This window comes from Bacillus rossius, chromosome 1, assembly GCF_032445375.1.
Source record: "Bacillus rossius redtenbacheri isolate Brsri chromosome 1, Brsri_v3, whole genome shotgun sequence".
Lineage (NCBI taxonomy): Eukaryota > Metazoa > Arthropoda > Insecta > Phasmatodea > Bacillidae > Bacillus > Bacillus rossius.
In genome coordinates, this window is record NC_086330.1 from 127,493,432 (window position 1) to 128,606,980 (window position 1,113,549).

At 38.3% G+C, this 1,113,549-nt stretch overlaps 9 protein-coding genes across 31 annotated transcripts; 4 read left to right on the forward strand and 5 right to left on the reverse strand.

Annotated features, from left to right (window-relative positions):
- Positions 1–324: 324 nt before the first annotated feature.
- Positions 325–346,611, forward strand: LOC134545533 (protein N-terminal asparagine amidohydrolase). 12 transcript variants are annotated; one of them, XM_063388613.1, is made up of 11 exons: positions 332–583; positions 7,549–7,603; positions 255,103–255,133; positions 278,370–278,444; positions 320,414–320,601; positions 322,776–322,841; positions 333,098–333,280; positions 335,843–335,950; positions 338,377–338,477; positions 341,014–341,175; positions 343,037–346,611. In XM_063388613.1, the coding sequence occupies exons 5-11, from the start codon at positions 320,415–320,417 to the stop codon at positions 343,160–343,162; spliced, it is 933 nt and encodes a 310-aa protein (XP_063244683.1). In that variant the 5' UTR covers positions 332–583; positions 7,549–7,603; positions 255,103–255,133; positions 278,370–278,444; position 320,414; the 3' UTR covers positions 343,163–346,611. The 12 variants fall into 12 exon arrangements, with proteins under 12 accessions (XP_063244677.1, XP_063244682.1, XP_063244683.1 ...); XM_063388612.1 differs by lacking the exon at positions 255,103–255,133 and having other exon boundaries at positions 326–583; XM_063388609.1 differs by lacking the exons at positions 332–583; positions 7,549–7,603 and adding an exon at positions 134,890–135,235.
- On the reverse strand, positions 191,933–194,230 carry LOC134545518 (uncharacterized). Its single transcript, XM_063388606.1, has 2 exons — positions 194,201–194,230; positions 191,933–193,817 (listed from the first exon to the last, which is right to left on the reverse strand). Exon 2 carries the CDS (start codon positions 193,815–193,817, stop codon positions 192,093–192,095), a length of 1,725 nt encoding a protein of 574 aa, XP_063244676.1. The 5' UTR covers positions 194,201–194,230; the 3' UTR covers positions 191,933–192,092.
- A 2,794-nt stretch (positions 346,612–349,405) lies between the features above and the next one.
- Positions 349,406–406,818, reverse strand: LOC134545659 (uncharacterized). Of its 2 annotated transcripts, none has more exons than XM_063388619.1 (2): positions 404,510–406,818; positions 349,406–350,569 (listed from the first exon to the last, which is right to left on the reverse strand). In XM_063388619.1, exons 1-2 carry the CDS (start codon positions 405,506–405,508, stop codon positions 350,489–350,491), a joined length of 1,080 nt encoding a protein of 359 aa, XP_063244689.1. In that variant the 5' UTR covers positions 405,509–406,818; the 3' UTR covers positions 349,406–350,488. The 2 variants fall into 2 exon arrangements, with proteins under 2 accessions (XP_063244689.1, XP_063244690.1); XM_063388620.1 differs by having other exon boundaries at positions 350,474–350,574.
- On the reverse strand, positions 406,103–407,194 carry LOC134535075 (uncharacterized). The gene is made up of 3 exons (XM_063373966.1): positions 407,137–407,194; positions 406,245–406,918; positions 406,103–406,129 (listed from the first exon to the last, which is right to left on the reverse strand). The coding sequence occupies exons 1-3, from the start codon at positions 407,192–407,194 to the stop codon at positions 406,103–406,105; spliced, it is 759 nt and encodes a 252-aa protein (XP_063230036.1).
- A 22,553-nt stretch (positions 407,195–429,747) lies between these two features.
- LOC134545685 (ecto-NOX disulfide-thiol exchanger 2-like) lies at positions 429,748–544,374 on the forward strand. 9 transcript variants are annotated; one of them, XM_063388628.1, is made up of 12 exons: positions 429,748–429,878; positions 440,049–440,363; positions 454,777–455,234; positions 465,262–465,487; positions 467,323–467,448; positions 471,884–472,117; positions 481,165–481,380; positions 513,491–513,597; positions 521,182–521,328; positions 522,929–523,069; positions 527,161–527,428; positions 543,896–544,374. In XM_063388628.1, the coding sequence occupies exons 1-12, from the start codon at positions 429,830–429,832 to the stop codon at positions 544,147–544,149; spliced, it is 2,541 nt and encodes an 846-aa protein (XP_063244698.1). In that variant the 5' UTR covers positions 429,748–429,829; the 3' UTR covers positions 544,150–544,374. The 9 variants fall into 9 exon arrangements, with proteins under 9 accessions (XP_063244698.1, XP_063244695.1, XP_063244696.1 ...); XM_063388625.1 differs by having other exon boundaries at positions 429,753–429,878; positions 440,049–440,378; XM_063388626.1 differs by having other exon boundaries at positions 429,766–429,878; positions 440,049–440,378; positions 481,168–481,380.
- Positions 544,375–549,471: 5,097 nt separating this feature from the next.
- LOC134535123 (GRIP and coiled-coil domain-containing protein 2-like) lies at positions 549,472–747,295 on the reverse strand. The gene is made up of 16 exons (XM_063374105.1): positions 747,289–747,295; positions 744,135–744,265; positions 727,277–727,480; positions 717,028–717,183; positions 701,868–702,069; positions 687,491–687,661; positions 682,854–683,122; positions 673,235–673,443; positions 654,144–654,251; positions 651,491–651,594; positions 640,886–641,004; positions 585,084–585,187; positions 577,493–577,586; positions 573,259–573,498; positions 558,419–558,562; positions 549,472–549,808 (listed from the first exon to the last, which is right to left on the reverse strand). Exons 1-16 carry the CDS (start codon positions 747,293–747,295, stop codon positions 549,740–549,742), a joined length of 2,331 nt encoding a protein of 776 aa, XP_063230175.1. The 3' UTR covers positions 549,472–549,739.
- A 160,609-nt stretch (positions 747,296–907,904) lies between these two features.
- LOC134545781 (zinc finger protein 543-like) lies at positions 907,905–1,007,692 on the forward strand. Of its 2 annotated transcripts, none has more exons than XM_063388635.1 (12): positions 907,905–908,147; positions 914,012–914,162; positions 915,252–915,394; positions 918,921–919,085; positions 921,617–921,689; positions 926,504–926,580; positions 931,714–931,856; positions 935,988–936,110; positions 964,802–965,059; positions 979,361–979,469; positions 985,224–985,593; positions 1,006,503–1,007,692. In XM_063388635.1, exons 2-12 carry the CDS (start codon positions 914,015–914,017, stop codon positions 1,006,802–1,006,804), a joined length of 1,911 nt encoding a protein of 636 aa, XP_063244705.1. In that variant the 5' UTR covers positions 907,905–908,147; positions 914,012–914,014; the 3' UTR covers positions 1,006,805–1,007,692. The 2 variants fall into 2 exon arrangements, with proteins under 2 accessions (XP_063244705.1, XP_063244703.1); XM_063388633.1 differs by having other exon boundaries at positions 907,957–908,046.
- On the forward strand, positions 985,614–995,212 carry LOC134545805 (uncharacterized). The gene is made up of 2 exons (XM_063388636.1): positions 985,614–992,220; positions 992,359–995,212. Exons 1-2 carry the CDS (start codon positions 992,123–992,125, stop codon positions 994,094–994,096), a joined length of 1,836 nt encoding a protein of 611 aa, XP_063244706.1. The 5' UTR covers positions 985,614–992,122; the 3' UTR covers positions 994,097–995,212.
- Positions 1,007,693–1,007,895: 203 nt separating the features above from the next.
- On the reverse strand, positions 1,007,896–1,086,536 carry LOC134545821 (regulation of nuclear pre-mRNA domain-containing protein 1B). Of its 2 annotated transcripts, XM_063388637.1 has the most exons (7): positions 1,086,151–1,086,521; positions 1,076,482–1,076,721; positions 1,074,014–1,074,288; positions 1,068,750–1,068,849; positions 1,056,885–1,057,060; positions 1,053,481–1,053,631; positions 1,007,896–1,008,183 (listed from the first exon to the last, which is right to left on the reverse strand). In XM_063388637.1, the coding sequence occupies exons 1-6, from the start codon at positions 1,086,302–1,086,304 to the stop codon at positions 1,053,482–1,053,484; spliced, it is 1,095 nt and encodes a 364-aa protein (XP_063244707.1). In that variant the 5' UTR covers positions 1,086,305–1,086,521; the 3' UTR covers positions 1,007,896–1,008,183; position 1,053,481. The 2 variants fall into 2 exon arrangements, with proteins under 2 accessions (XP_063244707.1, XP_063244708.1); XM_063388638.1 differs by lacking the exon at positions 1,007,896–1,008,183 and having other exon boundaries at positions 1,052,741–1,053,631; positions 1,086,151–1,086,536.
- Between the last annotated feature and the right edge of the window lie 27,013 nt (positions 1,086,537–1,113,549).

Consider the following 1,113,549-nt stretch of genomic DNA (forward strand, 5'->3'; position numbering starts at 1 on the left):
GCCAGGCATAACATTCACGTATCCTAATCTGGAGACAGCCCAGACTGCTACAACATATACATTTAATTAAGCTCTCATGATTTGTGGCGCGAAATTAGTTATTCCCTAAGCAATTTCATCTTCAGCCGAATCTTAATTGGCAATTGGATGTTATCAAACGTATGGTTTTGAGTTTAAAAATGTTTTTAAAATATATACAACTTAAGACATTCTCTTCACATGTATAGTGATCAACCTTTTTTGGCCTAAGCAAGATGCCTGCAGCCAATGAATGAGTAGAACGGAAATGTCTACCTCATATATATATATATTTAACCAAATATCGTACTCTATGGTACCTTTGGTCATAGACACAAAGAGATATTTTGTTCAAGTTTATTTAATGCCCTTTCGCGCGTATTAGGAAAGAAACTTTGTTATTGTCAGGGTTTAGGGTTTGTAAAATTGATTTTTTTTTTGGTAAACTGTAGTTGGTCAACGTAAGTAAATTAGAGAATATGACAAGTGTTTTTTAGGTTTGTTTTGTGCCTTAGAAGAGTGTTCTATTTGATGGATTCCATACATTTATCAAGCCTGGTTGTTTGTAAGTTTAACAGCATTTGTTTGTTAAAGCTGTTATTTTGTTATGTATTAGTTATTATTTATGATTTCTTAAGAATTAAGATTTAAATGCTTTTTTTTTTTTTTTACACAAGTCTATAACCGCCCCTTCAATTGGACGTTCAATAGCTTTGGAAAAAAAAATTGGTTGTCTGTAAAGTCGGTTTACAAACGATAGTTTAACGTGACATCATAACAACAAAACATTGATGAAATGATTGCATACTTTTATGAATAAAATTTAATAATTTTTATTGAATTATCACTATTTTGTATGGATACAAAGAAGGAGTGAAATGAAATCTACAATTTAATTGTTAAATTTACTTTATTTGCACTCATTAATTCAAATATGTATATTACTTTAACGATGAGATTATTTTAACTGTAACTTTTATACATGTTTGCTATTTAACTTCTTCCAATCTGTGTTATTCTGTTAAGGATAGGACGATGATAGGAAAAGTAGGAAACTAATGGGAGTGTTTCAAGTTTAATGTGCCTCGAAAAAGTCAAATCGATGGTTGTTCCAATTGAGTGGAAGAGAGAGATGTGGCACAAGCATACAATGAGCATAACGGGACACAGCAAAACGGGACAATGTGCGTAATGGGACACTTTTTCGTGCTTGCAGACATGATAAGTAATAGCCCACTGATTAAAAAAAAATCATATTTTTTTTAGTGTATTGTTGTACGTGTGGGGTAGTAATCTTGATCCTCATACCTTAACAAAGTTGATGACATCATTGCCACCTATACATTCTTGCGGGACAAGCGTGGGAGAATGGGGTTTTTGGAAGCGGAGCATTCTCATGTATTTTTTTTTCTTGCACAAAATACATTTTATTATTAAACTATCTTGTATCATATTCTATACTACGGCCCTACCTGTTCAAGTATACATCATACCAAAGATATAGTTCCTATGGTATCGTATTGTATACTATAATCCCACCCAGTTCAGTTAAGTACATTTTGCAATACCACATTTTATAATTTAATTATTCATTTTCAAATTAATTTGAATGTCCTGGCTTTGGTAAATTATATTATAGCCCTACCTATTCTAGTATATAACACAATACTCTTCATATAATATTTAATGTATAATACTGTATACTATAGTTTCAGCCACTTTATTATATTTTGCTATTCTTAATTTGTGTACTATGTTTATTGTTGTTTTACTATGATTTAAACTTCTCAGGTATCATAAAGTTTATTCAGCCCTACCTATTCTAGTATAGAACACGATACTGAAAATATCTTTTGTAGGTACTCTTATTTCTCAAAAACAGTATCTTGTCTAAAACAAGCATGTGAATCTTCCCTGTCGAAAATGCCTTATTCCCACACTTGTAATGTAGGATCTTACAGGTCGTAATTACTTCAGCACTGCCTTTTTGACGACTTCATCAATATCCCTACCATATTGCATCGAAAACGTGTTTATCATATCAACATTTGCAGAACTAACCTGCGTACTTAGGAATTAACATTATTAAATGTTATGATTCATCTGACCTGAAAAAAAAAATATTTTACCTAACATCGCAAATTAAACACATACAACACACATCTCACCTAATACAACAAACAAAATGCAAATAAAACACTATTAAAAATCACAAACAAAAAAAGAAACCACTTTCACTTACCATATTTGGGCTTATGGCAGTATAGTCTACTGTTAATATTACTCTTGTGTATATAAAATTTACACCAAAAATTTGCTATTCCATCATTTTATTCATTCTTCATTGTGGAACATGAACAGTTGCTTTCCTGGTGAACACTACAATCACAACCACACATTATTTCTCTAGACTGTACTGTTATATTAAATCAATATAAATAAACACGACCTTGCATTTCTCTCATCATTACTACACACATTATCACACATTTCCTTTAAAAAATTTTTATTACCTACTAAATATTAAATGCATACTTATTTATTCATTTTATAAAATATATATTCTATCCCACTTATTACTTCACTCCTACTCATACCACAAGTGCTTCTATCATCCCAAAACAAACTGTTACACTATCATCCTTATTTATTTACATGACGCTACAATGTCTTTCACTGTTACTAAGTTATTCATATAATAAGTCATTTGCAATTTGTGAACAAAAATCAGATATGCATTATGTTTACCAGTAGAATTAAAGTGAAGAATAAAGTATTACGTGCCTTATCACTAAGTTTGTTGCACGCATAACAATTTTACTCCAACACCTGTAACATTATTTCACACCCGTAGTGCAATTTTGGCAACACTAATTCTGCAAAACCATAATTTTAAACAAATTAGCAAAATGATACATATAAGACCTCTGTTTCACAAGGGTATTCTCTCCTTAAAGGGACCACCTACATGGGCACAGTACGGTGCGCAGAGCTTCAGTATAAACCACACAATTTGAAAACTACTTAGGATATCCGAGTGGTGTCTGTTTACGATAAGCGTTTAAGAATGTGTTAAGAGGGGACGGGTAGTTCTATTTCCGTATTTCGTTTAATATTTGTAGGAGAGTCAAATGGATTAAAATGTGTGTTTTAAGAATAAATTTTAGAATGAAATGCCTAGTAAAACCTTTTTTGAAAGCACCCAAGGGCCTTTCATTATCAGACCTTTATCCTCATTGCTCCGCCATACAATGTTATATTTACAGCTCAGACTTTATAGTTGTCATATGCACTACGAGAAGACGTGTGTGTTAGTTCAGAGCCTTGCGCTTAAAGGCAATACCGCACTCGAAGCACCAGCGACCATTGCACTCATATCATCCTGACTCACTAACACAGATACACCCTTGACTAGGTTGTCTCAAGGAAAAAGATTATGTAAAAGATAAGTAATTTTTATGTGATTTTTGAAAATTTTTTTTAAAAATTAATTATTAGAAAACTACAGCTCTATTGAATTATATAAGTAAGTATATATTTTATATTTTTTCTGTAGTGAAATAAAAACTTTATTTAATAATGCTGTATTAAATAGTTACCAGCCATCAAACAATTTCGCATATTCAATAGTCAACATTAACCACAAAGTTTGAGTGCTTAGAAATAAAGTACCAGTAGTAGTATTTTTTAAAAATATATTTTGATTGTAATTATTTAATACTAACCATAGTATAAATATATCCAAATGCTCATTCATGTAACTGGGCCCAAAATTAATTTTTATGTGACAAAAGTATGTAAAGACTACAAATATGTACCTGCATTTCCATTACTTTCAAGATATAACATCAACATTTTAAAACATTTATGACTACAAACATATTTGGGAAATGTTATTTTTCAAAATTATAAAAAAAAATCTCTATTAAATAATGTAATAAGGGGATTTTCTAACAGTACATGTTTCCAAATTATTATAGTTTGGTAAGTTAGGTCTTCTGATTTTGATGGATTATCCTGCCTAAGTATGTTTTTCTTTGTTTTCAAATTTTTAATATTTTTGTACTTTCTTGTTGCTAGTGTGCACTCTGCTTCCTGGAGTTGGAGCAGAGTTCCTATTGGCTAATATTCCTTACTTCGCTAAAGAAGTACAGTCATAGCTCTTTAATTCTGCATTATTTGTTAGTACTGCTGATTCCTGTTGATTCGAACACCACTAATCCGAAGTCCAAAAATTTGGTTAATCTGAACGATTTTAGGGTAAAAAATAATATTTAAAACAATTTTTTTTAAAAAAATTGATAGAGTGATTTTGTGCTGGTAAAAGTGTAATTAGCTGTGTTAAATGAAAACTTAATGTTTATAACACTGTTTGTACTACATACTGTTGCATTACACAATTCTTGGGAAAATCCGAAAATATGGTAAAACGAACAGGTCACTGCCCCAATTAGTTCGGATTAGCGGGACTTCATTGTAGTTTTAAATATTGTGTACTGAATATTATTATTATCATTATTACTATTATCATCATAATAATAATTATTATTATTAATATTCATTCCCTTAAAACTGTATTGATGGTCAGTAATCCAACAAAAATACTAATCCGGCACAGCTGTGGTCCCGAATGTGAAGACCAATATATTACTGTATTTAAATAATTGTCAAAATCATGTAAGAGACTGTCATTATAATAGTATTACGGTGTGTCACAAATAAGTGCAAGTGAGGCCATGTAATTATTTTATCAAATATAAAAAATGGTGGTAGCCAGCTTTTCTCATTGACCATCCAGTTGATTTTAAGATATACAAAATTCTAGTACACATTTGCATTAAGTTGATAAAGTACAACCAAAAGCTAGTTGAAACTAGTAAGTAATATAATGAAAAGCCAGTTGGACTGAACTAAAATCATTTAGCAAGATAATTTTTAAAAATGTAATTTTTTTTTTAATTTTTAGCATTTACAATGATCATTATTATTTGATTATGACTCGTATATATACATAACAATTTTTATTTATTTTTTAGGAACTGGCATGGATCAGCAACCTTTTTTGTGATACATTTTTTTTTATATAATGCTGCAGTGAAAAGTCTTCATACCGCCATGTTTGGGACCATTACCATGCCGGATTAGCGATTTTTCCAAATTATTGGACGTCAATATAGTTTTTAGATGGACAGTAACAATTAACTCTGAGCATACTAAAAATGCTGCAGTCTAGCCAAGGTTAACTACCAGAATCTGCTTGAAAATAACTGGATGTGAGCGACTGCATTAATGGACTTCTTAGAGTGTTGCAAACCATATAGTGCCAAATTGAAGACTTTCCACTGCATTTTTCATTTTATTCGATGTGGTCAATGTTGCTCTGAATTACCCACATATAATTGGCCAACATAGAGAGGAATGTAAGAAGAAGAAGAATAAGCATATTTATCCTCTTTATGCAGTTACTGCAAACAAATTTTTCTTTAACTTGGGCTAACTTCTTGCAAACAGTGAGGTCTTTACAGACAGTAAAAATACGACATCATGGGTATTATTGCAAAAGGAATCATTCATAGCTTATGCTAAGTAAACATTATGCATTGAGCTAGGAGTAATTTCAGAAATGTGTGGAAAACTGAAATCATGATGGTACAGCCAGGATTTGAACCTGGTTCCTCTATAATGCTAGATCAGTGTTTTACGCTATGCCACCTTGCTCCACGTGAGCAAACTTGCCTTGTGGATAGTTGTAGCAGGTGTTTTGAGAAATAACGAATTATTGATTATTGTACTTTCTTACTGGCCAGTGCACATACACACAAGTGTTTTTGACCATGAAAGTAATGTAAAGTAATGTTTGAAACCAATGTACCTGTGCTATCAGTGGGCGGCATATTGGTTTTTTCAATATTCAGTTATTTAAACGATATTTAATACTATAATATATTTTGGAAATGAATACAATGTTGGGTTATTCTTGAAAAGAGCAGGTTTCCCAAAGAAGAAAAAAATTCTGAAAATTGTTGGAGTGCTACTCTTATTTTGTTTGATTATTTCACAAATATTTATATTTTAAAATTCTCTGTGAATTCTAAAAATAAACTTGACAGTGATCTTACCCAGTTAAATTACGGTGTTAAAATCATTGAAAACAAAAATAATTAATGGAATTATTCCTAAAATTACTGTAACAGTTTGTTTTGGTAACCATAATTATTATAATAATAATATATCAATATTTACATATTTTTAATACATGAAACTTCACAGTTTTAATCAATTTGAAAGACCTTCATAGTTACAATTACAAAGTATTTCAGGATCCATTGGAAATGACAAAATGCACTTAGACAAGAGTTATATCATTTAACAATAACCTTGCTCTTTATTTTTAAATACTTAGAACTGTATCTGGAGAAATCTACCCTTACGAAAAATACACACAAATGATGGCTATGTAAACTATCATAAAAATTATACAAAATCTTACTTTACCAGAGTCGCCATAAATGAACACACCATGAATATAGTGAAATATTTTAGTTGTATGCAATATCTAGAGCCAAGATTTTATGGTTTTATATTTTGAAAAGTTAGGGTATTTTGATTTTCAAAGGTTCTTGTATTTAGGTATATACAAAGTATTTTCATATTTAAATTTTACTTTTTGTCTTTGTCTTATTATTTCAGTACTTTTATTTGATTTTTTTTTTTACTTAGTTCATAATATTTTTTATTTTTTAAATGAAAGTTTAAATTAAAGATTTATGAAATAAATTAAATGCTATAATAAACAAAATAAGGCAATTCATGTGAATTTTGCTCCATGTTGTGTTTTCCCTTGCATATTGGTGTCACGTGGTGTATTGACTTCCATTTCAGTGTTTGGCTGTTCATTGACTTAAATTTCATTGTTATTTCGGTTTTATCACTATTCATTATGTAATCTTGCCTTTAGCAATATCACACAAATTCACATAGTCATAAAAATATTAAATAATTTTAAAACATTCCATTACATATTCTACATTCAGAAACGTAATTTATTTTCTGTTCAATCTCGTAACAGCAACATTTGTCTTTGACCAAATGCATAAAAGTAAAAGTCTCACCTGGCATTATTTAGCAAACCCATTATTTAAATAAAATAATAATATACTATTAAATAAATTGCAGATAATAATAATTATATGAATTATAAAATATCTCAAATTTTACTGGTGTACACAAAAATGCTTCTGGATTTACTCTTGACATGTCCACAGAAGTTGTGACTAGTAATCAATGCATTTACTTTTACAAAGTCCATCATGGTGGGAATAGTACAGTAACATAAGCAATCCACCAGAAAATGAAATTCACACTTTAAAAATAAAAAGTGATGACAATAAATACTGAAAAATATTACTTTTGGTTTGTTCACTGTCTTTTGAAAAAGCTGCTTTCTTCAAGAATTACCCAATGTGAATTTATTTTTTTGTGTAGAAATTTTGTCAGATTGATATAATTGTTCCATATTTTTGATTCTAGATCAGAAATTCCTACTTCAGAACATCAATAAAATAAATGCTGCTACACTTCCAATGTAAGTAAGGATATATCAAACTTTCAATATTAGATGTATAATCACAAAAATTCTTCCAAGTTTGTAGCTTTTATCTAGGGTCGTTTCTGAATGGTTACTTAATATTTTTCTAAATATTTGAATTGCAACTATAGGCTGCAATTCAGCATTCGCATGGGAATGCTCTAGTGTTTAGAGCACTGCCCCAGTGACTTATGATGATACATTCAATAATACATATTAGGAAGGGATGAGATTATGTGGTGAATTGCGATAAAACTGAAATAACACCAATAAGTACTTATGTCAGTACACCATATAACACCAAAATGCAAGTTAACAAACTATAAAGCTTTTAAATGCAACTAAAATCATGAATTTATTCAACATTTTAAATCAAAATTTAACTTGATTCACAAAAACATAATTTTTTAATATTATTTTAAATTCAATAGTAATTTACTCAGAACAAAGTTTTGTACCAAAATGTATGCACTAAAGAGATTGTGGGAGGGGGGGGGGGGGGAAATACTTCTTTTTTAAATCTTGCAACTCTTCTTAGTAACTCATTACAATATTTATACATTTCTAAAACACACAAATACTTGACAACTTTTTTTGTTCTGAATTATACTGTGAAAGTGCATAATTTATTACACAAAATTATATTGTTTTTGTGCAATAAGTATCACGAAACATGTGTCATATTTGTTAAATAATACAGTACCATTATAATATACAGAATTCATAAAAAATAAAAACTATAACACCACTATCTTTTGTTTATAAAAGAAAATTGGCTTAAAATTAAAACCATAAAATCTTAACTATATTATTAGGTTACTGAATAATGTGGTTTGACAGCTACTTTGGAAATCCTAGGACTAAGGCTGTGTTTGTGTTGGTCAAATCGTAACTTTGTAATTTGTGATTTAGTAGGTTTAATTTGGGCTGCATTCAGCATTTGTTTCACACTAAAAACAACACTATGTAGAGAGTTGCTTGGCTTCTGGGTTGTAGCGAAGATACCTTACCTTCGCCTTCGACGTGGCTACAACCCAGAAGCCAAGCAATTCCAGACAATGGGTGCAAAAACCTGCAAACTTAACATCTTGTAGAGTTTTATAGGAATCATATTTTGTATTTTTTATTAAATACTTTTCACGAAGACTGTACCTAAATGTAAATTCAACTACATTAATGCAGTATTTTACCAGAAATGGTATTACAATGTTTATTTACTTCACTATCCAGCATCCATAATAGTTCAAAATCACAAACTTGCTTGTTTTTAAAGGTTTGAAACAACATGATTAATACATAGTTTTTTATTTTGTAAATTTAATGTTATTATTTACTAAATTGGAAAATTAATTTTTTTAGTGTTTCATCATTTTGGTATGCAATATTGGGTCACCTGATTACCAAGTCAACAAAATCTGCTTATTTGAACATGCCTGAATGGTTCATTAGCTTAATGCTTTATGCTTACAGTGAAAAGTAACATCCTGTGTGTAAAACTAAATATAAATAAAATTTTGTTACTTGTTCAAAGAAAGATGAACTAGGTGGTTTTAGTGCATAATTTTGTGTGCCAGCTTTGAATGGCCAGATAGAACCATCCATAAATGAGTCTCAGTGGGAGAAGATGGTATATTGTTATAAAATCTATAGTTGGTGCATGAGGCTGAATTCAGTCAATTTTGCCTTGCAGTGTCATCAGACCACAAAAGTCAATAAAAGTAAGGAAACTTTGATCACGAAAGTAATGAAAAAAATATCTATGTAAACAGTAATGGTGCTGAAAGCCATGAAAAGTAAATTTCCAGCAGCCATTTACTAACTTACATTACAGGGTTCATACGCCTCCTTAAAAGTCCTTAAATTGATTTTTATTCTTTAAGGGCCATTAAATTTCCTTAATTTTCACCATGGATCCTATAAAACTCCGTAAAAACATGTTATTCCAGTCTCATTATTTAATATTCTTTAATATAATGCCAGTTGTGGTAAATATACGGAAACTGTGTTTCTCAAGTACATTTCTTGATGCAAATCAGACACAGTTTCCACATCTGCTACTAGAATTTGTAACGGTTCGCTACATACAAAAATTAAAAGATGTTCAACGCAGATTGTAATTTTTTTGTTTCATTTTTTCATACTAGAATGCACAGACGAATCCAATCACTTTCAATTTTCACTCACTCGTTCAACACGTACATCTGCCCGTCAAAAAATGCTCGCAGCTCTCGTGATGAGAATTAACGAAAAAATAACGTCCTTCAGTAATGTTTTACTGTAAGTACACGAAGTCAGTGCGGCCTCAAATGTGGCCGCACTCAGTGAAACCGAATTTCGCCCCGAGCCAACCGCCGACGAAGGTGATCACAATTTATAATTAATGTCCGAATGAAATATAAAAAAAAATTAGGTTAACTTAATACTCGGCATGGCTCTGACCACCAACGTTAAATTATCTATCCAGCAAACTACTTCATTTTTGGCGAGAAGCCACCGAACGCGACCTACTGGTGCAGCGGTCGACAGACAACTGATGAACTCATGTACTCGTTTCCTCCACGCAGGGAGGAGAAGTCACATGACCTCACAGACCAATCACACGCACGCTTCATTCACTCTCCAAATCACAAACCAATAGGAAAACAGAACACACATTGAAAACCGTTTTCTCTCCATAGAGCCCGGGACTTTACATTTTCCTTCTCTCTCCCACATTGTGAGAGAGCTGTTATCACACATTTCCCACGACCAGTGGGGAATCCCAGCTTTTATCTCGGTTAGCGGGGAATCACAGTTTCTTTCTCACTCCCACTTACAGGCCTCTCATGCCTCTCTCTTAACCATCACATCAGACACAGTCCCGTGTTCTAGAATCATTCAACACGTTAATGAATATTACAAACAGCAATTATAATACAAATTACTTTACAAAATTAAACTCATTTAGAAAAAACCTGAAAAAGTAGGCCAAAACCGGCAAAAATCTAGTACAGCGACTTCTTTGTGAATAACTACATAAAAAATAGTAATGATTGAAAACGTCTCTTAAAATACAAGGTACATTCTTAAAACACCCAGCAAGTGAAAATAACATATCTTAATATCCATAACATCTGATTATACTGTTCCATAACATATACACCACTCAAAAAACATTGACTTATTAATACTTACATATACAAAAAGAAGTTTAAAAGAAAAACATTGAGCTAGGAGGGCAGGGGTCTGCAATGTTACAAATTCACTCCGGATCAACTATGTCGATTATTTAATCAATGGATTTGCAGAGCGAAAGTTTAAACCAGGGGGTGGTCATGTCGGCATGATTACTATTTAATAGGAATTTTGTTTAGACAGTGTTTCGCTTATGAACTTGTGAGTGTTTCACAATGGTATTTATTTCCTTAAATACTCTTTGTGCCTGTGTTTCTTTTGTTAGTAATTAAACAGAGAATTTTCTTCCAGATAGTAATAATTGTTTTACTTGTGGGTGGTAAACTAGTGAGCAAAAAAGAAATCTATTGATATTCATGCATAGCTGAATATACTTAAATGATTAAAGAGCTCCTTAAAAACTCCTTAATGTTTGTTTATGTTAAAAGATAGGAACCATGAATTATGTTTTTAAAAATTGGCACGTACCTGTAAATTGTAGGTCTATTTCGTGTTATGTTTAGTCTTGATGATTATACATGCAAAATAACTCTTGTGTTATGCATTAGTTGCACGAAAATTTTATCAAATTATCCTGAAAAAGTTCTGAAATTGGTTCTCCAGGTATTTATACACATCCTGGTGATGTGAGAAACATTACAGTTCATAGTTTCCAGGATTTTTGTTACTGTGTAAACAGTTCTGTCACAACATTGGAGAATCCTTGGTACCTCTGCAGATTAATGGCTTCTTGGAAAAAAGTGAATAATAATTGAAGTAAATTTGACACCATTCAACCGATCGCCATGAAAATTGGTATATAGAGATATTGAGAATATTTTTGCGATGTCTATTTGTTATAACTTTTCACTATGCTGTCGCAAAGGGGGTTCAGATTCTACGTACTTGGCTTTATGCCTAGGGCGCCACCACATGTGTTACGGGCATGCGGACCCGGTGACTCTATTCTCAGGGCCTTGACGTCGCCCGTGTGCAGCGAGGCCCGTTTCCCCCAGTATCAATTAAAATACGTAATTACGGCCCCTCTCAGCGGGGGTCACGCTATTTATTAACACACACAATAAGGTAGGCTATCGAAGGCGGCCCACACGCCTGTCTTCTCCCCGCGTGGCCACGCGCACAAAAGACACTGATATGTTAATCAAATAAAATGTTAATAAAACAATCTGCTGCTCGAGGTAAGTCCTGGAGTTAAAGAAAAATGATTTATACAAATGAAATATCCAGATGGACGCGGATCGGTAATAGTGGAGAGTTGCAGACGACTTGCGCGTGAAGCTCCTTCCTTCAGGCAGCGACGGCGACCAACTCCCTTGCGGAGCGCCCTCAAGGCGGGTCCACCACTCACATCCGGCCAATGGCTGTTAACATGTCTTTAAATAAAGCGTGCCACCAGAAAAGAAATGAACGTACATAAACCCTTAATTAACTTAGCTTACTGGCTGAAAACAATAAAATTACATAATTAATTTAATATTAAAATAAAGTCTGCCTCGGGAATGTTTGTCCTCGCTCAGCATCGTTCGGGAGCGAAGCACTGACGTCACACCGGTGGGCGCGGGCCGACATGCACACACACACACACATACACTACGGCGGGTGGTTTCAAACACCCGGGTCATAGAAGGTGGTGGTGGGAGGACAGGGCCTACAAGGGCCAGACGTGAGGCACATCGGGCTTAGGGAGGGCGTAGGCCCGGTCAACAACTAGATGGCACTTCAGTGCATTACATTTTATTCTGTTCAACCGATCACCATGAGAATTGGTTTACATAGATGTTTTAACACAGAGAATATGTTTGTGAATCAATCTTGTTATAACTCGTCACTAGATGGCGCTGCATTGCATCAACTTCTATTTCGTTCAACCAATCACCATGGGTCAAAAGAAAATCATAGGTCATAGATATACAAACAGTAATGTGTGTTATTTCTCTATGCCCACCACACTGCCATTTTGCACTAACTCACAGACAATATATGTTCTTGTGTTCAGCCTGGGCAATGCCGGGTGTTGCAGCTAGAAATATATTAATTGTGTAATTTATAATTTGTGATATGTATTTGCATTTGCATATTTAATACTTTTTATTAATGCCTCCTTATTTCTTAGAAGCCACTTATCTGCAGAGTTACTGCATCCGTAAGTAGGTTTTAACTATGGCAGTGTTAGGAAATAGTGCAAAAAAATATGTTGGTTGTTATCTGAGGAAATATTACATCAAGAAAAAATTATTAAATACCTGAAAAAGTCGAGCAAAAGGCCAGGGAATCCTGTTTTGGGTTTTGCAGGACTCCCTGTTTAGTTTGTTTTGTCACAATTCACTTTTTATTTATCTGAACATATTCTGGTCACCATTTAAGTTCTCATTACTGCAAGTGAACTGTAAATACTTGTTATGAGTTATCTTTATGTCAATTAAATATATACACATACTTGTTTAGATGTTTTATGTGTATCATAGTTTTTATGTCTCACTATTCCCTTAGTTTCAAACTGAAGTAACCATACATTCAAAAAAATTGTATTATGATGGAACTGTTCCGGATGGGTTCTGCCTTATTGGAGAACCAGTATTGTGATGAAATAGTGTTTTTCATATTGTTAAGGAAATGGATGCAAATGCTTCCATTTTCTATTGTATCGCTTTCAAACATTAACTTCACTGTGCATGGCAATGTTAGAAATATTACAAAAACGTTTTTGTATGCTGTGCTGAATCATTGATGTTATTAATGTGTGTAGGAGAAAAGGGTTTTGAAACACCTTTCTAGTATATTAGTATATCCTAAAGCTAAAGAGTTTTAGTAAAGAGTTTAATGAATTTCTTTGCTGATTCTGTAAGGCCTCCACTGGCTTTGTGTTCCTTATATAGTTAAGTATGTTCTGAGAGGCTTGAAACTAAGAGATTCCAAATTTAGTGGTTACTGAACAATATGTTGGGTACTTTCTGTGCATTTGTAAATAATACAATGCCTCACTTTGAATCATGGGAAAAAATCCAAGGACAAAATCTGTGTCGGAATAAAATCCCACAAAACAATTCAAGCTACATCTTATTTCCAAGTGATGCTAGGAAAATTATATGAACTGTACTTTAGCTGTAAATGTAGACATGCTAACAGTTTGGAAATGATTTTGTCAAAATTACTTCAGTATTCCTCAAGTTGCAAACAAGTATGTCAGGTTTTTATAATTCTTTTTCTAAGAAAACTATATCTCTACTTGGTTTAGGTTATTTTAAACACTATCTGTAAAGAAAATTATTGAAAATAGTGAAATCAGAGGAAATTCCATTTATGACTATTTGTTGCTTACTACTCCTAAAGTAGTGCAGTTTGGGACTAAGCTACAACTACTACTGCCCTGCTTGTCAAGTCTGAAAGTCATTTGGTCTCCGTTGAGAATGGATGTTTGTGCTAAGGTAGCCCCTAGTCTAGTACATGCATAATCTAAATGCTTAAAAAAATGGTCTTTGGAGCACTTTACCACCCAGTAACCATACTCGTCCAGTCAAGTTGCCTTGACCTATCATTTAGGTGATGCGGCAAAATATATTATATTCACATTTGCTAGGACTTGGGTTCAAATCCCAGACTGTCTATTCTGAATTTCCTGGCTTCTGTTGTATGTCTGCAAAATCTAAAATCTAGAAATAAAAGTTTTAAGAAAGTATGGCTTCAATTAAGGAAATATCATTGCAACTAGGCCCTTGTTCTTTAGTGCTGCTTTTGCCACTAAATAAGTATTGAATGATTAAGCACCCCATTCTTAACTCTCAAAGTCAATGATCAGACAAAAGTGGCTCAAGTAGGAAAATAACTGTGGAGTGTATCTAACAGGCCATGGAACTTGTGAATTATTATAGTTCCTGCCTATTCAATTAATTTACATTAATATCAGGTTTTTTTTACAACAACATTTTAGTAAGAGTTGTAGTAATAGTAATTCATAGTTTCATGGGATCCTTGCATGAACAGAAGATGATCCATGACATTGTTAGGAGTCAGAAAGATACAAAGTGTTTCTCAAGAAGAAACAAATCAGGATTTTTTAAGTGTTCTCTCAGCCACAGACTAATAGTACATATTTAGTCAATGTTGAACTTGCAGCAACCCACTGAAATTTTAAACTTTTTTTTTTTTTGCTTTTTTAATTCAAATAAAACTCTTTAGCAATACAACATTAGTATATTAAAATTCATTTTAAAATAGTCATTTCATAATTGAAATGTATATAAAATCACATGTTATATATTATTATAAGCTATCAAGATCACAATTTGCTCTGAACTAACAGCAGTGTAATTTTGATGATTGCAGGGAACCAGTCTTGCCTATTTGCAGGAAGAAATCATGGAGTGCAAGAAAAAATTTGATATATTAATAGAATCATTCAAGTAAAATGTACAAATACCCAAAACAAGAGGTAATTTTGAATGAAAATTACAAAAGAAACAATAATGCAGTTGAATCTTCAGTGAATTCTAGGTTGGGCTATTTTTTTCAGTCAAGTGAAAACCATAGTAAATAGTGTGCAGCATCAAGAGTTAAAATAAGTCACAAGAAAGAAAGACCTATCATGAGTGATCTTTCGAATGGACAAACTATAGTCAGTCATTTGAATCCCATCGTGAAAACGGAAGAAATTGGAACACTAGACTCTTTTGTGAAGAGAGAGCCATGTTTGATTCATAATTTAATAGACTTAAATGAGACACTAATCAATAGTAATGAACATGACTCCGATGTGGAAATAATAGATGATTCATTCAGTAATGATTCTTATGAAGCATTGCCTATTAATAGGGTTAATGTCAGAAAAACAGAACAACATGAATATGATACCGATGTGAAAATAATAGATGAACTGTGTTTTGATGATTCTGCTGATGAGTTGTATTTTCGTCCTGTTAATAAAAGGAAAAAAATTAAAACTAGAAAATCAGCAGAACCAGAAACATTCAGAAGTTATCCAGTGATAGATCTTACAAGTGACTATGACATTCATTTTAGCCAAATAATCACATATGATTGCAGTGATGAAAATAATGAGGAGGCTATGGAGTGGGAAATCGAGTTCAAGCCAGATGTTACTCATGAAAATGATAAGTTGAAGAAATTGGCTAACTTTGATAGTTCTAGAATAACCCTTAGTGAAGTTGATTTGTCTGTTGCAATGGCAGGTATTGCTCCAGTAAATAAAACTGTGAACTGCAATGTTAATTACAATCATTTGACCACTTCAAAGTTAACAAATAATTCTGCCAAGAAAGTATGCAAACAGCATGATGGAAAAACCAAAGAAAATTGGAAACCTGTTGTGAATGGCTTAACCAAATTACCTTCTAAAAGGTCTAATGGTAATATTTCACTGTTAAATGTTAGTAGAAATATTTCTACAGATAATAAGAATATAAACTCAGCATCTGTTAGGGGAGGAAAAGGCAAAGTTGTTGTAAGTCCTTCAGATAGATGTTTTACCAATAAATGTTCTGAGGAAAGTGCTAGGAAAGAAAATATATTGACTGAGAGTAATCATGGTAATGATAACAAGAGAATCTGTGATTATAATGATACCACAGAAAATGAAAATAGTTTTGGTCAACGGCTTAGTACTGTAAGCTGTCATGATTTGAGCTGTTCTGTAATGCATGTAATGGAGAACCATCACGATCATGCATACCGACGCCTGAACCAGATGTTCCCGTCGTCATGTGCTCTTCAGCCTTACATGTGTTACAAGTGTCACCAGCAACCTAAAAAGTCATCTTTGGCTGAAAATATGTGTGAATATCATTTTCTTGAAGGTGATTGGGATGAGGCTATAGAGATTTTGGAACCTCTTGTATCAAAGGCAACTTGTCCCGACTGGAAGATAATAGTGTACTTACTAGGATACATGTGTGAAACCAATGATGTAGAAAACCTGAACACCTGTTGTGAAATATTTAGTTCCCTGGTGTCCTGTCATCCACCTTGCTACAGACCAAATTACTATTTGAAGGTTCTCACTCAAGCAGTTGAAATGCAGTCATTAAGTAAAGGAGGTATATCAAATGATGGCATATTCAGGGATGTCCTGTTTAGTCTTCAGCAGCACGTAAAAACAATAAAGTTTTCTGAAGATAACGTTGAGGTTTCAGAAGATATTTCATCCAGCATCAACATTGTGTCTCTTTGCTTGGTGATGGAACTTATGGTGGATGTTTTGGAAGCAAATTTATCTGTGTGGCTTCCTAGAAGAGGTTTCAATCCAAGAACTGCCCTTTCAAAAGATGCAGAGTGCCCTCTTGTGGTTAAACTTTTGTGGTGGGATAGTGAACAAGGTGGACTGGAAAGATTCACGGACACCAAAGCTTTCAAGCCTATTATAAATTTGTATGTGTTGAGCTTCTGCAAAGGTGTTCCAGCCAAAATCAAGCACATCTCTGCAAGGTTGCTGGCACTTGTAGCAGAAGTAATGCATGCTTGTGACTTTCAACTACACGCATCATATCCACACTTTGGGCAACATAGCAGGAACTTAGCGCAAACAATTTACATCCATATAGCTGATCAGCAGTCCTCTATGATCCAGAAGATAATTCGAGGCCTCAGTCCCTCATGGCTTGAAATGCTTGTGTGTTGTAGTCGTCTGTCGTACTTCACTTCAAACAATGTGTACCAGCAGAGACTAGAGTTTGTCACAAATTGCAAGAAAGCTGCAGAGCGGCAAACAAAGCAGAGAAGCTTACCTCGCATCAACAAGAAAGGTGAAACGAGGCTACACATAGTGTGCCGCAACGAGAGATTGAAAGAGTTGGAGGCTTTCCTGTCTGACCCGACAATAGACGTAAACGTGCCCGATAATGCAGGGTGGACTCCGCTCCATGAGGCTGCTACATCGGGTAAAGTGGAGAATGTGGACAAACTGATAATGTACCGGCCTCCGGGTACAATGGGAGGAGTTGACCTCAAGGCACCAGGTTTGGCTGGTTTAACACCACTAATGGAAGCAGCTTTGGGTGGCCACACCTCGGTGTGCAAGCTTCTTTTGAAATACGGTGGTGCCTCGTTGCTGGAAGACAAAGACGACACCGGCAAAACGGCTCGGGATCTAGCGAAATCTGTGGACATCAGGGCGTTGCTGGACCAGTACACGTATGAAGGCTGCAAGGCCAAGCCCTCGAGTGTCGTCATGTTCAAGTGCGTGCCATCGGAAGAGTTCTGGACGTTCCTGTCATTGTTTGGTTGTTCGTACTTGGACACATTCGCCCTGAAGGACCTCCTGTGCCATGCGGCAGCAGGCTGCAGGGCGTCGCCCGAGAGCAGAGACGGCAAGGCGCGGCTCGTGTTGGACACAGACCGCCTGGATGCTGATGAGATGGTGTTGGAACAAGTGCTACAGTATTTGTGTTGCAATGCTGCTTGAAAGTTACGTCGTGAGTGAACAGCATTACCAATTTTCCTGAGCTGAACTTAAGTAGACAGTGTCTTACATCTACTACATATTTACAATTTTACAGGTCGAATGTAAGCCTGTGCATACAAAATTGGAAATTACTTGCACAAAATGTGTGGCTGTGACCAGTAGGTTTTCAATAAGTACTTAGAATATTTTATCTTAAGTCAAGTAAGTAAAGGTAAGTTATGTGTGATGTTTAAGCAAAATATCTATATTTTGTGAAAATTGTGTAGAATATTGATGCTAATAACTTTCTGGCACTCCTTTTTCTTTCCATATCTCTATTTAATAATGTACGTATTGCCCTCCTATGTATAGTGATGAAGGGCCACAGTCATGTAAACTTCAAACTAGTCACTGATTTTTACTCCAAATATTTTTTTTAGTTGTTAATTAATTCTTATATTTTATTGTGGAAAGTTAGGATTTTAGGACTAAAATTTTTAATAGCAGTTTAGCAAGAGAGGAAAACTAATTTATGTCCAAATGTGGGAAAATATTTTTTTGTGTGTGAAAAATAAATGTATGGATTACTTCAATTCAATTTGAGTACTTAGCTTTATCTGTTAATATTTACAGTTTCCCTTCCCCCTTTTGAAAGTGTGCACAGACGATGCTTCTATATTTTGTGGACATCGGAGTCATAACACAATTTTTTTTGTTGACTTATGTAGTTATATTTAATTTCAGATTATAATATGATAAATATACATATTTTCAATTTGCTGTCATTTTACCATAGCTTTTTTTCTTGTGAAGCTACATGCTTTATGAAGTCAGTCAATTATCAATTTATTGTTATTGTATATTTAATGTTTCAGTACTTCTAACGTCTATTTTATCATCATTACTATTAATATTGTGCAACATAATGCCATCAAGTTACAAACTCGTTTCAATAATCTAATCACTCTAGAATATATTTCTTGCATGGCAGCTCTGTTTTCAGGCAGACAAAAGAGCGGCTATAATAGCTACCTTTATATCTGAATTCATTAACGACATGCTTCACTATACAAGATGTTACATATCAAAAAATTTGCTTGAGAACAGTTTTATTATATATGTAGTAACATCATTCAAGACTATGTGTTTTGGGATGTCAGTGTTTAATTTGTTACATTTGGTAATCGTTACTTTAAATCAGTTGCTCTTAAAAAAACATTCTTCACAGCCAGATGTAAAAAAAAAATGTAGTTAGCTAACATAAAAGTTACTACATAATGTGGGGTCAGACATGAGACATGTGTTTAAGTGAACAGTTTTAACGTGATAGTCTTGCTTGTTTCCATTTTACTTTCAAACCATAGTTGCAAAACAGTTATCAAAAAAAGACTAAGTGTTGCCCATAGTTATGAGACTAAATATTTAGGCAAATATTCTTGCTTAGCTACTCAACTTTTTTTAATGTAAATTATAAAACTTGCCAGTTTCAAATAGTTTCTAAATGCTGCTTATATTTTAATCTTTAAAAAAATCATAGCAAATTTGTTCCTTGTTACTTGTTCTTTAAAAATATATAGATTGTTTTAAATCCCTACAGTTCAAAGATTTTGTTGATAAGTTAGGTTAGCATAACTTTGCTGTGCCCCTGGCTATAATTATAGCTATTCATCTAATTTTTTTCCCCCCATGAATTGCTGCTCGTATTTTCTGCTACAAAGCTGACATTCACAGTACTGACATTGTAGTCTACATTTATATCTAATCTTGTTACTTACAGTATTCATGTGATTTTAAGTACAGTAGCTTAAAGATGTATGACTTAATTATTATTTTTTAAATTGATTTCAACCTTATTCTTTTACAAATAAATTAGTAACATAGCACCTGCATCTCTAGTTAATTGTTGTCTTTGAAGGTCTTACCCTCTTTACGCCTTAGTAATTTTTGAATCTCCTCTCTTTTTCAGCTTTCAAATTTAGTTTTTTTTTTTTTACAAATTTTATGTTTGTTGCATTTATGTTGAGTAATGTGACTCATTCTATAACAAATTTGCAACAATCAATGATGCTATTTTGGCTCTTAACAATTTGCTAGTAAAAGAGTTTTTAATTTGGGTTGTCTGCCATTTAACTATATAGTAATTTAACTATATAGTAATTTAACTATATAGTAATTTAACTATATAGTAATTTAACTATATAGTATTTTAACTATATAGTACAGGTATTGAATACTCAAGTCAGTGCATTATAAAATCAAGGATTAGTCAAATTACACAAAATAAAATGCAAAAAAAGCTAAAATAGTTTGCTTAAATTTATGAGTTTTCATCAGAGACAGAAAATATTACTCCATTAGTAATAGTTTTTATTTGGAACTTTTTTTTCTGTTGAAAAGTTCTTGGGTGTTGTATGAGCCTTGCTGCAAAGGCATTATGCTGATGCCGAAGATTTTACAGTTCAACAAATTTATGAGAATTTTTGGAAACTTATATTTTTTATTTAGGTAATGGTCTATGGCTTTCGCCAACAACCGTGATTCAGTTTGCTTATTAGATTCATTATCATGTTCATCTCAAGAATTTTTTCAAGCAGTAATAAATTTTACAGCCATGCCTTACCGAACCCAAAACCCCTTGCACTGTAAGCCAGTGTGCATCCAACTTCGCTATGGAGTTATGAAAACTAAGTGCCTTGGAGTTCACTTTAGTATTGTTGGACTCATTGCTTTTATGTAAAATTGTGCCTTTAAATTACTTAATTAGCTTAGTTATAAATTGATCACCTGTTGTATACAATTTCTTGTATAACTGTACATATGGGAACAACATATTTGATGTTATTTTTAAGTAATATATTCTTGTCAGGGATTCATAGTTGAAACTACTTGCAGGTTCTCCAATGCATATATCTGATTGATTTATCATATTTATTTTGTCATTTATTTATAATTTTTATTGTACTTTCGCAGTGGGCCAGCATCATTTATTTAATTTCTCAGGAGGGCTAGAATAAATGAAAAAAATATGTTGACTTGGTGGCAGATTGGTAAAAAATATAATTGATGTCCCAACAACTTTGTGAAAGATTTGAGAGTAAAATCTTGTTAAAATGGGGAAAGCCTAATCCACAATGCCTGGAAGAAAAAAAAGTATGTGTAACTTTGGATTTGGACTTGTGGGTAACATAAAAATTATTTTATGGTATTAATTGGGCTGATAGAATCAAGCCAAACCTTCACTTTAGTTACAATCATCTGAACCATTGAATTGGAACAAAAAAATCTCAGTTTCAGAAATGTGAAATTCAGATGAGGGAATCTTAAACTAATGGAGTAAATGTAAATGCCACATATTGTACTTTATAAGCATTTATTTAATTTATTTTTTTTTCATTATTTTTTTATTAAAGCATGACTTTCTTCAAGTAAAATTAGCACCAAATATGAATAAATATATACAGTACTAGCTAAACCCGGCCACGCTTTGCTGTGGCACAGTTTAATATTAATTCATTGTTTAATTTAATATTTTACTGTGCATGGCTGTGGAATGTAATAGAAGAAATAAAAATGTGTTTAGCTTAAATATTTTTATTGTAAAGCTAATGGAAGGACTACATTCCTTGTTTTCCCATTTTTTGCATAAACATATAGATCAGATGGTTTACCGACTCTGGAGCACCCGACATATAACTGTCCATGAGAGAAGCATTCATTTTCTAAATTCAAACCGCACACTTGCAAAGATTGTCCTTGTGCTTTATTGATGGTCATAGCGAACGCAAGGCGTATTGGAAATTGAAGTAGTTTGAACTCGAACGCCATATCTGTCGGAATAAGTGGCATTCGTGGAAGTAATACGTCTTCACCTTTATGAAGTCCAATCAAAATTGTTGCTTCAATAAGATTATCCATTAATTTTTTAACTACTAATCGTGTACCATTACATAATTTAGGCTGACAGATATTTCGAAGCAATATAATTGGCACACCAATTTTCAAATTCAAAATATGTGGTGGTAATCCTGGAACATCGAGTGAATTGAGAAATTCCGTTGGAAAGTTCACTGCTTCATTTTGGTGCACTACTGAATCAATAGATTTGTATGTCATTGTTTCACCTTCGATTCTGTTTATAATACTATTGTTCATATCGTGTACGTCAACATTTTTAGCCGCTAGAATGGCTCTTTCGCTCAACCATGCATGATTTTTGAATTTTGTTTCGATGTTTTGGAATACCTTGTCTACTAATTCCTCTTTTGAATCTACGATGTTGCATAAATCAGATGATAAGCTAATTTTTCCTGTTTCTGGATTTGTAGGTACAGTGCCGTTACCAACTTCAATTAATTGTCTTGAAAATATGACTGCTGTTGGATCGTTCTGAAGTTTAACTCGCATATTCGTGGTTAAATGCATTTTTTTTACTGTGCTCCAAAAATTTGAATATTTTTTCATTTAAACGTATTTTTATCAATAGAGTCGAAAGAATATACTTTCAAATTAAATAAAGTTTTTTATTCTTTCTTGAAATATATATATATATATATATACATATTTGTGTAAATTATAGTCGTCAAGGCACAATGGTCGAGTAGCCTGATGTGCTTGAACTTCGACAATATGGTACAGCATCGTTGAGCGTGGTCACAACTAAGTTGGGTGACCATGATATTTAGTTATAGAAACTTTTTTTTCCGACTTTTCCGGTGGATTTTCCCAAACTTTTATTTCATATAAACACTCTTCTGTTAAGATGCAATGTTCTGTAGGCTAAAAATTTCAATCCAAACCATCGTATACTTTCCGAGTTTTGTGGCCAAATACATACGGAAGCTAAATTTTTATATATATAGATAAGCATGCATATAGTTCCTTGAGTTCAATTGTTATAATACATATGTTTTTTTGGCACTTTTGGGTATGTAACTTCATAGCATTACAAACTAGTAATTTTTTAATTCGTATTTAATGCATTTGTCAAAATATTTGAACACAGTTGATAAATTTTCGATGTAGAAAAATAGTAAAATTTAATTTAAAATAGAAAAATAGTAAAATTTAATTTAAAATAGTAAAATATTGAAAAATATAACTTGAGAGGAAAGTGCTTTAATATATTTTGCCACTAAGATTTATATTGTATAAATATTCTTATAGTATGTCATGAATGTATGTTAAAGTAATATAGTCTTAATTTTAAGTACATATATGTATATATTTGTTAATTTTTGGTAAATAGCCTAAAACATTAATGTACACAGCCATCTAATGTTATGTATATATATTAAATCACTTATTCAGTGATATATATTGTTTTTATACACATAAGGGAAAAAGTTAGTCATTTAACATCTTTGGTAGAACATTTTTGTTCACTTGTATTATTTTGTTCATTGCATCACTAAGAAATGTTACTAAAGTAAACAATGACTTTTTATTGTGGAATTTAGTGGAGAAATGTATGTTCTTATAAACCAGATATTTTAAGCTCCTAATATAAATGGAGCTCAACATTATCATCATCTTGAAAAGAGCATTGATGAAATGTGTAAAATAGTCTCTGCATGACTGTATATTTAATTCTTTAGGTTTGGTCATATATTAATATTTTACAGCCTATTTATCATATGAATTATAATTAGGTATTTTAAAGATTGCACCATTTAATTTATGTGTTTTCATTCTAAAAGTGTAAGTTGGCGCTGTATAATAATGTATGCCAGGCAATTGTGTTGGTTTGCATCAGTTACTTTTCAAGAGAACAACACCCTCATCTAGTTTCTTGTTATTTCAAATGTATTTGATCACTTTTGATGTAATATATGTTGATGAAGGGTAGTTCAGTGCAGAGACTGGTTTGGACCCACAGTTATCACTGTGAGGTGACGACCACCGTGTGACCATGACAGACTAGCAGGGCTGTCGAGAGAGTGTGGCAGGGAGGTGGTAGGCAAAACCCCATGGCTTGGGCCTCAGTTCAGGTTCAGTTCCAGTGTTTTTTATACATTGTTATGCTTGGGTTTACCTAGGTAGAACAACCTTACAAGTACATAATGCAATACTGTCATATTTAGAGTTGTGGCTGCAGTAACATTTACTGTATTTAAATTTTTTTCATTAAATAATAGGGAGGAAGTCCAACAAAATGTTTTACCTCCAGATCCTTGGTTTCTCTCAATGGCCCTGCAAACTAATGGTTCCTTGTATTAAGCAATCAAAATTGTAATTTCTTGTTATGACTCCTGATCTTTTGGCAGTATATGTCATAAATAGCATTTTAAGCTTGAATAATTTGTTTCAAGTTTCACTCTTTCTGAGATTTTTTTTTAATATATAAAGTGATACACCTGGGTATGTAAAGTTTATTTGTTTGTAAACATATCTAGAGCGTCAGATGTTTAAACAGCAGCTACCTTAATACGTGTACCATGCTTTTGGAGCTATAAAAAGTAATTCAAAAGTGTGATTCTGCAATCAATTTAGAAAAAAAAATTCAAAATAGTGGAAACAATGTAATTTATTTAACTTGAATCATTTGTTTGCCTTTGGAGCAAAATAACTCTTTGGAAATCATTTACTTGTGATGTTGTTTATGACTTATTTAAGGCGTGAATTAGGAATAACTTAGCTGTGTTTTAGTGTTACTGTACGGCACATTGTTAAACATACATTAATTTGTGTGGTGTTATTTGTAGTGTGCAATTATGAAATAAGATTCACAGACCTGTTGTATTATTTCACACTTTTACATTAGTTTTTGTAGTGTTGTTATGTGTGAAAATACATTTTTTTTTTCCTTTTAAGTGTAGTTTCATTTGACTAATTTTAGTAGCAAGCAGAGTAATATTTATTTTCATTTATTTGTGTTTGGGTTGCAAAAATTTGTGTTGTATTAGTAATTTAAAAAATAATCAAAGAATGCACTCTCTTCAAAATAATGCTTTTTATTTTTTAACACTTAATATGTATACATAGATGAATTCATGTCACTGTAAATTAGCTCATGCAAATTGGCACTGCAATTTTAAGTAATATTGTTGAATTATGAGATTCATTCAGAAAGTCCTGTCTGTACACCAGTAAATATGTTGCATTATTGGTGCATTGTGGGGCAAAATTTAAGACTGATCTCATAAAATGATAAAGCATATTCTTTTTAAAATTGAAAACTTAGTTTGATGGTCCTTATGCAAAACTCCCTGTACATAAGATGTTCCTAGTGTTCACAACTACAGTCATTTAACCTTAAAAGAGTAGTATCGTAAATTATTTAGATTCTAATATTTTGTGTTTTTTACGATTAATAAAAAATTCATAAACAGAAACCTTAATTTGTCAAGGTTTTGGGAAAAGTAATTTTCATTGATTTATGAATGATGTGCTAAAAATAAAGTGTTTGAAGATAAAGGCTACATTCGAATGGTTAAGGGTCCCACCTACCTGGTCACATAGACGGTGCGCAGAGCTTCAGGAAAAAGACTCGATTTCAAAACTACTCAAGATATCCGAGTGGGGTATGTTTACGAAAAGCATTTAAGAGTTCGCTGAGGCCCGAAAAGTACTTTTAATTTTGGATCATGTTTTTAAACTGTATTTCTAGAAGAGTTAAAAGGGCTAAAAAACATGTTTTCAGAGTAATTTTTAGGCGTAAAAAACCAGTACAGATTATTAAAAGCACTTAAGGGACTTGCATTACACCTTTATCTTCATATATCGGCCATATAATGTTACGGTCACCGCTAAAATTTCGCAGTTATCCTGTGACGACGAGAAGACTACGAGTCAATTCAGAGCCTTGCGCTTAGAGGCGATACCATGCTAGAAATACCATCGAGCGAAGCGCTTATCATCACGCCTCACTAACACACATACACCCCTGACGAGGCGGGCCCCTTAATCTAAAATTACATACTAAACGATTACATGCTAAAAGTACATAAAAATTACCTTTAAGTTAGTAAAAACCATTACATAATTACATTTTTTGTTGAAAAATCCTTTTATAAACAATTCAATATGATTACATTATGAATTTATTTAAAATCATGCAAAAATACAACATATTAGAAACCCATAATTTACGATACTCCAAATATTGTAGTAGAACAATAAGGAAAGTCTTAAAAAAAAGGGAGACGTGCAGCGCATTCTAGTGGCAGGGTTTAGTACTACAGTGTAAGTGCATTTGTGACAAGGTTAATTAACTATTTAAAATATAATTTTTTTCCCCAAGTTTTCTCTAGTTGTAGTTATTTATTATGGCTGCAAAGTTTGTTCAATGTTTGTATGATGTTGCCAATGGACATTTTTGAAGTTAAAATTCCTTAGGCCCATTGGTGCCAAAGTCGTCTGCATGTGGCGACATTAACCTATTTATATTCACTTACATGAGCACTGGGTAACATAGCAAGCTTATTGGTGTGCCAAATAAATGTCTCTGCTAGCAAAAATGTTCTGGAATACATTTTATAAACTTTTATAGTCACACATGGAAATAGTTACAACTTAAAAAGTATATTATAATTTTATTATTACACTTGTGATAACACATTATTTTAGTATCAGTCAATAGATGTGTTTAGCACTGCGGTAATATGCATGGTTTATGAGCTAAAGTTCTTGGGATTGAATCCCATCCGTTTCAATTTTTACAATTTGAATTGGTCATTGTAAAAACGCACTAAGTCCATATTTTACCAAAAATGTTTTTTAATGGTAATGAAGATTTTCGGGTACGCCGGATTGATTGAAGTTGAAAGGAACTTAGTCCCTACTTTCCATACATATAAAACGGGCATATGCGTTATTGCGGGCTCTGTTAAAAAGAACTAAGTCCATGGACTTAGTTCCTTTTAATGCTGATTATTGATTTGTGGAGTTTGTTCCTTTTATTGATGACAAGCTTGTATATTGCAGCACATTTCAATCTTGCAGTGCTATATGACGCATTAGTTACATTTTCTCTGTTAGATGGCTCTGCCTGTCTAGTTGATATTTCAAGTTTTATTGAACATCAAAAGATATTATATCTTCCACCTTCTTTGTCTATGGATGTATTGTTTATGTTTGGTATTGTTATGATGTTGAATGTTTGATGATGGAGAAAAAAGGAAAGAAGAGGAGTATTAATACTACAGATTATAAGAGAAATAAAGTTAAAAGTGCTCGTATAAGCGGAGAAGAATACGTCAGTCATGGAAAAAAGGTTGTTGAAGCAAAGAAAACTAGAAATGATTGCAGGTATGTTTATTGATGTGACATGCAAATTTATTCGAAAATGTTTTCATTAAAAATGTTTCTAAATAGTTTTTTTGGTTAAACACTTAACTAATAATGACTATTGATAAGCAAACAGATATTAGTAAAAACTAATTCTTAATAGATTATTTTATAGGTTATAAGCCATATAAAATCAAACTTAAGAGTTATATGATGATGCTTATGAATACGTAGAGTAGCTGAAAGCACACATAGTTGAAGGGATGTGTTTTGTGTTTTGTCAGCTGCAGGCTCCAATGCTTCCAGAAAATAAAAGAAGAAAATCGTATCACTATCCTTTCATCATTCTTGGATCTTGAAAACAAAAACCACCAAGACATGCATCTACAGCGACTTATAGAGTCAAAACCTATTCAGCGTCGGAGACCAAGGATTGTAAGTGATGAAGGAGGGACGAGGAAGCAAAGAAATGGGAGTTTTAAGTTTCATGTCATGAATGGAGATACAAGAGTAATGGTATGTAGAAAGGCTTTCTTAAGTTTGCATGCTGTGTCTCAGAAGAGAGTATTTAGGTTAGCAGCACTGCTGCTGAAAGGAGAGACTCCTAAAGATAAGCTTGGTTTGAATCCCAATCCCAAAAAAATGTCAGACACAGTAAGAAATAACATCCAGCAACATATTGAGTCATTTCCAGTAAAAACTACTCATTACTCAGGCAAAGAGGTGAAGTATCTTGATGGTAAGCTAGATGTAAAGCAAATGCACACCCTTTACGAAGATAAATACCAAAACACAAAGGTGTCTTACAAATATTACCTAAAATATTATAATGAGAATTTTCGGTATCGCTTTGGAAGACCACAAATCGATGTGTGCAGCACGTGCGAAGAACAGACAACAAAACTGAAAAGTCCTCATCTTGCGGAAATCGTAAAACGTGCCGCTGAATCGGAGTTAGTTGTTCATAAATGCAGAAGCCAAAAATTTTACAAGTCTTTAAAACAAACTGAACAGCTATGCAAGGAAAATCCCCATGTGGCAGGAATAGTTTTTGACTTCATGCAGAATCTACCCTTACCCCACATACCAGTCCAAGAAATATTTTACCTACGTCAGTTATGGGTAAACTGCTTTTGTTTACACGATTTAAAATCCCACCATTCGTGTATATCATGAGGGCGTTGCCAAGAAAGGTGCCAATGAAGTATGTTCATTTTTATTGGACTACATAACTCACTGTGTGTCTAAAGATGTTACAGACCTATACTTGTACTCTGATGGCTGTGTTGGCCAAAACAAAAATCATTCAGTGATCCGCATGTGCTTAGGACTGGTGCAAAATAAAATGTTACAAAATATTGTACATTGTTATCCTGTAAGGGGATATTCATTCCTTCCCTGCGATAGGGATTTTGGGTTATTCAAAAAGAACATTAAGAAATGTGATAGAATCTACACTCCAAAATAATATGTTAGTCTGTTAGTACACAGTAAGTCAAACGTCACAGTAAAGATGGTGGAGACTGGAGATATTTTGGACTTCAATACATGGTGGCCTCGTTTCTTCAAGAAAAACTGTGTGGCTATAGAATGTGTGGGAAGAGATACTCCTCGTGATTGTAAAGTGAATTTTACTCCTTCCTCTTTCAAGGAGTTCAGATATTCAGCAGCAAGGCCAGGAGTAGTTGAGGCATGTCCTTTTATTGGTGGACTTGTTACATACACCTTTCCTTTGGCTCAGCCCAGCATTAATAATCATTTCTCCATGACTATTCCAAAAGCATACCCTGCAGGAAAGGTACCAATTAATCGTCTAAAGCTGCAGGACATCCAGAAAGTTGTAAAATACGTCGTGGGTGACACGGAAACGCTATCATTTTATGAAGACATTTTATCATGGCCAACAACTGTAGAAGTGGAGGACGAATGACTGTAATACTTTCCAAAAATGGTTGTTTTATATTATTGAATTTAATAACAATCAATGACTGTCTTATTATATTTAAATATCCGAGTTTTTTTTGTAATATGCAATCATTTACATAATATTTTCAGCATTCACTGTTAAAAGGAACTAACTCCAAAGACTTTAGGCTTTATATATTATAAACTAAGTGTAATCTGAGACATGACATGAGTTTAATATGTTTGTTAATGATAGAAATTGATATATAAAAATTTTTAACAACATAACAGTAGAACATTATGTTTAAAACAGTTTTAATTAATATCCCACAATTGTGATTTGTGGACTTAGTGCGTTTTTACAATGACCGATTCATTTCTTGTATGACTCATTACATTTTAACACCATAGTTAAAGAAAATCATCATATTACTTGTTATTGTTTAAATAAGTGTTACAGTATTATAATAACAACTTTAAACTAAATTGACAGCCCAGTCCGTTGGTTGGTTATTTTACACTAGGTGGACATGTAACATTTATTTTTTACTTAAAATAAAAATAAATCTTTTAAACATATTCAAAAAAATTTATTGGGTATACATGAATATGTGTATACACATAAATACAAAGTACATGTTTTTCATACAAATTTCAAGTGTTATTCTGAGTTTGATGAAATTTTACATACTTGACCTTAAAAATAAGTATAATGTCACAGCCTATGTAATATTCCTAAAAAATACCCCCATTACCCTTTCCCTTTAAGTGAAATTTTGGTATTTCTTGGTGAAATTTTAAAATAAGATGAATATTACTGTCTTCATCTAATTGTGAAAAAAGTGTCTCTACAAACTTTATGGGAAAAAAATGGAAATCCATATGAAGTAAAGCAGTTACATGTCTGCTACATTTAATGCTGTTATATGGTGATTCTTTTTTATATATAATAATATTTTAAAAACATTTTTGTGAAAATTAAATGTTATTTTCTAGAGTAGCACTCTAATAAAAAAATTATGTAAAATTCTGAAAATTGTATTTTTGAGTTTCTCTCATTCTATTTGATGACTGCTAAACAGCATTGCAATATTTAAAGTAGTTTACCAGTGAACAGTTGATACAGTTAGGTTAGCTACATTTAAAATGCTGTAAATGGTTGGTTATTTTAAGTTAGCCACATTCGAAAATACTTAAACACTTTAGGACAAGTGTTAAAAGATACCATTTTCCGAGTTATCTTTTTTTTTTCCCAAATGAGCACCTATTCAATGAAATTCTCTATTTTATCATGTCTCACAGAATTATTTGCGAAGTAAAGGATTGACAAAAATTCAGGTTTAAAGTTAATTGTGTTTCATTGTTAAAAAGTTGTATGACTTTGTCCTTTTGTCATCATGTTTAAGTCAATATATTTTTGTAAATTACGAAAACTTGTTTCGATTATGAATACACTGTTTTCATACAAATATGTGGAGTATAGGTTCATTTCTACGATAACAGTGTTTCAAACGACGAGAGAAAATCTGTGCCAAGATTGCCCATTGTAGTACAAAGAAATTTGAATTTCGCAGGCGTTCTTTAGACTGAACTACTAGGATCCCTGCAGTCGGGTGTCACCAGTGTTAGCCATGTTAAAAGGCCTGAGTTTCCTATATTGTTCTACTACAATATTTGACTACCTTCATAAAGGCTCTACCTCAACAGCCAAGTTGAGTTATTTATTGCATTTGGTGTTCTGTAGCAGAAATTTTCGGTAGATATGTGCTGTATGTTACCTGCTAATTGTAAAAAGTCAAGCAAGTAACATTTTTTTCCAAATTGCATTGTGGTCACTCACTGGAAATTCAAATCCTGTGTTTCTGTTGCTGAGTGACATATACAAATTTACTTATAATATCTCATTTTCAAAATATTTCTTCATAAAAATACAAGCAATTGCTTATAAAAAAATATTCAACATGGTGCATGAATCTGAGCTTTAAGGCTTGTTCTCAATCCATCATGTTGTTATTTTTTTGTCATTACTTTTATTGAAGGACTATTTCTAAATTTTTAACTCTATACCTGCCTTGCACTTGTTCTGCCACAAATATTTTCAATAGATATTCACTTTGTGTAATAGCATGGGAGTTAAAGGCGTGCAAGTCTTCATAATTATCTTCACTTGCGCCCCTTGTAACACCCATTGTATAACACAGTGTTTTTCAATCTGTGGGTCGCGACCCCGAGGGGGGTCACGAAGCCTTACTCGGGGGGTCGCCGGCTGAAGCTAATAATGCTGACTCGTTAACACTGGATGCCTGAAAATAAACCAGACAATATAAAAGTGAATAGTCAATAAAAAAATAAGTACGCGGAACCTTTGCACACCAAAATGAAGTACAATAAAAAGTTGTATGCAAACAACAAAGAAATAAACATCATAAAACAGCAACAGAATAGACTCGACTTGAACTTATCGCTAGCGTTTTGACGGTTTTAACAACACTTTGTGTAGACTAGGGAAACACTATTTTATTACCTGAATCATAGTATTTTGCTGCTGACTAAGAGCTTTCAACTTTCGTTCAAAGAAATCCAACGGCTTATCAGCTTCTTTTTTATGCTTGGTTGTGAGATGCAGCATAAGCTTTGACGGTTTCATACTCTCACGTGATAAAACATCGCTGAAAATTACACATTGAGGTTTATTATTTATGACTGTGAACCCGTATTTCAAATAACTGTCATCGTAATGTCTATTTATTTTTTTTTGTTTGTTTCACCACCACCGCTATTCACACTCGTACCAGATGTTGAAGGCTGCGATCTTTTGAGAAACGTATCCATTTTACAAACGCGCCGAGCAAGTGAAAAGCAAAAGAATGACGTCCGTACTCATCGGTGACTACGCTTAACTGGGCGAGATGAGAGTTGAAACAAAAGAACATTGAGGGCGGCGGCGGGTGGCGCGCGCGGGTCGCTTCCTGTCGCCGCAACGACAATGCGGCGTGGCAACGTGGCTGTCGCAGACGCAGTTTGGCGCGCGAGTTGGCGTCCAAGTTAAGTCGCACGTAGCCTTACCAACTTACCTCGTACTTACTTTCAAAACTCTCGCGGCTTCCTGCAGAGTGTAGATCCGAATAATAGATAATTGTACCAAAATAGAAAATACCATTAACATAGTCTTTTAATTAAATAATATCTTTGTCTTTCTGTGACACAAGGGGGTCGCCGGAATTTTTCAACTTGTAAAGGGGTCGCGAAATCAAAAAGATTGAAAAACACTGACATAACACTTAGTGAATATCTGTTAAAAAAAAAATTTGTAGCTGAACACCAAATGCAAGGGCGATATTAAGTTAAAATTTTATAAATAGCTCTTAAAAAATTAATAATGACAATATGAAAAAAATCAACATTGCATGTGAGGAGGCTTAATTGAACATTTTTGGAAGTTTCAGTTGAGTTCTACATTCAATATCCTTCCACCAGAGGCAAATTCAAAATTTCCATGGGCCCAGTAATGCGGGTGTGTAACTAAGATTTTTACGAACAGGATATGTTAATGTCATGCCGAATTCAATTATAATTTTCATAAACAGCAAAAAGCAAACCATTTTTACATTACCAGTTTGATAAGATTTTTAAGTCTAACATTTTTTTTGGCACCAACTTACTTGAAGGGTTGTAAACTTTGCCATATTTGTGTTGAATTATTCGAAGTTTGGTTTACAAATGGTTCAGATACACAATGGTCATTTAAGGTTTTACGTGGAAAAAATTATCCCCTAATAGAGATTTTTCTCATGCCTAATCTTGGGGCTCGATAGTAACATAAAAAAATACCTATGCCTGTACTATGATCACCATATTGGAAAATGGTAATTTTCTTTTTAAATTTGAATGTTATTATACATTGATGATTTAAGATATTGGAAAATATATGTGTTTTTCACCATGCCTGTTCTGTGAGTGAACTCATTTATACCAGCAAACTATCTTGGACCATTTTCAGATTGGCAGATTTTGTTGACAAAATGGTTACTCTATTCAATTTTTATTTTTTCAAGAGAGATTACATTCCATAAATGTGTATTTTGTCTTTACAGAAACTCATAAAAAGACAAAATAAACAAAAATATAAAATGTGGGATTGATTTTAAACTTGGTAATAAACATGCTTGTGTTGTGTTGAATTATTTTGAACTTATCAGCTGTAAAAATAACACTAAATTATAACTTTATAAACTTAAAATGTATATGAAAATATTTTTTTATTAACCTCAATTAAAGTGTTGTTATGCATGTGAAACAAACTTACGAATTTCTAAATTTACGAAACGTTTTTGTGTTTTTGTGCAGTATACTGATAAGGAGAATTAAACTAATTACAAAATAAACTTTAGTAGGTCTAAAGGTAATGCTATAATGCTATAGACTACTTCATGATACAGTTTAAAGTTATTTCAAAAAATTTACTAAATTTTCCTAGTTAAAATTTTTTTTAAAAACAGTGAGAATTTTGATAGATGAATAAAATTATATATATATATATATATATATATATATTCTTCAACAAACAAACAACAAATTTGAACTATATCATAAATGTTGCCTTAGGAATTGCCTATAAACATAAAACATTTGAGTTCTGTTATTCATTTAATTCTCCTTATTAGTAAACTATGCAAGATGTTAAAAATGTAACATAATAGTTTATTACAAAAAAAAAGTATGCTGTTTGTGTGAGATTATATGTGTTTATGTAGTCATGGTTATTATTTGTGGACTTTTACTGTAAATTGTCTCAAATTTTGTGTTTAATCTCAAATTTTCTCAAAAAGATTTTTACATAATATTATTGAATATCAGATAAAAGTCATGCTAGTGTACATAATTATTATCACTTGTGTGACTTTAACAGCTTGAAAAAATAACGTTTCGTAAACATTTTGGTAGGAAAATTTGTAGCCCAACAGCAAACTATTGGAGTAAATTTACAATAAAATCACTTATAAATGACAAGAAAACGAAGGGGAAAAAACCTTATCGCATGTGGGTTTGAGCTTCAAGGGTTTTGCCCTGTTCCAAATCATTATTTTATGTTCATGTTAAACTTTGTTAAACTTGTGTGTAGACTCCTTGAGTGGCTTAACTTTCACAGACTGAATATATTGGGGCAACCCCTTAAGTCATGGTCTCGCATGCAATTTGTTTTGTTTTCTTGCAATTTCTCATATTTAAGAAATTTTCCTTTAAATATATTCCGATAACTCATGGATTTGATGTTGGGTAAAAAGTTTTCACCAGATGTTAACTAAAAATTATTTTCGAGCTGTTAGTCATACAAGTGCTCATAATTACATTCACTTACGTGACTTATTATCCACTATTAGATGATAGTAAACATTTTTGAGAAAATTTGAGACGATACAAAAAACTCAAGACCACTATTGTGATAAGTTTAAAGGAAAGGCCCTCAAATAATAGTCATGAGAAGAAAATTAAATATACAGAATAACTTGTCACCAAACGGCATGCACAGCTCCATGTATTAACGCACCAGTCCATTTACTAAAGGTGTCTAATTACAAATAACATTGAAAGGCCTTTGCATTTTTCTATACAAGTTTTATTCCATGGTTTCATCTATAATGTGTACTTTTAGGATAGTGTGTTTTCACAGACTTTTTTGGTATGAAAAATTCTACACACAGTACTGTAAATGGTATAGATAAGTACAAGTAGCCCTTATCTTAAATATTCCGTATTGAACCATAGGGTCGCAATCCCATAGAGACACATTATCAGTGTGAAGGCTACAGGCGAGTTCAGTGATTAACTAGCGTGTAGTGGCTATAAGGCTGGGTTTATAAACTATGCAAGGAACGCAACAGTGTAACATGAAACCAACTCAAGAAAGTCAGTAATTTATAAAGTATGCATGTAGCAAGACATCACCAACATTATAACTTAAAAAATGTAAAAAGTAGGAAAAATTTTATACCCTGCACTTTTTTTTTGGTATTATGTATTTATCACAAAAACAAAATAAATATAGTCAATATATTGATTTATAAGTTTCTTGAAGTTATTCTTCTTAAGGCACGTGATGGAAAAGTGATGAGAGTGAATTTTTATGATGCATGTGAACCATGCAACAAAATTTTCACAGGAAGATGGTTGACCCACGAGTATGTACATAAACCCATATGTAGTCACTTTCATAAAAATTAGGGAACATACCAATGTACCGTTTTGGCGTGCCAAATAAAACTACCCTGGGATACATTGGTAAACTAAAATAAGTCATAGTGAAGAGTCATGCCAAGTTTAAAAACCTAATGATACTGGTATTTCAACAATTTAAATATATAGGTATTCTTCTTTCAATCTTCTGTGAGGCTTCGTAGTACAGTAGCTACAGTGCGTGGTTAATAAGCTAAAGGAACGTGGTTTAAAAACTCGGAAGTGGAAATTTGTTTACTTTTTTCATAGAAAATCTGAGGGCGGATGAATAGTTGTGTTACCGGATTTCGTTTTTGAACTGTGTATTAATAAGATGAAAACGTATTTCTGCATAAAAAGAACTTGCATTGCACCTTTATCTTAATTTCCCCGTCATCTAATGTTATCGTTAGCTGCCCTCTATGCACGACGAGGAGAGTGCGCGTCAGTCAACAGCCTAGAAGCACCAGCACCCCTGACTAGGCGTGCTTCCCGTGACAAGAACACCCAGTTGTATAGTTTGGTTGCAATAGTTGCAATAGGGGGAGGGGGGTTGAGTTGGGGGCGTGCCTCGCCGCTGATCAGCTGATCGGGAGCGCCGGTCTCTCCCGCTCTCGGGGGACATTGTCTGGTGATGTAGGGGGGAAGGGGTGAGCGTCGCTCCAATACAGATCTCTCCCGCCGATAACATTGTTTTCTTCCTGCCACACCACGCGTCGGCCCTCCGAACCCCGATTGCTAGTTGCGCCTCGTAGTAATTTCTGCGGTCCGGCCGGGCTGGTAATCGTGAAATATTGCCCATTCAGAATAATAATCCTGAAGTTTCATCTCCTCCTCCCCGTACAAGATACATAATTTTAACCACGCCGTTGTTGCTTAAGATAGCAAGCTGATGGTTCTTGTGTCTAGATTCATGTGCTGATAGCCGATTAAGTACCTACATGTCTGTGGCATTACCACGAGAGTTCGCTATTAAGAATTAAACTAACTGAAAGCTTTTTTTTAAAATCGGTTTGGCTGTTAAATTTGGGGTTATTGAAAAAAAATGTTACGCTAGTTTCTTGAAATCTGGTGTCTATATAGTTTTATATAGGATGTGGAATATCATTTCTATATCGGTAAGAAAAAATCATAAAAGGCTGAGAATTTCGTATGAAATAATGTTTTAATTTCCTGACCTTTTCTCGACACAGAAACTGTGCTGCTCTTCGCCTTGGTTATTAAAAAAACACCTAGAGGCGGACGCAGAGGGAGAGGGTTATATACACCTTCTCTCCTCACCGAGAATGGGAAAAAAATTTGCAAAATATCAGTGAAAGCCGTGAGTTATTTTAGGCGATGCAGGGTGTGCTCAGAGACAGGGGCGCAACAACTAAATTTCCAAAGGGGGGGGGGGTAATATACCTATTTATAAAGAATCATCTATCCCCCGTATTGAAGTGGGGGGTCCGGGGGTCCTCCCCCGGGAAAATTTGTATTTCAAGGTGGATAATGGTGCTATTTAAGCAATTTTATTATCTAAAAATTGATTACACAGCACTTTCTTTGCCCCCACTTCAAGGTTTCAGAGGGGGGGCAAAATACCCTTCCCCCCCCCCCCCCTGTTGTTGCGCTCCTGCTCAGAGACAGGGGCAGATTCAGGATTTATTTCTGGGTGGGGAACGGTAATCTGGACCTAGTATAATACCTGTTTATTACTTTAGAAGTCGTATTATCTAGTGCATATTTACCCCTCTAAAACCGCCACTGCTCAGGGACGTAACTATACTAGTTTCCACCCGGGGCAAGAACTCATCTAGGCACCCCCTTTTTTCTAATCAACCTAACCCATACGTTTTCTGACTACACCTCATATCGCCACCACACACAAATTCTACGTTCTAAATATTTTGAATTCAATTTAGATGGTAAATAGATTTATTTGCAGTCATTTCATTTTTAATACATCGCAAGATAGCTAGTACGCAAAAAATGTCAGTTATTAAATATTTGACGATATGCATGTCCCTGTATGGATCTTTCAATACAAATAATTAAGTTCATCTGCCCTCCAACTTTTTTTTGTTCTAACACTACAATATTCAAGTAAATATCTATATTAAATATTACTATGCCAATTTAGTTCCCCCCCTCCCCCCCAATCCATTATAGCGCCCGGAGTACAAACTCCATCTGCCTCTCTCCTCTTCAAGTAAGCCCTTGGGTGAACTCTTACAACACGTGCAATTTTTAACTCTGTGAGAAGCCTACGGTTATTTCTGTAGGCCCGAATGTCAGTGTATTAGTCTATAGTAATTAAGATTTTTTTAATACACGTGTTATTGTGAACATGCTGGATTTACGCGAATCGCAAAGAAAAATAAACGATTACATATCAGATGTTTCTGACATTACATAAGCAACAAAAATACTACAGAATAAATTATTTTTCAAGGGTTTTAATTTTATTTTAATAATCGACTTGTTTGAGATAAATTCACAATCTTGTTCTCTCCGAATACGACGCGAATGTAATAATAATTTGGCTTACGTTAACTTTTGCAACATTCAGTATGTGGCCGATTGCACTTGCGAGGACCCGGGTTCGAAGATATTCGATTCCAGGTTGAGATATTGTATTCAGTTTTCCTGTAGTTTCACGAAATCACAACCGGTAAATACTCGAAGGGTTCCTTACATGCCCAAATTCCTGCCCCCGATTGCGTTCGTTCGTATGTCTCCCCATCTCCGATGACCACGCTGTTGAAAATACGTGAAATTAAAATCTTTAAGAGGAATTATGTGATTGGGAATTTTTAGCGAGCTATGGACGTCTACTTCACATTCGACGATCCAGTTCCTGGCGAATTAATGAGACTTATTTTAAAGTAGTTATCATTGCGAGCAATACGTTCGTCGCTTCTATGTGAAAAACCTTACACTTATGTAGGCCTAGTCATTAAGAATGCGCAACAATAGAATAATGGGCGTAAGATGAGGATGGTTTGAAGCAATTTTGGGAGAACATTGATTATACAAGTAAGGCGCTACTGTATGTAACAAAAATGAATACGATATTTTTCTTCTTCAAAACGCTAGTTTCCTATTAAGTTAACGTTAAGAATAAGTCATGTACTTAAAATATGACTACAAAAAGATATGGTTTATGATTGTCGGTAACAGTGGCGTTTCTAGCACGAATTGGAAGAAAGGGCATTTCGGAATGCAACCTCTTTCTGGTTAGAAGAGTTCGTGGTGTCATTCAAAAACAAAAGAGAGAACACAATTTTTTCATGGAAAATAACTGTCTTCACCAATAGCTTCTTGGCTATGTTTTAATACACAATGCAAGTGTGTGAAGGCGTTGATTGGGTGGTAGAATTAATTTGTACGAAACTTAAAACAGTGGTCTACAGTTATTCGTCAGCGAGCATTTTTTAACATTCGTTTTATTATTGTCGTTCCTGCTGACAATAATATTTTGATAACTTAGGACCTTAGTGTTAAGGGGGGTTGGAGGTCAGAGGAAAAAAGAAACCCCACTAATTTTGAGATATGGGTAATAACCATGCTTTTTGTGTATCCATGAGGTCAAGGCATGGTGGGAATTTGCTCCGGGGTTGACTGTGCCCATGGGAGGTGAGTAATGACCCAAAATTTCGAAAATGTAAACAATGGTTTTTCTTTCGTTTTCAAATGTGTGTTTCAAATCCAACAGATCGTGTTATGGTGGAAAATGTTACTGGAAAAGGGGGGGGGGGGGAGGCCTTTCAATTTTGACTATTTAAAAAATATAATCCTTTCGATTTGGAGTGTTTCCAAGGTCGGGTTATGGTGGAAAATGTGCTTAAATTAGTTTATTCAAAACCATAAACGTTTATTTTCATAATATTTTTTTTTTTAACTGGCAAGCTAAAACTTTTGTCTTAATTTATATTAATATATAATTTATCTTAAATCGTCTATTACTATATTTAGGATGTATTTATTACGAAAATGAATACATGAAACCAATACTATGATTTGTAATAGATTTTCTGTCACTAATTTTAGGATATAGTCAATACGAAATTTTAGGATATAGCCATTTCGAAAATTTCAAGATAAAGACATTACGAAAATTACTATATGAATTAATAACAATAATGAACTTATAATTAGCAATGAGGTGCCGGATATCATTTATCTTAAAAATTGTATAACTAATTTTAGGATATAGTCATGAAAATTTTAGGATATATTCATTACGAAAATGAAAGAAGAGATCACCCCACCCTTTTAGTTGTACAGAGTTATAGTGCATGATTTGGCTGTTGGGCAAACAACCTTAATTTAAATTTTTTTTTTATTTTTAGTCCATTCAACGATCAATTTTTTTTAAGTTTTTAGAACTGTAAGTTTATATAATTCTATTTGTACCTAGTAAATTTTACACCCAGGCCTTACCTGGGATACGAACCCATAATCCCTCGCACCGTAAGCCGGTGTGCATTCGACTACGCTACGGAAAATGAAAACATACCTAAGAGCATAGGCGTACCCAGGCATTTTTTTTTGGGGGGGGGGGGGGGGGGGTGGTTCTTCCAGATTTTTAAGAAAAATTGCATAAACACCAACAATTAATTATTTCTTGAGTAAATAAATAGAAGTCTCAAATTTCATTTTTTAACCTGGGCTATTGTTGATATGTAATTCGTACGTAATTTTTCTTTCAATTAACTTGAGTAAGTTCACATTACAATATTAAAATACCTACAAAAACCCCAAAAAGATTTATATATATATATATATAAAATTAGTTAACGAATTTACGTACGCACTTTACAAACTTATTCCTAATAAGTTGACGGCATGACAATAGAATAATTGCTGTATAATTTGATTGTAAGGGTTTTAGCAACTAAGGCCGGAATTACAATAGCCCGTCCATCCGTCATCCGTCTGTCAATTACGTGACCTGCACCCAATAAGATGGACTGAAAAATGTCATCCACTCGTCCGTCTAAAGCTTGGTAACTTTATACTTTTGACGGGTGAACGGATGAAACTATAATCTCCTAATGTCTTCTAGTTGTTTGCATATAAAATATTATATTAAAATGTATTAGATTTTGTTTAATTGTTTAGCTGATTCCAAAATCATTTCTTAGCTTACGTTTAGACACATTTCGAAAGCTCTTTTTTGAAACAAAAATGGTCTAAGTCACGGCTGTATTATAATTACGTATGGTAACTCTGGAAATGTGAAAATACATACCGAAAAAAAAAAACACTCTGAGTTTACTGAGTTTCAAGTATTTACTTTACATAATTGTTTAAGTAATATAATTACATATGATAATTCCCCCCCCCCCCCTCCAAATTGTTAAGTTTTCTCAACAGTTGTCAGCATTGACATGGAGAAATATGACGGACGAGCGGAGTGTAAATCGCCAGCCGACCTCCGTAGCGTAGTCGGATGCACACCGGCTTATGGTGAGAGAGGTTCTGGGTTCGAGTCCCGGGTAAGGCATGGGAGTAAAATTGAGACATTCCAAATATACACTTGCGATAAAAGATGATGAAAAAGAAAAACGAAATTAATATTTCTGGCTAAACGGATACCGCTCAAGGCCAAAATCCAAGCAGTGAAGTGAAGTGAAGTTGTATATCGCTTGGCGGCTGACGGACGAACGGATGACGGACGGATGCGACGGGCTGTTGTAATTCAGGCTTTACAATTCAAGTTTAGCAAAACATAATTAAATCTTTATATATAAAAATCTCGTGTCACGATGTTTGTCCGGGCTAATTTCCGAAACTACTGCAATGATTTTAATTAAATTTCGCACAAATATTTGTAACTTTGTCCAACTTTATATATAGGCTACATTTTATTTCGATTAATGGCAGCGTTTTCCGAAAAACAGCTCCCAAGGGTGGTTAAGCACTGGCAACAGTGGGTACTCCATCTCCATGACAACGGGATTTTGCATTGTTTATGCCTTCTGCGTCTTTATGGCAACGGGCATCGCTTAGATTGATTTTTTTTTTCAATTCGAGGCATATTTCTGTATAGATTTAGTTATTATTTTCTTTAAAATAATTTAAATTAAAAAATATATTTCTGCGAAATACCACTGACTGACTCATTACGATTGACTTGAAATCTTTCAACCGTTCGAAACTTAGCATAGTTACTCATTTTGTGATGTATGTAGACGCTCACTAAGATATGATTTTCCGAAAATCAGCTCTCAAAGGGAGTTCTGGGGGTGTAAAATATCAAAATTCCAGTTTTTGGTAGAAAATCACCATGGCAACGGCTGTTTCTTTGCTGATGCTTCATTCGTCTCTAGGGCAACAACTAATTCACTGTTAGTGCAGTCCTCATCACCGATGAAATTTTACGGGGACTTTAATTATCAAAAATTGCCCCCCCCCCCCTTTTTTTTTCTTCAATTTTATATCCTACAGACTTGAACTTGACAGTAATGTTCCTCATGTTATGCAGAATGACGTTTTCCGAAAATCAACTCCCATGGGTGGTTAAGAGGGACAGCGGGATTTTGCATTGTCGGGAAACCATCGGTGCTACTCGTTTTCTCTCCAGTACATTACAAAGCATTGTAATAAATTTTTGTCGAAATTAATTGCATTTTATTTGATTTATTATTACTGTAAATGGGATATTTAGTATCATTTTTTCCCCATTAATATAGCCGTGCGAAGCTGGGTCGGGCAGCTAGTATATTATATATATTAAATTATATTGTTCTATTACAATATTCGCTAAAAACACCTACACATTGAGTTGAGGCCATTAAGCTACTGACTCAAACACAACTTCACACCACGTTGCACTCAACGAGGTCCCTTTCATCTGAGGCGAGAAATTTACATTTCAGCTTTTCAATGTTTGTAACAGTCTTTTAAAATTACGCACCTTGCGATAATCAAATTTTTTTCTTCGTGTTATACGTACAGATGTACAGTATTTAAATGAAAGTACCTGACTTGACAAAACGACCAAAATACAAAAAAACGTCCTCCCTTACGTTTTAATAGTTTTATAGAGTTTTGTATGAAATTAGGTCGCAATCACTACTGTTACTCAATGCCCAATTCTTCCAAGAAAATCTAAAACATAATCAAAGTAGAGTTGAACTGATTATTCCATAGACCAATCACCGCGATTTGAGAATTTAGACTGACCTATCATGAACCAACCACTGCAATTCAAATTTGTTTACGTTTACTTACCAATTGGGCTGCTTGGTGACGTTATTTCTCTCGTTGCTCTGTGTTTAGAAATTGAGTTCGAATGACATGAGTGTTCATAATTATCTTGCCTTATTTCGGGCCCGGGGGGGGGGGAGGGTTGAACCCCCAAAACACCCCCCTGGGTACGCCTATGCCTAAGGGTATCACGGTAATGTTCTAAGAACCATTGTTACTGGCCATTTGTATGTCGGAAGCAGCCAGGTGTTGCGAATGCTAAACACATAATGGCTGGTTGTCCAGAACTGCACGGTACACAGGTCTTCAGTTCCTGGTTGCTCACCAAAGATTCCGCGATTATTCCAGAGAGGTGAGAGCCGACTAACTGTACCTATAGCGAATGCGATGGCTGATTGTGCTTCTTTTAAACCCCGCACGCTTGTAACGACGTAGCGCTCTCGGCGCAAACCTGGCCTGTTGCTCGAAACGAATCGCAGTCCCGTTCATCATAAATTAGGTGATTATTAAAGTGTCGATTAATTAAGATAGGGTCCGTCGTGCGCGGTGTGGTATTGTTCACCGGTTGGAGAGATCACGCTCAACCTAGATTACGGAAAACGTACTGTGCAGTATCTCATCGATATTGCGGTAGATTGTTCAGATGTTACAATCGATTGTTGGGACCGATTGTTCGTTTCAGGCGAAACGTTCGCGTTTTCTGCTTCTAAAACGGCGGGCAAAATATGTCTAAAGTAGTATGTAAATGGGGCCCCTGCGCCAGGGTTCAGGGTTGAGGAGCTGGAGCCGACCGCCATATTGGATTGTGACGTTACGGCGGCCATATTGGATGGCCTTGACCTTGACCTTTGACCTTCAAATTTGCCCAAAATTCCTCAAAATTCACGAAAATTTCCATTTTTTTGGAAAAAATTCGGCCGAAAAATCTCAAAAAATTCGATAACTCAATTATTAGGATTTCGAAAAACCTCAAAATACTTTTTGCCTTAGAAAGAACACAAATTCCTAAAAGCGGCTAAAAATGTCCATATTGAGGCTTAAGTATCCATGTATACAGCCTCCGATAAGCCTCTGACGTCATCAGGGATTATGTCATCTTGGATTATGACGTCACTGTTGAAATTCCCGTTACGGCCGCCATCTTGAAAATCTTTATTTACTATCAAATTTTAATGATTTTAAATTTATAAAAAAAATTAATTAATCGATATTAATAAAAAATATTAAAAAAACATACTTTTGGACATGGAGCTCGGAGTCCTTGGTTCGAACCCGACGAGTACAAAAAAATGGCGTCCAAGCCTTCCCTCATGGTAGCTGCAGGCAGACTGACCCCCACCACTTTTGTCAAAGTATATATTTTGTCACCTAGTATGATGTCATGTCTGCCATCTTGAAAATCCGTAATTTTTATGTTAGAAATTCGGGAAATTTTTTAAAAATTAATAAAAAATTATAAATTAAATTTTAATAAAAAATCTTTAAAACCTTCGTTGCACTTTTCGTTACACTTTTCGTTACACTTTTCGTTACGTCTGCCATCTTGGAAATTTTTATTTATTGACCTAGAAATTTGGGAAAAAATCCAAAATTCATCAAAAAAATCACTCATTAAATTAATGATTGATTCGATCGATTCCCGTACTTGGTTCGATCCCTGGGCGATGCAAATCATCTTAATTTTATTTAAAAATATCAGTTTCAATAAATAATTATCAAAGTCCTAAAAGAAGCCTAGTTTCCAAATCAACCATCATCCTATAAGCCATTATTGCCACCATTTGGATAGTTGTATTTATTGACCTAGAAATAGGGAAAGATTCCAAAATTCACCGAAAAAATCACACATTACTTTACATATTGAATCGTTACTTGGTTAGATCTATGGACGAAACTAAAAATTAATTTAATTTAAATACCAGAAAAGTGTAAGGTTCGAGAAATAAAACACAGCAAGTTCTTTTACAAACATAATATTTATTACATAATTTCTATTCTACTACAGGATCACTTTCGAAAGCCAGCAATCGTATAATCGTTTAGCCCTGCATAGGCGCGAAATTACTAATTCTTAGCTCCAATCGGTTTATACTAGACAGAGACCAACCAGAACCTTTACTAACATAGTCCTCCTATTCTTGACAGAGTTTCTGGATACCGTGTTTAACAGTTTGCTTCACATCGTTAGAACTGTAAATTACTGCAGCCGATGTCTTGAATGCACACTTCTTCACTTGGTCATCGTACGGATATGGCTTTCCATATATACAGTCCAACCACAAGTTATATTTCAAAGGTCCGTTTGTTGCTACCTCATCAGTAAGCTGATTATGTTCTGTCTGATATCGTCAAGAAAATTACAAATGTCTTTCGACTCACTAATCGTATTTAGATAATAATAGTCTTTCAATGTTCCACGAAATGCAGACTGCGCCAAGTAGAAGCCATTATCATTCACCTGTAGAGCACCGATCACAGTCTTAGGTTTAGTTCCATGTCCAGATGCCATAACAATCGGTTGCTGCGCATCTGTTTTTTTGCTTGTAAGCTTTCAAGTCTCCAACCTAAACCGAGGAGTTGAAATTTCTGCAGGTAGTTCAGAAGTAGGCGCACGGACTTCACCTTTACAGTTTTTCGCATGTCGATTCAAATTATCAATTCGAGTAAACCATTCATGACACTCATCACAGCGAAACTTCATGCGAGAAGGATTCTTCGTACATTTACTCCTCTCATGACTCCGTACATCATGAGCTAATGCAAACGTCATATCGCAGTAGCTGCAAGGATACCGCGGTGATGAAGACGAGCCTTTCAGACTCGATCCAGATACTGACGTTGCTGCAGTTGTACCATTTCCAGGCATACTCTTATGCACATCAATCATTCGTTGTTGTATAGAAACCTTTACTTTCTGCCGCGCAACAGGTCCTTTGCATGTCTCCAATTGTTGCTGCAAATTAGCATTTCTTGTAAATTGCTTGCGACATTTCTCACAGCCAAACATTTTTCGATAAAGGTTCTTAGCACATTCTCTCTTCTCGTGTCGACGTACATTGCTGTTGTTTGGGAAAATCTTGTCGCAGTAACAGCATCGATGTTCGTTAGTTGATGTCGAATCAACTGCCATTGAAGTCTCCATCGAGGGCGAAACGCCGTTCATCGTGGTTTCCTGCGCAGCCAGCTCTGTAGTCATTAAGCTCTCTTCTGTTGGTGGTACCACGACTGATGAAGTCTCCTCCAATGTTGATGTCATCGCTGATGTCAGGGTTCCCGTAGACGATGGTACAACGTCCATCAAGTACGTCGTTAAAGCCGGTAAAGATACCATCGAGTTCGCAAGAACAAGTAATTACGCGACTTATGCACCAGATGAAACAAACTATGTGATCCTTACACCGTCGACGTCAATAACAAACTGAACGGTCTGCTGTACAGGACACACTTATATACATGCTACCGATGGAATAATATGCTAGTCAAATCAAGAACCATTTACTATAATGCACGAGTCAAATCGACATTTAAAAAAGAGGATCATATGATCGAAAAAATTCGATGAGGTGTGATACGTCCTCGTCTCATGAATTCGATCTCACCAATATACGCTAGGCTCCAAGAGCTTCAATTCGTGCCATCATATCCATCTACATTTGGCTTCAAGAACTACAATTCGCGCCATCAGATCCATCTACATTTGGCTCCTATGCTCCAATTGACCATCAGCTTCAAGTGCTCCAACAGCTCCAAAGCTCCAAAGCTCCAACACGCAATGTACGCGCAATACACGCAATTTACGCGCAATAAATGTAATGAACACACAGTACACACAGGAAACGAAATGAAGAAATAGTACACACAGTAAACGTAACAAACAAGTAATGTTCTCGCAATTGACGCACAATACACGCAAAGTACACGCAATGTACACGCAATGTACACAATGTATGCAAAGTACACGCAATTTACGCAATATACGCAATGTACACAGAATGACTACGCATCGTTTGCGCAGGACAAGCATTTAATGAAAACGAAGAACGTTTGGACGGAAATTCTACAAAACGAAAGCTCATTTAACGAAAAGGAGGTACCTACACCTCGTTCATTCAACTCGGTAGGATGCGATCGTCAATGATAAGTTAGGATATAATGTTTCCAACAGTCTATGAATTCAACAGTTTTTAGTTCCATAAGTCACTGGCTCCAATAGTCATTGGCTCCATCAGTCATGGACTCCAACAGTCTTTTGGCTCCAAAAGTCATTGGCTCTAACAGTCATTGGCTCCAACAGTCATTGGCTCCAACTGCATTTTGTTCAACAGCTCCAATGATATTTGGCTAGAATGCTACGAGTCTAAGCGACTATGAGGCTACAATGCTACGAGTCTACAAGGATCTAGCTGTCTACGAGTTATACATGGCTGCGAGACTGCATGGCTTAAAGGCTGCATGGCTACGAAACTACATGTCTATGAAGCTACAAGGATACAAGTCTACTCGGCTCCAAATGACTGCAAGGCTACATGGCATCAAGACCACTTGGCTACAAAACTTGAATTCTACGAGTCTACAAGACTCCTCCAACTGCCTACGAGTCTACAAAGCTCCAACTACTCCAGCAGCATTATGTTATAATATTACAAGACTACTTGTTTACGTAGTTCTTTTATGTGGGATGCGGAATGCTCACTAACGATCGCAAAAGAAGGATGGCTTCGCTAATAGACACCAAGGAGAAGGAAGTTCGTCTTGCATGTTAGTGCTTCACAGATGTCTCATGGTATATTATTTGACTGAGTAATGGTTGTTTATTTTTTGAAATCCACCTGGAAAAAAAATTGCATGTGCTGATTTAGTAGCAGAAATTCTCGAATTAAATGTAACACCAAATAAAATGTCATGACTCAGGTAAAAAATCCTTCATGCAGAGAGCGGTTTCTCAGAATAGACAGAAGCACTTAAAGAAACCACAGGAATAATCAGGAGCACACGGAGAAAACCATCATCATATTGACAAGAATAATCAGGAACACACGGAGAAAAACATCTCACTCTTCTTTAATATAAAATAACAGAATAAATATTTAATAAAAAAAATAATAAAAAAAAATACATAAACATATTCTGCTAACTTGTGAACTTCTCATTGTTGAGCCAAGATAGAGTTATAATACAAGCTAGAATTTTATGTACTTTTTTTTGTAAGTTAGTGTTTTCGTGAGTAGTCTTTACAAGTTTCTGAAGCTTTGCTGATATACCCAGATTTTTATTTGTATTCATAAAGAAAGTTAAGTGAACTTTTCGGAGATCCGTGGATAGTTTTTAACCAGCGGTTATATATAACATGTTTCTGGCCATTACATTTGCACTAAAAATAGGTACAACAGCAATCAAGTTTTGAAAGTTTTTTTGTTTTTAGTTTATTTGTTTGACAGAAATGTGTGTAACGTTTATTAGTAAACTGTGCGTTTATTAAACAAAACCGTTTAAAATATATGAATAGTAGATAATGATATTACCAATGCTTCAATGTAACTGTTGTTCGAAAACAAATATTTTACGCGTATTTCAGTAACGCCGCGCCCACAACGCGATTAGACTAAGAAAAAAAAATTGTCATCAGCGATTGGTTCGCTTCGCGCCCCGTCGTACATGAGTGTTAAATTAAAACAAGCGTCATATCACGTTGCGTCCGTTAACCAGCCCTCATAATTTGAACCATGTATTTTCCGCGATAAGGTTTTCAGACCAGCGCCAGCGGTGTGTTTAAACTTTTATAATAGTACAGTTAAACATTGTTTGTCCGAACTAATTGGGACGAAAGGCAATTCGGATAATCCAGGTAACAAGGGGAGTAAGCAAAATACAATTTTTAAACAAGTAGACTTACCGATTACTACGATAAAGAACTATGTTTTCTAACAAAATTACATAGTATACATGCCCTATATTGTTTACAAGTCATGAAAATATATTTTGAAAAAACTTTTCACATTATTTCTCAACAACTTTCTTCTGATTCAAACAAATATGGCGTTTTAATGAAGTACCGCTAGGTACATTATCGTGTGCTGCTTTTGCTTGCATAGTTGTAGAATACAATTGTCATTTTCATGTGAACATGAGATAATTAATGTGTACAAATATGCTCCGGATTATTCGGAGATCCTGACCAACGAGGGCCAGATAAACAAGGTTTGGCCTGTGAGCGAAAGACCAACGTCTTGCCCGCGTCTTCATTGGCATGTAGATTTAACAACACGCTTCTTTCGCTTCCGTGAGATCGTTTATTCTGCGACTGCAATTCCGTGTTTGAATGAAAGGTTGTGTGTGTGTTTTGGGGTGAAGGATCCTTGAAGGGGTTGTAAGGGGGAGGGGGGTGTTTGCGCGCGCAAATCCGCGATGACGTGTCTTCGGCGCCGGCTGTGCATTGCCAATTACCGCGGTCGGCTGCGATCGATAAGGAAATTGGCGGCCGCAGACCTTGGTGCTCGAGCACAGCATGCAGCACCCCGACTGTCTCGTCCGTGGTTGGCTCGCACAACCCGTGACGTAAAACATCGTGACTTGAAGAGCAGTGCCCCTCCCCCCCCCTCCTTTTTTTCTTAACTTAAAATAAGACATAATCCCTAGAACTAAAATAAATCTGTAGAGATAACAAAAACTTATATACTCCAGGTCGCACCTGACCTTTATGTCGGTTCAAATTTTTTTTTGTCTTACATCTTATTTCTTGGTATACTGCATTTGGTGGGAGTAATTTCGTGAATGCGTCAGAAATCAATGAATGGGAACGTATAACAACCACAGTGCTGCCATCTGCGATGGATGTCGCAAACCAGAGTTCACAAACCAAAAGGGAAATTTAATACATTAACTGTTTAATGAATTTTAACAAGATATGCAATATTTTAATAAAAATTCCAGGTACAAAGCCGAGGTTTCGTCCCCCCCCCCCCTCTCCCCCAATTTGTTCTTTTTTTATCGGAGCCGTTTCATTATATAGTTTAAAATCTCGTTCGACAGTCAGGCAAACCCACTATTTCGGTAACACCGTGGACCCAAACGTGCCAAACCGTACTTAGGTTTTTATTAGCGGCCCAATTCGAATTCCTAAACCTCGGGAAGGTCTGCCTGTTTTGCTTTTACTTAGAGTCGGTATTTTAGTATAGACACGTTTTTTGCCTCAAGAAATAAGTTTTTACGTTTGATCAGAAGAAAAGATACCTCACCTAGGTGCATGCACATGAAAGAAAAAAATAACGTTCGATTGAACTCATCACCATAAAAGCCGTAATATAAAGTTCAGTGATCCCGCCAAATTTCCAAATCCGTTTGCTAAAAGAGTTAGAAAGAGCGACCATTTATACATAACTTGTACATATGGGTATGCCTGTAGTTTATATACGTGCATCTGCTACCAGTGGTATTTGTACGTGTTCACACTAGCATGGTTACAAATATGTAATGCAACAAAGTTAACTTTGAAATCGTAAATGCCCATAAAAGCTTGAAAGGGGTGACAGCCCCCTCACTCCTACTGACACACATAATACGTGGAAAGATATGCACGTGATCCTTGTTCAGACAAGGGTTTCCTGCCAAGGCTGCGTGTATCGTATTACCGCAGGAAGTAGGCCACCTGTACGAACACAACAGGTGGCTGTCGTGTTTCTCACGGGCAGTTCCGCCGCACCTTATTGGTCCCCCCTTCCTCGTTTATTTTATTTACTCATTCGTTATTCAGCCGTGCAGCTGTGGGTGGTACCAGTATCTTGATAAAGAGAAGGGGGGGGGGGGGGGGTAATTAACGGCCTGCCCATCCTCGCGTCAATCCAACCCGCCCCGCCCACCCCTCTTTTTTTTTAATCCTTCCGTGAAACTCCGCCATCAGTCTCCCAGGGAGTTGGAGACAACGTGACACATTTGCCAGACCAGCCACATCTCCGCACTTGCCTCGTCAGCTCCGCTCGTACCTGAAGCCCCAGACACAATCGCCACAAGCAAAACACAGTATGATACATAACAGTTAAACTTTACGTAATTCAATGTATTGTGTAGCTTCCTTCTGTCATACATTGCGATAATCTTTTAAGGTGGTCCCACACGATTCAACTTTTTTTTGTTCAATTTGAGGAATGCGTCAAGCGCGTGCAGTAGCGCAAGTGACGCATGCTACTAGCGCGTGCGTTATTTCCTGGAATTTGGTAGCGCACGGCTGTGCGCAAGGAGTCCCACCGTCAGTGGGAATCTCGTGCGTCTTCGTCAGTCGCTTTCTGGGGGTTTATTCTAAGTTTACAGCGTTTTCTATCGCAACATTTCGATATCGATTCCGACATATAGCTCTTTGGCCGATCGGCAACACACGGTTCCGAACGATCGTAATCGAAAGGTAATGAAATTGCTATTCTAAACGCGGTATCGTTACGAGGCCTAACTATCTCGGCAAAGTTCGGGTTACGATTTCCCCCTCTACAATTTTTCTGGCAGCGAAGATGAGATTTGAAAACTGCAACATAACAACAAAAAACACTTCATATTTCTAACAAATTTATAAATAAATACACAGAGTTTATAAGACAATATACTTTCCAGATGTTTCAATGTTGATAAAAGTATTTATAAAAATCTTAAGTAATTTTAAAAGTGCTCGAGCAAGCGAAAACATGTTTATTTCTTAAATTATTTTTACGGGATATTTGGAGTGAAATGTTCAGAGTTGTTTGCACGTGGTCGGTCATTGTATCATTAAAATAATGGCTGCTCGGCGATCTCGTGTGAGTGAGAGGCAAATTAAAATGTTGGTTTATTTTATGGAGGAGCACCCCGAATTCTTGTGGAGAAAATTTCCATCGAATTTCACGACTGCAACAAAATACACACGCTGAGTTATTGTTGAAACTTTTGATATCTGAAACAGGCGAATAAATTATGAATATGTATTTTGGAAGTTGGGTTATTTTTCAATTTACTTGCATAAAATCTTTGTTATAATATTGTTATTATAGAAAGAACGTCTTTACATTCCCACTTAGTTATCATGTATCTGGAGCACTACTTACATTACGTAATTATTGTAACTTAAAGCGGTAACCATGGTAAGGACTCATCCGAAAGAAGGCAAAACTAAAAAAAACGGAATGCATTTCTTTTACTTATATACGTCATATCAAATCATTCTATAAAACGGCATTGTGATATGTATATGGTTAGAAGTAGCTTCCATATGAAGAAATACTTTCGTGACTTTGGGGCGTATTCAAGTAGTTGGCCTAACAGTTACTAGATGGCAGGGATTGCGGAAGTGCGAGGCAGTAGCCGCAGCGGCCGGTAGGACTACTGCAACACTTAATCGGAATTAAGTTTCGCGTCCATTATCGTTTCCTGAGTGGTAACAGTAATTACTGAAGATATTTGTACATGTATTATGGATCAATATTTTGTACATAATAAATGTACAAATATCTTCAGTAATTACTGTTACCACTTGGGAAACGGTAATGGACGCGAAACTTAATTCCGATTAAGTGTTGTAGTAGTCCTATTCGCAGCAGCGCGCGCTACTGCCTCGCACTCCCGCAAGCCCTGCTGCCCTCTCGTGACTGTTAGGCCAACTACTTGAATAGGACCCCAAAAACATACATATTCAATGCTACTGGGAAAAAATTTCCTTTTACAAAATATTAAACACAATTGACTCCTACGTAAAATATCGTAAATATAGATCACGCCCAAAAATGTACTATTTTCGACCATGTATAACTATTTGTGTACACATAAATCGTGCATCCGCCATGATTTCAACTGGCTGCTAATTCCCGATCGGCAAAGGCTTTTCGACAGCAATCGTATACTCGAAACATACCCATCGTTGGCTTCCGAGAATCGAAAGGTTCCGAGTTGATGAAAGTAACTTAGAATACCATATTGTAGAAAGCTTCCGATAATCGTGGAATCACGATCGGGAACTCTTTTCCGAGAAACTTAGAATAAAACCCCTGGCGGGCTATCGGTTTCCTTCTATTGTAATTGTAGAATGTCGGAAAATAAAGAACAAACTTTGAAGTTCATTGTAGACTACAGACAGTAGTTTTTGAATAACTCATCGTCATCTTGTAGTTCACGAATTATTGCTTTGCTCCGTTGTTTGTAATAATTTCGCATCCTCATTTTCCTTTTCTTCCTGCGACTTCTGCCGAGCACTATGTAGGCCGCACACACTCCCGCACCCACAATTGCATTAACAGACATCGAATAAGCACTCAAAACATTCACGCCTTCACGTTCGATACAATATGTCTCTATGACGCATGCGTTGCTGAACACACGTGTGGAAACAACCTACGCGTGCCTTGAATTCACTGAGCGCTTTCAACTTGCGTCGTTCAACATTCTCCAAGTTGCATGCGCAAAGCGCATGTAACTGTTGAATCGTGTGGGACCAGCTTTACCCAAGCAATCGGTCTCACAGTACGTGTTTTTGAGGTGTAACATCTTAGCTCTCGGCATGCGACATTGGTGGGACTAAGTTCGTGAATGCAACAGAAGCCAGGGAACGTAAATGAGTAACAACCACGGTGCTGCCATCTGTGACGGATGGCGCGAACCAAAGCTCATAAATACAGAGGTAAACTTTACAGTGCTGACTGTTTAGTGAATTTTAACATTATGGGCAGTATTTTAATACATTTCCATGTAGAAAATCAGGTCCAAAGCCGGGGGTTAGTATTTTATCAAGTATTTTTTTCTTTTATTGGACTCGTTTTATTATATAGTTTAAAATTTCGCTCTGCAAATGGAATAATTCGATAGTCGAGGTAGGTGCTCGCGCTGCGAATTCTAGCGGCGGGTGCTGAAACTACGTGTGATTCGCGTCAAGTAAATGAAGTAGAAAACACGCTCGGAATTATTTTAAAATATTCGACGTTAAATTTCAGGTCCGAGTTTCGTATTATAAGTGTACTTGCAACATGAGAACACTTTCTTGTAAATGTATCACGATATAGTTTTCGTATTCTATGTTTCGTCACAAATTTTGTTGACAGATATTTACAAAGTTTTATCTTATAGCGGTAAAAAGTCTCACAAGTGCTTATAATATAATGGTCGAGTGCGTAACTTATTAAGCTGATAAATAATTATCAATAAATATCTGATGACATAATTTGCAACCAAACATTCTTTAAATTGACCTAATAATAATGACAAGAATTTTTGAAAAACCAACCTATCATGTGAGACTGAACCTAAGTTTGCAATTTTTAACTTGTTCTTAATATAATGTTTTATTAGTGATTCCGTGTTATGTTTTTAGCCAGTCGGAAGCTCTGAATATCGTTTTACGCTTTCACGTGAAAACTTTTATTTTATAAATATACAATGCGTTTGTTGACTAGACAATACCCAATATTGTGTTTTTTTGTTTGTTAATTACTCAATTTTTATAAAAAATATAGCTACGCCACAAACATTACGGCGTACTTACCGATGGGGAAAATAAATATTTAGTGTTTAATTTTGAAACTCATGGGCTATTATGAATTTTATTCTGTAAACTAAAACCTTTCCCTTATGATTACGCAGTACCATCTGTGGTATCATTCATTTATCTTAAGCTAAACAGGCACAAAATTAAAGAATATGGTTAAATTTAGGCGCAGTTATTACATTCGGCGCTGTTTCTGAACTTGGCGTGAATTGGCTCTAATCCTAAGAATCTTATTTGTTGTCCAACTACGTAATGTTTACTTTAAATTTTTCCCAAACAAAAAATAACCGATATAATCACTTTTGACAGTGCGTTATGACATTGAAATATGATTTCATAGTGTGTAGGTACAACTTATGTGGATGCACACCAGAAAATGTTTACAGTCAGTTTTCTCGTAGCAAAACATTTTTAAAATCGTCGTGGGAGGAGTGTTTTACTATGAATGGATGCATTTATTTTTACGCTGCCTGGGGTACACGTTGATTAGTGGGCAGCAAGCTTGGGAAAGAAGTTGTACGGCTTAAAAAAATTAATGTATGTTAAACTCGTGGCACCAGTAACATGTGGACCCGTGTTCAACAGCAGGTACACTACCGCAACTGTAAACGACTTAAACAAAAAAGAAAAGAACCATCAACTCTCATAGTAGGATACCGGCGGGCGACAAGTGAAAAATGAAGCTGTTGGAGATTAATGACGACGTGTGTATTAGCAGCAACCATATGCGGAGCAAATGCAGCGCGCATGTGACGTGTTACTGAACTAGGCGACAGCATGATTACAGCTTAATGAAACACGCGATCATAATAGCGTAACTATTTTGTCGGGAGAAAAACACGATGCATTTTGGTGTGGTTTTATCAAAGTCGGCGAGATGAAGTACCTGTCGTATTCAGTGTATTTGAAAGCAGTGCCGTCGTGAGAAACGAATGGCTCCTGCGGTGCTGGAGGGGGGGGGGGGGGATATTTTTTGTCATTAATTAATGTACAACTTTTCAAACCCCGCTATTTAAAAATGATTCTAAAGATTGTACGTATTACTGTCCATAGATGTAAATGTGATCTGGACGTATCGTCAAATAATGATTCCATTTAATTATACTAGCAACAGACTTAAATTTTCGTCAAGCTTAACTCGTTACAAATAATGTGAGCCAGTATTTTAGTACTTGCCAGAAATGTGTAACCTCAGTAACAAGCATATTCATGTAGGGGTAGGTTGCCTATCTTGGACCACTTTTTTGTTTTCTTTAACCATTTTTTATTAAGAAAGCAATTTGAACAAAACAGTACGCAAATTTTTCATCAATTAATGCCTTTTCACCAGATATGTCGAATTGCTCAAATATATGACCCCTTATTTGTATTAAATGGAGAAAACTAGAAGTATGTAAACCGTCCAAATTTGGAAACCTGGTGCCTAAGTTGGAGCGATGATTGATTTAATTGGACCTCAAAATTACAAATATAAATAGCATTAACAATAGTACAATAATGGCACAGTAAAGTAAACAAAATTTATCTTAAGTCTATTTACAGTTTGCACAGTAATACCTTTTGATGCTAGGCCGCACTTTGGCACATCGTGTGTGTACCCAAGACTTACAGCCCATGCACTGTATCATGTGTTCTTCCTTTACCTCCTCACACAATATACAGAATCAGTTTGTACAATCTTATGCGTTATTCTCATCGTGTTCCTTGAAAAGTAAACCTGTTTTCAACTTTTTCAACTGAGGCCTACCTTTCGCGTTCTCCAATTCTCGTTTGTAGGAGCTGCTTGTTATTACTACTGCACCTTGAGCCTTTCCCCCCTCTTTTCCCTTTCCACGAATAGACAGTAGACCAACTTTTGATACTTTGGCTAGCGATGATATTTCTTTTAGAGTCTTCTTAAATGTCTCGCGATTTCTGGTGTAATCGCCGCTAAAGCTGTCTTATGAAGAAGATTCATCTGTGTCATTTTCCTTGGCTGTTAAGGAATCTAGTGGCGCAAAATCATGATCAGAAAATGCGTGCCTATTTACTGGCCAAATACCAGCTCCACGGAAGGTGCTCTGCTCTTCCATATGCTTCGTTTAAAAGGCCTGCTATCTGCAGATGTGTAATGGTTTTTCCTACAATGTGACGTAGCCATTTATCTTGCGCCTGGTTGAAATACGTTTGAAGAGGCGCGAAAAACGCAACATCAAGTGGTTGCAGTGTATGGGCTGTGTGCCCAGGTAACTGCAACATCACAATACCATTATCACGAGCGTACTCAACTGTTCTAAGTTCTTTCTGTGTGTAGCGTGTCCATCAAGTAGTAGGAGTACAGGTGAATCCTCAGTACAGTTCACATGCTTTTTGAAATGCTTAAGCCATGATACAAATAAATCTGAATTTATGTATCCTGTATCGGAAATGGTGACTATGCTGCCTGCTGGTGCACTTATCTCAAGCTCTTATCGCATCCTCTTCTGTTTGAATATTATAATGGGTGGGATAAAGAAACCCGCTGCATTGACAGCACAAACCACAAGCAGTGTTTACCCCTCGTTCCCCACTTGTAATGGCCCCGACTTGATGCTTTCCGTTTTGGGAAATCACTTTTTGTTATTTTTTTTTTGCACCGTTGTGAACCCGGATTAATCAACATTGAACACAGAATTTGCTGTAATTGTGTACTTGTCAACAGTTTCTTCGATCAGGTCAAAAATATATTTTTGAAGTTATACTTCTAATGCGAATTCCAACAAGGTTGCGTTAAACGTTTAACGCTACCATGGAGGGGGTATGAAAACACTGTCTGTTTGTACGCGGTGTTCTACCAAACTACTATATAAATTTAATGGGGTTTTCAAGTTAACTTGAGCGTAGCAGAGAAAGAAATATAAGCTTTATTTCATCAAAATCGGCTCAAGGAAAGAAAATAAATCTTAATTTTATGACATACAATATAACCATTATAAGAAGCCATTAAGTTTTGCTATTGTAAGGAACTAAGTAGAGAGTAAGAAAAAAATTAAGATCCTGACAGTTTGTAGTGTCGCCATATTTGTTTCAATTTTCAATACCCTTTTTGTATATTACAATTGAATCGGTCATTTGAGAAACGTCATGAGTCCATTTTTATGGAAAATGAGTTATGGCAAACAAAGTAAACAGAATGCGAAGGCCGATCATTCCAGCAAGAAACGGCATGAGTCCAGGATATATCCTCGGTGCTAGGCGCAGTAGAATTTTTTAGTGAATTGAGAAACGTCACGAGGCCTGGACTTGTGACATTTCTCTTCTGAACGACAAGTCCTTGACTTGTGACGTATCTCCTCTGAAATCCAATAGATTGCCACTGGCCATCCACCCCAATCTTGCCTGAGCATTAACTCGGAAAATACAGCAATTATGAAAACATCCATTACACACTCTACACCACTCCCCCTAAAAATATACTAATTCATCCATTAGGCCCAGAATATACATATTTGGACCCATTCAAAAATCCAATCCACATCAAGAAGCTTGAAGATATCATAAAACTCATCAAATACATCCCTAATGAACATTCAGGTTTTCATCAAGAAATTTTGGAATGGCCAACAGCAACAGACGATGCGTGAAATGATAAACTTACAAGCTAAAAAAAAAGAGAACTAACAATGACTCCGTATGTATTTCAAAAGTAAAACATGGAAACGTATTTTTCATTTTAAAATAATGTCAGTATAATAATACAAGGTTTTTTACGTCTTAAAATGATGTCTGTATAATAATACAAGACCTTTTTTGGGTTTATGTTATTAAAGTTAGTATTTTCAGGGCGTAATGTCATCCAAAACAATATTTCAGCTTCATAATTAGATATTCATTTGAGAAACGTCATCATTCCATTAACTTTATTTATTCTTAAATAAATATATATATTACCTTTTTTAGGGAAGTTACGGTATTAAAACACAGATAATATGTTTATTCAACTTAAAAAGCAAGCTGTATATTTTTAATTTAAGTCTTTAAGAAACTATAAGGTTTTTCTTGATTATCTCAATACTAGTTTTTTGGACTCATGACGTTTCTCAAATGACCGATTCAATTTAAATTGCAGAAAAAAAATCATGTTTCATAGACACATAAATAGTGAGTGTGTGTCATTTCTCTATGTCCACGAGGTCTCGCCGCGTCAATTTTCTCTTTGGGGCGAACCCGTCCGTTTAATTAAATAAACAGCTTTTATCGTTGAATAATTTTCATGATTTATTTCATGAAAATCTGCTCTCATAAAAAAGTTAGTTTTATAGACATTCAATAGGTCTCTCTCTCTCTCTCTCTGAAAATCAATCTATGAATCGTTACAAATTTATTTCCTTTATTTTTTTAGTTTGATTTGATACAATATGATTTCACTAAAAATCAATTTCTACCCCTTCCTATTTTCATTTCCACATTACGAAGTTTCACTTCTTCCGCTCGGAGGGACTCCACGCACTATTTTTGCATGCAATTAAAAACTATTTTTTAATGATGCCAAAGAAGTATAACTTCTCACGCGCGTACCTAAGTACACGCACCCATTTTTTTTTTAACATTGTCCCTATTGAAGCTTTTAGCTCGGGCCATTGACGTACCTTCGGGCTGACGGAGGAAAAGATTGTGATTTATTTTCATAAATGAATATTACCTTTTCTTTCCGGCCATTTTTTTATCTTTGTTAAAGTTGTTGGGGTACTTCGTATTTCTCTGCGACATCGAAAGCTAGCTTTCGGACATCATTGATCGTGAACCCGAAAAACCTCTCCTCGAAAAAAATAATGTGTTCCGCGATAACTTTTTCCATCTCTGCAGAAAAGGTTTCCTGCCTACCGAAGGATTTCACTGTATTTGAAGACGTGTTTTTGTTATCAGCATGTCTCTTTATTGTTGCCTTTGGGACATTATATACATGGGCGCACTCGTTGAGTCCATAATCATCGTTCTTGTATGCAGCAACGGCCATCTGCAAATTGTTCTCACTCCATTGACCGTAAGGGCCCCTTTTCGACATCTTGGGAACCTAAACAGATACAACCTCAACAAAAAATGTTTTCACATACACGAATTTAGTCAAACTTGCCTAAAACGGATTCTCTGTGAAACATGAACCTGTACAAAACGAAAAAAATATTACAGCTGAATTATATTGACTGAAAATATTACCTTATCTAAAATGTTATCATTCATGTTGCCTAAATTGGACTTTAGGAGTCACTGATCGGTCCAACTTTGGCAACTGGTCGCCGTAAGTGAAACAATGGCGTTAAAAGAATAAAGGAATTTCATGAATAATTTTACACTATGCTATTTGTAGCTAATGAAATACACTTTAAAAATATATTAAAGCAACTTTACTTACATTCTCTTATTCGCTACAGTAGCTTATGTTCCATAGTGCAATAACAACACGAACTATGGAAACACTAATGCGACTTTCCTACTGTTCCCAATTTATGAACCTCACTGCTCGTTTTGTGGCTTGTCATGGGCGCTATAGACTATCAGTAGAACCAACTCGACAGTTTCAAATGTTCCTACGTGGTGAGAAATAAGGGTGGTCCAATTTGGCTAATGGTCCAATTTCGGCGACTTTACCCTATTCTCATGTTGCAAATACACTTATGATTCGATACTCGGACACTAAATTTAACCTAGAATTTTTTAAAATAATGCCGAGCGTGATAAATAAATACGCAAATTGTGTTTTCAACTACATTACTTGACACAAATCACACTCAGTTACCTCACCCACCGCTAGAATTCGCTGCCGTCGCAGCTAGGTCGATTATCGAATCATTCGATTTGCGGAGCGAAAGGTTGAACTATATAATGAAACAGCTTCGATGAAAGCGAAAGGGTCTTGAAAAAATCTAAACCCTGGGTTTGAACCTTATTTTCGACAAGGAATTTTATTAATTAAACAGTTAATAATGTTTCTTTTTGGCTTAGCGAACTTTGGTTTGTGCCATTTGCCACAGATGGCAGCACCGTGGTTACACATTTCCGTTCCATGCGACTTCCGCTCCATTCACAAAATTACTCCTACCAAATGCCGTATATCTACCGAGAGTTAAGATGTTTACACATCAAATATTCATAACTCAAAATACCGCGCCCCCTACATTTTGCTAACCTTCTCAACGGCCCTGCTTGGAAATTTTCCAGGAAGACAACATACAAAAGTCTGGCGTGATGTTTCAGTGGTTTGAGCTGCCTTGCTGGTTAATATAAACATTATGGGTTCGATTCCCGGCCGGGTTGGGTGGCTTTTTCGCTTTTGGAAAATTCTCTTCGTGGCTCCAGGAACCAAGGGTGGAGGTATTACAAGACTTCGGGCAAGGTAGCGAATAAGTACTGCCTTGTTGGGATACAACCGTAACCTAACTCGCGGGCCACGTTCCAGAACGTGTCCAAGCCGAATCCCGGCAAGGAACCAAATCGGAGACAGTTTTAATAAAACGTTGCCCTACGCAAGGCTAGAAACTGGTTTCAGCGCATTGTAGCGGACATTTCGCAACAGTCGATACAATTTTTACAGAAAAAAATTATTAGAGATAGCAGCACCATTGCACAAACATAGTACCGACTTTTTTAATTTTTTCAAGTACTTTCTAAGTTGCGATTATTTCTTGTTAAGACCAATAAAGTGTGCAAAATGTTTCCTTTGGCACACAAACACGGTTGGTACGTCCCCCCGGTGATAACAAAAATGACTAGGCCTATATACGAGTTAATAGCGTCAGGCAAGGGTCCTCCATCTGGATGAAATCAACGAAAAAGCTAGCTCTGCGTATGCGCGGAATTTGAGCAACAGATAGACAACGGTTAGAAAACCAAATTCCATTCCATAAAACTAAGGGACTGTCCGTGACATATAATGCACTAGGAATACGGTTAAGGTACAGGTGTAGCATATTAAACACATTAACCCTTATTCTTGTGTGTTGGGATACCGGTCCTAGTGTTACCTCCGCAGCATCACCCGGTTACAAGAACCCCACGACACCGCGGTCTGTTGGGGGTCGTTTTGCTTGGACGCGTAAATCGAGGAATTAATTTGGCTTTTATTGTTATCAGCAACCGACCAATTCAGGGTTCCCGCCGACAGGGAAGATCTGGAAAGTAGGGAAACTCAAGGATTTGATTTTTTTTGTTTTTGGACATACGCTATTGTTTGTTGCACTGAATGTCATTAGAAAGAAGAGACAACGATGATAGAAAAAATATGAATATGAAAACACACAGAAAACAAGCCAAAAATCAGCCTATATAAAAAAAATAATAAATATATATAGCACAGATAATTCTGTGTAAGAAATTAGAAAATATATTACATCATCTTAAATCAATCTCGCTCTCTTCCCCCCCCCCTCCCCTTAGTTTTGCATGAACCAAAAAAAAAAAAATCGGGTAATTGAAAAGTTGACTTCATAACCTGGAAAACTTAGGGAAATTAACAAAATTCTAGTTACTAAACTGGATTAGTAATTTCTTAATACTAGCTAGCGTGTTTCTTTAATGTATTGAAACCAGTCGGTACTTAATACACAATAATTTATAGTTCAATGATTCATCAAGTGCTATACACACACACACACACACACATATATATATATATATATATATATATATATATATATATATACATAACACACAAAATATTACAAACTTGCATCATTGTTGCATATACTTAATGGACAGGATAACAGGCGCTGTCTGCCGTATGGGGAGACGATTTTACTGTCAACTTGACATGTTAGTGTGGTTGAAATATGTTTCGATACGTATTTTTAATGTCATTATTTATTTATGTTATCTTGCAAAATTTATTATTAAGACAGGGGAAAGAAATGGTTGGATAGAGAAATCAGGAAACAAAAACTCAGGTAAATTGCCGAGAGTAAGAATATGGAAGCCCTGAAATTAGACGTTCCATTATTTTAATGAATAGACAACTGCTCTGTCGCGTTTATGTTAAGAAACATACACCCTAAAAATACGAGGACAGCTACAAACATATTGAATGGTTCTTGCAATGGAAAAGATTCATTTAAAACATTATTTTGGACATATGCAATTATGCAATTTATAGTTTTCACTCTGTCCTAGAGAAAACCTGAAGAAAATACAAAGAAATGTGTTTATGTATTCATCTTTTTGTCTGTTTTTTTTTTTTTCAAATTTTTACTATGACGTATAGTGTAAACTAGCAATGACATGTGTCTAAACTAATGTTTAAAATCAAAACACATTTGTGGGAAAACATCGTGGCATTTCTGTCACCCCAAGTCACTAGATTCGAAAAGTGAACATATCGTCTGCATTATTACATCGTGTGAAAAACTGAGGATCCCAAAACCCAATATTATAACTATGAACACTTAAATGAAATTAAATGGATTGACGTTGACAATGATATAGGAGATGATGAGAGATGAGGTAAATATAGAGCATTGAATGTGTTAGGAGGCAACCGGAGTCCGAGAAAACCTACGTCCCTGATCTGACCACGCAACTACCGTGGCCCCGTCGGGGTGTTTGTCCTTGACGGGAGGGGGAAATGGAAACTGTGAGGAGAAGGATTCATGAAGGCGATCAAATCGAAGAAGTGTCAGTTTTCCGAAGCAGTGCGAGCGCTCGACGGCGGTTGTTAGCTGCAGGGAGCCGGTGAAGGGATAGAGAATCGGATGGAGTATGGGGAATATGATGGGGGAAGGAATCAGAATAGACGAATTCGAAGAAGTGTCCGTTTTCCGAAGAGGACGCCGGCGCTTGCTGGGAACGTGTAAGGGGGGGGGGGGGGGAGATGGCGGGGGAAGGATTGGTGGTGGGACGATAACGGCCCTTGCTTCATTAGCCCGTCGTTTCCCTCCCGTGATCCCGTCGCGTGCAGAAACTTAATAACAGCGCTAGGGGAGGCCGCTGACCTTCCATCTTTTCGCTGCCGGTTCGACCATGCTGCGAAACGGCCCGCCGTTACTCGATTACACGCTCGTTCCCCACTTTGTTTCGCCAAATTAATAATTACAGTTATTTTGAAACAAGGTTTTTTTTTCGATTCCATATTTTTCGCTCTTAGGAGGGTCATGGGCGAAAATTACTTGGGGTCAAAAAGAGTTGTTAGTCCCTGTAATGCTAACAATCGGGTTAGAAACACACTCATATACTATAACAATTTATAAATTAAATTTATATTACTGACATAGACGATGTATTTGGAATCGTGAAGGCATTTGTCTATAGAGTTGTCAATTTTACCATTGAATAAAAGTGTTAAGAAAATATTATTTGAAGGTCCCGAAAAATACCTGAATTTGGTTTACCGGGTTTCTGTAGACATACTGGTAGTAAACCATTTTGCAATTTAATTATAATTTTTTTCTGGATATTCAAAGAGAAATGTAATTCTTTATATTCAAGTATTCTGCACTGAAGTTACTCTGGTTAGTAACTGGATAACAAAACAGTTCATCGCTGTATAAAGGCTAATAATAATTGTAGACGTTTGTTTAATGGTTTGAAAGGAAATTACACGGAAGAGTCGGTAGAATGCCATAATGAAGTAAGTATTGCTAAACAATACTAAATATCAGCAAGGAATTATATAAACTTCATTATAAAAAAATCTTTGGAAAAAAAAAAGGGGGGGGGGGGGGTAGTGGTTGTTCTCATGACTTCAATTGTTAAGTTCTTTAAATGATTCAAGCAAATGGGAATTTTGATTGAATGCAGTTTTTTGGACATAAGACATTGCAGTTTTGCACTGTTTGTCTGTCTCGTCGTTGATAGCCTACTGTGTTTGTCTGTGTTGTTATATTATTTTTCATTACTAAGTTCCTTCAATGGAATTCTTGTGCTTTCTGATATTTAGAGGTTGAACATTTTTGGCCGTGCTGCCGTCGTTGTGTTGTCGATAATACCTTTTTAGTTTTATCGTTGGTTCCGTTTTTCCGACATCAGCTGATTGATTTATTGTTTTATGTGAATTATTTATTTTCATATATATGTTATATCTATATATGTTTGTGTGTGTGTGTATCCATATATTTTATTCTGATTTTTTCTACGACAAACAGTGCAAAACTGCAATGACGTATGTCTAAAAAACTGCATTAAATTCACTTAACATGGAAATATTGCCATACCCTATCCTTAACTTCTTAAATGTATGTTATAAATTATATTATTATTTTAATATAGTTAATATTTGGTTATTCATGTATAAGTACGTATCTGAATATTAATTTTTATTTTTAACTTTTCTTTGTGCATGGAAATTTATATTTTCATTTACGAGCAACTGAAACTCTAGGTAAAGTTCTTTCGTTTCTGTTCAAATAAAGGTATATTGTGAACCAAGAGACCGTAAAACCAGTAGAACGGCCTATTTTCCACTAGAACTGTCAAACACGTGTGTCATGGCGAATAGAAATGGAGCGTTATCGCGTATTCCGTTCTACGTCTTTGTACCTAGGTTAGTTGTGTTTGGCTGAATTTCCTTTACGCAAACTTGCTATTTGCCTCATTTCCTTTGGCGGTAAATTTTCCCTGATATTGTTGCCTACCTGCTTTTTGCTAACGATGATGTGGTCGAAAAATGTAAGCGTTTGAAGTGAAACTTCTTTGCATCCGGCGGGGTGAGTCGAGATAACGTAACGAAAAACTAAAAGGATTTGGACGTTTATGGCTGGGTAGGATGAGGGGGAATAAAGTAAATAGTAAGACATCTATAAGACACTTTTCAGATTTTTCGTCGCTTTTTTTGTTGCAATTGTTAACCTCCATTGTTAACTTTATTGAAGGTGAATTTATGTACAATATTTTAACTGTAAAATTACTTGCCTAAAGCCCAGATGGCAGCAGCAACGCACGATGGCATGTTTGCGCACTTGTATACCTGCGCACTTGCATACAATAAAATAGTTCCCAGATGAAATGTTTATTGGGGGGAAAAATATACTAACACGCGATTTTAAAGTTAGTTGGTACTCATCGCGCTTCTCATTGGCGAATATTGTACGTGACGTCAGATACAGGTGGCGCTGACTGTCCAGCCTGACCTGAAAAGTTCATGTTCGCCAGATCTGGCCATGTCCGCTCCACGCGACCGCACCGAGCACGCCTGACGGCACAGGTCACGTAACCGACCAAATGAATGCCATATCCGCGCCTGCGCCGTCGGGCAGAAGCGACGGCGCGGCGCGACGCGAACATGCGGTTCTCGCCCACGCGACAGGCAAACATAAACTATTTAACATAAAATGTTTCTTGATATTTCATACGCAAAAAACATACGACAGCCATCAACAATTCCAGATTTTTTGAATATAGGCCTACATACATTTTTTTAGAAAAAAAAATGTTTAGTTAAAATTTAACATTCATTTGGCGAAGTCACCGAACGATAACACATTTAAGAGATTTCGCAAATAAATTGATAAACACAACCTTCAAAAATACTAGAATATAAATAGTGTTACCAACTGGCGTATTTAACCATCTTTTGAAAATAATATTTCTACGCAAATTTTTGTAACGTCGCGCCTGCGACGCGATTGAAATCGAACATTTATCTAATCGGGAAGTCTGTCATGTCTACCATTTATGTCGCGCTGACGTCGCGATATGTCCTACGCGTCGCTCCTTCGCGCAGTTGTATGCTGGAATCACATTAGCGCGACGGCAGCGACGCGATAGTTTCTAACCAGTCACGTTCGACTCGTCTATGACGTCAGCGTGAAAAAAATTGTGGATGTGACAGATCTCTGTATTAGAAATACGCGTTGCGGGTGCGACTTTACTGAAATGAACACCAGTGGTGTGGATTGGTAATATAATTATTATTCATTTATTGTCAAGGTTCTGTAAATGGTTTGTAATTGTGCGTTCACACCCGTAGCTGTGTTCACAATTAAAAAACTTAAGCGTGTTCTGTGCAAATGACTTGTCCGAAATCTGTTCACAATTGAAATCTTTATGCTAATTTCAGCCAATGAAATTTCGCGATGTATTCGACATCTGTTGGTAGTGTTTGTAAATAACTATATTAACTATCAAATGATATTCCACATCTGACCAGCAAAATTAAATGTTTTATTTCACCATTCGACTAACGAAACATTATTTATTTTAATTAATGCTAGTGACTAAATAAGCAATAGAGATAGTTAATTTTAAAGCTGGAATTACATACACCTGAGCATTCTATTGTCTCGAAAATTTCTTGGCACAATATTATAAATAATTATAAACAGTTCTCTAGTCCCGCCAAAATTGTATCCTACTTTGCTCTCATTGGCTGTTGCGCCATTCGTCCGTAACAGAAATAAAATATATTAATTTCCTTCCTATGCACACGACCGCACTCTGTGTCATGGGCGTATATTCGGGGGGGGGGGGGGGCTGCCCCCCCCCCACTCCTGGAACTTAGAAGCCTTTCAGTGATGGAGCCCCGCTTGCCCTTGCAAAAGTGGGACTGTGAAACAGGTTTGATGTCAAAACTTTGTCTTGAAAACTTTCTTTGTATTTTTAAGTTTTCTGCTTATTGCATGCATGTAGGCCAACATATGGGCAGCAGTATACAACATACATGCACCAGAGATGGTTTGGGTTAACCCGATGTGCAAAACTCTCGGGCCGCGCGGAACCCCTTCCCCACCTGGAAATTTCCGCGGGCCCCTCCTTGCGAATCCTACAGATGTGCGCCCCTGCTGTGTGTTGTTGCGAATCAGCAGGCTAGAAAAAAGGGCGGCCAAATCTTGTGCACACGATCTACTGTTAATGGTTTTTGTTTTATTATTTTCAAATTTGCACCCAGCGTGAGGCGACTTGGCTGGCAGGGAGACCGCGCGCGGCGGTCAGCGGGACACGCCCCCTCCTCTCGACTGCCCTCGATCCATCACGCGTGGGGGCGAGATGACCCGCGGGAGACTCCAGGGCCGTCGTACATCACCCGCGGGTCCTCGTAGATATTCACGTGCAACTAGACACCTCTCCCTTACCTCCCCTCCGTCGCGGTGCTCCGCGGGACGGTAATTGGCATCGTGGCGATTACTCCTCGGCTCCCGGCCCATCAATAACACCCTCCCCCCCTCTGCCAGCACTGCCGCCACCTTCCCCTCGCCGGCCATCGCTCAACTGACCGCCCCTCGGGGTCCGAGTGAGGTTATGTCCGGCTCAGTGAAGACAGTATGTCACTGTGTGAGGAACCACGTCGCCTACGGCTACTGTCGGAGGCCTCTTTGTCGGTGTGTTGTGTCAATAGTAATGCAAGTTTTAGATGTGTAACATCTTAACTCTCGATATATGGCATTTGGTGGGAGTAATTCGTGAATGGAACGGGAGTAGCATGTAACGAAAATGTGTAACCACGGTGCTGCCATCTGTGGCGGATGGCGCAAACCAAAGGGAACTTTATATTAGCTGTTAAATGTATTTTAACAAAACGGTCAGTATTTTTATCGGAGCTATTTCATTATATTGTTTAACCTTTCGCTCTGCGAATCGAATGATTCGATAGTCTACGTAGCTGCTCCGGAAACGAATTCTAAAGGCAGGTGCAGAAACTATGTGTGATTCGCATTCATAAATGTAGTTAAAGACACAATTATATTTATCATGCTCGGCATTATTTTAAAGAATTCTACTTTAAATTTTGGGTCCGAGGTTTCGTATCATAAGTATATTTGCAACATGAGAGCACGTGAATTTGCTCGTTACCTTGGTTAGATTTTATACATCATCACTGGCGAGTACGGAAAGACACGCTCACATTTATTTTTCGACTCCCCCCCCCCCCCCCCCCAAAAAAAAAGTCCTGTATCCACAACTGATCCGGCTCGTATCTGGGCCTAAAATCACACCAGCCCGACGGCGCGCAGCGTAGCACGCGATGCGTTAGCGTAATATCGCGTTGTTGCAAACATGCTGTTCTCACCCGCGCTACGAACAAAGAAAAACGATTAAATATAAATTGTTTATTGCCATTACGTAGCAACAAACATACGACAGCTATCAACGCTTGAAAGTATTTTATTTTAATCGATATGTTTGAGAGAAAAATTTAACACTCAATTAGAAAAACCACCGTGCATGAACACATTTAAAAAATTTCAAGAGGAAATTTATAAAGCGAAACCTTTGAAAGTATACGAATAATAATAATCATACCAAAGCACCAGATTAATCATTTTTCTAAAACAAAAATCTGACTTTAACTTCAGTAATGTCGCGCCCGTGACGCGATGGAATAGAAAATATTTATAATCGAAAAGTCTGTCGCGTCCGCCATTTATCACACTTAGTACATATATTTATAACTCAAGTATATTAACAAAAATATACAATTACCCAATTAATATTTGATTACACACTTAAGTTATTAAAAGAATCGTAAATAATTTCCACTATATATTACTAAAAAAATATTTATAAATTAACTTTTTTATGTGGCTCCAAACATTAAACACACGCATTCAGGCGCCGTAATTTTACTGTTTTTGTTTTTAAATTTTTGCTAGGATTAAATTTAAAAAAAATATTTACGTTGTTGGCTGGATGATAACATTTCTAGATGCCAAAAACTTTATCCGTCCGAACTGCTATAGTACACGGCAAGAGCAGTAAAGTATTCGGGGTCGCAAGTAGCCTACAAGGATGTGTACTCGGATTCGGATACATCCTTAGAGTTAAGTCGATGAACTACTTTCATTGACGTGATGCCAACCCAACTTCGTGAAAATACTAGAGTGTGCGAGACCGTTATTTCTTTTCCCTACGGAAATTTCGAAAATGTTCAGACGAGTCAGAACGGACTGTATTCATCATGAGCGTACGTTGATGGGGGAGGGGGGGGAAATTGAATGAATTTCTTTTCCCGCTGTATGCTTTAAATTCATTATCATTTGTTGGTGGAAATGAAAGATGTTTTTAAGATCTCAGGGAAGAGGGATATATATCCACAAAATTCCTCATTGCGTGCGTCCTGGTACTCAATTTAAGCAATATTAAAATCGTGCGTTGCGTGTAAATGTAAATAATTATTAAAGGTATGGCAGCAAGGTAAGAAAACTATCTGCGTGCGAAGTAATTTTCGAATCCTGATGAGTGTAACGACAAAATGAGTGGTGACGAAAAATAAATAAATAAATGATTGTACAGTTATACCTCGTCCAACGCATGGCTTTAGGTCACATTGGGCCCACGACAGTTAATGTTTACATCTGGCAGGAGTATGCTAAATAATTTGCTGGTAATCTTTAAGGTTATATTTCACAGATTTGTTTTATTGTTCTGTGTAAAAGGGTTGTGCATGGACACTTTAAAATTGTAGTTTTTTTGTTTTGTTTAAGAAGCATTATTTTCAAAATATTTCACTTCACAATAAATTTATCATTTAGGGCTTGTTTGTACCATTGTTTTTTTTAACTACCTATTTTTCCCTAATAAATTGTATTTGTTGCGATCAGTACCTACTATCTGCAACACAAAATAACTTATTATGAAAGCGATAAATCAATTGACGAATGTTTATTGTAGTCCTAAGTGTTACTTGAATTAGTCATTAATATTTCTGTAAAATTCACCAGTAATCTCTCGATAGAAAATTTTAAAATTTCGTTTCTTGTTAGTTTGAAACTTAAAGTGTAAAATGAAATCAGTTTGATTTTTTAGCATATTGCAACACCCAAAAATATCCAGTTTTGCAATATTTAATTTGCATTCCACACTCTTCTCTGGACTGTACAGTAGTTGAGTCTTTGGAAGAAGTAAAGTGAAGTAAAGTTTGTGGAAATAAATGCAATTTTTATTTTAAGTATAAAATTATTTATATTATATTTGTGTGCAAGCAATTTGACAATTTGTATTTTTTTTGGGTTGCAGTAATATAAAGAAACGTTACCCTATTAAAAAAATTGGAAGATATATATTTTTTTATAAATTTATCTATATGGAAATTTTCTGGAATAAAATGCATTAACTTAACTGTTACAAGCAAGCTTTTGTTTCTTTATCAATCTTTTATCGAGATTGCCGTTGCAGTTAATAAGTTTTCTGTGCCGTCACTAAATATACGGTATGTTAAATTTATACTTGGATTACGTTAAAAATTACACTCCAAAAGTCAATTAATTTATATTTATTCATCTTTGCTGTAACATAATATCCAGGGTGACATAATTTAATTGTGCGAACTTCCTTTGTCTTTTTTCTTCAGGTACATTATTGAGTTGCCCTGCACAATATTCATTTGATATCTGAACGATATTTTGTGAAAATTTGCCGCGAGTTCGTGAGTGAAAAGTAATAAAGTATACTTAATGTGGGACTGCCGAACTCAAAGTATCTCATTATTGCTGTATCTTTCTTTCTTATGATCACGTTGCTTTTCGGTATAAAGTAGTGCTATTTTATCTTTTTAATTAATGGTTGTTTAGGAGTAGAAAATACCTGTATTTTTAGTATCGTTCTTTTGAATCTCGTATAGTGGCGATGATGGCTGACACATAAGCTGGCTGCCCTGAGCAATGCTGTGATTCAGCTGACATTTGCAGTGGAATCGTCAATGCGAGGCTAAGGCCTCGTTGTCGACTGCTAGCACGCCGTCAGTTGCTGGAAACTGTAGGTTGTCCTCCTGGGGGCGTTAGGGACAGTACAATCGCCTAGAACATTGTAGCTGCGCATATAGCAGACTAACTGGCAGGTAATTTGGCCGTAAAGCACAGGGACTCGGACCAGCTATACGCGTTCTCCTCTCGCGAGAAATATTGGTTCCGCCCCACCGGGGAACGAACCGGTATCGCCACGGCAGGCAGGTGAACGGCCCGACCAGCGAGCCAACCAGGGGCACAGATCTGCAGGGTTCGCAAGGAGGGCCCGCGCGGCCCTAGAGTTGCGCGTGGGTTTTAACCGACGCAAGTCATCTCTGTACACTGTGCTTGTGTATATTGTATTGCCAAATTTGGGCCAATATGCATACAATAAGCAGAAATCTTTAAAATATACAGAACCTTTTTTTTTTTTTTCCATAAAACATAGTTTTGACGTGTACGTTAATCAACCTCGCTTCACAGTCACGACTTTGTAAGCGCAAGCGAGCCCTCTCAGTGAGGGTCTTCTTAATTCATGGTCCCCCTGGGATCTACGCCCATTGCGCCAACCATCCCCCCTTTAGTGACTAATTTGTGATATTGTCAATCTGTTGAGTTGCTTGATTTTTGGGGCTGTAGCCGCCTCGAAGGCTCTACCTCCTGTTGGAAACTGCTACCCTGACGATGGTCGACTGAAACGTCGATGATATCTTCGCCCTCGACGTGGCTACAACCAAGAAGTCAAGCAACTCCAGACAATGGTCGCGAAACATGCGGTCCTTATCGTTAATTTGTACTTGATGTGCATCGACCGCCTTCGGAGGTCGGGTCCACCGTGACCCCTGTTTATGTGTACTTGAGGGAAGCGTGAATGTTACTCCAAACGCGGTATAATAGGTCCAACGGGGTGCGAGAGTGCAATTCTCGTCCGTCCGTATATTTACACAGTTTAGCCCCGAGATTGGCTGTTAGTGTTGGCCGTGCCTGCGGTCTCGCAGCTGGGCGGGGTGGGGGGCTGGAACAGCTCGGAAAGATGTTAGCGGGGCTCATTAGAGTGTCCGGGGGAAACTCTACCATTAACTTTTGATGGCATCAGTCTTGACGGGCTTATTTCTCCTCCGCGCCCTCCCCTCCCACATTAGTATACCTTCTCCGTCTGGACCAGCTATCGCACAGCTCTTACACGGGTTTGCAACCAGACAGCTTTCCCACCCTTTCAACTTTCATCCACTCCCAATCTCCCCACCATTCATCTGCATTCCTTCCCAGAGCTTCGTGCTTTCGAACCCCCGTCCGCCACTTAACGTACAGTAACGTACATCTTTGGCCTGTTCTACAGTGGCACGGGAACTGAGACGGATCTTTCGGAACATTTCACTATTGCGTCTGCTGCTCCCACAAGGCGCGGAAACATAACAAATGGCAACCGATGAGATTGCATTTCAAGGTTACGAAATATTAATTTAACTATAAAGTATACTTCGAGATCATAGCTCGGGCAGAATTTACGTATATAATAAAAATAAACGACGAAGTTATAATGGCACACTAGATAATCTTGTACTTGAAAATTTTTTTAACGTATTTATAACATAAACAAACTTGGCCATCTCAGCAGCCAAGACCTCGGCTTCTATTGGTCGCACGGAGCAACGCAAAGGGAAGAGCTCAGCATCGCCGAGATACTCCGTACGGGCCCGTCTCCGTCTGCGTGCCATTGTGGAAACTCTGTTCCATGAGATCCATATCATTTTATGTGGACCGTATCCGTTTCCATGTCACTGTAGAACAGACCTTTTAGCTGAATACCTATACCTGTGACCGTAGGCGTGACTATACGGGGAAGGGGCCCACCCATCAGTTCTGACAGATGATGCTCCTCTCCCGTAGAGTGAATATAGAAGTAGACTGCAGGCGAGACTGCGCAGAACCGAATTATCGTGGGCTATATCTACTATGCCAAAAAAAAAGTGACAGCCTTGAATAATTCATATATTCGTGCCGCGAAAGAAAACGACGATAAATTATTTTTTTTTTTCATTTAATAATTCAAAGGGTTGATATCTCGGAGCTGGGAGGACAACCATTTACTAGGGGCAAGAATTTTTTGCAAAATTATTTCGAGAATAACTTAAAGTTAAAACACTGTAGCATCGTCTGTGTTTCGTAATTGGGTAAGTTTCTTTCAGTCACATGTCTACTGTTAGCACACGAATCACAATAAGTTAGTGCGAAAGCAAACGCTTCTATCGCAGACGGCCGCCAATTGTAAGGAAGAAACCGCTGGTGCAGGCATACATTATTCCCGTCTAATGGGCATTCGCATTTTTTTCTTCGAAAAATGCCTGCCCCTCCCCATTACCATAACTCTAACCGCGCCCATGCTTCGGACAGAAATTTCCGTCCACTAGAGACTGATACAAGGGGATGGGGGGACTTGCAACTTACACGTGATATAAAAATTATGGTTTCTTGGAGGGGGGGGGGGGGTGTACCATTAGTGTCTGAATATCAGTTCACCTTACTCCCTATTCCTTAATTTCGCGATTTTCTGGGTTTGTAACTGCCATCGACAACTACCACACAATTCAAACCAAACATAATATGTCTTAATAACTGTTCCAACTGACGACATATTAGGTCAATTAGTTTCATGTATCACGCTAAAATTTCCAAGCAATTTGTCTCTTAATTAGCTGGCAAGTGCGCTTTTTTTATTTTAAGGGGTGAACACCCTTGAGGTACACTACTTATACACCGAGTCTCATCCCGAAGTGAATCGACCAAGTCGTGCCCTCCCCTTGTGAGTTCTTTCACGGAATTCTCTGTGCTGTTTATAGGCACCTAACATTTGAAACAGCTGATATTGGCTGGTTCTCAATGTTGTTTGTGTATTCGTCTTTGTTGTTCCATGACATCCAGTGTAAACCAGCAATGGCGCATGAAGTTTTTTTAAAATCAGCACTGAACCCTTTGTAGCAGCCCCGGGCAGCGCCGCCACGTGGCCCCAGCTAGAGCAGTGCTCGCACTCCCGGGGTTGCGCCGTGCGCGGGCGTCTCGCGTGCGCCGCCCGGGGTTTTCCTGGTGCGCGCGTCCGCCTCGGGCCGTCCCTGCCAACACCACTTCCCTTCCCTGCCCTGCCCTTCCCCCAGCAGTGGTCGTCGGACCGGTGTGCGTGGCTGGTGCCGCGATGTGCGCAGGCCCTCGTTGCAGTAGGTATTCGCGGAGGAGTTACCGAGGAGGGAAGAAACTGTTTTAGTATGAATTGACTTCCTAGCTCAAGCCTTACCTAACAGTCTGCTATAGTCATATCTCTAGTGAGAAGACTTAGATCAATCACAGGCTAGAAATCCAAAACTTACAAAATTATATTATCTTTTTTTTTTCTAAGTTATGTGTTATACTGAGTTATGACAGCATTTCGAGAACACCATAATTTTGTGAATACTTATGTAGATATGAGTATTTTACACACGCGCACACACACACACACACACACACACACACATATATATATATATATATATATATATATATATATCGCACAGGTAATCTGGTGTTCTTTTAAATATCCATTTTTTTGCGATTGTGAAACTTGGCAACCGTTTTGTCCGGGTGCTGCCAACCCAGACAGAAATTCTAACCGCTGCGCTGAGCCAAAAGGTCGCGGGACTGCTGGGGACCGAACCAGGATCGCCTTGGTAGGAAGTGTCCTCTACGGCTCATAACGATTGATGGTGGGGTCATCATTATATTCATTGTCTCTTCGGTTCACCTCTGGTACGTCTCTGATTGTTTCGATATCCCCCCCCCCCTCCTATTAAAAAAAAACATTTGAGCGAGTCTTTCAGTACTCGCCAGAGATGTATAACATATAACCTCGGTAAAGAGCAAATTCAGTGTTCTCATGTTGCAAATAAACTTATAATACGAAACTCGGACACGAAATTTAACGCATAATTCTTTAAAATAATGCCGAGCGTGATAAATACATACGCAAATTGTAGCTCCGACTAGAATTCGTCGAGCAGCTACGTCGACTTTCGAATTATTCGATGTGTAGAGCGAAATTTAAAATTAGATACTGAAACGCTTCGATAAAAGCGAAAAATGCTTGAAAAAAATACTAAATCCCAGCATTGGGCCTGATTTTCTTTAAGGAATTTTATTAAAATGCTGCCCATCTTGTCTAATTCATTAAACTGTAAATACTATAAATTTTACGCTTAGCTTTGGGAAATTTGGTTCGCGCTGCCCGCAACAGTTGGCAGCACCGTGGTTACATATTTCCGTTTCATGTGACATGGACCTGCACAGTGAGGGATGTGTTTGTGTTAGTCGCCTCTAAGCGCAAGGATCTGTACTGGCGCGCAGCTTCTCGTCGTGCATAGGTTAACCATAAAATTTGAACGGTAACAATTAGTTTGAGGAGAAGTGAAGATAATTGTGTGATGCAAGTCCCTTGAGTGTCCAAGATCCTCTAGCGGATGTTCCATGCGTAAATATTATTCTGAAATCATGCGTTCCAGTTTTTCACTCACCTAAATATACAGTTAGTGAAAGATAAACAAAAATTTTAACAAAAAAAAACTATTCCCAATCAAATTAATATGCACTAAAAAGTAAATTTTTTTTTGTGTATTATTCTACAACTTAATAATCAACTTACTAATTCTACTCATCACTATGTAGGTACGATCTATGTGTTTACCATGCAAGAAGGTAGGTAGGTAGGTACCTACCCACTTCAAATCTAACTCAACACATACCCATGAATAACAAACAATGATCAAAATATTTTTTAGAGTTATCCTAAGTAAAATGAAATAAAAAATATACTACTTAAAAGTCAATCAAATTATTACGATAATATAATGTAGTTACAATTATTGTTATTTTTGGAGTCGGTGTGAGCCAAGGAAACACTACAATATACCTAGCAATAATAATACGAGAATACTTCAAGAAGTATTTTTTTTTTTTTTACAAATTAACTTTTTTACGAAAGACAACATACTGTGAGTACTGTGACAGAATATCAATACCTAATTAAACCCATTTACAAATAACTTTTATACGACAATATACTGTGACAATATCTGCGACCTTGAAAGGACATAAATACCAATACCTAATTAAACCAAACAAACGTACTTTATAAGGACACTATGCTGAGACATAATGTAGCAAACGGTGATATTAAACACAAGGAATTACCGCAAGAAGGACGGTGTAGATATAGAACGAGAAAAGAATCTGAAACGGCTCGTAATGAAGTGACTCGTGTCTGGCGCGGCGCGTGCCCGGCGTGTCCACTTGACAGCTCCCCCCCCCCCCCCCCCCCTTCCAGCGCGGCCCGCTCTCCCCCTCGCCTTTTCAAGTCGCGCGTGCCTCACCTATAACCATGTACCTACCTGGGCTGACACCGACTCCAAAAATAACAATAAGTGTAACTACATTATATTATCGTAATAATTCGATTTACTTTTAAGTAGTCTAATATTTTTCATTTCATTTTACTTAGGAGAACTCTAACAAATATTTTGATCATTGTTTGTTATTCATGGGTATGTTTTGAGTTAGATTTGAAGTGGGTAGGTACCTACCTACCTACATTCTTGCATGGTAAACACACAGATCGTACCTACATATTGATGAGTAGAAAAAGTAAGTTGGTTATTAAGTTGAAGAATACGCAATTATAATTTGTTTTACTTGTTAGTGCATAGTAATTTGTTTTGGAATAGTTTTTTTTAAGTCGGTGTTTTTTTTTGTTAAAATTGTGTTTATTTTTTTATTTTAAGTGAATCTGAAGTACACTAACTAATTTGTCTCAATATGGGTAGACCTACTAAACGTGCTGCTCATATGAGACAGCGCCGTTTAAATGAAACAAACGAAGTCAGGGAGAAACGCCTATCTCAACAGAGGAAATGTACCTCGAGGACAATTTCAAAAGAATAGCGCAATAATAGACTTTCGAAAATGCGGCTTTACATGAAGTACATCCTTTCCAATAATAATCGAAATAGGTTGGCGTGATATTGAGTTATTCGTCCATCTGTCGCGCACATACTTAATTCAAATTTAAGACATATGGTTTTCTAATGAATGCCATTGTCAGAACTGGACCAAATTGAAATGGGACCACACGGGAAGCACCAGTTTTCAAATAAAAAAAAAGAATCATCAAAATCGGTTCACCCAGTCAAAAGTTCTGAGGTAACAAACATAAAAAAGATACAGTCGAATTGAGAACCTCCTCATTTTTTGAAGTTGGTTAAGAATACGTAAACAGGATTATACTCATCCGTTCTGAGTATTCATAAATGCTTTTCGTAAACAGACACCTCTATGATATTGTAACGCGTTTTCAAATCAAATGGTTTCTTCTGAAGCCATACACACCGTTTCTGTGCCCAAGTAGGCGGGAACCTTAAATGCAGTATATGTTTCTATAATATTTTGCTACACTGTTAGAAATCACAATAAATGTGCTGATTTTACAACGAAAAATTTATCTCGAAATAAACGTAGTAGTTCCTGATAAACATGGATCTACATGAAACTACGACTTCCTAGTCTAGTGTTTCTTTGTATGGAGGGGAAAAAAGTATTTTAGATTAAGACTTAACAAGTTTTTTAAGGATTCATGAATACGTTTCCTTCTGTATTCATGTTCATAGCAAGCAGGTTCAGTGCCTGCTAATCTTCCGAAGATAACTGGATATTTGTAACCAGCCTTCTTACAATAATTATGGTGAAAAATTTTAACAGTGTGCGAATCAGTGCCAAATTAATTCATTTCTGGCATAATCCATGACAAGCATAATTTAAAAAAATTGTGTACTTTTTCTTTTTCTCCTAAGAGACAAAAAAACATACATAATGAGACAATCTTCTCAAAGTGGCTATGTTTAGGTCTCGTAATCTACTGCGTCATTAACCAAATTAAATAAAGTTATTGTGTTCCCAGAATCTTCACGCTGTATCATGGTTGGAAGGGGAAATTTTCGCAGCGTTTACTACGGCCGTGATTTTAATGCAGAAAATAAGCTTACCTTAATCTCCCAGAGGTGTCTACAGCGCGTTGGCGCCTTTTCTCCGGTGTTTATTGAAGTCGTTTCACGCTTTTATGCTTTGCCAAGTGTAAACATCTTATTTTCAGCGTATAAATAACCATATCGATTATTTCAAGCACCTATTATAACTGTGTATTCGAAATTGATTATATGTTCTGGTTTTGGTTCTTAATTAGGGTGGGCCAGTAAAATTATCAAATCCTCAAATACCACAAAATCTTTAATATTCTAAAGGTGGGCATCCTTGTGTTTCATGTCATCCTTTGTGGGGAATCGTTACGTATAACCCTGTGACTCGACACTTTGCAACGGTTTTGGAATTCCCACCGTGTCATTCTTCCATTACAGCGTATCCGTATCAAAAAATGTTATGTCTCGTAGATACACTAAAAGGGCAGTTTATCAGTAGTCATGAGAGCAGATTAACTTGCAGCGGCCGCCTACATTTTTATCTCCTCAGTCTTTAAAGCAGAGGATGTCAAAAGTACTCACTAGAAGGGAGCAGTACACTGGTTTGAATTCGTTGGCTGATTGAAAGTTTCAAGCAGTGAGTGGATTGTAGGTATAAGAACTTTACGAAAATGCAACCGACGGAATTAGATTTTTTTTTTTTCAAATGGGCTGAAAACTGAAGAATGACGCGCCACCCGTCCACGCTGATTCATTCGTCGAGTCGTCACTTCCTTTGGTGTGACGGCGAAAGTGCGACACATGTCGGATCGAGCCCGTTGCGTATCTTCGTGTCAAGTTTTGACACGCAACGCTGCAACGAGTCCCGTCCACGCCCACGCATTTTGGTTACGCAACAGGGATACGTTACGGTCGTTTGCAACATATGGATACTCACCTTAGAAATTGGATATTCAAAGCAAAAATATTTTTAAGAAAGTTTTTTAGTGAGGTAAATGTACAAATTCAAACACCGGCAACTATGTAGTTGAACAGTACATTTTAAAAGTCTGTTCGGCTACTAGCTACAATGGATGCATGAAAATTGCGTCCTCGAACGAAAGTTGGAAAGTTGCGCACTCTCCAGAAATACCCGTTAGGGGGAGGGGAGTACGCCCCGTGGTGAAGTTTGTGACGCTGGTTAGATGGATGGACGTAGGTATACTTTGTGTTGGATTAGTTGACTACAACCTAGACGGCTAGTAGTGTGCTTTGCTCAGTGTATATAAATATAGAACTAGGAAGAACACAAATGAGAAAAATTGGCTTTGTATTTACGTGAAGAGATAGGAGTGTAGAAGGTAGTTAGTGACAAAATGTCACAAAACTATGAGTGTAACCGATCACAAGTGCAGACACGTCTTCAAATAAAAGTCCGAATTCAACGAGTACAGCTAAAAATAGAGCAAGAGAAGGCGAGTAGCTTATCTCTGAGCTCTTCCAGGAAGAACGGGGTCCTACGTTTGATGAAGGATGACGTCCTGACAAGAAGTTCCTGTGTAAGCCAGCTTCAGACGCAGCATAAACTATGTGAAACTGCGAACACAAGGAGGTTCTTTGACTGATTTTTGCAACAGGGAAGATAGATTTTAGATTTTATTTTTGGACATGCGCCATTGCTGGTTACTCTGTATGTCATAAGAAACCTCAAATCGAAAGAAAAAAAAACAGGGAGTGTTCAGTATGCAAACACACTTAAAAACAAGCCAAAATACCAAAATTTAAGTAATAGAATGGAAAATTCCGTGGAACGAATTAGAAAAATATTACAGCACGGACAAACACATTGTGCTGACGATAAGACAGTTGCAACAAGAACAGTAAAAATTGAAAACAAAAAAACGACCTTTGAGAACACAGCGACAAACAGTTGAATCCTACGATACTATACTAAACAAATAATATGGACAAACCCGACAACGCAGAGATGCACAGGTGAACCCAGCGATGTGACAAAACAAATATTCTGTACACCACAACGACAACAGCACACACGAACACAGTAGGCGTCCTAAGCCAAAACAGTTAACCCGTAAAGAGGCGTAATTTTATCTTCTATCAATGTTTATGGCGCAATTTTCATGACCTGAGATCGGTGCAGAACTAAAATTTTTTTTTCCCGGGTGTTTCTGACGTAATATGTTATCATAACCGTTTAGGCAGCTTTTTGTGTAATATACGGCTATTTTCGTGTGATTTATTCCTTTTCAGAATTTTTGTTTTGTTTAGTATTTACTTTGTGATTATTTCGAGTCGCATATAAAAAAATCCCTTTCGACAAAGCCTACAGGCGTAGGTAGATTTCGAAGTACCTATTTATTTTGGAAATATTTCGCTTATTTTACATGCAGCGAAAATATTAAGACTATTTATCTGAAAGTATCCTACATTTAATAACTTAAAAGGAATTTTATATGATATGCCAAAAAAGGTAATTATATAATTTTTTAACCCTCAAACACAATTTTTAATAACTTGCACTAATAACGTGGTCGTATACAAATTTTCTTTGAATCAAGGTTTAAGATAAAATTAATATGGTTTTAAATAAATTCGAATAAATTTGTAACTAAGGAAATTTCAATATATATATATATTTAATTTCAACACGTTTTTACGGTAATAATTAGTTTCGTTAAAAACTGTTTCAGCCAATGTTTGAGATGAAGTTTAGGATACAATAAATTATAACGGATATGATAGTATATCTATTTTAAAAGAAGTATGTTTAATTTTTACTTTCAAACCTTGTTATTTCCACCGTTGCAGTAATGGTTGGATAAACAAAAATTCTTTTAAGAATAGTTTTAGTTAACATTTATACAGTTAAACAAAAATAAGAATGGATTCGATAATGTACTGGGTAGGGAAGTTTTATTTATTTTCTCATTCCTACCCCAGGTTTTTTCAACCCCTTGCAATAATGATTTGTGTTATCAAAAATTGTTTCAGAATCAGTTTTAGATAAAAATTGTAAGATTTACAAACAATCTGAACGAATTCGATTGTGTCCTTGCTAAGGGAGTTATAATTTTTTTTTACTTCCAACCGTTGTTTTTTCCACCCATTTCAGTTATGGTTGGTCGTATGAAAAATTATTTCAGGAGAAATTTATAGATAATATTTATATGCTAACTTTACAAACAATTTGAATGGATTTAATAGTGTGCTTATTAAGAGTGTTATGAATTGTTTTATCTTTAACCCCTATTATTTTCCACCCCTTGCAGTAATGGTTGGTCGTATAAAAAATTATTTCTGACGAAAGTTGTAGATAATATTTTTAGGTTTTACAATAAAACAGGTCGGATTTAACAGTGTACATGGCAAGTAAATTATGAATTTTTTTAATTCTACACCTTTATTTTTTCAACCCCCTGCAACGGTTCGTCTAATCAAAAATTGTTTCCAACAAAAGTTTTAGATAAAAATTATAAGATTTACAAACATTTGGAAGGTAATTGATAGTGTATTACTAAGGGAGTGATGAAATTAAAAAAAAATTCTACCCCTTATTTTTTTAACCCCTTGCCGGAATTGTTAGTTTGATAAAAAATTGTTTCAGACAAAAGTTTTAAAAATTTACGATTAGCTAATACAATATTTGCACTAATTCGATGTTGTTCCTATTAAGAAAGATTTTTTTTTGTCCTCCTACCGTTGTTTTTTCAACTCATTGCAGTTATGGTTGGTCGTATCAAAAACGTATTTAGACAAAAGATTTTGGTATTACTCCTACGAGTTATAATACGTTTAAACTGATGTGAAATTTTCCATATTATGTGAGTGACAGTGATTTTTCTGTTTTTCAAAAAAAAAAACTTTCTCCATTTCTAACCCTTTAGTCGGATATTGCTCATTAACGAACTCGACCGAGATTTTCCAGTACTAGATTTTATGTATCAGTTTGGAAGTTATTTGTGAAAAATTGCGACAGTTATCGTATCCACAAAAAGTTGTAAATATCTATATGTATATATCTATATATATATATAAATATATACATACATACATACACACTTTTGAGTTGACAATGGTTTTGGGGTCTATGGACCATGAAACGAAAAACAATATAAAAATTTTCCGAATCTCGCATCATAGGTAGTATTTATTTGAAATCTACCTAAATGTGTTCTGGGTTTCTACAAAATGTTAATTTTTTTCTCTAATAAAAAATAATACGCGAAATGCATATTCAGAATCACAAAGGAATGTTTCCGATTCAGTAAGTAAATATAATTAAGTGCCAGGCTGGGCTTCCTGAATTTTTATTATGTAGATTGCGAAGAAATACTGTCTGTTGTAGCCATTACTATGGTGCAACTTTCGGAAAATGTTTATATAGTTTTTCGTTTCATAGTCCATAGACCCCAAAACCATTAACTCAAAAGTTATATCATAATTCTGTGGCCACGATAACTCCAGCAATTTTTTTTACAAATCTCTTCCAAACGGATACATAAAATCTAATTGTGGAAAGTCTTGGTCGAGTTCGTTAATTGTCGATTTCCGACAACAGGGGTATCAAATTCGTTATAATTTATTATGTAAATACTACATTCGAGCGCAAACTTTGGCTGAAACAATTTTTGATTGAACTAATTATTACCGTAAAAAGGGTTTAATATTTAAAAATTCAAAATTTCTTAGTATATAATTCGTTCGAATTTATTTTAAACCATATAAATAGTATCTTAAATATTGGTGCAAAGCAAATTTTTATACGACCACGTTATTAGTGCAAGGGATTAAAATTTGTGTTTGAAGGTCAAAACAATTAAATAATTACCTTAGTTGGCATATAATATGAAATTCGTTCTAAGTTATTCAATGGTGGATACATTGAGTTAAAAATAGCCGTAATATTTTCGCTGCATGGAAAATGAGCAAATATTTAATCTAATATTTTGTAATATTGGAGGACATACATATGTTATGTACATTAAGTTCTGAAAATGTTCCAGAAGTTCATTGAAGTTTCCAAAATATTTCCAGAAAATATAGGTACCTTCTTAGAAATTTACATACGCCTTTAGGCTGTGCCGAAAGGAATTTTTATTGTTGGGGTTGTATTTTCTTCCAACTTTAGATTGCAGTCAAATATCAATCCAACGAAAGATAAAGATTTGGTTTATTTTTTTTTTATCTGCTCTTCCAAATTTGTTGAAATTTCATCAAAAAGTATGAATTGCTCTTATTTACAAAAATTAAAAAAAATTAAATTTTATAAATAAAGTTTTAGTTTGGTTCTATTAAACCAGTTATTCGTGATATTTAACTCCAAATGTAATTTGGACTTGACAGTCATTCACATTGGTACATCATAAACAACACTGACCGGCATTTGAAAATAGGAGGGATTGCCAATAAGGGACGTAATTAACTCATATGTTTATTATTTATAATTTGCTAAGCTTCAACGTAAATCTATACGAAATAGTATTTTTACTGTAATACCTGTTCTTGGCTGCTTTATTTTGTCGTAATTCTTGCACATTAATATTCCTTGAGGTTTTGTCTCACACGCCCTGTTGGTATTTCATTTATTTTGTTATTGCTCTCATTTTCCTGTCAATTAATTCCGATAGCTCTGCCGCTTTTTATGTTTTGTCTCAAATTTACTCAGCAGAGATGTACTAAATATTATTGGCGGCAAAAAGTAAAGCCAGTTAGCAGACAACGTTTACTAAGTATGTAGCAATGAAATATGCGACCAAGCAACAAATGGAAGAGAGATATTGGAATATATTTGTAGCAAAATCCCTTGATTAAAGATAATAAAAGAATATAAAATCAGCAGGGGCGTGCATTTTTCGTGAAAAAAACTCATTTGAATGCAATTAGGTATGCCCGCGCTAGCGATCGCTCCCTTGAGATTGGCGGCCGTCTGCAAGAGAAGCCATTATGCCCTACGTGACCGAGCGCGTTTGCTTCCGCTCTGGATGGCTGTCACTGGTGTGCTGACATTTCTTATGTACCTAAATAAACCCAGCCAACCACGAAACACAGACACTGCTATAAAGTTTTTAGAAACGGCTCTTGAGGCATTTTCGTGAAAAGTACCTGTCCCATAAATCAGTGACCGTTTAGAGTGGGCATCAGTAGTAACTGCTTGGTTTGCAGCCACAAGTGAGGCAGCTTTAACACATTCACAGCCAGACATCAGTGATTGACTGTGGTTCCGACAGTTTCACATTCAGACCGACGACAGGCTGTATGTTCACCGATAGCCATTTGGTCGACAGTATTTGGACCGAAACCCCGAAAATGTCTCGCCTAGTCCTGGGTGTATGTGTGTTGGTGAGGCGGTGTGAGTGCGACGCTCGCTCGTGCTTCTAACACGCTGTCTTCTCGTCGTGCACAGAGCAACTATGAGAGTTGAGCGGTAACCATAACATTGTGTGCCGAAAAAATGAATTTAAATGGGTATTGCAAGTCCCGTCAGTGCTTTCGTGAATCTGCACCGGTTGTTTTATGCCTTAAAAATCATATGGGAAACACTTTTTACCCACTTTTACGCCTCAGAAAAATAGTTTAAAAACTAAATACGGAAACAACTATTCATTCAACCACCCTCAACGTATGCTTAAATGATTTTCGTAAACAGATATCACTCTTGATATCTCGAGCAGTATATAAATCGCGTGTTTTTCTTATTCTGGAGCTCTGCACTCCATGTGTGTACCGTGGTTGGCGGAGAAACAGACAGTTGGCCGACAGGCACTACCAAAAGTAATTTTGTCATAGTCATTTCACCGAAAATTCATTTGACTGATAGTTATTGGCCTTGCAGTCGTTTTCTCCTACATTTCGGTCTCTTGACTACTACCCGCCCATCTCGCCTCCCTCCCCCCCCCCCCCCCCCCCTCTTCTGAGCCTCGCGCGGGCTGGGGTAATGGGAACTTGCGGCGGCTAGCAGGTCGCCGGAAGAGGCTCTGGGCACGGCACGCTGACCTGTCCTGACCTCCCCCCCCCCCCTCCCCCCTCCCCTCCCCCGCTCTCACGCTCACCCCGACTGCCAGCGTGCGCAAACGGCACACTTGGGCACGCGAGGGAAAGGTGAAGGGGAGGGGGATGATACGGCGTGTCCACAATTTCACCGTGTCCTCGAAAACTGCCGGAGATGGCTTCATTTCCTATGCCCCTCCTCCTGGCTGTGTGTTGCTACCAGCTCAGTGATTTCAAGAGGCTCGGGGGTTTCTCAGAGTCATTCGGCGGCAAGGTAGACCTGAAACACATACACAGATGCTTCATTTCGATGATTGTACCACAGTGCTCTACACAGTATTTTTTTTCTCGTGTAAATCATGTAAAATTACAAATTGTAAATTTGTGCATTTACAGTGAAACAACTATATCATTACAAAATAGTGATCGCAATAATACTGGGCTCATATTCTTACCCGGGAATTCATGCTTTGTGTTGTCCTAGTACCTCCAGTAAGTAAATTTATTTGTAAACCGTTCCCTGAATAGCTTTCCAGTATTAACTGTGTACATTAATAAGCACAATAAAACAAAATAAGGCCAAAATATTAAATAATCGATTACTTTTTCTATTGTTTAAAAAATTCAGCTTGAATAAAACATCCATTAAAAATAAAGTTATGTGGAAATTGTCTTAAGAAATACTCGTTATTATCTCCAATATAATGTATTTCATATATGCAAAAAATAACCATCGCTATGTGTTGTACAAATTCTCATCTTTTTTTTTTAGTATTACAAACTATCTATTCGTAACTTGTTTCCAAAGAAATCTTTTGTAAAAGTACAGACATTTTTTTGTCTGTGTTGTGTCACCTCCCGTCAAAAGGCCCTTGTAACACATGATCCTCTCTCCCTTCCCCCCTTTTCTTCCTCTTCCTCATAGCTTAAACAAGATTTAGCTTAAAAATATATTTTCAAAACGTTTCCAATAAACATATTTGTTTTGTTACTTTAACTTTAATAAAAATACATTATTGTTAAGTTTTTTTTTTAAGAATTCGTTGTCCAATAAAAACATAGCGTTAGCAAGCGAGTAGCGAAGAAATTAGACCGTGCGGTCTACAAACTTTACTTGCAGGAACTTGAGAGTTACTTGGTAGCCGTGACTAAACTAACTTTGACGGCAACAAGCGAATTCTCCGGCGAAGTAACTGTACGGCGCTCTTATATATATATATATATGCCTGAAAGCTATAATAGAATAGTTTTGCCGTCGCTGTCAGTGTTTTGTGTTATTCTTCTCGCGGTGTTTGACCGCTTGATCCACTCGGCGACACCTCTCTCGCCGCCAACTCGACTACGCGGAGTCCAGAAATCGACAGAAAAAAGCCAGTTTCTTGATACGCCCAGACGTATCCAAGCACTGGTGGGCCGCGTGACTTCATCGCCGAGGAAAAACAATCCTCTGCGGTTCGTTTCCTAAGGAGCTATCATCCTAAATTATTTTTCTTTCATCATTCCGTGTTTTTTCTCATAATTTAAAAAAAAATTCATTATACAACTATATTTATTAATTTATAAAAGTTTTTTCCTTTAAACAAATCCTTATTTAATGTTTTTTTAAGAACTTGAAAGAAAATATTTGTCAGTCCTAGCATGTACTGAAAGCATGAAATCATGTTTTATACAGTTTGGGTTAACCGTTCGTATGTAACCATCTTGAAACTGTTTTTAGTATATCAGTCTTACATAAATAAAAATTATATTTTCCCAAACCACAGAAACTTGAGTTTTTCAGGGTTCGGGGAAAACTAATTTTTATTTATTTATGAAAGCTATACTGATAATACAATTTTTCAAGACTTAAGGCTACATACTAACGGTTTGATCCACAATTGTATACCACTTGATCTCATACATTCAGTGCATGACAGGACTGTCATGAAAATTTACCACTAAGCTCAGTAAAAAAAAAAAAAAAAAACTTTAAATAAGGACATTTTTAGTTGAAACAACTTTTATTAAATATTTTAAAAAGTTGTATATTAAATTGACGTAAATATAAAAAAAGAGGCAGTATTAAATAATTCAGGGTAGGATATTGCGATCGCGGCAGCAGACAGCGCGTCGCGTGGTATCTGCACGATCTCGAGAGGATGGTGTGGGGGGTCTGCTGTGTTGTTGTTTATGAAGGAAACTTGTAGTAGTGGGCTAGGGGGGAGGGATGAAGGAGGGAAGGGGTTCGAGACGGAAGATCGCCCGGATAACGCTCGGGCCTCGCCAAACATGCCGGGGACAGGGTACAGTCGCTAGCAAGAAACGCCCGCCTGGTCAGGGCCGTACGTTTTGTGTTAGTGAGGCGGGATAGTGAGTGCGACGCTCGCTGGTGCTTCTAGCGCGCAAGGCGCTCAACTGGCACACTTAGCGGTAAAAATAAATAAAAGAAATGCAAGTCCCTTGAGTACTTTTAAGAATCTGTATCGGATTTTCCATGCTCTAAAATCATTCTACAAATACACATTTTAGTAATTTTCACTCTACTAAAAAAAATACCGTACAGAACAGCTCATCCGCTCTAAGCGTATACTTGTATGATTTTAGTAAATAGACTCCACATGTATATCAGTTTTACAAACCGAGTGAGTTCATGTGAAGCTCTGCACACCATAAGTGTGCCTGGGTAGGCTGGAACCTTTACAGTACCCCGCGCCTGGCGGAAAGGCAGACCGCGATGCGCAAAGCGACCGCCTGCTGTCTACCTGTCAGGGGGAGGCAGCAGTACAGCAGTACAGCAGTACAGCAGCTGGCCACCTGTAAGACCTCGTGCTGACGACAGACACTCAACTCTCTCGTGTTGGCCAATTCAACGTGGTTCCAGCAAAATATGAATAGAGCGTCTAAGACGGGCGTAGATCAATGAACAGTTTACCATTTAAGAGTGTCTTTGTGTGTGTGTGTGTGTGTGTGTGTGTGTGTGTGTGTGTGTGTGTAGGAGTGTCGCGTAAAGTACACCGCAGAATAATTATGCAGCGTGTCTACGAAGGTCGCGAAAGTCATGAAAAAGTAAGGAAACTGAATGAATGGTCACGAAAAATTTCCTAAATAAACAGCATTGATACTGGAAGTCACGAAACTTTATTTGCTAACATCTTTTGCTAACTCGCATTTAATTTCTAACACCCTTTTGCTAACTCTCATTTAATTTCTAACATCATTTTGGTAACTCACATTTAATTTCTAACATCCTTTGGCTAACTCTTATTTAATTTCTAAAATCTGTTTGCTAACACTTATTTAATTTATAACATCCGTTTGCTAACTTACATTTAATTGCTAACATTCTTTTGCTAACTCACATTTCGTGTTTTACCCTCACTTCAGTTTATACTCGCTTGTTAATTACAATTGGTTGGTGACTACTTAAATCATTTGGAGATTATCTCAGAAATTTTTTTTAGCTTTGCGTAATATTGCGTAGACAGCGGGTCATTAGAGACGGTAAACACACAATACAGACCAGGAATGCTGGGTCAGGAATCAGCCATGGCATTTAGTAAGGATTAGGCTTGTGCGAAAAATTTTTTTTTGGCGCGAAGCGAATATAAAATCGAATGTTTAAAATATTTTGGAATCGAATCGAATTGCGAATATTGCTCTCGGTGAAGCTGTATTACACTTATTTTATCAAACACAGTAATGAAGTAACTAAAGTAAGGTTTGAACTGATTAAGTGATTAACCAATTGGGTCCAATATACGAGGCGTGTTCGGAAAGTAAGTATCGTTTGGTCATTCAAAAAAATAAACTCATGAAAAAAAGTTTTTATTGAAAGTTTTAATTTACTACATATCAACATTACATTTTCACATAGTTGCTATTCAGTTCCAAGCACTTTTCGCAACGCTCTACCAGTTTATTTAGCTCTTCCGCATAAACGTTTGCCGCCTGGAAATTAAAGTTATCTTTAAAATTAAACCATTTGAGAATCGTAATTTTGTGCATTTTGCTGTAATTTTTGACTCAAAATGAAGCCCTGTTCGTCTCGAAAAAATGGTAGCCATCATTTTTCGACTCGAGGCCATAGATTGCATAAACCTTTTCCGAATGTGTTTACTAAGCGCCTGTACTTAGGCTACATGCATTGTGTATTCGAAGTCCATGATGTGCATGGCCGAGGCGTCCGTTTCATTCCCAGGCGGAGAACTTCTATGCAGAGGGGTTAAAATAAACTGGCAGAGCGTTGCAATAAGTGCTTGGAACGGAATAGCGACTATGTAAAAAGGTGATGTAGCTATGTAGTAAACTAAAACTCTTAATAATTTTTTTTCATGAGTTTTTTATAACCAAATGGTACTTAATTTTCGTACACCCCTCGTATAACATCATTCAATAAAATTATAAAATAGCCATGCATAATATTAATATTGAGCATTCATAAAAAAAAAGGAGCGCCTTCTTTTGAATTAAGTAACCAGATTTATTTAACCAAAACATATACAACAACAACAAAAAAAAACATTAATATTTTCATAAGCAAATAATAGGCTTCCAATATTTCGAAGCTTTACATCAGACGCTAAGCTTTGCATCACAACCGAAGTTTCAAATAAAAGGAATAGCAAATTTCCTGGCGATGTCAAATGGAGTATTAAAAAGAGCTTCGAAGCTTCGCACAGGCCACTGAGGATCCACCCCAGCATCTGCAAGGGTTCAGGGTGACCGGACCGGTGTTCAAACCCCGGGCCTCTGGGACGCCAGTCCAGGGTCCTGCCACGTGACTACTACGTCCTCTCGGTTCGTGCTAGGGTTTAAATATCAATGGGCACGGAACGAAAAAATTCTCTAATTCATTTCGTACGAGGCTAAAATGCAAACATTTTTCCATTTTAGCTACATCTGCTATTGGCTAATAATTTACCACGAGGACTTTCGTCCAATGAGAAACCCTCAACAGAAGAAATATCAAATCACAAGCTACTACGTTAGAACTCCTAAAAAGTCAGCAGCCAATCAGTAATGGAAATTTATTGCAGTGTACGGAGAACTATGGTGTCTATCCTAGAGGTCGTTGAACTCGCGAATTATTCCAGTCTGACAATATACATGTTCCTGAAATAAACCCAGCCATCTACGAAACACAGACAGTGCTACAAAGTTTTAACACACAGCTGGTTGGGAAAAATTTTTTGCGAGAAAAAAAAATGTTTGACTCTAACCATAAGCTAAAATGGAAGTTGCATCTCTGAGTCTGTGGGTAACCAACCTCCCCCCCCTTAAACCACCACCCCAAAAAAACAATCTAAGACAAAATAAGAGATTATAGTAACCTAGTTACATAAGGTTACAGATATATATTACCTAGTTACATAAGGTTACATATATATGTAACCTTATATGTATATATATGTTACATATATATGTAACCTTATGTAACTAGGTTATATATACAATTGTAAAATTATGGAAATACTTAATGGGCTACAGTAATGTATATCCTGCCTATTATAACCCGACATGCCGCATACATTAAGGGGCCCGCCTAGTCTGTGTGTAAGTGTTTAGTGACGCGGGATGATTAGTGTGACGCTCGCTGGTGCTTCTAGCGCGGTGTCGCATCTAAGCGCAAGGCTGTGAATTGGCGCGCAGACTTCTCGTCGTTACAGTATAACTGTGACGTTAGAGCGGTGGTAATAACATATTATGGCATAGAAATGAAGGTAAATGTGTAATGCAAGTACCTTAAGTGCTTTCAAAAATCTCTACCGGTTGTTTTACGCCTAAAAATTACTCTGAAAACACGCCTTTTAGCCATTTTAACAATTCTATAAATACAGTTTAAAAACTTAATCCGAAATCAAAAGGAATTTTTGGCCCTCAGCGAATTCTTAAATTATTTTCGTATACAGACCCCCTCTTGGATAACTTGAGTAGTTACAAAATCGCATTGTTTTTCCTGAAGCTGTGAGTAGTATAGTTTAGGGGCTCCGGGCACAGGGTCCAGGGTGTGGTGTCTGTGGTGTTGACCGCCATCTTGGATTGTGACGTCACGGCGGCCATCTTGGATGGTTGTGACCTTGACCTTGACCCTGGCGGCCATTTTGGATCCGCCATCTTGGATCCGCCATTATGGATGACGTAATTGTGTTTTCTCGAAAATTCCGGCGTTGTGTTTTCCGCCATGTTGGATGATGACGTCACCGTTGCAATTTCCGTTACGGTCGCCATCTTTAACTTTTTTATTTATTATCCGAATTCAACGGAAAAAAATTTAAAATTTATAAAAAAATTCACTTAATAAAATTTTAATAAAATATTTATAAAAAACAAACATTAACGACACGGAGTTCGGAGTCCTCGGTTCGAACCCGACGAGTGCAAAAAAAATAAAAATGGCGACCGATCCTTCCTCAATGGTGACTGCAGGCAGACTGACTCCCACCACTTTTTTTCAAAGCATATATATCGTCACCTAGTATGACGTCATGTCCGCCATCTTGTCTTCGTTGCTGGAGACCACCATCTTGTTTTCGTCGGCGAGAGTGCGCTGACACCATGTTAGTTTAGTTCTTATCCACGAGAGTGCAGTAATCATTTATTACTGTGACACCCGCCATCTTGAAATTTGGCTGCCATCTTGAAAATCCGTAATTATTTAGCTAGAAATTCGGCAAAAGTTCCAAAATTCATTATATAAATCACTCATTAATTTACATATTGATTCGATCCGCTCCTGTCCTCGGTTCGATACCCGATCGATGCAATAATGTTTAATTTTATGTAAAAAATAATAATTTCAATATACCATGTTCAACATTCGTAAAGAGTCTCTAAATCATCTACTACCAACATCCTATCAGACATCAAGACCAACATATTGGTAATTCGTAATTGTAATGCTAGAGATTCGGGAAAAATTCAAAATTCATTAAATAAATTGACAATAAATATACTGATTGAATAGATCGAATAAGGTCCTTGGTTCGATCCCTGACCGATACCAAACAACAACTTTAATTTTAAAAAATACCACTAAAGTGTAAGGTTTGAGAAAATAAAAACACCGCAAGTTCTTTTAAAAAAAACTTTTATTACATACATACTACACTACTACAAGTACAAAAAAAATACACAGACAAATTACTAAAGTTTTGGTTAAGAATTATTTCCGCATTTAATCTTGTGCTGTTCAAGACACTGTATAGCTGTGAGTCCTGATTTTCGAGGTCGATTAGCGAAATACTTAAAGCACATCTTACACATATAAATCTTATGTTGATGTTTTGTAACCTGGGGTCTCACAAGTCGGGAGAAGTTTTTGATGTAGCAGTAGTGTGCAGCACCGCTTTCATTTGTCGCAAGCAACAAATCGAAATGATTTTTTCTTTCTTGTTTGGTTACCCGAATCGGACACACCTTATTATCCTCATTTAGCGCATACACATTAACTGATACTTCAGGGTTATTTTTCTCAAAAACTTTTATCTGATTTAATGGTGGCGGATAGCACAGTCCAGCGAAGTTGTACTTATTCTCCAAAGCATAATACCTCTTATCAACACGGTTTTGATAACTTCCCTCGACAAATCTTGCCAAAATACTCCATTTAAAACAAAACTGGTCCTTCAAGTTTTGGCAATTCACAACTGCTCTTTTGTTGACTATTGCCTCAGGTAAGGCAATAAATGATGATGTCTGATGGTATGGAAGCATACTATCACTTGATTCGTTTCCTATGCACATGATCTTGTGACTGTCCAGACTGTTACAATGCGAAAAAACCTTATCGCATTTGTCGCACTTATATTTCTCTCGAGAGATTGTCAGAGACCTACTGCAGGTTATTGATGCACCACAATATTTGTATTGATGCGATGTATGCTCTTCATTAATTGATGTCTGGAATGCGGATGGTGAAACGTCAGCTGATGGTGGAACAGCACGTATCGTTGTCTCCTCCGCAGCAGGTATCGGGATCTTCACAGCTGTCGACAATGCAGCCATTGAGCTCTCCGCTGCCGTGGTCTCCTCTGCAGTCGGTATCGGAATCTCCATCTCCATCATCGTTGCTGCCATCGAGGTCCCCGCTGCTGTCGGTAAACAGTCTATCCCGGTCGACATAACTAAATCTCACGAAACTTAATGGAGAGAACACGTCCGTACTGCACCGCGGCCAGAGGCGAACTGCGGGTCCAGTCGTCTGAACCTCGCTTATATACCCGCGGTCTACTGGTATGCTACATGAGTCAAAATAATGTCTGTATTTAAAATTATTTTTTTATTAGGTACCTAAAAGTTATAGAAATAAAAACACACACAAGTTCAAGTTTTACACATTTATTTATAAAACATACACAAACACACATTAGATTAAGGAATCAAGCATTTTCACAAGCAAAGTCTTTAATGCCGCACGAACTGACTCGTCGACTCCGGTTCCAACTGGTTCGTTGACTACGGTTCCAACTGGTTCGCAGGCCACAGTATCAGGAACACAGGTTTCCAGCTGGTCATCTTCTGCGACGTCGACAACTCCGACAAGACATGGTCGATGACGTCTGTGACCACGTCTACGCCTGGGCTTTGGCTCAGTGCTAGTTGGGACAGATTCACTGCCTGAACTGCGACGACGAGACACACACCGTTTGGACGTCTGCGTAGAAGCATCACAGGTCGCAACAGGTTGCAACACGTCCATGTTTGGTGTTGCACGTGAAGACGAGGAGACTACCTCAGTGATGCTAGCAGGAAGGATTGTGTGTGGTCTCATGTGATAGACGGCACAGTTTGCAGGTTCGCAACAATCTACCAGCTGCTGGGTCGGTTCGTAGGACACAGGAAAGTGTGCAAACCGCCAATGCTGAGCGCCTCCATCACAGGTTTCTGTATATGTACGTAGATACCCGGAATCCCAGTAGCTGTACTCGACACTGCTGAAGCTAGGTCTTGCGCTCACGTACACGTTAGCAGGATGAAACGTAAACATCTTCTTGCGGGTAGAACGACAACTGAAGGCACTTACGTATGTACGCCATTTATATATATGCAGGCTCCTACTAACATTGAGTGTGCCATTTCTGCATTAACTGCGAGTTTGTACAGGCACGGACACGTTCAAACTTGTCACGTGGCTGCACGTTGTATATTGCACTAAGCTTGCGCAGGGAAGGACAGCCGTAGTCGGTCTGTAGGTCTACAATTACAGCTGCTCCGTCGTCACACAACTTGCTCAGCCATTTTTTCTGTTCAGGTCTGGCAACGTAGATTATTTCGTTTTGAACTAGTAAATCTTCAATAGTGTTTTTCACTTGGTGGTACGGAATCTTTCCTTCTAGTGTGGTGGCTTAGAGCCAATATTTGGCAGAATCGTGACCTGCTGGATTAAAGCATCAGATTTTGTACAGCTCATATATACACTTGGTACTACCAAACTATGGGGTGGTGCCCGATTTTTGGGTCCGCCATCTTTAAATACGACGCCATTTTGGTTTTCTCCCAAATTTTTCGTCACTCGTTAAAAAATTGCTGAATATCGCCCTAACTGTCGGGTTTTTGGCAAAATATGTAGGCATATGTTTTATTAAAAATTCAATTTTCTACAATTTGAGCCCAAGAAAGTCTTTGTAGGTTGAATATTTGGCGACAAATAAATTTTTTAACTTTAATTTAGTTTTAAAAGTTTTGTCATTCGTTAAAAAAATAGATGTATAGCACCCAAACTGTTGGGTTTAAGGCAAAACGTGTAAGCTTGTGTTTTATTAACAATTAAATTTGCTACAATATGAGCCCACTGCCATCTTTTTAGGTTGAATAGTTTGTGAGAAACAAATTTTCAAACTTTTATTTCATTGTCAATTTTTTTACTTGCACCGAAAAATAACACCAACAGTTCATGGTACTAACAACATTTAATTTTGATTAAATATTCAAAATTGATGTGTTTAATTGCTTATAATATTTAAAAATTTCAATCCTTTCTTAAAATTTTGCGCTAAACATTTTGTAAGATACAAGTTTCTAATAAAAATATCTAATATTTAATCTTTTTGGAAAGGTCTTTTAAGAAACTTTATTTGCTTGTTTCAGATTTCTGATGAAATGAGAAAATGAGAAACATGATATATTGGAACAAGTGTATTATTTGCCATAATGAAGGTGGAGACTTGTGGTCTCCATGTCATATTTCGCCCGAAGAAGCAAGGAAAAGGTATGACGACTTTTTACAACTTGTAGCGGATTTTGAAGAACTCGAGTGTTCGCCATATGAGTTTATAGAATGTGGCAATACCAATACTTTATTGGAAAACAGTGCCAAGTGACACAAACAGTGCAGACTAATGTTTTCTCAGTCAAAACTCGACCGAACAAAAGAGCGACTGAAAAAGAACGTAAACATGAGTCGAATGATCATAGCCGAAAGTTCACATGTCAGTCAATGATGCTGCCATCGTCACAAAGAAAAAATAACGAAACGTGCATATTCTGTATGAAAGAAGGTGTTCTTCATAATTGTTCAACGTTAACTCTTGACAGGAGTGTGAGAAACATGGCTTGCAAATCACAAGATACAGAACTATTATCACGAATCACTGGTGGAGATTTGATAGCCATAGAAGCAAAGTATCACAATAAATGTTTAACATCCTTCAAAAATCGCCACAGAAGTATAGAGAGAAGAAGAAACTCTGTGTCGTCTGATAACAGTTATATTGACACAATGGCAAATTCCCAGGTGTTTGTGGAGCTTGTCCTTCATTTAGAATCATCTGTGGAAGAAGGCAATTACATTTTCAAACTCTCTGGTTTACATATTTTATATGAAAATCGGCTAAGGGTTATGGGCTTTCCGAAGAAAGTCAACAAATCAAGACTCAAGAAAAAGCTACTTGAACACTTTCTTGGTGACTGTCAAGAGCAATCTGATGGTAAAAACATACTTCTGGTTTTCAATGAACGTCTTCAAAAACTACTGAAAGATGCTATGCTTTCACACGATTTTGACCAAGAAGCCCTATCAATGGCTTGGGTTTCCAAATTACTGCGAACAGAAATTTCTAATGCAGTCGTTCCTAAATTCGCAGGTTCTTTTGTGCCAAACTGTCAAGAGCACTCAATACCAGCAAACTTAAAATTTTTTATCGATGCTTCTATATGAGCCAAATATAAAAGAAGAGAATATTAAAGTTAGCAAAGCATGTCTTACCATATGTCAGTTGATAGTGTTCAATAGCAATGTTAGGACACCAGCATCTACACAACATATGCGACACACAAAGTCTAAAGAACCTCCTCTGCCATTATATTTAGGCCTTTATGTCCATGCTCACACAAGAAGCAAGGCACTGGTAACACAAATTTATGAATGTGGGATTAGTGTCAGCTACGACTGGGTGTTAGAAGTTCAGGACTTGCTCACAACAGCTGCCTGCCAACGTTACAAGGATGATGATTTAGTGTGTCCCACTCAACTCCGTAAGGAACTATTTACAGTAGGTGCTCTGGACAATATTGACCATAACCCTTCTTCAACAACTTCTATAGGGTCTTTTCATGGAACCAGCATAAGTACGTTTCAGTTTCCAAGTGTTATGAACTCTGGCATACCAAGACCTAAGATTATTGTTCCAGTTGCTGAATTCCACACGAAGCCAACACTACCCGATAGCTACCGTATTGTTCCAGCTGTGGTTTGCCATACAGGAAGCCTAAAAGTACCAGACATGCCCATGCGGAATATGGAAGTCCAGTGTGAAAAGGCTATGGAAAAGGAACTACAGTGGATCAAAAATAGTAATCTCATCCTCCAGAAAGTAAGGATAGAAACTGATGATGTAGTGGCCTGGGGTGCTTATCATGCATCTCGTCAAACTGAGGCTAATGTTATACCTGGTATAACATCCCTTTTACCTTTGTTCGAAGAAAAAGCTGCAAGCATAACCATGGTAAAACACGGCATGGATATTGTAAGAGCTATTACCGAAAGCTGCAATCCGAGCCAGGTTCCAGTCATTGCCGTCGATCAACCACTATTCGCCTTAGCTAAGTACGTTCAGTGGCGTTGGCCATAAATGTATGGAGAAGATAAGTATGTTGTAATGATGGGTGGGCTACATATTGAGATGGCTATATGGAGTATGGTTGGTGATCTGCTGCAGGATTCTGGATGGATAGAATTTCTTACTTAAGCCAAATTTGCATCATCCGGAATGGCCAATTCTTTCTTAACGACATCGCATCTTACTAGAACAAGACACGCACATCAAGTAACAGCTCTTTCCTTGGCAGTGCTTCAGGACAAAGCATTCAAATCTTTACCTGGACCACATGATGACGAGGCTTTTGTACAGTGGAAGAAAGACATGATTGGAAGAAACCCTACATTTGAGTTCTGGAATCTGATTTTAGAACTAGAACTCAAAGTTTTGATGTTTGTACGTTCACACCGTCAGAGAAACTTCTCTCTTTATGTTGAAGTTATGGAACAATTAGTCCCTTGGTTTTTCATTTTATATCACATAAATTATGCCCGTTGGCTTCCCATTCACATTAGAGATATGAAGTGTATTCCAGATGTCATCAAAGATCAGTTTCAGAGCTGTTGGTCTTTTCCGAAGACCAGCAGGGCATTTTCAAGCATGCCTTTGGACCAGGCACACGAACAAAATAACAAGATGGTAAAAGTTGCAGGTGGTGCAGTTGGTCTTATGGAGAATCGAGATTCTTTTAGAAGGTGGATGGTTTCGGGTCCTGAATTTTCACGTATTTTGAATGAATTTGAAGACATCACAGAAGAGTCCAACACCGATGATAAAAATCATGAACAGGGCTTTTCTACACAAAAGACAGTCAAAGATCAAGTCAACAATTTAGTTGAATGTATCTCATCAAAGTTCAACCCCTTCCTTGAATGTGACGAACTAATCAACATTTACAATCACGACTGTGTCGGAAAGGAAATGGTAAGAGAGCTACGCACAATGCTGGATACTGCAACAAAAAATATTCAGCATATGTAAAAGATGTTATCATCGATAGGACAGTTTCAATAAACAGACCACTTAAAATAATCATGTAACACTCTTTCAGCAACCTGGACGTAGTGTACAACGAAATAAATGTGATCTGAGCACTGACTTGAAAAGTGACTATGGACTTTTCGATCAACTGTTTGTAGCATGCCAAGTGCGTCAAAGTGATCTTTCCGAGTTCTTTTCTCACGAAAACCACCCATGGCCTCCATCCATAAGTAAACATGGAAATTTGAGACTTACAAGCGATGAGTCAGATTTGCTGTCTTGCCTTCCTCCTAGCAAAAATCTTGAACCACCTAAGTTTGATGTCAAAATATTTGATGGACCTTGCATTGTACATGCACTTCCTAGATATGTGGCAAATACTTTTGGAGACTATTGTGATATCGTATTCCTACCATGGTTCGATAATCAACTTAATGACTGTTCCAGAATAGATGTTGTATTGGACACTTACAAAAAAGACAGTATGAAAGGAGCTACCTGTGCTAAGAGAGGGAAGGGAAAAAGGATAAAAGTAACAAGAGAAACTAAACTTCCTAAAAACTTTGTTATGTTCCTTCAAAATTCAGAAAACAAAACTGAGCTCTTTGCCCTACTAAGTGATACAATCTCTATGCACAATGTACAAGAAGATAAGCATTTGTTCATCACACATGGTAAATGTGTCATTTCTAAAACCAGTGGTATGCCCATGCCCGAAACTGATCACGAAGTGGCTGATACCAGAATGTGGCTTCATATACTGGATGCATTACAAAAAGGTGCAATTAACATCCTTATAAGCACTGTGAATACAGATGTGGTTGTGATACTAGTAAGCATATTTTTCAAGCTACTGGCTTACAAACCTCATTTTCAACTGTGGGTTGCATTCGGTAATGGTAAAAATTTCCGATATTATCATTTCAATGACATTTGCCAAGAGCTTGGAGAAAACAGGTCACAAGCATTATCATTTTTACATGCATTTACGGGCTCAGATAACACATCTCAATTTGCTGGTAAAGGGAAAAAACCGCATGGAAAACATGGAAGGCATACCCTTCAGCTACTGAAGAATTTCTTTTTCCTGCAAAACATCCTTATAAGGCAGTTGATAATAAAACAAAGGAGTTTGAACTCATCGAGAGATTCACATGCATCATGTATGATGGCACCACAGAACTCGCCTGTATTAACGAGGTAAGACAGGATCTTTTTACACAAGGAAGACAAGTTAAGATGATGCATAATCTACCGCCCACACAGGATGCTCTCTTGCAACACACAAATCGATGCCTCTATTAATCTAGCATCTGGCTAAATAGTTTGAAATAGTTCCGGGATACACCTAATCCAGCTAATTTTGGATGGAAATATAACGAAGAAACTTGGCAACCGATCTGGATGTCCATACCCGAAGCGAGTAACAGTTGTAGAGAATTGATAAAGTGTGGTTGTAAGGTTAAACCCCTCTGTTCTAACAGTTGTTTTTGTAAAAAGGCCGCACTTGCCTGCACTGCTCTTTGTCACTGCAAAGGCCATTGTGGATAGTGGAATTGTGAATGAACTGTAAACATCTTTATGTTAAAATATAAACATTTCAAATATTATCAATGTAACATTACAGCTCAGATATTTGTCATATTGCAGGTGCCCAAATGCATGATCTAGCTTTTTTTTATGATTGTACACTTATTTATACTGCTTTCAACCACATTGAGGTCTATGTATATTTTCGAACATTGCAAGTTATTGGAGAAATGTTTAATTTGAACACTAACTGCATTTTATAATATCAGAAAAAATCTCAATTTTGTGGTTCACTGCAATGACCTATAAAGAATTAAAATCTAAATAACTTATAAGTATATAGAAAAACATTGAAGCTATTACATCTGTTTTGTGGATTTCTTCATTGTTAACCCTGCAGTTGGGGTTACAGTTGGTGTTATTTTTCGGTGCAAGTAAAAAAATTGACAATGAAATAAAAGTTTGAAAATTTGTTTCTCACAAACTATTCAACCTACAAAGATGGTAGTGGGCTCATATTGCAGAAAATATAATTGTTGATAAAACACATGCTTACACGTTTTGCCATAAACCCAACAGTTTGGGTGCTATACAGCTATTTTTGGACGAATGACAAAAATTTTAAAACTAAATTAAAGTTAAAAAATTTATTTGTCGCCAAATATTCAACCTACAAAGACGTTCTTGGGCTCAAATTGTAGAAAATTGAATTGTTAATAAAACATATGCCTACATATTTTGCCAAAAACCCGACAGTTAGGGCGATATTCAGCAGTTTTTTTAACGAGTGACGAAATTTTTTGGAGAAAACCAAAATGGCGTCGTATTTCAAGATGGCGGACCCAAAAATCGGGCACCACCCCATAGTTTGGTAGTACCAAGTGTATATATAAGCTGTACAAAATCTGACGCTTTAATCCAGCAGGTCACGATTATTCCGCTAATCCACCACACTATTCGTCCCACTCCAGGCCATGGTAGTATTTACATAGCCATTCATTCGACCGTTTACTTTTTTCGTCTAGTAGTTTCCAAGGATATGGAGGTCGGAAAGTGCGTGTTCGAGTCTTGTCTCCGGAGGTGACGCTAATTTCCTTGAGCACGAACCCATTTTGGCTCTGGAAACCTTGCAGGTTGCAGTACATCTTGTCGCTAGCAATGCTCGGTCGTAACTAAATTATCATAGAAAACGAAACCGTATTTATGTCAGAATTTTTACAAGTTTGTCTCGACAATTGTACGAAGCAAGCCGATCGTGAAGTATCAGACAAAAAGCATAGGTGTTTGGCGGAATATTTCCGCTAGTCGTTATCTCGATCCTACAGTCGATGATGTTTGAATTTATACGATCATCCTGTTTGGAAACGTCAAACACCATTAACTGAGCCTTGTTCTTGAAACTGTCGGGACTCAGTATCGGTGACTGTCTCCGCCCATAGTAAGCTTGCTGAAACTTGGCATACATTTGATATGCGAGAAGAAATCTTCCACTTTCAAAGTCCATGTTCATGTCAACGTATGGATAACTTTCGCTGTTTAAAAATATTTTTACATTACGTAATTGACAGTTATCGAATAAGGAGCGACTTACTCTTGCATTGAGCTGTCTTCCGGTCTGAAGCCCGACGATGATGTATCTTGGTTTTTCCGTAGCGAAGCTGGACTTAACTATCCAATTGATACGCTGACTATGAGGCAAGCCAGGATAAGTTTCCAGGCTCCAGGATCGGAATGGTACATCGAAGTTCTTGCCATTTTCTATGTTCTTCAACATCTTGACTCGTTCAACGGTGCTCACTTGGATGTGGGGCAGCATCTACTCGATAGACTGTAGTGTTAGCGAGACATCTTGAGGGTTTTCTGCAGCGGCGACAATTGCATTAATGTGCGTGTTGGCTAGAAGCAGTACGAGCTCTTGTTTCGAATTAATGATTATATGCTTGTAGTCCTCAGCGAATCCAAGAAGCATGGACAGAGGAACACAAACTTCGAACTTCCCTTCGGCATAAACCGGAAGCTTATATTCATCCTCGAGAGCCCAACCGGACATCTTTGCAGCAGTCAGTTCATTTGGCGTGAGCGAAAGGTAATTTTTCATAGCAGATGTTATGCCTAAATCTCTCGTCTGGTCTACCTCGACGCCATTGAGTACATAAGTAATGCGCTCGATTAGGTGAAGAATACCATTGCAGGATATTGATGTCGTTGTCAAGTGCGTACCATCAGCTTTTGTAAGCGTGCCGTTTATACGTAGAAATGACTGCGAAGGTAAAGTACAAATATCTTGGTGCTGTATGGCAATGCGTACTTCCGATGGTAGTGCGTACGGTCCGAGAAGGAAAGGCTGGTACTCGTGCAATTCCATTTTCGTAATGCTGTCATCAAAAATGACCGGATCTTCCACGTTGAGGATTTCGTCTTCCATATTTATTCGGCTCTTGTCCAATACTGAGAAGATACTTTATGCTTTCAGGTGTTAATGCACCGATGTCTGGTAGAGAACTGTGTTTATTCACGCCAATACGATTTCTTTTATAACTGTTCGGTGTTACGAACTTTATGCCCATCGCTTCAAGTGCAGACGTAATGTAATTTCTTTGTCTTGAAAATTCACCAATCGTTCTCGCTGGTTAACGATTCTGACGACGACTTCGTGTGCGCACTTCACGACGACTGGAACGTAAATGATACTTTGTGGTACTTCAACCAGTTTATATCCTGGCGAGACCATCGGCGAAAACTCGTGCAGCATGTTGCTTAGTCTTCCGTTGAGATACGTTCCACTGGCCAAATTACAGTTTATTCTTATGACATTCACAGGCAAAATGTTTACTGCGCGCGTAGATTCGTACATTCTTCCTGTATCATACACCTTTGATTCGAATCCGAGCATCGTACCTATGGTCCCAGGTTTCGTAAAGTCGACATTTTCACTACATGTTAGAATGCTTTTTTGAGTGTTTGGATTTCCACGCAGTTGAAAGTCTACATCCTGTGGTAACATATCCCTGATGTAATTTGCAATGTCGTCAATTTCGTAAGATCCAACAGGTAACTGTATTTCATGAGCGGTCCCATCGCTTTTCAGGAAGCAGATCTTGCAATTTTCTTCGTCAATGTTTGGTATGGCATTATACGTTTGAAAATCTACGAGTCCGATAAACCATTCTCCGACTAAATCCAGAGGCGGGAAATGAACCGCCCGCAGCTCAGATGCGTGATCTGTCAAGGTCAGTGTTATCGACATGACTAATAAATTATCATCACTGCACAACCTTTAAGTAGCAATTTTTATTTGTCAGCTAATTTTTGTTTGTTAAAAAGCGAAGACACAAGTGTCCACAGTTTGTTTGATTAGACTTCTGCTCCATTTCGTAATTGTAGAACAATGTATCGGTTCGGCCCAGGTACCGCCTAAGTTCAGGCGGATGTCTCAAATTACCGAAACTGTCGTAGTAAGTAGCTTTTTATCCAGACTTTATGTACGTCACCCAGTGCGTGCCGCGACCTGCCGACGTGTCTAAATTAATGATGGCGCACTCAGGTGTCTTTGGCTTGCTGGGCAAAGTGTCTCGCATAAACACGCCTCGGAAATTTGGTATTTTAAGTATGCGTGCGTACTTGATTAAATCTATATTGGTGAGCGGACGTTTCGGCAAAGAACTTAGGATTTTCTTTTCTTTTTCATGGCTCGGCCTGATTTGTGAGGTTGCAAGTACAGTCCTGCACCATTTTTTTTACCGATGGCAATGGCTTCCATGCTGGCATTGTGTCGCTGTGCTTCTTTTAAGTGCTTGCGCTCATTCTTCGAAGTGTTGACTGCTCGCACTATACCGCTCGTTGCACCGATGAGACCGCCGAGAGCACCCAATGCAGGCAAAAGCAAAGGAAGAAATCCTCCTATAATCTTCTTGTCGAGAGTCTGTAATTTTTGCTTGGCTTTTTGCACACCTGCACCAGTCTTGCGTTTGGTCTTGCGTGAGTTAGTCTTTGACTTGATGGAGCTGGCTCGACGAGCACCCAGTCCTAATTTGGTCTTTACCTTCATGATTTTAGATACGCCCCACGCTGCGATTTTTTCTCCAAGTCCCGCGTCCGGCGATTTGCTTATTTCTTCAGCTTCCTGTGTCAATATCTGATCTGCTCTGTGCCTAGATTCCAGATCCTTGCTTAACGAATATGCAATATCGTGCTGCTTGCACTTTTCGTCCAGAGAATTAATGCCTACGTCACCGCGAGCTAACCTTTTCGATAGTTTAGTGCCGGGGCCGCAGAATCTGTAGCCGGGAATGTGTATCTCGAATGGCAGATTGTTTATCAGCGAGTTTACAAGTCCTGCACCGATGTGTTTTTTGTTCTTACCTCTTCGAGTCATTACGCACAACTGACCAGAAAGTATAAATGTGTTTGATTTTATACAATTTCTTTAGTACAATGCAGGTCGTCAAGCAAGAGGTGTGTTTGCCTGTGCGCATTACGCAAGACGATGTATTTAGTGCGCGTGAATCACGACATGGCTTACTGTTGCCTTCTGCTGTACGTTGCATCATAGCAGGACCGTCAAACTGTGGCAAGACGTGCGTTCTACTGAGTTTACTGGAGGAACCAAACGGTCTTAGGTTCGAAAACGTTTACTTATATTCCAAGTCGTTGCAACAGCCAAAGTACCAGCGCTTGGCCACTGTTCTACGCTCGGTGGATGGTCTGGAGTATTTTCCATTTAATGATAATGCGGATGTGGTACCTCCAAGCGAAACAAAAGCCAATTCCGTGTTTGTTTTCGACGATGTAATGTGCGAGAAACAAGGCATAATACAAGAGTACTTTTCCATGGGCAGACACTCCAAGGTAGACTGCGTTTACCTGTGTCAGACGTACAGTCGTATTCCAAAACATCTCCTACGAGACAACGCGAATGTCATAGTTTTGTTTTGCATGGACGAACTTAATTTACGTCACGCTTATGACGATCACGTAAACACCGACATGACATTCCAGGAATTCAAAGACATGTGCTCCTTGTGTTGGAAAGAAGAACACGGATTCCTAGTCATAGTCAAAGACTGGCCTCTATATAAGGGCAGGTACAGACGAGGTTTCGATCAGTTTATTGCCAAACATGAGTCATAGCATTTCAAAATTCGGTCGTAGCAGTCGAGACTTACGTACTGCTCTCAAGTCTCATGACGGCGATATCCGCAAATACATTTCGCTACTGGCTCAAAAAGTAGACAGTGTGAAAAAGGAATTACTAGAGTATCTCGTTGCCATCGACCAGAGTGTGGAAGCCTCGGATTCTCGCATTCGCGACATGATCGAAGTATCGAATGCACAAAGACGGAACGATCTGAGGACTTTTCAAAGTAGTCTGAAAGCATCACTATCTCACTTGTCAACAAATTCAGATTCAGCCAAACACAAGAAAGAAGTTTCTGCGAACGAATAAAAAAGTATAAAAGGAGGTCTTGCAATAAGTTTTTAGCCAGTACAATGTCGGGCCTGGCCAGTGACCTTCATCGAGCTATACAGTCTGTTCGTGAAAAATATCTACTTGCTAGACGAACCCGACTTGCACGTGAGATGGCAAATGAGGAGATATTTAAACCAATCACTAGTCGTCTCGACGAACTTAAAAACAAGGAAGAACCGGCCATCATTGTGAAGACAGAAGTTGAAGATGAAATGCCAACTGTAAAGAAGAGAAAGTATGAACCAGATCGAGAAGAAGAGGACTTAACAAGTACAGAGTCCATGCACAAGAAAAAAATACCGAAAAAGGGACATCAAGTTAATGCAATGGTCCGACCATACCTGATATCGTTTACGAGCCGGAATAATGACACGACCTACGGCGTGTACAGAAAACATAATAAATGGTTCCTCGGTGCTAAAGAAATAGACTTTCTACCAGGAAATATTGTGCGCATAGCAGAGTTCAAAACGCGCGGGACTCCGGGTCTGTACGAATCGCTGTTTCGCAGGGAACCTAAAGGATATTCTCACAACGACTTACAAGAGTACAAAAAACTGCTAGAGCTAACCAATGCACATTTTCGCGATAACGATCCAGATAGTGGTGTATATAAAGACGAAGATCATGAAAAAATGGACATTCTCGCTAATCTCTTCAGTGAACTAACAATACATGGAGAAGGTTTAAAAAAGCTAGAAAGTGGTCAGATATTTGACTATGTATATTGGGACGACCCCAATGAATTAGTTGATCGCCTTAGAATTCTACATGCTTCGCTTAGTGTAGGAAACTATTCACACATCAACGAAATAGTCTCCATTCTTGAAGAACTGAGGGAAGCCTGCTACATACAATGAGTCGAACCGGAATCGCTCGCGAACTTCATGCTCCTGCTAGACGAAAATACCTTCGTCGCAAAGTCATAGTTCGTGGAATTGATGATATATTCCAGGCGGACCTTGTTGAGATTATACCGTATTCCCGATTGAATAAAGGTTTCAAGTACATGTTGACAGTCATCGATGTTTATAGCAAGTTCGCTTGGGCTAGACCTGTAAAATCAAAGACTGCAACTGACGTAGCCAAGGCCATGAACAATATTTTGCGTGATGGACGTGTACCGTCGCACCTGCAAACGGACCTCGGGAAAGAATTCTACAAAGCAACCTTCAGGGCTCTGATGAAGAAGTATGGCATCAAACACTACTCTACATTTAGTAACGTCAAAGCCTCCGTTGTCGAAAGGTTTAACAGAACTTTGCGTTCCAAGATGTGGCGACGGTTCACGGCTAACGGAAATTACAAGTGGCTTGACATCTTGCCGAAACTAATAAGCGAGTATAATTCCACGGTGCATTCTACCACGAAAATTAAGCCAAAGGACATAACGGACAATCGCCTGCTTCAAACAGTGTTTTCCATCACGAAGAAGAAAGATCCACGAAAGCGTAAAGCTAACGTCGGTGACATTGTGCGAATCTCCAAGCAGAAAGGTATCTTCGAGAAAGGTTTCACTGCGAACTGGAGTCCCGAACTTTTCCGTGTGACACATGTTCGTGAATCAGAGCCTAGGACCTACTACCTCGAAGATTTGGACCACAAACCTATCCATGGCGGCTTTTATGCCGAAGAGATTCAGCCTACGTTGTATCCCGATACGTACTTGGTGGAGAAGATTATAAAACGAAGAAATGGACTGTCCTACGTCAAGTGGTGGGGCTTTCCACCTCGCTTTAATTCGTGGGTGGCTGATGCAGAAATCGAGAAATCCACAAGACTTTAGTAATTTGTCTGTGTATTTTTTTTTGTACTTGTAGTAGTGTAGTATGTATGTAATAAAAGTTTTTTTAAAAGAACTTGCGGTGTTTTTATTTTCTCAAACCTTACACTTTAGTGGTATTTTTTAAAATTAAAGTTGTTGTTTGGTATCGGTCAGGGATCGAACCAAGGACCTTATTCGATCTATTCAATCAGTATATTTATTGTCAATTTATTTAATGAATTTTGAATTTTTCCCGAATCTCTAGCATTACAATTACGAATTACCAATATGTTGGTCTTGATGTCTGATAGGATGTTGGTAGTAGATGATTTAGAGACTCTTTACGAATGTTGAACATGGTATATTGAAATTATTATTTTTTACATAAAATTAAACATTATTGCATCGATCGGGTATCGAACCGAGGACAGGAGCGGATCGAATCAATATGTAAATTAATGAGTGATTTATTTAATGAATTTTGGAACTTTTGCCGAATTTCTAGCTAAATAATTACGGATTTTCAAGATGGCGGCCAAATTTCAAGATGGCGGGTGTCACAGTAATAAATGATTACTGCACTCTCGTGGATAAGAACTAAACTAACATGGTGTCAGCGCACTCTCGCCGACGAAAACAAGATGGTGGTCTCCAGCAACGAAGACAAGATGGCGGACATGACGTCATACTAGGTGACGATATATATGCTTTGAAAAAAAGTGGTGGGAGTCAGTCTGCCTGCAGTCACCATTGAGGAAGGATCGGTCGCCATTTTTATTTTTTTTGCACTTGTCGGGTTCGAACCGAGGACTCCGAACTCCGTGTCGTTAATGTTTGTTTTTTATAAATATTTTATTAAAATTTTATTAAGTGAATTTTTTATAAATTTTAAATTTTTTTCTGTTGAATTCGGATAATAAATAAAGATTTTAAAGATGGCGACCGTAACGGAAATTGCAACGGTGACGTCATCATCCAACATGGCGGAAAACACAACGCCGGAATTTTCGAGAAAACACAATTACGTCATCCAAGATGGCGGATCCAAGATGGCCGCCAGGGTCAAGGTCAAAGGTCAAAGGTCAAGGTCACAAACATCCAAGATGGCCGCCGTGACGTCACAATCCAAGATGGCGGTCAACACCACAGACACCACACCCTGGACCCTGTGCCCGGAGCCCCTAAACTATACTACTGCTGTGCGCACCGTAGGTATGCCTGGGCAGACGGCGCCCTTGAAGATCAGGGATTGTGTTTCCAAGTAATTTATATTTAATGCCGCTTTGCATACTTCTTTTTGGTAAGCATGATTGTCATTCTGACGCGAGATAGAAGACCGCGATGCGCGGCAGGTTCGGAGCGGGCTAGCGGTCACGCACGGCCACTGACGTCACGCGCCGTCCATTGACGTAAGGCATGCCAAGGATTACAAGGGTCCTCGCTACCCTCCTCCTCCCTCTGCCCCTCGCTCATCGTCCTGCTTCGGGCTATTGTCACCTTTAGCGATCAGGGAAATCCGGGCTTACAGAGGCCGTCGCGTGGAGTGGCGTGATTAAGGTTCGTAAATATCGATGTTTCGGGCGTCGGGTCGGCCTGGGATGACGTTACTGCCCACAGCCGCTCTCGTCAGTTCGAGAAGGGCGTCACAAGTATTTAACCAGCGACGCTGGCCGCCGCGTGAGTTACGAGTGAGATCCGAGAGTTCATAGAGTTCAGCGAGTGAAGGGAAGTGCGAAATCGACGAAGAGGTTGAGAGACCCCTTTGAGAATGGGGCGAATGGAGTGACGGGATCGAGAGAGTGCGGCTGAGTGGCGCGAATCTGTGTGTGTGGACAGGCGCGAGGTAAGGGGCGAACCACTGTTGAGCCTAGCTCCAGTGAGGAGTGCAAACTGTGTAACTTGACAGACATTGAGTGACTTGAGAATAAACATTTTCAAGTGCCAGTAATTGGTGGTCGGACAATTTTAAGTACAATTATTTATTAGTAATGTAAATATTAGTAATTAATAAAACTGTAATCAGTCTTAATTGGGCTGTCCATAGGTCGTAACAATACAAACGTGACATGTATGTCATGTATTTATGAAGAACAAAGCATTGCAATCAATTATATAAAATCAAAATGTTAAATGTTCAGTTTTCATTTCTGAAGCTTAATCGTTACTTGAGTTTGAACTTTGGCGTTCTAAAAGTCGGCCATTCCCTGTGATTTCAGTGTTGCAATAAATTATCTTTGAAATTCAGTTATAGAGAAAACTTACGTATAAAAAAGATTTAAGGGTTACATTGTATTTTTTATTTGTAAATTGGACAAAAATATTCATGTAAAATTACAGATGTTTGTAAATTTGTACATTTATAGGAAAACATCTGTATCACTGCAAAATATTGTTCGCAATTATACTGGGTTTGGATTCTTACCTGGGAATTAATGCTTTGTGTTATCCCAGTACCTCCAATAGATAAAAATATTTTTAAACCATTCGCTAAATACATCGTTAGTATTAACTGCGCACTTAAAAAAGATTACAAAAGAATAAATTATTATTGTCAAATATTTGATAATTTTTACATAGATTAAAAAATATATGCTTGAATGAAAAATCATTTAAAATATAATATTATGCTCAAATTTTCGTAAGAAATACTTAGTGTTATCTAGAAAAATGTATTTCATATATGAAAAAATAACCATAGCCATTTATCTATTACAAATATTTCTTGATAATTGATTTCAAAAGAAATATATTGTAAAAGAGCAGATTTTTTTCCTGTGATACTGGAACCATCTTTCACGAGATCTTGGTTACGGACCTGCGGGTGTCTTCCCCGCAGTGGCCGCCCGCGTCGACCAGTCACGGGGAGCGGCGCCTGCGCGCTGTTTCGCGGTCCCGTTAGCTCCGGCGGCTCGGTGTCGGCGAGATGTTGTTAGCGGCGAGTCCCGCGGCCCGCTGGAATGTGGTGGGTTCTCTCTTTCCCCCGGCCCGCCGCCACCACCTCCCCAATTCAACCAGCCTGTAACCACACACCCGCCCCTCCCTGCCGAAGCTGCGTCGCCGCGTCTGCAAATGCCCGACGCGGCGTCTCTCTCTCCCTCATCCCCTTTCCTTGTTCCCGTTTCCCCACGCGTCTCTCAGACCGGGAGCTCCCGTGACCAACCGATGAGAGAACCGAATATCACCCCTCGCGTCCCTTGAAATGGGAGGTCCCGCAACCAACCGATGAGAGAACCGAATATCGCCTCTCGCGTCCCTCAGACTGGGAGGTCACACAACCAACCGGTGAGAGAATCGAATATCACCCCTCGCGTCCCTTGAAATGGGAGGTCCCGCAACCAACCGATGAGAGAACCGAATATCGCCTCTCGCGTCCCTCAGACTGGGAGGTCACACAACCAACCGGTGAGAGAATCGAATATCACCCCTCGCGTCCCTTGAAATGGGAGGTCCCGCAACCAACCGATGAGAGAACCGAATATCGCCTCTCGCGTCCCTCAGACTGGGAGGTCACACAACCAACCGGTGAGAGAATCGAATATCACCCCTCGCGTCCCTTGAAATGGGAGGTCCCGCAACCAACCGATGAGAGAACCGAATATCGCCTCTCGCGTCCCTCAGACTGGGAGGTCACACAACCAACCGGTGAGAGAATCGAATATCACCCCTCGCGTCCCTTGAAATGGGAGGTCCCGCAACCAACCGATGAGAGAACCGAATATCACCCCTTCGAGTCCCTCAGACCGGGTGGACCCGCAACCAACCGGCGAGAGAGCCTATTTACGACCCTCGTGTCTCTCAGAATGGTAGGTCCTGGAACCAACTGATGAGAGAGTCGAATATCGCCCCTCGCGTGTCTCCGACCGGGAGGTCCCGCAACCAACCGATGAGAGAACCGAATATCGCCTCTCGCGTCCCACTAAGTTAGGTCGAGCAACGCAAACGTCATTATCGCAGCCATTTTTGTCTGTCGTGTTTGATGACTTGAGTTTCAGTCAGATCAGAATCGTGCCCAGCGAAAAAAAGGTAATGACGTTCGTTTTCTTTTCAGTGAATCTTTAACATGGATAAGAGCTGATGGTATAGTAAAGAGTTGGGTAAAAAAACTATAATTACTTTAATATTAATGGCGAATATAAAATAATTTAAATTTGCATAGCAAATGATGTGTCTATATGTTAGTAAAACACATAAAATTAATTGTTTTATGTAAAGGGTATTTTTATTTAACTTAACGTATGTGTTAAATTGTTTTAAAAAGGCACAAAACCGTAACAGGTTCCTTTATTTTCCATCCAAAAAACCCCCAAAATTTGTTGAAAATAATATTAAAATTGCAAATCTGAGCTAGCTCATAAAAAAAATAACTTTTATAATGTTGACAAGTCTTAAAACATTTTGGAATCTGTGTCCAACTTTGTTTGGTGGAGAAAATCGGAAGCTTATTTATTTCAATATTTCCCCCTCGACCACTGTTGTCAAATAGAGACAAAAATGAATGTTGTTAATCCAGGGGGAGCAAGGGGGGAATAATGGGAATTGCACTACATGAACACCAGTAACTCGTACATTCTCGCTCAGCTGCATGCAGCAGGTATAGTTTATAGTTAAGCCGCGAAGTGATCGTGCTAAGTAGGTGTTCCAAATCAGAAGATGTTTTTTTTTCCAGCCTTTGGTTGAAAGTAGCTAAGTTTTTAAATCGCCTGTTCTTATATAGGGTGAGTCCCGTCATATATAGGTACAACCCGCCAATTTTTATACGACACGGACAGTAGAGAAAAGTGATAACTTTTTTTATTTCATAGAAAAAAACTCTCACAAGTTCTTGGGAAACGTCCGCCACTTACTAAGAAACTTTTGTTACTACACCTGAATTTAAAAAAAATATATAGATAACTATTTTTGTGTGATTTCCTTGGAAGGCAAGTAGCTCACACGTGGCACGCTGCTGCCCATGATGGCGTGTGTATGTAAAACACTGAAGGGGGGGGAGGAGAAAGAGGGATATTTATGGAGGGGGGCCGCAACTTCTCGCGCGGCGTGGGCGGCGCCGTTACTCGTGACTCGGATTTTTTATTTCTATTTGCGCATTTGCGTTTGCCGGAGTCAGCCGAGGGCTCCACGAAGTTTCCTCTTCCTCTGATGATGATAAAAAATAAACCCAGTTGTTGTGTTCGCTAAATTCACGTTTATTTATGTATTTAATTTAGAGACAGCTTAAAATGTACAGCAGTATAAGTTTGAATGCCGTTCATTGGGACGTGGTTTAAGGCCATGCATCTTCCGCGTAAAGATTTTCAGAACCACCTGTGTGTTAAAACTTTGTAGCATTTTTTGTGTCACGTGGTTGGCTGTGTTTATTTCACGTGCATGTGTACTGTCAGCATAACAGTCATAGCCACCCAGTGCGCCCTGAATGGCTGGGCCAAATAGTGCAGTGGCTTCTCTTGAAAACGGCCGCCAATCACAAGGAATCAATCGCTAGTACATGCATATACCTTTTTCAGTCTAACGAGCGCGAGCGATCAGATTATTTCGTGGGAAAATAAATTACCTAAGTCTTGAGTAGTTTGGCAACAAAATAATAAGAAAATGTCGAAATTTGTATCATCCAACGAATTGCAGTCTGGACAGAAAGTAAAATGTAGCAGCCAATGAACGAAGTAAAAGGAGTGTGTGGAGTCAAGCCTAGCACCAGATCGCAGATCTCTACATGCTGAGAAAGACATGCACAATATTTTTGGTTGGACAAAAATATGGGCAGGGGGGGGGGGGTTGATTTCAGTTTATTCGCATCTGGCTGCCAGCCAGCCTGAGCTTAGGCTGGATTCACAATTGAAAAAAATAACGGTAACAGTAGGTCGTGCGCACAAGACTTGACCGCCATGTTTTCCAACCTACTGATTCACAATAGCGCATAGGACGGTCGTGTGCATGGGAGACAGGTTGTGCGCACAGAAGGGAAATGAATATACGGACGCATGGCGCAACAGCTAATGAGAGTAGTGTAGGAAGCTATTTTGGCGGGACTAGAGAACTGTTTATATTTATCAATCATATTGTGGCAAGAAATCGCCTATATATTACAATGTTGAGTTGTAATTCCTCCTTTAAAAATTAATTAATGCTATTACTTATAGGTGACTAGCAAAAATTATAAATAAAAAATGTGTCGTGGTTAGAATGGTAACTGAACATTGATCAAACCATTATTTGTTTATATGTTGAAAAACTGTGCTAACAAATTGCTGGTCAGATGTCACGGGAAAATAATTTGGTATTTAATATAATTACTTACTTACTTACTCTGCCAACAAATGTGAAAAACATCCCGAAATTTAATTGGCTGAAATTAAATAGTAAAATTTTAATTATTAATAGACTTCCCACAAGTCGTGTACACAGTCGTGCGCATGGCCTGCTGTACGCGCTCTTATGTTCTTTGATTGTGAACCCAGCCTTAATACTAAGAATGTGGAAAAATATGGCGCCTACAACTAAGTGAATTTAGCTTTAAATCGGCTAACTGGCGTGATGTAGTCTGTTGGCACCTGGAGGACGAGCCAGCAGGGAAACCGAGAGCACGGCGACTGCTGTGACCGGAGACAGGGCTGTGTCCGGGACCACCACTCACTGCTGTGTCCGGAGACAGGGCTGTGTCCGGGACCACCACTCACTGCTGTGACCGGAGACAGGGCTGTGTCCGGGACCACCACTCACTGCTGTGACCGGAGACAGGGCTGTGTCCGGGACCACCACTCACTGCTGTGTCCGGAGACAGGGCTGTGTCCGGGACCACCACTCACTGCTGTGACCGGAGACAGGGCTGTGTCCGGGACCACCACTCACTGCTGTGTCCGGAGACAGGGCTGTGTCCGGGACCACCACTCACTGCTGTGTCCGGAGACAGGGCTGTGTCCGGGACCACCACTCACTGCTGTGTCCGGAGACAGGGCTGTGTCCGGGACCACCACTCACTGCTGTGTCCGGAGACAGGGCTGTGTCCGGGACCACCACTCACTGCTGTGACCGGAGACAGGGCTGTGTCCGGGACCACCACTCACTGCTGTGTCCGGAGACAGGGCTGTGTCCGGGACCACCACTCACTGCTGTGACCGGACACAGGGCTGTGTCCGGGACCACCACTCACTGCTATGACCGGAGACAGGGCTGTGTCCGGGACCACCACTCACTGCTGTGTCCGGAGACAGGGCTGTGTCCGGGACCACCACTCACTGCTGTGACCGGAGACAGGGCTGTGTCCGGGACCACCACTCACTGCTGTGTCCGGAGACAGGGCTGTGTCCGGGACCACCACTCACTGCTGTGACCGGAGACAGGGCTGTGTCCGGGACCACCACTCACTGCTGTGTCCGGAGACAGGGCTGTGTCCGGGACCACCACTCACTGCTGTGTCCGGAGACAGGGCTGTGTCCGGGACCACCACTCACTGCTGTGACCGGAGACAGGGCTGTGTCCGGGACCACCACTCACTGCTGTGACCGGAGACAGGGCTGTGTCCGGGACCACCACTCACTGCTGTGTCCGGAGACAGGGCTGTGTCCGGGACCACCACTCACTGCTGTGACCGGAGACAGGGCTGTGTCCGGGACCACCACTCACTGCTGTGTCCGGAGACAGGGCTGTGTCCGGGACCACCACTCACTGCTGTGACCGGAGACAGGGCTGTGTCCGGGACCACCACTCACTGCTGTGACCGGAGACAGGGCTGTGTCCGGGACCACCACTCACTGCTGTGACCGGAGACAGGGCTGTGTCCGGGACCACCACTCACTGCTGTGTCCGGAGACAGGGCTGTGTCCGGGACCACCACTCACTGCTGTGACCGGAGACAGGGCTGTGTCCGGGACCACCACTCACTGCTGTGACCGGAGACAGGGCTGTGTCCGGGACCACCACTCACTGCTGTGTCCGGAGACAGGGCTGTGTCCGGAGACAGGGCTGTGTCCGGGACCACGACTCACTGCTGTGTCCGGAGACAGGGCTGTGTCCGGGACCACCACTCACTGCTGTGACCGGAGACAGGGCTGTGTCCGGTACCACCACTCACTGCTGTGACCGGAGACAGGGTTGTGTCCGGGACCACCACTCACTGCTGTGTCCGGAGACAGGGCTGTGTCCGGGACCACCACTCACTGCTGTGTCCGGAGACAGGGATGTGTCCGGGACCACCACTCACTGCTGTGTCCGGAGACAGGGCTGTGTCCGGGACCACCACTCACTGCTGTGACCGGAGACAGGGCTGTGTCCGGGACCACCACTCACTGCTGTGACCGGAGACAGGGCTGTGTCCGGTACCACCACTCACTGCTGTGACCGGAGACAGGGCTGTGTCCGGGACCACCACTCACTGCTGTGTCCGGAGACAGGGCTGTGTCCGGGACCACCACTCACTGCTGTGACCGGAGACAGGGCTGTGTCCGGGACCACCACTCACTGCTGTGTCCGGAGACAGGGCTGTGTCCGGAGACAGGGCTGTGTCCGGGACCACCACTCACTGCTGTGTCCGGAGACAGGGCTGTGTCCGGGACCACCACTCACTGCTGTGACTGGAGACAGGGCTGTGTCCGGGACCACCACTCACTGCTGTGACCGGAGACAGGGCTGTGTCCGGGACCACCACTCACTGCTGTGACCGGAGACAGGGCTGTGTCCGGTACCACCACTCACTGCTGTGACCGGAGACAGGGCTGTGTCCGGTACCACCACTCACTGCTGTGACCGGAGACAGGGCTGTGTCCGGGACCACCACTCACTGCTGTGACCGGAGACAGGGATGTGTCCGGGACCACCACTCACTGCTGTGACCGGAGACAGGGCTGTGTCCGGGACCACCACTCACTGCTGTGACCGGAGACAGGGCTGTGTCCGGGACCACCACTCACTGCTGTGTCCGGAGACAGGGCTGTGTCCGGAGACTGGGCTGTGTCCGGGACCACCACTCACTGCTGTGTCCGGAGACAGGGCTGTGTCCGGGACCACCACTCACTGCTGTGACCGGAGACAGGGCTGTGTCCGGGACCACCACTCACTGCTGTGACCGGAGACAGGGCTGTGTCCGGGACCACCACTCACTGCTGTGACCGGAGACAGGGCTGTGTCCGGTACCACCACTCACTGCTGTGACCGGAGACAGGGCTGTGTCCGGTACCACCACTCACTGCTGTGACCGGAGACAGGGCTGTGTCCGGGACCACCACTCACTGCTGTGACCGGAGACAGGGATGTGTCCGGGACCACCACTCACTGCTGTGACCGGAGACAGGGCTGTGTCCGGGACCACCACTCACTGCTGTGTCCGGAGACAGGGCTGTGTCCGGGACCACCACTCACTGCTGCGTCCCGCCATGTCCCGACACGCGGTGGCGCGCCACGCCAGGCCGAGGGGGAACTGTTTCCTGGCAGCCTCAGAAATATTTTGCCTGCATGCTCCCTACTGAGTATCATGTGGCGTCAACGAAACAACTTGTTAGCGTCTTGCAAAATTTTATTACTTCTGCAAAATAGAGTGTTTGCTAACAAACTTTTGGGGTTTATAGTTTGTTGATACACCAAGATCAGATTTGTTGCTCATGTCCAGAGTAAACTCGGTATCCGTAGATTCCTGTTACATATTGTTACGACCTACTGTATATGGGGAAAACTGGGTTCGTTAGGGATATCTCAATTATGTTTAATTACAGTTCTTATTAATTACCAATATTTACATAACTAATAAATAATTGTACTTAAAAAAGTCTGATTACCAATCATTGGCACTTAAAAATGTTTATTCGCAAGTCACTCAATGTCTCTCAAGTTACACAGTTTGCACTTCTCACTGGAGCTAGGGTGAACAGAGGTTCGCCCCTTACCTCGAGCTACCCAAGACGATTCACATTATCAGTGGTGCTGATCGGCTCTCTATGAGGACGACCGAACTTGACATCACAGGACAGCTTTAACTTCCGTGCAATCACAATACTCGCAGGGTTCTGCCCAGAGGAGTCATGGATGTCAGACCTATATGCCATTAGAACTACTGGATGTATTGATCCCAATCCTCTTGATGCTCGACCACAACCTTGGCTAGGTGTTCCTCGTGAGTTTTGTTGAACCTCTCCACCATACCATCAGACTGAGGATGTAGGGCTGTAGTCTTGGATTTACTTATTCCCAGCAACCGACACACCTCCTGAAATATTGTCGACGCGAAATTGCGGCTGTGATCTGAGTGGAGCTCCATTGGTACCACAATTCTGCAAATGAAGTTGTTGACTATTTCATCCACAATGGTAATGGCTTCTTGGTTAGGAAGTGCATAAGCCTCTGACCACTTACTGAAGTAATCCATTTCTACCAGAATATACCAGTTACCACATATAGTCTTGGGAAATGGTTCATCGATGTCGATAGCTATTCTCTCAAAGGGGGCCTCTACATTGTAGGCCCTCATTTTCCTACGACTCCGGTGTTGTGGCCTTTTTTATAGCCGAAAATGGTTCTCATTGACTACACAAAGCCTCCGCATCCTGGCGACACCCCAACCAATAGTAGCATTGACAGATCTTGTATAGAGTTTTGTTCATCCCTAGATGACCACCAGAGGTACCATCATGGATTTTTTCAACACCTCTTCTACTAGACTCTTTGGAAGGAGTAGGTGCATTATAACTACTTTTATATTTGGAATTTACCTCATTAGCAGCCCATTCACCACCCTCAAGGAATCTAACTGTTCCCAGTAAGTTTTCACAGCCCTTCAGTGAATGGAGATCTCATGCCATATTGGACGTCCAGTACCATTCTCTAGCCAGATTATAATGGGTTCCAGGTCAGGATCTTGCTGCTGCCCTGCATTCAAGTTGGCATTATCACATTTATCTTCTCTGTTAGTTATCGTTCGCCGAACATCTACGATTCAATCTTTTTTCTTTGCCCTATTGCAATTGTTGCAGTATACCTTGCAAGGTCTTCGGGAGAGGGCATCTGCATTGCTATGAATTGGGCCTTTCCTGTGTTCTATCCGACAATCATATTGCTGTATCAATCCAATCCATCTAGCATGTTGTCCCTCTGGATTCTTTAACTGTACTGACCACTTAAGTGCGGCATGGTCAGTACGTAAAAGGAATTTTCTCCCATATAAGTATTTGTGGAAATGTTGCAGAGACTTCACTATAGCTAAGAGTTCTCGTCTAGTGATGCAATAATTGCGTTCAGGTTTTGACAAAACTTCGCTGTAGTATGTTATTACTAGCTCATTTCTACTCTGAACCTGGGAAAGTACAGCACCTTAACCATCTCTGCTTGCATCTGTGTCGAGGATTTACTCTCCATGTTGATGGGGGTAGGCAAGTATGGTGGTAGTACAGAGGGATTCTTTGAGGTCTTGAAAGGTAGTATCTCATGCTGAAGTCCATTTAAATTGTCTCTTGTCTTCGGTCAGCTGATGCAATGGTTTTGCGATTGTCGAGAACCCAGGCACCAACCGCCTATAGTTGGTACAGTGTCCAAGAAACCCCTTACTTCATGCTTATCCTTAGGTTGAGAAAACTCCTTAACATAATGGATCTTCTCAGGACATGTTCGCACTCCATCCTGTGATGCAATATACCCCAGAAATGTTACCTAATCTTGGACTTCTTAGGATTTAACTTATGTTGGGCATGGCGAATCCTGTCGAATACATCATGGAGATTTCGCAAATGTTCCTTTACTGTTTCTCCCACCACAATAATGTCTTCCAGATATACTAGGCATGTTTTCCAAGTCAAGCCATGCAGGACAAGTTCCATCAATCTCTCAAAAGTTGCTGAAGCATTATATAACCTTAATGGTAACACAGTGAACTGGAACACCCCACTACCTTTCGTAAAATCAGTCTTCTCTTTATCCTCGGGGTGCAGCTCCACTTGCCAGTAACCACTCTTCAGATCCAGTCATTACTTTGATTTAAGGTATTATTTATAAAATTTGAACTCGATATCTCCCTTGCATTTGTTGTTCTGCCACAAATATTTTAAAAATATATTTACTTAGTGTAATATCATGAGTTTTAAAGGCGCGCGAGTCTTCGTAATTATGATCACTTGCGCGAATTTTTACACCTATGATAATAGTTTAAGTAAATATCGGTCAAAATTATTAGTGGCAGAAAAACAAATGCAAGTGTGTCGAGTTCAAAATTTATAAATAGTCCTTAAATGACAGTAATGAAAGAAAAAACTTTAAAAAAATCAACATGGCGTGTGAGATCGAGCCCTAAGTATGTTCGTAATTTCTTACTGAACGGAAGTCAACGTTTGCCAAGCTGGGATGAACCTTAGTATTTTGAAATCCTACTAATTATTTAAGTTACCGAGAATGTTCTACAACAGAAGTGTTCTTATGATCCAGCATGTTTCTGAATTGGTGGTAAAGATTTTCCCCTGATTTTTCTTTAAAACAATAATAGCAATTATCGTAATAACATAACGGTTTTTAAATGTGGCATAGTTAAGGCTGCTTGGCCTTGTATGCCACTTAACCACCTAGTTTTTACACTAGTATTAAAGTGTGCAGAGCAAGGTAAGTGAGAACTTTAAACTGTACAGGTGTTATAACGTATTGTCACCATATCATTAAGTTTGTTACACTCGTAACCTCCCTTGAGGCTAAACTACAAGAATGAATAGTAAAAATAAAAATAAGTTTTCAAACACGCAAATTATTAAATACTTCTAGATTGGTTACAGTTAAAGATCGCAAAGAGCATTGAAAAGGGAAATCAGGGAAAATAAATAAAGACTGGCTTCTGTCCTGCATCCTTTATGAGAAAAGACAATTTAATAATGATATAAATTCTATCAAGTATGCACGCAAGTTGATATACACCATCATCCAGAATGCAAACAGTGAACACTAAAACTAAATGTTTAGCATCTCTAAATATTGTCCAATGACTATAGCCGCGAGTTATATCATGCTATAAATTGAATTAACATAGTCAAACACTCAAACACTTTTCCAAATATTGAAATAGCCAAGACGAATTATATTAGAGGTGCGTCGTGCGAAGCAGTGTGGTCTGTGTTGTAAGGCGTCAACCGAGATAGTTCAAAGCATAACCATAGCTTGGGTTGAAAGACAAGTGTGAGCATAACTTTAGAAATTGCGGTGGTTGGCCATGTTCAGCCGCACAGCTATTGTATTGAATAAATATTCACAGGGGCATGTATTTTTCCCGGAAATATTAAGAGACTAGCTGAGAGTTAAAACACTGTAGCAGCGTCTGTGTTTCGTGATTGGGTGAGTTTTTTTCAGGTACAGTTTTACTGTTGGTACACGAATGACAGCCTTTCATAGTGGAAGCAACACGTCCTGAATGGCCTGGTGAAATAAGGCAGTTGTTTCGTTTGCATACGGTCACCAATTACAAGGAAGAAACCGCTGGCGTGGTTATACCTTATTGCAGTCTAATTAACGTTCAAGTTTTTTCGCGAAAAATACATGGCCCTAAGTATTCAATATATTTGGCAGGAGTGATTTGGCTCGCAACAAAAGACGAAGTAGCTAGTCCATTGTAGTAAGCCTGCAACTCAGTCCACACAGGACTTCATACACTGCCACCACCGACGCAGTTACACTGCGCGAAATCACAGTGCAGACAACTGAGATCGCGCTAGTTCCCTGCATTCCCTGCGGTAGAAGGATGGCTTACCCTGGCCGTTTGACTTGGCCGAAACTGTCTTGAAATGTTTTCCAAAGGAGAAGTCCACAATGTGCATTTACTAGCACGCCTAAACCAAATAAGTAATTTGAATGTATGGGTTTAAATGCGGGCCTACGGCAAACTTTAAAATAAATTCGTCAGCAACGTCGTCAAAGTTTGAGGCAGTAAACTTGCCTAAATTTGAAAGAATGAAATACTGGCGTGAATGTTCACAGTTCAAGTTTAAGTCTTGCGAACTATTGGCCCAACAACATGTTCGTGCCAACTTGATCTCAAATCATTGGTCGGATCTCACTTGAAAGTTCGAAGCTCTCGCAGGTGGAAGGGCGGTGTATTTCATGTAGAATGAAACGTGTGTTTCGCCCACAATTTGGTAGTTTTTTTTATGGCCATCGCTTGTATGACATGTTTCTTATATTATTATTACAGACTTGAAAAATTTGATTTATTATTTCTAGAACGTACGCCATTTACGTTTTAATGTCATTTTAATTTAGTTATGGATAGGTAGGTAGTGGAAAAATTCGCGTGTGCAATGACCGCCAGGATAGATTCCATAGTCATCTGCATACTCAGGCAATGCCACCTGTTAATTGGCTGCTTACTTTAATAACATCTTCACCAGTTAGTCTCTGGTTCGACATTATTATGGTCGAGGGTTTCTTGCTGGTCCACAATAGGTACTCCACATGAATTGTGAGCCAATATCAGACCAGCGCAATAGTATCAGTATTTAAATGTTAGCCTATAATGAAATAAATCCACGAATTTTCCCGGTCCGGACAAGAAAACAATAATAAAATAAAAATACATATTTTTGTTAGTGTACATGTGTTGGCGTATAGTGTGGTATAACGCGAATTTGGCATGTCCTTACTTATTATACTTGACAAAGTAGAAACATGTATAAAATACATACTTTCTAAAGTATATTTATTGGTTTGGTTTATTTTTGAAATGAATCTTTTAAAACTTAGCGAAAATAGAAATTTCTCGATTAATCGCTTTATGTAGTTCGTTTTCGTGGCGTTCTGTGGGGATTTAAACTACTTGGCCGAGGTGTGCATTGCCAAGTTACTTGACAAGCCGTTCTCTAGCACTCCTGTCAGTCTGACGTTTCAGCAATTACCAGACATTCACCGGGGAACTTTTCTGAACACGACAGTCGTGAAGTGTATAAAATTAGACGAACATTAACTAGACTCTGTTCCTTTTTGTAAGGCTCCTACAGAAGAGAGTTTGCGGCTAGAAACACGATCGCACGCAATCCTGGACTGAACTACACTGTCAAAAATTATCACATACAATTTACGAATAACGCTGGTTACAAATTATACAGGGATCTTCGTAGATTTAAGGGGGTTATAATTTCACTTATTTTGAAAATAAATCCACAAAAATAATCGTGATATAATTACTAAACATTTGAAAACTAGTTAAGACTACTGCAAAACCACACTTATTTCTTCTAAATGTATGTTTATCCAATTCATACCAAAAACTGAACTGGGAAGTCGAAATACGACGGAGTTTCTACGAGTATCCAGTTATCTGAACTACAAGGCATTCTTCATTTATTTGAGACGAATTCGTTATTGAAAAGTCCGTAAATATACTGTAATTTCTATCAGTTTAGAAGGTTATACCCAGTTAGATTTTTTCGTTTATCGTAACGATCTGTAGCGTTCGTCATATTAAAGAGATCCAACAATTTAGTAAATATCATGGAGACCAGTATGTTCTGACATAATTTATCTGGCTAATAAATTGTAAGTAAACCTGAAGAAAATCAAATTTCAGGAACTGTGTTCGCTGTTTTCACCATAAATAGGGCTTACCAGGCCTTCCAACTATTATCATTGAATATAAATAGTACTTAATAAGTATTATGTATATACAATGCTATTAGTTCAATATTTACATAACTTACATTGTTTTTCAATTTGTTTGGTACGCGAAACAGTTTTCATTCGTTTGAAAATAAACCACGTTCTACGTTTTATATATTGCATTTGAACACAATTGGACGAAAACGCGGAATCGCACTGATCTTCGTTCTGTTAGTATGGTGGCATGGTGCGCGAACATTTCGTTGCATACTAAATTTCACCCTCACTCAACGCGTCTATAGCGTCTATAATATAAAACAATTCTTCAGTAAAACAATTAATCCCCGCTGAATTTGGACACACACACACACACACACACACACACACACACACACACACACATACACATAAGAGTGTAGATATGTGTTTTTTTTTTATTTATACAAACCTACAGTTTAACTCCGAGCTTAATGAAATGAAATGTTGCACACTTGGCCTTCAAAACAAAAGGATTAAAAGGTTTACAGTTGGATCAAAATAAGTTGAAAACCATTTTCTAACAATATCTTTTTTTTTTTGCACATAACTACCCCTCTTCCACACACGCAACTACAGGCTCGTGCCTTGTTCGAGACATCAATAATAAATTCATATGGTGCTACTACCCAAGCCCAGTATTTTGTTTCTATGAAAACCACCAAATCTGGCAGTATATGTTGAACAGGGGCGCAACAACAGGGGGGGCAAGGGTATTTTTCCCCCCTCTGAAACCTTGAAGTGGGGGCAAATGGGGGCAAAGAAAGTGCTGTGTAATCAATTTTTAGATAATAAAACTGCTTAAATAGCACCATTTTCCACCTTGATATACAAATTTTCCCGGGGGAGGACCCCCGGACCCCCCACTTCAATACGGGGGATAGATGATTCTTTATAAATAGGTATATTGCCCCCTTTGGAAATTTAGTTGTTGCGCCCCAGATGTTGAACGCCGGTGCTCGGCGGCTTGATGCCTCGGCGCCCGCAGCGAGCCGTGATGGCGGCCTGGCAGCCCCATGCAGCTGCAGTGCGGCCCGCGCCTACGTGGGCGCACACGCCGTGTGCCGGGCTTCAGAAACAACCACTCTAGATATCAGATCCGTTTTTCCTTTTAAAACTGTATATTCTGGAGAGTGGAAAAGGCTGGGACGCGTTGTTGAAAAGTTTTTTTTTTTTAATGAAACTTCTTTTGCTGAGGGGGCTACAATTTTCGAGTGTTACGAAAATTCAGATCGCATGAGGGGAATAGTCAGGTACGTGGTGGGGGAACCGGGTGAGGAGGAGAGTGCTTCAGCGGCGACGCCACTCCAACGCATGCGCTAGCGGTCGAATGGAAAGACGGCAAGGGGAGAGGCGATAGGTACGTAGCATAGCATGCTATGTGCTAGTTGTAACGGCTGGAAAGGGAGACGGCAGGGGAGAAGTAGAAATGCTTGTCTACTCCTGAGTTTTTTTTTCCATTAGAGATCATACCCTGATACTTACTATTCTCAATTATTCTCTTGTTCAATAAAAAGTGTTAATGAATTATCTCCATCTATACCTTATAAGCAAGAAGTGTCACTTCTGTCGCGCGTGGACTCCACGCACACAATGAAAGTACCCTCGGGCCGTGTGATCAGGGCCGCAACTAAAGTCTCTTGTCACCCGGGGCATGAATGGATTCATGCGCCCCTCCCCCCCCCCCCTTCCTTTTTGCACATACCACACCAATAAAGTGGGGGGTCCGGGGGTCCTCCCACGGTAAAATGGTGATTTAAGCATTTTCCATACCTACATGTAACAGTTTCTGTGCTAGTGTAACTTCCATGCATGAACCCACTATGTCCATAAAGTAGTCCGTATAATCACTAGACTTGTTCATTAAATATGTTGAGACGTTATATTGTAAATCAGATTAGACATTCCTGGCATGCAAGTTAAACAACTTTTTACCAGTTACCAGTTGTAGTAGGAAATACAATGCAAGCGATTTTGGCGCCCCCACAGCTTTGCGCCCGGGGCGTATGCCCCGCTTGCCCCCCCCCCCCTCCTAGTTGCGGCCCTGCTTGTGATGCAGTGGTTGCCGCTGAGATGTCGACGAGGAGACTGCTTGCTCGAAGGCCCTCGAGGGCCTCGCCGTGCGCGGGAGGCGGCCGGAGGGCGTAGCGCGCCTCGCCCGGGGCGCGAAGGGAAAAGTGGCGCCGGCGGCGAGCTGGTCGCGCGGGCGGGCGCCGCGAAAGGTAGCCCCGTTCCCACGGTCGCCGCGCGCGAGGCGGGCCGCGGGCGTGGTCGCGCACCTCTGCGGCTCACACACTCCTCTCTGTCCGCGGCATCCAGGATCTACTCCACACCCTCTCTGCGCACTGAGGCTGCTGACTGGTGAGAACCAGTGGTTCGACACCTCGTCGGCTGAGCGTTTCCCATTGGTCCAGAGTTCTCCAGATAAACAGTGAGCCGGTGGCAGAAGAGGCACAAAGGTATAGGTATTTTGATTTTATCCTATCACGAAATGAATCCTCGTATTTTTTTCCTGTATCCAATTTTTATTAACAGTTTCAGTCTATTCGTACACTGAGGTGGACATTGTGTACATTATACTCGACATCACACTCTATGCCAATGAAATAAATACATTTTAGTTCAATTTTATTACAATATGAAATTATTATTCTAACAATAGCTGAAGATTATAAATAAAATATAAAAAAAGTAACATATCTTATTCATTTACAAAGTGTTATTGAAAGGGTTTACGTGGGTTTACTACTGATAAATCTAAGTTTTTTTTAACTTAACATGTATGCCAACTGCACACGGTTAAGTAATACCTCGATTATCCAGTGGTTTGTTGATTCCAGCCGATGAAGACGGGTGAGAATGTAGCCATGTTGTATAAGCTTAATTTTTGTATTTGTAGGTATCGTCTGCATTTTGAAGTGAATTTCGGTTAGAATTCATTGAGGAGTGATAATTTCTTCAACGTAACAATTTTATACATGATGAAGTTGGTTATGTACCTACTTGAAATATCAGAACATTTAGCTACGATTCAACCTAAACATTGCAAAATTTCAGCTGGTAACCTAGAATTCGTACACAAGTCAGAATTATAAATATTAAACTTTAATCTATAAATACTATTTTATATAATGCTAATACCATCTATTCCAAGCCACAATAAAATGGCTGTACAGTTAAAAAAATGTATTCTTGAATTGTAAAAACATTTTTATTGCCTCGTGTAATTGCAAAAAATAACCAGAAACACATCAGGATAATCAATTTCCGAAAACACAAAACAAAATAAAGAATTCAACAAGAGTTTTTTAAAATATTTAATGCAATTCAATTATCTTAATGAAAATCGTGTTTTAAACTACATTTCTTAACGTGAATCACATGTAGTTGTTGCACCCTCCACTAGAATTCGCTGCCTGTATGAACTCTGCTCTTGATTTACCCATCCTTGTAAATTAATAAAAATAAACAAAATCTTATCGATTCAAAAATGTAATATTGTTAAGGAAGTTATTTGTTTTATAATAAATTCTTTACTTTATTGTATACCAATTTTTAAAGGACTAATTAACATGGCTTTGAAAGGAATGAACCTCATATTTTAAAACTACATTATATTAATTCTCACATTGTACAAATAACTTCCAGGAATCAATTCATATCACAAACTATGTAGTTATAACGCATTTGGAAGGTTTACAAAATACACAAGGAATGAAACGACTTAATAATGCAACATGCCATCAACGCAAGAATATCACGGTTGTTCAAACGCACACAAAAATCGCAAGATGTCATCTACCCGCCAACTTGAAATTTAACAGTTGAAAAAAAAGTTCTTCGAGCTTCTTTTGTTCTTTCATGTTGATAAAGATAATATGACATTTACAATGATATTATTTGAAAGTGTTATAGTGAAAGTTCATCGAAAGGAAACATCATGTTTGTTAAGGTCTGAGTTTTTAAAAGTTTCCAGAACACTTAACTTCCAATGTGGTCCTCGAAAACGCAAACCAAAAAGCAGGGAAATTGGAAGTTGAACATATCTTGCGTTGCGTTATTGCGCCTTGTGTTGTATATAATCTGGTACTTTAAAATTTAGTTGCTGAATTTTTTGCGTTTTGCGTTTCTTGCGATATTGCGTTTCTTGCGTATTTTATAAACTCGGCCTTAAAAAAAATTTCATGACTGTTGTGTCGCGCTGTTCAATGGCGAACGTGATAAATGTTAGCAAAATATTTATTCAATAACCAACATTTCTGGACACTAATCGCACACGTACTTTCTGTTTCCACCACCAGAATTCGCTGCCTAAATCGTAAATGTGGCTTGCCACCATCACTGGCAGATAGCAGGACGAAATATCGAAAAATTAAATAAGCTGACATAAATTTTAAAATATTAAAAACGGCTCCAACAAAAGCGAAAAAGACTTGAAGAATACTAAACTTCGGCTTTGGACCTGATTTTCGATAAGGAATTTTATTATAATACTGCCCATATTAAAATTCCGCATACGTGAGAAGTTATACTTATATGGAATTACTAAAACACTAGCCTGCAACTTTTTAAAGCACCTATTATAACACTAAGTATATGTTTGTATATTTTGTTTTTTGCTTAAATGACGAAATCAGTCTGTAAATACTTCCTACAAAGAAACCTTAAACGTATTGAGCTGATTCAAAAATTTAAATGTAACAGTAAAAAATTAACCAAAATATAATCATATTTTTAATGGTGTCGAATATATGTAGGCTTACAGTTTATCTCTCTTCAGTATGACGAACGCTGCGCTATCTCTAAAGTTCAATGTTAACTAAGTTGTTACAGCGACGCAACCCAGAATAGTAACAAGACACTTTAATCACTAGAAAGTTTATAATGTTCTTACACGATGATTTTGAAGTTATGGTCTTAAGTTCGTCCTTTTACCGATATTGAAGATTAATTATTATTTACACATATTAGTTTTTTTTCTACTAAAAATTTTTAAATAAAAATAATTTCTTTGCACAGTGTTTTGTTTTATTATGATTTTTTTTTCCAAAACAACAACGTGGATCACAACTTGCACATGCCTAGGTTATTTTCTGCACATATTAACTGTAGCTCTTCGCTCGATAGAATGATTAAGTCCCTTTGTTAACTTGTTTAACGACGGTACAATGTCCCGCGGAGATGTCCCGGGAGGGAGACGCCGGGCACTCTGGGCCGATGCCGACGCCCGGGGCCGAACTCCTACTTCAAACGTCCAAAAACGAAGATTAAAACAAATTAAAATTAAGACTAGGCCTGGCCCCGACCAGCAGGCGTGAAATAGTCCCGTCGCTCCTCACATGATGATCCGAGCGACACTTGCTGAACAACGAAGCTGTCTTCAGGGTTCGCAGCTGAGTAGGCTGAATAGGGCCACTTAAATATTTGTGCGGTTGTGAAATGCCAACATCAAAGATGAAGTTTTAAATATAATGAAAACATAGAAATTATATAACATAATGACTTAAAAAAAAGGAAATTTACAGACATTATTAGTTAAGAATTTATGGAATGGTGTATTAACGAGTTGTCGTATTGAGTATAATTGCCAACTATTATACTTTGGAATTTTTTTTGACAGTTTTGAATTATACAGATTTTGGTAGTAATGAAATAAGCATGGTTGGCTTGTGCATATGTGCATGCGTGTGCTTGTATGTATTTTTGGCAATTGAAACTGACCTTATGATTTTCAACACTTATACTTTGCAGCTATGTAGTTATAAAGTTTTGAAACAAAAGATAAAGCAATTTAACATAGTGTTTTGGTTGTTCCGTTTTGGAAAATATATTATGTGAAACATTCATGGTGAATATTCCCAGCAATTAACGACCGAATAATAATAATAATAATAATAATAATAAAGGTAACTAACATTTTCTTTCGAAAAGATAGTTAACATCTTTTAGGTTGTTAGGTTGCTGATAAATACTCACAATTGGATTATTTACAAAAAAAATTAGAACGTAAGTTATAGCATTCGGTTGTGCATATTTATCTTCCTTTCTTTGTGGTTGCCTTCCCTTACAAAGGGAAAACAAAGGGAAGGCAACCCTGTGTGTCAACCGACCAATCACAAAACAGAACCACTTACATGACCAGATAAGGAAAATGCGTTTCAAACCTTTGTTCCCTTAAAATTTGGTAAGTATCATCACACAGAAGAATGGCTCGTCCTAATTGGCTGGCGAAACAGCGCCCTGCGAAAGTTCTACTCCACTGCCGCGCAGTTATGTGCCCACGCGCTGGGTTTTCCCAGCAACGCGCTGATTTCAAGCGTGAAAAGCAACTTATTGGCAACAGAGTGTCGCGTCCGTGTCTCCCCAGCGTCTTCCGTTCATTTTTAACCTCAAAGAATTTTACAAACTCACTAACCAGGAGATGCTTAAAAATTATAAAAACGTCATTAATACATATGTTAATTTTAACGGACCAAGCAAAATAGAGAAAATAATAATACATTCATATTTATGTAGAACCTAACCAACAATAATAATTAATATCTAAGCACAACAAAAGTCCTTAAATGCCTATGCATAAGAAAAGAAACATGGGAATAAATTAATTATGAAACATTAAGAGGACATCAGTAACATAACACATTCTTATTTCAAATTTTATAAATAGCAGGGTGCAGGAATTATGCTATTTTAAAAAGTTTGTTAAAATTGTTATGCCAGGATTCTAACATTTTTTAAAGTTATTATTTATTTTTATGACAATAAATTATAACATCAAGTATTAAAGGATAGTTATACTATTACAAATTTTTATTTTTTAATACCTATGAGTGGTGTAAATTCTGCGGTGTCTACGAAAGAAATATGTACAGATGAATAATGCGTGTCCGCCATCTTTTCGAGATTTCTGAGACTTCCACAGATGGCAGCACCGTGTTTACACATTTCCGTTCCATTCTGGAAATTACTCCTACCAAATGCCGTAGCTATACCGAGAGATAAGATGTTACCCATATAAAAGAAATAATTCCCCTGCGGCTCACGGCAACGTCAGCTACGTTTCCCTCTGGCGGATCTGAGTCCCTGGGTGCGATCCCGCGGGGGGAATGCCTCGTGCCGGGAGTTGACCCGCGGCAACGTGGATTCGCGGGCGAGACAGCACAGGGGGATGCACCTACCCTGCAGGTTTTTTATAAGTGGAACAAAACATTCATGTAAAATTACAGATATTTGTACATTTATACATTTACGTGTAAACAACAGTATCACTATCGCAGTTATACCGGGTTCGGATTCTTACCCGGGAATTTATGTTTTGTGTTGTCCCAGTACCTCCAGTAGTTAAAGTTATCTATAAGCAGTTCTCTGAATAGCTTTCCAGTATTAACTGCACACATTTATAAGCATAATAAAAAAAAGTAAAGTCGAATTGTTGAATATTCGATTTTAGTAGGGGAGGACGGGGCAAGTTGGCGATGTTAAGAGTTCACCATTTTTTATAATTTTAATTTTGGAAATACGATTTCCTTCTTTCCAGACACTATTAGAATAGTCTTTTGTCGTGGTGTAACTACATGAAAAAAATCTATATTTCTATATTATCTCAAAAATTCTGCCCTTTTAAAAATATAATGCAAATGTGCCATCTTGCCCCGTTACCGGGGCAAGATGACTTTGACTACGGGGTAAGATGACATTTTTGACACAAGTTTAAACATATTTATTCTTAGAATGCAAACTACTGTAAACTAACTAATTTAACATTGTTACATGCGTTTTTACATATAAGGCATGTTATTAAAGGCTTGGTTTGTTGAAAATTACAATTAATAGTTAACTTACATAACTAATTCAGAGTTGGTGTTTTATAAACAATAATCGCACACAAATTTTCCTCCTTCAAAGTTCGAGCAGTCCTCGTGCCACCATGTGTGGCATTTGCAACACTCGATCCAGTCTTCTGATGGAGGATTGACATAAATCTCATCACACACTGGACACTGCACTTCGGATATTTGAGCTGAAGTCATGCCTGTCGAAAGTTGGAGCTTCTTGGATTTTTCTCGAGAATCGAGCTTCAGTTTCTTAGTAACAGTTCCTTTTTTGGCTTCTCTAGACTCTTGTCTTTGTTGCTTCAAACGTTCTTGTTCTATCCTCTGAGCTCTCCTCTGAACCAGAATCGCTTTCATGGGTGAGCTTGTGATGACACTTGCATTTTGCTTATGAGATTATAAAGCTCAGAAAATCAAACAAAAGTTATAAAAGAGTTGTATGTGGATACCACAAAAACCGTATAAAGCACTTGGGGCAAGATGACGAGTCGTCATCTTGCCCCAGTCAACTTGCCCCGATCAGCAATGTTATTAGTATTGGATTTTTTCGCTAGGAAAAAAAATAAAAGGTTAACAATATATAGTGGTTAAGAAAAGTATATAGTCTAAGGTAATAATGTGTGGCATTGAATATCCAAATATCTTACCTGTTTGTCCATGAGATATTACTTCGAAGTTCTTGAAAATTACAATACGTCAGACCAAATGTACGAACATCATCTAACAAACAACTAAATGGTGGCAGCGGCTTCACTGTGTGATTCTTTAGTGCCCACCAGTGTGGAGCGCTAGTAGTGTCTGTTAGGTGGTGCTATCTAGTGCCATGACGTGGAAATAAGTCATTCGTCATCTTGCCCCGCTCGTCAACTTGCCCCGTCCTCCCCTACCCATATTTTATAAAAATTATGCTTGAACGAAAAAATTGCTTAACATGTAAAATTATGCGGCAATTTTCGTAAGAAATTCTCAGTTTTATCTCGCAGAACGTATTTAATATATGCAAAGATAACCATAGCCATCTGTTGTACACAGTTACAATATATTTCTTGTATTACTACAAACTATTTCTTGGCAACTGGTTTCGAATGGAATCTTTTGTAAAAGTCTAGAAAATCTTTTTCCGTGTACACGACACGGGGTCGTAGCGCACCCCGTGACCCCGAAGTCGCTCGTAAGCCCGCCTCTCTCTTCTGGCCGACATGAGCGATCGTCACTTTTCCCCCCTATCATCCTTTTTTTCACTCTTCCACGGTCATCGTCATCCCGCGGCAGATTAGTTCATTGTTCGAGCGGCGACGGACCCGTAATTCACCCGTTCCCCGCTCGCCGCCCGATACCGTGACAAACCCGGCTGTGGACTCGCCCTTCACCCGGCAGAGCGTTTAGCCGCTTTCGCTATTGGCGAACTGATTATCTGGAGGGCTCTGGGCCAATGACGTAGGGGCAGGCATTTTCGCGAAAATATCTGAACGCTTAATAGACTGCAACAAGGTATACCCGAACCTGTGGTTTATTTCTTGTGATTGGCGTCCGTATGCAAGAGAAGTCGTTGCCTTAATTAACCGAGCCATTCAGGACGATCGATATGTATCTGGAAGAAACTCACCCAATCACGAAACCCAGACGATGCTACAGTGTTTTAACTTTCAGCTAGTCTCGAAATATTTTCGCGAAATCTGCATGCCCCTACAATGAGGAACCCTCCGCCAAACAAGTATCCAATCACGGACAAGCCAGTTGAGCCGACTCACAGGGCAGCATCAAATAACTGGTGTTGTTCGCTGGAGTATACAGAGGACTGTAGTTTACCCTGAAGGTCAGTGAACTTGTAGACCCGGAAATGTCTTGGGTGAGTTTGGCGTCAGGCTAAAATTATGTTCACTGCTCTCGCCAATGTTTGCTTTTACCATTTGCTGATTTCTCAGCGAGAACCTTGTTAGTGGTGTTAACTGTCACTATACCTGATTCACCTATTTCTCTTCTAGCTGTGAATCATTGGCTAACGGTATCTAAATAACTGTGCGTATCCCTGTCTATTTGGAGATAGGATATAAGATGTAGGACAAAATCGTACGTTTCAATGGTTATTTTCATTGGGTACTTCTTTTTTTTTAGTTTGACACGCCTCAAAATATATTACTCGAACTATTAAATTCCAAAATTTCGTTAAGATCCAACCATATAGTAAAATATGGCAGCAGCAAAATAAAACATCGTTCTGATTGTGTACAAGTGCGAAGAGTCAGACTAGTCCGGTATCATAAAATAATATTTTTTTCTAACTTAACTAAAACTAAGTTTTTTTGGGTCCCAGTTAGAGAGGGACCTAGGCGCGTCTCTGGTCGAAGCCGATACGCCCAGTCATGCTGGGTACAGCCATGCAGGGGAAGGGTCGCATGCATCGTGTGCTTTGTGCGGGGATTGGTTAGCAATGAAATAGATTGATGCCATGGCTAACTCCCCTATCTTAGCTCTAGACTGAAACTAGCTAAGCTGGGCCCAGGTAAAACCTGAATAGACACCCTGAGCACAGCCATGGGAGTGCACTATGCATGCACTAAGAGGGTAGGGGAATACAGGATACAGAGGATGGTTCGGATGAAGATTCCGTCGGAGCGGAAAGTTGCTATCATGCTGGGGTTTGGGCGTCTATACTCGGCGGTACTCTAAATAATAATAATAAATAACACGATTTTCAAATATCTTTACTTATACTTAAATAGGCTTTCGTGATTTGACCAAAGATAATTGGACACGTCTTGGAGAACTCCCAAGTCAATAGCGGAAACACGGCAACAGAAGAGACGTGTCGTACAAAACCTAGTAAATATTAAAATGCGCGCTTCAAAACGGAAACGGTCTACCCCCAAACTGCATCGTTTGTAATATGTAAGAGGACTGTCAAACAATTGCATACCAATGTCACTGAAGGCATTTTTTGGTGCATGTACTTATGAGTACAGACCTGCAAAATTCGTGTTATTATTTAGAAACAGAGTTTTATATATATATATATAATGCGCATGCTGAAAATCAAAAAGCCAATAAGAAATTAACGATAATCCAAATGATCCAACCATATGCAATCCTGACTGAAGGTACAGCCAATGAACGGAAGACAATAGTTTGTGTACTTGTGCCGAGCCTAGCACCACGAAATACCGCGAATTGTGTTGGTCTCTCCACTTATTAAATAATAACGTCATGACCATATTAAGACAGGACTGATATTGGCTTATAATTCTTGTATGTATAGTCTGTACACTCTAACAGAAACCTTATGCTCCAAAGTTTTCTTGACTTCCTTCTCGCCCAGTGGAAGACACCGGGAAAATTCTCCGATTGGATCTCTCGATAGGATAGGATTCAAACAGGCTAGACCTTAGTCCTGCTGCTGCGGATGCGTCGCCCGTTTGCCTGAAGGATTTTGAGCCAACGAGAAACCCTCCCACGCCAGAAGCATCCCAGTCTGACAGGTCTCACGAGACAGTAGCCAGTAAGTAGGGGCATGTATGTTTCGCTAAAAGATTCCGAGACGAGCTGAGAGTTAAAGCAATGTAGCATCGTCTGTTTCGTGATTGTCTGAGATTATTTCAGCCTACATTTTTAGAACACAAATCTCAGTAATTCAGTGTGGAAGCAAACGCATCATGAACGGTCAGGTCAAATTAGGCAATGGCTTCTTTTGCAGGCGGCCGCCAATAACAAGGTTGGCGCGAGCATACCTTGTTGCAGCCTAACAAGGGTTTAGATTTTTTTTTTTGCAAAAAATACATCCCCCTACCAACAAGCAGGTGATAGTTGCCTAGGTACGTGTGTAATTGTGTAGTCTATCCTTGAGAAACGTGTAGAAGTATGCAGTCTATCCTTGAGGTCACTGAACCCCCGAATGTTTTACAGTACCTAGAAAGTAACAATTTGGAGATAAATATTGTATAGGATATGTTTTTTCCCTCGCAAAAAAATCTGGTCGTTCATTAGACTGCATTAAGGCAGGGCCATTCAGGACGTGTTTGCTACCGCACTAGATGGCTATGATTGGTGTGCTGACAGCAGACATGTGCCTGAAAAAAACCCAGCCAACCACGAAACACATATATTGCTACAATTTTTAACACACAGCTGGTCTGGAAATCTTTTCGCGAAAGTACAGGACCCTAATACTGTATCTAGAGCTCTAAATAATTTTTAACTCCTGCCTAAAATGCAATTTTGCAAATGAATATTCGATCAACTAAGTGTATTTTAGTTTAGATTGCAATAAGAATATTTAACAGCAAATGAGGTGTTCAGAATACTGGAGTGATAATTTGTAACCTTTATAGCAACGATTATTTCTCTCTAGGGTAGTCTCGACTGTTATTTACATATCAAGCCACTCACGTGTGCTCATTGACTGATACCAAGATCATAGACTTATCACCATTTGTACTGAGCGCAACGTGATTCGGTCTCACTGTTCCTCGCTGCTTATTACTGGCTCAGTGTTCCAAGCCGTGTCGAGAGAACTGTGTACCAATCACCAACGTCAAACAGCTGTATATGTGTTTCAAGTCTACTTTCCGCCGAATGAATCTGCGATATCACCGTGCCTCTTCGTAGTAAACACAAACCGGTATACGTTTTTGAAACGGTGTGTACTGGTTTTTCACATAATCTTTTTTTAGCATGTTTCTAACTCACATCTCCTTCCTTTTTTTTTCCTTTTTTATTTCCTGTTGCCGCGCGCACCTTGGAATTACCTGTGCCTTATTTACTATGGTAAACATATAGGGGAAGAGGGAAGGCGTGCTGCGGCCGGGCTGGCCCCAGTCCGCGCCGCGGTAATCACCCGGCCGCTCGGTCGAACCGCTCACGGAGATTGCCGAAGCGAGCCGAAGAGCGGGCCGCGGCGCTTTTTTTCCTTCTTTTGTTTTGTTCCGCTCGGCGAGCCAGTCTGTTGTCTGTTGTGGCGAAAGCGACCGGCGTTCACGGCGCCAGCGCGCTCTCAACTGTGGCTGTGAAAACGGACTTGTTTTTAATTAAATTTTTTGAAGTCATTTTTACCGAGTATTGTTACGGATTCTGTAGTGTTGGTCGTGTGAAACCGAACACGTTAACGCTATCTGAACACATGATTGTGGTGTGATTGAAAGTACTTTTTTGTTTTTGATTGTTTTAATTAATCTATGCCGGGTTCGCAAAGATCCTGCCCCTATGTCGACGACACCGGACGATAGCAAAGTATAGTTTTGAGGCAGCGAATTGGCATTAGTTTTGCGATATTCCACGAAGAACATAAAGGTAAGTTTGTAGTGTTACCTACCTTTTTTTTAAAAAAGAACCTGGTGTTTATTTTAGCCTTTTTTTAAAATTAATCGTGCGTTGTACTTAATTTGACTAACAAATTTACATAATGAAGGATAAAATTGTTGCTGTTGGGCGTTTACAGTAACGTGATAATTGATTGTGACATCGTAAAGCAGTTCCACTTAATTAAGCGGCAAACCCATACACTGAATAACCAACTTAAAAATGCACATATTGTTAATTATTATCAAGGTGTGAGATACAACATTGGCGTGTAACTTTCTTTTGGTTGCATTGCGTTAGCACATGTTTTTCTCCCAATCTTGTTTTGAAGCGCACATGTGTTCCGACAGGTGACGCAACATTCAACCAAATTATGATGGCTCTATGGCTCTTTTTATCCAATCTTCCTGAAATAGGTATTATAGTTGTTATTCTAAGTTGGTTGTGCCTTGTTTCAGATTTACTGACATATATATTTTTTTTCTTGCCTACTGTGCACTATATATATATATATATATATATATATATATATATATATATATATATGCCTATATAGTGCACAGTAGGCGCTGTGTAAAAGTGTTGACGTCTTTTAAGTTATAAATTACTTTGCGCCATTATATATTACTACAAAGAATGTCACAACATACTTTTATTACTATTACGAAAAAAATTATCTCTAACTGTGATCTTAACTGTGTCATTAACACAATCATGACGCCAATTTTCACTTTGAGGGTACTTATTTTTACCTTGGCATAAACTATACTGCGCGTTACGTATTTGTGAGCCTAAGAACTACAACGGAACATTTCTTCATTGGTGTTAGTGCTTCATTTTATTCTTGGTTGGACGCCTACCCATCCACATGTGTTTCATAAATCTATTTTCTTCACACACCCAGGCTCACTATACTATTCATCAGGGCTGTAGCCAGAATTTTGTGAAAGAGTGGATCTAGTATAGCCATTATATAAATATTTATGACATTTTTCTGTACAAAAGAGTTTGAAAAGAAAATTAATTAATACATTTAAATTTCAGGAAAAAGTAGGCATAGAACTCCGACGTTTACAGATTGAAATTTAAGTAATTATTTTGGTTGGGATCTATAAGTTATAATTTAATAGTTTTTAATACTTTGTTCATAAGTCATTGTTTGATTAATTTGTAAACACGTCATAAGTACACATTTAATAATATCATTAAATATATGAAACGTCGGTCTGTAAGAAGGAGGAAATGCCTTATTGTAGCCCACTAAGGATTAGAAGAATTCCTCTGTAAACTTATGTAGCTAAGTTGTTATTTTCTCTTTCTGTCTTAGCTTGTTTTTTTATTCTTTTAAATCCTGGGAGTGTCCTGACCCCATGAACCTTTCTCCTGGCTACGGTCCTGTAATTAGTATACTTATTTAGTTTCACCACTCCTGTTTAAAAACCATTTTTTATTCCCTCGCAAATAGTATAGCATTGTTTTCAATTTATAGATTAATTTTGTCGGGAATTTGACTGCCAACTGTTATACTTTCGCACGGGTTAGTTACAATAATTAACAGTTAACATCAAAGCTGTCGAGAGAAACTAAGGCCCGGGGGTTAATAATTTTGTCCCTCTTCATTACTTAATGTACACATTTGAATACCCCACAAAAAAAATACTGGAAAAGTTACAATGTCCATAACTGTAAATATGATCTGCTTGTTTTACATAACTTGTAAGGTTTTCAATAAATTCTTTTATCACTAGTCGGAAAATTGTTGTTTTATCAGGAAAAATTCAGAACTCAAGGACCCCGATTATTTTACCTCCCGGAGGCCCCCCCCCCCCCCCCCCCCTCCGGGTCACCCTTTACCATTTCTCTCGGCGGTTAACATTAAATTAAATAAATCGCAAACAAACCACTAAAACGTTTCTTACAAAAAAATCCGCCATTAATAAAACAAACAAGAAAATTTCACATGATTTAAAAAAAATTGTTTAAATAAATATTGAATCAGCATAATTTCTGAGTCATTTTTTATGAGTAGATAACTCTCTGACCTCACAGGAAACATTTTGTTGATATGAAGACCAAATCAATTAAGTTTTAATGTGTTTATTTAGCAAGCATTTGAGAAGTAATTATAACTACTTTCTATAAAATAAATTCTCATTTATTTTGTCTTGAAAAATTGAATCATAAATCAGATATTCATTTTTACAAGCTAAAAAAGCGTGAATTCCTTAAAAAAAAGTTTTAAAATTTATGCCAGAGTCCAAAATTCAATCTGCAATCTTGATTCAGTAGTTTATGTGTTTCAAAAGACAAATTAGTTTCACATAAAAACTTTTTTGCCTGAAATGCTCCACTTTTGAACGTGCCCTATGCAACTTCACTGTAATTTGCATGCCAGTATATTCAAGGCTGTTTGTTTCGCATACGTATTGTCTGCATTACGATAATTTCTTGCGCTTATGCCCGTATTGGTCTAACTATACTTGTCATGGTGTTTTTTATTTAAATTTATTAACCTTTAAAGGCTCCCTGATTTAATGCCATTTGGCTGATTTTGGAAGGGTTTTTGGCCCTAATACACTAAAAATACACCTCATCATGCTTTACGCGGTGTTAGAACCCAGAACCCCTTGATTCGAAGTTGGCAATAAACTACTACCCGCGACACGGAGATTGGTTTTTGATATGCCATGAGCTACGAATTAATGTTGAATGGCTGCGACTGCAAACTGCAGGCACGTGACTACTTTGGGTGTTTGTGCATTGTTGTTATTTAATCTATTAAGTATTAACGGATTTCTGAAGGTGTGAAAAGAAGGTGAGCAAGTCTTTCAGTAATTGCCAGTGATGTGTAACATCTAAACTCGATAACAAGAAAATTAATTTTGCTGGTGGCCACGCACGGCCACTGACGTCACGCACCGTCCATTGACGTAAGGCATGCCATGCGTGCCTCACCGAATTATAAGGGTCTTCGCTACCACCCTCCCCTCTCTGCTCCCCGCGCACAGTCCCGTCTCGGGCTATTTTCGCCCTTAGCGGCCGGGGAATTCCGGGCTCACAGTGGCCGCCGCGAGGAGTGGCGTGAACAAGCGTCACTGTTGTGGGTGTTTCGGGCGTCGGGTCGGCCCGGGATGACGCAGTACGCCACAATCGCTCTCGTCGCTTCGAGAAGGACGCCACGGGTATATAAGCGACGATGCCGGCCTCCGAGCGAAGAGCGGACCAGCGGAGAGAGTATCCCCCTCGGGGAGTGATACAGGCGATGCCCGTGCGATCAGCGAGAGGTGAAGAGGGCAAATTGCCCTTGGTGAGCGAACCGGACATATCGGGAGGCGATACCTGCGAGAAGGCCTGGCGAGCCAGTCGGGTGCGACGAGCGATATTTCACTATCACGTGGGTGAGTGTGGGAAAAAAGCGGACTGAAGAACGAGCCACTGTCGAGCCAAGCTCCAGTGGAAAGTGTTAATGTTTCAATGATCAGTGTAAGACTAATTGTTGTGGGCAATCTTAAGTGCATTAATTAAATTTTAGTGTGGACATTAGTAATGAATAAAACTGTATTAATTAATTAGGTTATCCCTTACGAACCCAGTAGTTCTCCCCACATAAATCGTAACTACACACAATCACACACACACACACACTAGATTATCAAAACAAAAATTTAAGAGTTATTTTGACCTTTGTATCTTTTTATTATCAAATCTAAAATTATTTTTTAAAACGTTTTATTCCCTACACACGTGATGGTTGAAGCGTTATAACACTCGCCTCCCACCAAGGTGGTTCGGGTTCGATTCCCGGTGGTCAAACTCAGGTTTTTCGCAAACAGGAAACGTGGCTGACGTTGGTTTTCTCGGGGTACTGCCGTTTACTCCACCCATTCATTCCGTCCTCTCTCGTATTCTCCAGGCTGGCCGGACCAACACTGTCCCTCGGGTAGGGCAGCCGTCTGCTATGAGTGTCAGCCCCATTCCATCCATGTCGACCCTGCCTCAGGCGAAAAACTGTCAGTCTATTTACATTTTTATTCCCTACAGCCCTACAGATAAGAGGTATGATAAAAAAAATACGGTGAATAATTTTATTATGAACAAAGTAGCAAGCTTGCATCAAATTTGATCTAATCTCCTTCCAAATACTCTACTTGGCTAGCGATGCGCTCTCATCCCAATGTTGAGTCCATGTAAGCATCTCTGGACGTGGACAGACGGGAACCTCTTGTTCGGGCAGAAACTCGGGGTCAGGAGCGAGGTGTGGCACGGCGCGCTGTCGTGACCAAGGAAGAAGCTCTCCGTTTCGCGTTGTTCGAATTCCATGATTAGAGATAACGGAAATTACGCGCTTTCATTAAGTTGCAAGTTAGAATGTAAACCTCCACACTCTCTCACTGTGTTCATGATAGGACTGCAGTTATTTGGACACCCCCTCTGCGACCGTGATGCCCAGTTAGGGGCGATGGAAGCGAATCAGGTAGTGCCAATTAACAAGGATGGAATTGTTCTCGCTAAGAAATCAACCAATGGGAAATCAAACATGGGTTGAGCACAACTATGACTTTGAATTCTACCTTGAGGCCAGACGAATCCGTTAAATTTCCGGATCTCTATCCATGATGCCCGGCAGACACGGTAAACACGACTACGCACTCTCCCGGCTCTGGAAGCCGACTGACAAGTCACAACTTGTTCAAACTTGACATCGACTATCTAAACGGATCAGGCTATCGGGTTTATTACGTCACAGGTGCTGCTATATAAATCTATTCTCCGTATTTTTTGATCACACCTCGTACGAATCGGTTTTGCTATGTGAAGATGCCCACAGTATATTGACCACAGGGTGATAGGGACCAGGTGAAACTGCAGTGGCTCGCCGTTGCCTTCCGCAGCGTGGTGGTGGAGGGACAGCGCGAACCCAGGCCTGTGCCCGGCGGGAAACTTTACGCGTGTCAGGAGCCACTTTCCGGGAGGGGCTATCGAACAAAGAAAATTATGTAGTTATAAAACACGTTAGTTAATTCTGTGATTGACCTTGTAATATTTACAAATCCATGGTCTCAAATAATGAACTTTAAATGTTTCGTATAAACGTTTGATTAAAAAAATTTTTTTTCTCACCGGGCAAGAGCTCTCGTCGCTTCATTTTTTTTTTTTTTTAAATTGTTTGGCTCGTTGATGAATTCTTAGTTATCACCTAAGAGTAAAGCTAATTATTGACACGTTTGACGAAGGTATAATTTTTATTTTATGTTCACGAAACTACGTGTGCGAGCTGTCACTAATTATTATTTCACACAAATGCCTTACCCGGGACTCGAAATAGGAAACTTTCCCGCCGAAAGCTAGCGTGCATCCGACTGCGCTACGGATTTCAGCACTTTTGATTCAAAAGGTTGGACTAATTATGTACATTGATAGATGTGATGTTTAGAAGCGCTTTTAAGAAGTTTTTTTCCTCTTCCACTTCCGTGCTCGTTAAGGCTCGGTCTCATTCTCGATGTTAATTTTTATTTTATTTTCATTACTACCAATAAAGGGACTTTCATTTCATTTATATTGTATCGAGTGATTTGGTTTGATGTATTAGTTTAACGACTCAATTCGTTATAATTGGATTTATTTCATTTCCATTGGTATCGTTTAAGATTATTTCTGTTATATCAGATTAATATGTTCAAGTATATAACATTTCAACACATTTGAGTCCTTTACAATGATCTATTTCGTTACAATTAATGCATTTAATCATTTGAATTTGTTTATATTAAAGTACACTTATTTCATTATGAATGGGTTCTTTTGATGCTATTTGATCTTTTCCTACATCATTTTACTTATTTAAGTACATTATGGTAAGAATCATTTCATTTATATTATATCGAGTGATTTTGGTTGATGTATTAGTTTTCAGACTATTTTCGTTATTGGTTAATTTATTTCATTTCCAATTGGTATCCTTTAAGATTAATTCGGTTATTTCACATCAATATGTTCAAGTAGATAACATTTTCACACATTTCAGTTTTTTCGAGCTGTAAACGATAACGCAAGTCATGATAAATGTGAAAACTTCCCCTACATTTTACACCTATTATATTGCAATTAGTGATTATCTGTTGAACATATCGTGACCGAACAATAAACACAAGGGAGGTATCGTGTAAAATTTAAATAAATAGCTTTAGAATAATAGTAATGACGATAAAAATGAAAAACCAACATGGCGGGTGTATTTGTGCTAGTGAGGCAGGATGATAAGTGCGAAGCTCGGTATCGGCTGTGGACTGGCGCGCAGTCTCCTCGTGTTTGGAGCAACTGTGAAATCTGAGTGGAGACAGTAACATTGTATGGCGGAGAAATGAAGATAAAAGGCGCGATGCAAGTCTTTTGAGTGCTTTCAAGAAGTTACATGCCTAAAAATTATTCTGAAAACGCGCGCTTTAACCATTGGCACTCTAATAAAAACAGAGTTTGAAATCGAAGTACATTCTTTTCGTGAACTGACTCCACTTGGATATATTGAGCAGTGCTGTGGGGAGGAGGGATGGGGGATGGGGGTGCGTGCAGCTGGCTAGGGTCGGCGCACCGTGATCAGGGGCGCCGCTAGCCCGCCCCGCCGACCCCACCCCGGGCTGGCCACCGTGTCGTCGGATTCACACTGGCTTACCCCGAGATCACCCGAGGGCCAAGGTTCCTTGAATTACTTCTCGGATTATGCCCGCTCCAACCGGCACTTCTTTTTTTTTTTTTAAATGGAACAGAAATATTCATGTAAAACTGCAGATATTTGTAAATTTTTACATTTACACGAAAACAACTGTATCACTGTCGCAGTTATACTGGGATCGGATTATTATTCTTACAACCTCCAGTAGTTAAAGTTTTCTATATACTGTTCTCTGAATAGCTTTCCATTATTAACCGCGCCCATCTATAATCATAATAAAAAATAAATTACAATTATTGAATATTAGATTATATTTTACTGTAAAAATATGCTTGAATGAACAATCATTAAAAATACTAAATTATGCGCCAATTTTTCTAATAAATACTCAGTATTATATCGGAAAAAAAGTATTTCATTTATGCAAAAATGATCTTGGCCATTTGTTGTAAACAGTTAAAATATATGTGGTGTTATTACAAACTATGTCTTGGCAACTGGTTTCCAAAGGAATCATTTGTAAAAGTACAGAATTTTTTTTTTTGTGTGTAGACTTCAGTGTTATTTATGTTTTTTAATTATTTGGATTTATGTGCCATCCAACAGCCAAATGCCATTAACAATATGAGAAATTTTAATCACAATGACAATACACGTGAAAACACAACACACGGACAGACATATAAATGTGAACAAAATTCATAAACATTTTGTTTAAATTTTGTACAGGTGTCCCAAAAATATGACTAGAATTAAAAAAAAACGCACATTTTTACGACAAAAATCTTAAATCATATAAAACTTTAAAATATCTTTATATTTTTTTTTTCAGCTTTCCCAAAATTATGACTTATATACGTACTCAGGCCAAAATCATGTGACTTATCATCCTTTTTACCGAGCGTCACGTGATTCGCTCACACTGTTCCTCCCAGTTTATTACTGGGCCAGTGTTCCAGGGCGGGTCGAGAGGACTTTGGGCTGGTCATCAACAAATAAGCAACTTAACTTGAATTTGAAGTCTGCTTTGCTGCCGTGTGAACCCGCGAAATACTCAATCTTCTATAGTCATAGTAGTTACAGCTGTCCATGAACTTAAAATTTTCTTGTCGACTTGCTTAAAAAAATCGCATATAGCTCTAGGTTTAACTCCTTGACGACTAACTACAGTTGTAGGTTTTATGCCCTTTATACTCACTTAAAGAAGTGTCTGCAGCTATAGGTTTTATGCCTCATAGACTGTCTTAAAAGTGATACCTAATTATAGCTATATGTTTTATGCCTTAACTACTGACTTAAAAGCGTATGCAGCTATAGGTTATATGCCTTGTAAACTGACACTTGAATAAAGTTTAGAGCTATTGGCTAGGTTCTGTGCCATGTGGTGCCATGAAATGTCATGTTTTAGCCACACAATTCTAATTGTGGCTTGATACAAGATGGCGGTACCAACTAAAGTGCCGGGCGCCAGTGTGCGTGGCCGCTCGTGTTTTATGTGCGCGAGTGTGCCTGCGGACGGGATGGAAAGTGTACATGGAATGTGCTAAGTGTGTTACTGTATTCATCCGTCCTGGCCTGTCCGGATTTATGACTCCTCGCCTGTATAACTGCAGTCGCTGAAGAGTTGCTGCTCTCTCTTCCACATTGTAACGGCCTACTATTTAGTTTCTTTTTCCCCTTCTACCATATTTTGGCTGACACTCGACTCAAATAAAAAAAAGCTTATTTCGTTTGTTGAGCAGTGGGGGCGCGGATACTAGAATTATGTATTTATTAATTTATGCTCATCCAATGCATTGGCCGGATATCCTTTTGGGTGAACTTAACTTCTACCTTTATGTTCAATTCTTCCGCTTCAAGGCTTGTAAAATACGTATTTCTTTCTAGAGATAAGCCTGATAAGATTGTCTATCGCATGCCACAGGCATTGTTTTGTTGTAAAGCACTGCCGTAAAGTGGTGAAACAAAGCTATGCGTGATAAACGGAGAGATTGATTGCAAAAATTATTAAGAGTTTTAAGACGTAGGCTACATACAACGGTTAATCCAAAATTGTATACCACATGATTTCATGCTTTCAGTACATGCTAAGACTGATATAAAATTTTCTTTTACAGTGTTTTTCACTTCTAAATAAGGAAGGGTAGTGGGAAAAAAAACTTTTTATAAACTAATATGGTTATATAATGAGTTTATTTAAAATTATTTACAAAATCACAAAACAATAGAAATTAAATAATTTAGGATACTACCTTCTTAAGCTGATTTGCGTTTTTTAAGTGCGATTGGTCTTCGCCATTTTATTATGTTTTGTTTTTGCTCTTACATCAATTTTGAGTTATTGATGGAGAAATTTTGGTATCATGTGACTTAAATAATATCGGAAGACTTACAAAATTCGCGTTTATTTCCTGGAACCGTGCTAGCACAAACAAGCCAATGTCTTTTGTTAATTTGATCCTGTCACATCTTAGTTTCTATTCGGATTGCATAAGGTTAAATAATGTGCATTTTGGTATTTTCTTATTGGTTTCTTTTCCTCCGAGGCATGTCAACCTACCCATAACTCGATGTAAATGTATGCAGTCTGGCCTGTCGCTAAATAATAAAGCGAATTTAGCATGTCTCTAATTATATTTTTTAAAGTTTTAAAATTATATTTGGTCTCATACTGGGAAGCGATGAACTGTTCATGTTAATAATGTTTCGCAATATCATGCCTCCGACAGCCAATCAGGGACTCTCAAAGAAACTTCTCATACTTAGCCGATAACAATTGCCAGCGTGTTCAACAGTTCGACAGTTCAACAGTTAGTGTTTTTAATGGCTCGAGTGTCTAACAGTTCGAGTGTTTAACGTCGGTTTGAGTCAACAGTTTGAGTGTATTAGTGTTCAACAGTTCGACAGTTCAACAGTTAGTGTTTTTAATGGCTCGAGTGTCTAACAGTTCGAGTGTTTAACGTCGCTTTGAGTCAACAGTTTGAGTGTATTAGTGTTTAACAGTTCGAATGTCCAACGGTTCGAGTGTCCAATGGTTCGAGTGTTCGAGCATTCAACAATTCGAGTGTTTAACTGTGCAAATGTCAGTCTGATCAAATATATATATTTACTGTAAGAACTTGAAATAAATTTATTATATGTAATTTATGCTGTAACTATTTTTTATTTTATTTTAAGTTGTCTTGACACCACGTGAGGGGTAATTAGATCTTGCGAGCGGAACGCCAGGACGTGATGTAATTTTTTTTAAATTTATGTATTATTAATATTTTATTATTATAATTTAGTTGTTTAGACAGAAATTTAAACACTACTAGAATATTATTTTTACTTTTGGATTGCAGCCATGGACGTAAATACGGTTTGCCCCTCCCTCCCCCCACTGGAATTAAAAAGACCTAGGCCCAATTTCGTTTGCAAAATCGTTAACTGTAAAATGGGAATGATAATCATAAATCGGCGGGCCCACCCTGGGAATCTTACAAGTTTTCGCCCGTGATTGCAGCTACATTATTAAACAAAATCTGACTGAGAGAATCTGTATAGTAATTGTTTTATTACTTTATTTTATTCAAATATAACGTCATTTGTTTTGTAAAAATTCGGTCGGTTACTAAAGTATGTAGCTTACTTAGTAGTGATAAATAATGCCCTTTTTGTATATCCAATAATTAAAGACCTATAGGAAAATTTAGTCTACTTACATCCTAATTACATACAATTTTATTTTTTTATTTTTACATCTACAAGACTATTAACTTCAATAAAATAAGTATTATAGGTTCTACACGCCGCAGGCCAGTCTCTATGTTCAGTTCTCCTTTGTTTTCAAAGATAACTTGAATTTAAACGTTGTGAGAGCTCGTGAGCAAACTGTTGTTTACCGCTTTACCAATGAAGGAACTGTTTCGCAGACACGAAAATAGGCCCAAGTACCACAAAGGCAGCATTTTTGAAACTATGATTTGACTATTCTTGACCGATATTCGTGTGTCTCGCGTGACTAAATGTGTATTGATCGATAACTGGCCAGTAATGACGCGGTGAAAAGTAGAGCAAATGGTTGTTTCTATTTTTGATGCCACACTGAGAAAAACAATCCCTTTTGGTAAGCCCACAGGCGTAGGTAGATTTATGAGTACCTATTTATTCTGCAAATAATAAATAATATTAAATTGATTTATTTCCTCTTTTTTACACTTTGACTACAATTCGCTAAATTAAAAAGGAAACTTTAGCATTCACAAAGCAAGCTTGTGCGTGAGTGCATTTAGTCACTTTAATTTACGTGCGGTATTTTGACTAATGTAAAAATATTAAAAATTGTGATAATTTAAAAATAAATAAATAAAATTAACCTTAGTAATCTTACATTAGTTTTTTAAATTTAAAGTTTAAAATGGCAAATAATTTAAATAAAAGATAAAAGTATAACATTGTTTTACAAAAATCTATATATAAAAATGTCACGAATTAATTTTTAATGAAAAAGAACAAGTACATAAGTACTAACGTACTAAAGAGATTTTTTCATCAGTTAAATTATTCAGCTAAAAAATGACAATTTTTATTTGAAAATAATTTCTCAGGAAGAATAACTACAATTTTTGGAAGCAAAAATCATCAAGTATCATCATAAAATATCATCAAACACCATCATCCATCAATAATCATCCAAAAATCATCCACCTTCATCATCATCCATAGAGAAATAGGTAAATTTATATTCTGTATCTACCGTGTAGGACAATTGTGAACTTCATAATTTAACTGATTTTCCCTTTGATACATACTTACTCGTTATTACAGCTTTAATATACAATATTTTAATATCTAATAATCTTAAAAGTTTAAAAAGTTCCTTGGATGGTTACTAATTTTTTTAAAAGGACTCTTAGAATAGGTTTTTGAATTGTAATAAGTGGTTTAATTGACGTTTTCCTAATTCCTCCTTAGACTAGATTGCTGTGCTGCAGAACAGACTGAAAAATAGCAAAGTACTTAAACGATTTTAATTACTTCAAGAGATAACATAGTCCTTAGTTCAATGAATTTACACATATTTTTTTTTTTAAATTTTGTTTGTAAGATAAGAAACAAGTTTGTCCTCTTATAAGAGTCGAGCATTAAACCAAAGTTATTTAACATCCTGTATACTCTTTCTTTGACATTTTTGCATTTAACGCTTATTTCATTACATACATGAAATTTAAATTCATGTTCGATAGGCTCACCAGAAATGTTGGCAGAGAAAGTAATATATTTGGTTTTATTTATATCTAGAGAACGAAATCTATCATATAGTACCTATATCATAATTTTTTTTAGTTCATTATTAACCGTTTCAAATACATGAGACCCATTTTCAGAAGAAGATAAAATTAAAGTATCATTTAAAAAAGAAACTAGCTGCCCTTCTATGTAGATGTTACATAAATCATTTTTATATATCAGGAACAAAATTGACCCAAGAATACTGCCCTGTGGGATCCCTGTATTTATATTTAGGGAGTCTCCGAATTTATTATTTACTTTTACTTTCTAAGACATACCCTACAAATAAATTTTAAATCAAACCTCTTATTCCTACTTTATCTAATTTATCTAAAAGTATTTTATGTGAGAGAGTATCAAAAGCCTTAGCAAGATCCAACAATACAACAACACATTTTTTATCTTGTTCTATGGCTTTTTGCACAATGTTTGTTACTTTGCTTAAAAAATCATTTGTACTTAACCTTTTATAAACCTATTTTGATCCACAGACATTATTTTTTGTATAATGTAAAAACGACATTAAATGTTTTAACCCATTTTTCTCAAAATTTAGAGATGTTATTACTATGTAAGATTACTTTGTTTAGGAAATTTCCCTAAACTTAAGCTTAAATTTGCTATATGAACTATAGGTTTGCACAATTTTTATTTGTGTTCTTTTAGTATGTTTACACGTATCTAATCTGGACCTAATGCACTGGAATCCTTCATTTCCGAAATAATAGATTGTATATTATATGCTGATATAGGAGGTAAAAATAGAGACCTTTGACAAATTTTTGAACGAACTGAATAGTTTATGGACTTATTGCTAGACTTATTTTTCCAAGATTTCTGAAGCCATAACATTTCCAACATTTGTAATATATTCATTTAGTGTGTTTGCAGCTTCTTCGGGATTTGACGTGGCATTTATTATAATTTTGCAACGGGCTGCATGGGCGCCCGTGCACACGGCCTTCCCTCCCTCTCACTCCCTCCATCCGCCTTTGCCCCAAACCCCTTCCCTCCCCTCGCTTTCCCCTCTTGTCGTTTCTTCGGTGGTAGCTGACAACACTAGCGCCATCTGAGCTTAGTTTATTTAAGGCCTTGCGCCCCCTGACTCTTCCTGTTTTCGACGCTGGGACACCGACCGATCTAAACGCCCCTCAAGGTACGGTTGACTTCAAATTGAGTGATTGCGGAAGGGACGCGGTGGCCGCTCCCGGAATGTAATGTAAATGTTATAATTCTCCTTTCTTGTTGTTTCGAAATTATTGTTTTGGCCGCCACCTTGTAAATTCCAATTAGTATTTTCTGTGGCTTTTCCTCCCGTTGTCAACCGTGCCTCGCAAGATGTTTTCGTCATTTTTTTTTGTTCATTTGGTGGTGTATCCCAGCGTTGGCAGCCAAGGTGATCAGGTTTAATTTGTTTATGTATTCACGTTCCCTGTTCGTCATAAGTATTTAAAGGGCAAAGTTAAATTTTATATATGATATACTGCATGTTAACCTTGATTTCAAGTTGACATCGTGTCGTGTAATAAGGGTCTTCTGCCCCGTGTGTCTAATGGGACCGACTATTTGAATAAATTGTTTTCATAACAGTCGTTCGGGAAACGTCTCGTTTGATGGTACTTTCACTGTTGATTATTTGTTTGTTGTTAGTGCAAGGCAATCAGTTTACCACTCTGAGAAAACCCCTCCCAGAAGGGGCCTAAAGTGTTATAGAAATTATTCACTACCACGCGGGTGCAATTTTATCGTTTGATACAGTTTTAGTATCAATCTTTTAATTTTTGAGCCAGTTATTCCATATTTTATTAGAATCATTTTGTTTTTCAGCAATTTTTTATTTTATAGTTGGCTAATTGTCTTAGTTATTCGTGTAAGCGATGTAAGCCTCTTTCTGTAGTTAAAATATACTTACTATGTCTTAGCTGCGTATTAAATGGTTGTTTATTTAATTGTTTCTTCATTTTGTCTCTTGTTATAATATATTTCACCACCCGATTGTAATCCATGGTTTTAACATTTTAAATGTCTTAAGTGTACTAACTCTAATCGAACTAATTTCGTATGTGTAATTTTCTAGTAAATTTACAAAATTAGCTGTTGCACTATCAACGTTTAGATCATCTAATACAGAATTCAAGATTCGGATTCAAGAAAATAGGACGTGTTTTTTTGCAACTAATTTAATGCAGCTAATTACAGTAACGAAATTATCCGTTATATTAGTGTGTAACACTGCAGAATAAACATTTTTTTTTAATTTTTTTTTTAAATTTTGGCAAACGCATGGTCTATACAGGTTTGTGAGAAAAGTGTTATGCGTATATATTTGTTTAAACAAGATTTAAAGCCGTTCGTTTAGCGAGAAAATTAAAATATTTTTCTGTATGTTTATCGTAAACAGTCGTACATTTATTTATTTTAATGTCTTCAACTAACATTGACCGTGTGGAAACTTATATAAATTTCTGGAACATTTTAAGAACTTCATGTAGGGGAAGTCCGGGAAAAGCAAATAACTTAATTTTAAACTAATATCTGCATGTCACTAAATAACTCAGGTGACTGAAATTTGTTGTGTTGATTCGTTGTTTTATGTACTATTAAGTTTTGCCAAAATTAAATTTTATTTTAAATTATACATTGTTTAAATTATTTTTTTTAAAGTATCATACACATTATTCGCTTTGCCCTTGTATAGGTCCAAAGCGAATAAGAGCAAAGGGCAAAGTGAATAACAATGATATCAAAAACAATATTAAGCAAGTACAATTTAGCTACGACTTGACAGTTAAAGTTTAAGTAGCAAGTTATTTCTCTTGTAAATAATAAGCTTTAATTTGTCATATTTCATTTTTTTTTCCATAAACAATTTAGGCTGCAAAGTAACTTTCTTAATGTTAATGTAGGCCCTATTATTTATATTGCAATATAAAAGCATAAAAGTCCCAACTAAAGCATATTCTGAAATTCTGTTACACTTTAAAACATCATGCTTGGGATGTTGCAGCGTTATATTAAATTCTGTCACTTCACTCACACTCACGACACAAATATTGTCCAGTTCCACAATATGAAGTGCAGGACTCATGACTCCAGAGTTTGCACAGAGCACACTGAATCCAGTCTTCTGTTGGGGGATCCTCATATGGTGCTTCACATATTTGACAACTGTATTCTGATTCTGTGCTTTCGACGTGTTTTTCACTCTTCTTCAGTATCAACAATTTTTTCTTTTCTGAAACGTGAAGAGTAGTGCATTTTTTAGCATTTTGTTTCAGTTTCAACTTTTAGTAGACCTTAACTGGAGTGCTAGTCAGTACTTCAGCTTGCTGGGATTTTCTTTTTCTTGTGTTTTGCTTGCGAGATGCAGTTGGCAGGGGTCTAATGTCTCTTGGACTAGTCCTGGAAGCACCTGATGGTCCTGCTTCACCTTCTAAAACATTTGAAGTGCCAGGGACAATGCTGGAACAATAATTGCTATGCACTACTGATTCTCCACTGCCATTTTCATTTGCATTTCTGTCTGGCACTAAAGCAGGAGCATAATCTTCATCACCAAAGATATTTGGGTTGTAGGGTCACAAGCCAGCAGACTTGAATCCGCTTACAGCATTCTGTGTTGAGGCAGCTTTCAAGTATGCTGGGGAAAGCAATTTAGAAATATCGTATTGGTTGATAACTCTACAAGCATGGTTCTTCTGAAACGAATTTACTTCTTGTTCAAAGTATTTCTTCAAAGGCCCGTAAACAGCTCGGTCAAGAGGCTGCATTTTGTGAGTGGTGTGTGGAGCAAAAGACACAAAAACCACATTATTTTCAGTGGAAAACTGAAGAGCAGGGTAAAATTTGTGTGATTCGTGGTTGTCAAGCAAAAGCAGAATTTTTTTTCTGGTTTAGGGCGGACATGTTCAACAAAGAATTGCAGCCACTGCAAGAATGCTTCACCATTACTCCATCCATTGTCTGTGCACGTTGCTTGTGTTCCTGGTGGCGCATCATCCAGCAGTCTCTCTTGCATGCGCTTTCTAGCAAAAATTAAGAAGGGTGGAATGAAACCTCCAGCAGCATTATAACAACAAATCACTGTAGTAAGTGTTCCTCTTTCTGCACTTGAGATTATTCCTACCTGTTTCTTTCCACAAACTGAGAGAATTTTAGGGGGTTTATTTGTTGTTGTCTGAATGCCTGTTTCATCCATGTTGAACAATGTGCTTGCACTCACATTATATTTCTCCATCTGGTCCCATAAAATCTTGTAAAACCTATCAACTTGCGGCCGATTAAAGCCCCTTGCTCTAGCGATTGTTGTCGGTTCCGGCTGTCTGAGCGAAATTTCAGGATGCCTTTGCTGAAATCCCATAAGCCACTCATTACCAGCACTACGATTCTTATCCCAGTTTGATGGATGAGCTATGTTGTTCTTCTGGGCGAAGTCATATGCTAGTCCCATGAATTCACGTCTTGTCAAACCGTAAAAGATGCTGTCCATTTTTTTTTATATAGTCTAAAAGTTCAATTTCTTGTTCATCTGTGAATACAGTTCTGAACCTACCATGCCGCTTTTTGCTTGAACCTGACATACAATGTCTATAAAGAGTTGCAAAGGGTATTCCATATTTTGTTGCAACAGAATTTATTGAATTAACTTCACATTCTTCCATCGCTCGTTTCATGGTTTCCTCCGACCAGTTTCCTTGGTTGGTTGTTCTCTTGTATTTATACACCATCTGTGGACAGAGTTCATTTTGATATAAAATGTCGTATACTGATTGTATGGTGTAATATTTATGAGCATTACGGAAACTATGAAAAATTATTAACTTATTATGAAAACACATAGGCCTAAACTTAGAATTTTTTTAATTTATTCATTAAGTGCGAGTTCCTACCACAACTATGCTTGCAGTTATAACATTATGCCAGTAAACTAAAAGTTTAAGAACAACAAATATGTGGTAGGATTAAAAGCACTGGAAGACGAGTGTTTAAAATCTTAGTATAAAATAAGTTTTGTATAGAGTAAAGAGTTCCTGCTTCGTAATTATAATACTTATATTTTATAACTAGGTTTTTATACAGTTCAATATTTACATGTTAAAGAAATTTAACCGTTTTTTTACATACAGAGGATAATATATAATTTACAAAAATAAAATTAATTCTAACATTGTCAACATTTCACGAACAGCAGTTTATTTTCCACTGTAATTTTCGGTGTTATTCTGCTGAATTATACGACATGCACACTCGGGACACATTAAATATCACTATGAATCATGTTTGTATAACAAAATTGTTGTCAGGGCAAAGTGAATAGCTAATAATATTAATCCGGGCAAAGTGAATAGCTATTCACTTTGCCCGCTTTGCTGCCATTACAGAACAATGAGAGTAAATAAAATTTACTGACACGTTACTATTTACGTTATATGCTATACATGTAGGCCATTGTATGGGTATCATATGATACAGTAATAATTATTCTGTCGTTAAAACTTCTTGAGTAGTTTTAAACAACTCACCTTTATAAAATCTTAACAAATCTGGCAAATTCTTTTGTAATTATCTGTATGCGCCGTTCCTGTCGATGTCCATCTCGTACCGAGTTCCTTCGAGGGCCGATAGGTAGCTCCACCTCCTGGGCGAGTAGGCTAGAGCCATCTGTTGTCATTCAGTTAATACTGCCTTTATTCGTTTTACCCGGCCTATTCTCTTTGCCCGGACTTCCCCTACACAACATCCACTATGTTCTTCAATATTACAAAATGAACGATTAAACAATTTCTTATACTTATTTCATGCAGCGAAAGTGTTTCGAATGTTTAAAACTCAATGCATCCAGCATTAAATAACCCAGAACGAATGTCATATTATGCTTACAAAGGTAGTTATGAATTTTTTGACCTTCGAACACTATTTTTCGTCCCTTGCACTAATACGTGGTGGTATAAAAATTTGCTTTGGACCAAGGTTTAAGATAATATTAATATGTTTTGAAATAATTTTCGAACGAATTTTATAGTAAATAAGTTTTGAATTTTATTTTTATTTCAACTTCTGTTTTTACTTTAATAGTTTGTCTCATAAAAAATTGTTTCAGCCAAAGGTTTTAGATAATGTTTAGGATTTATACTGTTAATTATAACGGATTTTATAGATTTTTAAATGATATTGGCTTCTTGGATTTTCCTATGATGAACAACGGCATTCGTGGCATCCGTTGGCATTGCTACAAGTTGTAATTGTGAGTCTGTCTTTAGCAAACTTTGTTCCTAACACAGGTTCATTTTTAGCAGCAAGAGTGGTTTTTGGAAGCATTTTGTAATTTAGGCCTGTTTCGTCTACATTGTAGACTTGTTCTGGTACAAGATTCTGTTCTGTAACCAACTGCTCAAATTTATACAAATTCTTCAGCAGCATAATCATCAGCTGAGAGTTTTCCCCCCGCAATTATAACATGTCATATTCCATGACGCAACTTCCATTTATGAAGCCACCCTTCGCTATCGCAAATCTTTTCTAGATCTCCTCCAAACATTTCATATAATTTTATGGCTTTTTCTTTTACGATGGGGCCTGACAAAGGCGTTCCCTTGCGCCTTTCCTGACAAAACCAAACCAATAACGCTTCATCCGTAAGTTCAAGTTTTGGTTTTTTCAACATATTTCTACTTTTTAACGCATGATCTGTCTCAACTGTCACTGAATACGCTTCCAAATTTTTACGGTTCTTTTAATAACAGACTCACCTTGGTCCAATCTTTGTAACATGTCAAATTTTTGTTGCAGAGAAACACAAACACGTTTACGTTTTTGAGTTTCCATTGTCACACACGTAACCCCTACAATAAAGCTATGCGTATTCGTGAATAAACACAAACAGTATTGACGTTAAAAACATAGAACAGTGCAAGATTATAGTACGAGCACATTCCACACCAACAATCATGGCTGAACTGAAAGTTTGCGACACGAAAACATGTAGATGCGTTACTTTTTCAATTCTGGACAGGCTCGCCAACTACGGAGACTACGTCGGATATCCGGAGGAGTCGGTTGTGCGAAGGTCGGATATGAAGGGTTCTACTGGTCAATCATAAAGTTACAAATTTTGTCAACTGTACGTAATTCATTACGTTGCTGGTACAACTGCTCTGTAACTTTATTTTTGAAAATGGAACATATATATTAATGTAAAATTGCAGATTTTTATAAAAACGTACATTTACTTCACAATAGTGTTCGCAGTAATACTGGGTTTGGATTCTTACCCGGGCATTTATGCTTTTTTGTTCTTGTCCCAGTACCTCCAATAGTTAAAATTATTTGTAAACCTTTCCCTGAATAGCTTTCCAGTATTAACTGCGCACATTAATAAGCATAATAAAACAAAATCAATTCCAATTATTGAATATTCGATCATTTTTCCACGGTTTTAAAAAAAAAAATCTTGAATGAAACATATTAAAATGTAACATTATGCCCTATTTTTTGTAATAAATACTCAGTATTATATCCAAAAAAACGTATTTATATATGCAAAAATAACCATAGCCATGTGTTGTACAAAGTTACAAATTATTTCTTGGCAACTGTTTCCAAAGGAATCTTTTGTAAAAGTAAAGAAAATGTTTTTTTTTTTTTTTTTTTTTCCTGTTTTGAGTTTGGTTATAGCTGCTTTGTAAACATGTTACATAACTGTTCAGTTGTCCTCAGTGCTGTCTTATCCATCTAAGTTGATTGCTTAAATTGGCTTGGCTTGGCTTGTAGGTTTTCACCGCGGCAAGTTTAATAGTCTCCGTCGTTGCCGTTGACAATGTAGTCGTCATATTGAAGCTAGCATTTGCGTACTTACTACTACTACTACTAGATAAAACTTTCAACTTGAAGTCGCGAAAAACCCACAAGCTCACGCCAGTTCAGGCAGTGACCATGAAAGCTTGTGAATCTTGTTACTTTAAGGGGCCCGCCTATAGTCAGGGTGTATTTGTGTGAGGTGGGATGATAAGCGCGACGCTCGCTGGTGCTTCTAGCGCGGTGTCGCCTCTAAGCGCAAGGCTCTGAACAAGCGCGCAGTCTCCTCGTCGTGCATAGTGCAACTATGAGATTTTGAGTGTTAACCATGTCATCATATGGCGGAGAAATGAAGATAATGGTGTAATGCAAGTCCCGTGCGTGCTTTCAAGAATCCCTACCGGGAGTTCCGTGTTTTAAACATTATTTTGATAACACTTGTCTTGGACACTCCTAATATTATATTTAAAAATGATGTCCGAAAACAAAACTACTCATCCAACTTCAGCGTATTCTGAAATGATTATTGTAAACAGACCTCACTCAGATATCTTAAGCAGTCTTTAAATCGCGTGGTTTTTTTTTCTGAAGCTCTGCTCAACGTATTTGCGGGGGCCTCGACTGTGGTTGGCGAAACAAAGGCGCTTTTCGTATTTAATTATTTTCATTAGTTGCACTGCTAGAAATCACAATAAAGTTACAGACTTTTCAAGGAATAATGCACCTGAAATAAACGAACGCATTTTTCCTAGCAATGCAGACAACTCATATTTTTGTGTAAAATACGTAGTATTCCAACTTCTGAGATCTGTGTTCCGTTGTAAAAAAGGTGAACATGGGAAACAAGGAAGAATAGAGTGTCTACTGGAGGCTTGACAAGTTCCTGAAGGTTTTTGTGAAGCCTTCCAAACCAAGAGGATTCTGGAGTTCATATCTAAAGCAAGCAGACGCGGTATCCGTTAATTTACAGTAATCCATGGATAACTTGTGACCGGTGTTCGTAAATTTTAAGAGTTGGTTAAAGTGTACAGTAAAATCGCAGTAAAATCGAGCATTTACAATTCGTTGTATTTACTTACAAGCGAGATGTGTTTTAGCGTATCTCATCCTAAGTTTGTAGTGTGCACTTTAATGGGCATTTTCTCTGTCTTTCCAATGCACGGTTTCTACCATTAGCGCTGTCGTGGTTAAGGCGTGCTCTGTTGCCAAATATATGCCACAGAGCACAACAGTTTCAGACCCTCTTTATAATGTAGTGACAATTTTTTTTTAAATGTATATGAAATATTTTATTTTTAAAAGGAACAATTGGAATGAGAATTTCTAAAATAAATTTTCTACTGGTTTTTAATCAAGAGCATCATCTGATAATATTCTATTCTTACTTGTAAGGAAACATAACTGAAAGATGCCAGCTTGGTTTCAACCATATTTTTAACATTTTCTATTTAAAATTTTGGCTTTATTTGATTACAGCATATCATCAATGTAATGCCTTGTTATTAATAATGATCGACTTCTACAAATAATCTCTCTTGTGATTTTTTTCTTTCATAAACGTACATAATATATAAGTGTAATAATAGTGTCAAAAGATACTTACAATTATAAGGCCTTAGTAAATTCAACTTGTAGTAAAATTAAAAAAAAATATATTAAAACTTATAATAACTATTGATGGTATACAAAATAATATGTTAATAATGTAAACAAGCCGGGCTAGGGTCGATCTGGCAACATCGGGCGCCAGTAGCTCTGTACTCTGGCCTGTAATCTTAGCGTGAGACGGACTATAGTCGAACGCTGTCGGCAGAGATGTGGGGAGGGGGGAGGGGGCAGGGCCAGCACCGTATCGCCTGGCTGTCGTTGGCCGGGCCCCGCTCCTTTCCTCATGGCTGCGCGGCCAATGGCGCGTGGGGATCATCTCCCCTGACCTCTGGGAAGGAGGGCCCTCCTTATCTCGTGTCTCAGATAAGGCAGCTCGTCCTCTCGTTCCGAATGTTGGTCGGCGTCAGTTGGTGCATCGCTGGCCGCCGCGGAAGACTCCCTTCCCTGGCCTCATTCCCCCGTCTGCGCCCGCGCTTCTTGGGATCAGGTGAATATTTGCTTCCTTCCCCGTGGCTCCGCGGGGAGGTGTGGGTGTCTGTTCTCAAGTTGTCAGAAATTGAATGGCAAAACAAATCGTAGCTGTACACACATATATATATATAGCCTATATTCTTACTGGTACAAAAAATTCCAACGGAAACCAGTTGCCCAGTAATCGTTTGTAATACTACAATAAGGATATTATAACTTTGTACAACACATGACTGGTTATTTTTGTGTGTAAGAAATACTGAGCATTTCTTACGAAAATTGGCGCATATTTTTTTATTGATGTTTCATTCAAGCATAATGTTTTAAAACATGGAAAATATAATCTAATATTCAACAATTTGACTTTGTTTTATTATGTTTATTAATGTTCGCATTTAATACTGGTAAGCTATTCAGGTAACGGTTTAAAAATTACTTTAACTATTGGAGGTACTGGGACTCCATAAAGCATAATTGCCTGGGTAAGAATCTGAACCAAATAGGCTATTATTGCGAACACTATGTCGTAGTGATAGAGTTATTTTCACGTAAATATAAAAATGTACGAATATCTGTAATGCTAGAAGTTTGTTTAATGACTTGAAAGGAACTAGCTAGAAATACTCGTAAGAAGCCATAATGTAGTGAGTTTCGCATTGCTAAACAAACATGATACCAACACATCTGCAAGGAATTTGCGTTTAACGTAATTATAAACATAACGCATTCTGCTATCCGGGTAGGAAAAAGGGGGTAGGGGTGGGACGTTCTTATTTTGACTTCAAGTGTTAACATGGTATAGAACAACTCCCTTATTTCTTACCTTCAGATGATGCAATCTTGGTCCCAGCAATTTTTTAAGCAATTCCAATTTGGTATGGTTATAATTTGCTAGTTTTCCTTCGTTGAGGCAGAAAACACTCACTCATTAAGAGATTTTCTGAAATTAAAAGAAGTTGGCCTATATTGACGGTATTATTACAGTTGAATAGTTGTTCTCACAAATTAGGTTAAAACTAAAACGCCAGTAAGACGTCACAGGGGAAACAATTATAAGCAGCTAGTCACTTTAAACTTCAAGCATCCCAAAATATTATATACTTTGCATTAATGAAGCAAAAATTTAAATATCTAAAGATAAAAGAAATAAGGCCTAAAAATGTTGGAGCCAAGAGGGCGTCTTTCTGTTTCTGTATCTCATCCGTTGTAGTTGGTCTCGTAGCCCGAAAACAGTACTGAGGCGGGCGTCTGCAGAAATTTTGATAAAAGTAAGAATTCATGAGCTATCTCGCTTTTTTTCGTGAAGAAAAATCTGTAGTCTTTCAAGCCGACCCTATAAGAAGTGAATGAGAAAGGGTAAAATATACCTATATATTTTTTTGGATTCTTATTATTTTTTTCTGACAAACCCACTTGGCCGAAAATTTAGGACATTGTTAGGTAATAGATAACTTTAATTTCATGATAATTTACAGTTCCTTAAAGATTATTTCAGATATAAAAGTAGTAAATGTTAAACACTAGAAGTTTCAGGTTGTTATATATTAAGCATCTAGATAAAATCATTTTCTCAAAACTAAATTAAATATTAGACAGTAAAGTTAGTATATTTCACTCTGTATAATGTAGTTACAGTTTTTAACTGGCGATCCAACAGGAAACTCCTATGATAATGATCAATAAACAATTCTGCGACAGGGCTAAAATCATCTCGTTATTGTGGCAACTTTAGCCACGCTTCTTGGCATTGCTCTCAAAGACCAACATAATATTTAACTATCAGTGAGTGAAATAAAGCATACCTAATCACCAGCGATTGAAAATAAATCTTACTCGCGAAGATTTTGTAAAGCGATAATTCGTTATGCATTAGGACATCAAAAGTGAGTAATTGCATCGTAGTCGGAGGTCTACAAAGGAAATGTCTGGCGTTCTGTTAAAATTGCTTATTTTCCTTCAAATAAAACACTTTATTTGCATCATTATTGAAGCAAAGTTTCACTGTCCAATTTTTATCATTAATACCGCACTGGTAAAAAATCTTCACCTTAAAATTCACAAAGGATGATGGTAAAAATACTATTCGGTGATCTATATGAATTTACGGATATTATCTTAAATTCCAAAGTGCTTACCACTCAATTTATATTGAAAGTTTCAGTTTGCGAACAGTATTTAAGAGTCGTTGCACATGTCTATACCAGTTTCGTTCCATGGTTCCCTCTATGTCGTGTACTACTTACCTTTTACGTGTGCAGAATTCTACGCAGAGGATTGTAAAAGGTATAGGAAAGAGAAAGTTCCTGTATCTTTAATATTTCTTCAAAAACTTTAGGGTCACCGCTGAAAGTTCCATATAGGCCCGTTACTGGCGCAAATACTGCACGCCCGTTCGTTTCCTTCGCGCGTAGAGGCTGTAAGGCGTGTGATGCGCGAGCCAGAGTCGCCCTTAGTGCCTTGCGCTTTTAGAGCTCGTGCGCCCAGCCAGGCGGCCACCTTACGAGCGTATGTCCCGTTCCAGATTAGTATTTTATATTTACGTTCCACACGGTTAAGCTTGTCGATATTTTTGAGTAGCTGAACTTTCACAAAATGTAAAAAAAAAAAAACAAAAAAAACATAGGCCTATATCACATACTTTTTGCAGAATTAGCTGGCAAAGTTGCATTTTTAACGTTTTTGTGCAGTATGGATAAGGAGAATGAAATATAATATAGAACTGGAAATTTTTAGGTTTAAAGTCAATTTTATTGGCTACTATGTGATACGGTTTAGTTTATTTCAGGGGGAAAAAATATAAAATTTTTGATAGCCTTATAAAAACATAAACATTTATATGATTCTAGAAGTTTAAATAAAATTAAATAAATTATTCTGAAAGAAAATTGATCCATACCATTCAGTAGCCACCGGCATTGCTTATTTTAAACACAACAATTTTCAGTTATGTATTACCATTTGGTTCTTCTTTTTCATACTGCACAAAAATATTAAAAAATTCAGATTTGCCAGCTAATGCAAAATGTATGCACTACTTTAGTACAGATTAAGTATCAGATTTTATTCCTAACCCCAAAAAGATTGTAATGATAGTGTTTTATAGTGAATTTTAATTACCCATAAAAATACTTGTAAGGTTTAAAACTAAAAATGAGGGGCGCTTGCAATATATATAGTATGGAGACAAGCCGTAACGGACGCACCAATTAACAGTGCGTGTCAAATTCATTGCAACGCCATCTATTGACGAAGTTGTAACTGTTATCAGTGCCGTTAGTTCGCTAGTCGCCGTGAGCTTTGCTAAGCGGACGGGTTCATCAAGGTAAAGGATGGGAAGTTGCCAGACCTTAATGTATGACCGTGTGGCGGACATTTCTCCTAGCCGTGCATGCGTGATATAGGCACCGCCTGCGAGTGCGTCATTATGCATCCCGCAACTCTGTATTGTTCTGCTCGTAGCCTAATGCCACGAATCCTGGAGCTTTGCTAAACAAAAAAAAATTGTAACGAAAAAACAAACTGAAACTGAAAAGAATGCGAATAATTAGTGCATTGTCATCCAGTTCTTATCTATGTTCAGAATTTTAAGTCTCTAGCTCATCGAGAAATTAGTTTAAAATCGATTGCAGAATTTTTACCGAACAGACAAACAGATAGACAAGAAAGTGAATTAATAAAAACGTTTCAAAAATAAGTGTCCATTATATATTGTTATATAAGTATTCGTAACTAAAACCTGAGAATAAATGACCAACTTGACTGGATTGTAGAATACAATTTTTGACGAAGTAGTAGATCTGTGTTCCACATGAAATGCCGTTTTGTATCCAAACTGTCCAATGACAGCAGGACGAGAGGACATCGCAAAGAACAGCGATATGTTTATTCTTTGAATATGCCAGCCATATAATGGAGTATGTATGGGATCAGACAATTGACTTGAACTTAGGTATCAGTTTTTTAAAGCCATTCTTAAAAGAAAACCTACTCGGTTAAAAATCTTTAGCTACACGTGCCAAGCCATGTACTACAGCTATTACTTCATAAAGCTCGTGCTATGAATACATACAATGCTGTGCCTTAGGTATCTTTCTTTCTACTTCTGCTTGCTTTTTCGTGCCTGCGTTTCGTAGGTTGCGTAGATAAGATCGTTTACTTTTTTTTTTACAGCTCTGAAAAGAATTCATCTTGAGCATCTTAGTTAAGGATGCATAGCTCGTAGAATTTTTCAGGAGCACCAGCGCAGCGGCACAGGCTTGGCGAAATCATTTTTCTCGATCTGCCACGCCGCTTGCGTATTGTGTTCGTGCAGCTCATGAAGACGACATGTGCTGTGGTTCGCTGATTTGAAATAAAACAGCTGAGGTATAATAGCTGAGGTTTGTTGCTCTGAAGTGAGGATATCATTCGAAGTTATTCTGGGCACTAATGAAGTTATTACCAGTGTTCGATCATTACTTTGGTGGTTAATTTTGTGACGTATATGAAGTTCAGAGCGTGTTATGTTCTCCTATCTCAAATATTTTCCAATCAAATTAACAGGCTGTTCAACATTCTGTAAAATCGGGGAAAATCAGGAAAATTCAGGGAAAGTTATGAAATTGACTTGAAATCCTAATAGTTATTCTAGTTCCCAGTGATAGTAATATGAGGGTAAAATTTCATGCTCCTGTCTGCCATCACTCAGACTGAGAAAGCATTTCTTTTCGGATGGTGTCTTAGTGCATAGCCGTACACACTATGAAATTGCGCATGCAAGGTTCTGTTTTAACAAGGTCAGCTATGGGGATGTGAAGGTTGGCATTACTTTTTTTTCCTTCAGAAAATTGCAAAATAAGTAAGCTATTTAAAACACATACAAGGAATTTTATAATATGGGTTATGGAAAGTCAGGGAAAATTTTATGAAAGATTTGTTAAGGTTCCATGTACTACAGAAACGGCAGACGATTGGCGGAACCGTAAACATCTCGCGCTTCCGTGAGCAACTTTTACGTTTCCGCTAGTGGCGTACGCAGAATTTAATTGGGAAAATGAAAGGGGGGGGTGGGGGTGAAACCTCTTTGTTGGTTGCGGCTTGCATTCGAATTGTTTCCTTGTTTTAATGGGAGTGATATACATATAGTTTTAAGGATATCTGGGGGAGAGGGGGTGTCCCCTCCTGGTGTTCCACGTCGTCGTGGAGCGAGCCTCAGTGGAAGGATCGTCGGGAGTGCAGGGTGGCTTCTCTGCGTGATTACATGCCAACCAGCTGAATAGTTATTTTCTCTTCAGGTAATGGTTTTCGCCATGTTTGTTACACGCCTTAAACATTGGCTGAAGTGTGGATGTTTGCATTGCGAGAACTGTTTTAAATTACTTTTTGATGTGTAACATATTCGCTCTCGGGATACGAAATTTGCTAGGCGTAATTTCGTGAATGCGACGGAAGTTTCATCGAACGGAAATGTGTAATCACGGTGCTGCCACCTGTGGATCATCTGGCGCGAAACAAATTCTCTGCTACAAAGGGCAACATTATGAGAATTAACTTTTTAATGAATTTTATTTTAACAAGATGGGCAGCATTTGAATAAAATTCACGGTTGAAAATCAGGTCCAATGCCGGGGTTGAGGATTTTTTCAAATCTTTTTCGTTTTTATTGGAGTTGTTTCATTATACAGTTCAAAATTCCGGTCTGGTAATCGATTGATTCGATAGTCAACGTAGCTGCTCCGGTAGCGAATTCTAGAGGCGAGTGCGGGACCTACGTGTAATTCGCGTCCAGAATTGTAGTTGAAAACACAATAAACGTATATTTATCACGCTCGGCATTATTTTAAAGAATTTTACATTAAATTTAGCATCTGAGTTTCATATTTTAAGTGTATTTGCAACATGATAACACGTGGAATTGCTCGTTACAGAGGTTAGATGTTACACATCACTGCCGAGTACTGAAAGACTAACTCACATTTTTTTTGCGCCTAGCTGAAGTTTACAGTTGCACATTAAATATAAATATTTGGTGACTGCCCACTTAAATCATATGATATTTATTTTTGAAAATGTTTTAGTTTTATGGCAAAAAATTCTGCACGTTCCTGCGTATATTTTCTGTATCGTATTACATTAAGTTTTTCTCGACTCTAAAAAACATACCGTGGAATGTAAAAACGTTGTAAGACAATTTCATTAAAATTTACTGAGAAAATCCTGAATTGGTTCACCAGGTTTTTGTAGAAGTTCTACAACTTTTATAAACATCAGACGTAGGTAAAGCTGTAAACTGATTATAAACATTCCGATTTTAGGCGGGCTGGATAATGCTTTGACGGTATTTTTTTCATACTGGCTGTAACTATTTTTTGTTTGCCTTGACCTATTATCGAGTCCAAGTTTTCAAATACCTATACCAACTGGAGACTGACTAGTAACGAAACATTTTCTCTACATGTACGCTATATAAATCAAATTACTGCTGAATAGGCAGAGATAGGGAAAATTCACGTTATAATTTCGCCATAGACTAAAATTCAAATACATATACCTTTGAGCCGCATTCGGTATTGGCTCTCTGTTTATCTAGAGGGTTCTGGGCCAATGAGAACACCTCAACCAAAGAAGTATTCAATCGCAGATCTATGAATAGAGGTTTTACTAACATGTTTTAAATGTCTGAAACAGCCGTATGAAATATGCTTTGCACTTCTCCAACTTCTTGTGGATACAAGAAACCGTTCTCTTCAGTTGCGTTACTACAACACACCAATATCAGAAACTGGACTCAAACAATGCTTCTTGGATTGTGGGATTACGAAGGTTTCACCGACGTTTCAGTCGACATTGTAGTCACCATCATCAGGCCACAATATACTTGCTTCAGACAATGTCTGACGAAAGCTTGTGATCTTATGAACTTAAGGGGAATTAGGCCTTGCCATCTTGTAATTTAAAATATCTTGATAACGCTTGCAATAAAGTTTCCTTGATGAAATTTTTGGTTTGACATGGCATATGTTTTAGCTTTGGCTACTTGTTGAAGGCAACCCTTGTGAACTGGTGTGGTTATCATGATATTAGTTGAAGTTGCCCGTAAGAAATAATAAGTTATTTCCTCGTGGCGCTTACAGACTAGAGCTTTTTAGTAATTATGTGGTTGCAATAGGTAAAGAAGATCCGGAATGTATTATTTATAGTACCTTAACATTCCAAAAATTGAGATAAATAGTTTATATTAGAATTTTAGCAAAAATATGAAAAAAATCTAAGCTGGTGGGGCCTAATCCCCCTTAACGAACATTTTTAAATACCCCGCCCTGAGCGATGGGCGGTATTTTTAAATGCCCAGCCTCCTCCATTTTATAATTTATTTTAATGAGCTTTCCCGTTGCCACACGCGGCACTCGTGATGTGTTATCGCTTGTTCGCGAGGAGGAAAATAGAACGGTGCCAGACCCACGTGTTTGTCATTCGTTTCGGCCGCCGATAAGGCATCTTCGTCTTCTCGCTTCGAGATACCCTTTCGTCACTTGTCATGGAAATGCTCCCTTCTCTCGAGAGCTCCGGAAGCACGGACCAGCCACCGCCCCCAAGAAAAGGTCGCACATTATTTGCATTGCAGAGTCTCGCTAATACGGAATAGATGGGATCAGAGCCTGTCCGAATCACTGAAAATCCTGATTAAATGAATTTCCTTTAAAAAAATCACGTTATATAAGTTTTAGATAGTTAGCAAAACTATTAATAACACAGGTCTGCGATGAAAAAGTTTTTAAATAAATTTATCACAAACATCTAGATGTTGGTCTGTATAATGACCGACCATCCTATAGTCTATTGTTACCCTACTAACCTGCCTTTCCCCTGTGAGAAAAAGTATCACAAAAAAAGTTTTATGTAGTCTATGACTAATCATAGTGGTTTAAACTAAAAAAAAAACCGTGTAATAAAAGATTGTTTTATTAAATCTGTAACTATGGCTCCTCGGAGTTGCAAAAACAATCCAAATGTATTTTTATATATTTGCGGACAATATACAATAGTTAAGCAAAGATTAAAAAAATGCTTATTATGCTTACTTCGGAATGAGGTTATGTTACCAAGAGAAATAGTGGGTTCCGCATACAGTATGCTGGCTATGTGTTGAAGTGTAAGACAGTGGACTTACGGTAAATCAAAATCATTGTCATTCGGCATTCCTATGTTGTGACGGGAACAAAACAATCATACAGAATTCTAAAAACCGCGCCAAAATTGGGTATCCTGATGTTTCGTCTGTAACAAAGCCAGTTCCACATGGACCCGAATTACCCATACCAGTTCCTACTAACACTAACAGCTTCGAAACGCCTTTATCACAAAACTCACAACAAAGTGATCACCTGCAAAGGGGTCGTCCATTAATCACGTGATGTTTTTTTAGCAAAATTTTAACCCCCCCTCCCCCCTAGTGATTTGTGGTGAGGTTTTAGTCTACCCCCCCCCCCCCCCTATATCACTTTTTTTTTGATACAAAATATTTTTAAAAATTTCAGAATATTAGCTTTAAATATAGGTATAATCTAATTTAATTCTGGAAAATTAAGCACAGTGATAAAAATGTCCAGACACACTTTAAGGTTGCAGGTTTATTCTCACTGGCATAAAAATAATAAAGGAAAGGCTTATATGTGAAAAAACATATAACTTAATAATTACGCATGTATTCGGCGCCAAAATCACATTCTTACTGGCGACTGGCAAGCCGAGCCGGGTGGTTCATGTTGCGGCGGGCGGGGATATTGTTGCCTGGCTATGGCGAGTCAAGGTCACGCGTCGCTTTTCGGTTTAGTAGAAATCGCGCGAAAAAATAAATACACGTGATATATCTCTACACCCCCCTCCCCCCTTGTGATATTTCGTGATTTTTCCCGACCCCCCCCCCCCCCCCCCCTTTTCGAGCCTCACGTGATTAATGGACGATCCCAAAGCAGTGGTGAAATTTTTCACCATACAAATGACCCTCGACCTTTAAAACAGCAAGAACTGAATGATTTGGTACGGGATCTTGGATTACCTAAGGACGCTGCAGAACTTCTCGGTTCTCGACTAAAAGAAAACTATTTATTAGATGCTGCAACTACATGTTACTGGTATCGAAGCAGAGAACAAGAATTTGTGGAGTATTTTAAGAAAGAGGATGATTTAGTATTTTGCTATGATAATGGCGGTATAATACAAAAATTCAATATCGAATACAATACACAAGAATGGGGACTCTTTATAAATACTTCAAAAAGTAGCTTAAAGGCCGTCCTTTTGCATATCGGCAATAAATTTGCATCGATACCTGTAGCTCATTCAGTTTATCTTAAAGAAACTTACGAAAACTTGAAAAATGTTTTGGAGAAAATAAAATACACCGAACACAAATGGTTAGTTTGCGGTGACTTAAAAATCAAATGCATGCTTCTTGCTCAATAGCAAGGCTACACAAAATCCCCCTGTTATATTTGTGAATGGGACAGTAGAGCAATAAATTTACATTGGAAAAAAAATGATTGGAAAATTAGAATGGAATTGAAAGTTGGAGTAAAAAAGTCAACAATCCGAGCTTGATGGATCCCGAAAAAATATTGCTTCCACCACTTCACATCAAACTTGGTTTGATCAAACAGTTCGTAAAGGCATTACTGCAAGATGGAAATACTTTCAAGTATCTTTGTTCATGTTTCCCTAGCTTATCTGATGCGAAGTTGAAAGAGGGAATATTTACGGGACCTGATACCAGGAACCTGATTAGGGATACAGAATTTGAAAAAGTGATGACAACCTTGGAACGAAATGCCTGGCATGGCTTTAAAAATGTCGTATCTAAGTTTCTAGGCAACACAAAAGGTCCTGCGTACAAAAATATTTTCCAGGAAATGTTAAACCCCTATAAAAATTTAGGCTGTAATATGAGTCTGAAAATCTATTTTTTAAAGTCTCACATTGATTGTTTCCCAAAAAATCTAGGCGACTACAGTGAAGAACAAGGTGAACGGTTTAATCAGGACATAAAAGAGATGGAAAGAAAATATTAAGGCCTTTGGGACGTTAATATGATGGTGGACTATTGCTGGATGATACACAGAGATGAAATAAAAAATCATAAACGAAAACCAACCAAATGCAGCTTTTTTTTTCAAAAAGAAAACGTTATTATTAATTGTTTTCTTCATGTATACCTTAATGCTGCATTTTAATAGCTATAGACTCAATAAAACTTTATAAAATATTCTTAAATGTTTCTAATTAATTTTATTAATTTTTTGTTTTGTTCTTTTTCGTATTAAAATACTATATCATCTAAATCTGATAAATGTGACGTAGTCTATAGGTATCATATGAATACCGTTTTCTATTACTTTTAAGACAATTAAAACAAATATTAACCATTTAACAAAAAAAAAGTGTATCCCAGATGAGATCAGCGAACCCGGAAGGCAGCAAGAAACCACTGCAAACTCACTATGCCGGAGGAACCTTCAAGAGCGTCGCGGCTACAACTCTCGGGTCATTACGCTCAGAATTCGACAACACGCATTATTCATCATCGTTGACATTGATACATATTATTTGTTATTTTATTTTTATTACCGACTTTGCCTTCTCTTTCACTTAACAATTTGGCTAATTACACAAAGCTTAAGAAAAAACTAAACTTTATTTATAGAACCTGATAACTTAAATACTAAAATCCAGATATTGCAAACTAAAATCAACATCAACATACGTAAATAATAAACATTTTAAAAAATCATTCAAAAGACCGATATAAATATTACAAGTATATCTCCACGAACGTCTGCGAATAAATTAACAAGGCTATGGTTCTGAAATGATTTTATTTATTTTTTTATTTAATGGACGGCTATTTGCTTGAATAAATTTTTAATAAAAATGGACGCGTGGCCGTTACGCGCGCTAGAATTGAAAATTCACACAATCCACTTGAATGACAAAAAAAAAAAAATGTGGTAAAAAAACTGAGGCTCTTACCGGAAGTTCGCAATCGTAACAAACATAGCGATGAAAAAACCTGCAAAGAGTCTTACATTTGTCTCTCTGCTTTGTACGAAACTCGGACACGAAATTTGACATAGAATTCCTTCAAATAATACCGAGTATGATAAATATTCGGAAATTGTGTTTTCAACTTCATTTCTTGTCGCAAATCACACTTAGTTTCCGCACCCGCCGCTAGAATTCGTTGTTGGAGCAGCTACGCCGACTATCGAATCATTCGATGTTTAGAGCTAAATTTTAAACTAAATCATGAAACGGCTCCGATAACAGAGAAAAACACTTGGAAAAAAAAAAAAACCAACCATGACTTTGTACCAGCTTTTTCGACAAGGAATTTTATTTAAATACTGCCCGTCTTGTTACAATTCACAAAACAGTTAGGTCTACTATTATAATTTTACCTTTGGCTTTGTGAACTTTAGTTCGCGCCATCCTCCACAGATGTCAGCACCGTGGTCACACATTTCCGTTTCATTCACGAAATGACTCCCATCAAATGCCGTACGCCGAGAGCTAAGATGTGTCACATCAAACGAGAGAGAGAGAGAGAGAGAGAGAAAGGTGGACGACTGCCGACGCGGGCCCCGGCAGTCAGCTAAATGACAGTGTTGCGTTGGCCCTCGAGGTCTCGTCTTCTGCTAACGGACGTGCACGCACCGGTCTCGGCGACTGCCATCTGCCGCTGATCGGGGCCTTCCTCGCCGGGACGAGCCTCTGCCGCCCCCACCAACAGCCTCGCTTCCTCCCCCCGCCCTATCTTCCAACAACTCCGGAGGAAGCGTTCGTAGTAAGAATTTAATGAAAGCTGTCGAAATATTTGAATTGTACCTATTTAGTTATTTTTATTCCCTTATAATGAAGGACCCCCCCCCCCTTTTTTTTTTTAAAAAAAAAAGCCAGCATTCCAAATAGTAAGTAGTTGTAAGTTTCTTAATTGCATTTAATTGCGTTTCATTTTCATTCCTGTTCCGTTTTCTTTATAAAAGTGACAGTTTGCTTAACCGGTGTCGGGGTAAACTTATTTCCCTACAGTTTCTCGGTGCTGTTTTTCTTGAAAAGTGTCCAACCACAGGGGCGTAACGCAGAATTTAATTTCGGGAGTATGGGGGATAGAACCACATTGCCCGCTGCTTGCTTTCAAACTATTTCATTTTCTTGCTAAGAAATATAGATATTAATAGATTTTTTGTTTTGTTTTTACTGCGCACGCCACTGCCCATCCACTATGCTGTGGCTGTTGTGGTGAGAGCTTTTTTGGTGTATGAGAGGGCTCCTTAATTTTCCAAGCGTTAAGCCAAGGTGACGCATGGCTACTGTCGCAGATGGCTCGTTTTCTCGCGCAGTTCTGTAATACCAAATGAATGGCAACGTAATTTATACTGATATTTTAAATATACAGTCTGCGTTTGTAAGAAGAAATCTTGAAAACGACTCGAATAGGTTTCAAAATGTATTTCAATATTTTAAAGCTAAGTTAATCCAAAGGGATATAGGATATGTTTTAATTGTTTTTGAATATTTTTTTATCTATAGCAAGTTTAGAAATCTAGTGGAGGAAAAAAAAAACACGTTCTTTCAAATTGAGCGTATCGCAGACAGCGAGATCTTTGACAGCGTGTACAGCTTTTGGAAATAAAACAGCGAAAACACGAAATTGACGAGGAATTTACAACTTGTAGGTTGGATTGGGGGATCAGGCAGTATCCAAGTAAATATACACCTTAGCCCAGAAATAAACTTCAAGCCGAGAACAGTTGATAGGTCGATTCGATGATTATTCGAAATTTAAAAAAAAAAAAGCCAGCTTTCAAGAAATAGACTTTAAAAAAATTAGTTTTAAAATCCCTACCTTGTTCCAAATTCCCATTTTGTACACAATCCTGAAAAATACTACTATTGTAAACAATTAAATTAAAATTTATATGCTTTACTTTGCGCGGGGGGGGGGGGGGGGGGGTTGTCTTTGCACGAATTTTGCGGCAAAAAATCAAATCGGATTCCTTGACTATTTATATTGTAAACAATTGGGAGGGGCTGTGTCGGGACACACGGCCGTTAGTTTAACGTGAAACGACTATGTCAGTGAGTCACTCTTAATGTAATGGATTGAAATGAAAACGAGACATTGTTGGCGATCTACAACTTTTAATACAAAACAGACACACTGAATGGAAAATAATCTGTTTTAGCGCGACAACGTTGGGGTTTTATGGCATCTATTCATTTGCTACAGGTACTACATAAACGAAAATCAGCTATATTTTCGCCGGAGAATTTAGTCTGAAGGAATGGAATGTTGCGAGCTTTCGCCTTCTTTAAACCTCTGTCAAACCCAAGTTGATCACAAGCGCTGCAAGATAGACCAAACGGATTGGTTTCGAATACCGTTTTGAAGCCGCTGCTCGCCAATGGCCCTGCATCACTTCACTTGGACTCGTGTTCGTACCCCTCAGTTCGGGGACTAGACAGATGTGTGGTGCTTTCTTCACTCGATATGTCCACTGGTGCAGACACAGCAGCGACGGAGAGGTTCTCTGAGCGCGCTGTGGCAGCTGTGCCCGCTCCAGAGACAGTCTCGCTGCTCGCCGGACACTGGGGCGTCTGTGCGTGGCGCGCCTCCTCTGGCCAGCGACTGGCTCTTGCAAGGGCTGAGGCTCACATGTGTTAATGCCTTTTCATAGCCTTACTTTACATTGTTACATATAATTATTGTCCAAAATACACTTTTTGACTTAAACTGATTGATCTATATAAGCTCTATTCACAAACCCACGAATCACCGCGCTATCACGCCTGAGTCGTGAGCTGCTCTGAGCAGAAAGGAGCGAGAGCGCCGGTTGTGACCAATCCGCGCGGCTCCCCTTCCCCGCCGACCCGCCCACCCCGCAGACTCTGGGTCGTATCAGCGAGCTGACTGTATGCTTAAATAATGACACTGCACTTACGTCTATAAGACTAATAGTTAGGGAATTATTAAGGCAAGACGATATAGACCTTTTCGTTACGGTACAAATTTCTGTTCTGGTACCCGTATGTTTGGGTGTGACTTTAAAGACTTTTTTCGTCAAAAAAGAAATTTTTCGATGTGCAGGATAGTTACAGTCTATAGCTTGGAATGAAAGTAATACGTTAAATAATTGTTATACTAGTTAGGGATTTTGGAGAAAAAAATAACTTTAGGTCTCCTGTGTAAACAGTGTATTATAACTCAACGTCAAGCCGAGAATAGTTTTTAAGCCAATCAAACACGGTTCTGAATTTTTTAAAAAATTACAAAACTGCCATAGTTTTAAAGTTATAGGCATTTTTCAAAAAAGGTTTATAAATCCCCACCCCGCACCAAATTATTACATACTTTAAAAAAAAATTACTACGCAGTCATAAATAACCATGCTATTGATAACAATTCAAAATAAAATCAAACTTCCTATACTTTAGTAAAAGAGGGAGAGGGTGAAAATCCTTTGCACGACTTATGAGGCAACTATTTTTAATTGGGTATTTACAATGTAAAAAAAAAATACTTTGCTAACTTAGCAAGTTATTTTCTTTAATTAGCCATATTTTCAAATAACTAAGATAGCAAAGTTTTTGTTACAGTATGGCTAGTCAAATCCATCCGGTTAAAATTGTTGCCGCATAAGTATACGTACCATATATTTTTTTTCTCCCCTAAAATTATATTAAGTTTTATTTTATTTTGAATTGTTTTCTATACATTTATGATTGCGTAGCAAAAATGTTTTGTTACAGCATCTAATAATTTGGTGCAGGATGGGGATCTAAATGCAATTGGAAAATCCCTATAAGTTGAAAACTACATTACTTCTTGATTTTTTATACTGAACTACAATTTACTGCCTCTCGGCTTGACGTTGAGTTATGGGACATTCTGTAGTTAGAGCCCTAGGCTACACTCAGCTGGTCTGTACACAATGAAGTCTCTTTAGTGTGCCATTGATCATTGGCCTACAAAAACATCAGATTTTTCATGCTTTGGACGTGGTTGAACGTCATGGGATCAATACTTATTCTTATGGCCATGTACTTTTAGCGAAAAGATTTCCAGACCAGAGCTGTGTGCTAAAACTTTGTACCATTGCCTGTGTATCGTGGTTGGCTGGGTTTATTTCAGGCACACGTATACTGTCAGCACGCCAATCACAGTCATCCAGTGCTGAGGAAACGTGTCCTGAATGGCCCGGCCAAATAGGGCAATGGCTTCTCTTGCGGACGGGGCCGTCAATTACAAGGAAACAATCGCTAGCACGGACATAAATTATTGCAGTCTAATGAGTGGTCATATTATTTCGCGAAAAATACACGCCACTAATTTTTATCCTAGTTTGTTCTAGTTTGGGGTCGAACAGTGCGTGTCTATAGAGAATCATGAAAGTAAAAATGATATTCATGTGCTTCAAGTTTTCTTTACCAAATGAGTCTGCAACAACTTGGTACCTCTGCCAATATCAAGAAACCTTACCATAATTTGGCAGGGGTGATTTTCAGACACCATGGAAGACGCAGTGTGCGCAGACGGCGAAAGTAAGGGCGCGGTTACACGGAACGCCCAACTACTTCATGTGAACAGGTTTAAGTAAACATGTTTACAACGTGAAAGAGTACGGTTGTACGGCAGTGTTCAACTACAAAACCGATCGTCTACTGTCATCGAATGAATTATTTGAGCAAGTGTACTTCTGTTAGAGAATTGCCGTCAGCATCAATTTTAAAACAATAAAATATTAACCTGCTGATTTTTTTTGGTGTAATAGATAAAATACTACCCGAACTTGTGCCAGGAACATTATCCATCTTGGGATTTCGCGAAGGACTGTTTATACTCACAACACTCAACAGCCAATCAGAGGCTTATGTAGAAGATATGTCGTTCTGAACTACTTTGCAACCTGTTTAGGTTGAATGAGAAATAGCATAGAATGAAACGTGGTCAGACTGTGTGTAACCGCACGCCAAAGTTAAACATGTTTACCCGAAGTAGTTCAGAATCCCGTGTGACCGCGCCCTTATCAATAATGTAATCTATTATACTCAAGCCATTGAAATTCGTGTATTGCTTACTGATCGTGACAACCGCATCAACAATGTTCGTAACGCTCGAAAATTTGTGCCCCCTCAGGAAAGAAGTTTCACTTCGAAAATAGCTCTTTATGTTCGATTACAAAGCAACAGGGCGCTTGGAGATGGTCATATTACGTCATAACCCTTTACGTTATTAGGTCTCCGCCCTTTCTTTTAGATCATCGGGTAATTGGTCAAGTTGATCGGAACCCATATAATCGGGAGATCTTGGCATTTATTTTTTGCGTGTTTCTGACAAAAAAACTCATGTGAGCAAGTTTTTCAGTACTAGCTTGAGATGTGGAACATATAACCTCAGTAACGAGCAAATTCACGTGTTCTCGTAATGCAAATAAATTTATGGTACGAAATTCTGACACAAAATTTAACGCAGAATTCTTAAAAATAGTATTGATCGTTATAAATTACATTTATTGACACGAATTACGCATAGTTTCCGCACCCGCCGCTAGAATTCGTTGCCGGAACAGCTACGTAGACTATCGAATTATTCTATTCGCAGATCAAAATTTTAAACTATATAATGAAACAGCTCCGATAGAAGTGAAACATATTTGAAAAACTACTAAATCTGTAGGCATTAGGCCTGATTTTCGATAAGGAATTTTATCAAAATACTGCCCATCCTGTTAAAATTCATTAAATAGTTAATACTATAAAGTTTCCGTTTGGCTTTTTGGAATTTGGATTTTGCCATCTGCCACAGAGGGCAGCACCCAGGTTACATATTTCCGTTCTATGATTCTTCCGTACCATTCACGAATGTCGTATATGAGAGCTAAGATGTTTACACAACAGAAAATACGTTTTATATCTAGATGGACGACTCCTTCCAGAGAAATTATTACGAAATGCGGCGACGGAAGACGTGACTAGCGCGGATAAGGGGGAGGGGGGGTAGAAGCGGCTGTCACGGGAATATGCCAGGTACGTAGGGGACAGCTTCCTCTTCCTGCACAAACACGTGGTCGCCACATGCAGCATGCTGCTGGCACAGGGCGAACTCACCCTCCATCTCCCCCCCCCCCCCTTGCACTTCTCTTATCTCCCCCCTTATAGTTTCTGCGGGGCTGCTTCCTGCACGACGGAAAGATTGCAGACTATCTTCTTGTGGAGGGGATCTAGGACATCTAGGTTGCCCGAGGTATCGAAGTACTTAAACATATTGTGAGATTTAGCCGCTCCGCGGGCGAAGGTTTCACCGACACGTTTCGGTCGATATTGCAGTCGCCATCATCAGGATAGCAATGTGTATTTTATTATCTGATATGAACTGATAATAAATTTGTATTATTCATATAATTAGTTACAGTATCTATGTGTCCTCGTGCGAACAATCGCACTGTGATTTTTTTCCCTTTAATTATGACATCATGTAATAAAAAGTTAGCATTATTCGTGAAATATTGATTGATTATGGTAAAATAAATAAATTAGATTATGTATGCGGTACATAGTAGGGCTGGTAGAAGTGGGTGTTGGTAGGAATGGAAGCTCAACTTTTATTGCTTGCAATTTATTGTGATAAAATGTGATTATATTGCTATATATCCGGCTCCCATCATCGTAGCGAGATAACATATACACCAGGTTTTAATTATAGGCATAAGCTTTTAAACACTAATAGTTCAATAAAACTCGGTCAAGTAGTTTTTGCGCGATACTCGAACAAACAGACAAATATTCAATAATAATATAAAAATTCAATAAAAAAAATTCAGTAATAAACTAATTACCAAAGTAAAACTATTTTCAACTCAATGATAATAAATATCTTTATAGTGATACCCAATTTATATGGATAATCTGTGTGGTTTTTGCTAAAAAAATGGATAAATACCTTTGAGTTCTTATTGTATTAATATATATGATTATGTTTTTGCACCTCAAACATAATTGCAGAACACTTAATTTTAACTCTCTTAGTATACATAACAATATAGCTGAGATTTAACTTATTATAAATTATTTTACTAATTCAAATAACATTATTAATATTAGAAACAGCAAGAGCAATCATTAAAGAATATATGTGTATTTTCGGCTAAATCCCACAAGCCAAGGAACTTCAAATAATGGCTGTGAACGTCTACGATTTTTACTATCGAAGAACTTAATTTCGTCTGCAGCTTTGAATTTTTCAATTAATTTTCTATTTTTTTTTTAAATTTTTTTTTTTTTAATTTTGAGTCTACCCTCAAAATTCCTGGAATGAAAGGGCGTAACAAGTACGTCACCAAGCTTCTATATATCAACTAGCTTTTCTCTCGGAGTTTTTCAAACTATATTCAAGACCCATTGAAAATTCCGTTCAAACGTCTAAGGGTATACATTTTCGCCTGTATACAATAAATGTGGATTTTACAGGTTACTCATTACATTCTGGTGTTTACTAATTAATACGTTATAATTTTAAATCACCGGTATAAAATAGCTTTATTATTTCATGGAAGCAACCACAGCTGTCAAAATCATTACTGTAGTCTTCGAATATTGATATCAGGAAGTTTTCAGAGCATACATCCCTTATAGTTCCTTAAAATATAATAAGCAAGAAGTACTGCAAGCCGTGGCTTACTATTTGAAAAACGAAGATGGCGGGACTTAATCCTCCTTCATTATTGGCGAACCGATCTCATTCAATAGCTGATGTTAATTTAACAAACCTTTCAACAGCGCTTTCATATACTCACCGAAGTTTTTGTCCTAGTAGCATTTTCATTAATCTTTGGAGATGAGACCATACGACATAAACCATACGAAACTACTGGTATTATTTTAATTTATTAGTGCATAGGCCTCTTTGTATGATAGTCATGAATATTTTGGTAACTGTTCTTATACATAGTAGTATGGTTGGTGTTATTGTAAGAATTTAATATATTTTATTTTAATTTTTCGCTAGCCACTGTGTTTGTTAACCATTAGCCTACATCATTATGGCTTAGTATTTTTGTGGAGAGTGTGTTACGGAAAAAGGGGGGGGGGGGGAAGAGAGTTATCACTGGCAGGACGAGGAGAAAATAAGGTCCTTTGAACGTATGTCTAGACCAGCACTGAAGCTTAAGTCTTCAATTTTATAGTGAACCCCGACTCAATTGACTGGGCATGCCGACTCGGTGCTCAATAATTTGTCCCATACGGGAGGAGTTTGGATCGAACACAGGACCCTTGCCAAATGGGACGGAGGTAAAAGTACCGTACTGGAAAACCACCATAATGACACTTTTCCTCCTGGCCTTCTCGAAACACGGGGAAAAGTACCACAAATGCAAACTACCATAAGGGAAAAGGACCAAGGGGAATCCTTGCATAATTTTTTAAAACTCATGGTTATTAAATAACAGTGCTGCTTCCTATAACACATAATTGAAACATTTGTTTCTTCTCGTGCGCGATTTGTTGAGTTTATTTGTGTTTGCATCTACAGTTAGTCTCCATCAGAAGTTATATCTGTAGATTTTTAAGTTAACTTAGGCAACTGCTGGGGTTGACAGCGCTACCTCCCGACGTATTTTATACTCTGCTCTGAGAGCGAAGCCGCTGTACTCATTCCATGGAGTGTATACGAAATTATGGCAGAATTACCCTGGATCCTTTTCCCTTATATTAGTTTTCCTTTAAAGTACTTTTCCTCCTGTTTCGAAGAGGCCATGGGGAAAAGAGCAATTATGGTAGTTTTCCAGTATAGTTCTTTTTTGCACCCTCGCCACATGAGGTTGAATGAGACCCGTCGATGGTCGACACCCTATAACGCACATAGAATGAGGCCTTGAAATGAAGCTGTGACGGATGGCTCACGTGGAGGGAAACAGGATTGTTCCAGAGACACTAACCGGCCAATGACAACGTCCGCCTTGTTTCCCGCCATGCGACAATCCGGGCTTGTCGTCGCCAGAAATCGAAACTAGTTTGCCTCAGTGGGAGTATTCGAGTAATACGACCGCTCAACCGTCGGCCATATTGCGGAATGAAACAAACTGAGTAGCCCTTTTGCGTCGAGAAACTTAAAGTCACTGAACTGAAGTCAGTCGCCCGAGTCATCCGAGTTCGTGGTTATTTTGTAAAAGTAAAATCGTTTGTTAGGTTAGGTGTGTTACATACATAAAACTATCGCAAAAAAGTTGTTTGATTTTTCGTGATAGGTTTTTGACTGTCTAGGTAATTATGACTAAAATAAAAAAAACGATTAGGTTAGTTAAGTAGCATAAATAATACTTAAATTCATTTCGTCTAAGTATCACAACTGTCGCAAATATACGTACTTTGTATTTTTTGGATTAGGTTTTTAACACGTTCAGGTTATCGTAACAAAAATGAAAGATGGGTTATAAAAGGTCAGTTACTTAATTAATACGTAATAAAAAAAAGGGGGCTGTCTGTAAAGTCGGTTTTTTGGACGATAATTTTACGTGATAACGTCTTAAGAAAACATTGATGAAAAATTGCATACTTTTTAATTTTCAAATATTATTTACAGTTTTTGCAAATTTAATTTAAATAATTTGTTTAAATATAATCACGAACAATTAGTTTAAAAGCCCGCATTAACCTGTTTGATATTATAGAAGATTTTCTCGCACGGTGGTTGGCCGGTTCTTGCACGCTTGGCTCAGGCGGAATGAGTCATGCTTTTTCGTGCGTGCTGCCGGCGTTCATCGATTTATAAGACGTTATCACGTCAACAACGGTGTCAAAGTATTAAAATTCTCGAAAAAAATTCGAGGTTTATTTATTCGGGAAAGATAGTGTTCGCTCGTCTAGGTGATTGAACTAAAATGAAAGTTTTTGTTTATGTGTATCATCTTAGCTCTCGGAATACGGAATTTGGTGAGAATAATTTGGTACATGGAACGGAAGTCGCATGGAACGGAAACATGGCACTGCCATATGTGGTGAATGGTGTGAACCAGAGTTCACAAAGTCAAAGGGAAACGTTACATTGGTATTAACTGTTTAATGAATTTTAACGAGATGGGTAGTGTATTAAAAAAAAAAAATTCCTCGTCGAAAATCAGGTCGAAACCCGGGGTTTAATATTTTTTTTCAAGTCTTTTTTTGCGTTCATCAGAGTCGTTTCATTACATAGTCTTAAAAATTCGCTTTGCAAATCGAATGATTCGACAGTTGACATAGCTGCTATGGCAACGAATTCTAGCAGCGGTTGCGGTGTGTCCTGAGTTTCGTGCTATAGGCTAAGTTTTATTTGCAACTTGAGAACACGATGGATTTGCCGGTTTGCGAGGTTATATGTTTACACATTACTGGCAAGCACTGAAAGACTCGCTCACTATTCCGACAGCGAACTCGCACCCGCGAGCGGCAACTCTTGACGTGTTGGGAACTGTCCGAGCGGTTGACTGCCTCCCTACTGCGGCGCGTGGCACGCCGCAGCACTCCGCGAAGCAGGCCCGAGGAACAGACCGCGCGCCACTGCAGGCCGCCGCCTGGCGAAGCGCGCCCTCATGGGGACTGTGTCGTGCGGGCGCGACTCTTCCTGACATCTATTGGCGAGTAATAATACCATTTTTTTTTAATTGGAGCAACTAACTGCTTTAACGACACAACACTAAAGCTACTCCAGTAGATGGCGTTGTTAAGCAACACTAAGCCAATGAGTGTTTGGTTTGAGGTTAGACCAAGAAAATCAATTATTTACTTATATTATTTGTGTCTTTTTAACTCATGTGTTCACTTAAAAATGTTTAAACGATCTTTGAAAAAAAAAAAACGCTTATAAACAATCTAACTTCACGAAGCCGCAACTCGTCTCAAGAACACCTTGAAGAACATCGTCATCAAACTGGTCAGGTTTCTCAAACTTCACACAGTGAAGACTCATTTCATGAAAACCTTCATGAAAATAATCAGGTGTCCGCTCGTCCCACACGTGCTGCTAAAGTAAGATGCTTGCAAAACTGACTAACATTATACGAGCAGAAAGGTCATATGATTTAGATGTTTCATGAGAGCGTGCGTCACAACGTGTGGCCGCTGAAAAAAATATTATTATTTTTATTTCATCATTTCATCAGTATGTAATTCGTATTTAAATATAATTTCCTAAAAAACACAATTTGCAAAAAAAAAAAAAAAAATACCGAGCAAAGCTCGGTCATCCAGGTACTAGATATAAAGGCGCTGTGGTTGAACTACTACTTCGTTGTAATACCTATCTTTTCCACAGCAACTGGTAACGTTTATTCCGAAAATGTTCCGATCTGAGTTATTTCTCACGCAAACTAAACAGGTTTCGCAAGTTCTTCAGTAGGACATAACTTTCTGTGCTTCTTGTGGTTGGTCGGTTTGATGACAGAAAACCACAGCTAATAATGTTGGCAGCAGATAAAGAATAATTGTATGGTGCGATAGTTTTAAGCATGTAATTAAAACACGATCAAATAAACACCATAACATTAACATTATAATCGATTCAAGTTTTAAACATTAGATTCCCGTGTAACCTGCCAAGCACTTTTCTTCTCAGCCAAGTGAATGTTTATATATATATATATATATATATATATATATATATATATATATATATATATATAATATGTTTATCTAAGCTAGTTTAGCTGTGCCGTGTACTTGTGTTCCACGCAGGCTTTCGAGTGCCGAGTACGGAGATTGGCGTACGGTACATGCGGCATATTTACGACACGTTTAAGAGGTCTCGCTGGCAGATGCTACCAGGTGCTAGCGACACCTGCCCGTTAAGAACAACAAAACCGAGCAAGTGTGAACCTGCACACACTTACAGCCTGGCAGGAGGAGCGAGCTAGAGAGATATACAGCGTGGGTTTGAATTGGGCCGACAAAAAGGTTGTAAACATTTAAACAACTTATGGTTTAAAGTGCTTTCAAAGCTGGTCTACGCATTTGTTTTATTGTAAATAACAGAGAAAATGTTTTAGATTCAACACTAAGCGTATCTATATTGTAAAACTGAACTTAGTTCAAAAATCGCCGTAAAACTTGTCGCAGTCGTAAAATGATTTCCTTGAAATATTTGGGTGGTAACACCTTTGTTTCCCGTAATTTTTTGTGGTGTGTTGAATTCCCATACTGTCACACTGAAAAGCCATATGTAAATACCGTGCCAGAACAGCAGGCATCCGGTTGTCAATTACCCTTGAAGATGTCTGCAACAAGGCATGCCGAAACGTTGGACGTACCATCATTTCCACAGACGTGGTCTCGAACCAGACACCAAGAAGCAGCCAACAGCATGGGCACGAAAGCCTTCTAGCTTAATTCCTACAACAGTTTGTCCAAAGACATTAAGGTGTGAAGCCGCAGACTGGAAAATAGAACCGTAAGACGATGTCTTGATTTCAAAGCTACAGGAACGTAACTAGACTAGTTTCCTCCCGGGGCAAGTAATCAAAGTTAGCGCCCCCTCTTTTTTTTCCCAAACCAACCAAACCAATACATTTTCTGACAACACCTCAAATCGCCACCACATATTAATTCCACTATTCCAAAAAAAATTTATTTAACTTAAAATGGTAATAACTAGATTTATTTGCAGAAATTTTATTTCAATAAATCGCAAGTTGGATACTACGTCAAAAATACAATTTTTAAAATATTTGACGATATGCATGTATGTATCTTTAAATGCAGATAATTCAGTTCATCTGTCCTCAAAAATGATATATTGTGTTTTACAGTACGATTTTCAAGTAAATAACGTGTTCGCGGGCAGGCGGCAGCAACTCGTAGGAATGTTCGGACTCGGCGTCACAAAGCACGCGGGATAAAAGAGCTGTAATGAAGAGAGGCGTGTCCAGCCCTACCCCCATATTTATTGTCCGTGCGTGTGCGAGACGCCCTTATATAAATTCCAGCGCCGTGCCGTGAAAATGAGAGGGAAGGGGGAAGGAGGGGTGGGTGCCAGGAACGAACACGACAGCCTCCCCGTGAACCGACCCGGTCAGGGCGAAGAAGGCGATGAGGTTGGCGCCACGTTCCCGGCCCACGTCGAGCGAGAGGCCAGTCGTGAGAAACCTACGTATGGTCCCGTGCCACGTAACTTGACACGTAACTTAAGAAATTTAAACAGATACTTCCTTTGCATTAGTTGTTCAGTCACTATTTTTTTTAACAAACGTTCACTAAGTGTTCCTAATGTAATTGTTGTGAAAATTCGCGCAAGTGATAATAATTACGAACACTTGCGCGTACACCCAGTAATATACACTTAGTGGAAATATTACACCCGTTGAAAATATTTGTACCAGAACCACAAATACAAGGGAGGTTCCGTGTTTAAATTCATAGAAATGACCCTTAATTATAGTAATGACGGGGAAAAGAAAATAAATCGCCATTGCGGGTGAGAACGAGGCATAAACCACACTGACACACGTTTATTTCAAAATTCTTCGCGCGAGAGCGGAAAGTATGCTTCTGTGAGGCGTAGAGGCGAAGCTGCGCTTAGTGAAAGCTCGCAGCTCGACCTTGTAGCTATCCTCCCCAGTACAATAGTCACCCGAAACTAGGTCATGACAATTTCATGTTCTTTTTTTTTTTCGGAAATTTGCTAAAAAAATTTCAATTTTTAAGCATTCTACTTTTTTTTGTTGCAAATTTAGTAGCAGAACATTTTGTTTTATTTAAGGCGTCAGCGTCATGAACATTTCGTATAAGTTAATTTTTTTGTGTCTCAACACCTCGGTGATGCATTTAACTTCACTTCTATAGACCATTCTCGAAATATTTCTTTAAAAATACCTGTAATATCTGAAATTAGCAACAAAAAATATTTTTTTGGGTAAACCTAAGCCTTAAAACCGGTTTATAAACCACGCAAATAACGCAAGCTGCACAGCGTTTTAGAATACACTTTTATAAACTACGTGCGGAGCAAAAACGCAACGCAAGTATCGGCCAACGTTCAACTTCTTGCTTTTCAGCTTGCGTTTCCGCCTTTCATATTTGAAGAGAATTGTTCCGAAAGAAGCAGACGTTATGTGTAGATAGCAACGATATGTTTTTATTATATTCACTACGTTTCCACTTGTTAATTTTTCTCACAGTGCAAGAAAATAAACGTTTTAAATCAAATTATTTAAAAACTCATATGTTTACATGATACATATACATTATCAAAAGAACGCGAGAGACCAGACCACGATGCCACGTTCGGAGCTGTCTGGTGGCCCTGCACGGCCACTGACGTCACGCGCCATCCACTGACGTAAGGCATGTCACGTATGCCTGGCTGGATTACAAGGGTCGTTGCTACCCCCCTCCCACCACCGCTGCCCGCGAGGCGCCTAGCCTTGCGACGCTATTCTCGACCCTTCGGGCGTCGGGTCGCCGCGGGATGACGTGACTCGCCCCAGCCGCACTTGTCAGTTCTAGAAGGGCGCCACAGACTACTTAAGCTGGGACGCCGGCGTCCGCAGGTGTTTTCTCCTGGCGACAGGGTTCGGCGACGGAGTGCGGCGAGAGTTCAGCGACGAGAGCCGCGGAGTGCGGCCCAGTGAGAAGTGCGGGCTGCGGAACTTGACAGACACTGAGTGGCTTGAAGAGTAATTGGTGATTAGGAATTTTAAGTAAGATTATTTGTTAGTGATGTAAATATTGGTAGTCAATAAAACTGCGAAAAAAAAAAACATGATTGGGCTATCCCTTACGAACCTAGCATTTCTTCCCTCACATTATTAAATTGTAACAGTAGGTATTTTAATACTTTTTAAACTGCTTACTTTACATTATTACATATAAATATCGTCCAAAATACACTTTTGACTTAAACTGATTGATCTATATAAGCTCTATTCACAAACCCACGAATCACCGCGCTATCACGCCTGAGTCGTGAGCTGCTCTGAGCAGAAAGGAGCGAGAGCGCCGGTTGTGACCAATCCGCGCGGCTCCCCTTCCCCGCCGACCCGCCCACCCCGCAGACTCTGGGTCGTATCAGCGAGCTGACTGTACGCTTAAATAATGACACTGCACTTACGACTATAAGACTAGTAGTCAGGGAATTATTAAGACGATATAGACCTTTTAGTTACGGTACAAATTTCTGTTACGGTACCCGTATGTTTCGGTGTGATTTAAAAATGTCCACGTCAAAATGCGTGGCAGGTTTTTTTTTACTGTTGTGCGATGTTGGTTTGTGGGAGGACGCTAGGAGATCCCGTGCCCGCCCCTGCGCCTCCCTTGGCCAGAAGCGGAACTGCCTGTTGCCCGCAGCGGCGAGACGCGCAGCGCGGTAATTAGCCACGCCGGCCGCCCCGGCGCGAGACTGTACCTCGCCTCGTGCCCGCTTGCCCGCTCCGCCTGTACTCCTCCTCCCCGTCATGGCTGAAGAATGCCGGGGCTGGCCGCGCTGGCGAACGTAAGCCACATTAATTAATTGTCAGGCTTTTGAGCTATTACCGAGCGAGGCGGTCCGCTGCTGCGTACACCCGCTTCGCCAACGTTTCTCCGGCGCCGGGAACATCGCTCGTGCTTGCTCCCGCTTGAAGCTGTCAAACAAATAATAATAAAAAATTTTGAGCTAGTCTTTCAGTACTTGCCAGTGATGTGTAGCATATAACTTCGGAAACGAGAAAATACATGTGTTCTCATGTTGCAAATACACTTATAATAAGATTCTCGGACACGAAATTTAACGTAGAATTCTTTAAAATAATGACGAGTGTGATAAATATACGCAAATTGTGTTTTCAACTAGGTACATATCTGGACGCGAATCATACTTAGTTTCCGCACCTACCGATAGAATTCGCTGTCGTATCAGCTACGTCGTTTATCGAATAATTCGACTTAAAGAGCGAAAGGTTAAACTGTATAATGAAACGGCTCCGGTAAAAGAAAAAATGACATGAATAAAATACCAAACCCCGGCTTTAGACATAATTTTAGACAAGGAATTGTATTAAATTATTGCCTATCTTGTTAAAATTCATTAAAAAGTGAATACTGTAAAGATTCACTTTGACTTTGTGAACTATGGCTCGTGCCATCCGCCACAGATGGCAGAACCGTAGTTTATACACATTTACGTTCCATGCGACTTCCGTCGCATTCGCGAAATTACTCCCACCAAATGCCGTATAACGAGAGCTAAGATGTTACACATCAAAAAATACGTCTCGATTGTAGGCTTTTGTGGCCAAAGTATCACTACTGCTTGTCTTCCACGGGCGCACATACGGTGTATACAGAGCTTCAGAAGAAACCACTCGATTTGAAAAATGATCGAGATATCCGAGTGAGGTCTGTTTACGAAAAACATTAAGAATACACCGAGGGTGAATGAATAGTTCTGTTTCCGGATTACGTTACCAGCGAGCGTACCCTTCGTAAATTCCATGAATGAGGCACTGGTAAACGATGTGCTTAAAAATTGCAAAACCCTTGGTTGCAACAAGAGTATTAAAGTGCACTAGTTACACAACCACCTGGACCGTTTTCCTGGAAATTTAGGAAACAGCATTGAGCAGCAAGGTCAAAGATTTCATCAAGATATTAAATTTATGAAGGACACTATCAGGAAGATGGGATACGCACATGATGGCAGATTATTGCTGGAGTTTAAAAAGGGACTCTTCCAAGATATAGGTATTCAAGAAGTTCATGAAAAGAAGCTTCCGAAGTGTTGAGCGACTAGCTGGTTCCATCGATGACTTGGTACCATCTTTGTCTGTATAATAATAGTATATACTAATAATATTTTCACAATATAATGATATTTGTATAAGATAATGAATGATATTTGTATATTTAAATAATATTTATGTAATTTAATAATAAGAATTTGATGTTAAATTTTTAGATTTGATTAATGTATTTAACCTAAAATAACGTAAAACTTACATTTCCCTAAAACGTTATATCTTATAAATTTTACCTCCTAGGCAAAAACTAATGCCATATTTGAAACCAGGGTACCAAATTCATATTAAATCAGCTCCAAATACCCCGCCACCAAAACTATTGTTGGCCTGGGTTATTATTTCACGCCTGATAATACTGGCTTTCTCATGAACGTTAGAACCGCAAACTGCAGGCGTGATGGTGTTTTTGTTGCCCTCTTAAATGAATCTGATAGGTTATATGTTGCAAAAGACTGATATAAAACAATTGTTATCCACGAAATTTACGAGAAAACCTATATTAGTTAGTCTTATTTACCTACCGTTATTTGTAATTATGTCTTGCAGTAAACTCCAAACATTAACACTGCCCTTAAGCCGAGGCCACACTGAAAACTACGCTATGTTCGCGATGTTCGCTATGTTCACGCTTTTCGTTATGTTCGCCGCGCCAGGTGGCCAGACAAATCAGTCTAGTTCGCTATGTTGGAAAGACGCATCCCGTGGGATTCAAGTGATCATCCTCAATGATAATATTTTGCTGACTCTCACAGTATGTAAAAAAGTAAAAAGATATGGGTTTATAAAGTTAATCTAAAAACAAAATAATTTGAACTATTTCATCATTTGATGAAGCAGATGCTTGTGAGGACGATACCAAATTTATGGATTATTTCAAAATAAATACTACTCAGTTTGATAGCGTTCCTTTGAAATGAAATCCTAGGCATTGTTTCACATATCCTGCTTTATAAATTATTCCATCGATTTATTCCATAAAAGAAATCGATATTTTCGTAATACTTAAATGAATTTTGTCGTTGACTTAACTATTTAGCACAATACTGAAAAAAAAATTAAACTCCATAAAAAGCGAACGCAGAAGTACAGTACAATTCCGCACCCAAAAAAAAAAGTATTTTTTTTTTCCTTCTTATCTGCGCATGCGCGAAGTCAGAGACGTTTATTAAAAAAGCCGAGAACCAAACACCCGGCGACGTCGCGTCGCCAGGATCGCCAACATATAGAACACAGCGAACATAGCGAACATAGCGAACACAGCTTTGTGTGTCCAGTGACACCTGAGATGCAGCTCGCGCAGCGAACATCGCGAACATAGCGAGCATAGAGGTCATAGCGCCCTGTGTGGCCGTAGTCCAGTTACACTTCAATTATTTTTCTGCAGTCAATGCGGTGCCGCGCCTCGCAGTTTAGGCAGGCGGGTCTTCATCGCCAAGCGCAACAGCTCTGTTTGCTCACTTGGTACTCCTTAAAAATAAGCTCACGTACTCCCGAGAGCAGAAAGACGTGACCACGAGAACAAGTGCGGGCAGAGCAAGTAAAGTAAGTAAAGAGAAAGATGTGTCGCTTACATGTTGGCGAAAGTTCCTAATTGGATAAGAAATCTTTTTTGGGGTGGTGGGTTGGTAGTAGTTCCTGTATACGTACCTACATCAGTAGTTAGAAGAGGGATTAAATAAAATATAAGAAAATAATCATTTTTGATATGTATTTGCGTCTATAAGCTGCATCTAATGTTAGTTACTTGGCGTCAATTCTTCAGTGTGATCCTTTTGTCAAAATAAATTATATTTATACATTTTCAAATGCTCAAAAAATATATATTTCTTACGGTGAATATAACGCATGGCTTTGAATCATAGTGGTTGGTGTAGTATTTCGAGGTTGGAGTTAGCAGAGGGAATAACTTCGAATACGAGCTTCGTATTCGCCACCTAGTGTTAGCCCCCTGGTCTCGGATGACGACATCGGCGGACTCGGGGGAGTGTCGGTGGCTCCATGCCAGCTCGAGTGTGGGAGACCGTTACTTACCGCGGGTCCCCCCCGTACCGTCCCACTTCTCTTCCAATTATTCGGCAAAACTCTGTGTGCGGAATATTCATAAGTCGATCTGCGACTCTAATTCGCGTGGCCTCACCAGTACTTACTATAAAACGAGGAAAGACGTGAAAGTTATTTCGTTGCCTTCTGGCTCCATGGTAATTTTTTCTTCCTATTGCCTAACTTTTTTTTCCGTGCGACTGTAACGGCTAGGACTTTAGGGCTGTTTCCGAATTCGCCTGAAGTAAATACTTGTACATACTTGTCCAAGGAAGTGACATCACTAGAGCTGTCCGAACTGGATGTGAAGTATTCAAGCATGCAGTTAAACGAATTTGTGTACTTCTCGTGTACTTCGGGCTAAAGAAACATCGCCAATTAAAAAAAAAATTTTTTTTTCTCAAGATTATATGGTATTTGTTATAACAGTAATTTAAATTCTCGTGAAATCATTTTTATTTTTTATTTTACTGTTATTAACACATTTAATAAAACTATTTATATATATACATGTTTATAAGGAAGTTTCAACAATAACGTGCACATACATACCGATACTACTAACATAATTATTATTTCTTCTAATAAATTTAAGATATTGAAAAAAATAATGTATACAACATGTTTGGCTGGCTAAGAGGCCAACACTAAACACGTCCGGATTCGTCAAGTACGACACAAGGGCAAGTGAAGTACTCGAGGTCGCAAGTGCACAACTGTGTACTTACATTCGGAGGCGACATAAGACTTGGTCTCACACGCCATGTTGCTTATTTACTTTTCTTATCATTACTGTTACTTAACGGCTATTAATGTCAATTCAACAAGATAGCTCATTTTTTATATTTTTGTTCTTAGGTCACCAGCTGTTTACGAAAATTTATTTTCGAACTTTACAATGTCACGCGAATGGTCACAGCTATAAATATTTGCGTGCGTTTTTTTATTTTACGATTATTAGAATAGTTGTGACGAAACAAATCTCAAGAAAGCAATCATAATAAAGTAACAAGAAAAATATTTCACGCAAGAACCTAACTACGTAACCTCGTAAGATATGCTGAAGAAATTACCTCAGTAAATAAAAGAATGTAAAAAAAGGGCTAATTATCTAATGAATTATTTTATATGGTAATCAAGTTGCCATGTAGTATTTTGAACACAAAATAATATAATTTAACATAATATAACAAATTCCAAATATTCGCTTGAAATGAATTTTTTTAAAATGTTATTGGGAAATAATATTTGAAAGTTGTAACTTTCACACATACAAGCTATTCGTTTAAAAACAACGATAGAAGACGGCTTAGAGCGGCAACAAATTACGAAATACTTTTTTAAAAATAACTGTAGTTTTTGTAACATAAATTTCATTTTACGCGCCTACTTTTAAAGTTTTGCTTAACGAAATGGCGAATTTTTCACAGATTATTTGAAAATGGACTGTTCGTTAACAAACTTGGTAGTGGAGCTACACGTGGGTTAGAATGGCAGCGTGAGTTACGAGTATTTTCGCTTTTGGACGTACGTACGCTGCGTGCAAGATGTTAATAGTGTTTTATAGGGATTTTACTTTAGATGGATTTATTTTCTCTGTTTTGAGTGGGAGACTTACAGGAGACTTAAGTAGGTTGCACGGTGCAAAATAATTGATATAGGTACTTAACTGTGTGTTATTTTAACTGCCAAAGTTTTTAACTTCTTAGATCTCGGTACACGGCATTTGGTAGGAGTAATTTCTTAAATGGAACGGAAGTCGTATGGAACGGAAACGTGTTACCACGAAGCTGCCACCATCTGTGGCGGATCGCTTGAATCAAAGTTCATAGAGACAAAGGGAAACTTTATAGTATTAACCGTTTATTGAATTTTAACAAGTATTTTAGTAAAATCAGGTCCAAAGCTGGGGTTTAGTATTTTTCATGTTATAATTTAACCTATCGCTCTGCAAACAGAATTATTCGATAGTCGACGCAGATCCTCCGGCAGCGAACTCAAGCGGCGGGTGCGGAAACACGTGCGATTCGCGTCCAGAAATGTAGTTGAAAACACAATTTTCGTATATATAAAACGCTTAGCATTTTTAGAGCCTTTTGAATTCATCTGCTCTTCTACAGAGTTAGCCATTTTTCAGACGCGTAGTATCGTCGTCATATTCTAATATTATCTTATAGTCACAACTAAAAAAATATATACATCTGTACCTCCAGAACTAAACATCCTTTAAAAAAGTCATGCAGAGTCTCAAATTAATGTGTCGCTTTAACTCACCAAGGAGAACTTTTTGTACAAATGACACGTAGCGTTTCCAAACACTAACGTATTATGTCCGAGTGTAATGCCTAATTATTAATGACCCGGAACACCGTACGATGGGGGGGGGGGGGGGGGGAAGTAAATCCACCTCGTGTGGTCATCATTAAAAGAACTGTAAATCTGCCTCTTGTGGTCATCGCCATTGTTGGAGTTTCTGGTCCTCTGGTTTATATGTGGCCGCGGGCCATTTCGTTGGGCAACTCATATGGTGCGAGCGAAGTTTATTTCTTTGGGGGAGGAGTTGGGGAAGAAGGAAGGGATAAGAAATTATGTACTGTAATTTCTGAAACGAAAAAAAAAGGTTTGTTAATTGATTACGTGTTGGTCAAACCCTCGGTGGAGACAAACAGTTGAACGACCTACGCGCATATAACCAATTACCTCTCTCCCTATCTCTCTCCCTCTATTTATCACTCTCACACACTTACTCGCCGAACACACCTGTTTAATCTATTTCGTGACGTCAGATGTGGACTGCTTGAATTATTCGCATCCCACCAAGAAGATCTTCATTCGATTCCCGACCCGGGTAAACGAGGCGAATAAGCACGCTGTGTATTCACGAGGTATTCAGTCGCTGCCTCTTCCTTCCCCCCTCTCTTACAATCTCCTACTTTAACAACCTCGATGTCGACCGGACTTAAAAAAACCTTTTTAATTAATTCATTCGTACATCTCACATCCAAATGGTCGTAGCGTAATATGAGCATTAAGTTTATAATTTATATCCATATGGATTGGAGTTGACTGTACACATTGCATCTAAAACACGCGACCCTTGAGTACGTGTGCAGGACATGAAATATGTCAATGAACGTAGGTCCGTAGTTCCTACTGTTGTTCGCCAAGGTCGTTGCTGCTTGCTAGGATATGCACTGGATCACTGATGTGTGGAATGCCATATCGACGATCATGTGCACGTTGCACAAACACACTACATGTGTGGTTATTCGTGTCTCACGCCAAAGTGGCATTCCGCGTAACAAGGACCCAATGTAGGCTATCTCATTGTGCACGGACACGACTTCAGTGATAAACAGAAGCATTTCCGGACCTATGTTCATTGTAATTCTGCCATTCCTACGAGCCATGTATACTGGTCTTTTTAGTTAAGTATTTATTAAATATTATTATACTAGCTGCAGTACCCGGTGTTGCCCGGGCTGAACACAGTGTGATACATTTACCGCGAGATTTAGCAAACGCTATATGGCAGTGTGGTGCACATAGAAAAAAGACACAAAATTGATGTTTGTATGTCTACAACCTATGATTTTCTGTTTACCCATGGCGATCGGTTGAACGGTTTAGAATTTGATGTGCTGCAGCGCCATCTAGCAGAGAGTTAGAAAAAATGGATAAGCTAAAAACCTTCTCTATGATAAAAACACTTCGATGTGATAACTTTCATGATTTTTGGTCAAACGGTGTCCGAATTTATTAATTCTGTATATACCAACATCCCTTTTTGTATATATACTAGAACAACGCATACCCGGAGTTTCTTCTTTCCACTTGAGTGCTTCACAGTGTATACATTTTTCATCCATTCCCCCTATGAGAACTAGGTAATCGATGGTTATTACAATCAATCAATAGGTCATAATCAAAAGCTGCATCGTGAAACGACTCCCATTTACTGATTGTAAACGCATGTCCCCTTCCTGTCTGCCATCCAGCATTTGAAACACATCTTTAGGATTCTTCAGGTGTCTCTGAAGCTATCGATGACGCATGTCGCTCAGCATCTAAAGCCTGACGGACTTAGATCTGCTCTAAGGTCTTGGCATCTAAAATCTACTGGGTCCGAGTCTGCTCCTCAGATTCTTGGGTTCTAGCTACTTTCGCAGCTCGAGCTTTGCTAGAGCTACGTGCTAGATTAGATTTACTCTTGCGAGGCACATCGGCAGCAGAAGGTACCTTAAAAAGAACAAAAATAAGCGTAAGAATATTTTTTTCCTACGATGAAGCTATCTAACGTTTTACAGAAATCTCTTATCTACTCACTAAGTAGCTACTTAGTAAGAATCAGACAGAAAAATAACTAAGTAATTACATATATGAAAACTACAACAAATGAACAAAACAATTTTTTATTATATTTTAACTTTATACTAAAGTCCTGACCACTATCACAATAAAATCAAAATTTCTAACTTTATAGGTTAAACATACAACATAGTACAGGAGCCAAATAAGGCCACGTTAAGGTTTGGCTGTGGTTATAAAATTTATGATAGTATATACAAGTTTGGAATTTTACTATGTAATAAGAACATAAGTGGAGATTTAAAAAAAAAATACAGAACACGATTATCATAATTATTATTTTTCCAGGGTAAAAAAATATAAGGGCATAGCAAATGGCCTTATTAAGACGTCCGGTGCCAAATAAGGCCACTAGGTGTTGCCTAATAAGGCCATCATGCATGAAACATAATAATACAATGAAAAAATACATTCATTATTAGAAAAGCAGTTTAAGAATGAAAATTAAGGAAAACTAAATGTTACACATAAGTTATAATGTTATCAATTTACCAAAAATAAGAAAAACAAATACATGGCACAATATTAAACTTGAATTTGCATCAGTCATACACAATAGCTACAAGAAAAGTTCCTTTACACTAACAATACCCAAAATAAATAGTCTTGTCACAAATATACCATTAAGAATGACTTTACACATGACAAAGTATCACATAATAGGAGTAAAAAAAGTGACCTGACCCTTATTGCATGAAAAATGTAGAAACATTTGTGTGTTTAAACAAAGGACGTAGGCATACTTGTTTCCTAACTGTCAACTGTGTTATTTCAATAATAATATTTTTATGAGGCATTATTAATGAAAGCCTAGAAATTTCAGTCAAGGACTTCATTAAAATCTACTCTAATCATCACAAGTAGGGCAAACAAATGGCCTGTCATCACATTTGCCAAGTCCAACACACTGTTCATGATAATAAACTCTGCATGCTGAACACAATCTCATGTCTATTATTTGATGTTCTTTGCAGATAGGACATGACCAATCCTCTTTTACATGATGATGTTTTGTTATCCCACTAGATCCAGCCTGAGGAGCCGTGCGATTCTTATATCTTGGTGTCCGAGAAGCTGCTCGTTTTATTTCCTTTCTTGGTTCAGTTATCTTCTTTGGACATTTTCCGGGAACTGTTTGTCGTTTGGTCTGAAACAATGATTTTACAATACGTTGAGCTCGTGAATTTATTGCTTGGCGTCTTGGTGTTGTAGATTTTTTCAATTTAGGTGTTGCCAGTATATCGTGGAATGTTAAACGTCCATCATTGTTTGGAAAAGTGTTCAATACTCCGCGATCAGATGGCTCGTTGCTAGAACTAACAATGCTTGCACTTACATTGTCAACTTTGTCTTCGCTAGCCACAGTTGCATCGGGTTCGGTGTATGTCAGTTCAGATGGGGCGAAAGCTGCTTCAGGAAGAATGTTGCAATCGTAAGGATAGATCCCAGTTCCTCTAAACCCAGCAATTAGATTGGCAGGGGTCATTGACTTTACCCATACCTTTGAAAAAATCAGTCCAAAGCTTACACGGTTTAAAGTTCTGTCGCCTTGCGTGGTCCAAAAATTAAGAAGCTCTTTATCCCAATAGTCTTCGAAAGGGCCGAATACAGATTTATCGAGTGGTTGTAGCTCGTGCGTGCAGTTGGATGGAAGGCAAAACAAGATGATGTCGTTCTGTTCGGCTACATCCACTATATTCGCATCTAAATGGGACTTCGCTCCATCAAATATTAAAAGTATTTTCCCAGGGGCCTTGAATTTTGAGAGATGGGTTACCCACTTAGCAAATACCTCGCATGTCATAGAGCCTTTGTCAGTCATTTCAATAACTGTTCCTGCAGGCATGTTTTCTTCCCACTCTGGCTTGCAGCGTTTTCCTTTAAAAAGAATCATAGGAGGGATAGCCTGGCCGATTGCATTACCACAAGCAACAATTGTAACATTTTGTGCATGCTCCGGTGCAACGAGATGAACTCTCTTATTCCCCTTTCTGCCATATACCTGTTGCTGCTTGTGTAATGTCAAACGACAGCCCTTTTCGTCAATGTTGTAGATTTTTTCCGGATGACCTACAAGATTATGTGCCTCTAATATTTCACGTAATTTAACAAAGTAATCACCAACAATGACTTTGTTAAGTTTGGCTGCTCTACCTGCATTCATTGCTTGGGCCTTCCTTTTTGAAATGTCTGGGTGTCGTTGAAGAAATAACTTTAACCACTTTTTACCAGCCATTTGGGAATTCTTATTGAATGGATGGTTGATAGAATTCAACTCGCAAAACGAATATACGCTCCTTCTTAAAAGTTGTGCATTTAACGGTACCCCTACCTCTCCTAACCTGAAAATACGATTGCATAATAGGCTTTCTTCTTGATCTGTAAGTAACGCACGTCTTCCAAGTTTTTTCTCGCTACTTCCGGACAAAATATGGTTTCGCAATGTCCGTCGTGGTATATTGTACTCACGCGCAACTGCTGCAACTGGCATGCCATTTCTGAATGCTGCTAAAGCTGCCACAAGCTGGTCAGCGGTCCACTTTGCTCGTTTACATTTAGTGTCCATTTTCATCTGAAACAAAACAAGATGTTTCAAGAAATTAATTCACATGAGAAGTACTGTAATTTATTTAGTAGACAATTAATCAAACGAATTAAAGCCACAACAAATGTTGATTACATAATATAAAACCATTGCACTGTGAATATAGCAACATATCACAAAATACAACATCGACACCTAATAAGGCCAGCACAGTATCTTAATAAGGCCACCTTGGCCTTATAAAGACACCTACACTTTGTGTCTTTCATTAATTTCCTTACAACAGCACAATTGGCTGACTGTTAAAAACATACTATATTCTGAAAGCTAACAAAATACCCTTTCGTTTAATGTATTGATGTTCTATGTATAAAATCTAGAATCATTACTATGACATAAACATTACTTACCAAATTTGTTTACCGCAAGTCAGACAAAACATTCTTCACAGCCTGTCTACGACGTACTTGGCGATACAGCTCGCGCTACCTGTTGTGTGAAGCTGATACCAATGGATGTACCGGATAGTGCCGCTACCTATCGCGTCGAGCTACAACTACGTGCTACAGAGCGTGGTGGCCTTGTTTGGAGACTGGCCTTGTTTGGCGTCTGTACCTTAGTAAAATAACAGTAAATATTGACTTTCTTCATCGAGATGGAATGGAAATTAACTGAGTACTTTCCTTTACCTAACTTCCTACTAAGTAATTAAGTAGCGGATATAGGGACTTATTTCTTAAGGGAATTGAAATAAATTTTTTCTATTCAAAAAACTTACGTCAGCAACAAGGGGTTTGGACACATGCATTATCATTCTCAGCACGCATCACTGCCTTTGTGGTTCGTGATTCCAGGTGTTGTACAGCTCACCTGGCATCACCCAAAATATACATTACATACTGCTTTCACCGAGATCTCGCATAATTTTTTTCGTTACTTGAGGGCAAGGTATGTCGTGGTCCCCCCCCCCCCCCCCCCCCCCCCATGTAATCTCCTCCTTGTCACCGCCACTGTTCATTATCAACGGATATGATTATAGAAAGAAAATTAGCATAATTAGTGTGATATAATAATAGACTGCTTGACAAGAACATCACGTGCATTTAACCCTTTATATAATTGTTTTAAGCTTAACAATTGTGAACGGAGAGTAATCGACATAAATTACTTTAGCAAACACGAGTCCCTTGATCGTTGTGTCTGTGTCGGCTAAACCTCGAGCTCCCACGCTCCGATACCTTCACCTGTTTGACACGTAGTGCAAAATTCTGTCACACTTTGACAACTGAAAATCCTCACTTGGTTAACCATACGGCCTAATTAATATTTCATAAAATACAGGAGGGTAAAAAAAATCTGCTTATTTTCAAGTACGTATAGCGTGTATTTAATGTAAAACTTTTTTTTTTCATTTTCAAATCATATTTAGAATATATATATATTTTTACTATAAAGCAATGGTAACCAACTACACTCCTATTACCTCAGCATGGAGCCGACTGCAGTTGCTAAGTATGCTTTGTGTATTTAGGTGGTTCCATTTTTGTCCGATGGTGCTGTTATCTCTAGAATATTTGCCGTAAAAATTGTATTGGTGGATGACAAACGTCCACTTGAATGTGTTAGAACCAAAAAGTCATTTTCGTACAAAAATTTTAGGCTGCATTCTTGCTAAGCTACGATATTCTTATTATATCAACAAAATTATTATTGATACATTTAGAGCTTGTCGGGTGCTACATGAATCTGTTTGTTTTTTGTTTCTTAAATGACTTTATTCAGCTGTCAAAGTCTGAATGTTGCTTACAACACCTGTAAAAAAAGTCTCACTCTGTCTTGAACAGATCGTAGGCCTATTTATTTTAAGGCCATTAACTACATCTTATCCCGTGATTGTACGAAATACTACTTACATGGCATAAACTACTAACGTTTTTGTAAAATTACATAGGTATACAAAGGTTTAGTAATTTTACATTTTTTCCGTGTGATTCTAAAAATAAAACTACTAGAGTTGGTGTAATTTTACACAATTGTTTCCAAAAAACCAAATAGTGGTACAGGCTTCAATTAAAAAATATACGAATGTACACCTGTTAACACAATAACTAACAGTTTTTAATAACACATTTGGTTTTGTAGATGAGATTACACTTACAATAGTAATTGTTAAAACAGTGTCCGGTAACTGTGTCAGTAGACTGTACTTGCAGGTCCTCGCGCGCGCGCACGCACACACACACACACACACACACACACATATATATATATATATATATATATATATATATATATATAGATAGATATATAGGCCTATATGAAATTTTAAAAGTGCAAAGTGTTTTTAATTGTAAATTTGCAATGACAAGGAACTGCATGAAAATGTATTTGGCAATAATAATTTATTTTGACAAAATCTATTCTATTTACACGAGGCTACGTAACTGGTATTCCCATTACATAAAGATTTATAGTAGGGGAGCCCAATAGGGGATTTTGGGATTTACTCGAGCGCTGCAGATGAACATAAGGAAGGATACCTTGCATTTTGTTGAGTACCTCCACCATATATAAGCCCTTTATATAGGAACGTTCGTCTAGGGACCCATCAGAATAGTAAAAAAAAAATTGATCGTAAGAAATACTCAAGCACGTCAGATTAAGGTAAGGTGGGTTGATTACTAGCTGAAAAGTATGAATTTCAATAATCTGACGATTTGAGCGTAACGTAAGGAAGTGGGGTCACAAACTTGCAAAAAAAAAAAAAAAAAGAAAAGTCGTCTTGACAGTTTGGAGCGTGGTTGATTTTTATTTTATTTTGAAGGAAATAATGCAAAAATAACGGGGAAAATATAATCTGCTGATTTCCACAAGCCGAAGTAACAAAAATATTCTAAACAATTTAGTGTGTGCAGCTGGGGTAGTGCATGTATTCCCCACTCCACTCCTCTCTTTCACTTTCACTTGTTCCCTATCTCTGACTCCCTCGCACCTGGTTCGTTGGTAATCACCTACCAGAAGCCTGTGAAGATGTCATAACACCAGCTAGTCTAGGAGATACTTCTGATTTAGGTATATTTCTTTTCAATACTTTAATAACACGCTTTTCATGGAATAAATAAAATATCGTTAAGTGTTATAACGATTTCTTGTTACAAATATATAAACCGCAGTTAATATCGACGATCCAATTGAATCAGTAGATTTGAAGTACAACGATAATTCCTGGGATGACGATGAAGATTGAAAAAAATTTGTTCACAATTATATTTTATTTAGATTTTTTTCTGAATAAATTATATTTCTAAATATCTACTTGATTTTTCGTGATTTTATTTGTCACATTTCATGGTTATTGAAAAGAAAAAAATATCATAAATTTTTTTTTCTAGCCGTCAGATTAAGAATTACCCTCCAAATAATCATCAGATTTTAGGTTAGTACGATTGGACATCAAGCTGAACCGTCTGTACAAAAATCTGACATGCTCGAGTATTTCAATATAGCGATTTTTTTTTGCATTTTCAAAAATTCGCTACGAGCTATGCGTCACTTCCGAATCGTCAGTCTTTTTAATGGGAGAATTTTTAGGATTCACTTAACATCCCCTCTGAATATCTGACGCGCTCGAATATATATATATATATTTTTTTCAATTTTCTACTCTTCTGTATGGCCACCCTCACCAGCACGCAAGACGGCATATTAGTATATTTTTGATATCAGATATAGCTACGTTGGGGCACCTAAACTATCAATATCTGACACGCTCAGGTATTTCTATGTGATGGTTTATTTTTACATTATTGAAAACCTGTAGACGCTTCCCCCACAGCAGAAAGAGAAAGATTATATAACCTTTTATTCTTCCTATCATCTACTCTTCAAAATCCAAGAGGTCCCCACGACGCTCGAGCAAATCCCCATTTAGTCTCATGGGCTTCCCTACTATTATTAGCGTGCTGAGGAACGAAAGGTTAAGACGCCGGACTAACAACCATAATGTCGTGGATTCGACACTCCTTTAGGTCACTCAGATTGTTAGAAGTGTTTACTTAAACATTTAAAGTAATTTACGTAGTTAAAAATAGCTCTATAGTACACATTGTTCGTTAACAGCTATAAGCCACAAAAACATTAAGTATTTTTAGAAAGAGTACAAATTAACAAGTTCATGCATTAAAATTAACTTTCAGTTGTGTAAATATACACATGTATGCACATTCAATTTATATATCACAAAGTAAAAATACACCAACAGCTATGACACATTTATCAAACCATAGCAATTGAGGTTTTACACTTTTGATAGAATTGAGCATAAGAATAAAAACACACCAACACGTGTAGGTGTACAAATTACACTAACATCGGTGGAGCTCTGCTAACACGTGTGTTTTGTGTAAAATTTCACATTTTTTACAGATATTGATGGGGCGAATTGGACGTTCTGCGTCACAGTACGTTTTCTCCAAAGAGTAAAGAAACAGCGTAGATATAGTGTATCTAAGTGTAATCAAACAGTCGAATTTATTCCCGTTATAAAGTACCTACCCTCTCTGTAGCAACGGCCGATATATTTTGCTTGTATCGCAGTGTGACACTGTCATAAGGTCAGGGCTCAAGGGCTGAGTGAGTTATTTCATTGTCATATTCTTGTCATCAATATTAATTAAGGGCGTTTCGTGTAATTTTATCCCGATAGCGTTCCTGCATTTGCTTTTGGGTCGCAAATTTTCTTACCGTATATTTACTAAACGTTATTTACACGCAAGTAATCGTAATCACGAACACTTGCGTGACATTTTACTGCAGTTAGATAATATTTGGCAAATATTTGCTGAGAAAGCTTTCGTGATATGTACAGTAACGTCGATAAAATGAAATGACGTGTGAGACGTAGCCTTAAAGGCCACACACACACGATCTGTCCGAGCTGACAGTCTGATGGACTAATGAACTGATGGACTGTGGGCTCGGAAGCCCTCAGTCCGAACTGCCGTCTCGCCAGTCCAAACTCTCAATCAGCCGAGTGTCGTGGCAGACATATTTGTTTATAATCTTCGGTTACTTTGATATTTTTTCCCCCTTTTTCTAACTAAAAGTGCAAGAGCAGCATCCAGAGTTTCTTCCACACTCTGCACGATGAAACGTTGCATCCAGCAGCACCATGGTCGTGTGCGGGGAGGCTTCAGCCGGAGGGGCGGAGGGGCGACGCGACGCACGGTTGTTGCCGCCGGTGTACCTCCGCAAGAGGAGCGACGCCGGGCGTAATAGGGTGTAAGAGGAGGCAAGTCTGGGCCGCGGGAGGAAGGAACGGACGGAGCGTCGTCCAATTGTGTCCAATCTAGGGTGCGCGTTAGCATGTTGCAGTTCTTGGGCTGGGGCGTCGGCTCCAATTCCTCTCCATTACCCGTGCGAGCTCACCTTCCCCCGTCCGCGCGCACACGAGCAGACAAGACGCGTCGCGACACGGCCCGTATTTCCGTCACGTCGTTTATTACCACGTTTATGGACTCAAATGGTTGTCGTGCTGGATTATATAAAACCGATCTTTCCTGTGCTGGACATACTAATCGATCTGCATCTAGCTCCATAATGAGAAAAATAAATTAACATTCTTTACTCAAGTTAAGCTATCGATAAAGAACGGTATTTAACTAGTCAGCCGTAAACACACTACGGCATGCCTTTGTTGACAAATTTTTTGTACTCGCGCATGCGCAGAACATTGCAGCCGTCAGGAGGTCTGTTCAGGCAGTCATTCGTTGTGTCGCCTCGTGTCTGATCGCGACAGTTCTGTGGCGTCGTGCCGCCTCTGATTCCGTGCGCACTGCTTGTATGTGAACACATGGAAGTGAACTACTATCGGACAAAATATCACGTCGTGCCTCATTCTGTGTGTGTGCCCGGCCCGGCATCGACAGTGGCGGACTCAAAGGTTGGTAGAGGGCAGGTAACACCCCCCCCCCCTCCCCCCCGGAAGTTATGAAAAAAAAAAAGAGATATCTCGATGTCTGGATGATGCAAGGTAACTGTTACAACACTTGGGACTATAGACTACCCAGTAAATGGTGCATGTTAGCTTGTTGACGAAATGTTTTCGAATACACAAATTATATATATATTTTTTAATCTTTTTCACTCCAGTATCCGCTTATGGTCATCGACACCTGGAGAACTGCTCCCTCTTCAACCTATTTTAGCTAACCTTTAATAGCTGACTATAGTATTTAAAAACATTAAAAAAAACTTAAAATTTGCAATTTTTAAAATACATAGGTATGTTTGAGTCCAATAATATGTATGTATGTTTGACGTTTCGGCATGCCTTGTTGTAGTTATCCTCTTGGGCAATTAAAACTGAAGCACTTTTAATTTGTTTCCCAACAACTAAAACCGAGAAAGGCCGTAGTCATAGAGGAGTAAGGTGGGTCCAAAATTTTTCTAGGGCCAGAAATATTTTTCAATAGTAATGCATTAACCAGCTTAAAATTATGTTATATATGGCTCAATTTATAGTCATTATTAGTGTGTAGGGGTCTCTTTTAACACGTATTAGGAGATACTCATAAGCAGTGGTAGTGTAAATATATTCTTTTTAAGTGTTAAAATTAATCTCAAAATGTCAGTTTTCGACGAACCACTGGAAGGTCATCAGATAACCTAAAAAATATTTTTCTCGTATCATCTATTTTTTTTTTTTTTTAGGTTGGCTTGGGAGGGGGGTGGTAAAGCCCATTAACCCTTTCACTCAGTACCTCCAGAAACAGATATATATGTGTGTATATACATATAACTTTCTTCGGACCCCCTCTCCCAAAAATCCTGGCTACGCCCATAAAACTGAGTATAATTTGTATAGGAGGGGTCCGGGTGTGGAGTGACCTAGGTGCGTCTCAGGCCGAAGTCTATACGCCTGGTTGGCTAGCCATGGCAGCGATTGAAGCTAACTCCCCTTTCTAGATTATTTTAATAATGATAATTCTATACCGTTTAGGTATAACAGTTAAGTAAAAAATTGGCAATATTTAATATATTTTATTTTGTACTAATTTTATATTAATACATAAATGGAAAGTTGAGCTGTGTCCAGAGACGCAACTATTCTATTTAACACCCGGGGCAAGAACTTATCTTGGTGCCCCCCCCCCCCCCTTTTTTTTTTCAAACCAACCATACCAACAATTTCCCAACACCTCATACCGCCAACACATATTAATTATACCATGCCAAATATGTTTAATTCAACTTAGATGGTAAATTAATATATTTATTTGCAGTTATTTCATTTTTAATACATCGTAATTTGAATATAATACGCTAAAAATACAATTTTTTAAATATTTGACATATACATGACTGTATATTTCAATAAAATTAATTCATTTCATCTGCTTTTTAATAAATGTTTTGTGTTCTAACACTACGATATTCAAGTAAATATCTTTAGTCAAAATTACTTTTTCCGTTTAGCGGCCCCCTTCCCCCAGAATGTAGCGCCCGGGGCACAAACTCCGTCTGCCATCCTATAGTTACGCCCCTGGTGTTTCATGATACACTGTACACGAAACGTTCCAAGCAGATTACAGTGTAGTGTTAGAAACGAAGTAAAAATTCTCTCCTGAAAAAAACACATACTTAACAGCCTAGAACTGAAATGGCATGAAAACTGTTGAAGCCAGTATGGCGACTTTTTATTGCCTTATCTCCCCCTAGAGCGCGCGCGATGTTTTGAGTTGATTGATAGGGACTGGATAAATTCTCGGTTTCGATGACCTTCACGATAAACTACACAGTCATTTATTTGTACATTCGTACGAATAACGCCAGTTCATTGGCTGCTGGCATGCGAGTCTTCTCAACTGGTTTGCCTGTGGTTCGATACTTCTATGGTCGAAGGTTTCTTAGTGGCCCAGAGTCTTCCAGGTGAACAGATATGCAATCGTGTTTGTTCAACGCGAAATTAATCCGCGAATTTTTCCGGTCCCTATTGGTTGAGGAAGTGCGGCAGTGCACGCTCCGGTCCGTCGGGCCCTTGATGCGCCCAGGGAGCGGCTGGATCCTCGCATGCAGCCCAAGGAGCATGGTGCAGCCTCGCATTGTCGAGACTCCCCTCCTTCCTTCAGTATCCGTATTCTCACGGGCAGGCAACACTAGTCGTAGCCTCCGAGCACTGCGGACTACTAGGTGGCACAACTCGTGTGGAATGCTAGGAAATTGCGTTATTCTTTCATGATGTACCCACGAGTCGCAGATGTCAATATGGCGGATTTGCGTGTGTGGCAGCATGCGCTTTTGTATGTTCGCGATTGTGGACGCCGGGAAACGTACCAAAAATATTGGCGTGTCAAATGAAAAATTTTCGTAGTGAAACTACCCTGGAATATCGTCAGTCTCCAAGCTCCTGTGCTCGAAGCCACTACAATGAATGGACTGGTGAAATGGTCACAGCCTCGCGCCTGGGCAGCTGGTAAAAGCCCGTGGCTTGTGGTTACTGGCTAGTGCTCGAGGATGCTGCGCGCAGGCACCCCCCTCGCCCGCCACCCCGAGAGCCGAGCGCCGCTGATTGCGTCGTGTCCGGGCGGAGGGCGTGTGTCGCATGTCGCCGGACGAACCAGCTCCGCTCCCCTTTCGGGCGTCACCAGGGGCTCCGCGTGCTCCGGCGCTGGGCGATCAGCAACAGCGAGCCAAGTGCCGCAGACGCCACAGCACATGGATACTCGTAACAGTCTGCGCTCCTCAATCCGGCATCCTTCCGGTTCGGCACCGACCGGGCCGCTCGCGCTGTTGGCCTCGGCGGCCAGGTCAGCCACTGCGCTACCCATGTTTTTTTAGTTCGCTCTGTGTTTGTATTTTTTTTTTTGAAGTAGCAAAGATCTGAAGTAAGGTCGCAACGCGATATGTGTCAGAGACATCTTTTTTTTTTCAAGCAGTAATGATCCTGTGTATTTTGTCTTTGCCATTACAATGTGTTTTGAATATCATTGCATTGTATATTTATTTTTCTTTGGTATTCCCTCTAAAATTATATTTACATTCGAAAATCGGGGGGGAAAAAATCACTAGTCCGGCACGGCCGTGTTACTTACGGGTGTGCGCTTTGTTTCCAGTCATATTTTTATATTTACGTTAAAATATGTTATATTCAAAAACAATTCTAGTGGCTTAGCTTTCACAAAGTAGAAAACTGTATATATTAGCTGGAAATTTTACAATTTTAATGATTTTGGGTATAAGATATATAGGGTATAGGATAAGGATAATCAAATATATTACAGAACTGAAACTTTATAGGTTTAAGTCATTGCTTAGCCTACTTCTAGATATGTTTTGAATTTCATTAAAAAAAAATGTAATTTTACTTAGCTTTTCAAAATTCTTTAAATTTATGAGGATTTTTTTCATGCAAGGAAAATAAAAGCTGTTTATGAATGAATTTTGATTTATCGTGCAGTTGTCATTATCATTGCCTTTGAACCTAAAATGGGTCAGTTCTGTTATCCGTTTGATTCCATTTATTTGCATGACCCAAACGTTATAAATGTAACCTTGGAAGCTAATTATGCAAAAATCATAGGATTTTTTTTTTGCGAATTGTACCCACTCAAAATTCTACACGTTTGACGGGTTTTGGCATAAATTTGAAATTATGACGTGAAACAGGATGCGCAAGTGATAAGTAATAATAACGAATATTTTCGCCAGTTTTTTCACCCATGCTCTTACACTAAAGAAATATCTGTTGAAAATATTTGTGGCGGAACAACAAATGCAAGGGATGAATCGAGTTAAAATTGTATAAATATCCTTTGATTAAAAAGAAGTAACGAGGAAGAAAATGAATAATTCTACTTGGTGGGTGACACCGAGCCGTGACGTATCAAGTTGAAGAGCTGTCACACAGCGACTGTGGCTCTTGTATCACTGTTGCTGATCTGCCGTGCAGTGGATGGTAGTGACTGCGGTTCTTGTATCACTGTTGCTGATCTGCCGTGCAGTGGATGGTGAATTAGCCGCGACGCCGGCCGTGTACCGGGCCAATAAGGGCGGGACTCCCTTCAATGCCTCGCGCTGCTTCTCTCTGCTCGCAGCTCCGGCACTAGCCTGGCGAGCTTGTGCACTCATGGGAAGGATTCCTTTGGAAACCAGTTGCCAACAAGTAGTTTATAACACCACAACAATGATATTGTAACTTTTGCATTTACGAAATACTTTTACTAGATAATAATCAGTATTTATTGCGAAAAAATTGCGCATAATTTTATATTTAAATCGAAGTTTCATTCAAGAATTTTTTTGTAAACAATTAAAAATTCAATTGAATATTCAATCATTGGGTTTTATTTTGTTACGTTATGCTTATTAAAGTGCACAGTTAATGCTGGAAAGCTATTCAAGGAACTGTTTACAAATAACTTTAACCATTGGAGGTACTGTGACAACACAAAGTATAAATGTCCGGGTAAGAATCCGAACCCAGTATTACTGCGAACACTGTTTTGTAGTGTAACAGCTGTTTCAATTGTTTATGTACAATTTACAAATATCTGTAATCTTACATGATTATTTCTGTTCGCTTCGCAAAAAAGAAAAATAATTACAGTGTAGTAACAGTTGGATGCATTTTGGCCAGATCACAGGCTCTCTGGGTTGTCTAAGGAGTCCAGATATGTCTTGGTTAAGTGCCTCGTGATATAGAGCATCCCACTCTTAGATTGCAGTGTGGAAGTAAATGGGCGCATTCTCTCTCTCTCTATCACACGCCGATTGCCGTTAGCACTGTCCTTGTTTCTTCGTGCGTTGTTGCCAAATATCAAACGAAATTTAAAATTTTAATTTTTGGACCAAGCTTTTTTTCATATTGTATAGAATCAAAATACGCATCAGGCAATGCTTATTTTGAATACTTAACAATATTTTAAGTGTCCGAAAAAAATAAAAAAACATAACTTATTCGCTGCGAACTGTTTTGAAGTATTCCGATATGTTTCACATCAAAAAAAGAAAACCTACATGTGTATTTCATTCAGATTTTTTTTATTAGTAAATTAATGCCTTAGGACGCCACCGAACAAATGTTAAGACAAAAACTGTACAGGTTTCACATAAATAATTTTTTTAATATATTGAAATGCATTTTCTCACAAACTGAAACATCAAAAAGTTGACCCGCGGAAAAATATTTTCCTATTAAAGATAGATGGGGGACGAAAGCGAGAAAAATGTTCACAATGAATTGAATTAGTTTTTAAAAGCAGCCCCATCTCAATTGCTTCTACAGTTTCCGTGGAAATAGCTGTTAAAGATGTGTCTTATCAGTACAAGAGCGCGCGCTGCCGTCGTAAGAGGAAACAGGGTCGTGTGTTTAGATAAGTGGGGTTCTGTCCTACAAGCAATTTCAAATACATGGCTTCCTTAGTCAACAAAAAATATTATAATCGATTCTTGAACATAATATGTAAAATGTATGAAATAAATACGAAGGAATTCAATAGCGATCATGGTACAAAATTTTGAATTACTTTTCTATCCTTCTCAACACCAAGCATTTTATCAAACATTGTTTTAGACAAAGTTTTGGAAAATAACTATGATATTATTACAAACAATTTAAACAGATGTTATAAGGTGTCTACTAAGGCAGTTACGTTTTTTTGTCCGGTGAAATTTTTTTTCGAACCCATGCAGTTATGGCTGGTCGTATCAAAAATGTATTTAGAAAACATTTTTCGGCATTAGGTAATCCGAATTATCATACGTTAAAACGGATTCAATATTATTCATATTATGGGAGTTGTTGCGATTTTTCTGTTTTTCAAAAAATCTTCCCCATTTCGAACCAATTGTTCGGATTTTTCCCATAACTTACTCGACCGAGAATTTCCATTACTGTATTTTATTTATCATTTTGGACATGACTTGTCCAAAAATACGGCATTTATCGGGCCCATGAAAATGTGATTTATATATATATATATATATATATATATATATATATATATATATATGGGATTTTTAGAACAGAAAAGAAAACTATAAGAAATTTTCGTCTACAATAGGTAGTTTTTATTTGAAATTTACATAAAAGTGGTATTATCCCTTATCCGGAGACGTGGGGTCTCCGTGACCCCAGCAAAACTTTAACTTGCTGCCATCTATGTACAGTTCAAGGCACTTGCTTGTGGTACCATCTACCTTTCGCTTGGATATCACATAGTCTCCTCCTGCAGTGTCAGATTTGTTTACGCTGTCTGGCGCTAGATATCAGGTCGCAAAGATAACTTGGGGTCGTAGTGGCACCACGTCACCAGTTATGTTTCTATCTCAGAAGTGATAAAATGGCTTCTAAACGAACATGTGTAAGTGTGGGCGATTTAGATTATGACGAAACTATTTCTAAGTGGTTGAAAGATATTTTTAGTGACTTAAGTGATCAAAGTGTGTGTGGAAAAGCAATGTGTGATGATTACAGAGCAAACAGTGACTTTTCGTACAAATTTAATTTTTTCAAACAATGTTTAACATATTTTATGTAAAAATGCCATTTTCAAAATATATAAGTATGCATGTGTTTTCTAGTTGGCTAGATTATATATTTTGTTGTGGTTTAAGCATTGGTTATGCAAGGAAAAAATTTTTGGGGGGAAAAAAGTAATTTCTTTTTTTGGGAAAATTTATCTGTTGTAGATTTTATGAAAAAGTCTTATTATTCATAGAAGTTTTCTATATTTTGTTTGGTCACTATATCTATATTGAATAGCAAATAAAACTTTTAGGCTACCATCTGTTTTTTTTTTAAAAAAGCAATTATTACAAATAGGCATTTTTTTAGATTTATTTGAGCAAGCACCAATGGAAAAAATTGTATTTTATAATTCGTAAATAATTATTTTCTAATTTATTTTTTAATTAAATTAATAAGTATAAAAATGCATTAAATAATTTTACATGGAACAAAAATAATTTCTAATCAGTTAATTTCTACAAAACATTTTGGGGTCTGAGGGGCACCACGTCACCAGATATGTCAAATATTTTCACGTCTCCGGCTAAGGGTTATTACAATTTTATATGTGTAATAGTATAAAATATTATAAATTACGATATGATTTCTTAAAATGCTTCTTGTTCGATCCAAATTACAAATACACGCATCTCCTGAAATTCGTAATGTGTTAGAGATTTGGCAACAGCGCGCGCCATAAGCCGTGTACTGCAATCTAAGAGTGGGACGGGCTATAGTCTTAGAAAGGGGTTTCCTCTGAGTCAACCGCAGGTTAGTCGATTTATGTTAAGGGGAAGGGGGCAATGATGCTGGTATGGGTTGCCTCAACCTCTCGTCGTAGCTCCTCTATCACCTCCAAGTCGCTATGAAATGCCGTATCCATGTCTCCATGGCTCTAGGGAGCTCGTGTCGGTGGTGTTCCAGCCCATAATGAAGAGTGAATACGGTCGAACCCGTCGCGTTAAACAACCTATGTCGCATAAGGTCTTATGATTGCTTCCTCCCTACGCGGCCGCTGACCGCGTCAGAGGCTGTTGGCTGCTAGTCAAAAAATGTAAATTATAACTGTTATATTTTGTTATTAATTATATTTTTAGTTAGACCTCGTTAGTGACGAGGGAATACATAGGGGCATGAGTAGTGTAGAATAGTATTTCCGAGCGACCGACCTCTCTGACGTCATTTTTGGACTGAAAAATCCTCAAAATAACTCTTAAATGACTCAAAATAACTCAAAATTACTAAAAAAAATTCCAATTTCGAGGGAAAAATTCCCGTGTTGAGAAAAAATTTTCCCGTTTTTGTCCTTAAAAATGCCAACAGCTTCGAAATTCCTAAAAACGGCTTAAATTCCTTAACGATTAGCCGCTCTAAGCCACACCTTGACAAATACGATGCCATATCCACCATATTGTATTAAGACTTAACTTTCGCAATTTTCGTTAATGCTGCCATCTTGAAAATTGGTAATTTTTATGCTAGAAAATCGGGAAAAATTTTAAAATTCATAAAAAAATTTATAAATTAAATTATAATAAAATATATTTAAAAACCTGTTGCACATTTCGTTACGCTCGCCATCTTGGACGTGTATGACATAATCGTTGCACGTTTCATTATGGATACCATTTAGCATTCTAGATCGTTGCACTTTCAGTTACAGCCGCCATCTTAAAATATTTACTATCCAATTTTAATGAAAAAAATTAAAAATTTATAAAAAATTAACTAACCAAATTTGAATTAAATATTATTTAAAACGTGCACTTACGTCCTCGGTTTGAACCCGGTGAACCCGGTTTATATTACGAAAGGTAATTGGAAACAAAATATAACATTTATTTTAATTTTAGTTATCTTAATCACTGGCCGAGAGTCAAATCAAGGACGGAAATCTATCGCGCCAATTATAATTTTAATAAGTGAATAAAGTAAAGGTTCGGAAGTAGCCCTAAATTAATGGCAATGACGACAAAAATGAGCATGGCGTGTGGGACCGAGTCTTAACAAGCAGTGTAACTTAGGCGCGATGAAAAACATCCACCATCTCTATTCATGGACTGCTGTTGGGCTCGGCCTGCCCAGCTGCCGGCGCCGCTGGAGGCCCGACGTGAAGTGCGAGTCTCGGGCGGGGAGGCCTCCGTCGCCGCGAGGCGAGGTGTGCGCGAAACCTTCAGCGTGCAAGCACACGTCTTCCTGCTGAGTAACTGCGGAAGAATTACCATCGTGATCCTTCACTCCTGGGCGTCTCATCACCTCTACTGTGCGAACAGTAGCCGATCCGCCACTGGAGTGGTGTGCCTGGATGCACCTGGGCATTGTGCGAACTCAAGTAAGGGGGCGTCCATTAATTACGTCAGGCGATTTTGGCAATTTTTCGACACCCTGTCCTCTTGGTGAGATGCGAGATTTAGTTAACCCCCTCCCCCCTAATCTTAGGTGAGATTTTTCAAAATGCGTTTTTTTTTTAGTGTAAATACGTTAATCTGTGCTTGATCGCGTTGGATTTACTAAAAAAAATATATATAAATTGCTTAATTATTTTTATTTAAGACTAGCTAAGACTACTTTTTAAGACAGAACGTAGTCTAGATTCACAGTGAGAAAATCGAACAATAAAATACTTAAATAGGAACTACTAAAATTCGTTAAAGAATATTCTGATTCAGTCCACGGGGACTCATGTGTGGTCTCAAGCGTGACTTTGTGGCGTTCGCATAACTGCGATTAATATTATTGTGTAGGATTTATCCATATTTTAGCGGAGAAATCTGTTTTACTTAATTTAGCCCAGTTTTCTCGAAATTGGACACTGTTTCTTGCGGGGGAAAACGTGATATTTCCCGAGACCCCTACCCCTTCTCCCCCACGTAAAATTGGGTAAGATTTGGCTCGATTCCCTCCCCCCTAAACGCCTCACGTAATTAATGGATACCCCCTAAGCTCATTCGCCAGATAACCATACTATTGTGTAAAGAGCTACTTCAACTATGCTAATTTCAGCTGGAATCACTCCTACACAAAAAAAAATTGCACTTTTACAAAATATTATCTTGGAAACCAGTTACCGAAAAATAGATTTTTAATACTATAAAAAATATATCGTAACTTTGTACAACACATGACTATTTTTTTACATGTATGAAATACGTTTTCTCGAGATAGTAATTAGAATTTATTTTGATTTATTATGCTTATATATGTGCGCAGTTAATCCTGGAAAGCTATTCAGGGCACGGTTTACAAATACCTTTATTATTAGTATACTAGGACGCAACAAAGCATAAATGCTCGGGGCAAGAATCATAACTCAGTATTAAAAGTTTAAAGTGTATGCTTTTGAACGTAGAATATTTTTGACTGAACTTCAAAGGTGATAAAGAGTTAGTGAAGGTTTGTAATGCTTCAATTGTGCCCCTTTATATAGGCCGCTTGTAGTAATAAGGAGGGGGGGGGGGGGGGTTGGCAATGCTAGTATTAACTCGGCACTGCAACGGGCTAATTCTTGGCTGACGTAACAGCCACTGTAACGTAGTTACTAGTTTGTGTTTGTTTCAAATGTGATAGTTGTCAAAAGTAACACCCGTTTAACTGTCACTCGCATCATACGATGTTTCTTCATGAACACTGGCAATCGCGTGAAGATGTTTACAAACGCTGTTTACGAAACAACAGTGGTGGAAGTATACGTACGTTTACCATTGGCGTGTCACGAGAACTTGTATGATCATTAAAGAAAAGCATACCTACGTGTGTGTGCTTCTAGTGTACTTAGCTGCCGTATGATTCCGGAAAAATCTGCGTCTGTTAGTCTCTCGTCCTTAGATTTGAGTGTGGACATTTACTGTCTCTTTCCAATAAACGTTATCTGCTCTTAGCGCTATCCTTGTTTCAGTGTGCTCTATTGCCAGATATATGCAAAGAACTTAAAAGTTTAAGACAAAACTTTATATTGTAATGATTTTTGAAAATATACTTTAAAAGTTTTGAATGAGAATATTAGAAATAAATTTAATCGATGTAATTTATCACGAGCTTCATCTTATAATATTAATTTCTTACTTATAAGGAAACGTAATATAAATATGCCATATTGGATACAATAATTTTTTCATTAAATATTTTTATATAGTTTAATATTGAAATTGGCCATAGGCCATAGGACATAATTAATTGAATGAATTGTTATGTATAGTGACCGATTGCTTCAAACGGTTTCACCTAATAATTGGTGTTTAGAATTGATATTTGTTTTCCTTCAGAATGTTTTCAACTGTAAGTATGCCATCAAAAGACATTTTTTTATAGTCTCAGAAAAATTAACAATAAGTAAAATTTAAAAAAGTACACTAAAATTTATTTAAACTATTGACAGTGTATACAATAATGGTTTTAATATTGACCAGTCGGGTAGTGTCAATCCGGCAAGAGTGGGCACCATTTGCCCTGTACCGCTATCTTAGGTTGAGACGGACGATAGCAAACCTGTCCAATGAAATAGAGGCTACAGGCGGGTGGGATGTTCTCCGTGTGATTCGTGAAGGAGGGGGGGGGGGGGGGGGAAGGCAGGCATCGTGCGGTAGGTCGCAGTGCGGGTCAGCGCGTCGCTGTTTTTACGGTTGATCAGAGCGACCTCCAGCTCTCACTTCTTCTCCCCCGACCTTTTTGTCCATTTATTCCCTAAACAAACACGTTTTTTTTTTGTATCGCGTGAAAATACACACCTCATTCAATAACTCCCCCACCCTCTCTCTTATTCATTCCTTTTTCGGTCAGGTTTTTCTTTTTCGTTTTACGTCGAAATAGGGGTTATTAGTCTTTACAATTCGATAGCTTGATCGTCTCCTAAAAGCCACGGATTAAAACACGCGCTATCCTCCTATCCTAACCGTAAAAGACGAATCCTGCACGTGGAGTTACTGTTTTTTTTTTTTTTAAATAATTCCCAATAGTGTTTTTTTTGTTAGGTCTATCTTTTTGATGTGTAACATTTTAGTTCTCGGTGTACGGTATTTGGTGGGAGTAATCTCTTAAATGTGACGGAAGTAACGGAAATGTGTAAAAACGGCGCTGCCATTTGTGGTGGAAGACGCGAACCAAAGTTTACAAAGCCAAATGGAGACTTTATGGTATTATTTGTTTAAATTATTTTTAACAAGATGGCAGTATTTGAATAAATTCCTTGTCGAACATCAAATAAAAAAACGGGGTTTAGTATTTTTTTTAAAAGTCTGTTTCACTTTTATCGGAACAGTTTATAATAGTTTCAAATTTCTGTCTTAGCGAACGTGCTGCTATCTGCGCGTGATGGAGGTAAGCCAACTTAACAATTCAGGCAGCGAATTCTAGCGGAGGGTGCGAAAAGTAAGTGTGTGATTCGCGTCCAGAAATGTATTTGAAAATATATTTTGCGTTTATTTATCACGGTCAGCATTGAACAACGTGACGCCTTGCCACGTGGCTTCTCTAATACGTATTAAATACGTTGTGACATAATAATTTATGATATATAATATAAATTCATAAATTGTATAAGTGTAGTATTAAAATATTCCCAGGAACTGGGTACCCATTGGTCGTCGAAACGCCCCCATCTATCTTAACAATAATCGAACCATCACTGCTAAAAGAAACAATTTTCCTCTTACGTATGCTTGTAACATAACCCTCCACAAGTCACAGGGTGGAACATTAGATTATATTGTTTACTCTTATGAAAAATTGCATACAAAACAACTTGTTTAGGCTGCTGTCTCGCGAATTAAAAGCCTTGAAGGCTCGTTACCTGTTAGATGTTACACATCACTGGCGAATTCTGGAAAAAAAACTTTTTAATTCTTTAAACATTGAAAGAGTTGCTTGATCTGTCCAGGGTCGTGGTTACGATTCGTCTATGTTGTTAATCAGGTGTTCACAGACAAACGTCATACATTATTCTATGAAGCTTCCCTATATTTTACAAAACCAGTAGTAACGTCTAGTTCACAATCTAGATAGGTTAGCACAGCATATCCTAGGAATCGTATGACCACTCCTAGGCTATTAAGAGGCCCGCCTATTCAGGGGTTTATCTGTGTGAGGCGGGAGGATAAGTGCGACGCTCGCTGGGGCTTCTAGTGCCTCGTGCGCAGGGCAACTCTGAGATTTCAGCCGTAAAAATAACATTAGATGACGGAGAAATGAAGATAAAGATGTAATGCAAGACCCTAGGATTTTCGGAATCTTTACCAGGCATTTCATGTCTAAACATTAATCTGAAAATAAGCTTTTAGCCATTTTCACTCTCCTAAATATACAGTTTAAAAACTAAATCCGGAAACAGAACTACTCAACCGCCCGCAGCGCATTCTTAAATGCTTTTCATAAACAGACACTACTTGGATGTCTCGAGCAATTTTCTAATCACGCGGTTTCTTCTGAAGCTCACACCGTATGTGCGCCCGGGTAGGCGGGGGTCTTAAATGTAGATATATTTTGACTGAATATCAAAGGAAATAAAGATTTAGTAAAGATTTCCAATGTTAAACGTTGTAATTTTTTTATCTTTGTAAAGCAGATGATTATGTCCCTGGTGGTATTCACCCCCAAATCTACAGGGCTGCTTCTTGGCTGACGTAACATCTTCTGGAATGTTTCCTTTGCGGTGCGCATGTGTCAGTTAAATTGACAAGTCAGTTTTTTACATCTTATTAAATTAATCGAAGTTATTTTTTCTGAGAATTAACATATCTGTTGAAGCTTAAATTATTTATTTGTCATATTACAGTATTTGAAGTATTAAAATGTGATTTCCTGGAAAATTGTACGAAAGCTACTCCAGGGCTCATAGATGTAGACTAAGTAGAATCACGATTATTTCGTAAATTCATTTCACTACATGGCATAATCAACTGCATATACATTATGAAACCTTTTTATAATGCTCATTGGTCGATAGGAAATACTCACCCTTTGGCGCGTGTAATGGCTCTTATACCCATTTCAGGCGGGGCGACTAGTTGATTCCACTGGCTGAACGGACAGGTGTCTAGGAGTGTGACAATGTAGCAAATTATTAGGTGCCGCCCGAACCCCTTCACACGCAGTCATGCTCAGACTGTTCGATTGATCTGACAACACTGCGACATAGTGTGCTTCAAACTGTATTGTCATCATAACGATTGCGTGATCCGCATACCAGAACAGAGCATCAAAACAAGGGCCCGCGAAGACTTCCAGGTCACGGAGTGCCCCCCCCCCCCCCAAATACCTCTCGTTGTAAAATAGAGCACGTGAAAAATATGATACTGAGTTACTTATAGAGTGTTATTAAATTATTGCAGTCTCAGTGCCAATCTCGTTCTCATCCCCACAAGTAGACACGACACAAGAGACACTACCAGGCATAGGCCTACGTCCTTACACCAGTCGCCTAGTTGAGTCCTCCGAGGTCGTTCCATCTGTCGGTTTCAGTGTGGACCAGTTTGTAGGTAGGAGTCCCCCCGATAATGCATGTATGAGGTGTGAGGAATAGAGCGGTAAAATCAAAAGGATTAAAGCTTGGAAGGAAGTGGCACGAAAATGCTATGGCGGTTTTTCTATGCAAATTATTTGTTACTTCTCTTCTCGCAGGAGAACAAGCAAGAGAAGTACTTCTGCTTCCTCGGGTTCTAACATCGCATTGACCTCTCGTTGGGAAGATAAGTTGTTTACACAAGTTGCCTGGTGTGAAACCAACCCAAAAAGAGTCTTCACACCGCAATCAAGTAGTTTGAGAGTCAGCCATGCAACTCAGTTGAATCAACCAATCCGCCTCGTATGAAAGAGATCCAAACAAGTGTTGAGTTATCTGTAAATGGCGCGAGAACACCTGGAGTTCTGCTCACCGTTTGGCGGCCCGGCCTTCGCGTGGACGTAAGTAAGGGCGCGCGCCATCCTTCGCAGCGAGTTACCACTACACAAGAGCTGGTCGCTCGGTCGGGGGTGGAAGTCGGCGAGGACAGACTTGTGCGACCAGGACTGTCCCGTGCTTTCACGTCACTCTCATTTGACTTGGAAATGACGAGCCTCATTTGCATTTACACCGCGCGCGGCACCGACACTGGTCTTCGTCAAAAACCTCTCGCTGATGTGGTGGATAAGAACTATACTTCTTGTTTTTTTTAGGTGGGTATCGACGGATGTGCGTGTTTGCTTTTACTTCCAGTCACAGTGTCTCGTTGGTTGGTCTATTTTTACCGGTTCACAGCGTTAGACTGTGATGGATTGTAGGATTTAGACAACCACGATGCCAGCGAAGTCTTCATCGACAAAAAACTAAAAACATTCCTGGGTGGTTGATTTTTTTATCTGCGGCAAACATTCTGATAATCCCTGCATAATACAGTTGATTAAAATGTTTGTTTTAATTCTCATTAGATGTAATTTCATAATAAACAAATTGGTGGGCAAACTGGAAAAACTGTTGATGATTTTCCACGAACCATAGCTTTATTTTTTTCAGCTTGAAGACTTAAATTTTTTATGAGACACTAATTTTGTCGGTTTAAATATTATTATCGGATGACATACAATTTATTCATGCTTTATTTTACACTAGCTGAAGTACCCGCGTTGCCCGGGCTAAACACATAATATAAGGAACATCACTACCAAGTTTCAAGTTTGTAGGATGTAGAGTTGAAAAACGGGGAATTTTGATTTAAAAATTCCATTGATTTCACAATCTCAATGCATCAAGGCTACGCATCGGGAAGCTCAAGATGTACATCAAGTTCTGTCCCTGCCCGATTACACCCGAACAATTCACCTTCGGCCAACCTGGGGTTTATTTATATATATTTATATTTCTATGTTTATTTTAATGTAGCTATACTAACCTAACTAACCGTCCACAGTGTTTTAAATGGTTTTAATGTAGCTAACCTAACCGACTACTTTTAATATTTGAATTCATTTTTCCTGCGAAAAAATAAAACAAATCCCGAAGTTGGCCGAATGTGAATTGTTCGGGTGTAATCGGGCAGTGACAGAACTTGATGTACATCTTAGGCTTCCCCTACGCATCAGCCATACCACGAGCCTATCATCAACTTCATTTTATGGGAAGGCAGGTAACCTTTAGGCAAGACGTGTAGGACGCACCAAACGATGGCGTGTTACAAATACAAAGCAACTCCATATATTGATGAAGTTATAAATTAATATGCTATTAGCGCCTTTAGTTCTCTAGCATCCGCGACCTTACTAAGCGGATGGATTTCGCCAAGGAGAAGGATAGTAAGTTGCCAAACCTTACTATATGACCGTGTGGCGGACATAGTGAAATGGCACAAACTCACTGTTTGTGTGTCAATGACCTACCACCTTTGATTTTATATTATAAAACTAAATTTACCCCTTTGTCACTCCCTTAGGGATGGAAGTTCATAATTACATTTAGTCTGTGTCACCGACCCATAAACTATCTATGATCTGACGCTCCGTTGCTGCGTTAGAGGACAAATAGACAAACACTTTTTCGCTTTTATAATATTAGTAGGGATTGTGATAATAATTATTGCTTATTAAAAACGTTAAAACTGAAGTAAAATCAAAATTGGAAAATTCTCATAGTAACAGCATATATTGATTAGACAATTAAATCAATTATAAAAGTAGCTGCAAGTAACTCGAGAACTAATAGACAGTGCGCAGGTTGAGAGATTTGAGCTCATTGTTTCTGCTGTATTGAAAAGCGTTTTGACAAAAATTTTAACAGTAACTTTTGAAGTCACGTTCTTGACGGCAGCTGTCTTTTCATAACATGCCCTTAAAACAGGTAAGGTGAAGGATTTGACTATTTGATAGAAAATAAAATAATAAAAGTCTCCCTATTTTCCTATTTATTGAATCGCTTTTTTTTGCGATACCCAATGGGTGAGACCGAACCTAACATTCGATGCTCATGAGTTAATCCTGAGACTTGTTGTTGATGCGCTTGTATTTAATGTTTCAACTGCGTGACTTAAGCTGAAAGCAATTAAATAGCTTTTGAGTCGCATTCGGTAGGACCAAGGCTCGAAGACTGTTCCAGCCTTCCTAAAATTGGTTTTCCACAGTTTACCGAAACTCTTTAGGCAAATTCTGGGACTATTCCTTGCTGTATAAATACCATGGCTGATGATTCCTATACATTGTGATCTCGTTGCAAGTACATACGTTGAAAAAAAAGTCTTTGTATGTAAAAACCAAAATAACTATTTTCCAAGATGCAACACTGCACTTTACCTAATGTTTTGGGTGTCTGCATACTTTGTGCAGACCATCAGATGACACAGTATCCATGTAGTAATGCTTGGATGGTCACCCCCTCTAGCTGGTAGGCACGAAGTGTGGTTGGTCCTGCTACCTTGCAAGGAACCTGCTACAAAACTAGGGCTTGGCCTGGTCCAAAAATAGATAAAATTAGAAGAGGGGTTTATTTTTCCATCGTGTCTTGGGATAATTTTGAATTTTTTTGTATTCTTTCTGTTTGTAATATCTATAAACTGTTTTTGCGATATACCGCTCTCTCTAGTCAGGGCATAAATCGAATGATTTTGACTAATTGTTTAGTTAATCGATTCCTCTAAGAGGATAGTAACGGATAGCTACAGATCACAGGGATGTAAGCCACAGCTAAAACCCAAACAGTTCCTAAGTATACCGAAGAAAAGGTTAGTTAGGTTCAGTTAGGTCAGTGTGATAAATAATTATTATTTTATTTTTCCCGAGACGGTAGGTTAGGTCATCGTAACGATAGGGTAGATTAGTGTTATCTTTAATACTTTATGGCCGTAAAATATGTAAATAATTTCATAATGGTGTTTTTTCACGAGTTCTGATAACTTCGGAATTGTTCGAGTGTGTCTGTCATTTCTTTGAATTGTAGGCTTCCCGTATTGTATTATCTTTCTCTGCTAGTTTTGCTAAGCGTGTGCGTCTGTAATGGCCTCTGGGCACGTGTGTTTTGTCGGGAGGGGACGGTGGGTTTAGCGCTGAAGCACTGTATCGGCGACGTACCTACCCGACCGACAGGGAGAAGGAACAATGGCGGCGACGCGATCACGTGCGCCTGTCCCGAGTGTGGGAACGAGAACTGTCGGCGCGCGGTGCGAATCGTGCCCGCCCGCGGCCCGATATTTGGTCTCTTCCACCCCTCCCCCTTCCATACCTCCCCTCCTTCTGTTCCTCGTGACCACTTTTCAATTCGTTCCCCTCCGCACAGCCCGCATTCTGCGTCCCTTGCGCGCACGAACTGCACAGTTAGGGTCGGCGCATCTCTCGGGTCACAGCAGTTTTGAAAAAAACTTCTCCCCCCTTCACCATTCATTTTCCGGTTTTTTAAATTATGCCTGTGGTGGAGTAGATTGGACATTGGGGTAGAGCCGCATGCGATCCAGTAGTAACGGATTTGTGACGATCCCTCAGAAAATTAATTTGCAAATTATGAAAACAGAATTTTCCACCTGCTAATTCCTTTGTGACGCTGGTTTTACGCAGTTGGTAAATATTTTGAGGTTATGTAACATCGTATACCTTCTAGTATGTCGATTGATTTTAGTATAAAAATAAATTATTTAAAAAATATAGAGAAATAATCACCATTAATATCACTATGGTTTTACGATCTGGTTGCCGGTTTAAAAGTATTGTTACGATTATACCAGGTTCGTAAAGGATAGCCCAATTAATAGATTTTACTACACACTACACAGTTTTATTGATAAACACTACTTATGTACTTACAATTAATCTTCTAAAATGGCAAATAATCAATTGCACTAAAAAAAATAATGATGCTTCCCCAGTCACTCGTTTTCACACACCTAACACCTCGCTGGGCCGCACCTCTGGCGCAACTCTCGCCCTGTACCCCTCGTGGATCTCCACCGCGGGACTCCGTAGCCGCCGACGCACTTGCCTTCGCCGAGGATCTGCTCGACGCCTCGCTCGGAACTTAGCTCGGGACTCCGCAAGGCCCGCGACACTATCGCCCGGAACTGAACTCTTCGCCCTGGAACCTTCGTCTAGGGACTTCGCCGCTCTATCGCCCGGAAAATCCGCCGCGGGAAAACTCCCGACTCCACTGAACTCCTGCCCTGGAACTTTCGTCCAAGGACTTCGCCACTCTGCCGCACCCGCGACACTATCGCCCCCGGAAACTCCACCGCGGGAGAACTCCGGACTGAACTCTCTGACTCTCTCCCCCACTGACTCTGAGGCTCTTATATATCAGCCGCCATTTCTAGAACTCACGAGCGCGGCTGGTAGCCTGTCGCGTCATTCCGCGCCGACCCGATGGCAGAAATCTCTCGAAACACGTGTCGGCGGCTCGCGTAACTCCGCAGCTGTGAGGTGTCAGGTGTCCTAGCTATCAGCACCGCGCGGGGAGCGCGGGAAGGAGGAGGGGGGGGGGATAGCGACAATCTTTGTAATCTTCCAGGCGCGCTTGGCGCGTGTAATGTTTAGGCGGCCGCCAGCCAGCTCTGCACCTGCACGTGTCGCGGCCTTGCTCACATTCGTAACATTGCCCCCTCCTTAAACCTGCAACACTGCGCTGTTGTTAGCCATACGGCGAAGCCATCCTACGCAACGGGCAGGTGTACTGAATATGGCCCACTTCCTGACAGATGTAACATCGCGACCATCCTCCGTCTTTTCGGGTCCATAGTCCAGCTATGGTCTATGGGTCTCGCTCTTCCGCACCTGCTGCTGTGGCGCTTTCCTTTCCATCAGTCAACCCTGCTGAACACGTTTCCACTCTGGGCACCTCCCTTGAGAATGCCCTTGTCGGCACGCAGAAACAGAACACCATAGGCAACTTCCCGTTCCTTTAACCAGTGAGTTATCACCCTTCTTAATCCCGCTGTCACATCGATGCCCTTCCTCCTTCAGTTTCTTCACACGATTCGGGCAGTCACGTTGGATGTGCCCTCTTTCTCGACACGCGTAACATCGTGGGCGACCTCTTCTCCGTCCGTCCGGTAGACTCTTCTCCTGTTCGATCGTTGTTTCACAGCATTGTACTTCTCCCTTGGGCTTCCTACCACGATTCGGACACTCGCGCCGGATGTGTCCTAGTTCTTTGCAGACGAAGCACCGCTGTCTTCCTCTTGTTTTCCGAAACTGCGATCCATTCAACAGCTTCCTCAGTGTTCCAAGTATAATCTCTTCGTTAATATCTGAGCGGCTATTCGCTTGGAGGTAAGGTTATATCACGGTCTGTCTCGCTCTGATACTCATGTTTCTTGAGGCAATGCAGGCACCTTAGATTTACAGGACGTGAACAAGAGCATCGCGAATGTTTTTGTGGCAGGCCAAACGAAGAGTTTGTTGAACCTCCGCATTTTTGAGTCCGTCTATAAAAGCACTAGTGGCTAGCTGCTGGCGGAACTCTGTTGGTGCTTCTTGGTAGGCGAGGTGCACGAGTCACTCGATGTGGGCTTCAAACTCTTGGAGGGTTTCCGAAGATCTCTGTTGATGTGTCTTCAGAGCTGTTCTATACACCTCGCCCACGTGTCGGTCGCCATACCTCAACTTAAGGGCCTCTACTAAAACTCCATATTCTTTCTGGTCTGTAACTGGTATGGTCTGCAGCAGCTCTAGTGGAGATCCTCGCAGGGCCAAGACGAGTGCCGTAGCCTTTTCTTCATCGTCCCAGCCATTCAGTTCAGCTGCTGCCTCAAACAGTCGCCTGTAGACAGCCCACGACGATTGCCCACCAATGGTGGGTGGCTTGAATTTTGGGAGACCAGTTGCACCTTCCATCTTCACGTCTCCAGAATAACTACTCCGTTTCATAGCAGATGTAGCTTCCTTGAGCATCCGACGCCACTTTTCGGTTACCGCTAAAACACGCTGTTCGGTGGTCGGCTTGAGCTGAGCTAGCTGTTGAGCCATTCGCTGTTCTGTGGTGTGCTCGAGTTGGGCCAGCTGTTGCGCTACTAGTTCTTCATGTTCTGCTACATGTTGCTCTTGTTCGGAAGATGCTGCTCCAAACATTGCACTTTGCCTTTCAACTGGTTGCTGGTTTCATCGATCTTATTTTTCATTTCTTCTTGTGCAGCAACTATTTCGTTTCGCATCTCTTCTTGGTTTTTCTTGATGTCCTCTATCTCTGTCTTCATAGCATTCTTCATCTCCTCTTGGCAGTTATCAATTTTATTCATCTCGTCCAGCCTATTCTCCATTTTTTCCTGGCAGTTATCAATTTTATTATTTATTTCTTCCTGGCCACTCTTCATCTCGTCCATTTTCTCTTTGTTACATTTCAATTCATTCTTCATTTCGACCAAGAATGCCATGACATTCTTAATTTCGTCGGCAGCCATCTTTCTTGTTCACATACACTACAAGCCTAACACTAATTTAAATAAAATACACAAAACTAACTACAATTCCCAACACTAATTTTAATACCAAAAATCTAAACTCTAATTATTTTTAAAGTCACTATTAACTATTTACAAATTATTTAATTAGGGTTATCCCACTTCTGACACCAAAAACGTTACGATTTTACCGGGTTCCGAAAGGATAGTCCAATTAATAGATTTTACTACACACTACACAGTTTTATTGATGGCCCCTACTTATGTTACTTACAATTAATCTTTTAAAATGGCAAATAATCAATTGCACTAAAAAAAAAATGTTGCTTCCCCAGTCACTCGTTTTCACACACCGAACACCTCGCAGGGCCGCACCTCTGGCACAACTCTCGCCGCAGCACCCCTCGTGGACCTCCGTCGCAGGACTCCGTCGCCGCACTCCGCCGCCGCCGACTCACTTGCCTTCGCCGAGGATCCGCTCGACGCCTCGCTCGGAACTTAGCTCGGGACTCCGCCGCGCCCGCGACACTATCGCCCGGAACTCTTCGCCCTGGAACCTTCGTCTAGGGACTACGCCGCTCTATATCCCGGAAAATCCGCCGCGGGAAAACTCCCGACTCCACTGAACTCCTGCCCTGAAACCTTCGTCCAAGGACTTCGCCACTCTGCCGCACTCGCGGCACTATCGCCCCGGAAACTCCGCCGCTGGAGAATTCCCGACTGAACACGCTGACTGATTCCCCCACTGACTCTGAGGCTCTTATATATCAGCCGCCATTTCTAGAACTCACGAGTGCGGCTGGGGCCAGTCGCGTCATTCCGCGCCGACACGACGGCAGAAATCTCTCGAAACACGTGTTGGCGGCTCGCATAACTCCGCAGCTGTGAGGTGTCAGGTGTCTTAGCTATCAGCACCGCGCGTGGAGCGTGGGAGGGTGGGAGGGGGGGAGGAAGCGACAATTCTTGTAATCTTCCAGGCGCGCGTGGCGCGTCTCATGTTTAGGCGGCCGCCAGCCAACTCTGCACCTGCACGTGTCGTGGCCTTGCTCACGTTCGTATCAGTATGTAGACTCTATAGATAGAGCCGCCATTATTTCATGGATAGACTTGTAGCTTATATACTTATACTTGTAGCTCATATGTAGAGACCTGCAAAATTCGCGGATTCAATGACCTCCAGGATAGACTCTACTACACTCTACACACTCGGGCAAATGCCACCTGTTCATTGGCTGCTGACTTGTGAGTCGTCTCGACCGAGTGTCTGTGATTCGACACTTTTTTTGAGCGAGGGTCTCTAATTGGCCCCCATTACTCCAGATCCAATTGCAGAAGCAGCGCTAAGGTATAATTATTTGAATTGTACCATATCACGAAATGAATCCGCGAATTTTGCAGGTCTCTACTCATATGCATCTTCACTTTGATTACTGCACTATACAGTAATATTGACACTTCCTTGACGAACCTGAGCCAGTTATTAAAAAGGGAAACAAGTAGTTGTCTAATCATGTGTTACCCGCCAACGGATGTGACCTTATTATTGAGCAATGAGCGTTCTCAAAGGGTTTTATTACTGTATGTATAATTACAGTCAAATTGATTCTAGCCTGGAGTGAAATGAATTCGCAAAATAAAAATAGCTCTACCTATAGATTATTCTTCTCATATGAGGAGTATTGTGATGGAAGGTTTTATGATTTCAGTAAGTCCTCGGGGCTAGCTGAGCAGCATACTTCGCTATCAATGGTTTGATTTTTAACATGGATGAAAGAGCTGACAGTCATTACTTGATCCTTAACCTACAGCTTGGCTTATGATGTACGCCCAGTAAACATTTGTTACTGATTTTTATGTTTTTAAAGTTATTAATTTATATCTAGTGGTCCTGCGAACATGACAAAGGCAATATAGCATTTTCGGGTCTCAGCAACGAAGAACCATTTTTGTTGCTTCCTCAGCGTTCTTCACTATGGGAGCTGCAAGTAATACGATGTATAAGTAAAACTTCGAGATCAGATCGGTTGTTCAGCACCACGGACCACATCCACGGTAATTTGCTGTGAAGTTTCGTAAAAACATTCCGTACAGTTTTGGACATGTTTAATAATCGTTTACTATACGCTAAGATAAAAACACTGCAGTCATCGACCATAAACAGCATATGAGTGTATTGTCATTGTCAAGATGGAAATAATTTTGAGTTAAATTTGATTAAACCACATGTACTTTGCCAATCTTTGCGTATTCATGTAGGTATTTATACTTAGCAACACTATTGTGTTCAAGGTTCAGTGGAAATACAAATAATTTTAAAAAAAAACTTTGTTTTAGTTGTTACAATGCTATGAATACAATATTTAAATTTTTGTTCACAAAGTACAGAATTTAAATGTAATTTTATTGTTGTTGTATTACCCAGATCCTTCAAAACATATGTCGATTCATTCTGTGCTCCCTCTCAACCTGGCGCGCAGTATTCACGTCGCGTGGTTACCATAACATTATATGGCGGAGAAATTAATATAAGTATTATTATTAAAAGACGCGTTTTAACCATCACTCCCTTAAATATCCAGTATCCGTAGTCAGAACTACCTACTCATCCGCCCTCAGCGCACTCTGGAATGCTCTCCGTAAAGAGACACCACTCGGATGTCTTGAGCAGTGTTCTGAAGCCGTGTGTGCCGTGTGTGCCGCGTGTGCCCGGGTGGGCGGGGCTCCCGTGGCCGTGGGCGGCTGATCAGGGCGAGGACATTCACGAGCGAGCGGCGAAGATAACCATCTCGTGCGCGATACATCATCTCCCGGGCACCGGCGGCTCACTGGAGATAATCCGGCCTCGCCTCCCACCACAGCCGGCTGTGAACCCTGCCGCGCCGCTAATGCCGTGAAGCGAGTTTGTACAGGTCTATTTGTGATCATGACTCACTTAGTGGGTTCATTCATATCGCCCCAAGTTAAGCTGTCGAGGGCCCGTACGCTGTGCAGAGCCTCAGAAAACACCACAGCGCTTTGAAAACTGCTCAAGGTATCACAGTAGTGTCTTTTAAGACAACCATTTAAGAATCTGCTAAAGGCAGATTAGTAGTTATGTTTCCGGATATCGTTTTTAAAATGTATTATTATAAGAGTAAAATGACTAAACTTTTTTTTTATCAGAATAATTTTTAGATATGAAACATTCGGCATAACGTGCTTTAAACTTTTATCTTCGTTTCTCTGCCATACAATGTTATGGTTATCACTGTACTGTCATAGTTGCCCTATGCACGTCGAGGAGACTGCGCGCCAGTTCACAGCCTTGCGCTTAGAGGCGATACCGCGCTAGAAGCACCAGCGAGCGTCGCACTTGTCGCGACTCACTAACACTAATACACCCTTGACAAGGCGGGCCTCTTAGTGGATGATAGCAGAAATCTAAAACCTCCATCTTGATTTTAACAGTTTTTAGCCCATAACCAGTTCCTGTTCTAAAATTATCAAAATTGGGCTTCTTTAAAGCATAATTTAAAATTTAGTAGAATGCCTTAAGATAATAGTGACTGGTTGCTTAAAAAAAACGTTTGCCGTGTTAGATCATTGGCATTTAGTACCTATTGAGTTATTTTTTTGTTTTGTTTTGAGAGTGACAACTGTGATAATACATTTGATAGAAACTATGTTTTAGTCTCTTAAAATCTCTAAATGCGTAATAGCTGCTTAAGCGAAGTAAAATGTTGAATTAACGTAGCGTATTATTGTTACTGCAATTTTTAATGAGCTCCCAGCGTTGGAATAAAAATCTTAACCATTGTAAATCAGCTACGCGATATTACATACACAGGTAAAATTATTTGGAAATTTCTCTACCTAAGAACAAACGACGAAAGGAAAGAAATAAAATCTTTTTTATTATGAACTTTTTCAAGAATTTTCTTAGTATGCGCCTACTACTAGCTGCACGGGAATTCCAACCAATAATGTCGTTACTGCATAGATGAACGTGAAAAATAATTACAGCGTTTCGTTTTTACTTAAGTATTGTTTCTGCCATACCTAGCGACAGTTCTATCGTTTCGACATACCCATCTACAATTCACACGGATGAAACCCACAACCACCACCCGAACAGTTCCAAAGATTGGGGTTAGGTTAGGTTAGATTAGGTCAGATTAGGTCAATGTAATAAAATAGTTTTTTTTTCTGGAAGGGTAAATAAGGTAGTTTAGTTTAGGTTATCGTAACTAAAATGAAATGTTGATTAGGTTAGCGTTGTTTAAAAACTATAACCATAAAAAAACGTAAATGCGACACAGGCAAAATAAATACTGCGCGACAAACACGTACAGACATGATATATCCGTTGTGTGCTCAGCTATTGTTGACGAATTCACATCATACACAAAACACACATACACGCCAGCTCATATCACACACAAAACACACAATGGTGTTTTTTCACGAGTGATCGGCAAGCATCGGATAACTTTGGAACTGTTCGTGTGTGGCTGTCATCCATGTGTGCTGTAGGCTTCCCTAAAATAGTTTAAACGGGAATGCTTAACAAAATAATTTACTGCGCAATGACATCTAAAACAAATTATAATATGCTGCTCCTTGAATTCTAGCTCTTTCTTTCTCTTTCTTTCTCTTTCTTTTCCTCTCTCAATGCACACACATGCACGTACACACGTTGCAATATTGTGCAAACGTAACCCGCTAAACAATCAGGAATCCATCGGGAAAAATCCAAACGCGAGCGGATTGTAAATTTTGCCGAACCGAAGAATGCCGGATTAAAAACTCCGACATTATAATTGGTTTTAATTTTTCTAGTTTATTTCCTTTGGCATTATGTATAACACTTTTTGCTACATGGATGCATGGCTGAAGTCTGTTTTCACACTGTTAAAAATTACCTTAAATTTACGGGCTTTTCAATCGAAGAATACACTTCAAATAAGCGAAAGTTTCTTCAGATATTGGGATCATCATAGAAAATAATAGGATGCCGAATTTTGAGTTCTTTGTTCTTTTGTAAACAAAGTAGCCTAAACAGATACTTGGAAGGAATAAGGGTAGGTATTTTGATATTGATTCAAAAATGTTTCTAAAGTTTTTTTTTTGTTTTTGCTAATACTTTTTAAGAGTTTTTTTAGTTATGCTGAAATACCCTTAAATAACCTAATGTATCTGAATATTTACGAACATCCCTGGATAATTGATGACCAGTGTTCTTCAAAAATATAAGGTGAACGTTATTACAGCCAGCATCGTACTCAGAATTTCAATTGTTTTAAATAAAAGGGGAGGGGAGAGATCAACCTTTCCTGCTATTTACTTTAAAATTCTTTCCTTTTGTTGTTGATTGTTAGCAAACATTAACTCTATTTTTGTAAAAGGCATGGGACATAAATAACGTCCTCAATATAGGCTTATTTAATTTTTCTCTCGGGAAAATAGGTGATCGAAACAAAAACGGTTGGATAGGTTAGGTAAGCAACATTTAAAATACTATAAAATCGTGAAAATGCGTGAATTCTCGCTAATATGTATACCTGTATGTTCCAATCCCGACCGAGAAGTTGCACGAGCGCGCGGCGAACTCCGGAAATGTTCGGAAGTGTCCGTAACTGATCGGGCGTGTGACGCCATTTCAGTGAAACTTAGGCACGCCAACTATATACGGACCGTGGGAGCCCGCGATTTCTCCCGCCGTCGACAAATGCCACTCGTATTTACGGCCGGCTTATAGCGAGAACTGCGCGGGGAAAGTGGGCGGCTACTTTTCCCCCTCCATGTCCCACCTTGTTCTCCGTCATTCTCCGTCATTCTCCGTCGCTGTGGCTCCTTCTGAACCGCGCGCCGCCCGCGGGCGCGAGAGAACATCGACAGGAGGCGGCGCTGATAGCTGGCTCGCTGTTGCAGAGCGGCGCGGCCGAGCCGAGCTTTCCTTTCCACCTCTTTGGGTCGGCGACCACTCTCGCGTCACGCGGGTACCGCACAGTTAACTGTGCACTTTTTAAATTAATTAACTCTCACGGAAAGGAAAACAATATATGCATTGCATACTTTTCGCATAATTAGCTATCAATAGTTACATTTCTAACGTTTTAAGGCCGTACGAATATGAAGAATTTTTTCGATTACAGAACTGAAACTTTTTAGGTTTAACTGCAATGATACTGACTATTCGTGATATGGTTTAAATTTTTACTGCAAAAAAGTGTTTTATTTGACGTGCCTCTCAAAATCCTAACTAATTTGTGAAAATTTGGAAAAACCGGGTAATATTAAATGATATTTTCTGAAAGAATTTCCAATAATTTCTTGAAGTATACATTGAATTGCAGTTAAACCTAAAAAGTTTTAGTCCCGTTTTCCAGTTGATTGTCCTTCTTTAACCGACTTCAAAAAAGGAGGAGGTTCTCAATTCGACTGTATTTTTTTTTATGTTTGTTACCTCAGAACTTTCGACTGGGTGAACCGATTTTGATGATTCTTTTTTATTTGAAAGCTGGTGCTTCCCGTGTGGTCCCATTTCAATTTGGTCCAGTTCTGACAATGGCATACATGAGAAAACCATATGATTTAAATTTGCATTAAGTATGTGCGCGACAAATGGACGAATAACTCAATATCACGCCAACCGATTTCGATGATTCTTTTTTTATTGTAAAGGATGTACCTACTTCAAGGGTAGTTTGATGAGAGTTTGGTTAGGTTCTGATTATGGGATCCATGATAAAGTAACGGAACTCTTCAATTCTTAGGAGCAAATAAACGATACTCGGCCGCATCTTTTATAGACTATCCGGATATTTGAGTCACCTACCGTAACGTCTTTATGGTCAAGTAATTGTCGTAGTCTATAATGATGATCAATGGAACTCATTAACGGCTTACAGTAAGGGTGCGATCTGTGGCAGAATTTCTAACTGTCTGTAATCAAACTGCAATGCGCTTACGTTCGTTGCTGCATTGCAACATGATGCAAGCGTTCTAATTGCATTACTTAAGGTTTATTATGTGTGACCTTCATTGTCGGAAGACATTTCGTAGTCTCGTTATTTCATGTAAAGCCGCATTTTCGAAAGTCTATTTTTGCGCTCTTCGCAAGTCTCTTTTCAAAATTGTCCTCGAGGTAGATTTACTCTGTTGAGATAGGCGTTATGAGCAGCACGTTAAGTAGGTCTACCCATATTCAGACAAATTAGTTAGTGTACTTCAAATTCACTAATAATCAAAAAATAAACAAAACTTTTAACAAAAAATAACCGACTTAAAAAAAACTATTCCAAAACAAATTAATAATCACAAAAAAGTAAAAAAAAAATAATTCCGTATTCTTCTACAACTTAATAATCAACCTACTTTTTCTACTCATCAATATGTAAGGTGTGATCTATGTGTTTACCACGCAAGAAGGTAGGTAGGTAGGTACCTACGCACTTCTAATATAACTCACCACGTACCTATAAATAACAAACAATGATCACAATATTTTTTAGAATTCTCCTAAGTAAAATGAAATTAAAAATATTAGACTACTTAAAAGTCAATCAAATTATTGCGATAATATAATGTAGTTACAATTATTGTTATTTTTGGAGTCGGTGTCAGCCAAGGAAAAACTACAATATACCCAGCAATAATAATACGAGAAAACTTTAAGAAACATTTTTTTTTTTACAAATTAACTTTTATACGAACGACAATATGCTGTGAGTACTGTGACAGAATACCAATACCTAATTAAACCCATTTACAAATTAACTTTTATACGACAATATACTGTGACAATATCTACGACCTTGAAAGGACATAAATACCAATACCTAATTAAACCAAACAAACGAACTTTAATACGACACTATGCTGAGACATAATGTAGCAAACGGTGATATTAAACACAAGGAATTACCGCAAGAAGGACGGTGTGGATATAAAACGAGAAAAGAATCTGAAACGGTTCGTAACCAAGTGACTGGTATCTGGCGCGGCGCGTGCCCGGCATGTCCACTTGACAGCTCCCCCCTCCCTACCACCGCTGCACGCTCTCACCCTTGCCTCGTCAAGTCGCGCGTGCCTCACCTATAACCACGTACCTACCTGGGCTGACACCGACTCCAAAAATAACAATATTTGTAACTACGTTATATTATCGTAATAATTTGATTGACTATTTAGTAGTTTGATATTTTTAATTTCATTTTACTTAGGATAACTCTAAAAAATATTTTGATCATTGTTTGTTATTCATAGGTATGTGTTGAGTTAGATTTGAAGTGAGTAGGTACCTACCTACCTTCTCGCGTGGTAAACACATAGATTGTACCTATTGATGAGTAGAAAAAGTAAGTTGTTTATTAATATGAAGAACACACAATTATTTTTTTACTTGTTAGTGCATATTAATTTGTTTTGGAATAGTTTTTTTAATTCGGTTTTTTTGTTAAACGTTTTGTTTATTATTTGCCCATACCTAGAACAGAGACTAGTCATCATTTGTACTAAGAGGCACATAATTCGCTCACACTGTTCCTCCCTTCTTATTACTGGCTCAGAGCGTTCCAGGCCGTGTCGGGAGAACTCTGGGCCAATAAACAACGCAAAGCTGCTGTAAGTATTTATGTGTGTTTGAAGTCTACTTTGACGCCGAATAAATCCACCAAAATACTCTTGCCTCTACGCGATACTTTATCCGTTGCAAAAAAAAAAAAATGATATACGTGTTTTACGTCGCGAAATAATGCGCAGCGTATTAAGGTTTTTAATTTTAATTTTCATTACAACTAGTCAATTCTGTAGTAATTCCCGTTGATTCTGCATGACAGCTGTTTCGTACAAATTGTGTCTCAAGAAGTTTACTGTTATCTCATTGCGGTAAAACAAAAGCTGCGTAAGTGTTCACTACCATGATCATTTGCGTGAAATTTCGCTGCTTGAAAATTAACTGTTTAGTATGTAGTATATCGAAGGAGACACAACTGAAAGACGCAATTTTGGTTTCAAAAGTTTTTGTTTTATATAATGTAATATTAAAAATTTGGGCTCTGTTTGAGCAAAGAACATAATTTACTTGAATGCCTTGTTATTAACGGAGACTTGACTCCTATAAATAGTTACTCCTGTGAAATAATAATTGGTGTTTTATCACTAATTTTTATTTTATTTCAGAATGGCTAAAACTGTAACCATACCGTCAATAGGACGTTTTTATGACCTTAGGAAAATCAACAAATAGTTAAATACTTACTATAGTAAACGATGGTAGATGGTAGACAATATAAGATTGTTAATGTAAACAAGCCGGGTAGTATCAATCTGGCAACACTGGGCGCCATTCACTCTGCACTGCAAACTAAGCGTGGGACACACAATAGCACCGTGTGTGTATAGCGAAGAAATACGGAGTCCACTGCTATCATGAAGATCTCATTTGCACACCGGAGTACGACACGAGGTTGAGCGAGGTAAAATATATTATGTTATGCATTTTTGTTACATTAATGTTACATTCATTATGAGTAGTATATAATAGGGCATCCGAGGACTGGCGCCGGCGCGTGGTGTGTGGCCGGTGGTGTCGACCGCCATCTTGGATTGTGACGTCACGGCGGCCATCTTGGATGGTTGTGACCTTGACCTTGACCTTTGACCTTGACCTTGAATTTGATCCTCAAAATGTGTCAAAATCCGCCAAAATTGGGCAAAATTTGCCCAAAATTCCTCAAAAATCGCCAAAATTTCCATTTATGTGGAAAAAAGTTCCGCCAAAAATTCGCAAAAAATTCCTCAATTCGAAAATCAGGATTTCGAAAATCCTCAAAAGTCGTTTTGCCCTAGAAAGAACCCTAATTCCTAAAACTGGCTTAAAACTCCTAAGAGATAGCCGCTTATAAGCCATTTCTAGGAATAAGGATACCATGACCGCCATCTTGGATTATGTCGTCACCGATGCATTTTTCGTTACGGCCGCCATCTTTAACTTTTTTATTTATTATCCGATTTTAATAAAATATTTTTTAAAAATTATAAAAAAATTAAATAATAAAATTTTAATAAAACATTTATAAAAAACAAACATTAACGACACGGAGTTCGGAGTCCTCGGTTCGAACCCGGTGAGGGCAAAAAAAAATTAAAAATGGCGACAGGCTCCTTCCTTAATGGTGGCTGCAGGCAGACTGACTCCCACCACTTTTCTTAAAGCAGATATATCGTCACCTAGTATGACGTCATGTCCGCCATCTTGTCTTCGTTGCTGGAGACCACCATCTTGTTTTCGTCGGCGAGAGTACGCTGACGCCATGTTAGTTTAGTTCTTATCCGCTAGAGTGCAGTAGTCATTTATTACTAAGGTGCCCGCCATCTTGAAATTTGGACGCCATATTGAAAATCCGTAATTATTTAGCTAGAAATTCGGGAAAAATTTCTAAATTTGTTAAATAAATCACTCATTAATTTACATATTGATTCGATCCGCTCCTGTCCTTGGTTCGATACCCGATCGATGCAATAATGTTTAATTTTATGTAAAAAATAATAATTTCAATAAACCATGTTCAACATTCGTAAAGAGACTCTAAATCCTCTACGACCACCATCCTATCAGACATCAAGACCACCATATTGGAAATGCGTAATTTTAATGCTAGAGATCCGGGAAAAAGTTCAGAAATCATTAAATAAATTTCCGATCAATAAACTGATTAATTAGATCGACTAAGGTCCTTGGTACGATCCCAGGCCGATACAAAACAACTTTAATATTTTAAAAAAGCACCACTAAAGTGTAAGGTTCGAGGAATTAAACACCGCAAGTTCTTTTACAAACATAATATTTATTACATAATTTCTATTCTACTACAGGATCACTTACGAAAGCCAGCAATCTTATAATCATTTAGTTCCGCAGCGGTGTGAAATGACTAATTCTTAGCTCCAATCGGTTTATACTAGACAGAGTCCAGCCAGAACCTTTACAGACATAGTCCACCTCTTCTTGACAGAGTTTCTGGATACCGTTTTTAACAGTTTGCTTCACATCGTTAGAACTGTAAATTACTGCAGCCGATGTCTTGAATGCACACTTCTTCACTTTGTCATCGAACGGATATGGCTTTCCATATATACAGTCCAACCACAAGTTATATTTCAAAGGTCCGTTTGTTGCTACATCATCAGTAAGCTGATTGATTATCTTCTGTCTGATATCGTCAAGAAAATTACAAATGTCCTTCGACTCACCGAACGTATTTAGATAATAGTAGTCTTTCAAAGTTCCACGAAATGCAGACTGCGCCAAGTAGAAGCCATTATCGTTCACTTGTAATGCTCCGAACACAGTCTTAGGTTTAGTTCCATGTTCAGACATCATAACAATCGGTTGCTGGGCATCTGTTTTTTTGGTTGTACGCTTTCGTGTCTCCAATCTAAAGCGAGGAGCCGAAATGTCGGCAGGTAGTTCAGCAGTAGGAGCACAGACTCCACCTTTACATTTTTTCGCATGATGTCGCAAACTGTCAATTCGAGTAAACCATTTAAGGCACTCATCACATCGAAACTTCATGCGAGAAGGATTCTTCGTGCATTTGCTCCGCTCATGTCTTCGTGCATCATGAGAAAATGCGAACGACGTATCACAGTAGCTGCAAGGATACCGTGGTGATGAAGACGATCCTTTCAGACCCGATCCAGATACAGACGTTGCAACAGTAGTACCATTTCCAGGCATTCTCTTATGCACATCGATGCATCGTTGTTGCGCCGAAACCTTTACTTTCTGCCGCACAGCAGGACCTTTGCATGCCTTCATGTGCGTTTTCATATTATCTTTTCTGGCAAACTGCTTATGACATTTCTCACAAACAAACATTTTACGATATAGGTTCTTGGCACATTCGCTCCTCTCGTGTCGCCGGGCATTGCTGTTGTTTGAGAAAATCTTGTCGCAGTAACAGCACCGATGTTCGCTAGTTGTCAAATCAGCATCCATTGAAGTCTCCATCGAGGTTGTATCGTCGATCGTCGTGGTTTCCTGCACATCCAGCTCAGTAGTCATTAAGCTATCTTCTGCTGGTGGTATCACATCTGTTGAAATCTCCTCCAATGTCGACGTCGTCGTCGTTGCCAACGGGATCTGCTCCACCATTGTCGTCGCTGACGTCAAGGTTCCCGTAGACGATGGTACAACGTCCATCGAGTTCGGCGTTAAAGTCGGTAAAGATGCCATCGAGTTCTCAAGAACAGGTAATTACACGACTTATGCACCAGATGAAATAATCTAGGTGATCCTTACACCGTCGACGACAGTAACAAACTGAGCGACCTGCTGTCTAGGACTCGCTTATATACATGCACCGGATGGAATAATACGCAAGTCAAATCAAGAACCATTTACTATAATACTAGAGTCAAAACAACATTAAAAATAGAAGGACCATCAACGAAAAGGCAGCACATTTGGAAGCACCGACAACGAAAAGGCAGCACATTTGGAAGCACCGACTACGAAAAGGCAGCACATTTGGAAGCACCGACAACGAAAAGGCAGCACATTTGGAAGCACCGACAACGAAAAGGCAGCACATTTGGAAGCACCGACAACGAAAAGGCAGCACATTTGGAAGCACCGACAACGAAAAGGCAGCACATTTGGAAGCACCGACAACGAAAAGGCAGCACATTTGGAAGCTCCATCAACAAAAAAAAAAGGCAAAAAGGAAGCACAATTTACGAGATCTATGTCTTAGTTAGAAATCAGAATACAAGAAATAAAAACATTAAATTCTTATAATTTAAATTATTTATTTTATTGCTTTACACTATACAAATGCAAGTAAAACAAGCCATTATTGTATGTAGCCAGCATTCCTCAGTTCCTTGAGTATGAAGGATATTTCTTTGATGCACGAATAGTTTCCTGCACAAAGCGAACCATGTAGAAGTCTTAGCCGGTCAACCAATATGTTTGGATCTTTCCATGATGTGTAATCATTCTCTTCTACCACCATCTTCCTTGCACCTTTATAATTATTATGATCTCTGGTGTCTTCCGTTTTACCACCAACCGCAGGGTAACTTTCATGTTTGAGACGGTGATCATCACAAGCTTGATCATATTTATTTAATATATCACGTCGTTTCCATCGTTTCGGTCTCAGGACACCGCCACATTCTTCAATCTTGGCAGCTTTAGGTGCTTCATCATAGTCTATGTCTTTGTAAACAGCCTCAGAGTCACTGTAACAATCACTGTAGAAGGAATCGTCTTCACCCAATTTACCGTAATAATTCGATGTTGATGATGTTGAAGTGTCTTCATCGTCTTCAAGCTTCCTTTTTTAGGAGTCCATCATTTTTACAAAGTAGGAAAGATCTACTTGAATTCGGCTGGAATATATTCTCACTTTTCACGTTAAGGATTCTTCCATTGTCTTCATTCTTCCGTAAATCATCAACCTCCTTCAATTTAAGTTCGTTGTCGAGATCGGAAGAGCCAAGAAAATTATTGGCGTAATGCAGATCACTCTTCCTTAGGCTAGTAGATTCATCGTTGTCCTCTAGCCTGTACGCAGGCTTGGCGCTACAAGTTCTGCCATGTCTTTTTAGGCTCTCTCTCCGCGTAAACGACTTGCTACATCTAACACAACTTATCATATTGCGCAGTGGATTTTTAACACAGTCATTCTTCTCGTGTTGTCTTTTATTCTTTCTCAAGATAAACTTTTTACTGCAAAACTTACACCTATGTTCTTTCGATACAGCGTCAGATCCCAAATCGGAATTCATATTAGTTACTGAGACTAACGTCAGATACCAATTGAGTGTTTTAAATTAGATCCAATACTTAAATAGAAATATTTTCATATTTAATCAGCGAGAATTAATATATCTCATGCAAAAGTACTTTATGCATGTAGTTCTGCTTTTCAACAACAGATGTCGCCACATGTTGCTTGCAGGTAAATAATATTTAGTTCTTTTATGCGGGATGCGGGATGCTCACTAACGATCGCAAAAGAAGGATGGCTTCGCTAGACTCCAAGGAAAAGGAAGTTCGTCTTGCATGTTGGTGCTCCACAGATGTCTCATGGCGTAATATTAATTTGACTGAGTAATGATATTTTTTTAATTCCACCTGATAAAAATATTGCAAGTTTTGATTTAGTAGCAGAAATTATCGAATTAAATGTAACTCCAAATAAAATGACATGTCTCATTAGTCAAAAAAAAAAAATCCATGCAGACAGAGGTTTCTCAGAATAGTCAGAAACACTTGAAGAAACCACAGGAATGATTGCAAGAACACGGGAAAAACCATCAAAATACTGACAAGAATAATCAGGAGCACACGGGAAAAACCATCAAAATACTGACAAGAATAATCAGGAGCACACGGAGAAAACCATCATAATATTAACAAGAATAATCAGGAGCACACGGAGAAAACCATCATAATATTGACCAGATTAATCAGAAGTACTCGGAGAAAACCACCACATGTTTTCTTTGATATCATAAAATTACAGGAAAAAATATTTAAAAATAAAAATAAATTAATAAAAAAAAATGCATAAACAGTTTCTGCTAGCTTGTAAACTTATCATTGTTGAGCAAAGATAGAGTTCTTGTACAAGCCAGAAATTTATGTATTTTTTTTATTAATTTATTTTTATTTTTAAATATTTTTTCCTGTAATTTTATGATATCAAAGAAAACATGTGGTGGTTTTCTCCGAGTACTTCTGATTAATCTGGTCAATATCATGATGGTTTTCTCCGTGTGCTCCTGATTATTCTTGTTAATATTATGATGGTTTTCTCCGTGTGCTCCTGATTATTCTTGTCAGTATTTTGATGGTTTTTCCCGTGTGCTCCTGATTATTCTTGTCAGTATTTTGATGGTTTTTCCCGTGTTCTTGCAATCATTCCTGTGGTTTCTTCAAGTGTTTCTGACTATTCTGAGAAACCGCTGTCTGCATGGATTTTTTTTTTTTGACTAATGAGACATGTCATTTTATTTGGAGTTACATTTAATTCGATAATTTCTGCTACTGAATCAAAACTTGCAATATTTTTATCAGGTGGAATTAAAAAATATCATTACTCAGTCAAATTAATATTACGCCATGAGACATCTGTGGAGCACCAACATGCAAGACGAACTTCCTTTTCCTTGGAGTCTAGCGAAGCCATCCTTCTTTTGCGATCGTTAGTGAGCATCCCGCATCCCGCATAAAAGAACTAAATATTATTTACCTGCAAGCAACATGTGGCGACATCTGTTGTTGAAAAGCAGAACTACATGCATAAAGTACTTTTGCATGAGATATATTAATTCTCGCTGATTAAATATGAAAATATTTCTATTTAAGTATTGGATCTAATTTAAAACACTCAATTGGTATCTGACGTTAGTCTCAGTAACTAATATGAATTCCGATTTGGGATCTGACGCTGTATCGAAAGAACATAGGTGTAAGTTTTGCAGTAAAAAGTTTATCTTGAGAAAGAATAAAAGACAACACGAGAAGAATGACTGTGTTAAAAATCCACTGCGCAATATGATAAGTTGTGTTAGATGTAGCAAGTCGTTTACGCGGAGAGAGAGCCTAAAAAGACATGGCAGAACTTGTAGCGCCAAGCCTGCGTACAGGCTAGAGGACAACGATGAATCTACTAGCCTAAGGAAGAGTGATCTGCATTACGCCAATAATTTTCTTGGCTCTTCCGATCTCGACAACGAACTTAAATTGAAGGAGGTTGATGATTTACGGAAGAATGAAGACAATGGAAGAATCCTTAACGTGAAAAGTGAGAATATATTCCAGCCGAATTCAAGTAGATCTTTCCTACTTTGTAAAAATGATGGACTCCTAAAAAAGGAAGCATGAAGACGATGAAGACACTTCAACATCATCAACATCGAATTATTACGGTAAATTGGGTGAAGACGATTCCTTCTACAGTGATTGTTACAGTGACTCTGAGGCTGTTTACAAAGACATAGACTATGATGAAGCACCTAAAGCTGCCAAGATTGAAGAATGTGGCGGTGTCCTGAGACCGAAACGATGGAAACGACGTGATATATTAAATAAATATGATCAAGCTTGTGATGATCACCGTCTCAAACATGAAAGTTACCCTGCGGTTGGTGGTAAAACGGAAGACACCAGAGATCATAATAATTATAAAGGTGCAAGGAAGATGGTGGTAGAAGAGAATGATTACACATCATGGAAAGATCCAAACATATTGGTTGACCGGCTAAGACTTCTACATGGTTCGCTTTGTGCAGGAAACTATTCGTGCATCAAAGAAATATCCTTCATACTCAAGGAACTGAGGAATGCTGGCTACATACAATAATGGCTTGTTTTACTTGCATTTGTATAGTGTAAAGCAATAAAATAAATAATTTAAATTATAAGAATTTAATGTTTTTATTTCTTGTATTCTGATTTCTAACTAAGACATAGATCTCGTAAATTGTGCTTCCTTTTTGCCTTTTTTTTTTGTTGATGGAGCTTCCAAATGTGCTGCCTTTTCGTTGTCGGTGCTTCCAAATGTGCTGCCTTTTCGTTGTCGGTGCTTCCAAATGTGCTGCCTTTTCGTTGTCGGTGCTTCCAAATGTGCTGCCTTTTCGTTGTCGGTGCTTCCAAATGTGCTGCCTTTTCGTTGTCGGTGCTTCCAAATGTGCTGCCTTTTCGTAGTCGGTGCTTCCAAATGTGCTGCCTTTTCGTTGTCGGTGCTTCCAAATGTGCTGCCTTTTCGTTGATGGTCCTTCTATTTTTAATGTTGTTTTGACTCTAGTATTATAGTAAATGGTTCTTGATTTGACTTGCGTATTATTCCATCCGGTGCATGTATATAAGCGAGTCCTAGACAGCAGGTCGCTCAGTTTGTTACTGTCGTCGACGGTGTAAGGATCACCTAGATTATTTCATCTGGTGCATAAGTCGTGTAATTACCTGTTCTTGAGAACTCGATGGCATCTTTACCGACTTTAACGCCGAACTCGATGGACGTTGTACCATCGTCTACGGGAACCTTGACGTCAGCGACGACAATGGTGGAGCAGATCCCGTTGGCAACGACGACGACGTCGACATTGGAGGAGATTTCAACAGATGTGATACCACCAGCAGAAGATAGCTTAATGACTACTGAGCTGGATGTGCAGGAAACCACGACGATCGACGATACGACCTCGATGGAGACTTCAATGGATGCTGATTTGACAACTAGCGAACATCGGTGCTGTTACTGCGACAAGATTTTCTCAAACAACAGCAATGCCCGGCGACACGAGAGGAGCGAATGTGCCAAGAACCTATATCGTAAAATGTTTGTTTGTGAGAAATGTCATAAGCAGTTTGCCAGAAAAGATAATATGAAAACGCACATGAAGGCATGCAAAGGTCCTGCTGTGCGGCAGAAAGTAAAGGTTTCGGCGCAACAACGATGCATCGATGTGCATAAGAGAATGCCTGGAAATGGTACTACTGTTGCAACGTCTGTATCTGGATCGGGTCTGAAAGGATCGTCTTCATCACCACGGTATCCTTGCAGCTACTGTGATACGTCGTTCGCATTTTCTCATGATGCACGAAGACATGAGCGGAGCAAATGCACGAAGAATCCTTCTCGCATGAAGTTTCGATGTGATGAGTGCCTTAAATGGTTTACTCGAATTGACAGTTTGCGACATCATGCGAAAAAATGTAAAGGTGGAGTCTGTGCTCCTACTGCTGAACTACCTGCCGACATTTCGGCTCCTCGCTTTAGATTGGAGACACGAAAGCGTACAACCAAAAAAACAGATGCCCAGCAACCGATTGTTATGATGTCTGAACATGGAACTAAACCTAAGACTGTGTTCGGAGCATTACAAGTGAACGATAATGGCTTCTACTTGGCGCAGTCTGCATTTCGTGGAACTTTGAAAGACTACTATTATCTAAATACGTTCGGTGAGTCGAAGGACATTTGTAATTTTCTTGACGATATCAGACAGAAGATAATCAATCAGCTTACTGATGATGTAGCAACAAACGGACCTTTGAAATATAACTTGTGGTTGGACTGTATATATGGAAAGCCATATCCGTTCGATGACAAAGTGAAGAAGTGTGCATTCAAGACATCGGCTGCAGTAATTTACAGTTCTAACGATGTGAAGCAAACTGTTAAAAACGGTATCCAGAAACTCTGTCAAGAAGAGGTGGACTATGTCTGTAAAGGTTCTGGCTGGACTCTGTCTAGTATAAACCGATTGGAGCTAAGAATTAGTCATTTCACACCGCTGCGGAACTAAATGATTATAAGATTGCTGGCTTTCGTAAGTGATCCTGTAGTAGAATAGAAATTATGTAATAAATATTATGTTTGTAAAAGAACTTGCGGTGTTTAATTCCTCGAACCTTACACTTTAGTGGTGCTTTTTTAAAATATTAAAGTTGTTTTGTATCGGCCTGGGATCGTACCAAGGACCTTAGTCGATCTAATTAATCAGTTTATTGATCGGAAATTTATTTAATGATTTCTGAACTTTTTCCCGGATCTCTAGCATTAAAATTACGCATTTCCAATATGGTGGTCTTGATGTCTGATAGGATGGTGGTCGTAGAGGATTTAGAGTCTCTTTACGAATGTTGAACATGGTTTATTGAAATTATTATTTTTTACATAAAATTAAACATTATTGCATCGATCGGGTATCGAACCAAGGACAGGAGCGGATCGAATCAATATGTAAATTAATGAGTGATTTATTTAACAAATTTAGAAATTTTTCCCGAATTTCTAGCTAAATAATTACGGATTTTCAATATGGCGTCCAAATTTCAAGATGGCGGGCACCTTAGTAATAAATGACTACTGCACTCTAGCGGATAAGAACTAAACTAACATGGCGTCAGCGTACTCTCGCCGACGAAAACAAGATGGTGGTCTCCAGCAACGAAGACAAGATGGCGGACATGACGTCATACTAGGTGACGATATATCTGCTTTAAGAAAAGTGGTGGGAGTCAGTCTGCCTGCAGCCACCATTAAGGAAGGAGCCTGTCGCCATTTTTAATTTTTTTTTGCCCTCACCGGGTTCGAACCGAGGACTCCGAACTCCGTGTCGTTAATGTTTGTTTTTTATAAATGTTTTATTAAAATTTTATTATTTAATTTTTTTATAATTTTTAAAAAATATTTTATTAAAATCGGATAATAAATAAAAAAGTTAAAGATGGCGGCCGTAACGAAAAATGCATCGGTGACGACATAATCCAAGATGGCGGTCATGGTATCCTTATTCCTAGAAATGGCTTATAAGCGGCTATCTCTTAGGAGTTTTAAGCCAGTTTTAGGAATTAGGGTTCTTTCTAGGGCAAAACGACTTTTGAGGATTTTCGAAATCCTGATTTTCGAATTGAGGAATTTTTTGCGAATTTTTGGCGGAACTTTTTTCACATAAATGGAAATTTTGGCGATTTTTGAGGAATTTTGGGCAAATTTTGCCCAATTTTGGCGGATTTTGACACATTTTGAGGATCAAATTCAAGGTCAAGGTCAAAGGTCAAGGTCAAGGTCACAACCATCCAAGATGGCCGCCGTGACGTCACAATCCAAGATGGCGGTCGACACCACCGGCCACACACCACGCGCCGGCGCCAGTCCTCGGATGCCCTATTATATACTACTATTATGAACTAATTGTTAGAGACCGGAAAAATTCGCGAATTCATTTCGCGATAGGCTAAAATACAAATAGTTATACCTCAGTGCTGCCTCTGCTATTGGCTCGCAACTCACCTGGATGACTCTGGGCCAATTAGAAACACCAAACCAAAGCTTTATCGAATCACAGGCTGCTACGTTGGGACGTCTCACAAGACAGCAGCCAATGAGTGGGTGACATTTGACCAAGTGTACGTATAACTATGGAGTTCATCCTACAGGGCATTGCACCCGCGAATTTTTCCGGTCCCTACTAATTGTATATAGAAAATAATCGTATACTGCACTGTAAAACGAAGTTCAATTTATTTAATTTGAGGAATTTTTGCAGACTAATAGATTAGAAGTTGAGGGGACACGTAGCCTAGGATTGAGGGGAGGCCGGTTAATGAAGGTTTATGATAAAAAGGGGGGGGGGGGGACATACCATTCAAGAGAACTGGGACGGAGTGGTGCGGAAAGTTCGTGGTAGCCTGCTTGAGTCTCACCTTAGAAACCTCAACATCAGCCAACGTGTATATATCGTTAACATGTACTCCCTTTCACAAGTATGGTACATGGCACATGTGTTACCCATGCCAGCTGCGATTGCAGCTCAAATCAGGCAATACATTGGATGGTTTATCTGGAAAGGATTCCTCTTCAAGGTCAGCCGTGATTAGCTGACGATGCCTGTCAGTAAAGGTGGTCTCGGACTCATTGAGCATGAGCAAAAAGCACGAGCCTTGTTCCAGAAATGCGTCATACAACGTGTCTTACAGGGTGGTCGCTCCTCGGCTTTGTACACAGCCGCATGGGGCGCCAGGGAGCGCCTACCCCGACACTACAAGTCCGCCGCCGATCACCTTCGAACGACGATTTCCGAACTTCCCGAAGGTACGCAAGTCTCCACAAGACAACTTCATGGTTTCCAGCGACGAGCAACACCCTCTGTGCCGAATATTCAGAATAAGTTCCTTTTTTTGCGTTGGCTGAACATATGGAAAAACGTTTCTGATCCTGAATTACCTACTCATCTCCGTGCCGTAGCTTTCACATTTGTCAACGACCTGACACCCACTCTTTATCGCAATAAACGCATTGCGCTATCCCAGGATGATGATGGCATGATAACCAGAGTTAATAGAAATAATAAATCAGTCATTTTATTTTTTTGGACTCATATCTTCGAACATTATGCAGGCTGGATTAAAAATGCTACACTTGCGGTAAAAAAAAGCGTTAATCCAGTTCGAACCTGCACTTAATTTGAATGTGAAATTTACGTACAACATTTTCAGGTTATGGCATTACAACAAATACACTTACCAGTATCTCCGCTTGGTGAAAAATGTTTTTATTATTAACTTGAGAAGGTAAGATAGGGCAGTTTAAAAGGAAAAAAAATCTAACGCAGCACAATAGTCTGTATTTGTGTTTATATCTCTCAGGAGCCTTCGAATGCATGATTTTATTATCGTCTTTCATTAAAATTCCACTGCCATATTACCAAGTTCATTAAAACGTAAATGCTATTATGTTTTTATGTTCTATTTAAAATTATTTAATGCTTTAAATTATCACTCTTGATTACATATAGTTACAATTAGAATTCAACTGACTTAACTTCGGTTGAAGTTCAACACTAAAAAAAAAAAATGGGTGCGTGTACTTATGTACGCGCGTGAGAAGTTATACTTCATTGGCATCATTAAAAATAGTTTTTAATTACATGCAAATAATTTAGTTACAATAAAATAACAAAAGGGCTGGTAAAATATAGTCAACACAGTCAATAAGTTTCAGTTTAAATTTGAAAAATTAAATAAATAAAATTTAGAGAATAATTAATACATATGACAGAATTTGTATCAAATATTATAATATTCTTAATTTTAAATATTTATTATTGATTATTTAATATTTTAAAAGAAAATAAATAAATGTAATAATAATTTCAAAAATTTAATTTAAGTTTATTCATTTTTTAAATATTATTAATTTCTTAATTTAATATTCACTTTTCATTTTTATCAAAAAGTTTTCATTAAATTTGTTCAATAATTTTTTAAATATTTATTATTTATTCAATTTAATAATAAATATTAAAAATTAATATTTTAATTTGATGTTCGATTATAATTTTTATCACAAATTTTTTATTAAATGTTTTTTTTAATTTATTTATTTATTTTGTAAATATTAAACTACCAATAATAAATATGTAACATTAATAATTTAATAATATTTAGTATTAATTATATTAAATAATAATATTTTAATTTATATAAATAAATAATACCTACGGATAGTTAACCTCAATTATATTGGAGCACTTGAAAAAGTATATAAGCACAATTTTTTTTACTAATATTTACGAATAATAAATAATATTAATCAAAATATTCAATTTGAATCACTACTGATTATAATTTATTAGCACATATATAATTCGCACTTGTATGAAACTAAAACACGTGTTGTGAATGTAGAAACTAGAAACATGTGGATAAATATTATAAATATGAAAACAGTGATCAGAGGCGACGAGCGTGCCAACATGCGCGACTAATAGAGGTTCTATTTCTATTTTGTTGGTAGCTTTTTTTCGAGACTTGATGAGCGGTATAGCGGGCAATTCAACCTGTTAGTTTTGTGTTACAGTGATGCGCGCGCATCTTAAAATTTCACTCATCATTTTTTCATAACGCGCCTAAAGAAGTATAACTTCAAAAATAAGTTGAAAATAAAATGTATTACCAGCGACATTGTATTTTTTTTTTTGTAAATGGAACAGAAATAATAATGTAAATATACAGATATTTGTAAATTTGTACATTTATGTAAAGCAACTCTATCACTACAAAATAGTGTTTGCAGTAATACTGGGTTCGGATTCTTCCCCAATACCTCCAACTGTTAAAGTTATTTGTAAACCGTGAATATCTTTGAGTATTAACTACGCACATTTATAAGCATGACAACAAAATAAAGTCCAATTATTGAATATTCGATTATCTTTTCCATGGTTAGTAAAATTATTCTTGAATGAAACATTGCTTAAAATATAAAATTATGTGCCAATTTTCGTAAGAAATACTCAGTATTATCTCGTAAAACGCATTTCATATAGGTATGCAAAAATAATTGTAGCCATATGTTGTACGACGTTACAATATCTTCCTTGTAGTATTACAAATTATATCTTGGCAACTGGTTTCCAAAGGAATCTTTTTTTAAAAGTCCTGAATTTTTTCTTTGCCAGAAATACTTTCTCCATAATATATTCAACTCCAACTTCAAAGGCGTACGTACACAAGCCTTGGAAAGCATGTATCTTTTCAGCATATTTTTTTTCGTTTTGAACCTGCAGCCGAATTCAGACTCATGCTGTATACACACACACGCACGAAATGACCACGTGTCCACAGAAGTTACGGTCTGGCGACCTTAGGCGAGTTATCGCCGGACTTGAAGGCGTATTCGGTAGCAGGCTTGTTTTTTTTTTATGCCGACGGCCGCACCAAACGGCCAACAGATGTCGGTAGCGGAGGGCTGTCGCTGTCACGTTCCGGAGTCCCGCTCGTACGTCCAGGGGTTTTACGACCCCCCCCCCTTCCCCGTTCCATACCAACCCACGGATGAGAGATGCGGTGTCTCGAGGACCGAAGATACATGCCCCCCTAGCCCTTCCCAAATTCCTTAGCCCTTCCTTCTGCAGCAAGTGTTTCCGAAGATCTGGCTCCTTTAATTTTATAGGTCATGGTCACGTGATTTATGTCTGCTGGTTGGAGATCTGTCCTGCGATGGATTCCAGGACAGCATTGCCAAGGGAAAGGAGGGGGGGGGGGTGCCCCCTCTCTCCGCGTGCAGCTGCTCCAGTGTGTTCCACCGGACCAGCATGGGGGGGGGGGGGGTCGCCTCATTTCTGTGCGAGCCGTCTTCCGGTAGCTGGAATGGCAGAGTCCCCACTTTATTTTAATTGCCCAACAAAAATACATCCCTCTTTCTATCTCTCTTTCTCTCTTTAAATCAGACTACGTGGAATGGAAAGAGGGGTAAAGTGCCCCAACAAAATTGCGTGACATAAAATAAACGTCAATGAGTGTAGTACATTAGGCGCAGGAGATCTCAAAACCTGTGACAGTTGAACGTACTCAAAACAAACACTAGTCCAGATTAGTAATTAGTTTCTGAATAACAGCTATAAAACTTCGAGCGTTTGAAAACTAATAATATTTATTTTATGAGGCATCACTTTACATTACTCAAAGGTGGTTCCATAGTTCGCCATGTTTTACGTGTATGAATTTTCACGCTGATCCACTATATTTTAATAAAATATCGTGTGTGCCCTTTGTGCTACTTCTCCAGCTAAGCCACGGTTTTTCTTAAGGGCTTTCGAGTCAATGACCAATTCTCGAATAAAAAAAATTTACAGGTCACAGGTATTCCATGTCGGTAGCCAACAAGCAGGGACAGTTGGCAGTTTCCCGAGTTCGTATAGGATTGTCAAATATATCCTAGAACGTCGCAAAACCCACATGTTTCCAGTACCTAGTTATATAGCTTGTGATGCAATGCAGAAGCAGCACAAAAAATACATGCATACCTACGTCAGATTTTTCTTTAAATACAAGCTTAGTTTATATTTTGTACCCGCGTAATATTAGGTACACGTCTTTAGGAGTGAACACCAATGCAAGATATGTCATTTAAAGAATATCTTGGTTCATGCGTTTACATGAAAGGCCTACTCCCTGTGATCTTCATTTAACTACATTAATGCGGTAGCTTAGCCAATAATATGGCTTGGGAGGGACTCCACTAAGTGAAGTTTTACAAAGGTCTTAAGTTCAGTTATATTCTCATTAGTTCAACTCAATCTGAATGTCCTCGGGCGAGGTCTTAGAACAAAATATATTTTTCTGTAAAAAATTTTCCTCATGCCTAGATCATGTTATCTACAAAGAATTTTTCTTTTTAAATCAAAATCTTGGGCTTAGAATACGTTGCGTGGCTTCTTGGTAGCAGTGGGTAGCTGCAAAACGTAGGTGAAATATTCGCCTTTGACGCGGCTAGGACCCATAGGCCAAGCAACTTCAAACAATGGCCGCAATAACCTGCATTATATATTTTAACATAATAAATTTGTGTGTGTTCCCATGCGAATAATCGCACGGTGATTATTTTGTCTTTATCACATCTTTTAATAAAACAGTTATCATTTATCGTGAAATATTTATTGATTGTGATAGAATAAATAAATATTATGTATGTGATACACATTAGTAGTATATTAGTAGAAGTGGGTGTTGATATAAATGGGAGCTCACCTCACATTATTGCACTTGGTTGTGAAAAATGGTGGTTTTATTGTTATATCCCCGGCTCCCGTCATTGTAGCGAGATAAATATATACCAAGTTTTAATTCTATTCATGAGCTTTTAAACACAAAAACTCCATCAAAATCGGTTCAGTAGTTTTTTAGTGATGCTCTAACAAACAAACAAAACAGACAGACAAGTTACAGTTTTATAATAGTACTAGTTTATAACCCGCTGTTTCGCTCGTGTAAATTCAGGATATTGCTTACATTGCACCACTCTCAATATTTTTGTGAATAATACCAACACTTTTAACTAAAAAAAATCGCATTGAATATCAGATATATGTAAGATTTCATTCATAACAGAGCTCTATAAGGTTGAAATTTATCATGTTGTAAGAAGTACCTCGAGAATCGACACAGTGTCCCGCCAGAGGCAGGGTCTACATGGATGGAATGGGGCTGACACAGGAACCGGCGGCCCTATCTGAGGGACAATGCATGAGGGGAGATGAGGTGTTTTATGAATGGCTGCGAAATTAACCAAAAAATCAGTTTCAATGTCCCGAAAATTTGGTGGGAAATTGACCCCCATCCAGCGAGGGGGTCCGATGGTACCCGAATAGATCGGAAGTACGTCGAAATCAACCTACTTCAATTTTCCCGACTTTAAAAAAAAATCGGGGGCAAATGACCTCCTCCCTGAAGACGAACGGGGTTAGGTCACCGAATGGCTTGGAAACACTACTAATCGAAAAGGAAATGATTTTTAAAATTTTCGATATTATGTGGCCTTAAACCCCCACCCCCACCCCAACATGAGGGGAGCAGTTGACTTGGGCAAATTTCTCACCATACCCCGACATCATGGATACACAGAAGCATAGGGTAAAGTTGCCTATTTCCGTGATATCCCTTATTCCGTGATATTTTTTTGTTTTGTCTCTCACGATCAAGCGAGTAGCAGTAGATAGTTGGGCCAGATCTCAAAATATAGCTCGCGATGTTCTCTTTCGTAGGGAAGAGGCGGCTCTTCGTTCGCGCGTTTTTTTTTTTCATATGGTGCACAGTTGTTTGAAGAGTGGGTACTATGAAGCAATTATACTCATCATTTATACAACAGTAGAGTGAATTTTGTAATGAAAACTTAAATATACATATAACTGCCTTACGCTTTTAAGGATTTAATTTTCAATGTTTAAGTGTAAACTGTATGTGTAGATTATTGTAGAGGGCTCGTTTTAAAAATATGTATTTGCTTTCCCGTTTCTCTTTTTTATTTCGTTTTTGGGCAAATAATTTGGAAGCACAAACTAAAGCATGGGAGTAACAAAATTATTTCATTGTTGAAGTATGTTTAATCAGTGCCTGTTTTTTCCTGAAACATGTAAATATATATATTTTTTAAATGTAGAACAGAATATTTCATTTATCATTCTCAAACTACAGACTGTTCATCAATTAAAGACACTTGATATCAGTTGTGTCCAAAATATATCCTTCAGTTTAGCTGTTTTTAGTTTTATTATAATAATAATTTTGTTTTAGTTGCTTTACAGTAAGTTTCTTATTTTACAGCCCGATAATGTGTTTATTTCAGTAGGTAGTCCTCGTTCAACAATGGGCAAAGAAAATGGTAAAACCTGTTGATCGTCTGGAAGTAGGAGGTCGAAGTGCTAAAACAAGCCCTGCAACTAGCTGTCAGAAAAGTTCTTCAGGAAGAGTGGACAGTCTAGAAGGCGTCCAAGCACTATAAAGTGCCGTGGTCGACATTTAAAGAAAACGTTATGAGGGCCAATGAACATCTTGATGGGAGGAGTGATTTTAATCTCGATGTGGTGTAAGTTGGTGTACCATTAGTGCTTGAATTATTTGATGTAGAATGTAAACTTGCTAAGTATGTTGAACGTATGGGGGTCATTGGTTTCGGATTGACTGTTTTTGAAATCAGGAAACTCGCGTATGAAATAGCCAAAAAAACACTGGTCAGCTGAAAGGTTTAATGCAGTTAAAGAATCTGCGGAAAATAAAGCGGTATAGGGGGTTGAAACGTTAAAAGGTTCAACTTCACTCTCAGGCGACCTGAAAACTTATCTAGTTATCGTGCATCATGTGTCAATCCTGTGTTAATACAGGAATATTACAATTCTCCAGAGAAAGTGCTGCTTGAACACGATCTTTTGGATTCGCCTCATAGAATTTGGAATTGCAATGAAACCGGACTTATGTTTGTAACATCTGGCAGAAATGTAGTGACTTGTGTTGTAGAAATACGATCACTGTGTTAGACTTGTAACACTTTATTTGGAGCATGTATTTTGTACTAAATATTAATTTTTGTGTGTAAATAGTACTTGGGACACAATTGTGACAGAATTGCATTTCTTGGATGTGTTTTATATATTTTTTCAATGTATCACGGAATTAGGATACCACTATCACGGAATAAAGGCACCTATCACGGAGTTAGGAATCCATGCTGTGTTAATTTTAGAAAATTATTATGTTGAACTGAGGTTATATAAATTATATACTACAGCATGTGTTAACTGGCTGTCAAATAAACTTTATATAAAAAAATTGTTACACCTATATAGTCTCCCAAGTAGTTCAGTAAATTCATTAGAAATAACTTATCACGGAATAAGGCAACCTTACCCTACATAGCGTGTGACACAAACACATGGTATAGCAACGGTCAACTCAACATGGGTCACCGAAAACCATTTTGAGTAGTCCGGTGGCGAACGAAAGCACATGTTAGATTCGAAGAGTGACCCAGTATACACTTTTTTGTTTGTTGAGAAAATGAACATTTCAGTGAAAATGGCCCGTACCCATTCTCCCGCGGATGGGGGAGGGGGAGGTTGTCCCACTAACGTTCGACTTCGTAAAACTCCTCTTAACTGCACTACAAAATCAATTTTCAGAGTCCCGAAAATTTCGGAGGCAATTGAACCCCCTCCCCCCCTTTTTTTTTCGAACACCTCCCCAACCGAGTCTTCACCCGAGGGGTGCGATTGTGCCCAAATATCTCGGGAGCACGTCAAAATCAACATACTTCAATTTTCCGGACTTGCGAAATATCTGGGGCAAATAAACTCCCTTCGTGTAAGGGGGAGGGGGTCGAATCCCGAGTACATTTTACACCGTGCCCCGGCCTCTTGGATCGGAAACACTCCAAATCGAAAGAGAAACTAATTTTGAAATTTTAGAAATATTGAGTGTAGACCTCTTGGTTGAAAAGGGGTGTTGGGGGGGGGGGAGGACTCTTCAACCGGTGAATTTCCCACCATGCCCTGGCCTCATGGATACACTAACAGCATAGTTACTGCACATAGCTCAAAGTAGTTTTTTTTTTGCCCATAGCTTGAAAGTAGCGGTTTTCTGCCCCTATGACCCTCCCACCCTCTCTCTTCAGGTTATAGTCATAAAATATTGTATTGTCATCCGAATTACATATACTAGCAAAGATTCAAATCGATACGGCAGAAGTAGGTTAAAATCGACTATCAAAATTTGATTACATGGTTAGTTACAAGTCAAGCTAATAAAAGTGTGTTAAAAAGATATCGCCTTGTTCATAATTCTTTATAGAACCTAAAATTTTAAATATCTTCGACGCCATGTTAGTTTCAACACAACCTAATCTTTCATTGCTGCGAAACTGCTCTCGTGTTCTAGAGAGATAAATATTTACAACTTTTTAAGTCTAATCATAAGCTTTTAAACACACAATGTTTCATACAGATCGGTCCAGAATTTTTGCGTGATACTCGAACAAAAAAAGACGTTACTGACGCCCGAAGCGATAACGCGTTTAAAATTTCAGGCAACGCCATCTTTTGAGAAAATTCAAAATTAAACTGTCATTAGTGTCGTTAGTTCGCTAGACGCCGCGAGCTTCACTAAACGGACAGGTCTCGCTAAGGAGAAGGATAGCAATTATCTATGCAAAAATGTGGTTTTCATGTCATATCTCCGGCTCCTGTCATCGTAGCCAGATAAAACATATACTAGTTTTTAAGTCAAAAAATAAGCTTTTAAACACAAAATGTTCATCAAAATCGGCACATTAATTTTAGCTTTATGCTCGAACAAACAAACAGACAAATACAGTTTTATAATATTAATATAGATAGGTAACAGAAATACGCATTTTTTCACTTCCTCTAAGAGTTTCGCGTGTTACGTGTTCAATTGTGTTTGGTATTTACTTGTTTATTTATTTATTTGTGATCGTCTTTATTGGTGGCGAAGTTAAGGCGATACGCCTTTTCTTACACTTAACCACGTTTTCTTCTATTGCATAGTACATTAACATAAACATAGTATATGATAAAATAGGTAAAAATATAGAAAGCATAATTAATCTTTAACTAAATGTTAAAAAATAAGAGGTAACCATTACAAAATTCAACATAAAAACTAATTGACATTTTATTAAAAATTAAGCATAGACGAACACGTGCTGGAAACTATTTAACACTTAGAAGACCCGGCGTTGCCGAAACAAGATAATAATAAGTAGTATTACAAATTAAAATCAGTCGCTCGGGCATTCACACACCGATTCAAACAGCAGGTAAGCCGCGAAGTGATCATGGTAAGTAGGTGTTCGCAAGGTTTTTTTCCTTCAGTCTGTGCTTGAAATTAGCTAGGTTTTTGTACAATCCAAGTGTTCTATTTATTTAGTTATAGTTTCAGGAGTGGTTTACGTTTCGCCACGCAGCTGCATTGAGGACGCCTTTGATATCTAGGTTATAAAGAACGTGAAGTTGTCTCAGGGTCAACAATGCGAAGCCTCTTTCTCAGCCACGTCCCTGAGTGAAAACAGAACCCCTCACATTCTTCACCCCCGCGAACCTCACAGCACGTTGTTTGTCCCCACATCCCCACATCATTATGCTCCCATTGAGACGGGCCAGACCAGGGCCTGCTTGCACAGTTGCTAGACCCTACAATTGGTCGTAAATTAGAGAAGACGCAGCTAACGCGCGCGCCCTCAGTAAACGAGGAAACCTCTTTTTTTTTAATGTGTGTCAGACTGCATAGCAGTCCCCCGCGATTTTCACTTCTTGCGGCTGCAGATTGCTAACAAGCTGCCAGAATTAAGAAAAAAAAATTTTCTTTTTTATGTAGATTAAAAAACAAAATAGCGCGAAGACTTTCCATTCTGCACTTTAAATTTTAAACTGTGAAAATTGCTGTGAATCAGTTTACTTTTTTAAAAATCATTAAAAGTATCAAATTGTGATTTTTAAAAATACCATGATAAGTTTCTTCTTTCAATCTCCAGTCATATCTTTCTTTTAAAACAGTATTGTACTGCCAATGCCCTTTAAAGGGCTCCGCCTACCTGGGCGCACATACGGTGTGCAGAGCTTCAGGAAAAACAACGCGATTTCAAACTGCTCAAGATATCCGAGTGGGATCTGCTTACGAAAATCAACTAAAAACGCGCTGAGGTTGGTTTAGTTGTTCTGTTTTCGTACTTCGTTTTTCGAACTGTATTTTTAGGAGGGTGGCATGAAAATCCTGGTACAGATGCTTGAAAGCACTCAAGGAACATGCATTTCACCTTTATCTTCGTGTATCCGCAAAAAAAAAAAAAGGTCGAGAAGACTCCGAGCCAGTTCAGAACCTTGCGCTTGCCGCGTTAAAAGCACCAGCGAGCGTAGCACCTACGATCCCGCCTGGTTTTCAAATTAAAATCCTGGACACAAGATGAATCCAGTTCACCAAAGTTAGCCTAGTTAACGCACCATACTCAAAACTGCACGGATCGAAATGAAATATTGGTTGGCTTTGCCGCGAGCACTTGGTGACTGGCCGTTGTACATGTTTAGTCTGAATTCGATCGAGAGACTTAGGCTGTAGCTTCATCACGACAAAATCAGTGGATACCACTTATGGTCTAAAGTGATTTCAAAGGCTAGTACTTTGAAGTAGGAACTGAAGAACTTTTTTCAAGTAAATGATAGAGAAAGCATTTAAGATGGCACACTGATCGTCTGAATTGTGTGCAACCATAGCAATTTTTTTTTGTGTGTTGTGTTAATACCCCTAATTATTTAAATGAAGTAATTTTGCGACAACTATATAATTCTCGTTGGTTGTAGAAGAACTTCATTCAAAGAAACATAATCCAGACGCTCCTTATTCTGTCTTAAATACTTTTTTATTCTGTTATTTACAATTTAAATGTTGTTTAGCCCCAACTTCAAGAACGCATACTAGTCTTGGGAATAGCTTTAGACCACAAGTCACATAGAGGTTTTCCATTTATTTTGTCGTGCACATGTCGGTCTAATCGCCCTGTATTTGTTCCTGAATCGCTATAAATGTAGGTGAAAAGATCCAGCTGATTAGTTTCGTAGCTCCGGAGGAAGCAGATCGTGGATGACGTGGCAACACGCCCGTGTCCCGCTCGTCGTGGGTTTGAATCCTCGTTTGTAGGGCGAGGAATGTTTCACTTGGTGCCTTGTAGGTTCTAGTCTGTTGGTATTGTCTGCGCCATGCAACTTGTCTCGAATTCGACAGTTCTCAGAAGTAGTAGCAGCGGTACCCTTTGCGCAACTGTCCCTTGCAAAGCAACACACGAAGTCAAAGTTGCTTGGCTTCTGGTTTCTAGCCGCGTCCGTCGAAAGCGACGATTTCATCGTTGTTTCGGTCGACCTTGTAGAGTCGGAATCCTCAGGGTAGCATTAATCTACTAGTAGGTATTTAAATTGCATGCTAATAACAATTCAATTCTTCCTTTTCCCATGAATGTTTATATTTTTCACAGACAACTAGAAAAAAACAAGAAGAGTGAAATTGAAAAGGGGCTCCGAAGCCGCACTTCAATACACTTTATCGATATTTGCAACGTCTTTTACTATTGACTTTTATTGGTGAAAGAAGCTCGTTCCAGACCTAGTGAGGAAACACGTGCTGCTGTACAGAATGTCCTTGATTCGTGCTAAAATTAACTATGTAATACAATTTTTTTCTTCCAATCATAAACGTAAATGGAGATAACAGTTCAATGCAGACAGCTTTGGCGCAAATATTTTTCGGGTTGAACCATTAGTTTCGAAACACGCTTGACACGAAGAACTTGGCGGGTCGTGAGTGGTCGTGAATTGTCCGTTGGGCTCTCAGAGCGTGCGTGTTGTATGTGCAGTTGCTATCCCGCCTGAAGCCTGTTGTTTGTGTCCGCGGCAAGTTTTTCCTTGATGCGGTACAGGTTTCCTCCCGGCATGCCGTGCGCGGGCGTTCCGCCGTGGCCCTCGGAGCCGCGGGCGTGTGCCGTGTAGTTCCGTCCCTGCGCTCTGTCTCACTGTCAGACTGTCGCTTCCAACACCGTCCAGTGTGTTGCGTCGAATAAAGGTGGACGGTTATGACGTCACCAGAAACCTCACTAGCGCAGCCATGTTTCTTTGACGAGTCGGATGCTCGAGTTTCCACCAAACATTTTGCATAAAGGAAGGGTTCTAAAATATGTTGGATGTTGGTTGCAATCGGCCAATCAAAATCGTGCCTATCGAAAAATGAAGTGATGTCCGATTCCGTCACCACAACGCAACTTTTAAATGGCGAAAAATAAATGGACGATTTAAGAGGTTATCAAAATGAAGTAACTGAAATAATGATGTTATTTATGTCGTATGCGAGATAATTGTATGTATAAAAAAGAAGGAATATTATATTTTGTACCGAATATTATTTACAGTTATTTTATATATATTTTAATAATTTATAAACTCACAAATAGCGTAGGTAACAAGTTCAAAAAATTCCACCCAGCACTGTGTTGCGTTATTTAGTTTCAAAATGCGATTAAAAATAAAAAAATTGTTAGTTGAGATAGTAACTTTGATAGTGTGATACGATTAAAAATATAGTTGTATAATGCCGATAAACTTCGACACCTTTTGACCGATCGCCGTGAAAGTTGGCACATCGAAGTGTTTTTTGATGGAAAAGATTTTTATGCTATCCATTTTTTTTTGTAACTCGCCGCTAGATGGCGCTGCAGCGCATCAACTACTTATAAACCGTTCAGCCGATAGCCATGGGTAAACAGAAAATCATAGGTCATGGATATAAGTACAAACAGTAATTTTTGTGTCATTTCTGTATGTCAACCACAATGTCATATAGCGTTATTCATTCTGCTTTCACTCGCGGACAATATATCACCCTGTGTTCAACCCGGGCAACGCCGGTTCCTGCAACCAGTAAATTATATAATAATACACATTTAAACAAACTTTAAAGTTTTTTTTTCCATTACAAAATATAGGTAGGCTCGCAACTGCAAGTTACGATTTTCATGTCATTTTCTCAACAAAAAAAGTTAAGCTGTGATAGTATTGATTTAGGTGTGCGATATACAAAATGAATCCGGATTCGACCGAAATAACTTTGGTTGTAGGTTCCTGGTGAACAAGTAAGTTGGAAAAACATGTACGGTTTAGGTTCTAAAGTGCGTTCCTAGTTTGGCATGCGGCTTTAAACTTAGATCTGAAAAACTGCTTTATTGTAAATAATAGAGACAAGTATTCAAGACAGAACACTGAGCGTCTGGATACAATTTTAATTCAACGCGTCTCTATAACTAAAGTAAAGCTTGTTGCTGTTTTGAAATTATTTCTTTTTCATAATTAGGGGGTGATATATTTTTTCCTCATCCATTTTTGTGACTTTTGTTTTACGATAGCGGCAATATTTTGCGGTGGATACAGAAATAATTTAAGCTAAACATTATCCCGACACTAAGTATTCCATCTTGAATACTTTGTGTATTGTTTATAAATATAAATAGTGGTTCAGCTTCAACTTCAAAAGCGTATAACAGCCTTGGAAGCATAAGTCGTGTCAATATTTTCATCGTAGTTGTTTGTGACGAACCTGCAGCTGAAGTCTGTCGGTCTAGTTCTGACTCGTGAGTGTTTAGTAAAGCATAGCGAATTGTTGAACTGATGTTATATGTCGTTGGATGCAGTAAATATTATTTCCCGATAAATAATTAATGTTAAATAATATTTTAATTTTTAAGAATTACTGCGGCAGTAATGATGTTGACAGAGAGTAAAAATTAGGGGGGGGGGGGGGCGCTTGCCCCGGGCGCCGGGTTTGAGGGAGCAGTAAAACTGTGAAATACAAAATACGAATACAAAAAATAATAATAAATCAATATAGGTATACTAAGTGACTAAAAACTGTATGTACGTCCTTATTACCAAAGTTTATACGTATATATTCTTATCATTACTTTTTTTTTACTTTACCTTGAATATGTGTAGCATTTAGATAGGATAACAGTAAAAGTAAGTTTAGATTGTCTACTTTGTAAAATAATTTTTAAATATTAGGGTTTCTGTTATTTATCATTGTTATTATTTGTGTGGCCAGTAAACCATTGTCACGATATTATTTCTTTGTTTACAGTGCGTGAAATAAAACTTATACTTGAACGTTGGTGAGTACATGATTATGAAAATATTTTGTTTCAAATTTGGCATGTAATGTACACGGATGCAAAACAACTGGTACGCTTACTGATGTTGCTAATCACAATATCTGCCCCGTCGAAGGAAAACCTAGATCCGTCCCTGGTTATCAACAGTCTCAGAAAATCCACTAACATTAATTATCTGCTTCTTAACGTACGCAAATGTTTTAATACCGGAAGTGAAAGAAGTAATTACGAAAACATTTTCTTTAAATCAAGGATGACCACTATCTGCAAAGGCCCGTGTGGCAGAATTTCGATTGTGCTAGGTAGTTGTGAGATCGACCTTTCCAATCATATCGTCTGCAACACGACCTCGATACCTAACAACATGGACGTCCAAATAATACGTAGCTGGTTGCTGCCCTATAAGGAAACTGACCCTGCTTGCACCGTAACGCCTATTTAGTATAAGAGGTGTGCAGGTATAAACATCGAATGGACCTTAAATAGCTATTAATAAGGAAAGAGGCCTTGGGAGGGAATAATGAATGGGCCTCGAAAAAAACCTACTTCATCCTTCAAGTGTATTTCCGTTTAACTGGGCGATTAGTATTTAAGGCAATAAAATACCGAAATACAGATTTTTAATTATGTTATTTAACGAGAGATTAAATTTTTAAGACCCCCTCTTACCTGAGCACACATTCGGCAGCGCTACAGAAGAAACTACATAATTCGAAACTGCTCAAGGTATCATAGTGGCGTCTGTTTGCGAAAAGCATTTAAGAATACGTTGAAGGCGGATGAGTAGTTCTATTTCCGTATTATGTTTTAAACTGTTTTTTAAGAGAGTGAAAATGTATAAAATGCATGATTTCAGAATAATTTTTAGGAATGAAACTCCCTGTACAGATTCTTGAAAGCGTTCAAGGGACTTGCATTACACCTCTATCTTAATTTCTCCACCATATAATATCATGGTTAGGCCTACTAGTCAAATCTCATAGTTACCCTACGCACGAAGAGAAGAGTCTTGTGCTTAGAGTCGATACCGCTCTAGAAGCACCAGGGAGCGCCGCACTTATCATCCTGCCTCACTAATTTATCACTACTCTCTGTTAATTTTACTTAAATAAATACACAAACGATGAAAATGCAAATTTTTACTACCAATTAAAATGTTTTGTTTTCCATCGTGCACATTAATAAATCTTTAAGTAATAGAAATACCACTTTCTTAAAATCTTGAACTAGTGCTATATGATTAATAATTTAATGTAAATATCATGGATTTATGTCAATATGCATATATATTTTTGCAGTTACTGGGTAGTTGTAAATTTATTATGCACTTTTACAGTGACATAAGTATGTGTATACAACTACAATGTATTGAAAAAAATATGGCATTGATTACTTTGACAATTGTACTATGTATGATTTCATATATACATACGAATATCTATCTTATCACGTTAGTATTTAAAATAAAATTTCTTTATTCGTTTATATTAATTAAAGCTTGAATAACAATATGGTTACATAGAAACATTTGTGTAAAACCACACATATTTTACTTGTTTTTAAGATTTACACGACAAAAATGTAAAACTAATAAACTTTCGAGTAGTAGGAATGGCCGATTTTGGGACTATGGGCTGATGGCTTCAGCTTGCTAATCATGAGGATTCGGCTGTGTTTGGACGTGTCCATCGCTCGATGCCTAGGATCGGGAGCTCGTCCAACATCTTCGGTAACATTCCTCTTTTAAATCCTCAATCCTGCCAGATGGTTCACTGCTTGTGAACTAAAGTATGAGTGTATCGCCTGCGAGTAACTCTACCGTCGTCAGGCAATGACTACTGCAATAGTAAAAATCGCTTTATGTTAGACCTTATGAAGGTTTATTCAAATATTGACTAAGTTAAAAATGCCATAGAAGTAGGTGGATTCGAGTCCTCGACCTTAAGGTATGCAGTACGGAGGTGCGCCCTTGACCGCATAGCCATCTTGCCAATTTATAGGTATGCAACCAGTTAAAATTCTTTCCGAACTCGTGAAATATTTCTTATGTTTAGATTACACAGCCAACATGTGTTCCCGTTATAGTAAACTGACTACAGCATTAAAGATTTATATACAGTTTATTTTTTTAATTTATTTAATAAAAGTTTTTATATAATTGAGACTTAACTAAAATCGCGAGTCGGATACAACCAATAGTTATTTTGGTGATCTTGACCTTCCAAATCTCCTCAAAAATTCCTCAAAAAGGCACAAATTTTCCTATTTCGAAGGAGAAAAACTCGTTTGAGAGAAAAATTTTACATTTTTGTTCACCAAAACTGTCGGAGGATTTAAATTTTCGCGAAGCAGCTTCAACTCCTGCCTCTGAAGCTCGGCCTTGACCTCAGCTGATATTTGACTATCAGAACACATTTGACACCTTGGCCAAATGTTACCTTATATGTAAAAAAAAAACTAACATTATTTAAAATTCATTACAAATAAATAATAAAAAACGCACTTACACCATATAGTTTGCAGTCCACAGTTTTGAACCTATCAATGTCGAAAATTTATTATTTTATATATAGTTTTAAAAAATTCACAACATTTTAGTTAATTTTTTTAAATTTATTAAAAAAAAATGTCACGGACTTGGTAGTTATCGGTTCAATTCCTGAATAAGAAGTTGAAGTCTTAAGGTAGAAATCTAGCCAACAACACAAATATTAAATTTTTAGCAAACATTTTCTATTTCCGTTTTAATGAGCATTTCAATCACCATCACTACGGACAAGAACTACATACAAGGCAGCTGTCCGGCTCAATAAATTTGTTACTCGATGTAATTACCCCTATCGTGGAGGCTATGTTACATAGTTTAAATTTAAGACTACTACAATACCGACATTGGGGGTATGGGGCCTTCTTTTTTTATACTAGGTATGCTTTTCAGCCAATTAATGTCCAATGTCAAGCATATGAACTAAACGTCTCCAAACCACCACAAAGACTTCTTTGTCAATACTTGGCATGCAATATGTCCAATTAAAATACAATGGCAGTATATAGCCCAAGCTTCTCCTAACGAAGTGGCCTGCTGTTCGGAATTACTCAACAGCCTTTACTCTTACTAAATTACCAATTACGAGAATATAAGTGTCTTCGAACTGCTAGGCTTACAGTAGCCAGATGGGGCAACATTCGATTATGATTGACCAGTATTCTTTAGTTATGAAATATGTAAACTTTCAGTCAGCATGTAGCTAAATTCGTTGAGAGAAACGGAACTACTTAGACAATATTATTGCGGATGGAATATTAGCTCTGTTTTATTGAAATTCTTATTTATGCTTTGTATTTCAATATAAACTCTCAGTATGCATCTGACTTTAGTCCAGAATCTAATATGAATTCCAGATCGTTGCCTGCAGCGGTATCGAAAAGTCACCGGAGTTGGCTACAACTGTAGTCAGGCTACAAACGGGACGAGGCAAGTAGGGCATGTTGCTATTAAGGGATGTGACCAAAGCCAAGCACTAGGCAAAACTAGTACTAGGCAAAACGTACATGAGGCAGCTGGGCAAGAAGTAATTTGGAAACGAGGCATGCAGGATATGACGTAACCAGTGCACGAAGCAAGCAAGGCACAAGGGAATCTAGGTTCTATGCAGGCCGGTCACTTCGTCCAAGTTAGGCACGAGGCAAGCAAGGCACTTGAGGAATGTACATCCAAATGTGCGTCCAATACGTTGAATGTGCGTCCAAATTTGTGTAATTTTTTTATAGATGTATATGCATTTTGTTAAATAAGTATCCTTTTTGATGAATTTAGGCCAAACATGCGTCCATTTTTGACGAATGTGTGTCATTTTATGAATGTGCATCCTTTTTGATTAATGTTGTCGAATTGTGCGTCCTTTTTGATTCATTTATGACCTTTTCGATGAATTTGCGTCCACATGTGTGTAATTTTGGATGAATTTGTGTCCTATTGAACTATTTATCCAAATTTTTGGCATATCAAGGTATAATAATCTCTCCCAGAATTTTTTACTTTGTTGCAACCGCATATTTACTAACAGGCTCTATTCTGTTAAGCACTGCGAGGAAATAACTTTTATTTTCACGCGGGCGACCACAACTGTCTTGATAATCACACCAGTTCACAAGTGTTGACTTTAACAAGTAGCCAAATCTAAGTCCTATGCCATTTCAAATCAAAAACTGTAGCAGGGAAGCTTAATTGCAAGCGGTATCAAAATATTTGAAATTTCAAGATGGCGAGGCCGAGTAGTTAACCTTCTGTCCAGATTCCACAGGTTTGGAACACATGAATCTCAGTATTTTATTACTTCTTATTGTCCTTCGGAGTACACATTCTAACCTGTCTCTGTTGGTTTCCTATCATAATAGTGAAGATACTTCCCATGAATCCATGACCAGCGCACGTTTATTAATCCTTAACCATACGCAGACACACTCATAGCCACATAGTCACAAATGTAATATATTTCCGCTAGCGAGTCTTTGTTACGTTGCGGACGAAACTTTTGTCCACGACTGTACTGCCGTGAACAAAAAGTAGTTGGTGGGTGAGGAGGGGAGAGGGTTTAACGTACCTACGTGTGTTCAGTTGGCCCACCCACTACCACTCACCTCTTCTGGTTATTTCCCATGCGAGGTTTACCATTCAAAGGCGTGAATGCTAATGCATATTTATTCGTAGGCCGTCTTGAAAGAAGAGACGGTTTGGCCGGCAGGAGGGAGGGGCGGGCTCCGCCGCGCCATACATCACAGCGGGCCGCGTTGTGCGAGAGGGAGGCCAAACAGCGGAACGCCATTAGGAGGCGCTGGCAGCGCCGTTGTCTCGCGGACACTCCGTGCAGGCGCGGCGCGACACAGCCAGGCCTTGCCCCCGCTCCCGGTCTTACCACACGCCCGGTGCACACACGGAACGGAATAATAATAAAAAATAAATGACACAGACCGTTCCAACCAAACCAAACTGACAATCACTGCGCAGAACAGGCCAACTGCGCAGTCAATATCCTAGTTAATGCCCCCAGCTCGCTGAAAAATTAAATAAACTGCCAGGAATTTATTTTTTAAATAACTTTAAGCTTCCAAGTTTTTCAAACATCATGTTTAGTATTTTAACCAAAGTTTTTAGCTGCCCAGTGTCCTTGAATAATAACCCCCTCCTCCTTCCTCATAACCTAACCTTATTTAGCCTCAACCCTGAAGATTATGGGCGACATTCCGTCGTGTGGGTAAATGGTGACCACTGTTGCCGGATTCGTACTACTCGGCTTGTTAACATTAAAAGTTTTGCTTGTATACAATCGCTAGTCGTAATAAGTTTTAATGTATTTTTTTATCATGCTGAAAATTGCCAGACTACCTATACTTAAATGATATAAACTAAATAATAACAAAAACCGGTTAAAAACAAGACGGAGTCTTTCAATTACATCTCCTTATAAATTAAAGCAAATGGAAATAATTAACAGATTATGCTCTTGATGAAATACACCAGAAAAATGTATTTCCACAATTTACATTCCAAAATTTACCTTACAAAATACCATTTTCTCCATTTCATTAAACAAGTGTTCATTTCACTACAAAGTTGCGTGTGGAACCCCTGCGGCGCACGGCGTGCATCTGGCAACAGGGCGCAGCGCTAATACACACCGCAGCAGGGTGAGACGGGCGCGGCCCGCCCCAGCCAGCACGGTCCGCTGCTCCCAGCGTTGTAGCGCCTCCCAGTCGCGTCGGGGGAGTAACGTCACGACGACGGCACGGGAAACCCCACTAGCGCGGCCATGTTTGACTTTCGTTCACACGAGAAAAAAAAATTGTAGATATGACTGCTTCCAAAATAATTTGGATGTTTGATTGCATCAACCAATCAGAATAGAGCGCAGCGAAAACGTAAATGGCATGCGTTTACGTCCCAAAGAATTTTTAAAATTTGGATGTAAACATAAAATAAATGAAATAATTTTAATAAGAATGACGCATGTAAAATAATGGTTTAAAAGAAAATAACCTGCACAACTTTTATTACGTAACGAGCATTAGTGTAAATTTAATTTACATGTGTTTTAAAAGTTAAGAAATTCACAAAAATCGTAAAATATTAAAAATCTTTATGCAGCATTGTTATTTTTATTTAAAATTTAAAACGAGGTTTTAAAATTGAAAAGTTTGCTCTAGCTCAGTTCTATAGTAAATTTGATAGTATGATAGGATTAAAAACATGTTTGATGTTCTATGTCCAACAATATTTGATGGATGAATTCCAAACCACATTCCAGCCAATATTATCCTCAAAACGTTGTTTTTAAATACAACTTGAAGCGTAAATTTGACATTGTGACCAAGGGCGGCTGCAGAAAAACTTTTCTGGAGGGGCTGTCGTACCAAGAAGGGGAAAAAAAACATTAAATAAGTTAGAGATTGGCCTAAATTTTTTAATAAAACTTTTCATGAAATAAAAGTTTAGCTCGTGATGTATCGTACGAGGTGTGATGAAAAAAAATATTGTGAATGAATTCGTATAGCAGCAACTGCTGATGTTACATCTATTTGAAGTAATAAGCCCAAAAGTCTGATAATTTGAGATAGTCATTGTCAAAATTGAACAAGTTGTGAATTATCAGTCGGCTTCCAGAGTCGAAAGAGTGAGTTATTGTTTACCGTGTCTGTATCGCATCATGGATAGCGACCCAAACATTCATCTGGCCTCAGGATAGGATTCAAAGACATAGGTGTGTTCAACCCATGGTTGTTTTCTTTCCCATTGGTTGATTTCTTAGCGAAAACTTTTTTTCCCCTTGCTAATTGGCACTACCTGATTCGCTTACTTCTATCCTAGCTGGGCATCATTAGCTCACGGTCGTAGAGGGTCGTTTCCAAATAACTGCTGTCCAATCATGAACACTGTATGAGAGTATGAAGGTTCGCATTCTAACTACCGACTAAATGAATGCGCAAAATTTTCGTATCTCTAATCATGAAATTTGAACAACGCGTTAACATTAAGTTTTGTTTGCGAAACGGAGACCAGAGAAAATGGGTCAATTGCTTCCTCGTTCATCACGACATCGCACCGTGCCACACCTCGCTCCTTTTTTGGCCGAACAATTCCACATCAAAAAATCCTTCCAATCATGTAATCAACACTGGGATAGGTGCGCAGCGCTAGCCAAGGAGAGGATTTTGAAGGAGATTAGTGCAACCTTATAACTTTGTTCGTAATAAAATTATATCGTATTTTTGATCTCATATCGTAGTTAGGCAATCATAAATATACCCTCTGAAATAAAATAACAAAAATGAGGGTTCGGGAGGGGCTATCGTCCTACTGCATTAGGCTTCAGTTTATCTGGAGGACTCAACTAAAGTATCGAATCTCAAGATTCCCATGTATTTATCCTATCCCATGAGCGAGTGTACACTTCTTTGACAGATGATTATTCCCGTAATTAAAATAAAGTAATCTTCTTTTCCAAAGAACTAGGCTAGCCAACCATTTACGTACCAGTATTTTTATCAGGCACGATGGAAGAAGAATAGTCAGCTATAAAAAAAGTTTCTTGTTAGAAAAGTGCACTCGTTCGTCTATTGTATACACTATTACCAGCTGAAATCGCTTTATTATTTTGTATCAGTCGATATTGCAAAGGTTTTTACACTTAAATGAACCCTATCAATGGATCATGAGTAGGGCAATGGTCCCCTTTCATTGGATCATGAGTAGGGCCATGTCCCCTTATCATTGGATCATGAGTAGGGCTACGTACCTTTATCATTGTATTTTGAGTAGGGCTATGTCCCTTTATCATTGTATTTTGAGTAGGGCCATGTCTCCGTGAGTAGGGCCATGACCCCTTATCAATGGATCATGAGTAGGGCCATTCCACCTTATCATTGAATCATTAGTAGGACCACATTACCTTATCATTGAATCGTGAGTAGGATCATGTCCCAGTATCATTGAATCATGAGTAGGGTCATGTCCCAGTATCATTGAATCATGAGTAGGGTCATGCATTTTCGCGAAATATTTCGGGACCAGTTGTGTGTTAAGCAGTGTAGCACCTTGTGTTTCGTAACTTGTTGAGTTTCTTTCATTTTCGTGTCTACTGTCGGCACTCGAAGCACAGCAACAATGTGAGGAAGCAAACATGCCATGACTGGTCTGGCCAAATAAGACAATGCTTCTATTGCAAACGGCCGCCATTTACAAGTAAACATTCACTAGCGCATTTAAGTCTAAAGAGCGTTTAGATGTTTCGTGAAAAATTCCTGCCCCTAATCATGAGTTATTTGGCTGGCCTTAAAGTGACAGAAGCCAATGAACACTAGGAAAGAACAGGAGAGAAAGTGAAATGTGGCAGTAACCAATTAACATATTACATGGGCATGTTATGCACACTTTATGTGGAGTCTAACCTGAGCCAATAAACAACGCGAATTTGGCAGGTCTCTAACTATTCTGTAACAGGTATCCGAAGTCTGTAGCCAATACGCCTGAGTACGTTTTTATATTCATCCAGATGTTTGTTAGGATCTTTTGCAGCCACGAGTTGCAGGTTCTAGAACGAACTAGACCAGGCGACATGGCAATCGAAAACCTAGCTAATTTCAAACACAGGCTGAAAAAAAACTGCTTTCGAAGCCCTACTTACCATGACCATTTCATTGCTTACCTACTGCTTGAATCTGTGAGTGAACGTGTGAGTGATTGGTTTTAATGTAATATTACTTATTATTATCTTGTTTTGACAATGCCGAATTTTCTAAGTGTTAATTAATTTCTAGGAAGTGTATGCCTATGCTTAAATTTATGTTTCAGTAAATAAACTTCTTGGTTAAGTTTTTTAATGGTTACCTTTTATCTTTGAACATTTAGTTAAAGCTTAATTTATTCTGCTTTATATATTAGTACCAATTTTATCATATATTATATATATATTTTGCGTGCATTCCAAAGTATTATGTAATAGAAGAAAATGTGGTCAAGTGTAAGAAAAGGCGCATTGCCTTAACTTCGCCACCAATAAAGACGATAGTAAGTAAATAAATAAATACGAGCACGTTTTCGGAGTCCATCATAGAAGCAATTGGTGTAGAATTAAAAAGCATATCACATAAAGTATTTGAAAAAGAGATATTTTTCTTTACAAAATAAGGGAAGTATGTAACATACAAGCACACTATACAGAGATGGCCACACGTGAAACTCTTGGGCCGCAGAACCGCCGGAGGTTATTGAACCCAAGGCGCTGGCCACGACGATGCCACCGGGACATGGCGGGTGGTGATCAGGCTCGCGTCGGGCGCCGACCCCGCGCGGCCGATGACGAACGAGGCGGCCTGGGGGCGTACATCGCCGCGCGATGTCGCGCGGTTGCAACCCCATCTCGGGCTCTGCGGGGACTACATGTGCGCAGCGAACAGAGCGTGCCTCGTCAACTCGCAACCAAATTAATCATCACATGAAAGTTTAGTACATTCTTAAAAAAAAGCACAAACAATACAAATAAAGAGTGTATATAACCATGGATAACAGTTTGCACACAAATGAAATTTTTACTCTGAATATTGTAACTTTCTCTGGACACCCTAAACAAACCAAGGGTACTCATAAATAGAGATAGATTGCAGGTGAAAGATCTCCTCTAAGATGAAATACTTGTTATGAACCTGTTTTATTGCTAATTATCTCCTTATTACAAATACCATTAAATTTTGGAGAGAAAATAACAGTTACAAATTTAATAGTCACTCTAAAAACATAGGAAGAATACGGCTGAGGGCTTGAAAACCTTTCAATTGCATTGCCACACACCATCTGAAAACCAAGGAAAAAATTTGAAAATTTACATAAATAGTGTAATTTGAGCATTCATGCCATATGCCATATCATATAGTCAACTCAACGGCATGATAATTTGTAAGGGGGCCTAGACCTGGGTAACGAGTATTTTTAATATTTTAGAAGACGAATTGCGACTTGTAAGTATATATGTAAAACATGATATATAAAAATTGTTTAAAGTTTAAACACATCTACGTAATACAAACTTTAAAATCATTTTCTTGAAAGAAAAACCTTACCACACTAATTGTATAGTTTGGTTACTTCTGGCGCTGGTGCCGGTGCGAGGATTGAGGATTGGGTCAATGACCGACCGCCCTGATGTCACGTCGGCCATATTGGATGACCTTGACCCCGACGGCCATTCATGATCCGCCATATTGGAGCCGCCATTTTGTTATACGCCATTTGGTTTTCCACTATTTTGTATTATAGAACTTTTTCCATCTAACACCCCACTCCCTAGTGTTGAAATTTTCGTTATGTCCGTCATCTTGAAATTCCATAATTTTCAACAAAAAATTAGCAATTTTTTTCAATTTAAAAAAATTAACTAATAAAATTATATTTAAAAAAACTTTGGCCAATTTGAAAACTGTCCGCCATATTGAATTTCCGTAATTTTAAACTTATAAATTAGGGGAAGATCTTAAAATTAAAAAAAATTCTAATACATTTTAATAAAAAAATGTATTTGCACCATGGAATCCTTGGTTCGAACCCGGCGAGGGCAAAATAAGAATGCCGATGGATCATCCCTCCATTGAAGCCACCAGCAGACTGACCTCCCACCACTAATGCCAAGGTAGATATTACATAAGTTAGTATGATGTCACGGTGGCCATCTTGTTTATGTCTGTTGGAGGCCTCTGCCGACATATTGTTTTCGTTTGCTGTATGGTCCTGCTGCCATATTGGATTAATTTTTTACCCACTAGAGTGCAGTATTCATTTAATGCAAAGGTACTCGCCATATTGGCCGCCATCTTGTATTTCTCTAATTATTTACCTAGAAATGCAGAAAAATCCCAAAATTCATAAAAAAATACTTGTTGATTTACTGATTGATTCCATCATCTCGGTTCGATTCTTGATCGATATAAAAAGGTAATTTAATTAAATTTACAAAAATTACATGTTCGAGAAAGGAAACCACAAAAGTATAAACAATAATTATTACATAATTTATACAAGGATATTACTAGCACTTCTCGATTCATACATCGGCTATTCACGAATTAAAGCGAGGTGGGAAGCCCCACCACTTGACATAGGATCTTACATTTCTTCGTTTGAGAATCTTCTCTTCCAAATACATGTTGGTATACATTGTAGGTTGAATCTCTTCGGCGTAGAAGCCACCAAATCTTCGAAGTAGTAGGTCCTATGCTCACATTCGCGAATGTGGGTCACGCGGCAAATTTTGGGACACCAATTCGCAGTGAAACCTTTCTCGAAGATGCCTTTCTGCTTGGAGATCCACACATTTTCACCGACGATGGCTTTATACTTTCGTGGATCTCCCTTCTTTGTGTTGGTAAACACAGTCCGAAGGAGGTGATTATCTTTTACGTCCTTAGGCTTCATTTTCGTAGTAGAATTCACCGTGGAATTGTATTTGCTTATTAGTTTTGGCAAGCTATCCAGCCACTTGCATTTTAATTAGCCATGAACTGTCGCCACATCTTGGTGTAAAAAGTTCTGTTTAACCTTTCAATAACAGAGACATTACTAAATGTAGAGTAGTTTTTGATGCCAAACTTCTTCATCAAAGACTCCAAGGTTGCAATGTAGAATTCTTTGCCGAGATCCGTTTGCAGGTGCGACGGTACACGACCATCACACAAAATATTGGATATGACCTTGGCTATGTCGGTCGTAGTCTGCGATTTCACAGGTCTGGCCCAAGCAAACTTGTTATACACATCGATGACTGCCAACAAGTACTTGAAACCTTTATTCATTCGGAAATATGGTATTATCTCAACAAGGTCCATGTGGAATAAATCATCAAGTCCGCACACCATGAATTTGTGTCGAAGGTATTTTCGTCTTGCAGGATCATGAAGTTCACGTGCAATTGCAGCTCGACTCATTGTATGTAGCCAGCTTCCCTCAGTTCTTCAAGTATAAATACTATTTCGTTGGTGTGCGAATAGTTTTTTACACTAAACGAAGCAAGTAAAAGTCTTAACCTGTCGACTAATTCGTTTGAGTCGTCCCAATACACATAGTCAAAGTTCTGACCCCTATATAGCTTTACCTTCACCATGTACTGCTAGTTCACTGAAGAGATTGGCATCATTTATGTCGCGGGACCTGAGCATGAGAAATGGCGTAGCAAATTTTGCGATGGAGTCACCGAAATTATAGACCTGCAGACTGACTATGGCTGTCCTTCCCTGCTCAAGCTTAATACAATGTATGATGGACAGCCACACGACAAGTTTGAACGAGTATTTGCCTGTACCAACCCTCAGCTAATGCGGAAATGGCACTCGCAGTGTGAGTAGAGCCTACATATATAAAAGGCGCGCAATGATTCGCAACTTCAGTTGTCATCCGACCTGCAAGATGTTTTCGTTTCATCCTTCCAACGTGTATGTGAGCGTAAGACTCAGCTTTAGCAGTATCGAGTACAACTACTGCGACACCGTATATCTGTGCACATATATGGAACCCTTTGATGGAGGCGATAGAACTGGTGGTTTTTGCACTTTCCTGTGTCCTACGAACCGACTCAGCATCTGCTATATTGCTGCGAACCTGGAAGCTGTGCCATATATCACATGAGACCGCACACGATCCTTTCAACCAGCATCGAGGAAGTAGTCGCTTCGTCTGCATGTGCAACACCAAACTTTTATGTGTTTCAACATGTTGTGACCTGCACTGCATCTACACAGCTGTCCTAAAGATGTGCATCTCGTCATAGTTCAGTCAGTGATCCTGTCTCAACATGCACTGAGGCATAGCCAAGTCGCAGCCGTGGTCGCAGACGTCATCGTCCATGTCTCATCGAAGCAGTCGTTGAAGAAGATTACCAGTCGGATACCTGTGTTCCTGAGCCCGAGACCATCAAAAGTTGCAACCAGAATCGCCTAGGCAGTCCGTGCAGCATTAAAAACTTTGTTTAAGAAAATGCTTAATGCCTTAACCTAAAATGTATTTTTATTAATAAATTTGTAAAACTTGAACTTTAGTGTGTTTTTATTTATTAAACCTGTCATTAATTGTAACTTTTATTAAATTATTTTTCTTGTAATCACCCAAAGATTCTACCGAGATTATGGAATCGATCAGTAAATAAAAAAGTAATTTTTGATACATTTTGGGATTTTTTCCGAATTTCTAGGTAAATAATTAGAGAAATTCAATATGGCGGCCAATATGGCGAGTACCTTGGCAATAAGTGAATACTGCCCTCTAGTGGGTAAAAAATTAAACTAAAATGGCAGCAGCACCATAGAGCAAACGAAAACATTATGTCGGTAGAGGCCTCGAACAGACATAAACAAGATGGCCACCGTGACATCATACTAACTTATGTAATATCTACCTTGGCATTAGTGGTGGGAGGTCAGTCTGCCGGTGGCTTCCATGGAGAGAGGATCCATCGCCATTCTTATTTTGCCCTTGCCGGGTTCGAACCAAGGACTCCATGGTGCAAGTACATTTTTTATTAAAATTTAATCGAATTATTTTTATTTTTAAAAATTTCCTCGATTTTCTAAGTTAAAATTTACGGAATTTCAATGTGGCGGACAGTTTTAAAATGGTGAAATACTTTTTATTAAAATTTTATTGGTTAATTTTTTTATTAATTTAAAAACATTTCCCAATTTTTTTTGTTTGAAAATTAAGGAATTTGAAGATGGCGGCCGAAACGAAAATTACAACACTAGGTGTTAGATGGCTAGAGTTCTAGAATTCTAAATGGTGGAAAACAAAATAGTGGATAGTGGATCCACGATGGCGGATTCAAAATGGCAGATCCGAAATGGCCACCGGGGTCAGGGTAATCCAAGATGGCCTTCGCGACGACAGTGCGGTCCGTCATTGACCCCTATCATCGATCTTCGCACCGGCACCAGCGCCTGAATGAACCAAACTGTACTAATACTATATTTTTTTCCTTTCCGTGTTAGTTTGTGGGGGGGGGGGGGGGGGGGAGGAATCTGTCCCCTTGAGTCAAACCTCTTATCCATTGGTAGATAATCTGCTTGACGACTTATCTGTGGCATATATAAAACAGTCTAAGCAGCTTATTATTGACGCAGTTGTAAATGAGGCGAGGCTCTAAGTTTCAGGAGGACGTGGGTTCGAGTCCCGGTGTTTCCCCCGTGGTTTTGCGAGATTACTGATTCCTTGCTACGTGACGTGGTCGATTCTTTCCCCGATATAGTTTATGTCACATAACTTGTATCGTTTTCGACAGTTCTCAAAAATAGTACCAATAGTCTAAACATCATTCTACGACTATTGTTCTCTCAACATCATTCTCCTTCTTCTTCTTCCTAAGAAGACTTCTCCTAGCGGAGGTTGGCGGTCCACGCAGCCAGTTCTGGTCGCGATGTTGCAGCATGGATAGTTTCTTCTGACGTGCAGTTGTACCATCTCTGAATGTCCTGCAGGCACGAATTCCTCCTAAGAACAGAACTTTTCCCTTGCATCTTGTCTTCGCTGTCAACATTGTTCCTAAACAAACATCGTTGTTGCTTTCCCAAGTGTCTGTTGGGAAGTGAATTAACCACGGACACTACTCTTGACAAGTTACACGACACAGACCTCATCCCTAAGTTGTGTCGCGTGTTTCCGTCTCTTATGACGACGCCGCTGGCGACCAGACGTTGAGCCCGGCAAAGCCATAGAGCGCAAAAGTTTAGACACAACTTTATAATGTCATAGTAATTTATTTTAAATACATCCTAAACATGTATTCTGTTAATAAATTTTGAAGATACATTCTCTTCTTGTATTTCATCAAGAGCTAATATCTGGTAATATTTTATTCTTCTAAGTACATGGAACTGAAAGACGCCATCTTGGTTTCAACGGTTTTGTCAACAAAAATTATATATTATTTTAAATTAGCAATGTTGTGCTCTGTTTGATCATAGCAACTAATTTAATGAAATGCATTGTAATTAAGAATGATTGATTGCCACAAATATTTTCCCCTCTGTATAGTATTGAATTATTATTATTATTTCTTCCAGAATGACTGCCACTGTAATAGTACTGTCAATACACACTATTTTATGGTCTAATAATTGCTAACGATGGTAAACAAAATAATATTATTAATGTAAGCAACCCTAGTAGTAGCCTACTAATCTAGCAACAGCGGGCGTCATGTACTCCGCACTGCACGGGACGCAGCGGCACGCCGCCGCAGTGTTTGGCGCGAGTCACGTGATGCATCGGTGTCCTCCCTGCAGGCGGCTGTGAGCCGTGTAGTGCTCCGTGCGCGCGCCTCGGGCTCTCAGCTCTCTCTCTCTCTCTCTCTCTCTCTCTCTCTCTCTCTCTCTCTCTCTCTCTTCGCTCTGATGCCGCCGCGGGCCTGTTAGCGTTTTAACAGAGTCCTTATAGCTGTTTTTATTATTATTTAAGGGGGAGAGGTAAAGCCGAAAGACGCCATCTTGTTTCCAAACGTTGTTTTACCACGGTTTTTTTAACGTTTAATATTGAAAATTGGTCTTTGTTGAGGCAGAAATAACACATTCAGAGATTTTCAAATATCACATAACCTTGTGTTTATTGACAGTGTCATTACAGTTGTCCTCCCAAAATAATTAATTTAATTATGAACGCCAATGTATCAGTCAGTTATAATTATTTGGATAAATTCTGTTAACTTATATTCTATGCTTCAACGAAGCCAAATTTCTAAAACTAAACGACAGAAAAGAGTTATGGCATAAAATTTGTTTAAATTAAAATGGCGTTTTTATATCTCTATCTCTCCCCATTAAATAAAAGTACCGGGTAAAAATTCTCTGAAAAAGTTTACTGGACCGCGACAGCATCAGGGCACGACTCACGATACAACCCGAGTGAAGGGTCGTTGAAAATCATCACGATAGTCCGAGGTTGGGAAATAACTTAATACCTCGATTATCATACCCGTAAACACTCTACCAAGTGAGTCATTTCATTACTGGACCTTCGGCTGCAGGTTAATCATGAAAAAAAAAAGTTGAAAACATAATTAGAGAAAGTATTTCAGGTGGAACACTTATCGTCTTGAAAAAGTTCAGTTAAATAAATTTCTACAACCACCGCAAATATTGTCGCTATCATAGTAATATTACTTAAAAATAATTTCAGGCAACAACAGAGAGAAAAACGTATGGGAAATAATGTTAGACTATTTCTCCCTCATTTCGAATAAATTATTTTACGATCATCAGTGTGTATCTTTAAATCATTGTATCTTCAAAATGTACTTGCAGAATACGTGTTTAGGATATGTTTAAAATAAATTACCATTACATTATAAAGTTGTGTCTAAACTTTTGCGCCTTATGGCTTTACCGGGCTCAACGTCTGGTCGCCAGCAGCTTCGTCATAAGAGACGGAAACACGCAACACAACTTAGGAATGAGGTCTGTGTCGTGTAACTTGTGGTTAGCGGTGGTAGGCCAATATAATTTTGTTTAATTAAACAGTAGCCAGACGCTTAGCGTTCTATCTTTTGTACTTTCTCTACTATTTTCAATAAAAAAAATTCAGCTAAGACTTGAAAGATGTAGATTATACTTGTCTTGGGAAGTACTTTAGACCACAGGTCTCATAAATAATTGTCGGTCGAATTTTAACTCACGCTGTGGTGGGTAAATCGAAGTTTCATGCGTTTGGAAGATTGTTTATTTTTAGTTTCCGTACTCAGTCGCATTGTATTATTTTGTGGGTTTGTCGGACCCATACGAAACATACAAATAAATTACTCGTTGATTCGTGAAATATATTTAATGTTGTAGGACAAGATCTACAGCCCGTGAAGAAGAGACGCAATTAGTGTACTGCAGTTGTTATTTAAATGATCACATTCAGGGTGATATATTCGACCTACGTGGCTTCTGGAATGGGCTACCTGAGTGGCTTTTAACTTCAAAAGCGTGATTTACAACTTTCGTGAATCATCTCCGCTACTAATCCCTCCTCCCTTTAGTGTAATGCATATTGACAGATACTTTATACCTGGATGTTAAATTAACTAATATTTATATCAATTAAATTTGAATACACTTCATTTCAAAATTCCAATTCTTTAATTCGATTCTTAAAAGAGTGCCTTGAATACGAGTACACAACTCGAGAGTCAAGAATGAAGTAAAGTAGTGTTTGAGGGGAAAAAAACATTTAATTTTAATTTTTGACGAGAAATTCAACCCATAAAATTAACAAAAAACCTATTTACATGTTTAGAATATGAACATTTGCTTTCAAAATATTTATTTAAAATAAGATTTTTTTGTATAGAAAATGTTCACTGAAAACGCTAAACAAACATTCTGAGAGAATAGGTGGTGGGAAATAAAAACACTTATTTCATAGATTCTGAAGGGATAGATAATGTAGTAGGCTGGTCAACTACAAATGTGCTAGTTTTTAATTTCTGAATGTTCATAACTCATAGATATAATTGACTTCGATTTATTTTACTCGAATATCAAATATGTCGAAAATTAAATATTTGATGGTATTTGAGGATTTTAGGATTTGGTTGGCCCACACAGAAAAGAAATTTCTTTTCTTATACAAAATATTTATTTGGAAACCAGTCGCCAAGATATAGTTTGTAATAATACAAGAAAGAAAATATATTGTAACTTTGTACAATACATGGCTTGGGTTATTTGTGCAGATATATGAATTATTTTTTCGAGACAATACTGAGTATTTAAGAAAATTGGCAAATAATTTTATATTTTAATTGATGTTTCATTCAAACATATTATTTTTTTAAACCATGGAAATGATAATAGAATATTCAATAATTGGACTTTATTTTGTGTTATCGTGCTTATTATGTGCGCAGTTAATACTGGAAAGCTATTCAGGGAACGGTTTACAAACAACTTTAACTATTGGAGGTATGGGACAACGCAAATCATAAATTCCCTGTTAAGAATCCGAACCCAGTATATCTGCGATCACTGTTTTTTTAGTGATGCAGTTTTTTTTTTCAGGTAAATGTACAAATTGACAAATATCTGTAATTTCACACAAATATTTCTGTTCCACTTACAAAAAAAAGAATGTACAGTGCAGGCTGAAGTCTGGTTTCGATGTCGCGGTCCGAAAGGCGCTCTCTGTGAATGGTCCCGTCTCCAAATCCGGGACCACCGGCGCGTGTATAATCAAGGAAGTGGCGTTTTACAGCTTGTCCTCTATGTGTTTTTTTTTTTTGGGCGGGTGGGGGAGGCCTCGTGACATTTCACCGAATGTTTAGTGCTTACGTGGGACACCTCGCATATTTCAGGCTTAGCGTTCAGCCGGCAGAAACTTCTAAACTTCTATCCCGCGTCAATGGCAGATAAATACTGCGGTAACCAGCGCGGTAATGGAATCTCATGATACCTCCACAGACGTCGAGCGCTTTGGGAAGGTGTTTCAGGCTCTCCAACTTGCCAGCGATGTCGAAACACGCACGAAAACCTGTCGATAAATTATTCCTTGTTGTTAAGAACATTTTTTCTTATTGGTCAAGCAAAAAGGTTTCCTCAGTGGCGGACGCAAAGGGGAGAGGGTATAGGATCATCACCACCCTCTTTTTTTTTTTGACCAACGTTAAGCAATCATTTGCAAAAATTTCGGCGAAGGCGGTCTGTTATTTTGTTTGGTACAAGGTGAGCGGTTTGTTATAACACCTGGAACTGCAAACCACACAAGAAGGGACACATGTTGAGAATGATAATGTGAGGGTAAACCCCCTTTTTTTTACGTGTTTTTTTTAAATAAATAAAATATATTTTTCTATTATTATTGTTTCTTCAACATTCTCTCCCTTTCTTCCTCTGAAAAATTCCTGTATCCCCCACTAGGTTTCCGTTAGTCCGAGTCAGCTACTGTCGGTGAATTACGTCGGCATGAAAAAAAAAAGTTTAAAAAAATGGGTGCGTGTACTTATGTACGCGCGTGAGAAGTTATACTTCTTTGGCATCATTAATTTTTATCACACATTTTTTATAAAATGTTTTATTAAATTTATTTCTTTATTTTGTAAATATTAAATAACCAATAATAATTATTTAACATTAATAATGTCATAATATTTAGTATTAATTATATTAAATAATAATATTTTAATTTATATCAATAAATAATACATACGGATAGTTAACCTCAATTATATTGGAGCACTTAAAAGTATAAAGGCACAATTTTTAAATTTTTTTACTTATATTTACGAATAGTAAATAATATTAATCAAAATATTCAATTTAAATCACTACTGAATATAATTCACTAACACATATATAATTCGCACTTGTATGAAACTAAAACACGTGTTGTGAAGGTAGAAACTAGAAACATGTGGATAAATATTATAAATATGAAAACAGTGATCAGAGGCGACGAGCGTGCCAACATGCGCGACTAATAGAGGTTCTATTTCTATTTTGTTGGTAGCTTTTTTTCGAGACTTTATGAGCGGTTTAGCGGGAAATTCAACCTGTTAATTTTGTGTTACAGTGATGCGCGCGCATCTTAAAATTTCACTCTCATCATTTTTTCATAACGCGCCTAAAGAAGAATAACTTCAAAATGTGAGCGAGTGTTTCAGTACTTCCGATAGATGGGTAACATCCAACCCCGGTAACGAACATGTTCATATGTTCTCATGTTGCAAATTCACTTATTATACGAAACTTGGAAACGAAATTTAACGGAGAATTATTTAAAATAATGCCAAGCGTGACATACATATCTACATATACATGCGCGCACACACACAGGTGCATTTTAAACTACATTTTTTTACGCAAAATAACACGTATATTTGCACTCGCCGGAAATTACGATTTTCAGACCGAAATTTTAAACTATATAATGAAACTACTCCGATAAAAGCGAAAAATATTGAAAAATTCATGTTTTATCGTGTTGTAAATACAATTATAATATGAAATTCAGATACCAAATTTAACGTAGAAATCTTAAAAATAAAATATTAACCTGAATCATTTTAAAACATATATTATAACTTTAATTTTATGTTCGTATATTTGTTTTTGCTTGAACAACTGAAATCAGTATGTAAATACTGCCTACAAACAAACCTAAGCCTTACTGAGCTGATTTTACATTAAAGTTATTGTTTACGCCGGAAGCAATAAAATTTGCATGCACAACTGATGTGTTCTCGGCGCACAGTGGAGAGGACAGTTAAGTTCGGTTCACAAGCGAAAAAATAACACTTACAGTAACGATGGGTCGTGCGCCATGTTTTCCAACCTACTGGTTCACAATAGCGCATAGGACGGCCGTGTGCATGGGAGACAGGTCGTGTGCATAGAAGGGAAATGAATATATTTTAATTCTGTTACGGACGCATGGCGCAACAACCAATGATAGTAGAGTAGGAAGCCATTTTGGCGGGACTAGAGAACTGTTTATATTTTTCAATCATATTGTGGCAAGAAATCGTCGAGATATTACAATTCTGAGGTGTAATTCCGGCTTTAAAAATTAAATATTGGTATTACTTATAGGTCACTAGAAATAATTGTAAATAAAAATGTGTCGTAGTTAGAATGGTTAGCTAAAAAATTGATATAACCATTATTTGTTTATATGTTGAAAAACTGTGTTCACAAATTGCTGATCAGATGTCACGGGATAATCATTTGATAGTTGTACTAACACTGCCAACAGATGTCGGATATATCGCGAAATTTCATTGGCTAAAATTAACAACAGTAAGATTTAAACTGTGAACCGATTTCGCACAGTTCGTATGCACAGTCGTGTGCTTGGCCTGCTGTTAATTGTGAATCCAGTTTAATGTGAACTCATGAAATGCAGGTTACTATCACACTCTTAGAAACTACACTAATGTTTTACGGACTTTCTGATGAAGAAAGTGTTTTAAGCGAAGAGTTAGTTTTTCGTAGTTCTAGTTACCTTAATCTTTGTAGAAACTGCGCTGGATTTCGAATCCCGAAGTTTTTTTTTTGTTGCAAAACAAGGTAAATATACACACGTAAGGAACAAGAGAGTGCTATTTCCTGTAGACGTAAAACTTTTTTGAAGGTTCTGTTAATTCTCGAAGATTGTTCCTGCGAAATGATGTTCAAATTGTGTAAACTCAGTATACCTACCCGCTAGTTATAGAAGATATCCGTAAATTTTACGAAGATCACCAAACAATTTATAACAAGTATTCTTCGTTTAGTTAGGCTCGGTCTCGCACGCCAAGTTATTTTTTTCCCTTTTTCGTCATTATTAAGTACTATTTTTAAAACTTTAACTCGATACCTCTCTTGGATTTCTTGTTCTACCACACATACTTGCAACATATATTCATTTAGTTTAGTATAATGGGTGTAAAATGGGATGCAGTTCTTCGTAATTATCATCACTCGCGCGCTACGTTTTACACAAGTGATAATACTCTAAGTGAGTATCTGTTATAAATTTTTGCAAGGGAGGTATCGAGTTACTATTTTATAAATAATACTTAAAGAGGTTATGATGAAAAAACAAACAAAAAATCTACATGGCGATAGAGAAATAACGACCCCCTAACAAGCTGTTGCCAATACTCCAGTATGATTTTGTGATTTTATGTTCAAAATAAGTTAACTTAAAATCCGAAACATTGATCAAGATGTCCATAAATTTATGAAGGCCCGTTAATTATTACTAAACTGTATAGTTAAATTTAAGGTGATTTTTTTAACAGTGTACATCAAAATACATATATTTTATAAGTATTAATTCTGCATTAAAACCTTGGTTATTATTTATCTCTTTTCAAAAAAAATTGTTTGACTACACCAAAGTAAAACACATTCATCCCGTGTACGAAGTTGTGTGCTTGCGACCTTGCGTACGTAACTTGCCCCTGTGGCGTACTTGACGAATCCGGACGGGTTAAAGGGTTTGTCCTTTCAAACTGTATTAGTTAGACGAACAGTTTACTTACTTGATTTTTTTCATCAAATAAATTTCATTTTAAATACAATGTTCATATGAAATGAGTAATTACTAAAACTTAATTAGTGTCACGTGATATCACGGATATTTACTTTATGATTCTACTTTTGTTTCGTAGCTATGATCGGTTTGCATAGGCTATGCATTTAGTTATTGATTCTTGATAATTCCTTGTAAATTTGTGCAAATATTAATTTTTAAAATTATTATCAGTAAAATATGAAGTAAATATATTTTTCGTATCCTTAATTATTTAAATGGTATATCAAATACAAATATAACGTACAAAACTATAAAATAAGTATGACCTTACAACGATTGAAAACAAATTTCCTCTTTATATGCTTAACTTTATATCCTTTAATAAATGAATTAAGGCGAGATTCACAGAAAAAAGTACAATGTAGCAACGGCTATCCGAAATAATTCGGGACTGGGAATATTCGGATAGCTGATTTTTCGGATTACCGATTATTTACGAAAAATTTGTACCAGTGTCGTAGGAACAATACGTATGAAACAAAGAAACACTGATACTAAACACAAAACTGTTTATATTCTGTATCACTGGTTTTAGATATATTACATAAAATAGTAATAGTAGATCAAATAAAGCCTACATTTTGGGAAAATTAGACCATTATTAATTGCCTTTTGCTCCAGAGCTGAGACTCAGTTGTTTGCCCCTAAATCTCGCAGTAGAGCCCGCTAGCGGAATTACGTGGCACGAAAATTTGAATTTGCTGACTGGAACGCTTTCGGTTAACCGATGTTTCGATTTATTGATCGGTATTCGTATAATCGATTGTCTACTGTAATTACTTTCTGCACCGTGTTTTCCTTACGTGGGCCGAACTACCTCGTGTCTCACTGCCTCACAGCTGACTCACCGGCCTGCCGCCTCTCATTAGGGTGGTTCGCAAGGATCAAGTGACGAGACTATCGCCGAATGACCCCGTGAGTCAGCGCCGCTGTGAGCGCCCCGCACAGATAAATTAATTGACCGAGCTGGCTTCCCTTCCACGACCCTACAAGTCAGCATCGCGAGACTTTCTTCGAGACATTTCACACCTGCTGCTGTTTATAGCAGTGTAGTTTAGTGCCTACATTTGGTATATCCTACATTTTAATTTGTTTATGATTTTTTTTAAAGCAGTTGTTGTAGAAGTAATATTTTGTTTTGTTTTGTTACAGGTAATCAGTTACTGGAAAACTTAATCCGCGGTACGCGTGCCTTTTGGAGAGCGTGCCTTATGTCTACTCTGTAAGGTAAACAAACTATAGAGCTTGGCATTATGCGTGCTTGTTCAGTTGGAAAACAGCTGAAGTCCCCATTTGCACGGTGTGCGGAGTTTCAGAAGAAGCCACGAGATTTGAAAACTGCTCAACATATCCGAGCAGTGTTTGTTTAAGAAAAGCATTTAAGAATTCGCTGAGGGCGGATAAGTAGTTTTGTTTCTGGAATAAGTTTTTGAAAGGTATTTTTAAAAGAGTTAAAAAAGGCTGAAACGCGTGTTCTCAGAATAATTTTTAGACAAGAAACGACCGGTACAGATTCTTGAAAGCACTTATGGGACCTGCATTACACCTTTATCTTCATTTCTTCGCTATATAATGTTATGTTTTACCGCTTAAATATCATAGTTGCCCCATGCAAGACGAGAAGACTGCACGTCAGTTCAGAGCCTTGCACTTAGAGGCGATACCGAGCTAGAAGCACCAGCGAGCGTCCCACTTGTCATTAACATAGACACACCCTTGACTAGGTGGGCCTATTAATGTGCTTCTAGCGCGGTGTCGCCTCTAAGCACGCTGGGTGCTTTCCAGAATCTTTACCGGGCGGTTCATGTCTAGAAATTAGTCTGAAAACACGCTCTTTAGTTTTTTCTACTGTCCAAAAAATGAAGTTTAATAACTAAATACGTCCTGTGCGCATTCTTAAATGCTTTTCGTAAACAGACACCACAGTTTTCAAATCGCGTGGTTTGTTCCGAAGCTGTGCACGCCGTGTGCGTGCCCGGGTAGGCGGGGGCCTGAGTGTCCGAACAAGAACCATACACGGTGACACGGAACACTGTACCGGGACGCACACCCGGTGGCCTGGTGCCTGGTGCTTGCTGCCCGCTGCCCTCACGTCACGCGAGGGTGGCCCAGCACTGTGACTTTATTCTACAATCATGTCAACTTACAGATATTTGTACATTTGTACGTTTGCACTGCATCGCTACAAAATAGTGTTCGCAGTAATACTGGGTTTGGAAATTCTTACCCGGGCATTTACGCTTTGTATTGTCCCAGTAACTCCAATGGTTAAAAGTTATTTGTAAACCAGGGTTAACTGCGCACATTAACAATCATAATAAAACAAAATAAATTTCAATTATTGAATATTCAATTATCTTTTTCCTTGATTTAAAAAAAATACGCTTGAATGAAACAATTAAAATATAGGTACTATTATGTGCCAACTTTTGTAAGAAATACTCAGTATTATCTCGAAAAACGCATTTCACTTATGCAAACATAACCATAGCCATGAGTTGTACAAATTTTCAATATATTACTTGTAGTATTACAATGTATTTCTTGGCAACTGGTTTCCAAAGGAAACAGAAATATCATTTTTTTTTCTGTGTACTGTGAATGCTGTCCGTGACGTCACACAAGTGTGGCTGAGCACTGAGCCAATGGCCAGTTTTCACAAAAGCTAGTTGAATAGATATACACGAAAGGAGTTATTAGAATAGGATCCATAATACGAAACATTTAAATTTTATAAGTTTACTATTCGCCTACAGTAACATCAACGTGGAAAAGGTTGTGATGAACTAAAGCTTACCTAACATTTAAAAATTGCCGCATCACTATATGAAAAAAAATGCTGGTCTTTTTAATTTATTACATTTAGTAGCAGTTTTTTTTGTGACAAATAAATAATATTTAGTTTTTTCTTGTAACTTATTAAGTGCTTAGTAGTGTTTACTAGTACTATAACACCTGTTACTTGGACTATTGTAAGCCTTTAGCAGAGATGTATTACATATTAAGTTTGCTGGCTCGACAAACCACAGGAGTTAGCGCTAGATATGTGTTTGAGTCAACAATATTCACCAAGTGTGACTGTTACGACATCTGCAGTAGCTCTTATGAAATAATTCCTTTGATGGTCGGTCACATACTGGCTGGAACCTGATTTATCTGCACCAGACGATAACGATGTAAAAACAAAACAAAACATGAGATTTATAATTTTTGCTTTGTAGTGCCAGTATTAGAAGAGGGACTTCAGGATAGGATTTACAGTAAAGAAATAAAATGTCAAGTTAAAGATGGCGAACGTGTGCAAGACCATATGGTGGCAATGCGTGCAATACTGCATGAATATGGGCACTGCGTGAGCCCCTCCCCCCAATTATTGATCTTCGTGTTAGCGCGATATCCGAGACAACGGTAGACAAGTGTAGTGTTTGAACTTTTTTTTTTTTTTAGTATATTGATTATCACCAGGCGTAGTGGAGCTCCATATCCGGAGTGTTTCGGACGTAGAACACGGCGACGGTGATGTTAAAAAGTGAGTTCAGCTACGTCCACAGCGCCGTTCCCGACGATTCCCAACTTCTGGTTCGAACCCCGGTCCGACGCGAAGCTCCGTTTGTCTTCGCCTCTTGAATTTTTCCTATCTAAAAACTAAGTGTGTTTGTAAGGGGTCCGGGTTAGGGAGGGATACTAAGTGCGTCTCAGGCCGAGGCCTATACGCCGTACTCATGCTGGGTTGAAGTCATGCAGGAGAGGTAGCATGTACCATGCGCTAGTAGGGGATTTGCAATCTTGGCTGCGATTGGCGCCATGACTAACTGACCTCACTTCTTATCTCTAGACTAAAAACCAGATAAGTTGGGCCCAGATAAAACCTGCATAGACAATTGGGGAAACCCTGTGCACTTACATGCGGGATTCAAAATGTCATGCATTAACTTAATGAAATGTTGCATCCTGCATGTAAGTGGCCAGGGTTTTCTCTGTGTGTATGCAGGTTTTGCGCGCGCCACCGCGGGCAGCAGGAGCGGGTGTGTCGTCACGCGCGTCTCGGCCACAGCCTGGTTCACTCTCGGACCACAGCGCCAGACTAGTACTACCCCGCTTCTTCTTAACATTAACATTATTTTGTACGCTATTGATGGTTATGTTAAGTTTTAGTATAGGGTAGACCGGGGGAAATTGGGTCAATTTTTTGAAATTCCTGAATAAGTATAAAACCAATATTAATTTACCATAAAATAATCTACAGTAATGTCAGTCATACATTTATGTACATATTTACATACAAACATTAGCCAATCTTCCTTACGAATTGACATTAAACTTGATAAAAGGAAAATGAAATGTTTTGACCCGATTTGCCCCACTTGTGATCCGATTTACCCCACTTCTGTACAGAAGTGGGGTAAATCGGATCACAAGTGGGGCAAATCGGGTCAACAGATTTTCTTTACTGTTTTGACAGACACATTCCACATACAAACTGTTTACACTGAAAAGCATTGACACAGCGCTCATGGTACCACATTTTGCAAGACTGGCACTGAATCCAATCTCCAGCAGTGCAGCTTCTGATGTCTTTGTATGCAATTTTGCACATGTTGCAGAGAACATCTTCCTCATCATCCTGGCCTTCTTCCGAAATTTCCAACTCGGATGTGTTTTTAGTTTTTGTTCGCTTCTTCGTCTTCAGAGGTTCAATTTTGCTTTGCTTTGAACTTAATTTAACACCTGCTTCTTTCTTTTCAATTTCCTGGATTCCAACAATGTGCGATTCTCTTTTGACAGTAGCCTTAGAGAAGCAACAGTTTTTCGTTCACCTATATTCTCTTTGGTGTTAATTTTTCCGGTGTTGCTAACAGGCCTCTCACTTCTTCTGTGGTGCTCCTTCCACTTACACATTTGGCAGTGAACTCGTGATTCTATATTTACATGGATAAAATTTTTTATTATTTTAACATGTCCTAAACTTCAATATTATTATAAGTACTTACTTACTAATTATAAGTACTTACTTACTAATTTTAACTAAAGTTGAAGTCATGTGCCTTAAATTCATTTTTTCCACTTATTTAGAATAGGCCTTAACTTAAAAATTGAGAACGAAGAATAAAGTGCTTCACAATATATAGCAAATATATGAAGCAACCCGATTTCCCCACTGTATGCAGTGACTCGTTTTACCCCAACGGCAGCGACCCGAGTTACCCCATTTCACACTTTAAAAAAAAAGAAAAATATTATAAATTCTGTCAAACATATAGAGCTTCAGTAATGCAGAAGAATGTTAATTGGGTACATATTTTCGTACTCCATTACTTAAACTACAAAACTATTTCTAAATGCGAACGTAAAGGCTTACGTAACACAAAATAAAACTTACATTGTTAAGAATTTTCCACTTCAGGACTGCACAGGTTCGGGTTCATGTCGCACAGACTACCAGAATGTTGTCACAGGCGATATTCGCCTTGTAGTGGACGGTTGTATAGAAAGATAGCAGCACTCTTCGGTAGGTTCCGTAGACTCCAGTTCATTCTTTCGCCGCAAGATAGCAGATCTTGTTATGATGACCCGGTTTACCTCGTGACCCGATTTCCCCCGGTCTACCCTATTTAAATTTTACCAATTTGTTAATTTTTTAAGACATAAGATAGTGCCTTTTGATAGTTTTTACAGTTGTGTAGGTACATTATGAATGAAAACATATATAATTTCTAAACACCAATAATTATTTTACAGAATAAACTATTTGTAGCAATCGTCACTATTAATAGCATTAATTAATTTCAATAATCTATCAGAACTTACATTTTTAATATTGAAAGATAAACAAAATTAACAACAAAAATGGTTGAAACCAAGGTGGCGTCTTTCTGATATTTTTTTTTTTAGAAGAGAGAATGGAATATTATCTGACGATGCTCTTGATTAAATACAACAAACAACTACTTACAAAACTCTCATTCCAAATTTTTCTCTTAGAAATAATTTTTTTCTTTAGTACATTAAAAAAAAATTAATGATAAAGTTTGTGTGTATAACTTTTATGCTGTTTGCATATATCTGGCAACAGGGCACATGCAACAAGGACAACGCTAGTGGCAATGGGACGAGAGAGTAAATGCCCACAAAAATGCACACTGCGCATTACGGATGAGAAGCTCTATACCCGCTGCCGCTTTCTCTCCTCTCCAGCCTCTCTACCTTCCTTGCCTGCAGTGTCGGCGGTGCACGTGCTCAGCCGTAGGTCACTCACACACTCGGAGGAGTCACACATACTCGGAGGAGTCAGTAACACACTCGGAGGAGTCAGTCACACACACGGAGGAGTAATTCACACACTTGGAGGAGTCAGTCACGCACTCGGAGGAGTCAGTAACACACTCGGAGGAGTCAGTAACACACTCGGAGGAGTCAGTCACACACTCGGAGGAGTCAGTCACGCACTCGGAGGAGTCAGTCACACACTCGGAGGAGTCAGTAACACACTCGGAGGAGTCAGTCACTCACTCGGAGGAGTCAGTCACACACTCGGAGGAGTCAGTCACACACTCGGAGGAGTCAGTCACGCACTCGGAGGAGTAATTCACACACTCGGAGGAGTCAGTCACGCACTCGGAGGAGTCAGTCACACACTCGGAGGAGTCAGTCACACACTCGGAGGAGTCAGTCACGCACTCGGAGGAGTCAGTCACACACTCGGAGGAGTCAGTCACACACTCGGAGGAGTCAGTCACGCACTCGGAGGAGTCAGTCACACTCTCGGAGGAGTCAGTCACACACTCGGAGGAGTCAGTCACACACTCGGAGGAGGTCCGCCCGCGTGTTATTAAACCCCAACCAAGTAAGGTACTCGGGACCGTAACCGATTTTAAAAACCAGGAATTTCGGTACTAGTCTTCGATGGGACCGAGAATTCCCGGTACTTTCGGTAGTAGGTAGTTTTTTTTTTTTCATTACGGTGCAGCAGTCGGTGATTGAAGCAGTAATATTTAGTTTTGAGCGATTAAGTAAGTTTGAGTGACAAAAAGTAAAAATATGAAATTTTGTTACAATTTTTTATTGCAAAAAATAAATCACTTTGTTCTCAGCCTTACCTACTTTCAATATTTAACTTTGAAAAATAAAACATTTCAAGAGATAATCGTTTTAACGCATGCAATTGCTAACTTAAAATAAGATTTCTTCTTTTCATAACAAACTGAAAAGTATAAATATAGTTATTTACAGAGTATGGGCGCAGCAGCCACGGGCACTAGTGCCCAGAAGCGCGCGGCAGACACGCCCCCTCCCCCCGCCCGGGCGATCGCCTCGCCAGGGGAGAGCAGTCAGTGAAAGTGACCTCAGCGCGCAATAAAAAAGAAATTTTATGCCGTCGATGTCGAGTCCCGAAAGTACCGAAAGAACCGGAATCGAATTTAAAATCGCGAATCTTTTACAATATGAGAAGTAGCGGGAATTGCTTCTGCTTGCGGGACGGGACTTCCCCGGCGTGAACCCTGGAAGCGAGGCGCCCGTGCAGTACGAGGAAGTCCCGCGCTGCTGTCGCTCGCCGCTTGGAGCGCCCGCGTCGACCGGCGGGACTCTCGCCCCTGCTCTGCCTGGTCGGCGGTGTTCGGCCGTCAAGGGATGGGAAGGGGGGAAGGTAAATAAACCCAGCCGGTTGCAAGGCAGGAGAGGGTGATATTATCTTTGAAAGATTTTTGCAATGGGAGTGCATGACTTGATGTAAGCTTTTGGACATACGCCATTGCTTAGCACATGTATGTCTGTAGAAGAAAACTACAAAAAAACACAAAATGACAAAAAACACAAATTAAGCAAAAAATTGCTGTTGTCAGGATTTAACGCCACACAATACTCCACAACAGGAATATGGTCAACAAACAAAGAAATACAAAGAAAAATGGACTTACAGAACGAAAAAAACCCCAGAAAAGATGACAGCACAAAAATACCGAACCCAAAAAATTCAGCACAACAGTTGAAACGAGACAAAAACACAGCAAAACGAAAAGGCGAAACAAACACAATAGTTTTCCAAAAACAAAAAATAAACGAAAAAAAAAAACCACAAATGATAAGAGGGTGAGTTGTAAAATCAGCGGACGTCTGAGAAAAAGAGGGGAAATTTCGTTGGTTTCGACTGTCTTACATTTCAGAAAAATTAGTTAATTTGAATATAATATTTTTTTTATTTAGTAAATATGCTGCTGCTAATCATGAATGTCGTATTGGGGCTATCGAAAGATGTAGTTCTAATATCTCCAATGGCGTTAAAAGTTAACTGTTCAACTTCATGATCACTTCATAATTTAGTATAAGTAGTTTCTATTCTAGTTTATATTTATCAATAGGTACTATGGTAAGTATTTTAAGTCTAGGAAATAAAAGTATTCACCTGTAAAAAATTTGCCCAAAGGTGAATGATACAGTCGTAGAGTCAACCAGACTTCGTAAAATTTTTACTGTCATAAAAATGTTCGTCACACACATAAACTTATACTTAATTCTTAATGATAGCTTCTTACACCGCCCCAAAAAATGCATTCTGTAAACGCAATTATTACAGTGAACTGTCAGATCTGATGAATCGCTAGAGCGATTCGAATGTCGCAGTGTCTACTGTATGACGGCCATGCTAAATTCGCTTGTGATGGAGATTTTTTATAGCAAGAAACTATGCAACTTAATAAGTAGTTTGATTCAGTATCTTTCCATTATTTTTTTCTTATTCGGATTGATATTAATTTAAGTAGGTAGTTTTCTAAGTTATGATTTTTAGTCTCCAGATTAACTATTATTTCTTGATAATTTACATACGGGAAACTTATTCTAGTATAATTTCATTAAAATCCTCATAGTGAAGTCATATGTTCCTTCTCTGGAGGATAAGTATGACTAATCTCATTTGTGATTTTTTTGAAAATTACAAACAGATACTAGACAAATTAAAAATAAATTCTTAAACCGTTGTTTAAAAACAATATATTTGGATTTTAGGGTAATCCTGTTGATATTTCTAAAATAATAAGTTAAGTTCCAATTTAATGGAACCATAGGTATCGAAAATACATAACAAAAGGAAAGTTATTAAAATATATCTTACTTGCGTTAATACAACTTAAATGTACTTAACGTATAAGCAAACACTGTAACTTCTATGAAGACTGCGTGTAACAAACTGCGGCCCGAGCCAACACAACACCCTCTGACTCCGTGCGTGCCTTCTACACGGAGGGAGGCGTGTGACGTCAGCAGAAGTGGTCCTAGCCTGCTCGGCCGGCAAGGAGCACGAGCACGTGTTTCTAGCCTTCTGCAGCTTCTCAGATGTCAGTTTCTGTCGTCATATCGTACTGAATGGCAAGTTAACATGTCGTAACGCTGTTTTGTCGCAGATTGTAACAGAAATTTATGATAATGGGCCTCGAGTTCGGGCAGTATTCTGTTTTACAAAAAAACTATGACCGCAAAATCCCTCGTGCCAATTTCGTACCATCAGATTCTTCCAGGATAGGGTAATATTTTATGGAAAATATTTATACTTCACATATTTAATGGACACGTATACATCGGTGTTACATCTGTTATTGTTTCATACAGGAAAAAAAATTACAACAGTTTATAACATTTTTAATTTCCCATTTATTTAAAAGATTGTTTGTTTTACACACCAAACCACACATTTTTCACCAATGCATTTGTTATTTCACTCATTGCTTCGTTTATTATGAGTCCCTAATAGTTTTCAACCTTATCATAAATACATGGAATCTATACTGCCATAAGTGCTAAACAAAAAATAAGTCGCCTATACTTTAGCTGTATATTTATGCCAGGGTTTTTAATGATATTTTACCGTACCATAGATATTCAATAGGCGTTAAGAACTAATGATTAAGTCAAAATGATTGCTTTTCTTCTTAAGGATAAAAAATACAAAAAAAATGTAAAAAAATTTTGCTTGAAAAAATCTGATTATAAACATTATTCGTGAAGGAATTGAGAGAAAATCCAACAATAATTAATTAAACACCCGATGCCAATAATTTATTTTTATCCTTACTAATATTATAAAAGCGAATGTGAGTTTTTTTTTGTTGTTTGTTTGTTTGTTTGTTTGTTTGTTTGTTTGTTACCCTCTCACGCGGAAACTACTCAACCGACAATCATGAAATTTTGTACGAATATTTTCAAGGGTATAGTAAAGGACATAGGACACTTTTTATATAAATTTTTTTTTTCGAAGGGCAAACAAATTGATATTGGTATGTATAATCGTCCGACTGAGATTTTGAGTAATTTGAATGAAATTTAACGCCATCTGGCGTTTCAATCAGTAAATTAAATAATTCGCCAAACTAATACGGTAATACCGGCGGTCAATTCACTATTCAATTTTATTTTTCTGTGACCAAGTAGCTATTATTATTATTATTATTATTATTATTATTATTATTATTATTCATTTTTGAGGTTAGGTGTCTGTTTATATTCTTCGGTGATGGTTGTTTGGACGTTGATGCTGAAGGTTATATTTTAATTTCAAGAGAATTTTGTAATTTAGTAGAAAACGATGTGGATCTTATTACTCAAGTTTTCCCGGACTTGCAACAAAATTTGAATAGTGATCAGTGGTTGTGCGCAAGAGCAATATTGGTGCAAAAATCATATATTTAATAAAATTAACACATATTTTAAAAGAGGTGCAAGGGGACATGAAGGAGTATTTGTCAATAGATACATCATGGATACAGAACAAAGCACTTCATATCCTGCGAAGTTTTTAAATTCACTTGAACTATCGGGTGTACCCTCACATAAACTTCAAATGAAACTAAATGTACAAGTTATGCTTATGCGAAATCTAGATGCTCCTCGACTATTTAATGGAACGAGGTTTCGGATCACACAATTGGGGTAGAATATACTTGGTGCCACTATTTTAACAGGCTTAGTTTTGCTATTACCATCAACAAAGCGCGAGGACAAAATTGCAGGTAGCAGTGGTGCATTTGGAAAAACCATGATTTTCCCATGGCCAACTATATGAAGCCTGTTCGCGTGTGTTCAATGCCCGAAATCTACACATATTTACACCGGACATAAAAACATATAACATAATATACAGGAGCATCTTAGAATGCCTCTGATTTAAGCTCTTTTAAAGAAAAAATTATTTATTATACTTTAATACTTTGAACTTTTTAAAATGTTAGTATTTAAAATTATTTATTTTTGTAATAGTGAAACATATTTCAATAAATCATATTTTCAGTTTTTTAAGCTAAATTGTAAGTTAGAATTTTTAAATACTGATGATCCCAGTCACACAATAAAAAACAATTACCATATTATTTAATTTTCTTTCCAATGATTTTTGATAATTATTTAAGGACATCAACACGAGCGAAGCCGCGGGTAAAAGCTAATACGTATACTTATATTTCAAAAACACGTACATATAATTCTCTATGGGCTTTTTTGTGAATATACGCGGAAATTCTGATGTATGGTGCAAGAGATCCAGTTTATTGGCCTGTTAACGCTAAAATGTTGTATGAATTTAGATAACTAGCATTTAAATCTTAGTTTTTACGTTCAATATTGCGGCAGGTGTCGTCATAAGTTTCTGGAAATGGAATATAATGGCCATTTCTTAAGTTAATGTGTTTTTTACTGGATGAAAAGCATGACTCTACGTTTTAAGCCAAGACTATTTTCAAAAATTCAATAAATTTATGAAAAACTGTTCCCTAGTAAAGACGTAATTAAGTATCAAACAAAAACCCAAATGTTTACATTAGCTGTAGGAGAATGTGCTACTAGCTTACTGCTCAATTATCTTTAAAATTATGACTGTATTTATAAGCTAAAACTTACTTCCAGTTCATCAACTAAGCGGCAGAATTTCGAGAGAAAAATGAAGAATATTCACCATGTAACACTCTGTGCATGCAATTCATGCTGAGTTTCTTACCTTTCTTGATATGAAAATTGTTGCATAAAACCAACTAACTATTTTCACTCTCTAAGGGCGTAATTTCAAATAACGGCGAAGAGAATTTTAAGGTCTGTGGTTTCATGTTTTCATTTTTCATTTAATATATTTTAAAATTAGTTTTAACTACAGAAAGTAGTAAGAAACGGTGCCCATAATTTCAACTCCCGAATTATTGGATATATAATTTACTGGTACAAATTTATTACCTACTTTGCAGTCAAATTTCGAAAAAATGGATAAGACATAGGAAGTAATTCTTTTTGAGCATCTTAACTTCCACTTAAGTAGATTCGGTGAAACGAAATTCTCTTTATAGAACCAAACATACCGAAGCGTACACAAGGAGGGCATATTAGTAGTATCTAAATGGGGCTACTGGCACAGGCGCCAGGCGGTGGTGCCGTAGTGCCGACCGCCATCTTGGAATGTTACGTCACGGCGCGGCGGCCATCTAGGATTATCTTAGTCTTGGCGGCCATCTTGGATCCACCATCTTGAATCCGCAATCTTGGATGACGTCATCGCCGCCAATTTTTCTCGAACATTTTGTTTTCCGTCATTTTGAATTATGACATCACCGTTGCAACTTCTGTTACGGTCGCCATCTTGAAAATCTCTATTTATTATCCGATTTTAATGAAACCAATTATAAATTTACAAAAAAAATTAATAATCAAATTTTGATTTAAAAAGTTTAAAAAATACCGTTGCAATTTCCGCATGGCCGCCATTTTGAAAAGTTAGGAAATCGGGAAAATGTTTTAATTCATAAAAAAAATAATCAATCGAATTTAATAATAAAATTATTTTTAAACAAAGTCACCACTTATGTCAAGGTATATATATCGTCAAATAGTATGACGTCATGTCCGCCATCTTGAAAATCAGTAATTAAAATCCGATTTTAATAAAAAAATTCTAAAATTGAGAAAAAAATAATTAACTGAAATTAAATAAAATATTTCTTAAAAACCACTGTTTCACATATCGTTACGGTCGCCATCTTGGATTATATAAATGTTGCATGTTTCGTTATGCCCATCATCTGGGTTAAGTATGTTGTCATAATGACACTTTTCGTTATGCCCACCATATTGGATTCTATAAATGTTGCATGTTTCGTTATGACTGCCATCTTGAAAATTCGTAATTTTAATGCTAGAAATTCCGAAAAAAATTCAAAAAATATTTTAAACATTGCTTACTTCAAATGTTTAGTTACTTAAACGATTTTGGACCTCGGTTAGGTTAACGACGAGAAAAAACCAGTAATTTATTAATACATTTAAAAAATTCTCAATAAAAAGTACCACACACTGTGTGGGGCATACGGAGAGATCTGATTCCTTTGAAATTTAGCTTGAAATACAATCATTGCATTCAAAATATGGGTCACTTCCATCATCTACACACTTGACATGGAACCAGGACTTGCACTGCAGGCACTGCACCCAATCCTCATCCTGTTGGTACACTTTTTTGCATGACTGACACTTATCTTGATGGTTCTGCTGTTTGGACTTCATGGTCTTCTTGCAGTCACTTCTCTTGGGGCGCTTAGAAGCTGCAGCCTTTTGATCCTTAAGCTTCTGAATGAAGTCTGGGTCAGTAAGTATTTGAGATTCGCCAGTTTTTCTTTTCCTTCTCTGTCCATTAGTGTAGGCCTAATTCAATTGTAACTGGGCTCAGCTCTTCGAAACTGTTTCTTCGCGAGGTGGATGTTGACACCACTCCTCCTTCAGGTGTGGGAGCTGATGATGCAGGTGAAATACATGCTGGTAGCTGATTTAGTGTAATTCTCTCTGCCTCATATTGTGCCTCCACTACGACTTCTTGTTGATGTCTGACCTGTGGGCAGTTCCTGGCAAGAAAACATGTTCAGGCAGACTACTTGGATTGAAAGGAAAAATTCCACAGGCCTTGAATCCATTAACAGCATTTCCGACTGTAGCAGCTTTGCTCCACGCTTCAGCAAATATGCCACCAAACACCACTTTGTTTAATACTTTACCAGGGTTTCTTCTTAAATGAATTCGGCATGCTTCATTGTAGTATTTCTTTAAGGGGCCAAAGAGATACACATCAAGTGGCTGAAGCTTGTGTGTAGTGTGTGGGGGTAAACATAATAAAGATATATCGTTCGCTATCGCTTTCTCGGTCGTTGGGGGATCCGAGCAGTGAGATCCGTGACCATCAAGGATCAAAATTACTGGTCCTGCTGGTTTGGCAACAATAAAGTGGTCTATGAACGAGAGAACTGCTCCTATTTCATGTAACCACTCTCTGACATAACAATCTTTGTACCTGGTGGCATTCCAATTTCATAGTTGTCATTGTGTCGTTGTCCTTTAATCACAACAAAAGGAGACACATAATGGCCAGCTGCAGAAACACAAGCCATGACACTCACAGTCTCACCTTTTTCACAATTAGTTTGACTGACATCCCTTTTTCCTAGCTGTGAGATCACTTTTTTTGGTTTGTAAATTAGCTGAAGGCCACTCTCATCAAAATTGAAAATGTGAGATGGTTTCTTCCACAGATCCAGAGAGTCCAGTTACTTTGAAAAGTTGACATAAAATTGAGAAATTCTCTCTTTGGACAGCCCTCTAGCTCTAGCGAATGATAACTCTTCGGATACATGGACACTGAGAGTTTTGTGACGTCCTAAAAAGCCCCTAATCCATGTATTTCGAGGCACATTAAAAGTTTTTGCAGCGTTAGAAAGGGGATGTTTTTCCTCTTTAAAAGCCATCACAGCCCTCGCCATATTTTCTTCGGTCTAACTACACCGGTCTGTGGTGCGGTCTATGTTTCGTACCATGGAAATAAACTCTTATCTGAAACAAAGTAATTAGGTTCTGGTTAGCTTATGTAATCCTCCGATTTATTTTGGAAGTACGCTTATGAAAGAATTGGAAATATTTTAGTGTAAATAGTTGTCTGGTTCCATCACATTTTATTTGCACTGGTGTAATCTTAATGAAAACAAGTAAAGTTAAACAGAATCCAAGAACCAATATAAATTTCTCTTCTGTAAATCAATTGATGTTAACTGGTCATTATGGCGGCTGAGTATAACTGATATAGAGGAAGCTTTCTCCGAAAAGAGTGAATAATACAAGTTAAATGATATATATATATCACTCTATCTCTGTCTCTCTTTTATATTTAAATAAAATCTGTCATGCGTGCGCACTTATACAACAAAAACAGACGAACTGCCGCTATATTAAATGAAATAAACAAATTTTTTTGACACGATTCGTGCTCCAACTATTGAAAAATACATAGTTATACCATCTCAGTAACCTTCATGGTTATATATATATATATAGTTACGAACGTGAGCAAGGCTGGGACACGTGCAGGTGCAGAGCTGGCTGGCGGCTGCCGCAACATGAGATGTACCGCGCGCGCCTGGAAGATAACATGGGTTGTCGCTTCCCCCCCCCCCCCTCCTTCCCAACACTCCACGCGCGGCGCCCTGCCTTTGACACGTAACTGACACCTGACAGCTGCGGAGTTACGCGAGCCGCCGACACGTGTTTCGAGAGATTTCTGCCGTCGGGACGGCTCGGAGTGACGCGACTGGCCCCAGCCGCGCTCGTGAGTTCCAGAAATGGCGGCTGATATATAAAAAGAGGACGTCGGCCTCGGGAGTGCAGTTGAGTCAGTCAGAGTTCAGGCAGGAGCTTTCCCGCGGTGGAGTTTCCGGGGCGATAATACCGTGGGTGCGGCAGAGTGGCGAAGTCCTTGGACGAAGGTTCCAGGGCAGGGAGTGAGTTCAGAGTGAAGTCGGGAGTTTTACCGCGGTCGGGTTTCCGGGCGATAGAGCGGCGAAGTCCCTGGACGAAGGTTCCAGGGCGAAGAGTTCAGTTCCGGGCGATAGTGTCGCGGGCGCGGTGGAGTCCCGAGCTAAGTTCCGAGCGTGGCGTCGAGCGGATCCTCGGCGAAGGCAAGTGCGTCGGCGGCGGCGGAGTGTGGCGTCGGTGTCCCGCGGCGGAGGCCCACGAGGGGTGCTGCGGCGAGAGTTGCGCCAGAGGTGCGGCCCAGCGAGGTGTGTGGAACGAGTGACTGGGGAAGCAACATTTTTAAGTACAATTGATTAATTGGCATTTTTAGATTATTTGTAAGTGACATAAGTAGTGGTCATTAATAAAACTGTGTGTGTAATAAAATCTTTAATTGGACTATCCTTTACAAACCCTGTAAATCGTAACAATATGTTCGTTTGCACTGGGTGCCTGCAAATTTTGCTGTCGACACGAAAAGCAATAAAACAGTGCGCAGCAGTGGTGTTCGTTGCAACATCGACGTAATATTTTTTTTCCGTGCTACTATAAAAGTTCATGATGTGTTCTGTTTTATCAGCTCACTGATGGCAAAAGAAAAATGTGCGTTATCTCAATCTTAGTGGAGTAAACAAGATGAGGTTTTTGATGGCTGGATTAATGTTTATTTTTTTATAGTGCCATACAGATACATAGCTAGATCGAACTTGGAACTGTCTGAAATTGTTTTCCCCCCATCTTTGAAACCACCAGGATACATGCACACAATATTTTTTTTACTGTACTTGTAGTTCACCATCCTCTTATCGTTCTCATGTAATATGCCAAAAACTGGTTATAGCCGCTGTTTTTGAGTATGCGATGCTTTTTTTGTCGTAACGTTAGCAAGAATAACTACTTACAGAAATTGACTGCAAGAAAAGCTGCGACATTAATACATATTTGCTTTCAAGCATTTGCACAGTAATTATATTTCGGTATTATGTAGCTGTCCGCGTGTGCTGAAATAACGTGAAGAAGTTTTCTTGTAGTCGTTACATATTCAGATTTATGAATGAAAGTTGTTAATAAAATAATGGAAAGGGGGAAAAACTGTTAACCTAGGATGAGAAACTCATATTGTATATTATCTAGCCGTAAAGGAAATTGCAACGGTATTTTTTAAATATTTTAATCAAAATTTGATTATTTAATTTTTTTTATAAATTTTAGAATTTACTTCATTAAAATCGGATAATAAATAAATATATTCAAGTTGGCAGCCGTAACGAAAATTGCAACGGTGAAGTCATATTTAAAAATGCCGGAAAACAAAATGGCGGAATGTTTGAGAAAACAAAATGGCGGCGATGACATCATCCAAATTGGTGGATCCAAGATGGCTGATCCAAGATGACCGTCAAGGTCAAAGGTAAATGTCATTCAATATGGCCGCCGTGACGTCACTATCCAATATGGCGATCAGCACCACGGCATACAGCCAGAAGCCGTGTCCCAGGACATACTTTCGTATACTACAACTTTGATAGAAACTAATTACGAAATATAGACACTGTGTTATATGAGAGACATTATATGAACTACAACCTATAGGATTTCTCATAAGATAACAAGTATTCGTAAAATTCCTTCCATACGCTTAGAGCTGGGTACGCCCTGATTCTACGTACATGTTTGCCATGTTTACAAGATATCACATAACTACTGAGTCGTAATACGGCGTAGTTTCTTCGAAAATTCAGAAATGTGGAGAGGGTGTCCACATTATGGAAAGTCAGGGAAGTTTAAATTGGACAGGGATAGTTTGGAAATCCTCTTTAAAACACGGAAAAGTAATGTACATTCCTCAGTGATAGTAATTTAAGGGGAAAATGTCATGCTCCGGTATGCAATCACAGTAGTGTGTACTAGCCGGTTCTGGGATAGGGTACTGAGCAGTGGTGCCGACCGCCATCTTGTATTGTAATGTCACGGCCGCCATATTGTATGAACTTGACTGTGACCTTTGATCTTGAACTTTGACCCCGGCTGCCATTTTAGATTCCACCATTTTGGTTTCTAGAACTGTCCACCATCTTTGATTTCGCTATTTTGTTGTCTAGAAATTTATACCTTTTTCAATTCTAGAACTTTTCGCTATTTTGGATTATGTCACATCTGCCATATTGAAAATTCGTAATTATTATCAAAAAATTAGAAAAAAATTTAAATACATAAAACTGTTATTTAAATACTATTTAAATAAACTTTTAATAAAAACTCATTAACCTAATATACTTTGAAATCCTTGATTCATACCTGGCGAGGTCATTCTATTATAAATGGTGACAGATTCTGCCTCCAAAGAGACTACCAGATTAAGACCCCGACCACTTTGACCAAGGAATGTATTATTTCCACTATTATGACGTCACTGCACTCATCTTGGATGCTGCCATGTTGAATTCGGTTATCGTCTGATAGTGTGTGCTGCTGCCATCTTGGTTTATTAACTTCCTGCTAGAGCACATTAACAACAATCACCATACTGTCAACTGCCATAGCATTCACCATCATGTAGAGAATCTTGGCCGCCATTTTGACAATTTATACTCAACCTAAGCAAATTTTAAAAATTCCAAAAATCATTTTTAAAAAATACGCATTAATATATTGATTCGATCGATTTTCATCCTTTTTTCGATCCCAAGCAGTGCATAGTCAAATAAATTGACTCATTAAAAATCATTCTACGTGACATTACATGAAATAACACTGCAAATCTTACAAATATAATTGTTTATGTAAATTCTACTCTACTACAAACACTGAGAATATGCTTCATTATTATCAACTCTCAGTTCCACGTTGTTTTTTTTTTAGTCCAGTCCTTTACACTTCTCTGCACGTCTTTACAGAACGTCTTTTCATGACATTTCATTACTATGTACTGCACACTTGTACCTCCCTGGGGCTGGGTTTTCGCGGCAGTAGTGATTGCCACAATTAAAGAAAGTCTTATAACAGTAGATACGACAGTAACCAAGCATGGTTGATGATAGCACAACAGCACTGGTAGATGATGTGGTCAACGCTGTTGCCGGAACTGTAGACATGAAGATCTCAAGGTCCCCTCGGCTGACGTAACTGCACTCGTTGAAGTCTCATGTATCGATGCGTCTGTAGGCAATGTTGATACATAGCCATAAAGACTGTTAATGGAATAAAAATGTAGAATAACTTCCAGAAGAGTCTAACCTCGCTCTTCCGTAATCAAAGGCGAAGTGAGAGTCACACTAAAGACAAGCCATTTATACATCCATGTACAAAAGACACGGACATTGCAGAGCCAATAACTTTTAAGTTTGTAGCTTTATTATTTTGTAATGCATTTTGAGTTTATCAGGTAGACAAATTATTACACCGCATTTTTGTTTACACAGATGAGAGTTTTCTATGGACAGAAAAATATTTCTTGGCGCTTAGCATTTTTTCGCTAGTTAAGCATATTGCCACAGAAGTTAAAATATCTTAATGTGCCTTTTGAAGTTTCCATTCAAGCTTTTGGAATTTCTACAGTAGGAACAGTTTGGTGATGGAAAATTGCTAGTTGTTGCCGCATCTTACATTGAAGTCACTGTAGCTGATGGTGTGGATTCCATCGAGTTCTGGAGAAAAATTGCTGAACGTATATACCAGGCTAGTCCAGCTATACGATCCGCACTCCACCAACGATAAAGGCGCACCCGTGATTGGTTGGGAAAATGTTCGCGCCCAATAAGGCAGAGCGACGGACGCGCTACTGTGGTTCCAGCATGATGCCTTGTCCCGACCGATGGTCGGTCGTGTCGCTGTGACTTCCTGTGGAGGGGTTAGGGCGGTCTCCCCTCCCTTCCCCATTCATATCCAAACCCTCCAACTAAAGGAAACTGTAGGTATATTTAAAAAATGATCTACTCCAGGCTGAACCTGTCCTTTGAAATCAGTTCTTTTTTACGTATTAATTAAAACTTTTTATTGACACTCTATGTGTGCGAATTTCTAAACATGAATTCAATAGTAAAATCTACAATCGAACAGGCCAGAAGACACTTTATTAGCATGAAATAAATCTTATTTAAGATCGGACGTGATTCTGCAACTGAGAGTGCGAATGATTCGTTGTTACGTGTTCTCCATATTTCTCTATGGATGCGAAAGCTGGATGGACCCTTGACATAAATATAGAGAAAGAATAATTTAACTATCTAAATAATTTTCATTAAATTGTAATTCTTATAATTTATATATAAATAGTAAAAATATTTATGAATATCTTTTTTTTAATTTAAGAATGAAAATATTTAATTTTTATTTAAATTAAATTGTTTAAATAAATTAAAATATAATCAGTACCCGCCGGTACAACTGTCGTGTCGGCCGGGTGCCAGAAGGAGTTTGCCCCGAGGGAGGGGGAAACTCCTTATCGCTCCCGCCGGAGACAGGCCCTCCACTTCCCCGGCCGCTCGTCGCCCGGGCCGGGTCAGGCGCGCTGCGACCTCTCCCGTCGCCACGACGAACCAGCGCTCTCATCGGCGGCCCACCACACCCCGTAACTAGGGACATGTGTCTCATCTAGCGGTTGCTGGCGGCCGTCTGCGTCTATTTGGCCGGGCCATTCAGGACGCGTTTGCTTCCGCACTGGGTGTGCTGACAGTAGACGTGCACCTGAAATAAATACAGCCAACAACGAAACACAGACAATGCTACAAAGTTTTAACACACGGCTAGTATAGCCTGGTGCTCTAACTACATAATGTCCCATAACTCAACGTCATGCCGAGAACAGTTGTTAGACATTAAATGCAGTTATTTCAAGTAAACTTTTTGTTAAATACTGAGTACTTAAAATTTACCCAAATAGCTAGGGTACAAGTAATGTGATACACACACCAGACATTTACAGTATCTCGACCAAAATAATCCACAAAATTTCTGGTTGTCTGCCGATAACATTCTACTGAAACGTATAACAGTGATAAAAAAATGTATTGCTACCTATTATTAAAACAAAATGTCGTACTGATAATGCCTGACTTCATAATATCTTATTGTAATGTACAATTAACACTTCTTGATTTCTGGGTGGACCTCGTCCATGGAACTGATGTATTTACCAACGTTTCGGTATGCCTTGCTGCAACCATCTCAAGGGCGCCTATGTTTTCATATTGTTATTTTACTTTATTTTTTATTTTATTTTCGTTCATTAGACCACACAAGTGTTTTTACACAATGGTTTTGGACACGTAAAAATAGCAGTGATTTGTTACACAAGTTCTACACATAACGTACAAATATAAACAGACATAAAACACATATTGAAAATTACCGTGGAAATTAGTAAGCATTACAAAAATTTTTAAAAAGGGAGATTTTAATGGACAAGGTTTTATGGTGATAAGTTTAATTCGTACTTAGATATTCTACTGAGGAATGGTAACGTTTTACAGCAAAAAGCTGGGAAACATATTTTAAATAGTTTAAGACAGTTCATTCCTTTTATTGAGATCCTGCTGTAATGTATTGCATAACTTACCTCGTCAAGCATGAACTGCATTAGAAGTGGTAAGCATGGCCCACCAAGTTTGATGTGTAGACTACACGTTGTTTATGCTGTGTGCCGTGCGTACGAATCTGTGAGACGCGTATACAGGTATCTGTGTAAAGCACAGCTGCGGAACGCCTGCGGTGTCAGGCCTGGCATCCGGCGACTAAGAGGAGGTGCCGAAGGAGGCGGAAATGGGACGGCGGTGGACATTCATAAGGGGTATCTGTGACAACTCACAACGCAGGACGACTTCAGTGGGACGGCGTCGACCGACCGGCGAGACCACTGCCATCTATATTAACGCCATTTGGAGGAGAAAACATGAAAGGAAGACCTGTACCTCAGAGAGGGAGAATAAACTATTAGTGCTGTGTACTGTGACATGCGTTCCTGTAGCAGTGCTTCTGAATTCACACTGGGAGTGGATCCTAGTTCCTGGGATAAATACTTCAAAAATAAAAGTTGTGGTCAATAAAACTGGTTTTTTAAGCTGAAGAGGAGGCTGTAGGAAGCTGTTGGAGTAATAAATAGAGGTTTTTTTTTCTTTCAAACTGTGAGATATTTCGTTTGACGATGTCGTGGAGTTAACGGTGTGGTATTATTGCTTTTCAGACCCATTATCTTCACTAATTGAGTGCCAAAGCATCTCAAATAGTTTATAGTAAGAATATTTTAAGATTCACAACAAACACTCCCGTGAAGGCTGGAATATATATGTCACCTAATGTTTACGTAAATAGTTATGGCTGTAAGCTCTTACACCACACAAAACTAGCACAGTAGTCTGGCTGCAATGGATCTAAACTTAATCCAGTCCCTGTGTGTATTTTGGTTGTTTTAGCTTGCGAGAAATTAATGCTTCTGTAGTAGGTAGTGTGTAGTCATAATGAAAAAAAGAAGTATTCCCAGGATAAAATCCGTTGTAGCAGACTAATTTCGAAATTAAATGCCGAAATCTTTTTTTTTTTACTTAGAATAGTCACCTTTGATAATAGATAAAGTTTTTAATATAAAACACTGTACATATAAACTAAATAAGTATATTAATTGAACAAAGTTCTACAACCACCGCCAATTTGTCGCTTTATCAAATGTATTTCATTGAAGCAATTTAGGGTAACACTTTTACGATCCACATTTTTGTGACGTGTTTCTACCGCCAATTACATGAATGAAATAATTTTGCTTCAGTGAAAAAAATCGCTGTGATTGTAGAAGTTCATTCAAAATTATACATAATCTAGAGTATAGACGCTCAGTGAGCTATCTTAAATAGATACTTTATCTATTCTTTACAGTAAAATTGTTGTTCAGCTCCAACATAAAGCACGTATACCAGCCTTGGGAAGCGCTTTAGACCGTAAGTCAGTCGTGTAGAAGTTTTCAATTTATTTGGTCGTATTGATGAACCTGCAGTCTAAGTTTGTCGATCGAATTCTGACTCATTCTGTGTACATTAAAATAATATTTGGCACAATCTAGTCAACAAACTCATATTTTTTATTTATGAATGAAGTTCTGAAATGAACATTTAAGAACGACGTAAAAAGCTTTCCGATTGGCCGAAAACGTAACACGGTTTTAGGAATAACACATTATGCATTAGTTAAACCTATAGTGAACTCTACTTAAAAGTAACACCACACTTATTCAAGTGCTTTTTGCAATGCATGATTGGATAGCTAGTTAGATTGAACAGCCTTGAAGTTTAACTGTCATGTGTGATACTGTGCTGTGTGGAATGCTTATGTATAAGTAAAAAAATAACAATAACTAATACGAAGCATCACATGTAAGTTGGCTTGGAACCTTTGCAGTATTAATTTAATACAATTTTAGGTCCGGAAAATAATTAAATATTACGCAGTGTCAATAGTTCTCTATTAATAGTAATTAATTATTACATAAATATTCTGCTAATTCCAACATCAGACTGTTATTCACATTAAAAACTGATGTAATCGTTAATTAATGTAACTTATAAGCAAATTGTAGCTAATGTTAGTTTTTAAATCTGATTAATTTGACTTTTAAAAACAAACGTCTGAATGTCAGGAAGGGAAAAATTTTACAAATGTTTTTTAAATAAAGGTGTGGATCAGCAAATGTGTACCGTCAGTTTTAGTGTCCTTGTTTATTTAAATAACGTGCGCCAAAGTAAGGTTGTTTGCGCTTTGCACGTATTTGAAAAAATTATTTAAACTATAAGTAGGCTACGTAACGATTTAACAACGTGCAGCGAAATGCAAAGTTTCAGGAGACCTCAGGCATATACAAGCATTTATGTTGATTTCTGAGAGCTCATGGTAGTTTGAACGTAACTGTTGATTCTTTAAAGACAGTAGTGAATCAAAAATTGTACATACAAATTTGTAGCATTTGAAGCCACTGCTTTAAAAGAAGCCAATTTGCGTTCATTGAATTATATGGGCATATATATATATATATACATATATAAATATATACATGTATATATATTGTTACGAACGTGAGCAAGGCCGCGACACGTGCAGGTGCAGATCTGGATGGCGGCCGCCGCAACATGAGATGCGCCGCGCACGCCTTGAAGATTACAAGGATTGTTGCTTTTCCCCTCCTTCCCTCCGCTCACCGCGCGACGCCCTGCCTTTGACACGTAACTGACACCGGTCAGCTGCGTAGTCCCGCGCGCCACCTGGCATCTGCCGACACGTGTTTCGAGAGATTTCTGCCGTCGCGTCGGGTCGGCGCGGAGTGCATTCTATAAATGGCGTCTCTGATATATAAGACGAGGATGCCGGCCTCAGAGTCAGTGAGAGCTCAGTCGAGAGTTCTCCCGCGGCGGAGTTTCCGGGGCGATAGTGCCGCGGGTGCGGCAGAGTGGCGAAGTCCTTGGACGAAGGTTCCAGGGCAGGGAGTGAGTGAGTGAGTGAAGTCGGGTGTTTTCCCGCGGCGGAGTTTCCGGGCGATAGTGTCGTGGGCGCGGCGGAGTTTCCGGGCGATAGTGTCGCGGCTGCGGCGGAGTCTCGAGCGAAGTTCCGAGCGAGGCGTCGAGCGGATACTCGGCGAAGGCAAGTGCGTCGGCGGCAGCGGAGTGCGGCGACGAAGTCCCGCGGCGGAGATCCACGAGGGGTGCTGCGGCGAGAGTTACGCCAGAGGTGCGGGCCAGCGAGGTGTGTGGATTGTAAGAAACGAGTGACTGGCGAAGCAACATTTTTAAGTGCAATTGATTATTTGCCATTTTAGAAGATTAATTGTAAGTTACATAAGTATTGGCCATCAAAAAAACTGTGTAGTGTAATAAAATCTTTAATTTGGCTATCCTTTTACGAACCCGGTAAGTGTAACTATATATATATATATATATATATATATATATATATATATATATATATATATATATATATATCGTGATTTAGGAGCCAAAGATGGTTACCGTGAAATCTGACTTTATTTGTTTAGTATTACTAACGAACGCAACCCCTTAGTACATAATAAAACCTTGTAAAAATTCGTATTATTTTCACGAAAATAAATAATACAATATTTATATAAAACTTAAGTGCAAGTTTATTCTGTGCATCTAGATCGCCCGTGGAATCCCGATATCGTGTGGGACGAAACTAAATTCCTTTGGTTTTAGGCTGAGTGGTTGGCAGTGTCAGAATCGTAAGCGACTGATTTCAGATTAGAAAAAAAGCATTTATGTTTGATGGTGGATTCACATTTGAAATAAAACATTAACATAGAACATGGATCGTGAGCATAATATTTAGCGCCATATTTTCAAACCTTATTATACCCAAATACGGATCGTATGCAACGGAGAGAGGTTGTGTACGTAGAAAAAAAATGCCTGTGCTGTTGAAAAAAAAAACTTTTAGAAACCAGTTGCTAAGAAATGTATTGTAACTTTGTATATCACATGGATATGGTTATTTTTGCATATAAAAATACGTTTTCGAGATAAAATCGAGTATTTCTTATGAATATTTACACTTAATATTATTATATTTTAATTTATAATTCATTCAAGCATAATTTTTTCAACAATGGCAAAGTTAATCTAATATTCAACAATTTGACTTTATTTCTTTGTATCATGCTTATGTGCACAGTTAATACCGGAGATCTATTCAGGTAACGGTTTACAAATAACTTTAACTATTGAAAGTACTGGGACAACACAAAGCATAAATGCCCGGGTAAAAATCCGAACACCCTAATACTGCGAACACTTATTTTTTAATGACACAGTTTTTTTTTCATGTAAATGTACATATTTAGAAATATTTGTAATTTTACATGATATATTTCTGTTCCATTCACAAAAAAAAAAAATACAGCGTAGACATTATTTTGATTTATATCAATGTAAACATAGTAGGGAAACATTTTGGTGGGAGTTAGGAGCTGTTTATATTTATATATTACTAGCTGCCCGACCCAACTTCGCACGGCTATACTAATGGAAAATAATTAAGCCACATCTCCCATTTACAGTAATGGTAAATTAAAAAAAAATTCAGTGAAAATTTATTACAATGCTGTATAATGTACCGGAGAGAAAATGAATAGCACCGATGGTTTCCCGACTCGTGCACGCAACGTACAACTGACGTACCCTTACTTTGCTACGGCAGTCTACAGGCAGATCACTCTTGAGCCGCTCATTATACAAGCCCCTCCTTGTGGGTACGCCACTGCCGCGCGATGCCCGTTGCCATGGAGACGCAGAAGGCATGAACAATGCAAAATCCTGTTCTCATGCAGACAAAGTACCCACTGTTGCCTGGTTTTAACCACCCATGGGGAAATGTCATCCTGCGTAACATAAGGAACATTACTGTGAAGTTTCAAGTCTGTAAAATATATATACTTGAAAAAAAGGGCAATAAAAACAAATTAAACACAGAGAGAGGAAAAAAAAACAATAGTTTAGGTTTGCGATTTAAAGTGATAGAAAGTATTTAAATACTAATTGAACTCTTATGAGGGTACTGATTGCTTCGTTGTTAATATCACACAGGTGTTTTTTTACTTGCATGGGAAAATTAAGAATGATAAGGCATCTAGTGCGTGACAACAATGTTAATAGGCAATAGGAAATAAACTTCTAGCGCCTGCGGCATTGTCAACACACACTTCGTACGTGTATTGCATGTTGTATCTAACCCCCTCCAATGCATTTGATTCTAAATTGGACTTTTAGTAAGGATCCCTATTATTGATAATATAATATAGCCTATAGCCTTCCTCGATAATTGTACTATCCAACACTGAAATAATTTTTCAAATCGGACCAGTGGTTTCTGAGATTAGCGCGTTCAAACAAACAAACAAACTCTTCAGCTTTATAATATTAGTATAGATTGCTCAGGTATTTCCGTTTCTCTTCTCTAAATTGTATGACACAAAGTCGCTAACCGCGTCTGTCTCTTTGTTCGCTTCTTCTCAGCTAAATAATGGATTTGGATGCGGTTTTCACCATCGTTTAGAGAATTTCATCCGGAAGGCATATAATACTGTTGCGAACGTGACATTGGCCGGGACACGTTCAGGTGCAGAGCTGGCTGGCGACTGCCGCAATATGATATGCGCTGCGCGCACCTGGAAGATAACAAGGATTGTCGCTTACCCCCTCTTTCCCACCACTCCCCGCGCGGCGCCCTGCCTTTGACACGTAACTGATACCGGACAGCTGGGAGTTGCGCGAACCGCCGACACGTGTTTCTGAGAGATTTCTGCCGTCGGGACGGCTCTGTGTGACGCGACTGGCCCCGGCCGCGCTCGTGAGTTCTGGAATTACGCCGGGGCCTATATATATGCCCGAGGAAGTCAGTGAGCGGAGAGAGTCAGTTCGGAGTGTTCAGTCGGGAGTTCTCCCGTGGCGGAGTTTCCGGGCGATAGTGCCGCGGGTGCGGCAGAGTGGCGAAGTCCTTGGACGTAGGTTCCAGGACAGGGAGTGAGTGAGTTCAGTGGAGTCGGGAGTTTTCCCGCGGTGGAGTTTCCGAACGATAGAGTCGCGGTCGCGGATCCTCGGCGAAGGGAAAGTGCGTCGGCGGCGGCGGAGTGTGGCGACGGAGTCCCGCGGGGGAGACCCACGAGGGGTGCTGCGGTGAGAGTTGCGTCAGAGGTGCGGCCCAGCGAGGTGTGTGGAACGAGTGAGTGGGGAATAGACCTTTCTTTAAGTGTAATTAATTATTTGCATTTTAGAAGATTTTTGTAAGTGACATAAGTAGTGGCAATAAATAACACTGTCAAGTGTAATAAAATCTTTAATTGGGCTATCCTTTACGAACCCGCGGTATTTCGTAACATTTTGGTGTCAGAAGTGGGATAGCCCTAATTTAAAGAATTTAAGATTAGTTTATAGTGAATTAAATTTTAATTAGATTTTCGAGATTGCAGCAAGTGTTAGGAACTGTAGTTAGTTTTAAGTGTAGTAGATGGGAAATTAGTGTTAGTGTTTAGTAGGGGTTTAGGTTAGCACATAGGGGAAATTGCTGTGTCGTCATAAGACATTAGTGTTGGACTTGTAGTGTATGTAAACAAGAAAGATGGCTGCCGACGAGCTTAAGAATGTCCTGGCATTCTTTGCCGAAATGAATAATAAAATTGATAAAGGTCAGGAAGAAATTAATAATGAAATGAAGAGTGGCCAGGAAGAAATGAAGAATAAAATTGATAACTGCCAGGAGAAAATGGAGAATAGGTTGGACGAGATGAAGAATAAAATTGATAACTGCCAAGAGGAGATGAAGAAAGCTATGAAGGCAGAGATAGAGGACATCAAGAAAAACCAAGAAGAGATGCGAAACGAAATAGTTGCTGCACAAGAAGAAATGAAAAAGAAGATCGATGAAACCAACATCCATTTGGAGGGCAAAGTGCAGTGTTTGGAGCAGCATCTTGCAGAACAAGAGCAACATGTAGCAGAACAAGAAGAACTAGTGGCGCAACAGCTGGCCCAACTCGAGCACACCACAGAACAGCTCAAGCAAACCACCGAGCAGCAAGTAGCAGCTGTAACTGAAGAGTGCCGTCGGATGATCAAGGAAGCTGCGTCGGCTACGAAAAGGAGCAGTTATTCTGGAGATGTGAGGGTGGAAGGCGCAACCTGTCACCCAAAATTCAAGCCACCCACCTTTGATGGCCAATCATCATGGGCTGTCTGCAATCGACAGTTTGAGGCAGCTGCTGAAGTAAATGGGTGGGACGATGAAGAAAAGGCTACGGCACTCGTCTTGGCCCTGCGGGGATCTCCACTAAAGCTGCTGCAGACCATACCAGTTACAGACCAGAAAGAATATGGGGTATTAGTAGAGGCCCTTGAGTTGAGGTATGGCGACCGACACATGGGCGATGTGTACAGAACAGCCCTGAAGACACATATACAGAGATCTTGGGAAACCCTCCAAGAGTTCGAAGCCGACATCGAGCGACTCGTGCACCTCGCCTACCCAGAAGCACCAACAGAGTTCCGCCAGCAGCTAGCCACTAGTGCTTTTATAGACGGGCTCCGAGATGCGGAGGTTCAGCAAACTCTTCGGTTGGCCCGCCACAAAAACATTCGCGATGCTCTTGTTCACGCCCTGGAAAGCGAATGTGCCTGCATTGCCTCAAGAAACATGAGTATTAGAGCGAGACAGGCCATGATAGAACCTTACCACCAAGCGAATTTCAGCTCAAATACTAGCGAAGAGATTATACTTGGAACACTGAAGAAGTTTTTAAATGGATCTCAGTTTCAGAAAAGAAGGGGAAGGCAGTGTTGCTTCGTCTCAAAGAACTAGGACACATCCGGCGTGAATCGTGGTAAGAAACGCAAAGGAAGAAGTACAACCCTGTAAAACAACGATCGAACAGGAGAAGAGTCTACCGGACCGACGGAGACGTGGTCGTCCACGATGTTACACGTGTCGAGAAAGAGGGCATGTCCAACGTGACTGTCCGAATCGTGTGAAGAAGCCGAAGGAGGAAGGACATCGATGTGACAGCGGGATTAAGGAGGGTGGTAACTCACTGGTTAAAGGAACGGGAAGTCGCCTACGGTGTTCTGCTTCTGCGTGCCGACAAGGGTATTCTCAAGGAAGGTGCCCGGAATAGGAATGTGTTCAGAGGGGTTGCCTGGTGGAAAGGGAAGCGCCAAAGCAGCAGGTGCGGAAGAGCGAGACCCATAGTCACCAGAAAGCTGGCATACAGACCCGAAAAGTCGGAGGATGGCCGCGATGTCACTTCTGTCAGGAAGTGGGCCATATTCAGTACACCTGCGTAGGATGGCTTCGCCGCAAGGCTCACAACAGCGCAGTGTTACCTGTTCGGGACGAACAGGTTTAAGGATGGGGCAATGTTGCGAACGTGACATTGGCCGGGACACGTGCAGGTGCAGAGCTGGCTGGCGACGGCCGCAATATGATATGTGCCGCGCGCGTCTGGAAGATAACAAGGATTGTCGCTTTCCCCCTCCTTCCCACCACTCCCGGCGCGACGCCATGCCTTTGACACGTAACTGACACCGGACAGCTGGGAGTTGCGCGAGCCGCCGACATGTGTTTTCGTGAGATTTCTGCCATCGGGATGGCTCTGTGAGACGCGGCTGGCCCCGGCCGCGCTCGTGAGTTCTGGAATTACGCCGGGGCCTATACATATGCCCGAGGAAGTCAGTGAGCGGAGAGAGTCAGTTCGGAGTGTTCAGTCGGGAGCTCTCCCGCGGCGGTGTTTCCGGGTGATAGTGCCACGGGTGCGGCAGAGTGGCGAAGTCCTTGGACGAAGGTTCCAGGGCAGGGAGTGAGTGAGTTCAGTGGAGTCGGGAGTTTTCCCGCGGTGGAGTTTCCGGGCGATAGTGCCGCGGGTGCGGCAGAGTGGCGAAGTCCTTGGACGAAGGTTCCAGGGCAGGGAGTGAGTGAGTTCAGTGGAGTCGGGAGTTTTCCCGCGGTGGAGTTTCCGGGCGATAGTGCCGCGGGTGCGGCAGAGTGGCGAAGTCCTTGGACGAAGGTTCCAGGGCAGGGAGTGAGTGAGTTCAGTGGAGTCGGGAGTTTTCCCGCGGTGGAGTTTCCGGGCGATAGTGCCGCGGGTGCGGCAGAGTGGCGAAGTCCTTGGACGAAGGTTCCAGGGCAGGGAGTGAGTGAGTTCAGTGGAGTCGGGAGTTTTCCCGCGGTGGAGTTTCCGGGCGATAGTGCCGCGGGTGCGGCAGAGTGGCGAAGTCCTTGGACGTAGGTTCCAGGACAGGGAGTGAGTGAGTTCAGTGGAGTCGGGAGTTTTCCCGTGGTGGAGTTTCCGGGCGATGGGGCGCGGGCGTGGCGGAGTCCCGAGCGAAGTTGCGAGCGAGGAGTCGAGCGGATCCTTGGCGAAGGGGAAGTGCGTCGGCGGCGGCGGAGTGTGGCGACGGAGTCCCGCGGCGGAGACCCACGAGGAGTGCTGCGGCGAGAGTTGCGCCAGAGGTGCGGCCCAGCGAGTTGTGTGGAACGAGTGACTGGGGAATATACCTTTCTTTAAGTGTAATTAATTATTTGCCATTTTAGAAGATTTTTGTAAGTGAGATAAGTAGTGGCAATAAATAAAACTGTCAAGTGTAATAAAATCATTAATTGGGCTATCCTTTACTAACCCGCGGTAAATCGTGACAATACATTCGTAATAAATTTAAAGATCGGCGAGAATTTAAAGATCGTAGAGAAATATCGATGTTTTGTAATCAAGTCGTAAAAAACGCTTTTAAGTGGCTTACGCTGAATTATTTACGACTAATATATCAAATTAATGCACAACAGAAAAGTAGGTCGTAAAAAAAGGAAAATATTGATGGATAGTTATATGTAGTTATTTCGCATGTGACTTCTAAACAAAATCTGTTTTTGTTATCTGATGAGAAAAGATATGTTAACGTTATTACAAAGAAATTATTTAGTTTGAGCAGCACGTGTCAGTAGGTACATAATTTTTGAAAACACTTAGCACTTCCGAAAACTTTATACATATGAGTACTTACTTAATAATATATATAAATGACGCAATGTTAGTGAATCGCATCCGTGCGAAGTAGGGGTGGGTCGCCAGTTAAAAATAAATTATGGCAATTACCTGCAAAAAGTGACGATTGATAATTGTAAATAACGAAAAAAAAAAAGTACGAAAATATGTTCCAGGGTTTGAATTGTTCAGTAAAAATTTTACACAACCTATCATAACCTAAATTAATTTCTATGTTGAGAAACTGTGGTTATTCCATTTACATAGGGCTGCGCCCATAGCGCACACGTTCCTACATCCCTTAGAAAGTGCTGCCACAATGGAAAGGACGCATTTCTAAGGGTTGAATGATATCCGAACACTTTTTCTCTAACACTACCTGTTGACAGTTGGTCATACTAACATGTACGCAGCCATTTTGAGTCGTGATATCTACGGATATTCAGCGAACCGTAAACAACGACCATTCGTAAATAGAATTACAACATTGTAAGGTATCTCGGATGTTATTAAATGGTTAGCGAATGAATTTAGAAATGAAGTCAGAAATATTACAATTATATATAATGACCATTAATTACACTTAGGCTTACTTTATGTTTAAGTTCATACGTCGGTAACACTTTTATTTATTTTTTTCTCTGTCCCTGTTCCGAGTTTTAACACACTTTTTCTTTTGTTATCAACAAAACTTTAAATAAAACACGATTCAGAAGCTAAGAGACGCAGGGGCGCATCAGTGGATGCGAAAGTCGCGTCTCTAGAAATCTCGAGTTTAGTGGACGCATGTAGGGATGATTAAGGAATCCCTTGTGAGAATAATGCTGCGTCCACAGCGTTACTATTCGGAAACAGCCAGTGTCCATAGGCTGTTTGCGAGTTGTCGCGGAATAATTAATAGATTAAGTAAAAAAATTTACTTACTAGCACTACCCATACATGTCAGGTACACTTTGGAATATCATTGGCTGAACGGATTGCGCACATGTCGTGCGCGCAGGATGCGAAGCCAGCTGAGCCTGGCGGTGACGGGCCAGCTGACGCGCAGGCTGCGCGGACTGAGTCCTCGCCACGGAGGCGTAGCGGCGCGCGGTGACTCACCGCCGGTCGGCACGCGCCCTGCGTCTCCCGCCCTGCCCTGTCTCCCCATCTACCACGCGCCCACACACGCCCGAGATGCCCAGTGTGGCGGGACACGATCTGTGACGTGAAAGGCAAGCATTTTAGGGATGTCAAGATGAGAACAACTCCCACAAGCTGGGTAGCAAAAAAAAAATTGTTTTGTTATAATGAAGTTGATCTCTTAATTCCTCGCAGTTGTGTTGTTGCCGTCTTTCAGGACGAACTCTAAAAGCGTGGGGGCCTTTAAGGACGACACGGTGTCGCGCTACACACTCCTCTTCGCCTCTACGTGCCATGAAGCGAACAGGCGTGTAGTCTTTATGTCGGCAACACGATATTAAGCGGTAACTGTATACCGGAATATTGAAGTTAGAGGCTACCTGCACTTCCCTATACCATTTAAAAAAATTTCATACTGAAGACGTCTGTTAAAACATCCGTTCAAGCCTTTTTCACTGTCCAAATCTTCCATCATCTGCCTCTCCCACGATTCTAAGTGGGTACTCACTGATCCGTAGACTAATATTCCCGTGCTTTGGCAAGCTAAAGGCCGGGTTTATAAGCTACGCAAGGAACACAATACGCAAACAATGCAAGAACATCACGGTCTTTTATAAAGCATGTAATCGTGCATCTTTATTTATTGAATTTTTTTCATAAAAACATGTAAAATTGCCAATAATAATATGATTTGAATGTGATTTATTTTTTTTTTCATTTTAACAAATGAAAATGTCATGTTTATAATAAAATCGACCTCTTGGATTTGTATGCACATAACGTCTGCGTCTATAAAAAGTTTCCGGAACACTCCTCTTCAAATACGGTAAGCGGAATCGCAAGCGGTAACGCAAGAAGTTGAGGGCTATGCCTGCGTTGCATTGTTGCATGTTACGTAGTTTATGAACAAGTGTTTGAAAACTTTACTGTCGAATTTTTTTTTCGTCTTGCGTTTCCATCGTTATCGCGTTCTTGCGTGCGTAGTTGATAAACCCGACGCAGCGGCTTGGTTCCGTGCGTCGCGTCGGTGCGGATGGCGGCACTGCGCCCGCGCCGCAGCTGCGATCTCGCCCACGGCGGCGCTGCTAATGGACGTGGCTCGCCGCGCGCGTCTGCGGGCGAGCAGCTGTTCCCAGCGTGCAGAGACCCGCGTCGCCGAGTTAGGCGCGGGAGCAAGTACGTGCCGCGTAGGCTGTACGTTGTACCCAACAGTAGCGCTTACAGATATTTGTTCTTGTGGACGAAAAGGAGGGGGGGGGGGGGGAGAGATATTTGAAAATAAAACATGTAAGCGAGTCTTTTAACACTGGCCAGTGATGAGTAACATAATATCTAACCTCGATAACGAGTAAATTCATGTGATCTCATGTTGCAAAAAATACACTTACAATATGAAACTCGGAGACAAAATTTAACTTATAATTATTCTTTAAAATAATGACGAGTGTGATGAATACATGCAAATTGTGTTTTCAAATAAATTTCTGGACGCAAATCACGCATAGTTTTCGCAGTTACATAGAGCATCATTCCATTTGCAGACCGAAAATTTTAAACTATATAATGAAACTGTTAGCTACGATAAATGCGAAAAAGTTTGGAAAAAAAAATACTAAACCCCTGCTTTGGACATGATTTTCGACAAGTAATTTATATTGAAATACTGCCCATGTTAAAATTCATTAAACCGTTTATACTATAAGGTTACACTTTAAATTTGTGTACTTTGGTTTGCCCCATCCGCTACGGATGGCAGCACCGTGGTTACACGTTTCGTTTCATGCGACTTCCATTCCATTCACGATATTACTCCTACCAAATGTCGTATACCGGGAGCGAAGATGTTGCACTTTAAAATGACAATTTTAACACGTGTATTCTAAAAATCTTACATTATTATCAAAACTAACACACTGCCATAGTGCTTACAGTAGTAGCCGTAGGCGACGTGGCCTCACACAGTAACATACTGTCTTCACTGATATTGTTCGAATTGTTTCGTAACTCCGGTGAGAGGTTATATATCCCCCTCCTCTATTCCCTCGCTCCTGCGTCCGCCGCTGGTACCGAACAGTAACTTCGTGTTCTTGCAGTACTCAATTTACTTCAAACAAATACTTTTTTTTTTAAATCTCGAAGGTGTAACTACTAATTCCACGGAGTTAAGGTAAGATGTCAGGGAATGGGTATGTGTAATCTTTGCAATGTTAACAATCGAAGTCAATATGAGAACAAACACTCTTCCCCTATTAGGATAGCACATGTTGGTTCTAATGAAGTTTATCGCTAATTCCTTGGTGATGTGTTGTTAAAATATTTGTTTGTTTAACAAAACTTACTTCCAGATGGTATTTAGAGCTGTTGATAGGGGACAAAAAGTAGGGGGGGGGGGGGGGTGGAAATTCCTTTGTAGCAGGGAGGCCCGGGTGAGTTTCAAGTTTTTTTCTGCTTGTGTTTACCTAATAGTAGGAAGAAAATTACAAATCCATTGCTAATATAATTCACTGTAAAAATTTACAGGTTATGCGATACGCGCAGATTACGTGTTTTTAATTATTATGTGTATCATCTTAGCTCTTGGTATACGGCATCTAGTAGGAGTAATTTCGTGAATGGAACGGAAGTCTCATGGAATGGAAATGTGTAACCACGGTGCTGCCATCTGTGGCGGATGCCGCGAACCAAAGTACACAAATCCAAATGTGTAACCTTATAGTATTAACGGTTTAATGAATTTTAACAACATGGGCAGTATTTTAATGATATTCCTTGTTGTAAATCATGTCCAAAGCCGGGGTATAATATTTTTCAAGTCTTTTTCGCTTTTATTAGAGCCGTTTTATTATATAGTTTATAATTTCGCTCTGCAAAACGAATTATTCGATCATTTACGTATCAGCAGCAGATTTTAGCAGTGGGTGTGGAATATATTTATCACGCTCGGCATTATTTTTAATAATTCTACGTTAAATTTCGTGCCAGAGTTTCATATTATAAGTGTAGGACTATTTGCTACATGAGTACACATGAATTTGCTCGTTACCGAGGTTACATGTTACACATCACTGGCGAGTACTGAAAAGCTCGCTCACATAATTTTGTTTTTTTAATTGTGGGGTTTACCTCGACGCCCTGATCATTTTTAACGATTCTTCCTAGCGAGTTACTTCCAAACTGTTAGCCTGTATACAGCTACGGTTGGTTTTGCTAAGCAATTAACAACCAGAGTGACTTCAAGTTTAGAACAGACACCCACCCCATGGACTAATATCTCCATGACAACCTCTGCACCTGGATGCTACGCTTTCTACGCCTGCTCGATCAGGTGGTGTAAAAGGTAGCTACAGAAGGTGTACATTGGCGAAAAGTATTATTATAGATACCAGGTTATGTAATGAAGTATTTTGACTAAAGGTGTATGCATAGTAAAATTTAAAGTTCGCAATAAATGTGTGATGATTATAATAGAGGGGGAAATAATTAATACTACTTATAAAACAATTTTTAATGGAAAAATAGATAATAAAAACAATGCTGCATATTCAAGAAAAATTTTACTTTACATACATACTTTTAAAGTAAACATTACATACATAAAATTTAACATAAAATTAAATCAAATGATATTAATTACAGCTACGGTGAAGGTTTATTAATAATTATTAATTTTATCGGCTGAAATTAATTCGTAGTCCTGACGAAACCTGTCTCTAGTGACGGCACTGTTCTGCTGTCACTGATAAACCACTTTGTGGACACTTACAAATTATTTTGGTAGCGTGTATATTGACAGAATATTTTTGTGGTGAACATAAGAACTGAAATTATCATTGCGGTGGGTGTATCAGTTTTCATTCGATAGTTGAAGCTACGCGTAGTTTCAAGTTGGATATGTTATTATCTACGTTTTGTAATTTATTTATCATGTAAAATATTTTACATCTAAATATTCATGTCATACAGACTGTGGTACTTGTTGGAATAGAGTGACGCAAATTTAGCCTTCTTTTAAGTGTGAAATAAAATAAAACGAGAAAATTATTAATTAGTTTCTATTGTTTATTCTACAGATTAGCTAGGGGATAATGTGGCGAATTTCAAAAGAGCAGTCGCACTGAGTCGACCAGCTACAAAGGAACGAATTTGCTAATGCAACGAATTTCTAAATGCAAGTTTGTTTGTTTTTTGGCGAGGGAGGTACACCGTGACGTCTAATGCCATTTCGATTCATAAGCGGTCCATCGTGCAAACAGAAGTTAGTTACTGTGGTTGGTTCGTGCGCGCCTAGTCAATTCCTCCCGCGACCAGATTTACAACCTGTAATTACTACCGGATTAAACTCAAGAGGTAACTGAGGCTGTACGCTGCTTGCTATTTATTACTCGCCTGTAGTTAATGAAACCCAAGGTCGTGATTTATCCAGTTGCGCGTTAGTTGATGTAGACGAATGGCCGTGGATGTAACTCTCCCCCCCCCCCCCCCCCCCCTCTGGGAAGTCTGCTACCGAGATATCTGTAGCTACCTCAACAGGCCTGGGCGTTACTTGTGAAAAGTATTTGTTACAATAATCTTACAGGTAATCCGTTACAGTTGAAAATCAGTAATTTTTAGTTGATTCGTTACATAATTTTCGATAAAGTAATTTTAAATATTACAGTAACGCGTTTAAATTAATATTAATTTTTTGATTGATAGTGTTAAAAAATGGTGTGTGAAACGATGATTTTTGTAGAAACTATACTCGTGTGTAACATAAAATCACGTACATAAACGTAAACTCTAGAAGCAGTGTTGCCAACTAAGCGCTTATTGTAGTGTCTACTAGTGTTTTTCGCCCAAAATTCAAACTCGGTACTTGGCTCTATCCTGCCACCACTGATTCTGAGTGGGATACCATTAACACATTCAAAGAGTAAATATCAAACGAATCGTAGAAGAGGAATATTGTGCTCCAAAAAATAAAGCTAGCTATTCCCAATAATTGTACTGATGATGGAACATTCATCTAGCAATAGTGACGATAAATTTTTTGTGAAAGAGAAAACCAGACATACTTTTTGCAGATTTTGAGTTATCCACTTTTAAAACAAAATTGTAGTATTCCTGTATTCTGTTCCCTACCTGAAGATAAAGTCATAATTATAAAATACAATACGCCTTTGTCAGTCAGCCAGCTGTTGAGAGATTGTTTAGTTCTGGCGGTTTGTGTCTCCGATCCAATCTAAACTGCGCAAGTGACAAAAATTTTGATTTGCAGCTTTTGCTATACTACAACAACTAAAAATAATTTTTGTATAACTTTATAATACATTTTAAAAAGTGTTATTTTCATAAATTATTTTGTAAAACATTTTAAATACGGAAAAGTATCGTAAAACTCAATCTTAAAAGTAATTGTAATTGCAACAAGTTACATCCAAACAAGTACCGGCCCAGCCCTGTACCGCAGGACCAAACGTTCTAAGTTGCTAAGTCACAACTGGGCAACTTTAAGGGGAAAGTGTTAAAACTGTTATTTCAATGATACCGTATTTTTTTAACCAACTCCATATTTGCGTGGTCTGCAATAAGGAAGTTGTGATTAATTTCTTCTACGTGGGACACTTTACCCGACATAATGCATATTTCAACTGGACTTAGGCCGGGTTTATGAACTACGCAAGGAATGCAACAACGCAATAATGCAACAACGCAATAATGCAACATGCTACATATGCAGGAAAGTCACTGTCGTTTGTAAAGCACGGAATTCGAAAGACGTTTTCAACCCTAAAACTTGAAATTGTAAATCAGCAGAAAACTAATTACTTCCATGTGCTTCTTTTGTTAGTTTATGTTTATCATGAAATGTAATCAGATTTTAAATAATTTGATTTATAATTGTTACTTTGTTTCATTGTGCGAAATTTTAACAATTGGAAACGTCGTGAATTTAATAAAAACAACATCGTGGCCTTCTATGGACATAACATCTGTACTCCGGAAGTTTGCGGAACACTCCACTTCGAATATGAAAATCGGAAACGCAAACCGAAACGCTAGAAGTTGAGGGCGATGCTTGCGTTGCGTGTTTGCGGGTTGCAAATTTTATGAACGTCATTATTTAACTTTTTGTTTCTTGCGTTATTGCGCTTTTAGTTTATAAACCCGACTTTAACGTTTGTCAGGCACAACTAATGCTTTGGACTTGTGGAATGAGTTTCGGTGTTACGGTTCGATAGAAAACTAACTATATAGTATAATCTGCATTAAAACAAAAATAGCTATTTTTTACGTGGGCTCATTTGGTCTTGAGGTACACATAGCACGCCGTATACTCCAGTCTGACGACCAATACTTATTGGGAGGAGTTTAAGAATAACCTGTTTTTTGTTCTTGTCCTATTTGACTTTTGTTTTTTTTTATATAGTCGTGCCGAACCCCTTGAGAGTGGAGGGTGTTGTGTTTCATTGTTGACGACAGTGATAGATGGATTCTTCCTCTGCATTCTCGCTGATCTTAACTTTTTTGAAGTCACGTTTTCAATAAATTTACAGAGCGTTGCTGGGAATGAATGGACTTAATGCATCGCATGATAGACACGTGCTCAAGTTGGCAGCGAGCTAGAGCCGCGTCCACGCTCGTTTCAGATAACCGTATCTGTATCATAATCGGCCTGAGGAAAAAAAATTCTGTATCAAGCGAGCGTGACAAAAAGGATACAATGATCGGATCGAGCACGATCCCGTCAGGAGTCAAAGATGTTTCACCGATCATTAGTTCGTATCATCATCACGCAAGTTGCGTAGCCGCAGAACCATCCCAGTAGTTTCCGTTTGCGCTTCCCACATTCACGCAGTTCATTCAAATACAGGAACAGTTCTGCATGTGAAGATAGCGATAGTTTTTTGGATCGTATAACAGCGTCCCAACTTTATTTCAAACTGAACCCCCCACCCCCCCCAAACCCAATTCACCCCATCACTTTCTCTGTTGAAAAAAAATTACCTTTTTATACACCATCTTCGAGATCTTCACGCCTTACATCTTAATGCGTGATGTATGAAAATATAGCTGGTGGCCAACTGCAGCCGGAGAGAGAAGGCCACCACCGGATGATGATACAAAACTAGTGACACGCTTAGATGATACAGATACGAGATGCAGCTCGAGCTGTCTTGTATCATGATCGTGTATTAAATGCTGCTACAAATACACTGATCTAATACAAGTGTGAACATGCCGTAACGATGAGTCCGCACGACTCGAGGTCTAGCACACACTGTCCAATCGCACAGACAAGAAACACACATGCATTTGTAGGGCAGCTGGGTGCTCAACTATACCGTGCTGCTGTTGTACGGATGGCATGAAGCGATGCGACAAGACTCTGGACTCGCATTTCAAAAGTCCCGGGTTCGTTTCCAGTTCCCGTCTTCTAGGTTATTGATAATTGTAGAGATAAATCTCGTTTACTACTAATCTTCTACCCACCTAAAAATGTTGATATGTTACATATATAAGTTCACTAATGATTCTCTTAGAATAGATTTTGTCTCCTCTTAGTTATAATAATCATAAACAACTTTATGCTGCAATTTAACAATAATAATTGTTACCGGTACATGAATTAAACGGGGCTATGTTGCCAAATCTGGTTAGTTGCAATTATACCAACTTCACATGTTACACACAACTGAAACTTTCACTTGTTAAACTGGACTCTCAGTGATGAGTCTGTTCGTCCGTCATCCTGCCGAGCGACTCACAACTCTCCACACGTCCGTGATAATACTTGTCTATTTAAATGCTGTCAACTGACAAAAATGTTTGCATTTTACAGAAACATTTTCTTGTAAGGGGAGATTAGTAGACTATCATGTAGGCTAAGCTAGGCACTCATAAATAATTAAACTTTATTTTTGTGTCAACATCTTAGCTTTCGGTGTACGGCATTTAGTAGGAGTGATTTCGGGAATGCGACGGAAGTCGCATGGAACGGAAATTTGTAACCTCGGTATTGCCATCTGTGGCAGATGGCGCGAATCAAAATTCACAAAGCCAAAAGTTAATGTTTAATCAATTTTAACAAGATGGTTAGTATTTTAATAAAACCATCTTGTAGAAAACCAGGTCCAATTCCATGATTTAGTATTTTTTTCACGTATTTTTTTCCTTTTATTGTAGTCGTTTTAATTTATAGTTTAAAATTTTGGTTTGCTAATCAAATGATTCAGTAGTCGACTTTGCTGCTACGGCAACGAATTCTAGAGGCGGATGCGGAAACTACGTGTGATTAACGTCAATAAATGTAGTTAAAACACAATTCGTGAATATTTATAACGCTCGGCGTTATTTTTTAGAATTCTAAATTAAATTTCGTGTCCGAGTTTCGTATTATAAGTGTATTTGCAACATGAAAACACATTAATTTTCTCGTTACTGAAATTAGAAGTTACACATCTCTGGCGAGTACTGAAAACTAGCCTATCTTTTTTTTTTTTTTTTTAGGTCTTACATACTTTTGTTTATATTTTACGAGTAACCATACGAAAACAATTCAACTTTTCTTGGTAATTTTTTGTTTCAAATATAAAACTTTAAAATGTGTTCGAACGTAAGTTTAAAAGATGTAATGGAAATAGCCAAACAAATAAATAAACTTCAAAATATTTCAAGCTAACAAAAGTTGATAGGCAAAACCTTGCTATCATATTGGAGGTTACAGTTTTTTTTCCGCCCGCCAGTCGAATGTTAAAATTTTTCCGAGGTTTTGACGGACGGATGGATGTAAAAATAAGAGCCGTGTGATTGGCTTAAAACTCAGCCATGTACATTTGTTTACTGTTATGTAAGGGCTATTTCTTATCTTTTAACACGAGACATCCCTTTCATTTGTCGTTGTGGTGAATATCGGTTGAAAATATTTGAACTCTATTGACAAACTTTCCCGGTCTATACTCCAACTTTCTAGACACCATGGACAGAAGTGTAATTGATGATACAAATCTTTCCGCACCCGAAATTGGGTGCTTTAAGGATGATAAAACAGTCGCCTCACGAGTCCTCAGAATGCTGCGCGGCTCCTCGGCGACTGCCAAGTCCTCGGAGGGAAGTCGTCATGGCGCCGCACCGAACAATCCGACCAGCTGATCGCCAGGGCTGGCCAGGATCTCCGTGTGTTGGCAGGCTCTCGGAGCTTGTTCACCTCATTCCCACTCGTACACACCTTCCAAACAAATCTACGGCGAGAAAATATATCACGAGAAAATGAAAATTACAACGTGGCGTGTGATATCGAGCCTTGAGGTCATGTGATTGACGGACAGACGGACGGACGCGTCGGATCATTTAGAGTCCAGCTTCAGTGGCCTTTTTCAGAAACGCTACGTATGTGATTACAAGAGCTTGTTATTTTTACGATTGTTGGTAACAAGACTTGCACGCTTGTGCAGGCTTCGTACGCCTAATTAATACCCTTATAAAGTCCGTCCTTAATATGAAATAAGGTTCTTAAAAGTCTTTATATTTCACTAAGAATCCTTGAAAACGTCTTAATAAAGACTAATAGAATGAAAGTAATAATTGTAATGTGCGAATTTCGGGCCACGTGATTAGATTTAGTAAATAAAATAATTTTGAGTTCATCTCATGTATTTTGTATCTCACCTTTAAACTGAAAACGTGTGTTTTACTGTCTTTCTTTTGAACTGTAAATGTAAATGTGATCAAATCAAATGTTATGGCTTCAAATTTCAGAATAGTATGATTTGTGTTAGGTATGTGTTTCGGAGATAATTATGGTACCAGTTATTTTCTTGAGGGATGTGATATTACAATACAGTGGATATTCATAAAGTAAGCTCCGTTTGGTCATTACAAAAAATAAACTCGTGAGAAAACGTTTTTATTGACAGTTTTAGTTTACTACATATCTACTTCACATTTTCACGTAATCTCAATTCAGTTCCAAACACTATTCGTAACGCTGCATCAGTTTCTTTAACACCTCTGCATAGAGTTCACCGCTTATGAATGGAACGGACGTTTTGGCCATAGGCATCAAGGACTTCTAATAGGCAATGCGTGTAACTTAAATACAGGCACTTAGTAAACATAACCGGAAAACGTTTAAGCAATCTCCGTACTCGAGTTGGAAGATGATGGCTACCGTTTATTTTTTTTTTTTAACGAAAAAGGCGTCATTTTGGTTGATTTTATTTAACGTGGGTCAACAATTACAGCAGATATTACAAAATTACGATTGTCTACTGGTTTAATTTCCAGGCGGCGAACCTTTATGCAGAGAGGTTAAAGAAACTGTTTCAGCGTTAAGAACAGTGTTTAGAACTGAATGGCGATTATGTGAAAATGTGAATTAGACATACAGTAAACTGAAACTGCGCCACTGAGAGAAAGGTTTGTTTGCCTTAACAAAATATTTGTTTATATATTGGCGAAATAAATATATTTTGTTGATTCAAACAAATATTTTGTAGAAGGAAAGATTCTGTTGACCCAACAAAATGATTCTGTCAACTAAAATGTAATTTTAGGTTAGGTGTAACAAATTATTTTTGTTACTTACAGAGTTTGGTTGAACTAACAAAATATTTTGTTCCACCAAGTAAATATTTGTTTCGCCATATAGGTATAAACAAATATTAGTTTGATTCAAACAAACCTTTTTCTCTGTGATGTCAAGAGCTTACTTTACGAACACCCCTCGTGATGGAGGTGGAGGGCAATGATTGCACGGCTGCGTGTTGCGCGGCAGGATGGTGCTGGTGCTGAGCGGCGTGCCCCAGGAGGAGCCGCCCCCGGACACGAGGACCTTGTTCCACAACCACCCGCTCTACAAGGACACCGCCTCGCAGCTGCTGTCCATACCCACCAAGATGGTGGGCCCCGTGGGCCTGCTGTACGTGCAGCAGCGCGAACTGGCCGCCACCGTCCCGCAAGACAGTGAGTAGTACCCCTCAGCCATCTGTGGCGGACGGCGCCAACCAAAGTTTACAAAGCCATAATATGACTATATGGGCAGTATTAATACAATTCCTTGCCTGAAACCAGGTCCAAAGCCGGGATTTGGTGTTTTTCCATGTCTGTTTTTTGCTTTTATTATTTCGCTCTGCTAATGGAATGATTCGATAGTCAACGTAAGCTGCTCCGGCAACGAATTCTAGAGGTGGGTATGAAAACTACACAATTTACGTATATATTAATCACGCTCGGCATTCTTTTTGATAATTCTACGTTAAATTTTGTGTCCAAGTTTTCGTATTATAAGTTTATTTTCAACGTGAGAACACATGATTTTTCTCGTTACCGAGGTTAGATGTTTACACATCACTGGTTTTTTTTTTAATTGTGGGATTTTTGAAGTTGTTAATTATGTAATAGGGGCCCGGGCTCTTAGTTCTCGACAGCTTTGCGCGTCTGTCCGTCATCCGTTCATCCATCAACTGCCCGGGGGCGCCCGTCATAATACCTTCTAATTTTGACGCAGCCAACTGAATAGAAGGTTTAAATTTCGGAGGAAATTTCTCCTGTAAAGGTAGAATAGTTTGCCGATCATGTAAGATAACCAATATAAATCATTAAGCTCAATTTAGTCTATTTCACTAACTTACTATTATGAAAATGTTTAATTAATATTTTATTCGTCATTAATGCGTACATTTCACTTACATTGTACAGGTTAGTACCATTAATCACAAGTTTTGAATCATTACCAAAAAAATATTTTGAATGTGTATTGAGCACAAACATTTTTGAGTCTAAAGCTGGAGTCGCAATGCCACGACGTCAAGACACAACAAATCTCTATTCGAGGTCTTACAGCGTGCCAGCACGACAGAGTTAATAGCATAGGGTCACAATACCGCGACAATATTAACACGACCCACCCTAATTATGGCTGTCGGCAAGTCCTCCCAAGCCAAATGCGTCCATAAAATGCTGTACAGAATGTGCTAAAAACAGTGTAGGCCTTTTATTTCCTGTTGACAGTTGAAGTGTATACCAATATAACATTTAGTCGTCTTTTGCACCAAGTGTGAATAAGTTTATTTTAGATACAAGGAACAAGCTATAGATATGTTGATAATAGACAGAAAATAATTCCGCAGTTAGCTATGCTAAAAATAAAAATAAAATGCAATAAACTGCTGAAGGCACACAACAAATTTGAAAGTGTAGCTCAAACGTGAAATGAAATTTCATATTTTCAGCATAAAGATTTGCCAAGTAGGTAAATATTTTTGAAGTTTAAATCTGTAAGGTTTTCGTTTTGCTTTCCGTCGTGCGGCAAACACGACCGTCAGGGCGCGTATTTTGTCGTGTCGTGTCCGTCGTGGCATTGTGGCTCTAGCCAATGATTTATTTTATGGTTTACATGGTGAGCCAATACTTCATCGATTTGGGTAAACCCTCTGTCCAACATAATAAAAAATTGCACGCCACTGTCTCGTGGCGCGCAGGCTCGCAGATGTACTGGGTGAATCTGAAGTCGACACACAGTCTTCGGTTGCAAGTTTATCACGACTAAACAAGTTGAAAACCCCTACACGAATTACGACATAAATTGCTTTCGAAGGCTGGTATACGTTTGCGGAGCTAAACAACATTTTTTATTGAAAATAATAGTGAGTATTTGCAATGAAACACTGAGCTTCATAATTATGTTCAATTGAATGTAGTTCTACAACCACCGCGAGTTTTATAGCTGTAGCAAAATTATTTCATTGAAGTAATTGGGAATACAAGTAACACGTCACAGAAGTATGAGGAAAAAGAAAGTGTTACCCCCGATTATTTCATTGAACTAATTTAACGACAGAGACAAAAATTCGCTGAGGTTGAAAAACTTAAAGGATAATTCAAACGCTATGTGTTCCATCTTAAATACTTTCTTGATTGTTTAAATAAAATTGTTTTTCAGCCCCAACTTGAAAGACGTATACCAGCCTCGGTGGAACTCAGACCCGCCCTGAATGACGTCTGAATGCCTCGGACGACAGTCACAGCGAGTGCCCGCTAGAGCACGATGCAGCAGCGCTGTTCCGCCCGGTGATGTGCTCCGTCACGCCGAGTCACGCGGCGAGCTGTGCGTGAGCTGTTCGCTGGTTCTGTTGCAGAGAACGTGGCGATAGTCGGGTCGGACGACGTGACCACGTGCATCATCGTCGTCGTGCGGCACACGGGTGAGCTGGAGCGAGGGTTTCCCCGAGACTCGCTACTAACCACAACCATCCCAGACTGTCCGAGTACACGCGGTCTCGTAGTTCAGGTGCACGCAACGAGACAGTCTCAAATCACCGTATCGTATATAAGCTCGGAACTTTACCGGTGAAGAGTTAGTGGCATGGTCGGAGAGAAAAAAATGGGGGGGACAAATGAAGCTATAACAAGAATAAATTTTTGATAGGCCTGTTTTGGGGGATTTGAGATGAGTGTTATAGAAGGCTTCCCCCCCCCCCCCCCCTTAACTCCCAAATTCACAGAAAAACTGCTTATATGGTATTCCTCACCCAGAAAAGTTTTCAGTTTTAATATGCATTTTTGGCTATCTGATGACTTTCAAGTGCATTTTAAAAAACGTGAATTTTTTTAATAAAACGTGACACATATGAACGGCAAAGCCTTACACTATCTACAACTGTTTCAGAGAGAAGTCTACTTATTCTATATATTTTTTTAATATTCTGTGGCCATAAATGAAGTCACATATTCGTTATTGTGAACTGGTTGATGGGTTTCTTTAGAGGGGACTGGCCCCACCCCGACACAACCTTGGCAAGAGGGCGACGCTGTGCTCTGAAGTTATGAGTAACAGGACAGAAAGACACGGAATGACAGGAGACATTCTGCTTGCAGTTTGCAAACGAAGCTTTTTCACACAGGTGTTGGTGTTCTCACATCTGGCACGCGTCTTGTTAGAAAAAGTCAGTTTCTCCATACAACCTTTGTGGTTTCCTATCATTTCCATCCGCCAAGTGCATCTCGGCCTTCTCTTGTTTCGCGTACGCGACTATATCGTTGGAGATTCACAGCACAAATTACGACGCTTGCTATGAATTGCGCGTTTATACCTGTATCGTTTGTTTTAAAGCGCCCTCTAGCGCTTCACTGGTTGATTCTAGAGCATGCATTGTATCATGACTCTTGTGCTTGTATAATTGCGTTCTATCGCTCCTTAACGTTTGTACAATGATTTGTGAAGCAACCTTTATAGGGACAACGATAATCTGGGTTGTTTGTACCAAGTAACTTTACCTGCAACACATGGAAGTGTTTGGATTTAGAATGTAATGTATACAGATCATTGTGTTGCCGGTACTACCTTGCAGACCTGTTGCATAACTGTTCTGGTTTGATTCCTTTGCTCATTTTTATCAGTGTACTCTATAAGTAGTTCGAGTAAGTGCCTTTCAAATGTTAACAACATACTACCAGTTAGAGCGTAAAAAACGACACTAGAGAGCACAAAGTTTCACCCTGTCAGACACATTTATCTTCCAATAACAATAATTCGCTCACACATCAACTTTGGTGTACATAGTTTAGATAGTAAGCTACAACTTACACATATATTACGGCTATTTAAAGTAAATTTTGTATCTGGAGTGAACTCTTGCTGGAGCAACACGAAGCAATTATGGCTTGAACACAATATGTTCTTACAGTGCCCAAAGAAAACTTTTGAGTCATTCAGCACCTTTAAAATGGTGGCTTTTGTTTCACTTTTTATCAGAGTCCAATTTTTGGCAGAATTTAGCGTAAATTTGCGCTCAGGAATCTACTTTAACCCCAATCTACTTTCTCAGCTGTATCTGGATTATTTCCTTCTACGCCTGGTTCACGACCGCCCGAATTTATTTAGAACAAAGTTTCAGTCGATTTTCTCACTTCAGTTCAAAATTGAAAGTCAATCGAATGTATCACGTGTTCCTGTGGTCTGTTGGATATATTTTGAATACATTACATAATACTGCAAGTTTGAATAAATATATAGTTTTGAGTGTTTCATAAAACCACTCTTAATAGGTAAATTTGTAATAAGTGAATTTTCACACGTTTACAAGTGATTTTCTAGTAGGCTACTAACAAAAACCTGCACTGTATATTTTTTTGCAAATGGAATAGAAATATTCATGAATACATACATTTGTAAGTTTGTACATATACATGAAAACAACTGTATCACTAAAAACAATGTTTGCAGTAATACTGGGTTTGGATTATTACCCGGGAATTCATGCTTAGTTGCGTCCCAGTACCTCCAATAGTTATTTGTAAACCATGCCCTCAATAACTTTCCAGTGTTAACTGCGCACTTAACAAGCATGATACAACGAAATAAAGTCAAATTGTTGAATATTCTTTTATCTTTTCCACGGTTTACAAAAATTACGCTTGAATACAACATAAATTAAAATATAAAATTATGCGGAAAATTTGTAAGAAATATTCAGTATTATCTTTAAACACGTATTTCATACCCGTATATGCGAATATAACCATAAAAAAATATTGTACAAAGTTACAATATCTTTCTTGTAGTATTACAAACTATTTCTTGGCAACTGGTTTACAAAGGAATCTTTTGTAAAAGTACAGAACATTTTTTTTGTGTGGGTACTGACCATTATAGTTCCCACACTTGTAGGTGACACGTGTTGTTTACCACTGATTTTCTTGTTACTTCACAAGGTGGGTAAGTAGGTTACATTCACAAGTTTTATAATAATTCTCTTAAAAATATATTTAGTTGTAGTTCTTTCCTTACCGAGTTAAAAATTAAAAAAATACAGACTAAGTAGTATTATAAACAAATTTATTCTGAAACTAACCAATAACAATATATGTTGATAAATCTTGTTAGTTATGTTTGATTATTTTGCTAAATATTGTTAGATTGTAAATTGTTACCATTTTTTTTTTACAAATGTACCATTTGCCTACACTTGTCACACAACACTGAAAGTTTTACTTGTTTGTAACAACTTTAGAAAAAAGTGTGGAACTGTAGTTAGTAAACAATTTTTAATTACAAGGGATTCTTTTTACAATTTTTGATAACAATATTTGTACCATTTTTGTTTGGGCCCCTGACCTCGGTTACTAATCATTCTGGTTCTATTCCCGGGCTAGTAGTGTTACGCACGTCGGTTAACGGGGTTCCATTAGGTAAACATTTTTTATTTTGAAATTTTGAAACTTTTTTAATTTTTGGTACCATCATGAACATAATAAATTCTGGGTATTTTTTTTTTACAATTTTTTAATGATGTTAATGATGTTTTATTCACTTATCGCTGATTCGTACTGCATTCCGAAAATATACATTTATTTAATTTTAAAAAAATGTGAGTGTGTTTATAAACCTACTATATCTCGTTCCCCGAAGCCTCAGACCCACACTCGGCGAACTCCCTCGCAGCATTCCCAGAGGAGTCACCACCGTCGGCGTCAGTTGTCAAAGCGAATGATTTGTCCGTCTCGGAAGCTGAGTCTAGTCAGTACGACAGTCATTTATTGTCATGTCATCCACGGTGATGTCACCTCGCCGTCACACTCCTCCGCCTCTTACTCGCCCTTGTCTTCAAACAACTCGCGGAGCGACTTCACCAAGTCTACTCGTCCATCTACTTCACTGCTCGCTGAGCGATTTCACGGAATATACTCGTTCAGCTGCTTCTACTCGCTTCCACTTGACACCTTACTCAAAGAGCCCGTAAACAAAGACGAATTGTCTACGTGTTATCATTAATGTCGGAAGACTGATGGGCTTACCAAAGTCACTAATGACAATTTGCATCATAAGTGTTCTTGCTTAGGGGTAAAAGGTCCAGGTGAGAAGAGTTGGGCGGGGCAGAAAATTCTACCATGCAGGGGTTTGGCGCTTGGGCCTTGCGGCCCGCAATAGTTGGTTGGGCACACCTGGGTTTTGTTTACCGGCGGCGCATGCGCCCCCAGGGGCGGGCTCCTTCCGAGTTCCGACGTTCAATTCAGTTGCGCGCGCAGCATTCCGCAGCTCCGCCAGTTACAGCCCGCAGTTCGCTACACTTCGCATCGTGTGCACCTCGAGATCCCTTGTGGTGCCCTCGCTGATCTTCTTTCGGGCTGCCTTTCACCGCCGATAGCCGTAAGAACGACTCCACCATCAGGCCGGCCAGTGAGATTGCAACCCTCGTGCTGGGATTCCCGTATCCGCCACGCAGATGGCACTGCCAAGTCGCCTCCAGGCGGCCCACAAATCACCCGCGCACTGCCAGCCTTCGGTAACCCGGCAGGTCTCAGGGCGCATCCCGGCCAACAGCCCGCGGGAGAGATGCGCGCGCCCCGAGAGACGACAGCTGACACTCTACTTGCTCGGTTAGCTGGAGAGTTTATGTACCTATTCCCCTCAACGGACTTCAATTTTTTTAGACAACAGCCCCTCCACGCTGAAGTCAGTCTCGCACAACCGAAGTGATTGCAAGCCCTCCTACAAAATGGGAGTGATTTTAAGGGAGGTTCTTAATACGTGCCAGGCGGAAGGCCTATACGCTTTTCGTAGTATCGTAAAAGTGGTCAGTGACCTCACACACTCGCGTGGGAGAGGCCACAGCGACCCGCGAGCATCTAGTGCGAGACCTATGAGACTGCAGGGGCGCGGCAATTAGCGCCCCGGCAGTCTAGGGGGTGTAGCAAAGTGGGTTGGCTACAGTAAACCAGCGACGCACTGGAGGAAACCTGTAGCCCGGATGCAGCTATGTTACCGCGCCCGATCAGTCCGTGGGTTGATAGGAGCGGGGAGTTAGATGGGTAGGGAATGGTGCCCCCGCGACACGGACTTATGTCGCGGAGGCATTAGTTGTGGTCAGTTGGCCAGTAGAGGCGGCAGGCGTGCCTGTTGTAGTGATGTGCGGGTTCAACGGACTTCTGTATCGATACTGTTATTTACCAAGCTGGCTTCCACGTGGCATGGACTTCGGAGACGTGGCGGTCAAATGCCCAAACCAATCGAGGATAGCCCTGGCTGTACTGCAGTGAAAACACAGCGACAGGCGTAGAAAGACTCGGAGTTTAGCTGGTGGTATTCACACGCTGGTCAGGGGTAAAACACAATATGTAAGTTATCGGAGCGAGAGAGTCGCTCCGATAACAATAGTATTTTTCCCCCCCTTCAGGAATTTCAATTTGCCTTCAGTATTCTTAGTGCTGAAGTGCAGGACAGTATGCCTCAGAGCCAGAAATTAAAACTTTGCGAACATTTTATGCCTGTTCTACAATGACACTATAACGAATATGGATCACGTAAACGGAGACGGCTGTCACGGAATGAATTATCTACAATGGCACGCATGCAGACCCGAACCAGTACAGATTAGCTCGGAATGCTCAGCTCTTTTGTTAACGTTACTCCATGTGACCAATAGAAGCCGAGTATTTGGCTGCGGTAGTAAGTAGCCTTGTTTTCTTTTCAAATACGTTAAAAATTCTTTGGATGGTTTCTGCAACGGGGAAAATTAATTCAGGATGTTATTTTGGACATAGGCCATTGCTGGTTACACCGTACGTCATCAGAAGCCTCAATAACGGACATAAAAGATGAATGTACAAAAAGAAATTTAAACATGCAAACACACATAAAACCAGCTAAAATAAGCCGATTACAAAAATTAAAAACATAAACAGCACAGAAAATTATATGGAAGGAATTAGGCAGAAAAATTATAACAGCACATGACACAGTGGGCTAACGACGAGACAGAAAGGAGACAAGGACAGAAAATGAAATCAAAAACGACTTCGGACAACACAGCGACAAACAGATGAACCCAAAGATGATACTAAACAAATAAGGACAACACAACAACAACACAGAGACGAACAGGCGAGACCCAGCGATATAACAAAATCAGAGTTCGTCTGTTTGTCCTTGTGTTGTCTAAAGTAGTATTTCTTTCTTTATTTAATGTCTCGCCGTTGTATTACACTGTGTTCGTCTGTCCAATTTATAATTTTTTGACTTATTCCTTCCATGGAATTTTCTGTGGTGTTTATGTTTTTAATTTTCTGACGTCTGCTTATTTGAGCTTGATTTCTGTGTGCTTGCATGCTGCTCTTTTTGACGTGAATACGTCTTTAAAATTGCTTCCATAGTGGGAGGCAATTCAAAAAACGAATGATAACAAAATCGGGAAATACAGTTTGGTGTTGTAGCTACATATCTATCATCTCCATCCAAAATTTAATTACACCACTGGATAGCTAAAAGGATCAAATAATTTGTTACGCTAAGTGAGGACTGTGACGCATCGCGCGCAGTGGAGGGGGAAGCGCCGCAATTTGAGGTCATTTTGCTACGTTTCGAGATTTCCATTTAGTCTAACTTTTGCCTCGGAGAAGCTACGACGTTCGTTTGAGTTTCATTCGTCAGCTCTCGTCAAAATATATCGATTGCATATATATAAACATTAGTGTAAAGAAGTTACAGTAAATATATATGGTGTTAAAATTAAAAAAAAAAACAACATGATTATAACATACATATAATTATATTTATATTTTGAATAGAAAATATTTGCTGTTACCTACACGTATTCACGTACAACACACGGTCGTGTCCATGACACAGCCACCCCCCCCCCTTTTTTTGTCCGTTATTGAGGTTTCTAATTACATTCCGTGTAAAAATCAATGGCTTATGTGCTAAATAACATCCTGAACCATGTTAACAATAGTTTCAAGTACAAGAATATCTAGTGTTGTACCATTACTCCGTGGTTTATTTTTTATATATGACCGTTTTTTGCTCTTGAATCCCAATTTTTTTTTTCTTCAGTGAAATGAATTGTTCGTAACCGTGAAGTTCAATCTTATTTGTTGCTGTACGTTACGTTTTCGTGCATTGTTGAAGCGACGGATGGAAAATGAAACGTAAACATCTTGCAGGTTTCCGTTTCTGCGTTTCCGCGTCGTCGTGGAACGGGCTGTATTCTCCAGCGGAACAGTCGGAGGTCGTTCCCCCTCCCCTGGCTGGAGGGCGGAAATCACAGGGGGAGTTGCAACCCGAGACGCGCATTGTGCAATCGGTGGGCGGTCCAGGTGTCGTTGAACTCTTGCTTGTTACCAGCGCTGTGTGCCGGAGGCTGTCCTTGACGCCCGACCGGCGGTGGCGCCTGCGTGTTTCTACTACTTCAGGCGCGTTCTTCGAACATGCGGAAACGCACCTATACTCCGTTAGAAATCGCAGTGAATTTACGGGTTTTTCAACGAAGATCAACCTCCAATAAACAAAGAGTTCTTCGTAATTTCAAATAACTGAATCTTTTTATAACAATAAAGTATTTTGATTTCCTAATTTTATGTTTCGTTCTAAACAAAGATAAACCAACACGTGGCCAAAAGAATTGTTATTAACAAGTTTTTGAATGGTTAGTTAATATACCAAAAATATTCTTTTTGGATTAATGTTCAAAGAAAATTTTATCAGTGTCCGTGAATTTACAAAGAAAAGATAGCCGTAAATTTTCGAAGATCTCTGGATAATAAGTTATCAGTGTTATTCGTAAATTGAAGGTGAAAATTTTTAACAGTGTATAAACGGAAACGGATCACGGTAACGGAAGCGCCAATATATTTACGTTTCACTATCCGTCTGCTGCTTCCACGGTTCTCGGAAACGTAACAAATGGCAACCAATGAGTTTGAATATCATGGTTACCAAATATTAATTTAATTTCAAAAAAAAATTAGATACGAGAACAACACGAAAATAAATCTACATAGTATGTAACAATTACAAAAATTAAAAAAAAAAGTAATGATTTAACTCTAGTTGGTCACAGATATTCTTATACTTCACACAACTTTAATCGTATTTCAATCTTAAACAAACATGGCTTCCACCGTGGCCAAATACTCGGCGTATATTGGTCGCACGGAGTCACGCAAAATGAAAGAGTAGGCCATTTTCCGGCTAAGGCCCTTTACACAATGACACGGAAACGTAAAACACGGAAACGGATCACGGACCCGCAAGATATTTACGTTACTTACTATCCGTCTGCGGCTTCTAAAATACACGGAAACGTACTAAATGACAACCAATGAGATTGCATTTTACTGTTATGAAAAAATTGATTGAAAATAATTTATTTACGAAAACATAATACTGTCAGGATTTACATATGTTTATAATAAAAATAACCGACAAAATAGTGATAGAACATATAACACTAGATATTCTTTTATTAGAAAACCATTTGACCGTATATAAAACGTAAACGGAAGAGCTGGGCATTGCCGAGTTGATCCGTACGGGTCCGTGTCCGCATGCGTGCCATTGCAGATACTGTTCCGTGGGTTACTTATTCGTTGACGTCAGGGGTGCCAAACCACGGCCCGCGGACCAACACCGGGCCGAGAGCACCATGACGGTTATCCGGCCCTCAAGGTCCTGGCCCTTGGGACTTAGTGGAGTAGTGTGACCCGTGGGCTAAAATGTTTGGAGACCCCCGGTTTACGTGATCCGTGTCCGTACGAGTGCCATAGTGGATACTCTGTACCGGGAATACCTATCCGTTTACGTGATCGGTGTACGCTTCAGCTTTCTGCATTGGTTAAAGTTAGGCTAAGTTACAAACTAGCCATATGTTGGTTTTGGGACCTGAAAATGAAACTTTGATTCCTGCGTATTTTCTAGTGTTATAACTTACACACACACACATATTTTTTTGCAGTGTTAGTGGAGCAATTACACAGTGTTTATTGATTCATTTTTTCCCTCCTTAGTCGAACTCAATGTTATCCGAAAATGACTGTGACAAAACTTAATTTATATGGTCAGAAATATAAATTGGATTTTGACGATGAAGTGTTTTTTATTCTCTTAGCCAAGCAGAAAAACAGAGATTTGATTGACAACAAAGAGTATTTTCCAAAACCTTTATGACACCATCGCCTTATTCTTTTTTAGATGTCATTGCATTGTTAGTCATTTAGGCTAGATTAATACATTACGCAACCAAAGCAAAAAAAAAATCACGTTTATATACATATAAATCATGATAGTCGCAAGCATGGGCATAGATCCCAGGGGAGCAGGGGGACAGCCTCCCCCTGCGAACTTCTGCTGGCCCACCTTGCGAATCCTACAGATATGTGCACCTGGTCATATAATGTCAATAATCCTGCAATATAAAATTGTAAAACAGAAAACAAGTTTCTTTCCTGGGGTTCTTTTGATAATTCATGATAATCGTAAAAACATATTAACTTGTCAATTATTTTATTTAAAAGTGTTATTTTCATTCACAGTGCAAAATTTTAAGAGGTGAAAACATGTTGTATATAATAATGCACATAAAATATGTTTCTTCATATGTAAGTTTTCGAAACTCTCCACTTATGAAATGCGGAAACACAAGAAGTTGGAAGTTGGCCGTTGAAAGTGTTGCGTTGTTACATTTTGAGTAGTTGATTAACAGGTACCTTGAAAAAATTGTTATTGAACTTTTTGCGTCTTGTGTAGTTTATAAACCCAGATAAAATTGGAGGTCACTGGGCCTTGTTCAATCCCAGTCATCATGAGTTGGAGAACTGAGAAATGTTTCCGATAGGGAGGGACAGACACTGAGGTAGTTAGGTTTTTTTTCTTGGGGTACTTTCTTGTCTCTCCTCCACGATTGTACAACCTGACCCCAGTTCCCCGCCAAATTTCATTCTTGTCTCATTTCATGTTTAACACTTTCAGTTGGTTGAAATAGCAATTTTTTTCCCCCTTTTTCTCTCACTCTCCACTGTTGTACTCCATTTTTCTTCCTCTAATTCCTAAACTCTCCATCCTACGTAATTCTTCATTTGCCCTGACTTTGACTTGACTTTTCAGAGGTATCAGAAAACATTCTTCACATAATGTAGGCAGCCACTAAGAAGGGATTTTTCAAAATTCAACCCAGAAATGGGGTAGAATTGGGAATTGAAGTTAGTATGGAGATAAAATATTAAATGAACCTATAAACTTGAAAATTTGTGAAAGTACTATAAAATTACATAATTAAAGAAAAAAATATTTATTAATTTTTAAGAAATAAATCTCTAAATGATTGGAAAGGAGTGCAATTTTGGTAATAGAGTAAAAAGTGTTAAACAGTTCTAGGTGCAGAAAATTTTTGAAAGTATTTTAAGAAGTAAATAATTAGTATTAGAAAGTTAAACCTAACAAGATCATGCTTATACGTAATTCAAACTATAACAAAAAGCTACATATAATAATAGTAGTAATCTATTAATACTGTTGGTAGATATCTTTGTGTACACAAATGCTGTTTAAAAAATAATGTAAATAAAATGCAAATATTATGCGGGCAAAGACGTCGAAGGAAGCTAGTGTAACAATTATTAAACGCGGTCGACGCGATGCAGAGAGCAGCGCAGTCGTAAGTGCTACAGGAGATGGACACTGCAGGGTCGGGAGCCGTGGCGCTGTCTCACCTGGACGGAGCCGGCACGGAGGAGGCCGTCATGAACATGATCCAGCGCGTACAGGAGCTGTCCATGGGCTATCCCGAGGGGAGGCTGGAGCTGCAGATGGTCGGTGGCTTCTCCGACACCAGGAACTACTCCGAACAGCTCATCTACAGCATCATGCGTGGGTATTCGCGTGTTATCCTTTCCAGGGCCAGATATCATGCTTGAAAATATTCCTATGGGCAGTTACATATATACTAATAATACATTTTTTAACAATTTTCAATTTCTTATGATGTATAATAACTAATAAATACAAATGTTGTATTTTACGAAGTAGTGAAAAATAAATCTCTTGAAAAATAGTATTGGAAAAAAAATAAAAATCTAGGCAACTTAGATGAACTATCCTCAAACAATATAAAACTTACGTAGTTCTAAATAATTTTGAATATATGGCGGCCCTAGACTTTGCGGGCCTCTGGACCATTTACTTTTGAAGGGTCCTCATATTTTGGAAAGGGCCTTACCGGAGGGCCTCAGGATGTCCGATAGCCCCAAGAAAAATGGCGGAGTTTGACAAAACAACACAGAAAATTTAAAAAGTAATTTCTTTGAAATAATGTTTTCAAGTCAACCTGGAAATTAAATTTTGATGATAGCTGTAATAATTTATCTTAAGAAATATTTATAATTTCCTGTAAAATTATAATCAGGTCAGTTTTATAGAAGTTAAAAATTTTAATACAAAATTGAAATGATCAATCAGCACATTAAAATACATGTTAATAAAAAATTTGATTCATCCTTTTCCATTTTTGTACATATTTTTCACAGAAAACAAGGAAAATGAAAAGGGCTGGCGCAGGCCTGCTAGTTGTGGGGCCCTTGGCAATTGCCCGGCTTGCCTTGCCTGGAGCCGCCTCTGTATGTGAGAATAATGTGGCTTCTGAACACTGTCCGCTGTTAAGTTATTCCACACGTATACAAACAATGACAAGCACAACCATATACCAAATAGTAATAATTCTGTATAGAAACAATTTTGGGTGGGCTGTATGAAACAAAATCGCTGGCTATATCCGGCCAGTCGGTCATCCCTGTTCCAGAGCTCTGTACACCTCTACAGGTGCTTCAGTTGATTTAGTCTTCATTGTTTGCCCTGTATTTTTCTCCGAGAAAGTCCTGGTTTGATAACGATGACAGACACATCACAGTCGCTGCTGTATCTAATGCTGAGGTCACTTTCTTTGTCAAGCAGCCTAGGCTGCCATAAACACATGCACTTGTCAAAAGAAGTGCTGTAATGAATATTGACAGTATATGCAAAATTATACCCCAACTTAGCGAATTCGACTTATATTGTTATCACTGGTCCCACCTATCACCTAAGTTCAGGGAATTACTGTTAAATCGTAGATACATTTCTCTTATGGTTATAGCAGAGTCAGAATCATACAGACAAAACAATGAATTATATGAAATCTTTTGCATCTCACTAAAGAGCATGAAAACATCATTATGTAATTATAATCACCATCATCACCTGCTTCCAGCCTGCAGCAGAATCAGCGAAGTAAAATCCCCCATCTTCCTCCGTCCTTCCACCATTCCTCATTCCTCCTTCTCTCAATTCTATTCACTATCTGCTCTTCCGACCTCCTCCTTGGTCTTCCTTGGAGCCTTCTTCCTGTGTACGTCAACTTCATTATTTTCCTAGGCAGCCTTTCTTTTCCATTCTTTGGTCATGGCCATACCATCTCATTCTTACTTTTTCCTTGATCTCATTCAAGTCCTGTACTCCTGCTTCTGCTAGCACCGTCTCATTTCTGATTCTGTCTCACCTCGTAACTGCCAACATACCTATTGCATCTCTCTTGCCTACAGTCCAAGTACATCATTATGTATTGAACAGTAAATGTTGTAAACATGTTCAAGTGAAGAGTTTATACTATTATACTACTAAGGCCGGTATTCCAAGACACAAAAATAAGGGTTCAGGTGTTGAATATGCTACACTGTACCCTAACTCTATTCCTAGTGCAAAATAGGACACAGCCAGTCCCATATTTTTAGGCAACCTATTTCGGTGTCCTATCTGATGCCAAAATTACGCTCATGTGCAGAGCTCACTTTTTCGTTGATTTCATCTAGATGGTTGAATCGCATCTGGCTCCATTTACTCGTATATAGTCATTTTCATGATCATTGGGAACATACCAAGCATGTTAGTGTGCCAAATGAAACTTCATGATAGAAAAACTATTCTGGAGTACATTTTGTGTACTTTAATGGTCATAACAAAAAATAATAGAACTTTAAAAGTACTACTTGAGAAAATTAATATAATACAATTTAATTTGAACAATAGTGCTGCTATCTGTAGGATGTTTGGCGTAGCAAATGTATAGATGGTAGCCAAATGTCTGCTAGAATGCATTGAAATCAGTTTCTAGTCTCGTGCCAGGCACAGTTTATTAAAACGGTTGCTTTTTCGTTACCTAACACGTAATGGGTTTGGACATGTTCTGGAATACGGCCCGCGAGTTAAGTTATGGTTGTATCCCAACAAGGTAGTGCTAATTCGCTACCTTACCCGAACGTCTTGGAATACTGCCTTAAATGTTGAGTTCACAGTGGTAGTCCAAAAACAGCATGAGTGCAGTATTTTTGTATGGATTGAATGGCTGTAGTTGCACCAGTTAGTTGTTAATCATTATTTTTCTTGTACTTTTGTTCACAGAAGCGTTCCAAAGGCAACTTGTGGAAATAGATTTAACACTTGCTTGTGTCGGAGACCTGAACACCACCATTAGGGGGAATGTTCGCTGTCCCATCCTTTTTGGCTGTGGTGAGGAAAATGACTTATTTAAGTTTGTATGTCTGTACCTACCTCAGAGATAAACAAACCACAGTACAAATCTGGTGATCTTTGTTTTACTTCAGATTATGTCAACCATTTGTTTTCTATTGAACCATAACATTTTAACTCACTTATAAAATATACTGAAAGCATTTTGCAAGAGTTATGAGCCATGGGCACCACAAACACCATTTGGGGGGGTGGGGGGGGGGGGGAATGTACACTTTTTATTCATTCAAGTAAGTAACTTTTAAGACGTTTACCTGGCACTAGTGCACACATTTCCTCACATTTAACTGCTTGAGATGCACTCATTTTAATTGTTTCAGTAGGTTGTATGCAACTTAACATTAATCCTTTTGTTTTACACCTAGAGTTGTAGGTTTTACTCTTTTATAGTATGGTATTATTCCTGAGACATCTATCTATACAGAAGAATTTCCATTGTATTAAGAATGGTTTTAACTTTCTCTTATGAAGACTCCAAATATAAATAACTTTGAGCACAGTTCTTTTAACATTATGCGTCACTCAGTGCTTTTGGTTTCATTTGGTGAAATAACCATCTGTTGTTTTTTTTCCCAGAAAACACATCAATAATGATTATTATTTTATATTTTGACAGTAAAACTTATTTTTTGCATAAAATCACTAACAGCTTTCTAAAGCACTGCCATTTATAATTTAGGTTTCTTTAAGCCACAGCAAGTAAAGTTTATTCACAAGTTTGGAAATATTTTAATCAGTAGATGTCTGCATCTTAAAATAAATACAAATCTCCATTAAAAGTATTATGTTGTTTCCACAAGAAGCTACTATAAACCCTATAAGTCATTTAGTGCTTTATGCTTTTTTGGCAATGAGACATTGAATTTTTTTTCTTTTGTTAGGTTGTAGGATATGCAAATAAGTTAATATTTAAGCAAGAAAATAATTTATTTTCTTGCAACAAACCATAGAAAATGGACTTTGTGCTAGCCGCTCACTTAAAGTACGGAACGACTGAAAGAGGTTGTATATTCTAAAGAGGAATTTGTTCAGTGAATTTAAAAAAATATTTAAATTTATTTATTTCTAAAAAAAAATTTTCAAATGTTTTCATGTGTAATTGCTGAACGACCATAACAAAAAGGGATAGTCTGCAATTTTAAATTACATGCTATTTCGGTTATTGGTGACATTCTCTCACAATTAAAGCTTGCTTTCTTTCAGTCTTAATATTGTACCTATAAAACTTTAAATTGAACTGAGTTTTAAAGTTGTGTTTTAACTTAAAAAACTATTCCTGCTTTGATTTGGAAGTTAATGTAATTGAATTCAAAAAACCTACTCTCAAAATTGTGAATTTGTGGTCAAGAAATTCACTTTGTGGTTTTGAATGTGTTATTTATTTTGAATTGGATATTACTGTATGTGTTTTATTTTGTTTGTGGGGTTAGCAGATTTTAAATTTCACTCAATATAAAATAAAACCTTTTTTTAAAGCCAACATTTACTATCCTAAAGACCTTACGAAATTTAAAATGGTGGTTTGCATGCTGTTTGTGCTACATATATGTATGTGTGTGTATTGTGTGTGTGTATATACAGAACAAATATATTATGCTTTCCCAGAATCACACACTCATTCACTGGAAGAATGCAAGCTTTATCCAAAAACACACAATTTATTCAAAGATGGCTTGTCGTCCTAAATTTAAAAAATAAAACTTTTTTTTTGTAGAAATTTCAATAGAGTACTTGCTTTCCAATTTAAGAAAAGCATTAACAAAATAAAATGTAAATCATTCTTTGCACGTTACTTTTAAGTTCAGTTTTCAGATTGGTGGAAAGAAAGCCTTTGCTCAGATATTAGGCATTAGGGTGTTTTAAGAATTATTTGAGGCTTAATGTCTCGCAGACATCTAGATCATTGAAAATGATGAGGAGTGAAGCAATGTGGATGAAGCAGGCATGACAACAGTGGTTGCATCTACCCTTTTATTGTTAAGTTTTAATTATAAATTGTTAATTAACTGCTTTAACAAATGAACAACATTATCATTGCTGTTAATGCAAAACCTCAGATGTAATGGAGATTTTTAAAAGAGTGAAAAAAACTGCATGTCTCTTAGAATTTTTTATTTTGCTGTGGTGGCAGTCTCACATCGGTTACAGGGAATTTTTGCTGATTTTCGCTCAAAAATATTGTAAAATGTCCAAAAATTCACACACGAGGTTTTGCATCTGTAGCGATGGTATACATCTTAATATTAATCTCTTCACCTCAAGTTGTTTATGCAGAATGCTTGTAAGGACATTTTGTACTAGCACCCATAGCAGTTTGTAGGTATTGCAGATAAATGCTTATTTTTTAGCATTATAAAAATGATTGTTTACATGCGAGGCCCCCTCCCCCCTGTGGTTGTCGGCAGGGGTGAATGTCAAGACGGGCGAGCTGTTCCCCGCCACCTTCCCGGACAAAGGACCGGACCAGGCGCTCCGCAGCGCCCGCCACTTCACCGGGGGCCAGCAGGTCCGTACTTCTTCAGTTCCATTCAGCATCCTTGCTGATAACACTTCACCATGTTGCTTCTTTACAACACCAATGATTTATTTAAAAAAAAAAATATTTAGTTATAATCATTTAGAAAAATCATAGTTATCTTGTTAATTTGAAAGTTCAATGCTTTATTTACAACATTGTAGACAGAATTTTATTTCCCTGCTGTAATATATGTGAACTCGGGCCCCAAGTTGTGATGCAAAAATCAGTAATTCTACAGGTTAACTCCATGTATGATCTCGCTTTTAGATCAACCAAATCTGTGGTTTATTCTTCTTTCATGACAATAATTTTGGCAGGGGTGCAGATAATAGGTGGACTTAATGTCTATCAATAGTGAGGTACTGCAGTAACTCACAAACTAGCTTTTAGGTTTCACACAAGTTTAATAATCGGGACTTCTGAGATTAGAATAGAAAATGAGGTTATTTTTAATTATGGTTATTTTAAAAAAAGGTATCTGAAAACCAATATTACTTGCAGCGCAAACTGTTCAGTGACTTTCACAAAAGAGAGATGCATTTCACTCACCAGTCTGATGGTAGTATGTGGTCGAAGACATACAAATAGAATGATACCAGGATGTAGATTGTTGGTTTCAAATATTAATCACAGACAACTTAAAATTATATTAACAACTTCAGTTTTTGGAGTCTTATTTATTGCCATAGAATATAATATACATTTACTGTCAGTAAATTTATGACTATCATAATCATTCTTCTGAAGATTCAGTTCGTACTTTCAGTACATAGAGTAAACTTAACTAGTATTGTACTACTATATAAACTAGGGGTTGGCCACATCTGTATGAGTGCATGGTAACTGGTTAAAGTTTTTTTTTCCCTCAGCTAATTGTTGTGCCATATTGGTTAGACGTGTACCTAACACATTGGCTGAAGTGTATTGTTGGCATTGTGGAAACAGTTTTAAATGACTTTTTTTGTGGAAGTGACTGATTTTAATGACGAATATTCTAATTCATACTTAACCAACCATTATCAGATGTTATCAAGCACCATTTCAGCCAGGGTTGGCTGATTTAAACCAAGTGGTTTTTATAAAAGAACCAATTTTTTTTAATAATGTTTTTTTTAAAATAGAGTATCTTTTTTTTTTAATGAATGATCTAATTCCACTTAATAATAGCAAAAGTTTGGTCATTAAAGTTTCTTGTGAATTACAGGATAAAAAATTATTTACTAATCAAGTTCTTATCATTTAAATAATCTTAATTAGTTGTAAATCATACCCAGATAAATACTCCTCTAAAATTAAAAAATATTAAATAGTTAATCCCCATTCTGTGGGAAACACCCATTCTATGGAGAATAATCTTCCTGTGGGGAAAATACTCTTTCTGTGGTTAAGTCCCGGTCATATGTGCAGATTGGCTGGACTTCAGGATACCTTTTCTGGTTCAACTTGAGTGCAGAAAGCTGGATGTTTATGAATTTCATTTAAACATTTTGAGAATCAAAATTACTAGTGTAATAAGAAAACCTTGTTTAAACAAAAAAAAACCTGGTTGTTATGTTTTTTCATAAAAATTCTGTGTAGGCTGTATTTTGGACTACAGCCACCAGGGGTTTGTTTCATGAATTTCCATCATGCTGATGTGTATGAAATAAATAAAATAATTTAACAAAATTATTGTTGCTTCAGTTTTTGACGTGAATTTGATGAACGTCTTAATGGCTCCAAAACTGATGTTAGTAAATTTATAGTTATTCCACTCAACTAGCACCGCTGAGTGCTCATTCACGAGCAACTTAAAGTTTAAATCACGCAAATTGTTCTATTACTTTCGGAGTTACAGCTCTCACTCCCCACCAATGCTCATTACATCATCACTGCAAATGTTAACAGGGTGAGTCATATGTAATAACCACAAGCACAAAGATATATTAGTAGACTATCTTAGTAAAGGTCCTGTTTGGTCTCTGTCTAGTATAAACCGATTGGTGCCTAGAACTAGTGATTTCACGTTGATGCAGGACTAACTGATTATAGATTGTTAACTTATGTTAGTGTTCCTGTGGTAGAATAGATATTATGCTTTAAGCAGTGTCGTATCCTTAGCCTAAGTGTCACCCAACCCAAGATTAAAGACATTCATATTCCTGTCGGAAATTCATGTCAAAAACCTGGGTTTTTTCCAACCCTGTTTTGATCAGGACAATACGAAATGGCGACATTAAAAAGTGACTTCAATAATTATTATGTCACAGCATGCCATCACCTGACAACTCCATGGAATAAACAAGTGTGTATATACATTTTGATTGTGATTCCGAATACAACATTCACAGATTATTTAGAAACACTTCAAAATCACCTGTGCATCAACATTACAAAATAATTTATGGTTAAAAGTGTGTGTGTGTGCGGTGGAGGGGGGGGGGGGGGGGGGTTTGTGGTGTGTGTTTGTTTGTGCGTGTGCACGTGCATGTGTGCAGTGATGAACCAAAGAGTGGCTGTAAGCCCAAGAGTTGTTTCGTGTCAGGTGCTTGACGTATACGACTGCTCCCTGGGCCTCCTGCGTATCGGCCCATTCAACTACGACCCGCTACGAGGGGTGGACCTGTGGCTGGAGCAGTCCGACGACTTCATCCTGCAGCAGCTGTCCACGTCACCCGAGGTTGAGCCCCCGCACTTCGTGATGCAGGTCAGTTCTCACGCACGATTGTGCTTGTCGACACTTAATAGTTGTCATGGCCCATATAGTTCATTCACAGTACTACAGATTTTCTCTGATAATTATTGATTTAGACGTCCAGTTATGGAACTACGAAACAATGTTCATTTATTACGGAACTAGAGAAACCTGATGATGTGTCTGAAATATTGTGTGTTTATCGGCGTTTTATACAATAGATCTCGCTCATGTAGCTCAGTAAAAAGAAATTAAATTTACTTACTATGTATCCTGAAATTTAAGTGGTTAAAAAACTTATGCAAAGTTTTCAATTATTTGATGAATGGATTAGCTCATGACCATAAAGTAGTGAGTGTTAAATTTTTTGTGTAGTATATTATTTGGCATGAACTTTATTGTAGTTGTTTTACGTGTTTTTCATTGTATGTATGAACGAATGAATGAATGAATGTGATTACTGATAGGTGTGCTTGGAAGTTGTTAGCACTGAATTCACTGCATCGTCAACTTTTCAAGCAGAACCAAACAAAAACCATGAATAACACATTTATTTGTTTTTAAAGTGGTGCCATCAAACAACGTGAAGCACTTCAGAACACCAGGCTCCATTATCTGAGTAGTCTTTTTACAAAAAGCATTTAACAATACATTTTCAGTTTGGATGCTAGTTTTTTCCTTCCTCTTCATCCATAAATAATATTCTCTGGAGATTGAATTATGTTAATTAAATGTAACAGAGCATTTTCACAATGGTTTTTAAATATGAAAATTCCTCTATGAAGCCTTGAAACCAGCAGAGAGACAAACCTTTATTGTTAATAATATTTCACAACATCACGACACTACTGAAAGTTTAGTAGATATGAGCCAACACTGAAAGATACCTAGAGGCAAGTGAAATTATGGAGCACGTGCCTTAGTGCTCCCAAGCTTGAGAACCGTGGACATGATTGATAACTCCAGCCAGACTGCAGACTTAAGGGGAATGTCTTTTGGATTGCAAATACCTGTGTGGAGCTTAAGGTTGTATGTTATTTCTCAAGAATAACATTTTATTAACATCCAAGATTTTTGGATTACTAATAATATTAACATTTCTGAGTTACAAAATAGTAATGTTATTGATATAGGAGATATATTTCTGTTCTAGTAAGAATTTAAAAAGCATAAACTTAACGTTTTATATTAGAAAGATTATTTAACCTGTTAACGTAATTCCTGAATGTTGTTTACTAAATGTGTGTCTGCCATGATTTGCCACTAGCGCATCCTAGTGGCGCAAGGCAAACTAGTCATGAAAGAATCTGGATTTTCTCTCCAGAGCGCTGCTGACATGCGGGATGGCGGAATATAAACGTTTGCTGTACACTTGGGCGTTGACGGAAATAATTATGAAATGAAGGAAGCGAATAGCTATTGAGGAAAAGCAAAATATTTTTTGTTGATATGTCACATTATTAATTCGTTGCTTACTAATTTGTTGTATTACTAATTCATTGCATTGTATTTAATGCCACACACGTGCCATTTCCATTGTGCACGCACAGAATTATATATATATATATATATTTTTTTTTTGGATTTATGAAAGTGAAATATGGCACAGTTAATCTGCAAACTGGATAATCCGCACCCGGATAATCGGGAGTCTACTTTGGCTTTTAATATACTTTTTTTGTACTAAATGTTGACCAACTTGACAGTCTTGTTCAGCTGATTTTGCACTTTGATGTAAATAAACGCAGCTACCAGCAGAGGCAGATCCTAGGGTAAGGTTTAGGATTTCAAGCCCACCCTACCCTCCCTGGAAAAAACTGAGGAAAGTATTTGTTTCTGATGCTGAATGGCGTATGGCCTGTTGTGTTGGCAGGTAAGGGCTACCTTGAAGTACATACAGGACCACCCGTTCCCGGCGGTCACGGTATTCCGCGACAACCGCCCTCACTACTACAGACGAGACGAGAACAGCGGCACGTGGACTCCCGTCAGGTACTAGTGCCGGCCGGCCACAGTGTTGCGTGGGATTTGCCCGCTGCTTCTGAACCCACAACCGCCAACTGTGCTGAACTGTGCAAGACACTGTACCAACGAACAACAGATCAATATTTTCCAATTGCTACTGAGGGGGGATTCTGTTACTGTAGTTGTGTTTATTCATATCATCATGTACTCAGTTTTCTTGTTAGTGTGTGGTTAAGAAAAGACAGTGTTAGAATTTTATACTTATTGGGTTTTACATAATTGTGTTCACATTTGTTTCAAGTTAATTGTGAATAATATTTAAATTTGTGGTGTATTTTCTTGGACATAAGTGTTTTGTGTGAATGGTGTTAACAGCAGAGCTGTGCTGTCAAATGTACAAAAATAAAAAATAACAATTTATGACTGATGCATACACTAACATTAATGGTGTTGCATAACCGTACAAATGTTGAATTTTACTATAAGTTTATGCTTATTGCAATTTTTTTTTCAATCCAGATACAAATTTTTCAAGATTATAATATTTTCTGTGAACTAGAAATGACGTATCATTTTTAAAAGCACATTATAATCATCATCATTATTACTGTATTGATAAAATTTACTTCAGCTATTTATATGTTTTGTATTATTCTGCATCACACAAAAAGTTATTTTTACCATTTTTGTGTTAATATGTATAAGACACCAGCAATTCTTAGGTGCATTCCTCATTTGATATAAGATGCAATTAAATGTAAATAACATATTTACTTGTTGAAGGTGAATGGTAATACTGATACATTGATAGTTTACTAACTCCACAAAGCTGTCTAGCAGACTTTGTGATCCGGCTGTGCTGGCCAATCTTTTTTTATTTGGCTGCTTCAACCTTGGTTAAGGAGAGGTTGTGCTTTGACGTGTAAAGTTTTTGGTGGCATTCTGAAATAAACAGGAGCCTTGCTTTCACAGTAGTGTGCCTGTGATTGTACACATGTTATCTTAATGTGATGGCTCAATAGCCTTTCCCTGTTTCTTGCACTACATCTTGAACTGAAGCCTTAACAAAAAAGTCACACCCCATTTGCATACCTGAAACTCAATAATCACATGCGTCTTAGAATCAAATTCTGCGAATGTAAGACACCTTCCATTGCAAGACACAAAGTCACAAAAAGCTGGGTCTTATACTTGAGTACATTGGATTAATATAAAAATTCTAGAATGACATCTGTTAGAAAAGCTGTATTTGTATCTATAAAATTTGAAAGAATTTAGATTATGTTTGGAGTCTGTGTACCTACAGTTGAAATAATAATCTGTATCCCAAACCTGTTCAAAAAGAAAATTACTTTATTGGATCAATTTTCATACCCACATATCTTCACAATTTAACTGAAGATTATTTCAGAAATTAAAATCTTTCAACTTGTTATCATTAAAAGACGTACCAACCAAAACTTTACTGAACTTAAAGACTATGGTTGAAGATTTACTTCAGATAAATATTTTTGCAAGTGGCCATACCTTGATTGTAGTTTAGTTTTATTGGTTTGATAGCTTGAAACCCCAATTGACATCATTTGATGTCATGAATGTTATAATTTTATATATTTTTTCTGGCATGTAAAATTAATATTTTACTTTGTGCCTTCTTCACTTCTTGTGAAGGCAGCCATGTGGTCAAAACTTTGAGTGATTTTTGATCTTTTTGTTGTGTTTTGTTTCTTCCAAAGTCTGTACTATTGTTGTCACATGTAATTTGTACTTCATTGACATTTCTTTCAATTCTGCAACAAAAGTTAATTTTGTAGCTAATAGGTATGTGTGAATATTCAAAATTAAAAATAACAAAAAAAAGAAATTAATATTCAGTTTTTTTTTAAATGTCTGTACTTCAAAATAAAGAATATTTCATTTTATTTAAAGTGTAGAGAAGCTGTTGCTATTGACACTAAGGTTAAGAGTCAGCAGAAGTAAAGTTAATATGTGTACATACACAGTTCCAATATTATTAATGAGCTTGATAAAATATGCTATACTTTATGTCAACATGTGCACAGTCAACAGCAGAATGGCCAGTGTCCAGATGAGAGACAATCTGCAAATAGGAAATTTTTTGATAAGGTTAAAACAAGCAAACAATCAACCATTTCCTACCACTGAAAAAAAAAAATTAAACTTCTTTCATAGTTCCGATTCAGTATTCATAACTAGGAACATGAACTATCATCATTCATCATTAATGTTAAATATCTATTACTACTGCAATATTTGTATTTGATAATATTTTAACATTTGTATTCAAAATCAATTCCAAATGAAAAACTGATATTCGCACAAGCCTAGTCGCCAGTATGCTTAGACACACTGCTTGAACATTTTTGTACATATAATTGGTAGAATTTAGGAATCGAAAATGAATTTTCATTGTATTTGTTACTATCTACATTCTGCATCAGTGTTACATTAATTTCAGTCGTTTCAAATGATGCAGTAAAGCCTTTGTTTCTTAAACAATATTTGATTTATTACTTTAAAAGAATGTTGATATTTTAGTTGCAATACGTAGTTCACACATTGTTTTATCTCTTTTTCATACATTGGCCCATATAATTCAAGAAACATTTTTTATAACTGCCAGTGTATAAATTTAATATAGGTAGTATGAAGTTTTGTTTATAATGAGAGTTAAATATAAATATCAACGGTGTTTGAGCAGATGAAAATTTTCAGATTGAATGGTATAAGCTCCTAGCTTAATGATTGCATAATATTTTGTGACGCTTATCTTTATTTGAATAACCATAGGTAATGTTTATCATCTGGCTGACTACCATGTTCAATTTGCTAAAACTCACCATCCTTGTCAACGTAAAAAACCATCTTGTCATGAAAAATAATTTGTGATCAAAGTACATAGGTAGTTAATTATGAGTTGCTTTTGCATTTGTACATTTATAATAATCATCTGTGACCAGTGTGCAAATACCTAATACATATTACATTAATTTTCTGTATTAAATGATGTTATGTAAGTACTAATTTTACAGTGTTGTACATCACTTTTTTTAATAATGTATGAGTTGTGCACAGGTGTACAGGTGTTTGAGCTTGTTAAATAATATACAGACTACATATAAAGCCACGACATAATTGCATCAGTTGGTTTCACGCTTTATCATTACTATTCATTTTTAAAAAAAATTCACAGAAACTGAGTGCTGTGAGCTGTTTTCTTGAGTGTAATGTAAATGCTGGAAAGGGTATTTTTCAAGACCACTTGTGATAAATTGTTGAGGTCATGTCTGTTTACTGCATGATCCTAAATCCAAATGCATTACTAACAATAAATTATTTATTACAAAAATCTGTTGAGAGAAAACTTTCATTGAATATGATAAGAAAAAATTTAGTGAGATATTTTAACGAGCCTACTGTTGTTACTAATCTTCATTGTCAATAAATAATGTTATGCAGTGATTTTTATTTTTTTTACTACCAAATACAATGAAATCGTGTTAAAGTATTTCTGAAGGGACCACGAATTAAGTATAAGTGAAAATTTAATACGTAATGGGTTGATATACAGGACAGACCTATCAAATTCTCAAATCTTTAAATACCAACAAATAAATTGCAGTCAATTAAAGGAAAAAAAATGTTTGTGGAAGTGAAGTTTAGAAAATCAAATTTGACTAGGACTACATTATTTAACTGGCTAGAAGCTATCAAAGAAACAATGGCCGTGAAAGCCTGCGAACATTATTATCAAAGAAACACTTGTGTTTTGCCACCAGCTAGTGCTCTCAGCATGTTTGGTTATTACTGTAAGAAACATTGGTGGCATAAAATGAACTGATGGTATCCTGAAAATATAACTATGGTTTTTTATTTTAAAAATAAAATTTAGTGGTTTAGTGTTTCTTCAAATTTTAAGTTTTTTTTTTTTAATACTCATATACTATTTACTTCCTGATCTTTCAGTTATAAATTGGAATTTGAGTCACTCCTTTAAGAATCAAACTCAAGATTTGGATTGAGAAAAAGTGGATTCAACCCAACCACAGGTTAAAATAAACCTAGTTGAAAATAAGGTTTTGTGGTGGCACTTTTTACCTTTCCAAAACAAAATTGGGTAAAACACTCTTTCCCCCACAATTATTATATTGAAAATGCTTCTTACTTTTTTATGAGCATTTCACAGCAAAATGGCCCTCAGCCCTACAGTTAAAACAGCAACAATTCTCCTTGTGCTTAACTTCCTGGATTTGCAAAACCTAACTTTTTCTTTACTTTGAGGGCTGATCGCGCATTGCCGGTGATTTCGAGATGTTAACTATGGGCGCCACCACGTGGAAGGGCACGTGGACCCGGCGGAGTCTCTCACTCAGGGCGTGACGTAGCCCAAGTGGGGACGAGTTACCAGCCCTTTCTATCCTAGCTACCCAGACCTGGCCCGCTCTAGGCGTCGGGCACGCCACACTCCTAGACTCACTCACCACGTGATTAAATAAGTACTCACTTTATATTTATTCTCCAGATTTAATTTCACTAACACGTCTCTCTACACGCCCGTTACACGTTACACATTACACGGTTAAAAAGCCTGAGGCACGAATCGGTTTAGGTGAGGGCATGGTCCACACACGTGGCCATGCTGCAAAGTATACTTATTACACGGTGATGAAAAAAACTCGACTGAGACAATTAATTAATTAAACAGCCCGCTGGCCGAGAGCTGCCCCGAGGATGACGAGCGAAAGAGATTCAGAAATACTTAACGAGACAGAATTACTTGGTCAGTGCAGAACAAAGGTTGAAGTCCCCGGGGTGCTGGCGCGTCTGCTCTCGGTCAGTGATGAAGATCGACTGGGCTGAGCTCATCGCTCGCAGGTGGCAACATGGCGCCCTTCGCGCCAACACAATTACCGTTACTGTATTCTACGACTCCGTGCCCCGGCGAAAGTTGAGTAAATTACAGATAAACATTAAAAATATATAAAAATTACTGACAATGGAAAGTTTGTTACTATTTACTTATTTAATGATAATTCATATAAAAGCATTCCTATCCTCGTCCAAGTCCGTGCCTGTTCGGGTCCGCCCGGGCAACGTCTATAGTTATTTAAGGTAACCTATTTAAATTACAGAAAACACAAGTAAATTGCACAACACTGGGGCAAAGACGAATGAAAACAAAAAGGGTTTACAAATAATATTAAAACGTAGCAAATTAGGGGTGCGGCGCACTGCAGCTAAGCGCCCTCTTGCCGGGCTAGACACACACGCACACACGCACGCACGAGCGGGAGGTTTGAACTGAAACGGTGGTTGGGCGGTGTCATATCGGGCTCAAAGGGGCCGCAGGCCCGGACGACGTCAACATTTAACCTGAAATTCTTGCAAAACAAACATTACCTACTTATTTGCAAAATATCTTCCAAACAAGAACAAAACTGTACTTAACCCTATCTTGCCTGAAGCAGAGTTGTGCAGCCTGTGGTGGCACGTTGTTACTTACCTCTACTGGATGCGCACTACAACACACACTCTCGCCATAGGGTAAGTATTTTATCAATTGCAAATTTATCGCAATGTTTCAAAGATGTTAAATAAACCTGGAAAGAGTGCACGGCAAAAATAAACAACTGTAGCATGAATTTTCAAAAGAAAGCAGAGGCTAAAAATTACACTAAAATTTCGGAGGTCAGGAAAGGGTAAATACTCCACAAACAAAATATCCTCAGAAAATTAACTTCTTTACTATACTTAACAACACAATCCACTTTTTGGCTGTACAAATATATTTTACACCAAAATAATTTATCTCTAACATCTGAAAAATTGCAACGCACTTCAAGAAAAGGCTCATGTTTATTAATGAAAAATTCAATAGAAGATTTACAATATAAAAGAAATTTACCAAAAATTTGGTGGCCTCCAAACACATACTAAAGATTATAATAAAGCCACATTATGAGATTAACAACATGACTGCTAACAAACAGTGGCATAAACATGTCATACAACATCTACAGTGCAAAATCTAACTTTTTATCTACAAAATTAATAGTAATACTGTTCATTAAGTTCGTAAAATGCAAATGTAAATAGTAAAATGCCTACAAAAAAGGTAATGTAAAACTACCGTGTTTCATCGCATAAACGTCTCACTTTTTTTTTTACTAAAATCAAGTTTAAAAAGTAGGGGTGCAATTTTTATGCGTAAAAAGTATTTTAGGTTAGGTAAAGTTATTCATAAAAACAAAATCTATTCATGGAAAGAACATTTATTGAAAAAGTAGAGTATACAAATGCACGCCAAACAATTGAAATTAATAAAAGATGCAACAACAACAGTTTGTCCACCTTTAAATAGAAAAACGAAAACTGTAACCCGAACGTGAGCCAAAACTAATGCATAATTATCATCATAGTACACACCACGAAAGCGTACGGGCTATCAAATGTAGTTAACTCTGCTTCATTGGTGAGAAAATGAAAAATAACAAGTTGCGCAACAAACGCTGGTACTTCTAGTTCACTCATAGCGATACTGAAATTATGAAATGTGATGGCAGTGTGCATGCCTATCCCCTCTCCATTCTCTCGTCGCTGTTTTCCCTGCATGTTGCATTGCACACGTTACTAGAGTCGAATCAACCAAATTCTGATTTATATTTTAATGACCCTTATACGTCTCTAAAAATATCCAGTTCAGACGTCATAGACCATTCTACAAGGTGCAGCGAAAAATTATGTCCATTGGCAGCCACCACCACTATTATGAAAAAAGATAGCTCTATCTTGACCAAGAGTGATAGTATAGGCCCAGCAATCATTTGTAAACATGAACAAATGACCGCACAACTTGCACATGAGTCCAATTTGACCACAACTACAGCGGATACACAGGTAACTATCAGCCCGCACACCTTCATGCTTAAGAAAGACTCAGGCAAAAAATAGCTAAAATCCTTTACGTAGCTGGCGAACCACATGGCTCGACTCCAGTTTAAGCACATGAAAACGTCTGTTTCAGAAAATACGCTGTCCAGCCACTTCTAGAATTTGTGCTTATTATTTTGTATTTCAAAACCAAAACAAAGTTAATGGCTGTGCACTCTGATAAACTTGACCAAATTTAAATTTTGGTTCTTCAAACCAAACAAAATGCTTAAAAGTTATGACGAACTACTCTCAAAAAAATGTTGACAAAGTTTATCACACACACGGGAGTGTTTGTAGAAACTTGAGGCAGCCAGAGGACTCCATTAAATACTGAACTGGAGCTGACAAAACTTACATCCTAGCAGCTCTCATGGCCATTACTGAGGTGAGAAAGTGGCTCGCCACATCATCCATCGCCGCGGTGTAACACCCACATGTGCGCAATCACACTTGCTAGCCGCTGCAGACTGCTGCTCATAGCACTCCACTGCGCTTCCCGCGGCAGCGTCATGAAACACAATTGATATACTTGATCAGTAACTACTTCATCCAAATCCTCAAAATGCTTTTACTACAAATAATATCTAAATAACATTACCAAAAATAAATTGTGTTTGAGCCACAATGTTATAAACAGCCATAAATTAAAATACAGAAAATATCTAAGAAAACTCCAAACATAATTATAAATGCTGTAACATATATATATTTAAGCAAATTTGCAAATATGTTAAGACTAAACCAACTTTGTTATAAAGTTCATATACATGTACAAAATTCTGGGACGTCGTAGACCAGTCTATAAGGAGCAGTAGTCCCAGCAATTAATTTATACACAGAAAACTCACAACTTCCACACGTGTCCAATTATGAAATATAAAAGTTACAGTCAAAGCAAAAAATAAAATTAGGCCTACATAAAAAACCTAAGTTAACAACTGAAATAGAGTAACAAATTAAAGAGGAGAGCTCTAAATTAAAAAGAATAAAAATTACGTGAGAAGGCATTCTTGTGGCAATGCAGAACTCTTGCCCTCCCAAACTTTGCAGAGTATTCTTATGACATAACATTTTTCATAAGGACAAATATCAGTAGATTATATAGGTTGTCTTTTTTTTTAATTATTAATATTTAGAAAAACTTTTTTGTGGTACACAGCTGTGTACCCTTGTCAAACATCCACAGCTGTGTACCCTTGTCAAACATCATTTAAGTACTGTGCCGAAAGGACGTGTGAGGTGTTGGTTCACAAAAATGATTTTTTGAGTGAATAGATGTGGAATATTTTACATCTGGGTGCCAGGGCCATGCTGCAGTAAGATTTAACCTTTTTTCCCTTTATGTTTTTCAGAAGTTTGAATTGGATATTAGACCCCAGGGGTGTGGCACAGGCGGTCCACTGGGACATAGTTCTTTTTTATCGTACCTAAACGACATTGTAGCTAAGGAAATTCTTTCATTAAGGCATAGGACTGTGAGGAGCAATTGACAAAAGTGAGTGTTTTCTTTTAGTCACATATTGTAAAGGAGATGTAAATTCAACAGGTGAAGACTAAATTTAAAAATTCATTTCACACACTTTTATTTTAAAATAACTATTGTCAGTTCACAGTAATTAACAGTCAGAGGCAGAACTTTACACCCATTCCCTGCAACCTCCGATGAAATATGTTTCAAGCGTTTTCTGTATTTGCAAGGAACGATCGTTGTCTTAACCGGGCATGATTGTGACTTGTGCCACTATCTATTTTATTACATAAATCATCACAAATGCCTCAAATGCAGCTAAACTAAAAATATATTCTTAAATTCGCCTTTGATGGTTTTCGTTATGTAATAATTATAAAGCTTATTTAAGGGGCCTCCCTAGTAAAAATGTTTAGCACATGGGGCCACTGGCCACGTGCTACAGCCAGTGGTTGGGCGGGGCGATATACCTGAGCCTGTCGCCTGCGCCCTGGTGGAGGGGGGAGAGGGCGTTTCAGCGAGGGGGGCGGAATAATGGGAGGGTTGTCATTGTGTGGAGTCCATTTACTACTTATACCTGCGTTATCTGCGAACAAGATCGTGGCAAGAAAGGTGACTGTTTTTCCCTTTCGCTACATTCAACCAAAAGATAATGTTCTCATATTGCCTTGCTTGCTTCCTGACAGTGTTTATTAACTTGAAACATTAAATAAGTGTTGCGATCCAGTCCATATCCATGAAATGCAAGCAATCATCAATTCTGTTTAAAACATTTATTTTTATTTTTTAATTACGTTCTACATAATTAAGAGATTTACATACATTACAAAAAATTCTGTCCAAAAATTGATGCGTTAGCTTGTTTTCAGAAAAAAAATTGTAAAAATTATTATAATTAAAAAAATTTCCAACATTATACTTTAGAACTGACATTTGTGTGATGAATGGTTTTGCACAAACATTATGCTTTCATTCATAAAAGTCTTCCGCACCGCGACGAGAAATCACGTCCTACTAATAGATTGAGTAATAAAACTGGGAATAAAATGATGAAAAATAATATTAAATATTTTTACTCTTAGACACAAATCAACTTTTGAAATCGCAATAACGACAAACCAATTTTTAACTTACTTCCTGAAGAAAAAGTGCATGTCAAACTCACTTTAAAATTCTGTAGAGAAAAAAATGTCAGGAACAAACAAGTGTTCCCACCAACGACACATCGTCAACTTTGTATTCTAGGGTTCACGTCGTATTTAGTTACACTGAATATTACAGCATATTATTATTTTCTGGCACTTATTACATTTTTAGCATTTTATTTTTTTAAATATTTTTTAATGACTTTAACGTTGCATAATATGATGAATAAATATACACGAATGAACTGGAATCCCGTTCCAAGTTACATACAGACTGTTTACGAGCAGTGTAAATTTCTTAGCTGTTGCAACAGCGGCCTACAGGTGGATTCAGACTGCAGGCTTAGTCAGTCATGCTGAATCCACCTGAGTTCAGATTTTATCGAAGACAAGTGCGGGTGGTATGTAAGAACTCAGTGTGCACTGACTGTTGTGCTCAAGGTGTCAGTGAAATGTATAGCTGGAATCACGGGCGAAAATCTGTAGGATTCCCATGAGGCCCGTGCGATAACGTGAAGATTTTGCAAATGCAAGCGGGCCCCCTCCGATGAGCGTTTTTATTTCAGGGAGGTTCGGGCCACCCTGAGATTCTCCCCTCCTCCCGGAATGTACACATGCAGCTGGAATTAATTTTTAGCCAAGTACGTCATTTGGTGCTGTATTTAGGCTGTCAAAGAAGATACAAAATATGGCTGCTTTGATAATTGACGATAACTCCTTTTTATTGTGAAATAGTACCCATCTACAACGAAATCCCTAAATATATCACCACTACTGTTGGGGATTTTCTATACAAACTATCAAAATAATTTTGGTTTCGTCACTGTCACTAGCTGTTATTGTATCATACGAAAACATGTATGTTTTATGTATTAATTTACGGTATTCATCTCTATCAAAAAAATCTTTTTCGATAATAAAGTGTAAGCAAGGTAGAATATAAGGCTAATTTTAAAATAAAAATTGAATAAAGTATTTTTTGCTTGCAGTAGTTCAAATTTTTGAATTAATTTAGTTGTTTGTTAAAAAAAACCTTCTAAAATCAAATAAACTACCTACTTCCTAAATAGATAAATAGCGCTTTAAGAGTTCACAAGCTTTTATTAATATTTAAACGCCAACATTTCAAATGTAGGTTTCACATAATGATAAAATCTTATCTATTTTCATGGTTACGCCTAATGGAAATAATACACAACAATACATCATATATGTTTTTTGTGCTTTTAATAACTACTCTACACATGAGCAAATTTCAATATACATAAAACTAAGGAACTCTGCATTACATTTTAAATCTGTGTACGACACTGACAGAAATTGAAGCATAAAATAACATTTTTATTTTTTAATTAATAAGTATTTCATCAACGTGAGCTATGCTTTCATCTCAATGAAGCCACGCTACATAGAGGAAGTGCACATGTATTCAGTCATAACAACAGACCCTCCGGATCACAGAGTAAACGAATGAATGGAATTCATAACATTACCAGGGTTTTAAGACATATTTTCGCTTCTACTCAATCGCAACATCTCACTTAGCATGTATAATGATATGGTTTCAGTAAACATAACATAAAACATATTCGCCCCATGTACAGTAGAGGAAACTAAAATGTTTGGAACACTGTAAACTAATTGTATTGTCATTTCTGTAGTCGCTCGAAGCGGCAAACTATGTATTATCGTTCAATAAAACAAAATATTAAAACAAACAAACAATAAAATTACGTTCAGACAATTCGTTACGTGAAGTGAATGTAATAAAATACACAAGACAGTTTCTTAAAAATACACACACCATTACCAAAACACAATCCCATAAAAATCATATAATATTCCATGTCGACTTAAAATTATTATCTATTATTCACCATGATAATTTCTTGCGGGTAGCCAGCAGCAAAGGGACACAATTTTTATTAATTTAATTAACTTTGACCAAACTTGTAAAACCTGGCATGAGCAAAGTAAGCTAATTCACAATTTTATTTTGCGTCACGATATTAAACATCAACTAGTAATGAATTAAGAGTTTGCTTCGCTTGGTATAACATCGAATATAGTCATCTCCAGGTATTAAACTGAATTTTGAAAGAGGGACTGAAGTTTCTGAACAAGTTGTTGACTTTCCTGATGATCCATCGACAGTTCGTAAACGGTCTCATCGTCGGGATGTCGAGCTTGGGACCTTTTTCCTCACCATAGACCCGTGGGTAAATATTTACTTGGGCGGTATTTCCGAAAAAAAATGTTAAAAATCCGAAAATACCTTTATTTTATGCTCTTCAACTTCCTCTTTTCATTAAAAGTGGCGGAGGTAAGAAATTCCAAATACTTTAGGAGATATCGAATTTTTAAATTTCATCATATGTAGTTGAGCGGTATTTGCAAAAAAAAATGTTAAAAATCCGAAAATACCTTTATCATATGCTCTTCAACTTCCTCTTTTCATTAAAAGCGGCGGAGATAAGAAATTCCAAATACTTTAGGAGATATCGAATTTTTTTATTTTTGCAATACAAGACCTGTGGAACCATTCGAGCGGCGCCATTTTTGTTATTTTTCCGTGTTCGTGAATACGTGAATCGTGAATGCGTAATTAATAAAATGGTTGATTAGGTCAGGTCAGTTACATTATTAATACTTTCAAACTAAGCCGACATTAAAAATTATTTTGTGAATTAATTTTAATGGCTGTTTAGTTTTAAAATATTTATAATGTAACTGACCTAACCAAACAAACCCGGACAGAGGGTGAACAGTAAACTAAAATGGTCGATTAGGTCAGGTCAGTTACATTATAAATACCTTCAAACTAAGGTGATATTAAAAATAATGTGAATTAATTTTAATTATTCTTTAGTTTTAAATTATTTATAATGTAACTGACCTTACCTAACAAACCCGTAACAAAGGATGTACAGTAACAACTCACGTAAATTTTTTTGTTACTTATTACTTGCGCAACAATATCAAAATAACAAATAAGACATTAAAATTAGAAACGTTAAAAACTCACCTAAGTTGGAGGCGGTAATTAAACACCGTTTTAAACAATAATTGAACTAAATAATCACGTATTAGTTCATTTGAATTCTGGCCTATCACGAACAATCACGTGACATCATTATCCAATAAAAAAAAATAGATACTCGTACGTAAACAAGAAACAATGGTGCACGCACGCCACAGGAATGCGCTGGTTTTGTGCTGAAATTTAAAAATTCGATATCTCCTAAAGTATTTGGAATTTCTAATCTCCGCCGCTTTTAATGAAAATAGGAAGTTGAAGAGCATATAATAAAGGTATTTTCGGATTTTTAACATTTTTTTTCGCAAATACCGCTCAACTACATATGAAGAAATTTAAAAATTCGATATCTCTAGGGATGCAAACGATACATCGATGTTTTCAAAACATCGATGTATCGTTCATGAAACATCGATGTTAGCATCGATGTTTTGAAGAGCGATACATCGCCGATGCATCGACGAAAAAGTCGAAAAACATCGACATCGTTCATCATTAAAATTACCCTAGTTTTTTATAATATTTAGCTATCATTTCATGAATATTTATTGAATATATAAAAAAACATTACTATACGACATTTAGTTTTCAAGATACAATTTTTTTAACTGTCTATACTTACTATAAAAACCTAAATTTTTAAGTAGGTATCAAAAATGTAAATACTGAACTATTTGGTTGATTTCAGTATTAATTTTTTACAGTACTTTAAGGTGTGTAAAATCATTTGGAAAAAATAAATACCGTTAAAAAAATTTGTTTACATAAGAATTTTATTTAAATTTTGAAAAATATAGGGAAAAAGCAGCGAGAGTTCATGGACAATTTCATAGCTTGTTGTACATACAAGCAGGGGCGCAACAAACAGGGGGGCAAGGGTATTTTGCCCCCCCCCCCCCCCCTCTGAAACCTTGAAGTGGCGGCAAACGGGGGCAAAGAAAGTGCTGTACAAGTCGGATATATGTTATTTCCACTAGCTGTGTAATCAATTTTTAGATAATAAAACTGCTTGTATAGCACCATTTTCCACCTTGAAATACAAATTTTCCCGGGGGAGGACCCCCCGCCTCAATAGGGGGGATCGATAATACTTTATAAAAAGGTATATTGCCCCCCCCCCCCCTTGAAAATTTAGTTGTTGCACCCCTGCATACAAGCTAGTGATTGGTACCGATACGGTCTCGCTAGCTCTATCGAGAAAATTAATGTTACATTTTTAACCTGCACATACACTTCATGCTTTTTCCCTATTTTTGACGTGACAACGTCTAATAAATCTATGAACGCCGGCTGCACGCACGAAAAAGTGTCCCGTAACGCAACGTTTGTTTCGTCTTTTCGTTTTGTCGTGTTTTTGTTTCGTTTCAACCGTTGTGCTGAATTTTTTGGGTTCAATATTTCCGTGTCATCATCATTTGTGGGTTTTTTTCAGTTCTCTTAGTACATTTTTTTCTTTGTTTTGTTAACCATATTCCTGTAACGGAATATTTTGTGATGTTTATATCCGTGTTGACAACAGCAATTTTTTGCTTAATTTTGTTTGTTTTTTTGTCCTTTTTGGGTTTTATTTATTTTTTATTTTTTTATTTTTTCAACAGAAAAAAGTTCTTAGCAATGGCGTATGTCCAAAAACTTACATCAAGTCCCACTACGATGTGTCCCGTTACGCTCATTGTATGCTTGCGCCGCATCTCTCTTCCACTCGATTGGAACAACATTCGATTTGACTTTTCAATCATGTTTTCGTCGTTTGAATTATTAATATTATGTAATTTAACGATCGTCCACCGATTTTCAGCACAATCGGTACAGTTATTTAAAAGTAATGTTGAATTTTCAAATCCGTTTGTTGACGTGACAATGTCTAATAAATCGATGAACGCCGGCTGCACGCACGAAAAAGTGTCCCGTAACGCACATTGACCCACTACGATGTGTCCCGTTACGCTCATTGTACGCTTGCGCCGCATCTCTCTTCCACTCGATTGGAACAACCATCGATTTGACTTTTCATTCATGTTTTCGTAGTTTGAATTATTAATATTATGTAATTTAACGATCGTCCACTGATTTTCAGCACAATCGGTATGCTTATTTAAAAGTAATGTTGAATTTTCAAATACGTTTTTGTACGCACAATGGTGTTTTACAGTTACACATAATAATTCAAATTACACCCGGGATCTTTTGCACAATGTTTTAATAAATATTGTAACACATTATAAATAAGTTTGGTGTATTTTGGATGCGTATTTGTTATAAAATTATATTATAAAAACGAAATCATATTATTCCCCTACGGTGCTGTCATCTACGGTGACGGACGCGAGCCGAACGAATCGGCTATCTATCCGCTTTCGCGGCAACCAGGCACTCGTTAATACATATTTTCCTTTGTTTATCGCGAGGGGCGTTATTATGAATGAATTATAAATACAATTTCGTGGCCGGGCCACAATTGCATATCATTTTGAGCACTGGAAGACATAAAAACGTAAAATAGTATGAACGAATTTTAATCTCAGCCCCAGCGCACCACGAGTGTCTGGGTTTGAGATTAAAGAGGAAATTATTTCTTAAACTTACTAATACTTATTTTATTAACTGTAAGGGCATTTTTATTAAATTCTACGTTTAATTTCACGACGAACAAACTTCGTCGTTAAATGTGTAATTGCGAAAAAACGTAAAACATTCTCGACTATCTTGAAGTTAAATAGCAAACATGTATAAAAGTTATAGTTAAATAATCTCTTCGTTAAAGTAATAAACATATTTGAATTAATGAGTGCAAATAAAAGTAATTTTATCAATTAAATTGTAGATTTCATTTCACTCCATCTTTGTATCCATACAAAATAGTGATAATTCAATAAAAATTATTCATTTTTATTCATAAAAGTATGCAATCATTTCATCAATGTTTTGTTATGACGTTTTCACGTTAAACTATCGTCCGTAAACTGACTTTACAGACAACCATTTTTTTTTCAATTGCTTTTAATACATTTTTTTGTTTTGCATGAGACACGACTGTAAATGGGTTGTGGATATTGTGGTCAGGAACATGTAGTAGGTATGGTTTTTGTATACATACTATAATTTTAATCATTTCGTCATGTTTTTCTTTAATATTTAAAAACATCGGTTAAAACATCGATGTATCGGTTGTCAGAACGATGTTTTTTTACATCGATACTTTTTCGTTTTAAACATCGATGTTCGTGATATCGATGTTTTTAAGAGCGATGTTGCATCCCTAGATATCTCCTAAAGTATTTGGAATTTCTAATCTCCGCCGCTTTTAATGAAAAGAGGAAGTTGAAGAGCATAAAATAAAGGTATTTTCGGATTTTTAACATTTTTTTTCGGAAATAGCGCCCAAGTAAATAAATACCGACCCGTGGTCTGTTCTACCATTTGCACAGCTATCCCAACCTATACAAATAGCCGAGTGCTACTACTCCCGTTGCTTCTATCACGGAGCTCGCCCGCAGTCGTACTTCCCTATAGAGATGCAAATATATATCGAATATATCGAACTATTCGATATTTTCTCTTGATATTATCGAAACGAGTAAATATTTTTGTAACTACGATATATTCAAACGATATTATAAAAGTATTCATATTCATGTAAATATTTTTTTTATTTTTTTTTTTATTTTAGATTTTTAAGGTTAGAAACACTAACTGGAAACCCTCTATATGTGTTTATGACTTCACTGGGAAGTGGGAACTGCCACTTTATGTGAAGCACAAGGGGAAAAACCTTTTCTTATGGTTTTTTTCTAAGTTTCTCGCCAAAAGCCTCGATGCATCACTCCTGGTTCCTGGGTCCTGGGCTGGCCTTTACTCTACTGTGTTAATCTCCTGCTAGTGCTGTGTTGTGGTGTGCTGTATAATCTAATGTGAATTGTGTGTGCATCATGAGCACCAGTAGAGTGTGGAAATATTTCAGAAAACTGGAAAAAGACAGTAAAAGTGTGAAGTGCAATTTATGTTTTAAAACATATCGCAGCTCAGGAACAACTACAAACTTATTTGCACATCTTAAAAGTAAGCATATTAATGCTTATAATGAATGTGTGCTGGAGAGTAAGAAGCTGAAGCAAACTGTTCTTTTAACAGAGGTAAGTTTTCAAATTATTGTTTGTTTAATATTGCGCCGAACAACTGATTTATACATCAACCTTGCATTGTTAAATTTTTTAAAATAATAATTTGTCATTGATTAGAATGAGTTTTGCATGCACATAATTTATTACAAATTTACAAATATGTACCTGGGATGTGTTACTTCAGTTATTTAGCGTACCTAGTACAGTTGCCTAAAATAAATGCTTTTTACTATGATTAAATTTTTCATTGTATTACAGTATATAGAAAAATCACCTCTTCATTCTTAGACATAATACACATTGTTCTTTACGCATTTTCTGTGACTTAGGCCTAACCCGGTACAACCATGAGGAAAAGTTTGATTTATGTTTATTTTACAGCGTATTTTCAGATCCTTAAAAAAATCATTACTATCGTCATATAGTTGAATCAAAATGCATAGATAGCATTTTATGGTGTTTTGTTTACTTCCTGCACCTGATATAAATAATGCATTTTAATTGAAAATATTTCATCAATCAGAAATGATGCTAAAATCATTTATTACAGCACCAACTGAACATGAGAAAGTTAGTTTCACTGTTCAAATATTTTTACTTTACCTTTAAGTAAAACATCGATACTTATTTTAGTCATCAAAGATGAAGAATTTATTATTTTTGGAAATTATTGAATAAAACTGAGTAATACAGCATATTTGTGCATTTATTTATGTAGTAGAAACATTTATCGTAAAATATTCATGTCGATATATCGAAATATCGATATTTTTTCCTAAATATTCGTGGTGAATATTTGAATAGTTTTAAAAGTAATCGATATATTCATATTCGATATTTTCCGCCGATATTTGCATCTCTACTTCCCTATCCAGCCTGCGTAATACACGCGTCCTACCTGCTAGCCGCCAAGAACGCGTCCATTTGTGAAAAAGCCTCACCCGCTAACAAATACTAACTCATTAATTATAATATGCAAAACATAAAAACATTACATATGCGATAAAACAAAATTTGCTGCTGTCATAAGCCGAAGAAAAAGAATCAAGTTGAAATACCTATAACATAGACAGATAAATCTAAAATAGAGTTATCGATAGTAATGTTTTAATAAACAGAATAATGTATGTCATATTACACTAAATACGTGTTCTTACTAACAACCGAATTTAAAAATAATATAAATTACTTTCTTTTTCTTTTTCAACCATAACCGCATAGACGAAACAATACTTTTGATAAAAGATTTTGTATAACTATACGACAGGACTAAAAGTACATTGTACGTAATAAGTATTTTCTTATAGGAATTAATGCTGCAGAATTTACGAATAGATTCAAATGCATAGAATTTAATATATTGTCGAATTTATTTGGCAATATGCATGTACAAAAGATTTAATTTGAAATGAATTATCTGTTTTTAACTACAAATATAATTTGATCATATCTCACTTTAATTCAAACTTCAGTGTGTCATTTTCAACAACAAAATAGCCACAACTTCACTTAAAAATATTTTAACTTGATACTTATATTGTATAACTTTTGATGAAATTAAATGTTAAGAGTTTCATTTTAGGCCGGGTTTATAGAAAACGCAAGAACGCAGAAACGCAAGAAACGCAACTACGGTAAAAGTCCAACCTTAACTCTCCTACCAGCACGTTTATAAAAAACGCAAGACACGCAAGAACGCAAGAACGCAACGCAGAAGTTGAACTTTCTATTTCTTGCGTTTTCTCCTTGCGTTTCGGCCTTCTATACTGGTTGCTTTAGTATGTGGAAACTGAAACTGTCATGTAATGCATATAGAAGGCTCTGCGATTGTAATCGTTACGCTTGTGTTTCTTTATTTATGTTTTGGTCTGGCATTCTTCTAGTGAATACAGCGCAATGGAGGAAGCTGATTAATTTCTTATTCAGCTTATCCAAAATTTTCCCTGCCTGTACGATAAGTACAACAAAGATTTTAAAAATAATCATGACTTATTCCTGAAATTTTATTTTTTGACGTTGGCGATGGCCGGCGTCCTTGCGTTTTTTATAAATGACTGTGAATTTCTTGCGGTTGTCGCGTCCTGCGTTCTTGCGTTTTCTATAAACCCGGCCTTAGTTCGAAAGGAAACATAAATATAACGTTCAAAATAAATAACAAACGTTTTGTCTAGTTAGAAGTTCCGCGTCATGCAAATAAAGGAAAGTTAAACTTTTCAGTATACAGCTGCAATAATTATAGAGGAAAATTGTTAATAGGTTATATTAAAACTCGGCATCTTTCTTAATATTGTGTAATTTCCTCTTTCTATTACACACATTTCTCACACACTAGCCATATTTCTTTTCTTACTTACTCTATTACAGTCGTACCAACATAACTTATTCAAACCAACACCAAAGTTACCTAATGATTTTATTGTTTCCAACAGCCCCCCTCAATAAACGTTATTAGGTAGACTTTGCGAAACAACTAAGTAAACAATACAAGTGAACAGCTAAAAAAAAACTTAACCAATAATTTGCATTATTCTAGCCCTATACTTCTTATACATTTCAAGAGTGTGATCTTATTCACTGCTTTAGTGAACATGTCAGCTATTTGATCCTGAGTACAAACATATTTTACACTGATAAGACCCTCACTGATTTTATCTCGGACAAAATGATGGCGAATGTCAATGTGTTTCAACCGTTTGTGATTCTCTGGGTTTTTTGACACTCTTATTGCACCTTGATTGTCTTCGTATAGGATCACAGGTTCATTTTTTAACACTCCCAGATCCTGCAGTACCCCTCTGATCCAACACGCTTCAGCCGCTGCACCACTCAGAGCCATGTATTCCGCCTCGGTAGATGACAGGGCAACAGTTGACTGTTTCTTGGAGGTCCAGGTGATGGTATTACCTTGGAGTTGGAATACAAAACCTGATGTAGATTTTCTTTCTTCCACATCTCCTCCCCAGTCTGCATCAGCGTATCCACTCAGCTGAGCTGCGGGTTCTTGTCGTCGGTAGACGAGTGTTAGTCCAAGGTCCCTTTTATATATCTCAAAACGCGTTTTAGGGCAACCCATAGTGCTTCACTTGCCCGGTTTTGATATCTACTCAGAATGCCAAGAGTAGCACTAAGATCTGGTCTTGTGCCTAGGGCGACATACAACAGGCTTCCAATAATCTGTCGACATTTTGTTTCCAGCTCTTTGTCTTCTTCAGTGTCCTGGAAGTTTATTTTACACAGTGGGTCCATTGGTGTGGACACGGGTCTACAGTCCGCCATTCCATATTTCACTAACAATGATTTCAAAAAATGAGTTTGATTCAATTTTAGAGTTCCAGACTTTAAATCTTGAGAGATACAAATTCCTAAGTAGTTTGACACCGGTCCTAGGTCTTTCATCTTGAAATTGTTCTTCAGACTTTCTTTCAATGCCTGAATTTGGTTCTCATCATTGCCTACTATTAGCAGGTCATCCACATACAGCAGGACATATAGCTTCGTTTTGTCTGTGTTCTTGACATACAAGCAGTAATCATGTTTTGATCTTTTCAATCCTTCCCTTTCTATAGCTTCATTGAACTTTTCGTTCCAGCATTTTGGTGATTTTTTAAGTCCATAGAGAGATTTTTTTAGTTTGTAAACTGTCTTTTCATCCCCCTCCATTCCATCTGGTTTTGCTATGAAAACTTCGTCATCTATATCACCATAAAGAAAAGCACTTTGAACATCCATTTGATATATTGGCATGCCCAGGTCATTTGCAGTCGCCAACAGAATTCTAAGCGTCGCCATCTTAGCCACTGGTGCATACACTTCACTTGCATCAAAAACGCTGAGCTGCTCAAAACCTCTTACAACTAGTCTCGCTTTGTACTGCACTGGTTCTCCTTTTTCATTTCGTTTAATCTTAAATACCCATTTGCTGCCTATGACGCAGGCATCTTTTGGAGGTATAACTTCTGACCAGGTGTCATTTTCCTTTATAGAGTTCAATTCAATATTGATAGCTTCTTTCCACTTTTGCCTTTCATTGCTCATCATTGCTTCTCCGTATGTTTGCGGCTCATCTGCACAAAGAAAACTTGTCTCATATTGGCTCAGATACCTTGGTTCCTTTAGTTTTGTTCTATCCCTCAAATTACATGTTCCCACCTTTTCACATATCTTTCCACAGTTATCTGTTTCAAAGCCTCTGAATTCCTCTTCATCTGCAGATTCATTATTTAAGGAACTATGTTCAATCGTACTGCTTCCCTCTACATTTTCCAGTTGTATGCCTTCCGCTTCATCCCTGTAGTGCTCTTCAGTTTGGATAGGTTTGGTAACTTCGATTCCCATTGTTGTTGTTACACCATCTGGCTTGAACACTACATTTCTTGATATTTCAATTTTTCCTCGGTTCGGTACATATACCCTGTAGGCCTTAGCATTTTCCTGATACCCTACGAATAGTCCTTTTGTGCTCTTAGGGTCCCATTTCTTTCTTTTCTCTTTAGGCACCTGCATGTAAGTCTCTGTTTCAAAGACTTCAAAATGTTTGATTTCAGGAACTGACTTGAACCATAGTTAATATGGGCTTTTTCCTTTAACAGAACTCGTGCCTGTCCGGTTGATGGTGTATACTGCAGTATTAACTGCTTCCGCCCATAAGGTTTTGTTCAGGTTTTTGGCTGCCAGCATAGTCCTGGCTGCCTCCACAACTGTTCTTATTTCTCTTTCAACTTTCCCATTTTGCTCTGGGCAGTAAGGTGCAGACTTCTGGTGCCGTATTCCCATTTCATCAGTGATATTCCGCATTTCTTGACTGCACAGTTCAGTGTCGTTTCCCGTTCTCAGAATTTTTACTGGATTTCCGGTGTCGTTCTTAGCTATACTTAGAAAGTTCTTAATCTTTTCTTTAGCTTCAGATTTGAACTTCAAGAAGTAAACAAATTTATACCTTGAAAAATCATCTTTTATCAATAGGAAATATCTTGAACCTCCAATTGATGCTGTTTCCATCGGGCCACAAATGTCTGCATGAACGATCTCACAAGTGTCCGTCGTTTTGTGTTCACTTGATGAAAAAGGCAGTCTCTGTTGTTTCCCCTTCATGCAAGCTTCACAAAAGAAGTCCTCAGTACCTTGCACTTCTATGTTGTGGCTCTTCAGAATATTTTTGACCTGCTCTGTATTTTGGTGCACCAACTTTTCATGCCATATTTTAATGGAAGGCTTCTTCACAACACTCACCACAGCTGGGATTGGTTCACACCTAAACATCATCTTGTACAGCTTCCCCTCCAGAGTTCCAACAGCATACACTTTTCCAGATTTACTAAGTTCACATTTAGACTCTCTCCATTCAATTTGATAACCTCTTCGCAACACTGCACCAACAGAGAATAAATTGAATTTGATATCAGGAACATATAACACATCTTTTATCTCCGATATTTGCCAAGAATTACCATCATACACCTCTACTCTCACAGTCCCTACCTCGTTTGCTACAAGAGTTGACCCATCACCAATTACAATATGTTTTTCACTATCCAGCTTGCACATGTCATAAAAAAAATGTCTTTGAGCACACATGTGTTCAGATGCTCCACTGTCCACATACCAGCTTTTGTCATCCAGGCTTTCACTTACCATTGCAGCACTGATAAAAGCATTCAGATTGCCCCCCTTTAGTGTACGATGAGCAGGTTCAGAGCTATTTTCAGCTTTTAACCTCCATCTACAATCTTTACTGATATGTCCCATCTTTTCGCAGTAATAGCACATACGTCTCCCACCTGGATTATTAGTTTTCGATTTATTAGAATAGCAGTTTTTCTGAATGTGTCCTGCCTTCCCACACTTAAAACACTTTAATGGATTCGGCCTACCTTGATTTTTAGACAACAGGGCGTTATCCTGACTGCCCTTTACAGAGATACTCTCCTCTTCAATCAACAGACGTGTACTTAACTCTGACAGTTTTTGGTCCTTTGTTGACACAGACTCCCAAGCCGACACAAAGTGTTTATATTCTTCCGGTAGTGATACTAAAATCTTCGTCATTAGCATTTGATCGGACAGCTTCTCCCCATGCTGCTTCAGCCGGACCACCAACTCTTGCAGTTTTGACAGGAAAGCCGCCACTCCTTCCCCTTCGTATTTTAAAGAAAAGAACTTGTGCTGAAGTTGATGCAAGCTTACTTCCGACTGCTGTTCGAAAATTGATAATAATTTATTCCACATCTCTTGTGCTGACTCGCAAGCCAAAATGTGCATCATTGGTCCTTCTTCTAATCTTGTGACAATTATTTCTTGAGCTTTGCTGTCTCGTGTCACCCATTCCTTTAATTTCTTCTTTTCCGTCTCGGTTTGTGAATCGTCATCCACCACAGTAGGTTTAAACTCCTCTCCAGACACCACACTATATAAACCTTTTGATTTTAACACGACCGTAATTTGAAATTTCCAAACACTCCAGTTTGATCCATTTGCCAATCTAATGTAGTTGTAGTTGGATTCCATAATGGATGCCCGCACTGCGTATTTTCTTCTTCTTTTCTCAACACATCACTATCGCAATAAAACTGTGATACTTATTCAATAACACCAGTGTACTTTCATACGGCCTGGGCCCATAACCTGTTAATAGGTTATATTAAAACTCGGCGTCTTTCTTAATATTGTGTAATTTCCTCTTTCTATTACACACATTTCTCACAAAAATGCTATTTATTCATTACTTTTAATTCCCGTTTGAAGAAGAATAAATTGAAAAGTGCTATACCGAAAGTATAAAGTTGAAGTTCAATATTGCTTGTCAAGTAAGTTCAAGATCAAAATAAAAAGAAGAAAATTTGTTTTCTTGAATCTACTTTTTTCAGAAAAGTATACATACATACAATATTTTTTAAAACTAAAATAAACATTTTTAGTCCTTGAGTATAAATTTACTGAAATATTTTTTTAGTTATATAATTTTTTCATGCGAAGAAATATTTAATTGTTAAAATCACGAGAACATAATTTATTACGTTTATGTATTCTAAAAGCTTATGTTAAAGATCGACTATATGCTATTCAATTTGCCCAAAAATTTTACTCCAATAGGAGAGCATTGCAAAAACACAATTTAACTAATAGGTATTATCACAATAAGTTATGTTCATAAACTATATTAAAGGGAAACAAATATTTATAATTTAATGATATGCAACTTTTTCCTTTGAGCTAAAAATTGAGGTATATTTAATATAATCAGTAAATCCACTCATAAAATTTACTGAAATTAATATTCTTCATTGTCCGTCATATTATGATTCCAAACAGTTTAAATCAACTGAAACATGAAATAAAATAGTAAGGTTAACCATGAGGTGTGGAAGAAATTAGAGATTGCTTTGTAAAAAGTGTTAAAAATTTCTCATGAAATATTGTGATTATTATGTTCGTACATAATGTAATAAAAAATTCAATACATGAAATTCAACACATAGGTACTTTGTATTTCAAGTTATTAAACATACCTATATTTTAAAAACACATGTGCGTATCTAAGTCGAATTGTTATGTAATACATGATGAACAATAACATTACCAACACAACTATCCCTTCCAAATAACTTTCACCCAAAGATAAGGCCGCGGACAAATTATAGGTACACACTGGTCGCACGAGGAGCTGAAATAAGTCTTATAAGAAAGCCGGCCGGAGTAATTCTTTTCAAGCCAAAGCTGAAAGTAATGGATGTTGTTTGTCTAAAGCAGGCAGTTCAATGACATACAAGTTTACAGAATAGCCATATAAGATCTTTGACGCTTCTTATCCCGTCAGTGGACTGTCCACGAAGAACCAACTGCATCATGGCCCACCACCAGTTTTATACTTACGTATGAATACACTTGTAAACGTTGGTTTGTATACTTGTTGCCGACATCGATAGGTATTCTTTGGCAGCTCGATGTGGATTCATTCGAACACGTTTGCGCTAAACACGACATATTTTTTACATAAGAGTGACATCGCGCACTGAAAAAAGTTGCAGGTCTGTAACGCAACAGTGATACAAATATTACATAGTTGGAAAATTTTCTGGAGCACGACATTCACTTTGGGTAATGCTAAGCTACTTGATAGGTACACTTTACCCGCTTTAAAAGTGATAACTTAAAAAAAAAGTGTACATGAGTAGTATAGGATAGGGGCTATTGGCACACGGGTTCTGGGTGTGGTGCCGGTGCCGGTGTCCGCCATATTGGATTTGTGACGTCACGGCGGCAAAAATTCCTCAAAATTCCTCAAAATTGACTCAAAATGACTCCAAAATTCCCATTTTAAGAAAAAATTTCCCGTTTTCGAGGGAAAAATTCCCGTTTCGAGGGAAAATTTCCCGTTTTATTCCTCAAAAATCCCAACGGCTAGAAATGTCCTGATAGAGGCTTAAGCATCCTTAACTCAAGCCTCAGTTAAGCCTCTATCAGGATGTGACCTTGACCTTTGACCTTGACCCCGACGGCCATCTTGGATCCACCATCTTGGATGACGTCATTTCGTTTTCTCGAACATTCCGGCATTGTGTTATCCGCCATTTTGAATTATGACGTCATCGTTGCAATTTCCGTTACGGCCGCCATCTTTAAATTTATTATCCGATTTTAATGAAAAAAATTTTAAAATTATAAAAAATTAAATAATAAAATTTTTAATAAAATATTTAAAAAACAAACATTTACGACACGGAGCTCGGAGTCCTCGGTTCAAACCCGACGAGTGCAAAAAAAATAAAAATGGCGACCGATCCTTCCCCCGCGGTGGCTGCAGGCATACTGACTCCCACCACTTTTTTTTTCAAAGCATATATATATCGTCAGGTAGTATGACGTCATGTTAGTTTAATTCTTATCCGCTAGAGTGCAGTAATCATTTATTATTGCTGTGACACCCGCCATCATGAAATTCGACCGCCATCTTGAAATCATGTAATAATGTAGCTAGAAAAGCGGGAAAAAATCCAAAATTCATTAAATAAATCACTCATTAACTTACATATCGATTCGATCCGCTCCAGTCCTTGGTTCGATCCTCGATCGATGCAAAACATTTAATTTTATGAAAAAAAAAAAATAATAATAATTCCAATAAACCATGTTCAACATTCTTAAAGAGACTTTAAATCATCTACTACCATCATCCTATCAGACATCAAGACCACCATATTGGAAATTCGTAATTGTAATGCTAGAGATTCGGGAAAAAGTTCAAAACTCATTAAATAAATATGTAATCTATATACTGATTGATTAGATCGACTAAGGTCCTTGACACGATCCTGGACGAAGCTAAAATAAATTTAATTAAAATACCAGAAAAGTGTAAGGTTCGAGGAAAAAAACACCTAAAAGTCTTTTACAAACATAATATTTATTACACAATTTCTATCCTACTACAGAATCACTTGCGAAAGACAGCAATCTTATAAACATTTAGCCCTGCATAGACGTGCAACGACTACTTCTTAGCTTCAAAAAAAAGGCTCCAAATGCTTGACAGCTCCAAAAGGCTCCAAATGCTTAACACAGCTCCAAATGGCTCCAAATGCTCCAAACGGCCTCCAAATGGCTCCAACAGCCTCCAAATGCTTATCACAGCTCCAAATGGCTCCAAATGCTCAAAACGGCATCCAAATGCTTGACAGCTCCAAAAGGCTCCAAATGTCTCCAAATGCTCCAAACGGCTCCAAATGCTCCAAATGTCTCCAAAAGCTTCAAATGGCTCCAAATGGCTCCAAATGCTACAAACGGCTCCAAATGCTCCAAAAGGCTCCAAAAGGCTCCAAATGCTTCAACAGCTCCAAAAAAGGCTCCAAATGCTCCAACAGCTCCAAAAAAAAGGCTCCAAATGCTTGACAGCTCCAAACGGCTCCAAATGTCTCCAAATGGCTCCAAATGCTCCAAACGGCTCCAAATGCTCCAAACGGCTCCAAATGCTCCAAATGCTTGACAGCTCCAAATGTTTTCAGCAGCTCCAAATGCTCCAAATGCTTGACAGCTTCAAATGCTTCAAAAGGCTCCAAATGCTCCAAATGCTCCAAACGGCCTCCAAATGGCTCCAACAGCTCCAACAGCCTCCAAATGCTTAACACAGCTCTAAATGGCTCCAACAGCTCCAAAAGACTCCAAATGCTTCAAAAGGCTCCAATTGCTCCAAGAGCTCCATCTTCAATTGGTTCCAACTGATTCCTATTACTTTTATCGAACTTGGCATGATTACTAACATGTCTTTATCAGTATACATTTTGACTGGCAGTGGTAACGTTTTTACACCTTTAAGTTATAAGTTTTATTTAGAAATCAGATTTCGATAAATGATAGCTTCCATCTGGAAAGAAAATATATTAATTTATCTTCAAGTTTATACACATACATTTAATTTAATCCATTATTGTATGTAGCCAGCTTCCCTCAGTTCTTTGAGTATGAAGGATATTTCTTTAATGTTCGAATAGTTTCCTGCACAAAGCGATCCATGTAGTAGTCGTAGCCTGTTAATCAATATGTTAGGATCTTCCCATGAGGTATAATCAATCTCTTCTGCTGCCTTCATCATCCTTGCATGTTTATAATAAATATTATCTCTGGTGTCTATCGTTTTAACACCAACCACAAGGTCACTTTCGTCATCTTGGCAGTGATTATCACAAGCTTGATCAGGATAATTTATTTTATTACGTCGTTTCCATCGTTTTGGTCTCAAACCACCATCACAGTCTTCGCTCTTGCATGCTTTTGGTGCTTCAGTACAGTACTCAATCTTGTCAGCCTCAGATGTGTCACCACAATCTTCAATCATGCCAGCTTCTGATGTGTCACCACAGTCTTCAATCATGTCAGCACCACAAACTTGATCAGGATAATTTATTTTATTACGTCGTTTCCATCGTTTTGGTCTCAGACTGCCATCACAGTCTTCGATCTTGCCTGCTTTAGGTGTTTCAGTACAGTACTCAATCATGTCAGCCTCAGATGTGTCACCACAATCTTCAATCATGCCAGCCTCAGATGATTCATCAAAGTCTTCGACCTTGTAAGCTTCAGGTGGTTCTCCATCTTTCACATTTTCATGGAGACGACTAGATATTGGAGTAAATATATTTTCATTTCTAATGTGGTTACAACTTCCTTCGTTTGTTTTAAATTTTAAATTATTATCTTGATCTAGATCAGTAATTTTAGCATTAGCTTTTTCGCCTTCGTTCCTCTTCCGCGATGTTGTAGCCCAGTCTTCGTTATCTTTATTCATCTTAATTGTACAGGTCTTGTAATGTCTATCCAAGTAATATCTTCTACCAAAGGATTTCTGACACTGACTGCAATGAAATGGTTTTTGACAAGGACCCAAATTACACTCGCTTCTCTCATGTCGTTTAGCATTCTTTCTCAAGGTAAACACCTTGCTATAGTATCTACAGTGATGACGTTTTGATACAGCAACAAATCCCAAATCAGAATTCATATTAGTTACTGAGACTAATGCCAGATACCAATTGAGTGTTTTAAATTAGATCCAATACTTAAATAGAAATTTTTTTATATTTCATCAGCGAGAATTAATATATCTCATGCAAAAGTACTTTATGCATGTAGTTCTGCTTTTCAACAACAGATGTCGCCACATGTTGCTTGCAGGTAAATAATATTTAGTTCTTTTATGCGGGATGCGGGATGCTCACTAAAGATCGCAAAAGAAGGATGGCTTCGCTAGACTCCAAGGAAAAGGAAGTTCGTCTTGCATGTTGGTGCTCCACAGATGTCTCATGGCATAATATTAATTTGACTGTGTAATTATATGTGTTCAGTGGCGTAGCCAGGATTTGTGTATGGGGGGTGTTAAGAAGCTTGCCCCCCCCCCCCCCCCCGTATTAAAGTGGGGGGTCGGGGGGGTCCTCCCCCGGGAAAATTTGGATTTTAAGGTGTAAAATAGTGCTATTTTAGCTTACTTAAATGTAAATATTGTAATGGTAAAAATTTTATTAATTTTAATATGAAATTTGTTTGAGTGATGAATAAGAAATTAACTATAGATTTGGTGCTAAGGGGGGGGGGGGGGGGGGGGGGGTTTGAACCCCTAAAACCCCCCCCCCCTGGCTACGCCCCTGTATGTGTTAATTCCACCTTATAAAAATATTGCAAGTTTTGATTTAGTAGCAGAAATTATCGAATTAAATGTAACTCCAAATAAAATGACATGTCTCATTAGACAAAAAAAATCCATGCAGAGAGCGGTTTCTCAGAATAGCCAGAAACACTTGAAGAAACCACAGGAATGATTGCAAGAACACGGGAAAACCCATCAAAATATTGACAAGAATAATCAGGAGCACACGGAGAAAACCATCAAAATATTGACAAGAATATTCAGGAACACTCGGAGAAATCCATCAGATGTCTAGTTAGGTATAATCAGAAGCACCCGGAGAAAACCACCATAATATTGTCAAGAATAATCAGGAGCACACGGAGAAAACCACCATAATATTAACAATAATAATCGGAAACGCACGGAGAAAACCACCATAATATCGACAAGAATAATCGGAAGCAGACAGAGAAAACCACCACAAGTTTCTTTGATATCATAAAAATACAGAAAAAAAATATTTAAAAATAAAAATAAATTAATCAAAAAAATTTTAAATTACAAAAAAAAATTAAAAAAATAAATAAAATTCTGGCTTGTACTAGAACTATATCTTTGCTCAACAATGAGAAGTTCACAAGCTAGCAGATTCTGTTTATTTATTTTTTTAATTTTTTTTGTAATTTAAAATTTTTGATTAATTTATTTTTATTTTTAAATATTTTTTTTTCTGTATTTTTATGATATCAAAGAAACTTGTGGTGGTTTTCTCTGTGTGCTTCCGATTATTCTTGTCGATATTATGGTGGTTTTCTCCGTGCGTTTCCGATTATTATTGTTAATATTATGGTGGTTTTCTCCGTGTGCTCCTGATTATTCTTGACAATATTATGGTGGTTTTCTCCGGGTGCTTCTGATTATACCTAACTAGACATCTGATGGATTTCTCCGAGTGTTCCTGAATATTCTTGTCAATATTTTGATGGTTTTCTCCGTGTGCTCCTGATTATTCTTGTCAATATTTTGATGGGTTTTCCCGTGTTCTTGCAATCATTCCTGTGGTTTCTTCAAGTGTTTCTGGCTATTCTGAGAAACCGCTCTCTGCATGGATTTTTTTTTGTCTAATGAGACATGTCATTTTATTTGGAGTTACATTTAATTCGATAATTTCTGCTACTAAATCAAAACTTGCAATATTTTTATAAGGTGGAATTAACACATATAATTACACAGTCAAATTAATATTATGCCATGAGACATCTGTGGAGCACCAACATGCAAGACGAACTTCCTTTTCCTTGGAGTCTAGCGAAGCCATCCTTCTTTTGCGATCTTTAGTGAGCATCCCGCATCCCGCATAAAAGAACTAAATATTATTTACCTGCAAGCAACATGTGGCGACATCTGTTGTTGAAAAGCAGAACTACATGAATAAAGTACTTTTGCATGAGATATATTAATTCTCGCTGATGAAATATGAAAAAATTTCTATTTAAGTATTGGATCTAATTTAAAACACTCAATTGGTATCTGGCATTAGTCTCAGTAACTAATATGAATTCTGATTTGGGATTTGTTGCTGTATCAAAACGTCATCACTGTAGATACTGTAGCAAGGTGTTTACCTTGAGAAAGAATGCTAAACGACATGAGAGAAGCGAGTGTAATTTGGGTCCTTGTCAAAATCCATTTCATTGCAGTCAGTGTCAGAAATCCTTTGGTAGAAGATATTACTTGGATAGACATTACAAGACCTGTACAATTAAGATGAATAAAGATAACGAAGACTGGGCTACAACATCGCGGAAGAGGAACGAAGGCGAAAAAGCTAATGCTAAAATTACTGATCTAGATCAAGATAATAATTTAAAATTTAAAACAAACGAAGGAAGTTGTAACCACATTAGAAATGAAAATATATTTACTCCAATATCTAGTCGTCTCCATGAAAATGTGAAAGATGGAGAACCACCTGAAGCTTACAAGGTCGAAGACTTTGATGAATCATCTGAGGCTGGCATGATTGAAGATTGTGGTGACACATCTGAGGCTGACATGATTGAGTACTGTACTGAAACACCTAAAGCAGGCAAGATCGAAGACTGTGATGGCAGTCTGAGACCAAAACGATGGAAACGACGTAATAAAATAAATTATCCTGATCAAGTTTGTGGTGCTGACATGATTGAAGACTGTGGTGACACATCAGAAGCTGGCATGATTGAAGATTGTGGTGACACATCTGAGGCTGACAAGATTGAGTACTGTACTGAAGCACCAAAAGCATGCAAGAGCGAAGACTGTGATGGTGGTTTGAGACCAAAACGATGGAAACGACGTAATAAAATAAATTATCCTGATCAAGCTTGTGATAATCACTGCCAAGATGACGAAAGTGACCTTGTGGTTGGTGTTAAAACGATAGACACCAGAGATAATATTTATTATAAACATGCAAGGATGATGAAGGCAGCAGAAGAGATTGATTATACCTCATGGGAAGATCCTAACATATTGATTAACAGGCTACGACTACTACATGGATCGCTTTGTGCAGGAAACTATTCGAACATTAAAGAAATATCCTTCATACTCAAAGAACTGAGGGAAGCTGGCTACATACAATAATGGATTAAATTAAATGTATGTGTATAAACTTGAAGATAAATTAATATATTTTCTTTCCAGATGGAAGCTATCATTTATCGAAATCTGATTTCTAAATAAAACTTATAACTTAAAGGTGTAAAAACGTTACCACTGCCAGTCAAAATGTATACTGATAAAGACATGTTAGTAATCATGCCAAGTTCGATAAAAGTAATAGGAATCAGTTGGAACCAATTGAAGATGGAGCTCTTGGAGCAATTGGAGCCTTTTGAAGCATTTGGAGTCTTTTGGAGTTGTTGGAGCCAATTAGATCTGTGTTAAGCATTTGGAGGCTGTTGGAGCCATTTGGAGCATTTGGAGCTGCTGGAAACATTTGGAGCTGTCAAGCATTTGGAGGCTGTTGGAGCTGTTGGAGCCATTTGGAGGCCGTTTGGAGCATTTGGAGCATTTGGAGCCTTTTGAAGCATTTGGAGCTGTCAAGCATTTGGAGCATTTGGAGCTGCTGAAAACATTTGGAGCTGTCAAGCATTTGGAGGCCGTTTGGAGCATTTGGAGACCGTTTGGAGCATTTGGAGCCTTTTGGAGCATTTGGAGCATTTGGAGCCGTTTGGAGCATTTGGAGCCGTTTGGAGCATTTGGAGCCATTTGGAGACATTTGGAGCCGTTTGGAGCTGTCAAGCATTTGGAGCCTTTTTTTTGGAGCTGTTGGAGCATTTGGAGCCTTTTTTGGAGCTGTTGAAGCATTTGGAGCCTTTTGGAGCCTTTTGGAGCATTTGGAGCCGTTTGTAGCATTTGGAGCCATTTGGAGCCATTTGAAGCATTTGGAGCCTTTTGGAGACATTTGGAGCATTTGGAGCCGTTTGGAGCATTTGGAGACATTTGGAGCCTTTTGGAGCTGTCAAGCATTTGGATGCCGTTTTGAGCATTTGGAGCCATTTGGAGCTGTGATAAGCATTTGGAGGCTGTTGGAGCCATTTGGAGGCCGTTTGGAGCATTTGGAGCCATTTGGAGCTGTGTTAAGCATTTGGAGCCTTTTGGAGCTGTCAAGCATTTGGAGCCTTTTTTTTGAAGCTAAGAAGTAGTCGTTGCACGTCTATGCAGGGCTAAATGTTTATAAGATTGCTGTCTTTCGCAAGTGATTCTGTAGTAGGATAGAAATTGTGTAATAAATATTATGTTTGTAAAAGACTTTTAGGTGTTTTATTCCTCGAACCTTACACTTTTCTGGTATTTTAATTAATTTTATTTTAGCTTCGTCCAGGATCGTGTCAAGGACCTTAGTCGATCTAATCAATCAGTATATAGATTACATATTTATTTAATGAGTTTTGAACTTTTTCCCGAATCTCTAGCATTACAATTACGAATTTCCAATATGGTGGTCTTGATGTCTGATAGGATGATGGTAGTAGATGATTTAAAGTCTCTTTAAGAATGTTGAACATGGTTTATTGGAATTATTATTTTTTTTTTTTTCATAAAATTAAATGTTTTGCATCGATCGAGGATCGAACCAAGGACTGGAGCGGATCGAATCGATATGTAAGTTAATGAGTGATTTATTTAATGAATTTTGGATTTTTTCCCGCTTTTCTAGCTACATTATTACATGATTTCAAGATGGCGGTCGAATTTCATGATGGCGGGTGTCACAGCAATAATAAATGATTACTGCACTCTAGCGGATAAGAATTAAACTAACATGACGTCATACTACCTGACGATATATATATGCTTTGAAAAAAAAAGTGGTGGGAGTCAGTATGCCTGCAGCCACCGCGGGGGAAGGATCGGTCGCCATTTTTATTTTTTTTGCACTCGTCGGGTTTGAACCGAGGACTCCGAGCTCCGTGTCGTAAATGTTTGTTTTTTAAATATTTTATTAAAAATTTTATTATTTAATTTTTTATAATTTTAAAATTTTTTTCATTAAAATCGGATAATAAATTTAAAGATGGCGGCCGTAACGGAAATTGCAACGATGACGTCATAATTCAAAATGGCGGATAACACAATGCCGGAATGTTCGAGAAAACGAAATGACGTCATCCAAGATGGTGGATCCAAGATGGCCGTCGGGGTCAAGGTCAAAGGTCAAGGTCACATCCTGATAGAGGCTTAACTGAGGCTTGAGTTAAGGATGCTTAAGCCTCTATCAGGACATTTCTAGCCGTTGGGATTTTTGAGGAATAAAACGGGAAATTTTCCCTCGAAACGGGAATTTTTCCCTCGAAAACGGGAAATTTTTTCTTAAAATGGGAATTTTGGAGTCATTTTGAGTCAATTTTGAGGAATTTTGAGGAATTTTTGCCGCCGTGACGTCACAAATCCAATATGGCGGACACCGGCACCGGCACCACACCCAGAACCCGTGTGCCAGTAGCCCCTATCCTATACTACTTACATGGAAGCAGACTGAGCCATACGTTTATTGCTGTTGTATTTGTCATAAACCTACTAAGTTCAATACGGCCTGTAAGTAGAACCCATGTTTTTTTACGACTTGTGTACAAGCTGTGGTTGTAAAGCGAATTTATATTCTTAGTTAACTAACGCCTATCATAACAAATTTGGAATAAGGCTACCTTAATTTTTTTTCTAGAACGAAAATATCTGGAAATAAAAATCAAGAAAAAAAGCATGAAAGATTACGGATTTTTTTTTCAACAACACATAATTTATGGTTTAACTGCTTTGTGTACTATATAAAAAAACAAGCTTTCAAATTTTTACAATTTTTTTTGATTATCTGTTATAGTTATGTTTTGTATTAACTCATAAATATTTAAGTTGATTGCCAACGTCACGAGTGTACAATAATTTATTTCACACCGCTCCGGGTTGCAGGTAAAGTAACAGGCGTGAAATTTGATCAGAAACACGTTATATTTATTCAGGCCCTTTAATTGGGCGTGACGGACCATGTGCCAAATATGTAATAATTATAAGTAGGTGAAGTATTAAACAAAAAGAACTTGAATGCAAAATAATGTATCTAACAAAAATAATTTGCAAGGTTCTTTCGTGGATGTTGTAATGTATGGAAAATATTTACTTAATTTTGGTTTTTGGATAAATTAATTGTGGTTAGTAAAATTTTAATAATTTTGTATAATTGCTATAAAAAATTTATTTCCTGCCCTTATTAATTAATTGAGCTGTAGAAATAAGTTTATCTGAAAATTTACGTAATCTTCCTTAAACATTGCCACTATTTATACTTTTTAACTTCAAAATGGTTTTTGAATTTTGTAATTAATAACGTACCATCCATAATTACATATGTGAGCGATCGGTCACTGACCTCATCTTCAATACTCCTCGTGACTCCTGCGCCAGGAGGAACATATATATACTTCTGACTAGCTTATTTAATATAGATCATCCCTCGTTTTTATTTCTTATTTATCATTCCATGAACATTTTTAAAACAGAGAAGACTATCAGATATATATCTAACCAAAAAGCATAGAAAAATGACATTTAGTTTTCAAAATATGATTTTTCTTTTAGTTTAAGATACATTTTATATAAACCTACATTTTTAAGTATGAAAACTTTTGTAAATAGTTAACCATTTGGTTAATACCAGTATAAATTTTTCTTCAGCGTTGTAAGATGTGTAAAATCATTTTGGAAAACTAAAATAATTAAAAAAAATATTGGGTAGTATAATAATTGTTTTTTGAATATTTATTAAAAATAGAAGGAAAACACTGAAGTGTATGTTCATGTTAAAAGTTAAATATAAATTTTGTCGAATTAGCTAGCGAGACTGTAAAGTCACCAATAAATAGTTTGTACGACAACTATCAATGTGTTGATTGATCAGTTTCAATACTTTATTTCGTAATACATGATCTAGTATTGTAAGCTTTAGGATATTAGTAATTTAAAAAAAAGCGATGTTTTAGAGATACACGAATATACACACAGAGTAAGTCGAGCACATGGTACTGTGGCGAGGCACACTAAAAGAAATTCTGAGAATTTCTTTCGGTCACGGGATTATCTTACCCTTGCGGTTGTGGGTTGTCTCCCTCTCACGCACGCACACACACACAGGTAGCCTGCCTCCCCTCCGGGCACTGGTTCCCTCATCCCGCTACCTGAGCTGTGAGCTGCGAGCTGGCTTCGCCGAGCGGCAGCACGAGACGGTGGAAAACTTTCAGGATTTACAGAAATTGCGGAAAAGAAATCTCGGAATTTAAAGCGATGACTATATGTTTTAAATACATGAATTTCTTCAGAAAAAAATTATCTTTTTGGCTAAACTTGTACTTTTTTTTCTGTCATTATCCTAAGCAGTATAAAATGGCCCCGAAGTTGGACAAGTTGGTGATTTTTTATTTCATATTTTGATAGAAAAAAACAAAAATGTAAACGTATAAAGACAATTCGTGTAGTATCTTCTCGTGGGTAAAAAATTTTCAGATTCGTAGTGTCGATCAATAAAGTCCCATCATTATTTAAAAAACATAGTGTTCCGCTAACTTCTGAAGCTACTAGGGAGGCCCCTTAAGGCACAAGATGTGAATAGTGGCCATATTTTATTATGTTTATTTCAATAGCCACCCCTAATTTATAAGTTTAAAAAAATTGTTAAAACCCCATCATTTTTTTTCAATCTAAAGGTTCCTAAATGATGAATTCATAATAATATATGTAAGTTTTAGTGAAGAAAAATAATCCATTAACTTATTCTTAAAAAAAGTGTAAGGAAAATATTAAATAGTAAATTTTTAAGCTTAAATTTGCAACAGTTATTTAGCTCCGGTCAATGTACCTCAAACTTCACTCTTTATGGTATGTAGATAGTCGGTAAATTAATTTAAGCATACAATTACCACACTTTCGGTTGCCCTGTATAACTATTTATCTGTTCAAGTACAAATACACAAAAAAAAAAATATTCTTAGAAAGCTGAAAAGCTAATACTTTAAAAATTTATTTTCAGTTCTTGCTTTCCATACTCCTGTAAAAAATGAGGTACTGTATTATTTCCATTTGTGTACCAAATATAAACCGCATCCCACAAACGAGAATGAAAAAAAAAAAAAAATCACTTCTCAAGTACCTACTTTTAAACAGTTTTGACGTCGTACCGACCATGGCCTCTAAGCCCGTGCTCCATACCGCTAGTACCCGATCCCATTTTCGGAGTGCACCCCCAGGCCAGCGGGAATGAGTCAGGCGTAAAGAAACTTAAGGGCTCGAACCCATAAAATAATTAAGGGAAAAGACATTGGGACAAAATTACTAATTCCCAGACATTAAACAAGTGCGTCATAGCTTTGAATATATATACTGTATAGAAGTCGCCAGCCCAGGTTAAAATTTCTAATACGGTTTTGAGGTAGTTGGTTAATTCACCGCCGCAATCGCCACCATCTCTAGGGCATCGACTTGTGGTGGTCCCTAGCGGACAAGTGTCGAACTCTTCAAACAACCCTTCCCCCTCCCGTTGAACGACGTTGAGCTGCAGTGAATGATGGATGAGGGGTGCGGGGAATGACAGCGGGCGACAGCGCTGCGCTCTAACGTGTAAATAACAACTAAGACGATACAGGGCGTTACGGCAACGCACTGCAGCGGTGAAGTTCCCAAGCTGCTCCTCATACGCTTCTGAAAAACGTAGAGTAAATCCTATCCACTCGCGACTTCTATACAGTATATATATTCAAAGGTCATAGTCACTCCGTGCGAGCACCGCACGGAGCAGACAACGAACCTCATTAACATTCACCGCGGCCACTGGCCTCAATTAAAGTGCCCGTGACAATGATCATGTCGGTTTAGGAGAAATAGGGAGACAATATGTTAATAAATTTACAGTCGCCAACTTGATGCCACAATTCAAATAATTAAATACTCTATAACAATTGTTAAGCCTTAAGCACCCAATTACCAGGTGCTACCTTTTAATTGGGCACCGGGAACGTGTTTTTAGCTTATAATAGAGCAAATTAAGTAAATGTAAGTTTTTGGCGCCGGCTCACAAAGGAGGTGAAAGTTTCCCTCCCTTGCGAGGCGGCCATGTTCGGCAGTCTCCAACCACTCCGCGCCGGGTCAAGACGTGTGTCCGTGAGCAGCCTTTCACTTTGTTTCACCGATCGTTCATTCTGCAGTCATTTTAATACCTAAACCTTTTCTTTTATTTCATAGCTGCTCACGTCGACTCGGCGTGTATTTTGCGAGCTCGGGCTTATCCATACCGCCTTCTTTAGTGGTCGCAGGCCACGCCACGTACGGCACTGGCCGACTCCAGCCAACACGCTTTCAATAAACCGCCGTGCATACGCCTGCCGGCTGCAACCACAAGTAAGTGTAAGGTGTAATTTAAGGCCACACTCACTGAGCCACCCTAAAACAGTTAACTTTCGGTACTGGCCGTCTACAGAACACTCGTAACATCGCCCCGCGAGACTGCCGCGGCGAGTTCATTCTGTGATATTAGTGTCGTGTTTTCTTCTGTAAGTAACGTATGTTCATGTAACTGTACAACGGCTCAGACGCCGCATAGCGCATTTGCGTAGTGTTTGTAGCGGTTCTGCCACCACGTAGAGTACGCATAGGGAGTACCGCGTACCCATGCGTACCACCGGAGAAGTCCATTAATTAAACGTAAATCAACATAACCGGTGTCGCTTACAATTATTTTCCACCACCCCGTCCTCCACACGGCCGAGCGGCCTCAAGGGATTTCAGGGTAGACTTCAAGCAGCGTACCTGGTGGGGCACGTGGGGGCAGAGTACCCACGACCCACCATCAACGGCCTAGTGTCTCACTAGCCTGGCGCCCCCTGGACAACAGCAGCACTGTGACGCCCGTAGCATCAGTCAGGTACTTCCCGGGCCCTCTACAGAGGCCGGGTGATGAAAGTTTGTACAAAGGAACTATAAAAGCTAAAATAAAATAATTATGCATTAAATTGCAAACAGGTCCTACTGCAAGACAACTGTGAAAATGATTTGTTATGACACAGAGAGTGCAACACCATGCAGTGTATTCGCAGCATGAGAATAAAGGGAGACATTTTAACAGGCCATCTTCGCCTGCATGAAGGATTCAGACTGGGTCCCAGCATGTACACTCTTAAGGGTAGAATCTGGGTAGGTAGCCTCCAGTGATTCTAACAGTCCAGATTGCTCCGCCTCGTCACTCTCACCTGATGACTGAGGGGAACAAGTGGATCTTTTAGTTCCAGAAGGTAAAACAATGATTTCGTCTAGGCGTTGGTTTCTGTGTTTTTAATTTTACTTTTGGTTATTTGTCATAATATAGAGTTACAACATGTGATTTAATTAACAGGAAGCATAATCGACATGGGGTTGAGATTACAGTATTACAAGAATGGACCGGCCCTTATTATAGAATTCACACCAATTAAAGAAAATTTGTGACAATTAAATATTTTAAATAATCGTAGTGAGTTTCTTGATTTCAAGTCGAAAAGACATTGTGGCTGGATGCTAGTCCGAAAAACGTTATAAAAAAAATCGCAATGCTGGCTTTCGGAGATTGTTAGTTGAAGTGAGGCAGCTGACGAGACGTCAGAGGCCCTGGGCCATTCGTCCCGTGTAGACGGATCTGGTCCTTGGCAAAGCACCCGGGTCCGGTGTTCGGTGACTGGCACTGGTACTCTGGCACGAGTACTATGGTACTTGAACCCTGTTACTTAGTCCTCCTAGTTACAATGACTGGTGGGGGGAAAGTGGTGCTAAAAACTCTCCAAACAGGGTGATGTCTTCCAGGGTATGCCCGATGATTGACCAGGCAAGCGTGACACGGATGATCCATGATTCTCAAAGAAAATATATTATCTACGATGACTTCTACATTACTACTTTAGCTATATTATGTGGACTGACTAACGCCCAAACACTTCCATTCTGGGAGGCATCCTTTGGCTAATCTGATCACATCTTCAGAGAAACGGCGAGGCGTCCCGATGACGTTCGTTCTATGCAGTCGGTCCTGAATCGCGGCGCGCAGTGCAGTAAGTTAGAGACGGCCGAGACCTGTAATTAAAAGCGATTTTAATGAAAGTAAGGGGGGTGTCTTCGGCTCTTGAACCGAAAGGTTCCAAAAATTACCGAGGTGCTTGTCGAGGAAATGCAGACTTCGATACCTCGAAGTTGTTGGTACTGCCCGATGTCAGCTGACCTACCGAGGTGTGGCTGAACTGAGTAGAGATCGACTCGCGCAGGTCAGCTGGTAGTAGCATTGAGGCTTATAGGATGGACTAAGCCAGTGCTTTGGTGGGCTGTGAAGTAACTACAGTACTGGTTACTGCGGGAGATGCCAGAGGGCAGGCACTCCGTGGGCATTCAATCTCTCAGGGGAAGAGATTCGCAAAATTACCGCTAGGTGGCATAAGTATGTACTTCATGTAATACGGTTGTGGCCTTGGGGAGAGGTGGCGCCTGGCCGGGGTTACCGGCCGGTCAAAGACCCGGGGCGGTGTTCCAGGAAACCTGGAGAGGGGGAGTGGTTAAAACTGCGATGCCTGTGGGAAAGCTGGTCTACAAGACCTGTAGACTTGACTATACTTTGGCGAAGATGATTCGCGATCATGCCAAGGAGTGCCGACATCAGGCGAGCTCTAGGAACTTCCCAGTGCTGGGAGTTCGCAGGCCTTAGCAGTTCTCGTCACGAATCGGGGACGAATTACAGGAGACGTCCGTGCGCCAAGGCGGGATTAATGGGATTGTCCTGCTGGGTCATTGAAATGGTAAAGGCTGGGAAAATTAGGGGAGACGAGTCTGACAAAGGTTGGATGGGAGTGTACAGAAGGAGGAACAAGTTTAAGTTCATGCAGCAGGGGAATAATTGGAAACATTATTTAAGTTGAAAAAAAATCAAATTTGAAATTGTGCCAAAACTAATAGTTGGCAGCACAAAATCTTAAAGAGGATAAGGACAGACTGGAGAGACATGGGAGGCATCCTCCCTAACATGAAACTACCCACACCGGGATGTTCCTATGTGAGAAGGAGTGAGTCTACCTCCTCAACCCAGGCGACCAGCTATACTAGCCCTTACACCCTACTCGGGCCAGCTGCCTCTGTTCAGAACCCCAGCTTGTCAAGCCAGAACTTAGATCGGATGCGGGTAATAAAACCAGCAGCCAGAAGGAGAAACACTCCATCCATTTGCAACCGGGAGAGTGGTTAGGACACCAGCTATGACGAGAGGCTGAGGACACTCATTTCAGCATCGTCACCACCTTGTCCCCTTTGCTCACTCAGCTAACCAGACAGTTGACTGTGCCCTATCACCTTAGTCTCATTGCTGCTGGCACCTTCCCCGAACCCCCATTCTTTCTGGGACTCCTCAATAACCCAGAAAACCTGTGGTCCGGTGGAGTCCTTTTCAACATCTCCTAGCTTTCCAGGATAGTGCCGTAGCTGTATCGTCACTCACCACGCAGCTTTTCACAGAACTAGGGAACCCTTCTTCAACCTTGCTCCATGCGATAGGAGCACCAGCACCAAGAGCAACACCTACCCAATCTGATCCTGGGCCAGCAGAGAAAACCTCAGCAGGGATCCATCGAATTCAAAGGATCTTCTGGAACTACTCCCAACTTTTAGTGTCACTAGTGGGTTGCAGACAGTTCGTGTCTAACCATTAGTACCAACTGCTGACAAATGCAGGAGCACCTCGGCAAGCCTCGGATATTCTCCACCACTCCTTGTTCCGGCTCAAGGGGTTTTACAGTTGAGACAGCCCCGGTGCACCCGAACTATCAACAGTATTCTCTGTCCTATTCATTACCATGGTAGCCTTTGTCTCTTCACTGTAAGACAGGCTTTTGGGACCCAATGGTTACCAGGGCTCAGCAGTCAACCGCCCCCCCCCCCCCAGAAAGATTTAAATTACTCTGCTGTTGCCCGCAGATTCAGCCCATTCACAATTTCTGGTACCCAATCAGACAATTGAGGATGCCTGAGTGAGGGCTGCACCTATCAGGGTCCTCTTTCGTAAACAGCACTGATGCCGTGAGGAGGCAGAGGATTGCCATGAGTGTCAAGAGGCTGTATATTCGCATCAGACACCCTTTTACATGAGCCTGTTGGGTGCTGTCTTAGATACTAGAGCTGGCAACCGCTCCGATATCTCAAACAACAATCACCTTCTCCGCAGGGTCAGGCCAACGCCTCCTATAGGACAGGCCTCAGAACAGGTTGGTGCGGGTGCTCTGACGTCACGCAACTTGGGCATTATCCCTCCGCGCTGGAAGACATTCCACTGCGGGCCAGGTAAACGCGTACCGGTCAGTGTGTTCCAAACCTAACTGTGAGAGGCACGAAGCCTTGCTGTGAGAGACAATGGTGTCAATTAAATCGCTGTTTAATATTTTAAATATGTGCGTGTAAGTAGAGTGTGCTGTAAAAATGGTGAATAAATGTTGCGTGCCCAACTGCAAGGGAAACTATCCGGGCTCTTCGGCAGTGTCGGTATTTAGCATACCGAAAGAAGAAAAACTACGAAAAAAATGGTTATCAGCAATACCACGGGATTTTGAACCTTCCGTACATTCGAAGGTGAGTATTACATACTTCAAATTACATAATATCAGTAACATTTGCGTAATAACACTTAGGGTAGCAGCCTGATAAATACTCTCAAAATAACAAGAATTTATTTTTTGAATCTAAAAATGTACACATAACGTCATCAAAATGGTTTGAAAATTTAAAGTAAAGTTATTTTTTTTTTTAAATCGTGTTTGCAATAATTACTTGACGATGGATACGCGTTGTTAGAATTGCTTATTTTACCCGCATTCCTTCCAAGCAGGCTACGGTTTACTTACATAATTCTTTTAAATATTATTCTACTTTTAGAAACTAGCATATTGCCGTCGGGAAACGCTACGCTAATTTCAGGAGTTATGACTACAGCGCTGAAATGATATAATACTTCTATTTGATAAATTTTAAGCGAAACATACTTTCGCCCGTTCTCTAGTGTACACACATGACATTATTTTTAATGCAAAAAAAATAGTTTTTCTAAATGACACTCATGACATAGGGGAAGTAATTAGCTACAATAATATAAATGTTACATTTGAAAAGCTCGACGTTTAAGTAAAAGCCTTATAGTAATGAGTAAAGTAATTTTAAAAGAGGAAATGGATAATTATAATCCAGTGTGTGTAAATAGGCTTGGTATAGAAAAGGTAAACTTATTTTTTTAATTCCAACAAATGAACATTGTTACTTTTATTACAGAATGACTTTCACGACATTTTCAATCTGATCTGTACACAATATTTACGTTCATACTTCATAGTGATTACATTTATTAGTAATTGAATTTTTGTCCATGTCACAATTTTGACTGTTGAAACATTTTATGAAAGTTTCGAAAGATTTAATTTAGAGCATGAGATTTAATTACTGAAACTCGCAGTGTTTGTTTCGCGCTGATCCTATATAGCTGAACAGCACAGGTAATGTAATCACAATATTTAATATATTTTTGAATAGACAGAGAACCATATTAAGGTAGGCCCAGTTAAGAAAAGAATGACGTAATTGACAACACGGCACACATTACAATTCTTTTCCTAGTATTCGACTGTAATAAAATATTAAAAATATTGAAAGTACTAACATTAAATGAACGCCATGTTTTAATTGTGTGGCGAAATTATTTCTAATTTGTGTTTTAACTTGAATATAAGGTTGTAGGTGTTTGAAATGAAATCAACATTTTTTAATTGATCTACATTTGCCGTAAATACACAGGAATTAACTACAATTTCGATTCTTGTATTACGAAATTTACGTCTGTAAGAGATTTATTGTTTGCTATGATAGCACTCCAATTCCATCATAGCTCACATTCAGATGATGCAATTATTATATATATTCTAATTTAAAGTGATCCTTGGATTGAAGATTTTCTTGCAAATCGACCTTATTTTGTGCAACTAATAAAAGTGAATGTTGATAACTTGCCAGTCCTGCTGTAAAATAATAAATTTTTGAGCCCTGCCGTTGCTTTTAAAAACTCGTTTTCAAATATGCCTACTTCAATATAATTTACGTGAAAAATGATTTGGCCTATACATTAGCATTTATATATTCTCGCCGGGGATTTCCTTTAGTGCATAAAGTGGCAACAGTATGCTTCAAATATTGGAAAATTTATTAAAACCGTCTTGGTTAATAATGAAAGTTGCAATTGTGGAATTACAGAAATAATGCAGTAATTAAAGTCTGTAGCATCACTATGTTAAAATCATATTTTAGACCAAATTTACAATGTGTTCTATATGTTAATGAAATTATATTCATAAGATAAAATTGCAACCAAAATTATTTATTCAGTATAAAACTTATCTTCAATATTGTCGTAATGTACCCATTAAGAGTATAATCTTTCATAATACAATAAAACTAATATAGAGAGGTGTTCTAAATAAACATCAATGTTTCACTATCGTAACTTAATTCATTATAAATTATTAAACTTGAAGTATGAGAATCCACACGAGAGTTATAGTTTATAACCGATTTTCAGAGTCACAAAAGTAATAAATAAATAAAAACATATAAATACAAATTTTTAGAATCAAAGTTACGTCAGGCTAAAAAAATGTTGGTTAATAGAAAAAGATGTTACCATTATGAAAAGCACTTGCATGTATTTTTTACTTTCACTGACGAAGCGGATAAAACATAAACTAAATATGTCACGTCTGAATCATACAAAATTTGTTTTTTGAAATATCTTGTATAGAAAGTTTTATGATAGTTCGCGGCGTGTCATGTTGCTAAGATGTGATTAAAGAAATAATAATATTCCGAGCAATAACTTCTTTTAAGTGCCCTAAAACGAATTACATGCTTTTATCGGTTTACAGTTTTTGAAATTTTCATTATTCCACGGAAGTTTCAGTTGCCAGTTTAACGTGTGCCTTTGTGTTGTCTTTTATACGTCGATATACAAACCTGCGACTATAATACTATGCAATTCATATACTGATATACTAGCGTGCAATTCGTGAGTTTTTTTTTTTTTTTTTTACAGATCTTAACGTATGGCAAAACGACTCAAGCTAGACAATTATTGCAAAGAAATGTCAAAATTTTCAGGGAAAGTATGTGCATTCAAAAAAAATACTTTTTCTTTTATGAAGTGTACGATGTGAAGAGTAAAAAAAATTCTGTCACTGATTATATTTACAATTTTATGTCATGGATTGCTAAGAAGCGACTGATTATAACCGATACGTGACAGTTAAACGAATTATGAACCAAAATTATCACCAAGCTATATTTACAGGCACTGGTTTATTCAGAACATGTAGACACTTAAAAACAACTGATTTTAAAAAGGGATTTTGTGTCTTTTTTTAAAGGTATGTGAACTACACTTTACGGATCAGCAAATCAGACGAACAGCTGAATGTTTTGATGAAAAGACTGGCAGGAAGCTCATTGTAGCTCTGAAACAGCCACGCCTACACGAAGGGGCTGTCCCATCAGTGTTTCCTAATTGTCCTGAATACTTGTCAACAAATGTGTCCATCCGAGAAAGCCCCAACAAGAAACGTCGTAGACTTGAGGAAAGTCACACTGCTGCTGCATTTGCTGAAAGCCTGAAATTCCAACAAGAATATGCAGAAAAATTTGAATTTTCGTCGACTGAGGGATTAATGAAATGTTTACAAACTGTGAAAGTTCCCGATAACTGGTCTATTGTGCAAAGGGAAGATAGTGTGTTTTTTCTTTTGTTTGACTGTTCAACTATTACTTCTGTTATCAGATGTGCACAGGTAAACACAAGTTTGGAACTTTCAGCTTTTTCAAAATATTCTGCAATCGAAAAAGTAGGGGCATTGGTATTTCCAATGTCAGTTAACTCTGTCTATACAGTTTGCGATGCACTTGTTGCATTAGAATCCGATATGCGAGAAGAAGAAACTTTATTTTTAAAAATTACTGAAGTAACGAATTTGTTAGATAATATTAAAAGTTTAGTAGATGAGGATAAACGTAAAATTATTACCTTCATTTCGGAACAGTTGACATTGCTAATTTGTAATAAGCATCACTACAAATACTCTCGTGAATTCATTGTGCTATGTTGTCTTTTCCACTCAATTTCTCCTCACGCATATAAGTTTTTTAGGCAGTCAAGTTCTTTGATTTTTCCACATCCTGGAACTTTAAACAGACTTTGTTCAGTTTACGATGTCAACCCTCTGTCAGAGCAGTCACAAAACAATTTTATGGCTTATATCAAACAAAAGTCTGGTTACCTTGATGTAAAAGATAGGAAAGTTTCTCTGTTGGTGGACGAGATACACATAAAACCGTTTCTTGATTACAAAGGTGGAAATATTCTTGGCTTTGACGTTAATTACCAAAACGCAGCTACAAGTGCTTTCGTCTTCATGATTCAAAGCATATCATCAAGTTTCAAGGATGTGGTCCATGTCTTGCCTGTGAAGACAATCACAGCGAATGTGTTGTTTGATTTTGTGAAAAAAGTCATCATTGAATTAGAAGCTAATCTGTTTCACGTATTCTGCGTCGTAACAGACAATAATGCAATCAATAGAAAAGCGATGTCTTTTTTTGCAAGTCCCCCAAAGCTGATCATTGTTTATCAGCACCCCTGCAATCATCAACGACCTCTGTTTTTTTTTATTGACACTGTGCATTTATTGAAGTGTGTGCGCAATAATTGGTTAAATGCAAAAAATAGCGAAAATTGTATGTTTTATCCAACATTTCCCGTGCCTGCTTATAAAACGGTTACACTTCATACAGCCTCTCTGAATGTTTTGCGAAAACTTCATGTTTTCGATTCCGAGAATCTCGTCAGGTTTGGTTACAGTCTTAGCATCAAAGCTTTAAATCCAAGTAACATAGAGCGTCAAAATGTGAAGTTTGTGCTTCAGATTTTCAACGTGTTTGTAGCAGAAGGACTCAAATTAGTTGGTGAGAAAAATGGTTGGGCAGACTGCTTGACGACAGCGACATTCATACACATTGTGTGTAAATGGTTTGATATAATGAATGTCCGCACGCCATTTAAAGGAAAACACAAACGAAATGTTTACTGTGAACCACTAACAATGGAAAATGATGATGTTCGAATGAAATTTCTTTGCGAGTTTTTGGAATGGCTAGAATTTTGGGAAACAATAAAATGTGATACAGGTACATTCAGCAAAGAAACACAGTTTGCACTGAAACATACCACGCACGGTATCATGGAAGTAACCAGATATTGTGTCGAGGAACTTAAAATGGACTACGTTCTAACTGGAAAACTTCAAACCGATGCCCTCGAAGATAGATTCGGAAAGTACAGACAACTGTCCGGTTCAAATTATCACATTACACTAACACAGCTCTTTGAAAACGAAGTGAAACTTCGAATCCAAAGCTTTTCAAACATTGTTCTCAAATCTCCGATGACCGTTACCGAAGCAAACCATTCACAAGTGAACAATCTGAATCAAACTGAGATAAATAAATTTATCTCATGTGTTTCTGTCACTGATGACGATATTCTCAGTTTAAAACCAATTCTTCCTGTTCTCACATACATTTCAGGCTACTGTGTTTATGCTGTTTTAAGAAAAATCAGATGCGATTGTTGTGTGCATGCCATTTCACTGGACAAATCTCTTCATACAGATGCCAGCCTCGAATTTATTAGTGCTCTTGACAGAGGAAATTTAAAATATCCAACGCCAGCCGTAGTGAACATCATTATTCATAACTACATTGTAGTTTCTAAATTATTTTCGCAGGGAATCAGTGATGATTTCTTTAAAGTTTTGAACCAGCGATCTTTGGCGTATGAACTTACTATTGCAATACTTGCTGCAAAGGAAATATACTTAGAAACTGAAACCTGTTCTGAAGTGCATTCGCCAGAAAAGATCATCAAACTACTGTTGTGGCCATCGACCAACATCATTATGAAGAACTACTGTACTAAAAGAAATAATGAACTCTTGAAGTCGAAGCAATACAACACATCACGCAAGCTTCAAACACTGACGAAAAAATGAAAAGATGCAATAGATTCTAGTTTTTTTAAATTTAATTTATTACTAAGTATAATATTTTGTAAGAAATTGTATTACACTGGTTTAAATGCGAATGTAGTGTATTGTTTGTGTATAATTTGGATAGTTCAAAATATTTTTTCTTTGCACTACGAATATTTGTAATTTTTTGAAATGATGTGTAAAATAAGTAATTTCCTGTATATTATTTTGTTTAGCCTGACATTTTACTTATATTTTCATAAACTACTGTGTTGAATATAATATTTATTTTACATTTTTATATAGACCTAAATTAATTGGTCATAATTATTGGTTGCATAATTTTCTATGACTTGAATGAATTTTCAGATCATTACTTTAAGTACATATTTTATCTTTAAAATTGTTGTCTTTCCTTACGCATTTTAAACATGCACATACACGGCTATGTTTTAAGTGTGAAGTCGTTTAATTTATTATGTAATACTGATAGTAAGAATTTGAATTTGTTTGTATCATCACTGTATATATTGACGAGTTTAAAAGTGAATTTACGTATATATCATTTTCATTTCAACTATATGAATTTTTCTGCGTATTTTTTAATATGCCATAGTAAACTTTTTAACCTCTGAGTAACTACAATAAACAAATTTAAGTAGTCTTAGTTCTCCCAAATATTCTTAATTATTTTCTAAACAAATCTTATTTCATAACCAAAGTATTTATAATGTTGAGGCATATTTAAAGAAAAGTTAAATATGTTAAGAACAAAATATTCTTGAGTTATTAATTTTTAGAGGTAAGTATTATACACAGCTATATAAATACTAGCATTTATAATAGCTAAACGTATACTGAAACTAATAATTTAAAATTTTAGGGGACAAATCTACTTATTTTCCCACTTACTTAAAACATGGAGTTTTATATTTTCACCTTTTATCAAGTTTTTGAAACTATATTGTACAAAAGTCTTGTTGGCAGGAGAAACAAAAAGTTCGTAAAACATTGAACTTAACCACTGCAAAAAATATATAGTTATTATTAAACTGGTAATATTGTTCACATTTATTGCAATAATTGTAAAACAGTTACATATAGAAGAACCACAGGTAATCAACGCCTTACTCAGCTATGTTTAATTAAAAACATGTACGAAAATAGTTACCAAATTTTCTTGAGATAATCGCCGTCTTAGATTGGATTATATGTACTGTACGTTCATTTTCTTTGTTGTTACACTTGTCAAACATGCGTATATGTAAAGAAGTTATAAAAATTTCATAAACATAATGTTAAGTGCAGTATTCGTTCCACACACGATCTATAAGGTGAATATAAGATAATTCGAAGGCAAGCTCTGGTGAGAGCGCGATGCCCAAGTTTCCTGACGTCACAAACCGGTTCCCGGGCCTGTCCTATAGGAGGCGTTGGTCAGGCCCACTCCCAACAGTCCAAGGAAAACATTGTTTTCCGACCAAAAGGCCAGCTCACCCTCTACCTCTCTTCCCAAATCTGCGCCCTTTTAGGGTAGTTTAGGAGTAAACTTAAAGATCTACTTAATCCAGAACCACTAATATAGACAGGACTGTATGATGGATTGCTCCCCCTTTTGATCGGGAAAGGTGTTAGAGCTTCAGCTATGACCAGAAGCTAGAGCTACCCATCCCAGCATAGTCATCACCTCGGCCCCCTCACTCAGCTAAACAGACGGTTGTGTCCTTAGCCCCTTGACCTTATCAGCACTACTGGTGTCTAACCCGATTTTCCACATAACACTGGAACCCCTCAAAACACCCAGTGAAACCGTGGTCTGGTGGAGGCCTATCGAACCTCTCCTAGCTGTCCAGGCTAGTAACCGGAGCTGTATCGTCGCTCACAATATAGACTCTTCAAAGTACTAGGGAACCCGTAGAGTCTGCTCCAAGTACGAGTCCTACCCAATCAGATCTGGGACCTTAGAGGAAACCTCAACGCGATTCTTTTCACTTTCACAGATCGTTCCCGTACTACTAACAACTTCAGTGTCTTTAATGGGCATAGACTCTTTGCCAACAGCTAGCCAACCAGCTGTGTATTGGAGCAACTCCACTGTATCCATCTCGTCTCCTTGGATGATCCTCCGACCCGCCGTACCTTGGCCCGTCGGGTTTACAGCCGATTAAGGCTCAGACATGCCCGGACTCCTCAGGCGGCGATCACGAAAGCCATGGATAGAACTCACCAACTAGGCTGTGTAAAGGAGGAGGGCCTCAGTGTTGCCTTGGTACCTCCCGCGACCACTGGGCAGAGCTCAGACGGTTTACAGCCCTTTAGGCCCGGGTGCCCCCATTCACACCAACGGTGTTCTCAGTCTTTACCATCACCATGGGCATTTCCTCATTCACTATGTGGGGCCTTTGGGACCCAGACACCAGGGCTCAGTAGTTGAACCCCCCAGAAAGGTTTCAATCGCATCTGCCGTTGTCCGCAGATTCAGCCCATTCACCATTTCTGGTCCCAGCTAGGCAATTGAGGATGCCGGGAGGCGGGGTTACGCCCGGCAGAGTCCTCTTTAGTTAAAGACGTAGCTATGACTATGTTGGGGACCCATCTCAGCAGAGCCACAACCACGCCCCCCAACAGAGGTGCCACGAGGAGGCAAAGGATTGCCATTGGTGCAGAGAGGCTACATATTCACGTCAATGCACCCATTCTGTGAACCATTTGGGTCATGTCTGGGATAACTAGAGCCGACAACAGCTCAAACACCTCAAGCGACAATCACCTTCCCCACAGGGTCAGGCCCACTCCCAACAGTCCCAGGAAGACAGTGCAAAAGGAACGCATATAAGTGCAACTTATCTGTACCCTCCATTGCTGTTGACAGGAGTTGGGAGAAGCAGGGTTCAGGCCTGCTGTGCACATACATGGCTGTTTGGGACTTTGGTTATGTTGGGAATTTTAGTTACAAATATTGTGTAGTCACATTGACCAGAAGTGACGAACTTTGGAAAACCTACAATTCACAAAGTAATTTAAACAAGACCACACATTTACCTTGGTGTAACTTAGAATTTAATGAACTTCACATGTAATTAAATGTTTTAACGTTCGCCTGTGCAGTTACATGGGTGCAACCGGCTTGCCTCAATAATAACAGACCTTGAAACAGAACCTGTTGCTAAGCGACAGGCATTAGGGAAGGTAACAGAGATACTTGCTGTGTTTCCCATTTTCTAATTTTTATTGGCTTAAGACCCGTATAAATTTTAAACTAAAAAAAAAATGTTACACGATGGTAAATATTAGGGGGTGTTTAAATAAAAGATACTGTGAATAGTAGGCTTCCTGATGAACTTTGGTGCGACTAGTTTCTCCAAGATGGCTGCCTAGTAGTGGTGTCCCATGTGTGGCCTTCTGAGAATTGGTTCATGAATTTGTGTAAATTTTTGGTTTTCTAGGCCGGATTCTTTGCATATCATGTGCAAATTGTACTGCCATATTGTTTGTCTCGTCGCCATGTTTTCGCAGGTGTATGCTTTGTCAGCATCTAAGTCACGTGTCTCACCACAATATAAGAGACCAATTCATGCTCCCAGTAGACGGCAGTCTCTGGAAATAAATTTCTCCCTGCAACAATATTGAATACAAATTCTTTGGTATTCCAACTTAAGAACTATATAAACTTAAATTAATTCAAAAAATTGGTATAATCATGGACAACAGTACTAATATTTAGATTGTACCAATTCTTGTTTTGTGCCGAATCAGTGCTACTTTAGGCACGATTTTTTTTTATTTTCTTAGTTTTACAAAATTTTAAATTTTTTTTATAACTTTAATTTTACTCTTTCGCCCGCTGCTTTCGCCCCATCCAAACTTGTTCGGTCGAGTGTACCGGCAGGTTAGCTTGTTGAGCAGTATAGTGCTCTCACCGCTGTTTCCCACCAAATTTGCTGGGTCTAGCCGACTACAGGGCTATCATCAGCAACGGTATCCACTGGCCGTCGCGTTTCGTCACGAGTTTAGCGCTACGCGTGACGAAAGTAGCCACCCTAAGCTTCCCATGGTCACCTCCACCCCTTCTCGGAGGTGTGCTGAAGTTTGCGGTCTCTAACACGTTTTGGTGTCCTTTTTTCAAGCTCCGCCGCACGTCCCGACGTCTGGCCGGCGAACTCTTCCAGGGCAGGTCATTCACCGGACATACCCCCCACCCCGTCCTGGTCCACAGCAGTCATCGGCCAGCCGCGGCAATGACCAACCTCAAGGCCAAAATCCCCCCCCCCTTGCAAAATGGCGGCCACCAAGTACCGCGATTGTCTCTGCGAGACTCCGATCTGCATGCCCACACCATCTATCGGCGAAAGGACGAACCAGCTGAGAGCGAGAGCGCACTACTGACCACCCTATCCCCACCAGGAGAAACAGTCGACCTCACACTCAGTCGATAGGTCGCAGGAGCCCTTTTTTTTTTTTTTCAAATCCCTTCGGAGCACTTCGGGTTTCCCGATCCCCTCCTCCAGAGGAACAGACGACCGGACTTAATTTTAAGTTAGCGTCCCGGCGCCATTTCAGGGATTTTGAGGGCAGCTCTCGTCCAGCGCGCATCTTCGCAACAGGTCGCAGTAACGACCAGCAGCTATCGTGATCTGCTTTCGGCAATAATGTAGTTGCTTTCTGAGCCAGGCCATGTCGCCTAGATTTTTTTAGTTTTTCTTCGTAGCTGCCCAAATAGTTAAGTTTAACTTTAGTTTTTTTTGGTTTTCGGCATAATTCTTTCTTCTATGGCTACCGCGAGCTCCCGCGACGCGCGTCCCCGGATCACCCCCAGGGACAGCCACTATCTACTTCACCCTGCCAGCTAAGGTAAGCTGCACTTCGTCCCACACAAACCTGTTAGGTTGCCTTTTTTGGGGCTTAACTTCGCCCGGCATAAACTGCCTGCTAACCAAGCTAATCCAGGTGGATTATTGGTTATAGGCAGGGTTCCAGAATCCCAGAGGGTTCCAGAATCCCAGAGTACTCAAGAATTCCAGAGTGCTTCAAGGACCACAGACCAGTTCAAGATGGCGGCCCAGTTCTGGCGCCACATTTTGCACCTCAAAATGTAACTCGTGAGCCTCTATAACGGAGTCTCCCTCCATCTTTCGGCACCCCTCAAAAAGAAGTGAAGAACAGCTTTATAACTCCGCCAGTTTTAGGACGTTTTCCTTATTTTTATAAAATATTGTATTTTAAACACATATATTTGTTTTTTGAGCCTGCGAGCTCAATGTTCCTAAACAGTTGAACTTAGTATAGCATGAAATGGTGTTTCCCCGCCCCCCTCCCCTTTTTTTATTTTATTCGTTAGAGTACTCAATGTAATGTATCAAAAATAAGAATCTGACATTGTTACCAGTTTTGTTTGTAATGGCTGTAATGCCGTAAGATATTTTCAAATGTAAGAAACCTGCAATGAAAAGATACTAAACTACTAATCAACAGTAAAAGCCTCTAATGAAACCAAACCATACGATTGTTTTCATTTGCTGCTACTTGAAACCACAATCCACTTAACCTTTCCTACTGTCACGGAGGTTAATTTTAAATTGTGTTTGTAAGTGGGCTGTGACCCTCTGGCAAGTCCTTTTAGATAATTAGCCTGACGCTTCCACCGGACATTTATTATTAATAATTATGGTTTTATCCTGAGCACAGCACCACGATTACAAATTGGTAGCAGAGCGTGGTTACGGTTACAATGTGGTAGCAGTTTGTGTGGTTATGGTTACTCTTAAATTGTTAACTGTATTTTGGTTTGATTTATGAGAATGCTTTAAGTTTATTTGGTATAAATATTTTTTTTTTTGTTTGTCACTAAGACTTTCGTTACACAGTATTATTGGAAGTCCTAAAACTGGCACCCAATCTGATTCACCCAAAGTTAGTTAAATTAAAATTCTCTCGTATTTTACGTCCCGCTGTGACTATGTTTGCATGCGGTGAGACACCGCGTGGCCCCGTCGCGTCGGCGCGACGTCTCTCGGGCAACGTTTCTTATCAGGCACGCGTGTCATTCTCCCTGTCATCCTCTTCACCCCTTCCCTTCCCGCCTCACCGGCTGGAGGAGTCAAGGTCATGTCGTTGCCCCCGTGTCCGGCAGCGTAAACAATGCGTTGCAATCTAGTTTGTTCCTCGCGGCCGACAGTGCCCTGAGTTTTTCTAAATTCCTCCCTGTTATCAGTGTTTTTTTTTATAACACATCCGCCTGCAAACCAGGCCATCTTTGTGAAAAACAGATCATAGAAATCCTTTCGGACATTGTTGTGTTTTGTCTCTCTGCGCCTTGCGCGCGCCGACATGTTATCTCTTCACCACATAACAGGGCCGCCAACCGCGCAGAACCTCCTCTCCTGTCTTGTGTGCTCCACCCACGTGCCACGTTGTTTGTAAACAAACTACCCATGCTTTGTATGTCCTAATAATATAATTTTTATGTCACAAAACAAGCACTATAAATAATCTATACTACCTTAATTCTAGCAGCAAAGTATTTTCTTAATCTAGGGAAACGTAAATTATAACATAATATATTTATATAACTTATAATAATATTAAAAATACAAATAATGTGATAAGATAAACTTTTGTTTTAGCTAATGTTAAGAAACTTCTATTGTTTATCATTTTCTTAGTATATTAAAATTAACTATAAAGTAATTTAATAATACATAAAATAAATCTAATAAAAGGGTCCATTCATTAAGCTATATAAAATATGAATATGCTCTTAAGTGACATTAACTAGTACTCTAATCCTATTGCATCGTTCACAAGCTACGTGAATATACTTCGACGTACCATTTCATTGTGTCACCATACACATCCATGTGCCTAGCTTTTGTTTAGATTTATTTCGTGATCACCCAACGAGAGGTGCAATCACTCATGCCTTTAAGGAAAGGGTACTGAATTAAAGTGTTTATATACATGGGTTGTATCCCCAATACTTTTTACGCTAGCCAGGAGGTGAGGAATTTATTGTAAGATAGAGTACTATACTTTTTTTAACGTCGAGTTTTCTATAAGCAATTTACCAATCAATCTAAGATGGCTAAGTAAAGGATAAATAATATTTTTGTGATCATGATTTTTGAGTAAACCATTTACTAACTTTTATATTTATTTTGGATCGGTATCAATTTCTTTTATAAGGTGGCGTACAACTACGTATTTAAAACTGAGCACAGTAGCTCGTGCATCACTGTACACTAAATTTGATTGTTTTCTTGCTCTCTACCTAAAATTATTAGTTTGATGTTCATTATTATTTTACATTGTTTAGCAACTGTGACTTCCAAGGTGGCATTAAGGTTTATTTTCGTGTATTTCTAAAGTCGAACAAGGTCAAGCTAGTCACAGTGCAGCACTAAATTCAGGCGTTAAATCGCGAGAGGTCCTCTGAGCCAATGAGCCAAGACCTGGCCCTCTAGGTGAAAAATCCTATGACCATAGAGTGTTCCCTGGGTTACATCCCCAGCACTCACCCTTTGGACGACCTATGTTCAAACCCCCTCTTAGGCAGTGTGAACTTTTGTGCCCGTCATGGAAGATCCGACAGCGAGATTATAATTAATTTAAAATTAGCTTAGGATCATAATATATCATGTTACGATGTTACTTATAGTTTTTTTATTAAATTTTAGTGCAAGAATTATGATTTATTAAAATTATATAATAACTACAATATTATATCAGTCAATTTCTTATAATCTAAATTTTCTTTACATAATCAATTTTTCACCCAAATTCGTTGATCTTTCGGGTTTCAAACCCGAACTAACTCATGGGTGAAATTCCCTCGTAGGTCTCTCTGCTTCAGCCTGATGGTCTGATCAACTGTCAGAGCTTGAACATATTGAGCCTATGTGAGTTAATAAATGTAGGTATCCGGGACCGAGGTGTACTTCGCTTTCTAAGCAAGTATTAAATTCTTATATTTCGTCTGATCCATCGTCAGATTGTGCAGAGCTATGACTCAATGCCTTCGACTTCTTATGGACAGCGAAACAATTATGTACAGGGGTTATATTCCCAATTTTAATTTGTAAGTTACGGGTTACCATACCCATTTACAGGGGTTACAGTCCCCATTAGTCACTAAGTGCTCAAGGACGCATTTCCCTTGTTTCGGCCTCAGTGCTTTTCGGCCTCCCTCACAGCGCCCATTTTGTGTTCCTACACGATATCCAAAATCTGAGATCAACGGGATGAATTTCATTTCATTAATATAACAACGGCATAAATAGTTTTAAGCTTACAGGTACTTTAAGGTTAAGCTTTAAATTTAATTTTTTATTTATTAAATGATTTTAAGTATTTATTTTAAATAATTTAAACCAAGTTTAAATGGACTCTATTTAATTATTAATCTTGTCTGGGACTTATAAAGTGTTACAGTCAAAGGTCATGGAATTAATTCTGCTTTATTACAAGTAGTAGGGCAACACACATATTTTTTTATCTTTTCTTTTAGCTCATTAATAATAATAAAATTAATCATATTAAAATATGTATTCCCCAGAAATTAAGCAGCTACGAGGTGACTAGTCTCATACTAATATTTAAGGTAATCACCGAGAGTGGTGAAATACTTTTAACCCCCAACGAGAGGTCCACTGAATTAATTTGGGTATGTTTACATATCCCGTTTCTAGGCTAGCACACTCTAGGTAGTTTAAGATATTTTAATTTGTTTTTACTTACGTAAGTTCAGTCTTTAACAAGCTACTTGACGCAAAGAGTTGTAATTTTTTTTACTCAGAAATACCTCTCTGATATTTTTTGAATCTTGATGAATCATGTTCCACGATTTCATATATTTAATTTCTGATTACGTTCCTTTTTTTTTAATAACCATAATTCGTAAAGTAAGCAAGAATAATGTTTGTAGTGTTTTTTGTACTGATTTTGCGTTAATACTTGTACATGTTTATTTCTTTATTTTCCTTGCACATAAATGTGATGTACAGTGACGTACATAGAGTCTGAGCACTGAAGCTGTCACATCTAGCCATTTTTCTTTTTTCTTTTGCATTCTACCCCAAAGTTGTATTTCTTTTACATCGTTATCGATGAGATGCTTTATTTAAGTAAGAGCTACGTGACTTCCAGACGGCAAACTGGTTTCTTTTATGTGTTTTTCGAAAATAGGAGCTAGGTCAAGCTAGCCAACGAGCGGCGCAAAAGTTAGGGTCCTCTGAGCCAACGAGCCATGACCAGGTCCTCTGAGTGAAAAATCTCATGATCATTTTCGAGTGTTCTTTGGGTTACATTCCCACCACTCATCTTTGGACGGCCTATGTTCAAACCCCCTCTCAGGCAGTGCGAAGCCTATCAGCAGTCATGGAAGATCTAACTGCTCCATTATAATTTATCCCTTTTTGATTTATAATTGTTGGTTTATTGCATTTTTCATTTCTTTAAATAATTTAAATTTGAGTGCGAAGAGTCGTTAATTTATCATTTTGTTTGCAGAAATCTTTTAAATAATAAATATTAGTTATTAATAATAAACATCAGAGTGGTATGCGCTGAAATTTCTTAATTTATCGAATATTTAATATTTTTTAAATTCATGCTTTCCTACGGATTGTTGATCTTTTGGGGTTTTCATCCCCAATCATTTAAAATTCCGCCAAGGGAATACCACCCTTAGGCCATGTGTCACTCTGGAACTGAGGCTCTGTTTCGCCTTCGAGCAAGCAGCAAATTCGACCGTCATCTCCATCGCCTGACTGTGCAGGGCTAAGTCCCAATGCCTTCGGCTTCTTATGGAAAGACTATTGTACAAGGGTTTACATTCCCACTTTCATTATTTTCAGGGGTACACAAATCCCCACCTTCATAACTGGCACCCGACGGACCAAGTTCCGGTTCCGGCCCAGTGTTTTAGGCCCGCCTCACAGCGCCCATGTTTAGAGTTTTTGTCACGTGACACCATTCCCAACATCTGAGATCAACTTTCCTCATGACATCATTCACCGTTAAGGGTAATTTAATTAATTATAATACACCTTCGAATTGACCGTAAAAATTTTTTTGTAAGTAGTAGGATACAGGCGAACCTGGTACTAGTTTTACTAATAAGTGTAAGTTTGTTTTTTATTTTCCCTATATGCTCCGCATTCAAGCGGGGGAGTATGAGCCGAATCAGTGCTACTTTAGGCACGATTTTTTTTTATTTTCTTAGTTTTACAAACTTTTAAATTTTTTTTATAACTTTAATTTTACTTTTTCGCCCGCTGCTTTCGCCCCATCCAAACTTTTTCGGTCGAGTGTACCGGCAGGTTAGCTTGTTGAGCAGTATAGTGCTCTCACCGCTGTTTCCCACCAAATTTGCTGGGTCTAGCCGACTACAGGGCTATCATCAGCAACGGTATCCACTGGCCGTCGCGTTTCGTCACGAGTTTAGCGCTACGCGTGACGAAAGTAGCCGCCCTAAGCTTCCCATGGTCACCTCCACCCCTTCTCGGAGGTGTGCTGAAGTTTGCGGTCTCTAACACGTTTTGGTGTCCTTTTTTCAAGCTTCGCCGCACGTCCCGACGTCTGGCCGGCGAACTCTTCCAGGGCAGGTCATTCACCGGACATACCCCCCACCCTGTCCTGGTCCACAGCAGTCATCGGCCAGCCGCGGCAATGACCAACCTCAAGGCCAAAATCCCCCCCCCTTGCAAAATGGCGGCCACCAAGTACCGCGATTGTCTCTGCGAGACTCCGATCTGCATGCCCACACCATCTATCGGCGAAAGGACGAACCAGCTGAGAGCGAGAGCGCACTACTGACCACCCTATCCCCACCAGGAGAAACAGTCGACCTCACACTCAGTCGATAGGTCGCAGGAGCCCTTTTTTTTTTTCAAATCCCTTCGGAGCACTACGGGTTTCCCGATCCCCTCCTCCAGAGGAACAGACGACCGGACTTACTTTTAAGTTAGCGTCCCGGCACCATTTCAGGGATTTTGAGGGCAGCTCTCGTCCAGCGCGCATCTTCGCAACAGGTCGCAGTAACGACCAGCAGCTATCGTGATCTGCTTTCGGCAATAATGTAGTTGCTTTCTGAGCCAGGCCATGTCGCCTAGATTTTTTTAGTTTTTCTTCGTAGCTGCCCAAATAGTTAAGTTTAACTTTAGTTTTTTTTGGTTTTCGGCATAATTCTTTCTTCTATGGCTACCGCGAGCTCCCGCGACGCGCGTCCCCGGATCACCCCCAGGGACAGCCACTATCTACTTCACCCTGCCAGCTAAGGTAAGCTGCACTTCGTCCCACACAAACCTGTTAGGTTGCCTTTTTTGGGGCTTAACTTCGCCCGGCATAAACTGCCTGCTAACCAAGCTAATCCAGGTGGATTATTGGTTATAGGCAGGGTTCCAGAATCCCAGAGGGTTCCAGAATCCCAGAGTACTCAAGAATTCCAGAGTGCTTCAAGGACCCCAGACCAGTTCAAGATGGCGGCCCAGTTCTGGCGCCACATTTTTCACCTCAAAATGTAACTCGTGAGCCTCTATAACGGAGTCTCCCTCCATCTTTCGGCACCCCTCAAAAAGAAGTGAAGAACAGCTTTATAACTCCGCCAGTTTTAGGACGTTTTCCTTATTATTATAAAATATTGTATTTTAAACACATATATTTGTTTTTTGAGCCTGCGAGCTCAATGTTCCTAAACAGTTGAACTTAGTATAGCATGAAATGGTGTTTCCCCGCCCCCCTCCCCTTTTTTTTATTTTATTCGTTAGAGTACTCAATGTAATGTATCAAAAATAAGAATCTGACATTGTTACCAGTTTTGTTTGTAATGGCTGTAATGCCGTAAGATATTTTCAAATGTAAGAAACCTGCAATGAAAAGATACTAAACTACTAATCAACAGTAAAAGCCTCTAATGAAACCAAACCATACGATTGTTTTCATTTGCTGCTACTTGAAACCACAATCCACGTAACCTTTCCTACTGTCAGGGAGGTTAATTTTAAATTGTGTTTGTAAGTGGGCTGTGACCCTCTGGCCAGTCCTTTTAGATAATTAGCCTGACGCTTCCACCGGACATTTATTATTAATAATTATGGTTTTATCCTGAGCACAGCACCACGATTACAGTTTTCTGCACACAGAGCAATCATTTATATATGATTTGCCAGCACAACTTAAAAAATTAGCTAATGTAAATAATTACATATGCAAATGTTAACAATTGATATGCCAACAGGTGTTTTCGATAATTTATAGAATGTAAAGGAATAATTTGATACAGAATATTTACTTAAATTTGCTGTAACCTACTGAAATATTAAGAATGACTACTTAGTGATTGATAAATTCAGTGAAATCATTTGGCTAAAATTTAATCAATTCTGAATCATCAATTCACAAGAGAAGATATTCGCTGCAGTGGATCATTCTCAATTTCAGGCAAGTTATTAACAGAGAGTTATGGAGAGATAGAATATTAATAATAAACATGGAAGCTACTGGTCCTTGGAATGAATGTGACACCACTCCCGCTGCCTGTTTTAGTTTTTAAATTAAATATTAACGTTGTAAAAGATCTCAGGGGTTTTAACGGGGGTTCGGCCTCGTGGCTGCAGGCAGGAGCGCGTCTCGGTTCGGAAATTACCTGGGCTGTTCAGGCCACCCAGGACGCCTTGTAAATGAATGGTAAACGAGTTATAGGACACAGCACTTTATTCAGTATTGATACACTTATTCGTCCCGATACTGGCCGCGTCCGTTGTCGGACCGCTGTGACACGCGTATCTCTGAACGTAACGGCGCGCGCGACCAAGATAGATTGCAAAGTAATATCGACAAGCTGAAACGGTGGATTCTCATCCCTATGAAAGGTTTGGCAGATAGTCGCGAAACTGGTGTTGCCACAACTTAGGCGGGCATGTAAATACATAAAAAAAGTTCGTATGTTCAGGATTGTTTGCAGTCTAGCCTGCGACGAAATATTAATGTCTCTAAAATTACGTGGATACGCCAGTGGGAGACGTACACGCAAAAGTCTCTTGGAAATGAAAGTTATTTAGTTAAAACACACGTTACAAATTACACGTTTAGAATGATGATAATTAAAAGGCGACAGTTAGTCAGTAGCATTCAACACTCATTACAAAAAGCCTACGGTAATAACGATTAACTGGCTATGAAGCCGGAAACTGCGTAACACTATACGCTGTCCTTAAACTGGACACGATATTACGTAGAACATGATAAAATTCCCTGTCGGAATAAAAATTAATAAGTTACGAGTCGCACGAAATATCGTGCGACTGAGGTGGGGTCGGCGCCGAGCAAGTTAAAGGATTTTAAAAGACTTACACTATTGCTAATATGGAGATGAAGCGCGAAAGTTGATGGCCCGACGTTCGCGGAGCGCCCGACCCCTTCGAGCCCCCGACGGTAACTGAGCGCGAGACCGCCCTGCGGCCTCGCGCCTAACCACGTGGAACGCGGGAAAACCGACCCGGCCAGTTTTGGACTTAAAGACAAGTTACACAATATATGCTTATAAAGCAATTAGAAATAATTTCCCTTACATGAATCCTCTTTTAAATGGTTATTAATTTAGTTGTTTTAATTTGACAAAATAATTATATAATAAATTAGGCGCATTGCCACACCCGGTCGGGTGCTGACGTTGCTTTGGTGTTCGTCGCGGCGCACATTCACACACTCGGCGGACATCACGCTCGGGCGTGTTCGGCGCACTTAAGAGTAAGTGTTGTTGTGACATAACGGCCTGTGCGAACCAGAGGGAGCACCGGCGGTCGGCGTCAAATGCCCCCCCTCCAACGAGGCCGTTATGCTCAACAACACTACTCCTCACTCGCATGGAAGTGGTACACTGGTTGGCGCACTAAGCACTAACCTGGTGTGTCCAGCGGCATGGTGTGCACGTGGGCCGCTCCTGTTGCCATGGGGGCGGCCGAGGTGGGCGGCGGCGTCGTGGTGCATTTGTGGGCCGCACCTGTCGCCATGGGGGCGGCAATGGTGGGCGGCGGAGGCAGCGTTGCGGCGCATTCAGCAGCAGGCGGCGCGCGCACAGTGACACGCGAGGCATGGGGCGGTGGTATGGCGCAATCTGCGGCGTGTGTGGCGGGCGGCAGTGGCGCACCCTCAGTGGCGGGCGGTGGTGTGTCCCCTTCAGCGGCGCGTGTGGCGGGCGGAAGTGGCGCACCCACAGTGGCGGGCGCGGCGACGGAAGTGGCACGCTTCCTGTGACGTGCGCGGCGGGCGGAAGTGACACGTCCTTTGTGACGTGCGCGGTGGGCGGAAGTGACACGCCCCCTGTGACGTGCGCGGCGGGCGGAAGTGACACGCCCCCTGTGACATGCGCGGCGGGCGGAAGTGGCACGCCCCCTGTGACATGCGCGGCGGGCGGAAGTGGCACGCCCCCTGTGACGTGCGCGGCGGTCGGAAGTGGCACGCCCCCTGTGACGTGCGCGGCGGGCGGAAGTGACACGCCCCCTGTGACGTGCGCGGCGGGCGGAAATGACACGCCCCCTATGATGTGCGCGGCGGACGGAAGTGACACGCCCCCTGTGATGTGCGCGGCAGGCGGAAGTGGCACGCCCCCTGTGTTGTGCGGTGGCGGCACGTCCTTGCTGACTTGCGTGGCTGGCGTGAATGGCACGCCCTTGGTGACGTGCGTGGCTGGCGTGAGTGGTACGCCCTTGGTGACGTGCGTGATGTGCGGTGGCGGCACTCTCTTGTTGGCGTGCGTGATGTGCGGTGGCGGCACGCTCTTGTTGACGTGCGTGAATTGCGTTGGTGGCACGCCCTTGTTGACGTGCGTGATGTGCGGTGGCGGCATTCCCTTGTTGACGTGCGTGACGTGCAGTGGCGGCACGCCCTTGTTGACGTGCATGACGTGCGGTGGCGGCACGCCCTTGTTGACATGCGTGACGTGCGGTGGCGGCAGGCTCTTGTTGACGTGCGTGGCTGGCGTGATTGGCACGCCCTTTGTGATGCGCGTGGCTTGTGTGAGTGGCACGCCCGTGGTGTCGTGCGTGAGGTGGCGTCGGGCCGACTGTGAATGACTTGGCAGGTGGCTGATCCCCCGGAGAGTGACGCAAAATCGTCGTTTTGCGCCACCACCCTGTGCCAGCCGCTTTCTCAGCGACCGTGGGCGGCGCCATCGGAGTGGTTCCTCCGGGTGATCCTTTGTCGTTGTCGCCTCAGTGGTCGTTGTCGCCTCAGTGGTCGTTTTGCCCTCTGGCGGATGTCATCACGGCCGGTTTGCACCACGTCAATTCCCCGGGAGCCTTCACGGCAGTTGGGGGCGGCGGTGTCGGGGGCGGCGTGTTGATCATAGCCTGGTGCGTATCTGCCTCGGCGGCCTATTGGCTGGCTGGGAAGTGCGGCAATGTTGCCAAGTTGAGACGCAGCGCCGCACCAGTAGCGTTCTCGGCAGGCGGTGGCGTCGGCGTCGGGGGCGGCGTGATGGTCATAGCATGGTGCCTTACTGCTTCGTCAGCCTGTTGGCCAGCTGGGAAGTGCGGCGATGTTGCCAAGTTGAGACGCAGCGCCGCACCAGTAGCGTTCTCGGGTTGCGGTGGCGGCGGCGTCGGGGGTGACGTGATGGTCATAGCATGGTGCCTTACTGCTTCGTCGGCCTGTTGGCCAGCTGGGAAGTGCGACGATGTTGCCAAGTTGAGACGCAGCGCCGCACCAGTAGCGTTCTCGGCAGGCGGCTGCATCGGGGGCGGCGTGATGTTCATAGCATGGTTTTTGACCGCTTCGGCGGCCTGTTGGCCGGCTGGCAAGTGCGGCGATGTTGCCAGGTTGAGACGCAGCGCCGCACCAGTAGTGTTCTCGGCAGACGGTGGCGGTGGCGTTGGGGGCGGCGTAATGGTCATGTTATGTTGTGCATCTGCTTCGGCGGCCCGTTGGCCGGCTGGGTAGTGCAGCGATGTTGCCAAGTTGGGACGCAGCGCTGCACCAGTACCGTTCTCGGCAGGTGGTGGCGGCGGCGTCGGGGGCGGCGTGATGGTCATAGCACTGTGTGTATCTGCTTCGGCGGCCTGTTGGCCAGCTGGGAAGTGCGGCGATGTTGCCAAGTTAAGACGCAGCGCCACACCAGTAGCGTTCTCGGCAGGCGGTGGCGGCGGCGGCGTTGTTTGCAGTGGCATCGGGAGTATTCTCGTCTCAGGCAAAGACATTGTGAGAAGCGTGTCGGCGTCCGCACAGTGTGACCACTCGTCTTTCGTGGTCGTCTGGCCCCCAGGAGTTCCATGGCCGGCGTCGTGGCGATTGCGGCCCCGCCTGTACACTGCTTCTTTCGGCAATGTTCACACCTCAATCCACACATCTCCACCTCTTCTCGAGCGATCGGATGTACACATTCATTGTGCCATAAACTCCCGCACATCCAGCAGAACCACCCGTCAGATGTCCCGCCGGGGCATGATGGGATACAGCACATCGTCATGCCATACGTCCGGTACTCGTAACAAAATCCGCATTCATAATTTGAGTAGTGATAGCAACTCTCGCCTGGCTCTGGGAAGTTCGCTTCGGCCCAGGACTCATATGCCTCCTGGAAGTCATTCATGTTGATAACGACGTGCAGCCTCTGTCACGCGGTCGCGGCAGACTGATACGAGCGACGGATCAGGACGTCGATGACAGGGCGCGAGCAGGTAGGGAGGATCTCCTCCCCTCACCACCGAGTCAGTGTCCCGTGCTCGCACGCCTCCTGTCCCGCGGAAGCCCAGTGATGCGTGCGCGGTCGTGCGCAGCTGTCTTGCGGTTGCGGCGCGCTGTTCCCGGGGTTCCGAGTCGTAACCGATCGCGGTTAGACGCCGTGTAACCGATCACGGCCGTATCTCGCGGTGCCGGCGTTATCGCGTCGCGGCGAAACCGATCTTCTTGTCTCCCGTTGCTATCTCGTCGCGCCGTCTCCCGTCGCTATCTCGCGGCGCCGTATCCCGTGTCCTGGCGCGCCGGCTTCCGCTGCTGCCTTGGTGTGAGACTGTCGCGTCGGAGTTATGAAAATAAAATTAAAATTTTTAAAATACAAATGTTCCTTAATGAATAGTCCCGAAATGATAAAAATGTCACAAAATTGAATGCCACTTGCCGGCCTTAACTCACTCATGCTGAATTAATTTTGATGTACTTCAAAGTTTGAAAAACGTTCAAAAGTTCGTTTTTCGAAAGCCACACTAGTTCAGCGCCAAATGACGCCACTCCCGCTGCCTGTTTTAGTTTTTAAATTAAATATTAACGTTGTAAAAGATCTCAGGGGTTTTAACGGGGGTTCGGCCTCGTGGCTGCAGGCAGGAGCGCGTCTCGGTTCGGAAATTACCTGGGCTGTTCAGGCCACCCAGGACGCCTTGTAAATGAATGGTAAACGAGTTACAGGACACTGCACTTTATTCAGTATTGATACACTTATTCGTCCCGATACTGGCCACGTCCGTTTTCGGACCGCTGTGACACACGTATCTCTGAACGTAATGGCGCGCGCGACCAAAGTAGATTGCAAAGTAATATTGCCTAGCTGTAACGGTGCATTCTCATCCCGATGAAAGGTTTGGCAGATAGTCGCGAAACTGGTGTTGCCACAACTTAGGCGGGCATGTAAATACATAAAAAAAGTTCGTATGTTCAGGATTGTTTGCAGTCTAGCCTGCGACGAAATATTAATGTCTCTAAAATTACGTGGATACGCCAGTGGGAGACGTACACGCAAAAGTCTCTTGGAAATGAAAGTTATTTAGTTAAAACACACGTTAAAAATTACACGTTTAGAATGATGATAATTAAAAGGTGACAGTTAGTCAGTAGCATTCAACACTCGTTACAAAAAGCCTACGGTAATAACGATTAACTGGCTATGAAGCCGGAAACTGCGTAACACTATACGCTGTCCTTAAACTGGACACGATATTACGTAGAACAAAATAAAATTCTCTGTCGGGATAAAAATTGATAAGTTACGAGTCGCACGAAATATCGTGCGACTGAGGTGGGGTCGGCGCCGAGCAAGTTAAAGGATTTTAAAAGACTTACACTATTGCTGATATGGAGATGAAGCGCGAAAGTTGATGGCCCGACGTTCGCGGAGCGCCCGACCCCTTCGAGCCCCCGACGGTAACTGAGCGCAAGACCGCCCTGCGGCTTCGCGCCTAACCACGTGGAACGCGGGAAAACCGACCCGGCCAGTTTTGGACTTAAAGACAAGTTACACAATATATGCTTATAAAGCAATTAGACATAATTTCCCTTACATGAATCCTCTTTTAAATGGTTATTAATTTAGTTGTTTTAATTTGACAAAATAATTATATAATAAATTAGGCGCATTGCCACACCCGGTCGGGTGCTGACGTTGCTTTGGTGTTCGTCGCGGCGCACATTCACACACTCGGCGGACATCACGCTCGGGCGTGTTCGGCGCACTTAAGAGTAAGTGTTGTTGTGACATAACGGCCTGTGCGAACCAGAGGGAGCACCGGCGGTCGGCGTAAAATGGTGTGTGAGCGAGGAGTGAAAAGGTAATTTTTGAGATAAACAATGCCAGAAAGCAAACGAATTATTGAACTGTCTGTACATCGACTCCATTAGAGCAACAAAGGATGTTAGGAAGGCCCTACAAATTGTCATACTTGGTTTCCAACACAAATACAATTATTACAGGGTGACTATTCAAATCCCAAAATGAAATGTTTTCCCAAAATTAATTTTCAATTTTCTAAAAATTTTAACTCCTTTTCTACCAATACTCTACACGTTCTTTGTGATACTACATTATACTTAAAAATATAAATATAAAACTTACTATACCTGCAGTATTGTGATACGCTGGAATTATTTATCATAACAAGGAAAATTTAAAAACTACATATAATTAGTTTCAATAATAAAATAATATAAATAATAAAATAATATAAAATCCAATGATTTCTGTTAAAATAAATACATAAAAACTGAGCTACATATTTTGTTAGCAAGCATAGGCACATTATTTCAGAGCTTCACAGTTTTTTTATATTAAAAAACCTACAAGTTCATCATCAATGTTTCTTGCATCAGTACGAGATTCTTCTAGAATTTTATACTTTTAGGCTTCCAGTTCCTTCACAGACAAATAGCGTAGCTTGCGATGATACAATACATCTGACTGGGCTGATACTGATGGGCTTCTGTAAAGAGCATGTGCTGCATGCTGCATGGAGGATAGGCTTTGTAAATGTCACACACTGAATACCACTGACGTCCCTAGGTCCCTGACGTAGAATGTCCTGAAACTCACCCCAATTGCCCCCGTAGCCCCAGTCGGAGAGATAGTGGAGTTCAGGCCAACGTGGCCGGGACCGGAAAACGTTGGATCGGGAGGGAATCTTGTAGAGGTTAGAGGTTCTGGCTAAGGTAGTAAGGAAAAGAAGTGGCTGTCCGTTTCCATGAGCTGGTTTATTCTGCTGAAGTTCTATCGCAGCCTGGCCGACACGTTGCAGGACAAACGTTCTCCCTCGCCACGACCCGGACTCCCGAAAATACACATAAAATAATTGTACGCGACCTGATATGACTGCGGAGGCAGTCCCGTGACGAAACTTGCTGGTTACGAGAATTCAGCCGTACTTAGCGCGCGCCTCGAGCGGAGCGAGCGAGAGCACGTCTGCTCTGCTCGGAGACTGGGAAGCGACGGCATCCCCACACGCCCGTGCGCTGCTACGCGCTGGTCGCGGAGGAGGGGAAGGGGAAATAGGCCGGCGTGGGAGAGACGCGACTCGCGGCGGGCCAGGTGCTGTTCTACATTTTACACAAGCACTGCAATTGAAATTATATACAAAATATTTAAACACAAATTATTAAAGAACTATGAAAACATTACAAATTACTATACAAGAAACGTAGCCGTTCGTGGGTATTTACAACATAAAACACAATTACAAGATAATTGTAAAACAATACAAATAATTAACAAAACATCTGGTCGTTTGTGGACGGTCCAGGGCACACGTGGGTGTGTCCACAATCGTACACACTAACACTGGACTTGAGTCGCACTACGGGGAAAATACCTCCCTTAGGCCCACATTGGTGGCCAGGTATGGCCTCTACGTCTAGGAGGGCACGACGACTGTCGTCATATGCCCCCCTCCCCGAGGCCGTCCTGGCCACCAATGTCGGCCTAGACCGGTAGCCGCAGCCGCGTCCGGTTACGCGTCTAGTCTCTGCTCTCGTTTACGTCAGTCATTCGAGGTCGGGCGAACCGAGGCAGGAGTTGCATGACGCTGCAGCACAGACCACCGGCGTCCGTCCATTGTACGTCCCGGTGCTTGTGCTGACCCTCCCACTCATAGTCCCTGAGGTAGCGAGGGGCAGTTGTGTCACGCATGGACTGGCGCACCTCCGGCCCGTCCTCCGCGTGGGATGTCGTAGTCGGCTACTCGGAGGGCAAGTCCAGGACCACCTGCTGTGCCCTGTCGATGTCACACTCCCCGCTGAGGAGCCGGACTGTCACCTCATCAGCTGTCTCTCCATCAACATCCGTGTTTCTCACCCGCCGTTCCCAGGGTTGGACGTGTCTCTGTTTACATTCCTGGTCAGGCTCCGGTAGAGTCACCACAGGGTCACTGAGGTCAAACAAATAACCCAAGATGGTGTCGTTTTCAGTCACGTCCTCCATGAGTGGCCCATCGTCAAAATCGTCGTCGTCGTCCAGAAGTACCCGGTTCACAAAGCGCTCCAGCTATACCATGCTTGCGCCTCGCGGGCCCCTTCCGTCCGTCCTGTCGGGTGTCCTTGCCAAGCCCACGGTCATTGGTTGGGAGCAGTCGCCCCCTCCTGACTTTCCCTCGAGGGAGACTGAGCCGGCCGCCTCGCAGTGTCATTTCCGTGAATCGCGTCCTGTGGGTCGTCGTCCCTGTCGTCGCTCGTCCCGTCCGCCAATCTGATATCGTCCCTGTGTACCTTTGTCGTGCGTCCGTCAGCGCGACGGACGAGGTACGTCGTGGTCCCCAGTCTGCCAACCATCTCCTGCGGGCCTGCCCACTTAGGGGCCAGGCTGGCGCAGAAACCACTGTCGCCAGATGACAGGTGGTAACACCTGACAAAAACCCGCTGGCCTGGTTCCAGCAGTCTCGGGGGCTGGTGTGTCTGAAGCGTATGTCGGTCAGGTATAGTTTCTGGCATCATCGAGCGTCTTCGCGTCGATTGTCGACAATCATTTCGTGTGAGTCGGCGGGTGCTCGCGCCTCCCCGGGCAGGGCGAGATTCCGGCCCTGCATCAGTTCGGCGGGGGAGTAGCCCGTGACAACATTTGTCCTACGACACAGGCAATACAGCAGCGTCGGCAGGTGCAGGTCCCACTTGGCATGGTCCTCGTCCAACTGGATGCACAGCTGAGTCTTAATGTCCAGATTCCGCCTTTCGGTCGGATTCGCGCGTGGATGGTAGGTGGGCGTGGTGTGGTGCTCCACCCCCAACACTCACAGGACTTTCGCCAGTGTCTCCCCGTGAACTGCACCCCGTTGTCCGTCAGGAGGACTGCGGGGTACCCGTATCGCGGGAAGAACTCACGCTCAAGCAAAGCAATCATGGTGCCGGCCTTCACGTTTGGTACTGCGAATGCCTCCACCCAGCGGGTGAAGACGTCCGTGACCACCATGATGAAGCGACGGCCGCGGGATGTGCGAGGATACGGCCCCATGATATCCACCGCCACAGTTTGGAAGGGATCCCGGGGCCGTTGTGGGACCTATTGCTCCTTACCGTCGGGTCGTCTGGACTTCCGCTCCTGGCAACGCTGGCAGGCCCACACGTAGCGTCGTACCTATGCCGCATCACCAGGCCAGTGGAATGTCGATCTGACCTCCCGCATCGTCTGCTCCGCGCCCGGATGCCCCGCCAGCGGGTGGTCATGCAGGTAGCCCAGTACCCAGCGCCTAGCCTCTGGCAGCATGTAAGTCTGCCACCTGCTCGTCCTGTGGGCCCCCCTGGTCTGGAGCACACCATCCAGACTCCGGCAGCCCGGTACCACCCCTGTCCTGCAAGCGTCAGTCGGGTCTGGGTGTCGGGGTTCCAGAGCTGCGCAGCGTGGACCCACGAAAGCAGTTCTGTCATAGTCTCTGGTCGAGCAACTGGCGCAGGGGCAGTGGAGCTGGACAACTCATACAACGCGCATGGCCACGGCACCGATTCCTCGACCCCGTGTTCGCACTCCGGGAGGAGCACCTCCTCCCAGCCCTGGTCATCGCGGAACTCGCTCCTAGTGTCCAGATTCCGGGACAAATCGTCGGCCAGCTGATTCTCTCATCCAGGGACGTGTTCAACCATGAACAAGAATTCCTGAATCAGCATGGCCCAGCGAGTGAACTTGGAATTCCGGCCCTGAGCTGAGTCCAGCCAGCGAAGGCACTGGCTGTCAGTTCTCAGTGTGAATGAGCGCCCCTCTACGTGGTGACGGTAGCACTGCAGGGCCCAGACCACCGCAAGACACTCCTGCTCATTCACGTGATACCTCCGTTCAGCCTGTCCAAACTTTGCGCTGGCGTACTCGATCACACGCCTCACTCCATCGTCATCCACTTGGTATAGCACTGCACCCATCCCCTCCTGACTCGCATCTGTCTGGATGAAGATGGGGCGGCCGGGAACAAGACGTGATAGCGTGTGACAGTTCCTGAAACGGTACTTAACCTGCCGCAAAGCCTCGTCCGCGGCGGGGGTCCACCGGAACTTGGTCTTTGGTGACAGTAGGTCTGTCATCGGGGCCGTGATTGTTGCGAAGTCGGGGATAAAGGACCGCAGCCAGTTGAGCAGCCCCAGCAGCTTTTGGAGCTGCTTCCTGGTCCTCGGTGCCACCTTCCCCTCGATAAGCTCCAACTGCTCGGGTCGGGGGTGGCACCCCTCCGCCGTCACTTTGTGCCCCAGGAATTCGATCTCAGTGGCCCCAATGTGACATTTCTTTGGGGCACAAGTCAGTCCGTGTCTGGCCATACGTTCCAGCACCAGTGCCAGGTGATGCGCGTGTTCCTCCCACGTCCTGCACCAGATTATGACGTCGTCCAGATAGGCACTGGCGAATTCGCCAATGTCCCCGTCCAGAACACGTACCATTATATTGATGCCGTCCCCTCTACCTCCTTTGATTTGTTCATGATATTTATACAGTTTGTGATCTCAGGGAAGGTTCGGCCTCGTGGCTAGAGGTAGGGGTTAACGCAGCAGGGTCCCCCGAGCTGTTATGGCCACTCGGGACGCCAGAAGAAGAACACAAAGTTACTGGTTGATGCCTGATGAATTTATTACGGCACAGCCCTATACATAGTGCTGCCCGTTCTGGCCGTAACGATTGTCCCGAATCGAATAGTCAAACGCGCAGCCCACTTCCTCAGTGGCGGCTCACAATTTTACTGCGCGTGAAGGACGTACTCTTGCACACGACGCGGCGGTTACAAAATAAACTCTAACATGACAAATTATACCTTGACGAATAAAACACTTCACTATTACACATTACGTATTACACTGGGCTAATGACACGTAGGCCCATATCTCCAGCGACTCTACCTGACTCTTAGATTCGTCCCAGATATTGACTCGTTAGTAAGTTTGGTGGCACGATACCGTGCGGCGGTTACAGAATAAACTCTAACATGACATAGTAAACCCTGATGACAAGAAACACTTCACTACTACATATTACGTATTACACTGGGCTAATGGCACGTAGGCCCATAACTCCGGTGACTCTACATGACTCTTAGACTTGTCCCAGATATTGACTCATTAATAAGTTTGGTGGCACGTGTCGCCTACTGGCTGCCCCGTGCGGGCTGAAACTATTTAGCCGGTAAGCTAGGTTGTTGCGTGAAGCACCGACGTAATGTCTCGTAGACTCCCCACAGTACTTACGTAATATGCTGAACACTCATCTTGGAGCATTGATTTATTTAAGTGAAACACCTCATGGTAAATTGAGGCCGACCACGGAACTGTAAGTAAAAGATTAAGAAAAGATTATAACTATTGAAACTACATATCGGTGAAAGCAAGAGTTGATGGTTCTGTGTTGCTCAAAGGCTGCCGGCCTATCCGAGCTCCTGAAGGACACTGCCGCTCTCACCGCGCGCGACCCCCCTCGCCCAACAGCCCTCCCACGGAAATGTGTGAATTTCGCGGGAAACTGAACCGGCCAGGTTCGGGACAAGGCGCACAGTGAAACATAATTTTGAAAGGACTGAAATATTAAATGATGAAAATAATGTCTAATAAAAACCTGTGGGAAAATATACATAATTGCATTTGTTGTAGTTCGGCGGAGGGATATGCCACACCCAGCCCGATCCTTCCACCGACGTAGCACTCGTTGCCTGGCGTTCGCCTCGTTGCACGAACTACATTTTGTTGCGCTCACGAGCACGTTCGGTGCACACGCCTTTGCGAGACGTTGATGAGGCATAGCGGTCTATGCAACATAGAGGAGCATTGGCGGTCGGCGTCAAATTCCCCCCTTCTCTGAGACCGCTATGTGCATCAACGCCTCGCTTCACACGCTGAGCACTTCACTGACGTCCGCCGCACTGCGAGCCCTACACTAAGCGGTGGAGTGGTGGTGTGTTGTGATGTAATGATTCTGCACGGATAGCCTCTCCCACTCGATGAATGACAAGGGGGTACGCCCTGACCCGTGTCCGTTTCCCCCCTGGGAATGGACAGCGACGTGCGCCTCTCCTAGCACAATATGGTGACATGTGGGTGGAGGGGTCAGTGGGGTCCGGGTGTGGTGTGGTGCAGGGGCGTATCCAGGGGGGGGGGTTTAGGGGTTAACCCCCCCCCCCCTTAGCACTAAATCTTTAATTAATTTCTTATTCATCACTCAAACAAATTAAATTTTAAAATTAATAAAAATTTTACCATTACAATATTTAAATTTAAGTACCGATAACTGCTAAAATAGCACTATTTTACACTTTAAAATCCAAATTCTCCTGGGGGAACACCCCCGGAGCCACCGCTTTAATACGGGAGGGGGGGGGTGGCACATGCTTTTTAACACCCCCCATACACAAATTCTGGCTACGCCACTGGCGTGTTGGTGGAATGGACGATGTGGATTGGGGGGGGGGGGATGATATGGGTCATTTCGGAGGTTCTGCTCCACCTCCCTTGTGATAGTGACGAACTAATCCAGTCCTCTCCTTACCCCCACCTCATAGGAATGGTGGCATCTTAGGCACTATCAGCTCTAAGATGACTGGTAGAATGTCGCACACTTCTCTGCCCATTGCCATGCGCCAATGTAGTCTGACCTTCCAGTAATTAATGCCTCAATGTTTTCCCCCATTGGCCAAACGCTTGACACAACAGTGTATGTTGTCCAGATGCATGTACTTGCTGCATGTCGAAATGTACTTTCAGCCGTGTCGCGAATTCGTACCAGCTGGCATAGTACTCACCCTTTTCTGCCCACCATGTCCCTGGAACATCTCGTAACTGTCCATTCACACTCTCGGTGAACTGATTTGCTGACACATAGTTCTGCGCTATGTGGCCACAGTACACTAAAAGGAATGTCTCCATCGTTTCGTGGGTCTGTCCTGCAAACTCTGGAAGCAAGACTGGCCCATTCACCGTGTGGAATACCGGTTTTTACAGCTCATGATCGGGTCGTGTCCGCTGTTGCTTGCAGCGATTACACATGAAAAGTCCATCGTAGAAATGTAGATTTCTATGCCTCTGTGCAAGCTCGGTGCTTGACCATTCCGCACTTGTGGCACAGGGCTATCTCCCCTGGCTTTCCATGGCAATTCTCCACCTTGTATATGACCACCTTCTCATGCCTAGCATTTTAGTTCTCCCGTAGGAATCCATTGTCCGCATGACAGCTTCAATGTGTTCCAGCACATTCCTCTAACCATCCCCCTTCTCTGCGTGGCTAGGAGTACTTCGCACATCTGTATTCCATCTTAATTTCCCTTAGTGCTGTGTTTGGCATGGTTGTCTCTCGCATCTGTCCGGCCCGAGAGGTGGCTGGGACTACAATGGCAAGTCCAATACAGATAGAGAGGACTTCTGGCTAAAGGGCCCATGCCAGCACGACTCTTGCCTCGCAGACATTATCGGGCTCGTACGATGTCGTGAAGTGGGCTCATTTTGTTGAGTTCTGCTTGACTCGGCTCAGCTCGGCTAGCTCTCCCCCAAAGCTGACCTCGTGTGAGCTTGGTTGCGCTCCTGTTGAAGTGGGGTGGCACGAACCTCTAAGATGATACATATGCAATGACTGATAACTCAACTCACGGCCGTAGCAATAGCTTTCCCCTGAGGGTGGGGGGGGGGGGGGGGGGGGTGTCCGCGGGTTAAAGCTAAAAATCTAAACGTTCAAATCATAGTCATTTAGCATTACTTAAACATGAAATGGGTATACACTAGTTCAGCTACATACAATTAAGCTACATACAAACAATAGTTACTTTAAGTACAGTAAAATAAAATTTGTAAGTAATGTCCGTAAAGAATTTATTTTACTATAATAAAAGTAACAAAGTAGAAGATAGATAACATAAACATAATATTGTATATCAATATTTTTTTTTAACTACATAGGTATTTTTATTCTATCTTTGTTTGTGATGCTTCGGCTTTTATTTATTTCCATATTGCACAATCAACATAAAACATTTTTACATAAAAAAGACTACAATCAATTAAAACATTTGGCATAAAAAAGCCTTCAAAATAAAATAATTAATTATAGGTAAAAAGTTAAAAATTGAAAACTTCAAAGGATTAAATTTAGCCTTTTACTTCTTATGGCCAACATATTTATGATTTCATCTGAATACAGTTCAGAAACTATGTCACGATGAACGCTCATCAACGCAAGCCCAGTTAGTCGTTCATCTCCCATGCTGTTTCTCAAGTAGTTTTTGAACCTTCTTAGGGTTGAAAAACATATTTCTGGGGTTGCTGTGGACACTGGGAGTGTGGCCAAAATAGTGAGCAGCTTTTTTAAAGTAGGAAAAAATTTATTCTCGCACTGATCTAGACTTTCTAGTGCGGTGGATGGTTTTTCGCTATATGTTCCCAATGATTTTGCCATATTTCATACTCACTTGAAAAATTATTTGCCTCAGTTTCTCCCAAAAATAATAGTTCTATTTTTTAAAGCCTTTCGCTTATCCTGGATCATTATTGATCTTTTCAGGCAGAAGCATTTGAATCCCTTCTATTGTTTCTTCATGTGGTTTAAAGCGTGCATCAAGTTTTGTAATCACATGGTCAATGAAAGGGTAAAATACATTTCGACAATAATATATCTCAGCAGTTTCTCCTGGAACATTACTGTGCTAAGTTTGCCTTGCAGTCGTTCTTGGAACATTTATGTCGTTTAAACTGCTCGTTTTCATTCCGAATATTTTGTAAAGTATTTTTTATTGTTTTTACATAGCTGGAAATATTGATCAAATCGACATTGATCTTTTGCATTGCCTTATTTAGATTTACTGTCTATAAAAATACTTTTCTCAGTACAACTAATGACACGATGAATTGGCTGTTTTCCATAGCTGCTTGCAGTTGTTATGCTTCAGTGCTGACATTTTTATTAGCAGAATCCTGAAGTGTTTCAAGGGCTGTGCGTACTACTGGAAGCATTTTTGCGAATCTCTCAACAGCCACATATTTTTCTGTCCATCGCGTCTCACTAAGAGAGATAAGCATTGAATGAGATGAGTTATTTTGATCCGCAATTTTCTTCACAAGACTGGCACTAGTGGAGATTGACGAAAAAAGTTTCCTATACTTTTTATGGTTCCGATACAGTTTCTTATCACCTCACTTGAATGCGCTAGAACCAAATTCAGATTGTGAGCCACACAGTGTACGAATTGCGCTTTTGGCTATTGTTCTGCGATAATTGTTCTCACGCCTCATAAGCGACCACTCATCACTGCAGCACCATCAAACCCTTGTCCAATAAATTTATCCATGTCCAAATTATATAGCTTCAGAGATGTGTTATAATAGTATTCGCTAACGCTTCAGCTGAAACATCTTCTACGTTGATAAATTCTAGAAAATCTTCTCGGATGACAGATTTTCCAGTCGAGCAGTCAGTCAACTTCTTCAAGGTGGGATTTCACTCTCTCCTTTTTTGCAAAAAAATCCAAATGTGATACTTGGTTTGATGACCGTTTCATAATAAATTTTTATTCAAGAGTAGACATTTAATAGCAACAAAATATGGCTTAAAAAAAACATGTTGGCTGGAGATGGCGCGTGTTTCTATCAAGGTCGCGAGACTCGACTGTTGTGCGCATGCGCAGTGAGCACGTCGCGCGGGAGGCGGGTGCCATGCACAGAATGAATGGTGCGCAGAAGTCGGGAGGGAGGATGTGCAAAGCGCAGTGTCTACGTAGCATATATAGGTAGTTCATTGTTGTGATGCGTGCTCATATTTTGTGGCACAGATTATATTATCCGTCATCAATTTTCTGCTAATTTTAATTATGTCGTTTGCAAAAGGGGGGGGGGGGGTGTCTGGACCCCCTGAACCCCCCCCCCCCTCCCTTATATTCGCCCATGACTCGACTTGCTCTTATCCCGTGACGATGTGATTCTAGCCATCCTGGTGCATTAGCTTCCGCTCCCATACTGCACATTTCTCTATGTAAGGTCTTGCTGTGTATTTAAAGTTTTTTAAATTTATAAAATTTTGAAAACAAAATTGAGAATCGAATTTGAACTAATTTGTGAAACCACACTAGTTGTGCATTATTTTGTCATCATATGGTCTGTCAGTTTATGCTCGGTGAGTTGTCAGGGGAGGTTCATGGCCTTGTGGCTGGAGACATCAGTGATTAAATATAAAAGGAATTTACAAAAGCCATATTGATTATTTTACATATAAAGTACCCTTTACATGGCTCTACCAAAACACTTAGCATGTTTCTTGTTGGTGTTGGAGCATGGCTTTGCATACTTATAAGATGCAAGTGGCATGTTCATGAAATAGGTGGGGTGCTACGATGATGGCAAGTTATGATGCGAAAGAGCAGTCATTTTTATACGTCTTGTCCGTTATGGAGAGCACAGTGAACACTTTCTGAATGATTGAACACGAAACATAGAACACTACATGGTTGCGTATAAATTACACAGATGGCTGTTAGAGAGTTCATTCATGACAACTGTGCGAATTTGTAAGCATGTGATACATTTTTCATGACTTTGAATTTAGGTCAGTTATGGTACATGCTGGAATGATGGCGACATTACACAGAAGATAATTAGTCTCTGTATTTAAGATTTCAGATACACATTTTTCGTATGGACGGACACAGTCTACAGCAGGTTTCCATGGAAGTGACTTGGTTTGAAATAAGTAGTAAGTTGATACATTTAGTTCGTAGATTGCCCAGTTAGAGTGATTTTAAAAAAGTCCACTTGCAAAGCTTCCTACCCGATGATGGGTGCATTCACGCGGCCCTTCGACTACAAAGTAAAAAGAAAAAAAATTGCGAACGCACATTTGGGTATGATATAATTAAGTTACATGGTGAGTTTTTGGAAAAACTGCATTGGATGTTGAACTAGCTACCGAGCCGTTCAAAAAGGACTGAGAAAAAGTTACAATATGGTGGTTACCGGCGACAAAGACAAAGCATTTAGGACTCTGTGGTGTGTGGACGCGTCCGACCCCTGAGCCAGGCTAGTGACGAATGGCGCGGCCTCGGCAGCTCCGCGTCACCGAGGGTCAGATTTCCCTGGCGAAGTACACAGAGTGCAGGAACATCTTGGGTTGAGATAGTTGCATAGTCGCTCAGAGAACAATATTATTTTAAATATGAAGGCAAATGATGAAAATATTTTGATTTACATTTAACGACTAAGAATTATACAACAAAGTTTTGGAACTGTTTGTGTTAAACGTACGAATATAACCATGCAAATATTTTTTTACGAGTTTGTGCTTTTTGTCATTTAGGCGACTTAGATGGTTTGGGAGCCAAGCTTAATCTGTCACAAGAGGTAAGTCATCATTTAACTATAATTTTTTGAAATATAATTATCAAGATATGTGTTTTGGAAACTGCTGTTGGTGTTTTTATGTACCCATTACATGCACTGTGTGTGAATTATGCAATACATTGGCTACACAGTTTATCTGACGAACTGTCCGCCATGATGCCAGCTGCTGACTAACGAACCATAGACAACACAACACTCTCAACCTTACCAACCGAGCTGACAGTACATAATAGTCATTTCCTCCAAGTGATGTTTACCCTAAGCACTTGTACATATTGGTTATACACAATGGAGAACATAGTCACTCAAGTTTATTGGTATTTTCTTGACTCGTGTGGAACACTCCCTCACCCTCGTTGGCAAGCTCCTGGGGCTGTCCCTGGGTCCCCTGCAGTGAGAACTCCAAGGATTCTGCAAGCTTCTCAGATGTCTGCTGCCCCGGATGAACATGATCGACTGCAGCTGCCGAACCGCAGTCAGTAGGAAACCCCAAAAATGGTATCTCGGAGTCCCCCAACACTCGGGAACCGGCCGCTCGCTGGAGGGGCATCTCGCTGATCCTGGTCGTGTCGCTGTACTGATTGGAGGCCTCGGTGGTTGCTGCTGAATCTCTGGTCTCCTCCGATGGACAGCTTGCTGGAGTGATTCTTCTTGCTCTCGAGGCCCTGTCCCAGATGCTCCTTCCACCGGTAAGCTCGATCTCCCTGGAGTCGTGTAGCGATATTGCATCGTACCATCTTATCGACATGTCTCCATGCCATGTGACCTCCAGCCTGTACTTGGTATGTAACTGGACCCTCCCTACGTGCCACAACTCCAGGGACCCACTTGGGTCCAGCTCCATAGTTGTGTATTAACACTGGGTCCTTTTCACTAAACTGTTTCATTTTACCATCGCACCCATCCTCCACTAACCATTTTCCCGCACCTGACAGCGACCTAGGATGCAGCTTTTCGAAAACCGTCTGCAGCTTGTCGAAAACCGTCTGCAGCTTCCAACCCATCAAGAGTTCGGCAGGCGTCTTCTGCGTGACTGTACTGGGAGTTGTGCGCAACGAAAGGAGCAGTCTGTGCAATATCGTATTCCAGTCACCTGCTTTTAACTTCTTCAACTTGTCCTTGACAGTTTGCACCGTTCTCTCGGTTTGCCCATTACTGGCCGGATGGTATGGGGGCATATACTTGTAGATGACTCCATTCTTCTCTAGAAAGGTCTTAATTTCACTTAAAGCAAAGGCAGTCCCATTATCAGACACCACAATGTCCGGAATACCATGGTTACTAAACATACTCCTCAGCTCCTGCACCACTACAGCTGATGACATTGACAGCACCATCCGTAACTCTGGCCATTTTGAAAAGGAATCGATAACAACCAGAAATGTCTTCGCTTGAAAGGGCCCCGCAAAATCAACATGCAGATGGGACCATGGTCTCTGGGGTGTGCTTCATGGCACCTGGGTCTTCGCTGGTGCCCTGCATTCGGCCAGACATATCTGAAAATGGCTGACAATCACCTCAATGTATTCGTCCGGTTTTGGTCACCAGATGTAGCTTCAAGCTATGGCCTTTGAGTGCACCACTCCATCATGTGATGTATGTAACATTCCTAGTTGGCTACTTCGCAGCTGCTGCGGAACTACCACCCGAGTTCCCCACAGCACACAATCATGGTAGACTGACAGTTATAACCAGCGGTTCCAGTAGGTTAGAACCTCCACACTTGGTAGTTCTTGTGGCCATTCATGCAACACAAAATGCTTCACCCTCTTCAACACTGGATCCTTGCTTACGCATCGTGCCACGGCCTGAGCATCCAAGGGGGCGTTCGGCATTGCTTCAAATATCAGGATATCTGCCACTGCCGGGACTTCACTTGGTGATGTCGGCTGTGGCAACCTGCTCAAAGAGTCTGCATGTTTAATCCTGACCCCTGGCTTATGCATGATGGCGTAGTCATACATGCCCAGCAACAGACTCCACCGTAACATACGAGGTGACAGTATGTCTGAGGTTGGGCACTTGGGATCCAAAATTCGTAATAATGGCTTGTGGTCCGTCACCACTGTAAATGATCTGCCTCCCAAATATTGACGAAATTTAGTCACCCCAAATATCACAGCGGGGCTTCCTTGTCGATTTGCGCATAGTTCCGCTTACACTTTTGCAGTGTGCGCGACCCAAACGCGACCGGTCTCTCCTCACCATCATCCATGATGTGTGCCAACACTGCACCCACGCCATACTCTGAGGTGTTGCATGTTAGCACCAGAGATCTTGTGGTGTCATAATGAACCAGCACACTGTTTGTAGCAATTCCTTGACCTTGGTAAATGCAGCTGCATGTTGTGTCTCCCATTTCCAGACAGTGTTTCCATCAAGCAGTCTGTGTAGTAGCTACATCACACTAGCTTTATATCTCAAGAACCGCTCATAGAAATCGAGCGAGCCCAAAAAAGACTGCAGGTCTTTCTTGTTTTGGGTCACTGGTACCCTACGGATTGCTTCCACTTTGTCGTTTGTGGAATGTATCCCTTCCGCATCTATCCTATAACCTAGAAAATTCACCATTGTGGATGCAAAAACACACTTAGACTTCTTCAACTGTAACCCAGCCTTGTCTATCCTCACCAGTACCTCCACTACATGTGTCCAGTGCTCTTCTTCATTTGGGCCCGCTATTAACATGTCGTCCAGTAGCACTTCCACCCCTTCTACTCCTGCTAAGAGTATTTCCATGAGCCTTTGAAACACGGCAGGGCCACTGCTCACTCCAAACTGTAATCTGCGGACCTTAAAAAATCCCTTGATGGTATTGACAGTCAACAAATCTGCCGTTCGCTCGCCGACTTCAACCTGCATGTAGGCATCCTCCAAGTCCAGCTTCGTGAAATATTTACCCCCTGCCAGCGATGCCAGAACTTCGTTGATGGTCGGCAACGGATAACACTCTGTCTTACATGCTGGATTGATTGTGCCCTTATAGTCAGCACATATGCGAATGGACCCATCCGATTTCATAATAGGCACGACAGGTGTCACCCACGATAAATACGGCACTGCCTCATAAGCTCCTCGCATCATCAGCTTGTCGATTGCATCCCCTACCTTGTCCTTTATTGCAAAAGGCACTGGTCTGCATTTCCTAAATACTGGTGTGGCTCCCTCTTTAAGTGTGAGGGATACTGATGGACCCTTATAATTTCCTAAACAACTGCTGTCAAATACCTTTGGATACTTGGCTACCTGTTCCTCCACCCATTGGCTCTTCTGCACAACACTCGGTTCCTTGCAACTCTCTACCATAAAAATGCCCTCCACAGAAATCCCAAAGGGCTCCAACCAGTTTCTCCCCATCAAACTCGGCCCTTTCCCAGCCGCCACTAAAACCGGAAGCAGTACTGCCTCACTTCCCCTTGTTTTTACCAAGACCGTTTTAACTCCCTTAACCCGCAACTGTTCCTGGGACCACGTACGCAATGCGATGTTCCACATGTCCAATGGTAGCTTTTCGGGCCACAGGGCCTTGTATGTTTCCCCACTAATAACAGAAAAATACTCTCGCCTGTATCTATTTCCATGCAGTGTTTGTTGCCATCCAAACAAACGTCCATGACAAAGGGTGCCTTACTTTTCAATGCTCGCAAGTTATTTAAACTGTACATTGCTTCATTCTGTTCTCCCTCTTGCTCCCTTACTGTATCTGACAACACGTGAGTAAGTCCAGAGTTAGACTTATTCCCCGCATTTTCCTATTGAGCCCCACCAGTAGGCCTACCATGTTTTTGTTTTGTAATACAGGCTTTCTCTATGTGGCCCTGTTTGGAACAAAACTGGCACACAGTTGTCACATGCCGACACTCTTCCACAACATGATTCTCTGTACATCACCAACACTGTTGTTTCTGTTTGTTCTCCTGTGGGTCCATAATTTGTTTATGTATTCCCGTGTCCATGTTTGCCTGAATACCGTCCAGACGTCTGCCAGTATGGCTTCTGCCCGCCACCGCATGCCCCGGATGTTTGTCAACACGCGTTGGACTTATCTCATCTCCTTTTCCACATAAGTCCAATATGTTCTTCCCTGTTGCCTCAGCCGCCATAGCAATATCCACTGCCTCTATGAAGCTCAGTGGATCCTTATACATCAACACGTGCGGAACCGATCTATCCTGCACACCACACACCAGTCTGTCTCTCAAGATCCTCTCCAAATTGGGGAATTTACAATGCGTGCTCAGTCACCGGAGTTCCGCCAGATAGACTGCTATTGTTTCATCCGCTAGCTGGTCATGTTTCAAAAATTGGTAAGTCTCCACAATTTCGCTGGGTTTCGGTTCGAAATGTGCGGAAAGCTTGCTGAATACCTCGGCGATGGGTGTCTCATCGGTAGCCTTGAGGCCTTACTTAAGGCGCTCGAGTTTAAAGTCGGAGATCGCAGAAGGGAGTACCAACTAAATGCAGTGAGAAGTACGGTCCCTAGGCAAAAAAGAATGACCTGGATAATAATTGAAAACATCACTGCCTGTTTACTATTTAATATTTCCGCTTGGCATCGGCTTGGTACATTGAAATACAGAACCATTTACACAAATCTGCAGAAGATCTAGATCTCGCATTAAAGAAAAGGACATCTAAAGTAATCACATATTATAAACACTATATTACGGGTAATTATACAAATATTTAGAAAGCATTAGTTTTTCCCTAACAGGTCCGTTGATTACAATCCTGGATGACGTAATTGTCTATAACTGTTGTTTAGGCACAATTTCCAATGTTTTAGTCAAACCGGACTCTCGCTTCGACGTAATTATGCGAGTTTCACATCCCGCACCACAGCAATGTGTTAAGTCTGGCTTGCAGTTTACGTAAATTCTCACGTAGCGTAAAAAGGAGAAGTAGAGTTTATTTCTACACATTACGATTCAAGAAACTAGCAAGATAATGAATTTGAGTTTAAGATCAGTCAAGTCTCTCTGCTCATAGTTTTTCCTTAAAAAACCAACCCGGTGTCCGGCTGTTAATAGCGGTTGCGTCGAGGCTTACTTGTAGTTGCGCAGCATGGTGGACGATAACCCGGGCTGGGCACTCGTCGATGCGTAGGTGAATGGAACAGCCTTTCCATTTTAGCAGCGGCGCAACACGCCTGCACCCGCTAGCCGAAGTCGACTCCACCAGCCGCCAGCACCGTCTCCCCGCTCGCCAGCCGCAGACCGTCGCAGGTTAACGCGTCACCATGACGTCATAAGGCTCAGCGCGCCGCGCGGTGTTGGCTCGCGGAAACACACACAAGCGCAGCGCCGCGAATGTCCGTAATGCTTTTGTTTTAATCGATCTTCAAGACGAAAATGAACCAAGTGCCAAACAATCTATCATAACATATTATATAATTAATTACCAAATTAAAAGGACGTTAAAACAAACAAATAATAAAAGTAAAGTTAATGGAGGCGTGGCAAACGCCTCAATATCCCCCCCTTAAAAAAAAACTAATTTAACACCAAAAACAAAAAAAAATTTAGGTAGCTACGAGCCACTATAAGGCGAGAAAACGGGTAAGCACTCAAAACACGCCATTCAAGCAACAGACCTCAAAGAAAAGCAAGAAGAAAAAAGCACACAGTGAGAAAAAACACGCGAAGAAAAACACTTGAGAGAGACAAAAAAAACAATAATTAAGACCAAACAATGCTTTGTGCCACTTTCCCGTTTACTCGTTAACAAACAAGCAACATAATTCCTTACTATGGGGTAGTAACCGTAATCCACCTCTGAGACACGTAAGGCGCAAAAAGAAACCTACTCAGCAGCATAAGCCCTATACTTAAGTCGAGCAGCCACCCAAAAAAAAACAAAAATTTAAAACCCCAAAAAAAAAAACTAACCAATACGACGATAAAAAAAACCTAAACCTCAAGTCAAACCCGACAGTCACGAGCGAAATGCCCTAAACGCCCACACCGAAAACAGGTACCTCCCTTCTTAACTTTATTTGGCCCTCGCGAACTTTCACTACTTTTGCCCACCGCGCCTTGCATTAATTGCTTTTTGAACTGGAAACTGGTAAAACAAACGTTTTCCACCGCCACTGCCCACTCTAATAAATCTGACAACTTATGTGGTTTGTTCACGTAACACGACTCATGACGCACCTGTGGACAAACATTTTCGAGAACAAGACTAACCCATTCCTCCTCAGTCTTACTCACTCCTAGTGCCTTCGCATAATCCAAAATCTCCTGCACAAAATGCAAGACGGTTTCATTTAGCTCCTGAAATCTATAAACTTTACTCATAATTAATTGCTCACGAACCCGCCGAGGACAAAGCTTATTCCACAACGCCTCCTTACAATCAACCCATGACATATGACTCTTATAACCCGCAATAACTATATCGTAAGCTAAGCCTGTGCAACGCGAAGCAACAGCCAAAATTAAATCACTCTCATTGGAAAAAATAATTTGCGTTAGCTAGCTTGTCTACGGCCATGCAAAACTCTAATATATCCTCTACATTTGCTGACTGCAGTTTTGGAACATTTTCTAATGATCGCAAAGCAAATTTATTTTTTAGAAAATTTGTACTAAGCGAGCCAGACCCACTCGCTTCTGCCTGTTCCGTTTGCCACGTAACTCTTTCTCCTTTCAAATGCGCCACAAACTTCTGTCTTAAAACATCTATGCTTTCGTCCGCACTGTGCTCGACTGACGCAGCTCTTAAATTAGTCATTATCTCCTCTTTATGTAATTTATATATCCAAGCCAATGCCATACTGGTGATATAAAAAATCAATAAGTATCTTAAACACCGAAAACTACCGCGTCTGCGACTCTGACAAGCAGAGTTGCGCAGTTTTGAGGCCTTACTTAAGGCGCTCGAGTTTAAAGTCGGAGATCGCAGAAGGGAGTACCAACTAAATGCAGTGAGAAGTACGGTCCCTAGGCAAAAAAGAATGACCTGGATAATAATTGAAAACATCACTGCCTGTTTACTATTTAATATTTCCGCTTGGCATCGGCTTGGTACATTGAAATACAGAACCATTTACACAAATCTGCAGAAGATCTAGATCTCGCATTAAAGAAAAGGACATCTAAAGTAATCACATATTATAAACACTACATTACGGGTAATTATACAAATATTTAGAAAGCATTAGTTTTTCCCTAACAGGTCCGTTGATTACAATCCTGGATGACGTAATTGTCTATAACTGTTGTTTAGGCACAATTTCCAATGTTTTAGTCAAACCAGACTCTCGCTTCGACGTAATTATGCGAGTTTCACATCCCGCACCACAGCAATGTGTTAAGTCTGGCTTGCAGTTTACGTAAATTCTCACGTAGCGTAAAAAGGAGAAGTAGAGTTTATTTTGCCACATTACGATTCAAGAAACTAGCAAGATAATGAATTTGAGTTTAAGATCAGTCAAGTCTCTCTGCTCATAGTTTTTCCTTAAAAAACCAACCCGGTGTCCGGCTGTTAATAGCGGTTGCGTCGAGGCTTACTTGTAGTTGCGCAGCATGGTGGACGATAACCCGGGCTGGGCACTCGTCGATGCGTAGGTGAATGGAACAGCCTTTCCATTTTAGCAGCGGCGCAACACGCCTGCACCCGCTAGCCAAAGTCGACTCCACCAGCCGCCAGCACCGTCTCCCCGCTCGCCAGCCGCAGACCGTCGCAGGTTAACGCGTCACCATGACGTCATAAGGCTCAGCGCGCCGCGCGGTGTTGGCTCGCGGAAACACACACAAGCGCAGCGCCGCGAATGTCCGTAATGCTTTTGTTTTAATCGATCTTCAAGACGAAAATGAACCAAGTGCCAAACAATCTATCATAACATATTATATAATTAATTACCAAATTAAAAGGACGTTAAAACAAACAAATAATAAAAGTAAAGTTAATGGAGGCGTGGCAAACGCCTCAGCCTGTGGAGCTAACAACGATGAAACTAAGTTGTCTAGTTTCACCACGCAGACAGTGAAAAACACAGTGCGTTTTGCTTCGTTGTTTCCAATTGTATTGGCTATAAAATAAAAGTGCATCCTTGCATGGTAACTTTTCTACGTGTCCCGACCCGGCACAAACTCTCCCTAACCCCAATTGCTGCCATCATCGCCTGCACACCACTCCATGCGCACGAACCGATTCGGAATTCCTCGTCGCCACTTTTGTGTACCCATTACACACACTGTGTGTGCATTAAGCGATACATTGGTTACACAGGTTATCTGACGAACTGTCCGCCATGAGGGAAGCCTACAACTCACGTAGTTTCGGTTCCCTGCAAGAATTTCCGAAGATTTCCGAAGTTTTGCGTTTTGGTATTAACTCCACTTCAGCTGCTAAATCCAATGAAAACAAGCATGTTGTGACTGACCTAACCTAACCTAACCCTTCGATTTTTTTAATTTCAATTTTTGAGAGAAATCCGAAGTTGCACGAACGTGGTAGGGAACCGAAACTATGTGAGTTGTAGGCTTCCCCCATGGTCGTCGCAACCGTGGGGGACAGGGGGGACACGTCCCCCCAATAATAAAAGTCTTCAATTTCGTCCCCTCCAATAATATATTTAGTTTCGTAGTTATATTAAAAATATGATTTCTGTGATACAACCCATATGTTGCGCATGTTGCATTTAGTCCAATCGTGGTAAAGTGAGAACTGTGTTTTTACAAATTTGTACTCTGAAAATATTTTTTATAAAAAATAAATTATAATTAGAATATTTAGGAAAGAAAAATGCCTAAAAACCACCTTTTTGCACCTTCTAACCCCAAATTTTCTCGGGGGAGGACCCCCGGACCCCCCACTTCTTTTCCAGGGGATGGATATTCCTCAACAACTAAATCAATTGCAGTCCCCCCCAAAAAAATATATCCTTGCGACGCCGATGCTTCCCCCGCCATGATGCCAGCTGCTGACTAACGAACCATAGACAACACAACACTCTCAGCCTTACCAACCGAGCGAACAGTACATAACAGGTGTGTTGTTGAGACTATAATTTTTACAAACTTTTTTAATTTGTATTATACTGTTCAGAAATCAAGATTTTGTCTACTACTTTATAACTCTTTGGCTGTTACTCAATGTTAGCCAATTTGCGTCGTATTGTCTATGGTTTTTTGTGACTTGTTTGTGTGTTTTTTTTTTCAGAATTTATTAATGTGTTATTTAAGGGTAGTGAGGTATGGCTTTTAGTTATCAAGGAAATCCTCCTATTCCATCAAGTTCTTTAAGTACGGAATATATTTATTTTACTTTTATATGTATATTAGTTCTAACTTTTGCATGTTTGTATATGGTATATTTCATTGTTAATTTAGTGTCTGCCCCATTGCTCCGTTCTGGACGCTGTATATGCGATGTTTATATTGAATAAAAATTTTTCATTATAAAATATTGTGTTAGCTTGGTATTAAATCTTTTTTATATATTCGTACTTAGTTTAATATTAGGCAAATAACAAATTTCTGTTTCCAAAACCAGAATTAGCAATAGCCCGTTGCGTACGTCCGTCACTCGCCGAGCAATGTACTACACTCCGCTCGTCAGTCATAATAGTTTTTCATTTCAACGTTGACAACTGTCGAGAAAACTTAAATTTAGGAGAACATTACTAATACGTAATAGATTAGTTAATAATGTAAGTTAAATTCTTATAACTTAACTGAATATTTTTCAGTCAGGTATTTATTTAAGCTTTTCCAGAGTTATCATGCGTTATTAATTGCACTTTTGTATCGCGGACAGTTTTTGTTTTAAAAAACAGCTTTTAAAAAATCTTTAAACTTAAGTTAAGACATAATTAAGTAAGCAGCTACACAATATTTGACACAAAAACCTAGCTGTAATTTGGAGGTTATATATTCTTCTGTCCGGCCATCAAAAGTAGGAAGTTACCAAACTTTTGACAGATGGACGGAAGAAATTTTTTTGGCCATCTTATTGGCTGCAGGTCATGTGATTGACAGACGGAGGTGATGGACTGTTGTAATTCCTGCTTAAGGTGAAGGATGACAGTACAGAATGGTTATAACTTAAGCTGTTTAAATGTCCTGATTGGTGGTAGTTTTGTATTATAGTATTTTACTTCATTATCTCTCAAAACAACTTTTTTTAATTTACACTGAATTATGAAAAAAAAATTAGTGGGGAGGTCTATGAATTTGAGGAAAATTGTGGGGAAAAAAAAAATAAAAATGAGATTCCAATTATATATGCAAAAACAAATATTGCAACTGATACAAGAATTCAGAAATAAAAGTTATATAATTTTTATGTTTTTTTTTTACATTTTTTTAGAAATTGAAATCTGCATAATTTTTCGTGCTTTTAAAGTCTCTTATAGGTAAGAGAATCATGGTAGAGGTGAAGAAAAAAAAATCAGTTTTCTGGGAAAAAAATTATAGATCCCAAAATGCTTTTTTTAAAATTCCTAACATGCATTTGAATGGTTGCCTAATAGAGCGGTGTGATACTTGGAGTATTTACCTTTTTAGTTTAGGTACCTTACATAACAAAAACTGATATTGTAACAATGGTTAATTATAATGGATTTATTGAGTTTTTTGTTTTATTTTTAATCGTTATAGGTAGCTGTTTTCTCATATTTCAAGAAATTCACATGTAAAGCATTAAAAATGAGTGATGTAAATTTGTGCTGTACTTTAACACCATAGCCAAGACTGTTTTTTTTTTTTTTTACAAAAGATTGCCCTTTCTGCAACCTTACTGTTATCTTGATACTAAGTGCAACTTGGTTTTCCAGAGTTCTTGGGAAATATAGAGTAGCCGAGACTGTTTTTAAAAAGACGGCGTTGAATGTCCGTACATTACAACTTTTTCTAAAAGATGCTCCAGCCATAACATAGTTCTATTAAAAATCCCAACGTTATTTTTCTAAACAGCCTTGTTTACACTATATTCCTAAGGATCTCTGAAGAACCACAAGATCAAGTACACAGTAGGGCGGTGACAACAGGATCAGGGAGCTCTCTTGGAAAACAGTCTCAGATATGCTATTAAAGCCCAACACAAATTTACATCATTTACATATTGATAATATGTTTACTAATTTTATACCATCCATAAACTGATAAACGCAATTGAACTGTAGTACCTAACTTAGCGATTACAACTGTTATTTCTGCTAAATTACTTGGAGTATTGCAGTGCTGTTTCATAGTGTTTAGGACTAAGACAAGGATATAAAAAAATTTATTTTAAAATATTTTTTTGCCTTTGTTTTGATGCGCCCCTGCCCTCAACATATATGTTGCTTACCAAACCAACATTTTTTTTAAAGTTATGATAAATTAGATGTGCAATCACCTAGCCTGCTGGAAAAACCAATACAAAGGCATTTTGTTTTGAATGAATTTAAATATTATTAATGTAACACTGCTAACCTATTCAACCATTTACTTGAGTTACCTAGATGTGTACACACCTAGCATCCGAAAAAACCATACACTTCCAAAAAATACCCTTCGTAGAAAATTTTAAATAAGGTAAAATACAAAAACACATTTTTTTTGAAGTAACTGAATCATTAGAAAGATGTGTGAACACATTAACATTGGTTCAAAAAAGTACAATGTACAGTAAAATTAATGAAGTATTTAAATAAACTGAAGTTTTGACTACATAATTTCTTATAGTAATTCAATAAAACACTTTAAAATGCACCATTGCATGTTCAGCAGTGAGAAACAAAATATTATTTTATACACACTGTGCAAGGCTGGTGACTATCTAATCACTGACTAAACAAAAAGAAGTGTATATTGGTTGAACTTTATGCATGAAATATTTTACTGAAACCAGCAAATTATTTACTGCACAATCAAGTAAAAAAATTTGAAGTAAATATTTGCCAATTTTGCACAAAATGTAAACAATAAAAACATGATTTCAGTAAAAAAAACAAAAATAAACAAAAAAGAAAACAAGTGAGCGAGTCAGTACTCGCCAGTGATGTGTAACCATCTAACCTCAGTAATGAGCAAACTCTGTGTGTTCTTATGTTGTTTGTGTTGCAAATAAACTTATAATACAAAACTCCAACACAAAATTTAATCTAGAATTCTTTAAAATAATGCTGAGCGTGATAAATAAACTGTCGGTAAAAGGTTTGTATCACTTATGCAAATTTATACAGCATATGCCTAAATCCTTGGCATGATTCTGTAAAAATTAATCGAAAGATACTAGACATACCTAACAAACACTTGTGATATAACAAACAAGATTTTAAAATGTATATGGAGGAAAAATGAAAAGTCATAATTTGTTTGTAGTGATATTCAAGTTATGTCCAGGATCTTTTGATGTACTAGATTAAAAGAAAACAGCAAGCATCATGTACTACAGATTCAATGTATAAAAGATCATGCCATCAGGATGAAGGGATAATTTTGATGATGATTATCAAACTGTTAAATAAAATAGTCTCTTTTCAAATTCCAATATTTCTGAATACTAATCACACATACTTTCTGTGTCTGCCGCTATAATTTGCTGCCTGAATCGTAAATATTTCTTGCCACCATCAAACGCAGATAGCAATTAGCAGCATGAAACAAGCAGAAATTTTAAACTGTTAGAAATGGCTCTGATAAAACATCGGCTTTAAAACTGATTTTCGACAAGTAATTTTTTTTTAAAATACTGCCCATCTTGTTAAAAAAAACTAAAAGGTTAATGTTATAAAGTTTCTACACACATTAATAGTTATACTTATATGGCAGTACTAAAATTTTAACCAGAAACAATTTAAAATGCATATTATAATATTAAGTATTTGTATATTTGTATTTGCTTAAACAACTGAAATCAGTCTATACATGCTTCTACAAACAAACCTTAACTATGCAAAAGAATGTCTGTCTTGTGTTATGTATGGTTTAATTATTTAATTGGTTTGTGGTACCTAATTAGTCTATGTGAAGTTGTTTCTGATGTTTCATGCTTCCTGCCGAAGTTTGTACAAAATCTATGCAGGCATGTAAAGCAATAAATATGTATATCAATAATTTGATTTAGTATAAATAAAATTCACTTAATATTTTCTTTATGCCTCAACACTGGGATGTTTATTATCCTTTATGACAGAAAGTGCTGTCTTGGTGCATCCGTGCCAGCTGTTATCAGAACTGTAACGTTGCGTCAGTTTTCGTGATAGTTGCGTAGCTGCAGGAAGAGGTTCCATATCATAGCGGAAGTGCTGGAGCCCCAGCTGTGTTCATCAGCTAGCACTGTCTTGAGTGTGATCATGGGTACACAGCGTTTCTTCATACTTTGTGGGCCACGGGTTAGTGGCCACTACATTGACGTTGCTGCCATTAAATATGGTAAAACAGATGTGAAGCAAGAAGCTCGTAAATGAGGGTGTGAAATGCCAAGGGGTACAAGTGACTTTTAAAAAAATTTGTTAAATGTGGTGTACAGTTATTGGTGTCAAAGGGTTACAAGTAAATCAGGGTAGCTACTGTTAATGAAAGTCCTAAAGATACAACAAACTTTTTAATTTCCAGCAACTGTTTGCTAACTAATTTTTTTTTTGATGCCGCCTCACTTTATAGTCGCACTAGAAATTTAAATCTGAAAATGTTTAAGGTTTTTTTTATGTAAAAATCTGTAGGTTACTGGGAACCAGAAAATTTTGTATTGCAATTGCTCTTATTTAATTTTGGTTATGTGTGTAGATTTAAAAATCACAGTTAGTTGATAAAATTAGTAAAAAATTTGTTTAAAGGTTTTGAAAATAGTCATGAAATTGGTTTAGGTACAAGGTATTTGTAGATATTAGTCCAGTCAAATGGTGGTTTTCCCTAACAAAATTGCTGAAGATATTTTCTCAGTGGTTTTGTGTTTTTTTTGAGGTGCTGAATCCAAATTCCAAGTTTTTTGTTTATATCTTAAAAAAAACTGCATACAAAATTAAAGTAGACCAAATTTTCTACAAAATACACTATTCAACCTTGATTTTTGGATAAGCGATTTCAGTGCTAGATCATGCTGAAAAACAGCAATTTTTTGGACCTTCTGTGAAAACTTAAAAAATGCCCACTTCCACCCCCTACAACTTGAAAAATAGACATGTTTTCAACCAAAACCCTTATACACGTGAAAGTACACGAAATTGCCTACAAGGACGTCTTTAACATTCAATTTTCTCATAAGGGGAGAGGGAGCGAAGTGAAAATTACGAAAAATGCCTTCTGCGCAATACAACCAAAAGGACCCCTTCCACCTGTCTATCGCTGATCGGCGCTATACTTTTGCTGTATTACACTTGAGAGAGGTAGTTTTGATTGAATTGATGGCAAGGCATATTTGATGGAAATATTATCAAATCATATTTATAACATATTAGGTACATCACACTAAATATAAAGCTGATTATGAAATCGGTATGTACAAATGCACATCTGCCATGAAATGAGTGAAAGACAATCCCAGAATTGGTTTCTTACTTTGAGTAGGTTCTCCATTTGGACGAGAAAGAAGGCATTTAGTGTTATAACATGGTTACAAAGGACAGATAAGTTGTATAGTGAAGGAAGTATCAATGTATGAAGAAATACCTGATGCCATGGGCACAGTTATATAAGTCAACCCTGTTTGGTTGTTTGTGGCCTAGGCAATGTTTCTTGGGCACTAGAAGGTCCAGGTAAAGGGTCTTGGGCAATAGAAGGCCTGGGTAAGGGTCAGGGGCTGTGGATGGTCCAGGCTGAACAGCGAGTTGTTGCTGCTCAACTGAAAAAATTGAAATAGAATGATTTGTGTTATGATAAAAAAATACTTAGTAAAAATTTATAATGCTACAAAATTTTACATGAATTGGTACCCTCTGTTGCCTCAGATGCTTCAAGGAGTGGTACTGCAAGGGGCTCGTCCAGGTCGTCTTCCTCTTCTATATCCACATTGTCGTCATTGTTGGAGCATGACCCTTCACGTTGCTGACACAGTTTTGTGAGGAACAGTCCTCCTCGCCTACTCCCTCAGTTACCGTAGCAATCTGTCTTGCACTTGCAAGATATGGGCTGAAGAAGCCTCTCAGAAGCGGGTAGTTTCAGTGTGCTTAGGTCATTGATGTGAACAGAAGCTACGCCGACATCATTCTTTTCAAAGTGTTTCAGTGGTACCTACGGTTCCTAAGCTTCCAAAAAATTGTGCTATGGTACATCCTTCAGCCATGCTACCTTTTGACCTGGGACAACAAAAGTTTTTGGGGTGACACATCAGATACCTCCCATTCTGTGGAATGTATTTCATCCATTCAGAGTTTTAATGTTGAAAACATCATTGTCATAGACCATCCGGCAAAGTGCATGTTGGTTAACAGCCAGGAGAGAGCGTATAATTCATGACAATTCGAATTGAGTTGCTTCTTCATTGTATGAGGAACAAAAACCCATGGAAGACAGAACATCTATCAATTTTCGAGGATTTTTTTTTGTAAAGAAATGTTGCTAAGCCGATTTGAAGAGGTGAGAGGAATGACGCCGGTGGAAATCACCTTCAATCTGCTCCATCAATTCTTCCTTGGTCAATTGACATTCCTCGTCACTGTTTTCTAGAAAACAGTAAAATACTTGCATACCATCTCCTGGTGGTCTGTCAACTTCATGGAGTGAGTTAGTGGGGGCTGATGCAGAGTCTTCATGCACAGAAAATAGTACTGCATCAGCTGCTAGCTGTACATGTTGTACTATACTTCGCTCAAATTCATTTTGGTTTCTTGCGAGCGTGAGCACATTTTCTCTAATGGCTAAGTTCCTCACAGGGTATACCAAATTATGTTTTGAAGGAGTCTTTTTGATTTGTTCTTGGCATAGTCCATAGGCACCTTTCCACACAAAAATCAGTGAAGTTTTAAAGGCAAAGTCAAGGATACTTGAATGCAGCGGTTTTGATTCAGGATTTTCTTGAGCCCTCTTCAAATAAGCAGCATTAGACTTTTCTGTCATGTAATTCTTGCTGCACTTATCGTGAACTTCAATTTCATTGTTTCTCTTAAATATTTAAAACTTACCATTCTTCTTTTCTTACCGGCTTGAATGAAAGATTTCAATCCTCTTCTCTCACAACGTTTGTCTGTGTCTCATCTATTAACAGTTTGTCACAAATTACAAATTCTGAACGAGACATTAATCACACACATAACAAAAACTAGAAAGGCCAATGTAAACTGAGCAAATATTGTAGCTTTAATGATTCTACCACTACACGTTGGTTATTCAGAGGTGACTAACCTACCACAAGAGAAGATGGATTGCAAGATGCTCGAAAGGGCTTGGAGGGTGGAATCTTGAAGGGATAATGTGAGCGACAAAGAAGTGAAAGGACCGCACAGTAAGGGGGAAGGGACTGGGTTATTGCGGAAAAGACAGACAGGCAAATGCACTTTACACCATCACGTTTTAGGAGGAGAGGTAGACTGTGTGAATGTGAAATTAAATAACCATTGCATTCTGTTCATATATTTAAGTTTGGAGTTTTTTTACATATAATATTATGCAAAATCATTTTCATTGAGTTAATTACTTTATTAACATTGAGACTTATCGCTCTGCTCACTGTTGCCAAGCAGATATTACGCAGATTGGCTGCCCCTAATATCTGGCCGCTGTAGGCCTGGGCCTAGTCAGCCTCAAGGCAAGTTAGCCACTGTTTAGGAGGGCGATTTTAATGTTCTTTCATGTGGTGTAAGAGTTTTTGTTGATAACGTGTATATTTTTTGTGTTTTTGGGGTGGGACTGGGCATTTTTGACGTTTTAACAGTAGGGCCAAAAAATTGCTGTTTTTCAGCACGCTCTAGAGCTGAAACCGCTCATCAGAAAATGAAAGTTGACTGTAGCATTATTAGGAAATTTTGTTTACTTTAGTTTTGAATAGAGTGGCCATCTTCGAAAAATGCGTAGTTTTCGAGATATAAGAAAAAAACTGTAAAAAAAGGAAAAAAATAGCATTTTCAGAAAATGATGAAATTGTCGCTTCTCACATCCTCTAAGTAATGTACTCTTCTGATGTGTTACATAGTTTTATTTCTATAACACATTATACATAGCGTATTTTAAATACACATCAAAACTACAGGTACCTATGCAAGACACGTGGAGGAGACGAAAATCTGTGTGGCAATAGGTCCAGAAATGCATTTGTTAATCAGTATAGCCATTGCAGTGGACAAGTAGGTAATGTGGAACGCTACATCGGCAGGTACACAACTAATCATGTGTATGATGTGTTGTGTTACAAACATATTGTCACAGATAATGGATCAAGGGTATTGAATTTAGTATGGTAATTGCTCTAATGATAAACAGAAGCATTTCTAGGTTCTTATATTTTTAACAAACCTGAAATAAAATGTAACCTTTTACTAACTACTAGCTCACTTGGTTCAAGAAATGACCTGACATTGTCAAATTATAAAATCAGAAATATTTAAGCTACATGAAGTTAAATTTATTGTATGCTGTGGCTAACTTCTTAATTGAAGTCAGGTTGAGTACCGGTAGGTACCTACATGTTTCAATATCATTACTTACACTCTTGAACATTGTTGTCCAACTCTATTCAGTAGAAGATACCAAATGATATACAGGAAATAAATTTAAGTTAGTTATAAAATTACTATTTGTGAGTAGAAACATACTTTAAATATGTATTCATAGGAAAAAAAAATGTTAGTGTACAATGGAAGTAGCAATTCAAATGCTGTGCTAATTTTCTTACAATTTACACATTCTAGAGAACATATTCAACTAGATTGCTTATGCTAACAATAGATACAATGGTACGTAATATTATGTTCTGCAAAGCCTAAAATATTTAATATGTTACAAACAGTAGGGAATGTATTGTATACATCAACTCCGTGCAGTTCATCAACTCCATGGCCAGGACATTCCATGGAGTTGATGAAATGGTGTTAGTAGTTAGATTTTTAGGTTAGGAAGACATTGTTTTATATTTTACAAGTATTCTTTCTTTGCTTTTAATTAACATTAATCTGGATGCTTTCAGCAATTAATTACCTACTATTCAGAGAGCATGGAGTTGATAGGTAATAAACCTTCTCACTTAAAATCTCATTTCAAATAACTTAATCCTACTAAATCACTCACTACCACCAGAGAATCGCTTTTCCACATGACACATAATGGCTTAATCTATGGAACTGTTGCAATTAAAACATTGTTGCCAATGCAATCTTGTGATTTTTTTTACAATTTCTTGTTTTCTATGGAGTTGATGGCTACTTTGGGAACAGAACTAGATACATTATAAAGAGTAGGCCTACCACAAAAATTTAGTCCATGGAGTTGATATTTCAATAACTTTAAGGGTTTCATTAATTCTAATACAGATCATATTCATATTTTGTAAAATGGCACATATTTAAAAGATTACATTGAAGTTAAGTTATATAAAAGCTGTAAATTTACTCAATATAATAAGACTAAAGTAGTTGGTTTCATCAATTGTCCCTTTTTCTGAGAATAACCCATATATGACAACTATGCAGAGAAACTGTGTTTTAAAACACACCATTGGGTGTCTAGGACTCTGCTGCATTTTTTTTTACCTTATAGTTTAAGTGTGGACACCCAGACTGCCAGCTAGTTGTGTGTCCACAAGTTTTCTATTCGCTGAATCCGCCGGAGGAGGGATGATGTACTGGGTAAAAATAGTTTTACTGAAAAATAAATAATTATCAATGTAGTATTTTTTAACTCACTAAAATGATTGGCTCTTGATTGGAATTCTTGATCACTTGAGTATAAAAATGTTCAAAAGTTGATGTGATAGAGGGGCCTACTTAATGAGGGGTATATTTGTGTTGGTGAGGCAGGATGACAAGTGTGACGTTTGCTGTTGCTTCTAGCGCAGGTTCGCCTTTAAGTGCAAGGCTGTTGACTGGCGAACAGTCTTATCACTGTGCATAGGACTACTATAAGACTTATGTGGTAACCATAACAGTATATGACCGGAGAAATGGAGATAAAGGTGTAATGAAAGGTACTTGAGTCAGCCTAGAATCTCTACCAGATGTTTCATGCCTAAACATTATTTTGAAAATTTGCATTTCAGCCATTTTCACTTTTCTAAAAGCACTGTTTTAAAACAAAATATGAAAATAGAAAAATTCATCTGCCCTTACCACATTCTTAAATGCTTTTTGTAAACAGACACCATTTTAATAACATATTTAGTTTTCAAATCTGTCAGTTTTTTCCAAAGATCTGCACACTGTGTATGCCCAGGAAGGCAGGGCCCTTAATCAGTGTGCAGTGGGGGTTATTAGAGATGTGTGCAACCCAGAGAGGACACTGTGCTTATTATGCTCTGTATGGTGGATGCTCTGATGTTCAGTATCGCAAATTAACTTGCAGATCCACCGCCGCCACCTCCGCCCATCAACCCCATGCAGATGGGCATGATGGCACCCCAGCAAGGGATCGGCATGACCGCGCCCATGATGACCCCACAAGGTTTCATGCAGCCGGCGCCGCCCGGCACGCAACAGCAACAGCAGCAGCAGCAGCAGCAACAACAGCAACAGCAGATGCAGCAGCTACAGCAGATGCAGCAGCTGCAACAAATGCAGCAGATGCAGCATATTCAGCAGAGCATGATGAACCCGGCAATGAATGATGCGCCACTCGAGTTCAACATGAACAAGAACAAGCCTCCCATGCCGATCCCAGGTGCGTATGCAGAATGTAAGTTTCTTTCAAGTATTTAAAGCTGAAGTTAAATTTTAATTGCTGTATGAAAATTCATTTTATATTTTGGCTTATTTTTATTTGTAATAAGTAATTTTGTTTTTGAAGTGCAAACTTCTATAGGAAGGTTTGGATAGGGAGTAAATTCATTAAGTCGTCATCGACATGGTCACGTGACGTGAATGTATAGATATATATGTATACTAGATAATGCCCGGCATGCGTTGCAATGCCTCAATCAATTTTTTTTGTAATTTTTTAAACGTATACTAAGCATCTCTCTTTATATATCTAATTCTCTATCTCTCTATGTATATCTCTATAACTCTCTCTATCTTTCTATTTATATCTCTATCTCTCTATACATCTTTCTAGCGGACCCGACAGACATTGTCCTGTCCAAATGTACTTTTTGTGAGATATGGATATGGCGGTAAGTATTTCTACGCTGGACATTTTGTATCTTCTCATTATACATACCCCTCCTCTTGGGCAGGCCACTGCCGTTACCAAAAACCTTTCCCATGGTTACGCAGAAGGCAACAACAATGCAAAAGCCCGTTGCCATGGAGGCTAATTATCAACAATGCTTAGTTTTTTTTTGCTTTTAAAGTGTGTTTTTTTAGTTTTTCTTAACTCAGAATCGAGATAAAATATCCAATTGTGAATCTAAACCATCCTCGAATCCCCGTGAACTCACACACAAAATTTCATCAAAATCGCGTACAAACAGACACACAGTAAAAGTACTGTTTTATTATAGTAAGATAGATAGATTATTCTTACATGTTCGCATCCATGCAGTATATGAAAAATCAGCATGCATAGCCCCACACCTATAACTATACGTATCTGCTGCCCACGACTTTTTCCGCATGAAATTTTGTATTATCTTGCACCGTTTAGAAATTTAAACATTATAACATAACAGTTGATACAGTTGTAGTAGTTTTCTTATGTTCAAAAATGATAATTTTTCTCACCTCTATTTCAGTCTTTGCAATAAAAATATGTTACTACCTAAATTTTGAGTAAATATGTTTCTACTTTCAAATGTAATGACGGAAAGACACTTCATAAAATGTCTTTGTAAACCACATTTACTGTTTTTTCCGTCTTGAGCTAGAATGTAAAGATTGTCTGCATTACTGACCCGCGAGCAAGCTACATACATTTCAGAGAGAGAGAGAGAGAGAGTGAGAGAAAGACACCTTTTGAATGTCTATCTAACTAATTTTTTTATGAGAGCATATTTTCATTAAATAAATCATGAAATCATTCAACGATAAAAGCTGTTTATTTAATTAAGCGGACGGGTTCGCTCCAAGGAGAAAATTGACGCGGCGAGACCTTGTGGACATAGAGAAATGACACACACTCACTATTTGTATGGCTATGAAACATGATTTTTTTCTGCAATTTAAAATGTAACATACAAAAAGGGTATTGAAAATTGAAACAAATATGGCGACACTATAAACTGTCAGGATCTTTATTTTTTTCTTACTCTCTACTTAGTTCCTTACAATAGCAAAACTTAATGGCTTCTAATAATGCGTTGAAATTTTTGCTTTTAAAGCGTGTTTTTTTAGTTTTTCTTAACTCAGAATCGAGATAAAATATCCAATTGTGAATCTAAACCATCCTCACTATTTGTGTGGCTATGAAACATGATTTTTTTCTGCAATTTAAATTTTAATATACAAAAAGGGTATTGAAAATTGAAACAAATATGGCGACACTATAAACTGTCAGGATCTTTATTTTTTTCTTACTCTCTACTTAGTTCCTTACAATAGCAAAACTTAATGGCTTCTAATAATGCGTTGCAATTTTTGCTTTCAAAGCGTGTTTTTTTTTAGTTTTTCTTAACTCAGAATCGAGATAAAATATCCAATTGTGAATCTAAACCATCCTCGAATCCCCGTGAACTCACACACAAAATTTCATCAAAATCGGTCCAGCCGTCTAGGAGGAGTTCAGTGACATACACACGCACACAAGAAATATATATATAAAGATACTCAGTGGTGTGCGCGCAGCCAGTACACGTCTTCAGTCCCTGTACATCACTGCTGTACATATGTGAATTGAATGTGTGTATACAGTGTTCAAATTGTGTATTTGTTTAATTTTTATTTTAAATCTTAAGTATATGATTACTGTGCAGTAAAAAGTGAGTATAAAATATATTAATATTCTCATATAGATATTTAGTTTGAATAAAGAAGAAAACAGTCTTTGTAGCAATATAACCTAAAAATTAAGATCATCATTATTTATGTTTTTAATAGCTACAATTACTATGCAATGCGTATTTTATAGTAATTTAGGAGTTATTTTACTAACGTGATAAAACAAATTTGTTGTGTGATAATATTTTTTCCTAAAAATTGCTAAAAAGTCTCTGATTTTTATCAAAAAATATTTTCTTATGTTACACAATTATATTTTACAAAGTTAGTATTTCTTATTTCAAATTATATTTGTATTTTCTTAATTCTATTATTAATAATAGTTACTTTTATTATTATTAATAATAATTCTAAAATTTGAAATTTAAGAAAAAATGTTGTGTACATTATATTGTTATTCTCTCTAAATATCTATTTTTAATATTTTTTTATATCCTCGCTTTTGTGTGGAAAACAGAGTCTTTGTAGCCATATAACCTAAAAATTAAGAACATCATTATTTATTATTTTTAATACCTACAATTACTTTGCAATGTATATTTTATAGTAATTTAGGAGTTATTTTACTAACGTGATAAAACAAATTTGTTGTGTGATAATATTTTTTCGTAAAAATTGCGAAAAATTTTTCACTCCTGTCGGCATTCCTCATGACTGCTTTGAAATATATATTTTTATTTATTTACTTACTGCCAGCCAACAGACTTAGTCCAAAACAGGCTGGTACTATAAAAATACAAAACATTCAAAACAAAAACATTTGACATAAAAAAGATGATAATACCACTAAATGAAAAGAGATATCGGTACTAAAAAAAAAGATTGTATTGAAATAAAAAAAATTACCTACAATACTATCTGTGATTATGGCAATATTAAATAATTATAATAGTAGTAGATGACATATTAGTAATACATATTAAACAACTCTGGCTGCTTTCTAGGCTGACAGAGCAAGGTTCAGTTGAGGCGTCGTAGCAGCCCCCTTTGTCGAGAAGCTGCCCACTCCTTCCCTTAAACCATGTTCCCTGTGACAGCTGCCCATCCTTTTTTCTTTGCAGCATTGCATTTATTTAATCCATAAGAAAAAAAAAAAATAGCTAGGTAGGACATAATGTATGAGGTTTCATGAAAGGATTAGACAAAACCACATTAATGATTTTAAATGATATGATAGTGATTATGTGAACATGGCATTTGTATGGCTGTTGAATAAAATTTTTCAAATATGATTTTAAAAATTTAATTAGTATTTTTTCTAAACATTTCCGTTATGAGTTCTAAACTAAAGATCCACATTCTAATTTATATCTTCTAAGGGCATATTAACTGTAGCATATTTAGTAATAAACCTAAATGTGACTGAGATGTTTTATGAATTTGACTGTCAGTGTGGCGATGAAAAAATAATTTTTAATCCAAGAGCTCTCCAAGATTATATATTTCGGTTACAAGCTTAATTTCAGTATCGTTTAGTAAATAAGTGTTTAAATTTAAATAATTGTTTGTTTTCTTATAAATTCAATAACAAATTTTTTTGTAGTTAATGACATGGCATTTACTTCACATCATTTAAAATTTATTTGATGTCTATTAGCAGTATGACATTAGCATAATTCTTGTAGGGACAACCTAACTGTTTCGAAATTTGAGTAAAATTTAGTATGATTTTTGTTGTAAATGTTATGAATACAGTAGAAGCTCTCATATCCAACCATGACGGTATTGGTTTTCGCTCTTCTCTCAGTGAAATTAAACAAGGTTATATTTATTTCTGCCACTTTATTCACCTCCTACCCTTTGCACTGTTCTTATTTACACAACACACCCATGTCCACTTCGCTTGTTCCTTTCCATCCCCCCCCCCTACCACCACAACATACCAAAAATTCCCATGGAGAAACAAAGCAGATGTTGAATTTAACTATTTAACATTCTCCCCATAAATTTAACTTGCAACAATGTAAGCAAACATTAGACATCAAATTTAACCATGAATTTTTCTACCAGACTTCTATAACAACCTACTGTCACAGCTTTGGTAAATACATCGGCCAATTGACGTTCAGTAGGACAGTACACCAAGTTAATGCCCTCAATTACACGTTCACAAATGAACTTAAATCTTACATCAATAGGTTTAGATCTTTTGAAAACACTGTCATTCTTAATCATCCTTATTGTACTTTGATTATCAACATTAAAATTCACTTGTGTTACCTCATCAATTAGCTCCTTATATAGAGATTTCACAAACAACATTTCCTTAACACAGTTACTTGCTGCAATAAACTCACCCTCTGCTGTACTCAGTGATATAACAGGTTGGCATTTTGTGGACCACGAAATTGGGCCTCCTGCATACATGATGATGTGTCCTGACTTGCTTCTTCTGGATATATGTATCACTGGCATAATCTGCGTCACTGTAAGCTTCCATACATGTGTTGTTGTCCCGTGAGGAATACTGCAGCCCTAGATCTTGAGTACCTTGTAAATATCTAAAAATTCTTTTGACACTTTGAACATCTTCCATTGTTGGGTTATTGCTTTTCCTTGAGGCCATATTTACAGCTTAGGTTATCTCTGGCCTTGTTCTGTTAGACAAGTAGAGCAGACTTCCAACTGCTTCCCTATATGGGAACTTCACACTCCCATTTAGATTATCTTCGAGGAATTCACTCATTGGAACCGCAGGTGTTTTCACAGGTTTTGAGCTTTCCATATTAAATTTTTTAGTACCTTGGCAATGTAAGATCTTTGATGAAGACTAATGGATTCACTTGTATTGACAATTTCTATGCCAATGAATGTTTCAGGGCTGTTAGTTATTTTAACCTCAAATTCAGTCTGGAGCTTTGTTAGAATTTCATTTATTTTATTTTTATTTTTTGAGATCACTAGTTCATCATCAACCCAAATTGCTACAAACAAATTGGCTTCACTATTTTTAAAGACAGATTTGTCAGTAGTAAGTTTTTGCATTCCTTGTTCGTTAAGGAAATCAACAAACCTTTTGTTCCAGGCACGAGGTGCTTGTTTGAGTCCATAAAGGGCTTTTTTCAGTTTAACGACACTTCCAGTTGTACTTCCAAATCCTTCAGGCAATGACATGAATATTTCCTCTTCCAGGTCACCATACAGGAAAGCAGTTTTTATATCAAACTGTTTGAAGGACATTTCTTTACTTTTCCCATAAGCAATGAGTAGCCTTAATGTATTTACTGATACCACGGAGCTGAAAGTTTCATCATAATCATATCCTGCCTTTTGTTCACATCCTCTTACAACAAGCCATGGCTTTGCATCTATTGTCATCCTTGACACAAAACACCCATCTACTAGAGAGCAAGTTTTGCCGTTTCCCAACACAGCCTTCTAGCACAAATTCAAATGCTTCGTTTTTCTCCAGTGAAGATTTTGCTTCCTGAATTGCAGCCATCCACTCTTCCTTATCCTCACCAGAAACCACTTCTTGATAAGTCAGCATGACATATTCTTGCAAATATTGTGGCCTTGTCTTCTTCCGCCTTCCAAGTCCATTTTCATCGTATCTGAGAGTTCCAGTAAGTTCCTGACTGGGACCACAAGATGCCTTGTCAATTTGATTTGGGGAAAATCCATGAAAAGGTTCTTCGTTTTCTTCACAATTAGGACTCTGGGTATCCACCACACTCTCACCAAGGGTAAGGGTTTCAAGTTCTCCTTCATAATCCTCAAAAAAATTCTCATTCAATTTGATTTTGTTGTAAGAATTTTCCACATCAGTTACTGTAAGGCATTCATCAAAAACTACATCTCTCAAAATTTCAATTTGTCTCTTCCCCTCGTTCCACAGTCTATATCCAGTTGTTGAATATCCAATCATAACTAATTTGTTGCATCTCTCATCCAATTTCTTTACCTGTTTCACCTTCTTTGCATAGGCCTGTGCACCAAACAATCTTAAATTTGAAAGGTCGGGTTTTTTTCCAAACCACAATTCTGCAGGTGTTGACACAACTGTGACTGATGGGCTTCTGTTTAATATGTAGGTTGCGGTACGCAGAGCTTCTCCCCATAATTCTATCTTCATCCCAGAGTCAAACAGAAAAGCTCTAGTTTTCTCCATTAGCGTTCTATTTAGTCTCTCAGCTTTTCCGTTAAGCTGTGGAGTTGCCACAGGAGCATAGTCCATCATAATCCCCTTCTCCTGACTCCAGTCGTTGAAATCTCCAGAATTATACTCACCAGCCCTATCACATCTGATTTTGTGAACCTTGAGGTTCCATTTAGACTCTGCTTGGTGAACATAGGCACGGTTGGCTTCAAAAACATCAGATTTATTTTTTATCAAAGTCACCATAGCAAAATGTGTATAGTCATCCAAATATGTAATAAAATATTTGAACCCATCCCATGTGGTGTCTAGAGGTCCACACACATCTGTATGTATTACCTCCAGTGGTCTTATTGCCCGGTCTCTTTCTTTTGCAAAGGGGTTTCTTGTTTGTTTTGACCTCAAACATGTCACACACAGAGTTTCCCTCGCAAAAAAGTTCAGATGTTCTAATCCAGTTGACATCTCAGTCAATTTCTTCATGCTTTCAAAATTCAGATGTCCAAGCTTTTTATGCCATTCATTTATGTCGTCAGTTTGTTTACATTCTGATAAAAGAGGGTTTTCACAGTCAGTCATTTTTACACTATACAGCCCAACACTATCCTTGTAACCTATGATCTTAGTTCCACTCTTGGCTATTTCTACTCTATCCTCAGTAAACTTTACACCTCCATTTTCAGTACTTTTGTTCACTGACATTAAGTTCTTTGTCAACCCAGGCACATACAACACATCCTTCAACAGACACTCCGGATACTCTATGTCACCTTTAATCTCAGCATTTAGATTTTCATTTATTTTGGATGTCACAATTTCAGAGTTAATATCACTGGTATTAAACAACGAACAGCTGGTATTAATCATGTGTGAAGTAGGTACACCCCGAGTCCAATATCCATGCTCCATCATGGTTTTTATTACTTGCTTCAGTTAAGAATGCAACTTTGTATCCATCTTGTTTCACCGGTTTATTTCTGTTCTTAAAGTAACAGTTCTGTTCAGTGTGATTTTCTTTTCTACAAATTTTACACCCTTTTGGTTTTTGAACACAGTTCCTAGCAAAATGACCTCTATTATTACACCTATAACACACAATGTCCGTATCTACAGTCTTGAATGCAACATTGTCACATGAATTGGGGGGGGGGGGGGGGGGGGGGTACCGCTCATCTTCTGCTAACAACCTCGCAGTCAGGTTTGTGAGAGTCTTAGCACTCTTTGGAGTAGATTCCCAAGCAGTTAAAAAGTAATTAAATCGACCAGGTAATGACAATAGAATTTTCCCTATCATTGTCTCGTCATCAACTGTATGTCCTACACTTTTCAGTTTAACTGATATATTTTGAAGTTCTGAGAGGCCTGCCGCAACATTTTCAATTTTGTAATTGAATAAACTTTGAAGCAACAAACTTTTGTTTTGGCTACTGTCTCTTTCATAGATCGAGCACAGTTTCTCAAACATCTCTGGCGGTATCACAAGCCATAATGAATTGGATATTCCCTTTGTCAACCGTTGTGATAATATATTTTTGAGCCTTAGCATCCTTCTTAACCCACTCTTTATTCTTTTCATCTGCATCCTGTCCGGTATTAGTTATCACTTCATACAATTGAGCCACTTTAAGCAGCACACTTATTTGGAATTTCCACATACTAAAGTTTGAAAGACCTGTAAGCTTCTCTACATCTCCAAAATCATCAGATGCTGTAGCCATTTTCCTTCACGTGTTGCAGTTTCACACTTGACCTAAATCACTGAGAGCAACGTCCTGGGCCCATAACCTATTGGTTTTCGCTCTTCTCTCAGTGAAATTAAACAAGGTTATATTTATTTATGCCACTTTATTCACCTCCTACCCTTTGCACTGTTCTTATTTACACAACACACCCATGTCCACTTCGCTTGTTCCTTTCTGTTGTTATCCATCCCCCCTACCACCAAAACATACCAAACTTTCCATGGAGAAACAAAACAGATGTTAAATTTAACTTTTTAACAGACGGGACCGGGCCATGGTCGGAACGGCCAAAAGATGGATATCCGTAGGAGCAAAAAAACACCTTTCCCAGATATAAAGTATGTACAGTAATACAACTTTATTTGTAAAAATGTTGCTGTATACATTTCAAACATTTACTGTAGTTAAATTATAAATGAGAAGTTGAATACAATGTTAGAATACCTTATTTAAAGAATTCAGTAATGGGTTTTTGTTTCAGTTTTGTCAATCTTGATTTTGCGGAAGTGTCCCTCCACTTTTTTGCCCACAATATATCCATTGGGGTTGCTTCTGGACGTTGCTCGATGTATTTCAGCGCAACTTCAAAGGCATCAGCAGCAGAATGACTCACTACGTTGTCACTGGCTGTTTCGTCTTCATCCGAGTCAATTTCTTCCTCGGCATTGTTGTTCACAACAGCAATGATTTGGTCGTCATTGAGATCTCAGCCTCAACAAGCCACTCTTGTACATCTGTCATCTGGAGATCATGCTGAAACATTTGTTGATTTTGTAATGTTTCTCTTGTGTCTGTCTCAACTTCTGTTTCTGTTGAGGTCGGCTCATGATCAATCTCAGGTTGTTCTTGTTTCAATGATGGCCAAATTTTTTTCCAAGCCTTCTGAAGGGTATTTTTAATAATTTCGTCCCAAGCTGCAGCAACGGTGTAGATAGCGTATTTATGTTTAAAATTTTCATTGCCTCAAAAAGGTTAAATCCTTCTTCTGTTTTGTCCAACAAAGAGGACATTTTTTCTTCTGTATCTTCTCTTTAACCACTCAGTGACTCCCTGATCCATGGGTTGTATTAAAGATGTCACACGGGACTGTAAAAATATAGCCTTGATGTTTCCTTTCTTTAGTTCACATTCAGAGGGGTGACTGGGAGCATTATCTAAGAGCAAAACAGCACGAGCAGGTAAATTTTTAGACTTTTAAATGTTTTTTTACTGCAGGGACAAATTTATTGAAAAACCACTCCTTAAACAATGCAGCTATACATACAAGCAGATGATTGATTCAGATAGTAAACTGGAAGTGTTGCCATGTTTAGATTTTTAAATGCTCTTGGCTTCTTGGATTTTCCTATGATGAACAACGGCATTCGTGGCATCCGTTGGCATTGCTACAAGTTGCAATTGTGAATATGTTTTAGCAAGCTTTGTTCTAACACAGGTTCATTTTTAGCAGCAAGAGTGGTTTTTGGAAGCATTTTGTAATTTAGGCCCATTTCGTCTACATTGTAGAATTGTTCAGGTATAAGATTCTGTTCTGTAACAAACTGCTCAAATTTATACAAATTCTCCAGCAGCATAATCATCAGCTGAGAGTTTTTCCCCTGCAATTATAACGTCATATTCCATGACACAACTTCCATTTATGAAGCCACCCTTCGCTAGCGCAAATATTTTCTAGATCACCTCCCAACTTTTCATATAATTTTATGGTTTTTACCTTTACGATGGGGCCTGAATAAGGTGTTCCCTTGCGCCTTTCCTGACAAAACCAAACCCATAACGCTTCATCCATAAGTTCAAGTTTTGGTGTTTCAACATTTTTCTACTTTTTAACTCATGATCTGTCTCAACTGTCATTGAGTACGCTTTCAAATCTTTACGGTTCTTTTTCCAATCTTTGACAGTAGTCACCCCTACACCCAACTCAGAAGCTAGCTTAATAAAAGATTCACCTTGGTCCAATCTTTTAACCCCACAATAAAGCTATGCGTAGTCGTAAATAAACACAAACCATATTGACGTTAAAAAACAGAACAGTGGAAGATCATAGTACGAGCACATTCTACACCAACAATCACGCTGAACTGACAGTTTGCGACACAAACATGTAGATGCATTACTTTTTCAAGTCTGAACAGGCTCGCCAACCACGGAGACCAGGTTGGATATCCGGAATAGTCAGTTGTGGGAAGGTCGGATATGAGGGGTTCTACTGTAATTTGGTTTTATATGCCACTTGTTTTTGTCAAAATGGAGGACACTTCAAATTACTTATTTGCAGTGGTGTAGCAAGATATTTAAAAATAGGCACTCACAACAGAGCAGGTTTATAAAGAATTAATAGACCAGAGGTATCTGGGTTTCTCCTATTATAAAAAAAAATTAAAAACATTAAGCTTAAATAATTCTACAAATTGACCATATTCCCACACGTTATTCCTGTGCTTAATATTTACATTATTTTTATATGATTTTTGCTGGGAGGATGAGTATAGGATGTTTTACAACTCTTACATTATTCATTTGGTAATAAAAATTGTGATTTTAGAGTTTTATGGAAGGATTTTACATCTGGTATTGTATCATTGCTATAAAACACATTGTTGAATAATCTCTTCCACTTTCGGCCCAGAGTTGATATAAAACCCTTTTAAAATAATTAATTTGGAATTTCACATATTGTTACCTGTCAATTTGGATCAGTAAGCATTTCCTTATTTATCTTTTGGTACAAGCTATGCAGTTGTTATTTTTTTAGGGTTTTAAATTAAGCAGTAGTAATAATAACACTACCACAAACTGTGATTCAACTATAACATTCAAGTGCCAGTACTGCCACAACCTTGCGTTAAATTTTAACTAAATAAATAAGTCCAAATACCCATTAGTGCTTTCAATTAGCGTATAAACATTTAATCCAATGCTTATTTTTTTCAGTGAAACAATATAATTATATACTACTCATACCAAGCATCGCAAATCTTAACGACTTTAAATTATCATCTGTATAACTACATGTAGTTCTTTAATTTTTCTCCCCTCTCCTCGCACATTCTTCACTGCACCCAGATTGAATGCTGGCAAAGGCTATGGTACTGAATACATTGCCATTGCAGAAGGCTGCACTTCCCACTTATTTTTGGAATGTTTTTTATTATAATTATTATATTTTAAGTATTAAAATATTAATATAATATAATAATTATATATATTTTTGACTGTTTTCAGGTTTCAGATATAATATAGCTGAATTTCTGTATGCAGATGTGTTTAAAGTCATTGTAGACAGTTAAACCAACCTTCAGTTATGTATATGGATATCTGAATGAATTAAAAATGATATGTGTACATATTTTAATAAAAGCCCGTAAAAGTTATTTTTACCCATTTCAGCATGTTGGCTGGGTTAAGAGGTAGCTGAATATAGGTTTTGTGTATTTTTTATTGTATTTTTATTGGATAGTTTGTGTTACTGTCATTATTGATTGTATTCACAAAAAAATAGTTTTTGCTAACAGAGCAAGAGAGACAGGTGATACCCGGAAGTGTGGGAACTAGAGCACAAATGTATAATCAGTTCAGAATTAGAAAGAGACTAAGAAGGGAAAATCCCTCGGGGTTTTGTGTGTGTGTGTGTTGGTGTGTGTGTGTTGGTGTGTGTGTGTGTGTGTGCGTGTGCATGCGTGCGTGTGCATGCGTGCGTGCATGTGTTTGTGGATATGTGCGTGCATGCACGTTTGAGTTTGAGTTCGCTAACACGTGCACAGTTTTTCTAGTTTGCATCTTGTGCCTTAATTAGGTGATCTTGTAAAGTATTTTTAAAGCTTGTTTGTCAGTGGTTGTGGGGCACATGTAAATACCTCTCTCCTTTGTGGATGGAGATAGTTCATTCAGTAGTATTTTGCTCATCATAGTACTGAAAGGTTGTGTCTAGCAATAGTTGTGGTCTGGGCTCTGCAAAGAATTCTTTTTGTACATTGAAAATATAATTTGTTGACTAAAATCATCAGTAAAAGCCCACAACAAGGCAAACATGAGTCATTTCGTTGTATTTCCGAGTTTGAAGTACTTTGGTTGTATTGTGTGTTGTTGACGCCCCCGCAAGCCCCTAGGGAGCGTCGTGAACCGCGTAAAATTGCCGGGAATTACCTGGTATAGTGTATCGCCATCCGACATATCAGCAAAATAAGTTACGGCACACAGTTCACCCAAACCTCTCGGCATTCAACGCGGGTATAGAAAATATCAGGGCTTAATTTAAACAACAAAAGAAAGGAATTTGCTTGAGAAAGCACAACTTTTGCAGCAAATACGACAAGACAATATTTATTTATCTGAAAGTCTGACATCAAACTATTACAAGCATAAAAAAAATATAAGCATTCGCCGGTACCTATTAATTAAATCGGGCCCGATGCTATAAACTATATATATATATATTCATACCCAACACATGATAAGGAAATATAAAAATACCCTAATCTTAACATCAGTTACCAAGACACTTTATATTTATTTAAAATCTCAAATAAACCAAGTTCCAGTTAGTAAAGGCCTTCCTGGTTACGCGACGTGCTCAAGTGTTCGGGGGACAGGTACCCTTAAAACGTTCAACGCGAGTCTCTACCATTTGAATTTTATCAATTATTTACTTCACGTGTCCATATCCGAAAATTGTTACATGTAACTGGCGGAACCAGACCTCCGATGTAAAATGACACTCTCAGGCTCGATGTAATTATTTCTGCCACCAATCTCTTGCAGTATAACTCCGTGGCACAAGGGGAATCACAAGGGAAGTCACTCACGTATCGGCTCGGCGTCTCCGTTGGATTAGCGAATCCTCGCTAAACCCCACTGGTCCTCAGGCCAGTCGGTGCTGACGGCTATACCAGCCGCAAGGAGCCTCGTTCCGCCGCGATAGAACAGCGGCTATCATCTTCACCAGCTATACAGCTACTCTTCCACACACATATCAACGAGTTATTTGCTGCCCAAGCCGGCCCCACACTCGCAAAAATCATTTTTAGCGAGGCCCCTGGCGCGAACCGAATCACACTCGCCGGCCCGTCGTACATTACAGCTGATCGCCTGCCATTCCCCTCTCCTCCTTCAACCAAGGGAGGGGAAAAAAGTCTGTCCCTCGCGCGCATGCGCGCCGTGCTCGTGAATTGTTTCATTTTACCCCGATCACAATTTGTCCAACTTTGCTCTGTCGCATTAATAATTAAAATACTTTTATACAAATGCAAATATATAACTACATTATAACTATAGCTAATAAACACAATTATTTAATGATATTCAAACTAACTGTTACCAGGTGCTCCCAGGCGACACTAGCGCTGAAAAACGTTACCAACATTTCAAAAATACCGCCGTACGGATAACACCTATACTCAATATAAACTATACTAAAGGAAAACTATAATATAAACTTCCTTTTAATTTTCTAGTAAAACAGTACCCCGAGAAAAGGGGTACATTGTAAGAGACCTCGGGATCTAATTTTTTTAATAAATAACTTTTGTTTCATGCACATATGAGTACCATTTAAAAGGAAATTGTTTTAAAAGCAGTGAACTTTGTTTAGTTTTTTTTCTTGTGAATAATCGGGAACATTATGGTGAGGAAATATAAAAAAGTTAAAATCATTAAATGTTTTGAAAGATGTAATATCTCATAGTGACTTATTTTTATCTTAAACATTTTTTTATGCACAGCATAAACTTTTTTCAAGTGGTTTTATGTATGTATGACTCGGACCAGTTAGAGTTAGCTGAAGCTCCGGACGGTTACAACACTCAGGTGAGAATTGCAAAGAGTATATTGAGTGAGAAACACTTGTCTGCCAGTTGATGTAGCATACTTAGTGAATGTGTGTTAAAAATTATTTTTATAACTGAATGTTTTATATGGGAATGCCAGGCATTTCAGCAGCTTGTGATGCTATGCCCTTGCTAATTCATTATACTTGCTATTATTGCCTTGTGATATCTCTTATCAACTTAAGGTGCCACATGACCTTGCACTTCTGTATCTACTAACTTCCAGTTTTCACTTGCTCAGTTCGCATTTTGAGTAATTGTCAACTTGCTAACCTAAAAACCAAACCTTGTACCTGCCATAATGTTTCCATCTTAGGATGACAGAGCAAGTATTGATTGTGGTTCAGACCATGTGTTGTTGTTAATGATGTATGAGGTTGGTCAGCAGTAGAATGATGTCTCACTTTTGTGCTTTTCCTTGAGTTAAGTAACTCTTACAGCTATCTTTGCACAGTGTGTACAAGAATGGTAACAAGACTCTGCCTACTTGGAAGAGTCTGTTAAAGAGAGGGATCGTGTGCTCTGGATCGACAGTGGAGGAGAGGCCGCAGAACCGTGCCGCAGAGGATGGCTCGGGCGGGGAGGACTCCCGGAGGGAGAGGGACCGGCGCAGCAACCGAGGGGACCGGCGGGAGCGCGACAGGGAGCGCGACAGGGATCGTGAGCGTGGGCGGGACCGGGACCGCAACAACCGTGATGACCGGGACCACCGCCAGCGGGACGACAAGGCGGGTGGCAGCATCAGCGATAGGAGCGCCAACACGAATGGCGGTGGTAGCGGCCCTGAAGGCGGGCTGCAGGAAATGCCCGCCACCTCAGCATTAGGCCTCTCGCCGGGCCAGCCTCAGTCCCAGCCCCAGCCGCCCCTCGGCCCAGCTGCCAACAATATGTGGGGGGGCATGATGGGCCCCATGGGCTACCCCATGATGGGCATGAATCCCATGATGGGAGGGATGATGGGTGACCCAAGCATGATGCCCGCCATGGGACAGGTGAGTCTTTTCTGACAGGAGTTTTGCTAATTTTGGTTTGGAGTGTTTGCAGACAGTTTGAGGTATTTTATGTGTTTCTTTAGCATAATTCCACTTTTTTTTGGGCCTTATTTGTGTTGATCAGGGCAAAGTAAAAGCAATTTGAAATGTGACCTTTATTCATACATTATCAATATTATTTGCAGGAAATAGTTGTATTAGTAATGTTAGAAATTAAAAATTAAATTTTTTTTTTGGTGTTCCATTTCCTATAATTTCTCTTACAGCTGATCATGTTTATTTTATTATAATACTACCCATCATTCTTTCAATTATTTTTTTTTACTGTTTGTACTGTTTTTGAAATTTTTTTTTTTTTTCACATTAAAAGTTGAAAAGATGAGAATTTAAAAGATAAAAGCTGCACTGAATATTTTTAGGGACTAGATATTATGGTGAGTTGTGATAAAACATAAATAACATCCCAAAGCATGTAAATTTAACATATCACACAGAAATTCAAGTTAATACACCATTTAGCACTGAAGTATAACTAAAAACATGTAACCAATATGCAGTTTGACAAAAACCACAAAATTTTTATCTTTTACTAGTGTCAAATCATTGACTAATTATTTAGCATGAATTTTGTTGTGCGTGCGTGTTTTTTTTTTGTTTGAACATATATCCCATTAACATGTTTAGAAATCTGTTTGCCCAACTTTGAGACTGTTAGCAAATGTATTACGTACTAAACACTTATTAATATCCTTGTTATAAATATTAGTCTGTCTATAAACATCCAAAGAATTATTAAAATTATAATAAAAAAAATTAAATCATTATTCTTTCAACCATTGTTCTATATTTTGAAATAGCTCATTAAACAAAATATTTGTAATTATCTTTATAGTGTACGACAACCCATTGAAACTGATTGACGATACTAATATGTTCAGTTTAGAGAATACGAAACATCCTCATGATTCTACACATGATAATTAGATAAAATATACTTAACTTAGTTCAGGGGAGGGCACATTGAAGATTCCGCTCTTCTAGGACTTCTGGTCTTGTCCCCAGCCGGTTCAGGATGTGCTGTGGAAGAAAGACTACAACCCAGCAGAACTATTGATGACGGTGACTCAGCTTGGCTCCTCGCAAGATGGGCTGAAAATTCCTTTAAATGGGTGTGTCTACCAATGTAGATAGGAATGGTAGTTGTATAGATGCCTGGAAGTCTTGCAGCGCAATGACGGATATTCATCCATCATGGTAGCGGAATTAGCTATGAAACACGACTCCCTAAAGTCTGTGTAGTGAAAACCCGTACTTCCTCAACTTATTACTGGTAAAACTACATAAATTCACAGCAGCCACTTATCTTCTCGTTCTCTGCCACCAAATAAGGTTCCTAAATCCTCTTTACAGCATTTAAAAATTCTGTAAAATTTATTGCCTTAATTGACATAATTTATTTTTCGCAGTAATTTTAAATGTACATTGCATTCCAAAACATAATTTAAAAAAAAAATCCAATGAATGTAAAAAAATTTTAAGATTTGCCACTTACATTACAAAACTAATAGTAGTTGTTATCACAAAATGAAAAGTAATTTAAAAAGTTTCTCTTCTGTATAGGCTTTGGTGCTTTTCTTATATACAAACTACAGATACATCCATACAACTGAAGTTATTTACAAGTTTAAAAAACAAATGTTTTTCACATCATTAACTAGTTACTTTTTCATGTTCTGTGCTCTTTTCCGCATCTCGTCAGTGGGCTTGAAACCCAGACCTGCAGATGTTCTCATTCTGCAATGCAACAGCACATTGAACATTGGTGATTCCATTGATCTGTGAGCAGTTTTAACCATCTTGAGATTGCTGAAAACCCTTTCCACAGCAGCATTGCTGTGGGGAAGAATTAACATAGTTTTTGTAAGTTTTGAGAGCACAGGGAAAACCACCACATCATTTTGCCTGTGCTGAGAGACACTGTGCCAGTAGGAATCCATTTCCTTTTTTGGTAAGGCTGGTACAGGTTCCCATAATGAATAAGAGATTAACTCATCATTCAGTCTGTCCATGTAATCTGGCCTGATGACATTCGGAAACCTGTTGACAAGCTTCTCTACTTTGTGTCAGTCTCCTGATGAGTTGTTGCAGGGATTAAAAATAATATTTTTTAACACATCATCCTCAAGAGGCAGGAGGCGATACAGCTTTTTAGTTCCTGCCTGATAACATTTTCTGCCATTCCCAAAAAATTTTTTTCTGTTCGATGGCTAAATTACAGTTTTCCAGGAAATCTCTAGTTTTGTGACCAATAAAAATTCCTTCATCTGGCTGTTGATTTTCACGCTTGTCATCTACTTCAGTGATACCACATTCCTGAATTATTGGAGATATCACGTAGCTTGCAACAAATTGCCTGAGCAGCACACACATTTCAGGATAGAGTTTATGGATGTGTGGTCTTTCTTGCTGAAACAAAGTGTTGAATTTGGAAAATATTTGGAGTACAGCTTGAAGGAAATAAAACAATAAAAGTAAAGTTTATCCAAATCTTAGTGTAAAGTACTGACAATGTGATAAACAAAATCTGATTTGCTTTCTTTCCCATCCAGATTATCAAAATACTTGATCAGTGCAGGCCACTGCTCTAACAAGCGCTCCACACACTGCAGGAGAGCCAGCCATCTTGTGAAACAAGGTCGAAGAATGTTGTGGGTCTCCATTTCCAACATTTCCTGAATATCCTTGAATTCATCTTTATGCTTTCCTGAGTTTTGAAGTGCACATAGACATCTTTAGATAACTATAACTGTTCACACATGTCTGGCAGCTCACTGCAGGCATGAGATGCTGCTAGGTAGGTGAGCCACGTGGCATGTGCAGTGTAAGAACCATACATTGCCTTGTTGTTTCATCCTAGATAGCATTGAATTGAATTCTCCAACTATCGTCTTTGCTCCATTAGCTGACATACTTAATAATTATTCCAGGCAATAACATCCTCTTCAAATGAGGAACTCACCAAAGCAAAGAAATTTACCCAAGTAGCAGCATCACTCAAAGCCATTACTTTGTACAGAAGAGTTTCAACAATCTCTGAATGGAAAGAACCTTGCTAACACTACAACCTGCCTAGTGACTGTAATATCAGTTGCTTCATCAACCATCAGTGTGAATAATTGTGTTTTCATAGCATACAAAACATAATCTGCAGCTAATGTACCCAAAGATTGAATAATTATCTGGCTAGTTTTAGTGCGAGAACAATGAAAGTTTCTCGCGATTTCGCTATCTAGAAACATTTGCGAGACAAGTTTCGTAAAATTATCTCTGAGGTTCACAGATAAATTGTTTTCACAAACGTTCACCCATAACAGTTCTGCATAAATTTTTGGTTTGGTTTGGATTAGTTACAAAACTCGTCAAAGAACAACTCTGATCAGCAGCTCGTTGGTTTTTCGCACGAACTTGTGTATTTTCGTGCCGCCGAAGAGCCTTCAAGCCGCCCTTTGTCACGTACTTTTCTGAGTTGCAAGTCGAACAAACGGCGGAAAATTCCGTTTTGCCACGCCTCAGCCATTTCAATTCTTGCTCCCATTCTTTACGATAACGCTGTTTATAAAGTGACCTGTCTGGCGAAGCCTTAGGTTTTTTTCTCCTTCACAATCAGCTAAGCCCAAAACTACTACTTAAATCACATAAGAAGTATGTAAACAAATGCAGCACCTAAAACATTGAAATGACAAAGAATTCAAATGTTTACTGATGCCATGACACTTCTTAGCATTTAACTCAACAAACAAAAAACATTTCCCCCGAAACCATAGATATTGTACTTCATGAAATGATATGTGGGAGTATATGTTTTTGGTTTGTGTTTAAACGCTTGGAAGTTCCACGGCGCTACACCTAATGTGAGTGTTGCTTTACTGTTGGATGCTTGTATGGTTTGACAACTTCAAATAGCTAGTTGAATGTAAATATTTACACGAACGAAATTCAAATATGAAAATATTGGCGAAGCATCGTAAATATCAGTGAATGTCGTCGTTTATCCGTTAGTCCGTTTTAAGTTTCAAATATCCGTGAAAACGGATAAAATTCGTAAAAACTGCAGGCCTGTGCTATGGAATAAGTCTGGGTCATCGCACTATGCACAACTCATACTTAAATACGTGAAAGAAAAATATAATTATTCTTATTTAAATGACAAAGTAACATATAACTATGAGAAAAAAATATTTATGAACATGTAAACATGTCTAAATGTTTATACACAATTTTTTTTCTCTTAATACTTATGTTCTTGAAATGTTTTTACTAATTATTTTACTGTATAATTGTGCTTACTTGCAAGCCAAAATGATACTATTTTGGTGAAATAAGTATTAAGAAATATTTTAGCTGCATATTTATTTAATAATACACCATTTTTGTGAATTAAAACAATGTGTAAAAATAAAAACAGTAACATTGACCTAAAAATAAACCCATGCATCACTCTTAGTTTTATTCTTGAATGATTCTCTGTTTTGCTCAAGCTAGGCAAGAATAGACAGGAACTGGTTGTGCTGCCAAAAATACTCTCGAGTAGATGAGTTTCTTGTGCAGCAAGAACACAACTGTTTGGATGCTGTATCTAATGTCTAATTCGAGATGGAACCTTATTATAGACATTATTACTTCATTTTGTATCCTTAAATAAATTATAGGAAAATGTGGTTATTGAATAGAGCTTTTAATATTTGCAGTTTTAACGAGTGACAAACACAATTAAGTTATATCTTTAGGCAAGCCTAAATTATATATTTTTTGTTATAAACATTATTATTATTATTATTATTATTATTATTGTAATTATTTAGAGAACTTGTTATTGTTGGATTATATTTAACATTTTTTAATTGTTCATGTATTGCATTTTACATCTCCTTTATGTGAACATTTCAGACTCAAGTCTGTGTATTACTACATAGTATAAGTCTGTGTATTACTATAACTACAGGAAGTCCTTAATTAACAAATATTGTTTAATGCACACTGTATTTTGTTGCCTTTAATTAGGTAAACTTCTTGAATTGCCTGTATATACTAACATATGCAAGTGCTCCACTGCTTACACACTGAATAATTCTTGCATGCATAATAGTTATCAAGAGATGACTCAAATTTTTTAGAAGCGTGTGTTATCTTTACCCCTGCATATGTAAAACCAAGGAGAGTGAGATGTGGCACCAATATTTATAGTGCAAGTGGCAAAGGAAATAACAGCCAACTCAACTCTTCCACCAGCCCATACATCCCATTATGACTAGGGAATATGCGCAGGTCGTTCACTGAATTGCTGTACAACAACACAAGCCATTCTATTCCAAACAGTTTTGTAGCCAGCTATTAGTTCTGTGTTTTGCAAGCTACAGTGGAATCCATTTATTATGACTCTGCCTATATTGACGAACCGCCTATTGTGATGTAATAACACAACTAAATTTGGTTTTCATATAAAATTCTTTGTAAATAAGTCGGATATAATGACTTTGCTTACAGTGTGACCCATTTTTAATAAATTATGTCCAGTTATAATGACCGACATTATTCTTTACACCTTCGGCAATGTTTGTTAATTCCCGAGGACGTGGCACGTGGCTTGTTTGGTTTTGAACCTCAGTGAGTAATTGACACTTGAAGGTCACGCATTGTTGTTTGTGATATCCTGTGGAAAAAAATGTCATCTCAACGCCGTAAAGCATTTATGATTGAGGAGAAAGGTGCAGTAATATGCAGATTAGAAAATGGAGAATCAAACTCAAAGGAATTTGGCATGGGTCATTTGACAATCTCAATGATTTTCAAAAACAAGAACCGGATTAAGCAATTGTTCAATTCAAAGGTTTGGAAACCGAAGAGGCTTCGAAAATTGCGACAAGAAAATGTTGATCAAGCATTAATTCAGTGGTTTAAAATCACGAGAAACAAGGGAATACCTGTCAGTGGCCCTATGCTACAGGAAAAGGCAAATATTTTTGCCACGTGTTTTGGTATTCTCGACTTCAATTGTTCTGCAAGCTGGATCAGTCGTTTTAAAGTTTGACATAACATTGTCGCGGGAAAAATTGTCTGTGAATCTTCGTCTGTTGATCAAAATTCAACAACAAACTGGTTGACGTCTGTGTGGCCGAATCTACGAAGACAATTTTCTGATGATGAGATTTTTAATGCTGATGAAACTGGACTGTTTTACAAATTAATGCCGGACAAAACTTTAAAATTTAAAGGTGAGAATTGTAGTGGATGCAAGTTGTCGAAAGACAGAATAACTGTCGTGGTAGCAGCAAATATGAGTGGCACAGAGAAAAAGAAATTGCTCGTTATTGGAAAGTCACAAAAACCAAGATATTTTAGCAGTGTCAAATCGTTACCTGTTGATTATGCTAACAATCGTAGAGCTTGGATGACGTCAGAGCTTTTTGAAAAATGGCTTCGAAATTGGGATTGTGATTTGGTGAAGAAGAAGAAAAAGATTTTATTACTGGTTGATATTTGTCCGGCGCATCCAAAAGTTACTGATTTAAAGTCTATAACACTTGCTTTCCTTCCGCCGAATACATCAGTACTACAGCCAATGGATCAGGGAATAATACGATCACTCAAAACTAATTTTAGAAAAAACCTTGTGCTCAAAATGATTGTCTTGATGCTAATGAAAACAACTCTTCTACGAAAATAACGGTGTTAGATGCAATTCTGATGGTTAATGATGCCTGGAATAAAATGTCACAAAGTACTATTCACAACTGTTTCAAACATGCTGGATTCATTGGAAACCAAGACGGTTTACCTGTTCAAACAGCAAAACATTAATTTGATGAAGAAGATGACATCCCTTTATCTTTGTGGTCACGAAACCTAAAATCAGATTCCTTAGCAGCACCGGAAATGTGTGAAGATTATGTTGACATCGATAGTGCTCTTCTCTCATCCGAAGAACCCACCGATGAAAATATCGTACAGAACATTAATGCTAGGGAACACTTCAAAAGTGATGAGGAAAGGGAAGAGGAAGTTGAAGAAACACCATTACCTACCACAGAAGAGGCATTAAAGGCTGCAGAATTATTATCTCGATTTGTTCATAGAAATATTGAAAATGATAGTAATTTGACCATGGCGATGTCTTCTATACACATTAGTATTAGAGACTGTTATTACACTAAAATAAAAAAAGCAAAAGCAGACAAAAATTACATATTTCTTAATTTAAAAATTAAAAATATGTACATATATGTATCATGTTTGTACACGTGTTTATATGCTAAGTTTCTCTATTAAAATACATAAGTATTCACCTAAAAAAGGTTTTTTTTTTAACGCTTTGTATGACGTCCGCTTATTATGACGTGTTTTTCAATTCCCTTCGATGTCATTATAAACGGATTCCACTGTATGTGCATTCGTAATGTTTATACCTTAATTAAAGAGATTAGGTTCTTATAGTTCATTGTTTTCAGCGAAATCTTATTATGTAGGCATATAATTATACGTAGCTTATTATTTGTCAGATTTAGGCTAAAATTATATGTTGTGCAGTAATGACTATGCAACAGGTTGTCCCTGCTGCCCCTCCATCAAGGGCTTGTTAGAGGAAACATTCACTTCTTATGTGCACTCACTCTGACTTCCTCATGTTTTTATTTCTCTCACCCTCGCTCTTAACAAAGTCATCGGACATCTGTTCACAACCTTCATGCCTGCTTTTTTAAGCTGACAAGGTTTCAATTGTTCGGCTGTGCCACCCGGCAAGTCATGAGCCAGCAGTGAAGTTTTTACATGGCATGTTAATACAATTTTAGCCATTCATTACATACTGGGTTGCATTTCTTAAACATCAAATATATTATCAGAATTTTGTTATGTATTGACAGGTAGTCAAATAATAAAAGCAGGCAATTTTGGAAGGTCTAGGAACTCAACCTGGGATGTTAATATTGTTCCTTATGGGATAACGTGATTTATAGGCCTCTGCTAATATTCTAATTTTCAGATACAAATATGAATACATAGTTTATTATTCGTATGTGATTCAACCTCAAATACTAACACTTCAAAATAACTAATATATGTTTGCCTTCAAATATTTTACATAGCATACCTCGTAAGCTGGTCATATATAGACATTCACTCTTGAGGTTAATTCATTTGTGTGATTTAAATACTCAATTGTGATGTTTTAACGAGACTTCATAATCAAAAACATGAACAATGATCAACATTTTAAACATGCAACAAATCTCAATTTTTTTTTTCCACTACTGTCTTGCTTTACAGTAGCCGAACAATCAAGTAAATGATTCAAAACAAGCATATTTGTGACATTTCAAAATGAAAACAAACAATTCAAAACATGGCATTTTTGTGACATTTCAATCTTGAAAACAAACTATTATTTCTATTTGTTTCATCACAAAGTACCAGTAGTGTGAAAAAGTATATAATTGTTGACAACCTTGGACTAAAACACCATAAAAAGCTGACACATTTTTGCAATGGCCATTTAAAGAAGTGAATGCAATAGTTTCAATGTACTTTAAAATTAATATTCACAATCGATTTAACACTATGGGACACAGTTGCAGCTTACTTGCTATACATATCTATTACAAAACAGACGTTTTGACTCGTAGACTGGTTTTGAATTTTAAATGAAATGAACAGAAATTATGTTTATAATATTGCTGAACTAAACTACAGTTTACCTGGCTGCCATTAACAACTAAAACTTGTGAGTAACTAGGGTTTATATGTGTAAATATGAGCTCATTTAATTAATTTTTTGGAAATACAGTATTAAAAAAAAATCAAATATTTTGTGAAATGGATTGGATTTCACTGTATTTTGTGGTCCAGAAAAATTTTCTGGATCGAAATGTAGAGTAGCAGGTTCTGGAAAATAAGGAGAATTGTGACTGAAATGAAAGGTTAGTTGGTTAGGTTATATTTGGTTAGGAAGGTTCTTAAAAACACAATTTTTTTTCTTTAAAAGCTTTAATTTTTTAACAAACATTTTTGTATTTTTTATTGTAGCCTAATTATCCTAACCAACCTTTCACTTGAGTATTATTTGTATTCCCAGAAGCCACTACACTTTGCATTTACTTCAAGGCATCAGGATTTCATTCCTGGTGTGGTCACACCCGTAATGTTTGCACTTGAGAAGGGTAACAGACGTTGCAGTGAGCTGGTAGTTTTTTTTTTATGCAGTTTCTGTGTCCCCCACCCATCAATACCATTATCAATCCATTCCCATCTCATCAACACTGTCTAGTGACATGAACTTCGACTATATGTTAGGCACTACAGTAGAACTTTGAAATAATGTTTCTGCCCATAATGTTTTGTGCTTATAAAAAATTTTTTTTAAAAATTCCCAATGAATTTTCCCCATAAAGACAATGTATTTATATTGTGTGTATAACATTCCACAAATTTTGCATTTCCTGCTTATAACATTTTCTTTCTAAAATTTGATAAATGCGAAAAATAATTTTACAAACTTGAGTATTCTAACACTTATATCATCTGTAAAGTTAAACAAGTAAAACTATTTTCTTTACACTTGATGTACTTTTTCTTTACAATTACGCCATAGACATAGATTGTTAAAATAGAATAGTATGCAGAAACAAAATAAAAGTTATTTCAGAACACTAAGCACTACACAAGACAATGTACTGAGGAAGAATGCTGAAAAAAAAATTTCTGTAAGTGTAGTAGTTTGAGTTCAAGACTACAAATGGTATTGAGTGTGTAAAATAAAAAAATATATAGGAATATTATTATATGAATTTATTAACATGGAATTTCATTCATAGCTTAATGAGTCTTTTGGTAAAATGTTCAAATAGATATAATATTTTCCTGCTATTTTTCTTTTTTTGCCCTTTGAAAAATGATGTAACAGGAACAGGGTTCTATGTAATTCATTCAGGCATTATGTAAACCTCGTAAGTAAGTGAGTCCGGTTGTGTTGCAGTACGGCATGATGGGGAGCATGATGCCCGACGGCACCATGCTGGGGCCCGACGGCACCATGATGCCCATGGACCCCTCCATGATGGGTCCGATGGTGAAGGAGATAATCCACTGCAAGTCGTGCACGCTCTTCCCTCCGAATCCCAACGCACCCCCGCCGACGACAAGGGAGCGGCCACCCGGCTGCAGGACTATTTTTGTTGGCGGCTTGCCGGAGAATGTCACAGGTGTGTAGCCGAGCGAGACGTTGGACTTTCGTTTAGAAGGACCCCGGTTGAGATCCTAGTTTTCCAAGGTTTTCCAAAATCACTCCAGACAAAAGCTTGGATGGTTCCTTATTACATGCCATGGCGAATCCCTTTTCCCAGTATAGAACCCTGTTATAATGTTCCTGCCTATAACATCATATTTTTTAAGTCCCATAATTTTCCCCATAAAGACAATGCATTTATTTCTTGCATATAACATTTTATGAATGGTGCAATACCTGCTTATAGCATTTGCTTTCAAAAATTCAATAAATTCAGGGAAAAAAAGTTTTAAAAATCGGAACTAGTCCCAATACTTATCCCATCTGTGAAGTTTCATTTATTAAAATGTTTACTTTACACTTTACATAGGTTTTGGTTTATAATCAGTGCTGTACCATAGATATAAGTAGATTGTTCAAATAAGATTGTATGTAAAAACAAAATGTAAGTGTGCCAGAACACTAGTTTTAATTTTAGTTTTGATTAACGCTGTGAATTCAGTATATAGAAGGTACATAACGTTCGCAGTTACAAGTCTGTTGGCACCCTAATCATGAAAAAAAAAAAAAAATCCTTCAATCCTTGCCATTCTAGTATGTTTTCAGATGTACGTACATATTTCTACAATATTTTAGTTAACCAACTATTCCTTGAGGGCAAAAATTAAAGGTTTTCAGTTGCTGATGAAGAATTTAATTTATTTTATTCGTAGGTATTAATCCCAAAATTACAAATTTTTAAGTGGCGAAAAATTATGAAATTGGCATTCCCACTAAACGTCGTCATCATGAATCGTGAGACAGTTTTACAGAAATGTGGGAGTGTGTCTTTAAAGACAAATAAAATATAATCTGGAAGTATGGCGAAGTTGAAAAATGTTGGCTTGGTTAAGTAAATTTGAGCATTGAATTTACCCATCAGTGTTTTAACATAAAATTTGTTTACATAGCTTGACGAGTCCATTAGCAAAAAGTTCAAACACTGTCAAGTGCAAAATTGATATTTCCTGCTTATAACTTTTTTCTTCTTATAATGTTTTTTCCTTATGCTCCATTGATAAACATTATACCAGGGTTCTACTCTATGCATCGTCATCATGTGTTCCTGTATCTAACAGGGTGTGTACATTTCATGAAAATGAACAAAATCATAAAACTAACTAAACTGGCAGAGTCCGCATGGAGCAAGATTTCATTTTTATCGTGCATTCTTGTCAAACGTAAGGTTCAGTCACAACAGATTTGTCATGAAAGGCCTGATAAAGTCCCAAAATAAACAGTAACATTATTGGAAGTCTTGAAACTTCAGTTACCAGCATCTTTTTTCCTAACTTGCATTTTGTATTTTGATGCCTCACTTGAGTTTACAGCCGCATATTAAACACAAATGTTGAGAAGTTGTAAACTAAAAGTTACTAAAAAGGCCTACAGAGTCCTGAGATTGGCTAGACCTGACCTCTCACAGGTCTGTTTTCTTGTCGCCGGAGCTGTGAGTCTGCATGGCTTAATGATTCAATAAGTCGAGTCTTTAGGGCTTTGCCTTGCCCATCATACACAGAAGAGTAAAATTAATGTAGCCGGTTCATTGGTTCATGCATTTTAATGTAAACTTTGTACATATATTAAATTGTGTATACTAAAAAAAAAAAAAATTTTTTTTGTGATTTGATTTTCAGTTCAGCTCAATTTTGGTTTTATGTAGAGTTTTAACTTTCGTTTTGGTGTTATATGGTATATTTACATGCATTTCGGTGATACCGAATCTTGTCATGAAATTTTGTCCATAGTAACAGGGAATTTTTACTGTTACAGAGGAAATTATCCGTGAGATATTTGATCGATGTGGAGAAATGCAAACCATAAGACTCAGTAAGAAGAATTTCTGCCACATACGCTTTGTATTTGAAGCTTCAGTGGACTCAGCTATCTATTTATCAGGTGACAAACATAAATGTTCTAGAATTTTGTAAGTTGTGGAAGGAATTTTTTTTTGTTAAATATACTTGTCATTCTTCAGATTACAATTAAGTTAAACCTAACCTTAAGATAAATTAAAAATTATGAAAATTTTTTATTGGTTTAAAATGAATATTTATATAAAAAAAACATTTTTCAGAAGTTGTCTACTTTGTGCCAACTCAAACCTCCTTGGCTAGCTTAAAATTGGTCTGAATCGCACGTACCTAAACTCTTGGTAACAAATGATTCAGAAGTTGCAAGTAGTGTGGTGTAAAGTTCTGTCTCTTACTGATACAGTAAATTCCCTTTATGAAGTACTTTAGGGGACCAAAAATATGATACTATTTTATAGAGGAGTACTTTATAGAGGAGTTACCCTAAACCAAAAAAATATCGCTTCCCGCACATGTTTACAATTTTTTTTTTTCATTTTCTAATTAAAACGTATGTATGTGGTCTTACACGCCTTGTTTTTATCAATGATGTGATTTACTTACTTAAAAAAGTAAAGTAATGCAAACTATTAGTAAAACATAGTTAATATAATTTAAATACATAGGTAACCTTAAATATACATACATAGTAGGCTTACCTCTTTTTGCAGTGGAAGTAATAGCCATTCATACAGTGCATCAGAGATGTTTTAAAATGTTCATTTCATAGGTCCTACAATACAGTATTATTTCCGTATCTTCCATATTTCCATATTTTCTCCACTTTGAAAACATTAATTACAAAAATTTGGGCACTGGCATAAGTTACCGGTAAATAAAACTAACAAAATAATTATAGAATCTCAAGTTTTGTTGCAATACTAATACCGACACGTTTTTAGTACCGGTACTCATAGTGTGACCTACAAATCTTTAGTTGCGGCGGAAAGTTTCACTTGCCATTTTATCTAGTATACATTTAACAAAACTAACAATCTATGTAATAGAAAGCACGAGTTCTTTCACTGTGTAAGTGGAATTGAATTACAATTTCAGGGTATATTCCGTTTATACGTTATTACCGTATAGGTTATGTTACGTCGCGAACAAATACTGTTTAGATTAGCTACAAGATGCAGCGTAGCCAACCTCGAGACGCTCGGTCACAGGCTGCAGTGTAGCCAGTAGGTACGAGTAATAAAACACGTCATCGCTGCCGTAAACATTTGCTTATTCAACAACGATAATATGCATAATATAGTACATTCAACAAAATTTAAAATTTGGCCCCGTGTCTTCGTTTGATGTTGATAAATTTGATTTGGCAGTCAGTTAACACGTAAATACGTAAGTTGAGTAATGTTTCGCGCTAAAATGAAATTTAGCCGCGCGCTGTTTCCTGCACTGACACTATCGTTTTGTTTAGCCATTTCATCAATAAACACGCTTGTAAAGCAACGTAAGCAACGTAATATGGCGTATAGCGAAGTAAAACGAGTGAATGCAATTATTCTACGTAGAAATACTACATAGAGAAATATTACATAAACTTTTTTTGTTCACACAAATAAAAATTGTACGTATTACCGAGTACGTAATAATGATTCGCGCCAAGGAAAATTGTACGTTATATGATAATAATCCCTATGAGTTATCATTGCCTTTCAAGGGACCGACGTGTTAATACTTTATACAGAATAGTACGTAAAGGAGGGGTACGTACTAAAGAGAATTTACTTTACATGACTGGAAACTGTTGTTGTTGATGCTCAAATAAAATAGGTGAAATGAAATTAGTTAATTTATTCTTCTCACTTCATCAAAACGTAGATGTTCTTTACACAGCAAGTCCAAAATAAACCTCTTGCTCACTCTCGTTGATCTCTACTCATAGTTCTGTACTTTTACGAAACACTGTCCCTAGCTACTCCGTTGTCTAGGTACGATAATACATGGGAAATAAATCCTGAAGGACCAGCAGACCACCCACCTGGGTCTATGAATTCTAGTGAATTAGTCTGTAAGATTCTCAAACAAAGGCTCATATATAATAGCGGCACAGCCCTGGCACCCATACGTGAAATTATACGCTTTGATTAAAGTTTACTGTTGTTTGTAGCTGTTGCCTCCCGCACTTCCTTTCGCACAGTACTTGAACAACGACTAACGAGACTATGTGCAACTGCATACTACCTGAAGAAAGTGGCAGGTGCATGACTTTTCCAGCCAATAACAGCACATCCCTCACAAAACCATAGCAGTACACAAATTTCCTGCCCCTCGCACCGAGGCTTTTTCGAAAAAGATCACAATTAGAAAAAAAATCACGAAAACATGATGACCTTTTTAACAAAAAAAAAAAATGACCTGGAAACAATACCAGCCAAAAACTCGCGCATGGCCACAGCACTCCCTAGTAGTACTTTCTCACACACTATGAACTCTGTCTCGCTCTCTCATTCTTACGTAACAGGCAACCTATTGCATCAACTTACCTTCAGACAAAGGATCATGGTGAGAACAAAAAAATTGGTTGTCTGTAAAGTCGGTTTACGGACGATAGTTTAACGTGACGTCATAACAAAACATTGATGAAATGATTCCATACTTTTATGAATAAAATTGAATCATTTTTATTGAATTATCACTATTTTGTATGGATACAAAGAAGGAGTGAAATGAAATCTACAATTTAATTGATATATTTACTTTTATTTGCACTCATTAATTCAAATATGTTTATTACTTTAATGAAGAGATTATTTTAACTATAACTTTTAATCATGTTTGCTATTTAACTTCTTCCAATCTGTGTTATTCTGTTAAGGATAGGACGGTAATAGGAAAAGTAGGAAACGAATGGGAGTGTTTCAAGGATGATGTGAAGGAAAATGGGATATCATAAAATCTAACTACAGTACTGAAGTTCGTGAAACTTAATGTTTGTAAAATGAGAGCTTATTTGTGTAGGAATTCATGTAAAAATTGAAAAAAAATTATAAAATACTATTTCAACTTTAATGCATCACAAATCACATTTTCTGAAATTATCACGATTGTGAATTCTTCAGGTCTCTAGTAATAACAGAAGCAGAGTGTATCATGTCCAAGAGCAAGGGCTATCGCAATGGTTCGTTGCCGGCCGGCAGGCTATTGTACCCTTATCTTTGGTAGGAGGGATGATCATCCAGGGGGAGGGTTTGTCTACTGCACACATGTGGTGCAGTGTTCTCCAAGAGAATCGTAGCGCAGTGTGCTTCAAATGAATTTTCAGGTGATGTTCTTCAAACTTTTTGACTTTTGAACATAAATTATTTTACGGTTCCTATAAAGGATTGTAATAGAGAGGTGGTGGTAATAAATGGGGTTGTAACAACTGGATTGTACTGTATCACTCCAATTTTTGACTTCATGGTGACCTATGGTAGGAGTAGAGAAGATTTATAATATGTGTTTAGTCTTCGATCTAACACGTTTGGGATTACGACCATTCCAAATTAGCAGTTTTGCAGGATTATGGTATGTCACTTTAGTTTCAATGAAAATACCAAAGAAAAATTGACATACAGAACAATGGTACTATTTAAAACAGGTGGTAATAAGCTGCTGTATTTAATAAAATACAGATGAGCGTCTGTCTTAAAAAAAATAACCACAGGTGTACCCGTGAAATTTGAATTGCAGCCCGCTGGAAAATTAGAACCACTGTACTCAAAAGAAAATTGATTGTTAAATAAACTCTGAGTGATCTTAAAGCCTTGGCAGCCAATAGGTTTGTTTTACTCAAAGATTTTTTTTTATATTTATTATTATTTTTTGTTTAGGTTTTAACTCTTGGGGCACCCTTACGTGTTTTACTTTCAGCAAACAGTGTTGCGGATGGCCTTTTTACTTGAGGGGGTAAGATGCTCTCAGATCAGACAGGTTATGCCCTCGATGTTCCTCCTCTCGAGGAAGAGTTGTGAGGGCAAGTCGTCTGCTAGTTGGTTCGGTGCTATCATCTACTTATTGTTGTTCGTAATGTTCAGTGTATTTTGATTATTAGGGCAATTCATAACTTTTGTATCATATACATTTATACAAATCAAAGAGATGGCGATTAAAACAAACCTAATGCCAGCATGTACCTGAAATGTGAATGAGAGCAGCTTGTTCGGTGCTTACTGTCATACATAATTTTACTACCTCATTGTTTGTATTGGTTATCGAACAAATTGCTTTGTTTCAAATTATTAATTTGGAAATACATCATTGCTAGTTTGCACTGTACGTAATAGAGAAAATTCGGAACAATATGACATTGTCTGATTATGGCTTGTTTCTGTTTGTTGGAGTATTCATTTTTAATTGTCTTGGGTTTTGTCCACTACATACAGTGAAAGCTAGCAGTGGCTTATTTCCAAACTAACGATTTAAATCAAGATTACCCATCTTGAAAGAATCGTTGAAAGAAAGAAATGGCTGTGCATGGATCACCGCAGGCTACCGCATCAGGCTGGGCTCGAACACGGACGCGCCCAACACGGGACGCCTGCACGTGGACTACGCGCAGGCCAGGGACGACCTGTACGAGTGGGAGTGCCGCCAGCGCGCCTTGCAGCGCGAGCAGAGGCACCGCGAGCGCATGGAGCAGGAGAGGATGAGGCCTCCGTCGCCGCCGCCCGTCGTCCACTACACCGACCACGAGGCTCTCGCCATCTCCGAGAAGATCAAGGGTTTGTGTAGTTCATCTGCGCTGCCACCAACACTCTTACAAATCAACCAGTCTGCATGTTGAGAATGAAACAACTTATTTGTTTTGCCACGGGTGTCACTAAAGGAACAGGAAACCCTAACAAGGCAGGAAAGAACGGATGCGAGTGTGTCAGAAAATTAGGTGCCCAGTAGAATTCGTAAATACAACAATTTATTAACAGGTATATTCTCACAAACGAATATCTCATCTCATTCTCGAACTGACATTGATGGTTATGAAGCTGTACCCCTGCGTGGTGGGGTTGAATACTCGTTACAGGTCGGCTATAACAAAAACACAAAAAATTAACAACCTGATAAAAAATATCAAAGCAGCACCCTTAATCAAGTTTGAGCCTGCCTCGGCTCAACCTACTGCGTATACACTGTCAATCACAACGGTGGTTTGCCATAGATTTACTGGGTGACATTACAAACATATTATAACAATTGAACAAATTCTCAATATAATATTTGGAGCCCAGTACATATAGAAATTACCAAAAAGGGATATAAAAATATATTTATACAATTAATAACAAGTACTGGAACAAGTACTGGCTGTGGTTGAAATTAATTACTACCATAATAAATACAAATTATAATTAACTGATTTGGTATCCGTAGAAGTTGGCTAAAGTTTTTATTATGTCCACAAAAAGTCTCGCTGTCACCCAAATCACTTGTATTCCACGTAGTTATTCTTATTCACCTCGTGCCGTGTGTTAGTACTGAAAAACAGCTGCAGCAACTTGTCTTGTGAGCGCGGTGTTACGTTTGCCTGTGTTCGTTATGTACGGAGTTGGCAGTCGACGTCAGTATTTGCCTTTACGTATAGTGTTCTGTTCATGTTTTCTGAAGCCCCCCTCGCTCGCCCTCATGGAAGTTGCCTTACACTCGCCTATTATGACTTCTTACTAGAGACTTGCATTCAGTTTCTAACTGCTCTCAGAGTTTTATGCCTGATCTTCTTTCACTTGTCTCTATCAATGTTTATGACATGAAATAGTCTCACCAAAATGAAGTCCGTCGGGGTCTCTAGGCGGCGGTGACTCCACAAAGTTTTACAGCATAGGGTGGCGAGCGGTGTCCGAGCAGTGCGGCAGCCTGCCTCGGTGAAGTCTCAGTTGATCTGCTTTCTGTTGACTCGAAGCATTGCCCTTTTATACTTGCAGAAGTCCTTACCAGGCTAGAACAGAATAGTCTCGTACGTTTGGGGGAACATTGGCCGACTTCCTTTTCCGGCGAATCGGCGCGCAACCGATGACGCCCGACCGCTTCCGAAGAAGCCTACCACCAGCCGCAGTGTTCAAAGCCCCCGCGCTCTGTGTTGCACGGGCGGCATCCACAGACATGTTAGGGGCAATGACGATTCTGGGTGTGTACGAAGGTACACACGTTACAGTTTAGTAGTTCCCCAACTTGATATTATATTTCAGATTGTTTTTTTTTTTTAATTGGTTTAATTTTGTGTACGTACTTGATGGGATTTAGAGCTGTATTCTCTGACACAAAAATAAGGGTTTTGTTGTTGAATATGCTACACCTGTACCCTAACCATATTCCTAGTGCACCTCACTGTTTCAAAACCCTTAGGTAGGTCGTGCTAGTTTCTTAATTTTAGGGAACTATTTTCATATCCTATCTGTGAACTATCTGTCGCCCAAACTACTGCACATGTTCAAAGCTCACTCTTAACCTCAAAAAAAAAAACCTAGTCTCTTAAGTTGGCATGATAATAAATACCTGATTAAATAAAAAATGGTTGCATGGTTGCTTTTCATTATATATGCTAGTTACAATAATTAAGTACTTCATTTGCAATTATTTATAAACATAACAACAATCTTTAAAGAGCTTAAAATAATGACATACACAAACTGAGAATAAATATCCTTAGAATAATAGGTACAGAGGAAGCACTCCTCACTTAAGCTGTTAATGGTTATAACGTTATAAGCAAAACTCTGCATAGAGAACTCAATATATCGACTTAACTATCGATTTTGTAACCTTCTGTGTCTGGCTGTTGTCATTTAATTATGAAAGCATACAATCTTGATGATTGTGCCGTGTTTTTAAACAACAGAAAGGGAAACCAAAACAATAGTTGTGAAAATCATTTATACTGACACTTTTCATTGTTTGTTTGCATTTTTTGGACCTAAATGTTAATGGATGGTGATGTAAGTTCATATTTAATTGTCAATCACTGTTTTGGAATTTTCAAAACTGGGAATAATTCACATTTTCGACCAAGTAACTGATTTTCACATAACAATTTGTTTTATCGCAAATGTAATAATATATTTTCCTAGTTATTACTAGTGGTGCACCAATATGACTTTACCGATTACCGATTCGATTACCGATTATGAGAGCAATAATCGGCAGATACTGATTCAGTTACCGATTATAATCAAGAAATTTTTTTAAGTGTAATAATGCACACAAAAAATTGTATTCCCATGTGAATTTAATAACAAGATTTGGTAAAATTGAGAGTATAGTTATACTAACAGAATAAAAATATATAAAATACACTTTTAAGTCATTGCAAAGTGTAAATTAAATTAACTTCTATTTATATTTGTTATTGTAAACAACTTGAACTACAGTCTAATAATTGTAATTTACAATGGGTAAGTTTTTGTTGCGGAAAACTAGCATTATTATCGACTATCACATAAGGTTGCATCAAGAAATTACCGTTTAACAATGTAAACATGCTGCTTTATTTTGTTCACTTGAGTTTATAGAAAAATGTTTCCACGCTTCACTTTTTTTCTCCCTACTCGCCATCTCACTATAATTATATAAAAATGACTAAAACCAATTCTAGCACATGTGATTTTATTTATGTTGACTGAATATATAAAATTATAAATACTTTTTCACTTTTCACGTCACATACAAATAACAAACGGATAATGTTACCAAAGACGCCCATAACGAGTTTGTAAAACGCAGTGATAAAAACTAGAAGGTATCGGGACCATGATTTTGAACCGCTAATACGACTCGAAAAGATCGATTGTCATAGAATCCACTGCAACTGTTTGTGGTATTTTGATTGCGTGCTATCTATTTTACGTCTCTGGCTATAGGTAATGTACAAGGCCACTAAACAAAAGACAGAACAAAAGACAAAACGTAAATAAACGTGTAGGAAAATTTATTTTTTATTGTTCGAGGAATGAGATTTATTAAACTTAACGAAATATCTGTAATTATGATATGACGGAGTTAGATGAATTTTGTAATATATATACAAATATAACCGTATTTCGTCCTAAAATGTGTAACAAAATATTACACGGTAAAAACCTACTTTACGCCGGGACGTAAATAATCGGCAAAGTAATCGTTAAGATAATCGCCGATTACGATTACTAATCGGTAAGTACCCATAATCGCCGATTACGATTAATCGGTAAGTACCCATAATCGCCGATTACGATTCATCGGTATCCGCATCTGTGCACCACTAGTTATTACTAGTGGTGCACCGATGCGGATACCGATGAATCGTAATCGGCGATTATGGGTACTTACCGATTAATCGTAATCGGCGATTATCTTAACGATTACTTTGCCGATTATTTACGTCCCGGCGTAATTAAGTTGATTTTTACCGTGTAATATTTTGTTACACATTTTAGGACGAAATACGGTAATATTTGTATATAATACAAAATTCATCTAACTGCGTCATATCATAATTACAGATATTTCGTTACGTTTAATAAATCTCATTGCCTCAAACAATAAAAAATGCATTTTTCCTACACGTTTATTTACGTTTCGTCTTTTGTTTAGTGGCCTTGTACATTACGTATAGCCAGAGAAGTAAAATAGATGGCACGCAATCAAAATACCACAAACAGTTGCAGTGGATTCTATGACAATCGATCTTTTCGAGTCGTAGTAGCGGTTAAAAATCGTGGTCCCGATACCTTCTAGTTTTTATCAGTTTTTTACAAACTCGTTATGGGCGTCTTTGGTAACATTATCCGTTTGTTATTTGTATGTGACGTGAAAAGTGAAAAAGTACTTATAATTTTATATATTCAGTTAACATAAATAAAATCACATCTGCTAGAGTTGGTTTTTAGTCATTTTTATATAACTATAGTGAGATGGCGAGTAGGGAGAAAAAAAGTGAAGTGTGGAAACATTTTTCTATAAACTCAAGTGAACAAAATAAAGCAGCATGTTTACATTGTTAAACGGTAATTTCTTGATGCAACCTTATGTGATAGTCGATAATAATGCTAGTTTTCCGCAACAAAAACTTACCTATTGTAAATTACAATTATTAGACTGTAGTTCAAGTTGTATACAATAACAAATATTTAAATAGAAGTTAATTTAATTTCTCCTTTCAATGACTTAATAGTGTATTTTATATATTTTTATACTGTTATTATAACTGTATTCTCAATTTTACCTAATCTTGTTATTAAATTCACATGGGAATAAAAAATTTTGTGTGCATTATTACACTTAAAAAAATTTCTTCATTATAATCGGTAACTGAATCGGTATCTGCCGATTATTGCTCTCATAATCGGTAATCAAATCGGTAATCGGTAAAGTCATATCGGTGCACCACTAGTTATTACTTAATATAAAAATGAAACATACAAACACAATGCATGTAATTGCATATGTGAATATAGGTATGTATGTATGTGTGTATATAAATAATTTATTTTATGTCTTGTATGCTGTGAAATATTTATTGTTTACAAAAATTGTGTTAACAAATGTTGATAATAATTAAAAAGACTATTTGTCAGGATTTTGGTTTTCTATTATTCATATGTAAATGTAAACAAACAAATGATGTGTAAGAGTATCCTTTGTATGTAAAAGCATATTTGATTGAAGCATTTGTTTGTTTACAAAATTATTGTTTCTCGAAAGTAGAATGATAAAATGTTTTATCACATGATCGTCGCACATTTTATGCTAAATTCAAGTTTAAAAAGCAGGCCTGTGATTTTTATGTCAGAAAGACTTTTTTTGGTGGTGTTAGGTTTTTCCTTTTAAAAAAAAAAAAGTTGCATAAAAAGTATTTCAAAATAAACAGTTTGTACAAAAGTATTCCAAACAATTTAAATTAATTAGTCATGCATCAAAAACTTATTTTGTTCAACTTATAATTGAAAAATGAAAACTGTGACCTAAACGTGAGCAGGAAATATAGTAGTACATTCTAACCACGAAAGAGTGCTGGCTATCAAAGGCAGTTTACTTGGTATTAGACAGAGCGCATGCATTGCATGCATTCGGCAAGCCATCGATATTGATATAAGACTACGTGCGCACACACTACAAAAGCTATCAACGTTACCAAACATGAATATTGCCAACTAGCACTGATTACATTTTTATACTTTTTAAACAGCAATGATGAACAGATAAAGGTTATAACTTTAGAAAACGTCTTTAAAAGAAAATTTACACTTTGGAAAACTTTGTATTTCTGTTAATTAAATAAGTAAGCGGTGAATATCCCAACGAATAATGGATGTAAACTTTAAAATACAGCTTTTTATAAGGGAAAAGAAGTTATGGGCAACATGTTACATGGAGGAAAAAATAACGTACATCTTATGGAGAAAATGGCGGGACTGAAATTAGTTTTAATGTAATTTTAAATGCTGTTTTTTCCCATTATAGCTTTAAAACAGATTGCTGTTGCATGGTGCTTTGGCAAGGTCATGTTTACTACCTACACAAAGTACTCTGAATCTAATAGCGGGACCAAAAACATGCGATTTTTATGCAAGATTTTTTTTTGCTAATTATGATGACCTAAATTAACAGTGTGAACATAATGCAATAATACACGGTATTTTTTTTTTGTGTATATCTAAAGGGTAAGTGTATTAAAACTAAAAGTACTATTATTTTAAGTGCATCCTATTGCATGTTTGTGTAAGCAATTTTTGAGCAGAGTTTCTTTTTGCAAATAAAATAAACTTAAAATTTCAAAAATAACTTAATGTGCTGCCAATTATGTGGTTAGATGTCCAGTCAATAAACCACGTGTACTTGGAGCTGTGCATTTGGTTTTTGGTTTTTATCTCATGAAATGTTAACATATAACAATTATATTAGTGGTGCACCGATGCGGATACCGATGAATCGTAATCGGCGATTATGGGTACTTACCGATTAATCGTAATCGGCGATTATCTTAACGATTACTTTGCCAAGTATCTATGTCCCGGCGTAATTAAGTAGGTTTTTACCGTGTAATATTTTGTTACACATTTTAGGACGAAATACGGTAATATTATATATATTACAAAATTAATCTAACTCCGTCATATCATGATTACAGATATTTCGTTAAGTTTAATAAATCTCATTGCCTCGAACAATAAAAAATACATTTTTCCTAAACGTTTATTTACGTTTAGTCTTTTGTTCTGTCTTTTGTTTAGTGGCCTTGTACATTACCTATAGCCAGAGACGTAAAATAGATGGCACGCAATCAAAATACCACAAGCAATTGCAGTGGATTCTATGACAATCGATCTTTTCGAGTCGTAGCTGTTCAAAATCGTGGTCCCGATACCTTCTAGAGTTTATCACTGCGTTTTACAAACTCGTAATAGGCTTCTTTGGTAACATTATTTTTTGTGTTATTTGTATGTGACGTGAAAAGTGTAAAAGTATTTATAATTTTATATATTCAGTCAGCATAAATAAAGTCACATGTGCTAGAATTGGTTTTGAGTTCTTTTAATATAATTATAGTGAGATGGCGAGTAGGGAGAAAAAAAGTGAAGTGTGGAAACATTTTTCTATGAACTCAAATGAACAAAATAATGCAACATGTTTACATTGTTAAACGGTAATTTCTCGGTGCAACCTTATGTGATAGTTGACAATAATGCTAGTTTTCTGCAACCAAAACTTATCCATTGTAAATTACAATTATTAGACTAGTTCAAGTTGTTTACAATAACAAATATAAATAGAAGTTAATTTAATTTACACTTTGCAATGACTTAATAGTGTATTTTATATATTTTTATACTGTTATTATAACTGTATTCTGAATTTTACCTAATCTTGTTATTAAATTCACATGGGAATAAAAACATTTGTGTGCATTATTACACTTAAAAAAAATTTGTTCATTATAATCGGTAACTGAATCGGTATCTGCCGATTATTGCTCTCATAATCTGTAATCGAATCGGTAATCGGTAAAGTCATATCGGTGCACCACTAAATTATATCTTGATTATTTATTGCAAGTATTTGGAGTGGTATTAAAATTTCATGCAATACTATATTTTATTATAACATTTTTTATTCATTCTTATATATGTACATAATATTTTTACTAGGAGATTTTAGTTTAGTTTTAGTAACAGCTGAACTTTTGGGCTGTGCAATTCTGCATGAATATTTCAGTGAATAAGGCTCATCTCACGCCATGTTAGTGATTTAATGTTTTCTCATTTCTATTAATTAAAGAATTTCCTGTAAATGTATTCCGATAACTCTCTTGCATATTTCGTTCTTGGGTCACAAATTTTCTCACCATGTATTTACCTACATTTTTTTGGGGCTGTAAACGGTGATGCGATTAGCCTTAATTATGAATACGTGTGTGACTGTTTACAACTGTTAGAAAAAAATTTAGGTAACATTTGTTGGGATAGTTAAGACAGAAAACATTCAATAGTGTTATTGTGATAAATTTACTGAAAAAGCCCTCAAACATTACTAGTTATCAACACCAGAAAACTGTAAAGAAATTACCAAAAGCAGTGAAAAAATATAGTTCAAAAACTTAAAAGTGGTGCAAAACATCAGTGTAGAAAAGTTAATTTGGTCATATAATTCTATACCAAATATTTATTGTCATCTTTTTCCCTTAAAATTAGTATTTTAAAGCTCATTTATTGAATATAAATATATATATATATATATATATATATTTATTGAATATATATATATATATATATATATATATATATATATATATATATATATATATATATATATATATATATATATATATTGTAATGACAGTTTTAGGTAGGTACCACAAAATCCCATATTGAAAAAAAAAAAAAATCAATATCAATGTGTAGTCATCTCTGTAATTTTTTTTACAATTGAATCTGAATACTCTGATAATTTACTGTTGAATCATACAGATACAAATTAAGTACTAAATAAACCAGCACATCAACTCCTATCATCTGACATAAACAGGGTAGAACATACACAATATTTACACTTTTAAAAGTTATAAAATTAACCAAATTATATTTAATGAATGGAGCAGGGTTAAACGAACATAAAATTCTCATACTAGTAACAATTATTTCTTGGCTTAAACTCTAAAAGTACTCAAACATAAAGTGTAAATGAAATGAGTGTGGCTTAAATTATAAAATAATGAAATTCAATTTAAATAAAAAGAGGAGATAAGTTAATGCCATATTGTAATTAATGTTTGTTTGGGCGTTAAAAATGTTTTTCTCAACTTGAAAAACTACAATATTTATATTGTTAACATCACATAATAAAAAAAAAATGCATAGTATCTTGTCTCGTAAACATCATCATTCAGCTTTTTCATAAAGTAACCAAAGATATGATACAGGATGTGTAACTTTTGTGCTGTACGCACAGTACAAAGAGCAATTGTTTGTACCATTAATATTTATTGGTGCTGTAGTAGAAAAAAATGCTACGTTTGAAATTTCAAAATACTTTTTAAAAATTTGTTACTTGGGTTATGCATTTATGAAGTTATTGCCTGATGTTTTCCGAATTGAAACTGATGAATTTGAGAAAATGGTCATTTGTGCACCAAACTTTGTTTTCACAAAAATACATAAACAAAAAGCAGGATTTTATTCTGTTTTTCTCACAGATTTCGGGCTTTGCCGTTTGGGGTCCCTACCAATAGTAAGGGCATGAAAATGAGTGCGTGAAGATGGAGTTAGATGTGTAGTTGATGACAGAGCGGTACTTCGGTTTCCAGCAGTGGACGACTCGTTCACCCTGGCGGTGCAAGTGGTGATCACGTGGCTGGAGCGTGGGGACTGCAACAAGCGCAACGCCAACACGTTCTACACCATGATCCAGTCAACCAACTCGCACGTGCGCCGCCTGCTCAGCGAGAAGGCTCAGTACGAGGAAGAGTTGCAGCGGGCTCGGGAGCTCATGAAGGGCCGCATGCAAGGCCTGCTCATACAGTGTGAGTAAACTACAGTTGGTCTCGCTCACGCAACCACTCGGGGCCCTGCGGTGTACCAGGGTAAGGACGTCTGCTGCAAGTAGTTTCCTCTGTCGTAAGTTAGTGTAGAGCATTCCGCTTAGTGATTAGTTTTTACGTGTTGATGTTAGATTTAAACTTTTAATGTATTTTTTTTAGACTTTCTTAAGGTACAAGAAGAATTTATGTACTTTGCCAATAAAAATTACAGAAACTCCTTGATTGTAAGACAGTGGGGTGTGTTTTGCAATCAATGTCGGCTCGCATGACGGATGATACAGGATAAACTTTGGATTGCTGTGAAAGGGAGGGGGAGAGATTTAAATTTCACTGGGTTCATTCTGTTCCGCCTCTTGCCATTATAATACATACATAACTTACAAGGTGGTTACTTCCATATTAGTTTTTATTGTATGTTTTTTTATAAAATACTTGATATGTTGTGAACAAATATTTACATATTTCCCAAGCAGCTAACTAACTCAGTAAAAAAAAGTGGTTAATAAGTATTATTAGATTAATAGATATTGCTGCACCATAAGATGTAAGTACAGAGCTGCTCTAGCCACCTAGCAAGACGTGAAGCAACTATGCTACCTTACGGCTATAGACCATCTCATTCTTAGATTGCAGTTCACAGCTTATGATGTGCAGTGTTGCCAATTCTCTAACACATTACGAATTTCAGGAGATGTGTTTTTTTGGAATATTGATTACATAAGAAGCATTTTGTGAACTCATATTCTAATTTATAATATTTTATACTATCATGCTTATAAATTTGTAATAAATTGTCACTTTTTTTTTACTCTTATGACAAGATACCATTCACACACATTCATTGGTATGGATTCATACAATAATTGTAATGTTGCAACCCAGACCTACAAAGCTAGCTCAAAATTGGTCTGAATTGCACATCGTCGGTCTAATTAGCAAACCTCGTAACTCCCTGAAGACAAATTTTACAAGAGAAGCAAAAAACTGAATAACTTTTTTGTTTGTACTTAATATGTGTTTAAATCATCACATAAAAGTTAAAACACCCCCTGACGTGTGTCAATAAACTTTGTGTCGGTTTTTAATTATTAGTACTTTTTTTAATGGAGTTACGAGGTTTTACAATCATAAATTCAAACTAGATATGGAGTTACGAGGTTTGATAAGAAATAAATCTTCTTATTGCCGTAAACTTAATATGAATATTAGAACAATTTTGAGATGAATAGTTATAGCATTAAATTTATTCGTGTATTATAAAAAGTATATCTAACAATACAAGGGTTATTTACGATATTGAACAGTAAGGACAGTATACAATACACAACAGCAATATTGTATAGTACATAAAATCAACATTGACTATGAATTCGTTTGAAATAACATCAAGATAAAACTAGCCTTTAATACTGATAAATCAGGCAAAATTACTCCAACAGATTCGAAAAAAAAAAAATTTTACCCTTCACAAAATCTACACTTCAGTTTTGAAAAGGAAGGCTATCATAAAATAAGTGATAGTCTGACTCCATTGTTGTTTTCAGGGACTGCAAATGCTCGTATTTAGTTTTCTTTATCTTCAGCCTCTCAGTGTACAGTGCTGGCAAACTATCATATGGCTTAGCAGTAATGTTCTTTTTGCGAATAGGCAAGTTCTTCCACTCTTCTGTGAAACCCAACTTGTAGGAAATAATCCCATCTGAAGTGTACTTCAAGGCTCTGATGTCGGTAACACATGGATCCCCAATTATTCTGCCTGGTCTGATAGAGCTATATACTTGAACATGATCAAATTTTTTAAAAAAACTGTGAGTCAAATAATGAACTTCATATGGACGTGGATTTCTGCGTTCTTCCCTGCAAGTTGCAATGTAGTCAGCTGGAACATTAATCTTCTTGTTTTTCAGCTTATTTTCTATCTTCGAGTGCATGGAGTCTGCCTCCATTTGTGTGTGTCTGACCTCCAGAAACTTTTGCTCTATCGTTACACACTTTGTCACTGATATCTGTAAGAGTGCATTGGCGAGAGTCACATTTCTGTTCTGATAGCAGCAACCATCACTATACAGAATCAATTTGTCGGCATCGTTCCTCAAAGGTAGTTGCGACAAGATGAAGTTGCAAATTATTGTAGCAAACTCATTTGAACCAAGGCCCCCCTCAGTCTCGTTCCACAGATAACAGAAGCCATCTTTGGTTTTCAAATCGAAAACAGTAAAATTGTGTACTGCTAACTTGGTTTTATAGTACAAACTAGACACATTTGATTTTGGGCACAAAAGTACTGATTGCAAGTCCATTGTATACACATGCTCTTCCTTGGCTTTATCAGATTCTTTCTCCAGTCTTGCTTCCATCTTCTTTTGTAGATGGTGTTTGTGGATTTTTTCATTAAGATTGCCTGTATTAAAGGCTGCACATATGCTGCACTGATCTTTCTTGGGCTTAAATAGACTTAAATTGTTGTCCTCAAAAACTTGCGTGAATATGCAAGAAGAGAGAGGTTGAACTCCTTTACTTGTGCACCACTCATCTTTGTATGTTCTGTACAACTGCATTTTGGATGTCCACTTTGGCTCTAAATATAATTTTTTTGACGAAGCTCTGCAATAATGTGACTCGACTTTTGCAAGACTTGATAGAAATTCTTCCAAAGATTTTCTTTCTTGAGCTTTCCTAAGTTTTGGTTCAGCATTGTTGCCCATATTTTCACTCGGAATCACTTTACAATCTGTTCTATTTGCAGCTTCTCCAACAGTTTGTGTTATCTCTTCATTAGGGTTATCTTCATCATCATTATTTGTTCCTTCATTCTGCCAGTTCAGTGCAGTCCATTCCCCAATGCACAAAGTATTTAAAAACATGGTTTTGCAAACTCGTTGTTTGCCATCCAACGTCTTCAAGTAATACTTACAGGAGAATTTCCTCCTGGATTTATTTTCGTCCTTTCTATCTCTAGCTCTCTGAACTGAACTATTCTCAGTAAGAAAGTTCACGAAGAGTTTCTTCTCTCCCCATTCCAATGACCAGAATTCTTTAAAAATTTGTTCTCTCACTGCATCTGTAATAGAACAGCACTTCAGAGCATTGTTTTCTTTTCTTACACACTTGCAACGGGGTTTCATTTTACGTTCTTTCTTCTGTACATCATACTTCCATTTTCCACCTTCTGTCAATTTCTTTCCTTTGTATTCTTTCCCCAACTTGCGTGCATTTTTCCATTTGTTGACATTCCATAAACTTCCATCAACTTGATGCCGCTTCCTTCTTTTACTCTTTGAAGACAGAGATTCATTATTTTCTGCTCGAGATGTTGTTGGCGAAATATTGTTCAGATTGTCTTGTGGGACTTGAGAGATCATAGCTGAAGCCAGGCAATAGCTATGATCATTGTACAAGTTTTGTGGGTTTTCTTTCACTACATTTGCAGTACTGTCATTAGATTCATCACCTGGAAACACTGGTATTACTTCATTCGGTAGCATGTCCTCATTTTCATTTGTTGTTAAGATTGGGGAATTATTTGGATCGTTTGTGGCCTCTGGTCCAACTTCTATAAACATTCCTACATCCTGAATGTTGCCAAACCCCGATGGTAGTTCAAAGTCCATTGCATTATGAGTCACCAAGTCCTCACATTCATTAGTTTCCATTTCATCATGTTAATTTCATACCTGCATTGTTTCGTCAGTTGATGAACATGGGTTGCAAATATTTGATAAACTTCTATCTGTATTGACAATGAAAGTGCCAATATCGTAAAGAATGTATGATGTTCTACAAGGGGTACTCATGAGATCCATGCCGAAATCATTCTTAACTCTTGACATTCTGAAATAAAGAATGGATAGCTAAAGTTTAGACATTACCTCCAAAAACATTTGATATTATGGCCTGTATTACAAAAGTTTGAAAAGTATTATTTATTGCAATAAGTGTTTTGTATGCATAAATAACCAATGGACAATACTTAAAGTGTGAGATAATAATAAAATTTACCTGTTCCATACGTACAAACAATTTCGAAACAACCAGAATAATATTTTTAAAACAATTAATAGACAGTCCAACAATAACACTGTGTTTGTTTACTAACAAAATGGAGTTACGAGGTATGCTAATATGCAGGAAATCCGACAGCTGGAGATACGAGGTTTTCTGAAAATAGAATTGTAGCCCATAGGGATTGTTTATTGTTATGATCTTTGGAATGGTCATACAACACATAACTGAGTATATAGTAGTACCAAAAACCAATTTTTGGCAAAAAGTGGAGTTACGAGGTTTGCTAATTAGACCGACGACATACATATATAAAAACACTCAAAGAATTGGTTGGTTTGAAAATACTGTTCAAATTTCATAAAAATGTTGCTCTAAATGATTCATGATGAAAATAAAGTCTCTCGAGAACAAAGACTAATTGTTACTGCTTTTTATTATCCTTTATCAAAAATTCACATAAGTACAAAGGCTGCCATCTTCTGATAACATCACTGTTGCAAATAATTCACAACACACAGCAAAAACAAAAACAAAGGTTTGTGTCTTCGAGGAAGAAAATTTACTTGAAAATGGTACTGAAATGTTTCATGAAAAGATTATTTATTACTGCTAATAAGTCCCGTGATTTCCCACGAACGCATGGTCCAAACCAAATACTTGCATACTTGGACGACGACAAAACAACTCACGTTTGCCTCGTTTAGGTGTATCACTGACAACTGCAGTCACCTAATTCTCAATTAAATGTCCAAAAATATTTATAAATGGGCGCTGCTCAGACTGCAGCCACGAAATTTACTTTTCCACTACATAATTAATTAATTATTTTACTTTCTGAGTCATAGCCCGACCGCAACCATTCGACACTACGATCACAACATGTCTAACAGCCAACCTGACTACCTCCACCCATGAAGGAGAGAGATGGTCATGTGTCACCCACAGCCAATCACATACAAGCTTAAAACCCAATTTCAAAATTCAGCCAGTCTAAGCACAAGTTACAAGAAATGAAACACACTGCATACATATAACTAGGGGCTTTCTCTTCTCTGTCTCTTTCCAATTTGGATGATACCTTATTTACTCGTACAATCGTCGCAGCAATTTTACCAAATTTTATGAAAAAAAGTTAGGTGTAACCATTGAGTAAAAATTAATTTTTTTTACGTAAAACTCGTTTATGACGTTCTCACACAATGATTTTCCATTAAATATGATAGAACATTTCAGTCCCGCCATTTTCTCCGTACTGTCTTTATTTTACGTTGGAATAAATTATTTGTTAAGAAATTACCATTTATTTATTTAATTAACATGAATACGAAGTTTTCTGATGTGTAAATTCTCTTTCAGTGAAATTTTCAATCATTTTTTCCATCGCCGCTCTGTTTGGTTATGTTGATGCCTGTAAAGAGTGCGCGCACGTAGTCAAGTACGGATATCGATAGGTCGCAGATTGCATTCACCGCGCGCACTCTGCATGGTTCCAAGTACGTAAACTATATTTGATAGCCTGCACTCACATTCCTTCCTCCCACACGGCCACGCCACATGAAATCAGGCTGTTCCATTGTGTTTACGGCTGTTCCGATCGCGCCTCAAGTCGCCGTCAATAAATTATTGTGCTACGATTATACGAGTAAATACGGTACATTTGTCCTTGAGTTCCCACTCTTGGTGGGGAACTACCATTGCTGTCTCTCTTGCCCTTCAGTGCACACCTGCCTCTCTCTCTTTGAGATTGATGTAATTTTACAGTCACATTGCATCATCATGCTTTCAAACAAAGGATAGTATCAAAAAAAGTAAAGAAAAATATATTACTATACTTGAAAACTTAAACAACAAGCCAGATAGGTAATAATGCATTTTAGTAGCTTTTTAAAATTTAAATTAAGTAAATTAGCAGACATACTTAAAAACATGAACTAATGAAAAATAAGGGCAAAACAACACATTGCTAACATATGACTACCTCTGAAACATTCACTCAGCCATTATTTACATTTAAATAGAAAACCTAACCAAGTACTGAAAATGATTAAAAAAAACATTGTAAAATTATTTATGCCAATGTTTTATATATGGAGAGTAAGGGCTTGCAATGCTAAGATGTAAACTTGATACAGAAATTATAGAAATTATACACATATCTTTTAATCACTATCGCTACCACTTTTAAAGTTGACCAAAGCTTCTTTAATTGCATTGTTCATACTCACATTTTTTGAATAATACTCAAATGCTTTCAACTCACTATTGTGTTGAAGTTGGTTCTTAAAATATATAAATCCATATTATTGAATAAGCATTTATTTAGTTAATTTTATATTAACTACAACATATTTTTTAAAGAAGAATCAAGACATTACTATTGTTTTAGTATAAACAAAAGCATAGAGATTACACTCAAAATAAAGGAGTTTCATAACAACATAATGTGTACTTTAACACCTTCCTTCATTATTTACACTAGAGTCCCGTTATAGCGAGGTTTCACGGTTCCGGGTTTGATCCTCGCTATAACCGTGTCCTCGCTATAACCGAATTGGACAAATTTTGGCCCCCAAAAAATAAAAATTAACCGAAAATAGCATAAAAATTGTGTTTAAACCTGTATAATTGGAAAATAACAGGTTATAATAACGAAATCTTAATTTATGTGAGCAGATGTGTGAATTCTCTTTAAAACGATACCCCATAAGTACGAATGTGATCACCCGATTGCGTCAAAATAACCAGAATACCCTACCACGCCACGTAAGTATAGCATCTCAGGCCGCGGCCGACGCAGCATTGTCCTGCTATCTATTGTCGACGCGGGCTGTCTGCTGGCGGCCATGTTGGTTCGGGATGTTGCTAACAGGTGGTGCTAGTGTAGCGCGACGATTTAATTCCTTTTAAAATAGCAGGAGTGCGGCTGCGGCAACGCACGTACGCCTCAAACGAAATAGTCGCTGGAAAACTATACTTTTTCATTTAAAGAAACCTGTCCACTTTTTTAGAAAATAAATTTGGGATTAAACTCAAACCATCACCACCCCTTTCCCGGACAAATACCCCAACAACTGACCGAAACAAAAGTTACAAGAAAACTGTCCTAGCGATTTGGAAATAAATACGGTAGTGCCTACTAGAGATGTAAAAGTAACGAAAAAATGCGTACCCGTATGTATTTGTTACTATAACAATTAGTACTCGTTACTATCGTTACGTTACTCGTTATTCTGATACCGCATAATTTGCTGTTATGTTGCAGCAACGAATCCAGTCGTATTGCGTACGCGTACAGTATGACGTCGCGTAAATAATAATAAATAGAATATAAACAATTAATAGTTTTTGTTAACCAAGAAACAATTAAATCTCATTAGAGCGGCTTTTTAATATTATCTCTTTTAAGATAACAACAAAAAAAACGTGAAAATATACACAATTATAAAAACAAAAACATACATATTTCTAATTTGTAAAAAATACTTTCTTACGTTGTTTCTGTTCCAATATCAAACTTTGTCTACACACGGTACAGATAACTAACGGAAGTTTGGGGACATTCCATGTCAGATCAACACACTTTGAATTAAAATTTTACCTCACCATTTTAGAACTTCTTCAAATTTTGTATAGTGGTAGTATGTACTAAGAATAAGAAAAATATTAAATTTTAATTTTTTATCTCTAACGGTTTCCAAAATACAGCTATGTAAAGTTTTCAAAAAAGCGCTCAAAAACGCTGGACGAGCGTTTTTGAAATTGCTCTAGAAGCTGTTCTAATTAAGCTAGAAAGGTGGGAGTGGTGTCATTTTACTCCATTTTTAATGGGCTTTCTTATGAAATGGGCATGCAATGGGTTCAATAGGTAAAAAATATTTGAAATGAGAGTTGATTTCTAAAATCAGTACGGTTTATGTAGTGTATGGTAGTATTAATTGTTTGTACATGAACAAATAGGCATTCCATTTACTTACTGAGTACAAATTCACTTGTTACTTGACATTGCCTGAGTTATTTTTAGTGTCTCTTCAGCTGTAAGTTTATAAATCCTTCCAGTAGGAGTTGTAGGATCAACTTTGCAGAGGACGTCCGTTACTGATATCCACAACACATCAGGCATCCTTGGATATGAAAATGAAGCTGCCGGTCCAGGAGGGTGTAAAAATGTTACTTTTAATTCATCATCTTCTTCCTTCTTCTCCAAAACATAAGCAACCCACCACTTTTCATCATACACTGCCGTTATGTAGCCATTTACATCACTTATTTGCAATTTATCGGGTGATTTTTGAACAGCTACAGTGTCTTCAGTTTGACTTTCCGAAAAAACTTTAACTCTTAGTTTTGAGAGACTCAATGGTTCAGGTATAAAGCAGTGGAATTTTTGAGTACCCTTAATAGTAATAGCCTGGTTGAAACGCTCCTCGAGAAACTTTTCAGATTCAATATGATCTTCTTGGGTTGAAAAGGTAAAATGTATTCCATTGATATTTTGTTTTGCCCATTCATAAAGTTGAATGGCTGTCAGAATTTGACTGTCATATGGCCGCTGTAGACTAGCTTTAGCGGCTAGTCTCTTGACCGTGCCACCAATCCCATCACAAGGGCCCTTTCCATGAGCCGTAGCTGAGAAATGCCATTCAGCTTCAACATCAAAATCCTCTTTATGGTAGCACAAGTTTATGAAGTTTTTTTTGTTTTTATATTGCCCAGCACACCCGTCAGAGTAATAGAAAATCTTCTTTGGTAATGCCTGGAAATGTTTTGTCAAGAATTCAATAAGTTTCTTTTGAAACGTATAAACAGACACGGTATTGTGCTCCAAGCAATCTGATACCACAACAAAACTGACATGTTTGAGTTTGTCTTCACTTTTGTAATAAATTACAAAAGGGTGAAGAGTTACATGTTCATTAGCCCAGTGGTAGCTCTGAGCCTCGTCTTGTACCACAATTGTGTAGTTTTCGGAAAAGTCTAGGTTTATCACAAACTCTGATTCATTTAAATTTTCTTTTTTATCATTGATGAAAGCAGACTGCATTTTAGCAATAAAATCATGTTTTATTAGAGGTGAAAGTTTTTCCAAAAAGAAAGTGATAAAGTCTTCTGAAGATTTGTTTAAAGTCTCAAGAGTGCAACGATCTACAGACACCCATTGACGAAATGTGACATTTTCTATCAAATTTTCTTCAAAGGCATCTTCAAGAATTGTTTGTATAGGTGTAACCCCAGGACAATCGGCACATTCACCCATGACACATGTTATTGCTGGTGGATTGCATTGCATTTTGACCATACACTGCTTGTACGACTTCAATTCACCATTAGTTAGAGTTCCTAATCGGGCATTTTCTATAATCAACTTCACATTTTGGTGGATAGTACATACGCACACTGCATGCGTGCCACTTTTGCCTGCTAAAATACATTGTTTTGGTCTTAGTTCAGCAAATTTAGAGAATCCTACTTTAATGTGGGGGGATTTCTCCTTGAACAGAGTATAAGCTTCCTTCAGATTACACAAGATAAGACGTTTTGATATTTTGGTTTTATTTCCATTTGCCTCAACAACTGATACACAATCTTTTATGCCGGGCAGTGCTCTGTTGATTTCATCATTTAGATAAAAGGAATGAATAGTATTTACAACATCTTCTGAGAGCGTCTTACCAGGCTTGGGATTGGGAGTCTCTAATATACCTTTCTCTTTTAAAATTTTTTTTGCTTGTCTTACCATATAGTTTGGCGCATTAAATTCCCTCATAATCTTCCTTATCCCCCAACCCTCTGGGAGGCAAGTAAGTATCATTAATTTCTTAACACGATTATTTGAAACGGAAAATTGATCTTTGAGGTTTTGTAAAACTGATTGGTCAAGATCGTCCTCTTGACTGGATGATGATGGATCTGCTGCTACAAAAAGTTTTCGTTTCATTGCAGAGTGAATTTTTCTTGCTTTGGTTGTTGCATACTGCTTGGATTGGATTTTCCTTTTTGTCAATAGGAGACTCTTCTAGCTCCAAAAGAGAAGTATTCATTTGATCTACTATTATTTTCGAAATAGAAAAGTTAGGGTCCCTGTCTGAATCCGAACTGGACATTTCATCATTCAATGCCACTAAGCAAGGCTTAGCTGAAGGGCCAGGTTGATTGGCATTTAAGTTTGTCTTCAAAGCTGTAATTTCTTTCCTACATTTATTGCAAATTTTAGCTTCCTTTGGAATTTCAGGATATAAACTGCACATCCATGATGTGACATTTCTTAATGTCTTTTTATCCCTGACTGTATGATTTTCTTTTTTTAAGGGATTAAAACATTGTAATCTAATACACAACTTTTTTCTCCATTTTTTAAAGTCTAAAATATAAAATTGATTAAAACCATTTTGCAATTTACAAGTTTCAACAAAAAATTGTCTTTAAATAATAATTAATTGAATAAAAATATTGACATGTATAATGTACATTACATAACTGTATTATCATTAGTACTCACTACTGTCACACATTACTAGTAGTTACACTCACTAATACTTTATCACATCACTGTTCTCAGAATAACTACTGATTCTACTGACAAGAGCACCAGACTCAGACGAACTGCTATGTGAGCTATTCTTGTGAGGTGCAGGTCTCAACTTGTCAGCAAAGCTTGCCCCCTCCCCCCTCAGGTCCTCTCCTTCCTGCCTGCTGGAGCAGATTGATTACAGTCTGAATGTTAATCTTAAAACTTTCTAGCTTATTCTTTACTGTTTTTTAAAAATTACTTGAATGATGCCTACATATTTTAAAATCCACTTATATAAAGACATTAACTAATGAACAGTCACCTCAATAATAAATTAATATCAATACGAACTTTCCCGAAGGTACACGATGTTGTTGTCGGGATAAATACGACCATACTGGACCATACCATCATGGCGACCCTCGATTATCGCTACATTGCCGCGTAAACAAAGTTTATTAATTTTTAAACTAATTCTAGTTTCCAGTTTACAGTTTTCATGTAGTTATTTTTCAAGAAGAGACTCTGCAAACTGTGCGAAGTGAAAGAAAACTTCTGAAACGTTTTATTATAACCATAACCATAGCCATAACTACCAACACCTATGTTTGTGTAGATTTATTATAGATAGTAAAATTATTAGCATTACTGATGTTGGTAAAATAGAACATAGTAAAATATCTTTACCAAATTAAAATTCCCCAAAATCTCACCTTTTTGCAGATAATATTTAACCATGAAGCCATAATCTGCCCATTTTGAAATTCTAACTTATGCTTACCATTAATATAGCCTACTTGTAGGAATTTTTTCAAAATTTTTTGGGACGCACTTTTTGATATATTCAAAATCAAAATTTTGATTTTGAGTTTAGAAAAAAAACTTTATTACTACCTATGGTGTGTTATATGTCAAAAGAAAGCCCATAAAAAATGGAGTAAAATGACACCACTCCCACCTTTCTAGCTTAATTAGAACAGGTTTTAAAGCAATTTGAAAAACGCTCGTCCAGCGTTTTTGGGCGCTTTTTTGAAAACTTTACATAGCTGTATTTTGGAAACCGTTTGAGATAAAAAATTAAAATTAAATATTTTTCTTATTTTTAGTACCTACTACCACTATACAAAATTTGAGGAGATTCCAAAGTGGTCATGTAAAATGGGTGTGTTGATTTGACATGGAATGACCCTTTGATAAAATAAAGAAAGGACGGAATTCTATTTTTAAAGCCACGCACTTAGGTGGCGACTGCAAGGCTGAAGAATGTGACAGGCGTCAACGGCAAGATGTCTAGTGGCGAGCGAGAGGGGTGGAGATAAAGCAGACAAATAACAAAAGCGCGCTTCAAGCTCTCACGCCGTAAATACCTTGTTATAGCCTTGTTCTCGCTATTACCGTGCTCGCTATAACGAGATTCTACTGTACTTATGAAACACACTGAAAACTAAGATAGTCCCAATTCTATATTCAGTCTCTTCAAAGTTGGATTATGCAGAGCCTTTGTGAATCCATCCGCCAACTGATCTTTAGTGTCAACTCTCTTTATAACAATCTCACCCTCTTGTACTTTTTCCCTTACAAAAAAATGACAAATCAATATGTGCTTCGTTCGTTTGTGCCATACCGGATTCTGTGCAAGTCTTATTGCTGCATTGTTATCAACAAATAAAGTACTTGATGTGAATTCGGTTATCTCTGCCAAAAGTCGTTTTAACCACACCATCTCTCTAGCTCCTTCACTCGAAGCTACTATCTCAGCCTCAGTTGTTGAAATGGCTACAGAGGCTTGTTTCTTGCTGAACCATGAAATCGCTCCTCCAGAATAAATGCATACAACTCCTGTAGTTGATCTGCCTGTCAATGAGTCTCCTCCAAGATCTGCATCTGAGTAACCCCTAAGAACTCCCTTATGGTGATTACTCTTGTAAAATATACCAAGTTCGGAAGTGCCGTTCAGATAGCGAAAAATTCTTTTCACCTTACATACATCACCTTCTGAAGGATTCTCAAGCGTCCGAGACACAACACTCACCGCGTATGAGATATCAGGCCTTGTTCCTGTAACTAGATACATCAAGGAACCCACTGCCTCACGATAGGGGAAGTTAGTATTCTTACTTACTGAGATTTCCTTCCTTGATATGAAGTTTTCATCTTTTAAAATAGGAGTGCTCACAGGTTTACACTCATTCATTTGGAATTTTTCAAGAATTCTTCTGATATATGAAGTTTGGTAAATTTTAATACTTTCCTTGCTTTGTTAGATTTCAAGACCGAGATAATATTCAGCAGGTTTAGTTGTAATTTTAAATTCAAGTTTAAGTTTTTCAATAAGTTCCATTGCATCATCTTCACTAGATGCAGCGATCAATCCATCATCAACATACAAAGTTAATAAAATTTTATTTCCATTGTTATTCTTTATAAACAAACATGGGTCAGCAGAACTTACTACTAAACCTGCATTTTTAGAGAACCTTTTATTTTCTCATTCCAACATCTGGGAGCTTGTTTTAGACCATATAGACTCCTATTTAATTTGCAGACATTTCTGCTCTTATCTTGAAAGCCTTCAGGTTGACTAATGTAAATTTCTTCTTTTAACTCGCCATTAAGGAAGGCTGTAGATACATCAAATTGGTAAAGATGCATATTTTCACTGGCAGCCACGCTAAGCACTGTTCTAATAGTAGTCGCTCTGGCTACTGGACTGAATGTCTCTTCATAGTCCTGCCTTTTCTTCTGTTGAAAGCCTTTTACTACCAATCTTGCCTTATAACGATCCAGTGACCCGTCAGCATTATACTTCTTTTTGAATACCCATTTAGATGTTATGGCTTTCTTATTAGGAGGCAATTCACATACAGTCCAGGTTTTATTTTCCTTGAGAGAATTTATTTCATGTTCCATGGCATTGTACCAAAGATCAGATTCTTCACTCTCCATTGCTTCCTTATATGTCTGAGGAATTAAACTAGTCTCAACACTATTCACATAGTCTTCCATGTGTTTAGGTTTCGTGAGTTTAGAGATATCTCTGAGAGTTCTACCTCTTTCCCAGTTCACAACTTCATTGCTTGATTCCATTTCTGATTCGCTGTCCTCTTCATTAAATTCTCTGAAACATTCTTCATTCTGTCCAGTATCTTTTTGAATATCTGGTTCATCTTCCTCAGGTCCAAGATTTACTGTAACTTGTGAATCTCTGATTGGTGTGCATAATTGCTGAACAGCAGGCATGCTAGTGGCTTCTTGAAATATAACATCACGAGATCTTATGAGCTTGTTTTTGGACAGAACTCTGTACCCATTATCTCCATCATATCCAATTAAAATTCCTTCTTGAGCTTTTTTGTCAAATTTCTTTCTATGAACTTTCGGTACATGTGCCCAACATTTAGATCCAATTATACGTTAGTGCTTAATATATGGTTTTTGTCCAATCCATAATTCATGAGGTGATTTTCCTTTAACAGATGAGATGCCTTTTGTATTGAGAATGTATGCTGCAGTATTAATCATTTCAGCCCATAATTCTTTTGGTAATGATTCTTTCCTGGAATGCATAAGAGTTCTTGCTGCTTCAACAATTGTTCTATTTTCCCTCTCAGCACAACCGTTCTGCTGTGGAGTATATGGCATTGTGTATTTCATTTCAATACCATGAGACCTTAAAATGTTATGCACTTTCTCATTATTGAACTCTCCTCCATTATCACTTATTATAGATTTTATAACATTGCCATTTATCTTCGTTTCGGATATGAAGTATTTTAATTTTTCTGAAACTTCATCCTTAGTTCTAAGGAAATAAACTCTCCTAAATCTGGACCAATCATCCTTTAAGACTAAGAAATATTTTAATCCACTGGTTGATTGAACTATAGGACCACATACGTCCAAATGTATTAGCTCTCCTGGGTTCTCTGCCCTTTTTCAATGCCCAAATTTTCGTCTATGGGCCTTTCCATTGATACACCCTTCACAAAGTTCACTATCCACTGGCACGTCTAAACCTAACTCTTCCTTGATGACTTCTTTTATATGACGTTTGTCTTGATGAGCCATTCTTTCATGATAGAGAGTTGAAGTAAGTTAGATTTATTCGAAGTAATAGTTTGGTTACCTTCGGGTTTTTTTGGTTGAATGACTTTAACTGCCAATTCATATAGTCCACCATATTTTTGACGTTTGCCTGTAACAAGTGTGTCCTTACCTTCAAACAACTTGCACAAGAGCGCAGTTGATTGGAATTTGCTCTTAGGTCTACGATCTTGAACAGCCAGGAGTGAAAACAAATTCTTTGAAATGCCTGGTACAAACCAAACATCTAATAAAACATATTTTTTCCATCTTCCTTCTGAGAATGCCTCAATTTCAATAGATCCTTGACCAATAGCTTTTACTTGTGAACCATCTGCAGTAATAATTACATGATCACCATTAGAAAAATGATCAAATGTTTTGAACCAGTCTCTTCTATTGCAAATGTGATGGGTAGCTCCATTATCCACTTAATCAATTTTGACTATTGGATTCTGTAACAAAAGCATCTGAACTAACTGTAAAAAGTGTAGCTCCTTCAGCCTTTGTACATTTAGCTTTTGCTGGTTTAGGTGGTCTACCATCTGCAATCCAAAATCTACACTTTTGAATATAATTACCTTTCTTATCGCAATAAGCACATTTAATTTGGCTCTTGTTAAAATAAGGTTTATACTGCTTACCTCGTATGGTTTTGTCCATTTCTGTTACCCTCTAACATGTAAAATCTCTTCAGAGATACTCTCAAGCAAATTGGTTTCAAATGTACACAATTTTTGCGTTAGATTATCTAAATTCTTATGTTCATCATTAATCAATCGCCAACCATTAGTAAATGTTTTAAATTTTTCGGGCAAAGATTTCAAAATTTTACAAATTAATAAAACATCTTTGTTACCTTCAGGTTGTTTTTCAATCTCTTGTTTCAATTGATTCCAGACATTAGACACTCTTGATATAAATCCTACAACATTTTCTTCTGATGACCATTTTGCTTCAAAGAAATTATTATATAAATCAAAAATTCTGTCTTCAGAAAAAGTATCGAAAAGTTGACAAAGTCCTAACCACATCATACGAGCAGATTCATATCTACGAACTTTTTCGATCATTTCTTCAGTCATATTATTTTGACATAACCAGTAAAGCTTGATTGTCTGTACTTTTAAACAGGGATAATTGCCTTTTATAATCTTCTGATTCTTTTTCAGCTGGATCAATCTCTGGAGGTTTTAACAAAGCATCAATTATATCTATTGCATTTGGAATTAAACGTAAGGCCATCCTAATTCTAGCCTTCCAGTTCTCCCAATTAGATTTTCCTTCTAATAATGTTATTTGAGGAACTGAGAATGAACTCAAATGCTTTGATTCCATGTTGTGATGAATACTTAAACTGATGAACTTCTTACGTTATTAATTTTAAGAACCTTAAAGAATATTCCAAGGTGTCTGGGCCCATAACCTGTTGAAGTTGGTTCTTAAAATATATAAAACCATATTATTGAATAAGGCATTTATTTAGTTAATTTTATATTAACTACAACATATTATTTTTTAAAGAAGAATCAAGAAACAAAACATAACTATTGTTTTAGTATAAACAATAGCTTAGAGATTACACACACAATAAAGGAGTTTCATAACAACATAATGTGTACTTTAACATACTGCGCTTCATCTATCGTAGCCTACCAATGAAGTATCTTTGTGGTGTTCTACCTACCATAGTTTACATTTATGTAATCCACATAAAGGCAGAAAATAAAATCATAATGTGAATAAATAACCCTTCAAAAGTTTTAACTGTACAAGCCACTGAACACAACGTGTCACTTAGTCGCGAGATATGGCACTAACTGGCAGGCTGGCTTTCAGAAATTTTTTTTGTTTAGTTAATTTTTTAACATGTCCACTGGCAGTCGTAAGACTTCGGTAGTGGGCACAACACATAAGGATAAATGCAAGGATATCACTTAAAATATTTGGATCCTCCCCCTCGTCTGTACCATAGCAGGCAAGACAATCACCTATGGCTTACATACTACGAGAAAGAGTGTACCGCATACTTGCAGTGAAATAAATAGCTGAACTAAGGAAGCCTTTATCTTTTAACTTGCTTGCAAGACAGGACCTCACTTCTCCAATCACACAGCTGTGTTGCATCTTACGACAGCAGTTTTGGAGCGAGCCTCTATTGCAGTGCACTTTTATGATGATGATACACGTCTTCACAGTTATGAACACGAAAACTGTAGGAACATTTGAAATTAGGGATGTACCGATTCGAACCCCGATTAACTGTAATCGCCCGATAATAGAGAATCAGTAATTAATCTTAATCTGCGATATTTCAACCGATTATTTAGACAAAATTGTCAACATTTTCTCATTATATTTATCATAATTATCTCTTAGCATTATAAGAAAAATATGCCAATGATGATAATATATTCTTTTAACGGTAAATAGTAAACTCTAAGTTTAATTCATGAAACACCATTCAGACTGTAGGCCTACACACGCTCTGAAAGTTTCAGAAACTTCGTCGTCTAATAAATTAAATATACTCTTATTTTATTCAATTGACGATTTTCTATTAGCATGTATGGCTAGTATTTCCATTGTTAGTTCCATGCATCAAACAACTGCTTTGAGTGCTGCTTGTAATAAAATACAACACATAAAACAGTATAAAACACAATAATATTATTTGAACAGCATCATCACAAGATCTCCATTTTACGTTTAGGTTACGCCCGTCATGTGATGAACGAAAACAATTTGGCCAACTTATCTCACTTCATCGGAATTTCTGTTGTATACCTGAACCTTTTTCTATTATTTTTTATTATGATTGAAGTCGCTTTAATAACGGGAAAGTCTTCTTTACTTTTTATTTTTACCGTATATTAACAACAAATATTTAACCAGGAATAAAAGTTCACTATTGCGATAGTTGGTGGTCGGTTGTAGGAATATTTCTGTTTGCGACCGAAATTAATTTTTCGAATATTGGTAATGTCTGTGTTAGCAAAGACGACTCGGCGACTGTAGATTGTTTTATTGTTTTCTAGTCACTAATGCACGTCCATACATTACGTAAACGGAGTGACGAATTCTTTGATCAAATATTAGAGTATATTTTGCTAAGTTTTCTGTTTGTTGGCATTTACCAAAATAAATATATGTTAAGAGCTGTTATACATTGCATTCACTATTTAATGTTGCATAATAATCATGGGTACGCCTAGTCGCAGTGCTGTGTGGAAATATTTTTTTTTAGGATCCGGGCCGGACGATAAATATGCAGTGTGTAAATATTCTCAAAAAATATCGTGTGGTGGCGTACATGGAAACAAAACGTCTTTCACTACAAGTAATATGTGGAGCCATGTTAAGCGATTCCACTATATAAAAATTAAGATGCAGGATGTTTCAAAAGACGAAATGTGTGTGTCTGAGAGTGCAACACCATCTGGTTCATTTGATCCTTGTCAGGCAACTGGCAGCAACACTTTCAAAAACACATCATCTGAAAACAAAATATTGCTGCAACCTTCTATTCAATCAACTTTTGAGAAAGGGAAGCAATATACTGATAGTGATCCTCGTGCTACATCAATAACAAAAGCAGTTGCTGAAATTATTTGTACAGACATTCAGCCTTTTTCTGTGGTGCATAATGAAGGTTTCATTAGACTGAAGCAAGTTCTTCAGCCACGTTACAAACTGCCATCTAGGAAACACTTTTCCAGAACATTAATACCATATATATATATATATATATATATATATATATATATATATATATATATATATATATATATATATGAAAAAGTTATCCTTAAGGTAAAAAACAAGTTAAGTGATTTGAAGTACATATCTGTTACTGTGGATATATGGTCATCTGCAGCAATGATGGATTTCATGAGTTTAACATCACATGGGATCACAGATGATATGCAAATGGTCCACTTCTGTTTGGAAGTTCATTCTTTTGAAGGACCCACTCATTCTGCAGTCTTAATAGCTGACAATATTAAACAGTGCCTTACAAAGTGGGACATTTTTGACAAAGTTAATTATATTGTGACTGATAATTCTGCAAACATGATACGAGCACCAGGTATCCTAGGCAAACTTTCAGTATCGTGTATGGCACACAGTATACAGTTAGTTGTGAATACAACTGTGTCTAGTGTCATACCAAGAAAGGTAATCCCGATGGCTAGGCGTCTGGTCTCACATTTCCACCACTCCGTTGTAGCAAGAAAAGGCTAGTTGCCTCGCAAAAGGCAATGAATCTTCCAGAGAAGAACTTGATCCAGGATGTTCCAACCAGGTGGAATTCAACGCTAAACATGTTGCACTGACTTTTCGAGCTAAGGTTACCAGTTCAGGATGTTCTGCCAACTCTCACAATTGTTGGGTGTGACTTCAGTGCATCAGATTGGACTTTCATGGCTGAAATCATAAAAATTCTGGAACTTTTTGAGCAAGTGACTCTTAAAACGAGTGAAGATAACTGTTTTGGCAGATGTGATTCCACTTGTAGCAACTTTGAAGTGAGGGCTACAGAAACTGGACGTTGTTTCATCACTTAAACCTTCAGTAGCTGACATCATCCAAGCCCTAGAAACTAGGTTTTCATTTCTTGAGAATTCATGGCCACATGTTTTGGCAACCACATTGGACCCACGCTACAAGTGTAAACTTTTTTCTTCCCAGGAGGTAGTAAGAAAATCCAGACTGTGGCTTCATGAAGAGATGACACAAGCTATTAATTTGGAATCATCAGACACTGGTTGTGATATGCAGAGTCCTAAAGGAGCCTCTTCAAGCTCAACAGCAAGCTGTTCACTTGTAAACATTTTCCAAGAACTCATAGATGAGAAAGATGACAGTTCAATGGAAAATGAAGGTAAATTGAATCATTTTAAAAATAAATTACTTTTTGGTATGTTAGGCAAGCCTATATAATGAAATGTCTTATGTGAATAAAGGAAGAGCCTAAATGTTGATTTGCAGTATATCAAGTTTTTTTCTTCTTTCAGATTAGATAGAAAATGAAGTGTAAAGTTATCTAAAGAAGAAGATAGAGCCAATTGCTTTAAATCCACTAGACTATTGGAAACATGAAAACATGTTTCCTGGAATGATAAGTGTCGTTATGCGGTTTTTAAATGTCCCATAAGTTCAGTGGCATCAGAGAGATTATTTTCTTCAGCTGGACTTGTTGTGAGAAGAAGTGATGCAACTTGAAGCCACACAAAGTCAATCAGCTTGTGTTTCTTCACAAAAATCTAAAAGCTATTAACTATAGCTATTAATGTTTTGTGCAATGCCTTAACTAGCTTACCAAAATCTTAAATATTTATGTAAATAAAAATGATTTTGTCTGCATTCGATACATATGTATGTACACTTATGGTCCATGCCTCCATTACATCAATTTTAATCACAATGTTGTTCTCTTTGCTTTCTTTTTTAATTTATGTATGTAATAATTGGGCAAATATAATCGGTATTCTTAATCGGTTTGGAACATCGGCTGAATTTGAATTTTTTAGTGAATCGTGAATCGTAATCGGTAACCGGTTTTTCAATATCGGTACATCCCTATTTGAGATGGTTTTGCTTTTAAAAACAAATGCCATTCATTGTGACCATCTTACATGCTTTTGACCCCTATCTTTGAGTTTATTCATTGGTGTCGTAAAGCATGAATTTACTAAAAAAAAAATTCTGAATGGTTTACCCCGATAGGTTAATTTTTTTTTTTTTCATGATACATTTTGGAATTCTTCTAACAGTTCCTAGTGAGAAAGTTATGTTTTTTAATTGTTTCTGCCCTTTAAAATGCCATTAAGTACACCTGATGTGTATTTTGATGCTATACAATATGTGAAAATGCTTTGTCCAAAAATAACAAGTTTAAGTTCATATGATATATGGCATCAGAGAGAGAAAGCACTCATTTATTTACTTCAACACCGCAGTCTACGAGTGGGATGATGTATAGGTTAGGTGACTTTTTGGTCAAATTATGGTAAAGTGAGGTGCTAATAAGTAATATTAAGCAAATAAACATGTTATTTATTAGGACATATTGTATCATTGGTGTGACTGAAAATTTTGCAAATGTTATCTTAAAACAAAGAATAAAGAACCAAATTTTAAGAACCGGAACTGCACATAGAACTGGAGAAAAATTAGAACCGACACATCACTACTATAAACATTTATTTTATTTTATATTTTTTACATTATAATATGTTGAATAATTTCACTCACTTCAGTTTAACTTTCATACCTTGACATTTGATGAAATTAGTTCTATAAATAAAACTTTTCAGTTTTGTATGACCGTCTACCGTTTTATGTTTTTGCTCTATCTTTATACATAGATACACAAAATTTCAAGCACACAAAACCGAATCTTTAACTATAGAACAACTACCTAGTAGGTACTCGTAGTGATGACTATTTTTCTACCAATAGCTGTGCTGCTACTAATACAATCAATTAGTTCTTTAAACACTTGTTTGTTTATGCACATTTTGTTTGTAGTTTAGATGGTTGCATTTTACCATCATACCATATGATATTTTCACAATGTAACTGTGAACACAATTAAAGTTGGTAAAACCATTTCAATAAAGATCGTCACTTCATTTGGAAAAATAAAAGTTGAGAAAAAAAGTCTGAATAAGTGGCCAGTGAAGTTAGCAAACAAATATCATGAAAGCAATGTTACAAGTGTGAAAGTCTAACTGAAGGGTAATGATAAAAATTATCTCAATTTAAAAACTTACAGATTCATGTAGTTAATTATTTTTGCTTGTAAATGTTGATACTATCTATTTGAAGCTAAAGTAGTATTATTACCAAGCATCCTATTTAAGATATTAGTTCAAAAATAAGCCAAGCAGTGTTTGAATACTTTTAGAATTATGGGACTAGTTAGTTTAAGAATGTTAACAATGTTATTGGTAAAGAATTCAGGAATGAAAGTAGGTAAACATGTTGCCATTCTGCAACACTAGCCTGTGTTGTGCACTATGAGCAATGGGAACAAATGGATCATCCTTGAGAAAGGATGTTAAACATCAGAAGTATGCTGCTGTTTTTTAATGAAAGTTTATTTTCCTGAACCACAGGCATCCAAGTTGTATCTCGGACCGTTTGACAGCCAGGTAAGGCAGATCAGGTTCTGTGAACCATTGGTGTGTTGTGTGTGAGAGTGCAGGTAAGGTGGGTCTACTGCACATGCCTGTGTTCGAGAAACTCGAAACCGGTACTCACCATGGGGGCAGGAAGGTATGCTCCGTGACCAGGTCTAGCTATGGAGTGAACTTTTGAGGCGAAGGTCTTGCTTATTGTAGGTACAACTTGAAGTGGCTTAACAAAGAAGCAAAGTAAAGGTAACAGTGTTTGAGGTTGTGGGTATTTTTTTATTGCTCTCGTGTGATGTTGTTTCTTTGTTGGTTTTTGCTACCAGCCTTAATGTTTTATCTCAAATTGTCTAGAATAATTATTGTTCCTACTAGTGATGTTCAATAATAAGAACTTGTACCAATCCAATTTCTAATACATTACAATAACAGGTCCGATAACTGATACAAAACTGATTCAGTACTTTGTGTAATTAATCTTAGTGTAAATCTGGATAAATCTGTTTCCTAAAATTTCTCATTTAAAGCATTTTGAGGTAAATGACAAAAGTGTTTTACCTCTTAAAATTTGTACATGGGCAAAAGACTCATTATGTGTTTGAATAATGATTAATACTTTCAATTACAGCCACATATCACATCTAATTGATCGAGCACTGCTCATAATGAGAGTTGAACAATGAACATAAATTACAATTTTTTATCACATCAAGAAAGTCTTCTCTTATGAAACAGTAAGCCATACTTATAAACAAGGAAACATGTACGGTATGCTAGTATTCCCACCAGAACGTTACCAATCACACTAAGGAATGATTATCAAAAGAAGGCACCATAAATGAGCTACTTACCTACCCACAGTTTATTTTTACTCCAAGGTGAAAAGTATTGAGTCTGAAGCTAACGGCGGAATTTTGGTTTAGCTATAAAATTACCTTGTAGCAACATTTATTTATTCATAGATTACTGCTTTTTATAAATTAGATTTAAATGAAGCAAATACAGTTAAATCCTTTTAAGACATTTTTCAAGGTAACTGTATGATAATAACTTATTTACAGGGAAAACTTCTTAAAAGGCAAATAGTACACATCAGTTGCTACAAAAAAAAATCACTGAAATGACATACTTAGGTTATGTGCTATTCGTTCAGCTTTCTCCTTTAAAATTGGGCCGTTTGTCGGGATTCCATTACAACAAATATTTGTTTAAAAAAAGCCTCACATCAAACTTTTAAGTAGGTGTTATGGACTTAGGTAAATATTCAAAATTATGAATTAAATATTCAAAATTATGAATTACCTCTTAAGTTACCATGAAAACCACACATTGAAGGTTTTCAGAGGCCTTTGTGCAGCCTGTACAGTGGTTGCCTCTCCAATGTTATTTTTTCTTGGTAGTAGACTCCTGTAGGAAGGTCCTTATGTATCAAGTCTATTGACATCATTGCATATTTTGATGTAAAAAAAAAACAGGATAGAATTTGCCTTAGTTGCATGGAATCTAGTAGGCTGCTGTTGTCCCAAGCTCTCTATGATGATACACCCAAGCTGCCAAATAGAGCCAGCAGATAGAGCTAACTTCAGCACAGTTAGCATTCTTGGTATCGATGTTAACATCTGCAGTTATTTTTTTGAAGTATTCTGTAATTTTGCTTCAAGAGTATTAAAAAAATTTAAATATTTTCAGTAAAATTCTTTGTCATTAATACATGTATCTAAATATACTGAGTGGTAAATATTTTATTTATGGATAAACTGTGAATAATAACATATTCATCATGATGGGATGGAAAAAAAATCTGAATGTAATGAATGGCTACCGATCGCAGCTGTTTTGTTTCCAGCAGTCAAACACCACATCATCTTGGTCACACACGACCAAAATCAATGCCATGTTAGAAAGATTAAAAACAAAATATATTGGAAATTGTTGAGTCAGCACGTGCTACAAATTCTCAGCTTTCAAATAAACTATCTATTGCAATAACACGTATCACTAAAAACATTTTTCCCCCTCCAATCACGTGTACAATTTTCTGAGACTGGTTTTTTTAAAATCATTTTAGGTTTTTTTCGGCAGGCATAGATGATCACTACCACAAACCTTCGGCAATCATTGCAACGTCTTTTCACATAAAAACAAAATCACAAAGCCCAAACCACATTCAAGATGTCCGTTGTTCCTTTAAGTAGTAGCAGGTCAACCAACCTTGAAGGAACCTGTATACTATGCAGCAGTGCCATGCGGCATTGTCAGGTTTTGAATAATCCTTGTAACACGATTTTTCAACACAAGTTTTACGAAAAATTGTGCACGATTTACAGGTATATATGGTATAAGTCTGGTCAAAAATGTAAATAATAGCAAGGCAAGCTAAAATGTCATCATTACATCCACCATACAACAATTTTTACTACAGTTCTCAACAAACAATGAAATTTTAATTAGTTCCTGGAATTGATGTACCAGTTGCGTCATGTGTCACCCAAATAGGTCAACGAATGGCTAGTGTTTTGTTGTGTATACGTTAGACTTGCCTTGAATGGCTTACTGTTACTACAGATGGAACAGCCTTGCAAGGTTGATACTTATGTAAGCAGATGATTGGTCAAAAAATATACTGGAACAGTGTGCGGCATGCTGCAAATGTTTTGACTGTTATGTTTGTTATTGTTTTGAAACAATTGTTTAAAAGTTTAATGATAAATATAGTTTATGAGTGTAAACATCTTTTTAATACATTATTTTTTTCCTTAAATTATGTAAGTTTTATGCGGGAAGCATCTATAAATGCAAATGTTTAGAATGGGAAAAATTAATATAAGACTTTATGAAGTGATCAAGGAAATAAGTAGGCTGGGCCAATGCCGATCACCGATCACAATAATCTGCCGATTTTAACACATCGGCATCGGTACCGATCTGCAAATTATTTACCGATCACCAAATGCAGATTATTACATACTAAATCAAAACATGTAGTAATGTAAACCAACTGTAACATTAAGTTTTTAACCGTAACTATGTGACATAATACATATATTTTGTGCTTTTACATGCTGCAAGATCTGCACTGCATTATTTAGACAAAAACTTAATATTTATTTTGAAACTAACCCACAAAGAGTTGTCAAGTGTTAATGTTTTGTGTGCATTTGTTAACAAAGTAAATCTTAAATATCAACACATGATATACTATTTATTTTCAAAACAATTCATCAAGAATTACCATGTGTGTCACTGAATTTGTGTATTGCATATTGTGTTGCACTCTTAGTATTGTAGTAGCATTTAGTTATTTATTTGGAAAATCTTTTGTAGATATTATAAAGTACTTATTTTCAATACCTGTGAAAAGTGTAGTATGGGTACTTTGGTTTGTGGGGTGGGAAGGTATAGAAATAGTAGAAATAGGAAATACTTGGCTTACATTATATTGTTGTTAATTTTTAAAAAAACAATGAACAAATTGTCTTCTGTCAGAAGTGTTAAATAAATTGTAAGTTATCATAAGGTAACTTTTTAATTAAAAATTTTTTTTAGATTTTTATTATTAACATCAAACAAGATATATAAATCTTAATTTGTCTGATCGGCAATGATCGGCGCCGGTCATCGGCGCAAATGATCGGTATCGGAATGATCGGCAAATATAGTGATCAGCTCAGCCCTAGAAATAAGTTTTTAAAAGTTATAAACAGGAAAAGTATTATTTGGAAATATCTTAAGTGAAGTTTACTGTACATAGCTAAAATTTGTAGCAAGATAGAGGTGAGGCTAGGCCTTGGTGACATTCTAAAAGATATGGTGGTTTTCTTCTAATGAATATGACCTCTAATTTTAGTACCACAGTACTACTTACTCTTAACATTCAAGCAGGTTTAGGGTACCAAATTCCAAAATGGTTTTTTCTACAATTTAAAAGGCCATAAATTATAGAAAAATTACAGTAATATATCTGATTAAAGTTTTAAACAGGTGAATGAAAATTATTTGTGACCCTTGGGCGAATAAGATTTTACTCTTTTGTTTAAAAACATGTGCATTGATTTATCATGTATTTGTTCAAAACATGTAAATTGATAACTCATAAAACTGGTAATAATAGATACAGATACTTACTTCTCTGATCATATTGGTATATCATTAGTTACGACGTGACTAGCCTTTTGCGTTCCCTACTGTCCAGAGGCTGGAAGCTGGAAGCAATATAATTAATTGGCTTTTGCAAGGAGTTGTTATTCTTGTGGTTTGTATTTTTTCCCTTTTGGTTAGTGGTCAGGATGGGTTTGGACAGTGTCTGTGAAGCCTTTTCAGCTTCTTCTTCCTCCTCTTCCTCATCTTCTTCCTCCTTTTCCTCCTCATCCTCCTCTTCTTCCTCCTTTTCCTCCTCATCCTCCTCATCCTCTTCCTCTTCTTCCTCCTCCTCTTCCTCCTCCTCTTCCTCCTCCTCTTCCTCCTCTTCCTCCTCTTCCTCCTCCTCTTCCTCCTCTTCCTCTTTTTCCTCCTCTTCTGCCTCCTCTTCCTCCTTTTCTTTCTCCTCCTCTTACTCCTCTTACTCCTCCTCTTCCTCTTACTCCTCTTCCTCCTCCTCCTCTTCCTCTTCCTCCTCTTCCTCCTCTTTCTCCCCTTCCTCCTCTTCCTCCTCTTCCTCCTCTTCCTCCTCTTCCTCCTCCTCCTCCTCCTCCTCCTCCTCCTCCTCCTCCTCCTCCTCCTCCTCCTCCTCCTGGTAACACCTGTCTCCTTGAAGATGTTTGCTTTAGATGTGTGGATATCATTATGTTTTTGTTGATCAGGGAAAAGATGGAAGAAGGGGTGTCAAGAAGGTTGCGATGGTGCCAGGAATAGACAGTATGTTTCAATTATTTTAGGAAATATTTGGCCTAGTAGGTGAAGGACTTTATTTTATATTTGCAGTTGGTGGGAATAGAATTTTTAAGGAAACTTTTTATTTATTTGTATGATTTATTTCTAAATTTTTAAAAATGTGAAATAAATAAATTAAAACCAAAATATTCTAATAAGTGTCAAAAATTAATGTGTTAGTGTAAAAATCCATAAGAAAAATTCTAGTTTCTGGAATGAGACATTAAAATAAATCATATTTTGGTTACTTATCTATTAAGGCTAACAATACAACAATAGTCGATGGTACATCACGTGTTTATTATTTTGAAAATTAAATTTTTTTAAGTGTAGTGCAGTAAGTATAACATTTTTTTTTAAATTCTGAATTAATTTTTACATGTTTCATTGAAAGCCTGAATTTTTTTCAGAACAGAAAAATTTAAAAAAAATATTAACGTGGAATTTAAGTGGACACTGGTTCACTTTTGTCATTTTATTAACTTTTCTCGAGATGATGCATGCAGGGGCTCAGGGAAACAAACTCATGGCTTGCAAAGTTTCTTGAGGTTTTTGACTGTGTTATGTTGAAGCTTAGTAATTGGATGTTCAGATATCAGTGTTATCTCAGTATAAGAGTAAAACTAATAAACTTAAAGTGATATGTCACACTGATTTGTTTTATTTTTTATATTTCATTCCCCAAGGCTATAGGCATAAAATTTGTATTTTTTTAAAATTTTAATTGTTTCATATTTAACAAGCATTGAGTTATCTTTCTTTTTTTGTTTGTGAAATGTGTTTGTAAATAATTTTGAATACATTTGCTGCTGTAAAACCAACATGGAGGCAACATCACATGCTGAGAAGTGTACAGACATAATCAAAATGTATTTCTCAAATAGTGTTATATTCATATTACAGGTAATCAATGTGCCCAGGTGTAAACTCTACTAAATGGTCCATTTTGACTGTGGTGTATATTTGCTGCCTAACTGCATTATTAACTTTCAGTTTATGCCATTTTAGTGAGTTTGCCATGGGTATTTTTTCAGAATACTATCACTGGAGTACCATATTCTGTTGTTGCATTTTATTGCTATTTTAAATTTTACTGTGTGTTCTGTGAAACTTTTTTTTTCAGGTTACACTGAAAAAATTAATTGTAATTCTTATCATTGTGTGGTATTAAAATGTTAGGCATGTTGTGATGGCAAAATATTTTAGAACATTCTGAAGTGCAGCTAAGAATTTTCAACATCTTGACTTACCAATTGGGTGAAAACTAATACTGAAGTTGGTCTTACATTTAAGATTTATCTTATATTTGAGATTCATTTTACATTTGAGCATTTTCATTGTATACATGAAGTTAGTCTTATGTTGAAGTTAGACTTATATTTGAAATTCGACTTATGTTTGAAGTTTGTCTCATATTGGAAGTTCATCTTGTATCTGAAGTTTGTCCATCTGATTTTCTAAACGCAATTCATAAGAATGTTGTTTATCACTATTTACACCCAAGTTATTCAATTTTCAGCATCAATTTTCAAGTTTTTTGTTTTGATTTCTTTACACATTTACACTTTGGTTGTTTCAAAAATAATGTAAATCCTACAAATATTTTTATTTTTCAAATGCCTATATAAGACTCAAATATAATTTTCTCCTTATTAAAGAGTGAAATGTTGGCATTTGAGTCGCCTTGCACTCTGGTAAATATTAGGCCTGTGCGAAGCTTTGACTAAGCGAATCAGTCAAAAGCTCTTTTTAATATTTGATTTATCTTCGCCAGAAAATTTACTATTTGTTTTATATGAAACTTTGGTTGTGATGCAAAGCTTTGCGTCTGATGTAAAGCTAGACGTTTGTTACGAAGCTAAAAAATGTGGAAGCCTAAGATTTGCTCATGAAAATATTTAGTTTTTTTTGTTGTAGATGTTTTGCACAAATAAAGTTGTTTACTTGAGAATAAAATCAACTGTGACACTTGAGTTTGCTTCTATAAATGCTCAGTATTAATATTATGCATGGTTAGTTTATAATTTTTATTGAATAGTGCAGTGGTTCCCAAACTTTTTGGTTCCACGACCCCCTTTTGGATACTAATTTTTGCTGCGACCCCCTTAAACATTTTTGGTACAGTGATAAAATTAAAACATATAAATATTGTGCTACATTTTTTTATAATTTAAAAAAAAAATAATAAAATGTGTATAGCAAATATTTTTTTAGTCACCGAGCCATCGGAGCTGAAATATGTGAAGAAGTAGTTCAAACTGTCCCCAAAAGATGGCACACAAAGCCGTGATGGAAAATGGAGATAAACAAAGCACTGGAGAGTGCAGTGGCTTGAGCGAACTGTCGTTTGGTGCGTTAATAGTGTTTTGTTCGGTCACATATTGTTTGCGTTTATTCTGTCATGGATAAATTTGTTAAACGTGCGGGGCCTTCAGTTTCTCACGATAAGAACGAAACAAAAAAGGCTAAGATGAGAAAGTACAATGACTGTTATATTAAGTACGGATTTACAGTGCTCGGGAATCGGCCACAATGTGTTGTGTGCAGTGAGTTGTTATCCGCCGAGAGTATGAAACCATCCAAGATGATTCGTCACTTGGAAACTAAACATTCAAGTTTGAAAGACAAGCCAGTGGACTTTTTTGAGCGAAAATTAACTGTTCTAGTCGGTCAGAAAAACTCGGTGTCTCAGTTGAGTAGCAATAATGTGAGTAAAAATGCTTTGCTAGCATCGTATCAAGTAGCTTTACGAATAGCGAAGAAAGGCAAGCCACACAAGATTGCTGAAGATCTCATTCTACCGGCCGCTCAAGACATGCTTTCAACAATGGTTGGTCCGGAGGCAGCTAGAAAACTGTCCAATGTTCCATTGTCAAATAATTCAGTGGGGAGGCGTATTACTGAAATGGCTGAAGACTGCAAGAACCAGTTGAAAGAAAAATTGCAGAAAAGTGAATTTCTTTCTATTCAAGTAGACGAGTCTACGGATGTATCTAATTTGACAGAGTTTATGTGTTTTGTTCGCTACGAAAATGATGACGGTGTGGAGGAGGACATATTATTTTGCAAACCTTTGCCTGACCTCGCAACAGGTGAGGAAATGTACAAACTGTTTATTTCTGCCACCGCTTCCCTTAACATTGACTGGAAAAAGTGTGTTTCGATCTGTAGTGATGGTGCCAAAGCACTGACAGGTAAAAAAAGTGGTTTCGTGAAACTTCTAATGGCTATTATGCCTAAGGCTGTCTGGGTACATTGCTTTCTACATCGTCAGGCATTAGCTTCAAAGAACATGCCCATCGAACTGAAAGAAGTTTTGAACGATGTCGTTAAATCGGTAAATTTTATAAAAAGCAGGCCATTACAGTGTCGATTGTTCTCACAGTTGTGCGAAGAAATGGGGGCGGAATACAAATGCCTCTTACTGCACACAGAAGTTAGGTGTTTGTCACGTGGGAAGGTGTTCTCTCGAGTGTTCGCTCTGCGCACTGAGCTTAAAGCATTTTTTCAAGTTATAAACAAAGACTTTGTTGGTTTGTTGACAAGAAGGAGTGGCTATTAAAGCTTGCGTACTTGGCGGACATATTTCAACATCTTAACGATCTGAATATTACCTTGCAAGGTAGAGACAAAACTATCATTTTTGCCCAAGACAGAGTGAATGCGTTTGTAAAAAAATTGGCAGTGTGGGCATCCAGGGTTGAGAAAAAAAATTTAGAAAACTTCGAATTGGCACACAAATTTCTTACGTCCCTTGATGAACGCGATGAAGATTTTCCTGACGTCAGCGAGCTGTCCAAACTGATTGTTACACATTTGACGGGTCTACGAGAGCAGATCATCGACTACATTCCCGAAGATGAACATACCGATTTGAGGTGGGTGCTGAACCCTTTTAACGAGCATTCTGTTAACCAAGCGGACCTAAGCCCACATATCCACGACAAACTTATTGAGTTGTCTTGTGACAAGACTTTGCAGCTGTCTTTCAGCACCAAAGACGTGGACAAGTTCTGGCTGGATAGAAGAACCGAATATCCGAGTTTGACTACGGCAGCCCTCAGAATTATTATGCCCTTTGCAACGTCTTACCTCTGCGAGCTGGGGTTTTCAACACTGATTAATATAAAAACCAAGGCGAGAAATCGGCTGGATGTGGAAGATGATCTTTTTTTGTGTATCTCAAAAATTAAGCCAAACCTAGAAAAACTTGTTAACGAGAAGCAGGCATATGTGTCGCACTGAAGCCACATCAGTTCCTTTTTTTTACATATTTGCTATTTTTTTATTTAAAAACTTTATAACTGTAGCCGATTTAACATACATCGCAGGCCCAGAAGCCAAGAATTATGTAGCTGATTTATTTTGTATTAATATATAATTAATAAATAGATATATTGAAAGTTTGAGAAGATATTTCATTTTTAATTCACCACAATCATCTTTAGTGTTTAGTAATTAGTTTAATGGTAAATTAGTATTTATTTACTTTTAAAGTAAATTAATTTGTTTTAGGCAAAACTTCATTTTTTCTTTTGTTACTCTATTCGAGAGTATTTTTCGACTTTTTAAAATTATTTTGGAAACCTTTTGCGACCTCTCTCGAAATGATCCGCGACCCCCCCAGGGGTCGCGACCCCCAGTTTGGGAACCACTGGAATAGTGTTATAAATAGGGCTCAATTGGTTAATCACTTAGTTCAAACATTATAAACACTAAAATTTTAATTGTTAACTAGAATCTAATATTTTATCAAATAAGTGCTCTACAGCTGTGCCAAGAACAATTGTGATTATTTTAAACATTTAATTTGGTATTTGATTTGCATCAAAAAACTATTATTCACACAAGCCTAGTAAATATGGTAGTGTTGTCTGAATTGTGTTGGATGTTGTAAACAAACGATCCTGCTTAGCTGATGTTCCTAAGCATAGTGTACTCTTTATTTCCCGGTCCATGCCTGAGGAGGTCATGAAATGTTGAGAAATTTTCAAATGTTTTAAAAGAACTGCACAGTAAATGAATGAAAGTAACAATGAAATGCAACACACAGTTGTAAATTGGCTTATGTGCTGAATCTCTGCTATCACTGTTGCCTGCCATGTAATAGTGGTGAGTAGGAGAAGTAATTCGCTGATCAGGCCAGCCCCTGAGATGACGACACCGCAGCCTGCTGCTTCAAGTGATTTTCTCACAAAGGTTACGTAATCATTTTAGCAAGGACCTGCCATCCATGTGGGGAGTCTTGTGCATTTCTTAGAGTGTAGTCAATCTTCAGAGGTACTTCCCTGCCTACCTCGTGGCTGGCACAAAGCTTCGTGGGATGACCAGTAGGGCCAGGATACTAGTAAGGACGGGTGCACGGTTGCCAAGCCACGTGGGAGGCGAGGAGTGGTCGTGGTCACACATGTTTGAGTGCGTCGTGGACCTCGCCGCCGGGTGTTGTGTTCTAACTCTGCTTGTGTTCTGCATCCTGTGCCCCATTCAGTCGGTCAGATCGAGAGAGTTTTTGCGGCTGCAAGCCACAAGAAGGTTTGGGACCATTTCACCAAGGCTCAGAGAAAGAATATCGAGATGTGGAAGAAACAGACGATGGTACGTACCGCGGATTTCGGGTCTCAAACGCTGCTCTCTGCTTGTGGTGGTTACTGCAGCTAAGGCTGTTTTATTAGCAAATAGGGTACTTCACCTTACCACATGTGTATACGAGTGGGTTGATCATACTTAGAATTACAACAGTTTACTCTTATTGAGTATATATTGTTGATTTGAAGAAATGCTTGGAAGGTAATGTATGTCAACCAGAAATCTGGGAATAAAAACATGTACTATTATTTGATACTGAATATTATAAAATAGATTTTAGTTTTATGTTCTCCTAATTTCTGTAATGTGCACATGCATGCATGCCCTGTACTAATCTTATCCCTTTACCCATTTAGTGTTTTTCAAGTAGTTAATGTTGGCCAGAATATCTTATAACATTTGTATTTAGAGTGCTCTGTTTGAATTCAGGTAGCACACTGGGTCGCAAAATTCGCTTAAATGCTGCAAAAGTAGGGAGTGAAGAAAAGTTCACGAAAGTCATCGAAAAAATTTAGAATTAGCAATAATTTTTTAAGTAACTGTAAATATCTTGAGGGAAAGCTACTAGAATTTTATGAATAATAAAATCATCACTTAAGTGTTTGTTTGTGTTTCTTAGTGCTTCGACAAGAAATTTGTTGATACTTTTAAATGTTGAAAATTGAATTAAGATTTAAATTTTTCTTGAGGCAAAGTGCTTGACATTACTTAAAATTTGTGATAATTGTTTCTCTAATATTCTTACCTACTTGTTAAAAAAAAGTGGGAAGGGAGCAGTATTTAAAAAGATTAATACTATAGAGCTTTTTTTACACTTTTATGTATGTAATTTATATAATAATTAAGTTGGAGTTTGCGTATTCTTTACTGAAAAAATTCCAGTATTTTGATTCACAATATTAAACTAAGAAGTGATTTACGCAATTTTATTTGCGTAAGTAATAGAGAGATACAGATCAAGAACTCTCAACATTAATTTTATTTGAATGAAAAAAATTATGCCGTCAGTACAGCCACAAGGACAGTAACTAAATAACTATTTCTAACAGAGCTGATTAGGATTGAATTATTATATATCTTACATCAATCGTGATTGATTTTTGGACACATTGGTACACTGCAAAAATTTCTTAATAGTTGATAGTATAATTTTTTTTCACAAATTTTTTAGTCGTAACTTATGACCATTATTTGGTTATATAAAATAAAAAATCTTTTTTAATTAAAGCAGTATTGTTTAACACTTTTGTTTATTGACTTTTTACAGTATAAAAATGGCATGTAGGTGTTGATAGTAATTTTTCTTTTTAATTGTAAGTCTTATGCGGAATGCATGCATAGTGTTTATTTTTTTAATTATTTAGTTAGTACATGCTCATAGCTGCCAACTCTTATGATTTTCCTGTACAATGTACAATATTTAGCCCCATTGTACTATTGTATGATCATTTGTGTTTTTCTCCAGGAAATCATTGCTTTTGGAGTGTGGTTCGTTGTTTTGGATGTATGTACCTTATTAATAAACAGCGCACAATTGTTAGTAAATTGTGTGCTGATAAAGCGAGTGCACGACTTATTCAAAAATTGACAACTTTGCATGGCAACGCCACATAACCACAAGTTTCATTAAGCTCCAAGGTTGGAAACCTGCTGGTGGTAATTGGACGTCGGACATGTTGAACGAAGTGAGTGTGGATCTGGTATCTGTGAGTGAGACGTGAATAAGAAAAGTTTGTAGTTGTGATCATTTACGGTTGCTTGTACCATGGGTGTGTGTTGCAAGAGTTTGTCGTAAAAATACCACAATGGCAAGGGTCATAAATCCGAAAAAGAAAACAAATAACCAAGTGCTTTTGGAATATTATAACATAGAGTTTCAACGGGCTTCTCGTTCAAGAAATTGAAGTAATTTTGTGCGTGTGATGTAAACGTTTCCCATGGAGGCAGAAACTATTTTAAAGTTCTTGAAGGAACAATTAAACAAAAGAAGTGCTTCGTGTGAGAGCAGCTGAAGTGATATAAGTTCCTTTTTTGGAAGTAAGTGATAATTACACTATGATTCTAGCAGAATGTTACTTAATGTGTTTTATCATAGAACATAACTTGCCTCTATCCATCGCTGATCATGCTGGACTTATTTCTGGAAAATGTTTGACAGGACTAACATAATTTTGCAGTCACAAACACCTCACTTGCATGTTTTAAGGAATTTATTAACTGAAATGTTAAAAGAATTGCTTGTAAAATTTATAAATCCATCTGTAATCAAAACAATTCCAATACTTGGTATCAAGTGCAGTAGTGCAACAAATCGGAAGTCAGATGAAGATATTTTTGTGGGTTATAATGCATCCAAACTAGTGGATTTATTAGAACCATCTGACAAAGCATCAGTGAGAAGTTCTTTTACATTTTCATGTTATTAAATTGTACTGAAGTTACTCTTAAAAAAATGACCTTTTGAAGCACGCAGAAGTGGCTAATTTAATAAACATTTAGAGTTCTTCATTTTCGTCACCAAAATGTTGTCAACAAGTTTCCGACATTTATATTTGTTGAGGATTGTGAAACCCCTGACGGAAGTATTGGACTTACTTCAAGAACAGATTTCTGTCTTACAGGCAAATGATTGCATTCCTTCTGAATCTACAGAGGCTATGGATTATCTTTGATCTTCAGTTTGAAAAATGAAGTTTGTTGATGATAGTTTAAAATATGTTAGAGTTGCACATGTAATACTCTCATAATGGTCTTACCATACAGCAATGCTGAATGTGAAATGGTCTTCATTTTTTTTTTTTAAAAAAAAGGCAACCTTTTAGAGCATTAATGTCACACCAAGTACTGAACAATATATTGATGGTGAAATGTGATAAGTGTTATGAGCAAGAATTACAACCACAGTTCCTGAAGAAAGCTAAAGCTGCCACGTACAAAATGCTGCATAAGACAGTGGTTAATACCTACTTTTCTTTTAAAATCACCCAGGCGAACAAGGTTAGTTTCATTGAAAACCATATTTTCAGTAAATTTTTTCCACATTTGTTTAGTGTTAAACATAGCCATATTTAAGAATTGTAGTATTTTTCATTTTCAAAAGTTGGCAGCTGTGCATGCTAGCTTGTGTTTTCTAAATTATTTTGTTAATCCTTGTATGTAGTCATTTAAAGTACACAAACAATTTTTTTCATTTCCTTTGAAAGTCTAGATTAATTATTATTATTATAATGTTCTTTTTATTGCGATAATTAAATAAATAATTGGTGAGGCAAAAAATAGTTTTCAGGGAAGGCAACATTTTTGTATACAACTAGGATTATTTTCACATTTAAACAGGTTAGAATAAACATTGTGTTTTGATGTTATGTTGCTGTCTGAAAATTTGTACGTGGTGAAAGTTTAGTATGGTAACATTTTTAGTTGTGCGTGATGGTTCTTGACTGATGATGTTAGCTTCCGTCCTTGTTGTCATACTGAAATGCACTGCATGGACTCTCAATGAACTCTCTGTACTTAAGATCTCCGTACAGTTGGTGCATGCCAACTATTACTAATCCTTTGTGCTCTCTTTGTGAGGTTGTTGCAATTCTTTGCAGCATTTTTGCTTGTGGTGTTTAGTGAGGAAAATTACTACTTTCTGAGTATGTTGTGTGCATGATGGCGAGTCATCAACGATTACAGTTTTTCTCCCAACTCCAAAGCATGTCAACATTGAACCCCCACTTCAAAGAAATGATTAAACTGTGGTTTGGGGAAGTGGATTTTTTTATTAGAGTCACAGAACAATGAAATAATGGAAACAAATAAGAATACAGTTATTTTTATTTAAGTTTTAAATTTTACTTCTATTACTACAGTAATTTGTTTGTGTGATGAATTTTGGTCACTGTGGAGTATTGGGCTTTCACTGATAGAAATGTGAGATATTAGTTTATTTTATTTTACTCTTTCATGCTCCTTTAATAGATGCTCATATTTTAACTTTTTCCATGTGTGTAAATTTTTAAATATATGTTTGTAAGAAAATATTTACATGGAGGGAAATTGGTAAATATATGACAAATTTTAATTTCAGAGGTATTAGGCATGTGTTTTTAGCAATGTGACACACACTAGCAAAATAATAATCTTGTAAAAAAGGATTACACCAGCATATGTGTTAATGTGGTTGGTTGATATGGGGTGAAATGACGTGGATGATTGGGATTGGGCAGATGTTGGAATGATGGGGTTAATTGACATACTCTTTTCTAAGTGTTGTGTTTTCTTCGCTTCCCTTTATATTGTCAACTATGTTCTGCTGTTTATGTGGTCAGATTTATTATATTAATCAATATAGACATGCTACAACTAGGTTGTTGCAAGTAGTCGAATGTCTGGAAATTTAGGGGAATTTAGAATGTGTAGAGTGATAGGCTTAAGTGACAGTAGAAGTCAATGGGAAAGAATAATAGTTTAGAAATGTGTAAGGGAAGAATAGGAAAGTAGACAGGACCTAAGTGACGGTAGTTCAACCTGGTGTGAGCAATGGCGAAGGCGATAGAGATAAAGTGACTGTGACTGGGCGGTTGACGTTGTGCAGTGAGGGTTGCAGCGGCTGAGAAATCGGGAGGATGCAGTTCAGTGACTTATAACAGGGTTGTGAGTGTTTAGAAGGACGAACGTTACGAGTTCGAAGATAATGTGTGGTTTGATGAGAAGTTGACGGGGGTTCTAGTGATAGCAAATACACTAAAAACTAACACAGGAAAGTTTCGTGATTTCTGTGCAGTTATCACACACGTCCAATAGATAGCAGAAGATGAGTGAAGTAATAACATTGTATTTGTTATAATTAATTATCATACTGTCATTATGATAGTGAAGAGATTTTTTTTTCTTCTAGGAAAATTTTTTGTATCATTTTATAAATTTATGGTAAAAATAAAACTCCAGTTCTTAAATTTTCTAATAGAGGTAAAAAATGTTTTTTGACTGATAATAAAATATATTATGTAACATTATTACATATTTATTGTAGTGTTACTTCATGCCACTAGGTTATTTGTAGCACACACATGTGTTGATTGCATAGCACTGTCCGTTATTGGTTTATAGTGTTTTGGTGATGGGAGCTAGTATAAACAAGAGTGGGTGATTGGGAAGTTGACAGGCTAGAGGTTCTAAGCAACAACAAAATGAGCGTGCTCATAAAGGTGAGGGAGTCTTCAGCGTATCTACTTAGCAAAGGCAACAGAGTCTGGCTGAATGGAGGGTGATAATGGTCTGAGTGACATGCTAGGGAACAGGTTTTGAACATTGGAGAATTTTCCAGGGTTTGAGAGATGGTAAAGTGGACAGTACTTATGTTGCACTTATTAAGTTTTTGCAATATAAATTTTAGTTATAATTTTTACTAAATGAACAGTCATATGGTATAAAGTAGAAACTAATACTCTACATGTAATTTTATCTGTTTTTCTTTAATATGTCTTTTTAACTAGGTATATGTAAACCAAGGATACACATTTGCATTAACCTAACCTTTATACATTTTTCTGAAAATATAAATTAAAATATACATGTGTGGGCATATATCTACTTTATGGTTTTCATACATTAATACACGGATGTGGGGGTTGAGTTCTTAATTGAATAATTTCGTATCTGCAGGAAATTTACATGTTTTTCTAGCTTAGAATTATGCTATGGATGTTAAATAAGTTTTTGTTTTCTATTACTTAACTTTTGACTGTTGCCAATGTATACTATGCAATCCTAACATGAAAGTGCTGATGTGTGTAAATGTCTTGAGGGTAGATTGAGGGCAGCTTTATTATGGTTCCTGTACATATTTATAATGTGTCAGCTGGTTTTCTTTGGAGGAAATGTTAACAATAAACTTTTTAAAGGAGTATTTGTCTCTATTTTGAAAAGAGTTGTATGACCTCTTGTGAGGGTGGGCATCACAATCTGTGTTTGCACTGAGCGGAGCCGGACATTTCAGCAGCTAGGGACAGAGGCTCGTGTAGACGAGCCTTCAGCCACGGATGTCACCAGCCGGTCTGACCGTTACCCTGCAGGTAGGTGAGGATGGTGCAGATCAGATAGCCCCACGACAAGGTTTGTAAACCAGCCCGCACGTGATTATGTTCGGTCAGTCAGCTGAGATTTGTGTACAGTGGAAATGAGATGCTCTGGAAAAAAAGAGAAGGGTACCAGAGCTTCTCTTTCCTCGAGTCTTTGATCAAGCACACTGCCTGCTGTTTTGTGTTCGCAGAAAAGTCTTAGGGGGCTGCTTAATTAGGCGCTAATTTCTGGACAGAGCTTTGTCAGATAATTTATTTTGCTGAATATATTATATTTTATTTTATAATCATCATTCAATCATCATTGCATTTGTATTAATATCATTTAAGGGGCCCGCCTAGTCAGGGATATATTTGTTTTAGTGAGGTAAGATGATAAGTGCAATGCTCACTGGAGCTTGTAGTGCGGTATCGAAAATCTTTACCGGGAGTTTCATGCCTAAAAATTGTGCTGAAAACACACATGTTAGCCATTTTCACTTTTCTAAAAATACAGTTTAAAAACTGAATATGGAAATTTAAACTACTTATCCTCCTTCAGCGTATTCATAAATGTTTTTGGTAAACAGGCCCTACACGGATATTTTGATTTTTCAAATCATGTGGTTTCTTCTGAAGCTGTGTTCACCGTGTGTGTGTTTGTATATCCAGGTAGGCCGAGCCCTTAAGACTATCCCACATACCTACACACGACACTACATATAGCTTAAGAATTAATTTTGTCTACAAGGGCCAGTACTTCAACTTTCAGACTGTGACATTCATTATCTTATCGGTTTATAAATCCCATCGAGTTAAATTATGTGCATTTGTCAAAATGAGAGTCGCATGTTTTGGGTTCTTAACTCCTTTTTTGCAGTTGTCATCATTATAGGTGCCTGTGGTCAAATTGCAAGTCAACACGGACATATCAATATCCTGTGATTTAGCAATGCGACAACATACATGACTGAAGTAGCTTGGCTTCTGAGTTGTAGCCATTTCCTTGGCAAATAATTCACCGACGTTTTGGTCAACATTGCAGTCGCCATCATCAGGGAGCAGTTCCCTACATAAAAAAGTAAATGCCAGCAAGACTCATAGCTTGAACTTTGATGACTATTGAACATCAGTAAAAAGATGTGATCTGTTTAAATTCTAAGAAAAATAATTTGATTTCTGGACATCTTCATAGTGTAGTCTAAACCAGAATGTGCATGGATATGCCAGAAAATATTGAATTTTTACTTTGGATCATTCACATGGTTATCCTCCTAGTTAGGCAGGCCCCCTTAAACCAACAACTAAATTGTTATATTTCAGGGCATTTTTTGAGTAACTATGCATACTTAAGCATTGGTCTGGAAGGAGTATTTAAACAGTTTGCCCATTACAAAATAGGTGAGTTGTGTGTGATAGCTGAAGGAAGTTTGGCAGCTTGAACTGAGCCCGGCGGCAGGCAGTGTGTGCTTGTGGGTGCCATACGTGTGCCTCTCTGGGACCTGCGTTGCTCACGGTGGTGCAGTGACGACTGGCTTGTTCGCAGGAAATCAAGTCTGTGCAGTTGGAGGAGGTGTTGAACGAGCGTGCCGATGAAGAGATGGAGGTTTCTGATGAGGAGGATTACATGGGTAATAAGAAAAGGCCCCGATACGAGAATGCTGAGGATCGAGCCAACCTTGCCTGTGTCAAGGTGCGGTGATAGTGTGTTTATTCCATGTACTTCTTGGTTTGAGTACTAAACTAGGGTTACTGCAGGCAGGGAAAACTCAGAAACTGAAAACTGAAAAGGTGTCTTTGAAACTGGGAAAACTCATGGAATTAAAAAGGAGTTTCGAAACAGGAAAAACAACCCTCAGGGAATTGAAAAAGTATCGTCGAAACACTGAAACACTGGAAAATTGTCAGTATCTAAATACAAAATATTATCAGTTATTATTCTTACTAAATAGCATGTAAATGTGTTAAAACTGTTATGTATTTAATTTGTGTGCTGTTAATAATCTGTATCTTATTTTTATTTACATTAATTAAACATATTGGATACAAATACCTGTCTAGTAATTAGAAGCACAATCTAATATCTAAGGTTTTTCGCATGATTACAAATCAATATTTGTTTAAAAGTTTGATCAAACAAATATATCTGTCTTCTTTATCAGATTGGCAGTGTTTGTGGTAATGAAATTGTAATATTACAAATTGTATATTGTGCTGGAGCACATATTATAGTTAATCATGTACGTTATGTACCCTGTTTTATCGCATAATTGTCGCATGTGCATAATTATTGCACCTATATTTTAAGGTGTCAAAACTTGGATAAAAAAACTTCTAGCGTAAACATCACATGATGTTTTTGGTCCCGCTATTAGATTCAGAGTGCTTTGTGATGTAGTTTTTCTGTATAAAATGATTTATTTTAAAGTAGAAATCTAATATTTATTCGGACATTACCACTTACTTATTTAATTAACGGAAATACGAAGTTGTCTGATGAGATGTGTAAATTTTCTGTTAAAGACGTTTTTAAATGTTATAACCTTTATCTGTTCTTCTGCGTCGCCCCGGTGTACCGAATATAAAAATGTAGCCAGCGCTAGTTGGCATAATTCATGTTTGGTTATATTGCTTCCCGTATAGAGCGTGCACATGTAGCCGAATATTGATATTGGTATATTGCCGATTGCATGCAATGCACGCTCTCTGTCGTGTGTCGAGTTAATTACAGTTGATGGCCCGCACTCTTTCGTGGTAAGTGTGTACTACGATGATAGTTATGCGTTAGTTCAGGCTTGCATTCGGTTCACAGATTTTGTTTTTCTATTTGAAGTTGAAGAAAGGTTTTGGTTGCATAACTTATTAATTTAAATTGTTTGGCGTGCTTTTGTATACTCTTCTTTTTAAATAAACGTTCTTTCCATGAATGGGTTTTGTTTTTTATAAATAACTTAACCTAACAAAAAAATATTTTTTTTTTTTCACATAAAAATCGCACCCCTGCAAAGATTATGTGATAAAACACAAAATGTTGTTAAACAATGTTATTGTAGTAATGTGTATTGTATAGTATAACTTTTATCATGCTAAATAGACAGATTACAAGGAAAATATATTAAGTACTGCACGGGAAACGGGGAAAAATCAGAGAAATTTTCTGAAGGGTGTGGGAACCCTGTAAAAATAGAGGAGTGTGGTTAGAAAGAGCATACATATTCTGTAGTAACAAGTGGAATCTGCTGATATGTTATTATTGATTGTTTGTATGGTTACATTTGAAAAAAAATTTTCAGGAAGAAAATGACAGTTTGCGCTGTCAACTGGAGGCATACAAGAACGAGGTTGATCTTGTGCGGTCAGATATGAAATCGGAGTTGGACCAAAAGGATAAACAGCTCAAAATGCTGCAACAGACCTTGCAAGGAATGCAGCAGGTAATCATGCTCAAACATGTAAAACCCTCAAACAAGTGGATAAAATATTGAAATGGAATTGTTCTTGTACCCCTCTACTAATCACAATGTTATTTGGTGGAGAAAAGAGATATTTAATTTTTGGGTTGGGTCAGGTCCTATTGTTTATTTATAAAACAATACATTAATTTTCCGGTTTATACTTTTGTAAAATTGATTAATTTGTAAAATTGATCAATTGATAGCATGAGAGTTAACGTATATTATTTTAGTTAATGTTTAATTTCATATTACATGTCATATGGATCCTTTTTTTATACTACCTCCATTTTAAGGAAACCTTTAAAATTATCATTGTTTTAATTGCTGAGGAGGAATCAGTTGTAAGTTACAGTAGAGTCTCCCTTATCCGACCTTTGCATATCTGACATTCCATATTATCGGACGTTAGTTGAAGCGACGGGAAGCAGGCTACCTTTAGCCTGTAACTAATGTGTCTGGCATTCGTCATGTGTTACATGCATATGTGTCTCAGTTTGACTAATGTTGTGTTGTTTTGAAAGTTGAAATTTATACATATATGGCAACGAAGTTGTTGTATCAATGGAACAAAAACTTGAGACATTCAGGAGACTTGACAAAGGATAGAGAATTCAGAAGATAGCTGACAACTTTGGCGTTGGCTGGGTAATAGTAGGAGTCTGGAAAAGAACAATCAGAAATAGAAAAATGGTAGCATCAAGAGTTGCAGAGGGCGCATTCAAAGAAAAAAAAAACTTCGAAAAATTGTGACTATAAAAAAGTTAGCAAAGCTTTGTATTTTTGTTTTACAGTTCAGGGACAAAGATGTTCCTATTTCAGGGCCTATTTTACAGCAAAAGGCATTGTATTTTCATAATGAATTCAATGAAGGGGACCCAGATTTCACAGCAAGTGTTTATTGGCTCGACCGATGGAAGAAACGCTAAGACGGGGCTTAATTACAAAATGTTACCTAGTAAGAGTCTTTTAGCCAGAACTGAAGCGGCAGCCCTGGTTACAAGCGTAGTAAGAAAAGGCTGACTATTTTAGCATACAACAGTGCTACAGGAAACCCCAAAATTGACCTTGTAATAATTGTAAAGTCCAAAAATCCTAGAGCCTTTAAGACAATTTCAAAAGACACGCTTCCTGTAAAATACTACAACCAGAAAAGCATGTGGATGAGCAGTGAAATTTTGAAAGACTGGTTTTTAGGAAATTTATTCCTTCAACAGAAAAGTATTTGAAAGAAAAAATAATTACCCAGAAAAGCAGTTTTGTTGTTAGGTAATGCTCCATCGCACCCTAATGCAGAGGAGCTTCGAGATGGTGACATTAAGGCGATGTTTAAGCCTCCCAATGTTACTGCCATGTGCCAACCTATTTTTCAGAGTATATTGGAAACAATTAAAAACAACTACCGCAGGAAGCTACTGTCTACAGTGATGGAAGAAATCGATGAAGGGCAAGACATTATTGACAAATTGAAGTGCGTTAATATAAATGAAGTTGCTTATTGGGTTGCAGGGGCCTTGGCTGATGTAAGGGCTCAGACAATTGCCAAATCATGGAAAGAGCTGCTCCACAATGATGAAAGTATGGACACAGAAAGCACAAATGAAGCCGAAGAAACCATTCTACCTTTAGTGCAATGTATTCCTTGATGTGAGGATGCATCTTTGCAATGGATAGATGGAGGCTGATATTCAGCTTGAAATAATTTATGGAGAAATTGTTGCTCTTGTCAACTGTGATGACAATGAAAATGATGATCAAACACAAACTGTTGAGCCTCGCAGAATTTCACATAATGACTGAGTTAAGGCTCTAGAGACTGCAATTCAATACATTGAGCAACAAGAAGAAGCTACATCAAGTGACATAATAATGCTGCAAAGATGGCGAGATTTGGCAGCGAAGAACCAAACTCATCAGGAAAACCGACAACAATAAAAAATTTCTTTAAATCCTTACAGGACTGAATTTTAAGTGTAACAACATAGTGCACTCATAATTTCAGACAGTAATTCGGTAACTGTAAGTTCATTTTTTTCTTTTGTTTTGTTGTACTTGTAGAACATTATTACAATGTGAAATTGTAATGTGTATTATAACACGTATGTACAATGTATTATGTTCCAAGATATAATGTAGCTTAGCATTTAAGAAACTTTTCTTGACTCCTCCATATTATCCGACATTTTCACATATCCAACATTTTCACTTATCCTATGTTGTGCCGGCCCCTTAATGTTGGATAAGCAATATTCTACTGTAATTTCTTTATGCATGTGTAGTGTGCTGACCTTCTGCATATTTTTTTGAGGCTACAAATAGCCTTTGACGGGGTTAAACTATTGAGAAGAAGCGTGAGAAACGTTAAAGTATTTTTAGGTAATTGGCTGGCTGACGTCAGGTAAGTGTTGGTTGCTCGCCAGTGATTGGAGAGTAGCATAAGGGGAGGGGAGAACTCACTTTAGGCAATGCACAGCATCTCTGACACTCATCAATCATTGAACGTGTAGCTGCAGAGCAATTGTTTTGGCTGGCAGCACCTAGTTGCTGAAATTCTGTTCTACATCGTAGGGTAGGCAAGGCAAATCACATTTATTTCAGTTGGTTTATTTAGAAAAACAAGTAAGTACGTACTTGCCCCCTCATGTAGGCACTGTACACTTCATTTTGTTCGATGTAGCAGTGTTTTGACTGACAACGTACATTCAAGTGAAGAATTTACTGCAATATCTCTGAAGGTTTTTTCTTTAACTATTTCTCTAGTATTAATATATTTTTAATAATTTAATTTTCATTGTTTTCGCTGGAGTATTTTCAAAATTGACCTTACTACCATCAGGAAAAAAAAATTGGATTAATTAAATGAACCATCCTCCTCCTCCTCCTCTTCCTCTTCCTCTTCCTCTTCCTCCTCCTCTTCCTCTTCCTCTTCCTCTTCCTCCTCCTCCTCCTCTTCCTCCTCTTCCTCCTCCTCCTCTTTTTTTCCTCCTCTTCCTCCTCCTCCTCTTCCTCCTCCTCTTCCTCCTCCTCTTCCTCCTCCTCTTCCTCCTCCTCTTCCTCCTCCTCTTCCTCCTCCTCTTCCTCCTCTTCCTCTTCCTCCTCCTCTTCCTCCTCCTCTTCCTCCTCCTCCTCCTCTTCCTCTTCCTCCTCCTCTTCCTCCTCCTCTTCCTCCTCCTCCTCCTCTTCCTCTTCCTCCTCCTCTTCTTCCTCCTCCTCTTCCTCCTCCTCTTCCTCCTCCTCTTCCTCCTCCTCCTCTTCCTCCTCCTCTTCCTCCTCCTCTTCCTCCTCCTCCTCCTCCTCCTCCTCCTCTTCCTCCTTCTCCTCTTCCTCCTCCTCTTCCTCCTCCTCTTCCTCCTCCTCTTCCTCCTCTTCCTCTTCCTCCTCCTCTTCCTCTTCCTCTTCCTCTTCCTCCTCCTCCTCTTCCTCCTCCTCTTCCTCCTCCTCTTCCTCCTCCTCCTCCTCCTCTTCCTCCTCCTCCTCTTCCTCCTCCTCTTCCTCCTCCTCTTCCTCCTCCTCTTCCTCCTCCTCTTCCTCCTCTTCCTCTTCCTCCTCCTCTTCCTCTTCCTCTTCCTCCTCCTCCTCTTCCTCCTCCTCTTCCTCCTCCTCTTCCTCCTCCTCCTCCTCCTCTTCCTCCTCCTCCTCCTCTTCCTCCTCCTCCTCTTCCTCCTCCTCTTCCTCCTCCTCCTCTTCCTCCTCCTCTTCCTCCTCCTCCTCCTCCTCCTCCTCCTCCTCCTCAAATTTGACTGATATGTGTATGTGGCTAGTTGTCTGAAGTTATCATTTAGTGAGAAAATATGATCAATATGCGGCAATTATTGTAGTGTTGAGGGTGAATCAAAAATCTTTTGAAATCAGGTATCTTTATTTTGTTTGTATTATGAAGTCTCCAGCTGGACTTGTACCCTTCAACTTTTATTGATTTTGTTTTGCAGCATTGTGCTAATTTTGTTGTGTGGGTTACTTACCAGTCTTACTGTTGCTGTCGACGACTTAAGTCGAAATAAAAGAATCTTAACCGGTGGCTGGCCATGTAATCGGTCCGTAGAAACACTGCAGCAAAGGGAGGCATGTTGCAGCAACTGATGGAGACGAAACGCCGCCAGGCCGAGGATGAGATGAAGGTCCGCGACCTTCAGGCGCGGCTGCGTGCGGCCTCGGAGGCACAGGCAAAGAAGGCTGCTGCTGAGGCTCAGCTCAAGGACCGGGAGGGGGACGAAGGGGGCAGCGGCGGGGCTGACACTGCAGAGGGGGAGGAGGAGAAGGTAGAGCGCCCCGAGGTGCCGACCCCTGTTTCTGTGGCCACCGCACTGCCGCAGATCACGGACAGGGAAGCCAAGCTCATTGGTAAGGGACTTGTGAGCTACCTACAAAGTTTTTTCTTTTCGAGGTTTGTGATTCTGATATGATGTTTCAGGGTGTTTAAAGGTCATGAAAGTCACTTAAAGTAAGGAAACTAATGGGTTGGTCAAGAAAGTCATTAAATAGTCTCAAAATAAAAAAATAAAAAATAAACGTATTTGAAGTCATGAAACTTCATTTTCCTAAATGTTTTTGCAAACTTGGAATTTTTTAATGCCACACTTCAGTTTATAGTTGCACATTAAATATTAATTGTTGAAAATTGTTCACTTAAATCATGTTGAAATTTACTCTTAGAATTCTTTAGCTTTATTGTTGTTTTTTTTTCCAATGTTAGGATTTCTGTTTGTTTCTAGGCCAATGTAAATAATCCATAGTAATACTATATTTTTATGTATATAATCAGTTGAATCAACAATACTGTTTCAAACTTCAAATTTTATTGATTTGAGAAAATGCATTGCCAAGTTTTTTTTCTTTAATTTTATACCTCTCTGTTATGGTTCCATATATCTGGGTCCGGGTTATCCAGTTCGCGGGTTAACCATTCCACATTTTACTTCCATAAACCATAACACAAAAATGATTTATGAGTTTATTTTCATGTGCACACAATGGCTACAGCACTTGTGTAGCATTAAATACATGCAGCAAATTAATTATATGATGAATCAGAAAACAGCTTTCCTTAATAGCTATTCACTTCGGGTGTTCAGCAAAAGTTTATATTCCTCTATCCTGCATGTCAACAGCAGCTATGGTGAGGAAAGCCAGAAGCTTTCAGGGCTAGTTTACCCTGCATTTACTAGGATGCACTAGTCCCTAGTGGCATATCATGGCAGACACGCAGTTATTAAACAGAGCCGGGAATCAAATTAACAGGTTAAATAATCTTTCTAATAATAGAAGAGGTTAAGTTTATGCTTTTTTAAATCTGGATTTTACTGAAATATATGTCCTATATTAATAACATTATTATTTTGTAACTCAAAAATGTTGGTAGTTCCTACTTAGTTAAATAAAGTTATGCCCAAGTCTTATTATGGAGAAAATGTGGTACATGAATTTGAAATTTAATTTTAGTTTGTTATATTTCAAAATGGTAGTCAAAATTTATTTAAATGGACTTAAAATGTCTTTAGACATATATTAGTACTGTAATTTTAATGAGTTTAGTGTTTTGCTTAAAATGGTAGTCAGCGAGCACACTTACCTGATTGGAAAACAAATTATTTTGAATAAAATGTATTTGACTAATGAGCCATTCCATTTCAATTCAGGCAGGAGCGTGTCAGGTCACCATCTCGGATTTGCTTTAAAAAATTACAGCAGTTACAACCAGTGCAGACAAGAAGTATGCCAAAAGGATTTTGTCCCAAAAAATTCTTTCCCCATGTTATAGCCTTTTGAAGTTGGTTCAAAATCAAAAAAGGTGGAAAAAGGGGTGTTTTTTAAATGAGCGGCATTTCAAAACTATTATACTGATTTTGTTGATTTTTTTTTATTTTGTACCTATTATAGTGAACTACAGAGTGGAATAGTTCCAATGAGCCCAACGACAATATCTTTAAGGGGGGGAAACTAAAGAATTTGGCAAAAAATTTAGATTTTTTTGAATTTTCAAAAAAAATTTTTTATGTGGAATAATCAATTTTCATAAAAAGTAATTCTGGTAATTGTGGACCTATTACAGTAGTTTTACAGGAAAAATTGTTTTTAATTCTATGATGCATGGAATTATTAAAATTTAACTTTAAAATTTTCAAAATTTGACAAAAGTGCCATTTTTGATTGAAAATTACTGAAAAACCCCATATTTTAAAAATCTGAAAATTTGTAACTTTGTAGTCCTCACCTTTAGTAATAGCATGCACTTTGTTGGATAGTGTGTTTTTGCCTGTAAACATTTCTAGAATTTTTTGAAAATGTAATTTTCTTACATTTTCTAAGGTCTGCACACTCAATTAACAAATGTTTTGTTAGTTTCCAAAAAGTGAGATGTAATTTGTAAATTGGGGAAACCTTGGGAATTACAAAAGGAGAGTCTGTGTATACATTATCACATTAACATAATATGCACAATACATATACACACATATAATACATATGCATACTCTTTAACTTGCATGAAAACCAAAATTTCAAAGTAAAATTGAAACCAACAATATGTACCTATAATTAATTATATGTAGACTGCTTACCCTTCCTCAACTATATGTAACATATATTGACAAACTTCCTAAAATATTATTTGGCTGATTAAAGACAGTAGATCTGCTGGATCTTCATCAACTCAGCTTTGTCGAAAGTGTGGAGTCTTGCTGATTGTCCAAGTGGAGTAGGATTGCTTACTGCTAACAAAACATTTTGTAGTGGCACCGGACATTCATCCTTCTTCTTTCCAGATTCCTGTGGTCACTGAAACCCTTTAGCTGGACCATGGGGATGCATAAAAGACACTGTCATGTCGTTCAACTCTTTAGATATACCAGTGATCTGTCCCATCCACCAATTCTGATCGTATACACAAGCAACGAACTGGCCTACTTGGAAATCATTTATTGAATAATGTGTTTTAATCTGGTTAGATTGTACAACTATTTCTATTTTATCTTTAATTGTGCGTCCCATGTATGTCTCATTTTTAATCAGCCAGTAATGTTTAGATTGTATTCCAACAACTGGTTTGACAGTAGCCCATTCTTTTTCCTTAGATGACCTATACGTTTGAATTGTTTTACTTTCAAGAGCCAATAGAGTTATCTTTGGTACAAGGTTACCTACTTCAGCAACAAATGAAGCAGAATCTCTAATGGCATTAACACACTCTGCCCGAAGATTGAACTTAGTTGCAAAGTATTTACACAAACCACCTATTGCATCACATGCACTTTTGCCATGCCCTGTAGCAGAAAAAATCCATTTTTTTTCAACAGTTTGAGTATTTTTACATAGTTCATACAGCTGAAACCTATTTTTGAAATGTCCAGCTGCCCCATCTGTAATGTACACTATTGAACTCAAAAGTTCTAACTGACAAAATTTTTAAATTTCCAGTTTTATAACCTCTAAAGCACAGAGAACGTGAGCAGAGTCGTGAGCTATATAATCAGATACTATAACAAAACTTCTTATTTCCGCACCAAAGTATGCAACACAGGTAAACAGTGAAAGCTGATCAGTTTGCCAGTGGTAAGTTTGGATTTCATCAGGCAATACAACTGACCAGTTCTCAGCAAAATCAAAATGTAAAACAAGAGCATTATTTTGTTGGACAGAACTTCTTGCTTCAGCTATTCCTTCCCTTTGTATTTTCCTAATGTAACTGTGAGGAATAGCTTTTTTAACCCAATGCCTTACATGTTCCAGAAAATTATTTACAGATACAGTTTTTTTTATGAGGTCACCATGTTCCCAAATCGCAAATGTAACTTCTTCCCCTTCATCCAAGCCAAAGTTTTCAACAGTTAATGTTTCTGTGCCAGGACAGTCACCACACTCCTCGAGCCAGCAATCTTCATTCCTTGTTTCGTCACACAAACACTTCAGTAGAAGATAGTCTTCATCAATATGGTTATTTGTTACATTTCGAAGAGCTACACAGATAAGTTGCATGTTACTGCAGTAAATACAAGAACACACAGTCTGTTCTGGCTGAATTTTCACCCATCTTGGTCGTAAGGCATAAAACTTTGAAAGACTAATTTCTATAAGAGGATTATCTTTTTTGAATGCTTTGTATGCCTCTTTGATGGACCTTGTCATGAATCTTTTAACCTTATTTACTTTCTGGCCATTACCATCCTTAATGCAAATAACATCTTTTTTGTTTGGACTTTCCCTTGAACAGTCTTTACTATCTTCTAGGTAATATGATAATGCTAGATCTTGTACCTGTGTAGGTAAAGGATGTCCACTATAGGGGTCAGGTTGAGCATAAATTCCCTTATTTTTTATAACTGTGCGACATTTATCAATGAGGTACTTTGACACTGAAGGTAATTTTTCCTTCAATACAGTTTTACTAAATGTTTGTGGTACCAATGTTAGTAGCTGTACTTTTCCATTGTAGTTACAAGTATGAAGAGCTGAGTCAATATTCGAAAACCATAGACTACAATTGACACACACAGGCATTTCATCATCAGACTCACTTGAAAGATGCACGTGATATACCTATGTCTTGTAATTTGTTCACAGCAGAAGTTTTTAACTCATCAACTAATTTTATCTTCTTTTTCCTCGCATAACCTTCTCTCCTATCCAATCTCACCTCTGAAGGGGATTTCAATGGTGATACTTCTACATTTAATGTTTTAATGAGACTGCTATTTAAAACACTTACTAGTTCATCCTCCGGAATAAAATTCTCTGATGTGGATGTTTCTTCTGCATCTTCAGCAAGTTCCAGAAATTTCTTTTTATAAAAAGTAACACAGTTGCTACACAAAATATCATTTTTATTTACTGAAACAGATACACCCACAAACTTTTGAATATCATCTGCTAAATCATTCACCTTACACATCCTCACACATTTACTTTTATACACACTTTTTTTGTGCCTTTTAATGTAGTCCACACATTTAATTCTCTCCGTACTATGAAAGTCAGACATGATTTAGTTCACTAGCTGAACATCACCCATGAACACACACAACACAACTGTAACAGCAAAAGTTTGGGAATTCCCTTGTAGTCTTGTAGTTGATTCCCCCTATGGTCACCAGGGATTTCCCTCAAGCTACCAGGGATTCCCCTTACAGCAAGCGCCTGGGAATATTCAGATAGGGACTCCCCCTTCATATTTCCCAAGGTTTCCCCTCATACAAAACCAGTTACAAATTATCACATACTATTTAGATACCAACAAAACATTTATTAATTGAGCATGCACAACATACAAAAGGTAATGACATTACATTTTCAAAAAATTCTAGAAATGTTTACAGGCAAAAACACACTATCCAACAAAGTGCATGCTATTAATAAAGGTGAGGACTACAAAGTTACAAATTTTCAGATTTTTAAAATATGGGGTTTTTCAGTAATTTTCAATCAAAAATGGCACTTTTGTCAAATTTTGAAAATTTTAAAGTTAAACTTTAATAATTCCATGCATCATAGAATTAAAAACAATTTTTCCTGTAAAACTACTGTAATAGGTCTACATATTACCAGAATTACTTTTTATGAAAATTGATTATTCCACATAAAATTTTTTTTTTGAAAATCCAATAAAATCTAAATTTTTTGCCAAATTTTTTAGTTTCCCCCCCTTAAAGATATTGTCGTTGGGCTCATTGGAACTATTCCACTCTGTAGTTCACTATAATAGGTACAAAATAAAAAAAAATCAACAAAATCAGTAAAATAGTTTTGAAATGCCGCTCATTTAAAAAACACCCCTTTTTCCACCTTTTTTGATTTTGAACCAACTTCAAAAGGCTATAACATGGAGAAAAAATTTTTTGGGACAAAATCCTTTTGGCATACTTCTTGTCTGCACTGGTTGTAACTGCTGTAATTTTTTAAAGCAAATCTGAGATGGTGACCTGACACATTATCTTGCTAACTGCCTGAATTGAGGTGGAATGGCTCTAATGTTTTGATTAGCGCTCTGTTTTCCTGAGACAAATTAGGGTGTTACTTCGAGGGGCGGGGGTTACAGGAAAGAGAAAAAAAAATTTAACCATACAGGTTTTTTTACATTGCTTTAGTCGTGTTTTTCGCTTTTCCGTGGACCCCTTCCAGTCATTACCCCAGATAATTGGGAGTGTACTGTATTGTAACGAGAAAGTTTGGTGACGTATGTAAACATTACAGGTTATTAAATAAATAAGTTTAAAAAGTAGATATGAAAATAACTAGTGGTGCACCAATATGACTTTACCGATTACCGATTCAAATACCGATTATGAGAGCAATAATCGGCAGATACCGATTCAGTTACCGATTATAATGAACAAATTTTTTTTAAGTGTAATAATGCACACAAAAATTTTTATTCCCATGTGAATTTAGGTAAAATTGAGAATACAGTTATAATAACAGTATAAAAATATATAAAATACACTATGAAGTCATTGCAAAGTGTAAATTAAATTAACTTCTATTTATATTTGTTATTGTAAACAACTTGAACTACAGTCTAATAATTGTAATTTACAATGGGTAAGTTTTGGTTGCAGAAAACTAGCATTATTATCGACTATGACATAAGGTTGATTCGAGAAATTACTGTTTAACAATGTAAACATGTTGCTTTATTTTGTTCACTTGAGTTTATAGAAAAATGTTTCCACACTTCACTTTTTTTCTCCCTAATCGCCATCTCACTTTAATTATATAAAAATGACTCATAACCAATTCTAACACATGTGATTTTATTTATGTTGACTGAATATATAAATTATAAATACTTTTTCACTTTTCACGTCACATACAAATAACACAACAACGGATAATGTTACCAAAGACGCTCATAACGAGTTTGTAAAACGCAGTGATAAACTCTAGAAGGTATCGGGACCACGATTTTGAACCGCTACTACGACTCGAAAAGATTGATTGTCATAGAATCCACTGCAACTGCTTGGGGTATTTTGATTGCGTGCCATCTATTTTACGTCTCTGGCTATAGGTAATGTACAAGGCCACTAAACAAAAGACAGAACAAAAGACAAAAACGTAAATAAACGTGTAGGAAAAATGTATTTTTTATTGTTCGAGGCAATGAGATTTATTAAACTTAACGAAATATCTGTAATCATGATATGACGGAGTTAGATTAATTTTGTAATATATACCAATATTACCGTATTTCGTCCTAAAATGTGTAACAAAATATTACACGGTAAAAACTTACTTAATTACGCCGGGACGTAGATAATCTGCAAAGTAATCGTTAAGATTGAAGTGTTTTCAGAATTACTCTATGGAGTATATTTCCTAAAATGCCAATATCTATAATGTAAAATGTGGTCTAGTTGGGCGCCGTGAAAACTCTATAAAGTACTAGTGCTGTGATTGTGTATGTAGCACAACTACTAACCTCTACAGAATATTAACTAAAATATGTCTTGTTATGTTGATAGTGAAAATAAATTATTCTCAAGTTGTATGTACTGGTGTAGTTTGACTCAGTGTGAATACCAAACAATAAAATGTCGTATAATTCCTTAGCAGTATGTCTCCTTCTCTTTGGTGTAAGTATTCTGACCTTAAAATCAACAAATATAAGTAGTGTGTTTAAAAGCATTAACTTCTCTATGACTGCTGATCTCAGTGTAATAAAAACTAATTATTCTTTCAAGACAATCCAAGCTAAATATTTCTGTCTATCTGGTTTAACATACACATGATATGTAAGTATGGTTATCAATCGGAAAAATAAAATATAATGAAAATTTAACTTTTTACTAGGGTCAAAATCATGGTTGTATGGGTGACAATACTCTTTTGCAACATATCCAACTGTAACATGAAAAGTGACAGAGTCAATGATTAGCAAGCAACATACAAATACCTTTGAGACAATTATTCATGTTTAAATAGGTTTTTCATTAAACAAAATTTCAATATCCGTTATACTTAAATGTCTTTCAGAACTAATTACGTTTTACGTAATTGTATCACTGAATAATAGTTTGGTTATCAGTCAATATTTTAAATATTATTGAAACACATTTTAACTGGCAAATTAGTCTTTTCTTTGTTTTTACTAGCTCAGTCTCTTTCGGTAGATCAAACTGTCTCAAGACTTCTCAAGACTTCTGGACCTGGGGCTATTCTTTAAACATTCAAGACAATTAATGACTTTAACAGATTTTAACTTTGATATCGTACATATTACTGATCAATGTCAGTTAACCAGGTCCAGTACGTACAAGCTACAAGTCTTTACGTAGTTAAGTAGTATTAAGTTGTTTTGCGAGTTTCAAATTAGGTCTTGATCGTAAACATCATAGTTTAAGATATCTTGCCATTAAAATAGGACAGGTAACTTCTCGCTGTTCTTGTTAATTCGGGGATGGGGCAAACAAACCTCGTCGCGTCGTTACAATACCAAGAGGCTGTGGAAAACCTCTCCGAACCCCTGTCTCTCCTCCGATGTTGCTGGTTAGATCTCACTCTCCTCCGATGTCGCTGGTTGGGTCTCCGTCTCGATGCACCTCCTCTCGTGCTGCTGGTACTCCAGCAGGACTGGCGTCGGTCACCTGGAGTCGTCTAGAAGGATGATGTCCTACGGTACACCGTCTACGATGCCGTCTACCGCTGTCGAACTCCTTCCATATCGAAGATTGATAGTACTTTTCTTCGTTTCTTCTTAATTCGTCGTTGATCCAGTTGTATTTATGCTGTTAGTCAAAACTTATCGTCGTCGTCGATTCTTTAGTAGAGCTTCGAACATCGGTAACTACCTCTTCTTCATTGTGTAGTTCCGGTATTTATTATAAAATCATCAATTTCACGTAGATTCTAGCTATTCAGTCGTCGTACCAATGTTTTACGTGATATTCTTACATTCATTTATGACTAAATCACGGAGCTCTTTCTCTCTAATCCTTCTCCCATGATAGTAGAACAGAAACTCAAGTTCCAATTTGTTTCAAACAGTCAAAGCTTTCTCTATTGAACACTCTCCGAAATCACACTGGAAATACTAAATTCTTTAAATAAAATATATGCGCAGTCGAGCGTCAAATCACATATACTCTTTCCTCAGTAATGACCCAAAAACAATATTAAAAGGTGTAAGCTCATTTCCTATTCGTCGCCGTTTAACAAATGTTTGCAAAGACATTTCATAAAATTATTACTTAGATAAAACATGAAAATACTTAAAGAGTAAAACCAAATTGACCTGACCATAGAGATACAATACTGGTAAATATAATTCATAACAGGACTAAGACAAAGTCATAGAGGTAAGAAGTAAAATAATAAACGTAAAATTCATTTCTATTGAGGGCTTCTCAAATACCTCTATAGAATAGTCCCCTTCAGAAATGTGACTAACGAACTATACTCTGATATAGGTCTTAGGACCATTTCTCATCATACAAACATCTCATCTATATTCTAATTATTTGCAGAAAATTTACATTTCATATTATTGACCTTATTTACATACTTACTTGCAAACATAGAGTATTGTCACCGATATATGTCTTCAAACGAACATATGTGTAACAGTGTATACTATTCTACAGGAGTGTAATATTTCCTCAACTGCGTTATATTATAGTGTCCTATTACTTGTTTCGTTTTAATGTCAGACAGTTCGTAACAGTTACTTCTAATAATCTTCGTGATCATATATGGTCCATCGAAGAGTAGAAATAGCTTCTTAGTAACGTACTTCCAAAATTGGCTTACTGGATTCGTTCTCTTGAGTACTAAATCTCCACAATTAAAACTCATCTTGCTGGAATCTTTCTGGTATTTTCTCCGAAGATCCGCCGTGGATGTCAACTTGGCTGCGACCAACTCTTCAGTTTCCTTCTGTATCTCGACTAATTCTTTATCTTCTGCGGCCAGAGCTTCATCGTGATGTCTCGGTAGTAACGATGACGGTATTATCAATGATCTTTTTCCTGTTAACGCTTCATATGGAGTAACACTGGTAGAACTGTGTACAGTATTATTCAAAATGCATTTTTCCGAAACTTCCCAATTTTCAGTAGTTTTCGTATTTTCTGTGTCATCCATAGCAGTTACCATCCAACTTGCAAAATTCAAAATTATTTTATGGCTAGTTAGAAAGTCTACCCCGAAAATTACTGGTTTGGCCAATCCTTTTACGATTAATACATTAATGTACTTGGTGCTACCTAACCCTTCTACTTCCAATAAGGTCTGACGATTAATGATGGGACTAGCCCTTGATGTAACTCCTAGAATCTTTAAACTCGGTACTGGCATTCTCGGTAATGATATTCCGGTGCTCTCTATCATGGCTACGCAGTCTTCGCTGATGCAGGATATCTCTGCGCCGCTGTCTAATAGTACAGGCACTTTAACTCCGTTTAAAGTTAACGATATCTCCGGACATAGTGCTTGTTTCGCTTGAACTTCGGTTTCTGTGGGCTCGCTGAGTAAAAATTCACGCTCGTTTTCTTTGAACATAATGGTGTGTATGCTTCGACAATTATTCTTGTCATTTGCGTCGGGATCCAATTTTATACTAGCCCCGTCTAACTTACAATTAGGGACTGACGTGCGGAGCGGGTTTTCGCCATCCCTAATTAGTTTACCGCACTGTCCTTAAATCCTCTAATTTGCTCTTGTGACAAATTAGCAAATCCATTATTTGCATTCGGTGAAATCAAAAATGTGTTATTACCTCCTTGGTTTGTATCTGAGCTTCTGCTAGATTGCATGCGTGGCCATTCCGTGTTGCTTTGCTCGTGACTTGGCGCTATAGAATATGAATTTCTTTCTCCTTGTCGCGCGTCGTGAATGGTGGTGCTAAAGCTGTTCCCTTTTTCAGACGGTACAAACGTTTGTGCATTTATGCTGTACTGACCTCCGGAATGATTATTGTAATTTGCCGATCGTTCTTTCGTTGTTCGATTTTCGCCTGAATTCTCTCTGAAATTAACTGTCCCCTCCTGACGTTTATTCTCCCACTGTGATTCATTTTCGCGTCTGTCTTGTCGCTTCTCGTTTCTACGACGATAGTACTGTGGTTTATAAAATCCGTTACCATATCGCTGACCTCGATATCCATTGTGATACCAATTACTTCCGCAGTTTTCAACGTTCAGTGTGTGAATTTGAGGTTGTTTGTGTCCGCTGTTCTGCCCTTCATTTCGGTTACGCCAGTTATTGTATAACGGTGTCTGTTGGTTCGTGTTCTTGCGCTCGTTAGTTTCTTTGTGCGTTACCGTTTTATCGAGCTTAACGAGTCGTTCATACGTTAACAGTTGTTCCTTGAAATCTACAATATTACTGTATTGCCGTCCACTAAGTTGTAATTGATAATTGAGTGGTAATTGCGAAATTATCATGGCAATAAACTCTTCGTCTTCCATACGGCAATCAAGATAACGAGTTCTCTCGTACATATCGCTGATATGCGCCTCTAAATTTTGAAATTTACGATTTTCGAATTTTTCAGAATGCAACTGTATTCGCAAATTGCTTTGGATACGAGTATTCCAAAATTGGGATATGAAAGCTTTCTGAAACGATTCGTATGCGTGTACCGAATCTTTCGCCAACTCCCACCAATAATATGCCGTGTTTTTCAAGCAGTGGCTAACGCATTTCAATTTTTCTGCGTCTGTTAACTTAAATGTGTGGCAATATTCTCCAAACTGATTTAAGAATCTTCGAGGGTTTTCATTACTTTTCCCTGAATATGTTGGAACGTCATCCAACCATTTCTTAGAAGGGTGGTGTAGTGTAAGTACCGGATCTGCTGACATAATTGCAGTACTAATATTCGCGGGATTTCGCTCGGCTTCTATCGTTATCGATTTGTTTACCGGCGTGTCTTCCTTGTCGGTATTACATTCGCTAGTGTGGTGAGTCGTTAGTTGGGGCGAGAATGTTGCGATGTGTCTGGATTCTCTTTCTATTTCCCCTATTTTCGCCTCTACCATATCTAACCTTCCTGTTAGACGCTCGCTTAAGTGTACTACTTTATCGTCAGTGCGTTTACTGAATATTTCTACACCTTCAATACGAGTGTGTACACTGGAAAACTTCTGTTGCATCTCGTGCTGTGTTTCAGTTAAGTCATGCCTGATTTCTGCTGTTTCATCTGCAATCCTGCCTAAAGTGTTATTTAAGACTTGCACTAAATTGTCTAGTCTTTCGGCGTTTTCTCGCTCCTTTTGTTCCCTTTCTAACTTCTCCTCCTGTTCTATACGCTCACGTTCTTGTTTCTCCCGTTCCCGTTCTAGTTTCTCCTCCTGTTCTTTACGCTCCCGTTCTTGTTTCTCCCGTTCCCGTTCTAGTTTCTCCTCCTGTTCTTTACGCTCCCGTTCTTGTTTCTCCCGTTCCCGTTCTAGTTTCTCCTCCTGTTCTTTACGCTCCCGTTCTAATTTCTCCTTATTCATGAACTGGAACAGTGCATCTAGGGTAACAGTTGGTGTCGGCGGCGAATGACCCAACTCCATTTCCTGCTGTGACTCCATACCAGTAGTCTCGATGTGCTGTTCTGGTACTACTTCTCTAGGTTCTCGTTCAGGACTAGAGTCAGAAGTGTCATTGCTACCTCTCAAAAAATATGACTTCCTACCTGTGTCTGTCATCTTGACAAAATAAAATTACTGTCTGTATTTTTCAAAGTGTCTTGAGTTGTTCAAAAAAAAATCATAAAATAGTCCCTAATGTTGGCTTACACGTTGTGCGCCAAAAATTCTGAAGTGTTTTCAGAATTACTCTATGGAGTATATTTCCTAAAATGCCAATATCTATAATGTAAAATGTGGTCTAGTTGGGCGCCGTGAAAACTCTATAAAGTACTAGTGCTGTGATTGTGTATGTAGCACAACTACTAACCTCTACAGAATATTAACTAAAATATGTCTTGTTATGTTGATAGTGAAAATAAATTATTCTCAAGTTGTATGTACTGGTGTAGTTTGACTCAGTGTGAATACCAAACAATAAAATGTCGTATAATTCCTTAGCAGTATGTCTCCTTCTCTTTGGTGTAAGTATTCTGACCTTAAAATCAACAAATATAAGTAGTGTGTTTAAAAGCATTAACTTCTCTATGACTGCTGATCTCAGTGTAATAAAAACTAATTATTCTTTCAAGACAATCCAAGCTAAATATTTCTGTCTATCTGGTTTAACATACACATGATATGTAAGTATGGTTATCAATCGGAAAAATAAAATATAATGAAAATTTAACTTTTTACTAGGGTCAAAATCATGGTTGTATGGGTGACAATACTCTTTTGCAACATATCCAACTGTAACATGAAAAGTGACAGAGTCAATGATTAGCAAGCAACATACAAATACCTTTGAGACAATTATTCATGTTTAAATAGGTTTTTCATTAAACAAAATTTCAATATCCGTTATACTTAAATGTCTTTCAGAACTAATTACGTTTTACGTAATTGTATCACTGAATAATAGTTTGGTTATCAGTCAATATTTTAAATATTATTGAAACACATTTTAACTGGCAAATTAGTCTTTTCTTTGTTTTTACTAGCTCAGTCTCTTTCGGTAGATCAAACTGTCTCAAGACTTCTCAAGACTTCTGGACCTGGGGCTATTCTTTAAACATTCAAGACAATTAATGACTTTAACAGATTTTAACTTTGATATCGTACATATTACTGATCAATGTCAGTTAACCAGGTCCAGTACGTACAAGCTACAAGTCTTTACGTAGTTAAGTAGTATTAAGTTGTTTTGCGAGTTTCAAATTAGGTCTTGATCGTAAACATCATAGTTTAAGATATCTTGCCATTAAAATAGGACAGGTAACTTCTCGCTGTTCTTGTTAATTCGGGGATGGGGCAAACAAACCTCGTCGCGTCGTTACAATACCAAGAGGCTGTGGAAAACCTCTCCGAACCCCTGTCTCTCCTCCGATGTTGCTGGTTAGATCTCACTCTCCTCCGATGTCGCTGGTTGGGTCTCCGTCTCGATGCACCTCCTCTCGTGCTGCTGGTACTCCAGCAGGACTGGCGTCGGTCACCTGGAGTCGTCTAGAAGGATGATGTCCTACGGTACACCGTCTACGATGCCGTCTACCGCTGTCGAACTCCTTCCATATCGAAGATTGATAGTACTTTTCTTCGTTTCTTCTTAATTCGTCGTTGATCCAGTTCTATTTATGCTGTTAGTCAAAACTTATCGTCGTCGTCGATTCTTTAGTAGAGCTTCGAACATCGGTAACTACCTCTTCTTCATTGTGTAGTTCCGGTATTTATTATAAAATCATCAATTTCACGTAGATTCTAGCTATTCAGTCGTCGTACCAATGTTTTACGTGATATTCTTACATTCATTTATGACTAAATCACGGAGCTCTTTCTCTCTAATCCTTCTCCCATGATAGTAGAACAGAAACTCAAGTTCCAATTTGTTTCAAACAGTCAAAGCTTTCTCTATTGAACACTCTCCGAAATCACACTGGAAATACTAAATTCTTTAAATAAAATATATGCGCAGTCGAGCGTCCAATCACATATACTCTTTCCTCAGTAATGACCCAAAAACAATATTAAAAGGTGTAAGCTCATTTCCTATTCGTCGCCGTTTAACAAATGTTTGCAAAGACATTTCATAAAATTATTACTTAGATAAAACATGAAAATACTTAAAGAGTAAAACCAAATTGACCTGACCATAGAGATACAATACTGGTAAATATAATTCATAACAGGACTAAGACAAAGTCATAGAGGTAAGAAGTAAAATAATAAACGTAAAATTCATTTCTATTGAGGGCTTCTCAAATACCTCTATAAGATAATCGCCGATTACGATTAATTGGTAAGTACCGTTAATCGCCAATTACGATTCATCGGTATCCGCATTGGTGCACCACTAAAAATAACTCTAAAGCTGGAATCACAATGCCCCGACGGGCCCGACACGACAGGCCCGACAAACTGTCGTGCAGCATCTCAGCACGACAGATTTAAAAGCGTAGGGTCACAATACCACGACAAAAATAACCCGACGATTTTCAATTTGGCCTTCGGCAAATCGTGCCAAGCTAAATACTTCAATTAAAATGCATTGTAGAAAGCGCTAAAAAAAAGTAGGCTCTTTTATTTATTATTGACAGTTGAAGTGCAAAAAAACATTTAGTCGTCTGCGATACGAAGTAAGGTTAAGTTGATTCGTAAAACAAATAGTAGTTTATTATAGTAACAAGGAAACAAGATAAAGATATGTCAGTGAGGGACAGAAAAATAGTCCTGATGTTAGCTGTGCGAAGAATTAAAAAGAAACGAAATGTTAAAAAATGGATTCTAAAATAACGTCACTAACCATAAACACGATGATATCTGTTTATGTTTATACAAACAGGCTAAGGCAAGCTACAAAATTTTCAATTCACCCACACGTAAAACGAAATTTCACTTTTCAGCAAAAAAGAATTACCAAGTAGGTAAATATTTTTGAAATATAGTTCTGTACTGTTTCCTTTCCGTTGCCGTTTTCTTTTCTGTCGGGCCCCGACACGACGGAATTAGAAATAGAATCTATTCCTTGCGGGCCGTCGGGGTGCGTATTTTGTCGGGCTGACGTTTCGGCGAGCTTGTATTTCATTGGCTATTGAACTTGTCGGGCCTGTCGTGTCGGGGCCGTCGGGGCATTGTGATTCCAGCATTAGAATTCCAGTCAAATGTAACTTGTTAGTTAGATTTTACTTCTGTACAAGTACCAAACAAAAACTTATAATTTAACTCTAATGCAGTAGAGCAAAAACAACCGTAAAAAATCAGTACCAACTGTATTCTAAGTGTGGTTGTCTTATACAGGACTTTTCAGGAGAAGTTTGATTGCATTTAACCTAAGGACTGAATTTCATTAAATTTAACTTAACACTTCTTCAAAAAGAATATCTATTTTGAAAAATCTATAGTGTATAATTATTCTTTATAAATTGAAAGTCATTACAAATTACATATAAATCATTTATAGACTTAAAGAGTACTAAAAGATAATATAATATATATTTTATCGTAACATTTAGGACACGATACTTAAAATTATCTTAAACCTTATGTATGATAACAGCTTAGATGAGACTATTCAGTACTCATGATTTTCATGACGATAGAGATTTGCCCCTTGCCATGACTTGGACGTTAACTTGGGCCTCTCCTGCCCTCGGTGCTTTAACGAACTTTACATCGCGAACTTGTTCCCAAGGGGCAGCACCTCTCCCCGGAGAGAGCCCAGCTCAACTTCTCATGCTCGCTGAAGAAGCCTCTGGCTCAAGTTCCAGAATGTTTCAACCCGGCCCTATGTAGGTACTTTTTGTTACCAGGGTTCGGGTGAATTGAGTTGGTTTCCGTTTTGTCAGCTGCATGTGAGCTACTTATGCGACAGCGTGACCCCAAAATATCAGCATGATTACAGCGCCAAGCGCTCAGCTGTGGTAATGCCACATGGTGGTATGTGGTGTGTTAGCATAACCAACACCCATGCGCACTACCATGCCACTGTTACCAAGTTGCACTACTGTGGCTGCAACACCATTCACTCAGAGTCTTATCCAAGGAACACTAAAATTTAAATAAGATGGTACTGGAAAATTCTGAAATATGACAATATTTCTTTCGTTTACATTTCACTAAATTTTGGACTCCTATTAAGTGTGAAAAAAGGTTTCAGCTAATGTTAAAATTTTATTATAAAATATTTCATATTTGTAAATAATTTGATATTTGATTCAGAATTTTATTCGAGAAAAAAAGGCAATATTTGCAGAAGCCTATCTTGTTGCAGGTCTGATCTCCACGTTTCTCCATGTGCACCCATTTGGAGCCGGGGTGGACTACGTGTGGTCGTACCTGCAGAAGATGGACCCCACCATCCGTCCCACGGAGGTGGAGCTGCTCATGTCGCGGTTCCCCACCGTGTTTCGGCAGGAGCTGTCGGGCATTGGGGCCAGCATGGAGCGCCGGTGGCAGTTTGTAGGCTTCGAGGGAGAGCCTTCCTTGTCCTCGCTCGGCTTGTCTGGCCTCCATTCCGCCGTCTAGTCAGTGCACACCCGCTCCCTCCTACCCAGACAGTGTTTATCTGCTGTGCTACCAGTGTGCGAGTAAGGAAACAAAGGACATTTTGCAACAAAAGCTTTTGAAGCTTTCTCATTAGTGTTTGTCTGAAATAAATTGTCTGTTGTACTGTGCTTTTTGTTTTGTGGCACTAAATATATTTAAAATTGCTTAGTAAATTGTGTGTAATAAAGTATTTTGTTTACATTATGAGAGGGTCCTTTTCTATGCTGTAATTGTACATATTTTTCCCTTTTTTAAAATTTTCTATATGGTTTGACTAACTTAAGTACTGTAGCTCATTTGGCAATGTAACCATTCCTGATTTTGAGAGCTCACAGTATAAGTGGTACTATTTATTAGTACATGCAATTATTTTGTGACCTGAATTTTACGTGTGTGTGTGTGGGTGTGTCTAGACACACACACACACACGTACACTTATACATACACATATATTTAGAGATGTCAAAATATAGACATTTCATTAATTCCAATGCTATTGTCAATTCTTACCTCAATTCTGGTTGTGGATCATTAAATTATAAAATTTATGGGTTTAAGATAAGTTATACAATATTTCATGTGTCATGTGACACCACATGAAGTCAAGTTACTGTCTGCTATTTATTAAAAAAATAATAAAAATAATACAGTTAGTACAAAATGCTCCATTTCATCACTGTTATGACTCACTACATATCAATAGAATAAACAACCAAATGTGGCTCAAACTTAGTTGGCCCCTTTATTTCTTTCCTACACACAAGTTAGTTTGTCAACAGTTTAGTTTCTATGGTTCCAAATTTCATACATACTATTTTGTTTTTTAGCTCATGAGTACAATATGTAAAAGTATTTTTTAGCAAATAATTTATTACTTTTCCTATTGGTTGGCTGAAATATAATTATGAGGTGTGATGGGTCAGATCCCAATTTTCTCTAATCCGATTCTCAAATTGGAATATACCCCTTGAATCCAATTTATATTTCAAGTGTCAAAATAAAGTAATGAACACTAAATGAAAAGTATTAACTAGGGTGTTGAAACTTTGTACCCGTTAAATGGTTATTTCACTTATTAAGATTCCAGAATAAATACATATTGTAATTTTATTTATATAATTACGTACCTGTTAAAAGTACAGTATCTTGGAGAATGTTAACAGGATAGCTACATATTTGGAAAAACAAATTGACCTAGCAAACTTCAAAGATTATCAGTATTGAATTTTATTTATTTATTATATTTCCTGACATGTTTTTTCTTTGAATCTTTTCCCTTGACTATTGAATCCTTTGAATACTAAAGATTTGATGGTATTTAAAGGTTTGATTGGCCCATCCCTAGTTATGAGTCAATTCATTATTAGATCTTTTGACAGTTTTATTCTCTTGGCTCATTTATAGTAATAACTCTGGTTAGCTTGTCATTTGTATGATAGGCTTGTTAATTTTAAGGAAAGCATTTCCGATGTGTGTTCTGATTGGGTAGCATATGAAAGATGAACATAGACCAGCAACTTCTACCTAGTTTGCATATTGAACCACGGGGGGGGGGGGGGGGGGGGGGGGCTACAAATTTGAGTTCTGTACTGATGGCTCTCACGTTACTTGTGGAGAAAATGAAAGAAAGAAAAATGGTGAAGACACTGTTTTTGCTTTTCTTTATAAGTACAGAATTTATCTCATGACAGATTTTAAACAATATATTTTTATATCCTAGTATTCTAAAATTTTTGTTAACTCATTACTATCTTGGAAAATCATTTAAAATTTTACATCGAAAACCTACCATAGATATTGATACAGTGCTTTATAAAGTCTCCTCAGGAATAGCTACAGAAAAACTCTAAATGTTTGAAAGAGAGGAAAGCATGGCATTAGTCAGATAAACTGTACCAATTTCTTTGTCTTGGCCAATGCAGTAACATAGTATTTGCACGTTCTTCCAGTAGAGATAGTAGTGTGCGAACATGACAACACTAACTCCCTAGCCTCACAGGCTATCCACCTTAACGTGTGACGTATTAAGATTGCTTGCTTCACAAAGAGATGTACCAGAGCTGTAGCTAAGAACATGTGGGGCAGAAGCTGTATTGCAGAATTGATGCTGAAGTGTTGTCTTGAAAACATTCTGAGTATTCGGGAATAAGGCTAAAACATTGGATGTTTTGACTCCTCACTGGGTCCACAGTGGTTGTGTGGTCAAATCAGGTACCTGCCATTAAAGTGATGTGTGTTCACATACCTGTGAGACTCAATATTTTTTTAAACATCTCACGTGCTCATGATTTTTTAATAATTAAATGATTTTCAATTCTTTGTGTTTACATACTACATAGTTGTTTAATGCAAACCAACAATCAATTAATCGTGGAGACTTGAGAATTATATCTATTGTGTGTGTTTTTACTTTCATGACTAGCACTACTAGCACAATAATTACAGCTTCCAAGTATGTATTGAAGTGTCGATTGTCAACTTAAGATTTTCCCAACTTGTGCTTTATTTGCTTTTTTTCGTATTTTGTTTTGATTTGTGTTTGTGCTGTGGTTTGTGTATGAACATATTTCTAATGAGGCTAGTGGTTTCTAAGCTGTGGTGAAGTGATTTAAAATGTGAATCTTTGAATTTATTTTATGTGTTTCACAATGACTGAACATGAATAAAGTGGCAATATATTAAGCACTACAGGATAACATTCAGCAAGTCATATACAGACATATTTCCTCATGTTATTGCTTTGCTAAAAACCGAAAACACTAACAGCACACGCTAGACAGAATAATGTGTAAAGGCAGTCACATACAAAAAAACACATAGTCAATGGGAAGTGCTTCTAATGTAATAAACTGAATTTTTTTTAGATGTGGTTGAAAACCAAGGTTAGCCTGATTCCCGATCCAGGAAACAAAAGGTGAGCAGGATGCCAATACCAGAAAGTAAACAAGAATGGCTAGCATTCACAACAAAGTGCTATTCCTGATGTTACACAAGGAACAAAGTTGTACTAAATTAATTTGAAAAAAATAATTACCTTTGTGTTCGTTAAACTACATAATGCAGTGGCTGTTTGTAGGTATTCAGTATTTAATTGTAGAGATAAATACATGCACAAGATCAATGTATTCAGTAGAAAATTAAATAATTTAAAATTTTCTTAAATTAAATTTTGGTGCTCAATTGTGAGACATTTTCTTATTGCCATGAAGCATACTTATGAGTTATGAACCTAAGCAATCAAATTATCTAAACAGTAAGTTACAGGAGTCAGATATTTTTCTTATCTTTTCGTAGGCCTGTTCCATTTCCAAATTTTTCCGTCACCCCACCGTCTACTGAATAAATTAAGCAGTGCGGCTATATTACTATATTAAATAAAATGGGTTACTATATTTTAAAAAAAAATCTGCTAATGGTAGAGGTAATCTTTTACTAAATTCAAGATTTTTGAACTCTGTAGGTTGACATGTATAGGTTCAAATTCTGGTGGGTCAAAATGATTTTTTTTTTCAGGTGAGAAGCTTGGCAACGCTGGAATTGATTTCATTCTTTCTCGGGGTTATTCTGTTTGCTCCACCTATTGAATCTGAATTCTCCATTCAAACCTCATCAGCCTTCATTGACTCTAATCACCCTCATGTTGACTATACATTTAGCATTTATTCATTCATTCATTCAATTTACTTGCCACAAACATGCTCTCATAACATGTTTTTTTGACTTCATAGCATAATTTAACCACTCAATCTTAGGAGTGTTCCCTATTACCCTCTGTATTGACGAAGTCACAATGGTCTTTTTCGTACAATTAGGTACTTCCATACTATTGAAGAAATAATGTCAAAAAGGTTTGCAAAAGTGTTGTTTGTACTACCAATAATTTTTTATTTTAAAAGAAATTCTAATATTTTTTTTAATGTCTCAAACACCCATCTTGGCACATTATATTCAGTTAACTGAAAAATGATATGTATTTCAAAGTAAAACCTTAGAAGATTAGGCTATAGTTTTCTATAAAATAACCAGGTAAATGTTGTACCTCCTTGGCCTTAATTAAAGCCGGGGTACCAACCCTGTCCAGACTGCTGCAGTGATTGGCCGCCTTGAGTGTAGAAATTCATATTTTCTGTTGTTTGCTTTTTAAATGAAAAAAAGAATATGATCGTCAAGGGTAAATTGTCTTCATCTGAACAGACTGCCAGAATTTCTGAATTGATTTGTGATTATCACGTCACTTCCGCTCTGTGCATGCGGAAGTGGCATCTCGGAGTCCGGGCTTCCAGTCCAGTCCCGTCCAGGCCACCACTGAAGCCAGACTCCGCCACCTTCAATAGTTGTTTTTGTACATTGTTAATTTAGTCACGGAGCTGGAAGCAAGAACCTAGTATAGTATAAGTGTTTGTATAATCATATGAGTGTTTTGTAGTCTGCTAGTTAGACACCAAACTGTGAGTCATGTCTTGCAACCCAGTTGTCATATCCTAGTAACTGCCTAGTACTAGAGTCACGAAGCTGGTTGTTGGAGCGGCGTGTCCGCGAGCCCCCAACACGTGGACCAACGAGTAGTCCGAGATAAGAGTTGCCACCACAGAGTTCTTCAACGCAGATGCTTCTTCAGTCAGCCTCACTGGGCTCGGAGTATGAGGCTGCTCTTCCACAGAACTGGCGCCGGACAAACAACCATCCCAAGCGACGTCCGCCAGGTCTCCACCACTTTGTCGGAGAAGGGCCCATGTGACAGTTAAATATAGGTATTTTCAAAGCATTAAATTTCTTTCAGTTTACAGACTTATTGATATTTCTGTGAGAGACTTGGCCCAGCCAAGGCATCATTGTACATTTCGTTGTCAAACCAGTGATCTGGAGGGAGAGACCTTTGAAACAAAGATTTTTCTCAAATTTAAAATAATAATTGTTTTATTTTTCAAAGTGTAGTTATTTTATATTTATTTCAAAATAAAATAAAATTACATAATAGTTAAATATTCCTTGTGTTAATAAGTTTTGAAAGTAAATTGTTCAAGCTGATGATTTTATTTTTAAAGGTTTAACTAAACTTATTATTAGCTACTTTGTATGGGTTTTTTCACAAACCATTTGTTTAGACCTAATGTTCATAAAACTTAATACCTGTGAACTTTAAGAATTTGCAATTAGTCTTGTTGAGTCTTTATTTAGATGTGACAAATTTTCTCTTAACATTTTGAATAAACTATTGGTGTTGAACTGATTTTCACAGAATGTTTAGTGTAGATTTTTGGATATAGAAAATAGGCTAAAAAATGATTTCACTATGTGGAAAACAGTCAATTAACAACATATATTTCAATATGCATAAAGAAAAATAAAAAAAATTTAATTACTAATAAGTTGTTCATGTATTAAGTTTGTACATAAAAATTTTTTTTGATGCATTACAACTTTATAAATTTGTGGTATAGTTTCTTTATATATATATATTTTTTTTTGCATCCATCTGAACAGGCTTGGAAGTTTGAATTTTTTTTTGTTCAGAACACTAATACTAAGATCTCATCCTGTATCTTGTGCTGTTCTTCTACACAACTCATTATTTTGTAACTTTCTTCCTTTTGATTAGGTTAGGGCTGTTATTTGACTTGACTTCCCGTAGGTGCTCCTGTAATCAGAATAGGTGTATAATTGAACAGTGATTGTTGTTCCGGGCAACCGGCCAGCATATAGTAACTGCACTAAAATAAGACAGTATCAGTAACACCCTCCTCAAGAATGACGTGTGCCAACTCAACTGTTCATTAGGTGTTGTGCTCTCAGACTTGAAAATTTACTTATAGATAAAAATGCTAAACAGTTAAATAACTGGGTAATTTTTTTTATGAGGCTAGATGTTGATGTGTATACATGAGAATGCTTTTTATGGATGACCATGCTCACGGCTTGCTTTTGAAGATTAGTTTAATCTTTATGGCTAAAATCTTTCAAGATTCAACATGCATGGATGTAAGAGGATTTGCAGCCATTGATGGGAGGATATTTATCTTGCCTTAAATGTGACGACAAAGAATTGTAAATATTCTGGGTTATCGTTCGTGCATACAGTGAAATAAGTACAGTATAACATTCATCTGTATCCATCTTTCATTTAAGGATTACTTGGCTTTGATGATAAGAACTTTTTTTTTCTCTTAGCACTTTCTGTACACTGGGCATGTATAGTGATTTTTTTAAAGTCTCTCTTATTTGTATAATTTCCAGAAGTGGCATTACCAATTCCTGCTTTAAAGCTTGTTTTCACTCCCAGAGTTTGATCTTTGGTTTTTTGACGTGACAACGTCTAATAAATCGATGAACGCTGGCTGCACGCACAAAAAATTGTCCCACTACGGATGTCCCACTACGGATGTGTTTACGCATGCGTGGCATCTCTCTGGTATGTTGCGGACGGTACATAGAACTCGGCCGGTACGTGGCGGCGTACTGATTCGAGGTTATTGTTGTGCACCGCGCCACGGGAGTATATTCGCAAGGAAATGGCTTTCTTACAAGTACGTACCTATTATTTTAATTACTAGTGTAAATCTGTATATTTAAACAGTGTTGTATGAGTATTGTTTTAGCTGTGTAACTAAATATTTATTGCTGGTATGATACTTTTCACACTTTAGTTTGACATTGGTAATTATTTTGTCATAAGTTATTATTTGATCAACTAAATCCCACACCGTATTATAGTTATGAGCCCACGAGCGTGTAAATATTTCGAGTCCAACAGAGAATATGCTAGTTAAAAGAAATTCAAACAAATATTGTGCGTGGAATATTATTAGTTTATACCATCTGAAACAATTATTTTCAATATGGTCTCGTGGCCGTGTTGTTAGCATGGATGACTTCCAATTTAAAGGTTATCGGTTCGAATCTCTGCAGCTGCGAATTTTTTTTTTTTTTTGTACTTTTAAAAATAAATACGGCGCAAGCAACATTTAAAAAGTAATAAATATATTTGAATTAATGAATGCAAATAAAATTGAATTTATTAATTAAATTGTACATTTCATTTCACTCCTCCTTTGTATCCATACAAAATAAGAAAAATCAATAAAATTGATTCAATTTTATTCATAAAAGTATTCAGAGGTAGATTTTATCATACAAAAGATAGAAAAATTAAAAGAAAAAATTTCTTCTCAAAGAATATATTTTAAATGCCTAAATGGTTTGGTTGCAAAAACCTATTACGGCTCAGTCTCAGGCCGAATATGATATTTCCTTTTCTTCTGGATCAATCATTTCATCAATGTTTTGTTATGACGTCACGTTAAACTATCGTCCGTAAACCGACTTTACAGACAACCAATTTTTTTGCTTATTACAGATACTTATTAAAATATACATATATTAAAAATTGGTCTATAGGAGTAAAACTGTGAATAAAACAGAAAACAAACAAATTGTTGACATTAATACTGTTAGGCAAAAATCTTAATTAGGAATATACATAATTATGCCTGACATTGGAAATAGTTGATAATGTTCCAAATCAAATGTATCTGGTGCAGAAATAAACAAGAATTGGTGATGCCATTGTCATGTGTAGGGCAGTTGAACCCATTATTCATTAACATTTTATCTCGTGCATTAAATATCCATGGAAATATTTTATTAATATTATAAATAATCCAATTAAAGCTATTACAAATAAATTTTTTTAGCAATAGAAATTATTAATTTTTTCCCTAGAATAATGATAACTGATAAGTTACCGTAAATACCAGCTGTCGTGTGGGACAGCATTTACTACCATTTATTCACATTACAACTGAAGGGGTATAAATAAGTCTTTAAAATTAAGAGAGATTTGTCAAAGTTGCTTTATTCTATAAGTATCTTCAGAATATTATTTACGAGCTGTACAAGAGAACCAAAATGAGAAATTTTGACAGTTATAAATTATAATCATAGTGTCACATGTGGAATTCTGTCCACTCATTAATACATTAAATGTTCCCAAATATTTAGTGCAAAAAAAATGTGAATGAGGTTATTTAGAAACATTATATGTTAAAATTTATTATCATGCATTGCAAAAAGAATATTGAATCAAACAAAACTACAATTTTTTACATAGTCGCCCTTATGTATGTAGTGCATAATCGGCGGGAACTGCAGAGAAACAAAATGACATTTGATTTCAACAGTCCAAAATGGCATGTGAAGCCAACCTTTAAGATTCGGTCCTGCTTGACCTCACACCTGTGGTGACCACAAGGTAGATCTACACACCTTCATTAAGTGCATCACGACCTTTAGGATCTACTGCACTCTGGGATAACTTTAGATAATTCACCTCAGGTACCCCATTTAAGCTATTAAACTATAGAGTTCATTTCATAAAGCTTTAGTTTGGTTTTAATTTAAAAACATAAAGTGTTGTGTACAAAGTAAAAAAATATATATATATTTTTTTATATGGGTTTTTCCAAGTAAACAAAAGCAGTTTGAAGTTGATACCATACAGACATTGGTAAAAGCTTCAGAGAAACATAACAAGGAAATGTATAAATATTATTATTTTGAACTTTCAACATTGCATACTGATTTTTTTTATTATTGTGTGTTTTATTTCCATTTTTTTATTCAACTTTCTCTCATAAGTAGATGTAGTATTGTTTTATGTAAATTTTTTAAGCTTCTTACCACAAATTGTTGAAGCAACTGATCAATGTAATTTTGCTCTATATGTGGTTAATATTACATTTTTTTTTAAATTTTTAATGACAATAAAGGCAATATCCACTACTTTTAATGATGAAATTAGCTTTTTTATTAACACCATAAAATCTTGGCTCTACTAATGTGTGAGAAAGGTTTATTTTAAGAGTGTATCTTCATTGCAGCAAATTACAAAATATTGTGTCATTCTTGAGTCATAGTAATTCCTATTTTTTCCCACGCCATCTTATTTATTGAAACACTTAAGAAAACACTTTTTAGCAATGTTTAAAAAAATAACTTATAACTCAGTTTAGAAAATAATGAAAAGCCATGTGACTTCAGCAGCATATTTTCCATAATTAGGTGTGGAAAAACAGGAACATGATGATTTCAAACAACTTTGTTTTAACTGTGAAAACTTGAGTGGCCAGCAGCAAGTTAACTTTGTGGACCCACCAACTGCCAACACCTCCAGCAGGGTATAGCATCTCTAGAACAACATGCTACCCTGTGGAGATGGCTGTGTAGTGCTTTTAGTTTTTTCATCCAGCACATTTGGCCTGCCCTGCTTTTGGTTGAAAGTTGGGGCGTGATGTGGCCTCACTTAACCAACCAGGTGGGCAAGGGCAATATGCAGAATTTCATTTGGAGGGGGGGGGGGGGAATAGAACCACTTTCCCCCTGTTTGCTTTAAATTTTTTTTGATGGGAATATATATATACACACACACACACACATACATACATACATACATACATACATACATACATACATACACACACACATATATATAAATATATATTTTTAATATTTGGGGATAACCCCCCCCCTCCCCCTCTCTTCCATCCCCCCAGCATATGCCCCTACAGGTGGGCCATGCAATCATAGTAGTGGTATCTCCAGGTTTTTGAAATTTGGTGGGACACTTATAATTTGAGTGTGTGTGCTTTTGTGTGTGAGGTTCACATATGTGTATGCATGAATGAATTGTTATTTAATACTTATGTTGGGGATTGTAGTAAAATCAAATTTGGACATTTTTCGGTTAATACATTTTGGATCCGCAAAGCACTCGTTGAAACAGGACGAATTTGCTTAATACAACATTATTGTCAGGTCTGGATAGCGTGCAATAAAGCCTGGTATTGTTTTAGCCAGGAATGGAATTATTGGTTGGACAGTTATGTTTAGGGTTGAAAACACGTTAACACAAACTCACATAACTGTTTGGCTGCATTACCTGTTTCATAAGCCTTATTTTCCATTCATGCATTTCATTAATGAAATACCTACTTCACATCTTATTAAAAAAAAACAGTCTTATGACATTGCAATACAATCAAATGCCTCCATTTTTCCCTGAGATATTTATAACTTGCTTGTTCGTTACAGATACATTATTGAGCCATTTCTATGACATTAGTTTAGACAATAGTTTTTAATCGTAAGAAAGGAAAGGTACTTGTATTTTTAAACATTACCCTGTTAATAACATTATTTGAGAATAACTGGACTCTCATCATGCAGAAAGTGTTAGTTTTGTAGAATTCAGTATTTGGGCTATACCAGTTTTAGGTGTGTATAATTAGAAATTTCTTATTTTTCCGAATAGTCAATAAGAATATTTTTACACAGCCTCTACTACTTTAGGCTTGGTTGTCACACGATGTGTTTCTGTTGCTGCGGCTAAAACTTCAGCATAGTTTTTGGCTGAATATTCTTTCGACCTTTTTTCTTAAAGAGTGCACAATGCAGGTCTCTCAAGAATGAATGCACTGAGTAAATTTATCAAAATCAAACATCTAAACAGTTGATTTAGAAGAAATCTCCAAGTAGAAACTGGGAACCACTCTAGTTCAGTTGTATACTTGTGACTGCTACCTGTCTGTAATTATGTTTAAACAGCACAAATAAATGTAGTTTTTTATTGGTAAGTCTTGGTGCAATCATGAAATATAAAAATTTTTGTAAGTAATATTAGCTTGAGTTTATGTACACACATAATTTTTTAAGTAAATTGTGTATTAAGATTAAGTTAATTGTTACATTCCTGTGTTCATGACAAAGAGAGAATTTTGAATGATATAAATTATTTAAATATCCATTATTTTTAAAACTTGTTCAGTTCTAAGCTTTGTACTAAACAATATTGATATTAATAAAGTAACATAATTTTTAGATTAGGCCAGTTAATTATTATTAAAAAGGGATACAGTTACTTACGTGACATTAATTTGGGAAGGGAAAAGGGGGAAAAACTGAGAAATGGTTTTTTAAAAATGGAACTGAATGAGGGAGAAAAGTGTAACCTATCAATTCATAATCTAGAGGAAACTTTTTTGTTACAGGAAACACAGATCAGAACAGTTAGAAAAATAAACAAGAACTGTTTAAATGCCACATCAATTTTAGTAGCAAAGGAATTATTCTTAGCAACAAGCTTCAGTGGTTAAAAAAAAAGCCAGCTTTTTATAGCTTCATCTGTTTTACTACTTATTATTATTATTATTATTATTATTATTATTATTATTATTATTATTATACTTCTCAACTTAGTGTTAAGATTTTCTCAGACGGCATCTATTTTCCCTACACAATCACTTTTGCTTTCAGGAATCTGTTAATTATATTATTACGGTCCATTCCACTTTGTGCCATTGCAGCTTATATAATATTTGTGCGAAAAATTGTTGCACAGTTAATTTTAAAATCATTGTATTCAAACACCCTGGGGCTCATTATTTGATGATATTTATTCCTGTGTTTGTAGTTTAAAAAATGGTAATAGCAGCTAACACATATTGTGAAAATAATAACATGGGACTTGCATGAATACTAATGGAAGTAATTATGGGAACTGGCACTCCAAAACTTTGGCCATATTGCTCTCCCATTGTTTAAGGTATCCTAGTGAACCATGCAAATATGAAAGTGGAAAATCATTATAGTAGTCATGATCAATAACTTCTTTTATGTAAGCACTGGCTAATGCCTGGCATGTATTGCAAAGCCTCTTTAATTATTTTTAATTTTTTTCACACATACAAAGTATCTCTCTACATTTATCTCCACCTCTCTAAATCTCTCTATATGAATCCCTGTATTCTCTATACTATATCTGTCTATCTCTATATAAATATAGCTGTATAATTCTCTCTAATTCTATATCACAAACATTCATTTTTATGTATAAAATTAACTGTTCACAATTGTTACTTGGATCATAGATAAGAGTAACATGAATGAAACACTTACTGGTGAATATCTGATAATACTTGCGTGCCAAAGAGATACTGTTATAAAATTAAAATACTTAGTTGTAAATATTTTTCATACGACTCACGTGGCACCTATTGTACACTGATGGAAATGTGTCAGAAAATATACTAACTGGTAATTATCGGGTATGTCTCGCATTATTATTCGGATCATAGAAAAGAGGATACGTCATGAAATATTTTCCATGTTTTATTGCATAATCGTTGCACTCGCATATTCGTCCCACTGTTATTTGGAGAGAGAAAACTCATAAAAATTGCATGATGTTTTTGGTCCCGCTGTTAGATACCAAGCTCTTTGTGTAGCTAGTAAACATAACAGGATTAAGCATCAGGCAACAGCAATTGATTTTAAAGTTGCGCTGCGGCAGTTTGGTAGTTATAATGGGAAAGTACAGTAATTACACACAACAATTTCCTGTCAAATACGGTCAAATGTTTCGTTCCCACCAATATTAAGATACACGTTATTTTTTTTCCAGTGTAAGATGTTGCCCATTTTCTTTTTCCGTATAAAACAATGTATTTTAATGTTGCAAACCATTATTTGTTAGGATATTACTGGTTACTTATTTAATTAACATGAATATGAAGTTGTCGATATGTAAAGTTTCTTTCAAAGACGTTTCCAATCTTATAGTCTTTATCTGCAGCGCATTCATATTTGGTTACATTAATTACTGTATAGAATGTGCTTGTATAGTCCAATGTTGATATCACTAGCTCGCCGATTGCATACAACGCGCATGCTCTGTCTTGTGTGGAGTGAATTACATTTAATAGCCAGCATTTGTCCAGGTTAGTCTGACTATGACGATGGAATGGCGAAATTTCACAAAGAATAATTAAATTCTGCTTTAATGTTTTGTTTTATCGAAATCTCACCTAGAAAGTGACCTTACCCTTGTTTCGAAGGTCAAGTGTGCAAAGTTTCAACTCAATCGGATGAATGATGTGTGAGCACATAGAAGACAAACACACACACAAAACATTTTTATATATAAGAAGAAGATTAAATGTTTGTTTATTGTTGTAAATGCTTATTAGAAAAAGGGAAATACTGAGTACTTATCTACATTATAATTTTCATTGACTGGACATTTTGAAAGACAAATGTGTCTAATATTTTTTATACAAATTCTGAGAACTTTAATTGTATTTGTTACTTGACTAACTTTGAAATCTGATTTTTTTTTTTTAGCCATTACTGTTGGCAAATGTGAGGGATACTTTAAAATTTACATATTTTTTTGACACTCATGCTTTAACAGATGCATCACCTCTCGGATCTGAAAATAGAAAATCAGTATATGATTATTTTCTAGCTTTATACAGAAGAATAAGACCACCTTCTTTCTTCAGAAATAATTTATTAGCACTAAACAATTTACAAAAAAAATATAAAAACAGAGTTGTAGTACCATGAGAATTGTTTCATAATTAATTTTGCATAAATATATTTGTGTAAGTTACTATAAAAAATTTGTATAATTAATTTTACATAATGTCCTGAAGAAATTAAATGGCCTTACTCACTTTTTCATTACTGCAAAATTTGTGTCATCTACTGTTTTAAATGTATTTGTTGATATTGCTGTCACCCCACAATTAAAATTTTTTTATTTCATCAACACAAATACATCACAACCTGCAAATACTCATTTTTTGTGAAATAGTGCTGTGCCGATATCAATGAATTTGGGAAAGTAGGTTTTAGAGCAATCATAATTTTGTAGTGATTGTTTCTGTTGTGATACTAACTTGACTGGAACTATCAATTTCACACCCGATTTGTCACTACTGTTTTTTAATATAGTTTTGCCCAAAGCAATGTGTGTTTCTCCTTCAGTAAACAACCCTATTTCATTAGAATGGTTTCTCTTTTCCTTATTTTTGTTAAGATTTGTGTACGCTGGGTTTTTGTGCTGTGTGCGAGGAATGTCAAAGTTTCTAACGTCAGAAAAACAGTGATGCTGACAGGTATGATCGCACCGCGTGGCCATGTCCCTTTTCGAACCATCATAACTAGCCGAATCTATGACTACAGTATGGGTGATTAAAGTTACTGGCGTAGAATGGTAGTTGTTGATTTGTTTAGGGGTGTGTTTCAGTTCCAAACTGTTCGATATTCTAGGGTGGCGTGCTTCAGGGACCGAGCAGTTTTGATGATGAGTACGTTCACATTTGTGTTGAGTGTTTACAACTGCGCTATGTTTCCTAGGTTTTGGTTTGTTACTGATCTGGTGGCCCATGGACTCCAACTCAGCTATACGTGCCTCCAGACGCGCTCGCTGGTCATGCTGGTGTCTCTCCATCAGTTCAATGACAGCCTTGGTTTTCTCCATGACGCTCGCTTTTTTGTTCAATTCCTTGACGATTGATTTCATCTGAGCGTCTTTCTCCCTCAACTCTGCCTGCATCTGCAAAATCAAGACTTGGCGTAGAATTGGCAAATTCTGAAAAAATCCTTTCACTTCTCAGTTCCTGGAAATATTATAAATCTTACTTACATTACACCTAAATTAATTTTAACAATATCAAACTCATTCTCATTCCACAATTGTTGTTTTAATATGCAAAGTTACCATTAGTTATTAGTTTGTTACTAGATTGGGGCTGCTGCTTCTACCATTTGAGTTGCCTTAAGCAAACGGAGACATCTAGGACTCCTTCCACCCCTTAATATGTACTTTGGCCATGCAAAGATTAACATTAATGTAAAAAAGTATGTAAAATTTTAAAAAGGTTTACCCAAAAATAATTCTAACAAATTATAATTGTAATGTAGTAGCCATTAGTGTTGAATTTTAATTGGAAAGTTTGCTGGCAGTACGGGGTGCTCAGTGGACATTTGAATCTACCGTCGATCATTCATGTCACTACCGGTGCAAGACAATTCCTTTACCCTTCACCATGGTAATTTGTCCATTCCCCTTCTTTCCTTAAAATCCCTTCACCTTCGTGCATGCCCAGAACGTGTTGAAGTGTACAATTTGTGGCCGTTAGCTTCTTCTGGTTGCACTTGGCGGAAAAGCTTTGAATTTTGGTTTGAACCATTATGGTTCAAGGGTGTGTGGCCTGTACTTGCTGATGTAAATGTAATTATCTCTCTTTATTCAAAATTCAATTTCGGATCGCCCATAAAAATTTCTGTTTGTCATAATGTTAAACTTAGTTTCTATTGGGATTATTGTATCAATTTGGCTGTTTGTTAATGAGAGGCAAAGGTCTAATGGGCATTCATCCAGGCTACCAGAGACTTTACTTTGATATTTTAAGTGTACATTCAGTGTTCATATACTGCTAGTTGATTATAACGTATTTTATGCTTATGTATGTCAATGACATTTGATAACACTAGTTTTGAATTCTGGTCAGGTACTTTTATTGTTTTTCAAACCAAAAGTAATGGTAAAACTATGAGTCAGTGTAGGACCAGTGAGATAAATTTAAGCGGGCTAGAAAACATTTTTCATGCTGTGTGTTTAAACCTTTATATGCATCTTATTTAACGAAGCCAAGATGTGTAACTGTGTACGCTCATCGGTTTGTGTATCTTTTTGTGAGGCTATTTAGTTGCAGTTTATATAAGTTCATTCTCTTGTACTTGTAACCTTGTTCGGTTATTAATTTTTTGAAGATTTCTGTTTTTAATTATATAGCTTGTGCTGGGCAGTACAGTCAATGTTACAGTTGCGTCCCCCGAGGTCTCGGGTTCGGGACCCGGGATGAGCCCAGTGATTGCTGGCGGAGATTATTTAGTTCTTTTCTTTATGAGGGGGCGCCAGGGTAGCCGTTGTGATTGCGTGGGTCGTCGGCCCCAGCGTGGATCACTGGACTCGTAGCGATTATTAATTTCTAATCCTTACAAGAGCTTCCAAATAAAGCTGGTTCAGGCACACAGTTCTTACACAGTAAATATGAGTCTTCTCCTACATAAATTACCTGTTTGTTGTGGCAGCTGCAAACTAGGGTGGATGTCACCACACACAATTATTGTCTGTCTCCGTTAACGTGCGCTGTCGAGCGCAATCGCGAATTTTGTCGTCCTTATCAAGATGAACAGTTATGTTCTTTACCGCAGGACGGAGTGTCCGCCCTAGGCCATGTTCTGTTGGCTACTGCCTCGCGGCAGCATCACGATCTTCCTCCGTGCGGGCCGCCCGAGGGGTGCGTTCTGCCAGTGGGATTCAGTGCTGACGGGGTGGGGACCGGGCTTTAGTCAAACGCGCCCCCCCCTCTCCCCCGCACTGGCAGCAGAATAGAACTGGGGGCGCCAGGTATGGCCGCAACCGGTAGGGTCGTCTCTTGCGCTCTGTGATACCAGGCGGAGGTGTAGGTGCCCTGTTGTCTTTGGGTCGTAGTTGGTACGGCTGTCTCGTCCTCTGTGGCCCGCTTGGTGGTGTGGAAGCCGTCGGGGCATTGCGGTCCATTACATAGTCCAGCAGTTGCATCTGGCAGCGGCATTTTCGCTTGGGCCTACCTACCCCCTGCTCATCTGGCTCGTCCACTCGGACACGGAACGTTGCATCTGCGAGTGTCGTCTGGTAACCCATCCTTCTCGGGTTAGTGTTAGACTCGGTTTGGCTTCTGGTTCGTCCGGTTCTGTCACACAGGGGACCTTTTCAGGTTGTTTGTCATCCTGTGCCTGGAGTTCCCCTGTCACCATTTCTGTTATCGTGAGCCGGGAGGAGCGGGCCCTGCATTTCCGGCGCCTGCGTGGTGTGGCATTGGGGCTCTAGTCTTCCTCCTGTCTTGGCGGGGGGTCTTCCCCGATCCTTCCCTCTCCTTGCTTCGCGATCTCCGTGGCTGGTATTTCGTCATCGGGTATTGGGTCTTCAGCGGTCCCCCTTTTCCCCCGGTCGTGCTGTTAGCCGCAGGTCATCCCGGTGTATCTTACGGATTCGTCGGCCCCCCAGGTTCACCAGGTAGGAAGTGGCCCCCAGATGATGTTGGGCTGTATATGGGCCTCCCGATCGTGGCGCGAGTCCGGCGCAGTAATTGCGCGGAGCTGCCGACAAGGGGTGTATTCGCGCAAACACACGACTGTCGGCTTGTAATGGGTACAGAGGTTGTGTGGTCTGGGGGGTTATCTCCTGCGCATAGTTGGTTTGTCGCCTTCGTGCGATCGTGTGTTCGCTTTCGCGCCACTGGTTGCAATCCTCTGCCCCTTCTCCTGAATGGGGTATGGCATGGGTAGCCCACTCGCCAGGCAGTGGGAGATTACGACCCTGGACCATTTCTGCTGGGGTAATTCCAGTGGCGGCATTCACGCGACTCCGGACACAGAATAGTGCATCGGCAACATGGCGGTCCCACTGGGCGTGGTCGTCGCCGAGTCGTAGCCGCAGCTGTACCTTCAGCTTCTGGTTCCTGCGCTCGGTGGGGTTCGCCCTTGGGTGGTAGGCGGGTGTGGTGTGGTGGGCGATGTGCGTCGTCCTACACCAGTCCTTCCATTGGGCTCCCAGGAACTGGCTACCATTGTCCGTGAGGGCGGATTCTGGGTAGCCCCACCGAGGCAGAAACCCACGGGTTAGTATGTCTATGATGGTCGATGCTCGCATGTTTCCACAGGGGTAAGCTTCCATCCACTTGTAAACATGTCTGTTATGACTACCAGGAAGCACTTGCCCCATGGCAAACGCGGGTTCGGCCACATGGTGTCGAGAGTGATGGCCTGGAACGGGTTGGTTGGTGGGGTTGTTGCTGTTGCACACCATCGCCGCGTCGGGCTTTGCGCAGCTGGCAGGTTTCACACTTCCGGACGTACTCGCGGACATCCTGGGCCGCCCCTGGCCAGTGGTAGTGTTGACTGACTGCTTTACGGGTCTGTTCGGTACCTGGGTGTCCGGCGAGGTCGTGGTCGTGATAGAAGCATAGCACTGCTTAGCGGGCCTCAGGGGGCTCACAGGTTTTCCAGCCAGTCGCTTCCCTGGGTGGCTTGTTCATAAGTCTCCCATCCCGATTCTGCCACGTCGCACACCCTTCGCCCTCCGCCTGGCCTCGGTATCTCATGGCATCAGGGGACCGCTGTTGTGCCTCGAGCACACGGCGGTCCATGTCGACTGCCGTGTTCGGGGGAGTGTCTGCTTCGCCTATGCCCGCAGTGATGCGAGCGCACACCGGGCCGGGCCCAGCGCGTTCGCCAGGGTGGGGGGGGATAGGATGTCGAGTGCCTCATCTCGAGCATCCGGCTCACGTGACAGCAGATCGGGCAATTGATTTTCTGACCCCGGTACGTGCTCGACTCTGAAGTCGAATGACTGGAGGAGCAATGCCCAGCAAATCAATTTGCCTTTTCGTCCCTGCATGGTATGTATCCAAGTCAAACACCGATTGTCTGTTCGGAGGGTGAATTGTCTGCCTTCGAGGTGGGGCCGATACTTCTTCACTGCCCAGTCTACCGCTATGCACTCTTGTTCATTACTGTGGTATCGTCTCTCGGCTGGTCCGAATTTGGCGCTGGCGTAGCCGATCACTTGTCTATCTCCTTGCGCGTCCACATGAAATAGTACTGCACCCACTCCCAGTGTGCTCGCATCTGTTTCTAAGAAAAGAGGGCACTCGGGATCCACCCGGGTCAACGAGTGGCATTGGGTGAATGCAAGTTTAACTTGATTGAATGCCTGTTGTGCCAAAGGGCCCCAGCGGTAGCGTGCTTGAGACAAGAGCAAGTCTGTGAGGGACGAGATGATTTGAGAAAAGTCTGGGATATAGCTGCGCAGCCAGTTTATTAAGCCTATGAATCTTTGCAGTTGTTTTCGCGTTTGAGGAGCTTCGGCTTCTGCAATCTTCTGCAGGTGGCCTAACTGGGGACGTTTCCCACTCTTGCTTACGATGTGACAGAGAAAGTCTACCAGCCCCGATGTGGCACTTAGCAGGGTTGGCCGTAAGATGGTGGGTGGCCAATCGCTCCATCACTAGGGCCAGGTGACGGCAGTGGTCCTCCCACATTTCCGAAAAAACGATCACATCTTCGAGGTAGGCTATCATAAACTGCCCAATGTAGCCTTCTAGGACCCTGTCCATCATGGCCTGGAAAGTGGCCAGGGCGCACTTCAGACCAAATGGCATCGCTCTGAACTGCTAGCGCCTGCCATCAGGCACAGTGAATGCTGTCTTTTCCCTATTGTCCCGTCTGATCGGCACCTGCCAGTAACCGGACTATACATCCAGGGTGCTAAACACTTGTGCCCTACCCAGCCCGGCTACAGCCACCTCGACACTAATATGCAGGGGTGGGGAACTGATGGTTACCGCATTCAGTGGCCGGAAATCAGCCCAGAACCGGAGGGACCCGCCCTTTTCTGAGGCTAGTACTATACTGGCATTGTAGTGACTATTCGAGGGCTCTGCTGCATTTCTGTGAAATGTTCACGGATTACTCGCTGTTCGCGAAAACCATACCCGAGAGGGGGGTCGTACACTGGTTGGTCTGTAGTGGTAGGGATAGAGTGCTCAGCCACTGTAGTGTGCCTGAGTGACCCACGGCGAACACGTCGCGAAGGGCCCTGTTTACCCGGTCTTGGAACTCTGGGGGAATATTGTGCCCGAGGTTAGTCAAAGTCAATACGTCGCCAGTTAGTGTGGGCACTCGTCCCATGGCGTACACTGTGAGTCGTTCTGTCAGGCCAATGTGGATTCGGGCGGCTCCCGACTCCAGCACTGGGTCGTGCTCCGCCAACCACGGTTGTCCCAACACGAGCTCCTCGTGTAATTCTTTTACAGCCACAGCAGTGACATGAGTAACGAATTCCCGCAGGCTCACCTTGACATCCACGTATCCAATCATCTGGCTGACATGGGTGGTGGTGGCCAGGCGCAGCTCGCCACGGTGTGGGCGTAGCGCTCCAGATGACACCAGGGAGGGGTGGACGAACACGTGGCTCGCCCCCGTGTCAACCAGGGCAGTTGTGGGTCGGTTGTTCACTTCCACTGGGATGCGGAGTAAGTTGTCCGTGGTTCGACCGATCTGTCCCAATATCGGTGGCTGGTAACTTTCTGTTTGGCGGGGAAGGGGGATTCTACTCCCGCCTTCCCTGCGATCCGTTTCCTGAAGGCGGTGATTGTGGTTGCTGATTTGGTGGTTGCATGGTTCCAGCCTGTGGTTAGGCTGGTGTTCGTGGGCATTCGCTATGCTAGTGGCGTGTCCCTTGAGGGAAACCTTGATGGCAGGGAGGGGGGGTTTGAAGTATGCTGTCCCTGGTGGTGGGAACCCTGACACGCGTTGGGCCACTGGTGGTGGTGGTGCCTCGTCAATTGCCCGGGTGTGTCGTGGTTGGGAAGATGGCGGGGCTTGCAGGGCGGGTTATCTCCAGCTGCTGGGTGGTCCCTGGTCTCCCATGTGTGCTTCCGGTGATTGTCAGTGCTAGACCTTTTGAAGATTGCGTTCAGTCGCTACCGCCTGCTGGACATAGTTCTCTACTATCGATGTGTGGCTGACTCGTAGGAAGGGCTGTTACTCATCCCGTAGTAACATGGTGACTGTGGGTAGTGCATGGATGGGATCAATATTAGGATAAATTCGTCTGAAGAGTTGCAGTTTGATCGCAATGAAGTTCTCGACTGGCCATCTCTCTGTGTGGTGCTGTAAAACTGTGACGCACACTGTACTATAGGTGCTCCGATGTTGAACGTCTCTTTGAACTCCTGCCATGTGATGTCGAGCCTTCCCCACAGGTTCCACCAGTTCCGGGCGATACCACACAGTTGTTCGCTGATCCTCTCTGCCCACTCATCCTGTGGTAACCCGCAGCGCTCCAGTCTAGATTCACACTGTTGCAAGTATGCATCTGGGTCTCATGTGGGGCTCTGCTAAACTCTGGTAGTGTTAGCTCGCTCATCAGGGGTCGGGGTGGGGTTGTCCTGCCTAGGTAGGCTGAGGTCGGCAGCTCTATGTGCGCCATCCTCTCCATGACATGGCAGGTGAGGTTGGGGGTTCCGTCTAATTTTATGTTCGTCTGCATTCCAGTTTCGCGCTTCATGGTGTTCATGGACTGCGGTTTTGTTTCGGGTTGTAGGGGCTGTGTTCGTTCAGTTCCTAAATTTTCTCTCCAGATGTCATCCCAGTTAATATCCCATTGTTGTGTTACTGGTTTGCTTTTACCTTGCACGAGGCTTGACTTTGGTGGGCATGTGCATGTGTTCCGTCACTGCGAGGGGCCCCGTCAGTATATCGACGTTTTGTGGTTTGAAACATTGTGGTTACAACCGACGGTATCTTCCGTGGCAGTATTCTGTTTGTGTATGAGGTGGATTAGATTGTGCGCAGCTACTTCGCTGACGTCGCGCAGCTGTTCACTCACCGAGTCGCGGCCGCGTGGGCGTTGGAATGCCTGAGGGGGGGGGGGGGGGAGAACGGTGATGCGCGAAGGAGTGTTGGAAGAAATGTCAAGGGAGGGGGGTATTCAGAAGCAGGGAAGAGAGAGGAAGCGCATGTATGTAGAAGGGGGGTGCGTGCCGAAGCGGAGAAGAGACAGGAATCGCATGTAATAGGGAGGGGATGAGTGAAGGTGGTGTTAGGGGGGTTGCGAAACATCGGAGAATGAGAAAACGAGAGGATCCACATTTGGAAGAGGGGAGGGAGTCCATTGTCGCCTCACTCCGCCGCTTAGTCTGGCCACGATTCCCTAGCACGTCCAAAATAGCAGTATTTTTCCTTGGTCCTTTTGCACTTAATTTCCGTCAATTGGCTTGATTAGGTTATTGCATTTTTGCCACATGCAGGGGCGCCATTTGCCGTCACTCGAGGTCTCGGGTTCGGGACCCGGGATGAGCGCAGTGATTGCTGGCGGAGATTATTTAGTTCTTTTCTTTATGAGGGGGTGCCAGGCTAGCCGTTGTGATTGCATGGGTCGTCGGCCCCAGTGTGGATCACTGGACTCGCAGCGATTATTAATTTCTAATCCTTACAAGAGCTTCCAAATAAAGCTGGTTCAGGCACACAGTTCTTACACAGTAAATATGAGTCTTCTCCTACATAAATTACCTGTTGTTTGTTGTGGCAGCTGCAACACTAGGGTGGTTGTCACCACACACAATTATCGTCTGACGCCATTAACGTGCGCTGTCGAGCACAATCGCGAATGTTGTCCTTATCAAGATGCACAGTTATGTTCTTTACCGCGGGACGGAGTGTCCGCCTTAGGCCGAGTTCTGTTGGCTACTGCCTCGCGGCAGCATTGCGAACTTCCTCCGTGCGGGCCGCGCGAGGGGTGCGTTCCGCCAGCGGGATTTGGTGCTGACAGGGTGGGGACCAGACTTTACTGCCGCAGGAGGTACGACGTCACAGTTTATTGCAAAAGTGTGTAAGTATTTGTTAGCCTGATTGGAAAGTCATAGATTTATGTTTCAGAAATTACACTCTATTCTGGGTTTGCAGTAATATGTTGTATTAATCTTGCAATTTTGTTATGGTTTGAGGTTATTCAATTGTGTAAAAATTGTGCATGAGCTAATTAACTAATTACTGTAATTGTAAGGTTTTATCTTGTTTTCTTGTAATGCTAGAAATGTGTGGTATAATGTATAATTTTCTCACTTTGGAAGTGACAAACATGGAAGTGTTTCCTTAATTGAATATAATGTTAGTTTTTTCCTTGTATATTGCACTTGGCTTTTGCCTGTACAGTAGCCGCAGGATATCTAGAAGCTTGGTACACGTCACAGATTTACAGTAGTGGGGGTGCGACAAAGGAGGGAGGGAACAAGGTGGGGAGGCAACCATCGAGTCTATATTGTAACTAAAAACATTGACTTCTCATCTGACTTATTTGCTGCTCGCTGGTAATGGGGCGATGCCTTCCATTTCGTCACTTGAATAACCCGTATTACAGTCGTCATCACCACTACCACTGCCGCTGTCACTGTCCACACCTCCTAGGTTAATAATAATGGGATCAATTTCTATGTCGAAATGTGCATCCCGGTCGTAGTACACTTTTCAAGTTTTTTCACGTGCTCGCAGTATGGTCTCCAGTCGTCTGCCCCCATGCTATTAAATGTTTCTTTGCAGAGCTGTTCTACGTCGTGAATTACAGGTTACATTGTGCGATGCTACTTTGCCTTTCACTTTTGCCCATATATTTTCGATGGGATTTAAGTCAGGGTGATATGTTGGCAAATGCAGTGTTGTATGCCTGTAACATTTTAAAATTTCATCTACTGAATAAAGGGTTTGCTTTGGCTTATGCTGCTTAATAATTGCGTAAAGTGTTGGCTTGAGCATGTCATCTGCAAAAGGAATACCATGCTCTCGCAACCACTGTTGCATGTCGTGTTTAGTCGAGTTAGATGTTGGCGACTTATTTATTTTGACGTTGTGATACGGTTCATTGTCTAGAACAACAACAGTATTAGCAGGAATATTGGGTATAAGTTTTTCTTTTACCCACTTTTCATAGTTTTGTTGATTCATGTTGTGATGGTAGTCTCCTGTAGCCTGTTGAGATTTCCACATCACTAAGGCATTATGGACAAAACCATTTTCACCGCCAGCATGAACCATTATTAGTCTTTGTCCTTTAGAAACAGGTGTCAACAGGCCGTGGGTCGCGTCATCACTCCAGGATTTCTGTTGCACATTGGACGACAAAACATGACTCGTCCATGTACACAATATTACGATTTTCGTTTCTGAAACGTCGTATATTTCTCAAATACTCGATTCGCTTCTGTCGTGTATCAGACTTTTCAATCAAAATGAGACGTTGTGACTTAGTTTTTTGCCACCGAAATCCAAACTTTTTAAAAATTTTCCGTAAAGTTGCATTGCAACCTTGGATATTAATGTCCTGTTGCTGTTTTATTCGTATTTTTTACACTGTGGGGACACATTTTTCAGTTACATAAAAATTATATACAGTTCTGCGAAGTACTGCTTGGTCAAAATTATCTAGGTCGTATTTACATGTCTTCTGTCTCTTCTTATCAGGTGTAACGAAAGAACATCCTTCTCCGATGCTCAACGTTTTTGCTTCTACTTTAATTCTCTGCACTGTGCTACGAGACACGCCAGTAGCTGCAGCTGTCCTCAACTGTGCCTTTTCTTTTGGAATAGATGGTTCTATAGTTTTAGCTTCATTCTCCATGAATGACAATACATTATAAATTATTTCACGGGCTTGCGAATGCAGTTTCTTCCCCTTCACCGTCGATAATATCGGTGGCATCGTGATAACAAAACACACAACAAATTAATTTATTTAGCCACGCACTCTAAAGTGTTTCATAACACACGTATTCACAAGACGAAATTAACACTAGTAACAATAAGACAAAGTGTATTCAAGTCCGGACCGATTACAGTAAAACCATGTTTAATATAAATTAATCACAACACCAAAAGCACATAATGTAGCGAATTCAGATGACTAAGCGCAAACAAAATAGGACAGTCCAATCTGGCTGAATCCTGCACAGAAACTACAGAAAAAGGTTTATATTTTCTGGTCCGATAGTATGAGCCTAACCCAAGCGCTCTGCGCATGCGCGGTCACGTGATCAACCCCCTCGCAAGCACTCTGCGCATGCGCAGTCACAAGGTTAACCCCCTCCAAGCGCCTGCTTGCCCTGGCCGTAACGGTCACTCAGGCTTCTAGATATGATCCGCCTACTGTAAATTGATATCTGTGACAAAGTTTTTTCAGATTTATTCTGAGGCTTAAAATCGTTGTACGAAGGGAATTGTTTTTTATGCCTTGTAAAAAAAATAAAGAAATATTTTGAAAGAAAAGATAATAAAATAAAATAATGTTGATTTATAATGAGAGCTTATCTTTATATTATCCAGATGCATTTGGTTGTTATTGAGGATTGAAACATATAAAGCCACAATATTATTCCTATATCAAGATATAACCATTTTTTTTTTCACCTTGAACTAGTTACTTTTTCTTGCTTTGAAGCACAGTGCAGTTCAAGTTTTATTATTTATTTATTTTTTTATTTTTAATTCTTATACCACTGACTCTTAAAATGTTACTCATGCGAAAGCTAATTACGAAGAAAAATTAACAACACAGAGATAAATTATTTATTTAATGAAAATTATAATCACTAACTAAAAAAATAACACTGTATCCTGTAAATATTAAATAATGAACTGATGAGACAAAAAAAAAACAACCTTTATGTATTGTTATGACCTATGTAGGAAGAACTTGGTTCATAAGGAATAGCCCAATTAAGTTTTATTACAGTTTTATTAATTACTAATATTTACATAACCAATAAATAATTGTACTTAAATAATGTCTGTCAAGTTCCGCAGTTCGCACTCCTCACTGGAGCCAGGCTCAACAGTGTTACGCCCCTTACCTCACGCCTGTCCACATACACAGTCTTGCGCCACTCAGTCGCACACTCTCGATTCAGTCGCTCTGTGTTGCACCACTCTCGAGGGCGTTTTTTACCGTCTTCGCTGATGTCGCATTTCGCTTCACTCGCGGAACTCTACGAACTCCTTGAACTCTCGTAACTTTCACGGAACTCGCGGCACTCCCGCGGAGGGCGGCATCGCTGCTTAAGTACCTGTGGTGCCCTTCTCGAACCGACGAGAACAGTTGTGATGTGTTGCGTCATCCTGGGCCAACCCGATGCCCGAAAAGTCCAGAAAGGCAGCACCCATTCACACCCTCCTTAAACCTGTTTGTCCCGAACAGGTAATATTGTGCTGTTGTGGACCATGCTGCGAAGCCATCCTACGCATCGAGCAGGTGTACTGGATATGGCCCACTTCTTGACAGATGTAACATCGCGGCCGTCCGACTCTTTGGGACCATAGGTTTGCTTTGCGATTACTATGGGTCTCGCTCTTCTGCACTTGCTGCTGTGGCCGCTTTCCTTTCCATCGGGAAAACCCGCTGGGCTCGTTCCCATTCCGGGAATCTGCATTGAACATGCCCTTATCTGCATGCAGAACACTGTAGACGACTTGTAGCTCCTTTAAATTGCGAGTTGTCACCCTCCTTAATCCTATTGTCGTATCGATGTCCTTCCTCCTTCGGTTCTCTCACACGATTCAGGCAGTCAAGCTGGACGTGCACTCTTTCTCGACGCGCGAAACAAATTGGGTGACCTCTTCTTTGTCGGACCAGTAGATTCTCATCTTGTTAAATCGCTGCATCACAGCATTGTCTTTTTCTCTTGGGTTTTCTTACCACTATTCGGACACTCGCGCCGGATGTGTCCTAGTTCTTTGCAGACGAAGCACCGCTGTCGTCCCCTTCTCCAAAACTTCGATCCTTTCAACAGCTTCCTCAGTGTCCCGCGTATAATTTCGTTAGTACTCGAGCAGCCATTCGCTTGGTGGTAAAGTTCTATCACAGCCTGTCTCGCTCTGATACTCATGTTTCTTGAGCCAATGCAGGCACTTTCAATTTCCAGGGCATGAACAAGAGCATTGCGGATATTTTTGTGGCAGGCCTAACGAAGAGTTTGCTGAACCTCCGCATCTCTGAGTCCGTCTATAAGCTAGCTGCTGGCGGAACTCTGTTGGTGCTCCTGGGCAGTGGCGTAGCCGGGATTTGGGTATGGGGGGTGTTAAGAAGCATGCTCCCCCCCCCCCCCCGTATTAAAGCGGGGGGTCCGGGGGTCCTCCCCCGGGAAAATTTGGATTTTAAGGTGCAAAATAGTGCTATTTTAGCAGTTTTCGGTTATTAAATTTAAATATTGTAATGGTAAAAATGTTATTAATTTTAATATGAAATTTGTTTGAGTGATGAATAAGAAATTAATTAAAGATTTGGTGCTAAGGGGGGGGGTTGTTGAACCCCTAAACCCCCACCCCCTGGCTACGCCTATTGCTGTTGACGTGTCTTCAGGACTGTTCTATACACCTCGCCCATGTGTCGGTCGCCATACCTCAGCTCAAGTGCCTCTACTAATACCCCATAGTATTTCTGGTCTGGAACTGGTATGATCTGCAGCAGCTATAGTGGAGATTCTCGCAGGGCCAAGACAAGTGCCGTAGCCTTTTTTTCCTTGCCCCAACCATTTACTTCTGCAGCTGCCTCGAACAGTCGCCTGTACACTGTCCATGAAGACTGACCATCGAAAGTGGGTGGCTTGAATTTTGAGTGGCCGGTGGAAATGCCTTCCACCTTAACATCCTCGGAGAAACACTTACAGTATTGTAACAGCAGAGGCTTCTTTGATTATCCATCGGAACTCCTTCTACACACTGTTCAATGTCCTGTTCAAGCTGAATTATCTGTTGTTCCTGTTGTGCGAGATGCTGCTCCAAGCACTTGACTTTACCCTCGAACCGAATTCCGGTTTCGTCGATTCTCTTAATTTATTCTTGGTTCTTCTTCATGTATTCAATATCAGTCTTCAGAACATTCTTCATTTTCTCTTAGCAGTTCTTCATATCTTCTTGATAGTTCTTCATTTCATTCACATACACTACCAGTCTGTCACTATCATTACTGTCCTACGAACTACAGTGTAATTTTACCTACGAGATAACCTAAATTTCTACTGAAAACTAACACTATCTTTACTACAACTACACTCCAACTAACTACAGTTCCTAACACTAATTTTAATACCAAAAATCCAAATCCTATTTTTTTATTTCTTTTAACTATTCGTAAATTATTTAATTAGGGATATCCCACTTATGACAACAAAATGTTACGACTAATGTTGGGAGAACTGGATTCGTAAGGGATAGCCTAGTTGATATTTATTACAGTTTTATTAATTACTAATATTTACATTACTAATAAATAATTGTACGTAAATAATGTCCGATCACCAATCACTAGCACTTAAAACTGTCTATTCGCAAGTCACTCAATGTCTGTCAAGTTCCACAGTTTGCAATCCTCATGGAGCTAGGCTCAACAGTGGTTTACCCCTTACCTTGTGCCTGTCCACACACATAGTCTCGCGCAACTCTGTCGCACTCTCTCAATCCCGTCTCTCCGCGTCACGGCACTCTATAGGGGGTCTCTCACCCTCTTCGCCGATGTCGTACTTCCCTTCACTCACGGAACTCTCACGGAACTCGCTGAACTCTCGCGGCACTTCCGCGGAAGCCGGCGTTGCTGCTTAAGTACCTGTGGCGCCCTTCTTGAACCGACGAGAGCAGTTGTACGTGTCGCGTTATCCCGGACCAACCCGATGCCCGAAAATTCCTTAAAGATGGTGCTCATTCACGCCACTCCGCGCGGCAGCCCGCGGAATGCCCAAAGCTGCTCAGCTTTAGATAACAGCGCCCCGAGGAAGGACGATGCGCGGGTAGCGGAGGGGGAGGGGGTAGTGACAACCCTTGTTATTCGGCCAGACGCGCGTGGCATGCCTTACGTCAGTGTATGGCATGTGACATGGCGCGTGACACCAGTGGCCTAGCAGGGTCACCAGCCAGCTCCGAACCTGGCATCGTGGTCGGGTCTCTCATAATCATGACAAAACGTGTACATAACAAATATTTTTAGGGCATATTAACTCATGCAGTCATCATTTTTTCAGTAGATAAATGTGCTCACCATTTGTTTGCTGTCTGAATTTTATCAGGGGAATAATTTCTGAAATTACTTGGTGTGCTGTGCACTCTGACTTATTTCAACAAAACAGACGAACAGAAGCTGCTTCCTTCTGTTTAGTTCTTCACATTTTTAAAAATACATTGTGCATTTTTTTTTGTCGGTTCTGGAAAAGGGTCGTGTGAAGATATCATGTCAAATAATAATGTTTGAGCCATTGTAATTTTTTAAGCAGCTGCCATTGGATTATTTACATGGAAATAACAAGACCTCATTCAACTATGCTCAGATATATCAGTACCTATGTGTAACATTTATCTTGAAAAATACAGGAAAGAATGTAAACCTTTTTTCTTTCTTTAAATAATATACATGATTTTGTAATTTTAAATTACCTAGGCTATATATTATGAGCAGTCTACTGAACTATGTATGCACATTACTTTGTATGCAGCAAGTCAAGCAAAGTTATTGTAATGTTAAAATAGTTGCAAGAAACTATTTGACAAGATGACAAAAGTTTGACTTTCAGTATGTTAAACAACTCATAGTAACAGTACTTATTTTATATATAAATACCAATGGCTAAGTGGTGTGCGCAGCATGAAATTATATCCTGATCGTACCTTATCAAAATATCTTTTGTATGTCTCAATTTCATTGGCTGCTCTATCTTTCTCCTTTTTATGAGCAGCTTCGTTGCTCTGCATTAGTTTGATCAGATCATTTCGCACCATCAGTAAGCCATCTTTCTCATGAATGACCCGGTCCAATTTTTCATTCTCTTGCTTCACGTCTTCAAGTTCTTGCTCAATGCGTCCATTGTAATCGAATGCTTCTTTGAGTGCTGTCTCCATCGAGTGTCTCTGAAATTCAAAGCAAAATGTCAATTGACGTATAAGATTTCATGGCAATTCTCGTTGTGACAGTCTGGCTACCAAAACACCTTTACCCTTTGTTGTTAAAACCACTATGTAACTTAGAAGCCTGAGCCCATAACCTTAGGAGGGAACCTACCCTACATGCACAGTGCAGAGAGATTCTATTCCAGCTAACACACCTCCACTAGTGACATGCTGACAAACAATATATTCGCAGAGCAATTATCCTATATTAAATCATTACCTACTTTACCATACAAAGAAATTGTTACAAATTTCATAGTCTTTTATGTCAATGTTTGTTAGATTGACAGCCAACTTAAAATATTTACTTAGGGTTTTGGTAGTGATTCATGAGCTATGAATGGTTATTTATGTTGCCATTAACTGTAAGCTAGGTAAAATTGAGGTTGTAAGCATCCATGTAATAAATCACCCATGGTTTACTATTACAAAAAAAATTAATTAAAAGCACGACAGCATGTCTCCACATTGATAGCTAAATATTACTTCTAATTACAGAGCTGTGTTACATGTATATGTACACTGATTTTGATTTCATCAAGATGTGATTAGTATCTAATGTCTGCTTAGTACTCACTGATGTAAAGTGCAATTGGGAAAAGTGTGTTAAAGAATTAGTGTTTTATCTGGTTCCAGTTTTGACTCTCAGAGATGAGATTCAATTTTTTTTAAATTTTGAATCCATTAAATTCCACTCTTTTTAAGATAATGCATATCAAAATTCTCCTGACTTAATACTCTGATAAAAAAGTTTGTTTTAATTGGGAAAATTAAAATAATAATAATGATGCTTAGGCCAATCATTTATAATTAAAAATAATAGATAGTATAGTAAAAAATAAGAAGGGTCAAAAGTTACTTGCATGGTCTTCGTGAACAACTTAGTAATCTCTCGAAAAACCAAATAGAAGCAGTAATCTAAATCATAAACCAACCTTCTGAAAAAAACCAAATATAAACCAAAATTTCTCAAAACTGAATTAAGCAATTGAGATGGTCAAGAAGTTAAAATGTCTTAAATGAGACCATGCAGGAGAATGGAATAAAAAAAGCTGCAGTAGAGAACCGGATTTCAAAAGTGGGGGGAAAATATGGTCTAGCGAATAACATTTTACAACATAGGTGTACCTTTCTGGAATTTCAAAACAAGACATAACACTATGGCCAAAACAATGCTTTGATGGCCCTCTGCTTTAGGTCCCTGATTCCCTGTTTGCGTAATTGCCCTGTCTTGCCCGTGCAGCTCTCGTCAGTGAGGTGTGGGTCCAGGCCAACGTGGCCGGGACCGGGAAATACGGGACCTGGAGGGAATTTTAGGTGAGAAGGAATAATGGTAGGCAGCTCCAAGGATAACTCGGTGTTGTCCGTTCCACGAGCCCCTTTTACTGTCGCATAGAGAGCCTGCCGCAGCCTGGCGGACACGTCGCGGAATGAGCGCCCTCCCCGCTACGACCCGGACTCCCGGATGAAAGTCTCGTCTTTTTAATACGTCCCGACACAAACTGGGAAGGTAATCCCGTAACTATCGTCCCGGTTACGATTGTCCTGTAATGATGCACAGTGCGTGCGCGGTCCGTCACGTAAGAGTTTCGTACTGACTGAGAGGTTCGGCGGTCCGTAGATGCGCGTACACGGCCTATGACGTTCGGCTGGTGACGTCCCGGAAAACTCGTAAAACTCAATATGGCCAGCGATACAACGAATGCAGCTCAGCTGCAGAGACGACCCGTGACGTTTCACTGTCGGTGGACTGCGATTTGATAAAACGCGCCTCACGAGCAGCGCGGAGCGGCGTGCACATCTGCTCTCTAGCGCGCCCAGAACACCACTGCGCTCTCCCGCACAAGAGTCTAGCGACAGCAATGCTACCGTCCTGCAACTGGCAGCAAATGCCAATTCTCTCCGAAGTTGGCCGATCGGGAGCGCCTACCCCCTGGATGTTTGATTTCCAAGTATCTTTAATGTAACTATCCTAACCAAATCAACCGTCCACAAAGTTTGAAAGTATTTATTATGTAGCTAACCTAACCTAATTGACCATTAGTTATCATGTCCTTATCTGAAAATTACAATTAATAAATTTACTTTTATTTGCATTCATTATTCAAATATATTTATTACTTTTGAAATTATACGTGCTCGTATTTATTTTTACAAGTACAAAAAAAATTCGCACCTGCCGAGATTCGAATCGGCAACCTTACGATTAAATGATAGCGCCGCTAAGCGCTCAGCCACGAGGCCATATTTGACGAATAGAAGTTTCAGATGACATATATGTTCGTGCCGCCGGCCCCGGAACGAGCGTGAGCGATGCGGCAGCCGGCCCCGGAACGAGCGTAAGCGGTGCGGCAGTTGCAGGAAGGTAGTTGCTGTCGCTAGACTCTTCTCTCTCCCGCCCGCCAGGCGCCAGCGGTCGAAGGCCCGCGGGACGCGGAGGAGGGGGGGGAGGGGAGGGGAAATCGGCCGGCGTGGGAGAGGCCCGCCCCGCGACGCGCCAGGCTGCGATTTAGAGGTGTAAAAGTAACGAAAAAATGTGTACCCGTATGTATTCGTTACTATAACAATTAGTACTCGTTACTTTCGTATCGTTACTCGTTACTTCTGATACCGCATGACATGGCACATGCTATGTTATGTAACAGCATCGAATCGAGTCGTATTTCGTACGCGTACAGTATGACGTCGCGTAAATAAAAATAAATCGAATATAAACAATTAAAAATATTTGATAATTAACAGCAGAAACAATAAACTCTCATTAGAGCGGCTTTATTATAATATATATTTTAAGATAAGAACATAAAACGTGAAAATACGCGATTATAAAAAACAAAAACATACATATTTATAATTTGTAAAAAATACTTTCTTACGTTGTTTCTGTTCGAATCTAAAACTTTGTCTACACACACAATACCTTTAATAAACAGTAAAAAACTTGGACGACGAATTTCCAAATTATACTTTTATTAATAAACAAACATCGTTCTTTGTAACGAATACGCGCGCGCATGCGTGAAACATACGAAAGATGCGAGTAACGAAATGCATTCGTGTGTAACGTTTCGTTACTCGTTACTAGATGCCGCACCCGTTACTCAGTAACGAATACATACGGTTTGCTACAGCTCTACTGCGATTACATTACTAGCACGGCATAAGCACTTGAGAAAAATCACAGAAATATTAACACAACTTTAGCGAGTAATTAATTAAAAAGCAAATTTACACATTAATTAATTAGTTACGAATACATATTATACACAATTGTTGAGGCTCGTGACCATTTAAAACTACATAAAAAGCATAATTATTTACACAAAAGAAGCCCACTGGCATACTAGGGCGCACGCGGGTGCGTCCCTGCTCGCCGCACTTCACAGTCGGTGCACTCGTATCGCAAGGGAGGACGTTGACGAGGCATAACGGCCTGAAGGAGCCGAGGAGACACTTGGGTCGACGTCAGCTTGTATGCCTATGAATGCCTATCGATGAACTATAAGCTGGAGAAACTGGAGTTCCCGGATACGAGAGTCATAAGGAAAATGGTGGGCGCAGTCCAGACTGAAGATGGTTGAGCACTTCGGAGCAACAAAGATGTCTACCAGAATGTGAAAAGAATCTCGGTGACAGTGCGGAAACGGAGGCTGACCTTTTTCGGACACCTGTATGGAATGTACGGAAACAGACTAACCTCTTGTGAAAGAAGATCACTACAACGTAGAAAATCTTTTTAATAAAAATTATGGTATAATTTTGCAATACAACCACTTAGATTAATACAATTATATTGAAATTACACTTTTAGCAGAACATTGTTATTTTGATTCCAGAATCGGCACTGGCCCATCACTAATATTTATGCACTGAAATAAGTCATGTATTTATTTATGATTTTCTATATCTTCCTCTTCAAAAAGTCAGTATAATGTTATAAAATGTTATTAGTTACCTCTTTAGTAAGGCTTTCAAGCCTGTTGCTATCTTTGGCTTTTGCTTCCAGAAGGTTTGCCTTATTTTCCTCCAACTGCTTTGTTTTTTCTTTGCTGTAACATTAACACATTTTGTTTCAAGACACTTCATGACAAGTTTGTTATAAGGTGGAATAGGTTACACAGGTTTGAATCTAGTGTTTATTATGGATAAAATACATCCCATACGGCAAGGTCGTCAACAGAAACTGAGGGCCAGGGTGCAAATAATGTTGTCAGGCCCCCTTCCCCTTATTAAATGTACTTTTCAAACCCCACAGTAAAAAATCAAAAAAAATATCTGAAGACTGTAAATATTACTGTGGTCTTAACTCTGAAAGTGACGTGTATAGTGCGTAACTTGAAAGGTTTCCTATGAAATCTCTTAACAACAGATTAGTATTTATCATCCTATAAGTTTAAGGCCATATTACCTGCCAGCAAGTCTGCTTTATAGGCGGCTACAATGTTCTAGGTGCGACTGTACTGTCCGTAATGCCTTCCCTCTTCCCCCCACAAACACACACTCATCCATGGTGTAAAGCCATGCTCTCACCCAGGAGGACTACCTGCCAAATTTCCAGGAACTGAGGGCATACCATAACTTGCTTGACAAGGAGACCTTAGCCTTGCATTCACGATTCCACTGCAAATTCCAGCTTATTCACAGCACCGCGCAGGCCAGTCACCTTATGTGTCTGTCGGCCATCAAATCACTACTGAACGAAATTCAAATGAACAACGCTAAAATACATACATTTTCTAATCCTAAACGATAATTAATTATAAAGGTTAAATAATACTCCTTTATACCGAAAAGGATCGTGGTCACAAGAAAAAGAGATACAACAAACATATGATACTTTGAGTTCGGCAGTCACACAAGTAAGTATACTTTATCACTTTTCACTCACGAACTCGCGGCAAATTTTCACTAAATCTCGTCCAGTATGCGAGAATTGAGCAGGTGCCTAAGCAAAAAAAAAAAAAAAAAAAGCAACGTAAATTAATACCATAAAATTATGTGGCCATTGATAATGTGTTAGGTACACCAAATATAAACGCATATAAAGAAATTTATATTTAAAAAAAAATATTAAGGATGTTAGTGTGTAATCTAAACTGCCTTAGATGTGCTACTTTTGAGAAATAAAATATTTATCTGAAAATGTTTGTACTATACTTTTTTGGAAAATCATTAGGGAAAAACACTTGTTAAGCTTGACCGCAAGAAAGAGCAATGAAGAAGAAAGAGATATAATTTTTAATTTAGTCCAAGCATATTTATTTCCGGCGCAGAAAACATTAACTGCAACGATGATTTAGACAACAGAATGATAGAAAAACATAAGCTGCATGTAACAGTGTATATTGACCATTTTATTCAAGAAAATTGCCACATAGTTATATTTATAAAATAAATCATGTCGTCGCCAATATTTTTAAATAGTGTAAAATGTCTTTACCGTACTGCAACACAAAAAAAAAATTTACAAACAATTGTTAAATTGCGTCCATGCGCGCGCGCGCACACACACACACACACACACACACACACACACACACACTCACACACACACACACACACACTCACACACACACACACACACACACTCACACATATATATATATATAGTACACAGTATTAAAAAAATGTTTCATTACATGCAAGGATTCTTATGCTTTTGAAATATTTCAGGAGGTGCAAGATTTCAAATTAAGAGAACGCACAAACTCAAAGTAATGTATACAGCTATACACAGTAGGCTATATTTTATTTGGGTACTAGAATCCAAAAATATTAGTTTGTGGTAGACAAACATAATTATGTTTATTTTAAACTTATTTATGAGATTTCCATATTTACAGATCGCAACATGAATTTTATATATTCTAACAAAGTGTGTTCTATAATATTACATGTTTAAGAACTTTAAGAACTAGATATCACACCATTTTTTTTTAAAAATAAAACCTTATTATTTTTTCTGTGTATGAGCATATACAGTACAATCATTCGGAATGCTTTCCAGCTTAATTTGCATATCCTCGTAAGCAAACAGTAAAGTTTCCTTACCAATTTCGCATATATTTGTAAGAAATTAAAATAATAAGTGGCTAAACAGTCAAGATCCCAACAGAAAATAAATGTCTCAGATGTGCTAAGACACATAAATGTTTTCTGCAAATTCAGCACAATTTTTAAATTAATTTAAATGTTGACTGCCTGCAAAACATAAATCCCAAAACGAGACATGTATCATCATAGTTATACTGAGACAGATCAAGCACACTTTATCAAATCTTTCCTGTAATAATCATCTCGTACTTGTTATAACAGGAAGTAAATGTACAAGATAAATTAATGAAAAATAAAACGTAAATTCGAACATTTTCGTTAGTAAAAACCCTTTCCGTAAACAACGTAATTCATTAAATAAAATGTAAATATACAAACAAACAAAAATAGTATTAAGGAAAATTTACTATTTGCCAAAATATATATAACTGGAATGTTCATGGTAGTAAATGAAAATATACACACAATTTTTGCCATTGCTCTCAGCACTTGTAACAAAACCTTTCTTTGCTCTAATAATTTATAAAAAATCTCAGGATAAACAGTTGCCTGTAGTTATTATTTTTCTTTGTTAAGTCCTAGGCCTAATATAGCATAAACGTTTTGTAGCAGTGCCTTACACTCACTTATTTACATACAAATCCTTTTTAATTTTATTTTACTTGCAATTCTTTTCTTTTGCTTCTAAAATATATTTTTGGTCTCTATCTTACTTTTTTTCATGCGGCTATCTATTATTTCAGGCAGAACGCATTTTAAGTAGAACGTGTCAGCTTTGGTAGCATCGTGTTCAGCCAAAACTGTTCATCTTTAAAAATTCTTTCAAAAAAACTTCATTACTGCTGTACGCCAAGAAATCGCAATAATGCTTGTTTGAAATGTTAAGTTGTCCCTAAATTTGGTAAATAGAAACTGTGCTGTTTCATACCTCAATGTAAATTATAGATAATAATATTCATGTCAATAATTACAGTATTTAATAATAATATAAGTACAAATAATTGTAGTTTATAAAACACAATATGAACTGTCTTAGTGTTGTTAAAGGCTGGCTTAGTTTTTTTTTTTTTTTTTTTTTTTTAAAGAATAAAGACTGTTTAATAGGTGTTACTTTTCAGAACAAAATTTATTACGTTTTTAAAATGTGTGTTGCAGTTTTTTGGAGAAGCGTTAAAAAAAGTACTTAGTAATATTTGCTTGACCCGAAGAATGTATTCACAGCAAGAACATGATGCTATAGTATTTTTATACTTCTAAATACAGTCTCAGTTTTGTAATTAATAATTATATCCACGCTATGGTTGAGTGTAAAAATTAATTTAACATTTACTCATTTATATTTACTGTTCAAAGGCTAGACTATTAAACAAATTACTGATAAATGCTTCTCTGCATCTCTCAGCAAGAAAAAGAATCTCGAGATAATCGGTGCGTACAGCTTACTGAGTTCGAGGCGATATCGTCATCAGAATAACAGCTACAATTACAGATGGTGGTATAGCACTAATATCATTTGTATCAACACGTTTTCAAAACACTGTAACGATCTGCTGCTTTTTTCGATTGGATTAAGCACTTACATACTTATGACATAGAATAGATTATTGAAGATTAATCACATACACCCACTGTAAGCATGGGCGTGGCTAACGTAGTGTTAGAAAAGCTGGCAAAACATGTTTAGAAACATAACACATGAAAAAAAAAACTGAAAAAGGAGGAAAGACCTATATATGTGGGGTCCGACACCCACCTGCCTAGCGAATTTTGTTGACACGCCTCAGCAACATTTGTGATCTCGAGATTCAACACACACAGGTTCGCTAAATACATTTATGTTTTAAAATACTCGACTATAATTTTCCTTTCTGTCTACTACTCCCTTGATTTCAAATGTCTCAGAATTATTTTTTTCAATACAAATGGTAAAAAGCGTCGTACACAGTAAACAGCAAATAATGAACGAATAAATTGGAAATTAGTTGATTCTATGGTAGAATCCAAGAAAAAGTCAAGAAAATTTCCCACGATACGTACCACCATTTATAGCCATGTTGTTTAAGCAGGAGTTAAATCAAGTTTCAGCGGACCATTAAGTTATCTAGCTATATTGGGTTTATAAGTTGCATTGCTTATGGAAACGGCTTTCACGTTAACTAAAACCCATGAGCGCAAAAAAAATTAAACATGGCCGGTATTCGAACCCGCACCCTCTTGCACCATAAGCTGACGTTTTACTGAGTACACAGTGATAGCCAGCTGCATTATGCTGATAAAATTGCATTATTAAAAGTAAAGCTGAACGTACATACATAACTACAACAAATAACAAAGTCAAATACTGACTGAAAATTAGATTGTAACATTTTGTTAAATCCGTATGTGGAAATAAGCTCTCACCTCTAAGTTTGTAGCAACACATTGCAATACTCAAATTGAAAAAAAAAAGTTTAATTTTACATTTTCAAATTCAATTCACATTCGGGAAGATATTAACTTTAACATATTTCAAATTCACGCAATTCAAACACACAAAATAGAAATGTATTACTAAAATATTAAACTGTATTGTTTCACGTAAAATTGATGTTATTTTATTTAGATCGTGGACGAAAAGCCCGAGGTTTTCGCGGAATTCGTTTACCCATTAATACTTTGATGTTAAAAAAATAAACTTGAAGAGAAAATTTAATACATAAAATAACATTGCATTTATTTCCACAAACTTCACTTCGCCTTACTTCTTCCTAGTAATGCTCACTCTGTCCCTTTAACTTTGACAAGTTTTTATTTTGTGTGACTAATCTTCAAGGTCAGACAGCAGCCTACTGCTGCCGGAGGGGGGGGGGGGGGACAATTCCGCGCGGTCTAACGGCAGGGGGTGCAAGTGGGGTGCGTACGACACAGGCACAACTACTGTACAGTCCAAGAGAAGAGTGTTGTAGGCAACTGACATTAACAAAAACAGTGTTGCAAAAGTGGATATTTTTTGAGTGTTGCAAATTACTTAAAACATCAAAATTGTTATTTTACAGATTAAGTTTCAAACTAGCAATTAGCAAAATCTGAAACTTTTCCATTAAGAGATTAATGGTGGTTTTTATCAAAATAATAAAGTATAATTCAAGCGACACTAATGATTACACTAAACATTCGGTAATTGATTTATCTCTTCCATAATAAGATATTTTGTTGGGCATTTTGTACAGATCCCATCAAATGCAATTCTTTAAGGAAAAAATGGACAGTTAATAAAAAAAAATAGTACCCAAAAGCACTGAATATTCAACTTTGAAGTGAAATATTTTGAGAATTATGATTTTTAAACAAAAAATAACTGCAAATTTAAAGTGTCCATGCACAACTCTTTTACATGGAAAAATAAAAAAATCTGTGAAATATGGCCTTAACACAAGCATTGAAAAAATAGTATAAACTGGGCTGGGATGCCTGGTGCTTGGTACTGTGTGCCGTGCGCTCCTTGCTCCTCCGTCACGACGCACTTACAGCCATACTTCGAGGTCTCTCAGTGCGGCAGCAACAGGGATAGGGCCGAGCATGTGTTTCAGGGGAGGCCCAACATTTTTACAACTTTTTTTTCTGACACATGTGCAATTTGAATGATTTTTATTTAATGAAATTAAATGTTGCTGAATATTAAATTCTTATTTCAATTAAACATAACCTTATTAAAACCACAGTTTGGATACATCTTAGTGTGTTACCTACTATTCGTCATCATCACTGAAGAACAAAAATAGTGTAGTGAACAGTATTTTCAAAACAACAATAAATATTTATAACTAAATAATTGAATTTATTACTTTGATCTATATAAATAATAAGTCATATTTGGAACACCAACTCACAAGTTTCATTTCGCAGTTCATAACTTTGTAAATAGTGTTTCAGTTTCTACATGCAACAAATTGGACGCGTTCTACAACAAAAATAATCACAACTATAAAATATAAATGACTCATATAACTATTGTAAATTAAATGCTTTTTTTTTTTGTGTTTCATAAATCTGAATATTACTTTCTTAATATGAAAAGGTTACTATTGCAGTTTTACGAGAACAAGTTAATTTAAAAGCAAAAATTGTACAGAATTTCTTCTTTTGTGTCCTGTAACCAGCCTATAACTTCTGAGAGTTGGGTTTCTATAAAAATCACCTGGGGAGGAGGTTTCACTGGCTGCCACTTGCTTAAACTATGAAAACCGCGTGGAGGGTGGAAACTGAGATCAACCAAGACAAGCAGGAGTTGCACAAGTGCGCACAGCGACACAATATCACTGAGAAACTTGGATAACATAGCTTGGTGGTGGGAGTATGCATATATTTTTAAGACAAACATTTGCTCTTCATACAGTAAACTTAGATAGCTTAAGTCATTACTTGTTGCTGTATTACTTTGTAACAACCCAGATTACAGCCTTCCCCATGAAAATCCAGTAATAATAATTTGGTATAAATTTTTGTCATTTTTCAGGTTAGGTTATCAAGTGATGTAAAGTTTTTCCCTTTTAGAAGTAATTTTGAACTGACCATGTCATGTGTTGTGAACGTAATTCGCCTGGTTTAATGCTTTTATTTTTATAATGCATAAGTTTATTTTTCAATTTTTTTTTGCTTGTTTCTTTGTGTGGGAAGGCGTACACTTTGTTGGCTACAAAAAATGGGTAATGAAATTTGATGAAATTTTATTACAGAATTTTACACTCTACAAACTGATGATCCCAATTATGTTCCACGATGAAAACAACAGGATAGGTTGGCCCCTGTTGGGAACCTTTTTTTAAAATGCTTTTTTATAGTTCTGTTGAGCACTACAGCATCCGCGAATATGAAACAGTACACAAAATGTTGGGTTCAGACTAGAAAAAACAAGTCTGAATTTATGGAATGAAATTTTCAACCTTAATTCAAAAGTGTGCTGCACTGGCAACTTGTATGCAGCAATTCAGGCTTTCGTGATAGAAAACAGCAATCACTAAGCGGTCGTATTGGTAGTGGCTCCAATCTCCATATTTGGACAGAATATTATTCAGACAGTTGGTTCAGGGTTATCCAAGGGCTATGATCACTGAGGCATCCATACCAATATGGTGAAAGTCAATGGATCAGACCTAACCCTTCCTGGATGACTAAATTTTTGGAACAAAAGTGGTTTGGAGGTCCCTTCACCTTAGGCCTTTCAACCTCATAATGTTATGATTTTAAACTCTATTTTTACGTTGTAGAATTGTTTCGCTTCCACTGTATTTGACTTTTGTCTCTCGTTAGCACCACTAGTAAAACGAATGGGGGTAGTAACCTCATTCTTAAATAATGTATTTTGAAGGTTAAGATTAAGTCAAATGTTATCGAAGATAATGTAATCATATTTGGTGTTCAGCATTATAACACCACGTCCTCAACCCTGTTTCTGTAGGTAAAACATTATGTAGTAGTGTGAGCAACAAGTAAATAAATTACTATATTATTACCTGCATTCAAGTTCTTTCCTGCAAACTTTTAGTTCCTCCTCCATTTTGTGAAGCAGGCACTCTTTCTCGGCCATCTTCTTGCTGTTCGATGCTTCTCTTTCCGTCTGCAGAGAAACATTATGTCTTTGCAAGTTTCAAATCCATGCAATCACTATTGAGTCACTTAATATATGAATTGGTGGCTTGTAGCATCGCGTTCAGTATTAAAATTCATAGAAAAAGAATTAAAACAAACAAAAATTGTGCAGAATTTCCTTTTTTCTGTTAGTCTGCTTATTTAAAGTTTTATGAGAGGCCTCAAACAAGGTGATCAAAGTTTGATTCCTGGTGGTCTGGAAAAACCTAGATTTCCTACAATTATTGGGAAACGTCACTGTCTATGCTGTGATTTATCTGGTTTTTTCGGAGTACTACTTGTTTTACCCACCAGTGTCTCGATTTTGTCTTTAGAAGCCTCATCCATTTCAAGTGAACTTGGTGTCTAGGAAATGCTAAAATTAGAGCTGTACCGATACGAATCGGCAGAAGCCTTTTTGCCGATATTTATTTGAATCGGAATTTCTGTCAATTCACGATACACTTGTTAATTTTGGGTCGATATCATTGAAAATTGAAAGTGCCTAAAAATCCACCAGTACACTTTTCGTACTACTACATACTTTGAACTACCATAATTTCTTAGCTACATTTGCCGGCTATACATATCAAACAAACATACTATATTTTTAATAACATTCTTTAATATAATGCATAGTAAATAAATATATAACCAAAATGGGTTTTATTTTTTAGTTAAGTGGCCTACAGCTTGTCGCCAACAGCCAAATGGTCAATGTGTCCTCGTTCAAACATCGTTATCAAATTGTAAACAAATATCAGTTTGTATATGTGACATCGATGCCGTACCCAGGACTCTAACCCAAAGACCCTCGCATCGTAAGCCGGTGTGCATCCCACTACGCTACGGAGGTCGGCACTAGTATGGTAAAGTTAGAGCAATGTTGATTTATTTAGAGCATGGTTACCACTTAAACAACGGAAAATATCAATCGCTTGAACTGCAAAGAAATGTTCGTAATATCGTGATGGAGACTTTTTAAAAATATGTTTCGTAAAGTTTTAAAATTGAACAAAAAATAAAAACCAAATAATATAGGACATCACATAACGTAAATTACTTTTTCTGTTTCCCATGCAAAGCGACCACATAAAAAACATTTCCGTATAAATTTTTGGTACCGTAAATTTTTGCCACCGCACTTGTTAAGATGGTATTGGAATTCCCGTTATTGAATTGTAAACATGTACAAAGACTCGTTGCACATTTTAAATTCATTTTTATGAGAGTTTACATTCCGTTTATAAACTAAAATACATTTGCATTTGCATTGCATGCTTTTATTACAATAAGTTATTTTGGGTGATATAGTAAATTTATAAAAATATTTTAACCAATTCTTTTTTTCCTGAATCGGTGAATAGGAAACAGTTGTATCGGTATATCGACAAAATTTTGTGAATCGGTACAGCTCCACTAGGTAATGATAGTTCGTTCTGAGACAGTGGCTGGTGGCAGGGGATCCGGGATTCCTCGGCGGCCATCTTGTATTACGTCACTTCCGGCGGCCATCTTGGATTTCGTCACTTCCAGCGGCCATCTTGGATTACGTCACCTTCGGCGGCCATCTTGGATTCCGCCATTTTGTTTTCTAGAAATTTCTGCCATTTTGTTTTCTAGAACATTCCACCGAATTATGACATCACATCCACCATCATGAAAATCTTCAAATATTAACTTAGAAAATCGGAAAAAAATTATTAAAAAATATTAATAAATTTTTAATTTTAAAACTTGATGACTTCGTCATCGAGCTCCACACTCCTGTGCGTTGCACTTTTCGTTACGATGCCATCATCATCAAGCTCCCCACTCCTACCCATGCATTAGTCTGCTGGAGGCAGCCATCTTGTTTAGTGGAGACCGCCATCTTGATTTCATCTGATGGATGTCGTCATCTGGTGTAGGTTTCTAAAGTATATTTGTATATGTAAGGTCGAGTTTATATTTCCTACCAGTGTTGTTATGACCCTAATAGACCAAAAAATTCACAAATTTTGTTAAAATAAATCACAAAATCCACAGTCATTTTGTTGTTGTGACCACCATTTATTTTTAATGACATACAATATATGTAGGGGTGTGTTTATATTCCCAACAGAGTTTTATGAGCCTTATGGATAAAAATGTTTAAAAAAATCCACAGTAATTTATTTTCTGTGACCACCATTTTTTCTTAAAGATATAATCATTTATATGTTTTAACTAAAATATATGTCATCAATACAGCAAAAATGGAAACTATACAACAAAAATGGAAACTATAAAACATAAACGGAAACTATACAAGAAAAACGGAAACTATACAACAAAAACGAAAACTATGCAACAAAAATGGAAACTATACAGCAAAAATGGAAAATATAAAACAAAAAACAGAAACTGTACAACAAAAACTGAAACCTATACAATAGAAAATGGAAACTATACAATAAAAACTGCAAGTATGCAACAAAAAACTGAAACTATACATCAAATGGAAACAACAACCAAACTGACAAACTATTTACATCCAAACTATTTACAGAAAAAATATTTATTCGTCTTCTTCGATATAGCCGTAGGGGATCGTGCGGATGCCGTCTTCGCAGATTAACCATTTGTCGTCCTCCCACATTATGGCCAGCTTATTGCTGTATTCACTGTACAGCACATGCTTTCTCGACCGTATGGCTCTGACACCTGCCCTCCTTGTGCGATGGTGCTGCAGAGCATCCAGGTAGTCACCGAATGTTATACGGTTTTTGACCACACAGCGCTGGATGCCCTTGGCCTTCTTCTCAACTTTGTCACCGCGCTTGTAGGCATAGAGTTTGGCCCGCAGACTGACAAACTCCTGCATTACTTCACCCCCGCACTCATCCTTAAACTTTCCTACAACCTTTTTGTTGACGGGGAAGAAGCAAGGGTGGTCGGAAGGGTAGCAGCTGGTGTCGAATTCAGACATGAACTTAGGGTTGGCTTTGAGATCATGATAGAAGTACTGTGTCTGGATCTCGTAGACGAAACTGCCTGTATCCATGTACGCCAGATGAATATTGTCATGGTATCTTGGTTTCATGGTATTGTAGTGGAAGTCGTACATGAGAGTCTTTGAAAGATCTAGTAGGCCTACGGCCAGTCCGGCATAGATTGGCTTATCGAAAATTATGGTCTCATGGTTCAGGTGGACTAGAGACAAGTTCGGTTCGTACATTGTGCGGTCCTTGAAGGATGGACGACACACCAGTTTCTTGAACCGCTTCTCGAAACACACCAACTCCATTTTGAGCCTCTGCCTCTTGTTCTCCATTAATTTCCCGAAGGTAGAGTTAACAGCCAAATTAAAGAACTCCTTCTCAAATTTGTTGGCTTCTGATTTGCGCTTATTCGTGTTGAGCTGAATATATGGCTCTAACCATGCCGACTGCTCAAAATGGAGTACTCTATGTATTATTGTGACTTTTAGGCCATGCGATACTGTTTGCTGGAGGTTTTTGTAATGTACAATGTAGTGCTCTTTATTTTCCAGCGTTGTCATGAATTTTGATTGCTTTGAGCCGGGCGGACACTGATTGACAGGGAGAAACGGCAGGTCTTTGCGACTTTCATGGAGCTCGTGAGGATACTCCACGTCACACTCGATAATGTAGCCTGTAGGAGTATCTTCTGGAATAGACATAACATAAATAGATGTGTCTGACCATTTGAAATGACGAATAGGAAGTGGTAGAGACATTGCCCACCCATACAAGTTATTCGCATTAATATACTCCAAGAATGTAGATGACTTGGATGCATCGTATGTCTCGGGCATATAGGTGTTGTTGGCAACACAATGACGCTTAATACTTTGCGCTACGCCCCCTCGAATACCTACTTCCACAAACATATACATATCGTAATCAGTTAGGAGCTCTAGCTGTACACCTGTGGTACGAAGCATCGCATCGAAAGCGAACCCAGGACAAGAAATGTAGTGTGATGGGTATAGACTAGGGTGACCAAATCATAAAGTTGAAAAAACGGGACACATCCAAGGAGGGTTTGGGGGCGATACCCTCCCGCTAAAGGGGGGTCCGAGGGGCCTCCATCGAGACGTAATCATTTAAACATGCTCTTTTTTGCTAATTTGAGACCTATATATCTTTTTCAATTTACCTATGAATATGTTATTTAATTTAAATTGTGAGGCATATAATAAATTATAACAACAATTTTGCAGTGAATACTTATTTATTATAAGTATGTCTGACATACTTAAAAACATAATTAAACAAGGTAACTAAAATGGGTGAGTTCAACTGTCGAGGAGAGGGAAATACGGCCCGAGGAGAGGCGCGACAAAAGTGTATCATCAACCCAACGTAAATACGGGACATTTAGGCGTCCCGGGAGTCTTTTTCGGGACCCCGTGTACGATCGTTAAAAAACGGGACAATCCCATTTTTACGGGACGTTTGGTCACCCTAGTCTAGACTGTATGTCTCCAAGCAAAGTCTACGAAAATTCTCGAATATGTCCGCCAGGATCAGGACATCTGTCTTTAGGTACAAGTCAGCGTACTCCCCCAAAGTATTACACTGAAACTTTTCCCACACTTTATGTGCAAGCGTGCAATCAGCCTCGGAAATCCCAGAATCAGTAAGAATATTGTAGAAATCATCGATGGGTGGAAGACTAGTATCATCTAGCCGAGCAAAACAATTAAAGAAATCGTAAGGGAAGACTCCTTTGCGAGTAACCAACTCTATCTCATCAGGTGCGAAAAATTCAGCAGTACTTATAAATTTGTCAGCAGGCAAAAACTCGGCGAGCGAAGCGAGACCACGGCTCATGAAACGAAATGTATCAACAAACTGGATACTGAACATATCATGTAACTTTTTGGAAAATGTTATCAGCTTCTCTTCTGAATTTGGAATGATGAAGATGTCTTGACTGTCATATCCCAACTTCCTGATAATAAAGTTCTGATCGTATGCCAGGTTGTGGAAGAACACAATCAACTTTTTTGGTCTGTGCCTGAGAAGGTTGCAGTCATTACATGCAGGTCCAATAAATTCACCGGTGAAGTGATTGTGGTCACAAACTTTATTTACAGCCCCTCCGAACTTTCCACCGCCGTAGCAACAACACCTTGCTTGCAGAAAAGCTGTGTTCTGTGCATGCGAGAGTGGAGTTATCGGAACAGAAGTAGAAAATATTTCCTGTACATCCTGTCCAATCTCTACAATGCGGGAAATGAATTTGTCCTCTGCATCACATTCCCTGTATACTTCAGGTTCTGATGGAAGTGAGGAAGTGAGGTGTGCAGGAATGATGGTATTATCTACTTTCACATAAATGCAGTAGCTGTATGCTTTGTGCTTTTGGTACTGCAGTGTGTATGCTTCATCGGGGTTTGGGTGGAACGTATGGATTTTCTCGAGAATAGCCTCAAATCACAATATACCATGATAGGCATCTTATCTGAATGGTGAAAGTTTTTAAACTGAAGTACAGCAGGCTGACCATTTTCATCTGGTGATGGCATTTCCATCCGAACAGCAGCATGCTGCTTACAGAGCTCACTGTGTTTTTCCAAACACCGAAGACCAGTGAGCCCGCCAACCCTTTCTTGATCATCGTAATGCTTGAAGCATCTTTTACAGACATGAATAGCGCCATGGTGTGTAGTCAATTGGGAACGAATCAATGCTGAAAAATTATTAATGTAGGTGAAATGGGAAGAATTGTCATTGCCTATAGCCTGTCCCACTCTTAGATTGCAGTACACGACTTATGGCGCGCGCTGTTGCCAAATCTCTAACACATTACGAATTTCAGGAGATGTGTGTCTTTGTAATTCGTATCGAACAAGAAGCATTTTAAGAAATCATATCGTAATTTATAATATTTTATACTATTACACATATAAATTTGTAATAATGCCACTTTTATGTCAATTTGAAATAAAAACTACCTATTGTAGACGAAAATTTCTTATATTTTTCTTTTATGTTCTAAAAATCTCATATATATATATATATATATATATATATATATATATATATATATATATATATATATAACATTTTCATGGGCCCGATAAATGCCGTATTTTTGGAAAAGTCATGTCCAAAATGATAAATAAAATACGGTAATGGAAATTCTCGGTCGAGTAAGTTATGGGAAAATTCGAACAATTGGGTCGAAATGGGGAAGATTTTTTGAAAAACAGAAAAATCGCAACAACTGCCATAATATGAATAATATCGCATCCGTTTTAACGTATGATAACTCGGAGTACCTAATGTCGAAAAATGTTTTCTAAATATATTTTTTATACGACCAGCCATAACTGTATGGGTTCGAAAAAATTTTCATCGGACAAAAAAAAACGTAACTGCCTTAGTAGACACTTTATCAAATCTGTTTAAATTGTTTGTAAATATAATTATTTTCCAAAACTTTGTCTAAAACAATGTTTGACAAGATGGATAGAATAATAATTGAAATTTTGTACCATGATCGCTATTAAATTCCTTCGTATTTATTTCATACATTTTACATATTATGTTAAAGATTCGATTAAAATATATTTTGTAACAACCATTACTGCAAGGGGAAGAAAAAAATATGGGTTTAAGGATATAAAAATCCCTTTTTGTTCCAATGTAAAGAAATATAATCATCAAAATCTTCCTGCGCCTTTAGGCTGTGCCGATAAGGAATTTTTTTTAAACTTTAACTTACAACAAGAATCTGTTCGCAACATTTCATTCATAGGAATTTATACGATAAAAGTAACGTTAACTTGATTAAGAAATTAATAACATCACATATCTTTTCTATCGCTACCGCTGACCAATGTTGATACCCCTTCCATAAGAGTAGCACAGAGCTGACCAGAAGAATGGTAAGCTTCCTTAATTGCATTGCACACACTCATATTTTTATGAAACACAATCTTGCGCTCCCTCCCGCGTAGCCTACCGATATAATTTCTTTTCGGTGTTCTATCTTCCATATTTTATATGTACGTAATAAAAATAAATGTAGAAAATAATATCACGTATATTAATATATAATTTGTCAAAATTATAACTGTAACGAGTCACCGGACACAACGCATTGCTTCGTCGCGAGACGCGATACTAACTGGCAGGCTGGTTTTCAGAAATGCGTGTCTAAGGAAATACATGGTTGACTAAGGAAGCCATGTATTTGAAATTGCTTGCATGACTAAACCCCACTTATCTAAACACTCAACCCTGTTTCCTCTTACGACGGCAGCTTGTGAGAGAAACCTCTATTGCAGCGCGCTCTTGTACTGATAAGACACATCTTTTAACAGCTGTTTCCACGGAAACTGTAGAAGAAATTGAGATGGAGCTGCTTTTAAAAACTAATTCAATTCATTGTGAACATTTTTCACGCTTTCGTCCCCCATCTATCTTTAACAGAAAAAAAGTTTTTCGCTGGTAAACCTTTTAATGTGTCAGTTTGTGAGAAAATGCATTTCAATATATTAAAAAAATTATTTAAATGAAACCTGTACAGTTTTTGTCTTAACATTTATTCTGTGGCGTCCTAAAGCATTAATTTTTTAATAAAAAAAATCTTAATGACATACACATGTAGGTTTTTTTTTTATGTGAAACATCTCGGAATACTTCAAAACAGTTCGTAGTGAATAAGTTATGTTTTTTTAATTTGTTCGGACACTTAAAATATTGTTAAGTATTCAAAATAAGCATTGCCTGACGCGTATTTCAATGCTATACAATATGAAAAAAAGGTTGGTCCAAAAATTAAAATTTTAATTTCGTTTGATATTTGGCAACAACGCACGAAGAAACAAGGACAGCGCTAACGGCAATCGGCGTGTGTTAGAGAGAAAGAGAATGCGCCCATTTACTTACACACTGCAATCTAAGAGTGGGATGCAGAAGATCCAAATGGTTTTCTTTCTCTTCTGGAGCGACTCGTGCTGGTACAATCCTCTGGTTCTCGTCAATACTGTAGATGTTTATGGAGACACCAGGATTCTGTTTTTCGAACAGCAGTATTTGCTTGATTGGAGTAGGAAACTCGATGTTGCTGAAGTTGAACTTTCCCTCCAAGTCATGGTAGCGCTGATTAACCCGCTCAGGATTCTCACCTTCCTCATACTTGACAAGAATAGACCACTTAAAACACATGCGGTCATCTAGATTTTGTAGATTTATCACTGCATGTTTTGACTTTATAGTGGCAGGTAGTTCGATGTATGAGCTGGAACGGAGTGGATCGAGCTTGTTAATTCGCAGTTGAAGTCGCTTGACAACAGACAAAGTCCATCCAGACCCCTTCCCCATGTAGTCTTCCTCCTCCTTGCAGATCTTGGAGATGGATTCAGTAACTGCATCCTCCACCTCGTGAACTGCGTAGAGGGGAACATTAATGGTTTTGAAGGCCCTCTTGTCTTCACTCGAATCCACTGGCTTTTCGTAGTCGCACTCAAGCACGATGTTCTACTTCAGTGGCCCATTCTCCTCAATCTCCTCCACAAGCTGGCTTATTATTTTGGCCTTGACAGAGTCCAAGTACGTGCAAATGTCCTTGGTAGAACTTGTATTGTTTTCTGCTACATACGTCTTCAAGTTACCCTTGAACCTCACTTCGGCGGTGATGAAGCCGTGGGCATTGGCCAAACCAGCACCAGTAACCACCTTTGTTCGACTGGTGCTTAGTTTACACGTTACTGCTGGCTTAACTGCTGCCATCCTCTGCTTCTTTGTTGGAGGTGGAGCAGGTCTCTTGCACACTTTGTATGTGTTTTATCTTATCTGCTCTGGAGAACTCAGTTTTGGCATGAATGTGCTTTGCGGTTAGGGTTTAGTCCGTAAGCCGTATTCTCATGTCGTCTGGCATCAATGGAACGGGCGAAAGTCTTGTAGCAGAAACTGCACCGGGTGCCTGAAACCATAGATACCTACAACACAGGTACATGTTGTCAAGTGTTGCTGCATCTTATCGGTGCGTGCAACCATCTTTCCACACAGATGACACTGTTGGAGGTCACGCTGGTGGTTCTCGGCACACTGCAAACTGTCGCTCGTGCCGGTAGTGGTTGTTGCCTGCCGTAAAGGTAGCAGGACAGAAACGGCATTTATGCATGGTAGAAGCTATCACAATACTCGGTAGACTGGTCTCGATGTACGGAACACACGAAGGAAGCTCGACGCACGGAGAACTGTAACTGACGCATTAACATATTCAATGTAGCTAGCTGTTACACGAAAACGAACATAACTTTAAAATACAAAAAATGTAGTCCTCAAGCTAAAAGTTCAACTTAACCTTAAAATGCCAGCAAAGTACTAGTAACTCAAAGCCACAAAACCATAGCCACAAACTAATCCACAAGTTAGCACTACCCACACATATAGCAATGTAGAGGACTGACAAGATACACAGAAGTAGTCAAAAATATTCAAAGTTCACACAAACCCCTCTCCACAAAAATGTTTAAGTACAGAGTAGCTTTAAGCTGAAAAATATCCAATGTTAACTGAAGATGTGAGAAAAGTAGATTACATAACCACAAACTTACAAACTTCAGCATCATTAAAATAATCCTCAAGTTAGTAGCCCCTGATTCAAATTAAAATAAAAATCACTAAAATGATAAAATATTTTAAGTATTCATAACTTGCAAGTTACATTAAAGTTTAACCTACACAAAAGTTAAAGCTAGCTGAGAAACATTTAAATCCATATAACCGAATATTTATACAAAAGCTTAAGCTGAAACATTATTCAAAGTCCTGGTAACAAGCTATCTGTGCTCAATCATGCACAATTAGAAAGAAGCCAGCTGAAAAAACATTCAATGTAAATGAAACATGCAGCATACCTCAGAAAAAGATGAAGGGGAGCTGTGGAAGGTGATGTAGCGTTGGCGATAGAAATCGTGGTAACAGCAAAACTCACACTCGTACTAACTCACTCAAACTCCAAGATCACAATGAAGCTACAATTATTTATTTATTTTCCTAACCTAACTAAAACCTAAGTGTGTTGGGGGAGGTTTCCGGGTTAGGGAGGGAGACTAAGTGTGTCTCAGGCCGAAGCTCATACGCTCTAAACATGCAGGGGTTAGCCATGCAGGAGGGGTAGCATGCATCGTGTGCTAGGAGGGGGATTGGCGAGCCATGGCAGCGATTGGTGCCATGACTAACTCCCCTCACTGACTACAGTGGCGTAGCCTGGATTTGTGTATGGGGGGGGGGGGTGTTAAGAAGCATGGCCCCCCCGTATTAAAGTGTGGGGTTCGGGGGGGCCTCCCCCGGGAAAATTTGGATTTTTAGGTATAAAATAGTGCTATTTTAGCAGATTTCTGTTCTTAAATTTAAATATTGTAATGGTAAAATTTTTATTAATTTTAATATGAAATTTGTTTGAGTGATGAATAAGAAATTAATTAAAGATTTGGTGTTAAGGGGGAGGGGGTTTAAACCCCTAACCCCCCCCCCCCTGGCTACGCCCCTGCTGACTATACTATACTAAAACTAGATAAATTGAGACCAGGTAAAACCTGCAAAGACACAGGGAAAACCCTGGGCTCTGACATGCGGGATGCAAAAATATCATGCATTAAAATCAAGCAGGAAGCTTACGGGAGACAGAAGGATGACTCTGGAAGAATAGTTGGACAGAGTAGAAAAGAGTCTAGCATGTAGGGGGTTGGGGGCTTGGACATTGCTGTCCGCATTGGTTGGGATGGCACTGGTTGTTTCGGGGGCAACTATGTCGTTTACCGCCGGGCTACCAGCCAGCCCACTTAAATAAGGAAGAAAGAGAAATATTTAGTTTCATTATTTAATTATTTAAGCTGTAAACCAAAATCTCTTGCATTTCAGCACACAGCCGGCATTGTAGGTGAGGCCTGCCAGGCGAACCATCTCATCAGATATGAGAGTCAGCCCTAACACGACAGGCAGAGAACCCGAGGGGGTCAATTCATACACCTGTGTGCTTCGCAATATTTTGAATCTTGCACTGTGGTTTGTTTATGGTGATTATGTGTAGTTTGGGGGGTGGGAAGGGGTTTCACATGTTTAACGTGAAATTTTTAGTGTAATATCAGCTAAATACTTAAGATTATTTATGACGAACTGCCAGCAATACGAGTGTATGTGTGAGTTTTGCCCGAACCATGTGGTTGGGGTCAGGCCTCGGCTGTCGCAGGCGGCTGTGATTGGCCGGCTGCTTGCCCAATCGTGCATCGCTACGGGGGACGATGCGCTATTATTGATTTCGGGCGTTTGTATTTTTGTGTTATATCGGGATCGTAATTTCCGAGTGATAAAACATGAGGATTTAAACTGTTTACGCATTTATCGTAGAATTTTTGTGTTTACGAATGTAAAAGTCTTGCAAAGTTTCCGATGCAAAGCATCTACAGGACAGTATACAGAAGCGTCTGTAGCGATTCGAATACATTTGTTTTGAATTCGCTGCAGTTTCAGCAAGTGTGTGCGAGCTGCAGTTGCCCAGACAGGGGCTGCATATTTTATGATGGGGCGGATAAGAGCTTTGTAAAGCAGCAAGCCATTTTTGAAAGTGCTGCCGCATCGCCTATACTCATGACTGGGTATAGTGAGCTGATTCTAGCCTGCAATTGTGTTCGTTTGGCGTCTATGTGATTGCGACATAGCAATTTACTGTCCATATGTACGCCTAGATATTTAACTACGTCTTTGTGGGGAATTTTTTCATTGAGCAGACTAATGTGTGGCCTGTTGTCGACAGGTGTAATGCGTTTGCGGGTAAATTCAATTGCTACGGACTTAGTTGTATTAACTTTGATCCGCCAGGTCGTGCACCAGTGTTGGAACTCGGTGAGTGTGACTTGTAGTCTGTCTGTAGCTAGCTGGAGATTGTGGGACCTGCTATACAGCACAGTGTCGTCTGCATAGCAGCCTAGCTTGACGAGGCGGTGTGTGGGGCATGGCATACGGCTTATGTATATATTAAACAGGGCAGGGCCTAGTATGCTACCTTGTGGCACTCATGATCTTATTTGTTTGATGTTAGATAGAGCCCCTTCAGCAGATACTCTGAAAGTTCTGTCTTTTAGGTACGACGCGACTAGCTTGATGTAGCAGTCTGGGAAACCTGTCTGATATAGTTTGTAAAATAGCCCCGCATGAAATACTCTGTTGAAGGCTTTTTCTACATCTATATATGTTGCGACTACGTAGTCTTTTACATTAAATGTGCTCGATATTTATTCAGTGAGACGCACGATTTGGTGTACTGTCGAATGTGTACTGCGAAAGCCGAACTGTTCATTCGGAAAAATGTTATTTTCGTGGGTGTTTACATTAAGTCGGTGTAGCAAGATACTTTCGGTGACTTTAGATACAGTGCTTAAGAGGCTGATTGGTCGGTAGTTTTGGGGTAAAGTTGTTGTCCCGCCGAAGGTCATAAAGCCCGGCCTCCACCACCCAGTATTAAACCCCGTTAACGTAATGCACCCCTAGCCAATGTCACGTGAGTCAAGCGAGCAGTTGACGCTGGTGAGTGCCTTCACAGATTACGTCCATATGCCAACACCACCAAACTGTTCTCATGCATCATAAATTGCTGTGAGTAATTAAGCGATTTTTAATTAACAGAACCACCCTTAATAGTGAAAGTGCATCGTAGGGGTGCAGCGGTTTTCCCCGTGGGAAACTGCAATTAATAAACGTCCGGAACGTCCCTTGCGGCCTTCCGCCAATAATTAACCACAGTGTTAATCAACCTAATTTACTTCCCTGTTTTTACTTGCAAATAGCCACTGGAGTAGTCAACAAGTGACAGACAGTATCCAGCTTTACTTTTTATTTTCAAATATAATTAATATCAATTTTATTATGTATTATTATTATAGGCCTCCCGCCAACTAATTCAGACAGATGTCATTAAGATACGAGGGTTCTAGAAATAACAATGAATAATTATAATTATAACAGCACATTAGAAAGTTCGGCGCGTCATGACGCTTCCTCCCCTCCCAAGACGGCACAAAGCGACAGTAGAGTTTTACTCACGGCTGGGGCGGACGTGTGATCCCGCGGGGATACTTCAACTTTTGTACTCCAGATTCTTCATACTGGTAACTATCATAATTCACTAAAACCTCTTTTCCTTTCCTCGCGTGCCCCCGTGCCCTTTTCCGGTGCAGGGCTTAGCCCGGCCGCTTTAATTTTTGATCGTCGCGGGACAACGGTTCCCGACGCAGTCACCTTACGGTCCGGGCGGACTCACACGAACAGAGATTAACGTAATTCGTCGAGCATACTTTGCCCCTTAATATTATCTTCGTGGGCCCGCGACTCGCACAGGTGAGCCCGGGCACGAAGCTATCTACAGTTCATCACGGGAGCGGCCGTTAATCCACCAAAACTCTTCGTCGACCCACAAACCAATGTAGGGATCGTGTTTGCAAGTGCCGCAACGTAACACGTAATTAATTATCAGTGCGAGTGTATGAAGTGCCAACGTATTTATTGTCAAGTGTAATTGTGTAACTTGTGCCCTCATCCACACTATGTGAGATGCGAGATTAAAAAACCAGCACCTAAATACCGTTTCTTTATTTCGCAAACGCCTCCTGAACAATTAGGAAACAGTCCTCTATACAGTTTAGGGCCAGTACATATTAGAAGCAGGGACTCCCTCCCACATTCAACAGCCGTCGGTCTTAGTGGAACACGCAGGGGAAAAAACCCACGACCAACTCGGTTAATCCTCGAATTAACCTGGCACCCGCCGGAGATTTCCTTTAGAGCCACTGAAAACCACTAGGACCGCCCCGGGTCTAGATCCCGAGACCGCGGGTGATGGCAAAGTTTTATCTTTGCCCGGCTTGTGAAATACTATGACGTTTGCTTCCTTCCATTCAGAGGGGAAAATACCTAGTCTAAACATTGCATTTATGCATTCCGCTAAGTATTCAAGTGTTTCGTCCGGGAGTTGTTTGAGAACAACAGCTTGTATGCCGACGTTCCCAGGGGCTTTGCGCGGCTTCATTGTTTCAATACTTCGCTTTATTTCCTGTGTTGTGTTTGCAAGGGTTCTGAGACTGTGGGCTATCGTAATTTATCACGTAGTACGCGGTAAATTTGTGCGGTGAATTGTCTGTCGCAGGGCTGGATATTAGGCTGGAAATATGTTTCTAGTGTGTCGGCGAAGGCCTGTGCCTTTAATTGGGGCTGGAAAACTATGCCGTTGTTTGTTTGGAGGGACGGGATTTTTTCCGTTTTATTTAGGATTCGTTTCGTCAGTGCCCAGACACTGCCATCCTGGGTTTTGTGTTTTGAGATTTTTGCTTCCCACTGGCTGCTGCGCCAGAGTGAGATTTCATCGGATATGACTGTTTTGAGTTCGTTTATTCGACGTTTCGTCTGATGTATACGGCGCCGCGTGTATTCGCGCCGCAGTCGATTCTTTTGTTCGATCAAGCTGCGGATGTACTCCAGCAGTTCGTCATGTGCTAACATAACCTCCTTTTCTGGGATGCACTGACATATACCATCCTGGATTTTTACAGTTAATTCTGTTATCGCGGAATCTAGGTTTTCACTATTTTCAATATTAATTTCGGCCTCTTCAGGGAGATTTATAATTAAATAATTTTTAAAACTTTGCCAATCTGCGTTTTGTAATCCCTAACTTTACGCAGTGGTTTTTTTAAAATCTAAAGTTGCATTGTCAAATATTAGGTGGACGGGGAAATGGTCTGAGGACATGTCATGTACAACCTCGAGTACGAATCCCGTGATGACACGTTTGTAAAGGGCGATATATATAATATCGGGTAAACTATTGATTCTGCCTGAGTCGTGTGTTGGCTCTGAGGAAGCATGTACATGGTAGTTTTTATCAAGCTGGTGGGTGTAGAGTAGTCTGCCGTTCGCCATGGTGCACCTGCAGTTTCACTCTAGTTGTTTAGCGTTTATGTCGCCAAAAGCTAGGAAGCTCGGGGCCGCCCCATACATAGTGTCCAGATCCACCACGCTGAGGGACCTACCAGGGATAGCATACATTGAAATGAGTTTAATTTGTTGGCGGTTAATAGTCAAATTAATTCCTATTGCGTCTAGATTTTGAAAATCGGGGAGCTGGCAGGGAGAGTGCCTTATACTGTTGTGTACTGCCAGGGCGACTCCGCCGCCTCTGGCATCACGGTCGCGTCTGTATATGACGTAATTTAAAATGGTTAGACGATCAGTCGGTTTTCAAGTGTGTTTCACTTATCGCTGATATTTTTATTTTATATTTATCCAGGTGGTTTATTAATTCCGGCAATTTTCAATGCCTCGTGCATTCCAGAATAAGAGGGAATGTAACTTAAAACTACTGGCCGGGTTTGTGCTGTGAGCCGGGTCCGCATTATTCATCGCTGCCATGGATGGTGTCGGCGAGCACACACACGCAATCCATGGTTGCACGGATTTTATCGGCCGTGGATTTCACTTGGTCGAGCCAGATTGCCATCAGTTGGCACAGTGGGCCGATGGAACTGCGCAATTGAGTGTTGGCACTTATGGCCTTATTGTTCAGGAGGAAGGATTGGACATCCTCCAGGTGTGGCACCTGCGTGTCGGTGGCGGGTGTGGGTGGGGTAGATGGTGATACAGGGGCTGTGTGAACAACCAGGGTCTGGGCAGCTGCTGGTGACGTCACTCGTCTCGGGGACACGGCGGGTTTTTCCTTGGCCCGGGCAGCTGGGGCAGCTGGTGTCGGTTGTTGTTGTTGTCGGCCGTTGCCGTTCTTGTGCCCCGTCCAGTTTTTCTTTGGCTGCTTTTGTCGAAGCTTGCACTGCCAGGGATTGTTGGCGACGACAGGGAAGTCCAGCTCGTTGTAGCTGGGTACACCGTGGTGTGTCAGTGCCTCGAACCTGTTGTTCTTGAACTGAGTGAAGCCCGGGGGTGGGTGGTGCCTCGGGGGCCCCATGGTTGGGGGCCTTGGGGGACCGAAGAAGCCCGGAGAGGGTCGCTGTTGGGGCATGGGCTGTGTTACGGCTCGCCTGTTCTCGCAGATGTCGCGGCGAAACTGCTGTTCACGTGCTTTGCGGACCTGGGGAGGGGGGGTGGAAGGTGCCTGCGGCTTTCCTTTTTGTAGGCAGTGCAGTCCTTGTAGTTGACGCAGTGCTATTCCTGGCAGTGAGCACATTTTTTTGTGTTCCTGTTGCCCGGCCAGAGGGCAGTCAGGGGCGCGGTTCGGGCCACTGCACCACCTGCAGACTGGGGCAGCTCTACATCCCTTTCCAACGTGGTTGAACTGCTGGCATTTGCTACACTGGCTGGGGCCTGAGGGGCGGCGGCAATCGTCGACACGGATCTGCATGCCAGCAAATTCTTTCAGGGCGCGGATTTTCTCGGCATCGTACGTCTGCGGCACCTCTATGACGTGCGCGTCTCATTTCTCGCGTTTCTGCCAGTTATCTAGAAACCAGCAGTTCTGTACCGGCAGGTTAGCTGCAGCGAATTCCTGCTGTAGGAAGTCGTTTGACGTGTGGCGGTGCACGCCACGCAACACGAACTTCTGGGGTGTCTCCTCCCGCTGGAGCAGGACAGAGTGCTGAGTGCCGATGGCCTGATGGGCCTTAATGGCGCAGTGGTACTCAATAATATTGGCCGTGTGGACCATGAGTTCGTCGCGGCCTCGGTTCTGGCAGACAAACTTCTCTGCCAGAGCTGATTGCAGGGCGTGATAGACCCTCGGATACTGGTGCTCTGCATCCAGGAACACAAATAATGGCTTCACTTTGGGAGCCTTGGTCGATGGCGCTGAAGGCACTTGGGGGGCGGGGCCCTCCTCATCGCTGCTGTTCGCACTTCTGTCGCTGTGGGCACGCTTTTCTCTCTTGTTGGACACTGTGGTCCAGCCTGGCTGATCGCCACTGCCTGAAGGTCCTTCGTCCATGTCGATGTTGTCGCTTGTCAATCTGTCCTAACACTCAGTTGCACCCACTGACCACTCCCCCGAGGCTAGTTAGCCGGGTTCGTGGCTAGGATACAGGGGTTCTAACACCCTGGGTGTCACTGAGTTCGTTGGTCGTCAATACCTTTACCTGTTGTAAATAACTGTAACCGCCTGTGGGCACGAGGCACACAGGCACCTTTCAAGTTTGTTTGCTGTCGGCTGTGATAGCTCTGAGAAGTGCTATTAACAACTAAACAAGCAAGACCGCAGGAGCTGCTCCGGGACACGTCCATCCTCCACCGAAGGTTAGCTGGAACTCATGAAGCTCCGACTGCAAATCCTTCTCTTTTATAGTGTCAGATATGTTTTTTTTATAGAAAAACCAATAGGAACAGAGTATTTCTAATGACCCCACCAACAGGAATGAAATATGAGGAGGGGCAGGAATGTAAGGGCAGAATAGCAGCATCATCTTGGGAAAAACCCAGCATGACTCATATGCAGGTTGTGTCAAGTCTACGAGGGGTGGGGGTAGAAATGTATTAGCCTAACCACTCGCGAGTCGGGGGTCCGAGTGCAACCACTAATGACCTGGGCGATTAGAAAGATAAGGTCGCGAGGCACTGCCTGCATCGTGACTCATCACTCAAGAATGTCTGAGAGCTCGACAGCAGCAAGCTCAAAGTTACATCAAGAGTTACTCGGGTTGCAACCATAACTGTCTCGCGAGCCTGCTACAACAGGCTCGCTGATTCCCGACATTGTGGCACCAAGAGATTCTCAGGGAACAGACAGTTATGCTGCATGAAAATAATTAACATGGTAAAGGTTATGTGAGATAATGAATAAAATAAATCGGGTAGGTTTAATACATTTATTTAAATGTCAGAACACATTACAGAACCAATATAACACTTTAAAAACAAAAAGTTTATTCTTCATTTACTATCTCCGACATTCTTTTTAAAATGGTTTGCATTTCATTGTGTACAGTCAGGCGAACATCTGTAGTATGCAGGATCGTTGGTTCGAAACCGTAGAAAGTACTTGTAGTTTTCAAATTGTTTTTAGCAGGCCTGCCAGGATTCATTTCTTTCTGGTAGGGTAGGTGACCCAAATATGAGACCCGGCCTTAATATGAGACCCTTGGTTATCTTGAAAAGTAAGAGCTGCTACCTATCAGCCGCTCTTGGAACTACTAGCAGCCTCCATTTCCCGACCACGGATAGAGTGAGACATTTATCTGATGCGCGCGAGATCCAGAATAACAGTTTATACGATTTTCTTCATTTTGAGTTTTCGTGAGTGGCATCTTTCAGCTTTATTATCAACATAGAGGTACGTTTATATTAATTATCCATTCATACTTTCTTATGAGCAGTGAAGTAAGCTTCCATGTGTATAAATAAGGAACTATGGCAGTTTAAAATTTCAGCCTTGTTGATGTGTTTTGTAGCGGCCATGACAAGGTGCCTAATATGAGACCACTTACGTGTCCTAATTTGAGATAGGGTCTCATATTAGGAGTAAGGGTCTCATATTAGGTGATTTAGATTTAAAATAATACTGTCGCTGTAAGAACAGTAACTAATAAGTTTAATTATATATAAAATATCTTAAAATTTTGTGATAGAACATAGTTAGATATGTAGGCCCTGCTGAGAAGGCCAGGGAAAGCCACGTTTCGATCATCTGCTTACCTCCACACTCATCTCATAAGATGCAGCCGTTGGACGTAGGTTTTATGTTTCCTCTCAAGACATCTTATGCTCAAGAAGTAGAAGACTGGCTGTGCCGAAACCCAAATCATGTGGTTACAAACTTTACAGTGGCTAAACTTTTCAGTGCTGCATACCAAAGAGCAGCAACAATGGAAATATCTGTTAATTCTTTTAATAAAACAGGCCTGTTTCCATTTAACCGAAACATATTTCGTGATTATGAATTTGGTGCTTTCTCTAAATCATTAAATGGCCAAGAAACTAGAGAAGAAAATGGAGCTCAAGAGAATTCAGATACAGCCATTTGTAGAGAAGACCAGAGCCACCGAAGAGAAACTTCCATGCAGACAGATCAGCCATGTTGCAGCAGTGCAGTTAGGCCCTTTATCAGACCTGTGGATATTTCACCACTACCAAATTTTCCTTCAAAAGAAACATCCAGCAGATGTGGCAGTGCTAATGTTATCACATCATCGCCATACAAAACAAGCTTGGATGAAAATGTCGCAAGAAAGAAAAAGGCTGAAGCTCGTAAGAAATTGGTTCTTGGGAAACAGAAAGGAAACGAAGCTAGACCTACACAAACCAGATCTCGCAACACGGACAAATTAAGGATTACTACCAAATCATTCATCGCTGTAGATTCTGAGGACTCCAGTGACGAAAATATTTCGCTGCATGACAGTTCAAATGAAAGTGATGGATCTGAAAGTGATGGATGCAGAGTGTTTGTTATGCGGCTGCCTTTTCTCAGAAGACAAACATGGCAAGAAATGGCGGCAGTGCCTCAAGTGCTATGGGTGCGCTCATGAAGATTGCGGAGCTGATCCATGTTTTGTGTGTCCTATGTGTAACAAACAAAAGTGCAAAAAGTGACTAAATGATATCAAATATGGAATTTGTAACATAATGTAGGGGGTGTCTCATATTAGGAACACATTTTTGTTTTCACAAAATTTCGCATTTTTTTTATTTCTTAGTTTAATTATTTTCTGTATTAATACAAGTGCCCAATCCTGTTTTGAAGTAAAAGTGCATTACATAATATATCATATAAGATAAATAAATCTACCAATAGTGGTTTTAATAACAAAATATAAATATTTTTAAAAAGGGGTCTCATATTCGGTACACTTGCCCTACACTTTTCGCTTGTTTGAAGTTTGTTCTTTTATGGTTTGTATACCCACTTCAGTCGTAGTTATGGAGTTTGTTGCAGGATTGTAGAACAGTATAGTAGCACATTCAGGCGATAGAAGAGGTAGTCTTTCCTGATTCTTGGCGAACCCAACTACTTTATCGATATAACTCGGTAGTAGCACTGTTTCCTCCCTCATGTAAAACACAGGGCACTGACCGTAAATTTGACAGCTAACAATATTTTGACAATGCTCGTATGAATTCAGGTCATCGGAAACCAAAGTATGAAATAGTCCGTCACATGTTTCCGTATAGCTTTTTAAATCACCGCCACTCCAATAAGAGTTGCTTACCTGGGATAAAGCTTGTTTCACACTAACGTACGTATTAGCAGGATGAAACGTTTGCATGCTGAGGCTTCCAAACTCGTACCGACCTGCTTTTTACATATACTGATCGGCTTTTACATAAAACTGGTTAAAACACGTCTGTATGGCTCATCGCTTGAAAAAATTTTCAAGCAGTCGGCGAATACATTCGCAGAAACCATGGTAGTGGTGATGAAAGTTACAATCACAATTAATATCGGTATAACTTGTTTCTGTGTTAGGTTCTCTAGATTTACATTCAATATTTAAAGGATCAATATTAAAAACAGGCCATATAGAAGAATCACAAGTTTTAGTTTCATATATTTTTATTATTGATTTCTCTCCATGCAAATAGCCTACATGGCAACCATCATTAATTTGTTCAGAGAACACAACATACCGTATCCATCCAAACTATAAGTAATGGTTTTACAGCCCTTTAATAAAATTACACATTCTTTGTCCTCACTGTAGGGAAACATTTTACAAACTGAAACATTATTACGTAATACACATTATTTAAACCGGTTCATGAAGTTTCTTGCACCACCCACTACGGTGTGGTGTTGAAGGTATGTATTCATCAGGGCCTAAATTGGTGTAACACTTGGTGCACGGCATATAATCCACTATGTCCAAATAATTTTTTAAGTTGGTGGGTAAGTAACTGAATACCCTCTTTATTTGCTTGGCTGCATACACAAGCAAAATTTCTTTAGGTAAGAAGGGTAGTTCTTCTGTCTTGTCGAGCTCAGTAAGCATACCACACTTCCCAAATGCTAGAATGTCAGACATTGTTTTTTCGTAGCAGATTTTTGGTCGTTGTACAATCAGGTTAGTCTGACACATCCATGGAACTGTCGGAACTGGAATCGTCCTCATCACTGGGAACAGCCCAGCTCGGTTTATCGGCCAACCACTCGTCCAAGGCTTTCGAGTTGCACTCTGCACACTGCAACCTCCTTTTACGTCGGTGACATTCATTTAATTTATTTGCATACTTCACAACAAGATATTCAAGTGGCGGACAGCAAAACTCACTTTGCAGGTCGACAATATTAACACTGTCTACAGTACCTCGACAAATTTTCTGTAGCCATAACTTCTGCTAACGATCGGCGACGTAGATTGTTCCACTTAGTAGTTCTTTTGTGGAAGTTCACCTTGGTGCCAACGAAGTCCGTGTTGGGTGCAGGCGAGCCGAATGTTGGTTTTCTTACACCATTGATGAAGGTAGTTCCATTCGTATGGTGGTTTGAATGTTTTCACTGTAGTCACTCCATCTTTACTCGTAAATGCAAGTTCTTTAAGAACGAACCCATTTTTCGAGTTTAATCCTTGCACGTTACACGTCATTCTGATACTGACTCATCTCCACTGCATTCGCTTCCTTATATAGCTTCGGAACTATTTTTTTTACACTATTTCCACAGAAACCATGTTTTCATCCACGAGATTGTTTCAACTGGCTCACAGTATTTTTTTCGAAGTTGTGCAAGCGAGGGGCAGCTTAACTCATTCTGAATATCTATTATGTTTATTTCTTGTCTGCAATACTTATTTAACAAACATTTTTGTTCGAGGCCTGCCACATACACTATATCAATTAAAAGCTCATTAACATACTTTTCAATTTCTTCGTACGGAATATTACCATCGCCCCACCTAATTATTTATAAGCCATTTGTTTGTATACTTTGATTTTTTATCCAAGTCCTTCCATGCAAATGGAGGTTTGAATATGCAGGTAATTGATTTTTCGTTGTCGTAAGTTACACTAAATTCTTTCACAACAAAACCAAACTGGGACTGGAAGGCTTGAATGTTAAAGTACATGTTTGCTCGAGTGCTAAACCCTGACTGGCATAATTACACTAATATTTTAACCATTTTATCCCTCGAGTTATAGGTAACTAAGCGATCGTGGATTATGAGAGCATAAGCTTTAGTATCTCTGGGAATATTTTCAGAGGATGTAATTTCAATCCTACAGTCAAATTATATTTGAGTTAATACGATCGTCTTGTGCAGATACATCAAAAACGAGAAGAGGTGCCATGCTCTTATAGTTTTCCGGGTCGAGTGTAGCAGAAACTTGTCGTCCAAAATAAGCTTGTTGAAATATTGAATACATTTGATATGTCATGAGAAACAAACCGTTATTAAAATTAGCATTTAAATCCAAGTATGGGTATGCTTGAGAATTGAGAAACACTTTAAATAACATTTTTTTTATTTTAACAAGATCAAAGAGAGATTTATCGGCTGTAATTGTGTTTTGTATTTCTTTCTGGAAACCTAATATGATGAAACAGGGCCTCTCTGATCCAAACGTGGATTTTACGGTCCAGTTTATAATTTGTGACTGAGGCAAACTAGGATAGCTTTCCAACGACCATGATCTAAAAGCTATTTCAATGTCTTTACCTTTCTCTACAAACTTTAGCAGTCTTATTCGCTCTTGTGTTTTAACCTCCAAATGCGGTATCATCCTCTCGATTGTTAATAAAGATAAAATCATAATTCCGGATATTTTTCAGCTGCTAGTACAGCATTATTCCATGTGTTTGCAAGAGAAAATACTAGTTCTTGTTTAGAGTTGATTATGATATGTTTGTACTCGTCAGCGAATCCTAGGATTGTAGCTAGCGGTATGCAAATTTCAAATTTACCACCGTCGTACACAGACACTTTATAATTTTCTTCGATACCCCAACCGGCCATCTTCGCTACATGTAATTCATTCCTCGAAAGATTTAAATAATTCTTTATAGTACATGTAATTCCGGGATCTCTAACAGTGTCCACTTCGATTCCATTTAAGTTATATGATATTCTAGAAAATAAGTGTTAAACACCATTTCGAATAATTCGTGTAGTTGTCGGGTGTTGACCATTATTCTTTAAAAGCACGCCTCTTATTCGTATGAAAGACTGACTCGGAAGAGTATACACATCTTCATTCTGAATAGTTATTATAACTTCGGAAGATTGTAAGTACGGACCTGAAATATAAGGAGAGTAGCTATGTATCTCCGACTTTGTGATTGAATCATCAAAGCTAACTCCCTCATTAAGATTGAGGATTTCCGACTCCATACTTTCTTCCTTTATATCCTAGGCTACGTAAAAAAGACTGCTTAGTAGTTGTTAACCCTCTAACCTTCTTTCGCAAACTAACAATTTTTTTAGTTATGTGCTTGCTTTTATACATTCTGTTAAAATTAATTCCCATCTTTCTTCAAGTGCAGTATCAAAGTAATTACTTCTCTTCTAAAATTAACTAGCTCCCCGTTTTGATCTACAAGTTGAACTGTTATTTCACTAACTGATTTTAATATCACGGGAATATAGATTGCTGTTTTTGGTATTTCAATCAGGCGATAACCTGGAGGAACATTTATTCCGAACTCATGTATTGTTGTAGTCGGTTCACCATTTAAAAATTAAGATTTTACCAAATTACAATTTACACGAACTACATTTATCGGTAAAATATTTATCGACTTAACAGATTCGTGAACTTTCCCCGACTCATATACTCTATGCTCAAAACCTAATAACGATCCTATGCTACTGTCTCCTTAAAAATCTATATCACAACTGCTAACTAAAATACTTTTCATGGTATTAATATTCCCTGTAAGAATTATTGTTTCATTCGGTTGTAAAATATTCTTTAAATAATTCTCGATATCGGTTATTTCGTAACATCCAATCGGTATTTTTATCTCTTTGAAAATTTTTTCGTTAGGCTATTTGTATCTGAAAACATTATTTGTTTCGTCAACATTAGATGTAAAATTAATAGTTTGTAAATCTGTAAGTGCAACAGACCAATTTCCTTTTAACTGTATTGGTGGAAAAAATACGGAAGTTAATTCGCTGCTCGCACATGACAATATTGTAGTAATACTCATTTTTACAACTAACTGCTAAAATTCGTATCTTGTAGTTTATATACATTTTTACATGAAATTTTGTCTAGAATATATTCTTTTTGTTCTTTACAAGTGCTACAGATATTTAGGAAATAAATCAGCAGCTACTGGTGTTTGTGTCTCTGGTACGGAATGTGCGCCCAAACTGCAAGGGCAGAACGCCTTTAAGCACATCGTTAGTTTTTTATGTTAGCCAAGTGCTATCCCTCGTTAGGAAACAAAAGTCCGCGTTTTTTGTGAGTCACCGATGAGGAATGTGCCTACAAAATGCGAGGGAGGCAGAATGTCGTTAAACTCTTTATTAGTATTTCGAGCTGTACAAAATGACACAGCTCGTTTGGAAATAAAGTCCGTGCGTCGGTACTGAGGAATGCGTGTCCTAACTGGAGACAGAATGTCATTAGTCGCACAGATGCTTCATAGCAAGTTTTGTGTCAAGACACTGGTATGACAATCAGTCGACAGACTGCTTGTAGAAATATTTCACGACTATTTCGACAGAAATATTAAACATAGTTTTCCACATTCTTGAGAGTTAAAATTTTGTTCCCTATTGTAATTGTATGAAATTTTAACACGTTTTAAATAATTTACTAGTTCTCTTGGAGGCTTTAAATCCCCGAAACTATCAAAGTAAATTACATTTTTACCTCATTTCACATATGCTGTCCAATGAGTACCACTGTTACTTTTACTGTCTAAATTAACAATTGAAGCTTCGTTAACATTAGGCTTTTCTGGAAGTCCGTCTCTCATAAACACACCTCTAAAGTTCTTTATTTTTAGTGTATGTGCATATTTTATTAATTCCGTGCTTGATAATGCTCTAGACGGTATTGAATTTATCGCTTCTTGTTTTTCCGGTGTTTTTTCTTTATTTTTCAACCCCCTTTTGCTTTATATGGGCGTAGAAACATACCTTTTCCGTTTTTTGAACATATAGCTAGAGCCTCCATTTTCTCGTTGTGATATCTTGCTTCTTCCAAGATTTTTTAATTGGTCTTTGCCGAATTAATTGCTCTAACTACACCACTTCCTGCACCTACTAATCCAGCTAGTGCAGCATTAGCAGGAATAAGTGGTACTCAGGGGCGTAGCCAGGATTTTATTTGGGGGGGGGGGGGAGATTAAACATTTGGCTATTCACCCACCCCTCTTTACGAAGCGGGGCCCGGGGGACCTCCCACGGAAAAATTTGGATTTTTACGTGCAAAATGGTGCTATTTTAGCAGTTTTCATAATATGACATTGAATATTGTACTGCTGTAAGTATTATTTATTTTGAATATTAAAATGACACAAATTAACTTTTCCAAAAGAAATAAAACAAATTCAGAAACATGTCATCTTCAGGCATCACAAAACATTCAAATTTCCTTAAGTCTAAAGGATGAGGAACGGGAACAGATGCAGGCTGTTTACTATAATTTAAAAAGTTCACAAAAAATTACAACACCCTTAGTATAACGAAGGTAACAATAACTCCAGAAAATCTGGCCTTCTTTTGAACACAAAATATGTACTGTATGCACATTCAACCTATAACATTCAACTCCGAGAATATTTGGTTTTCTCAGAAGTCACAAAAATTGCTTTGCCACTCCTCCCTTCCCCCCACATCTCTATGCCTCCAGACATATATTTGGCTGAAAAAAATTTATAATATTACACTTACATGTATGTAAAAACATTAGCAACATCATTAATAACTGTGTTATGATATAAAGTACATTTGTGATTTGTACAATTTTTGCAATTTAGTAAAAACTTTAGCTGCACTCTAAATTTTGTACACAGATCTGTTTTTTAAGTCACTTCTAATTTTTCAGTAGAATAGTATACGGCGATTTTTTCTTGCAAATATGTCCAAAACACTTTCAGGATCAACTTTTGTATCTCGGTGAACTGTAAGCAATGCTAATCCATTCGAGCGGTTTTCTGACATACTGTTGCGCAGATATGATTTAAGTCTACGGAGTGTAGAAAATGACCTCTCACTTGATGCTGTGGACACTGGCAAAGTAGCCGACAATTTTAGCATTTTGTGAGTGAATGGGAAGAAATTACTGTCACACATATTCAGTGATTCAATAAAATCACTCTGCAACTGAACAGTGTTCTTTTATTGTAGCCACTTTCGTCGCCACATCTGGACTTCACTAACAGCCACCGTTTGAGATATGTCTTGAGGATACTGCTCAAGTAGAGTTTGAATGTTGCTTTGAATGCCAGTGTCTGAAAGGTGAACACATTTCCTTGGCAGAAGAAATTCTAAAAACAACCCTTCCACACATTTCGGGGGGGGGGGGGATGGATCCCTATGATCCCCCCCTTCCCTTCGCCAATGAGTGGTAGGAATCCACCCCTCTTGACTCGTTTCTTTATAGTTTTCTTGATTTTACGTTTTCTCTTAAGTCCCATTCCTAGTTTTACCTTTGAATTAATGATTTTTGAAATGGCAAATGAAGCTAGCTTCTCGCCTAGTTTAGTATCTCCTGCCTTGTACAAATTATCCGCAGCTTGTGATGCTATCACCCGGCCTCTGTGGAAGGCCCGGGAAGTACCTGATAGGCGCTACGGGCGTCGCGGTGCTGCTGTTGTCCCGGGGGGGGGGGGGGGGGCAGGCTAGTGGGACACTAGGCTGTTGGTGATGGGTCACGGGTACTCTGCCCCCGCGTGCCCCGCCAGGTACGCGGCTGGGAATCTACCCTGAAACTCCCTACTTGGCTGTGAGGCCGCTCGGCCGTGTGGAGGACGGAATGGTGCGGAATAATCGTAGACGACACAGTTTATATTAAATTGGCTTTTAATCCACGGACTTCTCCGGTGGTACGCATGGGTATGCTGTACTCCCTACACATACACTACGCGGTGGCATAACCGCTACAAAAGCTATGATAATGCGCTATGCGGCGTCTGAGCCATAGTACTATTACACTAATACACGCTGATTACATAACAAGACACGACACTAACATAACACTGTGAATTTGCCGCGGCAGTCTCGCGGGGACGTGATTACTAGTTCGCTGGAAACGACCAGCGCCGAAAGTTAATTGTCTTAGGAGGGCTCAAAGAGCGTGATTCTAAATTCTATTCTACACTTATGTGAGGTTGTAGCCGGCAGGCGTATGCGCGGAGATCTTAACGAAAACGAGTTGGCTGGAGTCGGCCAGTGCCGTAAGTGGCGTGGTCCGCGACGCGGTGCGGAATCGCCCAGGAAACGGTCGAGATAAGCCCGGGTCCGCGAAATACACGCTGAGTCTACGTGAGCAGCAATGAATTAAAAAAGGTTTGGTTATTAAATCAAGTACAGAGTGAACGATCGGTGGAACAAAATTGAAAGCTGCTCACGGACACACGTCTTGACCCGGCGCGGAGTGGTTGGAGACTGCCGAACATGGCCGCCTCGCAAGGTAGGGAAACATTCACCTCCTTTGTGAGTCGGCGCCAAAAACGTATATCAACTTAATTTGCTCTATTATAAGCTAAAAACACGTTCCAGGTGCTCAATTAAAGGGTAGCACTTGGTAATTGGGTGCTTAAGGCTTAACAACTGATTTATAGTATTTAAATATTTAATTGTGGCATCAAGTTGGCAACTGTAAATTTATTAACATATTGTCTCACTGTGACTGTTTTAGTTGGATTTCTCCTAATCTGACTCGATCATTGTCACGGGCACTTTAATTAAGGCCAGTGGCTGCGGTGACTGGCAATGAGGCTCACAACACAAACCCGGCTAGTAGTTTTAAGTTACATTCCCTCCTATTCTGGAATGCACGCGGATTTTAAAATAATTTGTTGGAATTAATAAACCACCGGGATAATTAAAAAATAAAAATAGCAGCGATAGATGAAACACACTTAAAACCGACTGATCGTCTAACCATTTTAAATTACGTCATCTACAGGCGCGACCGTGATGCCAGAGGCGGCGGAGTCGCTCTGGCAGTACACAACAGTATAAGGCACTCTGCCTGCCAGCTCCCCGTTTTTCAAAATCTAGAAGCAATAGGAATTATTTTGACTATTAACCACCAACAAAATTAAACTCATTTCAATGTATGCGATCCCTGGTAGGTCCCTCAGCGTGGCGGATCTGGACGCTCTGTACGGGGCGGCCCCGAGCTTCCTCGCTGTAGGCGACATAAACGCTAAGAACCTAGAGTGGAACTGAAGGAGCACCACGGCGAACGGCAGACTACGCTACACCCACCAGCTTGATAAAAACTATCTTGTACATGCTCCCTCAGAGCCAACACACGACTCAGGCAGAATATTACCCGATATTTTATATATCGCCCTAAACAAACGCGTCATCACGGGATTCGAACTCGAGGTTGTACACGAAATGTCGTCAGACCATTTCCCCGTCCACCTAATCTTTGACGACGCAACTTTAGATAAAAATTCACCGCGTAAATTTAGGGATTACAAGAATGCAGATTGGCAAAGTTTTAAAAATTATTTAATGATAAATCTCCTTGACGCGGCCGAAATTAATATTGAAAATAGTGAAAACCTAGATTCCACGATAACCGAATTAACTGTAAAAATCCAGGATGGTATTAATTAGTGCATCCCAGAAAAGAAAATTAGGTTAGCACATGACGAACTGCCAGAGTACATCCGCAGCTTGATCGAACAAAAGAATCGACTGCGGCGCGAATACACGCGGCGCCGTACACAACAGACGAAACGCCGAATCAATGAACTCAAAACTGTCATATCCGTCGAAATCTCACTCTGGCTCAGCAGCCAGTGGGAAGCAAAAATCTCAAAACACAAAACCCAGGATGGCAGTGCCTAGGCACTGACGAAAAGAATCCTAAATAAAACGGAAAAAATCCCGCCCCTCCAAACAAACAACGGCGTAGTTTTCCAGCCCCAACAAAAGGCACAGGCCTTCGCCGACACACTAGAGACATCTTTCCAGCCTAATATACAGCCCTGAGACAGACAATTCACCGCACAAATTTACCGCGAACTACGTGATAAATTACGACAGCCTACAGTCTCAAAACCCTTTCGAACACAAGCACAGGAAATAAAGCGAGCTATCAGAAAAATGAAGCCGAGCAAAGCTCCAGGGAACGACGGAATACAAGCTGTTGTTCTCAAACAACTCCCAAACGAAAAACTAGAATATCTAGCGAAATGTATAAATGCAATTCTTAGACTAGGTATTTTCCCCTCCCAATGGAAGGAAGCTCGAGTCATAGTCCTTCACAAGCCGGGTAAAGATAAAAAATTACCCCAAAATTACCGACCAATCAGCCTCTTAAGCACTGTATCTAAAGTCACCGAGAATATTTTGCTACTCCGACTCAACGTACACATCCACGAAAATAACATTTTGCCGAATGAACAGTTCGGCTTTCGTAGTACACATTCGACAGTACACCAACTCGTGCGTCTCACCGAAGAAATAACGAGCGCATTTAATGTAAAAGACTACGTAGTCGCAACATATATAGATGTAGAAAAAGCCTTCAACAGAGTATTTCATGCGGGGCTATTTTACAAACTATATCAGACAGGTTTCCCAGACTGCTACATCAAGTTAGTCGCGTCGTACCTTAAAGACAGAACTTTCAGAGTATCTGCTGAAGGGGCTCTATCTAACATCAAACAAATAAGATCAGGAGTGCCACAAGGTAGCATACTAGGCCCTGTCCTCTTTAATATATACGTAAGCGATATGCCACGCCCCACACACCGCCTCGTCAAGCTAGGCTGCTATGCAGACGACACTGTGCTGTATAGCAGGTACCACAATCTCCAGCTAGCTACAGACAGACTACAAGTCGCACTCACCGAGTTCCAACACTGGTGCACGACCTGGCGAATCAAAGTTAATACAACTAAGTCCGTAGCAATTGTATTTACCCACAAACGCATTACACCTGTCGACAACAGGCCACACGTTAGTCTGTTCAACGAAAAAATTCCCCACAAAGACGTAGTTAAATATCTAGGCATACATATGGACAGTAAATTGCTATGGTGCAATCACATAGACGCCAAACGAACACAATTGCAGGCTAGAATCAGATCACTATACCCAGTCATGAGTATAGGCGACGCGGCAGCACTTTCAAAAATGGCTTGCTGCTTTACAAAGCTCTTATCCGCCCCATCATAACATATGCAGCCCCTGTCTGGGCAACTGCAGCTCACACACACTTGCTGAAACTACAGCGAATTCAAAACAAATGTATTCTAATCGCTGCAGACGACCCTGTATACTGTCCTGTAGAAGCTTTGCATCGTAAAACGGAATCGGAAACTTTGCAAGACTTTTACACTCGTAAACACAAACATTCTACGATAAATGCGTAAACAGTTTAAATCAGAATGTTTTCTCACTCGGAAATTATGATCCCGACATAACACAAAAATACAAACGCCCGAAATCAATCAGCGCACATTGCCCCCCGTAGCGATGCGCGATTGGCCAAGCAGCCGGCCAATCACGGCCGCCTGCGACAGCCAAGGCCGGACCCCAACCACGTGGTTGCGGACTGGCGGGTAAATTTCACACATACACTCGTATTGCTGACAGTTCGTCACAAATAGATTAAGTTTTTAGCTGTTATAACACTAAAAATATCGCGTTAAACATGCGAAACTCCTCCCCCCATCCCCCAAAATAAACACAATCGCCATAAACAAACCATAATGCAAGATTCAAAATAGTGCGAAGCACACAGGTGTATGAATTGACCCCCTCGGGTTCTCTGCCTGTCGTGTTAGTACTGACCCTCATATCTGATGGCACGGCTCGCCTGGCTGGCCTCACCTCCAGTGCCGGCTGTGTTCTGAAAAGCATGAGATTTTGGATTAAGCTTAAATAATTAAACAAAATATTTTTCTTTCTTCGTAATTTAAGTGGGCTGGCTGGCAGCCTGGCGGGATACGACAAAAGTCGCCTCCGAAACAACCAGTGCCATCCCAACCAATGCGGACAGCAATGTCCAAGCCCCCAACCCCCTGCATGGTAGACTCTTTTCTACTCTGTCCAACTCTTCTTCCAGATCCATCCTCCTGTCTCCCGTAAGCTTCCTGCTTGATTTTAATGCATGATATTTTTGCATCCCGCATGTCAGAGCCCAGGGTTTTCCATGTGTCTATGCTGGTTTTACCTGGGCTCAACTTATCTAGATTTTGTCTTGTATAGTCATTGAGGGGAGTTAGTCATGGCGCCAATCGCTGACATGGCTGGCCAATCCCCCTCCTAGCACACGATGCATGCTACCCCTCCTGCATGGCTAACCCCTGCATGTTTAGAGCGTATGGGCTTCGGCCTGAGACGCACTTAGTCTCCCTGAACCCTCCCCAACACACTTAGTTTTAGTTAGGTTAAAAATAAAAAATATAAAAAATAATTGTAAACAGAATGTTGAAGTAGTAGCACCGATAGTTTGCTTGAGACAGAATGTTTTACTTGTGTAAATACTGCTGTAAAGGTTTCAGTTTAAAACAGAATGCTTCCCGTCATGAAAAAAATGAATGTTTATAAACTTATTCCTACCGCATGTTTCGGTGTCTTAAATGCTCGCGAGAATTCAAGAGAATTGGTAACTTGCAAAGGCTAATAATTACTTGTAAGACTAGTACGGATAAGGAAAATATTTAAAACAATAATCCGCATATTTTAAACAAAAATAAATATATTTCAAACAAAACTCAGTATATTTCAAACATAAATCCACATATTTCAAACAAAGATACACATACTTTAAACAAAGATATACATACTTCAAACATAAATCCACATATTTCAAACATAAATCCGCATATTTCAATCATAAAGGAACATATTTCAAACCAATGTAGACGTGGAAGTTTACTACCTAATACTGTTAGATGTATAATTGCAGGGCCCTCTGGGTGCGGAAAAACGTGTGTGCTTATGAGCTTGCTTGAACATGCGAATGGTTTACGTTTTGAAAACATTTACTTTTACTCAAAATCATTACAACAACCTAAATATGTACGACTTGAATACATACTAAAATGTATAGATGTTATGGGGTACTATCCTTTTAGCGATAATGATGCAATCATACCTCAAGAAGAAGCTAAAAATTATTCTGTGTTTATCTTCGATGATGTTGCAAGTGAAAAACAGGGTAATATTAAGATATTTTTTAATGGGTTGGCATTCATACGTGGATTGTATATACTTGTGTCAAACCTACTCGAGAATACCGAAACATCTTATACGGGATAATGCTAATGTTATTATTTTATTCAAAATGGATGACCTAAATCTTAAACATGCATACGAAGACCATATTTCGAGCGATATGACGTTTCACGAGTTTAAACAAATGTGTTCCATGTGTTGGAATGATAAGTTTGGTTTCCTCTCGATTTTCAAAGATTTTCCACTACCTATATAATGGCCGTTTCAGAAGAAAGTTGGATCAGTTTATCGTTAGATATGACTGACTCCATAAGTAAGTTCGGACATAGTGCCTTGAAATGTATACGTGAAAAAAATAATATCACAGAAATGCATGATGGGAACTTGTCAGCGAATGGTAAAATTTTACGTAATCTAGGTCAGCCTGCACATTCTACCGATGCTAGCACAAAACAGTATGTGCAGGAAATAAACGCGCAAACACTACACGGTCTGAAACTAGTTGTGAAATCTATGAGTGATAAACAAAAATGAAAATTTTGAACGTTTATTTACTAATATAAGAAATGTTGATAAAATTCTAAATGACAAACTTAAAATTGTGTTGGATGATATGAATGAGATAATTTTGTCTCTGAGTCATGATGATGAGTTAGTGAGTTGTGAACACATACGTGAAACTTTACTAAAACAAAGTGAGGAAATGAAACTAGTAGTTGAAAAAAATTTTACTAATTTACATAAACAGTTCATGAGTGAAACGAATGCTCGCATGGATAGATTGGAAATGTATGTAGTTATTAAACCTTTACAATATTCTAAAACTTTACCTCAAAAAGGTCGAAAGCCGGTTTCATAAAGGTATATAAAGCGTGATGATTGATTTAACTGTCATTTTAAAATCATGTCTTAATCAGCGAAAGAGCTGCATGATATAATCAAAAGTATTCGTGATAAGTATTTACTTGCAAAGAAGGAAAAGTTATGCTGTGATATTGTCAACGAAAGAATATTCGAACCAATTACTTCGCGTCTAGATAATTTAAAATATGAAAATGTTTATCCTGCAACCTTTAAAAGAGAAAAGGTTTCTTCTGAAGCTGTGCCGGAAATTAGGTATTTCTGCAGGTTTTTTAAAATAATATAATTTTAAATTAATTTTGGAAATTTTTTTTTTTTCATATTTATTGGTTACACAAGGGTGATTTACTCTTTGTTAGGCTGGTGTACTATACTTAGTTAAACTTTGCGACAGTGGACCGAGGTACATTTTCTCAGGGGCCGATCTGATCTTTAACAAGTCTAAGTCGTCGTTAGCAGCCCGGATGACAATTCTCCTGCTTGCAGTCACATCCTGGGTTTGTAATATTAATTCCCTACATGACTAAATCCGCATAGAGCAGCTTCTGGCATGCAAGCTCTATTTCTTAGAGGCCCACTGACCTCAGCGAGTCTCGGCATGACCTAATAGCCCGTGGACTTTCTTTCCCAGCCTCGTTGCGTTTTTTTGTACACCCTCACCTCACCAGCTCCCCCTTTTGGTTCTCAGAATTTAGCCCAGGATCATTGCCCTGACGTGAACTCGCCAGGGAGTGGCCTACTTCAAGGACGATTTGCCACGGAAAAAATATGTGCAGACATGGACCACCCGCGACACCTAGTGGCGACTTTGCTAACCTCCTTCTTTCCTTCCCCTTTAGGCCGCCAAAGAGCAGCACCGATTGCGCCATTAGCCCCAGGCTGGAGCAAACGTCTCGGGCGAGTCGATCCCTATTTGTTTCAGACTCCCCTCAACAGGTAGCGCTAAAATCGGCCAGTGCTACCAACTCCGAGATATCGAAGTCAGAGTTGTTTTTTGTGATTCCCACTCGGAGAACTTCGGAACCTTTCGGTCCGAACGCCCCAGTCTCCCCCACCAACTTTTGTTTGAGCATTACCTTTTAATAACGAGACACGGCCCTTCCGCGGACACTTCGCGTCGCGATTCGAGGCGGACTGTTTTAGGTTATCGGCGAGATGCACCACTAGACTTCTGTCTGGCCGTAACCAACGATATAGTCGATTAGACAAGGGATGCTATCCCTATTATTTCTTTAAGCAGTTTAGTCCGTCTGTACAGTACAAAGCGAAAGAAAAGATTCCTGCTAAAACCTTTCGTAGAAAGCGACAGATCGTGCATGTAAACGAAGATGTTCCTATATCCTATTTATTACAGAATGAAAAATTACATTTATCAGAAACTGAACCTAAAACTATTGCTTCCACATACTTTTCTTCATACACGTCACACAAAGTGGTGTTTTTAAACGTAATAAAAAGTGGTTCATGGGTAAACTGGAAGTACATTTTTTACCAGATGATGTCATACAAGTAGGTGGATTTACTACGGCTGGGACACCTGGATTTTATGAAATGTTGTTTTTCATAGAGACCCTCATCGATACACAAAGACTGATTTAGAAAAATATAAGCTAATGTTAAAAACTACAAGTGCTCATTACAAAAACAACTTTTCAGAGACTAATATGTTTAAAGATGAGAATCATATAAAGTATGATGTTATTTCTATAATGTTCCCTGAAGTAGGTTTTTCAACAGGATCTGGTTTAGTTAGTAAATTATTTGACGATAAAAGACAGTCTTACATATTTTGGAATGATCCGAATGAGCTTGTAGATCGGCTTCGCTTGCTGTTAGCTTCTGCTGAAGCAGGTAATACTTCGCAACAAAACGAAATAATTTCCTTACTTGAAGAATTGCAGGAGGATAAATACATATCGAAATGAGTCGACGAGCTATTGCAAAAGATCTTCATAAGCCTGCAAGGCGTACTTTTCCTAGACAAAGTGTTCTGACATTAGGGCTTTTAGACTTATTTCAGACATATTTGGTTGAAATGATTCCTTATTCTAAAGTGAATAGCAGGTACAAGTATCTGCTTACTGTTATATATGTTTATTCTAAATGTGCGTGGGCAGAACCTGTAAAAAGTAAAAACTCTAATGATGTAACTGTAGCCATGGAACGTGTTTTTTAAATTAAGTTCAACACCTAAGATCTTGCAGACTAATAATGGGAAAGAATTTTACAATAGTAAATTCCAGGCTCTAATGAAAAAAACATGGAATAAACCATTATTATATGTTCACCGAGATAAAAAGTGGTGTGGTTGAACGATTTAATCGTACTCTAAAGGAAGACATGTGGAAGGAGTTCACAGCAAAAGGAAGTTATAAGTGGATTGATATGTTACCACCATTATTAAATGACTATAATAACAGAAAACATCGGACTATTGGCATAGCACCTGTTAATGTAATTGATAACTCCCTCCTGAAAACTATCTATTCTAATTCAAATAAAATAGATGTAAAAAAACCAAAGGTTAAAATCGGTGAGTATGTACGCATTTCAAAATATAAATTGACTTTTGAAAAAGGATATACACCTATTTGGTCAACAGAAATATTTCTTGTTGTTAAAATATATAATTACCATCCGAGATGTTACTACTTGGAAGATTTACGAGGCTCAGCGATACGGGGCGGATTCTACGAGGAAGATATTCAGCCTAGCAAGTACGCCAACGATTATTTAGTAGAGAGAGTGTTAAGGCGAAAAGATGAACGTTTATTTGTAAAGTGGTTAGGATTTGATAAATCTGAAATCAGTTGGATAAAAACTACTGATATTTTATAAATTATAATGTATTGTAATATGATGTAAATATTTATTTTAATAAATACATGTCTTAAAATAAATTGTTTTTGACGTGACGTCTAATAAATCGATGAACGCCGGCTGCACGCACGAAAAAGTGTCCTGTTACGCACATTGTTCCGTTACGCTGTGTCCCGTTATGCTCATTGTTCCATTACGCTGTGTCCCGTTACGCTCATTGTACGCTTGCACCGCACCGACAGAAGTGAAAACTTAAAACTTTATTTATAAGTGTGTAATATGAAATAATTTCTACGTCAAATGTACGTAAGAAAATGAATCTGATTACTAGTATAATTTCAAGTATTTATTCTTTTATTATTAACAAAAGTAGCATCTGTCGGCGAGTGCAGTAATAATAGGTTATGTTACAATTGACTAAAAAATTATGGTGATTCATTTAATTGATAATAGATATTTGATTACAGTTTATTTATATGAAAACTTGTTCATAATTATATTTAAACTTTATAGCTAAACGCCAGTTTATAAAATTAATTACAAGTCATCTACACGTGAACTGTTTCGTCGACAGTTTATAAAGTGAAGTGAAAAGTTAATGTGGTTTTCATTGCTTATTACAACAACAATTTCGGCAATAAAGGTTAATTATTCTTGCATTTTAAAAATCTGATTTCTAGTGTAATTTCAAGTATTTATTCTTTTATTATTAAAATAAAAATGATTCAATTTTTATTCATTAAAGTATGCAATCATTTCATCAATGTTTTGTTATAACGTTGTCTCGTTAAACTATTGTCTGTAAACCGACTTTACAGACAACCAATTTTTTATTTATTCCTGTACTGCTTGAAAATTTCATAATGTGCCTCGGCTAGGATGCCCGTCGAAGGTACTTAGGAGGTTGGAGCAGTGGCGACAGGACTAAATCACCCAGCTATCAGGGTCGGGTAGGGCAGGGGTGTAGGGGGGCAGGTACGTCAGAGGGCGTGCGTCAGAGGGGCGTACGCTTGGTGATCCTCCTTGGAGGGGTTGGCATGGAGCGGGCAGAGGAGTGGGGGAAGGTTGTCATATGTACAGCACATGTTTGAAAACAAGCTTCAGTTTGTTGCTGGATACTGGAGCAACTGTCTTTCCGTGAAAGCGAATTCACACATGGCTGGTCGAGTGCGGAGGAGGGTGAAATAATCACCATTTCTAGTAACGGGGAGGAGGACTATGGCACCATATGCGAGGAGACCTATCTCCACAATTGGGCCGACATTGAGTGCTGCTCATGTCAGGACCGCTGCTGGACGCGAAAATAGCCGTGGGGGCGGACTCCTGAGTGGGACCGCTCGCGCTGGACCTCTCGTCGACGCGGACGGCGCAGCAGGTTTTTGGGACGTGCGGACCACCAACACCCCTCATCCCCATTGCTGCTATCCGGCAGCAGTCTACTACAAATCGGACTGTAGCAAGCGGACGGTGGGAGTGGACTTGACCTATCTGGCAGTGGCGCTGCAGGTACGGCGGGTCGGAGGGCTTTCCGAGGCGACGAGGACGCCTCGTGGCTGCACTCTGAAGCGCGGTGGTCTGGTCAAACTACCGGCGAACAGTCTGCCGACGAGACCAAAAGTTGGTCGTAGTACGGGAAGAATCCATCATGTTTGAATGGTTCCCCGCTGAGGTTTTCGTATGGCCCAGGATTCTTGGTGAGGTAGGACTCGTACTTGGGAGTGGTGCCCCGAGTGCTTTAGGGGCAGGTATCAGGGTTCCCTAGCCCATTGAAGTACCGACGTAGTGAGCGACGAGGACAGCTCCGGTAACCAGCCTGGACAGCTGGAAGAGGTTGGGTAGGCCTCCACCGGACCGCGGGTTCGCTGGGTGATTGAGGAGTCCCAGTGTGAGGCGGGAGACCGGGGTAGGCGCCAGAAGTGATACTCCAGAGGGCATGGGAGCATCCAACTTGCTGGTTAGCTGAGTGGAGTAGGGGGCCGGAGGTGGTGCATAAACTGAGATGGGTAGCCTCAGTCCCTTTGCATAGCCAAAAGCTCTAACGCTCTTCCTGGTTGCGTATGCGGCGTATCCGCATCCACGCCCGTGGGGGCCCCAGGGCGGTAAGGCGTATGCTAAGAGCGCTGGGTTAACAAACCAAAAGGAGGGGAAACTCTCTATTCAGTTTACTGTAGCAAGCAGACGGTGGGAGTGGACTTTTCCTATCTGGCAGTGGCGCTGCAGGTCAGGCACTCGGGCCTAAAAACGGGCTGTAAACTGCACGGCAAGGTTTCCCCTTTAGCCTAGTAGTCGGTGAGGAGATTCAGGTAACCCCGAGGTCTCCTCTGCCTGCCCTGAGGTTTCCACACACCGATAGGAAGGTGATTGCTCTTTTGAGGTGTCGGAACTGTTGCCGGTTCTAGTATCCGAGACATGACCCAACAAGTCCGCGGAAAGGGTGTGTGATGCGATTATATAGCCTCTCCACATCAAATGGCAACCCTCTGCCTCCATGTTGGCACCACTGTTGGGGGAGGATCGTGGTGACTAAGTTGGGAGGGTTCCCCAACCTCTGGTCATAGCACCTCTCTAACTAAAGAGGGCGCTGCCGGGTCCAACTCTGCCTCAGAGCATCCTCAATTGCATGTATGAGACCGGGAATGGTGGAAGGGCTGAATCTGTGGGCAACAGCAGATGCGATAGAAACCTTTCCGGGGGGTTCGACGGCCGAGCCTCGGTGCATCGGTCCCCAAAGGGCCCCATAGTGAATGGATCAGGTCCCATGGTAAAGGAAGGACTGGGTATGGTGGTTATGGTGTCGGGCGACCGGGCCTAAAAACGGGCTGTAAACTGCACGGCGAGGTTTCCCCTTTAGCCTTTTAGTCGGTGGAGGTATTGAGGCAACCTCCAGGTGCCTCCTGCCCAGGCACTGTAGTTGCCATTTTCCAGCTGGGGCTGACGGCGGTCGTCGCCTGACGAGTGCAGTCGCATCCGGGCCTTAACCGGCTGTAAACCCTCGGGCCAAGGTACGGCGGGTCGGAGGGTTTTCCGAGGCGACGAGGACACCCCGTGGCTGCACTCCGAAGCGTGATGGTCTGGTCATGCTACCGGCGAACAGTCTGCCGAGTAGACCAAAAGTTGGTCGTAGTACGGGGAGAATCCACCATGTTTGAATGGTGCCCCGCTGAGGTTTCCTCAAAGGCCCAGGATTCTTGTTGGGTAGGACTCGTACTTGGGAGTGGTGCCCCGAGTGCTTTAGGGGCAGGTATCAGGGTTCCCTAGCCCTTTGACGTACTGACGTTGTGAGCGACGAGGACAGCTCCGGTTACCAGCCTGGACAGCTGGAAGAGGTTGGGTAGGCCTCCACCGGACCGCGGGTTCGCTGGGTGATTGAGGAGTCCCAGCGTGAGGCGGGAGACTGGGTCAGGCGCCAGAAGTGATGACAACTCCGGAGGGCTAAGGGAGCATCCAACTTTATGGTCAGCTGAGTGGGGTAGGGAGCCGAAGGTGGTACATATGCTGGGATGGGTAGCCTCAGCCTCTGTGTGTAGCCCACAGCTCTAACGTCTTTCCTGGTTGCGTATGCGGCATGATCCGCATCCATGCCCATGGGGGCCCCAGGGCGGAAGGGACTTGGCTAAGAGCGCTGGGTCAAAAAAAGAAAAGGGGGGAAGTCCCTTGCACGACATAATAATGTAGCAAGCGGACCACCACCGCCCCTCATCCCGATTGTCGTTGGGCGGCAGATGCCTCCTGCGGATGGGACAGCTCCGTCGGCTACACCACGCTTGGATGGGTGGCTGACGCCGCTGATGGAGCTTGCAGGTCGCCACATGCCACCGACATCAGCGGTGTCAACACCGTCGACGCCATCACCACTGCCTACACCCAGTTCGGCTGCATCTCCTACCCCACTGTTGTAGTGTGGGTGGTACCAAGGAGCATGCAAGAAGATCTGGAGTGGACATGTGTAGGGCGAGAGCGAAGCCAGCCGGTTGCGAAGAAGGGTTGAAAAGAAAGAGGAAGAGAGCGTATTTCTACTGCAAACGCAGCCCCAGCTCACTTGTCCTTGAGGTTTGAGTGGCGCTGGTGTGCGGCTACAATGGTGATTTCCTGTAGCGCATATGGCTGTACAAATCGATGGAATTCCAAGCCGGATGGCGTTGCTTTTCACATGTATTAAAGATTTTTTTTTTCATTTGTTAACTAAATTAATTCCCAAAACTTTTGAAGCATCAGAAAAAAGTGGCAAATTTTTTAAACGGAAGTAACTAATCTTCGAACTTTTCGAAAAACCTAAGAAAGCTATTTAACAAAGAGAAGTTGTTTCAGTTGTAAGTATAATTCTTTACTTTTTTCATAGATTTCCAAAACGTGACGATCAACGACAGATCTGGGAAAAAGCGATAAAGTGGAAAAATTGGACTGCGTCTCCGAACCATGCATTGTGTACAGTGCATTTTGAAGACAAATGGGTCTTAAGAAGCGAAAATCTAACTCGATTAAAGGATGATATGGTGTTCGGTATATTAAGGTTTCCCTCAAAGGAACGGTTTCACAATGCTTTTAAGATATTAGATAAATCCCAACATAAGTTTAAAACATTTCTCTTAAAAGTGTGATTCGTAGCATTAAAAGACGTGCCTTAATTATTTTGCAAATTTATCATTGTTATGGTGACGATGTCAGGGGTTTTCGTATTTTTTTTAGAAATATAGTACAGTATGTATTAGCAACTACGTTAAGAACTGTTATTTTATTCACACAGAGAAAAGAAATACAAAATGCTAAAATTTGGTGTCTGTCTTTTTATATCCTATATAGGCTTGTTATTATATGTGTGTTGTAACATGTATAAAAAAAAATGTTAAATATATTCAACAATATTTGGTAATTATATATATTTAAAAACTTTTATGTACCCTACTTGAAACTACGTGAAAGGTTTTCAGTCTATAAAGGCCTATTCTATGATTTTTTAAAATTATTAATTCTTATGCAAACAATTAATAAAATTGAAAGTTTCTTACATTGTCAGTATATGCATAGCATTACAGTTATTACAAACAATTCTCTACCAGTGTTTAGCTAAGGTTTGCATGTTACGTTGGTTGAGTAAGTAGACTGGAACATGAACATGATATTGAAAAGACTTCTAACTTCTACTAATACACGTATATTACAAGAGATTTGTAATAGATTAAATGAAGTAAGTAAGAATTAGTTTTTTATAAACGTTGTGTATGAAATTATAAAATTTGAGAAGTATAATAACAAAAAGAAGTGCGTTATGAAGACATATGTCGGTAGTGTTACCCACTGAAACATTATTCCCACTTCAACTCTCTGTAAAAATAAAAGTATGGGGTTGAATGCGTCAAGAGTGGTATATAAATAAAATTTGAAGCTTCTTCCTAATTTCATACGCAGGTGTCCCCCACCTATAGTTGCAAACAAAAATTTTTCCTCGATGTTGAAATTTACTCTGCGTATTCACAAAAAAATTTGGCAGTAAATAGGTATTTAATTTTTAAAAATGAAAGTATTCATGTTTCGAAAAAAAAGATTAAAGCGGTGTGGGGAAGAATGTTTACAGATAATCCAGTAAAATTTTCAGTTTGATTGTTTTGATAGTTTCGGAGCTGTTGCGAGTTTAGTTTGGAGGATTTTTCGGCCGCGTGAGGCAAGTTTGGCTCGTGTTCGTTTTCTTCCAGCGTAGGAAGCAGGGAATAAACGCCGATACCCGGCTTCACTTCGCATCCTTTACTGGCCTTCCCTTGTCCTCTCCAGATGTATTACTGTATATTAGCTCCATGGGTGGTACACACTATCGGAAAGGGACAGCAGGCAAGTGTGTAGGTGTAACGGGCTGGGCGAGAAACTACGAATGTTGGAAGAGGGCTTCAACGCTCGGTATGACAGCCTAGAGTATGTGCTCGGTCGGTTGAGTGTTGAGATGCGGCTCCTGAACATGTTTTTACGTGGTCGATTTTGTGACTGATGTAAACATTTTGAGAGGTGTTGGTTGATGATGTGTTTTTTTGTAAATAAATGATCTTTATTAATTTATTTCTTTGAATTTATGTTTCAAGGTAACTGGCTATAGTTTCAAAGGTATTTTTACACGGAAGAGTTAGTGAAAACATGTACGCAAACATTAAAACATCTGCTTCCATGCAGCTTTGTAAATATGAGTACGCAAACATGGACTTGTTTTGAAAAGTAAAACTAAATTATAGGCAAACATTAAAATATCTGCTTCCATGCAGCTTTAAAACACGAGTACGCAAACACGGACTTGTGAGGACACTGAAAAATTTCTGGTTTTCTAAGATGGAGTAATAAAATTATCATTATTAAAACCATCGCATCCACAATGATAGTATTGATGACAATTATTTTAGTTAAAACCTATAAATGATTATGTCTTTAAGAAAAAATGGTGGTCGCAGCAATGAAATGACTGGATTTTTTTAAAAATGGTTTGTTTATAAAGCTCATAACAACTCTGTTGGGAAATATAATTACACCCCTACATACATTGTATGTCTTTAAAAATAAATGGTGGTCACAAAAACAAAATTACTATGGATTTTGTGATTTATTTTAACAAAATTTGTGAATTTTTTGGTCTATTAGGGTCATAACAACACTGGTAGGAAATATAAACTCGACCATAACTATACTAACATACTTTAGAAACCTACACCCGATGACGACATCCATCAGATGAAATCAAGATGGCGGTCTCCACTAAACAAGATGGCTGCCTCCAGCAGACTATAATGCATGGGTAGGAGTGGGGAGCTTGATGGTAATGGCATCGTAACGAAAAGCGCAACACACAGGAGTGAGGAGCTCAATGACGAAGTCATCAAGTTTTTAAATTAAAATTTTATTAATATTTTTTATAACTTTTTCCCTGATTTTCTAAGTTAACATTTGAGGATTTTCAAGATGTTGGATGTGACGTCATAATTCGGTGGAATGTTCTAGAAAACAACATGACAGAATTTTCTAGAAAACAAAATGGCGGAATCCAAGATGGCCATCGGGGGTGATATAATCCAAGATGGCCGCCGGAAGTGACGTCATCCAAGATGGCCAACGCGGATCCCCGGATCCCCCGCCACCAGCAACTGTCCCAGAACATACTATAATTACCTACTAGCTCTAGCTAAAATCTTAACTCATTTATTTGTTTTATTGCTGGTATTGAATTCAGGGTTTGACTGTTGGCACCAGTTGAGTTTCAAAATGTTTCTTTAATGCTTAGGTTTACCCTGATAGGATGAAAATTACAAGTATTTTGTTAATATAATTCATAGGAAACCTCACAAGTAATGTAATATGCAGGTATCAGGTTTACGTTTACGGCCACAGTAACATTTACAGTCTTTGGTATTATTATTTTTTTTTAATTTTGGCGTTTAATAAGTAGTACATTAAATAATGAGGGTCCCAACAATTTTTTTTTGCCCCTGGGACCTGGGGTTCTCTCGATGGCCTTGATCGACATTAACTTCACTTTCAGTTACATACATACTTTATACTGTTATCTACACGATAATGAAAACAGCCAGTGACACTCTAAATGTGAGTGTAAAAGACAGTGAAGACACTGGCATCACCTCCGGAGTGGTATGAGTATGCACAGACCACCCACTAAGTCTTGTAGGTGGCACTAATCTCTTCTTCCTGTGTTTACAAATCAAAGGCGTGAAGTGCGAGCTAGACTGCGCTGTACCAAACTTTTGTGACCAACATCCATCGTGCCTTCAGAAATGCGACACAGTCATAGAATAATTAGTATTAAGGATTCGGGCCGAAAAAGGAAAGGGCAAGAACTGGGAAGTTTCTTTAATTATCTAATTATAATAAATCAAGCTAGTAGTGTGTAATAGCCCTCCAGCGCCTGGCTTCTGGCTGTGGATTGTGATTGTCGGTCCGCCATCTTGGATTGTGACGTTACGGCGGCCATATTGGATGGGTGTGACCTTGACCTTTGACCTTGACCTTGACCTCGGCGGCCTATTTGGATCCGCCATCTTGGATCCGCCATCTTGGATGACGTCATCTTGTTTTCTCGAACATTCCGCCATTTTGAATTATGACGTCACCGTTGCAATTTCCATTACGCCCGCCAATTTAACTTTTATATTATCCGATTTTAATGAAAATTTTTTTAAATTTATAAAAAAATTAAATAAAAAATTTTTAATAAAAAATTTAAAAAACATACATTTACAACACGGAGCTCGGAGTCTTCAGTTCGAACCCCGCGAGGTAAAAAAAAAGTAAAATGGTGACAGGCTCCTTCCTCAATGGTGGCAGTAGCCAGACTGACCCCCGCCACTTTTTACCATGCTTATATATCATCAGGTAGTATGATGTCATGTCCGCCATCTTGAAAATCCGTAATTTCAATGCTAGAAATTCGTGAAAAATTCCAAAATTCATCAAAAAATTCACTCATTAAGGAAATTATTGATTCGAAACTTGGTTCGATCCCTGGCCGATACAAAACAACTTTAATTTAAAAAATACCACAAAATTGACAGGTTTGAGAAAATAAAAAACACAGCAAGTACTTTTAAAAAAATTTATTACATAAATTCTAACCTACGACAAGTACAAATAAAACACAGACAAAGTACTAAAGTCTTGTGGATTTCTCGATTCAATCAGTCTTCTTATTGTACGGACTAAGCCCTTTACACGACTTTAAATGTCTATTCATTCAATCAGGTCGACATAATGGTACACCACAATTTTCACATAAAGCCGAATCATCGTCTTCATTAAAAGGACAGTGATATATTTCATATTGTTTTTCAATTTGAATAGTTGCTAATGTTTTGTTACAAAATATACAGCTTGATTCTGATGAATGTACATCCAGTCTATCACAATTCCTGAGGTGCCGTTTTAATCTTCCATAGTGTTTAAACTTGCTTTAACACCTGTTGCGCTGATATTTAATGCGTTCAGAGTTATTACTACAATTGTGTATTACATAATCACGTAATTTCAAGTTTTTGATCTTCTCACAGTACGTACAGTTGGGCGATGGAACACCGTTGGATGCTCCTTCCTTCATCAATGACACTGGAACTGTTGACAACCATTGTAACACTGCTGACATGTTAACTTCTGAAGCCTGTGAGGTCTGCTCTGCAGAAGATGTTGCATTCGTCGAAATCTCCTGCTGTGCTGAGAAAGTAGGTGTAACTGTAGACGACGTTGTCATCGTGCTCTGCACTGATGATGGTAGACCTTCGATCCAGGTCGGTGTTGATACTGGTAATGATGCCATAGAGTTCTCAAGAATAGTTAGATACTGGTCTATTATTTAAGTATGACTATCCGATCCGTTCATCACCGCAGCCAGAGATGGACTGAAGTTCATATCACCAGGGTCTCACTTATATATTCTCATTAACTAGTTCAACACATGAGTCAAAACAATAACCATGTTCATTATACTTGCACTTAACTTTCTCGGAGCATTTTATATAATGGCGATGTAAGCTATCGAGACGTGAAATTAGTTTTCCGCACTTATTGCACTGAAATTGTATTCTTTTCAGTAAATTATTCGGACAACAGCTTCTTTCATGTCTGCGCACGCTTGAAGTGATAGTAAATGATGCGCCACAGTATTTGCATTGATGCGAAGTACGTTCTTCATTAATTGAAGTCTCCTCTGCAGTCGGTATCGGGATCTCCGCAGCTGTCGACAACGCAGCCATTGAGCTCTCCGCTGTCGTGGTCTCCTCTGCAGCCGGTATCGGAATCTCCGACTCCATCATCGTTGCTGTCATCGAGGTCCCTGCTGCTGACGGTAAACAGTCTATCCCGGTCGACATTGGAGCAGTAACTAAATCTCACGAAACTTACTGAAGAGAGCAGGTCCGTTCTGCACCGCGGCCAGAGGTAGACTGAGGGTCCTGTCGTCTGAACCTCGCTTATATACCAGCGGTCTACTGGAATACTACATGAGTCAAAATATTGCCTGTATTTAAAATTAATTTTTATTAGGTACCTAAAAATTATAGAAATAAAAACACACAAGTTCAGGTTTTACACATTTATTTATAAAAATTACACAAATGCATGTTAGGTTAAGGAATCAAGCATTTTCGCAAGCAAGGTCTTTAATGCCGCACACACTGCCTCGTCGACTCCGGTTCCAACTGGTTCACAGGTCACTGGATCAGGAACACAGATTTGCAGCTGGTCATCTTCTGCGATGTCGTCATCTCGAGCGAGACATGGTCGATGGCATCTGTGACCACGTCTGCGTTTTGGTTTTACTGCAGTGCTAGTTGGGACAGATTCACTGCCTGAACTTCGACGACGAGACGAACGTCGTTTGGATATCTGCGTAGAAGCATCACAGGTCGCAACATGTTGCAACACGTCCATGTTTGGTGTTGCACATGCAGACGAGGCGACTACCTCAGCGATGCTAGCAGGAAGGATTGTGTGTGGTCTCATGTGATAGACGGCACAGTTTCCAGGTTCGCAACAATCTACCAGCTGCTGAGTCGGTTCGTAGGACACAGGAAAGTGCGCAAACCGCCAATGCTGAGCGCCTCCATCACAGGTTTCTGTACATGTACGTAGATACACGGCATCCCAGTAGCTGTACTCGACACTGCTGAAGCTAGGTCGTACGCTCACGTACCCTTTAGAAGGATGAAACGTAATCATCTTCTTACAGGTCCAACGATAACTGAAGGCACGAACGGATGTACGACATTTATATATGCAGGCTCATACTAACACTGTGTGTGCCATTTCTGCATTAGCTGCGAGTTTGTACAGGCACAGGCACGTACAAACTTGTCACGTGGCGGCATGTCGTATATTGCACTAAGCTTGCGCAGGGAAGGACAGCCATATTCATCCTGCAAATCTACAATTTCAACAGAAGCTTCACACAGATCTCGTAGCCATTTCCTCTGTTCAGGTCCGGCAACATATATTGTTTCGTTTTGAACTAGTAAATCTTGCAGTGTGTTTTTCACTTGGTGGTATGGGATTTTACCTTCGTCCCACTCTAGTCCGTGATAATATTTACATAACCATTCATTCGTAAGTTTACTTTTTTCGTCTAGTAGTTTCCAAGGATACGGGGGTCGGAAGCTGCGAGTTCGAGTCTTGTCTCCGGAGGTGACGCTAATTTCTTTGAGAACAAAGCCGTTTTGGCTCTGGAAACCTTGCAGGTTACAGTACATCTTGTCGCTAGCAATGTTCGGTCGTAACTGAATTATTATCGCAAACGAAACGGTATTTATGTCAGAATTTTCACAAGTTTGTCTCGACAATTGTACGATGCAAGCCGATCGTGAAGTATCAGACAAAAAGCATAGGTGTTTGGTGGAATATTTCCGCTAGTCGTTATCTCGATCCTACAGTCGATGATGTTTGAATTTATTCGATCATCCTGTTTGGAAACGTCAAACACCATTAACGGAGCCTTGTTCATGAAACTGTTGGGACTCATTGTCGGTGACTGTCTTAGCTCATAGTAAGCTTGCTGAAACTTGGCATACATTTGATATGCGAGAAGAAATCTTCCACTTTCAAAGTCCATGTTCATGTCAACGTACGGATAGCTTTCGCTGTTTAAAAATATTTTTACATTACGTATTTGACAGTTATCGAATAAGGAGCGTCTTACTCCTGCATTGAGCTGTCTTCCTGTCTAAAGCCCGACGATGATGTATCTATGTTTTTCCGTAGCGAAGCTGGACTTTACTATCCAATTGATACGCTGACTATGAGGCAAGCCAGGATAAGTTTCCAGGCTCCAGGATCGGAATGGCCCATCGAAGTTCATGCCATTTTCTATGTTCTTCAACATCTTGACTCGTTCAACGGTGCTCACTTGGATGTGGGGCAGCATCCACTCGATAGACTGTAGTGTTAGCGAGACATCTTGAGGGTTTTCTGCTGCGGCGACAATTGCATTAATGTGCGTGTTGGCTAGAAGCAGTACGAGCTCTTGTTTCGAATTAATGATTATATGCTTGTAGTCCTCAGCTAATCCAAGAAGCATGGACAGAGGAACACAAACCTCGAATTTCCCTTCGGCATAAACCGGAAGCTTATATTCATCCTCGAGAGCCCAACCGGCCATCTTTGCAGCAGTCAGTTCATTTGGCGTGAGCGAAAGGTAATTTTTCATAGCAGATGTTATGCCTACATCTCTCGTCTGGTCTACCTCGACACCATTCAGTACATATGTAATGCGCTCGATTAGGTGAAGAATACCACTGCAGGATATTGACGTCGTTGTCGGATGCGTACCATCTGCTTTTGTCAGCGTGCCTCTTATACGTAGAAATGACTGCGAAGGTAAAGTACAAATATCTTGGTGCTGTACGGCAATGCGTACTTCTGATGGTAGTGCGTACGGTCCGAGCAGGAAAGGCTGGTACTCGTGCAATTCCATTTTCGTAATGGTGTCATCAAAAATTACCGGATCTTCCACGTTGAGGATTTCGTCTTCCATTTTTATTCGGCACTTGTCCAATACTAAGAAGATACTTTATGCTGTCAGGTGTTAATGCACTGATGTCTGGTAGAGAACTGTTCTTTTTCAAGCCAATGCGATTTCTTTATAACTGTTCGGTTTTACGAACTTTATGCCCATTGCTTCAAGTGCAGACATAATGTATTTTCTTCGTCTTGAAAATTCACAATCGTCCTCGCTGGTCAACGATTCTGACGACGACTTCGTGAGCGCACTTTACGACGACTGGAACGTAAATGATACTTTGCGGTACTTCGACCAGTATATATCCTGGCGGGACCATCGGCGAAAACTCGTCCAACATGTTGTTTAGTCTTCCGTTGAGGTACGTTCCACTTTCCAAATTACAGTTTATTCTTATGACATTCACAGGCAAAATGTTTACTGCGCGTGTAGATTCGTACGTTCTTCCTGCATCATACACTTTTGATTCGAATCCTAGCATCGAACCTATGGTTCCCGGTATCGTAAAGTCGACAATTTCACTGCATGTTAGAATGCTTTTTTGAGTGTTTGGATTTCCACGCAGTTGAAAGTCTACATCCTGTGGTAACATCCCTGATGTAATTTGCAATGTCGTCAATTTCATAAGAGCCAACAGGTTCCTGTATTTCATGAGCGGTCCCATCGCTTGGTAGGAAGCATATCTTGCAATTTTCCTCGTCGATATTCGGTATGGCATTATACGTTTGAAAATCTACGAATCCGATACACCATTCTCCGTCTAAATCCAGAGGCGGGAAATGAACCGCCCGAAACTCAGATGCGTGACTTGTCAAGGTAAGTGTTATCGACATGACAAATAATATATCATCACTGCACAACCTTTAAGTAGCAATTGTTTTTGACAGCTATTTTTTTTTAGTTAAAAAGCGAAGACACAAGTGACCGCAGTTTGTTTGATTAGGCTTCTGTTCCGTTTTGTAATTGTAGAACAATGTAGTGGTCCGGCCCAGGTACCGCCTAAGTTCAGGCGGAGGTCTCAAATTACCGAAACTATCGTAGTACTCGGCCATTTTTCCAGTCTTTACATAAGCCACACAGTGCGTGCCGCGACCTGCCGACGTGTCTAAATTAATGATGGCGCGTTCGTTGGTTTTTGGTTTGCTGGGCTAAGTGTCTCGCATAAACACGCCACGGAAATTTGGTATTTTCAGTTTGCGTGCGTACTTTATTAAATCTACGTTGGTGAGCGGACGTTTCGGCATAGAACTTAGGATTTTCGTTTCTTTCTCATGCCTAGGCCTGATTTGTGAGGATGTAAGTACAGTCCTGCGCCGTTTTTTTTTACCATGGCAATGGCTTCCATGCTTGCATTATGTCGCTGTGCTTCTTTTAACTGCTTGCGCTCATTCTTTGAAGTGTTGACTGCCCGCACTATACCGCTCGTTGCACCGATGAGACCGCCGAGAGCACTCAATGCAGGTAAAAGCAAGGGAAGAAATCCTCCTATAATCTTCTTGTCGAGAGTCTGTAATTTTTACTTGGCTTTTTGTACGCCTGCTCCAGTCTTGCATTTGGTCTTGCGTGAATTAGTCTTTGACTTGATGGAGCTGGCTTGACGAGCACCCAGTCCTAATTTCGTCTTTGCCTTCATGATTTTGGAAACGCCCCAGGCTGCAATTTTCTCTCCTAGTCCCGCGTTTGACGATTCGCTTATTTCTTCAGCTTCCTGTGCCAATATCTCGTCGGCCCGGTGTCTGGATTCCAGATCCTTGCTAAATGAATATGCAATATCGTGCTGATTGCACTTTTCGTCGAGAGAATTAATGCCAACGTCACCGCGAGCTAACCGTTTCGCTAGTTTAGTGCCGGGGCAGCAGAATCTGTAGCCGGGAATGTGTAGCTCGAATGGCAGATTGTTTATCAGCGAGTTTACCGGTCCTGCACCGATGTGTTTTTTGTTCTTACCTCTTCGAGTCATTGAGCGCAACTGACCAGAAAGTATAAATACGCTTCTTTTATACAATTTTTTTGTCAGTACAATGCAAGTCGTCAAGCAATAAGTGTGTTTGCCCGTGCGCATTACGCAGGACGATGAAACTAGTGGACGTGAATCACGACATGGATTACTGTTGCCTTCTTCTGTACGATGCATAATGGCGGGTCTGTCCAACTGCGGCAAAACGTGAGTTCTATTGAGTTTACTGGAGGAACTAAATGGCCTTCGGTTCGAGAACGTTTACCTCTATTCCAAGTCGTTGCAACAGCCAAAGTACCAGCGCTTGGCCACTGTTCTACAATCGGTGGATGGTCTGGAGTATTTTCCATTTAGCGATAATGCTGATGTGGTGACTACCGACGAAGCAAAGCCTAATTCCGTGTTTGTTTTCGATGATGTAATGTGCGAGAAGCAAGGCATTATACAAGAGTACTTTTCCATGGGCAGACACGCCAAGGTAGACTGCGTTTACCTGTGTCAGACGTACAGTCGTATTACAAAACATCTCCTACGAGATAATGAGAATGTTATAGTGCTTTTTCGCATGGACGAACTTAATTTGCGTCACGCCTACGACGACCACGTAAACACCGACATGACGTTTCAGGAATTCAAAGACATGTGCTCCTTGTGTTGGAAAGACGAGCACGGATTCATAGTCATCGTAAAGGACTGGCCTCTATATAAGGGCAAGTACAGACAAGGTTTCGATCAGTTTATCATCAAACATGAATCATAGCATTTCTAAATTTGGTCGTAACAGTCGAGCTCCAAGCACCCAGCTATGCGCCGTGAACCACGATGCTGAAATATGTAAATACATTTCGCTACTCGGCCAAGAAATAAAACGCGTAAAAGACGAAATAATAGAGTATCTCGTTGCCATCGATCAGCGCGTGGAAGCCTCGGATTCACGAATTCTCGACATGATCGAAGTATCGAATGCACAAAGACGTGACGATTTGAGGACTTTACAAAGTAGTCTGAAAGCATCACTATCTCACTTGACAACAAATTCAGATTTTACCACACACAAGAAAGAAGTTTCTGCGAACGAATAAAAAAGTATAAATAAAGTATATGTTTTCAGCCAGTACAATATCGTACCTGGCCAGTGACCTTCATCGAGCTGTACAGTCTGTTCGTGAAAAATATCTACTTCCTAGACGAACCAGACTTGCACTTGAGATGGAAAATGAAGAGATATTTAAGCCAATCACTAGTCGCCTTGACGAACTTAAAAATAAGGAAGAACCAGCCATCATTGCGAAGACAGAAGATGAAGATGAAATGCCAACTGTAAAGAAGAGTAAGTATGAACCAGATCGAGAAGAAGAGGACTTAACGAGTACAGAGTCCAAGCACAAGAAAAAATACCGAAAAAGGGACACCAAGTTAATTCAATGGTTCGGCCATACCTGATATCGTTTACGAGTCGGAATAATGACACGACCTACGGAGTGTACAGAAAAAATAATAAGTGGTTCCTCGGTGCTAAAGAAATATATTTTCTACCAGGAAATATCGTTCGCGTAGAAGAGTTCAAAACGCGCGGGACTCCGGGTCTGTACGAATTGCTGTTTCGCAGGGAGCCTAAAGGATATTCTCACAAAGACTTACAAGAGTACAAAAAACTGCTAGAGCTAACCAATGCACATTTTCGCGATAACGATCCAGATAGTGGTGTATATAAAGACGAAGATCATGAAAAAATCGACATTCTCGCTAATCACTTCAGTGAACTAACAATACATGGTGAAGGTTTAAAAAAGCTAGAAAGTGGTCAGATATTTGACTATGTATATTGGGACGACCCCAATGAATTAGTTGATCGCCTTAGAATTCTACATGCTTCTATTAGTGTAGGAAACTATTCGTACATCAACGAAATAGTCTCCATACTTGAAGAACTGAGGGAAGCCGGCTACATGCAATGAGTCGAACCGGAATCGCTCACGAACTTCATGCTCCTGCTACACGGAAATACCTTCGTCGCAAAGTCATAGTTCGTGGAATTGATGATTTATTCCAGGCGGACCTTGTTGAGATGATACCATATTCCCGATTGAATAAAGGTTTCAAGTACATGTTGACAGTCATCGATGTTTATAGCAAGTTCGCTTGGGCTAGACCTGTCAAATCAAAGACTGCAACTGAAGTAGTCAAGGCCATGGACAGTATTTTGCGTGATGGACGTGTACCGTCGCACCTGCAAACGGACCTCGGGAAAGAATTCTAAAATGCAACCTTCAAGGCCTTGATGAAGAAGTATGGCATCAAACAATATTCTACATTTAGTAACGTCAAAGCCTCCGTTGTCGAAAGGTTCAACAGAACTTTGTGTTCCAAGATGTGGCGACAGTTCACGGCTACTGGAAATTACAAGTGGCTTGACATATTGCCGAAACTAATAAGCGAGTATAATTCCACAGTGCATTCTACCACGAAAATGAAGCCAAAGGACGTAAAAGACAATCACCTACTTCGAACAGTGTTTTCCTACATGAAGAAGAAAGATCCACGAAAGCTTAAAGCTAACGTTGGTGACATTGTGCGAATCTCCAAGCAGAAAGTTATCTTCGAGAAACGTTTCACTGCGAACTGGAGTCCCGAACTTTTCCGTGTGACACATGTTCGTGAATCAGAGCCTAGGACCTACTACCTCGAAGATTTGGACCACAAACCTATCCGTGGTGGCGTCTATGCCGAAAAGATTCAGCCTACGTTGTATCCCGATACGTACTTGGTGGAGAAGATTATAAAACGAAGAAATGGACAGTCATATGCGAAGTGGTGGGGCTTTCCAGCTCGCTTTAATTCGTGGTTGGCAGATGCAGACATCGAGAAATCCACAAGACTGTAAGTACTTTGTCTGTGTTTTTTTTGTACTTGTCGTAGGTTAGAATTGATGTAATAATTATTTTTTAAAAGTACTTGCTGTGTTTTTATTTTCTCAAACCTGTCAATTTTGCGGTATTTTTTAAATTAAAGTTGTTTTGTATCGGCCAGGGATCAAACCAAGTTTTGAATCAATAATTTCCTTAATGAGTGAATTTTTTGATGAATTTTGGAATTTTTCACGAATTTCTAGCATTGAAATTACGGATTTTCAAGATGGCGGACATGTCGTCATACTACCTGATGATATATAAGCATGGGAAAAAGTGGTGGGGGTCAGTCTGCCTACTGCCACCATTGAGGAAGGAGCCTGTCACCATTTTTAATTTTTTTTGACCTCGCTGGGTTCGAACCGAGGACCCCGAGTTCCGTGTCATAAATGTATATTTTTTAAATTTTTTTAATTAAAATTTTATTAATTGTTTTTTTATAAATTTTAAATTTTTTTCTCATTAAAATCGAATAATAAAAAAGTTAAATTGGCGGGCGTAACGGAAATTGCAATGGTGACGTCATAATTCAAAATGGCGGAAAACAATATGGCGGAATGTTCGAGAAAACAAGATGATGTCATCCAAGATGGCGGATCCAAAATGGCCGGCGGGGTCAAGGTCAAGGTCAAAGGTCAAGGTCACACCCATACAAGATGGCCGCCGTGATGTCACAATCCAAGATGGCGGACCGACAATCACAATCCACAGCCAGAAGCCAGGCGCAGGACCGGCTATTACACACTACTCAAGCTGTTAGCACATGGTACCACCCATTACCAGGACTCTAGCCATGCCGATTAACAAAATATAACTACTGAAGCAGTCTCTCACGCAGAGTTGGTTATTTTATTTTATTGTCATTACTTTTCTTTTAGCGCTTTTCCTGTAAATATATTCCAATAGCTCACTTGCATTTTGTGTTTCGTCACAAATTTTCTCAGCACGTGTCTACTAAATATGATCTGTGGTAAAAAGTCACACAAGTATTTATAATCATGATCACTTGTGACATTTTACAGCTCAAAATTTATTTTTAGTAAATATGGGGTGAGAAAATTTGCAACCCATCAAGTGCAAAACAGCTTCCAGAATAAATTTACAGAAAAGTCCTTAAATAATAGTAATGATAAATTTAAGTAATCAAACTGGCGTGTGAAACGGAGCCTTAAGAAGGCGATGATTGTGTGTTGTATGGTTGAGCAGAACAGTTGGGACTACTTCGTAAATCGTTAAATGGGTGCAGATGATGCATTAATAAAGGCCGGAAAAATTAGCATTTTGCTGTAGATGATTTTTTTTTTGCTAATTTACACTTTAAATGTTTTTTTTTTTTGCTAATTTCCAACATAAATGTTATTTTAGATAATTTTGAGAATACTAGCCTTTTTTCAGCTAATTTAGTTAAAATGTCAATAATTTGTAAATATATCCTTTATAAAATGTCACATCACTGCTACACATTTTTATTGGTTTTCAAAATTGTTGTACAACATGTATTGCTGTACAAAATGTATTGTTTCACACTTAGGAAGAAACAACCGTGTCTTGTAGACTTTCAGTGACCTGACACACATATTTGTATTTTGAAGTTTGAATAGAACACATGCACATCTATATTTAAATATTTTAATTTTTGCTTGTCACTTGATAATTTTCAGGACTTTGGTTAGTACACAAACACTACATGTCCAGTAGCTTTGCTGCAGATTACCTCTTCTCTCACGGACCAAAGGTGTATGGAAGGTGTAAGGTTGGCTAATAAGTAAAAACAAAACACTGTGCACTTTCTTTCATTTGACATTAGCAGGAGAGTGAAGTTAACCATAGCAGTACTGCAGGTGTTTGGCTTTCCTCCAAACTGGTACATGTGACTCATGTGGTGACTTTCTGGTTATTATTCTCTAACACTAATTTTTGTAACCAGCATGATTTTAAAAATAGCAGTGTCTCTTGAAGAAGCCAAGTTACTTTCATTAGAGATAACCTAAATATATAAGGCCAACCCAATTAATTCAGTTGATTTGAAAATTTCTTTGATTTTTTTTTCCTGGCTTATTGCACTACCAACTTTGTAAGTAAAATCAGCATTAGTATTTTTGATATTTTAATCTAGAAAGGCATATGATATTTGTACAGAACAGAAATGTGGTGTTATTTGTAGGCATATGTGTATATGAATATTTAATTTAAACATTTATAATGTAATTAATATATTTTAAACAAGTTGCATTATAAATGCTAATTTCACAAAAAAAAGATATCTAATTTTTCCAGCCCTATTCATTGATTATAGAATTACATTTTTAGCAACACAAGTGCTGTAACATATTTTCAACGAGCAGAATATTTGTGTCTCACCAAGCATGCACTGAAGCCATAATTATTAATTCACTTACTAATGCATCAGCTTTCTCCTTTTCCAATGCAGCAATGCGTTGCTGCTGACTCAGTAGTTTCTTTTCAGCCTTGCTTTGTTCTTCCTTTAGTGCTTTCATCTGGGATGAGAGTTTATCTTCTGTAAATGAACATCTCGGTTGCTTTATAATCCTACTTGAAAGTTCGTTTATTGCATGTTTTGATTAATTTTTTTTAATGCCATTTTGGTATTACTGTAATGCAACGTGACAATTTCTTTCTCTAAGCCAGTATTGGCAGCTTGAAGAACGTAGTATTTCAGAGAACCGCATAGTTAGAATTAAAACCAGTTAACTTGCTAATATAAGCCTATTATAGGTGCTAATTAGTCAGATTTTGTGGTGAGATCAGTCTCGCATCTTTACAACCAAATATATCCGGGTTTGATTCCCGGTGGGGTAAAAACCAGATTATTCAGAAGTGGATGCATGGTGGGCATTGCTATGAGTCAGTAGGTTTTCTCTGGTACTACCGTTTCTTACCCATATATTCTGTCAATTCTGTGTCTTGGTCCGCTAAAAATTATTTCACGCATAAACTTTTGTTTTGCTTTACTAACATTTTAAAATTCAAAGGGCTGTTAAGACAAATCTGTGGTGATAGTGGATGAACTCAAGTGATAAGTAAAAGTATTAGTATTGTATTACATAATTATTACTGCTCATCATTACTAATAGTCTTTGTGAATAGTGTTTTTCATCTGTTCATCTGTGAAAAAAGTCAGCATATTTATGTAAGTTTTGTGTAAATCACACTTTTTAAAATAAGAATACACATGAATTATATGTGGTAACTAAAATGAGTCCATTAAAAAAAAAGTTTGAAAGGAGCACGTCAGCATAGGATTCTGTGCCATGTGTCTTACGTGCTATCTCACTGTAATATATATACATATTGTATGAAAGTGTACTTATATGAACAACCTCTTTCGATATATCGATTGTTGTCAATACCTTTATTTGCTTCAATATTTTTTTCTCTTGTGCTTATGTATGTCGGCCATGTTTGTGTCTCATATTTCTGATTACATGTGTTTATCTTAAGTATATTATGGCCCGTTTTTTCCACTGTTGCCCTAAATTTCCATCAGGTTATGGACCCAGGTCATTAATAGTGTGTGAAATTAAAGTTCGCGAGTTCGGAAAAAAAGTAATAAGAGTGGAAGTGTTTATCGGACTTATCGCGCCGTTTAGATCTTTCAACCATTACGGACTTTAAATGGCTGAATCGTGACTCCCAGCTATTCGAAAGTTGGAAGGAAGGGCCAACTACTCAACATGGAAGTTCGGTATGGAAACTTACCTTGTTGGAGAGCAGCTTTGGCAGTATGTTACCGGCGAAAAAACGGATCCGGCCAAGGACGCATTCGCCCTGTGATAATGGGTTTGAAAACGTCTAAAGAGGTATGGGATAAGTTAGAGAATACTTACGAGGATAAAGGCTTGGGAAGAAGACTCTTCCTACTTAGAAAGTTTTTCAAAATTAACCTTTCCCAATTTGACAATATGGAATGTTATCTCAATGAAATGATGTCCATCTCTCAGAAATGAAATAATATTGGCTCACCAATAGAATATGAGTTTATAGGTGTCATTATGTAAAATGGTTTAACGGTAGAATATGATCCTTTAATTATGGCATTGGATGCATCAATTCTATTACTAGTGACTAAGTTAGGACATTGCTATTACAAAAAGAGTTTAAAAATGAACCTAAGGAGGGTGCATTATTTTCTAAAGAAAAAGACACGTTTAAATGTTTCTCTTGCAATAAAATATGGCACAAGTCTTTCGAGTGTCCTGATAAAAATTAAGTTTAAAGGAAATCAAACCAAAAATAAACCCCCCAATTTCAACAGGAAATATAATGATAAAAAGCATGTTCAATCTAAAATTTTATATGCAACTGCATTGTCCACAGATTTAGTTAAAGAAAATGAATGGATTATTGACAGTGGAGCCACCATCCATATGTCTATTAAAAGGGATTGGTTTAAAGAAATAAAACCTAAAATGTTAGATATAACAGTAGCTTACAATACTAAAATACAATCATCTGGTGAAGGTGGTGTACAATTAACTGATTATTTAAAAATAGGTGATGCATTGTATGTTCCCGACATTTCACATAATTTATTATCAGTTAGCCAAATGACCAATAAAGGACTAACAGTTATCTTTGATAAGAATGAGTGTCAAATTTTAAACGTAAAAGAATTGATAGCATCAGGGGAGAATAAAAATGGTACATATAAATTAAAGAATCATGATAATGAAGTTAAAAGTTTTGTTGCTAGTACTTCCAGTCATAAAGTTTGGCATAGAAGGTTGGGTCATGCCAATAAGTATTCAATGAAACTATTAATTGATAGTATGGCCGATGGCATCAATATATCAGGACCTGCGGATTCTGAAAAATGTATTTCATGTGTAATGGGTAAACATACCAGGATACCTTATAAAACGGTTGGCACCAGGGATAAAGCTATTTTAGAATTAGTACATAGTGAACTATGTGGTCCTATGTCTGTACCGAGTTAGGGTGGTGCAAAATATTTATTGATATTTGTGGATGACTTTACAAGGAAACGTTTTGTTTACTTGCTAAGAAATAACTCGGATGAGACTAAGACATTAAAAAATTTCTAGGCTCTTGTTAAAAATCAAAATAATAAAAAAAATTCTTAGAACAGAATAATGGTCGTGAATATGTTAATTTTGAATTGCAGAAATATTTAAATTCTAGAGGAATATTTCATCAAAAAAAAGTTGTCTCCTCACCCGAACAAAATGGTGTGGCCGAGCGCATTAATAGTGTAAAGGCGGGAAAGCCAGTAAATAAACAAGATGGCTGAACGGCCTAGTGAAGTACTACTGATCTGTGTTATTTCCTTTCCTAGCATAAGATAACAGTACATGGTGGCAGCGGTAGTTCTTCGGACCTAAAGACGAGTAGGGAACACGTCGTTGTAGCAACCAGATTCATGGAGAACACTTAAAGAATGGAAAGAGAAGGGGGAGACCAGCAGGCTGGGAGATCGCCTAACCTACATCCACCCCCAGCGTTGGATTTTGCAGTGACTGCGGCGTGGGAAGCTTGGGAGAGAAGATTTTCTAGATACATGTCGGTGGCAGGCCATAGTCAAAAAAAGGATGACGAAAAAATTGATCTGTTGCTTTACATCATGGGTGACCGAGCAGAGGAAATATGGGCGCAGTTCCAACCTCAACCTACAACATATGATCAGGTGTTAAAGGCATTTGAAATGTATTTTAATCCCAGGAAAAACATTATCTTTGAGTGTTTTCGGTTCAATTCGAGGTCACAAATGCCAGGAGAGACAGTAGCAGATTTCATCACCGCATTACACAAGTTGGCAGACAATTGTAACTATGGCCAGTTGAAACCAAAATTAATAAGGAACAGAATAGTCGTGGGTATGGCGGATACCAAAACAAGTGAGCAGTTACAGCTGAGGCCAGATTTAACACTGGAGCAAGCGATTCTAGCAGCAAAGCAAGCGGAACTGCAGAGTAGCCATTCTGCGGTGTTATACAAGGAACAGCAGAATCGTCGTGGGGAGGTTCACCGAGTTCAAGTGGACAATAGACATCACCAAGTGGACAATATACATCAACAGCCCATTTCCTTTAAGCGTCAGTCAACAGCCAGGGGTGATATCCGGCCCTCAGGTCAGTGCCAGTTTTGCGGTTTGAAAGACCACGAGCGTTCTGTGTCCAGCAAGAAATGTCAAGTGCTTTAAGTGTGATAAAGGCGGTTACTGGGCGGTGGTATGTAAAGCAAGCAAGCCAGGTGGCAGTTCTCAAGTGCGTCTGGTGTCAGAGACAGGCACAGTACCGAAAATGGAGAAAGAATGGTTCTTGGGTAGTTTAGTACTTGGGTCTGGGGGCACCAACAAGTGGACTGCCTCGGTTAGCATCACTAATTTTAAGTCCACAGTAGAATTCCTAATTGACACGGGGGCAGACATAACCTGTATTCCTCCAGAAACAGTTCCAGAAGAGTTCAGAAAACGGTTGAAACAGTGCACGAAAACTCTTTCAGGACCGGATGGCAGTATGTTGTCGGTTCTGGGGTGGTTGGTTCTGCAACTACAATGTAGCAGTAAAAAATGTATGTCAGAGTTTTACGTAATAGAGGGGTTAAAAACACCTATCTTAGGAAGAAGGTCTTTGATAAGTCTTAAAATTGTTCAGTTCACGGGTGAACAATGCATGTTATCACAAATATCGGCACCCGATAAAGCAGTATACACTGAAGTACAGGTGTCTAGGGAGTTTCCGGGAGTGATCAAGGGACTGGGGAAAATGAAGGGGGAAGTGAAGTTAGCAGTAAAAAAGAATGCTCAACCTTTTGTCCAGTCACTACCAAGGGTGATGGCTTTGCCCCTATTTGATAAACTCAAAAAGGAGCTGGACAGACTGATTAAATTAGACATCATAGAACAAGTAACTGAGTCAACTGATTGGGTGGCTCCTATTGTGGTAGTTCCCAAGGGTGACTCTGTGCGCATTTGCGGTGATTATTCAGAATTAAATAAATATATCAGTCGTCCTCATTTTCCAATAACAGGGGTAGAAATCAAGCTAACACAACTCAAAGGGGCAAGGTTTTTCTCAAAAATTGATTGCAACTCCGGTTTCTACCAAATGGCGCTAGACAAAGCAAGTCAGCCTTTAACAACTTTAATCACGCCATTCGGAAGGTATAAGTTCAAGAGGCTCCCAATCGGGCTTACAAGTGCACCGGAAAACGTTTCTCTAAAAATTGCTCAGGTGTTAGAGGGTATAGCTGGGGTGGTCTTTCACATGGATGACATATTGGTATTCGCGGCAACTATAAGGGAACACGATAACATTTTGAGACAGGTTTTGGGGAGGCTGGAGACAGAAGGAATCACGCTAAATACCAGCAAGAGTTGTTTCGGGGTCACTAAGGTAAAGTATTTAGGATTTTTGCTGTCGTCGGAGGGTATTCAAATAGACTCGGAAAGAGTCGAGGGCATAAGTAACTTCCCTCAACCTACTACAAAGAGCGAACTTCAGCAGTTTTTAGGGCTAGTAAATTTTTCAGCGCAGTTTCTTTCAAACAAATCGCAGGTGTTAGAGCCATTGTTCGTACTTCTAAAAAAAGATGTGGATTTTGTGTGGGAAGAAGCCCAGAAAACGTCATTTAGCAAAATCAAGCAAATGCTTTCCAATGCACCCACCTTGGCCTTTTTTAATCCCAACATGCAGATCATCTTGAGCGCAGATGCCAGCTCTTTTGGGCTGGGGTGCTGTGTTCTTCAGCAATCGGGAGATTTACGCCAGGTTATAGCATATGGTTCGCGTACACTCACAGCAACAGAAAAACGGTACTCGCAGATAGAAAAGGAGGCTCTAGCTTTGACTTGGGGGGCGGAAAAGTTCAGGCAGTACCTGACAGGCATACCCATTATTTTGGAAACTGACCACAAGCTGTTATTACAAATCTTGCATACGAAACCCTTAGATGAGTTGTCACTTAGATTGCAGCGTTTTCGGATCCGCTTAATGCGGTATGACTACACAGTCCAGTATGTGCCAGGAAAAAATTTAGTGGTAGCTGACTCCTTATCCCGTAATCCGGGGAATTCATCCCAGAGGGAACAAGACCACTAACTGACACATGAGGTAGAGGCTTTTGTAAGGTACATGATAGAGGCGTGTCTGGTAAAGGACGAATTTTTGCAGGTTTTCAGACAAGAACAGGGACGGGACCCCACCTGTAGAAAACTACGGCAATATGCTGAGATAGGATGGCCGGAGAAGAGGGAAGTATCGGAAGAAATGAGGTCATATTATCAGTTCAGGCACGAAATTACAGTAGAAGAGGAGTTATTAGTGAAAGGTACCCGACTGGTTATACCACTCCCTCTTCAGCAGAAATGTTTACAATTCATACATGCAGGACATCAGGGAATAACAAAATGTCGGGAAAGGGCCAAAATGTCGGTGTGGTGGATAGGATTGTCCACGCAGCTAGAGGAACTGATAAGAAGTTGCCCTAGATGCATAGAGGAAAGGGTGAACCCAAGGAAACCATTATTGCATGAGCAGTTTCCGTACAGGGCATGGGAGAAAGTGGGGATTGACTTCTTTAAGCAGCAGCAATGGTACATGATAGTTACTGACTACTTCTCGTGTTACTTTGAAATCATACCTATGTCTTCATTGGGGATTGAATTGGTCATCAAGAGTCTCGCGGAAGTCTTTGCAAGGTTTGGTATCCCGAACGTCGTTAGAGCGGACAGTGGATCACAGTTTCTCTCAGAGAAATTCAGAAAATTCAGCTCCTCATATAACTTTAGTATCATCACATCATCTCCACACTATCACTAGTCTAATGGGGAAGTGGAGTTGGTGGTGAAAGTGGCCAAGCAATTAATAAAGAAGAATGAGGATCTTACTTTGGCACTGTTGGCGTACCGTACAATGCCGTTAGCTAATGGATTCAGCCCAGGCGAATTATTCATGGGACAGCGCTTGCGATCTACCCTTCCGATGATGCCATCTAAGCTATCTAGGCAGATCAACCATGAGCAGGTGGTACAGAAGGAAAAACAGAGACAAATCCAACAGGCGGACAGTTATAACCACAGGCACAAGGCTAGAAAATTACCGGACCTAGTAGTAGGAGAGAGGGTTTGGGTTTCGGATCGCAGAGAGTATGGGGAAATTGAAGCAGTGGGGCAGGAACCCAGGTCTTACATAGTGAAATTAGGCCAGCGAAAGTATAGGCGAAACAGAAGGTTTTTAGTGCCAGCACCATTCCCAGGGAAAATTACACAGGCAGAGAAGGGACGAGAAGGGGGGTCGAACATAGAGTTCAAGGAAAATCAGGGGCCGAACATAGAGTTCAAGGAAAATCATAGGGAAGTAGTACAAGAGCAAGAGGGACGAGAAGGGGGGTCGAACATAGAGTTCAAGGAAAATCATAGGGACGTAGTACAAGAGCAAGATAAATCCAGCAGGAGGGACGAGAGGGAAGGAGAAGAGGAGTTTAGAGGATTTGGGGAGGATGACTTGCAGGGGCTACAGGGTGAGAAATATGAGCAACCCAGAAATTCACAGCATCATGCAAGGGGGTTAATAGAGGATAATTCTGGAGGGATAGAGTTAAGGGAGACGGATGCAAGGACATCAAAAAAGCAGAGGAAGCCACCCAGTTGGTTGAGTAATTTTCATTGGAAAGGAGAGAACAGTCTGGACAGCTAAGTAATGTATCAGGTTAATTGTAAAGAGTATTGTCTCATATAAGGGACTGCTTGAGAGGAAGGATGTAAAGCTAAGTAATGTATCAGGTTAATTGTAAAGAGTATTGTGTCATATAAGGGACTGCTTGAGAGGAAAGATGTAAAGGCGGGAAAGCCAGTAAATAAACAAGATGGCTGAACGGTCTAGTGAAGTACTACTGATCTGTGTTATTTCCTTTCCTAGCATAAGATAACAGTACAAATAGAACACTGATAGAAAAAGTTAGGTCTATGCTAACCTATCAAAGCATTATTGGGGTGAAGCAGTAAGTACAGATAATTATTTGAAGAATAGGATACAGATAAAGCTTTAATTGGTAAGACACCGGAAAAAGCCTGGATCGGGAGAAGAATTAATTTATCGCATTTACGTATATTTGGATGTGAAGCATATAAGAGAATAAATGACAATAAAAGGAAGAAATAGACTTCAAAAGTAAAATATATATATATATATTTACTGGTTATGCTCAGGATAGAAAAGGGTATTAGTTGATTGATCCTGACGATCCAACTGATATTACAATAGCTCGGGATGTATTCATTGAGAATGATTCCCAACCACCTACGTTGAAAAATAATGAAGATCGTAACCAGGGATATGATGATGCCCGACCAACTACGTCGAAGAATAATGAAAGTCATAACGATAGAAGTGAGGTTCCCATAATATTTAGAAATGAGAATTTTTCTGAAGATGAAGATTTAGGAAATACTGAAGATGAGGACCCAAATGAAGACGTCGATAATCAAGAAAGTTCTGACGAATTTCTCGACTTTGAAGAACCAGAAGAGGCTGTGAGGAGGAGAAGATATCCGGCAAGGGAGAGACGACCACCAAATTATTTTCATGACAGCGAATACAGTGCTTTGATTATAAATGAAGAATATCCCAAAAGTTTTGAAGAAGTGAAGACTTCAGCTGAGAAAAATAAATGGCTGGACGCCATGGAAAATGAATACAATTCATTGATGGAAAATGATACTCGGGAAATAGTAGATTTACCCAAAGGACAAAAGACAATTCCTTGCAAATGGGTCTTTACAAAGAAAACAGGACCAGACGGTAGCAGAAATGTCTATAAAGCCAGATTAGTGGCGAAGGGTTGTTTCCAGCTGTTCGGTGTTCATTATTCAGAAACATTTGCCCCTGTACTTAGGCATTGTTCATTAAGATTACTATTTGCGCTCTCAGAAGAAAAGGGATTGGAGATTCGTCATGTTGACATAAAAACAGATTTATTGTATGGCGATTTAGATGACGTTTATATGTCGCAACCGCAAAACTTTGAAGTTGAAGATAAAGAAAATTTTGTCTGCAAATTAAAAAAATCAATTTACGGTTAAAAACAAGCCTCTATGTCATGGCATAAGAAGATTGATGAATCTATGTTGAGATTAAATTATAAGAAGTTGGCTTATGACAATTGTATATATTACAAGAACGAAAGAGGAAAAATTCGCTAAGCCAAGAATATAAATTGAAGGATCTCGGAGAAGCTAAAAGATGTCTGGAGATTCGCATAAGAAGAAAAAGGAAACATGAGATATACTTGGACCAGGAGGATTATATTGAAGAGGTAATTAAAAGATTTGGTATGGAAGCATACAAACCTGTTTGCGCTCCATTAGAACCAGCAGCTAAATTAGAAGATGTGAATGGAATTTAAGGGAAGCCCTACAAACAGCTGATTGGATCATTAATGTATTTAGCAGCGTTGACTAGACCAGATATTAGTCATGTTGTCAGTAAGTTGAGTTAATATAACACGAAATATGGCCAACCCCACTGGAACGCTGCACTACGCATAATAAGGTACTTAAAATGATCAAAAGATTTATGTTTGGTGTATAGAAAAAATAATTCTAAATTAACCGGCTATTCAGATGCAGACTGGGCTGGTGAGGGGAACGATAGGAAATCATACACCGGATTTATCTTTACTCTGGCCGATGGAGCAGTATCCTGGGAATCCAGGAAACAGAGGACAGTGGCTGCTTCGTCAACGGAGGCAGAATACCTCGCATTGTCAGAGACGACGAAGGAAGCTCTATATTTGAAGAAGCTGTACTCCGAATTGGAAGAATTTCACCAACAAATTACCATTTTCAATGACAACCAAGGAGCAGGAAAGCTTGCAGTTGATCCAGTCTCACATAGAAAAACGAAACACATAGATGTTTGGTATCATCTTGTCCGGGACGCCGTGGCGAAGAAAGAAGTGGAAGTGAAGTATCTGCCTACGGAGGAGATGGTTGCCGATTATTTAACGAAGGCTCTAACTTATAAAAAAAATGAAGATTTGTATGGACAATTCTGGTCTGAAAATGTTTTGTATTAGATAATATGTGTAAATTTCTTTTTGAAGTTTATATTTTTGTTTAAATATTTGCTGATATAATTAAGGGAGATTGTTGGAAAGTGTACTTATATGAAAAACCTCTTTGGATATATCGATTGTTATCAATACCTTTATTTGCTTCAATATTTTTTTCTCTTTTGCTTATGTATGTCGGTCATGTTTGTGTTCTCATATTTCTGATTACATGCGTTTATCTTAAGTATATTATGGCCTTCTTTTCTTTTTCCACTGTTTCCCTAAATTTCTATAATATATATATGTGTGTGTGTGTGTGTGTGTGAAATTTATATATACCTATAGAGGAAATTTTAATTCCTTCTGACATTATTTAAAAGTAAGCAAAAGTCAGATAATTTGAAGTTTGTTTTAACTTTATAATGTTTTTATCATACAAGATTGTATTAGTTTAGTTTCAGGGTGGTAAAACACAATTATACTCTCTACAAACGTTTGTAATTATTTAAGCCAGTAATAAGGGAAACCTTTAATTTATTGCCTGTTCTGAAATAATGATGACTACATTTTTTAATTTTAGCTAAAGTGAAGACAGGCATACCAAGGAAACGTCTGAAAGCTGTGAATTTTTTTTTTTTCAAAATATAGTATTTCCTTCCCAAATTAAGTATATGAGTAGTCTAAATTCTCCAATTTTATAATGTCTGGAGTAGTTTCATTGCACAATATACAAGCCTGGTAAAGTTGCAGAACTCAGTACTGTCAACAAGAAATATTTAGCAGAAATTCCAATTTCCTTTCTTAAATGTTGTTGGGTTTGTAAACGTAGTTTTTACAGAACTATAATTTACCAACACCAAATATTTAGTCTTATTGGCGTCTGTATATAGCGCAGTAGCAAAACAGTGAACATTTGTACATGAAAAAAATAATTAAAGTGAATTGCTCTGTCTCATCAGAATTATACATACCCATTTGTTTCTTTATTTTTATAGTTTCCTCCAACTCTTTAATCGTTTCTTGATCCTTTAAATCCTTTTTCTTGAGGTTCTCCAAATCTTTCACTAATTCCTTCCTGAAAAACAAGAAGTAATTTTTTTTTTTTTTAGAGTTCTGGGTTCACTGAAATATCTTTCATCTGGTACCTAAACTGAGTTCGGAACATTTTGAAACCCGTCAAAATTAATCACTCGCATTCAGAATTTTTTGGGTTGATTCCAGATTACCTTTTCCGCCAGGTCGCATTACTGCGCTGCGGGTGTTTTCAGTTAGCTGAGCGTTTATCGTTACTGTCATTTTTTATTTCATTACAGTGTTTTCTAGTGCCTTGTATTTATTTCCAGAGTATATTTCTGTAACTATTTTTTAAAGAATAGATCGGAATCACAAACGTAACGTGAATTTAGAGACTTTTTGAAACAGTGACACTCATCTGTGTTTTAATAACCTTAGGGCAGCTTATTGTAACGTGTTAAAAATACCATTGTATTAATTTTTTCTTTGGCATCCACATAAAAACCATATCGACGTTCAGTAATCCGGCCAAATAGCTAAATCGTTAAGGAGGTGGTCCAGAAAATTATGACTACAAGTCCTTTCAGATTTTGGCGTGAAGTCACTGATAATGTGCGCTGATAAAAATAGTAAATAATTGAAATTTGTTACATATGTAGTAAAAGTTACTTCAATTGTACCAGGAATCATAATATTGGCATTTTGAACTATCAAATTCATTTTACCCAAACTTTTTCACTATTTATTTGAACTTATTTACATTAACTTCGGTAATATTCTTTTTCCATACATTAACTTAGCATCTTGTCTTATCATAGGGGGACAGTCGTATAGTACCGACCATTACTAGTTCTCACTTCTGAACTAGATAGCAGCATTTTGCAGGCGTTCGTGAATACCGTTTACCTTCATAGTTCATATTTTTTGGGGATTACCAGCTTTGTTCATAGTTGTGGGAATCGTGATCCGGTGAAGGTGTTCGTTTACATTGCGTGCGTGATAAGTTGTTTTGACGAAGTCGTGTCTCCTTTCTGAGGTAAGTTGTTTCTTTTTTAGCATCCACTTAATCTCGAGTATGAGGTAAAATTACATGGTATTAAATTCATGATATTACTTGAGACAAATGTGTTGTAGGTACAGTAGCAACCAATAAATATATCAACAAAATAAACACATTAAAGTTTTTTTCTCTTTTTTGAAAGAAAATTGGCTGAAAATGAAAGAAGAAAGAAAGGAAAATGGAAAGAGTATGATATAAAAAAGGAAATACAAGAAGTTGTTTCGCACAAAATAACACAACGTCAAGCAGCTGAGATATTTTCTGTTCCAAAAACTACGTTAGGAGATAGACTGAGAGCCATTACATCTGGTGAAACCGTGAATCTAACCCCTCAGACGGGCAAATATCAAATGACTTCTGATAGTGAAATGGAAAAACAACTTGTTTTTTATATGCAAGATCAGGACGACAGATTCATGCCTCTCAGGAGGAGAGAATTTATGACATTAACATTCGATTTGGCTTAGCATCTAAAGTTGCCTCGCCAGTTTAATAAGAGACACAAAATTGCTGGATTTTATTATGACTTTATGGCTCGTCATCCCGAGCTTGCTTTGAGAACACAACGATCACAACGATCAGAGATCCTTACCTCAACACCTTATAAAGATCTACTTGTGTAGAAAAAACAATTGACTGAAGAGAAAAGGATAAAAGCAGAGATGAGAAGGTCTGAAAGACATGAAAAGAGAGGTGAAAAAATCGTAAAAATAAGAAAGTTCGGGGCCACTAGATAAATGGAAAGGAAGAAAGACGAGATCACTATAAAACTATACTTTTGTGAAAATTATAACAGGAAAAAGCCTACAGAAGACAAAACAGCGTGTGTGTATCATTTGTCGTGAATCATTTGAAGAATACTGAGTGCAGTGTGTCGAATGTAAAGGTTGGGCACATGTTGAATGTACATCTCAAGAAGGCATATTATATTTTTAATGTGACTATTGCAGAAAGCTATTGTAAGCTAGTGTAAAGAAATGTTGTCATGTTATGACTTTTTTCTTATGAAAGATAATATAATTACTGTACGAACTTCTTTAGAGAAATATTAAAGTCAAATAATTGTTTTTTCTTAGTTTCTTATATTAAAATTTTCTTATAATTAAAATATTAGTAATTAAGAACTTAAAACTTCTAAAATAATGGCTAGTCGGTACTGGACGACAATTTTTCGCACTACAAAGTAAAGCCTTTTTTATATTTGGAAATAAAGAAAGATTTCTAATATAATTCAAGAAATAATATATATTTAAATGAAGAACTAGTTAAGATAACAGATGAATGTATAAAAATGCGATATTTAAATACATTACCATAATTACCGTTAAAAAACTTGAGGTGGTCTGTACTGTACCACAGGAAAAGCAGACTGTCTACTGGTGGGAGGACTGCAGTCACTCGCTCTCCACCGCCGTGATTCGAGGCTCGATTCCCGGCGGGATCCCATTTCGCCCGCCCTTGCATTCCTACAATGCTCCATCCTCGTCACGTCACCTCTCACCCGTCTGTGACGACCTCAGTGTTGGCGCCACTTCAAGCACTGGCCTTACCTTCGGCTCTCGTCCTTCTTCAGTTGATCCTTCTCTGTTTCAGAGCGGGACCTCATGTCCTTTATGCTGGCACTCAGCTTGGCATTTTCACTTGTCAGTTCCACCAGCCTGCAAGAACACATTACACTTACAGTCATGTTGATGTGACACTGTTCGTTCTTTTGTATTCAGAATGAGAAATGTGGACATAAAAACTTATGTAAAATTTCAAACTGTCCTGACTTAATATGGTAAATTATTTAATTAGTTTACTGGCGTATGAGCATAAATAGCAACTAATTTTTTTCCCACCAGTAAACATTCTGCTTGTTTTATTATTTAGAATGTACTTGCATGTACATCAGTTCATATGAATATTCAAACGCTGCTGCAATTTATTTCGTCAAACTTGGTACAAGTTAAATGAGTTATACAAGTTCAAGGAAGGGCTGGGGAGTTATACTTTTGTGTTTGGATGGTTTTTATATAATAAATAACTTAATAAGTTAAGTACCATTTTACTAAATGGTACTAATAATAGCTTGAGAAATTAAATATTTAATGTTATTACCACAGTATATATATTTTTTTGGAACTTCGGGAAACCATATATTTAATTAATGCACATTTTGCTTAACTGACATCTTACAGACACACACTGTTGGAAAAGGACTAACATCACAACCTTGAAGACATTGGCACACCTAGACTTCAAAACTGAGAGGGGCTTTGTATGCAATGACAAATTAAGTATTTTCAGTTATGTGCTGTTACTAAAGTTAGGGCAAGAAAATAAATAGTAAATATAGTTTCTAGTAAGTTTTTTGAGATGGATATCTTCATTGAAATAAAATTTATTTAAACCATAGGTGTTCCTAACTTGTTCCTTGATCAATATAACTACAATAATGTAACATTGTTCAGTGTTTTGCTATATGTATCACCCCCAAAATCCTAAAACAAAAGGAAACAATTTGAAATCAAACAGCAGGCAAAGAGGTTATACCCCCCGCTTATGCTCCTGGCAATATCTGTTTACAGCCCTAATATTCTGAATAATTACCCTCATCTTGTCGCTTCTCTGATTCACTGTTCGTATTTGTGTGTGACACTCCAGTGCAGAACTTTATAACACTAGCCACCAATCACTCTCTCTTCAACACACTCACCGACTCCAAGACTCTCTTGGAAAAGTGGCGGTCCCAAATGTTTTGGGGTCCTGGACAATTTACTATTGCGGGTGCTAATATTTTTAGGGAGGGACTTGATCAGGTGGCTTGGGGGAAATGTGTTATGGAATACACACCACCTTACCCCGGAAAACTATACAATTAAACTCTTTAAAACATCGTTTGTAAGCCAATCTTGAACTTACATTCTGATGATTATGATGCTAAATTATCTTATAAAATGATTATATATGTTTCCTAATAAATTTTTGTCTGGTTAGTTTTATAACTTCTAACGATTAAACCCCGGTGAAATCGTGTCATTTTACGAGGCAATACAATCTTTAAAAGTTTTTTTTAAGTACAAAATCGTGAAAACTCAGTTGAAATCGGAGCATTACAAATCTCCATTATTTCCCCCACAGAAAACTAGACAAACAAGACATAATATTGACGGGGATTGGAAGCTCTCCGCAACAGTCTCTCTGAAGACAGTCTAGAGTAGGGCGCTACTGCGACCATCTCCAGTGTTCACGAGCAGGGCCGTCCAACGTCCCGGGGGCATACAGTTCTGTCTTGTCCGCTCCACGATGCTTCATGTACACCTTTTCAAAACCCTTCAATTAAGAAATAATAATCTCAAGAATACACGTTACCGGCCTTATCTGAAAACGTGATCTGTGCGCATCGCATAACTTATATAAGGTTTCCAACAAATTCTATTAGACTTGCAATTTTCGTTATACTATTAGGGTTAACGCAGGTAGAAATTTCTAAACTCAACACCGGGCCCTGGGGATCGCATCCCCCCTCACCACGTCCTCCTCAATGTCCCTAGACGCTTTAATGCCTTCAAGACATATCACATTTGTAGAGAAGGTTGCGTGACTGTGCCTAATCTTTGGTGGCCTGTCAAGAGTAAAGGAGGGGGGGGGGGAGAGAGACTACTCTTTGCTTTTGCAATGACACTTCGTATACTTTACTTGTGCTTCATGTTTACTTGGATTATTTATAAATTATAAATACACCCAACAAATGATTGAATATAAACTAGGTACTTTAAAAAAGGAACATCTGAATTTGTTAAATTTAAACATAACCACGATTTACCTTTTGAATGACTATTATTTAGTTTTTATTAGAATTAAAATATGTTTTGAAAAATCGTCAATATCATTAGCATTAAAAATAATATTCTAATGCACATCCAACAAACAAACAAAAACGGAAAATTAATTTACCCCAATGTAATTATAACCAACGTCTCAATATCGCATTCGCTTTGAAAGTCTGATGCGCTACAATTTTTTTTTTAAGATAAGTGGCACACTTACAAGTTGGGTAGTCACCAGTGAGCTAACCCCCCTCCATTTGTTCAATGTTATTATTTATGTTACCCCGAGTCGTTGTGTACTTTGTGCTGGTTGTTTGTTGTTGTTGTTGTTGTAGTATCTGTTGGTGTATGGGTAAGGTTAAGAAGACGTTTAGGCCAACACAAATAACATTCATATCTTACCCGAGATTCGAACCCAGAGCCCCCGCACCGATACAGGGCGTGTTGCGTGTTGCTGCCGATTTTCTACACAACTGTACACAACACACGCGTGACCTGTTACCATCGAATCAATATTTCATTATGGATTATATATGTTTTTTTGCTTAAAGGGTTAGTATTTTATTACATTTTAATACTATAAAGAACGTACAATAAGTTTACATTAATTTGAAACGTCATACGGTTGTTAGAAAGGAGTATAAACTCTTGGATGTATCGCTACTGCAAGCCATCGTGGTCGCGTGCCTTGTTTTGCAAGGCGAGAAGCAGTAAGGGTAACAGGTAACCAATTATACTAGAACTACCTGTATTTCTCCGTGTGCAGCAGGATCAACAATGGCGTTTAGTACAGCTACTTATATCATTACTTTATTAAGTAAGAAATAGGGTGTATAAGAAGTGCTTCGTCAACCATAACTTTATCAAGTAGTACGGTTTGAACATTATGAATTAAACATGCATATAAGTAAGGATTATAAAATAAGCACTACTCAACGAAGTAATACTTGGGTACCAAAGATGTATAAAATATAACCTCGGTAACGAGCAAATTCATGTGTCCTCATTCGAAACTCGGAGACGAAATGTAACGTAGAATTATTTAAAAAAATGACGAGCGTGATAAATATACGCAAATTGTGTTTTCACCTACATTTCTGGACATGAATCATATGTATTTTCCGCACCTGCCCATAGAATTTGCTGCCGGATCAGCTACGCTGTGTGCCGCAAATCAGTGACTTATCGGCACAGTTTGACCCTTTTCATTTATTTGATAGTTTGACGAGAATTAAGTGGCTCAGATGAATTTTTTTTTTTACTGTTTCTAAGGGGGGACCCTCCCAATTTTAAACTTTACCCAGTCTGTGGTACCCGGCTAGCACTGAGCGGCCGGACACGCTACACTGTCCCACGCTGGGTTCCCCTCTCATTTTTGCTTTATATGTAGTGAGTTATCTTTTGTTTCGTCAAGTTAGTGTTTTGTGTTCGCGGGTGTTTCCCGTCACCAAAATGCAGTAAATTCAGTGTTACCCACCGCAAATGGTGAAATTTCCTTTTTTTTTTCCGGTTTTAATTTTGCCCTTTTTCAAGTCTTATTTACTTTCTACTCACTACACATGATCGATTTCTCTGCGTCGTGTGGTTCCAACTCCACCCTCGGATTGCGGTTCATCTGCTCTTGTGGCCCAACTCGTCTGATGGGTCAGCTAAAAAATTCTCCGTGCGAACACGGAGCCCTTGTTTCGCCGGCCCGCTTTCTCTTGGGCTGGCCTCCTATCTCAACCTTACTTCACAATCTTCTCCGCGTAGCTGGCAAGAAGATAAGTTTGCTACAAGCCTGTTCTATTTCCTTTTACTTCTAGTGTGAGTGTAAATAATGTTAAAACGCCTAAATTATTATTGTTACGAAACGTAAGCAAGGCAGCGGCGCGTAGGTGCAGAGCTGAGTAGTATATAATAGCCGGTCCTGAAACTGGCTTCTGGCTGTGGTGCTTGGTGCCGAGCCACATCTCTGACGTCACGTCGGCCATCTTGGACGAGCGTAACGGGACACAGCGCAACGGGACACGATGTAACAGGACATAACGTAACGGGACAAGTAGATCACGGCGGCCATTTTGGATCCGCCATCTTGGATCCGCCATCTTGGATGACGTCATTTTGTTTTCTCGAACTTTCCACCATTTTGTTTTCCGCCATCTTGGATTATGACGTCACCGTTGCAATTTCCGTTACGGCCGCCATCTTTAACTTTTTTATTTATTATCCGATTTTAATGAAATTTTTTTTAAATTTATAAAAAAAATTAAATTAATAAAATTTTAATAAAATATTTATAAATATTGAACTTTTTAGACACGGAGTTCGGAGTCCTCGGTTCGAACCCGACGAGGTCAAAAAATTAAAAATGGCGACCGATCCTTCCCCCTGTGGTGGCTGCTGACAGACTGCCCCCCACCACTTTTTTCAAAGCATATATATCGACAGTGAGCATGACGTCATGTCCGCCATCTTGTCTTCGATGTTGGAAACCATCATCATTGTATCGGCGGCGAGAGTGCGCTGACGCCTAGTTAGTTTGATTCTTACCCGCTAGAGTGCAGTAATCATTTATTACTGTGACACCCGCCATCTTGAAATTTGGCCGCCATCTTGAAAATCCGTAATTTTAATGCTAGAGATTCGGGAAAAAGTTCAAAATCCATTAAATAAATTTGTAATCTATATACTGATTGATTAGATCGACTAAGGTCCTTGGTTTGATCCCTGGCCGATACAAAACAACTTTAATTTAAAAAAATACTAAAAAAGTGACAGGATTGAGAAAATAAAAAACACCGCAAGTACTTTTAAAAACTTTTATTACATAAATTCAATACACTACTACAAGCACAAAAAATAATACACAGACATAGAACTAAAGTCTTGTGGATTTCTCGATGTCTGCATCTGCCACCCACGAATTAAAGCGAGCTGGAAAGCCCCACCACTTGACGTAGGACAGTCCTTTTCTTCGTTTTATAATCTTCTCCACCAAGTACATATCAGGATACAACGTAGGCTGAATCTCTTCGGCATAGAAGCCGCCACGGATAGGTTTGTGGTCCAAATCTTCGAGGTAGTAGGTCCTAGGCTCTGATTCACGAACATGTGTCACACGGAAAAGTTCGGGACTCCAGTTCGCAGTGAAACCTTTCTCGAAGATACCTTTCTGCTTGGAGATTCGCACAATGTCACCGACGTTAGCTTTACGCTTTCGTGGATCTTTCTTCTTCATGTTGGAAAACACTGTTCGAAGCAGGCGATTGTCCCTTACATCCTTTGGCTTCATTTTCGTGGTAGAATGCACCGCGGAATTATACTCGTTTATTAGTTTCGGCAAGATGTCAAGCCACTTGTAATTTCCGTTAGCCGTGAACTGCCGCCACATCTTGGAACGCAAAGTTCTGTTAAACCTTTCGACAACGGAGGCTTTGACGTTACTAAATGTAGAGTAGTGTTTGATGCCATACTTCTTCATCAAAGCCTTGAAGGTTGCATTGTAGAATTCTTTCCCGAGGTCCGTTTGCAGGTGCGACGGTACACGTCCATCACGCAAAATATTGTTCATGGCCTTGGCTACTTCAGTTGCAGTCTTTGATTTGACAGGTCTAGCCCAAGCGAACTTGCTATAAACATCGATGACTGTCAACATGTACTTGAAACCTTTATTCATTCGGGAATACGGTATCATCTCAACAAGGTCCGCCTGGAATAAATCATCAATTCCACGAACTATGACTTTGCGACGAAGGTATTTTCGTCTAGCAGGAGCATGAAGTTCGTGAGCGATTCCGGTTCGACTCATTGTATGTAGCCGGCTTCCCTCAGTTCTTCAAGTATGGAGACTATTTCGTTGATGTGCGAATAGTTTCCTACGCTAAGCGAAGCATGTAGAATTCTAAGGCGATCAACTAATTCATTAGGATCGTCCCAATATACATAGTCAAATATCTGACCACTTTCTAGCTTTTTTAAACCTTCGCCATGTATTGTTAGTTCACTGAAGAAATTAGCGAGAATGTCGATTTTTTCATGATCTACGTCTTTATATACACCACTATCTGGATCGTTATCGCGAAAATGTGCATTGGTTAGCTCTAGCAGTTTTTTGTACTCTTGTAAGTCTTTGTGAGAATATCCTTTAGGCTCCCTGCGAAACAGCAATTCGTACAGACCAGGAGTCCCGCGCGTTTTGAACTCTTCTACGCGAACGATATTTCCTGGTAGAAAATATATTTCTTTAGCACCGAGGAACCACTTATTATGTTTTCTGTACACTCCATAGGTCGTGTCATTATTCCGACTCGTAAACGATATCAGGTATGGTCGGACCATTGCATTCACTTGATGTCCCTTTTTCGGTATTTTTTTCTTGTGCATGGTCTCTGTACTTGTTAAGTCTTCTTCTTCTCGATCTGGTTCATACTTTCTCTTCTTTACAGTTGGCATTTCATCTTCAACTTCTGTCTTCACAATGATAGCTGGTTCTTCCATGTTTTTAAGTTCGTCGAGGCGACTAGTGATTGGTTTAAATATCTCCTCATTTTCCATCTCACGTGCAAGTCTGGTTCGTCTAGCAAGTAAATATTTTTCACGAACAGACTGTATAGCTCGATGAAGGTCACTGGCCAGGTCTGACATTGTACTGGCTGAAAACGTATTGCAAGTCCTCTTTATATACTTTTTTATTCATTCGCAGAAATTTCTTTCTTGTGTGTGGCAAAATCTTAATTAGTTGACAAGTGAGATAGTGATGCTTTCAGACTACTTTGAAAAGTCCTCAAATCGTCACGTCTTTGTGCATTCGATACTTCGATCATGTCGCGAATGCGAGAATCCGAGGCTTCCACACGCAGGTCGATGGCAACGAGATACTCTATTATTTCGTTTGTCACACTTTCTACTTTTTGAGACAGTAGTATAATGTATTTGCGGATATCAGAGTCGGGGCATACAGTATGTCTGCTGCTACGACCGAATTTCGAAATGCTATGACTCATGTTTGACGATAAACTGATCGAAACCTCGTCTGTACCTGCCCTTATATAGAGGCCAGTCCTTTACGATGACTATGAATCCGTGATCGTCTTTCCAACACAAGGAACACATGTCTTTGAATTCCTGAAACGACATGTCGGTGTTTACGTGGTCGTCGTAGGCGTGACGTAAATTAAGTTCGTCCATGCGAAAAAGCACTATAACATTCGCATTATCACGCAGCAAATGTTTGGGTATTCTACTGTACGTCTGACACAGGTATACGCAGTCTACCTTGACGTGCCTGCCCATGGAAAAGTACTCTTGTATAATACCCTGCTTCTCGCACATTACATCGTCGAACACAAACACGGAATTAGGCTTTGCTTCGTCGGTAGACACCACATCGATATTATCGCTAAACGGAAAATACTCCAGTCCTTCCACCGAGCGTAGAACAGTTGCTAGGCGCTGGTACTTTGGCTGTTGCAACGACTTGGAATACAAGTAAACGTTCTCGAACCGAAGACCGTTTGGCTCCTCCAGTAAACTCAGTAGAACGCACGTCTTGCCACAGTTTGACGGTCCCGCCATTATGCATCGTACAGCAGAAGGCAACAGTAAGCCATGTCGCGATTCGCGACCGCTAGTTTCATCGTTTTGCGTAATGCGCACGGGCAAACAAACATCTTGCTTGACGACCTGCATTGTACTAAATAAATTGTATATAATCAAACACATTTATACTTTCTGGTCAGTTGCGCGTAATGACTCGAAGAGGTAAGAACAATAAACACATCGGTGCAGGACTCGTAAACTCGCTGATAAACAATCTACCATTCGAGCTACACATTCCCGGCTACAGATTTTGCGGCCCCGGCACTAAACTATCGAAAAGGTTAGCTCGCGGTGACGTGGGCATTAATTCTCTCGACGAAAAGTGCAAGCAGCACGATATTGCGTATTCCCTCAGCAAGGATCTGGAATCCAGGCACCGGGCCGACGAGACATTGGCACAGGAAGCTGAAAATATTAGTAAATCGTCACACGCGGGTCTAGGAGAAAAAATCGCGGCCTGGGGCGTATCTAAAATCATGAAGGCAAAGACCAAATTAGGACTGGGTGCTCGTCGAGCCAGCTCCATCAAGTCAAAGACTAACTCACGCAAGACCAAACGCAAGACTGGAGCAGGCATACAAAAAGCCAAGCAAAAATTACAGACTCTCGACAAGAAGATTATAGGATGATTTCTTCCTTTGCTTTTGCCTGCATTGGGTGCTCTCGGCGGCCTCATCGGTGCAACGAGCGGTATAGTGCGGGCAGTCAACACTTCGAAGAATGAGCGAAAGCAGTTAAAAGAAGCACGTAGACATAATGCAAGCATGGAAGCCATTGCCATCGGTAAAAAAAACGGCGCAGGACTGTACTTACGTCCTCACAAATCAGGCCGAGGCATGAAAAAGAAACGAAAATCCTAAGTTCTCTGCCGAAACGACCGCTCACCAACGTAGATTTAATAAAGTACGCACGCAAATTGAAAATACCAAATTTCTGCGGCGTGTTTATGCGAGACACTTTACCCAGCAAACCAAAAACCAACGAACGCGCCATAATTAATTTAGACACGACTGCAGGTCGCGGCACGCACTGGGTAGCGTATATAAAGTCTGGAAAAAAAGCTACTTACTACGACAGTTTCGGTAATTTGAGACCTCCGCCTGAACTTAGGCGGTACCTGGGCCGGACCACTACACTGTTCTACAATTACGAAACGGAACAGAGGCCTAATCAAACAAACTGCGGACACTTGTGTCTTCGCTTTTTAACTAAAAAAATAATTTAGCTGACAAATAAATATTGCTACTTAAAGGTTGTGCAGTGATGATAATTTATTAGTCATGTCGATAACACTTACCTTGACAGGTCACACATCTGAGCTGCGGGCGGTTCATTTCCCGCCTCTGGATTTAGACGGAGAATGGTGTATCGGACTCGTAGATTTTCAAACGTATAATGCCATACCGAATATCGACGAAGAAAACTGTAAGATCTGCTTCCTGAAAAGCGATGGGACCGCTCATGAAATACAGTTACCTGTTGGATCTTACGAAATTGACGACATTGCAAATTACATCAGGGATATGTTACCACAGGATGTAGACTTTCAACTGCGTGGAAATCCAAACACTCAAAAAAGCATTCTAACATGCAGTGAAATTGTCGACTTTACGAAACCTGGGTCCATAGGTTCGATGTTAGGATTCGAATCAAAGGTGTATGATGCAGGAAGAACGTACGAATCTACGCGCGCAGTAAACATTTTGCCTGTGAATGTCATAAGAATAAACTGTAATTTGGCAAGTGGAACGTATCTCAACGGAAGACTAAGCAACATGCTGCACGAATTTTCGCCGATGGTCCCGCCAGGATATAAACTGGTCGAAGTACCGCAAAGTATCATTTACGTTCCAGTCATCGTGAGTGTGCACACGAAGTCGTCGTCAGAATCGTTGACCAGCGAGGACGATTGGTGAATTTTCAAGACGAAGAAATTACATTACGGCTGCACTTGAAGCGATGGGCATAAAGTTCGTAACACCGAACAGTTATAAAAGAAGTCGTATTGACGTGAATAAGAAAAGTTCTCTACCAGACATCGGTGCATTAACACCTGACAACATAAAGTATCTTCTTAGTATTGGACAAGTGCCGAATAAATATGGAAGACGAAATCCTCAACGTGGAAGATCCGGTAATTTTTGATGACAGCATTACGAAAATGGAATTACACGAGTACCAGCCTTTCCTGCTCGGACCGTACGCACTTCCATCGGAAGTACGCATTGCTGTACAGCACCAAGATATTTGTACTTTACCTTCACAGTCATTTCTACGTATAAGAGGCATGCTTACAAAGGCGGATGGTACGCATCCGACAACGACGTCAATATCCTGCAATGGTATTCTTCACCTCATCGAGCGCATTACTTATGTACTCAATGGCGTCGAGGTAGACCAGACAAGAGATGTAGGCATAACATCTGCTATGAAAAATTACCTTTCGCTCACGCCAAATGAACTGACTGCTGCAAAGATGGCCGGTTGGGCTCTCGAGGATGAATATAAGCTTCCAATTTATGCCGAAGGAAAGTTCGAAGTTTGTGTTCCTCTGTCCATGCTTCTTGGATTCGCTGAGGACTACAGGCATATAATCATTAATTCGAAACAAGAGCTCGTACTGCTTCTAGCCAACACGCACATTAATGCAATTGTCGTCGCTGCAGAAAACCCTCAAGATGTCTCGCTAACACTACAGTCTATCGAGTGGATGCTGCCCCACATCCAAGTTAGCACCGTTGAACGAGTCAAGATGTTGAAGAACATAGAAAATGGCAAGAACTTCGATGTGCCATTCCGATCCTGGAGCCTGGAAACTTATCCTGGCTTGCCTCATAGTCAGCGTATCAATTGGATAGTAAAGTCCAGCTTCGCTACGGAAAAACCAAGATACATCATCGTCGGGCTTCAGACCGGAAGACAGCTCAATGCAGGAGTAAGTCGTTCCTTATTCGATAACTGTCAATTACGTAATGTAAAAATATTTTTTAAACAGCGAAAGTTATCCGTACGTTGATATGAACATGGACTTTGAAAGTGGAAGATTTCTTCTCGCATATCAAATGTATGCCAAGTTTCAGCAAGCTTACTATGGACGGAGACAGTCACCGATACTGAGTCCCGACAGTTTCAAGAACAAGGCTCCGTTAATGGTGTTTGACGTTTCCAAACAGGATGATCGATTAAATTCAAACATCATCGACTGTAGGATCGAGATAACGACTAGCGGAAATATTCCACCAAACACCTATGCTTTTTGTCTGATACTTCACGATCGGCTTGCATCGTACAATTGTCGAGACAAACTTGTGAAAATTCTGACATAAATACTGTTTCGATTGCGATAATAATTCAGTTACGATCGAGCATTGCTAGCGACAAGATGTACTGCAACCTGCAAGGTTTTCAGAGCCAAAACGGCTTTGTTCTCAAAGAAATTGCAGTCACCTCTGGAGACAAGACTCGAACCCGCAGCTTCCGACCTCCGTATCCTTGGAAACTACTAGACGAAAAAAGTAAACGCTCGAACGAATGGCTATGCAAATATTATCACGGACTAGAGTGGGACGAAGGAAAAATCCCATACCACCAAGTGAAAAACACACTTCAAGATTTACTAGTTCAAAACGAAACAATATACGTTGCCGGACCTGAACAGAAAAAATGGCTACGAGATCTATGTGACGACGGAACAGTTGAAATTGTAGACTTACAGACCGACTATGGCTGTCCTTCCCTGCGCAAGCTTAGTGCAATATACGACGTGCAGCTACGTGACAAGTTTGAATGTGTCTGTGCCTGTACAAACTCGCAGTTAATGCAGAAATGGCACACACAGTGTTAGTAGGAGCCTGCATATATAAATGACGTACCTACGTACATGCCTTCAGTTGACGTTCAACCTGCAAGAAGATGTTTACGTTTCATCCTGCTAACGTGTACGTGAGCGCAAGACCTAGCTTCAGCAGTGTCGAGTACAGCTACTGGGATTCCGGGTATCTACGTACATATACAGAAACCTGTGATGGAGATGCTCAGCATTGGCGGTTTGCTCACTTTCCTGTGTCCTACGAACCGACTCAGCAGCTATTAGATTGTTGCGAACCTGGAAACTGTGCCGTCTATCACATGAGACCGCACACAATCCTTCCTGCTAGCATCGCTGAGGTAGTTGCCTCGTCTGCACGTGTAACACCAAACATGAGCGTGTTGCAACCTTTTGCTACCTGTGATGCTTCTACGCAGACTTCCAAACGGCGTGCGTCACGTCGTCGAAGTTCAGGCAGTGAATCTGTCCCAACAAGCACTGCAGTAGAGCCAAGGCGCAGACGTGGTCACAGACGCCATAGACCATGTCTTGCTCGAGATGACGACATCGCAGAAGATGACCAGCTGGAAACCTGTGTTCCTGATCCCGTGACCTGCGAACCAGTTGGAACCGGAGTCGAAGAGGCAGTTCGTGCGGCATTAAAGACTTTGCTTGCGAAAATGCTTAATTCCTTAACCTAACATGCATTTGTGTAATTTTTTTATAAATAAATGTGTAAAACCTGAACTTGAGTTTCTTTTTTATTTCTACAATTTTTAGCTACCTAATAAAAATTAATTTTAATTACAGACAATATTTTGACTAATGTAGTATTCCAGTAGACCGCGGGTATATAAGCGAAGTTCAGACGAGTGGACCCTCAATATACCTCTGGCCGCGGTTCAGTACGGGCCTGCTCTCTTCAGTCAATTTCGTGAGATTTAGTTACTGCTCCAATGTCGACCGGGATAGACTGTTTACCGTCAGCAGCGGGGACCTCGATGACAGCAATGATGATGGAGTCGGAGATTCCGATACCAGATGCAGAGGAGACCACGACAGCGGAGAGCTCAGTGGCTGCGGTGTCGACAGTCGCGGAGATCCCGATACCGACTGCAGAGGAGACTTCAATTAATGAAGAGCGTACTTCGCATCAGTGCAAATACTGTGGCGCATCATTTACTAGCACTTCAAGCGCTCGCAGACATGAAAGAAGCAGTTGTCCGAATAATTTACTGAAACCAATACAATTTCAGTGCAATAAGTGTAATAAACTAATTTCACGCCTCGACAGCTTACATCGTCATTATATAAAATGCTCCGAGACAGTTAAGTGCAAGTATAATGAACATGGTTATTGTTTTGACTCATGTGTTGTACCAGCTGATGAGAACATATAAGTGAGACCCCAGGTGATATGAACTTTAGTCCGTCTCTGGCTGCGGTGATGAACGCATCGGGTAGTTAGACTTGAATAATAGACCAAAAACTAGCTGTTCTTGAGACCTCGATGGTGTCTTTACCAGTATCAACACCGACCTGGATCGAAGGTCTACCATCATCAGTGCAGACCACGATGACTACGTCGTCTACAGCTACACCTGCTCTCTCAGCACAGCAGGAGATTTCGTCGCGTGCAACATCTTCTGCAGAGCAGACCTCAAAGGCTTCCGAAGTTAACATGACAGGAGTGTTACAATGGTTGTCAACAGTTCCAGTGTCATTGATAAAGGAAGGAGCATCCAACGGTGTTCCATCGCCCAACTGTACGTACTGTGAGAAGATCAAAAACTTGAAATTACGTGATTATGTAATACACAATTGTAATAATAACTCTGAACGTATTAAATATCAGTGCAACAGGTGTTTAAGCAAGTTTATACACTATGGAAGATTAAAACGACACCTCAGGAATTGTAATAGACTGGCTGTACATTCATCAGAATCAAGCTGTATATTTTGTAACAAAACATTTACAACTATTCGAAGTGCTAAACAACATGAAATATATCACTGTCCTTTTAATGAAGTCGATAATTCGGTTTTGTGTGAAAATTGTAGTGTACCAATATGTCGACCTGATAGACTGAATAGACATTTACGAACATGTAAAGGACTTAGTCCATACAATAGGAAGACTGTTTGAATCGAGAAATCCACAAGACTTTAGTTCTATGTCTGTGTATTATTTTTTGTGCTTGTAGTAGTGTATTGAATTTATGTAATAAAAGTTTTTAAAAGTACTTGCGGTGTTTTTTATTTTCTCAATCCTGTCACTTTTTTAGTATTTTTTTAAATTAAAGTTGTTTTGTATCGGCCAGGGATCAAACCAAGGACCTTAGTCGATCTAATCAATCAGTATATAGATTACAAATTTATTTAATGGATTTTGAACTTTTTCCCGAATCTCTAGCATTAAAATTACGGATTTTCAAGATGGCGGCCAAATTTCAAGATGGCGGGTGTCACAGTAATAAATGATTACTGCACTCTAGCGGGTAAGAATCAAACTAACTAGGCGTCAGCGCACTCTCGCTGCCGATACAATGATGATGGTTTCCAACATCGAAGACAAGATGGCGGACATGACGTCATGCTCACTGTCGATATATATGCTTTGAAAAAAGTGGTGGGGGGCAGTCTGTCAGCAGCCACCACAGGGGGAAGGATCGGTCGCCATTTTTAATTTTTTGACCTCGTCGGGTTCGAACCGAGGACTCCGAACTCCGTGTCTAAAAAGTTCAATATTTATAAATATTTTATTAAAATTTTATTAATTTAATTTTTTTTATAAATTTAAAAAAAATTTCATTAAAATCGGATAATAAATAAAAAAGTTAAAGATGGCGGCCGTAACGGAAATTGCAACGGTGACGTCATAATCCAAGATGGCGGAAAACAAAATGGTGGAAAGTTCGAGAAAACAAAATGACGTCATCCAAGATGGCGGATCCAAAATGGCCGCCGTGATCTACTTGTCCCGTTACGTTATGTCCCGTTACACCGTGTCCCGTTACGCTGTGTCCCGTTACGCTGGTCCAAGATGGCCGACGTGATGTCACAGATAGACGTGACGTCAGAGATGTGGCTCGGCACCAAGCACCACAGCCAGAAGCCAGTTTCAGGACCGGCTATTATATACTACTGAGCTGGCTGACTTCACGCTGCCGCCGCAACGTGAGACGTGCCGCGCGCACCTGGGGGATATCAAGGGTCGCCGCTTCCCCTCCCTCCAGCCCTCCACTCCCAGCGCGACGATTTATTATAGCGACGTTAACATGACACCTGACAGCTGCGGAGTTACGCGAGCCGCCGACGCGTGTTTCGAGAGAATTCTGCCGTCGGGTCGGCGCGGAATGACGCGACTGGCCCCAGCCGCGCTCGTGAATTCTAGAAGTGGCGCCTGTGATATATAAGCCCAGGACGCCGACCTCCCGAGTCAGTCAGTTCAATGGAGTCGGTAGTTTCCCCGCGGCGGAGGTTCCGGGCGATAGAGCGGCGAAGTCCCTGGACGAAGGTTCCAGGGCGGAGAGTTCAGTTCCGGGCGATAGTGTTGCGGGTGCGGTGGAGTTCCGAGCGAAGTTCCGAGCGAAGCGTCGAGTGGAACCTCGGCGAAGGGAAGTGCGGCGGCGGCGGAGTGCGGCGACGGAGGTTCACGAGGGGTGCTGCGGCGAGAGTTGCGCCAGATGCGCGGCCCAGTGAGGTGTGAGGTGTGTAAAAACCGAGTGACTGGGGAAGCAACATTTTTAAGTGTAATTAATTATTAGGCATTTCAGAAGTTTATTTGTTAGTGACGTAAATAGTGGCAATCAATAAAACTGTGTAGTAAAATCTTTAATTGGGCCATCCTTTTACGAACCCGGTAGATTCCCACGACGATTTAATTTAAATCGTAACATTATCAAGGACATGTTATAGTTAAGTTTAAATTTAACAGCTCCAGTTTTTTTCCCTGCAATCTGATAATCTAAGTTTATTTTAAAGGAATAATGTAAACAACCCCCTCCCCCTCCTCTGGGCCGGCCGTCCCTTTTGTAATTTCAGTCTTTTTTTTTTTTTACCTTAAGAGGTTTTACTCAAACTCATGTTAATTTTATGCATTTACTTCTTCTACTTCCAAAGGGCATCGCCGACATAATAAATTGCAGACGAACTGAGATTTTTGTGTTCATGTACTTATCTACGTTTCACTATTGAAGACCTTTTTAAACGCCTAGTCAACAAGGCAATCACTTGAACTACTTATCTGCAACGAATATTGTTTCTCTTTTTAATTTATGGTTCATTTAGTCACCAAGCATGGAATATACGGTCCACAATAATTTTACAAAAGTAGCTTTTAGAGTATAAACTAAATTTATGTCACACGAGCTGGTATCCTCCTCTGGACATTTAAATAATAAATTTATTTTACCTTGTCAGGCCAACACTCGCTTCCAGACTTTTTTGTAATGTGGTAAATACCAATCAAAGAGGAGCTCAGAATCAAGTGTTACAGTTCACTATCGAGTCATTCTATTTAAAGACCGAATTTTTAAACTATACAGGTTAATAAGTCCGTGAAACATTTCATAAAATCGGTACAGCGAAATGGAAAAGAATAACGTAACAAATTATATACCGCGTGAAAGAACAACTCTCAAAGTTTTTTTAATGTAGCGCCAAAAAGCTATTTTAAAAAACAACCGACAGGGGCGCTAGTGCATGTAGTTGCTGAAAATGGCTGCGAACCAGGCAGAGAAAGCCTTTTGTGTGCTTGAATACGCCCGTAGCGAATCGGTAGCGAGTGTCCAAAGAGCGTTCCGTGGCAAGTTTAACAAAACACCACCAGTTTACAATAGCATAATGAAGTGGTACAAGAAATTCGAGGAAGACGGCTGTTTGTGCGACGCAAAAGGGTCGGGTCGGCCAGGCGTGTCACAACAGACAGTGAATTGTGTACGGGACGTGATGGTGCGGCGTCCCAAGAAGTCAACTTATCGGGCTAGTACAGAATTGAACATCCCTCAGCCAACAGTGTGGAAAATTCTTCGTAAGCGATTAAGAGTGAAGCCGTACAAATTGCAGCTTCTGCAAGCCATCAGCCACGATGACAAATTGCTCCGACTGCAGTTCTGCATTGTCATGCAGAACCGTCTTGAAGACGATGACTTTGCAAGCAAATTAATCTTCAGTGACGAAGCCAATTTTCATCTCTCAGGAAGAGTCAACCGACACAACACACGCATATGGGGGACAGAGAATCCACATGCAACTCTCGAACACGTCCGAGATTCGCCAAAAGTTAATGAATTCTGTGCCATGTCAAACAAGACAGTTTATGGCCCCTTCTTCTTCGCTGAGAGAACTGTCACTGGTATCACCTACCTCGACATGCTGCAATTGTGGCTTATGCCACAACTTGAAGCTGATAGCAGGGACTTCATCTTCCAACAAGATGGTGCTCCACCTCATTACCACCATGTGGTACGAGATTATCTGAATGAGACGTTGCCACATCGCTGGATGGGCCGTGGGGCGGCTGCTGACCAAGTGCTACTCCCGTGGTCACCATGATCACCGGACTTGACACCTTGCGATTTTTTCTTGTGGGGACACATCAAGGATAGTGTTTATGTTCCACCTCTACCACAGAACCTTGACGAATTGAGACACCGCATCGTAGCAGCTGCTCTTACCATCACTCCTGATATTCTGGGTCGAGTATGGGCAGAATTGGACTATCGATTAGATGTGTGTCGTGTGACGCAAGGTGGAAACATAGAACATTTATAACTAGTGGGAAAAAAAACTTTGAGATTTTTTCTTTCACGTGGTATATAATTTGTTTCATAATTCTTAGCCATTTCACTGTACCGATTTTTGGAATTGTTTCACGGACTTTATAATTATCCTGTATAATGAAACGGCTTCGATAAAAGCGAATGAAACAAGTCTAAAACCCGGCTTTGGACCTGATTTTCGACAAAGAATTTTATTAAAATACTACCCATCTTGTTAAAATTTATTTAACAGTTAATACTATACAGTTTCCCTTTGGCTTTGTGAACTTTTGTTCGCCCCATCCGCCATAGATAGCAGCACTGTGGTTACACATTTCCATTCAATGCGACTACCGTAACATTTACGATATTACTTCTAAGTTAAGATGCATTTATGTTCGGAATTATTTTTAATAATTCTACGTTAAATTTTGTATCCGAGTTTCGTATTATAAGTGTATTTACAACATGAGAACACACGAATTTGCTCGTTACCGAGGTTAGATGTTACACATTTCTGAAGAGTACTAACAGACTCGCTCGCATTATTATTATTTTTTTAACTGTGGACTCCCCTTTCACTGGGAGTAACATATTCAACAACCTAAAACCCCTAGTCATCTACCCTCCTCACATTTGGGAGTCCGTGTCCGAAACTGTAGAGATGATGATGACGATCATTAAATTGCAATAAGTAATATAATTAATTGCAGTAATAATAATATAGAAGGGGGGAATGCATTGCTTAGGTGGGCCCAAGCCTCAAAAGCATGTGCCACTGCAGATTTTGAAGTCACACTCAACCCTATATAATAAATACATACACACTTGTTACAGTAAAGGGTATGCGGAGGAGAAGGAAAGGACAGTGAGAGGGGAATGCATAGTTTTTTTTAGATGACTAAGGAGTTGGGGTGGAAAGCATTACAAGGGAGAAGAAGGGTGGAAATGATAGTCAGGCTGCAGGCTGCAGGTGATACAGGATGAGGGGGTATGCGGACAGCTAGGAACTAGAGTACACAGATGTGAGTATAGAGGGTGGAGAGAGCATGGATGGGTTAGCTACCCATGCACATGTCTAAAGGGTTTCGCTGGAGCGTCTCGCACAGCTTTACACTACACGCCACACGCCACACTCGAGATTAATGACACTTGCTTACATTAGACTCACAGGCCCATAATAGCTCAGACATCACGACACTACATCACACCAGTTAGCCGATATAACTGGTGGGGGAGTCTTCTTTCCTCCTCCCGCCGTACACAATACGTAACTTGCATCACACAAGTGCTACTGCTATAAGGTACACTTCAGGCCCGTGTGCAAAATCATCCCACAACACGCACCCGCTCTTTGATCCTAGTGAATCAACAAGAGTGGGTAAGCATCTTGAAATATAGTGCACAGAGCGAGTTATAGACACTTAGGTTTCTGGTCTCGCACACACTAAATGCCCCAGATGGCAGTATGATGGATCCAGGTGGAAGCTCCAGAGGGAATGGAGGCGAATGGAAAGAGGAAGGCACACCTTCCTTGAGAGGACACGGAGGGAATGGAATGGGCTGGAGGAAGGAATGCTGGGTGTGAGAGATGCAATGGACCTGAGAGACGCATATAGGGGATGGACTGTTTACCACGTCCAATCGTGAGCGTAACAAAAAAAAAGTGGACAGTTTACCTGTTTTCGAGTAGTTGTTTTTCTCTTTCGATGTTTGCCATGTTATCTTTAGACGTGATCGTAACCTGCTGGTACTCTTTTATCCTGCTTTCGTACATCTCATCTTTTATCTTGATCTCCTGTTGCAGGCACTCAATCTTGTACTCCAGCTTGTCACATTTCTCCCGCTCAGTTTGGAGTTGCGTTTTCATTTCAAGGTCAACGGAGCACTGCGAAATATTGATGAGACTCGTCAGTCAAAATGTTATATGCACAAAAAATAGTTAGGCACTAAGCACTTTGCAGTAAAGCAGGATACCACGCTACACTGATTACCAAATGTTCGTCTGTAATGCACTTCAATTTAATTTAAAAAAAAAAAAAATTTTTTGAAAAACAAGTTTTATGTGTACTTGCAATCAGCTTGTAAATGTTCGCAACCATTTTTCCGTTCATTCAAACTTTTAAAAATACTTTTTTTTTCTTTGAAGCCTTTTTTGCTAGAACTTTATGAAATGTTTTAGTTCTTATTATTCTTTTAGGTAGGGATTGGCTGGTCAGATTCTCAACCCATGAATACCATCAACTCTCTACTATTTGGAAGATTTGAGATTCGAGGAAAATAATTGGAGGAAATGTGAATTCAAAATTCATCACCGACAACTCTGTTGTTCTATGTTTACATGTTTTTCTTCATACATTTATGATTACCGTTCCCTAAGTTATTGTACATTTAATATGCAATTATGTAAATAAAATTAATATATATAGAATCGAAGAAATATTTGGTGCCACGACCATAAAAAGGTTGAATTTTTGAACACTAATAATATATTCTTTATTTCAGTTACATTATTTAATATTTGACCGATAAGACCTACATTTGTATTCGAGGGGTAAATTCGAGATAATATTTGTGATTCGAATTCTAGTATTTGGTATGAGAGAATTGAATATTCTGATCCATCGCAATTTTTAATCAAGTTGTGCACAATATTCGAAATAAGGTTTTCAAAAGTTCAAGGAGAAAGTGAGGGGAGAGAGATCTACATCACCCCCTCTCGTCAGATCCTTGAAAAGGGGGGGGGGGGGGGGGGGGGGGGAGATCATAAACTGAGAAAAATTTAAGGAAAGGAAAATGATGGGGGTCAATAATCTAAAAGATTTTTGCAATTCCATACACTATCACCCAGGGGGTGGTCATGGTCAGAGCCGTCGAGAGAAACTAAGGGCCCTCTTCATTACTTAACCCCTTCAGTCTAGTTCGTCCACTGAAGTGGAAAAGTTATATCTCAATGAGACATGGAGTTTATGTGGGTTAAGGAGTATAGGAGACCAGCTTAAAACGATATACTAGGGTAAAATGACACACTAGGTGTTTTTGCCTTCTGTGCACTACAGATGATCATATTATAGGGTCTGTGTAAAGCAAGGTTGGCTGTAGTGGTGGCTCTGTAGCTGTGTGAGGACGGAAAAAATAAAAGTAAGTCCCTACAATGAATATTAGCATTGTGTGTATATTCGTGTTAAAATTTATTGGAAGATATATTTTTAAAACCATATTTTTTTATAGGTTAGAGGGAATTTTTGCTATTTATTGAATTGAATACATTGTCATTAAGTTGCATCTGGGTGGGTTATAATGCAAAGTTATAATATTCGTAAGAAATTGGGTAAAATGACATACCAGACATGAAGGTAGAATGGTACAGTATATTATTTTATCCGAATGTTCGCCTACATGATTTCCATGTTATGGAATTTTTTTAGGTATATATTAAATTTAGGAATCAACATATATTATAATGCTTAACCAAACAATTTAACTATTAATGAACTAAATGCTATCAGCTAATCTATATAATATAAGGCTATAACATTTATGTTTCTGAATAACTTGCCTATTAAATACAAGCAAATAAGTAGCTTCTTGCAGTATCTTATCTTTTAAGACACGTGGAGTTAAAAATAAAATTAGTTCTGGTATGAAAAGTACCTTATAGTTTCAAGTTTCACAGTTTTGGAAGATGTTTGCAGTTGGTTGAAAACTACAAACATAAGTATTCCCGGCAATCCTGGGAGTAAGTGGAAATGCAGGGAGCCATAGAGCAGTTAACACGGGAGAAATGGGCTGGCTTCTAGCTGCAAAGACATATAATGCACCATAGGCTACTCTTCGCAGAAGAGCGAAGAACAAAAATAAATTCTTCAATGGTGTAAACAAAGATTTAGGCAGTTTTCATCCCAATATTGACCAACCTATGGAACGTGAACTTGCAGGTACTTGAAACTTCTTTAATCTCGTTTATTTGGACTGACATGAACAGAAGTTAGAAAATTTGTTTATAAGATAGCCTAAATAAATGCCATAGCTCACCGTTTTAACCAAGAAAAGTAAATGACTGGTTAAGATTGGATACAAGGATTTATGAAGCGTGATCTGGATGTATCTTTAAGAAAATCAGAAGCAACATCTGCAGCATGGGCGATGGCTTTCAACAAACAGAAAGTCAGTACTTTTTAAAATACATATAAAGAGACTCAACACAGTCACAACATCAGCATCAGTAGAATTTATAATGTTAATGAATACAACTTGTCTACAGTTCAAAAACCCAAAAGATTTTTGCTACTACAGGGAAAAAAAACAGGTGGGGGCTATACCTAGCGTAGATCAGGGCCTACATGCCACTGTGGTCTGTTGTATGAGTCCTGCTGGCTTTGATCCACGTGATCTAATCTTTCCACATAAAAACTAAAACAAAAACGAATTAACAGATAATTCTCCTCTTGGAACCTTGGGCATTGCACATGAAAGTGTTTGGAGGACAGGCGAGAATTCCCTAACATGGTTAAAGCATTTTTCATCTTTTGACAAGCCTACCCAAGAAAACAAAATGCTCCTTATTGTAGATGGAATTCAAGTTATAAAAATGTGGATGTGCTGACACATGCACAAGAAAATGGAATAGTGATGCTATGTTTACCTCCTCATTGCACTCATCAGTTACAGCCGCTTGATGTGTCTTTTTATGGCCCTCTCAAGATCTATTACGACCAGAAAGTAACCAAAGGGCTGAAGAATCATCCTGGAAGAACTGTCAGTCAGTATCAGATTAGTGAACTTTTAAGTGTTGCGTATGAAAAACTGGCCACTTTAGCTAATTCTGAAAGTGGTTTTCAGAAATAGGACTTTGGCCAGTGAATCCAGATATATTCCCAAACTACTTGTTTGAGCCAGCCGAAACAACAACATTCTGCTTTCAGTAGAATATGAACTACATTCGTTACCAATTTGTCACTCAGGTCTACAACTAGTCGATCCAAGTCAGGGGCTCAGAACTCCCAGGAACTTATTTGCACAATGATAATTCAGTATCGCACGATAGGTTCATGCGAAAATTTACTGATGATGATATTCAAGAAGGAGACAGCCATGCTCAAGAAAATCATCATATGTAATCGCCTTCAAACCTCGAAGATAATGACTGAGCAAACGACGATAGTCAACCTACCCCTCCTAAGAAAATTTATGCTGCTACAATTTCACCCCTTCCTAGGCAACTACATGAGGACAGAAACGAAAAAGCAAGGAAAAACCACGCACCTGCAGTTTTAACAACCAGTCCATGAAAGTAGCAGAGAAGAACATAAAAGAACATCGGAGGTCAGCCCGGAAAGAAAGAAAACAACTTAAGATGGATAAAGAAATTAGCTTAGAAAAAATAACTTTTTGGAGTTGATGACGACGATGACTGAAACGAATTTTTTTCTCAGTATATACCTAAGGAAACTTTGCTACAATGTTGTCAGTGTAAAAAGTGGGCACACAGTGAATGTGCTGAAATACATGAGAAAACAAACTATTAAGTGTGTGATATTTGCTGTTAGAATCAAATGTGGTTTAAGTATTTTACAATTAAATGTGTTTTTCTTCTAACGGAAAATATAATGTATATACGTCATTTTATAGTGATGCAAGCCTAACATGACACAGTGATAACATTTTTTAGATTGCCAAAATTAATTTAAGGAACATTAGTTTCTAGCTTTGGCCCAACCAAATAAAACAAAAAAGGCCTGCCTTTATCTCGATCTAATGATTATTCCATGTTTGGATCTAAATTTTCTGCCGAAAACAAAATAGTATGTCATGTTAGGCATATTTCCCTTACCTACATTCTAGTGGACATCTTACTTTATGGCTATGAAATAAATAAATTTTATTTTAATTTATTGAATATGAAATGAATTATACATTAATATTAAAATTATAACGTAGAATTATTAATTCAAAAATTAAAAAAAAAAAAATTTAGTTACAATAAACAAATATTCAAATTAGGCATGTCTTAGGAATTTACAAATTGTGACTGAAATGTTAGAGAGAAATAAGTTGAAACAATTATTGACCAACAGTATGATTATATTCCCACGAGTGGAGGCGGTCGCTGTTCGAGTGTTCGAACGCCTGCGCTCGGTCAGCAAGGACGTCCTGCAGGGCGCGCACTCTTCGTGCGGCATTACGTGTACAGTAGGACTAGACTGGCAAACCTAGCGCGTCGCGTGCGTCCGGCAGATTTACAACCCTCCGTTCGTCAAGTCATAATGTTTTCATTTATAAATGCTGCCAACTATTGAGAAAACTTAAATTTTGGAGAAAATTTATCTTGTAAAATTAGATTAGTTTGACAATCATGTAAGCTGTGCACTTCTCATTAGCCGCAATATTTTTCACTCTGGTATTTATTTCAACATTTTCCGTCACCATTCGCATTTCTGTGAATTGGACGATTTTGGTTTCAAAACACAAACTTCAAAATGTGTTCAAACATAATTAAAAATTATTTTCAAGCATCCAAAGAATTTAAAAAAAAAATCTATTAAGATGACATGTGACACGTAAAACCCTTGCAACCATTTGGAGGTTATACTTTCATCCACCTGTCCGTCCGTCAAAAGTATGAAGTTATCAAACTTTTGACGGACTGACGATTGAAATTTTCCGGACCAAATGATTGGCTGCAGGTCACGTGATTGACGGACGGACGGAGGCGACGGACTATTGTAATTTAGGCGACGCGACGTGGCGTTAATAACAAGAAGTCGTACAACAGCGGCAATTTTTGGCGGTGGTTGTGGAACTCTGGTCGATTAAAAATAATCAAGATACTCAGTGTTCCGTCTTAAATACTTTCGCTATTATAGTAGTGAATCAGTTGTTTCACCCCAAATTCATATACTAGACATAGGCTCTGTGTTTTCAAAATGATTTTTTTTTTCGTGATGTAACTGCATACTGCAGCCTCATTCTGCATAGCATATGTACAAGTTTATCTCATTTCTTGGATTCTGCTTCTGACATATATACGTATATGCACCTATTTTACTTGAACATACTAGCACAAATTCCAACTGATTCTTACGGACTGACAGAAAATACTTAGTTACTTCACAGTATTCATATTAGCTGGAAAGCACTCTCCCCGATATGATTTCACTCCGTTGTAAGAACTCATTCCTCGTCACCCTAAGTTATGAAACATTTTTCAAAATACCAGTGAAGACAGTAAGATTACTGTTTGAGAAACCAAGTCGCCTACGGCTTGCTGTCAATAGTTATGTAATTTTATTTTAATACCCGAATTCAAATTTGAATTTTTCGATTTTTTTTTCTAAATCCTCCTACCGCAAAAAAAAAAAAATCTGTATCCGCCACTGGGTGGATCTGTGTGCATCCGGTTCATAAGTCCGCTACTTCGTGGTGATCCAATCTCGTCGTTTAGTTTCCCCCCCCCCCCCCTCCCAACATCCGATATTATTTTTAGTGTTTATAAGATGTTTAATATTCAAAACACATTTTTCCCCACAGCAAATTGAACTTGCAATTGCTATAAAGTGATTGTAAAACTTGTATTTGAATGACAATATCACAGATCTTATTCAGAATAGCTATAGTTCTCAGGGTTAAGCCGCTGATAATTACGTGGCTATATTCTCCAGACAATGGCTTGTGAAAAAGTGTGCACATGGAGTTTATAATAAGGATGTGTTAAACCAAGTTATTCAGTAAGAAATGGGAAAATTATATATAATATATAATATATATATGTAGCTGTAAGAGCAGTGTTGCCTATATATCGTATTGAACAGTACGTTAACAAGTAGTATTGCTGTTGTGTTACAGGACATTACGGATATTATGGGCCTCGCGTTCAGGTAGTATTTGGTTTTTCAAAAAACGAGAACCGGACGACTATGGCTGCGCAAAATCCCTCGTGTTGATTTTGAACCATCAAATATTTCCAGGATAGGTTAATTTTTTATGATACATATTAATTAATTTAGGGTGTGCATAATCCAAACCACGGTTTCTCATGTTATCGTCACGTCCAATGAATAATTTTTCTGTCGTTCTTATTATGACAATTTTTTTCATAATTATTTAAAAATGTTGTATGAGTGACACAAAAACGACAGATTTTTCATCAAAGCATTTGTTATTAAACTAGTTGCATAGTTAATTATGTCTTCACTAAAAATACGCTTGACTACTCCCCTATTAGTTTTTAACAATATGTGTAATACATTAAATTTATACTGCAATAAGTATTAAAAAAATATATATTTTTAAATTCAAGCTGTATATTTATGCCCAGATTTCTATGTCTAGTGCTAATGATATTGATATTTTACTGTACCATAGATACTGGAATAGGCGTTAAAAACGAATTATGTTCTGTTAAATGATTCCAGTATTCTTGAGAACAAAAAAAAAAACATTAAATACTACTTAAAATCTTTTTCTAGAAAAATAATCTCATTTTAATAATCATTTGTGAAGGAATTTAGAGAAAATTCAACATTTTTTAAAGAAGGAATTTAGAGAAAATTCAACATTTATGTAAAGACCCGATTCCAGTAACCATTTTATATGTAGACATTTTGACATGTGCTTATATACTCAAACTGCCTTTTTGTGAATATTCATGAAAAATGATGCTTGGTGCAAGAGAACTAGTTTTTTTTAATTGCTTGTTAGCGCTAACATTTGTTTCAGTAACACACACGCTCGCTATTGCGGCCCATGTCCCCGTAAGTTATCTCTGTAAATAGATTTTAATGGCAATTTCTGAAGTAAAGGTTTTTTTCTGGAGGAAAAACACTCTGTTTTAATCAAAGAATGTTTTCGACAGTAAAATAAAAAAAATTTATAAACATTGGTATGTTAGTAAATACGTAATTAAGTGAAAGAAATACGTTTACAATTCACACTATAGTAGAATAAAGCTAATCAAGTACAAACAGTACCTATATTTGGATATTACTGGATTAGATTTAGATTATATTATTTTTTATGGTAAGCCATTCTGTACCCCCATTTCATCACCTTAGAGGTCAAATTACGAAAAAAATATTTAAAAGATTTATGTAACTGACTGTTCATACCTTCCATGCTCAATTTTTTATCTTCACATGTAGATTCTTAATAAAAAAAATTCTGTACAAAAACAAGCGTACTTAATTTTTAAACCCTTAGGAATATAATTTCAGAAAACGGTCACTATAATTAATTTAATTATTCATCATACATGTTTAAACATGAGTTTGAACTTCAGAAAGTGGTAAAAACCGTTAGAAGTAGTGCGTAATTTTTTCATGCCCATATTTTCAACTCCTAAATTATTATTTCCGGAAATATAATGTCTTTTTACCTAATTTTGGTCAAATTTTGAGAAAATGGAGAAGTGATAGAAAGAAATTCTTTATGAGTTTCTTAACATACACTTGAGATTCGGTGATATAAAATTCTTTTATAGAGCCAAACGTACCCCATTTTTTTCTTTCTCTTAGGGATGGAATTTCGTAATGACATATAGTTTATGTGTTAACCCAGTATATTAAATAATTCGGTTTTAAATTCTATCTAAATCGATTCAATAAAAAGTTCGTGATTTAGTAAGAAACATTCAAACTAAAAACTTCCACATTCATGTTAATATGGAGAAGAAAAAGAATGCTTAAAATCCTTATAAAAACATGTAAAGTTTAAAGGTAGTTCAAAATACCGGTGATCATATTTTGTTTATTTTGTCAACCACAGTTTTTGAGCAGATATATTATCCGTACAGTCCCACCAATATGTAAATGTGAAATTTTATTGACTGGATGTTTGTTAATCGATTACTTCTTCACAGCCGATTTTGATGAATTTTGGAACAGAGGTAGCCATATATTGGAATAAAAACACACGGTATCCCGTTACAATTCATAGTTCCGCGTGGAATAATTATTAAAGTCAAACCCAATGATAATTAATGGTGACACGGACCACAATAGTGAGAGCAATAGGGATTATCTTACTACTTTTTTTTACGGTTTCAATACTTATTCTGTTTATTTACTTTATCAATTAGTTTAATTATTTAAATAATTGATAATATACATAAATTTTATCTTGTCATGACACTATGTAGTGATGACACATAATATACTGACATGTTTATCCCTCCGCTTACTTGCTTTGGTCGGCAACTGCGTTGGCTGGTTTTGTGTTATCATTCTTGGAGTTAAGAATTATTTCTTTTCTTCTGCTATATAAACTTTTATGCACATTTTTATACCCATGGGTATAACAGAAGTTATAGCAGAAAATGGGCATCGTGTGGAGGTGGGTTTTACGAACACTCAAGCAGACACGCTCTACCGAAACACAGTGATTACTAACCAACATGCGGTGCGTGTTTCGTTATGCTCCGCGGGACTTGTGAGCCACGGTAAAATTCAGTGACGTCAAATGAAAGCAAGCACTGAATATTCAATGTATGCGTTAAAAATTTTTTTCGGTGATATATAAATATTTATTTTTAGATTTAGTTTTTTTTTCAAGCATTTAAAACTCTCTTTGTTCAATAATTATTTCATTTAAACATGGAGTAAAAAAAATTGTGTTGTCAATGTTGAAATACCTGTGTTTTGCTATATCAAGCATAACACCATGGATATAAGTACTGTGGTAACAATCAGCTCCTAATCTCAAATATTTTTTTTACGTTAAACTTCATTGTAAATAGGTTTGGCTCCTAACACATCTAGCTATGTTAAAAGAAAATCGTGCCACTAAAATTTCACACACATTATTGTTAAATTACATTGCTACCGTACGAAACGTGTGTTCATACTCAAAGATTACGGTTCATACCGTCACAACGTCATCAACAATGAAAAATGTTTTGGTTCGTAATCACACATCTACGTTGCTTACTGTGTCTTTTATCGCAGAATGTGTGTTCATAATTTTCGTTCTCTCGTCTGTGTTGCTAGGATAGATCTGTCCGGCATTGGTTCCTAGCGTACTTGCTCAAGTGGCTGCCTGGCATCCTGCAAGGCACTTGATTTACGCTAGAGTCAAGGCGCGAACCAAGACAACCAGCTATCAACACCGTTCACTGGGAATACGCACCAGTGGTTCTTCACCCCGTGAAATGAAATGGATTAGTAAGGGATATCACTAGGGATTCATGTCTTCCCACATAGCCTAACAAAGCTGTCTTAGATCAAGTCATATGAACTATCACTGACACATTATAACCTTAGTAAGCAAAAAAAAAAAACATGTGCGTAAACACTTAAAGCATACCTTTTCAGCCTGAAGTCTTTCAAACTTTTCTACCTCGGTTTTAAGAATTTGGCTCATCTCGTTACACTTCGTTTCGTACTCTTTTATTTTATTTTCTAATGAATCTCTCACACTTTTCAGACTAACATTTTCTTGGTCTAAGAGATATATTTTCTCTTTGTTTTTTTCAAACAGTTCACTGTTGTGTGCATGTAAACGCTCTATAAACTGCAGCACACATTCAAATTTGTGATGGTTTCTAGCCATGCGTTGGTGAATTTCGCTGGCATCTGAAACAACGAGAAAAATGTACCACAGTAACTTACAACACTAGTATATAACTTTTAATTACTCCTCTAAAAAAATAAAAATATTTCCATCATTTCATATTTTAATAAAGGAAGTTTTGTATTAAGTTTAATTTCTAAAAATTATATAAAAACATCCAAAAATTAAAACCGACATGTCAGCACAAAGAAAAGGATGTATACAGTTTCAAAATACCTCCCTCAATGGCCATATAGTCTACAGATTTATTGAAAAGTGCTCCTTAAAAAACTTCAGCCACTTTGTTTGACATCCCGAATAGTTTGATGTGTCCTTACAGAATCGCCGATGCAGCTCTCGTAAAAGGACAAAAGCCACTCGCGTCCTTTAATGAATATTTGTGGCCTTTGAGGGGCCTGTGGCGCTATCTTTTAGTAGAAATGTAACCATATTCTGCTACTTAGCCAACCAAAACATTCTGATGTCGTTTCATGGCTATTTTCTCTCTTAATGCAGCATTTAAATGAACCCTTTACGTCAATTCGTCCACTGAAGAGACAATTTATCTCTCAATGATAAATGGAGTTCATCAAACATTGAATGTGTGGGTTAAGGTGTAGCTGCATTCTAGTGGACATCATACTTTATGGCTATGAAAAAATAAATTTTATTTTAATTGTTTAATTATAAAATAATTATATTGTTACGAAACGTAAGCAGGGCCGCGGCGCGCAGGTGTAGAGCTAGCTGGTGGCCCCGCACGGCCATTGACGTCACATAGCCGCCGCCACGTGGGACATGCCGCGCGTGCCTAGTAGATTGCAAGGGTCGCCGCTTTCCCCCTCCTTCCCTTCGCTGTTAATCTGACACTTGACACCTGACAGCTGTGGAGTTCCGCGCGCCGCCATGCGAGCTGCCGACGTCTTTCGAGAGATTTATGCCGTCGGGTCGGCACGGAATGACGCGACTGGCCCCAGCCGCGCTCGTTAATTATAGATGGGCGCCTGGGCCTATATAAGCCCAGGACGCTGGCGTCCGCAGTAATTTGAGTGAAGAGTTGAGTCGAGAGTTTTCCCGCGGCGGAGTTTTCGGGCGATAGTGCCGCGCGTGCGGTGAAGCGGCGAAGTCCCTGGACGAAGATTCCAGGGTGGTGAGTTCAGTTTCGGGCGATAGTGTCGTGGGCGCGGCGGAGTTACAGGGCGAGAGAGTCCCGATCTAAGTTCCGAGCGAAGCGTCGAGCGGAACCTCCGCGAAGGGAAGTGCGACGGCGGCGGCAGAGTGTGGCGATGGAGTCCTGCGACGGAGGTCCACGAGGGGTGCTGCGGCGAGAGTTGCGCCAGAGGTGCGGGCCAGCGACGTGTGCGGTGTGTAAAAACGAGTGACTGGGGAAGCAACATTTTGTAAGTGTTATTATTTATTAGGCACTTTTAAAAGATTATTTGTTAGTGACGTAAATTTTGACAATAAATAAAACTGTGTAGTAAAATATTTAATTGGGCTATCCATTTACTAACCCGGTAGTTTCCCACACGACGATCTATTATTTAATTTTAGTAAATCGTAACAATATATTGATATTATAATTAAAGTGTATAATTTCCACAAAAATAGTTTAGTTACGATAAAATATTGAAATTAGTTACATCTTAGGAATTGACAAATTGTGACTGAAAGTATTGAAAGATCCTTCAGTTAAAGCTGTATTGGAAAAGTATATATCCCTACTATTCGGAAACAGCGATTGTTTGCGCCGAGAGAGAGAGAGAGAGAGAGAGAGAGAGAGAGAGAGAGAGAGAGAGAGAAAACAATCATCTCATATTCCGGTAAATCATTTTATGGAATTTTTGTAAAATGTTATTCTGTTGAGTAGATCATTTACGATATGAAGTTTTTACAGCTAGTCAAGGATGCGCCAAGTTGCTACTCTTGCTATTCAAAAGGGGATGTTAAGATGAGCGGAGAATTCAGTCCTTTAAAATTCTGAGATTTACGGTTATCGAGCTCGGATTATTTGATATTTCATAAATTATATTCTTGTGCGTTTTAAATGAAATGCTGTAAGTCTCGCAAGATGATCTACTTTTTGTAAAATCTTATATTTGAACACCATTACATGTCAACTACATCGTTTTCAGTAGTGGGTTTATATGTTATTATTAATTTACAGGGATGATTGGAACAATCACCGCATACTAACTATAAAACAGCTAGATTGTTTTAATAAATGTGGTACATATTTTACTATAATTCACGGCAACTTTGCAACTGTGCGTCAAGACGTAAGCAGGAAAATTCTCTGGCGGAGATGTATTGTCAGGAGCGCAACTTTAGCGTACGGGAAATGTAAATAGAAAAAAACGCAGTGCTTATCAAAGATGCAGAAGAGCAGCGACGTTGTTTTGTCAACATGCTAGAACCACAATAGTGCGACGGACGCAATGTGTTAGATGCGAAAATTTTTCTAACCAATCACGTACGACACATCAATGACGTCAGTGTGACATAAATGGCGGACGCGACAGATTTCCTTAATATAAATATTTTCTATTTCCATCGCGTCGTGGGCACAACGTTGCTGTAAAGAGCGTCAGAACTTTATTTTCAGAATATGGCCATACTGGTAGATTGGTTATAAAATTATTTTTCGTGTATTTTCAAGTTCTTGTTTACTATTTTTATCTGTTCAAGCTCTGAAGTGTGTTCATGCACAGGTGATTTATCCAACTGACTATTAAATATATACAAAACATATTTCTCTTAAACATGTCGATTTAATAAAAACCTACACGCATTACGTGCGTAATGACAAGAATTATTTTTTATTTAATAATTGTTTGTCGCATGGGTGAAAACCGCATGTTCACATTAACGCGATATTTTCTGTCGCATAGCATCCTTGGCGTCACGCCGCTGTGATTCCAGCACGACGCGACGAACGCGAACCGTCAGCCTACCGACGTCGAAGCCGTCGCGTGAAGGCCAGCCGTTGGGGTCGACGCTCGTCCCCAGTGCCAAGGAACAAGAGGAACAGCTTGTTTACCTTTTGTAAGCCTCCTATACAGATTTTGAGGTTAAATATGTTACAAATTCACATGATATAACAGTCTTCAGTAACACTCTGATGAAATAATACATTAATGATTGTTGTGATGTAAGTTTATTGGAAAACTAAGTTATATTTTGTGTTTGTTTGTCTCTTTATCAGTCTGTATAGTCAAGTAGTTACGGTTGAACAACCACAGCTGATGACCATTCATCTTTCTCTTGTGAAATACGCCGTCGGTTGTCAAAGTCGGGCAAGATGTGCGATACAGAAATAATGGGGGATGATATGTATTTTTTTAAATAAATTCCTTCAATGTGCGGTCGGTTATACTCTCAGGGCTTTGGAAGCTCAGTATGAAATGTCACTGTAGCGTGTTCCACGATGATGCATGCAATCAATTAATGGAAAACGAACGATAATTTGGTTTGATGAGCTTAAAACAACTGATCAGACTCCGATCTAATACATGAATCTGTAGTAGGTGTTGTGTCCGGAACGCAACACTAGAATCCGGAGACGAGCAGATGGGATATGATAAATTAAGATGGATATGACATAAATTGTCTAAAGCTTGTGTAATTTTATTTACTTAAATATCAACTTTTGAATCTTAATTGTAGGGAGTGTGTTTGTATGATTCTTTTGGGATGCCATACACGAAGTAGGCTTGCTGATGCGTAGAAAATGTTCGTGCAGACATTGTTGACATATGTGCTGACGTCGAAGTACTGATGTATCAGCGGCCGTGTACATAAACAAGTTTACTTCACTCAACGTGTTGTACAAGTGGATGGATGGATCTGCGTGTGTGCCGCTGGAACTGTGGGAGCTTCTAGAAGCTCAAGTTCCTCGTGGTCCGAGCATGTGACACGCTTAACTTTGATCGGACGTGGTTTACTGGTAATACTGGCGAGTGAAGCGAAGCCGAGAGTACTGTACGTATCGTCACTGTTGCTTGTAAGGCTAGTGAGAGCTGTGTAGTAAGACAGACACACTGCTGAGTTCCTTCTTTGAGGCACCCCCACCTTAAATTTTGCCCACAGTATTCCGCTCGGAACCGTCCGGCTGCGTGGAAGCCTGGTCACAGCGACACAGCATAAGTTTAGGTATTTCATTTACAAACTTAGCTTATCATTAAAGTGTTGGGATATTTGATAGGACTCTGTTAATAATGTACCAAAAGTCGATGACTAAGTGCAAAGAATCTTGGACATGGAGAGGTAGAGTTTCTTATCTATTTTATACTTATTAGTTAATGATGTCAGGAATTTAAGTGTATATTTGTGATGTGAAATATAAGTTATTTAACGGATTAAATAGCATATTTGGCTCACTTTATACTGACCTGTTTTAATGAAATTCGTGACCTCTTCATTGGCGTAGACTTCAACATTCCCTGGAATAATTTTAATGACTTCGAGAACCTTCATGGCTGTAGTGCTGCAGATATCATTGTATTCCTTGTCGATTGCCTTTAATGGCTCGATCGTGAACTTGGAAAGGTCGGCGTTCGGATCTGTAATTACAAGGAATGTGTTAAGTTTATTTTTACGAACTTAAGATCGAGCTCAAATCATCTTAACGGTTAAACAGCGAGCCGGTATCTGGGGAAGAGGAGATGCAGGGTGAGATGACAAGGTTTTTGTTGCTTACAAAATGAATGAAATAAAAATTGAATGAAAAAAAAAACTGTGAGCGATTATTTCAAGTACTCGCCAGTGATGTGTTAACATCTAATCTCGGTAACGAGCAAATTCATGTGTTCTCATGTTGTGCATGTTGCAAATCAAACTTTTCGACAGGAATTTTATTTAAATACTTCCCATCTTGCCAAAATTCATGACTTGCTTGGGATTCGAACCCGGTAGCTCGAGTCTCGGAGACGTCACCACGTTGTGTCTGGAGACATTATTTAGCAAAAAAAAAAAAAAAGTTCATGTACACATAACTGTGTGAATATTTGTAACTTATCAGTCCAGTAACAGTGGATGCTATATATAGCCTATTGGAGTGAAGTGTAAGCACCAAAATTCTCAATCAACAAATGGACTGCAACCATGTTGAATAAGCTGGGGTTTTACAGACCGTCGCTTCCATCCGACGTCCGTCCGTCACTCTTTCGTTCGTCAGCTCCGTGAAGCTAGCCAAGCGATTTACAAAATGTTTTCCCGAATAAGTGCTGACAAAAACCCATGTTTTTCTCTCAAAGACTTATACCGATGTTGTTTGCTATTAATGTGGCTTTCCTCGGGTAAATCCTCGAATGAAATTAAGAGTCAAGATTTTTTTTTCGAATGTGAGTTTAAACAACCGTCCTCTGTCTGTCCGTCATAAGTGTGAGTTTGCTAGACTTCTGACGGACACATGGATTAAATTTTTCGGGCCCTCTGATTGCTGCAGGTCACGTGATCGGTGGACAGACACCGGCCGAAATGAAGAGACGGGGTATTGCAATTCCGACCCAATATAATCTTGTCTAAAACCAAATGTCCTTTTTTCATAGAAAGTTAAGATGATTAGCGAAATTTTGGAGATTTAAGACCGGTAAAGCGCCATTAATATAAATATTGGTGAAAAAGGCCCACGTCTTGCCTATTGCTAATTTGTTTACATTTTTCAGTGTTGTAACCGGCGTCAACTGCCTAAGTCTGATTCGAATCAGAAAGTTCACAACAAGTCGAAATGCTGTTTGGGATCATGTGGTGATTCGCTCACAACACATAGGGAAAGGACAAATGTAACCTCTAAAATATATTTAAACACCTGTAATTTTCACCTTTTTAATTTAGACACCTACACCATTCACATATTTCACACTCGCGCCAACATGGTGATACGATTACTACTTCTAATAGTTTATTTAATTTAATTAAAGTATACAATCAGTTTGATATAGCAACATCTCCAAAATGCTCCTAAACTGTGTCAGAGACGAATCCTAAAAGGGAATAGGATCCCTTAATTTGCCCCCCCCCCCCTCCCCCAAGAGAATTATCGTATGTTTTGCCAAATAATTTTGCTGTGTTATAGTATATGTTAATAAATTTGTTAACTGAGAAAAAAAACGAAAAAATTTAATTCCATCGGTGACTGATATATATATATATATATATATATATATATATATATATATATACACATACATAAAATAACCTACACATACAAGGAACAAAATGTAAGAACATGTAACATACTTATTGTGCCTCGCTCCAACCCTTCTCTAACAAAATGTCTGGATCCACCCCTGAGCTATCATACGGAATAAAAAATTGTGAGCGAGTCTTTCAGTACTCGTCTGTGATTATATCATATCTAACTTCGGTAACGAGCAAATTCTCATGTCGCAAATAAACTTAGAGTGCGAAATTCGGACACTAATATAACGCAAATTGTTTGAAATAATGCCAAGCATGATAAATGTACGCAAATTGTGTTTTAAACTAAATTTATGGACACGAAAAACAATTAGTTTACACATTCGCCACTATAGAATTCGCTGCCAGAGCAGCTACGTCAACTATTGAATCATTTGATTAGCAAACCAACATTTAAAACTGTATAATGAAACGGCTTCTATAAATTCTAAAATGAATTGAAAAAAAAAATTAAACGACAGCTTTGGACCTGACTTACAAGAAATTTTATTAAAATGCTGCCCATATTGTTAGATTTCATTAAACTGTTAATACTATAACGTTTCCCTTTGTCTCTGTGAACTTTGGTTCTCGCCATCCGCCACAGATAGCAGCACCGTGGTTGTTACACATTTCCGTTCCTTGTCTTCCGTCGCATTCACGAAATTACTCCGATCAAATGCTGTATACCGAGAGCTAAAACGTTACACATTAAAAATGCATACTGATGTTCCGAAATGGGGCATAAATACAGTATGTCCATAACCGCCAGCTTCACTGCATGGTCTGGCAGGGACATAAGCAGAGCTTGTGCCCCGGGCGCCGCATTTCGAGAGGGCGCTAAACTGGCATACTGTAATATCGTAGTGTAATAATATAAAAAATTTTAAATTATACTTTTGATTATTTTCACAGTAAGATGATATTTTATAAATTGATTAATAAATATATATATATATATATATATATATATATATATATATAAACAAGGATTTAAAATTACATTATTAAAAGAATGGGCCGGACCTTATTATACTATTTCATTGATCATTAACACAATTTAAATAAAATTCGCAACAATAAACAGGTTAAGTTCCTTTTACAATAGGCACACTTGGAGTGACTAAAGTCCTGAATAAAAACATTTTATGTTCATATCCTTTCAACGTCGTGGCTTAAAGTTATTCTAAAAATCTAAAAAACTGAAGAACTGGAAGTTGGACGATGGCTGGCCAAAGTTATGCTGCTAACGAGGCGTCCGGGCGCCTTAGTCGTCCCCATTGATGGAGGAAGGACTCGAATGTGGAGTGGTCAGTTCAGCATCTGGCCCTTGGAAACTGATCTGGTCCTTGGAAACTTATCCGTTCCTTGGAAACTTGTCCGTTCCTTGGAATCTGTCCGTTCCTTGGACCCTGTCTGTGAACAGATCAGAAACACATATGTTCAGGACTGGTTCACAGACAGTTGGCAAAATAGGCAGAAAATGCCTTCTAATCACGATGATGGTCGGGGAGTAAAGGTTGTCAAAACTCACCATACAGGGAGATAGCTTCCAGGATCTGCCCGGGAGCAGAGCTCGCGAACCCGCGGTTGTCGCGGACGTTTCTATGATTAAAAAAAAATAAATTAATAAATTATGATGAACAAAACATGTCTACTCCTACGAGGTAGACCTACATGGACTGACTAAATGCTAATCACTAAAGTTGTGGGAATCATATCCCTTGCCGAGCTGATTACAACATTTAAAAAAATGGCGTGACCTCCTGAAGCCGAAGACGGGACCGTGTGAGTGCGACTGAGTGGCGCGAGACTGTGTATTTGGACAGGCATGAGAGTAGTATATTATAGTTCCTCCGGCGCCATGCTTCAGGATGTGGTGTTGTGGTGTTTTCCGCAGTCTTGGATTGTGATGTCACGGCGGCCATCTTGGATGACCTTGACCTTGATGGCCATATTGGATCGGCACATCTTTAAATCGAGCACCCCACTGACTTATGATGAAATTTTTGTCACAACCACACAATTGATTTTTTCTGTTCAGCAGGAGGCACCATCTTGGATACCGTCGACTTTGTTTCTGCTGTTTGTTCCTAGAGAGAGCCAGCGACGCTTTGTCTCATCACATAAGGTCGATGTTCCATTACCTACCAGAGCTAATATGGTCCTTATCGACATATTAAATATAATTCTATATGCAAAATACATTGGAAGCGCTGTGATTCAAACCATCGTAGCTCTGAAAACATATACCTTTGACCGCTCGGCCATCGAGACATTTACCAGAATGAGAATTAATTAAGGAATATATAAAAATAACACACATATTCGGACTTGTAATTATTTTTTGAAGTAATAATAGCATCACCTGTTCGAGACAGAACCTCCATCTTGTATTAAGACGTAACCAAGGGCGCAACAAAAGGGGGGGGGGGAGGCAATGGTATTTTGCCCCCCCTTCCTCTCTGAAACCTTGAAGTGGGGGCAAACGTGGCCAAGAAAGTGCTGTGTAATAAATTTTTAGATAATAAAACTGCGTAAATAGCACCATTTTCCACCTTGAAATACAAATTTTCCCTGGGGAGGACCCCCGGACCCCCCGCTTCAATAGGGGGGATCGATGATTCTTTATAAAAAAGTATATTGCCCCCCTTTGGAAATTTAGTTGTTGCACCCCTGGACGTAACTGCTGCAATTATCGTTACAGCCGCTATCTTGAAAAAACCGTAATTTAAATGCTAGAAACTCCGAAAAAATTCCAAAAAATATTTTTTAATTTGCTTTCTTGAAATGTTAAGTAACTTAAACGATTTCGGTCCTCGGTTCGATTTTTGGCGATAGTAAACCAGTAATTTATTAATATATTTAAAAAATTCCCAATGAAATGTAATAAAAATGTCTTACGCCACATTCGACAATTTGAATTATGACACCACTGTTGTAATTATATCGTTATGGACACCATCTGGATTTTTATTTATTATCCGATTTTAATGATTTTTTATTATTCATAAAAAATTAGTAATAAAATTTTATTAAAGTCTTCAAAAAACACTGTGCACATATCGTAACGCCCCGCCATCTCATATTCTAGGATCTTTGCTTATTACATTACGTCCGCCAACTTGAATAAGAATGATGTTAACATTACACTTTACGTTATGTCCACCATATTATATTCTAGATCGATGCACTTTTCGTTACGGCCGCGATCTTGAAAAACCATAATTTTTATGCTAGAAATTTGGAATGGAAATTCAAAAATTATAATAAAATTTTATTAATCACATTTTATTAAAATACCTTTTAAAAACGCACTTACACCCTGAAGTCCTCGGTTCAAACCAGGTACGATCAAAAATAAAAAACCGTTGACAGATCCTCCCTCCACGGAAGCCACCTGCAGACTAACCTCCCACCATCAATACCAAGGTTTATATCATCAGCTACTATGATATCATATTGTATTCGTATGCTGGAGCATGACACCACCATGCTAGTTTAGGTTTTACGCGCTAGAGTGCAGTAATCATTTATTATTACGGAGGCACCCGCTATATTGTCATTTGGGCCGCCATCTTGGAAATTAGTAATTATTTTGCTAGAAATTCGGGGAAAATTCCACATTCATTAAAAAAATTTCAATTAATATACTTATTGATTCGACCGATTCCTGTCGTTAATTCGATCCCTGGTCGATACGGAAAAAAAATTATGTAAAAATAATAATTTCAATAAATCATGTTCTAAATCATAAAAGAGGCTTAAAGTCCTTTATATTGTACCAGCCTCCAATAAGCTATTATGACCGCTTTCTTGAAAATTTGTATTTATTGATCTAGGAATTCGTGAAAAATTACAAAATTCATTGAAAAAATAACTCAATAATTTACATACTGAATTGATAGATTCCTGTCCTCGGTTTGATTCTGGACCAGCGATAAGTGTAACTAAATATTAAATAATTTTAATATTCTGTTTTCCATTACCTTTCGTGGAGTTTATTAAGTATTTATTCACTCCACGAAACACTACTCAAGGCAATATTATACCTGTCCGACGAATTAAATACGTAGTCGATAAGCCTAACATGAAAGTCTAGTTTATCGATACTTAGAATAACCTCTAAAACATTCATTTACAAAGTCATCCATACATATATACCAAGCGTTTTCGGACCGCGAGACCGGGTCATGAACAATGGCAGACATAAAGACCAGTCTTATCCGAACCTCATGACCTGCTTCGATGTCAGATAATTATTCAAATAAACCAACGTAATATATTTTACGCTTACAATAAAACGAGTTAGCCGTGAACCACCCGGGCAAAAAAAAAGTTGGAAAATGAAGCTGTAGGGCGTGCAATCGCGGCCAGTGTTGAATCAGCGAAAATGTATGTGAAACACAGGTTCTCAAATTTTGGTCAGTTTTTGAACTGCAGTGATTAACGTATCATCATTTTGGGACAAAATAGTCAAAGAGGACTGTGTAAGTTATTTCAATAGTATAAATGTTCCTACAGTGCCTGAGTTACGTTACTCAGTTGTCGTAAATACTGATCTTAAGGTAATGGTTACATGTAGGGGTCATCCCTAGATATAAATGAAATATCTTTGATTTTACAGTGTATTTAATCGCTTCACTCTGACACTTTTTGAGATCCAAGTTACGAGCCAAGTACTGAAAGTTTATACAGGAAATTACAAAAATTTTTGACTTCTTTAAGAAACATCCCAACAGAGGATAATGGAAAACTCAAAACACCTGAGATACATACCTGATGATTTTGTGTTCGCATCACTGTGTCTTTTATTTCCCCGTGCGCGTACAAATTTTTTAAAGATACAGTATATTATAATTTTTCCTCATCCGAGTACCTTTCAAAAAATTTCTTCATCGTTAAGCAAAAGGCCCGAGACTTAAAATCTAGACAACTTTCTGCAATACATGAGGAAAAGAGCAATCGAACTGAAACCCCACGAACGCTAAGTCACTATGATGGTTGATGAAATACATATCACACAATACTTAGATTATAAAGGTGGTAATATTGTTGGCTCATCTTTTGATGATGAGAAGCTAGCTTCAAGTGCTCACACATTTATGATTCAAAGTATTCTATCACGACTTGATGTAAGTTTTTGGACATACGCCATTGCTAAGAACTTTTTCTGTTGAAGAAAAACTAATAAATAAAATAAATAAATAAAAATAAAAATAAAAATACTCAAAAAAAGATACAAAAAACACACAAAATTAAGCAAACAATTGCTGTTGTCAACAAGGATATGAACACCACAAAATATTCCGAAACAGGAATATGGTCAGCCCACATATGATGACAACACAAAAATATTGAAACCCAAAATAATTCAGCACAACAGTTGAAGCGAGACAAAAAAACATGACAAAACGAAAAAACAAACAAATACAATAGTTTTACCTAAACAGAAACAAGCGACGTTTCGGGAACTGCTATCTGCTCCCGTCCTCAGGCAGAGACGCACATGGTACGGAAACACAGGTGCGACTGAGAAGGGGCTGGAAAATGAGGGTATTTATCAGAGAAAGGGCTACATCTTGCTCAGCCAATGACAGACGAGCTGTCTCCCCATTGGCTGTGCACCATGTAGTTAAAGCGGATTGGTTATGGTGGGTTGAGTATTGGCTATTGTTTTGTGCTGCAGGGATGTTTCTCTCTTTATCAAAGGGATCCACATATTTTTTAATTCAATGCTCTGCTGGCTGAAAATATTTTTATTGCTAATAATGAAGGCTGATTCTTTGATTTTCCTTTTTATTTTATCGGATTCCTGTATGAGTGGTGTGGAGTCTTCCCAGAGAATTTTGTGGCTATTTTCCCATGTATGTTCAGCAAGTCTGGATTTTAGGGTTTCACCCTTCTTGCAGTTGTTTTTGTGTTCTTTGATTCGGGTGGATAGAGCTCTGCCAGTTTCACCTATGTACATGTGGCCACATTCACAGGGGATTTGATACACACAGTTGTGAGTTTGTAATTTTTCTGTGGCTGGTTTCACCTTGGTAACAATACTTTTAATAGTAGATTTAGAACGGAATGCTGTTTGAAGTCCATATTTATTTCCTAGGCGTCTTATTTTTTCTGAAAGCCCTTGAACATATGGAATAACTAGGGTTCCTGCAGGTTTCTCAGTTTCTGTGGATTTGAGTGTTTTGTTTCGGAATATTTTGTGGTGTTCATATCCTTGTTGACAACAGCAATTGTTTGCTTAATTTTGTGTGTTTTTTGTATCTTTTTTTGAGTATTTTTATTTTTATTTTTATTTATTTATTTTATTTATTAGTTTTTCTTCAACAGAAAAAGTTCTTAGCAATGGCGTATGTCCAAAAACTTACATCAAGTCATGCACTCCCATTGCACAAATCTTTTAAAGATATTCTATCACCTTGCAACGATGTTGTTCACATATTGTCAGTCAGTTCGTTAACAGGTGATGTTCTGCAAAGAATTTTGAGGAAAGTAATATAAGATTAGAAAACACTGGTTCTCAATACCACATAACGATTCGCCAAGTATTTGAGATGAAAAAAGTATTTCTAATTTAATGCAGTTGTCATTAACTTTGAAAAAAATTGGTTATTCAAATTATTGATGATAAAACTGTATGGGACTTTTTACTGCTCTAAATGTCACATGTGTGGTGCCACAAAATTATTTCATTGGTATAACATTAACAGAAACAGACATAGGTGGCATCGAAAAATATTTACCAGTGATAACATATTTGGCTGGGTAGTGTACGCGTGCTGTGTGAAGAAGACTTAAGTGTGATTGATGGAAGGAATACCTGACACTTGATAGGTCAGTGGGAAACGAAAACAGCTATGGCCTCATTAAAAACTTGGATAGAGGCGGACTTCTGTATCCACAAACAGTTGTTATGAATCGAGTTGTTTACAATTATATTATTGTAAACAAACTTGAAGGGTCAGGACACGAAAAAGAGTATTTAGCTTGCACTAATCAAAGAAAAATTGTTACAAGTTTTACTGTAAGTGAATTGTCCCAACAAGACTTGTAAATTGGAATAAATGTCCAAATAATCATTTGCCCGATGATGTTTTGAAAATGTTGGTGTGGGCTTCCACAAACACACTTTTGAAAAATTACTGCAAGAAGAGGATAGATGTAAGTGGCGAGGGGAAAGTAGAGAAAGTTGTTAACATTAAAGACAGTTTGGTGGTATTTTCTTGTTTCCAGTCACGGAGCATGCCTATAATGCTGACTGTATTTTTTAATTGTGGTGAAATGTATTTTGATTTTATTCTGAAAGACTTTTGCGATATATGGGTTTGTTGTGTATATTATGTAATTTTGATGAAGTAAATAATGGTAGGAAAACGTGGCAATACATAGTGTTTTATTTATTTTATAATATTTTAGAATAAATACCTTCGAAATATTATCAACGATGACTCAAAATGCTGTCCACTTAAATGTTAATAATAATTTTTTTCCTGACATTCCAAGCTACTTTGATATGAGCTGCATTGATAGGATTGTGAAAGTGATTACCGTTTAACTTAAAGATTTCAAAGGATTTATTTTCAGTTTATTGTGAACAAAAATGAATTGTTACAGTGTAAGATTTTCTAACTTCAAAGAATGACATATTGTTTAAAATTGTTGTATTAAATGAAGAAATTGAATTTTAAAAATAGTTTTGTTTCTATGAAATTATTAAATTATCAAAGAACTGTAAATTAAATTATTTTCATGTATAGCGCCAATAAATGTCATTTTTTTTGAGCTAATATACAAATTTATGAATTTATTAGCTGACCCGGCGAACTTAGTACCGCCTTACAGTCAATGAATTTCGTGTTAACTTTTAGCTAAACTTAATTTAGGATTTTATTAATGTAATAAAATGAATACTAAAAATTCAATAAAAGTACAAATATCAAGTATTTCAATAGCGTGTCAGCAAGACGTTTGCTTTAATGAAGCTATGTATTTTGCTGCATGGGTTGCACTCGGGTTGATTCTCTTCAGTGAAGCACTTTGTGATATACAAAATTTTTCGTTTTGTTATCAGGCGCAAGAACAAATAAAGCGGCTGGTTTGCCGACACGTGAACATGCCACGTACCATGAGAAAAACATGCATTTTCTAAATTCAGACCACAAAAAACTTAATTATTGGCCTTGTGATTTGTTAATCTCATGGTGAATGCAAGACGAATCGGAAATGGAATTTGTTTAAACTCAAAGGGCATATCGGTTGGGATCATCGGAATCCTCGGAATGAGAACTTCCACATCTTTGAATTTTCCTTTGAGTATCATCGCGTGAATCACATTAATCATCAGTTTTCTTATCACTAAACGCGTTCAATTGCATAGTTTTGGTTGGTTTATATTTCGAAGCATGATGACTACCGAGCCAACCTTCAGTTGTAAATTGTGTGGTAGTAAGCCAGGCACATACAAGAAGTTTAAAAATTCAGTTGGATAGTTGGTGGCTTCGTCTTCGTTTGTTACACAGTCAATAGATTTGAATGAATGCCGAGTACCAACGATTTGATTCTGATTTACGAAGTTTAAATCATCCACATCTTTGTTCTTAGCCGCCAAAATTGCTCGCTCACTCAACCAATTGTTATTTTTGTGGTTAGCAATGATGTTCGGGAACACTTTGTTGATTAGCTCATCTTTCGATGAGACGAAATTGCAAAAATTCGGAGGAAAAGAAATCAATCCGCTCGTTTCGTAGACAGGAACACTACCATTATCGATAGCAATTGCTTGGATAAATCTTCAGCAAATAGATCTTTCAGCAATGTAACTCTCATGTTTGCTGCCAGCTGAAGTTTCTTCACATAGCGGCACAGATTTTATGATTTGAGGCAAGCGTTTATTTCATCGGCAGATGTCGATCTTGGAATGAATGGCAGTGTTTGGCGGAAATCGCCAGACAGTAAAATCATTGTGCCTCCAAAACATCTCGAGTCATTCCGCGGATCTTTCAATGTTCGGTCAAGTGCTTCCAATGTGCGTTTGTGCGCCATTGTGCATTCGTTACAGATGATGATTTTAGATACTACTAAAACTTTGGTCATTGCGGAGTGTTTCGCAATGTTACAAGTCAGTTGTTCAGTATTTTGAAGGTTTAACGACAATTTTAATGCTGAATGAGCCGTACGGTATCCTTACAACAATGTGGCCGCTATTCCAGAAAAAGCAACTGCTACTGCAATGTCGAATCTCGCACGAACAATGGTCAAAATCAAGGTCATGAGGAATGTCTTCCCAGTTCCACCGGGGACATTTAGGAAAAATAAGCACCATTTCCGTCATAAATTGCCTTCATTAATGTATCATACACTTTCTTCTGTTAGGGGTTCAACAGGTGTACATTTGTTTGAACTGATTGGTCTAATTAATGTCAATCATGTTCACATTCACTTTCCAACTCTCGATTAAATGCGTCATTCATTACACGATCTGGCGCTGGCATTCCGAACATGAATAACAAACTGCCGCACATGAGGTAACACATGTCTTCGATCAAGAGCAAAGCCTGGTTATGTAACTCCTCATTCACCTCATTTCTTGAACTTACACGAATTCGATGTAAAATATCATCTGACATATTATCCTTTTATTTGTTCCACAGGTCACGTGGATTCGATGGGAAGCATATCAAAATGATGATAGCAAATAATGTGCATATCTGACTTAGAGATGCTGTAATAATTGCTTTAGCGATTGTTGTGACCCAATGAGTATCGTTTTCAATCAAACTGAGCTCTTTACATGCAGCACGAAATGTTGTGCATACTATACCATTAACAGTTCGTAGTGATTAAAATTACGCTGGCCTACGAACATTTACCAGCAACAACCGAAAATAGAAGCATTCATCATTCTTCGGATGAACTGTGTAAATAAAACCAAGAGCATCAGTATAACGCACACCCGGATGAACAGGAATCACATCGCCTTGCTTCCGACGTTGAAATTTCTTCGATGAAGCGTTCCAATTGTAATAACGTGGCATCTCCGAGTAAAGCAACGTTCGTGCAAACGGATCGCTTTGACAAATCGCAAAGAAACTGGTCAATGTTGTCGCTGGAGGTGATTCAGCATGTTGAGCAAAATTCTACGCGGTGAAATAAACTCGTTGACCATTCTCTAGATGCAACGCCAAATGTTCAACAGGGGGATGGCGTTTGTGAATAGAGAATGAAAATCTACGCCAAATCGCCTCATTGCAGTTCACATATCGACCAACTTGATAGCGCGTAATTTCATCGTTGGTATTGGATGTTTGGTTGCCAAAAACAGCCATAAAGCTGCCTTTCGTGATGGATTTGATAAACTTCACCGAATTGCAATACTCAACGTTGCAATGTGTCTTGAATGTTTTTGGAAAGAAGTGGCGAATATGGAATAATCCAACTGTTGTTGACCATGAAATTATTTCCTTTCACTTTCATGAAATTTCAAGAAATTTAATTAATTTTAATGATAAAAGTAAACAATAAACCACAAAATGTGTAAAAACAATTGTCCCAAACATGGCGACGACAAACGGTTTAGAGCTATAGTTTTTCTTACTCTCTCTACTTTATTCGTTAGAATAGCTTCGCGGCAATTGCTTAGCGGACATAGAGAAATAACACTCACAGTTTGTATGTCTGTAACTTTGTATGTCTATGGCCAACCTGCGTGACATGAGCTGTCAATTGCGGAATATGGCGGAGTTCCAAACCTTATTTATTTAAAAATTATTTCTTTTTTTAATTTTATCAATATTTTAATATTTATTCTGCTATCCAGGGCGTAGATGAATTCAAAAAATCATAAAACATTAAAATCGGTCCAGCCGTTCTTGAGTTATAAATGGTGTAACTAACCCGACTTCGTTTTATATGTATATATATAGATAGGTACCGAAAAACTCTCTAACTTATATTTATATGTTGTGTATGTATTTACAATACTGTTATTTTAATTTCATAAAATTTATTTTCATAACAGAACACCCATAGTATAAATAAATTATATATGGAATACCTTGTTTAAAACATAGTTAGCTATAAGCAAACAAAAATTCATATCAAAAGAAAGTTCAGTGTGTTTAAAGAAAATGAGCTTCTTGTACGTTGTTTCATGTTGTAACTGTATTTATGGCCTACTGTTGATGACATCACAGGGGTATGCGCAGGCATGAAGTCTAGTGGATGTTTTCAGAACCCGCGCCGCCAGCATGTTTGTTTTACTTATTTGTCTAGTTTTTGGTGGAAAATGTGGGAAATTAAGAAATTAATGTAATTTAAAGTGCTAGTCAAGCAATACCTATCGATTTAATTTGAGTTTTCATGATTTCAAATGGAAAAAAGTTTTAAAATATGTTATTGCCTCATAAAGTGAAGCAGTTTCACTGAACTTTGATCTTATGTAGTTATGAAACTAACCCGAGTATAACTTAACACAAAAGTATACGAAAATTCATTAAGATAAATCAACAAAACCACTATCAAAATTTAAAAAATCCAAGTTGGCTTAAAAACTTTTTAATGAGTTAATGTTTCTAATTGTCTTCTTGGGGGGGGGGGGGGGGCTGTTCGTACCCCTCCCAGGCACCACTCGAAGACCCCCTACAAGTATTAGCTCCTTCAGAAGTAAATGGCCCATGACTGTACAAAGTCATCCCACCTTAAAGACTGTGTCACGTGACTTGTCTGAAAATGTAAAGTCCTGAAAAACAGTACCGGTGGTATCCATTTCGCAACTGTCCCTTGCAAAGCATCACCGATATTTGCTAAGTAATACTGCCAACCACAAAAATACCACTTTTATTTGCTAACCCAGCGCTCCTAGCCACAAACCTTGCGCCCTTGGACGAAGCAACAGATACGCCGTTCACACAATCGGGAAAGCCGTTAGAGCCCTTGCTATGACGAGAGGCTGAGACTACCCATCCTAGCATCGCCACCACCAGGAACCCCCTGCGCCCTCAGCCAACCAGACAGTTGGCCATGTCTTTAGCTCTTGGTCCTTATCAGTGTTTCTTGTGCCTACCCCGATGTACAACTTCATTCCGGGACTCCTCAGTCACCCAGGGAACCCGAGGTCCGGTGGAGGCCTACCCAACATCTCCTAGCTGTCCACGCTCACCGCGTCAGCTCTTCTCAGGGCTGGGGAACCTCCCGAGCTTGCTCCAAGCGATAGCAGTTGTTGAAGTTGTTAGACATGTTATCGGGCTATCGGCGCCCACTGTGATTAACAGACCTAGACCCCAGTATTTGCACCATCAGGTAGAACTAAGCAGCAACAACTGTCTTTCTAACTGACAGGATATTTTTAGGAGATCGGGAACTGGCGCCACCAGTCAGGCGCTGGGGACATCCTTTATGTTAAGTGTCACTATGTGGGAAGCGTGCTGAACCTTCGGCTGACCAAACCCCCAGCCAGCACCGACCCGCTGTACTGGCGCTTACACCCGTCACAGGTCCTCCAGTCCGTCTCACCCAGAACAGGAGAGGATGTGGGTGATGTAGTACAGAAGGACAGAGGCAGGAGACGAGTGCGCGGCTCACCGCAGTTGGCCAGCTGGTCGCCGAAGCGGAGCGGGTCGAGCAGCGCGCGCGCCGACGAGGCCGGGGACAGGGTGCTGGGGTCCTCGCCGGCCCCCGCCGACAGCTTCTTGACCCTGGGCGGCGCCACGGGCCGCAGCACCACCAGCTCCGGCTCGGAGCGCGTCTCGCCCTCGGCCTCGCGGGTCCTCGCGGGGGCGCTCGGCTGTGGGTCAGGGGGCGCTTTCCTCACAACATTGCCTAACATTACCACATTTCACTGTTTATAAGAGGTCTTTCTGTTAAACAAGGCCTTTTTTATGAGCTTAAAGCAAATTATCTTATAAGTCCTACCATGTACTGAAAGCAAAAATAATCTAGTTTACAGTTTTGGATTAACCGTTCGTATATAACCTTCGTCTTCAGCAATTAATTTTTACCATATTATTAATTATAGCCTATCAATAAAAATTAGGATTTACGAAAACCTTGAAAAAATCTGATTTCTACAGTTTTAGTAAAACCTTATCTTTATTGAATTAATGAATGAGTACTAAAAATAAATAGATATGAAGGCTACATACGAACGGTTAATCTATGTATACCACATTCTTTCATGCTTTCAGTACATGCTATAACTGACGTATTAATTATTCTTAAATTAACAAAAACCATTATACAAAGTATTGTTTAATAGAAAATATCACAAACAATTAATTCTAGTAGTATTATAAGTTTAATTAAAATCATGCGCAATAACCATAAATATTAGAAGCAAAATAATTTAGAAAACTCGAACTTCCGCCTAGTCAGGGGTGTGTTTGTGTTGGTGAGGCGGGATGTATCTCCTTCAAGCGCAATGCTATGGACTGGCGCGCAGTCTTCTCGGTGTGCTTAGGGAAACTATGACATCTGAGCGTTAACTATAACTTTATATGGCGTAGAAATGAAGCAGGGACTTAGCCAGCGGGGTGGGGTCCGGGGGCTCCAGACCTCCCCCCCTTCCCGGTTCCCGAAAAAAAAAAAAAAAAGCTAAACCCGAAGAAAATAAGTTGATTAGCTTAGGTTACAGTTATAAAGTTTGTGAAGGATTATTGTTATCCATACTGGGCTTCCTTAGTGTCTTTCTGCCCTTCTTTTATTCAACTTTCCTCGATCTCAGATTTCAAAGACGGCAGTATTTTGTTCCCACGTATTCTATTTTTATTATCAGATCGCGCACTTGTACGGACAAATTTCCTCAGTCAGTCGCATTCACACGTCTGACAAACATAGACAAGTTCGTGACGCGGAAGAAAAAGAAAAACAGAAGCTGACTCTCCTCAGGTAAGTTGGATGTTATAAGATATTATTTTATTTGTTAAACCCATGCACATATTATAAATCCGAAAGTAAGTTTGTAGGTTTATTGGTTTGTTTGTCCGTCTTTCACGCTTCAACGGAGTGACCGATTGACTTGATTTTTTGTATGCAGACAGTTTAATTAAAATTTAAATTAATAACGTACACCTGTGCACTAAAGGTAGAGGTCGGGAAATTTTACAGGTTATTAATAATGTAGTTTCTCTCATTTGATCACTGGCTGCTGTCCTCGCTAAAAGCCATTTTCGTCATGACGGGGTTGAATTTCAGACTAATGAAAACAAAGAACAATCCCGGAGCAGTGCCGGCTGTCATCTCGACCCACCACTTGCTGGACCAAGCAAGATTGTCGAGTCTCAACAATATAGGGCCTACATTACACAAGATGCAAGTCAACATTATTCCTGCAGTTCATCTCACACATCTCTTGAACAAGGAGAAAGCAACACCAACAGAAATCCATCGATACAAGTCAGTGTCTCTAAAGTTGATATAGGAGTCATTTCTGAAAATATCTTTCACTCTTCTACTCCAGTCATCAGAATCACTGTAGAAAACTTACACGATGTATTAAAGGACCTTTTTGTCCCAGAATTATCATTCAAGTTTCCTTCAACTCTGTTCAAAAAGAAATATCTGAAATTCCAGCACAGTTGGCTTCAAAGATGGGGATGGCTTGCATATTCTAAGGTAAAAGATGGAGCGTATTGTAAATACTGTGTTCTTTTTGCATCAGATTGTGTAGGGAATGATGAGTTTTCTGTACGAAATGCCTCATTAGTAGGCCAACCTTTTTAGAAAATGGAAGGATGCATTGGAAAAGTTTCAGAATCATTCAAAGACTAGTTACCACATGTTAGCCACAGTTTCTGCCGAAAACGTTTTTAAGTGACGTCAAACTTCAGGATGTGGCAACTATTTTAAGCAGTAAGAGGATGAAAGAGCGAGAAGAGAATAGGGCTGCTATACTACCCATTATTGAAACAATAATTTTCTGTGGCGAAAATGAGCTGCCTCTTCGAGGGGATGATGACAGTGGTCCTAACACTCTTGAAAATCCCGGAAAAAAAAAAAAAAATGATGGAAAGTTTAGGGCTCTCATTAGATACCGAGCAAGTATTGACGAAAAACTAAATAATCATATGCTTCATGGCTCCAGAAATGCATCCTACTTCAGCCCAGAAATTTAAAATGAGATAATAGGTATTTGTGGGAATCTTATTCAAGAAATATTAGCAAAAAATATCAACAATGCTGAATGTTTCTCCATTATTGAGGATGAAACACTGGATGCCTCGGGTCAAGCGAAGTTCTCACTGTGAATTAGGTATATAACAACTGATGGCCATCCATCTCTCAGGGAAGATTTTGTAACTTTTTTCCACTGACAGATCTATCTTCAGAAAATGTAACTCAAAAATTTTTGGAGTCTTGTCGTGGTTTAGGTATTGACCCAGACAAATTAATTTGTCAAGGATATGATGGAGCTTCCACAATGAGTGGTTGTAAAACAGGTGTTCAAACAAGAATCCTCCAACTCTATCCAAAAGCAATGTATGTCCATTGCTCAAGTCATCGCCTGAATTTAGTCCTCTCTGAATCACTTAATATACCATTAATCTCAAACAGCCTTGGAGTTTTAAAAGAAGTAACCAAGTTCTTTAGTCACAACGCTCAAGCAGGGAACCTTTTAAAAGAAAAAAATTGCTAAGATTCTGCCAGAATCAAAGAAATCTAGATTGTTGGCGGTCTGTGAAACAAGATTTGTTGAGCGCCAAATCACACATTTGTTGAGCTTCTTCCTGCAATAGTTCCAAGTCTTCAAGATCTCTCAGAACTGGACCGGTCATTTTCAAGTACTGCTTCAACTCTTCTATCTGCTATGGAGATAGGAAACTTCTTAGTGTCAGTGCTAGTTTGTGAATATCTTTTCAGTCTGACATTAAAACTTTCAACATACCTCCAAAATCCTCAACATGAACTATCTTCAGCAGTTAAGTTCAGTGAAGACATTTTACAGATTCTCAAAGACTTCCGCACAGGCGAACAAGATAAAAGTGAATTTCACAAGATCTTCCAGAAATCAGTAGCTATCGCTGAAACAGTTTTAGAGTCACAGATTGATATTCCAAGACAAGTAAAAAAAAAAAAAAAAAAGGGACAACTTTCCACATGATTCACCCGAGTACTATAGAAGATCAGTCTTCATTCCTTCTGTAGATGGACTCATTATGAATCTATACCAGAAATTTAGTCAAAACAAAGTGTTCTTGTCTGCCATTGATATGCTGCTTCCGAAAAACTGTAAACTGGAACATACAACTGAAACTATGGAATGACTGAAAGTTTATTATGAACACAGAATTTCACAAAATGCATTTGAAGCAGAGTATATTTGTGGTGTCAAAAATAGAATTCAAGCGAGAGATATCTCTTACCATCTCAGATTATATCCATTTTAGATGCATGCGACAAAACTTTTATCCGACTATTCAATATTTACTGTGTGTTTTGGCAACTTTGCCGGTCTCTGCCTGCGAAGGTGAGAGATCATTTCAATCACTATAAAGAATTAAAACTTACTTAAGGAATAAGATGTCTAAAGAGAGATGTCTATACATAGATGTCTATACATTATCCTGTACCATTTAAAGCAGACGATGTGTTAAGTGTTATGGCACGTAAAGTAAATAGAAGGCTGTTACTGTAAATATGTTTTTAATACAACTTGCACATGTGATTAATGTTTTTAAGGACCTTAATGTGTACTAATGTATTTATTACTTGTCTGATGATTTCATTAAAAAAACTTGATACAATATCAATATATTTAAAAATTATAAATATTTAATCAAATTATCGAATTATTTGTTTTTTAAAGTAATTTTTATTTCATTAATATTAAATTAATCTTAGTGTGATACTCTCTTTTTTTTTTAATTTTATTTTAAAAAGCCAGGTCTCAAAAAAACAAATTTGATCCTCCCCCCCTTTCGCAAAATCCTGGCTACGGCCCTGAATGAAGATTTATGTGTAATGCAAGTGCCATGAGTGCTTTCGAGAATTTGTACTGAGTGTTAATGCCCTAAAAAAAATATTTCCAAGAAACGTGTTTTAGCCATTTTTCACTCCTCTAAAAATACAGTTTAAAACGAAATATTAGAACAGTACTAATCATCCGCCCTCAGCGTACTCTTAAATGCTTTTCATGAACAGACTCCACTCTGGAAGCGGGAGCAGTTTCCAAATCGAGTGGTTTCTTCTGCAGCTGTGCAGACCGTGTGCGTGCCCGGATAGGCGGGGCTCTTCTGGAGGATCAAGAAGCCTGCCCACTGTACCCGTCCGCTCAGCTGTACACACTGTTACCTCTCTCTACGAGGAGCCGCGGTGTCGGGAGACCAGATCACGCGCCTCCGCCGAGGCGTTCCGCGAGCGGGCGGACATGGCCGTGAGCCGGCGGGTTCTCTCGCGATTCTCTCGTCTTCCCTCCCACACCCCTTTGTGCCGCCAATTTAGATTTTCGGCCCTATTTTCAAAAATTTTCAATTTTTTTTAATCTGAATTTTACGTATTAAATTTGCGACTCAATTTAATTTTTCCCCCCTCAGTTTACACTCTCACCTAAAGTTTGTTATAGCAGTGGCCCTGCCAAGTTCCCAAGCCTAAGTCCTTCCCCCCCCCCCCCCCCCCCCGCATTCTCGCCGACGCCTGCTAAACTCAGCAGGGCGATTCAAATTTTCCTCGCCTAGCCACACGCCTCCCGTCTGTCATTTCGATCCCCTCTCGTGACAGGAACTGCTGCCATCGACAATCTCTCACGACGAGCTCAGATCCGAGTAGCAGCATGACATGAGCACCTTTTGTCATGCGCGGCTCATGTCCCACCCGACGTTAGCATAACGTCTCGTCACGAACGGCCGTCGTTTCTCACAGACAGTGCAGTTTCCCCATCCCCCCCACCCCTCCATGTTTTCTCAGAAGCAGCCCGAGGACTCTGAACGGGCACTCTCCTGGACACGCCCCCCGCCCCCGCCCCGGGGCCATTTACTAGCGCCAAACGACTCACCCGTGCCATCTAGTGGCACTGTTTTGAACTAAATTACCCCCGAACGCCTGTAAGTAGGCTTCCCGCTCGTCTCGGAGCTGTCGGCTAACCCTTAGTTTCTCGTGTCACCTACCTAGAGAGCAGCACCACCCTCCCAACCTCTTGGAGTTCGGCTCCAACTTCGCGGAGCCCCCTGAAAATCGCCAGCCTTCTCCGGTGACCGGGAAGCTATTGCATCTCAACGACATTTTCGGCAATAAGTCCAGATCATGCTTGTGGTACAGTACTTTCTTATTTCTCCCGACCCCCTCGTCATGGCCAGTCTTCGGTGAACTTTTAATATTGTTAAAATAACAGAACTGATTTTACGAAGGTTTTATTATAAGACAAAAGACTACGCAAAAAATTATTATTAACCTCTGTCTATGTTTTTTTTTTCTCTAGAGGGGCCCCTGAATTAGTAAATTGAATCTGTCTAATATTATTATGTATTGAAATTGTAAAGTTATAATATGTTCGAAATTCAGAAAATACCAACCACAGAAATAGTTCTTTTAAAATTCTAACTTTAACAAATAAACAAGGGAATATGGCACAATCACCCATGTTGTTTTTTTTTTTATCTAGTTGTTAATTCTTTTATTAATATTAACGATCCACAGTGTTCTCTAAGGTTTACTTGAGAAACACCATTTGGACATTCCGTTCCTCCCTTGTGCCCTCTGGATTTTTCAACGAACATTTGTGTGGCTATAAGCGGCTTCCAGGACTATAAATAAAGGTACTACCCAATGGCACAAGCACAAAGGGGGGTTCAGAAAGTGGTAGCAGAGCGTGGTTTGTTAGAAGCATACTTTATAAGCATAGTTTAAGAAAAAAAAAATTTAATTTAAATTAATAAATTTTTGACAGGGTATATTTTAAATAGAACATAAAGAGAGTTCAAGAAGTGATAGCAGTAACTTTAGTTTATATAATTTATCGGATCTGTAATAACGTAATTTTGCATCTAAACTGTGTTTATTGTGGTCATTGCTATTATTTTGGCTAAATTACAAATACTTTCAAACTAAATGATAATAAGTGTAAACAGTTTTTTTTTAAATAATTTTTAACTTTAGTTTATAGTATTGTAAACGTTGACTGGCCAACGTATTTTTATATCTATTTTACTATAGTAAGTCTTTTTGCATGAAAATTTACACTCATCATTATAATTCTTTTATCTCCCTTTTATTAATGAGTATGTGTACGTATAGTCCGGTATTTTTTTTTACGGACCATAGAGTGTCCGCCATGTTGAATATGGCCGCTGCACACCAGTAGACAGGCGAGTGTTTCCTCGCGCCTCCCAGCTGACCTCCCCACCCACTCCGTTTCGCGGCCAGTGTTCGGCTGCGCGCACGTGTGTTATCAGTTAACCGTGCCTCCACTACGGCCTTCCTCTCTCCCCCCCCCCCTCACACCCCCGCAACCCAAACAGCGACGGGCGCGGTGTCGACTTATCTAATCAGCGCGCACGCCCGCCGAGCGAGAGGAACCTCCCCTTCCTTGTTGTTTAAAGGTCATTACTCCTGACCAACGTAATTTTTGCGTTACAATTTGTGGGTTTAGAATCTGTGCGAACAGGGTGGCGACCAGAAAGAAAAAATAATAAGGCTCCTTGTGAGTTACTAGTATAAGTTAAGTTAAGAGTGTTTTTATGTTTAGTAAGTAAGCCTAGGGTAAGGTTCAAGGTCATTGTGAGCAGACGCTCACTCCTTCTTAAGCCTTCTGTGGTTTAAGGGTACACTAAATTTGATTTTCACTATGATTACTCCAGAGTATCTTTTGAAAGACGAGGTGATCCACGAGTTAGCGCTTCGTGGGCAGTCCACTTCAGGAGACGCCCAAGAGCTGAGAAAAAGACTCAGGTCTTGCCAACCACAAACACAACACTCACTTCTAAATTTGAACTTAGACCCTATTAGTGAATTTACTGTCACCACCAGTAAATTCCAAGATATTGCAGCATTTGCAAATGTAGTGTCCACCGAAACAAACAAACCCCACATACTAAGAATGATCGCCCGACTCGATCACGTTGCCACCAGGCTAGCAAACCTGGTAATATTGTCAAGAGGGAAACTAAATGGGGTTTATCAAAAGGAAATAGACAAATGTCGTCAGCAGATCCCTAATCTCCGATTCAAGTTGAGAACTAGACTCAATGCTCTACAAAACACAAGCCTCGAGGCGACTGGGTTAGTTCCCGACATCCAGACACAAAGGTCTGAAGTGAACACACCACCCCTCGAAGAGATTAAAACTGACACACAACGAGCACAAACACAGACCACTCAGGGCGCTTCATTACCAGTCTCCCCTCCACTCCTTCCTGCATCACCTTTTCCAGTTTCATTTTCCACAAATCAACTTCCTAGTCCACCCACATTCACTACTGTCAGTCAGCCATCCACCCACGTGTGGTTTCCACCCGGGACGGTCATCAGACCAATACCGCAGACTGTTACCAAGGTCACTTACACCAGACCTCCTCTAGAATACTCCACATACCCTTACCAATCTGTGTGTTTTCCACCCACCTCAGGAGCCATTTTCAATCCATACCATCAATTCACATCCCCCTTCTCATCACTTCAAACCACCCCTGAACGTCACCCCTCCCCCTTGGCATTTAGCATCCCAATCACACCCTCAGCACAGCCAGTCACATCCACCTCGACAGAAATAAGGGCACAAACAACTGTCATGCCAACCATTCCAATACCCGATCCACAAATACCACAGGTCAGTCCCTCAACCACATACCTTCCACTCGCCCTTGCCGCCCCTCTTCCGCGACACAACCTCCACCCCCCTTTGTCTAATGAACAACCAGCGACTACACAGCACCAACCACCAACATCAGAACCTCAAGGCCATAGTTCGCATTTCTACAGCAAAATTCCCCACCCAGCCGAAAGGCTACTAAATAATCTACCTGAAACCAATGGTTTGGACCCAAAGAAATTAATTGAATTTGTACGACAACTTATTAGGTTGCACCAAAAATGCAACATACCAACGAGGGAACTTTTCGAATTAGTTTTCCCCCTTACACAGCCGCCCTTGAGTGAAAGAACCTCGGTGGCCATTGAAAATAATTTAACTTTTGATCAATACCATGCAGATGTAATAAGTTTTTTTATTCCTGCCAGGATGCTCACGAATCTCAGGCTTGACTGGTATAATAGATTACAACACAGGAATGAGCCTTTGTCCAGGTACATCGCCGACATTAAAGAAGCGGCCCTAGTTCTTCGTTTAGGAGTCACAGAGAATGAAATCGTATCAAATATTCTTGATGGCATTAATCCTGCCGAAAGGTCACGAGCGGTCTTCCAGACCCGACCACAGAACTTTGCCGAGCTGGACAGACTGTGTATTCATGCTACCAATGTAGAATTTGCCGATTACCAAAGGAACCGCTATCCAGATTTCCCGGCTAATCATCCCATTTTCTCGACCTCCCAAAACTCCAACAAGGGAAGCACGAACACTAACAATCACCCTAAATCACAGCCTCACAGTAATCACCAGGGAAATTATAGGCAACAGCAGGGAAACATACCATTTTGTGAATACTGTAAGAGATCCGGACATGTAATTGAACAATGTTACAGCAAAAACAAACAGCCTTTTCACTACCAACACAAACCAAAAAACATGTAGGTAGGTGGCCAGAAAGTTTTCTTTCTGTGCCACCAAATAAACAAACTGATTGGCATAACTCAGTCAATGAAAATCGCCACCCTCCAGGCGAAAACAAGACAAAACGAAAACGCAAAAAGAAACAAAAAATTTCCAAAAAACCGTCCATTTCAAAACAAACCTATACCCAACAGACAAACACATTGGCAACTAAGTCTAAAAACATAAAAAATTATAATGAGCCTACAGAGTACTGTAAACACTGCATCAATCCAAAACAAGACAAGAGGACCTGTCATAATATTTTTGCAAATTTACCTACAGTTTTACCTTATGCCAAAACCTTAATTGGCAACCACGAAACTCCAGGACTGATCGACACAGGCTCAGTCCGAAGTTTCATTTCTGGGCATCTGTTTGAAGTTTTACAGAAAGAAAAAGTAATTCACAAAACTGAACCAGTTAATATCCAATGTGTGACTGCATCAGAGCAGCCATTAAAAGTGAACACAATCGCTTTACTTAAAATTAAAATCGACTTATTCTCCTGGACTTTCCCATTTCTAGTTGCACAGGATCTAGCAACAGATCTTATTTTTGGATCAGACTTCATAGCCAAAACAGGATTGATAATTGATTTGCAAGCAAGAAATTTTAAGTTTAAATTTAATAAACAAGTTAATATCTCTTTTGACTCGCCGGGAACAAAATGTCAGGGTAAGGTTAAAGCCATTCGCACAAGTGTCAAAGATGGAAATGAATCATATTTGGACCACCTTACACCAGCTCAACAAACAGAGGTACAAAATTTATGTAACTGTTTTTCTGATGTTTTGACAGAAAAATTAGGACGTACCCACCTTATTGAATATGAAATTAAACTTTTGGACAAAACGCCAGTGAGATGTCACCCTTACCAGTTGTTAGGACCCAAAATGCAAATTATGCGAGAACACATCCAGGACTTACTTGATAAGGATGTGATTGAGCCTTCAACTTCTAGTTATTCGTCACCTGCTTTCTTGGTTCCCAAAGGTCAAGGTCACCGCCTAGTTATCGACTATCGATTAGCCAATCAGAAGATAGACGTTGAACAAATTCCACTCCCTGACCTCAATTCAGCTTGTCATTGGTTTAGTAAGGCCAAATATTTTAGTGTTTTTGACCTAAATTCAGCTTACCACCAAATACCTTTAACTCCTCAATCCAAACACATCACCGGGTTCTGTGTACCCTGGAACCTATATCAGTATAAAGTAGTCCCTTTTGGAATAGCTACTGGCGCACAAGTCTTAACTCGCCTCCTTGATCAAGTTTTCGGCGATCTTAAATTTAAATTTGTATTCAACTACTTAGACGATGTTGTGGTCTATTCAGAGTCCTTTGAGGAACACATAACTCATTTGACTCAAGTCCTGGAACGATTACGCCATGCTGGCTTAACTGTAAACACAAAAAAGGTGAAATTCGCTGTCCCTGAAATCTCATTTTTGGGCCATATTATTTCAAGTAAAGGAGTAACGATTGATCCAAGCCGCACACAGGCTATCGTAGATTTTCAGCCGCCTAAAGACACTAAAGGCATTTCAAGATTTATTGGCATGGTTAATTTTTATTCCAAATTTATTCCTAATTTTGCGGAACAGGCAGCTCCACTCAACGCCCTGAGAAAGAAAAATTCAGCATTTAAGTGGGGCCCAGAACAGGACAAAGCATTTAATTACTTGAAACAGGCAATCATCAGCCCACCAGTGCTCCGAATGGCAGATTTTACTAAGCCATTTATTCTCCAAACCGATGCATCCAGCGTAGCTTTGGGAGTAGTATTGTCCCAAGACTTTGATGGACACAGACAACCGATTGCTTTCGCCTCGCGCACTCTGACTCATCAAGAAAAGAAGTCTTCATCTGTTTACGAACTCGAGTGCCTAGCTGTCGTTTTTGGAATAGATAAATTTAGGCAGTATCTTGAACACAAAGAGTTTTTGTTAGAAACCGATAATCAGGCCCTTGCTTGGCTTTTGGCCCACCCCAAACAATTAGGCAAACTTGACAGATGGATTGCAAAAATTTCATCACTAAAGTTCACCATTCGGCATATTCGAGGTTCACAAAATATAGTAGCTGATACCCTTTCTCGAATGTTAAAGAACCTCTCCAACTCTAATCTTCAGGAGGAACCTACGATTGCGTGTCAGGCACTTCTCACCGATTTCCCTTTAGCTTTCTCGGATTTGCAGAGTCATCAAAACTCAGACTCCTACCTATCACAAATTATTCAAGACATGAAATCAAATTCACCTCCAAAATACTATAAATTTTCAAAAGGACTGTTGTACAGGCGCACAAAACAAAGCAAAACATTCAAAATTGTCCTCCCTCAAAACCTAAGAGACATGGTATTTAGGTATTATCATACCTCACCGATTGGAGCACATCTGGGCACCTACAAAACAATTGAACGCATACGTCGCCATTTTAGCTGGGACGGAATGCACAAGGACATTGCTGAGAGAATAAAATTGTGCAAATTATGTGCACTGAGCAAACCCGCTCAGAAAACACGATTCGGATTCCTTACTTCTGATGTGGCCGAAAGACCAATGCAAAAATTATTTATAGATTTTGTGGGACCTTTCCCCCGATCTAAAATTGGACATTCCATGCTTCTTGTATGCATAGATGCCTTCTCCAAATTCGTCTGGCTCATTCCACTCAGGAGAGCTACAGCAGAAACTACAATAAGAGCATTGCAAAACAATATCTTCAAGATATCTGGTCTACCCTCTATTATTGTATCAGATAACGCATCCCTATTCACATCCAGACAATTCAAAAATATGTGCTTCTCACATGGCATTCAACATGTGACCACCTCCCCGTATTATCCACAGCCTTCTCATGCGGAACGTTTCAATCGGAACCTCCGGTCTGCTTTAATAGCATACCATGCGAACTCGCAGGATAAGTGGGATACCAACCTTGTATGGTTACAGATGGCATTTAATTATGCTCGTCATGAAGGACATAAAACAACACCATTCGAACTCATGTTCACTTACAGACCCAACAACCCGCTCTCAAATCTCTGGTCCTTAAATGATCTTCTGCCAGACGACCCTCGTGATATAAAGGAAGTTTGGAGGCGTGCTCAGAAAAATTTAAACCTGGCCCATGAAACCAGTAAGAAAAGGTACAATAAGGGACGTGCTGACAATCCCTATAGAATAAACGATTTGGTGTTGTGTAAATCACACACACAAAGCAAGGCGATCGATAAGATATCAGCCAAACTCGCCTACCGTTGGAGCGGTCCTTGGCAAATCCAACGTTTTCTAACACCAGTAACAGTCGCCTTAGCCGACCCCAGTTCTGGTGCCTTCTTTACTCGTGCGCATATTTCGCACCTGAAGAAAGTGCATCCTAACCTGAAGTAGGTGCCTCCTTCTTCCCTTTTTACTCCGAACCAAGGAGCTAAAGTCAAAATTCGGCATGCCTCACTCAACACGTGCTGTTGAGTCTGAACACAAATCCTAGGTCCTAGTTATAAGAAAAAAAACCATGGTACTAGTTTGTAAGAGTGCCGGCACAAATTGTAAGTGTATTAATGCAGTAAAGTTTACATGTATGTTAGGATAAGATGTCTAGATTAAAGTGGCGCCACTTAGTTCTTAAGTTTGTTTATGAAGTGTTATCATGTGTGTTAAGTATTAAGGAGACCGTTTATTGTTAGTAGTTTATGTTAGTCGATTCTGGTACAGGGTAAGTCGGTCAGTTCTCTTGACCTTTTGCTTACTTCTGGTCGCTTACCCTGGCTCCGCCTTTCAGCGGGGGAGTATGTGCCGCCAATTTAGATTTTCGGCCCTATTTTCAAAAATTTTCAATTTTTTTTAATCTGAATTTTACGTATTAAATTTGCGACTCAATTTAATTTTTCCCCCCTCAGTGTACACTCTCACCTAAAGTTTGTTATAGCAGTGGCCCTGCCAAGTTCCCAAGCCTAAGTCCCCCCCCCCCCCCCTAGCATTCTCGCCGACGCCTGCTAAACTCAGCAGGGCGATTCAAATTTTCCTCGCCTAGCCACACGCCTCCCGTCTGTCATTTCGATCCCCTCTCGTGACAGGAACTGCTGCCATCGACAATCTCTCACGACGAGCTCAGATCCGAGTAGCAGCATGACATGAGCACCTTTTGTCATGCGCGGCTCATGTCCCACCCGACGTTAGCATAACGTCTCGTCACGAACGGCCGTCGTTTCTCACAGACAGTGCAGTTTCCCCATCCCCCCCCCACCCCTCCATGTTTTCTCAGAAGCAGCCCGAGGACTCTGAACGGGCACTCTCCTGGACACGCCCCCCGCCCCCGCCCCGGGGCCATTTACTAGCGCCAAACGACTCACCCGTGCCATCTAGTGGCACTGTTTTGAACTAAATTACCCCCGAACGCCTGTAAGTAGGCTTCCCGCTCGTCTCGGAGCTGTCGGCTAACCCTTAGTTTCTCGTGTCACCTACCTAGAGAGCAGCACCACCCTCCCAACCTCTTGGAGTTCGGCTCCAACTTCGCGGAGCCCCCTGAAAATCGCCAGCCTTCTCCGGTGACCGGGAAGCTATTGCATCTCAACGACATTTTCGGCAATAAGTCCAGATCATGCTTGTGGTACAGTACTTTCTTATTTCTCCCGACCCCCTCGTCATGGCCAGTCTTCGGTGAACTTTTAATATTGTTAAAATAACAGAACTGATTTTACGAAGGTTTTATTATAAGACAAAAGACTACGCAAAAAATTATTATTAACCTCTGTCTATGTTTTTTTTTTCTCTAGAGGGGCCCCTGAATTAGTAAATTGAATCTGTCTAATATTATTATGTATTGAAATTGTAAAGTTATAATATGTTCGAAATTCAGAAAATACCAACCACAGAAATAGTTCTTTTAAAATTCTAACTTTAACAAATAAACAAGGGAATATGGCACAATCACCCATGTTGTTTTTTTTTTATCTAGTTGTTAATTCTTTTATTAATATTAACGATCCACAGTGTTCTCTAAGGTTTACTTGAGAAACACCATTTGGACATTCCGTTCCTCCCTTGTGCCCTCTGGATTTTTCAACGAACATTTGTGTGGCTATAAGCGGCTTCCAGGACTATAAATAAAGGTACTACCCAATGGTACAAGCACAAAGGGGGGTTCACCTTCATTCCACCAGTGATCCACGGGCAATGGTCACTGCTGGCCACCTTATTCTTTTTATTTTCAAATCCAGCACTAACAATTTGTTTTGAAAGTTGGTCAATGAGCGTGCTGAATGCCCAGCCTCAGAATACTGAGTGGTAAGTCATGAATTGTTTGTTGGGGAAGTGGAAATTTGGTTAGGGGGGGGGGGGGAGAGAGAGTGAGAGCGAGAGAGAGATCAGTTGAGGTCTTGTGGGAGAGGGCAAAGAGAAATGTCCCCTTCCTCTCCTTTCCCCTCTAATAACTCCAATATTTAAAACAAACAAAAATTAAAACTGGAGTAATAACAAAAAACATATATACTCTAGACTGAGCTGACCATTTGAATTCAGTACATTTTTTTTTCTTCTTGCAATAGCCTTTAAAGGAGCTTTTTTTTTTGTTTTGATATTTCGGACACCCCATTTAACTGGGAGGTATGTCATACCCCTTCCCCCAAAATTTGAACTTGGTTCCAACATTTAATAGAGGGGGAAAGGGGGGAGGGGAGAGATAACATGAACTAATAGATATACTAGCAGTTACAATTAGAAAGTATTTGACACTCATTTTTTATGAATTACCAAAAACGCTGACACAGCTGGCTTTTATTTATAAACAGGACGCTAAGCACCAATTTCCATATTTCTAACCTCAAAAATTCCATACAAACGTTCATCCCCTTTTTAACCTCCTTAGGGGATGAATTTTCAAAAATCCTTTCTTAGTGATCACTTACGTTATATAATAAACTCTTATTCAACATTGCATGCTTATAGACCCACTGTTTAAGCTGTGCATTGTCTTTCAATCAGTGTTATTGTTTTATTATGTAGATACACACACAGAAATAATTAAACTAGTGCTAACCATTTCGGGTTCGGTGAAAACGCAGTGGGAAACACCAGTCTTCTGAAGCTTGTTGAGTTGCAGATCCCTCTTGTCAGAATCTCTAGCTGGCACGCGAGGAGATGTTTTCTGTGGCAACCGCGCTGAAGATGGCCTCGGTATCTTCGTGTTGTTTTCCTACGAGGCGAACACAACACACAACCTTCAAACTCATCTTGTTCGGATGAATAGCGCGGAATTTCCGCTCTTGTTTAGAATTAAATTTACCAGTAATTAAGTCAGTTAAGCCAGCCCCACGTGATACCCATTTCCTTAGCAGTTTTTATACCTATTTTCTGTTAGCGTGCCTGCTCTCGTGTATTTAACGTTTCAGCACCCTTTCACGGGGTCTGTCTCTGCGTATAAAATTCTAGCACTAGTCAGTCATTGAGGAAATGTTTATTTGGTCGATTTTTGCAACAGGCACTGGCTGCTGAAGAAAAACTTTTTTTCCCATGCAAGGTTATTTCGTGAATTGCAAAGCAAGTCTGATGATTAGTGCAATGACTTACGTGTGGATGTCGGTATACCTGTATACAACTCATTTACTACCGTTAGTGACTCCACACATCGAAAGGCAAAATACTGTTATGAGAAGAAAGTCATTTGCTGGCCACGAGAGGCTGACTGCAGTGTTGAGGTTCCTTGCAACTGGCAGAAGCTGCAAGCACTTGGAACTAACGACAATTTATAAAAAACAGTAATATCTTAAACAGGTGCAGGGATTGCTTGAAGGTGTTTTCCACGTGATCTACCTCATTGTCTCGCTCCCAATACTTCGCACGTCTGCCTTTATCACTTGACTCTTGACTTTTAACTCTTCACAAACAAGGGTAACTTTTATATAATTCAATTAACTATATCAATAACACTGTAGAGCACTGGACGAATGTCAGCCATCTTCACTATCTTTAAAACAATATATTAATAATGATGTTCTTTATGTGAGCCACCCTCGTATGAAAACTGCTGTCTAAACGGATCGGAAAACGAAGCGACTGTCCACACGCACCAACTCCTCTGTGCTCTTCTCCGAGGTTTGAGCATTTATCTCAGTCTGTCCACGCGCTACGTTTTGCCCGCAACTTGAATTGAGCAGGTAAATCGTTGCTCATCTAGCGTTGCATGTTGGCTGGCCTTAAAGCCCACCCCACACGATGCCCATTTCCTGCTATACCTTGTGTTATTCCCATGGGTATAAAAGTTTATATAGCAGAAGAGAATAAAGAATTCCTAACTCCATACACACGATACCTAGAAGGCTAATAGAAAACCAGCCAACACAGTTGCCGACCAAAGCAAGAATATAGGGTTAGGAAATACATGTTGCTGTCAATTTGACCAAATACTGAAAAAAAATTAAAATTTCAGCTTTTTATTTTAAAAATCATGTAACCTAGTGAATGATATTTTTATACTTTATCGTTTTTACTTACAAAAATATAACAACGCTGGTTTAGTATTAAAACAAAAAGATTTTGATGTAAACGAGATTGAATTTACATTGATCTAGTAATATAAATTTTATATGATACAGGGGATTTTCGGTTTGCTTAAATGTATTTTATGTACCTATATATAATAAAGCATATTAAAGCATAAAAAAAATATTATTACATCAATCAGACTGTTCAGCTAGCTAATTCACAGTCCTAATAACTGTAATAGTAAACAAAATGCTACCCATTCGCATATTTTATAATTGTTACTTGATTACTAAATTGGTTTACTACTTTGAGAAATTGGAACTAACAATTTTTGTTACACAGTGAACCAAAGAAACACACATAATTCACATAATACACTTAAAAGTAAAGTAAAGGAAAACCAATTCGCATTTTCATTTAGGCTAAAAGTGTGGGTTTCTATGAAGTGTTAGAGTATTTATTAATAATTAATGGATATTCAATTCCTAATAAACGTAGAAATTTTAACTAGAGGATTATTTTTGTTTTAATTACTTATGAACATTGAATTTATTTTTATTTAAAGTAAAAATAAACGATGTAGGCCTACGTAGTATGAAATAATAAAACCAATGAACTGAGACATGTATTTGATGATATTAAAGTAAAAAATAAAATATTTTAATACATATTTGCTTAAAGCACAATATATATAATCCAGAATCTAATCTGTTATTTAAAAAAGTAAAAAAAAAAAAAAATAGAAGTGATCAAGTTTTGATCCACGTTGTAAACTATTCCTAGATCATCTTAACTGCACTCTTTGCCAATGCACTACAGGAGTTTCGTAATTACTAATAGAAACTAAGAGTAATTTGTACTGTAATTCAGTTTCATAACATAAATTAAAACTTCAGATTACTTTTTTTCCGTGACTATTTTAGGTTACTATAATACATTTTCATTGGCATAGGTACCATTAAGTTTCTATTGCTACACGTCGGTCCGCCATCTTGATGACTTCGTCTTGTGGGTATAGCAAAAAAAAAAAATAGAACCGCTGAGTGTATGTGGACGCTCTGCACAGTTTTAACTGCGCAGGTAGATCATTACTCAAAACGTTGCTTGTGGACCAACCTTAACGCATTGCACGCACGCGTTTGTTGGTGATTTGTGTTGCGCCCACCGAGACAAAATCGACATTATATTAGGCAGCAAGGTGAACAGCAAGACTTAAACGTATTACGAGCTGACCTGCAAGTTCCCACTAGAGGTACATCTGTCAACTCCTGCCTTTGTCTTACTGGCCACAGACAGGTACCACACACTCACGCCAATTTTAAACAGCGCCATACTTACAGCATCTGACTTCATCAAAATAAAACTGTTAGGTATTTATTCTTGTTACAAAGTTTTAAAGTCGTTTAACAGTCATGGTAAGGGGGGAAGGCAACCAATAAACTAAGTCAAGAGGGTGTTCCTTTCCAAAGTAAAAATCAATAAACAGAACCATAGAAAAATATTTTGTAACTTATCTTCACAGACTATTGTCAATTTAAAAAAAATGAATTTGTTTTTCCTTTTGTTATTGTTTAATATTGTATAGGAAGGACACTTATCATAAAAGAGGTTTAATTCCAAAAAATCCCCCTCCACTTTTTACCCTCTTTACAGTCTTGATCTGGAAAGGCACCACCTGCAAGCTAAACACACCATCCGCTACACCCAAGACAGAACGTTGCCTCCTGCTTCACCTCTCTGGGATGGGTCCTTATTATTCATTATGGTGAGCCCCCAAGTCCCACCACGCCAGGGTAGCTACCTTCGCAGCCATCATGGGCCATTTTGGCTTGCATGTTAGCAGCTAAGGGCCATTTTACGCTATTGGCAGCTGTGGTGGTAACATTTACAATCCAGTTAAACCAACCACGATTTGAGTTCCCTGTGTTCCTTGTGTTTATAGTTTCAAATACGCGGCCTCAGTTTTATCTCTTCAATAAAAGGTCCCACATAAAAGTCACCCATTTTGCACCTACTTACTTCTCAATAACAATTGCACACACAAAAACAAAAGTGAGTGAGACTTACAGTACTCGCTAGTGATGTGTAAACAGCTAACCTATTTAACGAGAAATTTCATGTGTTCTCATGTTGTAAATACACTTATAATACGAAACTCGGACTCTAAATTAAACGTAGAGTTCTTTAAAATAATGCCGAACGTGATACATATACGAAAAGTATTCATTTTAGGGAAAAAATTTAAATAATTTTCCTCTTTTTAAAACTAACTATAATTCGTTTTTAAAATATGGTAATAACCTAACCGAACCCAACGCAACCCAGGTTAGTTTACGCTAATTTTTAGTTACTTCCTACAATTTTTCTCAAATTCGGTGCATTTAATGTGCCTCGGGTGGTTTCGGAAAAGTTATGTTGCATTTCATGCGCTGGTTCATGCAAGGTTTCTGAAAATAACCAAAGATAAAGTTAGTGAGCTTGATGTGCTTCGCGTAGTTTCGCAACAGTTATAATCCAGTTCATGCCTAAGTTCAAGAATATGCCTATTTTTAAAATTATAACTATATTTTAAATTATATTTAAATATTTTAATGTATTTTTAGCATAAGTTGTTATATATGGTATGGATTAAGGTGCGCATGTTAAAAGTATACATATACAATATTATCATATATCTACTGTTTTATTTACAAAATTTACATTAAATAATTTTTATAGGATATGTATTTACATTATGGTACACATGAAAGGGCATAGAGTACAGTACTTACATACGTCATAAGATTATAAATATATTTATTTGAAATACTTTAAAAATGTATTTATACTATAATTTATTAAAGTCAAAACGAATAAAGACAGGGTTTGTATCGAAGACATACCAATAACATATGATTATAGTTAAATTAACTTACAAACATTTTAAAACCTATTTTAAAAGCAGTTGTTAATATATTTTAAAGGATAATGGGAGGGGCATAGTCTAAAAACATACCTATATCATTAGGTAATTTATTTATATTAACATTTTATTTAAAAACATATTGTTACGAGTGGAGAAAACGGGTTCGTAGGATAGCCCAATTAATTTGTATATAGTTTTATTAGTACTAATATTTACATTACTAATTAAAGCACGACACTTAATGCCTGTTCACAAATAACTGACAATTAAAAATGTATTTTCATTAATCGCTAAGAATCTGTCAAGTTCCACAGTCCGCACTCCTCACTGGAGCTAGGCTCAACAGTGGTTCGCCCCTTACCACGAACCTGTCCACACACAGTCTCGCGCCACTCAGTCTTACTCGCACGGTCCCGTCGCTCCGTGTCACGTCGCTTAAAGAGGGTCTCTAGTCGTTGAATTTTGGGTGGCCAGTTGCAGCATCTTCCACCTTCATTTTCCCGGAATAATTCATACGTTTCGTAGCGGCTGTAGCTTCCTTAATAATTTGTTACCACGATTCGGACACTCACGCCGGATGTCTTCTAGTTCTTTGCAGACGAAGAACCACTGTTGTCTCCTTGATCTCCGAAACTGCGATCCATTCAACAGCTTCCTTAGTGTCTCGAGTATAAGCTCTTCATAGTACTCGATCAGCCATTCACTTGGTGGTAAGGTTCTGTCACAGCCTATCTCCCTCTGATACTCTGTTTCTTGAGGCAATGAAGGAACCTTCAATTTCCAGGGCGAGGACAAGAGCATCGCAGCTCTTCTTGTGCAGGGCCAAACGAAGAGTTTGCTGAACCTCCGCATCTCTGAGTCCATTTATAAGCTAGCTGCTGGCGGAACTCTGTTGGTGCTTCTGGGCAGGCGAGGTGCACGAGTCACTCCATGTCGGTTTCGAATTCTTGGAGGGTTTTTGAAGATGACGTTGACGTGTCTTCGGGGCTGTTCCATACACCTCGCCCATGTGTCGGTCGCCATACCTCAGCTCAAGGGCCTCTACCAATACTCCATAGTCCTTCTGCTCTGTAATTGGTATGGTCTGCAGCAGCTCTAGTGGAGATCCTCGCAGGGCCAATAAGAGTGTCGTAGCCTTTTCTTCATCGTCCCAACTATTACTTCAGCAGCTGCCTCGAACTGTCGCCTGTAGACAGCCAATGCCGATTGGCCATCAAAGGTTAATGGCTTGAACTTTGGGTGATCAGTTGCGCTTTCCACCTTCACGTCTCCAAAAGAACTACTCAGTTTCGTAGAAGATGTAGCTTCCTTGATCATCCGACGGCACTCTTCAGTTACAGCTGATACTCGCTGTTCGGTGGCCTGCTCGAGTTGAGCTAGCTGTTGCGCCGTCAGTTCATGTTCTGCTAGATGTTGCTTCAAACACTCACTGCATTTGCCTTCCAACTGGATGCTGGTTTCATCTATCTTCTTCATTTCTTCTTGGTTCTTCTTGATGTCCTACATGTCTTCATAGCATTCTTCATCTCCTCTTGGCAGTTATTAATTTCTTCTTGGCAGTTATTCAGTTCATTCGTCATATCTTCTTGGTTATTATCAATTGACCCTCCATTTTATTGCTAATTTCCTCTTGGTCCTTTTTCAAATCCTCCTGGCCCCACTTCATTCCATTCATATCATTTTTCAACTCGGCTAGGAAAGCCATTACATTCTTAAGCTCGTCGGCATCCATCTTTCTTGTTCACATACATTACCAGTGTGTGACTATCACTACTGTCCTACGATCTTAAGTGTAATTTGACCTACGATCTAACCTAAACTTCTATTTAAAACTAATACTAACTTTATTACAACTACACTCAAAGAAATTACGGTTACTAACACTAAAATTTAATACCAAAAATCTAAATTCTATTTTTTTTCCATATTCATCTATTAACTATTCGTAAATTATTTAATTAGGGCTATCCCACTTCTGACACCAAAATGTTACGATCTATGTGGGGAAAACTGGGTTTGTAAGGGATAGTCCAATTTAAGTTTAATTAATTACTAATATTTACATTACTAATAAATAATTGTACTTAAAAATGTCACCCCTTATTGAACCACCAATTGGAAGAAGGGAATAACGCCACTTTTTGACATATTTAGTTTTCTACACTTTTACATTCTTTAGACGTAGCACTTAATTGTGAGTTCGAAGAAAGGAACTAAAACATTTCGCTTCGTATAGATTCATGCGGCCATAAAAATAGTTAGTTGGAAGAAGGAAACAAATACTTCCTTTATTCCCTTCTTCCAACTATCAACTATACGAGTATAGAAATAGTGTTTCTTTTTGCCCGTTTTTTTTCGATGGACAAAAACGCATCGCTATTGGTGGGGAACGCGATACTAGGGTTTGAGACTGCATTCGTTTAGCGTCGCGTCGTGGAGATTATTAAATCCATTACTTCTAACGACTTACTTGATTTTAAAAACTTATGGCAGCGATGTTTCAAGAAAAGCTGTAAGTCATTAGACAAGGCAACAACATTCAAGATTTCGCAATATAGAAACTTTGAGTATAGTTAAAGTAATAAAGGTTACTTGACATGTTCGGAATTCATTGATGGTTTCATTAAAGCTACATTTTTGCTCCAAAAACCTCCTACAAACCCGAAAATACCAGAAACTCTGGCATATGTTACCAAAATGTCCATTAATGAGAAAAAAATGAACGACATAAAAATATAATCCAATATATTCCTGACGAATTTAATGATTTTTACGATATTATTCTGACCTGGCCAACTACAAGATCTGAAGGTGAAGAAATAGATGAACAATATAGTGTCCTTACATTTTTTCTAATAAATAAATAGTTTTTGTTATTATATTGTTAATTATTTCAAATTACTTTGTATATTGTATATGATAAATTGGAAAAAGGGAATAAATCCAACACATATACATATATAAATGAATATTATATAGCCAGCTATATTGGTAAATAAATCAGAATTTATATTTTCTTCATTATCATTGATATCAAATGAGCCTATAAGTTGAAAGTAAAAAGTTATAAAGTTTTGTTTAATTATCTCCATTTGTATTGTTTGGATTTATTCCCTTCTTCCAATTGGTGGTTCAGTTAATGGCACTTAAAAATGTTAATTCGCAAGTCACTCAATGTCTGTTAATTTCCACAGTTCGCACTCCTCACTGGAGCCAGGCTCAACAGTGGTTCGCCCCTTACCTCGCGCCTGTCCACACACACAGTCTCGCACCACTCAGTCGCACCCTCTCGATCCTGTCACTCCGCGTCGCGCCACTTTCGAGGGGGTCTCTCACCCTCTTGACCGATGTCGCAGTTCCCTTCACTCGCGGAACTCTCCGGAATCTCGGAACTCCCTCGGAACTGCCACGGAGGTCGGCGTCGTCCTTTTATACTCGTGGCGCCCTTCTTGAACCGACGAGAGCTGCTGTGACGAGTCGCGTCATCCCAAGCCGAACCAACACCCGAAACATCGAGAATGACGATGCTTATTCACGCCACTCCACGCGGTGGCCTATGTAAGCTCGGAATTCCCAGGTCGTTAAAGGTGACAATAGCCCGAGGCGTGTGGGTGCGCGGGGAAATGGCGGAGAGATGGGAGTTAGCGAGGACCCTTGTTTTCCGGCCAGGCACTCGTGGCATGACTTTGATCAATGGACGGCGCGTGGCGTCAGTGGCCGTGCATGGCCGCCAGACTGCTCCGAACCTGGACCTCATCGCGGTCTGGTCTCTCGCGTTCGTTACAATACATACCTAGTATGAATAATACATACCAACTATAAAATAATTAAGTGTTCTGAGTTATGTAATAATATTTTTTAAATAAAAATATAAAAATATTCAATATTTTATTAAGCATAGTATCTATAATAAGTAATATGTTACAACAAAAAGTAAAAAAAAAATTCTAGTAATGAGGTCACATCAAAAATTACTCATTAAGCTAATCAACTGCGCGTTCTACCACTGTGCTATCGAGACCAATGGGGTTAAGGAAGGCGACTATGTATTATTAACAATGTAATGCCAGTTTTCTTACTTCTTTTAAAACGGGATTACTTTTTACTGTGACTATTTTAGTTTACTAACTATATTCCAGGTTAGTTACACTATCATGAAGTTTCATTTGGCACACAATACATTTATATTTGGTATGTACCCCAATGTTTACAAATATCTACACTGGGGTCCGCCATCTTTGAGTCACATTTCCGTTCATCGACTTCCACTCTATTTTCACGAAAGTACTCCTACCAAATGCCGTATACCGAGAGATAAGATGTTTACGTATCGAAAATGTAACTGAAGCTGTGACAGTGACCTTGTAGCAGGGAGTGACAGGGTTGGCAATACTGTCGTGAATGAAAGTTACGATACAGCACAGTGATATCAAGAAATGCTCAAACGCTGTGCATCGAGAGTCTCTGGTTTACAAGATGCAACGATTATAAACACGCACCACAATGAATTGAAAGCATAATTTTTTTACCCAACGTGACGTGGACAAGCCGGCGCCCCAGCGGAAGCGAACGTGAGGATGAAAGGGGCCTGAGAACGGTTAAAGATCTCAGAGCACACTCTGTAGCCCAAGGCTGGGGGCAGTGTGGTGTGGAGGTGCTGCAATTGTGGACATGGACTCGCTCCGAAAAGACTGAAAGTAAATGGAAAAGCAGCCGGGATGGAGAGAGAATGGTGGTCAAATCTTTACGAAAGGCGCGAAGAGTTAAATTTGAACAAATCTTGGAAGTAAAATAAGTAGACTGTGAGTTAGCTAGAAAATGTAAACAACATATGTCCAAGGCGCAAATCTTTAGGATTCCCAAGGGGGGCCCACGGACTTTTCGGCTAAAGGTTTTGCATGTGGTGGTAATCCGCACAAGTTATCTCACTAGACTTGCAATAAGCTTAAAACTTTATAATAATAAAAAAAAATCCTTAAAACGCAGTTTTGGCATTATCATACCAATTTCACAGATACAATTGCTTCCACAGTGAGATTTTTTTTTTAAAACTACAAGTTGTTTTGGGGGAGGGGGGATTTGGGAATTGAATTCAGGTTTGCTTGACATTAGTTAATTGAGCACTGAAAAGTAACCAGGGATTTAGCGACCAAAAGGGTAACACGTTAACCTGCAAGAGAATATGCCCGTGCATTGGAAGTTATCATAGGCGTGTCTATCTGGATATGCACAGGACCATCACTAGGACTGACTGGTAATGACAAAAATGTCCTCTCACGTGGTTTACGAACCCGTGGAGTGAAGATAGAAGTAGAGTGTGGGCGAGACTGCACAGTGCCGAAACGATAATCAAACTTATGAAAACTTCTACCGCTGCTGATTTAAACTTTCCGCCATTTCTGTAGCTAGCTGCTCCTTTCAAAATAATATTTTTCCAAATTTCCCTATGATGAAACAAAACTGAGATCGACACTGATAAATTACCGTCTTCAAACTCTTTCACAGGCGACTGCCTTTCACTAATTTGTAAATTACCGGAGGCCAATTATTAAACCGAGTTTATACTATTGTAGTAATACAATGATATGTTTGTGTTTAACATTTTTATTGGTTGTACTTTTACCTTTTATGAATAAGCTGGTACCGTTTTTTTTTTTTGCTTGTAAGTTATACCGCACTAAGAGGAACATAAGATTCAGTGTTCTTGAATGATGCAGCTATGTTGGTACTTGGTCATGCTATTTAATAAATCAAGTGGTTGGCATCTGGTTCCTGTGTGTAGGACTGCCCATTACCAGGACTCTAGCCACGTCTGTGTCTACAATCCCAACTTAAAAAGATAATCAAAGTGCAGAACAATCTCTAAATGCTTTGTAAATGTCCCCAAGCTCCATCTTACCTTCGAGACATCGACCTTCATGCCTTTAGCAAGACTTGTGGTCTGGTTTCCGGCGCCCGCCTTGTTTGCGTTCACGTCTCCGGCAGGGGCTCCACGTGTCTGGGGGTTGCTGGCCGCCTTATCAGCGACCTCCGGCTCCGCGGCACTGCTTGCGACCCCCTGGTTCCTGCTGCCCGCTCGACTCGTCCTGGTCTTCTCGCGATCCTGAGAGCCGAAACACCTACGTCATGACAACCGACAACATTTTGTAACATCTGACGTCAGCTTGTTCTTCGTGAAATTGCGCATACAGCACAAGACGTAAAAGATAAAAAAAGAGGAGGGGAGGAGGAGTTTTCGGAATTCAGCTAATCTAATGACAAATCCTATAATTGTTATTCCTACGACTTCTTACAGATGATTTAACATATCCCATTGCCAGTTTGCACTGTACGTCATAAAGAAAAAAAAACGGAAAACGTACCAAAAAAGACGAGATCACAGACACACAGAAAAAGGGCCAAAATCTGCCTATGTTAAATGTTACATGTAAAGACAGCGCAGAGAATTCTGTAAAAGGTACTATTCACAGCACAGGTCGTCTGTTTGTGCCTGATGACGGGAACAGATCGCAGTTCCCAAAACGTCGCAACTGTTCTTAGCAAGCCTACTGTGTTTGTCTGTGCTGTCGTCGTTGTGTTGTCAGAATACCTGTTTAATATTCACAACCGGGTCGTTGTTAAGTTTTCATCGCTGGGTTCGCATGTTCGTCGTTGTATTGTTGGTGTATTGTCCAGATTATCTGTTCAGTATAGTCGTTGGGTTCCTTTGCCTGTAAATGTGTTGTACAAATTTGTGTTTTTTATGTGTTTAATGTTTTTGTTGCAACTGTTGTTGTCAGCCCACTCACTGCGTTCGTCCGTGCTTTAATATTGTTTTAATTAACTCCTTACATAGAATTCTCTGTGCTGCCTTTAAATTTAACATTTGATATCGACTGATTTTAGACTTTTTTCTGCGAGTTTGTGTATTAATATTTTGGTCAGTTCTTCAGATTTTTTTATGGCGTACAATGCAAACTAGCAATGGCGTATGTGCAAATATGATTTAAATCAATCTTCCCCATTGCAATTATCGTTCATAGAACCTTAGGCACGTTTGTATTGATTTGATTACTCTATATATACACAAACTTGCGTCAGGCCTAAATTTACTTTGATAGGCCCTTTGTACCGACTGCTTATAGCTCAGTCACTATGTGAAATTAAAATGTTATATAAAGAAGACATTATTAATATAATTATTATTATCTGGACATACTCAAGGAAAGGCTAAGGCCGGGTTCATAAATTACAAATTACGCAAGGTGCGCAACGTCGCAACAACGCAACACGCAACCAACGTAAGAAATATCGGTCGTTTATAAGGCACGGAAGACGTCACTAACCTTTTATAACTTGAAATTGTTCAACAGTAGAAAAATAATTTACTCCTCTGAATTATTTTGATAGTTCATGTTTATACTAAAAATATGTACTTTTACAGAGAAAATCCTTGGAAACTCATTTGCCAATGATATCACTTGTATAAATTCAAGGCAGAGCTTTGCAAAAAATTAAATGATACAAGGGTCTGCTTACAGTTTTACAAGTGATATCCTTGGAAACATAGTTTCCAAATATATTCCTTGTAAAAGTCCAAAACTTTTTTGAACGTATGAAAAAAAACTTATGAAAATTTCAATAATTGCATTTAAGTGTTCTTTCTTTCACTGAACGAAAGTTTAAAAAGTGCAAACGGTGCTGATTTAGTAGCAGAAATTCACGAATTAAATGTAACTCCAAATAAAATGTCATGTCTCATTAGGTAAAAAATCCTTCATGCAGAGAGCGGTTTCTCAGAATAGACAGAAGCACTTGAAGAAACCATAGACATAATCAGGATCACACGGAGAAAACCATCATCATATTGACAAGAATAATCAGGAGCAAACGTATTGACAAGAATGATCGGGAGCACACGGAGAAAACCATCACAATTTTTTTGATATCATAAAATAACAGAAAAAAATATTTAATAAATAAAAATAAATAAAAAATTTAAAATGAAAAAAAATTACAAAAATACATAAACAGATTCTGCTAGCTTGTGAACTTCTCATTGATGAGCCAAGAGATCTAGTATAAGCCAGAATATTATGTATTTTTGTATTGAGCAATTATTTTTACCAGGTGGATTCAAAAAATAAACAACCATTACTCAGTCAAATAATATGCTTGGAGACAAACTGCATTGAACTTGGTGACTAAGACAGGTAATTTTATTCAGATACTCAGTCAAATAATACATATACCATGAGACATCTGTGAAGCACTAACATGCAAGGCGAACTTCCTTCTCCTTGGTGTCTAGCGAAGCCATCCTTCTTTTGCAATCGTTAGTGAGCATCCCGCATCCCACATAAAAGAACTAAATAATATTTACCTGTAAGCAACATGTGGTGTCATCTGTTGACAATAATCGACACTACTTTAAACAGGTTATTTTGCATGAGATAAATTAACTCTCACCACTGAATGGTGAAGCTTCGTAGTCATGATACCTTGGAGCCTCGTAGACTTGTAGCTATGTAACCAAGTAGCCTTGAAATCACGTAACCTTGTGTTCTGGAAGCTTCGTAGTATTGTAGCCTCGCGATCACGTAACCATGAAGACTTGCAATCGCATAGTCTTGTAACCACATGGTTCGTAGTCACGTAGTCATTATGCCTTGGAGACTCGTAGACGTGTAGCTACGTAACCAAGTATCCTTGTAATCTTATAACATAATGCAGTTTGAGCAGTTGGAGCAAAAGAGAAAATTCCGTCGAAGACAGATGTCACAATTGGAGCCAAGTAGACTTGAAGCTTCGTAGTCAAGTACTCATGTAGACTTGTAGTCCTGTATCCTCGCAGTCTCGTAAACATGTGTTCTAGAAGCTTCGTAGCTCTGTAGCCTCGCAGTTTCGTAAACTTGAAGACTCGTAGCCTTGTGGCCTCATAGTCTCTTACACTCGTAGCATTCTAGCCAAATATCATTGGAGCTGTTGAAGCAAAAGGCAGTTGGAGCCAATGACTGTTGGAGCCAATGATTTTTGGAGCCAAAAGACTGTTGGAGTCAATGACTGATGGAGCCAATGACTATTGGAGCCAATGACTATGGAACTAAAAACTGATGGATTCATAGACTGATGGAGACATTATATCCTAACTTAACATTGACGACTGTATCCAACCGAGTTGAATGTACATGAGAATGTACCTCCTTTTCGTGAAATGAGCTTTCGTTTTGTAGAATGTGCTTCCTTTTGATTGACGGTGCGTCCAAAATGTGCTTCCTTTTTGTTGATTGAGCTTTCATAACTGCCTTTATGATTATGCTTCCGAAATGTGCTGCCTTTTTGTTGATGGTGCTTCCAAATGTGCTTCCTTTTTTGATTGTGCTTCCAAATGTACTACCTTTTGTTGATGGTGCTTCCAAATTTGCTGTCTTTTTGTTGATGGTGCTTCCAAAATGTTCTGCCTTTTTGATTGTGCTTCTAAAATGTGCTGCCTTTTTGATTGTGCTTCCTTTTTCGTTGAGTGAGCTTTTATTTTTTATGTTGATTTGACTCTAGTATTATAGTAAATGGATCTGGATTTGACTAGCGTATTATTCCATCCGGTGCATGTATATAAGCGAGTCCTAGACGGCAGGTCGCTCAGTTTGTTACTGTCGTCGACGGTGTAAGGATCACCTAGTTTGTTTCTTCTGGTGCATAAGTCGCGTAATTACCTGTTATTGTGAACTCGATGGTATCTTAACCGTCTTTAACGTCGAACTCGATGGAGGTTGTACCATCGTCTATGGGAACCCTGACGTCAGCGACGACGAAGAAGGTGCAGATCCCGTTGGCAACGACGACGTCAACATTGGAGGAGACTTCATCAGTCGTGGTACCACCAGCAGAAGAGAGCTTAATGACTACAGAGCTGACTGCGCAGGAAACCATGATGAACGGAGTTTCGCCCTAGATGGAGACTTCAATGGCTGTTGAATCGACAACAACTAACGAACATCGGCGCCGATACTGTGACAAGATTTTATCAAACAACAGCAATGTACGTCGACACGAGAAGAGAGAATGTGCTAAGAACCTTTATCGAAAAATGTTTGGCTGTGAGAAATGTCGCAAGCAATTTACAAGAAATGCTAATTTGCAGCAACACTTGGAGACATGCAAAGGACCTGTTGCGCGCCAGAAAGTAATGGTTTCTATACAACAGCGAATGATTGATGTGCATAAGAGTATGCCTGAAAATTGTACAACTGCAGCAACGTCAGTATCTGGATCGTGTCTGAAAGGCTCGTCTTCATCACCGCGGTATCCTTGCAGCTACTGCGATATGACGTTTGCATTTGCTCATGATGTACGGATACATGAGAGTAGTAAATGTACGAAGAATCCTTCTCGCATGAGGTTTCGCTGTGATGAGTGTCATGAATGGTTTACTCGAATTGATAATTTGCGTCGACATGCGAAAAACTGTAAAGGTGAAGTCTGTGCGCCTACTGCTGAACTACCTGCAGAAATTTCGTCTCCTCGCTTTAGATTGGAGACTCGAAAGCGTACAAGCAAAAAAAAAACAGATGCGCAGCAACCGATTGCTATGGCATCTGGACATGGAACTTAACCTACTACTAAACCTAAGACTGTGATCGGTGCTCTACAGGTGAATGATAATTGCTTCTACTTGGCGCAGTCTGCATTTCGTGGAACATTGAAAGACTAGTATTATCTAAATACGCTTAGTGAGTCGAAAGACATTTGTAATTTTCTTAAAGATATCAGACAGAACATAATCAATCAGCTTACTTATGACGTAGCTACAAACAGACCTTTGAAATATAACTTGTGGTTGGACTGTATATATGGAAAGCCATATCCGTTCGATGTCAAAGTGAAGAAGTGTGCATTCAAGACATCGGCTGCAGTAATTTACAGTTCTAACGATGTGAAGCAAACTGTTAAACACGGTATCCAGAAACTCTGTCAAGAAGAGGACTATGTTAGTAAAGGTTCTGGTTTTTCTCTGTCTAGTATAAACCGATTGGAGCTAAGAATTAGTCATTTAGTGCCTATGCAGGGCTAAATGATTATAAGAGTGCTGGCTTTCGCAAGTGATGATGTAGTAGAATAGAAATTATGTAATAAATATTATGTTTGTAAAAGAACTTGCGGTGTCTTATTTCTCGAACCTTACACTTTTCTGGTATTTAAATTAAATTTATATTTAGATTCGTCCATAGAACGAACCAAGTATCGATTCAATATGTAAAGTAATGTGATTTTTTCGGTGAATTTTGGAATCTTTCCCGAATTTCTAGGTCAATAAATACAGCCACCATGAGGGAAGGATTGTACGTCATTTTTATTTATTTGTACTCATCGGGTTCGAACCGGGGACTCCGAGCACCATGTCGAAAAAGTATGTTTATTAAATATTTTTTATTAAAATTTGATTAATTGGATTTTTTTATAAATTTTAAAATATTTTTCATTGAAATCGGATTGTAAATAAAGATTTTCAAGTGGGCGGCCGTAACGGAAATTGCAACGGTGACGTCATTATCCAAGATGACATAATCCATGATGACGTCAGAGGCTGTAGGCCTAGATATGGATGCTTGAGCCTCTACATGGACCAGGTGTTCTTTCTAAGGCAAAATGACTTTTGAGGTTTTTCGAAATCCTAATTTTTAATTGTGGAATTTTTTGAGATTTTTTGGCGGAATTTTAGCCAAAAAAAAAAATGGAAATTTTGGCGAATTTTGGGAATTTGGGGCTATTTTTGGCTAAATTTGGCTAATTTTGAAGGTCAAGGTCAAGATCAAGGCCAAGGCCATCCAAGATGGCCGCCGTGACGTCAGGATCTCAGATGGCGGTCGGCACCTCACCCTGGAGCCTGGCACAGGAGATCCTTTTATATAATTATATACTACTGCCTTGCCTAACTGAAGAATGATGCATTAAAGAGCTTTAACTGTATTTGACTATAAGTTTTTAAGCTATAGCAGTGTGAAAATGGTTAATTTGGTCATTTGGAAGGACTTCGAATAAATGTTTACCGAACGACAATGCAACTGCACTCAGCAGTCAAATGTAAACAAAAACGTGTACTTCAGACACTCAAAGTAGTGTAGTAAAGTATGTCCGGCTACTGTTTCACATATCGTGTGTTTGTTTATATACCTTATTTAATTTTCAGTGTGGTAAATTTCTTGATATCCAAGTGGAAATATTTCGGGCTTGTTTTGAAGAAACATTTTTACCTTGGTAAACAGTCCACGGAAATAGCACTTTGAAGTTTAGTATTAATTTTGATATTGGCATGGCTCAATCACTATTTCCTTGTTCATGCACATTTAGAGCCCAACCATTACATTTTTTCTGGTTTTCCATGATTATATGTATAGCTTTGTATTACGTGGCATATTTTTGTTGCCAGTGTAACGAATGTAGGGAGAGAGTCAAAAGCCTCTGACGATTGCTATTTGGAAGCACTCAAGTTTGAAGTTCAAAGGAATAACTTCTGTTTGTAACGAGTCTGATGTCTGATATTGAATAATCTTGCTTCTACATGGTATTTGTAATAAATCATTCTCTGCACTTAGTCTCTCGCATTATCACTTATCCATAACACCGTTTCATTCACGAATTTACTCCTACCAAATGACGTATACCAAGAGCTAAGATGTTACACATAAAAAACCTAAAGACTGTAAACTTTACTGTAGCCAAAACTGTATAGGTGACATGTACGTATCACATTACTTGTAAGGTTTTCTATGAATTCTGTTATAAACTGATTTGTCATTTGCGTTCTATCAGGGTAAACCCAAGCATACTCCCCTGTGAAATACCCTTTCTCTCTTTTTTTTTTGTGTCTCGTTTTCTCTCTTTCTTACTCTTTCTTTCTCTTTCGCTCGAGTTTTGGAGCCCAGCGAAGACGACATAAAGTCCTTTCACTTTTCGTTCAAGGTCTGTCTCGCACGCCAAGTTGGTTGCTTTATTTTCTTATCATCAATATGTATTAAGGGATTTCGCTGCAATTTTATTTCTATAACGTTTTAAATTTTTTTTTTGGTCATGAATTTTTTCACCAAAATGTTATATTTAGAGCTGTAAAAAGGTAACCGAAGTGATTACAAGTAGTATAGTTTGGGGGCGCCGGGGACACGGCTTCTGGCTGAGGATTGAAGATTGTTTACATTGTGACGTCACGGCGGCCATCTTGGAGGAGTGTAACGGGACATAGCGTAACGGGACAAGTTTGACCTTGACCTTTGACCCTCAAAATTCGCCAAAATTGGGCAAAAATTGCCCAAAATTCCTTAAAATTCGTCAAAATTTACATTTCTGTGAAAAAAATTCCGCCAAAAATTCTCAAAAAATTCCCCAATCCAAAAATTAGAATTTTCAAAATCCTCAAAAGTCGTTTTGCCCTAGAAAGAACCCAAATTCCTAAAAGCGGCTTAAAACTCCTAAGAGCTAGCCGCTCTAAGCCGCCGAGGTCATGACCTTGAAAACTAGGATGCCATGACAGCCATATTGGATGATGACGTCACCGTTGCAATTTCCGTTACGGCCGCCATCTTTAAAATCTTTATTTATTATCTGATTTTAATGAATATTTTTTAAATTTATAAAAAAATTCAATCAATAAAAATTTAATAAAAAATATTTAAAAATCATACATTAACGACACGGAGCTCGGAGTCCTCAGTTCGAACCCGACGAGCGCAAAAAAAATAAAAATGGCGTCCGATCCTTCCCCCGTGGTGACTTTTGGCAGACTGACTCCCACCACTTTTCTTAAAGCATATATATCGTCACCTAGTATGACGTTATGTCCGCCATCTTGTCTTCGTTGCTGGAGACCACCATCTTGTTTTCGTCGGTGAGAGCGCGCTGACATCATGTTAGTTTAGTTCTTATCCGCTAGAGTGCAGTAATCATTTATTACTGTAACACCCGTCATCTTGAAATTTGGCCGCCATCTTTAAAATCCGTAATTATTTAGCTAGAAATTCGAGAAAAGTTCCAAAATTCATTAAATAAATCACTCATTAACTTACATATCGATTCGATCCGCTCCTGTTCTCGGTTCGATACCCGAACGATGCAATAATGTTTAATTTTATGTCAAAAATAATAATTGCAATAAACCATGTTCAACATATTTAAATAGACTCTAAATCCTCTACTACCATCATCCTATCAGACATCAAGACCACCATATTGGAAATTCGTAATTTTAATGCTAGAGATTCGGGAAAAAGTTCAAAATTCATTAAATAAATTTGTAATCTATATACCGATTGATTAGATCGAATAAGGTCCTTGGTTCGATCCCTGGCCGATACAAAACAACTTTAATTTTAAAAAAATACCACAAAAGCGACAGGTTTGAGAAAATAAAAACACCACAAGTTCTTTTAAAAAAATTTATTACATAAATTCAATACACTACTACAAGTACAAAAAAAAACACTGACAAATTACCAAAGCCTTTTGGATTCCTCTTTTAAAACAGTCTTCTTATTGTACGGACTAAGCCTTTTACATGACTTTAAATGTCTATCCGATCCGTTCATTACCTCAGCCAGAGACGGACTGAAGTCCATATCACCAGAGTCTCACTTATATAGACTCATCAGTCGGTACAACACATGAGTCAAAACAAGAACCATGTCCATTATACTCACACTTAACTTTCTCGGAGCATTTTTCATAATGAAGATGTAAGCTATCAAGACGTGAAATTAGTTTTTTGCACTTATTGCACTGAAATTGTATTCTTTTAACATTATTAGAACAACTGCTTCTTTCATGTCTGCGAGCATTTGAGGTGATAGTAAATGATGCGTCACAGTATTTGCACTGACGCAATGTACGCTCTTCATTAGTTGAAGAATCCATTGCTGACGATGAAACTTCGGATGATGGTGGTATCACGTCTGTTGAAATCTCCTCCAATGTTGACATCGTCGTTGCACACGGGATCTGCTCCTTCTCCGTCGTAGCTGTCGTCAAGGTTCCCGTAGTCGATGGTACAACCTCCAAGTTCAACGTTAAAGACGGTAAAGATGCCATCGAGGTCTCAAGAACAGCTAATTGACACGACTTATGCACCAGAAGAAACAAACTAGGTGATCCTTACACCGCCGTCGTCAGAAACAAACTGAGCGTCCTGCTGTCTAGGACTCGCTTATATACATGCACCGTATGGAATAATACGCTAGTCAAATCAAGAACCATTTACAATAATACTAGAGTCAAATCTACAAATTAAAAAAGAGGATCATTTGATCGAGAAAAAAAAATTCGATATCTCCAATAAACGCCAGGCTCCAAGAGCTACAATTCACGTCATCAGATCCATCTACATTTTGCTCCTATGCTTCAATTGACCATTAGCTGCAAGTGCTCCAACAGCTCCATCAGCTCCAACACGTAATGTACGCAATGTACGCGCAATACATGCAATTTACACGCAATAAATGTAATGATTACACAGTACACACAGGAAACGGAACGTACACACAGTACACACAGGAAACTGAACGTACACACAGTACACACAGGAAACTGAACGTACACACAGTACACACAGGAAACTGAACGTACACACAGTACACACAGGAAACGGAACGTACACACAGTACACACAGGAAACTAAACGTACCCACAGTACACACAGGAAACTAAACGTACACACAGTACACACAGGAAATGGAACGTACACACAGTACACACAGGAAACTGAACGTACACACAGTACACACAGGAAACGGAACGTACACACAGTACACACAGGAAACGGAACGTCCACACAGTACACACAGGAAACGGAACGTACACACAGTACACACAGGAAACGGAACGTACACACAGGAAACGGAACGTACACACAGTACACACAGGAAACGTAATGATCACACATACAGTAGCGGAAACACACACAGGCTTAGTTGGAAATCATAATACAAGAAATAAAAACAGTAAATTTTTACTTTCAATATTTTATTACTTCTCAACATTACACAAACACAAGTAAAAGAAGCCATTATTGTATGTAGCCAGCTTTCCTCAGTTCTTTGAGTATGAAGGATATTTCTTTGATGCACGGATAGTTTCCTGCACAAAGCGAGCCATGTAGAAGTCTTAGCCGGTCAACCAATATGTTTGGATCTTTCTATGATGTGTAATCAATCTCTTCTACCACCATCTTACTTGCTTGTTTATTATAAATACTTTTAATATCACAATCGTCCCAGTGATCATAATAAGCATTATCAGATTTATTTATTATAACACGACGTTTCCATCGTTTCGGTCTCAGGACATCGCCACATTCTTCGATCTTGTCAGCTCTAGGTGCTTCATCACAGTCTATGCCTTTGTCAACAGCCTCAGAGTCACTGTAACAATCACTGTAGAAGACATCCTCTTCACCCAGATTACCGCATGAATTCGCTATCGATGATGTCGAAGTATCTTCACCGTCTTCATGCTTCCTTTTTAGGAGTCCATCATTTTTACAAAGAATGGAGGATCTACTGAATATAGGCTTGAATGTATTCTCACTTTTTACGGTGTTGATACTTTCATTAATTTTTAGTCTTCCCGAAGCCATTAGCATCCTTCAATTTATGTTCTTTCTCACGATCGGGTGAGCTTATACCATCACGCTCAGGACAAGGAAAATTATTGTCATAATGCAGATCACTCTTCTTTAGTCTAGTGGATCCATCGGTGTCCTCTATGCCGTAAGTAGTCTTGACTTTACATGTTCTATCATGTCTTTTTAAGCTGTCAATTCGTGTTAACAACCTGCTACAACGATTACAGCTTAACATGTTGCATAGTGGGTTTCTAGCACAATCATTCTTCTCATGACGTCTAGCATTCCTTCTCATGACAAAATCCTTGCCACAGTATCTACAACGGCTTCCTTCCGATTCAGCTATAGATAACAAACCACGATCCATGGTAGCTTCTATGACTAATGTTAGATACAAACTGTCAGTTTTCTCCAATTGGAACCATTTCTTAAATAGAGTTTTTGAAATATTACATCAGCGAGAGTTAAGTTATCTAATGCAAAGCAAATTGATGCAAGTAGTTCCGGCTGTCGTCAACAGATGGCGCCACGTGTTGCTTGCAGGTAAATAATATATATTTCATAATGTGGGATGCGGAACGCTCACTATCGATCGCAAAGGGAGGTTGGCTTCGATAGTATCCAAGGAGAAAAAAGTTCGTCCTTCCTGCTAGTGCTTCTCAGATTTCTCACGGTCCGCCATCTTGGATTACGACGTCACGGCGGCCATCTTGGATGGGTGTGACCTTGACCTTTGACCGAAACCGCAGGAATGATCGCAAGCACACGGATTAACCATCAAAATATTGATAAGAATAATCAGGAGCACACGGAGAAAACCATCATAATATTGGCAAGAATAATCAGGAGCACACGGAGAAAACCGCCACAAGTTTTCTGTGAAATCATTAAAATTCAAAAAAAAATTAATAGAAAATAAAAAATAAAAACGAAAAAAAATTCAAACATTCTGGCTTGTACTAGAACTCTATCTTTGCTCAACAATGAGAAGTTCACAAGCTAGCAGAATGTTTGAATTTTTTTTTTCGTTTTTATTTTTTATTTTTTATTAATTTTTTTTTGTATTTTAATGATTTCACAGAAAACTTGTGGCGGTTTTCTCCGTGTGCTCCTGATTATTCTTATCAATATTTTGATGGTTAATCCGTGTGCTTGCGATCATTCCTGCGGTTTCGGTCAAAGGTCAAGGTCACACCCATCCAAGATGGCCGCCGTGACGTCGTAATCCAAGATGGCGGACCGTAAGAAATCTGAGAAGCACTAGCAGGAAGGACGAACTTTTTTCTCCTTGGATACTATCGAAGCCAACCTCCCTTTGCGATCGATAGTGAGCGTTCCGCATCCCACATTATGAAATATATATTATTTACCTGCAAGCAACACATGGCGCCATCTGTTGACGACAGCCGGAACTACTTGCATCAATTTGCTTTGCATTAGATAACTTAACTCTCGCTGATGTAATATTTCAAAAACTCTATTTAAGAAATGGTTCCAATTGGAGAAAACTGACAGTTTAAACCTAACATTAGTCATAGAAGCTACCATGGATCGTGGTTTGTTATCTATAGCTGAATCGGAAGGAAGCCGTTGTAGATACTGTGGCAAGGATTTTGTCATGAGAAGGAATGCTAGACGTCATGAGAAGAATGATTGTGCTAGAAACCCACTACGCAACATGTTAAGCTGTAATCGTTGTAGCAGGTTGTTAACACGAATTGACAGCTTAAAAAGACATGATAGAACATGTAAAGTCAAGACTACTTACGGCATAGAGGACACCGATGGATCCACTAGACTAAAGAAGAGTGATCTGCATTATGACAATAATTTTCCTTGTCCTGAGCGTGATGGTATAAGCTCACCCGATCGTGAGGAAGAACATAAATTGAAGGATGCTAATGGCTTCGGGAAGACTGAAACTAATGGAAGTATTAACACCGTGAAAAGTGAGAATACATTCAAGCCTATATTAAGTAGATCCTCCATTCTTTGTAAAAGTAATGGACTCCTAAAAAGGAAGCATGAAGACGATGAAGATACTTTTACATCATCGATAGCGAATTCATACGGTAACCTGGGTGAAGAGGATGTCTTCTACAGTGATTGTTACAGTGACTCTGAGGCTGTTGACAAAGGCATAGACTGTGATGAAGCACCTAGAGCTGACAAGATCGAAGAATGTGGCGATGTCCTGAGACCGAAACGATGGAAACGTCGTGTTATAATAAATAAATCTGATAATGCTTATTATGATCACTGGGACGATTGTGATATTAAAAGTATTTATAATAAACAAGCAAGTAAGATGGTGGTAGAAGAGATTGATTACACATCATGGAAAGATCCAAACATATTGGTTGACCGGCTAAGACTTCTACATGGCTCGCTTTGTGCAGGAAACTATCCGTGCATCAAATAAATATCCTTCATACTCAAAGAACTGAGGAAAGCTGGCTACATACAATAATGGCTTCTTTTACTTGTATTTGTGTAATGTTGAGAAGTAATAAAATATTGAAAGTAAAAATTTAATGTTTTTATTTCTTGTATTATGATTTCCAACTAAGCCTGTGTGTGTTTCCGCTACTGTATCTGTGATCATTACGTTTCCTGTGTGTACTGTGTGTACGTTCCATTTCCTGTGTGTACGTTCCGTTTCCTGTGTGTACTGTGTGTACGTTCCGTTTCCTGTGTGTACTGTGTGTACGTTTCATTTCCTGTGTGTACTGTGTGTACGTTCCATTTCCTGTGTGTACTGTGTGTACGTTCCGTTTCCTGTGTGTACTGTGTGTACGTTCAGTTTCCTGTGTGTACTGTGTGTACGTTCCGTTTCCTGTGTGTACTGTGTGTACGTTCCGTTTCCTGTGTGTACTGTGTGTACGTTCAGTTTCCTGTGTGTACTGTGTGTACGTTCCGTTTCCTGTGTGTACTGTGTGTACGATCAGTTTCCTGTGTGTACTGTGTGTACGTTCCATTTCCTGTGTGTACTGTGTGTACGTTCCGTTTCCTGTGTGTACTGTGTGTACGTTTAGTTTCCTGTGTGTACTGTGTGTACGTTTAGTTTCCTGTGTGTACTGTGTGTACGTTCTGTTTCCTGTGTGTACTGTGTGTACGTTCCATTTCCTGTGTGTACTGTGTGTACGTTCCGTTTCCTGTGTGTACGTTCCGTTTCCTGTGTGTACGTTCCGTTTCCTGTGTGTACTGTGTGTACGTTCCGTTTCCTGTGTGTACTGTGTGTACGTTCCGTTTCCTGTGTGTACTGTGTGTACTTTCCATTTCCTGTGTGTACTGTGTGTACGTTCCATTTCCTGTGTGTACTGTGTGTACGTTTAGTTTCCTGTGTGTACTGTGTGTAAGTTCTGTTTCCTGTGTGTACTGTGTGTACGTTCCGTTTCCTGTGTTTACTGTGAGTACGTTCCGTTTCCTGTGTGTACTGTGTGTACGTTCAGTTTCCTGTGTGTACTGTGTGTACGTTCCGTTTCCTGTGTGTACTGTGTGTACGTTCCGTTTCCTGTGTGTACTGTGTGTACGTTCAGTTTCCTGTGTGTACTGTGTGTACGTTCAGTTTCCTGTGTGTACTGTGTGCACGTTCCGTTTCCTGTGTGTACTGTGTGTACGTTCCGTTTCCTGTGTGTACTGTGTAATCATTACATTTATTGCGTGTAAATTGCATGTATTGCGCGTATATTGCGTACATTATGTGTTGGAGCTGATGGAGCTGTTGGAGCACTTGCAGCTAATGGTCAATTGAAGCATAGGAGCAAAATGTCGATGGATCTGATGACGTGAATTGTAGCTCTTGGAGCCTGGCGTTTATTGGAGATATCGAATTTTTTTTTTCTCGATCAAATGATCCTCTTTTTTAATTTGTAGATTTGACTCTAGTATTATTGTAAATGGTTCTTTATTTGACTAGCGTATTATTCCATACGGTGCATGTATATAAGCGAGTCCTAGACAGCAGGACGCTCAGTTTGTTTCTGACGACGGCGGTGTAAGGATCACCTAGTTTGTTTCTTCTGGTGCATAAGTCGTGTCAATTAGCTGTTCTTGAGACCTCGATGGCATCTTTACCGTCTTTAACGTTGAACTTGGAGGTTGTACCATCGACTACGGGAACCTTGACGACAGCTACGACGGAGAAGGAGCAGATCCCGTGTGCAACGACGATGTCAACATTGGAGGAGATTTCAACAGACGTGATACCACCATCATCCGAAGTTTTATCGTCAGCAATGGATTCTTCAACTAATGAAGAGCGTACATTGCGTCAGTGCAAATACTGTGACGCATCATTTACTATCACCTCAAATGCTCGCAGACATGAAAGAAGCAGTTGTTCTAATAATGTTAAAAGAATACAATTTCAGTGCAATAAGTGCAAAAAACTAATTTCACGTCTTGATAGCTTACATCTTCATTATGAAAAATGCTCCGAGAAAGTTAAGTGTGAGTATAATGGACATGGTTCTTGTTTTGACTCATGTGTTGTACCGACTGATGAGTCTATATAAGTGAGACTCTGGTGATATGGACTTCAGTCCGTCTCTGGCTGAGGTAATGAACGGATCGGATAGACATTTAAAGTCATGTAAAAGGCTTAGTCCGTACAATAAGAAGACTGTTTGAAAAGAGGAATCCAAAAGGCTTTGGTAATTTGTCAGTGTTTTTTTTTTGTACTTGTAGTAGTGTATTGAATTTATGTAATAAATTTTTTTAAAAGAACTTGTGGTGTTTTTATTTTCTCAAACCTGTCGCTTTTGTGGTATTTTTTAAAATTAAAGTTGTTTTGTATCGGCCAGGGATCGAACCAAGGACCTTATTCGATCTAATCAATCGGTATATAGATTACAAATTTATTTAATGAATTTTGAACTTTTTCCCGAATCTCTAGCATTAAAATTACGAATTTCCAATATGGTGGTCTTGATGTCTGATAGGATGATGGTAGTAGAGGATTTAGAGTCTCTTTAAATATGTTGAACATGGTTTATTGCAATTATTATTTTTTACATAAAATTAAACATTATTGCATCGTTCGGGTATCGAACCGAGAACAGGAGCGGATCGAATCGATATGTAAGTTAATGAGTAATTTATTTAATGAATTTTGGAACTTTTCCCGAATTTCTAGCTAAATAATTACGGATTTTCAAGATGGCGGCCAAATTTCAAGATGACGGGTGTTACAGTAATAAATGATTACTGCACTCTAGTGGATAAGAACTAAACTAACATGACGTCAGCGCGCTCTCGCTTACGAAAACAAGATGGTGGTCTCCAGCAACGAAGACAAGATGGCGGACATGACGTCATACTAGGTGACGATATATATGCTTTAAGAAAAGTGGTGGGAGTCAGTCTGCCAAAAGTCACCACGGGGGAAGGATCGGTCGCCATTTTTATTTTTTTTTGCGCTCGTCAGGTTCGAACTGAGGACTCCGAGCTCCGTGTCGTTAATGTATTATTTTAATATTTTTTATTAAATTTTTATTAATTGAATTTTTTCATAAATTTAAAAAAAAATTCATTAAAATCAGATAATAAATAAAGATTTTAAAGATGGCGGCCGTAACGGAAATTGCAACGGTGACGTCATCATCCAATATGGCTGTCATGGCATCCTAGTTTTCAAGGTCATGACCTCGGCGGCTTAGAGCGGCTAGCTCTAGGAGTTTTAAGCCGCTTTTAGGAATTTGGGTTCTTTCTAGGGCAAAACGACTTTTGAGGATTTTTCGAAATTCTAATTTTTGGATTGTGGAATTTTTTGAGAATTTTTGGCGGAATTTTTTTCACAGAAATGTAAATTTTGACGCATTTTGAGGAATTTTGGGCAATTTTTGCCCAATTTTGGCAAATTTTGAGGGTCAAAGGTCAAGGTCAAACTGGTCCCGTTACGCTATGTTCCGTTACACTCCTCCAAGATGGCCTCCGTGACGTCACAATGTTAACAATCTTCAATCCTCAGCCAGAAGCCGTGTCCCCGGCGCCCCCAAACTATACTACTATTACAGATAGGAATACTTGCTTGAATTCTTACCGGTATTTGATCATATTTAGTAAACGGTTGATACGGTTTGAGACGAAACATAAAATGCGAAAGTGCTTTCGGGATGTATTTGCAGGAAAATCCTTCAATAATAAGAACAGATGGCGCCTCAGTACTCACCACCGGCGCGCGCCTGGGGACCTCGGTCGGGCTGGAGTCCCTCGCGCGGTCCTGGGGCGGTCTGCTGGGCGCACCGCCCGCCGGCTTGCCGGGCACCCGCGGGCTCGCGGGCGGCGCGCGGGAGGGAGACCCTGGACACGGCACGCGCGCTCAAGCCGAGTGCTGACTCGCCCAGCGATGACACACGCACCCACCCGTGCGGTGGTATCCCTGTTTAACTTATAAATACTTTATAATTTCTTTCAAGTATAGGAATATCTACGGTTGCATTATTACTTTGTCTTTCATTCTTATTCCACATGGAAATTCTACCCATGCTAAGATCTCGTTACATAATATATATTTTGTTATTAATTTGATATTTTTTAACCTTGAAATGCAATCTCATTTGTTGCAACTTGTTACGTTTCCGTGCATTGTGGATGCAGCAGACGCGATAGTATTCCGGGGATATCCGTCTCCGTTTACGTGGTCTGATTCCGCTTCTATGCCATTGTAAAACGGGCGTAAACGGATCTGCGGGCTTCTCGCAAATTTTTTCGTTAAATAAAGGTCACCATTTTGAAAAAAAAATTGTTAGCTTTTATTGATTTAACATTTGAGTAGTTGAAAACTTGTAAAATCATTTTTACTTCACATTTGATTGGTAATAATTTAACCAAGAAATAAATATTAAAACATGTTTAAAAGGAAGTTTTGAAAAACACCTACATCTACATAAATAAATACGAAACAAAGGCAAAATTACAAAGTTCTTGCTGCAAATTGGTGTGTTATTAATGAAGTGTTAAAAAAAAACACAACTTCCAGTTAACCGAACTTTTTTCCGAAAAAAATTATTGTTGAAAAAGGTGATGAAAACAAATTTTTTGGTTGGCTAATGCCGTTTAAAGTGGCCAAACATTGTAAGGGTCCGGTCTGGTCAAGTACATCACAAGGGCAAGTGAAGTAAGCAAGGTCTAAGTACACAACTGCGGTACTTGAATTCGGACACGCCCTGAGTCGAATATCCAGTGTCAGTACGAAAACGACACGAGAACAGTTTACAAAAAAAAATCAGCTCATGTTTACCACGCGCGTTAGAAGTGAACTTCACACTTCAGTAATCCACTTTAACTATAAAACTAAAAAATATAATACACATTGGTGGTTCAAAATTGTAACAAAAATTTGCAACGAGCCTTACAGTTGTCTGGCTCTTTACTTGATTCGTTATTACCCCTGCCCCTTCAACACTGTCATCGATTCCCCCACTCCTGAGAGTTTTTTTTTCTTTTTTCATTTTTCGTTACGCCCTGATGAGTCATTGTCTCATTCAGATCACGCGTGATGACCGTGTCTAGCGATTGTACTCACAAGCATTTGAAATCTTGCATGGAATCCCATGAGGCTAGGCACCGAATGAAATATATGAAATATGCCTACCGAATTTCCTCGCAATTATCTTGCCAATCTGTACAAAATCATTCGGTAGACTACTGCAACACAACCTAATGATTTAGAAGTGAATTAGTTTAATTTAATGGTAGCTAGAGATCAGAGGTGTGTGTGTGTGTTTGTTTGTGTTTGTGTACAAACACACACACCGTTTTGTGACCTGAACCACCGTTTTATTCTTCGAACGTATTAAAATTATACATACGATCTACAGAATTTTTCAAAAATACCTATCAATTATTTATAACGGATGAAAACTCATAACACTATTTTACCAGTGGGTGTAAATAATGCACTTAAACATTCATTACGCAAAATCACGACATGTGTCTTTTACACTTTTAGTGCTGCAGGATCGGATTTTTAAATTATTAAAGTTACTAATGTTGTTCAGAATTATTTTTCTGAATATATTTTTTTAAATATAACAAAAAAAAGTATGGGTTTTCTAATTGTTTTAAACCGTCAGTATTTAGAAGGGAAATAAAGAGAATTACCAACTATGAAAATTGAAACGATAAAAATTTATGAAAATGTCATACATATCAAGAGTAAAAAAGGCCTTAGTTAAAATGTGAAAGTGTATGACGTTGATCTTGAAATCATACTGGCTGGTACAAGGACGCGTTTAACGCCCACTTACTCTTTAATCGAAGTTTAAAATAAAGAAAACGTTTTCATCAGTATTAAAACTCTGGAAACTCTAAGTCCCTACTTTTTTTCGCGTTTCCAAAAGAGAAACAATAACTGAATCAGTACGAAAACATCTTTAACGTACGTGTTTCAAGCAATAGGCCTGTTTGAATATATTACTATATATAGTAAAATCTATTTACAAACTACATACACAATTGTAACACATATTTTAGAACCGTTAGTCATACCTTCTTTCCTTTCCCTGTCATTGAAACGTTTAATAGGTGCTTTTGAAAACATCACCCGTCTTCGTTTAAATTACCGCACAGTCTTATATTTTGCTGTCCATAAAAGTAAAGAGAGAATTATGTTTTGATTGTATATGATATGAAGGCTTAAAAATTTTGTTGGATGGATCACTCAGAAACATAACTTATATCGTTAAAAAGTATTAAAAAACAAAAGTTTTTATTCATAGAACAATGGAAACATTCACCGAAATATTCCATGGAAGAATTACAATGGAAACAACTATTAAATCCATAGAGTTTGGAAGCGTCAGGAGACAACATGATGTGACGTAGTTGAAGGCACTTTTTAACCATCGCCATATTGTTCCGTCAAAACATTACGTAAATGATGCTTGATAACGTCTGATAATGGTAAGTATCAATTATAATCTCCGTCGTTAAAAATAGTCTCTTTTATGTAAAAAAAAAAAAAGCAAATTAAAACTGTTTCCAAAATGCAAAACCCTGGGCACAGACATGCGGTGTGAGTGGGGAATGAATTAATAGCGCAGGAGTATACCGAACACAGAGGATGGTGAGGAGGAAGAGTTGGACCGAGTAGAAAAGAGTCTACCATGCGGGGGTTGGAAGCTTGATCTCGTGGTCCGCTTTGTATTTTGTCCAGTTCTGGGTTTTATAACCAGGAGCACTCGCACCTGGTGGTGAGTGGCTACACCAGCCACTCACTTCGCTGCCAGTCAGCATCTGAACTAGAGAAGGAAGAAAATAAGACAAACTTACATAATAGACACTCGATTAATTAGTTTCTATGATTTGCACAGCTCACATACGAGTCATGGGCGTACATTTCTTAAAAATAAACGTAAAGCAAAATACTAAACCTAAATTTATAATTTTTGTATGTTTTTTTTCTTATAATGTTTATGATTTTTTTTCCCCTTTAAGGTTATTACTTAGTAACTAGGGCTTGGATAATAATATATACTACTCCAGTTGCTTATCCAAGTGTTGAATTTTTCCGAAGTAGCCACCAGCAATACGAGACCAACCGAGTCAAGCGGGCGAACATCCTTCACATCTCGTCATGTGTGCGTTCGACCCGCTCGGTTTTTTCCCCCAAGTAGGCGTGGTTCTTTGGGGATTTTATTGTTATGTGCTGTACGTGCTTCACACTCTTCCATTAAAAACAACTGGTGCAGTCGAACTCTTGGGTTGGATTCCTTATAAACGTTACAATGAAAACAGGCGAGAATGCTGCAATGTAATAAAAATGGAGGTTATTGTTTTTTGACGTGACGTCTAATAAATCGATGAACGCCGGCTGCACGCACTAAAAAGTGTCCCGTTACGCACATTGTTCCGTTACGCTGTGTTCCGTTACGCACATTTTTCCGTTACGCTGGATCCCGTTACGCTAATTGTACGCTTGCGCCGCATCTATCTCTCTTCCACTCGATTGGCCTATGCGTCCGAGGAGAAGAAAGACAGCGGCAGCACACAGCTTACATTTACACGTGAACTGTTTCGTCGACTGTTTATAAAGTTAAGTAAAAAGTTAATTTGGTTTTCATTGCTTATTAAAACAACAATTTCGGCAATAAAGGTTAATTATTCTTGCATTTTAAAAATTTGATTACTAGTACCTATAATTTCAAGTATTTATTCTTTTATTATTAAAAAAGTAGCATCTGTTGGCGAGTGCAGTAATAATAGGTTATGTTAGATATTTGATTACAGTTTATTTATATGAAAACTTGTTCATAATTATATTTAAACTTTATAGCTAAACGCCAGTTTTTAACATTAATTACAAGTCATCTACACGTGAACTGTTTCGTCGACTGTTTATAAAGTGAAGTGAAAAGTTAATGTGGTTTTCATTGCTTATTACAACAACAATTTCGGCAATAAAGGTTAATTATTGTTGCATTTAAAAACCTGATTACTAGTATAATTTCAAGTATTTATTCTTTTATTATTAAAATAAAAATTATTCAATTCTATTTATAATAGTATGCAATAATTTCATCAATGTTTTGTTATGACGTTGTCACGTTAAATTATCGTCCGTAAACAAACTTTACAAACAAACAATTTTTTTTTTTTTGCTGGCGTAAATGTCATGGCATATAATATCCACTGCAAAACAGTTTTTGTTCTTGCAGGCGTAGTAAATAATCAGATTAAAATTACCACACGATCTTACACACCCCAAATTCCTTCCGGAATATGACCCCTCTAAATCCAACTGCTTCTAGCTCTGAGGTAGCGAAAACGGTCTTCAGCGAAGATGGCCTGTCGAATAGAAGAAATGGGTAACGAAGTTCCAAGGATTTAGAAACTCAAAGTGAAGAAAGGACTGGGGTATATTTGTCCACGTATTGCCTCCTCTTAAGCAAAAAGTTCCGAGGATTTATAATTCTTTTAGAATTGCTGCCACAGTCACGTCATCTTTATGCGGGAGACATCTTGCCTCGAGTTGTCAAAGGAATAAGGGATGCGCACCATCTAATGATTTTTTTTTACCCAGTTACTGTATAAGAAAAAAATTCTAAGAAATGATGTTCTACATAAAAGAGATTCTTCGTCGCCGGAAATATCTTTCAGTCGGCACTCATTCTTAACCGACTAAGCATACAAAGGGAAGAATTGCTTTAACTCCATCTCGCTTATAAAAATGGAGCGATAGCCTATTGTCTTCAAAATTTTTCCATGATGAAGGCATACATCATTTTGAGCATATTAAGTGTGCAGAGGTGTTTATAGTTCATGGATGGCAAACAAACATGTTTAAGGACATTCTTATATCCAGGTCTGGCCACGCCGGGAATAGAACGCGGATCACTTCATGGTGTGCTAGCTGTCTGACTTACCTGACCACTTCATGGTGTGCGAGCTGTCTGACTTACCTAACCACCGAGGCCTCAAACTGACTGAGGACCGCCTAAACTATTTTCTGCTGCAATGATACGCATCGCGCAAATAGAATTCTCACCCGCACAGAAAATGTTTTTTTTTTTTAACTTTCACAAAAGATTCCTTTGAAACCAGTTGTCAAGAAATAGTTTGTAAGTTTACAATAATAGGTAATATTGTAAATTCGTGCAAAACGTTGCTATGTTTTTTTGCATATATGAATATTTCTTGTCACGCTTTCGAAAGCGTGACACAATTTAAAATTTATATTGATGTTTTATACAAGCATGCAATTTTTAAAACTTGGAAAAAATCGAATATTAAACTATTGTACTTTGTTTGGTTATATTATGCTTATTAATGTGCGCAGTTAATACTGGATATACATAAATTCAGGGAATGGTTTAAAGATAACTTAAACTATTGTACGTACTGGGAGAGCACAAACAATAAATTTCCGGGCAAGAATCCAAAACCCAATATTACTACAAAAATGTTATTTAGTGACAGTTTCTTTCATTTAAGTGTACAAGTTTACAAATATCTGTATTTTTACATAATTATCTCAGTTTTATTTTTTAAAAAGTAGTATGGCGCATCAAGGAGTTTGGCGCGGTCGGAACGAACTACAATCCTAAAACACCCATGTTTGAGAGACTCGAGCCACCGAGGCTGGCTTCTCCTGCTCTTGAGGAGCATCTCTTCATCTCGAAGCCCACCTTGTGAAGAAACAAGGGGTTCTTCCCATAGAAATATTATGAAAATGCTAAAAACGTTATAAAATAAAAACAGTAGCTGACCACATAATTGTTTATATTTTTATGAGTGTTAACGAATTTTCAAACGTATTCAGTTTTGAACTTATAAATTCAAACATCTCAGTTTGAATTTTATAGTATACTATCATTGTGGTAATTCCTCTCTCTGTCTCGCTATCTCTCTCCCACAAAACAAAATCTTGCTACGGTACTGACGGTGCTCGTTGATGTAGAACCTCGCGAGGTTGTCGTGACCTGGTCGTGTTTGCGAACTGCGGCGACCTCTGCGAAGGGCCGAGTCATGAATGATAGGCGGGAGGGAGTTAGTCGCGCAATGGTGAGGACGTGCCTCGTGCTGGCGGCGGGGCTCCTGCTGGCCGCGGGCGACCGGCGCGCCTCCCTCGGCGAGCTGGCGAGGGCGCTTGTCCGCAGCCAGTTCGCCGGGGCGCGCTGCGTGGTCGCCGTGGCGCCAGACGGCGCCGGCCTGCTGGGGTCCCTGCGCGGCGCGGCCCCCCTGTACGGCGTGGAGCAGTCGTGCCCCGAGCTCGCGCTGCTGCGCACGCTGGACGAGGGCTGCGAGGTGTTCCTCGTGCAGACCGGCGACCCCGCGCGCGCGCTGGCCCTCTTCGCGGACCTCGCCCGCAGGAGCCTGTCCCGGCGCAGGAGGACCCTCGTCTTCCTGCCCGAGTCCACGGGCCAGTCCCTACACCCGGACTTCTTCGCGACCAAGCAGATGGACTTCATGCCCGACGTGGCGCTAGTTCGTCCGAGCAAGAGCCGGGCCGACTCGCGGCACTGCGACGGCGCCGGAGTGAACCTCTCCCTGCTTGGCGACCACGCCGCCGCTCGCCCGAAGGAAAAACAAAGAAACTCGACGGACACGGACGTACACTCGCGGGCTCGCTGTGACGAGACACCTCAGGTGCAGTTCGAAATAATCACCCACAGGTTTGCGGCTCCAGACCCACACGCGAGCGTGCTGCTTGCCACGTGGTCTCCCGATGACCACAGCTCCTTCGAAGGAGAGCTGTTTCCTGACAAGGTGTCCGACCTGGGAGGGAAGCAGCTGAAAGTCGCTTCTTTTCCTTACATGCCTTTCGCGATTATAGACGAGCAAGCGGACCCTCCCCTGTACGAGGGCATAGAAGTTAATATCATGAAGGAGTTGGCGCGCAAACTCAACTTCACCTGGAAGTTCATCTTAGAAGAAGAAAATCTTTGGGGAAACGTGTGGGAAAATGGTTCAGGTAATAGTAGCCAGCATACATACCTGCATGCTGAACTATTTTCAAATTCTAACCAACTTCTTAAATCAATAATTTTAAGTCACGTTTTCAAGCTCAATTACTAAGCGAATGCAATTGGCTGACCAGTATTTCATATCTAATCACTGCATTCTTATTATTCGGTTGATTTTGGCAAAAATACCCATTAATCTTAACTATTTGACAGTAGGTAATTATAGTAGGTTCTGGCACAGGGGCTGGGGGCATGGGATTTCGGGGATTCGAGCCAGCCGATTGCTCTGACGTCATGGTGGCCATCTTGGATGACCGTGACCTTGACATTTGACTTTGACCTTAACCTTTGTACTTTACCTTGGCTGACATCTTGGATCCATCATTTTGGATCCGCCATCTTTAAATCGAGCGCCCCACTCACTCTTGATGAAATTTTCGTTATGCGCGCCATATTGATTTTTTTCGGTTCTGCTGGAGGCCGCCATCTTGGATAACGCCGACTTTGTTTCTGCTGTTTGTTCCTAGAGAGCACCAGCATCACTCTGTCTCATCACATAAGGTCAATGTTCCATTACCTACCATAGCTATTATGGTCCTTATCAGCATTTTAATTTAATTTTTTATGCAAAATACACTGGAAGTGCTGTGATTCGGACCATCGCAGCTCGGATATCTAGGTTGGAAAACATACGCATTTAACCGCACGGCCATCAAGACATTTACCAGACTGAGAATTAAATAAGATATATATAAAAATATCATGCATATTCGGACTTGTAATTTTTTTTAAATTTGAAGTAATAATATCATCTCCTGTTCGAGTCAGAACCACCATCTTGTATTAATACGTAACTGTTTCAATTATCGTTACGGCTGCCATCTTGAAAATCTGTAATTTTTATGCTAGAAAATCGGGATTTTTTTTTAAAAATCATTAAAAAATTAATCAATCGAATTGAATAATAAAAATTTAATAAAATATTACTTAAAAACCACTGTTGCACTGATCGATATGGTCGCAATCTTGGATTATATAAACGTTGCATGTTTCGTTATGGCCACCATCTTGAAAATCCGTAATTTCAATGCTATAAATTCCGAAAAAATTCCAAAAAAAAATATTTTAAAAATCGCCTACTTCAAATATTTAGTTATTTAAACGATTTCCGTCCTCAGTTCTATTTCCGATAAAATTAAACCAGTAATTTATTAATACATTTAAAAAATTCTCATTAAAACAAAATAAAAATGTCATACATCACACCCGTCGTTTTGAATTATGTCACCACTGTATCAATTATCGTTACGGACGCCATCTTGAAAATATTTATTTCTTATCTGATTTAAATGAAAAAATGTTCAAAATTCATCAAATAATTAATTTATTAGAATACTGATTTATTAGATCGATTGCCGTCCTTGGTTCAAAACTGGTAAGAGCAAAAAAAAAACAGATCATTCCTCCACGGAAGCTACCTAGACTGACCTCACACCTCCAATACCAAGGTATATATATATATATATCGTCAACTGGTATGACGTCATGTCCGCCACCTTGTCTTCATCCGCTGGAGGCCACCATCTTGTTTTCGTCTGCTAGTGTTCTGTTCACCATACCTTTGTCCTCAACTGTTGGCATTTAACTTTGACCTTGACTTTGAACTTTGACCTTGACCTTGAAATTTGATCTTGGACTTTGACCTTGGCCTTGAAATTTGAATTTGACCTTGAACTTTGTCCTTGACCCTGAAATTTAACCATGACCTTGAGATCCATATTAGATACCTCATTTTGTGTTCAATACTCGCTACCAGGAACTACCACCTGCTAGAGGACATTGCCACCATCATGTTTTCATCTGCTGGAAGACACCATCTTGTGTGTACTCGTCTTATAGAGTGCATTACCATCATGCTAGTTTTATTCTTACCCGCTAAAGTTCAGTAATAATTTATTATTACTGTGACACCCGCCATCTTATCAATTGAATGCCATCTTGGTGATTTGTAATTATTTATTTAGCTAGAAATTCGGGAAAAATTACAAAATTTATTAAATAAATTTATACTCAATATTATGATTGATTCGATCGATTCTTGTCCTTGGTTTGATCCCTGGTCGATGCAAAACATTTAATTTTATATAAAAAAAGAATGAATTCAATAAATCATGTTATAAATCCTAAAAGAGGCTTAAAATCAACTACTGCCATCATTCTATAAGCCATTACGACTGCCATCTTGGATATTTGTATTTATTGACATGAATTCTGGAAATATTCCAAAATTTACCTAAAAAATAACTCATTAATTTACATATTGAATTGATGGATTCCTGTCGTCGGTTTGCTTCTTGACCAGTGACAAGTGTAACTAAATATTAAATAAATTTTATATTTTGGTTTTCATTACCTTTCATGGAGTTTATCATTCATTCACTCTATAAAAAACAACTCAAGACCATATACGACAATGTTCAACGAATTAAATACGTTGCCGATAAGCCCAACATGAAAGTCTAGTTTTTGATATCTACTTAGAATAACCTTTAAAATGTTTATGTACAAAGCCATTCACACATATACACCAAGCGCCTTCGGACCGCAGACCGGGTCATGAAGAATGTCAGACATATAGACCATGAACACACAGTACACACAGTAAACGGAATGAACACACAGTACATGCAGTACACACATGAAAACAGAATGAACACACAGTACACACAGGAAACGGAATGAACACACAGTACACACAGGAAACGGAATGAACGCACAGTACATACAGTACACACAGGAAAACGGAATGTACACTCAGGAAAATAGGAAGTACACACAGGAAAAAGGAATGTACACACAGGAAAACGGAATGTAGATACAGTACACACAGGAAACGGAATAAACACACGGTACACACAGGAAACGGAATGAACACACACAGTAGCGGAAACACACAGGCTTAGTTAGAAATCAGAATACAAGAAATGAAACATTAAATTCTTACTTTCAATATTTAATTTATTTCTCAACATTATACAAATACGAGTAAAACAAGCCATTATTGTATGTAACCAGCTTCCCTCAGTTCTTCGAGTATGAAGGATATTTATTTGATGCACGAATAGTTTCCGGCACAAAGCGAGCCATGTAGAAGTCCTAGCCGGTCAACCAATATGTTTGGATCTTTCCATGATGTGTAATCAATCTTTTCTACCATCATCTTCCTTGCTTGATTATTATAAATACTTTTAATATTACAATCGTCCCTGTGATCATAATAAGCTTTATCAGATTTAATTATCATAACACGTCGTTTCCATCGTTTCGGTCTCAGGACAGCGCCACATTCTTCAATCTTGTCAGCTTTAGGTGCTTCATCACAGTCTATGCCTTTGTCATCAGCCTCAGAGTCACTGTAGCAATCACCGTAGAAGGCATCGTCTTCACCCAGATTACCGTAAGAGTTCGATATCGATGATGTCGAAGTGTCTTCATCGTCTTCATGCTTCCTTTTTACGAGTCCATCATTTTTACAAAGTAGGAATGATCTACTTGAATTCGGCTTGAATATATTCTCACTTTTCAGGTTAAGAATTCTTCCATTGTCTTTATTCTTCAATAAATCATTCACGTCCTTCAGTTTAAGTTCTTTGTCGAGATCGGAAGAACCACGAACATAATCTCTCCCAAGACAAGGAAAATTATTGTCGTAATGCAGATCACTCTTCTTTAGTCTAGTAGATCCATCGATGTCCTCTATGCCGTAAGTGGGCTTGGCTTTACATGTTCTGCCATGTCTTTTTAAGCTGTCAATTCGTGTTAACAACCTGCTACACCGATTACAGCTTAACATTTTGCGTTGTGGGTTTTTAACACAATCATTCTTCACATGACGTCTTGCATTCCTTCTCATGACAAAATCCTTATTACAGTATCTACAGCGGCTTCCTTCCGATTCAGCTGCAGGTAACAAACCATGATCCATGGTAGTTTCTGTGACTAATGTTAGATGCAAACTGACAGTTTTCCAATTGGAACCACTACTTAAATAGAATTTTTAAATATTTATCAGCGAGAGTTAAGTTAGCTTATGCAAAACAACTTGTTGTAAGTAGTTCTGTTTGTCAACAACATAAGTAGTATAGGAATGGGGCGCCGAGGACAGGCTTCAGGCTGAGGTGCGAGGTGCCGAGCCACATATCTGACGTCACGTCCATCTCTGACGTCACGGCGGCCATCTTGGATGGTTGCGACCTTGTCCTTTGACCTTGACCTGACCCCGACGGCCATTCTGGATCCGCCATCTTGGATCCGTCATCTTGGATCCGCCATTTTGGATGACGTAATTGTGTTCTCGAAAATTCCTGTGATGTGTTTTACGCCATATTGGGTGATGACGTCACCGTTGCAATTTTCGTTACGGCCGCCATCTTTAACTTTTTTATTTATTATCCGATTTTAATGAAATTTTTTTTAAAAATTATAAAAAAATTAAATAATAAAATTTTAATAAAATACTTATAAAAAATATACTTTTAGTACACGGAGTTTGGAGTCCTCGGTTCGAACCCGACGAAAGCAAAAAAAATAAAAATGGCGACCGATCCTTCCTCAATGGTGGTTGCAGGCAGACTGACTCCCACCACTTTTTCAAAGCATATATATCGTCACCTAGTATGATGTCATGTCCGCCATCTTGAAATTTGGACGCCATCTTGAAAATCTTTATTTACTATCCGATTTTAATGAAAAAAATTCCAAAATTTATCAAAAAATTAACGTATTTGAATTCCGTTTGATTATATCGTTGTACGTCCTCGGTTCGATTCCCGGCGAGAGTAAATTGTCGATCCTTCCTCCATGAAAGCTACCTAGACTGATCTACCACCACCAGTACAAGGTATATATCGTCACCTAGTATGACGTCATGTCCGCCATCTTGTCTTCGATGCTGGAGACCACCATCTTGTTTTCGGCCGCTAGAGTACGCTGACGCCATGTTAGTTTAACTCTTACCCGCTAGAGTGCAGTAATCATTTATTATTGCTGTGACACCCGCCATCTTGTCATTTGGCCGCCATCTTGAAAATCCATAATTATTTAGCTAGAAATTCGGGAAAAGTTCCAAAATTCATTAAATAAATCACTCATTAATTTACATATTGATTCGATGGATTCCTGTCCTCGGTTCGATACCCGATCGATGCAATAATGTTTAATTTTATGAAGAAAAAAACAATAACTTCAATAAACCATGTTCAACATTCTTAAAGAGACTTTAAATCCTCTACTACCATCATCCTATAAGCCATCAAGACCAACATATTGGAAATTCGTTATTTTAATGCTAGAGATTCGGGAAAAAGTTCAAAATTCATTAAATAAATTTTTAATCTATATACTGACTGATTAGATCGACTAAGCTCCTTGGTTCGATCCCTGGCCGATACAAAACAACTTTAATTTTAAAAAAGTACCACTAATGTGTAAGGTTTGAGAAAATAAAAACACCGCAAGTTCTTTTAAAAAAAAAACTTTTATTACATACATACTACACTACTACAAGTACAAAAAAATTACACAGACAAATTACTAAAGCCTTGTGGATTTCTCGATTGAAACAGTCTTCTTATTGTACGGACTAAGCCTTTTACATGACTTTAAATGTCTATTCAGTTTATCAGGTCGACATATTGGTACACCACAATTTGCACACAAAGCAGAATTATCGACTTCATTAAAAGGACAGTGATATATTTCGTGTCGTTGTGCACTTTGAATATTTGCCAATGTTTTGTTACAAAATATACAGCTTGATTCCGATGAATGTACAGACAGTCTATCACAATTCCTGAGGTGTCGTTTTAATCTTCCATATTGTACAAACTTGCTTAAACATCTGTTGCACTGATATTTAATGCGTTCAGAGTTATCACTACAATTGTGTATTACATAATCACGTAATTTCAAGTTTTTGATCTTCTCGCAGTACGTGCAGCCAGATGATGGAACACCGTTGGATGCACCTTCCTTCATCAATGCCACTGGAACTGTTGACAACCATTGTAACACTGCTGACATGTTAACTTCTGAAGCCGTTGAGGTCTGCTCTGAAGAAGATGTTGCACGCTTCGAAATCTCCCGCTGTGCTGAGAGAGCAGGTGTAGCTGTAGACATCGTTGTCATCGGGCTCTGCACTGATGATGGTAGACCTTCGATCCAGGTTGGTGTTGATACTGGTAATGATGCCATCGAGTTCTCAAGAATAGATAGATACTGGTCCATTATGTTATACAAGTCTAACTATCCGAGCCGTTCATCACCGCAGCCAGAGACGGACTGAAGTCCATATCACCTGGGGTCTCACTTATATAGTCTCATTAGCCGGTACAACACATGAGTCAAATCAATAACCATGTTCATTATACGTCTCGGAGCATTTTTTATAATGACGATGTAAGCTATCGAGACGTGAAATTAGTTTATTGCACTTTTTGCACTGAAACAGTATTCTTTGAGCATTATTCTGACAGCTGCTTCTTTCATGTCTGCGCGCATTTGAAGTGAAAGTAAATGATGCGTCACAATATTTGCATTGATGCGATGTATGCTCTTCATGAATTGAAGTCTGGAATGCAGATGGTGAAACTTCAGCTGATGATGGAACAGCACGTATCGTTGTCTCCTCTGCAGCAGGTATCGGGATCTCCACCGCCACCGTGGTCTCCTCTGCAGTCGGTATCGGGATCTCCGACTCCATCATCGTTGCTGCCATCGAGGTCCCAGCTGCTGTCGGTAAACATTCTATTCCAGTCGACATAACTAAATCTCACGAAACTTAATGGAGAGAGCACGTCCGTACTGCACCGCGACCAGAGGTGAACTGCGGGTCCAGTCGTCTGAACCTCGCTTATATACCCGTGGTCTACTGGTATACCTCATGAGTCAAAATAATGCCTGTATTTAAAATTATTTTTTTTTCCTATTAGGTACCTAAAAATTGTAGAAATAAAAAGCATACGAGTTCAAGTTTTACACATTTATTTATAAAAATTACACAAATACATATTAGGTTAAGGAATCAAGCATTTTCACAAGCAAAGTCTTTAATGCCGCACGAACTGACACGTCGACTCCGGTCCCAACTGGTTCGTTGACTCCGGTTCCAACTGGTTCGTTGACTCCGGTTCCAACTGGTTCGCAGGCCACAGGATCAGGAACACAGGTTTCCAGCTGGTCATCTTCTGTGACGTTGACAACTCCGACAAGACATGGTCGATGACGTCTGTGACCACGTCTACGCCTGGGCTTTGGCTCAGTGCTAGTTGGGACAGATTCACTGCCTGAACTGCGACGACGAGACACACACCGTTTGGGCGTCTGCGTAGAAGCATCACAGGTCGCAACAGGTTGCAACACGCTCATGTTTGGTGTTGCACATGCAGACGAGGCGACTACCTCATCGATGCTAGCAGGAAGGATTGTGTGTGGTCTCATGTGATAGACGGCACAGTTTCCAGGTTCGCAACAAGCTACCAGCTGCTGAGTCGGTTCGTAGGACACAGGAAAGTGCGCAAACCGCCAATGCTGAGCACCTCCATCACAGGTTTCTGTATATGTACGTAGATATCCGGAATCCCAGTAGCTGTACTCGACACTGCTGAAGCTAGGTCTTGCGCACACGTACACGTTAGCAGGATGAAACGTAAACATCTTCTTGCAGGTCGAACGTCAACTGAAGGCACGTACATATGTACGCCATTTATATATGCAGGCTCCTACTAACATTGTGTGTGCCATTTCTGCATTAGCTGCGAGTTTGTACAGGCAGAGACACGTTCAAACTTGTCACATGGCTGCATGTCGTATATTGCACTAAGCTTGCGCAGGGAAGGACAGCCGTAGTCGGTCTGTATATCTACGATTTCAGCTGCTCCAACGTCGCACAGTTCTCGTAGCCATTTCTTCTGTTCGGGTCCGGCAACGTAGATTATTTCGTTTTGAACTAGTAAATCTTGAAGTGTGTTTTTCACTTGGTGGTACGGAATTTTTCCTTCGTCCCACTCTAGTCCGTGATAGTATTTACATAGCCATTCGTTCGACCGTTTACTTTTTTCGTCTAGTAGTTTCCACGGATACGGAGGTCAGAAGCTGCGGGTTCGAGTCCGGCCGTCGTGAGTGACGGCAATTTCCTTGAGCACGAATCCATTTTGACTCTGGAAACCTTGCAGGTTGCAGTACATCTTGTCGCTAGCAATGCTCGGTCGTAACTAAATTATTATCGAAAACGAAACAGTATTTATGTCAGAATTTTCACAAGTTTGTCTCGACAATTGTACGAAGCAAGCCGATCGTGAAGTATCAGACAAAAAGCATAGGTGTTTGGTGGAATATTTCCGCTAGTCGTTATCTCGATCCTACAGTCGATGATGTTTGAATTTATTCGATCATCCTGTTTGGAAACGTCAAACACCATTAACGGTTCCTTGTTCTTGAAACTGTCAGGACTCAGTATCGGTGACTGTCTCTGCCCATAGTAAGCTTGCTGAAACTTGGAATACATTTGATATGCTAGAAGAAATCTTCCACTTTCAAAGTCCATGTTCATGTCAACGTACGGATAACTTTCGCTGTTTAAAAATATTTTTACATTGCGTATTTGACAGTTATCGAATACGGAGCGACTTACTCCTGCATTGAGCTGTCTTCCGGTCTGAAGCCCGACGATGATGTATCTTGGTTTTTCCGTAGCGAAGCTGGACTTTACTATCCAATTGATACGCTGACTATGAGGCAAGCCAGGATAAGTTTCCAGGCTCCAGGATCGGAATGGCACATCGAAATTCTTGCCATTTTCTATGTTCTTCAACATCTTGACTCGTTCAACGGTGCTCACTTGGATGTGGGGCAGCATCCACTCGATAGACTGTAGTGTTAGCGAGACATCTTGAGGGTTTTCTGCAGCGACGACAATTGCATTAATGTGCGTGTTGGCTAGAAGCAGTACGAGCTCTTGTTTCGAATTAATGATTATATGCTTGTAGTCCTCAGCGAATCCAAGAAGCATGGACAGAGGAACACAAACTTCGAACTTCCCTTCGGCATAAACCGGAAGCTTATATTCATCCTCGAGAGCCCAACCGGCCATCTTTGCAGCAGACAGTTCATTTGGCGTGAGCGAAAGGTAATTTTTCATAGCAGATGTTATGCCTACATCTCTCGTCTGGTCTACCTCGACACCATTGAGTACATAAGTAATGCGCTCGATTAGGTGAAGAATACCATTGCAGGATATTGACGTCGTTGTCGGATGCGTACCATCCGCTTTTGTAAGCGTGCCTCTTATACGTAGAAATGACTGCGAAGGTAAAGTACAAATATCTTGGTGCTGTACTGCAATGCGTACTTCCGATGGTAGTGCGTACGGTCCGAGCAGGAAAGGCTGGTACTCGTGCAATTCCATTTTCGTAATGCTGTCATCAAAAATGACTGGATCTTCCACGTTGAGGATTTCGTCTTCCATATTTATTCGGCACTTGTCCAATACTGAGAAGATACTTTATGTTGTCAGGTGTTAATGCACCGATGTCTGGTAGAGAACTGTTCTTGTTCACGGCAATACGATTTCTTTTATAATTGTTCGGTGTTATGAACTTTATGCCCATCGCTTCAAGTGCAGACGTAATGTAATTTCTTCGTCTTGAAAATTCACCAATCGTCCTCGCTGGTCAACGATTCGGACGACGACTTCGTGTGCGCACTTCACGACGACTGGAACGTAAATGATACTTTGCGGTACTTCTACCAGTTTATATCCTGGCGGGACCATCGGCGAAAACTCGTGCAGCATGTTGCTTAGTCTTCCGTTGAGATACGTTCCACTTGCCAAATTACAGTTTATTCTTATGACATTCACAGGCAAAATGTTTACTGCGCGCGTAGATTCGTACGTTCTTCCTGCATCATACACCTTTGATTCGAATCCTAACATCGAACCTATGGACCCAGGTTTCGTAAAGTCGACATTTTCACTGCATGTTAGAATGCTTTTTTGAGTGTTTGGATTTCCACGCAGTTGAAAGTCTACATCCTGTGGTAACATATCCCTGATGTAATTTGCAATGTCGTCAATTTCGTAAGAGCCAACAGGTAACCGTATTTCATGAGCGGTCCCATCACTTTTCAGGAAGCAGATCTTGCAATTTTCTTCGTCAATGTTCGGTATGGCATTATACGTTTGAAAATCTACGAGTCCGATACACCATTCTCCGTCTAAATCCAGAGGCGGGAAATGAACCGCCCGCAGCTCAGATGCGTGACCTGTCAGGGTAAGTGTTATCGACATGACTAATAAATTAACATCACTGCACAACCTTTAAGTATCACTTTTTATTTGTCAGCTAATTTTTGTTTGTTAAAAAGCGAAGACACAAGTGTCCGCAGTTTGTTTGATTAGGCTTCTGTTCCGTTTCGTAATTGTAAAACAATGTAGTGGACCGGCCCAGGTACCGCCTAAGTTCGGGCGGAGGGCGTAAATTTCCAAAACTGTCGTAGTAAGTAGCTTTTTTTCCAGACTTTATATACGCCACCCAGTGCGTGCCGCGACCCACCGACGTGTCTAAATTAATTATGGCGCACTCACGTGTCTTTGGCTTGCTGGGCAAAGTGTCTCGCATAAACACGCCGCGGAAATTTGGTATTTTCAGTTTGCGTGCGTACTTTATTAAATCTACGTTGGTGAGCGGTCGTTTCGGTAGGGAACTTAGGATTTTCTTTTTACACGTTTCTTTCTCATGCCTCGTCCTGTCTTGTGAGGATGCAAGTACAGTCCTGCGCCGTTTTTTTTACCGATGGCAATGGCTTCCATGCTGGCATTGTGTCGCTGTGCTTCTTTTAACTGCTTGCGCTCATTCTTCGAAGTGTTTACTGCCCGCACTATACCGCTCGTTGCACCGATAAGGCCTCCGAGAGCACCCAATGCAGGCAAAAGCAAAGGAAGAAATCCTCCTATAATCTTCTTGTCGAGAGTCTGTAGTTTTTGCTTGGATTTTTGCACGCCTGCACCGATCTTGCGCTTCTTGGTCTTGCGTGAGTTAGTCTTTGACTTGATGGAGCTGGCTCGACGAGCACCCAGTCCTAATTTCGTCTTTGCCTTCATGATTTTAGATACGCCCCACGCTGCGATTTTCTCTCCTAGTCCCGCGTTCGACGATTTGCTTATATCTTCGGCTTCCTGTGCCAATATCTCGTCGGCCCGGTGCCTGGATTCCAGATCCTTGCTTAATGAATATGTGATATCGTGCTGCTTGCACTTTTCGTCGAGAGAATTAATGCCCACGTCACCACGAGCTAACCTTTTCGATAGTTTCGTGCCGGGGCCGCAAAATCTGTAGCCGGGAATGTGTAGCTCGAATGGTAGATTGTTTATCAGAGAGTTCACGAGTCCTGCGCCGATGTGTTTTTTGTTCTTACCTCTTCGAGTCATTACGCACAACTGACCAGAAAGTATAAATGTGTTTGATTTTATACAATTACTTTAGTACAATGCAGGTCGTCAAGCAAGACGTGTGTTTGCCCGTGCGCATTACGCAAGACGATGTATTTAGTGCGCGTGAATCACGACATGGCTTACTGTTGCCTTCTGCCGTACGTTGCATAATGGCGGGTCCGTCCAACTGCGGTAAAACGTGTGTTTTACTGAGTTTACTGGAGGAACCAAATGAATCAACTATTTGAGAAATCCCATTAGTCCATCAGAGCAAACTTTAGGAAAACAAAATAAAACTGCTCACATGAAACAAGAAGGTAAAAATGATTATTTTATCAAAGTGATAATTAATTTAGTGTTGTTACCCAACCTATACAATAAAATAATGTAGCATAAATGTAATGGATTTGTAAATAAAAATTATTAAAAGTCATGGACTTATGGGTTTACTCAATCTTATAGGATATTGGGTACGATTTTGGGGTTTTACGAAGTAAGAGATGGCAGTGTTTATTATATAACTTGTTAGTTTTTGTTACTAATATACAAACAAAATGTATAAGACAAAATACATGCATACAAAATCTTTATCCAAATGACATTGTTTTGAATGTAACATTACTCTTACAGGAAACCCTCAAAACCCATCATAAGATGTTCAAAAGTTTTTTTCACTGTTGGCTACATTATAATGTTTCATGCAACATCAGAGACATCCCTATCGCATGTAGGCCAGTTGAAAAGGTGTTGATAGAACTGCTGCACATTCACATCATGAGGTAGGTACATACTCAATTTCTGCAGATCCTCCATCTTTTTCTTCTGAACAGGACGTTTCCCAGCAGGATAGGCTGTAGTTGTCGGGAAGGCAATCATTCCCGTCCTTGTGTTGCGAATGTGGAATGTACTTGTCAACAGTCCATTAATATAGTCCCTAGCCACTACTACAACAGGTGTAGTACTTGTGTGTGAGAAGTGCATGAACTTTGACGGTTGCAAAGTTATTTTTCGATCCTTAGGTATGCTTCTTCCTGCAGATTCTGCAGACAACATTGATTTCTTAAAGTAGAATGGCCACCAACTTTTGAAGTCAATGATTTAGGTTGAATCTTCAATCAATATTGCCAGGAATGCCTGTTTATTGGAAGAGTTGAGCATGATTTCCATGTATTCCTTAACCATATACACCCGGTCTCTTCGTTTGATTTTTCTTTTCAGTATGGCAAAATCCCGATCACACGGCAAAAAACTGTGACCCCTCATTGGGTAATATTGATCTACTGTTTCGAATCTGCCTGTGGTAGTCAATGTTGAAAGGAGTCTGATTATAGTGTGATTTCCATTCTGTGCTCCACAACCATCTGAAAAAATGTGCAAATGCTTCACACTTTTTCTTACAGCTGATTCAATGTATCTCATTAAGAATGTGCAGACCTCATTAGGCCCTTTTCCTGCCATTCCTTCATGGGAAACTAAAATAATAAGCACTCCCATCTTTTAGACTATGGATACAAAACACACTACAGCATTTATCAACTTGCGGACGGCCAAAAGACAAGGAGAAATTTTCTTTGAAAATTTTCAAGTAGTAATCATAACTTACTGTTTGACCAGGAAAGTCACGTCTGTACAAAGAGTGCATGATCTTAACATTAAGTTTCGCATCCAAATAATGATATTCCCGGGCACTGTAATGATATGTCTTAACAGGAAAGGAGGCAATATGTGATTTAACAGCATCAATAACAGTACCTGATTTGGCATTCCCAGGAACATTTAGCCCACGTTTGTCTCGTGATGATTTGCCTTCACAAAGTAATGACGACAGTCTATGCACTCTATCATGTTATTCCATGCATATTTACAAAAGCTTTTTTGCACACTTGGTACTTGCCTGAACATGTTGAGATTTAATGAACAAATGTACAACCTCGTGAAGGTTTTGATGATTCTTCTGCTCTCTTGCGTCGTCTGCGCCGATGCACTTTGGTAGTAGATATCAAACTCTGTAAATAGCTATCCTGCTTGTTCTTTGTCTCGAAACTGTGAAATTTAGACATTATCACTTGTTCCTGCTTTGATATCACAGTGTAGCATTTTCGCCTGCATCTAAAATAAACAAACATATTCATTTTTGTTTAATGATAGTGTGTTGGCTTAACTACTACAAGAAAGACATATCGTGAGAGAGGTTAATATACTTGCAGTCTTCACCTGGAGTCTTGGCAGCAATATATTTTTTCCAGAACAGTTAATATATGCTTCACCTATCAGTCTTGCTTCCTTTATAACTGAATTCTTGTATTTCTGTAAATTTGTATGCCCTCTTTTTGCGTTTATATTGTTGAGCAACGTCATCTTCACTTGAATCCATCATTAAGTTGTAAACAAATAAGAAAAAACCATTGACAATAGAGAAACGAAATACAATCAAGTCATGGCCTTCAGTATAATAATAAGCAGACAGAGATATTGTTGGTAAATAAATCCTTTAATTCTATTCGGATATGAAACCCCATAAGTCCATGACTTATGGGGTTTCTCTTTCTCTTGTGTGATCGCCTCTGATGCATATCATGCTTACCATTTGGAGGACATGTGGGGTGTCTTGCTAGTATGTAGAACTAACTATGTAGTATGATAATCGATGGATAACTCATTTTCACATTTTTTGTGACTTATGGGGTTTCTCAAATAATTGATTCAAATGGTCTTCGGTTCGAGAACGTTTACTTGTATTCCAAGTCGTTGCAACAGCCAAAGTACCAGCGCCTAGCAACTGTTCTACGATCTGTGGATGGTCTGGAGTATTTTCCGTTTAGCGATAATACCGATGTTGTACCTCCAAGCGAAGCAAAAGCCAATTCCGTGTTTGTTTTCGACGATGTAATGTGCGAGAAACAAGGCATAATACAAGAGTACTTTTCCATGGGCAGACACGCCAAGGTAGACTGCGTTTACCTGTGTCAGACGTACAGTCGTATTCCAAAACATCTCCTACGAGACAACGCAAATGTCATAGTTTTGTTTCGCATGGACGAACTTAATTTACGCCACGCTTACGACGATCACGTAAACACCGACATGTCGTTTCAGGAATTTAAAGACATGTGTTCCTTGTGTTGGAAAGAAGAACACGGATTCCTAGTTATAGTCAAAGACTGGCCTCTATGTAAGGGCAGGTACAGACGAGGTTTCGATCAGTTTATCACCAAACATGAGTCATAGCATTTCGAAATTCGGTCGTAGCAGTCGAGACTTACGTACTGCTCTCAAGTCTCATGACGACGTTATCCGCAAATACATTTCGCTACTGGCTCAAAAAATAGACGGGGTGAAAAAGGAATTACTTGAGTACCTCGTAGCCATAGACCAGCGCGTGGAAGCTTCGGATTCTCGCATTCGCGACATGATCGAAGTTTCGAATGCACAAAGACGGGACGATCTGAGGACCTTTCAAAGTAGTCTGAAAGCATCACTATCTCAATCGTCAACAAATTCAGATTTGGCCAAACACAAGAAAGAAGTTTCTGCGAACGAATAGAAAAGTATAAAAGGAGGTCTTGCAATAAGTTTTCAGCCAGTACAATGTCGGACCTGGCCAGTGACCTTCATCGAGCTATACAGTCTGTTCGCGAAAAATATTTACTTGCTAGACGAACCAGACTTGCACGTGAGATGGAAAATGAGGAGATATTTAAACCAATCACTAGTCGCCTCGACGAACTTAAAAACAAGGAAGAACCAGCCTTCATTGTGAAGACAGAAGTTGAAGATGAAATGCCGACTGTAAAGAAGAGAAAGTATGAACCAGATCGAGAAGAAGAGGACTTAACAAGTACAGAGTCCATGCACAAGAAAAAAATACCGAAAAAGGGACATCAAGTTAATGCAATGGTCCGACCATACCTGATATCGTTTACGAGCCGGAATAATGACACGACCTACGGAGTGTACAGAAAACATAATAAATGGTTCCTCGGTGCTAAAGAAATAGACTTTCTACCAGGAAATATCGTGCGCGTAGCAGAGTTCAAAACGCGCGGGACTCCGGGTCTGTACGAATTGCTGTTTCGCAGGGAGCCTAAAGGATATTCTCACAACGACTTACAAGAGTACAAAAAACTGCTAGAGCTAACCAATGCACATTTTCGCGATAACGATCCAGATAGTGGTGTATATAAAGACGTAGATCATGAAAAAATCGACATTCTCGCTAATCTCTTCAGTGAACTAACAATACATGGCGAAGGTTTAAAAAAGCTAGAAAGTGGTCAGACATTTGACTATGTATATTGGGACGACCCTAATGAATTAGTTGATCGCCTTAGAATTCTACATGCATCGCTTAGTGTAGGAAACTATTCGCACATCAACGAAATAGTCTCCATACTTGAAGAACTGAAGGAAGCCGGCTACATACAATGAGTCGAACCGGAATCGCTCGCGAACTTCATGCTCCTGCTAGACGGAAATACCTTCGTCGCAAAGTCATAGTTCGTGGAATTGATGATTTATTCCAGGCGGACCTTGTTGAGATGATACCGTATTCCCGATTGAATAAAGGTTTCAAGTACATGTTGACAGTCATCGATGTTTATAGCAAGTTCGCTTGGGCTAGACCTGTCAAATCAAAGACTGCAACTGACGTAGCCAAGGCCATGAACAATATTTTGCGTGATGGACGTGTACCGTCGCACCTGCAAACGGACCTCGGGAAAGAATTCTACAATGCGACCTTCAAGGCTTTGATGAAGAAGTATGGCATCAAACACTACTCTACATTTAGTAACGTCAAAGCCTCCGTTGTCGAAAGGTTTAACAGAACTTTGCGTTCCAAGATGTGGCGGCAGTTCACGGCTAACGGAAATTACAAGTGGCTTGACATCTTGCCGAAACTAATAAGCGAGTATAATTCCACTGTGCATTCTACCACGAAAATGAAGCCAAAGGACGTAAAGGATAATCGCCTGCTTCAAACAGTTTTTCCCAACACGAAGAAGAAAGATCCACGAAAGCGTAAAGCTAACGTCGGCGACATTGTGCGAATCTCCAAGCAGAAAGGTATCTTCGAGAAAGGTTTCACTGCGAACTGGAGTCCCGAACTTTTCCGTGTGACACATGTTCGTGAATCAGAGCCTAGGACCTACTACCTCGAAGATTTGGACCACAAACCTATCCATGGCGGCTTCTATGCCGAAGAGATTCAGCCTACGTTGTATCCCGATACGTACTTGGTGGAGAAGATTATAAAACGAAGAAATGGACTGTCCTACGTCAAGTGGTGGGGCTTTCCACCTCGCTTCAATTCGTGGGTGGCAGATGCAGACGTCGAGAAATCCACAAGGCTTTAGTAATTTGTCTGTGTATTTTTTTTGTACTTGTAGTAGTGTAGTATGTATGTAATAAAAGTATTTTTTAAAAGAACTTGCGGTGTTTTTATTTTCTCAAACCTTACACTTTAGTGGTATTTTTTAAAATTAAAGTTGTTGTTTGGTATCGGTCAGGGATCGAACCATGGACCTTAGTCGATCTATTCAATCAGTATATAGATTACAAATTTATTTAATGAATTTTGAACATGGTTTATGGCAATTATTTTTTTACATAAAATTAAACATTATTGCATCGATCGGGTATCGAACCGAGGACAGGAATCCATCGAATCAATATGTAAATTAATGAGTGATTTATTTAATGAATTTTGGAACTTTTCCCGAATTTCTAGCTAAATAATTATGGATTTTCAAGATGGCGGCCAAATGACAAGATGGCGGGTGTCACAGCAATAATAAATGATTACTGCACTCTAGCGGGTAAGAGTTAAACTAACATGGCGTCAGCGTACTCTAGCGGCCGAAAACAAGATGGTGGTCTCCAGCATCGAAGACAAGATGGCGGACATGACGTCATATAGGTGACGATATATATCCTTTGAAAAAAAGTGGTGGGAGTCAGTCTGCCTGCAGTCACCTAGGGGGAAGGATCGGTCGCCATTTTTAATTTTTTTTTTGCACTCGTCGGGTTCGAACCGCGGACTCCGAGCTCCGTTTCGTTAATGTATATTTTTTATAAATAATTTATTAAAATTTTATTAAATTAATTTTTTTATAATTTTTAAAAAAATTTCATTAAAATCGGATAATAAATAAAAAAGTTAAAGATGGCGGCCGTAACCAAAATTGCAACGGTGACGTCATCATCCAATATGGCGGAAAACACATCGTCGGAATTTTCGAGAACACAATGACGTCATCCAAAATGGCGGATCCAAGATGGCGGATCCAAAATGGCTGCCGTGATCTACTTGTCCCGTTGCGTTATGTCCCGTTACGCTATGTCCCGTTATGCTATGTCCCGTTACACTCATCCAAGATGGCCGCCGTGACGTCACAATGTAAACAATCTTCAATCCTCAGCCAGAAGCCGTGCGCCAGTATGCCCTATCCTATACTACTAACATAAGACGACACATTTTGCTTGCAGGTAAATATTATTTATTTTATGTGGGATGTGGGATGCTCACTAACGATCGCAAAAGAAGGAAGGCTTCGCTAGACAACAAGGAGAAGGAAGTTCGTCCTTCGTGATAGTGTTTCTCATCCGTCTTATCACATATTTTTGGACTGAGTAATGTTGTTTTTTTTTGGAATCCACCTTATAAAAATATTGTCAGTTCTGAATTAGTAGCAGAAATTCACAATTTAATTGCATCACAGGATAAAATGACATAACTTCATTAAGTAAAAAATCCTTCAAGCAGAGATCAATTTCTCACAAATAATCAGGAACACTCGGAGAAAACCATAAAATGTCTAGTCAGGAATAATCAGAAGCACTAAGAGAAAACCATCAAAGTATTGACAAGAATAATTGGAAGCACTTGGAGAAAACCATCAAAATATTGACAAGAATAATCAGGAGCACACGGAGAAAACCACCACATTTTCTTTGATATCATAAAATATCATAAAAATTTATTAAATAAAAATAAATTAATCAAAAATTAAAAATTAAAAAAATAAAAATATAATAATTCTGGCTTGTACTAGAACTCTATCTTGGCTCAAAAATAAGTTTACAAGCTAGCAGAATCTGTTCATGTATATTTTGTATTTTTTTTTCATTTTAATCAATCAGTATTCTAATAAGTAATATTTTCGATGAATTTTGAACATTTTTTATTAAAATAAGATAATAAATAAATATTTTCAAGATGACGTCCGTAACGATAGTTCGTACAGTGGTGAAATAATTCAAAACGACGGGTGTGGCGTAAGACATTTTTATTTCTTTTTAATGAGAATTTTTTTAATATATTAATAAATTACTGGTTTAATTTCGCCGTAAATCGAACCGAGGACCGAAATCGTTTAAATAACTAAATATTTGAAGTAGGCGATTTTTAAAATATTTTTTGGAATTTTTTCGGTATTTCTAGCATTGAAATTACGGATTTTCAAGATCGTGACCGTAACGAAACATGCAACATTAATAGGATTCAATATGGTGGTCGTAACGTAAAGTGTAACCATGACATCGTACTCAACCAAGATGGCGGGCGTAAATAAACATGCAATATTTACCTATATAATACAAGATGGCGACCATAACGATAAATGCAACAGTGGTTTTTATTCAGTTCGATTGATTAATTTTTTAATGATTTTTTTAATTTTTCCCCATTTTATAGCTTAAAAATTACAGATTTTCAAGATGGCAGCCGTAACGATAATTGCAACAGTTATGTCTTAATACAATATGGTGGTTCTGACTCGAACAGGAGATGATATTATTACTTCAAATTAAAATATATATATTAAGTCCGAATATGCATGATATTTTTATATATACCTACCTTATTTAATTCTCAGTCTGGTAAATGTCTTGATGGTTGTGCGGTTAAAGGCGTATGTTTTTCAACCTAGAGATCAGAGCTGCGATGGTTCGTATCACAGCGCTTCCAATGTATTTTGCATAAAAAATAAATTTAATATGCTGATAAGGACCATAATAGCTACGGTAGGTAATGGAACATCGACCTTATGTGATGAGACAGAGTGATGCTGCTGCTCTCTCGGAACAAACAGCAGAAACAAAGTCGGCGTTATCCAAGATGGCGGCCTCCAGCAGAACCGAAAAAAATCAATATGGCGCGCATAACGAAAATTTCATCAAGAGTGAGTGGGGCGCTCGATCTAAATATGGCGGATCTAAAATGACGGATCCAAGATGGCGGATACAAGATGTCAGCCAAGGTCAAACGTCAAGGTCAAGGACAGAGGTCACGGTCTTCCAAGATGGCCGCCGTGATGTCAGATCAATCGGCCGGGTCGAATCCCCGAAATCACGAGCCCCCAGCCCCTGTGCCAGAACCTACTATAATACTAATGACTAATCCTTTAATTCTTGATCTCAAGAACCTTAGAAATCCCTTAGAAATAATTCATAAATTAATAGAACCTGTAACACGTTTGGTTATCGGAAGTAAAGACACCGTGAAAAAATACCCACCATCTTGTAGTTATTATGTTCGTTTAAGGCAGCAGCAAGAACATTATTGTGCTTAATCCTTCTTTAACATTACGCAACTAAGTTGCTGTATTTTTCTTAAGGACCTACCTTACTTGGGCGCACATACTGAGTACAGAGCTTCATAAAAAGCCACGTGATTTTAAAACTACCCATGATATCCGAGTGTTGTATGTTTATGAAAAGCCTTTAATAATACGCTCAGGGATGATGAATAGGTTTTTTTTCCGTATTTCGTTTTTAAACTCTATTTTTAGAGGAGTTAAAATGGCAAATACTCGTGTTTGTGGGAATAATGTTTAGGCATGAGACACCCAAACACTCAAGCGACTTGTATTACACCAAAATCATCATTTCTCCGCTATAATAATGTAATACCGCGCTAGAAGCACTAACTAGCGTCTCACTTATCTTCCCGCATCACCGACATAAACACACCCCTGACTAGACTTGTCCATATCCCACTGTTATCCCCCCCCCCCCCCCCCCAACCGACCAACTGGCTCAGACGGTAAATAACTATGTCTAAAGGTGGGAATGGGTGACAGTCTCCATACCTCTCGTCTTCCACTAATACTATCCGGGTTCGATTCCCGGCAAGTGAGAAACGTGGCAGACGTTTCCGTGAGCTGGTGGTTTCTCATGGTACTCCCGTTTACTCCCTAAATTTCACTCCACAGCCACTCCAGCAGATCGCATCACCGCCTCTAGTTATCTATTCATGAATGAACTAGTGTTTAAGGCTGTGCGTCGCGTGGCATTACTTCAACAAAATAAACATATTCCTAAAAATTATTCTCAAAACACGTGTTTTACCCATTTTCACTCTTGTAAAAATACAGTTTAAAAACAAAATACTGAAACCGAACTACTCTTCTGCCATCATCGTATTATTAAATGCATATTGTAAACAGACAACACTCGGATATCATGAGCAGTTTTCAAATCGCGTGGCTTTTTATGAAGCTCTGCACACAGCATGTGTGCCCAGGTAAGCGGGGGCCTTCAGAAAACTACAGCATCTTAGTTGGTAATGTTACAGGTGGCTTAAGCCCGATAATGTTCTTGCAGCTGCCTTAAATGAACAAAATAACTGCAAGATGGTGGGTGTTTAGTAGTATAGGTTAGCCGGTCCGGGCGCAGGGTTCAGGGTGTGGTGCCAGTGGTGCCGACCGCCATCTTGGATTGTGACATCGCGGCAGTCATCTTGGATGAGTGTGACCTTGAATTTGACCTTGACCTTGACCTTTGACCTTCAAATTTGCCAAAATTAGCCAAAATTAAGCCAAAATTTGCCCAAAATTCCTCCAAATTCGCCAAAATTCCCATTTTATTTTTTAAAAAAATCTCACCAAAAAAATTTCAAAATTTTTATAACTCAAAAATTAGGATTTCGAAAAAACTCAAAAGTCTTTTTGCCTTAGAAAGAACATAAATTCCTAAAAGCGTCTTAAAAGTCCTAAGAGCTAGCCGCTCTAAGCCGCAGTCGTCATATAGTAGTATGACGTCACCATTGCAATTTCCGTTACGCCCGACATCTTGAAAATCTTTATTTATTATCCAATTTTAATGAAAAAATTTCAAATTAATAAAAAAATATATTAATTAAAATTTTAATAAAAAAAAATATTTTAAAAAACTTACATTTACGACATGGAACTCGGAGTCCTCGGTTCTGACGACTGATCCTTCCTCCAAGGAAGCCGCTGGCAGACTGACTCCCCCCACCACTTATGTCAAAGTATATATATCATCACCTAGTATGATGTCATGTCCGCCAGCTTGAAAATTCATAATTTTAATGCTAGAAAATCAGGAAATATTAAAAAATCTTTTAAAAAAATGAATTAATCGAATATATTAATAAAAATTTAAATAAAATATTACTTAAAAATCACCGTTGCACATATCGTTACGGTCGCCATATTGGATTGTGATGTCACGGCAGCCATCTTGGATGACAGTGGCCATGACCTTTGACCTTGACCTTGACCCCGGAGACCATTTTGGATCCACCATCTTGTATCCACCATCTTGGTTGACGTTACAACCGCCTTATTGGATCCTATTAATGTGTCATGTTTCGTTACGGCCACCATCTTGGAAATCCGTAATTTATATGCTATAAATTTGAACATAATTCTAAAATTATAATAAAATTTTATTAATCACATTTTAATAAAATATTATTTAAAAACACACTCCTTGATGTCCTCGGTTCGAACACAGTAAGAGCAAAATATAAAAAAAAAATTGATAGATCCTTCTTCCATGAAAGCCACCTGCCAACTAACCCACCAATACCAAGGTATATATATCATCAGCTGGTATGATGTCGTGTCAGCCATCTGGTCTTAGTCTGCTGGAGGCTACCATCTTGTTTTCGGCTCCTAGAGTGCACTGACGCCATGTTAGTGTAATTTTTACCCTCTAGAGTGCAGTAATCATTTACTATTACTAAGGTGCCCGACATCTTGAAATTTGGACTTCTAAGCCGCTTTTAGGAATTTGTGTTCTTTCTAAGGCAAAAAGACTTTTGAGGTTTTTCTAAATCTTTATTTTTGAGTTATCGAATTTTTTGAGATTTTTTGGTGGGATTTTTTTCCAAAATAATGGAAATTTTGGCGAATTTTGAGGAATTTTGGGCTAATTTTGGCTAATTTTGGCGAATTAGAAGGTCAAAGGTCAAGGTCAAATTCAAGGTCACACTCATCCGAGATGACCGCCGTGACGTCACAATCCAAGATGGCGGTTGGCACCACTGGCACCTTACCCTGGTTCCTGCGCCCGGACCGGTTAACCTATACTGTGTTTTTTTTTTCACAGTGTCATTTGCTTTCGATAACTAAATGTGTGACAGGTTACATTATTTTATTGCCGTTTTCTAAGCGAGATATGGGGGGTGAAAGAGACACATACAAACTCACACACACGCTCTCTCTCACAAACACACACATATATAGATATCTACATGTTGCATGATAATCTCTCAAATAATTTTTTTATCGTTTTTGGTACGTAGGTATAAGTAAGGATAATTCACTGAATTACAGAAATGAAACTTTATAGGTTTAAGGCCCGTTATAAAATGACGGAAGCCGAGACACATCTCACAGAACGTGGCACGCATGCGGACATGGGCCCGTACAGATTATCTCGGCAATGCTCAGCTCTTCCGTTTACGTGACTCCGTGCTACCAACAGAAGCCAAGAATTCTGCCATGTTTGTTAACGTTTTAAATACGTTAAAAATTGTTTCAAGAGCAAGAATATCTAGTGTTCTGTCATAAATTTGAGGTTTATTTTTATAAAGTACAAATGTAAATCCTGCCCATGTTATGTTCTCGAAGCTCAATTTTTTTCCCTCAATTTATTTAATTTGTCGTAACCATGAAAGTCAATTTTATTGTTTGCCATTTGTTATACGGTTCCGTACATTGTGGAAGAGGCAGAAGGATAGTGAAACGTAATCATATTGCTGGTCCGTGCTCCATTTTTACTTTTTCGCGACATTGTGTAACGGGCCAAAGGACAACACTACTGACAATTTTAAAATATGTTTTGAATTTGTACCACAAAAAATAATTTAATTTTACCTAAACATTTAAAAATTCTCATATTTTTAAGGATTTCGACAGCTAAACGGTATGCAACATATTATTTATGTTTAAAATCTTAGCTCTCTGTATACGGAATTTAGTAGTCTAGTAGTAATTTAACGAATGGAGCGGAAGTAGATTGGAACGGAAATGTCACCACGGAGCTGCCATCTGTGGAAGTCTTAGAAATCTTGAAAATATGGCCAACAGAATCGTTTAGTTAGCAGACCGAACTCTATAATGAAACGGCTCCGATAAGAGCGTAATTGGCTTGGAAAAAATACTAAACCCCGGCTTTGGACCTGATAAAGTTTTCCTTTGGCTTTGTGAACTTTAGTTCACACCCTCCACCACAGATGGTAGAACCGTGGTTACAGGTTATCGTTCCATGTGACTTCCGTTCCATTCATGAAATTACTCCTACCAAATACCGAGAGCTGAGATATTACACGTATAAAATGGCTAAGATCTCTACGAAGTAACTTCAACATTGACATCCCTTGGGTCGATCTTGTGCCTCTGCACTCAAGATTTTTTACAAAATGAAATTCATCGGCGACACTGGCGACACCTACTCACAAACCTCGGATCAAAGATGGTAACCGATAACAGATAACAAAATGGTCACCGTCAGAAACGCCCTGGAGGAGAAGGGAGGGGCGCTCTTACTGCTCTTACTGAATCAATTTGTATAGCGGACTGGATCCATTTGTGACGATCCTAAAATTATTTAGAACCAGTCCGCTATCTCTTGCTTTTGATCTTAACTACAGGATTATCTTCGTTTGAATACCAGCACCTAACTTATTTTTTAAAGCTACCATTATTTCTTGTTATGACTATAAATTATGGCAAAAAGTATTACAGGATAGATTTATTGTTCTAAAGTTTTATTTTTTTTAATACCTACAGGCTGTTTATGTTCTATGATGTCCACGAAAGCTATATATATATATACTGTTACGATCGCGCTTGGCTGCAGTGCTTGGCGTCGCCGCGCTCGTTCGGCCTGTCTGCGCCCCCATTTACACCCGCATCCTCTCCCTGGTATCTCGTGTCATACTATCTCGCGACATTCTGACCGTCGCAGCGCGCACCTGCCTCAGATCGAGTTACTTAAAAGAGGCCGCACTGCGGAATAAAATGACTCAGACATGTTTATCGGCGCGTTTTGTGGGAACCCGAAGCTTGTTGCGTTTATCGGCGTTCTTTGAGCAGCCGCCGTGTCCTTCGAGGACTCACGACGCGTTTCTGGGCATTTCGATGGCGAATGTCGCGCGATATCTCGGAGACATGCCCGATTGTTCTGGACGGGAACCCAAGGGCTATATAAGGAGGTTGGGCCGACCTTCGAGTTCAGTTCAGTGGGGAGTTCTCCCGCGGCGGAGTTTCCGGGCGATAATGCCGCGGGTGCAGCAGAGTGGCGAAGTCCTTGGACGAAGGTTCCAGGGCAGAGAGTCTGAGTGAGTGAGTGGAGTCGGGAGTTCTCCCGCGGCGGAGTTTCCGGGCGATAGTGCCGCGGGTGCGGCAGAGTGGCGAAGTCCTTGGACGAAGGTTCCAGGGCAGGGAGTGAGTGAGTTCAGTGGAGTCGGGAGGTTCCGGGCGATAGAGTCGCGGGCGCGGCGGAGTCCCGGGCGAAGTTGCGAGCGAGTCGTCGTGTGGGATCTCGGCGGAGGGTGTGACGGCGGCGGCGGAGTGCGGCGACGGAGTCCCGCGGCGGAGACCCACGACGGGTGCTGCGGCGAGAGTTGCGCCAGAAGTGCGGCCCAGCGAGGTGTGCGGAACGAGTGACTGGGGAATAGACATTTCTTTAAGTGTAGTTAATTATTTGCCATCTTAGAAGATTAATTGTAAGTGACAAGTAGTGGTAATAAATAAAACTGTGTGTGAAATAAAATCTTTTAATTGGGCTATCCTTTACGAACCCCCGCTGGAAAATCGTAACATTTTGGTGTCAGAAGTGGGATAGCCCTAATTAATTGATTTAGGATTCAGTTACATTATTAGAATAAAATTTAAGGATATAATTTAGTTCACGAGAATATAGTTAGTGTTTAGAACTTTAGTGAATTTGAAATTTTCTAGAGTTAGTTTGAGTATACTGTAGTCAGTGTTAGTTTTGAATGAAATAGAGTTATCGTTAGTTTAATTAGAAAGTTCGGCTAGACCATTTTAAAATTAAGAACAGTATTATAAAAAAATATTTAGGTTGATTAATAAGTAACTTTAGAAAGAGATGGCTGCTGAAGAGTTAAATGTAGAAGATATCAGGAAGATAAGGGTTCTCCTGGAAGAAATGGGGAATGACATGAGGGCATGGAGAACCAGTATGAAGAACTCTGCGAAAGAAGTGAAGAGTGAAAATAATGAGAGTAAGAACCATCATGAAGAAACGAAGAGCGGGTCAAATAATAGCCTAGAGGAAATGAAGAAGGTACAGGATGAAATGAAGAGTGGCCAGGAAGAAATTAAGAATGAAATGAAGACCGAAGTGAAGATAAGCCTAGAAGAGAAGAATAGCCAAGATAAAAACAGCGAAGAGAATAACAGCGAACAGAAGACCGGCCAGGAGAAGAACAGCGAAGAGAAGAACAGTGAAATGAAGACCAGCGAAGAGAAGACCAGCCAAGAAGAGAATAACAGTGAAGAGAAGAACAGCAAAGAGAAGACCAGCAAAGAGAAGACCAGCGAAGAGAAGACCAGCGAAGAGAAGACCAGCGAAGAGAAAACCAGCGAAGAGGAAAACAGTAAAGCGAACAGTGAAGAGAACAGCGTAGAACACAGCGAAAAGAACATTAGCCAAGGAGAGGAGAACAGCCAGGACATAAAGATGAAAGAAGAGATGAAGAAAAGCACAGAAGTAGTGAATATGAGTTACAAACTAAGGAATATTGAACAAGAAGAAATGAAGATAAACCAAAGAGAGAGGGGAAAATGCCAAGGAGAGCTGAAGAAAAGCCTAAAAGAGATGGGTCAAGAAGAGATAGAGAAGTGCAAAGAAGAACCAAAGAAAGACCAAGAAGAGACACAGAAAGACCAAGAAAAGGTGAAGAAGGACCAAGAACAGGGGAAGAATGACCGAGAAGAGAAAATGAAAACACAAGGAGTCAAGAAGATGGTGCAAGGAGTAACTGAGTGCAGTCCAGGCGATATTCATAAGAACGAAGAGGGAATGAGGAACCAAGAAGAGATGAAGAGGAGCCGGGAAGAAATACTATGCAACAAGTAGCTGCGAGAGAAGAAATGGAGAGAAAAAGGGAAGATACAAGGAAACCGTTGGAAGGCAATAAGCAATGCACTCAAGAGTATCGGGTCCGTCCAAGGCCATGGTCGGCCCATCTCAGGCAGCTGGCTGAACAACATGGGGTATCTGCGATGCAGAAGGGTCACAGGGTGACGAGAGAAGCTACATCTAATGAGAGAGAGGGTTATCTGGTGAGACTGTATAGCCCGCGATGGAGGAAAGGCAGGAGGCCTAAACTTCGAGTAGCATGGGGACCTCCAGGAGGAGATGCATTACCTGTTCGGGACGAACAGGTTTAAGGAGGAGGCAATGTTACGATCGCGCTTGGCTGCAGTGCTTGGCGTCGCCGCGCTCGTTCGGCCTGTCTGCGCCCCCATTTACACCCGCATCCTCTCCCTGGTATCTCGTGTCATACTATCTCGCGACATCCTGACCGTCGCAGCGCGCACCTGCCTCAGATCGAGTTACTTAAAAGAGGCCGCACTGCGGAATAAAATGACTCAGACATGTTTATCGGCGAGTTTTGTGGGAACCCGAAGCTTGTTGCGTTTATCGGCGTTCTTTGAGCAGCCGCCGTGTCCTTCGAGGACTCACGACGCGTTTCTGGGCATTTCGATGGCGAATGTCGCGCGATATCTCGGAGACATGCCCGATTGTTCTGGACGGGAACCCAAGGGCTATATAAGGAGGTTGGGCCGACCTTTGAGTTCAGTTCAGTGGGGAGTTCTCCCGCGGCGGAGTTTCCGGGCGATAATGCCGCGGGTGCAGCAGAGTGGCGAAGTCCTTGGACGAAGGTTCCAGGGCAGAGAGTCTGAGTGAGTGAGTGGAGTCGGGAGTTCTCCCGCGGCGGAGTTTCCGGGCGATAGTGCCGCGGGTGCGGCAGAGTGGCGAAGTCCTTGGACGAAGGTTCCAGGGCAGGGAGTGAGTGAGTTCAGTGGAGTCGGGAGGTTCCGGGCGATAGAGTCGCGGGCGCGGCGGAGTCCCGGGCGAGGTTGCGAGCGAGTCGTCGTGTGGGATCTCGGCGGAGGGTGTGACGGCGGCGGCGGAGTGCGGCGACGGAGTCCCGCGGCGGAGACCCACGAGGGGTGCTGCGGCGAGAGTTGCGCCGGAAGTGCGGCCCAGCGAGGTGTGCGGAACGAGTGACTGGGGAATAGACATTTCTTTAAGTGTAGTTAATTATTTGCCATCTTAGAAGATTAATTGTAAGTGACAAGTAGTGGTAATAAATAAAACTGTGTGTGTAATAAAAATCTTTAATTGGGCTATCCTTTACGAACCCGCAGGTAAATCGTAACAATACATATATTAGTCATACCGATAGCCATATTTTCTATAATTCTGCCCTCAAATAAGTGTAACTTCCGTTCGCAAGTAGGCTTCCTTTCGCGCATGCGCACGAGCAGCTGAAAGCTAAACTTTCACTCCCAAAAACGCCATTAAAGAAGAATAACTTCAATAAAATAAAATAAGAATATATGTATTCAAAGAACTTATGTTAGCAACAAGGGGTTTGACTTTAACATTATCAACCTTAACATGAGGCACTTTATTTGTAGCTTGTTGTTCCAGGAATTGACCATTCATCCTGCATCACTAAAAATAACGTACCGCCTTCACCTATAATATTAGAAATTATATATATATATATATAAATTCGAGGGGAAAGTGGATACAGCTCCTCCCCATTTTTTCCCTGGCGTCCGGCAATTATTACAAACAACCAGCCGACGATTTGATCTCATAACTTTTCCTCAAGAGGAGCGTCCATAGCTCACCTGACTGACCTGAGAGCATGTTGCCCTCACGAGTAGTACGGCCATCCGTGACATTGTTTCCGGTGCAAGAATGTCCTGGAGTTGAACGGTCAAAAATAGACTGCGAGTAAAACAAAGCTATATAATGTCAATTACACTGGATACTAATACCTGACAAGTTCCAAGCTTTTTGGGTGAAAACCTGCCATTGTTTTAACGTCAGTCCGATAGATGCCAGACGGTGTGTCCAGTATTAACCATGGAGGTATTACTCCATTACTTCTTACCTCAATGGCATGAACAATGTAGCTGTTTAGTACATGATGACAACGAAAATAATTTATCTCTTAGAAAAACTTATTTTAAATTACATATATTTAAGGAGGAAATATCACTCCAGTGCTTCAATTTTCTTTAAAAAAAAAAAAGGTTAATCGTTTAACACCAGAAATTATAATATTTTTACGATTTACAGGGTTCATAAAGGGATAGCCCAATTAAAGATTTTTATCACACACACATTTGTATCTATTGCCACTGTTTACATTACTAGCAAATAATCTAAAAATGCCAATTAATCAATTGTACTTGAAAATGTTGCTTCCCCAGTCACTCGTTTTTACACACCGCACACCTCGCTGGGCCGCGCATCTGGCGCAACTCTCGCCGCAGCACCCCTCGTGGATCTCCGTCGCAGGACTCCGCCACCGCACTCCGCCACCGTCGTCGCACTTCCCTTCGCTCGGAACTTCGCTCGGAACTCCGGCGCGCCCGCGACACTATCGCCCGGAACTGAACTCTTCGCCCTGGAACCTTCGTCCAGGGACTTCGCCGCTCTATAACCCGGAAACTCCGCCGCGGGAAAGCTCCCGACTTCACTCTGAACTCACTCACTCCCTGCCCTGGAACCTTCGTCCAAGGACTTCGCCACTCTGCCGCACCCGCGGTACTATCGCCCCGGAAACTCCGCTGCGGGAGAACTCCCGACTGAACACTGACTCACTCTGAACCCAAGGCCGGCGTCCCGGGCACATATATAGGCCCAGAAACCTTCCAGAACTCCCGAGCGTGGCTGGGGCCAGTCGCGTCATTCCGCGCCGACCCGACGGCAGAAATCTCTCGAAACACGTGTCGGTGGCTCGCGTAACTCCGCAGCTGTTAGGTGTCAGTTACGTGTCAAAGGCAGGGCGCCGCACGGGGATTGGTGGGAAGGAGGGGGGAAAGCGACAATCCTTGTTATCTTCCAGGCGCGCGCGGCGCATATTATGTTGCGGCAGCCGCCAGCCAGCTTTGCACCTGCACGTGTCCCGGCCTTGCTCACGTTCGTAACAATATATACAATTTAACGATTTATCTATAAAATATTTGCGTAGTCACACTTCTTGCCGCGAGGTTATTTTTCAGACTATCTTCTGCCCGGTATTAGTCTTTAGTGTAATTGGATAATATTGTTGCGGGAGGGGAAATATCGGACGTTGGGCCCTGATCCCCTGAACGCAGCCGCGCGTCCACAGGAAACGGGATCGTGGGATCCGTGCTGGCGGACGAGTCAGACCTGGCCTTCGGCGGGTCGTATACGTGGTACGAGCAGTACCGCGCCGTGGACTTCTCGCGGGCCTACTGCAGCTCCGAGATCCTGCTGGCGGTGCCGCGGCCCGGGCTGCTGCCGGCCTGGGTCGTGCCGGCGCTGCCGCTCAGTGCTGCCACCTGGCTGGGCGTGGCGCTGTCTCTCGCGCTCACCGCTGCTGCGCTCTACTGCGTGCGCCGGGCGGCGGCTTGCGCGGGTGAGCGGACCCTCGCCGCGGGACTTCAGTTACCACAATGGCACGGAGACGGATCTCACGGAACATTTCTCTATCGCGTCTGCTCCTTCTACAATGCACGGAAACATAACAAATGGTAACCAGTAAGAATACATTTCAAGGGTTCGAAATATTGATTTAATGTAAAAATAGGTACATTTTATTTTTCGAGATCATAACACGGGCAAATATACATCTTTAATAATGAAAGAACCCACAAAGTATCAATAGAACAGTTGATATTCTTGTATTTGAAACAATATTTTTTAACTTATTTAGGACATAAACAAATATGGCTACCACCGCAGCCAAAAACTCAGCTTCTATTTGTCGCACGGAGCCACGTAAAGGGATGAGCTCAAAATCGCCGAGCTAATCCGTTCGGGTCCAATTCCGTCTGCGAGCTAGTGTAGAAACTCTATTCCGTGAGATCCGTCTCCGTTTAAGTTGATCCGACTCCGTTTCCGTGTCATTTCAGAACGGGCCTAACGGCGCTGCTGTTTTTACGGCAAGTAACTTGATAGCTGAAATATGATGCATGTGTTCGCTCAGAGTTATTGCTTAATGAAGCAACCCCAGGCAGCCCTTTGAGTTATCATCGCCAGTGTGGACCCAAGGGCCAGTCACCCGAACTGGGATCGAACCCCGGGGCCCGGGTGGAGTACCGGGGAAACGGAATGCTGCCCATAACCTCCATGTTTCACCTAGAATAATGACTTTTTGTTGACGGTGGGAGAGGGGTAATGTTATGAGACTAGAACGCTGAGAAGCAGCGTTTTCAATTGAGTATTTCCAAGTTGGCCATTTATGAGTTTAAGTTGAGACTATTCGTGTAGTTGTTTGAATTTTGAATTTTGTGGGGTCTAGCCACGATAGGAGTTGATGGAGGGAGGGCGTGGACATGTTATCTGAACAGTTGGCTGCACCTGCTCACTTCTTTAAGTACCTAGTTAGATTCAATTAAGTTAGCAAATTTTTGTGTGTTATTTTGCTATAATGTTTTCGGCTAGGTAATAAGTTTATTTTTACTGTGCAATAATACTATGTGCTGTTTAGTTTTCGAGGTTCCTAAACCGTGGGCCACTTCCCCTCCCTCTCTCTGGGAGCAGGGGCGAGGCTCGAAGTGTAGGTACCTAGGGCAGCGGACTGGCACGCAGCTCAGGCAACACCACCGAGACTCAAGGCCTTACAACCTGTCCGTGACGTCACAGGCAGGAGGCGGTAGGCTCGTGGCGCGCGGACTTTGCTTTCTTCACGTGAACGCGTTTCTCCCGCCCTTGCGTTCCACCGCTACTCTTATATTACTTTTAACGAAATTTTATTAAGCACGACTGTTATGATAGTTGCTAACGAAATGTGACTACATTCACTTAAATCAGCAGAGGATATTATAGATTATTATACACATTGCAGTAGTTGTCAAGGTATATTCCGTGCAAAGTTGTATTTATAAACATTTAAATTTTTTTATATGAATAATTAAATAGTTTTCTTGACACACACACCGGAGCAAAAAATTTAGTGCTTTGTTTTTTGATAAAAGGCACATCTGTAAACACTAAACCGATACAAATAATATACATGTATCAAGGGAAGTGAGAACAAACAAATTAAAAGTAACTTAAATGCTTCTCAAAGCACATGTTTAATTTATATGCTGGGTGTATAGTATACTTTTGACAGTTCCTACAATTATAACGATTTCAGGGAGTGTAGTTTAACTTGACATGAATTATAGAACACATGTATAAAATAGCAAATTATGTAGCTTATATTAAGATACAATCATGAATTTGGCATGGCAAAATGTATTTGTGCAGCCTGTGTAAGGATTATGCTGTCTTATATAAAATATCTATGCTAATATCTGACTCAGAAATATTTTATGCATGTGGGCAATAGTGTTGTCAATAGAGAGTTTTTTCATTAGAACAAAAACATAACCACTATAAGAAAACCTACGAATTCAGAGTTTAATACTTGGTACTTTTAAGGCAGTGATCGAAATGGTTAATTGTTGTATAGAAATTTTATTTAGTGTAATTAAACTCGGCCATCGTCAGTAAACATTTCTATACCTACATCTACAAATATACGTAAATGAACAAAGTTTATAAATGCTTCAAAATGAACTTGATGCTGAAGGTTATATTTTACTTTCAAGATAATTTTTTAATTTAGTGAAAATGTGGTGGATCTAATTACTCAAGTTTTCCCGGACGTGTAACAAAATTTGAATAGTGATCGGTGGTTGTACGCAAGAGCAATATTGGCGCCAAAAAATTTATATCGTTAATAAAATCTACACTTATATTTTAATATGTGCAAAGGGAAATAGAGTATTTGTCAATAGATACAATCATGGATACAGAACAAATCACTTCATATCCTTCGGAGTTTTTAAATTCACTTGAACATTCTAGTGTTCCCTCACATAAACTGCAAATGAAACTAAATGTAGGCCTACAATATGAAATCTAGATGCTCCTCGACTATGTAATGGAACGAGGCTTCGGATCACACAATTGGGGCAGAATATTAATTAATTATTTTTTTTTTATTCTACGTTAATACTTTGAACTTTTTTAAAATGTTAGGAATATTTTTTTGTAATAGTGAAACATATTTCAATAAAGCATGTTTTCAGTTTTTTCAGCTAAATCAGACGTTAGAATTTTTAAATACTGATGATTCCAGTCACGCAATAATAAAAAAAACAATTACCATATTATTTTATTTTCTTTGCAATGAGCGAAGCCGCGGGTAAAAGCTAGTGTAATAATAAACCCTAAAATGCGTCTTCAAATAATTTTATTGAAAATTGAATCACATGACGGTTCATACAAAATATGCAGTTTCGGACATGGCGTAATATTATTTATTATTACTTATTAAGTGCGTTTTAATGGATAATTTTACTATGCGGAAGATAACGGTACAAAATCAAGCTTATTGCTGAATACTATTTTAATGTAATTCCATTTGTCTACGCATTTTGTATGTTTTATAGATTAAAAACCAGATTGATTAAAACACTTACGGATCAACAAACGGCAAAATCCCTTACTGAATATTAGCACTATTGGCAAACAAATACTGTAAAGAGTTAATGCACAACTTACCCTGGAATATTTTGTGGGTATGAAGTGTTCCCGTGGAATTGCGTTCAACCAAGCATTTTTACTATTTTCACTGTCGGGAAATTTGAAGACGTGAACTGTCGGACCACAGTCATAATTTCCACGACATTGTGGAACACAACACTTGTACACAATGACACATTTATTATGCTCACTCGCTACGAAATTATTTAAAAGTAATGTACAACGCGCCGCGGAAACACCCCTGCTACGGTCAAGGCAAGTAGCTGCACTGACCGTTACACATTCCTGAGCCTGCCCAAACAAACAACCCTCTCCTGGCCTCTTACCCGTGACGTCACGGGCTCCGGGCGACAGGGTGGGAAGGCCTGTGTTGGCTCAGGGCGATGCCGGTCTCTGGAGAGCTGCTTCCTGGTGTGGGCTGTTTCTGCCGCGAAGTGAGCGCCCTTGGTGGCGATCTCGACCTCCAGGAGTCGAGTGTCCTCCTGTGTGGTAGTGACGGCACCTCGAGAGAGGCCAGTGGGGCGCCCTCGTCGCGGTGTGTCCGGCGTCGTGCAAGGCTGCAGCCACTTCTTCCGACGGCACCCTGGTCGCTGCCGGCGCTGACCCACAGCAACACACCCTCCTCCGGCTCGGCTGGTCGCAGTCCGTGGTCGGACCGAGCGGCGCTCTGGGGTGACGGGTAGAGCAGATGTAGTACCTGTCGGTGCTGTAAGAACAGAAGTTGGGGTGCCATTTTCGTGACCCGTCGCAGGGATGTTGGCTTGAGTTTTCTTGTTGAATGAAGATCCCGAGCTGTCCGTTTGCGGGCTGGCTTCGAGGAAGTCTGGGGCAGTCCGGGCGCCCGGGGCAGTCGTGGGTGAGGCGGCCGCCTCGCGCGCGCAGCCAGCCTCACGCTCTAGGACAGCCTGGCAGACGATCCACATGATGTATCGTGCATCACGTGGACATGGATAACCGGACGGCTTGGTCGTGGACCGATAATCAAGCGTGTTTGGCGACAAGTTTGTCCAGATTCTGCATAGCATCCCTGTCCCACGTGTACACATGTACGTGATGCCGTCGTAGCTCTCGAGCAACTGGGGCCCGAATGGCGAGCCACATCACTCCGGCGCACCCGCATCTGCCGGAGTTAGTGGCCCGTGCTTGCGCGCGAATCCTGCTCCAGGCGTCTTGATTAGCAGCGAGGGCGGCGCGTCTTGCAAGCAACACGCAGCATTCACTTCGAAGCTGGGGTCTGGCGAAGCGTGGGCCGCAGCTCGTAGCCTCTTGACATGTTTATTCTTGTTTGCATGCGGCGTGGTGCTGGAGCAAGGGAAGGAAGCATCCGCCTTCGACCGCAGCGAGGGCACGAATCAGACATATATTCCCGTAAAACTAGTTTGTTGTTGAGTTACGTGGTTTCAGAATAATGTGAACAATGTGTAGTTGTCGTTGTTATCCACAGCCACAAGGCTTAGCCACACCCAAATGCTAGATGACGCCACAGAAGTGTAAGTGGAGCAAATATGTTGCCAAATAGCAATGTAGTTACACTACAACCTTCATAATCGATGAGGCCCTGCTACCAGTTGCACCTGATAAAATGTATTTATTGCCGGTACTTAATTGGTGACGTCACAGAACACGGCCAATCGCGTGTGCCCTGCCGGCCTGCTGACGGTCCCAAAGATGAAAATTGAACGTCCGAGAACGTATTGTAGCAGGGCTACTTACGCTTTCCATATTACTGTCCATGTTTAAGGCCATGAACGGGAGCTTTTAAATTACTGATGCAAATTGTTCAAGTACTTCGTACCGAAATGCATTGAAGAAACTCAAGACAGTGCGTATGCACTGCAATGGCGATGTAAAAAATAGTTATTTAATTAGTAACTTGCCGCCCGCGCCCATTGCAAAAATCCTTTAAAAATAACAAGCAAACTGTTTCTCTTAAAAAAAAATTATTTCGGGAAGAACTGTAACACTTAGTATCAAGGTCTTATAATGAACTTCAATTTTCAACTGTTTTTACACTTTAAGAATATATATTTTTAATTGGATACTTTTCTATTGCTTTAGTTAACCTTTACATCATGTAAAAAGACGACACAGCGTTTATTATGTAATCATTTCATCCCCTTATTATTTATTAAATACAACACTATACACTCATAAGCCACTATTCTTGTAAACAATAAGTAAGAACCTAAGCAAGCCATGGGTTGTTTCAGATACGTACAGCTGTATAGCATAATTTTCAGGCAGTCCGAGCTGTCTGATTCATGCAGCATTCGCTTAGGACCTTGAATCGTGTATACCAAAATAACTTATTCACTCACTCATTCACTCTCTTCATACCCTTGCTTAAATTACATATAATAATTAATACAAAATGCGTGTTTTGAAATTAAATCCTGTAAGATTTTTACTTACTGAACAAGGTTCCTTTTCTTCCACCAAGCACGAGAGATTTTCTTTCTTGACGCTCTTCTGATACATGGTCTAACACAGACTTGTATTTTCTTTTGAGAATCGCCAACATTTTTTTCTGCGACATTGCACATGAAAACGTAGTGTTGTGTTCAACTAGCCCAGAATGTCTGCGCTACACCTTCGGAAAGCAGTTTGAGAGAGGAACTTGGTTATCGGTAACACAATCGCGCGTATTGTGTCTCACATTGCCCATGGACTCGCAGTGGAAGAAGGGTCTAACGATAAGGCAGGGAAATTATACAAATGTTGAGCTAGATAAGCGCGTTGCCCTTGTTGTCACGGGCAGCCATAACGCTGTGATCATTACACTTACTTTCGTTATGCTAGCTGTGAAGAAATTTCATTTAAAAATAAAGAACAAATATTTGCGAACATTGTATATATGTAACACAGCCGGTGATCTTTAGTGTATATATGTAACATATCTAACCTACCTTTTACTTTTACAACAGAGAAAAAAATTTAAAGCTGCATGAACGCCAACTCCGTGTAATTTAATTTTAGGTTTCTAAACTCTCCCTAGGGCTTGGTTACATATGTCATAATATAAATGGCTTAAACAGGATTCACAACTTTATGAAATATAATAAAAAAAATTACTGAATTGAACTAATATGATTGGAGTGCTTCAAACATGAGTTTTAAGAAATGTACGTGTTATTAGTTTGAAATGTATTGAAATTGAATTTAATAACTATATTATTTTATTGTAATTATTTAAATTTAACATCCCGTCATAAATATATTATTACAAAAGTTACAGAGTAGACCATCAATTTTATTAATTAGTCTGCCTTCAAAATTTGTAATTGTTTAATAATATATTAGACATCCCGATAAATATTTTGTTGCGATTTTTGACACATTCTTAAAAGAAAATTATGTGGCGAATAGCGATAAAACCGAAGTAACACCGAAGTAAAGCCATGGCCACACAGGCTATACTCGCTATGTTCGCGATGTTCGCTACGCGAGTAAAATATAGCCAGCTGCGTCTTGGATGTCACTGGCCACACAAAGCTGTGTTCGCTATGTTGGCGACGTCACCGGGTGTTTGGTTCTCGGATATATTTGTAAAACGTCAATGACTTCGCGCATGCGCAGATAAACAAAAACATTTGTTTTTCGCTCAGAATAATACTGTACAGAAAATTTTATTGAAGAAGTACGGATCTATGTTTATGGAATAAATGATAGAAGACTAAAGAAAGCAGGATACGTGGGATAATGCCTGGGAATGATTTCAAGAGAGGTTCACTAATTCTGTGTGATATGGAAGTAATAAATATTGGTGCGAATTCCAATTGTTCTTAATTTTCCTTTTATTTCGTTGATGATTGATCGTTAAAGAATTATATCGTCATGAAATCAATGTTAACTGACCTCAAGTTAATAGTCAATTGTTTTTCTGCTAAAATGCTTTCCCTGTAATTTAGACGTTTCTTCCCAATTTTATTCTTGAGAAAATAAAATGCTTTCAAACTGAGTTGTATTTATTCTGAAAAATCCATACATTTGGCTTCGTCCTCACGCACCTGCTTCATTACATAATTAAATTCTCCAAATTATTTTATTTTTAAATTGACTTCAAGAACTTTTTTTTTTTTTAAAGTTTACATACTGTGATAGCAAGCAGAATATTTTCATCGTCAGAAACATCACCGGAATCCCACGGCATGCGTCTCTCCGACATCACGAACTGGACTTTCCTGTCTGGCCACCTGGCGCAGCGAACATAGCGAACATCGCGAACGTAGCGAACATCGTGAACATAGCGTAGCTTTCTGTGTGGCCTCACCTTTAGTCGATGCACAGCATAACATGGTAATTTAAGACGAAACATGAAATGCAATGAAATAACCTAATTATGTCTTCTAAAATGTAAAAATCAAAACTTAAATATGTAGAAAATTTAAACAATAGTATACTATGAATAACAGTTTATTTAGGTTCTAGCATGTGTTTTTTTCTGAGTATACTGGATGCAAAGAGAGAGAGAGAGAGCGAGAGAGAGTTGAAGAACCGAATTAACAGAAATTGTGATATTTACCAAAATGTTATATATTATATTTATATAATCGCATGGTGATTATTTTAAATTTTCACATGAAATAAAAAGTTATCATCAATCGCGAAATAGTCATTGATTGTGATAGAATAAAAAAAAATATATTATGTAAGTGGTACACAGAAGTATTGGTAGAAGTGGGTGTTGTTAGAGATGGGCGCTTACTTTATATTGGTTACATTTGATTGTGAAAAAAATGTTGTTTTATTGTTATACCTCAGGATCCCGTCATTGTAGCGAGATAATGGTAGGTAATAATAAGCTTTTAAAAACAAACAGTTTCATCAAAATCGGTCCAGTAGTATTTGCGTGATACTCGAACAAACAAACCGTCAGACAAATATTAAATAATAATATATAAAATTTAAAAATAATAATAACCCTTTTTTAATTGAAAGTATTTTTAACTCACTAATAAAAATTATCTATTTAATAATACCAAATAGATATGGATTAACTGCGTGGTTTTTGCTAAAAAGAGATAAATGCATCTGAGTATATATATATATATATATATATATATATATATATATATATATAATATTTATCCACAATATTGATTACACATGCAAACACATTTATAAAAAATAAAAACAGAGAATTGTTAATTTTTACAGTGAAATGGATAAAAAAAAAAAACATCCAGAGTATCTAGACTAATGTACCCAACAGATGCTAATTGCCTCCACCATGCAATGTGTTGTTCGTAGCGGCACTCCGGGACGGTATGTTGTCAGGAGTTGGTGGCGGAGAGGGGAGGTACCCCACGATGCTGGGCAGCGGCCTCGTGGCCGTGGGCCTGCTGGTGCTGCAGTTCCCACCGCGCGAGCCGCTGCACGACCCGAGGAACGCCGCCATGCGACACCTGCTGCTGTGGCTCGCATTCTTCTACCTGATAGTCTCGTCCAGCTACAGCGGAGGTCTGGCGTCTGTTCTCACGGTGCCGCGGTGAGCGCTGCTGGGCTCCGAAGGAGATCTCAAAAATAAAACACGTATTATAACATTAAGTATATGTTTGTTTATATTTTTTTTTTTTACTTAAACGACTGAAATCCCTCTGTAAATACTTTCTACAGACTAACATTAACATTATTAAATTGATTCAACATTATTAAATTATAATTTTACTAAAAATAGTATAAAAATGTATCCCCCGTGACGAGATATGAATCACGTCTCTTGAGGTGATCAAGCGCACACTCTACCGCTGTGCTACTAAGTCCGTTGGGAATTTAGAAAGATAATATTTATTATAATAAGTGTAAAGACAGGTTTCTTATGTATTTCTAAACTTGAGATTACTTTTTACTAGGACAATTTTAGTTCACCAAATATATTCCAGGATAGTTGACTATGATAAAGTTTCTTGCAAGTTTTTTGTACGAGTTTATGTTTCTACACGTTAGTCCGCCATCTTTGTGTCACGTTTCCGTTCATCGACTTCCGTTCCAATTTCACGAAATTACTTTTACCAAATTACGTATACCGAGAGCTAAGATGTTTTCACATCAAAAATAAGAATTTTTGTAATAAAAAAATTTATGTCAATGACAAGGAGTTCGGGCAGTTTCATTAGTTATCATTCTCAACTTGCATCACTGGCTTTGTGGTTTGTTGTTCCAGGTGTTATAACAGCTTATTTTGCATGACCCAAAATAACATAATACTTTACCGAGTATTTGCATAATATTTTTCATAATTTTAAGAGAGATACATACTCCAATTACCCCTCAGAAGTGTGTAATAGCCGGTCCGGCGCCAGGCGTCAGGCTGTGGAGCCGGGAGCCGGTCCGCCATCTTGGATTGTGACGTCACGGCGGCCATTTTAGACTCAAAAATACCTCAAAATTCCTCAAAGATTACTCAAAATGACTCAAAAATTGCTGTTTTGAGCAAAAATTTCTCGATTGCTTCTACAAAAATTCAAAAATTAGGATTTCGAAAAACCTCAAAAGTCGTTTTGCCTTAGAAACCACGAAATTCCTAAAAACGGCTTAATAATACATGTCTACACCCTCCGATAAGCCATTTCTAGGAATAAGGATATCATGACCGCCATCTTGGATTATGACGTCACCGTTGAAATTTCCGTTACGGCTGCCATCTTGAAAATCTTTATTTATTACCCGATTTTAATGAAAAAAATTTTTAATTAAAAAATAACAAAAATGTATAAAAAATTATTTAAAAAAAACATACATTTACGGCACGGAGCTCGGAGTCCTCGGTTCGAACCCAGTCAGGGAAAAAAATAAAAATGGCGACCAATCCTTCCCTCACTGTGGCTGCTGGCAGACTGACTCCGGCCACTTATGTCAAAGTATATATCGTCACATAGTATGATGTAATTTCCGACATCTTGAAAATCCGTATTTTTTATGTTAGAAAATCGGGAAAAAAAATTAAAAAGCATTAAAAAAATTAATTAATAGAATTAAATAATATAAATTTAATAAAATATTACTTCAAAACCACTGTTGCACTTATCGTTACGGTCGCCAAATTGGATTATATAAATGTTGCTTGTTTCATTACGCCCGCCATCTTGTTTGAGTACGATGTCATCGTTACACTTTACGTTACGACCACCATATTGGATCCTATTAATTTTGCAATTCGCGTTACGGCCGCCATCTTAAAAATCTGTAATTTTAATGCTAGAAATTCGGGAAAAATTTAAATTTTATCAAAAAATTCACTCATTAAAGTTATGTTTGATTCGAAACTTGGTTCGATCCCTCGTCGATACAAGAAATTAATTTTATGTAAAAACACCTCAATAATGACAGGTTCGAAAATAAAACACCTCAAGTTCTTTCACAAACATAATATTTATTACATAATCTATATTTTACTACCGGATAACTTGCGAAAGCCAGTAATCTTATAAATATTTAGCCCTGCATAGGCGTGAAATGACTAATTCTTAGCTCCAATCGGTTTATAATAGACAGAGACCAACCAGAACCTTTACAGACATAGTCCTCCTCTTCTTGACAGAGTTTCTGGATACCGTTTTTAACAGTTTGCTTCACATCGTCAGAACTGTAAATTACTGCAGCTGATGTCTTGAATGCATACTTCTTCACTTTGTCATCGAAATGATATGGCTTTCCATATGAAAAGTCCAGCCACAAGTTATACTTCAAAGGTCCGTTTGTTGCTACGTCATCAGTAAGCTGATTGATTATGTTCTGTCTGATATCGTCAAGAAAATTACAAATGTATTTCGACTCACTAAACGTATTTAGATAATAGTAGTATTTCAACGTTCCATGAAATGCAGACTGGCCAAGTAGAAGCCATTATCGTTCACTTGTAATGCTCCGTACACAGTCTTAGGATTAGTTCCATGTTCAGACGTCATAGCAATCGGTTGCTGCGCATCTGTTGTTTTGGTTGTACGCTTCCGTGTCTCCAATCTAAAGCGAGGAGTCGAAATGTCGGCAGGTAGTTCAGCAGCATGCGCACGGACTTCACCTTTAAATTTTTTCGCATGATGTCGCAAACTGTCAATTCGAGGAAACCATTTAAGGCACTCATCACAGCTAAACTTCATGCTAGAAGGATTCTTCGTGCATTTGCTCCGCACATGTCTTCGTGCATCATGGGAAAATGAGAACGACGCTTCACAGTAGCTGCAAGGATACTGTGGTGATGAAGTCGAGCCTTTCAAACCTGATCCAGATACTGGCGTTGTAACAGTAGTACCATTTCCAGGCATACTCTTATGCACATCGATGCATCGTTGTTGCACCGAAACCTTTACTTTCTGCCGCACAGTAGGTCCTTTGCATGTCTTCATGTGCGTTTTCATATTATCTTTTCTGGCAAACTGCTTATGACATTTCTCACAAACAAACATTTTACGATATAGGTTCTTGGCACATTCGCTCTTCTCGTGTCGTCGAGCATTGCTGTTGTTTGAGAAAATCTTGTCGCAGTAACAGCACCGATGTTCGTTAGTTGTTGTCAAATCAGCATCCATTGAAGTCTCCATCGAGGTCGAATCGTCGTTCGTCGTGGTTTCCTGCACAGCCAGCTCTGTAGTAATTAAGCTCTCTTCTGCTGGTGGTACCACGACTGATGAAGTCTCCTCCAATGTTGACGTACCATCGAGTTCGCAGTTACAGGTAATTGACACGACTTATGCACCAGATGAAACAAACTAGGTGTTCCTTACACCGTCGTCGACAGTAACAAACTGAGCGACCTGATGTCTAGGACTCGCTTATATACATGCACCGGATGGAATAATACGCTAGTCAAATCAAGATCAATTTACTATAATACTAGAGTCAAAACAACATTAAAAATAGAAGCACTATCAAAAAGGCAGCACATTTTGGACGCACCGTCAATAAAAAGGAAGCACATTCAACTCGGTAGGATGCGATTGTCAGTGTTAACTTAGGATATAATGTCTCCATCAGTCTATGAATCCATCAGTTAGTAGTTCCAATATTCATTGGCTCCAATATTCATTGGCTCCAATAGTCATTGGCTCCAATATTCATTGGCTCCAATATTCATTGGCTCCAATATTCATTGGCTCCAATAGTCATTGGCTCCAATATTCATAGGCTCCATCAGTCATTGACTCCATCAGTCTTTTGGCTCCAAAAGTCATTGACTCCTACAGTCATTGGCTCCAACTGCCTTTTGTCTCAACAGCTCCAATGATATTTGGCTAGAATGCTACGAGTCTAAGAGACTATGAGGTCCCAAGGCTAAGAGTCTAAAAGGATCTAGCTGGTTACGAGTTATACATGGCTGCGAGACTGCGTGGCTAAAAGACTGCGTGGCTACGAAACTACAAGCCTTTGAAGCTATAAGGATGCCGTCGTCCGGGGTCTCGGGCTCGAGTCCCGGTGCGGTTCCTAGCGGGGGTGGCTGCTGTGACTGTAATGTGTCCGGATGGGCGTCAGACTAGCTCTGGTGCTAATCGGTAGGTGGGTCGTGGGGTCGATTGCCCTGCGTGGCCCACTAGGACCGTCGGCGATGTTGCGTGGGTTTAAGGGATTCCCTACTCGGCGGAGGTTGGGAATCGTAGGGTGAAATAATCATACGCTGAAATGAGACAATAAATGACGTGCGTCATTTATTCAGGCGACTGTGGCCTTGGTGTAACGCCGTTGGGTACACGCCACGTCGTACAACAGGTGACGTCACAAAAATACAAAAACTACACAATTACACAATAACGAGTTTGAAAGTTACTCAATAAAAACGTGGCACAAGTTTACAAAGAAATGTTACACGAGGGTGCGTTGCACAAGTCTATGAATGTTACGTGAAGTTGCGTTGCACACGTTTACAAAAGAAATGTTGCACGAGGGTGCGTTACAAAGTCACTAAATATTCGTGTTAGCGTGGCACAAGGCGTTTCTTAGCCTGGTTACTCAACGAGGGGTGAGGGTGATTGGAGGCGGCCAATCCCGTAAATCTACGTATCGAGGCAGTGCTCGCGTCCACGGTCGTAGAGCGCGGACCGCGGCTAAATTCGCTCAAAGTTCCCTTACGGGGTGGTGTCAGTGCCGGAGCGACTGATATCAACCAAAGTTCTGTTCTTCGGGAGGCGGCCCGTACCGTATGCTGAACCTACCCCTAAGACCAAGTGCGGTGCAGGGGGGGGGGGGTTTAAAGTTATGCGGCCGGATTAAGTCCTGGACCGAAAATTGGACCGGGTACGCACGGAGAGGTTATTAAAAAAGAGGTTTTAAGAAGTGACTATATTTACCAGAAGTGAACTCGGTGTGGACAAAGGATGATGTCTCTCCGTGGGACGTGCGTCCGCCCTGGTCCACGAGTCGCGCTGTACTGGCGTCATGTCATGGCGTCCGGCCGAGGCTCGGTAGCCCTCGCGCCAGGGTAGACCTCATTACGTTAGTTTCTGATATGATATGTTAATAATAGAATTTAAAGGCGTTAAATTCTTACATTAAATATTAAAGCTGAATCAAGGTCATTTGTCCCGTCTACAAATTAAAGTTATTATGTTTAGGAATTATTTCATTTAAATTTTACGTCACACCAGCGACTGTTCGTCTCTTGCCGGGTTGCTCTGGTGGAGGTAATAACGTAACACGAGGGATGAATAATTATGTCATATGGTTTCATTGACTAATACAGGCAGAAGGCCACCAGGGGAACACTCACACACGTATCGAAGTATTACACACGTGAGTGCCCGGGCACTCCTACGTCGCACTTTCGTCAACCGACTTTAAATTAATACGTAATACTGTTTAATAATCAGTGTTAGTTTTTATAACGTGGTTGATTGAAATGACGGTCTGTTTATTTTGGTGGGGCTGGGTTCTACCTTGGTTGCTGGTGGCTCGCCTGACTCGGGTGGGCCATGGCTAGGGGCACGTTCCGTTAGCGGGGTTGAATACTGGCGGTTGCAGGTCGGGCTTTAGGGTGGCCTTCGGTCGGACGACGTCAAGGATACAAGTTTACTCGGCTCCAAATGACTGCAAGGCGACATGGCTACAAGACCACTTGGACACAAAGCTTCAATTCTACGAGTCTACAAGACTCCACCAACTACCTTCGAGTGTATAAATCTCCAACTACTCCAGTAGCATTATGTTATAAGATTACATGACTACTTGTTTACGTAGCTACAAGTCTAAGAGGCTACTTGGCTACGTAGCTACAATTCTACGAGGTCCCAATACATCATGACTACGCGACTACGAGCCATGAGGTTACGAGAATACGTGACTACGAATCTTCAAGTTTACGAGACTGCGAGGTTACAGAGCTACGTAGCTTCTAGAACACAAGTTTACGTGACTGCGAGGATACAGGACTACAAGTCTGCATGAGTACTTGACTACGAAGCTACACGTCTACAAGGCTCCATTTGCCGCATCTGTCTTCGATGGAATTTTCTCTTTTGCTCCAACTGCTCCAACAGTATTATGTTATAAGATTACAAGGCTACTGGCTTACGTAGCTTCAAGTCTACGAGGCTCCAATGCATCATGACTACGCGACTACGAGCCATGAGGTTACGAGACTACGTGACGGGAAATCTTCAAGTTTACGAGACTGCGAGGCTACAAAGTTACGAACCTTCTAGAACACAAGTTTACGTGACTGCGAGGATACAGGACTACAAGTCTGCATGAGTACTTGACTACGAAGCTACACGTCTACAAGGCTCCAATTGCCACATCTGTCTTCGACGGATTTTTCTCTTTTGCTCCAACTCCTCCATCAGCATTATGTTATAAGATTACACGGCTACTTGCTTATGTACCTTCCAATCTACGAGGCTCCAATGCACCATGACTACGAGACTACCAGCCATGAGGTTACGAGACTATGCGATTGCGAGTCTTCAAGGTTACATGATCGCGAGGCTACAGGACTACGAAGCTTCCAGGACACTAGACTACGTGGCTACGAGACTACATGACTCTAACTGATTACAATAGATCCATTCAGTGGTGAGAGTTAATTTATCTCATGCAAAATAAACTTTTTAAAGTAGTGTCGATTATTGTCAACATTTGATACCACTTGTTGCTTACAGGTAAATATTATTTAGTTCTTTTGTGTGGGATGCAGGATTCTCACTAACGATCGCAAAAGAAGGATGGCTTCGCTAGACTCCAAGGAGAAGGAAATTTGTTCTTCCAGTCAGTGCTCTACAGATTTCTCAGAGCATATTATTATTTGACTGAGGAATGATATTTTTTTTTTAAATTCCACCTGATAAAAATATGCAACTGCTAATTTAGTAGCAGAAATCATCGAATTAAATGTAACTCCAAATAAAATGTCATGACTCATTAGGCAAAAAAAAATCCTTCATGCAGAGAGCGGTTTCTCAGAATAGACAGAAGCACTTGAAGAAACCACAGGAATGATCGTAAGCACTCGGAGAAAACCATTAAAATATAGACAAGAATAATCAGGAGCACACGGAGAAAACCATCTAAATATTGACAAGAATAATCAGGAGCACACGGAGAAAACTGTCATAATATTGGCAAGAATAATCAGCACACGGAGAAAACCATCATAATGTTGACATGGATAATCGGGAGCACACAGAAAACCGCTACACATTTTCTTTGATAACATTAAAAAAATTTAAAATAAAAAAATACATAAAATACAAAAACTGATTCTGCTAGCTTGTGAACTTATCATTGTTGAGCAAAGATAGAGTTCTAGTTCAAGCCAAAAAAAATACAAAAAATTGCTATGACGTCTGAACATGGAACTAAACCTAAGACTGTGTTCGTAGAATTACAAGTGAACGATAATGGTTTCTACTTGGCGCAGTCTGCATTTCGTGGATCGTTGAAAGACTACTATTATCTAAATACGTTTAGTGAGTCGAAAGACATTTGTAATTTTCTTGACGATATCAGACAGAACATAATCAATCAGCTTACTGATGACGTAACAACAAACGGACCTTTGAAGTATAACTTGTGGCTGGACTTTTCATATGGAAAGCCAGTAGTATACAATAGTATTTACTAGATCAGGATGCAGGTAGTGGAGCCGAGAGCCGATCCACATCTCTGACGTCACATCCATCTCTGACGTCACGGCGGCCATCTTGGCCAAGCGTAACGTGACAATGTGCGCAACGTGACACTTTTTCGTGCGTGCAGCCGGCGTAACGGGACACAGCGTAACGGGACAAGTAGATCACGGCGGCCATTTTGGATTCGCCATCTTGGATCCGCCATCTTGGATGACGTCATTGTGTGTTCTCGAAAATTCCGGTGATGTGTTTTCCGCCATTTTGAATGATGACGTTACCGTTGCAATTTTCGTTACGGCCGCCATCTTTAACTTTTTTATTTATTATCCGATTTTAATGGAAAAAATTCCAAAATTCATCAAAAAATTAACTTATTCGAATTCTGATTGATTATATCGATCACCGTCCTCGGTTCGAACCCGACGAGTGCAAAAAAATTAAAAATGACGACCGATCCTTCCCTCACAGTGGACGCAGGCAGACTGACTCCCACCACTTTTTTTCAAAGCATATATATCGTCAGCTGGTATGACGACATGTCCGCCATCTTGTCTTCGTCCGCTGGAGATCACCATCTTGTTTTCGTCCGCTAGAGTGTGCTGATACCATGTTAGTATAATTATCTAGTCACCACACCATTGACCTTGACCTTGAACTTTTACCTTGACATTGAACTTTGACCTTGACCTTGAAATTTGACCTTGACCTTGAAATTTGACCTTGACCTTGAAATTTGACATTGACCTTGAAATTTGACCTTGACCTTGAAATTTGACATTGACCTTGAAATTGGACCTTGACCTTGAAATTTGACCTTGACCTTGAAATTTGACATTGACCTTGAAATTTGACCTTGACCTTGAAATTTGGCCTTGACCTTGAAATTTGACCTTGACCTTGAAATTTGACCTTGACCTTGAAATTTGACTTTGACCTTGAAATTTTACTTTGTCCTTGTCGACCATCATGGACCCGACATTTAATGTTCAGTACATGCTACCAGGAGCGACCAACTGCTGGAGTACGTCATCTTGTGTGTGTACTCATATTATAGAGTACATTTACATCTGGTTAATTTTATTTTAACCTGCTACAGTGCAGTAATCATTTATTACCGAGGTGCCCCCCGCCATCTTGAAATTCGGACGCCATCTTGAAATCATGTAATAATGTAGCTAGAAAAGCGGGCAAAAATCCAAAATTCATCAAAAAAATCACTCATTAACTTACAAATCGAATCGATGGATCCCTGTCCACGGTTCGATTCTTGACCAGAGACAGTTGTAACTAATTATTAAATAAATGTTAGGTTCTGTTTTCCATTACCTTTCGCGGAGTTTATTAATCATTCACTCTACGAAAATCAACTCAAGTCAATATACCGGACCAACGAATTAAATCAGTGCCGATTAGCCTATTATGAAAGTCTAATTTTTCAATCATCTGAATAACATATAAGCCGTTCATGTACAAAGCCACACATATAGATCAATTGCCTTCAGTTTATGAGACCGAGTCATGTCATTATCAGACGTATAGGCTAATCATTTCAACACCACATGACCTTCGTAATCCATCGTGACATTTTTATACATTCTAAAGGACCAAGCAACCTTGTAAAATATTTTAGTAACACCAAGAGGTGATAAACTAGTAAATATTCAATCACTACATTTTGTACTACGCGCAATCAACAAAAAAGGAAGCACCAACAACGAAAAGACAGCACCACCAACGAAAAGGCAGCACATTTGGAAGCACCGACAACGAAAAGGCAGCACATTTGGAAGCACCGTCATCGAAAAGGCAGCACATTTGGAAGCACCGACAACGTAAAGGCAGCACATTTGGAAGCACCGACAACGAAAAGGCAGCACATTTGGAAGCACCGACAACGAAAAGGCAGCACATTTGGAAGCACCGACAACGAAAAGGCAGCACATTTGGAAGCACCGACAATGAAAAGGCAGCACATTTGGAAGCACCGACAACGAAAAGGCAGCACATTTGGAAGCACCGACAACGAAAAGGCAGCACATTTGGAAGCACCGACAACGAAAAGGCAGCACATTTGGAAGCACCGACTACGAAAAGGCAGCACATTTGGAAGCACCGTCATCGAAAAGGCAGCACATTTGGAAGCACCGACAACGAAAAGGCAGCACATTTGGAAGCACCGACAACGAAAAGGCAGCACATTTGGAAGCACCGACAACGTAAAGGCAGCACATTTGGAAGCACCGACTACGAAAAGGCAGCACATTTGGAAGCACCGACAACGAAAAGGCAGCACATTTGGAAGCACCGTCATCGAAAAGGCAGCACATTTGGAAGCACCGACAACGAAAAGGCAGCACATTTGGAAGCACCGACAACGAAAAGGCAGCACATTTGGAAGCACCGACAACGAAAAGGCAGCACATTTGGAAGCACCGACTACGAAAAGGCAGCACATTTGGAAGCACCGACAACGAAAAGGCAGCACATTTGGAAGCACCAACAACAAAAAGGCAGCACATTTGGAAGCACCGACAACGAAAAGGCAGCACATTTGGAAGCGCCGACAACGAAAAGGCAGCACATTTGGAAGCACCGACTACGAAAAGGCAGCACATTTGGAAGCACCGACTACGAAAAGGCCGCACATTTGGAAGCACCGACAACGAAAAGGCAGCACATTTGGAAGCACCGACAACGGAAAGGCAGCACATTTGGAAGCACCGACAACGAAAAGGCAGCACATTTGGAAGCACCGACAACGAAAAGGCAGCACATTTGGAAGCACCGACAACGAAAAGGCAGCACATTGGAAGCACCGACAACGTAAAGGCAGCACATTTGGAAGCACCGCCAACGAAAAGGCAGCACATTTTGGATGCATCATCGAATAAGGAAGCACATTTGGAAGCTCCATCAACTAAAAAAGGCAAAAAGGAAGCACAAGTTACGAGATCTAAGTCTTAGTAAGAAATCATAATACAAGAAATAAAAACATTACATTCTTATAATTTAAATTATTTATTTTATTGCTTTACATTATACAAATGCAAGTAAAACAAGTCAATATTGTATGTAGCCAACATTCCTCAGTTCCTTGAGTATGAAGGATATTTCTTTGATGCACGAATAGTTTCCTGCACAAAGCGAACCATGTAGTAGTCTTAGCCGGTCAACCAATATGTTTGGATCTTTCCATGATGTGTAAATATTCTCTTCTACCACCATCTTCCTTGCACCTTTATAATAAATATTATGATCTCTGGTGTCTTCCGTTTTACCACCAACCTCAGGGTAACTTTCATGTTTGAGACGGTGATCATCACAAGCTTGATCAGATTTATTTAATATATCACGTCGTTTCCATCGTTTCGGTCTCAGGACACCGCCACATTCTTCGATCTTGTCAGCTTTACGTGCTTCATCATAGTCTATGTCTTTGTCAACAGCCTCAGTGTCACTGTAACAATCACCGTAGAAGGAATCGTCTTCACCCAATTTACCGTAATAATTCGATGTTGATGATGTTGAAGTGTCTTCATCGTCTTCGTGCTTCCTTTTTAGGAGTCCATCATTTTTACAAAGTAGGAAAGATCTACTTGAATTCGGCTGGAATATATTCTCACTTTTCACGTTAAGGATTCTTCCATTGTCTTCATTCTTCCGTAAATCATCAACCTTCTTCAATTTAAGTTCTTTGTCGAGATCGGAAGAGCCAAGAAAATTATTGTCGTAATGCAGATCACTCTTCCTTAGGCTAGTAGATTCATCGTTGTCCTCTAGCTTGTACGCAGGCTTGGCGCTACAAGTTCTGCCATGTCTTTTCAGGCTCTCTCTCCGTGTAAACGACTTGCTACATCGAAAACAACTTATCATATTGCGCAGTGAATTTTTAACACAGTCATTCTTCTCGTGTTGTCTTTTATTCTTTCTCAAGATAAACTCTTTACTGCAAAACTTACACCTATGTTCTTTCGAAACAGCGTCAGATCCCAAATCGGAATTCATATTAGTTACTGAGACTAATGCCAGATACCAATTGAGTGTTTTAAATTAGATTCAATACTTAAATAGAAATTTTTTCATATTTCATCAGCGAGAATTAATATATCTCATGCAAAAGTACTTTATGCATGTAGTTCTGCTTTTCAACAACAGATATCGCCACATTTTGCTTGCAGGTAAATAATATTTAGTTATTTTATGCGGGATGCGGGATGCTCACTAACGATCGCAAAAGAAGGATGGCTTCGTTAGACTCCAAGGAAAAGGAAGTTCGTCTTGCATGTTGGTGCTCCACAGATGTCTCATGGCGTAATATTAATTTGACTGAGTAATGATATTTGTTAATTCCACCTGATAAAAATATTGCAAGTTTTGATTTAGTAGCAGAAATTATCGAATTAAATGTAACTCCAAATAAAATGACATGTCTCATTAGAACAAAAAAAAAATCCATGCAGAGAGCGGTTTCTCAGGATAGTCAGAAACACTTGAAGAAACCACAGGAATGATTGCAAGAACACGGGAAAAACCATCAAAATATTGTCAAGAATAATCAGGAGCACACTGAGAAAACCACTATAATATTAACATTAATAATCGGAAGCACACGGAGAAAACCATCATAATATTGGCAAGAATAATCAGAAGCACACGAAGAAAACCGCCACAAGTTTTCTTTGATATCATTAAAATACAAAATAAATTAATAAAAAATAAAAACGAAAAAAAAATTCAAACATTCTGCTAGCTTGTGAACTTCTTATTGTTGAGCAAAGATAGAGTTCTAGTACAAGCCAGAATGTTTGAATTTTTTTTATTATTTTTTATTAATTTTTTTTTGTATTTTAATGATATCAAAGAAAACTTGTGGCGGTTTTCTTCGTGTGCTCCTGATTATTCTTGCCAATATTATGATGGTTTTCTCCGTGTGCTTCCGATTATTAATGTTAATATTATAGTGGTTTTCTCAGTGTGCTCCTGATTATTCTTGACAATATTTTGATGGTTTTTCCCGTGTTCTTGCAATCATTCCTGTGGTTTCTTCAAGTGTTTCTGACTATCCTGAGAAACCGCTCTCTGCATGGATTTTTTTTTGTTCTAATGAGACATGTCATTTTATTTGGAGTTACATTTAATTCGATAATTTCTGCTACTAAATCAAAACTTGCAATATTTTTATCAGGTGGAATTAACAAATATCATTACTCAGTCAAATTAATATTACGCCATGAGACATCTGTGGAGCACCAACATGCAAGACGAACTTCCTTTTCCTTGGAGTCTAACGAAGCCATCCTTCTTTTGCGATCGTTAGTGAGCATCCCGCATCCCGCATAAAATAACTAAATATTATTTACCTGCAAGCAACATGTGGCGATATCTGTTGTTGAAAAGCAGAACTACATGCATAAAGTACTTTTGCATGAGATATATTAATTCTCGCTGATGAAATATGAAAAGATTTCTATTTAAGTATTGAATCTAATTTAAAACACTCAATTGGTATCTGGCATTAGTCTCAGTAACTAATATGAATTCCGATTTGGGATCTGACGCTGTTTCGAAAGAACATAGGTGTAAGTTTTGCAGTAAAGAATTTATCTTGAGAAGGAATAAAAGACAACACGAGAAGAATGACTGTGTTAAAAATTCACTGCGCAATATGATAAGTTGTTTTCGATGTAGCAAGTCGTTTACACGGAGAGAGAGCCTAAAAAGACATGGCAGAACTTGTAGCGCCAAGCCTGCGTACAAGCTAGAGGACAACGATGAATCTACTAGCCTAAGGAAGAGTGATCTGCATTACGACAATAATTTTCTTGGCTCTTCCGATCTCGACAAAGAACTTAAATTGAAGAAGGTTGATGATTTACGGAAGAATGAAGACAATGGAAGAATCCTTAACGTGAAAAGTGAGAATATATTCCAGCCGAATTCAAGTAGATCTTTCCTACTTTGTAAAAATGATGGACTCCTAAAAAGGAAGCACGAAGACGATGAAGACACTTCAACATCATCAACATCGAATTATTACGGTAAATTGGGTGAAGACGATTCCTTCTAGGTGATTGTTACAGTGACACTGAGGCTGTTGACAAAGACATAGACTATGATGAAGCACCTAAAGCTGCCAAGATCGAAGAATGTGGCGGTGTCCTGAGACCGAAACGATGGAAACGACGTGATATATTAAATAAATCTGATCAAGCTTGTGATGATCACCGTCTCAAACATGAAAGTTACCCTGAGGTTGATGGTAAAACGGAAGACACCAGAGATCATAATATTTATTATAAAGGTGCAAGGAAGATGGTGGTAGAAGAGAATATTTACACATCATGGAAAGATCCAAACATATTGGTTGACCGGCTAAGACTACTAGATGGTTCGCTTTGTGCAGGAAACTATTCGTGCATCAAAGAAATATCCTTCATACTCAAGGAACTGAGGAATGTTGGCTACATACAATATTGACTTGTTTTACTTGCATTTGTATAATGTAAAGCAATAAAATAAATAATTTAAATTATAAGAATGTAATGTTTTTATTTCTTGTATTATGATTTCTTACTAAGACTTAGATCTCGTAACTTGTGCTTCCTTTTTGCCTTTTTTAGTTGATGGAGCTTCCAAATGTGCTTCCTTATTCGATGATGCATCCAAAATGTGCTGCCTTTTCGTTGGCGGTGCTTCCAAATGTGCTGCCTTTTCGTTGTCGGTGCTTCCAATGTGCTGCCTTTTCGTTGTCGGTGCTTCCAAATGGGCTGCCTTTTCGTTGTCGGTGCTTCCAAATGTGCTGCCTTTTCGTTGTCGGTGCTTCCAAATGTGCTGCCTTTCCGTTGTCGGTGCTTCCAAATGTGCTGCCTTTTCGTTGTCGGTGCTTCCAAATGTGCGGCCTTTTCGTAGTCGGTGCTTCCAAATGTGCTGCCTTTTCGTAGTCGGTGCTTCCAAATGTGCTGCCTTTTCGTTGTCGGCGCTTCCAAATGTGCTGCCTTTTCGTTGTCGGTGCTTCCAAATGTGCTGCCTTTTTGTTGTCGGTGCTTCCAAATGTGCTGCCTTTTCGTTGTCGGTGCTTCCAAATGTGCTGCCTTTTCGTTGTCGGTGCTTCCAAATGTGCTGCCTTTTCGTTGTCGGTGCTTCCAAATGTGCTGCCTTTACGTTGTCGGTGCTTCCAAATGTGCTGCCTTTTCGTTGTCGGTGCTTCCAAATGTGCTGCCTTTTCGATGACGGTGCTTCCAAATGTGCTGCCTTTTCGTAGTCGGTGCTTCCAAATGTGCTGCCTTTTCGTTGTCGGTGCTTCCAAATGTGCTGCCTTTTCGTTGTCGGTGCTTCCAAATGTGCTGCCTTTTCGTTGTCGGTGCTTCCAAATGTGCTGCCTTTTCGATGACGGTGCTTCCAAATGTGCTGCCTTTTCGTTGTCGGTGCTTCCAAATGTGCTGCCTTTTCGTAGTCGGTGCTTCCAAATGTGCTGCCTTTTCGTTGTCGGTGCTTCCAAATGTGCTGCCTTTTCGTTGTCGGTGCTTCCAAATGTGCTGCCTTTTCGTTGTCGGTGCTTCCAAATGTGCTGCCTTTTCGATGACGGTGCTTCCAAATGTGCTGCCTTTTCGTAGTCGGTGCTTCCAAATGTGCTGCCTTTTCGTTGTCGGTGCTTCCAAATGTGCTGCCTTTTCGTTGTCGGTGCTTCCAAATGTGCTGCCTTTTCGTTGTCGGTGCTTCCAAATGTGCTGCCTTTTCGTTGTCGGTGCTTCCAAATGTGCTGCCTTTTTGTTGTCGGTGCTTCCAAATGTGCTGCCTTTTCGTTGTCGGTGCTTCCAAATGTGCTGCCTTTTCGTTGTCGGTGCTTCCAAATGTGCTGCCTTTTCGTTGTCGGTGCTTCCAAATGTGCTGCCTTTACGTTGTCGGTGCTTCCAAATGTGCTGCCTTTTCGATGACGGTGCTTCCAAATGTGCTGCCTTTTCGTTGTCGGTGCTTCCAAATGTGCTGCCTTTTCGTTGGTGGTGCTGTCTTTTCGTTGTTGGTGCTTCCTTTTTTGTTGATTGCGCGTAGTACAAAATGTAGTGATTGAATATTTACTAGTTTATCACCTCTTGGTGTTACTAAAATATTTTTCAAGGTTGCTTGGTCCTTTAGAATGTATAAAAATGTCACGATGGATTACGAAGGTCATGTGGTCCTGAAATGACTAGCCTATACGTCTGATAATGACATGACTCGGTCTCATGGACTGAAGGCAATTGATCTATATGTGTGGCTTTGTACATGAACGGCTTATATGTTATTCAGATTATTGAAAAATTAGACTTTCATAATAGGCTAATCGGCACTGATTTAATTCGTTGGTCCGGTATATTGACTTGAGTTGATTTTCGTAGAGTGAATGATTAATAAACTCCGCGAAAGGTAATGGAAAACAGAACCTAACATTTATTTAATAATTAGTTACAACTGTCTCTGGTCAAGAATCGAACCGTGGACAGGGATCCATCGATTCGATTTGTAAGTTAATGAGTGATTTTTTTGATGAATTTTGGATTTTTGCCCGCTTTTCTAGCTACATTATTACATGATTTCAAGATGGCGTCCGAATTTCAAGATGGCGGGGGGCACCTCGGTAATAAATGATTACTGCACTGTAGCAGGTTAAAATAAAATTAACCAGATGTAAATGTACTCTATAATATGAGTACACACACAAGATGACGTACTCCAGCAGTTGGTCGCTCCTGGTAGCATGTACTGAACATTAAATGTCGGGTCCATGATGGTCGACAAGGACAAAGTAAAATTTCAAGGTCAAAGTAAAATTTCAAGGTCAAGGTCAAATTTCAAGGTCAAGGTCAAATTTCAAGGTCAAGGTCAAATTTAAAGGTCAAGGCCAAATTTCAAGGTCAAGGTCAAATTTCAAGGTCAAGGTCAAATTTCAAGGTCAAGGTCAAATTTCAAGGTCAAGGTCAAATTTCAAGATCAATGTCAAATTTCAAGGTCAAGGTCAAATTTCAAGGTCAATGTCAAATTTCAAGGTCAAGGTCAAATTTCAAGGTCAAGGTCAAATTTCAAGGTCAAGGTCAAAGTTCAATGTCAAGGTCAAAGTTCAATGTCAAGGTCAAAGTTCAATGTCAAGGTATAAGGTCAAGGTCAATGGTGTGGTGACTAGATAATTATACTAACATGGTATCAGCACACTCTAGCAGACGAAAACAAGATGGTGATCTCCAGCGGACGAATACAAGATGGCGGACATGTCGTCATACCAGCTGACGATATATATGCTTTGAAAAAAAGTGGTGGGAGTCAGTCTGCCTGCGTCCACTGTGAGGGAAGGATCGGTCGTCATTTTTAATTTTTTTGCACTCGTCGGGTTCGAACCGAGGACAGTGATCGATATAATCAATCAGAATTCGAATAAGTTAATTTTTTGATGAATTTTGGAATTTTTTTCATTAAAATCGGATAATAAATAAAAAAGTTAAAGATGGCGGCCGTAACGAAAATTGCAACGGTAACGTCATCATTCAAAATGGCGGAAAACACATCACCGGAATTTTCGAGAACACACAATGACGTCATCCAAGATGGCGGATCCAAGATGGCGAATCCAAAATGGCCACCGTGATCTACTTGTCCCGTTACGCTGTGTCCCGTTACGTCGGCTGCACGCACGAAAAAGTGTCACGTTGCGCACATTGTCACGTTACGCTTGGCCAAGATGGCCGCCGTGACGTCAGAGATGGATGTGACGTCAGAGATGTGGATCGGCTCTCGGCTCCACTACCTGCATCCTGATCTAGTAAATACTATTGTATACTACTAAAGCCATATCATTTCGATGACAAAGTGAAGAAGTGTGCATTCAAGACATCGGCTTCAGTAATTTACAGTTCTGACGATGTGAAGCAAACTGTTAAAAACGGTATCCAGAAACTCTGTCAAGAAGAGGAGGACTATGTCTGTAAAGGTTCTGGTTGGTCTCTGTCTGGTATAAACCGATTGGAGCTAAGAATTAGTCATTTCACACCTTTGCAGGGCTAAATATTTATAAGATTGCTGGCTTTCGCAAGTGATCCTGTAGTAAAATATAGATTATGTAATAAATATTATGTTTGTGCAAGAACTTGAGGTGTTTTATTTTCGAACCTGTCATTATTGAGGTATTTTTACATAAAATTATTTTTTTGTATCAACCAGGGATCGAACCATGTTTCGAATCAAACATGACTTGAATGAGTGAATTTTTTGATTAATTTTTTAATTTTTCCCGAATTTCTAGCATTAAAATTACAGATTTTTAAGATGGCGGCCGTAACGCGAATTGCAACATTAATAGGATCCAATATTGTGATCGTAACGTAAAGTGTAACGATGACATCGTACTCAAACAAGATGGCGGGCATAATGAAACCAGCAACATTTATATAATCCAATTTGGCGACCATAACGATAAGTGCAACAGTGGTTTTTAAGTAATATTTTATTAAATTTTTATTATTTAATTCTATTAATTAATTTTTTCAATGATTTTTAAATTTTTTCCCGATTTTCTAACAAAAATTACGGATATTCAAGATGCGGACATGACGTCATACTAGGTGACGATATATACTTTGACATAAGTGGCTGGGGTCAGTCTGCCAGCAGCCACAGTGAGGGAAGGATTAGTAGCCATTTTTATTTTTTTCCCTGACTGGGTTCGAACCGAGGAGTCCGAGCTCCGTGCCGTGAATGTATGGTTTTTAAATATTTTTTTATTAAAATGTTGTTTTTTTATTTTGTTTAAATTTTAAATTTTTTCCATTAAAATCAGATAATAAATAAAGATTTTCAAGATGGCAGCCATAACGTAAATTTCAACGGTGACGCCATAATTCAAATGGCGGTCATGGTATCCTTATTTCTAGAAATGGCTTATCGGAGGCTTTAGACATGGATTCTTAAGCCGTTTTTAAGAATTTCGTGGTTTCTAAGGCAAAACGACTTTTGAGGTTTTTCAAAATCCTAATTTTCGAATTTTTTTTTGGAAGGAAACGAGAAGTTTTTCCTCAAAACAGGATATTTTTGAGTCATTTTGAGTTTTTTTTGAGGAATTTTGAGGAATTTTTTAGTACAAGATGGCCACCGTGACGTCACAATCCAAGATGGCGGAACGGCTCCCGGCTCCACAGCCTGACGCCTGGCGCCGGACCGGCTATTACACACTACTCCCCTCGCCTCTTCACCCTTCCTTTCCGGATCAGCCACAGATGGTGAACTTCGAGCATTGAAACTAGTAGTTTGGCCCATTTCTAATACAATGGGGCAAGGAAACGTTGTGGTGAGGTACTGGATTTGATTTGATGGGAGTTTTACGTTGCACGGTTATGCACAAAGACTTAAGGGGCCCGCCTAGTCAGAGTGTATAGTTTATTTGAGTAAATGAGGCGGGATGATAAGTGAGATGCTGGCTGGTGCTTCTAGCGCGGTATCGTCTCTAAGCGCAAGGCTCTGAACTGGTGCTCAGTCTTCTCGTCGTGCATACGGCAACTATGAGATCTGTGTAACACTTAAACAGAACCACTCATCCACCCTCAGCGTATTCTTAAGTGATTTTTGTAAACAGACCCCACTCGGATATCTTGAGCAGTTTTCAAATATCGTGGTTTCATCTAAAGCTCTTCACACCGTATGTATTACGATTATAGTGATCGCCGAACCACTTGAACGCACCTCTGAGCTCCTAAATTTCAGTCATGCAAAGGTGTAGAGATCGAGTCCATAACCCTTGCCAGTTACCACATACGCAATCTTTGCATTCGTGGACCCGGTAAGTCATTTGGATTCGCAGACAGGAGAACCACGGGTTCGAATCCCTGCCTGGCCATCCTAGTCGTGGTTTTTCCAGTAAAATGCTGGCCTGATTTGTGTTGTAGCGATTTCATCTCGTAAAGAACTTGCTTCTGATGAAAATTTAAACCCAATAAATTATCTGGATGCAATACACCTCACCATTTAGGGTTTGGCAGGATAAATCAAACGAAGTCTTGAACGCGTCGCCGAAGGGAAAGGGGTGGGTGGGCCAGGGGAAGTCAGGGTGGGAGCGGTAGTCCCTCCCGGGCTTGAATTTATTTTTTATTATTTTATTTCTCTTTCACCGAAAGTTGTATGACATGAATTAAGTTCGGTGTTTATGAGATAATTAATTTGTAAATATGCGAACGTCAATCTCTGACATATTAATGTCATGTTCTACAACTGACTATCTGGGAAAGTGTTTGTATTGCAGCACCGCCGGGAATGGGTAAGCATCACTGTGGCCTGGCGCAGGTACGGCCCGCCCGTGGACTCGCTCCGGGACCTGGCCGACAGCGACTTCCTCTGGGGCGCGCCTCACGAGGCCTACGTCTACTCCATCAGAGACGCGGACGAGCCAGTCTACGAGACAATAGTGAACAAGTTCAGAGCCCACAACGAGACTGTTCTCAGGCACAAGTCCCTCACCTCTGCTTTCGGCCTGCCGCTTGAAAGGTTTTCCACAGGTGTGGCACCAACGTTTATTTGTACTTAATTAGTAGGGACAAGTTCAGTATACGGCAAGTTGCATTAGCACCGCACAGCATGTAAATACAGAATATAACACTAAAAAGCAAGTGAATGCACCACTTCGCACTGAAATGTAAACATGAAGTCAATAATTAGCAATTTGACAAAAATGAACTGAAATTATAAAATTATTTTTTACTATGGTTAATTCATTGAATGTAATTTGTACCAAAAGGTACCTATGACCCAAATAGATTGAAAGAAAAATTATTATTACAGTGATTGTTCTTGCTTCTCTTATTAATAACACTACATTAATATCGTTGCCACATTTTTTTTTAAACATTCAAAAATTTTCAGATTTATTTTTATTTGTCTCAATAGTTCCGTCCTAGATATACTTGTAACTAGTGATTTTTAGTATAGTGCATTATGTGAATCAAAATGAGATTTTTTCGCTGGATATTTTACTTTCGTACTTGCTGAATAACACACTATTTTTATAAATAAAGAAAGTGCACAAATATCAAAACAAAAAACCGGAACTTCTAGTTTAAAAAAATGAAACTGAAAAAAATAACATAAAATATTTTCCCTTTTAAGGAGCCATATTTTCCGTCATATGAAACAAGAATGAAAATATAAAAAAAGAAAACTTTAAAATAAATGTTCACCTTCATGTAACTTGGGGCCAGCAGAACTTGTTGAACAGCAGTTTTATAGAGATCATTTTAACTACCTGCTTTCAAATCCTCCATCACAGAAAGCGAGACCAATGCCTCATTCACTTCCGGATCTTAGTCCAGTATTTCTGTAATCATTATATTTTCCTTCATACTGACACAGTATTGTTGGATAAATAAATGTGAATTTGAAAGCCCTTTAAAAGTGTTGAACCCAATATGCATCTTTGGTTTATTTTTCTTCCGGTGGTCTCAGTTCTAACAATTATTTACTATAACTTAATTTTCAAATTTTATATAGTTTTTTTTTTTTCAATTTCGTTTGAGCCGTGGCTGTGGTGTACTCACGAGGATGGGAACGTATAATTCTTACTGCGAGTGTGTTCCGCCGATAGAATGCCGTAGCGAAGCGTGGGTCGATCAGATAGTATACAATATATAAACAATAAGGATATCCGCAATGCAACGAGGAATCAACTGCCATTTCTTAAGTTTAGGATCCTTGTTTGTTTCTGTTTTTACATATATATCCAGCCTTGTCACTTACTTTAAAAAGGAATCAATAGGGCTAAAATGATGCCTAATTATGCGGCAGGTTGTGTTGTAAGTATAAAAATTTTTCCGTAAGGCTTTGTAAAATTGGTCACAGGAAAAAGAAGTGTTACTGTTGTTGGTTCCCGAATGCAAAGATACGTCCGTACTATGTCGACCCCTTTAAGAAGTTACTTTCCAATGATATTTAAGTTTTTAAGTCGCTTCAGAAAATTGTTATTATGATTTTACTGCTCGTATTTTCAGATGTGTAACATCTTAGCTCTCGGCAGACGGCATTTGGTAGGAGTAACTTCGTGAAGGAACGGAAGTCACATGAAATGGAAATATGTAACCGCGGTGCTGCCATCTGTGGTGGATGCGCAAACTTAAGTTCACAAAGCCAAATAAAATTTTTATAGTATTAACTGTTTAGTGAATTTTAACAAGATGAGCATAATTTTAATAAAATTCCTTTTCGAAAATCAGGCCCAAATCCGGGGTTTAGTATTGTTACAAGTATTTTTCACGTTTAATCACAGTCTTTTCATTATATAGTTTAAAATTTCGCTCCGCAAATCGAATGACTCGATGGTCGACGTAGGTGCTCCGGCAACGGATCCTAGCGGTGGTTGCGGAAAAACTAGTTGCATTTAGTTGCAAAACACAATTTGCGTGTGTATTTATTACGCTCGGCATAATTTCAAAGAATCATACGTTGAATTCCATGTCCAAGTTTCGTATTACAAGTTTATTTTAAACATTATAACACATGAATTTGCTCGTTACCAGAGGTTTGATGTTACACATCTCTGACGAGTGTGGAATGACTCGCCCTTCAGTCGGCGTATAGTTGTAATGCTGTACAAATGTGGACAGGACAGCTGGTTATCGAGGGGTACGTGACGGAGGAAGCGGCCGGTCGCCTGCGCGTCATGAAGGAGGGCCTGTACGGCGGCAACATCGCCATGCTGCTGAGGAAGGGATCGCCTCTCATGGGGAAGCTGAACCACCTGATCGACTCGCTCGTTGAGTCCGGGGTCGTGCAGTGCTGGGAGGGCAGGTTCCTCAGGGAGTTCCAGTCGCCGCGGCTGCAGATCGCCTACTCCGCCAGCGCCTCGGCACCCCGCCAAGCGCCCGTGCGTCTGAGGGCTCAGCACGTCGGCGGCATGCTGTCCCTTCTCTGCTGCGGGCTGGTGCTCTCGTCCGCCGTCTTCGTGCTTGAGATACTTACTTTCAGAAGGAAGTGGCCCACGTGTTAGGACAGCAGCAGTAGCTGAAATACTCAGGGACGTAGCTGTAAGGGGGAGAAGAGGCTTGTGCCCCGGACGCTGCTCAACTGGCAGAGTAATTCTCACTGCTGATTGTAGCTATTCACTTGGATACCGTAGTGCCCAAACACAATGTTGGAGGTCAGATGAACTGAATCAATTCTATCGAAAGATACTTATATGTATATCGTCAAATATTAAAAAAAAAACTGGTATTTTCCACGTACTATCCAACTTGCGATTTACTAAAAAAAAATTAAATGACTGCAAATAAATATATATCTAATCTAAGTTGAATAAAAAATGTAATAGTGGAATTAATATGTGGTGGCGATACGAGTTGTTGTCGGGAAAGGTTTTAGTTTTGGTTGGTTTGAAAAAAATGAGGCGCCAATATAAGTTCTCGCCCCGGGTGGAAACTAGTCTAGTTACGTCCTTGAAAATACTCGCTGAAGGCTTGCGTACACTTGGTCAGTAGCATTTACTCTCTTCATAGTTTTAAATAACCAGTAGGAATTATAGATAAATACTAATACTTTTACTTATATCCAAATCTCGGATATGATCCCCAAAAGCGTGCCTTGACTACAAATCCAGATTTCAAGAATCACGAATAAAATAACAACGAGAAAATCACAAGAAAATAAGTTTTGAAGACACATACAACTCATTAAATAATTTTTTTTTTTAAAAAGGCATACATACATAGTTGGGGGGAAATATTCTTACTGTACCATAATTGTTGCATGCAGTTCAGAACATACATTCCCAGATAATTGTGTAGCTAGTGGGAGATGGAAACATCTTAATAGCTTATGTAGATATAAATAGTGTAGTCCCCTTCAGCTGCACTAGTGGTTAAATTAATAATTTTTTTTTAATTCTTCATTCCTTAGATATTAAATTTTTCGAACACTAATTATTTAATGGTATCTGAGAATTTTATTGGCCATCACTTGTTTATATATATCTGTAAATCACAGAATTTTTTTGTTGTGTGGTGTTTCCTAAACTTTGAAACAAGATGTTCAAGTTTTTTTTTTTTTTCTTATTCTGCACTTGGTTGGGCCAATGACAAAGAAATTTCTGTACTGCTAAGATTCTTTTATTCATCTGAAACAATCTTGTCTAAATAAACATTGTTTTCACACAACCAAAAGTGAACGAATATGGTTTACTATGTAGTAACTTATATCATTTATGGTATTGCTGTCTATCATATTGTGTATTTATAATTTAGTAAATTAATAAATATACATTTCGAAATAATAAAGTAAATGTTATTAATTTTTAAGCTTACGCAAGCCTATAAGTTTTTAAATGTAGAACCTAATAAGACTGCAAAGAAGAAATTAATATTTCTGTTCTGAAATTGAATAATATTATTTAATGTTCCTGATGAGAAAAATACTGATACTAAATAGGAAACAGTGATATTATTACACCACGTAAATGTTACCAACCAAAGTTTTATTTTTATTTTGTATGTGTGTTATTCCATTTCCTGTGAGTACTGTGTGTTCATTCCATTTCCTGTGTGTACTGTGTTTTTTTGTTGATTGTGTGACGTTTCGTTAAATGGGCATGTTCAAATCTGTAGTATCTCTGAATTTTTACTATTTCAAAACCTCTTTGTCTTGATAAATTTTTTTCCCAGGGATTCTTGGTCATCTTGTAAGCATAAAACATGTTAAGTTGTTTTAATTGATTATAATTAGCTGACAGCGAAGAAGGTTATGAGGTTCGAAAATCTCTGGTCTATAGGTCTGACATGTTTTATGACCCGGTCTCGTGGTCCAAAGACGCTTGGACTATAATGGATGGTTTTGTACATGAAAGGTTTAGAGGTTATTCTAAGTATTGAAAATTAGACTTAGATGCTAGGCTTGTCAACAACGTATTTAATTCGTCGGACAGGTATATTGTATTGAGTTGTTTTTCTTAGAGTGAATGATTAATAAACTCCGCGAAAGGTAAAGTGAAACAGAATATAAAATTTATTTAATATTTAGTTACACTTTTCACTGGTCGAGAATCAAACCGAGGACAGAAATCTATCGATTCAGTCATTATTTTAATGAGTGATTTTTTTGATGAATTTTGGAATTTTTTCCGAATTTCTAGCTAAATAATTACGGATTTCCAAGATGGTGTCCCACTTTCAAGAGGGCAGACACCTCAGTAATAATAAATGTTTACTGCACTCTAACAGGTTAAACTTAAACTAATATGACAGTAGCGCAATCTAGTAGACGTAAACAAGATGATGCCCTCCAGCAGACGAAAACAAGATGTCGGACATGTCGTCGTACTAGCTGATGATATATGTGTATATATTTATACATATATAATACACCTTGGCATTAGTGGTGGGATGTCAGTCTGCTGGCAGCTTCTATGGAGGAAGAATCTGTCGCTATTTTTTTTTTTACTTCACCAGGTCGAGCCGAGGACTCCGTGATGTATGTTTTTTAAATATTATTAAAAATTTTTAGTTAATTTTTTTTAATTTTTTAATTTTTTCCGAATTTTTAGCATAAGAATTATGGATTTTGAATATAGCGGATTTAACGAAAAGTGCCACTATCTAGAATCAAATATGATAGATATAATGTAAAATGTAATGTTAACATCATTCCATTGAAGATGGTGGATGTAATGTAACAAGCAACGATCCTAGAATCCAAGATGGCGGTGCATAACGATATGTGCAACAGTGTATTTTGAAGATTTTTTTACTAAATTATGATTAATTAAATTGTTTTATTAATTTTAAATTTATTTCATTAAAATCGGATAATAAATAAAAAATCAATATGGCGTCCATAACAATAATTGCACCAGTGGTGTCATAATTCAAAGTTTCGTGTGTGGCGTAAGACATTTTTTTTTTTACTTTTTATTGAGAATTTTTTTAATATATTAATAAATTACTGGTTTACTCTCGCCGGGAATAGAACCGAGGACCAAAATCGTTTAGTAATTAAATATTTGAAGTAGACAATATGGCGGCCGTAACTATAATTGCAACAGTTACGTCTTAATATAATATGGTGGTTCTGTCTCGAACAGGTGATGCTATTATTACTTCAAATGAAAAAAAAATACAAGTCCGAATATGTGTGTTATTTTTATATACTTATACCTTATTTAATTCTCAGTCTGGTAAATGTCTCAATGGTCGTGCGGTCAAAGGCGTATGTTTTACAACCTAGAGGTCACTGCTGCGATGGTTCAAATCACAGTTCTTCCAATGTATTTTTCATAAAAAATTAAATTTAATATGACCATAATGTCTATAATAGCTCTGGTAGGTAATGGAACAAAGACCTTATGTGATGAGACAGGGCGATGCTGGCGCTCTCTAGGAACAAACAGTAGAAACAAAGTCGACGGTATCCAAGATGGCGGCCTCCAGTAAAACAGAAAAAATCAATATGGTGGGCCGTGATGAAAATTGCATCATGAGTGGGGCGCTCGATTTAAAGATGGCGGATCCAATATGGCGGACCAAAAATGGCTGCCGGGTCAAAGGGCAAGGTCATACAAGATGGCCACCGTGACGACAGAGCAATCTGTCATTTACCCCATCCTCAATTCTCAGCCTGAAGCCTGTCCCAGGACATACCAACACATACTACTTCGATGAACTACTAATTTCAGGCTACTGACGTTTTCTTTCGCTACATGTAAACACTGTCACGTGACTTATGTGGCGACCATAGGCGATAATCTGTAGGATTCCCTTGGGGATGGGGTGGGAGGGGCAACGATTGTCATCTCCATTTTAAAAGCGGGCTTCTTCAAAAAGTGGCTTTTTGATTTCACTCACCCGTGGTGACATCTGTCGAACATTAGCGTAATTTCCTTTTGCTAGGTTTACCCTAGCCACAACATACTTGAAGGCTGGTGTATGTTTCCAGTAGTAACTTGGCTATTACTAGAGACTAACATTTAGTGGATTTATTAAAAAAAGTTAAACTCAAACACTTGTATATTTTTTGCGAAGTCTTCAATTGAGCCACAATTGTTTTGGCATGACCCAAGGTTGTTTAAGGCGGTGGACACACCAAGGCGAGCACGAACGCAAGCGCGGGCGCGAACGCGGGTGCGAACAACGCAACATTAAGGATTGAATGCAGCAACACACACCGCCGAGCGAGCAGTTCGCGCGGCCACGCTGTCTGCGCGGTCAGGACGCGCGAGCTGCGAGCTGACCGCACATGCTGGGTTGTTCGCGCGGCCAGTGTGCAGTTGTGAGCAGTTTGGACGAAAACTTGGATTCTGAAATCACCGAACGACTAATTGAACTTGTAAAAGTGAATGAAGTGCTGTACAATATGTCTATGGAAGGATGCAAAAACAACAGAGTAACAAACAAGAAATGGGATGAATATTAGGAATCATACTAGGAATGCTAGGTAATTATTTAATTATTATAGGTAGTTATAGAAATATCAACAAAATTGGTACACGTAACTACAAGGTTTTTGCAATTGAACGTACTAAGTGATATAGGATCTTTGTTAGTTATCATTATTAGCATTAAAAAAGGAAACAAATCTGTCGCGAATCTCAAATGCATAATTTGCAGGCCTTCTAGGAAATATGTTCTAATTTTGAAAGGCCTCAAACTCGCCAATTACAGGCTCTAAAATATGTTCTAGACGTCTTTCACCTTGTTTACACTTAACGAAGTTATGTAGAACACAAGCTGTTTGAACAATTAGTTTTGCAGTGTCCACCTTCACCTCCAAAGGCCTTAGGAAATGTCTCCATTTATGTACCAACATTCCGAATGCAGTCTCGATCATGTGTCTTGCACGGCACAATTCTTTGTTAAAGATTTCTTTGTTTTCATTGTTTTTTGAGTACCTACTGTAAATGTAAATGGGCGGATCAAATACGGACGTAGCGGAAATGCCTCATTCCCAACTAAAACGCAGGATGTAGGTTCTTATTGACCAGGCAATGGTCTATTCCCAGGAACGTTCAGAGTACCATTGTTGATTCGTTGTCCCAACAATGAAGTTTCATATATGCCACCATCACTATTTTTACCATACCCTCCAACGTCTATAAAAATGAATTTACCTTCATGATCTGCTACACCTAAAAGCACAATTGAGTATGTGTGCAAATAATTAAAATTTGTAGAACTACTTTTTTTCTGGCATTTTATTTTTATATGTTTCCCGTCAATGCTTCCCATACAGTTCGGGTGCTGCCAGTGTTCCCAATATCCTTTGATGCTGACTTCCCATATTTCTTTAGTCGGTTCTGGAAGATAAATAGGCTGTAGTCGTTGCCATATGGCCTTGCAAACATCCGTCGCTATTGCACTGATGGTGGAGTAAACCATATGATAACTATTTCCGATAGTCTTGAATGAATCTCCCGTCGCCAAATACCTGGAAATAAATAATCATTGAATTAAATATGTATTTTTTTAGTAAGTCACTGTACAGGGCTCACACAAACGACGCACAAATATTAAGAGGCACTTCCTTATCGAAAATCAGATATAGTTATACTACACAATTTACTATTAATGTTATTTGGGACACACAATTTTCACTAGATAACAGCAGGTGACTTCTATATGTTACAGGCGACGAAGTGAAAAAGAAGTGGAAAGGATTACGGGACAGCTACACAAAACATACCTGCGCCCAGAAAACTACAACCGGACAAGCTGCAAAGCAATTGTCACGTTACATATCATGGCCATGGTCAAACCAAATGCTGTTTATAAGACCCCACGTAGAGTACGCATCGACTGCATCCAACATTTCCACTAACGAAACGTAAGATGGTGGTGAGAAAGACTGTGTCACCCAAGGAGGTAAGGATTCTCCAAGCACTTTGCATGAGCCAGATGATGCAGTGCAATCGTCTGAAGAGCCACAACGTGAATAAAACCGAAATATGAAGAAACGAAAAGTACTCCCAAGTATGCCCACACTTTCAAACACTGATAGAGTAATTTCCTTTTTAAGTAGCCGCAGCCATACCCATGGGCGTCGCAAGGATATATTTTTAGGGGGGGGGGGACTGCAATTGATTTAGTTGTTGAGGAATATCCATCCCCTGGGGAAAAAAGGGGCGGTGTCGGGGGGGGGGGTGTCGGGGGGGTCCTCCCCGGGAAAATTTGGGGTTTGAAGGTGCAAAAAGGTGGTTTTAAGGCATTTTTCATTCCTAAATAGGCTAATTATAGTTGGTTGCAATATATAATTTATTTTTTATAAAAAATATTTTCAGAGAACAAATTTGTAAAATCACAGTGCTCACATTACCACGATTGGTGAAATGCACCATGCGCAACATATGGGTTATATCACAGAAATCATATTAATAATATAAGTACGAAACTATATATATATATATATATGAGGTTGATCTGTTGTTTCAGAGCTTAGCCAAGACTGTTAAGAAATTTTCACCTGTACGGAAAGCTGTCGTTAAAGCTAAACTGTCTCAGTTAATCTTGGAGCACGAATTGGCACATCTTCAGGAACAAGAAAATAGTACACAACCGAGAGGACACACGCCATCTTCTTCTGCAAGTTCGACGTCTGGTACTTCCACTTCTTTACCCATCAACTCTGACACAACTGCCTATGTCAACAACTACTCTGGTAATCCTTCGCCTTCCACTAGACAACTATTAGACATTTCCCACAATACACCACTAGGTGGCAACTTACTAATGGCTACATCGCAACCATTGACATCAGACACATACAATGCACAATTATACTGACAAATTTGGACGCAGTTTGACTAAATGGTTTTTGATTTATGGGGAGTTGCGTTTGACAGATTTTTGATGCGCGTGAGCATGTACTGCACGCGCTAGCAACTGACGATCAAAAATAGCGGACGCGCATACACACTCCTTACACCTTACGCATCCCAGTTACGTCACAGGACGAGCTCGCTCCCCCCCTCCCCCATCCCCACCTTCCTGTTTTGCTCTTCATAACGGCCCAACCCAACCCCAACCGCTTTAGCCAGACACAGTGGCGGCAGCTAATCCTGCTTGATTGACAGCAGCTACCCAGCTACGACAGTGCGCTCTATGAGGATATGCTGGAACGTTTTGCTAATCTATTCCGTGACCTCCGTGGCTACTCCTCGATTTTGTAATTTCCTCCTTCCGTCTCCGGCCTGTCGCTCACTCTTAAACGACATAAATGTTCCAAGAACGACTGGAAGGCAAACTCAGCACAGTAATGTTCCAGGAGAAACTGCTGAGATACTATATTATTGTCGAAATGTATTTTACACTTTCATTGACCATGTGATTACAGAACTTGATGCACGCTTTAAACCACATGAAGAAACAATAGAAGGGATTAAAATGCTTCTGCCTGAGAAGATCAATAATGATCCAGGATAAGCGAAAGGCTTTAAAAAATAGCACTATTATTTTTGGGAGAAACTGAGGCAAATAATTTTTCAAGTGAATATGAAATATGGCAAAATCATTGGGAACATATAGCGAAAAACCATCCACCGCACTAGAAAGTCTAGATCAGTGCGAGAATAAATTTTTTCCTACTATAAAACAGCTGCTCTCTATTTTGGCCACACTCCCGGTGTCCACAGCAACACCAGAAAAATGTTTTTCAACCTTAAAGAGGTTAAAAAAACTACTTGAGAAACAGCATGGGAGATGAACGACTGACTGGGCTTGCGTTGATGAGCGTTCATCGTGACATAGTTTCTGAACTGGATTCAGATGAAATCTTAAATATGTTGGCCATGAGATGGAAAAGGCTAAATTTAATACTTTGAAGTTTTCAACTTTTTAACTTTTTACCTCTTATTTATTATTTTATTTTGAAGGCTTTTTTTATGCCAAATGTTTTAATTTATTGTAGTCTTTTTTATGTCAAAATGTTTTATGTTGATTGTGCAATATTGAAATAAATAATAGCCGATGCATCACAAAAAATGATAGAATAAAAATACCTATGTAGTTTAAAAAAAAAAATATTGATACACAATATTATGTTTATGTTATCTATCTTCTACGTTGTTACTTTTATTATAGTTAAATAAATTCTTTATGGACATTACTTACAAATTTTATTTTAATGTACTTAAAGTAACTATTGTTTGTATGTAACTTAATTGTATGTAGCTGAACTAGTGTGTAGCCATTTCATGTTTAAGTATTTGCTAAATGACTATGATTTGAGCGTTTAGATTTTTAGCTTTTACCCGCGGACTAGCACCCCCCCCCCCCTCCCCCCCCCCCCCCATGTGAAAGCTATTGCTACGGCCGTGAATGTATATAATGAGAATGTCTTGATGCGACTAGAATTAGAATATAGAAAACAATACGTTTCCTGCTTCGCCTGTGCAGGGCCGCCGTTTAGGCGGAGGACTTCCGGACCTCACTCATTGTTCCGCCCACATGGCATAGACCTAGTTTATGGCCTCATGCCACATTAATCATCTAAGCTTAAGACATAATAATCGCCTATGTGTTGAAGGGTTTTTTGTATTGTCATTTCGTGTTTTAGTGGTTTGTAGTTGGTTGCGGCAATACCATTGGGGGATGGTTGCTATTTGTAATTTGTAGGTTAATCTGTATTCGTTATTTGTCATGTGTAAACAGCATTGCAAGCAAGTGTTATATCTACAAGAATGCCCGTTTTCAATTCAAGGCAGGACATCAAGGACGCCTGTACCAATAACTTTTATTCAAGGTCTAGAGGGTCGGTAAATAAACAGTCTATGCTGAATGTGTAAACCAGTACTCGTAGTCACAAGCTAGTGACCATACCAAGCATACAGCGTCGAGTTGAGGCTCCCGCAGTAAACAGGTCATGTACTGAATAGTGCATGTACAAGGAAAGTATTCATAATAAAAACAGTCTCTCCAGATTACCACTATTCTAATTTGTAACTAACAAGTCATCCTGTAGTTCAGCATCTTTGGTGGCTATAACAGTGAGAGGCATTCCTGTCTGATAACACGTGCTGGCTGCCGAATATGTCGCACCCTGAATAAGTGTTTGTGAATTAGCATGCAGAACTCGCATAAATTGCTAGTTGGTGCCTACAGCAACATCCATCCATCACCATTACGAGCGGCAGAATGTAACAGGTCAACAGTTTTGGACAATACATTATTTGGCACACCAATTAATTTGGCATACTAACACATTTCGTATGTCCCCTAATTTTACGAAAGTGACTATATACATGTTAACATTGTTACACGTTGGTCTGTCATCGTTGGGTCACATTTTGATTCATAGACTTCCATTTTATTTTCACGAAATTGCTCCTACCAAATGCCATATATCGAGAGCTAAAATGTTTCCACATCAAAAACACATTTCTTATCTGAAGTATACAATTTATGTACTAAAGTTCCTAAAAATTACACAAATTTCCATTATATCTAATATTACATAATTAAATTAAATCAAATTCACTTTTAATGGAACAACAACAATATATAAAGTTTTTTTGACGTGACGTCTAATAAATCGATGAACACCGGCTGCACACACGAAAAAGTTTCCCGTTGCGCACATTGTCCCATTACGCTGTGTCCTGTTATGCTCATTGTATGCTTGCGCCGATTACGTCAATGTTTTGATAGACGTCACCTTAAACTATCATCCGTAAACCGACTTTACAGACAACCAATTTTTTTTTTTTAATCAATACAAGTCGTTAATCTACATCACCACTAGCACCATAACATGAAAATCTATATAAAAGCTTAACCAAATTATTTATTGTCCGAAAAAATGCTTATCATCTCATCTACAACAGATTCATAGGAGACGATCAAGAGAATATAATTTCTCATTGTAATTTACAATGGTAACAGGTGCCTCATTCTTAACATAATAAGTAGGGGGAGAGTGGCCGGTTCCAGGACAGTGTAAACAAAGAAACAGGTGGTTGTCTGAACACGTGTCCGGGACAGGAGGTGGGCGTTGCTGGGAGCCATGTGGAGTAATCGTGAGATGGTTGTTGATGTCACGTCAAGGCTGTGGCGATGGTTCTAAATTAAGAAGCTAGGGAGTGCTTGTGTCGCGCACGCTGGAATTATGTTTACAATTACAAAAATGGGAGGCTGCAGCGTGGACTCGATCCATCATCCTTTGATTGGTAGTCAGCGGTGCTAACAGCACGGCCACAAGGCCATCTTGGAAATATAATTTCAGATGTTGTATATATGCTTATGCAAATTTTGTGTTCTGTAATTTTTAAAAATGGATGTAGTCCGAAATGTTTATATTTTTATAGTGCTAGGCGGTAAATTTAAACGAGCCGCATCGGCCGCCATGTTTATATTTTTATAGTGCTAGGCGAAAAAATTCAAACGAGCCGCATCGGCTACTAGTCGGCCGCCATGTTTATATTTTTATAGTGCTAGGCGGGAAATTGAAACTAGCCGCATCAGCTGCTAGTCGGCCGCCATGTTAAATTTTTATAGTGGTAAGCTGGAAATTTAAAATATATATTGTCGGCTGCTATGCGGCCGCCGTGTTTATTTTTTTCGTCAACATTGGAAAAAAAATAATACTTTTGGCTACTAGGATGTATCCAGAACAGCCAACTTTGAAAATAAAATATTTTTATATATGACAATCGATTGCTGTAAGACACCATATTGTAGCACAGCATACCAGGCAGCCATCTTTTTCCCATTATAGTCATTTTTTTTTCAAGTTTGAATATAAAATAAAATTATTATTTGGGCAGCCACTACTCTATGACTATAGTAGTAGTACCTACTAGGTGCCAAATTCAAAACACACACTGGACTGCAGCCATGTTTATTTTTATTATAGTACTAGACCAATATAGTTATATTGTGCTTAATTTGTTATGTAGCATGTCTGCCATCTTGGATACCACTATAATAAAAAAGCTATAGTCATTATTTATGCCCATAGCAATATTTATGTGTTAATAAAAATATATACTTTAGGTATATTTAGAACTATTCGGCGAATTCAAACACCGTTTTTATGTGTTAAAGACATAATGTTCTCTTGTAGTGATATATTTATATATTGTTTTTTCAAGTAATTAAATATACAGTGGCAATTACATAAAAAAGTAATATTATTTATCATATATCACCCATTTTATTAAAAGTATTCTTATTACGTCACACACACACACTTTTCATTTAAAAGAATGGTTTGTGCATATATATAGATAGTATTCTCTCTTATAGTCATTATTATAATTTTTATATATATTGCCAAGGGCTGGCGTCGCGCAAGCCTCGCAGACGGTGTCAGCGACGGCGAGTTCCCCCTTATGATTTAATAATAACCCAGACTGCCTCACGCGGCGTAGGGACCGTCAGCGCACGGCGCAGCGGATAGCAGAAATCTGTATACAAATGTAATTTCTTCCAAAGTTAAAATACATACTTGTTTTTCCACACTTAAAAAATATTACGTGTATTTGCATTATTGCAGTTAATTATAAAAAAAATATTTCAAATTTAAAAATAAAACATGTGTAACAAATTGTTTTATTTTTAATCCAGTGAAGTGGCAGGAAGTTTTGTGTGTGTTAGTTACCTGTACCTGCTATTTGATTATTATTACCAGGCAAAAATAAACTTGTAATAATATTTTCTTATTTTGCGTTAGTCTCGTTTACATAAAATTTCTTTATAAAAAAATAATGTACAGTAAGTCCTCGGTTTACGTCGGGGTTACGTTCCTGAAAACCGCGACGTAAATAGAAACGACGCAAAATGAGCCATGTTTCATGCCACCGGCCGGCCACGGCCCAAGGTCGGCCGGAAGCGCTGGCATACAGACGTGACAACGGGAAATTTTATCAGCAAATGACAACCGACAGCGTGGGAAACAAGTCCAACAATTCTTCTCAGCTTTATAGAATGGTTATTTAACCAGCTGTTTTATTACCTTTATTGATTGAAATATAAAAACAGATATATAGTACATACTGTACGTAATATAAACGCATAATGCATTCAAAGTGTAAGGATACAAAGTGGTTTAGCGCTACACAGATTTTACTTTGAGTCATTCGCGGGAGAAAACAACTGTTTTCTTTTGGAGGCTGGTAAGAACAAAGTCAAAAGAAATGCATACATACAATAAAAGTACTATAAGTATGACAAACATTGAGAGCCCTTGATTTAAAATAATTACATGAAGTAATAAACACCTAAAAGAGGTTATACAATAGCGCGGCGCAAATCTTAAAATTTACGTACGGGAATAATTCTAATAAAAATCAATGTAAAATATTTTTCATGAGAAACACTACTTTAAATTTACGTCGCAAACAATATAAATTATATCATTTTACGTAACATTTTAAATGAAAAAGCTCTGAATACACTACACATTGTGAATAGAATTCCAAAAAGGATGATGTGACAAGTTTGTCAATTTATTCCGAGTCACTTTGAACATTTTCCGATTCCTTTCCTACACACATGGAAGCTGTCGCGGCCTTTGATGTTCCGCCGAAGAAAGCATGAAGTGTTGTCTGCTTGGTTGTCTGCTTCTTTTTCTCCTTGAGGAGCTCCTCGTAGCACCTAACACTCTCCATTACGTTTCGCCGCACTTTAGAGCTCCGTTCCTCATTTATGTCTTTTTCAGAAAAAATTTGCAATGCCATTTTGACATGGCCTAAGGCGGAGGTTAGTTCTTTCACTGTGATGTCTGTTTTCACTTCCGGGTCATCATCTTTACTATCAGTGTTGTCTGCTGCAGGATTAATTATCAGCTGGTGTAGCTCTTCGTTTGTAAGCTCTTCTACATTAGCATCCAAGACTTCGTCAATGTCGTCAGTTTCGAGATCGTTGAATCCAGTTCTTTTAGCGATGTCAACGATGTCCGCGCGTACGTCTACAGCAGGAGAGGCATCTTCAAATCCCTTAAAATTATGTAGGCTATCAGGCCACAGTTTACCCCACGTCGATTTCAAGCACTTTTCAGTGACCTCAGTCCATGCTTCTCCAATATTCTTGATAGCATGCAAAATGTTGTAGCCACGCCAGTACTCCTTGATTGTAGGCTTATCCTCACCATCTGTACCTTCAAGCAGCTGTTGGAATGTACGCCGCAAATAATAGGCCTTGAACGATGCGATGACGCCTTGGTCTAGTGGTTGCAAGATAGCTGTGGTGTTTGGAGGAAGAAAAACCACTTTCAAATTTTCATGCATTTCTACTACCTCGGGTGGGTGACTAGGTGAGTTGTCGATCAGAAGGAGAATTTTAAAGTCAAGGTTCTCCTTGGAACAGTACTCTTTCCATGCAGGGATGGCATACAAGTTAAGCCATTCCCTGAACAGGGGGCCAGTTATCCAGGCCTTATTATTTGTTCTTAAAATCACTGGCAGGTGCTCCTTTGAGTAACCTTTCAAGGCTCGTGGGTTGGCTGACTTGGTTATCAGCAGCGGTTTCATTTTACAGTCGCCAGCTGCATTTGCCGCCAACAATACTGTCACGCGATCCTTTGCAGCCTTGAAACCAGGTGCAGTCCTCTCTTGTTTAGCGATGTAGGTTCTCGCCGGCATTCTTTTCCAGAAAAGTCCCTTGATGTAAGTTTTTGGACATACGCCATTGCTAAGCAATGGCGTATGTCCAAAAACTTACATCAAGTCATGCACTCCCATTGCACAAATCTTTTAAAGATAACAGAAAAGTCCCGTTTCATCTGCATTGAAAACTTGTTTTGGCATGTAGCCACCTTCTTCAATGATCTTCTCAAGTTTCGGGATGAATTCCTTTGCGGCGTCAGTGTCGGAACTTGCTGCCTCGCCTGTCAGTTTTATATTATGGAAACTGTACCTGGCTTTAAATCGCTGAAACCACCCGCGGCTGGCATTAAACACTTCCTCTTTAACGGTTGAAGTACCTTCAACATTTTTCATTTCCTCATTGTACAATGATAGAGCTTTGCTTTGAATAAGCCTTAAATTTACGGAGCAATTGTGCTGGTTCTGTGTTTCAATCCATACGGCAAGCATCTTCTCCATTTTCTCCATAGCGCTATTACGTGTATAACTCGTCTTTGTAGCACTGACAGATGACATGTTCAGTAAACTACTCTTAATTTTGTCCGCATTTGATCGAATTGTACGAACTGTGGTAGGTGGCAGACCTAACACTTTACTAATCTCAACAGCCCTCTCGCCTGAATCGAAACGTCTCAAAACTTCCATTTTCGTGGCTAATGAAACATGTGTTCTGTTCTTATTTTTTGAAATTATGTTTGAAAATAAATTTAGTCGTTTGGAAGACATCTTATGAAGAAAAAATCATAAATAGCAGTGAGCTGATACTGTAGGCCTACTACAAACGCATTTAACACGATAAAGTTAACAACGGCACGTTATATCATAGCGACTGAAGTGCCAAGGAGTTGGACGAAAAGGGGTAGGAGAAAATGCTGTGTCGTTGCGGGAAGTAGATAACACTTCTATGTGCGAGATACGTGGGTGGCCGAGCGGGCGGGCTGGTAGTATTGCATCACCGCGCGGAGAGCAGCGGCGAGCAGGAAGCGTCCCTCATGATGTATGATAATATAAGGCGGTGAACGTGTAGCTTACACTACATAGCATAAATTAACTACCGAAGGAAACAAAGAATTATAAACGAATTATATATGGTGTTTTGGTTAAAATAAAGATTTACAGTCATTGTAAACGATATTATTGTGAATCGGCGACAACTTAAATTGAAACATGAGTACTCAAACATTAGCGACGTTAATCCGAAACGACGTAAATCGGTACGACGTAAATAGAGGACTTACTGTATGTATATATATTTTTCTCAAATCAGTTTTTAATAATTTTTATGAGTAGCGCATTGCTACAAATTAGATTAAATACTATGTGTTACAACAACAGTCAACGAGTTTTAAACCAGACACGTCTTTCTCTCCCAATCACAGAAGGGGAGGCAGTCGACAGCAGTCCAGCTCTAGCCAGCTCTAAAAAATAAAAATAAAAATATGAAACCCCTTAGGCCACGGCTGTGACCCTTTCACACGTGAACATCTGTGCTGCAGGAGTCTACCCCACACCATGTGTCACACCCCCATTTCAAGGGTTTCCAGAGAGCCGCGGTTAGAGTTTGTTATGGCTGGTTCACTCCATCAGTCTTCCACATCGGTTCTAGAAATCCATGTTTTTATTGATTCTGGGAATCCCTTCCAGCTGACTTGAAGACATTCAGGAAGTCGCTTGTGGATTTTATTAATTAAATAAGTGTATATATAATTCGTCTCTTGAATTTCTTGAGAATAAAAACTGCCCTTGACTTCATTACCATCTATATCAGACAAGTAGTATGTTCTAGGGTAAGTGTTGCGTATTTAAACACCTTAAAAATCTCGTGGGACCAATTTACGGAATAACCTTTTGCAAATAAATTCTTATTTCTTAAGATCCGTACATGATCTCCTACACTAGCTTTAAGTCGCCTGTGATCTATCTTTTTCACAACATTTTAACTGTTTTAAGAAGAGAAATAACTTTCACCTCGTTGGGGCTCATACCGATAGTCATATGAAATCTGCCATTGTTAATTTCCATAACTTTTGGTAAGTGCGGTAGCCATTTATAGTTTCCCTGAGTGGACATTTCCGTAAACAAAAGCGATTTTAAACTTATAATGAAGCGTTCAACGACCGAGGCCTTCAGCTCGCTGTTGGTTGAATAATGGTTAATTCCATGTTCTTTCATCAATGTCTGAAATCTTCTGTTATAAAATTCGGTACCGTGGTCTGAGTACACGTGAGTGAAACCTCCAGAGTCCTTTAGAATACGTTTTATAGCTAAAGCCACAAGCTCCGCAGTTTTTTTCAGTACCAGAACCGCGTAAGCCCGCTTGGAGTAAACATCAATCGCAACCAATATATATCTGAATCCTTTATTCGCATGGTGATAAGGTTGAATTTCCACCAAATCAATTTGTATAGGATCGCCGAGACCATGAGTGATTACACATCTTCGAGGAAAGACTTTGTGTGCGCTTTTGTGAAGTTCAAGCGCAATACCACATCGGGCAATCATTTTTTAATTATTTTTTTTTTACTTTTTTTTAATGTAGCCAGATTCTATGAGTTCTTCTAGTATGGCCAATACTTCATTTGAATGGCTCGTGTTCCCAGATTGTTGCGATGCAAGAAATAATCTAAGCTGATCACATAATTCATTTACTGAGTTACAGTAAACATATTCCTTTCGACGATTTAAATCTAGTTTAACAACTAAACCACTGCCTTCATGAGAAGCAATGACAGGATAAAAATCCTTAATGAGCCAGAACTTTTCATGACCAGTGTTTTTATAAAATTTGGATGACGCATCATTTCTTTTATAACACGTGCTAGTAGAACGCAACAAGCGTATGTATTGACGCAATGCAGCTTCTGAATGCAGCTTCTGAATACACCTTACGTTCTTTCAAAAACAATAGCTCATATAATCCAGGCGAAGGTTGTATTAGTTCACCATCTATGCGAAGTAAATTATTAGGTAGGAAAACAACTTCCTTATTTCCCAAGAACCAGTGATTGCTGTGTTTGTAAATTCCATAGGTCTAAACATTTATCTGAGAATTGAATGCGGTTAGGTAGGACCGGGCCTCCTCACCCCATGGCTCACAAGACGTAGCCGAGCGTTTACCGGAATGAGCAATCAGTGGTAAATCATCTTCGTCTTCGCCTTCGCTAGAGAAAGCCTTAATTTGAGGTTTAGCGATAGGTGTAGCGGATTCTTTTTTCACCTCAACCGATAAATTATCTGCGGTAGCAGAAGAACTCTCGAGACGCGACGTGATCGGTTTGAATACATGTTCATTAACTGCATACCGCATCAGGCGCGTGCGTTTTGTCTAGCAAATATTTTTCACGAATGTTTTGTATGATGTTATGGAGCTATCTTGCTTCTGAAGCCATGACTGACTCATGCGATCGTAAATAGAGTACATTAAGAGTGCCTTTTAAGTGCAGTAGTGGTACTGGGTATAATGGAAAGCTTCACCAGTATGGTAATGCTCAGAAGTGGAGTTGAAGATGGCTTTACACCAGACAAATTCACTGATGGATCTCTTAAAACCAGAAGAGATACAGATGGTGACTGTGCTGGCTGGTTCTCAGGTCTGGCCGCTAGCTTCGTTCCCAACAGGTTATACAATAGGTCTAGACGATTTCTCATTGCATTCAAGCTTTGATTAATGATATGTGTAAACTGAGAACATGAAGTAGCTCCACTAATAAGACTATCAACTTTATCCACAATACTCGATAGAGACTCCTTAATAAATTGAGCATTATCTTCGCGTAGAGAACTCATCGAAGTATTAAATTGAAATTCAATACTGGACACTATTTCCTTACTTACAAGTTTCGGTTGCTCGCCCACAAATGTTAAAAGCTCTGTAAATGTCGCGCGATCGGTGGCATCAACCTGTCTCAGGTATGCAGTCGTATCAGAATGTTTTTCGTTTGTAGAGACCAAAGCATTTTTGATTGCTTCAAAGTGTTGTTTGTGTATATATAAAGCCTCGTTGTGTTTAGTCAGAAAAATATTCTATAGCTCGCTAAAGTTCCTATTGCAACTGCCATTTGACAGAGCCTTCAACAGCTCTAGAATCTTGGCCAATGACTCGCGCATATCGCTATCCGCCTGATGCAAGTAACTTCCCAGTCCCTGTTGCAAGTCACGTGACGAGCTAATGAGATCCTTCACATTTGTAAAAATCACTTTCAGCTCATCACTACTGACAGATACCAGATTTTTCAACTCATGTAAAACTTCCTTCTCGGGTAAATTTTCCCGAAATTTATCGAAAACATCTGTACTCTTCTTTTCAAACTGATGTAGATACGTTACCAAATTGTTATTAAGATCCTGTGTGTAGGAGAGGCTGTTTTTTAGTATACCCAAGTCTTTTTCTAAATTATTCGCCATTGTACTAATTGCATGTGCGGTGGCACTGGAAGCTACATCTACGTAATTCTTTGTGGTAGCACCTGCCGCGTCACGATGTTCGCCTACACTGCGCAAACATTTCCCGCCAACCTGACAGTGCCCATCTTCCATAAGAGTCAGACATGACTTATTCTGACGTTTATTCCTGCTGCTCCCAAATTTGGAGATGCCCAAGTTCATTCTTCACGAAGGTAACACTATGAAGTGATCGAATCCACAGTGATAATGACCTTTTTGTAGACGAAAATCCTACCTATTACTAGGAAACCATAACCATCATTGATATTCCAACAGCGAACACAAACATCTTTAAATTTATCGAATGACATGTTGGTTGTGACGTGCTTGTGGTAAATATGTTGAAGATTTAGAATATCCATTTTAAATAAAGTTATCAAATTAGCAGTATCCCGAACCAACTGTTTTCGGGTTTGACTATATGTTTGAATTAAATAAAAACAGTCGCACGAGAAATGTCGCCCCATGGAAAAATACTGTTGAACTATTACCTGTTTTTCACACCCGATGTCGTCGAAAATTATAATCGAATTTGGTAGAACTTTGCTTGGCGGCTCTACCTCTTCATTTTCACTGAATTGAAAAAAATTAATACCTTGCACATGAGACAACACTTGTGCCAAACATTTATATTTTGTTTGTTATAGGCTCTTGCTATACAAATACGTAAATATTCGCGAAATGCACTCCGTTAGGATGTTGTACAAGCGAAAGTAAAATACATGTTTTCCCGCTATTTGAAGGTCCGGCAATTATACATCTTATAGTATTCGGCAACAAAGTCCCTGGCGTTGTTCTCGTTTGCTTATCAAATCATCATGAATAATTTCGATCGGAAGACTGGCATGTTGAGGGATTACTTCCATCGTTACAACTGAAGTGCAAAAAGTATAAAACTGTCTTATTTATACCCCCCAAAGTCATTATGCTGATATGCGTCATGCTGGAAGGAGGGTGAAGGGTAAAGGACTTATTAACTCTGCCATAAATAAATTACCTTTTGAGTTACATTTGCCAACTTATCAGTACTATGGGCCTGGTACAAAACTTGAAAAACGTTTAGCATGCGGAGACCCAGGCAAAAATCAATTAGATAGAGCGTGCAAGGAACACGATATTTCAAACTCAAAGAGTAACGATTTGGAGAACAGACATCAAGCGGACCGTATTTTAGCACTTAAAGCTAAACAAATTGCACAGAAACCTCAAACTAAGCTAGGTGAAAAGATCGCGGCTTGGAGCGTAAGTAAAATAATGAGTGTTAAGCGTAAACTAGGAGCCGGCATAAGAATCGCAAAGAAAAAAAATAAGAAAAAAAAACGTGATAAAAAGGGCGGTGTTATACCATTTCTATTTCCAGCTCTGGCAGTGCTCGGTTCTTTGATCGGAGGCGCAGCCGGAATCGCAAAGAGCGTGACAACCACTAATAATCAAACAAAACTGTTGCAACAAAATGCACACAGCATCACAGACGTATTCAAGCCTTAACAAATCGATCCAAAAATGGTGCGGGGCTTTTTTTAAGACCCTACAAGGCTTTGGGAGGTGGCATCCTCCGCCGCTGACGAAAAAGGAAGGGATAACAGGGGAGGGGGGGACGCTTTTAACCCTGCCAGATGGCCTCATGCGGCGTAGGGACTGTCAGCCAGCGACTAAGAAAGCAGTAAAAAAATGAGGGAAGGGTGATTTTAGCCTTGCCTCACAGACCGCTAATGACAACGGCCTTAGAAAATGCAGTATTCGAGTTGAAAATCAAAAATTTCCGAGGCATTTACATGAGAGATAACTTACCTATAAAACCAAAACAGTACGAGTGTGGGATAGTTAATCTAGATGTATCTACAGGAAAAGGAATGCACTGGGTTGCATATAAAAAGTCTGGCAGCACTGTGCTGTATTATGACAGCTATGGCGACCTCTACAGCCTCCTGAAGTAGGAAAATACCTGAAAGGCACAAGTTTATTTTACAATTATGATAGACAACAGACGATCAAATCGTGGAATTGCGGTCATTTATGTTTAAGATTTCTAGTGTCCGTGTATAAGAAGCAAAAGAAATAATTTCAAACATCACAGATACACTAGCCATTGATGCGTACAGTCTATACCAGAGTGCAACCTACCCTGGTGATCTATACTATAGTGCAAGCTAACCTGAAATGTCAATTTCACCTATATTAACGGGAAAAATTCCGAATTGTGGTCCATATATTTCCCACCCCTGGACCTAACGAATGGTGAATGGCAGATAGGGCTCATAGACTTTCAAACATACCATTCCATTCCGAACGTTGACGAAAAAAACAACAAATTCTGTTTTTCGAAAAACAATGGTCCTGTGTCTCAAATTATTTTTCCCATCGGATGTTATAAAATTTCAGATTTGGAAAGTTACATCGGAGAAGTGTTACCACATGATGCGACATTTATTTTGAGAGGCAACCCGAATAATACCTTGCAATGTAATATGCATTGTAATTACGATATCAATTTTACAGAAAGCGATACAATCGGAAAAAATGCTCGGTTTTGAACCTAAAATTTACGTGACAGGTCGAATGCATGAATCAACACAACCGGTCAATATTTTCCCTGTATCAGTCATACGAATATATACAAATATCGTGGGCTCCAGCTATTTAAATGGACAACCTAGCTTGAGTATACACGAATTTTATACCAGCGTCCCGCCTGGTTATAAGGTCATCGAAGTACCTAAATATGTCATATACGTTCTGGGGATCGTTAAACGAATACACGAGATGTCTGTGAGGATAGTCGACCAAAAAGGGAAGCTCATAGATTTTAGAGGCGAAGAAATAACGTTACGTCTGCATTTAAAAAAAAATATGGGAGTGAAATACTTTGCCAATCATAAAGGTTCAGGCGGTGTCGAAGGCAGACCCAGTAGTCAGCGAGACGCCAAGCAGTTAACATGTAAAAATATGTTTCCTCAAGAAACTAGGATTCAAAGTATTCCAAAATGGATTCCAGCATTCTCCAAGTCGACCAGCCCATTCAATTTGAAAATGATATCACGAAAATGGAAATACATAGCTACCGCCCATTCATTTCGGGTCCTTATGATTGAAATTCCGAGATACGTATTGCAATCCAGAATTCTGATATTTATTGTCTGCTGTGCAAAAGTCTGTTAAGAATCCACGGAAAATTCGTCAAACCGGATGGCCAGGCCACTACATACGCAAAAATTGTCAGAAATGGAATTTTACACATGTTTAACAGAATTGCGTACGAGGTAAATAATTTACAGATAGATTAATGTCGCGACATTGGATTAGTAACTAAAATTAAAAACTATCTCTTACTAACGCCCAGTGAAAAAGCTGTTTCCAAGATGGCCGGCTGGGGCTTGTCTGACGACTATAGTGTACTCATTAATGCAAACGGCGAGTTTGAAATATGCGTGCCTTTGAGTCATCTCATGGGATTTTTCGAAGATTATAAACACATTTTAGTTAACGTTCGACAAGAATTAGTGTTTCTGGTATCAAACTCTCAGAACAACGCAGTTTTAGACACGGCAGCACAACCGTTGCCTGTGAAACTAACACTCATGAGCATCGATTGGCTAATGCCTCATGTAACCGTATCCACCACACAGAGGATTCGTTTGCTTAAAATGGTTGAAAAAGGAAAAAAAAAACATAGACATTGCTTTCCGATACTGGAGCCTCGAAACATATCCGGCCCTGCCGCAATCTCAATCGGTACATTGGTCCGTGAAAACATCCTTTAATACGGAAAAACCTAGATATATAATAGTCGCATTTCAAACGGGAAGGCAAAACAACATCGCCGGTGATAAATCAAAGTTTGATCATGTTGAAATTAAGAATGTGAAAGTTTTTTTGAATTCGGAATCCTATCCGTACACAAACCTGGATAGTAATTAATTTTCCTAATGATAGCTATCTGCTAGCGTATAATATGTATGCGGAATTTCAAGACTCATATTACGGCCATCAATCATCACCACTTCTCGAACCAGAGAAATTTAAAGATATGGCTCCTCTCTTTGTGTTTGATGTGTCTAAACAGAATGACAAGATGATTGGAGGAGTCGTAGATTGTAGAATAGAAATTACCACAACGAGAAATATTCCAGTTGGCACTCAAGCATTCGCACTAATTTTGCAAGATCGATTGGTTTCTTATAACACGAGAGACAAATCTATTAAAATTCTAATGTAATGTAAGTTATAACGCAGTCTTCCCTGGGACGTCATGCTGTATGCCAACCTCCAGGGATGTTACTCTCAGTACGGTTTCATCTTAAAAGAGATAAGCCTGGCTAATGACGAAAGGGAGATAATTACGAGAACATTTCAGCCGCAATACTCGTGGAAATATCTCCACAGAAATTACCAGAAAACGAATTCTTGGTTAACTAGACATTTCCACGGCATCCATTGGGATGACTGTCTGTTTCCGTATACTTCGTTGCAAAATATCCTGTCAGGACATATTAGCAGAACTGTAATGGTGGCAGGTGTAGAGCAAAAAAAATTGCTTGCAAAGTTGTGCAAAAAACATGTTCATATTAAGGATGCGCAGACCGAGCTCGGATGTCCGTCACTGAAAGAATTGAATAGCCGTGCACGGCCCGTTACCTCACGACATAACGCCACGCTGCTTAGGGCTTGGGCGTTGGAGCATTGCCAAGCGACGCAAGACCCTGGTGGGTCCTTTGGTGTTATAAATGAAACGCGTCGCTCGTAGGGAGCCTAGTCACTTTCCAAGCAACTCTTCAAGCAAGTATTCATGTCCCGATGCAGTTTAATCTGGCCACTTTGTATCGGGATGTGTCGTTTGGCTACGGTCGAGTGAGCTTCAAAACGGCGGACGGTCGGCAGTGGTTGCACGTCTGCACATCGTTGGGACATCTGGTTCGCGATGACATAGGCGATAATCTCCTAGAGCTGCCTTGCACTCAGCAAAACTGCAGCGTAAGCCTCCTAAGGCCGGACACACACCTCCCATGCTCTCCGGCAGCTCTGCTCGTTGAGGCCGCAGATGAGGTGGTACAGGTGTGGCCCGGTCAGGAGCACGGTTTTGTTGAGTGCGAGCTGTGTCGTCCCAACGACACGGTGGTTGCCTGGAGTGAATCGTGTGATTCGTTCACACATTCAACCTTCCTCGACTGGGGCAACCACTCGTGGAGTGTGACGTGCAACACGAAAATCTGCGACCTGTTCACCGCGTATGGCTCCGAGGAGGAGGAGGACGCCGAGGACGCCGAGGACGCCGACGAGGTTGCCCACCTGTGGTGCCGCCGCTGTCGTGGCTAAACATCAGCCACCATCCCCCAGCTGACACCCGCCAGTCTTCGCCAGTAACAGCTCCAGTGAGTGATGTCCGCCATGTTTCCACCCGTCTGGGGTAGGGACGCCATAAAGACCAAGAGGGAAAAGGCTGGACACATCCGCGGGCCGTATCCGGCAGGCTTAAGACTAGCTTCCGGTGAACATCTGGATGATCCCATGCCGCTGTTCGAGGATGTTCGTTATTTAGATACTAACCCAGAACAATTTTCAGAAGATGGTTTCAGTGATAATCAAAGTGTCCGAAACTTCTATGACATTCCTATTTATTTAGCCGATGGCGAGAAAAAACGAAGAAACACAGAATAGCAGATCTTAGGTTAACTGACACTTTACCGCAGATAATGTACTACTGTCAAGAAACTAGATACCTTTACGTGCATTCTAGCCTGCACTGTGTCGAATACCGTGTTAGATAGTATGACACTGAGAAGGATTGTGAACGTCTGCCTGTAGGCCTATACTTTGAATCGTGTCGCGATAATATCCATTATCGCATGTGTTGAGATAAATCATTCCCATATACTAGCATGAGACTGTTAACATCATTTCACTGTGAAGATAAGAACTGTTACGTGCACTTATGCCATCCGCTGGCTAAACATCCAACAACCATTGATGAACTCAGGACATCTAGGGTTAAAAATAATGAAACTTTTATAGAGCGCTGTACCTGAACTGATCATTGTCGAAAGAAATCTTACGATGTTTTGTTGGGAGACGATGATGACCTGGACACTCCATGTGTAGGGCACCTATGTCTTATTTACCGTGCAAAAGTAATAAAAGAGTCAACTTTTTCAGTGTCTAAAGCATTAACTCCTGTGCCATATGTCGGCTTCAAGCTATCGACAAAATGTAAACTTTTCCAAAAAAAAAAAAAGCATGAACTGTTGTGAGTCAGCGTGTTGTAACACCCTCTGTGAATATTTTGCAAGTTTATTTATGGAATTCATACATATAATTGTTAAAACACATTCAGAGTCTCAGCTCAGTGTGGACTGAGCCTCGGTCGAGTAAACATGTCGTTTAATCCAGGTAACCAGTATGAAAACCTGTCTCGTGATTTATCTTTGGTGGAGTACTCAATCTGGAATAATGGCATCCTGAAGAACTATGTTGAGAGTTGTGATGGTCACTTTCACACTGTTCAGATTATAAACCCGGACACTAACGATCTACCCATAGAAGTTATTCAGTGCAATTCGTACGGACGTTGTGCAGTTAATTACATGCGAAAAGACACCCCATTACCTTGCAGTGTCGACGAAGTCTACAATCACGCCTTGCAATTGCCAGAACTGCATTCACCCGACTGTGCATCAGCAATCATAGAACCTGTGAAACCACCGCGCAAGAAATGTCAGCGGAGAGACCCCGCAATGTATGCACCGCGCAAGACTCGAGCCAGAGACCTCAGCTATCTGGGACCCATCAGTCAGGATGGTGATCACAACGTTCAGCAGAACCAGTACGAAAGAGACCTAAACAATGCCAAAATAGCCCTACGTACTGTACTCATCGAAATGTTAAACATACTTTAAGTTTTAATATTATAACTTTTTTTCATTTAGTACTTCGTTTGTAAAAAAACATCTTCATATATAATATTTGTTTTTAATTTAAAACACTCGTAAGTGTGGTCGAGTATCACAGCATTCTACGTAAATGTGTATATGTGAACTCTGAGTAAAGAGTCATATTTTTTTCATTAATGTTTAACATAAATCTGTTTTTTTTTTTTCATTTAATACGTCGTTTTTTGAAAAAAGTCTTCATGCATAATATTGTTTTTTTAATTTAAAACACACATAAGTGTGGTCTAGTATCACAGCATTCTACGTAATAACTATATTAATGTGTATATGTGGACTCTGAGTAAAGAGTCATAATTTTTTTCATTAATGTTTAACAAACTGTAAGTTTTATTACTTGTAACATTTTTTTTTAATTTAATATGTTGTCTTGTGAAAAAATGTCTTCATATATAATATTTGTTTTTTTAAATTTAAACACACATAAGTGTGGTCTAGTATCACAGTATTCTACATAAATGTGTATATGTGGACTCTGAGTAAAGAGTCATATTTTTTCATTAATGTTTAACATAAATCTGTGTTATATCGTACGACTTGTGTTTTTTTTTTTTTTTTCATTTAACATGTCGGTTTGTGAAAAAAGTCTTCATATATAATATTTGTTACTAATTTAAAACACATGTAAGTGTGGTCGAGTAACACAGCATTCTATGTAAATATATATGTGTAATTATTTTTGTGTGTATTTTATTAAATAATTATTGTATGAGGAGTGGTTTGCAGAGTGACTTTCGAATAAAAACTGTATATAATCGCATTTCTATATATTATTTGAATACTAGCCTGATCATTGTGTTTGAGTTTCTGGGGTGACATCCATCTGGAGGGAGGGGTGGTAAGTTGTAAAAATAACCAGACGCGACGCGCTGCGGCGTGAGCGCTCGCAGAGTAAAATAAAAAACAAAACCCTGGCAGCCATTTTGAAAAGGTCTTTTAATATATACAGGTCACAGACTGTGAGACAACACAGTCTCTGATCAGACGCCTGACTGTTGCATCCGCCTGATCGGACTGCGCCTCACGTGTTCTCCAGCTAAGGTAAGATAATGTTACTGTAAATTTATTTACTAAACTATTTGTAATGTTAGTATATTATTATCCTTTTGAATGGAAATATTCTTTTTTCATTTAACATGAAAATAATATTAAACATAAACTTTCTTCACATTTTACTACCACACTTTTTCGCATTAATTCTGTATATTTACCGTCTATAATTTATTAATGTCTCATATTCATTAAGTAAAATTTTTTTAGAAAATATTGCCATCTAGAGATATTCTCGTTTACTTTTTTTAATATCTTGCAAATAGATGGGAGAGAGCTATAATTCAGTTTCGTATACAATCTAACTTTGTTTTTGAAGCAAAAAAAAAATTATTTTAAATAATGACAAACCCATACTCCATACATATGTCTACTAAATTTTATTCCTTTTTTTTTTTTTGTATTAGCTTTGTGCTCACTGCTGAACGTAATTTCCAGTCTCTCTTTCTTTCTCTTCTCTCTCTTCTCTCTTACTATGTCTTCCCATTCTTCCCTCGAGGCAAAGCGACTCCGTCTTAATTAAGCTGAGCCTTCTAGCTCTGCCTCTCGCGATGGTGGGCGGGGGTCAGGGGTGGTGTTGGCGCAGGGGCCCGAAGTCTTGCCTCACCTGGAGGGTGTTACCTTGAACACTGCATTTGCTAACAATATAGTGGACTTTCGAATTGGAAATGACATTGACAATGTCGATCCGGACTTGGACCGGTTTCTACAGAGATGTAGGGTTCCCTTTCTGGACTTTACTAACGAATTAATTCGCCCCTTTAAAGTTTACGTTTCACTCTCAGCTTTATTTGTTAAGGAATCTGCGGAGGGAAACGAGAGTGAAACTTTTCATTTCACAACTCACTTAACTGCGATACTGCATTCTGATGAGGTAGGGGAAATCTACGATTCAGCATTCATTCCGGAAATCAATAAACACATTTGTGATTTCGCAGCGAGTGGCAGTGGCTGGGCTCTGAAAAGATAATCTGGACATTCGAGTGGCGCAACAGAGCACCTACATTTTGTTTACATAAAATCAATGTCCAGATTATTTTACATTCACAATTGTCCAAGACACAACATAAAAAATGGATTTGCGAGCGCTGTCTTCAGTATTTTAGAAGCGAAGACAGATTAAATTCACACACTCTTCTCTGCAGCCAGCATCAAGCAGTGCGGACCTGTTTCTCTACAGAAGAGAACAAGTATTTGCAATTTACAAACATTACAAAACAGGACCGCCTAGGCTTTATTGCATACTGTGCCCCTGAGTGTTACCTTAAGCCTTTCTCCACCTGTTTGCCCGGTGACGAGTCTTCTAGCACTACGCGGGTAAACGAACACGTGCCTTATGCATGTAGCATTTTGTTAGTATGTGGGTACGATAGCTCTTTGACCAAGTATGTGCAATTCGAGGGTGATAATTGTATTGCTGAAATGATCGCAGAATTAGTTTCAATGACACAGTGGGTTTGCGATATTTATTCAAAGACCATTACTATTAAGACACCGACCCCGGCCGTCTCTGCAAGGCTTGCGAGTCAAACACATTGCCATATCTGTCAGAAGGTATTGGCTGGGCAGACGGTGCTCGATCACTGCCATTTTACTGGTGAAATACGTGGTTATGTCCATTCTAAATGCAACCTGGCATTCAGGATGCAAAAGAATCAACTCGTCGCAGTTTTTCATAATTTGCAAAATTACGATGCCCACTTTTAAATGCAACATTTAGTTTCGCGGCGGATTGCACAGCCGGACGGTTCCTTTGTTGTGGAGAACCCTGGCGAGGTCAAAGTTCTTGGAGTTAAAATGGAAAGCTACAAGTGTATTACAAAATACATACCCATTTTAGGTAATGCGCAAGGAGGCATGCGCACTGTGCGTCTTAGGTTCATTGATTCACTTAACTTTTTAAATTCATCTCTGGAAACTGGTGCTGGCGATCTCACGCCAGATAAATTGAAAGTCACCCATTCAATGATTCCAGATGACGCACAGTTTCAGTTATCTATGCGTAAAGGTGTTGACGTCGACCCAAGTGTCTCCTCTGCTCCTTCAGGCCGTTATGCCTCGTCAACGTCCTCCCTTGTTTCCCCAGTGCAACATCGGTGAAGGGCGACGGCCAGGGACGCACCCGCGTGCGCCCTAGCATGCCAGTGAGCCTTTTTGTGCAATAGATAATATTGTGTTTGTATATTTTTCCCAAATGGTCACGGGCCTCAACGAGGATGTAAATAATGTAATCATAATTTATTAATTCTGTAAATTTGCTTGTGATTAATGTTTCGTTTAGCTGTGTAAATATTCTGTGTTCTCAAGTGTGCTAGTATGAAATTGCTGCCTGGCGCGCCACGGGGCGGGACCTCTCCCACGCCGGCCGATTTCTCCTCCCCTCCCCCGCAGCCTGCGGGCTCCGGCCCGCTGGCGGGCGGGGAGAGTCAGTCGTGTTCAGGGCTCGAACCGAGACAGTCGTGTACGCTGCTCCGCGCTGCTCGCGAAGCGCGTACCTTGAGCTCGTGGCCAGACTTACGTTTCTAGTTCACGGATTGTCGCGGCAGCCGAGCTGCCTCTGCGAGTCATTCGCCGTCTTACTGAATTTACGAGTTTTCGAGTGACGTTTTCAGCCGAGGGTTCCAGAACGCGGACGTGCAATTACGGGTCTCAGAACCTTCGTCGTCTTACGAAACGTTATGCAACGGGCTGCACATGTATTGCGCTTCTTCGCGGAGTAACCTTAAACGGGGTCAAAATTACGTTGGAAAATTCCCAATCCGTGTCAGGACGTCCTAATGGACAGTACGGTTTTACGGGAGTCCGGGTCGCCGCGGGAAGGGCGCTTGTTCCGCGACGGTTCCGCCAGGCTGCGGCAGGCTCCAAAACGTCAATAAAAGAGGCTCGTGAAATCGTCAACGCCGAGTTATCCTTGGAACAGTCTACCACTATCCCTCTTCACCTAACTCTCCCTCCAGGTCCCGCAGTTCCCGGTCCCGGCCACGTTGGCCTGGACCCACACCTCACCGACGAGAGCAGTACGGGCATAACTGGACAGTCACGTAAACAGGGAATTGGGGACCGCAAGCCGAGGGACATCAATGTTTTTCCCTATTATTTTGTTAAATCTAGTGAACAATTGCAGACTGCCGCACTACCCCCTAAGGAAGTATTCCATAACGTAATGAGTGGCATGGACATGAGTGATCTGGACTATACTCACGCTCAAAATGCTTGGGACGTCATCCATTGTGTCACATTGAAAGAGTACGCACTTATTTATCTTAAGGTGGATACTTGTTTGCTGGCCGACATATTCGAGTCATTTCGTTTGCTTACAGTATTATTCATTAGATCCTGCCCATTACATTACCGCTCCCTGGCTCGCATGGGATGCACTTTTAATTAAAACCGGTGTGCGTCTGGAGCTGATAACTGACCCGGATATATACCTCTTCCTAGAGTCAGCTGTTCGTGGAGGTATAACCAACGTAAGTCGACGTCACGCGAAAGCCAATAATGTTTACATGTCCATTCACGACCCGAGCCTTCCATCTTCTTACATCTGCTATTTCGATGTAAATGCTTTGTATGCTCACACAATGTTAGATAAACTTCCTGTGGGCAAATTTGAGTGGGTTCCCAGGGATGAGTATGCAAGTTGGGATTTCAATGCCATTGACATAGATGGCGATAGTTCATATTTCGTGGAAGTGGATTTGACCTTTCCCGATGAATGTCACGACTGCCTATCAGATCTGCCTCTGGCCCCTGTGAATGGTGTACCGCCAAACGGGCGAATGAGTAAATTATTTTTAACTCTCGTGTCGCGTAATAATTATGTTGTCCATGCTAAAACACTGTTGCACTACAATCAGTATGGGGCGGTCATCGGCCAGGTTCACCGCGTGTGGTGGTTTGAGCAGGAGGCCTGGATGAATGAATACATATCCTTTAATGCTGAGCATCGTGCACAGGCTGCGAATCCCTTCGAAAAATCGTTTATTAAGTTACTTTCTAACTCTATGCATGGTAAAACTTTAGAAAATTCTCATAAACACAGAGATATTCGCATCGCTTCATGTTACGATTCTATTTATGGGGCAGCGAAGCTGATTGGTCGTCCGACATTCAAGGCTTGGCAAATCGTCGATGAAAATTTAGTTTTCATAGAGTTGCAGAAAGGTTCGATAACCTGCGATAAACCTTTGTACACAGTTATTGCCATTTTAGATTTGTCAAAATTGGTTTTATATGATTTTTATTATAACTATATGCAAAAAAATTCCCTCCCCAGTCTCTGCATCTCTTGAACTCGGACACTGATTCGTTGATTTACCACGTTCAGTGTGATAACATTTATGCTTCAATTCGACCCAACTTAGCTTTACGTTTCGACACATCAAATTATGCGCCAGGTAATGATCAATGCTTCCCCTTAGTCAACAAGGGCGTAACAGGGGTGATGAAAGATGAGGCCGCTAGCTAGGTCATTATGGAATACATGGGTCTTCGCCCGAAACTATACGCATACAAGATGGAGGATGGTTCTTGTATGCGTAAAGCGAAAGGTGTTGTGTTACTAAAGACATCTTTTTATTGTGCTTCCTAGCTTGCCGCCATTACAAGATAACTCCCTCCGCAGGGCATGCAACCCCTGCACTCCATAAGTCTCTTACAGAACATCTCTCCTTTCCTAATATTTAAATTATAATGTTTTAGACACAAACAGAACAAAATCTTAAGATAACACCTTACAAGCACTGTCCCTCAGTTACAATAGTGTTCAACAAGCCTCTACTTCAACATCTATACATACATTTGTTTACATATAATCTTTCAACCAATTGGGTTTCTTTATAGAGCCTTTGTCTTTCCTGTCTCCCTGCTTCACCTCACCGTGTCCTTGTTTACCAGCACCCATATTGTTATTGTCAGAAAAGCCCTTGAAACCCTCTCTAAGTAAATCTAATTCTGAATCAGAGACTTGTGTAACGTGACTTTCCTTCACCACTTCTTCTTGCTGAATTTCTTCGTCTCCAACTGCTTTCTCTTCCTTCTTGTGTGAAGGTATGCAGGCTTTTACATCTTCCATAGGTGCAACACTAGTGACATCACTGGTGAATGGTTGAGGGACCTTGTTGACATAATCTCCTTCGCTTCCATTCTTGGTCTTATAGAAAGTTGCCGGAATCAGAAACCATCGATTTCGTCAGTATTTACCTTCATCAGTTTCTATGACATAGGAATGTGGCTGTGGACCAATTTACACTATGGTGCCATACCTCCTTAGGTCTGTGACCCAAACCTTGTCTACCTGCTGAAAATCAAGTAAATGTCGGACTCTGTGTCTCCTGTCATAGTGAGCCGCCTGTTTCTCTTTTGCGAGCATTTCTCTAGCGTGTGCCAAACGAGGTTGTACCACCTCCTCCAGCACTGCTGGAAGAACTGGAAGTGTAAATCGCAGTCTATGATTCATCAGCATCTCCGCCGGGCTGAAACCACAATCCAAGGGTGTGGTTCGATACGACAAAAGGCCCAAAGTAATATCCTCGTTCTTCTTCAGTAGACTCTTAGCAATCTTCACAGCTGCCTCCACACAGCCATTAGACTGAGGGTAATGTGGAGAAGATCTAAACACTTGGAACTTGTAGGTGTTTGCAAAGCTTTGAAAGTTTCTTGAAACAAATTGTGTACCATTATCACACCGTACTATTTCCGGTATGCCAAAACGTGCAAAAATTTCTTTTAATCCACTTATCACTGCGACATCTGTCAAACGAGATAATGGAAATATTTCAAAATATCTTGAGTAATAGTCCGTTACAATTAGGTACCATGTGTCACATTTAAACAGATCTACTGCGACGACTTACCATGGGCGAGATGGTCTTTCTGCTTTGACAAAGGGTTGCCTAGGGTTTTGTCTCTCTTGCACACAACTTGGGCAGTTCCTAATCAAGTTTTCTAGTTGTGAAGATAATCCAAACCACCATACAGACATTTTTGCTCTTTCTCTACATCTCACTATACCCAGATGACCTGCATGAATACATTCCAGACAGTGAAGTTGAAGTGATGCTGGGATGACCAATCGAGTGCCTTTGAGCAAGAAAGAGTCTGCATAGGTTATGTCATTTTTATATTGCCAATAAGGTAGCATGTACTCTGGGACCTCATTTTTCTCGGGCCAACCTTGCATGCAATAGGACTGCAATTGTTTGCAAATCTTGTCTCTGTCTTGCTCTGCCTGAATAGTAAGCAAGAAATGATCACTTATGGGACAGTTAGAGATGATCTGGTGGACAAACACTTATACTTCTCTCTCCAGATCTACCTTTGTTCCATGTTGGTTGTCCTCACCCAGAGGACCCCGCGACAAACAATCTGCCACTGCAAGCTGTTTGCCTGGAATGTACCGAACTGTGTAAGAATATCTCATCAATCTTAGACGGAATCTCTGCAAACGAGGTGTTAACTCATCTATGTGTTTTGTCTGCAAGATTTGAACAAGTGGTTTGTGGTCAGTTTCGAGTGTTACTCGTAGTCCCAAAATGTACTGCTGAAATCTGTCTGCACACCATGTGAGAGCTAATGCCTCTTTCTCCACTTGGGAATAACGCTGTTCTGTATCGGAAAGTGTACGAGATGCATATCCTACAACTTCCCGTTTCCCCTCTCGATCCTGCATGAGGCACCCTCCTAAGCCTCTAGAGCTAGCATCTGCACTTACAATGATCGAAGCTGTGGCATAAAAATACACCAATGTGGGTGCTTGACTTAACAGTCTCTTAGCTTCTGCAAATGCTTTTTGCTGTGGTGTCTCCCATGCAAATGCCACGTTCTCCTTCAGAAGGGCAAACAACGGCGTAAGCAATCCAGACTTCTCAGGGAGGAATCTGGAAGAAAAATTGACTAGGCCCAGAAACCTCTGGACCTCTGTTTTGGTTGAGGGCACTGGAAATTTTTGAATAGCCTGAATTCTGTCTGGGTCCACTGAAACTCCTGCCGCACTAATGACATGACCTAGATATTTCACTTGGGTTACTCCAAAAACACACTTACTAGAGTTAAGGGAAATACCTGCAGCTTCAAGTTTGTGAAGTATTTGTCTCAAGATCCTATCATGCTCTTGCATGCTTGATGCAAAAATCAAAATGTCATCTACATGAAACATAGTACTCTGTATACCTTCCAGCAACATAGCTATTCTGCTAGAAAAATATTCAGGTGCACAGGATATGCCGAAGGGTAGCCTCTTGAAATAAAATCTTCCAAATGTAGTTATAAATGTTGTGAGTAATTGACTATGCTTCTCCAATGGAACTTGATAAAAGCCAGAATTAGTGTCTAGCTTTGAAAAGTACTTTGCCCCCGCTAATTGCGACAGTGTAACTTCCACACTGTGAATGGGGAAATGTGGCCTCTGAACACACTTGTTCAGCTCAGAATAATCACCACAAATACGGACAGTATCTTATTTAGGAATAACCACTATAGGTGCAACCCATTCTGTGGGCTCCGTGATACGCTCTATGATATCCAACTTCAGCAGGCGATCTAACTCTGCCTTCAGTTTACGCAATAGAGGTATGGCCACAACTCTAGGAGTTGGTTGAACAAAGGGAGTGCAATTATCCTTCAGGACTATTTTAATATCCCCTGCGAATCTCCCCAACTGTTGAAAAAGACCTGGAAACTCTTTTTGCGGATCTATCTGTGACTTTGAGGGAGATGTTATGTTAACAATGTGATTATCGCTCCCTTCCACTGGACACTTGGTTTCGAGTTCTGGTTTGGATGCATAACGAATACTGTTTGTGATGAAGCCTGGAATAAGTACCTGTTTTTCTTGAAAACCCACAATCTGCAATTTTACGAGCCCTGCTCGACCTAGAAGAGGAGTTTGAAGATTAGACAAAACAAATACTTTGCTGTTGTGTTTAATCCCCCTGTGCTCTAATTGTAGCTGTAAGAAGCCCAAAATCCCAAAATCCTTACCATCCGGTCCCTTCAGTCTGTCTTTACAGGGGATCACAAAGTCTCTGTACGAAACCGGTACCATGCTGCCAGGAATGCACGTAACATCTGCACCCGTATCTATAAGGAAATTAAATTTCCGCTCAAAGTTTACAATCTTAATGTTCACTTTCCATGGGCTATGCTCTTGTTTAACATCGACTGAATTGCAGGTTAGTCCCCCTATGAAATGATCCTGACTGCAAAGACTAACACTGTTACAGTCTGACTCACCTTGATTATCCTGTACACTAAATATCTTGGAAGCACTTGAAGCCTTACACACCACTGCCCAATACCCCTGTTTTTCACAGCGAAAGCAATTAGCACTTCGTGCAGGGCACCGGGAACGATCATGCTGCCTCTTACCACAAAACCAGCAGAGTGCTTCCTTGCGTGGAACCGATGTGTTTGTGGGCTTGGTGGAACCGGGAAACTTTCCCAAGGCCGCCGGCTGCCGTATTGTAGCACTGGCCACCTTATCCCTGCTGCGAGATGGATCCCACTGAGTTCTGTTGAGTTCCAAACACTCTGAACCAGGGGCGTAGCCAGGGGAGGGTTTTAGGGGTTCAAACCCCCCCCTTAGCACCAAATCTTTAATTAATTTATTATTCATCACTCAAACAAATTTCATATTAAAATTAATACAATTTTTATTATTACAATATTTAAATTTAAGAACCGAAAACTGCTTAAATAGCACTATTTTACACCTTAAAATCCAAATTTTCCCGGGGGAGGACCCCCGGACCCACCGCTTTAATGCGGGGGGGGGGGGGGGAGGCGCATGCTTCTTAACACCCCCCATACACAAATCCTGGCTACGCCACTGCTCTGAACCACCTTGTTGCAGAAGTCGTGATTGTTGGCTTTGCATCTCCGCTTGTCTGGCTATCAGCACTGCTTCCTCCAACGACAGAGAAGGTCTCAACTGTAATTGTTCACTAATTTTCCGATCTTTCATCCCTACTACAATTCTGTCCCGAATAAGTTCATTTTTTAACGCACCATATTCACACGAGTCCGCCAAAGTATGCAGTGAGGTTATGAATGCATCCACTGTTTCAGACCCTTGCACACGGTAATTAAACTTAAATCTTTCAAAGATTATATTCTTGCATGGCTGAAAATGATTCTCAAATGCATTTAAAGCCTCTTCGTATCTGGTAGGCTGAGGTTAAAAATGATTCCACAATTCTTCTGCTTTCTCGCCTAAGACATACAGAAGAATATCAATCTTCTCCCTATCTGTCCTCTCAATGAAACCAGAGACGGACATGTACCTAGAAAATAATTGTTTCAACTGCTTCCACAATAATGGCGATGTAAAGTCAAAATCTGCTGGAGGTTTGAGATTGCTGATACCCTTAGGTGAGTCCCGTGGCCGATCGTGCGGATCTGTCATCCTGGCCAAGTATACATTTTTTGCTGCACTACAATTTATAATTCTACACCGTTAGAGATCCCACTTCTGACACCATGTTGTGTTACTAAAGACATCTCTTTATTGTGCTTCCTAGCTTGCCGCCATTACAAGATAACTCCCTCCACAGGGCATGCAACCCCTGCACTCCATAAGTCTCTTACAGAACAAAAGGTGTTAAGGCCAACATAATCCAATCACTTCTGTTCCCTCAATACCTGGATTGCTTGCTTAAAAATTCCCAGATTCTAGGCAGTCAATTCCATTTCCGTTCGCGAGGCCACGCCGTGTTTACGGAGCGAGTGAACAAGGTAGCACTGTCTTCAGGAGACGATAAGCATTGGCTTTCTGAAGACGGTGTCAGCACATTACCTTGGGGACATAAAGATCTGTGTCCTTCTAAAACTCGTGCCTCGCCCAATCTCTCCTTAAATTGTACATATTCAATTTTTTTCCTTTGATTATGTTCACCAGTGAGACGAATACTGCTGACATAACCTCCGAGCAGGGGTTGAAGGAACGCAACAGCGCTCACCACTCCTCCCCTGCTTGGAGGGATTCAAGTGTATCTGTGTGTGTGTGGGGGGGGGGAGGGGGTTTATGCACACAACAGTGCTTCTTCCGCCTCCCCCCACAAAAAAAAAATATCCCAAGAGGGTGTGTTCACCTCCCCCGCACCGCGTCATGTCATGCCAACTGACCCTTTCCATTATGCATGTGGAGAGAAAAACCGTCAGTATGTTAAAGAAAATGTTTAGAGATGTTTGCAAAACATTTCCTGTTACCATTATAGCTTGCATCCTCAATTATATTAATTTACATGCTATCCTGATTTAAAGTAACATAAAAAATACTATCTTGTTTTATGTTGCCTTGATATGATCTCAAAGTATATTCATTCTATCCTGATTTAAAATAACATAAAAAAATACTAGCTTGTTTCAAATTGTCTTGATAGCCTCTCAAAGTATATTCATGCTATCCTGATTTAAAGTAACGTAAAAAATACTATCTTGTTTCAAGTTGCCTTGATAGCCTCTCAAAGTATATTCATGCTATCCTGATTTAAAGTAACATAAAAAAAATACTAGCCTGTTTCTTTTTTAATATATAAATCGTCCTCTTGATATGATGCCTGAAATTTGTGTGACATTCTACAGGTCTCCCCACCCTTATGGAGAGGGTGCCATCAGAGTTGGCATCCTCTTTCTTTGAGGAAGAGGTTGAGGAGTGGGAGGGTATTCCACCCGACATTGCAGCGGCCTTCTTCGCCGAAGACATGCAGGAAGCGCCGTCGTCTCCCCCTCCTCCACTGCTGGCCACTACTTTGCCACTTCTGTTGGTGGCCGGCACCTCTGGAACATGTCCCTGGGGTCGGCCGCTAACAGCCGACGAATCCAGGGGGTACCGGATACCTGCTACACAGCAGCAGGTGCGGGCTCTGCCTAGCGGCAAGGTTGTGGCCCTGATGATGGCGATGGACGCCCAGTGTGGTGGAGGGGATTTTAAACAAAAAAAATTAAAGTAAATAAAAAAATTTTTTTTAACAAAGTAATAATTAGATGTGTTGACTACATTATTTCAATATCCAATATGCTATTTACATTACTTATGGCTGGTAAATTACTAGGCACAAGTAATTTTTTAATACGTGTAAAGAGCTATGCGGTCATGGTAGCGGGCTGCTGTACACTGCCTCCCCTTCTGTGATTGGGAGAGAGAGACGTGTCTGGTTTAAAACTCGTTGACTGTTGTTGTAACACGTAGGATGTTACTTTTGTCTGGAAAACACACGTAATATTTAATCTAATTTGTAGCAATGCACTACTCGTAAAAATTACTAAAAACTGATTTGAGAAAAAAATATATACATATTTTTTTTAAAGAAACGTTACGTAAACGAGACTAACACAAAATAAGAAAATATTATTACAAGTTACGTTTTGCCTGGTAAAAATAATAAAATGGCAGGTACAGGTAACTAACACACACAAAACTTCCTGCCACATAACTGGAGTAAAAATAAAACATTTTGTTACACATGTTTTATTTTTTAATTGGAAATATTATTTTTATAATTAACTGAAATAATGCATATACACGTAATATTTTTTAAGTAGGTAAAAACAAGTATATATTTTAACTTGGGAAGAAATTACATTTGTTACAGCTCTCTGCTATCCGCTACGCCGTGCGCTGACGGTCCCTACGCCGCGTGAGGCAGTCTGGGTTATTATTAAATCATAAGGGGGAACTCGCCGTCGCTGACACCGTCTGCGAGGCTTGCGCGACTCCAGCCCTTGGCAATATATATAAAAATTTAATATAATGACTACAAGAGAGAATACTATCTATATATATTCACAATACATTCTTTTAAATGACAAGTGTGTGTGTTACATAATAAGATAACTTTAATAAAATAGGTGATATGATAAATAATATTACTATTTTTATGTAATTGCCACTGTATATTTAATTACTGGAAAAAACAATATATAAATATATCACTACAAGAGAACATTATGCCTTTAACGCATAAAAAACCGTGTTTGAATTCGCCGAATAGTACTAAATATACCTAAAGTATATTTTTTACTAACACATAAATATTGCTATAAGCATAAGTAATGACTATAGATTTTTTATTATAGTGGTATTTAAGATGGCAGACATTATACATAAAAAATTAAGCACAATATGACAATACTGGTCTAGTACTATAATAATTATAAACATGGATGCCCTCCAGTGTGTGTTTTGAATTTGGCACCTAGTACTATTAAAAATAAACATGGCTGCCCTCCAGTGTGTGTTTTGAATTTTGTGCCTAGTACTACTACTATAGTCATAGAGTAGTGGCTGCCGAATTAATAATTTTATTTTATATTCAAACTTGAAAAAAAAACCAATGACTATAATGGGAAAAACGATGGCTGCCTGGTTTGCTGTGCTACAAGATGGCGGCCTGATATGCTGTGCTACAAGATGGTGTCTTACAGAAATCGATTGTCATATATAAAATTATTTTATTTTTAAAGTTGGCTGTTCTGGATACATCCTAGTAGCCAAAAGTATTATTTTTTTTCCAATGTTGACGAAAAAAATAAACATGGTGGCCGCATAGCAGCCGAAAATGTATATTTTAAATTTCCAGCTTACCACTATAAAAATTTAACATAGCGGCCGACTAGCAGCCAATGCGGCTAGTTTAAAGTTCCCGCCTACCACTATAAAAAAAATAAACATGGCGGCCGAGTAGCAGCCGACAATACATATTTTTAATTTTCCGCTTACCACTATAAAAATAAAAACATGGCGGCCGACTAGCAGCCAATGAGGCCTATTTAAATTTCCCGCCTAGCACTATAAAAAAATATACATGGAGGCCAACTAGCAGCCGATGTGGCTCATTTAAATTTTCCGCCTAGCACTATAAATATATAAACATTTCGGCCGATGCAGCTCATTTAAATATACTGCCTAGCACTAAAAAATAAATAAACATGGCGGACTACATCTGTTTTTAAAAATTACACAACCAAAATTTTTATAAGCATATATACAACATCTGAAATTATTTTTCCAAGATGGCCTCATGGCCGTGCGGTTAGCACCGCTGACTACCAATCCAAAGGATGATGGATCGAGTCCACGCTGCAGCCTCCCATTTTTGTAATTGTAAAAATAATTCCAGCGCACGGGACACTAGCGATCCCTAACTTCTTAATTCAGAACCATCACCACAGCCTCCACATGACGTCAACAACCACCTTACATTTCCCTCCACGTGGCTCCCGGCAACGCCCACTCTGCCACATGGTGCCACACCCACCTCCTGCCCCGGACACGCGCTCAGACAACCACCTGTTTCTTTGTTTACACTGGCTTGGAACCGGCACCCTCCCCCTACTATAATAGTGAGTTAAAAAGTATATGGAGGGTCTGCAACAATGCAACACACTGTTGATGGTAGTACGAGGCTGGTCCAAAATGTAATATTCCCTAGTTATGTTTACAGAAAAAAAAATTGTATGTAAATTAAAATTAACACACTTTTAATGTAAGAACAATACCAATTTTAATTTTTTTTTAAACAATATACAATCATTAAATTCCTATGGCATTTATGTTCATATATTTTTCTTATTAGTATCACATGTGAAGAGAATATAACAACTAGTTTCATTAGAACGAACAACTATCTATATAAAAGCTAAAAGTGCCGTTACCTGCGGTTTTGTGACTGAAACCTGGCATGAGACTAGTAGAATGACTGGAGCTGGATGGTTGAAATCTATCCGGGAGGGCGCCAGGTTGTTTTGCAAACTAACCAATTGTGGCTGAGTGGGTCCCCGACCCCAGCATGGTCCACTAGGCTCGCGCGCTGCTGGATGATGGTAAACAAGTTAACTATTAACACAGATATGCACTCCCTAAACAAACTCGGTAAGACACACGGGCCAAACGGTCCACGACTTACCTTCCTGTGGGAGGTTGTTTTTCCTGAAAAAGCTGCGCCAGGCATCAGCATCTACCGGTAATGCTGCGAAAAGACATTTGCCAAATCTCCATTCAATCTTTTGAGACCGGCCTGCTTTAATAGAAACAAGCTTGAATCGATCTCAGTATGGCAAGCTTGCACAGAATGTCAAATCAAGTAATGCTTTGACGTCGACCCAAGTGTCTCCCCGGCTCCTTCAGGCCGTTATGCTTTGTCAGCGTCCTCTCTTGCATTAAGTGAAGTGTAGTGTGGTGGTTACGAACAGGGACGCACCCGTGTGCATCCTGGAACGTCCTTAAACGAATACGTGTTTATAAATAATTCCTTCTATCTTGTAATTATCATGTTAGTGTATTTCCTGTTGTCAATTACGTTTTGTATAATACTTTGTAATAGTTCTTAACTTGTGTTTACGTCTTTTATTTTTAATGTTTCGTAATTCATTAATGTTTTGCATTTAAATATTTTTGTATATATTTTGCAGTGTCGATGTTATCATGTAGAACCACAAGCCTGGCCCGCCGCGCGAGTCGCGTCTCTCCCGCGCTGGCCTGTTTCCCCTTCCTCCCCTCCGCAGACCGCGCGAGCGGGCGGCGAAGTGTCAGTCAGTCGCCTGCAGGCAGCCGCACAGAGCAGACCTGCTTCGCTCCGCTCCGCGAGAAGTAGCACGCTACGGAGTCTGGGTCGCAGCGTAGACGAAACGTCCGTCATCCGACGTGGTCGTCCAGGCTGTGACAGAATTTCCAGTAATAAATCTCGTTAACCAGATCGCGTCTTTTTCACTTCGCAATTCGCTTCGCTCGAGACGCACGCTGTGCACGTCTGAACTTTCGTAACCAGTACGTTTCGTCATGGGACTGCCTCCGCAGTCACATCGAGTCGCGTTCCAGTTGTCACCAGGATGTCGCAGACTGTGTTGTCAGCATCAGCAACTGATCTGAGCCAGCGCATTTCCGGGAGTCCGGGTCGCGGCAAGGGAGGACGCTCGTCCCGCAACGCGTCGGCCATGCTGCGATAGGGCTTCGACGGAATAAAGGAGCTCGTAAAAACGGACAGCAACGACTTCTCCTTGCAACCTTCTACATTTCCTTCTACCTACGCAAATTTCCCTCCCGGTTCCACGTTTCCAGGTCCCGGCCACGTTGGCCTGAACTCCACATCTCTCCGACTGGAGCTACGCGGGCAAATCAGGGCGAGTGTCAGGACAATTCGCAACAGGGACTTAGGGACCGCAGGCCGAGGGACGTCAGCTTCGAGTTTTCTAGAAACCAAAATACTATGTAGGTTATTATTATAATACTTATTAATTATTTTTTTGGATTCCATCTTATATACATTATGGAATAATCGCAACCTAACATTTAATAATTTTAATAAAACAATATATTTTTAAACGTCAAAATGATTAATTTTTTTATCTCAACTCTGTTACTGATATTTATATTGCTAGATCGTGATAGTTATTATTTAATGCACATAAGTCAGGAACATATATTAGGCTATGTAATAGCAACAGTACTATATACTGCAACCCAGAGATAAGTAAAGGGACTAGATGGACCATAAACACATTGTTTGGGTGAGTGGTTCGAAGTCATTGGGGGAAAGGTGAAGGTGAAGGTCCGCCATATTGTTTAGTGAATAACATCGTTGATTTCGCCATTTGATTACAGTGCGAGTAGTTGAAAGGTTGTTAATTTATGTATCGTTAATTTTGTTTTTGAGTGTTGTAGGTGAATCTGTTGTATTATCTCAAAAGTTTGGTTGTTTTAGAAGTAGAATGTATGATTTTGAACCAGTGTGACAATCTATAAAGCATGATATATTAATATATTATGACATCGTGTGCTGTGAGAGCCAGTTACTGAAAGGAAAGCATAAGAAGATAACCTTTCACAGGTAAATTGTGTTTGATTATTTTAGTGAAATACTATTTTTATCGGCTCTATTAGTTGCTATCTATATGCTATTAGAGATGCAATATACAGTTTCGATATTCCGTAGGACCAAATGTAATCAGATGGTATTGAAAAAGCAGTGTTACGCATCAAATGTTAATAACTGTTGGATGGATTCATTGTTAAAGAACGATATATTAGTGTGGCCGATGGCTACCCTGAATTGTTAGCTGGGGAGGAGGATTCAAGGTTGAAGGCATAGTTATAATTTATGGATTCGTAAACGAATAGAAAGCATTCAGTTACCTTTCTTTGTTTAAACTACATCCGGGTTAGGTAGGTAATGATGGAACTGATTATTGATGTTGAAGGGGTAATTATCTCGACTTTAAAAAAATTGGTTGTCTGTAAAGTCGGTTTACGGACGATAGTTTAACGTGACGTCATAAAAAAAAATTGATGACATGATTTGATGCCGCCATCGGTGCTCCCTCTGAGAGCACAGGCTGTTTTGTGACCTCAACACCTGAGCCAGGTTCAGTGCGCCGAACACGCCCTCGCGTGTAGCTCAGTGCAGCGCCTCGAATGGCGTGTTGTCAGTCACAGCCATCTAAATTCTCGAAGCGCCCGGCCGGGTGTGGCGATGCGCAACAGGTATTCAGTGCACATGCAAATTATTTAAAAAAACAGAAACTAACGATTCTAATAAGCATAAAAATTGTCTTTAATCAATTAATGATACAGTAAATTATTTCCGTTACAAAACTGGCCGGCATTGCCTTCCCGCGATCCGTTATTTTCCCACGCGTTTTCCTCCACTCCCTGGCTCGGTTGCCAGGGAGAGTCGTCAGTAGCCATCCAGCACTCGCCAGGGCTGGCAGCCCCGCACACGGGGAGCATCCAACTTTCGCGCCAATAACCACGTTTAGCATCAATAGGTATTTATCTCCGAATCATCTTTCTTCAGCTTCCCGGTCGGCCCTAACCAGCCGTACGAATTGTCGTGCGGTCCATAATTAAAGTGTGTGACCCGCCTACGGGTCTTTAACGTAATACGTAATTTGTATTTCAAGGCAGCCCAAAGAGGTGCCTGCGCCTCACGCTGTAAGACCCCCCCACGAGGAGTTTGAACTTTGCCCGCGCAGGGCGGCATTGCGCCAAACGCGCCCCACCAACATACGAACGCTTCAATCCCTGGGACGTGCCACCGACGTGAACGAGAGACCATGTCGGGCCCCATCGCGCCCGTTCCCAGTTTAAACGTGGCACACGCCACTATGAGAACCAGTGTCACATCACGTGATCATTAGAAGTCTGGAGACGGTCCCCACTTCGAGTCCGGGACGTACTAATAACTATTCAGTGTTAATTATCATGTTTCAGATTAGTGTATGTCGTCATCATCATATCCATGTATAAGTTAGTATTAATTGTTAATTCGCCTAAACAGTAACAGTTCCAGTTAGTAAGGGCATTAATTACGAACTACCACGTGTTATGAGCCCGACTTGCCGCGCCACGAACCGTTATCACCGTAGCTCAGGATAGCCTGCACCCCTCGGTGGAGTAGTCCTCGGAACACCGTGAGACGTAATCAGTGCCACCATTCGAGGGCCGTGTAGGCGGAGTGAAGGTTGACGACGATACGGCCAGTCACGTGCCAGTGCCTAGTGTAACATTCTGTAACGTGTGCTACCGGAATAAAACACTTCAATTTACGTGTGTATTTCACTAATACGGCATCCTGGGAGGCCCTAACAGCCCGGGGGGCCCTATGTCGACGCGTCCCTGCCTGCAGCCACGAGGCCAAGAACCCCATCCTTGAGACTAAATTCACTTTATATAAATTTAATTAACCAAATTTCAGGACAGGCAGTGGGGACGGCGTCAGATTGATCCAGAAGAAAAGGAGACTGAGCCGTAATAGGTTTTTGCAACCAAACCATTTAGGCATTAAAAATAATATATTCTTTGAGGAAGAATTTTTTTAAAATTTTTTCTATCTTTTGTATGATAAAATCTACCTCTGCATACTTTTATGAATAAACTTGAATCATTTTTATTGAATTATCACTATTTTGTATGGATACAAAGAGGTGAAATGAAATGTACAATTTAAATAATAAATTTACTTTTATTTGCATTCATTATTCATATATATTTATTACTTTTGAAATGTTACGTGCGCCGTATTTATTTTTACAAGTACAAAAAAATTTCGCACCTGCCAGGATTCGAACCAACAACCTTTCAAAAACAAGAGAGTGCCGCTGATCGCTCAGCCACGAGGCCATATTCGGTAATTACTAATTTCAGATGTTATATATATATATATATTTGCCGTCAACCGCGGTCTTGGCTTCGAGACCTGGGCGGGGCCTAGTGGGAAGTGGTGGTGTGTGGGTATGTTCTGGTGGGCGCCAGGCTAGCACAGTCGCTAACCAATGGTTTTGGGCGTGGATACTTTCTGCCCCGGCGTGGCCCACTAGGCCTTCGGCTGTGATTGAATTTAAGAGGGGGGTTTTCGTAGAGCTAGTTATCCAGTACTGAAGTGTCCCAGCCAGAGACCGTAGGTGATGGAGGGTTTTAAGGTGGGGTTGAAAACCCCCGAGGTGTAGCGGGTTCAGGCGCTACCGAAGAGTTCCTTCTTGTCCGGCTGGTGATTGCCCTGCCTGGAATGTCGTCTGCCTGCCCTCTTGCTGGGTATGACCGAAGATAGGGGAGAGGGGGGGGGAACAGGAGCCTAGAACGAAATCCCCGAAGGGCCGCTCCAAGGGAGGGAGGGAGTCTAGAGCATAATCCCGAAAACCGCTGCAGGGGAGGATGGATGCTAGAGTATAATCCTGGAGGCCGCTCCAGCAAGGGATTCCAGAGCGAAATCCCGAAGGCCACTCCAGGGAAGGGGGAGGAATGGAGGGGGGAGGGGAGAGGAGAGGAGAGGAGAGGTGAGCAGTAAAAAAAACACCAATCCAATATTACTGCTATATTTCCCAGACATCTCTGGGGTAAGGATCCCCGCCCAGTCGCCGCCGCCGATCCATCATATTGCCATCCGGGGCAGTTAGTGTGTGCGAGACCAGAAACCGAAGTTTCTATAACTCGCTTAGTGCATTGTAAATCAGGTGCACCCCACACTTTTGTAGAATCACTTGGATCAACGGGCGGGGCGCGTGTCTTGAGGGATAAGTTTGGCACACGGGCCTGTGTGTGCGCTGGTAGGTTGTGTAATGCTAGAAAAAATTACGTGTACCTAATTCGGCGGGGGAGAGAAGCTCCCCACCAGCTAGATCGGCTAACTGGCGTGATGTAGTGTCGTGTTGGTGTGCAATAGAGGCTTGTCGGTGTGCTGTAATTTCAAGTGACCTAGTTAAATTCGGGTGTGGCGTGTAGTGTAAAGCTGTGCAAGCCGCTCCTACGAACCCCTGGGAACACAGAAACATGCTAGGGTAGTTAGCCCATTATTGCATGTAACAAGGTAGTTCAGGCCGTCACTTCACACAGGCATATCATCGTGTGGTCGTGTTGGTGATACGGTAAAAGAAATTACATAGATTAGTAAACACCTGGCCGCCTTAAGGACCGAACTATTGCGTTCCAATATAGTTCGGTCAAAGTTAGGCTAAACCAGTATTGCTGTAGCTAGCCCCCTGGCTGTTGTCTTCTAAACCTGAAAAATAGAAAGTGAAATTAATAAATGAAGGTCGTCCTATTCTATTATTGTTCGAGCAGAGAGATGCCCTCGTCCAGTATTTTTTTTTTTTTTATTTATTTAATTTTTTTTTGTTTTTAATTTTTATATATATTTTTTATTTTATTTTATTATTTTATAATTTTTTTTTTATTTTTTATTTTATTTTTAAATCTAGACTTAAAGCTACTGTACATGCCCCCAGAGCCCTGCCCTGACAACTGCCCGCCCAGTCAACATTGCTGGAGTAATATATCTCCCAGCCTGGTACAATGGTCAGTGGCATACAGTGGCAAAATACAGTTACCCATAAGATCTCGGCACACTTCCCTAATTTAACAAATACTTTACAACATTGCTATATTACACATGAATGCTAATTGGTGCCACAATTTAATAGAGGCCAAGACACACCATTGTTTAGTCTGTATGTGTATAAAATATAGTTGCCATCTATGGGCGCTGGCTGAACTAACATTCCATAGAAGCACCAGGTCGGAGACATGTACAATGTCTTTCAGACCAGGGTCTGTTCCGGAAAGAGGTGGGTTTACTGGCGGGCGATTGCAAGTCGGGCTTGAATCGGCCTCCTGCCGGACGACATCATTTTTATAAAAATTTTGTTCATGGTAGGGGAATAATATTATTTCGTTTTTATAACTTGATTTTATAACAAATACGCATCCCAAATACACCAAACTTATTTATAATGTGTTACAATATTTTTTAAAACATTGTGCAAAAGAACCCGGTTGTAATTTGAATTATTATGTGTAACTGTAAAACACCATTGTTGGTTCAAAACGTATTTGAATATTCAACATTACTTTTAAATAACTGTACCGATTGTGCTAAAAATCGGTGGACGATCGTTAAATTACATAATATTAATAATTCAAACGACGAAAATATGATTGAAAAGTCAAATCGATGGTCGTTCCAATCAAGTGGAAGAGAGATGCCACGCATGCATAGGCCCTACAATGAGCATAAAGAGAGATGCCACGCATGCGTACAATGAGCAAATAGGACACATCCGTAGTGGGACATCCGTAGTGGGACACTTTTTTGTGTGTGCAGCCGGCATTCATCGATTTATTAGACGTCACGTCAAAAAATGAAAAAAATCTCGACTAAAAAAAAAATGAAAAAAATTGGCAATACTTTGTTTCGTGCCACAAAATGTACTCTATTTAACACATTTTGTGGTGATAAGAAGAACTGTACAGGACCCGTTAAGTAAGGCGCAAGCTTACATTTATTGCTATTCTGTGTAGTTAGGTAAGTGTTATCCGGCATACTTTTCAATTACTGTGACGTCGTCCGACCGAAGGCCACCCTAAAGCCCGACCTGCAACCGCCAGTATCCGACCCCGCTAACGGAACGCGCCCCTAGCCATGGCCCACCCGAGTCAGGCGAGCGCCACGGAACATAGGTATAATCAACACCCTTGACTTAATTGGCAAGACAAACCGAGTCACGTACATGGTAAATTCAATACACATTAAAGAATACGCCACTTTAAATTAACAACCCCGTGCAACACAAATGCGACGTAGGAGTGCCCGGGTCACTCACGTGTGGTTTTTTTTTTTTTAGTAAAACAGCTGTGAGTGCTCCCCTTGCAGCTTTCAGCCTGATTTCAATAGTGTAATATGTGACTTAATTAAAACCGCCCCAAATTAGCATTTATCATTCGACACTGGAGCAGTCATCAAGCGACGAACAGTCTCCAGTGTGACTCTGATAATTCAAACTTATTTTATATAAACTTGTTACATATAATTTCTAAAACACATATATAGTTAATTATTAAGTTTTATTGGCTGAATTTAGTGCCACTTACATTTTGTTATTAATATAATTTTTTACGAATAACGGAACTTTAGAAACTCTGGCGCGACAGGATGCTCACCCCTCCCCTCGCGCCAGGGCCAGACGTCAGTACAGCGCGACTCGCGGACCGGGATGGACGCACGTCCCACGGGGAGCCACCAACCTTTGTCTTTACTGCATTTTACTCTGGTAAATATAGTCAATCTTCAAAACCTTTTTTAATTACGCCCCGTGTGCACCCGGTCCTTTTACGGTGTAGGGCCTATCCCAGCCGCGTAAACGTAACACTCCCCGCACAACGCATACACAAGGTAGTGCAGCATACGGCGACTCAATCAAACTCTCCCCCTCAACCACGACTGGCGTGAGAACGTAACTTAAGTGACGGCGCGTCAGAGCGCCCAGTGTATAATGATAGTGTACTTTATGTAGGGAAATCGTGTGACTGTAATTTGCAAGTGTAAAGGCCAGCGTAATTAAACGTCCACTCCGCACACTCCGTGCGCGACGTGTAAACGACAGTGCAAAACCGTGTACGTTATTTGTGAACCTCCCCAATCCAGTTTGGGATCAGCGTCCTATGCTGTGTAGGGCCAGTGGTACAGCAGGCATTAGGGACCCCTAACATCACGACAACCGCCGCCGCTCCTAGTGGGCCACGCAAGGGCCTTCGGACCTCACGACCCACCTCCTGGCTAACCACCGTGTTAGCCTGGCATCCTCCCTGACACGTTTCTTCGCAAGAAAACAACCTTCCCGCTAGGAACCCCGCCGAGTCTCGAACACGAGAACCCGGGCGACGGCAACTGTATGCTAACGTTTCTTATTTTAGTGTAACAACAAATTACTTGATTTGCAGCTTGTTTTTACATTAATATTATTACGATGCTTAAATCACGACATTGCTGTATTCTTGAAGCTGTAGGTAGGTAGCCATTTCTTGTTTGAGAGTATCAAATGTTTTTTCTTGTAATTGGAGAATGTTGTCATGTGAACGTGAGCCAATATGTGATTACGTGTTCATTAATTAAAAACCGTGGCTGTGTGCATGCATGTTTTGGACAACTTATATTTAAAAAGGTCAATTGACTACATTATAAATACCTACTTTAAAACACTGCGGATGATTAGTTAGGTTAGTATAGCTACATTAAAAATACTGTCAAATCATTTTAATGGTTGTTTAGGAATTTCTAATTTAATATGTAGCTATCCTGACCTAACAAACCATTCATACAATCTCACAATTTTTTTAAATGTAGCTATACTAACCTTATTAACCGTCAAAAATCATTACTTTGATGATTTTAATGGGTTTAGAAGTATAACAACACGTGTGTGTTTGTTGTTTAAAACAGCTGTTCGTGTAAACAATTTCTCAGCTACATAGGCGCCATATTGCTTAGCGAATGCCAGCTTCAAGAAATATTAGTTATGTTCCATCTGGTCCATTTACTTATCTCTGACGCAACCGATCAGTCAAAAAAAAAAAATCCTGCTCATACCATGGAGGTAATAGTCTATGGAGTGGAAGCAGGCGTACTTTTCAAGGGTAATCAATGAAGCCTGTACCCGAAATAAAATCTTCGGACTGCGCATGCGCACGACGATTGTTTACATGCACCGCCATATTGCGGGTGGCAAAAGAATAGCAGACAGCAATGTGATTTGTATGACGCTTTAGGAAATGTGCGTGCAAAAAATTTAAATATGAAACTATTCTTTTTATATTTTTAGTAATAAAGAACCACGCAGGAGGGCTAGCATATCTTTCACATTTAAACGGTAACGGAAAGATTTAATTACAGACAGTGTACGAACTGCCAATACCACATTCAAGTATTTACGATTCTGCATGTTTGTTTAATACAACGAGCAACTATAATACTTGGTTTTTAACGTTGTCTTGATATTGTTTTTTTACTGTGAATATTATTATTAGAGGTGTAAAAGTAACGAAAGAAAGCGTACCCGTATGTATTCGTTACTATAACAATCAGTACTCGTTACTATCGTATCGTTACTCGTTACTTCTGATACCGCATAACATGCAACGAATCGAGTCGTATTGCGTACGCGTACAATATGACGTCGCGTAAATAATAATTAGAATATATACAATTAACAATATTTGATAATTAACAGTTTTTGTTAACCAAGAAACAATTAAATCTCATTAGAGCGGCCTTATTATATTATCTCTTTTAAGATAATAAAAAAAACGTGAAAATTCGAGATAGTAAAAAACAAAGCATACATATTTCCAATTTGTAAAAAATACTTTCTTACGTTGTTTCTGTTCCAATCTCAAACTTTGTCTACACACACAATACATACCTTTAATAAACAGTAAAAAAACTTGGACGACGAATTTCCAAATTATACTTTACGTAATAAACAAACATCGTTCTTTGTAACATAAATTCATCGAATATGCGCGCGCATGCGTGAAACATACGAAACATGCGAGTAACGAAATATGCGAGTAACGAAATGCAGCCGTGTGTAACTTTTCGTTACTCGTATATAGACGGCGCACCCGTTAGGGGACAGCAATTTTCGGTATCAGTACCAACCTGATACTGATACAGTAATGTACCTAGTTACAAGTCTCTGATACTTCTGTATCAGACGGTCCCAGGAGGCAACAAAGCTCCGCGTACGCAGACCGTGCGACCGGAAGAAGAATCTGATACATTATTTATCACGCCCGGTAATTCTCTACCTCTGTTACTCTCATGCCCGCCTGATACAGCCAGTATCAATCAGTTCAACATTCACTGCAGTTCGTCCTGGCCGTGTATCACCATGTACATTGTTGCGGGCTGTCATGCTTTGTAGTTAGTATCTTTATAGTGAAATAAGGAATGGATAAGTGCATGAAAAAGACTTCATTTGTGTGGAATTTTTTCACGGAAAATAATGAGTTTGCTAATTGTAATTTGTGTAAACAAAAACTGAGTTATAAATCATCGACTAATCTGAAGAAACATTTGAAACGTAAACATTGATATAGTATGCTCACTGATGTACCTATCTGTTTTTTATTTTTTATTTTTGATAAAATCGTGCATTTTTAATGTATAAAAACACTAGTTACTAATTGTTTTCGAAAAAAGAAAGTCCATATGTTGATTACATCTGTTATTAGTGTCAACTGAGAATTTATTTGCATTTTCATAGCTGTTAGGTGCACAAATATAAATATTATATCTTGTATTAATGTACTTTTTAATATTAAATTTTCATTAGTTTTATTATTGAACGAGACGGTGCACGCACTGCGCACTGAGCGTACTTTGAAGTAGGAGAATAAACAAAACGACTTGTAACCAGGGCTGCCACTCTGATATTCATGAAAAACCTAGATAACCTACAAAAAAACCCAGACACATGGGTAAAAAACCCAGATGCGTCTAAAATGCTATCGTTGAAAATGTTTGCGTACTAATTCAAAAATATAAACATAACTGGTTTTAATATAAAACAATTAATTACCTTACAAGACTGAAAACGGTTAAATACAACCAATACAAGAAAATTACACTGCAGCAAAATGGCTGTATAAGTAATTCTTGGACCAGTACATATCATAAAAAAACCTACAAATATATACATGACAAAACAAACACCATCACTGCATCCTTTAAACCGGTAATTGTTTTTATAAAACTGCATCATGTACGTTAGTCTTTATTCAGAGTCTGATTCTACAAGATTGGTTTGAAGGTTAATTGTTGCATTGGTTTTGTGTTCTGCAAGCCTCTTTGAAGAATGTGTCTAATTTAATATTCGACTTAGCTTCTTGAAAACTAGTTTTGTGTTTATATGTATTTTTGTGTGTGAAACACATAGACTTGTTTGCATTTATCAAACAGATATTGCAACAGATACAGTAGCTACTACCTTTATTATTGTTTTAGGTATAAAAATAATTAAAATTATAAAAAACCTAGAATTGTTGGAATTCATTATTTAAAAACCCAGAAACCCAAACACCATTGGAAAAACCCAGATCTGGGTGGAAAAACCCATGAGTGGCAGCCCTGCTTGTAACAATATCGCTTTGCGCCTCTCCTTCAAGGCTTCAACGCCTTCCCCTGCGCTTCCTCCCCTACATTCTTTCCCTTCTTTATCCCTTATTCGTCGTTCCTGCTCCCTCCCCTTTCACAAGCTCCGCCCAAGTGACCGTCATCTGCGATCGGGTACTGTATTCATTGGCCGTGGTGTTGTTCCAGTTGAATTCTGAACTGATACTAAAATCTCTGATACTTTTCAAGTGTACTCGTTTGCCGTTCCTGATACAGGCGCGTATCAGTGCCAAAGTATTAGGTTGATACTTTTCGACCCACCTCTACCCGTTACTCAGTAACGAATACATACGGTTTGCTACAGCTCTAATTATTATTGATGTACTGCGACGACTGATGCGAAGTGTTATGAAATCGACACTATACTTTAGATTACAACCACAGAACAGTAATAAGCAAAACTAACGAATGTTCAATTCAAACGAGTTTTTGGATTCCACGAAATGCTATGCTGCAAACTGTAGTCAAATAAAACATTTTTTTAAAAACATTTAATGAGAAAATTGTACAAAGGTTGCGAAAGTCACAGTGTGTGTTGATGTTTACATGTAGATACTTCTCAAGATTCGTGCATTGTGAATAAATAAACATGCTGTTTTAATATTCCTTAAAATTTAATTTACATCAACAGTTGAAAGTGCCTAGGGTAGGCCAATGTGATTTTATGCATAATTAAAATTGTTCATGCGCACATTTTTTTTTTGCTAATCAACTTACCTAGTCCAAATGTTTAATTTATGAAGCCACTGAATTCAATTAAATTATTTGTTTTCCAGGAGACTACACTTTTACACAAATATGGTACAAGTCCGTCAGCAAAGTTATATTTCACAATATAAGTTACCTATTTGATTATATATATAAACACTTGACAAGTGACAATAAACAAAGGGTAAAATTCTTAGGTCGCGGTTTTTCCGTAAATAAAATAATAAAATTCTGATAACACATTTTTTTTAAACACTAATGACGTTCCTCTACTTACCTTGAAAACGGCGTTTCTAAATTTCTACTGGTTTTCGAGATACTGCAGTTAGATATTCAGGGTCATGCCATCAGGACCAAGATATCAACTTGGATACGTGATTATGGAACTTTTACTACATTATCAATTGTTAGACAAAACAATGACAAGCTTGTAGTCAACCGAATAAAATGTAAAATATTAAGTTTAAGTGCATCTGCCTTGCGTCGTACGTGTGCGCTCCGTTTACTCGCCATATTTTAAGTAACGACCGTTAAAAGCACATTAAATTTACATGTTCATAAATATAATATCTTACATATACATTTACTATTTACAATACTATTTACGTCGTCCACCAGCACATAAAATTGGGTTAGGAAAATTTAAAAGCCAAATTTATCTCTCGCTGTATGAACGCACATTATACATTTACAAAAAGAAAATAACAGTTTCTTACTTATGGAAACTTAATCCACCACAACTGCCGAATCTATTAGTGCAACCAAAAGCTGCACAAGCTTTCACCATTACGTATATTCAGCGAAAAATTAAAACGGTGCCATTCAAAATAATGTAAACATTGGCGTTTTTGCCACCTTGGTCAAGTTCCATATGTATATGACCAACACCAACAAAATACATACTGTAGGATTCCATGATGGTTTTACACTAAAAACCTCTAATTAAAAACATCAACCCACGATAATAGACACAATTTTTTTAATTAAAAAAATCAGAAATGAATAAAAATATCTTATATATGTAAAAAAAAAGTTCAAAAAATTGTTTAACCGGAAAATAATTTTGTTTTAAATAAACGTACTTTAAAAATATACTAAATATTAACATCACAAAAACAATAAGTATTTATAATTTGATAGGGATAAAAAAGAGGATTTTCCGAAATTAAAAAATAATTCCAGCGTTAACAAATTGTTTTATTTACAATAGGTAAAATCCATAATTTTTAGCTAGGCCGTAAAATCTTATATATATATACTTTTACCAACAAAAAAGTGCGCCGAATGACTGAAGTAGCTGACGCAAAATGTGCTTGAATTGAATAATTTTTTCATCATTCTCAATCAAGAAAAAAAAAGTTTTACAATAAGCATTCAAAAGTGAAGTTCTACTCAGCAATAAACAAGAAAAATTTAAGTTTAAAAAAAAAGTACCTACTTAAAACAAAATAACTAACTAAACATGGACAACTGCAGCCCGATTTTTATTATAAATTTTAATTTATAGGGAACAAACTAAGAATTGTCCACACATAACTTATTGTTCCAGCGTTAGCACAAGGCTTTCTTTACAATTTGTACCATCCACAATTTTAAGCTGGGCCGTGAGATCTACTATATATACTTTTACCAACAAAAAATTTGATAAATTGTTTTCTTCATTGTCAGTCAAGAAAAAAATTTATTTACATTAAAAATACAAAAGTGAATGTTCTACTCAGCAATAAACCAGAAAATATTTAAGTTTGAAAAATAAGTACTTAAAAAAATACTAACTAATCATGGCCCACCCACTGCAGCCAGATTTTATTATAAATTTTAATTCATAGCGATAAAACTAAGGATAGTCCACACATAACTTATTATTACAGCGTTAACCCAAGGCTTTCTTTACAATATGTACCATCCACAATTTTTAGCTTTTGCCGTGAGATCTTCTGTATATACTTTTACCAACAAAAATGTGCGCCGAATGACTGAAGTAGCCTGCGCAAAATATGCTTGAATTTAATATTTTTTTTTCTTCATTGTCAGTGAAGAAAAAAAAATTATTTACATTAAGCATACAAAAGTGAAGGTTCTACTCAGCAATAAACAAGAAAATATTTAAGTTTGAAAAATAAGTACTTAAAAAAATACTAACTAAACATTAACCACTGCAGTCAGATTTTTACTATAAATTTTAATTCATAGGGATCAAACTAAGAATTGTCCGAACATAACACATGATTCTAATGTTAGCTAAAGGTATCATTTACAATTTGTACCATCCACAATTTTAAGCTGGGCCGTGAGATTTTCTGTATATAATTTTACCAACAAAAAAGTGTGCCGAATGACTGAAGTAGCCTGCGCGAAATGGGCTTGAATAAAATAATTTATTTCTTCATTCTCAATCGAGAAAGAAATGTTTTACAATAAGTATACAAAATTGAAAGTTCTACTCAGCAATTAACCAGTAAATATTTAAGTTTTAAAAAAAATTTCTTCAAAAAACACTAGCTAAACATTGACAAATGCAATCCAAATTTTTATGATAAATTTTAATTCATAGGGATCAAACTAATGATTGTCCGAACATAACATATGATTCCAATGTTATACCAAGGCTTTCTTTACAATTTGTACCATCCATAATTTTAAGCTGGGCCGTGAGATCTTCTGTATATACTTTTACCAACAAAAATGTGCGCCGAATGACTGAAGTAGCCTGCGCAAAATATGCTTGAATTTAATATTTTTTTTCTTTATTGTCAGTCAAGAAAAAAATTTATTTACATTAAGAATACAAAAGTGAATGTTTTACTCAGCATTAAACCAGAAAATATTTAAGTATGAAAAATAAGTACTAAAAAAAATACTAATGAATCATGGCCCACTGCAGCCAGATTTTTATTATAAATTTTAATTCATAGGGATCAAACTAAGGATTCTTCACATAACTTATTATTACAGCTTTAACCCAAGGCTTTCTTTACAATATGTAACATCCACAATTTTTTAGCTTGGCCGATAGTTCTTCTGTATATACTTTTACCAACAAAAATGTGCGCCGAATGACTGAAGTAGCCTGCGCAAAATATGCTTGAATAAAATAATTTATTTCTTCATTCTCAATCGAGAAAGAAATGTTTTACAATAAGTATACAAAATTGAAAGTTCTACTCAGCAATAAACCAGAAAATGTTTAAGTTTGAAAAATAAGTTCTTAAAAAAATACTAACTAAACATTAACCACTGCAGTCAGATTTTTAATATAAATTTTAATTCATAGGGATCAAACTAAGGATTGTCCGAACATAACACATGATTCTAATGTTAGCTAAAGGTATCATTTACAATTTGTACCATCCACAATTTTAAGCTGGGCCGTGAGATCTTCTGTATATAATTTTACCAACAAAAAAGTGTGCCGAATAACTGAAGTAGCCTGCGCGAAATGGGCTTGAATAAAATAATTTATTTCTTTATTCTCAATCGAGAAAGAAATGTTTTACAATAAGTATACAAAATTGAAAGTTCTACTCAGCAATTAACCAGAAAATATTTAAGTTTGAAAAATAATTTCATCAAAAAACACTAGCTAAACATGGACAAATGCAATTCAAATTTTTATGATAAATTTAATTCATAGGGATCAAACTAAGGATTGTCCGAACATAACATATGATTCCAATGTTATACCAAGGCTTACTTTACAATTTGTACCATCCATAATTTTAAGCTGGGCCGTGAGATCTTCTGTATATACTTTTACCAACAAAAATGTGCGCCGAATGACTGAAGTAGCCTGCGCAAAATATACTTTAATTTAATATTTTTTTTCTTCATTGTCGGTCAAGAAAAAAATTTATTTACATTAAGCATACAAAAGTGAAGGTTCTACTCAGCAATAAACAAGAAAATATTTAAGTTTGAAAAATAAGTACTTAAAAAGATAACTAACTAAACATTATCTACTGCAGTCAGATTTTTAGTATTAATTTTATTTCATAGGGATCAAACTAAGGATTGTCCACACATTACTTATTATTCCAGCGTTAGCGCAAGGCTTTCATTACCATATGTACCATCCACAATTTTAAGCTGGGCCGTGAGATCTTCTGTATATACTTTTACCAACAAAAATTTGCGCCGAATGACTGAAGTAGCCTGTGCAAAATATGCTTGAATTTAATAATTTTTTTTCTTCATTGTCAGTCATGAATAAAATTTATTTACCTTAAGCATACAAAAGTGAAGGTTCTACTCAGCAATTAACCAGAAAATATTTAAGTTTGAAAAATAAGTACTTAAAAAAAACTAACTAAACATTAACCACTGCAGTCAGATTTTTATTATAAATTTTATTTCATAGGGATCAAACTAAGGATTGTCCACACATTACTTATTATTCCAGTGTTAGCGCAAGGCTTTCTTTACAATTTTTACCATCCACAATTTTGAGTTGGGCCGTGAGATCTTCTGTATATACTTTTACCAACAAAAAAGTGCGCCGAATGACTGCATTAGCTGACGCGAAAAGTGCTTCAATTGAATAATTTTTTCTTCATTCTCAATCGAGAAAAAAATTGTTTTTCAATAAGCATACAAAAGTGAAGGTTCTACTCAGTATTAAACCAGAAAATATTTGGTTTTCAAATATAATTACAAAAAATAATCACTATCTTAACATGGACCACTGCAGCGCAATTTTTATTTTAAATTTTAATTTATATGGAACAAATTAAGTAATTTCCACACATACCTCTTTATTCTATCGCTTGCCCAAGGCTTTCTTTACAATTTGTACCATCCATAATTTTAAGCTGGGCCGTGAGATCTTCTGTATATACTATTACCAACAAAAAAGTGCGCCGAATGACTGCATTAGCTGACGCGAAAAGTGCTTCAATTGAATAATTTTTTCTTCATTCTCAATCGAGAAAAAAATTGTTTTTCAATAAGCATACAAAAGTGAAGGTTCTACTGAGTATTAAACCAGAAAATATTTGGTTTTCAAATATAATTACAAAAAATAAACACTATCTAACATGGACCACTGCAGCGAAATTTTTATTTTAAATTTTAATTTATATGGAACAAACTAAGTATTTTCCACACATACCTCTTTATTCTATCGCTTGCCCAAGGCTTTCTTTACAATTTGTACCATCCATATTTTTAAGCTGGGCCGTGAGATCTTCTGTATATACTATTACCAACAAAAATGTGCGCCGAATGACTGAAGTAGCCTGCGCAAAATATGTTTGAATTTAATATTTTTTTTCTTCATTGTCAGTCAAGAAAAAAATTTATTTACATTAAGCATACAAAAGTGAAGGTTCTACTCAGCAATAAACAAGAAAATATTTAAGTTTGAAAAATAAGTACTTAAAAAGAAAACTTACTAAACATTAACTACTGCAGTCAGATTTTTAGTATAAATTTTATTTCATAGGGATCAAACTAAGGATTGTCCACACATTACTTATTATTCCAGCGTTAGCGCAAGGCTTTCATTACTATATGTACCATCCACAATTTTAAGCTGGGCCGTGAGATCTTCTGTATATACTTTTACCAACAAAAATGTGCGCCGAATGACTGAAGTAGCCTGTGCAAAATATGCTTGATTTAATAATTTTTTTTCTTCATTGTCAGTCATGAATAAAATTTATTTACTTTATGCATACAAAAGCGAAGGTTCTACTCAGCAATTAACCAGAAAATATTTAAGTTTGAAAAATAAGTACTTAAAAAAAACTAACTTAATATTAACCACTGCAGTCAGATTTTTATTATAAATTTTATTTCATATGGATCAAACTAAGGATTGTCCACACATTACTTATTATTCCAGCGTTAGCGCAAGGCTTTCATTACCATATGTACCATCCACAATTTTGAGTTGGGCCGTGATATCTTCTGTATATACTTTTACCAACAAAAAAGTGCGCCGAATTACTGCATTAGCTGACGCGAAAAGTGCTTCAATTGAATAATTTTTTCTTCATTCTCAATCGAGAAAAAAATTGTTTTTCAATAAGCATACAAAAGTGAAGGTTCTACTGAGTATTAAACCAGAAAATATTTGGTTTTCAAATATAATTACAAAAAATAAACACTATCTTAACATGGACCACTGCAGCGAAATTTTTATTTTAAATTTTATTTTATATGGAACAAACTAAGTATTTTCCACACAAACCTCTTTATTCTATCGCTAGCCCAAGGCTTTCTTTACAATTTGTACCATCCTTAATTTTAAGCTAGGCCGTGAGATCTTCTGTATATACTTTTACCAACAATAATGTACGCCGAATGACTGACACGGTCTTAATTTATATTGATATTCCATGTGTCGCAGTCATACGCTCCCAGACGATGATATCTGACTGTAGATTTAAGGCAATATAATATACGTTTAATAACTAGCATCTTTCTTTTCAACAAGCATAAAGTTCTTAATGATTAATTTATCATATATATTATTGAGTGAAAACTATTTTATGCATGGCCTAAAATGTAATTTATGAAATGATTGTAGAAACTTAGAAGTTTCTTATACATTCATGTGTTTGCAATTGAGTGTACAATTTTACTATCTTCACACATATATGTGCTAACATAAAAAATTAAGTTTTGAAAATATAGAAATTTATTTCCTTTGCAGCTGGCTAGTAGTGTAGAGGCTTAAAATTAATCCCTTCCGTATTATTCAAGTACTCCATATGGGCAAATTTTGTACGCGAGGACCCAATTACACTACTGCCCACTTGAATTTGGATACGGTCTTAAATGGAATGGATGACAATGAATCTACAAATCTAACTAAAGAAGCAAATTTACATGTATCAAAAAATAAATCATAGTTGTGCATACAGCTACTGAAATGTAACAAAGGGTATGAAATCACTCGTTGCCTAAATAAGCTAATAAGAGTTAGTTATCACACGCACATTCATACACAGATTCACGTTGTAAGCAGCCCACAAAATAATAATACATTTTTTGCATATTTCATTTCATGTTCGCACGGCACTTGTGATATGATTTCCGGGGACAAATACATACAATATATATTTAAGGCGAATAGCTAAGTTTTCCGAATGCATTGAAGTCTGGACCAGAGCCTGATTCTCGTCGCTGCAATATGTTGATAAACATTTGGAAGAATGCACGGGGATTGCTAGCATAGAGTTACTCGTGGCTCGTGTTAAATTACTATGATAACTGTGTAGGTAATTTATATTGTCGACACACAATAAGGTGATCCGGGCTGCATTTCCATAAAGGGAGAACTGTAATTATGCTAATTTGCAATATCTGCTCCTTCCAGGTGAAGACTGTTTTTATCAGAACTTAATGTTTTTCTCAACGCTGTAGAGAAATTAATTTTAACTCATTCAAGCAATAGCCTTTGTTTATCATATAAGCGGAAGCAATTCATATAGCCTGGGGTTTCTCTGTTTACAGCATAAGTTTTTTTTTCATGTGTTCGTTTAGAAATGGAAGCAAGATTTTAACATTACTAATTGAGTAATCAATATGAATTGATTAAGTATTAAAATATACATGTACATCAGCTTGATTGTAGTATTGGAATTAATATAAATCATTAATTAATAAAGAAAATAACAGTTTGACAAGATTCGAACCCTAATGGATACGAGCTATTATTGGTAACCATCTATGTGGTTAGGTGTTGTTTAATGTGTAAGAAAAGACGCATCGCCGAAAATTCGCCACCAACAAAGTCGACATACAAAATAAAATACATCGCCATCAAAGACTTTACTTTGGTAAGGACCTCTCTGATAGAATTTCCACCAAATACTAACTAATGATGGCCCGTTATCGGTTATCGTAATCATCGGCAATTTTTCAGATATGGCCTATTGGTAAAATAAACCTTATAGTTTAAACATTTCTTTACAAACTGGCCTGCTTTTGACATGGCGTCACGTCAGGCTGCTACAAGGACAAAAGCAGCAGAAAAACTGTTCTTTCGTAAATGGGAGAAAGATTTGGGAAGTAAGTTTATGGTGCTCAATATTGTTAACTGGCCGTTCTTAATTTACAGTGATTTTACGGCAAGAGCCTCTTTGCTCCTAGAGCAATAAATCTAACCCGCCGGTCAGTTGCCTTGACAGCTGCCCGGAAGTAGCGGGTTCGCTTGTCCCTTCCCCGCCCCCTGCGGACGAACCTTCCAACAACACTGTTGCGACCTTCCCCGCATGTTTTATTACCCGAATGGTAGAGTGACAAAAACACAAGCGACCGAAATCGTTCCTTGCCCACCGGCCGCCTAGTCGCGCGCGTGCACGCGGAGCGCAAAAACACAGTCCTTGCAGTTCTATGCTGGCAGTTCATACTATTAAGTTTAATTAAGTATAATCGTAGTTTTAAGTGACTCATACAATTCCCAACACCGACGCAGCCATCTAAAAATACTGTCGTGCTTTGGCCCAGCGGGGCTCTAATTATGGTCTGATTTTTTTCCCTTTTTGGGGTCCCGAGACCCTAATTGGCGAAGCGCCCAAGAATAATCTCCTACACATTTACAATTCTTACTGATATTTCAAGTTTAAGTATGTGTGCTGGCTGGCAGCATGGCGGGAAACGGCGCAAACCGCCCCCTAAAAATCAGTGCCATCCAAAATAAATGCGGACCAAAGAGTCCAAGCTCCTCACCTTTGCTTAGTAGAGCTTTTCTACTCTGTCCAACTCTTCTTCCAGAACCATCCTTCTGTTCCCGTAACCAACCTGCGCCTCAAAGCAATAGTACTGTGTGTATGTATGTGTGTAGGTATATATATATAAAAGTGAATAAAAAAATTGGTTGTCTGTAATGTCGGTTTACGAACGATAAATTAACGTGACAACGTCATAACAAAACATTGATGAAATGATTGCATACTTTTATGAATAAAATTGAATCATTTTTATTGAATTATCACTATTTTGTATGGATACAAAGAAGGAGTGAAATGAAATCTACAATTTAATTGATAAATGTACTTTTATTTGCACTCATTAATTCAAATATGTTTATTACTTTAACGAAGAGATTATTTTAACTATTTTTATACATATTTGCTATTTAACTTCTTCCAATCTGTGTTATTCTGTTAATGATAGAACGATGATAGGAAAAGTAGGAAACGAATGAGTGTGTTTCAAGTTAAATGTGCCTCGAAAAAGTCAAATCGATGGTTGTTCCAATCGAGTGGAAGAGAGATAGATGCGGCGCAAGCGTACAATGAGCGTAACGGGACACAGTGTAACGGGACACTTTCGTGCGTGCAGCCGGCGTTCATCGATTTATTAGACGTTGTCACGTCAAAAGGATTGGGTTTCGGCAGAACTGATCTATTCCTGGAAACAATTAGCTTTAGCTTGAAGAGTTACATGACACCATATCGTCTCAATTCTATACACACACAGCGATCCTTACACTTTTGGAAGCCCAGTCAACACCTGCTTATAATTACCGCGCTGGTTAAATACAGTAGGTGTAAGATATTTGAAAGCTTGGGACCCGTCACGGCGTCACAACCTTATAGCTTCTGCTCGCGACAGGGGTAGGGGAAGGGACAGAAGAATCGGTAGAGCTCGCTTACTCTTCCCCTCCAGTGCAGTGGCCGGTGATAGCAGTAAGACACCCAGGCTTTTAGCTAACCTGCTTTCAGTTAGGAAAAAAATAATTATGGCTAGGGGGGGGGGGTTGGAACCCCTTAACCCCCCCCCCCCCCTGGCTACGCCCCTAGTTGAATACAAACTTAAATCTGTCTTAAATAATAGCAAGATAGAAAAACTCAAATAATTTTTATGGCATTTATTTTTTTTGTTAATGACCAAAAAAATTTAAATTTGTGTTTAGTCATAATATTAACAGGAATAAGGTTTTTTGTATCTTAATGCGATTTGATGAACAATATTTTTAGTATATCTCTGAGGAACGAACAAACCTGATGGTTGCCAACCCTTGAACACGCAACATTTCCAATTTCGCCACTATTTCTCGCTCGTCCATCTGCTCGATGTGGTTGTATTGGCAGCGTGTGTTTATTTGTTCCTCCTCATCGCCCTGAAGTAGATTTGCGAAACCTTTGGATGGCCATCAGGCATTGAGAACAAATAACCAATTTTTTGATACACTTAGTCCTTAATATTAAATGTCGATTCAAAATTACGACCATCCTCATTCTGAACGATTTATGTTGCTCTAAATGATGTCATTTGGAAGCAAGAATTGAATTAACGAATTTTACGCGAAAACAATTTTCATTGAGATGTGGCTCCAGCCAATAAAGTTATCGATGGTTCTGGTGATGAATGGTGGTGCGCAGCAACGACTGGCCGATTCACCTTTGTATTTAAATGCATTACAGTGTTGGTATTATTTTTCTATATTGTCGATGACAATTAGGGCATGTGACGAATAGCCTATTTCCGGCACATATTCGAACGCAAGGCGGTGAAGTGGCTCAGATCAGTTGCTTAATAAACACACAACATATAAATATAAGGTTCTTATATTTGAATTTTTTGGATGTTATAATTTGTTGAGCTAACTCAAATGTTTATTTTCGATGCGCTGTTTAACACTCCGTAAATTTTATAGAATCATCGACACAAATAAGCACTGAAAATAAAAGGTTGCATGTTTGATTGATTGTCATTAAATGCACAATTGTATAAAATTTAAATTCTTGGAATATCATGTAAGATATTCACTTAAAAACATACATTGTGCAAATGTGTAAGGTTCCGCTTTAAAGTACACTTCATGTATGATTTAAAATGTAATTTTAATGTGTTTCGTCCATGAATAATACACTCAATATGCACGCAATTGTGATACATGGAACATGGAAACAAAGAGAACAGAAATTTAAATGTCTAAACAACGCCAAGCTACGACGCAAGTGACAGAAAGAAAACTATGTATAATACTTTACAGAAGTTTTTACGATCAATTATTCTTTATATTATCATATTTTGTAGTTAAGAAATATGGGGTGGTGGTGGAGATGTGAAATTTTGGTTCTCAAATGCAAAAAATAAAGAAATAAGTATAAAAAATCCGAAAATAAAGAGTTTTCTTTCTGGAACTCGATCACAGCGTTACCTACCGGGTCCAATTGTGAATCCAAACCATCCAGAGACCCACTTAAACACACGCAAAAAATTTCATCGAAATCTGTCCAGCCATTTAGGAAGAGTTTATTCACATATACACAGCCGGAAATATTTAAATGTATATATAAAAAGAATAGTAAACTAAACTATGTAAACTGAATTTAATTAAATAAGCACAATAATAAAAATAAAACACTATACAAAAAAGTAACGTTTACTTTTTTTGAAAAATACTGGGTCAGAGTTGTTTGTTTCAACACATTTTCTGACTGATGCATCATGCAAATTGTCCAGTTCACATTAGCTTTCTCTCACACTATCTGGAACACAAATACAAGCAGATTATTGGTCAAAAAATACACTTGTAACAGCGTGTGGCGTGCGGCAAAGGTTTCGCAGGTTTGCGCAGTTCTAATTGCACTAGAACCCCGATTAGCGAACCCCGCATTTTACGTAACATCGATTTTACGGATTTAATCTCAGGAACAGTCGAAAAATTGGAAATTTTCACACCAAAATATAAGTAATTAGAAACAATTTGAAGAAAAAAAAATCACAAAGAAGGGCTTATTTAACGCACAGCAAATATGTTCTGTGGGCTTTAATACTCGTAATTATATTCCTATAAGAAGACAAAAATAATCGGACATTCCATTTCCGCAGTTCATATGGATGTATTAATATAATGGTACCACATCAAACAAACAAGTCCTCGCTTACAGTTAAAAAATTCAAGGTCGTAGGTTTGCAGGATTAATACTAAAGTGTTTTAGAAGCTGAAGGTATGCAGAAATATTTACGTCCTCGGTTACAGCGGCTGTAGGCAAACTGTGTGTTCAGAGAAGTGTGTAACCAGGTCCTCGAATTGTGTCTTCTAGCGTATAAACGGACACTCGGTGTATTAATAATTTCGACTACAATACTTCCTACCGGTAAAACGCTGAACTATGAATTTGTCGCTCTACGGTGTAACCGAGGACTCGGCCAGATTTCGTTGAAAATTTGCAAGAAGGCATTAAAGGACAGGATATACGAGAAAATAAGGTTTTTTCAATCCGAGGACCTGGGTCAGGTCCGGATCCACATCTGGTCCTCGGAAGCCCGGTGAGAAATCACGCGCAAGTCCTCACATCATGCCTTATGCCAACTCAGACATGCTTCAAACTTCTAACACTCCTATATTTGTGTCGGAGGTTAAAATATTATTTACAAACCTTTTAAAAAATATATTTATTCTCTGCGCATTTAAGAATGATTTTACTAATTTTCTTCTACCTAATATGTAATTAACTCGTATGTAACTTGGTGTTACTCACAAAAATTGGAATAACAAATGCATTGATTTTTTATGCATTTAAACACGCGGAATGCCAAATATTAATATCATGTTCCAAGAAATAAAAAAAAAGTTGAAGAGTTACACTATCCACCTACCGGCTACATTATCAGACCTTCGTCTCCAATTTTTATGGGAATTTTTGAATAATAATAATGTGTGTAATACTGTTTCTAGATTACTGCGATGCATTTATGGAGTATCTACGTACGTTAAAAAAATGCATTTATGGAAAGCATTTTGATGGACTGCTGTAAGTCGCTGTCATGTAGGACCTAGCTGCATGTTTTCGGTGATACGTACAAGATCTGCAGAAGTAAATTGGTTATTTAGCACAGTTGACTCTATAACTGTGCAAAAATTCAGCATTGACAAATTTTTCACAAGTTGAAACCTTTGTTTCCCGTGCAGGTGTTGGCTCTCTAGCTCTCTTGAAGGGCAGTCTGAGGATGGGAAAAAAAAAAAAAAAAAAAAAACCTACCCAGAAGGGACTGTTGTGGTACTATAGGGGACAGCTTACCCGGCGCGCAGGGTGGAAGACTTGTTTTTGAATGGCCTTGCCCCTTGGGCACAGCGGTAGTCTTTTAGACTGTCTATGTTCGTTCCTTCCATGAGATGTGCCACGCGCAAATAACGGTACATTAGTAACGTCAGACGAGCTCGGCAACACCCGGTGAGCTAGTAGTCCAGGAAACGAAGACCAGACGAGACACGAACCTGTCGAAAATTTTTCCAAAGCTGAATTTTCGCAGAGTGGTAGAGTCAACTATCCTTACTAATAATATAAATGCAAAAGTAACTCTGCCTGTTTGTTTGTTTGTTTGTTACCTTTTCCAGGCTAAACGGCTTAACGAATCGTAATGAAATTTGGCAAGGAGATAGATTATATCCTGAGAAGGACACAGGCTATTTTTGTCTCAAAAAATAATTTTGAAGTGGGTGAAAAAAATATATCTTAATTTTATGTCATGTGTGTCATAGATATACAAACTGTTAGTGTCATTCCTCTATGTCCGCCGAGCAATAGCCGTGAAGCCATTACGTTTTGCTATTGCAAGGAACTGAGTAGAGAGTAAGAAAAATTAAAGCTCTGCATCGTAGTACACCAATACACCAGTAGATGGCTCTGTTTTGAATTATCGCTTTATAAGGAACTAGGTAGAGAGTAAGAATACTTAAAGCTATTTATTGACCGTTTGTCGTCGACAGGTGTGGTTCAATTGTAACTACCCATTTTGTACTTTACAATTGTCATTACCCATTTTGTATTTTATCATCAATGTGGGTTTCGAAGTTAATTTGAGGGTAATCTGGGGCAACACATAAACTTCATTACATCAAAATCGGTTCTCTTAATTTTTTTTAAATATAAGTTGATTTTTAATAACGCTCAGAGACGTTTTCGATTGTTTACATTCAGTTGCAAGACCATCACATCTTAGTACACCAACACAACAGTATATGGTCCTGTTAGTTTTTTATTTACCATTTTATAATTTGCTCTAACTAATATTATAAATGCGTATATAAAATATATATAAACACTATAAAAGAAAACAAAACTAGCCATCTGGTTGATTTATCGGTGGGTTTGTGTCATTTCTCTATGGCCGCCATAGATCTGGCAACTTCCTATAGGCTACTTCTTGACGAGACTCGTCCGCTTAGCGATATAAATTGTGCTTGATATAAATTGTTGTGCATATTTCATTGGTAACTACTTGTAAAAATAGAGTTAGTGTAAATTAAAGTAAACAGTACCTCACACTTATTTACAATATCAGTTACGAGTTTTCAGTTTGGTTTGCTGTTAAAGCGTGTTTCAGTTATATAAAATATAATTTATTTTCAAATTTTTTAGTATAACTAAAAATTAGAAGCATTAGATTGTAATATTTTAATTAGATAAAAAAAATTTGAAAAAATACTCTAAAAAACAGCATCCTATCGACATCTATAATTTTTTATTTTCATATCGATAAAGGACAATATATAGGTACCTTATTCTACGGATAGTGTATGTTTAACCAGTAAAATTAGTTTTTTTTTGTTTTATCCTGATGATACGCGATAGTTTGTCTTTTATTATTTTTAAGATTAGTTATTTTACTTCTTATTCTACTTTTTCACTTTTCATATTTCTTCATAATTCTTTTCATTCTTTTTTTAACCTTTAAGGAAAAGTTTGTTTTGTTTAAATATTTTTGTTACGTATCCTTTCCAGTTTTTTATTTTATATATTTAGTTACAGAACTAAATTATAATTTAAAAAACTAAAAAAAAACATGCTTTAACAACAAAACAAACTAAAAAATAATAATAATTTTAAAATTATTAAGATACCAGCTTCTGTCCGCGACTTCGTCTGTGTGGACTTCATTATTGGGTCCAGAGAGAAATAAAAAATGTTAGAGCTATAAAAAGGTTCGTGGGATAAAAAAATTTACCCGTAGGTATTTGGTAGCATCGCAGTGTATCGGTCTGGGGGCAAGGTAGCCATTCCCACGTTGGAAGAGCCAGTGGATTCCTTAAAATAACTATTATCTGACGAAACCGATGAATCACGCCTACCACGAGAAAATGTGTGAGTGTTGAAAGTTTCACAAATTTCTATAACATATTACGGTGGTGTTAATAGATTTAAATTTTATGTTTATCAAGTATAGGGGAACCTGGCCTATAATGACATACTAGGATAAAATGACTGTGCCGGAAATTAGGCATTTCGTCACCTTTTTTAATTTTTTTCTATAATTTAAAATTTTTTTGGGGTTTCTTATTTTTTTAATTTATCTGGTTGTTAATGGGGGTGATTAACTTTTGTTAGGCCGGTGTACGCCACGGATTTAAACTTTGTGCAAGTGGACCGAAGCCCCTTCCCAGGGGGCCAATCTGATATTTTGCTGTCTAATGTGGACATGGTCAGCCCGGTTGAAATTTCTCTCGCCTGCAGTCACGTCCCGAGTTTGTAATTTTAATTCCCTGCATGACCAAAACTGCATAGAGCAGCTCCTGGGCTGCAAGCTGCTACCTTGTAGAGACCTGCTGAGAATAGCATGTCTCGTCACGAATGGGGATCCAGTGGAGCTGTGTTCCCAGCGGAGTGGCGTTTTCTGTACCCCCCCCCCCCCCCTCTCCCTCTCCACAACACTTTAGTTCTGAGAAATCAAGCTAGGAGCAGTGACCGGACGGGACGATGACCTAATGCAAAAACCTTCTCCCTGGTCCGACAGACACATCCCCGACATCTAGCGGAGGAAAAAGTAACCGCGGGCCTGGTCGTCAGCGTGCAGAGCTCACCCTCATGACACCTGGTGGCAAGTCAGCTCACCGCCTCAAGTAGTTCCCCCTTACGCCGCTAGAAAGCAGCGTCGCGGTGCCATAAGGCACTATGCTTTCTTCTCGCGGCCTGTAGAAGTCGATTGTTCGTTGCCTTCGTTTCGGTCCGGTAGAGAGCGCGCATGTCGTGTTCTTGTCACGCCCGCCTCGCACTCCTTCGGAAATTTTCGGCTTAGAACCGAACCTTCCCCCCTCCTCTCTAGGGCTTTAGCGCCTGTTTTAATTAGAAGCTTTATCCGTCATCGTGGCACTCAGTCCTTTGATCGCGGCTACTGACCATGTCTTCTCGACGTCCTCTGCGCTAGGAGGTTTTTCGCGGGAATTGCGATTTCGGGTGCAGAAGAGATGTAGTCAGTTGATCTATGGGATGTGATCCCATTTGTTTCAGTAGTCGGTCAGTAGTAGTAATAAGTTCAAGTCATGTCTCTAATTTTTAAGTTTTAGTGTTTTTTTATTTTTTTTTTCCTAAATTTTCGGCTTCGTTCGCGCATCCGCGTCTTCTCGGTCCGCGGCATCCTGATGTCGGCGCGAGACACATAGTGAGCTCCGAACTCTACACCCTGTTTGGTGAGTAATCCGGCCTTTTCCCCCACATTCCCGTTGGTTGGCCTTTTGCGCCGACGGTGTAGGACTGTCTGGAAGCAAGTCTAATTCGTTTTGAATTTGATTTGGGTTTCAGACAGGGTCTAAGTGCTGGCGAGACAAATTGCTCCCAGCTCGTGGTCCTGCACCTCCACTGCGGGTCACGTTAGAAGAGATGTTTCCGCGACCCGACGTTATCTTTTGAAGACCCGGGTGGTAATGTAAAATCAACATCCCCCCCCCCCACTTTCTAGCTACAAACTACATTAATGGAATGAATAGCCTACCAGTGAACAGTGCTTTCCTCAAGAATATGTAGAATCAATAAAACTAATCATCGATGTAATAATTGGACAAATCAAATTTTGGTGTGATACTTATAAATTTTTGTTTATGTAATTGTTTGTTGTTAAAGTTGAGTATGTGTTGTTATACTAATATAGGGCCGGCCCGTTCTCGCAAAACTTAAGTATATTGTTAATATCATTAATTGGGAAACTTATAAATGCCAAATCAAATGGAAAACAGAATACATTATTAACATTTTTAAATAAAACAGGGAACCTATAGACCAAGCTACTTGTGTAGTGTTAATTTATTTATGATATACCTTCTTCCCTTAAACGGTCCACCAGCTCCCAAGTTGCTTGTGTCAGGGAGTTCCAAATTGTCTTGTTCTCCACCTCGTGCCACCTCTGGTCAATAACTTTATTTTTCTTATTTTTCTTACCCAGCAAGTTTCCAAGGCTCTTTTTAATTAATTTAAAATAATTTAATTTTGAGGCACGAGGGGCGTTACATGACACAGTGGCTGTTTCATGAAAACAAAATGGCTGACAGTTTTTCTAAGGGCGTGTTATTTCTACAAAGTTTGTATCAGTTGTGCTACAATAATTGTGGTTAGCTGTGCTGCATAGTTTTTCAGTGAGATGTGTATCATTTAAAAGTAAGTCCAGAAATATTTTTGTGTCCTTTTTTCATTCCAAATGAATGTTCAATAATATTTAGTCATAAGAAAAATTATGTTCCATGATGCTCTGTGAAATGTGCACTTTCTTTGTGTGGTTTCATACTTAGTTTAAAATGGCTGCTTTGTTCCCGAAAAATTAACTTTGTGGCAGTGCAGCAATGTGGGTAAAATGACATATCAGCACGCAGGGCAAAATGACACAGTATGTCATTTTACACACAGTATGTATGTCATTTGACGCTAGGTTAAACTTTTAAAAATAATTCACTCGCTTAAAAAAACTTTCACATTAATGGCATAATTAATTTTTCACCAATTAATTATTTAGCCTCTAAAACAAGAAACAAATTTTATTTGTTTATGTCACAGCACAAAAAAAAAATATTATTACAGAAATACATGCCAAAGCACACTGACAAGAATATTTATAACTCCAAGCATAATTATAGCAACTAGATACCTACACTAGTTTTTGAACGTAGGGCAGTCCAACTTGTGCACCATTATTGTAAATGCTAGCGATGTTGCCACACCTGCTTGCCTGATAAAGTAATTTTTAGTGTGGGTGTCCATATATATATGTATATAAGCTTTTTCTACTTTGAACTTATTTATACGATCATTCTGCAGTGATTGAAACGTTATTAATGAAACTATGGTTAATATAAAAATGCACTATTTAACATGTGTAGTTTGTATGTGTTCCGCTGGCAATTACATTCCTCCAGCTTTGATATTTGCTCGGAAGAATTGGAAATAAGAACTGCTTGATGGTGCACCCACAGGCACTATGGAAATAGCTCAGGAATCAGGTTGGATGACTGGTGAATTATTTCTTAAGTGGATGCAACACTTTAAAGCTTTTACAAATCCCAGCCTTGAAAACAAAGTTCTACTTTTGGTAGACGGACATTCAAGCCATAATAACATTGAAGTTTTACAATTTGCAAAGGATCATGGAATAGTTATGCTTTGCTTTCCTCCTCATTGCACCCACCGTCTTCAACCTCTAGATGTTTCTTTCTATGGTCCTCTGAAAACATATTATGATCAAGCAGTTGCAAAGTGGTTGAAGTGCCATCCAGGAAGGGTGGTTTCCCAATATCAGGTAGCTCGTTTGTTTGCTGAAGCTTATGGAAAAGCTGCAACGAACCACAATGCGCTCTCAGGATTTGCAAACACAGGAATCTGGCCAATTGATCCTGATTTAATTCCAGATTTTCTTTTTGGCCCTGCTGCAACTACAGATGAGCCAGAAAGAATAAATGAAACAAAATTTTGTCAAAGAAAAGTCTTTTGAAAATTCACTTGATCCTGCTTCACAAAGGCCTATAGAAGTACCAGCAATGGACAATGCTTCAAAAACTCATGGAGAAGAACCCTTGGCTATTCCATCAAATTCGTTCGAATAATACCAAGGAAAACTGCAGACAGGTCTATCTATAACGTCAAGTGATATTTCCCCAGTGCCCTCTGGACCACGATCCAAGTCGAAGAGAAGACACCATGAAGGGACTCAAGTGTTAACAAGCACCCCTAACATAGTCGAAATGAAGAATAAGTTGGCAGAAAAGAAAGCAGTTGAAATGCGACGCTCTGCAATACGTGACAAGAAGAATATTTCTTTTCAAGTCACTCAAGAAGTTTCTGACATTGTAATAGATAAAACGACGATGAAGATACTCCATGCTTATATTGTAACGATTTGTATAGCCGCTCGAAGCCAGGAGAAACATGGTTAAAGTGTTCAACGTGTAATATGTGGGCTCATAACGAATGTGCTACTCTTTCCAAAACTGCAAAGCAATGCAAGCCTTAAACTAGTGTGTCATTTTAGCCACACATACTAGGGTAAAATGACATATGGTACTTTTTCTTCATGTGACTTTAATTTTATGATGCGAGTTAAATTAAAATAGTTTAATGAGTAGAAGTGATGTGTGATATGTTTGTCTGTCTTAGAACACAGCCAGCATTCATCTAAGAAATATATATTTTTAATTATATGGCATTTAATAAGTAGTATGTCATTTTAGGCCAGGTTACCCTATATCCCACAGACTTGAAACTCGGAAATGATGATCCTTATATTACACAATCATGTGAGAATGAAGTTTTCATAAATTCAACTCCCAAGGGTGCTTTAGCCCGGGTAACGCCGGGTACTTCAGCTTGTGCTTAATAACATACCGAAAGTTGACTGCTCTAGACCTAGTGTGTATCACCAAAAACGTGCAGTTAATTCCTAGATGACAGCGACTTACAGCAGTCCGTCAATATGCTTTCCATTTACACAGTTTTTAACGTACTCTCCATATAGGCATCACAATAATCTAGAAACGCTATTCGAAACACCCACGTGAACAAATACTTCAATGTTGAATACTAAAGATGAAACTAAAATAGAGAACGTTAATGATTTTTTAAACCAGTCATTTAAATAAAATTATGATTTACATACAGAACAAGGGAACAACGTCAAAATCATCTGTATAAAAGTTCTTGCTTATTCATTAAGCTTTAAGGAAATTTAACTATAAAGAGTCTAGCACAATTAGTTGAATAGCTAGAATAGCCTAAGTGTCGGCGTGTGTGCCGTCCTGCGGCGGTGCTCGAATCGCAACAAGCCGGCGCGACGTGCGTTGCACGCGACCTTGATGGCCAAGTTTCAAAGTTCCGAAGATTTTGTTTAGGGATTGCTGCATATATGTTACGTTTATTTGATTTAACACATTTGAGTTAAATTAACGCAAATAAGAAAATAATTTTATTGCTTTTCCCCTGTGAAATGGCTCCATAAAATTGCAATAAAATTATTTTTTGGAACTTGTCAACAGGAAAACCCAAAAATACCAAGTTTAAAAATTATGTTTATAACTACCTAAAACAAATTGGGTAGGCTTTCCTTCTCATCAATAACGATTTGAGATTTTACTTGTAATTTGGAATGGGAAAGTGGAATTACTAATGAGCTTTAAAGTCATAACTCTAGGGACCGGACATATGACGTCACAGTGCAGATGAGGCAGGATATCATATGAGATCATGTTTTTAGCATGTAAATTTTTAAGAAAAAAATAACCACTGTGAAGACAAAAAAACTGATTTAGAAAAATTAGCTACCTAAATTATTATTAATACCAATACTAATCAACAAATAAGTATATTATATTTCTTGACTTATTCTATCACTTTAAAAAGTATTCTATTTATATTTTATCCAGGCTACTTTTTCTATTAGAAACAAACACTAATAGTTTTCAGAGCGCCAATTAAGGTTTGTATTTCTTATAAGTAAATATTTTTATTATGAGGTAATATTATAAAATAAAATAAACTTTTGCATCTATTTAATTACATTAGTTAATTAAAGCTTTTTACTAGCGAATTTGACCTGATTATTTATATCTTTGTTACCTGTGATTAAAATGCTCCTACCCAAACGACTTGCCATGGATCCCAGAGCAGTACACATTGCGACACTCCGAATGCTCTAGCTATCAAATCGATTACTGTAGACTCCTAAATATATACAATTAAAAAGATTAATCAATATGCAGAAACTAAATTTAAATGACTTTTATGTATGGTCTTTTAAGTTTCTGCAGTTTATATAATTTTTATTATATTCCAGAAATTCGGTAAAAACATTATTTCGAAATTTGTGTTGTTTCATCTTGCTTATTTTGCATAGTATATATATATATATATATTACTTCTATACTACCACATATATAATAGGTGTTGTGAAATTTTTTTATTTGTTACCTTAAATGATACAACAAAAACAAGTTTGTAGGATTCATGTTTGTGGAGCACTGCAAGGAGCTGCTATTTATTTATTTTATTTATCGACTTTGTTGGTGGCAAAGTTAAGGGCATACGCCTTTTCTTACACTTAACCACATTAAACATTTACATTTCTCTACATCATCATTACATATCTACACTAATATTATAAACAGGAAAGATTTGTATTTTTTTGTGTGTGTAGGTTTGTAATGAATAAACTCAAAAACTACTGTGCCGACTTCTAAAAAAATTTTCACTATTAGAAAGCTACATTCACCCTGAGTAACATAGGCTATATTTATTGCTAGAAAAGATAAGGAAGGAATCTTTACAAAAACTTTAGTAACGTAATCCAATGTGTAAAAAAATGCCATAAAACATCTTATGTCGCATGCGCTGCGGAAACTATTGATGATAGAACAAAAGTATGTCCTATACAATATTAAAGAACATATCAATAACTACAAAAAACTTTGCGATACTATATGTCCAACTATTATAGTTATGTCACAATAACCACTTTTTACATTTTAAAAGTTGATAGAAATACCGACCAAAATTAGACCATGTTATTCATACTTCTGTTTATTTATTTTTTTTATTTTTTTATTTTCATATCCTTTGACCCCATTTCTGGGGTATGATACATGTCAAGTACATACAGGAATATATATATATATATATACATATAAAGTTTCACAAAAAAAAAAACAACAAAATATACAATTTCACAAAAAACAAAAGCACAAAATATATAATTTCACAAAAAACAAAAACACAAAAATATACAATTTCACATAAAAAAAATATACAATTACATTTTACTTATAAGTTAACATAAATTACAAGTGGGATTGAATTTACCCTATAAAATCTTTGCTATTATTTTTTATTTTTATAAAGTCTTATACATCTTTGAAAGGATAAAAAAACTGTTTTTCAGCTATTTTTTTTAACTCTATTGCAAACAATTTTTTATTATTAATATTTTTAACATGCCGAGGTAGACTATTATATAAGCAGATTCCCACATAATTACAGTTTTTGGCATATTGGCTGGTGGAGTGAGATGGTATTCTGAGGTTGAGTGTAGTTCTTGTTTGATACGGGTGTATGTCACTATTTGTTTTGTGTAGATGTATGTTATCTTTCATTAAAATCATTAGCTGGATAAAATATTGACAGTAAAAAGGTATAATTTTGAGATCTTGAAATAGGTGTCTACAGGATGATGATGGTTTCGAAAATGAAATTAGTCGAATTGCTTTTTTCTGAAGATTAAATATTCTGTTTCCTTCTGCTGTGTGTCCCCAAAGTTCCATGCCGTAACTCATAATGGAATGAAAATTTGCAAAATATGCAGATCTTACATAGTCTTTAGACAATAACATTCGAATCACCCTAAGACCATAACAAGCACGGGTTAGTCTTTTAACAGTGTTGTGTTCCTTATCCAAATAAATCATATTGTTTTCAAGACTGTTTCAATTCCTGTAAATTACTTTTTGAATTGTTCAAATCGGCTATTCCAATCAATGCGAAATTAATAAATCATAGAAATAGAAAAAATAAATGCTGTCGCGTTGTGCATGTTATTCATACCTATTTATTAATCCTTATCCAAATAAATTATTTTGTATTCAAAATTGTTTCAATACCTGTAGATTACTTTTTGAATTATTCAAATCGTGTATTCCATTCAAAATATATTACGAATTTAAAAAGTCACAGATACAGAAAAGGCGCGGCTAGCCTGGCATCGCAGGGGTGCGGGAGAGGGGCGGGCACATGAATGAAATAGGTAGCCGCGCGGTCGGCTCGCTACGCAGAGGACGAAACCGACATTGAACATTTTTTGACTATTTAAATTGCAAATTTTTTTCCAAGTTAAAATGTTTTTCTCAGAACTAATTATAAAAAGTTTATTCACGCTTTATTGTTTATTTTTTATAGTATTCTCTCACTTTTTCAATAGTAAGTATTTATCAAAAGTTATATTCTTATTTTATCTGATTAAAAAAATTCAACGTAATGCCTAGGAAAAAAAAGTCTCAACTATCTAAAAGTTGCTCCCAAACGAGATTGGCAAAAATACGACGTATTGGAGAATCATCTTCTGAAAATTCAGATCGTCTCGCAAATCAGAGAGCGTATGCTTCGCAATCGCGGGCCACAGAATCTAGCGCCAAACGTTCGCAACACCTTGTTCAAAATAGTGACAGAATGTCACAAGCACGTACAAGGGAATCTAGCGCCGAACGTTCGCAACGCCTTGCTCAAAATAGTGACAGAATGTCACAAGCACGCGCGAGGGAATCTAGCACCGAACGTTCGCTTCGTCTTACAGCACAAAATGCCAGATCGTTCCAACTATACGAACGACAATCGAGTGCCGAACGCTCGCAGCGACTTATTGCACAGTGAGAAAGACAACAATCGTTAACAACTAGAATGCGTAATATTTTTTTTTTTCCTAACCTAACTAAAACTAAGTGTGTTTGGGAGGGGTCCGGGTTAGGGAGGGACCTAAGTGCGTCTCAGGCCGAAGCCTATACGCCTTAGTCATGCTGGGATTAGCCATGCAGGGAGAGGGTCGCATGCATCGTGTGCTAGGAGGGGATTGGCCAGCCATGGCAGCGATTGGCGCCATGACTAACTCCCCTCACTCTTAACTCTAGACTAAACTACTTGATAAGTTGGGCCCAGGTAAAACCTGCATAGACACAGGGAAAACCCTGGGCACTTTCATGCGGGATGCCAAATTTCATGCATTAATTTCAGGCAGGTTCAATACGGGAGAAAGAAGGATGGTTCAGGAAGAAGAGTTGGTCAGAGCAGAAAGAGTCTACCATGCGGGGTTTGGGCGCTTGGACTTAAATGTCCGCATTGTTTGTTGTTCTGCAGTTCTGGATCTTCTGACCAGGGACGCGAGCGCCCCTGGTGGTGGCTGGCCACACCGGGCCACCCACTCCGCCTCCAGTAGCACCTAAACTAAAAGAAGAAAATTATAACACCTTACTTACTAAACATATACAAACAGAACATATTTCACTATGTGTACGCTCTGCTAGTGCGGAGCGTAGGCTACATTATTTAAGATATTTTAAAGCTAATAACTTAATATGAATTAAACTATTATATTTTTGGTATTTTATTTTATTTTTTTTGTTTTTATTATTTTTAATTTTTCTCTCTTAGCCTAATATATTATATTACTTTATTTAGTATCTTAATATCTACGCACTTAAATATAGTGGTAGAACTGCCAACTAATATATCAGCATTCAGTTACGATCCACATATTGATTATGCTCTCAGAACAGCATCCAAATCGGAGCAATGAATAAGGTTTGTCCTAAATGTTTTGCTAAAAAATGGAATGATTAAGCGAGCGGTATGTGCTGCGCGTCTGGGAAAGTTATTCTTTCTAATATTAAAGAGCCACCAGAACCAATAAAAAGCTTTTGACTAATAATCACACATATTCCGCGCATTTTTTTAAATAATGCACGTAGATACAATAGCCTTTTTCAGATGACTTCGTTTGGGGCGAAAGAAATTAGAGAGGGAAATTTTATGCCCACCTTTAAGGTAGAAGGGCAAGTCTATCATCTTATAGGTAGCCACTTACCACCAGCAGGACAAAGCCCTCCATTTCTGCAAATATATTTTATTTCAGAAGCTGACCAACTATCATTGCGATAAAACATGGCCCCTATGCTAAAAATAGATTTGATTAACGAATTGCAGACCGTATTAAATAGCCACAACATGTACATACGAAGTTATAAACATAGTATCGAATTTAACATCCCTGAAAGTTTAAAATTAATCATTCACTCTGATCGCACACCTCTGGCAGAATACCAGGGCAGATATAACGCTCCTTCCATAAATGATGTGGCCGTTCTATTGGTCGACGAAGACAAAGGACCCAGGGATATTGTACTGCATGGTAGAGACGGACAACTAAAACGAGTGTCGGAATTGCACCGCACCTACGATCCGTTACAATATCCACTAATATTTGAATCAGGAGACGACATACATTATGTGACTATTCCTCAGCAGAATGCCTTACGAAATAAGACGGTGTCATGTATTCAATATTATGCCTATCGTTTAATGATTAGGACCAACTGTTTTAGCACACTGCATTATTACAAAGATTTGTTTAATCAGTATTGTGTGGATATGATGGCGAAGATGATTTCAGAAAGGTTAAATTTTATTTGCCGAAACCAACAAAAGCTTAGAGCAGATGACTATATTCATTTGAGGGATGCTTTGAACCAAGACGCAAGCGTAAATGCTGCCAATATAGGTCAGCATGTTATCTTACCGTCATCATTTACTGGGTCTCCGAGGTATCTCCACGAAAAGACGCAAGATGCTATGAACTTTTTCCCGGTCAGCGATCTTTCGAACGGTATGACATCATCGCTCAAGTGTTTCACTTAAAAATGAAAAAAAAAAAAAACCTCATAAAAATAATCACAAAAGACGCGATTTTTGGGCCGGTCAAATGTTATATGCTTACTGTAGAGTGGCAAAAAAAGAGGACTGCCGCATTGAAAACATGCAAAATATAGTGTAAAATCCACCAAAAACGACACTCACTGCGTTTTTTGACCTGTGCAGTAGTGACGGATTTGCTAAAACACTACTCTATCACGAAGTCCCTCATTACTATACATGGGATAACAATAAATTTTCTAGAAGGAAACGTGGCCAAGACGTAGTTGGACACCCCGGCATAAAAAAAGATGCGGCATTGGGAAGAGTGTACAGCATTCATCCTTCCCAGTCAGAATGTTTTTATCTCAGGATACTACTTCATCATGTACGTGGCCCAACATCGTTTCAGGACTTAAAAACAGTTGATGGAATTGTTAAAGAAACTTACAAAGCCGCTTGCCAAGATAGATGTTTGCTGGAAAATGATAACCAATGGGAAATAACTTTGAGAGAAGCTTCGATTTCTCAATGTCCGTTAAAGCTGAGAGAATTGTTTGTGGTGATATTATAATTTTGTTTCCCCCCGGAACCTCTCAACTTATGGGACACTTTTAAAGACGATTTGTGTCAAGATATCAGACACATAGCCCAACAACAAGGTCAAGATTTTGATGTTTATAATGAAGGCTTGATACAGATCGAAAACAAACTTTAGAGAATTGAACGACAAAAATTTAAGATCCTGATAAACATTTGGTTGAATGTACGGGATCGTGTCTCACGGTTATGGTAGCTGTGGAGATAATTTAAATTGGCCGACAGATATTGAGGGTATCCCAGCCGCAGTGTATTGTAAGCAAGAATCAGCATGTGCATATCACGCCCCTGTGTGAGTCTAAACTATTTCAACTGCTTATAGTACTGAGTTATATGGTCTCGTGATTTTAGGTTAAAAAAATTGGTTGTTAGTAAAGTCGGTTTACGGACGATAGTTTAACGTGACAACGTCATAACAAAACATTGATGAAATGATTGCATACTTTTATGAATAAAATTGAATCATTTTTATTGAATTATCACTATTTGGTATGGATACAAAGAAGGATTGAAATGAAATCTACAATTTAATTGATAAATTTACTTTTATTTCACTCATTAATTCAAATATGTAAATTACTTTACCGAAGAGATTATTTTAACTATAACTTTTATACATGTTTGCTACTTAACTTCAAGATCGTCTAGAATGTTTTACGCTTTTTCGCAATTACACATTTAACGACGAAGTTTGTTCGTCGTGAAATTAAACGTAGAGTTTAATAAAAATGCCCTAGCAGTTAATAAAATAAGTATTAGTAAGTTAAAGAAAGAATTTCGGCTTTAATCTCCAACCCAGACGCTCGTGGAGCGCTGGGGCCGAGATTAAAATTCGTCGAGAATATTTTACGTTTTTATGTCTTCCAGTGCTCAAAATGATATGCAATTGTGGCCCCGGGCACGAAATTTTATTTATAATTCATTAATAATAACGCTCCTCGCGATAAACAAAGTAAAATATGTATTAACGAGTGCCTGGTTACCGCGGAAGCGGGTAGATAGCATGATTAGTTCGGTTCGCGTCCGTCACCGTAGATGACAGCACCGTAGGGGAATCATATTATTTCGTTTTTATAATACGAGTTTATAACAAAGACGCGTCCCAAATACACCAAACGTATTTATGATGTATCACAATATTTTTTAAATCATTGTGCAAAGTATCCCGGGTTTAGTTTGAATTATTATGTGTAACTGTAAAACACCATTGTTCGTACAAAAGAGGATAAATAGCGCGATTCGTTCGGTTCGCGTCCGTCACCGTAGATGACAGCACCGTAGGGGAATAATTTAATTTCTTTTTTATAATACGATTTTATAAAAAATACGCATCCCAAATACACCAAACTTATTTATAATGTGTTACAATATTTTTTAAACCTTGTGCAAAAGATCCCGGGAGTAATTTGAATTATTATGTGTAACTGTAAAACACCATTATTCGTACAAAAACGTATTTGAAAATTCAATATTACTTTTAAATAACCGTACCGATTGTGCTGAAAATCGGTGGACGATCGTTAAATTACATAATATTAATAATTAAAACGACGAAAACATGATTGAAAAGTCAAATCGATGGTTGTTCCAATCGAGTGGAAGAGAGATGCGGCGCAAGCGTACAATGAGCGTAACGGGACACATCGATTTATTAGACATTTTCACGTCAAAAATTAATCTTACACAGGAGTTCTGGAGATTCTGAAGTCGTTTTGCTAATTTATCAGTCAAATCAGGAAACAAAACATCGCAGTAATCAAAGTGCGGCATAATTAAGAATTGAATAAGGATGGTTTTAATGCTGGGAAGGGGGGGGGGGGAGAAAAAATTTATAAGCATCATAAGCAATGCACGGAGATCTCTATTTTCTTGCTAATTTGCATTACCTGATCCTTCCAGGTTAAAGTTGAATTTATCATAACTCCCAGGTTTCTCACAACCTAAGAGAACTGAATATGTATTCCTCCAAGTGTCAAGTTATTACGTTTAAAAGAAGTTACTTTGGATATCATGAGAGCAGAGTCGATTATTATGGCCTGTGTTTTGTCAATATTCAACATGAGTTTATTGGCACTTACCCATCTCAAAATAGAAGCAATATCATAATATACAAAACTAATCGACTGATTAATATCAGTTGCTTTGGTATGAAGATAAATCTGAACATCTAAACATCATCTGTGTACATGTGATATTGGCAAGTAATGAGGCATTTAAGTAAGTCATTAATAAAAATTGCAAATAAAAGTGGACCAAGAATCGAACCCCGAGGAACTCCCGCTTTTACAAGGAGCCAGCAGGACAATTCACTATCAAGGACGACACATCGGCAAAGAACGTTAAGATGGGATTCGAACCAAGCCAAACTCTATGAGAGAAGTTGTAGAGAACTGAAATTTTACTTAGTAATAGGGCATGGTCTGCCGAATCAAAAGCTTTACTGAGGTCAAGCAGCGTTAAAATCGTTAGTACCCGCTTATCAATAACACGACGTATATTATCCATAGCATTAATTAAAACAGTAGTGGTACTGTGACCAGGTCTGAAACCTGACTGGAAAGTATCTAAAAGATTTCCTTTTCATAGGTATGTACATGTTTGCTGATGCACCAGGTGTTCAAGAGCTTTGGAAACAGCAGGTAGGATGCTTATAGGGTGGAAGCCTTTGGATTATTCTGGAGATTTAATTTTTGGAATTGGTTTAATAAACGAGTACTTCCATATAGTCGGATATTGACCTGTAGTAAGTGTTGCATTAAAAATGTGCTCCATAACAGATACAACAAATGGTGACATTATATGCAGCATTTTAATGGATATTTTGTCATTACAAACCGCATCACTTTTAATGCGACGCAGGGCCTTCGCAACATCTAAGCACGACATAACCGCACGTTTTCTGTGTGATGCACAAGGTTTGCAGCAGAAAACTTTTGATATGTTACTAAAAAATGTTAATTCTACCACTGTTGAATTTGATATGTTACTAAAAAATGTTAATTCTACCACTGTTGAAAAATACAGCGTTTATATATTTTTTCTTACATTAAAAACCTTAGTTTCCTAAGACCGAAATTTGCCCCAACCCGAGCAACTTTAGGTTCCCGCAGTACAATACACACTACGTCGCTCGGAACCTTTCACTGGTCAGATCAATTGAGTCAGAGCAATATACCATTTTAATGCTTAAGAATCATGCAACAATCTTTTCTAACGTCTTTTAAGTCGGTCCATTCAGGTTTATGTTATCTGTATTTTCATTCATTTGATAATTATATTTCATAATATGAAACATTTTTCAATTATATCACGTTGAATAATATATTTAGATAAATTTTGTTTGGTTCACTACAGTAATAACGTTTACGGAATGCAATATTGTGGAGCACTCAAGAAGCTATTATTCAAAGTTTCACTTAACGTTTTTGGTGTAAAGCACAAGGTTTGCGGAGGTTAATTTAACATGTAACTAGAAAAAGATGATATTACAACTGTACCAAATCTCAGTTTGGGGTGAATATTTCATAGGTTACAAAACCTCGATTTCATGGGAGCGAAAGTCACCCCAGCCTTTGCAGCTGTAGCACTGTCGCAATACGTACACAACAATGCTACACTCGGATCGCTCTAGCGATTTAATCAATTACTCAAGCCTCTTCAAATATATATCCCTTTTTAGCTTACGAAATATGCACAATTTTTTTTTAACGTAATTATTACATCGGACCCTTTATTTTAATGTGATTCATATTTTTATGTCATTGATTGAGATAAAGAAAAAAACACTTTTTTTTATTACTTCATCGATTTCTATCATACCTTTTATACTAATATTTGGCACATGTTTTAACATAAATGTGTGAAATAGTGTTTCTAGATTATTTTGATGCATTTATGGAGAGGCTATGTTAAAAACTGAGTAAATAAGAAACATTTTAATGGACTGTTGTGAGTCGCTGTCATCTAGGACGTAACTGCACGTTTTCGGTGATACGCTAAATGACTACAGCGGTAAACATTCGGTATATATTTAGGATAGTTGACTCTACCACTGTGCAAAAATTCATCTTTGGGCAAAGTTTTCACAAACTTTTGTTTCCTGGGATATAGCTTTCCTGTAGCCTGAACCCAGTTAACTAGCCCCCCCGGGGGGGGGGGGGGGGGGGGAAGGTCAGTTGGTGGCCCTGAGTGAATAGGCGACCGCCGCACGAACAATGAGTGACGCGACTACAATGACGGACTGCGAGGCCCCTTCAGGGCTGAGCACGAGCGAACAGCCGGTTACCACGGTCGGGAGGTCTCTACGACCGACAGCCCCCCCTCCCTCCCTTGACGAGCGGCACCAGTACCCGCGGGTATTTCCAGCGCTCAAAGGAGCACACGTGCCAAAACCGCGGCCGTCACGGCTCCATCGCCGAGTATCACCGCGCGGTCAAGGCGCCCAACACTCGGGCCCCCTGTAGTCCAGGAAACCAAGACTTAAAAAGGCACAAACCTGTGAAAAATTTGTCCAAAGCTGAATATTTGCACAGTTGTAGATTTGACTATGCTTAATAACATACCGAAAGTTTACCGCTGTAGACCTTGTGCGTATCACCGAAAATTTGCATTTAAGTCCTAGATGACAGCGACTTACATCAGTCCATTAAAATGCTACCCATTTGTACAGTTTTTAATTTAGACTGTCCATAAAACTACCAAAATAATCTTGAGACTCTAATACAGCCATTAATGTTGTAAAAAGCATAAATTGTTAATATTAAAGATTTGATATTAAGCGATTAATTCATGATATATTATTTTCTATCTTTGCCACTCAGATAAAAATACTATTTACACCAATTTGAAGAGTCCAATGCGAAAAATGTCCAAATAAATGTTTTTGGTTATACCTTTAGCTTTAAGACAATATATTTATACAGAGTCTAACGTAATTAGTTGGCTCATTAAAGCGGCCCGAGCGTTGCAGTGTACTGCGGCCGTACTGATCTCTCACGGCCACCGCCGTTCCAGCGCGGCATTGCGACACACTGCGTACTGCGACACTCATTCAACTGGGTCTTATTTAGGGATTACTTAAAACAAGGCTAATTCATATGAGAGGGTGTATGTTACATGGAATGAGATATGCATTTTTTTTCTTATATGAATGTTTTTTGATACAATAAAATTAACAATAAACGATTTCTGCTTGGAACTTGTAAATGAAAAACTCTAGAGGACCTCTGGTTTTATATCTGCATGGATTTATTCTGTTTCAAAAATTTTATTATTAAAAATAATTTTTTAGCAACAATTTTTTTTATTTCTGATACATCGTTTTATTTTCGATTAGAACAATGCAAAATTTTAATGTAGCCTGTATTCGACAAAATGAAAAATTATATATTTACTTCTTTAAAATCAGTTTACTACATAAAAATTGAATAAAACGATACATCGTAAATGTACTCTGAGTTTTTTTTTCACTTTTACAACATAATTCCTATAATAATAGTTTTTTTTTTTCAGAAAATAAATAACACACGGTGTTGTAAAACGTATAGGTAGCATTACATATTCAGTTTTTTTAATAAGTTAATGTATTTGAGTGCTGCGCCTAGCTGACGTCGTTGGATTGCTAGTGGCAAAGAGCGGTGGTGGATGTTTTTGCAAGAGTTTGACCGTATTTTTTTATGACCCTACCTGTAAGAGAGTGTTCGTACCAGAAATCCTAACGGTTAAGGAAACTATCCATTCTCTGTAGTCACGTACGGGTGTGCTACTCGCGCAATATCGTCAAATATCACAACTTTCCGGGACGTTCGGTCATTTCTCGGTTAGCTCTGGTTTCACCATAGTAAACGGAACAAAATCTTGTCTGTAGTGATTTCATATTCCTATTACCGTAGTAGTATGGCGTTTTAGGACAAACCAAGTTTGCTGTATACTGGGAGCCTACTTAAAAAAAGTATTTATAGAGTTATTAAATTATTTACGAAACAAAATTTTGTGGATCGTTTGGGAAATTATCATTAAGGACTTAATTGCTCGTTATTGGTGTGATCACAAGGGATCATCGGTAAACTTTTGACATGTTACTAAGAAACGTTTATTCTACAACTGTACAAAGTTTCTGCTTTGGGATAATTTTCCATGTTTCTTAACAGCGAAATTCGTTCCGACCCCAAGCCGACTTCGGCAACCTCACAGTAGTACACACTACACGGCTCGGATAGCTTCAGGGGTCAAACAAATTGTATGAGACCCTTAACAAATATATCCATTTAAAGAAGAATAAATATGCAACAATGTTTATTGAAAGCGATTTTCACGTAGGGCTCTTTATATTTATGTAAGATGTATTAACTTTTCTGTAAATTTGAATGAAAATGAATTTCTCAACTTTAATGATTTAAATTGTCTATTTTATATAAAGATGTTAAAACTGTGTACTTTTTATTACTATCCTCAGATAAAACAATGTTTCTAGATTATTTTGGGTTCCATACTGTCAGTCTACTCCATAAACTGCATTTGCAATATCCATTATTGTGGATCGTTGCAAAAAAATTGTCCTTATGGGCTTAACTGCTCGTTTTTGGCGTGACGCACAAGGTTTGCATCGGTAAACTTTTGATATGTTACTAAGAAACGTTCACTCTACAACTGTACAAAGTTTCTTCTTTGGGATAATTTTCCATGTATTAAAAACCTTTGTTTCTTTACAGCGAAATTCGTCCCAACCCGAGCCTACTTCGACAACATCGCAGTAGTATACACTACGCGGCTCGGATCGCTTCAGCGGTCAGACTAATTGAATGAGACACTTAAAAAATATACCAATTTAAAGATGAATAAATATGCAACAACGTTTACTCTAAGCGATTTCCATGTTGGGCTCTTTAAGTTTATGTAAAATATATTTATATTTCCTAAAAATTGAATGAAAGTGAATTCGTTAACTTGAATGATTTAAATTGTCTATTTTATAGACAGATGTTTAAACTTTGTACTTTTTATCACTATCCTCAGATAGGGCAATGTTTCTAGATTATTTTGGGTTCCATACTGTCAGTCTACTTTATAAACTGCATTTGCAATATCCATTATTGTGGATCGTTGCAAAAAATTGACATTTTGGGCTTAACTGCTCGTTTTTTGTGTGACGCACAAGGTTTGCATCGGTAAACTTTTGATATGTTACTAAGAAACGTTCATTCTGCAATTGTACAAAGTTTTTTCTTTGGGATAATTTTCCATGTATTAAATACCTTTGTTTCTTTACAGCGAAATTCGTCCCGACCCGAGCCTACTTCGACAACCTCGCACTAGTATACACTACGCGGCTCGGATCGCTTTAGCGGTCAGACACATTGTACCAAGCTCTCAACAAATAAACTAATTTAAAGTTTAAGAACTTTGCAACTACTTTTTTTAATGTTTTCACATCGGGCTCTACGTGTTTTTGTAATACGTATTTTCATTTGTGCCCTTTTTTTCAGAACACCTCTCTTCTAATATTATTGAATAAATATCATATTTAGTCAAACGTAGTGAAAGATTTTTAAATTTAATCATTGAGAATAATGTTTTGAGTAAGTTTTGGTTTGCTATTCTGGAAGTATACTATAGTAATTACGTTATAGTGCCATATTGTTGAGTGGTCAATAAAGTATTATTTAGGACTTAACTTCTCGTTTTCGGTGTTCCGCGCAAGGTTTGCGGAGGTAAACATTTCAAATGTTGCTAGAAAACTTTAATGTTACCACTGTTTAAAATTTCAGTTAGGAACAAAATTTTACAAAGATTAAAAATCTTCGATTTCGTGGGAGTGAGAGTGGCCACAGCGCTTGCGGCTGTGGCTCTGTCGCAGTGCGTAGACGACATTGATAAGCTCGGGAGTCTCTAGTGATCCTATAAATTAATCTAGACTTTTGAGAGATATGTCCCTGTAAAGCTTAAGAACTATACAACAACTTTTGTTAAAGAAATATTTGCGTAAGACCCTTTATTTTTAAGTGAATTGTCTTTTTATTGCCTTGACTGATGTAAAAAAACTTATTTCATTAATTGAACATTTTTTTTCTTACCTTTAATATTAACTTTTAGAACTTTATTCATTATAAATGTGAGTAGTAGTGCTTTAAGATTATTTTCATATAGCTATCGAGAGTCTACGGTAAAAAGTGCGAAAATGGGAAGCATTTTAATGAACTGCTGCAAGTCGCTGTCATCTAGGACTTAACTGTAAATTTTCAGTGATACGCACAAGGTCTACAGCGGTAAACTTTCGGTATGTTATTAAGCATAGTCGACTCTACCACTGTGCAAAAATTCAGCTTTGGACAAATTTTTCACAGGTTGAAACCTTTGTTTCCTGGGCTATCAGAGGGATTCGTGCTGCACAAACCCCGACCAACTTCCTCCAGGAGGAATTCACAGCCCTACGACTGTCTGTCTATAACTTGTGGTTTCTGGAAAACCGCGGGACCAGGCAGAAGAGCGAGGGCGCCTCAGGCCTGCGATCCTGAGCGCATCCGCACCCTACGCGAGCTCGCAGGCGGCTCATAAGAGTGGACGACTACAGGCGTCCGGCGCCCCACGCAGTGCAGCAGGTGCCAGCGCTTCGGCCACTCACAACAGAATGGACTCGAGCTAGTTATTATTTCAACCATGACAATACAAACAATTTAAACATAATTTCCAACATGGCCTGCATTCCCTTTCTCTCATGTTTGCTGGCGACTCGTTGGCCACTACTCTGGTAACAAAATAAACTCAGTTCAGGCACGAGTAGGAAAAAACCATACACTGCTCCCAGTCCACGACAAATCTCTCTCATACCTTGGCCATAAGATAAACACAACAGGTCTTAAAGAACAATCATCCTCGGTGAGCTATTAATTAAACCTAATGTGTAGCTAGTATTAAAATACATAAACCACATGAAAATTACATTTATAACTAATATATTATTACGACAGGCTGCCCTCTGAACACTAACAGTCCTAATAATACAGGCAGCCTCAGTCCTTTTTAAGTTCGCTAGTTCACGAAGAGACCAGTCAGTCGACGCCAATATAGGTACTCGGGCAGGCAATGGGTACTACTGCCTCTCGGTCCGCGGCTCAGCGATATGGCCGCATCTCCAGGCGATTGTTCATCTCGTCCAGGAATGCCTGAGCTTGTGCCTGGTCCTCTCTCCTCATCTGGGTCCTGGGCGCAACCCCAGGATCAGCCACGACCAGCGGCCTGGACTGCGACTCGCTCGCGGCTCTGCTACTCGCTGGTGACCCGGTACCAATCCCAAACCTCTCCCTGGACTCCGGGTGTAAGGTACCCACTGCTGATCAGCAAACGGCGCTTTAAGTTGTGGTACTCGCCTTGGTCCTCAGGCGAGTAGGGACTCACTAGGCAGGTGGATAGTTGGCAGACCTGGTTCCAATCTCCAACACTTGCTCAGTCTTCTCGGTCGCTATATCACGGCCGTTAGGTGTCACATGAAACCAAGCCTCACGTAGCCAGACCCACCGACGCTCGTGCAATGTAACTTAGCCTCACACTAGAAACTGAGTGAATCACTCCGACGGCAAGTAACTGTCCATGGTAATGATGTGACCGTAGTTCACATCTTACAAGTCTGAAAGAAGACGTAAGTTATAAAAAAATATATTTAATAGCAAAATAATTGGTTAAATTCACTGTTTATTTTACAGTTTATTTTCAGTGGTTGTGCACAATAGTTTTCTCTCAAAACCGCTCGCTTGAAAAGAGACTTATTATGAAAGCAATTATTTATTTAGAATCGTTAACTTGCATTAAGGGCTCCGCCTACCTGGTCACACAGACGGTGCGCAGAGCTTCAGGAAAAACAACGCGATTTCAAAACTACTCAAGATATCCGAGTGGGGTATGTTTACGAAAGGCATTTAAGAGTTCGCGGAGGCCCGAAAAGTACTTTTAATTTTGGATCATGTTTTTAAACTGTATTTCTAGAAGAGTTAAAATGGCTAAAACGCATGTTTTCAGAGTAATTTTTAAGCGTAAAACAACCAGTACAGATTATTAAAAGCACTTAAGGGGCTTACATTACACCTTTATCTTCATTTATCGGCCATATAATGTTGCGGTCACCGCTCAAATTTCACAGTTATCCTGTGACGACGAGAAGACTACGCGTCAATTCAGAGCCTTGCGCTTAGAGGCGATACCGCGCTAGAAATACCATCGAGCGTCGCACTTATCATCCCGCCTCACTAACACACATACACCCTTGACGAGGCGGGCCCCTTAATGACTTCGGTTGTTTCTTAAAAATAGTTACATATAAGTCCAACACTATAATGATTTTCAATATTACACTTTGTGTCTTACAACTGTCGTTGTAAGTGTGACGAAATATACTAAAGAACAGCTGTCGGTATTTATTCAGAAGATTTCACAGCCCAGCTTAAAAATGTGGATGGTACAAATTGTAAAGAAAACATTGGGCTAATGCTGGAATAAGAAGTTATGTGTGGCCAATCCTTAGTTTGATCCCTGTGAATTAAAATGTATAATAAAAATATGGCTGCAGTGGTCCATGATTAGTTAGTGTTTTTTTAAGTACTTATTTTTCACACTTAAATAGTTTCTGGTTAATTGCTAAATAGAACTTTCAATTTTGTATAATTATTGTAAAATATTTCTTTCTCGATTGAGAATGAAGAAATAAATTATTACATTCAAGCCCATTTCGCGAAAGCTACTTCAGTCATTCGGCGAACTTTTTTGTTGGTAAAAGTATATACAAAAGATCTCACGGCCTAGCTAAAAATTGTGGATGGTGTAGATTGTAAAGAAGGCATTGGGATAACATTGTAATCATGTGTTGTGTTCGGACAATCCTTAGTTTGATCCCTATGAATTAAAATTTATCATAAAAATTTGGAATGCAATGGTCCATGTTTAGCTAGAGTTTTTTTAAGTACTTATTTTTCAAACTTAAATATTTTAGGTTTATTGCTGAGCAGAACTTTCAAATTTGTATACGTATTGTAAAACATTTCTTTCTCGGTTGAGAATGAAGAAAAAAATTATTTTATTCAAACACATTTCGCGCACGCTACTTCGGTCATTCGGCGCACTTTTTTGTTGGTAAAAGTATATACAGAAGATCTCACGGCCCAGCTTAAAATTGTGGATGGTACAAATTGTAAAGGATACCTTTAGATAACATTGGAATCATGTGTTATGTTCGGACAATCCTTAGTTTGATCCCTATGAATTAAAATTAATCATAAATATTTGGCTGTCGTGGTCCATGTTTAGCTAGTGTTTTTTTATGAACTTATTTTTCAAAATATAAATATTTTCTGGTTTATTGCTGAGTAGAACTTTCAATATTGTATACTTATTGTGAAACATTTCTTTCTCGATTGAGAATGAAGAAAAAAATTATTTTATTCAAGCCCATTTCGCGCAGGCTACTTCAGTCATTCGGCACACTTTTTTGTTGGTAAAAGTATATACAGAAGATCTCACGGCCCAGCTTTAAATTGTGGATGGTACAAATAGTAAAGGATACCTTTAGCTTACATTGGAATAAAGTGTTATGTTCGGACTATCCTTAGTTTGATCCCTATATATTAAAATATCATAAAAATTTCGAATGCAATGGTCCATGTTTAGCTAGAGTTTTTTTAAGTACTTATTTTTCAAAATTAAATATTTTCTGGTTTATTGCTGAGCAGAACTGTCTAATTTGTATACGTATTGTAAAACATTTCTTTCTCGGTTGAGAATGAAGAAAAAAAATATTTTATTCAAACACATTTCGCGCAGGCTACTTCAGTCATTCGGCACACTTTTTTGTTGGTAAAAGTATATACAGAAGAAATCACGGCCCAGCTTAAAATTGTGGATGGTACAAATTGTAAAGGATACCTTTAGCTTACATTGGAATAAAGTGTTATGTTCGGACAATCCTTAGTTTGATCCCTATGAATTAAAATTTATCATGAATATTTGGCGGTCGTGGTACATGTTTAGCTAGTGTTTTTTTAAGAACTTATTTGTCAAACATAAATATTTTCTGGTTTATTGCTGAGTAGAACTTTCAATTTTGTATACTTATTGTAAAACATTTCTTTCTCGATTGAGAATGAAGAAAAAAATTATTTTATTCAAGCCCATTTCGCGCAGGCTACTTCAGTCATTCGGCACACTTTTTTGTTGGTAAAAGTATATACAGAAGATCTCACGGCCCAGCTTAAAATTGTGGATGGTAAAAATTGTAAAGGATACCTTTAGCTTACATTGGAATAAAGTGTTATGTTCGGACAATCCTTAGTTTGATTCCTATGAATTAAAATTTATCATAAAAATTTGGAATGCAATGGTCCATGTTTAGCTAGAGTTTTTTTAAGTACTTATTTTTCAATCTTAAATATTTTCTGGTTTATTGCTGAGCAAAACTTTCAAATTTGTATACGTATTGTAAAACATTTCTTTCTCGGTGTAGAATGAAGAAAAAAAATATTTTATTCAAACACATTTCGCGCAGGCTACTTCAGTCATTCGGCACACTTTTTTGTTGGTAAAAGTATATACAGAAGATCTCACGGCCCAGCTTAAAATTGTGGCTGGTACAAATTGTAAAGGATACCTTTAGCTAACATTGGAATCATGTGTTATGTTCGGACAATCCTTAGTTTGATCCCTATGAATTAAAATTAATCATAAATATTTGGCTGTCGTGGTCCATGTTTAGCTAGAGTTTTTTTAAGTACTTATTTTTCAAACTTAAATATTTTAGGTTTATTGCTGAGCAGAACTTTCAAATTTGTATACGTATTGTAAAACATTTCTTTCTCGGTTGAGAATGAAGAAAAAAATTATTTTATTCAAACACATTTCGCGCACGCTACTTCGGTCATTCGGCGTACTTTTGTTGGTAAAAGTATATACAGAAGATCTCACGGCCCAACTTAAAATTGTGGATGGTACAAATTGTAAAGGATACCTTTAGATAACATTGGAATCATGTGTTATGTTCGGACAATCCTTAGTTTGATCCCTATGAATTAAAATTAATCATAAATATTTGGCTGTCGTGGTCCATGTTTAGCTAGTGTTTTTTTATGAACTTATTTTTCAAAATATAAATATTTTCTGGTTTATTGCTGAGTAGAACTTTCAATTTTGTATACTTATTGTGAAACATTTCTTTCTCGATTGAGAATGAAGAAAAAAATTATTTTATTCAAGCCCATTTCGCGCAGGCTACTTCAGTCATTCGGCACACTTTTTTGTTGGTAAAAGTATATACAGAAGATCTCACGGCCCAGCTTTAAATTGTGGATGGTACAAATAGTAAAGGATACCTTTAGCTTACATTGGAATAAAGTGTTATGTTCGGACTATCCTTAGTTTGATCCCTATATATTAAAATATCATAAAAATTTGGAATGCAATGGTCCATGTTTAGCTAGAGTTTTTTTAAGTACTTATTTTTCAAAATTAAATATTTTCTGGTTTATTGCTGAGCAGAACTGTCTAATTTGTATACGTATTGTAAAACATTTCTTTCTCGGTTGAGAATGAAGAAAAAAAATATTTTATTCAAACACATTTCGCGCAGGCTACTTCAGTCATTCGGCACACTTTTTTGTTGGTAAAAGTATATACAGAAGAAATCACGGCCCAGCTTAAAATTGTGGATGGTACAAATTGTAAAGGATACCTTTAGCTTACATTGGAATAAAGTGTTATGTTCGGACAATCCTTAGTTTGATCCCTATGAATTAAAATTTATCATGAATATTTGGCGGTCGTGGTACATGTTTAGCTAGTGTTTTTTTAAGAACTTATTTGTCAAACATAAATATTTTCTGGTTTATTGCTGAGTAGAACTTTCAATTTTGTATACTTATTGTAAAACATTTCTTTCTCGATTGAGAATGAAGAAAAAAATTATTTTATTCAAGCCCATTTCGCGCAGGCTACTTCCGTCATTCGGCACACTTTTTTGTTGGTAAAAGTATATACAGAAGATATCACGGCCCAGCTTAAAATTGTGGATGGTACAAATTGTAAAGGATACCTTTAGCTTACATTGGAATAAAGTGTTATGTTCGGACAATCCTTAGTTTGATTCCTATGAATTAAAATTTATCATAAATATTTGGAATGCAATGGTCCATGTTTAGCTAGAGTTTTTTTAAGTACTTATTTTTCAATCTTAAATATTTTCTGGTTTATTGCTGAGCAGAACTTTCAAATTTGTATACGTATTGTAAAACATTTCTTTCTCGGTGTAGAATGAAGAAAAAAAATATTTTATTCAAACACATTTCGCGCAGGCTACTTCAGTCATTCGGCACACTTTTTTGTTGGTAAAAGTATATACAGAAGATCTCACGGCCCAGCTTAAAATTGTGGCTGGTACAAATTGTAAAGGATACCTTTAGCTAACATTGGAATCATGTGTTATGTTCGGACAATCCTTAGTTTGATCAATATGAATTAAAATTAATCATAAATATTTGGCTGTCGTGGTCCATGTTTAGCTAGTGTTTTTTTATGAACTTATTTTTCAAACATAAATATTTTCTGGTTTATTGCTGAGTAGAACTTTCAATTTTGTAAACTTATTGTGAAACATTTCTTTCTCGATTGAGAATGAAGAAAAAAATTATTTTATTCAAGCCCATTTCGCGCAGGCTACTTCAGTCATTCGGCGCACTTTTTTGTTGGTAAAAGTATATACAGAAGATTTCACGGCCCAGCTTAAAATTGTGGATGGTACAAATTGTAAAGGATACCTTTAGCTAATATTGGAATAATGTGTTATGTTCGGACAATCCTTAGTTTGATCCCTATGAATTAAAATTTATCATGAATATTTGGCGGTCGTGGTACATGTTTAGCTAGTGTTTTTTTAAGAACTTATTTGTCAAACATAAATATTTTCTGGTTTATTGCTGAGTAGAACTTTCAATTTTGTATACTTATTGTAAAACATTTCTTTCTCGATTGAGAATGAAGAAAAAAATTATTTTATTCAAGCCCATTTCGCGCAGGCTACTTCAGTCATTCGGCGCACTTTTTTGTTGGTAAAAGTATATACAGAAGATCTCACGGCCCAGCTTAAAATTGTGGCTGGTACAAATGGTAAAGAAAGCCGTTGGCTAACATTGGAATCATGTGTTATGTTCGGACAATCCTTAGTTTGATCCCTATGAATTAAAATGTATAATAAAAATCTCGCTGCAGTGGTCCATGTTCAATAAGTGTTTTTTTTTTTTTAGTTATTTTTAAAACTAAAATATTGTCTAGTTTATTGTTGTGTAGAACTTTCAAATTTGTATACGTATTGTAAAACATTTCTATCTCGGTTAAGAATGAAGAAAAAAATTATTTTATTCAAACACATTTCGCGCAGGCTACTTCAGTCATTCGGCACACTTTTTTGTTGGTAAAAGTATATAGAGGAGATCTCACGGCCCAGCTTAAAATTGTGGATGGTACAAATTGTAAAGGATACCTTTAGCTTAAATTGGAATAATGTGTCATATTCGGACAATCCTTAGTTTGATCCCTATGAATTAAAATTTATCATAAAAATTTGGAAGGGAATGGTCGATGTTTAGCTAGAGTTTTTTTAAGTACTTATTTTTCAAACTTAAATATTTTCTGGTTTATTGCTGAGTAAAACCTTCTCTTTCGTATGTTTATTTGAAATATATATATATATTTTTAGATTGAGAATGAAGGAAAAAAGTATTTTATTCGAGCACATTTCGCGCAGGCTACTTCAGTCATTAGCGCACTTTTTTGTTGGTAAAAGTATATTCAGAAGATCTCACGGCCCAGCTTATAATTGTGGATGTTACAAATTGTAAAGGATACCTTTAGCTAACATTGGAATCATGTGTTATGTTCGGACAATCCTTAGGTAATTTTATTCCCATGAATTAAAATATTTATAAGATTTCTTTTTCAAGATTTTTTAATTTGCCATTGTTTTTTTAATTTTTTTTATCATTTTGCTATGATGTTTTTGGTTGCGGTAGTATTTTTCTCTGCCCATCACCCTGCGCCATCTTGTTTCCGGTGTTGGTGTTGGTATATACAATATAGAACTTTACCGAGCTGTTTTTGCCTCTATGGTTTTTGCCACCTTTAGCTCTATCCTTGTCTTTCAACATCGTCTGCTAGGATGCTTCAAGTTTGGTTATACGCTTCCACTCCATAGACTATTACCTCAATGGCTCATACCAATCATCGATGGTGTTTTTTTTGTTGGGTGGGGGTGAGGGTATGTAGGTGGAGAATATTTTTAATTGCTTTATTTAAATGTTTTGTAATAAAAAAATAAGCTATAAACATCTCAGAAACAGCGATTATTTCATTTCATTTATAACTTTTAATGTAAACTATAATAAGAGTGAATATCTTATTATCTTTAAAGTGCGTGCAGCTTGAGTTAGTTAAGTACTTTAAAATATTTTTGATTGTAAAAAAACCGTAAAAAATTAATATAACATGTTTACCAAGACCCTTTGTGTAACTTTTCTTTATCAATCGTTTCAAATTTTTAACAAAACAAATACTAAAAATGTTTGGTAAAGAATTTGTCTTTCTTGTATTTGTTCTATGGGGCTATACGTTCTATCGATAGAAAAAAAATCGAATATTTCTGATCATCTAATATGTGCAGTATAGTAAATAGAAGTTTTGTGTAAATATAAGTTAAGAAATGAAATGATTATAGTTGTTTAGTTTTAGATGTCAGTATTATAATTAATCGTTATTTATTATACTTTTCCGGGACATAATTGTTTTTATGTTACTTTTTAAGTTCTAAGAATACTTTATATACTTTTGAGCGGTAGGTACTCATTGTTTTTGTAAAAAAAAATAATATATATACATATTTTATAGATACTATCTCGATTTCTGAAACTGTTATTAATTAGAGAAAGTGCAGATTATGTTGAGCGAGTATACTTTAGGATTAATGGACTATGTAAAGGCAATATTGTGGGTATATCCGACTTCGAGCAAAACTCATTTCGAGGTTAGATTTGAATTTAGAGGTCCCATTAGGCAGTTACGTGGAACCGCTGAATGCAATTTAAATTTATATTTTTAATTTGATGTCAGCCCGATGGCAATAAGGTTTCACAATTTTAATTTAATCTGCTAAATTCTGCACTCCTTTTGTCTCTACCACCTGGGAAGTAGTTTACAAAGGGATACCGTTAAAAATATTGATATATCACCAACATGGTGGCATTGACGTCATTACAACTCCTATATTGGAATTTTTGGGCAGGAAACAATATGCTTGTTTGCACAAAATACAATTCTTTATAAAACTTAACTTTTGTTTATCATAGTTTATGTATTATACCTATTATACTATAGAACATGATGCCGAAGCTATATTTTCCACGATATTGTATTATATACTATAATCCTGCTCTGTTTAAATTATTTTTTAATTCTCCTTTTTATAATTAATCATTTTTAAATATGATTTTATTGTAGCCCTACCTTTTCTGGTGTAGAACACGATGCAGTTCATATAATATCTATAGTATCATGTTTTATACAATCCTAATTGTTTAATATATTTTGCAATATCACATTTGTATCATATTTTATTTTTATTTTTAGTATGATTTAAACTTCTCAGGTATCATAAAGTGTATGTCAGCCCTGTCTATTCTAGCATAGAACATGATGCAGCAAATATATTCCCTACTCAAATATAATTTCTTCAAGAAACTTATTTTGTGCTTAGCAAGCATGTAAATCTTTCATGTCCAACTGCCCCTATTCTGGTGCTTGTATTGTACAAACTAGGGGCAGTGATTACTTCAGCACCGCCTTGTTGGCGACTTCATTAATATTGCTACCATATAACGATGTAAAATTATTAAATTTTATAATGTAGCTGAACTAACCCCTCTAAACCTTTTGCTTTTTTCTATTTTTTTTACCTAGAATAATTTTACTTTTTACCTCACCTGAAAAGGTAATTCACCTAAAGTAAAAAAAAGTCAACTTATCATCATTACAAATTAAACACAGGACCACAGTCACTTAACATAGCAAAGAGATGAATACTACTTAATCACTAAAAAAAATGTTTAAACTAAGGAAAAAATGGTAATACTTGGACATCGTGGCTCTTAAAATGGAAAGAAAAAATTGGAAAACATGGTTTTCACACACTACACAAGTCCCTAAATTTACTCTGAAGGGATGGTTTCTTGATTCCTACACGTTCATGAAAAATAATAGTTTTAAGCCGACATTACAATACCTGTGTTTTCACACTGCCACCGCCTCCATTGTTAACCCGCGATCGTGTATCTCTTTGTTTAGTACAACTGTAACCAACTATGGAGAATAAATAATACACTAATTCTTTCCTTTCATATATTGAAGTTTATCCCTGGATCCTGATGGCATCATCATGTTGGCTTAATCCTGTGGCACATGATGCTTGCTTTTTAGTTCAGTACGTCGAAAGATCCTGATAAACATGATCCTGTGGTACATAATACTTGCTGTTTTAATTCAGTACGTTGGAAGATCCTGTAGTAAAAAAATTTGTCATATAATAATGAATTATGATCGTAAATCGAATAAAAATATTTTTTTTTCAACCTACATTCTTTACTATTTCTTGTTTCACAATTTATTTCATGTGCTGGATCATCCGACGTACGGAACTAAATCAGCAAGCATCATGTACCACAGGATCAAGACAACAGGATCATGCCATCAGGATCTGTCGACGTACTGAATTAAAACAGCAAGCATCATGTACTACAGGATCATGTCATCAGGATCTTTTGACATACTGAATGAAAACAGCAAGCATGTACCACAGGTTCAAGTCTTCAGCATCCAGGGATAAACTGGGATACACGAAACACCAGCCATATTAAACACAGAATATACAATGGCTGTAATCAAAGAATTCCGTGGAAAGATTGCAAAATTCAGTGTGTCAGCTACTTCAGTGCACAGCACGTATTCCTCACAGAAAATAAAAGACTTTTATTCAAATTTTTGTTCCAATTAGACTCATCCGTTACTACTTGACTAAAAATAGTACATAGGCCTACTTTAATTGCAATGTAACAAAACAAACATTTTGTAATACAATTACTTATTCAAATAAAACAACAAACAATAAATATAAGCATTAAAATTTCCTTACAACTTTAAACAAATTTCATTATTACAACAACACCTAGGTACATTGACTAATGTTCTCCAAAAACAAAATTTAAACATCCCACATGGGTAAACAATGAAAGTTGGTCAATTGCATGAATGCTTAGGTACTGTAATGTAATCTGTAAACTGTTATTTTTTCACAAACCAGTGGATTTAAGAAACCTTGCTTTCAGGGTTAATTCTGGAACGTCTCAAGTATATGAAAAACATATATTCCTATTTATCGCGGGTAAACAATGAATGGCAGGTGCAGTGTTAAAGCACAGTTATTGTAATGTAAAATATAAAAATTTAATTTTTTCACAAACTAGTAGGAATTACGAAACTATCCCTTTAGGAGTAAATTTAGGGACGTGTGTCGTGTGTGAAAACAATGTTTTCCGATTTTTTTCTTTCCGTTCTAAAAAATCAGCATTGTCAGATAATTACCTAATAAACTACTTAATTCTCCTGGCTTTATGCCCATAATCATCTGCAGTGAATAACACAGGTATATATTATATTTACGGTCATTATTATAAATTACATATCCAAGTTTATTCCTTGATCCTGAAGGCCTGATTCTGAATATATATTGATCCTGTGGTACATGAGGCTTGCTGTTTTAATTTTGTACGTTGAAAGATCTTGGACATAACAAAAAAAAATTATCTGAGAGCTCTATATTTTGAGATCATTATTCTTTGTTATATCACGCAGTAAGCATTATGTACCACAGGATAAATGAATACTGGTCATGCCATCAGGATAAAGGGATAACCTTGGATAAGTGATATGGAACTATTACCATATTTATTTAAATATATGTAGTTGTGTACCTTTAAACCATAAAATTCATTCAATAATCCGAAATAATAAACTATAGATCTATAATTTTCTTTGTTACTATTACTAACACAACTTCACATTCTATCTTTATAACATACCATAAAATTATTTGAACATAGTGAAACACTAACTATTTTTTTTTTTTCGTGACAACTACACTAATTACCATTCACATTCTGTATCAACTATCTTTATATCATTATTGATTCTCTATAATTTTCTCAAACCATTCACTTGAACAAACACATGACTCTCGTCTCTCAATTAACCACCAACAATATCACTTAGTGTTACAACTTATTGACAGCTACACGAGACACATTATATGGAAACTGTAACTTTAGCAAACACTTTATTTTACAATGTCAGGAGACATGTAGGAAGTATTAATTTTATAACATTATTTGTTGTATAATACAATTTTTTTATTTTACTACAGCTCGTCACATTACCTTCAACAGCCAATACCAACTGGAATAATAACAAGAAACATCATTATTCCATCTTTCATTGATTCCATTTAAGCAAACTCTACGTTACTTCCACCATTTTACTTTTATTGGGCCAACTTCCATCATACATTTTCCCTTCTATTTTTTTTTTTTTGCCAGGAAATAAACATCAGCGATACCAGGTATCGAGTTGTAAACTCAACCCGCTACCTCTACTTCAGCTCGTTCCACTCCCACCCAGGACTGACAAAGAAAGAGTACCTCCATTGCTCTGTGCCCATTACAACCCTTTGAAGTTTCCACCCATGGTTTCACTTATTTCCCAGCTCACCCCAAAAATCCCACCCCACTGAACAGCCTCACTATCACCCTCGCATTGTCTCCTAGCCAGCAGAGTGCCCTACCGAAGGTCTGTAACCATCACACACATTATTTTAGGCTCTCCCTCTTCCACTCATCCCCACATACCAGTCAACCATCCTTTTACTGCCCTTTGCTTCACTTTCACCAACTCACACACCTGTCAACATCTTGCAGCGGCCTGTTCAAATTGTATGCTTTAACCTTCGCTCATCTGTCACCGTCGGAATCCTCCAAGTATTCTACTTAACTATGCCTAGAGACAAGATTTTGTGGTTTTATTTAGAAGTAAATTTCGTTTTTAAAACGGGAGAGATTTTGGTGTTATTGTTTTTGTTTTCATACATTTTTTTATTTATAAAAAAAGTGCATTATTCAAAAAATATGAAATTAAAATACATATTAATAGACATTTTACCAAAATAGTCTCATTTTGACTGACACGTAATGTAATTATACAATAAAATAATTAGTATTGAGCATGTCTAGAACAAAACTACGCAGAAAAATAAAAATTAATTTGCAAATTTTTGTGTATTTGAAAAATTTGCCATTTTCATTAATGTAAAAAATTTGTTACTTATAAAAGATGCAAGATAAAACCCACTAATATTAATTTTTTAGAAGCCATTTAGTTAATAGGTACATTTTTATACAAAATTCACGCTAAATAAATTACAGTGATTGAATTTATCATAACAAAAGATCAAATTTGTGTATTTTGAGTTAATTTTTATCAAATTGCTGATTGATTTTACTAAATGGCGTATTAACTCGCATTTTGGTGTTACATGTTGTTTTAACGTGCTTTGCGAGATTATTTCAGTTTTATCGCAATTCACAGTGTAATCTTGTCCCTACCTATGCCTTGTGCTCCTTCACATTCCTTTGTACTTTTACCTTACCTAAATACTTCTGCAAAGACACCATCAATGTTTACAACCATCCACCTTCCTTATCTCCTGCCCCACCCAGCCCTCTCCCTCCGTACATTTTATTTTTTTTTACTTCACAATTCTCATCTTGCTGGTAAAATTTATACCCAGCATAATCATTACATAATCATCCTCAGACAGTCTTAATCTGCATTTCATAAGCTAAGTCTATGCTCTCATATGTATTCTTATGTTACTGTTTCGTAATGGTACATGTATATTACATTCCAAGTTCATAACATAATTGTATGTTCCGTTTACGGGTAAATAAAATAAAATAATTTGCTTAAAATACAGTTTTTACGTGGCCAAAGGAGTTTTTTAACTGGCAGATTTTGTAGTCAATATGGTCACTTGTTATAAAAAATATGTATAAAACGGAATTTCATGTTTTCAGCTAAAAAAAAGTCACAAAATAAAAAATTTCTTCTCTATGTTGGTTTTTAACCTTTATAATAATGTGTTTAATTGAATTATTTTTTATATTTTATAAATTAGGTGTTGCCTTAAAATAATTCTAAATTGCAGTTAGCTGCTATACTTTTCTGAAATAATTTTTGTACTTTTATTTCATAAAAAAAATTACATGTGAAATTATTCTTAAACTAGTTATTTAAATGAAGGTTTTAAAATAAAAGTAGCATGATAGTATTTCAACTCTGAAACTCTATAAATCTATACCAAACCATCTATTAACTTCATAAGTATTATAATTGAGAAGCAAGTAAATGCATATTGCGTGTAATTTGAAAAACCTACTAAACCACATAAAAAAAAATTACAAATTGACTAATTTGAACTTGGCGTAAGTATTGAGGCTGTTATCCCAAATTATTTATATTAATTGACACCATTAGATTTTTTAATGGTCCTATTCAGTGCTGAATATATAATGTAAAATTTAAACTGTTTGTTCATAGTGTATGAGTTATGAGATGGGCGAAGAATTGCTCGTGCCGGATTGTGTGGGCGATGGGACTCACATCGTAATTCATCAAGTGCCTAAATGGCAGCTGTCGGACGAGTCCTCCAACGCCCCTGCAGTGGTTGCTCCACACTTGATTCAGTCTGGTCAGTAGAACTACACTACATTGAAAGGTCTTTAATCTGGCATGTTTGTTACTCAATAAGAACATCTCACCGAGATGATCTGGATTTTGGATTTCTGTGGAGTTGTATTTTTGTCCAATTTGGTTTTCAAACAGAAATCTATGTTTTGGTTTTAATTTTTAAAATCCTTTTTAGTAATACTTATTCCACCAAATTAGTGTAATGTTAAAATGCTGCATTTAAATGATAGAATAATTTGTAATATGTTTTTATACTACACAGACATTCAGATAAATCTAAAAAAAAAAAAAATTAATAAATAAATTACTGGCAAGCATTTGTAGTTTAAAAGTGATTCAATAAGACATTCATTATCAAACATATAAAAATAAATGTTTTTGATCTCTGCACTGGTACAAAAGTTCTTTGAATTTCAAACAACAAAATATAACTTTCTTTTTTGATTTGAATTAAGTTTTGGTTGAATGATGCTTAGTTTCATGATTTAACTGGCATTTTGGTGCTTTATGGTGCATAACTTACATTACGTTGTTATATTGTGTATTGATGTTTTTTAATGTTATTCTGGTTTTATCACAATTCACCATATAATCTTGTCTTTATCTGTGTATCTGCTTTAAGATTTTTCACAAGAGACATCTAGGCTAGTTGTCTAATATTCTTGTATTCATTATGGTAACTGGTGATATGAATGATGACCACATTAAACTCAAGCTGGCAGGGATTTGTGATAGAGTGAGTCAGAATATTAGCTAACCTATAAAAGAATACTACCTGGGTAGACTAATGACTTGTCAGAAAAAGAGTTGAAATTTTTGAAACTAGACCAGAAGCTTAAGACGAATTCACATACTTTTCTCTAGCCCCATCCATGGTTGTCTGATAGAAAATAAACTTTTTATATGGAGGCTAAAAGACACGATAGCCAGATTCAGAATACATAATTCATCAACTAACTACTAAAGCCATCACAAGTCCTTTGTCCACCTAGATCCTCAATCACTTATCTCCTGTATTTATTTAATCAATTATTTTTTGGTACTGAACAAAGTCTCCACAATTATGCTATCTCAAAGTATTGTTTTGCAGGCGATGTTGGTGAAAGTGGTGACAGAAGCTCTCAGTTGAACCTGTCACAACAAAAACAGCAAGAAGAAGAACTGCAGCAGTATTGGTTAGATGTCCTGAATGAATCACTCAAGATGGATCTTTTGTTTGTGAACAAAGATGATGTACGTAAAGTATTTTGACTTCAAATGTATGTTTGTTGTAAATGTAATATTAATATCACTGAAAAATTACTGTAACTTTACATGTGGTGTAATATTAATATATACGAGACTTCTTAGTGAAGTTATAATTTTTTTAGGCTTGTTGAGAGTGAAATTTTAGTATGCACCAGAAATGCAATGAAATAAGCACGCACACACATGCACACACGCACGCACACACACACACACACACACACACACACACACACACACATTTAAAACTGAATGACTTTTTACTGTGACTATTTTAGTTTACCAAATATATTCCAGGGTAGTTTCACTATCATGAAGATTAATTTGGCACACCAATATGTTTGGTACGTACCCTAATATTTACCAAAATGACGATATACAGGTTTATGTTGCTACACGTGCGTCCGCAATCTTATTGAGGTTTCTGAGAATTCTACGCAGGCGCAGTATTTTTGTCTAGCATGTCCGTTCCATTTTCATGAAATGACTCCTACCAAATGCCATATTACCGAAAGCTAGGATGTTTACACAGGAAAATTTTTGTTTCATCAACACAATGCACCATCTGTCACCTTAGTGGTTGCCTTGACGAAAATCTACGAATTGCAGTTTGAACTGCTTGACTCACCAGATCTAGCCCCTGGTGACTTTTTTTTTCCCTAGGCTAAAAATTGCACTTGGAGAACAGAGATTGCAGTTGAATGAACACACCATCACTTTCATAAACAACTATTTTGCAGAGAAAACTGCCAAGTACTATTTGGACGGGTTGTGGATATAGGAACATTGCTGGGACTTACAGGAGACTTATGTAAAAAAATAAAAATTGATTTGAAGAAAAAAATTTAAGACGGAATTTTTTTTGACAATGCTCGTAATACTGGATGTATAAATACAGACAATTTTACTCTTTTAATAAAATTTCAATGTTAATGAGTCACAATTTCAAAGTACCTTGAAATTTTTTTAACAGATATTCTGTATAATCTTGCCAGTCCCGTTGCCTGAAGAAACTCCCGTAACTATGTGATATATAAACCCTTCCAATTGTTCCTTATTGTGTCTAATGGCTTGATGTCAGTGAGACGTTAAGCTCTTTTTCAATCATTCATGTGTGTGTGTGTGTGTGTGTGTGTGTGTGTGTGTGTGTGTGTGTGTGTGTGTGTGTGTGTGTGTGTGTGTGTGTGTGTGTGTGTGTGTGTGTGTGTGTGTGTGTGTGTGTGTGTGTGTGTGTGTGTGTGTGTGTGTGTGTGTGTGTGTGTGTGTGTGTGTGTGTGTGTGTGTGTGTGTGTGTGTGTGTGTGTGTGTGTGTGTGTGTGTGTGTGTGTGTGTGTGTGTGTGTGTGTGTGTGTGTGTGTGTGTGTGTGTGTGTGTGTGTGTGTGTGTGTGTGTGTGTGTGTGTGTGTGTGTGTGTGTGTGTGTGTGTGTGTGTGTGTGTGTGTGTGTGTGTGTGTGTGTGTGTGTGTGTGTGTGTGTGTGTGTGTGTGTGTGTGTGTGTGTGTGTGTGTGTGTGTGTGTGTGTGTGTGTGTGTGTGTGTGTGTGTGTGTGTGTGTGTGTGTGTGTGTGTGTGTGTGTGTGTGTGTGTGTGTGTGTGTGTGTGTGTGTGTGTATATGTGTGTGTAGTTTTTTTTACTACAAATTAACTTCTAGTGTCCCTATTTTAAAATATTTCTTTGTAAAATTCTTGAATGAAATAAAAAATTTCATGATAGTGTGTAAGGCACAGCCTTAAGGCCTCTATCCAAATCAGGGTTAAAAAAAACCAGGTTTTAAAAAAAACTATCTTCTTGTTTTTTTTTTGGTTCAAAATAGGTTTATTTTTTTAGTTTAAACCATGTTTTTTTATTACATTTGTAATGTTGCAAGACACCTGCCCTCTTAGAAAAATATTTTTCTTTTAAACTATTTTCATGAATGTAAACATTTCTCAGAAAAGATTCCTAAGAATATTTTTACCATTTTTATGTATTTTAGGGTTGATATTTGCACTTGCTGTGTGTTTTAAGAGTGTACTTTGTATTTTAACAGACTTTTTAAATCATTACTATTTTTTATGTAATTGTTCACAAATAAGTCGTTGTACTGGATTTTTGCCTGTTTTGGCGTACTTTTTCAGGTTTTTCTAAATAAGTTTAATTTTGTCAAGTAATTTGTATTATGATTGCTGGTACCTAATGTTTCTAGAATAAGGGACTGTGTCTGGGGTGATGTACAGAAAGAGAGAGGCATAAGAGGCCTGTAAGTGTGAGTGAGAACGAAACTGTGATTCCCCAGTAAGAGAGAGACTGTAATGATATCTCGTCACTGCGTGGGAACTGGAGGAGAACTACTCTCCCATGGTGTTGGAGAGAGAAGGAGAAAGTGAATCCTCTGTTTCTATGTATGAAAATGGTTTTCTGTGTATATGTTCTGTGTTCTGATTGGCTTGTGATTTGTAGTGTGAATGAAGTGTGTGTGTGATTGGTCGGTGAGGTCATGTGACTGCCCTCCCTGCGTGAAGGACACAGTGCCATGATCTCACCAGTCTGTCAATCGCTGCACAACGAGGGCGCGTTCGGTGGCTTCTCACAAATTATGTAGTATTTGAGAAGGATAAATGTAACGTCGGTAGTTCGAGCCATGCCGAAGATAGGAATTTAATCATTGGTTGCTTTTGGAACTCTTTGGACATTTTTAATTAGAAATCGCGGCTACCAACGTCAGCGTTTTGGCTCATGGCAAAATTCATTTTCGCTGGGTGCTGCCACATATGAGGCCGCGCTGATTTCGTGTACGTACAGTAAGATGTTACTGAAGGACTTAACCTACGTTAATTTTCGTTAATTCTCATCGCCCGAGCTGCGAGCGATTCTGGACAGGCGGATGTACGAGTGGAATGAGTGAGAAAGATTTTGTAAGTGAATTTATCAGTGCAGCATTCTAGTTTGAAAAATAAAACAATAACTACAATTGGCGATTAACATCTTTTTATTTTTGTATATAACGAACCGTTATACATTAGATATTTTGGTTCTCACCATGTTCAATTGAAAGCCATACAACATTTCCTCTTTCTACCACTTATGTTGAACCAGAAAAATTATAGTACCAAAGAACTGAAGTTCAGTAAATCTGCATATCTGACTGGGACTTAACCACAAAAAGGGTATTTCCCCACAGGAGAAGGATTCTTCATTGAATTGGTGTTTCCCACAGAAAAGGGATTTACAGTACAGTCAGGGATTTTCCACAAATTATAACTTTTTTAAATAGTAAATTTCTTTCTTTTTTTATATTATTGACTACAATTTATGATTATATTAACTTTATATTACAATGTATTACAAATCACGGCTAAAACTAAGTAATTACGGGGCACTTATACATGTTATTAAAATCGGCAATAAGGTTGGAGTAACTTGTTTTTGCTTTTTCTCTCGTTAAGTAGTCTTGAGGAGTTGAGAGGTTTTCCTGTTAGACCAATGGTATGGCAAGTGAGGCGGAGCCTGGAGCATGGGTGGGCTCATCTTCCAGCCGCTGCAGCCGCAGCAGAGTGTTGCGGTGGTCGACGACATGCCGCTGGGCCAGCTGGTGGACGCGGTGGTGACGTACTCCTGTCGCCTGTGCGTGTTCGTGGCCTCGGACGTGCCTCAGCTGTTGCAGCACTTCTCGACCACCCACTGCCTCGCCCTGCCACAGGTGAGGCGACCGGGCCGTGGGCCGGCTATTTAGAGACCATCCTCGTCTCCTACTACCCCAACCGCTTTCTCCTCACCCAACTGCATCCGTGTACATTACATGCATAAGAATGTCAACATTTCGTTAGGTCTTTTCCTTGCCCAAGTGCTCTGTTTTCAGCTTCTGATGGATTTTTTTTAATTACTGGTGATATATAGACCAAGTTTTAAATCGGATCAAATTGTGAGGAGCAATTCCAGTAACGCAATTGCGGTATGCCATTGTGTGGAGTTTGATGTGTTTGTCGTAATGGTCAAGACGACAGAGTTTGTTTTCGCTGGCCTCCACATTCACCTGACATAATGCCATGCTCATGCAATATTTTTCTTTGGGGTTTTATAAATATTGTGTTTATGTTCCACCGTCCAGAATTGAGACACAGAGTTGAAGATGCTATTACTTTCATTACTCCGACTTGTTAACTAAAGTGTGGGAAGAATCGGACTTAGGTTGAATGTGTGCCCTATTATTGAAGGTGCACATATTGAATATTTTTAAGAAAAACCAGGTTAGTTTACCTTCAGTTTGATGTATGATTTGTTGTAAATAGTCTAAATTAAACTTTTTTAATACACCATTAAAACTGGGACAGTATTTTATGGTCACACTGCAACCCTTGCTCATCACTTTCAGCCAAAGGTCACAATATCCGCCCCCAGCTGGGCACTAACGTGTATAAAAAAAAATTATCTTAATGCAGATAGATTGCTCTGCCCAAAATACTAACAGTTCCAGAGCCAAAACCACGTCAAAAACCCACAAATCAAAATGGGGGCAGACTTAAAGAAAATATTACAAAATGTTAATATCAACATTAATTCAAAAGCTTTAAAAAATTCTTTACAGCAAAAATTGCAGCAGACAATGAGAGATAGGTTCAGTTTGGTACAGCTAAGAAAAACTACAAGCGAAATAAAGATTAGCATCTAGAATTTATTTTCCTAAAAAAAAAAAAAAAATAACTTTGCCAAACGACGTGTTCTGATAAAAACATTACATTACATAAAGCATGTTGCATAAATAAGCTGATCCAATTATAATAACGTATTAGGCAATACATAAATTCCTTATATAGTAGGCGAGATTATATTTAGTCCAACTTCGTTGGCACACTCCATATAAATATTATTACATCCTACAATAGATTTTCTATATTCCCTACCCGGAACGTACATTTATACAACTACAAAATATTTGAGCATAAACTTTAAAGTTTAAATATGTTAACAAAAAAAATTAAGAACAATTTCTAACCTTTTTGGCGTCAAGCACAACTTAGACTAAAATATTAAATTTACAAATAAATACGTCGGGAGCTCCCACATGAAAGTAAATTCCGGCGCCGGCAATCAAAACATATTACAAAGACCCACTAAAAAATATTTCTTAAAATTAAGCCTGGTATATTATTATTACAGAATACCAAAAATATATATATAAGTTCCAGTTCAAGTACACGGCCGTGTGATACCATTTAAAAAAAAAGGTCCGTGCGCACTAAAGTTGGGAAGGCTTATAAAACGCAACGAGAGTACCTGATTCCACTGGTAAACTTTAAAAGTAACTTTAGGTTCATTTCATGTTTCACCAAACGGTTGAGACTGCTGCAACATTAAAAGTCAACTTAAAAAAAATACGTAGATTTTTTCCCACGCCTGTGCCAAAATCATGCAAGGGGCACTTACTTGAGATCCTCTTCTGAAATGCGTTTACCGTATATTTGCATAAACTTGCAAATGCTCAAGCAAATGTCAGTTTGCGGTGAAGGTCACGCTCAACCAGGCAAATGGGGATGAACAGCTGACCGGTGTGTGGCGTGCATCGCTCTCGTACATCACAAAAACGTAGCTTCTTCAAAAAAAATTCAATACCACTGATAACTTCCCTGTCCAATCCACCAAGCTTCAAGCTTGTTTGAATTTAAAAGTTTACGCCTTCGCCAAAAAATTAATAACTGCACACTGCATACACGTCGTGACGCCATCCAAACCCGTGCCAGGCCATCCGGCCTCTCCGGCAGCGGAAAACAGACTCTTCCTTCACTGTCCACACGAGCGCTGTTGCATTTCTAGCGGCGACTCAAGGAACTAAAGTCCGTTTATAATGTCTAAAATGCCAATTCAAAATACTCGACGTAAAACTTAAATAAACTAGGCAATAAATAAAACTAATAATAGTAAAACAAATTTAAAAAACTGAATTGATTAATACAAATCTTTCCAAAGCTGATTAACACAATGGCTTTTGGCACACCTCTAATGGCCAATTAAAATATTTGGAAATAGGAAACAAAACTAAATTAAACATAAAAAATACCAATGATTTAATAGAAAGTTCCGGGCTTACAGAGCTAAAATAAAAATAAATAATCTAGGGGTAGCAGACATGCTACAACACAACATACTGTATGTAACAAACAATTTATTAGAGAAGTTTAGGGGCACCTCTGTTGTTGTGTACCTGTATTGCATTGCTGCATCGTTTGTTGGCAGGTCGTGCAAGATGCTGCTCCCATTCCTCAGACGGAGATTGCAACAGACCGCGATCAGGGAGATGATGAACTGGGTAAGATAAACTTTTTAGATTCTTGGACATTTAGCCATGTTTAGCCTAGCCCAGTAGTTCCCAACCAGTGGTCCACGGACTATCAGTGGTCCGCGAGAGCTAAAATATGGTCCGTGAAAGATTTCAAACTTTGAATGAACGCGCGTCGGTGAACAAAAGCAAGCGCGGCGCGGGCAGGCGACCGGGGGAAGGGCAAGCAACTGACTAAACATTATGGTGCAAGCCGGTCAGTCAATTGTACGTTTTCTTTTGTTTTGCTCAGCAGTGTTGTGTTAGTGATTCTGTTTAGCTGTTTAGTGGGTCAACATCTGTAACTCCTCAATATTCTTATGTATATTTTGATTAAATATGAACAGGATAAGTAGGCTACGCATTTTTCTCTGTTAAACTTTTTAAATAAAAACATGCAATTACTATTATCCTTCATCGCCAGGCGTTAGCTTCTAAGACTCTTCCTAAATGCTTTAATGATACAATGAAATTGGCCATAAAAGTAGTAAATGTCATTAAAAGCAGTGCCTTAAATTCACGCCTTTTTAAAAAAATGTGCACTGAAATGGATTCCAACCATGAGAACCTCCTCTTTCACACAGTGGTTCGTTGGTTGTCGACAGGCAATATGCTGGAAAGATTATACGAGCTGAGAGGAGAGATTGAGTTGTTTCTAGGTGAGAAAAAAATGGAAGACATACTAGTACAGTTTTCTGATTTGACATCCCAGATGCATTTGGCTTATTTTGTGGATATTTTTACACTCTTAAATAAGTTGAACTTGCAAATGCAAGGTTCAGGAAACAGACAATTAGAAGGCGTTGCTTTTATTTGCAAACTTAAGTTATGGATCAGTCAAGTTGGCGAGGGCAATTATAGTGCGTTTGCAACATTGAAGGCACTCCTTGACGACAAAAAGTATGTCATGTTTAGGGAAAGCATACAAAAAAACAGCAAATGTCATTTGCAAATGTTGGGTGATGAATTCAACCGTTACTTCTCAGAATATAACAATACAGAAGCTAATGTGGACCAAAAACTGATACGCAACCCTTTTGGCACTAATGCTAGAAAAGTTGCAGAAGAAATCCAAGAAGAACTTATTGAATTACAAAATGACAGGATCTGTAAGGATGCTTTTGAATCTGATTCTTTGGAGACGTTTTGGTGTCATAAAGAAATTTCATATACTAAAATTCGAAAAATAGCTTTGCGCTATCTTATGCTTTTCTCAACAACTTATTTATGCAAACAAGGATTGTCTGTAGGGTTCTGTGAATATTTGAAATTTCCGAATACGAGTTCGAATTTTTGATATTCAATTCGTCAATTCGAATCAAATTCATTTTACAATAATTCGACTTGCAAAATCTGGCCCGGATACACTATTATAGGACATCCCCCTCCCCCATTTTTAAAAGAAATGTAAATGGACAATTACATCTTCCACTTACAAAAAATTATACAACGAAACCCCTTATTTACGTTACCGTTATTTAGGCTTTCACATTATTTGAACCATTTTATTTCTGTCCCGTTTTAACATCATTTGATGTAATGCAATAAATTCCCGTTGTTTACAACGCGCCTATTGCTTTACGCAGTTTACGCCGTTCGTTCTGATAAAACTGCTTACTAAATTAATTAATCCTATTACAAAGTAATCTGATGTGTAAATAGTGTTTTAAGGACTTTTTAAAAGTTATAAACTTCATCTTTAACGTCTCGGGAGTTGCTTTATATCGCTTATAAAAACGTAAGTAGAGCCAGTTTGATTGTGTTGATTCCTGTATTACTGTATAGAGCGCGCACACGTAGTTGAAAATTGATATCGATAGCTCGCAGACTGCATGCACGCGCGTACTCTGTCAGGAACAGAGTAAACCCACATGATCGTTATGCGTTTAGTTATAAATCACATTCTTGTTACGGGTTTCTTTTTTTTTTACGTTGAATAAAATGGTTTTATTGCATCACTCATTAATGTAAATTATTTGGCGTGCTTTCGCAAAGTCTACTTTTTAAAAAAAAAAGTACTTTCCATAAATAGGTTTTGTTTTTATGGATTACTTTACTTTTTTTTTTTTTTTTTGCATAATAGTATTCTCCGTTCACTCTTACCTGAGTTTTGGAATAAACAAAGCCTCTTGTAAACAAACATTTTCATTGGCTGCTGGCCGCCGCGCACATTATTCGTGCGCAAGAAATAGTCCCTTGGTTATGTACCATTTGTAAGTATTTTTATGTTTTACACTGCCTTTTTTATAACAATTGTTGTTATATAGCATTATAGCGTTTCGCCATTAATATCCGATACAGTTTAATGTGTCAGCAAGTATTTACGTACAATTATGTTAGCAGACGCCGTGTGTACAGTGTACAGTTGATGCCCGGCGCAACAGTTGTATTTCGGATTCGCGCGCACACGGTTTGTTATGGCTGACGGCGGACCAAGTTTTGTAAAGCACAGAATGGGAAAGGGAAAGCCTTTGAAAAGTGCACAGAAAACTATTGTGTTGAATTTTTTTAAAACATTTTCAGACAAATATCCGGATTGTCGTGTGAATGATATCGCGAGTTTAACTGCGGAATTTACGAGTGTTTCGAAGAGCAGTGTGCTTCGTGCAGAAAGAATTACAGGACACTGGGACATTAACAACTCCCGGGAAGAAATGGAAACTTGAGTATCCTGTTATCAAAACTTGTGATGATTTTGTGAAGACGGCTACTAGGCGTAAAGTGCATAGTTTTTTATTCGCAAGTGAACCACCTACGCTGAACAAAGTGCTACGGTGCTTCCTGTTATATTACTTCTCCGTTATTTTATTAGCACCGACTGTACTGAAGTGTGTGTGTTGCAACTAGTGCTTGGCGCGCAAGATGAATTCAGCCTATCACTTGCTGACGCGGCGCAGTGATACGACGGTGTTTGTTTATTTCAAAACTCAGCTAAGAGTGAATCCACGGTCTCACCCCTAATTATAAACTTGATTTTAGAATAAAATGTGCAATGCTTAAGCGATAAAAACGGTAAATTTTTTATTTTTCTTTTGTACCACTTCCTTATGCTGTGATATTTTTATTAATATTTTAATCCTTGAAAGTCAAACATGCTAAATAAGGTGGCATGTGAGAGAGTTTTCTCTACAGCAGGCAACATAGTTACCAGCCACAGAGAATTGTTATTGCTGCACCATGTCGATGAACTCACCTTTCTCCATGACAATTTGAAATGATTTGTGAAGTGATTTATGTTAGTGCTACAGACATTTAATTTTTAATTTTTGAGAATCTGGTTGTGCTTCTTCAATATAGTCTCACTTTAATTTTAGTTACTTGATTTAAACTGTGAATTAAGTGACAAGTTTTTCAAAGGTGGTATGTATGTGAAAAATTTTTAATGATCTATGTTATGTTAATAAATATTCTCAAATTAGATTCGAAAAAAATTCGAAACTCGTGTTTTTTTTTGAAATTCGATTCAAATTCGATTCAAACTGAAAAATCACAATTCACAGATGTCTAATTGTCTGCATTACTGATCATTAAAAACAAATCCAGGAATCAACTGAAAGTAAGTGATGATATGCCTGTAGCTTTGAGCAAAAATATTACCCCAATAATTCAAGATCTTGTACAGAAGATGCAAGCTCAAAAATCTCATTGATACAAACTGAATTGTGTACTAAAAATATATGTTTTCAATTATAACACTGTTAATTAATGTTTATTTTGGTTTTTTAGATTGCTTATGTTAAACGTTTCGATTAAAGTTTATTTTTAGATTGATACAGATTATTTTTTAACCTTGTGGTCCCTGCTAACAATAATGAAATTAAAGTGGTCCCTGATCAAAAAAAGGTTGGGAACCACTGGCCTAGCCGGTACATGGGGCGGAGCACCAGCTTCGCTAATCAACTGCATCATGTCGCTGCTTTTGCTTGGCTGGGCCCTGTGAGCCAACCCCTCGTGACCTAGGCTAGAGAGTGTCGGGCAGGCTTCAGGTTGGTACCTGGGGAGAGTGGCTGTGCATGCGACGGGATATTGACGTGGGGCTATCTTTGCAGGGGAGTCCAAACTTGATTAAAACTAAAATCCTTCTGGCCTTGTTCAGGATTTCTCCTACCCACCAAAGGCGGTGTTTTTTTAGTAAAATTTAATAAGAAAGGGGTTTTCGTTATTAGAGTAATTTGGTAGGAATGCTGGCAGTTATCTTTCAAATGCTTAGTCACAAAAAAACATTTTCTACACATCTTTGAGGTGGGATACAAAGTTCTTAGTATTTAAAACAACATTAATTTATTATTGATCTATGATCAGTTATGCCATGCGTCCTCAAACATATATTTTTTTTCCCAACCTTAATAAACTATGTATTTACATTGACCATATCTCCACTTGCCCATAGTACTTTGTTTTTGATTTAAAGTTGATAATATTTCTTGTAATGATGAATTTGTTATGAAAAGTTTTGTTTTCAAGATGTTTTCTCCAGTTGATATGAAGTTATTGTTGTTTTAAAAATAATTAGTTACTTTGCTAAGCACTTTTATCATTGTTGGTGAACTAAAATTAAAAATGTGTAATATACAATGCATTTGTGTTTTGTGATTTTATTGATGTTTATCTATCAAGACACCTGGCTCACCAAAAAATACCTAATTTTTTTTTTTGGTTAAAGTTGTTATTTGGCAAGCCGGTTTTTATTTTGTGGTAAGCTTTATGTTCCATAAACTTTGAGTACAACGTTTTAGCTGGGAAAGAGTATAGCAGCTTAGCTTATTTTAAAATTAAATTATTACTTGTATCTTATCTTTCCACAGATAATCTGGTGTTCATCTGCGGCTTCTGCAATTCCAACTTTACTTCGTTGGATGACTGCAAACAACATATGTCTCAGGTAACTACAGCTTTTGGTTGTTCCTGTATTTTCTGTATGCATACCTAATTTATTAATACCTAGATACCTGAAAAAAAGAGGTTATTTTTCCTTAAAAGTAGTGTTATTTTTCACAAAATTCGCAACAAAAAGCCAGTTCATTTTATTTTTATGTGCACTTTTATGGCATTTAATAAAAAAAACTTGAATCATCCAACCTAATGCTTGTAAATAATTTCACAGAAATTCTATTTCTTAATTGTTATGTTTAGAGATGGGATTTTCGAATCTTGGATTCGTCGAATATACTGAATCCTATGGATTCGAGGTGAGATTCGAGGTGGGTTTTTAAGAGTTTTACCGTATATACTCCTGTATATCGCACCCTTTTTTCCCTAAAGTAAAGGGGAAAAAATCAAGGATGCGTGCTATACACGGGGAAGAAAAGGTGAGAGGGGGAGGCGGGGAGGTGTTAACTGCCGGGTGATGGGTGACGTTTAAAGGGAAAGATTGCAGGAGAGTGCGTTTCTCAACGCTCACTCTTCCATCACTCTCTTCATTTTCTCTCTCTATCTCTTTCTCCATTCCCTTTTAGTATGGCCCTCCCTCACCGCTGTAAATCACACTGCTCACTCACACACACATACACATGCGCGCAAGATCGCACATCATGGCCTCTTGTTTATTTTTAGACCTCCCCCTCTACAGAAAACCAGCGCAGTAGCTGGTAACAGTGCCGGGTGGAGAAATGCCACTTCGCCACTAGTCGCCTCCAGCCGGATTTGCGGGAGGGGGGGGGGAGAGAGAGCATGTTGTCACCAATCCCTCACCCACTTCCTTCGCTTCCTCGTCCCAGCAGCTACCTGTTAGTCATCTAGTCCTCCGCGCCAGCTTAGCAACGGTGTTAAGTCCTGTCAACTGTCAAGGTTACTTGATGGTCATAGTCCCGTTCCTGCCTGCCTGCCTGCCTGCCTGCCTCCCCCTCCCTTCTCGCCTCTTACCAGTTGTGACGATACAGCGCTTCATTATCTTCCATCTACACAGCAGAGTTTAGCTTGCTCGTGTCGTTTTATATGGTACAGTATGCCACAAAAGTTTCGCTTTCAGGTGGAAGAGTATTTAATTTAAGTATTTTCCTGACACATCACCACACATCAATGTAAATAATCATTTGTTTCATAAGTAATTACATACTTAACAGGTACCACAAAATGTTAGTAAAATTTATTTATGGGGAAAAAAAATTATAATTTTTTTCTTTGGAATTTGTTGCAAAAATTGTAGTGCGCACTATACACGAGGGCGAGCTATACACAAGTAAATACTGTAGTAATTGAAAATTGTATACCTAAACTATATTATTAAGGTAACGGAAATAGCACAAACATAAGATAAACTACGCTGCATTTTGTCAATTAGCATAACTACTCGATCATTTCCAACCTTCAATAATATAACATTGCAGAAAAAATGTAACTTTTTTTAAATGGTGTCTGTTATACAAACATATTTTATTGAAAACATAGGAAGAATTAATTTAACAGAGAATTAGACAGCTGGAAACTTACGTGTGTGGTTTTTGAGGTTATTTGTCTCTATTTTATATCAGGTGTATACACTATGCACTTATTTTATAATTTTCATGTGATTTTTTTTAATGCATAGGCCTATGTAATTTTTTTAAATAAATGTGTGATTTTTTTTTATAACATGTGAAGTTTAGTGTGGGACTGGGATTCGAGATTCAATGACAAACACTGAGGATTCGACCAAAATGTGGATTCGTCCCATCCCTAGTTATGTTACTACATTTCAAACTAAAGGTGCATAATAATTTAAACTGTAAACGTTGAATTTAGTCATTGCAAGAAGCTTTCTTTCAGGTTCTGCCTTTTGCCTGTGATGCTAAGTTGTAGTGATTAAGTAACGTTCACTGTTCAACATTGTTTGACGGTCTATAAACAGCCCGCAGGACTGCTAGTGCAAAGTGATTGTGATTTATACTCAGAGAAGTCTGCAGTTTCAACATATCTATGTGCTTTTCTTCTTGAAAATCTCTTGCACATCTTCTTTAAGGAATTCATAACCCTTGATAAGTTCTGTGTTTTCAAAATAAGAGTTCAGGAATAGTTTTGTTAGTGAAATATCTTCTGACTTGTTAAGGATGATGTTCTTTGGGTTGAAACACTTATTTAAAGTCCTAAATACTGGTGCAGAAGGGTCATTGTTCTACATCAATACCATTTGGGTTTAAGTCCATCAACAAGAACATTTCCTCAACTTTAAATAGAAAAACAAAATCTGTGATCCAAATGCGAGCCTGAATGAATGCATAAGTATCGTTGTAGTTCATAGTATCGTCGTAGTTCATACCACGAAAGAGTGCGGGCCATCAAATGTAGTTAACTCGGCACTTGACAGAGAGCGTGCGTGATATTGATATTTGATTATGTGTGCGCGCTCTATACAGGAAGCAACATAACCAAACATGAATGATGCCAACTAGCACTGGCTAGATTTTGTTAGTTATGCACTCCATCTCACGTTCGCATTACAGTTTTGGTTTTTCTATTTAAAGTGGAACAAAATGTTTTTGTTGCATGACTTATTAATTTAAATTGTTTGGCGTGCTTTGTGTACTATACTTTTTTAAAGAAATTACTTTCCTTGAATATGTTTTGTTTTTATGAATAACTAATAATAATAGCGCTATATGACAGTGTGGTGAACATAGAGAAATGACACTCAATAGCTGTTTGTATGTCATATGAGATATGACCTATGATTTTCTGTTTACCCATGGCAATCAGTTGACCAGTTTAGAAGTTGATGTGTGTGCTGCAGCACCATCTAGCGGCGAGTTACAATAAAAAATGGATAGCACAATACCTTCTCCATGAAAAAACACTTTGATGTGCCAACTTTCATGGTGATCATTCAACAATGTCGGAGTTTATCGACGTCATACATAGATACCAACATCCATTTTTACATTTATAGATTTACTAACAGCTTTTCTAGTGTGACTTTCTGACATTAGAGTAATTTACATGGCCTGTTTTGAAACAGCAAGAGGCAATTGGAAGGAAAAAGGTTTTTTATGGCTCTAGTTCATAAGCCATTGTTCAGAAAGCTAAGGATATTGCGATACCCCTCCACTTCACTGCATTCTAAAGTTTTATCCGCTCTCATCTGTAATGCCTGCTGAACCCCAAAGGGTTCAGAAAGCTGTAAACAAGAGCAGACTAAAGTGACACAAATTACGCAGTTCACAGGCAGATTGTTTAGTTTTTCAACTATGCTGTTGGTTCAGGAGGTAGTTATTAACAGCAGTCTAAAGTGGCTTAAGTGACACAGTTATGTACAAGGCTGAGTGCTCGGTTATCAACTAAACTCCATCACTGTAAATTCACATCTTCCAGTGGCAAGACACAAGTTTGCAATTACCTAATATGCTACTCTTACTTTAAGATTTAGCAGTTTTGGTAAAAAAATATCACATTATATTTAGGTAAATATAGTATTGGTATTTGTTTCAATGTATGTTCTAGCAGTGGGAAAATTTAAATACGACCATTGACTACAATGGAAAAAACAGATGCCTTTGCAATGGCCCCTAAACAAAATGAAAGCGATAGTTACATTAGTGTTTAAATTGATGGTCATGATCAGTCTACCACCATATGACAGTAGCAGCTTAATAATTGTATTTACTATTTTTCAATGACAAAAAAAAATCCAAAACACAATAAACGAACATAGATTTATCTTGTTCTGGACTCCAGAGAAAAATTGGCAGAAAATGTGTTTGTGATATTGCTGTACTAAAATACAGTTTACCTGGCTGCCATTAACATCGAAAACTGGGTAATGACTATAGTTTAAAATGTTAATATGAGCCCATTTAGACACTATTTCATGAATACATTTATCAAGTTTGTTGTGAAATGCTTTGAATTTTGTAGTATTTTGCGGTTTGCTAAAATTTCCTTGATCTGTATGTAGAGTAGCAGCTTATGGGAAATATGGAAGTAAAAGATTTATTAGGTTATGTTATCTGCATTAAACCACAATTTTTGATTAATTAAATATTTTAAAAAGTTTTTTCATATATACTATTGTAGCTGACTTAACCTAACCAACATTTTACTTCAGTTATTATTTGTATAGCCCAGAAAGCTGCTACATCTACATTCTTACCATTTCCTTTCTTTGTGTATTTTTTATGTAAAAGTAAAAAAAAAAAAAAATAAGTTCTTTTACAATTCTCATTTTTAGTATTTAAACATTATTCAATTAAAACAAAAAAAAATTATTCGCAAATGCCTTGTGATTGCCCGCTTCCGCCCACCCCTAGCCTGTTAGCTTTTGGTATAAGTTTACATTCAGATATAATAGTTTGTAATTGATTACAATAAAAGCTCTTAACAGTAAGCCAGATGAAATTATTAATGAATAAAATTTGAAAGATTGCCTTGCAAACTATTCTTTTTAAATTTTTGCAGCTTTTATGCTACAAAAATATTAGTTATTAAAAGAATATTTAATAAAACTTCACTGCTATTCAGTATAATACATATAATAGATTGACTCTTCTTGTTTCTTGTAAGGCTGCTTGATATACTTACTTGAAACTCTGTATAAATAGTTGAAATATAGGTATATGTATATGCAAAGTCTGCTCTTTTAGTGGACAGAAATTTATGATGATGAGACTCCTCTGAATAGGCTGTTTAGAGATTTCTGCTTAAGATATTCTGCATTGTGTACAGTTAAGTTTTTTATAGTTAACTTCTTTTGGAGAAAAATATTTTTTTTTACATAGTATGCTTAAGTTTCATCAATTTACCACCCTGTTTCCCAGATAAATGATGTATCATGCGTAGAATGAAGTTTGGAGTATCAATTAGTCATGTTGATACTGTCTTGGGTGGGAAACTTTATGTGGATTTTTTAAGTTGGCTGAAATGGTAACAATTAAAGATTTTTTTCCTTACAAATTATGACTTTTTGTCATCAGACCATCCATTTCGTAATGTACATAAAATGTATTCTCAGAAGTCAAATGCTTCATGTCTTTCTATTAGTGTCAGTGTTGTTAGTTTGCTTTTGTAAATACAGGTTAGTGTGGATTTGCCGTGTGGTCTTGTGTAGGTGCACAAGGCATTCTCGCCTCCCAGCGAGGGAGACGCGACCGGTGCGGAGCCCGCAGAGAGTTCTTGGCCTGCGGAAAAGCTCCTAAAAATAGGAGGAAAAAAGAAGAAGCCTGCCACACCTGTCAAAGAAAAGAAGCTGAGGTGACTCATTCATACAGACATGATTAAAAGTTGAATTGCGAGAAAACCTAAATAAAACCGAAAAGCGCATCATACACCATGTAACACCAAAATGCAAGTTATACATATACACCATAAAGAACTGAAATACAACTTTAAAAAAAATCAATCTATCTAAATTAACTGTAATTAAAAAAAGGTATGTTTTGATATATTCAATTCAGTTAATATAATTTATTTAGCAGAAAGTTTGGGCCAGAATGTATGTTCTAAATAGGTAGATTGGACAATTATTTACTTTTTGATCTTGCAACAGTTACTAGTGACTCATTTTTATATTATGGCCTTGGTGCATTATTCAAACAAACAAATACTACTTCGACAAAATATATGAAAATGTTAAATCCGCTTAAATTTTCTGGCCTGCTCGCACCACAATGTGTGCGGGTAAATTCAGAGTAAACAAATTTAATCCTGAAAATACTAAAAAAAAAATTTAAGAAATGGTGGCAATAAATAATACAAAAAAAAAACCTACCTTAAATTTACCCGAAAAAAACCACAAAATTGTGCAGTTTATACATAGCACAGTATACATACATGGGTGTGAGTATGTTTTTATGAGGAAAATAGGAAATTGTAAATACCATTATATAATTTAGGAACATACTTAATTAAAAAAATAACAATAAAAATTACCTATAAATATTATACATAAAGAGAATTCCTTTAAAGTCTGGGCTCATAATAAAGGTAAATAAATCCTTCATTGTCTGTGCTGAATTTTTGGTATTTTGAAACTATTGTATTAATATGTAAGTCTTTACAAATAAATAAGAGTCCAGGGCAGCCATCTTCCATCCATGAGAAAAAGTACATGTAGAATTAACACTCGAATTGCACATAACCTATTCACTGATTTAAAAACAAACAAGCTTTTGGCAGGTACTGAAGGATGAATATTTAAAGATAGTTCGTAGTTAAGTCCCATGGTTACACACAAACTCACAGAGCAGGCCGAAGGACTACGTCCTCAGAACAATGGTGTGGTCACTCGAACATCACTGTGGTCAAAAATTTTAGTTAAAAATTCCAAAAGATGAAAAAACTATTGATGTTAAAAGGTTGTGCCTGGATCACAACCCCTAAATTCTCGACACACATAATTGCCGTATTACTCAAATAATCGTCGCCATCGCTTAATCGTCGCACCGATTGTTTGAGGTAATGAATTTGGTATTTAAGATTCTCCTCATAATCGTCACACCCTAATTTATTGACGGCGACTGAGGCGCGAGGCGCGAATGGAACAGCCGTAAACACAATGGAACAGCCGTAAACACAATGGAACAGCCTGCTTTCATGTGGCGTGTGGCACGATCGGAACAGCCGTAAACACAATGGAACAACCTGCTTTCACGTGGCGTGTGGCGCTTCTCATTGGTCCATCCTTGAGCGGCATGTCCTAATTGGCCGTGTGGGAGGAAGGAATGTGTGTGGAAGATAAGATGCTGTGATGCCATTGTTTATATCGTTTGCATTGGAGTGGAAAGTACCGGTAATTGCAGAGTTTAAGATAGTTCATTTTGTGAAAATATAGGTAAATACAATTTGTATACTGTCGCTTTCAAGTTGCGCGTAATCACATTTGCAGAAGAGCACGGAAATCGGGCCGTGGAAAGAGAATTTTCAGTAAGTGAAAAACTTGTTCGTGACTGGTGAAAACAAAAAGACAATTTGAATAACACGTGACTATAGCAGCGATTAAGATGACGTTGACGTCCCGGCAAATGAATCTGATTCATCAGAATTTAGTTCAGACAATGAATAGATAAACTTGATGAGTGTTCAGACTGAATGTGTTTTATTAATGTATTTTGTTTATTGATTTTTTCGCAATGTCGTGTTTATACTATATTTTTATTTTGCCAAACTTCTTGTAACCAAAAGTTGTTTTGTTTATTTTGCGCGTATTGTAAATACATATTATGTATAGGTACCATGTACCTAGATATTAACTTCTTTACTTTAGCTTTTCAAGCGATTTACAAAAAAATTTTACTTAAAAAATTTTTTTTTTTCAATTTTTCCTCACATAATGGTCGCACCTCAATTTTTCTCCTTAAATTTTGGTAAAATTGCTGTGACGATTATGCGAGTAAATACGGTATATGTTGTAAACCCTGGCCCGACCGTGACCTCTGGGTACCTAGTACAAACGCAGACCAAATGAAAGAGGCTCGACAGCCACATCTGAAGTTGCAGGTGCATGGCCTCTCCAGCCAATCACAACACAGTCCTTACAAAACTCAGGCTGTATACAAATTTTTTATGACCTGTAACGAGGCTATTCGGGCAAAAATTATGACCAAAAAAGAAGGAAAACAAACAGATTCTGAAGACCTCATTTTAACCAATTAAAAAAATACTTTGAATAATTACCAGCTAATACTAGCGCATTGCAACAGCTGTCCTGAGTCCTTTCTCGTTCTCTCTCTCACTCTCACTCACTCTCACTCACTCACATCCTTATGCAACATGCCAATAGTGGCAAGAACAAAAACAAGACAAAAGAAAATGATGTTAACAAGCCATTTACAAAGAAAGCAAACACAAGCAATACTTACAGTGTTTTATCGCATAATGGTCGCACGCGCGTAATCGTCGCAACCATATTTTAAGCTGTCAAAATTGGGATAAAAATAACTTCTCGCGTAAACTTCGCATGATGTTTTTGGTTCCGCTAGTAGATGCCGAGTGCTTTGTATAGGTATATTTTCCGTATAAAACAATATATTTTAAAGTAAAAATCTAGTATTTATTCTTTCATTACCACTTACTTAATAAATTAACGGAATAATACAAAGTTGTTTGATGTGTAAATTTTCTTATAAAGACTTTTCAAACGTTATTTCCTTTATCTGATCGTCTGCGTCGCCGCGGTGTAGGTATAATCTAAAATTTAATTTCTGTCATTACCACTAATTTATTTAATTAACGGAAATACAAAGTTGTCTGACGTGTAAATTTTCTTTTAAAGACGTTTTTAAACGGTATTTCCTTTATCTGCTTGTCTGCGTTACCGCAGCGTACCGCTTATAAAAATGTAGTCAGCGCATCATTCATGTTTGGTTATGTTGCTTCCCGTATAGAGCGCACGCACGTAGTCGAATATCGATACCTCACCGATTGGATGCAACGCGCACTCTCTGTTAGGTGCCAAGTTAACTACATTTGATAGCCCGCATTCTTTCGTGGAAAGTGTGTACTACGACACGTTAGTTCACGTCAGATTCAAGTGGCTTGCGTTCGCGTTAGAGTTTTGGTTATTCTATTTAAAGTTGAAGAAAGGTTTTTGTTTAAGGAATTATTAATATAGATTGTTTGGCGTGCTATTGTATACTCCACCTTTTTTTAAATAAACATACTTTCCATGAACGGGTTTTGTTTTTATGAATAACTTTACCTAACAAAAAAATTTTTTTCCTCATGTGCGACAATTATACGAGAAAACACGGTACATAAAAAAATCTAATTTCATGAGCAAATCTTGGGCATCCAATGTTTTAATGCTTTGAAACAAATGTGTAGCACACATCAGACACTAAGCTTTGCATCACAAAGGAAGCTTCAGATAAAACTAGTAACAAATTTTCTGGTGAAGTTGAATAGAATGTTAAAAAAAAGTTCAATTGATTCATATAGTCGAAGCTTTGCACAGGCCTACCAGCCAATGGCATGAGAAGAATCCTCTTCTCGATCCCTATATGCAGACACTCGAACAAGTGTTATCCAATCCACAAAATGCAAGCTTTCTGAAAAAAGCTTATGGGGTCTAAAAATATGAAGGGTTCAAGGGGAAGTTGACGAGGTTGCAGTGCAAGGTGTGGCACATAGTGACAGGTGTTTTGTAAAGCTCCAGAGTTCTTAGTGTGTGCCCTATGTAGTTTTCTTTTTTTTTTTATGTATAAGTTTTTTTGAAACCTGTTAATTTATTGGTTCATGTTAATCCTGCCTCTTGTTCAAATAGTATAGTTGCATACTTAATGTAGTTTTGTTTTACCTCCTTTTCAACCCAGCATGTGCATCCCGAAACACTTTTTTTGCATGCAAACTATGCTAATGATGATGATGTGTAATTATGATTGGTAGGTGTAACGTGCCAAGCTGCTTTCGCAAGTTCACCACTGAAGATAGACTCAGACTTCATACCTCGTGTCATGTGTCTCTGGACGGCAAAAGTCGAGAGTTTCAATGCAGCAAGTGTGATTTACGGTAAGAATTAGTGCTATTCGTACTATTTGTAAGCACTTTGTTACCACTCACCACCTCCGGCTAGCTCAAAATTAGGTAATGAGTGAAAATACAGGTTGGTAGCAGGTCACGAAGTAATTCATATGCAATGTTCGATGTAATACCTGTTTTTTTTTTATTCGTGTAAAAATCACAATATCTTCCGCACAACATAAGACAAAAAAAATTAAATGTACATCCAGAAAGGAAAAAACACGTAGACTTTTGTTACGAATTACATCCTGTGTGTTTGTGATAAATCACATTACATTGCCCAGATATGTTCCGGGCAACGACGGATGGACAAAAGCCTCGCTGTGGGCTTTGCCTATGACTACGGAAACATAAAGAAAGTTCTAATTTATCAAAATGTCCGGAAAAAATAAAGTTATTAGGTGTCGCCCGAACCATAGCAGCAAAGTTGTATTTTAACAAAAGAACATTACTATGTTATTTGAGCCATCGCCCGACCACAATCTCTTGTCACGGTGCTCGGACAATGACTGCTCGGCACGGTGCTCGGACAATGACTAACTATACAGCCTTCCTTCCCTTTGTGCGGACAGTGTCCAGGGCTCGCTGACGTAATTCTCAGCTAATCACGGTGCATGGCAACAGAAACTTCCACTAAATTCTTACTTCTGTTCCCACGTCCCAGCAATTTTGTCTCTCTCTCTCTCACACTCCCGTGATTGTGACTCAAACGCCTAGCGTGTGAAACAAAGCCTCGGTCATGGAAATAACAAAGGAGATTTACGCCAGCATGCCTTCTCACACAAAGAAGCCAGCAAAAAAAAAAAAAAAAAACTTGAAAAATAAACTTATAAATTATAAAAATAAAAACTAGGGATGTGCGAAAGTGACTTTATCCACACGAAACGAAAGTGAAAGAAAATTTATTAAGTTTCGCGAAAGTGAAACGAAAATGAATTTTTCTATGAGATAAATATATTCTTAACGAAAGTTAAGCGAAATTTTTTAATTAACAAAGAAAAAAGTGCCCCAAAATTTGCTCTTCAGTAATAAATTATATTACATAAATCATTTTGGTACCTTTTGATGTATATACAGTAGAACCTCGATGATACGTTCCCGTTTCATACATTTTCCCGTGTCATACGCCGATTAATTTTGGTCCCGCCTAAAGTACTATATTTACAATGGTTTACTTTCCCGGAACATACACTTATAAAATCATTAATTTCCCGTTTCATACGTTTTTACGAAGCGGAAAAGTCCTAAAATTCACAAAATTTTGTTATATTCCTCCGGATAAACTACATTTTAATGCTTTTATTTTGAAAAACGTTACATTTTGTAAGGCCACTGTTTCTCATGTCAGCTTTACTTGATTATGGACTGTATTTTACATTTCTGATGGTTACACATTATGTATTTAAGTTTAATCTGACATTGTGCTGGTATGCTAGATCGAAAATTAAATGTATTATTTAGATTCCCTTTTCATACACTTTCCCGCATCATACACCATTTTTGTGCCCTCCGTTGAAAAGTGTATGACAGGGGTTCTACTGTATAAATATTACTATTTAATATAATCAACATCCGCCCTAGACCACACAACACAGACCCATGTCACTCGTAAATTTCAAGAATCAATCCAGATCTTTCAGCGCACAGACTATTTCCTTTACAGTCGTAATGTCGCAGTCTATGATAATATATTTATCACGTGCATGGTACTGATGAAAAAACACGTAACTACTGCGGAACGGCCGTCATCTTGCACCACTGTCACACATGGCTAGCTCAGGAAGCTGTAGACCAGGCAAGGGACATGGTCAAAACAAAACATAACAAATGGTTGCTGCCAAGTGGTCATTACATGCAGTGACTTGTTGACCTTTTTGTCTAATTGGCTGTATATTATGAGGATTTTATATGCCAGACAGAGTATGTAAAATTTAAATAAAGCAGACAATGTTTTTGTTTGGCTGTGCGCGAATAAAAGTAGGTACGTTCTTTGTTTATGTGTATACGGTAAATACTAAATAGTGTACTAATAGTTCTGGAATGTATGTGTTACGAATATAGTACCTACACTACTGTTTGAAAGCAAATGAATCAGGTAATTTTTCAAATATTCCATGATTTTGTTTTGATACCTAGGCCTACTGTAATCACGGTTGAATTTTGTTTACTTTATCTGCCATGTTTGTTCAAATTATGATTTTACCGTATTTTCATTAACGTGAGTTTTTTTCTTCACCACGTAAATTAATCTTAATGGAAATCTTTTTTCTAATTAATGTCTTTATATTATTTGCATATGTTATTACATTATTATTAATACAGTAGAACCCTGTTATAATGTTCCTGCATATAATGTTTTCCTGCTTATAATGTCATATTTTTAAAGTCCCAATATTTCCACCATAAGGACAATGTATTTATTTCCTGCATATAACGTTCATAAATAGTGTAATTTCCTGCTTATAATGTTTGCTTTCTAACAGTCAATAAATGGGGAAAAAAATTTTAAAACCAAATTATTCCAACACTTACGATAAAAAGTTTCCTTTATGTATGTTTATGTTTACAATCACTGCCATACAATACATGAAGTTTTTTAAAATACAATTTTATGCAATATACTGAAGGTACACAATGTTCATAGTTACGTTTCAGTTGGCAGCCTTAGTCAACTCTTCTCTTCCTTGCCATTCCAGTGGGTATTCAGATGCACGTACATAGTCCTACGATATTTAAGTTGCCAACCATTGAGCGAGGGCATAACTAAAAGTGTTTTCTATTGCTTACAAATAATTTTTTTTTTTTTAATTCATACGTAGGAATCCCAAAATTAAACATTTTCAGGTGGCGAAGGAGTAGATGTTCTCACTCTTAATGTTGTCATCATGAATCGTGAGACAATTTTACAAAAAATGTGGCAGTGTATCTTTAAAGACAAACAAAATTTAACTAGGGAACAAGACAAAGTTGAAAAATTGTTGGCTTGTTTCAGAAAATTCACGTATCAAGTATACTATCTTTGGTTTTAACATTAAAGTTGTTTACATAGCTTGGTGAGTCCATTGGTACAAAGCTCGAACATTAAGTGCCAAATTGAGATTTCCTGCTTATAACATTTTCCTGCTTATAATGTTTTTTTCTTGTGCTCCTTTGAAAAACATTATAACAGGGTTCTACTGTAACAAGCAAATCATATAAAAACATTACAGTAGAATCTCAGTGCTAAGTACTTACAGGGACCTCAAGTTTTTGTACTTAGTACTGAAACATGCATACATATCTTTACAAAGAGAAAAAATATATATATAAAAAAATAGCTACAGGAGAGCCGCAATGCCATATGTATTCGCAACTGCGACTTGCTTTTTTTCCCCTTGTCTAGTTCTCTGAGTATATCCACTTTTTCCTTAAGCGTGAATTGCTTTCGTTTCTTTTTATCTCCAGGATCATTCATATTGTAGCACAAATACAATGCGGTGTCTAAATAACGTAACCTGAAAATAAACTCAACAATAACAATAAACAATCCCGGCACAGATATCAAACAGTATTTTTAGCGTAGCGTAACACTTTTGTCTAAATAATTAATACTTCTCTCAAACCTCCGTCTTTCGATGTATCGAATGGTGTTGTGTTGTTCAGGTCGCATACTACGTACGGTATAATCTATGGTTGTGCGCGCAACTGTTTTGTTTACTTTGTTTTGAGTATTTAGAGGTTAGAAAATACGTTGCGGTGGTATTTGTGTATCTTTGTTCTACTACATTAATCATTTAGCTGGAAATTTATTTACCAGTTTAAGTAAATTTTGGTGTAGTAATGCCACGCTACTAGTAGAATTTATACGTTATAGTGAAAATATGATACTTTAAACTGAAACCGTTTTGCATGGCGAAGATACGATTTTTGGCGGGGACTTAAAAAAAATTCGTTAAAGTGAAATATACGTTATAATAAGGTACGTTATTGTACCGGTATTCTACTGTACATTTTTATTAAATTACGAGTTCTTTTTCAACTGGAACAAACGAACTTCGGTAAGCTATTGAACTTTCGTTTGGCTCGAAATATTTCGCTAAAAACGAACTTCGACAGATGAAATTCTTACCGAAATCGAAAATGAAAGTAGCATAATTTCAATTTCGGTATCGGTATACCGAACATTCGCACAACCCTAATAAAAACAATAAACCTGGTGAATTACGTTTACGATAACATTTAAAAGGAAAAACTTTACATCATTTGATAATCTTACCTGTAATATGACCAAATTTTATAACAAATTATTATAACTGGATTGCATGGGGAAGGCTGTAATCTGGGTTGTTACAACTTGTGCTTTATTACTGGAAATATTAATGTTTTGCTTGGTGTTGAGCTGGAGTTTTCTGACTTAGGCATATTTTTATATGATATAAATTTTATGATTAGTTTTTGTCTTGAGTCCATTAATAAATATAATTAGGGATGGGCCGGTCGAATCCTCGAATCCTCGAATCCCACCGAATCTCTAGTATTCGAAAGATTCAAAATTCGAGGGAAAAGATTCGGGATTCGAGGAAAAATATTGATGTAAATGTAGTACTTTAAAAACTGTTTACGTTTTCCTTGGAACACATCCTATTGAGGTACAGTAGCACCTCGTTAATACGTGATGGTCAGGACCGAGATTATCACGGATTTCCGAATTTCGCGGACTAGCGATTAAAAGCCCGGAAGGTCTTGTCAAGCTTCTCAGACACCGGCGTGCAGCTGGGTTACGGCCGTTCACGGTAAGGGCCGTCCGTCTTCGAATTAGTGTCTCGGCTTAAAGAAATACAGCACTGCCTAGCCATTAGTTCACGGTCATTTACAACAGCCGAAGAGAGAAAGATAAGATCGTGCTGACCTTTCACCCTCCCCCCTCCCCCTCGTACAGCCGAATGCCAGCCAGACACGTCACTCGCCAGGCGCCTGCCGTGCGTTGGCGGGTGGAAACAAACAAAGGGAGATGGGAAGCAGAAGTCAGGACATCCCCCTCAGGTTTAAGGAGTGACAAATGTGACAGCTGAAAGGGGGGCGACACAAAGGGTCGGTACAAACAGCGTTGCAGAGTTTGGCGGCCCACGCGATGGCTTGTAGTGTTTGCCGGCCGCCGGCCCGCGTGACGTTAATTTTAAGCGCTGAAAATTTTTACTTCTCTTTTTTTTCTTCTCTTTTAAATCGTCCCGGTTTATCCGATTCCCGAATTAGCGCATCACGGATTAACGAGGTTCTACTGTATTGTACTTTTAATTCATTATTATATTAAAAAAAAATTATGAAGCATGTACTGATTTGGGAAACTTACTTTATATTCATGAACATGGATGCATTTGTATTTGTATTTGTACACATGTATTTTAATCGCAATTCAATTTTAAATATTCTGATACACGTTCTATTTATGAATTTTTTTAGGACCAAGTTTGGTTTGTGTAGACTACCAACGTTAAAATATGTATTATCTGAGAATTCCATGATGGCCAACCAACGAATTTGTTAGCCAATAATTATGAGCAACATAAAAAATAACTAATATTAATATAAAGAATTTTAATGGTAAACTAGAGAAAATACCCCGTCACTTTTAACTTCGGGCATATTAATCACTATGCTTTAGTGAGGCTTAATTTTAAAAGACGCACAACAATATTTCTTATGGCCTAAAACCATTGAAGACAAGATGGCGCCTTCCAGTTTCCATTAAATATTTCAGGAAAGTGTTTACCTACATTTGGGACTTTAAACAAATGTCAAGTTGGTAACTACAAAATATTGTTCCGTCGGATGTTGAATTTAGTTTTCCGATTTCCGTGAATACATGAATCACTGTACTCACAGATAATACCTGAATGCCTTAAATCCACCAAGTCGGATTCTACAGCAATTGATGAAGTGACCAGATTATTACGTGATCCTACAGTTAACCCAGAAATAAACATTCTCGAATACTGGAAAACTCAGTCTGCGTGTTCACCCAGGCTACATAAACTGTCCAAAAAATATTTGTGTTCACCACCTGCGACATTGTTCTCTGAACGTTTGTTTAGCACTGCAGGAAATATATGTGACCAAAAACGGAATCGTCTTGATCCAGACCGTGTCAAAATCCTTGTTTTTTTAAATAAAAATTTAAAGGGTTAAATAATTCTGCATAATGTTTATTTTTTTCTCTTAACTTATAAATTATTTTATAATTAACACTTGAGAACTGGATTCGGATTCGAGGGGTGGATTCGAGGTACTGTTTGGGATTCGGATTCGAGAAAAATGGGATTCGAACCATCACTAAATATAATTTTTGTGTATTGAAGAGCAACTAGTGATTACAAAATATTCTTTTCAGTTTTTTCCTTTTCTTCTTGACTAATATTCATAATTAATAATCACTGTTTTTCTTTTACTTTTTTACATGTGATAAAGTATGTTGTTGGTATTGCTGCTGTTTTTTGACTGCTCAGCCAAGTAACAAACCACATTTTCTAAATCCTGCCTAAAATTTATTATATTCTCTACTTAGTATATAGCACTAGCTCTTGTATTTTAATTGATTGAAGAAATTTAAAGGTTTAAAACTAATAAGATATGAAAGTACGTGTTATGTATATTTAAAAATAATTTTCTGGATTTATAAAAAATTTAAAATGATTGAGAGTATTGAGTTAAAAATACACAGTAATAAGTATAAAACATCTACAATTGTTTTACTCATAATAAGAGCTCTTTCATGAATGAATTCATGTTTAAATATTTCATAGTGTGTCCAAGCAAAAAATTTGATCTTGAATTTTACTTTTAAGTGGTATAAAATAGTAATATTTTTGTTGATGCATATATTCTATGTGAGGTAATAATTGAACGGGGTTAAGTTAGGTAATTAAAACACCGTAATGTAATATACAGTAAAGTACGACAAACACATTTTAAAAGGTGAGATAACACCTGAAGCTCTGCACCAAGTGGTGTCCCAACCAGGCAGCCGACTGAAGGCTCTGTCTCGCTGTCTACGTTGCATTTTTAAATATTTAGAAAATATGCCATAGAATTTAAGTTATATGCATTACCCAAGTGTTTAAACTAAGAAATGTGGCGGATCCAGCTAGAGGGGCACCAACTCCCTGAAACTTCATTCGTTTGGATTCATAAGTGGCCCAATGAAGGGGGAAAAAACCGTACTCTAAACAATATATACAATCTATAATTTCTGAGTACAAAGTCCTTTAAAAAATTTAGTGAGATTGAATTTGTATCATAAAAACAGGTTAAATGTGAATAACCTAAACTATCTATAATATTAACTTCACCTGACCTCCGGTGCTACAGTAGAAAGCCCCCTCCGAGGCAAACCTCTGGATCTGGCACTGACACAGAATGAGCTACTGGTGAGCGATCATGATGCAGTCAGTCAGGCAGGCAGAAAGTTACTAGCAGCCTGATTTGTAAGAATAATATCCCCGGATTAAGATTTTGTAGCGTAAGAGACAGATATCTGAGATAAAATGGTGTTGGCGAGACGAGGTCTAGACTAGTGTGAGGTGTGACAGTACTGGTGTGGGTGTGATGATGATGGCATGATGTGTAATGGTGCTGGCATGAGGTGTGATGATGCTGGCGTGAGGTGTGGTGATGCTGGCGTGAGGTGTGATGGTACTGGTGTGTGGTATGATGATGCTGGTGTGAGATGTGCTGGTGTGTGGTGTGATGCTGCTAGCATAAGGTGTGATAATGCTGGCATGAGGTGTGAAAGTGCTGGTATGAGGTATGAAGTTGCTGGCGTGATATATGATAGTGGCAATGAGAGGTGAGAAGGTGTTGGCTGAGACGTGATGGTTAGACACTCGGAAATATTCTTGAGTAGTAAGTTTTAAAATTCCCTGAGTGACAGACACATAAATTTTTTGGTAAAGTTGGAAAAATTCTTGAGAAAAAAAGAAATTTCTTTGGCAAAAAATACATACATATCAAACCAAGAGACGTTTTGATTTATATGATGAAAAAAATTAATAAAAATTGATTTATTCCACTTATATTCTATTTACAACAAAATATTTTCACAGAAATAATTTTAATACTTCTTATGAAATGAACCTTTGTGTTGCAAAACCTAATCCTCCCCCCTTCTTCCCAGAATCCTGGAATTATTATTGTCATTGCATCATTTGGGATGTAAATCTTTGGTTGTGAAAAATGTGGTCGACGGGGATGGAAATGCTGAGGCTGCGAATATTCTAAATTTTTTAAATAAATGTACCTTCTTTAAATAGGTTTTGTTTTTATGGATTACTTTACATTTTTTTTTGCATAATAGTAGCACCCACGGTCTCGCCCCTAATTTTCAAACTTTATTTTAGAATAAAATGTGCGATGCTTAAGCGATAGAAACTGTAAATTTGTTATTTTTCTTTTGTACAACTTCCTTTTGCTGTGATATTTTTATTAATATTTTTATCCTTGAAAGTCAAACATGCTAAATAAGGTAAGCTGTGATACTTTTTATGGTCTTCCCTTTATTTACACTTTCCCGATTTTTTAACTTTTTTACTTTGACCCCATGAAAAGTGGAAATAAGTTTTACTGTAAATAATGTGCGTAGCCATGTTCCACTTTATAAAATAAATAACCAACTAAAACTTTCAAACGTTCAAACACACTAATGATTGCCAGTCTGTAAATGTACAAAATACAGTAATTAGTATGATTTTCAGAGAATAACGGACATTGAAATGGTACGTACATTACACCGTCTTTATTTTATAAATTATCTAATGAATTTGAATGTATATATCTTCACGTCAGCGGCAAGCTAAGGTTACTAGCGAAGCGGAATTCTAGAACGAAATGTGTACTGCACAGTGCACGCATGCTCCTCTTTAAAGTTAAAAGGCACCTACACAATTGAAAACTTTTACCGCTTATCTTACCCTTTTGAAGTCGGCATTGCACAATACATTTTAAACATATTCAACCTATGAAAATTAAAGCAGTTTTGGAAATGCATAAACTTTAATTACAGCATTTGTATTTTTTAATAATTAATCTGTACATATAACATGTTTCAGCTTGGAAACAAATATTGTTAGTTATCTGCAAAATGGTGGCTTGATTTTGACTTTAGTTTTCAACATTTCGGAAACGTAAAGTAAAAAATCCTTGACTTTAACTTTACCGGAACAATATTTTGAGAGCTATCGTAGAGTCAAATGTTAAAAGTTTTCAATTGTGTAAACAGGTCTAAATGCACGTCCATTTCGTTACATGCTTCTTTATCATTTTTTTGTGCGTGCACAAGTGAGTACCACGGGTGTCTTGAACCAGTTTAAAAATTAAAGAAAAATGACCGAAGCAAGACAAAATAGAAAGAGAAGCTTCTTGTGGAATTATTATGAACCTAGTGAAGGATTCGCTAAATGCTTACGGTGTAGTAAGCAACTGAAGATGCCCACAGGTTAGTATTAAATTATCATGGTTGCTACAGGACTAGAAAACCGGGAAAACTGGGAAATGTCAGGGAAATTAAAATGGTCAGGGAATTCCGGTAAATGTCAGGGAAAATTATACGAAATCTGGAAATTTTAAAGTTGTGTATAATTCTGCAGCGTGGGGGTATCCAGTTAAGCATACCACCAGGGTGCATCCATGCGCCACCAAACACTCCTACTGATTATCCTACTCATGCAAGCGAAGTGTATGGGGGCACAAGAAAATCGTGTGTGGGGTCTTTGCTAGAAAAGACAGTTAAGCAGAAAGTGATAAATCATAAATACAAATAAAGAACATGAGTCGCACTCAACAACGTTATAATTTCGCAAACTTAACACATATACATACACTGTCAACGGATTCGATGCCAGCTAGAGGCATGTGCGTAGCAAATACAAATTAGCATACATTTACTGAAGTTTATTCCCTTCACAATGATTTTCACTCCTTATGTCTTTACTGAGTCCTTACTTATGGAAAAAACTAGGGTGAACCTTGTGCCCAATGTACTCTGATTCAACAAACAAACTACTACTGCGTATCTCTTACAGTCGTACGAAACAACAAGCAACAAGCAACAAGTTAATATTCTTTCTCTCTCTCCGTTACAAGTTGAATTTCCTAGGCATGCCCTGGATCATGCAGTATAAAACAGTCGCCTCTGACAATGGGGATAGACATTTGCTCAATTTCTGTGCGAAATTATGACTCAGTTACCACACACTATAAGAGAGGAGAGAAACCAATATTCAAGTATACGTGCGTACGCATTACGTTACGGCCCGGAGGCGAGCGAAGACCAAAATCATAGTGAACATTATGTCATTACACACGTGATTCACAAGACGTACGTTGCTGTTAACAACTTTAGGAACTGACTCAATATACATACAGACTATACGAGCTGTCCAAACACGTGTAGGGGCAAGGAATTATGTACTACAAAATAAACCAACACCTAATATAACGTTAATTGTGCACTCCTCGAAAAAAACATATTAAATATCTATTACTCATAGAGAGCGTAGTCCCGCGGACAGAAATGCAAGCCCAAGAGAGAAGCGAGGGATCGGTTACATGGTTTGTTACAGCTACAATTTTCAGTGGGTCTCGTCATGATGACATTCACTGCCAAGCCTAGGTAAGCGTAATACAGAGAAGTGCTCAAACAAAATATGCTAGATCACGGGGGGGTATGCCTTAACCAAATGGCTCCGGTCGGGGGTACAGCTGGGAGGAAAAGAAAGAGGGCAAAATCGAGGCAAAACGATGCGTAAAATTACGTCATACGGAGCTGAAAGCTCTTATGAAAAAAAAAATACAAGGGCGGCATCGGGCACTTAACGTGCTTACTTCTAAACCAAAAGCAATCAAAGCGTGGTCTGGATGCCGTTGAAATAAGTTAAGAGTCCACTGCCGACAATGCAAGTCGCGCAGCAACTAAAATCAAAACCACATGCAGGAGGGAGTAAACAAATGCTTCCAGCAGAAAGAAGAAACAAAAGAAAATATTACACAGAAAATAAATTAAGTGAAGGTCAAAGTCAAAAGGGATGGCTACATGAAAATCAAGGCTGGCAAGCATATTTAATATTTACGTTACTCGCACGGCCATCGTGTGCACACACTAACTCCGTCTCCTGAAGAATTTTACCTAGACGAGCTGCCCCTCGACCGGGCCAGAGACGACCTGCTTCCACCAAGAGAGACCCACGAAATGCACAATTAAAAGTTATACGCGCTCATTTATACTATTCGCTAGATGGCGTTGCAGTCGCTACAATTGAGGAGAGGCTAGGGGGAAAGAAAGGGAAGGGGAAATTGGCACCTTGAGGCGGAGAGGGGTTAAGAGGGGAGAAGGAAAGGAAGGCTGCGGCACGGAGATGACGTCACAGAAGCGCGGCGGGCGCTTCAACCCCCACCCCTTACGAAGTCTTCTGCCCTGTGAGCCCGAGCTTAAAGTCGTGTTGAAGTTCAGTGTTTGTGACATGAGCCAACTTCTTGTATCTTGCGAACGCCTTGATTCAGACGATGTAGAAATGACTTGAAACTAGCCGGATCGTGCCGCTGGAGGGGGCAGCAACGTGTTCGTTTCAGCGGTGCGACGGGTGGCAGCTCCAACAGGGGACCGCGATCTCCTTGGTGCTGCACAAGTAGAATACAGGCGACTCGCGTCCGACGTGTCGCTGACAGGTCCCCCTCCATTTTTTCTGAAGTGAAAGAGAGAAACGATAAGCGCCGTATCAGGTGACCTATTCTGGCGGTACAAGGTTGCAAGGGGTTCAGGCAGCGCTCGGCGCTTTTCCTCGTCTCAGCCACTCAGCGCTAAGTGGCGGACATCGCAGCATCCATCCCGCAGACGTCTTCTGGCGGGCCGAGAATACCTCTAGAGCTGAACCGCGGCGGCGGTGGCGTCCGAACAGCGGAGAGTCTGTCACCAGATCTCCACGCCGTCCAACAGTCTCCTCACCCCGCAGCAGTCAAGGGCTGGCGGCGTAGGGGGCGGAGGGGCAGCGGAAAAGCAGAGACGTAGCAGGCTTCTCGTAGAGTTGTCCGCGCACAGCCCAAGGGAGGGGTAGAAAGGAGGCGCGCGCGCTTGAAGGAAACTGTAATCATCAACTGAACTGCGACTGAACACTGTATCCTGTTACTAACAATTCTACAATCTAATTAGAAAACATACCTAAAGTAGTAATACACACACCAAAAAAAAAAAAAAAAAAACTTAAGTATCTGAAGGTTTCCACTAGCCGCCAAAACGTTGCATTAAATCACTGAATGAAACGCTTTAGCTGTGTTACGTGTGCCTTACGCCACTTACGTTTATTGCTCATTAGCTGTAACTGAACAGTGTTAGCTGCTAAAAACTTAGTAATCAAAAACGGCCCGTCATAGGGCGGCAAAAGTTTGACGTTTAGGCTAGCCGCTAATGAGGGCAATACGTAAGAGCGGCAGAGCACAACGTCGCCAACAGCGAATGAATGGGCTGCCCTTTTTGCATCATAATTTCGTGCCACGTTTTCCCTAGCCTTAGCTAAATTCTTAGTAACGTCTTCCAAGACACGATCTAACTCTACACTTGACAAACTAGAGTCGACAGGTGGCAACCCCCACTGGTTGAGCAAGGGTAAGGTAAGTTCCCTCCCCAGGAAAGGCACGGAGGGGGGATGCCCTGTAGAACTGTGATGAGCTGCGTTCAAACCAATATTTAAAAGTTCAAGATCGGCGTCCCAGAGAGTCTGGTCGGCGCGGTAGAACGAAGTGAAAATTCCCTTGAGAACCTTGTTGGTTCTCTCACTCATATTTCCCTGTGGAAAATACGGTGAACTGTACACCGGCTTTACGGAGAATTCAAACAAGAAATTTTTGTATAAGTTCGACTGAAAGTATTTAGCGTTGTCTGATACTACAATACACGGCGGGCCTAAGATTTTAAACACCTGTTCCTTAAGAACTTTTACTATGGACGACGCCTTCATGTTTTTAAGGGGGGTTAAAACAACAAATTTAGTAAAAATATCTAGAATTACTAATAAGCATACGTTGCCTTTTTTTGATCGCGTCAGCGGTCCGAAAATATCAATATGCAGAACCTGCCAAGGGGCGACGGGAGCGTCGGCACAGTAAAGCCCTACTTTAGCATTGTGTGGGGGCTTTGATAGCTGACAGTCAATACAGGCGCGTACAAAATCGCGCACGTCTTGACGCATTTCAGGCCAGAAAAAATGTTGGGCAATTTTACGATACGTTTTATCTATTCCCATGTGCCCACCCACAAGTGAGGCATGGAAATATGTGATAATCATACCCTTAAGTTTTTCAGGGACGACAACTTTCTGAGCTCGTCGTGACGGGCCAGCATACACTAACAACCCATCCTTCTCGGCAAAGGGTAAAGCCATTCCACATTGCAAATCGTTCCGGATTCGAATACATGCAGGATCATCCTGCTGGCAGGCTTTCAGGTTTATGAAGGATTCGGGGAAGATTTTGCACACCGAAATAAACTCAACCGCATCCGGGGGGGAAGGGTTATCAATTTCAAAATCATCCGGGTTGAACATTCTAGATAAACTGTCGGCCACAACGATCTCCGCACCTCTTAGGTGATGGATTACAAATCGGAATTTTGACAACCGCAGTATCCAACGCCCAAGCTTCCCGAGCTGCGAGGGATGATTGCACAGCCAACTTAAGGCCTGGTTGTCTGTATACAGGTCGAACTCTCTACAATCCAAGTAACACTCGAATTTTTCGAGTCCGAAAAGGCACGCAAGGGCCTCCTTCTCATAGGTGCCCAAGCGGCGCTCTGACTCTGAGAGGGTTCGACTTGCGAAAGCAATTGGTCTCAATTTTCCGTTCTCCATGTGTCCGAGGACGGCTCCAAGGGCTACTGAGGAAGCATCAACCTGCAGGGCAAAACGTTTATTGAAGTCGGGGAGAATTAACACGGGGGCGGAACACAAACATTTTCTTAGAGATTGAAAGGCCGTTTCCTGTTCCTCACCCCAAACAAAAGCAGCGTTTTTCTTTCGCAACCGATTCAACGGCGCGCAAATCGTGGCAAAATCTGGGATAAAACGCGCATAATACCCCAGCATGCCGAGAAATTTTTGAATTCCCTTCAAAGTCTTTGGACGCGGAAAAGTAGCCACGGGGGCGACCTTATCCGGATCCATGTGAAGTTTCCCTTCTGAAATTACATAGCCTAAAAATTTTACTGAGTCTTGTGCCAAGGAAATTTTATGTGGATTAACAGTAAGATGCGCGTTTCTCAGACGTGCCAAGACTTGCTTAAGGTGATCCAGATGTTCTGAAAGTGAATTACTATATACAATTATGTCGTCGATATAGTTAAAAACAAATTTGTATTTAAGGTCGCTTAGTACATGGTCCAGAACACGGCTCATTGCTTCGCTCCCGAAACTTACACCCATCGGAATTCTGTTGAATTCGTAGTGGCCAAAAGGGGTTGAAAAGGCAGTGTATTTTCTACAGGCGGGATCAAGCAAGCATTGATGGTAACTGTCGTTGAGGTCGATGATGGAAAATATTTTGGCTTTACCCAAGTGTTGTAAGGCGCTCTCTACCGTCGGTATTGGCCAAACTGGATGAATTACCTTCTTGTTGAGAGGTTTAAAGTTATGCACAAGGCGCCACTCAGAGCCCCCCTTCTTAGCAACCAAAAAAGTAGGGGTGCAAAACTCGGATGTCGAAGGGGTAACGACGCCGGCAGCGAGTAATCTGTCGATAATGGCGCGCATGGCCTGCAGCTTAGGGGGAGAAACCTTCAAATATTTGGCAAAAACGGGCACTTCGTCGGTAACATGAAAACGAAAAGGCAAGATGTCACATCTGCCGATCTTACGTGTTATCACGTCAGGGAACTCCCGCACGAGAGCGGCGATGGCTTGATTGCGCATCGCGTTATCGGAATCATTGCAACTCATAACTATGGGTTCGCGGACCTCATGACGTAAACGAATTTTTACAGCAGGAGCGAAATCAAATTGCAATTCATGGTTGGCGGGACTGAGTCGACAGCGTGATTTGCCCAAAAAATCTAAGCCAAGGATTAGATTCGGCAAAATCCCGGGGACAACGACAAACGGCCAACTCCAGGAAAATCCATGGATTTTAAAATGAATTATAATAGATTTACATGTGCGTATGCCTTGCCCGTTAGCGACAACGATATTCCTTACGGAATCATCCGATACAACTCGTTGTGAAAGTTGAGGGTACAACTGCACTAATGTGATGAAACATTTTTCACTAATAACAGACCGGGTAGCACCGGTATCGACTAAGGCTGGAAATAAATGTTTCTGAATTTTAATTGGGAGGAAATGTAAATGAGTGGGTTCAGAGGATTTTTTGAGTAGCCGACGGATACGACCTCTTTTCCGTCCCGTCCAGATTAGTTTTCCGCACGAGGCTGTCTCTCAGTTCCCGTGCAGTCGCTCCTATAATGTCCCACTGCCTTACACCGAAAACATCTACGTTGATTTATTTCTACCCGCGGAACAGTACACTCATACGTGACGTGTCCAAAGGCGCTACAATTGGCACACCTGCCGGCTCCGCGGCGGGTGTCCAAGGTCACTAGCTGCCGTGACTGGGTCAAGGTCGCGGACCGCGAGCCCACGGGCGCGGTTACCTCAGGCGGTAAACTCATGGCCGCGCGAGCTGCGGCCCGCGCCTCGGGCCCAGGCGTGAAATGGGCAGAACGCTCGCCGCGAGGCAGGCTGTCAAACACACGAGGCGTGGAGGTGTCTGCCACGTCACGGAGTTTCGGGCTACGGGGAGTGAGAACGGGGGGGGCGGACTGCGACGTAAAAATACGTCCGTCAAAACGAGAGTCATTTTTCACCGAGCTGGGGCGCTTTGCCGGGAACTCAGCTTGATACTTAGCAAGAGAAACAAGGCGACTTTCCACTTCGCCCGCCCAAGTCCGTAGGCTTGCGAGCGAGGTGGGAGGAGCGAGCATCGAGCAGTTCTGCCACACCACGGGGGCCAAATTACCCAAAATAAGTTGGACAAACTCCTCTTCCGGGGTACCCAGCTCTAAGGCTCCCGCGTACGCGGTAACCGACGTGACATATTCCATAATGGTTTCATCTGGGTTTTGGAAGCGCCACACTAGCTCCCTCTTACAGGCATCTAGAACCCTAGGCGGACACACTGAACATACCAGTGATTTTTTAAACTTATCAAAGCTCGTACCCTGAGCAATGGCCTCATTTAACAGAGGTACATGGATGTCCGTAACTTTACTTAAGAGTGCTTTCAGAAAAGCCTCAAGTGGAACTAAATTTAATTTATGCAGGCTCTCAGCCTTAATCACAAAATCTAAGATCTGCCTGGGATCACTTCCACCCAGGAACGGGATGGTTTTAAGGGCGGCAAAAAAAAGTTTTACGTTAAATGAGGACGAGGAAGGACTCACATCAGCTGGGGGCTGCCTGGTCGTGACTTCAGATGCGGCTCCTGCGGATTTACGCAGGTAGTCAACCAAACGCGCCCTCATCTCGGCGACGGTATCGGTGTCCGCCAAGGGCAGACCATTTTCCTCGAGATGCAGCGCCAAATCGGTCTTGTGCAACTGGTAAACCCAGCTCACGGAGACGGCCATGGTGCACCGAAACAAACAATACAAACGGATTTATCACTATAATCTGCCTAAAGAGCAGAGTAGCGCAGTTTTGCAGCGTGGGGGTATCCAGTTAAGCATACCACCAGGGTGCATCCATGCGCCACCAAACACTCCTACTGATTATCCTACTCATGCAAGCGAAGTGTATGGGGGCACAAGAAAATCGTGTGTGGGGTCTTTGCTAGAAAAGACAGTTAAGCAGAAAGTGATAAATCATAAATACAAATAAAGAACATGAGTCGCACTCAACAACGTTATAATTTCGCAAACTTAACACATATACATACACTGTCAACGGATTCGATGCCAGCTAGAGGCATGTGCGTAGCAAATACAAATTAGCATACATTTACTGAAGTTTATTCCCTTCACAATGATTTTCACTCCTTATGTCTTTACTGAGTCCTTACTTATGGAAAAAACTAGGGTGAACCTTGTGCCCAATGTACTCTGATTCAACAAACAAACTACTACTGCGTATCTCTTACAGTCGTACGAAACAACAAGCAACAAGCAACAAGTTAATATTCTTTCTCTCTCTCCGTTACAAGTTGAATTTCCTAGGCATGCCCTGGATCATGCAGTATAAAACAGTCGCCTCTGACAATGGGGATAGACATTTGCTCAATTTCTGTGCGAAATTATGACTCAGTTACCACACACTATAAGAGAGGAGAGAAACCAATATTCAAGTATACGTGCGTACGCATTACGTTACGGCCCGGAGGCGAGCGAAGACCAAAATCATAGTGAACATTATGTCATTACACACGTGATTCACAAGACGTACGTTGCTGTTAACAACTTTAGGAACTGACTCAATATACATACAGACTATACGAGCGGTCCAAACACGTGTAGGGGCAAGGAATTATGTACTACAAAATAAACCAACACCTAATATAACGTTAATTGTGCACTCCTCGAAAAAAACATATTAAATATCTATTACTCATAGAGAGCGTAGTCCCGCGGACAGAAATGCAAGCCCAAGAGAGAAGCGAGGGATCGGTTACATGGTTTGTTACAGCTACAATTTTCAGTGGGTCTCGTCATGATGACATTCACTGCCAAGCCTAGGTAAGCGTAATACAGAGAAGTGCTCAAACAAAATATGCTAGATCACGGGGGGGTATGCCTTAACCAAATGGCTCCGGTCGGGGGTACAGCTGGGAGGAAAAGAAAGAGGGCAAAATCGAGGCAAAACGATGCGTAAAATTACGTCATACGGAGCTGAAAGCTCTTATGAAAAAAAAAATACAAGGGTGGCATCGGGCACTTAACGTGCTTACTTCTAAACCAAAAGCAATCAAAGCGTGGTCTGGATGCCGTTGAAATAAGTTAAGAGTCCACTGCCGACAATGCAAGTCGCGCAGCAACTAAAATCAAAACCACATGCAGGAGGGAGTAAACAAATGCTTCCAGCAGAAAGAAGAAACAAAAGAAAATATTACACAGAAAATAAATTAAGTGAAGGTCAAAGTCAAAAGGGATGGCTACATGAAAATCAAGGCTGGCAAGCATATTTAATATTTACGTTACTCGCACGGCCATCGTGTGCACACACTAACTCCGTCTCCTGAAGAATTTTACCTAGACGAGCTGCCCCTTGACCGGGCCAGAGACGACCTGCTTCCACCAAGAGAGACCCACGAAATGCACAATTAAAAGTTATACGCGCTCATTTATACTATTCGCTAGATGGCGTTGCAGTCGCTACAATTGAGGAGAGGCTAGGGGGAAAGAAAGGGAAGGGGAAATTGGCACCTTGAGGCGGAGAGGGGTTAAGAGGGGAGAAGGAAAGGAAGGCTGCGGCACGGAGATGACGTCACAGAAGCGCGGCGGGCGCTTCAATTCAAAAAATCTTTGTTTTGATGCGAACGTACCGCTACCGAATGGCTCCGCTAAAAGGCTGCTGCTTAAGGCACACTGCAACTGCAACTTTTTGTACTTGGTCTACGATTGTCCGTTGCAATAGGCTGTTACAACCACCCACCATAACTTCTGGCCAATACAGGCACTCGTTTGTTCACTACCGAATCCAGGCCTTCATTTGTTCGTGTTTTGCTCCTTTTTAATTTGCCGTTGAGACTTTAGGTTTGTTTGACTCAAGGTCTCTCGTGCTCCTCGGGAGTTGAAAGAGTTGGGAGCAAGTTGACCTGAGGGCAAAAAGAGTCGGTAACTTTTAATACACGAAGAAAACGCGATTTGTTGTAAAACAATGATGGCGGAAAATATAGCAGACATCGTGAGAAATTTGTTTGGAAATGAAGATTCATCTGAAGATGAAGTAGCTATTGATTTACCATATATTGGACTACAAATTATGAGAGAGCTTGATAAAGGTAAAAAAAATATATATAAATATTGCTTTTTGACTTTAAACCACCTGTGGTATGCATAAGCTAACCTGTACTAGGAAACTATTGCAAATCTTTTGATTGTTAAATAAAGGACGCCAAATAAATTATATTGTAATGTTTTTCCGCTTCAATGTCGTCATCTATTAAAATATTACCGTCATCACCAAATGTAGCTTGATAACATATTGACTCCATCGTCAAAGTCGCGCCAAAACAACCAGCAGACGACTTGCCCTCGCAACTCTTCCTCGAGAGGAGGAGCATCGAGAGCATGACCTGAGTGACCTGAGAGCAACTTGCCCCCGCGAGTAAAACGACCATCCGCCAAACTGCTTCCGGAAAAGGGCGCCCCGAGAGTTGAGAGGTCAAAAAGAGACCTCGAGTCAAACAAACCTTTTGTAATATGTTCCGTTCCATGCAATGAACTACAGAACGGGCATGGCGTCGTTTATCTTTTGAAGGCTATTTTCACGTGGAATAAGATGAGTACAAAGCTTATTACGTGAATTCAAAGGCGTTGTTTCAGGTGAAGTTATAGTAATAGGTAATAGTGTGTTAGTGTGAATTTGTACAGCAGTGCATTTATGTTTCTACGTAAAATGTCTGGAAATAATAGTTTTAGAGCTGTGACTTAGATACGGCAGTGGGCTGTAGAGTAAGAGAATGACTTGTTTTGCGAAATCAAAATTATTTTCCGACTACCTTTCCGTTCCATGCAGTGAACTACAGAACGGGCATGGCGTCATTTATCTTTTGAAGGCTATTTTCACGTGGAATAAGATGAGTACAAAGCTTATTACGTGAATTTAAAGGCGTTGTTTCAGGTGAAGTTAGTTTTTGATGCAATCATAAGAAAATAAAGTTCATTTTGATTAAGAGGCAATACCAATTCTCATTTTGAAAACTACCAAGCTGATACGAAAACACGTGGCTTTTGTGTGCGGTTAGGTTTTTGCATTTTTTTCTACCTATTTTTTTAAATTACTTTTTTTTTTTCAACCGTAATAATCCGTGAGTTCTGTTGCGTGGCACACATTGTGTATAAAAAATATATGCCTAACAGAACATGTTTTTCCCCAGAATCCCCAGAATCGTTAGTTAACATTGTAAGATTGTAAGAGTATTGCATGTTGTAATGCTGCTATTGTAATTCACTAAGTAGGCCCGTTATATTGCTAGGTGTGAATTTGTAATAGTTTTTGTATTTGTTTAATTATATTTTTTTAATAATTCATAAACAATGTTTTAACCTAACCTGAAAATATTATGTACTTTTTTTTAGCTTAGAGATCTCGAAAAAAACTACTTTTAAGGAGAATTGGTTCAAGGAGCCACAGTTTCAGTATATCAAACCCTCTGCTTAAAACAGAAATTCTGCGTACTGCACTTTGTGCTACAAAAGTATTCAACTAAGCAATATGGGTCGAAGAGCTCTCACCAGCCACGTCGAAGGAAAAAAACACATTCGCAATTCTGCCGTCAAAATAACACAAAAAAAACTTATTTTATCTCATGTTGAAATTTTTATATTTCATTTAATCATATGCACGTTAATATTTATAGTATGTACTTCAAAAGAAAGTCAGGGAATTTTTCTCTTAAATTTCTGGAAAACAGGGAAAAGTCAGGGAATTCTAAGATTCTATTTCTGTAGCAACCATGATTATGGTCGTCTTATTTATGCTTAGTCGACACGGAACAAGGCATTTTCGCTCCAGCTGTATTAAAATTCTGCTATATTGATTTCCACTACACGAATATTATTAATATAATTAATATTTAATTTTTATCTACTGATATAATACTTTTATCTTCGCCCGATGAGGTAAACAAACTGTAATCATACCCTTTTCGTCCGTGCTATCACTTGTAATTGCTGATGGAAAGTACACACGTCTAGTGTATTATTAATTAATTGAAAGTATCGTGCAACCAGTAAAATAACGATTCTTATTTTTGGTCTACATAGCTATATGAACACAAGTCTGAAGTGCTTCCACTTCTCTTCAAATTACCAAAATCTATTTGTGTAAATTTATACATAGGGCCTAAAATGTTTTACTTAGTAATTTTATTTCACATTTCAGATGCAACTTCTTCGTTGAAAACTCACCTTTCCTGCCATCACTCCATCCAGTATCATGGATTTTTAAAACTATCTGGAGGAGTTAAAGAGAAATCCACACCAATATCAACTGCTGTCACATCAACATCTGCTAATGGTATGGGTGAACGGCAAGAACCAATTTCAGTTTTTCTGAAAAAAGTTGACATGCCTGCTCAAGGAAAAGAAGCAAAACAATCAACATGAAGATTGCTCGAATGATTGACATGTGTCATCTACCATACAGGTTCGTAGAAGAAAAAGGCTTTCTTGACCTTATGCATCATCTGAAACCTAATTACCAAGTCCCAGTCAGCACAACATTTTCCCGACATGCCATGATTAAAGAAGATCTCATTGATACTGCCACTTACGAAAGCCCCAAACATGTTGCACTGACAACAGATAATTGGACGTCAAGAGCAAGGGACAGCTACATGTCACTATACAAAAGACTTTGTATGTAAGTCAGTTACGCTTGGTAACATTGCTGTTGAAGAATCGCACACTGGTATGAACCTTCGACAAAGACTCTCTGAAATGACCAGAAAATGGTGTTTGCCACCCCCCAACGAGCAGAGTTCAATAAAAATATTCATAGTAACAGACAATGCCAGCAACCTGAAATTTGCTATCAGTGGAACAAACTACATACACAGATTTTGTTTTGCACATACACTACAGCTTGCCATTTCTGATGCCAAGAACTCGACACCCCACGTCAAAACTTTAATATCAAAAGCACGCAAAATTGTTGGTCACTACAACAAAAGTTCTGCTGCAAGGTCAAGGCTGGGCAAGGTGCAAGAAAATTTGCAGCAGCCAAAGCTCAAACTGATTCAAGATGTTGAGACTAGATGGTGTAGCGAGTATGCTATGCTGGAGAGATTGTTGCACCTTCGAGAAGCTATAGCTGCTGAGCTGAGTACTTCCGACACAGATACCGATTCTCTGTCACAGAGTGAGTGGAAGCTTACCGAAGGAATCGTTAAAGTTATGAAACCTTTTGCAGAAGCTACCAAAGAGACAAGTGGGAACAGTTACCCAACAGCTTCAATGATTGTTCCAATGATTCACTGCCTGAAAGCAGCAACACTGAACTACATACAGAATGAAAACACACCCGGTGTAGCATTTGGACGAAACCTTTTGAAGGCTTTAGCAACAATATTTCCATTGTACAAAATGGATGATGTAAATGCCCTATGCAAAATTCTTGACCCAAGATACAAAGTTACATTATTTGAAGATGAACATGAATGGCAACATTATATTATTCTACTTAAGAAAGCACTACATAATACTTACATCGATAATGCACCTGAGAAGTTTGCGAACTCTCTTCAAGTCATGCAGCCAGAAAGTACTGGATCCTTGTGTTATGAAATGGACAAACATCCCCTAACACAACTTCAAACAGATGAACCTCCATCTATAAAGGCCATTGAAAGTTACCTTGCAGCACCCCGCCTACCAAGACATGACAGTCCATATGAGTGGTGGAGAAACAACCGTCACAATTATCCTGCCATTGCCAAGGTAGCAGACAACTACCTCGATCTGCCAGCCACCCAGGTGGCAAGTGAGAGAGTTTTCTCTACAGCAGGCAACATAGTTACCACCCGCAGAGAATTGTTGTTGCCGCACCATGCTGATGAACTCACCTTTCTCCATTACAATTTGAAATGATTTGCGAAGTGATTTATGTTAGTGCCACAGACATATTTTATTTTTTTTTTTAATTTTTGAGAATCTGGTTGTGCTTCTTCAATATAGTCTCACTTTAATTTTAGTTACTTGATTTAAACTGTGAATTATGTGACAAGTTTTTCAAAGGTGGTATGTTAAAAAATTTTTAATGATCTATGTTATTTTAATAAATATTCTCAAATTCGATTCGAAAAAAATTTGAAACTCATGAATTTTTTTTGAAATTCGATTCAAACTGAAAAATCACAATTCACAGATGTCTAGTGTGAACAGTCGTTTAAGAAGGGCATATGAAGGGAAAAACATCCTATTGGAGAAGTGGGTGGTAGTGATGAAAAAACTCGGCCACCCAGCACTGGAGGAGCGAGAGAGATGGTGTTAAGTACTGGTAATGGTCTTCAGCTCTGACAGTGGTGTGCCCTTGAAGACTTTAAGAGTGAGGGTGAGTGGACAGACAAAAGAAGTTTTAGTTTCGAGTGCTGAATAAGCACAGGCCTCCGCGATACTTTCCTTCGTGCTTGACGGCGGCTTCTGCCGTAGAACAGCGATGGGAGTTCATTGTGATCCCCTTTAAAAAGTCTCGTTGCTTACTTGACAGATTTTATTAATAAAGATAATAATTTTCTTAAAGTAAAAAAAAAAAGAATACAGTGAACAAGTGAGATGTATAAATTTTCAAATGTTTGTTGTCTGAAACATATATATATATCATTTTTGCCTCCCACATCCAGAGGGGGATCCAGTGATGACTTAAGAGAGAGGCTGATTGTGTTAATTTAATTTATAATGCAAACAACTGTCAACTGTTTGTGTGCTCGCAAAAGTATACATCATAACATCATAAGTGTTTACCAAACTATATTCTACAACTTGTATTTTAAATGTTCACGTCTTAATCAGTTTTGTATTTACTTATAGCCATTGAAAATTTGAATTTTAATGAAATAAATTTACAAACAAGTTTAATCACCAATAATCAAATTCAGACTCTTTAATGCATAATTTTTTCTCTAAAAATAAGAACTAATTTTAATACACCTAGGTACTAATATGAAAAACCACTCATAAAAACTTTATGCCAATGTTATTATATAAATAAAAGTACAGTAGAGCACCCTGTATCCAGAATGGTCGGGACTTAGACTATTCCGGATAGTAGAAAATTCCGGAAAGTAGAAATTCACTATAAGGCCCCCTAATTGAAAAAAAAATTGCTCCCGAAGTTTGTGAACATCCTGTAGCTGTAGATGAGGACGGCAAGGGGGGTGGGGGTAGGGTGATGACGGCTACATCCGGTGGTGTGACCTTGCCACGGGCACGCTTATCAGACCTTGCCTAGAAGCACGCTACAGCTACGTGACTGTACCATGATGTCCGCGCGAAGCAAGCAGACGTAGGCGAGACGTTTGACATTCAATGAATTGTGTTACAATTACGTAATTTACATACAGTTTGTACAGTGATTTGGTGTATCCACATGTTGCATAAATAAAATATAAAATAATAACACATGGTACAGTTAGGTACGGTACATTACAAATAAAAAAACACTTACCATGACTCACTGTAGGCTACACATGTCCCGCGAATAAAAAATAATGTCCTAGAACTTAGATAAAATGCATTGAAATAATCACTGTATACGGCCCCACTTGTCTGTGTGTAAGAAACATTGTTTAACAGTCGCATTAATTTAAATTTAAAAAGCTAAACAACAAATTACCTAAATCGTTACACATTGTGAAAGACAGGAGAAGTTAAAGTTAATCACTGTCACTGTCACTTTGAACGTAACTGTTTACGTTTGTGCCACTGGTGCCAGGTGTTGGATCGTCAATGTTCTCACTCGTAGTTGAAGCAGGTGTGGAAACAGGAGCTTTTTTGAACATGTCACTAATGCGTTGTTGCCGCACACGTTTGTGCTTCTCTTCAGTCAGCTGTTTTTGAAGCATGTACAAATGCATAATTTGCTGGTCGTTGATATAACTTCGTTGCTCTAGGCCAGCTATTAATCGTTCAATGTGGTGAAGGCACTCATCTTGCGAGATTTTCTCCTGTGGTTCATCTTCATCGCTACTGCTTTCATTGTTTCCGTCGTCTTTGTTACACTTAACAGAGTCTAATATCTCCTTATATGAAAAGTGATGCACAACGGGAACATTATCATCAACACAAAACCATTCCACAATGTTTTGTTCTTGCAATTGTAAGTCTTCTAGTTCTGGATTTGTTATGTTCTTGGCATACTCCAGCAGTTCGTTCACGTTTTTTTGTTCCAAACCTTTGAAGTCGGCTTCATTTCCCTTGTCATGAACCTCGTCACGATAAACCAAAGTCGGCCACAATTTAAACCATGCCTTGTGAAATGTTAACGCAGGCATACCTTCCCATGCACGAGCTAGTGACCATATGACATCCTTTATGGTGTATTCCTTTTTAATTTCTGAGATCGTTTTGCCGCCATTCAGATCAGATAAAAAGTGCTTCATGAACTCCGTGCGATAACGACATTTTATGGAGCGTAATATTCCCTGATCTTGCGGTTGGATTAGTGCAGTGCAGTTAGGGGGCAGATACATGACAGAAACATTATCCCTGTCTAGTGTTTCAGCTGCAGGATGCGTGGAGCAGTTGTCTAGCACAAGGACAATCTTGCAGTGCGGGTCTAAGCCTATCTTGTTACAGTGTTGCCGGCTCTGGCGCACAAAACTGTCAAACTATTCTGTGGTTATTGCAGATGTTATCCACGCGGTTTTTGTAGCTCGGTATTCAACGGGTAACACTTTAACACCTTTTAGCGCCCTTGGGCGCAAGCTTTTGCCAATTACGAGTAGCTTCAGCTTGTGGGTACCGGCAGCATTTGAACAACCAAGCACGGTCAATCTGTCTTTAGAATCTTTCATCCCGCTGTGAGGACTATCTGCAGTGCACAGCGTGCTTCGAGGCATACAACGCCAGTACAAAGCAGTCTCGTCCGCATTGTAAACTTGGTCTGCTGTTAAGTTGTTGTCCAACACATATTCTGCGAACTCGACTACAAAATTTTCCGCCGCCGCTGTATCTGCAGAAAGCTTTTCACCGCTAACTTTGAAAAAAGAAATTCCATGGCGGTTTTTGAATTTATGAAGCCACCCTAACGAATAGTCACAATCGTATGTTAGATTCAGTTCGGCATGAAACATTTTTGCCTGTTCTATCAGCATCTGTCCAGAAATGCTAACACCTTCACTTCGCCGCAAACGAAACCATTGATAAAGAGCATTTTCAAGGTCGCTACATTTACTACCCTGCATTGTTTTTCTGTTTTCAATTTCTCTCTTTGTATCACTGTCCGAATAAAATTTACACATTTCATTCTTTTGTTTCTTTATGTCGTAAATCGTCGAAATGCCGACATCATACGATTGGCTGAGATTTTTAACAGAAGTCCCAGCATCTAGTTTCTTGAGAATCTTAACCTTTTCTTTAATGGTAAGAACTTTTTTCCTTCGTTTACTACTCTTTTCCTCATCACCAGGAAGTTTATGTTTTGAAAACATCACGTGTCTGCAGGAACGTACATACTAGCGATCGCGCACCACAAGCAAGACTGACATTTAACGCACACAATACACCACTCCCCCTCCCCTACAACGCGTTATCACGGCGCGCTCACGTGTAAGCGGGGCCGCTGCCGCCAATTCCTGATATGCGCTCGACGCCCGTGCACTGCAGTCGTGAGACCGGAAGCCTTGGCTTCCATCATAACTGCTGAGTGTTTATAAAATCAAGTGCACCCTGACTGACTAGACGGGGCGTGAACTGCGCAAACAATCGGTATTTACTCCCGCGGGAATAATATATATTAATATATATTATAATTCATTTAAAAAAATATATATATTTTTAAATTTTGTAAATTTTTTTTAACTCTCGGAAGACATCCGGATAGTAGAAATTCCGGTAAGTAGAATTACGGATACAGGATGCTCTACTGTATTCCAATTTATTTTTAGGTCTAATATAAATTTATTCTTCATAAATTCTATAAAAGAGTAGGTATGGGTTTATTTATCAGATAAAATCCAACTTGTATACACATTTATAATATCACCTTGATAAAAATAAAGTTCATTTAAAACCAATCAAAACAACCAATCTTAAAGACTGCATTACCACATTTCTTGATACTATAGTTCCTGCAAGCATTAAAATAATAGTATACTCACATTTCCAACTTATATTTAATTACAGAGTTTATTTTAAAATGTAAAGCAGACTCTTTGTTCACAGCTCTGAAAAACATTCGTACTGAAGCTAGGCTGTAGGCCATCAAGTTTTGTTGAAGCACATATAGAAAGTGCCATCCATCGGGGTGCACTGAAGAATGGCACTTGTTTAAATATGTTTTATTAAAAGATTATAAAGCTCACAGAAACATAAGTCAGAGGAAACATAAAAACAATATCTGCATATATTTTGTGTTACTTGTATAATATTCATTGTTCAGTACCTTAGTGCCTATTTTACTAACTTATGCCTAACAAGATGGATGGTCTTAGGTGGGGGGGCTGTGGCCCCGGCACCCTCCTCCCACTGCTGCTCAACGGCAGTAATCAGTAATAATCTCCTGCCATCACATACCATGATGTGTATAGCATGTGCAATAATTAATAATTTTGAAATTCCACATAGTGTACAATATCATCTTGCACAAAGTATGTACTAACTATGGTTCAGTGTACCTTAGCTAATGTGCATTTGCACCTTTCTGTTTTATAAATAAGGAAAACATTAAATAACTAAAAATTCATAGATACTTGTGAATAAAATCATTTACAAAGAAATTAGTGAGTGATTCGCAAGTCATAATCTCTTTAAAACGTATTTAATTTTCATTAAAAGACTATTCCAATGGTTTAATAGTGCTTGGTAATTTTTCGAAAATTTGTCATTCACTATTTTTTCGGGTGTCTAGAATTGGTGCTGGGGTGAGGAGTGAAGGTGCTTGCATGAGGTGTGATAGTGTTAAAATGAGGTGTGTTGGTGCTAGCATGAGATGTGGATATGTAGGTATCAGGTGATAAATTGCTAGTTTGGAGTGTGAAGGTGCTAGCATGAGGTGTGATAATGCTAGCATTAGATTTTATGGTGATAGCATGAGGTGTGAAGGTGCTGAAGTGAGGTATGATGTTTCTAGCAAAAGGTGTGAAGGTGCTGGTATGTGGTGTGATGGTGCTCATGTGAAGGTGCTGGCATATGGTGTGATGGTGCTCATGTGAAGGTGCTGGCATGTGGTGTGATGGTGCTCATGTGAAGGTGCTGGCATGTGGTGTGATGGTGCTCATGTGAAGGTGCTGGCATGTGGTGTGATGGTGCTCATGTGAAGGTGCTGGCATGTGGTGTGATGGTGCTCATGTGAAGGTGCTAGCATGATGTGGTGTGATGGTGCTCATGTGAAGGTGCTGGCATGTGGTGTGATGGTGCTAGCATGAGGTGTGAATGTGTTGGCGTAAGGTGTGATGGTGCTGGCATAAGGTGTGAATGTGTTGGCGTAAGGTGTGATGGTGCTGGCATAAGGTGTGATAGTGCTAGCGTGAGGAGTTATGGTTCTAATGTGAGGTGAAGGTTCTGGCGTGAGGTGTGAAGGTGATGGCGTGAAGTTCGATTGTGCTAGGGTGAGGTGTGAAGGTGCTAGCATGGAGTGATGGTGCTAGCGTGAGGAGTTATGGTTCTAATGTGAGGTGTGAAGGTGATGGCGTGAAGTGTGATTGTGCTAGGGTGAGGTGTGATGGTGCTAGCATGGAGTGAAGGTGCTGGTGCGAAGTGTGATGGTGGTAGCATGGGATATGAATGTTGACTGCAGGCTGGAGCGCTGGAACCAGTGTGCCCTCCACCTGTGGCACGCCCACCAGCAGGACGTGGACCTGCTGAGCTGCCCCACCTGCGGCCAGTACAAGACTGCCACCCAGGTCAAGCTCACCCTCCACATGAAAGTGCACAGTGACCTGAAGCCGTACGTGTGCCGCGTGTGCAACAAGGGCTTCAAGCAGTCCTCCCAGCTGCGCAACCACCACGTCACACATGTCGACAAGAAGCTGCTCGACGCTGACATGCCCAGATGGTACGTTCATATCCGTCTCTTACTGTGTTTGTGAGAGGTCAAATGATTTTTACTATTCCAGTAACTACTTCCTACAGTAATTCTTCATGAAAATAAAGGAAAATGAATTCTCGAAAATTGTAAATTTTCTGAAGTACTGATGCTGACCCTTTTCTTGTTTTACATAATAAAGTGTCTACCATCTTTCAACCATAGTTCAGAATTAAGATGCTACCAGTTCATCAGCTAACCAAGACATTCTAAAGGTTCAATCTGTTTCTTACATATGTATGATTAAAATATTTCGGTCCTTGGTTACTTGGGAAGTTAGTCCAACCAGTTAAATGTTGCATTTGCACTGTAAATTTTTTTTCCCCCTGTGTTTGAGCATGTGTTTACTAGTACCAATTTGTTGGAACATGTGTGCATAGCTGCCAACTGGTACGATTTTTTCGTATTTTGTACGATTTTACGAATTATATATTTTTTCTTACGATTTTTTTCTTTCTTGCATGTTGTTGTGGCATGCTACCTCACTTGTGTGCGTGTAGGTTCACGGGCGATCACTTCAATAACAGTTTTTTTGGCACAAATCGAAGGACTTCGGCGGCTTTCGGCAAACGAAACCATTTTGTGTTCTTGGTTTTTGTGCCGTCAAATGTGCTGTCATTTACAAAGTTTTGAATTAATGGATTACTAAAGCTATTTATATTTCATGTTATATTTATGAGAGCTGGCAATTTAACGAGTTGTGCTTATGGTTAAACGGGAAACAGAAGAATGGTTTATATGAAGAAAGTTTAATGAACGAATGTTTTAAATAGTGAAAATTGAAACACATATCTTTAAATAGGTCTGCTTTGGTAGGCCTACTGAAGAATTTAGTGTTTACCTTTGTGGCTGCACTGCCTCTGCTTGTAGCTTGTTTTCTTTTCCGCCATATTACCACAGAATATTCTGTGATATTACCCATAGAAAAGAGAGTATATAATATATTACCATCGGTACCTCACGATGGATTGTTACGTGGCATTGTGAACAAAAGTAATTTTGTATTTGTGGTAAAATTAATACTTCTTGCTATTAGCATATTGATATTTTTGAATGAAGTTGTGCTACGGCACCGGTTAACCCTAGTATTTATAATATGGCGGGATGCGGTGACAAAAATAACACTAACAAACAATCGTTTCTGCAGTCGTACTGTGCAGACTTTCCTTGGTCAGTACGTTCGCAAAAAGGTGAGAATTTTGTGAAATGTGTAGTGTGCAAGTGCAACTTAAATATTGGGCATGGTGGAAGGAGTGATTTAAAATTGCACGCAAATGTCATTGAAGCACAAAATCAATGAACTAGCTGAAGCTCAAGCCAACTCAAGTAATATAAAAAACTTTTTCAGTGTTCCAAATGATGATTTGAGTGTAATTTGGGCAGAATGCTACTTCACTGCATTCATTATTGAGCATAATTTACCTATTTCTGTTGAGGATCATGCCGCACATCTGTTTCGGAAAATGTTTACAAAATGTGAAGTTGCAAGACGGTATGGTTATGGACGCACAAAGACAACAGCAATTATAGGCGAAATGGCAAAACAACATGAAACGAGTGAAACAGATTTGTTAAAAACTGTTCCTTTTTCAGTGGCAACCGATGGCAGCAATGATGAATCGAAGCTGTACCCAATAGTTGTGACCTATCACAGCACTGAACTTTCAATTTTGAATTGTGTTTTGCTATCAGTCAAGTCGTTGAAGGGTTCTTTCACAGGTAGGAACATAGGGGCGATGATTATAGCTACACTTACAGATGGTAACTTACCATTGGAAAATTGTATTGCTCTAGGATCTGACAATGCAGCAGTCATGACTGGTTCAAAAAATGGGGTTGCAGGTGTATTAAAACATCATCAGAAAAATGTCATAGTCTTAGGTTGTGCCTGTCATTTGTTGCATTTGGCTGCAGAGAAGGGGTCGAAGGGTCTTAAAATGAATGTGGACGAGATTCTGGTAGATATATACTATTATTTAGACAAAGGCATCAAACGGAAAGACAGACTGAAAGAGTTTCAAAAACTTTACGACTCTGATGTCAAAAAGGTGCTGAAACATGTATGTACGCGCTGGCTTTAACTAGGTGTATGCTTGAAACGGCTAGTGGGTTTATGGTAGCCTTTAGTTAAATTCTACAAGGAAGAAATTGCTACTCAGGTAGCATCTAGTTCTGGTTATGTATCGGCTGGTAGTTGTCAGGCCAGTACCAGCAGCCAGTCAGAAGTCAAGTCGGGGAAAAACACTATGCTTGATAATGTCTCTTCAAAATGGCCTTCTTCACAAGAAGACCCTGTTTCTAAGAAAAAAAAAACTACACGTGGATCAAGAACAGAAGAAACTTCTCAGATACTTTCACGTCAGGAAAGAGTGTTTATGTTTCTTACGGATGATGTGAACAAAGCTCTGTGTTATTTTCTGTTACATGTAATACCACTTTTAAATACAGTAAAAGTTGCACTGCAGTCAAGAGAGCCCCAAATTCACAAATTAAGAAATATGCTTTCTCAACTGTTGAAAGATTTGATCATCAAGTTTGTTAAACCATTAGTTATCAAGTCAACCTCTGTACGTGATGTTAAGTACAATACATCAGTAAATCAGAAGAATGATGAAGATATTGTTGTAGGTAGCAGTGCATTACAGGTTGTCTCTACATTGAAACCGGCAGAAAAAGTGGTGTTCTACAGTTCTGTGAGAAAGTTTTTTCAGCTGTCATGTGATTATATTTTTTTTAAAGTTTCCTTTATAGAATGAAACTTTGATACATGCTGAAGTCGCAGACTTGAAAAATATTGAATCTGCTTCCTTTTCACATGTCAAGTTCTTTGTTGATAAGTTTACTTGTATGTTGCTTGTGAAAGGAGAAGAAACACGTGAAGAGGCAAATTATTTGCTCCAGGAACAATTCTGTGCTCTGCAAATAGAAAATGATCTTCCAACTAACCAGTCTGATAGGATGGATGTTCATTGGTCCACAATCGGCAAAATTGAAGGACTTTATGGTTGCCACAAATTTGATACACTAGCTTTCACTATGCTGTCCATTCTGGTCATACCTCATAGTAATGCAGAATGTGAAAGAGTTTCTAGTGGGGTAAAGAAAACTAGAACCACCTTCATGGCATCTATGTCAGATGACATTTTAAATAATATTCTTTTGGCAAAGTATCAGGCAGCCCGACAGAAGTGCTATGAACAAGATTTTAATGTTGATTTTTTAAAGAAGGCAAAATCCGCAGTTCATTTGTCTTTGCAGAAGGATCAGCATCATAATGACAGCTGTTAAATCTTTGTCGCATAAAAAATTGGTACTTTTTTTAAATTGTACTAATTTCTGTTTTTTTGAGGTTGGCAGGTATGTGAGTGGTGGTGGTGGTGTTTTTTATTATTTTTTTATTTTAAGGTTACTTGATGACTGTTCTTCTTTAGCAAAGTGATACAGTCTAGTATTATGTTCAGACATTCAGTAAATGAATCGGGAAATAAATTGTGTTTCAAAATGGCTTGTATTTAAACCTTAGGGATATTTTTGTTACCAATTCTCTAAAATGTTTTTAATGTATCTTCTTTATTAACTTAAATTTTTAGACCCTTTTTAAATTGTAACGTCATTGAAACACTGAACATTAAATGTGGTGATTAAAATTTTCATTAGACAATCTGCAAACACTGTAAAATATGTTCTTTGAATGATTATTGCAACGGGGAAGATTGATTAAAATCATTATTTTGGATATACGCCATTGCTAAAACGCACTGAATGGCATAGAGAAAACCCAAAGAATGGACAAAGAAAGATGAATACACAAACACAGACAACATACAGTGCAAATTAGCAATAGTGTATGTCTAAAATAATGATTTGTACTGCAAAATATATTTTGGCCAAGTGTTTTGGTGGAATGAGTTATAGTTGGATTTCCATTGTATGTACCCAGTTTCAAATTCCAGTCACTGTGTTGGTTTCCAGTTAGAGATTTACAAAAAATTATGAAAAATGTCTGTATGAATATGGGATGAAACCAGAAGAGATGCTTCATATGGGACACTTACTAGGTTGCTGTCTTGAACTTCACTTGCAGAAAAAAAGTTCTGTTATGGGATTCCATCACTCATGACTAGGGCTGTACGGGATAGGTAATTTTGGTTCGGGAAAAATTTGGGCAGGAAGCTATGATTTCCCTCGGGAAACGGGACGGGAACGGGAATTATTTAAAAGTGCAGTATGTATCCAAGCAAAATTATTTATTTCAAAAATGGACTATCAAAACCATATCATTTAAACTTTTAAAAGCCATAGTATTAAAATTAAAATAATGAAAAATAAACAATCCTTTTTAATTCCTGCATTTTCGTGTATGAACAATAGTTCCTCTGTATGTTCTGAGGAAAGGGACATACTCTTGGGGGATACAATGTTCCTAGCAGAAGAAAACACGTGTTCACTGGCATTTTCTGTTGCAGAGATGCCTAAATACTGCATTGCAACTTTACACACGTTAGGGAACGCATCTTTTCCGTTTTCTCTCTACCACTTTAGGGGATTATCACTTCTTTGTACAACAGGCATACTGAAATAGCAATCAGTTTCTGATGACATGATCTGGTTGCTTGATTCGCTCTCAGCAAGTTCGTCAAAAACACTCCAGAGAGAAGTAGAACTCTGTGCCAACTCAGTGGTACCTACAGCTGTTACTGAAAGAAAAAGAAACACCACATACTTACACAATGCTATCGTGGCTTTTGTAAAAATAAAATAACTAGGCCTACAAATAAATTATACAATACCTGGTTGTAGGGTTGTGCGATTCCGTGATTTTCAGTTCGATTCGATTCCGATTCAATTCTCACCACAAGAGTTGAAATTCGATTCCGATTTCGATGCTTTGGGTAACTTTATCTACATAGACATTAGTCTGGTAGGAATAACTAAAAAAAAGTTGCATTTATTTTGAACCATATGTATTTAACTTAAATGAATAAGAGCCCGTCTACAATAGTCCGAATAGAAAGAATGTGAGTGACGTCACATTGTCTCACCGAAAACTGCCCTGTCCACAATTGCGATGTCCGATGTCCGAATGTATTGATTTCTATAGTTGTCACCAGAGCACAGTAAATGTGCCAAACCAAATGTTTTTGTTTATTGTTTTGATGCTTTGTAGTTTGAGATTGAACTTATGAAAGTTATGTAAGTTATAAGTGACTAACAACACCTTCCATTTCCTTCAATAACAAAAACAAACACCACGTTTTCAAATGGGAACCGGAAATTCAAATATCATGAGTGTTCTGTTCTTTTTCTATGTCCGAAGTACACAGGTTGGGACAAAAAGTTCAAATTGACGAATGTCTTCAAACCAGGTAGGTTCGGACCTTCGCCCACTTGACGCATGATGTCAGAGTGTCACGTGGACCAATCAGTGACGAGTGTCCTTCGGACACAGTTTAGGACATTGCTATTGTAGACGGGCCATAAGAAAGACAATTCTGGAATAGTACCTATGTAACTAATAAGTTAATTTTAACACTGTTGGGAACCTGAGACCTGCCTTATGTTATACCAGGTACATAACTGAAGGATGATAATAATTACACTATACAACACAATGCAGCTTTAAGTAATTGCTAACGAATAAACACTTTTCAGGTGATAACTGGGTCCCGATTAGAAATGCTTTGAACACTACATTATTTCACGATTAGGTCTACAGGTTCTGATGTAAGAAGGTTAACTGTTCTACACTTTCAGGAGACAGATTCTCTCTCCGTGCTGTTACGATATTTCCTGCCGAGGAAAACAGGCGTTCACTTGGAACAGATGTTGCAGGAATGCACAATAGTGTTCTCGCAGCATCAGAAACATATCTGTGGCGAACTTGGTTTTCTTGCCACCACTGATATGGATTAGTAGTACGTTTCTGAATGGGTTCATTTAAGTACAAAAGGATGTCTTTTTCCACCATATCTTTCCGAGTATTTGAACACGATGCATCCAACTTTGCAGACTGTTCTTCAAAGCAACTCCAAACACTTAAATTAGACCCTGAGGTTTCAGCCTGGCTTTCAACTCTTTGTGCTTTAGAATGGCTGCTATCAGCACAGTCTTTGGAAATTAATGTTTTTAAAATACTTACACCTTTCTTTTTCTCATGATCCTTCAAAAGTACTGATTTAAATCTAGGATCAACAAGCATTGCAGCAACATATTCATCTTTCGATTTGTAATCAGGAAATCTTGAGAATACAGCCTTCAACAAATTTTGTCCAAAAATTATGCCTTCACCTGGTTCTGCTTTGCACACAAATGTATCTAACAAGTTTTTTTATCCCATCAATAACTGGTATAACTAGAGAAATTGTTGGGGTATTCTTGTCTACTAAATTCTTTATTTGCTCCATTTATTGGCTCTAAAATTCTGACTGCCCCTTCTGCGAGTTTCCATTCATTGCAGTTAAATTGTCAACACCATCAAGAAGCTAATTCTGCAGCAATAGGCTCTTTTTGTTCAACAAGTCGTTTCAACATAGCAAACTCACTGTTCCATCGGGTGTCTACATCCTGGATCAATTCATGTTCTGGTTTTTCCATCTGCTTTTGTAATTCATGAAGACGCTGACGAGCTTGGAAGCTACGTTTGTAGTGCCCCACTATAGCACGACTTTTTTTGCACAGCGCCTCAATCCCAGGAGTTTCCTTTTTGGCATCATTTATGGCTAGCTACAAAGTGTGCCCTAAACAGCTAAATGAATGCCAACTGGTTTTAGCAGCTGCAGTTTTCATGTTTGTAGCAGAATCTGAAACTATGTAAATAGGTATACTGTTTGGAATTTCCCACTTTGTATTTAGTCTAAGCAGAGTATTGGCAATTGCTTCCCCACTATGTTCTCCGGTGAAAAGAACATTCCCCAGCATGTGATGAACAGGAACGAAATCTGTGTCCACATATCTGTTGTAAATGCCACCGAATTGACGCCTTCTTTGAAGTCATTATTGATTTTCGTGTGAATTTTTTCCACCAGACCATTGTACAGCTCTGGCAATACACGTCTAGAGAATGTTGTTCGGTCTGGTAGGGAGTACTTGGGTTCAACTAGCGCCATCAAGTCTTTGAAGCCTTTATCGTGAACCATACTGTATGGCTGTAGATCCACAGCAATCATTTTGCCAATGGCATTGGTTATGGCAATAGCTTTGGGATGGTCTCTACCATACTTTTCTTGGATACTAAACGAAGCTGACAGAGTGAGTTGTACTTTGTTACTTGATGTAGAAGGTGCATGAGTTAATTCTTTCTGTAGTTGTAAGTACTCTGCATATACACTCTTGTGTAATGTTAAGTGCTTCGCCATGCTAGAAGTGCTACCATGCACCTGTTTGATTTTACTTCCACAAGTTTTACATTTGGAATGGCTTTCTGATATTTTGTCATAAAATGTCCAAAGATTACTGTGGCCCTTAAACTTGCCACAATTTTCATCCATTACTTATTTAATCACTTCACCACTGTTTAAAGATGTCAAATGTTACCAACGGTAAAGTCAGCTGCCTCACTGGAGTCACCGAGATAGTGTGATGCGTGCTGCGCACAGAAGTGTAATTTATTAATTAACCTACATTTGCACATATGACGTATGCAGCATGGCCTAGCCAGTAGGTTTATTTAAATTGAAACCAATAAGTAACATATATTTCTTCGTTTTTTTCAACAAGATCTGCTCCCCTAAAAAATTGGTTGTCTGTAAAGTCGGTTTACGGACGATAGTTTAACGTGACGTCGTAACAAAACATTGATGAAGTGATTGCTCCAGAAGAAAATTAAATATCCAATTCGGCCTGAGACTGAGCCGTAATAGGTTTTTGCAACCAAACCATTTAGGCATTAAAAATATGTTATTCTTTGAGGAAGTAATTTTTTTTTAATTTTTTATCTTTTGTATGATAAAATCTACCTCTGCATACTTTTATGAATAAAATTGAATCATTTTTATTGAATTATCACTATTTTGTATGGATACAAAGAAGGAGTGAAATGAAATCTACAATTTAATTGTAAAATTTACTTTTATTTGCACTCATTAATTCAAATATGTTTATTACTTTTGTAGTGTCGCACGCGCCGTATTTATTTTTACAAGTACAGAAATGAAAGTATAGCGGCAGCGGGGATTCGATCCGTCAACCTTTGGATTGGTAGTCAGCGATGCTAACCGCACGGCCACGAGGCCATATTGGAAATAATAGTTTCAGATGTTGTATATATATTTATAAAAATTTTGTTTCGTGTTGTGGAAGTTTTAAAAACGTATGTAGTCCGCCATGTTTATTTCTTATAGTGGTAGGCGGGAAATTTAAAATATAATGTCGGCTGCTAGTTGGCCGCCATGTTTATACTAACTTTAAGATCGTCGAGAATGTTTTACGCTTTTTCGCAATTACACATTTAACGACGAAGTTTGTTCGTCGTTAAATTAAACGTAGAATTTAATAAAAATGCCCTTGCAGTTAATAAAAAAGTAATAGTAAGTTTAAGAAAGAATTTCGGCTTTAATCTCCAACCCAGACGCTCGTGGTGCGCTGGGGCCAAGATTAAAATTTGTCGAGAATATTTTACGTTTTTATGTCTTCCATTGCTCAAAATGATATGCAATTGTTGCCCCGAGCACAAAATTTTATTTATAATTCATTAATAATAACGCCCCTCGTGATAAACAAAGGAAAATATGTATAACGCGTGCCTGGTTTCCGCGGAAGACAATGAGCGTAACGGGACACATCATAGTGGGACAATGTGTGTAACAGGACACTATTTTGTGCGTGCAGCCAGCGATCAATTTATTAGACGTCACGTCAAAACGGAAAAAATACGTAAATATGATTAATTTATTAACTTCACGAAGTTAAACCACACAACGATGATCAGCTTTAATTAAGTTTTGTAAAAGGCAAAAGCATAAACAATCGTTCGATACTGACAGAATGTTATGATTCAGTGATTCGATTCCTTTGTGTCGGCACGCGCGATCTATGATAAATGGTGGCATGTCAACTGGTCTACACGTCCGGCACTGCTAAAATATTGTGAAAGTTTTAATGTTGGTTTTTCTGTTAACAGAAGATTGTCACAGAATGGCGACCTTTGTAAATGTATGGTTGAACAAGGAAATATTTGAACTGTTAACAGAAAATTATGTGTTGATGGTTGTAAAATTCATTTTTAATACGTGTTATTTATTTTTCAAAACAAATAAACCAACAATATTTTTTTCCCGAATGGTTATGAGTAATATGCCGTAAGTAGGCAGAAATAAAAATGTTTGAGCAGATTGTTAAACTATTTCATAAACAAGCAGTTTTCGTAAGGTATTTATCTTTGCAAGCCTAAACAGTTAGTGGTTCTGAACGTGTAAATTATATCATACACAATCTTTGAAAAAAATTTAATGTTCGGCCTAACCTATATTTCATAACGTTATGAAATTTGCTTGAGTGAAAGTGCGCAGCAATTTTACGAGTTACATTAATGATAATTGACGAATAAATTTATGTCTAGCAATCAGTTAAACGGTAACCGTCAATTTCTTTGTTCGATTTTTTTACTTTTGAAAAGTTTGCCTGAATTTTTCGATTCCAAATTTTAGTTTCGGTTCCGGGTTCAAATAGTTGAGGAATCGAATCGAAGTTGAAATTATCGGGTACCCTCACATCCCTACCTGGTTGTGCTGTTGCCTATGTGATTTCTGTTACTTTTTTATCCAGGTGGTTACACACCAAAAGTTTTTCTTCCGTTGGAATTACAACAGCCTTAAACCTCGGGTCTACTAACATTGCAGTATAGTATGGCTCTTTTCGATCGTAGCATGGAAATCGTGCTTAGAGAGCCAGAAGTACCTCATTTGCAAACTCCTGTCCCTGTTTTGCATTGGTTGTTGATGTAGGCCTTCAGACATTTTTTAGAGAAAAAATGACCGGAATGACCATTGATGCTGATGGTGAACGTTCACCACAAAGTTGGGTTGTAGCATCATACAATGGTTGCAATATATTAATGTAAGAGTCAGTAAGGTTCCACTCACTCAACTGCAGATTGTCCATGTTCAGTGTTTGTAAGTGACGAGAAAGAAGTATCTTGTTGTCAAACAATCTCCTCAGCATTAAAAACTCTGAATTCCATCTTGTCTGACAGTCTTGAATCAAGTTTATTACCGGCAGATCTAATTCTTCTTGAATTCGATGCAACTGTTCAGTTGCTTGCGCACTGTGTTTGTATCGTCCAACAATCGAACATGACTTTTTCAGTATGTACCTCTTTTATCTCATATCGTTACTTTATCAGCATCTTGCAATACAAGCTGCAGTGTATGTGCAAAGCACTGCAGCTGCATAAACTTAAGTTTGCATAGTGAAAGTCCCAACTTAAGGTTTCGTCCATTGTCACTCACAATGTACATGTCCACTTTGTCCCCTGCATTTTCTAAGTCCCATTCATTGAAGCACTCTACTAGTTTCTCACTAATTGCTTCACTAGTGTGTCCACCAGGAAAGCTGTAACACCCTAAACAGTACTTCTTCATGTTGAAATCTTCAAGAAAATGACATGTCAGCGACATGAATGCTTCGTTGCTAGCAGATGTCCACAAATCACAAGTGAATGATAAAGAAGCAATTTTGGATAAACTTACTGCATTGGCAATATGTTCGGACATTTTTGTCTTTGTTTTGTTGTACAGTTCAGGTATTACTCTTCTTGAAAAAGTGTTACGATATGGCACTGAATAAAGTGGTTGAGCTATTTTAAAGACTTTGTGAAATTTATAATTTTCCACTGTAGTGTATGGCATCATAGCATGAGCTATACATTCCCCAATACAGTTTGTCAGCGAAATGGCCCTTTCACATGTTGAAGGCCATTTGTAAGCTTCGTCTAAGCGAAGTTGCTTCTTTGTTGATTCTAATGTTTTTTCCCCAATATTTCCGCCTTTCTGTGTTGCTTCTATCTGTTCAAGTTCTTTTTTCAAATTTGGATGTTGCATCAGATGTCAAAGCAACTCAAGGGGTTCATAATCCTGCTAAATTTAGAAGTTAGGTATTTTTATTTTTGCTCATACCACTTTTTTATTATTAGTTTTACCTTAAAGCAAAAGACACATGTCTAAATTGTGTGCTGGTTCGCTTAAATATGATGGATACATGTTTTAAATGTACACCAAGCCTCTGGTAACAAGATAAAAAAAAATTTTGACTGAATTATATTATAAAATATTTTAAAATTATTTCAATATTTGGTTCCTTCGCACAGTTAAATTTGCCTTCTACCAAATAAAATCTCCAAATCATCGATAATTTTCATTCGTCAGCGAGATGTACAGGTCTGCTATTTTTATTGTATTAAAGTATATGTACATATAATTTTGCTGAGCATTGTATAACTTTGTATTGCAATGAGGTGTAGTGCTGTAAAAATTAAGTAATTCTATTGGTTTTGGAGAAATATCTACACAGAATAATTACATATAAGTTTTTTATTTTATTTAACTACAACCATAAGTGTAAACATTTTAACTTGATGTAAGTTTTTGGACATACGCCATTGCTAAGAACTTTTTCTGTTGAAGAAAAACTAATAAATAAAATAAATAAATAAAAATAAAAATAAAAATACTCAAAAAAAGATACAAAAAACACAAAATTAAGCAAACAATTGCTGTTGTCAACAAGGATATGAACACCACAAAATATTCCGAAACAGGAATATGGTCAGCAAGCAAAGAAAAAAACAAAGAAAAAAGTACTAAGAGAACGAAAAAATCCCCACAAATGATGACAACACAAAAATATTGAAACCCAAAATAATTCAGCACAACAGTTGAAGCGAGACAAAAAACATGACAAAGCGAAAAAACAAACAAATACAATAGTTTTACCTAAACAGAAACAAGCGACGTTTCGGGAACTGCTATCTGCTCCCGTCCTCAGGCAGAGACGCACATGGTACGGAAACACAGGTGCGACTGAGAAGGGGCTGGAAAATGAGGGTATTTATCAAAACTTACATCAAGTCATGCACTCCCATTGCACAAATCTTATAAAGATAACGTAAACATTTTACTCGTAAGGCAGTTTGTCTTTGCAAAATCGTAATTCTTGGTAGTGTAATGTATTGCTCTATGAGCGTTGTTATGTAAGGAATTTATTAGCATGAAAAAAAAAGACGATTGACTGAAAGATTTTCATTTGAAACAGAGGGTTTTGCTTCAGCATTTGACATAAGTGGAATCATTTTGTCTTGAATGAGCTTCACTACTACATTCATATTAATATTCAATTGAACTACCTAGAAGCTGTCTATGAAATGACAGAAATTATATTAAGCATTGTGTGTTACTGGAAGATGTATTTATTTTGTGTATGTGCAAGAATATGTATGGGGAAATTAACTTCGAGTCACAATAAGTGAACAATTTTAACTGATGTCGATCAGAACCGTGGTGAGTGTTCACCATTAACTGCATTGGAAGTGGACACCAGTTACATGAACTATATCTGCACAGAATTAGAAAATCATAAAGCAGAGGTTTTCTGAATGAATTATGTTAACTTCATTTCCTTTTAAATAAAGTAATTTTGTTAATATTAAATATTTTCGAGGGTCTGCAATGGCGCCCAATTTCCTATAACGTGACTACTACTTTCAATCACTGATGAGATTAACATTTTTCTGTGTGTTTAGTTGGTATCACTAATCGGAGACATAGTTTACTTATGCAGCTACTTCTCACTTGTTGGTATTAATCTCATACTTTATAGGGTGAGACTACATGGTATTTTTGGAAGAAAAAAAAGTTAATCTGTCAGTGGAAATTGATGTAAATATGCTCAATATTTAGGGGGGAAAACCACTTTCAGCTGAAAATAACATTACTTGGTGCCATAAAATAAAAAACTAAACAAATGCATTTGTGTATCCATTGCTAATTTTTTAATTGTAGATAAAACTAAAATCTCAATAAAAATAATATTGTATTAGATATGTTAGCATTGGTTTTATTTTTATCTAATACATATTAATTTAAGCATACTACACCTACACTTAGCAACTCTTCAAATTGTGCGGATTCATTTAGAGCTATGTGAATTTTACTGCCCCAGTCTTGAATAACACGTCTATAAATTTCAGTTAGCACTATGTCTCGGCAGGCAAAAAAAAAGTTGAGCACGACGCTACAGAGTCTGTTTCAACTTCCGCAAACAACAGATGTGCCGTGGCATACAGTTAGCCAAACAAGGGGGGAAGAGATGCACGCGCATGTCTGTCTACGCTATCGGCTGTTGTACAAACATCAGTTAAGGCAAGTTAAATTGCGGCTATGGAGTGTAAAGGACCAGTTTCTTGGTGCGCAGTTTGCACGTCCACGTGCTGGGATTTTCCTTCGACGCAGTATCTTGAGGTGTGACAAATGTGTGTCGCGCACGTGTCCTTTCTTTCTATTCACTCCTAGACTGTTCTCGAAATTGACCGTTTAACTATTCATACTATGCTTTAAAAGATATATAAAAACATAAATAATACACTTTTTAATTCCAAATTACAAAGCAAACAAATAATAAAACACTACTAAACATAATCTAAATTAATAATAATGCTTAAAACACCAACAAAATACTTAAAATAAAATAAAACTTAAATTAAAATAAAAATTATTATAAAAATATTCACAAAACATTAAACATGAAATGAGAGAAATAGTAGGGGGCGGGAATTCTACAATGTTACAAGTCGACTGATGATAAAGTACATAACAACGTATCTCCCGTTACACGGTTTCGTATTTGTCATACAAAGTGCGATGGAAAGCATATTAGATAAATGGTGTGACATATTTTTAGTTGAGTGTTATTAAACGCATTTATGTTACGTAAAGTATATTTTCCTACATAATTTTGGAACACATTAAATAAATTAGCCTTGCTATTTATGGAAACTAATGCTTCAGAATATGCAATTTTGAATAACACGAGCATTTTTAGTAACGAATTAGTCATGCTAAGTAAGGGATAGGTGTACTTACTTTGTAGTTTCAATAAAAACTTTGTGACAAGCACTTTTAAATACTTACATAATGCACTTTTATAACTGAAATATATGTTGTGATGGACTTTGTATTTTGCATACTGTTATTCAATTAAATTATAGCTTCTTATTAATTACTTTGAATTTTCAGTGGTATTTAATTACATTTTGTGTAATATTTGTTCTCTTTTTTGCAGGTACACATCACAACGTTGCCAGATATGCCATAAAACTTACTCAGATTCAAAATGCTTGAAAAAACACATGAAGTCAGTTCACAGTAAGCTGAGGCCATATGTGTGCCAGGCAAGTGTTGTTTATTTGTAAAGGATGTAGATCTATTCTTAATGTATGTCTAGGGACCCCAAAAAATTGGTAAATAGAATTTTCCGAAAGCAGTGTAAAATAAAACACAAGTGTTACAAAAATTCTGTGTAAAAACATAAAATTGGTTTTAAAAAATCTGTTTAAACACCTAAAAGCAATGCAAAACATCAATGCAGAAGGTTAACGAAATTTTAAAAGTTGTTACCAACCATACATTTTTGCCTTTATTCTTTAAAATTTGTATTCTATAGCCAATGTATTAAACAGTGACAGTATATTTCTTTTGTGGCAACAGTTTTCTTAGGTAACAGAAACTCTATTCAAAAATCTTTTTAAATTATTAGGTCAGTATCTCTATAGCTATCAAAATTCAACCAACAAACTGATAGTTACTCTAATGATACATGTCTGTTTTTAGATGTAATATATGTAATTAATAAAATGAAATTTAAACAAAGGAATAGTGCAAAATGTACTTGAAATACAGGCTAAGATGACATTTCATATCATGATGGCCACCTAAACTATAAAATTACTAACATGCAAAGGATAAACAAGAAAAAAAAGATAGATAGATTAGTTCAGTATTCATATTTATTTGTTTTCAGATGTTTTTCAGGCAGCAAAATTATTATTTAGTTGAAAAATGACAACTTTTGAGTGTCACGTAACGTGCCAAAAAAATTATCATAATACCGGGTACAAAAATATAAAATATATAGTAGTTTCACTTGTAAACAAAGTTTAGTTCAGTAATAATATTATTTTTTTTTTCAGATGCTTTCCCGTAAGTAAAAACTAGGGATGGGAAAACCGATTCCCAATTTCATCGATACCTACCGATTCTACTTAAATAATCGATAATCGAGAATCGATGATAAAAGTCGATTCCCGCATGTAGCAAAAAAATAATTTTACAACATTGCAAATCTGTCAGATACGATTATTTAACGACTCTTTGAGTGGGGTTATGACTGACTAGACGCATATATAAGTCATATTTCCCCAAATAAACAATATCTAAAACTTGGGTCGATGTTATACACAAGTCAAAGTACAAAAATTATTTATAAAAAAATTATCACTGCGTATTAGTAGGGCCCTGTTCTTTTCGCGATCGCGATTGAACGACGATAAACGCGAAATCGCCATAACACAGCGTTTTTCCACAAAATTTAGTATTAAAACGCGAAATCGCAATGTTTTTACGGGAAATTTAAATACTGGGTAAAAGATTTGTCTCGTCACTGGTAAACAAACACCGCAACATGGCCGCCATTGAACATTAATCATAAATGCACTAAAGCAAACAAAAGCTTACACACGCTCACGTTATAATGTTAAACCCAAAAATATACTACAGTAGAACCCCGATTATCCGCGACTCGATCATCCGATTCGCGGATTAACCGCGATTTATGTCCATAAAGTCCAATTTTTTAGTTACATATAACCAATGATTCAAAATGTATGTAAATGTTAAAATACTTTGCAAAATGTATGTTGGTCAAAGTACTTTGACTCAGTTACGTTTATATACACAGAAAGTTTTTAAAAAAATACTAGTACATACATACGTATGTACATAATATTTTTGTGTTCAATGTTACGTGAATAGATTATACACTGGTGCGCGATTCCACGTCCGCATGACCGGACTGTACACTCCCGCGCGCAGCACGGCGCCGTGCCACAGAGATTACCCGGCGCATGGAGGCAGTCCATTCCATTAGTGAACGTTGTTGAAGCGTGAAGGTGGTGATAATTTTATGTATTGTAACAGTAATCTGCATTCCGACGGATTATACCGTTGTGTTGTGCGGAAGTGTTGAGCGCAACATTTCATCATGTCATCAAATGAACAGAAAAGAAAGCGAGTGGTACTGTCCATCGACAGCAAAACAAAAACTATAGAAAGATTTCAGAGTGGAGAAACGATTGCAAACTTGCGACTGAGTTTGATGTCGGTAACACAACAGTGCGCGACATCATAAAAAATCGCGAAAAAATCCTTCAGTTTGCTTCACAGGCTGACACTTCAAGTGGATTAAATAAACGCAAGATGATGAAAGAATCCACATTTAGCAGCTTGGACGCTTGTTTGTTTGAATGGTTTCAACAGAAAAGGTCGGAGGGTGTACCATTAAGTGGCGTAATTTTATCACAGCAGACGCAAATTTTTTAAAAACCTAGGCTTGACAGAAGAACCATTTTCCTGTCATATTACTTCTCCGTTATTTTATGAGCACCGACTGTACGGAAGTGTGTGTGTTGCAACTAGTGCTTGGCACGCAAGATAAATTCAGCCTATCACTTGCTGACGCGGCGCAGTGATACGACGGTGTTTGTTTATTTCAAAACTCAGCTAAGAGTGAACGGAGAATAGATATAACGACCCCTCACGGTTCCCGAGATTAGGGTCGTTATAGAGAGGTGGTCGTTATAAGATTTCCAACCCATCTGCAACACTAAGTCATAATAGGTCGTTTTTACACTAAGTCCACGTTCAGCAAGCTAAAAATAAAAAATTTAACATTTAAAATTCATATAAATAAAGGGGGATAAAACACCGTGAATTATACGAGACAGAGACACCGTTTCAAAACCATGAAATCAAGTCTCAATGCACTGGTATGAAAATTCTTATCTCGAAAAGAATTTTGAAGGCAGTCGTTCTGTAAAACAATAACCAGCCCGATGGTGTTACTGACAACAGAGCAATGAGCTAAGTGTGGCAGCGTCGCTTACGGGCGATGAAAAGAATGCGTGACCTTGGCAACTATCAGCTGTCTTGGGCCCTTGGACTGGCGGGCGGCTAGTCACACACCTCGGTGCAACAACAACTCGCGTGCCCACGTCTCCGCACACGAAAGACTTAAAAACCACTGCTGTCCAGCACTAAGCAGTCCGCTTCTATGTCAACAACGCACACGCACACATAGCATGTGTATATATGTAATCTCCGAATGTCCACAGATGGCTGTCTGTGGGCTAATGACCTTTGAGGCAAGCATGACTCCGCTAACCGCGATTTTCGATTAACCGACTCACTCGTCCCCTTCATTAACACGGATAATCGGGGTTCTACTGTATTATCTTTGAATATACTGTAACAATACGCAAAACTACGGCGTTTATTTTCCTTTCCGGCATAATGTTTGGATAGATAAGACAAACAGGCGAAGTTTTAAAGTCCACGCACACCGCTCGGGGCACTGACGTCAGCTTGGAACAGCGACACCAAATAAATACAAAAGCAAGCAGATGATTGGGCGAACGGTGTTTGGAACAGCCTTACGTGAGTGGCCATATCACGTCAGCCGGGGGCGCTGGCATATAGTTGGAACAGCGTCGTAGTATCAGTATCAAGCAGATTATTGGGCGAACCATGCTACTTCTTCACCCAGCCGTACGGGGCAGCACAAGCATTTTAAATCGCACCAAAAAGCGGAAAAATGTAAACATTCATTTTCGAATGGTGTGACGATGACAATAACGAATGAATTTGTTTTTCTTAAATGTAACTTAACGCCAAAATACCACAATCAAGTACAATACTTTCATTTGCTATTTCTCTAGTTGTTGCTTATTTTTGTTACTGTTTCATTTCACAAATTTTTTAGTTAATTTGTACCCTTCTCTAAGTTAGGCAAGTTGTATGAACGAAAATAATTTATACTGCTCAAGGAAAGCTTAAAATTTTTTTTATATAGTTTATTCCGTATTACAAAACAAATTTTAGAATAGTTTGACCCCTTTGACAAATGAGTCATTAACTTCTAATGATGTAAACATTTATATAAGTTAATGTTAATAACTTAGTTGTGTACTCAAATTTGATAAATATGAATTTATGATGTATGCTACATCATATATGTATTGAAAGCTGAAAAAAAAAAATGTTGCAAATAGAATTTGAATTATTTAATATTAGGTGAGTATCGAGTATCGAGAATCGAAGGATTTTTTAAGGAATCGATAATTTGGTATCTGAATCGAAAATTTTGGAATCGTCCCATCCCTAGTAAAAACATTTCCTCATTTGAGAAACGATCACAATTTTGTGTTATGTTGTGTGCCAAAAAATGTATTGTGAAACCAGGTACAAACATAAAATATGTAATAGGTAGTTTTACTTGTGAGTAAAACTATTACCCTTTTTTAAAAAATAACAGACAATATAATGATAAAAGATATGTTGCTGCATATGCATGTATCACATCCATGTCTTTCATGAGTACTATCATTTGCACTGTTGTAGAAAAAAAAATCCTACATTCGATATATCAGAATTACAAAAAATATCTTTAATTGTGCCTTTGTACAACTATTACAAATTCGATTGACGTACGATACTAAAGGCAACAAATCACGTGCTTTCTTTGGCCTGCTGCTGACTGTCTGCTGGCCCCAAGGTAAATGTTAGCCATCTCGACGGTGTTGCACTGCTGCTTCGAGTGACGTCAAATGTCATGTATGCTAGTCAAGCACGAAGCTGCACAGCCGAGCTCCTTCCTATTGTAGAAAAGCTTTTAGTTTCAAAACATTAAAAAACTATGGTTTAGCGAAACATTTATAATCATTAATTGCCGTGACTGTATGTAATTTTGCTGTAATTATATGGTCAATGAAATGTTTTTGCAGTTTGTGTATGTTTGTGAAATGTATCTGTTATAAGATACATAATAATTTTTATAATTACATAAATATCTAATTAGTATATGCAATCCATTTTTATAAAAGTAATCATGATTTATATTAGTAAAATTAAATGGTAAAATAATACAAATCAGATAAGAACCATTGCCTTCCTTATTCAAAAATATTCTGATGAAACGTTTATGATATGTAACATAACCTCAAATCTGTTAAGGACGACCCAGCTTGTTTGATTAGTCCAGTCAATGAATCTATTCTTGTGTTTGAGAGCGTCATTATGTACAGGCAAATGATCATTGTATATGACTAGCTATACATTGAGAAACAGAAAATGTGGCTAACTAAAGGATTATTGTTTTGTCAGAAATTAATCAAAACAAAAAAGAAATTGTGAAACCAACCATAAGTCAGGATATCCTAATGAAGGTGAAACCAATTTTGTCAGATAAAACTGTTTTATGATGCTCAATTGCCAGTTTAAAGTAGTAACAAGAAACAACCACCTGTTTTATAGAATTGCCTTACAGTACCTCTTAATTACCCAATACTAATTACTCACATGCTTTACTTAATTTAACCTCATTTAAGTTATTAAACTCTCCATTTGTGGACTTACTGTATGATAAAAATTTACTTAACAAATTATCACCTCTTCTTCTTTTAATATAGAACAAAATGTGATTCACACGTCTTGAACTCAATATATAATATTCTCTGGAAACATTAGCTTTCATTTGTTAGAGACCTGGAAATACAATGGATTCATTTGGTGTCAGACTAAAATCAATAATATATTTATACTCCACACACACACACTTGCTTTCTTTTGGCTGGTTTATTTTTTTCTGTAACTTCCCTTCTTTTGAATGGGTCGACAATGTGATTCTGCCATTCCTCTTCTGACTGGTAGTTGACTGATTCACAATCGTAGAGCCGAGTTTCAAAACGATCGTAATCCGGTCATCGAACGCTGAGGCACACATGTTTGCAGTCTACCTTGCGCTGTGTATCGGTGTGTTGACGCACTGCACGAGCTGCAGCCAGGGGCAAAGAACGGTGGGCGTGTGCTCCCAGGTGTGCGGCCACGCATCGGCGGGCAAGTCCATGCTGCGCATGCACATGCGGCAGCACACGGGCGACAAGCCCTTCAAGTGCACGGAGGGGGGCTGCGACTTCCGCACCGGGGACCACAACTCGCTGCGGCGCCACGTGATGCGCCACACGGGCGAGCGGCAGTACGCCTGCCCCCACTGCTCCTACTCGGCCATCCAGGCCAGCGCCTACAAGTACCACCTGCGGACCCGCCACCCGGAGGCCTCCGAGCTGCACGCCTGCTCGCTGTGCCCGTACCGCAGCGTCAACGCAGAGAGCCTGGCCCACCACGAGGCCGACCACAAGCACGGGCTCGTGGCGTCCCGGCCGGCCAGGTCCTCGGAGGACGAAGGTACCCTGCTGTACTTCACGTCTTCACTTATACATTGTAAACATTGGCACGAGACAGCCAGCGTAACGTATCAATTTCATTATTTATATTTATTTAGTCTAATATCTAGCATTTATCAATGGAACAGACTGCACTATGTTACTGCCTGGCAAAAAAAAAAAGTTTATTTCACACAGGCCATTGCAGATGAGGGTACATATAGAGTAGATCCTCATTTTTACATATCTGGGATTTATAAATTCCTGTGATTAATGTATTTTTGCTACTTACACCATCATTTTCTTCCCTATAGTATTAATGCTATTACTTTACCGCTTTATGTTGAAACAGCGCCACGTTTAATAGCAAAACATCAGTAAAGTTTAGATAAACAAGAAAAGTAAAAAAGGAATAGTGTGAGTTTTACTTATTACACGTTACTGCGTGGGCGTGTGGTTACTGCAGCTTCATTTCCCATTTGCATCCTTTTGCAAACTTACATTTATTGTGCCATGTGCCACAGTAAAATACAGTCATGGACCAAAAATTTGGTGACATGAAAGCGAAAATTAATTTCATTTTGATATTCCTCCCCTTTAAACTTAAATTTATTATGCATGAAAATTAAGTTGTAAATGTGGTTTTTACATAAACAAACAGTGGATTGCTGTGCAGTTACTAAAATGATTTTAAAAGCCTGTAAATATGGCATCTTCGTGTACGAAAATTTCACCGTAACAAGTGATATATTGAGATACTTCAACATTCTCATCTCTTACTGAAGAACCAAAAATTTCATGTTCAGCTTTAATCAGTTCTAAAGAACTGCAAAATTGGATGGATTTATTGTTTTTACCATGTGAGATAATGAAGTTAAATTAATATATAACAATATAAGCATCTCTGATATTTTATTAATTGTGGTGTATAGTTGTGTATTGTTTTCATCATAGTGAGACAGCAAAAAAAAAATATTAATTTCTTGGTTTTTACATTATTTTGTGTTGGTCCCTTGACATATGTAAAAACGAGGCTCTACTGTAGTTACACAAGACCATGAATGTTGACTTTGACAATGATACAAAGTTAGGTTTTGAGGTTTGACGATCCAAAACAAGGAAATAATAAATTTAATCCACAAGCTGAATTTATTTTTAAAATCCAAGATGGTGGGTCAAATCTTTTTAAGGTTGAGCTCCATGTTAGGCTATTTGCATTTTTACACCATTGTTTTAGTTTTATTGAAACTCCTACGAGTATACTAAATTGTCATGGAATTTTTTTTGTACTTTTTCCCCCTGAAATTAAGCTCTTTTGTTGAAATGGGTACATATTACCGGTATTTTTTATTAAGAAATGTTGGTAGGGTTTTCCTTTGCTCATGCGCTGCCGGTTGACAGCAGTTGTGCTATGCCAGTCAGTACGCCAGGTCGAGTTGGGGTGCGGGGATCCTCCTGAGCTTCGAGGAACGTAACAAGTGGCGTCTGTCGTCCCTGTTGGTTGGGGTTTGGGAATGCAGAAAACACATGGTCGTACAAGTGGTAAGGGTAGAGAAAAATAAATAGGTCTTCATTTTTTTCCTGTTCAGGTCTACCGCCGCTTTTCAATTTAATATTTTTTACAATAAGTTAAATGTAAATTCATTCTTTTATAACTAAGTCAAGTTATTGGATAGCACAAGTTTTATTACTATCATCGATTTTTTTTTGTGATATCCTTTATTTGTCGATTTTTATTTTAGGTCATGTAAACAAGGTAATGATAAACATAACTGAGTCATGACAGGTATGGTTGGCTCAAGATGTAAGTTTGATTTCTGATGGTGGTTGTGAAATTTTTACTGTTTTGGATTAACATAAGTATATAATTCGGGGGGGGGGGGGGGGGGGGAGAGAGATTTTTTTTGTGATATTGTGAACTGAAATGGAAAAATAAGTTAGTTATTGAGTCCTTACTTCATTTTTTAAAGAATTTTTGGTTAGCCTATGACTTTTTTTTTTTTTGGTGTGTGATCCTACACAATCCAAACAAATAGGTACTTCTTAATCCTAGCAAGTTGTTATTAATTTTGTCTCTACCATCTGCATTCTTAATTTTTGGCTATTATTTTTTTTTTATTATTTAGTTTATGGGCTTTGGGTTATCTCCAGTTCCCATTTGTTTTTTTTTAACCAAACCTATACTGGGGTGGTGGATAACCCACTTGGTGAAGGACTGTCAAATAAAGTCTCACCTTATTAAGAAAAAAAAATCTTATCATTATGTTTTGGATGATTTGATACTTAAAGTAATTTAACCAGTTTAACTAGTTGGGTTAGGTACATTAAAAGTACTTTGTGTGAACGGTTATTAGGTTGCTACGTAAAAAATTATGTAAATTGGTGTGAACAATGGTTAAGTTACCTAGTTATATTTTTAATTAATAATTCATAATGATGTTAACTATTTTCAACGTGGCTAACCAAACCTAATCAACCAGCCACACTATTTAAAGTATTTTACATGTTGCTAACCTAACTAACCATCAACACTATTTTTAAGTATTCTGATTTTAACAAACCAAAACTAATTACTCATTAAAATGGTAAACTTTTGAAGTATCATATCACCTTTTAATAGAATGTTTGAAAAATCTAACAGGTAATAAATAAAAAGCAGTTTTATTTTTTTGTTCAGAAAAGAGGCTCTTTTTCAGAATTACAGATTTAATGTACACCTAATCATCTCTATAACTTTAATAAAATTCCACCAAAAATATAAATTATCTTATTGTTAAATCATTGACACACAGTAGGAATAATTTTAAAAAAAGCACTTCGTGACTTCCAACATTTGGCATAAACTACACAATGTGTACATTTCTAGATGTTGTATTAACAAATTAAGTAAATGTAAAACAAAGGAATGAGGCTAAACGTTCGTAACATATTGTAAATATGTTTTATAAAAAACATTAACAATTTTTTTTTGCCTAAACTAAAAAATTAAGAAAACGTAAAATGTAAACAAACAGGAGGATAGTTTATTCCCGTAATATTGTTCACATTTTTTGTTAGGATTTTTCCGGTGAATGAAGTTTTAAAAAAACTTATTTTTTGTGTTGCATCAAGTAATTAAAGAAAAGAAACATAAAATTTGGCATAATATAAAATGTGTAGTAGTTTCTCTTGAAAACAAAGTCATCGCTCCCGCTTTTAAAACAAATAACCAAAGATTTAATAAACAAGACGTATAACTCCGTGTTGTAGGAAAAGCACAAAGAGCATGGACAAATGCCAAAGTACAGTAGAACCTTGATGAACCGAGTTAATTGGGGGGAGTGGGGGGAAATAAGGTCAGCACGGATAAGTGAAAATAACGAATAATCGAAGGAAATTGTATTTAGGATATACAATACAGCAAAATTTCCTAAATAATTTATACAGAACAAATGTACATGTATTACTGTCACTAATTATTAATTTTTAAAAATATGTTTAAATGAAATTATTTGTAATGACCTAAAAGACACAGTTTTAATGAAAAATATGAATTATATTTACAATTTTATATGCATAGGTATGTGCAATTGATAGGGGTCTGCGAATATTTGAAATCGAAAAAATATTCGCAAATAATTTATTATTCGATTCAAAATCTCGAATCGAATCTTTTCTGAAAAAAATCGAAATACTTGTTACTTTTATTTTGCACATTTTTGATTGGCCGATATTCGTAAGACGTAAATATTAAAATCCCGCTAATCTAATAATAAGAATTTGGTTACATCTATTATGAGCTGCGTTTTAAACTTTCGACGCACGCAGCCAAAACGAAAATAAGCAGAAAATTACGTACTGTTTGTTTACTTCATTCATAAGTAGATTCTGCCAAGGTCGAAAATGATTATCGAACGCGCGATTGTCACACACGAATCGACGACACGCATGCTTCACATAATCTTTAAAAACAGTGTGTAAATATTGTGTTTTATTTGGGAATTCTCCAAATTTGGCATATTTTTAGTGAGCTAAAATGGCAGACAAAGCAAAACGTAAAATAAGTGGTTTGTGGTTATATTTTGAGCAAAGTGATGACGAAGCAATTTGCTCGAACTGCAACAAACGGTTAAAGACGCCGACAGGTTCGTTAGGCCAGCGTACATTGGTGTTTAATAATGCGTCAATATACTCAGGTCGTGTCCTCAATATCAGATTTTACAAACAAAATTATTATCTGACGCGATATTGTGTACAGATTTATGTCGTTCTGTGCTGTATTTATCAATTCGTGCGTCCAATGTTGTATGTAGTGAATTTTTTTTTGAATAAACCACGTCATGTTGTTAACCTTCAAAACACATGTACGGCGGTAAAATAAACGTATTCAGGAGTAAACCGTTGTTTATCTTGTTCTTAAGACTTGATAATAATTAAGTGTTGTAGTAACTTGTATACCATGTTATTGTTTTCTTAAAAATTATTGCGGTAAGTATATCATTTTCAAATGTAGACATTTTTGGATTTAGGGGTCAAATTATTATTATTATAATTAGTGCTACGACGAGTGCTAAAAAGTGACTGTCAAAATACGTCCACATTAAAAAAAATTCATAAATACTGTGTTTTACGCATAATCGTCGCTCATTTTATACTAAAATCAAGTTTTAAAAGTACAGGTGTGACTTTTGTGCGAAAAAAAAAAATTGTTTGGTAAGTTATTCATAAAACGTATTCACATAAATTACGTTCATTTAAATCTATGACATAACTACATTAATTTATTAGAAGTAATGTATAAGCTATTATCAGGCAAACAAACCAGTGAAAAGAATCCACTAATATTGTGGTGTGTAATACAATGCGTTTTTGCACCTTTTACTCCTTTATTTATTACATGACGGTTTATTACAAAAAAGCATTAAGTTTTTTCGCATCGATTAAATAACTTTTTTTTTTTTTTTTTTTTTTGGCTGGCAGTCTGGCGGGAAACGACGATTGTCACCCCCTAACAACCAGTTGTGCCCAAAACCCCCAATGCGGACAAAAACGTCCAAGTGCCCACCCTCGCTTAGTAGATATTTTCTACTCTTCCAACTCTTCTTCCTGAGCCATCCTTCTACTCCCGTAGCCAACCCGCATGTAATTAATGCATGAAATTTTGCATCCCGCATGTAAGTGCCCAGGGTTTTCCCTGTGTCTATTAAGGTTTCACCTGGGCCCAACTTATCTAGTTTATAGTCTAGAATAGTCAGTGAGGGGAGTTAGTCATGGCGCCAATCGCTGCCATGGCTGGCCAATCCCTCTCCTAGCACATGAAGCATGCTCCCTCTCCCGCATGGCTTAAACCCTTCATGATTAGAGCGTATAGGCTTCGGCCTGAGACACACTTAGTCTATACCTAACCCAGACCCCTCCCAAATACACTTAGTTTTAATTTAGGTTAGGAAAAGAAAAATTTGTTTTGCACCGCCAAGGAGATAACTTAATATAACCAAAAAAAACGTAATAACTAAAAAAAACTTTATATGAGAACCTGTGATCCGACTTTTTATTTGCTGGTAGTTATGGGCCCGCCCAACAGATAGCGACACATGGTTTCAGTTTCCACTGTAAGAGTCGCACTTCTTTGACTGTTTCAAAGATCTGATGAAACACTTGAAACCCAACTACAAAATACCTGTTAGTACTACATTTTCACAGAACATTATTCCAGAACTTTACAAAACTGAACACAAAAAGCTGGAAGACATGCTACACAAAGATTTGTGTTTAGATGACGATACGCAAGCCACATGCTGCCAAAGTCTTGCATTGACTACTGACAACTTTTCAGCAAATAACATTTCTATGGATTTGAAAATCAGTGTGCTCAATGTCGTCATGGTTTCACAATTCATTGCTTGTGTACATAAATGTGTGTTAAGTGTTAAGCTTCAAATAAAGCTTCCTTGCACTAGTTATGTTCTATGTATATAAGGTCATACATGTTAAATATATTAGGTACTACTTACTATTTACCTAAATAATTAATATCACATGTGAGTCGTCCAGTTGCAAAACTCATTATGTCCACATTTTCCAGAAATTGAGTTATTTACTCCATGTTGTTCTTCAGTGAAAAATACACAATCTAGGATAATTGTAGCGATGCAAATCTCATTTAATCCAGTGTTAAACAGGCATTGAAAAACCCGTACTGCAGCATAACTCGTTATGTCCATGAGCAGAACTGCTGCAATACTCATTATGTCCAACTAATCAAACTGATGCAAAACTCGTTATGTCCAAGAGTAATACATATTGAATATAATAAACTGAAACAAAATGCACCATGTCCAAATTTTAACACCGAGAGTGTGTTCAGTATTTTCACAATGTGTTCTTGAATACTAGACATGAAAAAATTACGAGATTCAAGTTGTAAGATTGGCTATCATGGAAAAACTTCTCTACGTCTTATAATCTATGATTTTTTTTTTCATTATTGCAGTAAACATTGTCAAAGTATTTGCATTCAGTCAACTATAAACAAAGCATCGTAAACAGTTTATACAGTATTAATATTAATTATGAATCCTTTACAAGTACAGGAAGTCCAGCCTGGAAAAGGAAGAAAGAAAAGGGCATTGAAGGACAGTTGGAAAAGAAATGTTGCCAAGAGAATGAGGTATTGTACACATTCATAATATACATAGTTATATTTAGGTTATGCATGAAAATAAATGTTAGTAAATAACAAAGTAAAAGATTTTAAATGTATATTTATGTTGTTACATTAACAATGTGTTTTTCTGTTGATGTTTAGGTACTCTGCACCTTCATTTCCACGACCGCCGTCATGTAACCACAAGGCAGCAGAGGCGTATCGTTGCAGTGAGGTGACGTATCAAGATGTGAGGAGAATGCATCAACGTTTCTACGGCCACCATGATAGAGAAGGACAACAAAATTTTATATTACATCATGTTGTAGTGTGCACACCAAAACGAGGAAGGTCAAGAAATCGCAATAGCGATTTTCACCGAAAAAAAGTAAGCACAAAATATTTAATTCCATGTTTGAACGGTAGTCACACGGTAAATATACAAGTCTGCAAAAAACTATTTATACAGACCTTATGTGTATCAGGAGACCGTGTTCAAAGTTTATGCAGAAAGTTTCTGCAACTAGACGATGTGCCTGTGGACAAACGTGGAGGAGACAAAATATCCATCCGTTATTCAGATAAGAGGCAGTCAGTAAAGGAATTCATAAATTCACTTACTGTACTTGAATCACATTACTGTCGCAGTAAAAATATAACTAGGCAATATCTTCCTAGTGAACTAAGCATTAAATCCCTTTGGACAAAATATCAAGACACACATGACAAAAAGGTGCACGTAAAGTACGATTATTTTCGCAGCATTTTTGATAGTGACTTTAACATAGGTTTCGGTTCTCCAGCTACTGACTGCTGTTCAGTATGCCTTTCACTTAAGGAACGAATAAAGAAATGCACAGATGTGCAACAGAGAAAGGAACTGCAAACAGAACTCATCATTCATGAACAACGAGCAAAAGCATTTTATGATATCTTACGACACAGCAATGAACAGGAAATCACATTTAGCTTTGATTGCCAGAAAAACCAGCCAATTCCTAAAATACCCGACCAGTCAGCATACTATCTAAGGCAGTTATATTTATATAACTTCACTATTTGTGTTGGAAATTCAAAAGAAAGCCAGCGGAAGGAGAATACATTTTCTTATGTATGGCTTGAAGACGAATACAAGAAGGGATCAAACCAAATTGCTAGTGCCCTCCATCATCAATTATTGTCCGCAGACTTAACAAATTACAAATCAATAAAGTTGGTAGCAGATGGCTGTGGAGGCCAAAACAAGAACAAAATTCTTATAGCTATGCTCTGCAAATATCTGGCTGAAGATGCTCCTACATCAGTAAACCAAGTAACTTTGGTATTCCCAGTACCTGGACACTCCTTCATCCCTCCTGACAGGATATTCGGACGGATTGAATCGCAAGTAAAGAAAAAATCAACAATCCTTACTCGCCAAGATTATGAAAACATTATTGAATCCCACGCAACCCTGAAACGTTTGGGAGAAGAATGTCCTGTATTGCATTGGAAAGATGCAGTTTCCAAAGTTATTAAAGAGCCCGGTCAATGGCATTTCAAACTTCAACCTTGCAAGAGGGTAGTAATTACTCGAACTTCACCTGGTAAGTGTGTAATTAGGGGAGAAGTCAACTATAATACTGATATTGGTGAACCAAAAAGTGTGTTGAAACGTGGGAAAATGTTGTCAGCTATCAAACCGAAAGAAGAGAAAAAAGGAATACCACTTAAGAAAGAAAAAGTTACTGATTTGAACACGTTGTTGAAAAAGCACTTTGGTAATGACTGGGTTGAAATGGATAACCTATTGTTCTTCAAAACTTTGTTTTCACAGCAAGAATCATTAACTGAAGAAGTGGCAGAAAATGATTCTGATCTAGGAGAATTGTTAGAAGAAAAGGAAGGGCTGATACTTTAAAGTTTATGGGAAATTACCTTTGTATTTAGGTCTACATTATTATTGTATCTGTTAATTTTTTTATGTAGAATACCCATTGTGATGAAAGATGTATACTGAAAATATTTCATTCTATTTACTTTATTGGAATGTGATTGTATGTACATGAATGAAATGTAAAGTATTTTGTATAAAGTATACCCATTTTGAAGAAAATTGTGTACTGCAGCAAAATTGTGTTTACATTTATTTAGAATATTGTATTTGCATTATTTTGTCTGGTAATATTTCTACAGAGTATACCCATTGTTATTTTAGATGTATACTGCAGCTAAATTGCATTTATATTTTTTTCGAATCTGGTAAACTTAGTATAAAGAGTCCCCAGTGTTACATACTGCAGCAAAATGCATTAAGTCCTCCTAACTGCTGCAAAACTCATTATGTCCAAACATGTTTTGGAAATAACTTTGGTAATTTAAGTGAAAATTATCCACTCTCTGGTTGATAATTTGTGATATTTATTGTCTATTTATTAGTACAAATTCCAAATTTCTATCTGCAATATTTCATTAACCACAGTTTTTTGCCCTTCCTGAAAAATCTGTTTCTCTGGACATAATGTGTTTTGCAACTGGACGACTCATGTATAAAAATAATTGAATTTTGCTAAAAGTGTGAAATTAGTAATCCTTGGTCAAACAAATTTTTTATCTACAATAAGTAATACAATATTCGATTCGAAAAAAATTCGAAATTCGGGAATAATTTTGCATTCGATTCGAAATTCGATTCAATTTTTAAAATGCTGATTCACAGACCTCTAACAATTGAACGAATAACTTTCCTTGTATCAACAAACAATCCTGTAAACATCTACATACGTATGCACCAGTTACATTTTAGTAAAGTAGTCTGTTACAAATTTTTGCTTTTTACTTTTGGAAACAACCTTTCTTATTTCTGTTTTCATATTCTTTAAAGTTATAATATAGTGGTAATGAGTGTGCCAAGTTTCACAAGGTTAGGAAGTGATTCTAGGAAGTAAGGGCAGTTGTTCCGTATTTGTAATTCAGTTTAACCCGAACTAGTATTTTCTTCTCACTGGTAATTCTAGTCAGTTTCTTTCTACTTTTAATACATAGTTTTTTTGTTGACTTCTTTTCTTACATTTCATAGGCTTGGATTTCCCCCCCCCCCCCCCCCCCCCCCCCCCCCAATGTTTAATTTTTAATTAAGATTTTGTTAACGGACTGCCTAGTTAATCGGTTCACAGATAATTGCGTAACCTGTATCACGTTTGAAGCGTTCAGAAATATTATAGATTTGCGCTATGGAAAAAATAAATACTACGTTTGAGATATCGACATATTATGTTATTGTAATTTGTTTCCTTGTTAAAAATCTAAGACCAAAGGCATGACGTTTTCAGAAATGGTATAGATTCGTAAAAAGGCTGTATTTTGCATTCAACTTCATGTTTCATCAAAAAGTGTTTAAATTTCGTGAAACACTATATAAACAAGTGATTTTTGTGGTTCACTAAATTTAAGCTATGATAGGCCAATTAAATATTGTCCTAAATCAAAAATTAAAACAAAAAAAGTGTCCTAGTTTTCAAGTTAAAGTTTTTTTTTCTTTCAAATGTTTTAAAATGCCCATTTTTAATCAAAATATTATATACTGTGACAATAAATTTTTATGTTCTATTGTAATTATTTTATGCATATCTTAATAACCCTACTATTGATAACAAATCAAAATATAATTTGTAATTGTGAAACTTTTTCTGTAAAAAAAATGGGGTTTGCAAACATAGCAAGTTAGTTTAAAAGATGTCTCATTTAAGTAAGATTTAAAATTGAAATAACTCTATTTCCACTACTCTTCATTTTATTTAATATTTGTATTTTTTGCAAGATGACCTAATTTGAAATTACTTTAAGTACTGCTATAATACATTTCCAACATTTAAAAGCTCAAAGAAGGAATTAATTTAGACTGTGTAAAAAAAACAGTGTGGATAGCAGGCTGTTTAATTTGATTTGTTAAAAAAAATAATTCCTAATAATTAGTGATGCTTCGAATCCCATTTTTCTCGAATCCGAATCTCGCATCCGAATCCCAAACAGTACCTCGAATCCACCCCTCGAATCCGAATCCAGTTCTCAAGGGTTAATTATAAAATAATTTATAAGTTAAGAGACAAAATTAAACATTATGCAGAATTATTTAACCCTTTAAATTTTTATTTAAAAAAAACAAGGATTTTGACACGGTCTGGATCAAGACGATTCCGTTTTTGGTCACATGTTTCCTGCAGTGCTGAACAAACGTTCAGAGAACAATGTCGCAGGTGGTGAACACAAATATTTTTTGGACAGTTTATGTAGCCTGGGTGAACACGCAGACTGAGTTTTCCAGTATTCGAGAATGTTTATTTCTGGGTTAACTGTAGGATCACTTAATAATCTGGTCACTTCATCAATTGCTGTAGAATCCGACTTGGTGGATTTAAGGCATTCAGGTATTATCTGTGAGTACAGTGATTCATGTATTCACGGAAATCGGAAAACTAAATTCAACATCCGACGGAACAATATTTTGTAGTTACCAACTTGACATTTGTTTAAAGTCCCAAATGTAGGTAAACACTTTCCTGAAATATTTAATGGAAACTGGAAGGCGCCATCTTGTCTTCAATGGTTTTAGGCCATAAGAAATATTGTTGTGCGTCTTTTAAAATTAAGCCTCACTAAAGCATAGTGATTAATATGCCCGAAGTTAAAAGTGACGGGGTATTTTCTCTAGTTTACCATTAAAATTCTTTATATTAATATTATTTATTTTTTGTGTTGCTCAAAATGATTGGCTAACAAATTCATTGGTTGGCCATCATGGAATTCTCAGATAATACATATTTTAACGTTGATAGTGTACACAAACCAAACTTGATCCTAAAAAAATTCATAAATAGAATGTGTATCAGAATATTTAAAATTGAATTGCGATTAAAATAATAATTGTATAATGTATTAATTTTTGTCATTCATTATTTCATTGTTATTACTACATGTGCGACCGTAACTTGTGATGAAAGTCGGCATTATTGTTGTATTACTGAGTAACAGATTTCTCTGTAAAGTTATTTAAAAAAAAAAACAAGATTCATATTACTAGTCTAGATCCTAAATGTGCTTTATTTTATTTTTTAGCATATTCTGAGAATACATTTGTGATTTATGCCTTAGTTAATGCCAATGTAGCGACAATGCATCCATGTTCATGAATGAATATAAAGTAAGTTTCCCAAGTCAGTACATGCTTCATAATTTTTTTATATAATAACGAATTAAAAGTACAATACAGTAGAACCTCGTTAATCCGTGATGCGCTAATTCGGGAATCGGAAAATCCGGGACGATTTAAAAGTGCAGAAAAAAAGAGAGAAGCTAAAATTGTCAGCGCTTAAAATTAACGTCACGTGGGCCGGCAGCCGGCAAACACTGCAAGCCATCGCGTGGGCTGCCAAACTCTGAAACGCTGTTTGTACCGACCCTTTGTGTCGCCCCCCTTTCAGCTGTCACATTTGTCACTCTTTAAACTTGAGGGTCTCCCTTTGTTTGTTTCCACCTGCCAACGCAGGGCAGGCGCCTGGCGAGTGACGTGTCTAGCTGGCATTGGGCTGTACAAAAGGGGGGGGGGGGGGGAGGGAGGGGGTGCAAGGGCAGCACAATATTATCTTTCTTTCTTCGGATTTTTTGTAAATGACCGTGAACTAATGGCTAGGCAGTGCTGTATTTTTTTAAGGCGAGGCCGGCCCTTACCGTGAACGGATTATCAGGGTTTATTTTATTTTTTACAGGATTTCAATTATCCGGGCATCGGCGGGTCCCAATTAACATGGGGAGTTTACTATTTTTTATCCATCTGCTGCCAAGACGCAGTAAGCCTCGGGAGATGTTACGTCACATGACCTTGGCCTTAACCCAGCTGCACGCCGGTGTCTGAGAAGCTTGACAAGACCTTCCGGGCTTTTAATCGCTAGTCCGTGAAATTCGGTAATCCGTGATTATCTCAGTCCCGACCATCACGTATTAACGAGGTTCTTCTGTACCTCAATAGGATGTGTTCCAAGGAAAACGTAAACAGGCCAAGTAAATTGTAAGCATTTAAGTTTTTAAAGTACCACATTTACATCAATATTTTTCCTCGAATACCGAATCTTTCGAATACTAGAGATTCTGTGGGATTCGAGGATTCGAGGATTCGACCGGCCCATCCCTACTAATAATCCTTAGTTTCATTATGTATTTCACTGTCTGAATGGGTGTGGTGACCGTGGATTTTTGAGTCGAATGGATGTAATATTTTGCCTTGGTGTATTACCATACAGAATAAACAACATTCACAGATTAGTTTTCGGATAGCAACATTAGCTGTTCTTGAAACTTAATTTAAAAGAAACTAGACACCATAGTGTCAAAATGTTTTTCTTAAATGTGGTTTAAGAAATTCTTGAATGCAAATTGAAATATATTAATTTGCTAAACATTGACAAAGTTTTAAAATAATGATAAACCCTTTTTGCTCAGTTGTTTTTGGAATTAAGTTATACCTCAATCGTAAAAAAAATTGGGTTTGGTTATATTTAAGTAATTAGTGAATTGAAATAAAAAAAGTAAAATAGTATTCTTGGATATAATGTTTAGTTACAAAAAGTTTTTCAAAAATGTGTAAAGTATAATTTAAAATAGACTAGTTGGTTGCGATTTTAGAACATATGTATGTGGCATGTTTAAAATTATGTTTGCTTTTTGCTAGTAAATACGTAAAATATTCCACAATCTTTTTGAAATTATTTTGTTGGTTACATTTCAAACTATTCTTAGAACTTGACTCTCCACCATTTTTCCCAGTATGCATTTATGGTAAGGAACTTCAATAAACTTCATTTTAAAAATATAATATCTGTTTTTAAGTTTTTAACGAACACAACAGAGGTTAGGCATACCCAGCACCCAATAGCTGACTACATGCATAGATAAAGATTACATCAGAATTCCATGTACCATAGCAGATTTTCATATATTTTTTTACTATAATCAACAAAACTACTAAAAAAGCCTGTAGTTCAGTTAATAGCATTTTTACATGTTAGTGTGATATTACATCTCACATAATTGAATATTTTATTTATTTTTTTTATCCCGGCCATAAATAATAATTCTTTGTGAAATTACATTTGTATTAATTCCTGTATGCAATAGTGGTTTAACTTCTATGATAAAAAGACAAAAGTAATTGCTATGGTTAAAGAAATTTAAAAAAGGAAAGACTGACTTTTTGGGTGATTGAAGTGTAAGGACGTGTTTAAGTAATTGGGTGTAATTTTTAATCGAAGAAAGACTTTAAGTTAAATGAAAATGTATTACCGTTAGCAATATATTGATTTATTGAAGTTATATATTTTTCAAAAGTACTGTCGGCGTAATTACCTATAAATTGACATCGAGACCTAGTGAAAGACAATTATCGTTTGCTACAATGGAATAGGTATGAAACAATTTTACAACTCAATATGTGGCTAATGCAGCGAACCAACTACATTTTATGGATTGAGCCACAAAATAATTGATCCTAATTCCACTGTGATCTACGAAAAGTAGTTGATAGACTTTGAATTTTACACCAAGTTAATGGTGTTCTACAATAAAAGTTGCTACGAGGACCTCTGATGAAAAGCCACATGAATCGTCTAGAACTGACCTGTAATTCGAGCGGAACACACGACGGGGACGGTTGCTGACGAGACTGCGTTCTTCCACCATTCTACGAGAAGCTACAGGCCATCGCATCTTTGTGTACGCAATCCCTGAACAGCAACATAAACCAGCTTCGATATATCCTTTAACTGATTTATTATTAATGTCTGTGTGTCATCAAACTGTATGTATTCATACTAGTGTATTGAGTTCGTGAAGGTTTGCTTTGAAGTGTTTATGTAAATTTGAAATATTACAAATTCCATCTCCCCACATTCAGATCGCCCTATTCATATTATTTAATGTTTTATTTTGCTTGGATTAATGTAATTGCTCTGTTGAATGTTTTGTTTGCTATATTTAGTGTCAACTTCAGTTTATGTCTGTATTAACAGTAAGCCTATTAGAGTACCCTAGAGAGAAAGATTCTCATAATTGTTTTACTTACACTGAGCTTAGTCATACTGGAATTGATTTAATTGATTATAGTATACAGAGTTACTAACCTACACTCTCATATTACTTAATTAAACCGACTAATCTCCACCTATGGAATTTGAAATATTTATCTACAATTTGTGTCTGTAATCTTGATTTCTATGTTAAAATATTAGTTTTCGATCATGAAACTTGGAGTCGCATTCATATACCTATAATAAAACGTGGCCAAAGAAACAAGCATTTTAAATTTATATTCGACAGAGTTAATATTTTTGATTTCATGGTAGATTTAGCTGGTCAGGTTAGTGATATTGATGGTGCAAAGGTTAGTTGGTGTCATAGCTATATCCCGGAAGGAATTTATTACCAGACACTCAATTGCTAATATTCCGAATCCAAGTATCTATAATGTTGAACAAACCATACATAAGATTGAGGTATTCAATTCTATAGAATTGGTCTCCCAAACTAGAGACTAACTCTGTACTAGCAAACCACATAAAAATTTCATCATAAAGATGACATTAAAGAGTGAAGACTTTATTATTATTATTATTATTATTATTATTGTTGTTGTTCTGTTACCAAAATACCAAATGGTTAAACAAGCAAAAAAGTTGTACGAATACAGGAAATTAATTTCATTGTAACCTCAACTGGAGGTGTTAGCCAAAATTCCATTATTGTGATAATCCATACAAATACAAAAAATGTTGTACAAAATTTTTTTAAAATATTTATTTTAACATTTTACAAATTATAGGAACATTTATAAAAATGATGGTAGGTATTGGCATTCCAGCAAATATTCTCTTTCATTTGTAAATGGCATTGTGTTCATTTACTACATTCACACTACCGTGGCTTTTTGATGTAATTAAGACTATTATTTTAATTTCTTTAAATAAACTATTTAAACATGCATTATTGCAGTACACGTTAATGTGAATATACTGAAGATTAGAAACAACATTGTGAAAATCAAGCTACTTTGAACCACTAGAAACTAAACAATTGTGCTTATAAATACAGTAGAACTCTGTTATAATGTTTCCCTGCTTATAATTTTCACGAATAGTGCATTTCCTGCTTATTATTTTTGCTTCATAAATTTCAAGAAATCCACATAAAAGTTTTAAAAACCTAACTATTCCAGCAGTTTATCCCATCTGTGAAGTTTAACATGTTAAAAGGTTTACAATCACTGCTATACCATAGATGTAGATTGTTCAAATAGGATTGTATGCTAAAACAAAACATAAGTGTGCCAGAACACTAGCGCTACACGTTAATAATGGCTAACACTGTATTCAATATATCAAAGGTACATAATGTTCGCAGTTACTTGTCTGTTGGCATCCTTATCTTGAAGGTGAAAAAAATTACCAAATCCTTCCATTCCAGTGTTTTTTCAGATGTACGAACATATTCCTACAATATTATTACTATTCCACTTCGTGACAAGATCAAAAAACAAAAGTGTTTTCTATTGCTGATAAGTAGGGCCTGGAATTTTTCGCGATCGCGAATTTTGCGAAAATTCGCGCGAATTTCGCATGAAAACGCGAAAAGGAAGTACATTCGCGAAAACCACAACATTTCTATATAACACTGCGAATATATCCCCGAAAAGTACCATTACAGTAGAATCCCACCAATGCGACCCCCCTCTGATGCGTTCATTCCGTTTATACGACTGTTTTTTGAGAAACCGTGAAAAATTTGAGCAGAGAAAGTCGAAAATTTGAGTAAAATCGGCTGAAAAACAAGTATGTTACACTTATTTGGGCGCTATGTGTTCACGTTTATCTTGGCGAGAGCTGTACTGTAAGCAGGCAGGCATATAAAAGACAGCTAAAAATAGATACCACCCCTCTAGACTGTCCACGCGGCAGTGTCTAGCCGAGCTCAGCGCGTCCACTATCGCACGAAAAGCTGTCTCAGCTGTCATGTTATCTTACCCGCCCGCACGAAAAGCCGCTGTGGTAGCTTCTGCGAGAGCGTAAGAAACTCGTCCGGCCAGGCTGGCGGTAGCGGCGGCTTGTCATACGTGACGTGACGCGACGCTTACCTCTCCCATCCGCTGCTAATTCTTCAAGGCTCATCCCTCCCAGAGCCACAAACCATGTAAAAAAAAACACACCCCCCCCCCCCCCCCCCCCTTTTTACCATCTAACATTTCAACACATTCCCTCCCTTATTTCAACCTTCTGCGTGAGAAACTGTCAGCATCCTCTTCCCCTCCCACACCGCGTGCGCCAAAAGCCAGGTTGTATAGTCCATTCTCTGTAAAATAAATATTTTTATGGGCTTATACGACTGTCCTTCGCCGTCAATAAATACTTTATAAGTTTAAGTTATTATGAAACAATTTGTTTATTAGTCACACAGCAGTTTCTGCTGAAAAATCACTAATACCTCGAATTTTATTGAATAGAAAAATTTAGCAGGGCCGTAAATATATTTATTTTACTGCATAGTTACTTTTCCATCTGCATTCCGACTTGTTTTTTTCTTCTTTTTTTTACGCTGTGAAGGGACGTGGACAAGATAATTGCTTGAGCTGTCAAAATAAACATCGCTGACGGCAAGGGCGGGCGCGCATCCTGTCGGTCTGTCGCTGTGATTATCTACTCCAAAAACATGTCACAGCATTTCAGGATAGCATTGTTCTTATATCTTTCGTTTATAGCCGAATGTTTTCTACCTGATCCACACAAGTTCCTTCGCCACGTTATGAACGAAAATAACCACCAGCCGGCTAGCATAGCCGAACTCGCGTGACGCGAATTCACTTAGCGCGAGTATTTATCGGAACCCATTGTTCAGGGTATGCGAGTCCGAGGTGTAATATTAATTTTAAAAAGTTGTCTTTTTTACTCCATAGACTATTTAAATATGAAATCTATGCGAACAAAGGCGATTTTATATGTTTTTGGATATATTTGGGGGGGGGGGGGGAATTGGCCCGAATTCTCTATTGCGACCATTCCGTTTATAAGTCCGTTTTTCCGAGAACCGTGAGGGGTCGCATCAGCGGGATTCTACGTATTTGCAGATCACTAATACTCACGTAAGGTTAAAGTATCATTTAACCCAAAAAAATTCCATTGACAAACACCTATATTTGGCTAAGCATGTGGCATCGGCAGCCGAAAAAAAAAGAAAATTTGTAGTTGCAATCATCTATAGCAACGTGTCTGTTTTGTGTAACTGTTTTGGATTTAATTGGCTGTTATTATGCATATTAGTCTATTCCTAGTATACATGGATTGTTTATTAAATATGTAAACTATTATATTCAATAACTGCACAATTTTGTCAACTTTTAAAATACCGGTAAAATTTCCATTGCATAACGAAAATACCGACTTTAAACCACCGCTTTTCTAATTTGAAACTACCGCTTTTTGCATACTGAAAACACAGAAATTTTCCAGGCCCTACTGATAAGTGATAAGGGTTTCATTTATTTCATTGTCATCACGAAATGTGGCAGTGTCATCAAAGACCAATAAAATAGAAGCTGGAAGCACAGCGAAGTTGAAAAAAATTGTGGGATGGTTAAGCAAATGCAAGCATCTAGTGTACCCATTAGTGGTTTTAACATTTAATTTGTTTGTATAGCTTGATAGGTCCATTGGTAAAAAGTTCAAACTCTAACAAGTGCCAAATTGATATTTCCTGCTTATAATGTTTTTTTACTTATGTTTATGCCCCCTTGAAACAGGGTTCTAATGTATTCAGAATTTTTATTTTTGTTATTCGACCTCAAATGTGAATATTTTATTATTATTCACAACTATTCGTGTTTACAAACATTCCCACACGAACAAATTGAAATTGAGCATTGAATATTATTTATTGTAGTATCTAACACAGCATGGAAATCATTTTGAAATTTGGTCATTTTTGCAAAAAATACATATACAGTTTTTTTTTTTTTTTTTATTGGTTTGTGTTATACTATTTTTAAATCTTGTTTAGATAAACCATCTTTTAAAATATCTTGCAAAGTTATTTTTTTTTACAGTATGAATAGTCAATGTTACCTAATAAAAAAATTTGCAGTGTAGGTCATGTAGATCAATTTTTTCCCCAAGCATATTTTATGTTTGATTTTATTTTGAATTATTATCAGTATTAGGGTTATTCAGATTGTGTAGCAAAAATTATAATATTTTAACATAGAAATTTGCAGTCACAGTATCTAATAATTTGGTGCAGGATGGTAATTTGAAAACTTGAAAAACAAAAATATAATAATAATTTCCCTACAGCTCAGTAACTAGGACACTTTTTTTTATAAAAAAATTCTTAAGTCATTAATTGGGCTATTAACTGCTCACAGCTTGATATTGTGACATTCTGTATAAGTGCTTTAGTATCACCTTTTTAATTCCATCAACTACAGAAAACACTTTACGGTTTTGCGACCTGAAAATAAGAAAAGATAAGGTACAGGCAACTACTTCTCCCAGCCAGACCCAATCATATGTGTCATCTCAGGGAGATAGAGTGATATTAACAAAGGAAATTCTCACACTACAACACTTTGATTATATGTATTACTAAGGTTTAATAACATTAAATTGCAGTTGCATAATATATTTAAAGCAAAGTAAGATTATACTAAGTTCATGTAAATATTAAAATTGTTTGGCTCATTTACACTGTACTTACTTACAGCAATAATAACAGAGTGCAAAATAATTCATAACAGATTTTAAGACTATATGTTAGTGTTGTGTTGGTTCTACTTTTTTCCCAGTTTTTAGTATGGCTCCAGATCTTCAAAATATGTTCTCAGTTCTAGGTTAACCACCACACAACTTCCACTCACACCAAAAATACAGCATCTCCTCATAGATGGTGTGTTTATTTGTTAGATAGCACAGGTACTTCATGTCTCACTTGGTGGCTACAGTAGCTTAGAACCTACAGCCTGTGGTGCAGCAAAATCTAGTAATACATATTCGGTAACATTTGTTTTTGCTGAGTCATTATTCAATTGAGATACATTACAAATGCTTATCACAAGTCATTAAGTAAATTATAAAAAAAAAAACTATTTATAGTAGTACCAGCAAACCAAAAAAATTTCAAGTTATATATTATGATGGCTAGAGTTAACAAAGGTCTGTTAAATAGGATGTACGCACATGATTTGTTGTTTGAGTTGCAAGTGGAGGGCTGAAAAAGTGGTAGAAAGCACTTAAACAATTGATGAGTAAGTAGACAACTAAAAATAATTGTAGGTTATTTTTAAGTTAAGATTTTTAAAAGTATATTCAGCCTGTGTTGTTTATCCACAGGTCTACTTTTAGTTGAAATGATCATCCCTTCATCCTAGTGGAAAGAGGAACCAAAATGGGTTGGATCTCGGCACAAAGAAATCTTGTTTACATCTTTCCATCTGGATGGCCTGACCAAGGCTTAAAGGAAGGGAAGGGAAGGGAAGGGGTTTCACTGAAAATCTATTTTATTTTTACAGGAGAAAGGTTTGGCTGTGAAACCTTTCCCTGGTACCAGGATTATATTCATGGTTGTCGGTGCCCGTTAATTTGCTGAGAATTTGTGAACTAACGCATCACTACTATTTATGTTTGAGTGTTGTATACTTATAAATTTAACATTAAAAAATTCTTGATATAGTTTTGGAATTAGCACAACAGCCTGCTTTCAAGATATTTGAAAAGATGGTTAGTTATATGCAATAATCTAATGTGTTGACATTACAAAAGTACTTCAACAGTTAATCTTGCTTTTACATGTTAAATTTTGGTTTTGCAAATTTTTCTTCTTATTTACAAGCATTAGCAGTTTGTTAGCTTGTTAAATGTTTCTTACGTTGTTTGTGGTATGGAGGATATGCTGATTAAACACCTACTCAAGCATTCAAAATTGAATCTATGGATTTTTCTTAAAATAACAAAATATTTAAATTATTTTAGACTTCAGCAAAGACTCAGATCTTCAACTTTGATTCTAATTGAAAGAAAGGCCTTTTCACACCCCTAATTAAATTACAAATAAGAATATTTCACCATTCAAAATTAACTTCAAAAATGATAACAAAAACAAAGAAACAACTACACCTTAGATATTAAGATTATTGTGTTTCAAAGATTGAATTTTTTTTGTAAATTACTTATACTCTACATATTAGGTGAGTGAGTGTCCAAATGCATGGGTAGATGCAGGTTATGCCTGTGCCGCAGGGGACTGTGAGGTGTTCCCGGGAAACGTGGCGGCGGCGCACCTCATCTACCGCTGCTTCAACCCCGACTCGTCAGCTCGAGGGGCCACCATGCGGGCGAGCCTCACGGGCAGCCAGACGTCGCCCGACGGCTCCACGCAGACCATCACGGTGCGAATCCCGGCGCCGGGCACCGACGACGACGACAGCAGCCGCTGCTTCCTGGAGGAGGAGGAGGGCCCGGTGGTGGTTGACACGGGTGGCATCACGATCCCAGCTGACCCCGCGGAATCCACCTTCGTCTCCCCAGTTGCGGCTGTCTAGTCTTTCCCAGAAACAATGCTCTGATAACAGTAATGATGGACAGGAGTGCTAAATTAAATGTTATAAAATTATTCTTACTTACTAAATAGTGATGAAATGAACTGCAGTTTGCTCTAAGCACATTCACGATTTATCTCTTCTAATGCCACTTGAATAATATGAATGTCAAACATAATTTTTTCTTGTGGTGTTACCAATACATCAGTGGGTGTTCTGTCATATATGGAAATTTTTATTTTATTAGTTTTGTTTTCACGTCTCAATGTCTGTATCATCGTAGATTAATATAACAACATTCAGCTGCTATCTGTAACATGTATCACTAGAAACTATAAATAAAATTGACCAAAAGCAGTGCAAAAAGTCTATACTAAAACATAACAGCTTTGAAAAATTTTGGGGAAAAAATTTATATTAGTTCTAAAATTTGGTACCAAATGTTCATTTTTGCTTTTCATTCCTTTAAAATTTGTGTTCTCTATCCTATTGGTAATTCTGAAGGGAAGTATTGTTCAGAAAACAATTCTAAAATGCCCCCCCCTCCCTTGGCATATTTTCCAATCATTCTCTAAGAGGGTATTTTTATACTTCAATGGTTTACAGTTATAACGAATGGTTGTGTACATTTAAAATACTGTGAAATTATTTGAACGTTTGTTTAGGTTATGTTAGTGCGTTAAAAATACTATGGAATAGCTAGGATTGGGGATGGGTCAATCCCACATTTCTTTGATTCTGATTCCACAATTTCACGTTTGATTCCGATTCTAATCCAAATTTTACTTGCTGAATGAAACTCTGGAAATTCAAGCACAAGGTTAACCTAAAGAATAACAGTTATGAAGTCTTTATGTACATCATTTTCTGAAAATATAAATTTGAAAAGCCTGCAAGTATTGATTAATTGTAGTACAGTAGAACCTCTGTAAGTCAAACTCGAAGGAAGACGCCAAAAAATTCAAGTTATAGAGTTTTCAACTTGTGGAGGATTTCGAATTAAGCAGATTTTAATTCGACATAAAGAGGTTGAGATTCATTGTTATACATTATGAGTTAGAGAGGTAAAATAAATAAAAATTCAAGTAGTAGAGGTGACAAACATATTTTTATTTATTATAAATCAACATTATTTTAATACATCCTTAAAATAAAAAATAATATGGCATTAAAAAAGTCTGCAATTTTTTTTGCTTAAGATAGTTTGGTTGTTCTCTATCTATATAGCATTGTCTAAGGTCGAGGTGGGTTGTTACAGCAATTTTCGGTATCTGTTCCAACCAGTTACTGGTACAGTAATGTACTGGTTACAAGTAGCTGATATTTCGGTATCAGCTAAGCAGTAGTGGTCCCAGGAAGCAACAAGGTATCAGTAGGGCCACCTGAAAGTGGTGAATAAAAATGAGGTATTTCATCATTATAAACAGATAAAAGCGGTATAAAAATTTGTTACAAAAACTGAAAAGCAGTGTTAAAAATTGGCAAAAAAAAATTACAGGCAAATAATATTATTTTTTTAAATTATTTTTCCATTGAATTTCCTATACAAATATGCATATGTACACTTTATTAACTTTAGAATAGCATATTAAAACTAATCAACTTAGCAAATAATATATAATGTATTTATATTAAAGTCACTTAATGCATATACCTTGCAATAAATTTTAAAAATATATACATATATAGGTATATTTATATTGATAATTTATTTAAAATGTACAATGTCCCTAGTATGCTTGAAATGGTTGGCCTGAAGTATCAGACTACAGTTACAAGAATCAAGTCTTTTCGCAGCCACTCCACACGACTGTCGCAATACTAGCACATCATAGTTTTACTTCCTTCATCAAAAATAAAAAAGCCATCACTTTTAAATTCCTTTACGTTCATGCAAAGTTAAAAATTTTGGCATGTTGAACTAACCAACAATTAATTACTTCCAAGAAATTTTTTTTCTTTAAATTTCAGAACCTAATGTGTTGCATTCATTGTGAATACTGAACATTTCCAGAACGGCGCCATTTTGGAATAGTGGCGATATTGCCTTTTAAAAACATTGTGCTGTATTGGATGGATAACTTACAGTTCAAATAGAAACCACAAGCACAACCTGAAATCTTCCGAAGTTAAACGTTATCTTAGGTTAGGTTGGCGTTATTTAAAATACTTAATGACCGTAAAATAAAAATATTTTAATCCTTTAATTATGGTGCTTTTTTACTTGCGATCGGAAAACTTCGAAAATGTTCGGGTGAGCGGCTTTCTACATCTGGATAGACACATCTATGCATAGAAAGAGTCTGTGACTCTTTGGTCTAATTTGCAGTATCAACAAAGAAGATGGCGCGTGACTTTGTTAATAAAATATATTACCACAATCGTTTTGCCGGATGGTTCTATTTAATTTTTTTTCCGACAGCTTTATATATACAAGTTATCTGAGGTTAGAAAAAATATATTATAAATTAGTAACGTTGCTACGGGGAAAAAAAATACCGTTTGGATTCCAATCCATCCCTTACCGCATGAATTTATGAGAATACAAGTTTAATACTCTACTCACGTCAGATTTTTAAGGATTGTTGAAATTTCTTGCCGTGATTACAGTTATAAAACGTATTACATATTATTTTCGTAGTAAGGTGATACAAGTTGGCACTGTCTCTGTTGTGTTGAACAAAGGAGTTAATAAATATTTTTTTCGTATTTCGCGTGTTTTATCGTGAATTGTCAAAACAAGGCAAATGTCGTGGGAAAATCAGATTTCATGAATATTTCGCGTTTTTCGTCGTTTTTCCGCGATCGCGAAAATTGCATGGCCCTAGGTATTAGCATTCTCGTTACAGGTTACACATCCTACGTGCCGTCATCACCAGCGTAAAAAGGTATCAGTTTTCTCATTCTACATTCTTCGTAGTCGAAAAAAGGTATCGGTGTTCTTTCCACGCCTTTCGTAATCGGAGTCTTCAATCTTTGCAAGGAGCACGCACTGCGCACTGAGCGTACTTTGATGAGAAGCCTAAGACATACATCAAGCTCTGTCCCTGCCCAAACACGCCCGAATATTCACCTTCGGCCAACCTCGGGATTTGTTTAATGTTGCGCAGGAAAAATGAATTCAAATATTAAAAGTGGTCGGTTAGGTTAGCTACATTAAAACACTTTAGAATATTATGGACGGTTAGTTAGGTTAGTATAGCTACATTAAAATAAACAGAGAAATATAAATATATATAAATAAACCCAAGGTTGGCCGAAGGTGAATATTCAGGTGTGTTCGAGCAGGGACAGAACTTGATGTACATCTTAGGCTTCCCCCTCCCCTACATTCTTTCCTTTTTTTATCCCTTATTCGTCGTGCCACTCCCTTCCCTTTCACAAGCTTCGCCCAAGTGACCGTCATCTGCGATCGGGTTCTGCGCACCGTGGCCGTTATGTTCCAGGTGAATTCTAAACTGATACTAATGTACTTGATACTTGAATAGTGTACTCGTTTGCAGTACTTGATACAGGTGTGTATCAGTTACAAAGTAGCAGATTGATACTCTGCAACCCACCTCTAGTCTAATGTATAAAGAGCAGAATATTCTTGTTCTTCAGAGTTGCTGGTTTGCTCTATAAAATTCCGTAAAGTATTCAATGCGGTTCTTGCCTCATTGATGGAAACCCACGGAGCGCATGTAGTATTGTTCGAGTCTTCTATGTCATCTAAATCATTAGTATCGGTTTTCTGAGCTACTGAATCGATAATTTCGTCATCAGATAATGTCCCAGCACTTTACAAAGTCCTCAAAGGATATTCCTGATTCAGACACCACTATATTCCAAGCAAACACGTGTCATAAATTTGTGGTAATCCTATTTATTGTATACTCCTAAATTGATTTCTAAGAAACAATGGTGTACTTACATTGTCGACAAATTCTTAAGGTCGGTAACTTATTTTTCTTCTAACTATAGAGGTAATAAGTTTCAACTAATCAAGTTGTAAAGGTTGTAAAATTAAACATTGCTATGTTCGAGATACAGAGGTCCAATTTAATTTTTTCGAGTTATGGAGGGAAAATCTGTACCAAAATGGCTTGGAGGGACTCACTGATTATTTCGACTAATAGAGGGTTGAGATTTCGATCAACGGAGGTTTTGGTAGAGGTCTGCGAATCAGCATTTTAAAAATCAAATCGAATGCAAAATTATTCCCGAATTTCGAATTTTTTCGAATCGAATATTGTATCAGTAGGGCCCCCTGAAAGTAGTAAATAAAATTTTCAGATTTCGTCATTAAAAATTAGCAAAAGCGGTGTTAAAAGTCACTTAAAAACACAAAAGCGGTGCTAAAATTCACTTTAAAAAAACAAAAGCGGTGCTAAAAACATGGAAAGAAAAGTGTGTGTGTTACTGTAAATATATCTGAAATTATTTAAGTTAAATAATTTTACTTGAACCTACTCATTACTGAATACCCTAAACAAATAGGTTACATATATTTATATGACAAACTTATGATTTAGACACTGATTATTAGTTCATTCCCATAAACTAATCTGGAAAACTATTAATCCCTTTAACAAAATCTATAACACACTGTTGACCAACTAATCGTCGTCACACCATTCGAAAATGAATGTTTGTTTACATTTTCCTGCTTTTTGGCGCGATTTAAAATGCTTTCTGCTTGATATTACGACGTAGTTCCAACTATAAGGCAGCGCCCCCGGCTGACGTGGTATGGCCACTCAAGTAAGGCTGTTCCAGCCCAAGGTTAGTAGAGAGAGGTTGTCTCGATCCCATAAGAACAATGTAGACAGCCCGACACTCCGCTCTGACGTCATCTGCAGCCCCGCCGTTCCCAGCCGTAACACTACACCTGCTGACTGCCGGCTTTCTCTTATCAGCTCGGCTCGTTTCACATGTCTGATACGCAATACGTATAGTATTTCATTTATGCTTTGTTGATTACTGTTAATTATAGTCGTTTTGATATGCTTTTCAAATGACAAAATGCTGTGACTGAAAACAAGGATGAATTATTATTTCAACATATTTTTAAGTGACAGTAAAACTTTTCAAAATATCAATGATGAATCCATGAATTTTTAAAAATTAATATAATTAACATGTAACTAGTAAACAAAATGGTTTATTTGTATTTATTTCTCAGCAAGATTATAATGTTTAAAATAATTGCATATCAATTTCTTAGTGTTTAATAAAAGTAGCCATAGCTCATTAAAACGTTTTGGGAATGTTTACAATATAAATAAACTGAAGTTAGATTTAAAAATAAATTTCTAACATGAATAGAGCAGTTTTTCGTGTAATCGTTTCATCCTGTTTTGCATCATACTGGAGCGTTTTCTTCACTTTTACTTCGTCAAATGAAAGAACAACAATGCGTTCGAAGTCTAGCAACGAAGAACGTGCTACATTCAAAAATTCAAACATGTTTACTAGGATACCTTTTCTCATGTCAAATGAAGATGTCCATCGTTGAAGAGTTGAAAGTCCAGGTAATGGGAAGTTAAGTTTCTGTTTTAAAAATAAATAACATCGCTTACTGAAATAACGCAAAGTGAAAAGCGAGAGCTATTTCCTCATTGGTCCAGTTTACTCTTTTTTTCAACGAAAGTAATGTCACTTTGATATTTTGAAAAAAAAAAAAAAAAAAAAAACACTTGAAAGAATATTCCACATGCGGAACTCTAACGAAGAACGTTTTTTTGTTTTTAAGATTTACGTTTTCTTTTTTGAGTTTTTTCATGACTTCCAAATTTAAAACTGACTTTCTTTCGGCAAGAAACAAATTTTCTTTAAGAATTTGGATTTACTTCCTAAGCATTTCAACCGAGTCATTGTTAGAACAAGACTTTGAATGCTTTAACTGACTACAAGAACAGGTTTATTCTTCACTTACATTTTCATTTGAATCTACGATTAATTTACAAAACTTTTTTTTTTTTTGTTTTCCCTGCATTTAACTCGGTCTTCTCGGCGCACACGACTTTCCAATGTTTCTACAGTTGTTGTAATTCCAAGTTTTAATGAAGGTAGAGCATTTTGTTTAAGACGTCTTTTAGCGCATGCATTTAACAACTCAGCTTTCAAGTCGCGCTCGTAATCATCATCTATAAAGTGATCTGAACATATGTAAGTTGTTTTTAGATTCCACTCACCATCACATCGGCATTTCTGAACCCACACTTTCAACAGATGATCATCACATGGGAATCGATGATATTTTATATGATTTGTTTCAGGTAAAGATTTTGTTTTTACAAACTATTTGTACACACAGCCACTGTACACCGCGTACCTGGCATTTTATGTTTAAATACAACTTGTTAACAGCGTTTAGCCTAATAAAACAAATTCACTTTAAATTCGTGTTCTTAACGTTTTGCCTGCTAGTTATAATTAACGAAGCACCCGTGCACTTATGATATAAGCAACACCAACATTTTATAACACACGCACTCTCAATTAAACTCCTCACAACAATAACTCCCCCTGCATTACGCTGTAGTTTGACACGTTATTACGAGCAGATGTGCTTGTAAACTAAGTAACTGATAGGAGCGGACGGGCTGGCAAGCCGAGCCGGGGCTGCAAGTGACGCGATGCGCAGAACGATGCGCAAGCGATCGAGGCAACCTCTCTCTAATAACCTTGGTTCCAGCCACCGTTCGCCCAATCATCTGCTTGCTTTTGTATTTATCCGGTGTCCCTGTTCCAAGCTGACGTCAGTGCCCCGAGCGGTGTGCATAGGCTTTAAAACTTTGCCTGTTTTTCTTATCTATCCAAACTTTATGCCGGAAAGGAAAATAAACGCCGTAGTTTTGTGTATTTTTACAGTATATTTTTGGGTTTAACATTATAACGTTGCAGTGTTTGTTTTCAAGCAACGAGACAAGGATTTTACCCTGTATTGTAAATTTTGCGTAAAAACACTGCGATTTCGCGTTTTAATACTAAATTTCGTGTAAAAACGCTGTGTTATGGCGATTTCACGTAAAAACTGTATTTTACAGTGATTTTGCCTTTATCGTCGTTAATCGCAATCTCGAAAAGAACAGGCCCCATGTATTACTTATTGTAGATAAAATATTTGTTTGACCCAGTATTACTAATTCCACACTGTTAGCAAAATTCAATTATTTTTAGACAAGTGATATTAATTATTTAGGTGAATAGTCAGTACCCAATAAATTTTACATGTATGACCTTATATACACATACAACCTAACTAGTGCAAGGAAGCTTTATTTGAAGCTTAACACTTAACACACATTTATGTTAGAGCTGGGCCGATGCCGATCCCCAATCGTAATAATTGGCCGATTTTGTTAATTTTGCCGATCATAATGATCGGCAAAATGTAGCCGATTATTTGAGCCAATCATTGGTCTCCTACTGCAAACTTATAACATTTAATAATTACCTATACCTAACAACTTTCTATTTTTGTTTACGGTACTTTTCGGGAAGAAAATTCAATTATTCATCGAAAAATAAAAGGATTTAATAATTTAAAACTAACCACACACGAAAAAAAATACCAATAAAGTAAACAAACAGCGTAAGTTTTATAAACATTGAACAGTTACATACCTAAGTATCAATTTCTACGTATATTTACGGTACTTTCGGTAAAATAATTTTCCATTATACTAATTGCAAAGTTATTTATCATTTACGAACTGAAAACTATGTATTTGTCTACCATTTACGGTTAATATTACCGCAATGGCGAATGGCGACTGTTGTTTAGGTTGGTTATGTTATGCCCACGGTCTAAGAAGGGAAGGTCTGGACACTCCCCAACCAGGCCAGCATGCAAAAGTGGCACACCTAATGTCTCCGTAGTTCCGCTCCGCTCCACCATCTGACCTGTAGCGCTGGTTGTTCTGCGGTGGTATTTTAAGCTTTGTTGTTATGAACTCAACATAATAATAATTTAAATGTTCATTTAAATGTTAAAAATGCATTCATCTCCATATATCGATACAGTATTAAATTGGATGTGTTAATTTTTTTATAAGTTTGGGAATTATTTCATAAATTAGGCAAATTAGGTTACGAAGTACAGTTTCCACATTGGCATTTGCGGGAAGCTGGAACTTCATTGTGAGCAAGGAGCATAAATTGTTAGTAAAGAGAATAAGCGTATATTATTTTAATTGTGAAAATGCCTAACCATTGTGTTGCACCTGGGTGCAAAACAAATTATCAGGCAAAGTCGGACGAGAAAGTTGCTATATTCCGAGTTCCCAATGATGACAATGTTAGGCAATTGTGGCAGAAAGCAATTCAATGAGACAAGTTTGTAATTAAAAGATCCCATTATGTATGTGAAAAACATTTTGTGGAAGACAACATTCTCACAAAAAAAGGAACACAAAGATCAGTTCGGAAACGTCATTGGAATAGTAAGTTAAATTTTATTATTTGTATGAATGTAGTCTAAAGATTACTTATTTTTGTATAGGCCCGACTTTTTTAAAAATGGAATGTATGATGTTGAATTTTATTAATGACCAGCACAACCCTGATAATACCAGTTTGTAAGTAGTTTGACAATACACCATTTTTTTATTAAAATATAAAATTTGCAAAACGAGTGCGGTCTCTTCCTTAAAAAAAATAATAAAAATCCCAAAAAAATTTTATTCAGTGCTCTAAACTTTCCTTTGTTATTTAAAAAGCGCAGATACGGAATTCCAACTCGTTTAGGAGTAATCGCCGTTTGTAATTTACATTACAATACCTGTGCATTCATGTGGTCGAAGACATTATTTTTGCTTGCTGTGTATGTGCGTCTTGTTTGTTTTCGACAACTTATAAAAACGTATATATTTTTTATTTGGATATTGTAATGCAATGTAAATAAAAAATTAAAAAAAAAAAAATACGTCCCTACTATGCACCCAAGCTGAAGCGTCAACCCTTGACATGAGACACAAAACATTGACGATGGCACTTATTTGTGTAGCAAATAATGTATTGTAAATGCAGGTTTGGTATTGTTATTCAAATACGTAAATCAGCCAAGTTATGTAATTTTATTCAGCCTTTAATTTTAAATGTTAAAATATAGTGTCATTATATTAAAATTCATTGCAGTGCATCAAATACTGTCGTAACTCTCTACGTTTGTAATTATGGAATAGAGGGCCACCATGGAAATAAAAAAAATTAAATAAAAAACTTATTTTTACTTCCTTACATGATTCCTGACTATTCTGCAAAACGGCATTGCGATATTTTCAGTAATTTGCATAAAATTACCGTTTTAAACGAGTGTATTTTTTTTAAGTTTTATAGATATTAACATAGTTTGCGGAAACGTGGCCCTATGCCCGATTATCACGTTACTGTGCGTCCTCCGGCGATGATTTTAAACTAACGTTGTATCGTATATTATTTACCTCTTGTTTGTTTTTCACGAGAATTGACAAATTCATCATAACACCTAGTGATATATTACCACCCCAAGACACCTAGCGCTAGAGTTGAATAGCGGACGTCGAACGAACTATGGAGACAGTAAGTAGTCACTTTTATCTGGCGAGTGTCCAGACCTCCCCTTCTTAGACCGTGGTTACGCCAGAGATTAGAGTGACGCGCGTCGCGCGACGGAATTCGTACGGATTAATGGCGCTAGTAGTCTCGTGGTCAGTAAACAACTACCTACCTCTTCGGGAATTCATCTATTTAGTTTTTTCTCGCTAAATATGGCCTATTGAAAGTTTTGTTTAGCGAAATTAATATTCTTATCCTGTTTAGCAGGAAATAGAGCTTAACTTTCTTTTGTATAAAAACCTGGTTGATGAAGAGTTTTGTTCTCCATTTAGTGGTACAGTAGAACCTCGTTAATCCATGACGCGCTAATTCGGGAATCGGATAATCCGGGACGATTTAAAAGTGCAGAAAAAAAGAGAGAAGCTAAAATTGTCAGCGCTTAAAATGAACGTCACGCGGGCCGGCGGCCGGCAAACACTGCAAGCCATCACGTGGGCCGCCAAACTCTGCAACGCTGTTTGTACCGACCCTTTGTGTCGCCCCCCTTTCAGCTGTCACATTTGTCACTCTTTAAACTTGAGGGGGATGTCCTGACTTCTGCTTCCCATCTCCCGTTTGTTTGAATGTTGTTTCACGTGCTGCTGAGTTACTTTCCGCCCGCCAACGCACGGCAGGCGCCTGGCGAGTGACGTGTCTGGCTGGCATTCGGCTGGTCGAAAGGGGGAGGGGGGTGGGGGGCTACCCAAAATTTATGTGTACAAGGTCAGCACGATCTTACCTTTCTCTCTTCGGCTGTTGTAAATGACCGTGAACTAATGGCTAGGCAGTGCTGTATTTTTTTAAGCTGAGACACTAATTCGAAGGCGGCCCTTACCGTTAACGGATTATCCGGGTTTATTATTTTTTTTTACAGAATTTCAATTATCCGGGCATCGGCGGGTCCCAATTAACACGAATAATGGGGAGTTTACTACTATTTTAACACGAATAATGGGGAGTTTACTACTATTTTTATCCATTTGCTGCCAAGGCGCAGTAAGCCTCGGGAGATGTTACGTCACATGACCTTGGCCTTAACCCAGCTGCACGCTGGGGTCTGAGAAGCTTGACAAGACCTTCCGGGCTTATAATCGCTAGTCCGTGAAATTCGGTAATCCGTAATTATCTTGGTCCCGACCATCACGAATTAACGAGGTTCTACTGTATTTCGTATTCACAAATTAACTTACAATCTGGAATTATTGAAAGTTTATTGGCGGCACTGGGGGGAAGGAAGGGCAATAAAATTATCATCGCTGACGTCTACCGGCACACACGGATCACAGAATGACGGAGTTGTGATTAGGTGAAGATTTGGTTTGACCTTATTACATTTTAACGCAGTTAATTGTGTGTGCACGTGTGTGGTGATTTATAAGTAATCATGTCAATGAAAAGTAGTTTTGTATGGGAATATTTCACCGTTTATAGTGATCCGTCAAAAGCAACGTGTAATCAGAGGTACTTGAAAGGCTCTAATCGGCTCAGAAGATCTGCAAGATCGGCAGCAGATGATCGGCAAAATAGGTAATCGGCCCAGCTCTAATTTATGTACACAAGCAATGATTTGTGAAACCATGACAACATTTATTAAGCACACTGATTTTCAGATCCATACAAATGTTATTTGCTGAAAAGTTAACAAGAATTCACATACCTATCAAAATATTTAAAAAAATTACACAAAGTAAAATTTAATTAAATGATAGGCATAAAATACATAATAATTTTTATGCCATCCATATCTTAAAACAAAACAAACTGGAACAAGCCCTAGATGAATTTTTGTGATTTCATTTCAAATTATCATGGAGAAATATGAGTTGCTCAACATGCTGCGGCAGAAGCATTTCACGACGATCTATGACTATGTTCCCTGCAGTGAAAAACACTCTCACTTGCCACTTGTGTAGCTGGAATATGTAAGTAATATCTGGTTACAGCAGCCAAATGTGGATAGCGTTTTTTTCCCACCATTCAAATGAATTGGTGGTCCTCGGTAAACGAGCTGCTGACAAATATTCCAAAATTTCTTTTTCAATGTCATCTGTGGTTGTCTTGTGTGATGTCAGAGGCAACTTGTCTAGTTCATCCCGCAGTGACACTGCTGAAGATGATGATGGTTCTGTTGGCTGAGGGGACACTTTCTCGATGCATAAGGTTTTAGTTACATTCATTAACCTTGATATTTCATTTTTCACTAAAGTTATAGCATGGTCTTTTTCATTGTCACTGAAGACTGCAAGTTTGTCCCTGGGATCTGTGAATGTTCTAAAAACATTTACAGTGTCCATTTTATACAGAGGAAATCTACTTTTTAATGATTTCACCAAATTTCGAGCAAATGGTATACCGGTGCCATTTTCATTTCTTCTTATATGATTATTAGATGCCTCCAAGCAATAAATCATTGGTAAGATCATTGATGATGAAGGATACAAATTTCCACTAGATTCTCGTGTTGCCTCAGCAAAAGGCTTCAGTACCTCAGCAACCCCTACAGCTAATTTCCATTGTGACGGAGAAAGGCACTCAATGTCTGAATTAGATGCTGTCAGTTCCGCAGCAATTGCCTCTTTCAAAGATACATATTAATCTTTCAAGCATCATGAATTCACTGCACCAACGTGTCTCAACATCTTGTATGAGCTTCAATGGTGGGAGGTTCATGGTTTCTTGTAGGGTTTTCAGTCTCATTGTTGAAGCATGGCTTCGATTATAGTGTCCAACAATTGCACGGGATTTGGAAATGAGACCGGTTACGTGAGGTGTAGAACTCTTTGCGTCATGAATTGCCAACTGTAACGTATGAGCAAAACATTGTCTTTGGTTCCACTGAGTACCAGAAATTGCAGCGTGCAAATTGCTAGCATTATCGGTGTTGTGTATATACTTAAGAACTGTGCCAGATTACCCACAAATTACCAAGCAGCTTACCGCGGCGCCATCTTGAAGTCCACTGCTCTACCAATGGACAGTGTTGCCAGATGACTACTTGCAGGAATAGTATCCATCCGCCGAATCCCACGATAAGCACAACACGTGTATTATTTTACCGAAAATTACCGCCCGCCGAGACCGGCTGACGTCTCCAGCATAATCATAACACAATTTACACTATATACAGTATGGTATGTCACTTGATGCATCATCACTATTGTTGTGGGAGACGATACAACTTATGTACCGGACGCCGCAGTTCTCCTTTCTGTGTGCGTACGTCTACCACTCTTGTGATGCCATCATTCCCAGGGTGGAGTTTGACGACTCTTGCTGACATCATGACAGGGGTGGGACACGCTCTTCTCCCACCAGGACTAGCTCTCCCACCTGAAGATCAGGCTGTGTCGTGTGCCATTTACCCCGAGGCTGCAGCTGATGCAAGTACTCTTGATACCACCGTGTCCAAAACTGGTTGGCAAGTGCACATACCATTTCCCATCTCCGAGATAAACAAAGATTGCTATCTCCATTCTTCTCGTAAGGCTCGGGCAGCAAGACCAGAGGCCGACCAATTAGAAAAGGACCAGGGGTAAGGGCAGTCATGTCATGTTGGTCAGAAGAAACGGAAGTGAGAGGCCTAGAATTCAGAACAGCCTCGACTCGAGTAGTGAGCATCATCAATTCCTCAAGAGTCAACACTTGACTACCAATGATTCGCCTTAGATGGTATTTTGCTGATTTGACCGCAGCTTCCCAGAGTCTTTGGTGAGGAGAGGCAGGAGGCAAAAAATGAAAGATGCTCTCATGCTAAATAGCGAAGCTTTCCACTGACGTCGACCGAGGCTACGCCCTCCCTCACGCCCGATGTGCCTCACGCCGTCGCCACCCCTCTCCTCCCATCACCACCCTCTATTCAAACCTCCCGCCCCGTGCGTGTGTGTGTGTGTGTGTGTGTGTGTGTGTGTTGGGCGCCCGGCAAGAGGCGGTGCTAGAGTCGGTGCGATGACCCCTTTCTTTTATTAAAATAAACCTAATGTATAAACCTTTTTATGTAATAAAATATCCCTAATTGTCACGCCTCAAGTTTTAGTAAGTAAGGACGGCGCAGCACCCCATGCGGGCATCCGCAGAACTACCCGCCAATAGTTTTTAAACTTTAATAAGAAATAACACCATAACTAAAGGTTGTTAATTATAAATAAGTGTACTTAAATTATGTTTGTTTTTTAAATAATATTTGTTTGATTAAGTATGTTACCGGGCGGCTACCTGGTAACATAACGGGAACTTAACGCTTCCCGGCGGCCATGATGCCCTGGTCTCATCAGTCTGTTTCCGTTCGCCGCCTGGAGTAGGAGCGGCCCGCGCACCTCGTCGACTTCATCTCTTTTGTTCACTGATCCATTAGTTTCCGTCGCATCTTTAAATAAATCTAAAACCTTGTAACTTCTTCGAGGCCTGCTCCAGGTGGTAGACTCTTTTGCCTAAATATTTGTTTTCCGTTTACGGATATTTCGTACGCGTAATACGTGATTGACTCTCGAGGCCAGGCCACGCGGTGACCTGGTCAGCCTATAAACTGGTTGTCACCCGCAACTGAGTTTTTTTTGTACTTTACGTAAAACTCTTTTAACATTTTTGTAACGTGCCGTGTAATAAAATCGCTGGTAATAAAATCACTAGCTCAGAATGTGTGGTTCAGTGGTCACGTGTATAATTTCCTGAGTTCCGAGGCGTGTGGGACGCCTCAAGAGCCCACGAACACAACGCACGAGGGGGGGGGGGGGGGGGGGAAATTAGCCTAGCCCCACACGGGTCACGTCACGACCCTGAGCCGAGAGTTCGTAGCCGGGTCCACGTGCCCTTCCACGTGGTGGCGCCCAAATTACTCCTTTTTCGTCCATCCGAAAAAAAAAACCTACGACACCACTAAGGGGGATTTAAGAAACTGTTTAAAAACCTGGCCCAGCTGTCTCGAAGCACCGATAAAATTAGTGCCACAATCAGAGTACAAATGAGGGCATAGACCTCGTCTTGACACAAATCGAGTGAGAGCAGCAACAAAACTATCTGAAGTCAGGTCGGTAACCACCTCTAAGTGCACAGCTTTTGTGACAAAACATATCAAAATGCTTCTGGGCAGCACACTTCCGCATCTTGTTGGTTTGGATATAGAGTGGACCAGCATAGTCCATCCCAGCCCGCTCAAATGTGCCAGCTGGTGTGACACGTGCAGCAGGTAAATCAGCCATCAGGGGGGATTTATTGACAGGCCGACATCGAAAACAGCTATTACATTTGAACACTCTGGATCGAATCAGAGACCGGGCTGACAAAACCCAGAACTGTTGCGATAACAGGGACTGAAGGAGTTGCGGTGGGGCATGCAAATGCTTCAGATGGTAAAGATCCACCAAGGCTTCAAGAGCAGGATGGTCCTTAGGCAAGATAATAGGGTGTTTAGCTGAAAATCCAATATCTGCATTAGACAACCGTCCGCCCGCCTTGACAATGTTCATCCAAAATGGGGGCCAAACGCTGTAGTCGCGTGGAACAATTTTTCTGCCCCTGTAGCTGTCTCAACTCTTTATGATTTGGACAAACTATCACGGAATTGATCCCATTTCTCTTTGCTCGGTGATGGTAGCACTTCATCCCAACCCAACCCTTGGGTCCACAGCCACTGCAACAGGATTTTTGCCCACACTACGACAGGTGACAACCAGCCCATAGGGTCGTATATCCGAGCTATCTGTGATAAGACAAATTGTTTTGTTGCAACACCAGTGCTAACAGAAAGGCAATAGGAGAAAACATCCTTTTCAGGATTCCACTGTAAACCAAGAATGTTGACAACTGGTTCAGATGACAAATCCAACAATTTTGGAGTTTCACGATATAGTTCAGGAACATCATCCAAAAGATGAGGCTGGTTGCTACACCGTTTTCTGAGTTCGAAACCTCCTAGACTTAAGAGTTCAATCAACTGAGCCTTTAACAAGCGGGCTACCTCCAGTGAAGGAGCACCTGTGACTATATCATCGACGAAAATGTGATTCAAGAGAGCATTTTGAGCTAGAGGAAACTTGGTACCCTCATCAGATGCCAGCTGGTGTAGGGTCCGAATGGCGAGGAACGGTGAAGGCGATAACCCATATGTAGAGGTACTCGAATTTCATTAATGACGAAATCGCGAAATTTTACTAACGATTTTAGAACTACATTCTAAGCATTTACAAGTGTGTTTCCAAACGCCTACTTTGATTTTACAGCATTTCGTTTTCACGAAATAACTGGCGATGCCGCAAAATTCATTACTATTTGCAATATTCTTGTTGTTTCACGAAATATCTGCGAAATGTCAGAATTTTTACGCGATATGAATATGAAGATTTACAATAATACTTTTGCCGCAAAACGTATTTGTTTAGTAAACAAAAACATTGTAAGCCATCTTTATTATGAGATGCACCATAGATAAGTTGAAGCAAAATTAATACCAAACACTCGGCCTGAAAGCCGGCAACCATTTATCAGCATTCCTAGCGGGAAGTGGATGAAGTTAGCCGTTTGGCCATATTCGTTTCCGTTGCAGAGATACTTATCTCTGTTCGTTTCTGTATTGCTTGTAAATAATAACAGAGAGGTTATGGGATTTAAAGTCGCAATACGCCGGTCATGTGAAATGACCAAATGAGGTTTGAAAAGATCCTATGTTCCATGTAAATAGTTAAATGTGAATGAAAATAAGTAGTTGCGGTTTATTTTGTTTGAAGCTTACTTGATACTTCACAATGCCTAAGGTCGTATCAGTGTTTGAACGAGCTAAAGAATACGAATATGAAGGATTCATTGTTTATAATAAAGAAAAGCGGATAATGATATGTAATTTTTGCAATACGGTAGTAGATTGGAAAAGGAAAGATACTTGTGAAAAACACTGCAAACAGCAAGCATCTCATTTAGAGAAGAAAAAAAGTCAAACATCACCATCAGGTTGTGGAGTCAAAAGACAAGTGACACTCAAGGATAAAATTGTTCTCCATAAACGAGCAAAGGAAATTAAAGTCAAATTTGCAAGCGATACAGTGCATGCATTTGTTTCTGCAAATATTCCCCTACAGAAGCTAGATCACCCAGCTATGAGGGAATGGTTAAATGAATACCTACATGAAAGGTAAGTCAAGGAAATGTGTTACGGTTCTAACGTCCTAATAAACACAATTTGATGGGAAAGAGGCCGGAAAATGTGTAGTAAAACAAAATTATAGTAAATTTTAAAAAAAAAACTTTTCAGCCTGAAATTTTACATGTAGGTACGTACCATAATCATTGTAATTAAATAATTTTTAGGGAACCCTTCCTTACATGTTTACCAAACTATTTGGCCAAAGTGGCCAATTCTCCTGACAGGAAAAAATTAATTCTATAAAGTTTTGTGTAGGAACATAGCATAGGCCTATTTAATAGTCAAAACTTTTTAATACATAAACACAGACTGTAAAATTCTAGACACTATTATTTGTGATGTAAAATTTAAGTATAATGTATATAATCTACTAGATAACATTTCCACTTATGCAAGGCTTACGCAGGAATCTAGTGATTGCTGTATCAAGTATCATGTACAGCTTTGTGTGTGTATCATGAAATTAAATAAATAGTAGAACAAATTAACAAAAAAAAATTTTCTTCACAGGGGGTAAGTCAAGGATCCTGTTTATGTATAATGTTGTTAATTTTCTGAGATTATGATACTGATTGGTCAGCAGTTCCCAAGCTACAGAATAGTTTTCTGACGTAATAGGGAGATTTCTCACAACTTGCAATGCTTCTCCTTCGAGACAGCCCACCAAATACTGAAATTTCTCAACATCTACCAATGAGTTGTTACCGTGAATGGAAGCCTGATAGAGTTGAGAAAAAAGTGGGCCATTCCTCCCACTGTCCCGAAAATACGGGTATATTAATTCGGATGACTTACATTCACAGGACTATAAGCTCCAGGTGGACTAGGTTCACTTTGCACAACATGTCGAGTGAGCAAGGAATTAACAAGGCAACGTGTTTCAGACAACAAGGTGAAAATACTATCATGTTTAGCAGAAAGGACGCTTTCATCAAACTCCTCGGGAAGAGGATCTGACTGTAAGAATTCGTTGCATAGAGCATTGACGGCCACTTCAACAGTGTCTAGTTGAAGACCCAAAGCGTTAATATTATGCACAGCCTCAATAGTGACATCAGGAGGTGCTATTATTGCCCGAATCCTTTCACTTATGTGCTTTAACTGCATTTCCTGAAGATTGAATCTGAGAACAAATGCTTTGAAACCCATTTCAAAGAGAGAAATACGAGGATGTTAAACGTAATACTGTATGCCTAACGGCCGCAACGAAACAATGACAGAGATCGACACCAGCACAAAATGACACACAAGGTTAGGTTACATCCGCACCTCTTGGATACAGAAAATATGGCACCGTTAATCTGCTTTTCCCAAAAATACCTTGATAAAGGCTACAACAAACAAAAACATCCAAAGCACTCACCCACGTGTCTGATACTATGCGTGAAATATGCACTCAACCAATTTAGACCCAAACCTAAAAACGTGTCATCTCCACACCATAGTTTTTGTTTTGTTTTGAAGATATTTGAAAAAATGTTTTGTGTTCTAGCGAGATGTAGCTTTGAGTGGATTCCAAGGCGATGACGCAGCTTCAGGCGATGACGCAGATTCACCCGCAAACACGATTTGAAACATAATTAACGTTGCACACGGAGACCAAAGAACACACCAACTCGAGTTCGAGAACTTAATCGTGCGATGATCCGGCCCGGAGGACCAAAAATGTTGTGTATATACTTAAAAACTGTGCCAGATCACTGACAAAATTACCAAGCAACTTACCGCGGCGCCATCTTGAAGTCCACTGCTCTACCAACGGACAGTGTTGCCAGATGACTACTTGCAGGAGTAGTATCCATCCGCCAAATCCCATGATAAGTACAACACGTGTATTATTTTACCGAACAATCGGTGACAATATAAATCTTTATATTGCTATCCTGCATGGGTGGTGGTATATGCTTTGAAACATGTCAGATAGAACGTCTTAAGATTTTCACCTGTGTGAGAATCTTTCATAACAGTGTTTCCCAGAGTGAAAGACTTATACTGAAAACACTGTGTCAGGTAATGACATGTAAGGGACATGTTCCCAGCACCTTCTCTGGATGACCAGTTGTCAGTAGTCAATGCAAGACTTTGGCAGCATGTGGCTTGCGTATCGTCATCTAATCACAAATCTTTGTGTAGCATGTCCTCCAGCTTTTTGTGTTCAGTTTTGTATAGTTGTGGAATAATGTTCTGTGAAAATGTAGTACTAACAGGTATTTTATAGTTGGGTTTCAAGTGTTTCATCAGATCTTTGAAACCGTTTTCCTCCACAAATGTGTACGGCAGATGGCACAATGCCAACATTCTTGCAATTTTATCTGAAATAGCTTTTGCTTCTTTTCCTTGGGAAGGAAGAGGTTTTTCTTGGAAAAAATGTGACACAGTCTGTTGTTTTAATGTGATTGTACTTGTAGGTAAAACTGACTCTGGTTCTGGGTTTGCTAGTGATTTAAGGTACTCTTCATAAATTGTTACATGATGCCTGGACAAATGACTCTAGAGGGTGGTGGTTGTTCCTAGAAAAAAATATATATACAATGGTACCTACTACCTCTCTTTTACACACCTCAATTGATTTTAAGGACGAAAAAGGGTAATTGTGGACCCCCAGTTTAAGTGGGCCTAGATTCAGGTCGTATCCGATTCGTTATATGAGTATCATATTTTATCGCATAATCATCGCACCGAAATTTTAGGCCATCAAAATGTGGAGAAAAAAATTCTCGCACAAACGTCGCATAATGTTTTTTGGTCCCGCTGTTAGATTCCGAGCGCTTAGTGTAGGTAGGTTTCTCGTCTAAAACCATGTATTTTAAAGTTTAAATTTAATATTAATTCAGATATTACCGCTTACTAATTGAATTAATAGAAATACGAAGTTGTCTGACGTGTAAAATTTCTTTTAAAAACGTAAAATTCGTATTCAAAAGTTATGCACTTTGTGTGTTCCGTCTTCGTCGCAGCTGGGTACCGCTTATAATCATAGAACAAGGAGGGAAATAAAGAAGTGCCACTCTTACAGTGGAAACTGAAACCATGTTTCACGCGAATGTGTCACTATCTGTTGGGCGGGCCCATAACTACCAGCAAATAAAAAATCAGATTAGAGGTTCTCATACAAAGTTTTTTTAGTTAATACGTTTTTTTGATTATATTAAGTTATCTCCTTGGAGGCGCAAAACTAATTTAATCAATGTGAAAATACTTAATGCTGTTTTGTAATAAACCGTCATGTAATAAATAAAGGAATAGGAGGTGCAAAAACCGATTGCATTACACACCACAAAATTAGAGGTTACCTAAATAGAGTGAATTCTCACTGGTATGTTTGCCTGATAATATAGCTTATACATTACTTCTAATAAATTAATGTAGGTAGTTATGTCAGCAATATATTATGAAAACTACTATCTAGCGGGCGGGCCCATAACTACTTCAAAAAACTAGGTCTCAGTCTCTGTAATTAGAGTTTCTCCCCCATGCTTATAATGCAGTCAGAGCTAATTGGAGTCATTCATGTTAAGTTATGTTGATTCCCGTATAGAGCGCGCACACGTAGTCGAAGATCGATATCGATTACTCGCCGAATACATGCATCACGCGCGCTCTGTTGAGTGCCGAGTTAACTTCATTCTACACTCTTGGTCGTGTACTATGACAAAAGTTTAGCGTTCGTTGCTGCTCATGGTTTTCATTTTTCTATTTAAAGTTAAACAAAATGATTTGGTTGCACAACTTATTAATTTAAATTGTTTAGCGTAAGTTTGTATACTCTAATTTTTAAATGAACGTAATTTACGTGAATAGGTTCTATGAATAACTTTACCCAACAATTTTTTTTTTCCGCACAAAAGTCACACCTCTACTTTTCAAACTTGATTTTAGTATAAAATGTGCGACAATTATGCGTAAAACACAGTATTTATGTTTATTTTAATGTGGATGTATTTTGACAGTCACTTTTTAGCACGTCGTAGCACTAATTATAATAATAATTTGACCCCTAAATCCAAAAATGTCTACATTTGAAAATGATACATTTACCGCAATAATTTTTAAGAAAATAATAACAACATAGTATACAAGTTACTACAACACTTAATTATTATCAAGTCTTAAGAACAAGACAAACAACGGTTTACTCCTGAACACGTTTATTTTTCCGCCATACATGTGTTTAGAAGGTTAACAACATGGCATGGTTTATTAAAAAAAAAAAATACATACAAAACTGGACGTACAAATTGATAAATACACTACAGCACGACATAAATCTGTACACAATATCACGTCACATAATAATTTTGTTTGTAAAATCTTATATTTAGGACACGACCTGAGTACATTGACGCATTATTAAACACCAATGTATAATGGTACGTTAAAATTGCAATTGCGATAAATGCGAAATAGATGCGAAATTTCCGGGTTTTTGCAAAATATATACGACGATTTACAAAACTTGGAAGATCATCAAAAGAAGTGCCGATTGGCCCTACACAACAAATAACTACCTTTGAGAATATTCACTTCAGCACAAAATATTATGTTCAGAATAAGACTTAACAAATTAAGTATACCATTAATGTTTTAACGGCAAAAACATACATTATTCAGGATTCGGCAAACACAGTCGTATAATTTTGGTCGCGCATTCGCGTTTACTGTTGAATGTATAGTAAAAAAAAATCTCGTCCATGCCCACTAACATACTGCGAACACAATATATCAATATTATTTGTTTGAAAAATATTTAGCTTGCAACATTATCTAATCAGCTGTAATCAAGACGAAACATCTTTCGATTTTGCTATATACGCTTCCAAGGGTGGTTTACTAACAAGATATTACAACACAATAAACACAGCACGGCACAAGCTTGCCGCGAACAAAAGCTGTGATTCGACTAATCGACTTCCTACGTAGATGTAGTTCGAATATCGACAACAGATCGCAGCACATCTGAAGTGCTGCCGCGTTGATCTGGCGTTGGAAGTTCGAACTACATGTACGTGCGTGAGCCTCAGCTTACGGTCGGCGCGCTCACACTGTCCGTTTCGAGGCGTTTATTATCGCATGCATTTTTAATTCTGCTGCGCACGCACTGTTTTGGCTGCTTTCAGATCAGATCACCATAGTTTAGTGTGTACAAATGTTGTGACATTTGTCTAGTCGGTGCATTGTGTTCATTTTGTTGCATTTTTTTGTGCGTCGGCAGAAGTAGGTATAATTTTCTCTAGATATGGGGCGGCCCAAAATAACTATTAAAGACCGTGCGACTACAAAGAAGAAAAATTTTATGTAAGTGAATCGGGAATTTTAATTTGTGGAATATGTAATGTAAGGTTGGAATGGGAGAAGAAAGATAACTTGGACAAGCACTGTCAGTCAGGTGGGCATAAAAGCAAAAAAAATCTGTTGAAAGTGACCCTCAGTTCAGCAAGCGGCAAGCCAGTTTGTTTGAAATAAATGAAAATGCAAAGAAAGCCAAGCAGAAAAAATCAGAATTTGTCATGGACACTGTGAAGACATTCCTTCAGGCAAACATACCACTACATAAATTAGATAATCCAGCAGTGCGTGAATACTTGTCAAAATATGTTAAGGGATCTGGTGACTTGCCAGCGGGCGACAAGTTGAGACAGTTTATGTAGAGAATTTGGCGAAGATGAGAGAGAGAGACTTTGCAAAGAATTTGAAGGGGAAGACATTGTAATAGTTGCTGATGAAACGACTGACATTCAAGGACGATGTGTTTTTGCAGTATTGTTTAGAACTGTAAGCAGTACAGCAAAACAAAAGGTTGCTCTTGCCAGTTGCTCTTTTCTTGATACAGCTACAAGGACAACATGTAGTCAAGCCATAGTAGATACTGTTCAGAAATATTGCATTTCATATGATCACATTGTTGGTCTGGTGTCAGATTCAGCTCGGTATATGAATACCTGCTTCTCTACTCTGAAAGTTCTTGTTGGAGACCATTTGATACATTTTAAATGTTGGGCCCACAAGATTAGTCTCATTGGAGATGTCTTTATGACAGAACTGTCAGAACTTAACAGGCTTATTGTTAACCTGAAAATGTCCTTTCTTCATGGCAGAAAGATAAAAAATTTGTATATTAACTTTCTGATGTCAGAATACCCTGAATTACCTCCTGTGTTGTTTCCAAAACCAGTCATCACAAGATGGAATTCGTGGTTTAAGAGTGTTGTTTATCTTAACAAATACCTAGATCCTCTTACAAAATTTCTTTCTCAGTATGAAGATAAAAATGCAAGTAGTCTGTTGGTATGCGAAACACTCCAAACCCCAGAACTGGAAATGCAGGTAAAGACACAGATCACATTCGTTTCTGAAATCTGTCAACCTCTGATGACACTGATTACTATTTTTGAAGGCTCTGAGTACCCTTGTGGTCATATCTGGGACCACCTTGAAAGAATAGATTTGTCATTGGGGAGACAAGCAAAAGGATTCTTCCCAGAAAAAACTGCAGCATTTTTGTCTCGTTGCAACAACACAGTGATGAAGGCAAAAATGACTGAAAACCTGAAAAATGCCTGTACAAAAGCGCACATGAAGCTTGTACTGCACATGGGTCCATGTGAAGCCAACAATCTATACAGGGCATCAGGCAAACTCTTCAACCCAACTGTTGCAGGACAAGTAGTGCAGGTTAATGAAGCATCTGTTCATGCAAACAGATCATTACTGCCTGCATGCAAATCTGTGGATTTGAAATTTATGGAAGGCTACCTATATTTCCATGAGCAGTTGGTGAAACAGCTTAAAGAAGGAGCCAAAGTTGATGTTCTTCAGATTTTGTTGGCAATGCGACCAAACTTTGAAGAATTTTGCTGTGCAGCTATCAAATCTCTTTGGTTACCAGTCAACAGCATAGATGCTGAAAGGTTTTTCAGTAGCTACAATATTGTGCTTACCGACATGAGGAGGAAACTGACAGAAAATAACTTGGAGACTTGTGCTATGTTAAAGTTCAACCAGTAGGATTAATAATATTTACACTGTGGGTGTAGTATTGTAATGAAAGTGAGTGCACATATAGGTATGGGTAAACTGTTGACTGACAGTACACAGGAAAAATGTATATTTTAAAAATTATTTTTTTCAAGCTATAAATAGTATAACATGTTTATATCTTAATTTTATAGATGCTGCAAAATGCAAATTTTCTCAATGTATATGTGTTACAAAATGCTATTTTCCTAATTTTATAAATACTACAAAATGCTATTTTCCTAATTTTATAAATGCTACAAAATGCTACAGACCACAAAATAAATGCTATGAAAGGTGTTTGTAAATGCTCTTTTAATGTAGGGTCAGGTGGGGTAATTGGGAACAAAATTGGATGGTTTTACCTTCTCGTTAACACCAGGACCATGCAAACCATGTTAACACCTTTTTTTATGCATACACTTGTTAATACACATCTTATTTAACTTTCCTACATGTCTTATATAGAAATCGGTTTTTCTGATGGCCTTATTTTTCATGTTCACAATTACCCCATAGGGTAGGGGGTAATTGGGAACGGTTACTTTTTCACCTAGGGCTATTATATGAATCAAAATCCTCATTAAGAATGATTTTAAAGCCTGTTATGTCTCTGACCAACTTAGAACAATTTAGCTCTTTGTTCACAATTACCCCAAGTAATGTTCACAATTACCCCAACTCATCTACTCATCAAGAGGTTACCACATAAACTTGACTGCGAAAACGGGAAAATTATGCACACTTTGATGGGAACCAATAAGTTACAATAATGTTCAACAGAATATTTATTGGGTATAAAAAAGTAACATGAAAGTAATGTGCAAAGAAAAAATGAAATGTTTGTAAGACTAGGATATTCTGAGGAACACATAGCCAACTCTTCAAATTACATTAAATTATCATACATAATTTTACATTACCTTTACACTGACACGACCGTTGAAGTTGTACAGTTTTTTTCAACTTTCTGTAATGCATGATGGGGTAGGCAAAACAGCTTTCACTTGCTCCATGTTGACGGAGAATTTGTCGTTTTCTATCAACGTGAACTTAGATTTGGATCCATCAGTACTTTTTAGACCAGTAACCTCCAACTCTCCAGCTACTACTGCATCCACTCTACAGGCGTAACAGAAATGGGTTTTCTTCCTGAGACCTCTTTTTAAGTCCACAAGCACGTACATGGATGGAACTATTTCTGAAGCAGTTGGTACCAAGTAGGTAACTTCTTCTAGTATTCTGTTCTCCATATTCTCACGAAATGCATCTAAATCATCATCACTATTGTCGTCACCATAGTTGATGATCTCTTCGGTCTCTTCCTCATCTTCATTTTCGCTGTTATTAATCTTATGGGTTTTGTGTCTCTTGTCTGGTGCATTGCCTTTCTTGACTGGTTCTTTAGTTTTTTCGGTAGTTGATCTCTTGGTTGTTTTTTTATGCTCAGCTTCTTTGAATCTTTTCAACACATATTCAGAAGTTAAAACTTCCCAGTAGGTGTGGTGTTTTAGCCAAGTCACTGCTTTTTCAGGGTGTCTACAGAAGTGACAAAATCAATTTTAGTGACTTTTTAGTGACCTTTTCAGTGACTTTAACTGACCTAAATGGCAACAATTTTTTTCAGATTTTATTTTTACTTTGTACTTTTGACTAAACTTTTACAAAAAAATTACACATTAGGGATAACAATTATGCCTAAAAACTACCAATGACCACCAAAATTTAAAATGACATGTTATCCTAATGATAAGATTGTATATTTACTATATACTTACTTTCTTAAATTAAAAAAATTCTACAACATGATTTGCCTACACTGATAAAACACTTCAACGGTAGGCTAATATATATTATTATTGATGGGTAGATGTTATACTAGTTCGTCAACTTCTGGCAATGAATCGTCTCTTTTTTAATGTTCATCTCACAAATAAATAGTGTCTATAAAGTCCTAACTGGCCTGTAATCTGATATGAATGAATAGAAAAAGACACACTTAATTTTGTAAATGATTGCACACAAAGTTATACCTATGTATATCAGTCTTCTAAACAAAAACACACCTTTTTTTACTTTTTTATCTGTTTTTTCAGATTTTTTATCTTGAGTTCCAGTGTCTTTATCTCTTCCTTACTCTGCTCCACAATTCTTTTTTTACACATTTCCAGTTCCTTCAATTCTGAGGTTTTTCTTTTCTTCTCTTGTTCTTCTGCACTCTTTTTCTCCTGTTTGGATTTTAGAGCTTCTTGTCGTCTCTCAGATGCATTTCTAACAGCCAAAATTAAAGATTTTGTAATAACCAGGTCAGATAATTTCCCAACTAAAGAAATTGCATCATAAATACTGCGTAGAGCAACTAGAGAGTCTTCCTCTAAATTCTCTACAAGGCACTCCTTGTTGACAGAGAAGCCTCTTTCTACTGCAGCATTCCCATGATACATGACTAGTATTTTCTGGAAAAATGTAATCAACCTACTACTGTCCATTCTGGAATCTGTATATAGATTGAAAAGGAATGTATCTAATTTTTGTGTTTTCCTGTCAAATTTTTTTACAGCATTTTGGACTTCTGGGTTTTCACAAAATCGCAGGTACTCTCTCTTGACACAGTCTGCATCTGATGCTGCAATCTGATTCTTTTCTACAAAAGCTTCAAGTGCAATATTAATCCTAGAAGTTCTCAAAACTTCACTTAAAATAATAGTAGGAGACAGGCAGGATGCTCCCTTAACAATTTTAAATTTCAAAGGGCATTTCAGGCAGAGTTTGCCAAAAAGATGTTGGAGGAATGTTTTGCACTCATTTTTGAAGAGCATGATTTCAACATCTTTACAATTCTTTAATGCAGACTTTGCACCAAATCCAATGTCTACATTTTGTACAGATTTCAGAAGTTCAAGATCTTTTGGATTGAGAGCAATCATTTTGGTTGCACTGCTGCAATCAGCTAAAACAGACTTCTTGAAAAACCTACAAGCTAAGCTATACACCAAAGAGTGTAGTTCCTCATACAGAAAAGGTAGCAATGGGTCATTTGACTGAAATATAGTCAAAAAAGGTTCCAACTGCAAGGAAACTGACAACATGAACTCTAGTTTTGGCAAAAGCAATGGATCAGCCAAAAATGATTTTATCATCAAAAAGTTCTCAGAGTCAGGTGGATGCTTTTCAACAGCAGCAACATACTTCTTTAGGAACTGCAACATCTCGATGGCCCTCTTCAAAACTATGGAATTTTCCACCCATCTTATTTGACAAAACTTCAAGGGAAACAGTACAGAGCTAGTGACCTTTGTGTAAGCTGAACGCCTTGATGGAAAGTTCTTGAAATATTGGTACAGAGCACGAAGAAACTCGTGTACTTTCCAGCCAGATTCTTTATGAGCTGTCTTGTAAGCCCCTTGCACAATGTGCAGAGAGCATGTCCCAACATCAAATAATTTTCTTTCATCACCATCATCTGAAAAACACTTCTGCTGTATATCTCTGAGAAACTTCAAATTTACATTAGGACCATCTAATGAAATCTGAATGATATTCTGTAAACTCATTCCCCATTTAGTGATCCCCGACATAAATGCATTGACCAAGTCCTCTGCAGTGGCACTGTTTAGGAAGACAGACGTTAAATAACGTGTACTGACTTCCCCTTTAAGATGATCCCAGTACCGAACAACAAGATCCATTTGACTTTTCTGAGCAACTTGATTTAAACTTTCGTCAAATGAAACTGTGTAAAACTGTACCATTTTAACATCATCAACAAGATTTTTCTGAAAAAAGGGCCCAAGTCCATAGGTAATCACATATGATAATTTATCTTTGTGCATTTTGAAATTTTGGGCCACTGCACTGTCTGCAAACATCAAAGCAAACAAATCACTTGTACTGCCACCACTTCTTTTGGAAGTGTGACACATAACACAATTTAAAGACCAGAGTATTTCTGCCTTCGTAACTTCATCTTTAATAAGATATGGTTTGATGTCTGCAATAGGCTTACAATCTGAAATACGGGAACAAGTAGTGCCTGCAACTGATGAACTGGTAGGGCTTAATTCACAGGTCAACGTATCAAGAGTTTTTGATTCAGGCTGTGTACTGGACGTACTTGTCTGGGCCAGTAAAGTAGAAGCACCAGAATTGCCAGATGTACTTGGTTTGGATAAATCATCTTGATACCATGCTGTGTCTCTCTGTTCTGTGTTTAAGGATAGTTTACTGGAGAAATTTATTCTCGACTGTTTAGCAGAAAGAAAGCCAGCCACTAACTGCGAGTGACGTTTCCCTTTTTCATGTACTTTTACCGAGTTGACCCCTGCATGAGAAACATCAAAATCTGTCCTACAAGTACTGCAATGAGCTCTGAATTTGTCACTTTCAACTCGCCTTAGCCACATTTTCCACGTACTTGCAAATGGTTGGTCATACCAACTTTCTTGAAAGCTACACTTCCCTGGCATTTTAATTCAACCTTAAGAGCCAACTGACCTATTTACATTATAGAGAAACCTGTAGTTCAAGTCCAATTTAGTGAAAAACCAACTTCAAGTTCTATAACACAAATTAAGGTTCATTACTCACAAACTTCTGTTTATTCATTGAGCTAGTTTTTTTATTATTTCGAAATGGCAAAACAGGTTAAGCACACATTTGTACGTAATTTGCGGCACTATCACATTCCTTCGATTTTCGGCAATGTATATGCAAATAACGATCAAGAACACGTAAACAAAAACACATTTTGAGTTATTTTATGACACACACGAAGTCCCGTACTTTACTGCATAGATAAGTTCCCAGTGATATTATTTACTTAAGTTTTTACCAAGTGTGACAACAAATAAACGCGGAGGCGGAAAGCATCGTTAAAGCAAAAAGTGGTACGTACCGTATTTACTCGCACAATCGTCGCAGAAATTTTTACCAATTTTTTTTTTAAATGTAAAACTCGTTTATGACAAGAAATTACCATTTATTTATTTAATTAACATGAATACGAAGTTTTCTGATGTGTAAATTCTCTTTCAGTTAAATTTTCAATCATTTTTTTCCGTCGCCGCTGTGTTTGGTTATGTTGATGCATGTATAGTGTGTGAGCGCACGTAGTCAAGTACGGATATCGATAGGTCGCCGCTGTGTTTGGTTATGTTGATGCCTGTATAGAATGCGCGCACGTAGTCAAGTACGGATATCGATAGGTCGCCGATTGCATTCAGCGCGCACATTCTGCCTGGTTCCAAGTAAACTATATTTGATAGCCCGCACTCACATTCCTTCCTCCCACACGGCCACGCCACATGAAAGCAGGCTGTTCCATTGTGTTTACGGCTGTTCCGAACGCGCCTGTCGCCGTCATTAAATTCGTGTGCGATAATTATGCGCTGGCGACGATTATACGAGTAAATACGGTAGTATACTGTAACATCTATGGTTTGAAAACCTCTGAATTCTCGTACAAATACAAGACTATTCATACGTCAGGCAATGCTAGACTCGTACGGCCTGTGTCCTAAAAAACGTAACAACGAAAACGAACATAGCACGACAATCAGCTTGGCATGGCATTGAATTTCACCACAGTGTTTAATGGTATCTTATTTCAGCACTTTGTTCTTCTATTGCAGGCCAAACCTTACTAAAGAAAGAAAAATACGGCAATTGAAATATTTTTCGTGAGCTTGTACCGAATTCCGTGACTTTTTAGTGACTTCGTGACCTCGCATCGAAATTCGTTACTTTTACGTTACTTTCGGGACTTTCGTGACTTGTAGACACCCTGTTTTTTATGGGGCTTCCAGATGAGGTTGAGGCTGCAGTGGTTTTGGTGATGCTTTTAGAAAATATTTCTATAAAGTCTACATTATATGAGTTTTGGTTACACTGGCCTCATTTATATCAGCATCTTTTTTCTTCAATCTTAAATCCAAGACACCAAACGACATTTCATCGGTAGGGAAGATTTCCCCACAGAAATAAGGAATGTTGCATGGATTTTCTGGTTCTTCATGTACAATCGGGAAATAACCTCAAACTTTCCCCAGAAGCTCAGAAAATTGATCTTTCTTCAACCGACTAGGCCCTTTCCCCATTTGAGTTTTTCCGTGGTCAACAAGCACTTTTTCCCAAGCTTTTTTAAGAGGACCAAGCACTGTTTTGTCCAAAGGCTGTAGGCGGTCTCTTAAATGGCTGGGGAATTTGACTAAATGCACATTATTCTCGATAGCTAACTGAATTATTCTCAAACTTATGTGACTCGCGTGACCATAAAAAAGTAACACAGCGGTTTCATAATCCAGTTCATTTTCCTTTCGAGTTTTTTCGACATATGGGATGAACAAACAAAAAAACCACTGAAAAAAGGCGGCTTCTTCCATCCAGCCATTCGAAGTTGCGGCGTACATAGTGCCTGGGAACTGTTTTTCAGAAACCCAACGTGGTTGCACCGAGATACCTTTAAAAACTATTAGAGGAGGGAGGCAGTCCCCATTTGCTGCAACACAGGCAAGCACTGTGGTTGATTCTCGCCCTGATCCATCTGACACTCTATTAAGGGCTTGGCCTTTGGCACCGATTGCTCTAAGCCGTGATGGATCAGAGGAAAAGCCACTTTCATCAGCATTGAACACTAAACATGCAGTAACTAATAAGCAACAATTAATACAGTGAAGGACACTTACATGTGAAATCCGTAGTCACTAGGCGCTATTAACTGACGGACGTAAAATTCATTTTCAAAACATTGTTGCACTGTTTCTAACCTTACCATAGCACTGTCAGCTGAAGACTGGAAAAAAGCGGGAACTCGTTCTACCACTTCATAGAGATATTGAACTAATAGTTTACACAGCTCTTTGGTTCTCCAAACCCTCACGTCAGCGCTAGTGGCGCCTGTTCCCATTTACCCCTGATTCCCAATTACCCCACCTGACCCTACCTCTACCAATGTACGCTGGCCTAACGAACCTGTCGGCGTCTTTAACCTTTTGTTGCAGTTCGAGCAAATTGCTTCGCCGTCACCTTGCTCAAAATATAACCACAAACCACTTCTTTTACATTTTGCTTTGTCTGCCATTTTAGCTCACTAAAAATATGCCAAATTTGGAGAATTCCCAAATAAAACACAATATTTTCACACTGTTTTTAAAGATTTTGTGAAGCATGCGTGACGTTATACTAAGTCGATTCGTGTGTGAAAATCGCGTGTTCGATATTCATTTTCGACCATTGGCAGAATAGATTTATGAATGAAGTAAACAAACCATACGTAATTTTCTGCTTATTTTCGTTTTGGCTGCGTGCGTCGAAAGTTAAAAATGCGGCTCATATTAGATGTAACCAAATTCTTATTGTTAGATTAACGGGATTTTAATATTTACGTCGTACAAATATCGGCCAATCAAAAATATACAAGATAAAAAGTAACAAGTATTTCTATTTTTTTTCAGAAACGATTAGATTCAAGATCTCGAATCGAATAATAAATTATTCGCGAACATTTTTTCGATTTCGAATATTCGCAGACCCTTAGGTTTTGGGGCTTGAATGGAAGGGAAAACAAAAAATTTTCGAGTTTGGGTGGTTTTTGACTTATGGAGGTTCCACTTAAAGACGTTCTACTGTAATTATTTTTCTTTAAAACCATTTCAGCACCAAATATTAAAATGATCACTGCAACTGATAAATTATTTTAGCAACTGTTTAGCCACCGTAGTTCTCCATTATTAAAAATGTGCAAAATAAAGGATTAAAACTTTTCAAAATCCATGATTTTGTGTTGTTAAATTTCTCTCTCCTGCAGTGATCTTTAACAGTTCTGATTGTTTTCTTTCAACTGATTTACATCTGTGAACATTTACATTGATATAAAAACACTGATTATAAGATATTTTGTTTATTGTAATTCAAATTCACAATAGATTTGATAATAATGCACACTATCATGATAATAGCAAATGCATTAACACAAATGTGAAAAATGCATTTTGTACAAAAATTTGTTTACACATTTGAAGCAACATGTTATGCACAAACAATAAATATTTGTCATTCAATTTAATAACTTTATATATTCATAAATACAATTTTTATCTAACTTCTTTTAAGTGAAACATATTTATGTAAAAGTATCAAAAATATAACGAGAAATTAGCTTCAGTATACTAAAGACAAATAAAATTAAAATATTTTGAATAATATGGTTGGCTAGCCTGCTTTAAATTATTTACTTCAACATGGTGCCATGATTGCTTGTTGGAATGAAAACATTATTTTTACAAATGGTGAGAAAAGTTTCAATAATGTGTTTATTAGTGATGGTTCGAATCCCATTTTTCTCGAATCCGAATCCCAAACAGTACCTCGAATCCACCCCTCGAATCCGAATCCAGTTCTCAAGGGTTAATTATAAAATAATTTATAAGTTAAGAGACAAAATTAAACATTATGCAGAATTATTTAACCCTTTAAATTTTTATTTTAAAAAAACAAGGATTTTGACACGGTCTGGATCAAGACGATTCCGTTTTTGGTCACATCTTTCCTGCAGTGCTGAACAAACGTTCAGAGAACACTGTCGCAGGTGGTGAACACAAATATTTTTTGGACAGTTTATGTAGCCTGGGTGAACACGCAGACTGAGTTTTCCAGTATTCCAGGATGTTTATTTCTGGGTTAACTGTAGGATCATGTAAGAATCTGGTCACTTCATCAATTGCTGTAGAATCCGACTTGGTGGATTTAGGCATTCAGGCATTATCTGCGAGTACAGTGATTCATGTATCCACGGAAATCGAAAACGAAATTCAACATCCGACGGAACAATATTTCGTAGTTACCAACTTGACATTTGTTTAAAGTCCCAAATGAAGGTAAACGCTTTCCTGAAATATTGAATGGAAACTGAAAGGTGCCTGCCATCTTGGCTTCAATGGTTTTAGGCCATAAGGAATATTGTCGTGTGTCTTTTAAAATTAAGCCTCACTAAAGCAGTGATTAATATGCCCGAAGTTAAAAGTGACGGGATATTTTCTCTAGTTTACCCATTAAAATTCTTTATATTAATATTAGTTATTTTTTGTGTTGCTCAAAATGATTGGCTAACAAATTCATTGGTTGGCCATCATGGAATTCTCAGATAATACATATTTTAACGTTAATAGTCTACACAAACAAAAATTGGTCCTAAAAAAATTCATAAATAGAACGTGTATCAGAATATTTAAAATTGAATGCGATTAAAATAATAATTTTATAATGTATTAATTTTTGTCATTCATTATTTAATTGTTATTACAGTAGAACCCCGATTTTGCGAACACGGATTTAACGAAAACAGCGATTTAACGTAAAGGTTTTCAGGAACCATCAAAAAAACACCAATTTATTAAAATAATAAAATATAGATTTCCAAAAAATGAAAGTAAATAGTAATGGAATCTTATTAAAAATTACACTTTGTGGTGTCAGTAATAGAATGGAGGTACTATATATTAATATGTGCCTTTGCATCATCTGTCCAAATACGAAAAAATTAAAAAAGTTGTTCAAATTGCTTAAAAACTTCGGGCGCTGTAACTGAATTGCGTAGGTGCGTGCCATTGCGCGCGCCTGGATAGATAGACTGTCCGCGACACATGACGTCATGAAGGGTTTCTTTGTCCGCATCCCCCTCCCCCTCTTCAAGGCTTGACTCACCACGTTATCTTCCACTCACGCCCGCATAGTAACAGTGCTAGGCAATAATCACACGTTTCCAAATATTCCCTTTCCCATCCTCCAGGTTTTTTCAACTTGTGACCACGTCACACCAATACGCCATTATCATTATTCTCTAGAGGTGTAAAAGTAACGAAAAAAAGCGTCCCAGTATGTGTTCGTTACCATAACAATTAGTGCTCGTTACTATCGTATCACGTTACATTACTCGTTACTTCTGATACCGCATAACATGCTATGTTATGTTGCAGCAACGAATCGAGTCGTATTGCGTACGCGTACAGTATGACGTCGCGTAAATAATAATAAATAGAATATAAACAATTAACAATATTTGATAATTAACAGTTTTTGTTAACCAAGAAACAATTAAATCTCATTAGAGCGGCATTTTTATACTATCTCTTTTAAGATAAGAACAAAAAAAACCGTGAAAATACGCGATTATAAAAACATATTTCTAATTTGTAAACAATACTTTCTTACGTTGTTTCTGTTCCAATCTCAAACTTTGTCTACACACACAATACCTTTAATAAACAGTAAAAAACTTTGACGACGAATTTCCAAATTATACTTTACTTAATAAACAAACATCGTTCTTTGTAACGCAAATTCATCGAATATGCGCGCGCATGCGTAAAACATACGAAAAATGCGAGTAACGAGATGCAGCCGTGTGTAACGTTTCGTTACTCGTTACTAGATGGCGCACCTGTTACTCGGTACCGGATACATACGGTTTGCTACAGCTTTATTATTCTCAGTAAGAGCGTTGTGCGCGGTGTTTAGTTTTTGGAATACGTTTTTTATAAGTGCTGCGCAGCTCAGCGAACAAAGAGAGCCAGCCGGCGGCTACGCCGCGCCGTAACAGCAGCTGACCGAGTACAATGACCTTTCTCCTCGTACGGCGCGCTATTGACGGAAATTTTGCATCAATTTGCGGCCAATTTTTTTATTTTTTATTTTTTACTGTGACGCAATGTGTATGTAGCTCGTATTTGTTATAAACGCTGCAGGTTGCGACTGTATTTTAATACACTTTAACGTATTTCTTACACTTTACATATTTTTAAACTTTTATTTTATGCCTCATTTTTCATGGTTTCTGAAAATCTGTATGTACGACCGAGGTGTACGTACGAACCGGGGGCCGTACGAGCGAGATTAAAAGACGTTGAAGATGTAAAGTTGACGAAGTCTGAGATAGCACGGCAGCACAAGATATCAGCGTCGACCCTGTCTACGATATGGAAACGGTAGGGACGCGATTATGAGTGCGGGGGTCGTTGAAAATCGGAAAATCGGATTTAACGAAACATCGATTTAGAGTAAACATTTTCGGTAACCATAGCACTTCGTTAAATCGGGGTTCTACTGTACTACATGTGTGACCGTAACTTGTGATGAAAGTCTGCATTATTGTTATATTACTAAGTAACAGATTTCTCGGTAAAGTTATTTAAAAAAAAAACAAGATTCATATAACTAGTCTAGATCCTAAATGTGCTTTATTTTATTTTTTAGCATATTCTGAGAATACATTTGTGATTTATGCCTTATTTAATGCCAATGTAGCGACAATGCATCCATGTTCATGAATGAATATAAAGTAAGTTTCCCAAATCAGTACATGCTTCATAATTTTTTTATATAATAACGAATTAAAAGTACAATACAGTAGAACCTCGTTAATCCGTGATGCGCTAATTCGGGAATCGGAAAATCCGGGACGATTTAAAAGAGAAGAAAAAATAGAGAAGTAAAAATTGTCAGCGCTTAAAATTAACGTCAGGTGGGCTGGGCCGGCAAACACTGCAAGCCATCGCGTGGGCTGCCAAACTCTGAAACGCTGTTTGTACCAACCCTTTGTGTCGCCCCCCTTTCAGCTGTCACATTTGTCACTCTTTAAACTTGAGGGGGATGTCCTGACTTCTGCTTCTGCTTCCGGTCTCCCTTTGTTTGTTTCCCCCTGCCAACGCCTGGCTGGCGAGTGACGTGTCTGGCTGGCATTCCGCTGTATGAAGGGAGGGGGGGGGGAGGGGGGGGGGAGGGGGTGCAATGCCAAGGGCAGCACAATATTATCTTTCTTTCTTCGGCTTTTGTAAATGACCGTGAACTAATGGCTAGGCAGTGCTGTATTTTTTTAAGGCGAGACACTTATTCGAAGACGGCCGGCCCTTACTGTGAACGGATTATCAGGGTTTATTTTTATTTTTTACAGGATTTCAATTATCCGGGCATCGGCGGGTCCCAATTAACATGTGGAATTAACTATTTTTTATCCATCTGCTGCCAAGGCGCAGTAAGACTCGGGAGATGTTACGTCACATGACCTTGGCGTTAACCCAGCTGCACGCCGGTGTCTGAGAAGCTTGACAAGACCTTCCGGGCTTTTAATCGCTAGTCCGTGAAATTTGGTAATCCGTGAATATCTCGGTCCCGACCATCACGTATTAACGAGGTTCTTCTGTACCTCAATATGATGTGTTCCAAGGAAAACGTAAACAGGCCAAGTAAATTGTAGGCCTTTAAGTTTTTAAAGTACCACATTTACATCAATATTTTTCCTCGAATCCCTAATCTTTTCCCTCGAATTTCGAATCTTTCGAATACTAGAGATTCGGTGGGATTCGAGGATTCAAGGATTCGACCGGCCCATCCCTAGTGTTTATTAAATAAAGCTGTTATATTGAAATTGAAATGAGGTTACAATGTTTTTCCTGCAAGTACAGAAATCTAACTTTGGTTAGTACATTATTACGGATAAATAGAGATGATTGTGGTTGTGATCTAACCTTAAAATTATTTGTATATTAGTGGTAGCCGAATTACGTAAACATTGTCAGCTTACTGGCTGAAAAATACTGCAATTGTGAAAAGAATTAATTTATGTGAATCTTTTAAATCCTAATTATCAACAGTTCTTATGACTTACCATTCTAAATATGATACAATTACTCATATGGTATCATTCCTCCTTACAGCTACAGAATCGATGAAATCAAAGCACCAAAGAATTGCCATGCCCATCCCTAGTAAGGATGATTGGTTAGTTTAGTTCAATGTTACATTGGTAGTTTCTACTGGGCCAAACCTACACAATGTGTACATTTCTAAATGTTGTAATAACAACTTAAGTACCTATATGTAAAGAAGGGATGGGGCTAAACATATGTAAAACATTTAATGTGTCTTCCCATACCATTAATGATTACAATGAACGAACGAAAAGATAGGTTAATTCCGTATTATTTTTCATATTTGTACCAAAGTTTTATTTGTTTGACATAATTTAATAATCCACAAAAAAATTTGGTGTGTTATTTCAAGTAAAATCAATTATACAATGCACAGTAGCTTCTCTTGTAAACAAAGCCATCCTATATTTTTTTACAAAATAACCCAAGATACAAGATGTATAACTTTGGTTTGATTGCACTGCACAGAGTAATGTAACATGTTTATGGCATAATAGGGGAAAATAAAAAATACATTTTAGATATTGAAATGTTCTTGTTACTGAAATTTATTTCCTGTGTTGCATCTATGATGTACCGTATGTATGCTTGATGTTTTCAGAAATGATGACAAGCAACTTGTAGAAATAGCTGCGTTTCATGCCAAAAATTAGTATGTATTTTAACAAATTTTTGTAGATGTTAGCATGTATCACGATTAAATAGCAGTTATTGCCTAATACATCCTTCACTATACACGAAAATATCCTGTCCCTATGTATCGCATAATACATATAGTGGCTTTCACGTGCATGTTCCTTACTGTGATTTAGAACGTGCCACTTAGGAACACACACAACAGTGTGAAGGTAAATAGGAGGATGGCAGGCGTGCAGGCCGACACGCAGTTAGAAGCAGTCCTCGAGCCATTCGGGCTCGCACTTTAAACGTCACGTGGGGCGTAAACTATGCGTGCAGGCAGGCAGACATGCATGCATGTATGTATGTATGTATGTATGTTTGTTCTGGGAACATCAGTCACTGGTAGTACGGTACCATTTGGCAAGAAACGAGATCATGGCAGATTTACCAAGTTGCTGAAAGGAGTATGTAATCCATTTTTATTTAACTTAATGAAGAAAAAAGGCATATCTATTTCTGTGGTGATACTGGTTTAATATGTATATGACTTTGTATGTATATGACAAAAATACAAAGCTGCCCTATTTATTGAAATACTTACTTGAACCAATAAAATTGATAAATCTAATCATAATTTATCTATCTTCTACTAAATGTTTTTTTTTTATTATTTAAAATGGATATGATTTCCTTAACCTAAAATTGAACCTTTGTTTAGTTTGCAGTTTTTTTGTACAACACCCCAGCTTTACTCAAATTTATGAGCATCAAGTTGATTCACAAATTTGGAGCTTAATAATAAGTAGTGATGGATCAATTACTGTTTTTCCCCAGTTCTTGGTTCGGTACCGGTTCTCGGTTCTGACTTCAAAAATAAAATAAACATTATTCATACATTATTTATGAGGTGTTTCAAGTAATGAACTATTTATTGTTTCGGCTACAAAAAAGCACTAAAAAGCCTGTATCTAGACTTCCATCTTCAACAATTTATTGTTTATAACACTGAAAAATAATAGTTTATTTGTATTGTTTTTTCCTCAATGTTTTTGTTGTATGCTTACAAAGAAATGCATTGGCATAATGTTTGTCTTTAAAGAGGCTATCAAAACAAATTAAAAGGTTTAGTACAGTTTTCAAGCTACAGCAAACACACCAACCTATTGCATATGTACCGTATTTACTCGCATAATTTCCGTAGTAATTAAGCTACAATTTTTGACAAAAAAAAATGGGGTGCGGACATTATGAGGTGAAGTCCGAAAAAAAAAATTTTTCCCACAAAATTTACATGTTTTGTGTAGAGTAAAAAAATTGTTCTCTCATAATTAGTTCACCCTTCACTCGGCCCAGTTGGAAAATATTAACGGCGGCACACTACTTCGCAGAGCGCTGGTGACTGGCGGCCCTCCGCAGCGGACGTGAGAAATGTGACAGGTGTCGAGATAATTGGGTGCCAGCAATTAGCGGAAGTCGCCACTCATTTTTTTTTTCTTCTCTCACTCGCGTGTGCACTCTTACGTTCAGAAGCCACAGCCAGCCTACACAAAATAAATGCTTTGCGTGAAAAGATATTTTTTTAATCTTTCATTGAGATGGCCACTAACGGCACGGGGCAGATGTCTAATGTCTGCATTAGCCGGCACTGGCGAGCCTCCCTCCCTGTCCCTTGCCCACTTTGTGTATAAAAAACGTTACCGGCACACGTCTGTGCATGCGAGTACCCTCCTGCCCTGCTTGACTGAAGCGGGGGAAGGAGTGCAGAGCATGGAAAAGGCTGAGCAGAAATTTTTAACGAAAACAAAGCAGAGCCTTGTCTTCCTGACATGTAAGAATTTATGTATGTCCATTATGTTAAAGCTGACGTTTTCTTTACGTTGCGTATCACATCTTACATGAAAACAAAATTAAAGCCTCTCAGTGACCGCTCCGGAGAAATGAACTCAAGGTCAAAGCATTGTTGACAGCGTCGGTAAATTTCCATACCGTTACTGTGCCTTTCAGGGGTGGCCAAGGTTGCTTTGTCTGGTGCGGACTTTATGCGGATTTTTAAAAATTCCATTTCAAGTATTTAAAGAGAAATGTGCGGACATTATGCGATGGCGGACATTTTGCGATTAAATACGGTAATATGTATATGTATTAGTGAAAAATAATTCTAAATAATATAGAGAACCTTTAATAAAACTAAAATTTACTATATTAATCTAGCAATTATCTCAAGAAAGCTACATACACCCTCCTTTAAAACATAGGAATAAAAAGAAAATATTACAATAATGGAAATAAATTAAATTGATGGTGAACTTTCAAAGTATTAAAATAATAAATTTTCTACATCAAATTCAGTTTGTTTGCAGTCAAGTCAATTACTGCCACACTTCTGATGACATTTCTTACACAATTTGTACTGTTTTGCCGGAATAATTATACCTTACAAGTGTCAACAAGCATTTCGTTTGTCCAGTCAATAGTAAAATACATCTACCATCCATACACCACTTTGCAAAAAAAAAAAAAAAAAAAAAAATCTTTTATCACGTGTCCGCGGGATCTTTGTCAACGCTATTACCACTAAAAACAGACGTGCCACTTTCAAAGCAATCCCGTTTGCCTAAAAGAGAAAGTTACTAGCCATTCCACTAGATGGCTGCAGATGCAGTGAACTTACACTCCACAGCACTGCACAAATAGCATAAAATGTTAGAATGCCGAAAATTATTACGGAAATATTTGAAATCAATCATCAATTCTATTAAACAAATATACTTTTGCACTTTTAATTGTTCTTTGTACACCAGTCACTCATACTTACGTGTCAACGACTCAATTAGCTGTTTATTTTAAAAACCGTTGAAACAAACATGGCGTCTTTCTGTTCTCATCTTTCTGCTGCGGCACGTTATACAGTTGCACACATCTATGAACTACTTCTATGGCACCTTCAACTGTTATGTTTTGATTGTAAAACGTACTTTGTTTACAGATGTGACGAGAACATTAAATATTTTCACGTGTTTTATCGTTAGAGATGAATATTATTCCACAGAAGTCCAAAAAAATAATTCATTTGGGAATTGAACGTGAGTTGAGCCATTTCATGCTGCAGTTAAGTTGTAGTGAAGGACTATTTTCGTAAAGGGTTTTGCTATACTGCCGGTACCGGTACCGGCACCGACATTTTAGCTGCGGTTCTCGGTGCCGGTTAAAATGCTGAGAACCGTAGGAACCGTAAACCGAGAACCGGTACCGACCCATCCCTAATAATAAGCCTACTGTGCATAGCTATGTGATGTCAAACCCTACCAAAATACAAAATTGTAGCTATACACCACACACAATGGTTACTTGTGACACTTATCACAGCCAGTGCACCATTTTTTTTTCTTCCCCCAATTTTCATAATTCATTTGCATATTTCTCTGGTGCATCAAAACATGGATTGCACGCATGCTAGATGTACAGTGAAACCTCTATTTAACAAATCTCATGGGACCAAAATTTGTTGTGTTTGTTGTAAAGGGGTTTGTTAAATGGAGGTTTCACACTATATATTTCTAGTCATCATAAAGCTTCACATAAATGGCTAGAACTGTCTTTCTGACTGTTTAATACAATATGAGGAACTAAACATAAAAAAGTACATAGAATACACTTGTTTAATGGCCAACCATTTGATGCTTGGAAATTATCAATTCCCATCCCCAGTGCTTCCTGGCGTGCCTTTTCTTGTAAAATTGGCCCAGAGACGTTGATGTTAGATGCCCTAGCCTCCATTAGCCAGTCAAAAAGTATCTTGTCCAAATCATCATTTTTACATACTTTCACAATTTTTGATTTGTTCCTACCAGAGAAGCGTTTTCGATCTGTTCCCGGTTGGATAATATGGTCGAAAGTGTAGACGCCGGGATGTCCAAATGTTTAGCTACAGTGGAATACCGGTACAACATACCTCACTTTAACGTATTTTTCACTTTAACGTATTTTTTTCAAATCCCCGCCAAAAAGTGTATGTTTACAATGCAAAATTGTTTCAGTTTAAAGTATCTTAATGTTCACTATAACGTATAATTTTCACTGGCAGCTTGGCACTGCTGCCACAAAACTTACATAAAATAGTAAACAAACGTCGAGCTAAATAGCGAATGTGATCGAAAGAATAAACAGAAACCACTTACACCACCGCACCGTAAAATATAACCTCTAAAAATAATCAAAACAAACGTTTGTGCGCCTGTACCATAGATGAATATACATACGTACGCAACACGTAATGTATACAACACATCAGCATTCGATACATCGAAACACAAAGCGCGAGGTAAAAGTGTATTTAATTCAGTGGAAAGTGTCCCGCTAATGTACGTATGGTTAAATCCGTGCCGTGATTACTGTTGAGTGTTGTTTGGAATTCATTTTCATGTTACTGTTTTTAGACGCCACGTGTTAGTGCTACAATGAGTGAATCTGGAAATAAAAGAAAAAGAAAACAATTCACGCTTAAAGAAAAAGTGGAAATGCTTAAAGAACTGGATAAAGGTAAAAAGCAGGTTGAAGTTGCGAAGTCATACGGCGTTGCGGCGACGACTGTAAGTACAATTGTGAAAGACCGTGCAAAAATTGAAAAAATGTACGACGAATCTTTGTTTGATTGTGACCGCAAAAGGCTTCGTTCCGGAGATCACCAAGGTCTAGAAGAAGCTTTGAACAAATGGTTAAAAGAAACTCGTTCAAAAAATGTTCCAGTAAATGGTCCCATGCTACAAGCAAAAGCAAAGCAATTTGCTTTGCTTATGGACATAACGGACTTCCAAGCCAGTTCAGGGTGGTTGCATCGCTTCCGGGAACGACATGGCATATCATGGAAAGTTGTGTGTGGGGAGGATAAGGATGCAGACACAGAGGCGGCAAACCAGTGGAAGGAAGAAAAGCTGGAAATAATTTTTAAGTCTTACTCAATGGATGATATTTTCAACGCTGATGAAACTGCTTTTTTTTACAAGCTTTTGCCAAACAGAACAATGGCGTATAAAGGTGAGAAGTGCACTGGAGGAAAAAAAGCAAAGGAAAGGTTGTCTGTCTTGTTCTGTTGCAATGCCACTGGCACAAAAAAACTGCGGCCCCTAATCATTGGCAAACACAAGAATCCCAGGTGCTTCAAGGGAGTTTCTTGTCTTCCTGCAGATTATGCAAATAACACTCGTGCATGGATGACAAGAGAACTTTTCTCCAATTGGTTGGTTAAAACCGATAAAGAGATGCAAAAAGAAGGAAGAAAAATTCTTTTGTTGATTGACAACTGCGCAGCACACAGTGTTGATGTTAGATTGGAAAACATCAAAATTATGTTTTTGCCTCCAAACTGCACTTCTCAGTTGCAGCCACTTGACCAAGGCATTATTCAAAATGCCAAGGTCAATTTTCGAAAACGCCTGGTCGAAAGGCTGCTCATCAATTTGAGATTGAAATTGCCCACCAACATCAATGTTCATCAGGCTATTGAGATGATCACCGGTGGCTGGTGGAATGTCCAGAAAGAGACAATTGCTAACTGCTGGAGGAAGTCTGGCATTGTAAACTGTAATGCTGATGAGATCACTGCAACATCATCAGACCAGGATGCAAGCCAGACTGCAGCTGCAGCACAAACATGTGAAACCAATGATATTGACCCCCAAGTATGGCAGGAAGTATCAGCCTCCATGCAGTTTGATGCTGTATCATTCACAGACTATGCCTCTGCTGATAACGAAATAGAAACAACACCAGGGTTGACCGACAGTGATATCATCAGTGAAGTCATTCAATCACAGTCATCAAAAGCTGAATCAGATGATGATTCTGACTGTGAAGAGCTACCTGTGACTGCAACGGAAGCTGTTCTGAGTGTAGAAAAACTAAACAAATTTATCTCTAAACATGAAAAGGTCCCAGAAGAGATCAGGAAATCTTTGCACAACATAGAACATTTTGTTCAACAGAGCATCATTAAAAATCAAAAACAAACTGAAATAACAAAATTTTTTAAAAAATAAATGAACTTTTGTTTTGCAGAAACTGATGTAATGTATTCGCCAATGTTAATGCCATGTGTTGTTATAACTATTTTTGATTAATTTTATGATTTTTTTTCTTTGAAGTGATAATATGTATGTATTTATCAGTACTTAGTCATAAATGTTAATGCCATGTGTTATAATTATGTTTTTTTTTCTTTAAAAGTGATAATATGTATGTATTTTTCTGTACTAAGTCATCAATATTAATGCAGTGTGTTATAATAATGCTATTTTTGATTCATTTTGTAATTTTTTATTTGAAGTGATTATATGTATGTATTTTTCAGTACTAAGTACTTTCAGTACTAAGTATAAAAACTGGAGGTCCCTGTAAGTACTTAGTACTGAGATTCTACTGTATATCATTTTTTTTTCCACGTTTATCAACTGCATTTAAAATTTCTAATTTTATTTTAATGTCAATCTGTCGCCGCTTTTTAGGATTAGAATTCATTTTACAGTAGTACCGTGTTGATTTCCGTAACTACGTGTGGAAATAAATAAACAGTGAAAACTGAAAAAATGGAAATTGTACTACACCATAGTTAAAAATATTTGCGTGTGTGCATCTCTAACCATAGAAACGCAAAATATACCAGTTGTTCGTCTTGCCAGAGCGATGGTACGTGAGGTTTCCGCCACTAGCACTAAATGTACCCGCCATTTTGAACAAAGTGTGGAATGTATACACGACATGTGTCATCCATGATGCTTTGTTTATTTATTTATTTCCGCGATGGTGCATATTATTTTAAGGTTATACACACGTATTTTTAAGCAGTGAATGCAAAAAAATTAGTGGATGTCTTGTAGATGTTTATTTTTGCGTGTTTTTCAAAAGCGGCAGTTCGTTGTAAAGGTAATTTCACTATTTCGGAACAAATAAAATTAGGTATTTAGAGGTTAAAACAGCATTGATCTTATGGAGGTCCAGCAGGACCAAAATTTTATTTCGTTGCATGGGGTTTTTCGTTAAATAGAATATTTGTTAATGGAGGTTTTACTGTATTGTGCTCAAGCACGTGTACTCATTCACAAAGTAAATACTGTGTTTTATCGCATAATAGTTGCACATTTTATACTAAAATCAAGTGAAAAGTGGGCTGCGATTTTACTGCGAGAAAAGGATTTTGTTGAAGTAAAGTTATTCATTAAAACAAAACCTATTCATGGATAATACGTTTACTTAAAACGTCAAGTATACAAAAGCACACCAAACAATTTAAATTAGTAAGACATGAAACAAAACATATTTTGTTCAACTTTAAATAGATAAACAAAATGCGTGAGCCAGAACTCAAGCATAAATATCGTCATACTACACACTAACCACGAAAGAGTGCAGACTATCAAGCATAGTTTACTCGGCACTAGATAAAGCAAGTGTGTTGCATGCCCTTGGTGATATATCGAATTTGACTACGTGCACGCACTCTATATGGGCAATAAAATAACCAAATGTGTTAATGCCAACTAGCGCTGGTTACATTTTTATAGGCAGTACACCGCAGCGACAAAGATGAACAGATTAAGGCTATAACATTTGAAAACGTCTTTAAAAGAAAATTTCCACATTAAACAACTTCATATTTCTGATAATTAAATAAGTAAATGTAATATCTAAACAAATAATGGATTTCAACTTTGAAATACATTGTTTTATATGGGAAAAATTATAGGCAACATCTTAAATGGTAAAATTTAACGTATATCTTATTGAGAAAATGGTGGGACCGAAACATTTGACCCTATTGAACGGGAAATCATACTTCTTAAAAATTACTGTATTTTCCCCATTATAACTACCAAACTGCCTGACAGCAACTTGAAAACTGATTGTTGTTGCACGGTGCTTTATCCTGTCATGTTTACTAGCTAAACAAGCTACAAATGTGCTTGGAATCTAACAGTGGAACCCAAAAACATCATGCCAATGTTTTTTCTCTCTCCATTTTTGACACCTTGAAATAATGGTGTAACGGTTATGCGATAAAACACGGTACCATGTGTAATGGATGTTATTGGTTGCACCTATGATCAAATTTACTTGATCTCCCTAAAATTTGCAAATGTAGTTATAAACATAACACACAATAAAGATAGTATGTTGGAAGAATACCATTGTGGTAGAGTTGTAAGTTCACAAGCTTCACACAAAGGATACCCAAGTTAAATTTCTGGCAGGGTCAAACTTGATTTTATGCAAGTTGTAAATGTTATCGATGTGATGGGAGGCTCTGAGTTTCCTAGAAATTCTCCTACCCTCATCGTCTCTATACCACACACACTGGCAATTACCGATACGATGGTAAACAGCATGACTACCATGAAATATAGCAGGTAAATTTTTGAATTGCTGCCACTAACTATAAAACCGCAAACATGTCATGTCCCTATTTACAGCACTCAAACTTGACTCTATAAATAAATTTCAATAACACTCACTGTATATGCAAGTGTGACTGTAATTTTAGGACATTAATATCTTTACTTTTTTAATTCAAACATGTGTAATTTCAATTAATTCAACTTAAAGGCATAATGTTACCAACTCAACAATTTAAGACAATGCATTTTTATCAGTTTGTGGTAGTTTAAAATCTGTGACTATTATTTTTAGTTCATTCAATACTAATTCCTCTTTCCCTCTTCAAATTCTCCTTCAATTGCTAGTTTACTGCTACACTCACAGTTTTTGTATTTGAGATGTGAACGTTGAGAGCATGCTCTATAATATTGTTTATTTCTATGACCGCAAGCTCTCAGTGTATGATAATAGACTCTAGAGCAGTGTGTGTGCTCAAGAGTATTTTTTTCCAACACAACCATAGATAAACTCAGCTACAGCCAATAACAAAGTAGGCATTTTATTCAAGACAGAAATTTTTCTATCCACTTTCATTACATACATCAATTACATAGTAACATATACTTTTGTCATAAGGACACAAAAACCAGACATAAATATACTTACTGATAATCGCACACAATAAAATATCTAAAGATGTGCATTCACTGTGCATTCACAGAAATCATGCAAATTATTTTTATTTATTCTTTTGTGCATGAATAACAAAAAGTATTTTTATTGGATTAAATGTGTGATTATTTCTCTCAGAATATTTTTGGTATATTGTTCTATGTTTACTAACAGTATAGTAAGCCTAGTGTAAAATTTTCCACTCACTTGTTTTTGAATATATTACATTATTCTAAAGCATTAAAGTAGGTACTATAAATATGAATGAATCTTACCTCACTTTAATACTTAGCATAAATCCTTAAAATTGAAATTCAGAGAATATGAATCTCTGGAGTACAGTAATCAATTCTGGTCTGATCACTATGGAATACTTATCACGGACAGAAGCTGCTGTATACTTAAGAGTAAGAGCTACAAGTTCTTACTTTTAAGTCATCCGAAACTATTCAACAAGCTCTATGTATTTTGTAGAACTTCAGCAATGTGCATCAAGTAAACTCGGAGAAGACAACTTGACATTCAGACTGTAATATTGCGAGTACACAACAAAAGAAGGGAACTAGAATCTATATTGGTGGTAGTTTCTGCAGCACATGGAAAGCGTTCACCTCAGTGCATGTTGAACAGGTCGCCAGCCGAGGGCAGCGGAGCCAACCCTCCCGTGACGTCCGGAAGCTGAGTGAGATCTGGTAGGTTCTGCAGGTGGGACTTGACTTCCTGTCTCACTGCGTACACTTTCTGAAGCTTCTCTGTGTACTCCTGCAAGCATTCACGCACACACACATACACCCTCGCTCAGATGGCAGCAGCCTTAACTCGCACACTTATTCCCATATAAGGGTAAAGTTGTGGTTTTATGTGGCATAGCTACACAGCAGGAATCCAAGTTTATTGTGACAGTAAACCACTTGGTTAAGAGTAAAAAATGTGTCGGTAATAAGTTGAGTTAAATCATCTCAAAATGAAAAAGACAGCATCACGTACCACATAACTGTGCCACTGTAATGTTCCTGTGTAAGTTTTTGCTAGAGGCAAGCTTATACATGTGGTGAATAATGATAAAAAACGAAATGACACCGTAATAGAATTCAATACATCACATAACACCAAAACCCAAGGCAAAACAATTAATGCAAAGAAATTCACCTGAATTACTTAGTTCTGTTTATGAAAATATTACATTAAATACAAAACAGCTTGGATAAAACTTTTATTTTAAAAAATTGTGTACTATTATTACAAATTAAATAGTTTATAAAGTATGTTTTTTCCATGTAGTGCAAGGTCTTACAACCAGCACATTCTGTATCATGGGTATGCAGTATTTGAGATTTTGCCAGATTATCGAACGTAAATGTAATTTTAAAAGGAATACAAAATAAAAATAATAATAATAATAAACAGTACAATCAAACTTCTCAATAACGGACAGCCATCGGAAATGGAAAAGTATCCTTTATTAAGAAATAGATTGTTTTACAGCAATCCCTCAACACGACTAATATTTTCCTTAGAGCTGGGCCGATCACCTATTTTGCCAATCATGCTGATGCTGATCATCTGCTGCCGATCTTCTGAGCCGATTAGAGCCTTTCAAGTACCTCTGAATTGATTAATTTTGTAATAAACAAAATTTTAAACAACCTGAAAAAAAATTGGAAATGTGTGGCCTATCCAAGCAACATCACAGGATTTAAAATTGACAGTTTTTTAATGTAAGTGTGAATTACTTAAGGAGAGAATTTCAGTAAATGTCTAGATAAATTAGTTGTCGTGTATCCTTGTACACTGGTACCGCCACGTGAAATTATAGCGTTACAAAAATTACACTTTGATTTTGATGGATCACTATAAACGGTGAAATATTCCAGACAAAACTACTTTTCTTTGACTTGATTACTTATAAATCACCACACACACGCACACACACTTAACTGCGTTAAAATGTAATAAGGTCAAACCAAATCTTCACCTAATCATAACTCCGTCATTCTGTGATCCGTGTGTGCCTGTAGACGTCAGCGATGATAATTTTATTGCCCGTCCTTCCCCCAGTGCCACCAACAAACTTTCAATAATTCCCAATTGTAAGTTAATTTGTGAATACGAAATACCACTAAATGGGGAACAAAACTCTTCATCAACCAGGTTTTTATAGAAAAGAAAAATAAGCTCTATTTCCTGCTAAACAGGATAAGAAATTTAATTTCGCTAAACAAAACTTTCAATAGGCCATATTTAGCAAGAAAAAACTAAATATATGAATTCCTGAAGAGGTAGTTGTTTACTAACCACGAGACTACTAGAGCCATTAATCCGTACGAATTCCGTCACTCTAATCTCTGGCGTCACATAACAAACTAAACAACAGTCGCCATTCGCCATTGCGGTAATATTAACTGTAAATGGTAAACAAATACATAGTTTTCGGTTTGTAAATGATAAGAAATAACTTTGCAAATAGCAAATAGTATAATGGAAAATTATTTTACCGAAAGTACCGTAAATAAACGTGGAAATTGATACTTAGATATGTAACTGTTTAATGTTTATAAAACTTACGCTATTTGTTTACTTTATTGGTATATTTTTTTCATGTGTGGTTAGTTTTAAATTATTAAATTTAATTATTTTTCAATGTATAATTGAATTTTCTTCCCGAAAAGTACCGTAAACAAACATGGAAAGTTGTTAGGTATAGGTAATTATTCAATTTTATAAGTTTACAGTAGGAGACCAATGATCGGCTCAAATAATATGCTACATTTTGCCGATCATTATGATCATTATGGCAAAATTAACAAAATCGGACGATTATTACGATCGGGGATCGGCATCGGCCCAGCTCTAATTTTCCTAAAAATGTTTGTGTTATTCGAAATTGCGTATTCTGAAGCATTAATCTCCATAAATAGCAAGGCTAATTTACTTAATGTGTAGGGAAATATACGTAATATAAATGTGTAGAATAACACTCAATGATAAATATGTCACATCATTTATCTTTATAAGACTACCATCGAATACTATGAATGACCAATACGACACTGCGTAAAGGGAGATAGTTATCATCATTTGGCTGGTTGACTTATCCGCCAGGGCGTGACCTTCAACTCAGTCGCGTAACTTTCATCGAACTTTACAAATCCTCCTTTACTGGCAGTGAAACCGACATTACTGTCAGAATATTTACATTTTAATTTTTCAACAATTAAGAGCTTATTTGTGTATCACTGCTTGGTTCACATCATTATATAACATTACGATTGCAATTATTGGACAGTAATTTGAATACAAACACAGTGAACACTTTTCTGGTACATCGTACAAGTGCAAGGAACTGCTGTGTCCAAAATATAAATAATTTTATTCTTCTCTAATAAAATAATTGCATTTTTTAAATATCCAATTCAATTGTTTGATGTTAATAATAGCAGAATAGACTGAAAAGAGAACAATTTTTTATGTCAGTTTAAAAATAATATTTTGCCTAAGCTAATCAGTCTTACATAGTTCAAATAAAATTTGAAAAAAAAAAAGGGGGTGGGTGGTTTGTCTGTAAAGTCGGTTTACGGACAATAATTTTACGTGATAACGTAATAAGAAAACACTGATGAAAAATTGCATACTTTTTAATTTTCAAATATTATTTACAGTATTGCAAATTTAATTTAAATAATTTGTTTGAATATAATCATGAACAATTAGTTAAAAAGCCCGCCTTAACCTGTTTGATATCATAGAAGAATTTCTCGCACGGTGGTTGGCCGGTTCTTGCACACTCGGCTCAGGCAGAACGTGACAATTTTTCGTGCATGCAGCAGGCGTTCATAGATTTATAAGACGTTATCACGTCAAAAAAAAATATATATATATATATGAACATGAACGTTAGATTTGAATAGCAAAATTGGGGATAATATTATTTCAACATTTTTATGATAAATTAAAAGTAATATTTAACAAATACTTTTACATGAGTTAGTGCAATGGATCACGCAGGACAACCAACCTCGATCCTCTGCTCGGCCTGCAGCAGCAGGTCCTTCTGGGCCTGCATGAAGTCGTGCAGCATGGTGGTGACCTTCTTGCGGTCCTCCATCTCCGCCGCCAGCCTGGCGTTGTAGTCCGTGAGCAGCTTGACCGCCTCGCCCACCTGGCCCGCCAGCCGCTCCCCCTGCGCCTTGTCTGCAACACGCGCTCCGCCGTCACCCCCGACACACCATGCTCAGTCCCTTCTTGTTACATTCACGTCAAACAACTTCCCTAAATGACACTTCAAGCTTCATTTCTTGATTACACATTTTTAAAGAATCATAAAATGATTTGGGAAGGAGGAAGAAGGGAGAGAATCTGTCTTTTTCCTCTTCCTTAGCTCTCTGCCTCCGCTTCCACCGGCGAGAAAGATCATGCAAATGTAGCTGCACTGGGTCTAATACGCCATGTATGTCAGTTATGGTTCTGAGCACACTAGCAACTATGTTTTCCAAAATTACAGTGCATTATTTTAATTGTGAAATTAACCGTTTCATGCGACTTATTCAAAAATTAAAATTTATATTTTAAATGTTTGATAATTAAATATTCATACATACAACATTCAACAACAGTTTAGTCCAAAAACATTTTATTCATGCCTTGCCAGATTAAAACTACAAAAAAATTTGAATACTTAAATATACTTTAAAAAAAATAGGTACTGCTATTTTTAGCAAACATTAAGAATTACAGGTTTGATTCATAGTAATTCAAAAATCAAATGGTTTCGTTGGGTTGAAATAATATTTTGAATTTTTCTCAGAAGAATGTAACTTGGCTGCATCACAAAGGCAATGCAATATAAAAAAGCATGCTAGTCACATAAACCAGTAACTTTTTTTCAGTATAAATACATAATAAAACATATCCACTTGTGTTCAAATCAAACACACACAGTCTTTGATCAAGAGTAAAAATGTATTGTAAGTATCATTGCTGTTTAGTTTATTGTATTAATTATATCTTTTTTGTATGTACATGGAACTAACTTTGAATAAAATCTTGTCCAGTATAAAATTTGAGGAATGCCATGTACCTGGAGTACTGCTGTGGTTTACTTCACACTCTTAGTACAGCAAAATGCAACAGTGTGCAGTCTGTTTTGTTTTCATCTTATTAGTCTAACACTTTTCATCAGCGAGACAAAAAAAATCTGTGGCAAAGATTTATTTTAGGATTATTTACTTCTTTTTTGAGTTTAGTGTGCCTATCTAGTATGGAATTGGTTATTTTCACGTGGTTATTGTTTTATCGTCACTTTAAGTTATCCTGTTTTGTATACACCTATCCCTCACTTAGCACGACTAATTCGTTCCTCAAATGATCATGTTATTTGAAATCGCGTATTCTGAAGCATTAATTTCCATAAATAGCAAGGCTAATTTATTTAATGTGTTCCAAAATTGTGTAGGAAAATATACTTTACGTAATATAAATGCATTGAATATCACTCAAATATAAATATGTCACACTATTTATCTTTATATGGCTCCCATCGCACTTTGTATGACAAATACAACACCGCGTAACGGGAGATATGTGGTTATGTACTTTATCGTCAGTAGGCTGGCTGACTTGCCCACCTGGGCGTGACCTTCAACTCATGTCGCGTACCTTTCCAAACCATCCTTTACTGACAGTGAAACTGATATTACTGTCCGGATAGTTACATTTTAATTTTTAAAAAATTAAAGTACTTATTCACGTATCACCACCGGGTTCACACTAATCCTGCCAGGCCAATGATTATTTTTATCATTGCAACATTCATTTAACAACATTTTCCATATGAATCATCTGTTCATTTCTGTTCCGGTATCTAAGGTCAAATATATTACCGCTAGTGCAACCAACAGCGTCAGATATATATAAACTTTTGGTAAGAGTCCTTATTTCGTACTTGTGCAGACAGTTGACTTGCTTAAAACTAAAGTTCGACCAACATAAGCGTGTCCTTCATGACAATCTGCACGCCGTAATACTTCTAGTTTTGTCTCAATTACTTGAACACGATGCAGTATAAGAATTAAAGCGCGTACAGTTACCGGCAACTGAATGGGCAGACACTTTTGTTTGAGTGAATTCCCTGCCACTGGCTAGACTGAGTTCACGACCCGGTTTGTGGCCAGACGACAACGGTACGGCACGGTGGCATAAGCGCGGATGTAAAAACATTTGGTCCATTACACTCCATAGCCGCAATTTAACTTGCCATAGCTGATGTTTGTACAACAGCCGATAGCATAGACAGACCTGCGTGTGCATCTTTCCCCCCCCCTTGTTTGGCTAACTGGTTCCCAAGGCACATCTGTTGTTTACAGAAGTTGAAACAGACTTTGTGGCGTCGTGCTCGACTTTTTGTTTCCTACCGAGATTTTGTGCTAACTGAAATTTACAGACGTGCTATTCAAGACTGGGGCAGTAAAATTCACAACGCGCTAAATGAATCCGTGCAATCTGAAGACGTGCTAAGTGAGGGATAGGTGTACACATTCTCTTAGCCAGTAATATGAAACTCCTATATTTTTTTTTTTTGTAGTTCTTAGAATACTGCTGAAATATGGTAGTCTGACATTTACTTAATAAATGTAAATTTTCTAGGTTTTTACATGATGTAATTATACCTTTGGTTGTAATGTTGCAGAACCCTGCCCTCCTAATTAAATAATTTTTCTTTTAAACTATTTTCATGAATGTAAATATTTCTTAAAAAGTCTTTCTAATGATATTTTACCGTTTGTTATATATTTTAGGGTTGATATTTTTCACTTGCTATGTTTTTAAGAAGGTATTTTGTGTTTTAACAGACATTTTCTATCATTAGTAATTTTTATGTAATTATTCACAAAGAAGTCGCTGTTCCAGGTTTTTACGTGTTTAGGCCTACTTTTTCAGGTTTTTCTCAATAAGTTTAATTTTGTAAAGTAATTCGTATTATAATTATTGTTCTTAAATTTTATTAACGTGTTGTAATATAATTATAAATCACGGGACTGTGTCTGGGCTTGTGTGATGGTTAGAAAGAGAGGCATGAGAGGCCTGTAAGTGGGAGTGAGAAAGGAACAGTGCTTCCCCGCCAACCGAGATAAAGACGGTAATTCCCCCCCTGAATGGGAACTGAGTGATAACTGCTCTCTCACGGTGTGGGAGAGAGAACGAGAATGGGAGTCCCCGATTTCGATGTGAAATTGAAAAGAGAAAGATCAGGGGAAGCCCAGAGTTCTGTGTGTAAAAAATTTTTTCATGTGTTGTAACTTGTTCTGTGATTGGCTGATATCTGTAGAGTGAATGAAGCGTGCGTGTGATTGGTCGGTGAGGTCATGTGACGTCTACTCCCTGCGTGGAGGAGACGAGTTCATGAGATCACCAGTCGTCTGTCGAACGCTGGACGAGTAGGTCGCGTTCGATGGCTTCTCGCTAAATTATCATGTAATTTGCGAAGAGATCATTTCACGTTGGTGGTCGGAGCCAGGCCTATATTTAAATCAACCTAATTTTCTTTTTTTTCGTTTTGGATATAATTTAATTAGAAATTGCGGCCACCTTCGTAGGCATGTTGGCTCGGGGCGGAATTCGTTTTCGCTGGGTGCGGTTCTCTTCGAGGTCGTCCCATTTTTTTATACTTGCAGTAAAACATTACTGAAGGACTCAATCTACGCGATTATTTTCCGGTAATTTCTCGTCATGCGAGCTACCAGCAGTTGTTCGACGGGCAGATGTATGTGGACTGAATGAGTAACTTCTTTTGAAAGTGTTTGGAATCGTCTGTGCAACATTCTATTAAAATAAAATAAAAAACATCAAAATTTGCAATCGGCGTTGAACTGTTTATTTTTGTATATAACGAACCGTTATATGGTTAACCCAGGTTTAGGATTTTTACCAGTCCTAACTTTTCTTATAGGAAATGATGCATTTATGATATTTAGCAATTTATCTATCATGTGTAAAGAAACTTTTCAGTAATTATATTATTTCATTTTAATTACTTTCAAACATTACTCTAATATATATAGTTTCATGTTTTATTTGGTTGAATTATCTTTGTAACAAATATATTTGTAAAGTTAATTTCTATGTGAGTGATTGTCATATTATTAAAAAATTATTTATGTTTAAAATATGCATTAATTAAATACAAAAAGAACTGTGGACGGAAAAAAATTTAGTTTGGAATGTTTTAGTTTGACCTAAAATGATTGAATGGCGAGCTGTGTAGTAAAAACTATGTAATTTTAAGCCCAATTACATCTAAAACCCCTAGACTGTTACAAGGTTATGGTAGGAAATTAGGACACTTTTTAGTTTTTTGTCAAGAAAATATTATATTTGTGAAATATGTGTCAGAATTATGTAAAGGATATCATGTTCGTCGAGATGTATAAATTTACGCATAGAATCATCGGTAGTTTCCAGACTAAATTGTGGAGCGTTATAGCTGAAGAAATTATTGTCCTAGATTCAACTGTGTCTTAACTTTGGAGAAGAAACACACTTTATTTGATTAAAACATCCAACAAGTCTAGACACTTGTGTGTGAAGTGTGGAAGCAAAGTCCAGGTAAATAATTTGGAAAATTTGTATATTTTCTCATGAAGAGATTGTGTCGCACAACAAATTGCACACATCAACCAAACAATACACATATCAGTATTCGTCAGGACCACTCCAGGCGGTGATTTTGTACAAGATATCATCGTTCCAGAGTCCCAGTAAGCGTCGTACCTGTGGCTGAGCCAGTTGACAAGCATCAAGGTCCCGGACATCCCATTATGATCTAAAGAGAGTAAGAACTGATATTGACCATGATGAATTGGTATGTTTCTGTAATATTATGTAATATGTATACTTAAAGTGTTATTTGTGTAAATTACTTAAGTAACATTTGTGTTAGTTTTATTGTGGCTTGTAGATAGCATTCATTTTAAAGTCAGTTTTAATTTCACTTATTTGTTTCATTCATTGTTTGTTCTATGATTTGATCTCATTCAGTTGATTCAACTTTTTCATTTTCTTGCTTGCTACTTTCTCTCTGAGGTAACTGAGTACTTAAGTCACATTTTTTTAATTGCACTACTTTCACTGACTTAAGCCGTGGTAAATGAATTAATTATTGATTACTTCATATGTCTCATTATAATTTGTTCTAACTATATTTTCATTTAAGTATTCTTTCTGATGGGTTGGGCAAACTGCAAAAATGAATGCTTGCTTCAAGAGTTTAGATACTAGATTTAGTAGATAATATTTTGAAGTGCATTGTCAAATGTTTATACATCAATAATCTGTACCAATTTCTCAAAGGTTACATAAAATGTAATATTCATAACCCATTTTAAACTTAATTTCAGTAAATAAGCACAGTAAAAAAATAAGTTAAATAATTTACTTAGAGTGTAGTACATAGCGCCTAAACAAACATTCTAGCTTACTCTGTCCATGTCCCTTCAAAAACACTCTTTAAAAAGCAAATACAGTTAATAAAAACCCTGTTAGTACAGAACTCCCATTTATTCAAATTGTTTTCACAGTTATTATAAATTAAATAGGAGTTATAATGCTAAGCACTTTTAATACAAATACCACAGAATCAGGGACGGGTCTAGGCTTTCCTTTGCCTAGGGCAGTAAAATTGTGATTAGCATGTGCACCCCTCACCTATTCAGGCATCTGGGACAATGATTAATTGAGGACGCACGAACTTCTATTTTATGTGTGACTTAGCACCACAAATGAATAAACATTTTTGGTCAATGGTTGTCAATTAGTCAATATCTAGCAAAGTTTCATCGCCCAAAATACCTACAAACACTTTTCTTATTATGTCTATTAATGCACCTGTATTTGGAAAATTTTAATTTTTTCTCATAACAATGTGCTAGATGCACAATAATTACCTGAGCTATATTATTGTGTAAAAAATTTAATTGCTGGTTAGTTAAGTTTTCAGATGTAATCTTGTATTTTTCTTTACTTTATCTAAAAGCATAATGATGCATACTGTGGTAAATTACATCAGTGCTTGAGTGAAAAAAAAAGAGAGGCAGGTGATATCGGAAGTGCATGAGAGAGACAGAAACTGTAGTTCTCTTCCGAGCATGGGAACTCAAGGACAAATGTACCATTATAATTATAAACAGACAGAGAAGGAAAAGTCTCTGGTTGTATGTAGGTAAACATTTTTTCAAGTATGCAACTTGTGCCTTGATTGGCCAACTTTTCTAAAGCATGTTTAAAGCTTGTGTGTGATTGGTTTTGAGGGACATGTCTCCACCATCCTCCTTCACGGATGGAAGTAGTCACATCGTCCAATAGTCGTGTGATTGTGGTACCAAAAGGTCGTGGTTGGGCGATGGCTCAAAAATTGTATAATAATGTAGTTGAAGACAATTCGGTTACGTTGATCTATAAAAATTTTTGGACTATTTTATTTTAGAATTTGTCTACCATAGTTGTAGATGTATGCCCACAAAGAGGCACACGTGAGTCATTTTTGTAGTCGTTGTGTGGTGTACCGTGTGTCGTAAGTAACCACGGGAATAAAAAGGGGACCTTGAACACAAGACAACCTCAAATATAAATGACACTAGAATATAAGGTAACTTCAAATGTCAAATGACTGAAAATATCTTAAATACTTAAATGGAAGCAGGTCAAAATTTCATGACGACTTGAAAATTAGTTAAAATTACACTGTGGCCAAACCAACACATCTAATAATAATTACTTTTCATTTCAGTCTTACATCATTTCATAATCCTTAAATTTAGGATTAAAAAAAAAGTTGCATTATCAATAACACTTTTTTATTTTTCTTCTAAAGTTTTTGATGAGTTTGAATAACTGTAGACATTCAAACATTGTGTGTTTGAGTTAATTTATACTACATACTATTTTGTTTTATAAAAAAACAAGATGGGACTGTTCTTGGCATCGAAATAGTTTTGATAAAGAGGCGAACATCAGCTAAGAAATATTTTTGTTTCATTTCTACTATAGATTTGTTTTAGAATAAGTAGAGATTTTTAAAAACCGAATAATAAAGAGAACAAAAAAATTTAGAAAAAAAAAGGATTATATATTTATACCTCATTATAAATGTCAACTGGAAGAAATAACGTTAATAACTAACATGATTTAGTTCATCAATAACAAAAAACTTTGTAAAGATTACCAATGAAGCAACCAAAAAAATAAAAAGGTGTTTAAAACCACTGCTATCAGTGGAAGAATATAGGGCTAGATAACTATACATAAGTAAATGCTAGTCAAACAGTTACCAAACATTCTCTTACTAGCGTTGACAACTGATATTCAGGAAGAGATATGGCTAACATGAAAGTCAAACAGTACCACACCGTTTCACATCTATTCACTATTAGAAAATAGCATTTGGTAAACTACCTATGTATTTGTTTCCATTTTTTTTTTGCTTTCAAAATGCATTATTGTTTTCCTCTTACAATAAATACTGTTGACTTTACTTTGCCACTTTATTCAAACAAGTTGAAGCAATCTGTTACTCAAATTGTACAAAAAATAAACAAAAAATAGATACAGCTATATAAAATAAAATTATTTTATGCACTTTATAACATTAAATTTAAAATATAAATAATGCTAAAGTTTCTTAATAGCATATAACTATAAAAAAATAATATTAAAGAAACCTATCTGGCCGTATTCAAACATAGTTATATCATAAATTCATGATAAAGATAATGTATTAAAAATATAAAAACCAGAGAAAGGCAGACATCAAAAATAACAAGCATGCTTATACTTACAAAAATTAATAATTATTCAATACTACAGGATTAACCTAGTACACATTAGAGGAATCAATCCGAGGATCCCGAATCTGGATCCCGGTCCCGAATCTCGGGATCCCGGTCATATTCCCATCCCAAAAACTTCGGGATTAAATCTGACAAATATAAAGATTTTCGGAATTAAAGAAATTTTTAAAATATTTTATAAAAATATTGCATAAAACGAAATGCACTCATTTCATGTCATTTTGTCAGCCATCTTGTTTTGCCAGCTGATTTGATTAGTTATTTTGCGTTTTTGCTGACGATTAGATTGGTTATGTTGTAATACACAACTTGTGAAAAGGTGTATAAAAAGTCACGCTTTATATCATGTAAGTAGTATTTATTATTATTTTAGTAGTTAATTAGTTGAAATCATTTATTTAGATATGTTAGAAAGTAATATTATATGTGTGAATGTAGGTTATAAACAGATATTAATTTCTGCAGTTCTGAGAGGTTATGTTAATGTCGTAGACTTAAAGATTTTTTTTTCTTTTTTAGGTCCATGAAGAAGTAAACAATGTCACTATCCAAAGAAAGTTTTTATGTCAAATATAAAAGAGATGGAGATGTTTCATCAGTGTGGAGTCACTTCTTAGTTTCTAAAGGGCAATGCAACCAAGGGATTACATAACTATTTTCAAAACATTCTATGAAAGTATATTCTACAGAGGCGTCTACGTCAACTGGCCAAAATGCTGAAGAACCACCCTTGAAATGAAAAAGTAGTTTGGACATGGACTATTTTGTAAAAACTGATACTCTCAATGATGTTTGAACCTGAATGAATGCTCTAAAGCAGCTTCCCTTTTAGCGTACTTATGTTATAACTTTGAAAGATTCAAGAGAATTTTTATTATAAAAAGGTTACTCAGATTTACCTAAATCTGCTTCAACAATCCGCAATCTGGTTGTCAATTACAGTCAAAAAAATAAGGAAACAAATAAAAGCTGAATTATCTGTATTAAATGAAAGAAAAGATTCAGTTTGAGTTTTGATTAATGGACATCCCATTATAATAAAGATATCTTATATATAAAATTCTCGTGTCACAGTTTTCGTTGCCATACTCCTCCGAAACGGCTTGACCGATTTTGATGAAATTTTTTGTGCTTATCCGGTATCTATGAGAATCGGCCAACATCTATTTTTCATCCCCCTAAATGTTAGGGGTAGTCCACCCCTAAATTTTTTTTTTTATTTCCAGTTTTTGGTAGGAAATCACCATGGCAACGGCTGTTGCTTTGTTGATGCTTCATTTGTCTCTATGGCAACGGCTATTTCATTGTTAGTGCAGTCCTCATCACCGTTGAAATTTTGCAAGTGGTAGTGGGAGGGGGAGGTGTGGTGGTAGTGGGAGGGGGAGGTGTGGTGGTAGTGGGGGGTGGAGGGGGAGGTGTGGTGGTAGTGGGAAGGGGAGGTGTGGCAGGAGTGGGAGGGGGAGGTGTGGTGGTAGTGGGGGGTGGAGGGGGAGGTGTGGTGGTAGTGGGAAGGGGAGGTGTGGCGGGAGTGGGAGGGGGAAGTGTGGCGGTAGTGGGCAGGGGTAGGGGGAGGGTGGGAGAGGGACCGCCGACGCCGAGCAGATTTTTTCGCGAAATATGCCTGCCCCTAATGTTCCTTATGTTACGCAGGATGACATTTTCCGAAAATTAGATCTAATGGGTGGTTAAAACCAGGCAACAGTGGGTACTTTGTCTGCATGAGAACAGTATTTTGCATTGTTCATGCCTTCTGCGTCTCCATGGCAACGGGCATCGCGCGGCAGTGGCGTACCCACAACGAGGGGCATGTATTATGAGCGGCGCAAGAGTGATCTGCCTGTAGACTGCCGTAGCGAAGTACGGGTACATCAGTTGTACGTTGCGTGCACGAGTCGGGTAACCATCGGTGCTATTCATTTTCTCTCCGGTACATTATACAGCATTGTAATAAATTTTCACTGAATTTTTTTTTTTATTTACCATTACTATAAATGGGAGATGTGGCTTAATTTTTTTCCATTAGTACCTATAGCCGTGCGAAGCCGGGTCGGGCAGCTAGTACAAATATAAATATTCATTCAGATAAAAAATATTGCAATTTAGGACTCATTCACATTGGCAAATCACTGACAGCCGAGACTAATGGTCCAAATGTTATTCTGAAGGTTGGAAAACTTGTCAAAGTTGAGCACAAAGTTTATTTTGCACACTGCATTCATTTAGCTGTTTGCAATTTGTTATGTAAATAAATACCTGACACTTCTGCAAATGGACCTACCAATGTTGATTCAGATGATGATGATGATGATCTGGAATCAGGATTAGTTATTGAAACAGGTAATTTTTGGGATTTGATGAATGCCTGGAATATTAAAGATGTAATTAAAAAGTTTGTAAAGTGGCTCTTATTTTTAAAATGTTATCCTTGAAGAAAGAATGATATATACTTAAAAAATATGTAACAAATGAACATGGAAGAGAGCTTACTTTACTGACTGATTGAAGTGGAATAGGTAGCCTCTTTACAATGCTTGAGCACTTTGCCCTTATAAAAAAATAGCATTCAAAAAGCACTTATAGACTTGAAAAATCCTGTGCAATTCGAGGAATCAGATTTTGAACTCATCAATGAGATAATCAATGTCTTGGCCCCAATTAAACAATCCGTAGAAGCATTTTGTCGTTCTGACGCTAATTTGTGCACGACTGATGCGACTTTCAAGTTTCTTTTTGGATAATTGAGCTACAATGATTCAATTTTGGCTTATAGATTGAAAACCATTTATTAGACCACATAAAAAATTGTCGACAAAATAAGTTAAGTGGCGTATTAAGTTTTCTATGAAATCCTCATAATTAGGGTGATATGTAATTTGGATGATGATTTAAAAGATTTGTTTTCAAGTCCAAACAAGATGCAAATAAAAAAAACTATTTCGAAAATGGATAGGATAAACATAAAAAATGATAATGAAGAGGAAGATATGCACATTGAAGATACAATACCTACATCTACAAATAATGATTCAACATTGAAAGAAAAGCTGCAGCTCCAAATCGAAAAAAGTATGAAAAAATTATCACCAGCAGACGCATTCAAAGAAACTGATTTTAGTGAAATTATTAAAAACACGAAATTAATCTCTTTGAGGCAAGTTCCATGTGAGGGCATAAGTTGAAACAAATTTATAAATATTTACTTATGATTCTTCCAACATCCATTGAGCCCGAACGGGCTTCTTAAGCCTCTGCAACTATATGTGTAACAAACTGAGAAGCAAGCTTGGAGACAAAACATTGGATGTGTTATTATTTCTTAGAGTTTATTTTCACAATACAAATACTAAGACATATAGTATCTGATCATTTTAAATTTAAACCATATTTGGTCATTTTAACTTAATAAGGTGAACATTGATTTCTGTAGATTAACGTGTTTGTAACATGAATTCTTAAGTCTAATTAAGTTGATTTTTCTGAATGTTCGCCATGTTAATTTTAAGTATTATAAACAGAAGTAATTGATTTACTTTAAGAGAAGTTTAAAGTGGAATTTTGTTTAACTTACTTTTTCTTACAAGACATATATATTATAATTAGGTCATTTTAGTTTAATAATTAATATTAATTTGATTTCTGTAGTAGAAATACGTTTAATTCGGGAATTTAAGTGTAATTGAGTTGATTTTTGTTTTGGAATTTTAAATTGTTGTGTTATAGATAGAAGTTGTTTGTTTATTTTAACAGATTTAAGTTTAATTTTGTTGATGTTTAACTTTGTACTTTTTTGACTGATTAATTTATAAACATTTTATTATTTTGTCAATAAAAAGGTAAATAGAAAGCTGATTTTTGTATAATGCTCCGACTTTTCATTATCTGTCTATAATCCTGGGTCTTTCCCGGGATTATCTGTTGACAATCCAGAAATCCCGGGATTAGAAAAAATAACTGGGATCGAATCATCTAGTTAACATGAAGACAAACTCACAATAATATTTAGTGCTAGCCAACTAAACACTTTGAAGATGCACACTCACCAGTCAAATTCGAGAGCAGTGAAACTTCAGACACTTCTGGTGGTAACTTTGCTATTCTCTCTCTCACAGCAGCATCGCTGGAAGCAGATGATTCCAAGTCCTGCAAATGTGAAACTTACTTTACTTACTAATCTTGTTGACACTCAACCTTATTGCAAAAAATATGTAAGTACCCCAACTTACTACCACCACAATCAAATCTATATTTGTTACTAATTTTACATATTATTTGACTTTCAAATGCTACAAAGACAAACTGATAACCGACACGGTTTTTCAGTGATTTCTGTGTTTATAGAATTACCTGTGCTGCAAACATCCTGGGCAGCACCATGTACCAATAAAGTCACCTTTTACAAAGAAATCTGTTACTTAAATGCAGCTTGTATTTATTGATATGTGACCATTTTTTAGTACCTTTGAGGACTAAAAGGATGGAGTATAAGATAATTAAAGTACACATCAATTGATTATCCTTGGGCACGACAACTATTGAATAAGTTTATTGTGATTTTCAGGAACACACCAGCAAAACTGGTAGAAAATTTTTTTATTTTGAAACATTTTCCAGCCAACAATGATTGAGTATAGATACTGGATTTTTGCCACCTATAATTGGTATGTCACAATATGTAAAACAAATCCAACAGTAGCGAAAGTTTAGAACAACTCAGTAACTACTAGTGTAAGGCAATTCCATGCACCAGGTCTTGGAACAAAGCACTTCTTCATTCAACAATCGCCTGTTTTTACATGTACAACCAGCAGGCAGTGTGATAGTACTAATTTCAGGATTTTTTTCAGAACCTTTTATAATTTTTTTTTTAATCAAGGGTGATTTTTATATTTACATACAAAACCAAAATGAAACATGAGAAAATGCAATACAGAATTTTCTACAATTCGCAGGAACATACCAATTTTAAATTAGAAAGCTATTTAACATTTTCAGGGATAATTTTTACATGCGCCTGTATAATGTAGTGACGTAGTGAGTCATCAAAAAACAAAATGCAGCTGGAAATTAAGATTTTGTGACTTTGAGAACAATTGCTGCATACTTAGGGACTTTTCCATGACTTTGTGACCAGTCCTTCAGTTTCCTTACTTTTTCATGACTTCTGGGACCATGGTGACCAGTAGACCCCTTAATAGGCTTAAAATTCTTCCTCACACACCATGTTGAATTTTTTTTTTCAATTTTAAAAATTTTAAAGAAATATTTTAATTGTGTGACTATTAAGTTAAGACATATGAATTGTTCAGCTGTATAAAGGCAGTAATTGAACGTACAGCGAGTTTCTTGATGCAATAGACCAAAAGTAAATTTAAATAATAGGTACCTTCCTGAAGTTAATGAAAAGCAGATGACATGTAGTCTACATTTGCAAACAAACATAACACATAATGCTTATGTGGGGATATAACAAGAGCCAGTTATCATTTCTGAAACTAATTCCGGACGGCCAGGCACATGTAAATGAATATTAAATTTTTCTTATAATATTTTTAATATAGCTTTATTTTGTAGGATAACTAATAAAAACAATGTGTGGCATGTTATGAAGAAATACAAAATAATCTCTAAAAACTTTAATTTTCAATAAAACCTAAAAAAATCTAAATACAAAAAGAAACCATCAATATATAAAATATTTCAATATTTCTATTAGAATATAATGGTTCAATAAAAGTGTCTGCTGACAACTTACCCTACATATGCAAACAAGGACGGATATTACACAACAGTTTAACTGATAATATTTTTTGTTGGAAGATTATATGCCAGATTTATTGAAGTTATAGTACAGTAAACCCTCGATAAATCGGACTAAAAGGGGGGAGAAGTTGTCCGAGTTATGATTTGTCCGAGTTATCGAGTGGATAATTTTAGGTTACACCCAAAGATAGCTACATACCAGTGTTACGAAATAAAAGTATACAAAGTGGTATCAGTTTAAAGACAGTTGCAATGTAATACATAATTTATTATTCAGCGTCTTTTAAGTAAAGCTCGGCAAACATTCTGCAGCGAAACACAAGTCCGTAGCTGCGTATGGCCGCTAGCAAGGTCAACTGTGAGCAGCGAGCACGAGACGGCCAGGCAAGGTCACAGTAGTCTGCTGGCGCGCTGTGCGTATCTATCAACTCAGCTGTTGCTGCGTTGCCGCCACACGTACCTCGTACACAACACCGGGCATAAAAATTTAAAGTTTTTCCAATTTTGAAGGCTCAAAATATCGGCGCTGCTTATACATACCAATATACAGTATAAAAACTGTGAATTTTAGGCTACCACAAACTTTCGGACCTTCATTTAATACGAGTAGCAATTTAATCACTGTCGGAATCAGTAACACTTTTCAGGATCGGGAACACTACACTTTCCTTAGGCCTACTGTATGAACATGATGGAAACTCGTCTACACTTTGTGGCACTGTGGTGGGAGCTGTCAGAGTTGACAGAGGTGTTGCCTGGAAGAAACTGTCAATCTTCAGCTGCGTGGTCTTGTAGTGCTGCTTTCGAATCACAATTTCTCGTGCTGACCGGAAATGATGATAGAATGGCTACAGTTCAGTGTTAGTGGTTGAATCAATAATGCTAATTAGAGTATCTAACACATCTCTGGCACTTGATAATTTTGATTTTGAGAGGGGTTCTAATTCCTCTTCTTCATCTGTGCTATGTTCTGTATTAGGATACATAACCTCTCGAACAATTTCTTCGTCAGGCAGTATCTGACAACGAAGTTCTGCCTCGTCAGCATCTAACCACTCGCGGATAGCTGCTTCTGTGGGGCCAGTTTCACCACATGCCAACAATGTCTCCAAGTAATCAGTGGCCTCGAACCCCTTAAAAGTCGTGCTCTACAACTTTGTCGAAGAGAAGCTTATTCCATCCATTGACTAGTGTGGAAGTTTTTATTTCCCTCCAAGCCGAGGCCCAATTGAAAATGGCTGACATTATGTTGTAGGCCCAAAGTTTTTGCAGTGTTCTCTGGCCCCGTGTGTCCTCTTTTTCATCTTGTGGTTCCTGCAATACAACCATCACCTCAAAAAGAAATTTCTTTTTGTACAATCTCTTCGAGGCCAAGATAATTCCCTGATCCATAGACTGAATCAGGGATGTTGTGTTTGGAGGCAGTGCCATACATTTAATTTTGCCGTCACTACTACACATCTTCTCACTTTGGGGGTGGGAAGGGGCATTATCGATGAGCAACAAAGCTTTGACTTCATCAGGAGAAATCTTCAAAACATCCTCCTGGAATCGATGCACTTCAGGTACAAAGTGGTTTTGAAACCAGTCGTTTGTGATTTCTTGTGTGAACCACGCATTCTTTGAGTTGTAATAGTGAACAGGCAGGTTATTCATAAAGTCCTTGAGGACACGCGGCTTGTGAGATTTTCCCACAACAACTGATTTAAGGCTGTGACTTCCATCAGCGTTTGCACACAGTAAAGCCGAAAGTCTCTCCTTACTAAGTTTTCGTCCAGGTGCAGTACTCTCATGCTTGTAGGCCTGTGTGTTTTCTGGTAGTGATCTCCAAAACAGCCCCGTCTCATCAGCATTGTATAGTTGTGCACAAGATAGGTTTTCTTCTTCAAGTAGATCATTAAGCCACTTTCTAAATGGCTCAACACTAGCAGTATCAGCACTTAGGACTTCGCCAAACATTCTCTTGTTGATTATGCCGTGTCAGTTGCGAAAACCGCCACAACCAGCCATCACTTGCTCTGAACTCTATGTTCAGGTGCATCGCTAGTCTTTCAGCTGCTGCTTGCAGCTCTACACCACGCACTGCGATGCCACTTGATCGTTGCTGTACATACCGTTTGTAAACTGCTTCTTCAAGATCTGTTTCTGTAGGCTGCTTAAGCCGTTTTCTGCTGGAAACAATTTTTTCCGAGTAACACTTGAACACAAACTGCTTAAACTTGTCTATTTTTTTTTATGTCCGACACTGTTTGTTTTGCGATACCGTACTCGAGACATAGATTCGCCACAGAAACACCAGACTCAAGTTTTTTCATCAATTTTAATTTTTCAGCAACAGTCAAAGTCACACACTTTCTTTTAGGCCCCATTGTGAAATGTGAATGTTCATAACACGAAAAAATCACGGCGTGCGGAACTGGGGAAGTGTAACGAGTGTTAACAATAAGCTAGCCGCATACTGACATGTACACCTGCTGTTTAACAGCACGTGACGCACAGTAGTCCGTACACCTGCTGCCAAGACCTTGGAAGAGGGGAAGAGAAGGACGTGTTCTAGCTAGCGGCCGGCCGGCTATGACGCCACGTCTCCGCCGGCAAGGCAGCGTTGTCAAGTCTCTGACATCCGAATTGCCACTTTTTTCCCCTTCAAAGAATCGGCCCATTTACTCTGTACATACTTTGTTTTTTTGCACATTATTGAACACCGCCATTGCTATTGTGGTGTCTTATATGTTGTTAAAGAAATTAATATTGTCTGTTGCAAATTTTTTAAATTTATTTATTTATTTATTTTTAATGGTTGTCCGACTTATTCGATGTCCGGAACATCGTGGCCCGACTAATCGAGGGTTAACTGTACTTCTTTAATCACATTATTGATAAATGATGGGAGTGAATTTTTTACGATGCACGCGCAGCATGCAACAAAATTTTCACAGGATAAAAAACGAGACATCTAGCGCATGGCAACTGAAATGGCCTGAAAAAATGATATGTACATACAAATAAAAAAAATATACGTGTTTTCAAATCATATACTTTAGTGATTGATATTGGATACTGGTACATATAATTAAAAACATTTATTTACTGTGTTAACTTTTTCAAGTGTATTTATTTAAGTGAAGTTAAGTTTCCATTTGTATTATTTATTTGTTATAAATTTAAAATATTTTATTCTTATTTAATGAATAAGTAAAATTAATAAATTGATTTTATTTATGAATTAAAATCCATCTATATTATTTTAAACAATTAAATAATTAATTTTATACACGTGTTTATATTAATACTGAATTATTTATTTTTTTATATTTGGTTGAATTTTACTTTACCAACCATATTTATAATATCAGTACAGTCGTTAAATTATTTTATTTCTATTAGTTTTTTTTATTTCACCAAGGAAATATAACCACTAACGCATACACAAAAGAGAACTGGACCTTTTTTATATTTATTTATTCAAATGAAATTCAGCTCCTGATTGGCACACGGGCCACCAGCTGGCCACCACTAAGCTGAGGGCCCGGAGGCGACGCACCAGCAGGGCCTTGACGAGCTCCTCCGGCTCCGGGGGGTCGCCCAGGGGCGTGTGCGGCGACAGCGTGACATGCAGCTCCTTCCGGCCGTCCACCTCGACCTCCACCTCGCTGTCGGAGCGTGGGCGGACCAGCCTGCCGCGCTTCCCGTCTGCCCCCCGCGCATGCTCCCCTGCCACCTTGGCCTTCTTCTTGGGCGGGGCGCTGTCCGGCTCCTTGGCGGGGGCACTCACCGCGCTCACCGCCACGGGCTCCCCCGTTGCCGTCACCCGCGACTCTACACACACACTCTCCCCCTCAACAATCTACACTTCTCACATGCAATCTTGTTATTACTATTGTCTGAGGCCTTTTCCTGTCAATTCATCACAACAGCTCTCTGGCATTTTGTTTATCGTATCAAATTTTCTCAATAGATACTCACAAAAGTGTTTATAATCATAATGACTTGCACAACCTCTTACAGCTTTAATTTAACGTTAAGTAAATATCTCGAGAGAAAATTTGTGACCAAACAACAAAAGCAAGATAGCTAGCACAATGAATTTACAGGGAACTCCCTTTACAGTAATGACAAGAACTGGAATAACCAACTCAGCCTGTGAGGCAGACCCTGTGTGTTTATAGATCTAGGGCAAATTGATTAGAGCTCATAAAGAGTTGTGATTTAAAATTCAAAAAGTAAAACATAGCTATGAAAGCTCTGGTTCCACAAGTCTGTTATCATATCGCTGTGTTTAACTTTTTTGACACCTCTTGCTGAATACTCTTCCAGCCAAAAGAATCAATAGGCCATGCGTTTGCTCTCCCTGCACAGTCATAGGCTCAATCCAGTTTTTGCCCTTTTGCCTCACACAAGGTTTTTGTCTTCTCTGAGCTGGCCTTAGGACAAATGCATTATCATTTGACAGCTAAACAGCCCGGGTCCAATTACCTGCCTGGCAATTGCCCTTGGATTGGCTCACGCGGTTGCACATGCAAACCGGAAACAACTGCGGAGCCACAAGGAAGATGGATGGCCCCGAGTTCCCTCGAGTGCTTAGTACCAGAATAACTGTAACGAGGGGCAAGACAGGCGAACATCATGCGCTCTGCTCAAACAAGTTAGATTTAAATACTGTTCAATAGCTTGATGGCAAAGGTCACCAAAAACTGAAGATCAGTTTTTTATTCATTTATTTTTGTTCACAATGAGGTCACTAGAGAGAGACAAATCTGCACTAGTCAGGGGAATTGGGGGAACAATCGGCCATGGCCCAAATGCAAGACCCAATTTTTTCCAGGCGACCTCACTTGATCTGAAGGTTAGTACACATTCCATAAACTTCACCAGCAATTATTTGAGATAAAGGTGGGATAAACCCTGTGCAGTGAGTTGGGGTTGAGCCCAGGACATCCCCAATGTGAGCCAAACATGCTACTGCAGGGCCAAATATTCTCCATTAACAAGTAAATAAGAAAGACAACATGTAGTTTTTCCCGGATGCACTTAAAGTTCAAAAACTTTCTTAACATTTATTATGTACATCAAAATTTACTAACTTCCTATGAGCACATAATAATCAAATTATTAATATAAATTATAATAATAATGTGATTTAAGGCATTTAAATAAAGCTAACTTTCTAAAAAGCTTATATCTACTCAACATAACAACTTATAGAGTGAACGGTATATCATTTGGCCATGAAAAATTATTGAATGTCAATATAGTTTTAAAAGATATACCAAATGTGAAAATGTGAAATGAGAACAGTAACAAAGAGCAAACTAAATTGCTGGCAGCGCAGTAATGGGACCTGGAGGCCAAGTTCAACAGCCAGAATCCACCTGAAAAAATCTTAACGCAAGCAGTTCAATTGGTGCCAGACTACAGAAAGTACTGTCTATAGAATGCCAAATTACGCAATTACAGACCTTTCACTGTACTTGCAACATTTGGATTACATGAAGTATATTATGGGTTGAATCCCTTAGATGCTAAACAGGAGTGCAAGCTGTCAAAGAATAAGTTATTTCTTATATTTTCATCTTAGCACACTAACTAACTTACTAAACTTAACATAGTAGGTATAAAAGTATTCTTATCCCAAATCCACCTGTAACGAATGAACTGTTTAAGATAGAGAAAGTGCAGAAGTTTTATTCCAGCAACAGCTTCAATTTACAATCTCAAAGTCTGTAGTTATATTTGTACATGCTGCATTGTCTAATATCCCCAAAATTATATAACTGTAGTAGGTATTATATTTGGCTTTGAAACAATTTGTTTTGTTTAAGGCAGTCAAATTAACACAACAAAACGTCATACAAGTAGTAAACTGAAATTAATTACTTAACTATAAGTGGTCCCTATGAGGGGAGGATTAGTAGTATATATTAAATTTGTGAACATCTACAAAATCATTCTAAAAACCTTTAAAAAGTTCATTTTTTTAACTTTTTGAAAATAAAAGCAGCGGTGGCTTACCAAGAGCTTTCCTGCATTCCTTTATGAGTTTTGAGTCGTACACTCCCCTCTCTTCCCATATTTGCAAGAGTCTTTCAATGTTTCGCTTGATCTTCTTGTCGTTTTCTGGAATGTCTATGTTCTCAAACGCTCTCTTCAGCACAGTAGCAAACTCTTTTCCAAACTCCGGTCCCTTCTTTTTGCTGTTTTGAATCACATCATTCGCTAGGTACATTAGCGTCAGCTTGCGGCTGTAATCCGCTGCAAAAAGAGGACAAATGTTTCATTTTTAAATTATCAAAATAATTACAACTTATTACATGAAAGTTTCTTTAATATACCTACACCAAATAAGACAGATGTGTTGGGATTGAAAATTTTTTTGGATAGAATGAATATCTATAACTACATAACCTCAGGATTTCTCCTAGATTATAGAAATAACAATTAGTAATAACAAACAACTTAAGAAAATTAAACTAATGCTACCACAGTTTCATATTCATATCTTAGCAAAATGTTTACTAAACATCACACCAGATATTAAACAAAATAATACCTTTATTTTAATACTGACTAAAAAAACTTTACAATTTTCTTCTTTAACTTTTTGGGATGAATTTTTTTTTTCTTTTCAAAAATCTACAATTTTAACTGAATTTGTGTGAATGCTGTGTTCCAATAGTTAATATTAACTACAGAGGTTTTTTTTTTGTAATGGTTGCGGTGCAACTTTAGTTGTGTATATGGCTTCGCAGTTTTATGCAAGGAAATTCTGTGAATGAAATTATGACATAGCCCCAATTCAGGGTTATTTAAATGGATGCTCCAAAAAATGTTAGTGACTAAAAAAATCTATCCCCATAAATTAAAATAACTGATAACATTACTGTTTTCAGAACTCCTAACAAAAGCTATTATAGTATGTAGATGAAAAAGCAATGTGTAAATATAAATTTTAAATTTGTGGGTGTGACTGAAAAACTAATTATTAAGTTCAATTCACAAAACAAGCACATGCAAAACTTACACCATCCACTAAAACTGCAATACTATTTTGCAGAAAAAATTATAAAGCAATTAAATTATTATTCAACATAAATCTTAAGTTGGTTGTTGAAATAAAAAAAAAATAGAGTGCAAACATAAATTATTATGTTACCAAACTGTGTGCAATGAAAATCAAAATTTATACCCTTTAACATGTTAATACAGTTATTATCTTCATAAAACCCAGATGCCATGTTAGGAAAGTTCTAGGCTTGTCCAGGGATGGAAATCTATTAGTTGGACTTGTAGCAGATATAGTATTAGTATTCTTTGAAGAATATGATGAATTTTAATACATCACTAAATTTTGCTCCAGTCTCAATCGTAGATGTGTTTCCAAATAACTCACGTAGAAAATAGCTGGAGAAGCCAAGTAGAGGAAAATTAAGTAGAAATGTTAAAAATGACGGTTGCAGAATGAAACAACTATCAGGAGGAATGTAGAAAACGGGAGAATTGGGAAGATCTCACCAACTACTGCAGTTAGAACCTGGGAACGTCTAGGCTGCAGTAGACGGGACAAGCAACCAAGGCGGAAATTCCTCTAGAACAAAATCCCCTAGATCTGCCATCAGAAAGGCAGATCAGTCCTGACAATTTAACTAGCCGTACAATCTCTATCTCGCCATTACGCGGACAACTGTGTCTTCCTGACTCCTGCATGTTGGATGGCCTGGCAGCCCCTCCACACTCACGCAGAAGTCATCTTGATGACATTGACAGCTCGAAGACCCCACACAATAAGCCCTTCATGGTTAATGAAGGTTAAAAAAATTAGAAACATAATAAAATCTCCACACTTAAAGATGATAAAATGAAGACCGTACTTAAATTAGAACCATAGAATACCTGGATTAGGGGTTTGGTGGTGCACTATGACATCACAAACATATTTACAATCACACAAATTAGTAAACGACTAACAATATTACATATAAATAAAACAGTAACTGAAGTATGTCCAATAATCACATGGTACACAGATTTATTGTTCAACTTACATAATACAACTTTCCTTATCTTCAGAATCCTCAGAATTTATAGACTAAATAATTCCCACAATACAGTGAACAGTATTTAATCCAGCACTTTTTGGATCTTAAAAATACTGGATTAGCAATTATTCAGTCATTTAAAGTCAATATAGTTTTACTCAAAAACTAAAGAAAAATTAATATACAGTACAATGATATAACAATAATTAAAACAAGTAGTAAAAAGCAATTTATATTAAAAAATTCAGATAAGCGTTGGTCTTCTTACTTCACAAAATCATTACGGAAATGTACCAGTTAAAGTGAACTGTAACCAACCGCGAACAAGGAAACACTGAGCTGAAATGAAAAATGACACCTAACGTAAAATCTATGTGAACTAAAAATGCCAGCAGCACAGTAATACAACCTGGTGGCCCAGTTCAACAGCTGGAACCCAATAGGATATTATCTGAATGACAGTGGCTTCATTGGTGCTAGATTACTAAATGTGCTGAACCACAGAATGCCATATTTAAGACATTTTACTGTACTCTTAAGAAATGTCATACATGTAGTAGAGATAAATGTAACAGTGCATATAAAACATTTTTTGCTAGTCAAAAGTATTTCTTCATAATCACATTTCCAGATTTTAATTGCCTCTACCATTAGGGAACAGGAAATGCCTAATTAAAATGACTAAGCAATGTCGGAATGCCTCCATACCACTTACTTTAGCATTACGACTCTGCTACACAATGAGCCCACGCTCCTGCCGCGCCGCTGCGAGTGCCCAGCCAATCTGCACTGCTTCCCTTGCTACAATGAAAATGCTGATGGTCTGCTGATCAGCTTAGTACCATTGGTATACAATAGGTGGCAGGGTGGTCATTGCTTGAATAATAATTATTTAAATTTCCACATGGTTGTAGCACAGCTAGAAATAATTTTTTTTAATCAACACATTATCTTATCAATGTTCAGATTAAGTACAAAGAGCATGTATATTATTAAGAAGCAGTTATTAGTAAGGTATTTCTGTGGCTACGTATTTTGCAAAAAAATATTAATAATTTATTTTTATTTAAATTTACATACCTATTTAAGTATTTTAATACAAAAGAATAATACGAATAATTTAAAACCTGTTTATTTACGAATAAATGTTGACTTCTTGTTTGTTCCCACAATGTGCTCATCTGTCGTGAATTTTATCATTTTCCACCATTAGCTATGACAAACAGCGTACACAATGCTAATCTGCAGCTGACCAGCATTTCAACATACTAATCACATGCCAAATCACAATGGGCAGACTCTCAGCATTGCTGAAAATGCTCATTGTGCCACGACCTTTATCCACCAATAGCCACAAAACTTTAAAAACACATTTTACACATAAAAGTCCGGACACAATCAACACTAGCATTTTACTAAAACAAACACAAAACAGTAACATACTTAACAGTTCAACTTCACCCAATTAGAAATGACTAGCTACAATCCTACATTGTAATAAGAATTTAAATAAGCCAAGTATTAGTAATAAGTAGAGTTTACTCTAGGTTTAACTCTTGCTTAATACACCAATCCCTCACTTAGCATATCTTCAAATTGGGCGAATTCATTTAGTGTGATGTTAGTTTTACTGTCGTAGTCTTGAATAGCACATCTGTAAATTTCAGTTAGCACGAAATCACCACAGGCAAAAAAACGTTGGGCATGATGCCACAAAGTAAGAATCAACTCGGTAAACAACAGATGTGCTGTGAATTTGATCCTAATGGCATGATCCTTTATAAATTGAATTTGTTGTAAATTCTTATTGCTGTTTTAATTTAGTACCTATGTCAAAAATCCTAGCCACCTGATCCTGGTGACAAGATATCATAGAAAACTTGGTACTGGGACTTAGCCTTAAATTTGCAAAAAATTGGTTTTTTGGCCAGTTAAAAACAAGTAAATATTAAAGCAAAATAATTACATTTGCTGTATTATTATTGTTACAGTGATTTTTATTATTTTCAGATTTAAAACTTTTCTTGTTTTTTAACACGTAATTCCAAAGGAAAGTCAAATTAATCCAAAAATGCTTTTATTTCATCCTTAAATAATTTTGATTTTCCAAAGAGGGTATTGTGACACTTCAAGTAGTTTACAGTTTTATTAATGAGTGGTTAGGAGATGTTGAATATTATGTTTCTACAAAAAAAAAATTTTAAATTCCAAAATGTATTAAGTTACTGCCTAACATGTTTTATAAACATTTGGTTAAATTGCATTGCTTTTGAACAAGTGGCTCCTCTGTAATAACAATTATAAGTTGAAGTTATAGTAAAGGAAGCTCATGTGAAAAATTGTATTTTCAGGTTAACAGTTGGTGTAAAATTATTGTAAAAACCACCTGTAAAGTAAATATAATGACGTCAATTTAATTTGTGCTTTAATAGCGTAGCTGACAAAGTTTTTCACAAGAGTTATCCCGACTGTTGTTGCTGCCCAGTCTAATGTTTTCTTTATACAAGCTGTAGCTTGATCCTGTGGTTTTTCAGAAATTCTTATTAATATACCATAACCAAGGCTGTTTTTAAAAAGACAGGGTCTTAAATGTCAGTACATTATGCCCGAATCCAAGACTGTTTTCAAACATTGTTTTCCATTTCAAGCAATTTTTTTTCAACATTGTTAAGAATTCTTCAATATTCATTTTAACTGGGGAAAAACTAGAGAAAACACACTTATTACCCCGGCAACATACTGACAAAATCCTTGTCTTTTTGAAAACAGAATCAACTACGTTACATTTCTAAGAATCCTGGAGAGAAACAATATCAAATTGCAGCAAATAACACAAAAACAGTGGGCCAGCAAAAACAATCAGGGCAATCTCTTGTGAAATATAGTCCCAGCTACACTATCAAACAAAACATAAATTTACATGTTATTTTTAATGGCTTTTACATGTTAAAATCTTTAAATATGGGAATATTGCTCCACATAATGTTATAGATAAAATACAGAACTCAATAAAACCATTCCAACATAAAATTGTCACAATATCACAGTATTTGGAAGGTAGACTACCTAACCCAAGCACTCGTTAAAATGGTAAACTAGTTAACTACTTTAAGTTTCACAATACGGTAAATATGTAGTTGGGCGGTATTTGCGAAAAAAAATGTTAAAAATCCGAAAATACCTTTATTTTATGCTCTTCAACGTCCTCTTTTCATTAAAAGTGGCGGAGGTAAGAAATTCCAAATACTTTAGGAGATATCGAATTTTTAAATTTCATAATATGTAGTCGAGTGGTATTTGCGAAAAAAAATATTAAAAATTCGAAAATACCTTTATTATATGCTCTTCAACTTCCTCTTTTCATTGAAAGCGGCGGAGATAAGAAATTCCAAATACTTTAGGAGATATCGAATTTTTTAATTTTGCAATACAAGACCTGTGGAACCATTCGAGCGACGCCATTTTTGTTATTTTGCCGTGTGTTCGTGAATACGTGAATCGTCAATGCGTAATTAATAAAATGGTTGATTAGGTCAGGTCAGTTACATTATTAATACTTTCAAACTAAGCCGACATTAAAAAAAATGTGAATTAATTTTAATTATTCTTTAGTTTTAAATTATTTATAATGTAACTGACCTTACCTAACAAACCCGTAACAAAGGATGCACAGAAACAACTCACGTAAATTTTTTTTGTTACTTATTACTTGCGCAACAATATCAAAATAACAAATAAGACTTTAAAATTAGAAACGTTAAAAACTCACCTAAATTGGAGGCGGTAATTAAACACCATTTTAAACAATAAATGAACTAAATAATCACGTATTGGTTCGTTTGAATTCTGGCCTATCACGAACAATCACGTGACATCATTATCCAATAAAAAAAAGTAGATATTCGTACCTCGTACATAAACAAGAAACAATGTTAACCGCCACATCACGGCACTGGTATTGTGATGAAATTTAAAAATTCGATACCTCCTAAAGTATTTGGAATTTCTTATCTCCGCCGCTTTTAATGAAAAGAGGAAGTTGAAGAGCATATAATAAAGGTATTTTCAGTATTTAACATTTTTTTCCGCAAATACCGCTCAACTACATATGATGAAATTTAAAAATTAAATATCTCCGTAAGTATTTGGAATTTCTTACCTCCGCCACTTTTAATGAAAAGAGGACGTTGAAGAGCATAAAATAAAAGTATTTTCAGTATTTAACATTTGTTTTCGCAAATACCGCCCAACTACATATTGGTAAATATGTATTGTACGGATTAGCGCCAAAAATAATCGTACAAATATGAAATAACTTTCATTATATGCTCTTTTACGTCCTCTTTTCAAAACCGCCTGAGGAGATTAAAAATTCCAATTACTTTTGGAGATATCGCCGTTCTTATGTTGCAATACAAGCCCTATGTAATCATTCAACAGACGCCATTTTATATTTTGCCGTGTGTGCGTGAATGCCTAAATAACAGAAATTTTCCATTAGGTAAGGTTAGTTACATGATAAATACTTCAAAATAAACGGAAATTAAAAATAATATCAATTAATTTTACTTAGTATAGTTTTAAGTATTTATACTGTAGCTGACCTGACCTAATCTACCTTTGTCCCTTTTTGTTAGGTCAGGTCAGTTACATTATAAATACTTTGAAACTGAACGGACATTAAAAGTAATAAAAATTAATTTTAATGGTTGTTTAGTTTTAAAGTATTTATAATGTAGCTGACCTGACCTAACAAACCGGGAAAAAGGATGAACAGTAGGAACTCACGTAATTTTCTTTTTACGTGATTTAGTCGTTCAACTACGTCGCGAAAAAAAAAAAATTATACTTGTAAACAAGCAACAATGGTGAACGCGGGAAGCCTACGATTCACTCATCTTTATGGACATACCCGAATACTCACGTTGGCAAGCCTTTCAACAGACGAGAGGCTAACGCCCGATCGTGCATCTTCGGTTTTTTTTTTATTTATTTTTATTGTAAATAAATATGCAACTCATGAAAACTAATGGTCAATTAGGTTATGTTAGCTACATTATAAATACTTCAAAACATTGTGGATGGTTGATTTGGTTAGGATAGCTACATTAAAAATACTGTGAAATCATGTAAACGGTTTCCTAGCGCTGGATAGCTACATATTAAAAAGTTATTTGCTAAGCAACCATAAAATGATTTTACAGTTTTTTTAATGTAGCTATACTTACCTAATATAACCAACCATCCACAGTGTTTTAAAGTATTTTTAATTACTTCTTGCTAATTTTAAGAAAAGAAGGCTTGCCAACGTGAGTATTCGGGTATGTCCAGAAGGATGTGTGAATCGTAGGTTTCCCGCTAAACGCCGCATCAGTGCACAACATGAAAATTAAAAAATTCCATATCTCCTAAAGTATTTAGAATTCTCTTATCTCCGCCGGATTTAATGAAAAGAGGAAGTTAAAGAGCACAGAATAAAGGTATTTTCGAATTTTTAAATTTTTTTTTAAAAAAATCACTAAAAAATGAATATTAAAAAATTCAATATCTCCAAAAGTAATTGGAATTTTTTATCTCCGCAGGCGGTTCTGAAAAGAGGACGTAATATAGCATATAATGAAAGTTATTTCATATTTGTACGATTTTTTTTGGCGCTAATCCGCACAATACATATTTACCTACATATTTACCCACAATACCCTATTAGAAAAAATTATTCAAAAACATACTAATTTTAAAAAAGCATTCTGGATTTTTTTTTTCAAATAGTGGCTATCCTTCAGAATTACATTTAATGGCTGCAACACCACAATATCCCTCGACTAATGACTCTGCCCACTTGTGATTTTCTCAGAAACCAGTACATATTAGACAATGCTGTTTTCGGCAAACATCCAGAAGTACAAGGATTTGCTATGCCATCACCCGGGTGTCAAACCCGAGGTCGGTCTAATGCTTTTACTGGTTCTACATTATTTTAGAGCTGGGGAGCTGCCAAGCTATATGTCTATGTTTAAAAGTGATACTGTTTTCGGGGGAAATAATAGTATGTCTGTAGAGCTCAAAAATACCATTTTAGGAATGTTTTTTTCTTTCCCCGTAAAAAAACCAGGTAAATCTGTATTGTACGGATTAGCGCCAAAAAAAATCGTACAAATATGAAAGAACTTTCATTATATGCTCTTTTACGTCCTCTTTTCAAATCTGCCTGCGGAGATTAAAAATTCCAATTACTTTTGGAGATATCGCCGTTCTTATTTTGCAATACAAGCCCTATGTAATCATTCAACAGATGCCATTTTATATTTTGCCGTGTGTGCGTGAATGCCTAAATAACAGAAATTTTCCATTAGGTAAGGTTAGTTACATGATAAATACTTCAAAATAAACGTAAATTAAAAATAATATCAATTAATTTTACTTGTATAGTTTTAAGTATTTATAATGTAACTGACCTGACCTAACAAAACGGGACAAAGGTAGATTAGGTCAGGTCAGCTACAGTATAAATACTTTGAAACTGAACGGACATTAAAAATAATAAAAATTAATTTTAATGGTTGTTTAGTTTTAAAGTATTTATAATGTAGCTGACCTGACCTAACAAACCGGGAAAAAGGATGAACAGTAGGAACTCACGTAATTTTTTTTACGTGATGTAGTCGTTCAACTACGTCGCGAAAAAAATTAATAATAATACTTGTAAAAAAGCAACAATGGTGAACGCGGGAAGCCTACGATTCACTCATCCTTCTGGACATACCCGAATACTCACGTTGGCAAGCCTTCTTTCAACAGACGAGAGGCAAACGCCCGATCGTGCATCTTCGGTTTTTTTTTTTTTTTGATTATTGTAAATAAATATGCAACTCATGAAAACTAATGGTCAATTAGGTTGTTAGCTACATTATAAATACTTCAAAACATTGTGGATGGTTGATTTGGTTAGGATAGCTACATTAAAAATACTGTGAAATCATGTAAACGGTTTCCTAGCGCTGGATAGCTACATATTAAAATGTTATTTGCTAAGCAACCATAAAATGATTTTACAGTTTTTTTAATGTAGCTATACTTACCTAAAATAACCAACCATCTACAATGTTTTAAAGTATTTTTAATTACTTCTTGCTAATTTTAAGAAAAGAAGGCTTGCCAACGTGAGTATTCAGGTATGTCCAGAAAGATGTGTGAATCGTAGGCTTCCCGCTGAACGCTGCATCAGTGCACAACATGAAAATTAAAAAATTAAATATCTCCTAAAGTATTTGGAATTTCTGATCTCCACCGGGTTTAATGAAAAGAGGAAGTTAAAGAGCACAGAATAAAGGTATTTTCGGATTTTTAAATGTTTTTTTTTTAAAAAATCGCCAAAAATGAATATTAAAAAATTCGATATCTCCAAAAGTAATTGGAATTTTTTATCTCCGCAGGCGGTTCTGAAAAGAGGACGTAAGATAGCATATAATGAAAGTTATTTCATATTTGTACGATTTTTTTTGGCGCTAATCCGTACAATACAGATTTACCAAAAACCAACCAATCTAGAAAATAACATAATGGTTAAGTTTTTTTGTGTCTGGGTCTTAATTAAAGACTAGCCTATGGATTGAATACATATACTATCTAAGGTACTTTAGCATACCTTTCAGAAGCTCTTTGAACCACACTTTTACAATTGTTGCGTGATGTTTCCGATGATGTATTAACCATAATGAAAGTGTCTGAATACTCTGCTGGGAACTGTTTACTTCGGCAAGTTTCTTCACCATTGCACTTTCAGTAAAACCAGCCATCATTGCAGAGCCTTCTCAATAACAACTTCGACAGGACGAATAAATCAACAAAGCATCACCAACAGGCAGTATAGTTCATTTCCAAATACTTATCATGAAACAATAATTCACAATTAAAACAATTCAATAACCTCATAAGCCGCAATAACATTTACTTTTGTTAACACCCTATTTAAATAATACGAGAATCGAGAATGCAATCAACAGTGCCCAACGAGATTGTTAAAATAAAAACAAAATGACAATTGGGCTACTTTCCAAAATACTATTACAGCTAAGCACAATGTAAATATTTTAAAAAGGACAATTAATAAATTTACAAAAATCATAGAATTAAATATTGTAGACGAATATTCTAAATTTGTAATAAGTTTAATTAAATGTTTGAAGATTTATTTTTCTAGTGATGAAAATAGAATAAGTGTTAATAGTTTTTTTAAGTACAAGTTTATATGTATTTCTAAGATTCTTGGTTCAACGAATACTATGAAATTATTTGTATTGATTATTTTGAAAGTAATGATAAAGAAAAAATTAAAAAAAAATACTTTTCCCACAGCTTCTGTTTACACCTATGATCCACATTTATCAAGGAAAAAAATATCACATGTTTTTAGAATCTTAAAAATGTTTTAAAAAATAGTTTCTGGCAAAATTGCTAAATTCATAGAACAAAAGACTCATTATGTATTGTAATATGTATCTACTATATTACCGAGTTCTAACACTGTCCGCCCACAGTGTGTTACTTTTACCGTCGTTACAAAGCAACAAACTTTATTTGTTACAAATATAAACAGTAATCATTCCAGACTTATTAATTTTAATTTCAAATACATTTGAACATTTTATTTGCTCAAATTTAAGCCATTTTCAGTAAAAAAAAATAAGAAATTGATTAGAACTTCAACAGCCGTTGCATCGTAATTGGCCGGCCGAGGAGCGGCCGGTACGAAAGCGAAAATGTAAAATATAGAAAGTTTCCTGGACGGCTGTCCTGAGTGCGTGCCGTGCCGATTGTGTCTCGGCAATCCGGATATCTTGTTAATAATCCGCACACTGACACTCTTGTCATATTAAATCTGTTTCGCGACATCAATGTGAACATTTGTGTGTAATAATCTCCGCGATTATTGCGAGCGTGAGTGTGATATCTGCGTTCACATCTGGACCCCAGCATCAATCAGCTAGGGTAGGCTGTTGCTAATGTGGTTTGAGGTGACGCCACATTATATCACATTTCCCTAGTGACTTTACGACTTAAGGTAAACTATTTCGACATTTTAATAAATTCAATTACACATTTTCACACACTACAGTTACCACGACTGGTAGTCCTGAGAGTACCATTTCTTTGAAATACCTTACCAAACTACGGCGGAGCAGTTTAAGAAAAACATTCCCTGAGATTTTTAGAACATTATAAATAAAAATGAACTTTTGAAATAATTGTGTGCACCGTAATGGCAACTAGCTTTGAACATTATTTCTTCCATGGTCATCATACGGATTGTCATTATTATAGTGTGAACGCCAACCATTAGTGCTCCTCTAATCCGCACAGACCGCTATGGCACGTCGCCGCCTCGCCCCGAGCGTGTGCGACGTGAACGCACCTGGGTGCAGGGTGGTGCAATGCCTCGAACATAAGCTGCCCTGCCTAATCAACTGTCGTCCGCACGATAGTCGACCACGGGGGGGTACCGTGAGGGGACCACATTATCTGGACATTGTAATTAACTTTCAGCTCTCTTGAAAACAATCTTAAAAGAGTACGGTAACGGCTATGGTTAAATGTTATTGTAATTTTGGACTTAAGCGCGATCAGGCGGCGAGCATGGCCCGGGATTACTTTTGAACACGACATGTTTTCGTGGGAGCGAGGCTCGGGAGTCGTGCGGACGCCACAGCCACCGCCAGTTGATCACCATCCTCCAAGGAGACTAGGCTCTCAACCTCCGCCCTTGCCGTCTCTACCGGAAATGTGTGAGTTTTTAAACCCGGCAGTTCCAAACCTCATGGACAGCCCGGCTAGACGACCTGAGTTCACCGATAGCCTTACCTAATTTGTGCTCATCACCGGAACTCCCTGTGTTACGTGGATCCTGAACTGTGTGTAACTTCAATGTAGTATTACTTAAATTCCGGAACTGTTTAAGGTTAGTGTAGTGTAAAGTGTGCACGGAACATTAGGGTAGCGCGGCACAAGTCCATCAGAAACGTGGCCTGTAGAACCCCGCTCCCAGTAAGCGGGCCATGCACGACGCAGCGCATGTATAGTGTACTGACGTCGACCCAAGTGTCGCCTCGGCTCCTTCAGGCCGTTATGCCTCGTCAACGTCCTCTCTTGCAATAACAGTGCAACCTAAGTGCAGTGCTAAGAGCAGACACGCACCCGCGTGCGCCCTGGTATGTCAGCAGACGTCACAGTGTATAAATAGTTATGTTTTTATGCCTTTTATTTAAGTGACCACGAGCCTCCACGAGTGTGTAAATGTTGTGTAAACACTTCTCTTGTATTAATTCTTTAACTCATCCAAGTGCTGTGTCATATAATGTAGATCTGCAAGCCTGGGCGCCGCAAGGTCTTCCCCGCCAGCCTGTTTCCCCTTCCTCCCCTTCGCAGCCCGCGCGGGCGGGCGGCGGAGCGTCAGTCAGTTGCCTACTGGGAGTCACACAGAGCGGACCTACTTCGCTCCGCTCCGCGAGAGGTAGTACGGGGTTCGGGTCGCAGCGTGGATGAAACGTTCGTCTACCGACATGGTCGTCCAGGCTGTGACAGGATTCCTCGCGATAAGCCTCGTTAACAAGATTGCGTCTTCGTAACTCCGCAACTCATTCCGCTCGAGACACACGCAGTGCACGTCTGGACTTTCCTACTCTCTTAATCTGTAATATATCGTTATAGAGTCGTCTACGCATACGTCACGAGTCGCGTACGTGCTACGAAGCACCGCCGAACTTTTCGTAACCGGTACGATTCGCTACGGGACCGCATTCGCTTTTACGCCGGTTTTCATTTTGTCTCCAAGTGCTTATTTCCGGGTGTCCGGGTCGCGGCAGAGGAGGATGCTCGTTTCGCGACTTGCCGGCCAGGCTGCGACAGGATTCTTCAAGGAATAAAAGGAGCTCGTGAAAACAGACATCATCGCATTATCCTTGTTACCATCTACCATTCCTACCACATACGCAAGTTCCCTCCTGGCCCCTTACTTTCCGGTCCCGGCCACGTTGGCCTGAACTCACTCCCTCACCTACGAGAGCTACATGGGCAAAGCAGGACATTTCGCAGACAGGAAATTAGGGACCATAGGCCAAAGTATGTCAGTACCTTGTAATAAAACACTCTAAATTAAGCCTCCGCGTATCTGTTACAAAGCCTGTAGCATACCATCCCTGGTGGCTAAAACAGACGGGGGTAACTCTGGCGGAACGACCCCTACTGCCTGCCAGCCACATGGCGATGTCACGCCCTGAGCCAAGAGTCTCGGCTACGCACTAGCACGTTGTTAATATAGCTAGTTGGTGCCCAAATGCAACACCACACCCTTAATATCACTTCGGCAGAAGGCAGAAGGCATCAGTGTGCTGTAGTGACCCAGTTGCTATTTCTTTTTTTTATTTTTGAATAAATATAAATTTGTTATTGCAGTAATTTTATATGTATGAATCTAATCCTGACCATAGATAAAGTATGTATTTTGCTAAATGTTAAACGTTGTTCCACACATATACTAGAGGGCCACAGTAACCATCATAATTCATATAACTTAAAATTTTTCACGCTTTTTGTAGGGCCTTAGAGGTTATATAAAGAGTTGTTATATACAGAGTTTAAAGTATTTATACCAGTATTAAAGTGACACGAACATTAATGAGGATCACGTGGATGGAGATGTAAATCACTGAACAAGTAGTTACAATGGCAAACATCCAGAAGTAAAAGGATTTGCTAACCCATCACCCGTGTGTCACACCCGAGGTAGGTCCAATCCTTTTACTTATTCTACATGGTTGTAATTATTTTAGAGGAGGGGAGCTGCTAAGCTATGTCCATCCGAAAATTGCTCTCGTAGGTTATCGGGCCCAACAAGCCAATAGCCTAGACAGCAAGAAGAATCTAATTAGAGATGTCGGACACAATTCCTGGTAAGCACAATGACTTTATTTCTTACTACCCTGTTTCCAGACTTAAAAATAATAGTAGAATTTCCAAGACACATAACTTTATAACACACAAAGAACTCACACAGTTGTGACTAGTGCCAACAAATTCTGTAGTTATATCTTATATAGAACTAGCGACCCGCCCCGCTTCGTACAGGTACAAGCTATATACTACAGAAAGTTATTATATACAACGTTCACAGCTTTTTTGTCATTAGACAATACAAACATGTTTCTTTAGAAGTTACTCTTGAAAGAGCAACATAATTTGGCATGTGAAAAACACTCAATGCTCAAATCTAAGCCTGCAATGTTGAAAGTTTGACCATGCGATTTATTAATGGTCATTGCAAAATATATCTTTACTGGAAATTTTAGGAGTTTAATTTGGAATGGTAAATCCGATGGTATTAGAGGAATTCGGCGAATCAATACATCTTCTCCGGTAGGAACCACATTATTTCTCATAAAAAGTAAATGATAAAAAATGGTTAGGTATTGTGGGTTATCCCTAAGAGATAGTCATATACCTTCGTGGAATTTTTTGAGGCCTTTTTAAGGTGTACAATACTGTAGTACATTAATTTGATCTATCTTGTAGGGTTCATCCAGCCTTTGCAATGTAAGCGCAGAAAAATGTGTTTATTTACGACATCACATTCGAAACCTCTAAAATTATCAGGGTTTCTCTACTATATTATGCATGTATTATACATATAAACCTTCATCTTGAATTACTCTATTGACACCGGTCCGGCTGCCTCCCCGTCAAAGCTATCAAGTTTTTTTGAGGAATGGGTCACGGGTATGGGTTCGGCCAAGTGGCGGGAGGCAGGGACGTTTCCGTAGAGGTGATCCATGGGCTGTTTAGGCCACCCAAGACTCATTCCACTACAAATGATATACTCCGCTACATGAAGTGTATTTTTTTATTACTTATCAAACTTTACATGGTGCTATCCATCCCCTGGCCGCGACTGTTTGGGATTAGTGAGCTCTGCGTGTGTACGGCTGTTCGGTGATGACCCCGCTTATAATGGTGAGAGGGGGAGTTTGATGAGAACAGTACGTGGCGGATCGTGCTGCTGTGATAGCGCTAGGTGCGCGACGGCTGTCAAGACCTGCGCGGTGATGCACGACCAGTGGGGGTCGTAACTCACGCTCTAGATGATGTTGCGGAATTGGCGTGAAGTGGGCCTCTCAACGTTGCGCGACGACGACCAGCCTCTCTGAGCTCCCGGTGGATACTTACGATCTCGTGTAACATGGTGTTACAGCAGGCCTGCTAATTGTGTGCCAAAAGCGCAGCGCGCGGGCAACAGACGCGGCCAAGTTTAGAACATATTCGCACGTTGAACAATTGCATTAATAAGTAAAAACATTTGACGTATTAAACATTAGATCGTTTATGTCTGTGAGAGAAAACATGTGCCCTTGAATGCTATAGTCCGGCGGAAGCACATTGCCACACCCGGCGGAGTGCTACCGCTGAGGTGGCCGGTAGTGGTGCTAGCTGCGGGTCGTTCGGTGCTCTCACATTCGTTGCACCATGTTGCACACGCGGGCATGTTCGTGGCACACGGCTTTGAGAGGCATTGGAGAGGCATCGCGGCCTGTGCGACTAAGAGGCGCACTATCGGCTGGCGTCACTATATTAAAAAAACAGCATCAAAATCCGTTGCATAAATTTAAATATCTAAGCATACATAGGGACAGACAGACAGCGGGGAGCGACTTTGTTTTGACGTCGTCCAGCCAAAGGCTACCCGAAAGCCCGACCAGCCACCGCCAGTATCCGACCCTGCTAACGGAACAAACCCCTAGCCATGGCCCACCCGAGTCAGGCGAGCCTTCGATGCCAAGGTAGAATCAAGGGATGTGTCTAATTAGTTAAACACCTCGACCCCAGTTCACTAATAATCAAACATAAATTAATGACATCTCCACTTTTAATTAAAACCCCCGCATAAGGAAAGTGTGAAGCAGGAGTGCCCGAGTCACTCACGTGTGAACCTACCTTAATCAGTTTGTGAGTGCCTCCTTTGCGGCCTTCAGCCTTAATTAATTATAGTGTTGTGTTGACATAAATATTACCTTCCTGTTTTTATGTGTAACTAGCCACTGGAGCAGTCAGCAAGTGACAAACAGTCTCTGGTGTGACTCTTAATATTTAAACTTAATTTACGTAAATTTGATAACCATAATTATTAAATAGTATCTGCCAATCAGATTAAGTATTAATAATTAATGTGTAAATTTAGAGCTGCTCTCAGCTTCTTATTATTAAAATAATTTCCGAATAACGGAACTTTAGCAACTTTGGGGAGAGAGAACGCTGAGACCTTCCCTCGCGCCGAGGGCAAACGCCAGTACCGAGCGACTCGCAGACCGGGGTGGACGTGCGTTCCACGGGGAGCCATCATCCTTTGTCCACACCGAACAGTACTTCTGGTAAATATAGTCATTCAAACCAAATCTCTCTTATTCGTTACATTAACTCCCTGCACGTCCCCGGTCCTTTTACGGTGTAGGGCCTAACCCAGCCGCTTAATTTTTAAACTCCCAGCAAGAGACATTACGCGGGGTAGTCCACTTTACGGCACGGGGTGACTCCCGCTAACAGTGAACATTCATTAATGTCGAGTGCATAGACACCGACGAAAACCACGAGTGAACTTTGTATCTAATTAAACTGCGGGCAGCGATTCCCACAAGAGAATCGGGACACCGCCCAATTAACAATTTTCGGGATTGGCCGCCTCCAATCAACTTTCCCCTTAACCTCGACTGGCGTGAGGGTATAACTAGTGACAGTACGTAAGAGCACTCATATTGAACTAATTGTAACTTTGTAGTGTAATTCTGTGTGTGATGTGCAAGTGTAGTTTAAGTGTAATTTGAGACTGTAATAATTCATATAATTAAACGGCCACTCCGCACCCCCTGTGCGCGACGTGCTAACAACCATCTAAATCTCGAGTTCGTGTCTATTATTGAATTCAGCATCCCTACACCAGCTAGGGGCCCCTCCTACCACGAACTCCGCCGACGATCCTAGCGGGCCACGCAGGGGCAACACACCAACACGACCCACATTTGGTTAGCCGCTGAGCTAACCTGGCTCCCTCCCGGAACGTAATTTCAATAAGGGCCAATTTCCTGCTAGGATACACGCCCGGTCTCGAACACGAGAACCCGGACGACGGCAGTTTTATACTATGTAGTTGAGGCCTTACTTAAGGCGCTCGAGTTTGAAGTCGGAGATCGCAGAAGGGAGTACCAACTAAATGCAGTGAGAAGTACGGTCCCTAGGCAAAAAAAAATGAACTGGATAATAATTGAAAGCATCACTGCCTGTTTACTATTTAATTTTCCCGCTTGGCATTGGCTTGGTACATTGAATACAGAACCATTTACACACATCTGCAGATCTAGATCTCGCATTAAAAAAAAATACATCTAATGTAATCACTCATTACAACCACCATATTACGGGTAATTTTACAAACATTAAGAAAGCATTAGTTTTCCCTAACAGGTCCGTTGATTACAATCTTGGATGACGTAATTGTCTATAAAAGTTGTTTAGGAACATTCCCAATATTTTGGTCAAACCGGTCTCTAGTTATGACGTTATTATGCGAGTCTAACATCCCGCACCACAGCAACATGTTAAGTCTGGCTTGCAGTTTACGTAATTTCTCACGTAGCGTAAAAGAAAAAAGGAGTAGAGTTTAATTCGCCACATTACGATTCAAGATGCTAGCAAGATATGAATTTGAGTTTATGATCACTCAAGTCTCTCTGCTTATTGTTTCCTTGAAAAACCAACCCGGTCTCTGGTTGTTAATAACGGTTGCGTCGAGGCTTACTTGTAGTCGCGCAGCATGTTGGACGATAACCCGGGCTGGCCACTGGTCGATGCGTAGGTGAATGGAACAGCCTTTCCATTTTAGCAGCGGCGCAACACGCCTGCACCCGTGAGGCGAAGTCGACTCCACCAGCCGCCACCACCGTCTCCCCGCTCGCCAGCCGCAGACCGTCGCAGGTTAACGCCTCACCATGACGTCATAAGGCTCAGCGCGCCGCGCGGTGTTGGCTCGCGGAAACACACACACGCGCAGCGCCGCGAATGTCCGTAATGCTTTTGTTTTAATCAAGCTTCAGGGCGAGAATGAACCAAGTGCCAAACAATCTATCATAATTAATACCAAATCAATTTAAAACGACGTTACTGTTACAAAAGGACGTTAAAACAAACAAATAAAAAAGTGAAGTTAATGGAGGCGTGGCAAACGCCTCAATATCCCCCCCTTAAAAAAAACTAATTTAACACCAAAAACCAAAAAAACATTTAGGGAGCTTCGAACCACTATAAGGCGAGAAAACGGGGAAGCAATCAAAACACGCCATTCAAGCAACTAACCTCAAAGAAAAGCAAGAAGAAAAAGCACACAGAGGGAAAAAACACGCGAAGAAAAACACTAGAGAGAGACAAAGAAAAACAAAAATAAAGACCAAACAATGCTTTGTGCCACTTTCCCGTTTACTCGTTAACAAACAGCAACATACTTCAAAAAAAAGTCTCTATTCACAAGGCTAAAAGGAGCGAAAACAATCATTTACTTTGATCGGGTGTGAACCTCTTAAGATGACTAATATGCGCCTTACGCGTCTCATAACTTTTGTCCACACGCTGCAAAAGAACGGTTACTCCCCCTAAATGCCTTATCACCTTGTAAGGCCCCTGGTAAGAAAACTCTAATTTAGCGGTTTTGTGCAGCGCTTTGTTACTGATGGGAAAACTTTTGCAGAGCACCCAGCCTCCCACTTTAAAAGGATTTTCCAAGCGCCCCTTATTATATTGTTTTGCAACCTTATTCTGAGCGTTCTGGAGATTTTTTATAGCTTCTACCCATTTACCTTCTAATAAACGTGGACTACTGATCGCCCATAATTCATCTCCTATACCCCAAACATTTAAAAGAGGGTGTGGTATTTTCCGCCCCAGAAATAATTCGGCGGGAGTAAAATGAGTGGCGTCATGCTTAGCCATGTTAAAACCTAAACTCAGCATATCCAAATTTTCATCCCACTGGCGATGGTCTTGATGATGATAAATAGTAAGTGCAATCTTAATATTTTTATTCACTCTTTCTACCAGGTTTGGGCAAGGATAATGCGGGCTGGTGTTAATGTGGCAAATTCCCCAACGAAAACACATGTTCCCAAATATTTGACTATTGAAATAGGCCGCATTGTCAGAAACCACATTTTCAGGTGCTCCAAAAATTTGCCATATTCTTTGCGTAAGAGCCTTGACAATTCTCGCCGCTTTCATGTCAGATAAGGGTAAAAAAAAATTAAATTTAGTGAAACCATCCACAATAATCAAAAGACAATTATTTCCCTCTCGAGATCGAGGCAAAGGACCAAAAATATCTATGAAAACCTTCTCCCAGGGACGCGTGGGCAGAGAAACGGAATATTTACCCAATTTCGAATTTACGGTTTGTTTACTTAGCAGGCAACTTTCACACATGTTAACATGATTTTGTACATCTCTTTTCATATCCGCCCAATAGACTTCATCTCTCAATTTATGATATGTCTTGTCCACTCCTCCATGAGCCCCAAACGCACTATCGTGATAATATTTTAGCACCATAGGCCGTAAGAGCTTAGGAATATAAAGTCTTTTCTCTTTCCCCCTTTGTTGATAATACAATCTATGCTTCACTAACACAAAATTCTTATTTTTGCCCTGCAGTAAATCCCGCATTATATTTTGCCCTTCCAAATCTTGTTTTAACACCTCCTCTACTTTGTTGAATAGTTCTGGCTCCACAGTAAAACGCCCACACCTGATTACTTCACTCTCGTCTTCCAAATCCTGTTCACCCCCTTCCTCCTCAAACATCCGCGAAAGGGCATCCGCGACCACATTGTCCTTTCCCTTTACATGAATTATTTTGAACCGAAACCGAGTGAGCCTCATTACCCACCGCCCTATTTTCCCTAGTTGTCTCGGATGCGAAAACAACCAGGTCAAAGCCTGATTGTCCGTGTAAAGGTCAAATTCGTCATGCTCCAGATAAGTGTCAAAGCGTTCCAAAGCATACACGCAAGCAAGGGCTTCCTTTTCATATGTGCTATAACCTTTTTCATGTCTATTAAGTGTTCTTCCAGCAAACATAATGGGTTGTAGACCCTTGCCAAAATCCTGCAAGAGAACCGCGCCTAACGCGGCACTCGAAGCGTCAACCTGCACTACAAATCGCCTCTGGAAATCAGGTAACGCTAAAACCGGTGGGTGGGAAATGGCTTTTTTCAAACCGAGAAAAGCGGCCTCCTCTACCTCACCCCAATTAAAATTAACCCTTTTTTTCCTTAAATTATTTAAAGGGTGGCACAAATCCGCATAGTTCTCAATAAAGCGGCTAAAATAGCCCATCATGCCCAAAAATCTCATGATGCCTTTAACATTACGAGGTCTCGCGAAATTTACAATGGCCTCAATTTTGTCAGGGTCCATTACAATTTTTCCTTCCCCAACAATGAAACCCAGGAACCGAATTTTCTTTCTGGCCCAACAAACTTTTTCAGGATTGACCGTTAACCCTGCACCTCGTAATTTTTGCAAAACCCCTTCCACATGTTCCATGTCACCATATCACCAGTATGGCATTGGCTTGGATATATAAATTACATAAAGAGGAGATAATGACTAATTTAAGGGCTGCGTCAGTCGAGCACAGTGCGGACGAAAGCATAGATGTTTTAAGACAGAAGTTTGTGGCGCATTTGAAAGGAGAAAGAGTTTCGTGGCAAACGGAACAGGCAGAAGCGAGTGGGTCTGGCTCGTTTAGTACAAATTTCCTAAAAGATAAGTTTGCTTTGCGATCACTAGAAAATGTTCCGAAACTGCAGTCAGCAAATGTAGAGGATATATTAGAGTTTTGCATGGCCGTGGACAAGCTAGCTAACGCAAATTATTTTTCCAATGAGAGTGATTTAATTTTGGCTGTTGCTTCGCGTTGTACAGGTTTAGCTTACGATATACTCATTGCGGGTTATAAGAGTCATATGTCATGGGTTGATTGTAAGGAGGCGCTGTGGAATAAGCTTTGTCCTCGGCGGATTCGTGAGCAATTAATTATGAGTAAAGTTTATAGATTTCAGGAGCTAAATGAAACCGTCTTGCATTTTGTGCAGGAGATTTTGGATTATGCAAAGGCACTAGGAGTGAGTAAGACTGAGGAGGAATGGGTTAGTCTTGTTCTTGAAAATGTTTGTCCACAGGTGCGTCATGAGTCGTGTTACGTGAACAAGCCACATAAGTTGTCAGATTTATTAGAGTGGGCAGTGGCGGTGGAAAACGTTTGTTTTACCAGCTTTCAGTTCAAAAAGCAATTAATGCAAGGCGCGGTGGGCAAAAGCAGTGAAGGTTCGCGAGGGCCAAATAAAGTTAAGAAGGGAGGTACGTGTTTTAGATGTGGGCGTTTAGGGCATTTCGCTCGTGACTGTCGGGTTTGACTTGAGGTCTAGAAGTTTTTTTTATCGTCGTATTGGTTAGTTTTTTTTGGGGTTTAAATTTTTGTTTTCTTTTTGGGTGGCTGCTCGACTTAAGTATAGGGCTAAATGCTGCTGAGTAGGTTTCTTATTGCGCCTTACGTGTCTCAGAGGTGGATTACTGTTACTACCTCCTAGTAAGAAATGTGTTGCTGTTTGTTAACGAGTAAACGGGAAAGTGGCACAAAGCATTGTTTGGTCTTTATTTTTTGTTTTTCTTTGTCTCTCTCAAGTGTTTTTCTTCGCGTGTTTTTTCCCACTGTGTGCTTTTTCTTCTTGCTTTTCTTTGAGGTTAGTTGCTTGAATGGCGTGTTTTGAGTGCTTCCCCGTTTTCTCGCCTTATAGTGGTTCGAAGCTACCTAAATTTTTTTTTGGTTTTTGGTGTTAAATTAGTTTTTTTTAAGGGGGGGATATTGAGGCGTTTGCCACGCCTCCATTAACTTCACTTTTATTATTTGTTTGTTTTAACGTCCTTTTGTAACAGTAACGTCGTTTTAAATTGATTTGGTATTAATTATGATAGATTGTTTGGCACTTGGTTCATTCTCGCCCTGAAGCTTGATTAAAACAAAAGCATTACGGACATTCGCGGCGCTGCGCGTGTGTGTGTTTCCGCGAGCCAACACCGCGCGGCGCGCTGAGCCTTATGACGTCATGGTGAGGCGTTAACCTGCGACGGTCTGCGGCTGGCGAGCGGGGAGACGGTGGTGGCGGCTGGTGGAGTCGACTTCGCCTCACGGGTGCAGGCGTGTTGCGCCGCTGCTAAAATGGAAAGGCTGTTCCATTCACCTACGCATCGACCAGTGGCCAGCCCGGGTTATCGTCCAACATGCTGCGCTACTGCAAGTAAGCCTCGACGCAACCGTTATTAACAACCAGAGACCGGGTTGGTTTTTCAAGGAAACAATAAGCAGAGAGACTTGAGTGATCATAAACTTAAATTCATATCTTGCTAGCATCTTGAATCGTAATGTGGCGAATTAAACTCTACTCCTTTTTTTTCTTTTACGCTACGTGAGAAATTACGTAAACTGCAAGCCAGACTTAACACGTTGCTGTGGTGCGGGATGTTAGACTCGCATAATAACGTCATAACTAGAGACCGGTTTGACCAAAATATTGGGAATGTGCCTAAACAACTTTTATAGACAATTACGTCATCCAAGATTATAATCAACGGACCTGTTAGGGAAAACTAATGCTTTCTAAATGTTTGTAAAATTACCCGTAATATGGTGGTTGTAATGAGTGATTACATTAGATGTATTTTTTTTTAATGCGAGATCTAGATCTGCAGATGTGTGTAAATGGTTCTGTATTCAATGTACCAAGCCAATCCCAAGCGGGAAAATTAAATAGTAAACAGGCAGTGATGCTTTCAATTATTATCCAGTTCAAGATTGTAATCAACGGACCCGTTTAGGGAAAACTAATGCTTTCTTAATGTTTGTAAAATTACCCGTAATATGGTGGTTGTAATGAGTGATTACTTTAGATGTATTTTTTTTTAATGCGAGATCTAGATCTGCAGATGTGTGTAAATGGTTCTGTATTCAATGTACCAAGCCAATGCCAAGCGGGAAAATTAAATAGTAAACAGGCAGTGATGCTTTCAATTATTATCTAGTTCATTTTTTTTTGCCTAGGGACCGTACTTCTCACTGCATTTAGTTGGTACTCCCTTCTGCGATCTCCGACTTCAAACTCGAGCGCCTTAAGTAAGGCCTCAAAACTGCGCCACTCTGCTATGTACAAATGAATGGCTAGCCCCGGTATCAATTAAACCCGAGACTCTCTCCTCATAAAACCTTACCCTGACACACATATTACTTCTAGTTTTCAATACCGCCAGACGATGCTTATTTTCAAAACGAAACCAGCTAACCCTTTTTTTTGTAAACAATTGCGAGACAAATGCCCCCACTTGCCACAAAACCCACACACTCGTCTAACGTTGTTCCCCTGACCTTTACTCTCCTTCTTCTCTGCGCATTTAGCAATGAGATGCCTCTCACTGCCACATGCATAGCACTTCTTTCTAATTTTATGTTTATTACTTTGATCATATACTGAAATTTCGGACTTTACACCCACCTTATCAACCTCACTGCACCTATCCACTCTCGTGACATTCAACTCCGCCTCCCCATTTATCCCAACGCTACTTTCACCCTCTTTTAAAATGTTTGTTTTTTCCTCCTCTTCGCATAAATCGGCAACCCAACACACATTATCCACCTCCACCGCCCAATTACTAATATCGAACAAGCTGGTGGGCCTCTCCACAAAGCTACACTCCCTCCTAATGTGGGGATGCAAGTTTTCTAAGACTAACCGTATCCACTCCATTTCCCTCATTTGGACATTAAGGGCCGAACCATGGTCCAAAATGTCATGCACATAACTCAAAGTTTTTTCCCCTTTTCTTTGGAAGCGACGGGTTTTCTCTATTATAAGTTCCTCTCTAACTCTACAAGGACATAAATTTTCCCATAACGCCTCCTTGCAATCAACCCAGGACATATGACTCTTATAACCCGCAATGACTATATCGTAAGCTAAGCCTGTGCAACGCGAAGCAACAGCCAAAATGAATCACTCTCATTGGAAAAATAATTTGCGTTAGCTAGCTTGTCCACGGCCATGCAAAACTCTAATATATCCTCTACATTTGCTGACTGCAGTTTCGGAACATTTTCTAGTGATCGCAAAGCAAACTTATCTTTTAGGAAATTTGTACTAAACGAGCCAGACCCACTCGCTTCTGCCTGTTCCGTTTGCCACGAAACTCTTTCTCCTTTCAAATGCGCCACAAACTTCTGTCTTAAAACATCTATGCTTTCGTCCGCACTGTGCTCGACTGACGCAGCCCTTAAATTAGTCATTATCTCCTCTTTATGTAATTTATATATCCAAGCCAATGCCATACTGGTGATATAAAAAATCAATAAGTATCTTAAACACCGAAAACTACCGCGTCTGCGACTCTGACCAGCAGAGTGGCGCAGTTTTGAGGCCTTACTTAAGGCGCTCGAGTTTGAAGTCGGAGATCGCAGAAGGGAGTACCAACTAAATGCAGTGAGAAGTACGGTCCCTAGGCAAAAAAAAATAAACTGGATAATAATTGAAAGCATCACTGCCTGTTTACTATTTAATTTTCCCGCTTGGCATTGGCTTGGTACATTGAATACAGAACCATTTACACACATCTGCAGATCTAGATCTCGCATTAAAAAAAAAATACATCTAATGTAATCACTCATTACAACCACCATATTACGGGTAATTTTACAAACATTAAGAAAGCATTAGTTTTCCCTAACAGATCCGTTGATTACAATCTTGGATGACGTAATTGTCTATAAAAGTTGTTTAGGCACATTCCCAATATTTTGGTCAAACCGGTCTCTAGTTATGACGTTATTATGCGAGTCTAACATCCCGCACCACAGCAACATGTTAAGTCTGGCTTGCAGTTTACGTAATTTCTCACGTAGCGTAAAAGAAAAAAGGAGTAGTGTTTAATTCGCCACATTACGATTCAAGATGCTAGCAAGATATGAATTTGAGTTTATGATCACTCAAGTCTCTCTGCTTATTGTTTCCTTGAAAAACCAACCCGGTCTCTGGTTGTTAATAACGGTTGCGTCGAGGCTTACTTGTAGTCGTGTAGCATGTTGGACGATAACCCGGGCTGGCCACTGGTCGATGCGTAGGTGAATGGAACAGCCTTTCCATTTTGGCAGCGGCGCAACACGCCTGCACCCGTGAGGCGAAGTCGACTCCACCAGCCGCCACCACCATCTTCCCGCTCGCCAGCCGCAGACCGTCGCAGGTTAACGCCTCACCATGACGTCATAAGGCTCAGCGCGCCGCGCGGTGTTGGCTCGCGGAAACACACACACGCGCAGCGCCGCGAATGTCCGTAATGCTTTTGTTTTAATCAAGCTTCAGGGCGAGAATGAACCAAGTACCAAACAATCTATCATAATTAATACCAAATCAATTTAAAACGACGTTACTGTTACAAAAGGACGTTAAAACAAACAAATAAAAAAGTGAAGTTAATGGAGGCGTGGCAAACGCCTCATAGTGATATACAAGTTACCATAGTTACAGAATTTCTAGCAGCAGTTTTGTTGTGTCAAGTTAATTGAAGTCGACCAATCCTGACAAATTATATTTATCAGTGGATCGAATTCGGTAATACGGAGAAGTGAATTTAACTTTAAATACTACATATTACATTATTGATACTGACAGGCATTGGTAGGGAATACTTACTGGCATACTGGCAGGTTTCATAAGCAATTTAACTCCGAGATGAAGGGAAGCTAAGGAAACCATGATAAGTCCTGCATCTTAATTGACCTGGGATTGGGCGAGTTATAATTAAGAAAACTGTTTAGAATAGACCTATTGTAATTAGTAAAATGAAGAATTAGTGAATGTAAAATTAGATATACCTCACGAGACAGTGTGTCCAACACGTACAGCGGCATGAAGAAGATTGCTTCTATGAGCTGGGGCAGAGTGGTGCAAAAATTAATCTTGTGCCAAAACCATGCCAAGAAAGGCAAATATTATTTTATATTAAAACAATATTACTTGGCACACATACCTGCCAAATTTACAGGTAATTACACTTATGACTAAAGCCGATATTCCAAGATAACGAAAATTAGGGTTTAGGTGTTGAATATGCTACACCTTTACCATAACCTTATTCTTTGTGCATGATAAAACCATGGAGGATAGAACACAGGAAGTACAGAATGTCCATAAATTGTCTTGACAACTTCACAATTTAATTACTTGGGAACTAGACCTGACATTTCTGAACGGTTTGCAACATACAACATGTACACGAATAAAGTTTTTTACCCATATTAATACACGTCAATGTGTGCACCCCTAGTGGCTCGAAGAACGTCCAGTCGGTATTCTAATTCATGCTTTGTACGCTCCAGGATACCCAAGATAACATGTTGAAATGCATTGCGGATGCGTGTCTTAAGTCCTGTACGTCTGTTACCTTTGTTCGGTACACCATGTCCTTTACAAAGCCCCATAAGAAAAAGTCTAGTGGTGTTATGTCAGGTGATCGTGGAGGCCACCGAATCGGACCATCGCGTCCAATCCATCTATCCAGAAACCTCTCGTTCAGAAACTGACGAACAATCAGGGACCTGTGAGGTCCTGTTGGAAGATAATGTCAGGTTGCAGGTGTTCCAACTGTGGCACTGCAAACTCTTGTAACTTGTCCAAGTACACACCGCTGTTGATGGTCGACTCAATGAAAATGAATGGACCAATGATGCAATTGTGCATAAGCCCGCACCACACATACACTTCTGGAATGTCTCGTTCCATTTCACGTGTCACATGAGGGCGCTCAGATCCCCAGATACGAACGTTATGTCAATTCAGTTTGCCTGATACGTGGAATGTTGCCTCATCGGAGAAACTAATTGTCTTTAGAAAATCATTGTTGGCATCAATCTTAGCTAGCATTTCCACTGAAAACTGTTCCTGCTGGGGGTTGTGTGTCGGCTTTAGTGCGTGCAGCAACTCAACCTTGTAGGCAACACTTTGTGCACTGTTGATCGTGGCATTTGCAACTGTGTGGCCGCAGTACGCACTGACTTTGACGGACTCCTTGCAAATGCTTGCTGTACCGTGTCCACGGTAGCTTCTGAAACAGATGGCCAACCTGCTCCCCGTTTATGTAGCACAGTACCGGTTTCCATAAATGACTTATGCCAATCCCTAATGTTTTGTCGAGACGGTGGTTTCCTTCCTTTGGACTTGGGCATCGGACTTCGTCTCGATGAACCAGGCTACAATCTGGGCCTTCTCCTGTGGCGTCCACATGTCTTAGCCAATCAGTGTCCCTGACACATTATAAAAAAGCTTTATAAGTGTACATGTTATATGCTGCAAACCGTTCGTTTGTATCTAGTGTAGTGCCCAAGTTATTAATTGCTGTTAAAGTTGTCAAGATAATTTATGGACATCCTGTACATTATCTTAAGGCAACGGATTTTTTGTGTTCTATCCGTTGCTGTTCTGTTGCCCTAATTGCGCGCATGCACAGAAATCACCTTTATGTTGATTTCTTCCAGACTGGCTGACCCGAATCTGGCACCATTAACTCGTATATATTTTTGTGTTCATCAGGGAACATACCAAGTATATTGGTGTGCCAAATAAAACATTTTAATAGCGAAACTATCCTGAAATAAATTTTGTACATTTTAATTGTCATAAACATAATTAATAGCGACTTAAAAAATACTTGATATAATAAAAATGCAAAATTTATTTCGCACTATTGTGCTGTTATCTATTGGATTTTTGGCGTAGCAAATGTGTTAATAGTTACCAAACGAATGCTAGAATGCATTGAAATTATTTTATAGCTTCATGCAGGGCATAATTGATTAAAATGGTTACTTTTACATTTTCTAACAGAGATTGGGTGGACACATTCTGGAATATTGTCTGCGATTTAAGTTACAGTTGTATCACAAAAAGGTAGTGCTTATTTGATAGCTTACCCGAATGACTCTGAATACCACTGAAATATAATTTACAAATGAGTGTAATGATTTTTATTTTTGGAAAAGTGAGTCAAGTAGAGACTATATTTCTTCATGGGGGGTTGCCGATTTGTACACAGCATACCAGAAGTGTGTGCATTGTGGTTGTGACAATGTTTAAGACATCATCAGGGTAGAGTGCCAACTGGACTATGCCCATCTATTCATTTAACGATACTCCATGCAAACAATACAAACCAATTATTTAACCAGTGTTTTTATTATGTTATAAGGTTTTATTTTTATTATATTCAAGTTAAAAATTGTTTCAAGAGTGAGTTATTTGTACTGCATAAAATATGCAGAAATTTCTGGGTATTAATTTAATGGGTGGCATTGAATGTCAAACAAGCAATTTAGGTTAAGAAGTATATGTTTGGAAATAAAACAATGAAAATTACAGTTGCGAAAAGTTACCAACAATTTTGAATTTCGAATTTCACACACAACTAAGCACAACTCCACTATCTGAAAGGACTATTTTTAGTGTGTAATAAGCTCAGAAAACAGATTTGACGAATAGCAACAGCATGGTAGATTCCACATTCTGACTTTGTACCTCTCACGAGGCCTGAAGTCTGGTCCCTAACTCGCCAGTAATAGACGTTTCTGCCATCGGAACACACCAACCGTCTGGCATCCACAGCCAATTCAGCAACCCTCCCAACAGTCACCAACCTGACTCAATGGGCTACAATTATAAATTTGCATAATTGCAAGAGGGCTCAAGATCACAAATAAATTAAAAATATTTTTACTATGGCAAGTGTGCCAGTTAATAATTTTTAAAAATAAGGTTTCTATATTATATGTTTTTTTTTTGTGTGGGTTTAGGTGCGAGGCGATGTTGTCTCACTACCTCGCACCCTCCCTCTTCCGCAGTCATCATCAGGCCATGAGCCGGGGTGGACGCATCATACCATGGGGAGCCTTCACTTTTGCTCAACTTGACGTCGTACTGACTGTAGCAGCAAATTTCGGTTCCCATCCTGTAAGTACACTAGTCTTCGCTGGCAGAACACATGAGTCGGGAACACCACTGCACAAACTTACAAATAACATATAATTACTGTGTTTGTTGCCTGTGATTCTTTGTGTTGCCTTGGGCCTGGCGTAATTTATGGTACAACTGATTGTGTTTTTAATGTAGTTTTTAAACGGAGTGGTTACAGCCATAATGCCGAGTGGGCTGAGCGTGCAGGCTGCGCTCTGAAGGGAAACACCAAAACTTAGTAGACGATTGTCAACTAGTTCAACATGTCATGGGTTGAGTTTGTTCGGAGGTTCGTAGCACATATCACCGACATTCGCGCTGAGATGAAAGTGTGCACGGAACTCTATTGCTCGGAGCAAGGGCCAATGGAGATGGCAGAGGCATCTGTAACCTGTAAAAATAGCCTACAGCAGTAATTGTTCCTAATAAACGACCAGGGTGACATCTGGGAACATGTGGTTGCAGCGATGCGGCCAGATCTGCTCCCGCACCTGCGTCATGTGGATCGACGACATGCGATAGAGTTTATCAAATACACACCCCATCGGGCAGCGAAGACGTTCCAAACGAGCCCTTTAAAAAAGTTTGCACAGAACGAGACATCAGATGTTACAGGGGCATTAGTGCTATATATACATACCTGCCAACCTTGGCTAGTCAAAAAAAGGAGGTTTTTAGTGGAGTAAATACTTGGTTCCCCAAATAAAGCGGGGGGTGGCCTTCCCCCGGGGAAATTTTGATTTGAAGGTGCAAAATGGTGCTATTTAACCATTTTTCGAAGTATAAATTGAAAATTAGATGGTGGAAATTTTTATATTTTTATGGGGCTAGTTGCTATTTTTAAGAACTATTTTCTGCACCATTTTTTACACCCACTCTTTACACCCACTGGAGCATTCTGGAAAGCAATGCTCCATGATCTAAATTAATCCAATACAAGTTTGGTAATATTTAAAGCAATGAAATCACTATTCAATATAGAAATTCACAACACAGAACTCTCAATCTTTTGTAGTAGGGGGAGCACGCCGGTACTGGGACAGTGTCAACAAAGGGACAGGTGTTTGTCTGAGCACGTGGCACCACGTGGTCGGGTGGGCGTGGCACCACGTGGTCGGGTGGGCGTTGCCGGGCGCCACGTGGAGGGTCCGCAGGGGGTTTGTTGACGTCACGTGTAGGGGGTGGGGTGGGGCGTATCGATCGTGAGCCAACTTCGGTAGGATCGATATATCTCGTCGGGTAACTTCGGGCGTGTTCGTTGCGGAGGGGCGATGGAGGGTGAGGGTGTGTGTGTGTATGTTTCTAAATGAGGGAGGCAGGTAGCGGTAGTGTCGCGCGCCGGAATTATTTTTACAAGTATAAAAATGTGAGGGGTGGCGACGGTTGGATTCGAACCTTCGTTTCTGGATCGTTAGTCCGTCACTCTAACCACAGGACCACGAGACCATATTGGAGAAAATAATTTCAGATGTTGTATATATGCTTATAAAATATTTTTTTTTCAAAGAGAAGGTATATATTTTATTTATAGTGCTAAGCGTGAAATTTAAAAACGGGCGGCCGCCATGTTTATTTTTTTATAGTGCTAGTCGGCAAATTTAAACGGCGGGAAATTTAAAAAAAACGGTCGGCCGCCATGTTTATTTTTTTATAGTGTTAAGCGGTAAATTTAAACGAGGCGCATCGGCTGCTATGCGGCCGCCATGTTTATTTTTTTATAGTGCTAGTCGGCCAATTTAAACGGCGGGAAATTTAAAAAAAAAATATGTATAGTGTCGGCTGCTAGTCGGCCGCCATGTTTTATTTTTTTTATAGTGCTAAGCGGGAAATTTAAAAAAAAACGGGCCGGCCGCCATGTTTATTTCAACAGTTGAAAAAAATAATAATAATTTCGACTGCTAGGAAGTAACCAGAACAGCCAACTTTGGAAGAAAAAAAAAATTAAATAATATTATATATATGTATGACAATCGATTGCTGAAAGTCGCCATCTTGTAGTACAGCATACCAGGCCGCCGTCTTGTAGCATAGCACACCAGGCCGCCATCTTGTAGCACAGCATACCAGGCCGCCATCTTTTTTTTCTTCCCCATTTATAGTCATTGTTTTTGTTTTTTGCATTTCTCTCAAGTTTGAATATAAAAGAAAGTATTATTTCGTCAGCCACTACTCTATGACTATAGTAGTAGTAGTAGTAGTAGTAGTAGTAGTAGTAGTAGTAGTAGTAGTAGTAGTAGTAGTAGTAGTAGTAGTAGTAGTAGTAGTAGTAGTAGTAGTAGTAGTAGTAGATGCCAAATTTTGAAGAGAAAAAAACACACTGAAGTGTAGCCATGTTTTCTTATAGTACTAGACCAGTATAGTCATAGTATGCTTAATTTGGTGTGTAGCATGTCTGTCTATAATAATAAATAAAAAAAAGCTATAGGCATTACTTATGGTTATAGCGTGTTATGATAAAAAAAATAATTATACTTTACGTATTTCAGCGAATTCAAACACATTTGTTGTGTTAAAGACATAATGTTCTCTCGTAGTGTGTGTATTGTGGAAATGAAACATATATACAGTAGTATTAATTACTTAAAAAAATAATATTATTTATAATATATATATATCACCAAATTTTATTTTTTATAAAAAAAAAAAGTATGCTTATTAAGTCACTTGTCATTTAAAAGAAAAGGAATTGTGCATTTATAGGCATTATATATATTTAAAAAAAAAAATTAAAATATTTTTCCCCAAGGGGTGTTGGAGCCGCGCAGACGATGATGGCGCGTACTCCCAACGGCCCTTTTCCTTCATCCACCCCCCAGTGTAATTTTTTTAATTAAATAATGACTCATACACTGGCGCCCGCATAGGGGAAGCCGCTCGCAGAGGGGTGGCGGCTGCAACCGAAGAGAACTGTATACAAATGTAATGTCTTCCAAAGTTAAAATATATATTTCCCCAACACTTAAAAAAAAATATTACGTCTATCTGGTGTGTTAGTTACCTGTACCTGCCATTTGATTAATACCAGGTAAAAGTAACTTGTAATAATAATAATAATAATAATAATAATAATAATAATATTTTGCCATAGTCTCGTTTACGTAAAATGTTTCTGTTCAACTATAATGTATGTATTTATTTTTTCTCACAGAAGTTTTTTTTTTTTTTTACGAGTAGCGCATTGTTACAAAAATTATATTAAATAGTACGTTTATTTTTCCAAACAAAAACAGAGTTTTAAACATTAACAGCAGTCTACCATGACCGCATAGTTCTTTACTTTCTGCATACTAAGTTACCAGCCACAAGTAACACATAATGGGTATTGAAATAATGTAGTCAACACAACGATATTACTTAGTTTAAAAAAAATAATTTTATTTTTTACTCCCTCCCCTACCCCGCTGGGCGTCCATTGCCATCAGTTTGGCCACGACTTCGCCGCTAGGCAGAGCCGGCACCTTCTGCTTCGTAGCAGGTAGCCGGACCCCTCTTTGTTCGTCGGCTGTTAGCGGCCGACCCCAGGGACATGTCCCAGAGGGACCCGCCACCAACAGCAGCGGCGAAGTCTTGGCCGGCGGTGTTGGAGGAGGAGGGGGAGACGACGGCCCTTCCAGCAGGTCTTCTGCGAAGAAGGCCGCCGCAATGTCTGCTGGTATACTGGTCCCCACACCCTCCTCCACCTCTTCCTCGAAGAAAGAGGCCGCCAACGCTGATGGTATCCTTTCCATTTGTCTTGGGGTTGGGGAGATCTGTAGAACGTCACACAAATTTCAGGCATCCTATCAAGAGGACGATTTATATATAAATTTAAAAAAAAAAAAACAGGGGAATATTTTATTTTTACATTTAATCAGGATAGATTGAATATACTTTGAGAGGCAACTTGAAACAAACTTTTATTTTTACGTTAAATCAGGATAGATTGAATATACTTTGAGAGGCAACTTGAAACAAACTTTTATTTTTACGTTAAATCAGGATAGATTGAATATACTTTGAGAGGCAACTTGAAACAAACTTTTATTTTTACGTTAAATCAGGATAGATTGAATATACTTTGAGAGGCAACTTGAAACAAACTTTTATTTTTACGTTAAATCAGGATAGATTGAATATACTTTGAGAGGCAACTTGAAACAAACTTTTATTTTTACGTTAAATCATGATAGATTGAATAATATGCAAGTTAACATGGTAAAAGGGAATATATATTTTTTTCAAAAACATCTCTACACATTTTCTTTAACATACCGACGGTTTTTCTCTCCACACGCATAATGGAAAGGATCATGGCGCGGCGCGGTGGGGGGAGGTGAACACACCCCTCTCGGGATAAGTTTTTTTCTTTTGTGTGTGGGGGGAGGCGGAAGAAGCGCTGTTGTTTGCCTTCAACCCCCACACACACACATACATATATACACGCTTGAAAACCCTCCGAGCAGGGGAGGAGTGGTGAGCGCTGTTGTGTTCCTGCAACCACTGCTCGGAGGTTACGTCAGCAGTGTTCGTCTCACTGGTGAACGTAATCAGAGGAAAAAAAAAAAAATGGAAATATTTACAATTATTAGGAGGGATCGGGCGAGGCACGAGTTTTAAAAGGACACAGATCTTTATGTCCCCAAGGTAATGTGCTGACACCGTCTTCAGAAAGCCAACGCTTATCGTCTCCTGAAGACAGTGCTACCTTGTTCACTCGCTCCGTAAACACGGCGTGGCCTCGCGAACGGAAATGGTATTGACTGCCTAGAATCCGTGAATTTTTAAGCAAGCAATCCAGGTAATGAGGGAACAGAAGTGATCGGATTACGTTGGCCTTAACTCCTTTCGCTTTACGCATACAAGAACCATCCTCCATCTTGTATGCGTAGAGTTTCGGGCGAAGACCCACGTATTCCGTAATGATCTTGCCAGCGGCTTCATCTTTCATCACCCCTGTTACACCCTTGTTGACTAAGGGGAAGCGTTGATCATTACCTGGCGCATAATTTGACGTGCCGAAACGTGAAGCTAAGTCGGGTCGAATGGAATCGTAAACGTTATCACACTGAACGTGGTAAATTAACGAATCAGTGTCCGAGTACAAGAGATGCAGAGACTGTGGAGGGAATTTTTTTTGCATGTAGTTATAATGAAAGTCGTATAAAATCAATTTTGACAAATCTAAAATGGCGACACCCGTGTACAAAGGTTTATCGAAGGTTATCGAACCTTTCTGCAACTCTATGAGAACTAGATTTTCATCGACGATTTGCCGACCCTTGAATGTCGGACGACCAATCAGCTCGGCTGCCCCATAAATACTTTCGTAACACGAAGCGATGCGAATGTCTCTGTGTCTTCTAAAATCCTCTAAACTTTTCCCGTAAACAGCATTCGATAGTAACTTAAAAAACGATTTTTCGAAGGGATTCGCAGCCTGGGCACGACGCTCAGCATTAAAGGTTATGTAATCTTTCATCCAGGCCGCCTGTTCAAACCGCAGCACGCGGTGAACCTGGCCGATGACCGCCCCATACCGAACGTAGTGCCGCAGTGTTTTAGCATGAACAACATAATTATTACGCGGCGCGAGAGTTAACAATAATTTACTCATTCGCCCGTTTGGCGGTACGCCATTCACAGGGGCCAGAGGCAGATCTGATAGGCGGTCATGACAATCATCGGGAAAGGTCAAATCCACTTCCGCGAAATATGACGTATCGCCATCTATGTCAATGGCGTTGAAATCCCAACTCGCATACTCATCCCTGGGAACCCACTCAAATTTGCCCACAGGAAGTTTATCTAACATTGTGTGAGCATACAAAGCATTTACATCGAAATAGCAGATGTACGAAGACGGAAGGCTCGGGTCGTGAATGGACATGTAAACATTATTGGCTTTCGCGTGACGTCGACTAACGTTTGTTATACCTCCACGAACGGCTGACTCTAGGAAGAGGTATATATCCGGGTCGGTTATCAGCTCAAGACGCACACCGGTTTTAAATAAAAGTGCATCCCATGCGAGCGAGGGAGCGGTAATGTAATGGGCAGGATCTAATGAATAATATTGTAAGCAAACGAAACGAAACGATTCGAATATGTCGGCCAGCAAACAAGTATCCACCTTAAGATAACTAAGTGCGTACTCTTTCAATGTGGCACAATGGAAGACGTCCCAAGCCTTTTGAGCGTGAGTATAGTCCAGATCACTCACGTCCGTGCCACTCATTACGTTATGGAACGCTTCCTTAGGGGGTAGCGAGGCAGTCTGCAATTGTTCACTAGATTTAACAAAATCATAGGGAAACACACCTTTACGAATAGCTAACTGAAACTGTGCGTCATCTGGAAACATTGAACGGGTGACTTTCAATTTATCTGGCGTGAGATTGCCAGCGAGAGTTTCCAGAGATGAATTTAAAAAGTTAAGTGAATCTATGAATCTAAGACGCACAGTGCGCATGCCTCCTTGCGCATTATCTGAAATGGGTATGTATTTTGTAATGCACTTGTAGCTCTCCATTGTAACTCCAAGGACTTTGACACTGCCGGGGTTCTCCACAACGAAGGAACCGTCCGGCTGTGCAATCCGCCGCGAAACTAAATGTTGCATTAAAAAGTGGGCATCGTAATTTTGCAAATTATGAAAAACCGCGACGAGTTGATTCTTTTGCATCCTGAAAGCCAGGTTGCATTTAGAATGGGCATAACCACGTATTTCACCAGTAAAATGGCAGTGATCGAGCACCGTCTGCCCAGCCAATACCTTCTGACAGATATGGCAATGTGTTTGACTCGCAAGCCTTGCAGAGACGGCCGGGGTCGGTGTCTTAATAGTAATGGTCTTTGAATAAATATCGCAAACCCACTGTGTCATTGAAACTAATTCTGCGATCATTTCAGCAATACAATTATCACCCTCGAATTGCACATACTTGGTCAAAGAGCTATCGTACCCACATACTAACAAAATGCTACATGCATAAGGCACGTGTTCGTTTACCCGCGTAGTGCTAGAAGACTCGTCACCGGGCAAACAGGTGGAGAAAGGCTTCAGGTAACACTCCGTGTCACAGTACGCAATAAAGCCTAGGCGGTCCTGTTTTGCAAAGTTTGTAAATTGCAAATACTTATTCTCTTCTGTAGGGAAACAGGTCCGCACTGCTTGATGCTGTCTGCAGAGAACATTGTGTGAATTTAATCTGTCTTCGCTTGTAAAATACTGAAGACAGCGCTCGCAAATCCATTTCTTATGTTGCGTCTTGGACAATTGTGTATGCAATAATCTGGACATTGATTTTATGTAAACAAAATGTAGGTGCTCTGTCGCGCCACTCGAACGAATCGCTAATACATTTACATGTCTCTCTCTTCGCTCAGAGGATACGCGAAGAGGCTGGATCGAGGATTCAGATTTGCCACTAAAACATTCGTCAACGATATTCCCCTTAGAATCTACGCAAGCGTAAACATTAATGGAAATATCATTGTTCCTCTCAAATGTTTTAATCTGATGCAGAGTGGAGGGAAACGTCAAGCCATTCGTATTAAAATACACGAGTGGATTTGGATACGAAGTGGCTCGAGAAACATTGCCTTCCACCGTCGACACACCTGCCATGACGGCATACAGGAAACAGTGCTGCTCGGGACACTCAATGTTAACACAAGCTTTCCTATTGTACAAAAACGCCGGCAATTTCGTGTGCGCTGCGCTAACCGTGAAAACTCTATAGCTTGAAACATGTACATCCATGTTAATCAATCTTTTTAGAGCCCAGCCACTGCCACGCGCACTGAAATCACTAACGTGTTTATTGATTTCCGGAATGAATGTTGAATCGTAGATTTCCCCTACCTCATCAGAGTGCAGTATCGCGGTTGAGTGAGTTGTGAAATGAAAAGTTTCACTCTCGTTTCCCTCCGCA

Coding starts and splice junctions, on each gene's coding strand:
- LOC134545659 (XM_063388619.1), bottom strand. CDS start 405,508: ATGCACGTCAACAAGGGCGTGCCGCCACTGCACGTCACGCACGTCAAC. Junction 350,570..404,509: donor CATGCCGCTGGACACACCAG/GTTAGTGCTTAG, acceptor CGGGAAGCGCAG/TGGAGTGCTATGAGCAGCAG.
- LOC134535075 (XM_063373966.1), bottom strand. CDS start 407,194: ATGAATGACTTCCAGGAGGCATATGAGTCCTGGGCCGAAGCGAACTTC. Junction 406,919..407,136: donor AGCGAACTTCCCAGAGCCAG/GCGAGAGTTGCT, acceptor CATTGCCGAAAG/AAGCAGTGTACAGGCGGGGC. Junction 406,130..406,244: donor GCCAACAGGCCGACGAAGCA/GTAAGGCACCAT, acceptor CGCACTTCCCAG/CTGGCCAACAGGCTGACGAA.
- LOC134545685 (XM_063388621.1), top strand. CDS start 433,916: ATGGGTACACAGCGTTTCTTCATACTTTGTGGGCCACGGGTTAGTGGC. Junction 472,118..481,164: donor CATCTCCGAGAAGATCAAGG/GTTTGTGTAGTT, acceptor TTCGGTTTCCAG/CAGTGGACGACTCGTTCACC. Junction 481,381..513,490: donor GCAAGGCCTGCTCATACAGT/GTGAGTAAACTA, acceptor TGCCCCATTCAG/TCGGTCAGATCGAGAGAGTT.
- LOC134545533 (XM_063388607.1), top strand. CDS start 15,363: ATGAGTGATCTTTCGAATGGACAAACTATAGTCAGTCATTTGAATCCC.
- LOC134535123 (XM_063374105.1), bottom strand. Junction 673,444..682,853: donor AAAGACTTCAGGCTGAAAAG/GTATGCTTTAAG, acceptor AATATTTCGCAG/TGCTCCGTTGACCTTGAAAT. Junction 651,595..654,143: donor AAGAAGGACGAGAGCCGAAG/GTAAGGCCAGTG, acceptor CTTGTTTTTCAG/GAAGGAATTAGTGAAAGATT.
- LOC134545518 (XM_063388606.1), bottom strand. CDS start 193,817: ATGAAAATGGACACTAAATGTAAACGAGCAAAGTGGACCGCTGACCAG.
- LOC134545805 (XM_063388636.1), top strand. CDS start 992,123: ATGAATCCTTTACAAGTACAGGAAGTCCAGCCTGGAAAAGGAAGAAAG. Junction 992,221..992,358: donor AATGTTGCCAAGAGAATGAG/GTATTGTACACA, acceptor GTTGATGTTTAG/GTACTCTGCACCTTCATTTC.
- LOC134545821 (XM_063388637.1), bottom strand. CDS start 1,086,304: ATGATGGCTGGTTTTACTGAAAGTGCAATGGTGAAGAAACTTGCCGAA. Junction 1,068,850..1,074,013: donor AGCTCGTCAAGGCCCTGCTG/GTGCGTCGCCTC, acceptor TCACATTTGCAG/GACTTGGAATCATCTGCTTC. Junction 1,057,061..1,068,749: donor ACTGCTCTCGAATTTGACTG/GTGAGTGTGCAT, acceptor CGCGTGTTGCAG/ACAAGGCGCAGGGGGAGCGG.
- LOC134545781 (XM_063388635.1), top strand. CDS start 914,015: ATGAGTTATGAGATGGGCGAAGAATTGCTCGTGCCGGATTGTGTGGGC. Junction 914,163..915,251: donor TCCACACTTGATTCAGTCTG/GTCAGTAGAACT, acceptor ATTGTTTTGCAG/GCGATGTTGGTGAAAGTGGT. Junction 979,470..985,223: donor TGAGGCCATATGTGTGCCAG/GCAAGTGTTGTT, acceptor GTGTGCTCCCAG/GTGTGCGGCCACGCATCGGC.